This window comes from Erinaceus europaeus, chromosome 18, assembly GCF_950295315.1.
Source record: "Erinaceus europaeus chromosome 18, mEriEur2.1, whole genome shotgun sequence".
NCBI classification, from domain to species: Eukaryota; Metazoa; Chordata; class Mammalia; order Eulipotyphla; family Erinaceidae; genus Erinaceus; species Erinaceus europaeus.
The window spans coordinates 28,940,721-30,067,993 of NC_080179.1; the positions used below are offsets into that span (position 1 = coordinate 28,940,721).

General features: G+C 36.9%; 6 protein-coding genes, 3 long non-coding RNA genes and 1 pseudogene across 21 annotated transcripts; 6 read left to right on the forward strand and 4 right to left on the reverse strand.

Annotated features, from left to right (window-relative positions):
- Nucleotides 1–9,167: 9,167 nt before the first annotated feature.
- On the forward strand, nt 9,168–627,328 carry KCNH7 (potassium voltage-gated channel subfamily H member 7). 2 transcript variants are annotated; one of them, XM_060177804.1, is made up of 16 exons: nt 9,168–9,691; nt 11,395–11,625; nt 403,626–403,781; nt 428,071–428,499; nt 433,073–433,093; nt 440,608–440,822; nt 509,482–509,907; nt 526,942–527,341; nt 540,387–540,586; nt 566,457–566,709; nt 573,840–574,045; nt 576,961–577,060; nt 602,751–603,014; nt 612,075–612,243; nt 620,375–620,567; nt 626,591–627,328. In XM_060177804.1, exons 1-16 carry the CDS (start codon nt 9,616–9,618, stop codon nt 626,861–626,863), a joined length of 3,612 nt encoding a protein of 1,203 aa, XP_060033787.1. In that variant the 5' UTR covers nt 9,168–9,615; the 3' UTR covers nt 626,864–627,328. The 2 variants fall into 2 exon arrangements, with proteins under 2 accessions (XP_060033787.1, XP_007523831.1); XM_007523769.2 differs by lacking the exons at nt 433,073–433,093; nt 566,457–566,709; nt 573,840–574,045; ... (3 more) ...; nt 620,375–620,567; nt 626,591–627,328 and having other exon boundaries at nt 540,387–540,674.
- LOC132534470 (U2 spliceosomal RNA) lies at nt 274,059–274,196 on the forward strand (annotated as a pseudogene).
- Nucleotides 627,329–636,629: 9,301 nt separating the features above from the next.
- GCA (grancalcin) lies at nt 636,630–670,419 on the reverse strand. Of its 2 annotated transcripts, none has more exons than XM_007523770.3 (8): nt 670,228–670,416; nt 667,687–667,851; nt 654,927–654,996; nt 644,179–644,222; nt 643,785–643,932; nt 641,376–641,489; nt 641,017–641,075; nt 636,630–639,430 (listed from the first exon to the last, which is right to left on the reverse strand). In XM_007523770.3, exons 1-8 carry the CDS (start codon nt 670,252–670,254, stop codon nt 639,404–639,406), a joined length of 654 nt encoding a protein of 217 aa, XP_007523832.1. In that variant the 5' UTR covers nt 670,255–670,416; the 3' UTR covers nt 636,630–639,403. The 2 variants fall into 2 exon arrangements, with proteins under 2 accessions (XP_007523832.1, XP_060033788.1); XM_060177805.1 differs by lacking the exon at nt 636,630–639,430 and adding an exon at nt 639,545–640,527 and having other exon boundaries at nt 670,228–670,419.
- Nucleotides 670,420–682,959: 12,540 nt separating this feature from the next.
- Nucleotides 682,960–752,316, forward strand: IFIH1 (interferon induced with helicase C domain 1). The gene is made up of 16 exons (XM_016188443.2): nt 682,960–683,692; nt 691,729–691,897; nt 699,537–699,683; nt 715,382–715,486; nt 723,378–723,598; nt 729,051–729,261; nt 730,426–730,643; nt 732,481–732,597; nt 735,612–735,733; nt 736,294–736,568; nt 737,303–737,562; nt 741,178–741,327; nt 743,266–743,427; nt 750,398–750,588; nt 751,463–751,556; nt 751,660–752,316. Exons 1-16 carry the CDS (start codon nt 683,240–683,242, stop codon nt 751,840–751,842), a joined length of 3,078 nt encoding a protein of 1,025 aa, XP_016043929.1. The 5' UTR covers nt 682,960–683,239; the 3' UTR covers nt 751,843–752,316.
- On the reverse strand, nt 747,342–786,707 carry LOC132534256 (uncharacterized). The gene is made up of 3 exons (XR_009545948.1): nt 786,549–786,707; nt 785,260–785,425; nt 747,342–747,579 (listed from the first exon to the last, which is right to left on the reverse strand). It is a non-coding gene; the product is annotated as an uncharacterized LOC132534256 (long non-coding RNA).
- A 97-nt stretch (nt 786,708–786,804) lies between these two features.
- On the forward strand, nt 786,805–895,304 carry FAP (fibroblast activation protein alpha). 2 transcript variants are annotated; one of them, XM_007523771.3, is made up of 26 exons: nt 786,805–787,028; nt 787,353–787,437; nt 818,603–818,701; nt 820,901–820,995; nt 822,161–822,235; nt 823,492–823,544; nt 826,743–826,815; nt 827,505–827,625; nt 828,554–828,708; nt 833,373–833,476; nt 835,518–835,653; nt 839,554–839,598; nt 848,501–848,605; nt 848,700–848,770; nt 850,734–850,787; nt 857,846–857,970; nt 861,975–862,022; nt 872,780–872,878; nt 873,968–874,037; nt 874,783–874,977; nt 879,868–879,922; nt 890,599–890,698; nt 892,037–892,101; nt 892,600–892,672; nt 892,933–893,006; nt 894,415–895,304. In XM_007523771.3, the coding sequence occupies exons 1-26, from the start codon at nt 787,023–787,025 to the stop codon at nt 894,514–894,516; spliced, it is 2,283 nt and encodes a 760-aa protein (XP_007523833.2). In that variant the 5' UTR covers nt 786,805–787,022; the 3' UTR covers nt 894,517–895,304. The 2 variants fall into 2 exon arrangements, with proteins under 2 accessions (XP_007523833.2, XP_060033789.1); XM_060177806.1 differs by lacking the exon at nt 787,353–787,437 and having other exon boundaries at nt 786,893–787,028.
- A 28,599-nt stretch (nt 895,305–923,903) lies between these two features.
- GCG (glucagon) lies at nt 923,904–933,714 on the forward strand. 3 transcript variants are annotated; one of them, XM_060178268.1, is made up of 6 exons: nt 923,904–924,024; nt 927,490–927,590; nt 929,624–929,785; nt 931,232–931,369; nt 932,429–932,572; nt 933,234–933,714. In XM_060178268.1, the coding sequence occupies exons 2-6, from the start codon at nt 927,499–927,501 to the stop codon at nt 933,238–933,240; spliced, it is 543 nt and encodes a 180-aa protein (XP_060034251.1). In that variant the 5' UTR covers nt 923,904–924,024; nt 927,490–927,498; the 3' UTR covers nt 933,241–933,714. The 3 variants fall into 3 exon arrangements, with proteins under 3 accessions (XP_060034251.1, XP_007523834.1, XP_060034250.1); XM_060178267.1 differs by having other exon boundaries at nt 923,919–924,063; XM_007523772.2 differs by lacking the exon at nt 933,234–933,714 and having other exon boundaries at nt 923,918–924,063; nt 932,429–932,576.
- A 31,608-nt stretch (nt 933,715–965,322) lies between these two features.
- Nucleotides 965,323–1,020,077, reverse strand: LOC132534257 (uncharacterized). 5 transcript variants are annotated; one of them, XR_009545951.1, is made up of 6 exons: nt 1,019,959–1,020,077; nt 1,017,781–1,017,902; nt 1,011,132–1,011,269; nt 1,002,997–1,003,142; nt 1,002,117–1,002,296; nt 996,463–997,654 (listed from the first exon to the last, which is right to left on the reverse strand). It is a non-coding gene; the product is annotated as an uncharacterized LOC132534257 (long non-coding RNA). The 5 variants fall into 5 exon arrangements; XR_009545953.1 differs by lacking the exons at nt 996,463–997,654; nt 1,019,959–1,020,077 and adding an exon at nt 965,323–965,436 and having other exon boundaries at nt 1,017,781–1,018,244; XR_009545950.1 differs by lacking the exon at nt 1,019,959–1,020,077 and having other exon boundaries at nt 996,463–997,348; nt 1,017,781–1,018,244.
- On the forward strand, nt 1,019,063–1,124,750 carry DPP4 (dipeptidyl peptidase 4). Of its 3 annotated transcripts, none has more exons than XM_060177812.1 (26): nt 1,019,111–1,019,491; nt 1,019,979–1,020,066; nt 1,057,672–1,057,767; nt 1,057,926–1,058,017; nt 1,059,422–1,059,502; nt 1,065,779–1,065,831; nt 1,065,956–1,066,028; nt 1,067,970–1,068,090; nt 1,074,418–1,074,578; nt 1,076,373–1,076,485; nt 1,085,955–1,086,090; nt 1,089,050–1,089,094; nt 1,091,205–1,091,312; nt 1,091,549–1,091,616; nt 1,092,554–1,092,607; nt 1,093,419–1,093,540; nt 1,096,449–1,096,496; nt 1,096,773–1,096,871; nt 1,098,725–1,098,794; nt 1,101,687–1,101,881; nt 1,105,046–1,105,100; nt 1,105,973–1,106,072; nt 1,109,681–1,109,745; nt 1,121,193–1,121,265; nt 1,121,530–1,121,603; nt 1,123,607–1,124,750. In XM_060177812.1, the coding sequence occupies exons 1-26, from the start codon at nt 1,019,486–1,019,488 to the stop codon at nt 1,123,706–1,123,708; spliced, it is 2,298 nt and encodes a 765-aa protein (XP_060033795.1). In that variant the 5' UTR covers nt 1,019,111–1,019,485; the 3' UTR covers nt 1,123,709–1,124,750. The 3 variants fall into 3 exon arrangements, with proteins under 3 accessions (XP_060033797.1, XP_060033795.1, XP_060033796.1); XM_060177813.1 differs by having other exon boundaries at nt 1,019,113–1,019,491; nt 1,019,979–1,020,063; XM_060177814.1 differs by lacking the exon at nt 1,121,530–1,121,603 and having other exon boundaries at nt 1,019,063–1,019,491.
- On the reverse strand, nt 1,050,895–1,066,366 carry LOC132534258 (uncharacterized). 2 transcript variants are annotated; one of them, XR_009545955.1, is made up of 2 exons: nt 1,066,225–1,066,366; nt 1,050,895–1,051,081 (listed from the first exon to the last, which is right to left on the reverse strand). It is a non-coding gene; the product is annotated as an uncharacterized LOC132534258 (long non-coding RNA). The 2 variants fall into 2 exon arrangements; XR_009545954.1 differs by lacking the exon at nt 1,066,225–1,066,366 and adding an exon at nt 1,051,819–1,051,968.
- Nucleotides 1,124,751–1,127,273: the final 2,523 nt, after the last annotated feature.

Sequence of the window (1,127,273 nt, forward strand, 5' to 3'; positions counted from 1 at the left end):
TTTTGTAGGGAAGCCTTATCATTCTTATCCATAAATTTAGTTCACTATATTGACATTAAAAGAAAACATAATCTTTTTCATGGTAGAAGAAAGTTAATAACAAAATACCACATTTCACATTAAAAATATTTTAAGAATACCAAAAGTATTACTTAACATGACAAAATTCAGTTATAAAAAAGTCCCCTTCAAATATCATACTTAATGGTGACAAATTAACTTGTTTTTCCCCCTAATTTCACAATCAGTCAGATGTTCACTCACAACTTTTATTTGAAATTCCATTGATGATTTTTAACACTAGAATAATGTAAGAAAAATATAGTCTAATGGCAAGAAGTAGAAACACCTTTTATTACAGACTAAGTGGAATTTAAACAGTACATTCCAAGTAGTGCACACTAAATTTTAATAATTAATATCTGAGTTTCTCAAGTGTACAATATACAAACCAGTTTAAATAATCACATTCTACCTATTATGGAAATATCAGTTTTTCATAAATTGACCTGTTCCAATGGAATTATATATACACTAGTAAGTCTTGATTAGGCTTGTTATAGACTACAAAATATTAAACAAGAATACATTATCATTACTAAAGAAAAGAGCACACAGATCATATTATTTCCATTTAATGATTTAATAGTTAGAAGTATTGTAATAGGAGTGATGTATAGTTTATTTTCCTTGATTTTATTTATGCTATTGTGAAAAACTTAATTTTTTTAAGTTGAGGAAGATAATTTTATATAGCTCTTTTTAAATTTTTTTATTGGGGGATTAATGTTTTACAGTTGACGGTAAATACGATACTTTGTGCATGCATAAAATTTCTCATTTTTCCACACAACAATACAACCCCCACCAGGTCCTCTGCCATCCTGTTCCAGACCTGAACAAAATAGTTCTAGTTTATCTACCTCTCCATTTAGCTCCCTCATTTCTTTATTGATTTTTTGCCTGCATGGCCTGTCAAGTTCAGAGAGTGGGGTGCTGAAGTCTCCTACTACTACTGTGTTGCTGTTATGCTATAGTCTTATTGATCATTATTAAATTAATAAAAAAGAAAAATGAAAGAAAGACACAGAAAGACACAGAGAAAGAAAGAAGCATAACTCCTCTTCATTGCTGAAGTTTGTAATGTATATTTTCTTTATTTTTTATGATCTATCTCATTAAAAGTTTATCATATTTATTGCTCTTTTTAATGAATGAGTTTTTGCTTATATTATTCTTTATAGTTTTTTTATTACTTCTACTTGTCTTTTTTAATGTTTCTCCATACACTTACTTTGTAAGTGCTTTGTTTTGTGTTTACTTTTGTTTTGTTTGTTTCCTAAGTGGGAAATTAAGATAATTGACTCACAATTGAGAGGTGAGGTGAGGGAGAGAGGGAGAAAGCACACAGATCACTATGGTCCCACTCCTGAAGCAACCTCCTGTAGGTGGGGAGTGGGACCATAGTGATTTGTGCGCTTAACCTGGTGCACCACCGCCCAGTCCTCATATATTTAAATAAGATTGATTATCTTAACTTCCCACTTCGGAAACACATAAGCAAACATAAACAACAACAAAATAATGACTGAATGAGGCTCACTTTGTATTATAAAATAATCTCCTTCACATAAACTGATTATAGACTACAGTTACACCTATAAAGTACACCCACAACAACACTGCATTTTATTGAATAACTAGAAATTACACATAAGTCAGACTAATAGATAAAGTAGACATTACACTGGTTCATTAGTCAAATGGAAGTATATATTTTTAAATGTATCAGTATTTGGAGATGTTTATACATATCTCTTTTTGCATTCTAGTTTAATGTCATTTATAGTTAGAAAATACACCTTGTATTATTTACTCTTCCACTTGTAAAAGTCTGGGTTTACTTTCATGATTGCATTCATATGAATACTTGAAACATATGCAATTTATATGATTCTTTGGTATAGTGTTCAACAAATGCCAGGTTCATTCCTCACAGAAGTTATTTCTACCTCCCTTTTCTCTCTCTCTGTCTCTCTGTCTCCCTCTATCGCTCTTTCTTTTTCTTCTTTCTTTCCTGACTTTCAGGGTGTGGGGAGGCCTATGAACATGTGATTTCACTACTTCCATGTTAACTTTTTCATCCAGAGAGAGAGAGAAACAGAGGAAAAGAGGCCCTGTATCACTGAAGCTTCTCCAGTGTCAGGGTATATTCTTGTAGAAGCTGGCCTAGAACCTGGCTGTGTTGAATATTCAGCACATAAGTTATTCCTACCCCTTTACAAAAGTTTGTTTTCTACCTCTCCTATCTTTTATTAAGAATGTTAATATTAGGGAGCCGGAGGGTAGCACAGTGGGTTAAGCGCACATGGCTCAAAGTGAAAGGACAGGCACAAAGATCCTGGTTCGAGCCACTGGCTCCCCAACTGCAGTGGAGTCACTTCACAGGTGCTGAAGCAGGTCTGCAGGTGTCTTTTTCTCCCCCTCTGTCTTCCCCTCCTCTCTCCATTTCTCTCTGTCCTATCCAACAAAGACGACATCAACACCAACAACAATAATAACTACAACAATAAAACAACAAGGACAACAAAAGGGAATAAATAAACATTAAAAAAATTAAAAAGAGCTTTATTTTTTAAATAATATCTTAGTTTTCATACATGCTATAGCGTAACAATCATCTCATTTTTGATTCAAACTCTAGTGCTTTTTAAATTGACCAAAGATACAGTCCAAAAGCAGCTAACCAATATATCAATGTACTTTATCAAATGTTCATCTAGAATATCTATATAATTTTTAAAAATTAAAAAAATATATTTATTCCCTTTTGTTGCCCTTGTTTTATTGTTGTTATTATTGTTGTTGTTGTTAATGTTCTTGTTGTTGGATAGGACATAGAGAAATGGAGAGAGGAGGGGAAGACAAAAAGGGGGAGAGAAAGACACCTGCTTCACCACTTATGAAGTGACTCCCCTGCAGGTGAGGAGCCAGGGGCATGAACCCGGATCCTTATGCCGGTCCTTGTGCTTTGTGCCATGTGCACTTAGCCCACTGAGCTACTGCTGGACTTCCATAATTTTTATCTTAACAGTTTTAGGTTTTAGATGTATTTTTATTTATTTACTTAAAAAATTACTGCCAAGGTTATTGCTGGGATTTGGTGCCTGCAGGACAATTGCACCACTCCCAGTGGTCACTTTTTTCTTTTTATTTTCTTCCTTTATTTTTTGGACAAAGAGAAATTAAATGGGGAGGAGGAACAGAGATAGAGAGAGACAGAAAGTTACCTTTAGTATCTGCTTCACCACTTATGAAGCTTTCCTCATGCAGGTGGGGAACCTGGATACTTACACGTGGTACCTTGTGTGATTAACCATATGTATCACTACCTGGCTCCCTCCGGGGGGAAAAGAGGGAGGTGCTCTTTTTATAAAGCTTAAGAAATTAGGTCACTTTTCCATATATGAATTATTTATTTGCATATTAATAATACACAGATAGTTTTATGTAGAGATAGATGGTGTGTGTTTTTTAATATTTATTTTATTTATTCCCTTTTGTTGCCTTTGTTGTTTTATTGTTGTAGTTATTATTGTTGTCGTCGTTGTTGAATAGGAAAGAGAGAAATGGAGAGAGGAGGGGGAAGACAGAGAGGGGGAGAGAAAGATAGACACCTGCAGACCTGCTTCACTGCCTGTGAAGCGACTCCCCTGCAGGTAGGGAGTCAGGGCTCGAACTGGGATCCTTACGTTGGTCCTTGTGCTTTGTGCCACTTGTGCTTAAAGATGGTGTTTTTTAAGGGTTCAAGAATCTATTTCCCAAAGTAGACCTATATCTTACAATATAATTCATTTGATTGAAAGATTATTATCTAATCAAGATGAGATAAATGTTGAATATTTGATTAAAATTATAGAGTGAAGTATTTTATCATGAAAGTTTATGACATTAAATAGATAATATTCATTTGAGTAAAGAAAATTCTATAGAGTATGCTATTAGGGTACACAAGGATCCAGGTTCAAGCCCCTGGTCCCCATCTGCAGGGGAAAAGCTTCATGAGTGGTGAAGCAGGGGTGCAGGTCTCTCTCTCTCCCTCTTTATCTCTTCCTCCCTTCTCAAATTATCTCTGTCTTTATCCAATAAAAATAAAAACTTTTAAAAATAGATTGTACTGCTAGAAAATTAACTGAAATACTCAATTCTCTAAAGTCCTGCTTACATTAATATATCCTACTATTCACCTGTTTTCTTCTACACCTTAATTTGCATGCTCCCAATGTATGTTTGAACCATTATCCATTAGCATAACCTTACCCTAACTTACTTAGAGCCTACATATAATATTGATATTGTTAATTTACTTATTTTAATAGTATAAAGTGCTTAGAATTTAGGGCACTTTTAAAAATATATATTCACTATATGCTATAGGTTTTGCCAAGCAATTGATATCCCATCATTATACAAGTCACTGAAAGTGATAGATTATAACATTATTATTTTTTTAAAAATATTATCTTTATTTATTTATTGGATAGATACAGAAATTGAGAAGGAAGTGGGTGATAGTGAGGAAAAGAGACAGAGAGAAACCTGCAGCCCTGCTTCACCACTTGCAAAGTTTTCCCCCTGCAGATGGAGACCAGGGTGTCAAACCTGGGTCCTTTTGCAATGTAGCATGTGCACTCAACCCAGTGCACCATCACCCAGCCCTAGATTATAACATTATTTTTTATAAATGAAGTTATGGGTAAGAAAGATAAAAAGTTTTATACATTTTGGCTATAGACAGCACCTTCAGGTTAGAAGGTAACCCTCCCCCAGTCCTTTTCAGTATTAAAACTGTACAGAAGTGTGTGTGTGTGTATATATATATATGTATTATATTATAATGTGTATGTATATGTATACATACATATATATATATATAATTATAATTATAATTGATGACCTCAAAATTATATCTTATTATAAGGCTCATGTGATAATACAAGCTAAAGCATGCTAACTTGTAATTGAAAAGTTAAATGCTTCTTAGGCTAAGTGTGGTCCAGCTATTTAGGATAATGGCCAACATCTTCAGAGAAGGCCATATTAAAATAGCTCAAAATAATGCTTTAGATGATCATACTATTAATAAAATTGTGCCAAATTGAAGAAACTTCATACTGATTCATATTCTACATTAGCTCAAAAATACAGAACAAATGACATGAGTTATTTGATAGCAAACAATTTTTACTCTTTGTCAGTGAAACAATAGCACTTAAGTGGTCCTTAATAGTTGATACTAACTACTTCCTTACAGTCTCAAGCCTTAATATATGATACAAAAATTAATAGACAAATTAAGTAATTTTAACTATATTTTTGAGTCTAGTGTGTATTTTTTCACAAGTAGTTGTTCTGTGCATGAAAGAGTATATTTAATAGAACTTAGACAGTTAAATCCCTGCACTTTGTTCTGTATTTGGACTTTCAAAAAATTACCAATAAAACTATAAATATCTGAAACTTGATCTCAACACAAAATCGAAAGTTCACCTTTATAAAAAGTAGGAGGGGGCAATTTTTCAGCCAGAAAGAAGCTATGATTACCATCTTCTGACTTGATTCTATTATTGGCTGAATATAGATTGATGTACTTGTCTCCACTGTACCAATGTATAATGCATGAACACGATTACTGGGGTAATTTAGAAACAGGATGCCTTTAATCTTCTGCTCAGATCAATCAATTACAATACGCAGATTATACAATGTCCTATGAGCTTACGCTGAATCCTTAATAGAACTAATCTTAGAACTAAATGAGATTGGAAAAATGTGAAGCCCACAGAGATTGCTCATATGGACACAGGCAATAGAACTTTAACTATTGTGTGTGTTTATTTAACCAGGATAAACAAACAGAGACCAGTCTGAGTTTGTCCTTAAAAAAGAGAATACTTAAGGGAGCAAATGGCACTTTTTCTCCTAAATATAACAATTTCTCACACTCAAAGTGAAATTTAGGGATTCAAACCAATGGTCTGTTATGGGTGGCATCAAATTCATAACATGTACTGCAACCTGCATGTCAGTACATCTTTTTTTTTTTTTTGACACCTGCAGACCTGTTTCACTGCCTGTGACTCCCCTGCAGGTGGGGAAGCCGGGGGCTCGAACCAGGATCCTTATGCTGGTCCTTGCCCTTTGAGCCACATGAGCTTAACCACTGCACTACTGCCCAACTTCCAGTACATCTTTTCATATGGTTAATAATTGTGTTTCAAACAGCATTTGTTATTGTGTTAATTCATTTCTTTTTATAGTTCATAGTTAGAATTAACTGTATGACTTTGGCAGAACCTTCCATTGCATTAGTGTGCTTTTATGGTCTATATTAAATCGTAATTACACTCCATTCAATATGTAGTTCAGTTTCCTTTGTAACTGATATATTTGGGAAGGAAATAATTTAAGTTTGGATTTAGTTACGCTAAGATGGAAGGAGAGGTGTTTTATTAATGGAATACAAATAGTGATGTACCCAGTAAAGACAATTAGTTTATGTGACCATATCTGAGCCTCTTTCCTCAGTTTACTGTTCTGTTGTTTGAGGCAGAATATAGACACAAGGACAGTTTGCTAAAGGCAGAGTCAAAATCAGCACCATGGATAGCACCACTGTTTATTACCTGGGAGGAGAACTTGCATTTTACAACTCCAGATGCTTGTTGCTAGTGAAAAAAAAAAGTCACTTTTTATACTCTGATATATATATATATATCAGAGTATAAAATATATATATATATATCAGAGTATATATATATATATATATACATTCTAAGAACAATTTAGATTGTTCTCTTTTTTAAGTCAAGCTAATCAAACAAAAGAATGCAACATTCATAGGCAAAATATTTTTTTCTGATTTATTTTTATTTCTCTGATATGAAAAAGCAATAATCTCTTAGGTTCTTTGTTTCATTTTCATTTTATACATTTTTTAATTTCTTTTTTATTTTGAAAAGAGACAGAAGTTGAGAGGGATGGAGTATATAGGGTGAGAGAGACAGGTGGCACTACTTCACCTCTTATGAAACTTCTTCCTGAAGATGGTGACCAGTGGCTTAAACCTGAATTCTTATGGACTATAATGTGTGCACTTATGGCCCCCTTTGTTTTATTTTCCTTTTTTAATGTATTTTATAAAATGTCTATTTCCTCTATATTTATGGTAATCCATATGATTCACTTTCTCTCCTTGTCATTGTTGTCTCCTCCTCCTTTTCCTTTTCAATTTCCACCAGGGTTATCGCTGGGGCTTGGTGACAGCACCAGTAATCCACTGATCCTGTTACTTGTCATTTCTCCTATTTTTCCCTTTTCTATTTTATTTCACAGGAGAGAGAGAAATTGAGAGAGGAGGGGGGATATAAAGGGAGAAAGAAACTTGCAGACCTGGTTCACTACTTCCTCGAGGTGGGGAGCAGGGGCTAGAACCCAGGTCCTTGAACATGGTGATATCTGCACTTAACTGGAAGCATCACTCCCCCCCCCCAAGTTTCACTTTCCTAATCTAACCTGTCTCTAAATTTTATCCTTACCTTTTTCTTTACTTGAGTTGAGACTGGGACTGAGAAAATATGACCTCAACTGGTGCAGCCATTAAGAAGGCTGACTGTAACAAACCTCTAATCTCTTATCATGCAACTACAGGTTTATTAGGGGCTCTGAACTTTTATTACCATTTAGAAATTCAATGTTTATTCCTGCTCTAATTCTGTAGGTTGTAGTAGTGGCAAATTCCATAGAGAAAAGGGTGTGGGGAGGAGCAAATTTAAAGTAGGAGGTAACAGAAAACAAATGAAATAAACGAGAAAAATAACTTACAATAAACACTTCCCTCATGACAAGGCTTGTTACATTTGATTAATCCATCTCCATGTATTGCACCAATATAAAAGACTCTGGGTTGGGGACCTAGTTCATGTCCTGGAACATTATGGCAGAGGAGGACCTAGAGGGGTTTGAATTGTTATGTGAATATTATTACACATGTACAAACTACTATATTTTACTGTTGACTGTAAACCATTAATTCCCCCCAATAAAGAAAAAAGAAATCTCCAGGAAGAGTTTTTGGATAACTGTACCAAGAGTTTCTTACATTGGCAGATTTTGAGAAGCAAGAACCAAGAGAATTGTGTTCAGCCCTGGAATTCTTTTCCTATTCTAAAGGCGTTGACTCCTTTAGAAACAGTGAAAGATTGCAAAGTGTTGTGTCTGGTATGTGCAAAAGAGATGAACGACATGAGAGGTCACACCAAGGCTGGTTAACTTTTAGCCCCACCTATCTTTTGTTTCTTCTTGGCGAGTCCAAGCTTGCTCATTTCACTCTTTCGTTGTCTAATACCAGTTGCTTTTAGTATTGACTTTTTTTTTTTTTTTTTTTTTTTTTTTTTTAATCTTGGCGAGCTCCAGCGCCTGGAATCTTAGCACCCTCAACCAAGCTATCTATCACTAGAGGGGATCAAGCTGTGGAACTGGGCTGGCTCAATAGCGCCCCCGCTGCCTCCAGTCTTTGCTAGGAGCGACTTGGGGTGTGTGTGTGTGTGTGGGGGGGGTGGACTCCGGACTTCAGGGCTCATCCTCAATCTTTAACCTCCACAACACCACTAGAGTTTAGACATATTACACACACACACACACACACACACACGGTCTTTTCTTTGCCCCTGAGAGTATTTTAACTACTGCAGTGTGAGGAGCTTAGGGATGGAGCCTTGTGGCTCGTGCTTCCGAGATCACCTTCCCAGAGTAGCTGTTTGTCACAGAGTTTTGGAGATTTCTTGGCTGACTTCCTCTAGAACATGCTTGAGTAATCCGAGCTGAGGAGGTGCCAGAGCTCCCAGGGATCTGGAGAAAGAGAGAGAGAGAGAGAGAGAGAGAGAGAGAGAGAGAGAGAGAGAGAGAGGGAGTTGTGCGTGTAGGGGAGAGTTGTGAATGTTTAAGTGTAGGGGAGAATGTGTGAGTGAGTGTGTGTGTGCAGGGGGAGAGGGCGTGGATAGAAACGTCAACACTTCCCCCCACCCCCTCCAGCGCCACCCCTCTCCCAGGCTTCCTTTTCTTTTCACTGATTCCTGCAAAAGCCGCACAAGTCTTCCATCCCCCTCTCAGTCATTCTCACAGCTTTGGGTAGCCGCCAGGTTAAGCCCATTTGCACTAGGAAATTGTCGCTGTTCGGGAGAAGAGAAACAGATCGATTACCCTTGTGACTCCCCGCCCCCTCCCCACCCCACCCCACCCCCGCGGCTCTCTCCCTGTTTCCCTCCCCCGCCACCTCCCCTCACCCCGCCTCCTTCCCTCTGCCCACCCCCAAACCCTCTCACCGTAAGCAGTACGGTGTGAGGTCTCCTCCGGAAGGTGAAAGGGAGTGGATTGGACTCCGGTGGGGAAAGCGAGTGACTGGAAGTGGGGCTAATGGGAAGAGATTTCTGGTTTCAAAAGAAGATGCTCTGCCACAAAGAGCGACTCGCGCGCTGGCCTGGGCTCTAGCCGAGCAGAGATCCCGGGAGAACTCCAGAGCTCGGCGGTCGCGCTCCTCTGAAGACCTGGGTCAACATGCCTGTTCGCAGGGGGCATGTGGCACCACAAAACACATTTTTGGGGACTATCATACGGAAATTTGAAGGACAAAGTAAGTTCATTTGTTCTCTTCTCTCTCCCTCGCTTTCTGGCTTGATAGTGCAGTTGGCGTCCGCAGCTTGCGAGCCGGGGGGTGGGAAAAGACAACTCTGGCTCAGTCAAGTTGGCTGTGAAACAGAGCCAGGAGGGTTCAGTGGCAGAGGGAGTGTTCGCTTCCTCTGATATTAATTTTGATTTGCATTTTTGATTGTGGTCTTCATTGCAGGAGGTAATTTGATCCTCTGTCCCATTGCTCCATTATCTGCCTTCCTACTTAATGTCCTACTCTTCTACTATCTTAAAGGGAACATGCTATAGCTATAGTATAACAGGGCTTTTTTTCTCGAGGCTTTTTTTATTGAAGACTTTTTCAAAGTCAGGAGCAGGACTGACAATTACTGTTGGAGCTAGAGAACATAAATGGTAGCAACGATGTAAATGACTATGCAAACTATATTTTACCTTGCTCAAATTGCAAGGCTTTGGTATGACAGAGATGCTTGCCTGCTGCTAGTTCAGAAGATAAACTTTGCATTGCACCAATGCAAATATAGCTCAAGCTGGATCATTTGGGGAAAAAAAAACAAACAGTAACTGATCTGAGATAGTTCATTATTCAGAAACAATCTAGTCCCAAAGAAGATCTCTATCCCTTTATTATTCCCTTAAATTTTCATCTGGAAAATTAAAAAGAAGACATAAGTCAGTCCCACAGAGCTAATGCAGAGAGAATGAATGTTCTCGTGTGGATTAACTGTAGGGAATGACTTGTTATATCTTAATTTAAATCCTGTATTAATCTGAATCTAGTTTCTGTTAATTTGTAATTCAGATTTTCTTGAAATTACATTCACTCACCTTTATGTTGTATATTTTGCAGTTATTCTGAGAGTGAATTTAGTAATGTGAGGACATACTACCTTATATACAAAATAAACTTGCACATTTCCATTTCACATCTTATCTGGAAATGATAAATAAAATCTATGATCAAAACGAACAACTCCTCAGTCTTAAACTCCTTTTATTTACATAGAAATTCAGAGATGATGTGAAAAAGATGTTAACATGATTGTAGTTGAGTGTATGTGTAAATATCCTTACCTTTTGAAAAATAATTACTATGAAAAGGTAAACCTTCGTTTTATTGAACTGCTAATTCATATGAGATAGTTTGACAGTTTTTTTTTCCAATGTGATATGTGTAGTGTGTGTTAGAGGAATAGAGACAATCTAAATCTGAGAATAGCTACCATGGTAAAGTTATATCCTAAGGGCCACAGCTAAAATGAAAATTTTGACATTTTCAAGATAATTAAAATTTCTGTCTTTGAAAATATGTACCTCCAGCTGAATTATATTTTGGATACATCTGTGGACTAGCTGCTTGGCTAAGTGTGTCTTAGAATACCCCTCCCTATCCCACTAGGTGTATGGGAGTGGAACCTGACTATTTGGGAAATTAGGTTCTTGCAATTTTTCAAGTAGTTCCTTAATACTTCTGTGTGTGTGTGTGTGTGTGTGTGTGTGTGTGTGTGTGTATGTAAACTACTTAAGAATCATTCTATAGTTAGTCTTATTTTTCCATTGAAAAGCTGGACACAATAATTTTGGAAACACTTACCATTCAGATCTCCCATTATGCAACAATTTGTACAAGTGTATATGAGTCTTGTGAAAGCTTTTGAAAAGATGTCTTACTATCTTTTATTTCAGATAAAAAATTTATCATTGCAAATGCCAGAGTGCAGAACTGTGCCATCATCTATTGTAACGATGGGTTCTGTGAGATGACTGGTTTCTCCAGGCCAGATGTTATGCAAAAGCCGTGCACCTGCGACTTCCTCCATGGGCCTGAGACCAAGAGGCATGATATTGCCCAAATTGCCCAAGCATTGCTGGGGTCGGAGGAGAGGAAAGTAGAGGTCACCTACTATCACAAAAATGGTAAAAGTTTATCTATTTAATATTCCTTGTATTTTATATCCTTGAATGAATGAAATTTTGACAGCTGATTCTGGAAATATGTGTGCAAAGAAGCCCCATATATTCATTCAGTTATATATAGATACTTTTTAGTATGGCAGAATCTAAATATTAGAGAGGGATGCAGTTACTACTGGACTAGTAGAAACAATTTCTTTGCTAAGTAAAAGTATTCTATACTCTTCAAAAGTATAATAAATTCATGAAACTGAGAGGGAAAAATCCCACAAATCAGTCTTTACTCTCTTTTCTTTTTTCTTTAATATTTTCCATTATTTTTATTTATTGGATAGAGACAGCCAGAGATTGAGAGGAAAGGAATGATAGGAAGAGAGACAGAGAGACACCTGAAGCATTGCTTTACCACTCTCAAAGCTTTCTGCCTTCAGGTAGGGACCAGGGATTGAACTTGGGTCCTAGCAAATTGTAACATGTGTTCCCAACCAGGTGTGCCACCACCTGGCACCTACTCTCTTTTTCCAAGAAATAAAGACTCACAATTTACTGGTTGTACTAATAAGTAAATAGCTGGGGAATGATACAGAATTTGATCTGCTTGAATTTGAAAGTAATTTCTAAAGAAATGTCTTGTGAGAACTGTATACTGGACTGCTTCAGTTATGTTTCTTGATGCTTTAATTCTTCTTGTTGCTTTTGTTGTATTTTTATACCAGAATAATATATAGAAACTTTTTAAAACTAGTGTAGTGAACCTACATATTATCTGTAAAATTATGACACTCTATGTAGGAAAGACTTGTTTTGAAATAAGAAACTAGAACTATATTAAAGAGAGAAAGGAAGAAAGGAAAAAAGAAAGGAAAAAGAAATAAAGGAACAGAACTATGATACCCTGGAGTTATTAGTATTCATTTTTATAGCATAACAATTCTGACATCTTAAAAATAAGGTCATACTTCAATGACTTCAAGAACACACCTCCTTCTTTGTGGTATACTATGGGGATGTGAATGTGTTATAGCCATAATTGTTTTCAAAAATGCACATTTAATGCAGTTAACTACATAAGATATATATGCATATATATTTGTATGAGCTTACCTGTAATATTTGGATATACCCATTCTAAAGTCTATACATTCTAAATTGTATGCACTTAGTGATACTTGAAAATTTAGTGCTTAAAAAGTAAATATGAACATTGTAGTTAGTTTTGTTAATATTGCATTATCACTCATTTCTTTTTATTCCATTGAGAGGGATTTCTGTGTGTCAGGATATTCTGTAGATATTTTTAGCTAACTAAAGTTTTCTTTATTTATTTTATAAATGAGTAGTATGTTACATTTTTACTGTATAAGTACTTGTCATGTTGGAATGCTGGAGTTTTCCAGGAAGAAAAATATTTAAATCTTATTTTCTTATCATTAAATATCTCATCATGGGATATGTACAATCCTTAATTAGTGGATTTCCCTTAATACCAGTATGAGTGGGTGTGCATACTAGAGTGCAATTGGATAGAAAATGTTTGTAGAATTTTGGATAAGTTAGGAATGATTATCAAAGTATTATCAAATGATTACAAAGTTCTCATTTTCCCACCCTTTTCCATCGGTAGTATTGCCACATGCAATATAGAGTAATTGTTCTGTTGTCTTGAAAGCATTTCTTGGACTGAGGCTGTCACTATCCAAATGCAACTCATCTGCTTTTGTATGGGTATCTGATGCCAATAATTTGGGCTTTTGGAATGATTTGAATGGCTTACATTTTTGTTTTCCAATCTGAATATTTATCATGTTGTCAGCACAATCTGTACTATTGTTACTGCAAAGCGTATTGGTATACATTTGGTCTATATATTTTATAATTTTTAAAAAAGTATTCAACATGTACAATTTAAGACTAAAATTTATCTGGACTTTCTGAGTCAATTAGATAATAGAATCTTTAGATAATATTTTTATATAAAAGTTGTATATTATGCTCTATCTAGTTGTAGTGGTGGTCTTTGTAACCTAACTTGTACAACAATGTGCGTAAATTGATATAAAAACACCAAACATAGCAGTATCACAAACCTGAATGTAAAAATTTCTGCAGTGAAGTTGTTGGCATATTGAATAACATGTGTCTTCCTGAGTGATTTCCCAGGCTATACACAGTAAAACCTTCTTGTTTTAGGCAAGGAGTTTTTGTTTGGAAGCATGTGTAGGTATATAAATATCAAGATAAACCTACTGGAATCTTTGCTCAGATGTGACTCAAACTGCAAAGTGTTGGCTGTCTTTTAAGACACTACCTATTTAACTTCTATTGACATGTGAAACATGAAGTGACAGACCAAGTTTTTGTTGTTGTTGTTTTCTTCAAAGAATAATACTAGTTTGAATGCCCTTTCTGACTGTGAAGAAAACATTTAATTTTATTTACCCTGAATGTAATCAATTTATGTTTTTACTACTAGTTCAGATACTTTGAATCTATTTTTTGGTGTTGCTTTCTCATTCATTTAACAACTGCAAACTCAGAGTTTGAGAACCTCAAATACTTTGACTATTTTGTTTCTTAGAGACCTGCCAACCACTCAGCATTTATGAAAGTGGAAAGGAACAAAATCACCAGTATTTCCATTGATTTGTTTCTCAAAATTGCCTTGCTTCTTTATTATCTAGGGCATTTACTTTGAGAAATTTTGGGTTGTACAATAAACATGTTTAGTTATCCTTTAGCAGGAATTGATTTCATAGGAATATGCAACAAACATGTTTAGTTATCCTTTAGCAGGAATTGATTTCATAGGAATATGCATAGAGATGTAGTAAGCTAAATAAGCAAGTTAACAAAAAGTTGAAATATCCTGTGTCCACTTTTCCCATTCATTAATAATGGAGTAGCAAAAAAAAAAAAAAAAAAAAGAGAAGTTTGGCATTATTTCTAAAGACTTATTTTTCCAGTGACCCAGAGCTATGTAAATCTGTTTAAGCCCCTGATCTCTGCAACGAGTTCACATACATTCAATATATGGTAAAGCTCATAATCAATATGGTTGGGCAACTCTTATTGCCTTGTTCCTTTATGTGATCTTAGAAGATAGTTAGATTTACTGTTTATGAGATTATCAACTTTTAAAAACATAGTTATTTGCAGGAGGAATATTTGACAACCCTTCCTTTGAGGAATCTATTTTACAGTTGAAAGTCATTATTGTATAAATCATTCTTGGGAGCTGTGAAATATTGCTTGAGGTGATAAAGCTGTAAATATTTTGACATAAAAACTCCAATTATGCAAAACTATAATTATGCTGATGAGCATAAGAAGGGTATATATTTTAATAACATAATGCATTCACTTAAGAAAAACTTTTAGGCAGTAGTAATTGAGGTATAGCACATCACTTTACCCCATAGCATGGAGAAAGTGTTAATGGCAAGACAGGACAAGGGGGCGTTGGGAGTAGCACTGCTGGTTAAGTGCAGGTGGTGCAAAACGTAAGGACACGTATAAGGATCCCAGTTCGAGCCCCCCACTCCCCACCTGCAGGGGAGTCACTTCACAAGCGGTGAAGCAGGTCTGCAGATGTCTGTCTTTCCCCCTCTCTATCTTCCCCTCCTCTCTCCATCTCTCTCTGTCCTATCTAAGGACGACATCAACAACAACAACAATAACTACAACAATAAAAACAACAAAGACAACAAAAAGGGAATAAGTAAATAAATATTTTTTAAAAAGAAAGAAAACAGGAAAATAATGGTTTGGTTGGTAGCCCATGGGATGGTGCAGTACGTAAAGCATTGAGCTCTCAATTATGTGATCATGAGTTCAATCCCTGGTATATTGTGTGTAGGAGTGATGATCCGAGTCTCTTTCCAGTAAACAAATAAATAGAAAAATAGGCAAACGGTATCTTCTAAAAACAATAGTTTAGTTTCTTATCTCTTATTTCTCATCAGGTTGGTGGTTTCATCGAATACAGGTAGTAAGCTAAGGTACTATGCTACTTCAAACATACTTAGATATGTGGCCTTTACTTTAAGTTATTAAGAAATATTTTAAATATATAAATTTTTCTAAAATAAATAAAGGATCAAACTCAATAGAATAACAAAAATTATTTTTTATCATTTATTGGTAAACTTTGAACTGGAAGAACAATTAATTTTAGAAGGCAGTGTTAATACAGATCCAAGAAGGATGACAGGGGACCTAGTGGGGGTTGTATTGTTAAGTGGAAAACTAGGAAATGTTATGCATGTACAAACTATTGTATTTACTATTGAATGTAAAACATTAATTCCCAAATAAAGAAATTAAAAAATAAAAAGAAGGCAGAGTGTTGCTAAATTTTTGCCATTATAACATCAGGAATGATACAATGCAGTATTACTAACTAACCAGTAATATTCTAATTTTTGTGTTGCTTTTGAAGAACTAAAGGATAAAGAAAGGTTGAGAAAAACCTTTTCCTGACTCTGAGAGTGTAACAGCATGACTGGTACCTGTATAAGATTGCAGAGGCAGTATTTGATTCAACTAAACTCAAAAGAACTCACACACACGGCAAATCAACACCATAGCAAAACGAAATATTTCACCAACCATAAATATAGATAGTATAATAATTTTATATGTTATATGACATGGAAAACATTCATCCCTCTTAAGACCTGAATTGAGTAATACAGATACAAATGGTAGCTTTTACAGAAGAAATATTTTATGTATGTATGTATAATAAAGCAAAAAAAAAAGTGTCAGGGAATACCTAGAATTTATTTTGCTTTTTATTTTGACTTTCTGTGTGTATCCTTTCATGGTCAACAACACTCTTCAAATACATTGTTTACTGATATTGTAAACATCACATCACATAAACTCTGGGTGCTGTGTGGAATTTAAGTGTGACCAACTATTTTTTATTGAATAAATTAAAATTCTAAAAAAAGGTTTATAACAGTTTGAAAGCTTTATTTCAGCAGTATCCAAAATAGAAACGAAATCTTTATCAACCTATCTCAGGACTTGAATGTGGAGATGCCCAGTTAGATTCCTAGTACCACATATACCAGAGTAGTGCCCTGGCTTATTTCTCTCACATGTCAAACTATCTCATGAAATAAATATTCACCCCCCCCAAAATAGTAAAAATAGTTTATTGATAGTGAAAATAATTATTAGTATTGTAAAAATGACTTTTCACATCTTATTTTAAATTTATTTAAGTAGTCTGAGATTTTAATGTTTTATTTAGTGAATAGAGACAGAGAGAAATCAAGATGAAAGGAGAAGATGGAGAGAAGAGAGACAGCTACAACACTGCTTCACTGCTTATGAAACTGTCCACCTGTAACTGGGGCCTGGGGGCTTAAACCCTGGTTTTTGTGCATTGTAGCATTTGTGCTCAACTGGGTCCTAATGTTTTCTTTCTTTCCTATATGGTATACATTTACCATAAGTATTCCATTGAGAAGAAATATAATCAGACAGCAATAAGACACTAATCACATTTGTGCATGAACAATTAAAATCAAATTGCTTCATGTCACAGCTGTGTCATGAGAAAACCAGGTACTAGGCCTCTGTCAATAAATATTTAATATCTCTCTTCTTCATTTAGTTTATATGAAATATTTAATAGAAAATTTAAGGTGTTTTTTATCTGTGAACAATTCATATACTGTAAGGCAGCCTTTATATTCTGTCCTTAAAGTAGGTCTCTTTACATACAGTTAGTCCTTCCCATGGCTTCCAGTATTGTGAAATGCCTTATAACTAATTTTTGCTTGAAAAATAGGTAAAGTATCTTTCGCTAGTGCTTGGTAAGTTGAAATTTGCAAGGGAGCTTGAGAAAGGAATATGGGTGCATTTTTGCTCTTATTTCAGTTTGTTTGATAATCTCAAATTAGATTGCATCAGAGAGTGACATGGCAATTGTCCTTAGGCCTTAGTGCTTTTATATTTATTTATTTACTTACTTATTTGTTTTTAATCTGCTTTTTCTCCTATGATGTTCAGTCAGAAGACAGGAGGACTTTTAGTATTTCTGGGTATGTTGTTTTCTATTTACCCTGAGGATTATAAAGAGTGTTTTTATTTAGTTGTTTATTTGATAGGACATTAATTCTTGTATGATGCTAGGGCATTGATTTTGAGAAAAATGTGATCACTGCCTGGGTTTTTATAATCAACCCTCACTTCTCGTACAAACTACTGACCTCTGTTTTAAGAGCACTCTTTTTTATCTTAGTTTTTGAAATCTGAATTAAAATGCTATGACCACTAAAAATTTAAAACTTACTGCCTGAATCCAAGTATCTGGTATCATATAGGAAGTGGCTCTTCAGTTCAGGTGAACCTTAAGAGTTTAAATATCATGGGGCCAGGCAATGGTGCTCACAGTATAGTGCCCAAGGACATGGGTTCAAGCTCCTGGTCTCCACCTGCAGGGGAAAAGTTTCATGAGTGGTGAAACAGGGCACTGGTGTCTCTCTTTCTCTCTCCCTCTCTGTTTCCTCCTCTCTCAGTTCCTTTGCATCTCTATCCACCAGTAAACAAATAAAAATATTAAGAAAATAATTTGAATATCATGATGCAAAATCTCCAGCATAAAATGATTAACTCAGAATCTCTGTTAATAGAATGAGATATTCTGTAAGGCTTTTTAGGTAATTTGAATATGCATTTCAGATTTCTTAATGCTGAGATAGATTGTAAAAAAAGTCCTAATATCTTTCTTCTCTTAATTTTCTACACTCTTGGAGTGATTATATTGACAAAAATCATTAATTTATGGTTAAAATCAAAACAAATTGATATTACCAAAGTGTGAGAGTAGTTTGAATGTGTGGGAAGAGTTTATTTGGGTTGTGTGGGAGGGATATAGGGATTTTTTTGGCAGGTCTGATATGACAACATTGGTTTGAATAGGTTTGAAATTGTGTCACTAAAATGTATACAGTCTTATAAAAATAAATAAATAAATAATATACAAATAAAACTTTAGAAATCAAAACACACAAATAGGTAGTTGTACAGTGGCGAAATATAGGACTTGCAAGTACAAAGCCCGAGTTTGGACCTTGGTATCACATATGTTGTCAGCATCTATCTGTCTGACTATCTATCATCTATCTACCTATTTATCTTATTAACTAATAAACAAATATATGTTTTAAACATGAAAAAGAACTACGAATTAATGTCACAAAAGTAAAGGCATGATGGCATAAATTAAAAATGTTACATTAGTGGGGCTGAGTAGTGATACAACCAGTTGAGAGTATATGCTATTATGTGCAAGGGCCTGGGTTCAGTCCTCAGCTCTGCACATGCAGGGCAGAACATGTCACAAGTGATGAGGCAGGGAGGTGGGTATCTCTCATTCTATCTCCACCTTTCCCTATCAATTTGTCATAACAAAACAAAATAAATGAATAAAACTTTTAAAAGTATATTAGTGGTGATTTAAAAATCAATTTCTCGAAGATCATTTAAAAAACAGAATCTAGGAGAAAGTATATATATGACCTTAAAACCAAAATCTAAGATTTTTGAATGTGCTAATTTGTATCACATCAATTCAATAAAATTAATGTTAAAACTATACACTGTTAGGTGAATTATCTTTAATATTTAATTGAATTTCACTTATGTCTCCTAAAGTTTCTTCTAGTTTTGCTGCATGTACTATATATTCTACTCATTTTATTTTACCATATAGCTCAGTTGATCTTTAGCTGTATATTTATTTTATACATATGAATGTCCTTGCAGGCTTTAATTCTCATGCTTGTATTACATGGACCATAGCCTTTCACCCAATTAGGAATCTCCCAAAGGACTCATAATAATTGTAATGTAGCTCAGTGGCTTTATATGAACTTAATGATAACTTTAGGAGTAAAGAATATTTTAACCGTTGTGTGTGTTTATTTAACCAAGATCAGCAAACAGAGACCAGTCTGAGTTTGTTGTTAAAAAGAGGAGCAAACTGGCACGTTTTCTCCTGAATATAACAATTTCTCAAATTCACAGTGAAATTATAGGGTTTCAAACCAATGGTCTGTTATGGGTGGCATCAAATTCATAACATGTACTATAACCTGCATGTCAGTACATCTTTTCTAAGTTACTCTAAATTGCTCAGGCAATTTTGTCTATATTCTCTAACATTTTTCCATGTTTCTATTAGATCACTTATGAAGTTATCTTGTAATTATTTGTTTCTATGCTTATCCTTCCTACTTAATGTTTAAGTCAATGGAAATAGTTATTAAGGTATTATATTTACCAATGAGGAAAGAATGAAAAATGAAACATAGATGAATCCAGGAATACACCTTTATACTGATACAAGTGACACATTCTTGAGAAGTTATATCATTTCACATCCATAATTGTCAGTTTATTATATATGAAAGTCAGGAAGATTAATTTATTTTATTTATTGAGTAACTTACCTTCCATATGGTTTATAAATCATGATGCATTTTATTTTAATAGTTCATCTATAGTTCTTAAAGACATAACACCTAGTTATTCCTTTGATCTTCGTCTTGTTAGAACTCATGGTAAACTACTTGTAAAACCTTCCTAACTTCCACATACTGAGACCAGCACATTTGAGGTTTTTTTTTTCCAACTTCAGAGTCACAGATTGAGATAGTAAGGTCTGTATGGTGTCAGCAGACACTTCGTCAGTCATATCCTGACATAGGATTTTACCACGTTAGTAAGGACTTCACATTTCTACTCTCCCTCAGAGTGATTTAACTGCATTGTCAAGGAATTAGAAAATACAGAAAACAAATAGAAAATAACAACTATAATTTTGAACCTAAGAAGTAAAAATGATGTGTTTTTACAGTAATTTATCTAGACAAAAACACATCTACACACATATTCACATACAACCATATATGTGAAAATATTTTTACAAGACTGGTGGCATTTTATGTATTCTTCACTGAGCTTATCCTAAATACACACACATGCATACTATTTAGTAATTATGTAATATTCTCTAATGAACAATCTTAGTTTGATATTGTTAACAGAAATAATATGTTAACAAAATATCAAAAGCCATCAATTTTGAATATCTTCATTATTATTTTGCTTAATATCTAAAAGTATGATAGCTGAATTTAATAGTATATATAATATAAAAACCTGGGATACCATTTGTCAAAGTATACTCCAAAAGACTTCAGTTAGCTGCACATATAACGTGTAATAAAACAGATATATTAACATTTTTGTTGATCCAATAAAAATAGCATCTTCTTGTCTGAGCAGTGAATTTCTCAAAAATCTTTATTGAATATTTTTTTATAAAGAAGTCAGGAAGTAGTGATCAGGAGTAGCTTAGGAGTAGAGCTTAGGACTTGTATTTATGAGATACCCAGAGTTGCTCTTCAAGACGGCATATGCCACAATTACAATTAAGTTTTGGTTCTATTTCTTGCTCTTAAAATAAATACATCTTAAAAGAGAAAATATTGGAATCAATTAATTTCCTTTTTATTGAAAGCAATATTTAGTATTACCAAATGTAGGTAGTTACTGGTATCTTTTGAGTAACTGGTAGTTCTGTTAAGGTATCCACCCCCCACACACTAGTGTCTTTCAACAACTGTTCTTCATATTCACATTCACATTCATATTCACATTTTCATTTCAATAATCTAAATATTTCCCAATCTTTTGTTTCAGAAACTAGTAATTGATTACTGACTACTTAGCAGTGTTCCTTAAACTTTTTCTTCTTTGTATTTGGAATTCTTTGTATTATGTTAGAATTTAAAATAGTTTTAGTATTATTCTCTTTATAAACTATGAGGACAATCCTGATAAGTGAAAACATTTTATTTGATAGTTTGCACATGTAACATATATGTAACTTTATATAGCTTTTCTTAAATTGAAAATGTTAGGTATGAACGATAGTAATCATTTTACTCGGGCACTATGTAACACATGAAATGGATTCATAATGCATAAATGGCACCAAAGGCTCAAAATTACACAATAATACTGGAACAAATGTATAACTGACAGAAACAATATAGTATTAGATAAATTGCTAACTTTATCTCAATATAGTGCCTTGAAATGACTGCAGGGGAACATCATTCCCTTCCTAGGTTGCCTTACTTAACTAAGACATGGCAGAGCTCCAGTAATCTGATCTTTCTAGCTGTGACTAGATTCTTGGTCTTCCCTCTAGGTGTTCTTTATAATGAATCTCATTTAGACAAAGATGAGTAGGATTTATGCATTCCCATATCGCCATTCTCAGAATTTGCTTCCCAATGAAGGACTACACACAAAAACACCACTAATGATGCACAACTTGCCTGCTAGCTGGCTTCTATTCAGCTCTCTCTATAAAATTAGAGGACTTTTTTTATTTGCAGTTCACATTTCTAGAATGAGTAGGTGTTATATTAAAATCTCATCTTCTGGGAGTCGGGCTGTAGCACAGCAGGTTAAGCGCAGGTGGCGCAAAGCACAAGGACCGGCATGATGATGCCGGTTCAAGCCCTGACTCCCCACCTGCAGGGGAGTCGCTTCACAAGTGGTGAAGTAGGTCTGCAGGTGTCTTTCTCTCCCCCTCTCTGTCTTCCCCACTTCCTCCATTTCTCTCTGTCCTATCCAACAACTACAACAACAATAATAACTACAACAATAAAACAACAAGGGCAACAAAAGGGAATAAATAAATAAAATAAATATTAAAAAAAAATCTCATCTTCACCAACATGTATTACTTTATGTATTCACAGTGACATTTGTGTTTTGTACGGAGCTTTACTTATTGACTAATTTGAGAAAGCCAAATCTTCAATGATGTATTTCACTCTAAAAAATACTTGATTTCAAAGAGTTAATGCTATTAAATTCTGTTAATTTTTGATATGAGATATTCAAATCATATTCCCTAAGCTTTTTTATCAAGTTATGTTATTCATAATTTTTTCAGTAACAGAAAATAAAGCTAAAAGTCCGAGACAAAAGAAGTGAAAATTCATCTCAGATATAAGTGAGTAGGCTAGAGAATTTTTATGAATTTTACATTTTCATAAATATATGACATTTTAAAAATCACTGGTCACATTAAAATATTTCTCCCAAAAGAGAAGGCTTAGACATTTTAATTAATTAACTAATTAATTAATTTATAAGAAGGAAACACTGACAAAACCATAGGATAAGAGGAGGGGTACAACTCCACACAGTTCCCACCACCAAAACTTTGTATCCCATTGCCTCCCTTGATAGTTTTCCTATTCTTTAACCCTCTGGGAGTATGGACCCAAGGTCACTGTGGACTTAGACATTTTTACTAGAATATTAGAGTTTGAAAGTTAAATAAAATGAAAGTTATCTCTAGCTATTTGAAAGGAGAGCATGGCAGGGTGATTTAAGCCATAGACACTTGTATGTGAATCATAGGGTCAGAGTTGTATGTCTAAATCCCGAGATACACTTACTAAGTGTTCTGCTCAAAAGAAAATTTGAAGCTGCATATGTGATTAAATTAAAGGTGTGAATCAAATGTTGACCTCAGTATATAAAATAGAAATAGCAGTATTTCTTGAAAATTCTCAATATAAAATTCAAGGGTCTTTCCAGAAGTAATTATCTCAATTAATTCCTACATATTTATTTTTTAGACCTTTTTAAGATTCTGAAACTTATTTAAATTTGTATCACCCTGTAAGTGTCAGTAGTCTGGACAATTTAGGTTTACAGTTTGTTTTTGCACAGCTGACTTTCAGCTCTATTGCAGAAAATTCCACAGTGCATTTTTATTTATTTATGAATGAGAAAGGAGAGAGGGAAAGAACCAGACATCACTCTGGCACATGTGCTGCCACGGACTGAATTCGGGACCTCATGCTTGAGAGCCCAGTGCCTTAACCACTGTGCCACCTCGTGAACCACAATTCCACAGTGTATTGACAGCAAAACTTCCTAAAGTATGATTGAAGTGTAAACTCAGTTCTTTCTATCAAGATTTAGAAAGAATAAAGATAAATGTTACTTAAGGCAAAGATGTGGAATTAATTAAAATTTATCAATTTGAAGATAATGTGAAGACATATATACCCAAATATTAGTACTATAACTAAGATGACCATATAATTTATTACTTAAGGTGTTATTCTTTTCATAGTAAAATGGTGAACTAATAATTTTGCCACAAGAACAGGAAAATCCAGAATTATGCATATAAATTGGATGTTTATATGCACAATCTATACCAGTAAGTGTAAATAAACTTTAAAAAAGTGTGTACCATTTAATAGAAAAGAACTGTCATGAACATTTTTGGGCTCCTAAAACGTGATATTAAAAATGTACACACTCAGTCGTGTGGTGCCTAAAATGCTTACTGTGTAGACAAAGACAGTTATCTTGCAATCTGGATAAATGAGTCAGAATTCTTCTAAAGAATACATTGCACTTGCTGAACTCTTTGAAATAAGATTACAAATGAATCTCTATAAATACCATGTTGAAAGTTCTTAGTAAAGGAATTAACCTTAACTACTCTGTGAGCCATAGTGAGTCACTAGAGCAGAGTGGACTAAAGGTAAAGAGACTGAGTCCTTTGTTGAATGCCAACCATTCTTAACAGGAAACATCTTACTCTCAAAAGATACTCCATAAAGGATCTGTATCTTGGGCTATGTTAAAGAGTAAGCATGCCCAGGGTGTGTCATGGCCCTCTTTTTTTCCAGTTTCTCTATCAGGCTTTAGTCATGTATTAGTCTATTTGTAATCCTGTGATAAAATTAGACTTGTTTTGAGTGTAAAAGTTATTTTATAAATGCTATTTATTAAGCAGGAGGAAAAAAATCCCTAGAAAAGTTTGAGTAAAACACTCAATATTAAAGGCATCAAAATTCTCATAAATGTTTTTAAAAGTAATTAGTATTTATAACATAATGTATAAAAAATTCTCATAAGCTTAAATGTAAACGCAGATCTCCAAATTCAAAGTGGGGTGCAGTTTTTAAAAATAAGGAGTCAGTGAATTATTTTTCAGAGGAACGTTTAATGAAAGTGGTACAGCTAGTGTTCCCAAATTGTTTGCATTTTTCCAGATCTAGTACAAAAATAGCAGAAATAATCTTTGTGAAAGCTGTGGTTGTAAGTAAATTTAACTTTTTCAGTGCTACAACCCAAAAGGGGAAAAAAAAGAATAACAGTAATTATAAATCTCTAAAATTTCAGATTCAACTTAACTATTGCTTTTACATTACCCTTGCTATTGAGGTCACTGTACATATTAAGAGATTACAAGAAGTATGTGGGCAAAATAAATGGAGGTATAATAAATTCTATCTCCACATTTATTTGTTTTCCAGTTTGTTTATGGCATACCACTGCTTTTTGTTTGTTTTTAGAAATTATAGCTTATAAGTAATGAAATACCTGAATAAACACATTGAATAGTTTATATGATATTGTAGAAATAGATGAAAGTAGCATTATTGTAGATTGCCTTTTTTTTTTTTTACTAGAAATGTTTTCTCCTTTTAATGAGCTAGGATGGAAAAACACACAAGTGCTAGCTTTCAGTAGCATTATTTTTGTTATTCTGATTAATTTCATGTGATTTTTAGACTAGCTCCAACCCTGCATCTGTCCTCAACTGTTTATTGCAGAAGCACTGCTCTGTCTCCAAAATAATGCACAAAGCATATAGAGTAGAAATGCTTAGAAGCTGAAAAGAAAATGTACTCCTGCATTTCACGGGGCCACTGGATTAGCATTATTTCTGCAAAAGTATAAGAAAGAATGAGCTAGGTGGTTTGATTTTTATTGTTAATACTTTAATTAAAACTTTTGTCTTGGTTAAGCACATGTGGTGCAAAGTGCAAGGACTGGCATAAGGATCCGTGTGTTCCAGCCCTTGGCTTCCCACCTGCAGGGGAATCACTTCACAGGCGGTGAAGCAGGTCTACAGGTGTCTGTCTTTCTCTCCCCTTCTTCCCCTCCTCTCTCCATTTCTCTCTGTCCTATCTAACAACGACAACATGAACAACAATAAAAAATAACAAGGGCAACAAAAGGGAAAATAAATATTAAAAAAATACTTTTGTCTTGATATATACTGGACCTACAGAAGAACTGCAAAAAAAAATGTTACAGTGAACTCTATTATTATTTTTCATATAGATTCAGCAATCATTTATGTTGTTATATCAATCATATATATATATAGTATACATATCAATATACATATATTAATGCTTAGTATATTTTTACTTATTCATTTGAAAATTGTTTGCCAAGTGGAAATCAAGACACTGTTATTTAATGCAAAGGTGTGAAATTAATCTTAGTTGTTGAATATTTCAGTATTTCATCTTTTAGTTATAAGGAAATTTATTATGCACTACATCTTCATTAGCCAATATGGGAAATTTTATACTGATAAAATACTATTATATCTTATCATTACATTTTGTCTGTGGTCCCTATTTTGTTCTGTCATTTGTTTTTAATAATCAGCATTTAAACCAGTATGATAGATTGCAATTGCAATTTGTTGTCATATCTCATTAGTTTCCTTTAGGATGCATTGGATCGACCTTCCCGTGCTGCATCCCGTGAGTACCCATTCATTGGGGAAACTGACGATCCTTCCTAGCCGACTGAATCCACATGGATCCCAGTCACTTTCAAAGCCAGCAACAAGCAGCTCCTGACAGCTTTCAACCTGACGCTGTTGACTGTCTACGGAAGAAGGGCAAACGCAAGAAGAAGAAGGAGAAGGAGAAGGAGAAGGAGAAGGAGGAGGAGGAGGAGGAGGAGGAGGAGGAGGAGGAGGAGGAGGAGAAGAAGAAGAAGAAGAAGAAGAAGAAGAAGAAGAAGAAGAAGAAGAAAGAAGAGGAAGAAGAAGAAGAAGAAGAAGAAGAAGAAGAAGAAGAAGAAGAAGAAAGAGGAGGAAGAAGAAGAAGAAGAAGAAGAAGAAGTTGTTTCCTTTAGTCTGATGACTTGCTCTGCATTTGTTTTCTTTTATGATGGATATGCCATCCCCCCCCCAAAAAAAAAATAAATAAATAAAAACAACCACTGCTCAGTTCTGGCTTGTGTATGATGATTCCAGAGACAGAACCTAGGAACTCTGAACCTTAGGCATGAAAGAGTGTTGCTTAGCTGCTGTGCTATATTAGCCCTATTATTGATATTAAGTATACTGGTTCACTATCTTTGTTATTCTTGTTTAAACAGAGATGAGAGGAAAGGGTGAGATATATAGAGAGAAAGATAGACATCTGCAGCATTGCTTCTCTGCACATGAAACATTCCCTCTGCAGGTGAGGACCTGAGGATTGAACCTGGGTCGTTGTGCATTATAGAGTGTTTTCTCGGGAGTCAGGCGGTAGGGCAGCAGGTTAAGCGCACCTGGTGCAAAGCACAAGGGCCGGCTTAAGGATCCTGGTTCGAGCCCTGGCTCCCCACCTGCAGGGGCGTTGCTTCACAGATGGTGAAGCAGGTCTGCAGGTGTCTGTCTTTCTCTCCCCTTCTATGTCTTCCCCTCCGCTCTCCATTTCTCTCTGTCCTAACAACAACAACAACAACAATAACTACAACAATAATGAAAAACAACAAGGGCAACAAAGGGGAAAATAAATAAATAAATATTTTTAAAAGGTGGTGGTGCACCTGGTTGAGTGCTCACAATACAGTGCACAAGGACCCAGGTTCAAGCCCCTAGTCACACCTGCAGGGGAAAAGCTTCATGAGTGGTGAAGCAGGGCTGCAGGTGTATCTCTCTGTCTCTATCTCCTCCTCCCCTTTCAATTTTTCTGTGTCTGTATCCAGTAATAAATAAATAAAAATGTTAAAGTATTTTTTGTACCCAGTGTGCCACAACCCAGCCACAGACGCATTATATTGCAAATGTTTAACCTGGGTTTGTGTGAATTCACTCACTTTTAAGGTAATAATATTGTATCTTTTTCAGTGCATTATCAGGAACACTTAGGGTTCCCATCTCATGATTCAGCCATTATTCTTCTCTCTTTGTCCAACAGAAAAGGAAATACATATCATATATGTATATACACAGACAATTATTTGTATAAGATGGTTGCATTAATTGTATTTATTATAACAAAATTCTGTAAATAACTCAAATGTTCATCAAGTTACTTGATAAAGGTTGTGGTATAGCCACTCAGCAATTAATAATACCCAACTATTGATATAAAATGGCAGCATCATGAATACTTTTTAAAAGCATCGTATCTCCTTAAAATTTGTATCTAAACAAATTACATTTAATTACTCCCTACATTAGTAAGTGTATTTAGGTTTTATTTGGGGACATTTTTTTTTTAAAGTGCCAAGTAGCTCCACAATAATCTGCATATTCTTCAGCGTAGAGTACTCTCTATTGATTTCTAATTGTAATTTCATGACTCTGTTGCAGGAAAAGACAGGAATGACCAATTTAATGAGTATCAATATTTCCTTTGATACATCAAAGGAATTATACTAAAACAAAACATTGTTTTGTAAATAATGGAATTTAAATGATAGGTATGGTCTCTTCGGTGTAAGAAATGATACATAATTACTATTCATATGTCACCAGACATATCTTTTTTACTAGAATCCTAAAGTCTAAAATTACACAACTTTTTTTGACTATTTAGATAAGATATGTTTGATTGTACAGTTTTATTATGGTTAATGTAGTTATTACCAAGCAATAACATTGATAAATTCATAACAAATCTCAAAAGAGGAGTTTATGTTATGAGGACTGGGATAGACATGATTGATATACAGAATTCACATTGATTGACTGAGACTGTCATAAAGGACATCCTAACTCACTGTCCTCTGATGCTTCTTGGCTTTCTATATGTGTGATTCATAAGGGCAATTTTACCTCTTTTTTTAAAAAAAATGCACTTTTCTTTCTTTTGTTATTTATAGAGAGAAACAGAGAGGCAAAGGGAGAAAGAGGATGAGGATGATAAGAGATACACTGCTCTACCACTCCTGAAGTCTGCCCTCCTGTGTGTAGGGACCAGGGATCAGAGAGCTGAACCCTAAAACAAATGCATACTCTGTTGGCTATGCCACTTCCTAACCCCTGACTCCACCCCAGTTTTATATTTTTCACATTTTTTATTTTTCTATATGTTAATAATCCTACAGTGTAACCTAATACACATATAACTGCATATGTCAAAAGATTTTTCTACTGAAAGAATACTTGCTGACAATTATCATTATGAAAACTGAACTATATTATAATTATTTTGTCTTGTGACAAGCTATAAATTATCTGTGTTTTTTTTAGTATTATCATTCCTTTTTTAAATTTTTATTTTTAACAAGAGAAAGCTAGAGAGGGAGATACCAGAGCACTGCTCAGCTCTTATTTATAGTGGTGCTTGAAACTGAACCTGGGGCCTTAGGGTATCAGGCATGAAAGTCTTTTGCATAGCCATTATGCTGTCTCTACAGTCTTAGTATTATCATTCTGATTATTTTCATCAGTGAGTGTAGGATCTTTAAATTCTACTAGTTTAACTAGAGACTGCATTGTGATAATTCTTTTCCTCTATTTATGAAAAGAGTTAGTTTGTTTAGAATAAGTAGAGGGAAATATACAGTGACCCTTCATATGCATGGGCTCATCATCCACAGATTAAACTGACAGGTGGAAATAAGTACTATGTAGTTAGGCCTACCATAGGTTCCATCTGTACTGAGCAGGTACACACTCTATTTCTTATCATTCTTTCCTAAAGAATGCAATTGTATAAAGATACTTATATAGCATTTTTTTGTGTGTAAGATATTATTAGATGATTTAAAGTATAAGGGAGGAGGATATAACTGCTATCTCACTTTATATAATGGACTTGAGAACTGGTATCCAAGGGTCCCAAAGCAAATCTTCTAAGATGCTGAAGGATGGTTATATCTTCTTTAATTCCAGTCAATGTTAGATTACAATTTATGTTCTTAAAGTTTGAATGAGTTAGGTACAGTATGTATTTTTTAAATTTCTTATCTTTATTTATTGGATAGAGACAGTCAGAAATCAAGAAGGCTGGAGATGATAGACAGGGAGATAGGCAGAGAGACACCTGCAGTCCTGCTTCACCACTCACAAAGCTCCCTCCCTGCAGGTGGAAACCGGGGTCCAGAACCTGGGTCCTTGGGAACTATAACTATAACTCAACCAGGTGTGCCACCACCTGGTCCCCTTCTTTTATGAATAAACTTCTTTTATGAATAAAATGTGAAATTCAGAAAATAAAGACAAAATTTGTATTTGCTACTCAGCAATAGGGGGAGGAACAAAAAAGTCTGGGGTAAACAAATTAAAAAGGAAGGAAAACTCAGAAGTATGAAAAAAGATTTGTGAAATAAAAGAAAATAAGTATGTGAGCCTGTAGTGGACAGTAAATAAGGCAGGAACATTGCTTCAAAACAAGGAGATGATAGTAGAAAAATAAAATATATTTTAAAAGGAAGAGACTTTTGCTTCTTCCTTTCCAGAGAAAACATGCCAGTGAAATCTTTTGACAAGCACAAGTTCAAAAGGGTTATCTGTGACCAGACACCATGCTCCTAGAAGGATGAATTCTTCAGTGAATAGTTATTCCTTAGGTCTATTTACTGTTCTATTTGGAGCTAAGGCAAGAGTGATGAATAATGGATAACAGGACACTCTAATTGTCTCTGTAACAAAGGGAACAGCACTGGAATTCATTACGCCTTATTGTGTGAAAACCATATATTGACAGTTACACAGATGAAAGAAATTCCCCTCTATAGATAAGAAGTCTTTGTTCTAGACAGCAGATTTACTTTTCCAGAAGTAGAAGCTAAGACTCAAGGCCAATTTTGCCTTCCACACAGCATCTCTTTGATGAAATAACAAGATTAGGCATCATGGAACACAAGATAATGGTAATGGAATTTCCATTGTAGAGTCTACTTGAAACAATGCTATATGGAGGTGAAGTGTTAAAGAATCACAAAATTTTAAGATGAACTTGAATTACCACTTTTTTCTAGGATGCACACTAGTGGTTTCTGATCCACAGTAGCTTCTGTTAACTAAGCAGCTTCCTGCCTGCCTGCCTGCCTGCTCCTTATCTATTTTCCCTTTTAACTCCTATCATCACTCCTACCTTTCCTCCTTTCAAAAAAAATTTATTTTAAAAACATAGAAAGTAGGACCAAAAAGAAAAAAAAATGTCCAAGTTCTCTTGGCATCAGAGTTAGAACCTGTTTGTTAAAATTTCTCAAAACTGGAAATACAGAGAAATGTTGTCATTTTTACCATGGTGCCTAGCAACATACTACAAATATCAAAAACATTTTGGTTCCTTTTTCTTGAAAATGAATTTCAAATCAGCATTTCTCACTGTATTAGAATAACCATACATCCATACATTTTAAAAAATTTTATCTTTGAGTGTTTCATTTATTCTTTTAATATTTTTTAATTATCTTTCTTGATACTTTTTAAAGTCTTTATTATCTTTATTAATTATATATTTTTTAAATTTTTTATTTATAAGAAGGAAACATTGACTAAACCATAGGATAAGAGGGGTACAACTCCACACAATTTCTACCACCAGAACTTGGTATCCTATCCCCTCCCCTGATAGCTTTCCTATTCTTTAACTGTCTGGGAGTATGGCCCCAAGGTCATTGTGGGATGCTGAAGGTGGAAGGTCTCTGGCTTTTGTAATTACTTCCCTGTTGAACATGGGCATTGGCAGGTCTATCAATACTCCCAGCCTGTCTCTCTCTTTCCCTAGTGGGGAAGGGCTCTGGGGAATTGGAGCTCCAGGACACATTGGTGGGGTTGTCTGTCCAGGGAAGTCTGGTCGGCATCATGCGAGTATCTGGAACCTGGTGGTTGAAAAGAGAGTTAACATACAAAGCCAAACAAATTGTTGAGCAATCATGGACCTAAAGGCTGTTATAGTGCAGATGAAGAGTTGGGGGGGGGGGAAGTCTCCATTTTGTAGATAGCTAGTAGGCATATTTTAGTTATATTCCAAAGGGGCCTGTGGCTATACTAGTGTTTTTTTTTGTTTTGTTTTGTTTTTTGTGCCTGATCCTGAAATCTGATATGCAGGTAGATCCTAATTATTGTCTGGGGGGATGATGTCATGGCTGGAAGAAGGACCAGAAAACTGGATCAGGGCAGAGAGTAGCTCCCAAATATGGGAGAGGTATATAAATATTGTTGATTGTAAACCCCATCGATTTGATGTGATCTGGGGCCCATATTCAGCTTAGGGGCCTATGTGACCTCTGCGTTCCTGTAGATCTGAGCTCACATTCTCTGGTCTTGACACTTTTTTTTCTCAATATAATTAATATATGACTGTATGGATCTATAAATTGATTTATGCTCCTTTAGAAGACAAGGTACTATTTGTATTGCATGTTAAAAATAATACAGTTACAGTATTTGCCATAAAGTTTCACTGTAATTTTCTAAGAGGAGACCTCACATTCATATATCATATATAGGGACACTAGAAATGCAATGGAATGTGAGTATTAGAGTTGGTGAATATGATTTGTTCTGCTATATTATAAGCATTTGAGAATAGTTTTTGATTTTGTACCATTGCATAGTTTTGGTGAATGCTTACCTTGGTGTGCATAGGGATGTTAAGCCATATATATTTATCTATGCCATGTGAAGAATTCATGTTCACTGTGAAAAAAAATGAGGTCAGTACATTCTAGTTAAAACTAGACTTGGAGTTTATATGAATGACAGAGTATCGTCTCAAAAACTGGTTTTGAGTATATTCATGAGAGATAGCTAACTTATCCAAAGAACTATCATCATGAAAATTCTGATTGTCTATACCTGCTGATTCCCTGCTGTGCCTAAGAGAACACTCATGGCAGGACAATTATAGGAGTCCCAGTTAATGATTTCTCCCTCCTGCATGTACATGTTCTGCTGACTGCATTCTTAATTTGCTCGATAGTGGGAAATAATTAGGCATTAATTTTTTTAATTCCATATCTTGAGAGGTTAATTACAGAATTCTATTTGATCCCAACTTGATTTGGTAGATTTATTTGCTACTTTAACGTTTTAGTCACACACACACACACACACACACACACACACACACACGCACACAATGCTCAGGTATTTATGCTTTACTTTAAAAGATAAAGTAGATAAAAAAAAAACACCATTTAGTCATGTTATATATTTAACCAGAAATCTAAATGTCCACAATTTTCTTCCTCTAACACAATTAAAATCATATATAATAATTAGGTAAGGTGACCTTTATTTTATATTGTTCAACTGTCTGAACAAATCAAGATGCATTTTTGCATAGATAAACATAGAAAAATATGTCATTCCTTTTCCAACGGCCTGGCCTCATATTTCAATCACCTATTATTTTTCTCATTCACTATCATGTCATAGTACAAGATATTTAAGAAAAGAATAGGAAAGTTCTCAGGGCAGGGGATGGGATGCAGATTTCTGGTGGTGGGAATTGTGTGGAGTTGTACCTCTCTTATCTGTGGTCTTGTCAGTGTTTTGTTTTTATAAATAAAAATGAGAAAAAAAAAGAAAAATATGGCATGACTTTTCCGATGGCCTCATATTTCAATCACCTATTATTTTTCTCAATCACTATCATGTCATAGTACAAGATATTTAAAAAATCTAGTGGTCTAGTAGGTAACACAGTGGTTAAAACCTGGAATTTATAAACATGAAGTATTGAAATTGATCCTGACATTGCATATGCTGGAGTGATGTACTGATGCTCTCTCCCTTCTCCTCTTTCTTATAAATAAATAAAAAGATTAAAGATTAAAAAGAAATCCAAACATGATTTTTTTATTTTTAAAGTAGCTTTCAATTTATGGGTCCTTGAGCAGCCTAGGCTGCAGGGTGGGCAGAATTCAAAAGATCATAATATATGGCTAGTTACAAAGTTTATACAAGTATGGAAAATTTAGTACTTTTAAGAAATGTTTCTATAGTGATTTAGTGTTTATTTACAAAGTGGAAAATTCATTGTTTTTAAATTTTATTAGTGATTTAATAATTATTTACAAAATTATAAGATAATAGAGGCATAATTCCATCAGTTCCCATCACCAGAACTCTGTGTCCCCATTTCCTCTGTAGGAAACTGCTGTAGTTCTCCCAAGGTCACATATATGGGCAGATTTTCAAACTACCTATCTATATCCATCTCTCTTTATCTTGCCTATTTTTTCCTAAGGTTCTGCTTTCACTTCCTTTTTTTAAAATTAATGATTGGGTAATGATTAACAAGATTGCAGGAAAGACAGTTACAAGTCCATATAATTCCCACCATCAGAGTTCCATATCCCATCTTCTCCATTGGAAGCTTCCCTATTACTTTTTTCTTTAGACTTTGTTTTAGAGATAGAGAGGCTAGAAAAAAACTTGGATCCACCTGCATATCAGATTTCAGGTTCAGAAAAACAAACAAACTAGTATAGCCATAGGCCCTTTGTAATATAACTAAAATATGCCTACTAGCTATCTACAAAATGGAGTATTCCCCAACTCTTTATCTACACTATCCCAGCCTTTAGGTTCATGACTGTTCAACAATTTGTTTGGCTTTGTATGTTAACTCTCTTTTCAGCCACCAGGTTCCAGATGCTAGCAGGATGCCAACCAGACTTCCCTGGATAGACAGCCCCACCAATGTGTCCTGGAGCTCCACTTCCCCAGAGCCCCAACCTACTAGGAAAAGAGAGAGGCACCCTGGGAGTATGGAGTATGGACCAGTCAAGGCCCATGTTCAGCAGGAAGCAATTACAAAAGCCAGACCTTCCACCTTCTACATCCCAAATGATCTTGGTTGGGTCAATACTCTCAGAGGGTTAAAGAATAGGAAAGCTATCAGGGGAGGGGATGGGATACAAAGTTCTGGTGGTGGGAATTGTGTGGAATTGTACCCCTCTTATCCTGTGGTTTTGTCAATGTTTCCTTTTTATAAATAAAAAGAAGGAAAGAAAGAGTTAAAGAGAACACGGGACTGAGGCTTCCTTCTTTGTGGTGGGAGCCATACACATGGCAAATCAACACACTGTCCAAATGAACTATTTTGCCATCACATTTTGTTTTTCATTAAAAATCAATCATTATAGCCACCCCTACTATTCATATTTAGTATTTAAGGCAATAAGTGATTCTGAAGTTGAGACGTGTAATTATCTGGCCATGTTGTTTTTGTTTATCATTTGCATGGGGAAAGATATAAAATGTTAATCAACATTTAAAACATGGGCTACCAGAAAGATAAGGGTCAATTGGTAGGCTTCTAGAGGTCCTTAATGTGTGAGAAAGAATGCTGTAATAATGACTGGATCATGTGCTAATCTATGGGCTCTCGAATAGCCTAGGCATTCTTTTGTTCTTTGAACATCAAATGCAAAAAAAGTTACTAAACTATATTGTATTTTTAGGACTTTGTAAGAAAACAGAGCTGTAATTTAGTAACTTTTTTTTTGCATTTGATGTTTAAAGAACAAAAGAATACAAATAGTAAAATCACTTTTTCATATTAAGAAATTTAAGGGAAATAAATAACTTTTAAGTTTGTAAATTTATTTGAATCATTATTAAATCTCTTCATACCTTTATAGTTTTTCCCACCAAGAGAGAGAACGAGAAAAAGAAAGAATGCTTATTGGATGTAAAGGATTTAGAAGTTTCACAAAATTATATAGAGCCTCACAACCACCCTAGATGGCAAGCTGATATTTTATAGCTCCTCTAATAAAAATTTCATCCCTACTGGTCAATAACACTAATGTGTATTCACAAGTGGTAGAATGCTACTGATGTGGAAGACTGTTCTGAAAGGGCAGAAGGCAAACTTTGTTGTTTATTTTTTAATTTTTTATTTATAAAAAGGAAACTGACAAAACCATAGGATAAGAGGGGTACAACTCCACACAGTTCCCACCACCAGAACTCCGTATCCCATCCCCTGCCTTGATAGTTTTCCTATTCTTTAACCCTCTGGGAGTATGGACCCCTGGTCATTATTGGGTGCAGAAGATGGAAGGTCTAGCTTCTGTAATTGCTTCCCTGCTGAACATGGGTCTTGACTAGTCCATACTCTATACTCCCAGGCTGCCTCTCTCTTTCCCTAGTAGGGTGAAGCTCTGGGGAAGCAGAGCTCCAGGACACATTGGTGGGGTTGTCTGTCCAGGGAAGTCTGGTTAGCATCATGGTGCCATCTGGAACCTGGTGGCTGAAAAGACAGTTAACATATAAAGCCAAACAAGTTGTTGACTAAACAAAAACTAGTATAGCCACAGGCCCTTTGGAATATGATTAAAATATGCAAACTTTGTTTTAAATTTTATCTGTGATGATCACAACTTTCAATTGAAGTATAACATGTCAGTTGTCACTAGACCTGTTAGTCTCTAAAGGACAATCTAATAATGTCAACTATGCTGACTGTTGTACTTTTGGACTTATCTTCTCATCTTCAGTATTTTCATTTCCCTGTTTTTGTAGGCTTCACGTTTCCTGATTTTGGGAATTAAACAGTGTTGCCTGCATTTCAAAGGGCAGTTGAAGAAGGTGTTTATTATTTTCTGTTGGTTCTTTTCTTGTTTTCACCCTATTCTTTCTACATAGACTTCTTTTTCCTAGTTTGACAAGAGAGCCTACTGGGGAAGCACCTGCTTTGCCATGCAAGTGACCCAGGCTTGAGTCCAAGCCTTACTTCACTGAGAAATGTTTTGGTGCTATGAGAGCATTTGGTCAGTCAGTGTGTACACACACACACACACACACACACACACACACACACACACACACTGCTGTTATACTCACATAACTGAAACAAGTTTTATGAATGATTGTTCACATTGTACAAATAATTTCCCATATTTTCCCATTTTGTTCCCGTTAAAATAAGAAGTTTGTGGGAGTCGGGCGGTAGTGCAGCAGGTTAAGTGTAGGTTGCGCAAAGTGCAAGGACCAGTGTAAGGATCCCAGTTCTAGCCCAGGGCTCCCCACCTGCAGGGGAGTCCCTTCACAGGTGGTGAAGCAGGTCTGCAGGTGTCTATATTTCTCTTCCCCTCTCTGTCTTCCCCTCCTCTCTCCATTTCTCTCTGTCCTATCCAACAACGACGACAACAGTAACTACAACAATAAAAAACAAGGGCAGCAGAAGGGAATAAATAAATAAATATTTAAAAAGTCTTTTACAAAAGTTTGTAACTTTGAATGTGGCACAGAAGAATTATGGACTTACCAGCTTGAGGCTCTAAGTTCAATCCTCTGCATTACATATGCCAGAGTGATACTTTTGTCCTCTCTGTGTTTTGGGTTTTTTCTTGTGAAATACGTTCATGTACAAGCTTATGAGCCCCTAAATTGAGTTACTCTCATGATCTCATAATTTAAAATGGGTTAGAATTTCTGAATTTTTTTTTAATGTCTTCACACTGTTCCCTGTACAATTTCTCTACAAGAGTCCACTCCAGCTTTACAACACAAGCACTTTGATAGCTTAGTTTTCATTCATGTTTTTATGCTCCAGTATCCTTTAACCATTAGATATTCTTTTCTCTTTCCTCTAGATGTCTAATTTGTAAAAAATTTCAGAAATCACTCTTCTCACAATAGCACCTAAAGTAATCAGAACAAAACTACACAAATCTTCTTTAATTGGTAGACAATTTAATAGATCTTAATTCGGTTTTGAAACTATTAACTTTATAAGGTGGTATGAAAATAACTTAATTTTTGAGGTTTAGAAGTAAACCTCAAAAAACCTATGTTACTTATAAGTCACATTATATTGGGAAAAATCCTTAAGTCTTATTCTCAGCTGTAAAACAGAAAAACTAGAGACTACTTCTTAAAATGCCAGAAAGATGAAATGAGAATTCTTATGAAAATGCTTGGCATATTATAGATGTCTAATAAATGTTTGCTGTTAAATATCCTTTTATGGACATAATCACTATATGACAGCATTTATTTCTTGGTTTTATTTCTATTTGTGTATAATAATTTCAAATAGTATTGCTTTCTGTCTCTTTTGTTATGCATTTACATTCATTCCAACTACTTGAAAGTATTTTTCTAAATTTTACACTTGAAACAAATTAATAAAAAAGGAAGATTTTGAATGCAGTATTACTCAGTGCACATGTAGTGCTCAATGAGTAACTCTCTAATGCTCTACAAAGTAGAGACATAATTAGAATCTCTATGATATTTTCATTGTAGAAGAATTTTTACTTATTCTTTTATTCCAACTGGAACACTACTACATTCTGGTTTATGGTGATGCTGGGGATTAAACCTGGTACCTTGGAATTTTAGGCATTAAAGTCTTTTACATAACCACTATGTTGCCTCTGAACACTGTAATAGTGTTTTTTTAAATATTTATTTATTTATTCCCTTTTTTTGTTGCCCGTGTTGTTTTGTTGTTGCAGTTATTATTGTTATTGTTACTGATGTCGTCATTGTTTGATAGGACAGAGAGAAATGGAGAGAGGAAGGGAAGACAGAGAGGGGGAGAGAAAGACACCCGAGGAACTGCTTCACTGCCTGTGAAGCCACTTCCCCTGCAGGTGGGGAGCCCAGGATCGAACCGGGATCCTTATGCCCGTCCTTGCGCTTTGTGCCATGTGCGCTTCACCCGGCTACTGTGTAATAGTGTTTTGATCATGAGATTTGCTGCAACCAAATGTGAAGATTCATTATACCACATTCAACTGAATTTAAAAAATGCTTTCTCTTAAAAAAGTTTCTGAATTAAAAAAAGGAAATGTTTTGAACTAATTCCTCATTTGGGGAAGGGTGTTAGCCTTTAGCTAACTAGTGATTTGACCAATTATGTGATGCTATTTAAAAAAAATGTGAAAGGAAAGTTTGCATTTTAAGATAAACTAGGACACTAAGTTTTAGAAGCACATATTGCATCAGATTTTAGGACTAAATTTAAGTTCATTTTCAACTTTTTGCACTGTGATATATGCAGATTAAAAGGAAAGTGACACACATAAAATCATGTCTGTTAAGCATTTTAAATTTAAAAAATAGATTTTATTCACCAAGTCTAAGAGTGGAACTTGCTGACATAAATTATCTAGCATCAGTTAGAAGGCATATGTTAAAAGAAACTGATATTAAATAAAAAGTCTAAAGCAGGGTTAAATTAATGTAATGATACAGAGCTGGGAGAGATAGCTTCGTGAATTAGGGGAGAGCATTAGTTCCCTGAAGCCCTAGATTCAATCTCTAATACCACTGAAAGCTAGAACTGAGAAGTTCTCTGGTATCTCTCCATAAATAAATAAATAAATAAAAATTTCTATCAGACACTAGGAACCCAATATGCTCCTACCACATATTTCCCCAACATCCTTTGCTCTGGTGCAATAAACTAGACTCAGCTAAAGTTTTACTTTGTGATTTCCCTTTCATTGTTGATTCTTTTTTAAATTTAATTTAATTTAATAATTTAATTTAATTTATAAAAAAGAAACACTGACATAGGATAAGAATTCAATTCCACACAATTCCCACCACCAGAACTCCGCATCCCATCCCCTCCCTTGATAGCTTTCCTATTCTTTAACCTTCTGGGAGTCCAAAGTCATTGTGGGATGCAGAAGGTGGAAGGTCTGGCTTCTGTAACTGCTTCCCCGCTGAACATGGGCATTGGCAGGTTGATCTCCCAGTCTGCTTCCCTCTTTCCCTAGTGGGGTGGGGTTCTGGGGAAGCGGAGCTCCAGAACACACTTGTTGTCTGTTCAGGGAAGTCTGGTTGGCATCATGCTAGCATCCAGAACCTGGTGACTGAAAAGAGTTAACATATAAATCCCAACAAGTTGTTGACTAATCATGAACCTAAAGGAATAGTGCAGATTTTAAAAAATTTTCTTACTCATTCCCCATGCCACCATTTCAGAGGTGGCATCATAAAGTTACTGTAATCTAGTGAAAACACAACCTCCATTGCTTTAGATTTTTTACTATATCAAAACACTACAGTTACATTATAGCTATTTTATTATATTGTATATTATATTAAGATTAGTTGCATCCTAAGGTTTATATGACAGTATATTAAGATGTATAGTGTATTATGAATAGGTGAAAATACTGGGTTGCTGGAAAAATTCATGATATATTTTTCTTTTTAAAAATAGTTTACTGGACAGAGACATAGAAGAATTTAGATAGAAGGAGACAATAGAAAGGGATGGGGGAAAAAAAGAGAGACGTGCAAACACTGTTTACTACTCTTGAAGCTTGCCTGTGCAGGTGGGGACCAGAGGCTTGAACTTGGGTTCTTGGGGCATGGTAATGTGTGTGCTCAACCAAGTACTCTACCACCAGGCCTCTGTGATGCATTTTTCTTTTCTTTTTTTAAATTATCTTTATTTATTTATTGGATAGAGACAGCCAGAAATTGAAAAGGAAGGGATGGTAAAGAAGGAGAGAGAAAGAGACACCTGCAACACTGCTTCACCACTTGCAAAGCTTTCCCCTTGCAGGTGGGGAGCAGTCGCTTGAACCTGAGTCCTTGCGCATTGTAACATGCATTCAACTAGGTGTACCACCACCTGACCTCTGATGCATTTTTCTATGAAAAAAATACATCATGACTTCTCCCACAACTCAATAAATTATCTATAAAAATATGAGTGCTGTGATAAAAATATTTGTAAAATCAAATAAATAGGAAAATTCATTCGAATTATAATTTTCCTCCACTCTCAACAAATATAAATATTGAATATTAAGTTTTGCTTAGATACTTACTACATTAATAGTTGGTGTAAATTCTCTGTATGATGATTTAATGGTGGCTATATAGAACAATACATTTGTTCAAATGTATGGAATTACCAATACCAAGATTGAACCCTAATGAAAACAAAGTACTCTGGGTCATGATATATCATTTCTAAGTTCATAATTTACAACAAGTGTAGCACTCTGGAGGGTTATATGGATAATGGCCAAGTTATGGATGTGGGGTGGGAGCAAGGGAATCTCTACCGCACAGTTTTGTTGTGAACTTAAATTTGTTCCACATAATAGTCTATTTGGATAAGTATGTACTTAAAAACAAGTAAAATGGGAGAAGTATAGGTGAATTAATACAAATAATACAAATATTGAATTTAAAGATTCATGGTATATAAGTTTGAAAACGCACTTTTCCTCTGTATTTATTTTCTATTTATAAAGGTATGTTAGAACTTAAGTTTTTATAAATACAAGCCACCAGCTTGTTTCCAGAACTTCCACTTTCCATTAAAATTAACATTGTAATATATTTTAGAGGTTTTCTTTTTGTTTTGCTTGCTTTTCTTTTATTTGTATGAGATTAGTAGTCATCCATCATGTTTCTGTAGTTTATTTTTGTGCAATTATATATATATTATATATATATGTTATGTATATATATCACTATACTTTCTGTCTGCTAAAAGCATATTATATGCTTTTATTTTAATGGTTTTCTATAAAATAAAACACATAGGTTATGTAGTAATCTGTGTTATGGGCATTGACTGCTAGTTTGATTGTTTTAAGGCTAAATGAAGCTAATAGTTATCACCTTAAATTCTGTTTTGACCTCAATTAAAAGAAATGCTCCTAATTTCCACAGCTCTAGATTTAGTGAAGTCATACATTTTCTTAAAGGCACTAGCTCTTCAGGTGGTATGAATGCCTAAAGGAATATAAAATGCCATCACTTTATTAAGGCAAATTTTATTGTCTCAGTCTTCAAGTATTACTTTCATTGATGACTTTCAGAAAATGCCCTAAAACACAATGCAAATTCTAACACCGAATAGCAGATTTTCAGGGGTAGATGTCCAATTCATTTCTTTTTTACTCACAGTAATGACAGCTATTGGTAATTGCCTGCTCTTTTCCTATGAATTATCAAGATGAGAAAATCTATATACCATAGTAACACTTTCTGACAGTTACAATTCAAAGGCATTTTCCATTTTTCTGGTATCACAGAACAGAGCACAGCATAAGAATTCATTGAGTTGTGGATAATAAGTAGCATTTTACTATCTTGATCCTAAAGCCACTCTATTCAAGATGATGTGTGCAAGGCCAGCTTGCTACTCTTAATATTAAATGGCCTAACTGCAGACTTAGTTTAGAGTGATTTTTTAAATTTTATTTTTATATTTGTTTATTTTCCCTTTTGTAGTCCTTGTTGTTTTTCATTGTTGTTGTAGTTATTATTGCTGCTGTTATTGATGTTGTCGTTGTTAGATAGGACAGAGAGAAATGGAGAAAGGAGAGGAAGACAGAGGGGGAGAGAAAGATAGATACCTGCAAACCTGCTTCACCACATGTGAAGCAACCCCATGCATGTGGGGAGCCAGGGCCTCAAACCGGGTTAAGCCACATGTGCTTAACCCACTGTGCTTCTTACTGCCTGAATCCCTGAATTTTTATTTATTTATTTATTTTTTGTAAATCTTCATGATTCTTTGAGGCATTGCTACCAGAACATGTTTCATTTGTAAGTTCAGGCATTACCATTCTAATAATCATTGAAAAAGTAAAGTTGAAAGTGATGGCCATGATGCAAAAATCATGATGTCCTGGTTTGTATATAAGATTTTATATTTGAAAGATATATTTCTATTTCTAATTTTATTAGTTGTGGCAGATTTAGTTTGCAAATATGAGATGAGGATCCTATGGGTTTAAAATATTTTTGTGTTAGAGAGAGAATCAGACCATCACTCTGGGACATCAAACTTGGGACATCATGCTTACTAGTACTGTGCTCCATACTACATCAACTTCTTGACCTATTTTTACTTTTAAACATTTTTGAAAGAAATTTCCTTAAATGTTTGAGGTAACTGAAAACAACTAGACCTGTCTATACACTATGACATGGTTCGTGGGTTTTCTTACTAATTTGAAATGCAGCTGAGTATAGGTTCAAGTTTCAATAATGTCTTTGTTAGTTTATTGTACTAATATTGCCCTGTAAGTTATATAACAACATATATAGTATTGTCCATAAACAGAGTAGTGTTCTCTTTAGGAACTAAACTTGCAGAAGTGAACATCTGCTTACAGTGAAATATATACCAGATATATCAGTTCTCAGATTATTGGCCTATGAATAATAGTCATGACAAATATAATTCTTTTTTTTAATATTTATTTTATTATTTATTTATTCCCTTTTGTTGCCCTTGTTGTTTTATTGTTGTAGTTATTATTGTTGTTGTCATTGTTGGATAGGACAGAGAGAAATGGAGAGAGGAGGGGAAGACAGAGAGGAGGAGAGAAAGCTAGACACCTGCAGACCTGCTTCACCGCTTGTGAAGTGACTCCTCTGCAGGTGGGGAGCCGGGGTTGGAACGGGGATCCTTATGCAGGTCCTTGTGCTTTGTGCCACCTGCGCTTAACCCGCTGCGCTACTGCCCGACTCCCTGACAAATATAATTCTGTTATATATATATATATGATGAATTCTTACTGTATAAATTTCTAGGGGTCTGGGGAGACAGCATAATGGTTATGCAAAAGACTATCATGCCTGAGACTCAGGTCCTAAGTTCAAACCCCAGTACCAACTTAAACCAGAGCTGAGCAGTGCTGTTGGTCTCTCTCTCCCTCTCTTTCTCACTCGTTAAAATAAAGTCAATAAAATAATTAAAATGACAAAAGCAAAATAAAATGTTATGTATTGCCACATATAGAAAAAGGTAATGTACTAACCCTGTGTGATCTTGAGAAAATGAGACTGTCATACTTCTCTTTGAAGCAGAAATCACCCTCTATGAGTGAAAAGTTAAATCCCTTAGAATTTAGAGTAGAGTCCTTTTCTGACATGATATTGTATCACTGAGTTTTGTTTTCTTCAATCTATTCCTTCCTTTACTACTTTCAGTTGAACTAAATTTTTATTTCGGAGCCTCAGTAATGTCTCTAATCACCTGTCCTTAGGTTATCTTAGGTCTGTTATCCAAGGAAGGGGATCCATGCTGTTGTTAAAATATCAAGAATGCTATTATAATGTGTGCTTCATATCCATATATAGCTAGTAAGAACTTGAAACATATATAACAGTAGTTATTGCAAAGAAGCTGATTTTGTTACCTTTTCAAAAGTTGAGTAAAAACTGAGTAAATATTTTGAAATAAAATTTATTCATTTTGTTAGATAGTATTTTAATTTACTTATATATGCTAAAGATGTATTAATTTATCACGAGAGAGAACAAGATAGGAGGGAGAGGACTAGACACTGCTCAACTCTGGCATAAGGTGTTACTGAGAAACTAGTCCAAGCTCTATGAGGACCCAGATATGATCAAAGTGTCTGAACTATATCCCGGAGCTCTACATTTTAATTTAAATTTACACTGAATATTTAGCAACTGAACTGACATGTACTGTCAATATTAAATAGACTGAATTTCAAAGACAGTGCATTGTGTGAAAACCATGTTAGCATTTTTATATTTTGTTTTATGCTACAATTACATTTAGTATATTGGTTTCAAAGCAATGTATTGATAACATTTGTTTGTTTTTAACTATAATTACTAGAAAATTATTAATCTTTTAAGTTTAATTAATTTTTAATTTTTTTTAAAATTGCCACTCCTGGTGGCCATTTGTTTTTCTTTTTCTGTTACTCTGCTGAACAGCCTTCCTGGTCATTTTTTTTCTTAGTAGGGGTGGTACAGGGAAAGCAGTGACATCTCAGAATGATTCTACCATCCATGAAACTCCTCAGGTGGCATGCACTCTGCTCCCATATGGTTCTGGGACTAGAACTTAAAACTTTATACTTGCTAATGTGTGTACTTTACTGTGAGAACTATTACATCTCCAAAAAATTTTAAATTCTATTGTTGACATGTTGCTATTTATAGTAAACAACACTGAAATAGAAAGAGAGCTTAAATAAAAGTACAGTGCTCTGAGGTAAAGTACCCCACAGAGAATTATGTGCAGGTCTTTGATAAATTAGGTCAGACTTAAAGTGTGATCAAGGAAATATGAGTGCAATGTTAGAATGGGTAAAAAAAAAGCCAATATGTTATCTGATACTACAGAATTATCAGATACTACAGAAGTTGCTACAAAATTTAGAATTAGCAACTGTCCTTTAAATAAGAGTACTATTAAGTACTATAAGAGTACTGTGCTATGTTAACTTTCCTGGATTACAAGGATATTAAGTTTTTTTTTTTAATTCTTTATTGGGGAATTAATGTTTTACATTCAACTGTAAATACAATAGTTTGTACATGCATAACATTCCCAGTTTTCCATATAACAATACAACCCCCAATAGGTTTAAAGAGGTTTTGATAAGGCTGTATGTCCCACTATTTGAAAAAAAAAGTTGTTAAGCTCACAGAGTAATTCTCATATTAATTTCGGAACTAGTAACTTAAGCATCAGATGACAATCTCATTGCGGATACAAATTCTCCAGCTTCACTCCAGAGACACTAAGGTGACTGGCTTCAGAAAACAGTGAACTAGGCCTTCTGGATGATTTTGATGCACATTAAAATTTGCAAGGAAACACTGCAGTAATATACCATATTATTGTGTTCTAATATATAAAAATTACTAACAGGCTGATAATTAGTAAGTTAGCAGGTATTAAAAAAAATAACTGTTAGATCAAGAATGAAAAAAATGAATGAGTCTATGGGTATGGAGATAGCTCAGCTTTAAGGCATAGGGTATGAGGGGCCCAGCTGTAGTACATCTGGTTGAGCACAAATATTTCCATGTACAAAAATGTAAGTTCTGGGGGCCAGGTGGTAGAACGTCTGGCTGAGCAAACATGCTACAATCCTCAAAGACTCAAGTTCAAGCCTCTAGTCCAAACATTGGGGAAGCAGTGCTGCAAGTGTCTCTCTGTCTTCCTCCCTCTCTTTTTTTTAAATTTTTTTATCTAAGAAAGGAGACATTAAAAAAACCATAGACTAAGAGGGGTATAGTTCCACAATTCCCATAACCAGATCTCCATATCCTATCCCCTCCCCTGATAGCCTTCCCATTCTCTATCTCTCTGGGAGTATGGATCCAGGGTCCTTGTGGGTTGCAGAGGGTAGAAGGTCTGGCTTCTGTAATTGCTTCCTGGCTGAACATGGACGTTGACTGGTCGATCCATACTCCCAGTCTGTCTCTCTCTTTCCCTAGTATGGTGGGGCTCTGAGGAAGTGGAGTTCCAGTACACATTAATGGGCTCCTCTGTCCAGGGAAGTCTGGTCAGCATTCAGAACCTGGTGGCTGAAAAGAGAGTTAACATATAAAGCCAAACAAACTGTTGAACAGTCATGGACCCAGAGGTTGGGATAGTGCAGATGAGGTGTTGGGGGCTATTCCATGCATGCTCTTGTGTACTTTTGCTTTCAGGTATATATTTTCCCGCTAGTTTATGGGCATGGGTGAACCTATGCTGTATCTCAGGGGACTTGGACTATATCTAGGTTTGGGGACTTTATTGGGGAGTGGACCACCTGGAATGGAATTAGAGAATACTATGAAAGGAAAGGTCTCACCCGAGTGATGAAGGTGAAGGGTTGTCATTCCACACCTAAATCTCTGGACAAAGTCTGAAGTGAAGCATGTTGTGGTGGCACTCATTGTGTTGATTAGGTTGCAATCCGTGGATGCAATATTATTTGATTTGAATTGAGAGCAGCATGTAGGAAAGTGGGCCCCACCCTAAGGTTCCAGGACTGGGAGAAATATAGGCTCTATAGTGGAAATGTGAAATTCCTGTTGTCTTAGGGTTCAACAAGACAATGGATAGTTATTGTTATCATCACATTATCTGGTGATTGGGTTAACTTTGGAAAGTCCCTTTGATAGGGTTTGGGGTATAGTAACCAGCATCTTGTATATATCTGTGCTATTGGTTGCTTCTGTTCTCCCTGGTCTAGTCTTTTGAGAGAGTCCACATATCAAAGACTCAGCCTATGTATTAAAAAGACTCAGTCTGTGTTTTAAGAAGTTCTAGACATATGATCAATTTTTCCCCTCTCATAGTAATTAAATACTGTTTACACTTTAATAGGATTGTACATAAACACCATTCCCACCACCAAAAAACTGTGTCCCATCCCCACCCTTCAGCCCCACCTCCCCCGTCACACCAGGAAGCCCATTGGCCACCCTGCCCTTAACCACAGGGCTTTTACATTGGTGCCCTGCTCTCAATTTAATCAGATCCTGCTTTTAGTTTCCCTTTCTGTTATTCTTTCTCAACTTCTGTTGATGAGTGGGGACATCCCATATTCATCTTTATCTTTCTGACTTAGCTGACTTAACATAATTCCTTCTAGCTCTGTCCAAGATGGGTCAGATAAGGTGGGCTCATTGTTCTTAATAGCTGCATAGTATTCCATTGTGTATATGTACCACAGCTTTCTCAGCCACTCGTTTGCTGTTGGGCATCTGGGTTCCTTCCAGATTTTAGCTATTATGAATTGTGCTGCTATGAACATAGATGTACACACATCTTTTTGGTTGGGCGTTATGGAATCCTTGGGGTATATTCCCAGGAGAGGAATTAATGGGTCATATGGAAGGTCTATGTCTCGCCTTGTGAGTGTTTTCCAGACTGCTCTCCAGAGAGGCTGAACCAATTTACAACCCACCAGCAGTGCAAAAGGGTTCCTCTGTCCCCATAGCCTCTCCATCATTTGTTGCTGCTGTCCTTTTTGATGTATGCCATTCTCACAGGAGTGAGATGGTATCTCAGTGTTGTCTTTATTTGCATTTCTCTGACAATCAGCGACCTGGAGCAGTCTTTCATATGTTTGTTAGCTTTTTGGATCTCCTCTGAAGTGAAAGTCTTGTTCATATCCTCTGCCCATTTTTGGATGGGGTCATTTGATTTTTTGATGCTAAGTTTGCTGAGTTCTTTGTATATTTTGATTATAAGTCTCTTGTCTGATGTTTGGCATGTGAAGATTTCCCATTCTGGGAGGGGTTTCTTTGTTTGCGTGATAGTTTCTTTGGCTGTGCAGAAGCTTTTCAGTTTGATGTAGTCCCATTTGTTTGTTTCTGCTTTAGTCTTCCTTGCAATTGGGTTTGTTTCATCAAAGATGTCTTTGAGGTTTAGGTGGGATAGTGTTTTACCAATGTTTTCCTCTAAGTATTTGATAGTTTCCGGTCTGACATCCAGGTCTTTGATCCATTAGAGTGAGATTTTTGTTTCTGGTGAAATAAGGTGGTTCAGTTTCATTCTTCTGCATGTTACAACCCAGTTTTTCCAGTACCTTTTATTGAAGAGAGCCTCCTTCTTCCATTTAATACTTTGGGCCCCCTTATCAAAGATTAGATGTCTGTAGGTGTGAGGGTTTAGGTCTGGGCTTTCAATTTTGTTCCACTGGTCTGTGTGCCTATTTTTGTTCCAGTACCATGCTGTTTTGATGATGATGGCCTTATAATATAGTTTGAGATCTGGGAGTGTGATGCCTCCATTTCTGTTTCTTTTCCTCAAGATGGTTTTGGCAATTCTAGGTGATTTCTGGTTCCAGATAAATGATTGTAGTTTTTGTTCTGTTTTCTTAAAGAAGCTTGGTGGAACTTTGATGGGTACTGCATTAAATTTGTATATGGCTCTGGGGAGAATATTCTTTTTGATGATATTTATTCTTCCAATCCATGAGCATGGGATGTCTTTCCATTTCTTGGTATCAGTTTCTATTTCCTTGAAGAGTGACTCATAGTTTTCAGTATACAAGTCTTTCACTTCTTTGGTCAACTTTACTTCTAGGTACTTTATTGATTTTGTTGCAACAGTGAATGGGAGTGATTTCTGGATGTCTTCTTCTTCTTCAGATTTAATGTTTGCATAGAGAAATGCCACTGATTTTTGTACATTGATTTTATAGCCTGACACCTTGCTATACTGCTGAATAACTTACAGTAGTTTTTTACTGGATTCTTTAGGTTTTTCTATGTATACTGTCATATCAACTGAATATAGTGAGAGTTTGACTTCTTCCCTTCCAATCTGTATTCCTTTGATTTCTTTCTCTTGCCTGATTTCTATGACAAGAACTTCCAATACTATGTTGAAGAGTAATGGTGATAGTGAACAGCCCTGTCTAGTCCCTGATCTGAGGGGGAATGCTTTCAGCTTCTGTCCATTGAGTATGATGTTGGCTGTAGGTTTGCTATATATGGATTCTACTATCTTGAGGAATTTCCCATCTATTCCCATTTCTTGTAGAGTTTTGAACATGAATCGTTGGATTTTGTCAAAGGCTTTTTCTGCATCTATTGAAATAATCATGTGGGTTTTGGCTTTCCTTTTATTGATGTGGTGAATGACATTGATAGACTTAACGTATGTTGAACCAGCCTTGCATTCCTGGGATGAATCCCACTTGGTCATGATGAACAATCTTTTTGATATGCTGCTGTATGCGGTTGGCCAAGATTTTGTTTAATATTTTGGCATCTATGTTCATCAGAGATATTGGTCTGTAGTTTTCCTTTTTTGTTGTGTATCTATCAGCTTTTGGTATCAGGGTGATGTTGGCTTAATAGAAGGTGGAAGGGAGTGTTCCTGTTCCTTCGATCTTACAAAAAAGCTTTAGGAGTATGGGTATTAACTGTTTCCTGAAGATTTTGTAGAATTCGAATTCATCAAATCTTCTCAGACAAGCGACAGTTGAAGGAATCAACTATCACCAAACCTGCCCTGAAAGAAGTTCTGAAAGGTCTTCTATAAACAGTCAGACCATCATAATTAGGACATATATCAGAACACTCTAAAACTCTACAAGAATGGCGTTAGGATATCTTCAATCTTTGATATCAATAAATGTCAATGGTCTGAACTCACTTATTAAAAGACACAGAGTAGGAAGATGGATCAGAAAATACAGCCCAACAAAATGCTGTCTACATGAAACCCACCTAATTCAAAAAGACAAACACAGACTTAAAGTGAAAGGATGGAAAAGTCTCATACAAGGCAATGGCCCACAAAAAAGGGCAGGAACAGCTATTCTCATATCTGACACAATAGACTTTAAAATAGATAAGATTTAAAAAGATAGGAATGGACTCTACTTAATGCTCAGAGGATCAGTCAATCAAGAGGACTTAACAGTTATTAACCTCTATGCACCAAATGAGAAGCCATCAAAATACAACAAACGTCTACTGAAAGAGCTACATCAATATATTAACAGCAACACAGTCATAGTAGGGTCTTCAACACCCCACTCTCTTAACTTGACAGATCATCTAGGCAGAACATCAATAAAAACATAAGGGGGCTAAATTAGATAGATAAACTAGAACTATTGGACATTTTCAGAGTCATTCATCCCAAGAAACTGGAATACACATTTTACCCAAATCCACATGGGTCATTCTCAAGGATAGACCATATGTTAGGCCACAAAGACAGCATCAGCAAATTCAAGAGCATTGAAATCATCCCAAGCATCTTCTCAGACCACAGTGGAATTAAACTAAAACTTAACAATCAACAAAAGATTAGTAATAGTCCCAAAATGTGGAAGGTCAACAGTAAACTTCTTAACAACTTCTGGGTCAAAGAGGAAATCAAGGAAGAAATCAAAATGTTTCGAGACTTCAAAGAAAATGAAGACACAAGCTATCAAAATATTTGGGACACAGCTAAGGCAGTACTGAGAGGGAAGTTCATAGCCATACAAGCACACATTAGGAAACAAGAAAAAGCACAAATAAACACCCTGATTGCACATCTTAAAGACCTAGAAGAAGAACAACAAAGGAACCCTAAAGCAACCAGAAGGACAGAAATCACTAAAGTTAGGGCAGAAATAAATAACATTGAGAATAAGAAAACCATACAAAAGATCAACGAAAGTAAATGTTGGTTCTTTGAAAGAGTGAACAAAATCGACAAACCTTTAGCCATCCTCACAAAACAAAAAAGGGAGAAAACCCAAATAAAATTCCTGAAGATAGTGGACTCTTTATATAGCAAACCTACAGCCAACATCATACTCAATGGTGAAAAACTGCAAGCATTTCCACTCAGATCAGGTACTTGACAGGGCTGCCCACTATCACCATTACTATTCAACATAGTGTTGGAAGTTCTTGCCATAGCAATCAGGCAGGAACAAGGAATTAAAGGGATATAGATTGGAAGAGAAGAAGTCAAACTCTCCCTATTTTCAGATGACATGATAGTATACACAGAAAAACCTAAGGAATCCAGCAAGAAGCTTTTGGAAATCATCAGGAAATACAGTAAGGTGTGAGGCTACAAAATCAACATTCAAAAGTCAGTGGCATTCTTCTATGCAAACACTAAGCTAGAAGAAATTGAAATCCAGAAATCAATTCCTTTTACTATAGCAACAAAAACAATAAAATATCTAGGAGTAAACCTAACCAAAGAACTGAAAGACTTGTATACTGAAAATTATGAGTCACTACTTAAGGAAATTGAAAAAGACACAAAGAAGTGGATATTCCATGTTCATGGGTTGGAAGAATTAACATCATCAAAATGAATATACTACCCAGAGCCATCTACAAATTTAATGCTATCCCTCTCAAGATCCCAAGCCCATTTTTTAGCAGAATAGAACAAATGCTACAAATGTTTATCTGGAACCAGAAAAGACCTAGAATTGCCAAAACAATCTTGAGAAAAAAGAACAGAATTTGAGGCATCACACTCCCAGTTCTCAAATTGTATTATATGGCTGTTGTCATCAAAACTGCTTGGTACTGGAACATGAACAGACACACTGACCAGTGGAATAGAATTGAGAGCCCAGAAGTGAGCCCCCACTCCTACGGACATCTAATCTTTGGCAAAGGTTCCCAGACTATTAAATGGGGAAAGCAGAGTCTCTTCAACAAATGGTGTTGGAAACAATGGGTTGAAACATGCAGAAGAATGAAACTGAACCACTGTATTTCACCAAATACAAAAGTAAATTCCAAGTGGATCAAGGACTTGGATGTTAGATCACAAACTATCAGATACTTAGAGGAAAATATTGGCAGAACTCTTTTCTGCATAAGTTTTAAAGACATCTTCAATGAAATGAATCCAATTACAAAGAAGACTAAGGCAAGTATAAACCTATGCGACTACATCAAATTAAAAAGCTTCTTCACAGCAAAAGAAACTACTACCCAAACCAAGAGACCCCTCACAGAATGGGAGAAGATCTTTACATGCCATACATCAGACAAGAGCTTAATAACCAACATATATAAAGAGCTTGCCAAACTCAAGAACAAGACATCAAATAACCCCATCCAAAAATGGGGGCCGACATGGACAGAATATTCACCACACAAGAGATCCAAAAAAGGCCGAGAAACACATGAAAAAGTGCTCCAAGTCTCTGATTGTCAGAGAAATGCAAATAAAGACAACAACGAGATACTACTTCTCTCCTGTGAGAATGTCATATATCAGAAAAGGTAACAGCAGCAAATGCTGGAGAGGGTGTGGGGTCAAAGGAACCCTCCTACACTGCTGGTGGGAATGTAAATTGGTCCAACCTTTGTGGAGAACAGTCTGGAGAACTCTCAGAAATCTAGAAATGGACCTACCCTATGATCCTGCAATTCCTCTCTTGGGGATATATCCTAAAGAACCCAACATATCCATCCACAAAGATCTGTGTACACATATGTTCTTGGCAGCACAATTTGTAATAGCTAAAACCTGGAAGCAACCCAGGTGTCCAACAACAGATGAGTGGCTGAGCAAGTTGTGGTATATATACACAATGGAATGCTACTCAGCTGTAAAAAATGGTGACTTCACCGTTTTCAGCCGATCTTGGATGGACCTTGAAAAAATCATGTTGAGTGAAATAAGTCAGAAACAGAAGGATGAATATGGGATGATCTCACTCTCAGGCCGAAGTTGAAAAACAAGATCAGAAAAGAAAACACAAGTAGAACCTATAATTGAATTGGCGTATCTCACCAAAGTAAAAGACTCTGGGGTGGGTGGAAGGGAGAATATAGGTCCAAGAAGGATTCAGAGGACCTAGTGGGGGTTGTATTGTTATATGGGAAACCGGGGAATGTTATGCATGTACAAACTATTGTACTTACTGTTGAATGTAAAACATTAATTCCCCAATAAAAAAAAAATCAGAAAAGGAAAAAAAAAGAATTCGTTTGAAGCCATCTGGTCCAGGACTTTTGTTGTTGGGGAGATTCTTAATAACAGTTTTGATTTCTTTGTCTGTGATTGCTGCATTTAGGTTTTGTAGTTTTTCTTGGTTAAATTTGCAAGGGCATATACTTCTAGGAATTCTTCCATTTCTTCCAGATTCTCTAGCTTGGTGGTGTATAGTTCTTCATAGAAGTTTCACATGATTTTCTGGATTTATCTGTTGTCAGTTGTGATATCTCCTCTATCATTTACAATTATATGAATTTGAGTCTTCTCCCTTTTTTGTTTAGTGAGTCTGGCTAGGGGTTTTTCAATCTTGTTTAATTTTTCAAAGAACAAACATTTGGCTTCATTGATCTTTTGTATGGTTTTTTTTTTTTGGCTCTTAAAATACTTTATTTAGAGAGGTAAATTCAACTATTGATTACATTTATATATAACTAATATAAATATTGAAATATAAACATAGTGAAATGAAAAGATAGACATTGAGATACCCTGCTTTGTGATATTAGGAATCACATCTTAGTACATGCATTCAAAACTGATAAACCGATTTAGTGAGATTATTTGAGAGATGTGATTTTTTACTTTCAATGTTGTTTATTTCTGCTCTAATTTTAGTGATTTCTGTCCTTCTGGTTGCTTTAGGGTTCTTTTGTTCCTCTTCCTCTAAGTCCTTACGTTGTTTAGTAAGGTTGTTTGGTTTTTTTCTTGTTTATTATGTGATTGTATGGCTATAAGTTTCCCTCTCAGTACTGCTTTAGCTGTCCCAAATATTTTAATAGGTTGTGTCTTCATTTTCATTTGTTTCCAGAAACATTTGAATTTCCTGCTTGAGTGTCTCTCTGACCAAGTGGTTCTTAAGCAGTGATGTTTAGTTTCCAAATTCTGTGACTTTTAATAGTTTTTTCTTTGTTGTTAAATGTTAGCTTTACTCCATTGTGGTCTGAGAAGATACTTGGGATGATTTCAATGCTCTTGAATTTGTTGATGCTTTCTTTGTGGCCTAACATGTGGTCTATCCTTGAGTATGTGTTGTGTGGATTTGTAAAGAATGTGCATTCCAATTTTTTGGGGTGAAGAACTCTGAAAATGTCCAAGAGGTCTAGTCTGTCCATCTGTTCATTCAATTGTCTTGTATCTTTGTTGGTTCTCTGCTTTGTTGATCTGTCTAATTGTGAGTGTGGGGTGTTAAAGTCTCCCAATTTTATTGTATTACTATTGATGTATTTTTGAAGTTCTTTCAGTAGGTCCTTGATGTATTTAGATGGTCCCCCATTAGGTGCATAGATGTTAATAATTGTTAAATCTTCTTGGCTGATTTATCCTTTAATCTTTATGTAATGACCCTGCCTGTCTTTTATTACTTTATTTACTTTAAAATCTATTGTGTCTGAAATGAGAATGGCTGTTCCTGCCTTTTTTTGTGGTCCATTATCCTGTATGATAGTTTTCCATCCTTTCACTTTAAGTCTGTGTTTATCTTGTTATGTCAAGTGGGATTCTTGCAAGCAGCATATGGTTGGGTTATGTTTTCTGATCCATCCTCCCACTCTGTGCCTTCTGATGGGTGAGTTTAAGCCATTGACATTGATTGATAATATCAATTTAATGTGTTGTTGTACCATTGTTCAACAAGTTTTCATTTGTTCTGATATGTTGCTAGTATTATGGTGATGCTCTTGTTTATAAGAGGTTTTTAGAACCTCTTTCAGTTAGGGTTTGATGACAGTTGCTTCCTTTAACTATTGTTTGTCTGAGAAGGTTTTAATGACTCCATCTAGTTTGAATGAAAGTCTAGTAGGATATATTATCCTTGCTTGAAATCCTTTTTCATTCAGGGCTCAATAGATATCTTGCCACTCTCTTCTGGACTTTAGAGTTTGAGTGGAGAAGTCTGCTAATAGTCTTATGGGTTTTTCCCCATGTATGTGACTTTTTGTTTCTCTCTTGCAGCCTTTAGGATTCTTTCTTTATCCTTACTTCTTTTCATTGTAACTATGATGTGTCTTGGTGTCTTCAGGTATGGGTTGATTCTGTTTGGAACTCTCTGGGCCTCTTGACTCTTAATGTCCTTTCTGTTGTTCAGGTCTGGGAAGTTTTCTTCTATGGTTTCCTCTAAAATGTTTGCTTCCCCTTCCTCTCTTTCTTCCTCTGGCAGGGCAATTATATGAATGTTACTTCTTTGGAGATCATCCCTAATGTCTCTGCTGTTGTTTTCAGTGTCTCTCAATCTCTTTTTGAGCTCTTTCACCTCTTTCTTAGTTTTCTCTAACTCATCCTCTGACTAATTCTGTTTTCTGCTTCTGCTAGTCTGCTTTCCCTTCCCTCAGCTGTTTTCTTCATTTCAGCTATTTCAGCTTTCAATTCTCTAATTGCCTCAAGGTACTTAGTATTTTCCTTGAGGGTCACATCTGTTGTTTCCCTAATATTGCTATTCCTTTCCTCCAAAGTTGTTTTCATTTCTGTGATTAATAAATTTATTATTGCTTGCATGCTTTTCTTATCTATGGTTACTTCTGGCTCATTTGTAGTTTCTTCTGGGCTCTTGTCTTCATTCATTGTAGCAGCAGTTTTACTTGCTCTTAATCTACCCATTTTTTTTTACTGTTTTTTTTTTATGTTCTGTTGTTCCTCAGTTATTGTGTTTTGTGTACAAGCCACACTATACTAAATGCCTTTATGACAAATGCACTCTCAGAAATTACAATAGTAACTAAAGCAATGATTGAAGCAGTTTAACAAATACTAGTTAGTCCCACAATGTCTCCAGTTCATGAAAAAGTAGAAACCAAATCCAAATGAAAAAGAAAGAGAAAGGGAAAAAGGGGATAGCAGGAATAGACAAGTATGCAAAAATACTGTCCACTGTAAATTCTAGGGGTAGCATAGGAGAAGGTGAATAGAGAGGAGACAAACACAAATAAGAGTCTGCTCTGAGTCAGATTTCTTCCCTGAAATAGTTCACAAATGAGTATCTGTTAATTCAGAAGGCTAGGGAGGAGGAAGGGAGAAAGGAAGACAGAGGAAAAAAAGAGATAAAAGAAAAGAAGAAAACAGTAAAAAAAAGCAGTGAAAGGAGATTTGTAATTTTTTTATTATTATTATTTGGCTTGGAGGTGGGAGAAGGGCGAGAGTGGATAGAGGAGGTATGAAAAGTGAAACAAGTTTCTCTCACAGTGAGTGATAGTTCTTTTCGCCTAGCAATGGAAGGTATACTAAGAGTTAATTTTGATCAACCTGAGGGAGGGTGGGCAAAGGGATATGCATGTATTTATAATAGTATTAGTAAAATAGAACTGAGTAAAAAGCCCAAGCAGTGTGTCTGCAGCTTGGACAGCTCTCAGCATATGCACATTGAGTCTAGACAACTGATTGAGAAAGAAAACACAAAACCAAAGAAAAGAAAAAAAAACTTTCAAGCAGTCTTTCCCAGGCTGGGTGAGGCTTGCTTGATTAGCTAATTGTCACTCCAAATGAATTTGAGTCCCTTACTCAGAGGAAAAACAAAAATAGCCTAGAAATTTGGAAGAGTGGTTGGAGTGGCACCCTGGTGGGTCAGGAATCTTGGTAAAGAAAGGAGCTCAGCGGGGAGCCTGCTAGCAGCAGCTCCCAAACCCTGGGTCTGGTTATGGGGAGAGGTGGGCTGAGAGAAATAATCAAGAAATTTCCTTTCTTTTTGCTCTAATTTTTAACCCAAATTGAATTATAATCATCTCCTTGGACTCACATTTAGGATGCCTCATTTGTCCCACTGAAGACCAGGATTTCTAAGGCTTTCTAGCAGTTGTTGTCAGAGCTCATACTGGTGCAGCTACCTTCCAGTCATCATCTTGGCTCCTCCCCTCCTTCTCTATCTAATTGTCCCCTTTAGATTTCTCTCTATCCCTATCAAATAAATAAATAAATATTAAAAAGAGGTGGCATAAAAATAAATAAGGAATTAGGTTCAAGCCCTCGCCACCATTTTTGTGGTTGGGAAGCATCATGGATGGTGAAGTGGGGTTGCAGGTGTCTCTTTCTCTCCCTTACTATCTTCCCTTCACCTCTAGATTTCTGTCCTGTCCTGTCCTGTCCTGTCCTGTCCTGTCCTATCCTATCGTATCCTATCCTATCCTAGGTAAAATTAAATACTAATTAAAAAAAAAATAAAACAGGAGATGCTAGGGGCAGGGTGGGATCAAGTGTGGATTCTTTGTAACATGGCCCCCTAACATCTACAAGATATCACATCAAGCAGGCCACTGGCACCATGAAGATCTGGACATCAGATCACATTTTTGATTATTCACGGGGAACTGTTGCAATAGCTGCAAGGCATAAAAACCCAAACCCTATGAACTCAATTATGGATGGAGTTCATGTATTTGACAGACAAACAGATCCCTTTGGAAAGTTGCATAGCCATAGACTTCTCAGCACAGTGTAGCGACTGCCTTCCATTGGTGCAGCAAAAACTAAAACGTATATGTACAAGAATATTCTATAGTTGATCCAGTAGAGAAAACAATCAAACTTAAATCTGCTAATATTTCATTTTCTGCATCTCAGGATGGCAAGTATAATATCTTCAAATGCTAATATAAAGTCCAAGGAACACTGAATAGATAATGGGTAAATTAAATGCTGAGACTGAACAATTGACAGTCTCAACAAGAGGAAGCATCCAACTTGAGGGTATATACTTTAAAAGGAAAAAAAAAAAATATATATATATATATATGTTTAGTTTTAAAAGACATTATTTTGTAACTTACTTTTCTATAAGCAACAATTAAATGTTAGTGTTTTTATTTGATTACAGATGGGGAGCCAGGGAGTTAAACCTGGATCTATAACATGATTCAAACTTTCTTAGTTTTGATAATAAGGAGAATTTCAGGATAATTTATTTATTTTTCTCTCCTTATTTGGGAGTCAATGATATACAGTGCATCCAGGGTAATTTAAAGGACAGTTTGATACCTGTTACTTGAATGAGTAAAAATTACATATAAATAACTGGAGGATATGAAAGTTTACAAGGAGTGAATAGACATCTTTCCCATTTCCAGAGATGATATATGAAATTATAGCATATTCAGAAAAGTTTAGAATAAACTATTTTAAATGTATTAATTATAACTGTCTTCTTATTTTTTGCATGAAGGAAATAAAATCTCTTTATCTCTAATTTTCTTTCTAAACAAAATAGTATATCTCATATTTATTCAGATTCAATTCTATCTTAAACTTGGAAAGAGATGATTAAATGGATGATCTCAGGATTTGAACTTTATCTTTTGTTAAGTTTTCAAGTACCCACTAGAATTGGTTGTTAGCCTTCCCATTTTCTTTCTCATTTTTAATTTATTTATCATCTACCATGTACTAATCTTGGCAGGAAAATACTCTAACATACTAGAAGTATAATCTTCATAAGATTTTTTTTTCTTTTTTTTATTTCTTTATTGGGGAATTAATGTTTCACATTCAACAGTATAATCTTCATAAGATTTAAAATCCCATCCTCTTCAAAGAGCATTTACCAATTGTAATGCCATATCTCTAGAGAGAGAGAGAGAGAAAAGTCTCAATGGTTTTGAGACTAAGGTGCATTGTCTCAAAGACATCCAAGTTTTTATTACATCAGAGAAAACAATCCCAGTGGGAAAATTTCTTAGATTTTATTAAGTTTAAACGGAGTTTCTAAATTACTTTTTAAATTTATTAGTTATTTAATATTGACTTACAAAATTATGAGATAATAGGGGTATAATTCCTCACTGTTCCAACTACCAGAGTTTTGTGGCCCCATTCAATCTACTGGAAACTGAAGTAGTTTTTCCTAAGGTCATAAATACTGGTTGACACACACACACACACACACACACACACACACACACACACACACACACACACACACACACGCACACACACACTTGCCTAATTTTTCTGTGGTCCTCCCTTTTCTTCCTTTCTAAGTCATACCTACATCTGTTATTTCCAAATTCCCTTACTTTTTTCTTCTTCTCTCTCTGGGCCCTGATAGAATTGGAGTTCAGAGCCCTCTAACATTTTTTTCTTCTAACATTTTCTCCCCTCTGGGAATATAAACCAAAATTCTTTATAGAGTGCAGAAGGAGGCAGTTCTAGCTTCTGTAATTACTTCTTCACAGGACATGGGCATTGACAGGTCAATCCATACACACAGACTACTTCTATCTTTCCCTACTGGGGTAGGGTTCTGGAGAGGCAAAGTTCCATGACATATTGGTAAGGTCGTCTTCCCAGGGAATTCAAGATGGACTCAGTAGCATCTGCAACTTGATGGCCGAAAGGCAGTAAAATATAAAGCAGGACAAAGTATTTAATAAACAGGAACCATAAAGTAGGACTAGAACAGGTGAGAATAGGGATTTTAGAGTAGAAAAAATCTTGGAAGTCTATTTTAGGTATGTTTCTAGGGGCCTATGACTAGACATTTCTGCTTGAGCTTGATAGTTAACATGCAGGTGGATCAAAACTATTGTCTGGGAAGATGGTATCAAAATTGAGAGTAGGGAATATATATATTACATTTATCAGAGGAACCTGTGTAACCTCTGAGCCCCCGTCAGTCTGAATGTACAGTCCTTGGTCACAGCTGGGAACATTACAGGCTGTACTCATTTCAGGACTAGTCTTCCTCAAGTGGAAGAGTAGGATGATCCAGCCCCCCTTCATAGAGTGGGGCAATTCTTACCATTACTACTTTATAGTGAGAGCAAGGTCCCAGGGAGGTATGTAAGAGTGCTTGTGATAATGTTCCTGATGGAAGTGAACATTGCTGATGGAGAGGGGGATCAGAGGCATAGGCCCATTGTATCTGTGTGGGAATACAAAGATTCTTTAACTTGGGCCCCAGATGATGGGGTGGCCTGGTACTGACCAAAAAGGTCATCATTAAGTGAACCAGTCTCTTATCCTTACCCGGTTTTTGTAGTCTTTTCTTTATCTTAGGAGCTTATACTTTCTCTCTGTTGTAAAAACATTGAGTGTCATTTGTTGTATCCAATCTGGTATTAGGTTTGTTGAGTCTGGTCTCAATTTGGGGAGGAAATAGGCCTAGGGTTTTAGTAGGGTCTAAATTAACCTTGTATGATAATTCTAGTAAAAGGTGTCGTAGGGATAACAATTATCCTCTAGTTGATATATATTTTTACAGTATATCTCTTGGTCAATTGCATAGTATATCTTCTAAAGTTTATCAAGGGGTAGCAGTAGTGTAGATGTTATCAGAAGAGATAAGGAGATGCATCTTATTTTCTTTTGTGTAGTTAGTTGCGTAGGTAGAGTGATTGAGGGATGTGAAGTATAGGGTATGAATGAACAATGTCTAGGCCTAAGTAATAAATATTTGATTAAACAGTTGATGGTGTCTTCTTTAGGCCTTTCTACTTGACTACTCAGTTTATTAGGTCTAAGTCTAATCACTGCAGATTATTAAACAGTTTTACTTTGATGTATATAGTCGCCGCTAATTTATGGATATGTGTATACGTGTACCCAGTCCCCTAGGTCCTATCCTATATCTAGGGATTATAACTTTGTTCGGTAGTATACCATTTGAAATGGAACTAGATAGTCCCATGTGTTAGGAAAGGTTTCACCAGATTATTTAAATTTGAAGGTGGACATCTCAGGCTTGGCGTCTCTGGATACAGTCAGAAGCAAAGCGGCAGGGGAAGCATCACATAGCATAGTGCAACTGATTGCATTGATTTAGTTGAGATCAGCAGAGATAGTATAACATGGTGAGTGGCGAAGAGGAGAGGCATCAAGAAATACAATAAGTCACAGAGGTTCCAGAACTGGGAGATATATGGATTTTAAAGATGATGGAGGAAAGCCCCTTTAAGTCTTAGAGTTTAAGAAGGTAATAGATAATAATGATCACTATAATCAAGTTATTTGGGAGCTTGGTTCTCTTTGAAAATCCCAAGGTTAGGATTTACCTTACTATACTGACCTCAGCATGGTTTATGTAATTTACTGTTTACTAGTAACTATATCTTAGATACTGACAGGACCTGCTGATTCTGATTTATCTGGTCTAAGATTATAGGTAACTTAGTATTTGACAAAAAAAAAAACAAACAAAAAAAACCTTTTTTAGAAATGCTTTAAGAGTTTAAGCCTACTGTCAGAATTCAGTTTACAAATTCAAAACATTAAATTCTTAGACTAAAGGAATATATACTCAGAACTGAAATCTAGGCAGTTGAAGGACCTGAAACGTTCAATCTAATCCTCCCCAAGACATATTGAATAAATAGTGATTTATAAGATCTTAGGTTAATAGGAGTATAGTTTAACAGATGATATTTTAAGGTACCTCACTATGCTTTGTTCATTTGTGATTTAAAAAAAATGATTGTGTTGCCTTTTGAGAATGTCAGAATGATTGTGTAACACTTTGGGTGTTAAATTATTTTGAATATGACATTCTGGCAGAGAAAAAAGGGTACTTCAAGAAATTTCTTCAGAATCTTACTAATATATTTATTTTGTTCTTGATTCTTCTTCTGTAAATTAAAAAATACATAAAAAGTTTCTTTGCTGAGAATTACTATCTCTTCAGTTCATTTTAACACAAATATTTATATTCAGAAGGGAAAATTTATTATCTTTCATTTTAAAACCACAATAATATACTTTTTTCCTTTACTCATATACTTTAGGGTAGGTTTACTTTAGTCTCCAGGATACTGTTTTCTAAATATTTTATTTCCTTCATGTTACTTACAAATGTACCAAAATAAACTTTATTCTTTTAAAAATGGAAAATTTGTTTCTATCTTACAATTAATCCAAATATGAGTTTAAAAGAAATAAAATATATTAAAATTCAAGATAAAAAATTATTAAAGTTGTGCAAGTACTATTTAAGTACTTTTTCCCCTTCTCACAAGGAGAGGTAGGTTGGCAAGAAATTATCTTTAACTTTCATATCATTAAAGCATTTTCTAAGAGCTACCCTCCAAAACAAATGACAATATTTTAAGACAAGCAAGCAAGCAAGCATGCAAAAGCATAGTATTACATTTACTAATCTGAAGGTAAGTGTTGTTCAAAGAGTTTTAAATATCATGAAGAATCAAAAGCTTAGGATTTGGCATACAGTACTCATATCAACAACGAAATTGTTGTACTTTGTTATCTACAGTGAAAAGAATAATAAAATTCACAGTAGCATTTCTCTTTGCTGCTGTTAACAAGTGCTTTTCTTGTTGACAGCATAGTTCTTTTTTAAAGTATACTAATTTGGCCCAATAGTGTTATATTCCATTCTAAGAGGGTAATAGAGAAATAATATACTTTACTGTAATACTTGGATTGAATGCTTCAAAGGGTATTTAATGGAGTGTTTGTAATCAGGATTTGAGAAATCATGGAGTTAAACTGTTCTAGTTAAAAAGGTCAAGTTGGATATCATGAGCAACATAAACAAAAGAATAATATATGTAATAATAGAAAACAATAAAATATTATGATTTTCTGAATAAAGACTTAGCAGAAGCCCTAGACAAGGTATTTACTTTCATTTTGTACATTGAAGCACCTGGTCATTTTACTAAACCAATACTCCTTCCTCCATAATAGTCCTTTTTGTTTTTAGAAGGTTCCATGTATGTTTACAGGCAGTTTCCATTGTATTTTTATAATAAAAGATGGATAAGAAATATCTGGGTAACTATAGTGTATATGTACATACAGATATAAATGTGTTTGCATATAACTCAAGGCCAATTATTTTATATTTATTATGCAAAACTGTATTTTACTCTTAGATAAACATAGATAATTCAGAAATGCAAAATTAGTGGTCCGGGAGGTGGCGCAGTGATAAAGCTTTGGACTCTCAAGCATGAGGTCCCGAGTTCGATCCCCGGCAGCACATGTGCCAGAGTGATGTCTGGTTCTTTCTCTCTTCTCCTGTCTTCCTCATAAATAAATAAAATAAAATAAAAAAAGAAATGCAAAATTAAAGTGAGTGATTATTTAGGTGCTGGACCTTATAAGGTTTTCAAATGAGAATTAGGCATGTAAATTATGTTTTCATAAATGAAGATGTCCTCTTGTGTGACAGTCATTTTATATATATATATATATATATATATATATATATATATACATATTTATTTAATGTGATTTACAAGATTATAAAACAATAGGGGTATAGGCCTCTCTATCTTCCACTCCCTTCTCAATTTCTTTCTTTCTCTATCCAATAATAAATAAATAAATAAATAAATACAATAGAGGTATAATTCCACACTACTCCAACCAACAAAAATCTGTGTCCCTAGACTCATCCAACCAGGACTGTAGTTCTCCCAAGGCCATATATATGGATTCAATATACTAAATATATATACTTTTTTAAATTTTTTCAGCTTCATGTGATTCAGTTCTCTGAATTCTACTTTTGATGAAATCATCCCATAGTTGTTCTTACTTCACCAAGCATAATCATTGCCACTTTTATCATCTTAGTCACAAAGGACACATTAGTCTTCTTTATTTTTTTTTAATGCAGATTAGCATTCCATTCAGTATACATCCCATGACTTTTTTCTTTCTTTTTTTTTTATGTATAAGAGTCAAGTTAGTGAGTTTTATTTCATTGTTAGAGGCTCCACCAAACTATATTTCTCATAGCCCACCCCCAATATTTTAAACTTTCTTATTGATTCAATAATGATTGAGAAGACCATAGGATAAGAGAGGTACAGTTCCAGTCAATTCCCACCCCAAAAGTTCCACATTCCATCCCCTCTATTGAAAGCTTTCCTATTGTTTATCCTTCTGGGAACATGCATCCAGGATCATTATGGAGTGCAGAAGGTGGAAGGTCTGACGTCTGTAATTGCTTCCTTGCTGGACATGGGTGTTGGCAAGTTGATTCATACTCCCAGCCTGTTTCTGTCTTTCCCTAGTCAGGCAGGGCACTGGAGAGGTGGGGTTCCAGGGCTCATTGGTGAGGTCCTTTACCCAGGGAAGTCAGATTGGTGTCAGGGTAGCATCTGCAACTTGGTCACTGAAAGCATTAAGATACAAAGCTGAACAAATTGTTTAATAGTCAGGAACTTAAAAGTATGATTGAAGCAGATGAGATTTGGGGTCTCCATTTTGCAAAAAGCTAGTGAGTCTGTTTTAGATATATTGCAAGGGGCCCATGACTTTACTAATTTTTTACCTGAGTCTTATTGCTAACACTCAGGTGGCTAAAGGTATTGTCTGGGGAAATGGTTTTAGAGTTGGAAATAGTACTAGAAATCTGGATTAGGGTACTGTACACCCCATCGATCTGATCTGGAGCACATATTCAGCAGAGAAGCCTGTGTAACCTCTGCATCCCTGTAGGTCTGAGCTTGCATTCTGTAGTGATAGCTAGTAACATTCTTGGCTGCACTCATTTTAGGACGCATCTTCCTCAAGTGGCAGAGTATTTTGACCCAGCCTCCCTTTGGATAGTGGGCCAGTCCCCACTGTTGTTTCACATTGAAGGCAAGGTCCTGTAAGAGGCCCACAAGAGTGTCCACGATGTTGTTCCTGATGGAGATTACCAGCAATGTTGGAGAGAGGGATCTGTTGGAGGTCTAGGCCCATCATATCTACGTGGGAACCCCAGGATTGCCTGAGTAGATCCCTGGATGATGGGGTGGCCTGGTAGTGGCCAAAAGAGTCATCATTGAAGTATGCTGGACTCTTGCCCTTATCCAGATTTTGTAGTCCTTACTTTTTTGATTTATTTAATTTTTTAATCTTTATTTATTTCATAGAGATGGCCAGAAATTGAGAGGAAGGGGGAGATAGAGAAGGAGACAGAAAGACACCTGCAGCACTGGTCCTCTGCAGGTGGGGGCTGGGGGCCGGGGCTTGAACCCAGGTCCTTACACACTATAATGAGCACTTAACCAGGAGCCCCACCATCCAGCCCCTGTAGTTCTTACTTTATCTGACAAGATTAGCCTTGGAGTGATTGAAGTAAAATAGGGAGTAGGTGAGGAGGGTATCTACGTCTAAGTAGAGACTATTTGATTAAGTACTTTATGTTACCTAGTATAAAAGTTGTCTTTTTTAGGTCTTTCTACTTGCTTGCTGCACTTATTGTGTCATTGAACACTTTTACTTTAGGGTATATATTTTCTCCTAACGTACGGATGCATGTACATATGTTCCCTATCTCATGGGCCTTGCTTTATATCTAGGTTCTGTTGCTTTGTTAGGAAGTGCATCATCTAAAATGGAATTAAGGAGTCCCATAAGCTAAGTAAGATCTCAGTAGATTAATAAAACTGAAGGGTTGACATCCCATGCCTGGCATCTCTGGACACAGTCCAAAGTGAAATATGTCTTGATGCTACAGGTTGCTTTTATTTGGTTGAGATCAAGCACTTCCATCCAAAATCATATTTACACCTATATTCATAGCAGCACAATTCATAATAGCCAAAACCTGGAAAAAACCCAGGTGTCCAACAACAGATGTATGGCTAAAAGTTGTGATATATATATAATGGAATACAGCTCAGTTATTATCACAGAATGTGAGCTCAGACCTACAGGGATAGAGGTTACATTGGCTCCTAAGCTGAATATGGGACCCAGATCAAATTGATGGGGTCTACAGTCAACAATATATACCTTTCCCGTATTTGGGAACTACTCTCTTCCCTGATCCAGCTTTCTAGCCCTTTTTCTGCCACGACATCATCTCCTCAGACAATAACATGGGTCTACCTGCATATCAAATGTCGGGCTCAGGAAAAAAAAAAAAAAAAAAACTAGTATAGTCACGGGCCCTATGGAATATAACTAAAATAGGCCTCCTAGTTATCTTCAAAACAGAGACCCCAAAGCTTCATCTGCACTATTCCAGCATTTAAGTTCATGATGAGTCAACAATTTGTTTGGCTTTGTATGTTAGCTCTTTTTTTTTTTTTTTCAGCCACCAGGTTACAGATGCTAACATGATGCCAACGAGACTTCCCTGGGCAGACGACCCCACCAATGTGTCATGGAGCCCTGCTTCCCCAGAGTGCCACCCACTAGGGAGAGAGAGACAGGCTGAGAGTGTGGATTGATCTGTCAATGCCCATGTTCAGCGGGGAAGCAATTACAGAAGCCAGACTTTCCACCTTCTGCACCCCATAATGACCCTGGGTCCATACTCACCGAGGGTTAAAGGATAGGAAAGCTATCAAAGGAGGGGATGGGATACGGAGTTCTGGTGGTAGAAATTGTGTGCAGTTGTACTCCTCTTATCCTATGATTTTTGTCCGTGTTTCTTTTTTATAAATAAAAAATTAAAAAAAAATAATGAGACCACCTTCTCTGACCCATCCTGGGTGGAACTAGTAGGAATTATGTTAAGTGAGATAAGTCAGAGAAAGTCAAGTATGGGATAATCTCACTCATAAACAGAAGTTGAGAGAGAAGAACAGGAAGGGAAATGCAAAGCAGAAGTTTGGAATATTATATCATAGTAAAAACTTTGGGGGGAGAGTGAGGGTAGTTTTTCCGTTTCTCTATAGGGGTGTGAGGGGAGGGACACAGACCTTTGGTGATGAGAATGGTGTTACTGTTGACTCCTATTAACTTATAGTCTTACGAACCACTATTTAATGAATATGAGAGGGGGAGAGATAGATTGAATGTTTCAAAATTTTTAATGTATAGACCCCAGTTGTGAGTATACATTCCTTCAGCCTAAGCAATTAAGGTTTCAAATTGGTAACCTGATTGAATTTTAACAGTGTGTTCAAATTGTTAGTGCATTTCTAGTAATGACTTTTTAAAAATATTAAATAACCTATAACCTTAGACCAGGAAGATTACTGATAAAAAGGTAACTGGTCTTGTTACTATATAAGATACAGTTTGGGAGTCTGGCAGTGGTGCAGCGTGTTAAGTGCATGTGGCGCCAAGTTCAAGGATCCTGGTTCGAGCCCCTGGCTCCCCACCTGCAGGGGAGTCGCTTCATAGGTGGTGAAGCAGATCTGCAGGTGTCTATCTTTCTCTCCCCTCTCTGTCTTCCCCATCTCTCTTCATTTCTCTCTGTCCTATCCAACAACGAAGATGTCAGTAAAAACAATAATAATTACAACAACAATAAAAAAGGACAACAAAAGGGAAAATTAAATAAATATAAAAAATAAGATACAGTTATTTGTAAATAGCATTAAATGACATAAATCATGGTAAGGTCTTGTATGGCATAGTAAATCTTTTTTTCTCCTCCTCCTCCTGCTGTTCCTCTTCCTTCTCTTCTGAGATATGGTTGACATTTTATTATAAAATACACATTAATTTTATTACCAAGTTACTCCTAGAATATAAACTAAATTTTCCCCATTTCATATATGTCTTTTTAGACTTTTCATGAGCTACACACTTGTGGCGTACTGTCACTACCACTTATTCTGCTGTGAAAGAAACAGTGCATCTCAGAATTGAGATCTAACTCTGTCTTGTCTGTGTAACCATGTTAAAATGGTTATTGAATAGAAAGAATTCAGACACATTACTTTAGTTTCTTGAATATCCATAGTGAGTGCTGTTCCATCTTTGAGGCTTGCTGAGGAATTTTTCAGTTTCGTATTAGATAGAAACATTAGATACTTAGTATAAATATTAATAGACTCCATCTTTTGAGCACCTCAACTTCACTGTTTTTTGTTGTTGTTTGTTGCTGTAAAAGATATGCTGTCAATATGAATGCCACACATTTTGTCTATGATTAAGGTAGTTACTCAGGAAGTGATCCAGGTAATATACATGACACTCAGGGATGTTTCAAAGAATGAGGAGAGCTTTGTGAACTAAATTATATGTATCAGATTATGAACTGCACTAGGATCCTTAACCAGAGACTCTTAACTGGTAAATAAAAGTCACAGGAGTTGAGGAACTGTGATTCTCATAAGTAACTTTTTAAAAATAAATCTTAATCATAGGATTTTCAAAATAAAACGAACTCCCAAATAACACATAGGATTTTCAAAATAAAACGAACTCCCAAATAACTGGGTTATAATAATAAGTATCTATTGTCTTCTTAAACTCTATGACATTCTTCCCCATTCTCTATAAAACCTCTGAGGTGTGGCTTGGTTTCCTTCATGCTTCTCTTGATCAATATTTTAAACTTTTAATCAGGAAGATGAAGAGACACACACCAGAGAAACACATAGATATTTGGGCAAAGATAGCTAATTTCATGTGGAAGTTGATGTCCATTTTTAATCACTTTTAATACTCTATCTTAACTTCCTTTGTAAGTCACTCCTATATCTACTACAACTTCCAGGTATTCTTTTATTTTTCCCCCTTTTTCCTCTTTCCTCTTAGGTAAAGGAAACAGCATCTGACTTCTTCTGGTGTTTTCCAGATTCTCTCTTTCTGAGTGATAGTACTGGTGTCCAGAGCCCTTTGCTCTTCTTCCCCCAATTATTCCCCCTCTGGGACTATAGACCAAAACTCTTTTTTTGGGTGTGGAAGAAAGAGGTTTTGGCTTCTGTAATTGCTTCTCTGCTGGACATGGGGATTTCCTGGTCCCCCAACCTGTCTTTTCCTTTTTCTAATAGGGTAGGTTGAGAGCTGAGATTCCCAGACACACTGTCAAGGTCATTTGCCTAGAGAGATCTGGATGTGACTGTAGTAATATCTGCAAACTTGGTGGCTGAGAGTCAGTAAATTATCAAGAAGGATAAAATATTTAATGAACAGGAACCAAAGAGTAGGGTTAGAGCCTATGAGAACAGGGCCCCTCAGGTAGAAAGAAGCTAGAATGTCTGTTTTATGTATGTTCCTAGGATCCCACGACTTTAGTAATTTTGGCTTGAGCTTGATGTCTGTCCTGAAAGTAAACTAGGAATATTGGCTGAGAGGATGTTGTCAGAGTGGAGAACAGAACTTGAAAGCTGGGTTAGGACAAAGAGTGGTTCTCAAAAGTGAACAAAATATATAAATACAATTAACTGTTGACACCACTGATCTGATTCAGGACCCAGATTGTAATCTATTTTTTTAAATTTTGCTTATGTCTTGCTTTGATTTGAAAATTAATTGAAATTAGTCCCTTTATATCATTTTAGTTTCAAAATGTTTTAATTATTCTTTATAATTAAAAGAACCTGGGTTCTTTATAATTAATTATTATTTATAATTAAAATTATTCTTTATAATTAAATAAGGAGGATGCTCGCGATTTTTAAAATTTGTATTTATAAAATAAAAAATATCAACAAGACCATAGGATAAGAGGGTTACAAATCCACAAAGTTCCCACCATCAGAGTTCCATATCCCACCCCTTCTATCGAAAACTTTCCTATTCTTTATCCCTCTGAAAGCATGGGGTGCAAAAGGTGGAAGGTCTGCCTTCTGTAATTGCTTCCCCACTGGAAATGTACATTGGCAGGGTGATCCATACTTCCAGTCTGCTTCTGTCTTTCCTTAGTGGGGTAGGGCTCTGGAGAGGTGGGGTTCCAGGATGCATTGGTGATGTCCTCTGCCCAGGAAAGTCAGGTTGGTGTCATAGAAGCATCTTCAACTTGGTGGCTGAAAAAGAATTAAGATATAGAGCAGAAAAAATTGTTAAATAATCAGGAACCTAAAGGCAAGAATGTAGCAGATGATTTGGGATTTCCATTTTGGTAAAATCTAGTAGGTCTACTTTAGGTATATTCCAAGAAGCCTATGACTTTACTAATTTTTGCCTGAGCTTGACAGCTAACATGTAAGTGAGCTAAAGGTATTGTCTGGGGAAGATGACATCAGAGTTGGAAATAGGGTCAGGGAAGAGAGTAGCTCCCAAATATGGGAAAAGTATATAAATGCCATTTTTCTATTCTTACATATGACATCCATATAACAGTTTTTTCCACCTTTTTTGTTGGTGATGTAATAATGTTTTATGTTGGTATGCTTCTAAAACCCCTTCTGTTTCATTGGTTTAATCCCCCCTGTTTAACACTGTATTCTATTTACATAACCACTGTTAAGGAAGCACTGCCCTGCCTGCAGGGCATTGGTTTAATCCCCACTGGTTCATAATGTCTTTTTACTCCACCCCCTCTCGTAGTACACCCTGATTTGCACCAGTCACTTTTCGCTTCACCCTCTCTACATCACATCCTGTTTACAGCCTACTTGGCAAGTATATATATAAGGACAGGATTGTGATTATAGTTTTAGTTTAGTTTAGTTTAGCTTGGCTTAGATTGTGCAGCGTTCCACATGAATAAAGAGATACTGCGTACAGCTCAGCCATGAGTCCCTGGTCCTCTGTCTCCTGCCCACGAAGCTAGTCCAACAGTTTTACAAAATCATGAGATCTCGGGAGTATAGTCAGTATAAGTCACCGCATCTTCAACTAAATTTCTGTGTCCACCTTCCCTTTGATGCCCCCTCATAGTTCTTACAGTTTCCAAGAGATGGCCTGGTTATATGCTTTGTTATTTTTTAAAGTTCATTTATTTAAGTTATCTATGTTCTTTTATAAAATTTGTGTCATTGATGATGCCTATAAAATTTATATGAAAATTAGTGCTGCCAATATTTTCCTCTCACTGAGAGTTTTTTGTCTAACATCCAAAAAATTGATTTGGAGTTTACTTTTGTGTGTAGTGAAGAAGGAATACAGAGAAACTTATAACCCATGTATTCTCATTTACATTTCAATATTCACGGTAGCCAAGATATAGAAATAACCTGATTGATCATTAACTAACAAATGGGTAAAAAGTTGATATATATATATATGTATATATATATATAATAAATTATTTTTAGCTTTAAAAATAGGCCTTTTAGTATATAACAGTATAAACAACCCTACAAGAAAGTATGCATAAAGTATACATAAATCATAGAAATGTTAAGTATTACATTATTCCACTTAAGTTCTAAGTTAGAGAAGCCAGAGAAGGACAAAAGTGATTACTAAGAGTAGAGGGGAGAGAAAGGATATAAATATTGAATTATGCAAGTTCTAGAGATCTGCTATACCATATCATGCCTGTAGTTAACACTGTGTATACACTTAAAAATTAAGAGGATAGATCTCATATTAAATATTCATACTATGGTGGGGGTAGTGATTATGCAAAGAAACTCTAATGCTTGAGACTCTGAAGTCCCATGTTCAATTCCCTGCACCACCATAAGAAAGAACTGAGCAGTACTCTAGTAAAAAAAAAAAAAAATATATATATATATATATACATATATATATACATATGTATGTATATATATATATTCATACTACACTTTATGTGTATATATTTGAATAGTCTTATGATCTACTATGTATATTTATCATACAGAGTACTCAAAGTGTTTAAGTAATAGGTCTAGGATTTATAGCCTGTTAGATGAAAAAGTTTTGAAGTCTTTCATAGCAACTTTATAGTGACTATTGATTTATCTATCTCCATTATTAAGTTAGATGCTACTTGTGGGTGAGAGACACTTTTCATTCCTATATCATGCACTAAGCTCATTATTAGCATGTTCTTTGGAACATTTTATCATTGTTTTGAATCATAAAAAATATATAATACTTTAAAAAACATTTTGGGGGGCCAAGCGGTGGCACACCCAGTTAATTATACATAGTCTTGTGTACAAAAATCTGCACAGGGACCCAGGTTCGAATCACTGCTCACCACCTGCAGCAGAGACACTTTATGAGTGGTGGAAAGAATCTGAAGTTGCCTATCTTTCTTTTTGCCTCTCTATCTTCCCATTCCCTCTTAATTTCTCTCTTCCTATCAAATTAAAAGAAAGAAAGAATAAGAAGGAGAAGGAGAAGAAGGAAGAAGTAGAAGGAGAAGGAGAAGGCCTCTAGAAGTGGTGGGTTCATAGTGGTGGCACTAAGCCCCAGTGATAAACCCTGAGGTCAAAAAAAAAAAAAAAATTAAATAAGGATTTCTCTTTTGCCTTTCTTTTTATTTTTATTTATTTTATTTATTTATTTATTCCCTTTTGTTGCCCTTGTTATTTTATTGTTGTAGTTATTATTGTTGTTGTCATTGTTGGATAGGACAGAGAGAAATGGAGAGAGGAGGGGAAGACAGAGAGGAGGAGAGAAAGATAGACACCTGCAGACCTGCTTCACCGCCTGTGAAGCAACTCCCCTGCAGGTGGGGAGCCGGGGTTCGAACCGGGATCCTTATGCCAGTCCTTGTGCTTTGCGCCACCTGAGCTTAACCCGCTACACTACAGCCCGACTCCCTCTTTTGCCTTTCTTAAAGGAAGTAATTGAATCAAACATAAACCTAAGTGGTTCAGTATATATCTTTGATTATTTTGATTTGAGAGTGTATTAAATCTGATATCTTCACTTAGTTTAGGAAAGTAAAACATTCTTAGGAAGTGAATCTTAGAGGGTTGCTCAAGATTCTGTCATATGATGTGTAGAATATACACTGAAGATTTCAAAATATATGTACATATTTCTAAAATTCATGTATGTTTTCTTAAGAATTTTTTCATTTTATACCACTTATAATATTATCAAAGCTTTGGGAACATTTAGCTTACTTTAGGTTTGGTTTTGTTTTTCTTTTCTTCTTTTTTTTTATTCAAGAACGGATTATTTAACAAAACCATAGGGTAGGAAGGGTACAACTCCACACAATTCCCACCACCCAATCTCCATATCCCACCCCCTCCCCTGATAGCGTTCCCACTCTCTATCCCTCTGGGAGCATGGACCCAGGGTCATTGTGGGTTGCTGAAGGTGGAAGGTCTGGCTTCTGTAATTGCTTCCCCGCTGAACACAGGCATTGATTGGTTGGTCCATACTCCCAGTTTGCCTCTCTTTCCCTAGTAGGGTGGGTCTCTGGGGAAGTGGAGCTCCAGGACACATTGGTGGGGTCTTCAGTCCAGGGAAAGCCTGGCTGGCATCCTGATGACATCTGGAACCTGCTGACTGAAAAGAGAGTTAACATACAAAGTCAAACAAATTGTTGAGCAATCGTGGACCCAAAGCTTGGAATAGTGGAGAGGAAGTGTTAGGGGGATATTCACTGCAAACTCTAGAGTACTTCTGCTTTCAGGTATATATTTTGCAGTAGTTTATGGATAAGTGTGAACATATGCTCTCTCTCACAGAACCTGGTCAATATCTAGGTTTTGGGAAAGGTCTCACCCGAGTAATGAAGCTGAAGGGTTGTCATTCCACACGTGAAGTCTCTGGACACAGTCTGAAGTGAAGCATGTTGAGGTGGCAATCGTTGTGTTGGTTAGGTTGTGATCGGCAGATGCAATATTATTTGATATGGATTGGGAGAGGCATATGGGAAAGTGGGCCCTATCCAAGGGTTCCAGGACTGGGGGAAGTAGAGGCTCTATAGTGGAGATGTGAGGTTCCTGCTGACTTAGGGTTCAAAAAGATAATCGATAGTTAATGTTATCATCACATTATTTGGTAATTGGGTTAACTTTGAAAAGTCCTTTTGTTATGGTTTGCTGTACAGTATCCAGTATCTTGTATACAGCTGTGCTATTGGTTGCTTCTCATCTACTTGGTCTTGGCTTTTGAGAGAGTCCGCATATCAAATACATAGCCTATATATTAAAAAGATTCAGTCTGTGTTTTAAAAAACTTCAAGGCATACAATTAATTTTCCCCCTCTCATATTAATTAACTAGTGATTTATATGACTACAATTTACTAGGAGTGTACATAAACACCATTCCCACCACCAAAAGACTGTGACCCATCCCTCCCACTTTGGTGCCCTACTTACAATTTGGTAGGGCCTGCTTTTAGTTTCCCGTTCAGATCTTCTTCCTCAACTTCTGTTGATGGGTGGGATCATCCCATACTCATCTTTATCTTTCTGACTTAGCTCACTTAACATAATTCCTTCTAGCTCTGTCCAAGATGGGTCAGATAAGGTAGGCTCATTGTTCTTGATAGCTGCATAGTATTCCATTGTGTATATATACCACAGCTTTCTCAGCCACTCATCTGCTGTTGGGCACCTGGGTTGCTTCCAGGTTTTAGCTATTATGAATTGTGCTGCTATGAACATAGGAGTACACACCTCTGTTTGGTTGGGTGTTATGGAGTCCTTGGGGTATAACCCCAGGAGAGGAATTACTGGATCATATGGATGGTCCATGTCTAGCTTTCTGAGAGTTTTCCAGACTGCTCTCCACAGAAGCTGTACCAATTTACATTCCCACCAGCAATGTAAAAGGGTTCCTCTGTCCCCACAACCTCTCCAGCATTTGTTGCTGCTGTCCTTTTTGATGTATGCCATTCTTACAGGAGTGAGGTGGTATTTCAATGTTGTCTTAATTTGCATTTTTCTGACAATCAGTGACCTAGTGCAGTTTTTCATATGTTTGTTAGCCTTTTGGATCTCCTCTGTAGTGAATGTTTTGTTCATATCCTCTGCCCATTTTTGTATGGGGTCATTTGCTTTTTCAGTGCTAAGTTTGCTGAGCTCTTTATATATTTTGGTGATTAGTTTCTTGCCTGATGTATGGCATGTGAAAATCTCCCATTCTGTGAGGGTTTTCTTTGTTTAATAGTTTCTTTGGATGTGCAGAAGCTTTTCAATTTGATGTAGTCCCGTTGGTTTGTTTCTGCTTTAGTCTTCCTTGCAATTGGGTTTGATTCAGCAAAGATATCCTTGAGGTGTATGTGGGAAAGTGTTTTACCAATGTTTTCCTCTAAGTATTTGATTGTTTCTGGTCTGACATCCAGGTCTTTGATCCATTTGGAGTTGATTATTGTTTCTGGTGAGATAAAGTGATTCAATTTTATTCTTCTGCATGTTACAAGCCAGTTTTCCCAGCACCATATATTGAAGAGAGCCTCCTTATTCCATTTAAACCTTTGGGCCCCCTTATCAAAGATTAGATGTCTATAGGTGTGGGGATTTATTTCTGGTTTTTGAATTCTGTTCCACTGATCTGTGTGCCTATTTTTGTTCCAATACCATCCTGTTTTGACGATGATGGCTTTATAATATAGTTTAAGGTCTGGGAGAATGATGCCTCCATTTCTGTTTCTTTTCCTCAAGATGGTTTTGGCAATTCTAGGTGTTTTCATGTTCCAGATAAATGATTGTAGTGTTTGTTCTATTCTCTTAAAGAAGCTTGGTGGAACTTTGATGGATATTGCATTAAATTTGTATATGGCTCTGGGGAGAATATTCATTTTGATGATATTTATTCTTCCCATCCATGAGCATGGGATATCTTTCCATTTCTTGGTATCAGTTTCTATTTCCTTGAGTAGCGACTCATAGTTTTTAGTATACAAGTCTTTCACTTCTTTGGTCAACTTTATTCCTAGGTATTTGATTGATTTTGTTGAGACAGTAAATGGGAGTGATTTCTGGATGTCTTCTTCTTCAGATTTAATGTTTGCATAAAGAAATGCCAAGATTTTTGTACATTGATTTTGTAGCCTGATACCTTGCTATATTGCCGAATAACTTCCAGTAGTTTTCTGCTGGATTCTTTAGGTTTTTCTATGTATACTATCATATCATCTGCAAATAGTGAGAGCTTGACTTCTTCCCTTCCAATCTGTATTCCTTTGATTTCTTTCTCTTGCCTGATTGCTATGGCAAGAACTTCCAATAGTATGTTGAAGAGTAACGGTGACAGTGGACAGCTGTGTCTAGTCCCCGATCTGATTGGGAATGCTTTCAGCTTCTGTCCATTGATTATGATGTTGGATGTAGGTTCGCTATATATAGACTCCACTATCTTGAGGAATTTCCCATCTATTCCCATTTTTTGTAGAGTTTTGAGCATGAATGGATGTTGGGTTTTCTCAAAGGCCTTCTCTGCATCTATTGAGATAATCCTGTGGTTTTTGGCTTTGCTTTTATTGATGTGGTGAATGACATTGATTGACTTACGGATGTTGAACCAGCCTTGCCTTCCTGGGATGAATACCAATTGTTCGTGATGAACAATCTTTTTGATATGCTGCTGTATCCAGTTGGCCAAGATCTTGTTTAATATTTTGGCATCTATGTTCCTCAGAGATATCGGTCTGTAGTTTTCCTTTTTTGTTCTGTCCCTATCAGCTTTTGGTATCAGGGTGATGTTGACTTCATAGAACTTGGAAGGGAGTATTCCTGTTTCTTCAATCTTATGGAAGACCTTAAGAAGTATGGGTACTAACTGTTTCCTGAAAGTTTTGTAGAATTCGTTTGTGAAGCCATCTGGTCCAGGACTTTTGTTGTTGGGGAGATTCTTAATAACGGTTTCAATTTCTTTGTCTGTGATTTGTGCATTTAGATTTTGTAGTTCTTCTTGTTTCAGTTTTGGAAGGGCATATGCTTCTAGGCATTGTTCCATTTCTTCCAGATTCTCTAGCTTGGTGGCATATAGTTCTTCGTAGAAGTTTCACAGTATTCTCTGGATTTCTGTGGTGTCAGTTGTGATGTCTTCTCCATCATTTACAATTCTATTAATTTGAGTCTTCTCTCTTTTTTGTTTGGTGAGTCTGGCTAGGGGTTTGTCAATTTTGTTTAATCTTTCAAAGAGCCAACATTTGGCTTCATTGATTTTTTGTATGGTTCTTTTATTTTTGATGTTGTTTATTTCTGCTCTAATTTTAGTGATTTGTGTCTTCTGGTTGCTTTAGCGTTCCTTTGTTCCTCTTCCTCTAAGTCCTTGAGGTGTGCAGTAAGGTCGTTCATTTGAGCTTTTTCTTGTTGTTTAATATGTGATTGTATGGCTATAAGTTTCCCTCTCAGTACTGCTTTCGCTGTGTCCCAAATATTTTGATAGGTTGTGTCTTCATTTTCATTTGTTTCCAGGAACATTTGAATTTCCTGCTTGAGTGAATCTCTGACCCAGTGGTTCTTAAGGAGTATGTTGTTTCGTTTCCAAATTCTGTGACTTTTAATAATTTTCTGTTTGTTGTTAAATGTTAGTTTTACTCCACTGTGGTCTGAGAAGATACTTGGGATGATTTCAGTGTTCTTGAATTTATTAATGCTGTCTTTGTGGCCTAATATGTGGTCTTTCCTTGAGTATGTGTTATGTGGATTTGAAAAGAAGGTGTATTCCACTTTTTTGTGGTGAAGGACTCTGAAAATGTCCAAGAGGTCTAGTCTGTCAGTCTCTTCATTCAATTCTCTTGTATCTTTGTTGGTTCTCTGCTTTGTTGATCTGTCTAAGTGTGAGAGGGGGTATTGAAGTCTCCCACTATTATTGTTTTTTTCTTTGCTTTGATGCAATAAAATAACCTTTTTCTATATCATCTTGATCTTCAGACTGTCCTTTAAGCCCTCTCCTACTTTTTGCTGTACTTTGCTAGCACTTAACATGCTTATCTCATATAGTCCTTCTGTCCTCTATGTGCTCCCCCTCCACAGCATTCCTTCATCTCTCAAAAGACCCTGCCCAGATAATGTTATGCATGTACAAACTATTGTATTTACTATTGAATGTAAAGCATTAATTCCCCAATAAAGAAATAAGTTATTTAAAAAAAGGGGGGGCATAGGGAAGTAAAGTGACAGATTTAGCACTGGCATTGAACTATGCTGTACTGGAACAAACGCAAGATTGGGATCTCAACTCTTCCACACACTTAAGGCAAGTCCCTATACTTCTGTTTCCTTATCTAAAATACAAAGGTGATATAATAATTATCACCAAGAGGCATTTAAGTGTTTTCTGTTAAGATGTCCGCATTTAAGTATTTTCTGTTAAGATGTCCGGCTAGACTTTAGGTCTGGTTCCAATGATGACGTTGGAGATGTTTTAGGAAATAAACTTTGAATTTTTCTATACCACATATAGCACTCTGATTACAAGCTGAAGTTATTAAGTCATGGGAAGAGGAGGTCAGCAATATCCCACTATTATTGTATTGCTATTGATGTATTTTTGAAATTCTTTCAGTAAGTGCTTGACGTATTTAGATGGTCCCTCATTGGGTGTATAGATGTTAATAATTGTTAAGTCTCCTTGGCTGATTGATCCTCTAATTATTATGTAATGTCCTTGCCTATCTTTTATTACTTTATTTAATTTAAAATCTGTTGTGTCTGAGATGAGAATGGCTGTTCCTGCCCTTTTTTGTGGTCCATTAGCCTGTATGATAGTTTTCGATCCTTTCACTTTATGTCTGTGTTTATCTTGTTGTGCCAGATGGGATTCTTGCAAGCAGCATATGGTTGAGTTATGTTTTCTGATCCATTCCCCCACTATGTGCCTTTTGATGGGTGAGTTTAAGCCATTGACATTTATTGATATTATGGATTTAATGTATTGTAGTGCCATTGTTCAAAAAAAATGTTTTGTTTGCTCTGATATATTGCAAGTATTATAGTGATGTTTTTGTTTATAAGAGGTCTTTTAGAACCTCTTTCAGGCCAGTTTGGTGATGGTTGCCTCCTTTAAGTGTTGTTTGTCTAAGAAGGTTTTGATCCCTCCATCTAGTTTGAATGAAAGTCTAGCAGGATATATTATCCTTGGTTGAAACCCTTTTTCATTCAGGACTCGATAGATATCTTGTCATTCTCTTCTGGCTTTTAGAGTTTGAGTGGAGAAGTCTGTAGATAATCTTATGGGTTTTCCCCTGTATGTGATTTTTTGCTTCTCTCTTGCAACCTTTAGGATCCTTTCTTTATCCTTACTTCTTCTCATTGTGACTATGATGTGTCTTGGTGTCTTCAAGTCTGGATTTATTCTGTTTGGTACTCTCTGGGCCTCTTGAATCTTGATGTCCTTTCTGTTATTCAGGTATGGGAAGTTTTCTTCTGTTATTTCCTCTAGAATGTTTGCTTTCCCTTTCTCTCTTTCTTCCTCTGGCAGGCCAATTATACGAATGTTACTTCTTTTGAGATCATCCCATATGTCTCTGTTGTTGTTTTCAGTGTCTCTCAATCTCTTTTTGAGCTCTTTCACCTCTTTCTTAGTTTTCTCTAACTCATCCTCTGTCTGACTAATTCTGTTTTCTGCTTCTGTTAGTCTGCTTTCCCTTGCCTCAGCTTCTTTCTTCATTACAGCTATTTCAGCTTTCAGTTCTCTAATTGCCTCAAGATAATCAGTATTTTCCTTGGGGGTCTCAACTGTTGTTTCCCTAATACTGCCATTCCTTTCCTCCAATGTTGTTTTCATTTCTGTGATTAATAAGTTTATTATTGCTTGCACACTTTTCTTATCTATGGTTACTTCTGGCTGATTTGTAGTTTCTTCTGGGCTCTTGTCTTCATTTATTGGAGTAGCAGTTTTATTTGTTTTTGATCTACCCATTTTTTTGGTTTATGTGTTTCTTATTTTTATGCTTTGTTGTTCCTCTGTTGTTGTGTCTTGAGTACAAGCAACATTGTACTAAATACCTTTATGACAATTGCACTCACCAACCTCAGGAATTACAATAGCAACTGAAGCAAGGATTGAAGCAGTTTAATCACTACCAGTTAGCCAAACAATGTCTCCAGTCTGTGAAAAAATAGTAACCAAATCCCAGTGAAGAAGAAAGAGTAAAGAAAGAAGGGATAGCAAGAATAGACAGTTATGCAAATCTATTATCCTCTGTATATTCTAGGGGTAACAAGAGGGGAAAGGGAAGTAGAGCAGAGATACACACATAGAGAGTCCACTCTGAGTCAGATTTCTTCCCCAAAATAGTTCACAAATTCAGAAAGGCAAAGAAGAAGGAAGAAAGAAGTGTATGACAAGATAAAAAAAGAAAAAGAAATAAGAGAGAGAAAAGAGAAAGGATAAGAAAAAGAGCTGTAATTAAAGAGCAGTGAAAGGAAAGTTTTTTTTTGATTTCTTTATTTTTAATTTAATTTTTTTAATTAGCTAGAAGGTGAGAGTCTGTAGAGGAGGTAGGAGTAATGAGACAAGTTCCTCCCACAATAGATAAGTTGCCCACTACCCTAGCAATGAAAGATACCCTAAGAGTTAAATCTCATCAACCTAAAGGGGAGGAAGATACATGCCTTTAAATAATATTAATAATAAAATAGAGCAGGGTAAAAAAAAAAAAAAACCTGTCCCAGATTACCTCAGACCTCGTGAGCAGAGGCAGCTGATTGTTAAGAAAGAAAAAAAAAACAAATAAAAAAAAAACCCCTCAGGACTAGACAAGGATAGCTGAAATAGTTATGCAAATCTACTATCCACTGTATGTTCTAGGGGTAGCTAAAGGAAGAAGGGAAGTTGAGCAGAGATACTCGCAGTGAGAGTCCACTCTGAGTCAGTATTCTTCCCCCAAATAATCCCAAACTTGTATCAGTGAATTCAGTGAAAGCACACTGGTTGTGTGGGGGATAGGGCCTGTGGCTTTGGAAGCTGTAGGATTAAGTAAGAAGGGATGACAAGAATGAGAAAAAGAAAAAAAAAGGGATAAAAAAGAAAAAGATAAGAAAAAGTACAGTAATAAAAGAGTGGTGAAAGGAAAAAGTTATTTATTTATTTTTAATTATTTAATTAGCTATGCGGGGTGGGTTGGGGAGGGTTGTCTACTTAGAAAGAAAAAAGGCCAGAGGTTTCAGAAGGGAATAGACTTAGAATGAATGATACTCCCTGGTGGGACAGGAATCTTGGTAAAGAAAGAAGCTCAGCAGGGGAGCCTTCTAGGAGCTGGTCCCCAGGGACTGGTTATGGGGGTGGGGAAGGGGGAGGAGGTGAGCACTGGGATTAATAATTTAAAAGAAAAAAATTATTTTCCCTTTTTTTCTACTCTATTTTTTAACCCAAATTAAGTTATAGTCACCTCCTTGGTGTTACTGCTAGGACCCCTTATTGACTGGCCTACTAAAGGCAGAAAATACTACCGTTTCCAGAAGATGTGGTCAGAGCTTAAGCCACTAGCAGCTTCTCAGTCCGTCATATTCCGGGAACCTCGGTTTTGTTTTTCTAACAGTGCTGGTAACTGCACTGCTTTGACTCTTCTCTTAGAAAATTTACAAGGAAAATGTAAATTATAAACCATTTTATGGCCATTATTTTCATTTTCTTGTTAAAATACTTTTCAAGGAAGGACATATCTACTGTGGGAAATAGAAACGTGTTATAAACAGTTTCTGTGTTGGGAGACAAAACTTTTTATTTTTCATTTTCTAAGAGCAGATGAATATATATATATATATATATATATTAAAGTTTACGTCAAATCACATTATAAAATTATTATTGTCATTATTTACACTTATACAGTCAAGTAGAAGCAAAAATCATGATTAAACTTTAAATTTCAGAAATGAGTAACTATAACGTATGACAAAAAATAGATTTAAAACAGAAAAAGCACCAAGATATAAATGTCAATTAATACACTTTCAAATTTTCAGTTTCTTACTGTTAAACATTTAATTAGTAATAATGAATCTACACTATATCCTTCTAACCTTTGAATTTTCTGAAATATCAATTGGTCTGTAAATTTAGTTATCATCCTTGGAGTTGGAAAGACTTTCCTCAGGCAAAAATGGTGAGCTTGTTTCTGGAGCTTATGTCTTTGCTAAGGACTCCCTGCTGCCCACCATACTATTTAATTTAAAGTTCTGCATAGACAGCCTCCTTCCCATACCTTTAATCATGAAGACAAATCAGGAGGTGCAAACCATCAAAAATTCCTTCAGGTTACCTTAATTTGTTCAAAGTCTTTTTCAATTTTAATATTCTGTTTCTCTTCTGCTCTGTTATAGCCCCACTCCAAACAGCTCTTGTTTTCACATTCCAACCCTTTTCCCCTAATTTATAGTAACATTTTGTTCATGAAGATGTTAGGTCCTTAGCGCTATGACATTACTTGTTTTCTTCTAAGTAATATTAAGTTTCTATGTTCATCTAAGTAGTGCTGGTATTTTCAAAACTACTACTAATGACTGTAGAAGTAGTTGCGGTTGGGGAGTGTCATCAGCATCATGATCTTGGGATAATAGATATATAACTGACTCTGATAAGACTTTGCTGATTTGTCTAGGCATAAAGTTGAAATTTCTGAGATCAAATTCAAGGTTATGGTAGAAGACTACTACTATTAATGGTTACCATAGACTGTAATAATTAGAATTAAGCAGACTTCTTTGATTATAAGAGATGGATGAGTCAACCATGTTATGTTTGGAGGAAGTTGGGAGTTGGGCAGTAGCGCAGCGGGTTTAGTGCCACGTGACGCAAAGTGCAAGGACCAGTGTAAGAATCTTGGCTCAGGATACCGTTTCCAGCCCCCGGCTCCCCACTGATCAGTGGACCCAGACTTCTTTGATTCCATTGCCTATGCTCTTTCTTCGTTTTAATTAATGATTTATGTTTTTTGATTTTTAAAATATTTACTTATGTATACCCTTTTCTTGCCCTTGTTTTTTATTTTTATTTATTTTTTTTATTTAAGAAAGGAGACATAAACAAAACCATAGAATAAGAGGTTTACAATTCCGCACAATTCCCATAACACGATCTCCACATCCCACCCCCTCCCCTGATAGCCTTCCCATTCTCTATCTCTCTGGGAGTATGGATCCAGGGTCCTTGTGGGTTGCAGAGGGTGGAAGGTCTGGCTTCTGTTCAGCTTCCCCGCTGAACATGGGTATTGACTGGTCGATTCATACTCCCAGTCTGCCTCTCTCTTTCCCTAGTAGGGTGGGGCTCTGAGGAAGTGGAGCTCCAGTACACATTAATGGGGTCATCTGTCCAGGGAAGTCTGGTCAGCATCTTGCTGGCATCTGGAACCTGGTGGCTGAAAAGAGAGTTAACATGCAAAGCCAAACAAATTGTTGAACAATCATGGACCTAAAGACTGGAATAGTGCAGATGAAGTGTTGGGGGTATTCCCTGCATGCTCTTGTGTACTTCTGCTTTCAGGTATATATTTTTCTCCTAGTTTATGGGCATGTGTGAACCTATGCTCTATCTCAGGGGACCTGGACTATATCTAGGTTTGGGGGCTTTTTTGGGGAGTGGAACACCTGGAATGGAATTAGAGAATACTATAAAAGGAAAGGTCTCACCCGAGTGATGAAGCTGAAGGGTTATCATTCCACACCTAAGTCTCTGGACACAGTCTGAAGTGAAGCATGCTGGGGTGGCACTCATTGCGTTGATTAGGTTGTGATCCGCGGATGCAATGTTATTTGATTTGAATTGAGAGCAGCATGCAGAAAAGTGGGCCCCACCCTAAGGTTTCAGGACTAGGGGAAATATAGGCTCTATAGTGGAAATGTGAGGTTCCTGTTGTCTTAGGGTTCAAGAAGACAACGAATAGTTATTGTTATCATCACATTATTTGGTGATAGGGTTAACTTTGGAAAGTCCCTTTGATAGGGTTTGGGGTATAGTACCCAGCACCTTGTATATAGCTGTGCTATCGGTTGCTTCTGTTCTCTCTGGTCTAGGCTTTTGGGAGAGAACATATCAAAGACAGCCTATGTATTAAAAAGACTCAGTCTGTTTTAAGAAATTCTAGACATATCATCAGTTTTTCGCCTCTCATATTAATTAAATAGTGGCTTATATAATGTTTACACTTTAATAGGATTGTACATAAACACCACTCCCACCACCAAAAGACTGTGTCCCATCCCCACCACCCACCCCCGCCCCCCCCCCCTCCGCCGTGCCAGGAAGCCCAATGGCCACTCTCCCCTTCACCACAGTGTTTTTACATTGCTGCCCTGCTCTCGATTTAATCAGATCCTGCTTTTAGTTTCCCTTTCTGTTCTTCTTTCTCAACTTCTGTTGATGAGTGGGGACATCCAATACTTATCTTTATCTTTCTGACTTAGCTGACTTAACATAATTCCTTCTAGCTCTGTCCAAGATGGGTCAGATAAGGTGGGCTCATTGTTCTTAATAGCTGCATAGTATTCCATTGTGTATATGTACTACAGCTTTCTCAGCCACTCATTTGCTGTTGGGCACCTGGGTTCCTTCCAGGTTTTAGCTATTAGGAATTGTGCTGCTATGAACATAGATGTACACACATCTTTTTGGTTGGGCCTTATAGAATCAAATTGAAAAGCTTCTGCACAGCCAAAGAAACTACCACACAAACAAAGACCACTCACAGAATGGGAGAAGATCTTCACATGCCAAACATCAGACAAGAGACTAATCACCAAAATATACAGAGAACTTAGCAAACTTAGCAACAAAAAAGCAAATGACCCCATCCAAAAATGGGCAGAGGATATGAACAAGACATTCACTTCATAGGAGATCCAAAAGGCTAACAAACATATGAAAAACTGTTCCAGGTCGCTGATTGTCAGAGAGAAGCAAATAAAGACAAAGTTGTGATACTACCTTACTTCTGTGAGAATGGCATACATCAAAAAGTACAGCAGCAAGAAATGTTGGTGAGGCTGTGGGGACAGAGGAACCCTTCTACACTGCTGGTGGGAATGTTAGTTGGTCCAGCCTCTCTGGAAAGCAGTCTGGAGAACCCTCACAAGGCTAGACATAGACCTTCCATATGACCCAGTAATTCCTCTAATGGGATATACCCCAAGGATTCCATAATGCCCTTTTTTTTTTATTGTTCTAGTTATTGTTGTCGTTGTTGTTGCATAGAACAGGAGAAATGGAGAGAGAAGGGGATGACAGAGAGAGGGAGAGAAAGACACCTGCAGATCTGCTTCACTGCCTGTGAAGCAACCCTGCTGCAAGTGGGGAGCCGGGGCTCGAACTGGGATCCTTACACTGGTCCTTGCATTTTGCGCCGCCTGCAGCTTAACTGCTGCTCTACTACCTGACTCCCTGTCATTCATGATTTATGTAAACAAAATTTCACTTCAGCAAAATATAGGTGTTATTGTGATAGAATAGTAAGAAGTCTAGAATCTAACTTTCCTTTTTGTTTATTCCATGAGCTAAGTTGTGCTCATATTGAATTTATTTGTTTGAGGACACAGTCTGTGCTCTTTACATTCTGTGCTCTTTATTTCCTCTCCCACTCTTTTATTTATTTTATAGAAGTAAAATATCAAGGAAAAAAAAGTATCTACAATTTAATTCACAGAGAATATCCATCACCTTGTATCTAAGATTTGCTCATATAGGAATGACACAAGATGAACTCTTTTGTCACTGTGAAAATGAAACTGTTAGTAGTAGCACATCACTATAGAAATGAAACCAGTCATAGAACTGTATCCACAATAAATGTGTTCATTAATCTCACACGCATACTACTCTTCTGGGCACACAGTGAGACAAGATCAAGATAGTTGGGAGTCGGGCAGTAGCGCAGCAGGTTAAGCGCATGTGGTGCAAAGCGCAAGAACTGGCATAAAGATCCCATTTTGAGCCCCTCGGCTTCCCACCTGTAGGGGAGTCGCTTCACAGGTGGTGAAGTAGGTCTGTAGGTGTCTGTCTTTTTCTCCCCTTCTTTGTCTTCCCCTCCTCTCTCCATTTCTCTCTGTCTTATCCATCAACAACGACATCAGTGACAACAACAATAATAACTACAATAAAACAAGGGCAACAAAAGGGGATAAATAAATAAATACAAAAAATAATAAAAATTTTTTTAAAAGATCAATATAGTCTCTGTTCTATAGAGAAGGTTACATGTTGTATTTCACTATGACCAAATAAACCACATGATCAGAATACAAATGAAGACAAGGATATTTATCACCTCACCACACAAGTAGCAACATCTTCTCTCTTCTCCTTCTTTTTCTCCTCCTCTTCACCTCCTCCCCCTTTCCTTTTTTTTTTTTTGCCACTTATATTGTTTCTGGGGCTTGAGGCCTGAACAACTTGGATCCTAGTGTCATATATATTTTTTCTTTTTCTTTCTGTTTCTGACAGCTATTTGGGGAGAAAGTGGGCAGAGAAAGAAATATCTAAAATACTGCCCCACCTCTTTCAAAGCTTCCCCCCTAAAGATGGGGACCAGTGACTTGAACACTGGTTATCAGACATGATAATGTGTATACTCCACCAAGTGTGCCACCTCCACCTAATACAACTTCTTTGACATTCTTTTGCATTTGTAACCATGTATTTTCAGAGTTTATAGTGAATATCAAAGTGTGGATCTCAAAAAGAGACTCAAAAACTTCTAGGATTTTATGGAACACTGTATCCACAAGACAGATTCTACTATATTTTACCAGAAGGTCTCCATCTGATGGGAACTTTTTGAAAAAGAGTTATCTGAGATAGTGACAACACCAAAATGAACCTGAACCCTATCAATATAGTCTATCTAGATTATTTACTTAGTATGTTCATTCCTTATCTTCCTTACTGCCTCTCACTAGCAAACTCTCTTTAAAATATAAGTTGAAATAACTTAATTGCAGTGTATCCATTAAATGAGGTAATGATAAATTCTTATAAGTAATTCTATTGGCGGTCTGGTGGTGGTGAAGCTGGTTAAGCACACGTGGCACAAAGTGCAAGGACCTGCGTCAGGATCTCGGTTTAAGCCCCCCACCTTCCCACCTGCAGGGGAGTCGCTTCACAGGCAGTGAAGCAGGTCTGCAGGTGTCTCTCTTTCTCTCCCCCTTTCTGTCTTTCTCTCCTCTCTCGATTTCTCTCTGTCCTATCCAACAACATCAACAACAATAATAACCACAACAAGGTTACAACAAGGGCAACAAAAGGGAGAAAAATGGCTTCTAGGAGCAGTGGATTCATGGTGCAGGCACTGAACCCCAGCAATAACCCTGGGGGCAAAAAAAATTCTACCATCTAATTATCTGGATTATGTAATGCTAAAATAATTGATAATAAGAAGGCAAAAACTTAATTTACAATTAGTGAACCCTTTTGTATCAATGACATAGGTTAATCAAAATAAAAAAAATCAATTTGTGGCTATTAGTCTTATTTATGTTAAAACTGAAAGTATTTTCTTTGATTTTAAAATATTTGCTTATTTGATAGAGACAGGGAAAAACTGAGATGAAAGGAGAGAAAGAGTGAGTGAGTAAGAGATACATGCAGCATTGATTGATTGTTTGTGAAGCTTCACCCCTGCAAGTAGTGACTGGCAGTTTGAAACTCAGTCCTTGCACATGGTAATGTGTGCTCTCTGCAGGTGTCTCACCACCGACCTCCCAAAATATGTTCTCAGTTACTATCCAGACAAGACAAGTAAAAATACCCTGGCTAGTGTAGGAAGAAAATATTACACTGTGAATTCACTGATTCAAATTTTACTTAAGGCTGTGAACCTGAACTTTAGAGCATATTAAGTCAGGGGGCCAGACAGTGGCACACTTCATTGAGCACACATATTACAATACTCAAGATTCCATGTTCAAGCCCCCAGTACCCCCTCAGGGGAGAAGCTTTAAAAGTGGTAAAGCAGTGTTGCAGGTGTCCCTCTCTTCCTATCTCCTCTTCCATCATGAGTTATGTCTCTGTCAAATAATAAATAAACAAAATATTAAAAGATGTATCATGTCTTCATAATATAAAGAAATCAATATAATATTTTTCTATATGTATCAATAAGGCTGTTGAAGATTCAATATATGTCAGGTTCAGAGAACAACATCCTGCATAGAGTGAGTACACTGTTCATACTACTAATGTTAATGAGATTATAAGAATCATTAAAAAGGAAACTATCCACTCTCCTCCTTCCCTCCCTGAAAATAATAATAAAAACCTCCATGTGATCCCTGAGTACTGGAGTAGTTGTGAATAACAGAAGTAAATGTACATCCTAAACATACACACAAATCTGTTTATCTACCTCATTTGAATAGTTCAAGAAATGTACATCTAAGTGAAATGTTGAAACGTGTTTAATATAAAATGCTGTGCAGTAGTAACATACAAAATTACCATACTAAACCAAAAACTGTAGTAATAGAGTAAGAAGTTAATAGAAAGTTAAAGGTTTTGTTAAAAATTATATTAGAGATTGTCAGTCTTAAGATCACACATTGCTATTGGGTATATTATCTCTAGCTAGCACTGATTCATATAAAGACTGATGTTCTACACTGCTGGTGGAAATGTAAATCGGTCTAACACCTGTGCAAAATAGTCTGGAGCCTTCTCAAAACACAGCAATTTATCTCTTGGGGATATATCCAAAGGAAACAAACACTCCCACTCGAAGAAATATATATTTATCAGCACAATTTGTAATAATATAATCTTGGAAATAACCCAGATGCCCAACTACAGATGAATGCCTAGGAAAGTTGTGGTGTATATACACCATGGAATACTACTCAGCTAGAAAAAATCAAGTCATCTTCTTTGCTTCATCCTGAATGGAATTTAAAAGTATTATGTTCAAAGAGGTAAGTCAAAAAGAGAAGAACAAATACCTGATCTCACTTTAAGTGGTACTAAAACAAACCTGAAAAAAGAAAACACAAAGCAAACTGGGGAAGTTGAACTGCATCAAAGCAAAGGACTTTTGGGAGAGAGGTAGGGAGAGGGTGAAAAGTGTAATGGCGTATTGATAAACCCATATGCCAAAACCATATTATAAACCACTAACACCACAATAAAATTAAACTGAAAAAAAAGATGTTCTTTGGTTTATGCTGTTTTATGACAAGCTAGCATTTGCTTCCAAAAGTGAAATATACATATAGATAACAAACTTTTTGGATTTAAAAAAGTAAAATTAAGCAATAATTTGAGCTCTTTGAATAACAGGGCTCATCCTAATTAGACTCATGACAAACAGCATCAACTGAAAGAGGTCTAGGAGTTAATGAATCTTTTCAAAACCCCATCATAACTGCTCTCCCCCACCTTTCTGGGCTGGATGTGACACTGTAGAGACTAATCACCAATTCAAGAACCATGCAAGGATCCAGGTTTTAATCCCAGCTCCCCACCTGCAGAACATTTTTTGAGTGGTGAATCACGTTTTCATTTGTCTATCTTTCTCTCTCTCTTCCTCCTCTCTCATTTTACACCTGTGAGACTATCACTCATTAGAAAGGATAGTATTGATAAATGTTGGAGAGGATGTGGAGAAAAAGGAATACTTTTACACTGCTGGTGAGAGTGAAAAAAATGGTCCAACCATTATGGAAAGCAATTTAGATGCTTCCTGGGACACTATGATATAGGGAAATTTTGTTTCATATCTTGAAGACTCCATAGTTTTTAACCACCCAACAAGGTGATCAGGAAGAGTCTCCAATATTTTTAGCTCAATATGTTATTGTTAACATTGAGTAGCATGAGCATTTTTTAATCTTTCATTTGTTGAAGACTTCCAATAAATAGAAAATTCATTTCTCAAAAATCAAAATAATGTATTATAGAAGCAATGTACATTTAGACTGGATGGGAATTTCACATGAATAAAAATGGAGGGAATTCCTCACAGCATGGTTTTATCTGTCATATCTACATATTTTTTCTCATACATGGCTTTTTGAGCTGCAGCAAGAATGTGTTAAATATATTTAAAAAGAAGAAAAACTAATGTTTGGGATAACTGATGAATAAATTAGACAGTCATTTACATTTCAAACTGAAATATGCAAAAAGATTCTCTTTAATGTGTTAGAAGCTGTGGTATAAAAGTACAAAAAACTTCACTAAGTTTTAATGAGAACATGTTTGCATTCATCATCTTAGATGTGTTACTTCTCCAGGATATAGCTAAAAGTAATGGTAAAAATCAATTGAAAAGAGTATATTGATTCAGTTTTATCTCATGTTGCCTTTCTTTCAGAGTGTTTGCTAAGGCATCAGACTGGCAAATATATCTCTGTCAACATCTGCTCTCAATTTCTAAATTGACAGCATTAGGAAACAGAAGTTGGGATTACATGTTATTCTTAAATCTTGGATCAGGCTATAAAACCACAACTCATTCTGAGAAAAGTTTTCCTGAAAACATCTCAAAAAACATTGTTGACTTGAACCAAACACTGTAAAAGACCTACCTTATTTTACAATTTCCCAAAACATGACAATATTTACAAAGTTTGTTAATTGTTGGTGTTTTTTTTTCTTTTTCTTTTCTATAAGTGGATTAGATCATACAAGTCCTGTCATGGGAGCAGAGTCATTAACACCTGTTATGGCATAAAGAATTTACTATAAAAGTTGAAGTTGTAAAAGGTAAAAAAATAAGAGGTGGATCATTAGAGTAGCAACTAGTCTGGAGAAAAATCATGCACTTATGACTTATTCTCCTGACATTTTAAAAGTTATTATTGGTGATTTAATATTTATTTACAAAATTACGAGATAAGGAGGCCAGGCGGTGGTGCAACTAATTGAGTGCACATGTTACAATGTACAATGACCTGGTTTTGAGTCTAGGTCCTCACCTGAAGGTGGAAAGTTTCACAGGTGGTAAAAAACGGGCTGCAGGTGTTTCTCCTTCGCAGTGGATAAGGCTTTGGCTCTTAAGCATGAAGTCCAGAGTTCAATCGCTGGCAACACATGCACCAGAGTGATGTCTGGTTCTTTCTCTCTCTTCTATCATTCCCATGAATAAATAAAATCTTATAAAACAAATAATAGATTATATCAAGCAAATATTTTATGAGGATTTTATTATACATATGTAAAACATTCAGAAAATGTCAAAGGCAGAGAATATATTAATTTATGCTGTTTTCAATATCACTATAAATGTAAATATATACTTTGATTGTAGTAGATAATTTATTTTTTCTGTTACCTTAAGTATAAAATGAAAATTTATATTTAACTCCCTTTGTAGCTATGGAATCTGTATCAATCAGATATATGTTTGTGTACTAGTGTGTTAGATTTACAAATATATGAAAAATTATACTTAATAAAGTATTTTAATAAATTCTATTGGTTTTCCATTGGTTCACTATACTAAATAAATTTCACAAGACTACTTCGCATTTCATCACATTCATTCCCAAAGTTTTAGTGCCATTCACATTATGAAATTGACCTTCTCTATATATTCTTCCAAACTTTAACAATTTAACTCTGGTAAACACTATTTTATTTACAAAATCTTAAGGTATTTTTCTTGTGTTTAATTATATTCAGTGTGAGTAAAACCACCTTTCATTTCCTTACTTATTTCATTAAGCATTACAACAAATTACATTCATATTATTACAGAAGACATGGTTTACCATTTTTATTCCATTATGCATGTATATCACAACTTTTTTATATGGTCATCTGTCATTGAACATTTAACTTGTTTTATAAACTGGTCTTTATCAATAATGTTGCTATGGCTATAGTAGCATATGTCACTCTTCAAATTAATGTTTTAATATCATTTAAGAACACGGTGTTACTGGTTCATATGGTATTTTATGTTTATTTACAAGCAGATTTTTCTACATAATTTTCTGTAGAAGCTGCACAAATACACATTCCTACTAGTAGTGTATGATAGTTAATTTTCCTTCATATAAACACACATGTGTGTTATACTCAATTTTTTTCATTACCAGAGCACAACTAAACTCTGAATTCTAGCAGTGCTTAGATTTAATCTGAAACCTTTGATGCATCAAGCATCAAAGTCTTTCTTCATAACCACAGTGCTATGTCCTCATCCTTATTCAACTTTTTAAACATAAGTAATTTTCTCTGGTAAAAGATGATAGCTCATTGTGGTTATGATTAACATGTTTCTTTTTTATTTTCTTTCATTTCTTAAAATGTATTTTCTTTTTTTTTTTTTTTTTTTTCCTCCTCCAGGGTTACTGCTGGGCTCGGTGCCTGCACCATGAATCCACCGCTCCTGGAGGCCATTTTTTCCCCCTTTTGTTGCCCTTGTTGTAGCTTCGTTGTGGCTATTATTATTGCCCTTGTTGACGCAATTCGTTGTTGGATAGGACAGAGAGAAATGGAGAGAGGAGGGGAAGACAGAGAAGGGGAGAGAAAGATAGACACCTGCAGACCTGCTTCACCGCCTTTGAAGCGACTCCCCTGCAGGTGGGGAGCCGGGGGCTCGAACCGGGATCCTTACGCCGGTCCCTGCGCTTTGCGCCACATGCGCTTAACCCACTGCGCCACCGCCCGACCCCCTAAAATGTATTTTCAATGACAGAAAGATACACACAGAGAGCTTCTAGACCACTGTTCAGCTCGGACTTATGGTGGTGCTGGGACTTGAACCTGAGACTTTGGAGCCTCAGGTATGAAAGTCTTTTGCATAATCATTATTTTGTTTCCCAGCCTGACATTTTTGTATTAATAATAATATTGAACATTATTTTTTGTGTCTGTTGGGAATCTATTATATGTTTATCATAGAGTTGTGTTTATTAAATTATCTATTAATATTTTTAAGATACTAATTGAATGTCTTTAATAGTTTATTATAATCATTATATGTGACTAACAGCTATTCCAATCTCTTAAGGAGTCAAATCATATTATTTCAAATTTCGTGTTTGTAAGATTTATTAGCTTCATGACTCATTTAAACCAGGTCCTTGGCAGGAAATATTCTGTCCTAAAAGTTGTAAGTCATTTATTAGAATATCTAAAATGTTAACACAGTTGTAAGGTCAGAAATAAAGGACCCATTTCTCCATGCTTGAGAAAATATTCAATTAAGTTGAGAGTACAGAGAGAAAATGTTATTTTCAAAGCCTGAAAGTTGTATTTGGACATTTCTTACAAAGTTTAATGCAGTTATTGTCTTTATGATAATGTTAATATTATCTGCCTTTGCTATTAGGACTCAGTAACTGTTTCTAGGTTTCACTGGACACTTACACTGGTATTGGTATAATAGCTTTTTTATTACTAAAATATTAGGAAAGTACTTAAACATTATTCAACAGTGAATTTCTTATACAACTGAGGCATAACTCTACAGTGAAATACTATGTAGTTCTTAAAAAGAACTTATTCTGGAAATGATACTCAGCACAGAAATTTCTCAATAATAAGCAATCATTCTTTGGACAAAAATGTTATTTTACTTGTGTAATTCTAATAATTTCTATTATTTTCTAGGGGAGGGTGTTGCTTTTGTGGAAATAGTGAATGCAGGGAAACATATATATTTTATTGTTCATTATCAAATAAATTCATAAGAACCTAGGTTTTCTTTTGTAGATGGCTTCCCATTTTGTATTTTGCATCTAACCATACTCTAAAAGATTTTGCTTCAGTGCAATTGCAAAAGGGATAAAAATGAATATTCACAGTGAAGAAGTAGAAAAAATTGAGAGGGAGGACCTAATAATTTCAAATGATATATAAGTATATTAAAAACTTTGTTATTAAAAAACTGTTATTTACTGTTGTGTTACATGTAGAAAGAATGGAAAGAAGAAAATAGTGACACTGGATTTTGCATATTTCCTCAGAAAAGGAAAGAGATTGTGCTCAAGCAGGTATGCCACCAACCAGCCCCAAAATGTGAATTTCAAAAATAACACTTTTATAATAAAGAAAATAAATGTGAATTATTCAATTCTTCTAAACTCCATTTATATGATTTAATAATTAGAAACACATAATTGAAATCATGTTATAAGAATGCATTTTTTATTCTATGCAGGGGAATGGCATTGTGAGATTATTTATTCGAGAATATTTCTTGTCTCCCTGTGCCAAATTTTGTGCATGCAGTTTTGACAAGATAATAATAGTAATAGAGTCTCAATTCCCAATGTATATGATAATGAAAAAGAAAGGGCTTGAAGATATGTCTGAATGATATCTCAAATTTAGTTGATTATATAACACTATAAAATTTAGCTTCTCTAATTCTCCATTTATCCCAAAAGTGTTTTTCAAAGTCATTCATATACCTAGCACAGAGGTAGGGAGCAAACAGGATTTACACATCTATATTTTCCTCAGATTATTAACAATAATCTCACTGAAATAAAGTTTGAATGAAAATTTATACGTAGAAAGCACTATGTTTAGGTCTAACAAATTGTGCCTGATAAAAAGCAAGTCTCTTCTTCTTTAATTTATGAATTATTAACTTTTTGAAATAAAAGTTTTGTGAGAAGGGAGAGGCTCTGTCATTGAATTGTTGTAGTCATAAGAGGAACTCAAAGTTTATCTGTTAGAAATGGCAAGAAATAATACTGCCAGACAATTAAATAGACAAGATAGGTATTCTAAACGTTTGTTATTTAATCAGCAAGGAACTCCTGAATAGTTGAGTTTTTTTTTCATTTGTTTTTGTCATATTACTGGGGCTCAGTGGCAGCACTAGGAGTCCACTGTTTCCAGAAGCCATTTTTTTCCTTTTATTTTTTTAAATTTTACTCAATAGGACGGAGAGAAATTGGGAAGGGAATGGGAAATAGCTAGGAAGAGAAACAGATAGATACCTGCAGACCTGCTTCACCACTTGTGAAGGTTCCTTGCTGCAATTGGGGAGCAGGGGCTCAAACCCAGGCCCATGTAATATGTGTGCCTGAGTGCACCATCGCCAGTTCCACTCCTGAAGAGTTTTAATCCAGTATGTTAGAAGTTCAGATTTAGAATTTAGAAGACTAACTGGATAGATTTAAATTTCAGGGAGACGAGGAGGGAAGAAGTTGGGATCTGGGGTTGAAAAAATACAGTTTAACGCAAGGACCGGCATAAGGATTCCAGTTTGAGCCCCTGGCTCCCCACCTACAGGGGAGTCGCTTCACAGGCAGTGAAGCAGGTCTGAAGGTTTCTCTCTTTCCCTCTTTGTCTTCCCCTCCTCTCTCTATTTCTCTCTGTCCTATCTAACAATGACAACATCAATAACAACAACAATAATAACTACAACAACAGTAAGACACAATAAGGGCAACAAAAGGGAAATAAATAAATATAAAAAATTTTAAAAATACAGCTTAAGATTGGAATAGTTTTTGTACTATTTATAAAAATTACTATAGTAAGTTTTAGGTGTAGAACACTGCTCTATGATACCTTGTACAGTGAGAGGAGAGTAACAGAGCTTCAAAAAAAAATCAAGATTTTAATTAATTAATTTATTTATTTATTTTCCCTTTTGTTGCCATTGTTGTTTATTATCATTGTTATATTGTTGTTATTGCTGTCGCTGTTGTTGGATAGGACAGAGAAAAATGGAGAGAGGAGGGGTGGACAGAGAGGGGAGAGAAAGACGCCTGCAGACCTGCCTCACCACCTGTGAAGTGACTCCCCTGCAGGCAGGGAGCCAGGATCCTTATGCTAGTCCTTGCACTTCCAGGCCATGTGCGCTTAACCCACTGTGCCACCGCCCGGCTCCCCCAAAACAAGATTTATATACAGTTTAGTTTCATGTTTGTGAGCATCTGCTATGTTCCATATACTACTCTATTTATTGGAGAAATAATGGAAAACAGTATTTGGAGTTTATAATCTGGTAGAGGTTAAACAATAAAGGAAAAAAGCAACCAGGGGCTTGGACAGTGGCATACAGTCTTGAATGCACACATTGCCATATGCATGGACCTGCTGCCTACCTGTGTGTGGGAAGCTTCATCAGTGTTAAAACTGGTCTGTAGGTAGGTTTGTTTGTTTTTACCAGAGCACTGCTCAGTTCTGGCTCATGGTAGTGATGAGGATTGAACCTGGGACCTTTGGTACCATAGGCATAAAGATCATTTTTTCATAACTGGTACACTGTCTTGCCACCCCAAATGATTAGTGTTTGCTTCCATCTAAGCACTGCTCAGGTCTGACATTTGGTACTGTGAGGCTTGAACCTGGGACCAGAGAGCCTCAAGCATGAGTCTCTTTGCATAACCATTATGCTGTCTCCCTCACTCTTCTTCTCCTCTCCCCCCCACAATTTCTTTTTATCTTATCAAAGCAAAGAAAAAAGAAAAAAAAATGACCCCCAGGAATAGTAGATTCACTGAGCTTGATGGTAATTAAAAGAAAACAAACAGAACTAAAAGACTCTGGAGAAGAGGGAATGGAGGGGGTTAGGGGTAGCTTTGGAGCTCTGCTGCATGAGAGTAGAGAAGGACCTAGGCTGGGAGTGAGAATGTTTTGCAGACACCTCTTATGTTGAGATCAGAAATTTTACCTATGTGTCAACAGTTGTACTATAAACCACTAACCCCTCAATAAAAAATGTATAAGCCTGTTGAATTAAAAAATAATAAAATAATGTATTTTAAAAATAGTTGACAGTCCTTATGGTAACACTATCCCTGGCATCAATAAAACTTCCCTGAACTGATGACCCCACCAATGTGTCCTGGAGCTCTGATTCACCAGAACCCCACCCCACTAGGGAAAGAGAGAGACAGGCTGGGAGTATGGATTGCCCTATCAATGCCCATGTTCAGCGGGGACGCAGTTACAGAAGCCATACCTTCAACCTTCGGCATCCTATAATGACCTTGGGTCCATACTTCCAGAGGGTTAAAGAATAGGACAGCTATCAAGGGAGGCCATGGGATACAGTGTTCTGGTGGTAGGAATTGTGTTGAGCTGTACCCGTCTTATCCTATGGTTTTGTCAGTGTTTCCTTTTTATAAATAAATAATAAAAAAACTTTATTTGCAAAAACATACCAAAAGAATGCAAGGGCAAAGTCAACACTGCCTAGCAACATTTTTCAGAAGTCCAAAAATTATCAGTTGGATTTGTTTGTTGATGACTTTAGATGAGCAGAAAAAAGACACTAACTTTTATTATGATATACACTATATTTTAGTTATTTTACGTTGTATATTACTATCTTTTTCAGTCTTCACAATAGCAGCAATCTTACTCTACTCATAAATATGAATATATTTCAGGCTCAAGGAGATAATATGCTGCTACATGAACCCAGTTCTGTCTACAAAACTTCTAGCTGGGGTGGGGGGAAGCACCCAAGATGAAAGGAGATTAAAAAATATATTTGGGAGCCTGGCAGTGCCACAGCAGGTTAAGTGCACATGCCAAAGTGCACAACAGGCATCAGGATCCTGGTTGGAGCTCCTGGCTCCCCTCCTGCAGAGATTCGTTTCACAGGCAGTGAAGCAGTTCTGCATGTCTCTGTCATTCTCTCCCTCTTTCTGTCTTCCCCTCCTCTGCCGATTTCTCTCGTCCTATCCAACAATAACGACAGCAGTAACAACAATAATGACAATAAACAAAGACAACCAAAGGGTCAAATATGTTTTAGCACTGTCAAAATGTCAGTAGCTCACCTGGACGATAGCTTGCTTTACCATGCATTATATCTTGTTTTTAGAAAGAGCCCTCCCCCCACTGTGCTGAATAAAGTTTTATTGCTTGCTGTTTTTTTTCTGTATCTTTCTACCTGAAAACGTCAACTGAAAGTGGTAAAGCCCTAGTAGTAAATATATATAATATTTGTAGAGGATATAAAGAGTATATTTTTAGAGCAACGAGAATTATGAAAAAGAGAAATAGAGAAGATTTTGTTTGTACCATTATTTTATAGATTTTGATCCTGGATGGAAAGCTATAAAGTAAGAATAATGACCTACTTGTCTTCCTGGATTTAATTTTTATTAAAAATATTTAATAGCTAGAAATAATACTCTAAAGGACCTTGAAAAATAAGTAAAGGTTCTTGTTTTTACTTTTCTCCATAGCAAAGTTAATTAAAGTATAGTTTATAAGTACACCCTGCCCTTCATTTACCTTAACAAAGCTTGATTGAAACATTTTCATATACACACATAGGCATTCACATCCCTACACACATATTGCCTTTGACTACTTTTGCAGTACAATGACAAAGTTGAACATTTTTTACAGAGACTATATATTCACTAAATATAAAATATTTCCTCTCTGGCTTTTTTACACAAAAAGTTTACCTAGTCCTATTTTATTAGGGGGGTTAAAAAAGAGTTATTGAAAGTTGTAACCAAAATGAAATGAATTATGTGGAATATATGTTAAATAACATGTATAAACAAGATTAATGTGATTACTTATAAATGATAAGTTAAGGGGGGCACGTGGTAACACACCAGGTTAAATGCACATAGTACAAAGCATAAGGACACACAAGGATCCGGGTTCTAGCCCCCAGCTCTCCACCTGTAGGGGTTTACTTCATAAGTGACCAAGCAGGTCTGCAGGTGTCTGTCTTTTTCCCCTTTCTGTCTCCCCCTTCCCCCTCAATTTCTCTCTGTCCTATCCAAAAAAAAAAAAAAAAAAAGATTTGAAAAAAAAAATAGTCACGGGAGCAGTGGATTAATAGTGCAGGCACGGTGCGCACCATGGAGACAAAAAAAAAAAAAAAAAAAAGATGAGTTTATGGAGAGATATACTATTTTACTATTGCAAGACAGAATGGTGTAAAACTTCACCAAAATGGAATTTGAGAGGAAAGACTATATGATGGAACTGGTACCGATGGAATGTTGAAGTTATGAGAAACATCACAGGTAGGGTCAGAGGACCTGGAGAAATGAGCATAGAAATACAGAAATCAAGAAAGTAAAACAATGCATGGAAGGAAGAAAAAAAATTAGGTATGTGTCATGAGTTACCATTGCCATATCTAGAGAGAATATAGACTTCACATATGTTACATTTGTCATGTAATCTAGAGAGGATTTAAATACAGAGAGAATATAGACTTCGTGTTGGATAGAGTTGGGTTTGAGTCTCAGCTCTCTTGATTGTGTACATGTGTCACTGGGAAACTAATTCTTCTGGCCTGGTGATACACCGTAATGGTTATGCAAAGGACTCATACCTGAAGCTCTAAAGTCCCAAGTTTAATCCCCAGCACCACCATAAACCAAAGTTGAGCAGTGTCTTTCTCTCTCTTTCTTTTTGTATCTCTCATTAATATATAAAAATTATTCTTTAAAAAGGAAAATAATTCTTCTAAGTCTGTTTTCTTTCTTGTAAATTAAGAATAATGATAACTAGGGTTTAGGTCAAGTGAGATGGCATGTTCTTAACATTGCATTTGAACATATTAGGAAATATAAGTTATTATAAGATCATATTTTTATTGTTCATAAAGCTATTGTCTTTCATATTACCAAAGAAGGTAGGTCACCATTATAAGTGTTACATTATGTTGATTTCAGTTTTGTTTGTGTCAAATGTGACCCACAATCTTGACTTTGTTCTTGTTCTTTTTATTACTCAGTCATACTTTTATACTTCTTTAGTAGATAATTTATTATGTGCATGCTCAAGTAGGAAAGTTTTAGTATAACATCAGTTTCTTTGGCATTAAATAATACATTAAAATGATTTAATAGCACTGTAGAATTATTTGTTGTAATTTGTATAATTTTAATGGAATTGTGGACTGTAATCAAATTTTTCTCTTCTGAAAAATTAGTATTCCAACTTCACTTTTATTTATAATAAATGTTTCAACCTCACCATTAGTTTTTCTACAGCTATTCTAGAGCGTAATTAGCTTGGCATACCTACCACCTAGTTACCCAAAAAATTCTTATAGACAAATTTTCTTATCTTTGCTGTTCTAGTCATTACTCATCATTCTTCATGTTTTTTTCTGTATTATCCATGAATCAAATGCCAATATAAAAATAAAGGAATATGACTCCTGTTTAGTGTAAATGTCAATGAACAAGTATTATGAATATAAGAATGATCAAGAAATAAGATATTTTACACCCATCCCCATTAATAGTCATTGAAACCAGGAAATGGGAAATAATACTTTTTCTTCCCTACTTGATGTAAAAAAATTATTGAGAGCTGCAATCAAAGGTCAAATGGATGGGTCAATTTCATTAATACAGAGAACTTAGTTTGGCAAGTTTGGCTTAGGTGTATGTAAGTGGACCTGATAAAATAGGTATTACATTAAACTTCAGTCACTGTCAATTAAGACAGATGTGAAAAGCCTTATAAGAATGTTAATCTAACAAAAGTTTCTTGATTTGCAAATACTAAGAGTAAGGGGTACATGTCTGTAAGAACAATTTTATAGCCCTTACTGACAATTTGATATATATGGGTAGAAGAGTGAAATTGAATTTTCTCTTGTTGATTCCCCTTTTACATATAACTTCTTATACTCCAAATAATATTTTCAGTTATGCTAAACTCTGGTGTTTTACCACACTACTGATGTTATTTATTGATGTTTAGATTACTGCTGATCTATGTTTGCTCACACAAACATGGTTTAAATTTTAACCTGACTTCATCTTCATGGATACTCTGGTAGTTCATTCAGCATTCAGTCTTCTATGCATGTACACTGAAGTCTTTTTTTTTTTTAAGATTGTATTTATTTATTCATGAGAAAAAATAAGAGGAAGAGAAAGAACCAGATGCCATTCTGATTCATGTGCTGCTGGGGATTGAACTCTGGACCTCATGCTTGAGAGTCCAATGCTTTATTCACTGTACCACCTCCCAGATCACTACACTGAAGCCTTTAGTATATTTTGGTTTGTGACTATGGGAGGGTGCCTGCTTTACTATGCATCAGACCAGATGCCATTCTTTTTTCCTTTCCATCTATCGTTCCATCCATCCATCTATCCATCCATCCATCCAGAATAGAAAGCCCATAACAGTGAGGCCCCAGTGATTTAAGCAATAATCAGTCTTAGAAATGAGACTATTTAAAATTTTACTTTGATTTGGTATTATACAGTGTGTTAAAGCAATCCAGTTACTATTTATCTTTTGCTATTAGACTACTCAATTTCACAAAAGAAACCAAATCAAGGACTTAGTAATTTCACTCTGAGCCATGTGTTTTAACTCTCCTCAAAATCTTGGCTCAGTTTAAGATTTTTAAGAAGAGTTAAAATCCCTTATAATTGATAGGTTGCTAAGTCTGTCATTTTTCTTCTTTATAAAATGAGAGTGATACAACTTCACATGATTGATTGTTCAAAGACTAAAATGAGGTCATATAGTCAATCTATGTAAGTAATATAGCATAGTACCTTATACAGGACATGGTGAACACAAATTAATCTGCTAAACTTCCATAGTCTCTAATTTTAATATCACTAGATGATACTACTCTATTTATGCTGATGAGTTAATGAAAAAAGCAAACAAACAAAAACACAGAATAATCTTAAAGATTCTTTGACTCCCTAATAGCAACATTGAAACATTCACATTTTCAGAGACTTTTCTTTGATGATGAATCAGTAAGGTTTTATTTATTGAATTTGATATAGTGAGTATATACTAGGCTTCAAGTTCCAATTTCAACAACACAGAGAAAGTAATAGTTGTTGGAGGACTATATAGAAGACTTTTGGAATAGTTCAGCCATGTCAGGAAGTTAAATTCTATTAATCCACTAGGCATAATTTTTGTTTAAGTTCTTTGAGAAGTTTAATATAAAATATACCTTAATATCTCTGGTAAAAATGGTCATGGGGCAGTAAAAGCTATCAAAATATTAAAACACTGGGAAAGCCTATGTTCATAGCGGCACAGTTTTTAAGAGCTCAAACTTGGAAGCAACTCAAATGCTCAATGACAGATGAATGGCTAACAAAGCTATGATATATATTACAAACGGAATGAAATACTTCAAATCGATGGGGTTTACAGTCAGTAATATCTATACACCTTTCCCATAGTTGGGAGCCACCCTCTTCCCTGATCCAGCTTTGTGGTCTTTTTCCAGTCATGACATCATCTCCCCAGACAATAACTTGGATCCACCTGCATATCAGATTTCAGGCTCAGGAAAAAAAGAAAAAACAGTATAGCCACAGGCCCTTTGAAATATAATTAAAATATGCCTTCTAGCTATCTACAGAACAGAGAGGAGGACCCCCCCCCCCACCCAATTCTTCATCTGCACTATTCCAGCCTTTAGGCTCATGATTAGTCAACAGTTTGTTTGGCTTTATATGTTAACTCTCTTTTCAGCCACCAGGTTCCAGATGCTAGCATGATGCCAACCAGATTTCCCTGGACAGACAACCCCACCAGTGTGTCCTGGAGCTCTGATTCGCCAGAACCCCACCCCACTAGGGAAAGAGAGAGGCAGGCTGGAAGTATGGATTGATCTGTCAATGTCCATGTTCAGTGGGGAAGCAATTATAGAAACCAGACCTTCCACCTTCTGCATCCCAATGCAGAATGACCTTGGGTCCATACTCCCAGAGGGTTAAAGAATAGGAAAGCTATCAAGGGATGGGATGGGATGTGGAGTTCTGGTGGTAGGAATTGTGTGGAGTTGTACCTCTCTTATCCTATGGTATTGTCAGTGTTTCCTTTTTATAAATAAAATAATAATAAAAAGAAATACTTAGAAATGATGAGATCATCTCTTTTCTTAACTTGTTCAGAACTGAAAGTATCATGTTGAGGGAGATAAGCCAGTAAGAAGGATAAATACTGAATGACCTCACTTATAGGTGAAACTTAAGGAAAAAGGACAATTAAGATAAATATAAAGTGAAACTTGGAACAGATGTGGTCTATGGCATCAAAACAAAGGACTCTGGATAAGAAGGAAAAGGATGGGATGAAGGATTATTGCAGTCTTGGTGTATGATGGGGGGATGGGGCATAGATTGGAGCAGGAAGGGTCTCCCAGACACCTAGACACTTATAATGGGGATGAAAATGTGTACCTATGTGTCATCAACTGTACTGTAAACCATTAACACCCCCCAATAAAAAAAATATGAAAATACTTCCAGGGGACTGGATAATGGCTCACCTGGTTAAGTGCACACTTTACCATATGCAAGGACCTGGGTTCTAGCCCACTCTTGATATCAGCAGGGGGGAAGCTTCAAGAATTCTGAAGCAGGTACTGTAGATGTCTCTTTGTCTTTCTTCCTGTCTATCTTCTCCTCCACTCTCAAATTCTCTCTGTCCTACCAAATAAAGAATTAAATATAAAGGAAAAGGAAATGGCCACTTGGAGCAATGGATTCATTCTGCTGGCACTGAGCCCCAGCCCCCTGGGGGTCGAAAGAGAGAGGAAAAGAGAGAAGGTGGAGGAGGAGAAGCCAGAGGAGGAGGAGGAGAGAGAAATTGATTTATTCATTGCTATACAGATTTATGAATGGTCTATAGTTTAGCTGTTACAGCTGATGCTGCTTCTTTTTGTAAGTTCATGTGTTTCAATTCTTTAGTAATTTGAAGTAAATTATGAAGTAAAATGCAGTCAGATACCATAAAAAAGAGAAATTAAAATTAAGTTCTTTTTTTATTTATGTTTTATTGTTGTTGATGTCATCATTGTTAGATAGGACAGAGAGAAATGGAAAGAGGAGGGGAAGACAGAGAGGAGGAGAGAAAGAAAGACACCTGCAGACCTGCTTCATGGCCTGTGAAGCGACTCCCCTGCAGGTGGGGAGCCGGGGGCTTGATCTGGGATCCTCCTTGTACTTTGCGCCACATGCGCTTAACCCACTGCACTACTGCCCAACTCCCTAAAATTAAGTTCTAAACTGAGTTATACTTTCTTTCAAAAGCTAGTTTATCTCAAAGATCTATCTTTTCTATTTTGTATCTCTAATGCCAGACTTTTGTCTCATTTTCTTCTCTCCTTCCAGAATCTTCCACTTGTACTCAGTGAAAAAACACAATCTTCAAGACCATATATTCTTTCTGATTCTTACCCATGGGTAACTGGCTCAGTCCTTGATATTACTTCAATGGAAATGATATTTTTGTCACTCTATTTTTTTTCATTTTTATTAATGGATTATCTGTGCTTTATAAAATATAGGCTGTTAAGACTATATTTCACATTTACAAGTGGTGATTGGAAGGCACCAGCCCTTCCACCAAAATCTGTGCCTTCCTGCCATCCTTCAGGCATAAAAACCATCAGGGTTCTGACAAACTCAGATAGTTTGATTATCTTCTTTTCTTGTGAATTTATTTAACTTTTTTCATTTTTAACTTCTTACTAATGATTTAATGGTAGTTTACAAGAATGTAAGATTACAGGGCTGTATTTACACCCTGCGCCCTCTTCTGTAGTTCTGTGCCTCTTCCCCCACACCTCGATAGCCACCGTAGTGTTCACAGTTTTTGAGTTCAGCTGTTCCTGCCACTGCTTCTTTTTCTTTTTCTAAGTTCATGTGTTTCATTTCTCTAGATTCTACATTTGGATGAAATCCTTTGATAGAGATTTTTCACTTCTTATTTAACTTAGTATAATCACCTCTAGTTACATCTACTTTGTTCCAAATGACACAGCTACTCTTTTTAATTACAGAGTAATATCCCATTTTATATCCAGATAATTTTTGTTAGCCGACACATTGGCCTTCTTAAATGTGAAGTTGTCTCTACAGGTTTGCACTCATATGGTGTACTCATTATTCCTCCCCCCTCCCACCACTGCTTTAGCCATAACTCCATTATAAATAATATGAAGTGTATAGTATATTGCTGTTGGTAGTTAGCACTTTATTGTAGTAGTTAAAATTAGAAGTTAGAGGAATAACAGAATAAAAATCAATAATTGCCAAGTAAGAGTTTTTTTGGCACTCAGTGCAAATGGGTGATGAAAAAGTGTTAACATTTTGTTCCCCCAATTTTTTTTCTCCCTTTTCTCATCTTTATATTCATACACATTAAACTTGGTAGTAGTTTAATGTTCAACAGTGAAAAAGTGTATAATTAAAAATCATATACATAAAATACTGTACTCCTATTAAAATATTTATAAAATAAGTATTATTTTATTTTTTTTTTCCTCCAGGGTTATCACTGGGGCTCGGTGCCTGCACTAGGAATCCACTGTTCCTGGAGGTTATACTCCCACCCCCTCTTTGTTTTTTTATTGGATAGGACAGAAAGAAATTGAGAGGGGAGAGGGAGACACAGAGAGAGAAAGACACCTGCAAACATGCTTCACAGCTTATGAAACATCTCTGCTGTAGGTGGGAAGCAGAAATTAGAGCCCAGACTTTTGTGGGGGTCCTTGAGTTTAGAATTATGTGTGTATGACCAGGTGTGCCATAGTCTGCCCCCCATTTGAGTGCTCTTAAAGTGATGTTAATAAAAAAAACATTCTAGTAAATACAAAATACAAATACTTGCATATTCATGAACACAAAAAGAGTTGAAGGAAATATATCAAAATCTCAAGGTGGCGGAAGTGTACACATTTTTTTTCTTTACTATGTATTTTGGTACATTCCAAAATATTTATAGTAAGGAGGCTGATATGAGGATTTATTTTTCTAAATTTATGTTTCAAGAAGTTGTTAGAAATTAGGACCTGACTCCTAACCTCAATCAGACCTACACATTGGGATGCTAATTAATATTGGAAAGAGGTGTGTTCTTTAACCCCTAAAATCTCCTGACTTAAAGTGAAAACAAAAATGAGACCCCTCACTGTTCCTGTAGGATAAAAGCTATAAAATAGAAGAAAATACTATGATCCAGATAAACTTTCTCCCAAATTATAATTCTTTGAAAAGGCGATATAGAGACAATTACCCAACGACTTCCCTTGGCCTGTTCCCTCTATATGGTATAAGTACTCTCTCCACTTTTGATTCATGTTTTAATGATCACTACAAAAGCAAAATCAGAGAAGTGTAATATAATAAAAGAAAATATAATAAAATGATACAAATATTAGATAAATTTGTGCAAAAATTAATATAACTGCATGCATTATTATTATTGTTGTTGTTATTATTATTATTATTATTATTGGAGCAAAGCACCATTGAACTCTTTTGGGAGTGGCTGGGGTTGATCCTGCGACCTTTGACATGTAAATTCTATTCTGTAGCACTGTTCTATCTCCTCTACATAATTAAGTGCATATTGATTCCATTTTTGGAAAGTTAAGTTCAAACCTATAAGATATTTTACAAATCTAAGGTAAATTAATGCCATTTTTTACTCAGTTTATGAGATAAATATAAAATGTGTTGCTTGCTCTTAATATTGCTGTAACAGAATTATATATTTATGGGTCTCGCTTAAAATGATATGCATATGCTAAAGGCTCATTCTTAAACATATTCCAAATTATTATTTTTATATTAATATATTTTAAAAATATCTTTTTAAAGAGTTTTTTATATTTATTTATTTATTCCCTTTTGTTGCCCTTGTTGTTTTATTGTTGTAGTTATTATTGCTGTTTTTATTGATATAGTCATTGTTGGATAGGTTGTTGGACAGGACAGAGAGAAATGGAGAGAGGAGGGGAAGACAGAGAGGGGGGAGAGAAAGATAGACACCTGCAGACCTGCTTCACCGCTTGTGAAGCGACCTCTCTGCAGGTGGGGAGCCAGGGGCTTAACAGGGATGCATATGCCAATCCTTGTGCTTTGCGCTGCCTGCGCTTAACCCTCTGCGCTAACGCCCGACTCCCACTATATTAGTATTTTATAGGTTGTAAGACTGATGCTCAAAGAGATTAGAAAATTTGTTTCAAATCAGGCAATTGGAAAGAAGAGAAAGTGAAATATGTCTGCTTGGTTTTTGGACTCTAGATCTCATTAATTAATTAACCTTCATTAATGTATAATCAACTGAATTTAATGTAAAATATTTGTGTTCTAATATGCCATTAATAAAAAATGAAATAAATACAGTATATGACATCTACCAGTGTTTAGGAATTTCATACTCAATTACATAATTTAAATATCTTTATTGTCTGGATTATTTAAAATTTTAATCTACCACAACTACTTATTCAATTTTTATGTGACAAAGATATAAAATTAGTGTATTTTGTGAGAATCCTCAGGCAAATATGTAACCAAACTGCATTAAATTGAGTCTTAATGTATTTACATCTTTAATTGGACAATTAAATAAGCCAAATATTTTATGAATCTCTACAAGTATTTACATTTTAAAGTCCCTTATTTGGAAAATTATGAATAAATTTTAGTTGAAAAATAAGAGCATAACTTTGTTTTTGTGGTAAACTTTCCCAAATGCCCAAAGGGTTAGAGACATAAGAGTCCACCTATATTTAATATTAATTTGTTTGTGGGTGGGGGAGACAGCATAATGGTTATGCAAATAGACTCTCATGCCTGAGGCTCCTAAATCCCAGGTTCAGTCCCCCCACCACCATAAACCAGAGTTGATCAGTGCTCTGGTGTTTCTCTCTCTCTGTGTGTGTCTGTCTCTGCATCTCTCTCAAAAAATAAAATAAATAAAATTTAAATATATATATATATTAATTTGTATGTAATATCATCTGAGCCTTCTGTTTTTTTTAAATTTTTTAATATTTATTTAGTTATTCCCTTTTGTTGCCCTTTTTTTTATTGTTGTAGTTATTACTGATGTCGTCGTTGTTGGATAGGACAGAGAGAAATGGAGAGAGGAAGGGAAGACAGAGACAGGGAGAGAAGGATAGACACCTGCAGACCTGCTTCAACGCCTGTGAAGCGACTCCCCTACAGATGGGGAGCCAGGAGCTGGAACAGGGATCCTTAAGCCGGTCCTTGTGTTTTACGCTATATGTGCTTAACCCACTGCGCTACCGCCCAGCTCTTAGCCTTCTGTTTTATTTTCATCTTAGATGTGTGTATTTATAGACTTTGACTATTCAGCCTATGACATTTTTAATAATTTGACTCAGTATTTTGACCTCTTTAGTTTCTATTTTATACCTTACTGCATATATATATATATATATATGCATATATATATATATATTCAGGATGTTGTCCCTAAATATCAAACCATATTTCCTCATACTGTTTACATGTATATATTCTTACTTCAAATATCTCCAAATACTCATAGTATGTGTGTACATATGTGCACGTATACCATCTATCATATATGTAGCTGTCATGTATCTCCAAAAATCATAGCAGTAGCTGAATATGACACAAGGATTTTTATAACAACTGAAGCTAGCAACTGTCTTGCTATTATTGAGTATATAGAACAGACTTGAAATAGAGTAAAGAAAAAAAAAGAAAAGAAATAGAGTATAAAGAGATCTAGTTTTAAGCCCAGTAGAGTTAGGGCGACATAACAACATATCAATATATAGAATGTAGAATGTATCCAGGAAAAAGCATGCATATTTATAAAGGGGGAAGGTAGGTTGAGTAAAGATCACACCTGAAGGTACATGTTCATACATATTATGTATGGACAATGGCAGAGAAAAGTCACTGGAAGCATGAGTTTTCAGTATGGAAGAGATAGGTAACTTGTTAGTCAGTGATGGCTTCATCCATGCAGGTTATACAAACCAAAATGCTATTTTTTTGTTGTTGTTCAAGTAAAGTTAAAGAATTTTTCCTAAGGAGGAATTACCTCATTGTCCAATGTCAAGTACTGGCAGTGTTTTTTACCTGATTGTTCCAAAAGAGTCATTTTCACCTGTGACTGAAACAAAAGTTACACAAGCTTTTATTATTTGATTAGAAATATTACCTATGGGGTGCCAGGTAGTGGCGCAACTGGTTAAGCAGACACTTTACAGTGTGCAAGGTTCCAGGTTCAAGCCCCTTGTCCCCACCTGTTGAGGGAAAGCTTCACAAGTGATGAAGCATGGCTACAGTTCTCTCTCTCTTTCCCCTACCCCTCTGAACTTCTCTCTCTATCCAATAATAAATTATAAAAAAAATTAAAAAAGAAATATTACATATGTGCATTTTCTCTATCTATACATGTATACACACGTTGAAAGGTTCTATAATTTTTTTTAATTCTAATATTTTTTCAAATCATTTTATTGTTGGGGATTAATATTTATAGTACAGTTATGACACGAGTAAAATTTTTCATCTCTCTATGAAATATGTCCTGAAAACACCCTCACCCTCAATTTCAGTTCTTTTCCACCATTTTATGCTATGACCCAATGCCTCTTAAAGATTCATATTTAGGGAGTCAGGCTGTAGCGCAGCGAGTTAAGTGCACATGATGCAAAGCGCAAGGACCAGTAAGAATCCTGGTTCAAGCCCTTGGCTTCCCACCTGCAGGGGAGTCACTTCACAAGCGGTGAAGCAGGTCTGCAGGTGTCTGTCTTTCTTTCCCCCTCTCTGTCTTCCCCTCCTCTCTCCATTTCTCTCTGTCCTATCCAACAACGACAACAACAACAATAGGTACAACAACAGTGAAAACCAACAAGGGCAACAAAAGGGAAAATAAATAAATAAGTAAATAAATAAATAAAATAAAAAAGAATTCATATTTAATCATTTACTTGAAAAGGGTCTGTCTCTTTTAAGGTTTTTTTTTGTAGTTATTGTTGTTGTTATTGATGTCGTCCTTGTTGGATAGGACAGAGAGAAATGAAGAGAGGAGGGGAAGACAGAGAAGGGGAGAGAAAGAGAGACACCTGCAGACCTGCTTCACTGCCTGTGAAGCATCTCCCCTGCAGGTGGGGAGCCTGGGCTCAAACCAGGATCCTTAGGCGGGTCCTTAAGCTTTGCGCCACGTGCACTTAACCCGCTGTGCTACCGCTCAACTCCCGTCTATCAAGTTTTATAGAAGCAATTAACAGACTGGTTGTAATAGCAATGAGCTCGCAACAAGGCAGGGTTATTTTTTTCCAGTGAATATTATTAGTTTATAAATATTCATTAATTTTCATGTGACAATTCAAAATTTAAATGGTAACAAATTGAAAAAGCTATAATTAGAGAGATTAATTATGATTTGGAAAGGTGAACAAGAATTTGTGGACGTTTGGGAAAGTTTTTCTTCTTTCTTCTTCCTCCTCCTCCTCTACCTCCTCCTCCTCCACCTCCTCCTCCTCATCCTCCACCTCCTCCTCCTCCTCTTCCACCTCCTCCTCCTCCTTCTTCTTCTGAAAAAAATACATCCAAGGGAGTTTGCAGTATACTCTGTATATCAGATAGAAAGGAAGTGGAGGGTTTCAAATCTTAAGGGCACAAAGAGTGAAAATTTCTTCAATTTAGCAAAAGATATCTTGCAGGTCACAGCATACACTAGTCTTTCCTTGGTATCATATAGCTTTTGAAATATCTTCTTGCCAACATTCAACAATCATATTTAATCCTAGCACAAAATTAAACCTAGCTAAACAAGAATAAGCTGACCGTGGAAAGCTATTTTCCATGGTCAGAGTAATGCTTCTTTCTCTGCAGTTACCTCCATACTAGCGCTGCCACAAAAAAACCAAAAGGAGCTGCTGTTCTGAATATATACAAACAAAAAGAACTTATTACTCTAGCAACTATAAAACTATGTAAAAGCTCTCCCTGCTTAACACTAGCCAATGCCTCCTCTTCACTCCTTTCTGCTTTTTGTTGTTTGTTTGTTTTCTTTCTTTTTGTGACCCACCAGAGCGTATTCTAGAACAGAAATGGTGATTGGTACTTTGACACAGAATGCTGGTGGAACCAGTGGGAATTGGGAGAGTTGGAACAGAATAACCACTACTCTCATTCTTAGACTTCCCAAGAGCTAGGAGACTCATTTTTGGCTAAAGCTTATGAAAAAAGTGAAGAAATTGATACTTATGGGAGCATTTAAGTCACCTTATTTCTTAACTTTAATGCATTGTCCTTTAAAACTACTACAGGTCTCTCTCATTGTCTCTGTGCTGAAGTAATAATGTCTCTTTCATATCTGCCTTGCCTCTTACCTCTTTAACCTACGTCCATATCTGTGAGTCAAACAAGGTACCTGAATGAATGAAATCAGTTTTAACTTCAGAAGTAAATTGGTAGATGCAGATGCCCAGTGTTATTGTGTTCCTCCGTATGGTTGAACATACTAGTATGGCTTAACAAAATTAAACTCCAATACAGAGGACATGTCTTAAATAAAATATTAGTCCTTTCACCTCATATTTAACATTGTGCATGCTTTCGTTTTGATTCATCTGTAAATAACATATTTCATTAGCTTTTACACCTCTTTTGGTAGCCAGTTTTCAATTTTATATGATTTCTTGTGTTCCCTAGTTAGTTTTGAAAATAATAATTTAGGTACATAAAATTGTATTTTAACTCAGTAATATAAAACTTGCAACATTTTAATGTTTTAAATATCCTGTTGACACAAGTCATACCTGTCTTGCTAATACAAATCTGTTCACCTTTTATGCCACTTAGAAACATTTTTCTTTTTTCAGTATATCTCTTTTTTATTTTTAAAATCCATTTTATTGAGCCAATATTTATTTGCAAGTTGTTGTCATATCAGTACAGTATCATCTCTGCTTGTAATAGATGTCTGCATATCCCTCCCTCTGCCAATTTTTTAAATTGTTTTTATTTATAAAATGGAGATATTGACAAACCCATAGGATAAGAGGGGTATAATTCCACACGATTCCCACCACCAGAATTCCCTATTTCATCTCTCCCCCCTTGAAAGCTTTCCTATTCTTTATCACTCTGGGAGTAGGTCTGGCTTCTGTAATTGGTTCCAAGCTGAACATGGGTGTTGGTGGGTCGATCCATACTCCCAGCCTGTCTCTCTCTATATCTTATCAATTGAGAGGGGGCAGAGAGTGAGAGAAGGAGAGGGAGAGGGAGAGAGACTCCTGCAGCACTACTTCACCACTAGTGAAGATTTCCACCTGCAAGTAAGGACCAGGAGTTGAATCCTTGTTTATTGTACCATGTGTGCTCAACCAGGTGCACCACCTCCTGGCCACCAACCATTTATCTTTTCAATCAAGTATAAAAACATACCATTATTTTAAATGTATAACATGGCCCTTTAAAAAGTACCCCTTGCTATCCAAATAATTTCTTGAAGTAGGCTTTTTAACTGGGGTTGACTTCTAAAAATGTGTTCTCATTAAAATTAAAATCCTCAGTTTAAAAAGTAATGAATATGAAATAGCCCTATCAGTTATTATAACATGTTAAAAAGCTTTATAAGTAAATTATGAAGACAGTGGGAAAAGATAATTCTGAAAGCCTAATTTTGTATGGGGCTTAGTATATCAAGAAAGTAGCTTTCCAAATCAGTGGGGCAAGTAAAGATTTACTAACAAATTGTGTGTGTGAAATTTAGTAGCCCTATGAAGGAGAGCTTTGACATCATAATAAGATAAAATATATGGAAAAATGAAATTACAGTCATATAAAAGGTCATGGGAATAAAGATGTTCAGAACATGCAATGCTTTCTGCTTATTAGATTGAGAAAAAAAATCACATGATTGCATGTAATGAGAATGTGGGGACCAAACTGTCATGTCCATTACTTATGGAAGTAAAATTGGTAAAACCTTTATGAAGGAAAAATCAAGTATATGTTTTGAAATTTCCAATATGCATTCAATTTAGCTCAGTAATTTCACTCTAAGTATGTATATTGCAGCTATAATAGATACATTAGGAATGACACATGTATGTTGCTATTCATTACATCATAAGATCAAAAAGAATACTTAAAATTATAATGTTGATTGAATAAAAAATTTACAGTCAACTCTATGAGAAGATGAAGCCATTCATGAGAGGAAGTCTTTAAATACTCTTCATAAACTAATAAAAGTTTCTAAGATCAGTTTCTAAACTTAAAAAAAAGTAAAGTAAAATACACAGAATTTACAAAATTTAAGTAATATAAAAGTGTCTGAATTTGAGGGGGTTGGGCGGTAGCACAGCAGGTTAAGCGCACATGGTGCACAGCACAAGGACTGGTGTAAGGATCCTTGTTCCAGCCCCTGGATCCCTACCTGCTGGGGAGTCACTTCACAGGTATCTTTCTCTACCCATCTCTGTCTTCCCCTCCTCTCTACATTTCTCTCTGTCCTATCCAACAACTGACAACATCAATAACAACAATAATAACTACAACAACAATAAAACAACAAGAGCAACAAAAGAGAAAAACAAACAAAAAATTTTATAAAATGTTCGAATTTATATATATAATAGGTGTTTATGTATATAACTGGTGTTTATGGCATTTCTGAAAGGATACTATATATAAACATAGAGATGAAAGTTTCTAGAAAGATCAAACATCTGTAGACAATGACTAAATATCAGAGTAACATAAATAGGAGTGTTCATTTTATTCTTTCTTTCTTTCCTCCAACTCCAGTTGCTACGACTCAGTTGCAGCACTACAAATACACTGCGTCTGATGGCCTTTTTCTATCAGACAGAGAGAAATTGAGAGGGGAAGGGGAGATAGACAAGAGGGAGAGAAAGATAGACACCTTGTTTCACTGCTTTTAAAAGCATCTCCACTGCAGGTGGGGAGCTGGTTCTTTTTTCCTAAGTCTTCGTTCCCATCTGTTTTGAAGTCAACGAATGTGGCTATTTTGCCCCTATACCTGAAGTTTTCTCTTATATTTGAGTCTATTTCCTAAGCTTTCCATTTGAGCCTAAAATTCATTATGGTGCCTTTCATGCCCTATAGCACTGTTTTCATAATTTTCATGTCTCTAGTCAGTAAGTCTTCAATGCATTCATATTAAGTTTGGGCTTTTGTATTTCTACTGATAATGCAATGTATTTCTTTGTCAGACTCTTCAGTGGGGAGGCCTCTTCTGGGGCACAAACTTCAGCTTACCCGCTCTGTTGCGTACTGGATGCAGGGGCTCAGAAGGAATGTTCTGGGGCAGTAGGAGTGAGCAGATTGGATCTTTCCTTATGTAGCAAGAGACGCCACCAGAGATCACCAGGAGAATGTTTCATGCATAAAATCCGTTTACTGAACAGTGTTTACAAAGCAGTGTTTATAAGGGGCCATAGGAGGAAGTGACATGTGTATACCATATATGGTATGGAGGCAAAGGGTCTGTAGGAGGGTCAGGACTTTTCCAGTTATTGTTGAGCAAGAGGTTTAATTGGTTAAAGGAATGAGAAAGCAAGGTTATCAGTAACCAGCAGCCAGAGAGGGCTCCTGAGGGCAGAGACAAGATAGATCAGATATGGTCAAAGGAATGGAATGGGTGGGGAAGTAGGGAGGGGACTTTCAGGCCAAACAATGATTATGCAGATAATAAGGGAGTGGGCTATTGTGAGACAGGGAGACTGATAGAGGGAACTTTTCCCTGGTGGTCGTTTTCTTCCATGCTCAATCTCAAGTAGAGAGTGACTGACAGAAAGGTCCTGCCATCCAGGCTCCCACTTTTCAATAGCAGGTCCCACACCATGCTTAACCATAGCCTCACAATTTCCCTACACCTGGGTTGCATAGTTGGCAAGGCAGCACACTATCCAAATGATCTATATCTCTGACCCAGTCACTGGGTTCTTAGACTGGCTGACTCTGCCTCCCAGGCATGAGTTTTTGCTCTACCTGGCTGTCCCTGCTTTATACATTCTTCTGCTCTCAGTCCTGCTGTCCCCACTCAGAGCACATCTCTGTGTTCATGCAGGATCTTGGTGATTTCTGAGAGAAATAAAGGGGATCTTATTTTAATATAGCAATGTTCTTTGGCTGCCCTCATTGTGGTATCCTACTCAAGGATCTTCCCTTAACCTTTTATGATTGTGCCCACACAACCCAGAAAGCCTTGGCCTACTTAGTTCTCCCCACTGGTGATCAAGACACCAATCACTTTGTTTCCTCTGGCTATTCCCCTGGGGTAGCTCTTAAAAAACTACTAGCTTCCACAAATCTCCAACTTGCAAGTAAAACATGGTTACAGATACGGTGTCCGTGACTCCCTGACTCCGCTGCTGCATTTCAAACTCTTCCCACCTCTCTTCTTTGTGCTAGCTTGTGCTCACCCATCTCCAATAAGGATGCACTTTTGCTCTCCAGAAATTTCTGTTGGTCTCTCATGGAGTTTGTTAATATATATTGTTGTAAAAATAGTTGTATCAAGTAAGGACAGCTCTCCATGGCTACTTACTGTGACTCATCCCAAAGTCTAAAAATATGATAACTCTTAAAAATGTCTGCTTGTTAACCAAAGTGTGTTTGTGAAGCTTATTTAATGTGAATTTATTTGGGCTGGAGTGAATTTATGTATAATGCTTCATGACTTACTAAATTATTGTGAATTTCAGAAAATATTTTTGACATGTGACTGCATCTACTTAGTAATGCTTATATTGGGTAAAAACCTTTAGTGAAATATAATTCATGAAATTAGGCAAGGAGATAACATGAATATACAAGCAGCATGCAATCAATTGCCACTTGCTCCGAGGTTCCAAGTTTAATCTCCTGCACTGCTATAAGACAGAGCTATGCAGTGCTCTAGTAAAATAATAATAATAGTAATGTTTATTATTATTTATCTATATGCTTATTTTCAAGTATCTATATTTAAGTTATATTTTTCATATTTTTTCAAAGTATAGTTTTATCAAATTACTAGAGTGATTGTAAGTCTGTGTATAATTGAATCTGTACATTCAGATTGTTTTATCTATTATTTTTAAAAACATCTATATAGCTTTACATATTGATGATACTTTAAAGTAGTCTTACTTATTTTTGCTATGCCTTCTCAAATTCATCAACATTTATATAACTGGAGAAGAAAATACAATATACTACCTACATTTTTTTTTTAATTTTTATTTATAAAAAGGAAACACTGAAAAAAAACATAAGATAAGAGGGGGTACAACTTCACAAAATTCCCACAACCAGAAACCCATATCCCATCCCCTCCCCTGATAGCTTTCCTATTCTTTAACCCTCTGCAAGTATAGACCCAGGGTCATTATGAGGTGCAGAAGGTGGGGCTGGCTTCTGTAATTGCTTCCCTACTGAACATGAGCATTAGCAGGTTGATCTATACTCCTAGCCTCTCTCTTTCTTGCCCTAGTGGGGCAGGGCTCTGGGGAATTGGGGCTCTAGGTCACATTGTTAGGGTCATCTTCCTAGGGAAGTCCAGTTGGCATCATGTTAGCATATAGAACCTGGTGGATGAAAAAAGAGTTAACATATAAAGCCAAACAAATCATTGACTAATCATGAATGTAAAGACTGGAATATTGCAGATGAAGATTTGGGGTCTCCATTTTGAAGATAGCTAGTAAGCCTATTTTAGTTATATTCCAAAGGGCGTATGACTATACTAGTTTTTTTTTTTTTTTCCTGGTCCTGACATCTGATATGCAGGTGGACACAAGTTATTGTCTGGGGAGATGATGTTATCGGTGGAAAAAGGTCTAGAAAGAGAGCAGCTCCCAAATATGGGAAAGTTGTATAAATATTGTTGACTGTAGACCCCATCGATCTGATCTGAGGCCCATATTCAGCTTAGGAGCCTATGTAACCTCTATACCCTTGTAGATCTGAGCTCAAGTTCAGTGGTCATGAGTAGGAACATTCCAAATTGCACCAATTTCAGGACCCATCTTCCTGAGGTGGTAGATAGAGTATATTTTCCAACCCCCCTTAGGAAGATGGAACATTCTTTACCATTGTTAATCCACATTGAGGTCAAGGTCCTATGGGGGCCCCCAAAGGGGTCTATTGTGTTGTTTCTGATGGAGATGACCAGTGATAATGGAGAGAGGGATCTATTTGAGGTCCAGGCCTCTCTTGTCTGTGTGGGAATCCCAGAACTCCCTGACTAGGGCCCCAGATGATGTTGTGGCCTGATAGTGACTAAAGAGTCATCATTAAAAAGTGCCAGTCACTTGCCCTTATTCAGCTTTTGTAGTACTTACTTAGATAAGGCTAGCTTTGGAGTGACTAAGGGAAGTGACTAAGGAAGTAGGTGAGGGGAGTATCTAGGTCTAAGTAGAAACTATTTCATTAGGTACTTTGTGGTGTCTTTTTAGATCTCTACTTGCTAGTTTCACTTATCACTCACTGCAGACTATTGTGCACTTTTGCTTTCAGGTATATATTTTGCCCTAATTTGTGGATACATGTGTACATATACCCTATTTCATGGGACCTGGTCTATATCTAAGTTTTGGGACTCTGTTAGGAAGTGAACAAGCTGAAATGGAATTAAAGAATCCTACGAAAGGAAAGGTCTCACCCAAGTGATGAGGCTGAAGGGTTGACATTCCACGCCTGAGATCACTGACACAGTCCGAAGTGAAGCATGCCGAGGTGATACACGTTGCATTGATTAGGCTGGGATCAACAGATGCAGTATCATTTGGTATTGAGAGAAGCATGCAGGAAAGTGAACCCCACCCTAGAAGTTCCAGGACTGGGGGAAATATGGGCTTTATTGAGAAAGTGGGAGCTTCCTGCTGTCTTAAGGTTTAAGAAGGCAATAGACAGTTATTGCTATAATCAAATTATTTGACTGTTGGGTTAATTTTGAAGATCTCATTCTTAGGATTTGCTGTATCATACATGACATAGGGGAATAAGAAGAAAAATCTATCCCATGAAACTTTAAAAAAAATATTTACATAAGATATTTCTAAATAGTGTCTTGAGTTATATGGTCACATCTGTCATAAAATGAAAGCATCATTGGCTCTTAAAGATATTGACATTTTTCTTGTATAAAATAAAACTTTCCAATATATCAAACTGCATATATTTTTCATTTCTGATTTATATTTCTCTGATTATTATTTATATAAATCCTTATTTGGAAAAAAATTATAGTTATTGTAAAAATCTTCTTCCAAGTTAGAAAAATATAAACAAAAGAAAAAACAAGTATTTGGAAAGAAAAAAATAGAAAGAAGTTCATGAACATTATCTACTAGTTTAAAAAATAAATCACATGCCCAACATCAGATGAGTGATTTAAAAATTATGGCATATATATATGATGAAATACTACTCAGTTTTGTCTCCTTTGCATTCTCTTGGATGAAACTTTAAAACATCATGTTGAGTGAGATAAGTGAAAAATAGAATGGCAAATACCAAATGATCTCACTTATATGCAGGACTTAATAAAGTGGGGGTAGGGAGAGAGAACTCAATGTGAAACATGGACTGAACATGGTGTATTTTACCAAAGCAAAGGACTCTGGGGAGGGAGGGTGAGAGCAGATAGGAAGAAAACTTTGGGGAGCTATTATATAATGAAATTGTATGGATATATCAATGATTGCACTGGAAAGCATTAATTCCCACAATAAAAAATATATAATTCCTACAGTTAAATACATACACACAGTATGTACACATATATACCCTTCCCTAAATCCTCTTATCCTGTCAATTATGTAAATAGCATGATTATGCTTAGAAAAATGTAATTTATTTATTTTGAGATAGAGATAAAAGTAGATGACAGAACCAAAGCTTCCTTTAGTATAGTTGGGACCAGGCTCAAACTTTGATCACACAGCACACTATCCAAGAGAGCTATTTGACCAGCCGGTTTAGAAAACTGTGAAGATACAGCTAATCATTGGAGATATGATTCTTAAAATGTGTTATATACTGTGTTATCAGAATACCATGACATATTTTTGCACAGAAAAATATAGGGAATATGTTATGACTTTTCCAACAACCCAATATAAATTACACATATATACAATAATATATGCATTAAGATAATATTATTACAGAACCACTAGTTTTGATATAAATTATGCATCATGGTAAAGGAAGACATAGATGTAGACAGATTATATATATATATATATATATCCAAAAGATAATTGTTTTTGTCAGTTTTTGTAGAACAATAAAAACAAATTTATTTTTGCTGTAACATATCAATCTGATTATAATTCAGAAGTATTCTTAAATTAGAATTCACTGCCAAGCAACTGGAATGATTTATAAATTATAATTAACTGCTATTCTAAATGTACATAATGTGTTACTCATAATTGAACAAAACCCAGTCTTTGCTAATCCTTAAAGGAAGTTTTATTAGTATACATATCTAGAGATATTTCTAGTGTGATTTTCAAAATGATCATGGTAATGTTGTCTAGAAAGTATATATTTAAAATGAAAGCCCGTGTTGAGCAGATGTTGCAATGAGATAAATGTTGAAGCTGAACTTATTTTTATTCATACAAGACACTTTGACATTTCTTGTGTAATTTGGTTTTGAAGAAAATGGTCTGCTAGTTGTAATCACATTAAAATATTAGTATTTGACTCAGGAGATACAATTAAGGGACTACTAGAGGATTCTTGAATGAATTTCATTTATCTCAAAATGACATAATATTTTTTAACTTTTAAGATAGCTAAATAACTATACTTTTCCAATATATGGAACACAGACAGACCTTAAGGGTGAATGTGAACCTATTGCATGGACTCCAAAAATTCATAATTAAAATAAGCATTACCTGAGTATTAAATAAAAAATGCTTTGCACATATATGAATTGTGTTGAATATGAATAGTTGTTGAAATGTACATACATTAATGAGGTTTAGGGATGCTGAATAAATAATATATCAAAATAAAGTATTATTTGTTACCTTGAGGGATTTAAAAGTTATGCGATTGTTCATAAACAGAACAAGATTTGAAAACACTGCTTTAGATTCTCAATTAAATGTATGATACTTATAAACTATTCTGACATTTTATCTAAGATGGGTGTTTTGTCTAGCTATCATAAGCTATCTTAATTTGTATAATTAAAATATTATCCACTGCATGATTGTTTATTATTGTGAAATTACTTAGGAACTTCCCACGTAAATGGCTACATTATCTCCAATATTAAGTGATCACACTATATGCAGCATTGTGTGTGTGTGTGTGTATGCATATGTCAGTAATTTAGATATTCAGAGTGTTTTAATAGAAATATGAATCCAGAATCCAGTGGTAGCACAGTGGGTTAAGCGCACATGGCACAAAGCACAAGGACTGGCCGAAGAATCGTGGTTCAAGCCCCCAGCTCCCCACCTGCAGGGGAGTCGCTTCACAGGCAGGGAAGCAGATATGCAGGTGTATCTCTTTCTCTCCCCCTCTCTGTCTTCCCCTACTCTCTCCACTTCTGTCATATCCAACAACAATGGCATCAATAACAACAACAATAATAACTACAACAATAAAACAACAAGGGCAACAAAAAGGAATAAATAAATATTTTTTAAAAACAAATATATATTAGTTAACTAATGATTTATATGTCTACATGAGAGGGGGAAAATCAATTGTATGTCTCAAAGTTTTTCAAAACACAAACTGAATCTTTTTAATATATAGGCTGTGTATTTGATATGCGGACTCTCTCAAAAGCCTAGACCAAGTAGATTAGAAGCATCCAATAGCACAGCTATATACAAGATACTGGATACTGTACAGCAAACCCTAACAAAAGGACTTTTCAAAGTTAACCCAGTTACCAAATAATGTGATGATAACATTAACTATCGATTATCTTTTTGAACCCTAAGTCAGGAGGAACCTCACATCTCCACTATAGAGGCTCTACTTCCCCCAGTCCTGGAACCATTGGATAGGGCCCACTTTCCCGTATGTGTCTCCCAATCCATACCAAATAATATTGCATCCGCCGATCACAACCTAACCAACGCAATGATTGCCACCTAAACATGCTTCAGCTCAGATTGTGTCCAGAGACTTCACGTGTGGAATGACAGCCCTTCAGCTTCATTACTCGGGTGAGACCTTTCCTTTTATAGTACACTCTAATTTCATCTCAGGTAGTTTACTTTCTAACAATGTCCCATAATCTAGATATACACCAGTTTCTGTGAGAGAGAGCTTATGTGCACACGTATCCATAAACTACTGCAAAATATATACCTGAAAGCAGAAGTACACTAGAGTTTGCAGTGAGTACCTCCCTAACACTTCCTCTCCACTATTCCAAGCTTTGGGTCCATGATTGCTCAACAAATTGTTTGGCTTTGTATGTTAACTCTCTTTTCAATCACCAGGTTCCAGATGCCATCAGGATGCTGGCTAGGCTTCCCTGGATTGAAGACCCTACCAATGTGTCCTGGAGCTCAGCGTCCCCAGAGACCCACCCTACTAGAGAAAGAGACAGGCAGACTGGGAGTATGGACCGACCAGTCAACGCCCATGTTCAGCGGGGAAGCAATTACAGAAGCCAGACCTTCTACCTTCTGCAACCCACAATGACCCTGGGTCCATGCTCCCAGAGGGATAGAGAATGGGAAACCTATCAGGGGAGGGGGTGGGATATGGAGATTGGGTGGTGGGAATTGTGTGGAGTTGTACCCCTCCTACCCTATGGTTTTGTTAATTTATCCTTTCTTAAATTAAAAAAAATTAAAAAAAAACAAGGGCAACAAAAGGGAAAATAAATAAATATTAAAAAATAATAAATTTAAAAAAACCAAATATATAAAAATTAAAAAAAGAAATTATATTAATCCTCATTTTGCAAGCTTATTAAAAAGTTGAATATGATTAATGGAAGCAAATGATTATTAATCTAGGAAGTATTTACAGATACATTTATTTATTTATTTTTGTTTTGTTTTTTAATTTTTTATTTATAAAAAGGAAACATTGACAAAACCATAGAGAGGTACAACTTCGTACAATTCCCACCACCAGAACTCCGTATCTCATTCCCTCCCCTGATAGCTTTCCTATTCTTTTTTTTTAAAATTATTTTAATTTTTTATTTAAGAAAGGATTAGTGAACAAAAACATAAGGTAAGAGGGGTACAACTCCACACAATTCCCACGACCCAATCCCCATAACCCACCCCCTCCCATGGTAGCTTTCCCATTCTCTAGCCCTCTGGGAGCATGGACCCAGGGTCCTTGAGGGTTGCAGAAGGTAGAAGGTCTGGCTTCTGGAATTGCTTCCCCGCTGAACATGGGCATTGACTGGTCGGTCCATACTCCCAGTCTGCCTCTCTCTTTCCCTAGTAAGGTGTGTCTCTGGGGAAGCTGAGCTCCAGGACACGTTGGTGGGGTCTTCAATCCAGGGAAGCCTAGCCAGCATCCTGTTGGCATCTGGAACCTGGTGATTGAAAAGAGAGTTAACATATGAAGCCAAACAATTTGTTGAGCAATCATGGATCCCAAGCTTGGAATAGTGGAGAGGAAGTGTTAGGGAGGTACTCACTGCAAACTCTAGTGTACTTCTGCTTTCAGGTATATATTTTGCAGTAGTTTATGGATACGTGTGCACATAAGCTCTCTCTCACAGAAACTGGTGTATATCTAGATTATGGGACATTGTTAGAAAGTAAACTACCTGAGATGAAATTAGAGTGTACTATAAAAGGAAAGGTCTCACCCGAGTAATGAAGTTGAAGGGTTGTCATTCCACACGTGAAGTCTCTGGATACAGTCTGAGGTGAAGCATGTTTAGGTGGCAATCGTTGCTTTGGTTAGGTTGTGATCGGCGGATGCAATATTATTTGGTATGGATTGGGAGATGCATACGGGAAAGTGTGCCCTACCCAAGGGATCCAGGACTGGAGGAAGTAGGGGCTCTATAGTGAAGATGTGAGGTTCCTGCTGTCTTAGGGTTCAAAAAGACAATCGATAGTTAATATTATCATCACATTATTTGTTAATTGGGTTAACTTTGAAAAGTCCCTTTGTTATGGTTTGCTGTACAGTACCCAGTATCTTATATATAGCTGTGCTATTGGATGCTTCTAATCTACTTGGTCTAGGCTTTTGAGAGAGTTCGCATATCAAATACATAGCCTATATATTAAAAAGATTCAGTTTGTCTTTTGAGAAACTTTGAGACATACAATTGATTTCCCCCTCTCATATTAATTAACTACTGATTTATATGTCTACATTTTGCGTGGAGTGTACATAAACACCATTCCCACCACCAAAGGACTCTGACCCACCCCTCCCGCCCACTCCCACCCCCCACTAGCCCAGGAAGCTACATGTCTACCCCTCAGCACTGGGTTTTTACTTTGGTGCCCTACTTACAATTTGATCAGGTCCTGCTTTTAGTTTCCCTTTTAGATCTTCTTAGTCAGCTTCGTTGATGAGTGGGATCATCCCATACTCATCTTTATCTTTCTGACTTAGTTCACTTAACAGAATTCCTTCTAGCTCTGTCCAAGATGGGTCAGAGAAGGTGGGTTCATTGTTCTTGATAGCTGCATAGTATTCCATTGTGTATATATACCACAGCTTTCTCAGCCACTCATCTGTTGTTGGGCACCTGGGTTGCTTCCAGGTTTTAGCTATTATGAATTGTGCTGCTGTGAACATAGGAGTACACACCTCTTTTTATTGGGTGTTATGGAGTCCTTGGGGTATAACCCCAGGAGAGGAATTACTGGGTCATATGGAAGGTCCATGTCTAGCTTTCTGAGAGTTTTCCAGACTGCTCTCCAGAGAGGCTGGGCCAATTTACATTCCCACCAGCAATGTAAAAGGGTTCCTCTGTCCCCATATCCTCTCCAGCATTTGTTGCTGCTGTCCTTTTTGATGTATACCATTCTTACAGGAGTGAGGTGGTATCTTAGTGTTGTCTTAATTTGCATTTCTCTGACAATCAGTGACCTAGAGCAGTTTTTCATATGTTTGTTAGCCTTTTGGATCTCCTCTGTAGTGAATGTTTTGTTCATTTCCTCTGCCCATTTTTGGATGGGGTCATTTGTTTTTTTGGTGCTAAGTTTGCTGAGCTCTTTATATATTTTGGTGATTAGTTTCTTGTCTGATGTCTGGCATCTGAAGATCTTCTCCCATTCTCTGAGGGGTTTCTCTGTTTGTTTAATAGTTTCTTTGGATGTGCCGAAGCTTTTCAATTTGATGTAATCCCATTGATTTGTTTCTGCTTTAGTCTTCCTTGCAATTGGGTTTGATTCATCAAAGATGTCCTTGAGGTGTATGTGGGAAAGTGTTTTACCAATGTTTTCCTCTAAGTATTTGATTGTTTCTGGTCTGACATCCAGGTCTTTGATCCATTTGGAGTTGATTTTTGTTTCTGGTGAGATAAAGTGATTCAATTTTATTCTTCTGCATGTTACAAGCCAGTTTTCCCAGCACCATTTATTGAAGAGAGCCTCCTTTTTCCATTTAATCCTTTGGGCCCCCTTATCAAAGATAAGATGCCCATAGGTTTTGGGATTTACTTCTGGGCTTTCAATTCTGTTCCACTGGTCTGTGTGCCTATTTTTGTTCCAGTACCATGCTGTTTTGATGATGATGGCTTTATAATATTGTTTAAGGTCTGGGAGTGTGATACCTCCATTTCTGTTTCTTTTCCTTAAGATGGTTTTGGCAATTCTAGGTGTTTTCAGGTTCCAGATAAATGATTGTAGTGTTTGTTCTATTCTCTTAAAGAAGCTTGGTGGAACTTTGATGGGTATTGCATTAAATTTGTATATGGCTCTGGGGAGAATATTCATTTTGATGATATTTATTCTTCCAATCCATGAGCATGGGATATCTTTCCATTTCTTTGTATCAGTTTCTATCTCCTTGAGTAGCGACTCATAGTTTTCAGTATACAAGTCTTTCACTTCTTTGGTCAACTTTATTCCTAGGTATTTGATTGATTTTGCTGAAACAGTAAATGGGAGTGATTTCTGGATGTCTTCTTCTTCAGATTTAGTGTTTGCATAAAGAAATGCCACTGATTTTTGTACATTGATTTTGTAGCCTGATACCTTGCTATATTGCCTAATAACTTCCAGTAATTTTCTACTGGATTCTTTAGGTCTTTCTATGTATACTATCATATCATCTGCAAATAGTGAGAGCTTGACTTTTTCCCTTCCAATCTGTATCCCTTTGATTTCTTTCTCTTGCCTGATTGCTATGGCAAGAACTTCCAATACTATGTTGAAGAGTAACAGTGACAGTGGACAGCCCTGTCTAGTCCCCGATCTGAAGGGGAATGCTTTCAGCTTCTGTCCATTGAGTATGATGTTGGCTGTAGGTTTGCTATATATAGACTCCACTATCTTGAGGAATTTCCCATCTATTCCCATTTTTTGTAGAGTTTTGAGCATGAATGGGTGTTGGATTTTGTCAAAGGCTTTCTCTGCATCTATTGAGATAATCATGTGGTTTTTGGCTTTGCTTTTATTGATGTGGTGAATGACATTGATTGACTTACGGATGTTGAACCAGCCTTGCATTCCTGGCATGAATCCTACTTGGTCATGATGAACAATCTTTTTGATGTGTTGCTGTATCCGGTTGGCCAAGATCTTGTTTAATATTTTGGCATCTATGTTCATCAGAGATATTGATCTGTAGTTTTCCTTTTTTGTTCTGTCCCTATCAGCTTTTGGTATCAGGGTGATGTTGGCTTCATAAAAGGTGGAAGGGAGTATTCCTGTTTCTTCAATCTTATGGAATAGCTTAAGAAGTATGGGTGTTAACTGTTTCCTGAAAGTTTTGTAGAATTCGTTTCTGAAGCCATCTGGTCCAGGACTTTTGTTGTTGGCAAGATTCTTAATGACGGTTTCAATTTCTTTGTCTGTGATTTGTGCATTTAGATTTTGTAGTTCTTCTTGGTTCAGTTTTGGAAGTTCATAGATTTCTAGGAATTGTTCCATTTCTTCCAGATTCTCTAGCTTGGTGGCATATAGTTCTTTATAGAAGTTTCACAGGATTCTCTGGATTTCTGTGGTGTCAGTTGTGCTATCTCCTACATCGTTTACAATTCTATTAATTTGAGTCTTCTCTCTTTTTTGTTTGGTGAGTCTGGCTAGGGGTTTGTCAATTTTGTTTAATCTTTCGAAGAACCGACATTTGGCTTCATTGATCTTTTGTATGGTTCTTTTATTTTCGATGTTGTTTATTTCTTCTCTGACTAGTGATTTCTGTCCTTCTGGTTGCTTTAGGGTTCCTTTGTTCCTCTTCCTCTAAGTCCTTGAGGTGTGCCGTAAGGTCGTTCATTTGGGCTTCTTCTTGGTGTTTAATATGTGATTGTATGGCTATCAGTTTCCCTCTCAGTACTGCTTTAGCTGTGTCCCAAATATTTTGATAGGTTGTGTCTTCATTTTCATTAGTTTCCAGGAACATTTGAATTTCCTGTTTGAGTGAGTCTCTGACCCAGTGGTTCTTAAGGAGCATGTTGTTTAGTTTCCAAATTCTATGTCTTTTAATAATTTTCCGTTTGTTGTTAAATGTTAGTTTTACTCCACTGTGGTCTGAGAAGATACTTGGGATGATTTCAATGCTCTTGAATTTATTGATGCTGTCTTTTTGGCCTAACATGTGGTCTATCCTTGAGTATGTGTTATGTGGATTTGAAAAGAAGGTGTATTCCAGTTTTTTGGGGTGGAGGAGTCTGAAAATGTCCAAGAGGTCTAATCTGTCAATCTCTTCATTCAATTCTCTTGTATCTTTATTGGTTCTCTGCTTTGTTGATCTGTCTAAGTGTGAGAGTGGGGTATTGAAGTCTCCCACTATTATTGTATTACTATTGATGTATTTTTGAAATTCTTTCAGTAGATGCTTAATGAATTTAGATGGTCCCTCATTGGGTGCATAAATGTTAATAATTGTTAAGTCTTCTTGGCTGATTGATCCTCTAATCATTATGTAATGTCCTTGCCTATCTTTTATTATTTTATTTAATTTAAAATCTATCGTGTCTGAGATGAGAATGGCTGTTCCTGCCCTTTTTTGTGGACCGTTAGCCTGTATGATAGTTTTCCATCCTTTCACTTTAATTCTGTGTTTATCTTGTTGTGACAGATGGGATTCTTGCAAGCAGCATATGGTTGGGCTATGTTTTCTGATCCATCCCCCCACCCTGTGCCTTTTGATGGGTGAGTTTAAGCCATTGACATTTATTGATATTATGGATTTAATGTATTGTAGTGCCATTGTTCTAAAAAACAATTTGTTTACTCTGATATATTGCAAGTATTATAGTTATCTTCTTTTTTATAAGAGGTCTTTTAGTACCTCTTTCAGGGCTGGCTTGGTGATGGTTGCCTCCTTTAACTGTTGTTTGTCTAAGAAGGTTTTGATCCCTCCATCTAGCTTGAATGAAAGTCTAGCAGGATATATTATCCTTGGTTGAAACCCATTTTCATTCAGGGCTCGATAGATATCTTGCCACTCCCTTCTGGCTTTTAGAGTTTGAGTGGAGAAATCTGCAGATAATCTTATGGGTTTTCCCTTGTATGTGACTTTTTGTTTCACTCTTGCAGCCTTTAGGATCCTTTCTTTATCCTTACTTCTTCTCATTGTGATTATGATGTGTCTTGGTGTCTTCAGGTCTGGGTTGATTCTGTTTGGTACTCTCTGGGCCTCTTGAACCTTGATATCCTTTCTGTTATTCATGTCTGGGAAGTTTTCTTGTATTATTTCCTGTAGAATGTTTGCTTCCCCTTCCTCTCTTTCTTCCTCGGATAGGCCAATTATACGAATGTTACTTCTTTTGAGATCATCCCATATGTCTCTGTTGTTGTTTTCAGTGTCTCTCAATCTCTTTTAAGCACTTTCACCTCTGTCTTAGTTTTCTCTAACTCATCCTCTGTCTGACTAATTCTGTTTTCTGCTTCTGTTAGTCTGCTTTCCCTTGCCTCAGCTTCTTTCTTCATTACAGCTATTTCAGCTTTCAGTTCTCTAATTGTCTCAAGATAATCAGTATTTTCCTTGTGGGTCTCAACTGTTGTTTCCCTAATACTGCCATTCCTTTCCTCCAATGTTGTTTTCATTTCTGTGATTAATAAGTTTATTATTGCTTGCATACTTTTCTTATCTATGGTTACTTCTGACTGATTTGTGGTTTCTTCTGGGCTCTTGTCTTCATTCATTGGAGTAGCAGTTTTATTTGTTTTTAATCTACCCATTTTTTTATTTATGTGTTTCTCTTTTTTTTTAATGCTCTGTTGTTCCTCAGTTGTTGTGTCTTGAGTACAAGTAACACTGTACTAAATACCTTTATGACAATTGTACTCACCAACCTCCGGAATTACAGTAGCAACTGAAGTAAGTATTGAAGTAGTTTAATCATTACCAGTTAACCAAACAATTTCTCCAGTCCGTGAAAAAATAGTAACCAAATCCCAGTGAAGAAAGAGAAAAGAAAGAGAGGATAGCAAGAATGGACAGTTATGCAAATCTACTATCCACTGTATATTCTAGGGGTAACAAGAGGGGAAAGGGAACTAGAGCAGAGATACACACATAGAGAGTCCACTCTGAGTCAGATTTCTTCCCCAAAGTAATTCACAAATTCAGAAAGGCAGAGAAGAAAGAAGTGTATGACAAGATTAAAAAAAAAAAGAGAGAGAGAGAGATAAGAGAGAGAAAAGGGAGAAGATAAGAAGAAAAGTTGTAATTAAAGAGCAGTGAAAGGAACTTCCCAAATGCGTATCAGTGAATTAAAAAAAAAAAAAAAAAACACCCTGTTTGGTGGTATGGGGTATCCTGCTAGGAGCTGGTCCCAGGGACTGCTTATGGGGGGGTGGTGGCGGGAAGGATGTATGCTTGAAAATTAAAAGGAATAAAAAAGAATTTTTTTCCCTACTCTAATTCTTAACCCAAATTTAGTTATAGTCGCCTCCTTGGTGTCTAAGGACACCTTATTGGCTGGCCTGCTAAAGGCAGAAAATCCTATTGTCTCCAGGGGAGTGCATTCGGAGCTCAGAGGCTAGCAGCTTCCAGGAAACCCCCCCCTCCAGACTTTTTTAAAGGATTTCTCGAAAATGAAAACTAGCTCCAAGTCCTTTGATCCAATGAGAGCTATACTCAAGAAGTCTTTGGATCCGCCCTCAGGGTCGCGGTGGACCCTGGAGACTCCCTAGAGAAAGCCCCCGAGCTAAAGTGCTCTCTCCGGGTCCTCTGTCCGCCGAGCTCTGCAACCGGCGGAGGAGCCGCCTTCCTGGGCGGAGGACAATGCCCGGCGCATTCGCCTTGCCAGGCGCCGCCTGGGAAGTCTGGAGTCCCGCTTGTCTGTGTCACCTTTACTCTAATTCTTAACCCAAATTAAATTATAATCACCTCTTTGGTGTCACCCCTTATTGACTGGCCTGCTAAAGGCAGAAAATCCTACTGTTGCCAACGATGCGATCAGAGCACTCGCTGTTAGCAGCCTCTCAGTTTTTATAAACATTTATAAAAAGTTTAAATTGTTTGAGGAATCTCTGTCTTTAAGATCTCTAAAGTTCCTTTCTTGACTTTTTTTTTTTTTTTCTTGTTCCGTCCTTTATTTCCTATTCTTTCTGTTGCTAAAACTAACTTTCTTTCTTATTTTCTTCTTTTTCACCCTTACTACAATCAAAGCTAATTATAACTTCCTTCCAACTAACTTAATGAAAACTTCAAGAGTAGTCATTTTTTAATTTTTAAAGTATCTTTATTTATTTATTGGATAGAGACAGCTAGTAATTGAGAGGAAAGAGATTGATGGAAAGAGAGAGAGAAGGGAGTCCGGCAGTAGTGCAGTGGGTTAAGCACACGTGGCACAAAGTGCAAGGACCGGCATAAGGATCCCAGTTCGAGCCCCTGGCTTCTTACCTGCGGGTAAGTCGCTTCTCAAGCAGTGAAGCAGGTCTGCAGATGTCTATTTCTCTTCCCCTCTCTGCCTTCCCCTCCTCTCTCCATTTCTCTCTGTCCTATCCAACAATGATCACAACAATAATAACTACAACAAGGGCAACAAAAGGGAATAAATAAATATAAAAAAGAGGAGATAAAGAGAAATGTGGAGGAAAGGGAGGGGGAGAGGGAGAGTAGAGGGAGGAGAGGAGAGGAGGAGGAGGAGGATGAGGAGGTGGAGGAGGGAGAGGAGGGGAGAATGAGAAAGAGAGAAAGAGAGAAAGAGAGAGAGAGAGAGAGACCTTCAGCTCTGCTTCTTCACCACTCACAAAACTTTCCCCCAGCAGGTGGAGATTGTTGCTCACACCTGGGTCCTTGTGCGTTGTAAAGTGTGCTCAATCAGGTGCACCATCACCCGGCCCCTCAAATTTTTAACAGAATATAGAAGCTTTTGGATTAAAGGGAAGATAAACTTAATCTTCTTCGTTCCGTATTCTACGTTTCAAATTTATTATCTGATTCAAATAATTCCTATTATTTTAGTTTTATTTAATTTTTCTCTATTTTTAAAATTTATTTGTAAAATGGAAATATTGACAAGACCATAGGATAAGAGGGGTACAGTTCCACACAGTTGCCACCACCAGAGCTCAGTATGCCATCCTATCCCTTGGAAACTTTCCTGTTCTTTATCCCTCTGGGAGCATGAACTTAGGATCATTGTGGAATACAGAAGGTGGAAGGTCTGGCTTCTGTAATTGCTTCCCCACTGAACATGGGCATTGACAGGTAAATCCATACTCCCAGCCTGCCTCTCTCTTTCCCTAGTGGCATGAGGCTCTGGGGAAGTGGAGCTCCAGGACACACTGGTGGGGTTCTCTCTCCATGGAAGTCTGGTCTGCATCATGCTAGCATTTGGAACCTGGTGGCTGAAAAGAGAGTTAACATGTAAAGCCAATCAAATTAATCATGATTAATCATGAACCTAAAGGCTGGAATAGTGCAGATGAAGAGCTGGGGCGGGGTTCCCTTTTGTAGATAGCTAGTAGGCATATTTTAGTTATATTCCAAAGGGCCTATGGCTATACTAATTGGTTTTTTTTCCATGAGCCTGAAATCTGATATGGCGATGGATCCAACTTATTGTCTGGGGAGATGATGCCATGGCTGGAAAAAGGACCAGAAAGCTGGATCAGGGAAGAAAGTAAAATATGAAAACTATCAGGGGAGGACCCACAAAGGAGTCCATTATGTTGTTCCTGATGAACATGATGAGTGACAGTGGAGACAGGAATCTATTAGAGGTCTAGCCCCAACATCTCTGTATGGGAATCCTAGGACTCCCTGAGTAGGGCCTCAGATGAGGGGGTAATCAGAAGAGTAATCATTAAAGTGTGCTGGTCTCTTGCCCTTATCCAACTTTTGTAGTCCTTACTTTGACTGATGAGGTTTGCCTTGGAGTGATTTAAAGAAATTAAATAATAAGTAGGTGAGAAAAGCATCTAGGTCTAAGTAGAAACTAATTGATTAAGTGCTTTATGGCATCTTTGTTGTCTTTCTATTTGCTTGCTGCATTGAGTCACTAAAACTATTGTGCACCTTTGTTTTAAGGTATGTAATTCCCCCTAATTTATGGATACACGTACATATGCCCTATATCATGGGCCCCGGTTTATATTAGGTTCTGAGGCTTTGTTAGGAATTGTACCACCAGAAATGGAGTTAAGGAGTTCTAGATTGTCGTTAAGGTTGGGGGCTCCAGCTGGCCGGGCTAGCTTCGTGGCGGCAGACAGAGACGACCAGAGACACACGGCTGGGCAGAGAAGCTTTATTCACGAGCGGGCAAACATGTGCTCTCCTGTCTTTCTCCTCTGGTGGCAGAGAGAGACCCTTGAACTAACCACCACACAGATCTCTCCAGCATCCTTCTCTTTACCTGGCCGGCACCAAGAACTCTCCAACTACTTAGCATAGGGGGCGGGGAGAAAGAGGGCCTGCGAAACTAGCAAGGGCCAAACCAATATGAAACATACCAACACTAGATGAGCTAGGAAAGATGTTACCAGAGTAAATAATGAAGCTAAAGTGTTGACATTACACATCTGAAGTCTCTGGACACAGTCTGAAGTGAAACATGCTGAGGTGGTACTGGTTTCATTGATTGAGATCAGCATATGCTGTATCAATTGGTATGAATCAAGAGAATCATGCAGTAAAGTGAGCTCCACCCCCGATGTTTCAGGTCTGTGAGAAATATGTTTTATAGAGAATGGGGAAGGTTCCTGCTCTTCAGGTTTAATAATGCACTAGTTTGTTATTGTTATAACCAAAGTATTTGGAAATTTGGTTCATTTTGAAAATCCTATTGTTAGGATTTGCTGTATCATACAAGAACTCACCATAATTTATGTCCTTTGATACTATTTATATATAGCTGTATCTTATAAAGCGATGCAGTAATTTGCTTCTGTTCTCCCTGGTCTAAGATTATAGGTGATTTATTCAATTTATTATTATTATTATTTAAAGTCATTCTTTTTTATATTTATTTTTTTCTTTTGTTGCCCTTTTTTGTTGTAGTTACTATTGTTGTTGTTATTGGTGTCATCATTTGTTAGATAGGACAGAGAGAAATTGAGAGGGGAGGGGAAGACAGAGGGGGAGAGAAGGCCACCTGCGGACTTGCTTCACTGCCTGTGAAGCGACTCCCCTACAGGTGGGGAGCCAGAGGCTTGAACCAGGATCCTCACACTGGACCTTGTGCTTCGCACTACTTGCGCTTAACCTACTGTACTACCGCCTGACTCCCTAATCAATTTATTATTAAATTGATATTAGTAGTTTTGTAATGATAGCATTGCAGTATTGTAAGTTCTTTATGTTATAGCTTGGTGACCTAATGCTGATTTTTTTTTTAATTTAGGGGGAATAATGATTCACAGTTAAGTCAGTTGTTGACTCGTGTAACATTTCTAATTTTTTCTGCAAAACACCCTCCCCATAGATTCTCCTCCACGATAATGTCCCAGGACCTGAGAGCACCTTCCTCTCCCCAAGTCCTTTATTTTTGTACAAAACATCAAACCTAGTCCAAGGTATACTTTGTGTTCTTATTCCTCAACTTCTGTCCATGAGTGAAAACATCTCATATGCATCCTTCTCTTTCTGACTTATCTCACGTGGCATAATTTATTCAAGCTACACCCAATATGGGGTTAAGAAGGTGGATTCATTATTTTCAATAGCTGAGTAGTATTCCATTGTGATATATACCACAACTTTATTAGCTACTCACTTGTTGTTGGATACCTAGGTTTAGTCTTCTGCGAGTTCTCCAAAGTGCTGATCTCCATAGGGATTGGTTCTATATATATGTAAATCAATAATGTGATCTACTACAACAGATGAAAAGCCAAAAATCAGATGGTCATCTCAATAGATGCAAATAAAGCCTTTGACAAGGTCCAACATCCTTGATCAAAATATTTTCAAAAGTGGAGTTAGATGGGACATTACTCAAAATAATTAAATCTATATACAGTAAACCAACAGCACCGTACTCAATGGTGAAAAATTGAAAGCATTTCCTCTCCAGTCAAATACAAGATAGGGATGCTCATTATCTATGCTACTATTCAACATTGTCTGGGAAATCCTAGCCATAGCAATTAGGCAAGAGAAAGGAATCAATAGCGTAGAATGGAACAGAAGAAGTTAAAATATCCCTATCTGCAGGTCACATGGTTGTTAAGGACTCTGGGGAGGGTGGGGGTAGGAAAAGAGAAAGAAAACTTTGGGGACCTGGTACATACTGAAATTGTATGCATATGTCAATATGCAGTCACTGCAAAGTACTAGCTCCCTCCATATTAAAAAAAAACATTTGTTTACTCAATGAACGTATATTCAGTTATTAATGCATTTCAGGCACAGTGAATCTCATGGAAACAACAGAGAAAGTATGGGTTATTGTTTTGTTCTCCTATCAAACCTGCGTATGACTTTTCCAGTGTTAACTCTTTGAACTTTTGCCTTGATTCTTTCCAATAACAGTATGCTTACTGAGAATAAACACATGCCATTAAAAAGGAATATTAACTGACATAGATTGAATGGTCAAATCCTTAAAAGTAAGAGTAATCACCATTCTTTTAATGGCAAACATTATATAATTTGAAAAACAGAATAATTTGACAACTGTCACAAGATTAAATATCTTTACTATTTTCTTGTACTAGAATTTATGCCTAGCTAGCCCTTTATGAGAAATCAAATGTCTGCTATCACATGCTCTCAGAATAGGGAAGCAGGATGATGTGTCTTTCTGAAACAAGAATCTTTGTAATGTTGTGAACACTAAAGAAATGATCACAGCTGTACAGCTTTCATCGTTTTAGCAGCTTATTTATCTCCCAAGTCAGAAGATTCCCGGCATATCTTTCATATGTTTTCTCAGGGAGGTAGTAGTGTTGAGTAACTCTACAGACACATCAGTGGGGTTTTACATTTCTTGCTAGATAAAAATTCTAGAAATTCTAGAAATAAGGATAAGTAATATATTTCATCAGTAATCTGATCAAGACTGCACTTTAGGAAAAAGGAAAAATACATTAAATACACTAATTGGGAAACCTGAAGGGTAGTCATTAAAATCAGCAGCCTTTTCAATACATGCTGAAGGATTTGTGTAGACCTCTTTCTTTCAAATGATACGATTTCAATCAGGCCTAACATTTAAATCTCTAAACACTGATATTCTCAATTTAATATTAGCTGGCACCAGAAGGAAATGGTAAAATAGCAGATGATTACCTCAGTAATTTATTCCACATTTTGTAACAGCTTTTCAGATTCAAATAAAAATAAGAACCTAAAAATGAAAAATATGCAACTAAAATTAAACACTGAAAAATATTCTTAAACCAAGAGATTGTTTTCCCCTCATGCTCTCCCAAATGGCAGAAAGTAAATTTCATGGTGCAATGTAAACAGGACCTAATTTTATCACTGGTTGTGTTTTGGTGGCAGACTTAAAAAAAATAGATATAAACTCAGGGGCTCTCAAAATAACTCATCATATAGGCATCTGTTTTGCTGTGTGTTTGACCTGGGTTTTAACCCCTGTCATCGCATGTGGAACTATTATGACTTCAGGGAAAGCTTTGGTGCTTTAGTGTCTCCATCTCCTTCTGTCACCTTCTTTCTCCCTCACAGTTTCTTTCTAACTGAAAAAAATTCAGCCCATTGTGGTGAAATTATGAATACCAGCCATACTACTCCCAAACTGATATAAATTCAAATCATATTGATTTCATTTTGTCTTTAGCTGAATAAGTGATTTTCTTTACATTATAAAAAAGCAAATTCCTCTTTATAAACATTCTATTGGCAAACTAAGTTGCTACATTACATATAAAATGATATTTTATATCATTTCAAATATGTTTAAAGCATAGCATTTGATAATACAAAGTTATACAATCATTATATTCTTTTTTATTTTTTGCTAATCTTTTTGTTTGTATTTATAAAAAGGAAACATTGACAAAACCATAGGGTAAGAGGGGTGCAACTCCACACAATTCCCACCACCAGAACTCCTCCAAGTGTTTTCATTTAGTTTAGTAGCATTTTCAATGGAAAGTAGTAGAGATCAAATTTTCTCTTCAAATGTAAATTAGAAAGAAGACTGTATGAGAAATTTTTCTTAAAACATTTATCTAGAATCTATTATATTCCAGTGATTTATAATATATTCTAGGTACAGCAATAACAAAGAGGAAAGATAGTCGCTCTTAAATAGTCTGCATTAAAATCTATAACTTTTACTGAAATTAGAACCTTGTTAAATTACTCTACATTGTTTTGATAAATAAAATCAGTCTCTTGTTTCATACATGATTTTTAAATTTTGACCCATCCTGAAAGATATGTAAAACTTCATCAATATTTTGATGCCTACAAAATAATATTTATATTTACTATATAACTCATTTGAAGTTATTGATTTGTGCAATGTAAAATGTAATTATCTTGGCAAGTAAAATTAAAATAGAACCTATTCCTTAAAACATGAACCACTGATATAAATTTACTAGTTACTTTTTTAGTCTCTTATTGTCAATTGATATTTTATATCATTTCAAATATGTTTAAAGCATAGCATTTGATAATACAAAGTTATACAATCATTATATTCTTTTTTATTTTTTGTTAATCTTTTTGTTTGTATTTATAAAAAGGAAACACTGACAAAACCATAGGGTAAGAGGGGTGCAACTCCACACAATTCCCACCACCAGAACTCCGCATCCCATCCCTTCCCTTGATAGTTTTCCTATTCTTTATCCCTCTGGGTATATGGACCCAAGGTCATTGTGGAATGCAGGCGGTTGAAGGTCTTGCTTCTGTAATTGCTTCCTCTGTGAACATGGGTGTTGACAGGTCGATCCATACTCCCAGCCTGCCTCTCTCTTTCCCTAGTGGAGTGGGGCTCTGGGGAAGCAGAGCTACAGGACACATTGTTGGGGTTGTCTGTCCAGGGAAGTCTGGTTGGCATATTGCTAGCATCTGGAACATGATGGTTGAAAAGAGAGTTAACATACAGAACCAAAAAAATTGTTGATTAATCATGAACCTAAAGGCTGGAATAGTGTAAATAAGAGTTGGAGGGGGTTCCCTTTTGTAGATAGCTAGTAGGCATATTTTAGTTATATTCCAAAGGGCCTGTGGCTATACTAGTTGTTTTTTATTTTTTTCCCTGAGCCTGAAGTCTGATATGCAGGGAGATCCAAGTTAATGTCTGGGGAGATGATGTTATGACTGACTGGAAAAAGGACCAGAAAGCTGGGTCAGGGAGGAAAGTAGCTCCCAAATATGGGAAAGGTGTATAGATATTGTTATTGTAAATCCCATCAATTTGATGTGATCTGGGGCCCATATTCAGCTTAGGAGCGTATGTGACCTCTGCATCCCTGTAGATCTGAGCTCACATTCTGTGATCATGAGTAGGAACATTCCATACTGCCCCAGTATCGACCCATCTTCCTCAGATGTAGTGTAAAGTATGTTGTCCATCCTCCTTTGTTGATCCAAGTTGAGGGCAAGGTCCTATGGGGGACCCACAAAGGGTTTTATTTTGTTGTTTCTGACAGAGATGACCGGTAACAATGGAGAGAAGGATTTCTTGAGGTCTAGGTTCATCATGTCTGTTTAGGAATCTCAGGACTCCCTGAATAGGGACCAGCTGATGGGGTGGCCTGATAGTGACTAAAGGGTCATCATTAAGGTATGACAGTCTCTTGCCCTTACTCAACTTTTGCAGTCTTTGCTTTGATAAGGTTAGCTTTGGAGTGAGAGAACTATAAGAGGAAGTAGGCGAGGAGTATATCTAAATCTAAGTAGGCACTATTTCATTAGGAATTTTATATTGACTCACTGTAGACTGTTGTGCTTTTTTGCTTTTGGGTATATATTTTGCCCTAATTTATGGATACATGTGAACATATGCCCTATCTCATGGGACCTGTTCTATATCTAGGTATTGGAACTTTGTCAGGGAGTGAACCACCTGGAATGGAATTACAGAATCCTATCAAAGGAAAAGTCTCACTTGATTAATGAGACTGAAGGTTTGACATTCCATGCCTGATGTCTCTGGACACAGTCTAAAGTGAAGCATGCTGAGGTGGTACTTGTTGCATTGATTAGTTTGCGATTGGCGGATGCAATATCATTTGGTATCAATTGAGGGAGCATGCAGGAAAGTGAGCCCCACCCTAGAAGTTCCTGGGCTGGGGAAATATGGGCTTTACTGAGGAAGCATAAGGTTCCTGCTATCTCAAGGTTTAAGAAGGCAATAGATAGTTATAGCTATAATCACATTATTTGGCAATTGGATTAACTTTGAAATATCCCATTGTTACAATTTGCTGTATCATATACACCATCACCATAATCTATGTCCTTTGATATTATTTGTATATAGCTGTGCCACCAATTTCTGGTCTAAGCTTTTAAGAGAGTAGACATATCAACGACTCAGCATATGTATTAAGAAGACTCAGTTTGTGCTTTAAAAAGTTTGAGACATTCAATCAGTTTTCCCCTCTCATATTAATTAAATAGTGATTTATATGACTACAACTTAATAAGTGTACATAAACACCATTCCCACCACCAAAAGATTGTGTCCCATCCTACCCCCCAGCACACACACACACCCACATTGTGAAGCAGAACATCCACCCTCACTCTCAATCTAGGGTTTTTACTTTGATGCCCTACTACAAATTTAGTCAAATCCTGTTTTTAGTTTCCCTTTCTGTTCTTGTGTCTCAACTTCTGTTTATGAATGGGATCATCCCATACTCATCTTTATCTTTCTGACTTAGCTCACTTAACATAATTCCTTCTAGCTCCATCCAAAATGAGTCAACTATGATAGGTTCAATGTTCTTAATAGCTGTATAGTATTCCATTGTGTATATATACCGCAGCTTTCTCAGCCACTTATCTGTTGTTGGGCACCTGGGTTGCCTCCAGGTTTTAGCTATTACGAATTGTGCTTCTATGAACATAGGTGTACACACCTCTTTTTGGTTGGGTGTTATGGAGTCCTTAGGGTATATCCCTAGGAGAAGAATTACTGGATCATATGGTAGGTCCATGTCTAGCCTTGTGAGAGTTTGGCAGACTGCTATCCACAGAGGTTGTACCAATTTACATTCACACCAGCAGTACAGAAGGGTTCCTCTGCCCCTCAGCAACACCACAGCCTCTCCAGCATTTGCTGCTGCTGTCCTTTTTGATGTATGCCATTCTCACAAAAGTGAGGTGGTATCTCAATGTTGTCTTTACTTGCATTTCTCTGACAATCAGCAACTTGGAGCAGTTTTTCATGTGTTTGTTATCCTTTTGAATCTCTTCTGTAGTGAATGTTCTGTTCATATCCTTTGCCCATTTTTGGATGGAACATTTCCTTTTTTGTTGTTGCTAAGTTTTCTGAGCTCTTTGTATATTTTGGCTATTAGTCTCTTATCTGATATATGACATGTGAAGGTCTCCCATTCTGTGAGGGTTCTTTGTTTGTCTGCTAATTTCTTTAGATGTGTAGAAGCTTTTCAATTTGATGTAGTCCCATTGATTGGTTGCTGCTTTAGTATTCCTTGAAATTGGGTTTGTATCATCAAATATGTCCTTGAGGTTTAGGTGGGAAAGTGTTCCACCAATGTTTTCCTCTAAGTATTTGATAGTTTCTGGTCTAACATCCAGGTCCTTGGTTCATTTGGAGTTATTTTCTTTTTCTGGTGAGATAAAAATGGTTCAGTTTCATTCTTTGCATATTTCAACCTGGTTTTCTCATCACCATTTATTGAAGAGAGCTTTTTTTTCTCCATTTAATACTTTGGGTCCCCTTATCTAAGTTTAGATGTCCATAGAATATTCTATATATCTACTGAACAATATATATACATGTTTGCTTATTGGTTTCCTTTAATATGTGTGTAATTTAATATATATGTATATATACATATATATTATCAGGTTAACAGGGACATAATTTATACCACTCCCAGTATGAAAGACTTGTGCACCCAGCGCCATCTCCCAAGTTCACAGATACAAGCTGACAAGTTTTTTTTTTCAAGTTTATGTGTTTCCATTCTTAATAGTCCACATATAAATAAAAACACCCAGTAGTTGTCTATTACTTCTTCACTTATTTCATATTAAGCATAGTCACTGCAAATTTCATTTTCTCCCAAAGTTCATAATATATAGTATTTTTAACTGCTAAGCAGCACTTCATTATGTCCTATGACAATGATTTCTCCTTCCTCTTCTCTTTCTCCTCCTCTTTCTTCTTCTTCTCTGCCTCTTCCTCCTCCTCCCCCTCCTCCTTTCTTCTTTTTCTTCCTTGTCTCCTCTTCCTCCTTCTTTTCCTTCTCCTTGTCCCTTTCCTTCTTTTCCTATTCCTTTCCTTCTTCCTCCCCCTACCTTTTTGTATTTATAAAACTTAAGTGAGTGATTTTTATTTCACTGCTAAGGGATTTGCCTGCTTACTCTACATATTCTTCATAGTTTTTTTATTTAGATATTTTAAAATTTTAATCAGAAAAATGAAAAGGCATGCACTAGAGAAGCATGTGGGCCATTTGGACAAAAATAGAGGACCCTCTGTGGAAACTTATGTCCTTTTTTATTTACTTCTAAGACCCCACCTTCACTTCTTTTCTAAGCCCCACCTATAGCTATTATAACTTTCAGGTGTGTATCTTTTTCCTCTTCCTTTTCAGGTACAGAAAGAGGGCCTGGATTACTCATATGCATTTAAAATTATCTTCTCTCTCAATGATGGGGCAAAGACAAAAATTCCTATTCACTTATAGTGCAGAAGGACACAGGTTTGAGTACCCAACCCCACGTACAGTGGGAAAGCTTCATGAGTGATGGAGTAATATTTCAGGTATCTCTCTGTTTCTCTCCCTCTCTGTCACCCCATTCCCTCTCATTTCCTGGCTGTCTGTCCAATAAATAAATATAATAAAACATTTAAAAATATATTTACAAAAGGTCTAGGTTCCAGTAAAACTGGGGTTTAGGTCCCTCTGGCCATTTTCCCCTAGTATTTCCACCACTGAGAGTATCAACCAAAACACTTTTGGGGCATGCAAAAGGAAGGGGTTCTGCTATTGTAATTACTTCTCTGCTGGACATGCACACTGGCCAGTTGATCTATCCTCTCAGCCTGTCTCTATCTTTCTCTAGTAGGACAGGATTTTGGAAATATGAGCTTTCAGGAAATGTCAGTGAAGTCATTTGCCAGGGATGTTAAGATGGGGTTGTAATAGTATCTGGCAGTTGGTGGCTGAACAGTAGAAAGATATAAAGCAGGACAAAATATTTAATAAATAAGAACCAAAGAGTAGGATTAGAGCCAATGAGAATAAGGATAATAGGGTAGAAAGGAACTAGGATGTCTATTTTAGGCATGTTGCTAGGATTCCGGGATTTTAGTGTCTTTGGTTGAGCTTAGTAGCTAACATGAAAGTGAACTAGAAATATTATCTGGGAGGATGGTGTCAGAATGAACAATGGAACTAGAGAGTGTTAGAACAGAGAGTAGCTCACATATTTTAAAGCTATATATATATGTATTATTGTCTGCTGTATCAATCTGACTCAGGGCCCATATATATTAATATTTAGAACAGGAACCTATGTAACCTCCGAGTCCCTGTCAGTCTGAGCTCACAGTCCATAGTCACAGCTGGGGGCATTCGAGTATGCACACACATTACAGAACTAGTGCTTCTCCAGTGGCAGAGTAGGATAATCCAGCCTCCCTTTAGAAAGTGGGTAGTTCTTGCTTGTACTAGATGGCAATGTCCTAGAGAGGTCCACAAAAAGACTGATGAGGACATTCCCTATTGAAGTGACCAGTGATGACAACAGAAAGGTTCTTTTGCTCTTCTTTTTTAACTCTTGTCTTCTGAGTTTCACCTACATATGTAACTGTACAACATAGTAACTGTAGTTAATAATCTAGTATACCATACTTGAAAAATACTCAGAAAGTAAATCTTAAAAGTTAACTCTCTAGTGTGGTCAGATGTAACTAGACTTATTGTGGTTAGCATTGTGCAATGGATCTAAACGTCAAGTCCTTTGTGTGAAACTAAAACAGCATATATATTAATTGTATTTCAATAAAAAATTCTATAATGTAAACATAAATAAATAAAATTATAGTTCATTAAACAGGAGAACATACTAGGGAAAGTACAATTTATTTACCTTTTTCAAAAGATTAAGTTTTTCCATCTTTTCTAGAGAAAAAAATCATAGGGAATGGTAAACATAAGTAAACACAAAGAATACTAGAAAGAGAGCAATTTAATATTTCTGGTCAGGCATGTATTTGGTAGTTGTAATAACAGAGCAGAATAGTAGAACTCATACTTGATGTACACATTCATGGCCTATCAACTCATGTTTTGATTGGGATAAAAATTTCTTATGAAGTGACTTCTGAACACTCTCCTCAAAATGTTTTCTCAATTCTGTTTTTCTAAGTGTTGAATATAATAAATTTTTATAACTTCATTTACCTCTAAAAATCGCATTATCTGTATATCTTTTCTCTTTCCAACTATTTGTCCTCTAACCATCCCTTTGTTCTCTTCATCTCTTAATAGGAAATATAAATAATGTAACTCTACCTAAAGTCCTGTACATGGACTTACTCATTTAGACCTAATATTTTCTCATATATATTTGCTATATAATATCTCATTGGTCACTAGACAACCCCCCATAAAATAATTACTAACACTTAAGTATTTTCACGTAGAAATATGAACTAGTTATTAGTCTTAGTTGTTTTTTTAAATCATTTTACTGGGGGGGGGTTAATGGCTTACAGTATGGTTGTTGGAACATGGGTCCAATTTTTATCTTCCTGTGATAGGTGTCCACCAAACACTCTTATACTCAACCTAGGACTTTTTACACCATCATGCATGAGAACCCAATACCCTGTTGTTATTTTTACTGCTAGATTTTTTTTCAGATAGAGACAGAAAAACCATTACACAGAATCTTCTTCATTACATTGGTGCTGGAGTGGAGTGATATTTTTAAAGATGTATTTAATTTTTATTTGTGTGTGTGTGTGTGTGTGTGTGTGTGAGAGAGAGAGAGAGAGAGAAAGAGAGAGGGAGAGAGATCATAGAACTATTTAGTTTTGACATATGCATCCAAAGTTAGTGCTGACTCCGAATGATGTTCTTAGACCCTTCACTATTTTATACATTTTCTCCCAAAACTTTCCCCCCACTTATTAATTTCACTTTTGCTAAAAAAAATCTTACAGTCTCTAACTTCCCCAACTCTCTTATATAATAAGTTGCCAAATATATATACAGATAGTTGTAGAAATAATAGTTGACTCATATCTGCAAACTTGGGAGAACTGCTGTAGCTTACAATGGAAGGGTTGGGGTTCCAGAATTCTGTCAGTGGGGGCAGGGTGGAGTTGTAACCCTGTTATCTTGTGATTTTGTAAATCAATATTAAATTGCTAATTAAAAAATACTTCTAAAATCAAATAAATAAAATAAATTGTCAAAATTATTAATTTCCTCTTTGCTTCTCTATGTCTTTCTTCCTTTTCATTCCTCATTTGTTATTCTTATATATATTTTACGATGCCCTTCATTTGTTCTGTTGCAACAATTTTGCTTCTCCCCTTATTTACAATTTCTACCTTCTCACATTAATATTTTATGATTATTATAACCATTGTACTCCATAACTGTTTTATAATATCCACTCTGAGAAATTGTTATTTCTAAGAATATTATAGTGCAAATAAATATATAGTGATTATTTAATAAATACATTTGTGTTATTGTTATCTTGTATCAATAGTGATTTATCCTTGAGTGGAAATTAATTTATATATTATACTTCAAGAAATATTTTTAAAAAGAAAGAATAAGTGCATATATAATAAAATAAAATTGTAATTAATTTAATAAATTAACATATATATACATACAAATGATATTTATAATTATCCCAGACACTGAAAAACAATATTATTTCATAATATCAAATTTAAGTTTAAATTCAAAGGGATAATAAAATTGATTAACATATTTATTATACTGGATATATATATATTATACAAATAGATATATCCTAAGGAACCCAACACACCCATCCAAAAAGATCTGTATACACATATATTCTTAGCAGCACAATCTGTAATAGCCCAAACCTGGAAGCAACCCAGATGTCCAACAACAGATGAGTGGCTGAACAAGTCTTGGTATATATACACAATGGAATACTACTCAGCTATAAAAGATGGTGACTTCACCATTTTCAGCCCATCTTGGATGGAACTAGACAAAATCATGTTAAGTGAAATAAGTCAGAAACAGAAGGATGAATATGGGATGATCTCACTCTCAGGCAGAAATTAAAAAACAAGATCAGAAGAGAAAACACAAGTAGAACCTGAACTGGAATTGGCGTATTGCACCAAAATAAAAGACTCTGGGGTTGTTGGGGGGAGAGTACAGGTCAAAAAAGGATTACAGAGGACCTAGTGGGGGTTGTATTGTTATATGGAAAACTGAGAAACATTATGAATGTACAAACTATTTACTGTCGAATGTAAAACGTTAATTCCCCAATAAAGAAATTAAAAAAAAAGAAAAAAGAAATTGACAGGGGAGGTTGAAAAAAAATTCACTCACCCAATAGATTTTATTATGAAGGAAGAGTAAGCAAATTGCTCTAAACTAATTTATAAATTAAAATGTAAAAGTGCCATTGTAATGAAGTCTCTCATTATTAATCTCTTAGAGATTACTACTTGTGTTTGGTTCATCAAAATCAACTCCAATGCATATTACTAATAAAATTTTGAATTTTGGTGAATTCAGTTTAACACTATTGTTTGAGAGACTAGAATACCAGTGTTTTCAGTAGCTTTGTTCTCTGCTCATGATTCATAGTTTAGGAAGAGAGCTATGTAATGGTCTGGATTGAGTCATAACTCCCAATTTGTTTTTATGAGTTTCTGTGAATTTACAAGGTGAATTTCAAATACTGAAAATAACTATGGCAAAAAGTCTTGTTGAAGGAAACTGAAATTGTATGGTGTGCATTTTCCTCATCTAACCAAACCTAATTAAGCAAACAAGCAAGAATCCTACTGGAAATATTTGAAATGGCACAAGAGAAGCAGAGTTAGAGCATTACTCTCAGCAAATGTTATCTAGCTTCATAAAAAGCAAAGAAGAAAAGAGGGAAACAAAATTGAGGACAAAAGTATAGTAAGCATTGTATTTTGCTTATCATTTTTAAAATGATGTAATGTTGCATTATAACACTGTCTATGTTTTGTATGTGAATTGTTGAAAATCTATTGGATTGTCCTTTGATAGTTAAATGCATTCTTGTTAGAAAGAAGAAAAATTCTTAGAAGCCAAGCTAGGATTGACTGTTATTACTTAGATTTCTTTATCTTTCATGTGTCATGGAACCCTTTAACATTCAACTGTGAAGCTCAGCATTGAATAATGTTTAAATCTAAATTATAAAATTTAAAGCAAACTAGTGTTAGTTTAAATATGTGTTTTCTTGACAGCATATTAGGTAAGAAGATCAAAATTGATGAGTATAAATAACAGTTTGACATATTGCATTTTTGAAATAGTGATCTGTACCTCCTATTGGTTATATAGTTAAAGAAACTATTAATGCCATTGCACTGGTGGGCATACCTTGAACAGGAAGATAGCATTTTAAGGTCTGGGTCCACATGTACAAGGCCTGCTTCAATTCCTTTTAGCTTTCATACTGGTGAACCAGGTGGTATGAGGCAGCCCAGTTCCCCAGTCTCCTTAGTTATTGTAGTGGCCTAGTGAACCTCAGATAGCAAGACTCTATCTCAGGCTGGGTACTGGGCAGAGTCTCAGGGTACCTGGGAGGCTACAACTTTTCTGGATGGTGCCCTGAAAACAATGGATGTGAACGAGGGAGAAGTGGTTCTGCACCAGTTCATGGCATCTCAGTACCTAGCCCAGTTCTACTTGACACTTCAGGTACTGTGACTACCACCTTCATTGCCAAAGTTAGGAGATGGATGGGAAACTTCCTGTCAGAGAACAGAAAAAAATGTGGGATGTGGAAGCTTTTCCCCTTATTATGAGTCTAGTACTGAATTTGCAGTTTTATAGCCAAGGATTGTTTGTAATAAAGAGGTTTTGCAAAGTAATAAACCTCTGCTCTCTAAAAGTAAAATACAATGAAAATAAATAAATTTCATAATAAAAGGAGTTCTGGTAAAAGTATCATATATTAAAATAAATATATTTTTAAATTTTATTTGTATTTACTTATTTATTTATTTATTTTCCTTTGTGTTGCCCTTGGTTTTTTTATTGTTGTTGTAGTTAATATTTTTATTATTATTGATGTCGTTGTTGGTTAGATAGGACATTGTGTATATATATACCACAACTTGCACCTACTATAGAGATAACTTAAGAGGTAAAAGAAATTAATTTACTTGTCAAATTAAGAGTCAGTTGAATAAGTGTATTCAACACTGTAGAACAGAATGATTTAGGTAATTTCCATCAGTATTTACATTTTGTTGAACTATGATTTGAGAGCATGGAAGAATATGTCACCTTAGAATTATTTTAACACAATTTTTCATTTATGGGAACAAGAAAAAAAATGCCTTCAAAGTTTTAAGCAAAACATGGCAAACATGAAAGCAGCTCACTGAAAATCTGTACCCCCTTTTCTTGTGCTATAGTAAAAACAGTTTTAAATGTCATTTGAAAAAAAAATAACTAGTTTAGTTTTTCCTCTGAAGTTGTCTGGAATTAGATTCTTATATTCAACTTCTAAGCCAGTTTTAAAAAGTCAAAAGATAAGACAACACTATCAACAAGAAATTACTTATTTTAGGGAGTCTGGCGGTAGTCCAGCGGATTAAGTGCACATGGGGCAATGTACACATACATAATATAATATTATATTTATATTGATCTTTTTTGTGGTGGAGGAGATGGTGATTGATAACTCTAACAAATTCCCTGATCTCTATTGTTATATTTCCTTCTAGGCCACATCAAGGCTGTGGTTATCTTTCTTTGTATGGCTTTTCATTGTGTCCATATGCTTATGGCTTTGCCTCGAGATAATCCCAGTATGTTTTTTTGCTTCTCTGGCTTTTCAAAGACTGATTAGTTGCAGTTTGTTGAAATTTTAACCCTTATATCTTATTTTAATGGATTGTATCCAGATTTGTCATGCTTTAAATTATCCATTTAATTTAGGTTCAGATAAGTCCCTAGAGCTTCATGCTACTGGTATAGAACCCCATTTTAAGGTCTTTCCGGGTCATCAACAGGATAAATATAAATTTAATTAAAGAGATTTACTTATTCATATTTCTCTCTTTCTTCATTCAAACTTTTCCCAACTCCTAGAAGGAATGTTCCCTTAATTTTATTCAGTACCTATTATAATTTTTTTTTAATTCTAGATCTTTTTAAGCTATGTATTATTTTTTAAAATTTTTTATCTTTATTTATTGGATAGAGACAGCCAGAAGTAGAGAGGGAAGAGGGTAATAGAGAGGGAGAGAGACAGAGAGACACCTGCAGCACTGCTTTACCACTTGCAAAGCTTTCCCCCTAAGGGTGGGGACTAGGGGCTTGAACCTGGGTCCTTATGCATTGTAACATGTGTGTTCAACCAGGTGCACCACCACCCAGCCCCCTATGCATTCTTTTAGTACCTATGCTATTTTCTACCATTTTTCTCTTTAAGACATATTTTTATATCTTTTATTATTATTTTTCATTCCCTTTTGTTGCCCTTGTTGTAGTTATTGATGTCGTAGTTGTTGGATAGGACAGAGAGAAATGGAGAGAGGAGGGGGAGACAGAGAGGGGGAGAGAAAGATAGACACCTGAAGACCTACTTCACTGCCTGTGAAGTGACTCCCCTGCATGTGGGGAGCCTGGGGCTCGAACCAGTATCCTTATGCCAGTCCTTGTGCTTTGTGTCACCTGCGCTTAACCCACTGAGCTACAGCGGGTTAACTCCCAATTTTTTTTTATATCTTTACCATGTTTACTCTATATTTTTCCCTACCAGCTATATAATTGAACTCTTAAGAGAGTTTCTAACTCGAGAGTAAATAGTCTTTGCTCAAATATTAGCTTCTTTATCACTATTTAAATGTGCTATTTACAACTCAAATCTCTTCACATTTGTCATCCCCACACTGAAAAACTCCTTAGCCTGACAAATATTTCCACGTTACTTCTAATTTTTATAATACATTGGTAATATATATTCTATATAAGGAATAATATGCATATATTAAGTTTGCTTGCAGTCTTATTTACCAGAATACATATATATACATATATATATATATATATAGTTTCATAGATTATTATTATATATTTTATAGTAACACTGTTAAGAATGATATATGGCTGACATGTCAAGTATGTTTTGACATAAAATATGTATAAATATTTTGTCCAGCGTTTTATCCTCTGAGACTAAAGGAATACCTAATCTATAACATGTTTGAGAGAATGAGTAATTTCAAGTCATTTTTTATTTTGTACATTGTATAATGTGTTTTAATAAAAGATATATTATAGAAGCCAGATCTCCCACCTTCTGTAACCCATGAAGATCGTTGGTCCATACTTCCAGAGGGATAAAAAAAAATAGGGAAACCTCCAGTAGAATGGATGGGAGATAGAACTCTGGTGCTGGGAATTATAGGAATTGTACCCCTCTTATCCCAGAATCTTGATAATAATTATTAAATCGCTAATAAAATAAATTTTAAAAAGATATAAAAATCTTAAGTGGATAGCTCTGCAGTCAAAAGGAGAGTAAAGGAAAGAAAAGAGTAGGAAAGGAGAAAAATGATTAGATGCCTACTGACTTCATTTAGTCCTGCTTTCTAAGTTTCTTTGCTTGTGCTCAAATCTTCTGTATATCACTGTTTTTAATGATATCCAAAGATGATTGTTATCATTTCAGGTCTCACTATTTGCTTTGACTACTAGGCAGCCACTACAACCACACTACATTGTCAACTACACAAAAGCTGTCAAGAAAGATTAGGATGAAAATTCAGAATGAATAGTTTTCAAAGGGAGATTGACACGTGGAATAAATTAGTTCATTTTTTTTAAATAGGCAGCTGTAGGTAGACTATAAGAAGTTCTTAAGGATAAAAAATAATTACTGTGTCATGATTTAACACATCATCACTTTTGAAAAATGAATTACATGAACAGAGAATATATTTGAATAACAAAAAGTTGTACACTAGGATTTATAAATATCAAGTTACCTACTTAAGTATTGGTAGCTTTTATCATCCTAGAGTGGCCCATTTTCTGAGAAGTCTTTAGCTTCAGTTCAACTAGTGTGGGAGGCTTCAATTGGCAAGCTGTCCTGTTATTTTTAACTAGCCTATTGGGCAAGTGACTTCATTTAGATTTTTTTTTTTTCTGGAGGCCATTTTTTCCCATTTTGTTGCCCTTTGTTGACATTGTTGCCATTGATACTGTTATTGTTGTTGTTGGATAGGACAGAGAGAAATCGAGAGAGGACGGGAAGACAGAGAGGGGGAGCGAAAGATAAGATAGATGTCTGTAGACCAGCTTCACTGCTTGTGAAGCGACTTCCCTGTAGGTGGGAAGCCAGGGCCTGGAACCTGAATCCCTATGTTGGTCCTTGCACTTCGCGCCATGCGTGCTTAGCCCACTACATTACCGCCTGACACCCCCCCCCATTTATATCTTTCTATACATTTTCTGTAATTCCACAAAAATCCAGGTCTCAACAGACATGCCCTAATAAATGTACTAACAATACTTTTAAAAAGACATGAACAAAAAAGCCAGACAAATATGTAAGCATTTTGTTTTTAACTACAAAAAGTAAAAGACTATGAGTTTAGTTTTGAAAATTCTTGGGAGGGAGTTGGGCGGTAGCGCAGCCGGTAAAGCGCACGTGGCGTGATGCACAAGAACCGGCTGAAGAAACCTGGTTCTAGCTCCTGGCTCCCCACCTGCAAGGGGAGTCGCTTCACAGGCTGTGAAGCAGGTCTGTAGGTGTCTGTCTTTCTCTCCCCCTCTCTGTCTTCCCCTCCTCTCTCCATTTCTCTCTGTCCTATCCAACAACGACGACTACAAAAACAATAAAAAAAAACCAACAAGAGCAATAAAAGGGAAAATAAATAAATATTAAAAAATTCTTGGGGATAATTCTGAATATTTAATTTTTAAATTATTTTTAATTGACAATGATATTAATCCTTCAGAATCTACCCTAAATTTGATAAAACCTCTCTAGGATTCGCAATTTTCTTATTGATGCAAATACTATTTACACCAGATGGCTTTTGCTATTTTACTTTTAAGACTTTTTTTTCCTTATTGTGTTATCTAATTCTACCATACAATGGAATATCCAGTCAGTTACATTCCAGAGTTAGATTTTAAAACTCTGAAAATATATTAAGACTATGTCTAGACAGTTCTTATACCTTTATTTAATAAAAAATGATTGAAAATGATTGTGGGATAAAAGGTGTACAATTCCATACAGTTCCCACCAACAGAGTTCCATATCCCATCTTCTCCATTGGAAGGATCCATATTCTTTATCTCTCTGGGGGATCTTTATCTTTTTGGAGAGCAAAAGATGTGTGGGGGGGTCTGGCTTCTATAATTGCTTCTTCACTGGACTTGGGTGTTGGCAGGTAGATCCATACCCACAGCCTGTTTCTATCTTTCCCTAGTAGGGTTGGGCTCTGGGGCAGTGGGGTTCTAGAACTCATTGGTGAGGTCGTCTGCCCAGGGAAGTCAGGTTGGTGATATGGTAGCATCTGCAGTTTGGTGGCTGAAAAACATTAAAATATAAAGTAGAATACTTTTTTTTTTAAGCAGGAACATAAAGGTAAGAATATAGCAAATGAGATTTGGGGTCTTCATGTTGGAAGAAGCTAGGAAGTCTATTTTAAGTATATTTCAAGGGGCCCATGACTTTAGTAATTTTTGCCTGAGCCCAACAGCTAACAGGAAGGTGAGCTAAGAGTATTGTCCCGGAGGATGATGTCAGAGTTGGGAATAGTTCTTCTTCTAGCGTTTGCCCTTCTTCCGTAGCCAGTCAACATCGTCAGGTTGAGCCTGATGTAAAGTTTTGAGACCTCCTTTGAATCTGGAAAGGTGGCAGTCGTTGACTATGTGGGTCATAGTCTGTCTGTAGCCGCAGGGGCAGTTCGGGTCGTCTCTGGCTCCCCAGCGATGGAACATAGTGGCGGACTAGAAAGCTGGATCAAGGCAGAGAGAAGCTCCCAAATATGGCAAAAGTATGTAAACAATGTTAACTGTAAACATCATTGATATTACCTAGGGCCATGTCTATTCATACTCAGCACAGAAGCCTGTGCAATCTCTGAATCCTGGTAGGTCTGAGTTCACATTCCATAGCCAGCTGTAGCTAGGAATACACTAGGCTGCATTCATTTCAGGACCAGTCCTCCTTGCTTAGCAGAGTAGTTTGACCCAGCCTCCCTTCAGAGTATGGGGCAATTTCTACCACTGTTGTTCTACATTAAGGGCAATGTCTTGTTGAGGCCCACAGGAAGTTTGTGGTATTGCTGATGGAGATGACCAGTGATGATGGAGAGAGGGATTTTTTTAAAGGTCTAGGCCCATCATATCTATGTGGGAATCCAAAGATTCCCTGACTCAGGCCTCTGATGATTGAAGTATGCTGGTCTCTTGTCCTTCTCCAGCTTTTGTAGTCCTTACTTTACCTGACATGATTAGACTTAGAGTGATTGAGAGGAGTGAAATAGGAAGTAGGTGAGGAGGGTATCTAGGTCTAAGTAGAAAGTATTTGGTACTTAATAAAAAAAAATAGTGCCTTTTTTCTTTTAGGTCTTTCTAATTGCTTGCTTGCTTGGTGCACTTATTGAGTCACTATAAACTATTGTGCACTTTTACTTTAAGGTCTATATTTTCCCCTAACTTATGGATACATGTGCACATGTGGCCCACCTCATGGGCCTTGCTCTATATCTAGGTTCTGTAGCTTTGTTAGTTTCTCAAGTTAATTATTTATGTTCTGGCCATATGTATTCATGTGAAATCATAACCAGCAAAGGTAATTTGTTAACAAATATATGTTTTAGATTATGGATTTATTAGAATTTACCTGATCTGTCTTTTTTAAAATATAATTCTCATTAGGTATGTAGTAATTTTTATCAAATTTTAAAGCCATTGATTATTTAATGAATTTTTTCAAACAAATATGGGCTACATTTCAAGTTTTATTTATAATTTTAGTCTGAAGCCATGTAAAGTTTTGCAGTGTGAAATGAGCTTTTAGTTTAAGTTTTCTGGTTCATTTAAACCTGGGTCTCAAAGAAATCTTCAGGGGATAAGAATCCACAGGAACTGAAGCCAAACTTACTATAAATATTTTCAAGATAAAAATACTTTCTGACCTCTAAATCAAATTACTATTTATATATTAACATGATATTACAGTTTAAGTCATTTTACAGGTCATGACAAATTGCTATTTTAAGATTATATATTTTATAGTAACATTGTTAAGAATTATTTGTCTAAAATGTCAAGTCAGTGTGTTTTGAAATTATTAAACTCAATTTCCAGCAATAGTAATTCCTATATTTATACACTTTTCTAGCTTGAAAAAAATTATATAAATAGGACACTGAAAATAACTTGTTATTATATAGTCATATTAAAAGATGTTTAGAAAAAGAAATTAGTACAGCAATCTTTAAGTTAGATTAAGAATATTGACAATTTTAGGGTTCTATTGTTTTAAGTCTCACATATATAAAAATAATAGACTTAAAATTTACATCAGCTCCAATCATCAATTTGTTAATTATTCTGAGAGAAGCACTGAATTACAAGAAAACATAAAACTTAAGTGCTACTTAACACTTTTTTTTTCATACTTAAAGAATCTGGGATAAATATAAGAGTTAAGAGAGAAAAAAATTAAGAAAAATACTACTTTAAAGATTATAAGATTCATTTTTAGAATGAAAATACTTGTCTATTTTTAAATTTATGTTCTGGGATTATTATTAAAAGTTAATAACTTCTTAACTTAAAAAAATTATCTGGGAGTATGGATAGACCTGTCAACACCCATGTTCAGCAGGGAAGCAATACAGAAGCCAGACCTTCCACCTTCTGAACCCCATAGTGACCCTGGGTCCATACTCCCGGAGAGTTGGGGGGTGGGAGCGCTGTTGGGGAATGGGATGGGATTGACTCTCTGGTGGTGGGAATTATGTGGAGTTGTGCCCCTTTTAGCCTATGGTCTTGTCAGTGTTTCCATTTTATAAATAGAAATTATATAAGAAAATTTTGACCTAGTCATACTTTTATTTTCTCCAACATCAGTTATAAAAATTAGTTCAAATACAATTGTTGAGTACAGTGAACATTCCTAGGGTAAATGAAATATAAATTAGAACTGTGATTGATTAGTCATAAATTATGTCGACTTTATGATCTTTAATGATTTTTATCATTTGTCTATAAATGGTCAAGAATCTGTGCTAATCAAGTTCAGGTAAAAAGTCAATGAGTTGAGACTGGGTGGTGGCGTAACTGGTTGAGTGAACATACGCAAGGACCCAGGTTTGAGCCCCCAGTCCCCACCTGCAGAGGCAAAGCTTCTCAAGTGGTTAGACAGGGCTGCAGGTGTCTCTCTGTCTCTTTCCCTCTCTATAAGCCCCTTCCCTCTCAATTTCTGGCTGTTTCTATTCAAATAAATATAATTAAAAAATTTAAAGGCAATGAGTCAAGGGCGGAGGGTAGATAGCATAATGGTGATTCAAACAGACTCTCAGTTCTGAGGCTCCAAAGTTCAGTCAAAGTTTAGGTTCAGTCCCCGACTGAACAGTGTTCTGGTAAAAATAAATAAATAAATAAAAAGTCAATGAGTTCTACAAGGAATTTCTCAAATTTCACTATTTTAAAGTCTTCTAGGTGGAAAGCATTTTGCTTACATGAATGACAGTAAGTATATAGGTTAAAAAAACCCAATGAGAATAGCTTTACCTATTCTTCCAGAGTGTTTAGTTACTTGTAGGGAGCAGATAGGTAGGTTTAGTGAAATCTGAATATCAGAACACTAGTCATGCTCGTCTTATTTCTGCAATCAAGGTTATTGTGGTTGTTGAAATTCTGAAAATTAAAATTGTCAGAACAGAAGTGGTGAAAATGTGATTAAAGCTAGAAGGAACTGGCAATACCGGGCTGTTAGGTAAGCTTATTTGCTTGGGAAGAATTTTTGTTTTAAATATTTATTTATTTATTCCCTTTTGTTGCCCTGTTTTTTTATTGTTGTAGTTATTGTTGTCATTATTATTAGATAGGGCAGAGACAAATGGAGAGAGGAGGGGAAGACAGAGAGAAGGACTGAAAGATAGACACCTGCAAGACCTACTTCACCACTTGTGAAGTGACACCCTGCAGGTGGGTAGCTGAGCGCTTGAACTGGATCCTAACACAGGTCCTTGTGCTTTGCGCCACCTGTGCTTAACCTGCTGCACTACCGCCAAACTCCCGGGGAAAATTTAATCATAGTGAATACAGAGGGAAAATTCCATTCCCTAGGAAGAAAAAAAAATGTTGCTTAATTTTATTTATTTTTATTTTTTAATTTTTTTCTTTAATTTAAGAAAGGATTAATTAACAAAACCATAGGGTAGGAGGGGTACAATGCCACACAATTCCCACCACCCAATCTCCATATCCCACCCCCTCCTCTGATAGTTTTCCCACTCTCTATCCCTCTCGGAGCATGGACCCAGGGTCATTGTTGGTTGTAGAAGGTGGAAGGTCTGGCTTCTGTAATTGCTTCCCCACTGAACATGGGCGTTGACTGGTCGGTCCATACTCCCAGTCTGCCTCTCTCTTTCCCTAGTAGGGTGGATTCTGGGGAAGTGGAGCTCCAAGACACATTGGTGGGGTCTTCAGTCCAGGGAAGCCTGGCCGGCATCCTGATGACATCTCGAACCTGGTGACTGAAAAGAGAGTTAGCATACACAGCCAAACAAATTGTTGAGCAATCATGAACCCAAAACATGGAATAGTGGAGAGGAAGTGTTAGGGGGATACTCACTGCATACTCTAGTGTACTTCTACTTTCAGGTATATATTTTGCAGTAGTTGGATACGTGTGAACATATGCTCTCTCTCACAGAACTTGGTCTATATCTAGGTTTTGGGACTTGGTTAGAAAGTGAACCACATGGGACGGAATTAGAGTATACTATGAAAGGAAAAGTCTCACCCGAGTAATGAAGCTGAAGGGTTGTCATTCCACAAATGAAGTCTCTGGACACAGTCTGAAGTGAAGCATGTTGAGGTGGCACTCGTTGTGTTGATTAGGTTGTGATCGGCAGATGCAATATTATTTGATATGGATTGGGAGAGGCATACGGGAAAGTGGGCCCTATCCAAGGGTTCCAGGACTGGGGGAAGTAGAGGCTCTATAGTGGAGATGTGAGGTTCCTACTGTCTTAGGGTTCAAAAAGACAATGGATAGTTAATGTTATCATCACATTATTTGGTAATTGTATTAACTTTGAAAAGTCCTTTTGTTAGGGTTTGCTATACAGTACCCAGTATCTTGTATATAGCTGTGCCATTGGTTACTTCTGATCTACTTGGTCTAGGCTTTTGAGAGAGTCCGCATATCAATTACACAGCCTATATATTAAAAATATTCAGTCTGTGTTTTAAAAAACTTCAAGGCATACAATTAATTTTCCCCCTCTCGTATTAATTAACTAGTGATTTATATGACTACATTTTACTAGGAGTGTACATAAACACCATTCCCACTACCAAAAGACTGTGACCCATCCCTCCCACCCACTCCCACCCCCCACTGGCCCAGGAAGCTACATGTCTACCCCTCACCACAGGGTTTTTACTTTGGTGCCCTACTTACAATTTGGTCAGGTCCTGCTTTTAGTTCCCCTTTCAGATCTTCTTCCTCAACTTCTGTTGATGAGTGGGATCATCCCATATTCATCTTTATCTTTCTGACTTAGCTCACTTAACATAATTCCTTCTAGCTCTGTCCAAGATGGGTCAGAGAAGGTGGGTTCATTGTTCTTGATAGCTGCTTAGTATTCCATTGTGTATATATACCACAGCTTTCTCAGCCACTCATCTGTTGTTGAGCACCTCGGTTGCTTCCAGGTTTTAGCTATTATGAATTGTGCTGCTATGAACATAGGAGTACACACCTCTTTTTGGTTGAGTGTTATGGAGTCCTTGGGGTATAACCCCAGGAGAGGAATTACTCGATCATATGGAAGGTCCATGTCTAGCCTTGTGAGAGTTCTCCGGACTGCCCTCCACAGAGGCTGTACCAATTTACATTCCCACCAGCAATGTAAAAGGGTTCCTCTGTCCCCACATCCTCTCCAGTGTTTGTTGCTGCTGTCCTTTTTGATGTATGCCATTCTTACAGGAGTGAGGTGGTATCTTAGTATTGTCTTAATTTGCATTTTTCTGACAATCAGTGACCTAGAGCAGTTTTTCATATGTTTGTTAGCCTTTTGGATCTCCTCTGTAGTGAATGTTTTGTTCATTTCCTCTGCCCATTTTTGTATGGGGTCATTTGTTTTTTTGGTGCTAAGTTTGCTGAGCTCTTTATATATTTTGGTGATTAGTTTCTTGTTTGATGTATGGAATGTGAAGATCTTCTCCCATTCTGTGAGGGGTCTCTCTGTTTGTTTAATAGTTTCTTTGGATGTGCAGAAGCTTTTCAATTTGATGTAGTCCCATTGATTTGTTTCTGCTTTAGTCTTCCTTGCAATTGGGTTTGATTCATCAAAGATGTCCTTGAGGTGTATGTGGGAAAGTGTGTTACCAATGTTTTCCTCTAAGTATTTGATTGTTTCTGGTCTGACATCCAGGTCTTTGATCCATTTGGAGTTGATTTTTGTTTCTGGTGAGATAAAGTGGTTCAATTTCATTCTTCTGCATATTACAACCCAGTTTCCCTAGCACCATTTATTGAAGAGAGAATCCTTCTTCCATTTAATCCTTTGGGCCCCCTTATCAAAGATTAGATGTCCATAGGTGTGGGGATTTATTTCTGGGCTTTCAATTCTGTTCCACTGGTGCCTATTTTTGTTCTAGTACCATGCTGTTTTGATGATGATGGCTTTACAATATAGTTTAAGGTCTGGGAGTGTGATGCCTCCATTTCTGTTTCTTTTCCTCAAGATGGTTTGGCAATCTAGGTGTTTTCAGCTTCCAGATAAATGATTGTAGTGTTTGTTCTATTCTCTTAAAGAAGCTTGGTGGAACTTTGATGGGTATTGCATTAAATTTGTATATGGCTCTGGGGAGAATATTCATTTTGATGTTATTTATTCTTCCAATCCATGAGCATGGGATATCTTTCCATTTCTTGGTATCAGCTTCTATTTCCTTGAGTAGCCACTCATAGTTTTCAGTATACAAGTCTTTCACTTCTTTGGTCAGCTTTATTCCTAGGTATTTGATTGATTTTGCTGAAACAGTAAATGGGAGTGATTTCTGGATCTTTTCTTCTTCAGATTTAGTATTTGCATAAAGAAATGCCACTGATTTTTGTACATTGATTTTGTAGCCTGATACCTTGCTATATTGCCTAATAACTTCCAGTAGTTTTCTGCTGGCTTCTTTAGGTTTTTCTATGTATACTATCATATCATCTGCGAATAGTGAGAGTTTGACTTCTTCCCTTCCAATCTGTATTCCTTTGATTTCTTTTAAAAGTTGTAATAACAGTGATTATATTTGAGGGAAACTATCAAAATTAACATTTTACAGTAGCAAAATTGATATTACATTTTCTTTGACAGTTTGTATTTGGGGACTAATTTTAATTTGTTCATCAACATAGTTATATGACTTTTCCATTATTCTGTGTTTGAGGATAGAAATCTAGAGGTATCTTGCAGGCCTGAGATATAAGGACTTTCTTATTTCTCCCATCCAAGTACTAACAGAGCGATCATGCTTAGATTCTGAGATCAGATGAAATAGAGTATGTTCAGGGTGGTAATGTCCATAGACTTCAGCCTCTTATTTCTTTTGAAGCTGCTGTCAATGTGTTTTAATTTAATAAATTTATGGCTTCTAGAAATATCCAGTGGCTTACAGGGTCACTGCATTAAAACATTTTACTTCTAATTTTTATTACAAGAATTATAATGAGCCTGACATTCTGGTACTGAGCCCACACATAGATCCCAGTTCCAAACTAACTTTTAATTATGTTAGTAAGTTAGTGTTCTGCTGTTTTTCCAATATTCTAATTTTCTTACTTCAAGTTAATTTTTAAAATAACCTGTTTGTTCTCCTTACTCAATCTCTTGATTGAGTAAGGAGAACATATACTTTTATCTTTTTTATCTCTCCCTTTTCTCCTCATGATACTATGTAGGAATTGTTGCTGCATAGAACTACTCTCTCTACAGCTTCTTTTAAATTATTAATTTAAAAATAAGTATACAAATTGTAGAAAGAAAAACATTATTTCAAAAGATTCTCTCTAGGAAATTAGTTTGAAGAGAAAAATTAGGCTCACCCTTCAATTAAAAACGATTTATCATAGATTATATGAACAATAGGTAAAGGGATCAGGTAAAGTGTTTATTGGGAGAGATACCAATGGAACATTAATGATAGGTGCAATGAGTCTTTACGTGCAAAACTATTCTCTCCATGTTTTATAGTGTTGTAAATCAAGATCAAATCATTTTAAGTCAGCTGATTACATTCTTGAGCCATCCAGTTGTACTTTCCAGAGATACTACTTGTAACCAGTTACAGAGAGAGGTGTCAGTGATAAGACTTGAGTGATCTAGTACACAGAGACATAAATTCTGGAAGTTGAGTTAATAAGGCTATTGTTGAAATACAAAGAAGCAAGTCTTCACACCTATGGGCAGCTCATTTTTGACAATGGGACCCAAAACATTTAACTGGAAGAAGGAGAGACTCTTCAAAAAGTAGTGCTGGGAAAATTGGGTTGAAACATGCAAACAAATGAAATTAGACCACCTTGACAAAAGTCAGATCCAATGGATCAAAAACATGGACATTAGATAAGAAACTATTACATAGAAGAAAACATTGTCAGAACACCTCATGATATATACTTTAAAAAGATATTCATAAATAAAAGAATAAATAACCGTAAAGAAAACAAAAACAAAATTATATCACTGGGACTGCGGCAAACTGAAAAGCTCTTCTATGATAAGACGTATCACCACCTTAAAAGATCTGCCTACAGTGTGGGAGAAGAACTTTATACAACATACTTCAGATAAAGGATTAATAATTAAAGTTCATAAAGAGTGCAGTAATCTCAATATAAAAAAAATCAGAGGACGTGAACAAAAACTTTACAGAGTAAGAGATCCCAGGATATACTGAAATATGAGAAAGTGTTCAAAGTAATTGATTATTAAAGAAAAGCAAATAAAGACAACAATGAGACACCTGTGAAAAATCTCATATATCAGAAAAAAAAACAGTAACAACAAATGTTGGAGAGGATGTGGGGAAAGGGGGACACCCCTGCACTGCTAGTGGGAATGTAAACTAGCCCATTTCTTGTGAAAAGCAGTCAGGATATTTCTCAGAATGCTAAAATTAAACCTACCCTAAGACACAGAAATTCCTCTCCTGGGGATTTATCCAAAGGAAACAAAAACACCTATCATAAGTGACCCATGTTCACAGCAGCACAATTAGTAATTGCCAAAACTTGGAAGTAACCCATTATCCAGCAACAAAGGAGTGGCTTAAAACAAACAAATAAAAAACAGCATTATATACACACAATGGAATACTACTGTGCTATTAAAAACGATGAAGTCATCTCCCTTGTGTCATCTTGGATGAAACTAGAAGACATCATGTTAAATGAAATAATCCAAAACCAGAAAGACAAATGCCCAGTGATCTCACTTATAAGTGGGGCCTAATAAGGAATAGTGAGACAGACAACAATGTGAAATGTGAACTTGCATCAAAGCAAGGAAGTCTCGGGAGGGATTTGGATTGGGGAGAGGGATAGAAGAGAACTTTGGGGACCTAAGTTATACTCATCTATAATCAGTGCATTGTAAAAAACATTAACTGCCTCAATAAAAGAAAGCAAGCACTAGTTAGTAAATCATAGACAAAAGTTGGACCCTAAATATGCAAGAAATAATTTCTGTTATCAGAACCCGTGGCAGATTGCGAAGTGAAGAATAACTTTCCAACTCACCTAAAGTTTGAATGTATGAAGTCTGAGACATTTCATATTCTTGTGCTTTATTTCCTTTATAGTAAACTTCCACTATTTGAAGTTTTTAGAGAATACAGCTAATTATTTTTGCAGGGGTCAATTATTGATGTATATCACAGAAAAAGATCTCTATTAAGATTCAGGCAGCCTCTGACTTTAGGGAAATCTCTTAATTCCTCTGTTATCCTTTTACATAGTAGCAAGTTAATCCTGTAGTATAGTGTGATGAAAGGACTGAGGTCTGAAATAAAGGCGCCTGCATTATTTCTATGAATTGTGTTTCCTGAAATTGCATTCCTTTCTCTTTGAAGAAATATTATAAAATGTATAGATATCAAAAAGAAAAAATATATATATATATGTTATTATTGCAGAATGAAATACAAAATTAAATGTGGAAAGTTTAATAGGCAAAGTTATATAAAGATTAATCAACTGAATCATATTAATATTTAAAAAACAAGAAAATTGCTTTTCATTTTTTTTACATAACAGAGAAACAAGTATGAATGCTTGCCAATAAAAACAGAAAATCACTTTTTGCCAAGCCATTTTTTTAAAAATTTCTGATTAACAAATCACAGTGGAGACTATATCTAAACTAAGTAGTGGTAGACTATATCTAAACTAAAGTTTAGTACTCATAAAGTCTCAAAGACAATCTGTTTTGTTTCTTATTGCAAGTTCATGTGTTTCAGTTCTCTAAATTTCACATGTGAGTGAAACCATCTGGTAGTTGTCTTTCATCTCTTCACTAACTTTGTTAAATATAATCACCTCCATTTTTTTTTTGTCCCAAGAACACATTATCATCCTTTTTGACTGCAAAGTAGTACTCTAGGCAATATTTAAAAACTGTAACTTTCTTAAGGAGTTATCTGTCAGTAAACATTTAGGATGCTTCTACTCTTAGACTACTGTGAACAGTGCATCTAGGAACACAGGGGTGGATATGTTGCTTCAAATTAGCATTTTAGTGTTTTTGATTAGATACCTAACAGTGGTATTGCAGGATTAAAAGATAATTCCATTTTTTATGTGTTTAAAAATCCTCAATACATTTTTCCAAAGGGCTTGCATCGGTTTCCATTCCCCCCAGCAGTGTATCAGAATCCCTTTTTATCTACAACCTAGCTAACACCTGTCATTTTCTGTTTTGTTGATGTAAGCCATTCTCACAGGTATGAGGTGAAATCCCAGTGCTATTTTATTTTTAATTTCTCTAATGATAAATAGAGTGGAGTATTCCTTTATTTGCTGTAAGCATCTGTATTTCTTATTTTTTAAAGTATTTATTTATTTACTTTCCTTTTGTTGCCCTTGTTTGTTTATTTGTTGTTGTAGTTGTAGTAGTTATTATTTTTGTTGTTATTGAGGTTAGATAAGACAGAGAGAAATGGAGAGAGGAAGGGAAGACAGAGAGGGGGTGAGAAAGATAGACACCTGCAGACCTGCTTCACTGCTTGTGAAGCAACTCCCCTGCGGGTGGGGAGCCAGGGGCACAAACAGGGATCCTTATGCTGGTCCTTGCGCTTTGCGCCATGTGCGCTTAACAGTTTCTATCTCTTCTTTAGAAAACTATCTGTTCAGTTCTTTGGCCCACATTTTTATTGGATTTTTTTTTACTTAGTTTATCTGTATGAATTCTTTATAGATTTTTTATATCAATTTCTTGTCAGATATATAATGTACAAATATCTTTTCCCATGTAGATTGTCTGAGATACCTGTTTATTCTTTTTTTTTTTTATTGTGTTCTTAGTTATAGTCTGTTGCTGTTCATCTAGTTTGCAGCCTATATTCCTCTGCTTCCTCCTTTCTTGTGGGACTTTTTTCAGTGATTATTATAAAGTGGGGTTAATTATGGAAAATTCCTTTAGCTTTTGGATATTTGAGATCTTTATTTCTCCCTCATATTTGAAGGATAATTTTGCAGGATTCAAAATTCATGGCTGGGATTTCCTCTGTTTTACTACTGGAATATTTCATTTCACTCTCTCCTTGTCTCTAGGGTTTGTAAAGAGAGATCTGATAAAAGCCTGATAATTCTATCCTTAGAATTTAACTTTAACTCCTTTTCCTAGTAGCATGACTTTTTACCCTAGTCATTCAGTTTGAATAATTTTACAATATTGTGCCTTGGTTTTGGTCATTTTGCATTTGTACCTGGGTTTACAATCAACCTCTTGAATAAGTAGGTTCTGAGGAATGCCCAAATAAGAGAAATTCTCAGCTAAAACTGCTCTGATAATGGATTCTGGACATTTAGGTCTATTCTCCTCCTCAGATATTCCTATCACTCCTATATTCAACCTTTTAATGGAGTCTGCAATTTCACAGAGAGTCCCTTCATTCTTCCTAAACCTTACCTCTCCCTCATCTTTAAATTGAAAGAGTGAACTAACTGTTCTTCAGGATTGGAAATTCTTTCTTCCTCATATGTTAGTCTACTTCTGAAGCCTCTACCTGAACTTAAAATGCACTTATAGTGTCTTTCACTCCTTATAGTTCTGATTGAAGTTTTTCTTTCATGCTTCCTAACTGCTTAGTGAATTTTGATTGAAGTTACTGTTTCATGCTTTCTAGTTTCTTAGAAAATTCTGTTCTGAGATCCTTTTTTTGGTCTTTCTTAATTCCTTAGTGAAAAATTCCTTCAACACTTGAGTATGTTTCTTCATACTATGTTTAGATTCTTGAAGGGTCTCCATAATGAGGCTTCTGTAGTTTTTATCTGATAGTCTCTCTACATTTATAATTTCTCAGGGTCTCTCTTTTACATTTCTATGTAATTTATCTGTCATGGTTATCTGTTCTGTTTCTCTGCTTGCACATTTATTGTGCTGGTTATTGCTAGCTAGAAAGTGGTGCTATTTTTGTCATCTGTAGGCTTCACTTGTTTATATATTTCCTAACAGGTGGGGTGGACATTGGGTTGAGTTGTCTTATGATCACAAATGCTTTCTGGTTTTGTTGTTGTTGCTGTTGTTATTTTTGTTTTTGTATCATTACCTTAAATTCAGAAAGCTAAATCCCCTGTGTCAAAAGTTGAGGGGTCTTAAGCTCAGTAGAGATTAAGGATTTTGCTTAAAATTTGAATGCTGTAAACTGAGTTCAGTTGCAAGACTGATGAATAATGTGACATTCCAATTACCCATGGATATGTTGGTAAACCGGTGAAATGTTTAACATGAAGCATATGGTATATGACATTAGGTAATATAGTTTAAAATACAAGCAGAACATATTTAATATATAACAACATAAATTATATGCAACCACATATCACAAAATTACTTTCACTCTTTAGTTTGAAAATAACTTGTCAGTATGCAGAGTGCTAGTTTATTAGTATGGACTTTTATAAAACCAAATATACCTTCTCCATAATGTTGCTTGAACAGTATATTGTGAAATTCAAGATAACTTATATCTGGGTGCACATCATTAATTAATCAGTCATAACTGTTTATGAAGCATATGATGTGTTCAAGATTTTGAATTAAGATAGAGAACTCCTAATCAATATGAAAAAATGTCATGTCCTTGAGATGATAGTATCCCAAAATATATGATGACAGCGCACAAATTAATATTTCTAGAAGGCCTAGCAAAGTGCATTTTGGATACACAAATAGACTTGTAGCATTTCTGATCACCTTGTAGACTTTAGGAAAGTAATGGAAAGAGGAAAGAAAATTACAGATGAAGAACCAGGAAAAAGTCAAGGATGCTAAAACTTAATGTAGTCATGTTTTAAAGCATAATGTAGTCAAAATGTAACTCTAGAAGATCTTTACTGAAGATTTGCATGGGGATTGAGAAAACTGAGACCTGCTGGGAGTTCAGGACTATATGATCTGCAAACTACAGAGATAGGAATTTGAGGATTTAAATTTAATCTCTGTTGAGGCATCATCACATTCATTGAGCTGGAATGTAATTGTATTGATTACTGTGTCCCATTCTTTTTTTTGGGGGGGAGGCATATATGAATTTCATCTACAGTTTCATATTCATGTTCTCCTACTCTCTTTACCTGGTACTTTGTCAATGACTATACTACTGACTTTTTCAGTGCCTGTTTAAAGTGCCCTTCAGTTGCTTTAACCTGTCAATTGCAATAATTTCTTCCACCTCTTTCACTTTTATTACATGAAAAATGCCTCAGGTTTAACTAAGATCAGAATATTTCCCCAAATTCATTTTTTGTGGTTAGGTCTTTATCTTCTCTAAATATTTGGCTATTATTTTATTTTTATCCATCACAGATTTTCCACTATCCAACTCCTGACTAAAGTTCTGACACAAAAGTATAGCTCCTTCTGTAAAATGATGACTGATCTTTTTTTTTCTTTTTTTAAATCTTTATTTATTGCATTGAGATAGCCAGAAATTGAGGGAGAGGGCTATAATGAAGGCAAGAGACGGAAAGATACCTGCAGCCATGCTTCGCCACTCACAAAGCTTTACCCATGCAGGTGGGGACTGGGGGCTCAAACCCAGGTGTTTGCGCATTCCCAAATTCTTATCTTTTATTTTGAGTGATCACTTCTATTTAGACCAACCACTAAACAGAAACCAACTACACTTCAGCTCAGGTACTGACATGCCAAAATATGTTGAGTCATTACTAAGATAGTAAACTCTAAGAAACTATTCCATCAACTTCCTGACTTCCTTTGCTAAGATTATTTTGATTGTCTATTCATTCTCCCTTTAAACTATTGGTACTTCAGGATTCAACTGAATTCTCAGCCTACCTCACAACTATATTCCTACTTTAATGTGAATTACCTCATATGTACTTCTATTCTTGTTTGCTAGTGATCATATATTCACATGCATATACTGACCATTAATAACATATTAGAATGGTGAAGGAAAAAAAATTGGACTCAGGGATTCCTCAGTTACCCCTCAAGTCTGACCAATTTACTTGGAAAATGTGAATAAGGAATTCTTTGTCACACATAGCTTCAGTGTTGAGCCTATATCGAATTGGAAGGGAGACTTAGAAAAAAATTAGGGAGGTTTATCTGATGATTGGATCCCATAATGAACTTGGAATATTCAGTCTCAGTCACCTATGATGACCTGGGATGTTTATCACTCATGTAACTGTATAAGCATTTAGGAGACATTTCAACTAATAGGAAGAAAGAAAGAAAGAAAGAAAAAAAGAAAGAGAAAGAAAGAAAGAAAGAAAGAAAGAGGGAGGAAGGAAGAAAAGGAAGAAAGGAAAGAAGGAAGAAAGGGAGGGAGGGAGAGAGACGGGAAGGAGGGAAAGAAAGAAGATAACAAAATGAAAGAAAGAGAGAAAGAAAGAAAAAAGAAAGAGAAGGTGTCATGGCTGTGGTACACCAGGTTAAGCGCACATAGTAGAATGAGCAAGGACCCAGGCAAGGATCCCGGTTAGAACCCCCAGCTCCCCACCTCCAAGGGGGTTGCTTCACAAGGAATAAACAAGTCTGCAGGTGTCTATCTTTATCTCAATGTCTCTCTTATACAATAAAATGGAAAAAAAATGGTAGCCAGGAGCAGTGGATTCATAGTGTAGGCACTGAGTCCCAGTGATAACCCTAGTAGAAGAAAAGTAATAAATAAATAAATAAATAGATTGATCGATTGATTGATTGATTGATTGATTAAAAAAGCTGAGAGAGAGAGAGAAGGAGGCAGGAAGGAGTACCCTGCTTAACAGGTTAAAAGAAGAGAACATGTAGGTATGTCCAGCTGATAAAATGTTTAAGACAAAGTACAATTGTGTCAAAAGAGATGTCTAAGGATCTATGGTGAAAACATCCAGGAATGATGATGGTCAGTTGGTGCTAGTGGGGAACTACTTGAGTAATAAAAATCATTGCCATTTCTCAAAAATGTGTGAAATATGGTTCATTGCCTGTGAGGCAATGAGTGGGGTGAGCATATGAGAATGAAAGAACTGAGAACAGGGTGGACATACTAAGTACATTTTGAGAAGAAAGATTGAAAATAAACTTCAGAACCAAAGTGCAATTAAAAGAACTGGAGCACACAAGGGTCAAGTGTATTTGAAGTTGCTCCCAGAGTTTGACATCTCATCTGTATTATTTCAGACAAACCTGGATGCCAATAGGAATGGGGACCTGGGAGAACTAGGAGCTTGTGTGCAGGTGTGGGTTTGTATCCAGAAGTAGAGGCATACCTAATTATTTCAGAATTAGCATGGACTTTCCTTATATTCAATAGCAGTTGTGTTCTATTGTATCAAATGTGCTGTGATACCATTCTAAATAGATGAGTAAAGACAAGTGGATTTTTTTCCTCAACAAAATAGGTAAGATAATTAAGATGCATTAAAAGCTGCTTTAGATTGATTTATTTTATCCTGCCCTGAGTCCACATGAAGTAGGTGTTACCTTCAATTTATGGATTTCTCTCAATAAAAACAAGGAAGTACTAAGATTCCAGGAATATAACAGGAAACAGAGCAAAAAAAGCTCTAAGATTTGCAACCGAATAATGAATTGTGTATGTGCTTTGTTGGATTCAACTTAATTTTCATGTTTCCTATAGAATTCTTGCTTTTGGGGAAGAACTGGGTCAGATTAGGCAGCATTCAGAATGAAGCTAAGTGTTTAGAGACTTCCTGACTGAGTTAGAAAACCTTTGTCAGCAAAGTTCTACAGAACTCTGATTAAATGAGAACCACCAAGACAAACTTGCCCTTTGAAAAATGTCAAATTAGGCCACCACTCTTCTTAATGTATAAGGGCTGTGTTTCCACTGTGCTGAAGATGATTGCATAAGCAGACCATTAATCATAGCTGAGGGAGGGTCAGTAACTTCTCTAGCTTAGAAGTTTAGCTTAGTCTAGGAGTTTCAGATTGAGAAAGCAGGATCTTTGTTAATGAGGATTAATATCTTATTACATGGATGCATGTGTATATACATTGATGTATATATGTAAATACATATACATGCACACAAACACATATCACCACAGCTGATGACTTTTGAGGCCATAATTATGACCTTTAAGGCCATATTTTTTGAAAGGTGCTTATCATAGAATTATTCTACTTTATTGTAACAGAAATAAAGTTTTCTATAACTTTATTCTCTATAACTATTTTGTTATTTTTAAAATCAAACAATATCAGTCTGGTATTGACTTACAGCAAAAAAAAACTGTAATTGGTGAAGAAAGTATTCTAGACTCAGTGTATTTTTGTAATTTACTTTGAATATTATTTGCCTTGTCTTTGCCATAGTTCTTATTATTTGCTAATGTAATTTTATTTAAGACAAATATGTGATTTTAAGGCCTTACTTTCAACTACTACATTTTTAGCCTTAATATTTATTTTCTTCATGAGGAGAAATTTTAATTTAGTGAAGTGTGTGACAATTCAATATATGGAGTTTGACTGTCTCTGTTTTATCTGTCACTGGAATGACAGAAGAAAGTTGACAATACCCTTGTATATTTCTGATAATTCTTACGGTGACAAACTCTTACAGCAGTGTCTCATTTCTTCTATGGTGCTCCCATGATCTCAACTAATGCTAATCACCATGATATTCCATCATTGTCTTATAAATGTGAAAAAGAAGAATATTCTTCGAATTTCTTAGCCAGTATCCCACTTTTGATTCACAACCCCTGTTAGTGCTTTAGGCTTCACTTTTGTTCAGGTAGAAGAAACTACGTTATATAGATTAAGGGGCTGTGTCTGTCCCTGTTGTGCTTGATATTGAGACACAACAAAGAGAATCAGTCTTGTAAATTTAACAGAACTTTTAAAAGTAATTATTATTTAATTTATTTGATTTTTACATTTTATTTATTAAAAGAGAGAGGTACAGAGGGAGATACAGTGAGATACAGAGGTACAGTGTCTCATTTCCTCTGTGGTGCTCCCATGATCTCAACTAATGCTAATCACCATGATAGTCCATCATTGTCTTAATCTATAAATATGAAAAAGAAGAATATTCTTCGAATTTCTTAGCCAATATCCCACTTTTGATTCACAAGCCCTGTTAGTGCTTTAGGCTTCACTTTTGTTCAGGTAGAAGAAACTAAGTTATATAGACTAAGGAGCTGTCTCTGTCCCTGTTGTGCTTGATATTGAGACACAATAAAGAAAATCAGTCTTGTAAATTTAACAGAACTTTTAAAAATAATTATTATTTATTTGACTTTTACATTTTATTTATTAAAAGAGAGGTACAGAGGGAGATAGTAGTACTGCTTAGCTCTGGCTTATGGTGGTTCTGGGGATTGAGCCTGTGACCTTAGTGCTTCACACATGAAAGATCTTTTGTATAATCATTGTGCTATATTCCCAGATCTGTAACAGAACTTCACAGAGATTTTCTAGTAGTGTTTTTTTTTTAATCAGTTCTCCTTTTCCCTAAGGTGCCTGTGTTCTCTTATTACCCTTCTTTAAATTCTGAGGGCAAGTCTTAAGTTTCCCTATTTTCTTCTGTGTAATTATCACTGCCCCAAATACATATTTTCTTCTACTATGATTTTGTTTACTTCAGAAATTACAGCACATCGTCTATAATAATTGAGATGTTCACTTATCCTTTACCCACAAATGGACCATTGACCATCTGTATAACTACTAATTTACTAATTGATAATACCCTTCTGAATGCATAAATTCTTATCTTTTGGTTGTTGGCATATGTGTAAAATATTTGTTTTCTTCAAAACAGTCTCACCCTCAGCCTGCATCTTCCTTCACTATCAACAAATACCTCAAAGTCTCTCCCTCCCTTCCTACCCAGAATCCTTTGCTTTGGTGCTGCACACCAAACTCAGTCCATATTCTATTTTGTGTTTCCCCTTTCTGTTCTTATTTCTCAATTTCTGTCCATGAGTGAAATCATCCTATATGTACCCTTTTATTTCTGACTTATCTCACTAAACATGAGTTTTTCAAGCTCCATTCACTGTAAATCATTAATCCCCAAATAAAAATATTATAAAATAACTTAAATTACCTTGATTCACTTATTATAAAGCCTATATTTTGATACAACTTATATGTCACAAGGGACACAGAGTTATTAAAAGCTATAAGACCTTATATCTATGAATTTTATGTGTAGTGGTTAAAAAGTGGATTTCATAAAATATTTTTGTGTAAAGTAACTTCTTATTTTTCTATAACTAGAATTGCTTTTAATCATTCTGCTTAATAAGCAACTTGTTGCATTCAGAGTTTCTTTCGTACACTCAAGTCAGTGTAGAATCCCTTCCTTTATCTGAGACTGTGTCAGTGAATTTAGGGAGGGAAACAAGGTCCTGAATTATTATCTTTTGCTAAGGGCATGAATTAACAGGATTTGTTCTTCTTTCTCCTTCTCCTTCTCCTTCTCCTTCTCTTCCTTTTCTCCTTCTCCTCCTCATCCTCCTCCTCTTCCTCCTTCTTCTTCATCTTCTTTCTTATCCTTCTCCTCCTTCTTTTCTCTTGGTGTGTTTTTTGTTCTTGTTTTGTCTTCAGCATGCTTCCTGACAGGCATCTACCCATTATGTCTGTTCCTTCCATGATTGTTACATTGTTGGCTCATGCAAGTGGCTCAAATTACTCTGATTCATCAGCTCTACAACCCTTCTGTCACTATCCCCAAGCCTTTCTCAAGGAATGTTCTGTACACTATCATATAAACTCTTGGGTGTTCTATAAGCTTTACTTGTCTAGAGATTCCATAGCTGTTTCTTGCTACTATGTGATGTTAACAAAACTCACCATCTCCCAAGTATGAAAGTACAGGTTATTAGTTTTCCAGTATGAAGAATAACGTGTCAGTTTTTAGACTTCCAAATAAGGAACAGGGCTCAAAGTTGTTTTTCAAAGACATATTAACATCTAAATCTTTTGTTTCACTATGTGACTCCTTTCCTTTAATAATACTCTTATCTGCTCCTATTTTTATTTGTTAAATTTATAAATGGTTAGCTAGAAAAAATAATAATTCCAAAGAATCAGCCTTTTATTTTTCTTTATAACCATGGCATATAATGTAGATTTCTATGTTTTGAGCTTTACTAAACTTTGGTTAATTATATTTAAAATAATTATTTTGAAATTAAAAAGAGATTATTAAACTATCTGTGCTAGTTTGTCAGTGTTTCCTTTTTATAAATAAAAAGTCCAGTTTAAAAATTAGAAATTTCATTTCTGCTTAAGTGACTTAATGTTACAGGGAAAATCACTAACTAAAATTTAAATAGTGTTGATAATTTATGAATATGAAAAACACCCAGCACATGATAGGATTGAAGTTAGTAATACTTAAAATTATTTCTAGTCGAAATAGTAAAACTGAGGAAGAACCATTTATATAAAACTGTATAATTTTGCTGCATCCTATCTATTACTCTTGCTTACAAACATATCAGATCCAAATGTCTTCTTTTTATTTTAGATTAACAAGATATTATTGTTTATGAATGATGATGTAAAATAACTAGTGAAGCTAGAAGGGTGTTTGGGTTAATGTAGGGTGTGCTTTGCTGTATTAGAATGAGGCATTCAAAGCTCAGAAGACAGCCTCCAGTCGAGGAACCCCTCATCTTTAACTGAAGGAAAAATTCAGAAGGTAGAGCCACTGTTGTCTCTTCAATTTTCAGCTTGCAGATGGCATGGATTTTGATGCACCGATCAAAATAAGTTATGTCAGCAAATCTGATGTCACTGAGTGGAGGAGAAATAATTCTGCAATTGAATGAGATAACAAATACTTTAATAATATGATCTATCAAAATAGGTAAAAATAAATGAGTGTAAAGAAGACAGACATAAATAATAAGAGTGATGGGCACTGCTGACAGCTAGCTACAAAACTCCAGCATATATACTTCATGCTGAATTGTGAACTCAGTGTGGCCAGGCCAGTTGGGACGGATGACTATATCCATTTGTATCTTCTAGACATTTCCTGTCTTTCTAATTTCAAATACTGGATAATGTTAGATCATACCAAACACAAAAAGGATGAAGGTGCACTGTGGCTAGGAATGCCACATTTTCAAGACAAGCTGAGAATCGAGAATTTTACATAATATATTTATATTTCCTAAACTCATTAATTAATTCAAATATTTAAAAAGCAATGCAAACAAAATACATATTTGGGGGTAGAATTTGGTTTACCATAGTTGAAATGATCAGTTGTCTAAATCTTTCACCAAAATTACTGACAATATTTGATTCTGATATTGACCATTGTAATGTTGTGAATTGGAAGATTCTGAAACATAGTAACCAGAAAAAATGCATGGCTAAGATAACTATTTATTTTTTGTGATTAGCATACTTAGGATATTTAAGAAGAAAGCACAGGATCTATCCTATTACAAAAATGTTTACAGTAATATATTTTAAAATTCTGTAATGAAAATGCACAATTATAAAATGATACTTAAAGTAATTTTTAAATTTGTAAATACTCATACAATTATAATGCAGCGGACGGCTTTCAATTTTTAAGATGGGCGATATCATTAATAATGCTGTTTTATACTTAATGCACCATATTGCTATGGCAGAAAAGAATCTTAATTGGATGTAAAATTCATGTTATAGAAAAATTAAACTTAACATTTAAAAGCCATATTAGGACATTAGAGTAACATAAACTTTATTGTTCTTATTCTAACTAAAAATACATTGTATCTCTTGACATGAGAAGGTGAAGGCTTCTCCATTCCACACCCATCTGTGCATCATCCTGGTCCTGCTGTGAATTAGATCTAAATTTAGGAACACAAAGGCCACATTTGTGATTTATGAACATTTATGTAAAGGGAAGACACTGATCTATTTTTGTATCTTCATCATCTTCATTTTGTAGGGTACAAAAATAAGTAGTCGATGTCCTGTTAATGGATTAATATTTAGGGTATATTGATTTTATGTTAAAACAATTCCCTCTCAATATCCTAATTACTTAGCAACATAAATAATTGAAAGCAAGAATATGTTTGCTCTACTTTTTTTGATTATTTTTTTAATTTTTTTTTTCTTTCCTCCAGGGTTATTGCTGGGCTCAGTGCCTGCACCATGATTCCACCGCTCCTGGAGACCATTTTTTCCCCCTTTTGTTGCCCTTGTTGTTGTAGCCTCGCTGTGGCTATCATTATTGCCATTGTTGATGTCGTTTGTTGTTGGATAGGACAGAGAGAAATGGAGAGAGGAGGGGAAGACAGAGAGGGGGAGAGAAAGATAGACACCTGCAGACCTGCTTCACCGCTTGTGAAGCGACTCCCCTGCAGTTGGGGAGCCGCGGGCTCGAACCGGGATCCTTACTCTGGTCCTTGTGCTTTGCGCCACATGCGCTTAACCCACTGCGCCACCGCCCGACCCCCTGCTCTACTTATATTACAGTTGAATAACTTGACTTCATAAATCATTGGACTATATGGATAGGAGGGTTTTAACCACTCTTCAGTATGTCTAACTATCTTTCTACCTACTCTGATCTTCAGTTATTACTTATTATTCTATCTTGTCTAGTGTGTGTTTACTCATATACCTTCTTATAATAGGCATAATAAGATATTAGGTGCTTGTACAGATATATTTCCCATATTTCATCTATTTCAAATCACATAGTCATTCTGTGAGTTGAATATTAACAACTGTAGTTTTACTGTTAAAATGAGTACACTATGTTTCAAAAGAGCTAAGTCATTTAACAGGGCAAGCATGCCTTGTAATAGAAAATGCAGGCTATTCAATTCCAATTGTATTCTCCCATTATACCTTGCATTCCATTTAGTTCTGCTACTGGATCCCTGATAAATTATTTTTAAAGCATCATTCTTTAACCAGTAGATGACTAAATGCGAGATACTTATCCACATGAATAGTTAAACTGTATGGAAAATATTCTCTGAGGGAAGATGTGAAGGTGGAATATCTGTATATATTAGATCCTTGCTTAAATTATTCATAGTTTCCTATTTATTTTCTACATTGTCAAATGTCCTGGATCTTTGCTGACATTCCTTGATAGTGATTTGTTGTTATTAAAGGTTTTCACATTGGTAGTCAAAACATATTTTTAGTGTTAGTTTAAGATAAAGGCAATTGCCTCAGATACAGAAACAGGAATATTCTCATTCCCCTCACAGAGTCCCTTTCAGTGTCCAACAAATATACACATCCCCAAGGCATCTTACACCATCCAACACAACACAGTAGCAATGGTTTCCATGGTTGCAGAGGAGAGCAGAGTGCCTGGTCACCATCATACAAGCATCTGTCTAGGGTCTGTGGCTTCTTAGCTTTAGTTGATTCTGTCATTTAACTGCAGACCTATTAGCCTTAATTCTGTCAACTTTGCCAGGTGCTCAAGTTTCTCAACAGACTTGTTATTTATAAATCATAATGGTATTATGAAACATTTTTCTTTTACATTATTTGTCAGATTTTAGTATCAGGTTTATAATAGGCTGATTAAGTTAATTAATGACTTTATCTATTTCTACTTTTTTCCATACTCTAAATGCAATTAATATAGACGCAAATTAAACCTTGTAGGCATTGTAGGGAAATTCCAGAGATAGGCTACTTGTAGAGAAATGAACACTGTTCAACTTAGTGATTCAGTTATTATAACTATTATTAGTAATTCAGGTTTTTTATTTTAATCACATAGAAATGTAAGTGAAAATTTCACTATGAGTATTATCTTAGGATTTTAATAGTTTCCATGTTATTACTTTTTGAGCCCTTCTTTCTTGCTGTTGCTTATATGTACCTTCAGTTAAAAAAAAATACACACAGGCTTTTTTCCCCCCTTTGTTGCCCTTGTATTATTGTTATTGTAATTATTATTGTTGTTGTTATTGATGCCATTGTTGTTGGATAGGACAAAGAGTAATGGACAGAGTAGGGAAAGACAAAGAGGGGGAGAGAAAGATAGACATGCAGACCTGCTTCACCACCTATAAAGTGGCTCCTCTGCAGATGGGAAGCTGGGGGGCTCAAACAGGGATCCTTATGCTGGTCCTTGAGCTGGGTGCCATGTGCACTTAACCCACTGCTGTGCTACTGCCTGATCCCCCCCCACCACCACACACACACACACACACACATAGGCTTTATTAAAAGATTAGAGAATGGGATAGCATTCGGTATAACAATTAGGAAAAAAAAACAACTATAGGGAGTCGGGCTGTAGCGCAGTGGGTTAAGCGCAGGTGGCGCAAAGCACAAGGACCGGCATAAGGATCCTGATTCGAACCCCGGCTCCCCACCTGCAGGGGAGTCACTTCACAGGCGGTGAAGCAGGTCTGCTGGTGTCTGTCTTTCTCTCCTCTTCTCTGTCTTCCCCTCCTCTCTCCATTTCTCTCTGTCCTATCCAACAACGACGACAACAACAATAATAACTACAACAATAAGACAACAAGGGCAACAAAAGGGAATAAATAAATAAAATAAATATTAAAAAAACTTTAAAATAGTGAAATACACACACACACAACATACACAGAGAGAGGGGGGTAGAGGAGGGGAGGGGAGGGAGAGGGAGAGGGAGAGGAAGAGAGAGTGGAAGAGAGAAGGTATATAGAGCAGAAGAGTCCTTTTTTTGGTGCAGTATACCACACTCAGTTCATGTTTCACTTCATCTTTTCCATTACTATCATTTTTTCATTCCGTATTATGAGTGAGATCATTCTATATTTTGACTTATTTCATTCAACATGATACATTCAAGTTCCTTACATAATGTGGCAATGTATTAACTCTCTTTTTAACATTTTTTTATTATTGTTATTTAGTTAATAGAGATGGAGGGGAGAGAAACACAAAGACACCTGCAACACTGGTTCACCACTCCAGAAGCTTTCCCCCTGCAGGTGAGGGAAAAACCCCTGGAAACAAGGGGCTTGAACCAAGGTCCTTGCACATTGTAACATGTATGCTCAACCAGGTGTGCCACACACCCCCCGCCATATTAGCAATGTCTTTTGTCTGAAAACAATTTTATATTAATAGAACTAAAACCATTTTACTGAGTCATTCCTATGATCTCTTTTTTAGTAATCGTTCATATATTTTTATGTTTTACATATGCCTTAAATGTCATGTAGCTCAGTTATATAGCTGTGTTGATATAAGCTTTATTGTGTTCAAATAATTAAATTTTTTCATATTTGATTATTATGATTTCTCATTTTTAATTAATTTCAAATATACTTTAAAATTTTAACTTGGGTGTTTATGTTTACTTTGATGTATTTTACCACTTTCACCCTTGAATAATTTTCCTTATTCACCCTTGAATAATCTTCCTTATTCATTTGTTGAGAATAAAATTCAAGGGGCCAGGTGATGGTGCAGTTGGTTAAATGCTTACATTACAGTGTGCAAGGATCCAGGTTCAAGCTCCTGGTGCCCACCTGCAGGAAGAAAGCTCCATGAATGGTGAAGAAGGGCCGCAGGTGTCTCTCTCTTTCCTTCTCAATCCACCCTTTTCCTCTCAATTTCTTTCTGTCTATATCTAATAATTTTTTTTGAAAAAAGAAAATTCAATAAATTTTTAAATGTATATTTTACTTTAATTTTTGAAGATTTATTTACTTAAATTTTTGAAGATTTATTTACTTTATTAGAGAGGAATAAAGAATGAGACAGAAGAGAAGATATATATAGAACAACCAGAACATCACTCAGCTCTGATAAATGAGGTACTGAGGGGATAAAACCTGGTGCCTCAGGCATGAATGTTGTATGAAAATATTTTTAGTATATGTCCAGAGTGCTTTCAATTACCATATGATTAAGGATGTCTACAGATTTATAATGGTATAATGGTATGAATGATATAGGGAGAAATTGAAAAGAGAAGTGGAAATAGAAATGGAGAGAGAGAAAAAGATAGTTGCAGCACTGATTCACTGCTTGGGAAGCTTCCCCCTTGCCGGTGAGGACTGGGGGAATTCAGGTCCTTACACACTGTGATATGTGTACTCAACCAGGTGCACCACCACCCTTTTCCTCGGGATTTTTCTTTGTGTTTTAAAAGATAAAATTGTATCTTAAATGTATTCATATATAATCAAAGATGGTAAAACAATAAAGCATTTCTTCTCAATTAAAACATAGCTGAAAAAATTGTTATGGAAAAAGTCTTTTAATGTGATTTAACTTATACCATAAGCTAAATTGGTACATTAGGAAGTAGTGATCAATATCAAGTATAAGAGCAAATATAACCAAAGACAAATTTAGATTTTTTGGTTTTAAAATGTAACTAAATATTATCATGTTATCAAAAATTTTGAACTAATAAAAATTTAATTATGAGCCCCCATTTTCAGATTACACAAATTTCATCAGCAAGCTATTAGCTAATTTGACCTTAGCTTTTTAGAAAACATTTCAAAAATAAAACATACTTTCAGTGAGTCATGAAGTAGTATTTTCCAGAGATATTTTATAGACTTTAAGAGAAGTAACCCTTTCCTATGATGCAATCATTTGTTATGTAGAACTATATTCATTTTCACTATGGTTAGAAAAATATTAGGCAAAATTTACCCTATGGAACTATCATTACCTTTTATTCCAAAGTCATTGATTTTGCTTTATCTCTAACTTAATTTATAGTATAGTTGTATTAGGGAGATTTCTCAGCGGTAGGACATAGAACTTGCATTCATACAACAATAACTACAACAATAAAACAACAAGGGCAACAAAAGGGAATAAATAAAAAAAAAAAGAGAACTTGCATTCATGAGGTCCCAGGTTCAAAGCTTGGCCTTTTTTTTTTTTTTAACAATCCAGTTGACCACCAGTTTCCTTCATTGTGTCATTATTATTATTATTATTACTATTTTCCCTTTTGTTGCCCTTGTTGTTGTAGTTATTATTATCTTTGTTGTTGTTGATGTCATCCTTGTTGGATAGGACAGAGAGAAATGGAGAAAGGAGGGGAAGACAGAGAAGGGGAGAGAAAGTTAGACACTTGCAGTCCAGCTTCACCTCTTCTGAAGTGACTCCCCTGCAGGTGGGGAGCTAAGGTTCAAACTCGGATCCTTAAGCTGGTCCTTGCGCTTAGCACAATGCGTGCTTAATCGCTTCACTACCATGGGACCCCCACTTCATTGTGTCTTTACCAAAATTAACTGAAGTATTCTGGGAATTTGTTAAAATTTCAACCAAATTTCAGGACCCATCTTCTTAGGTGGTAGATATAGTATGTTTTCCAACACCTCTTCAGAGGATGGAACAATCTCTACCATTGTTGATCCACCTTGAAGGCAAGGTTCTATGGGAGCCCACAAAAGGATCCATTATGTTTTACCTGATGGAGATGACAGTGATAATGAAGAGAGGGATCTATTAGAGTTCTAGGATCATCATGTTTGTGTGGGAATCCCAAGACTCCCTGACTAGGGCTCCAGCTGATGGGGTGGCCTGATAGTGACTAAAGAGTCATTGTTAAAGTATGCCAGTCTCTTGCCCTTATTCAACTTTTATAGTCCTTACTTTGATAAGGTTAGCTTTGGAGTGACTGAAGGAAGTGTAATAGGAAGTAGGTGAGAAGGGTATCTAGGTCTAAGTAGAAACTATTTCATTAGGTACTTTAAGGTGTCTTTTTAGGTCTTTCTACTTGCTTGTTTCATTTAATGGCTTACTGCAAACTCTATGCCCTATCCATGAGTCCTGGTCTAGGTCTAGGATTTGAGGCTTTGTTAGGAAGTGGACTACCCAAAATTTAAGTATGTTTACCACTCTTTTAAAAAAGTCCTTGGGGGGAGTCGGGCTGTAGCGCAGCGGGTTAAGCGCAGGTGGCACAAAGCACAAGGACCGGCTTAAGGATCCCGGTTCGAACCCTGGCTCCCCACCTGCAGGGGAGTCGCTTCACAGGCGGTGAAGCAGGTCTGCAGGTGTCTTATGAGAGGGCAGAATTTAAGAAACAATAGCAGGAAAAGGAAAGGAAGTAAAATTTGAACCAGTAATGTGTTGCCCCAAAGCACAGAACTCTTGGGAAGGAGTGCAGAAGGGGTGTGGGGCTGGAGGGAGAGAATGCCTTCAGGTCCTGTTATACAATGATGGACCCAATTTGGGAGTGAGAGGATTTTGCAGACATTTATCTTGGTAACATGAAAAATTGTACCCATGTGCCAACAACTGTAGTTGTAATGTAAATGATTAACCTCCAAATAAAGAAAAATCAAAAGAAACATTCAATTTATTTTATAGCTAGAGATAGTGCTTGCATAGAAGCAGACAGTGAGTGAAGGAGACCTCTGCATCAAACATTCCTTCAGCATGGGAGAGCCTGGGTAACACTTGGGCTGTGCAAGTGGCAAAGCAATACACAGTCTCTGTGAGTTGTATCAGCTACTCTGTATACCATTTTTAGGAGTTGTTTTTGTTAGATCGCTTCCATATTTTGGCTATTCTGAAATGTTCTACTATGAACATAGGTGTACATAAAACCTTTAGACAGGGGCAGGGCAGTGAGTGGCGCACCTGGTTGTGCACAGGTTACAGTGTGCAAGGGCATGGGTTCAAGCCCCCAATCCCTGCAGGGGGAATGCTTCACAAGTGATGAAGCAATGCTACAGGTATCTCTCTATTTCTCTCTCTTTCTATCTACCAATTCCCTCTCAATTTCTGGCTGTCTCTATCAGATAAATAAAGATAATAATAAGAAAAATAATTTAAAAAAAAAGAAAGCATTTAAAAAATTAAAAGAAAAAAAAAACCCTTCTGATAGATGTTTTTGATTCCTTTGGGTAGACTCCCAGGAGAGAAATTGCTGAATCATAAGATCGATTCATTTTCAGTGTGCTGAGAAGACTTCCAGCTGTTTTCTTTTTTTTAATATTTATTTTAAATAATATTAAAATAATATTTAAATAAATTTAATAATATTAATTTCAATATTAATTAATATTAAATGATATTTAATATTTATATTATTTAATATTAAATTCAATGATATTATTTAATATTTAAATAAATTTAATAGTATTAATGTTAATATTAAATAATATTTAATATTAATATTAAATTTAATAGTATTTAATATTTAAATAAATTTTAATTTTAATAATATTAAACTTAAAATAATATTTTCTTTAAAAATATTTATTTAATGTTTATTTATAAATATTATTTATCATATTTAATATTTATTTAATTGCTATTTATTCCCTTTTGTTGCCCTTGTTGTTTTATTGTTGTAGTTATTCTTGTTGTCATCGACTTCCAGCTGTTTTCTACAAAGGTTGGACCAATTTACATTCCCACCACTAGTTTAGAAGTGTCCAGTTTCCTCACATCCTCACCAACTTAGATGCACGATGACAGATGAGATATTACGAAAGTTGTGATACATACATAGTGGAATAATACTCAGCTATTTAAAATGGTGGTCATCTTTTTAGCATCATCTTGGATGGAATTTGAAAACATCATTATAATTGAGATAACCCTAAAAGAGAAGGACAGATATCTAATGATCTCATTTATGGGTGGAATTTAAGAAACCAGGGACAGAGAAGGAACATGCAAATCAAATTCATAGTGTGATGAGAGATTGTACCCTTGTGTCAACAACTGCACTATAAACCATTAACCCTCCAATGAAAATGATGACTTCTTTCTTTTTTTTTTAAATTTTTTATTTAAGAAAGAATTAGTGAACAAAAACATAAGGTAGGAGGGGTACAACTCCACACAGTTCCCACCACCCAATCCCCATAACCCACCCCCTCCCATGGTAGCTTTCCCATTCTCTAGCCCTCTGGGAGCATGGACCCAGGGTCCTTGAGGGTTGCAGAAGGTAGAAGGTCTGGCTTCTGTAATTGCTTCCCCGCTGAACATGGGCGTTGATTGGTCAGTCCATACTCCCAGTCTGCCTCTCTTTCCCTAGTAAGGTGTGTCTCTGGGGAAGCTGAGCTCCAGGACATATTGGTGGGGTCTTCAATCCAGGGAAGCCTAGCCAGCATCCTGGGGGCATCTGGAACCTGGTGATTGAAAAGAGAGTTAACATATGAAGCCAAACAATTTGTTGAGCAATCATGGATCCCAAGCTTGGAATAGTGGAGAGGAAGTGTTAGGGAGGTACTCACTGCAAACTCTAGTGTACTTCTGCTTTCAGGTATATATTTTGCAGTAGTTTATGGATACGTGTGCACATAAGCTCTCTCTCACAGAAACTGGTGTATATCTAGGTTATGGGACTTTGTTAGAAAGTGAACTACCTGAGATGAAATTAGAGTGTACTATAAAAGGAAAGGTCTCACCCGAGTAATGAAGCTGAAGGGTTGTCATTCCACACGTGAAGTCTCTGGATACAGTCTGAGGTGAAGCATGTTGAGGTGGCAATCGTTGCTTTGGTTAGGTTGTGATCGGCAGATGCAATATTATTTGGTTTGGATTGGGAGATGCATACGGGAAAGTGGGCCCTATCCAAGGGTTCCAGGACTGGGGGAAGTAGGGGCTCTATAGTGAAGATGTGAGGTTCCTGCTGTCTTAGGGTTCAAAAAGACAATCGATAGTTAATATTATCATCACATTATTTGTTAATTGGGTTAACTTTGAAAAGTCCCTTTGTTATGGTTTGCTGTACAGTACCCAGTATCTTGTATATAGCTGTGCTATTGGATGCTTCTAATCTACTTGGTCTAGGCTTTTGAGAGAGTCCGCATATCAAATACATAGCCTATATATTAAAAAGATTCAGTTTGTCTTTTGAGAAACTTTGAGACATACAATTGATTTTCCCCTCTCATATTAATAATCTTTGATAAGGGGGCCCAAAGGATTAAATGGAAAAAGGAGGCTCTCTTCAATAAATAGGGAAAACTGGGTTGAAACATGCAGAAGAATGAAATTGAACCACTTTATCTCACCAGAAACAAAAATCAACTCCCAATGTATCAAAGACCTAGATGTCAGACCAGAAAAAATCAAATACTTAGAGGAAAACATTGGTAAAACACTTTCCCACATACACCTCAAGGACATCTTTGATGAATCAAACCCAATTGCAAGGAAGACTAAAGCAGAAACAAACCAATGGGACTACATCAAATTGAAAAGCTTCTGCACATCCAAAGAAACTATTAAACAAACAGAGAGACCCCTCACAGAATGGGAGAAGATCTTCACATGCCAGACATCAGACAAGAAACTAATCACCAAAATATATAAAGAGCTCAGCAAACTTAGCACCAAAAAAGCAAATGACCCCATCCAAAAATGAGCAGAGGAAATGAACAAAACATTCACCACAGAGGAGATCCAAAAGGCTAACAAACATATGAAAAACTGCTCTAGGTCACTGATTGTCAGAGAAATGCAAATTAAGACAACACTAAGATACCACCTCACTCCTGTAAGAATGGCATACATCAAAAAGGACAGCAGCAACAAATGCTGGAGAGGATGTGGGGACAGAGGAACCCTTTTACATTGCTGGTGGGAATGTAAATTGGTACAGCCTCTGTGAAGAGCAGTCTGGAAAACTCTCAGAAGGCTAGACATGGACCTTCCATATGACCCAGTAATTCCTCTCCTGGGATTATACCCCAAGGACTCCATAACACCCAACCAAAAAGAGGTGTGTACTCCTATGTTCATAGCAGCACAATTCATAATAGCTAAAACCTGGAAGCAACCCAGGTGCCCAACAACAGATGAGTGGCTGAGAAAACTGTGGTATATATACACAATGGAATACTATGCAGCTATCAAGAACAATGAACCCACCTTCTCTGACCCATCTTGGACAGAGCTAGAAGGAATTATGTTAAGTGAACTAAGTCAGAAAGATAAAGATGAGTATGGGATGATCCCACTCATCAACAGAAGCTGACTTAGAAGATCTGAAAGGGAAACTAAAAGCAGGACCTGATCAAATTGTAAGTAGGGCACCAAAGTAAAAACCCAGTGGTGAGGGGTAGACATGTAGCTTCCTGGGCCAGTGGGGGGTGGGAGTGGGCGGGAGGGATGGGTCACAGTCCTTTGGTGGTGGGAATGGTGTTTATGTACACTCCTAGCAAAATGTAGACATATAAATCAGTAGACTTATTTCTTAAATGCCTATAGTACTGCCCAGATAGTTTAAAATGTTTAAAAGTATGCAAATGACAAGCCTTGATTTAGTGACTTCTAGATAAAACATCATAAGATATCAGTGAAGTTGATATATTTGGGTTATTGTGTCATTGTTGTACTGCAATGGAAACTTGGATTGACAGGATTTGGAGCTGTATTTGTATTTTTCTTGTTGGCAGTAAATAATAGCTACTAATATTTTGAGTGTGTCCACAACAACTGTGTTTTCAATATTTATAGAGAATCATTCAAAAATGGTTAATACAAGGGAATGGCTGTCTTATATAAGGACACAAATTCAAGTACAGTCTTTTCCTCACTTGAGAAATGTTTGTTTGTTTTTTCTTGAACTTGAGGATGTTGATTGAATAGCAAATAGCAAATGATTCGCAATAGTGAGTAGGTTGAAATTGTGGTTTTGTTTTGTATTTAGTATCTAGCCCACATATTACTATTTAAAATCAAGGTTAGAAAATTAGGGTTTTCATTCCATCTGTTTAAAACTAGTATTTGCATGGCCAAGTTTTTTTTTTAACCTTATAAAATGATTCTTGCTAAAACATGATGAAATCTTTATTCCTAAAACATTTAGACATATTTTGCGAATATGAGAAAAAAATGAGTCAAGGTATAAAATCAAGGCACCTATAAATCTTGGGTTGTCATAAAAGTCATGGCATACTTTTTCATAGAAAAAGTACATGATGGCTTTTCTGACAACCCAATAATAATGATTTAAAAAAAACAGAAAGGGAGCAGCAAGCTAGCTCACCTGGGAGTGTGCTTGCCTTTCTATTAGCAATTCATATGACACTGAGGTGTATTGTTCTCTCCTCATCTCTCTTTGTTTCTTCCTATCTGAAAAAACTTTAAGCCCAGCAATGACGAAAATAAAAAAGCACAAGTCTGTTCATTTCAGAAAAAAGATCCTTTCATAAGCACCCTCTGTTAACAGTTGGACGGTTCAACCTTTTAGAAAGCAGATTTGAATTTCTGTCTCCAGTCATTAAGAACAAACAAAAAAACTCTTATTTACACATTTGATATGAATAGATTAAAAATAAAATGTCTTCTTTTACCATGTTTCATACACACTGGTTACATTTCTAAACGGATGAAGTAAGGAAAATATTAACTTTACTAGATGATCTACAATAAGATCCTTTGAAATAAAAATTTCTCATTAATACGCTAAATACAAGAATAACTAGGACTAGGATTGTAGTGATTCATCCTGCACTCATATTGACATGGTATAAATTGAGGCCCAGAACAGTTCAGGATCTTTTCTGACATCTACAGCTAGCATAGTCCCAATTTAGGACATAGGCTAGCATCTTCTAATGTCCTTTCTTTCAGATACAGTGATACCATTGAATCAGAAGACACTGGGAAATCATGGAACAAATAATCTTTTTTTTTGAACATTTAAACTAAATATTTGAGGATGAGGATGCTAATAAAAATTGACTTAAGGGGCCGGGTAGTGGCATACCTGGTTGAGTGCACATTACAATGCACAAGGACCCAGGTTCGAGTCCCTGGTCCCCACCTGCAGGGGGAAAGCTTCACGAGTGGTGAAGCAGTGCTGCAGGTGTCTCTCTGTCTCTCTCCCTCTCTATCACCCCCTCCCCTCTAAATTTCTGGCTGTGTATACTTGATATCTAATACATTTACCAGAAATTAGAACATAAACACTTGTTTAAGCTTTACTTAATCTTTAATGATTTAGAAACACCTAATGGATGTGTAATCCTTATAAGATATTTAAAGTTTTAATTCATCCTGTATAACATTTATACAAAATGACTGTATCTTACTAATTGGGTAGCACTCTCTAGTAGTCATATGCCAATGAAAAGCATAAATATAAAATTATAAAAGTATAGAAACAACTAAAAAATGTGGAATTCATCAAATGACCATTGTGCCCTTAAAAGTAGTTATTTGGGGAGTCAGTACTATAGTCCCCCGTATACTGTGACATTGAAAATCAGTCCCATAATCTAACCTCACAAGTTTTTACAGAGTCGCTATATCAGTGAAAGTGGGAGTTTCATCATTTCTACTAATATAAAAATATTTTATAATTTATTTTCTTTAATTATCTTTATTTATTGGATAGAGACAGCCAGAAAGTAGAGGATAGAGGTATAGAGACACCAGCAGCATTGCTTCACCATTCACAAAGCTTTCCCTCTGCAGGTAGGGACCAGGGGCTTAAACCTGTTCCTTTTACATTGTAACATGTGCACTCAACCAGATGCTCCACCACCTGGCCCCTAATACCAAATTCTTGATGAAAAATTTATAAGGTCTTTTTTTGAATGATTTCTGGCAATTTTGATGTCCTATAAGAATCTCTTAAATTATCCTTTATTGAGTATATTAAAGTTCTGAAAAAAATGGTGAAGTATTATAATAAGAAATATTCTGAGTTAATGATGGAGTCAGTGCACTGCCTGTCAAGGGGCTTATTTTGAGGTGTAAACAATTCTTGGAAGTGTACTTTTTCATGTTTCATTTGACAAATCACAGTGCTTCCTAGATACACAGTAGATTTCACCAATATGTCCCTGCCGGGAGATCCTGAGGGTGCTTCTTCCCGAGCAAGTGCTCTCTGGGTTGGAGAGAACTCAACTGGAGCCAACCTAGGCTGCTGTGTGGGACAGGGATCAGGAACTCGTGCTGAGCTAGTTTTGCAGGAGATAGACTCTGGGACTCTTGGAGCCGGAAGGCAATCCCAAATGTGTTAAAACAGAAGAGCAGCTGTATATATACTCGCCAAGTAGGGTGGAAACAGGATGTGATGTAGAAAGGGTGGAGCGAAAAGAGACTGGTGGAAACCAGGGTGACTAGGAGAGGGGGCAGAGCAAAAAGACATCGTGAACCAGTGGGGATTAAACCAATGCCCTGCAGGCAGAGAGGTTCCTAGGTAACTGGTTAGGTAAATAGACTGCAGGGATAAGCAGGGGGAAGCTGGCATACTGCCCAACATGTCCCTATGTTTTAAAATCAAGCATATTGTATATAGTTCTATCTAGAGCTTCTTCTAATATAAGGAATTTAATTCTTTAGAAATTTTTGAAAATTATTCCACAAGGTTAATGTTGGGACTCTGTGATGGCACTGAAAATCCACTGTTCCCACCCACCATTTTCCCTCCCTTCCTCTTTCTTTCTTTCTTTTTTTTTTTTAAAATTATTATTAAGGGGAACAGATATAAATTAAGAGGAAAATTGGGGAAATTGAGAGGAAGAGGTATGGAAAGGCATCTGCAGCTCTGCTTCATCACTGGTGAAGCTCCTCTCTACAGGTGAAAAGCAGGGGCTAGAAACTAGATCCTTGTTCATGTTAACATGTCCATTCACATTCAACTGAATACACACTGCCCAGCCCCTGGGGGAATTTAGTTATTTATTTATTCATTTAAGAGAGAGAGACAGAAGAAAGATGACAATGGCACCAAAGCTTCCCTTAATGTAGTGAAGGCCAGGCTCAACCCTAGTTAAGTGCTTGGTGAAACAGCACACTATCAATGTGAAGTATTTCACTGACCTTATGCATAATTTTTATAATATCCATACTTTTCAGTACTGCTGCCATATTTAGTTTCCATAAACAGTATTTTATTCATCTGGCTTTTTCTAGTTACAGGGAATATAGCTGAGATCATAATAGGTGACACCAAATGAATAACTCCAATGCTTTGGGCAGGGAAGATAACATAATGGTTATACAAAGAGATTCTTATGCTAAGGCTCCATAGTCCCAGGTTCAATCCCCAAACCACCAGAAGTCAGAGCTGAATAGTACTCTGATTTAAAAAAAAAGTTTCTATAATTTTCTTAATACAAGTATACTACACATTAAAATTTAAAACATACAAACATATATATATATACATATATATAATATTCATAATGACTGCAGAGGATATCTTTCAAAATAATTAGTATTAATAAATTGAACCATTTCTAGTGCTTAGTATTACAAAGCAGTTACAGCACAATATTAAACAGCAATAAATATTGTATCAAAGTTCATGAATTTATTTTTATATTGAATTTTACATTTTAACTCAATTTTATTTCACTGTATGGAACAGTGACAAGATAACCTTACTTTTTCTCTCAGTGGCCAAAGTTGATTAATTACTACATTGAAATATAGTCTTTCTTAGATACTCAATCTCTAAGAATTGCTTGGGTCTGCTTTTGAGCTGTCACTCTATTTTTTTAAATATCTTTTCCTGAAACAATATGGCATTATTTTGGTAATATTACATAAAAATTATATTCCATTCATAATAATATTATAAACATTAAATGTTTCCTAGGGAAATTTAATATGTATTGCTAGTTTCTTTACCAGAATAAACACTAACAAATCATATGACCAGGTAATTGCATACTTGGGCAATTATCCCAGGAAAATGAAGACTTATACACACACAAAGACCTGTACAGGAATTTTGAAACACCTCAGTTGTCTATCAGTGAATGAAGTGTTAAACAGATAGAGGCTTATCTGCAGTAGCATGGATTTATCATACTAAGATGAATATTGCTCATCAATAAAAAAAAGATTGAATTGCTAATTGATACGATATCTGACATAGAGTTTTAGACAATTATGTTGAGTGAAAAAGTCAATAACAAAAGGTTACACACCAAATTATTCCCTTTGTAGAACATTCTTGAGATGGAAAAATCATAAAAAATGGAGAACAGATTAGTATTTATCAGGGATTAAGGAGGTCCATCATGTGAGCTAAAGTACATAGATATAGTTGAAGGGAATACATGACAGATTCTATAGTGATGGAACTCTCTTGTGTCTTTATGGTACCACTTTTAGTATTTTGGTTATAATAATTTAATATAGGGAGCTGGGTGGTGGTGCAGTGGGTTTAGAGCACATGGAGCAAAGTGCAAGGAAGGGCCTAAGGATCTGGGTTCCACCCCCCCACACACACACCTGCAGGGGGGGAGGGGGATCACTTCACAGGCAGTGAAGCAGGTCTTCAGATGTCTTTCTCTTCTCCTCTCTGTCTTCCCCTCCTCTCTCAATTTCTCTCTGTCCTATCCAACAACAATAATAGCAATAACAACAACAATAACAACAGCAACAATGATGATAAATAACAAGGGCAACAAAAGGAAAATAATATATATATAATATTAAAAATAGTGATAACTTACTTTAAAAGTTTTAAAAGTTGTTGATTTGGGGTAAAATAGATAAATGTTCCATACTTTTATTATCCACACTCAAAATTATCTCATCTTTAAAAAAATTAAGTACATAAGCAGGAATTTCAGTCATATTCTGAGAATTATTTTTATTAAATGGTATTAAATAAATTTAAATTGATCTTATATTTTATAGTAAAATAATTTTGCTCACATGCCTCTATATTTTATACATACCCACAGTGTATATATATTTTTCTTAACATAACAATAATTTTAAAAATCTACCTAAAGTAATTTTTTATTCCATAAAATTTTCATCCCCATTTTTGTAGTTCTTAACCCAAAAGTTTCAAAATAGAATATTGACCTAGATAAAGTTGCTTTAAAAAAGCTAGATCTCAACATGTCTAGTTCTTTCTCTTTTTTCCTTTGATGTTATCTCATTTAGTGTTAAAGATTAATCTTCTCCTTAAAACTCTGATTGGGTATGGCCTAATTGAAACAAGATGTTGGTATTTTAGGATTTTAAACATATTTGAAATTTTATCAGGTTGGTTGATATTTATTTTTTAAAATGTATTATGTTTCTAAAATAGGGATCTTAATTAGACTTCAGATTGCTAATTTTTGGTGTATTTTGTGTCTTTTTAGTAGCTGACATCTCTTAAATCCAATTTTCTTATATTTAAACTGGAAATTGACTTCAAAAGTTTCTTTGTCCCTAGCTTTCCTACACTGCTGAATGTTTTATATTTCAGTAGTCTTGTAATAAAATGTTAAACAACTACATGTTATTATCACTTTATGTTGCAATAATGAATCTTAAATTATTATATTAGTCCAGTTGTAATAATAAATGAATAAATAAACAAACAAACCAATGGGACCACATCAAATTGAAAAGCTTCTGACAAAAAAGGAAACCACCACCCAAACAGACTCCATACTGAATGGGAGAAGATTTTTAAATGTTATACATCAGACCAAAGGCCAATAATGAAAATATTGAAAAGAGCTCATCAAACTCAGCAACAAATAAACAAAAAACACCAACCAAAGTGGGGAGTGGATATGAACAGAATGTTTACCAAAGAAAAGCTCCAAAATGCCAACAGACATATGAAAAAAATACTCCAAGCCATTGATTGTTAGAGAAGGCAAATAAAAACAACAATGAGATACTACTTCACCGCAGTGAAAATGTCATACTTCAGAAGGGACAGTAACAGCAGATGCTGTAGAGGTTTAGGGAGTAAGGGAACCCTCCTGCAGACTGAGAATGTAATTTGGTTCAGCCTCTGTGGGGGCAGTCTGGAGAATTCTCAAAGTGTAGAAATAGACTTACCCTATGATCTGGCAATTACTTTCCTAGGGATATATCCTAAGAAATCAAACACACTCATCCAAAAAGATCTGTGTATACAATTTAGTGGTTGTGCTGTACCCTTTAAAAGTCACAGAACTCTTCTAAGATTTAGTTCCTCGCTTTAAAACGAAGTTTTGATGATGAGAGATACATTTAAATAAATAAAAAGCCTTCATAAATTATTTGTTAGTGTCAGTGTTTTTTCTTCAGGGTAAATTGTTGTACTCTTCCTCCAAATTTTCTGATAATGAAATAAAGTGTAAATTGTCACTTTCTAAAACACTGCTGTTGTAATTTCCTTGTGATCATATAGCATTATATTGCTATTTCTAAATTTGTACTCAAAGCCACGTTAATATTTGACATACATTATTTTCACATAAAATAGTGTCAGTTTAGAAAGCATGATATACCTTAGATCACATAAAAAGATATGAATTATTTTGTGAGAAACAGTGTTCAGTCTAAAAGGTAGATCTGTAGACTTTATTCATTGATCATATCTATAAAGAAATTTTAATGAAGAATTAACTAAAACAGTATTTGAGAGAGCATTCATGTCACTTTTGCAGTTTATATAATGTATAGAAAATGTAGAAAATACAACAGATTGTGAAATTTAAACTTCTTTTTTAATTTTTATTTATTTTTTTATTTAAGAAAGGATTAATTAACAAAACCATAGGGTAGGAGGGGTACAATTCCACACAATTCCCACCACCCAATCTCCATTTCCCACCCCCTCCCCTGATAGCCTTCCCATTCTCTATCCCTCTGGGAGCATGGACCCAGGGTCATTGTGGGTTGCAGAAGGTAGAAGGTCTGGCTTCTGTAATTGCTTCCCCGCTGAACATGGGCGTTGATTGGTCGGTCCATACTCCCAGTCTGCCTCTCTCTTTCCCTAGTAGGGTGGGTCTCTGGGGAAGCGGAACTCCAAGACATATTGGTGGGGTCTTCAGTCTAGGGAAGCCTGGCCGGCGTCCTGATGACATCTGGAACCTGGTGACTGAAAAGAGAGTTAACATATGAAGCCAAACAAATTGTTGAGCAATCATGGACCCAAAGCTTGGAATAGTGGAGAGGAAGTGTTAGGGGGATACTCACTGCAAACTCTAGTGTACTTCTGCTTTCAGGTATATATTTTGCAGTTTTTTCTGGATACGTGTGAACATATGCTCTCTCTCACAGAAACTGGTGTATATCTAGGTTTTGGGACTTTGTTAGAAAGTGAACCACCTGAGATGAAAATTAGAGTATACTATGAAAGGAAAGGTCTCACCAGAGTAATGAAGTTGAAAGGTTGTCATTCCACACGTGAAGTCTCTGGACACAGTCTGAGGTGAAGCATGTTGAGGTGGCCATCGTTGCGTTGGTTAGGTTGTGATCGGCAGATGCAATATTATTGGTAGATATGGATTGGTAGAGGCATACGGGAAAGTGGGCCCTATCCAATGGTTCCAGGACTGGGGGAAGTAGAGGCTCTAAAGTGGAGATGTGAGGTTCCTGCTCTCTTAGGGTTCAAAAAGACAATGATTCAGTTTGTGTTTTGAAAACTTCGAGACATACAATTAATTTCCTCCTCTCGTATTAACTAGTGATTTATATTACTACATTTTACTAGGAGTGTACATAAACACCATTCCCACCACCAAAAGACTGTGACCCATCCCTCCCACCCAATCCCACCCCCCACTGGCCCAGGAAGCTGCATGTCTACCTCTCATTACAGGGTTTTTACTTTGGTGCCCTACTTACAATTTGGTCAGGTCCTGCTTTTAGTTTCCCTTTCGATCTTCTTCCTCAACTTCTGCTGATGAGTGGGATCATCCCATACTCATCTTTATCTTTCTGACTTAGCTCACTTAACATAATTCCTTCTAGCTCTGTCCAAGATGGGTCAGAGAAGGTGGGTTCATTGTTCTTGATAGCTGCATAGTATACTCCTGTAAGAATGGCATACATCAAAAAGGACAGCAGCAACAAATGCTGGAGAGGTTGTGGGGACAGAGGAACCCTTTTACATTGCTGGTGGGTATGTAAATTGGTACAGCCTCTGTGGAGAGCAGTCTGGAAAACTCTTAGAAGGCTAGACATGGACCTTCCATATGATCCAGTAATTCCTCTCCTGCGGTTATACCCCAAGGACTCCATAACACCCAACCAAAAAGAGGTGTGTACTCCTATGTTCATAGCAGCACAATTCATAATAGCTAAAACCTGGAAGCAACCCAGGTGCCCAATAACAGATGAGTGGCTGAGAAAGCTGTGGTATATATACACAATGGAAATTTAAACTTCTATCTAAAAAAATATGTTAGAAAGGCTAAAAGACTTTTATAATATCTGATTTCATAATATTTAAGGTTAAGAGTAATCTTTGATAGTGTAAACACATTCTTATTCACCCTCTAGTTAAGTAATTGAATTAAATTGTTACCTCACTCTCTTCCATTAATTGCCTTGTTTATTTTTATTTTATTTATTTATTATTTTGGTTGTTATTGGAACTTCAGTGCTTCAGAGCACTTTAGACAGAAAGATATAGACACATACAAATACATCACAGAACTGAAACTTTGCTCAGTGTGATGGGAACTGGGTTCGAATCTACCTATCTTGCCAACCTTAGATTCATATTTCTGTAGTAGGATGGCTTACATATTGGGTTATTTGATTAATTTTTTTCATGTTAAAAGCATGTACAGTTCTAACTTAGTGTCTACAAAGGAAGTTTTACTAGATCAAAATCTTTCAGGCTGGAAGCTCTGAGGTCCAAGTTTCAATCCCAGCATCATCATGAACTAGAGCCAAACAGTTCATGTCCACACACCACCCTCTTTGCCCTCTCCCTCTCCCTACCTCTGTTTCTCTCATTAAAATAAATAAATAAATATTTCAGAAGATTAATTTGTAGACCACAGCACCTATATATTTCCTGTCTTACCTATTAAAGACATAATTTATCAATCTCATTGTGTAGAATATTTATATGGACTTTACAATTTTAAATAGCTATTTCTAAAAAGAGGCAAGTCATGACCATGTGAGTCACTCTTCTAAGGACTCTCAGTGAATATTTAGAGAAGGTCAGAGGTGATATTAAATGAGTGTTGACTACCAGTACTGATAATCCACCTGCTTTGTCAGCGTAATCATTACTTTGTTTTCTCCCTCATCACTCTTTTGCATTTTTAGCCTTTTAACTTTACACAAGTCAGCATCCTGTAGCATTTAGACAGGTCAGGTTTAGACAATTAAGTGATGTGAATCTCAATCAGTTGTTCACCTCAAGGACAAGGCCAGTTCTAGAAGCACCCCATCAAAACTTCCATCTGTTAGATGCAGGAAAAAACTAACCCACAGTTGGAGTCTGCTCACTCTTGCCTAATATGTTAGCCTTCATTAAAACTGAGTTCTTCAGCAATAAGTGGATAATTGTTAAAGTGCTCCCTAGCTCAAATCTCAGATATATTGACTAAATATTCAAATAGTGTCATAACAGTCTATAAGTAATTTTCATTAGTTATTTTGATCCAGTTATAGTTTTCACTCCCCTGTTAATTAAAATTTGCATATGTATAGAATGCCTATTTATAAATATTATGTGAATTAGAAAATAATGCGTCCATGGATTACATTATGGATGCATATACTTTAAGTTTGCTTTGTTTTTAAGTTTCTTTTTAAAAATATTTTATTTTTTAATTTATTATTGGATAGAGACAGAGAGAAATTGATGAGGGGAGACAGAGAAGGAGAGAGAGAGAGAGACTTGAAGCTCTGTTTCAACACTCTTATAGACTTCTCCCTGCAGGTGGGGACCAGGAGCTTGAACCTGGGTCCTTATACATTTTAACGTGTGAGCTCAGCCAGTTGTGCTACTACCTGGTGCCATACCTTCTAGTTTTGATCTGCTTTCATTAATTTTAAGTTTATTTTGTTAATTATTTAATTAATAATGATTAATAATGTTACTATTGCATACTATTGCAGGGATATTGTTCCACATCATACTTCCCCACTCTCAATTCTACCTTAAAAGGATAACTATAATAGTTTTCACTAAGTCTTGGCAACAATTTGACTACATTTAAAAATTTTTTAGCAAAAAAAAAATGTTTTAACAAGTTCATGTGTTTTAGTTCTTTATATTGCACATAACAGTGGAACCATCTGGAAGTTGTCCTTCTGAAAAATGCAGGTCATTTGGTAACATATGAACTATATCATTAAGAATCCTTAAGCCAAAAACTAAATTAAAGTATCTCAAGATATTATATCTGAGGATGAGAAAAACAAAACAAAAGGAAGTGGCAAAGATTTAAAAGTACTAGAGAGACAATGGCATGATTTTAATACATAGTATTTGGGGGTGGGGAGTCTAAGGAGAAATTCCATACCTCCTTCTCTCCCAAACTGATTCCTCATAATAGAAGTACTGCTGTAAGGTCAAATTCGCTTTTTTGATGTAAAGGGCAATCTGATCGAGAGACACCTTAGAGTTTAGTTGGTTTCCCTGCTGTTGTAAAGGTATAATGTTCAGTTTCCTGGTTCCCCCTGATGGCTTCAATTGAGAGCCTGTAACTTCTGCACTCCAAATAGCAGTTTATTGCTCCTTTCTTAAGTCATTTGGTTCCTAAGCAGTTCCACTGGCCTTTTAAGTCTACTGCATGTTTAGAAACAATTGCAGACATGGTGCCTATTGGCAATGAAGTGTCATGTTTATGCTTGAGTTTTTCTCTTTTTCCTCCTGCTCCAGTTGTGTATGTACAGCCACCAACCTTCAGAAAATGATGATTCTTTCTTTCCTAGGTACCCAAGCTATTCTCTAATAAAATTAATTGAGACATTTTGCTGTAATGTTTATTTTCTGGGGCTGAGCCAACCACTTGAGACTGAGTCACCAAAGGTCCATTCATTTATTTTATATTGAATTTATAAATAGTCATAAACTAGCATAAGTAATTTATTTTCTTCACATTAAACTGTAAGATTCCTTTTTCACTTTCCTTCATTCCTTATTTTGAAATTATATCATCCTAAAAACAATCATAAAGTTCTAAATGTTCAGCAATTTGGGATCAAAATTCAAATAATTTTGCACACAGCTACTAGGCATAGGTGTCTTCAGACTATCAGATTGTCTAGCTCAAGGAGCAGTATATTTCACTTTTTCTCTCAGAATGTGGCTCTCAGTCAGTCAGTCTCAACCACTGAAACGTAAAATTTATATTTAATTTATTTTTTTGGCGGAAGTGAATTCTTTTTTTTTCTTTTTTAATTTTTATTTATTAAATGGAAACACTGACAAATAGGATAAGAGAGGTAAAACTCCACACAATTCCCACCACCAGAACTCCAAATCCCACACTTCCCCTGATAGCTTTCTATTCTTTATCCCTCTGAGAGTATGGACCCAGGGTCTTTATGGGGTGTCTCTCTTTCCCTAGTGGGGCAGGGCTCTGGGGAAGTGGGGCTCCAGAACACATTGGTGGGGTCATCTGCCCAGGGAAGTCAGGTTGGCATCATGGTAGCATCTGCAACCTGGTGGCTGAAAAAAGAGCATATAAAGCCAAACAAATGTTGACTAATCATGAACCTACAGCCAAGATGTTGCAGATTAAGATTTGGGGTCTCCATTTTAAAGATAGCTAATTGGTCTATTTTAGATATATTCCAAGGGGCTCATGACTTTACTAGTTTTTTTTTTTTCTCTGAGCCTGACATCTAATATGCAGGTGGACCCAAGTTAGTGTTTGTGAGTATGATATCATGGCTGGATAAAGGGCTAAAAAGCTGGAGCAGGGAAGAGAGTAGCTCCTGATTATGGGGAAAGTGTGTAATTATTGTTGACTGTAAACCCAATCCCTGTAGGTATGAACTTGCATTTTGTGGTCATGAGTAGGAACGTTCCAAGTTGCACCAATTTCAGGACCCTTCCTCCTCAGGTTGGTAGACAGAGTATGTTATCGAACCTTCCTTCAGAGGATGGAACATTCTCTACCATTGTCAATCCACATAGAGAACAAGGCCCAATGAGGGCCCCCAAAGGGGTCCATTATGTTTTTCCTGATGGAGATAACCAGTGACAGTGGAGAGAGGGATCTATTTAAGGTCTAGGCTCATCATGACTATGTGGGAATACCAGGACTCCCTGACTAGGGCCCCAGCTGATGGGGTGGCCTGATAGTGACTAGAGTCATTATTAAAGTACATCAGTCTCTTGCCCTTATTCAGTTTTGTAGTCCTTACTTTGATAAGGTTGGCTTTGGAGTGACTGATGGAAGTGTAACAGGAAGTAGGTGATGAGGGTATCTAAGTCTAAGTAGAAACTATTTCATTAGGAACTTTATGGTGTCTTTTTAGGTCTTTCTACCTGCTTGCTTCATGTATTGGTTCACTACAAACTATTGTGCACTTTTGCTTTCAGGTATATATTTTGCCCTAATTTATGGATACATGTGAACCTATGCCCTTTCTCATGGGACCTAGTCTTTATTTAGGTATTTGGACTTTGTTAGAAAGTGAACCAGCTGAAATGGAATTAGAGAATCCTATGTAAGGAAATGTCTCGCCCGAGTAATGAGCCTGAAGGGTTGGCATTCCCCGCCTGAAGTCTCTGGACATAGTCGTAAGTGAAGCATGCTGAGGGGGTACTCATTGCATTGATTAGGTTGGGATTCGTGGATGCCATATCATTTCGTATGGATTGAGAGAAGCATTGAAGAAAAGTGAGCCCCACCCTAGAGGTTCCAGTACTGGGGGAATTATGGGCTTTATAGAGGATGCCGGAGATTGCTGCTGTCTTAGGATTTAAGAAGGCAATAGATAGTTATTGCTGCAATCAAAGTTATTTGGCAATTGGGTTAACTTTGAAAGTCCCATGGTTAGGATTTGCTGTATCCTACATAACATCACCATAATTTATGTCCTTTGATGTTAGTTGTATATATAGCTGTGTCTTACAAAGTAGTGCCACTGGTTGCTTCTGTTCTCCCTGGTCTAAGCTTTTAGGCGGGTTAACATTTCAAAGAACAAGTCATCATTAGAAATGCATTAACAATTTGAGTCCACTATTAAAATTCATTTTGATTACCAATTTGAAATCTTAAATGCTTAGGTTGAAGGCACATATTCTCAGCCTATGATCTGTGCATTAATAAATTTGAGGCATTCAGTCAGTTCTCCCCTCTTCTTCTTCTTCTAGCGTTTGCCCTTCTTCCGTAGCCAGTCAACAGCGTCAGGTTGAAAGCTGTCAGGAGCTGCTTGTTGCTGGCTTTGAAAGTGACTGGGATCCATGTGGATTCAGTCGGCTAGGAAGGATCATCAGTTTCCCCAATGAATGGGTACTCACGGGATGCACCACGAGAAGGTCGATCCAATGCATCCCAGTTCTCCCCTCTCATATTAATTAAATAATGATTTATGAGACTACAAGTTAATAAGAGTGTACATCAGTGTCATTCCCACCACCAAGAAACTGTGTCCTGTTCCACTCCTCACCTCAGTGAAGCTGAACCTCTACTCTCACCCTCCACCCAGAGATTTTTCTTTATCCATGACAACTTTCTCAGATTATAAGGAATTATCCCAAAATCTTGAGTTCAGTTATTTGACTATTGTACACATCTTTGCTTCCTTGTGACTGACAGGGGATGGGTACAAATGAGCCATATCGCTAAATCTCACAACATTTAACTGGCATGACACTATCAAATGTAAACAACCTTACTGTTAAAGGGATAAGAGGGAGCAGTATCTGTCCCCCATTCTGAGAGTCCATCATGACAATCACAACAAAGAATTGATGGAAAGCATGATTATCCAGGTAAATTAAACTTTTATTAGGAAACATAACATGTTAGGGCATGAAGGGGGTGGTAGAGAGGGGGGAGAGAGAGAGAGAGAGAGGGGGAAAGAGGAAGAAAAGGAAGTGACACATATAGTTTTGATGGTCACATGGTAGTCTGGGGAAAGAGAGAGAGATCCACAAATTTTCACCCCTTGAAAGCCAAAGGCCCCACCTACACCTGCAACCACTCCCATTTCTGGGTGGTGCCTTCTCTCCATCAACATTACCACAGCTGTGCTTCATTTATCAATTTAAAGCAAGGTCTATTGCTCATAAAAATTCAGAGGAGCTATGAAATATTAAGGACAGCTAGAAAATCCCTCTTAGAAAGAGAAACTTTTGCTAGTGCCTGAACATTTCAACATTTCATTATTGAGTCGGGTGGAGGTGGAATCTAGAGACTGATCCAGAAGTAAAACAAGAGCCTTACACAGAAAACACCACCACAAGTGTTGTGAACAGTGGAGAAAAGTGTGTGCTTCACAGAAGCATTTTCCAGTAGGTCTCAAAATCTGCTTTTGTTCAGCTGACATTAAAATTGTTCACTGTGTTTTTTTATTCTAAAGATGCCAAGAATTCATTGACTAAAGTATGATAGGAAAGGCTTAATAATATAAAACATTTGGCCAATTATAATGCGTAAAATGTCACAAGGGCAAAGCATACTTTGATCAAAATACTCCGATCCTATTATGAAACTTTGAAATGAATGCAAGACCCAAAATGCACAACCATGAAAAAGGGACAAAGACAAACGGGAAAAGAGGGTGAGGAGACTGTTCTCTTTTTGTCTTCTCCTGCTCTTTACCCTTTCATATTTATTGCTTTGAGTATTTATTTTGCTTGTGTGTTTGTTTTGGCCCTTTCCCTTTCCTGTTCCATCTCCTTTTGAAGGTTATAGCTATTGTAATGCTGCTTCACTGCAGGAAGCATGGCTTCTGCTGTGTGTTTCTTCTTTTATGGGAACAAAAAAACATTTACCCTGTGAAGTATTCAGAACTTACTCTGGCTCTGTGACTTCTAAGTGGAGAGGATTTATTTTACCCTTTCCAGTTTTTGAGTTATGTTAACTGCTGGAGGGAAACATGTCTTTTGAACATTAGGAAAAGGTCCTGCAAAGTTGCATGGGTACACAATAACTCCAAAGTCTTTCTCTTAATAAAATAAATTCTGCTACTAAAAATGCAGGTGGAGGTGGGCACTATTTTGTGACTTTGCTTTTACGTACACCTTACAAAAAGCTTCTTATATGCATAACCAGTTTACTCAGATGTCAGTAATGTCTCCATTTTGTCTCTGCTCTCCAACTGTCTCTGTTACCCAGAGATTCTTTTCATATTGCTTACCTGGAAATAGCAGAGACTAATAGATTAATAATGGCAATAGCTGCCTCAGTAAAAGTGTTCTAAAAATATACTACTTTCAAAATCTCGGCTGACTTAGAAGGCCCATAGATGACATCTGGGTTATTGTGTTAGGGATATAGTCATTGCATAGGATATGCACTGAATGAAATAGAAGCAAGACAATCATGCAATCTGCATTTCTTCTTAAAAAAAAAAAACTGTTCGTTTCATCTTGGCTTTCACATAACATTTCACAGTTTCCTGCTGTTTTTTTTATAAGATTTTTTAACCTATGTGGAAATGTATAATCAAAGTAAAATCGCTATTTTTGGCATCACCGAGGTAACTTTTTTGTTTGTTCTTATTGAACTGAAGTGACACTGAAAGAACATCTAATGAATTCCAAGCACAAAAATCAAAGGAGTGACATATGGTTCACTTCAGGAGTATGGAGTTGATAATATAGAATAAATAGGGATAATAAAAAATACACTTCAATTAAAATTCAGGGTGGGTCCTCTCCTGGAAACTTTTTAGTATTTGGGTGCACTCAGCTTATATTCCTAATTGTAGAAGTTACAGGAGCTAAATAATAGCAGCTCCATCAGGAAATGTCTGATTCATTTTCACCAGAATGTCTGACACCAAGTCACATCCTTATACTCCGTGTGTGTGGCATGCCTTTGCTCTTTCCAACATGGCTTTGAAGTTATCTTGCTGCGAAGGCTTTTGAGTATATGATCATTGTTCCAAAAATATTAAAATCAGAATTTATCTTATCATCTTATAGTAGATAAGAGTGATACCATGCTTTCATTTTACAAGTACATTTTTAAACAATTTGACAGTGATATCTTGTAAAATATGTTTCTGCATTGCTCACTCTTCCATAGTTTGAGTACCAAAATAAATAAATAAATAAATAAATAAATAACAAGAGGCATCAATCACTGACAGATCAGAACAAACAAAAATACAAAGTTCTAAAACTTATCCAAATGTTTGGCCAAAAGAATCTATAAATGAACTAATATACCTTTGACATATATGATCTGTATTTTACAAGGTGAACTCATTTTTTGTTTCAAGTTACTATGGTGTTTCTCTTACTCATTTAAGTACTTTGGAGTCTATAAAGAATTTATTGGATCAGTTCTGTACAGCTGGGTTTTAAAGCTCCTTTTGATTCTTAGGGATAATTTTGGATATCAGATTGATTTCTTGAAACTGGAGAAAAGCTCTTTTAGCATTTGACCTTTTTCACTCACGTGGCCAGTACTTTTCACTGTCATTATTAAAAAGTAATTTATCCCTGATCATTCTTTTTTCTCTTTCTTATTTCCTCATTGCCTTTATTACTTGGTAGTCATGGATGTGTGGAGGGTGAGTTCCTTTCAAAACCTACGCTCATAATACCCAACTTCATTCCTTCACTACATACTATCAAATAATCTACACCCCTTCATAATTTTAATAGCAATGAACAATGTGTGCTGCCTGATTTCTATTGGGTAGCTTTGAGGATATAGATTTTATGTTCAGTAAGCATACAGAAAGGGAAGTTAAAACTAAGTGTTGCAATAGACAGACATTTTTTTTCTTTTTTTTAAAGTATTTTATTTATTTATTATTTTTGAGAGAGATGCAGAGAGAAAGACACAGAGAGAAACACCAGAGCCCTGCTCAGCTCTGGCTTTACGGAGGTGCGGGGGATTGAACCTGGAACTCTGGAGCCTCAGGTGTGAGAATCTCTTTGTGTAACCATTATGTTATCTACCCCTGCCCAAATTTCTTTAAAAATTGTATAGAAAAATAGCAGAGGAGGTAATGAGTAACAAGCCACATACAGGAGCTCTAAACACATATGAAGGTATAAAAAAGTTGTAAACATAGGGTGTGCCTTGAGATGGTCAATAAAAATGTGAAAATTCATGTAGGCTGGAGTAAAGGTTGAGGTCAGAATTTGGTGGTTCTTGAATTCAAAGCTTAGGTAATCACATTTACTCTACATAGAAGAGAAATCACTATAGGAGACTCAGAGGGTCATTGCATAGTTTTTACTCAGCTAATTAGGCAGCAGAGTTAACTTGTTCATCAATTATTTATTAATAATATATCACTTGTCTTAGAGTATGGAGAAAATACTAATAAAACTGGATTGTAGTTTTTGGTTTTTCTTTTTTTTTTTTTTTGCCATATAAAATGTTTAGATCAATAATGCTTGGTGATGATAAAGATAGAAAGAACTTACTTTTTCTACTTTATAGGTCAATCTGACATGCCTTTCTGATCTCCCTGGATGACAACTCACAGTATTATTTCCTTTTTTAATTTTTTTTATTTATAAAAAGGAAACATTGACAAAACCATAGGATAAGAGGGGTACAGCTTCACACAATTCCCACCGCCAGACCTCTTTATACCAACCCCTCCCCTGTTAGCTTTCCTACTCTTTAACCCTCTGAGAGTATGGACCCAAGATCATTGTGGGATGCAGAAGGTTGAAGTATGGACCCAAGATCATTGTGGGATGCAGAAGGCTTCTGTAATTGCTTCCCCGATGAACATGGGCATTGTCAGGTTGATCCATACTCCCTTCCTGTCTCTTTCTTTCCCTAGTGGGGAAGGGCTCTGGGGAAGCAGAGCTCTAAGGCACATTGGTGGGGTTGTGTGTCCAGGGAAGTCTGGTAGCATTATGCTAGCATCTGGACCTGGTGGCTGAAAAGAGAGTTAATACACAAAGTGAAACAAACTGTTGTTTGGAATAGTGCAGGTGAGGCATTGGCGGGTCCTCCATTTTATAGATAGCTAGAAGGCATACTTTAGTTATACTCTATGATACACCTGAGGAAGATGGGTGGATACTGGGGTAGCATGGAATGTTCCTACTCATGACAACAGAATGTGAGTTCACAACTAGAGGGATGTAGAGGTCACACAGGTTCCTAAGCTAATTGTGAGCTCCAGATCACATCAAATTGATGGGGTTTACAGTAAAGAAAAAAAAAAGCAGTATTATTTCTATGGTGGTTCTCCAGGGTGAATGTTTACAATTTCTTCTTCTCCTTCTTCTCCTCCTCCTTCTCTCTCCATTCTCTTCTCTACTCTTCTCTCCTCCTCCTCCTTCCTCCCCCTCCTCCTTCTCTTCTTTTTCTCCTCCTCCTCCTCCTCCTCCTCCTCCTCCTTCTTCTTCTTCTTCTTCTTCTTCTTCTCTCTCTCTCTCTCTCTCTCTCTCTCTCTCTCTCTCTCTCTCTCTCTCTCCTCTCCCTCTCTCTATCCCAGGATTATTTTCTGGTACTCAGTGCCAGCACTACAAACCCATCACCCTTGGCACTAGTCATTTTTTCTTTTTCTTTTTTTCTTATTATTTAACTGGTTACTACAGAAAGAAATTGAGAGAGGAGAAGGAAGTAGGGAAATGGGGAGGGAGAGAAAACAATAGACACCTGCAGACCTGCTTCAGAGCCTTTGAAGCATCCCCTTTGCAGCTAGGGATCAGGGCCTCAAACCTGAGTCCTTTGCTTGGAAATATGTGTGCTTAACCAGATGTACTACCACTTGGTCCCCTAGACATTTTTCTTTAAATAGCTTTCTCTATTTATTATTGGATAAAGACAGAGAAATTGAGAGGGGAGTGGGAGACAGACAGTGAGAGAGACAGAGACAGAGACACACCTGCAGCCCTGCTTAACCACTTATGAAGCTTTATTCCTGAAGGTGGGGCCCAGGGATTTGAACCTGGGTCTGTGCACACTGTAATGTGACCACTTAACCAGAACCACCTCCCCTACAATTTCTTTATAGCAGAATTTAGTTTTATTTATTTTTAATTCCTTGCACAGCTTACTTTCACTCAATTGTTTCAATAGACACACTTGATAAACATTTCTGTAATGGAATCCAATAAAATGATGAGTAAAGTAATTATTTATTTTAACATATTTAAAAATATTTCAATCATTTTATTCAAATGATGGTTATCAGCTGCATAGTTTATGGTTAAAAAAACTATCTAATTCATATTACCTAGTTCAAAGCAGGATGATACCTAAATTTGGCCCTTATCACTTGATGTCAAAACCCTCTCCTATAAAAGTTAATGATTTCAGTTTATTCTCCTTTTTTTGATTTATAAATTGTGTATTTGCTTTTTCATGTTTTGAGGATTATAAAATAAGTTCCCAAATGTAGCCTTATTTTAACAACCAAGATTTAAAAACCTAAGTAAAAATGGAGTCAATTATATATTTGATATGCATACAGCTTCTAATTTTTTCAAATGGACTACCAAATGCAGTGATAAAGTCCTCTTAGGGAGGGCATGTTAACTGTTACAGATGTGTTTAAGTTGTGTCCTTAGGCTTAAGTGAGTGCATATTTTAGTGTGGTGTAAGGGAACACCATGAAACTAGAGCTGTTCTGTGACTTCAGAAATAGAAACCTTTCCTACTCCAACTGTGCTCATTAAAAATCTCAGTAACACTATTATAAAAAAATAAAGTATTGGTTTAACTGACCAGGTCAAACTTTAACAGTGGTTATTACTTTTTTGAGTATGAGAGATAGTTTAAGCAGTTTTAATCTTCTCTAAGGATAAGCATTATTACAAATATCTTTCCCTCCTGTTGGCAGCTGCATTTCAGAGATGTGATTGGTGTGGCTACTCTGTGGGTGAAGGCAGTTTACCAAGAGCTCTGAAACATGTTGAAATAAAATCATGCAGGTAGTATTTTCTTGAAGGCATCCAAAAGCCCTTGATTATATAAAATTGTATAATAATTACAGGGGAAAAACCTGTGTAGTAAAGCACATCAGAGATATCTAGTGGGCTCTGCCATCTGTTTGATATGAATTTATCAGGTTACTTCAACTTCTAAACTTGGATTCCCCTTCTAAAAAATGGGGATAACAGGTGTACCTATCATACAGGGGTTTTTTTTTTTTTGATAATTGAACAGTGCACATGAAGTGCATAGTAGATATTCATTATGTAAAGACTTCTTTTTAAAATATTTATTTTCCCTTTTGTTGCCCTTCTTTTTCATTATTGTTGTAATTATTGTTGTTGTTATTGATGCTGTCGTTGTTAGATAGGACAGAGAGAAATGGAGAGAGGTGGGGAAGACAGAGAGGGAGAGAGAAAGATAGATACCTGCAGACCTGCTTCACTGCTTGTGAAGTGACTCCCCTTCAGATGGGAAGCCAGGGACTTGAACCAGAATACTTAAGCTGGTCTTTGCGCTTTACACCACATGCGCTTAACCGGCTGCACTACTGCCCGATTCCCATGTAAGACTTCTTATCATCAGCAGAATCATTCATATTATTATCTTGGTCAGCAGCAGTACAATGACTAAATTTCTTGTCTACAGAGATTATATAATTGTCCTCAGTTTTTCACTTTTGTGAAATTTTCGTTTGTCTCATGTTTCTGTAAGTGAACCATAAATGTTCTAAAGTTTACTAGATCCACTAACTTGTCCTAATTGCAACAAAACTTCATGGTCTCCAGTAAAATTCCTTGAGCCATACTGTTTTAGGGTAATGGAGCACAAAGGATCTTACATTTAGCAGGGAATTTTTCTGTGACTTCACAAAGTAGACTACAGTGAGCATGCACAGCAGAAGCTCAGATGAAATAGCAGGAACTTTGAAATGTAAAGTCTGACTTTTAAATCAAGTACATTTATGCAGAACGTGGTTTCTTTCCAAAAATTCTAATTTCATTGCATCATGAATGCTCCAGCTGGAACCACTAGCTGACAGTTGGTTTTGAGTGTTTTAACTTAAATTTTTAATGCATTTTTAGGACTTTTCCACTTTGGTCCCCAGAATGTACCTAGAAGAGAAGAGAAAGAAGCACATTATAAACTATCAACTCTGCTGGAAGCAGAATTCAGATAGGCATAGATTACTTTAAATATGAAATGACTTGAGTAGGATATTGCTAATAATTTACAATGTTGTGTAATCCATTTTATCAGCCTAAGGATAATCATAACAATCATTAATTTGGCAAATCCCTGAATACCAGTTTAACAGATTTTCACAATTGATACTAAAACAAATTTATGCTAGACAGGACAAAGAGATTTATGTCTAGACATAATTCCCAACTGAGGCATGAGGAAAACAACTTGAATCCACCTTACTGTTTAAGTGCTCTGAAAATGTGGATGTTATATAATGGTACAATCTTCCCATAAGTGAAGAGTATAGCTTTCGTTTTAGAATTACTGTCTTTTCGAGTAGAACCCCAGATAGAATAATATCTTTAGTTTCTCAAAGTTGCTATTTATTTGTTTATTCATTCATTCATTCATTCACTCATTCCTGAGTACTAGTCAGCTATGGCTTTTGTTGATGCTAGAGACTGAACCTGGGACCTCTGGTGCCTGAGACATGAGAAAGTCTTTTACATAATTATCATGCTGTCTTTGTGGCTCTCAAAGTTGCTATTTTAAAAATATGGCAAGCCAGTCTGCTTCTAATAAGATATTAGTTGTAGGTCTAGATTAAAAAACATACCTAAAATGTGTTCATTATTGCTATGTAACCTTTGTTACTTAATATGGATATAAATTTGATATGTGTGATAGGCTTACATTCTATAATATGTAATTCTATTTTTAGTTAGATTACTTTGAGACACATTTCCTAATTGCTGTATAACATTTCACACTATTTTCTGTTAATTATAGTATGATTTCCATATATCTTGAGCTTATAAATAAAGTGGGTGGTTTTAGAAATAAGTTGACATACAGATATGTTTTGAGGGGGAAAAAAGTCCACAATGACAAACTATTTAGAAGAGCTAAAGAATTTAATTTACTTAACTCATTTACTGTAAGCTTTCCCCATTTAATTGTTAATACAGGTTTTTAAGAATATGACATTTTTTCTTACTATAAGCTTCCTCTCTTGAAATTCTTTGTCTTGCACCTCTTTTTTAAGTCAGATAAGGGGGGGGGAAGAAAAATACTTCTTGTTTATTTCTGGTAAGTTTAAATTTTCTGTTAGACAATAAAACCATTTTGCCTTCAATTACCTAGACTAATATTAGACACAATATTTCATTTATTGCATTAAAGGTTTAATAAACTTGTTTTAAATTGTATATCTTTTGACTTACAGAAAGTTGTTCTAATTATAATGAGATTATAATTTTGAAGACAGCGATTTCCACATTCCAAATCCTATCTCTTGCAGACTGTAGCATATCCAAACCATTCTGTCAGTATAAATTTTTTCTAGGTACCTTGGTGCTGAAATATTAGACATAATTATTTTAAAGCTATTAAAGAAAGTTAATGGGTTTGAAGTAGGATATTTTTTTAAAGAAATACTCTGTAGCCATTTATTCAGTATTCTTAGATGTGAAATAGGCTATCATAAATATATATTTTGATATATTCATCAAATAATTAATTTCTTAAGTAACTCACCAATATTACAACATCCACATTTTTTAATAATGGAAATATCACTGAGAAAAATAATTCAAATTTATGTATACGTAAATTGTATATAAAATCTAAAATACAGGAATGATATATCTTAGTTGTGCCTAATAATATTTAAAATAACTTTATTTTGCTGAAGTGATTCTTTTGGAACATTGTTCCTGAAATTGTCCTTAGTAATAGTTCATTGACTGCACTATTGTGGTTCTGAAGGAGCCAGAATATAAAACACTTCTTATTTCTTATTAACTGAACATCTGATACATGAAAAATAATTATTTATGAAAACAGTTCCCTGGCAATAGTATTTCTATTTTTAAATAATAACTCCTAAAACTCTAAAGAGAGCAATCAATATTTAGCTATTTTAATAAGCCAGAACTCTCATTTTAAAGATACCAAAACAGATTTGTTGTATCATGTGCATCAGGAAAAAAAAAAAAAAAAAAAAAACTGAATGAGCAACAATCCTCCAATTTGTTAAAAGCCTTTGACAGACTCAAAAAGAAAACAGATTCTTAGATGTTAAGGAAAAAACTGAGAGCAACAGTTTTTAAACCTCTGACACAATCAGCAAGAAACAGATTCTGTTCCCATCAAAGAAATTGGAAAGAATTTTATTCCAAATATGCTGATAGTCTTAGATTTTTTAAAAAGGAATCTTTACACTTACATGTTTATAAGTGTATTCTCCATTGGTTATCTTGTAAACAGAAGATACTACTTGTCATTTAATTCAGTTCCTTTGTCCTTTATTATGAAATCCAAAGCCATGTAATTTACACATTTTAAATCATGATTCTTACTACAGAGTAGAAATTCTTCACCTCTCCTTAAGATGTTGGTTTGCTTGTATGCAGGATAAACAGATTGATTTATCTTCTTAATAGCTTATGATATTAAGGTTATTAATATCTCAAACCTTAATATCTTATGATATTAAGGACTTGAACCTTATAATACTAAGGTTCAAGTCCTGCACAAATGCCAGCACTTACGTGGGGTGACTCTCAGCCACGAAGGTAAGCTTACCGGTTTTCCCTTGCTAGTTCAAGGGCTCAGTGACATAGGCAAGAGACACCGGGGAGAATTAGAACACTCTCGTTTATTTGGGGGTGGGCTTGGGTTTATATAGGGATGCAGACAAAGAACATTTTTCAAATACATCAGAAATTACAGGTTTCCTAAAGGTCAGCTTGCCCCTATGGTAGGGAGCTGGTATGACAAGAATTGATGCAGATACATAAAGGTGAGATAGAATATAAGCAAGGTTTGATGTAAATTAAGGACATCAAAGGGCACTGCTAGGAATGTGTGATAAGGTATGTTCTCCTTTGTGATCAGAAGGTGAGGTCAACTTTGAGTAAATGAACCTTAAAGCAGGCAGCCATGTGGCCTGCAGTTAGCTGGGAGAAACTGAGATCTCTGTGGGCTTGAGAGTCTGAGAAGGGAAAACTGAGTCTGAGAGACTGTTTATTCCCCTTTGCTCATCTCTTGTGAGAGAGGCTAACAAGGGGGTGTCTTTCCAGACCTCCATCCAAGGATGGGGGGAGTTTTCCCTAAGCTCTACCAAGCTTACACACAGTCCCACACACAAACCATGTACAGGTGAGAAGCTTCATGTTCTGTGATATTCGCCACTTTTCATTTTCATGACTGCAACAAGTAATTCAGTCAAACAATAGTCGGTCTCAGTTTGGCATATTTCTACATTAAGAGCTATCAAAATAGTTTTTTTAGGGGGTGTCAGACAGTGGCACACCGTATTAAGCACACATAGTATGAAGAGTAAGGACCCACGTGAGGATCTTGATTCCAGCACCCCATGCTCCCAACCTGCAAACCTGCAGGGAGGAGGTTTCACAAGCTGTAAAGCAGGTCTGCAGGTGTCTGTCTCCCCCTCCGACTCTCAGTTTCTCTCTGTCCAATCTAATAAAATGGAAAAAAAAATGGCCATCAGAATAGGTGGAGTCTTACTTAGTACAGGCACCAAGCCCCAGAGATAACCGTCTAAGGAAAAAGAGAGAAAGAGAGAGGGCAAGAGAAAGAGATATTAGAAATGAAATATGTTATTATTTCTTATATTTGGCATTCTTTCATATCTGAAAGGCTATAGATTACTGAATACATGTCTGATATAGTTTCACCTTTATGACCAAAATACTTTTAATGGGAAATAAAAGTAAGAGAAAACCTTATACTGTTTAAAATCACAGATAAAACCAAAAATATTTTCCTTCTCAGTAACTTTCAAAATTATATTCTAACAAAAACATAAACCTAATAATATGATACTTACCATATAAAAGAGAGAAATTGTCATTTAGAACATATCTGAAATACACCTAATATTTCAGATTCCTTTTTTCCCATTTAGTCTTCAATCAAGCCTGTGATAGTGATCTTTCAATCTCCTTTTCATAGAAGAAATTAAACCCAGTGGAAATAAAATAGTTTCTCTTCTAAATAAATGTAGAAATGGGAAATAAAATTCAAATTTCTTCAACTTAGAGCTTTCCAATACTTAGATTTTAAATTTTATTCAAATACAGTTGATTGGAAGAGATCTCTAATTTTAAATACTGTATGATGAAATGGAAGTCATAAGTTTTTTAAAAATTAATATATTAACTAGCCTGTGAAAAATAAATCAATGCAATAAATATAAAAAGAGGTGTATTAATTATCCTACTAAACAAAAAACTTAATTCACTTACCCACATAAAAAGTCACACACAGACAATTAAAAGGGCTGTTTAATGCTGATGAGTTCTCAGTGTTTTCAACTCATAATCTTATAGTTACCAAATACAGCAGCAACAACAATGGGAAAAAGATGTCACCAGGAGCAGTGGATTTTTAGTGTAGGCACAAAGCACCAGCAATAACCCCAGAGGCATATATAAGATTTTTTTTCTTACATTGATACCTGTATTATCTCACTCATTTCCATAAAATGTTTTATGAGAATGAAGTGAAAGCAGAAGTCGTAGACCAATTTGTTGAGGAAAGAATCAGAAAAAGGAACAAGCTAAAGGCTATGATTTTTAAACTATTTTTCATTGGTGATTTAATAAGATCAACAAGAGTGTGCAATCCCCACCACCGAAGTTTCATATCCCATAGCCATTGGAAGGTTCTATATTCTTTATCCCTCTGTGAGTATAGACCGAGGATCTTTATGGGGTGCAGAAGGTGGAAGGTCTGGCTTCTGTAATTACTTCTCTGCTGGACATGGGTATTGAAAGGTTGATCCATAACCCCAGATTGTTTTTTAATCCACCTGCTGCAATAGTATCAATTTTTAATTTAATAAGTGAGAGTAATGGGATACTATTTATTTCAAGAAAGTTAAAATCTTAAACTAAAACTAGAAACTCTCTACCTTATGAAAATTAATATTCTTTCAGAATTTCAATCCAAATAATATGAACTACATTCAACTCAGTTCATACCTCTTCCCAAATAACCATTACTCTGATCTCAATAATCTACATTTTTTTTAGATTTACCATTCAATTACATATCTACATATCTACATATCTACATATCCACAGTTTATTTAGTGGAAAGTAGGTGTTGAATATATGTAAACCATTACCCCCTCTAAGAAAATGTTAGAAAAATAATAACTCAGAAATTTCTAGTGATACTTCTATATTATTTATATTTTATATACAATAAATTCCATTTTGAAGAACTCAGTTCTTTTCTATTTTTAATGAAATATCATGCTGTTTGACACAGAGGTTGCATCAATTTCATTCCTAGCAGCAAAGTATAAATGTTTCTTTAACTCCTTACCATATCAGTACTTGTCAGTACCATATTATTTAAGTATGTAGATGTTTGTTTATAATCAAACTTCATACTTGTACAATTTCTTTCTCTTAGGGACTTAAAAACACTATCTCATTAATTCTTATAGTTTTTTTAATTATGATTATGCGAGGAAGCAACAGCAGTTAACACAAGCTATTTAATGCCCTAAACACCAGAGGTCTAAAGTTCAATACCAGAATTACCATAAGCCAGATTTGAGCAGAAATGAATAAATACATAATAAAATAATGAAAAAAAAACTTTAGAAAGTTTCTGCACCAGTCACACTTAACTCTACTATAATGTAACTTTTACTTCCTATAATTTCTTAAGTATCTCATTATCTATAATCTCCCCTAAAATAGGAGTTAATCTTCTTGTTTTTCTCTCTCTCTCTGTCTCTGTCTCTTCTTATGTGTTAGGATAAAAAATGTCTAGTATTCAGTCTTTATTTTCATACTTTTTCTTCCAGAAATATGGAAATTACCTTTATTTTTTTCATTCTGTAGATCAGAAGTAGCAGGCAGGATAGACAGCTACCCAGACAAAGTCATCAGTTAGGTTGAAGCTCCAGTGTTGTTTTGTCTAACTTTCTTTATCTCACTATTCGAATGAAAAGTATGGGCACAGAACAGTGAAATCACACATGTGCAAGACCCCATTGTTAGTTAAAACAAACAAACAAATAACTAAAAAGCAACACCAGAAATATCATATACATATAGCATATCTTACTCATATGCTCAGAGGTCCTCAAAAGATGCATTAAGAACACCTCTCAAGCACTGTTCAGATATTTGCCTCTTATCAGTGTTTTTTGTCTTCCTGTCTAGTCTGACTTATAATTGAAGGTCTGTGTTAATGTCAGAAGTGGGGAACTTTCAGGTCCTGGTGCATGATGGTGAAAAGGGACCTAGGTGAGTGTGAGAATGTTCTGCAGAAAACTGAGAAATGTTACATGTGTACCAACTGTATTCACACTAAACCATTAATCTTATCAAAAATGTGTTGCATATTGAAAATTATCTTACTCTCACAATAAAATTTCAGTGTTACTTTATTCATTTCTTATTCATTTTAATGGTTCCTTAATACATGGAATTCTTCTTGTGCTTGATTACAACTAATCTAGGTATAACGTGCACCTAATACTAAATTGAAAGTAACTGATTAATCTAATTCACCTTAAATCCTTTTAAAATCCAGCCATGTCATTTTCCTTATAACTTTTAATGTTTAAGCTATTTCTAGATGTAACCATTGCATGTGTATTAAATATGATAATTTTCTTATGGTTGCTTTACTGAAAAGTTCCCTTAAAATACAGTCACGATTAAACCAAAGGCTTCTGAGAAATTTTTTTCAGTGAGGCATTTTACAAGTAAAAGTACTATTGGTATCTCTCTGATGTGTGTTGTGGGGGTAACACATAAGCTGAAGATAGATGAAGTTGTTTCCTAAAAACATATAAACCAATCTCACATTAGTAAACAAGAACAATTGCCATACAGTATATGTGGATAATTCATTTAAAATTTCTTCCTTCAGAAATGCCTTTCCCTTCTCATTTAACACACTTGAGTGCAGGATATTTGACATTCATATAGACACAATCTAAATGATAACATTTGCATTTTTAAATTAAACAAAGTAGATAAGTATGCCTTTTTTTTCTTATTTTTTCTCTTAAAAGTTTTCAATTGGGATTCAAGCACATCCTTATGAGTCTTGGTATTTTTTATACTTTCTTTTGCTGAGCTACTTGTACTGTGTTGTTTACTGCGTGTTTGCTTTTATTGGATTGCATTTATTTTTGAAGTGGTTTCTAAATTCTCCTATGTGGCCCCTAATTCTTGAACACCAATATTTGTTTTATTTTCCAATGACTGAACATAAAGCACAAATATGAACTTTTCTCGACATTTACAAGCTTACCTCAAACACTCCTTCTGTCCTTAACATTGCTATTCCAGAATATACTCTAAAATATTGAAAAAAAATCAAATTGTCCAGAGACTTATTCTGTATCCTGGGTATTTCAAAATAAAAAGTGAAGCAGTAAATAATCTGTTCTATTTTACCACATAAACTTTTCAAAACTTGATATATTGTATTTTGGTTAAAGTATTTGAGCACTTTAATTGATTTTTCAGATGCAAAAAAAAAAGGTGTGTGTTGGTTTATGTTGTGTGTGTGCAACATTGAGCTTTCTTTTTGTTATTTTCTATGTTTCTGCTTATAAGTAAATACATAAAAAGTAACACAGATTTTGTTTAGAGAAGTCTGACATGGAATATAAATTCCACAGTTGATAACAATGATATAATCTTAGGAAACCTAATATTTTTCATGAAAACATTTGCTTCTAGCCAGTGCCTAGATTGTGGTCTTAACAGTAAATAAGTGGAAATTATCATATTTGCAGAACTTGGCATACTTGGCCATGCCATGGTTTAAATAAATCAATAGCAGTAGAAATCATATCAAGGGAAAGTGAAATATTTCTGTGAAGCTATCAAGGTGCTATTATCAACTTTCAAGAGTTTACTGTCAGGAGTCTGGCGGTAGCGCAATGGGTTAAGCACACAATGGCAGCAAGCACAAGGACCAGCTTAAGGGTTCCGGTTCATCTACAGGTGTCTATCTTTCTTTCCTCCTCTCTGTCTTCCCCTCCTCTCTCCATTTCTCTCTGTCCTGTCCAACAACGACGAAACCTATAACAACAATAATAACTACAACAATAATAATAAAAAACAACAAGGGCAACAAAAGGGGAATAAAAATTATATATTTACATATATATATATATAAAATAATTTTCTGTCTTCCTCACAAATCCTGTTTACTAACTATACACACTTTCAGATGCTTCATTTGAACAATTACAATCAACCCACCAAAAGTGTAGATAGTTTAGCTCGTAAAAAGAGAAAAGATTAGCGGATTTTATACAGGGTTGATTATTGAAGAAATGATGTTCTACTAGTAGAGAATAACCTGAAACATAGTAATCTGTCTGCTTACCTGGTTCCAGAAGTCACTTAATTGTACAGACTCAAGACAAAACTCACTATGTGTTCTCTGAACTTAAGAATTACATGCATACCTAGAAAACAGATTTCATACTTTAAATATCTGATTATATTAAAATAGAGTACAGTACTTTCCTATGTCAGCCACATGAAAACAAATGTCAACCTTTCTTTTTCCCTGTTTGTTGTTATAGGCAGTCCTTTGTACTTAACTGCAAGTGACATGGAATCCTAGAGTAGGCACACAACCATGTGACACAGGAGTGGTGCTGTTAGGACTTTATTAGTGAAAGAGTAGAATCCATGAATCTATCTCTGGAACTGAAATATAACAAAGGCAGCTGAGCATATGTTTAAGAATAAGTATGAAAGAGAATGGTTTGTGGCTGGTCCTTAGGTGATGTCATTCATACGATAAAAATTGATAATATCGAAAATAAATTTGCACTGAATTTCCTGACTGGAAAAACTGTGATGTGACTTTAAGTGAAATGTCTTAAATACAGCTAGCCCTGTATTTTAACTTATTACAATGAAATAGGTTGGTGAGAATTGGAAGCCTAATTGCTCAGACATATTTTTATTTCCCTCTCAAATTCTAAACCACCTTTAAAAAAAAGAAATAATGGCTTTTGGGGGTGGGGAGTGAGAGGAAATTCTTATTGTAGTATTTTCCATTTATTAAAGTTTTGTTTTAATTAAATTTAAATTAATTTTAAGATTTATTTATGAGAAAGAAACTGAGCATCAATCTGGCACATATAATGCTGTGTATTGAAGTCAGGACTTTTTTCTTTTTTTTTTTTTTTTTTACTATAGCACAGCTTTGATTTGTGGTGGTCATGGGACTGAAGGTCTCAGGCATGAAAGTTGCTTTCACAGCCATTAATAATGCTATATCCCCAGCCTTTATTTGCTAATATCAAATTAAATACTTCCAGCTTCTACCAATGTACCTTCACAGAATGTGAAGTTGTGAAGAAATGTCATTCATAAAATGTTTAAACTATATAGATATAACCCAATGATAAAATGTTATATAATAATTAGAAAAAGGATGACTTGTGTACCTGGTACTTTTCTTTTTCACATAATGTTTTTTATAATTTCATTTTTAATACTAACTATGCCTACTGAAATCTCAAAAATGTCCTAAAATCATGCCAGTGACTTCCTGAGAATCATAAATTAGTATAAATTAACACTGTTAATACCAGATGTTACTGGTAACAACTAGTATCTTCTCCACAACTGCATAGTAATGTAAAAGCACCATGATTTTGAAAATGAAAGAGTAGAAAATAAAAAAAATAGTACTACTTGAAAAAATGGTCCAAAATTAATAAATCAGTTTCATTTTTTCCCCAAATATTTATTAATCAGTGAGAGAGAAGGAAAAAGAAACTGGAGCATCACTCTGGAACATGGTGGTGCTAGAGATTTAACTCTGGACCTCATTCTTGATAATTCAATATTTAATCTAATGCATTCATTTTAATTATTATTATTTATTTTATTATTATTTTATTTATTTAACTTATTATTTATTTTACTTATTATTTTTTATTTTATTTTTAATTATTATTATTTATTTTATTTATAAAGGAAACATTGATAAAAACTATGGGATAAGAGGGGTACGACTCCGCACAATTCCCACCATCAGAACTCTGTATCCCATCCCCTCCCTGATAGCTTTTTCTATTCTTTAATCCTCTGGGAGTATGGACTCAAGATCATTGTGGGATGCAGAAGGTGGATGGTCTGGTTTCTGTAATTGCTTCCCTGCTGAACATGGGCATTGACAGGTCAATTCATACTCCAAGCAAAAACTCTAGATCAAAACTTTGTTGTTACATTTACTCTTTGTATGGCAGAAAAGTTGACTACCATAGATAACTCCCAACCTGCCTTGGTCCTCCCTTAGTAGAGTATGGCTTTGGACAGGTGAGGTTTCAGGACATGTTAGTAAGGTCATTTACCCAGAGAAGTCAGGATGGGATAGTGGTTTCCATTGGAATAAATGAAAAAAAATTTAGTTGGTAGATTTAAAGACTATTTTAGCTCATTTAAATCTCCAACTTAAAAAAAAAAACTTGTGAACATACTTGTAACTTTAGGTTTTAAAATTGGTTTGTTACGTTTAATGTTTAGTGATTTACTTCTCTGTTAAAATAGAGATTGAATAAAAATTTGTATAAAAACTTTTTTATTTCTATCAGATGGTAAAATTGTTACCTTAGGATTAGACCAATGAGTATATTTTCCTATTTTATGTCCCAGACTTCTTGACCTGTTCTTTTTCTCCTTTAAAATTAGCTTCATGTTTAAAAGTAATATTATATAACTGCTAAACTGAGGAATGTTATTCCATTGTCAGATTTTCATTAACTTGATTAATGAAACAGAACTCTGGTAATGGGTATGCTATGGAACTACGTCCTGAAATTCTATAACCTTGTAAACCACAGTAAAATCACTAGTGAATGAAAGTTTTAAGGAAAAAAAATAATTCTCAGATTCATGATTGCTCATTTTGGTATGAACTCCTGTTTTATTTTTTGTGCTTGTTTTATCTTTTCTGACTAGACAAGTGGCAATGGATCATCACTAAAGTTTATATACAATATCTGTTTTCATGTCCTACCTAGTTTTCCTTTATTCTGGACTTTGCTATTGTACTTCTCCCTTTGGGGGATGAGGCATTGGCACAATCCTTCATTTAATATTCTCTCAGATACATTACTAACTTTCACTCTCCTTTTCCTATTTCTATCTGAAATATTCCCTTCCACCAGATACTTCCATCACCATCTTCTAATTGTTAATACCCTTTCACTTGTCTATCTGCTTCTATTTTTTGCTAATGTGCTTCTACATGTATCAGTGAAAACCGATTACTAATAACCCCAGTGTTTCCTTCTGACTTTCCATAACAAGTAATTCTAATGTAAAGATTCTGTCATTAGAACATATTCTGTTCCACTTTATTTGGTGTAATACCATGCACATGTTCCTATGCATTCTTTGTCTTCTAAAAGAGTTACTAGCTTCCTTAAAAGTATGGCTGATTATTACTGTGTCTTGTTTCCTGCCCTATGAATCCACTGCTACTGGAGGCTATTTTTACCTTTTTGTTGCCCTTGTTGTTTGACATTTTTCTTGTTATTATTATTGTTGTTACTGCTGTCATTGTTGTTGGATAAGACAGAGGGAAATCAAGAGATGAGGGGAAGACACAGGGGGAGAAAAAGATAGACAGCCACAGAAATGCTTCACCGCTTGTGAAGCGAGCCCCCACAAGTGGGGAATTGTAGGTTCTAACAGGAATCCTTATGCAGGTCCTTGTGCATCCTGCCATGTGGCTTCGCTCACTGTGCTACTGCCTGCCCCCCCCAATATTTTTATATTGCTCTTACTACCCAATAATTATCTAGACACCTGACGGATATTTAAAACATAACTGTATTTACTAATTACTGTGAACCATTAATCCAGAATTAAAAATTTAATTCCTTGTTGATACCAAGTGTTGTGACTTACATTAAATTTATCTTAGTGTAGGCATTAGAAAAGGTCCTTTTATACTTGGTAATTAGAGGGTTTTCTAACATGATAATATGTATTTTGTTTATTTGTTTATTTTTATTATTGGACAGGGAGAACTTGAGGGGGGAGGGGTGACAGAGAGGGAGAGAAAGAGAGAAACACCTGCAGCCCTGATTCAACATTTGTGAAGCTTTTGCCCTGCAGGTAGGGGCCAGGGACTTGAATTTAGGTCCTTCTGCAGTGTGGCATGTGCATTAAACCAGGTGTGCTGCCACCTGGCCTCGTGATCATATGTGTTTTATAAGAAATCTCTTCACTGTGTCACACATGTGTGAATTCTCATATACTTGAAAGCTTCTGTTGCTCTCAGTAAGTCATATAAATCAGACAGAGTGATCTTATATGGCAATGTGGTAGTGGGAATTGTATGAATTGTACCCCTCCTACCCCATAATCTTGTCAATCATTATAACCACTAATAAAAAAAGAAGCTGAAAAATAAGAAAACACAAAATAGAATTTGGACTGGGTTTGGTGTATTATACCAAAGTAAGACTCTGGGGTCAGGGGGAGGGTCCAGGTCCTAGAACATGATGGCAGAGGAGAACCTATATGGGGTTGAATTGTTATATGAAAAAATGAGAAATGTTACACATATGCAAATTAATACATTTCCCTGTTGAGTGTAAGCCATTAACCCCCCAATAAAAATAAATAAATAAAATTAGAAAAAGAGAATACACTTGAGATAAGTAGAAGCTGGGAAAAAGGTACCAAGAAAGCCATCTAAGTCACTTTGGATGAGCTATGTGAGTCTATTGTCAATGCCTTTTTTTTTTAGTAGTAAATTAAATGTTTTATAGATTATAAGACAATAGGGGTATAATTCTATACCATTCCCACCACCAAAGATCTGCACTTCCATTCCACAGCTCCAACAGTAACCACCACAGTTCTCCCAAGGCCATAAATATGGGTTGATGTATGTACACTGCCAGTTCCATTAATTTTGTCTCAAAGGACACAATATAGTCTTTGTACTTAGCATAGTAGTACTCGATTGAGTATATACCCCATGATTTTCTTTTCTTATTTATAACTCAAATGAGTGATTTGTATGCCATTGTTTATGCCCCCACAGTCTAAGTATTTTCCATAGGGTTTATTTTTTTCTCTGATATTTTACACTTTTAATCAGGTAAATTAAAAAGATGCACCAGAAAAGCACATGGGCCCTAGAGCAAAGATGGGTAACAACCATGTGAAAGCTGACACCTGTTTTTATTTACTTCAAAGGCTCTATCTTCATATCCTTTCTTTATGCTCTTCCCTCTCAGGGAAACAGGCCTGACTTCCTCAGGTGTTCTTCAAATTATCTTCCCTCTCAGTGATGATGGGCCAAAAATAAAGGTTCCTGGCCATAAAAGTTCTTGGCCCTAGTAGATGTGGGATTCAGAGTCATCTGATCACCCTCTTGGAGTATGGGACAAAATTCTTTTTGTGGTGCAGAAGCAAGGAGTTCTGGCTTCTGTAAATGCACCTCTGCTGAACCTGGATGTTTGTCAATTGATCCATACATCAAGCCTGTCTCACTATTTCCCTAGTGGAGTAGGACTTGACAGAGGTGAGATTCCAGGACATGTTGGTGAGGTCTTCTGCCCAGGTCAGAATGTATAGTAGTTTTCATAGGGATAAATGAGGAAACTGTAGTTGGTAGATTCAAAGACTAATTTTAGCTCAGATATACTACAGAATCTAAGCTATATTTTGCTATGTAAGGAATTTTTGACTTGGAGATCTGAAACATTAATTTAAAAAATATTTGCATTCTGAAGAGGGAATTTTATACTTTGGATATCAAATAATTAGTATACATGTTGAAAATGGTAATCTAATTTGCTTCACTGAGAGAAATTTAAATCTCTATACACTAAAAGTTAATGTGTAGGTCTATAAATAAATAGACACCATGCAAATTAGAGAAAGGGTAGAAGATCATGAGGGTTTGTTGTCCAAGTCAAGGGCAGATGAAGAAGTGTTCCAAGAAGCAAACAACTGGGGATATGTGTTAAACTGATTACAATCAGTAGATTGTTAAGTGCTGTCTGGAAACGAGGTTCAAGATTATACAGATCTGCATTAATTCAAAGATTCTTTAATGTCACTCTACTGGAGTTACGATTTTTAAAATGTACTACACTGGTTAAATGAAGTTTTTGTTTTATCTTTTAAACATTTTTTGCTTTATTTTTTTCTTTTTATTTGATAGGATAACGAGAAATTGAGAGGAGGGGGAGGTAGAGAGACACCTGCAGCGTTGCTTCACTGCTAGTGAAATTTACTGCCTGCATGTGGGGTCCCTGGGGTTGAATTTAGTTCCTCAAATATGATAATGTGTGCCCTCATTCAAATGCACCAACTTCCAGGCCCCAACTATGAATTTTTTATATATTTAATTTTATATGTTTAATTTCAGAAAATATAAAAAAGAATAACTTTTTGAGGGGAGTAAGTCTGGTTTTAAATCAATATTGAAAAGAAAAGCAAATGGAGGGTGGGGTAGATAGCATAGTGGTTATGCAAAGAGACTGTCATGCCTGAGGCTTCAGAGTCCCAGGTTCAATCCCCTGTACCACCATAAGCCAAAGCTGAGCAGTGCTCTGGTGTTTCTCTCTGTGTCTTTCTCTTTCTGCATCTCTCTCAAAAATAAAATAAATAAATACTTTCAAACAAATAAATATTAAAAAAACAAAGAGAAACTCATCTATCCTATGATGTGGTTCCAAAATCATATCACCTAATATTATGCACATCACATTAGGCACATCATGTCACGCCACACATGCCATACACATCACATCATGTCACACAAATCATATTAAATCACCAGGGTGGGGTGTTTTCCAGACTTTCATAAATCCATATTTTTCCCAAGGGATATATCAGAATTTTATTATATATTATATATAGTTTTTGTTTGTTTTCCCTGAGCCTGAAATCTGACATGCAGTTATTGTCTGGGCAGATGATGTCATGGCTAGAAAAAGGACCAGAAAGCTGGATCTGGGAAGAGAGTAGCTCCCAAATATGGGAAAGGTGTATAAATGTTGTTGACTGTAAACCCCATTGATTTGATATGATCTGGGGACCATATTCAGCTTAGGAGCCTATGTGACCTCTGCATCCCTGTAGATCCGAGCTTACATTCTGTGGTCATCAGTAGGAACATTCCAAGCTGTCCCATTAACAGGCTCCCCACCTGCAGGGGTGTTGCTTAACAAGCAGTGAAGCTGGTATGCAGGTGTCTTTCTCTTCCCCTCCCTGTCTTCCCCTTCTCTCTCTCAATTTCTCTCTGTCCTATACAACAACAACAACAGTGGCAACAATAACATTAGCAACAACAAGGTTAACAACAAGGTCAACAAAATGGGAAAAAATGGCTTCTAGGAGAAGTGGATTCCTAGTGTAGGCATTGAGCCCCAGCAATAACCCTGGAGGCCAACAGAGAGAGAGAGAGAGAGAGAGAGAGAGAGAGATACCTGCAGTACAGCCCCACTGATTGTGACGCTCCCCCTGCCCCCCTGCTGATAGGGACTGGGGCTTGAACCTTGGTTTTGCTCATGGTAACCTGTGTGTTAAACCAGGTGCTCCACCATCCATCCCCTTCTAGAATTTGTCTTGAGCTTATATATAAAAACTTAGATAAATGCACAAGAAGAGCATATATGGTATATACTATTATTGTAACCCTCAGTTCTGATCATTACCATACTAGAAAATGTAACATTACCAAAAACTATTTTATAGTTTTGCTCTTTAAAAGACAGCACAAAATGCTAAAACTTTAATGTTGATAATCACAAAATAATAGTTTCATATCATCATTCTGTATGTCAAAATATTAGCTGAATATTATTTTGCCTATAAATATGCTCTATCTGTATTGATTTTTGTGTCTGGATTAGGCATGTTTTGTACTTCTGTAAATAAAATTTTAATTTTATTTGTTGTTACATGAATTCCAAAGATAACATATATTTTAAGTGTTCTTAATTAATTTTTAAAAAAGAGTTTTAAAAATTAATCAAATTCAGAAATATATTTCAAAAAGTCATTAAAGTAGAGAAATATGAAATGTAGATGTAAGTAAAGCTGAATACATTAATTAATACAAAGCTGAACCTTGCCTTGGTTATCACCCTGAAAGAAATATAATTAAAATCAACACTGTGAAGTATTTTTTATATGACTCTTGGGTTACTGAATGGCTAAGAAGTAAAGATAACGATATAAAGAAAAAATTTAATGTGTGACTCCTAGCATAATGGCAAGCGAATTCATAGCTTAATGTTGTTATTCTGTGTTTAACTCTCTAAATTGCTCTTATATTTTAAAGAACTGCTCAGAGTGCTTCAGTAATTAGCACATCAGGGATGCATTAATACAGAATGATGGTTCTAATCCTGGGGGTTTTTTAGGCTTTAGTAATTCTCCTTTCCCAAAGAATATCATGCAAATAATTAAAGCAATATATCTCAATATATGTAGCAAATGTACTATAATGCATTAAATGCACAGATTATCTTACATGAAAATACTATATTATTACTTGTTGAATGATTTTCTGAAAGATAGAAAATATGGCCATATATTTCCCCATAAAAATTCTTTCTCCTCTGAGAAATGTATGAATAAAAATATTATTATGGGAAACTGCTGTTTGTCCATCTGATGTAAAAAAAAATCTCCTTTCTTCTGTATGTCAAAAATTTATTATCATGTTAGTTAGAAAGTATTACTGTCTTTCTAAACCTTGTCCTCCACTATGACCTATATGCTACTACTGTTTCTAATTTTACATCTGGACCAGATATTTCAAATTTTGCTTTAGCATATTTACATTTTGTAAAACCCATGTTGGAATATAAAACAACTCAAATTTCCTACAGTGTCACCCATTATCTGTTGTATTTATTGCAAACATTTTGTATGATTTTTAAGTACATGTTGAATCATCATCTTCATTTGATTTCAAGACTATAGACTTTGCTCACTCTTCCTTATATAATAATTATATAATACATAATTGTGCAAGCTTATACAATAAGGTTACATAATAATTGATGTCAGCTCTGTTTTACCTACTAACAAAATACTCAACATATGCACAATATGGTAAGAAAATATGAACTACCCCTCAAACTTTGAAAGTATTCTGTGACTATCAACAGGGAATGAAGCAACTTGAGCACTACATCAGTTCCAAAGGTTACTAATGTGAGCTTATTGGTATCATTTTTTGTGTGGGGATATGGTTTACAGTGTAGTCATTGACACTTGTGTACAGTTTTTCATATCTTTGTGAAAAGTCTCTGGAGAACACTGTCACCCATGACCTAGGCCCTTTCACATCATCATGAAGCAGGGTCTAAGGTTCTCCTCAGCACCATAGCCCCTACCTACACACACAAGCTTCTTCCCCAGAGTACTTTGCTTTGGTGCAATAAACCATGTCCAATCCAAACTTTCACTTTGTGTTCTCCATCCCTTTCCCATATGTATTAAGTCAGCAACGCCATTAAGTGAGGACATTTGGTATTTTGTCCTTTTTGACATCTCATTTAACAGGATGTCCTCAAGTTCCATCCAAGATGATGAAAAGAACATGACTTCATCATTTTTAACAGCTGCAAAGTATTTCATCATATATACACACAGAGTAGGTACATGTGTAACATTTCTCAGTTTTCCACATAAAACTCTAACTCACTACTTAGGTCCTCCCACCATCATATTGCAGGACCCGAACACACTACCTTCCTTTCCTCCTCCCTCATCCCAGAGTCCTTTACCTTGGTGCAATACACCAAATCCAATCCAAGTTCTGCTTTATGGTTGCATCCAAGTTTTGGGCATTACAAATAGTGTTGCTATTAACATAGGTATACATAGATCTCTTCTATCTAGTCTTTTTTATTTCCTTTGAGTGATTTTTTTAATTTCCCTTGAGTAACCAATTTTTACTCCTACTTGCAGTGCAAAAGTGTCCCTTTTCCTCCACATTCTCTCTAGCATTCGTTGTTTCTTTCCTTTCTAATGCATCACATTCTTATTGGTATAAAGTGGTATTTATTGCTGTTTTTATTTGCATCTCTCTCTTAATCAGTGACTTTGAAGACTTTTTCATGTGTCCGTTGGCCCTCTGAATTTCTTCCTCAGCAAAGTTTCTATCTATGTCCTCATCCTTTTCCTAATGGGAGTTTTGTTTCCTTTGGTGCATATTTACTGAGTTATTTAGTTTTTTTTTTTAGTTATTAGTCCCTTATATGAAGTATGTTGTATAAACACCTTGTCCCACTCTGCAGTATGCCTTTCTGTTTGGGTGATCGTTCCATTTGCTGTGCAGAAGTTCCTTGGTTTGATGCAGTCCTATTGATTAATTTTGAAGAACTTTCTGAAGCACAAGTCATGAAGTGTTCTGTCATTATTTTCTTCTATGTATTTGATAGTTCCTGGTCTAATGCCCATGTCTTTGTTCCACTTGGAGTTTACTTTTACATACAGTTATATGTAACAGTCTGATTTCATTCTTTTACCTTTAAGAAGGGATTTTTTACTGGTAATAATTATCCTTGATGACAACACTTGGTCAAATACATTTCCCCTTCTTTGTTTCAGTATTAATTTTACTTTTGTGAAGGGTATCATAATTCTTAGAAATATTTCTTTATTGATTGATTGGTTGACTTGTGTGTTTATGTTGCTAGAGTACTGGTCAGCTCTGGGTCATGGTTGTGCAGGAGTTTGGATATGGGACCTCAGAGCTTCATGTGAGAGTCTTTTTACATAGCCATTATGCTATCTCCCCTGCCCATTAAACAGTGTTCTTAATATTCCAAATTCAAATTAAGTCATGGACTTATTTAAGAAGCTGCCATTATTGTGCTATATAAGAGGACATATACTTTGGGAATTTGCATATGTCTTTTAATTTAAGAAGAAAGTATGTTTCTCTTTGAAAATTCATATCCCTGTAGGAAACTGTATTTGTTCAGTATTTATATCTGTATCTAATTATGTGAATATTAATATGTATATAAATATTATTAGCTATTTGAAATGATTAAATGATTTGAAATGTGCTTATCACCAACACATTTGTAAAAATTAATTAGTAGTGCCTCATTTTAATCTCAAAATTTCTAAATAATAATTAAAATTGTCAAGGACACTTGCAGGGACTCTAAAAATCTGATATTTCCCTTATCAGTAAGTTATGAAGTAACGATGCAGACATAAAGTTTAAAACCATAAAACTGATACTGTAATATACCTTCCAGAATAATTAAGGTGAAAACCAGAAAGTCTTGGTAACAATGTGGACCAACTAAAAAGGTCACAAACTATTTATGGGACTATATATTGGTAAAATCGAGCTGGAAATGCATTTGTCAGTGAATATAGATGTATCTTGTGACCCTGTAGTTCCATTGAAAAATTTGATGGTCAAAGAAATACATAAATGTATTGATGACAATGTTATTTATCTTAAGTTAGAAACTACATCTATGTTTTCCAAGGCTAGATCAGATAAACATATTATAGACAACTGTGGCATAGTACCTGGAAATAATAATAAATAAATTATTACTAGAAGCAACTTGAATGTCTCCTTCACGGAGAGTATTGAGGAAAAGGAGACAAACATAGAGTCTAAAGGAAATATTCTGAGTAGGTATGCTTCTGAATATTGCAAAATTCTGTTTCTTAATCTGGATATCTGTTTGTGAAAAACCGGTTTACTTATGGTTTCTTCATTTTTCTATATGATGATATTTTAATATACATACATTTTTTTCTCAAGAACATAGGTCTCATTTTATTCATCTTTGTATTACAAGAGGTCGAATAATTCAGCACTCATATACTAAGTACTCAGGAAATCTGACAGTGAATATTTTTTAAATTTAATTTGACATATTTATAAAATAAAAATAGAAATATCAATAAAATCATAGTCTAAAAGGGGTAAAATCCCACACATTTCCCACCACCAGAGTTCCATATCACATCCCCTCTACTGGAAGCTTTCCTATTTATCATCTCTCTGGGAGTATGGACCCAGGATAATTAATTATGGAGTGCAGAAGTTGGAAAGTCTGGCCTCTATAGTTGCTTCTCTGCTAAACATGGACATTGGCAGGTTGATCAGTAATACTCCCTGCCTGTTTCTGTCTTTTCCTAGTGGGGTAGTGCTCCAGAGAGATAGGATTCCAGGGTACATTGATGAGGCCCTCTGCCCTGGGGAGTCATGTTGGTGTCATGATAGCATCTGCAACTTGGTGTCTGAAAAAGCATTAAGATATAAAGAAGAGCAATTTGTTTATTAATCTGAAACCCAAAGGCAAGAATATAGAAGATGAGGTTTCGAGTGTCCATTTTGGAAAGTTAGCAGGCCTATTTTAGGTAAATTCCAAGGGGCCCATGACTACTAATTTTTGCCTGATCCTGGCAGCTGACATGCAGGTAGCCGAAAGGTATTATCTGTAGAAAAAGTATATAAATACCACTAACTGTAAACGCCATTGATTTGTTCTAGGGCCTATATTCAGTGCAGGAGTCTGTGTAACCTCTGCATTCCTGTAGGTCTGAGCTCGCATTCTGTGGTCATAAATATGATAGTATTGTAGAGATAGTAATTGACAGACAAATTATGTCTTCAGAGTACATACCTCTCAATCTCTTTATTGTCTGTCAAAATTCACTAGAATGATAAATTATTATTTAAATCAATTAATTGATCTTTTTGTATTTAGTAAAGCAAGTCGTTTTGCAGAATTAAACAAATTGAGGCTATCCAAATTATTTTAACAATAATTTTGCATAACAAACTGATATTTTGAAATGTTTATACCTTTAGAGAAGTTGTTCCAGCTTAAAAACCATTGGCAACAAAATATTTTTTTCCATATTTTTCTAAATTACATCTTTGTGAACACTCAAAGCATGAGTGATTTTTTCTAAGGGTAACATCAGAACATCAGAGACATGAAGCAGTGAATAGTCTATCAAAAATTGAAAGATTTTGTGTTAATAAAGAAGAGGATTTTTTTTTCAAGTCACTTTGGGGAAGTTTATTCTTATTTCAGATTTAAAGCATATTATAATAGAAACAACTGGAGTTCTCAACAATATAACTGAGTTCTTGGATTCTGAATCATGAAAAAGACTCAATATAGAATTGTAGCAACTGCTGAAGTCATGCCTTTGTTTCATACAAAGACTTACACAAAAAATAATTTACCATATTATCATAGAAATAATTCTAAGGAATTTCTACTGAAATTTAATGAAATTAACTATATGCCTTACAGTTTTAGAAAAATATGCTTAAACTTTAGCTATGTGAAATTATTATTATTATTATTTAAGAAAGTATTAATTAACAAAACCATAGGGTAGGAGGGGTACAATTCCACACAATTCCCACCACCCATTCTCCATATCCCACCCCCTCCCCTGATAGCTTTCCCATTCTCTATCCCTCTGGGAGCATGGACCCAGGGTCATTGTGGGTTGCAAAAGGTAGAAGGTCTGGCTTCTGTAATTGCTTCCCCGCTGAACATTGGCGTTGATTAGTCGGTCCATACTCCCAGTTTGCCTCTTTCTTTCCCTAGTAGGGTGGGTCTCTGGGGAAGCAGAGCTCCAGGGCACATTGGTGGGGTCTTTAGTCCAGGGAAGCCTGGCCAGCATCCTGATGACATCTGGAACCTGGTGACTGAAAAGAGAGTTAACATACAAAGCCAAACAAATTGTTGAGCAATCATGGACCCAAAGCTTGGAATAGTGGAGAGGAAGTGTTAGGGGGATACTCACTGCAAACTCTAGTGTACTTCTGCTTTCAGGTATATATTTTGCAGTAGTTTATGGATACATGTGAACATACTCTCTCTCTCACAGAAACTGGTGTATATCTAGGTTTTGGGACTTTGTTAGAGAGTGAACCACCTGAGATGGAATTAGAGTATATTATGAAAGGAAAGGTCTCACCCGAGTAATGAAGCTGAAGGGTTGTCATTCCACACGTGACATCTCTGGACACAGTCTGAGGTGAAGCATGTTGAGGTGGCAATTGTTGTGTTGGTTAGGTTGTGATCGGCAGATGAAATATTATTTGATATGGATTGGGAGAGGCATATGGGAAAGTGGGCCCTATCCAATGGTTCCATGACTGGGGGAAGTAGGGGCTCTATAGTGGAGATGTGAGGTTCCTGCAGTCTTAGGGTTCAAAAAGACAATCGATAGTTAATGTTATCATCACATTATTTGGTAATTGGGTTAACTTTGAAAAGTCCTTTTGTTAGGGTTTGCTATACAGTTCCCAGTATCTTGTATATAGCTGTGCTATTGGTTGCTTCTGATCTACTTGGTCTAGGCTTTTGAGCGAGTCTGCATATCAATTACACTGCATATATTGAGAAAAGATTCAGTTTGTGTTTTGAAAAACTTTGAGACGTACAATTAATTTTCCCCTTCTCATATTAATTAACTAGTGATGTATATGACTACATTTTACTAGGAGTGTATATAAACACCATCCCCACCACCAAAAGACTGTGACCCATCCCTCCCACCCACTCCCACCCTCCACTTTCCCAGGAAGCTGCATGTCTGCCCCTCACCTCAGGGTTATCACTTTGGTGCCCTATTTACAATTTGGTCAGGTCCTGCTTTTAGTTTCCCTTTCAGATCTTCTTCCTCAACTTCTGTTGATGAGTGGGATCATCCCATACTCATCTTTATCTTTCTGACTTAGCTCACTTAACATAATACCTTCTAGCTCCGTCTAAGATGGGTCAGAGAAGGTGGGTTCATTGTTCTTGATAGCTGCATAGTATTCCATTGTGTATATATACCACAGCTTTCTCAGCCACTCATCTGTGAATTTATTTTTAAAAACTTTGCAAATTACCACAATGTGCCGAGAGTTATTCTAGGCTTTAGAAATTTCAGACATATAATCCCTTTGTGTTTTCAGAGCCCATAATCAAACTAAGGATTTAGAATAACTATGAGAGTAAAAAAACAACAAAGCTTAAAACCTTTTCTTATTTAACTGGAGAACATAAAGGTGGGAGCAATTATTTTTCTCTTCACTGCATTCTTTAGCTTTATCTAAGGACTGAAAGTTTTAGGAATACATTACCTAACTTACATGAGTCAACATATTATTACTAATTAACTCTGTTGTTAGCATAATGTTAAAATATTTCAATATTATTGTATTGATAAATGTAAATGCAAAAAATATTTCATTAGGCTCTGCTTCTGACCCAACTAAGCAATAGCAGGAATCCTTTTATTGTTTAGCAAATGTAAACTTTCTGAAATTCCTTCTTCTCTATTATTTTCCAATTATATGTTCATTTTATTATTGTTATTTTGATAAAAGTATTCCATGGTCCTACATCGTCAAAGAAGCTTTTCAAATGCAGATCTGGGGACATTAGACCTAGAATTTGTTCTCAGTTTCTGTTATTGTCACCTAGAACAAAGAATATTATACTTTGAACTACTAGATAGCAACAGTTTGACTTTTCAGTAGGCAATCAATATTTAAATGATCTCAAAGTAAAAAAAAAAAATTTTAAAAAGCCTTCTGAATGCATAATACATGGTTGAATATGATTGTTTTAGAAGCCCGATAGTCAGTAAAAATCATTTTCAAGCTTTCCTGGCATACTTTTACTCTAACATATTAACATTTGTGTTGATTTGAACTTTCTCAACACAAAATGTCTTGTGACAAAAAAATATTAAAATTCAATCTCTGAGAAATCTTCAACATATCAGAAAAGTCTATGAATGAGTTTTGTTTTGAAATGCTCTCATGCATAGCAAAGCAAGTGCTCTTCCTCTGCAGAGGTGTTTTTGAATAGGTTAAGGGAAGAAAACACTCAGGTGGATTACTTTAATAATGTATAATGGAAATAGTGTCTTAATGAAGTTTCCATCTTTCTGAAACATGAACTCTGTATTTATAACCTTTTATTATAGTTAATTCTGATGTAGGGGCAGCCTAAGTGAAACTCATGTTAGCATTATAATGTATTTGTTAGAAAAAATTTTCAAGCATCAGTATCTCTCCATAACACAAAAAAGAAACACTCAAGAAGGGAAGAGCAAATTCTCATGATAGGAAAATGTGTTCTTAGAACGGGAGGATGGATTGACCTGTCAACACCCATGTTCCGCAGAGAAGCAATTACAGAAGCCAGAACTCCAACCTTCTGCACCCCCAAAACAATTTTGATCCATACTCCCAGTTGGGGAGAAGTGATAGGAGGAAGAGGATAAGAGGGCTCTGAACTACAGCTTGATCAGGACCCACACAGAAAGGAGAAAGGGAGGGTAATTTGGATGTAGTAATAGGATCATGCGTGGCTTGGAGGAGAGGAGAAGAATGGACCTGGAAGAAAAAGGAAGTAATTATGTACAAATGTAGACAGATAGTTGTAGAGATGATAGTTAAGCCATGTCTGCAACTTTAGGAGAACTACTGTGGCTTGAAATGGAAGGACTGGGGATTCAGAAATCTGGTGATGGGAAAAGTGTGGAATTATACCCCTGTTGGCATGCACTTTTGTAAATCACTAATAAATTTTAAAAGAAATGTTCTTGCTCAGCACATACTTAATTATTTAATTTATTTATTTATTTATTCATTCATTCATTAGAGACAGAGAAATTGAAAGGAGAAGGGGAAATAAGAGAGGGAGAGAGAAAGGGATACCTGTAGCGCTGCACAACTTATGAATTTCCCCCCTAGAGCTGGGGACCAGGGGCTTGAAGCTCAGTCTTTCTTCATGGTAACATGTGCACTTAAGCAAGTATGGCATCACCCTGCCCCCACTCAACCCATTTTAATTAAAAATGTGTATTTCTCTGTTTCAGAGATAGGACACTAGCAATGATAACTTTCTTGCAGGAAACATTGTTCTTTTGGATGTTCCGTGAAGTTATCTAAATGCAAAACCATCACCTGAGAGGTGATTAAATTTAGAGTTTCATTAAATACAATTCAAAAAAATAATCATTCATCTGATTGTAATATTTAGAAAGAATCTTCAAATATTAAGGTCATTCTTACTCTGTTATATAATTTCTTACTATAATCTGGAGTATATCTGAAGATACTCAAGTCTAGAAAGAAATAAACTTTAACTGCCTAGTGATCTAAAAGGACTAAGTTGATGACTATAAAAAAATGAGCATCAGTGTCCTTAGTGCATCATCATTCCAACAAATTTACCTCCTAACATTATAGACTAATGACCCTCTGGTATCTGTGAAAATTCTGGCAAAATCAGGGAACCCTAAATTGCTCCCAGGTTGAAATCTTATGTTTTTTTAATTTTTTTTTTTTTTTAGTTTTCTTTTTTTTTTTTTTTTTTTTAATTTTTTATTTAAGAAAGGATTAGTGAACAAAAGCATAAGGTAGGAGGGGTACAACTCCACACAATTCCCAACACCCAATCCCCATAACCCACCCCCTCCCCTGATAGCTTTCCCATTCTCTATCCCTCTGGGAGCATGGACTCAGGGTCGTTGAGGGATGCAGAAGGTAGAAGGTCTGGCTTCTGTAATTGCTTCCCCGCTGAACATGGGCGTTGACTGGTCGGTCCATACCCCCAGTCTGCCTCTCTCTTTCCCTAGTAGGGTGTGACTCTGGGGAAGCTGAGCTCCAGGACACATTGGTGGGGTCTTCAATCCAGGGAAGCCTAGCCAGCATCCTGGTGGCATCTGGAACCTGGTGATTGAAAAGAGAGTTAACATATGAAGCCAAACAATTTGTTGAGCAATCATGGATCCCAAGCTTGGAATAGTGGAGAGGAAGTGTTAGGGAGGTACTCACTGCAAACTCTAGTGTAGTCCTGCTTTCAGGTATATATTTTGCAGTAGTTTATGGATACGTGTGCACATAAGCTCTCTCTCACAGAAACTGGTGTATATCTAGGTTATGGGACTTTGTTGGAAAGTGAACTACCTGAGATGAAATTAGAGTGTACTATTAAAGGAAAGGTCTCACCCGAGTAATGAAGCTGAAGGGTTGTCATTCCACACGTGAAGTCTCTGGATACATTCTGGGGTGAAGCATGTTGAGGTAGCAATCGTTGCTTTGGTTAGTTTGTGATCGGCAGATGCAATGTTGTTTGGTTTGGATTGGGAGATGCATACGGGAAAGTGGGCCCTATCCAAGGGTTCCAGGACTGGGGGAAGTAGGGGCTCTATAGTGAAGATGTGAGGTTCCTGCTGTCTTAGGGTTCAAAAAGACAATCGATAGTTAATATTATCATCACATTATTTGTTAATTGGGTTAACTTTGAAAAGTCCCTTTGTTATGGTTTCCTGGACAGTACCCAGTATCTTGTATATAGCTGTGCTATTGGAAGCTTCTAATCTACTTGGTCTAGGCTTTTGAGAGAGTCCGCATATCAAATACATAGCCTATATATTAAAAAGATTCAGTTTGTCTTTTGAGAAACTTTGAGACATACAATTGATTTCCCCCTCTCATATTAATTAACTACTGATTTATATGTCTACATTTTGCTAGGAGTGTACATAGACACCATTCCCACCACCAAAGGACTGTGACCCATCCCTCCCGCCCACTTCCACCCCCCACTGGCCCAGGAAGCTACATGCCTACCCCTCACCACTGGGTTTTTACTTTGGTGCCCTACTTACAATTTGATCAGGTCCTGCTTTTAGTTTCCCTTTCAGATCTTCTTAGTCAGCTTCTGTTGATGAGTGGGATCATCCCATACTCATCTTTATCTTTCTGACTTAATTCACTTAACATAATTCCTTCTAGCTCTGTCCAAGATGGGTCAGAGAAGGTGGGTTCATTGTTCTTGATAGCTGCATAGTATTCCATTGTGTATATATACCACAGCTTTCTCAGCCACTCATCTGTTGTTGGGCACCTGGGTTGCTTCCAGGTTTTAGCTATTATGAATTGTGCTGCTATGAACATAGGAGTACACACCTCTTTTTGGTTGGGTGTTATGGAGTCCTTGGGGTATAACCCCAGGAGAGGAATTATTGGGTCATATGGAAGGTCCATGTCTAGCCTTCTGAGAGTTTTCCAGACTGCTCTCCACAGAGGCTGTACCAATTTACATTCCCACCAGCAATGTAAAAGGGTTCCTCTGTCCCCACATCCTCTCCAGCATTTGTTGCTGCTGTCCTTTTTGATGTATGCCATTCTTACAGGAGTGAGGTGGTATCTTAGTGTTGTCTTGATTTGCATTTCTCTGATAATCAGTGACCTAGAGCAGTTTTTCATATGTTTGTTAGCCTTTTGGATCTCCTCTGTGGTGAATGTTTTGTTCATTTCCTCTGCCCATTTTTGGATGGGGTCATTTGCTTTTTTGCGGCTAAGTTTGCTGAGCTCTTTATATATTTTGGTGATTAGTTTCTTGTCTGATGTCTGGCATGTGAAGATCTTCTCCCATTCTGTGAGGGGTCTCTCTGTTTGTTTAATAGTTTCTTTGGATGTGCAGAAGCTTTTCAATTTGATGTAGTCCCATTGGTTTGTTTCTGCTTTGGTCTTCCTTGCAATTGGGTTTGATTCATCAAAGATGTCCTTGAGGTGTATGTGGGAAAGTGTTTTACCAATGTTTTCCTCTAAGTATTTGATTGTTTCTGGTCTGACATCTAGGTCTTTGATCCATTTGGAGTTGATTTTTGTTTCTGGTGAGATAAAGTGGTTCAATTTCATTCTTCTGCATGTTTCAACCCAGTTTTCCCAGCACCATTTATTGAAGAGAGCCTCCTTTTTCCATTTAATCCTTTGGGCCCCCTTATCAAAGATTAGATGCCCATAGGTGTTGGGATTTACTTCTGGGCTTTCAATTCTGTTCCACTGGTCTGTATGCCTATTTTTGTTCCAGTACCATGCTGTTTTGATGATGATGGCTTTATAATATAGTTTAAGGTCTGGGAGTGTGATGCCTCCATTTCTGTTTCTTTTCCTTAAGATGGTTTTGGCAATTCTAGGTGTTTTCAGGTTCCAGATAAATGATTGTAGCGTTTGTTCTATTCTCTTAAAGAAGCCTGGTGGAACTTTGATGGGTATTGCATTAAATTTGTATATGGCTCTGGGGAGAATATTCATTTTGATGATATTTATTCTTCCAATCCATGAGCATGGGATATCTTTCCATTTCTTGGTATCAGTTTCTATCTCCTTGAGTAGCGACTCATAGTTTTCAGTATACAAGTCTTTCACTTCTTTGGTCAACTTTATTCCTAGGTATTTGATTGATTTTGCTGAAACAGTAAATGGGAGTGATTTCTGGATGTCTTCTTCTTCAGATTTAGTGTTTGCATAAAGAAATGCCACTGATTTTTGTACATTGATTTTGTAGCCTGATACCTTGCTATATTGCCTAACAACTTCCAGTAATTTTCTACTGGATTCTTTAGGTCTTTCTATGTATACTATCATATCATCTGCAAATAGTGAGAGCTTGACTTCTTCCCTTCCAATCTGTATCCCTTTGATTTCTTTCTCTTGCCTGATTGCTATGGCAAGAACTTCCAATACTATGTTGAAGAGTAACGGTGACAGTGGACAGCCCTGTCTAGTCCCCGATCTGAGGGGGAATGCTTTCAGCTTCTCTCCATTGAGTATGATGTTGGCTGTAGGTTTGCTATATATAGACTCCACTATCTTGACGAATTTCCCATCTATTCCCATTTTCTGTAGAGTTTTGAGCATGAATGGGTGTTGGATTTTGTCAAAGGCTTTCTCTGCATCTATTGAGATAATCATGTGGTTTTTGGCTTTGCTTTTATTGATGTGATGAATGACATTGATTGATTTACGGATGTTGAACCAGCCTTGCATTCCTGGGATGAATCCCACTTGGTCATGATGAACAATCTTTTTGATGTGTTGCTGTATCCGGTTGGCCAAGATCTTGTTTAATATTTTGGCATCTATGTTCATCAGAGATATTGGTCTGTAGTTTTCCTTTTTTGTTCTGTCCCTATCAGCTTTTGGTATCAGGGTGATGTTGGCTTCATAAAAGGTGGAAGGGAGTATTCCTGTTTCTTCAATCTTATGGAATAGCTTAAGAAGTATGGGTATTAACTGTTTCCTGAAAGTTTTGTAGAATTCATTTGTGAAGCCATCTGGTCCAGGACTTTTGTTGTTGGGGAGATTCTTAATAACGGTTTCAATTTCTTTGTCTGTGATTGGTGCATTTAGATTTTGTAGTTCTTCTTGGTTCAGTTTTGGAAGTGCATAGGTTTCTAGGAATTGTTCCATTTCTTCCAGATTCTCTAGCTTGGTGGCATATAGTTCTTTATAGAAGTTTCGCAGAATTCTCTGGATTTCTGTGGTGTCAGTTGTGATATCTCCTGCATCGTTTACAATTCTATTAATTTGAGTCTTCTCTCTTTTTTGTTTGGTGAGTCTGGCTAGGGGTTTGTCAATTTTGTTTAATCTTTCAAAGAACCAACATTTGGCTTCATTGATCTTTTGTATGGTTCTTTTATTTTCGATGTTGTTTATTTCTGCTCTAACTTTAGTGATTTCTGTCCTTCTGGTTGCTTTAGGGTTCCTTTGTTCCTCTTCCTCTAAGTCCTTGAGGTGTCTAGTAAGGTCGTTCATTTGGGCTTCTTCTTGGTGTTTAATATGTGATTGTATGGCTATAAGTTTCCCTCTCAGTACTGCTTTCGCTGTGTCCCAAATATTTTGATAGGTTGTGTCTTCATTTTCATTAGTTTCCAGGAACATTTGAATTTCCTGTTTGAGTGAGTCTCTGACCCAGTGGTTCTTAAGGAGCATGTTGTTTAGTTTCCAAATTCTATGTCTTTTAATAATTTTCCGTTTGTTGTTAAAAGTTAGTTTTACTCTACTGTGGTCTGAGAAGATACTTGGGATGATTTCAATGCTCTTGAATTTATTGATGCTGTCTTTGTGGCCTAACATGTGGTCTATCCTTGAGTATGTGTTATGTGGATTTGAAAAGAAGGTGTATTCCAGTTTTTTGGGGTGGAGGAGTCTGAAAATGTCCAAGAGGTCTAGTCTGTCAATCTCTTCATTCAATTCTCTTGTATCTTTATTGGTTCTCTGCTTTGTTGATCTGTCTAAGTGTGAGAGTGGGGTATTGAAGTCTCCCACTATTATTGTATTACTATTGATGTATTTTTGAAATTCTTTCAGTAGGTGTTTAATGTATTTAGATGGTCCCTCGTTGGGTGCATAGATGTTAATAATTGTTAAGTCTTCTTGGCTGATTGATCCTCTAATCATTATGTAATGTCCTTGCCTATCTTTTATTACTTTATTTAATTTAAAATCTATCGTGTCTGAGATGAGAATGGCTGTTCCTGCCCTTTTTTGTGGACCGTTAGCCTGTATGATAGTTTTCCATCCTTTCACTTTAAGTCTGTGTTTATCTTGTTGTGACAGATGGGATTCTTGCAAGCAGCATATGGTTGGGTTATGTTTTCTGATCCATCCCCCCACCCTGTGCCTTTTGATGGGTGAGTTTAAGCCATTGACATTTATTGATATTATGGATTTAATGTATTGTAGTGCCATTGTTCTAAAAAACGATTTGTTTACTCTGATATATTACAAGTATTATAGTGATGTTCTTGTTTATAAGAGGTCTTTTAGTACCTCTTTCAGGGCCGGCTTGGTGATAGTTGCCTCCTTTAACTGTTGTTTGTCTAAGAAGGTTTTGATCCCTCCGTCTAGCTTGAATGAAAGTCTAGCAGGATATATTATCCTTGGTTGAAACCCTTTTTCATTCAGGGCTCGATAGATATCTTGCCACTCCCTTCTGGCTTTTAGAGTTTGAGTGGAGAAATCTGCAGAAAGTCTTATGGGTTTTCCCCTGTATGTGACTTTTTGTTTCTCTCTTGCAGCCTTTAGGATCCTTTCTTTATCCTTACTTCTTCTCATTGTGACTATGATGTGTCTTGGTGTTTTCAGGTCTGGGTTGATTCTGTTTGGTACTCTCTGGGCCTCTTGCACCTTGATATCCTTTCTGTTATTCAGGTCTGGGAAATTTTCTTGTATTATTTCCTCTAGAATGTTTGCTTCCCCTTCCTCTCTTTCTTCCTCTGGCAGGCCAATTATACGAATGTTACTTCTTTTGAGATCATCCCATATGTCTCTGTTGTTGTTTTCAGTGTCTCTCAATCTCTTTTTAAGCTCTTTCACCTCTTTCTTAGTTTTCTCTAACTCATCCTCTGTCTGACTAATTCTGTTTTCTGCTTCTGTTAGTCTGCTTTCCCTTGCCTCAGCTTCTTTCTTCATTACAGCTATTTCAGCTTTCAGTTCTCTAATTGTCTCAAGATAATCAGTATTATCCTTGGGTGTCTCAACTGTTGTTTCCCTAATACTGCCATTCCTTTCCTCCAATGTTGTTTTCATTTCTGTGATTAATAAGTTTATTATTGCTTGCATACTTTTCTTATCTATGGTTACTTCTGACTGATTTATGGTTTCTTCTGGGCTCTTGTCTTCATTCATTGGGGTAGCAGTTTTATTTGTTTTTAATCTATCCATTTTTTTTATTTATGTGTTTCTCTCTTTTTTTTTTTTTTAATGCTCTGTTGTTCCTCAGTTGTTGTGTTTTGAGCACAAGTAACACTGTACTAAATACCTTTATGACAATTGCACTCACCAACCTCCGGAATTACAGTAGCAACTGAAGTAAGTATTGAAGGAGTTTAATCATTACCAGTTAGCTAAACAATTTCTCCAGTCCGTGAAAAAATAGTAACCAAATCCCAATGAAGAAAGAGAAAAGAAAGAGAGGATAGCAAGAATAGACAGTTATGAAAATCTACTATCCAGTGTATATTCTAGGGTAACAAGAGTGTAAAGGGAACTAGAGCAGAGATACACACATAGAGAGTCCACTCTGGGTCAGATTTCTTCCCCAAAGTAATTCACAAATTCAGAAAGGCAAAGAAGAAAGAAGTGTATGACAAGATAAAAAAAAATAATAATAATAAAAAATAAAAAAAAGAGATAGAGAGAGATAAGAGAGAGAAAAGGGAGAATATAAGAAGAAGGGTTGTAATTAAAGAGCAGTGCGAGGAACTTCCCAAATGTGTTATCAGTGAGTTTAAAAAAAAAAAAAAAAAACCCTGTTTGGTGGTATGGGGTATCCTGCTAGTAGCTGGTCCCAGGCACTGCTTATGGTGGTGGGGGGGGGAGCGGCGGGAAGGATGTATGCTTGAAAATTAAAAGGAAGAAAAAAGAATTTTTTTCCCCTACTCTAATTCTTAACCCAAATTAAGTTATAGACAGCTCTTTGGTATGACTGCTGTGGCCCCTTATTGGCTGGCCTGCTAAAGGCAGAAAATCCTATTGTTTACACGAGATGTGTCCGGAGCTCAAAGGCTAGCCACTTCTCCTTTGTCCGCCATCTTCCGGGAAACCCCCCCCTCCAGACTTTTTTAAAGGATTTCTCAAAAATGAAAACTAGCTCCAAATCCTTTGATCCAATGAGAGCTATACTCAAGAAGTCTTTGGATCTGCTCTCAGGGTCACGGTGGACCCTGGATTCTCCCAAGAGGAAGCCCCCGAGCTAAAGTGCTCTCTCCGGGTCCTCTGCCCGCCGCGCTCTGCAACCGGCGGAGGAGCCGCCTTCCTGGGCGGGCGGAGGACAATGCCCGGCGCACTCTCCTTGCCCGGCGCCCTGGGAATTCTGGAGCCCCGCTAGTCCGTGTCACCTTTACTCTAATTCTTAACCCAAATTAAATTGTACCCACTCTTTGGTGTCACCCCTTATTAACTGGCCTGCTAAAGGCAGAAAATCCTACCGTTGCCGACGATGCCGTCAGAGCGCTCGCTGCCAGCAACTTCTCAGGCCGCCATCTTCCTCTCCCCCGTTTTTTAAATTTTTTATCTTTGTTTATTTATTTACTGGATAGTGACAGCCAGAAATTGAGAGGGAAGGAGGTGATAGGAATAGAGACAGAGAGAGAGAGAGACACCTGCAGCCCTGCTTCACCACTTGCAAAGCTTTCCCTTTGCAGGTGGGGACCAGGGGCTCAAACTCAGATCCTTGAGCACTGTAACAACCGGTTACACTCAACCGGTGCGCCACCACATGCCCCCCGAAATCTTATGTTTTTAAAATCTTATGTATAGGTTTTTATCTATTATTGCTCCGTATTCTTACCCTTAGTCACACATTTTTTTTTTCTTTTACAACTTTATTGAAACTTTTATGGCACTTTGGGGGAATCTTCTCTACTGCACATTGTTAATATTTTCACCTATTCCTTGTAGATACTTTCCTTCACACTTTGTATTTTCTGCTGCCACTTTCTCTATGTATTTTATTTTATCAGTTTTTCTACCAAAATTTGTTATTAAGAATGGAGAAAAATATAATCTGAGTATATTTTCACTGGACAATGTACAGTACAGAGAGATTATAACAATTTTTAGTATGGCCACTAAAATATATCATCACAATCATATTATACAGCTAATATAGTTTATTATGTTATTAAAATATTTATTTTAATATATTTTGTATATCAACATATGCATATGAATGATAGTAAATATTACAGACGCATTTGATAAAATTCATTTATTATATATTTTTGGAGGATTTGAGACATTTTCAATGAACTAGATGGATAAATTTGAGGAATGTAACCAATTACAACATTGTAGATTGTAGTGCTTTTCATATAATTGAAATCATACTATAGCAACATATAAAGTAGCAATTATGCAATTTTCTCAGTCCAGGAAAACAGAGCCTTTCTAAGGGCCAAATTGTTGGAGCTTCCTTCCTAATAAGTAGGCCAGACATTATCTGGAGGCATTTTCAAGGCCATTAAACATTCATTAATGTTATCTGAAAACTCTGCTGCTTTAAGGATACCATACATGTCTTGGAAAGATACCAACATTAGCAATCATATTATTTAAGAATGACTAGTCTTTCCTTGTCAGGAAATGTTTTGAAATGGTAGTAAATGAATCAAGTTCGTATTTTATGTCAGGAACTCTACATTTATTATCTTTTCTGTTTAATACAGTTTTTTTTGAAATATATACTATTAAAGGCATTTTATACATAAGAAAAAGTTAACTGTATAGTAAAATAATTTGCTGATGATTAAAATTCTATTTAGTAACAAAGACAGTGCATGAGCAAGGTATGTCTACACCCAAGTTCATTATCTTGCAATCATCAAGAGCATGAAATTGCCCCTACTACTGACAAAAATTCAGAAACAATAATATAAGTAATAAGTTTTGGGTCTTAACTAACATTGAACTCTCTAAATTTCTATTTATTTATTTATGAAAGAGATAAGAGGAGAGAAAGAACCAGACACCACTCTGGCACATGTGCTGCCAGGAACTGAACTCAGGACCTCATAATTGATAGTCCAACAGTTTATCTACTACACCACCTCCTGGACCATGGAATCTTTAAATTTCTGGCCCCAAAATCATTCTACACTCTTATAGTGAAGTTGAGATACAAAATTCTAGATTATATGTCATTCGCAGTATTTCTGGAATTCATATTTTGGAATTCAGGAGTCAAAAAATAGCTTGGTATCTCTCTACATCTCTTCTCTACCATACTTTATGTTAAAGCACCCTAATAGAAGAGATAGTGAATGATTATCCTGAAATGTAAGTAAAAGGAAGAAATCCATTGCTCAAAGAATATGTTTCTTGGAAGTTTCTTTTTTTCCCCAAGTTAACAAGCAATGCCAATTTTAAAATTAATTGCATAATATACAACAGTTTCATTTCTATATTTCTTTATTTAAAGCAAAATTGAATATTTGGAAGGCTGCCTGTGTCACTATTTCATTTGAATTACCATCTCCCTGTGCCCATAGCATATATACCTCATTTTTTTTAAAGTTTATGATTATATCTTCTCAAAAGCAGATAAATCACAGGGATAAATTTTCTTTATATATTTTCCCTTTTGTTGCCCTTGTTGTTTTTAATTTTTATTGTCGTCATTATTGTTATTGTTATTGATGCCATCGTTGTTGGATAGGACAGAGAGAAATGGAGAGAGGAGGGGAAGATAGAGAGGGGGAGAGAAAGATAGTTACCTTCAGACCTGCTTCACTGCCAGTGTAGCGACTCCCGTGCAGGTGGAGAGTTGGGGACTCGAACCGGGATTCTTACGCTGGTCCTTGCGCTTTGTGCCATGTGCGCTTAACCTGCTGCGCTACCTCCCAACTCCCAGGGATAAATTTTCTTACAGTTTCAAATACTGTTCTTACATATTCAAAATATGTAAGATATATTGATATCATGTTCTGAAATATCAAGCCTAGTTTTAGCAATAATAAAAATAAAAGGCAGATGTGCACACTAACTCCTTACTTATCCACTATGAACACCATTAAAAAAATTCACAGTTATGCTTAAACGGTTCACTTTGAATTTCAATTTAACACTGAGTTGACAAAACCAACCCTTGTCCATTTGACAACAGTTACTTAATATATTTTTATTTTATTTTATTTTTCCCTTTTGTTGCCCTTGTTTTTATTTATTTATTTATTTATTTATTTTAAACCATAGCATAAGAGAGTTACAACTCCACACAATTTCCACCACCAGAACTCTGTATCCCATCCCCTCTCCTGATAGCTTTGCTATTCTTTAACCCTCTGGGAGTATGGACCCAAGGTCATTGTGTGATGTAGAAGGTGGAAGGTCTGGCTTATGTAATTGCTTCCCCACTTAACATGTGCATTAACAGGTTGATCCATACTCCCAGACTGCCACTCTCTTTCCCTAGCAGGGCGGGGTTCTTATGAATTGGAGATCCAGGACATATTGGTGGGGTTGTCTGTCCAGGGAAGTCTGGTCTGCATCATGCTAGCATCTGGAACCTGGTGGCTGAAAAGAGAGTTAACATAGAAAGCCAAACAAATTGTTGAACAGTCATGGACCTAAAGGCTGGAATAGTGCAGATAAAGAGTTTGGGGGTCCTCCATTTTATGGATAGCTAGTAGGCTAGTGAAGGCTTTGTGATGTTTAAAAATCACCCATTTATGTTTTCCTAAAATTTGTTGGTTAAATAACAATCATTGATCTACAAAACTTTCTCACAAGACATCAATAAAAAAAAAATTCCCAGGGAAATATGCATTCTCCAGATAGCACCAGAAATTTCAGTGTGACTTAATTTGAGGATGAGTTTGAAGAGGTAGAATACAATTAAATTTCACATAAAGATGACAGAGTATAACACATGTTCATTAAAATTATACTTGACTAGTCACGGAGATTTGTTCTTACTGTTCCATAGGAAAATATAAAAACTGCATACTCTAGAAGCATTTTAGTAAATTTAATCTCAGTCAGTGTGGTTGATTACCAATGATTACAGTGATATAAGGAGTGCTAGGTTATTTTTTGTAAATTTCAAAATTAGATTGGTTTTATTAAAGAAGAGCAAAAAAAAACTATACTAGTTGTAGATAAGCACAGTTAAAACTGACTAAATAAAATGGTAATAGTTTAGAAATTATTTTTATTATATTCTTTATTTGATAAAGACAGCCAGAAATTAAGAAGGAAGGTGGAGAGAGGAAGAGAGACAAAGAGATACCAGCAGCACAGCTTCATCACTCTAAAAGCTTTCCCTCTACAGGTGGGGGCCAGGGGTTCAAACCTGGGTCCTTGTACATTGTAATATGTGTGTTTGAACAGCTGTGTCACCACCCAGTCCCTATTCTTAGAAATCATGCACATATATGGATGTACATATATATATATATGTATATGAGTGTAGCAGAGAATGTGTTTTATTTATAAGATTATTATTTTTCAGTGTCAAAAAACCCTTAAGTGAATGCACATTTGCTATATTTAGAAGTATTTGAATAAAACAATGCACTAGTGTAGTCTGTTTAAAGATATTTAAAAGTATTTAGAGAAGAAAAATTTGAATAATTAAATAAAATGCAACCTCTAATAAAATAATTAGTGAAAGATTTTCAGAAAAACAATGTTTTTCTCCTGGCTACATATTATTAAAATCATCTCTTATTATCTTTAATTATAGAAATATCAGTAGCCTTATTCATAAGGTTTTTTTAAATAAACTCTAGTGTTGGTCATATTCTAAAACAGTTAAAGGACAGGATGACTTAGCTCACTATTTTAGTGAGAAAACATTCTAGTTATGTTACTATAGAAAACAAGGAAACTGCCCAATGAAAACAAGTAGATTAGATTGTGATACTATTAATATTGTCCTAGAATATTTGTCACTATTGATTGACTTTACACATACACACACACACACACACACACACACACACACACATAGGACTGAAAGACAGTTTATTCATTAAGGCATGTGCCTTGTCTATGTGCAACCAGATTTCAATCCCCAGCACCACATGGTAGTGCCATAGAACAGGAGAAGCTCTTGTGTTGTGGTATCATTCCGTCATCACTCTATCTGAAATGAATAAAAAGTAAAGATCATGTCAGGAGAAGTGAAGTTGCCCATGCTTAAGAAGATAGCACACAAACACATGCAAAGTTTGGAACACCCTGTATTCTATCTTGTACATGACTTCGTACTTAGCTAAAGTTTTCTCCCAAAGCAAAAGACTGTTGGTATTGAGTGTTATTATAAATAGTGCAGTTGTTGTGTGTGTTCTCAAGTCTGTATTGCCTCATATACCCCCCCCCCAAACTTATTTAGACCCTAGTAAGACAGTGAAGGAAAAATGAAGCAAGGAAAAGAGAAGCAAGAAATTTACAGTTTAAAAAAATCATTAAATAAACACATAGCAGTGTAGTGGTGATCGAAGCTCATAAACTGAGAAAACACACCATCTGCCCACACAAGAAACACAGTTTTAATTATTATGTCCCCCAGTGCTGCATAACAGTAAGCAGATACTGAAACTTTTGTTATGCTGCTTAGTGATTTTGTGGTCCAACACTTAGTGCTGCTACTCTGGTCTCCTGGAAGTTTGTTCCCCCTCTAGAACAACAACAACAACAAAAGAGCAGTGTACCTGTGCAGATTTTAAGTTAAGCAAGTGTTATTTTAGATATGAAACATCTATGGTTTACAGCTAACAAGTGTAGGTGTTTTTAATGTCAGGTACTTTCTTACTCTGAAAAATTACCAAGTTTGATTAAACTGAAAGGAAAAAAAATAACCTGGCAGCATAAATAATCTTGCCCAAATCATTAAAATATTGACCTTATACCCTGTCAAGAGAATTTAAAGTCTACTCTGCTTTTTCTTGAGATAGTTCAGTTAAGTAACTACGCTGAGTTTTTTTGAGTTACTTATGATTAAAATTTATATGTTATATACATATTGTTCTTTTTTAAATTTATTTTTATTATTATTATTTTTATTTAAGAAAGGATTAATTAACAAAACCATAGGGTAGGAGGGGTAGAACTCCACACAATTCCCACCACCCAATCTCCATAACCCACGCCCTCCCCTGATAAATTTCCCATTTTCTATCTCTCTGGGAGCATGGACCCAGGGTCATTGTGGGTTGCAGAAGGTGGAAGGTCTGGCTTCTGTAATTGCTTCCCCACTGAACATGGGCATTGACGGGTCGGTCCATACTCCCAGTCTGCCTCTCTCTTTCGCTAGTAGGGTGGGTCTCTGGGGAAGCTGAGCACCAGGATACATTGGTGGGGTCTTCAATCCAGGGAAGCCTGGCCAGCATCCTGGTGGCATCTGGAACCTGGTGATTGAAAAGAGAGTTAACATACGAAGCCAAACAATTTGTTGAGCAATCATGGACCCAAAGCTTGGAATAGTGGAGAGGAAGTGTTAGGGGGATACTCACTGCATACTCTAGTGTACTTCTGCTTTCAGGTATATATTTTGCAGTAGTTTATGGATACATGTGAACATAAGCTCTCTCTCACAGAAACTGGTGTATATCTAGGTTATGGGACTTTGTTAGAAAGTGAACCACCTGAGATGGAATTAGAGTATACTATAAAAAGGAAAGGTCTCACCCGAGTAATGAAGCTGAAAGGTTGTCATTCCACACGTGAAGTCTCTGGACACAATCTGAGGTGAAGCATGTTAAGGTGGTAATCGTTGCGTTGGTTAGGTTGTGATCGGTGGATGCAATATTATTTGGTATGGATTGGGAGAGGCATACGGGAAAGTGGGCCCTATCCAATGGTTCCAGGACTGGGGGAAGTAGGGGCTCTATAGTGGAGATGTGAGGTTCCTGCTGTCTTAGGGTTCAAAAAGACAATCGATAGTTAATGTTATCATCACATTATTTGGTAATTGGGTTAACGTTGAAAAGTCCTTTTGTTATGGTTTGCTGTATTGTATCCAGTATCTTGTATATAGCTGTGCTATTAGATGCTTCTAATCTACTTGGTCTAGGCTTTTGAGAGAGTCCACATATCAAATACACAGCCTATATATTAAAAAGATTCAGTTTGTGTTTTGAAAAACTTTGAGACATACAATTGATTTTCCCCCTCTCATATTAATTAACTAGTTATTTATATGTCTACATTTTGCTAGGAGTGTACATAAACACCATTCCCACCACCCAAAGACTGTGACCCATCCCTCCCACCCACTCCCACCCGCCACTGACCCAGGAAGCTGCATGTCTACCCCTCACCACAGGGTTTTTACTTTGGTGCCCTACTTACAATTTGGTCAGGTCCTGCTTTTAGTTTCCCTTTCAGATCTTCTTAGTTAACTTCTGTTGATGAGTGGGATAATCCCATACTCATCTTTATCTTTCTGACTTAGCTCACTTAACATAATTCCTTCTAGCTCTGTCCGAGATGGGTCAGAGAAGGTGGGTTCATTATTCTTGATAGCTGCATAGTATTCCATTGTGTATATATACCACAGATTTCTCAGACACTCATCTGTTGTTGGGCACCTGGGTTGCTTCTGGGTTTTAGCTATTATGAATTGTGCTGCTATGAACATAGGAGTACACACCTCTTTTTGGTTGAGTGTTATGGAGTCCTTGGGGTATAACCGCAGGAGAGGAATTACTGGATCATATGGAAGGTCCATGTCTAGCCTTCTGAGAGTTTTCCAGACTGTTCTCCACAGAAGCTGTACCAATTTACATTCCCATCAGCAATGTAAAAGGGTTTCTCTGTCCCCACATCCTTTCCAGCATTTGATGCTGCTGTCCTTTTTAATGTATGCCATTCTTACAGGAGTGAGGTGGTATCTTAGTGTTGTCTTAATTTGCATTTCTCTGACAATCAGTGACTTAGAGCAGTTTTTCATATGTTTGTTAGCCTTTTGGTCCTCCTCTGAGGTGAATGTTTTGTTCATATCCTCTACCCATTTTTGGATGGGGTCATTTGCTTTTTTGGTGCTAAGTTTGCTGAGCTCTTTATATATTTTGGTGATTAGTTTCTTGTCTGATGTATGGCATGTGAAGATCTTCTCCCATTCTGTGAGGGGTCTCTCTGTTTGTTTAATAGCTTCTTTGGATGTGCAGAAGCTTTTCAATTTGATGCAGTCCCATTGGTATGTTTCTGCTTTAGTCTTCCTTTCAATTGGTTTTGATTCATCAAAGATGTCCTTGAGGTGTATGTGGGAAAGTGTTTTACCAATGTTTTCCTCTAAGTATTTGATTGTTTCTGGTCTGACATCTAGGTCTTTGATACATTGGGAGTTGATTTTCTTTCTGGTTAGATAAAGTGGTTCAATTTCATTATTCTGCATGTTACAACCCAGTTTTCCCAGCACCATTTATTGAAGAGAGCCTCCTTTTACCATTTAATCCTTTGGGCCCCCTTATCAAAGATTAGATGTCCATAGGTGTGGGGATTTATTTCTGGGCTTTAAATTCTGTTCCACTGGTCTGTGTGCCTACTTTTGTTCCAGTACCATGCTGTTTTGATGATGATGGCTTTATAATATAGTTTAAGGTCTGGGAGTGTGATGCCTCCATTTCTGTTTCTTTTCCTCAAGATGGTTTTGGCAATTCTAAGGTGTTTTCAGGTTCGAGATAAATGAATGTAGTGTTTGTTCTATTCTCTTAATGAAGCTTGGTGGAACTTTGATGGGTATTGCAATAAATTTGTATATGGCTCTGGGGAGAATATTCATTTTGATGATATTTATTCTTCCAATCCATGAGCATGGGATATCTTTCCGTTTCTTGGTATCAGTTTCTATTTCCTTTAGTAGCGACTCATAGTTTTCAGCATACAAGTCTTTCACTTCTTTGGTCAACTTTATTCCTAGGTATTTGATTGATTTTGCTGAAACAGTAAATGGGAGTGATATCTGGATGTCTTCTTCTTCAGATTTAGTGTTTGCATAAAGAAATGCCATTGATTTTTGTACATTGATTTTGTAGCCTGATACCTTGCTATATTGCCTAATAACTTCCAGTAATTTTCTGCTGGATGACAAGAATGAGAAAAAGAAAAAAAGAGAGAGAGAGAAAAAAGAAAAAAATAAGTAAAAGAACAGTCATAAAAGGGCAGTGAAAGGAAAGGTTTTTTTTTAATGTATTTATTTTTAATTATTTAATTAGCTATGCAGGGTGAGGTGGGGGGGTTGGCTACTTAGAAAGAAAAAAGGCCAGAGGTTTCAGAAGGGTATAGACTTAGAATTAATGATACTCCCTGGTGGGACAGGAATTTGGTAAAGAAAAGAACTCGTTATGGGGTGGGGGGGAGGTATGCTTGAAAATTAAAAGGAAGAAAAAAAATTTTCTCCTTTTTTTTTTTTCCCGTTTTTCCCTACTCTAATTCTTAACCCACATTAAGTTATAGTCACCTCCTTGGTGTCGCCGCTAGAACCCCTTATTGGCTGGCCTGCTAAAGGCAGAAAATCCTACCGTTTCCAGGAGATGTGGTCAGAGCTCAGCCACTAGCAGCTTCTCAGTCCGCCATCTTCCCTACATATTGTTCTTAAGCCACTATAATAGGGCCATGATGAGTACTTGAACAAGATTCAGAAATATTAATTAATCTTAGTGACTATAATCTAATTGTTTATAAATGAGCATTGCAAATAAAAATTAAATACCATAAGCATTAAATGCCAAACTTATAATGCAAATGGTTCTATGCTCTAGATAATACCCTTACATGTAAGCCCTACTGGATAGATATTAGTTACTATAATTGATATACTGACTTGCTTGTGTATGCAAATCAGTACTTTAAGAATTTGGGTATTAATCATCTCTGTGGAGCAGTTTGGAATTCTATACATAATTATTGTGATAAGAGTGATTAAGATTTGACACAAATTTAATCAAGGATAAAAATGTTATACTTTTTATATAGATGTTCGAATGTATAATTTTCACTTGAAAGAGACACTTTGTGTGACAATTCTCCTTTAAAATAAATAGACGGAAATTTTAGTTGGGTTATATGGATAGTGAAATGGTTGGAAAATACGTTGAAGATTTTCTATTTTTTTATAGTTTTCTCTTTTGTTGTCCTTGTTATTATTATTGTTATTGCTGTCATTGTTGTTGGGTAGGACAGAGAAATTGAGAGAGGAGGGGAAGACAGAGAGGGGAAGAGAAAGGCAAACACCTGAAGACCTGCTTCACCATTTGTGAAGCAAACTATCCTGCAGGTGGGGACCTGGGGGCTCGAACCAGGATCCTTATGCCGGTCCTTGTACTTTGTGCCATGTGCACTTAATCCACTGTGCCACCGCCGGCTGCCGGTTTTCTAATTTTTACTGTATTTATATGGCCCAGACATTGATTTTGCATTTTTGCATTTTTTGCCTCGAGGGTTATTGCTGGGGCTTGGTGCCTACACTACAAGTCCACTGCTACTGGCAGCCATTTTTTTTCCATTGCTTGGGTACGACAGAGAAATTGAGAGAAGAGAGGGAGATAGAGAGGAAGACAAAAAGATAGACACCTGCAGACCTGCTTAACCACTTTGAAGCATCCCCCCTGCATGTGGGGAGCCAGAGGTTCTAACTTAGATTATGATGCAGGTCCTTGCACTTAGTACTATGTCAACTTAACTTGGTGTGCCACCACCCAGCCCTGTTTCATATTTGTATATTATATTTTGTTCTATAATTGTAAGAAATATTGGTAAAAAGAACCAAAGTTGGTGTGTATTTAGGGTGTTATGCAGAAACCTATCATTGGGAAATAGAAAATTGTACACATGTTCTAAAAACTATACTGTAAGTCAGTAACCACCTACTAATAAAATGATTTAACAAAATAATACAGGGATTCCATATGCTATTTGTGTAAGTTTCCACTAAAGTGATGTCTTATGAAATTATACCATAATTATGATAACATCCAGTATGTCATCATTAATAAAGTCAAGATAGAAAACATTTCCATTATGGTTAGGATATCTTAAGTTGCCCTTAGGATCACTTCCCTTCGATCCCACTTCTTCCTTAATCTCTGACAATGTCAGATTTGTTTCCATTTCTATATATTTTTAAATTTCAAGACTCTTATATAAATAGAAGATGATGATACATATCTTTTAGTATTGGGCCTTTCTATTCAGAATGAATCCTTGGATATTCATTAATGTATTTGCATATATCAGTAATTCATTTATTAATGAATGGCTTAGTTTATTTTTGTTTTTACTCTACCAGGATTTGTTTAACCAGTCATCTGTTGAAACATATCTGTTACTTTAGAGACTTGACTATTTTGGATAAGGCTACTATAGGAATTCATATCATACATATTTTATAGCACTATGTTTTCAATTCTCTGGGATAAGTTCCCTGGAATACTATTGCCATAGCCTGATAGCTACATATTTATTTTAAAGTTTAGAGTAGTTTCATTACCAACAGCAATATATGGATGATTCAGTTTATCTAAATTCTCATTGGAATTTGACTTTATGTAGTGATAGTTCATTGTAATTTTATTTATTTGTTTTCTTCATTAGTGCCCTCTCTGGGTTATCACCACTCTGGGCTCACTTTTTAAAATAGAGACAGAGAAATAAAGAGAGAAAAAGACCACAGCACTGAAGCTTCTTTCAATAAGCTTGGTTTTGAAATAAGGAATACAGAAGTGGATAAGGACAAGAGACCAGTACTCTAATGATGACCCTTTTGATCACACCAGGACACTCCATCATCTGGGGCCCTAGTTAGGGAATCTTGGGATTTCCACATAGATATGATGGGCCTACTCCTCTAACAGATACCTCTCTCTGTCATCACTTGTCATCTCCAATAGGAACAACATCATAAACCTTCTTGTGGACCTCTACAGGACCTTGCCCACAATGTAGAATCCTCTGAAGGGAGGCTGGGTCCACATACTCTGCCACTCAAGGAAGACTAGTCATGACAAGAGTGCAACTTAGAATATTCCTAACCATGACTATAGAATGCAAGCTCAGACTTACAGGGATACAGAGGTTACACAGGCATCTGTGCTTTTAAATATGTATAGACTTGGGCCAGAGGTCATATTGAGGGGGGTTGCAGTTAAACTATATTTGGGAACTACTTTTTTCCCTGATTCAGCTTTCTAGTCCTATTTCCAATTCTGACACAGTCCTCCCAGACAATACTTTTCACTCACCTGCACATTAGCTGACTGGCCCAGGCAAAAATTAGTAAAGTCATGGGCCCATTGGAATATACCTAAAATAAATAAGCTTCCTAGCTTCTTCCAACATGAAAACTCCAAATGTCATCTGCTATGATCCTGATTATTAAATAATTTGTCCTGCTTTATATATCTTAATGCTTTTTAGCCACTAAGTTGCAAATGCTACTGTGACACCAACCTGACTTTCCTGGGCAGATGACCTCACCAATGTGTCCCGGAACCGCATCTCTCCAGAACACTACTCCACTACAGAAAGATAGAAACAAGCTGGGGTATGGATTGACCTGCTAATGCTTATGTCCAGTGGAGAATCAATTACAGAAGCCAGAATTCCCAACTTCTGCACTCCATAAGATCTTTGGTCCATACTCCCAGAGGTATTTAGAAAAGGGAATCTTCCAATGGAAGGGACAGATACAGAACTCTAGTGCTGAAAATGGTATCCCATAATCTGTTAATTATTATTAAATCACTAATAAAATAAGTTAAAGAAAAAATTAAACTTGGAGCTAAATTCAAACCTGGGTCATACATAAGGCAAATTAGGACACTATCCAAGTGAGATATTTTGCTGCCCCAATACACTGTATTTTACTTGAATTTCCTTAATGCCTAATAAGACTGAATATCATTCCTGTGGGATTATTACCTTCTGCTTAACCTCTTAACTGGGGCTTCTCTTTGTGTATTTCATTTACTTTGTATTCAGAATGTTTGTTTCTTTAGCTATCCAGATGAAAATTCTTTATATGTGATATATATGTTTGTCAGACCTATTGTTTACAAACATTTTTTTTCTACCTAGATTTGTGTTATCAACAGTGTTTGGCTTTGATAGAGTTGAAATTATCATCTTGTTCTCTTATGGCGTGTTTGTGTGTGTGTGTGTTTGTGTGTGTTTTCTTTTTTTGGTATCAAGTCTAAAAACTCAATACTTGGTCTGAATCCCTAATTCTTTTTCATGTGTGATTCTCTAAGATTTTTATATCTTATATTGAAGTCTGTGATACATTAAAAGATAGTTTTGTGCAAAATATACGACATAGTTTGAGGTGGTACACCTAGAAGAGCACACACATTATCATGAACAAGAGTCCTGGCTCAAGTTTCCAGTCCCCACCTTCAGGAGGACAGCTTTATGAATAATTAAACAGGGAGCCCAGAGGTAGCACAGCAGGTTAAGCGCACAGGGCCTAAAGCAAAAGAACCTGGGTGAGTATCCCAGTCTGAGCCTCTGGCTCTCCATCTGTAGGAGAGTTGCTTCACAGTCTCACAGGCGGTGGAGCAGGTCTGCAGGTGTCTATCTTTCTTATTTCTTTCCTCCTCTCTCCATTTTTCTCTGTCCTAACAATGACAACATCAATAACAACAATAACAATAAAAAACAAGGGCAACAAAAGGGAAAATAAATGAATAAATAAATAAATACAAATTAATAATTAAACAGTACAGTTAAGTTTCTGATTCTCTCTACATTTCTGTCTCCACTCCCCTCTTGATTTGTCCCTGTCCCATCCAAAAAGGAAAAAAAAATGACCACTAGGAGTAGTAGATTCACTGGACCTTTGCAAGAATCCTGGAGAGTTGGAAAAAAAAAATAGATTGAGACTCTTTTTTTTTTTTTTTTTCCTGATATGGAAGGAGTATCCAAAACACAGCTCCATTTACTGAAAATGTTTTATTTTCTACACTGAATTATTTTTGCATTGTGTATAAAATAAACAGTAGGACATATTTCTATGGGTCTCTTTCTGGGTTTCTTGTACTGTTTAATTGATCTTTGTGTGTGTGCCTTCATTAATAGCAAATAGGGCTTATAACTATATGTATTAAGATTTGAAATCATGTATTTAATTTATTTCTATCTTTTATTTACTTTAATATAACAGAGATACCTAGAGAATGATGCACAGAGAGGAAAAAAAAACAGAACCCTATTCAGCTCTGGTTTATGGTGGTGCTAGGGACTGAACCTAGGACCTCAGAGACTCAGATAGGAACATCTTTGCATAACCATGATACTATCTCCTTAGCAGAATATTTGGAATAATTTATATCAGTTCTTCTTATTTAATTTTTCTACTTTGAAACCATTCTAATAATTATATATCCTTGTCTTTCCATTGACGTAAATTTAAATTTAGATTAAAGTCTGAGAATTAAAGAACATATGTATTGTTATAGATTAGCAAATATGGCATGTATTACTATGAATTTAGCACAGGGTAAAATTAATACCTAAAAATTTGGGCATTAATAGTAACTAGTATTAGATCACAACTGTCCAATGAAACATTTTCCTGTAGTAGCATATTTAGACCAGTGATTTTCAAATAGGGCAATGGGAGTATCTTATCCATCCACTGCCGAAGGGACTTTGCCATGTCTGGGCTTATTTTTAATTACTGTAGGATTAGCTGAAGGTTATCCAAAGGTGCTATTATTATCTAGTATCAAAGGCAAATGATACTGCACACCATACCAAAGATTTTTTTTAAAGCCAGATGCCTCATACACATGTCATTTCACTCCTCCCAGGCCATTTTTTCATTCAGATAGATATATAGAGGAGATAGATAGATAGATAGATAGATAGAGAGGGAGAGGGAGAGGGAGTGGGAGAGGGAGAGAGAGAGAGAGAGAAGCACCAGAACATGGAGGTAAGGATCAACATCCAAATCACATTGGTGCTATCTTTCTCAGTATCATTCCTATATATGAAATGTGCTTCTTCGTATTAGTATTAGTGTTCTGTCATCGCTGGGGCTCAGTGCCAGCACTATGAATCCATCACTCCCAGTGGGTTCAGTGCCAGCACTATGAATCCACCACTCTCAGCAGCTGTTCTTTCCTTTCTTCTTCCTCCTCCTCCTCCCCCTACTTTTTCCTCCTCCTCCACCTCCTCCTCCTTTTCTTTCTATTTTGTTTTGCTAGGACAGAGAGAAATTGAGAGAGGTTAAGGAGATAGAGAGAATAAAAGACACCTGCAGACATGCTTTACTGCTTGTAAAGCCTCCGCCCTCCCCTGCTGGTAGGGATCAGTGCTTGAACCTGGGTCCTTGTGCTTGATAATGTGTGCACTTAGTCAGTTGTGCCACTGCCTGCCCCCTGAATGTGCTCTTTTCAAAGGATAAGATTTAAGGGAGTTGGGGGGGATAGCGCAGCGGTTAAGTGCAGGTGGCGCAAAGCGCAAGGACCTGCAGAAGGATACCTGTTCAAGTCCCTGGCTCCCCACCTGCAGGGGGTCGCTTCACAGGTGGTGAACTGGATCTGCAGGTGTCTGTCTTTCTCTCCCCTTCTCTGTCTTCCCCTCTTCTCTCCAGTTCTCTCTGTCCTATCCAACAATGACAACAACAATAACAACAATAATAATAACCACAACAATGTTAAAACAACAAGTGCAACAAAAGGGAAAATTAATTAATTAATTAATTAAAAATATTTGAGAGGTGAATCCTATTACAAAAATGAAAAAAAAAATCCTGCTCATTTGCCTGCCATTAAATCTTGATATTTTTGATAATAGTCCCCTCTGTGTTAAGACACTATTTTATCACATGGGACAAGGAAAATATAAAGTAGATGTAAGTTCTACGGAAGTGATACACTAAAAGTTCTCATCAACTTAAATGTAAACTAGCATATTGATACCCAAGACCAACAGACTGGAATGATTTCACCCTCTAAGATTATATGGAATTAATGTACTATTTTTGTTAAGAATTAAAGGCTGTGCTTTAGAGGTTTGGCCACTTTAGGGTTTTTTTTTTTGTAGTAATACATGGTAATCCAAAAACTAGTCTATGAAGCAGAAACATGCCTGGAAAACTGCAAGAGAAATCACTGTATCAATCCATTAAGTTCTGCCTGAGGAATCAAGAGAACAGGTAGCATAAAGAAAGGATCATATATTATAAGGAGTGATCATAAATGTGAAACATTTCCAAATGATGATGTAAAGATAGGAGTGCTTTTAACCATTGATATGAAAATTTACTAAGGATAACCAGAAATAAGAATAGAAGGCACAGAGTATGTACATTTTATTATAGAAAAGTACTAAATAGGGAGTTGGGCAGCAGTGCAGCAGGTTAAGCACACGTGATGCAAAGTGCAAGGACCAGTGTATGGATCCCAGTTTGAGCCACGGGCTCCCCACCTGCAGGGGAGACACTTCACAGGCGGTGAAGCAGGTCTGCAGGTATCTGTCTTTCTCTCCCCGTCTCTATCTTCCTCTCCTCTTTCCATTTCTCTCTGTCTTATCCAACAATGACGACAGCAATTGTAACTACAGTAGTAAAACAACAAGGGCAACAAAAAAGAATAAATAAATAAAAGCATTAAATAATTTGAAGGAATAAAAATAAAAGGAAGTTCAGATGTTGAGTTTATTGATTACAGTCCTGATAAATTTACTAAAATAGGGCCCATCATGAAAGATTCTTTTTTTATTATTGATTTAATAATGATTGACAGACCATAGGGTAAGAGGGGTACAATTCCACACAGTTCCTACCATCAGAGTTCAGCATCCCAGCCTCGTCATTGAAAGATTCTTTATCCCTCTGGGAGTATGGACCCAGGATCATCATGGGGTGCAGGAGGTAGGAGGTCTGGCTTCTCCACTGAGCATGGGTGTTGGCAAGTTGATCTATACTCCCAGCCTGTTTCTGTCTTTACCTAGAGGGGTAGGGCTCTAGAAGGTGGAGTTCCAGGACACATTGGTGAGGTCTTCTGCCCAGGGAAGTCATATTGGCATCATGGTAGCATCTGCAAGTTGGTGGCTGAAAAGCATTAAGATATAAAGCAGAACCTAATCAGGAACCTAAAAGTAAGAATATAGCAGATAAGATTGGGCGTCTCCATTTAAAAAAAAATCTAGGATGTCTATTTGAGGTATATTCCAAGGGGCCCATGACTTTACTAATTTTTGCCTGAGCCTGACAGCTAACATTAAGGTGGCTAAAGGTATTGTCTGGGGAGATAGTGTCAGAGTTGGAATTAGGACTAGAAATCTGCATCAGGGCAAAGAGTAGCTCCCAAATATGGGAAAAGTTTTAGATGCTGTCAACTGTAAACCCCATCAGTTTGATCTGGGTCCCCTATTCAGCACAAGAGCCTGTGTAATATCCGCATCCCTATAGATCTGAGCTTGAATTCTATTGTTAATAGTTAGGAACATTCTAGGCTGCACTCATCTCAGGACCCAGCCTCCTTGAGTGGCAGAGTACCTTGGCCCAGCCTCCCTTTGGAGAGTAGGGCAGTCCCCACCATTGTTGTCCCACATTGAGGGTAAATCTTGTTGAGGCCCACAAGAGTATCCACAATGTTGTTCCTCATGGAGATTACCAGTAGTGGCAAAGAGAGGGGTCTGTTAGAGGTCTAGGCCCATCATAACTACTTGAGAATCCCAGGATTCCCTGACAAGGGCCCTGGATGAGGGGGTGGCCTGGTAATGACCAAAAGAGCCATTACTAAAGTATGCCAGCCTCTTGCCCTTATCCAGCTTTTGTAGTCCTTATTTTATCTGACAAGGTTAACCTTAGAGTGATTAAGGGAAGTGAAATAGGAAGTAGGTGAGGAGGAAATATAGGTCTAAATAGAAACAATTTGACTCAGTACTTTATGGTATCTTCTTTTAGGCTTTTCTACTTGCTTCCTGCATTTATTGAGTCATTGCAAACTATTATATGCTTTTACTTCAAGATATATAAATATATATATACATATATAGATATATGTATGTATGTATTTCCCCTAACTTTTGGGTACATGTGCACATGTGTTCCCATCTCATGGGCCCTGGTCTATATCTATGTTCTGCTGCTTTGTCAGGATGTGTGCCACCCAAAATGAAATTAAGGAGTCTTTCGAGCTGGAAGAGGTCTCACCAATGTAAGATTCTATAAGCAAGAAAATGGTGGGGGTTGATCAGGAGGGGGTCAGTTGTCCCTAGACTTGATAGAGGAAAGATTTAGATTAAGATTGAACATTGAGAGTTAAATAAATACTGACATAGTTTTGTTACTCTGAGGTCTGGGAAAGTACAGTGCAATCCTTGAACTATAGGAGATAATAACTTTATTTTTTGCTATTAGGGAATTTATAGGATGATCCAGTGGAATTATTAGTTTTTCTGTCAGTGGGATATATTGTTTCCATTTATGTGAAGAAATTATGCATAAAAGGTAATTCACTATTGTTAATTTAAAAATGCACTGTATAGGGACAGCTGGTGTCACATAGTAAAGCACACACATTACAGTGCACAAGAACCCACATTCAAGCTCCTGGATCCCACTTTCAGGAAGTTTCACGAGTGGTGAAGCAGGGCTGCAGGTGTCTCTGTCTCTTTCCTTCTCTATTTCCCCTCCCTTCTCAATTTCTGCCTCTATCCAATGATAAATAAATATGAAAATACATTGTATGATATGACAAATATGACATGTAACACTTAAGTAATGTCACCAAACATTATTTTTCAGTCATTTTGATATTAAAATTTTGGATCTCTGATACATCCAGAACTGGAAAAATAAAAGAAATTTTTAACAGATAGTGAGAAAAAGAAAATACAATGAGGACCCAACAGTAAGTAGGAACTAGCAATCAACAAGACATTAGCTCTTTGGTTGACAGTTCTTGGTAATAGCTATAATTAATGTCTTCACAAATAGAATGATTCAGGTAAAAGCTGGAAAGCATTCACTGGTAAATATTTCCTCAGAGAAAGACAAATGTTGTAGTTGCAGTTAATCCTTTCTTACCCTTTTCTCTTTGGACAAGATTCTGATTTACCTTTATTGGATAGCACTAATTTTAGACTCTCTTTGTGTAGTAATGTAATCTCAAAAAAATGATTCTTATTGCCAAATAGAAAAAAATACTAATTAAATTTTACTGAACATCCCTTTGGAAAGTTTATATTTTTTAGATGAATTCTAAACTATGAACAATTTAAAAATGAATTTCTGATGCAATGCAGATGACTTCTACAGCAAAAATGAAAGCAACTTTTATTAATTTTGGATAAAAATAGAGCCAGTTATGGTGATATATTTGATAGTTTTTTTCCTCAAAGAAAATGTTTCCAGAAGTCCTCTAGCTTGTATATGAAAGCACATAAGATGTCAAGTTTTCTTGCACATAGTGAGAGAACAACTGTGTTTTCCAGCAGCTTTTTACATGAAAAACATCAAGCCTTAATAGTAAAGAATTAGATTCTTGTGGTTCTTTTGTACACGATGAAATGAGGAGAATTCTAGGTCAGGGTTTCCTATTTTTCATTAGGTACCAAAGACAAAGAAGATGTGACTATATAACTCCTTATTATCTAAGAAGGATGAACAGAAGTTGTGATTCAGGTTCATAGTGCCAAAACAGCAGTTCTAGGCTTGTGTGGGTGGGTGTAAAACGAGCAGCAAGTTCTTCAAAACTTTAAGGCCCAAATTCAGGATTAAACTCATAGAGTCTTAGCATAATAGATAACACAAAACACTCAGGTCAATCAGAAATAGATGTTTATAAATCTATACAGGAAAAAGAACAGAAAAAAGTCTAATGTTTTATCTGGGCTTATTGTGATTTCTGCTAATATATAATATTATTCCTATGTGTGATCATTTTATACATTTGTTATCCATTGAATTTTAAGAAAGTATAGGAAAAAGAATATATCTTGCCATTTTTTGTATTCCAATGCTTAACTCAAGTTCTGGCACATGATAGTGTTACATATTCAAGGAGGAAGTGAATTATATTATTTTTAGATCAGATTGGCTAAGTCAATATTGTTCAATAGAGATTTCTGTGATGATGGAAATTTTCAGCACCATCCACTTTGAACATCTTAAAGATTTGAAATGTAACTATTGAAAAGAAGAAACTGCATTAATGATTATAAATAATTTGATTATAAATAATTGAAATGTAAATGAAAGTTGTCACATCTGGACAGTCCAATAACATATTTTGAAAAAAAAAAAATAGGTAAAGGGAGCAGTAAGTATTAGCTGTATAACATGCATTTTAATGACATATGATTACTCACTATCGATACAAATAGAAAAATTCAATGACCTTATCAATACTTCCTAGACCCTGACCTCTCCAGAGCCCTACTCCACTAGGGAATGATAGAAACAGGCTGGGGTATGGATTGATCTGCCACCGTGCATGTCCAGCAGAGAAGCAATTACGGAAGTCAGAATTCCCACCTTGTGCACCATGAAAAGATTTGTAGTCCATACTTCCATATGGGTAAATAACAGGGAAATTTCCAATGAAGGGGATGGGACACAGAATTGTGGTAGTGGGAACTGTATGAATTATACTCCTATTATCTTACAATCTTGTAAATCAATATCATATCACTAATAAAATTTTTAAAAAGAAGAAAAATGATCTCATTTTTAGGTTACTTAAAATGTGAAAAGTCAGAACTTGAAACTAATATGGTAAACTAGTCTAGCCTTCTCCCAGAATCAGTTAGCAAAGTCACAATAATATATTAAAAAACACTCGCAGGACTTTCCATATCAAAAGTCAAAAATGGACAATGTCCAAAAAGACATAGAAGATAATTTCTTTTCACACAACAGATTGCATTGCCCTAATTCTGTTATATTATCTTCATTTGTTTTTGTTCATGTTTTAGTAAGGTTTCTGTGGAAGGTTTTTTCTACCCTTTTCTCCAGTTCAAAATTTTAATTCTTGATTTTGGCTAACTAAAGTATTTCTTCAAATAGTTTTTTATGGGATGCAAGGCTTTCAGCCTGCAATTCTCTTTCTGGTGAAAGTGGGTTACAACATAGGAAATGGCTTCTATAAAATCTAATTGCCATAAATCTTATGGTTACTACTTACCAACCTCCAATTTGTCCCTATGGAAATTTCAAATTTAATGTATGGAAGTCAACTCAGCTTTACATATGTATGAGTTCATACCATCATCATTTTGAGTGATTTTACCAGGCAGCAAGACGGTTAGTTCCACCATTGCTTACATTCTTTTAAAAAATATTTTCAATTATAATTATTTATTGCATAAAGGCATCCAGAAATCTAGAGGGAAGGGGCGATAGAGAGCAAGGGAGACAGAGAGACACCTGCAATACTACTTCACCACTTGTGAAGCTTCCTGCCTACAAGTGGGGACCAGAGGCTTGAACCTGGGACCTTGCACATTGTAATGTATGTGCTTAAACAGGTACAACACCACCTGGCCCCCATTCTTTTTTTATTTCTTATTTAATAATAATTGACCAGATTGTGGGATAAGAGGGGTATAACTCCATACAATTTCTACTCCAGAGTTCTATTTCCGAACCTGTCCATTGGAAGATTCTCTATTCTTTATCCCTCTGGGAGTATGGACCCAGGAACATTGTGGGGTACAAAAGATAGAAAGTCTGGATTCTGTAATTGCTTCTCCACTGAACATGGGCATTAGCAGGTAGATCCATACTCCCAGCCTGTTTCTATCTTTGCCTAGAGGGCAAGGGGCAAGGGAGAGGTAGGATTTGAGAACACATTGGTGAGGTCTTCTGCCCAGGGAAGTCATGTTGGCATCATGGTAGCGTCTGTAACACGGTGGCTGAAACACATTAAGATATAAAGCAGAACAAACTGTTTAATATCCAGGAACCTAAAGGTAAGAATATAGCAGATGAGATTGGGGGTCTCAATTTTGGAAAAAGCTACAAGTCTATTTTAGTTATATTCCAAGAGACTCGTGCCTCTACTAATTTTTGCCTGAGCCAGACAGCTAACTTGCATATGGGCTAAAGGTATTGTCTGGGAGATGGTGTCAGAGTTGGAAATAAAACTGGATCAGAGAAGAGAGTAGCTTCAAAATGTTGGAAAACTATATAAACACTGTTTACTGTAAACCCCATTGATCTGATCGGGGGCCCATGTCTATTCATATTCAGTACAGGAGTCTGTGTAATATCTGCATCCCTGTAGGTCTAAGCTCACAGTCCATGGTCATAGCTAGTAACATTCTAGGCTACACTAACTGCAGGAACCATCTTCCTCACATGGAAGAGTATATTGATCCAGCCTCCCTTTGCAGAGTAGAGCAGTCTCCACCATTGTTGTCCCACATTGAGGGCAAGGTCCTGTATATGCCAAGAGGGTTTTTGATGGAGAAGACCAGCAGTGGTGGAGAGAGGGATATGTTAGAGGTCTAGGTCCAGCATATCTACATGGGAATACCAGGATTCCCTGACAAGGGCCCTGGATGAAGGAGTGGTCTTGTAGTGACCAGAAGAGCCATCATTAAACTGTGCTGGTATTTTTCCCTTATCCAGCTTTTGTAGTCCTTACATTACCTGATAAGGTTAGTCTTAGGGTGATTGAGGGAAGTGAGATAGGAAGTAGGTGAGAAGGGTAACTAGGTCTAAGTAGATACTATTTGATTCAGTACTTTATGGTGTTTTCTTTTAGGTTTTTCTACTTGCTTGCTGCACTTAACTGAATCACTGCAAACTATTATGGACTTTTACTTTAAGGTATATTTTTCCTCCTAAATTACGAGTACATGTGCACATGTGCTCTATCTCATGGGCCCTGGTCCATATCTAGATTCTGCTGCTTTGTCAGGAAATATGCCACCCAAAATAGAATTAAGGAATCCTTGAGCTAAGAAAGGTCTCAGCAGAGTAATGGAGCTGAAGAGTTAACATCTCCCACCTGTGTCTCAGCACACAGTTATTAGCAGAGGTAAGACTAGGCTGGGCCCATGATATAGGTTAATTACCAAGTTCAGATTCACATGTGTACAAGTTCCCAAAGGAGCAGCCATGGCGGGCGAGCATGTAGTCAGACAGGGAGCTGAGAGGTCCGAGTGCAAGAACCGAGGGCCTCTTCTGCCTGGTGCACGCTTAAGTTCTGTTCTGACATCAGTTCTGTGCTAATTACACCGGATTCATCAGGTGTATACTAATTACATCACAACAGTTACACATGTATAAACTACTGTATTTTACTGTTGATTGTAAACCATTAATCCCTCCAATAAAGAAAAAAAAAGAATCATATGTGATAATGAGGAAAGGTTCAAGGAGGGACTGACATATGGATTTCTACATTATTTCAACTCCCTGTACTGTTCTATATATCACCACTAACTTTATCACACACCCAAAAGTGATGATAACTTTCTGTATTCTGCTGCTCATAAAGTTCATGGCCCAAACTATATATGGTCAGAAATACCTACAGACTGCTGTGAGGAAATCCCTCTGGAATAAAACATCATTATAAGGAGTTAAGATAACTGCTCTCCTCACTGACAGGAAGGAAGATAGGTGGAAGATTGGAATAAGACACAAGAAACTAAAGAATCACTATTCTATCTGAAGATCCTTCCTCTTCTGGTTATCACATCTCTGCCCTTTATAGTGGAAAAATAAACCTGATTTTCTAAGGCATTGGGAATCTGGGTTCTTTGTGTTATTTGATCCTTACTTTTCAGAAAGTAAAGGAAGTCCTTTCTTGTAAATTATTTGGGTAGTAAGGTAAAACAAGTCAGTTAGCTATGTTTTCTCTTAAAAAAATGCTCTTAAAATTATCATCTAAAATGTAGAGCCATAAAAGAACATGGAAGTATGGTAAACTATGGCTAATTCAAACTTTCATTCGTTTTATAACAACTCAAATTCACCTTATTTTATTTTACACAATTTAATGCTTCTGATAGCAATGATATATATATATATATATATATGACTCAAACAGTATTGTAAATAAATAAATCATTTCTGATTAGTAATTCTGAATAACCACTATGTAGAAATGGCTACTTTTAAGAGTGAAGAAAGAAAACTATGTAGCATCTGCTTTCAAGGATCTATGCATTAGAACAATTAAAACTTCCCTTTCAGTTACTAAATTAGGTAAATGCACCCTGGCAATAAATGCAGTGACAGATATAATTACTAAATTACAACAAATTTCAGATAAGCACAATTTCCCTCATAGTTCCAAGTCATTAAAAATGTCATTATACAAACAGTGAACCATGGAAATTACTGGTTGTATCACATCATTCAGCTTTTAATCAACCCAAAATATGTAGCTATGAATTTTAAATAAATTCAGTAAACTACTGACTATATTATGTTAGTATTTATCATTCCTAAATATGTTGTTTTAGTGAATACTCAGGAATGACATATATATGTATAAATATACATATATATATTCATTTAGCTTCAGTGTAGTTCATATGAGTTTTATATTTTTCATATATTTAACTATGGCACTGATAAAGTTCATTTGAATCACACATACAGTTTTAATTACCGTCTAACCCAGTGTTGTAATAATTCCATAAATGTAGATGAGGAAATGTAGATTAGCTACCAATCACAGACTATAACAACTGAAGTTGTTTGAATCTGAAAGCCTCTATCAAATATAATATTTAATAGAAACCTACAAAGTATTCATAGGTACTAGGAAAATCAAGTTATCAAACTGAGTGTCACAGGAAAAAACACGAGACATTAATTTTTCCATACATGTAAGACAATTCATATGACTGAGAACTGTTTCTCAGGACAATGAAAAAATTCATTCTCTTATCCAAGTATTTTTTGAGGATAGATATCCTATAAGTATTATCTTTCAAGTTTCCTAGTACAACTGAATGACAGCTATTTTTTTTAAGTTCTTCTTTTTGAATGATGGAATATAGAGAAAGATAATTAGCTCATCCTTTATGGAGAAATAATCCAATATAACATTTGAATTTTGATCTGCTAGTTCCTGTATAAATAATTGTCTTTCAACTAATTAACTTTAATCTCTATTTTATTTTGCAGGTTAAATTATTACCATTTTAAATTCTGTAATTATATATATTTAATAATGACACAGTACATAATATAGTTCTAGGCTGAATTTTTCTATAGAGGGATAAATGTAGCTACACCTAATGACTGCGCTACTATCTATTAACTCTGGAAATCCAGTACATTAATCTCAGCTTAGACATTATGAATTAACATGTTACATGCATATGGTAGTCATCAAACTGTACTTACATATCATATATCATATCTGACAGTCATATTTCTGTAGGTAAAAGAAACTGAATCTTCAATTATAGCAAATGTTTAGTCTATTCTTAAAATGTTCAATTCTGTTTTTTATTTCATCATCTCAAATACTTCTCTTTCCTACAAAATTGGAGCCTCTTTAGCACTCAACAGTTAAGAGCAACTCTTCAAAATGTTTAGATAGAATATAATTATAATACCTCAAAGTTTCAGATCTATGGCAGACTTACATTCAGATGAATGCCACTTCATTTACAAAATCATTTTTTTCTTTTAATACAGGTATATGCCACAATTCTCTCTCTCTCTCTCTCTCTCTCTCTCACACACACACACACACACACACACATTATTAGTTATATATATTGATTTACAACATTAAAAATTAAATGATAACAGGAGTATAATTCTACAAACGACCAGTGATGGTGGAGAGAGGAGTCAACTAGAGGTCTAGGCCCACTGAATCTATGGAGGGAATCCAAGGATTCCCTGACTAGAGCCCAGATGATGGGGTGGACGGTCTGGCAGTGACCAAAAAGACAATCATTAAGTGAGCCAGTCTCTTACCCTTTTCCAGCTTTTGTAGTCCCTTCTGTAAGCTTAGATTTTTCTCCCAGTTGTTAAAGCATTGAGTGTCACTTCTTGTATCCACATGGGTGTTAAGTTTATAGAATTTGGACTCAAGTTAGGGAGGAAATACTCATAAGATTTTATTAGGATCCAAGTTAACCTTGAGGTTTACTGCATATACTTGTTTGATGATTCTAATAAAGGTTGTCATAAAGACAATAATTATACTTTAGTTGATAAATACTTATTGACAGAATATCTCTTGGCCCTTTGTATACAATGTTTCTTCTAAAAAATTATCAAGGGGTTACAGTAATGTTGATTGATGCTGTTAGAAGATATTAAGTGATAGGTCTTCCTTACTTTTTTGTAATTAGTTGAGTAGATAGTGTGTTTGAGGGAAGTCAAGTAGGAAGTAGGAGAGGAGGGCGTCTAAACCTAAATAATATTTGGTAAGAACATTTATGGTGTCTTCTTTAGGGCTTTCTACTAGAGCTAAATGTCTAGGTCTAAACACAAGAGAACTATTCAGTACTTTTAGTTTAATATGTATAGTTGCTCCTAACTTACGGATATGTGTATACATGTACTTAGCCCCCTATTCCCTAACCTGTATCTGGGATCTGTAACTTTGCTAGAGAAAACACTATATGAAGTAAAGCTAAATAATAGCTTGTGTTAAGAAAGGTCTTACCAGATTATTGGAGTTAAAAGGTTGAAATCTCTGGCTTGGCTTTTTCTGGGTACAATCTGAATCAAAAAGGCAGTTGTGAGATAACATACATAGATTTAGTTGAGGTCAGCAGAAACCATATAAATAGGTAAGGGATCAAGTGAAAAGACATCAAGAAATGTAAGCAAGAGTTCCAGAGGTTCCGGGACTGGGAGAAATGAAAATTATAAGGATAAGTGGAGAGATTCCTTACAGTCTTAAAGTTTTAAGAAGAGTAATAATTATTACAACCAAGTTACTTAAGAGCTTGGATTACTTTGAAAGTTCCATGGCAAGGATTTACTATACAATACTTGATTTCACTATTACTTATGTCATTTAATTCTACCTACTAACAACTGGAAAAAAAAATGCTCCGAGTCATTTATTGTCAGGGAAATGCAAATAAAAACAACAATGAGATAGCACTTCACTTGCCTGAGAATGTCATACTTCAGAAAGGATAGCCAAAACAAATGCTGAATAAATTATAGGGGCAAAAGAACCCTTCTGCACTGCTGGTGGGAATGCCAATTGGTCCTGTAGAGAGCAGTCTGGAGAACTCTATATCATAAGGAGTCAAACATACCCATTGAAAGAGATCTGTGTATACTTATGTTCATAGAAGCACAATTTGTGATCGCCAAAATCTGGAAGCAGCCCATGTGTCCAAAAACAGATGAGTGGCTCAGGAAGTGGTGGTAGATATACAGAATGAAATACTACTCAGCTATTAAGAATAATGAATTCACCTGTTTCACCTTATCTTGGATAGGGTTTAAGGAAACATCTTCAGTGAAGTAAGCCAGAAAGAGAAGTGTGAGTATAGGATGATCTCACTCATAGACAGAAGTTGAGAAATAAGAACAGAAAGGGAAGCATGAAGCAGAACTTGAACTGGGTTTGGAGTATGGCACCAATGTAAAAGAGTATGTGTGTGTGTGTGTGTGTGTTTAGATTCTCAGGGTCATCATAGGGAGTGGGGGTGGAGACACATGCCTTTGGTGGTAGAAACAGAGTTTAAATATACTTCTGTTAACTTGTAATCTTATAAATTCAATAGGTCAGGGGATAAAAATAGATCAGATATGTCTCAAGTATGTTAATTGCCTAGATTTCCCTTCTAAGTATATATTCCTTTAGTAAAAATTTAATGTTTTAAATTTGAAAGCAGTTTGAATTCTGACACTGAGCCTAAATCATTAGAGCATTTCTAAAATTAATTTTCCCCAAATATTGAGTTAGGTACAACCTTATACCAGATAGATCAGAATCATCTGGTCCTGTCAGTAAAGGAATATTTTAGAAGCCCCTTCTCCTAGGTGAGCATAGACTCACTCTCTCACCTTAACCCTAGCTCAGTTTATACTTTTTAAAATTTCTGTTCTTAATTTTCCACTTATTTATGAATTATTTCATCTGTTTTATTTTTTTTATTTAAGAAAGGATTAATTAACAAAACCATAGGGTAGGAGGGGTACAACTCCACACAATTCCCACCACCCAATCTCCATATCCCACCCCCTCCCCTGATAGCTTTCCCATTCTCTATCCCTCTGGGAGCATGGACCTAGGGTCATTGTGGGTTGCAGAAGGTAGGAGGTCTGGCTTCTGTAATTGCTTCCCCACTGAACATGGGCGTTGACTGGTCGGTCCATACTCCCAGTCTGCCTCTCTCTTTCCCTAGTAGGGTGGGTCTCTGGGGAAGCTGAGCTCCAGGACACATTGGTGGGGTCTTCAATCCAGGGAAGCCTGGCCAGCATCCTGATGGCATCTGGAACCTGGTGACTGAAAAGAGAGTTAACATACGAAGCCAAACAAATTGTTGGGCAATCATAGACCCAAAGCTTGGAATAGTGGAGAGGAAGTGTTAGGGAGGTACTCACTGCAAACTCTAGTGTACTTCTGCTTTCAGGTATATATTTTGCAGTAGTTTATGGATGCTTGTGAACATATGCTCTCTCTCACAGAACCTGGCCTATATCTAGGTTTTGGGACTTTGTTAGAAAGTGAACCACCTGAGATGGAATTAGAGTATACTATGAAAGGAAAGGTCTCACCTGAGTAATGAAGCTGAAGGGTTGTCATTCCACACGTGAAGTCTCTGGACACAGTCTGAGGTGAAGCATGTTGAGGTGGCAATCGTTGTGTTGGTTAGGTTGTGATCGGCGGATGCAATATTATTTGATATGGATTGAGAGAGGCATACGGGAAAGTGGACCCTATCCAAGGGTTCCAGGACTGGGGGAAGTAGGGGCTCTATAGTGGAGATGTGAGGTTCCTGCTGTCTTAGGGTTCAAAAAGACAATCGATAGTTAATGTTATCACCACATTATTTGGTAATTGGGTTAACTTTGAAAAGTCCTTTTGTTAGGGTTTGCTATACAGTACCCAGTATCTTGTATATAGCTGTGCAATTGGATGCTTCTGATCTACTTGGTCTAGGCTTTTGAGAGAGTCCGCATATCAAATACACAGCCTATACATTAAAAAGATTCAGTTTGTGTTTTGAAAAACTTTGAGACATACAATTGATTTTCCCCCTCTCATATTAATTAACTAGTTATTTATATGTCTACATTTTGCTAGGAGTGTACATAAACACCATTCCCACCACCCAAAGACTGTGACCCATCCCTCCCACCCACTCCCACCCCCCACTGGCCCAGGAAGCTGCATGTCTACCCCTCACCACAGGGTTTTTACTTTGGTGCCCTACTAACAATTTGGTCAGGTCCTGCTTTTAGTTTCCCTTTCAGATCTTCTTACTCAACTTCTGTTGAGGAGTGGGATCATCCCATACTCATCTTTATCTTTCTGACTTAGCTCACTTAACATTATTCCTTCTAGCTCTGTCCGAGATGGGTCAGAGAAGGTGGGTTCATTGTTCTTGATAGCTGCATAGTATTCCATTGTGTATATATACCACAGCTTTCTCAGACACTCATCTGTTGTTGGGCACCTGGGTTGCTTCTGGGTTTTAGCTATTATGAATTGTGCTGCTATGAACATAGGAGTACACACCTCTTTTTAGTTGGGTGTTATGGAGTCCTTGGGGTATAACCCCAGGAGAGGAATTACTGGATCATATGGGAGGTCCATGTCTAGCCTTCTGAGATTTTTCCAGACTGCTCTCCACAGAGGCTGTACCAATTTACATTCCCACCAGCAATGTAAAAGGGTTCCTCTGTCCCCACAACCTCTCCAGCATTTGTTGCTGTTGTCCTTTTTGATGTATGCCATTCTTACCCTGAACACGCCTGATCTCATCTGCTTTATCTTTCTAACCCACAATCCTACAGCTTTATATATATATCATACTGTTGAATGACAGAATAATAAATAAGTAAGCAATAAATTCCTGCAGGATGGGGTGAAGTTTGAATATTCTTACATTATCTTTCTTGTTATATAACTCAATGATTTTAAATTTTATAATAACTGTATTATATAGTTTTCGTTAAAGGAGAATCTTGCTGCTGGGACCTGATTCTATTTAAAGCAATCTCAAAAAACCCAACACTGCTCACTGATTTTTTCACCCATAATCTCTAGCTTGCTTAGTAAAAAATAATAGGCAAAATTTATTGAAGACATATCACATACCAGATAAAATTCTTAGTGTTTATTTATTTACAGACACACACACACTCATACACACATACACACTCAGGAAGTTCCCCTCCTTTATTTGCAAATAAAAATATAGAAGACTTAAAGATGATGAGGGGAAAGACATTAAAGATTGGTAAAGGAAATGGCAAGGTTATCATATGAGAAAGAAATGTTATATCAATTTTATAACAAACTGAGGTATAGAGAATTACACAGATTTTCTCTAGGTGATACAACTTATTAATAGAGCTGGACTTTGAACCCCATTAAATTTGTTCTAATTATGGAATCCACTTTTGCTTTGGTTACTTCTGGGGCCTCATTGCTCTGATCCAGATTTTCAGATAGAGACTGAGACTGAAAAATACAGGAAGTGACGACATTGATGTTTCTTCCAGAGTAGTGGGGGTCAGATTAGAATCTGAATTGTGCACATGTGAAAGCAGGCACACTGTCCATGTGAGCTATCTTTCCACTCCTGGGGATCCACATTAAATACAAGAAAGAGAGAGGGGAGAGAGAGAGAGACAGAGACAGAGACACTGACTATAGTGCCACCCTATCATTTGAAGAGCCAGTGATCAAACCCAGGGCTTATGCATGTAAGGGTAACACTCTCTTTGCTGAGTTACTTCACCAAACAAACAAACAAACAAAAAAAACACATTCTTAACCTCTCCATTAAGGTATAGTAAAGAAATTTAAATTATTGATAGATTTTTTTCTTCAATGTGTGCCTACAGTGATAATATAAAAGAGGTTCTAGGCCAGCAAAATAGTCTACTTGGGCAATATGGTTTTTTTTTTTTTTTGCTATGTGCATCGACTCAGATTCAAAATGGTCCCAACACACTGGAGTAATCTTTACTTTTGTAGCCCACTCTCCCACCCTCCACAGCCACAGCCACAGCCCATCCTCCCATCCAAGTCGTCTTTAAAAAAAAATCAGCCCTAGTCATAAAGTAGTTCTGTAGTCAAATGAAACTATCTTTGTCTATCAGAGTTTTAGTAAAAATGTGTAATATAAATATAACCTAAGTATTAATAATCATCATTATGTTACACTATACAAAACTGGTAATATACAACAATTGCAAACTTATAAAGATATGTTATGACTTAACAGAATGTGTAAGTAAATATGTAAGTAATAAATTTTATTACTTAGTGAAATAAAATTATTTTATAAGATGTTTATAATAAACTATATGACAAATTTATATTTTCTAAACATAAAGATATAGGAAGACATTACCATCTTTTCTAGGTTAATTATTATGGGAAATTGCCATTTCCTAATACAAATAAACCCTTACCAAACAAAGAATACGAAACTAGAGCATCAATGAAAATTTTACCAGCTCCCTTTCAATTTATAGTTTGAAGAGAGCTTTAGGGCACAAAATCTCTAGCTATATTATGTATTCCTCCCAATTCCATCATAAATGATGTAGGGATTTCTCTTAAGTAGATATTTGCATATATTTTCCATCTTTGGACTAATATTTTTCACTAACAATTAAGATCACAGGATAAAAATACTCCTCTAATGCTTCTTTAGTGTACAGAGCAGAAGTAGTGTACAAACAAAAATCTGTAAAAAACAAAATGTCTAGAGGCAAAGCCAAAACTAAGTACAAACATTATATGAATCCTCTAGTTTCTTCATACTCACCCCTGGTTTTCTTTTGACTTTCTCAGCCTCTATAATTAGGACATTTTATTCATAAAATATTTATTACCAGGTCTTATGATCAAGCACAAACTGAAATCTGACTGTGACATACATATCAACTGTATCAATTAATATTATATTCCAGATCTCTAAGCATGATAAGACAAAATTTTAAACCTTGTTGAAAACTCAGATATAAATCCCATTTTTCATCCTATTTTCAATAAAGAAAGAAATGTAAACCAATGAAGGCATTAATAATATTTTGGCAAATAAGTATTTAACTATCTTTCCTGTATTAAGAGTAAGCCAATATAATCTTATTTGACATCTTCCAGTCTTTACGAATTTTTTGGTAATATTTGCTATTGATTTATAATTAAGGAGTAACCGGTATGGTTATTCTTGATCCAAAGAACATATTTTTTTTCTGTATGTTCCACTGTGATCAGGTAGCCAATATGTTCTCTTTTTCTCTCATTGGTTTACACAGTGGAGAATATCATAGCATGAAGGGGTGGTACTGACCTACTTTTGATACTCCCTTCTGTGATGTTTTATATGAATGCAGAGCTGATCATTCTCATCTGCATGACACAACTCCTAAAAGCAGTTGACACAGTAGTGCCATGTATTTGATAACTATTCATAAGAATGGTAGTTAATTTCTTTAGGAGTTTAATTTAAGCCTTTCTACAGTTTCTAAAAGTAAGCAGGAGAATGAATAGAACAGAGTGTTCTCATTTTTGCAGAAATAGAATAGCAAACTATGTATCAAGAGAGAAATTAGACTGAACATTCTTTTAAAAGATTCACATGAGAAATAGCAAAAGGAAAATAACAATTTTATCATTTAGTGTATTGGTGGCTTTTCTCCTAATAGAGACATTTACACTTTACATGTAACTAATGATCACACACACAAAAATCTAAATAAACTCTTATTTTGGCAAAACATAAATAATGTATATCTTATATTCTCAGAATCTATATAACAATATTTTTTCATAAAATTTCAAACTGGAGAAATGTAACTAGCCATTTACTATTTATCTTTTAATATATTACTTTTTCTGTACCTATGTCCACCAGTATAAAATAGTTACTAAATACGCACTCTTTGAATTGTCTGTGACTTAAGTATATAATTTCTTCTTCTTCTAGCGTTTGCCCTTCTTCCGTAGCCAGTCAACAGCGTCAGGTTGAGCCTGATGTAAAGTTTCGAGACCTCCTTTGAATCTGGAGAGGTGTCAGTCGTTGACTATGTGGGTCATAGTCTGTCTGTAGCCGCAGGGGCAGTTCGGGTCGTCTCTGGCTCCCCAGCGATGGAGCATAGTGGCGCACCGGCCATGGCCTGTTCGATAGCGATTGAGGAGGGCCCAATCATAACATGCTAGGTCAAAGCCGGGTTGACGCTTGCAGGGGTCTGTGATGAGGTGTTTGTTCTTTACCTCAGCTGACTGCCAGCTCTCTATATAATAAGAAGCACCAACAAAATCTCATAGAAGTGGTAATTGGCAAAATTTTAATAAGATATTATCAATAAAGAATTTCAAATATTTTGTAAGCTTTGGTAGTTTAGAAAATGAAATTGCTAATAACAGGGATGAAATAGTGGATGAAAACATTTTTAAGAGAAAATGAGACATTCATTATCAAAAGTCTCATTTTTAGGTAAGTCAAAATTGTGTCATTCTATAGCGATCAGTAAATGTTTAAAATATGATAAATATTCACAGTCATGTTATAGGTGATTTTGTACAGATCTTAAAATTTCTGAACCAAGATGGCATTTTAATCTCTAGAAGGGACCTTAAATATCAGAAAGTCCAACTTTTTTCATTGGGTGTGTCTAACTTGGAGTCTAACATTCATATCTATAGAAATACCTCCATTCATCATTCTAGATAGCATAGGAATTTAATGAAATGTAAGCTAACTATAAGCAGTGGATCTAGTGACTGACTCACTGGATTTCCAACTCAATGTTCCATTATTTTCAGTGAGAGCCATAAAAATAATAAGCAATAATAAGCTTAAAAACTAAGTAGCATACTTAATTTAGATATTTATGTAAATTTATTGTGTTCTTTTAAAGGTAAACTATAAAAGATAAATATTATAAAAGTGAAATAGTTAATAATAACAAATCAAATTATCAAGTTCTTTTTTGAAATAAGACCTCTGTGATAGATGAGTTTAATTACTATGATTTGAAGATTAATTTACAGTCCAAGATTTGAAGATTAATTTACAGTCATTAACATAGTCTTTTGTTGTCAGCAAACACAAGAAATGAAGAGTTTAATCAATTATAAGGACATATATTAACTTAACTATTAAAATGATTCCATTATGGAAAGGTCTTAACCATCTTCTATTTTGTTTTCAGGTTGTACTGTTAAAGGGGGAAAACATGAATAGATCAGCTCTCATGCACTATTGATTTTGGGGAATTTTCTAGGGGAGATTAGAAATGAGAATTTGGTTTTGGGAAGGAATTGAAAATACTGGACCAAATGAATAGCTCTGCTCCATCTTAGGGAGAATTATAAAATACATTTATTTCTCAAAGAACTTTTCATTATTACTCTGGCTGGTTGTCCTATTTACCATAATTAAACCCAGTTAATGATAGATTATTTTATCATTATATGTGCATATATAATACTTTATACTTACATATTTTTCTTTTAAAAATAATTTATATTGTTGAGGAAACCTTGGTTTACAAGATTATGAATGTTTAGCAAGTACAAATTTTTGTCTCCTTAAAATGTATTATCATACCTCACCTTCCAATAATGCATAAATATCTCTCTACCAATGTCCAGTGGACCCCATCCATCCTTGCAATTCATTCCCCATCCCTTTTACTCCTTGGTAACAATCTGTCAGTTCTGCTATGAAAACTAAACACTTGTATTAATTTGTCTTGTCCTGTTCTCATTCTTTATTTCTTTATTTCCTCCATATGGAAGAGAGCGATCAATACCTTCCATTCATATAAGTCTCTTTAGTATTTCTTGTAGTGCTGGTGCAGTGGTAGTGATTTCCTTTAATTATTGTTACTGTTGTTTGTCAAAAATTCTTTGTAAATACCTAGCCAGATAGAGTATTCTTGAATGGAGATCATTGCCATTCAAAACTTTGAAGATGCCCTGCCAATGCCAATCCTAATCCTTTTTAGCTTTTATTGTTTCTATTGAGAGATCAATTGGTAGTCTTATGGGAGTTCTCTTCTAGGGAATTCTTTGCTTTTCTCTAGTTCATTTTAATATGACCTCTTTATTTACATGTTAATTATTTACATGTTAATTATTAAGTGCCTTTGTGAAACTGTGTTTGAGTCCTCCTCCCCCTCCCATCCCTTAGAGCTTCACTGAGCTAATAATCTATTTGCTTTTTCAGTTTGGGGAAGTTTCAGCTAATATTTCTTTAGATAAGAATTTTATCTTTTCCTTTCATTTCTGTCGATATGTGATGTGATTTTGTTCCTCTGGATATTATCATATAGCTGCCTTACATTGTTTTCCTTCCCTCTCAATCTCTCTCTCTCTCTCTCCTTAGTTATTTTTTTCTTGTTGCTGATTTTTCTTGGGTATTTTTCCCTTTCATATATTTTTTCTCACCACTCCATCTTTTGTCTTTCCATAGTTTTTTTAAAGCTCAGTGACTGTACTCTTTTTATCTTTAATTCGTTATGACTGATTTCTAATTTCACACTTTCTTTGACTTTATTGGTTTCCCTCTACTTAACAATTTATTTTGGTGAGTATCTTTATCCTTGCACCACAGCTTTATAACCTTCTTTAGGAAATCTGTGTAACTCTGCTGAATTTGAATTTCTTTTTTTTTTTTTCAGTGAACATACAAATACATGTGTTTTCTTTTTTTTTTTTTTAAATTTTTTATTTAAGAAAGGATTAGTGAACAAAAACATAAGGTAGGAGGGGTACAACTCCACACAATTCCCACCACCCAATCTCCATAACCCACCCCCTCCCATGATAGCTTTCCCATTCTCTAGCCCTCTGGGAGCATGGACCCAGGGTCATTGAGGGTTGCAGAAAGTAGAAGGTCTGGCTTCTGTAATTGCTTCCCTGCTGAACATGGGCGTTGACTGGTCGGTCCATACTCCCAGTCTGCCTCTCTCTTTCCCTAGTAAGGTGTGTCTCTGGGGAAGCTGAGCTCCAGGACACATTGGTGGGGTCTTCAATCCAGGAAAGCCTGGCCAGCATCCTGGTGGCATCTGGAACCTGGCGATTGAAAAGAGAGTTAACATACGAAGCCAAACAATTTGTTGAGCAATCATGGACCCAAAGCTTGGAATAGTGGAGAGGAAGTGTTAGGGAGGTACTCACTGCAAACTCTAGTGTACTTCTGCTTTCAGGTATATATTTTGCAGTAGTTTATGGATACGTGTGTACATAAGCTCTCTCTCACAGAAACTGGTGTATATCTAGGTTGTTAGAAAGTGAACTACCTGAGATGAAATTAGAGTGTACTATAAAAGGAAAGGTCTTACCCGAGTAATGAAGCTGAAGGGTTGTTATTCCACACGTGAAGTCTCTGGACACAGTCTGAGGTGAAGCATGTTGAGGTGGCAATCGTTGCGTTGGTTAGGTTGTGATCGGCGGATTGAATTTCTTTTTAAGGCTACTATCTTGGTCCAACTATTCTTATGTCTTTCCATTACAGTTGTCCTTTGTGATGGCCAGGTCTAGAGAGTTGTGTGTGAATGGACCTAGGTAGTGACCACCAATCTATAGTCACCACTACCTAACTATAGCTCTGTATTTGTGCCAGACCAAAGATTGTCTACACATAGATGGAAAAATAGACTTTGACATACTGTTTTTTATTAACTGAACCCTTCTTCCAGCTCCACTCCTAGGACCTGCTGGTATGGCAACTAAATTTCAATGTGTCTATTTCAAAACTTCCTAGGTCATTTCGAAGGCTGCTGCTGCTGCAACCTCATAAAATTCTTACTTTTTATTTTCTGTTTTCAACTGTTGTAAATAATAGGTACAAAATTATAATATCAGTAAGATTAAGGTGCAAGAATTTTGGCTCGGTCTATTCCCTGCTAAGCTAATTCTATTGTACTTCTGTATATTTTGGCCAAAATTTAAATCTGGGTCTCACACATGCAAGGTATACACCTTACCTGATAATCTATCTCTAAAATACTTCTCAAACATTCTGTAGTTCAAATATTCTGTAATTCAAAAGTTCTGTAGTTCTCTTCCTAGTTATAATTCACTGTTGCATGGAGTAGTGGCTATATTTGGTGAGTATGCCTATATCTTCACTGACTGAATTCTGAGGTTTTGTCCCTAACTGTGGTAGCTTGTCTAAGATCTAATCCTGTTTTTTAGCTGAGTTTTCATGTATTCTGTGACTATACTATTGTTACAAAAGTGAAGGAAAACAGACTCTTTATAATCTTTCATTTTGGCTGTAGCACCACTCTAAGCATTAGATTTTTAAGCATTATTATTTATTTGTTGTTACATATCATAACAATGTAGAGTATATCACATTGGCCAAGGTAGATTTTTTAAATTAACAACTTTTCACTTTCCATAGTTAGCCTGAAATTACTCTTGATAGGTAGTAATTCATGAAAAATATTTGAGTAGATGAATGTAGATAGTGACCATTCAGCAAAATTTCACCAAAATTATATTATCCATACAGACAGGAACTTTTTAATTTTCATATATGTTTCCCTAACAGTATCCAGAGGAGAGATTTATGCATGCCAGAATTTTAGCAAATGTTTGCTGAAAGAATAAATCAAAGCATACATGAATGAATATGTTAATTAACCATACTGTCACCGCCTAGTGGAAAGTCTCCTAATCTAAATTCTCTGCTCTTTTGCACATCTATTTAATTAATCCTTATATAATAATATGGCAAAATCAATTTATTGCATTGAACAGTTTTCCACACCAACTTTAGTGTATGTAGGATATAAATATCAGAGATATTTATTTGTTAGTTTGAGAGAAGAATCAATTGATTCATCAACCCACTAATATCTATAAATGCAAAATTATAGATTTTACAAGTCAGAGATTTGGGAGAACAAAAAGAATGTTTCAGATGAATATGGCAATTTACAAAAGGCTAAAGAATAGAAATTAAAATAAACTATTTTGTCAACCCAAAGTAAAATCATGTGTAATTTTATTTCCATATTAGTACTTGAGGATTTTTAACTAATACTTTGTGTGTATATTAAAATCAAATTATTAAAAAACTTTAAAAAATTAATTTTATTTATTTATTGGACAGAGACAACCAGAAATTGAGAGGGAAAGGAGTGATAAAAAGGGAGAGAGATAGAGATACACTTGCAACAATGCTTCACTATTCACAAAGCTTTCTCCCTGCAGGTGGGAACTGGGGGTTCAAACCCAGGTCCTTGCACATTGTATGCAACATGTGAGCTCAATCAGGTATGCCACCACCCAGCCCCACCTCAAAATCTTCATTAATTCTGTGTGCATATATGTTCATCATGTGATTTTTTTAAATGCATCTAAAATAACAATAGGGGAAGAAATGTTTTTCCTGGACTCTCTTTGTGTCCTGGCCTGGGTCTAAAAATTAGACTGAGACAGGTGAATTAATGTAAGAAAAGCACTCAAATATATGTCTTCTGTAACACATACAAACAACCTTTAGAAATAAGTGAAAATAGGAGAAATTGTCAAATCTAAGTGTTTTATGCTAATTTTTGATGAAAAGTTGTAAAAGCTTGGAGAAGATATGAGTTAAGTACAGTGAGGGAGTAAGGGAATGGCAAAGTTGATGAGTTCAAATTCCACTTTTTCTTTCTTTGTCAAAGTAGGTTTTTTTTTTTTTTCTTATGTAATGACTTTGTATTTTCCATGGTTAGTGATTGAATGACCTAAAATAACTCTTTGGCATACAATGATTCATGAAGAGTATTTGAATGGATGAATAGAATGATCAAGTGAATGTAAGGGTTTTCCTTTCATCCTAGAAAAGAAAGAGTTCCTCTCATATGAGCTTTATGTCTTGCTTCATTGGAAGTCCAGAAAGTCGTTCCTACTTGATTAATTTCTCAAATTTATTTAGCCTAAAATATTCTCTCGGTCAAAGTGCTCCTTTTGCACTATCATGTTCTGAACAGTATCAGGAATTAGGAGAATATTGCTTCTCGGCCTTTTGGCTAAGATCAAGTGTAGGAATTAGGAGAATATATGGGTTTTACCTTTCCCAATTTTTCTGGGAAAATTGCTTCCAAGAGTGGCTGATTATTTTTCATTGACAAAATAAATCAATTTGAGACTAAGTAACAGGAGAATAATAAATAATGGAGAAAAATTATAGACAAAGCATTTGTAGCTGAAATACTATGTACTATGATTATAGAATCTTATAATCAGTTTACTATTACCATGCTTTAAAAATGTCATTAATTCATGACGGGCCTAGACCTCGAATAAATCCCTCTCTCCATTGTTACCAGTCATCTCTCTCAGGAACAACAAAACAGACCTTTTTGTAGGCCCCCATAAGTCCTTGCCCTCAACTTGGATCAACAATAGAGAATGTTCCATCCTCCAAAGGGAGACTGGACAACATACTTTATGCTACACCTGAGGAAGATGGGTCTTGATATTGCGACAGCTTGGAATGTTCCTACTGATGACCACAGAATGTGAGATCAGATCTACAGGGATGCAAAGGTCACATAGGCTCCTAAGCTGAATATGGGCCCTGGATCACATCAAATCGATGGGGTTTACAGTCAATAATATCTATACACCTTTCCCATATTTGGGAGTTGCTCTCTTCCCTGATCTAGCTTTCTGGTTCTTTTTCCAGCCATGACATCATCTCTCCAGACAATAACATGGATCCACCTGCATATCAGATTTCAGGCTTAGGGGAAAAAAAAAAAACAAAAAAACTAGTATAGCTACAGGCCCTTTGGAATATAGGCCTACTAGCTATCTATAAAACAGAGGACTCCCCCCCCCCCCCCAACTCTTCATCTGCACTACTCCAGCATTTAGGTTCATGATTAGTCAACAACTTGTTTGGCTTTATGTGTTAACTCTTTTCAGCCACCAGGTTCCATGATGCCAACCAAACTTCCCTTGACAGACAACCCCACCAATGTGTCCTGGATTCATCAGAACCCTGCCCCGCTAGGGAAAGAGAGAGGCATGTCAATGCCATGTTCAGGGGGAAGTAGTTACAGAAGCCAGACCTTCTACCTTCTGCATCCCACAGTGACCTTGAGTCCATACTCCCAGATGGTTAAAGAATAGGAATGCTATTGGGGGATGGGATAGGATACAGAGTTCTGGTGGTTGGAACTGTATGGAGTTGTACCTTTCTTATCCTATGGTTTTGTCAGTGTTTCCTTTTTATAAATACATTAAAATAAAATTAAAAAATTAAAATTTCTAAAAAAGTCATTAATTTTCCCTCATTGTCCTACATAATTAGATAAATCAGTGTGCTGCTTATGCTATATTTTACTAGAAATTTATTATTTTTCTATCACATTTTTCTTTGTTTTTGTATATAATTTGTAAAAAAAAAAGGGGGGGTGTCAAGAGAGCTGGGAGGTAGTGCAGAGGGTTAAGTACACATGGCACAAAGTACAAGGGTCTGCTTAAGGATACACCTGAAGGGGGTCGCTTCACAAGAGGTGAAGCAGGTCTCCAAGTGTCTTTCTCTATTCCTCTCCATCCAACAACAACAACAGCTACGACAAGGAGAACAACTACAACAAGCCCAACAACAAGGGCATCAAAATGGGAAAAATGGCCTCAGGAGCAGTGGATTCGTAGTGCACACCAAACACCAGCAATAACCCTGGAGGCAAAAAAGGGGGGGGGCTTGTATGTTTTTTTTAAAGTTTCCTAGATTTCAGGTTTTGTGATTATCAGAATTAACAATGCTAAAACTGTGCCTGTTTCTTTGATTTAATCAAAATCTTTAAGGAGCAAAAAGAAACTTAAAAAATAGCTAATCGATATGGCATCTTAACTAATGCAGCTTATCCTTTCCTTACATTTAAGTTGAATTTCATAGTGATTTTACTAGTTTTAATAAGAACTATAGCAAATGAAGTTTCAATAAGTGTTAGTGATTTGTTCATGAATAACACATTTCTATTAGTTTCCCACTAGTATTGGTTGCCAGACAAACTTTGCACATTTGACTTGAGACCAATGTTAGTGCCCTGAATAAATCTAATTCTAGCTCAATTTTAAATATGTGATTTTTTGTTGTTGTTATGGTGGTGATGGTAGTGTGCTGTTGCTTATGTTTTTCTCATTTTTTTCCAGCTTTCTCTCATTTGATTCAGTGGAACATCTGTTAGAGATCATTTCTTTGATTTCTCTAATTTTCTTCTCTTTTTTCTTCACTGAAATCAGGAACTTGTGCCTGTATAATTTCACAGGTCCCAGACTACTTTATGTATTTATTTATTTATGTGCATGGAGTTGGGACATTACTTATTTGCTATTTCACTGAGATAAAAAGATACTGAGAGACAAAGACAGAGAGACACCCTAACACTAAATTCTCCTCCAGTGTCATAGTACCTTTCATATGATGCTAATGTTCAAAACTGGGTTATTTGCATGATAAGGCATACATACCAACCAAAGAACTACCTCTGACTCCTCAATTGTTATTTAATTCATATAGGAAAAAAATAGGGCGGAAGGTAATGTTGCATCTGGTAAAGTGTACATGTTAAAGTACACAGGGGCCCAAGTTTAAGCCCCCAGTGCCCACCTGCAAGAGAAAAGTTTCAGGAGTGCTGAACAGAGCTGCCAATGTTTTTTTCTTCTCCCTCTCTACTTCCCCCTTCCCTCTTAACTTTTATCTATCCAAAGCAAATAAATAAATGCAATTATAAAAAGGAACAAATAGGAAAAGGGAGAGACGTGACAGCATCACAGCACTGCCATTTTCCCATATGGTATAGAAATTTGAACCTGGGCTGACTATAAGGCAATATATGTACCTTGCCTAGAAAGATATCCCTTCTAAATTCTCAAAAGGAAACCAGCAGTCTCTGTTGTACTTCTTATTCACTCTGGCTTCTCCAGTGACAGCTAGCTGACTCATTGGCTCAAACTTCACCTTTCCTGGACTATACCTTTATATATAGAGACCATGAGAAACACATTTTACAAAATGTATGGGCTTGAGAATAGGAAAGCTATAATGGGAGGGGGTGGGTTATGGAGATTGGGTGGTGGGAATTGTGTGGAGTTTTACCCCTCCTACCTTATGTTTTTGTTCATTAATCCTTTCTTAAATAAAAATTTTAAAAAAATGTATGGGCTTAAAGTCATAGGGTCATGTTGTAGTATAGATGCTATTACTAGACTTCCGTGTTTGTTTTTTTTTTCTTTGTATCTCTGTAATTTCCTTTTCTTTCTCTCTCCTTCCTTTCTTTCTTTCTTCCTTTCTTTCTTTCTTCACTCATTCATTTATTTTGCCAGCAGTGTTATTACTGAGGCTCTATGCCTAAAGTTCACTACCATTCCCAGTGACACCCCCAACCCTTATCATTGGCTTGGTGTCTGCATTATTAGTCCACTACTTTTGGTAACTTTTTTTCCCGTTTTATCAGATAGGACAGAGAAATTGAGAGAGAATAGGAATACAAGCACCTGCAGACCTGTGAAGAGGATCCCTGTAGGTGAGGGAGCCAGAGGCCAGGGGCTGGGAACAGGATCCTTGAGAGGATCCTTGCACTTAGTGCTATGTGCATTTAACCCCATGTACCACCACCCGACTACCCCCACCCAATGATCCTTTTGTATTGAGGTGGGGGGGTGAGTCCTCATGCTTGGCACTGTGTATGCTCTACCAGTCAGTCACCAAACAGATTCTACCTGAGTTATTTTTAGTAAGTTGAATTTGAAGAGAAAAAAAAGTCATTTTTTAAGAAGAAATAATTTTTTTTTGTTTTGTAGATTGTACTAATGTCTATTATTATACACTTTATCTCCATGTTAAAAAGAAATTCTAGGAAAGAGGTCATATATAAAAACTTTTATAGAATTTGCATTTGGGTACTATTTTCTTTTCATCTTGCCATCCACCTTGTATATATAGAAGGCCAAACTGAAAGCGGTAACAAATCCACTGGAAGGAAAAAAAAAAGGTTAAGAAAACTGATGGTTCAGAAAAACTGGAAGGGAATTTAAATTATCTGATTTGTTCATTTGACAGACAAAGCAACCAAGACCCAGAAGGTTAAAAGTGATAATTGGTCAGTCATGCATTAATTGTTGAATTATAACAATGATAATCCAATTTTTAAAAATCTCACTTGTCCTTTCTCCTTTATCAGATATAATATATAATTCAAATTTTTTTCTCACTTCAAAGAGCATTCCATATGCAGGTAAGATAGATTACTTGGGAAGGAAGGCTCTTGTTTTGTTGTGTGTATGACCCTAGTTCATCCCACTTTGGTGCTGTGGTATCTCACTCTCCTCCCCCACCTTTATTTTCTCTCCTTCTGTCTGAAAAAGTCAACCCAGCGTGGTGAAATATCAGCTATGACAATAAAACATATTTAATATTGACAAGTTTTATCTATACCTCAGAGCCATCACGAGTCCAGATGAGGCGGAGTGTGTTATCCATTTGCAGCATCTACGGAGCATAGTTTGTATGGATCCCAGGGATGAGGCGGAGTGTGTTATCCATTTGCAGCATCTACAGAGGGTAGTTTGTATGGATCCCAGGGACTATTCTCTCTCTCTCTCTCTCTCTCTCTCTCTCTCCCTCTCCCTCCCCTCCCCCCCTCCCCTCTCTCTTCTTCTTCTTCTTCTTCTTCTTCTTCTTCTTCTTCTTCTTCTTCTTCTTCTTCTCTCTCTCTCTGTTTTAGGTGGAATTAAATTTTATTCTTTCATCCCATGAATCATTGGCTCAACTTACTTGAAAAATAATTATTCATTCATTTACTTAATGGGAGAGAGTCATGAAAAGAGGTCAAAGCACCTCTCTAGCATATGTAGTTCTGGGGGGATCAAACTCTAGACCACTTATAAGCAAGTCCAGTACTCTACTACTGAACTAGCCACTACCTCCCCAAATTTATGAACTTTGTAAATGGCAAATATGAATAATTTGTAGTGGTATGTCTGCCTGTAAAAGACACTACAATCAGAATCTTTAGCATTTTAATAATTTCCAATTTATGAATACATTGGATTTGAAGTCTGTTAAAAAATCAAGAGTATTAGAAACTTCTATCAGCAACTTCCTTATCACTAATTTAGCAGCTTCTAATTTAGTATGAAACTGGAGATCATGTAGTTATTTATTCAACAGCCAATTTATAAATAGTCTTGGAAAATTATAGTTTTATTCATGTATTTAAAGCTGGATCACCTGTACATTTTTGCGTGTGCATTAATAAATATACTTGCATCCATAAACATTATGTTAGATTTAGTTTTGTTGTTGTTGATCACAGTATTTTCTATAAGGACTTTTTTAGCTTTAATTTGCTCAACCAGGTGGTAGTGCACCTGATTGAGTGCACATGTTAAAGTGTGCAAGGATCCAGATTCAAGCCCCTTGTCCCCATGTGCATGGGGAAAGTTTCACAAGTGGTGAAGCAGTACTGCAGGTGTCTTTCTGTCTCTTTCCCTGTCTATATCTCCCTTCCTCTCCATTTCTGGCTGTCTCTTTCAAATAAACAAATATAATAAAAAGTAGAAAAAACTTAGTTTATTTATTTTTATTACTGGTTTAATAAATGATTTACAATGTTACAAATACCATACAGTTTGCACCACCAGAATTTTGTATCCCATCCCCTCTATAGAAAAGTTCCTGTCCTTTATCCCTCTCTGGAAATATGAATCGACATTCTTTATTGGGTGCACAGAGGTTGAAGGTCTGGCTTCTGTCATTGCTTCTCCACTGGATACGGACATTGGCAGGTTTGTTCATACCCCCAGCCTGTTTCTGTCTTTCCCTAGTGGGGCAGAGCTCTAAAAAGGTGAAACTCCAGGACACATTGGCGAGGTCGTCAGCCTAGTGAAGACAGGGTGGTATTATAATAGCATCTGCAACTTGATGGCTGAAAGGCACTAAGATATAAAGTGGGAAAATTGTTTAATAAATAGGAAACAAAATAGAGCAGATTAAGGGTCTTTGGGTGGGAAGAAGCTAGGAAGTCTATTTGCGGTATGTTCCAAGGGTCCTATGGATTTACTAATTTTTGCTTGAGCTTGATTGTTGCCATGTAGGTGGGCTAAGGGAGATGGTGTCAGAGTTGAGAAGAGGGCTAGAAAGCTAAATTAGGGCAAAGAGTAGCTCCCAAACTCAAATAAAATGTATAAGTAAAATGAACTGTTTACTCTCTTCAATTTGACCCAGAGGCCATATATATTCATATTTAGCACAGGAGCCTGTATACCCTCTGAGTTTCTGTCAGCCTGAGCTTGCAGTCCATGGTCAAAGCTGAGAACATTCTAGACTACTTTCATTTCAGGGCCAGTTTTCCTCTAGTGGTAGGGCAGGATGACCCAGCCTCCCTTCAGAATGTGGGGCAGTCCTTACCATTGCTACTTTATAGTGAGGGAATGGACCTGGAGAGGCCCACAAGAGGGTTTATGATGCTATTGCTGATAGATGTCAACAGTGGTGATATAGGGAGGTATGTATTAGAGACCTAGACCCATGATGTCTATGTGGGAATTCAGGAATTCCCTGACTAGAGCCTCAGATGATAAGATGGCCTGCTATTTACCAAAAAGGCTATCATTAAATGAGGCAGCTTTTTGCCTTATCCAATGTTTGTAGTTTTTTTTTTTTTTTAACCTGAAGAGCTTATGCTTTCTCCCAGTTGTTAAATTTTTAAGTGTCATATGTTGTACCCAAATTGGTACTGAGTTTATGGGCTCTGGCATCAAGTTAGAGAGGAGATAGATCTATGGTTTATGTGGGATCTTAGTTAACCTTAGGTTTTACCCCATTTTACTTGTTTGATGATTCTAATAGTTTTCATAAGGACAATCATTGTCTTTTAGTTGATATATACTTTTGCCAGTATATCTTTTGGTCAATCATATATAGTGTTTCTTCGAAAGATTATCAAGGGTTGATATTAATGCTAGATCTTTTTTCTTGCTTTCAGAGCTTATTAAGTCTAGATGTAATTACAAAAGATTATTAAGCACTTTTACTTTGAGGTATATAGCAGTCCCTAACTTACTGGTACATATGTACATGCCACCTGTCCCCTAGGCCCTGGCCTAAACCTAGGGTCTGTAATTTTGTTAGGGAGTGGGCCATTTTAAACGGAACTAGGTAGTTCCATGTGATCACAGTCTCTTAAGACGAAAAATAAAGTAAAGCTTTTGAAGAGTTTTATAACCTCATTCTTTTGTTACTTTAACAATAAATAAAATGACTCTAAATTACTCTGTATTAGAGATAGCTGCATAAATGATAATTATAATTAAAGCTAACAATTGATAAATAATACTTTGTATGCAAAGAAATATGGCTCTGAAGGTAGGATTATTGCTACCTTACATTTCTAAGTACTTAATGAATTGTTTAAGCCTCAGGAGAATTTAACAAAGAACACACAAGTCACCCTGACCACTGAGGCAAATCCTTCCTAGTTTTAAGTTTTAATTGAGTCCCTTATGTGCTATATTTTTAATGTGTTTCTCTTTGCATAAATAGTCAACACTCAGTCACTTGTCTGTTTAATTACAGTTAACATGTTTATAGACAAAATACAAAGCATATAGCAGTAGGTAGTTTGCCTAACTACTGGGAGGCAGGGTGCCTTTCTATGCTTATTAGAAAAACACCTCTGACTGGCTCCAGACTGCCTTCAGACTTGTAGCTAGAAGTTATTTGTTTTGTGTATGGGTAAGACTTAAGGCAAGATGTACGAGAGTCTAAATCCATGGGTGATATAAAGCCATGGGTGATATACTTATATTAGCTTGAGCTAATAACAGTGCACAACCTGAAGTTCTGCAAACTTTCAAGAGCCATATTCTTTAAATGCAATAGATAGCAGCATATGTGAATAATTACTGATGCTAAACCCTACTGCTACACTGAATTCCTAATTTGAGAAATATTTTATAATTGCATCTTTTTTTCAACTGTACAAAAGATCTGATGAATACAATGAGCCATCTGAAACTGCCACTTAGATGACATATAATAATCCAAATAGAGTTCAAGAATACTCTCTAACAACATTTTCTTTACTTCACACTACTCAGAAAATAGTAACTACCACCCATTCATGTTTTTCTACTTCTCTATAAATATTAGAAAAATTACTGCATATCAGGAAAACAGAGCATCATTTAATATTGATACTATAAAAATGTTCATGGAAGAGATATTCTATTGAAGGTTTTCTTTCACTTGTTTAGTTTTTAAATGTATTCACTTTGATGCAAATGGTTTTAGTTAATTCATTAACATTACTGAATAATGGACATGTAAATATTCCATAATAGCTATTTAGTTTGGAAACACTGCATGTTTGGTTTAGTTTTGTGATTGTTGCAGGCAGTAAAACTACAATTACTCTGGTAAGTTTCTCTCTATGAATGTGCTTAAGAGATTTTATAGACCAGAGCTATCTGAGGCATGGTGTGGGCTAGTGTCAGTTAATAAATGACTTTGTATGTATGTTGCAGTAAGTATGAAAACTGAGACTAACTGTTGAAATTTCCTTAACCTATTTGATACTGTAACATAGTTTATACATGTGGTTTTACTACGTGTGTGTGTGTGTGTGTGTGTGTGTGTGTGTGTGTGTGTGTGTGTGTGTGACAGCAGCAGAAAGAGAGAGGGGAAGTGAAAGAGACCACAGCACCAAACCTTCCTTGAATGAGGTGGGGGCCAGGCTCAAATCTGTATCACATATATGTGTAAGAATACTTGTTTCCTGGGGCCATGTGGTGGTGAACAGTTGAGCACACAGGATATTTATTATGTACAAGGACCCAAGTTTAAGTCCAGTCTGCTCCTACAAAAGGAGCATTTCATAAGCAGTAAAACAGTGCTACAGATGTTGCTTATCCTTCTCTCTCCCTGTTTCCTTCTTCTCAATTTTTTTTATTTAAAAAAGAATAAATTAACAAATCCATAGCGTAGGAGGGGTACAACTCCACACAATTCCCACCATCCAATCTCCATATACCACCCTCTCCCCTGATAGCTTTCCCATTCTCTATCCCTCTGGGAGCATGGACCCAGGGTCATTGTGGGTTACAGAAGGTGGAAGGTCTGGCTTCTGTGATTGCTTCCCCGCTGAACATGGGCGTTGACTGGTCGGTCCATACTCCCAGTCTGCCTCTCTCTTTCCCGAGTAGGGTGGGTCTCTGGGGAAGCAGAGCTCCAGGACATATTGGTGGGGTCTTCAGTCCAGGGAAGCCTGGCCGGCATCCTGATGGCATCTGAAACCTGATGACTAAAAAGAGAGTTAACATACAAAGCCAAACAAATTGTTGAGCAATCATGGACCCAAAGCTTGGAATAGTGGTGAGGAAGTGTTAGGGGGGTACTCACTGCAAACTCTAGTGTACTTCTGCTTTCAGGTATATATTTTGCAGTAGTTTATGGATACGTGTGAACATAAGCTTTCTCTCACAGAAACTGGTGTATATCTAGGTTTTGGGACTTTGTTAGAAAGTGAACCACCTGGGATGGAATTAGAGAATACTATGAAAGGAAAGGTCTCACCTGAGTAATGAAGCTGAAGGGTTGTCATTCCACATGTGAAGTCTCTGGACACAGTCTGAGGTGAAGCATGTTGAGGTGGCACTCGTGTTGATTAGGTTGTGATCGGCAGATGCAATATTATTTGGTATGGATTGGGAGAGGCATGCGGGAAAGTGGGCCCTATCCAATGGTTCCAGGAATGGGGGAAGTAGAGGCTCTATAGTGGAGATGTGAAGTTCCTGCTGTCTTAGGGTTCAAAAAGACAATGGATAGTTAATATTATCATCACATTATTTGGTAATTGGGTAACTTTGAAAAGTTCTTTTGTTAGGGTTTGCTGTACAGTTCCCAGTATCTTGTATATAGCTGTGCTATTGGTTGCTTCTCTTTCTTCTTAATTTCTTTATCCTATTAAGTAAACAGAAAGGAGAGAAAAGGAAAAGAGAAGAAAATGTAGGGAAAAAAAGGAATCTATGTTTTGTTTTTTATGCTGTATATTCACTGTTGTGTGATTACTTAAATTTATTTTAAAGGAGGAATTATTCATGATTCATTTTTTTTCTCCTTCCTATAGAAAATAGAGGCACTATTTTTGTTCAATTAGTGATGATACTATAAAAATAATTAAGCCTGTATACTTAGTTAAAAATCATGACTTTCCCTCTTCCATGTTATTTCTGTCCAGTATATTTTCCCACTTCACTGTTTGACATTGATATTAATAGTTATTGTTAATGAAGATAAGCACTAGTAACTGCCATGAATCACCTAAATCCTAACAAGACTTTGCCACAGTGTGAGTTTTGTCTTCTTCTGGTGACGATTTCATTCTAAGTGCTTAAGAAGTTTTAGTACTTTAGGAAAAAAATTATGAATGAGATCTGGTAATGATAAACTCTTATATCTGTTTTGACTAAAATACCATATTCATTTTTTGAACAAAGTTTATGTGGAAGTATTTTCTCCTAGTACATGAGAATATTGTTCTACTAATTTTCTGACTTCTATTGGTGCTATTAAGATGTTTATAGTCACTCTGATTATAGCCCTTTGTAGAAAATCTGCCTTTATCTTTAGCTGCTTTTAAATTTAGTGATGTAATGTTGCATATGGCGTATGTCTACTTCTGGACTCCTTTTTACTTAATTGAGATTTATTAGTTTCTCTCAATCTGAAGATCCATGCTTTTCAACTCTAGAAAGCATCTGTATTTTCCCTTTTGTATTTTTCCCTCATTATGTAGAAATCTTTCATTATAATCAAAATTAAGTACATATTAGATGTTCTCATTCATATGGAAGTTTATCTTGTGTCTCTAAGCTACATTATGAGATTTTTTTTCAGTGTTTATCTTATATTAGCTATCATTTCAGCTGGCATCTGGACTAATATGTTATTTAAACTTTCCATTTCCATTTCAACTGTGTTTATGTGTATTCACTCGAGCCTTTCATTGCTCCTGAGGCATTCTTTGACTGAGAATGGGATGGAGGGAGGAAGAGAGAGAGGAAGAGAGAGAGAGAGCAGAGGTAGAGAGAAAATGGAAGAAGACACTGGAGCATCACCTAGTGTCATTGAATTGCCATGTGGTGCTGGGGCTCAAATCCATAGTGCTCATGGCAAGGCACATAACCTACCCAGTGGCCTACCTATCCAGCCCTTGAGTCAAAATTGTATTTATTATTTTATTGCTATAATTTATCTTTAAAATTATAACTGTCTTTCAGAAAGAAATTGTGCTTTTTCACGTGTCAAACTGTTTCTTCTGTAAGGATGTGAAATATATGTTTGATAGTATATATTAAGTTATAAAATAAATTGACATTATTTAGATCTAATTTTGCTGATTGTACTTCTGTAGTTTTAAAAAGTGGACTTTGGTTTTGTTGGGGAAAACTTTACCTCTGGCAATTCTGAGAAATTTTATTTCTAGCTGCCAGATATACTATTATGATAGCTACCAATTCCAATTATTTATATTATTTTGTTATCAATGTCTAATTCTATCTATAGTTGCCAATTTGAACCTGAAATCGATGTGTACCACTGAAGCTCATAATAACTTTGATAAATTATTTATTTATTTATTTATTTATTTATCTATCGAGTCTACCTTTCATCAAAGGACTAATCTGTCTGGAATTCTGAATTTGTGTATCTCCCCTTCTCTAAATTTACATAACCACTAATACTCAGTCCAAATAATCACCAAAATAGGAAATCCTCCCAAGGAAGCCACAATGCCCATATTACTTCTACTGTGGATTTAGCTTTCATCTTACATTTATACTGCTAGTTATTCTTCTTCTTTCTTAGAAGCTCACTTCTTATTTTAAAGATTTTATTTATTTATTAATGAGAAAGATAGGAGGAGAGAAAGAACTAGACATCACTCTGGCACATGTGCTGCTGGGGATCAAACTCAGGACCTCATACTTGAGAGTCCAAAGCCTTATCACTGTGCCACCTCCCAAACCACAGAAGCTCACTTCTAAGACTAAATTAATTTTTGTTTATATATTTTCAGCATTCCTATTATTTTAATGAGGATTTTCAAATTAATATGCCGTGACACTTAAGATGGAAATAAAATTCTGTCCTTGTTATCAGTCCTACAACTTGTGTTCTTCACTCCATATTTCTGTTCCTAAAATCTATTCGCCCTGCAGACAATTTCTTTCTTTATTTTCTGTCTTATCCATTAATTAAGGCAACAGCATCTCTTTATCCTTTATGAAACATTTCCGTATGATCTCACTTCCAAGTGGACTAACTACACAGTGTAGAGTATAGGCTCAGTCATCACCAGAGCAATATTATCAAAAAGAATACATTCTAATAATGACTGTTTAATTGAAATATTAAATCACCTATAGTCTTAGACCAGAGAGAACAGAAGCAACTGTTTGTGTCACTATATAAGTTACAGCTGTAGATAAGTAGCATTAAATGGCATAAATCATGGTAAGATCTTATATGATACAGAAATTCCTACCCATGGGATTTTCAAAATAAACCAAATCCCCTAATAACTTGGTTACAATAATAACTATCTATTGCATTCTTAAACTCCAACACAGCAGGAACCCTCCCCATTCTCTATAAAACCCATATTTCTCCCAGTCCTGGAAACTCTGGGGCATGGCTTATCTTCCTGCACACTTCACTCAATCCATACTATTTGATACTGCATGGGTTGAGCTCTACCAAATCAGTGTAACCAGTACCACCTCGACATGTTCCACTTTGTGTCCAGAGACACCAGGCATGGAATGTCAACCTTTCAGTTCCAGCACTCTGGTGAGACCATTCCTAGCTCACAGGACTCATCAATCTCCTACTGAGGGATGCACTTCTTAAGAAAGCCACAGAACCTAGATATAGACCAGGGCCGATGAGACAGAACACATGTGCACATGTATCCATAAGTTAGGAGAAAATATATACCTTAAAGCAAAAGTGCACAATAGTTTGCAGTGACCCAAAACAGAAAGCAAGTAGAAAGATGTAAAAAACAAACAGAACAAAAACAACATAAAATGATACTTATATACCTTTCCCATATTTGGGAGCTACTCTCTACCCTGATCCATCTTTCTAGTTCTGTTTCCAGCTCTGACACACTCTCCCCAGATAGTACCGCAAGTCCACCTGTATGTTCAGGAAAAAATAATAAAGTCATGCACCCCCTGGAATATAGACTTACTAGCTTTTTCGAAAGTGGAGATCCCAAAACTCATCTGCTATATTCTTGCCTTTAAGAACAGTTTGTTCTGCTTTATCTTAAGTATATAAATATCATTAACTGTGAACCCCATCAATTTTATCTGAGACCTATATTCAGCGCAGGAGCCTGTGTAACCCCTGTATCCCTGTGGTTTGAGCTAGCATTCTGTAGTCATAGGTAGGACCATTCTAGGCTGTACCCATTGCTAGACCCATCTTCCTTGAGTGGTAGAGGACTTTGGTTCAGCTTCCCTTTTGAGAATGGGTCAGTTGCTACCATTGTTGATCCACACTGAGGACAAGGTCCTATAGGGGCTCACATAGGGGACCCCCACCTCTCCTGAGCCCTGACCCACTAGGGAAAATAGGGACAGACTGTGATTATGGATCGACTTGCCAACACTCAGGTTCAGCAGAAAAGCAATTACAGAAGCCAAACATTTCAACTTCTGCTCTCCATAGTGACTCTGGGCCCACGCTTTCAGAAGGATGAAAAATAGGAAAGATTTCAGGGGAGGGGTTGGGATGCAGAACTCTGGTGGTAGAAATTGTGTGGAATTATACCCCTCTTATCCTGTGGTATTGTTGGTATTTTTTATTTTATAAATAAATTAATAAAAATATCAAAAATTTCTACTTAATTTTTAAGTGTCTCAGTAATTGAGATGGGTGTTACTCTTTTTTTAAAATGTACCCAGTATTGTCATGATGAAAAATGTTCAGACTATACTGAAATCTCAGAATATACTCAAATTGTAAAAAAAGTAACTTTTTAACTCCCATTGCTAATGTTGTCTTTCTCTCTAACCTCAAAGATATTTAGTCTGAAAATATTAACTTCAGGCTTTCTTCAATTATTTTTTCAGAGTTGCTGCTGTAATTAATCCCTTTTTAATTTTTTTACTTTTTAAATTAATGAATTAATTAATTTAAAAAAGGAGACATTAACAAAACCATAGGACAAGAGGGGTATAGCTCCACACAATTCCCACCACCAGATCTCCGTATCCCATCCCCTCTCCTGATAGCTTTCTTATTCTTTATCCCTTTAAGTAATGTTCACTCTCTCTAGGGAAACACCCAGTTTGTCATGTGAGCAATGAAGAGCAGGGTGTGTCTTATACAAACTTGTCTGGTAGAGTAGAGATAGATAAAGTCAAGTATAAAAGTGTGACTATTCATGTCACAGGAAAAGATTTCCTGATTGCAGTTTGCCCTAGTAGATTGTGTGGTTAGTGAAGAAGGCCTGTGCAGTTCAAGATATTTTTTTTCCCTTTTGTACTTTTTTATATTTATTTATTTTCCCTTTTGTTGCCCTTGTTTTTTATTGTTGTTATAGTTGTTACTGATGTTGTCCTTGTTGGATAGGACAAGAGAAATGGAGAGAAGAGGGGAAGACAGAAAGGGGGAGAGAAAGTCATCTGCAGACCTGTTTCATCACCTGTGAAGCGACGCCCCTGCAGGTGGGGAGCCGGGGGCTTGAACTGGGATCCAGCAGCTACTCATATACCCTCGACTGAAGACTGGTCCGTCTCTATTCGGAGAAGGCTGTCCTCTTCGACAGAGAGCACAACTATAGGAGTGGTGAGGGAGTAAGGGGACACCCGCCTAGCCAGCCAGATCAGCCAATCAACCCCAGAGATCAATGGGGTGACTGATATCGCAGCCAGATCGCCCTCACATCCAGTCCCCTGGATCTCAAATTTGCATCCATGCTAATTGTGACTAAATATCCTTGAAAATTTTAGATTTCATGGACTTTTTCACTCTCACATTTTCAGTGTTTAAGAGTTTTTCTTCACATCTCATACTGTTCATTATACAAAATAGATGGTTTCTTTTAGGGTGCCTACAAGAAGTGGGACCTTAGAGTTGTTTAATGTTTCATTCATTTAATATAGACATTGCTATTTTGGCCTATATTGTCCTTTCTCTGAGTTTGGCTTTCAAATATGTTATCTTAAGTCCCATTATTATATGTTGCTTAATGCTTTTTTTGATAAATCCTAACAGTTTCTACAAAAATACTAGGTGAGAGTCTAGTGCTAAAAAAAAAAAGAAACAAAAGCAAAATACAAGGTGAGAGTCTACTGCTCTAAAAAAAAAAAAAAGCAAAAATACATGATTTTAACAAAAATTAAAATACAAAATTTCCAGAATATTATTTTGGCAATAATTATGTCAAAACCTTATCCAAGTCATAAAAATATAAAAATAGCTAACTTCCCATTTTGTTATTCCATAGATTAAAGCTTTGTTTTCATGATGTATGCAGAAATCCCTGACTGGGGATGTAAAATATATTTAATAAATTGAGGGACATTTGTAAGTTGATAATGTTAGGGAATCTCTGTTGTTTCCAGGAATAAACAAAAATAAGTCTTACATTACTTTTATTTTTGGGCTTAATAGTGTAGTAGTAGTCTTAGCAGTAAATGAACTACAATGATCTTACATCCTAGGCGTTGTGAGCATTGCACTTCATAGAGGCAATTTTTCTTAAAAATAATGTGGTGAGCCAGAGCATGGTGGGAAAGGAACTAATTTAGCTGCTCCCTAAAGGAGCTGTAGTACATAAAACAAAAACATCAGTACCTTCTCAAGCAATCACTTGAGGCTTGCTTGCCTAGACTCTCCAACCTCTCAAATTATATTGTTATAATGTACTTATCAAAAAGTTAAGAAAAATGTTCCAGTATGACACTGAAAGGATATGCTACTCTCCCTTGACCTAATTTCCAACTTTTAGGTGATATGTTTCTGTTTCCTTTCCAGGTTCATTTTAATGTTCATTTTAACCCTATCTTTATTACTAGAACAGTTTTGCTGAGAGAAAGGAACACACATTGAGTGTAACCATCAGGAGCTTTCTATTCTCCTAAGAATAGCTTAGAATCTGTACACTCCTAGGGATGGCAGACTCTAAGCCTAAATTAGACTGAAAGATTTTGTTCAGAGTCTTCCAGATTATGACCTCTTTGCAAATTTGTCCCAGGAGCACACCTGTCCTCATAGCCTTCCAGTGTTGTAACACTATCCTTTTGGCCCTCTAATCATTAGAGTCCTTGACCCTTCCAATGTCACAATTAGTGTCTAGATCTCTTTGGGTACCTGCTACTCCACTACCCAGTTTTTCCTTCCCTTTCTTATGCTTTATGCCAAATCTACCATCAAAAGAAAGAAAAGACAATAAATTCGCCTAACTTTATTTATGCATCCTTAGCACTTTTTCCCTTAACTCATTTATCTTGCCTCTGGGCCGAAATACCTAAAATACTCTCACAGTGAGAGCCAGAAGATATATCAGTTAAAAAAAAAAAAGTTGGGTTAAGTGATCACTAAGGGCCCTCTAAAGATTTCTATGTTTCCATGTTATCACAACAGGGGAAAGAAAGAAAGAAAAAAAAAAAGAATCCATTTCTTGTTCTATGTATATAAAGTAGATATTGAAAACTCATTATGTGCTATGTTTTTAATGATAACAGACTCAAAACCACAAAAGGTACATTCCTTGGCCTTTATAATTTTATACCTTATTATTATTTTTTTTAAAAATATTTTATTTTATTTATTTATTCCCTTTTGTTGCCCTTGTTGTTTTATTGTTGTAGTTGGATAGGACAGAGAGAAATGGAGAGAGGAGGGGAAGACAGAGAGGAGGAGAGAAAGATAGACACCTGCAGACCTGCTTCACTGACTGTGAAGCGACTCCCCTGCAGGTGGGGAGCCGGGGTTCGAACCGGGATCCTTATGCCGGTCCTTGTGCTTTGCGCCACCTGCGCTTAACCCGCTGTGCTACAGCCTGACTCCCAATACCTTATTATTAAGTATAAAAGAACTACTTACCAAAAATTAAATAATGTTTTAGAAGTTCATTCTTTTTTATGATTTTATAATGATTGACAAGATTGTAGTAGGTAAAAGGGGTACAAATCCATACAATTCCCACAACCAGATTTCCATATCCCATCCCTTCCATTGGAAGCTTCATTATTCTTTATTCCTCAGGGAGTATGGACCAAGGAGCATTCTGGGTGCAGAAGGTGAAAGTGCTGACTTCCGTAATTGCTTCTCTGCTGAACATGGGCATTGACAGGTCAATCCATACACTTAGCCTGTTTCTACATTTCCCTATTGGGACAGGGCTCTGGAGAGCCGGGGTTCTAGGGTACATTGTTTCCTGGGTCATCTGCCCAGGGAAGTCAGGTTGGCATTGTGGTTGCATCTCCCAGAACAAGTAGCAGATAAGATTTGGGGTCTCCATTTTGGAAAAAAGGAGGAATTCTATTTTAAGTATATTCAATGGCATTCATGACTTTACTAATTTTTTCCTTAGCCTAAAACTAACATGCAGGTGGGCTAAAGGTATTGTTTGGGGAGATGATGTCAGAATTGGAAATAAGATTAGAGAGCTAGATCATGACAGAGAGTAGCTCCTAAATATGGAGAAAGTATATAAATATTTTAAACTGTAAACTACATTGATTTGATATGGGGCCTATATAGAGCACAAGAGCCTGTATAACTTCTCCATCCCTGTAGGTATGAGCTTGACTGCTGTGATCACAGCTAGGAACATTCTAGGTTTCACTCATTGCTGGACCCACCCTTCTTGAGTAGCAGAGTAGGTTTATCCAACTTTCCTTCAGAGAATGGGGCAGTCCTTATCAATGTTGACCCACATTGAGGGCACAGTCCTTTAGAGGCCTATAATGTTTTTTTGATGGAGATGACCAGTGATGGTATAAAGAGGGATTTGTAAGTGGTCTGGGTCCATCATACCTATGTGGGAATCCCAGGATTCCCTGATGAGGGTCCTGGATGATGGGGCAGCCTTTTAGTGACCAAAAGAGCTATCATTAAAGTATCCTGTTCTCTTGCCATTATCCAGCTTTTGTAGTCCTCTCTTTATGTGACATGGATGGACTTTAGAGCGATTAAGGAAAGTCAAATAGGGGGTAGGAGAGGAGGGTATCTAGATCTAAGTAGAAACTATTTGATTAAATATTCAATGGTATCTTTTTTTGTTAAGCAACAGGTTATAATGAGCAAGGACCCCCAGATTCAGCCACTGGTGCCCTCTTGCTTAAGGAAGCTTCAAAAACTGTGAAGGTGTGCTGCAGGTCTCTCTTTCCTTCCCTCCCTCATTTCTTTCTCTCCCCCTTCCATCTTGGTTTCTTTCTGTCTCTATCTAATAAATAAAACAAAACAAAATAAAAATAAATATTAATATTAAGTTTCTTAACAGCTGAAGGGGAAGTCAGACTTTTTAAATTAAGAAAGTTTATGGGGGGGTGGGTGCTAACCATGGTGCACACAGTTGAATGCATTCACATGACAAGGTCGCTGCATTCACATTCACAAGGTCGCTGGTTCAAGTTCCTGATCCACAGATCCCCATCCGCAAGGGATAAGCCTATGAGCTGTGAAACACTGCATGTGTCTTTCTCTCTTCTACCCCCTCTCCACTTCTCTTTGTCCTATCAAGTATAAAGAAAAGGATAAGAAAAAAATGATAATAAATAAAGTCACCAGAAGCAGTGGCTTAAAGCCAGGTCTTTGCACATGTGCAGTCTACTAGGCTTGGCATTGCCCTGCTCTGCGTCTTTGTTTCTCTTAAAAGTACTTTTGTTTGCTTTTTTTTTGTTTGAAGTTCTGATTATTTTTTTAATATTTATTTTATTTATTTATTCCCTTTTGTTGCCCTTGTTGTTTTATTGTTGTAGTTATTATTGTTGTTGTCATTGTTGGATAGGACAGAGAGAAATGGAGAGAGGAGGGGAAGACAGAGAGGAGGAGAGAAAGATAGACACCTGCAGACCTGCTTCACCGCCTGTGAAGTGACTCCCCTGCAGGTGGGGAGCCGGGGATCGAACCGGGATCCTTCTGCCGGTCCTTGTGCTTTGCGCCACCTGCGCTTAACCCGCTGCGCTACAGCCCGACTCCCAGAAGTTCTGATTATTTTAAAGTAATAAAATTCAAAGAGTAATACTGAATCAAAATATATGGACTTTGAAAGTCTCTAGATTTCCTTCAGGAATTTGTTTCAGTCAGATATGTTCATGTATACAAGCTTGAAATCCTCCAGAGCACTGTGTATCTGATTTATGATAAGTATAAACTGGTCTTCTCTTCAATTCTAAAGTGATATCAAAAATACTTAACTATATGTTGACTGGATGAACATTTTTTTGTCTTTTAAAATGTTTTATTTATGTAATTTATTGGATAGAGAAAGACAGAAATTGAGAGGGAAAGGAAAGTTAGATAGAGAGGGAGAGAGAATGACACCTGCAGCCCTGTCCCACTGCTTGTGTAGCTTACCCCCTATGGACAGGGACTGGGCCTTAAACCCAGGTCCTTGTGTATGATAAAAAGGGCATTCAAACATGTGTGCCACTGCCCAGCCTCTGAAGTTATCTTTTTTTAAAAAAACAAAATATTTTATTGCACTTGGTAACTCTTCCTCTTCTATGTTACATTATCTGTAAGACTAATTTAGTGCAAATTAGGATTCAAGATATTTGATTTAAGCTAATTTAAAAATGATAACAGCAAAAGTAATCTTGTAATTAAAGTAATACTAAGAAAACAAACACATCCATTCAAATTCATGTATGTACACCTATGTTCATAGCAGCACAGTTTCTAATGGCTCAAACTTGGAAGGAACCCAGGTGTCAACAACATGTAAATGGGTAAGAAAGTTGTCATATATATTTTATGTCATATATATAATATTCATATATATTAATATTACTCATTTGTTAAGAACAGCAATGTCACTTTTCTTCACCTCATATTGCATGGAGCTTAAAGAAACCAGGTTAAATGAGATAAGCCAAAAAGAGGAGGATGCATATGGAATTTCACTTTTTAGTAGAACTTAATAAACAGGACAGAAGGGGACCAGGCAGTGGCACACCAAGTTAAGCATGCATAGTATGAAGTTCAAGGATCTCAGTTCAAGCCCTTGATCCCCACCTGCAAGAGGGATGCTTCACAAATGGTGAAGCAGGTCTGTAGGTGTCTACCTTTCTCTCTCCCTCTCTATTTCCCTCTCTTCTCTCAATTTCTCTCTGTCCTATCCAATAAGATGGAAAAACAGCCACCAAGAGCAATGGGTTCCTAGTGCCAAACTGAACCCAGTAATATAACCCTAGAGGTTAAAAAAAAAAAAAGGAAAGTAAAATTTGGACCAGGTTTAGTCTATCACACCAAAACAAAGGACTCTGGCAAAGGAGGGTAGGCTATGGGGTTAGGGGAAAGGAAAGATTTGAGGTCCTGCTTCATGATGGTGGAAAATGACCTAAATTGGGAGTGAGAGTGTTTTGCAGACACTTATCGTGGGGACATGAGAAATTTTACCCATGTGTCAACAACTGTATTACAAACCATTAACTCTCCCATAAAAAGAGAAAAGTAATGGAATGGTATAAATTAATTTATTATCATTAAAATACACTAGAATTTTAATTTACTTATTTTTTAATATTTCATTCTTTGTGTTATTTTTTTAAATTGAATTTTCCTTTTGAATTCTTATGGAAGGTTCGTAGATTGTCATAGTTTCCTATCACTACATACATTTATTCTAGGACATATATTCCATGCTACATGCTCAAGCCTGACTAGAGAGCCTCAGCCAAGAATATCTTTTGCCTAACTATTGTGTTGTCTCACACAGATAGAGATATAAATCTTTAACAGTAGAATTTAAAGATAGCAAGGGATATTTTGGTTATATACAAGTGTTTTTTTTTTTTTGCTTTGTGGTCAGAATTTTTCTTCTGAAATTACCCTAGGCTAAGGATTAATCTTTGTAGTACAGCTGCAACAAAAATAAAATTGGAACTTACTATATGTACATATGGTAATAGAATAGTAAAAAAAAAGAACCTAAATGTTAAATACTTACCTGAATCCTAATTGGATATAAGCCATAAGTGAAATTCCAGGTGTTTTGATTTGTGGATATTACGGATAGTTTTTTCTTACTAACTTGTCGGAGGTTTATTTTAATACCAAGAAATTATAACCGTAACAAGGTAATAGAAGCTTACATGGGGTATGAGTGAAAGCTGAAAATTGAAATTTTAAATAACTTGTTTAACATTGTGATGTGATGTACGAGATGGATAAAAAAGAAATTCATTTGAGAGAAACAGTACATGGTGTATGAATGAGCATGTCCTATGAGGGGAAAAGCCAGAGTGAAAGAGGAAGAAGACACAGAACCACTCCAGTACTTGCAGTGCCAGGAATTGAATTGGTAGCTTCAGGAATACAAATGGGTAGCTGAGCTCTTGGCTTGGCCACCAGAAAGTCTTCTTAAATGAAAAATACTTCCCATAAGAGAAATGATAGTTATGGACTTCACAGTAGAGCAGTAGACATTTTACTTTTTACTGGAGATAAGAAAAAAAAATCAAAATATATCTGAGGGTGGGTATAACATAGCATTGTGAATATACAACAACAACAAAACAAACTTTAATACCTCAAGTTCTAGAGTGCCAGGTCCTGTTCCCCAACTCCAACATAACCCAAAGATGAGTAGTGCTTTTTACTCTCTCTTTCTAAATAAAAAAATAAAATATATTAAATATATATTCTGAACTCCTTTCCCAAAGATTTCTATTTGTAACTCTCTAGATATCTGTTTGTTGTTTGGGCCATTATAAGTCTGATAGATTCTAAAATAAGAATCCTAATCATAGTTAACATATCTTCTCTGAAATAATTTATCTTGTCATTGCTACAGATCAGACGAAATTGAATAGAAAAATTAATCAGCCTTTATAAAGGTGAACTCTAGCCTACTGTGTAGTCTGTGACAGTAATTAAAACTGGTTCAGCTTCCGCTCTATGTGCAGCCCAAGGAACCTAGTGGCAATTTACATATGCAAGAAGCCTGTAGGAAAGCCTGATATGTTTATACATTTGAAATCTCTCCCCTAAAAGAAGATATTTCCTCTTTATATTTCAATTTCATGTAATATTAGACTTTTCTGTTTTCTAGTGTGGAAAAAGCGAATTGATCAAGTGCGACTATGGCAACCTGAAAAAGGCATTGATATTAAATTAATGACATTATAGGACTAGTCTATGAAATAGTTAATGAGTATTTTGGGGTTATTTTCTTCTCCTTGCTAATATAGATAGGGAAAAAACACAACAGTTTTAGCTATTCTTTGACACTAAATTCTACTCCTAAAACCTAGGTTTTACTGTCAAAAATTGACATTAATCTGTAAGAGAATATATATTAAAAATGTTATACACTGTCCCTTATAAAAGGTAAAAGGCGAATATCATGGAATAATTATTAATAAAAATAATGTATAGTCGATGTTTAAAACACAAAGTGGAGTGCTTTAATATTTCTTGAGAAGATCCCTGCTGTTGATCAAATATTCCTGAGCGCATACTTTATTGAACAGGAAATGTTACAGATTACTAATCTTCAAAGGAGAAAGGTTAGAATAAACTTTACTACTGTCTCTCTTTTTCTTTCTGTGTAAGTGAAGTCACTACTCCACAAAATGTTCTTTCCTATGAAACATAAAATTTCCATTTTTCCAGTAGAGCAGTTAAGGCAGCTAATTCCAACCAACTGGTACTCAGTATAGAAACTGGGATACCTTGTCTAGTCAAGACTTCAGTTTTCTATGTAAAGAATCATAAAACCATAACTCACTTTCTCTGTGGGCAGAAAATAAGCCTCTGACCCTGAATTGAAGCTTTTCCTTATTGAAAGTAAGTTGGGGGTCTGACGGTGGCGCAGTGGATTAAGCGCATGTGGCGCAAAGCGCAAGGGGAGTTGCTTCACAGGCAGTGAAGCTTGTCTGTAGGTGTCTTTCTCTCCCCCTCTCTGTCTTCTCCTCCTCTCTCCATTTCTCTCTGTCCTATCCAACAACGAACAACATCAACAATGGTAATAATAATAACCACAACGAGGCTACAACAACAAAAGGTATCTTGATAGTAGGAAACATGTTGACTGTCACGAAAAATATAAAATACCAGTAAATATGATAGAGACAACATCTTCTACACACAAATTAGCTAGTCTGTCTGTGAATGGATGTCAAAGTGGGTTACCATAATTTGTAAAATGCATTTTGGGAAGATACTGCCTAAGGGTGACCACCTTTTTACATCTGCTTGAACTCATTTAACAGTAAGATATCTGTTTGTTTTTCTCCAGATCCCGGTATGGAAAGTAAGGCAATTACTAAAACTTAAAAATAGCACAGTGTAAAACTATTGCTGCTATGCAGTAACAGGTGATGTTCTGCAGAGAGCAGTCCTGGGCACATTTAACATCTCTGTATGTGATTGATTACAAGCTAGAGAGAGTAGTCATTAAATTTGCTAAGTACATTACATCATCAAGATGGGTGAGCACCTTGCAAGACAAGATTAGAATTAAAAATGACCTTGACAGTTTGAAAAATGATTACAAGCAAATGAAATTGAGTCCCCTAGAATCAACTGTACAGAAATGTACTTACAAAGGAGACTTCAATATGCACAAATTGGAGTTTGAAATGGATGAGTAAGTAGATAATAGTTGTTGCCTAGTAACCTTAAAATTATGCTACAGTTAACATTGTTTTCCTGTTCAACAAATTAGCATATTTCTGGATTGAACAATTTAGGAAGAACATAATAATATATATTTTTTTATAAAATGTATAATCTAATTTTGTTTATCTATGGTATATAATTAACAAAATGTAATGGAGAATAAAATTTATATAAATCATTAAGTAACATTTTCAAATTAATTTATGTGCTACATAAATCAGGAAAAGTTTTGGGAGCCCTGGAAAAGGATCAAAGATCTTGGATGGAAAGGAAGTAGAAAATCCTAGGAGAAATTATCAACAGTTTGTGAAAATACTGCATGCAGAGGAGTCAGTCGATAGCATAGCAGGTTAAGTGCACATGGTGCAAAGCACAAGGGCCTGGCTTAAGGATCCCAGTTCCATCCCCTGGCTCCCCACCTGCAGTGGAGTTGCTTCGTAAGCAGTGAAGCAGGTCTGCAGGTGTCTATCTTTCTCTCCCTCTCTCTGTCTTCCCCTCCTCTCTCCATTTCTCTCTGTCCTATCCAACAATGACTACATCAACAATATTAACTACAACCTTAAAACAACAAGGGCAACAAAAGGGAATAAATTAATTAATTTTGAAAAGAAAATACTGCGTGGAAAGCAGATCACTTTCCAAATAGAAATGAAGAGAATGAATGTTCAATACCATTACAAATGATTTAAGTCACTAAGTTGAAAGGTCTTGGCTATTATAAACTCTGATTTGATTTTAGGACATTATATATGTGAACTTACAACTTTGCCTGGATCTAACAATGCCAAAGATGTAGGGTTCTATGAGTTTGGAAGGATATAGCGTTTATGTAACATTTTAATTTCACTCTGAAGAAATACTGACCTGTGAAAATTGTTTGAATAACATATCCTTCCATAGAAAATGACTGTGAAAATTCTTTTTTTTAATAGTTTTTATTTAAAAAAGGAAACACTGACAAAAACCATAGGATAAGAGGGGTACAACTCCACACAGTTCCTTCCACCAGAACTTTGTATCCCTTCCTATGGGGAGCAGAAGGTAAAAGGAAGGTCTGGCTTCCCCACTGAACATGAGCATTGACAGGTCGATCCATACTCCCAGCCTGTCTCTCTCTTTCCCTAGTTGGGCTGGGCTCTGGGGAAGTGGGGATCCAGGACACATGGTGGGGTCCTCTACCCAGGAAAGTCCAGTTGGCATCATGGTAGCATCTGGAACCTGGTGGCTGAAAGAAGAGTTAACATATAAAGCCAAACAAATTGTTGACTAAGCATAAACCTAAAGGCTGAAATAGTGCAGATGAAGATTTATGGGTCTCTGTTTTGTAGATAGTTAGTAGGCCTATTTTAGTTATATTCCTAAGGGCCCATGACTATACTTGTGTGTGTGTTTTTAAGATTCTTTCAGCTACTGACAAATATTAAAATTGTGTTACAAAATAATTCTGACATGACATTGGATCTAATCCTTGCTAAATCAGTTCATTTGGCAAACTTAATGTAACAATGCTTTAAGAAGTATAAGTAACTGAAGTGATGGCCACTCAATAATCTTCAGTGCTCATAACTTTTTATATTGACTCTATCACATAATAAGAGAACTTTGAATTTGTTTTACTATTATAAACAGTCCATGTGCTAATTTATTGCTGCCACTGTGATTTTTAGATACTGTATTTCTTAAATATCTAGAGGAAATTATGTTATTATCAATGCTTATAATAATAATATATTTATAATAATTAAATTATTATATCTTCACCTCACCCAAATTCTCAGTCTTCACCAAATTATAAGTCTAACTGGAATATGATGTACTAATGTTTCTTCTACGTTGCCAGAAAAAAACTGCACCATAGGAGTCTGGTACCAAAAGAAAGTGAAAGATGGGATTCTGCTCCAAATGAAGCTACTAAATCCATTGTTCTTCTTTCATAATTTATACATAAAATTTTCCACCCATGTGTAAGTGAAAAAAATATACTAGGATGGAAGTGGGCAGTATCTGAATGTTTTTCTGTGGACATGAGTCAATGAATACATAAACTGTGCCATTTTGTGGATAATGTAATTCAACTGTTTCTCCTTCTTATGAGATTGAATCCTTGACAAGTATTATTAGAAAACAAAACATGTAGAAAAATCGCCTTCCTTTCATTTCTAAATGATAACTCTGAATACTAAAAAATGTCACCTATGTCCAAAACTGTATTGTTGTTACTATATAAAAATTGATTTGACTTGAAAGCAGAGGGGGAAAAAAAGAGAAATCAAATCACCGCTGATGAGAAATGGCAATTCTTATGCTACTAGACCTTCTTCTACTTAAATAGTAAAAGAATATTGGAGATGACATTTCAGAATTAAACATGATGCCTTTTCTAGAAACAAGCATAAACAAACAAACAAACAAACAAAAAAACCCTAAGATTAAATTGGGTCACATTTTTCCTAAGATTAGACTACCCTAAAGTAATATTGACTACATGTACTGTGGGCACTTGGAACTGTTTAACATTACTATATTCAAAGTAAGTCATCTCTTCTGTAATAGATAATACCTGTCAATTCTGTCTGCCTCCATGATTATCTCCATTATACTGAGGAAGAAAAGTGAAGCTTTTTCGTTGAAGTAAAGAAAATTCCTAAATACAATTTAATTTCTGCCACAGGTCAGCCAATTAAGGTCACAGGAATAATTCAACTTATAGGTTATTATTTAAAGTCTGGACACTTAACGAGTTATTAAAGCTAAATGATTAGTAATTGGTAGAAACCTTTTGGACCCACAAAATCTAAAATTTTGATAGATATTTAATCTTTTACAGGATAGTTAATAGTGTGACCCCTTTAAAGGGAAAGAGCTGGCTAATTACTAGAAAACCAAATGGTTTCAATAAAAGTAATACGTATCTTTTTTTTAATTTTTAATTTTATTTTATTTTATTTATTTATTCCCTTTTGTTGCCCTTGTTTTTTTATTGTTGTAGTTATTATTGATGTTGTTGTTGTGGGATAGGACAGAGAGAAATGGAGAGAGGAGGGGAAGACAGAGAGGGGGAGAGAAAGACAGACACCTGCAGACCTGCTTCACCGCCTGTGAAGGGACCTGCCTGCAGGTGGGGAGCCGGGGGCTCGAACCGGGATCCTGACACCGGTCCTTGAGCTTAGTGCCACCTGCGCTTAACCTGCTGTGCTACAGCCCGACTCCCAGTAATACATATCTTAAACTAAAAAATAAAAATAGAAGACAGGCATTCTTACTTCATTAGAAATACTATGACACTCTTTAAAGTATAAATAGCTGATAAAATGTCAAAAATACATCAATATTTTGATTTTGGAAAAAAGAAATATTTATTTATTTTTCTTTTTTATTTAAGAAAGGATTAATTAACAAAACCATAGGGTAGGAGGGGTACAACTCCACACAATTCCCACCACCCAATCTCCATATCCCTCCCCCTCCCCTGATAGCTTTCCCATTCTCTATCCCTCTGGGAGCATGGACCCAGGGTCATTGTGAGTTGCAGAAGGTAGAAGGTCTGGCTTCTGTAATTGCTTCCCCACTGAACATGGGCATTGACTGGTCGGTCCATACTCCCAGTCTGCCTCTCTCTTTCCCTAGTAGGATGGGTCTCTGGGGAAGCTGAGCTCCAGGACACATTGGTGGGGTCTTCAGTCTAGGGAAGCCTGGCAGGCATCCTGATGACATCTGGAACCTGGTGACTGAAAAGAGAGTTAACATATTGTTGAGCCAAACAAATTGTTGAGCAATCATGGACCCAAAGCTTGGAATAGTGGAGAGGAAGTGTTAAGGGGGTACTCACTGCAAACTCTAGTGTATTTCTGCTTTCAGGTATATATTTTGCAGTAGTTTACGGATACGTGTGAACATATGCTCTCTCTCACAGAAACTGGTGTATATCTAGGTTTTGGGACTTTGTTAGAAAGTGAACCATCTGAGATGGAATTAGAGTATACTATGAAAGGAAAGGTCTCAGCCGAGTAATGAAGCTGAAGGGTTGTCATTCCACACGTGAAGTCTCTGGACACAGTCTGAAGTGAAGCATGTTGAGGTGGCACTCGTTGTGTTGGTTAGGTTGTGATCGGCAGATACAATATTATTTGATATGGATTGAGAGAGGCATACGGGGAAAGTGGGCCCTATCCAAGGGTTCCAGGACTGGGGGAAGTAGAGGCTCTATAGTGGAGATGTGAGGTTCCTGCTGTCTTAGGGTCCAAAAAGACAATCGATAGTTAATGTTATCATCACATTATTTGGTAATTGGGTTAACTTTGAAAAGTCAGAAAGAAATATTTCTATCTGTAAACCTGGCAACTCAACAGAAGATAAACAATTGGTGATTCAATTCTTGTTATCACAGACAGTAATAACTTAGCTATGTAAATAAAATAATGTTACCTTTTATAGTAAGTAAAGACTTAAAGGATCACATTGTATAGCATTAACTGTAACCAATTTTTTGAAGCTTTTATCTATCTCTGCTGAATCAAATCACTTATATCTTAACACCTGTTCCTGCTATTAAATTTCAAAGCCAGCTATTGTCCTTAGCCAAGAGTCATTTTCCTAACACATTCTAGATTCTATGACAAGGAAAGTTAGGGAGAACTCCTGATAAAATGTGATCATACATCACTGTTTCATTCTTCCCTTATGGCTAAGGCCCATTTTTTGCAAGGTTGAACCTTCTGCTACTTAATGATGTCTTCCCTAGGTTTGATGGTTTCTATGTCTTTCTTGCTGATGTGCTCACAAACACAGCAGTTTCCTTGCCTTAATATAACTCCACTGCTGATTGCTGATTGTGGGTGAAACCTTTGTCTATCAGGAGACTAGGAATAGATCAGGAAACTCAGCACAACACTGAATTAAGTAACCTTTCAGCTGTGGGGAACTTGAATCACTCCACCAACCTGGAACACTATTCTCAACTGTTTCTTTGTCATTGTTTTTCTTTAAATGATAAAGTTTTCTTTCTTTCTCCTCGGGAGAAAAAAATAAAAGTGGCCTGAAATCTACTCATTCTTTGCCATACAACATTCACAAGTTGTGAAGTTCCTCAATGTTATTAACAAGTTGTTTGTGACTGGTTAGAATGTTTGGAAGTAGAGCTGTAATCTGTAAAAGGAAGTGAACAGAGTGTTAATAAGAATTACCAGTGTGTTGATTCTTATCTGTAAATAGAAAGCAATTGTAAACAATGAACATCCAAATTATAAAAGTGAAAATAAATTATTCACCACTTTAATCAGACTAAAAATTCTTCCAACCATGACTTATTTTTATTTTATTTTTAATGAGAGCTATACAGAGAAAGAGAGACCAAAACCAAAGATTAGCTCAACTCTGGTTTATAATGTTATAGGGACTGAATTTTAGACTTCAAAGCCTCAGGCCTAAATGTCTTTTGTATAGAAATTATACCATCTTCCCTGGCACTAAAACTTATTTAATTTAAATAATAAAGATATATTAATTTTCCCTTTTAATTGTTAATCAATGTGTGTGTGTGTGTGTGTGTGTGTGTGTGTGTGTGAGAGAGAGAGAGAGAGAGAGAGAGAGAGAGAGAGAAAGAAGAGGAGATACCTTCAGCACCGCCCCACCACTTGTGAAGCTTCCTCATGCACATGGGGACTGAGGGCTTGAACTCAGGCCCTTGCATATAGTAGTAGGTATTGTATGCTCACCTTAGTCCACCATTGCCTATTCACCCTCTTATTTATTTTAGATAGAGACATAGAAACAGAAAGAGACCACAACACCAACAACACTCCCTTTAGCATGGTAGGAACTGGTCTTGAACCTAGTCATGTGCAAAGCAGCACACTATGCAAGTGAACCATTTCTCTGACACACACAATACTTAATATTAATGATAAAAAATATAGATATTTTGCCTGACAAATAACCTGCAGTTACTCTGTGATTTGGTGATATGACACAAGTGTTAGACTTAAGTCATTTGATGACTTATTGCGTGTTATTTTTTCAGCTCCTTACCCATAGCTCATATGAATATGCGCTAAATTGTACAACTATGAAGACTTAACTATTTCTTCACATGCTACTCATGAGCTCTAATATATATATATTACATATTATATATAATACATATATCCTAATATATATATCCTATGTATAGTATATATATATATATATATATATATATATATATATATATATCTTAACATATAATATATATATCCTATAATATATGTCATTGTTTACTTCTATGGAAAATTGTTTTTGTAAAGGAAGAATTCTGAAATATGAACAGAAATTACCTAGGCTATTGATTTTTAACAATTTATCATGTTCCTGCTATAACATGCTTTTAACATAAGGAAACTGTTATAAAGTCTGTGAAAACACAAGTAAAAGGTTTTCTTTTCCCTGTTGAAATCACATTCTAATGATAATAGATTAACTTGAAATAAAAATTAAAAATGCATAATGTTAGGTACTGTGACTTAGACAAATAACTGAAGAATGTATTAAAAAAGTAACTTTAGGGTTAGTGAAATAGGTCACTTAGTGCACTGCTTTTAGCATGTTCACAATCCAGGTTAGAACCCAGCACCCACTGCACTGAAGGAAGCTCCAGACCTGCGGGCTTTCTATTAGCCTTTCTGACTGTATTTAAGAAGAGTGAAAGAGGACTGGGTAGACAGCATAATTGTCTGCAACAGACTTTCTTGCCTGAGGCTCTGAGGTCCCAGGCTGAACCCCCAGAAACACCATAAGCCAGAGTTAGTGATAATATATTCAAAAGAAAAAGATCATCAAATATTCATGGGTTCAGGTTGGGCATGTTTCACAAACTGAAGATTTATTATGACCAACACAGTGAGGAAGAATGGAGTGGTTGAAATAAAGTCAAGTGGAAAGCAAGGGTCAGATTGTAGTTCTTTTAAGCTGTCAAGGGTTTAAATTTTATTGTTGACATTTGAAAATAACCCATTGGAGGAATTTAATGGCTTGCTCTGATCTACTTTTTAAAAAATTACTCTAGTGAATATGCAAGGAAATTAAGTTGACAGATGCTGGCGCTCACGTTGAATGCCTCCAACTAGGAGGTAAGCCTACTACTTCCCACTACTGGTTCTAGTAGCGAACCTCTGTTTATTTAGAGTAAAACACAAGGCTTTATAGCAAACAGAACAAAGGACATTTTTCACATATGTCAGAAATTACAGGTTTCTTAAAGGTCAGCTTGCCTTATAGTGGGGAAGGGTAGGAAAGATAAGAATTGATGTGATATCAAAAGGTCAGAACAATTAGTCTCCATGATGCGGGCATGTTAATTATCCAAAGGTATTAAGAAAAACATAGTGGCTAAACCAGTAGGGTGAGATGAAACAGAGAGAGACAAAGCTTGATGTAAATCATAGATATCAAAGGCAAGAAAGGAAATAAATGTGGGGGTCTCACTCCCAAGGTACTGGCAAGGGTGTATGATAGAGTGTGTTTTCCTATATGATCAAAAGGTGAACTTATAGTGAATGTGTGAACTTTGAATGACTATAGTGAAATTTGAGTGAACCCTCAAGCAGGCAGCCATTTGGCCTGCTAGCAGGGGGAACTAAGTGTGAGAGGCTTGTAGGCTTTCTGTGGGCTTCAGAGACTAACAAGGGTAAACTATGTCATGGAAGACTTTTCCCTCTTAGCTCATCCCTATATGGGAGAGGCCAACAAGTGGGGTGTCTTTCCAGACCTCCACCCAAGGATGGGAGAGCTTCCCTAAGCTCTACCAAGCTTTCGCATAGTCCCACAGACAGAAGTTAAGATTAGAGTAGGATTATTAAATTTATCTTGCTACAGATGATGGTCACAGAGTAATGGTGGGGATACAGGTTAATAAATGAATTTAACATATATTTTAGAAGGGTTGAGAAGATAGTAAAGCAAGTTAGAACCAGCTTATATGTGTCAGGCACAGAATTACTCTTAGACATCATTTTATGCAATACTTAATCAGTGCTCTGGACCTGTCTCTCTCTCTCTCTCTGTCTCTCTCTGTCTCTCTCTCTAACTATCCCTTCCCCCCACCTGCCCTCCCTCCCCCCTTTATCTCTCTCTCTCTCATAGTAAATAAACAATTCTTTGATAAGAAATATGTATTTATAGTGGTCATGCAGTAGCGCAGTGGGTTAAGTTCATGTGGCATGAAGCACAAGGACTGTGGAAGGCCTGCCCACCACTCTGTGTCATAGAGGAGGAGGAGAACAAGCTGAGGTGGAGGTGAGTGCACAGAGTGACTGCCGGGATAGCCTGAGGGTACTTCTTCCCGAGCCGGTGCTCTCTGGGTTGGAGAGAACTCAACTGGAGTTGATCTAGGCTGCTGTGTGGGAGAGGGATCAGGAACGCGTGCTGCACCAACTTCCGCAGGAGATACACTCTGGAACTCTCGGAGCCGGAAAGCAATTTCCAAGTGTCTTTAATCAGAAGAGCAGCTGTTTTTATACTCTCCAAGTAGGGTGGAAACAGGATATGATATAGAGAGGGTGGAGAGAAAAGTGACTGGTGAAAATCAGAGTGTGACAAGGAGGGGGCGGAACAGGCGAGAATCCTATAACTGAACCACCAATGCCCTGGAGTGCTTTATGTAAAAGTGATTTATGTAAATAGACCAAACCTTTGGATCAGTAAATCCCTATATAGGCATATGGATAAGAAGAAGCCAGGGGGAGATGGCAACTACCCAACATCTCCCCCTTTCTTTTTAACTTTTTGCCATAGTATCAGGAGTGTGGGGCACTTTGTGAGGCAGGGAGACTGATAAGAGGCACACCTTTTTTGGGGTTCTACTGTCCCTCCTTGCTCAACCTCTCCGTGGAGAGAGAGACTAACAGGATTGACACACCCCTCAGGCTCAAGCCCTTCCAAGCTCAACCATATCCTCACAATTCCCCAACATCTTCCTCTTACTTAATGGCCATATATAACTGGGTCAATGTCTGTAAAAGGCTTCATCTCTGTCAGGGGAATAGCAGTGTAGGGGTGAACGGAAACCTGTTGGGAAGAAAGCAGAATGATAGTGTGTAAGTGTCTTTAAAAAGAACTAGCACAAGACGGAGGGATAAGTAAGAGTAGCAAGAGACAGAGTGAGCCTGATGGGTGGAGGAGTGGGGGCCTGATAAGCCGAGGGGCTAGAGGGGTGATCTGGCATTGCAAAATCCCGAGTCAGCCTGCTACAGTCATTCTTCAAGAAGTCCAGGAGTATAAAAGGAGTGTCCAGCAAGTTCTATAGAAGCATCAGTCCAATGTCAACGGCCAGGAAATAAATGCCACACGTCTATCTTGATGGAGGAGGACGGCCACCGGAACTTTTCTTCTCTGTAGAGAGTGACCTGGAACCGCCAAAACATGATGGGCGAAACAGAAGCAGGAAGAGCAGACACCGATGGTTGAGAGAAAGGCAGTAGGAAAGTCTTGTCCTTCGGAGTCTGTGAATCAGGTTCTCCAGATCGTGTCAGGTCACATCATGGGTTTCTGGGGATGGCTGTAATTGTGGGTGATGTCAGAGGTCAGGGGTCCAAGATGGATTTCTGTGGATTCTATATGAGCAGATGCTTCTTTATGCGAAGGCTTGTCATAGCTGTAGTCAATTACTTATGAAAAAACTTTGTAACAAATTAGAAGTTTACTACAATTGATAACTCAATGATTATAACTGGTTTAGGTATCTTTATAATTTTGTGTAAAGGTCATCTTACATGACCTCATGTAGCAGTCTTTATATAGCAAAGTTTTCATACCGAGTTTAAGTTACATATATTGATTCTTGACTATTTTTACATTGGGTTTTTAAGCAAACTCAGGTTACTAGAGTTAACACATTTTAGTGACAATTTTTTTTTTTTTTGTACATTTACAATATCAGATTGATGCCAAATTTGTTGTGGATTAATTTCCACAAGATAGCTTACAGGACATTTTTGGGGGCCCTCCAAAAATGTCCTGTATAGAGAATTTGTATTTTAACTTAGGAGATGATGAATTGTCACATTGAATATTTAGAGTTTTACCTTAAACACTCAGTTACTTAAATGAATTGATTTTACCTCTTCTCGTAAAAATGTAACTTCGAAGTTACGATTTAACTGTCAAGTTAATGTTTACCAAACTTGAAACACGCATATTAAATATATAGTTTATAACACACAGGAGGAGAAAAACTTGTAAATAAGATATATCATTTCAAATGTGAATTTAGAACTACTGTCATAGTTGAACCATCTTTACTCACACAGTTTAAGACTAAACATTTCATATTGATATCAAGACTTAAAAAAGAAATCAAAAGGGGGAATGAACAATTTTTGGACTGTTTCTGGACGTCTCCAGAAACCATGGCTGCGTCCAGCCGTTTGATATAAAGTCAGTTAACTTTCAGAGTACTCTGAGCACAATGGGTCATACAAAAATTTTGGTCACTCAACTCACTCAATTTTTTTTTTTTTTTCACTCACTCACTCACAAAACACAACTGGCCAGTCATAGCATAAGACATTCATTCGGGGGGGGGGGGGGAGAGTTCTGTGAATCAGATTTTTTTTTTTTTTTGATTCTGCCATGCTGTATTATGGATCCTGGGGTGCATCCTGTAGCCAGTCCTCTTGCAGCCAGTCTTCTTGCAGTGTTTCTTGTTCTTCAGGGATATCAGCACCATCATGTGGGTATTGCCGGACATGGCGGGCAGGAACCCAAACAGGCTTGGAGTAATTTTGTGGAAAAATACATGCGAAACCCCTCCCCATAGTCAACAGGGGGTCAGGTCCTTTCCAAATTTTATCAAGTGGGTCTTTCCATTTGACTTTAATAGCTGGGAGGGTGGGTGGTGTTTGCCAATGAAGAATTATAGGAGGTTGGTCGGAGTTTTTGTAAATATTAAAGAGATTTAATGTAGTTAAGGCTTTTGCCAGCTGGATATTAGGGGGGTACATTTCCCCTTTTTCTTTATTTAATTGAGCCTTAAGAGTTTGATGGGCCCTCTCAACAATGCCTTGTCCCTGTGGATTATACGGAATGCCTGTAGTATGAGTAATGTTCCAGAGGGAACAAAAATCTTTAAATTGTTTGCTGGTAAAAGCAGGTCCATTATCCGTTTTAAGTTGAAGAGGTAAGCCCATTACAGCAAAACAGGAGAGCATATGGCTTATAAGCTTTTTTGAGTTTTCTCCAGTCTGAGCTGTAGCCCACATAAACTTAGAGAAGGTGTCAATTGAGACGAACACATATTTTTGTTTGCCAAAGTTAGGTATGTGGGTAACATCAATTTGCCAAAGAGCGTTGGCTTTTAAACCTCGAGGATTAACCCCCAGAGTCTGAATAGCAGGTGTTTTGATTAGACCTGCACAGGAGGAACATGTAGCAAGAATACGTTTTAACTGTGGCAGAGGAATATCAGGAAATCGAGCTCGAAGACCTTTAAGATTAACATGGGTTAGGGAATGAAAGTCAGCAGGATTAGAGACAGAGGCTAGGAGAATTCCTGTGGAGGCAAGGCGGTCAGCTGCAGCATTCCCTTCGGACAGGGGACCAGGAAGAGGGCTGTGGGAACGTAGGTGCTGAACATACAGTGGATGGGTTCGAGAACAGAGCATAGAGGCAATTTGAATTAAAAGAGGAGAAAGTGGGTTGTCATCAATTCTTACATAAGATCGAGCAAGCCATGGAAGTAAGTTAACAGTATACACACTGTCAGAAAAAAGGTTGAAGGCTTCTGGTACAGCTTTTAATGCAAGGAAAACAGCATAAAGTTCTTTGTACTGAGGGGAATTATCAGGAAGTTCAGTAAAGAGAGGTTTGGGGTATTGCTGGTCTGGATAATATATAAGGGCAGCAGCTCCCTTTTTTCCACCATCAGTGAACACTGTAGGAGCAGAGGGGATGGGATCTCGAGAGAAAAGTTTAGGTACTAGTAGAGGCAACAGAGGTAAAGAAGCTATCAAATTATTAGAGGGAAAATGATTATCTAATTGTCCTGGAAAACCCATTAAACTTATGGCAAAACGAGAATGGTGGCGTATGAGCCATTCTGTATCAGTGAGAGAAAAGGGAAGAATGATTGAATCTGGTTCCCTTCCTAAGACCTGAACCGATCTGTTTCTTCCTTGGCGAACCATAAATGCTAAGGCATCAATCTCGGTAAGGAGTCTTGGAGCTCCGCCTACTGGCGTATGAAGCCATTCGAGAATGCCATGTTTCTGCCACAATGCCCCCACTACCGTGGGGGTGGAGTTAAAGATTAGAAGATTTACTGGAGAGGAGGGGGAGAATCGAACGAGGTGCATGTCCTGGAGAGCCTGGTTAACTTTTTCCAGAGCCAAGGATGCTTCGGGGGTTAACATACGCTTTGAGGAGGGCTGTTTGTTTCCTTTTAACAGATCGAACAGTGGTTGCAGGCAGCTCGTAGGCAGATAAAGATACTGCCTAAGCCAATTCAAATTTCCAAGAAAACTTTGTAAAGAAGCAAGAGTGAGATTAGAAGGAAAAGTAACACAAGGTTTTAAAGGACGAATCTGCGTTAGGGAAATCTCTGAGCCTAAGAAAGATATTGGAGGGATTAGCTGTATCTTCTCAGGAGCTACATTAAGTCCACTTCTCTTTAAGGCAGGGATTAGAAAATCACGTAGGGCGGAGAGATCTGTATCTAATTCTCCCCATATTAACACGTCATCCATATAATGAAAAACCTTAAGGCCCTTATGAATATATGGAAAAAGGGCAGATTTAACAACCTCTTGACAAATAGTAGGACTATTAGCCATGCCCTGGGGCAGTACCACCCATTCAAATCTATCGGCAGGGCTGGCATTATTAATAGAAGGAACAGAGAAAGCAAAACGTTTACAATCTTGTGGGTGTAAGGGAATAGAGAAAAAACAATCCTGTATATCAATAGCTATGATTGGAATTCCTGTGGGAATTGCGGAAGCAAGAGGCAAACCCCTTTGGGGGGAGCCCCAAACCTGCATGGTTTTATTAACTGCACGAAGATCTTGGAGGAGGCGCCATTTTCCTGAGCACTTTTTAATTACAAAGACTGGAGTATTCCATGGGCTCCGAGAATGACGAATGTGTCCCAAAGATAACTGCTCTTGGACGAGTTTTTTTAAAATTTCTAGCTTCTCCCTAGGCAAAGGCCACTGTTCCACCCAGACAGGCTCACTAGAAAGCCAATCTAAGCGGCGAGTTCTGTTACGAACAGTGGCAGTTAGTATTGGGGGTGCTGGTTGGGTCTAGCAGTCTCACAGGAGTGAGTGTGGTGTCCTGCAGAGGTGTCTGAGGATATCACTACATCTAAAGATTCCAGCAAGTCTCTTCCCAATAAATTGGTGCTTATATCAGCTATTAAAGGCTGAAAGCGTCCGGTAGTCCCTTCTGGATCTTCCCACACAAGGGAATCTCGTGTGCGGAATGCCTGAGTCAATCCTCCAACACCATGTAAGCGTGGTCCTGGGAGGAGTTCCCAACTCTGGGGAACCTCTGCTTGTCTTAATATTGTCTTATCTGCTCCCGTGTCAATCAAACACTTAAAAGGAATATTACCAATCTTTACTGTCATAGTTGGGTGACCCCTTTCTAAAACAGGGGTGGTCCATAAAATCTCAGGCTCTGAATTCGAGCTGTTCTCTTGCTCCAGCCGGTTATTTCTATGCTGGAAGTTCCCACATACCACGGGTTCCTCCTTCTGCTCACCCTCTGTTATTGTTACTTGGCGTGGTGGGTATAGCGACGGATTGGGTCCCAAGCTGGGCTTCTGTTTGTGGAAGAAGGGCACAGCACCAAGCGGGCGACCTGCTTCCTTCCCTCTTGGGGGCGGGGCTAAGGGAAGCCCCATACCTAGTTTAAATCCCTGTTTACATTTGGCAGAGGCGTGCCGTTCCTATGGAACCTTGACCAACAATCTCTCCTCCAGTGAAATCCTTTCTGGCATCTGGGACAAGGTATTCGTGGTCTCTGATTCCCTGTCTGGAGGCGGGGTTGCCCTGATTGGAGGTGGGGTCGCCCTGACTGGAGGTGGGGTCGCCCTGACTGGAGGCGGGGTCGCGGTCTATTTTCTGGACATTGGTTACGCCAATGCCCTTGGCGACCGCACTGAAAGCAAGCTCCTTTTTGCTTATGTAAGGTAGCTGCATAGGCCTGTAACATAGGTCCTTGAAAAGAGCTTGATCTGAGATCCTGTGTAGCTAGAATCCAAGTATCTGGGTGTTCATTTTTAAGAGTGATACAGGCCTGTCGAAAATGCGGAAGCATTCCATCCCAGACTATGGATCGCAGTAGGAGAAAACGAGCGTCAGGATTATAAATCTTCCTTTCCAAACTCGACTGGACCCTGGCAATGAATTTAGCGAGGGATTCATCAGGTTCTTGTTGCAGGGAGAGAATGGGGGCTGAGGCTGCTCCCATGGGTGGTGTTAATCGCTCCCATGCTTTTAATGCACACAGGCGTACTTGATCAAAATACCCCGCTGGAAACTTGGCTTCCGCCTGTTGAATCCCTGTTTCTAATTGGCCTGTTCCAAACAATGCATCAAAATTACCCTCTGGCTGATTTTGAATATTTTTCCGCGATTGTTGTAAACATTCGTCACGAAAGAATGCCTCCCATTGCAGGAAGAGGGGGCCTGGGAGCGTAGCACGAGTCACATCTCTCCAATCTTGAGGGGTATTAAGGTTCTGAAGCAGGCCTTGTAAAATGGACCTGGTCCATGGGGCATGAACACCGTCATCTTTGATAGCCTGGCGTAGTTCCTTCAGGTCTGTGGCGGAATATGGATACCAGGCCTGAGGTTTTTGTCTATTGGGGGCAACATTGACCGGAAATGTGTGGACTTCCTCTGATAAGTGTGTAGCGGTAGGAGGAGTCACTGAAGTGGAAGCTTCTGGACAAGTGGCCGAAGAAGTGGTTTTGGAGGCTACAGGAGAATTCGGACATGTGTCTATCAAAACAGGGTGGGGTGAAGAAGCAGCCGTGGAGGCAGCAGGAGGTTCCGGACACGTTTCTGCCAAAATGGGGGTGGCCGAAGAAGTGGCTGTGGAGTCCAAAGGAGAATTCGGACACGTGTCTGCCAAAATAGGGGCCTCAGGGCAAGATGCCAAAATAGGGGCCTCAGGGCAAGATGCAGAGGAATTAGGGTGGGTCAAGATCACGACAGGCCTTTGCTTCTTCTTGTTTTTAAGGTGCTGGTTAAGTTCTATGATTACTTCCTTTATCTCTTGGACCTCAGCCTCTAGTTTCTTAAGCCTTTTGAGAGGTTGCCCTATATATCCCTTAAAAGCTGCTATGATGATCAACAGGATATAAGGTGAAGCCCCGAGAAAAATGTCCCAGATATATAAAAATTGTATACTGGAAAAAGAATGCAGGATTTGGAAAAGATTTTCCATGGTGGAAAGATCTCCGGAAAACAATAAAAAAGAAAAAAAAATCACAGTGCCTTAACACAATATTGCAGATACCCAAAAGGTGTGTACTTATCTAAGATGTCTTCTTGTAAATCTGCTGCTTACGGGTCCCTGTTCAGGCGCCAGATGCCGGGATAGCCTGAGGGTACTTCTTCCCGAGCCGGTGCTCTCTGGGTTGGAGAGAACTCAACTGGAGCTGATCTAGGCTGCTGTGTGGGAGAGGGATCAGGAACGCGTGCTGCACCAACTTCCGCAGGAGATACACTCTGGAACTCTCGGAGCCGGAAAGCAATTTCCAAGTGTCTTTAATCAGAAGAGCAGCTGTTTTTATACTCTCCAAGTAGGGTGGAAACAGGATATGATATAGAGAGGGTGGAGAGAAAAGTGACTGGTGAAAATCAGAGTGTGACAAGGAGGGGGCGGAACAGGCGAGAATCCTATAACTGAACCACCAATGCCCTGGAGTGCTTTATGTAAAAGTGATTTATGTAAATAGACCAAACCTTTGGATCAGTAAATCCCTATATAGGCATATGGATAAGAAGAAGCCAGGGGGAGATGGCAACTACCCAACAAGTGACCACTCTGGACACTATGGCAGGGGATAGTGTGTTGATGGAAGAAAAAAGCAGGGTTTATATGGGGTAAAAAGAAGCCAGGTGCTGGGGCAGGGTGGCAGGGCAATAAGTGGAATAGGGGCAAAAGTTTAACAGTAAAAACCAATCAGATATTTTTAGACTCTTGCTTCCTTCTAAGGACTCCAGCTCTTAACTTCCCCTTACCCAGGGCATGGGACTTAAGAATGAGGAAGGGGCTCTTTGGGTTTATTCACATTCCATTGAAGAAATCAGATTTATCCAGACCAGGTGGAGGGAGAACAGTTACAGCCTCTGGGTCTAACAAGATGGAGGTCAGGGAGGGGTGGACAGGCTAATAGGTGAACAGCTTCCATCCTCACAAAGAGGTATCCAGGTTCCCTTCAGGCTCAACCCACCATGTCCCCCACAAAGGACCAGCGTAAGGGACTAGCTTCCAGATCCCCAACTGCAAGGGGGTCACAAGTTGTGAAACAGGTCTGCAGGTGTCTCTCTTTCAATCCCCCTCTTTGTCTTTCTCTCCTCTCTCAATTTCTCTCTGTCCTATTCAACAACAGCAATATTAACAACAAGGGCATCAACAGTCTCCAGGGACAGTGGATTAATAGTGCAGACACTGAGCCCCAGTGATAACCCTGGAGGCAAATACTTGTGTGTGTGTGTGTGTGTGTGTGTGTGTGTGTGTGTGTGTGTTCATTACAGAAATATAATCAAGAGCACTTGTTGCTTGTAGATTAGATACAGGAATTTAAGTCAATAATTTGGGTGCTAGGAAAATAATTAAATGACCTCTAACATGTTCTTTTTGAATATAAGGAAAACTATATATTACACATTTTTACATTTGACTTTCTTTACTATTTTTCTGGAGCTAGATATGATTCTCTGTCATCTTGAAGTTCCAGTTTAGTGAGACATTGATCCATAAAGATCTCTCAGGCAAGAGTAGATAGCATAATGATTATGCAAAGAGACTCTCATGTCTGAGGCTCCGAAATCCAGGGTTCATTCCCCACACCACCACAAACCAGAGCTGAGCAGTACTCTGGTTAAAAAAAAAAATCTCCATAACTTTAACCTTTCATTTTTAGGTTAGAGATAAAATATGAACTTCAAAAGGTTTTCTCTGTTTTTCTCTCCAACTGAAGTTTTTAAAATATTTGTGCTAACTTTCCTATTCACAGCTATTGCACTTGCCAAAACTTTAGGAAATGTGGCTCTCCTCCCCCTCAAATGATGCAGCAGGATAAATACCTAGTACAAGTTGTCTTCTTTCCAGCCATGCTGTGGTCAAAACATTTGAAATCTCTTTGATTGGGGTAGAAAAAAACTATTTCTTCAAGAGTATTTCTACATAAAAGTCTCCAAAATTTTATTGTTCTCCAATTATTTCCATATTCTATAATTGAATATCTCCATTCTCTTCCCTACTTCCAACTTCCATTGTCTCTCTCTTTCCCTATTGGGGCAGAGCTCTGAGGAAGCAGGGCTTCAGGACACACTGGTAGGGTCATCTGTCCAGGGAAGTCCATGTTGACATGAAGTCCAGTTTACATCTGGAACCTGGTGGCTGAAAAAAGAGTTAACATATAAAGCCAAACAAATTGTTGACTAATCATGAACCTAAAGGCTGGAATACTGAAGATGAATATTTGGGGTCTCTGTTTTGGGAATAGCTAGTAGGTCTATTTTAGGTATATTCCAAAAAGCCCATGACTTTAATAGTTTTTTTTCCTAAGCCTTACCTCTGATAGGCAGATGGACCCAAGTTATTGGGTGTTTAGGGAGATGTTGTCATGGCTGTATAAAGGACTAGTAAGCTGGATCAGGGAAGAGAATAATTCCCAAATATGGGAAAAGTGTATAATTATTGTTGATTGTAGACCCCATCAATTTGATCTGGGGCCCATATTCAGCATAGGAGCCTATATAACTTCTGCATCCCTGTAGGTCTGAGCTCACATTCTGTGGTCATGAGTAGGAATGTTTCAAATTGCACCAATTTCAGGATCCATCTTCCTGAGGTGTTAGATAAGAGTATGTTATCCAACCTCCCTTTGGAGGATGGAACATTCTCTACCATTTTTGATCCACATTGAGGGCAAGGTCCTATGGGGGCCCACAAATGGGGTTTATTATGTTGTTCCTGATGGACATGGCCACTGACAATGGAAAGAGGGATCTATTCAAGGTCTAGATCTATCAAATCTGTGTGGAAATCCCAGGACTCCCCGACTAGGGCCCCAGATTATAAGGTGGCCTGATAGTGACTCTTAAGAAGTCATCATTAAAACATGCCAGTCTTTTGCCCTTATTCAGCTTTTATTTTTTATTTTTTATTTATAAAAAGAAAACATTGACAAAATCATAGGATAAGAGGGGTACAGCTTCGCACAATTCCCAACACCAGACTTCCGTATACCAACCTCTCCCCTGATAGCTTTCCTACTCTTTAACCCTCTGGGAGTATGGACCCAAGATCATTGTGGGATGCAGAAGGTTGAAGGTCTGGTTTCTGTAATTGCTTCCCCGCTGAACATGAGTGTTGACAGGTTGCTCCATACTCCCATCCAGTCTCTCTCTTTCCTTAGTGGGGAAGGGCTCTGGGGAAACGGAGCTCCCCACATTGGTGGGGTTGTCTGTCCAGGGAAGTCTGTTCACATCCTGTTAGCATCTGGAATCTGTATTCAGCTTTTTTAGTCCTTGCTTTGATAAGTTTAGCTTTGGAGTGACTGAGGGAAGTGAAATAGGAAGTAGGTAAGGAAGGTATCTAGGTATAAGTAGAAACTATTTCATTAGGTACTTTATGGTGTCTTTTTAGGTCTTTCTACTTGCTTGCTTCATTTATTGACTCACTGTAAACTATTGTCTATTGTGCACTTTTACTTTCAGGTATACATTTTTCCCTAATTTATGGATACATGTGTGCGTATGCCCTATCTCATGGGACCTGCTCTATATCTAGGTTTTGGGGATTTATTAGGAGGTGAGTTACCCAAAATGGAATTAAGGAGTCCTATGAGAAAAGAAAGGTCTCACCCAAGAAATGAGGCTGAAGGGTTGACATTTCACACCTGATGTCACTGGACACAGTCTGAAGTGAAGCATGTTGAGGTGGTATTCGTTGCATTGATTAGGTATCATTTTATTTTTTCAGATTGTGTGAGAGAGACAGAGACAGAAAGACAGAGACTAGGATGCCATACAGGAATAATTCTACCACCCTTTTGCCAATTTTTTCATTAGTTTTTATTTAAAATAAAGAGGAAGTAACAGACAAGGAGGGAAGGAGAGAGATACCACTGCGCCAGAGTTTTCCCTTGTGCTTGGTGCTTCTTCATGGTGCTAGGGATCAGACCTGGCTCCTACAAGTGGGGAAGCATACAACCTACCACATGAATTATCACCTAACCTAGTCAGTTGATTAATAGTGTGCACAATTCAAGCCCTGTTCCCCACATGCATAGAGGAAGTTTCATGAGTGGTGGATAAATTCAGTTGTCTCTCTTCTCTGCATCATTCTCTCCTCTCCCCTTTCTTTTATCTAGATAAAAGAAAAAATGGCCACTGGGAATGGTGGAGTGGAGCAGGCACCAGCACCTGCACCTGCACCAGCATCAAGCCCCAGTAATAGCTCTAGTGACAAAAATGAATAAATGAATGAATGAATAAATAATAAAAATTGGTGCTGTTTCTACTATCTTATATTAAAAATTCTAAATACTAAGGACAAGGTCTAACGATAAAATTGATATGATACGAAGTTTTGGCATTTTGTTACAAGTAGTCTATGAGTCCTTTCACAGCAAGCTGGCAATGGCTCTGGGAAGTTACTGTGCATATATATGATGTATACTAGAAGAGGCAAATATATTTTAAAGGAAACTATCATGTTGCCTTCTACACTTGATCTTAGCCAAAAGACCAAGAAGCAATGTCATCCTATTGTCTTCTAAAATTTTTGCTTAAATAAAGCATCCCCATGTCACATTCCAAGGAAAATAATATTTGGACCTTAAGATATCTCACATATAGAAAGGATATTTACTTGATGAAGCTTAAACAAGTTTCTCTAATGGGAATGGCAGGTCACTCATAAATATAAAGTAAGTAGCTTAAGAAACAAAGAGAGAATTAAATATGCAAATTAAAGAAAAAAATACTACACCATGCAGTATCCATGTACAGAAAATTAATTTATTGCCAACTGAGAGCTTTGCTTACAATAACATTTAAGCAGCTTAAGTTGAAAAAGAACATGAAGCTGTTGCTTCTGTGCAAAAATGATGTGGTGTGTATGATTTGAGCTTTAAATTAGATGTGCCATCTTGGGTAGAGTATCCCAAGATGACAGCAAGCTTGAAGTATATCAGATCTGATGCATTGACTAGGGTGTTTAAAATGGTTGGGAGGTTTAGTCCTTATCTCAATGTGCTCCTTCAACCCCGGTTTCTCCAGAGCTTGGTACTCTCAGTGTACAAAAGGACAAATTAAAAATTTGAGATATCATGAAGTGTCATATCAAAAGTTGCATTATGGCACTTCTGCATAGTCTATTAATCAAAGTATTTTACATGGCCATATTTATAGTCTATGTTTAAAGGAAATGCATTTAGAAAAGAGCTGACTCAGCAGTGAGCAGAGCAGGGATGTAACATCACAAATGGTCTTAAATGCTTGACAAGATTGTAAGTTAAGAGGTGTACAATTCCATACAATTCCTACCACCAGAGTTCCATATCCCACCTCCTCCACTGGAAGCTTTCCTATTCTTTACCCCTCTGGGAATATGGACCAAAGATCTTTATGGGGTGCAGAAGATGGGAGGTCTGTCTTCTATAATTGCTTCTCTGCTGTACATGGGTATTGGAAGGTCGATCCATATTCCCAGCCTGTCTCTATCTCTCCCTAGTGGGGTAGGGCTCTGGAGAGGTGGGGGTTCCAGGATGCATTGGTGAGGTCATCTGCCCAGGTAAGTCAGGTTGGCATCATGGTAGAATCTGTATCATGGTGGCAGACTAATGGAGCTGAAGGGTTGATATCCCATTCCTGGCATCTCTGGACAAAGTTCAAAGTGAAACATGTAGAAGTGGCACTGGTTGCATTGATTTGGTTGATATCAGCAGATGCACTATCAAATGGTATGAATCAAGTGACGCATGAAGGAAAATGAGCCAAGCCCAAGAGGTTCCATGAATGGGAGAAATACGGGTTTTATATAGAATGAGGATGGTTCCTTGCTATCTTGGAGTTGAAGAAGGCAATAAATACTATTACAACCAAGTTATTTGGAAATCCCATTTTTAGGATTTACTGTACCATACAAGATCTTACCATGATTTCTGTTAGGAAATGTTTTTATTGCGTAGTAATGTATTATATGGGGTTGGAATAGTAGATAATAGTAGGCTTGTTTTGCCATTCAAGTAAACTAGGTTTTAGCCTGGTTGGGCAGGGGTAGATAACATAATGGTTATGCAAAGAGACTCTCATTCCTGAGGCTTCAAAGTACCAGGTTTAATTTCCTGCAGCACCAAAAAACCAGAAGTGGTCAGTGCTCTGCTAAGAAAAAAGAAAAATGTTTTAACCTAGTACCTACTGTAGTGTAGGAAGCTTCAGTGCTATACTGTCTTTTCCTCTCTCTGTATGTCTGTATCTCTCTGTCTGAACAAGCTGACTCACAGTGGTGAAACCCTGGTGACAATAACAACAGAATTTCAATCTATTTTATTTTCTAATATATTTTTTTAAATTTCTTGAGCTTCTGAACCAAAATCACTCTATAACTTTATAAATTCACATTGCTTACATATTTAATATAAACTAAATTAAATAAAATGTGCAAATATTATAAATTCCATCACAGATCTAACATATTCAATATTATTTTTATAGTGTTCCTTAAAATTCTAACTTTGAACCAATGAGCTATAGCACAGAAAATTCTGTATTATTTAATATATTTTCTAATCCTTTCTTTTTATTTAATAATGCACCCATTAACATTAGGAACCATTATTCAGTCACATATTATAGGGTATTTTAGAATTACTTTATTAATAATTATCAGAAGATTAAATATCTTTCAAAGTCTCATTTTTTTAGATTAAAAGTACATCTGTGATGAGATGTATCCCAGTTTGGAAAAACATGTGTCTTTAGATATATAGTGTTAATTTTTATTGTTACTTTTGTCACTACCAGGGTTTTACCCATTCAGGCTGGCTTTATCAAATGTGTGTGTATGTAAGGGGTAGATAACACAATGGTTATGCAAAGACATAACATAATGTTTATGTGGGGGGGGGCTGGGTGGTGATGCACCTGGTTGAGTGCACATATTGCAGTGTACAATGGTTTGAGCCCCCAGTCCCCACTTGCAGAGGGAAAGTTAGTGGTAAAGCAGTGCTGCAGGTATTTCTCTGTCTCTCTCAATCTCTATCTCCCCCCTCTCTATTTCTGAGTGTCACTAGCCAATACATAAAAATAATAAAAAATAAATAAATAAATAAAACAAAAGAGAGAGAGAGAGAGAGAGAGAGAGAGAATACTCAAGTGTCCCACAGTGCAATAGGAGCCTATGTGGTGTACCAGGTACTGAAACCTCAGTCACATTCATGAGTAAACATTCACCCTTCCCAATTGAGCTATACCATTGATAAAGATATCATACATTAAACAAACTATAAAAAAACAAAGACAACTATTTGACTATTGCTTTATAAAAAATAAAATTAAAATAATATTAAACTACAGAGAAAAATATGTTAACAGATATAACCAACAAGTTTACACTCTACCAAATGGTAAATACCAAAGATTCAAGGGAATCTATGAAACAGAAATAAAGAACCGTACAAACTTCGACATAGTCATACTCCTGTTTCCAAATTGATCACATAAATCCCATGGTTAAAGGGAGCAATTTGAGAAGGCAAAGATCAAGGGGAAAAGTCTACTCCTTGAAACTAAATTGTCATAGGAATCCCTTTGATGGCCAGCACAAACCAGCTGAACACACCTCACCACTGTTCATATCAGAGGTGTGGTGAATCACAAATGCTCAGATTCTCACAGAATAATTCTTTCTTCACAAAATATTTTCACAGATACATATATTCAATAAACCCTACATGGGGGCCAGGTTGTGGTACACTTGGTTTAGCACACATGTTACAATGGTCAAGGCCCAGGTTGAAGCCCCCAGACCCCACCTGTAGGGGAAAGCTTCACAGGTCATAAAGCAGGAGTCTCTCTGTCTCTCACCCTCTTTATCTCCCCCTTCCTCTCAATTTCTGGCTATCTCTGTCAAATAGATAAAGATAATAAAATTCAAAAGTACATATTAAAATAAGTAAATAAATCCTACAGTGTTGTTGTGGCAGTCTGGTGTTGGGCTGCACCATGGAGAAGAGAGCGGACGTCCAGAGCAAAGGGGTACACAAATCTTTATTATAGGATGGGGGGGGGGGTTGGTTCAGACCACGTGGAGCCAGCCGGCAATGGCCATAGGGCCAGGATTGGTTGAAGGGGGCAATGCTAGGGTTTTCCAGGGCATAGAAAAACCTGGGGGCGGAGACTGCTTCAGAATAACTCCTCAGCAACATCTCCTCCTATCCCTTTATATCTAAAAGGACACAGTAAAGAAAAATGGAATGGAGCAGGCTTAAATGTTTTAGAGGAATGCCATGCTCAGGTGGGAAGATGTAGGACTTTCTGTGGAGGAGGGAAGGCTTAAATGGCTGAGAACCTTGTGAGATTTATGTATCCCCCTGTGCTCAACCCCTCTTTAGAGAGAGAGAGACTTACCTTCAGAGACTCATCTCATAGGTTTCAAAAATCTCAGGCCCCGAATTTGTACCATTCAGGGGTGAACCATCTTTATGAAATTGGGACCAACAATCTCTCTTCCAATGAAACCCCTTACGACATTTTGGACAAACAGTACGTGGTCTCTGGCTCCCTGACTGAAAGCGGGGTTGCTCTGGCTGGAGGCGTGGTTTCCCTGACTGGAGGCGTGGTCACAACTTATCAGGACATTGGTTATGCCAATGTCCTTGGTAACCGCACTGAAAGCAGGCCCCGTTTTGCTTACGTGGGGCAACTGCATAGACCTGCGTCGTAGCGGGTGCCCCATAATTGCCTGATGTAAGTTCCTGTGTCGCTAGAATCCAATTATCTGGGTGTAGGTGTTTAAGATTAAGGCATACCTGACGGAATTGTGGTGTCATGCATTCCCAGACAATAGAGCGCAGGGGTAGTGTGCGGACGTCAGGATTAAAAACCTTTCTCTCTAAGCTTCTCTTCACCCTTGAGATGAAGCTCGCCAATGATTCATCAAAGCCTTGGTGAAAAGAGTTAATGGGAGCTGACGGATCTACATCAGGTGTGGTCACCCTTTCCCATGCTTGTGTTGCACAGATGCGTACCTGTTCAAAATAACCAGTTGGAAACCTGGCTTCTGCCTGCTGAGCTCCAGATTCATAAGCTCCTGCTCCAAACAAAGCATCAGAATTCCATTCTACCTGTTTGTTACTATTTTCCTGCGATTGTCTAGAGCACTCATCACGGAAGCATGCCTGCCACTGAAGATAGAGTGGGTCTGGGAATGCAGCACAAGCCAGATCTTTCCAGTCTTGTGGTGTATTTAAATGCTGGTAAAAACTCCTCAAGATGGACTTGGTCCATGGAGAATGCATTCCGTCCTCCCTGACAGCTTGTCTGAGTGTTCCAAGTTCATCAGAGGAATATGGCTGCCACGGCTGAGGGTTTTGTTTAGAAGGGGCCAAGTTTACCGGGAATGTGTGGATTTGGTCTGATGGCGCGGGAGAGGGAGCTACAGAAGTGGAAAGTGCCGTAGAAACTGCTGTAGTGGCTGCAGGGGAGACTAAACGCATATTTACGGGGATGGAGCTCCCGGGGTGGACTGCACATGGTTTAAAATCCTTAAATGCTGAAAAAATATCCTTTAGCTCTCGTATCTCAGCCACTAGGTCCCTTAATGGTGACGTATCAGCAGGGGGCGGGGTCAGGGATGAGGAAGCCTCAGGCGGAGCTGAAACCACGGCGGCAGGGGCCGGGGGCGGGGTCAGGAACACAGAAGCTGCAGGCCGAGCTGAAACCAGGGTGGCAGGGGCCGGGGGCGGGTTCAGGGACGCAGAATCCTCAGGCAGAGCTGAAACCGGGGCGGAAGGGGGCGGGGTCAGAGGAGGAGCGTCCGAACACGTGTGCGTGTCTGTGGGAACGGAATTCTTGGGTTTAGCCGCTGATCGCTTAGGATGTCTAAGTCTTGAGCACATGTGATTTAACTCTCGTACCTCAGCCTCAAGGTCACTTATGCTTATGGCATACCACGTTTTACATATCTTGAAAGTGGCAACCACAGTTAAAAAAATCCAAGGGGTAGCGAAAATTAAACCGTTTATGACAGCGCGAATCTGTCCCAGGTCAAGAAATAATGACTGGGACACCTCCTCATAAAACGAGAAATTTCCCATGGTGGAGGGAAACGCAGGGCCACAGAAGTGGGCAGATGCCACTTACCTGTGTTTCGGAGACCTCAGGCTGGGCGTGGTGTGGGTACGGAACACGATGGGTGCCAGATGTTGTTGTGGCGGTCTGATGTCGGGCTGCACTGCGGAGAAGAGAGCGGACGTCCAGAGCAAAGGGGTACACAAATCTTTATTATAGGATGGGGGGGTTTGGTTCAGACCATGTGGAGCCAGCCGGCAATGGCCGTCCCCACTATCTGACCACGGGGGGAGAGCAGGGAGCGAGACCTCAGAGAGGGAGAGCTGAGAGCCCAGAGAGGGGGGGGGTGAGGGGCCTTTTTATTGGGCGACAACCAGGGGTGACGTGTAGGGCCAGGATTGGTTGAAGGGGGCAATGCTAGGGTTTTGCGGGGCGTAGAAAAACCTGGGGGCGGAGACTGCATCAGAATAACTCCTCAGCAACACTACAGCACTGATAAGACATGTAGAATCCAAGTTTTTCAGATAGCACAACTGATGATGAATTAGGAAAAGTGGCTTGCTCAGAGATAAGCTAAAAGTTAAAATGAAACAGAATTAAGGCAAAACTTAAGCCTCATGCTAATCCCATTACTTTTTATTTTTCCTATATGTAACAAATCTAAAGAATAATTGATTGAGAAAAGCTTACTGTTTCAAAAGTGTAGATAAGTCAGCTAGCAAACTTTGCAAAATTCAGTAACTTTGAAGAGTAAATCACATGAAAGTTTCTCAGTTGTAACAGGTTTCCTACAAAATAAGACTTGTAAAGACCAAACGATGGTTTTTAGTATGTGATAACTTCTTAAATACCTCCACTCCCAACTTAGTAACTATAGCATTTAGGTGGCGAAACCAAGTCTTAATCGTGTAACAAGTTTTATCTGATATTTCAAGAATTAGAATAATTTATGTGGTATTAAATGTGTACCTTTGTGACTCTTTAAGTGATTTAGTTCTTGGTTTAGTTCTCAAGCTATTATCTAAGACTTTTTTCTTTTTCTTTATTTTATTGTTATTGATTTATTTATAAAACAAAAATATCAACAAGAAAGCTCTTGCATGAAACTCACCTTCCTTGAGTTTTGCTTGTTTACTTTCTGGATACAGGTGTCACAAGGCAAGGAACACAGAACTTTATCCATCAATTTCCTTGATCTAAGCAAGAAAAATGAGTTTTTGAGAAGCTGCCTCATTTGTGCATGATCACCCAGCTACTTAGAGTCAGTCAAATTCTTCCTCTTTGAATCCAATTGTTTGAAGAGTTGTGCTGTCACTTGAAGTGATGCATTATAAATCCAAGGAGTAGGTGACCTTATCTGTTCCCACATTTGCAAATCAGTTGTCTGAGTATGGAGACAGTAGTGGAACCTGGGGAATAAAGAGCATGACTCAGCCAGACCTTCAGCAGGACTGACTTCAAAGCTGAGTCACTGAAAAATAGATTGCAGAGTAAAGACTGTGCATCTCTGGCCCTGCACCATAAGTAAGAAGGTAGAATGACTCAAACAAATTGTGAAATAGGGTAGTTCCTCTGAGGAGTTTCCCTGCTAGTATTGGGGTGATTATTTTATGTGACATCACTTCTCACCCTTACTAAAGTGTTAATTGTTAAATGATCTATGTAACAGAGTTTGGGATAATGATTCCCAGCTTCATTATTTTAACGAAGGGCTTCATAAAGTGAAGGAACCATGATAGATTGATTGGGGTAGTCAGTCTAAGCCTAGCATTCACAGATTAAAGCAGGGTGGGAAACAACCAACTCTTTGCAAGGTCAAAAGGAACACTATATCATATTCAAGCAGTGATTATCTTGACCTTTTGGAATCACCTTTCTCATAACACAAATGATAAAGGGCAGTGTTGAGCAGTCATGCTTATCCATCCCTGTCTCAATGGCCCTTCAGTATATCCATCCCATTTTACTTTGCGAGCAGACTTGTACAAGGAGATCTCCCCAGGCCGTCTATCAGACACTGTGTTTATCGTCTTCAAATGAGAAGCTTGAGGGGAAGCAAGAAAGATTCCAACTCAGCAGTTTATTCTTTAACAAAGGCTATCTTGTCATTGCTTTTCATTTGTCAGGTCAGGTGGGTTCCTTTCCAGTTTAAAAAAAAATGAGGCATCTCTCTGGATTATTGCAGTTGTATTAATTATAAAACAAAACTAATTCCATTCAATTAAAGTTTATAACACCACACTATATTTTTATTTCTGGTATTTGATATTTTATTTTCCCTCTGATAATTGTCAGTATTTCCTGATGTCATAAGTGTTAATTTTCAGAGAGTTTAGTGACTTAGAAATATTTTATTGTATAAATTAATTTTTGCACCTTGAGGGAAAATCTGCATTCAATATCATTTAAAATAAAATTAAAAGTCTTTCAATAAAGCAAAAGGCTTTCAATAAGGCAAAAGGTATTTTTCCATAGTTAGAAAGGACAAGTAGAGTGTGTAACCTGTGATGATTCTTTTTCGTAAGACAGAGAGTAAACTTTCACCTCAGAAGATTGTGCCCAAAATATCTTGTTAATGGATGCAATAAAACAGTGATTCTATATATTTTTTGCTAAGCTATTATAGTATTGGTATTTTTCAGTCATTTATATACTTCGTACAGTTCTGAAAATAGCTATTGTTGTTTGAGTAATGTTTCCTTCATCACTTAAAATAACAAAAGTGCAATTAACAAAATAAAGTGTACAATATACCATCATTTGATTGGAATCTAACAAATAAGGAAAGTCTGAAAAATAGATCACTTAGATAGTGCTCCTACTTTGTCATGTGCTTAATCCAGGTTCAAACCCAGTGTCAAATACAAGGGAGGAAACTTCAGTGTTCTTTCCTCTGTCTGTCTGTCTTATCTATCTATCTGTCTATCTGAAAAAAAAAATCAACTAGAAGACACAAAGCCTGGGGTAGCAAGACAAACAAACATACGTAACCATAAAACAGATTTTAAATTTTAGATTATTTTTGCCTATTAGCCTGAACCAATCACAAACAAGGGTTATAATCCTATTATTTAAAATAAAAATGGAAGATCTTCTGCTTGTAAATCAGTATTAAAAGTAGGAAAATAAGAACTTTCATATTGACAAAGTAGAGGAACAAGGAGGACATTACCTCCTTGGAAATATGACAATACTTTTTCTTTCCATAAGTTTTAGTCAGCCAAAAAAAATGTTCCATCTCCCTCTAAAGGAAGTAAAGTTGAATATACCTGCACTTAGATACAGTCTTTTCAATCCAGTAATGGATAAAATTGACTCAAGTACCCAAAGAAGTTAAGTGACCACTAAATGTGATTCTGGCTCCTGGGAAGCAAGAAATGTTATAATTGAAACCATGAGTCCCTATTCTGTCCTCATCCCCTCTCAGTCAGACCAAATACAATTTGCTTTGGCTTTCTGCTCAAATAACTTATCTCTTAAGGAATCTATATGAGTAAACTTCACATATGACCCTAGGAAAACTATATCTACTATGTGTTGTATAAATTTTATTAATAGAAATATTGCCTAACAAATCCAACTTTTAAGTGTGTTGGTGAACCAGCTGACAAAACCTTTAAAATCTTAATTCTGGGGACCAGAACTTTTGGTTGTGTCCCTTGTTGATTTGAGATAAACAATGCATGTAATTGACTTTATGAATTGGGAATTATAATACCTATATCACAAATATCTGATAAAGACTGACTGTTCATGTAGAAATACTCTGAAAAAATTAAACTCAGGTCAGTTGGTTGAGAACACATGCTCAAGGAACTGAGTTCAAGCTCTTATTCCCCATCTGTGGAAGAAGCTTCATGAACAGTAAAGCAGTACTTCTATCCTCTCTCTCTCTCTCTCTCTCTCTCTCTCTCCACCTCCCCTTACTTCTAAATTTCTCTCTGTACTATCAAATTAAAAATATAATAAAATAAAAACATATTTATCTTTAAATTTGTATTATCTTTATTTATTGGATAGAGAAATCCAGAAATAAAGAGAGAAGGGGGCTACAGAGAGGGAGAAAGACATATAGACACCTGCATCCCTGCTTCACCCCTTGCAAAGTTTTCCTCCTGCAGGTGGAGACCAGGGGCTGTTTCCCTCTGCAGGTGGAGACCAGTGTCCTTGCACACTGTAATTTGTGTACTTAACCAGGTGTGCCACCACATGGCCCCAATAAAATAAATATTTAAAAAAATATTCAATTGATATTCAATTGATATATTATCAACTGAATATTCAAGTTATTCAATTGATAATATAGATATATTTCAATAAATGTTACATTATCTCTTCTATGTGCTATTGTTTCAGCTACTATTGAAAGAGACATTGTTTCCAAACTCTGTCACCTCTCTGTCTGTCTTTATCTCTCTCTCTCTCTCTCTCTCTTTTACAAAGACATACACACACACACATACTTCTTAGACTTGGAAAATTAGTATATTTTCTTGTAACTTTCCGTCATTGTAACATCACACTTTTTTTCATTTTATTTATTATCATGTGTTGTCTTCCTTTCTTGAATTTATGTTTTCCAGGGTCAGAACTGTGCTTACTTTGTTCTCCTTTGTACTCCCAGGACCTGGCATTTTAAAGACACTCATTAAATATGTAAATTAAATGATATACACATACCACTCAAGGTTTCTTTCTGGTTTCTTTAATCCATCATATTATCTTATCCAGCAGAAAAATTATCTCACTGTTAACTTTGATTCTAACTCTGTGATATTAGAGGATCTGAAATAGCACCAAGAAAGTCGGTAAAAAGAACTGGAAAGTTTAATACAAAGGACTATCATGCTTTAGAGATGTGATAGAAATATTTTCTGTGGAAAATGTTTCATATCACTGCAAGCACATTTAAATTGTGTATGGACTGTCACAAAGGAACTGTTTTCAATATTATGTGCCTTCAAAGGGCATATAATCTTAACACAAAGGTCTCAGATTTTAGAATTAGGCAGACAAGAGTCATAACTAAGCAAAATAGGAGTTCAATGACCTTGGGCAGATGAATTCATCTTGTTGGACTCTTTCTTCAACTATAAAATGTAAATGCTTGTACCTATATAGAAACAACTTGTTACTGGTGATATAAGCATGATATTTTAAGTTAATTGAAGAATTTAGGGAAAACTAGAAAATCATAAGGAAGACTGGGCAAGTCTACCTGTTATGAAATAACATAAGGGCTGTCAATGCTCCTGTTCAGCAGGGAAGTAATTACAGAAGCCAGACCTTCCACCTTCTGCATACTATAATGTCCCTTGGTCCATACTCCCAGAGGGATAAAGAATAGGAAAGCTATCAGGGGATGGGATGGGATATGGAGTTCTGGTGGATGATAATTGTGTGGAGTTGTACCCCTCTTATCCTGTGGTTTTTGTCAGTGTTTATTTTTTATAAATAAAAATAATAATAACATAAGGGGGCAAGGCAATAGCGCAGAGGGTTAAGCATACACCACACTAAGCACAAGGACAGCCATAAGGATCCTGATTCTAGCCCCTAGTTCACCACCTGCAGGGGGATTGCTTCGCAAGCATTGAAGCAGGTCTGCAGGTGTCTTTTTCTCCCCCTCTCTATTCCCCTCCCCCCTCAATTTTTCTCTGTCCTATCCAACAACTACAACAATGGCAACAATAACAACAAGGGCAACAGAATGGGAAAAATGGCCTCCAGGAGCAGTGGATTCATAGTGCATCATCTGTTTTCCATCTACACCATGCCTCGGCCTCGCGTGAGCTTAATGTGCAGCTTGGCAATACGAGAATCCGGCATGAAGCCCAACCAGTCTATCTTGGCTACTCTCGATTGCACTCTGTCATTTCATGAACATCTCATAAAAACTGCAGCAAAGGTGGGCGTGAGGAATAACATCATTGCAAGACTCGCCAGCTCCTCATGGGGCGCGAGCGCTTCCACACTACGATCATCATCTCTGGCATTATGCTATTCCACTGCAGAATACTGTGCCCCAGTATGGTTCCGTAGCCCCCATGTCCACTTGGTCGATTCCAAATTATATTCCTCCATGAGGATAATTTCTGGAACCAACCGTTCCACCCCGGTTCCATGGCTGCCAGTTCTTAGCAACATCGCCCCGCCAGATATTCATCGGGATGCAGCATCATCTAAGTTCATTTCCCACGTCTACGCTCGACCGGACCTGCCAATATACGCGGATATCTTCACCCACCCTGTCCAACACTTGACATCTCGTCACCCAATCTGGTCCCCTATGCCTACATTGAACTTCTCTGTTCCAGTCTCTTGGAAACAGAGTTGGCAGTCAGCTGAGGTAAAGAACAAACACCTCATCACAGACCCCTGCAAGCGTCAACCCGGCTTTGACCTAGCACGTTATGATTGGGCCCTCCTCAATCGCTATCGAACAGGCCATGGCCGGTGGGATGCTATGTTCCATCGCTGGGGAGCCAGAGACGACCCGAACTGCCCCTGCGGCTCCATACAGACTATGACCCACATAGTCAATGACTGCCACCTCTCCAGATTCAAAGGAGGTCTCGAAACTTTACATCAGGCTCAACCTGACGCTGTTGACTGGCTACGGAAGAAGGGCAAACGCTAGAAGAAGAAGCAGGCACCCAGGCCCACCGAAAATTCTGGGGGTAAAAACAACAACAACAATAACAATAATAATAGTGAAACATTATATGTTAACAAATTATTTTATACTTTATAAGATGTTCTTAGTTAATTATTTTTTTATTATTTTATTGATGTGATTAATGAATTGTAGTACATTTGTCTATACATGTGTATGGTTTCCAAGTTCTGTTGTTAAAATTCGGACGGCTCCAGCTGGGTGGGCTAGCTTCACGGGCGGGTAACAGAGACGCGGAGACAATGGCTGGGCAGGGAAGCTGTATTTCTTTATTCAGGAACAACGATTCATAAACTAAGACAAACTAATCACCAAACAGAACTCTGCTGTCTCTTTGCGGCGGCACAAACACTCTTTCTTACTCTGGAACTCAGGAACCCAGGAACTCAGGAACCTTCTCTTGGGGTTCCTTGGGGCGGGGCCAAGCGGGCCCACGAAATTAACTGGACTGATCCAATTCTCTTGGTGGGGGAGGTCTAGAACAAACCAATGTAAAGCATACGACAGTTCCCCCTTTTCTTTTTAACTAAATGACTATAGTATCAAGGGTGTGGGGTGAACAGAAACATATATCATACAGGCATTTTTAAAAAAGAAACTGGCACAAACATGGAGAAACATGCAAGCAAATAACAAGAACCAGAGTGTTGCCAAGGGAAGGCCTGATGGGGCCATATCTGCCTCTGTGGGCTAAACTTTATCAGCTTAAAAAAACATTTCTTGCCTCTGGGGGGCGTACCTGTCTCAACGGACATTTGTATGGGGGTGGGGAACGGCCTAGAGTCCCAAAGGCAGCTGGCTGCAACTTACTTGAAACAAAACTTGTTATTAGCATATCTACTGCACGATCCAACGTTTCTAATAGAGAAGGAATTTGAGACTTTTACAAATCAACAACGTCTTTTAACCTTTTGTTACACCCATTCAAGATGGAGACACACCCTAGGTGTGGGCCGGAGAGGAAACCTCAGGCATGAGAATAATTAGCATAGCCATTGTGCGATCTACCATTTCTAATAGAGAAGGTAATGGAGAGTTTTACACATCAACAAGTCTATTTAACCTTTTGTTTAGACCAACTTAGTTAAAATATATTGCTTGTTAACTAATTTTTACCTTAGACTTTAAATGTAAGTTAATTTTATCTTTATGAGAATTACGTTGAAAACCTTTTTCATTTAACTTTGTCTAGTAAGAATTTAGCCTTAAAGTTACTGTTTACCAAACTTTAAACATACACATAAACATGGTCATTAATACACAAGGAGAGAAACCTTTGTTATGAAGACATGTCATTTTAAACACGAATTTAAATCTGTACTGTCTTAGTTGTTGGGGGGGGGGGGGTTCACCATCCGGAGGTGGCTTCCTGCGCAGCTTCACTTTTAGGAATTGCAGGTTGTGATCTCTGCACAAATCTCTGCATACTCCAGCTTGTCTGCCTTCAGACCGGACCGGCGGCTGGAGATCTCGTGTGCCCAGTTTCGGCAGGGAGCCCGGGGGTCCGGGAGGTTCGGGATCATTCCAGAATTTATAGAAAGAGGGCAGGCAGGCCAGCTTTGCAGAAGGCATGGGCCTAGGTGCCCAGGGGTGGCGGCCATGATAGGCTGCCGTGGCCCTGCCCCATGGCCCTGTCATGTCTGCTGCCCTGCTCCCAGCGGCCGAGCAGCGTGGAGGGATCATGCATCCAGTGCCCTGCGCCACACGGTGGAGAGCCAGCTCCTGGTGGCTGGCCTCGGGCTCTTGCGTGTTGGCCTCGGGCTCCAGGGGCTCTTGTGTGCTGGCGTCAGCCTCCTGCGGGCTGCAGGGCTACGGGGCTGCGGGGCTGCGGGGCTGCGGGCGCGGTGCGCGGGGTTGTCTGGGCGCAGCCGGCTGGCTGGCTGTTTAACCAGGTGGAAACAGCAGCTCCGCGCCTCGCCTCCCGCCCGCTGGCTCTTCCCGCTGGCTGTTCTGAGTTCGCCCGAGCGAGTGGAAACCACAGAGTGGTCCAGAGATAAATGTTCCAGAAACAGCAAAACAGTCTCGTGAAGAAAGAGCAGAGGCCTTTGGAGATCTCTTCACCAGCAGAAGAGAAGGCCATAGTGCATAGATAGCCAAATTGTCTTTACTTATCTGAGAGATGTGCAGGTCAGGTCCACCTAGGCGCCATTTGTTGTTAAAATTCGGACAGCTCCAGCTGGGTGGGCTAGCATCACGGGCGGGTAACAGAGACGCAGAGACAATGGCTGGGCAGGGAAGCTGTATTTCTTTATTCAGGAACAACGATTCATAAACTAAGACAGACTAATCACCAAACAGAACTCTGCTGTCTCTTTGCGGCGGCACAAACACTCTCTCTTACTCTGGAACTCAGGAACCCGGGAACTCAGGAACCCTCTCTCGGGGTTCCTTGGGGCGGGGCCAAGCGGGCCCACGAAATTAACTGGACTGATCCAATTCTCTTGGCGGGGGAGGGCTAGAACAAACCAATGTAAAGGATACGACAAAGTTCTGTGTAATAGGTGTTTGGTACATACTCTTTTCTTCTTCATCACGGACTCCAGACCCTATCTCCTCTGAGTCTCTAGCTCTGGTGAAATATACTGCCCCTAGTTCAAGTTTCATCCGAAATTGTCCCTTTTTGTCTCCCAAGTTCCACCTACATGTGAAGTTTTCATCCCTCTCTTCCTGACTAATCCCACTCAATGATTTTCCTTCTGTGTCCAGTGAAGGTGAGGCAAAGATTGAGATTTTAGACTTCTTGTTCTCATGACTATGTCTTTGATAGTTGGCCTGGATTCACCAACATTAGTCACATCATTCTATGTTTTCTGTCCTCTTTTTCCCTAATGTTTTCTTCTTTTGTTGCTGTTGTGAGTTCCCATTAATGTTCTACCACAGGTTATCTCACTTGGAGTCAAAGTTCTTTTAATTCATTTCCTGTAGCACTACTTTCAATAATTCTTGCCAGATAGGGTTGGTTGGTGGTGAATTCTTTAAGTTTCTGTATGTTTGGGAAGCTTTTGATTGTCCTACCATACTTGGAAGAATAGAGTATTTGTGGCTGATAACCCTTATCTCTTAATACTGTAAAAATGTCATCCCATTCCCTTCTTGCTCCTCAGATTAATGCTGAGAAATCTGATAAAAGCTTGATGGTTCTGCCTTTGTATGTCAGCTTCATCGTTTGGGATTCAATAGTTTTGGTTTCTATTCAGCTTCTTCTGTATTTCTATTTTGACCATTCCCCAGGTTGAGAAAGTTTTTCCGCAATAACATGTTTGAATATGCTATCTGCTCCTCTCTCCTCGTTGTTTTCAGGCACCACGATCACTTTCACATTTTTTCCTTCTGATGGAGTCTCCTGTTTCCCAGATAATTGCTTAATTTTTAGTCAACCTTCTTTCTTCCATAGCTTTAAACTCCAAGGGTGTTGTGGTTTAATTTTCTAGCCCTGTTAGTCTTTCCTCAAGCTGACTTACTCTGCATATAAAGCCTCTTAGATACATGTGTTATCTGGAGTTTCCTTTAATTCAAGTCTTTATTTTTATGTATTTTCAATTTTATTTATTTATTTTACTTACATTGAATAAATATTGAGAAATTTAGGGTGTAAGGGGAGTTAGAGAAGGAGAGAGAGATAAATAGATAGAGAGACTACAAATTAATAGGAGTGTACATAAACACCATTCCCACCACCTAAAGACTGTGTCCCATCCCACCCCTCCTATTAATCTGTAGTCATTTAAATCACTATTTAATTAATATGAGAGGTGAAAATTGATTTAATGTCTCAAACTTTTTAATGCACAGATGATAGGCTGAGTCTTTGATATGTTGGCTATCTTAAAATCTTAGACCAGGGAGAACAGAAGCAACCAGTGGCACAGCCATATACAAATAATATCAAAGGACATAAATTATGGTGATGTTGTGTATGAATGATACAGCAAATCCTAACAAAGGGATTTTTCAAAGTTAACCCAATTGCCAAATAATTTGATTATAGCAATAACTATCTATTGCCTTCTTAAACCCTAAGACAACAGGAACCTACCACTTCCTCTATAGCGCCTATATTTCTCCCAGTCCTAGAACCTCTGGAGTGGGGCTCACTTTCCTGCATGCTTTTCTCAGTTCATACCAAATGATATCGCATCTGCTGATCCCAACCTAATCATCACAATGAGTAGTACCACCTCGGTATGCTTCACTTCAGACTGTGTCCAGAGATGTCAGGCATGGAATGTCAGCTCTTCAGCCTCATTACTCAGGTGAGACCTTTCCTTTCATAGGATTCTCGAATTCCATTCCAGGTGGTTCACTTCCTAACAAAGTCCCAAAACGTCCGTACAGACCAGGTCCCCTGAGATAGGGCATATGTTCACATGTATCCATAAATTAGGGGAAAATATATACCTGAAAGCAAAAAAGACACAATAGTCTACAGTGAGACAGTATGAAGTTCATAATGAAATAGTGTCTACTTAGACTTAGCTACTCTCCTCACCTATTTCCTATCATACTTCCCTCACTCACTCCCAAGCTATCCTTATCAAAGCAAGGACTGCAAAAGCTGAATAAGGGCAAGAGACTGGCATACTTTAACAATGACTCTTTAGTCACTAACAGGCCATCCCATCAGCTGTGGCCCTATTCAAGGAGTCCTGAGATTCACAAACAGACATGATGGGCCTAGACCTCAAATAAATTCCTCTCTCCATTGTTACGAGTCATCTATATGAGGAACAACAAAACAGACCCCTTTGTGGGCCTCCATAGGACCTTGCCCTCAACTTGGATCAACAATGGTAGAGAATGTTCCATACTCTGAAAGGGAGGCTAGACAACATACTCTGTGCTATACCTGAGGATGATAGGTCCTGATACTGGGGCAGCTTGGAATGTTCCTAGTGATGACCACAGAATGTGAGCTCAGATCTACAGGGATGCAGAGGTCACATAGGCTCCTAAGCTGAATATGGGCCACAGATCACATCAAATTGATGGGGTTTACAGTCAACAATATTTATACACCTTTTCCATATTTGGGAGTTACTCTCTTCCCTGATCCAGCTTTCTGGTCCTTTTTCCAGCCATGACATCATCTCCCAAGATAATAATTAGGATCCATCTTCATGTCAGATTTCAGGCTCAGGAAAAAAAAAAAAAAAAACTAGTACTGCCACAGGCCCTTTGGAATATAACTAAAATATGCCTACTACCTACCTACAGAACAAAGACCCACCCACCCCCAACTCTTCATCTGCACTACTGCAGCATTTAGGTTCATGATTAGTCAACAATTTGTTTGGCTGTATATGTTATCTCTCTTTTCAGCCATCAGGTTCCAGGTGGTAGCATGATGCCAACCAGACTTCCCTGGACAGACAACCCCACCAATGTGTTCTGGAGCTTCAATTCCCCAGAGCCCTGCCCCACAAGGGAAAGAGAGAGGCAGGCTAGGAGTATGGATCAACCTGTAAATGCCCATATTAAGAGGGGAAGCAATTACAGAAGCCAGACCTTCAACCTTCTGCATCCCACAATGACCTTGGGTCCATACTCCCAGAGCATTAAAGTATAGGAAAGCTTTCAAGGGAGGGCATAGGATACAGAGTTCTGGTGGTGGGAATTGTGTGGAGCTGTAACCCTCTTATCCTATGGCTTTGTCAGTTTTCCTTTTCTTAAATAAATAAATAAATAAATAAATAAAAAAGAAATACCAACCCCAAAGTAGAGAAAATAAAGTCTATCATTTGTAAATACAAGTAAAAAAAAAATAGGTAGAGAGAGAGACCTGTAACACTCTTTTACTACCTACAAAGTTTTCCCTTGTTGGGACCGGGGGCTTGAACCCAGGTATTAAACACTGTAGTATGTGTGCTCATCTGGGTGTGTCATGACCCAACCATAATTCAAATAGTTCTTTTCAGAGTTCTCTTTGTGAATTTCTAAGTTCTTTGGTAAAGAGATCTCTTAATTCTTTAATTTGAGTTTGTATGTTGTTTGGAGTATTGAATTTCCTTCATAATGAGCTTTCTGAATTCAAACTCAAGACATATTTTCCAAGTTCTTCTGATGCTGGACATTTTGAACTCTTGTCCTTATTTCCATTGAGTATGGTTTCTGTTGTTCAAACAGCAGGTAGCTCTTGTTGTGTTGTTTATATGGGTGGTATATCGGGGGTAGATAGAGTCCTCCCTATTACTCAGGTCTTGTTCCAGTAAGCTCACAGTGAGTGATAAAAGTGCTGCTACCCGTGACTCTGTGTTTGCCTATTTCAGACTGCACTCTGGTTTCTTGCCACTCTGTGCTGTGGTCTCTGCCAGTCACATGCTGTTGGCTACCACTCAGGGTTGAATTCATTCTTTAATATGGTTCTGTCTGCTTCTTATTGCTACAGCTACAGATTTCTGTCCAAGGCCAGTGGTGATGGTACTGTTGCCTATGGCTCAGGGCCCAACTGCATTTGCCTATTTTAGGCAGAACTATGGCTTCTGATTGCCTTTTGTTGCATTCTCAGTTATTCCCTTGCTGTTTCTAGAGTAACAAATATTGAATCCTTATCAGGTTCCTCAATGTTTGTCATCCCCTGCTTTCTTCCCTACTTGTGGAAAAGAAATGTTAACATAATTTATATCATTTAAGTATTGAAAAAGGAGGCTAGACATGGCACAAAGAAATTATAACACATTATCCTGATTGTAAAAACTGCTGTTCTTCCTGTTGTCTTACTTCTTACCATCAAGACACACCCCAACTTCACAAAATAAAAAAATAAAGCAATGAAAGTTATTTAATTTAGAGAAGAAGCAAACAAGTAAAAATACTTAGCAATTGTCTTTTGTTTCAAGAATTCTTTGTCCTTAGTCTCAAATTGTGTCAGAGGGGGGAAAAAAATCATTGTTAGCAAAGTCACAGGGAAAATTCCATGAGAAAAATTTGAACTCTCAGGACAATTAAGCAAAAACAATTGTTTGGTGGGCAAACATGATATATCTTTATGTAAATAATGGGTGTTGCTATTAAAAAGAAAAGTGCTTTTGCCAAATCCAAATCTCTTTTCAAACTGATGGGCTTAATTTTAAATTAAACCTAAATTAGGTGGTTCTCAAAAGTGTTTATGCATGACAAAATACCATTTCCTGTGAGTCAGCCATCTGAGAAGCCATTCATAATACTTCAAGCACTGTAAAAATGCATATTTGGTTTAAATTAATTTAACAGTTCTATAGTGAACTGAGAAAGTAAAGTCTGTGAGCTAGCTTTGGATTTTTTAAGTAGTGATTTTATTTGTTTAAGGATTTTGATGTTTTGAGTACAGCTATGTGTCATGCTTTAGCATGTCTGCATATTCTCCTTATCTCCAAATCATAATATTGTACTCTTAATTAATTCACAAAAAATTTTAAAGATAAAATTTATTTTTAAGTTTTTATTGTATAGAGGCAGAGAGAAATCAAGAGGGAGAGAGAAGATAGCAAGGGGAAGAGACAAAGAATGAATGAATGGGAGAAAAAAAAGAAGAAAGACACCTGCCGCTCTACTTCACTTCTCCTGAAGCTTTCCCCTTCAGGTGGAGGCCAGGGACTTTAACTGGGGTTCTTGTGTATCATAACTTATATGCTTAACCAGGTGCAAAGCCAACCAGCCCTTAAAAGTGCTATTATTTTTTAAGTATTAAAAAGTATTTGTAAGTGTGGGGTTAGATAGAATAATGGTTATGCAAAGAGATTCTCATGCCTGAGGCTGCAAAGTCCCAGATTAAGTCCCCTGAACCACCACCATAAGCCAGAGCTGAACAATGCTCAGGTAAAAAAAAAAAAAGTATTTGTAAATGTCATTGTGGTTAGGCAATGATAAATGCAGAAGAAAGTCAGCTAATAATGTCTATAACCTGAAACTTTATCTGTTCTTTGGGAAAATCACCTTGTGAGTATTAGAATTAGCTTCTGACACTGGAAGAAATCTATTTACAGTAAAATATAACATGCAAAAATCATTTCACTATAGATAAGAGCTGGCCATCCTGGATGTTACTTGTCATAGTTCTACAGTGGTTCAGTGACTCTGCTGGCAGCTAAGAAGTGTCAGGGATTCCATACAAGCAGATAGACAGTCTTGGGAAATTTTGATGTAACAGAACCCCAAAGAATAGACAAAGGCTAAGTGGAATGCTCCTGTTAACCTCGCCCCCCCCCCGCCCCCTGCCAAGAGACTATGCTAGAGAGCCAGATACCAAATCAAATAATAAAAACCAGAATTGAGACAAGAAACCAGGAGTAAAGAAGATGTGTGAAGGGAATCAGGATTGAGAAATAAAGCAGAAATCCAATTATTCAACTTGATCTGCAAGTCAGGAGAAAACTGGCAGCAGGTGTGATTTGATCCTGTGTCCCCAAATAGAAGTCTTTACACACTCTAACCCTCCCACACATGATCAGATCCCCAGCTCTGTCTAATCTGCATGCCAGGTGCTGTACAGAGAGGCAAAGCCTGGTAGGAGCACTGCAATTTTGTCAAGATAACTGAATAATTGAGGGAGTGAAAAATCTCAAATATTCAACAATTGTATTAAAGTTGATACATTATACCAAAGAGAGCTTATATAATATTTGCATTTTCATCTATTTGAGCACTTTAGCATCTACCTAAAGATTGTTTGATCATGAAAAGAACAGTGGAACATTTGCTTTTGTAATATCAGGCTGAGGAAAAGATGTGGAACAGAGTCTCTGAACAACAGATTTCACGTCATGGGCCTCCTGGCTCTGGCTGTGGTATCATCACAGTTACTATGGGCCCAATCTATTCTTGTTATGTGCACATTGATAGTACGAACACACAGGTTCTGCTCAGCTCCGTAGTTTTATATTTTCATTCCAAAACTCAAAGGTATAAACACTACTAAAGTATCCAAGGATTTTTTTTTTTTTTTTGCCTTCAGGGTTATCGCTGGGGCTCAGTGCCTGCACCATGAATCCACTGCTCCTAGAGGCCATTTTTCCTTCTTTTGTTGCCCTTGTTGCTGTAGCCTTGTTGTGGTTATTATTGTTATTGCTGATGTTGTTCTTTGTTGGATAGGACAGAGAGAAATGGAGAGAGGTGGGGAAGACAGAGAGGGTGAGAGAAAGACATCTGCAGACCTGCTTCACCACCTGTGAAGCAACTCCCCTGCAGGTGCGGATCCGGGGGCTCCAACCCAGATCCTTACCGGTCCTTGAGCTTTGCACCACGAGCTGTGCACTTAACCTACTGCGCTACCACCCGACCCCCAGATTTTTTTTTCTGTATAAATTCACATGACATTCATAACACTGAACCCTGAAATGGAAATTTTAAAAAAGAAAAGTGTGTTACCCCCTAAATAGCTTCAGAAAATCATTATCATCTAATCTTCTAGCGTTTGCCCTTCTTCCGTAGCCAGTCAACAGTGTCAGGTTGAAAGCTGTCAGGAGCTGCTTGTTGCTGGCTTTGAAAGTGACTGGGATCCATGTGGATTCAGTCGGCTAGGAAGGATCGTCAGTTTCCCCAATGAATGGGTACTCACGGGATGCACCACGAGAAGGTCGATCCAATGCATCCCATTATCATCTAATAAGTAAATAGATTTCACTTCAAGTATATTTATACAGCTCTACTTAGAGACCAGAATAAGAGAATCACACAGTTCTGTTGAGCCAAGACTCTACACCTATATGATTGAGGTTTTATTCATCTATATTTTTAGCAGGAAAATAAATTAAGATGAAAAGCAACTATTATAAAGTTAAGAAGAGACTGTTAAAGTCCTGAAATAATGAGCTGAGACAGACTCTTCTGTCAATCTGAAGAATGAGTAATAAAAGTCAGCATATAGGGCTCAAACTCTCAAGCAGTTACATTTGCAGTGTTTTATATATTTACTTCTACTACTATAAGTAGTTTTTCTCATGAAAAATAAAATATCCCAGCCATGGTAATAAATAACATCTGTGTTTTACAGAATTATTTACTGATTATTCAGTGAATTTTTTTACTGAAGACAATTAAATAGAAGCACTTAAGAAAAATCTTGAACCCTAAAACATTTACACACTGAAGATTAAGAAGTTTGGTGATAATTTTGGTAAATGAAAAGGGATAAATCATAAATATGCTTATTTTGATCACATTATAATATATTTATTAATTATATAGCAACCCTTACTCACAGCTTTCTAAGTAAATATATGCATCATGTAATTTAACATGCATATTTAACACTGATACAAGTAGCTATTTATAATTTCCTTAAAAATTAAAGAGAGATGCCAGGTAACTAGTACATCTGCTAGTACATCAGACTTGTATACACTAAGATTTCTGGTTCAGTTTCCTATACCACATGTACAAGATTGGTGCTCTGATGCCTCTCCTAATCTTAAATGAAATAAAAACACTAGATATTAAGTTGACCAAATACTAGTAATCTCTTATCATTAATCCCCTGAAAGTTTATTTTAATAAAAACACATGTGACACACAACTGCTGTAATTGCTTTACTTTTCTAGTTGGTACCTTTGTGTTCAATATATAATTCTCTCATAGTTGCTGTAACAGGACTATTGTTAAATGTTTAGAGTTTTTTATCTCTCCTTGGCCCTTGTTCGTCAGAATGAAAGCCCTTCAATGGCAATTATATTGTCTGATGTGTCCTTGCAGAATAAAGCAAACAAATCTTGAAGGGCTTGGTCTTTATTAAGTACTTAATGAATATTTACTGATTAAATAAGCAATAGATGATATTTTTATAGAGTGGTGAATTGATAGTCTCTTACTTTCTTTTCCTTGTACATAGTGATCATGTTTTAAAGATAACTAGTTTAACTTGGATATGTAGTTTGTAGCCACAGTATTAGGTCATATGGAATTGAATCTGTCAGGAAGACTTAGACACAACTTACTATAAATAAACTACTTAAAATGACAACAAAGCCGTCAGTGAATACATGTAATATCCAAAATGATAATCTATTCTTAAATAAAAATGGATGAGGGCAAAGTGACTGTGCTTCATACAAAAGTAGATTTCTTTTTATTTTTAAAGATTTATTTATATCAGGGAAGTATAATAGGAAGAAGAAAGGATAATAAAAATAGCTGATTTTTTTCTGAGATAGAGACAGGGAAAGAGAGATACCATAGCATCAAATCTTTCTTTCATGTGGCGGTCTAGAAACAGGGTTGTGCTAGTGGCAAACCAGCACACTATCAAGTGACCTATTTTGTTGACCCTGAGTGCCTGTTTTGAGAAGAAAATTTAGTATTAGGAGACTTTAGAAAGCATAGCCTCTTAGATTGATTTCTTTAAAAGATTCTTAGTCTTCCACAATGAGTAACATTGTGGTATGGGTTCTAGACTGAAGAAAGTGACTTGCAAACATGTTATCTCTCATGGTCCAGGAGGTGGTGCAGTGAATAAAGCATTGGACTCTCAAGCATGAGGTCCTGAGTTCTATCTGTGGCAGCACATGTACCCGAGTAGATGTCTGGTTATTCCTATCTTTCTCTCCCCTCCTATCTTTCTCATAAATAATTAAAAAATATATATTTAAAAAGCTCCTCTCTTTTCCTTCCTTCCCTTTTATCTTTTCACTTCAGTGTCAATGAACACAGCTGTGGTGTCCGGGATGTGAGGCATCTATCTACTTGCCCTAATCCCCACTCCCAACCAGCCCTCACTATCTAAGAGGATACAGATTTCCCTCTTAGTTTCAGAAAGAGAAGGCGAGATAGAGTCAGTGTTCCATTTAGTTCATAGAGCTTCGCTTTGTGTCATTTTTGGTATTCCCATGTGGTTCCTGAGATCTGTCCTAAGACTTGAGCATGAAAGGCATGCTGTCCTCAATGAGCTACTTCCTATACCTCTTAAACTTCTAAATATTTTAAAGTAATAAATGACAAGCCAGCATATTTTCATTGTTTACTATATTAAACATGTTCTAACCATCATTTTATTTATCCATTGCAATTTTTTCTTACCTATATTTTATAGTGACAGAAAGGCAAAGAGGAGAGAAGGAGTGAACGAAAGAGACCACAGCACCAAAGCTTCCTTCAGTGCTGTGGGGGATGGATTCAAATCTGGTTTGTACATATGGTATAACAGTTCCCTATCCAAGTGAGCTACTTAATTGGCCCTTTTCCTTTTGTTTTATCTATGAGAAATGAGAAATTTCAGTCATCTCAGAATAAATAAGTATAATATACTCCTAATCCATAGCCTGCTTTCAAATTTAAAATTTATCAGTGAAAATCTTCACATAAGGAAATTTTATGTCATTTCTTATTTCTTGAATGATCTAGGGACATTTAAAGTGCTGCACTTTTTTTTTCTTGTTTTCTCATTCAGTAAAATTGTCATTATTGGGTATTTCTTATCAAGATATTTTATGGTACTCATTTTCCTAGAATTTGTACACAAAACATATTAAATCCCAGTGGGTGGTATACTAAATAATAAAGGAACTTAAATAATCTATGTTGTTTAACTTATGCAAATTAAGACAATTCCTCTTTTTGTTTAAACAAAGTGGTTTATTTGCACATGCTATTATAACAAGTGATGACCAGGAAAGAATTATACCTTATTTCTTCGGATACTCTACTTTAAGCATAATGAATAAAATAAATGTAAAATAAATTTTATGGCAACTGAAGGAAGTTGAAAATCATTTCATATTCATAGTAGTGATATTTAGGTATTTGTGGCAGGCATTCTGCCAGTCTAGCAGATGAACATATTGAGGCCCCTACTTGTTGGTATGAAATATTAATAATGAGGACATAATTCCAAGCTGAGCACATAAAAACAAATTACTTTAGAGGTTAAGGGGATATGCCATCACTAATCCATCACTGAGCGGAATTAGCCTTCAGGAATAAAAATGATGCCCAATAACATGTTTAACCTATTGCTACCTTTTTTCTAACCAGGTAAAGTTTTGATGGATAAGTAGAAAGTTACTGTGAATTATCCAAATTTATGGACTATGGATTAGAAGTTCTGATGCAGAAGATCTAATAATCTGAGGACATGGAGATCTAGCTTTTGATGAACCTCAAAAGTAGAATCATACCATTATTTTACAGAATCAAAAATATGTTGCTTTCCCTTAATCCTAAACCAATAATCCTTTTCATCCTTCATGTTACAGAGAATTAGTGGCCAAGGTCAGTCAAAACATTCTACAATATAGAGTAAGGGAAAATTTCTTTATTGGGGAATCACTGTTTTACATTCGACAGTAAATACAGTAGTTTGTACAAGCATAACATTTCCCAGTTTTCCATCTAACAATACAATCCACACTAGGTCCTCTGTCATCCTTCTTGGATCTGTATTCTCCCCAACCACCCACCCCAGAGTCTTTTACTTTGGTGCAATATGCCAATTCCAGTTCAGGTTCTACTTGTGTTTTCTCTTCTGATCTTGGTTTTCAACTTCTGCCTGAGAGTGAAATAATCCCATATTCATCCTTCTGTTTCTGACTTATTTCACTTAACATGAATTTTTCAAAGTTCATCCAAGACCGTCAGAAAATGGTGAAGGCACCATTTTTTATAGCTGAGTAGTATCCCATTGTATATATACCACAACTTGCTCAGCCGCTTATCTGTTGGACACCTGGGTTGCTTCCAGGTTTTGGCTATTACAGATTGTGCCAGCAAAAACATGTGTACACAGATATTGTTGGATGGGTGTGTTGGGTTCCTTAGGGTATATCCCCAGGAGAGGAATTGCAGGGTCGTAGGGTAGGTCCATTTCTAGCCTTCTGAGAGTTCTACAGACTGTTCTCCACAGAGGTTGGGCCAACTGACATTCCCACCAGCAGTGCAGGAGGGTTCCTTTGTGCCCACAACCACTCCAGCATTTGCTGCTGTTACCTTTTCTGATATATGACATTCTCACAGGAGTGAAGTGGTATCTCATTGTTGTCTTTATTTGTATTTCTCTGACAGTCAGAGACTTGGAGCATTTTTTCATGTGTTTCTCGGCTTTTTGGATCTCTTCTGTGGTAAATATTCTGTCCATGTCCCCCCCTCCATTTTAGGATGGGGTTATTTGTTTTCTTGTTGAGATTTGCAAGTTCTTTATTTATTCTAGTTATTAACCTCTTGTCTAATGTATGGCATGTAAAGATCTTCTCCCATTCTGTGAGGGGTCTCTTGGTTTGGGTAGTGGCTTCTTTTGCTGTGCAGAAGCTTTTTAAATTAATGTAGTCCAATAGGTTTATGCTTGCCTTATCTTTGTTGTAATTGGATTAGTTTCTTGACGATGTCTTTAAAATTTTTGCGGAAAAGAATCCTGCCAATATTTTCTTCTAAGTATCTTATAGTTTCTGGTCTAACATCCAAGTCCTTGATCCACCTGGAATTTACTTTTGTATTTGGTGAAATACAGTGGTTCAGTTTCATTCTTCTGCTTTTTTCAACCCATTTTTTCCAACACCATTTTTTGAAGAGAGATTCTGCTTTCCCCATGGAATAGTCTGGACACCTTTGTCAAAGATTAGATGTCCATAGGTGTGGGGGCTTACTTCTGGGCTCTCAAATTTATTCCATTGGGCAGTGTGTCTATTCATGTTCTAGTACCAAGTATTCCAGTGTTTTTTATATTTTGGAAGACTTTTAAAAGTAGAGGTATTAGTTCTTCTTTGAAGGTTTCTAGAATTCATTTGTAAAACCATCTGGTCCAGGACTTTTATTTTTGGGAAGTTTTTTGATAACTGTTTCAATTTCATTAGCTGTGATGGGCCTGTTCATGTTATCTACTTCCTCTTTACTTAGTTTTGGAAGTTGGTAGGTATCTAGGAAATCGTCCATTTCTTCCAGGTTCTCTAGCTAGATGGCATTTAGTTGTTTATAGAAGCATCACAAGATATGTTGAATTTCTGTGGTGTCTGTTGTGATACCTCCTCTTTCATTTACTATCTGATTTATTTGGGTCTCCTCCCGTTTTTGTTTTGTGAGTCTGGCTAAAGGTTTGTTGATTTTGTTTACTCTTTCAAAGAACCAACATTTACTTTTGTTGATCTTTTGTATGGTTTTCTTATTTTCAGTGTTATTGATCTGCCCTAACTTCAGTGATTTCTGTCCTTTTACTTACTTTAGGGTTATTTTCTTCTTCTCCTTCTTCTTCTTCTTCTTCTTCTTCTTCTTCTTCTTCTTCTTCTCCTTCTCCTTCTCCTTCTCCTCCTTCTCCTTCTCCTCCTCCTCCTCCTCCTCCTCCTCCTCCTCCTCCTCCTCCTCCTCCTCCTTCTCCTTCTCCTTCTTCTTCTTCGTCATTAAGATGTGCAATCAGGCTGTTTATTTGTGCTTTTTCTTGTTTCCTAATGTGGGTTTGTATGGCTATGAACTTCCCTCTCAGTACTGCCTTAGCAGTATCCCAAATAGTTTGATAGCTTGTGTCTTCATTTTCATTGAACTCTGGAAACATTTTGATTTCTTCCTTTATTTCTTCTTTGACCCAGTAGTTATTAAGGACTGTACTGTTTAGCTTCCACATTTTGGGACTATTACTCATCTTTTGTTGATTGTTTAGTGTTAGTTTAATTCCACTGTGGTCTGAGAAGATGCCTGGGATGGTTTCAATGCTGTTGAATTTTCTGATGCTGTCTTTTTGGCCTAACATATGGTCTATCTTTGAGAATGACCCATGTGGACTTGAGTGAAATGTGTATTCCGGTTTCTTGGGATGAATGACTCTGAAAATGTCCAATAGTTCTACTTTATCTATCTCCTTATTTAGCTCCCTTATGTCTTTATTGACTTTCTGCCTGGATGATCTGTCAAGTTGAGAGAGTAGGGTGTTGAAGTCCCCTACTATGACTGTGTTGCTCTTAATATATTGCTGTAGCTCTTTCAGTAGACATTTGATGTATTTAGATGGCTTCTCATTGGGTGCATAGATGTTAATAATTGTTAAGTCCTCTTGATTGACTGATCCTCTGACCATTAATTAGTGTCCATTCATATATATATATATATATATATATATATATATATATATATATATATATATATATACATATTATCTATTTTAAGGTTTATCATGTCAGATATGAGAATAGCTATTCCTGTGCTTTTTTTGTGGGCCATCGGCCTATATGATAGTTTTCCATCCTTTCACTCTGAGTCTGTGTTTGTCCTGTTGAGTTAGGTGGGTTTCCTGTAGACAGCATATTCTTGGGTTGTGTTTTCTGATCCATCTTCCTACTCTGTGTCTTTTAATAGGTGAATTAAGGCCACTGGCATTTATTAATATAAAAGATTGAAGATATTTTCAGGCCATTTTTATAGAGTTTTAGAGTGTTCTGATATATGGCCTATTTATGGTGGTCTAACTGTTTATAGGAGACCTTTCAGAACTTTTTTAAGGGCAGGCTTGTTGATATTTGATTCCTTCAACTGTTGCTGTCTGAGAAGGTTTTAATGCCTCCATCTAGTCTGAATGACAGTCTAGCATTATACAGTATTCTTGGTTGAAAGCCTTTCTCATTGAATACTCGATAGATATCTTGCCATTCTCTTCTGGCCTGTAGTGTTTGTGTGGAGAAGTCTGATGTTAATCTTATGGGTTTTCCTCTTTAGGTTACTCTTTGTTTTTCTCTTGCAGACTTCAGGATCCTTTCTTTATCCTTATTTATTTCCATTCTAAATAGGATGTGTCTTGGTGTCTTTAAGTCTGGGTTAATTCTATTTGGGACTCTCTGGGCTTCTTGAACCTTTATGTCTTTGGTCTTGTCTAGACTATAGAAGTTTTCAGCTATTATGGCCTGAAGAATGCTTTCTTACTCTCCCTCTCTTTCTTCCTCTGGTAAGCCAATAATGCATATATTGTTTCTTTTGAAGTCATCCCATAGGTCTCTGTTGTTGTTTTCAGTATCTCTTAATCTCTTTTTGCGATCTCTTACATGATTTTTAGTTGTCTCAAATTCGTCCTCAATCTTGCTAATTCTGTCTTCAGCCTCACCGATTCCATTCTCTCTCCCCCCTACTGTTTTCTGGAGTTCATCTATTTTGTTACGCTGTTCTGATACTGTTTTAGTTTGTTCAACTAGTTGTGTTCTTAGCTCAGCTATTTCAGCTTTCAGTTCTCTAATAACCTTGAGATAATTAGTGTTTTCTTCCAAAGTCTCATTTGTTGTTTCTGCATTTCTGGTGAAAACTCTTTCAAACCCTTTACTCACTCCTGTGATTATTTACTTAACTAGTGTTTGGATGTTGACCTCATTATTTTGTGCTTCACCCTTTGGGGGGCTTTTAGCTGGACTCTTTTGCTGGTTCATTTCTCCAATATTTCTTCTTGTTGGTTTAAGCATTTTATATATTATGCTATGAGGTCCCTCTCTCAGTATTTTTCAAATTACTGATTACTATTGCCTGGATTGACTTGTATCTAAGTAAGTTAATTAAAGGGTTCACAGTTGTGGAAGTTAACAGTTGTTTCAATAGTATTTTAATCCCTGATTTGAAGCTCAGTGGCTTAAAAGCCTCTTTTGTCTTTTTTCTTCCCTGTAGGCTATGGGAGCCTGAGGGCTTTTAAACTATAAGCAGGCTTCTTAGCTTAATTATTGACTCCTGACCAAGAGAAAAAGCAGGGTGTGGCAGAGATGATCCAGTGTTCATGCAAAGAGACTGTCACAGCCCCAGGACTATGCCACCGAGATATACGTCTTCTCCTGAGTTACCTGGTTAGTTCTCTGTCCCCTGGTGTCAGCACAGGGCCTCCCTGCCACTGCTCCAGATTCTGAGTGCAGTAGCAGTGGAGACTCAGAGTTGCACTTGGTGAGTCTCAGGGGAGTCCTCTCCTCCTTTCAGCTGTCCCCTTGTTGGTGAAAGAGACTGGAGGTGGTGTCTCAACTGATAAACTGCTGGACTGTTACCAGCCACTTAATTTCTCCCTAGGTTCCTCTCTGTCCACTAGCCACACGTGTTTGCACTCACTGGTGATTTGGCTGGCTCCTGAATTAGTTCTAGTACTGTCTTGTTTCAGTCCCAGGTGGTCTCTTTTGTTATTCCTAGTTGATCCGGGAGAGGAGAGGACAGGAGAGAAACACATCTGCTGCTGCTTGTTGCCCCGTATCCCATGTATCTCTATATCTTTCAATTTACTACCAAAGATAGGCCCAAAGTTTATGCAAAAAAAAAGTGGGAAATGTCAATTGTATTGGAAATTCTAGGGATTATGGACTTGAAGTTCTTTGGGAAGAATTCTGCATATATAACTTTCTCTTTCAGGGTCTGCACTAGTTCTTTGAACTGAGACTTAATACTTGTGAAATGTTTGTCTGCTTCATTTACCTTGATCATGTCATTTAGACTCTCAGGATCATTTCTCTAAATCAAGTAGGAAAAATGCAGATCCTAAGCATTCTACAAAGGTATTCTGGAAAGAGTTATATCTTTTATTTCTTTTAAGGAAGGGTGGACACAAAAGTGGATAAACTGAATCATTACATATGGCTTCACACTTATTTTAATATTAACTATTAATAGGGTGGAAGATATAAAAGAAAAATAATACATATAAGTTTAGATATAAAGTAATTTTGAAATTTATTAGTTTGTTCCTAGTAGATAATGAAAACTTTATTCTAGGTACCAATTGTTCAATCTGATAAAACAGGTATAAGTCTTATTGTGAAAATACCTTTTTTATATAATCCCACAAGAAGTGTTGTAAACACCAGGTGTGAGAGGGAGGATCCTAAGGGCAAAAATTAAAACCTAGAATTAATATTTTTGGTAAGTTGACAGACTGTTAAAGGCTGTCACTGCCTGCCAATGTTACCATAAGGAGGCTATGTCACATAGTCATCTCTTAATATCTAATAGACACCTACTCACATGAGTATTTGTGTTTTTTATTCAATAGTCTACATGATGAGGGTTTATTTTCCAACTTTCAATTTATAAACTTTAAATTCAGCTTTCACTTCTTTTTTTTAAAAAAGATAGTCATAACTTGAAAGAAAAACAACATAATAAATTGTGTAATCTTCCAAATTCATTTCCTATTTCTTTTCTAATAGACTCATGTAATGTTGTAGTTAAAAAATAAAGGGCTTTTGTGGTAGTGCAGATGTATGCAGGTTTAAACAAATCCACAATTTATTGAGGCAGCAAGATAAGCAATTACCAGTTACTGGCAGGGGTAAGAATATGCTAGGCCCATAAGTCTGTGACTTAGTTACAAAAAATTCATCCCCACGAGATAAACAGTTATCAACGGGGGTAAGAATAAACTAGGTTCGTAAGTCCATGAGTTAGTTACCAGAAATTTAGCCCCACATGTTCTTTTTTTCTGTTCAGAAACAGCATCCTGGGTCATGGGCAACCCAGCTGTACTCGCATGAGCAACTGGGGAAAGAAAGGGCTGTACTTCTGACTGTCTGTGCTTAAGTCAGTTAGATGCATCTACAATCCCATGTAGTCTGACTTTAGCCCCAGCCAATTACATTCTACAGTCTGTGCTATGCCACAACAATGTCAGTCTATCTTTTAATATACTATTAGCTAGGAAACACTGTCATCGTGAGATCTAAAGTCTGAAACTAAGATCACTAACAAAGTTATATGTTTGTGGCCTGGAAGTTAGTACAGTGGATAAACTACTGGATTCTCAAGACCTGAATTGTATCCCTAGAATTCTGCATGATTAAGAGTAATGCTCTGATCTTCTCTCCCCATTTCAGTCATAAATAAATCAATGTTTTTAAATTTTTTTAAAAAAGAAAACTGAATGTTTAAAATTTTTCATATTGTTAACAAGATAGAATAATTACAACAAAAATGCCTGCAAACCTTAGACAATTGCTGCTCACTGAATGGTTCTAGTTAAGTACCTAGTAGTTTCACCTAAGACATTGCAATTATTAAAAAACTACCCCCACAAAGTAGATAATACTAAAGTTTATTCAGGCTGGAGTTAAAGAATTAGCTCATATTGGTGACCTTGAGAAAACTACTGTGGTTTCCAGTGGAGGGATGGGGGCAGGGAACTCTGGTGGTGGGAACTGTATGGAAGTATACCCCTGTTATTTTACAATTTTATAAATTAATATTAAATCACTAATAATTATTTTTTTAAAGAAAGAAAACTAAGGTTCTGTAGGTAGTATGTGACAGATCAATCCCAAATATTTGGCAACTGCCTCAGCCTAGTAGATACTTATCTACTAAAACTCCAAGGATATGCCATCTTCCAATGACACTTGCTTAAATTACAAAGTGTCTTCTATGAAAGATGAACTTGTCTTTCTTTCCTACTTTTATTTAGCATTCTCTCTTTTAAAAATTTTATTGGGGTTAATAAGATACAATAGTGGTTTACAGTACAATTGACACATGGGCCAAATTTCTCATCTCCCCCTGATAGGTGTCTGCAAAACACTCTCCAGCCCAATATAGTTCCATCTCCACCATCATGCACCAAAATCATAATTCCTTCTCCACCTCATCCCCTTATTCTCCATAATCCTTTTCTTTGGTGCAATACAACATACCTAGTCCAACTTTCACTTGTGTTTTTCCTTTTTGTTCTTGTTTCTTGAGTTCTACCTATGAACGAGATAATCTGATATTCATCTTTCTCATTTGGCTTCATCAAAGATGAAGTGAAGAAGATGACTTCATCATTTTTAACAGCTGAGTAACATAACATTGCATATATATATATCATAAATTTCTCTTTTTTTATTGATTTACAAAACTATAAGATGATAGGGGTACATCTCTGCACTATTCCAACCCCTAGAGTTCTAGACTCCCAATCCCTCCATTGTTAGCTACAGAATTTCCTTCCAAAGTTGCAGATATGGGCCAATTATTGTTTCTACAACCATTTGTTATATTTGTATATATTTGGCCTCTTTTTTTTTTTGCTCCCATCTTCTCTTCCTTTCCAAGTCACACATATACCTATTATTACATCCAAATGTCCTCCCTCTTTTCCCCCTCTCTCTAGTTCCTGATGGCATTGGAGTTCCAAACCCACTGTTCATCTTCCCCCTACCATTTCTCCCCAACTTGGAGTACGGACCAAAATTGGTTTTGGGGTGCAGAATGTGGGGAGGTCTAGCTTCTGTAATTGCTTCTCGGCTGAATATGGATGTTGGCAGGTCAATCTAAGCCCCCAGGCTATTTCTATATTTCCCTTGTGGGGTAGGGCTCTAAGCTGAGAGTTTTCAATACACACTGGCGAGGTGTTCTGCCTAGGGAAGTCAGGATGGAATCATGATAGCATCTGCAACTTGGTCTGAAGGGCAAAGATACAAAGTGGGACGGAATTATTAATGAACAGGAAACAAAAAGTAGAAGTAAAACAGATGAAAATAGAGATCTTATGGTGGAAAGAAGGTAGGAAACCCATTTTAGGCATGTTCCTAAGGGCCCATGATTTTATAGTTTTTTGCTTGAGTTTCTTTAAGCATTGACTATCATTTGTTGTTCCCAACCAGAATTAAATTTGTGGGATCTTTCTTCTTTGGGCCATTCTGCTAAACTCACAAATTAATTTGGTCTAAGTCTGGCCCATTAGACAATAATGATGCCTTCTCTAGGCACTTCGAGGATCCCAGGCTTAGTAGGTCTAAGTCTTATTTACAGAGGGCTATTGATCACTTTTACTTTGAGTTATATAATTGCCCCTTGCTTATGGATACATGTTCACCTGTATACAGTACCCTAATCCCTAGCCTGTATCTAGTCTCTATAACTGTGTTAAATGATGTGCCACCTAAAGTGAGTTTATGTCATCCTGTGTATTAGGAAAGATCTCACCAGATTTGACGAGTTGACAAGTTGGGAGGTTGATATCTCAGGCTCAGTATCTCTGGCAACATTGGGAAGTAAGAATTCAGTAGCAGCATAATGTGTGGTGACAGCACTGAGGCTGTGGATGTTTCAGCTGTACTTGGTGGATTCTGTTTAGGTCTATAGTTGTGGTTATTTGTTGTCTTGAAGAGAAGCCTGATCCGATCCCCATTACTCCATGACTACACACCAAGCTTCCCGGAAGTCCACCTATACAAACCACAACTTTCTTAGTTACTCATTTATTGTAACCTGAGATGCTTCTGATTTTGAACTACTACAAATTGTGCTGTTGTGATATATATATATATGATCTTTGAACAGCTGTCTTTGTTTCCTTTGGACATATCCCCAGTAGAGAAACTGCTGGGTATTAGGATAGGCCCATTTCCAGCATTATGAGAAATTTTCAGATGGCTTTCCACAGGGGTTGGACCAAATTACATTCCCATCATCAACATAGAAAGGCTCCCCTATGTTTTTAATCACTAGCAGTCTGAAAAAAGATCAACACCCTACCTACCCTCATCCTCAACTGTCCATGATAGCCATAAGAGAACTAGCATTTTCCTCCCACTGCCTATTATCCTATTGACCCATCTAATACAAGAATAGATTCTCAATTTAAAGATGGAATCTAGAAGGACTAAGCATATGCCAGAATATTTATATCAGACTTTGCCAAGGGCTCAGGAATAGCAACATGAGTAAAACAAAGGAAATAGCATAGATTGTGAATAGCTAGCTTGTAAGGTTTTACAGAATTTTGAGACCTTTCCTTTCATAGTATACTCTAATTCCATCTCAGGTGGTTCACTTTCTAACAAAGTCCCAAAACCTAGATATACACCAGTTTCTGTGAGAGAGAGCATATGTTCACACATATCCATAAACTACTGCAAAATATATACCTGAAAGCAGAAGTACACTAGAGTTTTCAGTGAGTACCCCCTAACACTTCCTCTCCACTATTCCAAGCTTCGGGCCCATGATTGCTCAACTATTTTTTGGCTTTGTATGTTAACTCTCTTTTCAGTCAGCAGGCTCCAGATGTCATCAGGATGCCGGCCAGGCTTCCCTGGATTGAATCCCCACCAATGTGTCTTGGAGCTCTACTTCCCCAGAGACCCACCCTACTAGGGAAAGAGATAGGCAGACTGGGAGTATGGACCGACCAGTCAATGCCCATGTTCAGCGGGGAAGCAATTACAGAAGCCAGACCTTCTACCTTCTGCAACCCACAATGACCCTGGGTCCATGCTCCCAGAGGGATAGAGAATGGGAAAGCTACCATGGGAGGGGGTGGGTTATGGGGATTGGGTGGTGGGAATTGTGTGGAGTTGTACCCCTCTTACCCTATGGTTTTGTTAATTAATCCTTTCTTAAATAAAAAAGAAAAGAAAAAAAAAGAATTTGGAGTTCCCCAGAAAGTGATTCTCTTTGGAGGATGCCACCATCTTGTGATAATCAAGAAACTTCTTCAACTTCAACAACACAGACTTAGTTGAGCAAGGTCAAATAGAGAATAAAGTTGTTCTATCTTGAGCAAACATCTGAGCTAAGAATCAGCCTATTTTTCCCAGAAAGTCCACACTAGAAATATTTAGTAAGTTACTCTTTGCCTTCATTGTGGCAACCAGGACTTACCCCCAAAGTCTCTGCTCAGTCAGTTGAGAGCACTATTCAAGAACCCCATTGTCACATAATATAGATGCAATGTGCTCACACAATAGCATATATCCTTAGCAAAGGAACTGGTAGGTAAATTTTTAAATATGTGTCTTTACAACTAATTTCTACCTTATATATCTGCTTTAATTATAGGTGAGCAATGTTTAACATAATTATCTATATTATAACTCAATAGTAAGTTATAGATAAAGATTTTATTTATTTTTATATTGTATGCAATGATTTTTTTTTACATTTTCACTTAGAAATCAACTGCAATGAAGTAAATTAAATGCTACTTTTTGCCATTTCTTCCTAGCTAAATCAACAATATGGGGCTGGGTGCTGGTGCACCTGGTTAAGCCCCTGGTCCCCACCTGCAAGGAGAAAGCTTCACAAGTGGTGAAACAGGTCTACAAGTGTCTCTCTGTCTCTTTCCCTCTCTATCTACTCCTCCTCACTCAAGTTCTCACTCTATCCAATAATAAATCAATTTTAAAAAAAGATTTAAAAAATCAACAATCCCAGAAAAATATGTATAAATAAAAATAGTCCTGAATTAAAAAGTAAAGGAATACATACATATTATATGTACATTATGTATCTTTTATATAAACTTAGCTGGGTAGGTACGGTGATGCTAGAAGACTTTAATAAAATTAAAGATCAAAGATAAACCTCTCACTGAGCAAAAATTTTGGTGCTGTAAAACCCGTCAGTCAGTGGAGTCAATGCTTTCACATTATTAAAAAAATAAGATTATTCCAATTCTATACCTTAAAAATGGAGCTACCTTAATACCCTGGTTCTGTAAAGATCATTTCTTTTCAACAACCAGACGTACTTTCAGGGATTAGCGTACTGGAAAGAATGTTCTTATAGTTATTTCAAGAAGGGTGAATCACAGAATGAGCCATTGCCTAAAAAGTCACCTTTTAAAGAGTCTGATTATAACCTTTTTAGTCTTCTGTAACTACAATATTTCTAAATCACACATTTTGTAGAAATAGAATTATATCCTGAGCAAACAGCTCTTGAAAGCTATATGTGGTTTCCTTCAGCTTCAGTGCTGGAAGGATGATAGTCACTGAAACATGTTGGAAAAGGTCTAATTCATTTTCATATTTGAAAACTTCATGTGTTCCGATGTGTAGCATTTAACCTTATATAGAGTAAATATCCTTTTAGGCACAGAAGATAGGCAGTAAGAGCAGATACATGATACATTCTGCTCTGTTCTTCTTTTTTTTTTAAATATGGAACGCTTCACGAATTTGCATGTCAGCTCTGTTCTTGTTTAATGATGTGTGAAGACTACCCAGATATATATATATATATATATATATATATATATATATATATACTGATTACTAGTTGTCTTGATCCAAGTCTCTATCCATTTAAATTATGATTTCTCCTCTCCCTTTGAAGTCTTTCTACTCAGAATTATGTGCTGCTTCTGCTTCTCTTTGTATGTTGTGGGTTTTAGCTAGGTCCTTATACTTTTTAAAATATTTATTTATTTATTTTGGATGGAGACAGAGAGAAATTGAGAGCCAAAGGGATTAGTTTGTTAATTGTAAAGACATGAAAAGATCTTTCCAGGATCCATGGAGATAGATAGTTTAGCTGGTAGAATATATGCCTTGTGTATGTGAAGATCTGTGTTCAATACTTGTTACTGCATATGCCAGTGTGTGTGTGTCTGTGTGTTATGAAAAAAATAAGAAAAATTTATGGCACGGGTAGATAGCATAATGGTTCTGCAGAGAGACTCTCATTCTTGAGGCTCTAAAGCCCCAGGTTCAATCCCCCAGCATAGATCAGAGCTGAGCACTGCTCTGGTAAAATAATAATAATAATAATAATAATAAATATAATAATAATAACAAACATTTCACCTCTAAAGTCTGAGACTTCTGTTACAAGAAACTTTTAAACTGCTTCAGACATGTTAAAAAGAAATACTTGGTCCCCCTACTCATAAATTTTATAACGATGCAATTTAGAATTTACTGTATTGAACTTAGGATTTTAATGTCCAGACTGGTCATCACACATTTTCTTACACACAGAACTATCACATTTTGAATTTATTCCCAAAGAGAAGTTCACCACTGACAAACATATAAGTCAAGTGTCTATGTTAGAAAATAAATATCTCAAAACCTTGTGACTAATATTCACAATAAATGTCAGTTTCTAAAGATGATAACAAATTCTGACCCTTTTGATAACTAATGTGTTTCTGATCTAATGTTGTGTTGTAAATTGTGTTCGCATAATTCAGAGCTATATTAAATATCATTTTTGATAAACTTACTTCAAGCACACATTTGCACAGTGTTATATAGATACAATCATAACTCAAGTCAGGCAATCCATACATATGTTTTTAAGGTTATCTTTCATCTCATCAATATATATGTCATCATCATTGCACTGGCTATACCCTCCATTTACTTGTATTCTCTTTCATATGTGACTATTAAAATGGCCATATATAACATGTCAGTTACTCAGAGGAGGCATTTGGTCAACTTGAAAATAATTCTGTGGGATGAGGCATTGGTGCACCTGGGCACACACGTGTCAAGATCCAGGTTTGAACCCCCAGCTCACCAGCAAGTCTTCTGGTGCCTCTCTCTCTCTTTCTCTCTCTCTCTCTCTTTGCCACTCTTAACTTCTCCTTCCTTCTCAATTTGTATCTGGTTAATCAAATAATAATTAAAAAACAGCAATAGCTATAAAAGATAAAAATGGCCAGCAGGAGTGGGGGACTCATCTATTCAGACACCAAAGCCCCAGTGATAACCTTGGTGAGAAGAAGAAAGAAAGAAAGAGAAAGGAAGGAAGGAAGAAAAGGTTTTTTGGGGGCAGGGGTGTGGAAGGGAGAAAATAATATGATAAATGGTTAGGTAGAATGTTTTGGTTGCTTAGTGTAAAGTCATAGTAAGAGATATAACTTCTTTTTTATTTTCTTGCTTTTATATGTTCTAAAATAAAATAGCTCTTCAAGCAAGCATACTGGTGCTAAAATAATAAATATTGAAAGCTTTATATATGCAAGAATAAGTATATTATCTCTAATTCTGCTGTTTCTGATTATAGATGACTCTCTCATTGGTTTCTCTGAAAATAGTTTACTAGGTTTCTTTGACTCAGAATTCTTTAAACATTGTGCTGTAATGAACTTCTTTGAAATTGTGTATACAATTCTGCCTTATATTTTCTGGCTTTAACTGGGTTAACTTTTTTATTTCTTTAATGGGGGATTAGTGATTTACAGTCCACAGTACAATGTAATAGTTTGTACATGTGTAACATTTCTCAGTTTTACACGTAACAATTCACCCCCCCAGGTCCTCCTCTGCCATCATGTTGCAGGATATGACACCTCCCCATACACACACACACACACACACACACACACACACACACACACACATACACACACACACACACACACACACACACACACACACACACACACACACACACACACACACACACACACACCAGAGTCTTTTGGTGCAATACAACTGTAGTCTTGGTTGACTTTTTAAAAAATATTTATTTATTCCCTTTTGTTGTCCTTGTTTTGTTGTTGTAGTTATTGTTGTTGTTGTTATTGATGTCCTCATTGTTGGATAGGACAGAGAGAAATGGAGAGAGGAGGGGAAGACAGAGAGGGGAGAAAAAGATAGACACCTGCAGACCTGCTTCACCGTCTGTGAAGCGACTCCCCTGCAGGTGGGGAGCTGGGGGTTTGAACCAGGATCCTTATGCCGGTCCTTGCACTTTGTGCCACCTGCGCTTAACCCTCTGCACTCTGGGTTGACTTTTAAGAGCTTTAAAATACTATAGCTCTATGTCTTCTAAACGATTTTTATGCCTTTCCTGCCTATATAACATCTAGTTACTCAACAGATTGGTACAGCTCTTTGAAGAAAAAACTTTATTTCATATTTTAGTTTATTATCAGAACTTTATGATACTGAATTATTGTTCTGACTTATATTTTGATAAAGTGATCATTATATGAGGGAGTGGCAGAAACAAAAAAAAATCAAGGTTGGATATAAATTGAAAAAAAAACAAGTGTTTATATAGTCTGAGACTTCTAGAGGTGTGGCTATGGAGTAGCAGCCTCATTTCTTTTCTCCCCAGTCAGCTAGTAAAAGCAATAAAAATCACCTGCAAACTCAACAAACTACAATCAGGATTTCTTGAAAACCTCACTAAGCCACAGGTGAGTAGTACAAGCATGTGTGGCTTGTGGACATAAAGGGGCTGAGGAAGAAATTCCTGGGACAAAAGGCCATATAGTCTGGGATAGCTGGCACCAGACTGGGAGTTTGTCAGTGAAGCTCACCACTTTGAGGCCTAAGTTAAAGAAATGGCAACTTAAAAAAGAATGAAAGAAAAAAAAAAAAAAAAAGGAAAATCACATAAGCCACAAATGAGTACAGACATATGTGGCTTGAGGACAGAAAGGGGTTTCATGAATGATTCCCATGACTAAAAACCAGTCTCAGAGGCAACAGGCTCCAAATTAGATTGGTGGATGAGAAAGCACTTTAGGGTTCAGGTTTTAGCAACAATAACAACAAAAAGACTGTTAAAAAAAACAGACAGGCACAGATCTAGAATAAATCTGACAGATGTAGAATTCAGAAAGCTCATTATTAAATAAAATAAAATCAATTCAAGAACTAAGTGATAAATTACACAGCATAACAACAACAACAAAAAAAAAAAAAAAAACAAAACACTTCAAGCAGAACTTCAGGGCTTAAAGGACACTTTGAATGCAGTTCAAGTTGAGGTAAGAAGCCTCAGAAGTAAACTTAACCAGGTGGAAGAGAGAACATCAACACTAGAAGAAACATCCACTGTATTCTATGAATTTAAAACTCATGGAGAGGAAAGGTTTATGAAATGAAGCTGTTTTAATCACAACTTTTAATGGAATGATCAGTGCTAGAATAGAACGAGGAAGATAGCAACAACTAGGAAAACCCGACACAGGAAAGTGGGGAGAAAAATATAGCAACTCAGTCCAACGTTGATGAACCAAGACCAACTTGAAATAGAGTCTTGTAGATAGATCTACAAAAGAAGAAAAAATAACCCAATAAAAAACAGAACCAAAGAACTAAACAGTTTCCTAAAGAAGTTATACACGTGGCTCCCAGACACATGAAGAAATGCTCCACTTAACTTGTCATTAGAGAAATGTTGTTTTACGCCAGGGCTGGCTTCATGGACGGGTCACAGAGACGACCAGAGACACGCGGCTGAGCTGAGAACACAATCTTTATTCACGAGCGGGCAATGTGCTCCTCCATCTTTCTCCTCTGGCAGCAGAGAGGGACTCTCCCAGTACTTGGGGAGGGGGGAGAAAGAGAAGCACAAAACTAGCAGGGGCTAAACCACAATCTCCCAGAGGCGAGGGGGTAAGACCTAACCAATGTGAAGCATACAACAGAGAAATGCAAATTAAAACTACACTGAGATACCATCTCACACCTGAGAGAAGGGCTTATAATAACAAACCAGAAAATGACAGATGTTAGAAAGGCTGTGGAGAAAGGTCAACTCTATCTCACTGCTGGTTAGAATGCAAACTGGTACACTGCTTTTGAAAAGTTGTATGGAGAATCCTTAAACAAACAGAAATGGAATTGCATTATGACCCAGTAATGCCACTCTTAGGCCTTTATCCAGTGGACAGTCAAGCACTAATTTGAAGGGACATCTGCACCCCTCTGTTCATGGTTGTATTACTCACAATAGCCAAGGAGTGGAAGCAGCCTAAATACCCATCAACAGATGACTGGCTAAAGAAATTATGGAATATATATTCCATGGACTACTACATTGCAATAAAAAAAAAAGATGATATGCCTTTGAGACAAAATGGATATATATTTGATTATGGTTAGCAAAATAAGTAAAGATATAAAAGACAACTACCAGATGGCTTCACTCATATGTGGAATCTACAGACCTGATTTATATAAGCTTGCCAAACAAACAAACAAAAAATCCAAACAAAATTAAAGCAAGCAAACTGTAATACTTATGAGAACTATGGTGGTTATCTTTGTGAGCTGGGCAGGTTGGGATATAGAACTTTGGTGATGGGTGTGGTATAGAAGTATATATTGCAATCTTATAGTCTTGTAACAAACTATTAATAACAAATATTTTTTTAAAAATTAATAAGTACATATCTGTGTGACTATTATTCTTATTTAAAAATATTCAACTACAAATATATTCACTTTTTTCTTATTTTTTTTCTAGATTTTGTACAGTCTAAACTCATAGGACTTAAAAATCTATAATAGTTCCTTTAACAGACTTATAAAGTTATACAATTTTTAAAGTTTTTTTTTTTCACCAGGGTTATTGCTAGGGCTTGGTGCCTACATTACAAATCCACTCTTCCTGGCGGGCATTTTTACTTTCTTTTTTCTTTGTATTTTTTTATGTGACAAGACAAAGATAAATTGAGAACGGAGGGGAGATAGAGTGAGGAGAGATAAATAGAAACCTGCAGATCTACTTCATCACTCATGAAGCATTCCCCCCCTGAGGTGGGGAGCAGGAGCTTGAATATGGGTCCTTAGAAGTATGGACACTCAAATGGGTGCACCAACACTCAGCCCCTAAAGTTTTATTTTTAAAAATCACCACATTTGAGCAGAACACATATAGCGCTACTCAAATTTCACAAAGGTTATTGTTTGTTTGCTTTATTTTGTTTTGTCACTGGCAGAACATCACTAAAGCTAGGTCTGTGCAATTCCACCACTCCTGCTAATTTTTTTTGTTTTCATTGTTCTAGATAAAGGTGGAAAGACAGAGAAGGAGAAAGATAAGGAAAGCCACCATAGCATTGCTTCACTTCTGGTTTCTGTCGTTCCCCTTTTGTGTGGGACTTCTACTGGCAGTGCCCGGTGAGGGGCTAGAACCCTGGTCCTTACACATAGTGAAGTGCAGGCTCTAGTCAGTGAGATATCTCTCAGCTCCCTTAAGAAAGATTTTGTTTCTTCCACTTTACAGGACATATGGTTTACAATACAGGTATTAACACATAGGTACAACTTCTTATCTCTCCATAATGATTGTAAGGCACTCTCGCCCTCAACCTCCCTTTTCCATCCTTATGTATGTGACTCCAATACCCCTCCATCTCATCCTCTTCCCTTTGTCCCCAGAGTCCTTTGGTGGAATACATGACACCCAGTCCAAAATTTACCCAAAATGTTCCGTTATTGTTTTTGTTTTTTAGACTTTACCTATAAGACCTAACCTATGACCCACAATTCCTCTCCTGGAAACACCTATCCAAAAAGACTTGTGTGCATCTATGATCTCAGCAGCACAATTTCTAATAGCCAAAACATGGATGCAGGGGGTCAGGTGGTAGCACAGCGGGTTAAGTGCACATAGCGTGAAGCATAAAGACCTGTATAAGGATCCTGGTCCAAGCCCTGGCTTCCCACTTGCAAGGGAGTTGCTTCACAGGCAGTGATGCAGGTCTCCAGGTGTCTATCTTTCTCTCCCCCTCTCTGTCTTCCCCTCTTATCTCCATTTCTCTCTGTCCTATCCAACAACGATGACATCAATAACAGCAACGATAACAACTACTACAACAATTTAAAAAACCAACAACAGGGGCAACAAAAGGGAAAATAAATAATAGTAATAAACATGGGTGCCAACTAGATTCCCAAAGATAGATTAGTGGATAAGAAATGTGTGGTATAAATAAACAGTGGAATACTATATAGCTGTTAAAGATGATTAATTTTCCTCAGATAAATAATGCTTTCCTTTCTTTGTCACTATCATAAATGATTATTGAGAATTATAGCATAGACTATGAACACAGTACAATTAAGTGTTCTCTGGATATTCATATACCAAAGCTAGTGTTAAATAAACATTTACTTTTCTGTAAATTATTTCATTTTTCTATGGTTTTAACTTATAAATTAAATAACGATAACCATAATACTTCATGAGATTCATATGAGAGTATTTAAAATGAATCAAAAAATATGTAGTCTAGAATATTATTAGTATTCTATACTTATAGTTTAATTGGTTTCAGCTTGACATGTGTGTTTTCTTCTAAATATATTCTTATATATTCTAGGATATGATGAATTTATACTTTTTCTACAAAAATATATGACATTATAAATGCCTTTTTAAAACTTATTTTAAAATTCAAAGCTGTATAGTGAGGACAAAGCTTTGTTACAAGATACAGAAATTTGCCTTATTCATTTTATAGCCATACTATATTTTAATTTATTAATAATGTAAGTGAAAATGTGTATTTCATTTAATTTTTTTTCCAATTTGAGCTAGTATATATAGTCAATGTACATCCTCAAATTATAAAATGATCTGACACAAAAGTCTTATAAAATATCTAAACAGTTTAACAGATACACAGAGCCCATAGACATGAAGAAATGCTCCCCTTATCATTAGAGAAATCAAAATTAAAACTACATTGAGATGCCATCTCACACCTGTGAGAATAGTCTACATCAACAAAATAGGAAATGGAGTGGTGTGGAGGAAAAGGGACTTTTCTGCACTGCTGTGTAAATGCAAACTGGTGTAAGCCCTTTGGAAGACTGTATGGAGAATTCTTAAATAAGCAAAAATTGAAATCCCTTATGACCTGACAATACCACTTTTAAGCATTTACCCAAAGGACATGCATATACTTACCAAAAGGGGCATAGACACGCCTATTTTCATAGCTGCATTGTTTGCAGTGGGAAAAGACTGGAAGCATTCTAACTGCCAGTCAACAGGTGACTGGCTAAAAAAGTTATATAGGGGCCAGGTGGTGGTGCACCTGGTTGAATTCACGTTACAATGCAAAAGCACCCTGGTTTGAGCCTTCAGTTACCACCTCAGGGGGATAGCTTCACAAGTGGTAGAGAAGGGCTATAAGTACCTGTCTCTCTCCTTCTGTATCTCCCCCTTCCCTCTCAATTTATGGCTGTCTCTACTCCAATATACAATAAAGTTAATAAAATAGTAATGATAATAATAAATAAATTATGGAATACATATTCACATATTCCATAGAACAGTACTCTATGGTAAGAGAGAGAGAGAGGGAGAGGGAGAGGGAGTAGGAAAGAGAGGAAGAGAGAGAGGGAGAGGGAAAAGGAGAGGGAGAGAGACAGAGACAGAGACAGTTATTATATTTTCTGGGACAAAGTGAATGAAACTGGAAGTGTTTATGCTTAGTGAGATAAGTAAAGATATGAAAAAGAACTACTGGATGGTTTCATTCATTTGTGGAATCTAGAGAAGTGGAATATATAAACCTGAAATAAAACCCCAGACAAACCAAACACCAGAAGCAAACAAACTGCCTCTATGACTTTGTTAAGAACTATGTTGGTTGCCATTGGAAAGGTGTGGACACAGAATTTTGGTGGTGAGTGTGGCATAGCACTATACACTGTAACCGATAGTCTTGTAACCTATTATTAATCACAAAAACAGGAAAAAAAAAACCTGAAAAGAGATACCACATGTAAGGGCAGTGGTAGATAGCATAATGGTTATGTAAACAGACTCTCATGCCTAAAGCTCCAAAGTCCAAGGTTCAATCCCCTGCACCACCATAAGCCAGAGCTGAGCAGTGTTCTGGTAAAAAAAAAAAAAAAAAAGAAAAAGAAATAAATAAGAAGTATCACATGTATAAAAATGTTATTCACACAGATTAATTGTTTTACCTCAAGGTTATCACTGAGGCCCAGTAATTGAATAACTGCTTCTCTTGTTCCTAGCAGCCATTTTTCTTTTTTTTTCTTTTCTGACAGAGAGAAATAGAGAGGGAAGTGGCAAGAGAGGGAGAAAGAAACACTTGCAGCATTGCTTCACCACTTAAAAATCTCTGGTTGGGACCGGGGTGGGGGGTGTTATAGCAATGAAGTTAGAAGAAAGAAAATTCACCAGGCAAAGAAGGATGTTCTGCTGTGAGACTAAACATGAGATTCTCATACAGAGAGAACTTGTTTATAGATAAATTTATTGGAGTTATATAGTATCCAAACTATATTTGTCTGGGTCATAAATGGGTAGAGGTCAGCTTCTTTGATGTGGGGTAATATCATAAGACCAAGATGATGAAAAAAAAAAATTCTCTTCAACCAACAAGGAATTTCAGGGCTGTTAGTTCAAACCAGTCTACATGTTCAAGGAGAGCATCAGAAGAGACCAGTTCTAAGTCAGGTTCAGGCACTTTCAGCGTTGTTGCCATAACATTCACAGCAACAACTGTACAGAAAAGAAAGGAGTTTATTTGACTACATTTTAATAGGAGTGTACCTCCGACCCTATGGTTTTGTTAAGGTCTCCTTTCTTAAAAAAAAAAAAAAGAAAAGAAAAGAAGAAGAAGAAAAGGAAAAAAGAAGAGAAGAAAGGAGTTACTAGTTTGAAAAACAACTCAAGTTGAGAAATCTTATGTTAAGTTTCAAAGAAGAAATTTAATCTTTTGGGTTTACATAAAGTACAGTTATATGATAAAATTGTATAGAGATCTAACAAAAAACATGCATATATATGAATAAGAGGGCCTGTCATGCACAGTTGGAGCACATAGTGCAGTCATCCTCAGAGGCATGATTTTTTACTGTGGTCATGAGGAAAAAAGAAGACAAAGATCATAGTGGGCCTAGTGCACAAATTCCACTGCTTAGTTCTGTTCAGTTAATAGTCTGGGGTCCTTATCACTATAAAATGGTGTTTGTAGGGTTCTGTCTTGTATAATCAAAGCTTCTAAGAAGTGGTTGTTATATACCCTCTAAATAAGTTTCTGGTCAATTGCATTTGCTTTTCTAAGAGTCAGAGTCCACTTCCATTTTGTTGGAGAAAAGTTAACAGGGTCATATCACAGATATTGAGAAATTGAAGTACCCTGATACACTGACACTGAACTGACCCAATATATTAGACAAAATATTAAAGAAAAAGGACTTAATTTTATCACTGCTAACAAATTTCACACAGTGGGATCAACCTGCCTATCTTGGGTCTTTGCCATTCCCTTAGGCAAAGACCCAATCCACTAGGATTTTCTAATGGCAATGGTAGAGTTAAGGGGTTTAGCTTATGAGAGGAAGGGAAGAATTTGACTCCAATAGTATCTTAAACTCCTGATTTTAATCTGTCCTCAAATAAATGTTATGGTGCTTGCTAAGAAAACACAACTCCAAAGTAAATTCCCTAGCCTCCATTCCCGACCAAGTTTGTCACCCTTAAGGTTCTCTGTTTTGGCAGTCCCACTGACAGCTAATTGCTTTGACAACTTTTGCAAGTCTTTTTATGTGAACTCATAAGGATGCACATATAAAATGTTTTATTAGAAGCTCTTGAATTCTTAATGTGAAGTCTTCTCTTTCTTGAAGTATTAAAGATATACAAATAAATGCATTTCCTATGTTAGGCTGCATAATGTCTGTGGTAAAGACCCATGCCCTCAAACCCAGAGCCTATGAATGTATTACTTTATATGACAAAAATGACTCTAGCTGTGTTAATAAGAATCTGGAGATGGGGAGTTTTCCCTAAATTGTTACATCTCTCCATTGTAACCATAAGAGTCAGTATAAAATTTAGACAAATGTCTTCACAGTCCATAAAGGTAAGGAAGGGAAAGTCATGTTTGACAGAGGTAAGGATGATATTCAGAGATTTGAAGGTACTGTATTATCTGCTTAAAAATAGAAGATGATGCCATGAACCAAAGAATGCAGGTAGACTCTAGACGGTAGAAACGACTCAATCCCAGTTCTCCTAAAATGGGTCCTCAACCTGTCAAACCATTTAGGATTTCTTACCTCCACAACAATATGCTAAAATGTTTATGATACTGGGTTATTGGAAAATTCATGACGCATTCTTCTGTTTTTCTATTAAAAATGTACCATGAATTGTCTAACAGCAAAATATTTAAATCTATTGAGTCGTGGCCAACTGTTTCAGCATCAGTGGGAAACTAGTACATTCCCAGATTTCGATGTGGTGATGAAGAATTTCATAGATACTTGAAAATTTGATACGAAAACTATCTCAAATTATTTGCAATACAGGTATTCACAAATTTTAAATTGTGATAGAAACAGGTATGATTTTGTACTGTTCATTTAATTTTCACCCTTACTTCTTTCCCTAAGGCTTTAATTCTAATTGTGATCCTCCAAAATGCTATGAAGGGTACAAAGTTAACTATATCTTACTTTCATTGTTTTTTGTTAAACATAGATACATTTTTATTTGTTTCAATTGATTGGCTAGAGATAAACTGAGAGGGAAGAAGGAGGTTAAAAAGGAGAGAGAAAGATAGACACCTACAGCACTGCTTCACTGGTCATGAAACTAAAGGGAAGGACCAGGTGTTTGAACCTATGTACTTGCACATACTAATGTGTATACCCAACCAGCTGTGCCAGAATCTGGTGCCTCATTACTTTTTTTAACAGTAAGGATTTTGAAATATCCCTACAGCTATGTCAAGGATAAAGTGACTTGTTTCTTAAGACAAGAGTCCACAAGACATCTTTACCCTCATATTCCCTAAACTTCAGAAAATATATGTAAGATGTTTGGGCAGACACAATGAATGCAGTTCCTGAGGGAACACTATGAACTATGAACTGTAGCCATGTAGTTTCTGAGAATCTATATTGAAATTTATTTACTCATTAAAATTAAATTAAAGCATTTATGTACCAATGGGTCACATAGAAGTAAGAACATATACCTAAATGGAGGCATATCATAACTTCATTTTATGTTCAAATTAGAATGTTCATTTACATACAAATAATTCATTGGATGTTATGGATTGGATTCCATGTACAATGGTATATTAAAGTGAGGAATACTTTTAAAACTGCTGAGAAGTTTCATATAAAAAAGTAATTTATGTCCTTTAAAAGTATCTACTACATTGCCTTATGAGCAGTTATCCTCGATTTATTAAATTCCTGCTAAAAAAATTCAAGCTATAGACTTCAAATTAGATCTTTTAGATGAAGGCAAATTTTTCTCATTTCTGCATCCAGGGAATTATGAAAATGAGATGTTTAATATGACCAATTAGTCAGGGTCTTCATTTTAGAGCTTCTTTTGTTACTGTCTTGTTAGGGAAATTTTTGTTTAAAAGGTTAATTACTCCTTGTCATACTTTTCCATTGATTAACATGCTCATACTAACTCCTAGAAGAGTCATAAAACATAAAACTCACATCTGTAACATGAACTTGATAGTTAAAAACCAAAGTTATAAAGTTAGTGAATAAAGGAAAAAACATAAAATACTTAGGACTACAGTTATACACATATAAATTATAATAAAGCTTTAAATTAATTTTGTGCTTGGTATACTGATGTGAGAAGCCTTCCCAATGTTGAAATTTATTTTAATATTAAAATGTTAAATGGGGGAGTCCAGCGGTAGCGCAGCGGGTTAAGTGCAGGTGGCGCAAAGTGCAAGTACCAGAGTGAGGATCCTGGTTCGAGCCCCCGGCTCCCCACCTGCAAGGGAGTTGCTTCACAGATGGTGAAGCAGGTCTGCAGGTGTCTATCTTTCTCTCCCCCTCTCTGTCTTCCCCTCCTCTCTCCATTTCTCTCTGTCTTATCCAACAACAACTGTAGTCTACAACAATAAAACAACAAGGGCAACAAAAATAAATAAATAAATATAAAAAGTCAAATGGGTTTATACTATTAAATCAATCAATGAATAATACTGAGTATACTACACAAAATGATTTAACAACCCACAATAACCCAAAACATAAACATTTGTATGTTTATATAGTATGCCCAAAACTATAAACATTTCAAAATACAGTAGGAAGCCAGTGAAATAGCTCACTGGAGTATGTGTTGCTTTGTGATGTGTATGATCCAGATTCTAGTCTGGTTGTCACTGTATAGAAGAAAATTTTTGTGCTGTGGCCCTTTTAATCTCTCTCTCCCTCTCCCTCTCCCTCTCCCTCTCCCTCTCCCTCTCCCTCTCCCTCTCCCTCTCCCTCTCCCTCTCCCTCTCCCTCTCCCTCTCCCTCTCCCTCTCCCTGTCTATTGGTCTATCTATCTATATTTCTATCTATCTATCTTTTAAAAAAAACAGGGATAGGGAAATATCTCACCCTATCAAGCATGCTGTCAAGGTTTGAGCCCTGGTAACTTAAGGGAGTGCTACATTGGGACCAGGTGAAGCTCTGGTGAGGTGGTATCTCTCCCTCTCCCTTTAACTTACTTTATTTCTACATCTTTCTAAATTAAGAAAAAAAGTTATCTTGGAATCTAGAAAAACACGTTTCTAGGGGTCCACAACTATTGAAGTTTTTACTTGAATTTGATAGCTAACATGAAGTTGAATAAAAATATTGACTGGTGACCTCACCAATGTATCCTGGAACTCCACTAGGGAAAGAGAGAGGCAGACTGGGAGTATGGATCGACCAGTCAATGCCCATGTTCAGCAGAGAAGCAGTTATATAAGCCAGACCTTCCACCTTCTGCATCCCACAATGACCTTGGATCCATACTCCTAGAGGGATAAAGAATAGGAAATCTATCAGGGGAGGGGATGTGATATGGAGATCTGGTGGTGGGAATTGTGTAGAGTTGTACCCCTCTTGTCCTATGGTTTTGTTAATGTCTCCTTTTTAAAATAAATTTGAAAAATGGTCAGAAAATGGTTTCAAAGTTAAGGGCTATAATGTTGGATTAGGGAAGAGAATCAGTACCATTCATGAAAAAAAAAAGTCTATGAATAAAATTAACTACTTGTCCCCATCCATCCAACCCAGGGTCATATATAGTCCTTATTGGTCTGAGCTCGCAGTCCATGGTCACAGCTGGAAACACTGCAACTGCACTCATTTCAGGACCAATCTTCCTCAGGTGGCAGGGCAAGATACCCCAACCTACCTTTCAAGGCTGGGGAAGTCCCTACCATTGCTGCTTTATGGTGAGGGCATGTTCCAGGTAGGTAATTTAAAATCAACTCTTCCCACACACTAACTGGAATTTCATAGTGTTGCTAAAATACCATTTATGTAGTTACTTTATTTTTAATACATGTTGGGAATATTTCCTAAGTTTATAATTCTATAAATAAAGGGTTTATTAGTGAAATGTCTTTCTTGTCTTTCTGGACTGCTGTTCATGTTAACTACTCACAGGGGAATTTTGTCTCTCATCTGTGCATTTCCTGATTTCTAGTTAGGAAAAGTAATGATTTATCCTGGGAGAGGATTAACCATTTTTTATTTTTCTTACTTTTTTTTTTTTAGTCAAGATTAAGAAAAACTTTTGAATGGATCTATTACCAACATGCTTCATAAGTGTGCTCAGGAGTGATGTTAATCTCAAAAGCAGTATTTGAACCTTTGTCTACAGGGAACAATGAAAATTCTCATTGCCACTCTTTAATGAGTCATAAGTGCAGTTTGAGATCCATCATCTTGCAAATATCATTCAGATTAATTGTTCCCAAAATGTGTTATGTCTACATTGAAATTCTTGCCATTTTACATAGTAAACCCAACTCAGTTTCAATGCAGTATGTTGCCCATGGATCACACTTTTTACTATATGCACAACCTTCCTTTAATTTACTGTACAATCACCTGAACATTTGATTAAAAAAATAAATGTCAAATAAGGCAAGTTTCATAAATAGGCTAAATTTGTATTAGCTATATGATAAATACTAGTTATTTTATTTTTAATATAAGTGTTGGGAGTAGTTCCTAAGTTTATAATTCTGTAAATTAAGGGTTTAATAGTGAAATGTCTTTCTGGACTGTTGTTCAGGTTAACTACTCACTGGGGAATTTTGTCTCTCAATTAGCAATGCCAACAGAGCTATCATCTGGGAAGGCACCTGCTTTGCCATGTACTCAATCTAGGTTAGAACTCTGACACTTTGATGCTGGAGGATGATTTGCTTCAGTCTCTCTCTCTCCTCTGCTCCCTATCTGTTTCTATCTGAAAATGTTATGTTTTCACAGAGGAGTGAAACTCCTGGCAATGAAACAAACAACTATAGTATTACTAAATACTTCATTCAAAGTCTCTCTCTTTAGGTTGGAACCAAGCGATTATCCTAAAACAATCATTCTCCTTTAGACATAGATTCTATCTTAATTTTTGTTATTAATTACTTACCCATATTTGACAAATTTATGAAATGTCAGCAATATAGTTCCATATCTGTGTGAGTGTGTGTGTGTGTGTGTGTGTGTGTGTGTGTGTGTGTGTGTATCCTCCTGAGTACAATACTGGGTGTTAGAATTTCTGTCTTTCTATATATTTATTAAATAAATTATTTGCAGTAAATGCAGTTGCTGATACATGTGCAAAAGTTTCTACAAAATACAAAGACAAAATATATACAAAATACTCTCACCCCCAGCCTAGGTTTTCCTCCACTACCATGCACCAGGACCTGAAAGAACCATCAGAGTCATTTTCTTTGGTGCAATACACTCACCCAGTCCAAGTTCTGCTTTTTGTTTCCCCTTTCTCAACTTCTGTCCATGAGTGAGATCATCTTATATCGATGATTTGCTTTCTGTCTTATCTCACATAACATGATTCCTTCAAGATCCAAGATAAAGTGAAGAAGGTAAATTCATCACTCATAATATCTGAGTAGTATTTCATTCTGTATATATGCCACAGTGTTCTTACCTACTCATCTGTTGTTGGAACCAAGGCTGCTCCCAGGTTTTGGCTATTATATATTGTGCTGATACAAAGATGGATATACATACACCCTTTTGAGTGGGTGTTTGATTCCTGAGGATATATCCACAGGAGAGGAATTGCTGGGTCATAGGGTAGGTAGGTCCACTTCTAGCCTTGTGAGGGTTTTCAAAACTATTCTTCATAGGGGTTGGGCCTATTTATATTCCCACCAGCAGAGCAAGAGGGTTCCTTTAACCCCATGACCTTTCTAGCATTTGTTGTTACTACCTTTTCTGATGCATGACATTCTCACAGGAGTGAAGTGATATTTTACTATTGTTTTATTTGCATTTCTCTGACAATCCATGACTTGGAGTATTTTTTTTTTTTCATATATTTGTTGGCCCTTTGGATCTCTTCTATGGTGACTATTATGTTCATATTCTCTCCCAACTTTTGTATAGGGTCATTTTTTTTCATTTTTTTTTCTGAGTTTTATTTCAGTGCCAGGCATTTTTTAATTACCATTGCACTATGGTATAGTTTGAGATCTGGGAGAATGATGCTTCCAGTTCTTTTTTTTTTTCTTTACCAGAACACTGTTCAGTTCTGGCTTATGGTGCTGCAGGGCATTGAACCCAGGACTCTGGAGCTTTAAGCATGAGAGTCTGCTTATATAAATATTATCCTATCTACCCTCCACCCAGATGCTTCCAGTTCTATTCCTTTTTCTCAGGGTCACTTTGGAGATTTTAGATATTTTCTCATTCCAGGTAAACTCTGTAGTTTTTGTTTTGTTCTCTTAAAAAAAAAAAAATTCTGGGGGGAGTCAGGCTGTAGCACAGCGGGTTAAGCGCAGGTGGCGCAAAGCACAAGGACCGGCATAAGGATCCCGGTTTGAACCCCGGATCCCCACCTGCAGGGGAGTCGCTTCACAGTCGGTGAAGCAGGTCTGCAGGTGTCTATCTTTCTCTCCTCCTCTCTGTTTTCGCCTCCTCTCTCCATTTCTCTCTGTCCTATCCAACAATGACAACAACAATAATAATAACTACAACAATAAAACAACAAGGGCAACAAAAGAGAATAAATAAAAAAAATAAATATTTTTTAAAAATTATAAAAAAAATAAATTCTGGGACCTAGATAGGGTTTGCATTAAATTTGTAAATGGTTATTGGTAGAATATTCATTTTGATGATGTTAATTCTTCAAATCCATGAACTTGAGCTATTTTGCCACCTCTTTGTATCTTACTACTCCTTGAATAGTAACTTATAATTTTCAGTATACACGTTTTTAACTTCTTACTTTTATTCTTAGATATATATTATTATTTTTGCTGCTATAGTGAATGGGACTCATTTCTGGATTTCTTGTTTTCTTAGTGTTTACACTAACTTATGTAAACTTAGTGTTTACATAAAGGAATATCACCAACTCTTAAAATATAAATTATGTAATCTTACATCTTACTATATTGCTTGATAATTTACAGGAGTTTCCTGATGGATCTTTAGGATTTTCATTGTATGCTATCATATCACCTACAATAAGCATGTTTGTCCTCTATTCCAATCTGTATCCCTTTAATTCCTTTATCTTGCTTAATTGCTTTGGCAAGACCTTCCAACACTATGTTGAATAGTAATAGTGATGTTGTGTAACCAAGTCAAGTGCCTTATTTAAATGGAAATGCTTTTAGTTTCTTACCACTGAGTATGATGTTGGCTGTAGGTATGTTGTATATGGAATTCACTAGATAAAGGAATTTCCCATCTATTTCTATTATTGTAGTGTCTTGATGATGAAAGGATGTTGCATTTTGCCAAAGGCTTTTTCTGCATCTATTGAGATAATCATGTGGTTTTTGTTTCTCTTTCTTTTTCATTTTTTAAAAAATTTTTAACTTATAAAAAGGAAACATTGACAAAACCATAGGATAAGAGGAGTACAGCTTCGCACAATTCCCACCACCAGGCCACCGTATACCAATCCCTCCCCTGATAGCTTTACTACTCTTTAATTCTCTGGGAGTATGGACCCAAGATCATTGTGGGATGCAGAAGGTTGAAGGTCTGGCTTCTGTAATTGCTTCCCCGCTGAACATGAGCATTGACAGGTCAATCCATACTCCCATCCTGCCTCTCTTTCCCTAGTGAGAAAGGGCTCTGGGAAAGAGGAGCTCTAAGGCACATTGGTGGGGTTGTCTGTCCAGGGAAGTCTGGTCACACCCTGCTAGCTTCTGGAACCTGATGGCTGAAAAGAGAGTTAATATACAAAGCCAAACACTGACAAAAAGTTTTTTCTTTTATTGACTTATGTGTATTGAACCATCCTTGTATCACTGGGATAAATCCTACTTTGTTGTGATGTGTGATCTTTTAAATATATCTTTTTTAATATTTGTTTCCTGCTGCCTAGAATTTTGTTCAGTATTTTAGCATCTATGATCATCAGATATTGGTTTGTAGTTTTCTTTTTTGTTATATCTTTTTCTGCTTTTGGTATCAGGATAATGTTGAATTCATAGAAGGTGTGAGAGTTTTGTGGAACTATTTTGTAAATCCATCTGATCCCAGAGTTTTATTGTTGGGGAGGTTCTTTATACCTGTTTCAATTTCCTTGGCCATGATTGGCCTATTTATGTTATTTTTATTCTTGGTTCAATTTTGGAAGTTTATATAAGTCTAGGAAATTTTCTGTTTTTTCCAGGTTCTTTAGCTTGATAGCATATAGTTGTTCATAGAAACCTGGCATGATACTTTTTTTAATCTTTTTTTTATATTTATTTTATTTATTTATTCCCTTTTGTTGCCCTTATTGTTTTATTGTTGTAGTTATTATTGTTGTTGTCGTTGTTGGATAGGACAGAGAGAAATGGAGAGAGGAGGGGAAGACAGAGAGAAGGAGAGAAAGATAGACACCTGCAGACCTGCTTCACCGCCTGTGAAGCGACTCCCCTGCAGGTGGGGATCCTGGGTTCGAACCGGGATCCTTATGCCGGTCCTTGTGCTTTGCGTCACCTGCGCTTAACCCGCTGCACTACAGCCCGACTCCCCTGGCATGATATTTTGAATCTTTGGTGTCTATTGTGATATCTCCCCTATTATTTACAGTTCTGTTTGTTTGAGTCTTCTCTCTGCCCCCATTTTTTTTTTCTTAGTGAGTCTGGCTAAGAGTCTACTAATGTTGTTTATCTTTCAAAATAACCAACATTTAGTTTCATTGATGTTTTTTATGGTCATTTTATATTTGATGTTGTTTATTTCTACCCTAATTTTAATGATTTGACTCCTTCTGCTTGCTTTAGGATTCCTCTATTCTTCTTCTTCTAAGCCCTTAAGATATATAGTCAGGTTCCTTATTTGACTTTTTTTTTTCTTGTTTCCAAATTGTATCTTTATGGCTATGGATTACCCTCTTTGTAATTCATTGTTTGTGCCCCAAATACTTTGATAGCTTATTTCTTCATTTTCATTGAATTCTATGAACATTTTAACTCCATGCCTAATTCCCCTTTAGATCCCCTTTAGTAATTAGTAAGCTATGTACTGTTGAGTTTCTATAGTTTGTGTCTTTTGTTAATTTTCTGTTTGTTATTGTTCGCTTAATTCTACTATGATCTGAGAAGATACTTGGGATGATTTAAATGCTTTTGAATTTGTTGACACTGTCTTATTGGCCTAACATATCGTCTATCTTTAAGAATGTCCCAGGTGGACTTGAATAGAATGTGTATTCCAGTTTCAAGAGGTAAAGAGCTTTGAAAATGTCCAATAGGACTAGTCACTCTCTTTGCACTTAATTATCTTTTGTCTTTATTAACTCTCTGTCTAGATGATCTGTCTTTTTTTTTTTTTTTTTTTTTTTTTTACCAGAACACTGCTCAGCTCTGGCTTATGATGGTGCAGGGGATTGAACCTGGGACTTTGGAGCCTCAGGCATGAGAGTCTGCTTGCATAACCATTATGCTATCTACCCCCTTATCTGTCTATTTGAGAGAGTGTGTTATATAACTTTTCTACTAATACTGTTGTTATTGATGTATTTTTATAGCTATTTCAGTAGATGTTTGATATATTTAGATGGCCCTTTATTTGGTGCATAGATATTAATAATTCTTAATTCTTCATGATCACCTTATCACTTGAGCATTATGTAATATCCATTCCTATCTTTTGTTACTTTATTTATTTCAGTGTCTATTGTGTCAAGTATGAGAACAGCTGTTCCTATCCTTTGTGTGTTTGTGTGGTCTATTAGTTGTATTGATTTCCCATTCACTTGACTCTGTGCTTGTCCTGTTGAGTTAAGTGAGATCTCGACAGATAACATATGATTGGGTTGTGTTTTCTGATTCATCTTCCTACACTGCCTTTTAATGGGTGAAATTTGTTGATATTATTGATTTAAGTTATTTCATTGCCATTGTACCAAACTTGTCTTGAATGTTCTCTGAAATGTTTTTGGTGACACTGTTACTGTATATAGGAGCCCCTTTTAACTTCTTGTAGAGCAGGTTTGGCGATAGTTGATTCCTTGTTTATCTGAGAAGTTTTTTTTATTCCCCCTCTAGTCTGAAGAGAAGAGTATTCCTGGATGAAAGCCTTTCTCATTAAGTGCTCAATATATATCTTGTCATTCTCTTCTGAATTTTAGAGCTTGCATGGAGAAATCTGTTGATAATCTTAAGGTTTTTTCTTTGCATGTGACTTTGTTTTTCTCTTGCAGTCTTAAGAATCTTTTCTTTATCCTTTTCCTTGTCATTTCAATTATCATGAGTCTTGGTGTATATAGATCTGGATTGATTCTATTTGGGATTCTCTGGGGTTCATATGCCCTTCCTATTATTTTTTGCAGAGAAAAACTTTGCTATCATTTCTTCTAGCATGCTTTCTCCCCCTTTCCTCTTTTCTTCCTCTCCTAAAACAACAGTACATATCTTACTTCTTCTGAGATCATCCCATATGTCTCAGTTGTTGTTTTCAGTGTCATCTAATATCTTTAGTTGTCTTCTTTCTTAGTTTTCTCTAGTTTATCCTTCATTATGTTAATTCTGTTTACTGAATCCATTGTTCTGTTCTCATTTTGCTCAGGTCCATTCCTTTGCTACCATGCTTACTTACTCTGTTAGCCTGTTAAGCAAGTTGGGTTCTTAATTCAGCTACTTTAGATGTTCGCTCTCACATTACCTTTAGATAATTTGTGTATTCTTTCATAGACCCATATGCTGTTTTCCCATTTCTTTTATTTTTTATTATTTTATTTTATTTTATTTATTTAAGAAAGGAGATATTAACAAAACCATAGAATAACAGGGGTACAAATCCTCACAATTTCCATAACCCGATCTCCATATCCCATCCCCTCCCTTGATAGCCTTCCCATTCTCTATCTCTCTGGGAGTATGGATCTAGGGTCCTTGTGGGTTGCAGAGGGTGGCAGGTCTGGCTTCTTTAATTTCTTGCCTGCTGAACATGGGCGTTGACTGGTTGATCCATACTCCCAGTCTGCCTCTCTCTTTCCCTAGTAGGGTGGGGCTCTGAGGAAGTGGAGCTCCAGTACACATTGATGGGGCCGTCTGTCCAGGGAAGTCTGGTCAGCATCTTGCTGGCATCTGGAACCTGGTGGCTGAAAAGAGAGTTAACATACAAAGCCAAACAAAGTGTTGAACAATCATGGACCTAAAGACTGGAATAGTGCAGATGAAGTGCTGGGGGGTATTCCCTGCATGCTCTTGTGTACTTCTGCTTTTGGGTATATATTTTTCCCCTAGTTTATGGGCACGGGTGAACCTATGCTCTATCTCAGGGGACCTGGACTATATCTAGGTTTGGGGACTTTATTGGGGAGTGGAACGCCTGGAATGGGATTAGAGAATACTATAAAAGGAAAGGTCTCACCCGAGTGATGAAGCTGAAGGGTTATCATTCCACACCTGAAGTCACTGGTCACAGTATGAAGTGAAGCATGCTGGGGTGCCACTCATTGTGTTGATTAGGTTGCAATCCATGGATGCAATATTATTTGATTTGAATTGAGAGCAGCATGCAGAAAAGTGGGCCCCACCCTAAGGTTCCAGAACTGGGGGAAATATAGGCTCTATAGTGGAAATGTGAGGTTCCTGTTGTTTTAGGATTCAAGAAGACAATAGATAGTTATTGTTATCATCACATTATTTGGTGATAGGGTTAACTTTGGAAAGTCCCTTTGATAGGGTTTGGGGTATAATACCCAGCATCTTGTATATAGCAGTGCTACCAGTTGCTTCTGTTCTCCCTGGTCTATGCTTTTGGGAGAGACAACATATCAAAGACAGCCTATGTATTAAAAAGACTCAGTCTGTGTTTTAAGAAGTTCTAGACATATGATCAATTTTTCACCTCTCATATTAATTAAATAGTGGTTTATATGTTTACACTTTAATAGGATTGTACATAAACACCACTCCCACCACCAAAAGACTGTGTCCCATCCTGACCACCCACCCCCAACCCCCCACCCACCGCCGTGCCAGGAATCCCAATGGCCACCCTCTCCTTCACCACAGCATTTTTACATTGGTGCCCTGCTCTCGATTTAATCAGATCCTGCTTTTAGTTTCCCTTTCTGTTCTTCTTTCTCAACTTCTGTTGATGGGTGGGGACATCCCATTCTCATCTTTATCTTTCTGAATTAGCTGACTTAACATAATTCCTTCTAGCTCTGTCCAAGATGGGTCAGATAAGGTGGGCTCATTGTTCTTAATAGCTGCATAGTATTCCATTGTGTATATATACCACAGCTTTCTCAACCACTCATCTGCTGTTGGGTACCTGGGTTCCTTCAAGGTTTTAGCTATTATGAATTGTGCTGCTATGAACATAGATGTACACACATCTTTTTGGTTGGGCATTATGGAATCCTGGGGGTATATAGCCCCAGGAGAGGAATTAATGGGTCATATGGAAGGTCTATGTCTAGCTTTGTGAGAGTTTCCCATATTGCTCTCCACAGTGGCTGGACCAGTTTACATTCCCACCAGCAATGTAGAAGGGTTTTTCTGTTCCCACAGCCTTCCAACATTTGTTGCTGCTGTCCTTTTTGATGTATGCCATTCTAACAGGAGTGAGGTGGTATCTCAATGTTGTCTTTATATACATCTCTCTTTATATGCATCTGTCTTTATATGCATCATCAATCAGCGATCTGGAAGAGTTTTTCATATCTTTGTTAGCCTTTTGGATCTCCTCTGAAGTGAATGTCTTGTTCATATCCTCTGCCCATATTTGGATGGGGTCATTTACTTTTTTGGTGCTAAATTTGGTGAGTTCTCTGTGTATTTTGGTTATTAGTCTCTTGTCTCATGTTTGGCATGTGAAGATCTTCTCCCATTCTGTGAATGGTCTCTTTGTTTGTGTGATAGTTTCTTTGGTTGTGCAGAAGCTTTTCAATTTGATGTAGTCCCATTGGTTTGTTTCTGCTTTAGTCTTCCTTGCAATTGGGTTTGTTTCATCAAAGATGTCCTTGAGGTTTATGTGGGAAAATGTTTCACCAATGTTTTCTTCTAAGTATTTGATAGTTTCCAGTCTGACATCCAGCTCTTTGATCCATTGGGACTTGATTTTTGTGTCTGGTGAGATAAAGTGGTTCAATTTCATTCTTCTGCATGTTTCAACCCAGTTTTCCCAGCACCATTTATTAAAGAGAGCCTCCTTCTTCCATTTAATACTCTGGGCCCCCTTATCAAAGATTAGATGTCCATAGGTGTGGGGGTTTAGATCTGGGCTTTCAATTCTGTTCCACTGGTCTGTGCGACTATTTTTATTCCAGTAACATACTGTTTTGATGATGATGGCATTTAATATAGTTTGAGATCTGGGAGTGTGATGCCTCCATTTCTGTTTCTTTTCCTTAAGATGGTTTTGGCAATTCTAGGTGTTTTCTGGTTCCAGATAAGTGAATGCAGTTTTTGTTCTATTTTCTTAAAGAAGCTTGGTGAAACTTTGATGGGTATCACATTAAATTTGTATATGGCTCTGGGGAGAATATTCATTTTGATGATATTTATTCTTCCGATCCATGAACAAGGGATGTCTTTCCATTTCTTGGTATCAGTTTCTATTTCCTTGAAGAGTGACTCATAGTTTTCAGTATACAAATCTTTGACTTCTTTGTTCAGCTTTACTCCCAAGTATTATATTGATTTTGTTGCAACAGTAAATGGGAGTGATTTCTGGATGTCTTCTTCTTCAGTTTTAGTGTTTGCATAGAGAAATGCCACTGATTTTTGTACATTGATTTTTGTAGCCTGACACCTTGCTATATTGCCGAATAACTTCCAGTAGTTTTCTACTGGATTCTTTAGGTTTTTCTATGTATACTATCATGTCATCTGCAGATAGTGAGAGTTTGACTTCTTCCCTTCCAATCTGTATTCCTTTGATTTCTTTCTCTTGCCTGATTGCTATGGCAAGAACTTCCAATACTATGTTGAAGAGTAATGGTGATAGTGGTCAGCCCTGTCTAGTCCCTGATCTGAGAGGGAATGCTTTCAACTTCTGTCCATTGAGTATGATGTTGGCTGTTGGTTTGCTATATATGGAATCCACTATCTTGAGGAATTTCCCATCTATTCCTATTTTTTTTAGAGTTTTGAGCATGAATGGGTGTTGGATTTTATCAAAGGCTTTCTCTGCATCTATTGAGATAATCGTGGTTTTTGGCTTTGCTTTTATTGATGTGGTGAATGACACTGATAGACTTATGTATGTTGAACTAGCCTTGCATTCCTGATATGAATCCCACTTGGTCATGATGAACAATCTTTTTGATATGCTGCTGCATCTGGTTGCCCAAGATCTTGTTTAATATTTTGGCATCTATGTTCTTCAGAGATATTGGTCTGTAGTTTTCCCTTTTTGTTGTGTCTCTATCTGCTTTTGGTATCAGAGTGATGTTGGCTTCATAGAAGGTGGAAGGGAGTGTTCCTGTTTCTTAGATCTTATGGAAAAGCTTTAGGAGTATGGATATTAACTATTCCCTGAAGGTTTTGTAGAATTTGTTTGTGAAGCCACCTGGTCCAGGACTTTTGTTGTTTGGGAGATTCTTAATAACAATTTCGATTTCTTTGTCTGTGATTGGTGCATTTAGGTTTTGTAGTTCTTCTTGGTTCAGTTTTGGAAGGGCATATGCTTCTAGGAATTCTTCCATTTCTTCCAGATTTTCTTGCTTGGTTGTGTATAGTTCTTCATAGAAGTCTCGCATGATTTTCTGGATTTCTGTGGTGTCAGTTGTGATATCTCCTCCATCATTTACAATTCTATGAATTTGAGTCTTCTCCCTTTTTTGTTTAGTGAGTCTGGCTAGGGGTTTTTCAATTTTGTTTAATCTTTCAAAGAACCAACATTTGGCTTCATTGATCTTCTGTATGGTTCTTTTATTTTCAATGTTGTTTATTTCTGCTCTAACTTTAGTGATTTCTGTCCTTCTGGTTCCTTTATGGTTCCTTTGTTCCTCTTCCTCTAAGTCCTTAAGGTGTGCACTAAGGTTGTTTATTTGGGTTTTTTCTTGTTGTTTAATATGTGATTGTATGGCTATGAGTTTCCCTCTCAGTACTGCTTTAGCTGTGTCCCAAATATTTTGATAGGTTGTGTCTTCATTTTCATTTGTTCCCAGGAACATTTTAATTTCCTGCTTGAGTGTCTCTCTGACCCAGTGGTTCTTAAGCAGTATGTTGTTTAGTTTCCAAATTCTGTGACTTTTAATAATTTTCTGTTTGTTGTTAAATGTTAGTTTGTTTTCCCATTTCTGATAATATTTCCATTAAAGGCCTTCTTCAGTTCTATTAGTATATCATCAATTAGTGTTTTAATGTTTTCATCATTAAAAATAACTATTTTGGGATTTGGGCGGTAGCACAGTGGTTAAGCACAGGTGGTGTGAAGCTCAAGGACAGGCATAAGGATACCGGTTCAAGCCTCCAGCTCCCCACCTACAGGGGAATTGTTTCACAGGTGGTGAAGCAGGTCTGCAAGTGTCTATCTTTCTCTCCACCTCTCTGCCTTCTTCTCCTCTCTCCATTTCACTCTGTCCTATCTAACAATGACAACATCATTAACAACAAAATTAATAAAACAACAAGGGCAACAAAAGGGAATAAATAAATATAAAAAATAACCATTTTATTTATTTTGGATTTAGAATGACATGTCCAGTGAAAAGGAGGTTAGAGAGAAGAAGAAACATTTGCAACACTGTTTCACCACTTGTGAAACCTACACTCCTACAGATAGAAACTAGGGATTTGAACCCAGGTCTGCCTATGGTAATATAAGGGATCTATCAGGTGTGCTACTATCTGAACCTACATTCCTTTTTTTTTATCATAATGTAGGCAAGACAGGTAAAAGAAATTTTATTCTGTCTGTTTTGTATTAAATAACTGTTGTTGAAAGGGAGGTGAGGGGGCCAGGCAGTAGTATACCTGGTTGAGCATATACATCACAATCATTTTCATCATTCTTACTTGCTTCTGACTTGTTGGAATTTTTTTCTGAGCATCTGTCCTGGCTCAGTGCTGCAGAAGTTCTTCTTTGTTTATTATTTTTTGAAGTTGTGTCCTGGTTGTTTACTTATGTAGGTTTGCACAGATGTTCTCTTCAATGTGTTTATCTCTGTGCAGAGTGTGTGGGGATTCTCTGCAGATACAATTGAGTCCCAGAAAATAGTCCTATTGTTACTTCACAGAGATTTGGCTTTGTCCTACTTGAGATGAAGGTGGGGTATAACAAAGTACCTCTACAGACGTAAATAAGTCTAAGCAAACAACTCCCAAGTATCAGAACAATATACCTCAGTCAACAAGTTTCTCTTACAGCAGTTTACTAATCAGGTGGGATTTGCCACCGAAGCTTAGGTCATGTTTTAGATTCTATGTTTAGGAGCAGAATTTGTGGTATAACTTCAATAGTTCCATTGTAACTCTTGCTAACTTTAACATACAGATACTGGTAATGGCTGAAATCTCTGTTAACAGTCCCTAGAAGATTGGAAGCTGGCTGCTTGAAACTCTAGAAGAGTCAGGAAAGGACTGTGCTTCTGTGTAGGGCAGTGGCTATTTAAAACTAACTTTTACTTTTCAGATGTGGAGCAAGGGGACCTTGGGCTGCTGGTTTCAGGACCAGTGAAGCCAAAAGCATGGTGATAATTTTCAGGAGTGAATGATGCTATTATTCTGGAAGGTGGCTCCCCTGCCTCTGTTAGTGTAAAAGTAGTGTGTGGGTAACTGCCTCCTGTGCTCAAGTAGTAGAGAGTCACAGACAAACTGCATAAGTACAAAAACAAATGAACTTACACACATACACACACACACACACACACACACACACACACACACACACACCTAAAAGAAAAGAAAACAACAACAATATTAAAACTCAACTACCACAGTAAAAAGAACACAAACAGAGTGGGAATAAACAGACTAACAGAATAGGTACACAATCTTTAAAGTGAGATAAAAAGAAAAAAAACAAACACAGCAAACAAAACAATCAAGGAAAAAGAAAAAAGTGAATGAGAGAGAGAGAGAGAGAAAGAAAGGGAGAGAAGATAGAGAAGGAGAAAGAGTAGGATAAGGAGAAGAAAGGAAATTTAAGTGTACAACCATACACACACTAGATGGTAGAGGCAAGCAAACTATTAGCTATCTTATTACCAGTTGGGGACACAGTTGGTTAGATGAGTCTTCTCCAGTTTTCCAAAATACTTTTCCTTGCAAGTTCATGCTTCAGTGGTAAGTGGGTGGGGCTATGGGCATAGGTTGATGGTGTTGCTGCCTGATTGTTTCTGGAAGCAGATCAACAGCCTGTCTGGTTGTCTCTGATCTATCTATCAATCATAGGAGACCATCCACACTTGCACTGTTTTCAAAATCCAGTAAGACTGGCCGGCAAACAGACTGTGCATTCAGAAAATTCCTGAATAGGTTTCCAGACCTTCCTTTCTCACTGCTACTGGAGCTCTTCTCTGTTATCAGTATATCTGGATTTTTTTTTTCTGAAGACTTGATGTAGATGCATTACTAGGACAAGGATAGACTAAGTAGGAGATTGCATTCTCTGGGGGGTTTAAGCTTCTGGCTACTCATGCCCACAAACAGCTCACTAGAATTCACTCCTCAGCTTTGCCAACAGTTCACTGGAGACCAAAAGCTGCTGAATATCCAGACCTCACTCTCTAGGAAGGCAACTTGAGCAGTCACACAAGGGTGCTACTTACCCTTAAGCATGAGTCAGGCACTGCTGAGTCTAATATATCTGTGACTTCCTTTTCTGGAATGTGATTATACAAGTTATTTCAGTTGGGGGTTTAACTCTAGAATGCATCCTCCAATGACTTGAATCCCTGGCTTCCAAGGCTTGGGGATGAGGAAGAGGCAAAACATATATTTAATTAATTAATTGGTTAATGATTAATTAATTAAAATAAAAATCTCACATATCTCCAGTGTTTTTCCTTCAATATTGTAAGTCCTACTGTTCACATATGTCATAGGTTTCTTTTGTGGCTTTTATGCATTCCATTCTCTGAAGCTTTTGTGTTCTTTGTGACCTCTTTACTGGACAGATAGATCAGGACCTAAAAAAATTTCTTGACAAGTCCTCAAGGCTTGACTCTGCCCTAGAATTAATTTCTTTCAGTTGTAGGACTCCATCCACATTTTCCTGCTAGGTTATTACAGACTGTCCCTTCTCGATATTCAAATGAATGTTGGATTCCAGGCAAGCATTTCTTTTTGTGACTAACCAAAGAAGAAACCATGACCTTAACTGGTTATAGAGTCAAAAATATTTTATTCACTTATGCTAGAATTGTAAAGGATGTGTTCAACAAATACAAAAAGTCTTGGAGACCAACATAACATTCTGTCTAGAAAACACAGCTGGGGCTGGATGGCTGGGTGGTGATGCAACTGGTTGAGTGCACATATTGCTCAAGGAACTGGATTCAAACCCCTACTCCCCACCTTCGGGGGAAAGCTTTGCAAGTGGTAAAGCAGGGCTGCAAGTGTCTCTCTGACTCTCTTTCTCTCTATCACCCCCTTCCCTCTCAATTTCTGGCTGTCTCTATCCAATAAATAAATTAATATAATAAAAAAGTTTTAAAGAATACACTGCTAACAAGATAAAAAAGAATAGAACATTGGGACCGGGTGGTAGCTTTCCCAGTGGAATGCATGTTACAGTGCTCTATCCCTTCTTCTCTATACCGCCTCTTCCCTCTCAACTTCTCTCTTTTTACAAAATAAAAACTGTACTTTTAAAATACCATATCATTCCTAGTCTCTTGTTTTTCTCTTGATTTTGAATAAAATCTTTATCTACAATATACTGTCCAAGTCAGATTGCCATTCAAGTTTTCAAAAACTTTAAAAACTATCTGATATACTTCTATTGAAAATTTTTCAAAATTCGAAATAAGTTAGATAATTCTAAATAGTTAATAATTCTAAATCAGAATACATAAGGCCAAACAGACTTAAACAAGCATCCGAGCCTATTTTTTCATGGCTATGTGACTTTAGAGTCAGCTAAGAAGTAATCTCCTATTACACTGTTTTATTTCGCTTTTCCTTTCGTTTTGGTTCTACTTGTTTTTTATTTAAGCTCAAAAAATATTCAATAGATGAAAAAGACTATATATTATAATATATATATATTACCTTCTACCAACATGTTCTCAATGGTTTTAGAGTAACATGATTTATTACTTTTGTCAACAATTAGCATAGACTAAAAATAAAAATAACCTAAAAATAAGCTAATTTGTTGATCTCTTTTGAATGCTTATTATGAGACTCATATTGACCACCACACTGACCATTAAAATAATGAGTTACATACTCCATGCACCAGCTGAAAAGTTTAAGTAAATTGAAACATGGTCATCATGGTAAGTGATTAACATGGAGTTTTTGGGTGTTATTCTATACATTTGTACCTTTTACTTATGTAACATGGCTCTAAGGATGATTTCATTACTAGTCAAATAATTTTCATTTGGTTTTCTGCACTGAATAACTTTAGTGATCAAATTTGTTACCTCTGTTTCATTGCTATCTTCAAATAACTTACTTAACTTTATTAGTAACTTAAAAGTTTTTTTTTGAATGTCACTTGTGTTATCTGGTCTATCTTATTATACTTTACTTTGAACTGTTCCCTGATTTTGTAGTGTCTTCATTTTGAAGCAAAATCCTATTTTTCATTTATTTATTAGCTTCCCTCATTCAAATCATGCAGGAGTTGTAGTTAAATTATATTATAGAAAATGCATTGCATTGCCTTAAAATTGCTTAAAGATATTCCCTGAAACATTTTGATCCCTTTAAAAAAAGTTTTTAGGGAGTCGGGCGGTAGCACAGCAGGTTAAGCATAAGGATCCCAGTTGGAGCCCCTGGCTCCGGCTCACCACCTGCAGGAGGGTCGCTTCACAAGCGGTGAGACAGGTCTGTAGGCGTCTGTCTTTCTCTCTCCATCTCTGTCTTCCCCTTCTTTCTCCATTTCTCTCTGTCCTATCTAACAACAATGACATTAGTAACAATAACTACAACAATAATGAAAAACAACAAGGGCAACAAAAGGGAAAATTTGAAAAAGTTTTTAAATATTCTGTCAGTTTTTCATGTTTCTTTGTGTTCTTTTGTCTGAATAATCATTCCCCTTCTGATGGATTTTACTAGTTACTCTCATTTTCACTGAAAGGTTTAATTTGTCCATAGTTTTACCACTTAAAAATGTGCTATTCTTCTGACCACCACTCAGACCTAAGTCTGTTAATTTTATCTCATAAAATTCTAAAACTATTTAATCTTGAAAGTCATTTGTCTTTTCCAAATGTCTGACACCCGCATTTTGTTCTGATTAAGATACATGTGATTTATCTGGGGACAAATGAAGTTATCTGGCCAAATTTATTAGGTTCTTTTTTGGCTTATCTAACAAATTCAACTGATCCCATTACCTCGATCAAGTTCCTTATGATATAATTATGAAATGTCAGCTTACCAAATTCCCTTGTACTTTCCTTGTTTATAATATTTTTATCCATAGTCCAAAAATTGTTGAAACATTTAAATCACTTAATTTGAGTTATAAGATTAATGAAAAAAATTTTGGAAGAGCATTTTGCTAAAGCATAAATAGAGAAAACAACAACAACAAAACAGTAAAGTTCTCTGGACTAAGTAATAGCATAGACCTTTTAAGAAACAAGAGTAGAACAGGACAATAATTACTGAAACCCTTACAGTATATGCTTAGAGCTACAGGAATTATAAATTAAGTAAGGCATGCAGCTAGCCTACTATGATTGATGCAGTAACTAAGGAATTTTCCATCACTCCTTCTTCTGATGTCTTGCTGAAGATTGCCATTGATAAAATCCAACTGGTAATCAAGAGAATAATCATTTCAGTGTCTTCTCTCAATCTTTTTTTAAAATTTATTTTTTATTTAAGAAAGGATAAATTAACAAAACCATAGGGTAGGAGGGGTACAACTCCACACAGTTCCCACCACCCAGTCTCCATATCCCATCCTCTCCCCTGATAGCTTTCCCATTCTCTATTCCTCTGGGAGCATGGACCCAGGATCGTTGTGGGTTGTAGAAGGTGGAAGGTCTGGCTTCTGTAATTGCTTCCCCGCTGAACATGGACGTTGACTGGTCGGTCCATACTCCCAGTCTGCCTCTCTCTATCCCTAGTAGGGTGGGCCTCTGGGGAAGCTGAGCTCCAGGGCACATTGGTGGGATCTTCAGTCCAGGGAAGCCTGGCCGGCATCCTGATGACATCTGGAACCTGGTGGCTGAAAAGAGAATTAACATACAAAACCAAACAAATTCTTGAGCAATCATGGACTCAAAGGTTGGAATAGTGGAGAGGAAGTGTTAGGGGGGGTACTCATTGCAAATTCTAGTGTACTTCTGCTTTCAGGTATATATTTTGCACTAGTTTATGGATACGTGTGAACATATGCTCTCTCTCACAGAACCTGTTCTATATCTAGGTTTTGGGACTTTGTTAGAAAGTGAACCACCTGGGATGGAATTAAAGAATACTATTCTTCTTCTTCTTCTTCTTCTTCTTCTTCTTCTTCTTCTTCTTCTTCTTCTTCTTCTTCTTCTTCTTCTTCTTCTTCTTCTTCTTCTTCTTCTTCTTCTTCTTCTTCTTCTTCCGTAGCCAGTCAACAGCATCAGGTTGAGCCTGATGTAAAGTTTCGAGACCTCCTTTGAATCTGGAGAGGTGGCAGTCATTGACTATGAAAGGAAAGGTCTCACCCAAGTAAAAAACCCTGTGGTGAGGGGTAGACATGCAGCTTCCTGGGCCAGTGGGGGGTGGGGGTCGGGGGGTGGGATGGGACACAGTCTTTTGGTGGTGGGAGTGGTGTTTATGTACACTCCTAGTAAAGTGTAGTCATATAAATCACTAGTTAATTAATATGAGAGGGGGAAAATTAATTGTATGTCTTGAAGTTTTTAAAACACAGACTGAGTCTTTTTAATATATAGGCTGTGTATTTGATATGCGGATTCTCTCAAAAGCCTAGACCAGGTAGATCAGAAGCAACTAATGGCACAGCTATATACAAGATACTGGGTACTATACAGCAAACCCTAACAAAAGGACTTTTCAAAGTTAACCCAATTACCAAATAATTGATGATAGCATTAACTATCCATTGTCTTTTTTGAACCCTAAGACAGCAGGAACCTCACATCTCCACTATAGGGCCTATATTTCCCCCAGTCCTAGAACCTTAGGATAGGGCCCACTTTCCCGTATCCCTCTTCCAATCCATATCAAATAATATTGCATCTGCCGATCACAACCTAATCAATGCAACAATTGCCACCTAAACATGCTTCAGCTGAGACTGTGTCCAGAGACTTCATGTGTGGAATGACAACCCTTCAGCTTCATTTCTCTCGATCTTAATCAAAGGATATAGGGTAAGACTGGAATGCAGAAATTAAGAAACCTACCAGAGAGACAGAAATTGCTCACTTGGGTGAGTACATGCTTCACCCTGAGTAGGGCCTGGGATTGAGTCCAGTGCCTGTAGCCTTGAAGGAAGATTCTCTCTGTCATTCTGTCTCTTTATCTTAAAAAGCCCATTTGGAGTGAAGTCCTGCCAATGAAAACATAAAGAAATAAAAATAAGCAATGTTTAGGGAATTGGGTAGTAGCGCAGTGGATTAAGAGCACGTGGCACAAAGAGCAACGACCAGCGTAAGGATTCCGTTTCGAACCCCTGGCTCCCTTCCTGCAGAGGAGTCATTTCACAAGCAGTGAAGCAGGTCTGCAGATGTCTATCTTTCTCTCCCACTCTCAATCTTCCCCTCCTCTCTCCATTTCTTTCTGTCCTATCCAACAAAGATGATATCAAGAACAACAACAATAAAAAAACAAGGGCAACAAAAGGCAATAAATAAATATTAAAAAATGAGCAATGTTTATTTAAATTCTTTTTGCCAATTCAATTTTTAATAAATATATTTTTTCTCTACGAATCCACTGCTCCTGTTGGTGATTTATCCCCATTTTTTGGATAGGACAGAGAGAAATTGAGAAGGGAGGGGAAGGTAAAGAAGGAGAGAGAAAGACACTTGATGACCTGCTTCACAGCTTCTCAAGCAATCCCCCTGCAGGTGAGAACCAAGACCAGGGGTCTTGAACCAAGATCTTTCTGCCAGTCCTTATGGCTTCATACTATCTATGTGCACTTAACCCGGTGTGCCCATGCCCGTCCCACTACAGGACCTTACTACTATGTTTTTCCAGTGATTTCACTAAATAAGGAAACAGTGACTCTTGTCTTGTTCTTGTCAGTATCCATGCTACATCGTATTGCATCTTTCTTTGTTCTCAACAACTTTGTGACAGAAAGAGAAAGAAACCTAAGAACATTTATAATGTTTTTCTTTTCAAAGACACGATATGCCACTCTTGCTACTGAGTTTGTAATATCTGTTAAAATCTTGCCAGTATATCAATTCTAGTATTTTTATGTCTTCTTTACTATTGGAATTATTATTGTGTCTTCCCAATTGACTCAACATAGTATGTGAAATTTCCACCTTAGAGAAAATTCTGTGATAGGTCTTTATCTTTAGGTTTCCACATCTTTTATATTATCTAAGAAAAATAACAGGCAGTCCCAGAGTCACTGGTCAATTTTTAAAATATTGGACAAAAAGAAGGGTTTTATATACATTTCATGGAAATTCTCATCTAGAAAAACTAAAAATTTAACTCTCCGCAGATGGAAACCATCCCTTTTTAAATTCAACGTACTTCTATCCATGGGTAAAACCAAAAGAGCATAGGACTTACCTGCCAAAAAATTTTCAAACACAGGAGCTGAGATGAATCTCTTAACTCAAAATAAACTCTTATATACCTGTCAACAGATGCTTAAGACCTCTGGGTTATTATATGGATTAGTAACATTTCATAAGAGATTGGAGCTACACTTCCCCAGAGCCCCACCTCACTAGGGAAAAAGAGAAACAGGCTAGCAGTATGGATCAACCTGTCAACACTCAGGTTCAGTGAGGAAGCAATTACAGAAGCCAGACCTTCCACCTTCTGTACCCCATAATGTCCCTTGGTCCATGCTCCCAGAGGGATAGAGAATAGGGATGGGAGGGGATATGGATTTCTGGTGGTGGAATTGTGTGGAATTGTACACCTCTTATCCTATGTTTTTTGTCAGTGTTTTCTTTTTATAAATAAAAGAGAGAGAGAAAGAGATAGTTATTATTATTGGATAGAGACAGAGAGTTATTGAGGGGAAGGGGAGAGGGAGAGAGAGAGAGAAGGAGAGTGAAAGGGAGACAGAGCATAAACATTACAGTGTACAGAGATGCAGGTTCAAGCCTCTAATCCCTGCCTGCAACCCTGCTACACCACTCATGAGCTTACCCCTACAGGTGGGGGACAAGGGGTTGGAACTTAGGTCCTTGTGCACTATAATGTATGTGCTTAACCAGGTGCACCACTGCCTGGCCCCACGGGCTAATAAGTTATCATAAAGAATAATATATAACAGAATTCTAGAGCCTGAGGGAGGGTTTTGGGAGGCAACTGGATGAGGGATGTGGTGTGTATATGAGCAACTGGACACACTCCAATTTGAAAGCAATACTTGTCCCATTTAATCAATGTCCATTTGACTATAAAACTCAAAATTACTCTTTGCTAACTTCTTTATCATAGTAATAGGTAAGACTTTTAAAATATACAAGACAGCATTCTCACAATAACTACACAAAGTATTAATATAATCTTTCTTATTTTAAAAATGAAGATATTGAATCTCAGAACAGCTAGGTAACTTAGTCCAGACTCAAACACTTGAAGTGAAAATATCCCAGACATGAACCCTAACAATCAGATTCAGAGACTTTAGACATCACCATAACACTATATAGCCTCAAATGGGCACAAAGAGTACATCCCACTCTTCACTTCAGTAAATACTTCAGTTTATACAATCTGGTCATCCCCATTCTGCAACAGTAGCTGTGGTAAAGGTGTACTCTTGGGTCATAGTATTATCTGCTCTATTAATATGAAAAAGAACTAGAGTAGGTCATAACACTGATACTGGTAAACTACAGAGGCAACAATAAATTTGGTCTGAGTGAATTTGAAATTAATCACCTCTCCCTCATGCTGTGAAACTCTTATTTAGAAAAATATAACTGGGGCAGGATGAAGCATGACAAACGGATCCCTGTCATCAGGCATCTGCTGCAGGCCTAAGCCTTAGCAGCCTTTCAGAAGCACAGAACATATGTAGTAGCCACGTGTGCCAAAGCCTGGTGTCAAAGCTGAGGAGAGAGTCTTCTCAACTAACACTGCAACTAGGAAGGAATTTTTAGGACATCCTGTCTATTCCCTCTGTTATTTAGTTAAAAAATCATTAAAAACAAAAATGAAAATCTCTCATTCTAGTTGTCACAGAGACTAAGAATTTTTGTAAGGCTAGGGGCAAGCTATGTCACCTTCCTAAACTTCTATTACTTTTGTTCTAGACATACCTACATAGAAGAAGTCTGAGCAACTTGTGTTGGTTTTTGTTTTTAATGAACAACAATTTTTATTTCTAAAAAATTTTGAAGATGAACCCTGAAACTGAATTCTGGAAAACTGTAGAGTTTTAAGTGACTTAAGGTAATTTGTATCACTTATACATAAGAACAGAAATATGCTCTCATTATGTTGTGTGAAGACTGACACATGTGCGACTTCCTATATTGAAGCCTTTACTTGATTTGGGGGAAGTTGCTTATTCTATTTTAAAATATTTACTTATTTATTTAGTTATTTGACGGGACACTGATGAATTGAGTGAGGAGGAGAAATATATAGGTAGCTAACACAGCTTAGCCATTTGTGAAGCTTTTTCCTATCATTGGGAGCTAGAGGCTTAAACATGGGTCCTTATGCATGGAATATGTGTGCTCAACCAGGTGCACAACCGCCTAGCCCCAAGCTGCTTATTCTATCCATAACTGAAAGTCTTCTTCTATAAAGTGAACTTATTTATGATCCCATTAAAACCTTTATCATAGCAAATGAGATAAAGCATGTAAAGGCCTCAGCATAGTAATTGGCACATAACGACTATTTAATAAAATAGCTATTTGTTATTTTTGCCAAAAGAATGGCTTGTTTTAGCAAAATTAGAAATACTAAGTAAGAGAGTAATTACATTGGTTTCCTTAGAAGAGGCTTCGCTGTGCTCAGTTCACATGGGTTACTACATTTCTTAATTTTCATACTTTTCTGTAAACATGATGCCCCTCCATCCCCAATTTCTGCATATTAAAGTTACTTACAACAAAATACAAACACTCCAACACATTTTCCTCATTTTTGTAAAAGGTTCTCTCTTTATCTTATTCATGTTTTTAATTATCACAATTTCTACCTCTATAACATGGACACTGTATACAGTAGGTACTCAACACATTCTTATTAATAAGGTTATTAATTTAAAATACTTTTTCTCATTCTAAGACATAAAATACATTATCTTTATGTTCCTGCTGCAAACATAGTGAGAACAAAAACAGTGTATAATTTATTTCAACAATCAGACATACACACGCATACACACAGAGATCATAAACTGGACATACAGTATATATTACCATGACCTTGTACAGCCTTACTGGGCAACAGCATCCAGGTGGTGGTGTCTGCCCTCAGAAACCTAACTGTACTTGGCCTTGACAAAAATAAGCACATACCATGGTGGTGTGCATGTTTGCTTGTATTTTGAGTCAAGTACAATCTATTCAGTGTTAATGAAATTTTACTGAACAAGTAAAAGTTTTATGGCATGGGTTTGCTTTTAGGTAGAGTATAGGCTTTTAACACAGATCTGCTTTATGGAAAAAAATCAAATCTAGTAACAGTATATTTATTTGGGTGAAAAAAAATCCCACATAGATATTATTTAAAATGTCATGTCAGAAACACAGCTATAGTCATTCTCTGTTTCCTTTGGGAAGTGGGTGAACCTTGGTGGTGGATATAGAGTGGTATATTACCCTATAATCTTACAATCTTGTAATCCCCTATTAATCATAAATAAGAAATGAAGGAAACAAAATAAAATGTCACAAACATGTTGCAGTGTTCCTGATTACAGATGTAAACTTATTTTGACTAGCTACTGAATGCAGCAATAGAAATCCATCTCAGCTTGTGCTAACACACACACACACACACACACACACACACACACACACACACACACACACACACACACACACACATATATATATATATATATATATATATATATATATATATATATATATATACCAACACATAATTTAATCCAGAAAGTTCTCAAACTAAATGCAATTCAGGACCAAGAAAGTTGGTAATAAAAACAATATGTCCTAAGCAACAAGCTGAGTTACAAGTCAGACAAGTTACAAGTGATTTTCTTTCTAGTTTTCATCCCCAAGTAATTTATCAGTGGGTTATCAAGTATAGGGAAACAGCTGAGATTGCCTTTCTTTAACAGTCAAATGTATAAGTATGAAGATAACCTAACATGTGAGCATAAATTTTAACTGAGAATCATCAATGGGAAGGAGTGAGAGTCAACAAGTAATTATATGTTCGCATATGACCACAGTTTAAAATTGAAAGGTGAAAGACTCCTAGAGAAACACAATTGAAAATATTTCCATGCAAGTGTCAAAGTTATCATACACAATTTCTAGTGCAGAAGTGTGCTGAGTTATTGAAGCAGTGGTTTTATCTTCTAAAACCTTATCTATCAAAGAATGTGAAGTGGATCTAGGATTTGAAAGACATTGCTGTATTGCTTTTAGTAGTAACTCGATTTTAGAGATAGTTTATGGAAAATCATTGCTTTAAGTTATATAATCAAATATAATTATTATTTTACTTGAACTCATGAGAGTTAATACTATAGCCAATGCCAAGGAAAGTCCATTGATTATGTTACTAGTGCCAGGATTCTGTGCTTTCTTAAATTGGAATTTCATATTCAAGAAATGAATAGTGGTGTGAAAAAAAGTTTTAATTAAAAGACTAGCTATCCTAAGATTTCAGACTTTCATCATCAAAAGGCATTTCCATATCTAATGCATCAATAAGGGTTTTTAAGGTTAAGAAGGTGGCATTTGGGGTTTAGTGGTGGGGGGTTGCATGTGGGTAGAAGCTAACTGTGGACTCCATGTTAATCTAATCAGTTCAGGTGGGTATGTTATAGAGGACCTTTTCATTCAGAAAACCTCTATAAATTCTGAAGATAAAGTTCTGTCAGACCATGGAGACTGAGAGGACTATAGTTAACAAGTAGAGAATATAACTGTTCTCTGGTCTGAATAACCTCAGGACTGATCATTCCACAATGTACTTACTAGCTTCCTCAAAATCAGATTCCGGATTGCTTAAAACAATAAGGTTATTCTTTTGCAAGTTAAGCTGTAGTAAAGTGCTCATTAATTATAAGGCCAGAGCACAAGGACTGTGTGCTCCTTCTCCATGTATGCAAGTCAGATTAAAGCCTGGCCCCCACCACACTGAAGGAAGTTTTGATGTTATGATTTCTTTCACTCTTCTTTATGCCTTGTTGTCTCTATCTAAAAAAAGTTAAAATATATTGCTTCAATACCTTATGAATAAAGTTAAGTTTCTGTTAAATAAAAATAACAATAATAACTTATCCTGCTCAATTACAGTTTAATGGTACTGGACTGGTTATTCTCATTCTTCCTTTTCATCCATGAGTTTCCAGTGGTTCTTCCCTCTCCAATAACCCTCTTGGTGACCTGTGATATTTACTTTTATCTCCCTCAGAAGGGTGTCTTTAAGAAAGGAAGGAAGGATAACATCATCTAGTATTTTCCAATGCTATTCAGAGGAACTGGATATTAATACTTTTTTTCTAAAATAAGATTTCTTAGAAAATAAATTTAGAAATGCTCTATTAAACTAAATAATTATACTTGGTTTTGCAAAAATTCTCAAGAATTATAATATAATAGTGTATACTTAACAGCTTCTGTAGCAGGGTATTTCCCAGAATGAATGAATTATAAAATAATTTCCAATAACATTTATTAATATCACTCTCTGGGAAACATTGGTGTAGGAGAAAGAGTGAAAGTTGGAGAAAGATTGTGTAAAACTTTATTAGTACTACTTTCTTGAGAAGCCTCTGAAATTGTTTTCAGAGAAACATATGTCACATAGAAAACACTTTAATGTTGATGAGTGGGATCATCCCATACTCATCTTTAACTTTCTGACTTAGTTCACTTAACATAATTCCTTCTAGCTCTGTCCAAGATGGGTCAGAGAAGGTGGGTTCATTGTTCTTGATAGCTGCATAGTATTCCATTGTGTATATATACCACAGCTTTCTCAGCCATTCATCTGTTGTTGGGCACCTGGGTTGCTTCCAGGTTTTAGCTATTATGAATTGTGCTGCTATGAACATAGGAGTACACACCTCTTTTTGGTTGGGTGTTATGGAGTCCTTGGGGTATAACCCCAGGAGAGGAATTATTGGGTCATATGGAAGGTCCATGTCTAGCCTTCTGAGAGTTTTCCAGACTGCTCTCCACAGAGGCTGTACCAATTTACATTCCCACCAGCAATGTAAAAGGGTTCCTCTGTCCCCACATCCTCTCCAGCATTTGTTGCTGCTGTCCTTTTTGATGTATGCCATTCTTGCAGGAGTGAGGTGGTATCTTAGTGTTGTCTTAATTTGCATTTCTCTGACAATCAGTGACCTAGAGCAGTTTTTCATATGTTTGTTAGCCTTTTGGATCTCCTCTGTGGTGAATGTTTTGTTCATTTCCTCTGCCCATTTTTGGATGGGGTCATTTGCTTTTTTGCGGCTAAGTTTGCTGAGCTCTTTATATATTTTGGTGATCAGGTAGTTCACTTTCTAACAAAATCCCATAACCTAGACATACAACAGTTTCTGTGAGAGAGAGCTTATGTTCACACGTATCCATAAACTACTGCAAAATATATACCTGAAAGCAGGATTACACTAGAGTTTGCAGTGAGTACCTCCCTAACACTTCCTCTCCACTATTCCAAACTTGGGATCCATGATTGCTCAACAAATTGTTTGGCTTTGTATGTTAACTCTCTTTTCAATCACCAGGTTCCAGATGCCACCAGGATGCTGGCTAGGCTTCCCTGGATTGAAGACCCCACCAATGTGTCCTGGAGCTCAGATTCCCCAGAGACACACCTTACTAGGGAAAGAGAGAGGCAGACTGGGAGTATGGACCGACCAGTCAACGCCCATGTTCAGTGGGGAAGCAATTACAGAAGCCAGACCCTCTACCTTCTGCAACCCTCAACGACCCTGGGTCCATGCTCCCAGAGGGCTAGAGAATGGGAAGGCTATCATGGGAGAGGGTGGGTTATGGGGATTGGGTGGTGGGAATTGTGTGGAGTTGTACCCCTCCTACCTTATGCCTTTGTTCACTAATCCTTTCTTAAATAAAAAATTAAAAAAAAAAAAAAAGAAAACACTTTAATATGAAATTTATGTAATAGTCATATATAGACATAACAGATGTAACTATACAATTAGAAGGGGTGGTACTAATAACATAGATATAAGGGAGCATACTAGTGCATTCTTATCCTTAAAACGTCCAGAACTAGGGGTCAGATGGTGGGGCACCCAGTTGAGCACAGACTCTACCATGTGCAAGTACCCAGGTTCAAGCCCCTGATCTCTACCTGTAGGGAGGAGACCTCACAAGCAGTGAAGCAGTGCTGTATCTTTCTCTCTTCTTATCTCCCTCCTTTTATTTTTTTCTGTCCTTTCAAATACAAGGGAAAAAAAGGAAAATGAATTTATTTTAAAAAAATCCTATTTTAAAAAGGTCCAGAACTTGCCAGTTTTCCAGAAGGAAAGTTAAAAATAATTACAAAAAAGTATAAGACTAAATGAATTAAAATAAATTATGGGAAGAAAATAAAAATTAACTGTGGGATGGGGCAAGCTGAATAAGTATATAATTACTGAAATTTAGCTGTGTTGGCCACAGTTGCATTAAGTTAATAAGTATTGACAATTATAGTGTTAAGTTTATTCTTAAGTATTTATATATTTTAATTGCTGAATGTTTTTCTCTTTTTAATTTATTTATTAGATAGAGACAGAGAGATTTAGAAGAAAGGGGGACAGAGGGGGTGGGAGGGAGTCCTGCAGCACTGCTTCACCACTCCTGAAACTCTCCCCCTGCTAGTGGGGAACTGAGGGTTTTAACCCAGGTCCTTTTGAACTGTAATACGTGTGCTCAACCAAGTGTACCACCACCCAGCCCCAGGATTTATATAATTTATTGGAGAAAGAAATACCAGAGTTCTTCTAGCTCATAAGTGGTGCCAATAATATTTATTTATAATGAATTTCTATTATATTCTAATATATTCATCATTATATTAATATAATATAGAATAATAACATCTTTATTTTGAGGAAACTTTAGCTACAAATGTACTGTCAAGTGGAATCTTTTCACTTCTCTATTACTCTTCAAACTTTAAAATTATTTCTTCAAATGAATTATGAGTTAAGATGATAGTTCTGTCTTGTTTTATTTTCTTATGATAAATCTATTGAAAATAATGAAATGGGGGCTAAGTGGTAGCACACCTGGTTGAGTGCATGTACTGCATTGTGCAAGGACCAGGGTTCGAGCCCCTGGTCCCCACCTGAAGGGGGAAAGCTTTACAAGTGGTGAAGCAGGGCTGCAGGTGTCTCTCTGTCTCTCTCCCTCTCTATCACTCCCTCTCTCTTGATTTCTGGCTGTCTCTGTCACCAAATAAAGATAATAAATTTTAAAAAAATGGCGGCCAGGTGGTGGTGCATGATAAATGTGATCCTCATGCATGTTGGAATATAAATGCTGCTACCCTGTTTCAAGTGCTTGTCCCCTTCTATAGGGGCAAAGCCTCACAAGTGGTAAAGCAGTGCTACTAGTATCTCCTTTTTTCTCTGTTTCTCTTTCTCCTGCCCTTTCCCTCTCTGCCTTTACCTGTCTCTCAGTGTGTGTGTGTGTGTGTGTGTGTGTGTGTGTGTGTGTGTGTGTTGACTTTCAGGATTGCATGTAATGCATGCACAAAGTCCCAGCATTAACCCTGGTGGCAAAATGAGTAAAGACAGAAAAGGTGGAAGAAAGAAAGAAAAGGAAGAATGGGGGGAACATTAAAAAATTACAAGAAACAAATGAGTAAACAATCAGAATAAATTTCAACAGCAGAGATTTCTTTCAGTCCATTTGTGGAACTCTACTATGATCCTTTCCTATTCTTTTCGTCTCAACTTGTCCAGTAGTAAAATTGTTATCATGAGATACTGACTTATATGGTGTGAGTTGAGACATCTAGAAAGTATTATCCATACAACTAAAATATTTATTCTACTTATAGACAACATTGTCACTCATTTGGGGCTGTGTTTTATATATGCTCTTAAAGATTCTTTCCACATTGGTAATCCATTATTTCACTAATAGTTCTGTGAGAAAATTGTTATTTATTATGATTTTTTTCCTTGATGGGAAGAAATTTATAATGTATCACTTTAGACACTAGACCATACTATAGGAAGTTTAAAGAAGAGCTGAAAGGAAGAAGTTAAAGAAAACACTACATAAAGAATACACATTGTGTTTGTTCCTCAATTATGCCTCTATTTTGTTCCATTGTAAATCATCTGTGACAAAGTGACTTTCTTTTTTAGGGAGTATAATACCCCCTCTGTTTTTCTGATAAACATTTCAATTAAAAAATGAATGATTCTAAAAGGACTTGGTATCCTGTAGTTGTTAATAATTTTTTTCTAGAAGAGATCACTGATTTATTTATTTATTTATTTATTTGGCAGTCCTGTGTACACACACACACACACACACACACACACACGCACACACATAGACATGACTTCATCCCTACTAGGCCAACATTTTACTCATTTCTTAAATTTTAGATAAAAGTGAGGATAAGGGGCCAGGCAGTGGCCCACCTCCTTGAGAGCACATGTAATAATTCACAAGAACCTATGTTTAATACCTCAGACCCCACCTGCAGGGATGAAACTACATGAGCAGTAAAGCAGTGCTGCAGGTGTCTCACTCCCAATCTTCTCTCTTGATTTATCTTTATCTCTAAAGTGAGATAGAAGAGAAGATAAGGCAGAGATTGAGGAGAGACATCACAGCTCTGCGCTACCTTCTGTGGAGTTTCCTTTTCATATGAACTTTTCCAGCCTTTCGGTTCATGATTAGTCAAGAGTTTGTTTGGCTGTATATGTTAACTCTTTGTTCAGCCATCAGGTTCCAGATGCTAAGATGAAGCCAACTGGACAGACAGCGTAACAATGTGTCCTGGAGCCCTGCTTTTCCAGAGCCCCACCCCACGAGGGAATAAGAGAGACAGGCTGGGAGTATGGATCGACCTGTCAACGCCCATGTTCAGTGGGGAAGCAATTACAGAAGCCAGACCTTCCACCTTCTATACCCCATAATGACCCTGTGTCCATCCTCCCAGAGGGATAAAGAATAGGAAAGCGATCATGGGGGCGGTTGGGATACAGAATCCTAGTAGTGAGAATTGTGTGGAGTTGTACTCTTCTTATGCTGTGGTTTTTGTCAGTGTTTCCTTTTTTAGAAATAAAAATTAAAAAAAATATATAGCAGATGAGATTTGGGGTCCTCATGTTGGAAGAACCTAGGAAGTCTATTTTAGGTATATTCAGGTATACTCTTTATCTAAAGAGCCAAATAACTCATTCTATTACTCCCTTTTTGTCCTTGCTGCATGTCATTTTATGAAAGTATTCCCATACCAATGTTTTATCTATAACTTTATTCTGCTTCTTCTCTTCTCACTCTTCTTAGTTTCACTTACTACATTATAAATTTAAATGAGTGTTTAGTATAATTTTTCATAATACTATATAAGTTTCAAGTGGAGGAGCAAGATTTGTGTTTTATTGCTTCCTTTTCATACTGAAAAGCCAAAAGAGTGATTGACCAAATAGTTTTCACTCAATAAATTCACCTCAGGGAAGCATAGAAACAGTTTGTGAGGCTGAAAAAGGAGTTCACTTGAACAGTGTGCTGCCTTTGCCAAGTGTGTGATCCAGTTTGGAGCCTGACCTCACCACACTGTAGGAAACTTTATTGTTGTGTTTCTTTCCCTTTTTCTCTCTTTCTGCCTCTCTGTACTGGTTTCTTTTCCTACCTGAGGTGACAAAAAATGACCTGTGGATGTAAGTAGTAGACTAAACACATCAACAGAACACCCCAAACAGAGGAATCCAAGCTTTTACTATGAAATGTAACTAATTTTTGAATAAGGAGTAATTGTGCAGATTACCAGTGATTGCTTTCTGTGCAGTTACAGTTAAAAATGAATATTCTCAGCAGAAGGATCCCAGTTCGAGCCCCTGGCTCCCCACCTGCAGGGGAGTTGCTTCACAAGCGGTGAAGCAGGTCTGCAGGTGTCTATCTTTCTCTCCCCTTCTCCTCCTCTCTCCATTTCTCTCTGTCCTATCTAACAATGACATAAATAACAACAATAATAACTGCAACAATAAAACAACAAGAGCAACAAAAGGTAATAAATAAATATATAAAAAATTTTAAATGAACATTCTATACACTGTATTAACATCAACACTGTTCCTCATAAGCACTCTTCCTTTTTCACTTTGAGAATGTTTTCACTTAAGAGAGAAAACATGAAAATTGACCTGAGCCTAACCAATATTAGTCTAATTGCACTATAATTTTGTCATTATCAGATATCATTATAAATATGCTTTTTCTTAACAAATGACATTAATTTCATTTAAATACAAGAATCATTTTCATAAGGCATGGATTTTTTTATTTCTCGTTTTGTTTAGTTCCTTTTTTTTTACATATTATTGAATATATATTCTTCACTGGGTTTCAATTTCTTTTGATCTCAATGGTACATTCAGAAAAACTTCTCAAGAGCACATAGTGTAACTTCTTGGGGTAATGTTATTTTACTAAAGTAGTGTGCTGGCAGACCTTGGCATTTGTAGAACCATTCAAATTAAAAAGATTTTGCTTTCCTCCAGGTACTTGATTCCTCTTCTAAATCCTACATAATGCAGATATAGAAATGTGTTAGGTAGGACTTAGAAGAAGAATCAAGTATATGGGGCAAAGAAAAATCCTTTTATGCAGTATTGATGGAGATATTAAATCCAAGATATAAATGAGATAAATCTAAATGTGAGTGGTCATCTCGCTTTAGAAGAGATATATTGTTTAATAGAAATATGAAGGAGGGGGTCAGGTGGTAGTGATTCAACCAGGTTAAGCACACACAGTACTAAGCGCAAGGACACTTGCAAGGATACCAGTTGGAGCCCAGGGTCACCACCTGCAGGAGGGTCGCTTAACAAGCGGTAAAGCAGGTCTGCAGGTGTCTACCCTTCTCTCTCCTTCTCTATTTCTCTCTGTCAAAGGAAAGAAAAGAATAAAGAAATATGGAGGAAACAGTGAAGAGTGTGTAGTAAATCCTGGATTAATTACATTTGATCAATATGCTATAGAATCTGTGCATATAGCTGAACTTTTTTTTACAAGGCATTGTAATTTTATGATTTTTAGCACTAGTAAGTTTGAAATCACTCATTGAAATCCATGATTTGCTCCTTTTAATGAAAGCCAAATAACGCTTCTATATTATGAAACTTCTCTGTCCTTCCATCTTCTTTTTGATTTATCTAAAATCTAATTTTGCATTGGTTGTACAGTCAGCAGTATGCCTCAAATGTGAAACAATATAAAACTACCAAATAAAAACATCTGTTCATTTAAAGTATTCAGAATGATCCAAGGAATGTCACTTTATATGGTAAAATCAATATGTAATTTGGTTCATTAACAAAGCATATAATGAATATTTCTAGCATCTTCTCAGACTTGCTGTTTAACCAGTTTGTATTGTAGTGCCTGGCCTGAAGCACTTCTATTTTTAGTTCTAATAGAACTGTCTTAAATTGCTTATTTTCTGTTTACTAAAGTTATCCTGTTTGTTACCATGGAAACTGTGTCAAGTGTGCTAGCTAACTATTTTATTAAATGAATTTAAGATATAGCTAAAGACTGTAAAGTTTCGGTGTGTCATTCTTAAAATCTACATTTTGTCATCTCTTACTCCATGTCCATTTTTTCAGACAATATGGAAACAGTCATAAATAAAGTTTTCTACATTTCAAATTTGGGAATCTAGCCACATATGATAATCTTATCCATAACTAGCATATAGGCACCTATCTCTTGCAAAGTCTGTGTTCTAACAGTATATTTGTATTGAATAAATCAGTTTCTTGGAAAATAGAACATGTTCATCCATATTAATTAAAAGTTCATAGATGATAACTAGTGCATAAAAACCTACACTTAAGTTATTCAACTTGTGAACAAACAAAGTAGCTCACTTGGATAGTATAATGGTTTGCTTTGTGCATTACACAGATTCCAGCCTGTCCCTCACTGCATTGATGGGAGCTTTAATGCTTTGTTATCTTTTCCCCTCTCTGACTGCTTCTCTTATGTTTCATTCTTTCCACCAAGAAAAAGTCACCAGGGAGTGGTGAAGCCCTTGAAATTAGTAAAATAATAAACAGTATTCAATATTATGTGTCAGTACTAGCAATATTCTCAGTTCACAGGATCTATCTTGATAGGAAGAAAGGAGAGAAGCTTTTGTATATTTTTTATTCTTTTCAACAATTGAATCATAAACAGGACATTTTGAAATATGTGTATTAGCTTTCTTTACAAAAATCAGGTGTCTAGCTACCTGCTCTTGTGATTTGCATCACTGATCCTGATCCTTTGCTGTCTTCTCTTTTGCTCTTATCTCCAGAAATGTCATGCCAGATCAATCATCCTCCCAACCTGCCCCTATCTCTACAATGAACCATCACACTTCTCAAAATTCTGATAGACTCTACCACATAATATACACTGTTGCCCAAATAATTGAAAACACTTTCTGAGGTTTTTGCTTTCTGAATATACATTTTTGAACAAAAGCAAAGCCATAACCTATGCAATTTTTATAAAATTCACTATAAAAAAGAAAACAGTTGCAGAGTAAAGGGGTAAGGAAACTACTTTGTTGGAATATTCATATCTAGACATCAGCTCTAAGAAGTCATTCAGTCATCTGTGATTTAAAAGGAGTTGGCTTTTTCATGACTGAAGAACTGAAAGTTGTAAGTTCAGCTTTCAGTACCACCATAAACCAGACCTGAACAGTGCTCTGGTAAAAATAAATAAATAAATAAGAATAGAAGTCAGATTATTTATATTCAACTCTCAGATTTTGGATTTTCTGTTTTAAGATAAGTTATAATAGTTAACTGTAAGTGGGATTATCTCTGTCTATTTCCATATGATTCAGATAAAATACTTTCATAGTTCTATAATTGTGATTTTACAAGAATATTATCTTCTTACTTGAAAGGATCAATTTATTATTATAATATAGAGAATAATTCCTTCATTTTTACAGTATTATATTTTTATTAGCAGTTCAATAGTGTTTTACAAATTTGTAAGATTTCAGGAGTATAATTTTATACATATATGTGTTACCTGTAACCATAACCTCCACCAAAGTTGAGTGTCCCCCAGCCTCATCTCATTTCTCTCCTGCCTATAACCATCTCATTTTTAGAAGGTTCAAGTTACAGTTTGGTTAACTTTTTTTTTCAAGTGAATTTATTTATCTACAAGCAAGACCAACCAGTATTTGTCATTCACCTCTTAACACAAACTAAGGAAAATCATTATCTGGGCATTGTGAATTTAAAAGAAAAAAGAAAAAAAAAAGAAAGGAAAAAAGAAAGGAAAAAGATTTACTAGAACTTCTGTATGACAAAGTCTGTAGTATTAATTTATGTCTAGGAAATTAATAAAAATAATCTGTTAAAGCTAAAATCATTGTGGCAAAATGTTATCCTCACTGTTTATCCAGCTATAAATTATTTAGATGTAAAAAAATACATTTTTCTTTTTTAAAATACTTATTTATTCCCTTATTTGCCCTTGTTTTATTGTTGTAGTTATTATTGTTATTGATGTTGTTGTTAATAGGACAGAGAAAAATGGATAGAAGAGGGGAAGACAGAGAGGAGGAGAGACAGATAAACACCTGCAGACCTGCTTCACCTCTTGTGAAGCAATTCCCCTGCAGGTGGGGAGCCAGGGGCTCCAACCAGGATCCTTCCACCTGTCCTTGCGCTTTGCGCCATGTGCACTTAACCCGCTGCACTAACCGTGTGATCCCTAAAAATTACATTTTTTCTAAACATTTTTTAAAATGTATTTTTTCTATATTAGTGATAAGAATATTTCATGTAAAAACAAATGTGATTTGATACTACTTTCCTTCTGTAGTACCTGAAGTTTTCTGTGAGTGAGTGCTTTTTGTAAAATTTGTGCATTTCAGCTAAAGATATATGCAATACACTATGAAATAGAATACAGAGTATATAATATTGGATTTTAGTAATCATTTTAAATGGAAAATTCCATAGTATTTGTTAGATTTTAATGTCACCAACACTTCAAAATGAAGCCAGAGTTTTGACCTAAAACTCATTTATTATTTCCTTAGGGTCCACTTTCATTTGTAATACTCACATAATACCGGTGAAAAACCAGGAAGGTGTGGCTATGATGTTCATCATTAACTTTGAATATGTGACAGATGAAGAAAATGCTGCCTCCCCAGAGACGGTAAACCCAATATTACCAGTCAAAACTGTAAACCGTAAGTAAAAGACTACATGTATCTAAAACTCTTGATATTGATATTTTGACTATGATAATTCTAATGTAGTATTCAATTCTGTTCTCATAATATGTATACATTTTAAGTAAAATAATTTTACATAAAAGATTTAATGTATGGCTGGGTGGTAGCACACCTCGTTGAGGGCACATATTATAGTTCTCAAGGGCCCAGGTTCAAGCCCTTGATCCCCACGTGCAGGGGAAATGCTTCACAAGTGATGAAGCAGTCTCTCTCCTATATCTCCCTCTTAATGTCTGCTTCAATCCCAAGTAAATAAATAAATATAAAATAATTTAAATTTTTTTGTTACGTGTTGGCACCTTAGAGTTGGCCAACTGTTTTTACCTTCTTTTGATTTCGATATACTTAATTCAGTTGGGTCCCTATCAAGAGACACCCAGGTTTGTTTTTTTTCTAATGAACTATGCATATGTATATATATGACAAAATAACTTTTTGGAACAAAAATTTCCTAGATCAAATGGTAAATAAACATGCCATTACTGCCAAATCCCTCTGCATATAATTTGAACTATTTTATGCAACTACAGGCATAATTTATTAGAGCTTCCCTTTAAGTTATGCTAACAACAAATATGTCATCTTGATTTCTGCCATTATTATAGGTGAGAAGTATACTCTAAATTGGTTTTAGCTTATATTTATCTTAGTTTAAATGAGGTTAAAGCGAACATTTTCAACTGTCTATTCCCCCTGCACATTTATTACTTTCATGTATGCCTTTCAATTTGTAGAATAAATTGCAAATTATTCCTCCAGAAATATTTCCTTCACTTTTTTCATTGTTATCATGCAGACCTTTATTTAACAATCTGTTTTAATGTATCAACTTCTGTGGATTCTGATTTACTGAATTATAGAAAAGCTTTTATCTATTCATCACTGGCTTTCCAGTTGTTCTGATGTTATCTGTAAAAAGTCTCCCTTGGAGACCAGTGAGATAGTTCACCTGGGATAGTGTCTGTTTTGCTATGATTATGACCCATGGGATCGATACAACAGTGTAGTAAGCAGTGGTGTTGTGGTATCTTTCTCTCTCTGCATCATATTTTTTATCTCCTCATTTCTCTCTGGCTCTGTTTTTCTTGTTCTTTTTATCTGAAAACACACAGGGCAGTGAAACCCCAGCAGTCCAAAGAAAATATCTTTATACCAGTAATTTAAGATACCACTGTAATTAAACACAAAACTTTGTGTGTTTGAATTTATTTCTCAATTTTCATTTTGTTTTTATCTTGCCTTGTTTACCAGATTGGTTGGCCTCATGTAGTTTATGATGGTCCCAGTGATTGAAACTTTTTGCATACCCATTGTCTCTCTGACCCTCAACTGTTTTATTTTGTCCTGCCTTCTGACTTTCCTTATTCATACTTTAAAAGACAACCTCTGATATGATAGACTCCCAGTAATGTTAATTTTCATGAGTTTGGGGTCAATTCTTGCTTTAAAATCACATTATTGTTAAAAACAATTTACCTAAATACAGACAAAGCTGCTTTGGTATTTTCATTGTGTTCTCATTAATTTTATACATAAAAGAAAATTAGCGTCTTTACATACTGACTTGTTATTTACAAGAAAATCACATATATTTTGTTTTAAGGCTAATTTCTATATCTTTCAGGGAAGATTTAAATTTTTTCTTATTGTTTAGTATGCTGTTTGACATTTAATTTGCTGCTACTGCTTTTGTTACTATTATAAATAATAGTTTTTCCTCTGGTATATCTTTTAATGTTTGGGGCCCTGTGCCAAAAATGAATTGTCCACAGGTGTGAGAATTTTCAGTTCTCTCCCAGTGTTCTATGTGTATTTTGACTCTTGTACCAGGAAATTTTCACTACAGTAGCTCTGTAATATAATTTGAAGTTAGGAAATAATAAAAAAGACCTCCTGTCATTTTTTTTCTGAAGATTGTTTTGGAAATCCTAGTATTTTTTGGTTCTAGATAAATTTATATAGCTTTTGTTGTATTCTTTAAAAAAAAACTTGGTGGTACCTTGGTGAAGATGGCATTAAATCTATATACGGCTCAGGGTAGGAGGGTCATTTTGACAATTCCAATCTATGAGTATAAGATATATTTTCATTTCTTTGTATCTTTTTCTATTTTCTTGAAGAGTGATTCAGAGTTTTCCGTTTACAAGTCTCAGTTTATAAAGTCACTTCCTTTGCTAATATTATTCCCAAATATTTGTTTTTGATGCTTTAGTAAAAGGGATTAATTTCTGGTTATCTTATTCTTCTAATTTAGTGAATATTAATTCAACTCCACTGTGGTCTGATGGTTGGAATGATTTTAATGCTTCTGAATGTATTTAAATTGTCTTTACATGTGGTCTATTCATGAGAATGCATACGGGGGTTTGAGAACAATGTATATTCTAATGTGGGTGATTGAAGACTTCATCTAGAGGACATCTATTAGGTATAACCTGTCCATCTCTTCATTTAATATTTTTATTTCCTTATTGACTTTCTACCTAGTTAGTTGATCTATCTACCTAAGAGAGTGGGGGGTTACAGTCCCCGACTATTATTGTTTTGGCGTATCTCCAAGAATGGAAAGAACTTGGTCTGACAAAGGAGAGCAAGGAGGACCACACCTCAAGAGGAGTCCTACAATGGACTTACAGTGACTCAGTTTCTGAGTGAAGCACAAGGTGGACCATGCCTCCGGGGGAATCCTGGAGCGAATTTACACATCCTAACTTCTCTGCTGGAAAGGCAGAGAACTGGCCATAGAGCATCAGTAAGGACATCCCTCAGTGGGAGTCCTGGAGTGTACTTATAGTGACCCAACTTCTTCTCTCCGGGAATCATGCAAGCACTACCAGTGGGATTGAAGTTGGATAGCTCCTCAGGAGGAACGTTGGTTTGAGCTTAAAAACAACCTGGCTGCCTCCAAGTATGCTGCAAGGATTAGTGGGCATGCTATTGCAGATGCTGTGGAGCTTCGATGTTCTGGCATAATCAATTATTTACCCATTTTGATTCCTTTTACTCTTTCTGAAAGAAGTTGAACTGTAAACACAAGCTTTGAGATGGTATCTAGGGTTTTGTGTGTGTGTGTGTGACCAGTATCCATCAGTACATCAAGTAAAGTAACATCTGATCAGTTTTTTTGTCTGTTTGTTTTGCCGCAAGGGTTATCGCTGGGACTGCTCCTGGAGGCTATTTCTTTTTTTTCCATTTTGTTGGCATTTTTATTGTTGTTATTGCTGCTGTTGTTGTTGTTGGATAAAACAGAGAAATCAAGAGAGGAGGGGAAGACAGAGAGGGGGAAAGAAAAATGGACTCTCGCAAAACTTCACCAGTTTTGAAGCAACCCCTCTGCAGTTGGGGAGCCAGGAGCTCTAATCTGGATCCTTACTCAGTCAGGTCTTTGTGCTAAGTGCCACTTAACCCGCTGCACTACCGCTGGGCCCCCATCACATTAGTTTTTAATTAGTGCTAGCATATTCTGTTAATTTCCTCTTAAATTATTTTGCTACATTATATAATTTTGCTCATTTTGGCATGCATTTAAAATTGTTTCACTCAATATTATTACTTGTTTTTTATATTTAAGCATATTTGCATTTTCCTAGTCATTATCTTTTTAAGAAAACATTTTAATATAATCTCTCCCGCTTTTCTTTTTTTCTTTTTTTGATTTTTATTTATAAAGTGAAAACACTAACAAGATCATAGGTACAATTCCACACAATTCCCACCACAGGAACTCCGTATCCCGTTTCCTCCTCTAATAGCTGTCGTATTCTTTAACCATCTGGGAGTATGGACCCAGGGTCCTTATGGGGTGCAGAAGGTAGAAGGTCTGGCTTCTGTAACCACTTTTCCTGAATGTTATTTGATTCTTTACTATGTGCAAGAATAAAAATAATACTTCTCTCAATCATTTAATATTTTCAATGATTTTATTTCTCTTAGTGTTCCTCTTCGCTCTCTTAAATATTCTTGGTATTATAAATTGGTAGTTTAAATTATACCATCTGACTTCTCTGTTACCAAAGAAGTACTTAATGTGCTTATTTTACATTTCTTCTTTTATTATGCATGACATTGCTTGATTATGGTATTTCTAGTTTGTCAAATATGTAACATTTTTCAATTCTCACTTTTATTTTAGTCTTCAGTTTCTAGTAAAATATATTCAATGTTTCTCACATGAAGTTTAGCCAAACAGTTTTTTCGACTGTTCTTCATGGAATAGTCATGAACTGAGTGATTTCAGAGGATTTTTTGTTTGTTTGTTTTTTATGTTTGACACTATATATAAAATTTAGTACTAACATATTGATGGTCTTTTGTGAATTAGTTAGATGCCTTTCTCAATATCCAAGAGAAATTTAGAAATAGTAATAGAAGGCAGAAATTCTTTTTTCAAACCAAGATAGATTTTTTTTAATGTCTGAAATTGTTACTAAGTATTACCCAGGTATATGCTAGGCGCAAATAGCATATAATTTCAATTCACCATTTATTTTAGAATATTTAATATATCCCTTTATATTTTTTAAGAACTCAGATATATAAATATATATATATATTTATTTATTTATTTTTTTTACCAGAGCACTGCCCAGCTCTGTCTGATGGTGGTACAGGGGACTGAACCTGAGACTTTGAAGCTTCAGGTGTGAGAGTCTCTTTGCATAACCATTATGCTATCTACCCCCACCTGAGAACTCAGATATTTTTATAGTGGGCCTTCTTTGCCTCTCTTTTATATTTATCATATTCTATTTGTCCCTCTTTTCTTTATTTCTGGTTTATCTTCTTGTGATATTTCAGTTCTAAATTATTATAGGTACCTTGTGTGGCCCTGATTTTTTTAGATGATATATGTCTTTTTCTTTCCTGATTTCCTTGCTTTGTATTTTCTTCTTGTTGTTCAATTTGTATTTTGAAGTCATAGTTTATATACTCAGCTACTTAATTAAAATTTGTAAATATTTATTTGTATGTTAAAGAGAGAGAGAGAGCCAGAACATCATTCTGCCAGTACTCAGGCTCAGATGTGGAGTCCTCACACCTACAATTGCTGTGCTCTTATCTTGTATCACTACTCAGGTCATGATACTTCTTTTTTTTTTTTTTTTAATTTAAGGGAAGAAAATATCTCACGTGGATAGTATGCTGCTTTGGCATGAATTTGAGTCTGTTACCCACCACATTAAAGAAAACTTTAGCTTTTCTCTCTGCCATTCTGTCTTTATCTGAAAAAAAAAAAAAGCTATTGGGGACTCAATGAACAATGGAAGAGAAGAGCTTGCAATTGGGGTTAGAGGTGTAGACATCTATTATTGTGAGATGAGACATTGTACTCATGTGTCAACAACTACTGTATGCCATTATCCCTCCAATAAAAAATGTTTTGGAAGAAAGTTGAATTAATTTTATAGCATTATATTTCTATTCTATTTCATATTCAGATTTTTGTATGCTTTTCTCTGCTGAGTACATTTTTATTTCTACTTTTCTTATGATATTTTTGTAGCATATTAGATTTTTCTTTTTATAGCTATTCATTGAAGTTATTCCCAGAACAGCATTAGTAGAAGATAATGGATTTTGTTTGAGTAACTTTCAGATAAAACTTCTCTTCAGATCAAACACTCATTCATACAAAAAGTTTGTAGATTTGGAGGATGATTTTTCCATTTGTTGTTGTTATTGTTGTTTTCTATTTTCTTCTTGTCAATATAGTTTACTCAGGAGTGGCATCTTCTTTTTCTTTTTTTTAAGTTTTTTTTTTTAATATTTATTATTTTCCCCTTTGTTGCCCTTGTTGTTTAACATTGTTGTGATTACTGATGTCGTCGTTGTTGGATAGGACAGAGAGAAATGGAGAGAGGAGGGAAAGAAAGAGAGGGGGAGAGAAAGACAGACACCTGCAGACCTGCTTCACCACTTGTGAAGCAACTCCTCTGCAGGTGGGGAGCCGGGGGCTCAAACTGGCATCCTTATGCCTGTCCTTGCGATTTGCGCCACGTGCGCTTAACCCGCTGCATCACCGCTGGACTCCAGGCATCTTCCTTTTCTAAGGATGAGCTCTAACTAAATGTATTCCATCAGTAAAAGGAGATTTTTATACTTCTTTTTATTCATTTATTTTCTGATAAGTATTGTTCCATGCTCTCCTGCGTTAGCTCCACTGATCTGGTGCACTTATCTCCCCATCTAGATATAAGGTGATGCTGGTGTCTGATTACTCTTAGTCATGGTTTATGGACCTTTTCACTTGTATCTTTTATTGTTCTTTGTGATTATTTTTTTATTGAAAGCCTGGAAAAAATGGAATTCGTTGTCTGCCATTCTCTGTGGAAAATTGAAAGTCACATCACAAAAGTTTAATTTTTGAAAATAGATATATTATTTATGAATTTAGGTAGAAATATGTATATATAACTGAAATAGTCCACAGAAAGTGTACTGCAGAACTAAGACTAACACACATCAAATATATGCCAATTGAAGAAAAATTAATTGAGGATATTAATGGTTTATAGTAACTACAGTTATGCAATTGATGATACATGTGTAAAATTTCTTAGTTTTTTGCAGAATACTCTCACCCCAGAATAGGTCCTTCCCCAAGAAGACAGAGTAAGAATTGTTCAAAGTTATCAGTTACTTTCTCATGTATGGCTTAGTGGCAACACACTTTTTTGATGAAGCAATATTGAGACAAATATGTTAATATCACTGTAATACTTTGGTTGTTTTACTGTGAATAATATCACTTTTGGGATAAGTTGTCAAGATCATCACTCTGTCAGTCTCCCAGGTACATGTTCAGAAGCAACATTAAACTACTAGAAAAATACCATCCTGCCCAAGTTAATGACCATTTTAATTTCTTTGTATTTTCTGCTAACAAACTCAATCATTACTGCATGACTCCTTGGTGTATCCTTTTCATTATATCAGATTATATTTTGGCCATGAATATAAGTAAGATAATATATTTTGGATGATGCCTATTTTTTTAATTTAATAATTTTATTCACAAACTTTTCACCCCCCCCCATCGATTAGTTGTCTTTCATAGTTTATCAAACTGGATTAGAATGAAGAAAAGGATATGTGTGTAAGCAAATGACAAAGAAGGAATCTTTGTAAAAAATTAAATATTTATTTTAAACTGAATGCAAATTAAACGTTAAAACTTTGATTCTACCATATTATCGTTGTTGTTATTGTTGGAGAAGACAGAGAGAAATCTAGAGTGGAGGAGAAGACAGAAAGAGGGAGAGAAAGACACCTGCAGATCTGCTTCACCACTTGTGAAACTACGCCCCTGCAGGTGGGCAACCAGGGGCTCACACTGGGGGTCAAACCCTATTTCTTTCTTTCTTTCTTCTTCTTCCTTTTTTTTTTTTTTGCTCATCACTGGGATTTCACTACTCCAGGCTCAATCTTTCAGAAGGGAGGGCAGAGGCAGATAAAGAGGCACCACAGTACCAAGAAAATCTACATAGCACCCTCCCTGATATATTTTTATACTACTTTACATTCTGATTAAAAGAGCATCTCCTGGTGCTAGTCTTAACAAATTCAGTAGACATCATGTCCTTACATGGAGGATGCCATGCATAAAGCAAAATATGGAGATATAATTGTTTCTTTTTGTTTAATTGTTTCTTAAGAGCATTACAAAGGACTGTTTTTTTAATTAGTATATTGCTTTTGATTATACCCTCCAGTACTATATACTCTAAATATCTCTAAATATATTTTCATTTGGTATAAGTTTTAAGAGTTAACTTTTTTGTTTTTCTGATTTTTTTTAAGGTAAAGATGAAAGACAGGGAGGAAGAGAGAATCAGACAGAGAAGGAGAAATACCATGGTGTTGCTGTACCACTAATGAAGGTTCCCCTTTGTATGGTGATCCCAGGTGTTGACCAGGCACTCAAAATAGGTTCCACATGCATAATAAAGTGTGCACTCTAACAACTGGTATATCTCCCAGCCCTAAGAACAATTTTCAGCAGAAGCATCTTAAACTTCAAAATGCTTTATTCTTGCCTAAATAAAGGGTGTGCATCCCTATGTCATGTGATGTAATTAAACTTAATAGGGGAAAGAATATTTATTTTAGACGTATAACTCTAAATTGAACTGCCTCTCCTTAGATATAAGCAAAAAATAAAGGAAAATGTGAAGTAATAACATGGAATGAAATAAAGATGTGCAAATTGAGAATACTGTGGAATATAATAATAGTTAAATCACAATAGAATTAACATTAAAAAGGAACTGTGTTGAATAGATTAAGGAAATTTTGGAAACCTAGAAACTTTGTGTCAAAAGAGATGGTGGGTCATTATTCAATGTTATCTTGTTTTGAGATCAGGAGAACTAAAGTGATCATTTGTCTCTAAGCAGAGCAAAGTTTTTCAGAAGCTTACAATTTGTCAAAAAAAGTAAGAGTAGCTACAGTTTTTAAACAAGTATAAAGAAAATACTATTTTAATACATCTTACAATCAGATTGATAAGTACTATAAATTGAGTCAACATGTTGCTATATAATATCTTGGAAAACCAATGGATATTCATATTGATATCTTGTAAAAATCAATCCTGCCAACTAAAACATGAAAATGATCTCAACTAGAAGAGAAAATTGTGTTTTTCAAGCAACAAAAATGGGTCCACATCTTTAAAAAAAAGGATAGTATATTTTGTTTGTCCTTCTCTATCAAAGACCCCAAACCCCTCCCCTGCATACCCCCTACCCTGTTCTCTCCTAGAGTCCCTTGATTTGCTAGAGTATACCTTTTCTAGTCTGTTTCACCCTGTGTTCTTCCCTTTCTATCAAAGACCTAGGAAATGTTTTCTCTTTAAAGACTAAACTTGACACAGAAAAATATTCATGACATGATTACTAAAGGAAAATTTGGGAAAAAATTAGTTATAGACTACAGTAAAAGTTAATATTATGTGTAATATTATGTGTAATATTATGCTCTAGGGTTTTGACAAAATGCATATATATATATAATTTTTATTTTATTTGAGAGAGAGAGAGGAAGAGAGAGAGAGAGAGGGACATCAAATCACTGTTCAGAGTTCTGGTTTATGATGATACTGGGGGATTGAACCTGGGACCTCAGAGCCTCAGGCATGAAAGTCTTCTGCATAACTACTGTGCTGTATCCTCAGCCTCAATGCTTATTTCTAAGTTCAAGAATATTTCTGGTAGTGGGAAAAATTATGCAGTATCCCTTCATTAACAATGAATGTTAATGACTGTCTAAATTGGCAAATCCATAATAAAAAGTCCCCATGTGTATATCATTTGGAAGATCTTGTTGCTTAGCAACACCCAAATCAGGCACAGTCCCTGTTTATACAGCATTTGGGTTACTGGTATCTGTGCCATTTGTGTTTGGGGCATTGTATCAGGAGAGTCCCTGTCATGGTTACATCACAGATATTACACAGTCATCCAGGTTATTTTGTTAACTTGACTAGAGTGGATTCTTTAATTTGGCATTTGGCAAATAACTAAATTCATCAAAGAGAACCAATTTTTAAAATATTGGAAAATCATATATTGGTTTACTAAGCAGCTGTCAAATAGAACTTAATTAGGTGCCTTAGGTAAACATAGGTTTTCAATTTCTGCTCATTGCCTGTAACCTGACTAAAAGCAGTCTGCCAACATGTTTGTTTTCTGACTTCCCTATCTCAAACCAATGTGTTCTGCACATTTGTCCTCATGGTGATCCAGCCAGCTGGATCCTGTATCTCTCCCAGCATTATCATTATTTGTGAGCCTGTTCCAGATGTTTCTGCTGCAGCTGCTCTTGTGCTTGCTTTCACAAATCCTGTAACACTATCTTCCCTAAACTCTGCAATGTGTGCCCTGCACTACTGGCTCAGAATTCACATTGCTTCAGGACTCAACTTGACCATACACTTACAGCTTTTTTGTAAAAGGTCATATTTTCTCTGGTATCCTGTACCCTAGGGAATGTCCCAGGAGTCCCAATTTTTGAAGCATCATTAACCACATCTGTTGCTTTAAAGGGCCCCACATTTAGGCTTACTAGGCCACTTGATTCCCTAGTGATCTGTAGTCACTATCATCAGGCAGCACTGGTCAGACTACTGTATTTACCACCCACAAATTAGGTTTGCCAGGTCAATCCTAAATTCCCATTGCGTGGTAATTTTTCCCAGTTCTAATCTCACCTTTGAATACATTTTGGATTGCTTCAGCAGGCAGATGAGAGGCATTATACACTTCCTGGTGTACTTGAGAATGCAAGACTCATCTCCCTGAAGTGTCTCTAAAGAAATATCCTCCTTATAAACAAAAATGAGATGTGTCAGTTATTTCACTGTTTCTTTCTCTGAATCAGCTACTAAAGTCATATTTCTCTCCATCTTAAAACCTACTTTTCTGGGAAAAGAATCTCATAGCGATTGTGAGGCTTCCAGTTTAACTATCAAACTTGTAAACACCCCACCTTTTAAAAAGTTGATTTTGACATTCATTCACAGATCTTTATTTTGTTTCATAATAGTCAATGGTTCACTTAATTCAGATTTATTTATTTTTCAGACCAAAATAAGCTATCCTTTTCTCTCTGCACTGTGGACACCATGTCATTCAGCTGAAGCCTTCCTGGTGCTGGTACAGCCCTTGTACAGTAATATGACTAAAGATACATACTACTGTCCCTCACTGGGCACTGTAGTCTAATGGAGGAAAGTACTCTAACCAAGATTATAGCCCTCTTCTGGAATAACTATACCCAGTGACTGACTGATTTAAGGGGATGAAAAACTGCTAACAGTTTTTTGTTTATTTTTGCATAACAATGAAGAGCTACCCTGGCTCCTGAACTCCTAGAGTGGCAGGTGGAAATGTCCCTCCTAGTTGTGTAAAAGTTTAACTTCCTCTGCCCAACCAAGCCTTCTTTTCATTATAGGCATATCTCCAAAGAACAATCCCCATGAAAATAGATTATGTTGTTATCAGGAACCCAATTTATGGCAATCTACTATCATCTCCAATTCCTTGTGAGGGAAGATTGTGGTCTGCACAGAATCATCTATCCCATTTCCCACCACACTAGGCATGTCCTCTCTTTGACCCACTCACTATATTCTCTGGTTTGTATGACTGCTCAAATTTAAGCTTTTGTCTACTTTCCAGTTCAGAGTCAAGTAGACCTACTAAAGTGCAACATATTTCTAATTTATATTCAACTGGGCTTTAATAGTGAGGCATTTAGATAATCAATGTTTCAAGAGCTTGTGGAAATGAGGAGAAATTATACCAGGGAATGATTGGAGATTGGCAATATATTGTAGGGAATATTGGTGATTGAAATACATGGAGCAATTTTCAGAAATATGTATTTTCTGTAAAAAGTATTAGTGTTTCTTTCATTCCCAGGTGTGTTCTTATGTTAGAAAATTTGAGGTCAACACTCATAACCCTTTTCTCTCATATTTTAAAGCCAAATCAGAAAGAGGAAGAGAGTAATAAACATTGAGATTAATAAAGTCTTCTCAACTTCAGTTTAGTTTGAAAAAAACATTTTCTAAAATCTTATTAACATAGAAGCTCGGGAGAAATATAATAGTGATTACTATGATTTTATAAAATATAAATTGATATAAGTTAAAAAAAAACAGTACAAAGTGGAATTAATACTTGAAGTCAGCTAATCTTCATGGATCCTAAGAAATCAGCGGAAAGGTGGAGGGCAGTTTTGTCATAACTATTCTGAGACCTTCAGCAAAATTGTGTGTGTGCATTTATTTACATTTATTTGAGGAGAAAGTTGTAATTCTCATGAGGATATTTATGGCCTAAGAGACACCAATTCTTGGGTAAAGCGAATTAAATTTAAACAACTGCTATTCTCTTCTGACTTTAATTCTTATTTTTCATTTGACCTTGGCCCAGGTTTCTAACATCTTTTGCATATCCATATTGGAGTTATAATTTCAGATGTCTTTAAAGAAAAAGACAGTGAAATGTTGGTGTTCCTTCTTTGGTTTGGTAGTGTAAAAGTTTTTGGTTAAATTTCAGATAATATGCATGAAGAAGTAGCTTCCTAAGACCTTCAGCAGCTTCACAAAAGTCACTTGCCTTGAGAAAGACAATTTAGTAAAGTTAATCTTAAATTAGCGCTAATTATAATCCCATGAATATGAAAGTCATGTTTATTGAAGTTCCTAGGATTCTTCTTTAAAATATGTACAATGATTACAAATGCATATGTTTTAATTTAAATTTGCTTTTGAACATATTAGTAGCAACTAGGAAAAGGACTATCTACTATGATTAATTCAGAAAGTAAATACTGTAAAATGTGATTTAACTTATGAAGCTGTTGTTAGCATTAAGAACCATAACAGGATTACATGCATCTATGCTTTATATTCAAGCCTAAAAGTGTTAGCATTGAGCAAAATTCTCAATGTGTATTCTTTCTGGGTGAATTGCAGCTAGACAACTAAATCTGTAATGCAATATAACGTGATCATATTAACCTAGTGATGCAGAAAAAACCATCTGTACCACCTTAGATACAATTAAACTATAGGAACAACTAATTGCCTTGTGCAATCATTAGTTTAAGAAAGCAGTGAATTGTCTTTAAAAGAGGGTAATGCAACTGATAAAAAATGAATGGAAGTAAACAGTGACCTTCAGTGTATCATAATAGGCTTGCAGAATTGATTTGTAAACTGCTTTATAACTCAATTCCATAAGCATTAAAAGCTAATCAAATGACTGATACAGTTCACCAGTTTTTAACTTGGCAATTATCTTTGCCTATAAAAGTTATTAGTAGAATTATGTAAGAATGCTTACAAAATAGTTACAGTGATGCAGTTATTTGATCTTATTTACACAGACTGGTCACTTTCATCTACATTTTATTACTGCAAAGTTTAATGTCAAATGGACTTGTAGTTTGCCCATGCACTATATCATCCATCATCATTTTTTTAAATTTATTTTTTATTTAAGAAAGGATAAATTAACAAATCCATAGGGTAGGAGGAGTACAACTCCACGCAATTCCCACCACCCAATCTCCATATCCCATCCCCTCCCCAATAGCTTTCCATTCTCTATCCCTCTGGGAGCATGGGCCCAGGGTCATTGTGGGTTGCACAAGGTGGAAGGTCTGGTTTCTGTAATTGCTTCCCCGCCGAACATGGATGTTGATTGGTTGGTCCATATTCCCAGTCTGCCTCTCTCTTTCCCTAGTAGGGTGGGTCTCTGGGGAACTAGAAACAAAAATCAACTCCAAATGGATCAAAGACCTGGATGTTAGACCAGAAACAATCAAATACTTAGAGGAAAGCATTGGTAAAACACTTTCCCACCTACACCTCAAGGACATCTTTGATGAATCAAACTCAGTTGCAAGGAAGACTAAAGCAGAAACAAACCAATGGGACTACATCAAATTGAAAAGCTTCTGCACATCCAAAGAAACTATTAAACAAACTGACCCCTCAAGAATGGGAGAAGTGTTGGTATGAAGAGTTTTAGGGTACCTTGAGTTTAGCTTAGCTCGGTTTAGATTGTGCTGCATCCTGCATGAATAAAGAGATACTGCCTACAGCTCAACCATGAGTCCCTGGTCGTCTGTTACCCGCCCGTGAAGCCAGCCCAGTGAAAACAACATAGCCCGTCGAAAACAACATATGACGACCCAGATGGGACTGGACCTGCGCAACTCCCAGATAAGTGAAGACTTTGCCTACCTATGCACTATGGTCTTCTCTTCTACTTATGAAGAGGTTTGCCAAAGCCTCTACTGTTTCATTATGAGACAGTTTCTCTGTCTCTGGAACATTTTACTCTGGGCCACATTTCGGTTCCCTGACCGGGAACTTTAGTTTCTTATGACCGGGATCATAGAGCTTGGGAGATGCACGGAGATTTCTCCTTGGACTTTCTGGATTCCCTTGCCCATGTTTCCCAAGGAGAAGGACTACATTTTGCTCCGGGCCACAATTTGGTTCTTTATGACCGTGATGGTAGACCTTGGGATATGCATGGAGATTTCCACTGGGACTTTCTGGACTTCTTCTCACATGTTTCCCATGGAGAAGGACTACTCTAATTTGAGGAGTGTTCTCCAGTACCCTGGCAGTCCCCAAGAATGGAGACACGTGGTGGTTAGTTCTACTCTCCTGATTGGATTCTTTCTTCGAAAAGTAGATGCCTGAAGCAATCCAGCAGGAACAGTCAGAAGCACCCTAAATGGAATTTCGAGGAGCTTTTTGGACTAGGACGCCCTCCGGGGACTCTTAATGCTACATGGTGAGATCTGTTTCATAAGAGAGTGATTTGAATGACTGAATTTTTGTTTACATTGACTTAAAAAAAAAATGCTAGATGCAGCCATGATTTCTAGAGACATCCAGAAACAATCCAAAAAATTGTTTTTTCCCTCCTTTGATTTCTCTTTTACATCTTGACATGAATCTGAAACGTTTAATCCTGAAAACTGTATGAGTTATGGGCGGGGCAGATAGTGCAATGATTATGTTAATTATTCTCATGCCTGAGGCTTCTACCGTGGTTCTTTTGTTTACCTTTCCACATTTTATTGAGTTTAAACTATTTAAACAAACTTTAAAATCATACTAGAAAGGACTTCCAATTGTAATGGAGTTATCAATTGTAGTAAACTTTTAATCTACTACAAGTTTTGTTTGACAAGTAAGTGAATTTCAGCTGTCAAGTCTTCACATGAAAAAGCATCTACTCAAATGAAAATTTCTGGAAATGCATTTGGACCCCTGTTCTCTGACATCACCCACAAGATGGAATGACTACAACGCACCCCCGGAAACCAGTGATGTGACCTGGCACGACCTGAAGAAACAGATTCACAGACTCCAAAGATCACTCTCTACAGAAAAGCAGAATTCTGGTGGCCAACATTTCCCATCGAGACAGACATGCAGCGTTTCATCCCTTGGCATTTTCTTCTGTGGTCAGCTACTTTGGACTGACACCTCCATTGGACTTACTGGTACAAGCTGCTGTGTTTCTCAAAGACTAACTTCAGCCAATTGCCTTGAGACTTTATAGACCATGTCCCCTCGCCTGCAGGTTCTGACCCCAGAGTCGGAAAACTCCCCCTCCGTATTAGGTTATGCCCACAGAGGCATGAAGTGCCCCAAGAGGCAAGAGATGCCCACAAAGGCAGGAAACACCGTTTGAGGCAAGAGATGCCCCCAGAGGCATGAAGCGCTCCCAGAGGCAAGAAATGTCATTTCGCCTGCTAGGCCTTGCCCTTTGAAGCAAGAAACGTTCCCCTTGGCATCACACTGGTTATTGCTGCTCGCCTAGTTTGTTTTCCATGTCTTATGCCAGTTCTTTTGAAAACGCCTGTACGATATAGGTTTCTGTTCACCCCACAATCCTGATACTATGGCCATTAGTTAAAAAGAAAGGGGGAGTTGTTGGTATACATGAGACCCCTTCTGTTTCATTTGGTTTAAATCCCCCCTGCTTAACACTATTCTATTTACATAACCACTGCATTCTATTTACATAACCACTGTTAACAAGCACCACCCTCCCTCCAGGGCATTGGTGGTTCAGTGATAGGATTCTCGCCTCCTCCACCCCCTCCTTGTCACACTCTGATTTTCACCAGTCACTTTTCTCTCCACCCTCTCTATGTCACATCCTGTTTCCACCCTACTTAGCAAGTATATATAAAGACAGCATTGTGAGTTTTAGGGTACCTTGAGTTTAGCTTAGCTCGGTTTAGATTGTGCTGCGTCCTGAATAAATAAAGAGATACTGCCTACAGTTCAACCATGAGTCCCTGGTCGTCTGTTACCCGCCCATGAAGCCAGCCCGGCGAAAACAACAGAGAAAATCTTCACATGCTATACATCAGACAAGAAACTAATCACCAAAATATATAAAGAGCTCAGCAAACTTAGCACCAAAAAAGCAAATGACCCCATCCCAAAATGTGCAGAGGATATGAACATTCACCTCAGAGAGTTCCAAAAGGCTAACAAACATATGAAAAACTGCTCTAGGTCACTGATTGTCAGGGAAATGCAAATTAAGACATCCATCATCTTTTAACAGAAAGATAAATTCTATTTTAAGTATATTTAGCTGCTAGTACAGCAAATTAAAGTTTAATGATGCAATTTTCTATAATGTATAAGGGGTCTGAAAGCACTTCTGTATATTCTTTGGAATCTGAACAATAGAAATTAATAATGCTAATTAAAAGGGGAAGTTAACAAGAAAGGTATTTCAGGTATGTATGGCATGATAAGAGTTAATTATTTCTATGGGCTACTGAGTCCTAGCCCATTAACCATTTTCAGAAAATATAAATTAATACATCTCCAAGAGATGAAGGTTTTATAGTTAATATAAACTAATTAAGGGTCCCAAGATTGACTCAGAAATAGAACACGGGATTTAGATGCATAAAATCCCAAATTCATTCTCCAACACTGCATATACTAGAATGATGTCCTGGTTATCTATCATCCATCCATCTATCTGCCTGCCTATGTATCTATCTATCTATCATCTATCTATCTATCTCTGTCTGCCTTTGTCTCTTTATGTCTGTCTTATTAAATAAATAAATGTTAGGTACAAAGCAATGAAATATTCTACTATTTTTCAGCATGAGAAATGAAGCATATCATCGGTCTTTAATGTGCTAGTTGAATTTCATTTACCATTCTCTAGTTTGTCAAGCCCGAGATATGATAAGCAACGTAGAAACAGGGATTGTTCTCTTAGGAGTTATACAATTCACTAGGCAAAGTTAATTATAAAATCAAAAATGGGGGTCAGGCAGTGGCTCACAGAAGGACCCAGATTCAAGCCCTGGTCCCCACCTGCAGGGGGAAAGTTTCATGAGTAGTGATGCAGGGCTGCAGATGTTTCTTTGTGTCTCTCCTGCTCTATCTTCCATTTTCTTTCAATTCTTCTGTCTCTATCCAATAAGAAATAAATATATTTTTAAGATGAAAGCCAAAAACTGTAACTAGATGCTAGCCTGGTTCAGAAACAAGGAAAATAAACCTTCCTTAAGGCATTGGAGCTAAAATCCAAAGGACTTTCAATGTAGGGGGAGTGAAATATATCAAATTTAAAGGAAACACTGAATCTAATAGTTTTATAGTATATAACAATTTGCAATTTACATGCTCACCAGCATTCTTTGTCAACACTATTTTTTTCATTTACTACTAAATTAAAACATAAAAAAATCATCAAGTTTTTTAAAATTTCTTTATTGGGGAATTAATGGTTTACAGTCAACAGTAAAATATAATAGTTTCTACATGCATAACATTTCCCAGTTTTCCACATAACTATACAACTCCCACTAGGTTCTTTCCTGCCATCGTGTACCATGTCCTCCTGTTTTCATTGCCAATGTGTTTTTGTGTTTATAGTTACTATTTATATTTTTAGTATTTACCATTTAATGCTTAGTCACCCATCCAAGCATTGTGCACTATTATATATGTATAAAAAATTCATCCACTATTTCCAGAAATTTGAAAAGCAATGCAAAAAAAAATACTTAGCTTTTATTACAAAGCATCACTCTAAAACCAAAGTATTTTTGAATTAAAAAAAATAAGAGAGTCAGGCTGTCATGTGAAGCACAAAGACCGGTGTAAGGATCCAGGTTAGAGCCCCAGGCTCCCCACCTGCAGAGTCGCTTCACAAGTGGTGAAACAGGTGTCTATCTTTCTCTCCCCCTCTCTGCATTCTCTTCCTCTCTCCATTTCTCTGTCCTATCCAAAAATGATATCAATAACAACAACAATAACTACAACAATAAAAAAGAAAATATTTTTAAAAATTCGAAAAAGAGTAAGAAATATAGAATATGCAATTGACCCCATCTTTACCCATCTACACTAAACTCACAATGCACCACACTGAGCATCAAGAGACCACACCTTTGCCCAGACCTCCAGCTCTGCCCAGCTGAGAAACTTCTCTAAAGAACAAGGAATATCAAAGATCATCTGAGACTACAAAAGGATGAGACTGGACTAGTTTGAGAACCCACTAAATCACCAGTGAATGAAGGGAGCCTAAAGAGAGATTCCTGGGCCCTGTGCTGGCATCTGGGGCAGAAAACTGACTGGGAAACTCAGGATATCTAAAACCTGGTGGTCTAGTGGTGGGGCTGTACAGTGAGAGCCTTTTCACTTTGTTCTTCTGATGAGAACATGGTGAGTAATTGTCTCAGATCCTATAGACTATAAACAAGACTTCATTAGAAACTCACAGGGCCTAGCAGTGCTGCCTGGTTTGGCTCTGGCTGCTTGCACAGAAGCTGAATGGAGCTTGGAGCTTTGGATCCTTTGGGTGTGGGAGTGTCTGTGCGTAACCACTGTCCTATCTCTCCCCCACCCTGCTTTATCTCTTGGTTAGGAGTGAGTGATAAAGCTAAAAAAACATACTTATAGGGAGTCGGGCAGTAGCACAGTGGGTTAAGTGCACATGGCACAAAGCACAAGGACCAGCGTAAGGATCCCGGTTTGAGCTCCCAGCTCCCCACCTGCAGGGGAATCAATTCACAGGCAATGAAGCAGGTCTGCAGGTGTCTATCTTTCTCTCCCTCTCTCTGTCTCCCCCTCCTCTCTCATTTCTCTCTGTCCTATCCAACAATGATGACATCAATAACAGCAACAGTATAACTACAACAATAAAACAACAAGGGAAACAAAAAGGGAATAAATAAATTTAAAAAACAACATACTTATAGGTAAAAAGCCCTCAAGCTACCATAGCCTATAGTGAAGAAAAAGAACAAAAGAGACATTAACAGTCACTGTGCTTCCACTCAGGGATTGAGATAGCATTGAAACAACTGTTAATTTCCACAGCTGTGAACTCTGTAAGTCCCTTACATAGACAAAAGTCACTCTAGGCAAGAGTGATCAGTGGACTGAAAAGTACTGAGAGAAAGACCTCATAATACACTATAATAATGGCTAAACCAAGGAGAAACATTGAAGAAATGAATTAGGACAAAAGTTCAGCTAAAAGTCCCCCAAAGGTAGAAACTCAGAAGAATGAGATCAATATTAGAATGCTAGCTAAGGAATTAGTCAAAGAAATGAGGAGTTTGAATGAATTCTCATCATAAATGCAGAAACAACAAATGAGACTCTCAAAGAAAGCACTAACTCTCTCAATGTAATTAGAGAGTTGGAAGCTGAAATAGCTGAGCTAAGAGTACAACTAGCTGAACAAGCTAATACAGTATCAGAACAGGATAACAAAATAGCTGATCTACAAAAACAACAGAGGGCAGAGAGAATAAAATGAGGCAGAAAACAGAATTAGCAAGATTGAGGACAGATTAGAGATAACTAAGGAAGAAGTAAGAGACCTGAAAAAGAGATTAAAAGATATTGAAATCAACAACAGAGACATATAGGATGACTCCAAAAGACATAATATATACATTATAGGCCTACCAGAGGAAAAAAAGAGAGGGAAGAGAAGAAAGCATTCTACAGGACACAATAGATGAGAACTTCCCTCGTCTAGACAACATAAAAGATATAAAGGTGCTGGCTGGGCAGTAGTGCAGCAGGTTAAGCACACATGGCTCAAAGTGCAAGGACTGGCACAAGGATCCCTATTCAAACATCTGGCTGCCCACCTGCAGGGGGTTCACTACACAAGCAGAAGCAGGTCTACAGGTATCTTTCTTTCTCTCCCCTTCTTTATCTTCCCCTCCTCTCTTGATTTCTCTCTGTTGTATCCAACAACAACAACAGCAATAACAACAATGAAAATGATAACAACAACAAAGGCAACAAAATGGAAAGATGACCTCCAGAAGCAGTAGATTCATAGTGGAGGCACCGAGCCTCAGCAATAACCCTGGAGGAAAAAAAAAAAGAAAAGAAAAGAAGAAAAGAAAGGAGGGGGAAAAAAAGACATAAAGGTTCAAGAATCCCAGAGGGTCCCAAACAGAATTAATCCAGACTTAAAGACACAACATATTTATAATGAAAAGGAATAAGGATAAGGAAAAGATCGGGAAGGCTGCAAGAGAAAAATAAAGAGTCACTTACAGAGGAAAACCCATAGGATTAGTGGCAGATCTCTCCACACAGACACTAAAGGTCAGAAGAGAATGACAGGATATCTATCCAGTCAGAGCTCAATGAGAAAGGTTTTCCACCACGAAGACTACTATATCCTGCTAGACTGTCATTCAGACTAGATGGAGACATAAAAACTTTCTCAAAGCAAGGACTTCAAAAGCTAAATAAGGACAAGAGACTATTTTATTTTATTTTATTTTATTTTAACAATGACTCTTTAGTCACTATCAGACCACCCCATCAGCTGGGGCCCTAGTTGGGGAGTTCTGAGATTCCCAGACAGACATGATGGGCCTAGACCTAGAATTAATCACTCTTCCCAATATTACCAGTCATCTCTATCAGGAACAACACAATAGACCCCTTTACAGGCCCTCATAAGACCTTGCCCTCAACTTGGATCAACAACAGTAGAGAATGTTCCATCCTCTGGAAGGAGGATGGACAATATACTCTATGCTACACTGAGAAAGATGGGTCCTGAAATTGGAGCAGCTTGGAACATTCCTACTCATGACCACAGAATGTGAGCTCAGATCTACAGGGATGCAGAGGTCACATAGGCTCCTAGGCTGAATATGGTCCCCAGATCACACCAAATTGATGGGGTTTACAGTCAACCATATCTATGCACCTTCCCCATATTTGGGAGCTACTCCTCCCTGATCCAGTTTACTGATCCTTTTTCCAGCCATGACAACATCTCCCCAGACAACAACTTGGATCCACCTGCATATCAGATTTCAGGCTCAGGGGAAAAAACAAACAAACTAGTATAGTCAAGGGCCCTTTGGAATATAACTAAAATAGGCCTACTAGCTATCTACAAAACATGGACCCCCCCAGCTCTTCACTTGCACTATTCCAGCCTTTAGGTTCGTGATTAGTCAACAACTTGTTTGGCTTTATATGTTAACTCTCTTTTCAGCCACCAGGTTCCAGATGCTAGCATGATGCCGACCAGACTTCCCTGGACAGACAACTCCACCAATGTATCTTAGAGGCCCGCTTCCTCAGAGCTCCACCCCACTAAGGAAAGAGAGAGACAGCTTGGGAGTATGGATCAACTTGTCAATGCCCATGCTTAGTGGGAAAGCAATTACAGAATCCAGACCTTCCACTTTCTGCACCCCATAATGACCCCTGGTCCATACTCCTAGAGGGATAAAGAACAGGATAGCAATCAGGGGAGGGGATGGGATTCGGAGTTCTAATGCTGTTCTAATGTTGTACCCCTCTTATCCTATGGTTTTGTCGATGTTTCCTTATTACTAAAAAACAAAAACAAAACAAACAAAAAACCTCCTCAAACAAGCAATAGTTGAAGGAATCAACTGTCAACATGCCTGCCCTGAAAGAAGTTCCAAAAGGTCACCTTATAAACAATCAGATCACCATAAGCATGCCATATATCAGAACACTCTTAACAATCTACAATAATGGCATCAAAAATCTTCAGTCTGTACTATCAATAAATGGCAATAGCCTGAATTCACATATTAAAGGCACAGAGTAGGAAGGTGGATCAGAAAACACAACACAACCATATGTTGTCCGCAGGAATCCCACCTAACTCAACAAGACACACACAGACTCAAAGTGAAAGAATGGAAAACTACCATACAAGCCAATGGACCACAAAAGGGGTTGGGGGTGGAGGCAGGAACAGCTATGCTCATATCTGACACAATATATCTTAAAATAAATAAAATTTTAAATGGTAGGGATAGGCAACACTCAGTGTTCAGAGGATCAATCAATTAAGAGGACTCAAAGGTTATCAATATCTATGCACCCAAGGAGAGGCCATCTAAATATATCAACAATTTACTGAAAGAGCTACAGCAATATATTAACAGATCATCTCAACTTGACAGATCATCCAGGCAGAAAGTCAGTAAAGAAAGGAAAGAGCTAATGAAGAGATAGTTAAACTAGAACTATTGAACATTGTCTGAGTAAAAATGATAATTTCACCATTTTCAGCCCATCTTGGATGGAGCTTGAAGAAATCATGTCAAATGAAATAAGTCAGAAACAGAAGGATGAATATGGGATTATCTCATTCACATGCAAAAGTTGAAAAACAAGATCAGAACAGAAAACACTAAGCAGAACTTGGACTGAAGTTGATGTATTGCACCAAAGTAAAAGACTGGGGTGGGTTGGGGGGCGGGGAGTCAGGTCCTGAAATGAGATGAGAGAGGACCTAGTAGGGGTTGTATTGTGTGGAATAATGAGAAATGTTATGCATGTAAAAACTATTTTATTTACTGTTGTCTGTAAAGCATTAATCCCCCACTAAAGAAATAAAAAGAAAAAAAAAATATATATATCACCCTATATAAACCTTCCAGATATGTTAAAACAACTCCATACTTCATGACTTTTTTTTTCCTTTTCTTTTCTTTTCTCTTTTATTAGTTTTGATTAGTGGTTTCATAATAATTAAAAAGACTGTGGTATAAGAGAGTTATAATTCCATACAATTCCTAATACCAGAGTTCCATATCCCCTCCCCTCCATTGGAAGCCTCCCTATATGTTATCCCTCTGGGAGTATGTAGCAAAAATCTTTATGAGGAGAAGGGAGGCTCACTTCTGTAATTGCTTCTCTGCTGGACATGGACATTGATAGATCAATCTGTACCCACAGCATGTTTCTACTTTTCCCTAGGCTGGTAGGTCTCTAGTGAGGTGGGGCTCTAGGACACATTGATAAGTTTCTCTGCCCAGGGAAGTCAGGTAACATCTGCAACTTGGTGGCTGCAAAGCATTGAGATATAAAGCAGAACAATTTGTTTAATAATCAGGAACCTAAATGTAAAAGTATAGCAGATAAAATTTGGGTCCTGCATGTTGGAAAGAGCTAAGAATTCTATTTTAGTTATATTCCAAGGGGCCCATGACTACTCATTTTTGACTGAGTACAACAGCTAACACGCAGGTGGGTTAAGAGTATTGTCTGGGCAGATGGTGTCAGAGTTGAGGATAGAACTAGAAAGATGAATCAGGGTAGAGAGTAGCTCCCAAATATGGGAAAAGTACATAAAAATACCATTAACTGTAAACTCCATTGATATGACCTAGGGCACATGCATATTCATTTTTAGCACAGGAGCCTGTGTAACCTCTTCATCCCTGTCATCCTCAGCTCACATTCCCTGTTCACAGCTAGGAACATTCTAGGCTGCACTCATTTCAGCACCAGTATTCCTCAAGTGGCAGAGTATGTTGACTTTCGAAAATGGGGCAATTTCGTGTTTTAATACTGATTTAAAAAATTATAAGACAACAAGGGTATTATTTGATGCCTTTCCCACCACTAGAGTTCTGCAACACCACTCCCTCCATTGGAAACTTCAGTAGTTCTCCTGAGATCACAGATGCGGGTTGATTATTATCTGTATTATCTCTATCTATTTTGTTTGTATGGTTCAGCCTTCTCTTCCTTTCTCTGGCATACCTATAACTATTACTATTCCTGAGTGTCCTTCCTTTTTTCCTCTTATCTCTCAGGGTCCTGATGGAATTGAGCCCTCTAGTTTCTTACCCCATTTCATTACATATCCTCCTACTCCTAACATAGTAACTTCACACACACACACACACACACACACACACACACGTAATATACTACATTTATTTCTGCTTCTGTCCCATTTCTTCTTTTCCTTTCTAAACTATCCTCTGCCATTCAAATCCTTTTTAAAAATGGGTATATAATGTATGTGATTTTAAGTTATTAATTTGTTTTTCCTGAGGAACTGTTATTTTATAAGACTGTTGTCACAGTAGAATTTCACATTTCCCCAAACTATATGCCAATATACTTCACCCACCACCAGAGATTTTAGTTTAATATAGCAATAGCCTTCATATAATGAAACCATGTCACTAAAGCCCATCTAACCATCAGAATTGTGACAAAATTATTTTACTCTTTCATACTATTTATGTGAGATTTCATATAATGCTAATGCTAACAAGTTTTAGTTAATAACATGGTATTTAAGTCAGTGAACTGCATTTATTTGTGTTTATTTAAAGGATGCATTCTTTGCCTTATAATGATGCTCTTTCCTGTCTCCATTTGTAGGGAAACTTTTTGGGTTCAAGTTCCCTGGTCTGCGAGTTCTCACATACAGAAAGCAATCTTTACCACAAGAAGACCCTGACATGGTAGTAATTGATTCCTCTAAACACAGTGATGATTCAGTAGCTATGAAGCATTTTAAGTCTCCTACAAAAGAAAGCTGCAGCCCCTCTGAAGCAGATGATACAAAAGCTTTGATACAGTCCAGCAAATGTTCTCCCTTGGTGAATATATCCGGACCTCTTGACCATTCCTCTCCCAAACGACAATGGGAACGACTTTACCCTGACATGTTGCAATCAAGTTCCCAGCTGACTCATTCCAGATCTAAAGAAAGTATTTGTAGTATACGAAGGGCTTCTTCAGTTCATGACATAGAAGGATTCAGTATTCACCCCAAGAATATATTTAGAGATCGACATGCCAGTGAAGGTATGTGTATTTGCTTTTAAAATATGGAAGTATATATTATAGGCAGTAGAAGGTATTTAGTATTTATTTTAGCATTAATTCTGTTTCTTGAAGAAATAAATTTGAATAAATGCAATTAGAATTGAGAATCCTGCATTCAGAGTTATCATAGACATTCTCTTTTAAACTAGTGAGTAATTTGGTTTCTCCTACCTTCTTTTTCTGTGTTGCTGAAATAAGATGGAAACTATTACCTGTCTAGTTTGTGGAGTTTTAATTAATTAATGTTTAGTGTAAGATATTTACAGATTATAATGCCATCAGATCAAATATAATTAATTTTGCTACATTTATCAGACAATTTATATATTAAGCCCTAGGCAGAAAGAGTGTTATACCATCAGAGGACTATTTTTATTGATCAGCTCTTTCCAAAGAAAGAAGTGTAGAAATGTGCTGTGCTAAGTGATCAGAAAGCTATAAATTGAAAAAGGTATAAAATGATCAGAAAGCTTTTAAATTGGGGGTGAGGAGGGGAGAAATAAGGAGAAGGGGAAAGTTTTAGGAGAATAGAAATCTTTCTCTCAACCAAAAAACCAAGTCAGAATTCATTTATTCTCTCTGTCCTTTTTTAAGTTCACATTCTTATATCCATGTCATTAGAAAAAGCAGAGAAAGCAGTAACAGAATAAATCACACAATGATTAGCAACAATAACTGCTGAGTATTAACTATGTGTGAGGCAATGGTTGACACACAATATTATGTTTTATTAATAATTTACAATACAGTTGTCACATAGAGTTAATTTCTTTTCTTTCCAAAGTAAATGTCTACACTCCAGTCCTACTGCCAAGTTAGTGCCTCCAGTGACATTGTACATTAGGTTCCCAGTACTCTCTAAGCCCCTGTTCCCACATCCTTGGTCTTGCTACAACACACCACATCTAGTCTTTTATATCAATATCACTAGTGGGAAATGATTACTAAACCCCATTTTATAGAGAGCAAAACTGACGCCTAGACAAATTAAATATATGATCTATTTATGATCACAGAACCCATTATTGACAGATCCTTCCTTCCATCCTGGGGCTTTCCATCTCTGAAGGCCAGAGATTGCTCATGCTGTGTTTTCCTTCCTTCACCTTGCTTTAAGACACCTTACACTAAAAGGAATCTGTTGAGTCATTGCGTTATTCCCCAGTGGTTCTAGAGTCAGAGAACCTGTTACATAGATACATCAACAATTTTCTGAATACTTTAGATGTTGATTCTTGAGAAGCCCACTGTCCTTTATGTGATGTTCATTCCTACCAATATCTATTATTACTTTGCTGCTGTTAGTTTTCTTTTTATAAAATAAATCTGATTGCAGGGCTCCTTAATTTAGAAAACACTTTGCCAACTGGCCAGTTAGCTATATCTCATTTCAAGATGTTCTGAATTTCCCTCTCTACAATACACTTTATTAAATAATTACCTTGAAATGTGCCCTGAATTTTCTTGCTTAATTATTTTGTTCTATACTTTGTCTTTCTTCACCCCATTCTCCATAACCATTAGGATGCATTGTTCCTTTCCCAAACTAAAGGAATGAAATGATTTCTCATGTCAGTGAGCTAAGCAGGGTTTATATATATTATAATGCCTACTACATTCTACCAGTATTACATGCCTGTCTTTCCTGTCAGATATGCAAGATTATAATAATATTGCTGTGGGAGTCGGGCGGTAGCACAGCGGGAGTCGGCGGTAGCACCGCGGGTTAAGCACATGTTGCGCAAAGTGCAAAGATCATGTAAGGATCCCGGTTCGATTCCCTGGCTCCCCACCTGCAGGGAAGTCCCTTCACAGGCGGTGAAGCAGGTCTTCAGGTGTCTATCTTTCTCTCCCCCCTCTGTCTTCCCCTCCTCTCTCCATTTCTCTCTGTCCTATCTAACAATGACAACATCAATAACAACAACTATAATAACTACAACAACAACAACAAAGACAACAAGGGTAACAAAAGGGACAATAAATAAAATTTAAAAAAAGAAATAATAATAATAATATCACTGTGAGCTCCTCCAGCATTAGGGCTCTGATATAGTTAACTCTGCAGCCTTCACACCTCAATTACAATTTTATACCAGGTGCTCAATAAATGTTAGTGTGACGTTAAGAAGGTCAGGATAGTAAATTATGTTCACAGACCAGCACATCAGGAAGTAATAAACTATCTGATTCATAATACTCTGAAATATAAAATTATATTGGATTGAATTATGTGTAGAGTATTCACTAAAGGGCACAGCAGAGGTTAAAAAAAAAGGAGAAAGAAACTGAGTTGGCAGGAAAAAATAAAGGAAATACAGGGGCCAGGTGGTGGCACATCTAGTTGAATGCACATGTTATAATGCACAAAAACCCAGGTTCAAGCCCCTGGTCCCCACCTGTAGGAGGAAAGCTTCTTGAGTGGTTAAGCAGGGCTGCAGGTCTCAGTCTCTCTTTCTTGTCTATCTTTTATTTAAATAAAATAAAATATTAAAAATTACATAAAAATAAAGGAAATAAATAATACTACTATAGAAACAGAAGGAATTTGAGAAGGTATATATGACAAAAGAGCAATTAGCATAACCATTTTGATTTATCAAATATTGGTCAAAGAAGGTCAAAAGGAAAATATAATTAAGGACAAGCCATAAACTAGATAATCGTTTTATGTTTCATATGTTATAAGAAGGGATGCTTAGTATCTCAACACTGAACAAAAGCTCTGAAATATGCTCACTAAACAATAGGTTTTACGGCTGAACAACAAAATATCCACTGTGTTTATTCAATTGACAAATATTTTAATACGATTAATATTATCTTTAGAACTTTCTAGATCTTGACATTATTGTGATTATTGTCTGAGACTTTAGCTATAGAATAATAGCATTCACACACAAAAAAATTGAGTGTGAAATTATATGCAATTATTTCATTATACAGATTTCACCTATGTTTTTGTGGTGGTGCTAAGTAGGTTAATTAAATTCTATGACTGATCTTTGTTGTTTTCTATACTATGTGTATACAGTTCAGTATACAGTTCCAGTTATGGAAATGGATGGTTTAAAAGTTTTGGATTTCTCAGTACAGATATTATACAGGGACATTTTAAGTCTACCCTCAATTTTCTCCCACCTCCATGTTATTTTCATACAAGGTACCACTTTCTTGCAGGTGCTACAAGCTGCTTATAGATTAATTCATCCAGTAAACGTTGTACTTTAACTTTAGAGCAATTTTAGCAACAAAAATTTTAGCATAAAAGAAATGCTATGGTCAATGGCTATATATAAGCAGACTTTCTCTAGCAACAGAGTACAAATCACCTGCTCTTGGCCTATCACAGAAATATGAGCCATATAGATTTTATGAAATGTATAAATCTTCATATATAATTTTGGGGCATGGTGACTTCAGTTTTAGTTTTTCATTACTTGGACTCAGCTTCTGATGAAGATAGTCAATTGTTTGTAATCCATACTTCTACTACTCTATTTGTCATTAAGACTCTGCCTAAAAGGTCCTTCAGGTGTTGTCATCTAAGGCCAAAATTTTCTTTATGTTGTGAGGTAGTGAAATTGCTTCAATTTTAAGTTTTGAAATAATTATGATATGTCCCAATATTTTAAATAAGCACACCATTAATTAACATTGATGTCAGCAAATGCTGAACTAATTTTTTTAATCTTGGATATATTTGATAAGTTTTTGGCATGACTTCATTTAATTTAAGTTTTTTTTAACCATATAGTAATGCATATTTTGTTAGAAGCAAATATGCAAAAAGAGTCGAGTGTTAATCTCAAAGCTAAAAACAGTTCTCAAATTTGAAAACTACTCATTTTGATACATATGAATTTCCTAAATATCCTAGATATTACACTAAATCCATTGTGATAACAGAAACTTAAAAAACAGTGAATGGATTTTAATCAGTCAGAATCTCTCAGTGATTTCTCAAAATTATTTTGCTTAACTATGACTCTTTGAGTAAGATTTGGTATTTTCAATATATACATTTAAAAACATTCATGATAGCTCTAGTTAGTAATTTTATGATTAATGGCACAAGATTTCTTTTTGAGGTAAACCATTGTCTTAAAACATCTTTTGTTATTAGCATACTAAATAAATTATAAAATTGTTATTTACACTACAAAACTTTTGTTTTGTCTTTGAGTGCATTTTAACTGGTGGTTTAAAGGAATCAAATAAGCTTGAAAATTTTTATCTCAGCTGAACACAGGTGGAGATATTTTCTCCAACTATCAGAATTGTGAAATGTGTGCCTTAGAGTCTATTTGAATTAAATACAGTACCTATTTCACATATTTGAACATAAAAAGGTTATTAGAGTAAACATTAGTTTAGTATATACACTTAGATGGTTCAAGGAAACAAAATATTAACTTCAATCAAATATATAAAATTTCACTCATATGTCTGTCCTGTTTTTCCTGATTGTTTTATTGAGGTTGAGTGTATATAATATAATTTTAGACTTCATTTTTACTTCTCTCCCTTTTTTATCCTTATATGCTCAAAACAGACAATGGTCGCAGTGTCAAAGGTAACGTATGAAATAAAATTTCATGATCTGATGCTAAAAATGCCCCTTTACTTGGCATGTTAACTTGCCTGCTGTATGCCCTGCTTAATGCAACATCATGCTGCCCTTAGCTGGTCCAGGTGTCTGGTGGAGGCATCATGGCTTTATTTTGTTGGAGACATTGTTACTTTTTTAGCTGTGTTACCAAAATGACTATGAGCTCCTTCAGTAAGAAGTATAACCCTAGGCTGACAACAAATACCTCCAGGTATTTAGAGACAATATCAAACTAAAAATATTTCACTGTGAAGGAGGCACATAAGCCTATTTCAACAACAACAACAAAATAAGTACAAGCTAAAATGAAATGAACAAAGGACTAAATGACAGAATCACTTCACTTGTTCCTCTTTTGTTTCCTTGAAACTAGTTTCACGTTCCTGGATGGCAGGGGGTATGGTTTTAAGTTTACTGTAGTAGTAAATCGTATATGCATGATAGTTGTTTTCTATTTTTCTATATAACATTTTGATCACTTTTACTTGTGTCCCATACTAGCTAAAATAAAGACATTGCTTTATCCTACAGACATTGCTTTTATCCTACAGCTACTGTAGGATAATGTTTATCTGGTCAATATGACTGAAATTTTGAAATTTAATTTAATTTTTCCACCATGGTATAGAAGATACAGTGAATTACAAACTATAACAATCATGTTATTCTCATCAAATTTATAACTCCAGAGGCTTCGTCTGTTAATCTAGGCCATTGCATGCTGCTCTGGTATGCATATGGTGACAATGACTCATTTTGTGCATGAGTGTTGCATGGACATGTCTCCACTAGTGACCATCATTACTTAGTCTTCACTGTTTTGCCCTTTTCCATACATCTCTGCTATTTTGATCATTGTCAAGTTTTGTATTTTTATTTCTTAATTGCTTATCTAGTTAATCCAAAGCTGGTGATAGTTATGATTAAATAGAACTATAGAGTGAAAATACTTCCTGGTCAATAGACCAGTATATTTAGAAAATAGAGGAAATTGTGGCAGGTTTTCACCATCATATTGTTAATTTTAAAAGATTTATTTATTTATTTATGAGAAAGATAGGAGGAGAGAAAGAACCAGATATCAATGTGGCACATGTACTGTGGGGACTGACTCAGGACCTCATGCTTGAGAATCCAGTGCTCCATCCACTGTGCCACCTCCCGGACCATTCATATTTTTATTTTTAAAGCACTCCAAAAAGATTCTGTGCAGGTGACTTCTAATAGTCGGTGACTATTCTTTCCTTGACCTGTCCACTGTGATTTGTAAAAGGAAGCAAATTAGTGTCGATTAAAGTTGATGTGATTCAAAATATAACATCAAAAAGCAAGAATACAGACTGTTCTTGTCAATTTGCCTGCATGAAATATTATAGATTTAACATTTTATATTAGCATCAAAATATTATGTATTAGTTTTATTAATCTTTTAAATACATTGAGAAATAAATCTATTTTTCTTAATAAATAGAAAATTGACCTTGCTTTCATTTTGAACTGGTAGTTCTCTTAGTTATCATTCAAACTACGATAGTTTTACTTTTATCTCATAAAGTCATCCATTTATCTTCAACCATTTTTACTCAACCCACCCCAATTTATTATAGTAACTGTCTTTAAATATCAATAAATAGTAGAAGTCAGAAATATTGTATAAAGACCAGGTGATTTGTAAACTAGCTAACTATTTTGGTTTCCTTCTTTATTACTCTTTTTGGCCCTCAGGAAGAACTTTTTCTTTTTAAAATAGCATTTATAACAAAATTCAGATTCTAGCACCATTTAAAAGAGAATAAATTATCTGTTAGCATCTTGTATTTCATAATAAATTTAAATAGACTCATCATAAAAATTTCAAGACTTAACTTTAAAATTCTTTCCAGTTCTTGCATTAGTGTGATCTCTTAATGCAGGACATTTCTTTGTAGTTGAAAATATATTCATATTTAAACAGATACTTGCAGTGTATTCTAGTTTTATCCAGTTGTTGACTTAGCTTAATTTGCCACCAGTTGTCCACCTCCAACTAGGATATTGGGTAATTCAATCTGCTTTTCCATTTTGCAAATGTTTCTCTATAGAACATCCAATTCTCTTGCACACTTATGAGTTTTATATTCCCCTCCATTAAGTTTATCATATCCCTTTATTTCTGCCCATTTATTTTCTTTTAAATCAATTATTTTGTTTTCCAGGTTTCCTTTCTTTCATTAGAATATTAAATCCCATCTGTCCATGATCACTCTCAGGGAGGCTGCCTTTCACCTATAAATCCTCAACCAAGGCCTCTCTTGAATATAGATCTAGGAGGTAGGAAACCATGTGTTCTAATTTCCAGTCCTTGATTCTTAATTTTTTTTAGCCTCATATATGTCTGCTTAAGTTAAAATAAAGATGCTGCTAATACATGTCGTAATTAAAAATGCTAGAATTTTTTCATTAAATGGATAGGTATTAAAGGAATGTAAGTCAATATTGATAATATTGCAGATTCTAACATCTGCATTTAAACATCTGCCTCAAAATCAGTGAAAAAGGCACAATGATTTTTGTTATACACTATTAAATCAATTGTAAATGTCTTATCTAACCAAGCATGCATGATTGCCTTAAGTAATATTTTAAGTTCTGCTAACTTTGCTAAATGTCCAGACATAAAAAAAGAGTCTAGATTAAATTTCTAACTGTACCAGAAAGTAAGCAACATGAACAAAAACAAAAAATAGAATAATGGTGTAAAAGGGTTTTCTTTTTCTTTTTCTTTTTTTTTTTTTGAAAGGTTTTCTAAGAGGATGTAAGGAAAGCTAAAATATCACTACAATGAAATTATTATATGCTGAGGTTAAATCTTATTATAACATATTAATCAGTGATTTCTCAATTCTATCAGATAAAATGCATTCTGTTTCAACAGTTATCTTGTTATATTCATCTTATTATCCTGAAATGACATTCAGAGTTCATTTAAAGCATATCTAAAGGATCCACATAGTTCTTTAGTAGTAAATTATATCTAAAGGATCCACATAGTTCTTTAGTAGTAAATTATAATTTTACTAAATTATTTAGTAAAACAAAAGGAAATCATTTTACAACTAACTGACATTTCTCTCAATAAATTAATGTTAAAAGATAAATACATTATATGAGGAAAAAATGTCTTTCAATACCTTAAGCACATGATAAAATGGTCCATAGCAGCATTGAATAAAATAATAAATCAACAACAGGCTTGTAATAAAATAAAAACTGCCGTCAGATAAGTAATAATAGACCTGATTTATTTATAAATGAATTTTAAGTATGAAATTACTGAAGTTTAATTATGAATAACATACTAATATAAACTGGGAAGAATATGAGAAAGTATAATATCCTCACAAATGAAGTGGTCCTTGCTTTTTAGTATGGTATCACAAGGTTTTCCTGTATAATAACATATAATAGTAGTGAATTGTACAAAAGGGAGAAATCCCAGTAACTGTCAGGCCATATATTCACTCTCCCATACCCAAAAAAAGCCTGGCAGGCTATAGGCAGTAACTAAGAAAAGATGGATTGGAAAAATAATATTTAAAAATGATAACCAAGCTATTAGGGAGATGTTGTACCAAATATCTACAAAGTTACTAGACAACAAAAAAACAATAGACAATCACAGGACCAATAAATACTTTATTAAAGTGTCTAATGTTTACCATATAAATCTCATTGCATATCTGCATACATGTATGTGACATATAAGTAGTAAAATTAATATAATAACATTAATAAAATAATCTAATGATTTTTTATAAAACCTCTGCAATTTAATATTTGTTTACAGCTACGCAATAAAATAGAATTTAACCTCTTCACTTTCATGATTATACGCCAACTACAAACATACACTGCAACCTCAAGCCTCAAATTTTATATTGGCAACTCAGTGCCACAGTGATATAGTTATAGATAATGTGATTTTCCAAAACAGTGAAAAATTTTTGTTTAAATTCTGCACTAACCAAGGTAAAATCTTCCCTTTCATTATGGAAACAGCTCTGAGAATTCACTGTATACTGAAATCAGTTAAAAGTACTTTGTATTTCAGAGTTGTAGAGATTATAAAAATAGACACTATACTTTTTTATGTGAAACAGGTTCAAAACTCATATTATACAGATTTTTTTTTACCTGTATGAAAGCCCATTGGAACACACCAAACCATCTTGAAAGATGGGAGAATAGCTGCCTTTTGCTGTAAAGAACAAAAAAACAAAGGCTCTTAGAGTGAAGTACTAGTACCTTAGTTAAAACCTAGTGCTTATGAGTATAGCCAATTCTGTGGTTATAGGAACTGATCATATAGACAAAATATATTAAGAATGAGTAGTTCTATGTTAATATCACAGATGATCCATTTTCTAACCTGATTTGATAAACAATTCTGTGAACAATTTCTTGCAAAGATTTGATATATAGTATCATAATGAAAAGGAAAGTTAAAAGATGGGTATGCAGCCTTTCCATACAATTTAACTATTTACCTGAGATAATCATTCTATAATCTTTTGTCAGTATTTTGTATATAGTAAAATTAAAAGGTAGAAATAGGGATTTAGAATTAGGAAATAGGGAGTCGGGCTGTAGCGCAGCGGGTTAAGCGCAGGTGGCGCAAAGCACAAGGACCGGCATAAGATCCCGGTTCGAACCCCGGCTCCCCACCTGCAGGGGAGTCGCTTCACAGGCGGTGAAGCAGGTCTGCAGGTGTCTATCTTTCTCTCCTCCTCTCTGTCTTCCCCTCCTCTCTCCATTTCTCTCTGTCCTATCCAACAACGACAACAACAATAATAACTACAACAATAAAACAACAAGGGCAACAAAAGGGAATAAATAAATAAAATAAATATTTAAAAAAAATAGAATTAGGAAATAGACTATCCAAAGTCTGAATGTATGAATATCTTGAAAAATGAAAATAATAAGGTGTAAGCCTGAAATATAGCCAAAGATTGCTACAAAAAAGGGAAACACTATTTAGGATATATTATAATAATAATTTACTGGTGTCAGATAAAAACTTCTACAATGACCTGGGAAATGAGGTTTTGTCAGATAACTTTTTTTATAGTTATTTATTTCTTTTCCATTTTTGCCCCGGCCTGTGGGGTTATCGATGGAAACCTAGGGTAGGGGGCGAGAGAATGGAGGGGACAAGAGACACGAAGAACGAGAGCAAGTCATGAGGTCTGATCAAGCTCTGAAAATTTTATTTTGCAGCTGCATTTTAAGCACACACCATGAGGAAGTTCTGCTAAGGTAGTAGGGGGAGGGAGGTGGGTGAGCAACTTTCCAAACAGCTAGATGGTAATCTCAGTTCCAATGATCGGAATGTCCACTCACCGGGTATGTGAGAGACTTAGCTAAGGTTTTGGCTCCCGGCACATTTTGTTGCCCTATTTTATTATTGTTGTAGTTATTGTTGTTATTATTGATGATGTCATTGTTGGATAGGACAGAGAGAAATGGAGAGAAGAGGGGAAGACAGAGGGGGAGAGAAAGACACCTGCAGACCTGCTTCACCGCCTGTGAAGCGACTCCCCTGCAGGTGGGGAGCAGGGGGCTCGAACCAGGATCCTTAGTCGGTCCATGTGTTTAGCGCCACCTGTGCTTAACCCACTATGCTACCACCCAACTCCCTGTCAGATAACTTTTTGAAGGCTAGATTATTTGGGTACTATTTTTGGTTCTTATTTCTATCTCAGCCAAATAAATCAAAGAGAGTAAGAATTTACATACAGATGAAAATTTTATTGTGATCATTAATAAAACTCAGTGAACTTAAAGAGATGCACCTTAAGAAGCTTAATAGTTGCTAATTAATTGAAAATTCTCTTAAAGTCGCTTAAGACTTTCAGAATTACCAAACAAAATTCTAAATGCAAATACAGTGTGATTATTCCTAAGCTAACTATGAACTGATAGAGGCTTTTTTTTTTTTCCTAGCTTTATATTTGACCTAAAGAAATTGTTTACTGTGGTCCACAATATACAATCTGTAAATCTAATTTTCAAGTGCTTATGCCTTGTTTATTGCATAAAGTATGTTTTGTTCCCTAAAATTCATTTGCTTCATTCTGAACCAAGATAATAATAGCTTAATGTCCATACCAGCAAGTTTATTTATGCAGTTGTGTTTTAAGCATTTCCTGAAGCAGGAAATATATAATATATAATACTCCTGAATTCAGAATCTTTATGAAACACTTGATATAAAATTTTACAATCTACATAATTACTAGTAAAATTACCCATTGTACAAGAAAACTTCTGAAGTATTCCCTGATTCTCTGTAAGTAGTAGAAATATGTCCATTTAAAGAGAAGATATAGTTTTCCACTGTATTTATGCTCAATAAGAGACTCAAAGTATAGGCATGTTGCCAAATTTTCTCTCTAGGACAGAAATGTGAGAGGTTACCACAACTGGCTAAATTCACAAACTCTCAAAAGTTTCAACTATAAGGTGAGTAAGTTCTGAGAGAATTAAATGTTAAGGAATTCCTTTCTAGATTAGATTTTTTTTTTCTGAGAGAAAGACTGGAATACAACTGTATCATTTACAGTATCAAGGATCGAATCCAGGGTCTCACACATGCAAGACTTGGGACTTACCACTCTGCCACCTCCTTGGACCTCACTGCAGAGAATATTTTTTAATAATAATAACAACGGTAATAAAAATGTATTACTAATTTTAGACATGCCCTATTAACTAGCTGTAGTCAGATCAGTTATAAAATAACTGCCAAAACATTCCTCTAGTATCTTTTCCCTTAAAGAAATAGTTGGTTTAAAAACTAAATTAAATTAGAAATGGAAAGAAACAGTTCAAAATGTTGCATAGTTACCTAAAGTTTTCAGTCAAGTCCACTTAACAAATGATACTTGTCCATCTCAGTCTTGTCTAAAACTGCTCCATTTGGAATTACCTCTTCTATAAGGTCTGCAGATATTCATAACAGATGAACAGGAAGAAATCATCTAACATTACTTTTCAGTGGTTCCGATAGGAATGAAAACAAAATAAATGAAACAAGTAGACAGACTATTCTTCATAGTGAACATTATTTTAACTAAAGGTAAATCTTCCCTTGAGTAATACTCAGGTTATAAAAAGAAGTTTTTGAGAATTTAGAAGGTAGAGTTTAACTTATAGCGGGGAGTGAGCTTTTTTTAAAATCATAGTCCAGCTTTTAACAAAAGAGGCTGAGTAATAGTTAAGCTGCCCTTTGCTTTGAAGGTTCACCCCTAGGACCTGACCCTGCCTTTGGACACTGGACATTCTACTCCATGCTGTAGACCCAGTATTATGTCAGTTGGCTATATTTAATCATACCTGAGTCATGTCACTTTGGTCCTGAATTACTAGAGGGTAACTGAAAATCATCTCTTCTATTTCTCTTGATATTAATTTCACAAACACTTTCCAATTTTTAGGACCTTTTAATCATATCAAGTCAAGTCTCCTGGGATCCACATCAGATTCAAACCTCAACAAATACAGCACCATCAACAAGATTCCACAGCTGACTCTGAATTTTTCAGATGTCAAAACAGAAAAAAAGAGTATATCCCCCCCTTCTTCAGATAAAACCATTATTGCACCCAAGGTTAAAGATCGAACGCACAATGTGACAGAGAAAGTTACCCAGGTAGGATGTCATTTTACTTTCAATTCAAACTATTTTAACTTTCTTTTCTGTACCATAATACATATTTTCCTGTGGAAGACTATAAAGAGGTAAGCCTTTTATTTACACTCTAATTTATCCTGAACATTTAAGTTACCTTATAACATAATAACTAACAAAACTAAAGACTGATTTTTATCTATTACTGAACTAAGCAAGATTAATCAATTTGGTATTATTCCCTTTGTTTTAGAGGTGATTCACTTGCTATTCAACTTGTTTGGAAATTTATTGCTTTGCAGCCAACTTTGCATTATTAAAGCATTTTTCAAAATATAATGGATGGATCTACTGGAGTTTAGGTGACTAATTGGGGCTTAAGTGTGACCTCCTTTTTTGCATTGACTCTACTAAGTAGAGTCAGATATCAGTTAACTTTGGGAAAAGAGCTGTCCGAAATGATAAAATGTAAGAATGAAACAATACATTTCACAGAAACAGTATTTTAAAATGAATGTTTTAAATAAGTATTGAATTTGAACTAAGGTTATAAGGCACTGTCTAGTAGGAATTCTGCTTTAAATAGCAGATAAAATAATTTATTCCTATTATATTGAATACTAACCCAAGCAGTACCTAGCTTTTGCTTAAGGTGCATGTACTTTGCTGGTAACTCATAACTCTAAGATCTGTGTCAAGTAACCAGTTATTTCACAAATATTTTTTAGTTTGTTTGCTCAGCAATTTTTCTCATAAACTATCATAACATAAAGGTAACCTTCACCCTAATATGCATCCTATGTGTGCATTTTAGATTTTAAATTAAGTATTTCTGCAGTTGTAATCACCAGGCAGGAATTTATATTACAATTCAAAAACAGCCTCTAATAATGTGACCTGAAATAGTTATGTAAAGCACCTGAAGCAGGTGTAAATAAACCTGAGAACTCTATATTTACCTAACAAGAGAAAATACACATACCATGCATTCCTATCACTTGTAGATAAATACTTGGGTACTTATGTATAGTAAGACACTTTACCAGCATATACTTGAGATTACTTCTAGTCTTATTTTGATATTTGTATAATAATAAAGTATTTTACCCTTAGCATTTTGCTTTTCATATACATAATAACCAGGTTTCAGCAAGGAAAAATATTGTCTACTATTATTCATGTTGTAGTGATACCATATTGATAACATTGAATTGTATTTGCAGTTGTTTCTACCTTAAAAACTCTGGGTTTTAGAAATTACTACCATCGTGTGGATATAGAGAAGTTGAGCTATTTTAGAAGCTATAATCAAGATTGGCTGCAATATTACAGTCAAGACCATGACTAACATATGTGAACATAGTGTTTGGTTAGTACACAGCACTAGCAAGGAGGAAAACAAATTGCTTAGTGCAGAGCACCTCTGAAAGTAAGTGACTACATTCAGCATCTGCCAATTACAGTAATTCAGAAGCGTTTGATCAACATTTCTACATCTTTTGATTTTTAAAAGGGGCTGGAAATATAGAATAAGCTCAATTTTCAAAAACTGACACATCCAAAATGATTTGTTGAGACAAAGCAAAACCTACCTTAAACGGCTCACGTGGTGCTCTGCTTTGCCAAAATCTGCCTTAAAGTCTGTGAGTATCCAAATGTGATCTGCCCAAATATTACTATTTCAGTAGGTCCACTGGGTCAGCTGAGGATCATATACATAAGAATAACAGATGACACTTCCTTGCAGGCTTTCTGAACCTTCTGGGAGAAATATATAAACAAATAGCCAGATGGAACCATATTAATAAATAATATATATAAAGGAAAAGTAGGGGCTGATAGAGGCTCACCCAGTTGTGTGCACATGTGCAAGGATCCAGTCCCCACCTGCAGGGGAAAAAATCTTTGTGAGTGATTTATCTATCATCTATCTGTCTGTCTGTCTATCTATCTATTTCTCCCATCCACTCTGGATGTATCTCTTTCTTGATGTAATAATAAATACATTATAAAAATAAATATTAAAAGAAAAGAAAAATGAAAAAATACTGTAAAGGGAGAGATCTTCATGAAAAATAAGATCTTGAATGGGCTATTTAAATTGGACCTAGAAAGCTTGTGATCAAGCCAGGTAGTAATTAATGTTAAAGAGCATAATTTATTGGTGCGTGTTTAAATCCAGGTTAAGTACTTTGCTTTATTTTGCTCTTGCATTCCTAGAGTGTATGAGAACATCTGGCAGAGTGGAGGTAATCAAATGCTTCCTAGATAAACTGTTTTTTTGTGTGTTTTTTTTTTAATTTAAGAAAGGATAAATTAACAAAACCATAGGGTAGGAGGGGTACAACTCCACACAATTCCCACCACCCAATCTCCATATCCCATCCCCTCCCCTGATAGCTTTCCCACTCTACCCCTCTAGGAGCATGGACTCAGGGTCTTTGTGGGTTGCAGAAGGTGGAAGGTCTGGCTTCTGTAATTGCTTCCCCACTGAACATGGGTGTTGACTGGTCGGTCCATACTCCCAGTCTGCCCCTCTCTTTCCCTAGTAGGGTGCGTCTCTGGGGAAGCAGAGCTCCAGGACACATTGGTGGGGTCTTCAGTCCAAGGAAGCCTGGCCGGCATCCTGATGACATCTGGAACATGGTGACTGAAAAGAGAGTTAACATACAAAGCCAAACAAATTGTTGAGCAATCATGGACCCAAAGCTTGGAATAGTGGAGAGGAAGTGTTAGGGGGGTACTCACTACAAACTCTAGTGTACTTCTGCTTTCAGGTATATATTTTGCAGTTGTTTTTGGATACATGTGAACATAAGCTCTCTCTCACAGAAACTGGTATATATCTAGGTTTTGGGACCTTGTTAGAAAGTGAAACACCTGACATGGAATTAGAGTATACTATGAAAGGAAAGGTCTCACCCGAGTAATGAAGCTGAAGGGTTGCCATTCCACACGTGAAGTCTCTGGACACAGTCTGAAGTGAAGCATGTTGAGGTGGCAATCGTTGTGTTGATTAGGTTGCGATCGGCAGATGCAATATTATTTGATATGGATTGGGAGAGGCATACGGGAAAGTGGGCCATATCCAAGGATCCCAGGACTGGGGGAAGTAGAGGCTCTATAGTGGAGATGTGAGGTTCCTGCTGTCTTAGGGTTCAAAAAGACAATCGATAGTTAATGTTATCATTACATTATTTGGTAATTGGGTTAACTTTGAAAAGTCCTTTTGTTAGGGTTTGCTGTACAGTACCCAGTATCTTGTATATAGCTGTGCTATTGGTTGCTTCTGATCTACTTGGTCTAGGCTTTTGAGAGAGTCCGCATATCAAATACACAGCCTATATATTAAAAAGATTCACTCTGTGTTTTAAAAAACTTTGAGACATACAATTAATTTTCCCCCTCTCATATTAATTAACTAGTGATTTATATGACTACATTTTATTAGGAGTGTACATAAACACCATTCCCATGACAAAAAGACTGTGACCCATCCCTCCCACCCACTCCCACCCCCCACTGGCCCAGGAAGCTGCATGTCTACCCCTCACCACAGGGTTTTTACTTTGGTGCCCTACTTACAATTTGGTTAGGTCCTGCTTTTAGTTTCCCTTTCAGATCTTCTTCCTCAACTTCTGTTGATGAGTGGGATCATCCCATACTCATCTTTATCTTTCTGACTTAGGTCACTTAACATAATTCCTTCTAGCTCTGTCCAAGTTGGGTCAGAGAAGGTGGGTTCATTGTTCTTGATAGCTGCATAGTATTCCATTGTGTATATATACCACAGCTTTCTCAGCCACTCATCTGTTGTTGGGCACCTGGGTTGCGTCTGGGTTTTAGCTATTATTAATTGTGCTGCTATGAACATAGGAGTACACACCTCTTTTTGGTTGGGTGTTATGGAGTCCTTGGGTTATAACCCCAGGAGAGGAATTACTGGATAACCCGAGGAGAGGAATTACTAGATAAACTAGATAACCCCAGGAGAGGAATTACTAGATAAACTTTTTTTTTAAAAGAAAAAAAAATAAAGGAAGGAAGGAAGGAAGAAGGAAAAGGGAAAAGGAAGGAGGGAAGACAAAAGTGAGGGAGGGGGAAATGGCCAATAGGATAAGAAAATTCCAGGTAAAATTTTAAGTATATAAAATGTTAGACTATGAAAAGAAAGAATAAAACAAAGTATAAAATTCAGAGGTTAAAAAAAAGTTTTTTTCCCCCAAGTTTTGTGTTTTCCGAGAAGTGAGTTTCAGACCAATAGACTGGCTAACAGGTTTGTTACAGATCAGGGAACTTGTGGGACATTTCCCTTTAAAAAAGTATCTCCAGTGTCATTTGTACAGAAGTACTTTGGAGGTCTGAGTAAATTGAACTGCTGCCAGCAAAAGTTTGGCATACGTTTTAGGTCTTATGCTTTACGTACATTCATTTTTAGGTTATTTTATTTTTATAAGAGAAAAAAAAAAAAGACAGAAGACAGAGATTAGAATGTACCTGGCAGAGCATGTGATGGAATCTATGGGGTCTCAGGCCTGCATGAGGTGTGCTACCTCCCAAGTTGTTAATGATTTCTCTTTAAAACTCTATAATATTACCATACTTTTGTTTACTATTTTAAAATGGATTTTACTAGTTACCACTGAGTGAATTTTACATTCACAAAAACGATCCTTCTCCCCACCTCAGAATTTGTCATATATCACCCAGTTTTATTTTATAAAGTACTCCAATTTGTTTTCTTTTTTGTTCTTTTCACAATGTGAAAGAGACAATGATGAGAAGGAAATTCTGGAAACAATAGAATAAGTGGTTATCTTTTTTATCAGAAATGGCAAGGGATTAGGAAACAAACAAAACAAAACAAAACAAACAAAAAATCAGATACTGAAAACCAGAAAAAGAAACACTTTTATCTTCTTAGTGCTTGCTTTAGCTCTTAGTAACAAACATTCCAATTGTCCACACACTGAACTGAAAACATTACAGAGCAAATATTGAGAAATTTCCTCCTGCAGACATAGCCCTTGGAAACCATGCCTAAACATTTAAAATAAGAGTGATTATAAAACATTTTGAGGGGCTGGGTGATGGGCTACATAACTAAAACTCCAGCTTTTGTACATGGTTATATTCAGTGTTTTAAAACTGATGACCTCACTCCTCTCAGCCATGCTTTCTTCTGAAATGGCTAACACTCCACATCTAGTGGAAATAAGGCTCTCAGACTATCAAGTCTCACAAAAAAATTCCTAGCTTGTAATGTCATCAGAAGATCCTTATTTTTTTTTTTTGTCCATATGAGTCCAAAGAAAGCAGAATATGAGTTGGTCAGTTTGCATCTTGTGCTCATCTTCATGGTAGAAATCACACCTGAAAAATACAGTAGATGAGAAGAAACCTTAAAGTGTGAAAACAACAGCTTTGACTCATTGCAAAGATGAAGATAGGAATTTAGAGCAACTCAGTAAACACTTAAGACTGTAATGAACATGCATCATTTGCTGGTAGATACAAATCCAAGGCCTAGTATAAATACTTAAGAAATTACAAAATACTGGTAGAAGTACTATACAACAACACGTAACATTAGCATCCACAAGTATTAATATAATAAACACTATGAGATAATACTATGAAAGTAAAGGTAATCTGGGTTTCTTTTAGATTCAGTACTGGTCAAATAATAGCCAAATAGTTCAATAAATTGGCCTTTATTACATATGAATAGGATCTGGTGAATTTAGTAATTCTTACTGTGATTCTTTGAATTAATACAGTAAAAGACACCTTTATTTCACTCATCACTTAAACATTCCAAGGGCTTGAGAGGCAAGAAAGAGAGAGAGAAGAGAGAGAGAAGAGAGAGAGAGAGAGAAAGAGAAGATCTTCAAAGCAATACTTAAGCTTTCTTAGTACACTATTTTTGCCATTGTTGTAGTAGTAATATGAAAAGAAAATCAGATATCAGAACTACTAGGACCAACAATAATTTATCCATACAGTGTGCAAATAGTTGCTTTTTTGCAAGTTTGACACATCAGAGATAACCATTTAGAAATGAAATAGAAATTAAGGCATATGCTTCTGTTATTTTCTCTGAACTTTTTATTTTTAGAAAAGGGTATTAAAGATCCAAGGTGGAACACAGTTGCCCTGAAGGTGAGATTATTTCTTCCCTTTGCACTGATTTTTCTCCCTTTAGTGATCCAAAAGCAGGCTGGTTTCAAAATACAGATAGATTTGGGGGAATCTGTTGGTAACATATTCAAAATCTTGTTAACTACTGAGAAACTTAAGATGATGGCTTATTTGTTGTTGTTGTTTGTTTATTTTTTCTTCCAGAGTTGTTGATGAATCTACCATGCCCAGTGGCCATTATCCCACCTTTTTTTTTCCTCCCTATTTTTTACTTCACAGGACAGAGAAAAATTGAGATGGGAGAGGGAGATAGAGAGGAAGAGAGATAGACACATACAAACCTGCTTCACCACTCTGAACTGTCCCCTCTGCAGGATAGGGGACTCACACCAGGTTTTTGTGTGGATCCTTGCACTATGTACCCTTAATTGTATGTGTCACTGCCCTGCCCCCAGCTAATTTTAATTTATTACAAGATTATATAATTCAAAATGCAAAGATATAAGAACAATCCTTTTAATATGCAGTAGGCTTACATATAAATTTAGCTCATTTTTTAATAGGCTGTGTACAGTGGACAACAATACTTGTTCTTTGGGAAATATTTTTGTTCCAGTTAGCTGCAAATGTAATTCACAGTTACATATCAGTTATATATTAACTAGAAGTAGAGCCTCTGCTTGTTGAAATATATTGACTCATTTCTATGGGAAAACATCTCTTAAATGGGAAGAAACATCTTCACTGAATGCACAAAGTATCTAGCAGGATATGATGACAGAGATAGGGGTGGACAATGCTTTCTGGAACCTCACCTCTCCAGAACCCTACCTGATTAAGGAAAGATAGAAACAGTCTGAGAGTATGGATCAAACTGCCAATTCCCATATCCAGCAGAGAAGTAATTACAGAACAGAACTGTCACATTCTGAACCCCAGAAATAATTTTGGTCCATACTCCAAGAGGGATAAAAATAGGGAAGTTTCCAATGGAGGGGATGGGACACGGAACTCTGGTGGTGGTGGGAACTGTACAATTATACTCTTTATAGTCTTGTAAATCAGTATTAAATCACTAATAAAAAAGTAAAACATTAAAAAAAAGAGATTGGGTGCATGGGGTTAGGGTGAGGATTATAATAATTAAAATAACTCAAGTGTCTGCAGATGGAAAAAATTGGGGGGTGCTGAATTTGATTGGAAAAAAATACTCTTTTCTAATTCTAGCCTATGAATGGTAGATATTGCTAAGAATATAATTTACAGATGGCATTTTATTGTCTGGAAGAAGATTGTACAGCTCAAGTGACAGTTGACAGTCACTTAATATTTCTATTACACTGTCTTTATCTTTTTTCTCCCTTCTTTGCCAGAGCACTGCTCAACTCTGGCTTATAGTGGTATAGGAGATTGAACCTAGGACTTTCGGCTTCAGGCATGAAATTCATTTTGTAGAACTATTATGTGATCTCTGTAGACCTATATGTTCTCTTTATCTTTTGACTATATTTTCAGGATTTCACCTAGTGTTATTGTTAGCAATTGAAAACTAAGGCTGTGATCTTAATAGTGGAATGGGAATTTGTCAGCTAGACTCTTTACCTCAAATCTAAGAATGATTAGTATACCCTAGGAACTAGACTTGTTACGGAAAAATTTCATGTTTCAGCGCTCCAGTGTTATAGCTCAAATGTAACCAAGAAGAAGACCAAGGCTATGTGGAGGGCATGGAGTTACCTTTATTTCTCACAAGTTTCAGGTCAATTCCTACCAGGCCTGAAAAACTTTCTACCTTAGGACACAGGCTTTTATCTTTCTCAAGCTGGGTGTTACACAAGTTGTTTGGTGCAAAGGGAGTCCACCAAGATGCTGACAATATCAAAGGGTGAGAGCAGGTTGGCTACAATCAGAGTTCCCCAAGGTTTCCACTCAGGATAACTGGAATGTTGACTTGAGAGCCCAGAACTCACAGCGATTTTCTCTCCATTCTTTTGCCTGTGTATCTTTCCTTTCAGACTGACTACAGACCATTTTTTAAAGTTACTTTCTGTCAAGTTTGAAATAGAGAATTGAGTGTCAAGCAAGAAATAGGAAAGGTATGGAATTATGGAATAATTATGGAATCAACATAGTGGTTTGGTTCTCATATAATAGTCTACTGTATCTCTGTCCTTACCATTAAAATGATATCATTAGTATGACCAACCTCAGGACACTGACAGAAGAGAAGTGATATTTAGACACTTTGTCTTTTCCATTATATTTCCCACCATACTTTTCATTTTCTACTTAGGTCATTTACAAAGAAACGGACTTCAAAGTATAGGTGTACTTGTAACATATATTAAAAACAGAAAAGTGAGTGTAGTTGGTATTTCAAACAGAAAAGGAAATATAGATGACATTTAAAACATAAAAGGAAATATAGATGGTATTTGCCCCGGCCTGCGGGGTCTATCAACGGAGACCTAGGGTAGGGGGCGAGAGAATGAAGGAGACAAGAGACACAAAGAACGAGAGCAAGACAGAAGGTCTGATCAAGCTCTAAACATTTTATTTTGCAGCCGCAATATAAGCACAAACAATGAGGAAGTTCTGCTAAGGTAGTGGGGGAGGGAGGTGGGTGAGCAACCTTCCAAACAGCTAGATGGTCATCTCAGTTCCAATGGTCGGAATGTCCGCTCTACCTATAAATGTTTTTACCGGCTACTTTCAGGATGTTTTGTAACTTCCTATATGAGAGACTTAGCTAAGGCCTTGGCCTTAGCAGGTATTTTCCCCAACTCCTCTAAATTGAGTTCTGTATTTAGCACATAGTAAGAAAAGAAATTTAAGCTAACTTCATTAATGGAAGGAGGAAAAGAGTACTTTTTATTATGCACTGCACTTTAACATCAATCTTTTTTACTTGCTCAGATTTTTATTGGCTTTTTCCAGGATTATAAGACTTTAGGAATACAATTTCACATCTGTGTGTATATTGTAAGATTTTTAGGATGATATTCTTTGTGTGTGTGTGTGTGTGCGTGTGCGTGTGCGTATGCGTGTGTAAGGACTTGAGGAGATCATGTGCTCCAAATTAGCTGTAATCTTGTTCAGTTATTTATTTTGTGCTTTCCTTTATCTAAACTGTTTAATGTTTTTACCTTATTCTGACCAGTAACTAAGATCCTGCTCTTATGAAAATTTTGAATTAAAGGCTTTGCTTAACGTCCCACAGCTTGGAAAATATATTCCCAGGATAGCACTTTAATTTTTAAACAAAGAGTAAATCCTTTGGTCTTTACTTTTTGGCCTTCACCCTCAGCAATAGAGCTACTTCAATATCTAAGCATTTTCTTTTCCATCTAAACTGATAGTTATAAAATTCTTCCAAAGTCCTAATTCCTATCCAGTCTACTTAACACAATAAATAGTTCAAGAGATACAAATATCAACTGGTCAAAGTTAATTTTCATAACTACTTAAAATCAAATAATCAAATTACTTTTTAGATTATGAATACTATACTGTTTGTTACTATAACCAGACAAAAATGATCTTTGTGGAAAGTAAACAACTTTAACAGTCAGTAAAATTTAGACCGTTATGATTCATTTGTTCTAAGAAAACTCTTGGGAAAAGATTCTGATCTTTATTTGTGCCAACAAGTTCAAATGTCGAATTAATATTAATTGTTAAAGAGAGAAACAATATGAAAGAACATAAAAAATAACACAGAAAACATTGATTGAATGCCTGAATGCCTCCTTGGGATTTTTTTGGGGGGGGCACTAAAAGATAGATTATTAAATTTAAAAGAGATTAATTCCACATTACATAATCTCATTTTCATTTTTTATAGAATAAAATCTAAATTTAAAGACCATTTAGCCAAATACAGATTCCTGTATATAGTATATATTTTGGTGATAGAAATACCTAAAACCTGACTTAGTCATCATGGCCCTTGTCAATATTACCTTGAAAACTCTATAGTACAAACCCTTGAAGTTATTGCTTTAAGGTAAAAGGAAAAAGTCTTTAATATTTTATTAATATTAAAGATAAAATTGTTTAATAATTTAATACTGAAATATTAAATTATCTATTTTATATTGTATAAAAGTAAAGAATGAAATCTGAACATTTGTTAAAACCAGATGCATAGTTTACTTTTTGTCCTGCATTCTACTTTTATTTCCATGCTTTATAAACTGATAGTTATGATATTCCTCCATGTGCTCAACCCTTTCTTCTTCTAGCGTTTGCCCTTCTTCCGTAGCCAGTCAACAGCGTCAGGTTGAGCCTGATGTAAAGTTTCGAGACCTCCTTTGAATCTGGAGAGGTGGCAGTGGTTGACTATGTGGGTTATAGTCTGTCTGTAGCCGCAGGGGCAGTTTGGGTCGTCTCTGGCTCCCCAGCGATGGAACATAGTGGCGCACCGGCCATGGCCTGTTCGATATCAATTGAGGAGGGCCCAGTCATAACGTGCTAGGTCAAAGCCAGGTTGACGCTTGCAGGGGTCTGTGATGAGGTGTTTGTTCTTTACCTCAGCTGACTGCCAGCTCTGTTTCCAATAGTCTGGAACAGAGAAGTTCAGTGTAGGCGTAGGGGACCAGATTGGATGACGAGACGTCAAGCGTTGGACAGGGTGGGTGAAGATATCTGCGTATATTGGCAGGTCCGGTCGAGCGTGCCATGGAACCGGGGTGGAACGGATGGTTCCAGAAATGATCCTCATGGAGGAATATAATTTGGAATCGACCAAGTGGACATGGGGGCTACGGAACCCTTGAGAACAATCTAATAACACAATTATTGGCATGTAGTGATTTCAGGAATTTTCAACTGCAGCAGGTGAAAATTGACCTGCCCTGATGAGACTGGGGATACATCAATGGTGTGATGTCTCCCTCACCACACTCTCTCTCTCTCTGCCTTTCTTTTTTAAAGTTTTTTTATATTTATTTATTTTCCTTTTTGTTTTTATTGTTGCTGTAGTTATTATTGTTGTTGTTGTTGGTTAGGACAGAGAGAAATGGAGAGAGGAGGGGAAGACAGAGAGGGGGAGAGAAAGACACCTGAAGACCCGCTTCACCGCCTGTGACGACGCCCCTGTAGGTGGGGAGCTGGGGGCTTGAACCCGGATCCTTAAGCCGCTGGTCCTTGTGCTTTGCGCCACGTGTGCTAACCAGTTGTGCTACCGCCCGACTCCCTCTCTGCCTCTTTCTATATAAAAATGTCAGCACTGAGCAGTGAACACCAGCAGTGGAAAAAGGTGGGCTATAATTGTATTTACTTGACATTTGACATTCACTGTGCTCCAGGAAAAAAGAAAAGAAACATCAAAAATAGACTCTGAAGTTTTCAGAAAAACTTTTATTTTGTTGTAGACGTTAGAGGGAATGATTTTTTATTACTCCATAAAAGCTATGATAACCTTTCTCCAGTATTTTCAATTTTCCAAGTTTCTGTAGTTATAGAATACAACATACATCTTTTTTCAAAATAATCTTTCTCTTCTCTTGCTTTATCTTAATGCTTAACTTGAGTTGCCTGCTATATACCTTAGTTTTGGTTTAAGCAGTGAGCTTAATGCACTTATCTAAAAATACTGGCATTGTTTGAAACATTTTTTCAACAGTTAGAGAAAAAATTAAAACATTTTAGTTTATTTTTCTCGCTATCCTCATATGAACTCATCTTAGGACTATGTATTGCAATCAACTCTTCATCAGTCTTAAATACAAACACACTGCAAAAGACACTTGATATTACTTCTCCTTAAAGTACTTTCAAATTATCCATACTTCCCTCTTTTTCCTAACAAGTTCCTTACTGCTCAACAACCAACACTGCCTTCTCTGAGCAAATAGTCTCTTCAAAATTCTACTTAGGGACCTAACTTGAGGGTGAAATTGTTTTGTAAGCACGTATCACAGACAGAACACATCCATGTGTCAAAAATTGTACTGTTAACATATTAAACTTCAATAAAGTAGAAAAAGGAACAAAACCCACTACTTTTTATTTATTTATTTTTTATTTAAGAAAGGATCAATTAACAAAACCATAGGTAGGAGGGGTACAACTCCACACAATTCCCACCACCCAATCTCCATATCCCACCCCCTCCCCTGATAGCTTTCCCACTCTCTATCCCTCTGGGAGCATGGACCCAGGGTCATTGTGGGTTGCAGAAGGTCTGGCTTCTATAATTGCTTCCCCGCTGAACATGGACATTGGCTGTTCAGTCCATACTCCCAGTCTGCCTTTCTCTTTACCTAGTAGGGTGGATCTCTGGGGAGGTGGAGCTCCAGGGCACATTGGTGGGGTCTTCAGTCCAAGGAAGCCTGGCCAGCATCCTGCTGGCCTCTGGAACCTGGTGGCTGAAAAGAGAGTTAACATACAAAGCCAAACAAATTGTTGAGCAATCATGGACCCAAAGCTTGGAATAGTGGAGAGAAGTGTTAGGGGGGTACTCACTGCAAACTCTAGTGTACTTCTGCTTTCAGGTACATATTTTGCACTAGTTTATGGATAAGTGTGAACATATGCTCTCTCTCACAGAACCTGGTCTATATTTAGGTTTTGGGACTTTGTTAGAAAGTGAACAACCTTGGATGGAATTAGAGAATACTATGAAAGGAAAGGTCTCACCCAAGTAATGAAGCTGAAAGGTTGTCATTCCACACTTGAAGTCTCTGGACACAGTCTGAGCTGAAGCATGTTGAGGTGGCAATCATTGTGTTGATTAGGTTGCGATTGGCAGATGCAATATTATTTGATATGGATTGGGAGAGGCATGCGGGAAAGTGGGCCCTATCCTAAGGTTCCAGGACCGGGGGAAATATAGGCTCTCTAGTGGAGATGTGAGGTTCCTGCTGTCTTAGGGTTCAAAAAGACAATGGATAGTTAATGTTATCATTACATTATTTGGTAATTGGGTTAACTTTGAAAAGTCCTTTTGTTAGGTAGGGTTTGCTATATAGTACCCAGTATCTTGTATACAGCTGTGCTATTGGTTGCTTCTGATCTACTTGGTCTAGGCTTTTGAGAGAGTCTGCATATGAAATACACAGCCTATATATTAAAAAGACTCAGTCTGTGTTTTAAAACTTTGAGACATACAATTAATTTTCCCCCTCTCATATTAATTAGCTAGTGATTTATATGACTACACTTTACTAGGAGTGTACATAAACACCATTCTCACCACCAAAAGACTATGTCCCATCCCACCCACCCACTCCCACCCCCCACCGGCCCAGGAAGCTGCATAAAAAACCACTACTTTTTTATTGCTGTGATGGCAAGAGTTTTAAGTGTACTGGTTTTAACCTCTAGACTTGTGATATTGCCATCCTCTTGCATATATATATATATATATATATATATATATATATATATATATCAAAGGCTACCCATTTCTGAGATCCCTCATCATTTCTAGGTAAAATTCTCAGGCCTCCCAATTTGTACTGGCCTCTTCTTTAAACCTTTACAGATATTTGACCTGCTTTTCACTCAACTGTGTGTGTGTGTTGATTTGTATCTCTTGGCTACTTTTTTTATCACAGCTGCTCGATAAACAGACATTTACATGTATAAATAAATAAATTTCTATATCTTTCTAACCCTGCCTTGAGAAATAGAAGTATAACATTCTTTTTAAACTACCCCTCAGGATGTGGGGGTGTATGCACCCAGTTGAATGTGCATAATATTAAATATGAGAACCTGGATTTTAGTCCCAGCTCCCCACTTGCAGAAAGGAGGCTTCAAGAGAGATGCCACAAGTCTGTATTTATCTATCTTTCTCTGTCTCCCACTCCTCTCTCATTTTTTTCTATCCTATAAAAAATGGAACGAAAAAAATAATAAAGGTCACTGGGAGCAGTTCATAGTGACAATACTGAACCTAGCAATAATATAGGTACCAATAATAAAAAAAAGAACTTTAACTGCTAATCTCCTTATAAAATATATATATATATATATATATATATATATATATATATATATATATATTCCTCAAAGGACCTAGTACAGTGCTTACTTGTCAGTTTGTAGCTTGGTTAAATAATATGTCATTTATTTTTTATTTTTTTTCACCAGGGTTATTGCTGGGGCTTGGTGCCTGTACAGTGATTCCACCACTCCCATTGGCCATTTTTTTTCTTTTTTAGTTTCATATGAAAGGACAGAGAGAAATTGATAGGGAAGAGGAAGATGGGGATAGAAAAAGAGTAACGTGCAGCGCTGCTTCACTGCTTATGAAGTGTCTCCCCTGCAGGTGGGGACCAGGGTCTGGAATGTGGGTCCTTGCACAAGAGACCATGTGTGCTCAACCAGGTGTGTCATTACCCAGCCTCCCAAAATGCCACATCATATAGAATACTCTTGGGATTCATGAGAGGAGATTTCAACTTCTTATGTTTTTTAAGGAAAATTATGGAAACAAGGACTTCATATTTCTATTCATTTAGTCTTCTAAAATTCCTCCAAAGTTCTGAGAAAGGGCCTGGGTGCTAATGATCTGGTTAAATGCGTATGTTATCATGTACAAGGATCTGGGTTCAAGTCCCCTACCCCCACCTGAAAGGGGGGAAGATTCATAAGTGGTGAAGTGGTGTTGCAGGTGTCTACCTCCCCTTTGTCTCAATATATGTATCCAAGATAAATGACTAAATAATACTTTTTAAAGTTCTAGGAAGGTTAATTATTACTAAATTCTATGTACTCTTTTTTTCTTCTTCATAGTCAGGTCTTCACCAGTCTGAGTCAGCTTAGGTCAGATAGTTAGAAAAAGACAGAGATAGAGAGATAAAGGAAGAAATTGGAAAGATATCAGAGCACCAGAACTTTCTCCAGTGCTTGGTGATCAATCTAAAACCTGGATTGCACACATGGCAAAGCAGGTATACTATCCATGTGAAATAGCCTGTTGTCCCTCTTTCATATATTTGGTTCTTGTTCTTTCCATTTACTAATGAGGAAAGAGGCAAGACATTATAAAAATATATTTTGGTAGATAAAGCGCCTTGGAGAGGTCCGGTGTATACTGAATTACAAGAAATTGAGACTTTCATATTGTTGTGGGGGGGGAGGGGTGTGTGCAACATTTGTCCCTCCATTCTAAAGGTCCATCACACACGATCTCAACAAAGAATTGAAGGAAAAGCATGATTTCCAGGTATATTAAACTTTATTAGAAAGCATTTACACATTTGGGCTTGAGAAAAAGAGAGAGAGAGAGAGTAAAAAGACTCCTACATTGTGCTCATATGGTGATCCAAGAAGAGAGAGAAAGTGAGGGAGAGGGAGAGTGTGTGGGAGATGGAGAGGGAGATCAAGAGGGAGAGGGAGAGCGAGAGAGCGAGAGAGCGAGAGAGCGAGAAAGAGAGAGAGAGAGAGAGAGAGAACCTGGCTTACATTCTGGTTGTGGTCCAGGCAAAGAGAGAGCCTGAAAGCTCAAAGGTTAAGCCTATTAAAAATAAAGCCCTGCCTACACCTTTCTAAGCCACACCTGTAACCACTCATTTCTGGGTGGTACCCTCTCCCTCAACAATATACTTTGAAAATTAACTAACTATCAACAACAACAACAACAACATGTTCCCTTGATACAAATACGAGCCCCCATCACTTAATAGTGCCAAAGTCCTTGGAAACATTATTCAATCCGTGATTAGCATCTAAGTAGAGATTATACATATTCACTGAATATGTAGTGACATGGGAAGGCAAACAGTAGGGAATCTTCTCTTTCTCCAGATGTTTCTCCAGAGAGCTAACTCACCGAAGAGATTGTTAGGAAGTCTGGTCATAATGTGGACACATCTCTGCCATCTCATCAAGTGGGCAAAGATAGAGTGATAGAATGATTAATAAGATTTGGGGGAGGTGACAACAGTTTGAACACAAATCTTGCATACATGAAGCCCCAGCTTGATTCCTTTTCTCCGTGCATATGCCAAAGTGCCATTCTGGTCTGTACTCCTCTCTCACTGGATCTCTTTCATTTTGTTACATAAATAAATCTTTGAAAATTCAGCATAAATTGTATTCAAGCTTATACTGCAGGTTAAGAAGCTATCTGTGAGCAGAAAATGGCTACCTGATAATGCGAGGTTGAGTCATAGAAAATAGTGTTTACAGTAGAACATAAAGGAAACAAGAAGTAAAGGATGTTTGATGGTTAGACATGAGCAGTGAGGGCTTATCAAAAATAAGCACACACTCTTTTTTTTGCCTCCAGGGTTATTGCAGAGGCTCACTGCCTGCACTACAAATCCACTGCTCCTGGTGGCTATTTTTTCCTTTTTGCTGCCCTTGTTGTTTATTGTTGTTGCTGTTATTGCTGTCCTTGTTGGATAGGACAGAGATATATCGAGAGAGGAGGGGAAGACAAAGAGAGGGAGAGAAAGATAGACACCTGCAGACCTGCTATGCCACTTGTGACGCGAACCCCCAGCAGGTAGGGAGGTGGGGAGCTGGGGAGCCAGGGGCTCGAACAGGGATCCTTATGCCGGTCCTTGCGCTTCGTGCCATGTGCGCTTAACCTGCTACACTACTGCCTGGCCCCCAGCACACACATTTTAAATGTAATAGTACATCTGCATTTCATTCCTTAATACTACTCACTCCTCATATCATGAATGACTACATAAAGATTCTAAAGTAATGTGCAAAATTAAAAGTAGAGCCTGTCTAAAAATAAATTCCCTCAGTTCTTTCCATCATAATATAAATCCTTGTTTTATGAATGTTGCTAATGTTATCAACACATTTTATATAAAAAGCTACATAAAAAACTAGAAGTAGCGTTCTCACTGGGCTATATTTGCATCTTGAAGGAGCAACTCATTAACTCAAATGAATCATTTATTGATGGAAACATGCAGGAGGGCTAGAGAAAGAAAATAAAATATGTTTTCCAAAAGCAGTCATTGAGTTTTTTATGTTTCTCCCCAAATTTCCTGTCCCCAGATACTTCGTCCCCAGATACCTCCCAACCATTTTACCATAGTCATTTCCCCATTCACCATCAGGCCAAGTTAGGGGCTTGATAAAACAGACTCCTGCTGAAAAAGAATGAGTCATGAATGTGATAGATTTTCTCTATTAAGTGTAGACTGAGTCATTTGTAAAGTGGAAATTGGTCAGGGAAACTAAGGAAAATACATTCACAAACAAACTGAAGCAATAGATCACCAGCTAGAGAACCTGCCTTACAGGTTCTAAACTCAGCACCACAAGGGATGTACAATGATAGCAGAGGACATTCTGCTACAATAGCGTCTATCTCTCTGAAAAACAGTTCAGAACAGTGAAGTCATACATGGACAAAGCACCACTTACACAGGCATGAAAGAGAGAGAAGGGGGGAAGTGAGAGAGAGAAGGGTATGATTATGATGATGATGATAATGATGATCATGGTGAATACACTCACCATAAACCTAGATTTTTAAAACAGAATCCTTATATTGATGATTTATGACTATTTATAACTTTTTGTAACTACCTGTGTCCTAATAAAGATTACTCTCCCTCTCTATGGTAAAGAAATAGTTTTATTAAACTCTTGATATATTGTGGTAACTTGGAAAAAATCATTCTTCATAGACTATAAAATTCCATTTGTAATATTTTAAAATAAAACTCAAGATAACATCCTCATGAAATATATCCCAACCCTCTATCTGAAGATCTGTATTTACTTATTTCTATTCTAAGAAAAAATGAAGTATCAGGGAATAATATAACCTTAAGAAAAGATATTAGCAGAGATTACTCTTTGCAATGATAATGATAGGATTATGTTAAAACTATAGGATACTGTTAAAAGAAATGATGACACAAAAAAAATGGGCTGGAAGAATAAATTATTCTTTTTGCCATCCTCTATTTCTTGTAACAATCTCCTACATTTATCATTCCAAAGGTTTTCATTGTATAAGTCCTTTACCTCCTTTATTAGATTCACTATAAGATAGTTTGCCTTTTGGGGCTCATTTGTAAATGTGATTTTTCCTCCTTCATTTCCCTTTCTTCTGGCTCATCATTCCTGTCTAGAAATGTCACAGATTTATGTGATTTGTATCCTGCTACTTTACTGAACTTATTAATGGTTTCCAGTAATATTTGGTGGAGTCCGTGATTCTTTAGGTATGTTATCATATCACCTGCAAATATTGATAGCTGAACTTTGTCCTTTCCAGCATGGTTCCCATTAATATCTTCTTACTTCTTGATTTCACTGAAAAGAATTTCAAGGACAATGTAATAATAGGAGTGGTGAGAGTAGTCATCTTAGTCTAATTCCTGATTTTGAGGGAGAAGCTTTCCGTTTTCCTCTGTTTTGGATATAATGTTATCCAAGGGTTTTCCATATGTGGTATTTCATGTGTTGGGCAATTTCCTTTATATTCTCAATTTCTTAAGTTTTTTTTTGGGGGGGGGAATTAGTAGCTTGTAGTAAATATAGTTGCTAATTCATGTGTAAAATCTCAGTATTTTGAAAAAAACCAAAAAACCTCTTATGGGGGTAGGGCAGTAGCGCAGCAGGTTAAGTGCACGTGGCACAAAGTACACGGACCCCTGTAAGGATCCCAGTTTGAGTCCCCGGCTCCCCTCCTGTGGGGGGGGGACTTCACAGGCGGTGAAGCAGGTCTTCAGGTATCTCTCTTTTCTCCCCTGTTCTGGCTCCCCTCCTCTCTCAATTTCTCTCTGTCCTATCCAGCAACAATAATAGTAATGACAACAATAATAATGAGGACAAAAAGGGTAACTACAAGGGCAACAAAAATGGGAAAAAATAGCCTCCAGGAGCAGTGGATTTGTAGTGCAGGCACCGAGCCCCAGCAATAACCTTGGAGGCAAAACAAAAAACAAAAAAACTCTCACCTCAAGCATAGGTCCTTTTCTAACCATCATTCACCAGGAACCAAAACCTGCCCTGTCCTCCACCCCCAAGTCTTTTGATTTGATGCAATACACCAGATCTAGTCAAAATTCTGCTTTGTGTTTTTTCTTCTGTTCTCATTTCTCAACTTCTGTCTATGAGTGAGGTCATCCCATATCTGTTGTTGCAGTGGTCTGGTGTCGGGCTGCACCGTGGAGAAGAGAGCGGACGTCCAGAGCAAAGGGGTACACAAATCTTTATTATAGGATGGCAGGGGGAGGTTTGGTTCAGACCACGTGGAGCCAGCCAGCAATGGCCGACCACGGGGGGAGAGCAGGGAGCGAGACCTCAGAGAGGGAGAGCCGAGAGTCCAGAGAGAGAGAGGGGAGGGGTGAGGGGGCTTTTTATTGGGCGACAACCAGGGGTGACGTGTAGGGCCAGGATTGGTTGAAAGGGGGCACTCTAGGATTTAGTGGGGCATAGAAAAACCTGGGGGCGGAGACTGCATCAGAATAACTCCTCTGCAACATCTCCTCCTATCCCTTTATATCTAAATGGACACAGTAAAGAAAAATGGAATGGAGCAGGCTTAAATGTTTTAGAGAAATGCCATGCTCAGGTGGGAAGATGTAGGACTTTCTGTGGAGGAGGGAAGGCTTAAATGGCTGCCAACCTTGTGAGATTTATGCGTCCTCCTGTGCTCAACCCCTCTTTAGAGAGAGAGACTTACCTGGAGAGACTCATCTCATAGGTTTAAGCGCAGCCTGCTCAACCATCTCTTCACAATATCTCTACATCTTTTCTATCTTTCTATCTAGTAATTGCATAAGATGTACAAAGTCTATAAAAGACTATCATGGGGCAGAAACCTTTTGGGCATAACAAAATAGGAAGGGACAAGTAGGGGAGAAGTAAAAGCCAGTGTGGTGTGAAGGGAAGGATTGGTGTGTAAAGGAACATTCCCTGTTTGGGTGGGGAAAGGGGCAAGGGTACATAATGAGGGGGAGGCGGGAGGCACGACCCACCAAACAGAGGGGCTATTTGGCATTGTATAGTACTCAAGGCAACAGTCTGTAAAGTCTATGAATTACTCAGGATCAGTCTATGAAAAACCAGCAGCGTGAAGGGAAATAAGCTGCTTCAAAATTGTGTAAAATGTATATAGGGTATGTCAGAAAGTCCGATACAAGTCTCAGTCCAAAGTAGATGGCTAGGGGAAGAATTGGCAGGGGATGCAACGCTGCATGAGGGAGGTCAGCCACTGGAATGTTGCTCTTTTGTAGATAGCTAGCTGGAACTGCCAACACGTAATAAGCAGGTCAGAAGCAGGAACGGTAACCAGGCATGAAGAAAGTTCTGTCCTTGGAGTTCGTGTATCAGGTTCTTCAGATCGCGTTGAGTGACATCTAGGGTTTTGGGGGGTGTGCCACGGTAGTCGTGCCATCTAGTGAGTGACGTCAGGGTGTGCAGGGGTTCAGATGGTTTTTCTGGGATTCCTGTGAAAGAAACACAAACAATCTGCTTCTCGTGGTTAATTTGAACTTGTAACAAGTTATAGGTTTGTTATAGTTGATACCTCGATGATTATAATTGGTTTAGAATCTCTTTATGATTTTATTTAAAGGTCATCTAATGTGACCTCCTGTAGCAGCCTCTACTGCAGGATCTTAAGACCAATTTTAGCTAAAATATGTATTTTAAACAGACTCAAATTGCTTAGAGAGTTAATGCATATTCGTGACAATGATTTCAACGTTTACAGTGCCAGATTGATGCCAGATCTGTTGTGGATTAATTTCCACAAGATAGTTTACAGGGCACCTTTGGGGGCCCTTCAAAGGTGTCCTGTATATAAAATTTATATAGTTTAGTTTTGGGAATGAATAGTCACGTTGAACATTTAGACTTTTACCTAAATAGTAAGTTACCTTAACAAATTAATTTTTACCTTGTCTGGTAAAAGTGTAGCTGTAGGGTTACACTTTTGACCGTTAAGTTAGTGTTACCAAACTTGTGATGTACCCATAAACATTTAGTTATAACAAACTGGAGGAAAAAGAACTTTTGTTATAAAAACACATTATTTAAAAACAATTTTAAATCTGTCATTTGTCACACAGTTTAAGACTAAACACTTACATATATACCAAAACTATATATAAAATTCAAAAGAGGGAGAAAGAAAAAAAACATTTGGAATGTTTCTGGACATCTCCAGAAACTTTGGCTGCATCCAGCATTTTTATATAAGGTCAATTACCTTTTAGAGTACTCCAAGCAGATGGGTCATGCAAAAAAAAAAAAAAAAGTTTTTTTGTTATTCAACACACTCACTCACAAAAACAACTGGCCAGTTATAACATAAGACATACAGGGAAAGGGTAGGAGAGAGGTCTCTGTGAGCCAGATTTTGCAGGTTCTGCCATGTCGTATTACGGGTCCTGGGATATATCCTGCATCTGGTCCTCTTGTAGTATTTCTTGTTCTTCAGGAATAACAGCGCCATCCTACGGGTATTGTCGGACATGGCAGGCAGGAACCCAGACAGGTTTAGAGAAATTTTGAGGAAAAATGCATGCAAAACCCCTCCCCATGGTCAATAATGGGTCAGGCCCTTTCCAAACTTTATCGAGTGGGTCTCTCCATTTGACCTTAATATATGGGAGGGTAGATGGTATTTGCCAGTGAAGAATAATAGGGGGTAAGGCCGAGTTATTGTAAATATTAAAGAGATTTAACGTAGTTAAGGCTTTTGCTAGCTGGATATTGGGGGATATGTTCCTCCTTTATCTTTATTTAGTTGAGCCTTCAGAGTTTGATGGGCCCTCTCGACAATGCCTTGTCCCTGTGGATTGTAGGGAATGCCCATGGTATGAGTAATATTCCAGAGGGAACAAAAATCTTTAAATTGTTTGCTTGTAAACATAGGTGTATTGTCTGTTTTCAAAAATAATGGGACCCCCATAACGGCAAAACAAGAGAGCATATGGCTTACAAGCTTTTTAGCACTTTCTCCTGTCTGAGCTGTAGCCCACATAAATTTAGAAAAGGTATCAATTGAGACAAACACATATTTTTGTTTGCCAAAGTTTGGTATGTGGGTGACATCAATTTGCCAAATAGCATTAGCTTTTAAACCTTGGGGGTTAACCCCAAGGGTCTGGATAGCAGGTGTCTTTATGAGACTTGCACAAGAAGAGCATGTAGCAAGGATATGTTTTAACTGTGGTACAGGAACATCAGGGAATCGAGCTTGAAGGCCTTTAAGATTAACATGGGTTAGAGAGTGAAAATTAGCAGGATCAGAGACAGAGACTGGGAAAGTTCCTGTGGAGGCAAGGCGGTCAACTGCGGCATTCCCTTTGGACAGGGAACCAGGAAGAGGGCTGTGGGAACGAAGGTGTTGAATATACAGTGGTTGGGTTCGAGAACAGAGCATAGAGGCGATTTGAATCAAGAGAGGGGAAAGTGGTTTGTCATCAATTTTCACATACGAACGAGCAAGCCATGGAAGTAAGTTAACAGTATACACACTGTCAGAAAAAAGGTTGAAGGATTCTGGTACAGCTTTTAGTGCAAGAAAAACAGCATAAAGTTCTTTGTACTGAGGGGAATTATCAGGAAGCTCAGTAAAGAGAGGTTTAGGAAATTGTTTGTCTGGGTAATATATAAGGGCAGCAGCTCCCCTTTTTCCGCCATCAGTAAAGATTGTAGGAGCAGAGGGAATGGGATCCCGAGAGAAAAGTTTAGGTACTAGTAGAGGCAGAAGAGGTAAAGAAGCTATCAATTTATTAGAAGGAAAATGGTTATCTATTTGTCCTGGAAACCCCACGAAGTTTATGGCAAAGCAGGAATGATGGCGTATAAGCCACTCTGTATCTGTGAGAGAAAAGGGCAGAATGATTAAATCCAGTTCTTTCCCTAAGACCTGCACAGACCTATTTCTCCCTTGGCGAACCATGAATGCTAACGCGTCTATCTCAGTGAGGAGTCTTGGAGCTCCTCCTACTGGCGTGTGAAGCCATTCGAGAACCCCATGGTCTTGCCACAGTGCCCCTACTACTGTGGGGGTGGAGTTGAAGATTAGAAGGTTTACTGGAGAGGAGGGAGAGAATCGAACAAGGTGCATGTCCTGGAGGGCCTGGTTAACCCTTTCCAGTGCCAAGGAGGCCTCAGGAGTTAACTTACATTTTGAAGAGGGCTGTTTGTTTCCTTTCAACAGGTCAAACAGTGGTTGGAGGCAGCTTGTGGGCAGATAGAGATACTGCCTAAGCCAATTTAAATTTCCTAGAAAACTTTGTAAAGAAGCAAGAGTAAGGTTAGAAGGGAAGGTAACATTAGGTTTTAAGGGACAAATTTGCGTTAGAGAAATCTCTGAACCTAGGAAGGATATTGGAGGGATTAGCTGTATCTTCTCAGGGGCTACATTAAGGCCGCTTTTCTTTAATGCAGGAATGAGAAAAATCACGTAAGGCATAGAGATCTGTATCTGATTTTCCCCATATTAAAATATCATCTGTATAATGAAAAATATTAAGGCCCTTATGAATATATGGGACAAGGGCAGATTTAACAGCCTCCTGACAAATTGTAGGACTATTGGCCATACCCTGGGGCAGCACCACCCATTCAAATCTATCAGCAGGGCTGGCATTATTAATAGACGGAACAGAGAAGGCAAAACGTTTACAATCTCGCAGATGCAAGGGGATAGAGAAAAAACAATCTTGTATATCAATAGCTATGATTGGAATTCCCATGGGAATTGCAGAAGCAAGAGGCAAACCCCTTTGGGGGGAGCCCCAGACCTGCATGGTTTTATTTACTGCACGGAGATCTTGAAGGAGGCGCCATTTTCCTGAACGCTTTTTAATCACAAAGACAGGAGTATTCCATGGGCTTCGAGAATGACGAATGTGTCCCAAGGACAACTGCTCTCGGACGAGCTCTTTTAAAATTTTTAGCTTATCCCTAGGTAAAGGCCACTGTTCCACCCAGACAGGCTCATTAGAAAGCCAGCTTAAGTGGGGTGTTTGGCTAAGAACAGTGGCATTTAGTATTGGGGGTGCTGAGTAGACCTGGTATCGTGGGAATGAGTTTTATGCTCTGCAGAGGCGTCTGTGGATATCCTAACATTAAGACATTCCAGAAGATCCCTGCCCAGTAAGTTGGTGCTAATATTAGCTACCAAAGGGCGGAAGTGTCCAGTAGAACCTTCTGGGTCTTCTTACATAAGCGAGTCTCATGTGCAAAATGCTCTCATCATCCCTCCTATTCCATGTAAACTGGGTCCAGGGATGAGTTCCCAATCTTGGGGAACCTCTTCATGCCTTAAAATCGTCTTTGCTGCTTCCGTGTCAATCAAAAATTTAAAAGGAATATTGCCAATCTTTACTGTCATAGAAGGGTGACCTTGTTCTAAAACAGGAGTGGTCCACAAAATCTCAGGCCCCAAATTTGTACCATTCAGCGGCGAACCATCTTTATGAAATTGGGACCAACAATCTCTCTTCCAATGAAACCCCTTACGACATTTTGGACAAACAGTACGTGGTCTCTGGCTCCCTGACTGAAAGCGGGGTTGCTCTGGCTGGAGGCGTGGTTTCCCTGACTGGAGGCGTGGTCGCAACTTATCAGGACATTGGTTACGCCAATGTCCTTGGCGACCGCACTGAAAGCAGGCCCCGTTTTGCTTACGTGGGGCAACTGCATAGACCTGCGTCATAGCGGGTGCCCCCTAATTGCCTGATGTAAGTTCCTGTGTCGCTAGAATCCAATTATCTGGGTGTAGGTGTTTAAGATTAAGGCATACCTGACGGAATTGTGGTGTCATGCCTTCCCAGACAATAGAGCGCAGGAGTAGTGTGCGGATGTCAGGATTATAAACCTTTCTCTCTAAGCTTCTCTTCACCCTTGAGATGAAGCTCGCCAATGACTCATCAGAGCCTTGGTGAAAAGAGTTAATGGGAGCTGATGGATCTACATCAGGTGTGGTCACCCTTTCCCATGCTTGTGTTGCACAGATGCGTACCTGTTCAAAATAACCGGTTGGAAACCTGGCTTCTGCCTGCTGAGCTCCAGATTCATAAGCTCCTGCTCCAAACAAAGCATCAGAATTCCATTCTACCTGTTTGTTACTATTTTCCTGCGATTGCCTAGAGCACTCATCGCGGAAACATGCCTGCCACTGAAGATAGAGTGGGTCTGGGAGTGCAGCACGAGCCAGTTCTTTCCAGTCTTGTGGTGTATTTAAATGCTGGTAAAAGCTTCTCAAGATGGACTTGGTCCATGGAGAGTGCATACCGTCCTCCCTGACTGCTTGTCTGAGCGTTCCAAGTTCTGTCGAGGAATATGGCTGCCACAGCTGAGGGTTTTGTTTAGAAGGGGCCAAGTTTACCGGGAATGTGTGGATTTGGTCCGATGGCACAGGAGAGGGAGCTACAGAAGTGGAAAGTTCAGTAGAAACTGCTGTAGTGGCTGCAGGGGAGACTAAACGCATATCTACGGGGACGGAGCTCCCGGGGTGGACTGCACATGGTTTAAAATCCTTAAATGCTGAAAAAATATCCTTCAGCTCTCGTATCTCAGCCACTAGGTCCCTTAATGGTGACGTATCAGCAGGGGGCGGGGTCAGGGACGAGGAAGCCTCAGGCGGAGCTGAAATCGTGGCAGCAGGGGCCGGGGGTGGGGTCAGGAAAACGGAAGCTGCAGGCGGAGCTGAAACCGGGACGGCAGGGTCCAGGGGCGGAGCTGAAACCGGAATGGCAGGGGCAGGGGCGGGGTTCAGGAACGCAGAAGCTGCAGGCGGAGCTGAAACCGGGATGGCAGGGGCGGGGTTCAGGAACGCAGGCGGAGCTGAAACCGGAATGGCAGGGGCAGGGGCGGGGTTCAGGAACGCAGAAACCTCAGGCGGAGCTGAAACCGGGGTGGAAGGGGGCGGGGTCAGAGGAGGAGCGTCCGAACACGTGTGCGTGTCTGTGGTAACGGAATTCTTGGGTTTAGCCACTGATTGCTTAGGATGTCTAAGTCTTAAGCACATGTGATTTAACTCTCGTACCTCAGCCTCAAGGTCACTTATCCTTATGGCATATTACGTTTTACATATCTTGAAAGTGGCGACCACAGTTAAAAAAATCCAAGGGGTAGCGACAATTAAACCTTTTATGACAGCGGGAATCTGTCCCAGGTCAAGAGATAATGACTGGGACACCTCCTCATAAAACGAGAAATTTCCCATGGTGGAGGGAAACACGGGGACACAGAAGTGGGTGGATGCCACTTACCTGTGTCTGGGCGGTTTCGGAGACCTCAGGCCAGGCGTGGTGTGGGTACAGGACACGATGGGCGCCAGATGTTGTTGCGGCGGTCTGGTGTCGGGCTGCACCATGGAGAAGAGAGCGGACGTCCAGAGCAAAGGGGTACACAAATCTTTATTATAGGATGGGGGGGGGATGTTTGGTTCAGACCACGTGGAGCCAGCCAGCAATGGCCGACCATGGGGGGAGAGCAGGGAGCGAGACCTCAGAAAGGGAGAGCCGAGAGCCCAGAGAGAGAGAGGGGAGGGGTGAGGGGCTTTTTATTGGGCGACAACCAGGGGTGACGTGTAGGGCCAGGATTGGTTGAAAGGGGGCACTCTAGGATTTAGCGGGGCATAGAAAAACCTGGGGGCGGAGACTGCATCAGAATAACTCCTCTGCAACACATATCCACCTTTCTCTCTCTGGCTTATCTCAATCAACATGATCCCATCAAGGTCCATTCAAGATGAGGTGAAGAAGGTGAATTCATAATTCTTAATATCAGAGTAATATTCCATTGTGTGTATATACCACCACTTTCTCAGCCACTCATCCATTGCTGGACACCTGGGTTGTTTCCAGGTTTTAACTATTACAAATTATGCTTCTATGAACACAGGTCCTTATAGATGGGTGTGTTTGGTTCATTAGAACATATCATCAGGAGAGGAATTTCCAGGTCATAGGGTAGGTCCACTTCTACCCTTTTGAGAGTGCTCCAGATTGCTCTCTACAGGGGTTGGACTGATTTACGTACTCACCAGCAGTGCAGAAGGGTTCTGTAACCCCCCAAACTTTTACAGCATTTGCTATTACTATCCCTTCTGAAGTATAACTTTCTCACAGGGGCCCCATCCTCTATCTCTGTCACCTTTATTTGCTGTTCTCTGACAATCAGTGACTTGGAGCATTTTTTCATATGTCCCTTGGCCTTTTGGACCTCTTCTTTGGTGAATATTTTGTTCATATTCTCTCCCCATTTATGGATGGGGTCATTTGCTTCTTTGTTGCTGAGTTTGGTAAGATATATATAGGCTTTAGCCTTTTGTCTGATGTTTGGAATATAAAGTTCTCCTATTTTGTAAGGAATCTCTTTGTTTGGGTGGTGGTATCTTTTACTGCACAGAAGCTTTTCAATTTGATGCAGTCCCATGAGTTTATTTTTGTTTTTGTCTTCCTTGTAATTGGACTTTTGTTTATATTTCCAAAGAACCAACACTTAGCTTAATTGATCTTTTGTATGGTTCTTTTATTTATTTATGTTGTTTATTTCTCCCCTAATTTTAATTATTTCACTCTGCTTATTTTAGGAATCCTTTGTTATTTTTCTCAGTCCTTAAGGTATGTAGTCAGGTTTTTTTTTTTTTTTTGAGTTTTTTTTCTTGTTTCATAATATGTGTCTGTATTGCTATAAATTTCACTGTTTGTACTGCCTTCGTTGTGTCTCAAAGATTTTGATAGCTCATGAATTCAATTTCATTAGCTTTTAGGACCATTTAAATTTCTTCCTTGATTTCCTCTTTGAACCAATAGATGTTAAGCAGTGTAATGTTGAGTTTCTGTGTTTTGGAAATTCTACTAATTTTCTGTTTTTTATTAAATGGTAACTTAATTCCACTGTGTCTGAGAAAATAATTAGGATTATTTCAATGCTCTGAATTTGCTGACGGCGTCTTTATGGCCTATCATATGGTCTGCACTTGAGGATGTAGCATGTGGACTTAAGAAGAATGTGTATTGGTTTCTTGGGTTGAAGGGCTGTGTAAATGTCTTTGTAAATAGCTCTCCCTTTAACTCCCTTGTCTTTTTATTAACTCTTGGCCTAAGTAAGTGATTTGTCCATTTGAATGAGTAGGGTATTAAAATCTCCTACTGTTACCTGTTGCTATTGATGTATTTTCACAGCTCTCTCAGTAAATGTTTGATGTTGATGGTAATTCATTGAGTGCATAAGTGCATAAGTGTTAACTCCTCTTAGTTGACTGAGAATTGTGGAATGTTTATTATTATCTTTAATTGGTTTGTTTATTTGAAATCTATTGTGTCACACATGAGTATAGCTATCCCTGCCTTTCTTTTGTGGCCCATTAGTTTGCATGATAGTTTTCCATCTTTTCACTTTGAGTCTGTGTTTATCCTGTCTAGTTAGGTGGTATTTATATACACATATACAAATAGCATATTGTTGTGTTATGTCTTCTGATCCATCTTCCTACTCTGTGCCTTTTAAGGGGTGAATTCAGACTATTGAGATTTATTTATATTGTATATTTAAGATATTTCAGTGCCATCATTCTAAACTTACCTGTGTGTTCTAATGTAGGGCAGGTTTTGGTTATATTGTTACTATTTATAGGAGCCATTGGTGGTAGTTAATTCCTTAAGCTTTTGCTTGTCTGAAAATTTTTTATCCTTCCATCTAGTTGATAGACAGTCTGGCAAGATAAAAGTATTCTTGGCTGAAACTTTTCTCATTGTGTGTTCAATATATATCTTCCCATTCTCTTCTGGCTTTTCAACTTTCCATGTAGATAATCTGCTGATAATCTTATGGGTTTTCCACTGTATATGACTCTTTGTTTTCTCTTGTATCCTCACTCTTTACCATTTTTAATATGATGTGTCTTGGTATATGCAAATCTGGGTTGACTCAGTTAGAATCTCTCTGGGATTCTTGAATCTTGATGTCCTTCCTCTTGTTTAGTTCAGAAAAGTTTCCTGCTATTATATAGTATGCTTTCTTCCATTCCTATGGAAGACCGATAAAATGTATATTACTTCTTTTGATGATGCCATATGTCTCTGATTTCAGTGTGTCTTAATCTTTTTATTTTAAGTTATCTTACTTCTTTCTTAGTTTTCTCTGATCCATCCTCAATCTTGCTAATTCTTTTCTGTCTCAGTTGTTCTTTTCTCACTTCTCTCAGCTCTATTCCTTCAGCTGTTTTGTTACCATGCTCAGTTATTGTTTTAGTTTGTTCAGATTGTTAGGTTTTTAATGCTATTTCATCTTTTAGATCTTGGAATAACTTGAGACAGTTTACAGGTCAGGTGATAGCTACTATGCATAAGGGCCTAGGGTTATTGTGCATTCACAACTCCCAGGGGCTATTTCCTTTCTTTCTTTCTTTCTTTTTTTTTTTGATAGAGGGTAATAAAAAAAAATTAAGGAGAAAGACCAACATCACTATCCCACTGCTTATAAAGTTTAGCCTCTGCAGATGGGGACAGGATTGAACCTAGGTTCTCACATTCTCACACATGGTAATAGGGTGTGTCAGCATTATATATTTCGTAGGCCTTCCACTTTACTAGCTCTGACAGCAAAATACGAGTGACTTCCTCTAGTAAGTTTATGTTACTATTTGTATAGTAACAATTAGAAAATACACCACAAAGTTTTATATAGTGAAAATTATATATTTTTATAGAGATAGTATTTGCATGATCAGGAGAAACTTCATGGAATAGACAGGGTTTTTTTTTTTAAGTCTTGAATGATAATTTGGAATAGCAGAGAGGATGTTGTACTTGTGCAGAAGAAAGTGATTCAAGATCCAACAATGGAAATGAAGACATACTTTTCTTACAATGTTGCTGATAAAAGTTGTCATTGTGAGGAGTCAGGCAGTAGCACAAGGGTTAAGCGCAGGTGGCACAAAGCTCAAGGACCCCAGTTTGAGCCCTCACCTCCCCACCTGCAGGGGTGTCGCTTCAAAGCAGTGAAGCAGGTCTACAGGTGTCTTTCTTTCTCTTCCCCTCTCTGTCTTCCCCTGGTCTCTCAATTTCTCTCTATCCTATCCAACAATGATATCAATAACAACAATAATAACTACAACAATAAAAAACAACAAGGGCAACAAAAAGGAATAAATAAAATTTTTAAAAAGTCATTGTGACTTTTTTTATTCTCTGTGTCAAACTCTATTATGTGTTTCTGAGTTTCCTCAGGTAAATGATCTTTGACTTCTTATTACTCTTATGAGGATATAATACATACATACACACACACACATGTGTGTGTATGTATGTATTATTTCTAATCTATAAAAATCAAATAAGGAGAAAAATATATGTTGTTATTTGATTTACAACTGTACTGTCAAAGCTGATTCTTCATTCAGTTAAGTTTTGAGTTGTTACCTGAGTACCTGAACCTTTGCTCTTATAAAATAAATAAATAAATATGACTGCATGGACTTTTTAAGAGGAGACAAAATGTATAATCTTTGCATTTATCCAGAAAACTAAGATATGAAAGCCCTATAACAACAAAACAACAGCAACAAATCTTTGATTAACGTATAGAAATGTCTTTTAGCTATTAAGTAATTAGCATTACTTTTAATGATATTTAGTACATAGTCAATATAAGTTTAATATTGAATTTTCATATAATTTAAAAGAGAAATTTTAGATTCTGACATCCTTCTTGCCTGTTACACATTAATGTTTTCCAGTTATTGAATCATCCCACTTACCTAAATTTAGAGTGCAGTTCCTCTTTCCCCTCCCTCATGATTTCTGTGAACAGATCTGAAGTTTTGGAAATAAAAATTCTCCACATGTTTTATTTGTATCAGTCCTGTTTCTTTTTCAAAAGCACCAGGAATGCCCAGGGAGCTACAATGATTAATGACCTGTTCTAGAGCTAAACCTGCTCTATAAAAATGTACTGTATTCCAAGGTATAAAAGAAATTCTGAAGTAGGTCAGGATATTAAACTGCCCAAGGGCTTACCTTATACTAAAGACAAGTAGGTTTGAAATTAAATTAGTAGTAAGATTGCAGTGAATCATGATTCTGTGGCTTCATGTTGGACTGGATAGTGAGGAACTGCAATATGTAATAAAATGTTAAATACAAAATCCGTACAACTTAAGCAATTGTGAATTCAATTCATATGTTGACTTGGTTCAAAAATTGGTTTTGCATTCTCCAATGTGGGCTCAGGTGGGAAGAGAAGGGAAGATTTTCAAAAATGTACAAAGTAAATATTTAGCTTATGGTAATAGAGATCTATGACTTAGAAATCCCTCTCCTGGAGATATATCCTAAGGGACCAAACACCCATCCAAAAGGACCTATGTATACCTATGTTCATAGCAGCATGATTTATAATAGTCAAAACCTGGAAACAACCCAGGTGCCCAACAACAGATGAATGGCTGAGAAAGTCAATATATATCAGATATTAACAATAATGAATTCACCTTCTTCACCCCATCTTGGATGGAGTTTGAAGGAATCATGTTAAATGAGATAATCCAGAGAGAGAAATATGAATATGGAAGGATCTCACTCACCAACAGAAGTTGAGAAATAAGAACTGAAGAGGAAACACAAAGAACTTTGACTGGGTTTGCTATATTGCACCAAAGTAAAGGACTCTGGAGAGAGAGGGCTTTTAGGTCCTGGTGCATGATGATGGAGGAGGATCTAGGTGGGGGGTTAGAGTGAGAAATTTTATATTTACCAACAACTGTATTTATTGATTACTGTAAACCATTAACCCCTCCAATTAAAAAAATAAAAACATCTTCAGCTACTCCCTATTACACTGGACTAAAATAATTCATCTAGATTTACATTCTTGTAGTACTGTCCTTTTGTTATGTATTGCATATATCACAGTTACAATCATATATATATATATATATAGTTATTTGAATCATTCCAGGCTTCCCTTTTTAGTAATAAACACAGCGAAGACAGGAGGACTGTATGTATATGAATGAATAGATAGATATATAAAAATTTGGAGCATGTGTTTAAGGGAAAAGAGTAGATCTAGATCTTAAAATTATTATGGTATTTTCCTTTTAAAAGCTGAATAATATTTCACCCAGTAACATAAAGAGACTGAAAATAAGAAAGCCTTACAACAAAATATTCTGTTGTCTTATATATGTATCAGTACTATTTATTGTGAAAACAGAAATGACAGGATACTTTTTTAAAGAGCCAACTACTGCAATAAGATAAAATAAGATGATAAGATAAGGGAAAATTTTTCTTTATCTCAAATAAAAAGGTGGGGGGTGAGGAAAAGGGTCAAAGCCATAGGAATTGATGCTGCTAAAATCTTTGTACTCCACAAACCTTAGCTTTGTTTTTCCCCAAAGGCAGGTTAAACTATGGACACTTAAAAATGCCTGCAGGGCCTTAGTCTCCTGCTGAGTAAATCTAGAGGAAGAGAAGAGATTAAGATTTTCAAATTCTTGAGAAATAACATTGCAGGAAAATCTGTCAATGTCAAGAATGGTCATAAACACCTAAACTTTGAAGATAACTTCCTTTAGTACTTACCAAGTCTCAACTAAGATTTCACACTTCTTTTCACTATCCCTCCTCCTTCTCCCTCTTCTCTTCCTCCTCTTCCTTCTTCTCCTCCTTTTCCTTTTTCTTTCTTTTCTTTTCCTTTCTTTTCTTTTCTTTTCTTTTCTTTCTTCCTTCCTTTCTTTCTTTCATTGAAGTTAGGAATTTAACTTTTAAAAATAGGTTTTAATTTGGAGAATTAGAATACATGAATTTGTATAAAACAAATGAATAAAGAACAGCAACAATGAAACACCACCACCAAAAACAAAAACAAAAAAGTTACCCACCATGTCTCTAAGACCTTGGAAGAACTAGGGTGATGAATTTGTGGGAACATAAAACTTGGTGGTTTGTGTGGTGTGGAACTAAACTCCTGTTCCCGTTATCTTGTTATCTTGTATATCATTAATAAAAATCAATAAAATAAAAAATCAATTTTAATTGGTACTGGTAAATGGCAAGTTTTATGTAGTTAGTCTAATCCTTAGAGCTTCTGCTCCCTAACTCTTGAGGTTAGTAAGATAAATGAATTCACATTTTATTGCTATAATCCCTGTATCAAATATATAGAATTTAATCATACACATAGCTACTTAAGTATCAGAGAAGCCATATTTCTATTATGGTCAGCAATAAGATATTATTTGAGGTTTCAATTTTTCTTTTTTTAAATATTTATTTATTTTCCCTTTTGTTGCCCTTGTTGTTTTCACTGTTGTTGTAGTTATTATTGTTGTTTTTATTGATGTTGTCATTGTTGGATAGGACAGAGAGAAATGGAGAGAGGAGGGAAGACAGAGAGGAGGAGAGAAAGATAGACACCTGTAGACCTGCTTCACCGCCTGTGAAGCAACCCCCTCCCCCACAGGTGGGGAGCCGGGGCCTGAAACCTGAATCCTTAACACCTGTCCTTGTGCTTCTTGCCACGTGTGCTTAACCCGCTGCGCCACCGCCTGGCACCCTCTTTTTTTTTTAATGCATGCTATTTTCTTTTCTTTTTATTATTTATTTACTCACTTTTGCTGCCCTTGTTTTCTTGTTGTAATTATTACTGTTGTTGTTATTGATGCTGTTGTTGTTGGATAGGACAGAGGGAAATGGAGAGAGGAAGGGAAGACAGAAAGGGGGAGAGAAAGATAGAAACCTGCTTCACCGACTGTGAAGCTACTCCCCTGCAGATGGGAGCTCGAACCTGGATCTTTACACCAATCCTTGCGCTTTGCGCCACCTAAGCTTAACCTGCTGCACTACTGCCCGGCTCCCTAAGTTTCAAATTTTCAGTATCCTCTGAACAGGTATTCTATCTTCAATTCTTAAAGAAATGACTCAAGACATTTTCTGTGATTTTCATTTTCAACAAATAGTGCAAGAGTTAATCTCTTTTTCATTGATTATCTCAAGACTAAATGTACTTAAGTATGTTTCAAAATGTATTAATAAAATGTCCTAATGAGTAGAGCAAGTGATATATAGCTTAGCAAAAGGCTAGTCATTTAAAATGAACTGGTAAGAAAACCCTTCATTAGTCTTGAGATTCATAATCTTAATTTTAAAATATGTATTACATTAAAGATAGAAAACTGATGTAAAAATCATTTTAGTATCTATCTTTTTAACAAGGTAAATGATAGTTTCAAGAGAATGAGTTTTTCAGGATTACTGAGTATATTAAGGAACGCTGAGGTATTCTTAACTGACAGTAATCCTGGCTAATATTAATATTTTGATACTGTCTATGTTATAATGAATACGTCTTGGAAGATTAACAGTAAAAATGTTCTCTCTTTACAAGATTCTAGTGTAATTTATACCAGAAGCTTAAAGATAGCTTTTCAGCAGGTCACACTGAGAAAGCTGAGGACTGATAGATTGAATTTCATTAATGGGCACCAGACTCCTTTAATGAGATGCCAAGTTTCATGGGCTTCATCCAGCTTCTAAATGTTCAGGACAACTCATGCCAGTTTGCATTGCTGAAGGCAGAATGCCCCCACAAAAGGGTCTTTCCAGTTGCAGCTTTCTGGGTTAATGTATTCTGGGCTGAATTATCTCACCCATTGATTGCTGCCCTGAGAATTTCAATGTTCATACAAACTAACAAATGTCCACCAGACAGGCACCAGCAATGCCCAGCTGGCTCTTTGTCTCCCATGGGAAATTTTCTCAGTCAGTGTCTGATAATTGTTTAGTGCAGCTGCTGCAGTTTCAAGGGTGCCAGCTCATCAGTGCCAACTGCATGCACACGGCCCATGACTCATGAAGCTCAGAAAGTACACATCACTGGTGGGTGGGAGCCTTTAAGGACTCCTTTATAAATCTCCCTTCTTTTTTGTCAACTATTTGGGGGAGAGTAAGTAATAAAGGGCAGTTACTTATAGGCTATAAATACCCTATATCATTGTGAAATTCAATTAGCACAGTACATGATAGTCTTCTTTGCCCAAAATCATTTGCCATATATCTCAGTAGTCATTCACTTGATTGTATTAAACACATTACAGCTATGGTTTCTTCCATGTACTAAGATATGGTGTGAGAAGCTGGTTTTAAATTCAGAGTGAAAGGAAATATGGGTGGAGGCAGGGAATGCAAGTGCTATCATCTGACTCTATGTCGTGCTACTAGCGTGAAAATTCACTATTAGATTTTGTAAGAGAAGTAGACAAAACCAGACTACTTTAAGACAATTTGATTCATCGGGGCTTTTGTCAATTAAAAGTAGCAATATCTTCCTAGAATAGTCCTCCTACATAATAATTCTGTACCTAAATGGCATCATTAGCTAGTGTCAACCTGCCATGTGTATACCAAATGCCTCTAGGAGCTTGTGTTTTCTGTGATGATTTGAGCAAAAAATTTGACATATTAATTGTCTGTTCAGTCCAGAGTCAAATTATTCCAAGTGTTACTAACTGGAAGAAAATAGTTGTTCTTGTCTCAGATTCTGTGGTCCAGGAGGGGCTTACTGAGGTAGCCTTGGTCTGCAGTCTTTCACAAGCTATAGTGTGGGGTTGGCTGTTGCTGCCTCATCTCAAGCCTACATGAGCCAAAAATCTCCAAAACTTCCAAGCTCACCTGTGAGACCGGTAAGTGTCCTCAGAAGATCTTACTCGTGGGACTGCCCCACCCCTTAATAACTGTCTTCTTTCAGAATCACAATGCAAAAAAGAACGAAAACTAACAACAACAACAAAAAAATGCAAGCAATATTGAAGCCACAGTCACTTTTTAACCCAACACTGGAGGAGATATCCCATCACATCTGTGATACTCTGCCCATTAAAAGCAAATCATTAAATCCAGTTTACACTCAAGAGGAAGAAATTACACAAGGACATAGAAATCACTGAGAGACGTCATGAAGACACCTACAACACTAAAGGATTGCCTTATTCAAGTTTCACGTGTCCTCTTATTTAAAAAAGTCATTGATTAGTCTCAGAATCTGGTTTTTATTCCTTCCAATCAAACTGCCTTAATATGGGAAAGTGATCTTTTAAAATGCACATCTGATTATATCACTTAACAACTACTAATTGCCCTCAGAAAACATTTCCAAACTTATTAGTATGATATACAACATCCTTTACACACTGTACATAGAGGCAATATCAAATAGTTGGTTAGGTCATGGGCTCTAAAGCCAAACTGTCTTGTTTTAATCATGGCTCCATATGTCAGCTTATCTCATTAAAGGATATTAGCTTAATTAGCTAATTATCAAGTTTATTAGAATTATTGGGCTTTAATTTCTTCTTGGAAATATGAACCAACATGTTATAAGGTTATCAGATAATGAGAGGTAGTTCTTGCACATTTCTTGTCATAATATCTAGTACACAGTAAGACCTCAATAAGGGTAGATTCTTATTATTCCCCAATTTGTCTGGTTATATACTATATAGTGCAGATCCACCAACATGTAGTACAAGGGGATTTCTGATCTGTTACAATGTTGCTTTCTTTTCTGGACAGTCTTCTCCCATCCTTACCTGAAAAATGTCCATTTATATTTAAGTAATTCAAGGAGTTAAATTCTTTTAGAAAACCATTATACACACACACACACACACACAAACACACTTCAAAGTTACTGACTATGCTTATACTCTCTCATCTCTATTACATGTATAACTCAATTACAGTACTTATCATAATGTATTGTCATTGCTTATTATTCTGAGTCTATTAAAATGTGAGTTCCTTAAGAGAATGAATAAACCTTGTATTTCTTTTTTTTAATATTTTATTTATTTACTCATGAGAAAAGAGGAGAGAGAAAGAACCAGACATCACTCTGGTACATGTGTTACCGGGGATTGAACTCAAGACCTCATGCTTGAGAGTCCAGTGCTTTATCCACTGCACCACATCCTGAATCACTCTAACTATTTCTATCTGTAAATTAAAATAGAAATATTTAGCTCACAAACAGGCAAACAGATTTATTTGCATAGTGCTTTGCTTTGGCCAGGCATACTAGCCAGGTCTGAGTCTAGCTCTCACTGTGTTAAAGGAAATTTTGGTGCTGTGTTTCTTCACTATCCCTTTCACTTTCTATTTTTAATTAATTAATTTATTTAAAAAAAGAGACATTAAAAAATGTAGGATAGGAGGGGTACAACTCCACACAATTCCCACCACCAGATCTCTATATCCCATCCGCTCACCTGATAGCTCTCCCACTCTTTGTCCCTCTGGTAGTATGGACCCAAGGTCATTGTGGGTTGCAGAAGGTGGAAGGTCTGGCTTCTATAATTGCTTCCCCGCTGAACATGGGCATTGACTGGTCAATCCATGCTCCCAGTCTGCCTCTCACTTTCCCTAGTAGGGTGGGACTCTGGGGAAGCAAAGCTCCAGGACACATTGGTAGGGTTGTCTGTCCAGGGAAGTCTGGTTGGCACCATGCTGGCATCTGGAACCTGGTGGCTGAAAAGAGAGTTAACATACAAAGCCAAATAAATTGTTGAACAGTTATGGACCTAAAGGCTGGAATAGTGGAGATGAAGTGTTGTGGGATACTCACTGCAGACTATTGTGCACTTTTTCTTTCAGGTATATATTTTGCTCTAGTTTATGGATACATGTGAACATATGCTCTATCTCAGGGGACCTGGTCTATATCTAGGTTTTGGGACTTTGTGAGGAAGTGAACCACCTGGGATGGAATTAGAGAATACTATGAAAGGAAAGGTCTCAACCCGAGTAATGAAGCTGAAGGGTTGTCATTCCACACCTGAAGTCTCTGGACACAGTCTGAAGTGAAGCATGCTGAGGTGGCACTCACTGCATTGATTAGGTTGTGATCAGCGGATGCAATATTGTTTAATATTAATTGAGAGAAGCATTCAAGAAAGTGGGGCCCACCCTAAGGTTCCAGGCCTGGGGGAAATATAGGCTCTATAGTGGAAATGTGAGGTTTCTGCTATCTTACGGTTCAAGAAGACAGTGGATAGTTATTGTTATCATCACATTATTTGGTAATTGGGTTAGCTTTGAAAACTCCTTTGTTAGGGTTTGCTGTATAATACCCAGCATCTTGTATATAGTGGTGCCACCGGTTGCTTCTGTTCTACCTCATCTAGGCTTTTGAGAGAGTCAACATATCAAAGACTCAGCCTATGTATTAAAAAGATTCATTCTGTGTTTTAAAAAGTTCGAGACATACAATCAATTTTTCCCCTCTCATATTAATTAAATAGTGATTTATATGACTACAATTTAATAGGAGTGTACATGAACACCTTTCCCACCACCAAAAGACTGTGTTCCATCCTACCCACCCACCCCTGCCCCGGGAAGCTGAATGTCCAAGCTCCCCCATACCACAGGGTTTTTACTTTGGTGCCCTACTCTAGATTTAGTCAGATCCTGCTTTTAGTTTCCATTTCTGTTCTTCTTTCTCAACTTCTATTGATGAGTGGCATCACCCCATACTCATCTTTATCTTTCTGACTTAGCTCATTTCACATAGTTCCTTCTAGTTCTATCCAAGATGGGTCAGAGAAGGTGGGCTTATTGTTCTTAATAGCTGCATAGTATTACATTGTGTATATATACCACAACTTTCTGCGCTACTCATCTGTGGTTGGGCACCTGGGTTGCTTCCATAAACCTTGTATTTCTATAGTTAGACTATTTCTGTGTCTGACACAAAATAGGTTCTGAAGATACGCAGGTTTAATGTTCTAATGAGTAAAGGATATCCACTTTATAATGCCTCTCATACCTACTTAGCCATTCTATCATTGCCAAGTAATGTTTCCTTAACACTGTTTAAAATTTTGCTGTAAAGGGGCCATTCCATATAGAAGAGTAATTCAGATCAGACAACACATTTTTTGTCCATATGCTGGTATATATATATATATATATATATATATATATATATATATTCCTGTTCATAAGTTATTAAAATATAATTTATATACAGGCAAGTATATCTGTAACTGCCTTCCTATTTATGGACATTTCATTATCTATAGTATCATAATAATTACATTGTTTCATATTCTTCAGTTGAGTATTTAAAACTCCACAGACCTTTCATCCATACCTTACCTCCACTTCTTTTATTGCCCACACTCAAACTCAAACACTTCAGTACATACACACACACACACACACACACACACCACACACACACACACACACACACACACACACACACACACACACACACACGAATATCTTCATAAAACAATCCACATAAGATATTAACTACTTTGGAATGACTCTATTTACTTGCTAAAACCCAGATTGCCGAATCACACTAGACTTGTACAGAGGAATAAACCAATTTGTTGACAATCTCATGTGGTCTTTCTCTATATAAGAAGTACTAAGGGCCACAACTTTTGTCCAACTAAATAATGCTGATGAGAAAGTCTTCAAGCTTAGCTAATGTTACAGCCTCTTCTTGAAAAGTATCATTTCCAATTTGAAAACAAACAAATGAACCCATGGGAATCCTTTTAAAATGTAGTCAATTAGAGCCTTCATCAAAAATCCTTAAGTGACCTCATAGCAATTGATGGGCCCTGCTTTCTGGTCCTTGCCACACATTGTGGAAGATTATTCATTTGCAAATTCATTCTCCTGGTCAGGATAAAAGCAACTGGAGTTGCTTTGAGTGAGTTGTTTTGACCTCTAGTACAGGTCAAAATCAGCCATTGTGCAGTCACTATTTTCTGAAGTTTTTAATTATAACAGTATATGTACATTGCCTTGTATGAGTCTATAAGACTGCCTTTTTTTTCTTTTTATTTTTTTTTCCTCCAGGGTTATTGCTGGGCTCGGTGCCTGCACCATGAATCCACCGCTCCTAAAGGCCATTTTTCCCCCTTTTTGTTGCCCTAGTTGTTGCAGCCTCGTTGCGGTTATTATTGCCATTGTTGACATTGCTTTGTTGTTGGATAGGACAGAGAGAAATGGAGAGAGGAGGGGAAGACAGAGAGAGAGGGGGAGAGAAAGATAGACACCTGCAGACCTGCTTCACCGCCTGTGAAGCGACTCCCCTGCAGGTGGGGAGCCGGGGGCTTGAACTGGGATCCTTCCGCAGGTCCCTGCGCATTGCGCCACGTGCGCTTAACCCACTGCGCCACCGCCCGACCCCCAAGACTGCCTTTTCTATATAGTACAAAATAGAACAGTATTTAGTTGTTTTACACTACCTTACATTTCAAAAACTTACAATGAAGGATAAATACATTTACAATGAAGGATAAATACATTTCCCAAGACAAGTAAAACAATCAACTTAGTTTTTCAGCTGAAGCATTTTGTTGGATAGACATGCATAATTTGGGATAGCTTACTGGATTCTAGACAATATACAAATTCCAGTTCTATTGGCTTGATATGTCTATAATCCTATGCACAAAGGTATAAAGTCAGGTTATGTTGGGGTCCTAATTATTTTAATGTTTCAATATTGTTGTTGATTTTTTTTTTCTCTAATTGGAACTTGGAGTGGACTAGGTAGTCAGTAAGCATATTGCTCCAACTTGAGTAGATAGTTGTAAAGATCCATAAGCAATTATTTAATGGAACTACTGCAAAGCCTACCACTCTTTGGTCCCACTCCTGAATGGAGCAAACCAAGAGGTATGAGCAGCAAAGCCTCAGAGCAGCTGACTGAGTCCACTCCTGGCACATAAGGGTGCAAGTTCAACAGCTGATAGAGCCAGATAGATTACATCTACAATTAAATGGACATTGATGTTACTAACTTTGGTGAAAAAATCATTTTCATCTTCTCTGTGACAAAATTTCTTCTGCTGACTAGGTTTTTCCCTAAAGATGGGCAATTTGCATAGTTTTCCAGTCCCCAGTGCAGGATCCTTTAGGCTATATGTTTTTTTCTTTTAATATCTCTGAATTTCCAAAACAAAGTCTACCAATGTCATAGGAAGGAGCTAAATCCATCTTGAAGATGGAAAGAATTATTTGGAGATGAGATGCTGTTTAGGGTAATCTAACTATTTTCCGTCCAAAGTAGGCATATGCAAAGCAATACATATTTTTCTTTGCTAGTGCCTCTTTGTTTCTTTACAATATTTCACTATTATGCTACTTGACATTTGGTATATTTGAATTATCTCTTTTGATTCTAACAACAGCATAAAATAATGTAAGGGCCTAGTTAAATAGGGTCAAGACTTACAAGCAATTAGATAATGTCCTATACTTTAGCTGAGCAACAATTGCCAGTCCTCACAGTGAATGAGTATTCAAAACTAGTTACCCAGTGAAGTAGTACTATTTAACATAGTAGCCTGAGCTGCCACTTGCTTTACTAGAAGATTGATCCTTTCTCATCTAAAAATTAAGTGTTTTTTTTGTTGTTGTTTGTTTTGTTAACCAGAGCACTGTTCAGCTCTGGCTTATGTTGGTGCGGGCGATTGAACCTGGGACTTCGGAGCCTCAGGCTTGAAAATCATGTTTTTGATACCATCTAAGTTTTCTCATATTATTCAGTATTTCTAGACAATAATTATCTGATTTATTTAATGGAGTCTCTCTCACTGTTTTCAAATTAGCCAGCATATTATCAGTGATGTATATATACATATGTTGTCCTTATCTATGCATTATATATATGTATATATATACATATATATATATAATATTTACACACTCATCTTCACCACAGTTATATGCTGAGCCATTAACCACTGAGCTTCATTGGCCAACAAAATGAAACAGTTAAACAGAGAGGTAAGAGAGTTTACTAATGCCAAATTTGATTTTGAGCAGTACTAAGGAAACTATGACTTCCATCAGAAATTGAGTATAATTTAAGGGAACATATTATAAAAGATAATAACAAAGATGCATTTGAAAGATGATTGAATAATGACCAGTTTTATTATCCAGGTAAATAGATGCTTCTTTATTCATAGTTACTTAAAAATACAGGAAAAAATGGATGAATACATGTATGACTAGATGTCAGGATTCAAAGTTACATGATACCTAGTAGCTTTTTATAAAATTATATAATATTAATATGTGTGATTAATTATAGTCAAATTCTTTTTTTATTTTTTATTTTCCCTTTTGTTACCCTGTTGTTTGTTATTATTGTAGTTATTATTGTTGTTGTTACTGATATCATTGTTGTTAGGACAGAGAGAAATGGAGAGAGGAGGGGAAGACAGAGAGGAGGGGAAAAGATAGACACCTGCAGACCTGCTTCACCACCTGTGAAACAATTCCCCTGCAGGTGGGGAGCCGGAGGCTCGAACCAGGATTTTTATGCTGGCTCTTGCGCTTCACACCGTGTGTGCTTAATCCGCTGTGCTATCGCCCGACTCCCTACAGTCAAATTCTACCTATACCCTCACAAGAACATAGTGCACATTGTTCATCAGCATGAGTCACTCTAATGTCCCTGTACAGAATAATATCCTTCATTTGATTTCCTGAAGCAGTTTTTATTCTAAGACAGTTGAATAGAATACAAAATATACTTGGGGAGAAATCTTAGTACAATGGTCTGTACTCCTACAACAAATGCCAATCTAGTAAGTATATAGGATATATTCTATGCTTCAGAAAGCTGTATTTATATACTAGAAAATGTCCTTTCATGATAGTACTTTGATTCAGTATCATTAACACAGAAGTTACTAGAAGGCTAACTTACAGTACAAAGATTACAGCAAGACGGGACAGGTGGTGGTGCATTTGGTTAAACTCTCACATTACAATACACAAGGTCGTGGTTCAAGCCCCTGGTCCCCACTAACAGGAAGAAAGCCTCACAAAGTGGTCACGCAGGGCTGCATCTGTCTCTCTGTGTCTCTTTCTCTCTCTCTCACTATCTCCCACCTCCCTTCTCAATTTCTCTCTCTGTCTCTATCTAATAAGAGTTCAATAAATTTTAAAAAATTAAAAAGAGTACAGTAACAAATAGAAACTTAGAATATATTAGTAATAGAAGAGATCCTTAGTGATCAGTAAATTCAACACACATATTTATAAAATATGGGTTAAAATGTATAATTGTTCAAACCCTGATCTGTAGTGCTTGATAGTGACAGTTTATACTGTCCACATTAAAATACAAAAGATGAAAATGTTTAAGATTTATGTAAAACTTAATTTAAACTTTTAACGTCATTGCCTCTTATTCTAAGGAAATTATATTTCTGATTTTTATATTAGCAAATTTTATGAAGTGATGTTGATAAAGAAATATACTTTTCCTAATAATAATAGCAAATTAAACAAAAAATTGGCAACCCTGTCACAATCCCCATTTCTTTTAAGTTTACCAGAATCAGGGACCCTTTGATTTAGATGCTAATAAAGAATAAAATCCAGACTTTTCCACATGTAAGAGACTTAAACTTTAAAAACGAAGTTAGGTTAGGCGTTGATAGCATAATAAGTTATACAAAGAGACTCTCATGCCTGAAGTCAAAAGTCCCAGAAAAGTCCCAGGATTAATCTCCACATGACAATAAATTAGAGTTGAGCAGGTGCTGTGGTAAAAAAAATCAGTTAAAAGGAGAAAAAAAATACAGTATTATTTATGAATTATATTATAATGAATATATTTATTGCCTTCTGTATTATCACTGGGATTCTACTGCCCATAGCAGATCCCCCCCATTTTTTCCATAAAGGGGGAAAGAAAGCTTTTACACAAAGGGAAGGAGAAAGAGAGAAGGAGGAGGAAGAGGATGAAGAGGAGGAAGAGAAGAAGGAGGAGGAGAGGAGAGATATTATAGCACTGTTCTTCCACTTCTAAAGCTTCCCTGTGCAGTTGCTACCATAGAGGGAACAGAAGTACAGATATAAGTTTTTTTTTCTCCAATTGAAAAAAGTAGTATATTTCATTTGTCAAGATGTAAAGGCAAAAATAATAAAGAAATCAAGAAAATTGAGACTACAGACAAAATCATATCATCATACACTTAATAGGCCAAAGATTACAGAGAAAGTGAAACTTGTCATCAAGGGCATATACTGGCTTGATTTTTCATTTGTTCTGTGTCACTTGCATAATACTGTTTCAGATAGTTGTTATTAAGTTCATGTCTTTCCCTCCCCAGGAGAAATTAATATAATAAAAATGTTTTGAATGTCAAAGTGAAAAAAATAATGATAAAGTATAATATCAGCCAAATTGAAAATTTTGATTATTGAGAAGCAAAAGAAATGACCTCCCATGTAGCTATCCCTGCGAGATAACACCTAAAAATAGGAAATTAATAAATCTCTGGTACAAAATGACTCCTCTATATCAAGTCTTCTAGAAAAGCAAGAATATCATGTGCATTTCTTTTATTCAGATGATTCATATACACATTTCCTAAAGTTACTTAAAACTAAAATGTTCTTAAATGGACTAATCAGGCTTTCTCTGCATAGGACTGAAAGAGAAATTTAGATTTTTTTTTTATCAAAGAAAGGTCTTGCATTAATATTCCCAGTTCTCAAGTAATATGTAACTTTTATTTGATTATTATGGAACCAATGTGAGATTTAATTCCAAGGTTCATAATGAAAATACCTAGTTTATCATTCTTAGAAGAACAGAAAATGGCACAATTATAAAAGCTAATCTTTTTAAATTTAATTTTATTGTAAATATTTAATCAGTCCATTTTAGAATAGAATGAGCCATTTTTTTGGTCTCTGTTGCTGCTGCTATTTCTTTGTCTTTGTTGTTGTTATTTACACATGGAAAAGTCATTTAAATTTTTAACAACCATCTTGCCCATATCATATTTAGGGACAATTACTCCTAGGAAGCTACTTTATGGGTTTTTTTTTGTATTTAAAGCAATAACAAAAAATGTTGTGTTGCATAACTAACTTCCTTCTTGAGAGCTTGTTTGGAGGTTCTAACTAACTTCCTTCTTATGTATTTTGACCTCTTGGATCAGTTTAGTTATCCATGGAAATTATATATTGAATACTTTCTACTTGAACAACCATGAAGGTGTGTTTTGAAGTTCAAAAAGAGCAGCAAGCATGAGTAAGACCATCAGGCAGTTTATAATCTTATATTTTTTATTTTAATTAATGTATTTCTTTGTTTCCAGGGTTATTGCTGGGGCTTGGTGCCTGCACTGCTCCTATAACCACTTTTTTATTTTGTGGATAGGGCAAAAAGAAATTGACAGTGGAGGAGAAAATAGAGAGGGGAGAGAAAGACACTTGCAGACCCACTTCACTTGTGAAGTGTCCCCCCTGAAGGTGGGGAGCCCTAGCCAGAACCTGGATCCTTGTGCATGTCCTTGCACTTTGCACTATGTGTGCCATATCTGAACTTCCCCTTGGCAGTTTATAATCCTATAAACAATTCCATAGCCTAATTTACAATTTCAGCTTACTAAAGTTTCACACCTGTTAAATCTTTTCATTTTGAAAGGAAGAAAGAAAGGGAAAAAAAGAAGTGGGAACCAGGAAGATAACTCAGTCCATAAAACATAAAACTTTTATGTCTGAGGATCCAGAGACCACAAATTCAGTCCTAGCACCATCTTATACCAGAGTGGAGCAACACTCTGGAGTCTCTCTCCTCTTCTCCTCTTCTCCTCTTCTCCTCTTCTCCTCTTCTCCTCTTCTCCTCTTCTCCTCCTCTCCTCCTCTCCTCCTCTCCTCCTCTCCTCCTCTCCTCTCCTCTCCTCTCCTCTCCTCTCCTCTCCTCTCCTCTCCTCTCCTCTCCTCTCCTCTCCTCTCCTCTCCTCTCCCCTCCCCTCCCCTCCCCTCCCCTCCCCTCCCCTCCCCTCCCCTCCCTCTCTTCTCTCTCTCTTCTCTCTCTCTCTCTCTCTTTCTCTCCTCTCCTCTCCTCTCCCTCCTCCCCTCCATATAAATAAATATTTTATTAAAAAGAAAAGAAGAAATGAAGGTGGGAGGGAAGGAAAGAAGCAAGGGAGGGAGAGAAAAATTAGATGACAACATCTGAAACTCTAGACAATTCCTTGTTTTTCTTCATATGGTTGTATTGAGTTGGCATTCTGGTATTTTCTCTTCATTGCTGCTCTGAATCCTTAATAAAATTTAACGTCCTATTGGACGTTAAATAAATGATGTAAGTGGATTCCTGTAAGTAGTGTCAAGTTTAACATACTCTTAGCTGACTCCTTTTAATCACCAGACATGGCAGGATGAAGTAAAGCTTAGCCCCTACAAATGTGACGGGAATTTCAGATTGGAAGGTTCCTTAGTAACTGAAAATAATTTGTCCTTGACAAGAAAGAATTTCTCAATAGGAAATTTAGTAAGAAAGAGAAACTGCCCTTGAGGATAAGTTACTTAAAAAGCAAAGCACAGGCCTGGGAAATAGCAGACCACTCACTTTGTGATACTCAGAAAACTTCTGTTAATAATGGAGAAGCAACTTACCTGTGTGTTTCATCAATCATGCCATATTTATTTTCACTGGGATTTTAAGCACATTTCCTGTTAGTGCCACCTCTATTACTGTATGTCCCATGTTCTTTCTAAATATTTCCTATTTTTATTCATTTCTTTCTGTGCTTCTGTCTCTCCCACTTGATGATTATAAATGTTTGCGATCCTGGGGTATTTAGAGACCCATAGTAGTCTTGCCTTAAGTCAAGATATTTAGTTATTTGTATGTCAGCTGTGACTGAGTATCTCATCAAGGAAATGAACACACATTGCCTGAAAAACAAGTTGTTCTATGTCTTAAATTTATTGAGACAATTTCAGAGTTCACAAATGTTTACCCATACATCTCAGCATTCTATCTTCTGATAGATAATCATGGTTTGCTTGAAGGTACACACAAAGATTTGTATTTCCCCATTATCTTAGTTTCCATGAAAAGCATTGCTAATTTCTACCCTTAAAATACATTAATCACTGGTGATGACTTATAGATGTTTGAAATGCATTAAAATCACACAGTGTTAATGTAATTGAGCCAATCATCTGTGAAAAATGAAAAATAAAATAATTTGAAAACTAGCTATCTGTCTTCTGTCATTTATAACTTGGCATAATTGGCTTGCCCCAAAGGTTACACTAAAGAAATGGGTTCAATCTAAATTCATCATTGAAGCCCAGTGATATTTATATTTCCATTTTGAGCTCCATAAGTTCAATGTGTCCACAGTTATAATATGAATACTTAGTTTGTTGTGATCAGAGGCACTAGAGCCATATTCTCTGTCTGAAGTAAGGGGTGTGTATGTGGGGGGATGTGTTCCAGGTCTTTCTTTTAAATGCTGATCATTGCTGACAGTATTATTTGTCCCTAAGATTATAATTATATCACTACCCTGTCTGTCTCTGTTGTCATATGGTATTTTTTTCTGTATGCCTGTCTTCCTGCCTCTTCTCTTCTTATAAAGAGTATTAGTCCTGTAGAATGAAGACATCACAATCCAGTGTGACTTTATGTTACACTTGATTATATCTGCAAAGGTTTAAGTTCCAAAATAGTCGTGGTATATATAGTAGCATTCCACTACCAAATATAGTCACAGTCACAAGGGGTTAAGACCTAAACAGATCTTTTGAGGAGGCATAGTTCAACCCACAGCATTTACATGGTATAATTCCCATCAAGTCTTCAGTGAATAAGAAGTATTTCATATCATAATGGTTGATAATGTGTAATATACTATGAGCCCTTTAATTTTTTTCAGTTCTCTGAATCAGTTTCTTCATCTATGAAAGTGAAGATAAAATGCCTTTCTCATAGTCACTGAGAGCATTGAATGTCATAATTCACTATTGGTTCTAGTTACTCATTAATACCTTATTGATTTGTCACTGGTTTTTAGTACCATGTGAATTTGGGAAAGAGAGCTTTTCATCTCTAATGCACCCACAATCAAGATTGTTGTGTCATTCCTGTCATCACAATGATCCTCTCTATCTTGACTCCCACTAACTTTACCCTCCCCTTTTGGTAACCCTAGTATAATTTGTAGAATTTAGGGGTTGTATTTACTGTGATCTGTTAGTCCATTTGCTTTTTTAATTTATATCCCACATATGAAAGAAGCAATCTGATTTCTAGTCTTTTGTTTTCTGAATTACTTTTGCATAGCAGAACCATCTCAAGTTACTATCTATGTTGTCACAACAAATAAGTCTCTCTCTCTCTCTTTCTCTCTCTGGTAACTTTTATTATTATTTAACAGTGGTTTTAAAAAGTATAAGATTTTTAAGTATAAAGCTTCATACCACCTATGTGTAAGTCATTGCACCAACCATACAAGAGCTGTGTCTCCCCCCACCCACCTCACACAGATCACCATAGTTCTCACAAAGTCTATGAGATAATTCGGTTACCTTTTTGTTGTTGTTGTTGCAAGTTCATCTACTTTAGTTATTTATATTTGACAAATGAGCAAAACATTCTGGTAGTTGTCTTGTGCATCTTGTTTCACATAGCACAATCACCTCCAGTTCCATCTATTTTGTTTCAGATGATATAATACCATCATTTATAATAGCTGAATATTATTCCATATTCAACAATTTCTTTACTCAGTCTTCTGTGGCTAGTCACTTCTGTGGTTATTTCCAGGTCTTAACTATTATTAACAATGATGTCATCAGCAAAAGAGGCCATGCATCTTTTTGAGTTAGTGCTGTTATATTTATATAAATACCTAGAAGTGGTATTGCTGGGTCTTACGGCACTTCTATTTTTCTTTTTCTTTTTCCCTATCCTTTTTCACAGAGGTTACACCAATTTATATTCTCACTAAAAGGTACAAGTATACAAGTATCCTTTTTTTTTTTTTCCTCAAGGGTTATTGCTGGACTCTATGCTGGCATTATGAATCCACTACTCCTGGTGGCCATTTTTTTTTTTTTTTTACTGGATAGAACAGAGAGAAATTGAGAGAGGAAGTGAAGATAGAGAAGAAGTGAGACCTGTTTCACCTCTTGTGAAGCATCCCTCCTGCAGGTGGGGAGCCGGGCCTCGAACGAGAATCTTTGCAGATTCTTGCACTTAGTACTATGTGTACTTAACCAGGTACACTACCTCCTGGCCCCAAGTATCCCTTTCTTTCTACAAGCTCACCAACTAATGCCATTTCCAGTCTCAGGTATAAACCATCCTCATGGATATGAGGTGATATATTATTATGGATTTGCTTTGCATTTCATTAATAATAAAAGATAAAATTTATTTACTTATATGCCAGTTAACCATTCCCATTTCATCTCTGGAGACATATATTCACATCTCCTGTGCATTTTTATTGACTTTTTTTTGTTACTGAGTCATATAAGATCCTTATAAATTTTACAAAGTAGCCCTTGTGTAATATGTGATGTACAAATATATTTCCCCAATTGGTAGATTGTATTTTTAAGGTTTAACCTGTCATAGATACAAATATATATGTATATATACACATATATATTTATATAATAGCACTCTGAATCAGTTAGTTAATGGATATCAAATCTTGATAGTGTAATTTTTTAATTAGAATTAAAAATACTCTCTTTTGTATTTTCCTGTATTCTTTCTCTTTTTTCAGGATATCTAATCAAGCAATTTAACAAACTATAAATAACAGAATTGCAAAACACTATTCACTATATTCTAAATATACTAATTCCAGGGAGTCGGCGGTAGCACAGCAGGTTAAGTGCACATGGTGCAAAGTGCAAGCACCCGCATAAGGATCCAGGTTCAAGCCCCCTGCTCCCATACTGAAGGGGAGTCGCTTCACAGGTAGTGAAGTAGGTCTGCAGGTGTCTATCTTTCTCTCCCCCTCTCTGTCTTCCTCATCTGTCTTCATTTTCTCTCTCTGTTCTATCCAACAACAGTGACATCAATAACAACAACAATGGCAACAAAAGGGAATAAATAAATATTTTTTAAAAGAAAAATAATAAATATACTAATTCCATGACCATCATTGCTAGAATCTCTTAAACTAAATCTAAAAAAATCGTGAATGGTCCATGCCATATTTTTGAAAATGTGCAAACTAGAAGAGATAACAGCAAAATTTGTAATAACCAGAAGTTGGAAGCAAACCATATTTCCAACAATAGATGAATGAATAAAAATAGTTTGGTATATGTGCACAATGGATTATTACTCATCTGTTAAAAATAATGAAGACTTCTCCTTTGTGTCACATTAGATGTAACTAAAGACATTATATTAAATGAGATAAGCCAAAAAGAGAATGGAAAAATACCAAATGATCTCACTTATAGATAGGGGCGATAATACAAACTGAAGCTTAGTACCAAGCATGGTGCATTGGATCAATGTGAAGGATTATGGAGGTTATCGAGGTGGGGCTGAAGAGAATCTTGGGGTCCTGGTGCATGATGGTGCAAAAGAACCAAGGTTCTAAGTGTGAGTACTATGCAGGGAACTTTCATAGGGAGATGAGAAATTGTTCCCAATGGTGCTCAAGTTTCCAGTACCCACATGCATGGAGAAAGCTTTGTGAGCAATGAAGCAGTGCTATAGATGTCTCACTGTCTTTCTACTCTATCTTGCCCTTCCTTCTTACTTTCTCTCTGTATCTAGCCAATAAATGAGCTCATGAATGAATGAATATATAAATAAGTAATATAGCAAAAAATAAACTGTACCCATGTATCAGTGACTGAACTGTAAACCATTAACCCCTCCAATGAAAGTGAGAAGAAAAGAAAAAATATCTTTATTATTGCTTTAACTTTTATTATTGCTATAATTGCTTTTATTATTTTTTATTTTGTTTACAAGATTAAAAGATTACAGGGGTATGGTTTTGCATGGCATCCGTGACCACAGTTTTGGGTACTCCCCCACCTCTACCTCCCCTTTTTTATTGTGAAGAAAATAAACTAATAAAAATTTGCTGTGAGATCCAGGTGGTCACACACCTAGTTTAGCACACAGTTACAATGTGCAAGAACCCAATTCAAGCCCTCAGCCCCCACCTTCAGGGGGAAAGCTTCCCAAGTGGTGAAGCAGTGCTGCAAGTGTTTCTTTCTCTGTCTCACTATTTCCGTTTTCCTTTCAATTGTTGGATGTCTCTATCCAATAAATAAATAAAGGTATTGAAAAAATTGTTTTAAAATGCTATGAAGTATATTAAATATAATACTCAATATTGCAAAATGAATTTTTAAATCTTGTAGGAAAAATATTGTAAGTGAATATCCATATGCTAAAGGAAGAGATAGGCAGGAATCTAGAGACAGTTATGAGTCAAAAGGAAAGGGCCAGAGACCCACCCTACTAGGGAAAGAGAGAGGCAGACTGGGAGTATGGACCGAACAGCCAATGTCCATGTTCAGCCGGGACGCAATTACAGAAGCCAGACCTTCCACCTTCTGCAACCTACAATGACCCTGGGTCCATGCTCCCAGAGGGCTAGAGAATGGGAAAGCTATCAGGGGAGGGGATATGGAGATTGGGTGGTGGGAATTGTGTGGAATTGTACCCCTCCTCCCCTATGATTTTGTTAATTTATCCTTTCTTACATAAAAAAATAAATTTAAAAAAAAGAAGTAATGCTGATAGAACTCTGTAAGGGAAAACCAAAAAAAAAAAAAAAAGCACACAATAATTTCAGAAATAAACCCAACTTATTACATTTGATAAGAATGATGAGAAGAACAAGGGGGAAAATATGTAGGAAACATTAAAAAGTACTTGAGAGAAGAAGTCATTATTTAAAAAGGCATAGAGGACTTTATGCCTGTAAATGTATTATGGTTAATTTATATAAAAATAAATCGCAGACTCTTAAAACCTGGTTTTATCTCACCATTCTTTGCTTGTACAGTGTCTATCCATTTCTTCCATCCCTTTGATACTTTTTATTACTCCTTCATGTTTGAATGATACTCTTGCAAGGTAAAGTATGCATGACTGGAAGTCATTTTTTAAGCACCTGGATTATGGTATCCCAGTCTCTTGGCCTCAACAGTGTCTGCTGAAAAGTCTGATGTGAGTCTGACAATGTTGCATTTATAAGTCACTTTCTTCTTTTCACTAGCAGCTTGCATATTTTTTTCTTTGTCCTTGACTTTTAAAAAAATTTCATTGAGAGTTTATGGTTTCTAGTACAATTGTTGACACATGGGTACAATTTCCCATCTTCTTGTAATAGGTATGTGTAAAACATGTTTCCTTAACATGATTCCTTCAAGCACCATCTAAGATGGGGTGAAGAAGGTAAATTCACCATTTTTTAAAAATTTTTTATTTAAGAAAGGATTAGTGAACAAAAGCATAAGGTAGGAGAGGTACATCTCCACACAATTCCCAACACCCAATCCCCATAACCCACCCCCTCCCATGGTAGCTTTCCCATTCTCTATCCCTCTGGGAGCATGGACCCAGGGTCGTTGAGGGTTGCAGAAGGTAGAAGGTCTGGCTTCTGTAATTGCTTCCCCGCTGAACATGGGCGTTGACTGGTCGGTCCATACCCCGTCTGCCTCTCTCTTTCCCTAGTAGGGTGTGACTCTGGGGAAGCTGAGCTCCAGGACACATTGGTGGGGTCTTCAATCCAGGGAAGCCTAGCCAGCATCCTGGTGGCATCTGGAACCTGGTGATTGAAAAGAGAGTTAACATATGAAGCCAAACAATTTGTTGAGCAATCATGGATCCCAAGCTTGGAATAGTGGAGAGGAAGTGTTAGGGAGGTACTCACTGCAAACTCTAGTGTAGTCCTGCTTTCAGGTATATATTTTGCAGTAGTTTATGGATACGTGTGCACATAGATGGTGCTTGAAGGAATCATGTTAAGTAACATCAGTCAGAAAGAGAAGAATGAAAATGGGATGATCCCACTCATAGAAGTTGAAAAACAAGATCAGAAGGGAAAACACAAAGCAGAATTTGGGCTGGAGTTGGTGTATTGCATCAAAGCAAAAGACTCAGGGGTAGGTGGGGGGGGTTCAGGTCCTGGATCATGGTGGCAGAGAGGACCTTGAGGGGGTGGAATTGTTATGTGGAAAACTGGGAAATGTTACACATGTGCAAACTAATGTGTTTTACTGTCAACTGTAAACTATTAATCCCTCAATAAAGAAATAATAATAATGGAAAAAAAAACATGTTTCCTTGACCTTTGATACTTTATTTATTTATTCTCTTTTGTTGCCCTTGTTGTTTTATGGTTGTAGTTGTTATTGTTGTCATCATTGTTGGACTGGACAGAGAGAAATGGAGAGAGGAGGGGAAGACGGGGGTGGGGGGAGAAAGATAGACACCTGCAGACCTGCTTCACCCACCGCTTGTGAAGTGACTCTACGGTAAGTGGGAAGCTGTGGATTGGGATTCGAACTGGGATCCTTATGCTGGTGCCTGTGCTTTGAGCCACCTGTGCTTAACCCGCTGCACTACTGCCAGCCTCCCTACTTTTACAATGATGTGCCTTGGTGTAGGTCTATTTGTGTTTAGGAATTTGGGGTTCTTTTTCTCTGCTTCCTGAACATGTGCATATTGACCCTATCCCAGACTTGGAAGATTTTCTACTGTTATTACTTTAGATACAGTTTCTGATTCTTTCTCTGATAGAGTCATCCCTTGCCACTTCACGTTTTGACTTTTGTGGTTTAAATTTATTGTAGTTTTTTCAAATGCATTTTCTTCCTTTTATTTATTTGGTGAACTAAATTTTTGCATTTAGAGGCTCTACCATACCTTAGTAATTAAGAAGCTGTAATGTTGGAAAATATCTGATTTTTTTTTTTTTACATTCCCCAGTTTCCCATTTAACAATACAACCCCCACTATGTCATTCATCATCTTTTTTTTTTATTTAAGAAAGGATTAATTAACAAAACCATAGGATAGGAGGGGTACAATTCCACACAATTCCCACCACCCAATCGCCATATCCCACCCCCTCCCCAGTAGCTTTCCATTCTCTATCCCTCTGGGAGCATGGACCCAGGGTCATTGAGGGTTGCAGAAGGTAGAAGGTCTGGCTTCTGTAATTGATTCCTCGCTGAACATGGGCGTTGACTGGTCGGTCCATACTCCCAGTCTGCCTCTCGCTTTCCCTAGTAGGGTGGGTCTCTGGGGAAGCTGAGCTCCAGGACACATTGGCGGGGTCTTCAATCCAGAGAAGCCTGGCCGGCATCCTGATGACATCTGGAACCTGGTGATTGAAAAGAGAGTTAACATACAAAGCCAAACAAATTGTTGAGCAATCATGGACCCAAAGCTTGGAATAGTGGAGAGGAAGTGTTAGGGAGGGTACTCACTGCAAACTCTAGTGTACTTCTGCTTTCTTACTTTGGTGCCATACTCCAAACTCAGTCAATTTCTGCTTTGCGTTTCTACTTCTTTTTTTTTTTTTCAAAGCATAACATTCCCCAGATTCCCATTTAACAATACAACCCCCACTATTTCATTCATCATCTTTCATGGACCTGTATTCTCCCCCCCTACCCACCCACCCACCCCAGAGTCTTTTACTTTGGTGTAATACTCCAATTCCATTTCAGGTTCGACTTGTGTTTTCTTTTCTAATCTTGTTTTTCAACTTCGGCCTGAGAGTGAGATCATCCCATATTCATCCTTCTGTTTCTGACTTATTTCACTCAACATGATTTTTTCAAGGTCCATCCAAGATCGGCTGAAAACGGTGAAGTCACCATTTTTCACAGCTGAGTAGTATTCCATTGTGTATATATACCACAACTTGCTCAGTCACTCATCTGTTGTTGGACACCTGGGTTGCTTCCAGGTTTTGGCTATTACAAATTGTGCTGCCAAGAACATATGTGTACACAGATCTTTTTGGATGGATGTGTTGGGTTCCTTAGGATATATCCCCAGGAGGGGAATTGCAGGGTCATAGGGTAGGTCCATTTCTAGCCTTCTGAGAGTTCTCCAGACTGTTCTCCACAGAGGTTGGACCAATTTACCTTTTCTGATGTATGACATTCTCACAGGAGTGAAGTGATATCTCATTGTTGTCTTGATTTGCATTTCTCTGACAATCAGAGACTTGGAACATTTTTTCATGTGTTTCTCGGCCTTTTGGATCTCTTCTGTGGTGAATATTCTGTTCATGTCTTCCCCTAATTTTTGGATGGGGTTATTTGTTTTCTTGTTGTTGAGTCTGGCAAGCTCTTTATATATGTTGGGTATTAAACTCTTATCTGATGTATGGCATGTAAAGATCTTCTCCCATTCTGTGAGGGGTCTCTTGGTTTGGATAGTGGTTTCTTTTGCTGTGAAGAAGCTTTTTAATTTGATGTAGTCCCATAGGTTTATACTTGCCTTAGTCTTCTTTGTAATTGGATTTGTTTCATTGAAAATGTCTTTAAAATTTATGCGGAAAAGAGTTCTGCCAATATTTTCCTCTAAGTATTTGATAGTTTGTAGTCTAACATCCAAGTCCTTGATCCACTTGGAATTTACTTTTGTATTTGGTGAAATACAGTGATTCAGTTTCATTCTTCTGCATGTTTCAACCCATTGTTTCCAACGCCATTTGTTGAAGAGACTCTGCTTTCCCCATGTAATAGTCTGGGCCCCTTTGTCAAAGATTAGATGTCCATAGGTGTGGGGCCTCATTTCTGGGCTCTCAATTCTATTCCACTGGTCAGTGTGTCTATTCATGTTCCAGTACCAAGCAGTTTTGATGACAATGGCCCTATAATAGAGTTTGAGATCTGGGAGTGTGATGCCTCCGGTTCTGTTCTTTTTTCTCAAGATTGTTTTGGCAATTCTAGGTATTTTCTGGTTCCAGATAAACATTTGTAGCATTTTTTCTATTCTCCTAAAAATGTGCTTGGGATCTTGATGGGGATAGCATTAAATTTGTAGATGGCTCTGGGTAATATATTCATTTTGATGATGTTAATTCTTCCAACCCATGAACATGGAATTTCCACTTCTTTGTGTCTTTTTCAATTTCTTTGAGTAGTGACTCATAATTTTCAGTATACAAGTCTTTCACTTCTTTGGTTAGGTTTACTCCTAGATATTTTATTGTTTTTGTTGCTATAGAAAAAGGAACTGATTTCTGGATTTCAATTTCTTCTAACTTAGTGTTTGCATAGAGGAATGCCACTGACTTTTGAATGTTAATTTTATAGCCTGACACCTTACTGTATTGCCTGATGATTTCCAAAAGCTTCTTGCTGGATTCCTTAGGTTTTTCCATGTATACTATCATGTCATCTGCAAATAAGGAGAGTTTGACTTCTTCTCTTCCAATCTGTATGCCTTTAATTTCTTGCTCCTGCCTGATTGCTATGGCAAGAACTTCCAACACTATGTTGAATAGTAATGGTGATAGTGGGCAGCCCTGTCTAGTACCTGATCTGAGGGGAAATGCTTCCAGTTTTTCACCATTGAGTATGATGTTGGCTGTAGGTTTGCTATATAGAGACTCCACTATCTTCAGGAATTTTCCATATAGTCCCCTTTTTTGTAGTGTTTTGATCATAAAGGGATGTTGTATTTTGTCAAAGGCTTTCTCTGCATCTATTGATATGACCATGTGGTTTTTGGTCTTGCTTTTGTTGATGTGGTGGATCACATTGATTGATTTACGTATATTAAACCAACCTTGCATGCCTGGGATAAACCCCACTTGGTCATGATGAACAATCTTTTTGATAATATCTGATTTTTTACACTGTAATAAAAAAAAGAATGAAAAGATAACCTACTTCTTGAAGGTTTCAGCCAAAAATTCTGCCCATCATATGTAGTACATCTAACTGCAAATGAAATGTATTCATGCAGTTCTTGACTAGAAAGGTTCTAGCAACTACTTTACTCCATGGAAGGCAGAAACAACATAGAGCAGTGAGATACAGCTGTAACCAACATAACCTTTTCTCATGAATTGTTTGTCTTTTTACCCTCATTGCTTCTTCTAAACTGCAAGTATACCTACTCACTTTTGGAGCTGTGTGTATTTCAGGTAATATACTAATATACTAATGCCTCTTTTTCTTCATTCCACATCTTAGTTATTGCTGGGGTATATTCCTTCTCTGTATACAATACCTTGGAAATTAATGGACTTTCCTTAACTTCAGTCTCTGCTTCCATGTTAATGAAATCGTGAGCTGCATTAGCACTTCTATACCAGATTTTATGTCTACTAAGCAGCTCCTTCTACTGACACCTGCTTTGTCTAGTTCAAGTTGTCATAGTAATCACCCTCTGTCTTCCATGGTGCCACTGGAAAAATGATGAAAGGCTTATTTATAATCTAGTGTGCTCCTTATACTAAATGCCATTTCCTCTTAAGTTAGATCAATTTAAAAGTAAACAGTGTGGACCAGGAGATGGCACAATAGATAAAGTATAGAACTCTCAAGCATGAGATCTTGAGTTTGGTCCCCCACTGAACATGTACTAGAGTGATGTCTGGTTCTTACCCTCTCCCTCATATCCCTCTCATAAATAAATAAATAAATAAATAAATAAATAAATAAATAAAATTTTAAAAGGAAAGTAAACATAAAGACAATGGAGAGAAGTGTGTAAGTGTTGTTTCCATGAGAAAGGAAAGACATTGAAAATAATTAAACATTACACCAGGAATTACCTAGTAGATTGATTGATACCATAACTCCTCAGATCATAAGAAACCTGGCAAGTGGGGTAGAATGAAAAATCCATGCCATTTGCTTGGAATTTAAGAATTTATGGTTTGGAATAACATATAACTTTAGCATGCAAGTAATTGAAGTGATTTATAAATATTATAAAGATCTATACTTAAAATATCAACTAGCTCATTTCTCTCATGCTCTGAGACTCACCTATTTGAGAAGCAGTTATTCTTTATGTTGACATGTATAGTACATATAAAAATAGTAAATTTGACATTTAGTTGAACCTAAATAACCCTATTTTTTATGAAATAATACGATTATACCAAATCTCTCTCCCTCTCTCTCTCTCTTTCTCATACACAGTTAAATGCCTACTTTAGTTTATACCATAGAAAATTATTTGAATATAGAATGTTACAGTGATTGCACTTCCTGATTGAAATGTATTGTTTCTTTAAAATCTTTCTTTACAACGAAGTTGTTTTATCCTGTCAATCCTTTTCCTCTTTTAACTTAAATATCTGGGTAATCATCAGCTTGTTTCAAGAAAAATTGCAGGGATCTGGTGTATTTCTCAAATGATGTGTGAAAATCCAGGAATTTTTAAATCTAATTCATTTTGTTCCTGATTGCTTTTCTTGATAGATAAAAATACAGCTATCCTATTAGTTAACTGCAAGTCCTGAGTAAAGGATAAACAACAGATGAGCAGTCTCTACAAACACCTCAGCATGGCGTTCAACAGCTGCCAAAAGTACTGTATAATCTCTTGGAAAGCTTAATCGTTCCTCATTGCATTTTACAAAAGAGAAGAGTAATTATTAACCCTGGTGTTCTCACAAATTTTTCACAGTAGATCTTCATTGAATAAATAGTGCTGCTTTGTATAAAGATTTTGGTTTTATATAACATTTAACTGTTAGAGATTAAACAAATAGCAATGTGCTAGCAAGAAGAACAACTGTACTTGGTAAAGACTACTATATTTTAGATTGTATTAAACTGTACATTTAATTGGTGGTTTGAGGAAAGAGAAAATAGAAGTGTCTTTCTCTAGCCCATGGAGTTCCCCTTTTTACACAGGAGAGTAAGGGTTTTCTTTCTTTCTCTCTTTAAAGTGAATATTTATAATAGTTTAATTAATTATATTTCATCTTTCCAAAGTATGCTATTTCCCAGTGTGTGGGAGAAGTTGGCTCTCTTAAAGAAATGAAATCTGTTGTGTAGAAGCCTTTTTTTATATATTTTCAGTCCTTAAGAAAAGTATTCACATTTTTGAAACAAATGTTTACCTAATATTTCACTCCCAACAGAATTGATTCAAAGCACTTTCCTCAGAAATTTGAACTTGTGATTTGTCATTGATATATGTGTCTTATTTCCAAAGAAACATGAAGTAGCACTATAAATTACTGATGTATTTATACTATGAAAATGAAATTGAAACAAAAATAATAATCATATTGAAATTTAAAATTCTTCTTTTTTCTGAAGGAGACTACAGTTAATGAAATGACTTTTATTAGCATGTTTAAACAAAAACACTAAACAGATCCTGATTCCTTAAGAAAGATAAATTGTTTTCTAAAATTGCTAGTGGTATATCAGATAAGTGATTAAGGAAGTTATATTTAAGGAAGGAAGGAAGGAAGGAAGGAAGGAAGGAAGGAAGGAAGGAAGGGAGGGAGGGAGGGAGGAAGGAAGGAAGGAAGGAAGGAAGGAAGGAAGGAAGGAGGGAAGGAGGGAAGGAAGGAAGGAAGGAGGGAGGGAGGAAGGGAGGGAAGGAAGGAGGAAGGGAGGGAGGGAGGGAAGAAAGGAAGGAAGGAAGGAAGGAAGGAAGGAAGGAAGGAAGGAAGGAAGGAAGAAAAGAAAAGGGAGGGAAGAAATAGAAATGCAGGGTGAGTTAATTTTTATCATTTTATTGGGGAGTCAGTGTTCTACAGTACAGTTAATGAGATATTTGTATGATTCCTTATCTCCCTGTGATAGGTATCTTCAGAACACTCTCACCCTCAATTTAGGACAATTTCTACCATCATGCACCAGAACCTCAAACCCCCTCCCTAGTCTTCTCTTTCCCCCCTCCTTCCCCAGAGTTCTTTGTTTTGATGCAATTCACCCCACCCAGTACAATGTTTACTTTGTATTTTCCCTTTCTTTGTTTGGACACAGCTGTTGATACATAGGTACAACCTGTTGTCTCCCTATGATAGGTGGTCTGTCCTTGTTTCTATCCACCTATGTGTGATATAATTCAGTATTTGAAATTCTCCTTTTGACATATCTCATTTGACATGATCCCTTCAAATCTCACCCAAGATGAGATAAAACAGATGACATCATAATTTTAGCAGCCAATATATATTTACTTTGTTAGTCAGTCATCTGTTGTTTGAACATCTGGGTCTCTTCCAGGTTAGGGCTATTATGAATTATACTTCTATAACCATAGAAGTACATACATCTCTTTGGATATATATTTTGCTTTTCTTTGGATAAATACCCAGAAGAAAAAAATTTGAGTCATAAGGTTCATTACTACTGTTCTGAGAAATCTCCAAACAATGATGAAGTCATGTATTTCCTATTTGATTAACTTTTTTTTTGCCATTATTGGGGGATTGTTTTATATTTGACAGTAACTACTAAAAATAGTTTGTACATGCATAACATCTCTCATTTTTCCACATAACAATACAACCCCCACTAGATCCTCTATCATCCTTTCCAGGACCTGTACTCTCCCCTCTGCCAACCCCAGAGTCTTTTACTTTAGTGCAATACACCAACTCCAGTCCAGGTTCTGCTTAGTGTTTTCTCTTCTGATCTTATTTTTCAACTGCTGCCTGTGAGTGAGATCATCCCATATTCATTCTTCTGTTTCTGACTTATTTCACTTAACATGATTTCTTCAAGCTCCTTCCAAGATTAGCTTTTTATAGAAATTATCTGATATGCTGTGGTAGCTCTGTATTAATGAGTGATTTAAACAAGTATCTCCACTCTCATATGAAAAGAAACTGAATTTCAATGAAAGCTAAATGGCCAATCATACCTAGAATTTAAATCTAGGTCTTGTCTTGTCTCTGACAAGACTCAGTAATGAGCCATAAAGAAGTAAATGTTTCTCTAAAACTGGGCTGGAGAGATAGCTCATCTGGAAGAGATTTGTTCACCCTGCATGTGATCCAGATGTGTACACTGCTTAGGGAATCATTAGTGCTGTAGTGTCTTTCCTTCTTCTATCTCTGTTACTCTGTTTCTATCAGAAAATGTTTGGCCTAAAGAACTGAAAAAAGTCGTTATTCATTTCTATATCCTGACATAAATTCATTTCCCAAGTGATCTTGTTTTTCAACTTCTGCCTGTGAGTGAGATCATCCCGTATTCATCCTTCTGTTTCTGATTTATTTCACTTAACATGATTTTTCAAGCTCCATCCAAGATTAACTTTTTTAAAATTTTTATTTATTTATTTTCCCTTTTGCTGCCCTTGTTGTCTTTTTATTGTTGTTGTATTTATTATTGTTGTTTTTGATGCCATCATCATTGTTAGAAACAGAGAGAAATGGAGAGAGGAGGGGAAGACAGAGGGGGAGAGAAAGATAGACACTTGCAGACCTGCTTAACTGCCTGTGAAGGGACTCCCCTGCAGGTGGGGATCCCAGGGCTCCAACTGGGATCCTTACAGGGTCCTTGAGCTTTGTGCCACATGCGCTTAACCAGTTGCTCTGCTCCCCGACTCCCAATTACCTTTTTATAGAAACAGCAACATTTTGTATTTTATTACATTTAACAAGGCTTATTTCCAGTTGTGGTCATATTCATAAACATGAGTGATTAGAAATTCAGCATATTTGAGAGAGTTAGCCAATGTGCTGAGATGCATACGTATTTTTATTTAAACTTAACGCTTTGCATATTTATATACATTGTAAGTAAGAATAATAGTAGGACCAGAAGATAGCTCACCTAATGGGGTGCGTGCTTTGTCATGGGTGCTATCAGTTTCAAGTCCTGATACCCTATGGCAGTGGTATAACACAGAGGAAAGCTCTAGTACTGTGATGATTCTCCTTCTCTGATGCTTGCTGGAATAAAAAGTCACCCTAGAAGTAGAAAATTGCACATATTTGGGATCCTGACTCTGTAAGCATAAAAATAAATAAATAGGTTATTAATCATTATTGAGGTCCTGAAATTGGTGTCTTTATTTCTAAAATGAACTCTATTTTATTCCAGTGAAAGTCTCATACTTGTGTGTTTTCTACTGCCTCAATACACAATGCATGATCTCATGTCTCTCTACATTACTCATTCTGTTCCATTAGCAGGTAGGAGTATCTTTTTTACCTTCTTCATCATTTAAAAGTATTTTCTACCTATTACTCAAAGCATCAGGTCAGGGGAATATTTTTCTAGAAGTTCTTTATGAAGACCACCCTCATCCTCAGTGCCACTGCCAGCACCAGGAACTGAATGATGTGGTTTTCAAGAGGGCTTGCTTTCCTATATGTCTGTCCCTCCTAATAGACTAGAAACTCTGTGATGTCAGGCTCGGTATCTTTCCAAGTTATCAATTTTCTGCTCTTCACACAGTAGAATTCTAAATGTTCAGTGAATATCTCCATGTGTGGAAAGAATTCATTCATGGTTTCTATTCTTCAGGAGCAGCTCCAACATTCTAGAATCATTCTGATTTATGTTTGTGCTAAAAATAAGTACTCGAATTGTCCCAGTGGGAAGTTGCTATCAGAACTATGTCACTTAAGGAGGAATAAGTTCAGATAAATATACTTGTCTTTTAAAAAGTGGGAGACAGGGAGATACTCAATCTTAGAGCACAGGAGTTACATATACAATGCCACAGTTTCAATTCCCAATACCATTATATGCCAGATCTGAGTAATAATTTTCATTCTCACTCTCAACTGTCAAAAAATTAATACATGTATATTTTAAATGACTTTGGGGGATGTCTTTGGATGGCAGTATATCTCAAGAGACTTTATATCTTTCTCCTTTTACTGAGAAGAATTTATTAGGGATTTGGGAATACTTCAAATCTCAAAAATCCTGTCACATTTTGTCAAATACTGTTTTTGTATTTTACTTTCTACATACTGAGTAGTTTCTTATATAGGTATATGTAAAATAAGGATTTTAGATTTTTATATAAATTTAAACATAGATTTGGATTCTGAGTTGTTTTTTTCCAAAGGATTTTCTAGACTTTTTTTTTCTGGTAATTCATATGTTAAATTAAAGCTATGTTTCACCCACAGACTTTTGGTTCAAACTTACTTTGGGATAAAAAAAAAAAAGTTTTGCTGCTTTAAGTTTTTCAGAACTAATTAAATCATATTAGCCATTATCTAGAACCAGTTCTTCTTATTTTAACTGAATTCTTTTGTTATAATTAAAAGTCATGTTGTATCTCATTTAGGGTTCTGATTTAACTTCTCAAGTTCTTATTAAAATAAAAGTGGTAAATCATTGTGTGTGGGTAAAAGGGTATGAAATATGACAACAAGAATTAAATTTAAAAATTGAAATATGGCCCAAATTATTTGTTGTTACAATCACATCAAAATCTCTGTGGATAGATTTGCCAAGAATGCAGAATAATCCTCTCTATTGCCTGAGGTCCAGACTGCAAGGCTGATAACATATTAGCTGTGCTTAAAATATTCTGATTTGAGGGAGGTGTGACCATGGAATAACTGGGATCGAATAGCATTTCCTCTTAAAACAACAAATAAATAAAACAAGAGACCCAACTGAAGTCTACAGCTGAAAGTTTTGCAGCCTTAGGTGGCTGCTCGCCTGTGGTTGGAGTGAAAAGGTGTGTGTGTTGAAGAACAGCAAAGTCAAATCAGAGCTCTGGGTGGTGCAGGTACTGTGCAGTGCCATTTTGGCAATTTTACTATTCTACTTTAAGGGCAGGAAGCTAATAACATTGTTCCTAGTGCCATAAAAAAAAAGAGAGACAGGGGCTTAAAGCATCTCAATCTTTGACTGAGGGAGGTTTTAGCCTTCTGAATTTAAGGCAAGGACACAGCATAAAACAGAGTATTTGTGACCACGAGACAGTCCAGAGCAACCACCACCCCTACACCATTCCACCCACCACAGATCATACAAACAAGAGAAACCTAGAGATTACAATCACAACACCTGCTGGCCATCAATAAAAATGCAAAAAAAAAAAAGCACAAAAAATGTGCAAGTAGAGAAACAAAACTAAACAGCCAACTATGCTGTATCAGCCTGACAGAAATGAAACAGAGAAAATCTAAGGAATTGCAGATTTAGAGAGACTCTCAGAGACAGACTACATAAAAATAACTATGAGGATTCTCCAATAACTTAAACAAGAATTAAAAGATCATATTACTTCTTCTTCTAGCGTTTGTTACTATGGAATTAAAACACCTAAGACAGGAACATATAACAGAGTTCACAAAGAATCTTCAAATCTTGAAAGAAGAACTTCAGTCAGAACTTACTAAGCAGTTAGGAAGCATGAAAGAAATTTTCCAGACAGAAATACAGGGAGTAAAAGACACTCTAATTGCAATCCATGCCCAGGTATAAGGCTTAGGAAGTATATCCACACATTCAGAAGAGACAATCTCCAACCTAGAAGATACAGGCAGCCCACTCGTTCAATTCAAAGATGAGGGAGAGGAATAGTTCAGAAAGACTGAGGCAACCTTTGAAATTGCAGATTCCATCAAAATATTGAAGATAAGAGTGATAGGTGTATCTGAGGAGGAGGACAAGGCCAAAAGTCCAGAGTTCACTTTCAGAGAAATTTTAGCTGAGAACTTCTCTCACTTAGGAAACCATCAGAACATTCTCATTCAAGAGGCAGAATGATCACCCAGATTTATAAATACAAAAAGACCAATGCCAAGGCACATCATTGTAAAACTATAAAAATCAAGGACAAGGAAAAAGATGCTGGATACTAGGGAAAGGAAAAAAGTTACATACAAAGGCAGAACTATAAGACTTTCATCATATTTCTCTTCGCAAACTCTAGAGGTAAGTAGAGAGTGGAATGACATATTCAGAGTTCTAAAGGAAAAGGAATTCCAGCCACGAATATTGTATCCTGCAAAATTATCCTTCAAATATGAGGGAGAAATAATGGTTTTCTCAAATATTCAAGAATATTTGTAAGGGAATTTGCCACAATCAACTCCACCTTATAAGAACTACTGAACCGACTCTCATAAGACTGGAGGAAGCAAAGTTATATTCGTTCCAAATACCAAGTTGCAGGTGCTAACATTATGCCAACCTGACTCCCCCGGGCACAAGACCTCACGTATGTACTTTGGAACCCCACCTCTCCAGATCCCTGTCCCACTAAGGAAAGATAGGGATAGGCTGGAAGTATGGATCAACCTGCTAACACCCATGTTCAGTGAAGAAGCAGTTACAGAAGCCAGACTCACCTTCTGCACCCCATAATGACCCTGGGTCCATGCTCCCAGAGAGATAAAGAATAGGAGAGTTTCCAATGGAGGGGATGGGACATGGAACTCTGGTGGTGGGAAATGTGTGGAATTTCACCCCTCTTATTCTATGATTTTGTCTATATTTTCTATTTTTATTTCATAAATAAATTTAAAATAAGAGAGAAAAAATTCTGATTTCAGAAAACATACCTAGTAAAATTAAATTTTACAGATAAATTGATTACATTTTTGTTGAACTTTGGTCTTGAACTTTGAATATTTGAGAAAAACATTAATTCTCCCTCATATTTGAAGGATAATTTTATAGGATACAATCTGAAAATCACAAACTCATAAACTTTTCCACTTGTAATAGCCATAATTCAAGCTTATCTCAGTTTTTCAGATGAGTCAAGATTATGAGAGGTGGACTATTTTAGACTAGCCACTCTGATTATGTAGACTATGCCTTAGAGGATGAGTACACATATGAATTATACAATTTTCCAGATCTCCCTTTACTATCCTCCTTTCATGGTGTTGTAAATGTGATGGAGTTTCGGTGAAAGTATATTTGTTCCTGAATATAAAATATTCTTGATATTTTGTGGAGAAAAAAAAAACTTCTTTGTGTTTATTTTTACTTCATGTTCTGCTCTTCTAATGCTTTAAACAGATTGCAGGTGGGAAAGTTTTAATTAAAGATTTTAATGAGTGGGCTTAATTTACTAAGGTTTAATTAGATTAAATATTACCATGGAATCAAGAAAAAATTTTAGTGATTTAATATTGGTTTACAAAATTACAAGATTATAAGGGTACAATTCCAGCCCATTCTCTCCACTGGAAACTGCAGTGGTTTTCCAAAGGTCACAAATATGGGTTAACTATTAATTTTTCTTCTTCCTCTTCTTCTTTCTTCTCCTTCTCCTCCTCCTCCTCCTCCTCCTCTCTTCTTCTTCTTCTTCTTCTTCTTCTTCTTCTTCTTCTTCTTCTTCTTCTTCTTCTCCTTCTCCTTCTTCTCCTTCTTCCTCTTCCCCCTCCTCCTTCTTTCCCCCCTCCTCCTCATACTCCTTCCCTCCTTCTCCTCCTCCTTTTTACCAGAGCACTACTCAGCTCTGGCTGATTGTGGTGCAAGGAGGTTGAAATTAAACCTGGGACCTTGGAGCCTCATAAGAGTCTCTTTGCACAACCACTATGATTATACCATCTACCTTCACCCAACTATTAGTTCTAGAACTGTCTATCCATCTATCTACCATCTATTTATATTTTTGCCCATTTTTTTCTGTGGTCCTGCTCTCTCTTCTTTTCTACATCACATCAACACCTATTACTACTTCCAAATGTCTTTCCTCTTCTTTCTCTGGGTTCTGATGGAATTGGGTTTCAGAGCATTCTTAGTCATCTTCCCCTAACATTTCTCCCCCTCTGCAAGTATAGACTAAAATTATTTATGAGGCATAGAATGTAGAATTTCTGGCTTCTGTAACTGCTTCTCCACTGGATATGGGTGTTGACAGGTCAATCCAAACCCCCATCCTCTTTCTTTAGTAGGGTAGGGCTCTGAAGAGGTAAGATTCTGGAACACATTGATAAGACCATCCATCCAGACAGTTCAGGATGTAATCATAGTAACATTGGCAACTTGGTGGTCTGAAAGGCAGTTAAGGTATGAAGTGTTACAAAATGCTTTGTAAACAAGAACCAGAAAGTAGGGGTTGAGGAGGTGAAAATATGGATTTTAGAGTGTTAAGAAGCTAGGAAGTCTATTTTCGATATGTTTCTAGGGGGCTATCACTTTAATAATTTTTGCTTGAGCTTGATAGTAAACATGGAGATAAACTAAGAATATTGTCTTGGAAGATGTAGTCAGAGTTGAGAACAGAACTAGAAAGCTAGATTACAGCAGAGAATAGCTCCCAAACTTGAAGAGAATATATAAATACAAATAAATGTTTACCACATCAATCTGACCTAGGGACCATGTCTATTCATATTTAGCACTGGAGCCTGTGTAACCTCTGAGTTTCTATCAGTCTGAGCTGGGAACATTCTTGGCTATACTCTTATGAGTATAGCCTCCCTCTAAAATTGGGGTAGTTCCTACCATTACTACTTTATAGTGTGGACATGGTCCTGAAGAGTCTCTCCAAAGATATTATGATGGAGGTTGGAGAGAGGGATATTATTAGAGTTCTAGGCCCATTATATGTATGGAGGAATCCCAGGATGCCCTGACTAGGGTCCCAGGTGATGAGGTAGCCTAGTAGTAACCATATATCAACTAAAGGTTAATTATTGTCCCTATGACAATCTTTATTAGAATCATCAAACAAGTAAATGTAGTAAAACTAGAGGTTAACTTAGACACCACTAAAATCCTAGGTTTATTTCCTCCCCAACTTGAGGTCAGACCCCATAGATCCAATGCCAGTATAGATATAACAAAGGGTGCTCAACACTTTAACAGCTGGGAGAAAGTTCAAGCTAGTCAGATTAAGAAGGGACTATAAAAGCTAAAAAAAGAAAAGAAAGAGAGAGAGAGTGGGGGTAGGGGAACAGGCAGTGGCATGCCTAGTTAAGTGCTAAGTGCAGAGACCCACACAAGGACCCATACAATGACTGGCACTTAAACCCCTGGCTCCTCACTTGCAGCAAGGGTACTTTGCAAGCAAGCAGTGAAGTAGGTCTTCAGGTGTCTTTCTTTCTCTCTATCCCCCCCCCCCAATTTCTTTCTGTCCTATCCAATAACAAAAATCAAACAACAGCAACAACAACAACAAGGGGGGGGGTGGCTGCCAGTAGCTGTGAATTTGATTCATGGTACAGGCACTAAGCCCCAGTGATAACCCTGGAAGCAATACTAAATAAATAAATAAATAAATACATACATACATACATACATAAAGCTAAAAGAAGACAAGAATGCTCTTGATCATTACAGTTATTTTTTTGCTGAGGTTTTAAAATAAAATTCCTCATGCATTAAAGCTGATTCTATAATTTTCTAAAATGAGTCTTTATTTTTACTTATTACTACTAATGACATGTACCAAAAGAATCAGTATTCCTTGGCTTCTTGGTGACATTTCATTACTATTCAGTGAAGTTTTAAATTGTCTTAATTTTTATTTATTTATTTGCTAGAGACAGAGAGAAACTGAAAGGGAAGAGGGTGACAGGGAGAGCACTGCTTCACCACTGTGAAACTTCCCACTGCAGGTGGGGTCAGGAAGGTTGAACAAGTGTCCTTGCACATTTTAACACATATGCTTGACCTACTGCACCACCACCCAGCGCCACTATTCAGTGAAATTTTATGTGTCAAGAAATACCAGCAAAGTTACCTGGGGTCAAATATACTGCATAATGGGTCCTTTTAATAGTTTCTTTTAAATGTAAAAGAAACTTTCCTGTTCATGAATATTTCACAATTACTAATTCTAATAAATTTGGGTCAATAATTCTCTTAAATGTTTTGTAGGTTGGAGATTATTTAATGACATTATTATGTATCTGTGGTCTTCTTTTTCTGATATTCAGGTTCTGTCCTTAGGAGCAGATGTCCTACCAGAATATAAACTGCAGACACCACGCATCAACAAGTTTACAATATTGCACTACAGTCCTTTCAAGGCAGTGTGGGATTGGCTTATTCTGCTGCTGGTTATATACACTGCTATATTCACCCCCTACTCTGCAGCCTTTCTCCTCAATGACAGAGAAGAACAGAAGAGACGAGAATGTGGCTATTCTTGTAGCCCTTTGAATGTGGTAGACTTGATTGTGGATATTATGTTTATCATTGATATACTAATAAACTTCAGAACAACCTATGTAAATCAGAATGAAGAAGTGGTAAGTGATCCTGCCAAAATAGCAATACACTACTTCAAAGGCTGGTTCCTGATTGACATGGTTGCAGCAATTCCTTTTGACTTGCTGATTTTTGGATCAGGTTCTGATGAGGTAAGAGCTGCTTAAGCATTTTATTTTCTGAAAGATTGCAATTATAAAAGTGATTAGATTTTAACTGCAAAAATGTGGTTGCTTTGCAGACTTTATATCTCACAAAAATCATTTTAATTCTAAATGCTATAAAATGAAATGGAAACATTTATCATTACAAATAATTCACAATTCTATTTTTTCCTAAGAGATACTAAAGACTATTCATCCTTTGAGAATTTAAACTTTGAGACAATTGTTTCTTTTTTTTAAAAAAATGTATTTATTTATTTATTTAAGAAAGAACAAAATCATAGGGTGGGGGGGTACAACTCCACACAATTCCCGCCACCCATTCTCCATATCCCATCCCCTCCCCAATAGTTTTCTCAGTCTCTATCCCTCTGGGCTCTGCCCCTGAGACAAGTGTTTCATGGCACATTCCCAGGATGAAAAATTTCTACATATTAAATTCATAGGTGTGAAACTCTAGAGAATGGGAATATCTCCTTATCTCATAATTGTGGTTTGAGTCACCAAAGAAATGCTTTTTGTTCAAATTATGTAGAAAAGGCATCTTAGGAAATGTCTTTCTGTAAACTCTTTCTCTTAAATAATAATTTAATTGGGAAAAAACTTCTTGTGTGTTCCTAGTACCTCATACAATGTTGAAATCACACACACACTCCACATTATCTGAACACAGAGCTCATACTTCAGATTTTCAATAATAATTTAAAAAGCAAGCTGTAATAAAACCCCACTATTTTATGATCACCTCTTTTTAATACCAATAAGTTTATGCATTCTAGAATGGAAAGATTTTCAGAGAATCTGGAAATTTGAAGGAAGTGATTTGACAAAAATAACCTCAATGTGTTGAATTTGAAACTCTTTGTCCTAGACTATCTATTAACTCCTCAGTCTCTTAGTGTCTACCTTTTTAAAAAGTGGAAGTCAAATGGTAAAAATTGTGCTCTGAAGATATTTTCTTACAAATAAGCTTCAATGATAAAAGATTTCTCAGCCAAGAGGAACCAATAAAGTATCAGTAACTTCTTTCCTATATGAAATATCTATCAAACATTATTTTTTAGAAATGAAAATACATGTGCGATATTTATTTTTATCTTTGGTATAATATACCTTTCAGAATTTATTTTATTTGAAATCTCATTAAGTCCTGAAAAGCCTGAATCAATTTAGAGTATGGTATTAAAATATTCTTCCTGGGTTGTGCAAGTCTTAAACAGATTCAAGACTGAATTTTCCTTTCCATCTTGAGGTTTTTTTTCTTTTAAGTTTTAGACACTACTGAGAAAAAAATATGTCAAATGTAGAAAAATACTAAAAATATTTCTCTATTTTTAAATGTTAAGTAACATGCTAGGTATTATGAATATAAAGCAACTGTTTAGTAATCTATCCCTCAAATAATATTCAGATTATTTTATAATTAGTTGTAGCTTTTCAGTGAATAATGTTATGACTTGGAACTTCATCATGTACTATTTCCTTAAGCTTTTTTTTTCTACAAGATATATTTTGTGTGTTAATATTATTTATTTGCTTAAATAACTTATTATATCAAGTTTTTTTATTTTGTTATAATACTGGAAGAAATAACAGAAGTTTTATTGAGGAAAGAACAAAAAGGAAAGGGGTGTGGGCTGAATAGTAGTGCACCCAGTAGAACACACATTATCATGAGCAAGGATCTGGGTTCAGACTTCTGGCTCCCATCTGCAGGGGGTGGCTTCACTGGTACTGACTAAATGCTGCAGATTATTTTCTTTTTTTTTAAATTTTTTATTTAAGAAAGGATTAGTGAAAAAAAACATAAGGTAGGAGGGGTACAACTCCACACAATTCCCACCACCCAATCCCCATAACCCACCCCCTCCCATGGTAGCTTTCCCATTCTCTAGCCTTCTGGGAGCATGGACCCAGGGTCGTTAAGGGTTGCAGAAGGTAGAAGGTCTGGCTTCTGTTATTGCTTCCCCGCTGAACATGGGCATTGACTGGTCGGTCCATACTCCCAGTCTGCCTCTCTCTTTCCCTAGTATGGTGTGTCTCTGGGGAAGCTGAGCTCCAGGACACATTGGTGGGGTCTTCAATCCAGGGAAGCCTAGCCAGCATCCTGGTGGCATCTGGAACCTGGTGATTGAAAAGAGAGTTAACATATGAAGCCAAACAATTTGTTGAGCAATCATGGATCCCAAGCTTGGAATAGTGGAGAGGAAGTGTTAGGGAGGTACTCACTGCAAACTAGTGTACTTCTGCTTTCAGGTATATATTTTGCAGTAGTTTATGCATACGTGTGCACATAAACTCTCTCTCACAGAAACTGGTGTATATCTAGATTATGGGACTTTGTTAGAAAGTGAACTACCTGAGATGAAATTAGAGTGTACTATAAAAGGAAAGGTCTCACCCGAGTAATGAAATTGAAGGGTTGTCATTCCACACGTGAAGTCTCTGGATACAGTCTGAGGTGAAGCATGTTGAGGTGGCAATCGTTGCTTTGGTTAGGTTGTGATCGGCGGATGCAATATTATTTGGTTTGGATTGGGAGATGCATACGGGAAAGTGGGCCCTATCCAAGGGTTCCAGGACTGGGGGAAGAAGGGGCTCTATAGTGAAGATGTGAGGTTCCTGCTGTCTTAGGGTGCAAAAAGACAATCGATAGTTAATATTATCATCACATTATTTGTTAATTGGGTTAACTTTGAAAAGTCCCTTTGTTATGGTTTGCTGGACAGTACCCAGTATCTTGTATATAGCTGTGCTATTGGATGCTTCTAATCTACTTGGTCTAGGCTTTTGAGAGAGTCCGCATATCCTACTACATAGCCTATATATTAAAAAGATTCAGTTTGTCTTTTGAGAAACTTTGAGACATACAATTGATTTCCCCCTCTCATATTAATTAACTACTGATTTATATGTCTACATTTTGCTAGGAGTGTACATAAACACCATTCCCACCACCAAAGGACTGTGACCCATCCCTCCCGCCCACTCCCACCCCCCACTGGCCCAGGAAGCTACATGTCTACCCCTCACCACTGGGTTTTTACTTTGGTGCCCTACTTACAATTTGATCAGGTCCTGCTTTTAGTTTCCCTTTCAGATCTTAGTCAGGTTGTGTTGATGAGTGGGATCATCCCATACTCATCTTTATCTTTCTGACTTAGTTCACTTAACATAATTCCTTCTAGCTCTGTCCAAGATGGGTCAGAGAAGGTGGGTTCATTGTTCTTGATAGCTGCTTAGTATTCCATTGTGTATATATACCACAGCTTTCTCAGCCACTCATCTGTTGTTGGGCACCTGGGTTGCTTCCAGGTTTTAGCTATTATGAATTTTGCTGCTATGAACATAGGAGTACACACCTCTTTTTGGTTGGGTGTTATGGAGTCCTTGGGGTATAACCCCAGGAGAGGAATTACTGGGTCATATGGAAGGTCCATGTCTAGCCTTCTGAGAGTTTTCCAGACTGCTCTCCACAGAGGCTGTACCAATTTACATTCCCACTAGCAATGTAAAAGGGTTCCTCTGTCCCCACATCCTCTCCAGCATTTGTTGCTGCTGTCCTTTTTGATGTATGCCATTCTTACCGAGTGAAGTGGTATCTTAGTGTTGGCTAAATTTGCATTTCTCTGACAATCAGTGATCTAGAGCAGTTTTTCATATGTTTGTTAGCCTTTTGGATCTCCTCTGTGGTGAATGTTTTGTTCATTTCCTCTGCACATTTTTGGAGGGGGTCATTTGCTTTTTTGCGACTAAGTTTGCTGAGCTCTTTATATATTTTGGTGATTAGTTTCTTGTCTGATGTCTGGCATGGGAAGATCTTCTCCCATTCTGTGAGGGGTCTCTCTGTTTGTTTAATAATTTCTTTGGATGTGCAGAAGCTTTTCAATTTGATGTAGTCCCATTGGTTTGTTTCTGCTTTAGTCTTCCTTGCAATTGGGTTTGATTCATCAAAGATGTCCTTGAGGTGTATGTGGGAAAGTTTTACCAATGTTTTCCTCTAAGTATTTGATTGTTTCTGGTCTGACATCTAGGTCTTTGATCCATTTGGAGTTGATTTTTGTTTCTGGTGAGATAAAGTGGTTCAATTTCATTCTTCTGCATGTTTCAACCCAGTTTTCCCAGCACCATTTATTGAAGAGAGCCTCCTTCTTCCATTTAATACTTTGGGCCCCCATATAAAAGATTAGATGCCCATAGGTGTTGGAACTTACTTCTGGGCTTTCAATTCTGTTCCACCGGTCTGTGTGCCTATTTTTGTTCCAGTACCATGCTGTTTTGATGATGATGGCTTTATAATATTGTTTAACGTCTGGGAGTGTGATGCCTCCATTTCTGTTTCTTTTCCTTAAGATGGTTTTGGCAATTCTAGGTGTTTTCAGGTTCCAGATAAATGATTGTAGTGTTTGTTCTATTCTCTTAAAGAAGCTTGGTGGAACTTTGATGGGTATTGCATTAAATTTGTATATGGCTCTGGGGAGAATATTCATTTTGATGATATTTATTCTTCCAATCCATGAGCATGGGATATCTTTCCATTTCTTGGTATCAGTTTCTATCTCCTTGAGTAGCGACTCATAGTTTTCAGTATACAAGTCTTTCACTTCTTTGGTCAACTTTATTCCTAGGTATTTGATTGATTTTGCTGAAACAGTAAATGGGAGTGATTTCTGGATGTCTTCTATTCAGATTTAGTGTTTGCATAAAGAAATGCCACTAATTTTTGTACATTGATTTTGTAGCCTGATACCTTGCTATATTGCCTAATAACTTCCAGTAATTTTCTACTGGATTCTTTAGGTCTTTCTATGTATACTATCATATCATCTGCAAATAGTGAGAGCTTGACTTCTTCCCTTCCAATCTGTATTCCTTTGATTTCTTTCTCTTGCCTGATTGCTATGGCAAGAACTTCCAATACTATGTTGAAGAGTAACAGTGACAGTGGACAGCCCTGTCTAGTCCCCGATCTGAGGGGGAATGCTTTCAGCTTCTGTCCATTGAGTATGATGTTGGCTGTAGGTTTGCTATATATAGACTCCACTATCTTGAGAAATTTCCCATCTATTCCCATTTTTTGTAGAGTTTTGAGCTTGAATGCGTGTTGGATTTTGTCAAAGGCTTTCTCTGCATCTATTGAGATAATCATGTGGTTTTTGTCTTTGCTTTTATTGATGTGGTGAATGACATTGATTGACTTATGGATGTTGAACCAGCCTTGCATTCCTGGGATGAATCCCACTTGGTCATGATGAACAATCTTTTTGATGTGTTGCTGTATCCAGTTGGCCAAGATCTTGTTTAATATTTTGGCATCTATGTTCATCAGAGATATTGGTCTGTAGTTTTCCTTTTTTGTTCTGTCCCTATCAGCTTTTGGTATCAGGGTGATGTTGGCTTCATAACAGGTGGAAGGGAGTTTTCCTGTTTCTTCAATCTTATGGAATAGCTTAAGAAGTATGGGTATTAACTGTTTCCTGAAAGTTTTGTAGAATTCGTTTGTGAAGCCATCTGTTCCAGGACTTTTGTTGTTGGGGAGATTCTTAATAACGGTTTCAATTTCTTTGTCTGTGATTGGTGCATTTAGATTTTGTAGTTCTTCTTGGTTCAGTTTTGGAAGGGCATAGGTTTCTAGGAATTGTTCCATTTCTTCCAGATTCTCTAGCTTGGTGGCATATAGTTCTTTATAGAAGTTTCGCAGGATTCTCTGGATTTCTGTGGTGTCAGTTGTGATATCTCCTGCATCGTTTACAATTCTATTAATTTGAGTCTTCTCTCTTTTTTGTTTGGTGAGTCTGGCTAGGGGTTTGTCAATTTTGTTTAATCTTTCAAAGAACCAACATTTGGCTTCATTGATCTTTTGTATGGTTCTTTTATTTTCTATGTTGTTTATTTCTGCTCGAACTTTAGTGATTTCTGTCCTTCTGGTTGCTTTAGGGTTCCTTTGTTCCTCTTCCTCTAAGTCCTTGAGGTGTGCAGTAAGGTCATTCATTTGGGCTTCTTCTTGGCGTTTAATATGTGATTGTATGGCTATAAGTTTCCCTCTCAGTACTGCTTTCGTTGTGTCCCAAATATTTTGATAGGTTGTGTCTTCATTTTCATTAGTTTCCAGGAACATTTGAATTTCCTGTTTGAGTGAGTCTCTGACCCAGTGGTTCTTAAGGAGCATGTTGTTTAGTTTCCAAATTCTATGTCTTTTAATAATTTTCCGTTTGTTGTTAAATGTTAGTTTTACTCCACTGTGGTCTGAGAAGATACTTGGGGTGATTTCAATGCTCTTGAATTTATTGATGCTGTCTTTGTGGCCTAACATGTGGTCTATCCTTGAGTATGTGTTATGTGGATTTGAAAAGAAGGTGTATTCCAGTTTTTTGGGGTGGAGGAGTCTGAAAATGTCCAAGAGCTCTAGTCTGTCAATCTCTTCATTCAATTCTCTTGTATCTTTATTGGTTCTCTGCTTTGTTGATCTGTGTAAGTGAGAGAGTGGGGTATTGAAGTCTCCCACTATTATTGTATTACTATTGATGTATTTTTGAAATTCTTTCAGTAGATGCTTAATGTATTTAGATGGTCCCTTGTTGGGTGCATTGACGTTAATAATTGTTAAGTCTTCTTGGCTGATTGATCCTCTAATCATTATGTAATGTCCTTGCGTATCTTTTATTACTTTATTTAATTTAAAATCTATCGTGTCTGAGATAAGAATGGCTGTTCCTGCCCTTTTTTGTGAACTGTTAGCCTGTATAATAGTTTTCCATCCTTTCACTTTAAGTCTGTGTTTATCTTGTTGTGACAGATGGGATTCTTGCAAGCAGCATATGGTTGGGTTATGTTTTCTGATCCATCCCCCCACCCTGTGCCTTTTGATGGGTGAGTTTAAGCCATTGACATTTATTGATATTATGGATTTAATGTATTGTAGTGCCATTGTTCTAAAAAACAATTTGTTTACTCTGATATATTGCAAGTATTATAGTGATGTTCCAGTTTATAAGAGGTCTTTTAGTACCTCTTTCAGGGCTGGCTTGGTGATGGTTGCCTCCTTTAACTGTTGTTTGTCTAAGAAGGTTTTGATCCCTCCATCTAGCTTGAATGAAAGTCTAGCAGGATATATTATCCTTGGTTGAAACCCTTTTTCATTCATGGCTCAATAGATATCTTGCCACTCCCTTCTGGCTTTTAGAGTTTGAGTTGAGAAATCTGCAGATAGTCTTATGGGTTTTCCCCTGTATGTGACTTTTTGTTTCTCTCTTGCAGCCTTTAGGATCCTTTCTTTATCCTTACTTCTTCTCATTGTGACTATGATGTGTCTTGGTGTCTTCAGGTCTGGGTTGATTCTGTTTGGTACTCTCTGGGCCTCTTGAACCTTGATATCTTTTCTGTTATTCAGGTCTGGGAAGTTTTCTTGTATTATTTCCTCTAGAATGTTTGCTTCCCCTTCCTCTCTTTCTTCCTCTGGCAGGCCAATTATACGAATGTTACTTCTTTTGAGATCATCCCATATGTCTCTGTTGTTGTTTTCAGTGTCTCTCAATCTCTTTTTGAGCTCTTTCACCTCTTTCTTATTTTTCTCTAACTCATCCTCTGTCTGACTAATTCTGTTTTCTGCTTCTGTTAGTCTGCTTTCCCTTGCCTCTGCTTCTTTCTTCATTACAGCTATTTCAGCTTTCAGTTCTCTAATTGCCTCAAGATAATCAGTATTTTCCTTGGGGGTCTCAACTGTTGTTTCCCTAATACTGCCATTCCTTTCCTCCAATGTTGTTTTCATTTCTGTGATTAATAAGTTTATTGTTGCTTGCATACTTTTCTTATCTATGGTTACTTCTGACTGATTTGTGGTTTCTTCTGGGCTCTTGTCTTCATTCATTGGGGTAGCAGTTTTATTTGTTTTTAATCTACCCATTTTCTTTTTTTATGTGTTTCTCTCTTTTTTTTATGCTCTGTTGTTCCTCAGTTGTTGTGTCTTGAGTACAAGTAGTAACACTGTCCTAAATACCTTTATGGCAATTGTACTCACCAACCTCAGGAATTACAGTAGCAACTGAAGTAAGTATTGAAGTAGTTTAATCGTTACCAGTTAGCCAAACAATTTCTCCAGTCCATGAAAAAATAGTAACCAAATCCCAGTGAAGAAAGAGAAAAGAAAGAAAGGATAGCAAGAATAGACAGTTATGCAAATCTACTATCCAGTGTATATTCTAGGGATAACAAGAGTGGAAAGGGAACTAGAGCAGAGATACACACATAGAGAGTCCACTCTGAGTCAGATTTCTTCCCCAAAGTAATTCACAAATTCAGAAAGGCAAAGAAGAAAGAAGTGTATGACAAGATTAAAAAAAAAAGAGAGAGAGAGAGAAAAGGAAGAAGATAAGAAGAAGAGTTGTAATTAAAAAGCAGTACAAGGAACTTCCCAAATTTGTATCAGTGAATTCAAAAAACAAAAACAAACAAAAAAAAACACCCTGTTTGGTGGTATGGGGTATCCTGCTAGGAGCTGGTCCCAGGGACTGCTTATGGGGAGGGGCGGCGGGAAGGATGTATGCTTGAAAATTAAAAGGAAGAAAAAAGAATTTTTTTGACTACTCTAATTCTTAACCCAAATTAAGTTATAGTCACCTCCTTGGTGTCTAAGGACACCTTATTGGCTGGCCTGCTAAAGGCAGAAAATCCTATTGTCACCAGGGGAGTGTGTTCGGAGCTCAGAGTCTAGCAGCTTCTCAGTCCGCCATCTTCCGGGAAACCCCCCCCTCCAGACTTTTTTAAAGGATTTCTCGAAAATGAAAACTAGCTCCAAGTCCTTTGATCCAATGAGAGCTATACTCAAGAAGTCTTTGGATCCGCCCTCAGTTCACGGTGGACCCTGGAGACTCCCAAGAGAAAGCCCCCGAGCTAAAGTGCTCTCTCCAGGTCCTTTGCCCGCTGTGCTCTGCAACCGGCTGAGGAGCTGCCTTCCAGGGCGGAGGACAATGCCCGGCGCACTCGCCTTGCCCGGCGCCGCCTGGGAAGTCTGGAGCCCCGTGTCACCTTTACTCTAATTCTTAACCCAAATTAAATTATAATCACCTCTTTGGTGTCACCCCTTGTTGACTGGCCTGCTAAAGGCAGAAAATCCTACCGTTGCCAATGATGTGATCAGAGCACTCGCTGTTAGCAGCTTCTCAGTCCACCATCTTCCTCCCAGTCTGCAGATGATTTTCTTTCTCTCTTCTTCTTTGCCTCTCTCTTCTATTTCAATTTCTATAAAAAAGATAATCGAAAAAGGAGGAGAGGGATGAAGATAGGTGGGAAGGGTGAAATACATAGCAGATATGATTCCTTTTCTCTTTCCCATTTTATTTGAAGGTTAATGGTTTAACCTCAGTTGCCTACACATGGGCTTCATAGTTCCACATCATGAATATCTGCAACACACTCTCACCACTAACCTAAAGCCCCACCCCAAACCCTCACCCTCTTTAATTCCTTCCCCAGAGTTCCTTGCTGTGGTGCATTATCCCACCTCCAGTCCAACTTTTACCCTATATTCTCCCTCTCTAACTCTGTCTCCTGAGTTTCACCTATGTGTGTATAGTCAACTGGCATTCCTCCTTCTCTTCCTGACTCATCCCACCCAACATTTACCCTTAGGCTTCCAAGCATAGTGATGCTAAGATTGGAATTTTAGTTTCTGGTCTAAAGGCCTTTTGATATTTGGCCTTGGTTCACTCACTTTGTACATATCACTCTGCCCATTTTGTTTTCATTTGTCCAGTGTCTTTTTTTTCTGTTGTTGTTGCTTGTGTTTCCACTTCAAATATAACACTGATGAACTTATTTAAAATAGGAGATTATTTGTTTCTTTGTGTGTGTGTGTTACTTTTTTTTTCAATAATTCTTGCAAGGTAGGATTTGTGGTCATGAATTCTTTCAGTTTCTGTGTGTTTTGGAAGGTTTTAATTTATCTTCCATATAAGAAAGGTAGTTTATGGCCAGATAAAAAACTAACTCCTGTGGAAATCTTTGTCCTCTAGCTCAGTGAATATTCATCCCATTATTTTCCTGCTTCTAGTGTTTATGGTGAGAAATCTGGAGGTAGTCTGACAGTTCTGCCTTTTTATGTCAAATTCTTATTTTCCCCTAGTGGCCTGCATTAATTTTTATTTGTCTTTGTTTTTGGAAAGTTCTACAGTGATGTGTTGTGGTGTGGACCATTTAGAGTTATACGTCTTGGGTGTTTATTTGTCTTCCTCTATTCCTCTATTACATTTTTCAGCATTTCCCAGGTGTGGGAAATTTTCCTTTATGACTTCTTTGAATATAATCTCTTCTTCTTCTCTTCATCTTCAGGAACTTCAATAATCCTTATGTTATTTTTTTTCTGGTAGAGTCTGCTATTTCCCCCAGAATTGTTTCATGTTTCATGAGTCTTTCCTCTCCACCAGCCTCACTCTTAGAGAGTGTGGTGGTTTTATCTTGTAACCCTGCTACTCTGTCCTCTAACTGAATTATTCTATCTACGACTTCTAATATTAATCATCATTTCTTTGAGAGCCTCCTTAACTTCACTAACTTCTGTTTGACGTTTTCCTTGTGAATTCTGTAGTTCTTTGGTGAAATGTGAAGATCATGAATTTGTATTTGCTTATTAGAGCTGAAGTTGTGAATTGTTTTCATAAGAAGTATTCTGAAGTCAAATTCTAACAAATTGACCAATTCTTTTTGAGCTTCCATAATATGGTATCTGTTGTTCAGCCAGTAGGTGGCACTGTGTCTATGTGTTTTAATATTTTATTTATTTATTTATTTATTTATTTATTTATTTATTATACTTTTTGGACAGGACAGAGAGAAATTGAGAGGGGGAAGAAAAAGACAGACACTTGCAAACCTGATTCACTTCTTGTTAAGCTCCTGCAAGTGAGGAGCTGGGAGCTCCAACCGGGATTCTTGTGTGGGCCCTTGTGCTTTGTACTATGTGCACTTAACCCATTGTGCCATGGCCCAGCCCCCTATTTTTATTTAGTATTGGATAGATATGGAGATAAATTGGGAGGGGAGGGGGAGGTAGAGAGGGAGAGAGAGACACACACATACCTGCAGCCCTGCTTCACCACTTGAGAAGATTTATCCTCCTGCAGTTGGGGACCAGGGTCTTGAACCTAGATTCTTGCACACTAATGTGTGAGCTTAACCAGGTATGCCACCACCTGGCCCTGTTGTTGTTTTTAATGTCCTTGTAGTAGGGGAGAAGGAAGGAGGGAGTGCATTTTGCTTTAGTCTTTGTCAGTGTGGGTTTTTATTGCCCTATTAGACTTCATTCTGGACTCTGGCAGTCCACTTCCACCCTTAAAGTGAGGAGCACAGCTTTTGATTCAGAAGAGTGTACTACTTTCTTAGTTTTCTCAATATTGACTTGTGATGAAAAATGACATCAGCCATCCCATGTCCACTCTCAATGGCCTATCCTTTCTTTGTAGTTTCCCCACTCCCCCTCCACAAAGAACACCCACCTGTGGTTCCAGAATCTTCTTCAAAGCTTGTAGTTGTAATGTTGTAATATTCCAGTTTATTTTTCCTTGTTCTGCCTCATTATTTCTGAGGGTTATTTTTCTGTTGCTGTTACTCCATGACCAATAATGTTCCAGAAGTCCTTACCCCCTCATTGCAAAATCATTTATACTCTACTATCTCTGCAACTAAGTCATTAGTACTCATTCTCACAACATGAGATTTAAAAATACAGTTAATTTGCTTGATATATCTCACTTTATCAACCAAATACCCAGAGTTTTAGTTTACTTGAGGTTCAGAAAGAAATATTAAAGGTCAATATGCTTTTAATAATAATCCTCAATTATATCTGATTATTCAATAAAAGGTAACAGGTAATAAAGTAGGATAAAAATAGACATATGAACTTAGTCTGTGAAACACAGAAATGGTAATATATTGAACCAGGGTAATTCTTTTTGACAGAAATAAGAACAGTCAATGCATTTAGATAATGTTCTTCACTATAAAGTACCCGATAGTTCCTGAGGAGGCAAGAAGGCCAACACTGAAAAAAATCTCCATTTGGGATGCCAGATATCTAATATGCCTTTGAAAAATGTGTTAGCCATGTCAAACCATTTAATCTATAAAGGTCTTGTTTGCAGGCCAGAGGAGAAGCTTAGTGCTAAATTGTACAGATGGGAGGGGATGATGCCAGAGATGAGCAGAGCTCTGTTCTAACTCTCTATATTTCTCACTTTCTTCTTTTGCATGAAAGTAAAAATAAATCAATCAATGTAAAAAGAATCATATGAACTGCAGAAAAAAAACACTTTCCATTGTTTATAGTATCTTAACTATACTATCCAACAAAATAATGTAATTTAAACTAAAATTTTTAAAAATAAAGTTCTTACCTATATTATTTTAAAAAATTTATTAGTGACTTAATATTGATTTAAAATTATATCAGGGGGATAATTATGGACTGTTCCTCCTGACAGAATTCTGTATTCCCATTCCCTTCACTGGAAGCTACAAAAGTTCTCCCAAGGTTGCAGATATGAATTGACTATTATTCTATATCTGTCTATACTTATCTATATTTACCCATTGTTTTCCCTATGGTCCTGCCTTCTCTTCCTTTCTTAGTCACACCCACACCTACTACTACTTTTGTATGCCCCTTTTCTCCTCTGTTTTCTCTGAGTCCCAGTTTAACTGGGGTTCAGGACCATCTGATCATCTTCCCCTATCATTTCTTCCACTCTGGGAATATGGACCAAAATTCTTTTGGGGGTGCTAAAGATGGGCTTTCTGGGTTATGTAATTGTTTCTCCACTGGACAGGGGAATTGGCAGGTCAATCCATACCCCCAGCCTGTTTCTATCTGTCCCTAGTGACTACACTAGGTTTTGGAGAGGAGAAGTTCTAGGATACATTGGTGAGATCATCTGCCCAGGGAAGTCAGAATGGAATCATGATAGCATCTGCAACTTGATGGCTAAAAGGCAACCCATCAGTGTTCTATCAAACCGTTTCAGTACACAAAATTCCACAAACAGGGGAAATCCAAAAAAGTATGAAGGACTACAATTTATTTATTTATGTTGATTTAATGATGATCAACAAAACCATAGGATAAGAGGAGTACAATTCCACACAATCCCCACCACCAGACTTGCACATCCTATCCCCTCAGTTTGAAGCTTTCCTATTCTTTATCCTTCTGGGATCATGGGCCCAGGATCATTATGGGGTACAGAAAATTCATGGTCTAGTTTCTGTAATTGCTTCTCTGCTGGACATGGGCATTGGCAGGTTGTTCTGTACTACTAGCCTGTTTCTATTTTTCCCTAATGGAGCAGGGCTCTGGAGAGGTGGGGTTCCAGGGTACATTGGTGAGGCTGTCTACCTAGGGAAGTCAGGTTGGTGTCATGGTAGCATCTGAAACGTGGTGATTGAAAAGCATTAAGAACATTGAAAAGCAGAACAAATTGTTGAATAATCATGAACCTAAAAGCATGAACATTGCTGATGAAGATTTGGGGTCTCCATTTTGGAAAAAGATAGGTCAATTTTAGGTATATTTCAGGGGGCTCATGACTTTATTGATTTTTGCCTGAGCCTGACAGCTAACATGCAGGTGGGCTAAAGGTATTTTCTGGGTAGGTGGTATCAGAGTTGGAAATAAAATTAGAAAGATGAATTAGGGCAGAGATTAGCTTCCAAACATGGGAAACATATATAAATATTGTTAACTGTAGGACTACTATTTATTTAGTATTTACTTCAAGTCTGTAGCCAGTAATGTTAAGATCATGTGTAGTGAAGCCATTGATGCTTAAAAATTAAGATTTCTTGACAAAGGTCACATTAGAGTTTAAGTGAAAAACAAATATAAATTTGACTTTTTCAAGATCCTAACATATAGATGCTAAGCTAAATATAATAATATAGAGAGTTAAAAAATTGCCCCCTGGGAACAACCTAATACTATTTTAAACCCTCCATTTATTCATTGTCATTGACATGAAATTCATATTTTAATGTGTAAAGGAAATGCTATATCCTTTATTTCAACCAGAAAAATAATAACATTGGAGACAGAAAAGACTCACCCTTCTCATATTCCCAAATGAGCAGAGACCACATTCGGACCGTAATAAACACATCTCCACTACACAAACTCTCATCTAGGGGACTTCAATAGTCATTAAAAATTATTCAAAGGAGATGAAAAGATCTCCCATTTTTCATGACTGTCATGGCATAAGAGAGAGGTGAAAAAGCCTTTAAGAGGTGAAAAAGCCTTTAAGTAGAATATTAAAGAAAAGATCTTTTTGTATTTAATATTCTATTTCTATCCATCAAGTCAATATGAATAGATATAGGGTACTACTTATTCTATGTATTAATTACATATATTCTTAATGAATTTAGAGTAATTTGTGAAATAAACACCAACCATGAACAGATAAAATGACTCTATAATTGATTGGTAAACACCATGTAGCTATGGAATAATTATATGCCTTGAGAATTATATAGTACTTATAGTTGGCATTATTTAGGGAACCTAAGAAATGAACTTGTAATTTGTGCTTATCAGATTTCAAGTCCAAACAACCGGTTAAGTATCCTGTTATTATATAGAAGGGTCCTATCATTAGATACCTGGTCAGTAATAATCATATAATAATTATAAATATCAGACCCCCAGAAAAATTGTTTAACACTATTAGGAGATCAAGAGACAATTTAAGACATTTAGGAAGACCAGTGCATTTGAGTAGGATGTCTAGTACATAGATTCAGTCCATGAAGTTACCTACTTGATGGTTTCTCATCACACAGATATTGATCAACTTTAGTGCCAGCTGCTCAGTAATATCTTCTATTTTAAAGTCATCCCTATCTCAACTCAAGGCCTCAAATACCCTCTATCTTATTGGTTTTATTATCATTACCACACAAATAACTCTGAAATGATGTTCTTTTTTATTTATAAAAAGGAAATACTGACAAAACCATAGGATAAGAGGAATACAACTCCACACGATTCCCACCACCAGAACTCCTTATCCCATCCCCTCCTATCATAGCTTTCCTCTTCTTTATCTCTCTGGGAGTGTGGACCCACGGTCATTATGGGGTGCAGAAGGTGGACAGTCTGGCTTCTATAATTGCTTCCCCACTGAACATGGGCATTGACAGGTCGATCCATACTCCCAGCCTATCTCTCTCTTTCCCCAGTGGGGTAGGGGTATAGGGAATCAGGGCTCCAGGACACATTGGTGGAGTTGTATGTCCAGGGAAGTCTGCTTGGCATCATAGTAGCATCTGGAACCTGGTGGCTGAAAAGATAGTTAACATATAAAGCCAAACAAGTTGTTGACTAATCATGAACCTAAAGGCTGGAATAGTGCAGATGAAAAGTTGGGGAGTCTCCATTTTGTAGATAGCTAGTAGGCCTATTTTAGTTATATTCCAAAGGGCCTGTGGCTATACTAGTTGTTTTTTTATTTTTTCCCTGAGCCTGAAACTTGATATGTAAGTGGATCCAAATTATTGTCTGGGGAAATGATGTCATGGCTGGAAAAAGGACCAGAAAGCTTGATCAGAGAAGAGAGCAGCTCCCAAATATGGGAAAGGAGTATAAATATTGTTGACTGTAAACCCTATCGATTTGATCTGATCTGAGGACCATATTCATCTTAGGAACCTATGTGACTTCTGCATCCCTGTAGATCTGAGCTCAGATTCTTTGTGTTCATATGTATCCATAAATTAAGGCAAAATATATATCTGAAAATAAAATTACACAATAGTCTGCAGTAAGACAGTATAAAGTTCATAATGAAATAGTGTCTACTTTGACTTAAATACCCTCCTCACCTATTTCCTATTACATTTCCCTCACTCACTCCAAAGCTAACCTTATCAAAGTAAGGACTGAAAAAGCTGAATAAGGGCAAGAGACTGGCATTCTTTAATGATGACTCTTTAGTCACTATCAGGCCACCCCATCAGCTGGAGCCCTAGTCGGGAGTCCTGCGATTCCCAAATAGACATGATGGGCCTAGACCTCAAATAAATCCCTTTCCCCAATGTTACCAGTCATCTCTATCAGGGACAACAACACAATTGACCCCTTTGTGGGCCCCCATAGGACCTTGCCCTCAATATGGATCAACAATGGTAGAGAATGTTCCATCCTCCAAAGGGAGACTGGACAACATACTCTATGTTCCACCTAAGGAAGATGGGTCCTGAACTTGGGGCAGCTTGTAATGTTCCTACTCATGGCCACAGAAATGGTATTTTTATTGTGCTTTTTTACACTGCAGGGCCTCACATATGTATGATTTCAGTACTCCAGGAGGTTTTTTTTTCTTTTTTTTTTCATTTTAGTGGGGTTAGAGAGGGAAAGAGATAGATAGGGAGAGAAACTACAGCACTGGAATCCTCTTACCCACACCTCCACCATGTCACCATCATTTCCCTATATGGTGCTAGAATTCAAACTTGAGACTTTATGTGGAAGAGCAGATACCCCACCCAGTGACCTATTTCCCCAACCTCACATATTATTCATTTTTAGTATATATTTTCCTAATGAACAGGGGACCTTTTTTCTAGAGGAAATGCATTGTCTATTAACAAGCATTTCTATAAGAGAAGGAACTGTATCTATTTATTCAATTTTATAAGCTGAGTATATGACACTTGCTAGACATGCCAGAAATACACCACAATATTTTCTGGAGAATGAATGATTTACTGAGTACATGTTATGTGCAGTTTAATTGGAGCAGAAAAATAATACTGAATAATTTACTATACACTTCCAAAAATTCTTTCAAGGTAAGGTTGAACTAAAGGAGAAGGAAAAAAAAAAGGGGGGGGGGGAAACTAGCTTAGTACAAATTTATAGTCAGCCTCAATTCTACCAGATAGTTTTAGTCTATTTCTGCTCACTGTACATTACAGGAATATACACTACATTGTTTATGAACTATTTCTGACCATGTATACTTTCTTCCACAGACGACAACATTAATTGGTCTTTTGAAGACTGCTCGGCTCCTTCGGCTTGTGAGAGTGGCTAGAAAACTTGATCGATATTCAGAATATGGCGCTGCTGTTCTAATGCTTTTAATGTGCATATTTGCTCTCATTGCTCACTGGCTGGCTTGCATTTGGTATGCAATCGGGAATGTAGAAAGGCCCTACCTGACTGACAAAATTGGATGGTTGGATTCCTTAGGACAACAAATTGGGAAACGTTACAATGAAAGTGACTCAAGTTCTGGACCATCCATTAAAGACAAATACGTCACAGCACTTTATTTTACCTTCAGCAGTTTAACCAGTGTAGGATTTGGGAATGTGTCTCCTAACACCAATTCGGAGAAAATTTTTTCAATTTGTGTCATGTTGATTGGCTGTAAGTAGATTTCTTTTTTGTTATTTACTAGGATAAAATAATATCACAAAATTATTGACTCACAAGTATAGGAAAAATGTGATTAATTATAAAGACAAGAGTTATATACTTATGTGTGTTAAATTCTATCAGATATTATTCTCTCACTGAAGAAGAGATAACCTAATTTTGTTTGGGACTTAAGTAAGTGATGAGCATAAAATTGAAATGGCATGAATCTTAAGATAAAGATGTCTCTGTCTTTTTTCCTCACTATCTTCCCCATTGCCCTCAACTTCTCTGTCTCTTTCCAATAAATAAAAATATAAGATATTTAAAATAAATTTAAAAAATAAATTTTTTAAATGGTGGAAGAGTTAGCATAATGGTTAGGCAAAGAGCCTCAAATGCTTGAGACTCCAAAGTCCCAGGTTCAATTCCCTGCACCCTTGTAAGTCAGTGCTGAGCAGTGCTCTGGTAAAATAATAATAATAATTTTACTATGGAGCCAACCATGATAATCTTTCTGGTACCAGGCAGCAACTGGCAAGTATATGATAGATTTGTAAGATTTATAAAATAGAATTATCCTCAGATTGAATACAAATTTGATAATATATACAACAAAGATTTAAATATTAACATATTAACTAATGAAATGTACCTTAATAAGGTCTATGTATGAAACTTAAACAGATATGGAAAATTATTTTATATAAATATGTGTGTAGGAATATGTATGCATACATATATAGTATATACTATTGGTTCTTTTGTATTTATAAGATTTCAGCAGGCAAATACTATATTTATATCTCACAAATTCAAGCAGGATGTTGCTTATAAAAATAGAAATACAGGAGTCAGGCGGTAGCGCAGCAGGTTAAGCACAGGTGGAGCAAAGTTCAAGGACTGGCATAAGGATCCCAATTCGAGCCCCTGGCTACGCACCTGCAAGAGAGTCGCTTCACAGGCGGTGAAGCAGGTCTGCAGGTGTCTATCTTTCTCTGTTTCAGAGCCCACAGGCAGAGCCACTACACTATCCTGACCGTGTGCTGTGTCTATTTTTCTCTCCCCCTCTCTGTCTTCCCCTCCTCTCTCCATTTCTCTCTGTCCTATCGAACAACAGCGACATCAATAACAACAATAATAACTACAACAATAAAACAAGGGCAACAAAAAGGGAATAAATAAATAAATAAATAAAAGTAGAAATACACTGAGTCTCTTAAAGCAAATACAGTTCCAGCTATCCTATGATTTTGACATATGGAAAATATTTTATAATGGCTACAAAATATTACATATTAAAAAATAGAACTGGTATCTTAAAACTTGGAATTTTCAGGAAAGGAGTTTTAAAATGTATTAGTCTAATCTGTTCACCAATTAGGAATCATTATGACTTATGAGAGTTAAGTGAAATGCATATGGTTTATTCTATCATTTTCAATTTGAAAAAAAAATCTTTCATGTTCTACACTCAGTCACTTATGGGAAGTGTTTTATTTTCTTTTTCTCCTTTGATTCCTCCTTTTCTCCTAATTTCTTTCTTGTCTATAAGGTGTTGTAATAAGCTATTTCCATTGAATTTTTAAGGATAAAATTTATTTCTTACAGACTAATTTCATCTTTTTTTTTCATTTATTTACTTATTTATTTATTTAAGAAAGGATTAATTAACAAAACCATAGGGTAGGAGGGGTATAATTCCACACAATTCCCACCACCCAATCTCCATATCCCATCCCCTCCCCTGATAGCTTTCCCATTCTCTATCCCTCTGGGAGCATGGACCCAGGGTCATTGTGGGTTGCAGAAGGTAGAAGGTCTGGCTTCTGTAATTGCTTCCCCGCTGAACATGGACATTGACTGGTCGGTCCATACTCCCAGTCTGCCTCTCTCTTTCCCTAGTAGGGTGGGTCTCTGGGGAAGCAGAGCTCCAGGACACATTGGTGGGGTCTTCAGTCTAGGGAAGCCTGGCCGGCATCCTGATGACATCTGGAACCTGGTGATTGAAAAGAGAGTTAACATACAAAGCCAAACAAATTGTTGAGCAATCATGGACCCAAAGCTTGGAATAGTGGAGAGGAAGTGTTACAGGAGTACTCACTGCAAACTCTAGTGTACTTCTGCTTCCAGGTATATATTTTGCAGTAGTTTACAGATACGTGTGAACATATGCTCTCTCTCACAGAACCTGGTATATATCTAGGTTTTAGGACTTTGTTAGAAAGTGAACCACCTGAGATGGAATTAGAGTATACTATGAAAGGAAAGGTCTCACCCGAGTAATGAAGCTGAAGGGTTGTCATTCCACACGTGAAGTCTCTGGACACAGTCTGAAGTGAAGCATGTTGAGGTGGCAATCGTTGTGTTGGTTAGGTTGTGATCTGCAGATGCAATATTATTTGATATGGATTGGGAGAGGCATACGGGAAAGTCTTTTTAAGAAAAAAACACTTCTGTCAGTTAAGCAATATGAAATAGATCCATTCTCCATGTAACACCATTTATTCTGATAACAGATATTTCCAGACTCTAATAAAATTGGGAGTGCTTACAATTTAATGTCACACAAAAAATTATAGGTATTCATGGAAAATACCATTATGCCCTAATGTCATAAATAAAGAAAAAGTAAGATTAGCAGTTAAGACTTAATAACAATGCCCTAAATTTTGCTTAGCTATTTGATGAGTATTTCCATTGAGATTGAACTGTATTAGAAAATGATTTAGTTTCTATGTTTATGTAACAGTCTTCTGTTCTCTGTGTGAATTTATTTCAGCCTAAAAAAATAAAATATAATGTTCATAATGTAAAGAGGCTGGGCTGTGGCACACAAGATTAAGTGTGCTTATTATAATGCAGAAGTAACCAAGTATGATCCCCTAATCCCCAACTGTAGTAGAAACACTTCATAAGCAAGGAAGTAGTGCTTGCATGTGTCTCTTTGTCTCTCTCTAATAAATATATAATAAATAAAATTATTTAAAAACTAAAAGTCACAAACATGTAAGAGTTACAAACATATAAGACATATATATATACATATATATGTATATATATATACATATATATACATATATATACACAAATTTTATCATCTTTATTGTATAATCTTTATTGTATAATCTTTATTGTATAATTTATTTTATAATCTTATTGTAGTTTATTAGACTAGCTATTAGGATAAAATTATCATACTTAAGATTCTTTGAGTCTAATCTTCATTATAAAAGAAAATTTTAAAGCCAAATTATAACAATCTATCATCCTTCTTATAATATAAAGGAAATAAACAGTAAAATTTTCATCCAAATAAATTCAAACAGTTCAGATAACTATAGCTAAATTTCTTAAAGGTTACTACTTACAAAGATAATCATCAACTCATCATAAATGTTTGTATAATTTGGAGGTCAGGTGGTGGCACACCCAGTTAGGCATATACATTACCATATACAAGAGCCCAGGTTCAAGCCTTGGGTCCACACCTGCAGGTGGAAGGTTTCATGAGCAGTGAAGCAGTACTGCAGATGTCTCTTTTTCTCTCTTTATATCTTACCCTTCCCTCCCAAATTATCTCTTTTCTATTAAATAAGCAGAAAGGAAAAAGGGAAAAAGCTGCCAAGAATGGTTGATTTATCCTGTAGGCACTGAGCCCCAATGATAATCCTGGTGACAATTTTAAAAAAGTGTATATAATTCAAGATGAATAATAAAATAATATTTAAACAATTCTTAATAAGTGTAAATATATGACAACCATATACTTACTATATATTCTAATATATAGCATGTTTATATTGTCATATATTATAATACATATTTAATGTTAAAAGCATATAAACTACTAAGTTAAAACAAATATATTCTACTTCTGAAATTTTATATGTGGCTAAAACTAATTTACAAAATTATGAGTAACTGGGTTATAATTCAGCACCATTCCCATTAGCAAAGTTCTGTGCTCTCATCCCTCCATTGAAAAATTGTGGTAGCTCTCTCAAGGTCACAAATATGTGTTTATTATTATTTCTGTAACTATATTTACATACATTTGCCCATTTTTTCCTGCCTTCCTTTCTTAAGTCACACCTACACCTATTGCTACTTTTGAATGTCCTTCCTTTTTTCCTTGTCTATCTTCGAGTTCTGATGAAATCAGAGCCTTCTGGTCTTCTTTCCCTAACATTTCTCCCCCGCTAGGAGTAGGAACCAAAATCCTTTTTTTTTTTAAATTTCTTTATTGGGGAATTAATGGTTTACAGTCAACAGTAAAATACAATAGTTTGTACACACATAATATTTTCCACATAGCAATTCAATTCCCACTAGGTCCTCCTCTGCCATCATGTTTCAGGATCTGAACCCTCCACCCAGCCCCAGAGTCTTTGACTTTGGTGCAATCCACCAACTACAATCCAAGTTTTGCTTGTGTGTTTTCCTTGGAGCCAAAATTCATTTGCGGTGCAGAAGGTGGGAGTTCTGGCTTCTATAATTGTTTCTCCACTGGATGTAGGCATTGATGGGTTGATCCACATCACCACCCCTAGTTTGGTAGGACTCTAGAGAAGTGAGGTCCTCTGCCCAGAGAAATGAGAGTGGAAACATGATAGTATCTGCAACTTGATGTCTGAAAGGCAGTAAGATGTAAGACAGAACAAAATGATTAATAAACAGAAACCAAAAAGTAAGAATATACTAGATGAGAATAGTGAGCTTGGAGTGTAAAGAAGTGTGGAAGGCTATTTTAGATATGTTCCTAGGGGCCTATGACTTTAATAGTTTTTGCATGAGTTTGATAGATAACATGGAGATGGACTGTAAATATTGCCTGGGAATATGGTGTCAGAGCTGAGAATAAAACTAAAAAGCTAGATTAGGGCAGAGAGTAGATCCCAAACTTGAAGCAAATCTATAAGTACAATTAACTGTTTACTCATTCAGTTTGACCCAGGGGCCATATATATTCATATTTAGCACAGAACCCTGTGTAATCTCTGGGTCTCCATCAGTCTGAGCTCACAGTTCATGGTCACAAATGAGAACACTCTGGGTTCTCTCATTTTAGGATAAGTGTTCCTTAAGTAGTAGGAGAGAATGGCCCACCTTCCCTTCAGAAAGTGGGGCCATCCCTGCCATTGATACTTTATAATAAGGACAAGTTTCTGGAGTGGTCCACAAAAGGGCTGACTTTACTGATGGAAGTGACCAATAATGATTGAGAGAGGAACTATTAGAGGTCTAGGCCATCATGTCTATGTGGGAATATAGGGATTCCCTAACTAGGGCCTGTGATGATAGGGTGGTCTGGTATTGACCAAAAAGACCATCAATGAGTGAGCCAGTCTCTTGCCCTTATCCAGCTTTTGTAGTTCTTTCATTATCTGATGAACTTGAACTTTTGCCTAGTTGTTAAAGCTCTGAGTGCCATTTGTTGTACCCAAATGGGTATTAGGTTTATGGGGTCTGTCTTCTTTGGGCCTTTCTCCTAGATTGTTTTTAAACTGCTAGAGAATTAATGACGCCTTCTTTAAGCCATTCTATTAGGATCCCAGGCTTATTATGTCTAAGTTTAATCATGCAGGATACTGACAAAAATATATTCTATTCCTAAGCATCTTAAAAAATATCGTGGGAGAATCATGTTTTCATAGCATGTATAAAATGATGCTAGTATCCTGCCTTGATCCATAATAGAATACAGAATAACTCTACAATAAAAAATATAAATACTGGAGGAGAGTAGATATCATAATGGTTATGCAAGCAGACTCTCATGCCTGAGGCTCCAGAGTCCCAGGTTCAATCCTCTACACCACCATAAGCTAGAGCTGAACAGTGCTCTGGTTAGAAAAATAAATAAACAAATAAATAAAATAAAATATTAAATATATATATACAAATACAGAAAAAAGAAAACATATACTGTTCTTAGACATCAGGAAGCACTAGTAAGGATATTATGTCTGGTCTCACTATATCCTGAACATTCTGCCTCAAGGCACCTTCTGGACCATAGTAAGAGAATAAACAACCTAAGCAATATTTGATGATATTTTACATCATAAAAGAAATTCTGATTAAATGTAAGCATCACTACTATACATAGTATATCCCTGGGTAAGTAAAATATGAAAAGAAATATATGTCTAAAATTATCCAAGTATCATGAAATCAAGTAACACTCTTCGAAGACCCTATTTAAAACACATAGACACAGTGAGAAAGTAATAAAAAATATGTGGACAGTTAGAAAGTAAGATGACAGTAAAACATATAAAAATTTGTTGGAGATTGTTGCAGTTATTATTAGAATAAAATGTATAGCTTAAGAATTTTCTTTTTTTTTTTCTTGCAATGGTTATTGCACGTGCTGGTATGACTCTGGTTCATAGCAGGCTCTTTTTTTTTTCTTTTTTCTATACAGGTGATGGGAGGGAGGGAGGGAAGGAGGGAGAGAGAGAGAGAGAGAGAGGGAGAAAGAGGGAAAAGAAGAAGGAGGAAGAGAAGGAAGAGAAGGAAAAAAGAAGAGGAAGAAGAAAGAGAAGGAGAAGATGATGATGATGAAAAATAAGATGAAGAAGAAGAAGAAGAAGAAGAAGAAGGAGAAGGAGAAGGAGAAGGAGAAGGAGAAGGAGAAGAATAGAAAAAAGGAGGAAGAGGAAGAGTTCAGATAAAAAAGTTAAGGGTAATATAATTAGAAAGGAAAAAACAATAGAGATAAGAATAAAAATAGAGTAAACTAGGTCACATAACATACAAACTATAGAGAAATATTGTGAAAATAAATTCTGGTTCTTTAAACAATAAAGTTAATTCAATTCACCTCTAATTATAATAAAAATAAGATATATGTCACCAATGTCTTACAAGAAAGAAAAGTCATTACTATAAATTCTCCTAGTTAAGATCTCAAGATGCCTGCCTCCATGGGTGGCCAACACTATATTGTTTCTTCTCCAAAACAGAAGATTCCGGGTGCATCTGGGTGACAAGTCTAGCAGATGGAGACTTGTCTCAAGTGGCCTCCCCCAGGGCTCTGTTCTGGCTCCTACGCTATTTAATATTTACATCAATGACCTCCCAGAAACTTCTTCAAGGAAGTTCATTTACGCCGATGACATCTGCTGTGCAACCCAGGCATCCAAGTTCGACATCCTCGAGGAAACACTCACGAAAGACATGTCTCTGATATCTGATTACTGTAAAAAATGGCGACTAATCCCTAGCACTGCAAAAACGGTATCATGTTTTCCATCTACACCATGCCTCGGCCTCACGTGAGCTTAATGTGCAGCTTGGCGATACGAGAATCCGGCATGAAGCCCAGCCAGTCTATCTTGGCGTTACTCTCGATCACACTCTGTCATTTCATGAACATCTCATAAAAACTGCAGCAAAGGTGGGCGCGAGGAATAACATCATTGCAAGACTGGCCAGCTCCTCATGGGGTGCGAGCGCTTCCACACTGCGATCATCATCTCTGGCATTATGCTATTCCACTGCAGAATACTGTGCCCAGTATGGTTCCGTAGCCCCCATGTCCACTTGGTCGATTCCAAATTATATTCCTCCATGAGGATAATTTCTGGAACCATCCGTTCCCCCCCGGTTCCATGGCTGCCAGTTCTTAGCAACATCGCCCCGCCAGATATTTGTCAGGATGCGGCATCATCTAAGTTCATTTCCCACGTCTACGCTCAACCGGACCTGCCAATATATGCGGATATCTTCGCCCACCCTGTCCAACGCTTGACGTCTCGTCACCCAATCTGGTCCCCTACGCCTACACTGAACTTCTCTGTTCCAGACTCTTGGAAACAGAGTAGGCAGTCAGCTGAGGTAAAGAACAAACACCTCATCACAAACCCCTGCAAGTGTCAACCGGCTTTGACCTAGCACGTTATGATTGGGCCCTCCTCAATCGCTATTGAACAGGCCATGGCCGGTGCGCCGCTATGTTCCATCGCTGGGGAGCCAGAGATGACCCGAACTGCCCCTGTGGCTACAGACAGACTATGACCCACATAGTCAATGACTGCCACCTCTCCAGATTCAAAGGAGGTCTCGAAATTTTACATCAGGCTCAACCTGACGCTGTTGACTGGCTACGGAAGATGGGCAAACGCTAGAAGAAGACCTATAAATTCCAAAACCACTGAGAGGATAAATAATATAAGTGAGTTCATGATAATTTAAGTGGACATAATTACTTGAATAATACTAGTTACTAAAACTGACGCTAAAATCAGCAATTCTGAGCCACAAAAATAAAAATTGACACATCACCTTTCTTCAAAATGAGTAACTTCCAATTTTGAAAAGGTATCATTCTGAAAACTAGCAAATGAGAGCTGAAGAAAATACTCTCAACATCTAGATTCTAAAAAGCAGTTTTTAGATGTGATTTTTTTTTTTTGAAGTGACACAATGAATTTCCAGGCATGAAGTCCTGATTTTGCTCTCCAGTATTCATGTGACAGAGTGATGCTCTGCTTTTATCAATAAATAAATCTCTTTTTAAAAAAATCTGTTTACAGACTATATCAAGAATGCCAACTCAAAAATTGTATGGAATATTTAAAGACATTTCACAAAAGATTATATATGAATAACCAATACATGAAAATGGTATCCATCATCAGTAAAATGTGAGTTAAATGGTAATGAGATATTGTTGGACCATTACTGTCATGGAAAAGGTTGATGGTGCCTATGCTGGAAAAGTTTTTAACTGGTATTCTCATTATATGCTAGTAGGAACACAAAAGCACATCAACTTTGGTAGCTTGAGACTTGTTACAAAGTTAAATATACAGGGTAGGGGAGTGGCACACCTGGTTAAGCACACATAGTACTATGCAAGGACTGGTTCTATCTCCCACTTCTCACTTACAGCAGGGATACTTCACAGGCAGTGAAGCAGGTCTGCAGTTATCTGCCTCTCCCTTCTGGGGTAATCTCCCTGTCCTCCTGTCCTCTCTCAATTCTCTTTGTCCTAAGAAAGAGGAATGAAAGAAAGAAAGAAAGAAAGAAAGAAAGAAAGAAAGAAAGAAAGAAAGAAAGAAAGAGAGAAAGAAAGAAAGAAAAGAAGAAAGAAAGGAAGGAAGAAAGAAAAGAAAGAAAGAAAGAAAGAAAGAAAGAAAGGAAGAAAGAAAAAGAGAGGAAGGAAGGAAGGAAGGAAGGAAAGAAGGAAGGAAGGAAGGAAGGATGGATGGGGGATAGAAAGGATGGAAGAAAGAAAGGAAGAAAGAAAGAAAGGGAGAGAAAGAAGGAAAGAGAGAAGGAAGAAGAGGGAGGGGAAGGGTGGGAGGAAGAAGGAAGGAAGGGAGAAGAAAGAAAGAAAGAAATGATGGGAGAAAGGAAGGAAGAAAGAAAGGGAGAGAGAAAGAAGGAGAGAGAGAGGAAGGGAGGGAGGAAGGAAGGAAGGAAGGAAGGAAGGAAGGAAGGAAGGAAGGAAGGAGAAAGAAAGAGAAGGAAGAAAGAAAGAGAAAAAGAAAAAAAGAAAAAGAAAGAAAGAGAGAAAGAGAGAGAGAGAGAGAGAGAAAAAAAAAATACCACCAGGAGGAGTGGTGAGATAGTAGTGCCAGCACTGAACTCCAATGGAGGGGAAAAAAACAAAGTTAAACATACCACACAACTAAATAAAAAGAAAAAGGCAGTCAGGTGTTGGCACACCCTGTTGAGCACACACATTCCTATGTACAAAGACCAAACAGAGAAACACATACACAAAAACTTGTACACAAATTGTTATGGCTGTTTTTCTACCAATAGGAGAGAGTATATGTGGTAGAGACATATAATTCAAATCAATTCAACATTCAGAACACACACACACACAAATTACAGATGCACAAAATGAATCTTCAAAGCATATTAAGCAAAAGTCAATAGTATATAATTGTGTATATTATAACTTCATTTACATGAATTTCTAAAAAGTGCAAATTAATCCAAGTGACATGAAGAAACTCAGTGATGGCAAAGGTCTGAAAAGTGTGCATAGACAGCCAGAGAATCTTCTGGGTTGATTGTAAAGTTCTACATTTTTATTATGTTTAAAGGGATGTATAAATTTGCCAATGATAACTGAACTTTACACTTAAAATAGATTCATTTTACTACATGCAAATTAAACATCAATAAATTAATTTTAAGTTACATTTTTTTAAAATTTTGTGTTATCAGTAAAAAAGTAAATGTATCAACATGTTTCAATTAAAACCTGATCATGTAAATTCATCAATTTCGTTAATATATAAGAATTAGGCTGTGGTATGCTGAAGGACCATATTAGGTATTTTGGAGACAGCAGAATTCACAAATACTTCCAACACTATGATTAGGAAAACTAAAAGAAAAAAAAAGTATGAATCTCCATAGAACACAAGAATTAATTTCAGACAATTATTGCTAACTTCCTTCTTAATTAATGATTCACTGATTCAAATTAGGATCACATATTTATCAGTAAATGATACACCCTACATTGCTTTTATCTGTCTGACTTAAAAGTACTGTCTCTTAAATCATTCAATTCAATGTTACTAATTCCCCTAACCTTTGGGGGCCCAGTGCATGGTGGCAGAGAAAGACTTAAGTTGGAGGTGGGTAGGTGTGGTGCACAGATACCTGACATTGGAAGATAAAAAATTGTACATGTGACAACTTGCTTGTAAACCTTTAATAAGCTGTTTTATTTTAAAGATAAAAACAAAGGTCCATCCCCTATTTTAACAGGAGTCATATTAACCAAGAAACATAGATAAAATAAAAATAGCCAAGAGAGAAATCATTTTAAAACACTTAATTTGAACCTCACCAAATTTCATTTTTAAATAATTACAAAGTTTACATAATTAATGATTTGTAAAATGTGTGTAGGGGGATGATTCAGTTATATATAGTTTAATAAAATATTACAAGCTGATTATTCTTTTCCACACTTGCTGTCATTTTGCTGTCCCAGTTCCTTAAATATATGTCAGCACCTCTGAGAGGTTCCAACTTTTCCTCAGAGATTAAGATATAGATAATATATCATGATGTGAATTTGCATACACACTAACTATAGTTATATATACTTCCTCTAATATTATTAGAAACTGAATAAATATTAAAAGGGAAAGTACTTAAAAAGCTTGTGTCAAATCGAAAAGATTAATCCTGGCAATCACAGAAAGCACTAAAAGTCCTACCTACGGTAGATACATTTCTAATGTTACCAGGTATCTCTAGACTCTCTTCCATAGGGTTTGAAACAAATGACAATCCCTCTCCTAGGGATCTATCCAAAGAAAAAAAAGATACTTATCAAGGAGATCTACATATGCATATTACAGCTATGTTCATAGCGGCACTATTTGTGATAGCCCAACACATGGAAGCAACCCAGTCCAACAACAAGCATATGTTAGTAAAATGATAAAATTATATCCTTTGCATCATCTTGGATGGAACTTGAAAGAATCATATTGAGAGGAGCCAGAGTGAGAAAGATGAATACTAAACAGTCTCACTGATATGTGGAACTTAAGACAAGCAAAGAAAAGTAAAACACAAAGATGAAACTTGAACTAGACATGTTTATTGCAATAAAGTCAAGGACATGGGTGGGGCTTGTGGGGGTGCTTGAGAGGGCATTGGAGACCCAGTGGAAATTGGTAGGTTTTAAGAGTGGTGTGCAGACACCTATCACTGAAAGAAGAGAAGTTGCACACATGTGACAATTGACTTATAAATCATTTCCCAAGTAAAACAATAAGAATTAATTAGCAAATAGTAAAAAAAAGTAAGATTGATTTAAAAATAAAACCTACCAAAACATATATAGCAAGGCCTATCTAGATGTTACTCTTTCCAAAGATGAAAAAAAGTATTTTTCTCCATAAAGATAAGATTATATTCATATATCCTAAGCCAGAAATATGTTTCTCTTGCATATTATAAAACAGAATTTTAATAGATTAAAACACAAAATGCATTCCAGGCAGACTATGAGTTCTTTAAAAACAATTTGTCATTCTTTAGTAAATGCAAGATGGTCAAAATAATCTTTATTTAAATCTGTAATTTTAATATAAGGTTATGTTTGAGGCAGAATCATTATTTTTTAAATTTTTTATTTTAAAAATCATTTTTTACCAGAGCACTGCTCATTTCTGGTTTGTGCCAGGGATTGAATCTGTAACTCTGAGACCACATGCATGCTTGCAAATCTCTTGCACCACTGACAGTGCAACAGCTCCGGTCCAGAGATGTCACAATTCAAAACTTAACTTTTGTATTCTGGTTTTGAAATTCCAAAAATGTGTTTTACTGGACTAAAGAAATAGCTCAGATGATAGAGCATATGTCTTTCCATATTCTAACTATGTAGAGTTGCCTCATACCCATTTACCACAGGAGATGGACCATGTCCTTAAAGCTTCCTCCTGCTCTCTCTTTCTATACATACATCTCAAAGTAAAAGTTTCCCTGAAGCAGTGAATTTATGTATATACAAGCCCCTGATTCCATTAAAAAAGACATTTTGCCTAATGAGATTTTTTTCCAAAAAACATAGTAATCTCATGCCATATTTGAGTATCACATTTCAAATAAATTATTCTAAATGTATATAAAATATTGTAAATGATCTAAGTTTTATTTTTTTAAATATATATTTAATGAAAGAGAGATATAGAAAAAAAAGAAACAAAGAGAGAGGGACCAGAGCACTGCTCAGCTCTGATTTATGGTGGTTCTGGGGATTGAACCTGAGACCTAAGAGCCTCAGGCATGAAAGTCTTTTGCATAACTATTATGCTGCCACTGCAGCCCCAATCTGAGTTTTTACACTAATTTAGAACACATGGTGAATGTGTATAGTATCTTCCCCCAAATGTATCATAAAATTTGTAAAATTCTGTGATAGTATTTCCTAATATTGCCCCCACAAATGGCTAGAGAATATTAAAAAAAAAAAAACCTACATCCTTGAGATTCTGACAAAATGTAAAATGCCCAAGTACATATGGCCTTCCCCCATAACTTTTTTTTTTCAATCCAGCACTTATGTATGCAAGCATTTTTGGGAATGTGTCTGCAATCATCCAAAGACTGTATTCGGGAACTGCCAGGTACCACATGCAGATGCTGAGAGTAAAAGAGTTCATACGTTTTCACCAAATTCCAAACCCTCTGAGGCAACGATTAGAAGAATATTTCCAGCATGCATGGACTTACACCAATGGCATTGACATGAACATGGTATGTATTTCTTTATTCCAAGAATGATGCACCACAGACATACTACTGTCAAAACAGAAAAAAAAAAAAAAATCTCACCAGCTTTGAACCCTTGGCTTTTGTTTCCTTCTCTTGAATGTTTATTTTCTCTCCCCAGAGATAGTCTCTCATTCTCAATTCATGGCATTGCATGGTGCTATATCTAGTTATACTGTGTGGCAAAGGCATTATAACATGATGCAAACTGATATAACTATGTGTAATACATTCCTCACTTCTGGTTAGAGACAACTATTTGGGCTTTTACCACATTATGGCCAGCATTAAATTGTACCTATAGACATAAATAACAACTGTAATGCCCCCAAACAATTATTCAGGGAGATCATTCTTTTAAAAAATTGTTTTTGAAGGCTTATGGGAGAGGCTATGGTGCTTAAGTATGTCATAGTAGTTATGATAGGACATTTCATGTTTCCATTATGAACAATTTTTTAAAACTTTTTTTGAATTATTAGCTAAACAACCCCTTAATGTACCTGAGTTAACGCATCTTTCCTTTCAAGGGTGAAGTATGGATGCCTTCATAACTTTCAAATATATTCAGTATCAGTGATCACTCTTCATAACCCTTCATTTACTTATGCTCAAAATTCAACACAACTAGCAATATTTCAGTGACTCAAAGAACTCTTTTTTTACTATTAGGATTGTACACATTCCTTTGACCCAGATTTTTCACTATAAAGATTTTTGACTGAAAGGAAATTCTGTAAAGAATGCATATCGTATGGCACATCATAGAGCTTTTAAAAACATTTTAAAATATACTGTCCTTCCTACCCTATACCTCCACTGGGCAAGCATCCTGTTATAAACAATACTTTAGAAAATAAAACCACTCACATTGGATAGCATCAATAGCAAAGTAGTATTGCATACATTTATGCAAATTTATGTCAATTTACATTGACATTTTTATTTGATCAATACTACTCTAAAATAATGTATATGTTCAAAATTTGAAGTCAAAATACAAAAATCATTAAAATAATTGCCTAATTTGAAACATAGATTTATGTGTGAATAACCTTATCAGAGCCATGTGTAATTGATTTGACTGAGAAGTAAGGGCATGCCATTATAATAAATTGAATTTGAAGAGCTAATCAATTAGAATATTTCATAGTAATTATAATTAAACATCGTGTTACTTCTAATTATCTCAAAGTTCTTTGTGACAGTTCTGTTAAATTTATCTTACCGCTGTAACCCTTTATATCATAGGAAAGCACTTATACTTTTATGACTTTTATATATTTCCATTGGTGTTATCTGATTATTGATATCAGCATTCAGTAACTATTGAGAATTTATTCTCTAATTTTGGATTGAAGCAGTGTTATGAACTGTCATTCAAATCACATTTCACTAAAATAAACCAAACCAAAACAAACAAAAAATATTTCACTCAGTTTTTCCATTCAGTACTGTCACATTATTTCAGTAATAATCATAAAACAATTATTTATTGTACTCCTTTTCACCATATAACTTTAGTGTTGTGACCATCTTTGTGATAATCTATTTTGTGACAACTATTTACCTTTCATTGTTTAATTCAATTACCTATAAATGTGGCTTATATTACCACTTGCCTATTTGCAATGTACTTATGAAAGATTTATCTCTTTCCTGTCTGCTTCACACCTTAATACATGGAATCACAACACCCACCGGTAAGAACAGGAGGTATTTATATCCAATTTAATTATCGTGTAAACTGTGGAGAACACCCTTGTTATCTGTCAGGTTTAGAGCTTGTTAAATGGTTTCCAATGTTAGTTCTGATCTTTTGTGCATGACATAGCAGAAGACATACAAAGCAAGAAACTGGGGAAGAGTAACCAAGAGGCCAAGTACAGAGTAGAAATCCTAAACTTACAATGACTTGACCTCCAATAAAATTATTATATAGTTTCCCGTTACCCACAAAAAGTCACTTTTCTGCCTCTACACTCACTTTGATACAGATTATGGGTATACGGTTTGCATTAGATATTATTCATTAAAAAAATGACATTCTTTTTCATCACCCTCTACTTTCATGATATAGATGCTTTTCTTTCTTCTCATCTGCATGCTAAATACTACATGACCCTGGAGTGTGTGAGCTCTAAACCATGTGCTACTGAGTCTTGCATGTGGTTTTGAGAACTTGACTTTGCACGGATTTCTTGTTTGTATACTATTTCTACATTTGTCGTCTTGTGACCACAAAGTGAGTAAAAACAAACAAACAAAAAAGCAACATAATGCTGGTAACTCAAAAATGTTTGAAGATGGATGATGTGTACATATAAGTACAATATAAAAAGTGAAGACCAGAGGAAAAGTAACTGTAATCTTAGACTATTGAAAGGTTAAAATGTTCTAACTGCAAGTTTTAGCCTCCAAAATACATTTTGAAAATCTCTGTGTCTTATTAGTTTATGCTAACTAAATTATACTTTACTAACAATTTAGATGTATGTAGTGATGCATAAAAATACATCGAGCTATTGTATCTTACGTCAACATTACACATTATTTCATTTAAGTATAACCTTAAATGTAGTTTCTCGTGAAACATTTTAGAAAATCATTTTTACTGTTCAACCATGTTAAAATTAAATACAAGATTTTCAGTTACATTTTATTAATTGGCTTAATATTACATTTCATAATTCAACGTTATTGATTCTGTGTTAGATCAAAGAACATAGAAGAATAGACCTAAAATCTGCCTTCATATTCCTTATCCTCTGAATTTTTGTGCTTTTCGTTAAAGTTATTGCCAGAATGTTATGAAACCAAAAGTTTTTATTTATTTTTTTAAAAAATACGTAAATACCCTTTTTGTTTGTGCCCATGTTCAAGAATGCAAAAGAGAAGGTTCAGGACAATGAAACTTGTAAAAAGACAATCTTTTTCATCCAAAGACAAATTTAAGAATAGATTTTTCAGAAAAACCTCTTTAACTCCAATTGTGGAAACCTTGTTCCAGAAGTTTCACTATTTAGGAAAGAAAAGATACTGTCTCTGATTAGGACTAGGGGAGTTTTGCCAACTAAAAGCTGACTTTTTGACAGTATGGCATTTGATTGGGGAAGGGCCTGGGTGGTGGCACACATGGCTGAGTGCTCATACCACAATGTGCAAAGATCCAACTTCATGCCTTGATTCCTCACCTGTAAAGAGGTTACACCAGCACTGACACAGTGTTACCAGTGGCTTTCTTCCTCTCTCCCTCTCTCTCCCTTCTCTCCCTCTCAGTTTCTCTCTATCATATCAAATAAATACATATTAAAATATATAATTTCTGACATTATCTAAGGTTGTTTTCATGATAACAGCACTACCAAGAACTGAAAATCATCCTCTACGTCAGTTTAGAATCATTTTCCCACATCACCCATGAGCCTGTTTTGAATGAAGAAGAATTACAATAACCATGACCTTTACTTCATTCTGGATGGAGAGAAATAAGCCAGTTGTCACACAAATATCTCTATATTTTTCATTTTTTCATTATATTAGAATGAAAGAAAATCCTTAGTGAAGTTTTAACGAAGAATGTATTTCTTACCTAACAAAGCCTTCCCTCAGTAATGCCTGAATAACAGAAATAAATGTGGAATAATTCAGAAGGCAAGCACTTGCTCTCTGCCACTAGTCTTGAACAAGTCACTTGATCTCTCTGCAATTTCATTTTACTAATTTTTGTGTATTTTTAAAGCACCAGAAATCAGTGTTCTAAGTGTATAAATTTTATGATAAGGACTTCTCTGCATGAGGAGAGATTCTAACCAATCTGCTGCCTATTCTCTTGCTCCTTGTGGTGGACCTCTACTTCTCTTATGGAACACCTGCTTCTGCATAGTATGTTATTCAAAAAAAAAAAAACACTGAGCTAGGTGAGTGGCTGTACTACTGCTAATGGAATTAGTTGAAAGGAGCCATTTCAGGTCAAGACAACGGCAACACAAGTATGGGAGAACACAAGGCAAAATTCAAGCAAATAATCCCAAAACAACTTTTTTTTTTTTTGCATTTTAAAAAAGGGGATAATCAACTATATTCTTAGTCTAAGATATTAATGGAGAAAATTTTGAAAGACTGACACAGAAAATAGTTTAAATAAATATAATATGGGGGATGAATTCCTCAACAGAATTGTCAAGTTTTCCTTAAATACATGAAGAAAAAAATAAGGAGTACAGGCATTGATTTTAATAGTACAGGAAAAGACTCAACAGCACTATATTACATTGTCCAGTCTCTTCAGTAAATCAGAGACCAAGTGAAATCTTCACAGAAGAGGAGGTACAGGATAAAAGCTGTGTTTAAAAAGGGAAAGAATTGAGCCGGTAAAAATAACTCTCTTGGATAGGGCACTGCTTTGCCATATGTGCCTTCCAAGTGTAGGCCCAGCCCCCTCCTTACTGAAAGAAGCTTCAGTAATTTTTTTTCTTTCTCTTTCTACCTCTCTGTTTCTATCTGAAAAAAATATAGGGTGTGGGGGTAAGAAGACAGTGGAAGAATTTCTAGGGATTTCAACCATCAATTATTTTATTTTTGTTTTGTTTATTCTGAGTAACTTATTTTTATTAGTGATTTAATATTGATTTACAAAATTATAAGATAATAGGGTTATAAATCCACACCATTCCCATCACCAGAGTTCTGTGTCCCCATGCACCCTAGTGAAAATTGAAGTATTTCTCTCAAGGTCACAGATAGTGGTTGACTTTATATCTATCACTATCTTTATCTATATATATTTTCTGTTCATTTTCTCTATGGTTGTTCCTTCACTTCTTTTCTTTTTTATTGATTATTTAATATTGGTTTACAAAATTATAAGATATTAGGGGTATAATTCCTTACAGCTCCCACCACGAGAGTTCTGTGTCACAACCCCTACAGTGGAACTTCCTTAGTTCTCCCAAGATCGCTGATATGGGATATATATATATATATATATATACATACATATAGATCTAGATATACATTATTTCCCTTTTTTTAATGGTCCTGTCTTCACTTACTTTATAAGTCACCTTACACCTATTACTACTTCTGGTTGACTTTCCTTTTTTCCTCTTCTCTCTCAGTTAAGAGAAACAGTGCCTGTCTTCCTTTGGTGTTTTTCAAATTTGCTTCTCTTTCATTAATAGTATGAAAAATAAGATTTCTGGTAACAAATGCTTTAGTTCTTGGTGGAACAGGGGTCCAGAGCCTCTGTCAAGCATCAGTTTTGTAGATTGATTAAAATAATTTAGACTGAAAAGTCTGAAAGATGGCAACTGGAAGCTCCAGGATTGTTCTCTGTGAAATGGAGATGACAGAAGCAACAACCAAGGGAAGTAAAAGAACCAACAAATATGGAAATGATCCTTGAGGTACAGAAAACCCAAAGACAGAAGAAAAGAAACACAGGGAGCATTGGGGAGGAGAAAAAAAAAAAAAAGCCAAGGAGTTCCCAGTCCAAATTCCCCAGACCCCAGACCCCCAATACTGTCATCTGTACCCACAAGCCTGCTAGACCCTACGCATGGAGTCCCAAGTGAGTCTTTCACCCCAAGATAGCTGACTCAGCCTACCTGTACTACCACTGGAAAGAGCTTTACCCTCACCCTACACTAGGCCAGAAGTCCATGGAGCCAGACCTGGGCCCAATATAGGTTATACTGTGTTCTAGAGAGTGTGGATTCCAATTCCCACATGTGCATGCAGGGAAGCCAAACCAGCCTCTTCCCCCATGCTTCACTGTATTAGGGCGGATGTGTGCAGTCCCCAGCTCTCTGCTCATTTAGTGGAGTCAGAACTGGATCTCCCTCCCCAGATTTCACCGTGTTATGCCACTGAGTATATGTTCCAGTTCCTGCATGTCCAGGGGAACCACAACAGTCTTTCCCATACAGACTTCACTGTGTTAGGGCTGGTGAGTGCTGACAATAAGTACAGTGGCTGCATCCTAGGAGCCAGAGTAGCCTCTTCCCCCAGGCTCCATTGTGTTCTGGGGTGGAGATCCCAACATCTATGTGTGCATATGTTGGACCCAGAGCAACCCCCACGCCCCTCCCCCCAAATTATCCTGGGTTTGAGTCAGATCCCAACTTCCAGGTGTGTGTCTCACAGAGCCAGAACAGCATTCTGGACCACACAAGAGTCACTGAATCCCCTCTTGAACCACCGACTCTGCTGCATACCAAGCCCAGAGAAAAGAAGGTTGCATCCCTTTTGCATAAAGGAGCCTGGAAACTGCTGAGCCTCTCTGTGCACATGCCGGGCCTCAAGTGCCTCACTAAGAGACAGCTGGGTGGCCTTCGATCTGGGACAGGACTTTGTGCACAACCAAACATCCCAAGGACACTCCCTTAATCTCACATGGCCAGTGACCGTGACCATGTCTTTCAGTGTCTTACTGAATGACTTTGTGACTTTGAGCGAACTACCCCAACCAATTTCCTCTGAGTTGGAATACCACTGACACTGCTAGTCAAGCATCCATCTCTGAGACAACAGGATAACCTGAAGTGTGATAGTAATAGACAGAATGGAGAGATGTATAAAATCCATCCCACAAGAAAATCAATAAAAAGAAAAGAACTATAATAAAACAGAGATAAGCAAAATCTTTAAAGTAGAATCTAAAAAATGAGTCAACCTATTTGCCATTGGAATGATATAAGACAGGGAAGAAAACCCCAATGAAAAGTGAAGATCAGCAGAAGAGATCCCAAAGGAGAATAAAAATAAAAACTTAGAGGAAATAAGAGAACCAAGTGACAAAATAGATGAAGTAATTTCAGAATTAGCCAAAGTTAATGCCACAATAGCTTAGAAAAATAGCACAATGGTAGAGCTAAATATCACAACAGTAGAGCAAAGTCACACAATAAGTAATCTAAAAGCTATAACAGCTGAGCAAAAGGATAGAGTTGAGGGTCTTTCAAACAGAAAAATAGAATCAGCAAGAGTGAAGATGAAGCAGGAAAGACTTACAAAAAAGAGGCAAACCTAGAGCATGAGATGAGGCAACAAAAACAACACCAGAGATGTGTGATGATTTAAAGCAAAACATTAGAAATATCAGCTTACCAGAAGGAGAGGAAGAAGCATAGAAACTCATACTTGACAAAATAATAGAAGAGGACTTCCCCCAAATTAAAAATGGGAAACATATAAAGATAAAAGAAGCTCAGAGAATGTGGAACAAAATCAATACAAAGATGCATATACTCAGCCATGTTATAATTAAGCTTTTAAAGACTAAAGATAAAGAAAAGTTATTGAAAGCAGCATGAGAAAAACAAAGTGACATTCAGAGGTAAATAAAACTATCAACAGATTTCTCAGCCAAAACCCTAAAATCTAGAAGGAAATGGAAAGATATCTATAGAGTGTTAAATTAGAAAGGCTTCCAACCAAGAACACTCTGTCCTCTTAGACTCTCCTTCAGATTGGAGGGAGGAACAATAATGTTCTCAGAAAAAGAGCAACTGAATCAATTACAATAAAACCAGCCTTAAAGGAAGTCATAAATCGACTTTTATAAAATCAAACACACATAAAAGATTCAACAACCATATAAAATAATGATACTGAAACACCTCAAATCTGTAATTACATTAAATGTCAGTACTCTGAATTCACCCATCAAAAGACACAGAGTTGGGAATGTGGATCTAAAAAACGTGATTCAACCATATGCTGCCTGCAAGAGAGATACTCGACTCAACAAGACAACAATAGGCTTAAACTAAAAAGATGGAAAATTATTATACAAGCCAATAGTCCTAAAAAAAAAGAGAGAAAGAGACAGTCATACTCATATTTGATACAATGGACTTCAAAATAATTTAAACAATAATAAAGATGGTGAGTATATCACTCTTAGGGTACCAGTCAACCAAGAAGAGCTCACAATGATCAATATCTATACTCAAATGAAGGGGCAGCAAAATATGTAAACAGCTACTTAGACCCTTGAGGAAATACATTGATAGCAATACAATAATAGCAGTGGGCTTTAATTCCCCACTCTCTCAAACTGATAGATAAACTATGCAGAAAATAAATAAACAAGAGAATTAAATAAACTATTTGATAGGTTAGACCTTTTATATATCTTTAGATTTCTTCATTCTAATATCTTTGATGAACATTGATGCTAAGATATTCAGGAAGATTCTGGACAATAGAATAAAGCAGTACATTAAGAATATTATGTGCATCATGACCAAGTAGGCTTTATCCCAGGGACACAATGCTGATTCAACACATGCAAATAAATAAATATGATTCATCATATCAACAAAAGGAAAACCAAAAATCATATGATTATTTCTGCATTTGCAGAAAAAGATTTTGACAAGATCCAACAGCCATTCATGATCAAAACACTAAGAAAAATAAGAAATTCCTCAAACTCTTTAAATGTATATATAGCAGTAGCCAGCGTCATATTCACTGGTGAGAAGCTAAAAGCTTCTCCTCTCTAATTAGGTACAAGGCAGAGCTGTCCATTGACACCATTACTATTCAACATAGTGTTGGAAGTCTTAGTCATAGTAATTAGGCAAGATAAAAGAGGTAAAAGCATTCAGATTGAAAAAGAAACTCCTGAAAATTACTGAAATACAGTAAAGTGGTAGGCTACAAAATCAATATACAAAACTCAGTGGTGTTCCTTTGTGGGAACACCAAAATAAAAAAATAAGACATCCAGAAGTCAATCTCTTTTTACTACAGCAGCAAAAACCATCAAATATTTAGGAATAAAGTTAATACAGGATGTGGAGGACTTGTATAGTGAAAACTATGAGTCATTCTCCAAGGAAATATAAAGAGATACAAAGAAATGGAGAAATAGTACATGCTCATGAATAGAATTAATATCGGGAGCCAGGTGGTAGTGCAGCGGGGTAAGCTCACTTGGCATGAATCACAAGGACTGGTGTAAGGATCCTTGTTCGAGCCCTGGCTCCCCACCTGCAGGGAGTCACTTCAAAAGCAGTGAAGCAGGTCTGCAGGTGTTTTTCCTCTCCCCCTCTCTGTCTTCCTCTTCCCCTCCTCTCTCCATTTCTCTCTTTTTTTTAATTTATTTTTTATTTAAGAAAGGATTAATTAACAAAACCATAGGGTAGGAGGGGTACAACTCCACACAATTCCCAGCACCCAATCTCCATATCCCACCCATTCCCTCCCCTGATAGCTTTCCCATTCTCTATCCCTCTGGGAGCATGGACCCAGGGTCATTGTGAGTTGCAGAAGGTGGAAGGTCTGCCTTCTGTAATTGCTTCCCTGCTGAACATGGACATTGACTGGTCTGTCCATACTCCAAGTCTGCCTCTCTCTTTCCCTAGTAGGGTGGGTATCTGGGGAAGCAGAGCTCCAAGACACATTGGTGGGGTCTTCAGTCCAGGGAAGCCTGGCCGGCATCCTGATGGCCTCTGGAACCTGGTGGCTGAAAAGAGAGTTAAAATACAAAGCCAAACAAATTGTTGAGCAATCATGGACCCAAAGCTTGGAATAGTGGAGAGGAAATGTTACAGGGGTACTCACTGCAAACTCTAGTGTACTTCTGCTTTCAGGTATATATTTTTCACTAGTTTATGGATACGTGTGAACATATGCTCTCTCTCACAGAACATGGTCTATATCTAGATTTTGGGTCTTTGTTAGAAAGTGAACAACCTTGGATGGAATTAGAGAATACTATGAAAGGAAAGGTCTCACCCAAGTAATGAAGCTGAAAGGTTGTCATTCCACACGTGAAGTCTCTGGAGACAGTCTGAGCTGAAGCATGTTGAGGTGGCAATCGTTGTGTTGATTAGGTTGCCATCAGCAGATGCAATATTATTTGATATGGATTGGGAGAGGCATGAGGGAAAGTGGGCCCTATCCTAAGGTTCCAGGACTGGGGGAAATATAGGCTCTCTAGTGGAGATGTGAGGTTCCTGTTGTTTTAGGGTTCAAAAAGACAATGGATAGTTAATGTTATCATTACATTATATGGTAATTGGTTAACTTTGAAAAGTCCTTTTGTTAGGGTTTGCTGTATAGTACCCAGTATCTTGTATGTAGCTGTGGCATTGGTTGCTTCTGATCTACTTGGTCTAGGCTTTTGAGAGGTCCACATAACAAATACACAGCCTATATATTAAAAAGACTCACTCTGTGTTTTAAAATCTTTGAGACATACAATTAATTTTTCCCCTCTCATATTAATTAACTAGTGATTTATATGACTACATTTTACTAGGAGTGTACATAAACACCATTCCCACCACCAAAAGACTATGTCCCATCCTACCCACCCACCCCCACCCCCCATTGGCCCAGGAAGCTGCATGTCTACCCCTCACCACAGGGTTTTTACTTTGGTGACCTACTTTCAATTTAGTCAGATCCTGCTTTTAGTTTCCTTTTCAGATCTTCTTTCTTAACTTCTGTTGATGAGTGGGATCATCCCATACTCATCTTTATCTTTCTGACTTAGCTCACTTAACATAACTCCTTCTAGCTCTGTCCAAGATGGGTCTGAGAAGGTGGGTTCATTGTTCTTGATAGCTGTATAGTATTCGATTGTGTATATATACCACAGCTTTCCCAACCACTCATCTGTTGTTGGGCACCTGGGTTGCTTCCAAGTTTTAGCTATTATGAATTGTGCTGCTATGAACATAGGAGAACACCTCTTTTTGGTTGGGTGTTATGGAGTCCTTGGGGTATAACCCCAGGAGAGGAATTACTGGATCATATGGAAGGTCCATGTCTAGCCTTGTGAGAGTTTTCCAGACTGCTCACCACAGAGGCTGGACCATCAGCAGTGCAGAGGGGTTCCTCTGTCCCCACATCCTCTCCAGCATTTGTTGCTGCTGTCCTTTTTGATGTATGCCATTCTCACAGGAGTGAGGTGGTATCTCAATGTTGTCTTAATTTGCATTTCTCTGACAGTCAGTGACCTAGAGCAGTTTTTCATATGTTTGTTAGCCTTTTGGATCTCCTCTGTAGTGAATGTTTTGTTTATATCCTCTGCCCATTTTTGGATGGGCTCATTTGCTTTTTTGGTGCTAAGTTTGCTGAGCTCTTTATATATTTTGATGATTAGTTTCTTGTCTGATGTATGGCATGTGAAGATCTTCTCCCATTATGTGAGGGGTCTCTCTGTTTGTTTAATAGTTCCTTTGGACGTGCAGAAGCTTTTCAATTTGATGTAGTCCCATTGGTTTGTTTCTACTTTAGTCTTTCTTGCAATTGGGTTTGATTCATCAAAGATGTCCTTGAGGTGTAGGTAGGAAAGTGTTTTATCAATGTTTTCCTCTAAGTATTTGATTGTTTCTGGTCTAACATCCAGGTCTTTGATCCACTTGGAGTTTGATTTTTGTTTCTGGTGAGATAAGGTGGTTCAATTTCCTTCTCTGCATGTTACAAACCCAGTTTCCCAGCATCATTTATTGAAGAGAGCCTCCTTCTTCCATTTAATACTTTGAGTCCCCTTATCAAAGATTAGATGTCCATAGTTGTGGGGATTTATTTCTGGGCTTTCAATTCTGTCCCACTGGTCTGTGTGCTTATTTTTGTTCCAGTACCATGCTGTCTTGATAGTGATGGCTTTATAATGTAGTTTGAGATCTGGGAGTGTGATGCGTCCATTTCTGTTTCTTTTCCTCAAGATGGTTTTGGCAATTCTAGGTGTTTTCAGGTTCCAGATAAATGGTTGTAGTGTTTGTTCTATTCTCTTAAAGAAGCTTGGTGGAACTTTGATGGGTATTGCATTAAATTTGTGTATGGCTCTGGGGAGAATATTCATTTGATGATATTTATTCTTCCAATCCATGAGCATGGGATATCTTTCCATTTCTTGGTATAAGTTTCTATTTCCTTGAGTAGCGACTCATAGTTTTCAGCATACAAGTCTTTCACTTCTTTGGTCAACTTTATTCCTAGGTATTTGATTGATTTTGCAGAAACAGTAAATGGGAGTGATTTCTGGATGTCTTCTTCTTCAGATTTAGTGTTTGCATAGAGAAATGCCACTGATTTTTGTACATTGATTTTGTAGCCTGATACCTTGCTATATTGCCTAATAACTTCCAGTAATTTTCTACTGGATTCTTTAGGTCTTTCTATGTATACTATCATATCATCTGCAAATAGTGAGAGCTTGACTTCTTCCCTTCCAATCTGTATTCCTTTGATTTCTTTCTCTTGCCTGATTGCTATGGCAAGAACTTCCAATACTATGTTGAAGAGTAACGGTGACAGTTGACAGCCCTGTCTAGTCCCTGATCTGAGGGGGAATGCTTTCAGCTTCTGTCCATTGAGTATGATGTTGGCTGTAGGTTTGCTATATATAAATTCTACTATCTTGAGGAATTTCCCATCTATTCCCATTTTTTGTAGATTTTTGAGCATGAATGTGTGTTGGATTTTGTCAAAGGCTTTCTCTGCATCTATTGAGATAATCATGTGGTTTTTGTCTTTGCTTTTATTGATGTGGTGAATGACATTGATTGACTTATGGATGTTGAACCAGCCTTGCTTTCCTGGGATGAATCCCACTTGGTCATGATGAACAATCTTTTTGATGTGCTGTTGTATCCGGTTGGCCAAGATCTTGTTTAATATTTTGGCATCTATGTTCATTAGAGATATTGGTCTGTAGTTTTCCTTTTTTGTTGTGTCCCTATCAATTTTTGGTATCAGGGTGATTTTGGTATTTGGCTTCATAGAAGGTGGAAGGGAGTATTCCTGTTTCTTCAGTCTTATGGAAAAGCTTAAGAAGTATAGGTACTGTTTCCTAAAAGTTTTGTAGAATTTGTTTGTGAAGCCATCTGGTCCAGGACTTTTGTTTTTGGTGAGATTCTTTTTTTTTTTAATTATTTTTTATTATTTATTTATTTATTCTCTTTTGTTGCCCTTGTTGTTTTATTGTTGTAGTTATTATTATTGTTGTTGTCGCTGTTGGATAGGACAGAGAGAAATGGGAGAGGAGGCGAAGACAGAGAGGAGAAGAGAAAGATAGACACCTGCAGACCTGCTTCACAGCCTGTGAAGCGACTCCCCTGCAGGTGGGGAGCCAGGGTTCGAGCCGGGATCCTTATGCTGGTCCTTGTGCTTTGCGCCACCTGCACTTAACCCGCTGCGCTACAGCCCGACTCCCATTGGTGAGATTCTTAATAACGGTTTCAATTTCTTTGTCTGTAATTGGTGCATTTAGGTTTTATAGTTCTTCTTGGTTCAGTTTTGGAAGGACATATGTTTCTAGCAGTTTTATTTGTTTTTGATCTACCCATTTTTTTTATTCATGTGTTTCTTATTTTTATGTTCTGTTGTTCCTCAGCTGTTGTGTTTTGAGTACAAGCAACACTGCATTAAATACCTTTATGACAAATGCAATCACCAACCTCAGGAATTACAATAGCAACTGAAGCAAGGATTGAAGCAGTTTAATCACTACCAGTTAGCCGAACAATGTCTCCAGTCCATGAAAAAATAGCAACCAAGTCCAAGTAAAGAAGAAAAAGAAAGGAAGGGATAGCAAGAATAGACAATTATGCAAATCTACTATCCACTGTATATTCTAGGGGTTGCAAGAGGAGAGAGGGAAGTAGAGCAGAGATACACACATAGAGAGTCCACTCTGAATCAGATTTCTCCCCCAAAATAATTCACTAATGAATATCAGTGAATTCAGAAAGACAAAGTAGAAGGAAGAAATGGAAGACAAGATAAAAAAAAAAGAGAAACAAGAGAGAGAAAAGAAAAAAGATAAGAAAAAAGCTGCAATAAAAGATCAGTGAAAGGAGAGCTTTTTAATTGATTAATTTATTTTTTATTTTATTTTATTTTATTTTTTTTTGTTTTTCTTGGTTTAGACATATTGCTAGAGATAAGTAGAGATGAGAAAAGCATATATAGTCTTTTTCATTCCACATATTCTTAATGAACCTTCTTTAGTTTGTATTTTGGGGTCTTAACTGGCTTAGGTTTGGTACATGCAGCACAGCTCTAAAATCAATCCATCATCCAATTAAAAAAACAAAAACATCAACTAATTAAAAAAAACCTTCTTCATTGGAATATTTCTTATTTCGTGATGCATTTTTAACACTACTGATTAATGCCAAATAATTTATATATATTCTGTAATTAATTACCCCACTTTTGATAATTTTCATAAATCGAGGTTTTCTATAAAGGTGCTGAACATATTAGTAACATAATGACTCACGCTCTACATTCTATCATTATAAATGAATCTTAGAGAACCAGCGAGACACCATCTGGTTTTGCCTATGAATTCCAATATGTGGATGTTAGAAAGATCAAGATTAAAGGAAGGATCATATTGTTTTTTTCTAAGGTAAGGGCTTTAGTCCAGAGTCAAATTTTATCTAATGTATCTATGATTTATACTTACTAACTAGGTAATACTAATTCTGAGGTCACAGAATTACTACTAGTGTGGTTAATATAGGCCTGCCTTTTATGACCTATTCATAATATTCTTGAATATTGTGATCACTTTTTTCTTATCATTAATAAAAATTTTGTAAGTCATAGATATTTTTCACCTATTTCTAGTTTCTTTGTAATCCATGTTAAACTTACTAGATTTCTTTAAGCTATTTTTGAACAGTTTTTTTCTTGTTTATTAAACTTTTCCCCATTTTTCAGTTTCCACTAAGCTTACAAATTATACAAGTAATTTTCTAAATTTCCTTATACATTTTGCTATATGGTTAGAAAAATCTGATTTGTTTGAAATAGGGGTTTATTAATTTATTTTCTTTACAGAAAGAAATTTTCAGTACTGGCAGAATTTAAACATCATTGGTTTTTTTAAATTTTTATTTATAAAAAGAAAACACTGGAAAAAACCATAGGATAAGAGGGGTACAACTCCTTACCCAATTCCCACCACCAGAACTCCGTATCCCATCCCCTTTCCTGATAGCTTTCCTATTCTTTATTCCTCTAGGAGTATTGTTTTCTATTGATTAATATATCGCCTTCTTAGGACTGGACAGTGGCACACCCAGTTGAGTGCACATATTGCAGTACACAAGGATCTGGGTTTGAGCCCCTAGAGCCCACCTGCCAGGAGGAAGCTTCACACATGGTGAAGTAAGACTGCAAGTGTCTCTCTTCCTCTTTCCCTCTGCCTCCCCATCACTCTCAATTTCTCTCTGTCCTACCAAACTAAAAATTTAAAAAATAATAAAATTTTAAAAAAATGGCCACAAGGAATAGAAGATTTGTCAGGCAGGCACAGAGACCAGGCAGGCACAGAGCCCCAGCCATATCCCTCGTGGAAAACAGATAATAAAATAAAATAAAATAATAAAATAAAGACAAATAAATATTGCCTTCTTTATACATTATGCTTTCAGATATAATTATCATTACATCTTTATTCTCAAACTGGCTATATACTACTATTGCTAAAGCAACATAGTACTAGTTTGTGCAAGTGATTTTCTACCAAGCTTTAAAGATAGGCCAAACCTTAAAAATATTGTTTCTTTTCTTATTTTTTTAGATGATAGCATTTATTCCTCCAAATAAAGTGTATGATAATTTTTGTTGATAATTTGTGTTCCAGCACCTGAATCCTCCCCCCACCCCAGAGTCTTTTACTTTGGTGCAATACACCAGCTCCAGTCCAATTTCTGCTTAGTCCTTTAGAGTTCTTATTTATTACATACCATAACTATAATAATGTGGTCTCACAAAACTTTCAATATAGGTAAAATCACTATCCCTGTTTAACAGTTGAATAATAAAAGATCATCAAATTATATATCTAATCCAAGGTAATGGAGTAATGGAAAAGTATGATTTTCAACTCAAACATTTCTTTTTTATTATTTTTTATTTATAAAAAGGAAATATTGACAAAACCATAGGATAAGAGGGGTACAGTTTTGCACAGTTCCCACCACCAGACCTCCATATACCATCCCCTCCACTGATAGCTTTCCTATTCTTTAACCCTCTGGGAGTATGGACCCAAGGTCATTGTGGAATACAGAAGGTTGAAGATCTGGCTTCTGTAATTGCTTCCTTACTGAACATGACCTTTGACAGGTAGATCCATACTCCCAGACTGTCTCTCTCTCTTTCCCTAGTGGGGAAGGGCTCTGAGGAAGCTCCAATGAGCTTCAAGGCACATTGGTGGGGTTGTCCGTCCAGGGAAGTCTGGTCGCATCCTGCTAGCATCTGGAACCTGGTGACTGAAAAGAGAATTAACATACAAAGCCAAACAAATTGAACAATCATGGACATAAAGGCTAGAATACTGCAGATGAAGTGTTAGGAGGTCCTCCATTTTGTAGATAGCTAGTAGGCATATTTTAGTTATATTTCAAAGGGCCTGTAGCTATACTAGTGTTTTTTTTTGTTTGTTTGTTTGTTTGTTTGTTTTGCCTAAGCCTGAAATCTGATATGCAGGTGGATCCTAATTATTGTCTGGGGAGATGATGTCATGGCTGGGAAAAGGAACAGAAAGCTGGATCAGGGAAGAGAGTAGCTCCCTAAAAAGGAAAAGGGAAAGGGGTATAAATATTACTATAAACCCCATCAATTTGATGTGATCTGGGGCCCATAATTAGCTTAGGAGCCTGTGTGACTTCTACATCCCTCTAGATCTGAGCTCCCATTCTGTGGATATGAATAGGAACATTCCAGACTGCCCCAGAATCGACCCATTTTCCTCAGGTGTAGCATAGAGTGTGTTATCCATCCTTCCTTTGGGGGATGGAACATTCTCTGCCATTGTTGATACAGGTTGAGGGCAAGGTCCTATTGGGGCCTAACAAAGGGGTCTATTTTGTTGTTCCTGATAGAAATGACCAGTAACAATGGAGAGAGGGATTTATTAATTCAGACATTTCTAACATCTATTTATCTATAGTTATACATGCTTCTTAAATGCTAGACATCATCTGTAAAACAATATGGTTATCCCTGTTGACATATAATTTTGTAAGTCAATATGAAATCACTAATAAAATTTAAAAAACAATATAGTTCTCATGGTTCCAATAGAACATCTTCAATCATCATCCCAACTCTATTACAGTATTTATTTATTTATGTCAGTACTAACAGTTAATATTCTGTTGAATATTCTTTCACTTCATATATGCTTGCAAAATTAAATAGCATGTAGAGTTATTTTTATTTTATTTATTATTTTTTCTATTAGCAGATGCATCTGCTTTCTTAGTCCTAACTATGTTCTTATAAGATTTGTTTTTCACCAGAACACCAATTAGTTCTGACTACTGGTGGTACCAGACACCGAACCCAGGACCTGTTGCATTCAAGCCCTCTGCACAACATCTGTGCAGTCTCCCCAGCCCATTCCTATGTATTAATTTCTAAACCATGTCTATTTTTTGTTATTTTTCTTTCAGCAGGTCATAAAAGGACTTAAAAATCCATTGTATTTTAAAGCTTACACTAATTAAAGTACTACTATCTTTTCAATTTAGATGATTGCCTTTATTAATCCCCTGTTTTCTATTTCTTTGAAGTATTCTTATATCCAGGCATTTATAGTAAGCTACTCAATTGTTTGAATTCCTCTTCTGTAATAATAAAGTCATTGGAACTATGTGCTTTCCTTTGAATGCTAGCTTTTCCACCATTTCATAGATTTCTTTGTGACATTCAAGTTTATACTGCTTTTAAATTATTTTCCTTTGATTCAGTCTATTTAATGTATTCTATGAATTTCAATAGACTTTTAATTGTATTGTTATACTACGTTATTTTTATAATTAGTGGGCTATATACTTCCTCTGCATTATAAATTGTTAAGCATCCACAACTAATGCAATGTTGTCTATGGCTGGATTTTTTTTTTTAATTGCTCATCTTTATAAAGATTTTACAAAGCATAGCTTTGTTTTCATGGGAAATGCTTTTTTTCCCATATACATATTCCATCCCACTAACAAATATAGCTGGAACAAGCAGGTTTCAAAAGCTATATATCTGGTTTTCTAATCAGTACATGGAAGTAGAAATACATACAAGGGCAACCATATTTGAACAATGTGCTGAGGAATAAGTCAATATATTTCATAGAAAGGTAGTCTGATAGGTACAAGAAGATGAATTTCACCATTTTAAGAGCTTCTACTACTTAGCAGAAAGGTATGCAGTGTTGACCAGTCATAACTTTCTCTAGAAAACAACTGAATTGTAGTTGGATTGTTTTCTAGCACTAGTCATCCTAAGGTACAAATACCCTAACTTGTACAAAATTAAAACATCATTTATATTACATTTCTGTACTCTGCTAGTTATGATAAAACCTACAAAGAAAACCTACTGAATACAGTTAGGAAACCTGATTTTGCATCTATGGCAAGTGCCTCGAGTCTTAGCAGCTTCACAAATAAAGGTTCTGAAATTGTTTATAGAAAGCAGATCCTTCTTGTTATGCTTAGAAAATCTAATGGGGTCTACTGTTTCCCCTTAACCTAATTGCAGAAATCATATTTTATCTCACACTTTTGCTGCATTAGCAGAAAAACTCCAGAATCTGAGTAAAAGAAATGTGTGTGAAAGTGACAAGCCCATATGCTTTCGCATCATCACTCACATTCAACTTCTCTTTGACCCCAATTCAATTATGTCAAGGTAAAATTGTGTATGTCCTTTCTGAAAGCAAAGAAATATCTTGCAATTATGTTGTTACTACAGAAGAGGACTGTAGGGGAGAGATGACAGTTGTAGGAGAGACAATTATTTCATTATTTTAAGAACTTAATACCAAAACTGTCTCTGAATTGATAATTTTTCCAGGTCTATTTGGCAAGGGTCCTGTTTATATAGCTGTTTACTAAATGATATAACTATAGCATAAATCTTGAAGTTAGTTACAAAAGACTGGTTAATTTTCCTAAGGTATATACATGCTCTAGTTATAGATTCCAAATTATTCTGCTTTGCCAAAACTTTGGACAGACAAGATGACTTGATATAATAAAGCCATTCCTTATTTTCATCTGTTACCTAAAGCCAATATATAGTAAATACAATTTTTGCCTTATACTAGTAGATTGGTATGTTTATTTTATTTTTATATTATTTATTTATTTATTTATTATGGGATACAGACAGAGAGAAATTGAGAGGGAAGGGAGAGATAGAGATGGAGAGAAATGGAGAGACACCTGCAGCCCTGCTTCACCACTAGTGAAGTTTTCTCCCTGCACGTGGGGACCAGGGTGCTTGCTCACCATTATGTGAGCACTTAACCATGTGCACCACCACCTGGCCCCAATTTGTATGTTTAAAACAACTAAAATAATTAAACTATTTAGATCAGTTGATTAAAATGGAAAAGTATTAAACAATGTAATAAGTCATAATCATAGATAATATGGCATTAAATTATGGGGACCATTAAAATGATGAAAAGCAAGATTCAGTATTATAAATGTTAGATATTTATTAAACACTGAGTGTCCATATAAGAAACACTAATTCAGAATTAGAAAATGCAATAAAAACTATGGCTATACTCTAGAAAAGAGAATTAAGATTTAATCCATTACTTGCATAATCTATTGTAGTCATAATCACTCTTGAGATTTAAGAAACAGAGAATACAGGGTGATGCACCTAGTTGAGCACACATGTTACAATGCACAAGAACCTGGGTTCAAGCCCCTGCTCCCCAGATACAGGAGGAAAGCTTTGTGGGTGAGTCATGCTGCAAGTCTCTCTCTCTCCCTCTCTCTCTCTCTCTCTCTCTCTTCTTTTTAATATTTATTCCCTTTTGTTACCCTTATTGTTGTTATTGATATCATTGTTGTTGGATAGGATAGAGAGAAAAGGAGAGAGAAAGGGAAGACAGAGATGGGGAGAGAAAGATAAACACCTGCAGACACCAATTCACCGCTTGTGAAGTGACACCCCTGTAGCTGGGGAGCCGGGGGCTTGAACTCTCTTTTGTTTTCTACCTCCCTCTACCCTCTTGATTTCTATCTCTCTCCAATAAATAAAAATAATTAAAAAATTAAAAAACAGAATAGTAATTATGTATCTTAAACTGACAGAAGAAATTAAATGTGTTCTCAACATGTTCTGAGTATTTAACTTCATTTAGAAATCTGTAATTATTGGGAGTCACATGAGAGTTAAACAAGGGGATACAAATTACTTCCTCTATCTTTTGACATACTTTGATCACAGGATATGGGGCCCAGAGCTAGAAAACTATCTCATAGAAATAAGAAACAGAATTAAACCACTAACTGTAAAAGACTATGGTGAACTACTTCCCCACCACACAGAAGACATTTAGTTATTGTGAAAGATAAAATTATATTCATTGATTCAGATATTCTTCTACTTAGACTCCTCTGTCTGAAGCCTAGTATGCATTTTCATAGTTGCAATTTATCACAGATCTGGGTCACACTTTTTTTTATTTAAACCCCAATATGTGAAATAGATAGTGTACTTGTTTTATTATCATTAATAAATGAAATAATAAATTTAATGTTTCACAGATTTAAATGAGAGTGAAAATAAGCCATTTTAGTAAATACACCCATCCAATTAAAATTTGCAGGCCCATATTAACTTTTGAGTATGGAGGAAATTTTAAGTTCACACATCCCATCATTACATATTTTGTGTGGTAATATTTATGCTACTAGGCATGTACCACTATATACACATTTGACAGAAACAACATAGTGTTGAATATTTTTGAAATTAATGTCTGCTCATATTTTATAGAAAAATAAAATTTATTTTTTCTATCCTTGGCTCTCTATATGATTTCTTCAGAATCTTACTTTGTTTTAATAATGTTACCTTGCTTTGTGTTTACTAGAAACTTGCTTGAATTTCCTTTTTGTTCTTTCTTTTTTTTTTCTTCTATTTTTGTCTCCAGGGTTATTGATGGGGCTTGGTGCCTGCACTACAAATCCACTACTCCTGGAGGCCATTTTTTCCCATTATTGTTGTCCTTTTTGTTGTTATTATGGTTATTGTCATTGCGGCCATTATTGTTGGATGGGACAGAAAGAAATTGAGAGAGGAGGGGAAGACAGAGAAGGAGAGAGAAAGATAAACACTTGCAGACCTGCTTCAAAGCTTCTGAAGTGACCCCCTGAAGGTGGGGCCCAAGGACTCCAACCGAGATACTTTAAGCCAGTCCTTGCACTTTGTGCCATATGCTCTTAACCCACTGCGCTACCATATGCCCTGAGAATTTTCTTTTTTTTAATTTTATTTTGCATTTATTTATAATTGGATAGAGGCAGAGAGAAATTGGGATGGGGAAGTAGAGAGGAAGGGAGAGGGACAGAGTGACACCTGCAATTCTGTTTTACCACTCGTGAAGCTTTCCCCCTACAGGTGGGGACCAGAGTCCTTGCACACTGTAGTGTGTGCGCTTAACCAGGGGCCTCACTGCCTGGCCCTTGCTTGTATTTTTTCAATGTAGGTTCTCTAGAACTAAACTGTGGAGTAGATTTCTCTTAAAAATAATCACAGAAAACGGTCAGTATTCACTTAAAAGAACAAATGTTTTATTTGCCTTACATAATTGGAGATAAAAACCTAAAGTGTATGGGAGTCGGGCGTAGCACAACGGTTTAACTGCACGGTGTAAGAGTCCTGGTTCGAGCCCCGGGCTCCCCACCTGCCAGGAATCGCTTCACAGGCGGTGAAGCAGGTCTGCCGGTGTCTGTCTTTTCTCTCTTCCTCTCTGTCTTATCCTCCTCTCTCCATTTCTCTCTATCCTATCTAACAATGATGATATCAATATCAACAACAATAATAAAAAACAAGGGTAACAAAAGGGAAAATTAAAAAAAATAAAATATGTTAAAAAAACAAAACCTGAAGTGTTTTAGCTACATAGATTCAAATCAAGAGGAGCTAAGTATACACTTACAAATATTCAAAATAAAAATATGACATTTCTTAACCAGTCTTAACAGATTTTGGGGTTTTATAATCCCCCACTCCCATTTCAGTCAATATTAGAGGTTTTCACTCATTTTATTTATTTATTTATTTATTTATTTATTTATTTATTTATTTATTTATTTTACCAGAGCACTGCTCACCTCTGGCTTATGGTGGTGCAGGGGACTGAACCTGGGAGTTTGGAGCCTCAGGCATGTGAGTCTATTTGCATAACCATTATGCTATCTACCCCTGCCCCTCACTCTAAATTAGCTTAATTTGAAAGCTCATTTGGAAAATCTTTTATGTTATAAATAGTCAAATTTGACACAAAAAGCAAAGTGTGGGAAATTCTGGTTAAATATACATTTTATTTTATTTTATTTTATTTTTATTGGGGAGATGAATGATTTACAATAAATATAGTTGGGGACTCAGATGGTAGCACAGTGGGTTAAACACATGTGGTGGAAAGCACAAGTACCGCTAAGGATACTGGTTCCATCCCTGGCTCCCCACCTGCAGGGGGATTGCTTCACAAGTGTTGATGCAGGTCTGCAGGTGGCTGTCTTCTCTCCCCCTCTCTGTCTTCTCCACCTCTCTCCATTTCTATCTGTCCTATCCAACAACGACGATGACGGCATCAACAATAATAATAATTACAACAATAATAAAACAACAAGGGCAACAAAAGGGAAACTAAATAAAAATAAGTAAATAAAATAAATCTGAAAAATAAATAAATGAATATAGTTGATACATGGGCAAAATTTCTCATTTTCTGCAAAATAGGCTCACCTGTACCATAAGTCCAACTCCACCATCGTGTATAGAAATATTTTTAATTCAGACATTTATGAATAGTTGAGCAAGTTGTTGGTTTATTTGTTTTTACTGGAGCACTGATCAACTCTATCTTCTGATGATGCTGAGATCAGTCATGAAAGTCTTTTACAAAACTATTGTGCTGTATCTCTAGTCCTACCAAATGTTTTATGTGTTGTTATATCCCCAAGTCTAGCATGATATCTGGTATTTAGCAGATTCTTATGAAATATTTGCTAAAATGAATGAGGATTGTTTTTCTCAGCAGCAGGCCATAAAACTAACTCTAGGCAATGCCCATTGAATGAACTTCCTCAATTAAAGAAAAATGACTCTAATGTGGTAGTTTAGACATGTAGAAGGAATCAGTGACCTAGAGCACCCTTTCCATAAGAAGACCCAGGTTGAACCAACAAATAATGGGAAAAGAGACTCCAGCCCCAGAGGAAGAAAGCAAGATTAAGTGGGAAGGAAGATAGCTAATAGCAATGCAAAAAGACTTTCATATCTGAGGCTTTGAGGTCCCCAGTACCACCATATGCCAGAAATGAGACCTGCTATGATAGAAAGAATGAAAGAGAGAGAGAATGGAAGGGAGAAAGGAAGGATAGGAGGATAGATGGATGAAAAGAATGGAAGGAAAGAGAAAGCAAGGGAGAAAGAGAGAGAGGGGAAAAGAAAAGAAATTGAAAGAGAAAAAATATAGGCACCCACCGGCTTACCAGGTTAAACACACATAGTATTATGCTCAAAGAACGCGCTCAAGTATTTGGGTTCGAGCCCCAGGCTTCCCACATGCAAGAAGGACACATTGTCAAAGCAGGTCTGCAGGCTTTTATTTCCCTCTCCCTCTCCACTTCCTCTCCTTTCTCAATTTCTCTCTGTCACATATAATAAAATGGAAAAGAAAAGGCCACGAGGAGCAGTGGGTGGATTCCAAATGCCAGCTTTGAGCACCAGTGATAAACCTGGAAGGGGAGGGGGAGGAAAGAAGAGAAAAAGAAAGCCCAGACAAATACTATGCAAGTTAGTATTGCAAAGAAATGTTCAATTTTGGCAAGAAATCGTGCAAAGGTTAGTCAGGTAGATAAATCTAAAATTTGCAGAGATGGAGAGAGTTTTGGATGAGGGACCATAAACTCAAAAAAAAAAAAAATCAAGAAGAAGGAAAAAAAAGAGAAATAGGTTAATAGGTCATCTCTGAATTTTAAGTGAAGAAATATGGAAAATTCTATATGAAAATCATATATAGCTGTGTGGAACTAACAAGTAGCACAACATTTATTGGTGACTTATTACAAATTTCAATGGATGAAGTGACTTGCACAAGTGTCAATCTGTGGCAAATTCATGAACAGGAACCCTATTCTCTTAAATGTTCATCAAAAACACCCTTTAGGGGGCCCAGTGGTAGTGCAGAGTTAAGCACCCAAGACACAAAGCACAAGGACCAGAGTAAGCACCCGGATTCGAGCCCCTGGCTCCCCACCTGCGGGGGGAGTGGGGTCGCTTCACAAGCGGTGAAGCAGGTCTGCTGGTGTCTTTCTTTCCCTCTCTCTCTCTTCCCCTCCTCTCTTGATTTCTCTGTCCTATTCAACAACATCAATGGCAAAATAATAATAACAACAGTAACAATAAAAACAATAAAATGGAGAAAGTGGCCTCCAGGAAAGTGGATTTGTACTGCAGGTACCAAGCCCCAGCGATAATCCCGGAGGCAAAAAAAAAAAAAAAAAAGAAAAAAGAAAAAGAAGAAAGAAAGAAAGAAAGAAAGAAAGGAAGAGAGCCACCTCCATGGAAGGAAGATAAGATAGAGACTATTGTGTTTTAGGTCTCTCGATCCATTTCTAGTATATTAAGTGCAGGTTGATCAATAGCATCACACTGTGCTCCCACAAAAACAGAATTTGTTATGCTTAACATTTAAAATAGTATAAAATACAAGTTGGATCAAAGGTATTCTCATTTGATGTATCTCATGGGCCACATGCATTCAGTTTCTCCATATAAATAGTTTTACCATTTAACTATAAAAGATAGCAATAGCAAAGTGACCCCTGAAGTCAGGAAATCCTAAAATTGAATTATGAGGCACAATATAATACCTCCTCCTTATACCTCAAACCAGGTTTAAACAGTTCTATTTTACTGACAGAGGAAAGTCCACATTAGATTTAAATACTGCATAACACACACACACACACACACACACACACACACACACACCACAATAACTAAGACACCTACAGTGAAGCTAGTCAAGTGTGTTTGATTTGACCCATCATAGACTGAGAATTTTATAAAACTGTCTTCAAGCTTAAGTCTAAACTGATTATCAGTTGTCACAAGGTGCCGCTTAATCTTTTCTACACATTTTAAATTAGTCAATAAATAGTTTGCCCAAATAATAAAACAGCTTTATGTATGCATTATAAATTCTAGCACAATTTCTGTTTCTGAAAGTGGAGCTATATACATAAAGCATATTTGCTAATCTACTTCACCTTCTCTATTTTCTGTTCTTATCAAAATATTTAGGATGAATAATGTGCATATGAAACATATTCCAAGTACTGTTAACTAAGAACACTCTCTGATATATGACATTTACAAATACCATGGATATTTCAGGATCATAATTTTCACTAATTATTATAAGATGTATACCAGGAGTAGTAATCCAAATAGACTTACGATTCCTTCAAAAAGCTTTATTGTTTTTTTTATTAATGTCTTATTGTCCCATTGCATTATATCTATGCACAGTATGATGCTGCATAACATAAAGCAGGGAGTGAAAAGCCATGTGAAGTGTAGGCATTGCAATTTAATGAGAACATTTTGTTGAGTCTGTATGCCTGCAGTTAATTCAGAGAACAAGTACTTAAGTTAAAATTCTGACATGTTTAGCAAACCACGTATTCATTAAAGTAGGCAAGGTAGACACATTGTAAGAACTCCTGTGTGACACTACACCTGTGGTTCTGTGAGCAAGAAATATATTTGATTTCAGGTCAAAATATCCTGTGCACTGGTAGTATGAAGCTGTTTATTTTTTTCTCAGGTTCTAAAGGGTTTTCCAGAATGTTTACAAGCTGACATATGTCTACATCTCAACCAGACTTTGCTGCAAAATTGCAAAGCTTTTCGGGGGGCAAGTAAAGGTTGCCTCAGAGCTTTGGCAATGAAATTCAAGACCACTCATGCACCTCCAGGAGATACCCTGGTTCACTGTGGGGATGTTCTCACTGCACTTTATTTCTTGTCCAGAGGATCCATTGAAATTCTCAAAGATGACATTGTGGTAGCTATTCTGGGTGAGTATTTCAGTACTACTTATAGATGGTGACTAGCTGCTATAATCTAGTATAAAACTATAAAAGGGTTTGAGCCCCTGCTCCTTACCTGTAGAGGGACATTTAATGAATCTGCAGATGTGTCTTTCTTTTTCTCTCCCTATCTTCCCTGCCCCTCTCAATTTTTCTCTATCCTACTGAATAAAAATAGAAAGAAAAAAAATCTATAGGAAAAGGAGTATTTGTAGGAGTATTATTTGTGAAAAGGAGTATTATTTGTGAGTACTGCTTGACTGATGGTGCTATGAAAGCTTTCTTTAAACCTAAAATCAAATTAACCCTACAGACTTTTAATTTAATTTAATTTTTAATTTTTTTTAGTGTCTCACTTTTTTTCTATGTGTAAACATTCTGAATCTCTTCAGTTCTTGGCAGCTACTTATACATCTGAGCCCAAATACATGAAAAAAATCAGGATTTTCCATCTCATCAAAGAAGACTTTAGATTCATACTTAACCCTTTAATATATTTAAATAAAATGTATACAATGGATCCTTGGGAGGTGGCCAGTGATAAGAGTACACATGCTTTCCATCCAACCATGAATTCAATCCTCCATGAATAAAAAGAAATAGAACTCTTTTCATGGGTGGTGAAGCAATTCTTTGATGTCTCCTGCCCAACCCTATCTCAAAAAATATATAGAAAATAATGATACTGGGAAGGTAGCAGCTCTATCACACATGCACAAATATCTGGGTTCATCCCTGGAATTGCACTAATGAAAAAAACATACATTACAAGCATGCTTGCTGATATGTGTTATATAGCTGATTTATACTTTGATGAGTTTCATCTATTTATCTGATATTTCTACCTATTATGTTCTCTTAAGAAGGATTAAAATTAGTAATATATTAAACTGGATTAAGTGCAAAAGGAAATGTTTGTGTCTACAATCTGTCTTTTCTAAAAAAAAAAAAAAAAGTGTAGTTATTTTGAATTGATAACCTTTCTTGGTAATACAGCTTTTCCTTGACTTCAAACAGGGTTACATATTGATAAATGTGGGAGTCGGGCTGTAGCGCAGCGGGTTAAGTGCAGGTGGCACAAAGCACAAGGACCTGCAGAAGGATCCCGGTTAGAACCCCGACTCCCCACCTGCAGGGGAGTCGCTTCACAGGCGGTGAAGCAGGTCTGCAGGTGTCTACCTTTCTCTCCTCCTCTCTGTCTTCCCCTCCTCTCTCCATTTCTCTCTGTCCTATCCAACAACGACAACAACAATAATAACTACAACAATAAAACAACAAGGGCAACAAAAGGGAATAAATAAATAAAATAAAATAAATAAAATTAAAAAAAAATTTAAAAAGTAACATATTAATAAATGCATCCTTCATTGAAAATATCTTGTCATAAATGTGCTTCATGGACTTAACCTGCTGAACATCTTAATTCATTCTCCCCTCATTTATAAGTACTAAGAACATAGATTTGTCTATTGCTGTACAAAATTATGTAATACAAAATTAATTGTATAACAAATTCATGAATACTATAGTGAAAGTAAAAAAAAAACATTTGTATAGGTTCTCAGCTTAAGCATGTACATGAAAATAGTATTGCAAAGTTACAACATTCTGAGTCTGTATTAACTATATTATGATAGCAGAAAACAATGTGGGGGCTGAGAGTACCTTCTAATAGGTTTAAGCCTTCATCACTCCATGAGAAAATCAACTCTCAAAGCTTACTTTCCACTTGTCTTTCTTTTATTTTTCCCATGAATTAAATTCAGGCTCATTTAAACACACAGACACAAAGTAAAATTATTTTCTTTCACTTGATTCTTAATATTAGCTTCTAAAATGACATGATTGTTACTATTTTCTTTACTGTTGTATAGAACCAGAGTATGACATACTACAAAATTTAAACACATAAATGATGCTTGAGTGACTCCTCTGGCATGTTCACTACTTTATTATAATATCTGCAAAACTAATGTTATGCACAAGTTAGTTTACAATAGAACAAGCAGTTAAAGATTAAAATATTTTAATCACACCTCAAAATATATTTATTAACAGCTACACAATAAAGTTGAATTTTCACCAGATTTGGCTCTAGTATATTGCCAAGAAAAGAGTTGTACTATTGAATTCTTTATCTTTATATCACCCTATCATTACAAAATAGTAATTTTGGGGTGCAGTTAAGCTGCATACACTGACTGGCTTACTCTGCTCATTTACAGGCTTGTAAATTCCAGTACCAAAGTCATGCTAAATTTATATTAGTTATTACCAAATAAAATGAAATTATTATTTGATAATACCTATACCACTATATCAAAATGATAATGTACAAAGATGTCTTTCTTATTCTTATTTACATGTAAACCAGAACCTAAAATCCTCACAAATTATGCTTACTTATTCTAGTTTTTAAAACTAAGTACTTATTAATGTATTCTTTCTAATATAATTGTATATTATATTAGTGGTTATTAAAAAGATAACTGCTCTAAATTTAACAAAGAGACAGTTTACTTATTTTTTACATTTTACAGGCTTTTTTAAACATGTTTTTACATGGTTTTTAAATGCTTTTTACAGTTTGTTTACTTTTTTGCATGTTCATATGCTTTAATTATCTATGTTTCATATATGAGCAAAACGATCAGGTAGCTATTCTTTACTTCTTTTTTTAATTATCTATTATTGGATAGAGACAGAGAGAAACTGCGAGGGGATTGAGAGATAGAAAGGAAGAGAGAAAGACACGTGCAGCCTTGTGAAGCTTTCTCCTTGCAGATGGGGACAAGAAGATTGGACCCAGGTCCTTGCACACTGTAGTGTGTGTACTTAACCAAGTGCACCACGACCTGACCCCTCTTGACTTCCTTACTGTAGTCAACATAATCACCTCCAGTTGCATATATCTTTTCCCAAAAGATACAAATTATTTTTAATTGCAGAGTAGTATTCTTTTTTAAAATTTTTATTTATAAAAAGGAAACACTGACAAAACCATAGGATAAGAGGAGTACAACTCCACACAATTCCCACCACCAGAACTCCTTATCCTATCCTCTCCCCTGATTGCTTTCCTATTCTTTATCCCTCTGGGAGTATGGACACAGGGTTGTCAGAAATGTCATGATTCATTTTTACATAGAAAATACATCATGACTTTTCCAACAGCACAATATATCCCAAAAATTTTTTATCTGGTAATATATCAGTGGGTGTTTAGATTGCAGTCATTCTTTGCTATTCTGAATAATAAACTATGAACATAGAAATGTATGTAACCTTTCAAATTAATGTTTCCATGTCCTTTGGATATGTACTTTGTGGAATGGTATTGTTCTTGAGGCAAGGAGAAAGTGAGAGGACATATTTAAAGTACTAAATGATAAAAATTCCCAGCAGCAAACTCTATTATACAAAATTACATTCCAGAGCCCCACCCTACTAGCGAAAGAGAAGCAGGCTGGAAGCATGGATCGACCTGTCATGCCTATGTTCATAGGGGAAGCAATTACAGAAGCCAGACCTTCCACCATCTGCATCCCACAATGACTTTGGGTCCATACTCCCAGAGGGTTAAAGAATAGGAAAGCTATCAAAGGAGAGGATGGGATATGGAGTTCTAGTGTTGGGAATTGTGTGGAGTTGTACCCCTCTTATCCTATGGTTTTGTCAGTGTTTCCTTTTTATAAATTAAAAAATTATGTTTCAACTAAGAAGGAAAAATAAAAGTGGTGATTTATTTGTTTGATCAGAGAACAGCTCAACTCTGATTTAAGGAGATGAGGCCTATTAAACCTGGAACTTTAGAGCCTCTGACAAGAAAGTCTTTTTGCATAACCATTATACTATATCACCCATCCTAAAATACTTTTTTTCATTTTTTTATTATTTTTATTTTAATTTTATTTATAAAATGGAAACACTGAGGAGTATGGACCCAAGGTCATTATGGTGTACAGAAGGTGGAAAGTCTGGTTTCTGAAATTGCTTCCTTGATGAAAGTGGACACTGACAGGTCAACCCATACTACCAGCCTGTCTTTCTCTTTCCCTAGTGGAGCAGAGCTCTGGGGAAGCAGAGTTCCAGGACATATTGGTGGGGTCGTCTGCCTAGGGAAGTCCGGTTGGCATCATGGTTACATCTGGAACTTGGCAGCTGAAAAAAGAGTTTAACATTTAAAGCAGAACAAATTGTTGACTAATCATGAACCTAAATTCTGGAATAGTGCAAATGAAGATTTGGGGTCTCTTTTGGAAATAGCTAGTAGATCTATTAGTTTTTTCCTGAGCCTGACCTCTAATATGCAGGTAGATCCAAGATGATGTCATGGCTGGAAAAGGGGCTAGAAATATGGATCAGGGAACAGAATAGCTCCCAAATCTGGGAAATAAATGTCTTTTTAAAACACATGTACAAACACACGCAGGCCCACTTGTGTACACACACACACACACACACACACACACACACACACTCTTTTCCAACTCCAATCCTGTTTTAAAATAATTAATGAAAAGAGTCCCACAAGAATAGAAGAAACAAAAGGAGCACATACTCAGATCATGATGATCAACAGTAAAACAAACCCAGAGACACAAATAGCAGTAACAGAAAAGAATGAGCTGTGAAAGAGGGAGAAAGAAATGAATAAAGTGCTATAGAATGATGAGACAGTACCAACTTAAATGAATTTAGATAAAGTAAGTTAGACACAGCATCCATGGTATACACTATATATTTTTTTCTTTTTTTAATTTTTTATTTAAGAAAGGATTAGTGAACAAAAGCATAAGGTAGGAGGGGTACAACTCCACACAATTCCCAACACCCAATCCCCATAACCCACCCCCTCCCCTGATAGCTTTCCCATTCTCTATCCCTCTGGGAGCATGGACCCAGGGTCGTTGAGGGTTGCAGAAGGTAGAAGGTCTGGCTTCTGTAATTGCTTCCCCGCTGAACATGGGCGTTGACTGGTCGGTCCATACCCCCAGTCTGCCTCTCTCTTTCCCTAGTAGGGTGTGACTCTGGGGAATCTGAGCTCCAGGACACATTGGTGGGGTCTTCAATCCAGGGAAGCCTAGCCAGCATCCTGGTAGCATCTGGAACCTAGTGATTGAAAAGAGATTTAACATATGAAGCCAAACAATTTGTTGAGCAATCATGGATCCCAAGCTTGGAATAGTGGAGAGGAAGTGTTAGGGAGGTACTCACTGCAAACTCTAGTGTAGTCCTGCTTTCAGGTATATATTTTGCAGTAGTTTATGGATACGTGTGCACATAAGCTCTCTCTCACAGAAACTGGTGTATATCTAGGTTATGGGACCTTGTTAGAAAGTGAACTACCTGAGATGAAATTAGAGTGTACTATTAAAGGAAAGGTCTCACCCGGGTAATGAAGCTGAAGGGTTGTCATTCCACACGTGAAGTCTCTGGATACATTCTGAGGTGAAGCATGTTGAGGTAGCAATCGTTGCTTTGGTTAGGTTGTGATCGGCAGATGCAATGTTATTTGGTTTGGATTGGGAGATGCATACGGGAAAGTGGGCCCTATCCAAGGGTTCCAGGACTGGGGGAAGTAGGGGCTCTATAGTGAAGATGTGAGGTTCCTGCTGTCTTAGGGTTCAAAAAGACACTCAATAGTTAATATTATCATCACATTATTTGTTAATTGGGTTAACTTTGAAAAGTCCCTTTGTTATGGTTTGCTGGACAGTACCCAGTATCTTGTATATAGCTGTGCTATTGGAAGCTTTTCTTATACAGTATCTGATTATTCTCCACTAGTTTTGTTTAAGCTAAATTTCTCTCTACCATTTGACATTAGAACACTAACACATTTTTCTTGTTTAAAAGTGTGAGAGTTCCCATAGTTTGGTATACATGAACTTAAATACTGAATGCTAATAAATCAGGGAGTTCTTCTAAATTTGAAAATAGATTTCAACATACATATATACAAAATGACTGGTTATACTGCTATTAATGACTTTAAAATGTATGTGATGCCTAATTTACCAATAGTTAGTAAGCTTGTACTATGAGGTATAGTTTTTTTTTTTTTAAATCTTTATGTTCAGTGACAGAAAACACTTAGAGATCATTGATTCAGGGACAATATTAGGAAGATATTATATACAGTATGCATGTAAAGATTTCTACTGGAGTCAGAATACATGGGATTTAACCGTGACTACTCTCTCCTGCTCTTCACTTCAGCCAACTAAGAAGGTGGCCTTGACTTAATCAGTTTACCTCTTTAATTCTCTTTCCATATTTATAAAATTTGGCTATTAGTAATTTCTTCATGAGGTTATTTTGGAAATTAAAAGATGTAATGCATCTAAGCTTTTTACACTGTAAAAAGCTGGTCCTCAGAGAGCATTTGTTGTTGCTGTTGTTGTCCTCATCAAGAAACAAAGCCTGGAAAAGCAGATGACCAACCACTAGGTTAGGCAGAAGGGGTAGGAAGGGCTCATGAAAAGCAAAACACTTAAATGACTACATGTTTGACAGGAAAGCAAGTAGGACATGATTTAAAAATAAAAGCAGGTGAGAAAATAGAAGTTTACTCATATATGTTGAGAAAATATAACTATGCTCAATATCTGGATAAATTAAAGGGGAAATCCAAAAGTAGTTATAATGGGAGCAAGACATACATACTAGTCCTCTAAATCCTGAGAGTGCTTAACTATGATCAATGTTCTGCATTGCCTTTGTAGATTATACCAAAAAAGAAAGACATGGCTTTAATTCTAGGGAACTTTTTCTCATGTACTTTGACAAAATTAGACCTCTTCTACTAATTAATAAAACTTTTCTATGAGGTGGACTGCAGATACATTTGTTGCATTGCAGATGATTATCCAAAGAGTCCATGAAAACAAATAACAAGGATTATACCAAAAACAGTGAGATGAAAGACAAAATTCTTTCACCAAACAAATATGAGCTGGCAGGCAGCTGCAGGTGGTAGAATTTTGTTGCTCAAATGTATGCTGGCCTTGAGTTTTGGCATATTCAATCTTCGATTTTTCTATTTTCTTATAAAAGTAGAAACTTTAAGTTCAGTTTCTTTTCACTACATTGTCTTTTTTTATTCTTCCTTTTAGGAAAAAATGATATATTTGGAGAAATGGTTCATCTCTATGCCAAACCTGGAAAGTCTAATGCAGATGTAAGAGCTCTCACATACTGTGATTTACATAAGATCCAGAGAGAAGATTTATTAGAGGTTTTGGATATGTATCCTGAGTTCTCTGACCACTTTCTAACAAACCTAGAGTTGACGTTCAACCTAAGACATGAGAGTGCAAAGGTATATGCTGTTTGTTTGTTATTGTACTTCTGACACTTTATTTTATTCTTGGTTGCCCAAATATTGCTGAAATATTACAACAAAAATTTACAAACTCTGAATGTTTGGAAGAAAGACCAACTTTTTATTGGAATTACTAAAGTATAAGCAAGGAATTTAGTCTAATTATTTTCAAATATTGAATAACTTTAAATAGATCAATTAAATTTGACCTTGTAGCAACTCTTAGGTGAAATATTTTACTTGAAACAACCTTATTCATATTTAGTGTGTTGTTTATTTGTAAGAAATACTGCTGAAATGGTAGAATATTAAAGTACCTTAAAGTTTATCTTACACATGCATTGCATTAGCCCAGATATTGTTTATACAAAGCCAATACTGCATATGCTAGTGAGTGCTGCTTTTTAATAAAAAAAAAAAAAACTCAAACTTAGGCCTATATTCAAGATAATTCCCAAATCACAGAAGTGTCTATTAATCAAGCATATATCTGAATCAAACTAGTGCTGCTAAACTAACTAGAGTTAATAGTTAACCTTTTTTTAAAAATAAAAGTTCATTTTTATAACAGGGTTATTGCTGGGGCTTGCTCCCTACACAATTCCACCATTCCCAGTGAAGATTTCCTTCCTTTTATTTTACTTTTTCCTTTTCTTTTCTTTTTTTAGAGGGTATAAGGCAGAGAGAGAGAGAAAGAAAGGGGGAGAGAGAGAGAGAGAGAGGGATATATATATATATATATATATATATATATATATAGAGAGAGAGAGAGAGAGAGAGAGAGGGGGAGTTGCAGAACTACTCTACCACTGGTGAAGCTTCCTTCTTGCAGGTGGTGACCAGAAGTTTGAACCTGGGTCTTCCCTCATGGGAAATGTTTGCACTACTGGCATGCCACCATCAGGCATTGAGATGACATTTTAAATGAAGCTACACGTACATTAACCTGTATGAATTCTGAGAGTGTAACCCTTCATTGTCTTTAACTCTGAAAATGTGTCTTCAAAATTTCCCTTTATTCATGCTTTTGTTATACTCCACAACTTAACACTCTGCTGTTCCTCTGTTCTCTTCTCTTCAAAACCCCATAATTCCAACTCAAATTATTCTTCTCAGAAATTAAGTGCTGGGTTTAATATCTTACATTTAGCATTAAAATTTTAACAAATATATCCTCAGGGGGTGGGGGATGATCATTATATAAATAGGTGAGTAAAAGGGAAAATGGATTTCACCGTGGAGTAGAGTCTTTGTCAGGTACTGATACTGAAAAGCACTTGTAGACAAAGGATTTTTCTTTATTGTTTTGTTTGTTTAGTGTTCGTTTTTTATGCCACCAGGATTATTGCTAGGGTTTCATGCCAGCACCAGTCCTGGAAACAATTATTTTCTTTTGTTTTACTTGATAAGACAGGGTGAAATTGAGAGGGGAAGGAGAAATAGATAATAGATAGATAGGTAGATGATGATGATAGATAAATAAAGATAATGATAGGTAAGTAGATAGTTTACTTCTGCAACCTTGTTTCATTGCTGCTGAAGCTCTCCCCCGCATACCCTCATCCCCACCTCACCTTGCAGGTGGGACTAGTGGCTTGAACTATGGTGCTTGTTCATGGTAACATGTATTAAACCAGGTGTAACTGCACTGGACCCCCAAAGAGAAACTCTTATGGTATGGATGCTTCATTTAATAATTTGAATTAACAGTCAACTTACTTATTCTTTTAAAAAACCTCAAATACACTGTGACTAGGGAATTGGCTCATCAGTAAAACACAAGCCTTGTATCCATGAAATCTTAGATGTAGTCACCAGCACTGCATAAAAAAAGACAAAATAGCACATCAAAATGGCAGAGCCAAGATCTAGTCTTTGTCTTTCAATGAAAAAAATCTAAACACTAAAATTTTGAAAAATAAGTAAATGGTAGAAGGTAAAAGTTAAAATAACATATATATAATGGATTTAATACAATATTTTATCAAAGTCCAGTCTCAACAAAATGTCACCAACCTTATTCTTATTTTGCCTTGAAAAGCAATAAGAATCTGTCTCAGATAAATTACATAATAAATTAAGGCAGGATCCAACTATAAAAAACAGTACATTCCACTTGTTTCATTTATTTATTTGAGAACTTCCATTTTTTATTGTATTTTACAGAAATAATAAGGGAAATGGGTGGTGGAACAGACTGTTGAACATACATGTTACAATGTGCAAGGACCCAGGTTCAAGCTTCCAGTGCCAACTTGCAAACGGAAAGCTTCATAAGCAATGAAGCTGCACTTGGAGGTGTCTCCCTGTCTCTTTCCCTCTCCCTCTTCGCTCTCAATTTCTCTCTGTTCTTTTCCAATAAATAAATAAAATATTTTAAATAACCAGATATGGAAGACTAATGAACTCAGAACAGATATAATAAATATTTCAAAGCACTGTTTACTAAATTCAACCTTACATTTGTTAGTGTGAAATGTAACCTTGTGATCTTTGTTGTGTAATTAACTGTCACTGCTAATTATAACTAGTTTAGAGACTTTCCACTGCATTTTACAGTTTCTGAAGCATTTTTTAATATTATTTTAACCTCACCAAATTACATAAAGCACATTCCACATAAAAGAATATGTTGTCTCTAAATGTTGACAATACCATCCCCAAACATTCTAAATAAATGACTTCCACAACTATGATTTCCCCATCAGATGATGAAACTCTAGAATTATTCTATCAGTCTATTTTATAATTTAGAGGCAACTATTATGCAAAATATATTGCAGCTATTTGCCTGTAATATAATAATTAAGTCGCAAAGTGGTTAAATTATATGAAAAAGTAGAGTTAACTGATAGCACATTATGTTCAAATTGAATAATCTTCCATTTTATTTTCATATTCTATTAATGAAGTCTGATCTCTTACTACGATCACAATCTATGAATGATTCAGAAGGAGACAACTGTAAACCGCAAAGAAGAAAATTGTCATTTGATAGTGAAGGAGAAAAAGGTAATTTGTTATATTTCTAAAATTTAAAAAATAGAACTTGTGGTTATTATTTTTTATTTAAATGTCTGTTATGCTTTTTATTTTAAGATAAACATAATTAGGGTTTTAGGAGTACGAAAGGTTTGCCCTTTACTTTTCTCTTCTTTGTTAATGACAAATATCACTCAACTATATGATATCTACAAGGACATCACAGAAAACAGAATATGTTGATTTTAAAAAGTAAAAGAAGACAACTACTAAGTGTTGAACAGTTATACTTCAGATTTCTTTTCTTTTTCTTTAGTGATTTAATAATGGTTTACAAGATTGTAGGATAAAAGGGGTACAATTCCATACAATTCCCAGCACGATAGTTTTATATTCCACCCCCTCCATTGGAAGATTACATATTGTGGGGCTCAGTTCTCCTCTGTGCGTAGGCCAGGGACCATGGTGGGGGGCAGGTCACCGAGAGGTTCAGGGGACCCTGCTGACAAGGATGAGTGTGCAGAGGGAAATCACGACCTCTGGGAGAAGTTTCAGAGAGACAACTCATTTATTCGGGAGTACAAGCAGGTGGATATACCCAAGGGTTAGGAAAAAGGTTAAGGTAATCATTAATCCAAACACAAAACAGGGTTAAATCTTGACCTATCAAGTATGTGATCATAGATGGAAAGTTATTGTATAAGGTCTGGACACGAGCTCATAATGCATAGGCAGGCTTTTCTCTAAGGGTGAATTACGAGTACCTTGGGGCAAGGGGAAGGGAGCAGTTGAGCAAAGCCAGGATATTTGTGGTGGGTTTCAGTTGGCCATACACAGTAATTTACAGCATTTGTTCAAAGGAATGAAGAAGTATGTGCAGGAAGGTTTCCAGCCTGGAACACTCTATCCATCATAAGGTCATGAGGTCAGGTGGGGACCTGCTTACCACCCCTACTGTGAGGCGGGGGCTCAGGGTCGACCCTCTCAGAGCCTTATGGAGATGATGGCCTGGATTTCCCAGACAGAGGGCTTTTCCCCACAACCTATTCTTTATCCCTTTGAGTGTATGGACCAAAATTCTTTATGGGGTGCAGAAGGTGGAAGGTTTGGCTTCTATAATGGCTTCTCCACTGAACATGGACAATGGCAGGTCAATTCATACCACCGGCTTGTTTGTGTTTTTCCTTGATGGGATAGGACTCTGGGGAGGTGAGGTTCTAGGAAACATCAGTGAGGTCTTTTGTCCAGGGAAGTCAGGATAGCATCATGCTATCATCTGCAACTTGTTAGCTGAAAAGTAGTAAGATATAAAATAGGACAAATTGTTTAATAATCAGGAATCTTAAGGTAAGAGTAGAGGAGATGCAACTAAGGGTCTTCGTGTGGGAAGAAGCAAAGAAGTCCATTTTAGGTAAAGTCAGGGGTGGCATGACTTTAGTAATTTTTTCCTGAGCCCAACAGCTAACATGCAGAGGCTAAAACTATTGTCTGGAAAGAGAATAGAACTAGAAAGCTGAACTAGGGCACAGAGTAGCTCCCTAAAATGAGGAGCTACCATTAACTGTAAACCCCCACTGATCTGACCCAGGGCTCATATCTATTCATATTTAGCATAGAAGCCTGTGTAACTTCTGCATCCTGTCAGTCTGACCTCTCATTTCATGGTCACAGCTAGAAATATTCTAGGCTTCACTCATTTCAGGACCAGTCTTCCTCAATTGGTGTAATAGTTGATTGACCCAGCCTCCCTTCGGAGAGTGCGGAAGTCTCTACCATTGCTTTTCTACATTGAAGGCAAGGTCCTGTAGAGACCCACAAAAGGACTTATGATGTTGTTCCTAATGGAGATGACCAGTGATGATGGAGAGAATTTAATCAAGTATTTATTGAGATTATTTTTTGGGGGGTGTTCTCATTTATAGTACCATTATTGACACAGGTGTAATTTCACATTTCCCCATGAAAGGTTTTTGTTGAACACTCTCTCCTCCATAGTCTTTTTTTTTTTTTCTTACCAGAGCACTATTCAGCTATGGTTTATTGGTAGTGTGGGGGATTGAACCTGGGGCTTTGGAGCCTCAGGCATGAGAGTCTGTTTGCATAATCATTATGCTATCTATCCCTGCTCCCAATTTAGGCTCTAGGACCAGGACTCCAGGGTTTTCTCCACATCCTCCCATCTTCTCCTTCCTCAGAATCTTTTGGTATAACACATCCCCATCTAGGCCAAGTTTCATTTTGTGTTTTCCTTCTCTGTACTTGTTTCTTATATTCTACCTATCAAATCATTTAGTATTAGAAGAATGTTCTTGAGATAACTCCTTTTACATATCAAGTGTTCAGTCCTCTCACATGCTTATATGACACAAATGAAGGTGGTATATATTCACCTTTTTAATCTTCACTCTGTGAACATATCACTCCTTATTCTCACTAGAATTTTCTGCCATCTAGCTATTCTTTATATTTTACTCATATATTTAACAAATACTTATTTACTATTTAAAAAGCTAATAGTTTCCTTTGTTTTTATACCCAATGGACCTTGTCTCATTCCTCCTGTGCTCTCTTCTCAAGTAATCTTAGTTCTGTCATCAGTTTCCATGGGGTTATTATTTTTTAATTTGTTAATCATTTTTACATCCTTATAATGCACATTTGAGTGAAATTATTCAATACTTTTTCACTTGTACTTTACATAATTCCTTCAAGCGCCTCCTATTTTTCTGTAAATGGTAAAAAATGTTATATTTCTATGATTATTAGTACCTGATGTACTAATAATGTACCATATTCTTATTTAGTTGTCTGTCATTGGACATTTTAATTATTCTTTGATTAAGATAATGTAAATAGCACTGTAATGAACATTGGTGTAGATATAACTTTTTGTAGTAGTGTTTTTGTGTTCTGCAAACAGATACCCAAATGTGTGAGTGTTGGTTAATATGGTAGCTCTAGCTTTAGTTTCTTGAGGTTGCGTATCATTTTCCAAAATAATTCACCTATTTACATTCTCACTAATTATGAATGAGGCTTCCAATTTATCCACAATTTGTCAACACTGGTTGCTATTTCTGCTGTATATTATCTTCTTGAGTATGAATTGGTATCTCGTAGTGGTCCTAATTTACATTTCACTTATAATCAGTGGTAAAGAACAATTTTTCATATAACTGTCAGACATCTAAATGTACTCATTGGAGAAGTTGTTATTCAAATACTCTACCCAAAACTGGCCAGATAGCTCACTTGGATAATGTGCCAGTTTTGTCATATTTACCACCTAGGTTCCAACTTGGCTCCCACCACACTGGAAGAAACTTTGATACTGTAGCATATATTTTTCCTCTCTCTTTGTATCTCTGTCTCTTTATAGCTGAAAAAATCTTTTTAGATCAGAAAAGCCTATCTAATGACAAAAACAAAAGCCCCCTTTTTATTGAGTTGCTCTTTTTGTTGTTAATTTGTGTTAGTACATTATTTACCTTGGATACTATTACTTTATGGACATATGTGAAAAAAAATTTTTTTTCCATTTTATTGGGAGGTTAATGTCACAGTTGTGTACACATGGACACAATTTCCCAGCTCCTCTTGATGGTTATCTGCAAAATATTCTCATCTCCAATGTAGGACCCCAAACTTTGGTGCAATACGGCACCCCTAGTTCAGGATTCACTTATGTTCTTCTCTTACCCTGTCTGCTGAGTTTCACCTACCCATGAAGTGATCTAGTATGCATCCTCTCTTTCTGTCTCATGCCACCCAACACTTTTTCAAATTCTATCCAAGGTGAGGCAGAGATTGGGATTTTAGAGTTTTTGGCCTAATATCTAAGCTTTTGCTAGTTGGACTTGTCTTAGAAACATTGATCACATCCTTGTCCATTTTCCCCTTCTTTTCCTTATGCATTAGCTTTCTTCTTTTGCTGTAGTTATATTTTATTGGTTCTATTCTATTGACACCATTGAACACCTCATTTTGAGTTTGAGTTCTTTTGCTTTTTTTCACATGTGACTCCATTAAGTAATTCTTGCAAGGCATAATTGTTGATAGTGAATTTCTTTAGTTTCTGTATGTTTGAGAAGATTTTAATTTCTCATTCATATTTGAAGAATAATTTGGCAGGACAGAGTATTCATGGCTGGATATATATATATGTATATATATATGTAGACATATATATATATATATATATATATATATATAACTATAACTATGATTATGTCATTCTACTCCCTTCTTGCTTCTAGAATGTATGATGAACATTTTGATGAAAGTCTGATGGTTCTACATCTGTGTGTCATATTTTTTCCTTCCCCTAGCAGAAAGCAATATTTTTTTTGTCCTTGCTCTTGGGTAGTTTTACTATGATGTGTCATGGTATGGGCCTCTTTGGATCACAGAACTTGAGTTTTCTTTCAGCTTCCTGAATGTTTTAAACACTACCCATGTGTGGAAAATTATCTGCTATTATTTTTATGGATATGTCTCTCTCTCTTTCTTTTTGAGGATCCCAACAGTCTCACATTCATTTATCTGTTGATGTCTGCTTTTTCACAGAGAATTGCTTCATTTTTCATGAACCTTTCCTTTCCAACAGCTTTGCACTCAGAGGTGTGTGTTGATTTTATCTTCTGTTCCTAATGGTATCTCCTAAAGCTGATTTATTCTACTTAGTAGGCCTCTTATGTAAGCCTCATCCATCCAAAGTGTACTTCATTTCCTGTAGCTCTGTTGGAAGTTTTCATTTTGAGTCTTGTAGCTCCTTGGTTAAATGATCTCTGGGATCCTGAATTTGTGTCTATATGTTATGGTTAAAGTCTGAATTTTCTTCATAATATGCTTTCTAAATTCAAATGTTTTTTTCCAAATTTTTGTGAACTTGAATAATTGAATTTCCCCACATGCTTTGACTAAGCATAGTTTCTGCTGTTTAGATGGCAGATGGCATTGCTACTGTTTATATGCTGGGGACAGGGAAGGTTGAGTCTTCTATATACTCTTGGGTAGGTATAAATGGAATAGGTTCTCAATGCGTTGTTTCAGACTGTACTGTGAACTTTGGCAGTTCTCTGCTACAGTCTGGCCAGGCCACACTGTACTTTTGACCAAGTTTTTCCCACCTTTTCAGGCTGAGCCTGTGTTCTGCTGTTCCAAAATGGAGCCAGCTTCTGACTACTGAATCTCAGTGTAAGCTGTTTTTGTGTTGAGAGTTTGTCTCACTTCCCTACCATGCACACTTGCAGCCACCTGTAGCTCAGTAAATTCCTTTAAACTTCTTATGTAGGGTTTTGTTGTTGTTGTTGTTTGTTTTGCCCATTGTTTTATCTAGTTGTTTGTGCATGATCTTTCAATTGCAGCTACTTCATGGCCACGACTTTCTCTGAAATTTGGAAAATAACTTCTAAACAGTAAGCTGTCTTTTCATTTTGTTCTTTTGTTATGTAAATGGAGCCACACAATTTCTTAGAAACAGCTTGGTTAACATAGCTCTTGCCCTGCCTGGAACAGATGCATTCAATCATTTCAAATACAAATTTGAAATAAAATCAAACCTTATGACAAGATTAAGTACAACTCAGTGAGAAGCTAGGTGAGGAAGGTCTTCGTTGTGTCTGCTAGAAATATCAACTGTTGTCCCATACCCATGCAACAGACATTCTTTTCTATACTTTGCTTGATTTCTCAATAGAATCTGACATTGTGAATCAGATCTTTGTCCTTTTCTTGAACATATTTTTTACTTTTAGATGTTTTTTTTTAATTTTTTATTTAAGAAAGGAGACATTAAAAAAACCATAGAATAAGAGGGGTACAATTCCACACAATTCCCATAACCTGATCTCCACATCCCACCCCCTCCCCTGATAGCCTTCCCATTCTCTATCTCTCTGGGAGTATGGATCCAGGATCCTTGTGGGTTGCAGAGGGTGGAAGGTCTGGCTTCTGTAATTGCTTCCCCGCTGAACGTGGGCATTGACTGGTTGATCCATACTCCCAGTCTGCCTCTCTCTTTCCCTAGTAGGGTGGGGCTCTGAGGAAGTGGCGCTCCAGTACACATTGATGGGGTCGTCTGTCCAGGGAAGTCTGGTCAGCATCCGGAACCTGGTGGCTGAAAAGAGAGTTAACATACAAAGCCAAACAAATTGTTGAACATACTTTTAGATGTTTTATTTACTTTATTTTATTGGATAGAGACAAAGAAAAATCAAGAGGGGGGGTGGAAGAGAGAGAGAGAAGAGAGAGAGAGAGACCTGTTGCACCATTTTACCTCCTATGAAGCTTTCTCTTTGCAGGTGGGGACCAGGGGCTTAATCCCAGGCCTTTGCACATTGTAACGTGTGTGCCCTACCATTACACTACTGCTCAAGGCCCCTTGAATAGTCTTCTTTTAGTATATGTTTTACTTCACTTTCTTCTTTATTTCTCTTCCTATTTTTACTTCCTCTTCTCTCCTACTCTCAAAATCCCCTAAATTGTAGGATTACTAGCTTCTAAGCTAGTACATTACTATAGTTTCTAGATCTTTTCTAGAAACATCTAGCTACTAGAAATTCTTAACATAGCAATCTAGATCTTCTCTCCTCAATCTATATCATACTTATATCCTAAAAGTTATATTTATATTTATTTTATAGTTTGATTATATTTTCACAAAAGAGATGCAATTATATCTTAATCCAAGACTATCTGGGTTTGAATGCCATATACCACACTGCCTATTTAATAATATATTTGAAATTTCAAAGGCATTTCAAGAACAGTATTCTGTAATTTGAGTTATGTTGTCCCCCTTGCAGTCACTCTCCATCATCAATTCTCTTGTACATCATTTCTACCCAAACTTCTATTTTTTAATTTTTTATAAAAAGGAAACACTGACAAAACCATAGGATAAGAGGGGCTCAACTCCACACAATTCCCACCACCAGGACTCTGTATCCTATACCCCACATCCCTGATAGCTTTCCTATTTTTTAACTCTCTGTAAGTATGGACCGAGGATCATAATGGGATGTAGAAGGTGGAAGGTCTGGCTTCTGTAATTGCTTCCCTGCTGAACATGGGCATTGACATGTTAATCCATACTACCAGCCTGTCTTTCTCTTTCCCTAGTGGGGCAGGGCTCTGGGGAAGCAGGGCTCTAAGACACAATGGCGGGATGGTCTGCCCAAGGAAGTCTGGATGGCATCATGTTGGCATCTGGAACCTGGTGGCTGAAAAAAGAGTTAACATATAAAGCCAAACAAATTGCTGACTAATCATGAACATAAAGGCTGGAATAGTTCAGATAATGAGTTGGGGGGGGTCTCCATTTTATAGATAGTTAGTAAGCCTATTTTAGTTATATTCCAAAAGAGCCCACGACTATATGAGTTGTTTTTTTTTTTTTTTTTTGGTTTGTTTGTTAAGTTTTTATTTTTTCTGAAATGCAGGTGGATCCAAGTTATTGTCTGTGGAGATGATGTCATGGCTGGAAAAAGGACCAGGAAGTTGGATTAGGAAATAGAGTAGCTCCCAAATATGGGAAAGGTGTACAAATGTTGACTGTAGACCCCATTGATTTGATCTGATCTGGGGCCCATATTCAGCTTAGGAGACTATGTAACTTCTGTATTCCTGTAGATCTGAGCTCACATTCTGTGATCATGAGTAGGAAGGTTCCAAACTGCCTTAATTTCAGAACCCATCTTCCTCAGGTGGAGCATAGAGTATGTTTTTCCAGCCTCCCTTCGGAGGATGAAACATTATCTACCATTGTTGATCCTGTGGAGGGCAAGGTCCTATGGGGGCCCACAAAGCGATCTATTGTGTTGTTCCTGATAGAGATGACCGGTAACAATGGAAAGAGGGATTTATTCGAGGTCTATTTGGGAATCTCAGGACTCCCCGACTAGGGCTCCAGCTGATGGGGTGGCCTTATAGTGACTAAATAGTCATTGTTAAAGCATGCCAGTCTCTTGCTTTTGCAGTCCTTATTTTGATAAGTTTAGCTTTGGAGTGACTGAGGGAAGTATAATAGGAAGTAATTGAGGTGAGTATCTAAGTCTAAGTAGAAACTATTTCATTATGAACTTTATGGTGTCTTTTTAGGTTATTCTACTTGTTTGCTGCATATATTGACTCACTGCAGACTATTGGTGCACTTTTGCTTTTGCCCTAATTTATGGATACGTAAGAACATATGCCCTATCTCATGGGATGTGGTCTATATCTAGGTTTTGGGACTTTGTTAGGAAGTGAACCACCTGAAATGGAATTAGAGTATCCTATGAGAAAGGAAAGGTCTCATGTGAGTAATGAGGCTGAAGGGTTGATATTCCACACAGGCATCACTTCTTTGGACACAGTCTGAAGTGAAGCATGCCAAAGTGGTACTCATTGAGTTGATTAGGTTGGGATCAGCAGATGCAATAGCATTTTGTATGAATTGACAAAGGCATGCAGGTAATTGATCCCTACTCTAGAGGTTCCAAAACTGGGGGAAATATAGGTTCTATATAGGAAGTGGGAAACTTTGTTGTTTTAGAGTTTAAGAAGGCAATAGAGAGTTATTGCTATAATCAAATTATTTGGCAATTGGAAAATTGTCAATTAACTTTGAAAATTCCATTGATAGGATTTGCTGTGTCATACATGACCTCACCATAATTTATGTCCTTTGACATTGCTGATATATAGATGTGTCATACAGAGTAGTGCCACTGGTTGCTTCTGTTCTCCCTGGTCTAAGCTTTTAGGAGAGTCAACATTTCAAAGACTCAGCCTATTGTCTGTGCATTAAAAAGTTTGAGACTTTCAATCAATTTTTCCCCTCTCTGAACTTCTATTTTTTTAAATATTTATTTATTTATTCCCTTTTGTTGCCCTTATTCTTTTTATTGTTGTAGTTACTATTGTTGTCATTGTTAAATAAGACACAGAGAAATGGAGAGAGGAGGGGAAGACAGAGAGGGAGAGAGAAAGACACCTGCAGACCTGCTTCACCACCTGTGAAGTGACTCCCCTGCAGGGGGGGAGCCCGGGGCTCGAACCGGGATCCATCCACTGGTCCTTGTGCTTTGTGCCACCTGCGCTTAACCTGCTGCACTACTGCCCAACTCCCTGAACTTCTATTTTTAATTGCATTATCATCAACTTACTGTTTTCTGCCTCTCATTCATAAACTTATTTTATTAATTTTTATTTATAAAATGGAAATATTGACAAGACCATAGGATAATAGGGGTACAATTCTCCACAATTTCTATAATTGCTTCTCCACTGAACATGGGCATGGCAAGTCGATCCAGCCTGTCTTTCTCTTTACCTAGTGGGGCAGATCTCTGGGGAGGTGAGGTTCCAGGACTCATTGGTGGGGTTGTCTGCCCAGGGAAGTCTGATTGGCATCATGGTAGCATATGGAACCTGGTGGCTGAAAAAGAGTTAACATATAAAGCAGAACAAATCATTGATTAATCATGAATCTAAACGCACGAACATTGCAGATGAAGATTTGGGGTTTCCATTTGGAAAAAAATAGTAGGACATAAACTTCTTTGAGATACACAGTGTTTAGTCAACTGTAGAGTTAGTGCTTGCCATTATTCATTAGATTAATGAATTAATGCAATGAAATTTTAGCCTCTTCTTTTAGATTCTTCCTTCTTTTGCTTTCATAACCCAAGCTTTTTCACAGGCCTGTTCATTTTACATTTACTCCCTAGGTTTACTCCCTATTTATATCAGTTTCAACTTGCTCTATATCTTAAGTGAACTAAACTTAAGTGAACTAAACTCATATTCTTCCTTTAATAGAATTACTTACCTATAATAAAAAGTATACATGTCCTGTGTTATATAGCACATTTTCACCCATTAAAATGACATTTTATCATAACTAAGTACCAAAGATATATTTTCACATGAATTATTTAATCATTTAAAAAATATATGGTGTTCCTTTGTGAAATCCTTAGTCACTTCCCTCTTGTAATATTGTCAAACTTTGCCTTTTACAGTGGTTATATATATTTGTGGTTTTTTATCTAACATGCTATACATTCTTTTAGCAAAAGTTGGTTGGTAATTATTTGCTGAATTGTGCTAATTGTTGAGTCTTTTGGGTAATTTCATAATAAACCACACACAAATGGGCAATGGTTTTTTTTCTTTTGCGATTTTCACAATTTTAGTTACTTTTTACTAAAGCAAGTTTTCATTATAACATTTTATTAAGTATCATCTGTGTATTATTAAGTTTAAACTATTGTATATACCGTACAAAGTTCTAAAAGTTGAATTCTAACCTTACAGTTGATCACTATTGCCTGATTCATGCACTCCCTTTTCTGACAACCACTAACTATTGTGTAGTCAAAAAAGTTTGCTCTTTTTTTTTCTTTTTTAGTCCAGTAATTTGTATGGGGGTTTTGTTTATTTGTTTATTTGTTTTGTTTTGGTGAGATTTTCCTGATTTCAAGACCATTACAGTAATGCTGCTCTTCCATAGACTTAATCTAAATTCTTTATCCTGAAGTTAATCTCTTGTTTTGATCTCACTGGAAATAAAGAACAGCTTGAGAATATCACCAATATAGTAATGTCCCAGTACAGGTGAAGATTTATTAAATCTCCTTTCAATCATTTTTAGTTTCCTCATTTTCAAGATAAACAATCTAATATTTTCATCTCCTGCTAAGATCCTAAGAGCATGTCACGATTTTCTGTTGTTCCCATGACACTTGGCATTTCCATTGACTGTGAAAAAATTTCTTTTCATCACTTATTTAGTCTATAAGACCCATTTTATATAATGTATACATAGTAAGGGATTTTCCTAACAGCTTGCAACTCTAATTTTTCTAGTGTTACAGTGAGTAAGCATTATTAGGTTAATGTGAAAACATAACTAACAGAACTTATTTCAGATTTTAGATTGCATTCCAGAAGAGAGTGTGAAATTTATTGAAAACAATTTAGTACCCATTATGCAAATCTAATATTCTGAAGGTGACCACTCAATCTATACATACAATAACTAAGAGAGAGAGATCAATAGGGAAGAAAAGAGGTAGTTTCTCATTTTCTTATCCATGTAAGGTTTTAAAATGAGTTTCTATAAAATCTAACTAAAAAATTTAAAATATCAGAAAATAATAGTATACTTATTTTGAATTCACTTCATTAGGATAATAGTAAATTTTGTTTCCTTGTAATGTTGTTTTAGTGTTTTCACATTGTCATCCAGAAGTCAAAAAGTTTGAAGCCAGACTAATAATTCATGTCTTTCATACAAAAGGTGGTGGGTTCAGCTGTTAGCACATATGATGGAAGGGTTCTCTAAACTTTCTGTCTACTGTAATTAAAAAACAAAAGACTTCAGTGGCCGCTTGCCATGGGTTTAGAACAATCAAAGTTTATTACACGACAGTAATTATGAACGTTAAGGAGGCAAATATTGGCTAGTCCTTGTGAACGAGAGACATGAGCCTTTCATGCTAGTTTTACCAGAGCTACACGTGTACAAGTCCTGGGAGGAGCAGCCATGGTGGTAGGGCAACTCTTTACGTTGTGTGAGGACACAGATATGAACCCCACTAGCTGCAACCTGGGAGCACTATTGAAAAGGTGAACTTGACAAGTGGTGAAGTACTGTATCTCCTCCACTGTCACTCACCTTCTCTCTGTCTTTTCTTTCTCAACATGAATGGAAAACTACTGTTTCAGTGCACCTTTATTCTGTGGTCTTTATTCTGAACACAGAAATGTTCACAGAGCAAATGGCTAATGCTTTAAAACTGTGTCTTCTAATGACTCAAATCCAGTCTTTTTTTTTTTTTTTTCAATTTTTTAATTTTATTTTTGTTTACTTACTTGCTTATTTTTACAAGAGCAGCAACTTCTAGCTCATGGCTGTGCACTGGGGATGGCAATGCTGAACCTTGGACTTTCGTGCACCAGTGTCTCTGTGCATAACCATTATGCTATCTACAAACCCCCATCTTGTGATGAAAGGGGAGGAGATGAATTCTAATCTGCAGGAAAAAAAAAAGGAATAAAGGATTTCCAGTCATTTAAGTCTGAAAAAAATAAAAAGATAATAAAGCCTTGATTAAGCAGGCAAAACTATTCTTTGTAAAATGATGGTAACTTGTAAATATAAAATTTCACTTCTAGCAAAAAGAACTCCCCTTGATTACTACTCTCAGATTATTTCCACACAGAACTTGAATAGCATTAAAATTAGGACCTTACACTGTTTTATTTCTGTCATATAATTAAGTTGTTTTTTTTAACATTGTATGAATCCCTGTGAAAACAGAGAAAATCAAACCATAAGTAAATAAACTAAGAGCAAGACCCATGCAGTAGTTGGACAGGAAGGTTTAGGGTACATACTCCCAGAGGGATAGAGAATGGGAAAGCTATCTGGGGCAGGGATATGGAGACTGGGTGGTGGGAACTGTGTGGAGTTGTACCCCTCCTATTCTACGGTTTTGTTAATGTCTCCTTTCTTCAATAAAATAAATAAACAATTTAAAAAGACAATATGAAATAGAGAATAAAATAAAAGAGGGGTCGGGCGGTGGCACAGTGGGTTAAGTGCATGTGTCACAAAGCCCAAGGACCAGCGTAAGGGTCCCGGTTCGAGCCCCCCCCCCCCCACCTGCAAGGGAGTCGCTTCACAGGCGGTGAAGCAGGTCTGCAGGTGTCTATCTTTCTCTCCGCCTCTCTGTCTTCCCCTCCTCTCTCCATTTCTCTCTGTCCTATCCAACAACGAACAACATCAACAATGGCAATAATAATAACCACAACAAGGCTACAACAAGGGCAACAAAAGGGGGAAAAAATGGCCTCCAGGAGCGGTGGATTCATGGTGCAGGCACCGAGCCCAGCAATAACCCTGGAGGGAAAATAAAAAAGAAAAGAAAAGTCCAAAAAAAAAAAAAAAAAATCAGGAGAGAACTCCAAAGAGACTAAATGGTTTAAATTTTATTATAAACGTCCACATTAGCATTATCCATACTCAGAGCCAAGGTACTACAGCTGTGGACTTTAGAGTAAATTCAGTTTACATTGATTCTGCTGGAAAAGAGTCCATGAAAGAGTCTAAAAGAATAGCAATTTCAGGAAGATAAGAAGTTTGAAATCTGATTCAAACTCTACTGAGCACAAATTGTTCTTACTTAGGAGCAGCTAACCTGATGTAATTTACTCAGCAGGTATAAAAATAATCTAGAAAAGTGAAACTTTTGGGGACCAGGCTGTGATATACCTGGCTGAGTGCATGTATTACAATATGCAAGGATCTAAAATCAGGCCTCCACTCCCATGAAGCATTGCTGTAGGTTTCTCTGTTTCTGTCTCTTCATTTCTCAATTTATATCTCTATCAAATTAATTAAGGCCGAAAAGTGGCACATCTGGTTAAGCACACATACTACAATTTAATTAATTCATTCATTAATTAAGACTTTGAAAAGTTAAACTTTTCTGTTTTTTTTTTTAACTTTTACTAGCAAATGATCATTTTTATGGAGCAAAATGATATGCTTATAAAGTGGAAAATATTGGGAGTCGGGTGGTAACACAGCGGGTTAAGCACACATGGTGCAAAGCGCAAGGACTGGCTGAAGGATCCCGGTTTGAACCCCGGCTCCCCACCTGCAGGGGAGTTGTTTCACAAGCGGTGAAGCAGGTCTACAGGTATCTTTCTCTCCCCCTCTCTGTCTTCTCCTCCTCTATCCATTTCTCTCTGTCCTGTCTAACAACGATGACATCAAGAACAACAACAATAAGACAACAAGGGCAACAAAAGGGAATAAATAAATCTAAAAAATTTTTTTAAATAAAAAGTGGAGAATATTGATCAATTTTGGGGGAAAGGGTAAGTTAAAATTATAAAACCTGAGGATGAAATAACAAGAATGGAGTTTAAAGGCTTAAGGAAAGCAGAAGAAATGGATTTATATGCAACTAATCAGACTATTTCCAACCAATTAAATCAGTGGTTGAGTGAAGAAAATATATGACACTTAATATACAATGCTTTGATTGCAAAATCTGTTTTTCTCTCAGATATGGTAAAACTTCTAAGCATCATCAATCACTAATGCTCCAAGTCTTGTAATGAGTAAGAGTGGAGTAGAGGCAGATTTTATTTAGGATCTCAATTCTACTCAGCTTCCACAAAATAGCTGTAATCACACATGTACAAACTATTGTATTTTATCTTACTATTGAATGTAAACCATTAATTAATATAAACCAATAAAGACATTAAAATAAAAAGGGAACTAACTAAATAAATAAATAAATTTCTAAGCAGATGTGAAATCATAAAGAAAATTAATAACACAGTAGACTACTTACTATTCAGCTATTAAAAATTGGTGATTTCACTTTTTTAACCCCATCTTGGATAGAGCTTGAAAAAGAGTCATGTTAAGTTAAATAAGTTAGAAAGAGAAGGATGATCTCACTCATAGACAGAAGTTAAAAAGTACTACCATGGCTCTGGGCTGCCTTCCCTGGGCAGATGACCTCAGGAATGTATCCTGAAACCCCACCTCCCTAGATCCCTACCCAACTAGGGAAAGATAGAAACACGCTGGGGGTATAGATCAACCTGTTAACACCCATGTCCAACAATTACAGAAGCTAGACCTCCAACCTTCTGTGCCCCTTAGAGATCTTTGGTCCATACTCCCAGAGGGATAAGTAGGGTATCTTCCAGTGGTGGGAATGGGATATGGCACACTGGTAGTGGAAATTATGTGAGTTGTACCATTCTTATCCCATAATCTTGTCGATCATTATTAAATCACCAATAATACCAATAATAAATATTTAAAAAAATAAGCTGAAAATAAAAAAATACAAAGCAGAACTTGGGCTGTGTTTGATGTACTGAGCCAAAATAATAGACTCTGGGGTGGTGAGGAGGGTTCAGGTCTTGGAACATGATGTCAAAAGACCTAGAGGGGATTGAATTGTTATGTGGAAAACTGAGAAATGTTATACATGTATAAACGACTGTATTTTATTTTTTGTTACTGTATTTTATTATTGACTGTAAACCATTAACCCCTCAATATATATAATAGTCAACCATATCTGTGACTCTGGGAGAACTACTGCAGTTTCCAAAGGGGGGAATAAGGACACAGAACTCTGGTGGTGGGAACAGTGTGGAATTATATCTACTATCTCATAATTTTGTAAATTATTATTAAGCTAGTAATAAATATTTTAAAAAGAAAACTAATTAAGCAATCTGTTTTGCTACATTTAATTTTAATTGTCAGAACATAAACTAAGTCATTAATAACAATTCTACTTGAAATTGATTTTTAAACCATCCTTTTTTCACCTTGGGCTTCTTTGTGAGTATATATATTACACTGTTTTTAAGAATGGAAAAATATTTAATTTATAGTATAAACTGATTTTTTTAAGTCTTGGGAGTGACCTTAGTGCTAAGGCAGCTTCTTTGGCCTTCTACAAATAACAAAGTAAGTCCATCCAGGCCCAGAATAGAATCAGCCTAGAATCGTGCTGATTAGTTGTTAGCAATAACCAGATGGGGAACTATTCTCTCTCCCCAGGATACTAATGTAAACAATTTCTGGGATTTGTCTCTAAGTTTTCTCTTTCTGAATTATGTTCTTTTTTTTTTTTTATTTAAGAAAGGATTAATTAACAAAACCATAGGGTAGGAGGGATACAACTCCACACAATTCCCACCACCCAATCTCCATATCCCACCCCCTCCCCTGATAGCTTTCCCATTCTCCATCCCTCTGGGAGCATGGACCCAGGGTCATTGTGGGTTGCAGAAGGTAGAAGGTCTGAAGGTAGAAGGTCTGGCTTCTGTAATTGCTTCCCCGCTGAACATGGACATTGACTGGTCGGTCCATACTCCCAGTCTGCCTCTCTCTTTCCCTAGTAGGGTGTGTCTCTGGGGAAGCTGAGCTCCAGGACACATTGGTGGGGTCTTCAATCCAGGGAAGCCTGGCCAGCATCCTGATGGCATCTGGAACCTGGTGACTGAAAAGAGAGTTAACATGCAAAGCCAAATAAATTGTTGAGCAATCATGGACCCAAAGCTTGGAATAGTGGAGAGGAAGTGTTAGGGAGGTACTCACTGCAAACTCTAGTGTACTTCTGCTTTCAGGTATATATTTTGCAGTCGTTTATAGATACGTGTGAACATATGCTCTCTCTCACAGAAACTGGTGTATATCTAGGTTTTGGGACTTTGTTAGAAAGTGAACCACCTGAGATGAAATTAGAGTATACTGTGAAAGGAAAGGTCTCACCCGAGTAATGAAGCTGAAGGGTTGTCATTCCACACGTGAAGAGACAAGTTCCTCCCACAATAGATAAGATGCTCACTACCCTAGCACTGAAACATATGCTAAGAGTTCATTCTGATCAAACTAAAGGGGGGGAAGATATATGCCTTTATATAATATTAATAGTAAAATAGAGCAGGGTAAAAATAAAATAAAATAAAATAATAACCCTGTCCCAGATTACCTCAAACCTTGATCAAAGGCGGCTGATTGTTCAGAATGAGAAAAAAAAAAAAAAAAACCCTCAGGACTAGACAAGGATAGCTGAAATAGATAGTTATGCAAATCAACTATCCACTGTATATTCTAGGGGTGGCTAAAGGAGGAACGGAAGTTGAGTAGAGACACTGCAGTGAGAGTCCACACTGAGTCAGAATTCTTCCCCAAAATAATTCCCAAATGTGTATCAGTGAATTCAAAAAAGCACACTGTTTGGTGGTGTGGGGGGTGGGGACTGTGGCTTTGGAAGCTGTAGGATTAAGGAAGAAAGGATGACAAGAATGAGAAGAAGAAAAAAAAAAGAAAGAGAGTGAGAGAAAAAAGAAAAAGATAAGAAAAAGAACAGTTATAAAAGAGCAGTGAAAGGAAAGGTTTTTTTAATTTATTTATTTTTAATTATTTAATTAGCTATGCGGGGTGAGGTGGGGGGGGGTTGGCTACTTAGAAAGAAAAAAGGCCAGAGGTTTCAGAAGGGTATAGACTTAGAATGAATGATGGAAGGGAGGTAAGATGGCGGCGGCCTGAGAAATCGCTGACAGCGAGTGCTCTGATAGCATCGTCGGCAACGGTAGGATTTTCTGCCTTTAGCAGGCCAGTCAATAAGGGGGGGGGGGCACCAAAGAAGTGATTACAGTTTAATTTGGGTTAACAATTAAAGCAAAGGTGACACGGACTAGCGGGGCTCCAGAATTCCCAGGCGGCGCCAGGCAAGGCGAGTGCGCCGGGCATTGTCCTCCGCCCACCCGGGAAGGCGGCTCCTCCGCCAGTTGCAGAGCCCGGCGGGCAGAGGACCCGGAGAGAGCACTTTAGCTCGGGGGCTGCCTCTTGGGAGTCGCGAGGGTCCACCGCGACCCTGAGGGTGGATCCAAAGACTTCTTGAGTATAGCTCTCATTGGATCAAAGGACTTGGAGCTAGTTTTCATTTTTGAGAAATCCTTTAAAAAAGTCTGGAGGGCGGGGTTTCCCGGAAGATGGCGCCCGGAGAAGCTGCCAGCCTTTGAGCTCCGGACACATCTCGTGTAAACAATAGGATTTTCTGCCTTTAGCAGGCCAGCCAATAAGGGGCCATAACGGTCATACCAAGGAGGTGTCTATAACTTAATTTGGGTTAAGAATTAGAGTAGGGGGAAAAAATTCTTTTTTCTTCCTTTTAATTTTCAAGCATACATCCTTCCCGCCGCCCCCCCCCCCACCCCCATAAGCAGTGCCTGAGACCAGCTACTAGCAGGATAGCCCATACCACCAAACAGGGTTTTTTTTTTTTTTTTTTTTTATTCACTGATACACATTTGGGAAGTTCCTCGCACTGCTCTTTAATTACAACTCTTCTTCTTATCTTGTCCCTTTTCTCTCTCTTATCTCTCTCTATCTCTCTCTCTTTTTTTTTTTTTTTTGTTAATCTTGTCATACACTTCTTTCTTCTTTGCCTTTCTGAATTTGTGAATTACTTTGGGGAAGAAATCTGACCCAGAGTGGACTCTCTACGTGTGTATCTCTGCTCTAGTTCCCTTTACACTCTTGTTACCCTTAGAATATACACTGGATAGTAGATTTGCATAACTGTCTATTCTTGCTATCCTCTCTTCCTTTTCTCTTTCTTCACTGGGATTTGGTTACTATTTTTTCACGGACTGGAGAAATTGTTTGGCTAACTGGTAACGATTAAACTCCTTCAATACTTACTTCAGTTGCTACTGTTATTCCGGAGGTTGGTGAGTGCAATTGTCATAAAGGTATTTAGTACAGTGTTACTTGTGCTCAAAACACAACAACTGAGGAACAACAGAGCATTAAAAAAAAAAAAAGAAACACATAAATTAAAAAAAAAATGGGTAGATTAAAAACAAATAAAACTGCTACCCCAATGAATGAAGACAAGAGCCCAGAAGAAACCACAAATCAGTCAGAAGTAACCATAGATAAGAAAAGTATGCAGGCAATAATAAACTTATTAATCACAGAAATGAAAACAACATTGGAGGAAAGAAATGGCAGTATTAGGGAAACAACAGTTGAGACCCCCAAGGAAAATACTGATTATCTTGAGACAATTAGAGAACTGAAAGCTGAAATAGCTGTAATGAAGAAAGAAGCTGAGGTAAGGGAAAGCAGACTAACAGAAGCAGAAAACAGAATTAGTCAGACAGAGGATGAGTTAGAGAAAACTAAGAAAGAGGTGAAAGAGCTTAAAAAGAGATTGAGAGACACTGAAAACAACAACAGAGACATATGGGATGATCTCAAAAGAAGTAACATTCGTATAATTGGCCTGCCAGAGGAAGAAAGAGAGGAAGGGGAAGCAAACATCCTAGAGGAAATAATACAAGAAAATTTCCCAGACCTGAATAACAGAAAGGATATCAAGGTGCAAGAGGCCCAGAGAGTACCAAACAGAATCAACCCAGACCTGAAAACACCAAGACACATCATAGTCACAATGAGAAGAAGTAAGGATAAAGAAAGGATCCTAAAGGCTGCAAGAGAGAAACAAAAAGTCACATACAGGGGAAAACCCATAAGACTTTCTGCAGATTTTTCAACTCAAACTCTAAAAGCCAGAAGGGAGTGGCAAGATATCTATCGAGCCCTGAATGAAAAAGGGTTTCAACCAAGGATTATGTATCCTGCTAGACTTTCATTCAAGCTAGATGGAGGGATCAAAACCTTCTTAGACAAACAACAGTTAAAGGAGGCAACTATCACCAAGCCGGCCCTGAAAGAGGTACTAAAAGACCTCTTATAAACAAGAACATCACTATAATACTTGCAATATATCAGAGCAAACAATTTTTTTGGGGGGATGGATCAGAAAACATAACCCAACCATATGCTGCTTGCAAGAATACCATCTGTCACAACAAGATAAACACAGACTTAAAGTGAAAGGATGGAAAACTATCATACAGGCTAACGGTCCACAAAAAAGGGCAGGAACAGCCATTCTCATCTCAGACACGATAGATTTTAAATTGAATAAAGTAATAAAAGATAGGCAAGGACATTACATAATGATTAGAGGATCAATCAGCCAAGAAGACTTAACAATTATTAACATCTATGCACCCAACGAGGGACCATCTAAATACATTAAACACCTATTGAAAGAATTTCAAAAATACATCAATAGTAATACAATAATAGTGGGAGACTTCAATACCCCACTCTCACACTTAGATCAACAAAGCAGAGAACCAATAAAGATACAAGAGAATTGAATGAAGAGATTGACAGACTAGACCTCTTGGACATTTTCAGACTCCTCCACCCCAAAAAACTGGAATACACCTTCTTTTCAAATCCACACAACACATACTCAAGGATAGACCACATGTTAGGCCACAAAGACAGCATCAATAAATTCAAGAGCATTGAAATCATCCCAAGTATCTTCTCAGACCACAGTGGAGTAAAACTAACTTTTAACAACAAACGGAAAATTATTAAAAGACATAGAATTTGGAAACTAAACAACATGCTCCTTAAGAACCACTGGGTCAGACACTCACTCAAACAGGAAATTCAAATGTTCCTGGAAACTAATGAAAATGAAGACACAACCTATCAAAATATTTGGGACACAGCTAAAGCAGTACTGAGAGGGAAACTTATAGCTATACAATCACATATTAAACACCAAGAAGAAGCCCAAATGAACGAACTTACTACACACCTCAAGGACTTAGAGGAAGAGGAACAAAGGAACCCTAAGGCAACCAGAAGGACAGAAATCACTAAAGTTAGAGCAGAAATAAACAACATCAAAAATAAAAGAACCATACAAAAGATCAATGAAGCCAAATCTTGGTTCTTTGAAAGATTAAACAAAATTGACAAACCCCTAGCCAGACTCACCAAACAAAAAAGAGAGAAGACTCAAATTAATAGAATTGTAAACGATACAGGAGATATCACAACTGACACCACAGAAATCCAGAGAATTCTGCAAAACTTCTATAAAGAACTATATGCCACCAAGCTAGAGAATCTGGAAGAAATGGAACAATTCCTAGAAACCTATGCACTTCCAAAACTGAACCAAGAAGAACTACAAAATCTAAATGCACCAATCACAGACAAAGAAATTGAAACCGTTATTAAGAATCTCCCCAACAACAAAAGTCCTGGACCAGATGGCTTCACAAACGAATTCTACAAAACTTTCAGGAAACAGTTAATACCCATACTTCTTAAGCTATTCCATAAGATTGAAGAAACAGGAATACTCCCTTCCACCTTTTATGAAGCCAACATCACCCTGATACCAAAAGCTGATAGGGACAGAACAAAAAAGGAAAACTACAGACCAATATCTCTGATGAACATAGATGCCAAAATATTAAACAAGATCTTGGCCAACCGGATACAGCAACACATCAAAAAGATTGTTCATCATGACCAAGTGGGATTCATCCCAGGAATGCAAGGCTGGTTCAACATCCGTAAATCAATCAATGTCATTCATCACATCAATAAAAGCAAAGCCAAAAACCACATGATTATCTCAATAGATGCAGAGAAAGCCTTTGACAAAATCCAACACCCATTCATGCTCAAAACTCTACAAAAAATGGGAATAGATGGGAAATTCCTCAAGATAGTGGAGTCTATATATAGGAAACCTACAGCCAACATCATACTCAATGGACAGAAGCTGAAAGCATTCCCCCTCAGATCAGGGACTAGACAGGGCTGCCCACTGTCACCGTTACTCTTCAACATAGTATTGGAAGTTCTTGCCATAGCAATCAGGCAAGAGAAAGAAATCAAAGGAATACAGATTGGAAGGGAAGAAGTCAAGCTCTCACTATTTGCAGATGATATGATAGTATACATAGAAAGACCTAAAGAATCCAGTAGAAAATTACTGGAAGTTGTTAGGCAATATAGCAAGGTATCAGGCTACAAAATCAATGTACAAAAATCAGTGGCATTTCTTTATGCAAACACTAAATCTGAAGAAGAAGACATCCAGAAATCACTCCCATTTACTGTTTCAGCAAAATCAATCAAATACCTAGGAATAAAGTTGACCAAAGAAGTGAAAGACTTGTATGCTGAAAACTATGAGTCGCTACTCAAGGAGATAGAAACAGATACCAAGAAATGGAAAGATATCCCATGCTCATGGATTGGAAGAATAAATATCATCAAAATGAACATTCTCCCCAGAGCCATATACAAATTTAATGCAATACCCATCAAAGTTCCACCAAGCTTCTTTAAGAGAATAGAACAAACACTACAATCATTTATCTGGAACCTGAAAACACCTAGAATTGCCAAAAACATCTTGAGGAAAAGAAACAGAAATGGAGGCATCACACTCCCAGACCTTAAACTATATTATAAAGCCATCATCATCAAAACAGCATGGTACTGGAACAAAAATAGGCACACAGACCAGTGGAACAGAATTGAAAGCCCAGAAGTAAATCCCAACACCTATGGACATCTAATCTTTGATAAGGGGGCCCAAAGGATTAAATGGAAGAAGGAGGCTCTCTTCAATAAATGGTGCTGGGAAAACTGGGTTGAAACATGCAGAAGAATGAAATTGAACCACTTTATCTCACCAGAAACAAAAATCAACTCCAAATGGATCAAAGACCTAGATGTCAGACCAGAAACAATCAAATACTCAGAGGAAAACATTGGTAAAACACTTTCCCATCTACACCTCAAGGACATCTTTGATGAATCAAACCCAATTGCAAGGAAGACCAAAGCAGAAACAAACCAATGGGACTACATCAAATTGAAAAGCTTCTGCACATCCAAAGAAACTATTAAACAAACAGAGAGACCCCTCACAGAATGGGAGAAGATCTTCACATGCCAGACATCAGACAAGAAACTAATCACCAAAATATATAAAGAGCTCAGCAAACTTAGCCGCAAAAAAGCAAATGACCCCATCCAAAAATGGGCAGAGGAAATGAACAAAACATTCACCACAGAGGAGATCCAAAAGGCTAACAAACATATGAAAAACTGCTCTAGGTCACTGATTGTCAGAGAAATGCAAATTAAGACAACACTAAGATACCACCTCACTCCTGCAAGAATGGCATACATCAAAAAGGACAGCAGCAACAAATGCTGGAGAGGATGTGGGGACAGAGGAACCCTTTTACATTGCTGGTGGGAATGTAAATTGGTACAGCCTCTGTGGAGAGCAGTCTGGAAAACTCTCAGAAGGCTAGACATGGACCTTCCATATGACCCAATAATTCCTCTCCTGGGGTTATTCCCCAAGGACTCCATAACACCTAACCAAAAAGAGGTGTGTACTCCTATGTTCATAGCAGCACAATTCATAATAGCTAAAACCTGGAAGCAACCCAGGTGCCCAACAACAGATGAGTGGCTGAGAAAGCTGTGGTATATATACACAATGGAATACTATGCAGCTATCAAGAACAATGAACCCACCTTCTCTGACCCATCTTGGACAGAGCTAGAAGGAATTATGTTAAGTGAACTAAGTCAGAAAGTTAAAGATGACTATGGGATGATCCCACTCATCAACAGAAGCTGACTTAGAAGATCTGAAAGGGAAACTAAAAGCAGGACCTGATCAAATTGTAAGTAGGGCACCAAAGTAAAAACCCAGTGGTGAGCGATAGACATGTAGCTTCCTGGGCCAGTGGGGGGTGGGAGTGGGCGGGAGGGATGGGTCACGGTCCTTTGGTGATGGGAATGGTGTTTATGTACACTCCTAGCAAAATGTAGACATGTAAATCAGTAGTTAATTAATATGAGAGGGGGAAGTCAATTGTATGTCTCAAAGGTTCTCAAAAGACAAACTTGAATCTTTTAAATAGATAGGCTACATATTTGATATGCGGACTCTCTCAAAAGCCTAGACCAAGTAGATTAGAAGCTTCCAATAGCACAGCTATATACAAGATACTGGGTACTGTACAGCAAACCATAACAAAGGGACTTTTCAAAGTTAACCCTATTAACAAATAATGTGATGATAATATTAACTATTGATTGTCTTTTTGAACCCTAAGACAGCAGGAACCTCACATCTTCACTATAGAGCCCCTACTTCCCTCAGTCCTGGCACCCTTGGATAGGGCCCACTTTCCCGTATGCATCTCCCAATCCAAACCAAATAATATTGCATCTGCCGATCACAACCTAACCAAAGCAACGATTGCCATCTCAACATGCTTCACCTCAGACTGTATCCAGAGACTTCACGTGTGGAATGACAACCCTTCAGCTTCATTACTCGGGTGAGACCTTTCCTTTAATAGTACACTCTAATTTCATCTCAGGTAGTTCACTTTCTAACAAAGTCCCATAACCTAGACATACAACACTTTCTGTGAGAGAGAGCTTATGTTCACACGTATCCATAAACTACTGCAAAATATATACCTGAAAGCAGGATTACACTAGAGTTTGCAGTGAGTACCTCCCTAACACTTCCTCTCCACTATTCCAAACTTGGGATCCATGATTGCTCAACAAATTGTTTGGCTTTGTATGTTAACTCTCTTTTCAATCACCAGGTTCCAGATGCCACCAGGATGCTGACTAGGCTTCCCTGGATTGAAGACCCCACCAATGTGTCCTGGAGCTCAGATTCCCCAGAGACACACCTTACTAGGGAAAGAGAGAGGCAGACTGGGAGTATGGACCGACCAGTCAACGCCCATGTTCAGCGGGGAAGCAATTACAGAAGCCAGACCCTCTACCTTCTGCAACCCTCAACGACCCTGGGTCCATGCTCCCAGAGGGCTAGAGAATGGGAAGGCTATCATGGGAGAGGGTGGGTTATGGGGATTGGGTGGTGGGAATTGTGTGGAGTTGTACCCCTCCTACCTTATGCCTTTGTTCACTAATCCTTTCTTAAATAAAAAATTAAAAAAAAAAAAAAAAAGAATGAATGATAATCCCTGGTGGGACAGGAATTTGGTAAAGACAGAGGCTCTTAGCAGGGGAGCCTGCTAGGAGCTGGTCCCCAGGGACTGGTTATAGGGAGAGGTATGCTTAAAAATTAAAAGGAAAAAAAAATTTCCCCTTTTTTCCTACTCTAATTCTTAACCCAAATTAAGTTATAGTCACCTCCTTGGTGTCACCGCTAGGACCCCTTATTGACTGGCCTACTAAAGGCAGAAAATCCTACCGTTTCCAGGAGATGTGGTCAGAGCTCAAGCCACTAGCAGCTTCTCAGTCCGCCATCTTCCGGGAACCCTGAATTATGTTCTAATACAATCTCCAGGGCTGAAATTATTTTGACATTTCAGTATAAAATACCAATATACAGTACTGGCTTTAATATAGTTAGGTAAACCTACTTTAATTACTGTACCTAAGTTTTTTTTTCTTCATAATATGCTGCATAGTCAGACTTCCTGGGTGTCAAAGTCATTACATCTATTGTATCCAGGTTGAAATCTGGCCATTCATCCTTCACCACAAGTATATTTCCAAGTTTTGCCCTTGCGATATGTGTGCAAAGATGAGAGGGCATGAAGGTTAAAAACAGACTACAAGCTGCCATAGTAGTGATTTTTTAATTTAAGAAAAAAATTCCCTTTTATTATGTAATACACGGATATGACTTTCAGACTATGGGGCATATATGGTTCACAAAATCTTAGGGTCTGGCCTTGTAAAGGCAATATTAGGCAGGACTTGAAATTCAATAAATCTAGGAGCTTTCTTTCAAACCAACATTAAGTGCTAATTTTTAAGTTATAATTTTGTATAGCCTGCTAATGGTATTATAAATATCAAAATGACTATTGGCAAAAAAAGGCTCCCTACACCTTACTTAGGGAGATAATAATATGCAAGTGATTAATACATACAAATAGAGTTATAAACTATCCTACAGCATTTTTTCTGAGACATAAACATTTTAGCATCACTGAGTCTTTTGATTTTTAATTTATTTCAGTGAAACAGTCTAATGTCTCTAAAAATAAGAAGTTATAAAGTAGGTGCATTTTCAATAGAAAAAAGAAAAAATATACCATGGGTTTACTGTATATGTGTATATACATATATATAATATAACATTTTATATTTAAGTTATTCAAAGAACATCACTAACAGGTAGTTTCATATAAATAAATTGTATAATATATACAGTGTCACTTTTGGTTGTCTTTTACAAATTTTTTGCTTTGATAGATTTTGGCAAAGGAAACAGTACAAATGACCCTGAAGATTCTGTGGATACCATAACACATTATCAGAGTTCCAAGAAACATTTTGAAGAGAAGAAAAGCAGATCTTCATCTTTCATCTCCTCCATCGATGATGAACAAAAACCTCTCTTCTCAGGAATTGTAGATTCTCCACCAGGAATAGGAAAAGCAGGTGGACTGAATTTTGAAAAGACAATGCCAACCTCAGAAAGAATTCACATAGATAAAAGACGTCACTCTTGCAAAGGTAATCAAGTTTCTCAAGAACCAGTTTCTCTCCGTAGTGTTAATCATCAAATGTTTATTTTATAAAGCCCTTCTGATACATGTGAATATAATCTTTTGTAAGATTGCCACGAAATACTTTCAGAGTTAAGGACTCAGGTCATATACAAAATATTTGCATAATTCTTAGGACATTGGTAATTAGCCCCAAAGAATGATGCCCTTAAGAGGTTTCTGTGAGGTCGTCGGATGGTAGCACAGCAGGTTAAGCGCATGTGGCGCAAAGTGCAAGGACCAGCATTAAGGATCCTGGTTCCAGCTCCCATATCCCCACCTGCAGGGGAGTCGCTTCACAGGCGGTGGAGCAGGTCTGCAGGTGTCTATCTTTCTCTCCCCCTCTTTGTCTTCCCCTCCTCTCTCCATTTCTCTCTGCCCTATCCAACTACAATGGTATTAATAACAACAATATCTACAACAATAAAACAAGGGCAACAAAAGGGAATAAATAAATAAATCTTTGAAAAAAAATTTTTAAAAGAAGTTTCTGTGAGGGAGTTGGGCTGGGTAGCACAGCGGGTTCAGCACATGTGGTGCTTAAGGCAAATACCAACATAAGTAAAAATCCTGGTTCGAGCCCCAGGCTCCCCACCCGCAGTGGGGGTTGCTTCACAAGTGGTGAAGCAGGTCTACAGGTGTCTTTCTCTCCCCCTCTCTGTCTTCCCCTCCACTCTCCATTTCTTTCTGTCCTATCCAACAACAACGACATCAATAACTACAACAACAATAAAAAACAAGGGCAACAAAAGGGAAAATAAAGTAAGAGTAGTTGTAAGAGAACTAGAAAATTAGTAATATATAGTATCTGATCTAAATATACTAGTTAGATTGTGCTGTTAAGTGGCTGTCAGATCAGGCATGAGTCACATTGCTCAAGTCCAGCCTTACCTCTATCACTTACTTCCTTTAAAACTTTGATAAGTTGTTTGACAAACCTCACTACAAAGCTGTTTGCATATACTTAAATTAGTGATGATATCTGAAATAATTTCTTGGTTATGATTATAAAGCAAGATAACAAGTTTAAATTACTTCCCCTAGAATAAAAGTTCCAACTTAGTTTAGTACTTAAGCAGTTTCATAATCCTTATTTCAAATAGAAAGGGAGAGAGGGAGGAATAGACACCACAGCACTGCTTCACTACTTGTTGAATCTCTTCTAGTGTTGTGGTGCTCTCATGTGGAATCTGGACTCAAATCTAGAGCATGACACATGGTGGGGCAGAAATCTGCCCTCTACTAAGTTGGTCATCTCCTGGTCCCAAGAAGGTTTTTGACTGAATTCATATCATTCAATCTGTGAATTTATTGAAAGTTGTGGGTCTCTGTTTATGTTTTGCATTTCTCAAAGTTGCTTACCTTATCAAATCAGCTTTTGCCACAACCCCAGGTTGAATTAACCTATGGATATATGCAGCTGTTCTCTGGGCAACGTAAAATCTTCATGAAGTGCATGAAAATAGTGCCTCATTTATCACAATGTAAGAATAGAATATTAAATGTGATTACCAAATGTCCCATTTTAGTTATTTATGAAAATGGTTCTCGTAAGAGTTAAAAATAGAAGCAGATTTTTTCTTTTCTTTTTTTTTTTTTTTTGTTAAAGTCAGAATTTCTATGGTTTGTTAAGCCATGTCTCCATCTACAAAAGTCTGCTTAATGTGGGCCTATTTTTGTTTTTACATCACCAAGTCTTCTGTAGTCCAGGCTGACTTTTTTCAAACAGGCAGGTAGGCAGATAGACAGACAAATGACCACAGCATGAAGATTCCTTCAGTGTAGTAAAGTAGAGGGACCTGACTCAAACCTCAGGTCTTATAGATTACAAAGCAGGTACACTCCTGCTTAAGATATCTTGCCATGTTTGGGACTGAATTTTAAGTGTTTTGTCATCATTTCCTCTTGAGTTTTAGAGCTACAAGTGACAAGTCAGAACTTGTATGTTGTAAGCCCCAAAGATTTAAGGTTTAACCCACAGTACCACCATATGACAGAATTGAGCAGTGTCTCCTAGTCTCTCATTAAAATTAAATAAATAAAGCAACCAGTCATTATTTAATATAGATCTAAGGGGATTTTATGTGACTTTATTTGACTCTCATTGACAGTGTATTTTCAGTCCCTTCTTATACTTTTATTTTTCCATTTCTTCCAATCCATTTTAACTACTATTCTATGTACACATACTATTTGAAAAAATATATACATTGTCTACAAATTTTTAATTTTCAACAGTGTATAATGCTGTTATTTTTATTCAAATAATAAATATTGCCTTAAAATTGCAAAGCTAAACATGCCTACCAACTGAATAGACATAGTAGATATTAGACATAATAGATAATAAAATACTAATAACACAGTTAATCTGGTTAATTAATACAATGAATTCTAAAACTTCATTTGCTAGAAATGTCATCCTCTAAGATTTTTAAGGTGAAATACTGCAGAAGATATAAAAGTTTGAATTTTGGTGTAGTTGTTAACTATTATTGTCTTTAATTAAAACTACTAAATACCCACCCATAAATTTTGTTTTCACCATCAATAGGAAATTTTACTTACATTCCTAGCATCTGTCATGTATAACAGAAAAGCACATATAGACATAACTAAAAAGAAATACAATTTAACTGGTCTTAGGTTCTACTTAGACTGAGGTCAGAAGTTGACTGTAGAAAAACTGTATACCCAGAGCAAAGTGAAAGTTTACTTTCTGTACATCCATTTCCAGAAATGTGTCCTGCAACTATAGCAACATTTCCAAGGCAACCACCTACAAACTCTTTCAGAGCTATATTTAGAAGAGTCTGCAAAGGATGTTCATTTTGATTATGACCACTAACCAGAATTTCCCCTATTTTTCTCATATATCTGTCAAAACAAACTAATTGCACATCTCTAAATTTTAATAGAGTAACTTACACTCAAAGAAGCTTTGGATAATTTACATTTTATTCTATTCTTAAAAGATTTTTTCTTGAACATTAACAAAAGAAAAAGTATATCCCTACACAATTTATTGCAAGTGACTCACCACTGTCATTTTTTAAATTATTATATTGTATATACCTTGAGAATGAGAGCTGTTAGACATAGGAGATGAGGTTTTGTAAGCATTTTTGTATAGAACTTCTCAGTTCTTATTTTCTTCTCTAAGATTTCCCATATTATTACAACTAGCTAACACAAGGAAAGCAAAGGCCCCACCAAATCATTTAAACTGTATTCTGAATATTTTTGGAAATGTTTTTCCAAGTTGAAAATATAGCATGTTGACATAATGTTATTGTTTTGCATTATTTATAGAATCATATATCTGTGAATCATACTTCTCAGTGAAAATATGCTAGTGACATTAAAACTCAAGCTATATCATTTTACTGCAGTCATTTTAATTTCATTATGCTTTCTAACACATCAAAAGATAATATTAAACTTTATTATTGAACTATTACATAAAGAAAAATCTCAGGATCCCATAGGTTAAGGAAACCTTAATCACAACTCTTTTGAAATTCATTGGCAATCTCTCTGAAGTCTGTTAGTCATTTCCTAAAAATAAAAGTTGCTGGATTTTTATCTGTTTAAAATTATCTTTGGATATACTAATTTTTTTTTATATTATTTCACTCAACTGAGGCAAACATTGAAGATTCCTCATTAGAGAAATGTCTGCATATTCAGTGATAAAATAATGACAAAAACATAGAGAGGATACAGAATTAAAAAATATATTGGGGGCTTAATGGTTTACAGTACAGTCTTAAATACACATGCATGTTGGGGTTGGGTGGTTTTGCACCTGGCTGAGCACCCATTTTACAATGCACAAAGAACCAGGCTTGAGCCCCCAATCCCTACCTGCAGGGGGAAAGCTTTGCAAGTGGTGAAGCAGGGCTGCAGATGACTATCTCCCTCATCTCCTTCTTCCCTCTCAATGTATGTCTGTATCCAATAATAAATAAAAAATATTATAAAAAATACATATTCACCACCTTTCCTGTCCTCTTGATTGATGTTTAGGAGACACAACAGGACCCCTATGTTCCTTCATCTTGTCCCTTACCCTTCTTCCCCAGAACCTTTTGCTTTGGTGCAAGATGCCACACCCAGTCTAACTTTCACCTTATGTTCTTTGTTCTCACATTCTGCCTATAAGTGAGATCATTTGGTATTAGATCATGAAACATAAACTTTTATTGAACTAACTGTACTTTCAGAGAAACTACGAGAAAGTATTGATATAGAGCACTAATCACACAATTAACCTGATTACTTAATAGAATCAAGCAACGATCTCTAAACCCTCACTTTCCTGAAATGTCAACCTCTAAGATTTTTTAAGGTGTATTATTGCAGAAGATAAAAAATTTTGATGTAGTTGTTAACTATTATAGTCTGTAATTGGAACTACTAAATACCCATAAATTTTAGCTTCATCATCAATAGGAAATCATGCAAATTCTGTTCGTTTCTAGACTTATAGCTGATTTCCCGTAGATTCACTGCTTTCCAATTTCTTTAATTGTCAAGGATAAATTCTTTAATTTTACATAACCCTTGTCAGTGTCTAATCTTAGTCATTTGTAAAAGAAAAAACATCTACCAGACCAAAATCATTTTCAGTGATTCAAATTTGTTTCAAGTCAAATGAGAATGAAGACACGCTTTAGTCTTTTCCTCCTACCAGCCTTCACACTGGAAAATTATCTCTCATGTCCTTTCATCGTCTCTGAAATAAATTCCTGTTGCCACAAGTATTTTTTTCACAAACTTTATTTTCCCTTTAACCACTGCAAGCCATGCTCTGGATAGATAAAATGTAGAGAGTGGGAAACCAAAACAAATGTCAAAGTATCAAGGTAGGTTCAGAAATGTCTGTTTATCCTTCTGGTTTTTCAGAAAGTAAAAACATATTTTTTTTTTAATGAGGCAGATTGGTAAGAAAAAAGTGAAGAGGAATTGTTTGGTTGATTGATTGATTACCACCTGTACACATACAAGAAATCCAGATCTGAGTAGCTCGCCATTCAGTCTTTTCTAAAAATATTGAATAACTGTTTGATTTATTGATTTATTTGAATAGAGCTAAAAAGAAATCAAGAAGATAGGTAGTGGGAGATAGAGACAGAGAGAGAAAGAGGGAGAGAGAGAGAGAGAGAGAGAGAGAGAGAGAGAGAGAGAGAGAGACCTGTAGCACAACTTCACATCTTATGAAGCTTTCCCCCTGCAGGTAGGGATTGTGTATTTTAACTTATATGTTCTGCTGGGTATGCCACCACCTATTCCCTGATCTTGTTTGTTTGTTTGTTTGTTTATTTATTTACCAGAGCACCATTCATCTCTGACTATTAGTAGTAGCAGGAATTGAATCTGGGATCTCTCCCATGCAGGTCTTGTGCAGCAGTACTGTGTTAAACAGCTTAAATAGTGCAGAGGACTTTAGAAAGGAAAAAGGGGAAGGGAGTTAAGAATGTTAACCAAATTCTGAGATCCCAATGCACAATGGTGGCAAAGAAATCAAGCTGGGAGTGAGTGTTTTACAGAAAACTTTCAAGAGGAAATAATGATTCCTATGTTCAACAATTGTACTGTAAACTATTATACTGCTAATAAAATGGTTTGAAAAAATTATGCAATAAAGAACATAGTAAAGCAAAGGCGTGCAGATTTTAGTTCTGCCTTCTCTATTGATTAGATCTGACCTAGGAGACATGTTTATTTCAAAGGTAATATTCCTTCATGACTACTCCTGTGAAATTAACCATTTGCCAATAACAAAAGGGAGGGATGGTTGGCAGATTTTTTTTATTGTTGTTCCCATACAATGTCAAATATTATATGGCAAAAGTGAAAAAGTTGGAAATCACACTTGCCTTTAAATATTGGCAACTTAAACATACAGACTGTTGAAGAAACAAGTTTAAAGAAATTCAAAGGGAGTCGGGCAGTAGCGCAGCAGGTTAAGCGTAGGTGGCACAAAACGCAAGGACCGATGTAAAGATGTCGGTTCAAGCCCGCAGCTCCCCACCTGCAGGGGAGTTGCTTCACAGGCGGTGAAGCAGGTCTGCAGGTGTCTATCTTTCTCTTCCCCTCTCTGTCTTCCCTTCCTCTCTCTGTTCTATCCAACAACCGCTACAACAATAAAACAAAGTAAATAAATAAATGAAATTCAGAAATGGGAGGGAGTAGATAGCATAATTTTTATGTAAAGAGACTATCATGCCTGAGGCTCTGAAGTCTCAGATTTAGTAATCCCCCATATCACCATAAACCAGCACTGACTCGTGCTCTGAAAAAAAAGAAATTCAGAAAATGAATTTGTATTAAAAATTTTAAGACCTTTTCTAGACTGAATTTTTCAGTGCATGAACTAATGTTGTTTTGGCTTTTAATTCCTCCACACGTTAGCAAAGTGACAGGCATATGAAAGACACTCAAAACATTTGAAAAGTAAGCTTGGAGAGCCGGGCAGTAACACTGCGGGTTAAGCGCAGGTAGTGCAAAGCGAAAGAACTGGCATAAAGATTCAGGTTCAAGCCCCCGACTCCCCACCTGCAGGGGAGTTGCTTCACAGGTGGTGAAGCAGGTCTGCAGGTGTCTATCTTTCTCTCCCCCTCTTTGTCTTCCCCTCCCCTCTCCATTTCTCTCTGTCCTATCCAACAACGACAACATCAGTAACAATAACTACAAATATAGAACAACAAGGGCAACAAAAGGGAATAAATAAATAAATATATAAAAAGTAAGCTTGAACAGATAAGCAATTTTTTCAACAATCATATTTTTTATTTTTAAAAGCATATTAAAACAGTTATAGTACAGACACAGGTTATCACAATTTACAAGAAACAGAAACCCACAATTCAATGGAGGCAGCACTTAAATTGCATTTATCATATTGATAAGCAACATTTTTAAATATAGTAACACAAAATATTTTAATGAAAGAACTGTAAATAATAGAAATTAATGTGAATGAATAAAAACAATGTAAAAAAAACTATGAGAGGCAAAACCATGAAAACAGTACCATTGAACTAGGTGACTTGTAAAGTCTATCATATCTCTTTTTAACATATGCATATATATATTAGTGATTTAACATTGATTTACAAAATTATGGGATGAAAGGGGTCTAATTCCACACTGTTCCCACCATCAGAGTTCTGAGTTCCCATTCCTTTCACTAGAAATTATAGTGGTTTTTTTCAGAGTCACAGATATGTGTTGACTAACATGTATATATCCATTTCTACCACAGTCCTGCCCTCTTCTCCCCTCTAAATCAAACTTACACCCACTGTCACCTTCGAATGCTCTTCTTTTTTCCTCTTTTCTCCTGGTCCAGATGGAATTGAGGTTCAGACCCTCTGGTGATTTCCCCTAACATTTTTCTTCTGCTAGGAGTATGAATCAAAAAATTTTAATTGGTGCAGATGGTGGGAGTTCTGGCTTCTGTAATTGCTTCTCCAGTGGACATGGGCATTGACAGGTTGACCCATACCCCCAGCCTATTTCTATCTTTTCCTAGTAAGGTAGGGCTCTGGAGAGGTAAGTTTCTGGGACACAGTGGTGAGGCCTTCTTCTCAGGAAAGTTAAAATGAAATAATAGTGTATCTGCAAATTGGTGGCTGAAAATCAGTTAAGATATAAAACAGGACAAAGTGTTCAATAAGCAGGAACCAAAAGTAGGAATTGAGCAGTTGTAAGTAGGAGTCTTGGGGTTTTAAGAAGCTAGGAAGTTCATTTTAGTTATGTTCCAAGTGGTCCGACTTTAGTGTTTTTTTTTTTTTTTTGCCTAAGCTTGACAGCTATGCAGGTGGACTAAAAATACTGTCTGGGAAGATGGTGTCAGAATTGAGAATAGAAGTAGAAAGCTGAATTAGGGATTAGTGTAGCTTCCAAACTTGAAAGAAAATCTATAAATACAATTAATTTACCCCATTAACCTAACCCAGGGCATATATATATATTCACATTTAGCACCGGGACCTGTATAACCTCTGAGTCCTTTTCAGTTTGAGCTCGCAGTCCATAGTCACAGCTGGGGAACAATCTAGGCTGCAATCATTTCAGGACCAGTCTTCCTAGAGCAGTAGAGCAGGATGACCCAGCTTCCCTATGGAAAGTGGGGCAGTCCTTACCATTGCTACTTTATGGTAAGGGTAAGTTTCTTGAGAGCCCCACAAGATGATGACATTCCTGATGGAAGTGACCAGTAGTGATGGAAATTATATATATTTGTCTTCCTTCTCAGATAAGGAATACAGCACCTGACTTCCTCAGGTGTTCTCCAGATTCTTTTTGTTCTCTGAGTGGTGGGGCAAAAATTAAGGTTCCTTGTCACAAAATTTTCAAGTTTCAACCTGGTGGAACTAGGGTTTATAAAAGATGTTCCCCTCACATTTTTCCCTCTGGGAGTATGAACCAAATTATTGTTAAGGTGTGGAAGAAAGTAGTTCTGGCTTCTGTAATTGCTTCTCCATTAGATATGGATGTTGGCCAGTCAACACATACCCCCAGAAAACCATTAAAGCTCTAATAACTTATTATTCCTTGGTTCTACTAGGAATTAAATTGGCCTACAGGAGTTCCCTTGAGGACCAACACTGCTCCCACGGCTCCCAATTTGGGTCCCCTCTGAAGTATGAAGTATGAAAATTTTCCCAGGAAATAGAACCCATATACCTTAAATTTTAGATGAAGCAATCAAAGCATCATGTGCTAATTATTCTAAAACATAAAATCACAATCCATTTCTCTCTGGTCAGTTTTAGGTTAACTAATCATGTCTTGTAAGAAAAACAGAAAGAAGAGAACATTTCAACTATAAAGACAACAAAATCATATCCAAGACTGCTAGCTCTATGTTTTTATTCATATGAAAACACAGGGAAAGTGTCTCAAAGTTTAAGGTGGAAATCAACTCTCAATTGCTCTCTCATTTTGATCTGATATTCCTTCCTGATTGTTTTATAATGTGTCTGGAAGTTGACTCCCTTCTTGTTATTGTCTACAGATATCTCTGACACAGGAAAATGGCAACAAGAAAACACCCAGACTCAGGCTGAGGAGTCTAGTCCATCAGCACTTCAACAAGCTGCCTGGGGGATTTCTGAAACAGAAAGTGATCTCACCTATGGGGAAGTGGAGCAAAGACTAGATTTGCTCCAAGAACAACTTAACAGGTATACATACTGGTGGAACAAAGAGAGGACATATCCCAAGTTCTTAGTCGGGGGTAGCTTTATTCCTTGTAAATAACCAAAAAAAAAAAAAAAAAAAAACTATCATGGTTTTATATTTCATATGTTTATTTAAAATAAGACTAGAAATTGGCAGAATTATTAAGATGTGTTTCAAGGAGTATTTATGTAGAGCACCTCATTCTTCTGGAAGCACAAATCTTATTTTTCTTTTGCCTGCAGTAAACTCCATATGCCACTCATACTACTAAGGAAGCTCCTTTTACTTCCCATAAAATAATTAATATTTAGCAGTTAACTAGGATTTTTCTTCTTTTACTCCTCTTTTTATGCTTTTTTGGTTGGTCCTAGTAACTTAGTTATATTTGTGGCTTTTTATTTTATTAGAGAGAAAATGATTCAAATATTGTGTAGTCACTGTTTTAAAAAATATGATAGAGATGAAAATTCCCCAAAATTAAACAAAGATCATCTTCATTTTACCTCCATCTTTGATCTTCCTGTTTCTAATAAAGAATACATTTTGGTTGTAGAAAGAATGTAACCCCTTAGCTCAAATCTTCATGACTTTCCCTAATTTAAACTGGTCGATAAGATTCAGAAAAATGGAGGAATGAGTGTGAATGGAACTTAATTCAAAGCAGCCTTCAGGTACACCACAAGTGAGACATTCCAGTGGTTACAGATGAATTATAATATGGAGAAAACCAAAAAGTTCAAATCACTGGATTTACTAAATCAGTTCAAATCATGCAATGAAAAATGGCAACAGCCAGAGAAAGTAATTAACACATCTCTAAACAGTGTGAGCATAATCAAAGAACTATACTTACTGGAATCCTGGTTTATGCAATATTCATGCATGTTGTATCAGATTTTCTACTGGCATCAGAAATTATAGGAATAGCCAAATAGAAAAGGGATTTATTAGCAAAAGAAATCAATTTATAAGTTGAGGGGCTTGCCTAGATTACTTAGTTTAAAAAGCAAATTTCAAAAAGTGGGAGTGGGAATTGTTATACATAAATAATGTAATATTCTACATATACTTAGGAGGATTCCAGAAAAAATGCATATTACAAAGATAAAGGGTAGACATAAACAATCAAGCATCATATGCTCAGGAAATAGTGAGAAAACATCATTGGGGGTATGATTTTTAGTTTGAGACGAGAACAAAGTTGATCTTAGGCCAAGGTAAGTTCCACTGTTCAGAATTCAAGGACCAATACTGTACAGACAGAGGTCTGGGGTCAAAAGCCACATAAAAGTTATTTGTAAGACTTTGTCTCAGTTCAGTCAAAACCAAAAGAATGAAGCAGTGTAGCTACCCTGATGGAAGGACTGTCACACCATCAAAACTGCTAGCCTCAAGCCAGTTTGAATTTGCTTTTCTTACTCCTAAAGATTCCATTTCAATTTCTTTGAAGAAAAGAAAGGGTGTAAAGTTTCCAAAGGTTTTGATTATTTGATTATACTGTTAATGGTTTGCTACAAGGATCAGAATTGAGGTTGACACAAAGGAAACCACAGATAAAATATCCCCTGTGCCAATGACACACAATCACAGAGACAGAAGACCAAGTGCATCTCACTGTGACTCTCCAATTAGCCTGATGTGTTCTATTGACTTTTCATAGGAGAAACACATGTTAAAACAAAGAGAGAGTGAGATTTTACTATACGTCAACAATAGCGACCAAGTATGGGGTCATAGTTGTTTGTTCAGACATGTCATGAGAATAATGTGTTCCGTCTCTGTGTTTAAGCTATTTTTTTATTTGTTATATCATAAACCTAGTTCATGTTTGGTGTGGCATACATGTAATCATTGGACAGTCAGAAAAATATGTCATGACTTTTCCAACAATCCAATAACATGTTCTCTGTAGTCATTCCGTCTTAAGAATTATGTTTGTAACTAAGAAGCTACTTGCTTGACCATTATCTTTAGTGACATATCCGATGCCTTTTTCCTATACAACATAAACTACCAGTTTACTTAGTATCTACCTATTAAGTGTTTTAAATATGACATTTGTTATATTTGTATGCTTAACTTAGAAGAGAACTGTGTCAAACAAGTCAGTAAACACATAAAATCATGTGTGAACAAACATATTGATACATTATCAAGAAGTTTAAATGAAGACAGGATAGTCACTCATCCTGTAAAGTACCCCAGAACCACATGGAAGCACCATGGGCTTGGGTATCAAGGAACTTCAAGCATGATGGAGCAATGCTGAGGTGTCTGCTTCTTGCTTAATGTCTCTCTCTCTCTCTTTCTCTAAAATAAGGTCTGAGCTTGGGTTCCACTGCACTATAGCAATTCTCGGTGTCATGGTACCTTTCCCTTTCATTGTATCTCTGTGTCTATTTATCTATTTGTCTGGGTGGGAATTCATTCCAGAACAGCCTGAACTATGATGACTGCCCCCATAAGAAAGAACAAGAAGAATTTTAAATAAATACATATTAATTTAATATTTATGTTTATATATATTTATAAATAAAATATATTTATTATATATATAATTGGATTTAACATTATCTGTGTTTAGGTCCATATTCCAATCCCAAGTGCCAAATTCAACTCTTACAAAATTAAAAAAAGATATATTTTTTCATATGTCAGTAGTACCTGATTAAAATATAGAGGCCTGTTATAATATTAACTATTATTAAGAAAAGCCTACTTAATACTTAATTTATTTGCTTATTCTCCCTCCCTGTTTATGCCAAGTTTCATGGATCTTTTAGTCATTATTTAATTACATAATATAGATACATGATATAACACCAAAAAGTTCACATGAGTAGGGCCTCTGAATTTGAACCTTTCAATTACTGTTACTGAGAGAGAATAACTGCCAATTTTCTTCCTGCCAGACATTTAGTGTGTATCTGATACCTCTAATAATAAAAACCAAGCAGATGAATGACATGGATAAGTTATATCTTTAATATAATAATCACACAGTACTTGCAATTAAGTAATTTAAATTGAAGTCATAATTCTGTTACTTACTACTTACAGGGTGATTAATCAAGTCATTCACATTTGTGCAGTCTCAGGGTTTTTTTTTTCTTTGACTCATGCTGTTCTGTAATGTGGTTATAGGGACTAAGATAACTCTTAATACATAAAAATAGGAGGTGGGTACTGGCAGCTTGGCTAAATTTAATTAACAATAAACTTCACTTCTATTGTTAGTGATTCTCTGGGTGAATTCTACTTTTCTTTTTTTAATTTTATTTATTTATTATTGAATAGAGACAAAGAGAAATTGAGAAGGGAGGGGGAGATAGAGAGGGAGAGAAACAGAGATGCCTCTTCAGCTCTACTCATGAAGCTCTGCTCTGCACTCTTGAAGCTTTCCGCCTGCAGAGGCTTGAACCTGAGTCCTTGAGCACTGTAGTGTGGGTGCTTAACCAGGTGAACCACCACCTGGTCCCTGTATTCAGCTTTCATATACTTTCTGATTTGAACATTTCTTTAAGACTAAACTGAGATCTGCTTATTGTCTTTTCCTGGGTGCCGATCATTGATGCTAGACATAAATTACTGAAACCTTTTTTTTCAATATGTCCTAAAGCTGCAAGTACAAAACTTCTATAGGAACATCTAGAATCTATTTGCAACAGTCCATTATAAATTTGTTATTTGAATCTATTAAGTTAATTATTAATATTATATTATGCTTTACCACAGCTAAAATGCAATTATATCTCTTTTGAAATATTCCTTGCATCTATATGTTCTTTGGTAACCTTATCCTTGAACTAACTTGTAGTTATTTATCATATTTTCACCATTATTGCATTGCCTAACTCAGCTTAAGCTCTTACAGACTTAAAATCATAAATTTTACATTTTTACTGTGTATCTTCAGCAATTTCTTTCCTTCATTTTACTCTAAAAGGAAAATTTAGAGAAAAGTTTCCTGAGGGCAGTTTAATTCAGAATTCAACTCTACAGGGTGAGAACCATGAGACATTTTTTAGAACTAGGTTGCCAACTTTAGTATTATGATCACTTATGCCACTGAGTTTCCACATCACATATTAAGTATACATACACATCAATAAAAGCAGATACATAAGTCCATTTGAATCAACCTCGCTGATTTTCCATTTTAATGGCCAATTAAATTATGCATAGAGTTAAAGCTTTATATTAAAAAATGTTTAAAGTTATTATTTATTTTCCCTTTTATTGTCCTTGTTGGTTTTTTTATTGTTGTTGTAGTTATTGTTGTTGTTATTTATGTCATTGTTAGATAGGACTGAGAGAAATGGAGAGAGGAGGGGAAGACAGAGAGGGGGAGAGAAAGATCTGCAAACATCTGCAGACCAGCTTCACTGCCTGTGAAGCGACTCACCTACAGGTGGGGAGCCTGGGGCTCAAACCTGGATCCTTACGCCAGTCCTTGCGCTTTGCACCACCTGAGCTTAACCCACTGCGCTACCGCCCAACTCCCACATAAAAAAATTCTAATGTACTTATAGTTAGGCTCTCATATGTATACATTTGGGGGTTTCATTCGCACTGATCTTAAAGTAAAGCATCTCAAACTCTTATGTGCATCTGGATCACCTAGAGGTCTTGTTAAAATGCAGGTTCTAAATAGGTCTAAAGTGATATGGATTCCACATTCTAACAAGCTCCCAGGTTCAATCACACTTTGAGCAGGGAGGCCTTGGAGAATGTGAAATCTTCTACTCATGATTCTACCTGTGCAGAACATCCAGGGCAATTTCTCTGTGTGCCTCTATCATTATCCAGATCTTGTTGTGTTACAGATATTTATGCACTGTTTCATTGTTATTTTAGAGGTGGTTAATTCCTGTCAGCACCTGAGAACAGAGTCCATGTTTAAATTCATCAAAATGCTCTCCTGTCATCTTCTTATGCGGCACCTGATATAGTATAGGTCTTTGAATAAATTAGTGACTCCATTTGCTTTACACAGCTATGCAGCTAAGCTGATAGAGAAGAAGAAAAGTAATTTTGCCTGAACCTTTACAAGTTCTTGGCTAAGAGTTTTGTAATAAAAGATAGATTAACAAGAGAAAAACAAATGTAATCTTTTTGACATATAAAGCTTGTGTATATATTGGAGCATCCCAGGGAAAACTAATAACTAGAAATTAAATAATATCTTAATAGAGGAAGAGAGTGTGTAATATAGGCCTCTTATTGGTTAGCAAATGATTTTTTAAAAAAAGATCAGTTAGACCCCAGAAGAATAAATAGGACATATGAAAGCAATAGATCCTATTCATTAGACATGAAAATATAAGTATAGCAAAGAAATTCTTCACCAATTTTTCCCTTTGTTAAATGTATAGATTTATGTGGGCAGTTGTAACAAAAATGCCCTTAGATTGGATGATTTATGAGTAACAAAGATTTATTTCTTGTAGTTCTGGAGGTTGGGAATTCCGTGGTATTTGGTGAAAATCATCTTCCTGATTCATAAATATCTGACTTTTAAAAATATTTTTATTTCTTTTTTAATATTTAATTTATTTATTATTTATTATTGGATAGAGACAGAGAGAAACTGAGAAGGGAGAGGAGGATAGAGAAAAAAAGAGACAGAGAGAGACACTTGCAGTCCTGCTTCACCACTTGTGAAGCTTTACCCCTGCAGGTGGGTACCAGGGGCTTAAACCTGCATCCCTGTGCACTGTAATGTGTGTACTTAACCACTATTGGGTTTTGACTTGCAATAAAAAAAAAAGATTTATTTATCGTGTGTGTGTGTGTGTGTGTGTGTGTGTGTGTGTGTGTGTGTGTGTGTGTGTGTGTAAGAGAGAGGGAGACAGAGAACAAGAGAAGAGAGACAAGCCAGGGAATCACTTGGGTATGTGTGATGCTTAGAATTAAACTGGGAACCTCAGACATGAAAATCCAAAGCTCTGCCATGAGATAGTTCCTCAGGTGCTTGAACTTCATTTGTTAGTGAAATTTTCATTCCCACTTCAACCCCCAAAGTTTAACTGTCACTGTAACAGGCACTGCATAAACCACCCATTATAATAAATGGTGTTAAATCATAGGATAATGCTGTCTAGAAGTGTATATAATGATACCTGAATGTACTCTTCAGTGACCCACGGGGGATGACTCATAATGGACTGAATAAAGAGTTCTAGATGAAGAGAAAATCTGAGCAGGACCTAGACAAGTGAAAAAAAATGACTTGGAACAATCAAATAATCAGTCTTATCAGTTTAGTTAGCACTATAAAAATTAATTTTATTTACTTTTTTTCACCAGAGTTATCACTGGGACTCAGTGCTAGCACTATGAATCCACTGCATATATATATATATGTATGTATATATATATATATATATATATATATATATATATGACTTTTCTTTATTTTGATACAACAGAGAGAGATTGAGAGGAGGAAGTGAGAGAGAAAAAGAGACAGTTACAGACCTACTTCAGTGTTCCCCCTTGTAGGTGGGGAGCAGGGGCTTGAACACAGTTTCTTGTGCATGATAATGTTTGCACTTAACTGGGTGAGCCACCGCCCAGCCCCCAGCACTATAAAAATTAGATCAGGCTGGAAGTTGGGCTGTAGCGCAGCGGGTTAAGTGCAGGTGGCACAAAGCAGAAGGACCAGTGTAAGTATCCCGGTTCAAGCCCCTGGCTCCCCACCTGCAGGGGAGTTGCTTCACAAGCGGTGAAGCATGTCTGCAAGTGTCTATCTTTCTCTCCCCCTCTCTGTCTTCCCCTCCTCTCTCCATTTCTCTCTGTCCTATCCAACAATGACAACAATAATAATAATAACTACAACAATAAAACAACAAGGGCAACAAAAGGGAATAAATAAAATAAATATTTTTAAAAAATTAGATCAGGCCAACAGTAGATGAATAAGCTAATTGATTATTCACCTTTTGCAATCTTAGTCTGTGATTTTGACATTTTCAAGGAAAATTTATGTATAATTTATAGATGATGGTTTAGAATATACTAAACTATATCTATCTCTAACAAATGCAGCAAACCTGTGAGAATGTTGTGCTGTTATATTTCTCAGGAGAAAAAAAATGCATCGTATTGATTAATCTTAAGAACTAAGAAAAAAAATTCATGTTTTCCAGCTACTTCTATTATCTTTCAATTCAAAGAACACATTATCTCCACTGTGAACTCCACAAACACAGCATGTATATAGTTGTATAAAGTTAGTTATATGATTTAATATTTTTGGTTAAAAGTAACTTTTCTTTGTAATTCTCATTAATAGACAAACCAGTGCATACAAATAAGAGTTAAAAGAAGTGTTTTCCAAAGAAGCAGATGGTCTAGATTTTCTATTCTTATTCTCACAAAACTCCCTCTGTTTTTAACTTTGTTAACACATGCAAAGGAAGAACATCAGTCTTATTGTATTTTGCTATTCCCCTTGAATTTTAATTTAAAATGAGGATGAAATTAACAGACCAGTTGGCTACGTATGAATTTAGGAGAGAAAAAAAAAAAGATGACATACTTTGCAAATTAGACAGTTCATAAAAGCAAGTGAACTTTTGCAGTTTGGCCTGTTTCTTAAATGCCAAAGGGCTTGAACAATAGATGTTAGATGTTAGCATTTAACAATACTTTACAGAAAGAAAACAATGAATAATGTACAATAGTTGATATGACTAGATGAGAGACAAGGCAAAGTAAACACAAATTTGAGACATTTATGAAATTATCCACAATTGCAGAATATACTACCAAATCTATTTTTAAACAGTAAATATAATGAACAAATCCCTAGTAAAGCTATTCAAACAGCATCTCATTGTGTTTTACATTTTAAAATGATAAACTTTAGGAAGGTATATTCCATTCAGCTGCTTATCTGTTAAGATCTTGTTAAGCAAACGGAGAGGCAATTCTCTTTATCAGAACCATCACTGAAACAGAATGCAGTGAACATCAGTCAGAAGAAAATCTCTGTGCTCCCTCTCCTGTCCTTTTTGTTTAAAGCAGGAACCATTTTATTTGCTGATATTACTAAAGTTTCCTCAAATGCTCTTGCAATCCTGGACTATTTTAGGATTGTCTTTCCCCCCCTTCCTGTCTGTCCTGTAGACTCGAATCCCAAATGACTGCTGACATCCAGACCATCTTACAATTACTGCAGAAACAAACCACTATAGTCCCGCCAGCCTACAGTATGGTGACTGCAGGAGTAGAGTACCAGAGGCCCATCATCCACTTGACAAGAACACATCATCCAGTAGCTTCCATCAAGACTGATCGAAGTTTTAGTCCTTCTTCACAAGTAAGTACACATAAATACCACCAAGATCATCTTTCAAAGTGTGTTTGTAGGGGCCAGTTAAATAAAAATGAGTGTGATGAAAAATACAAATCCTCTTTCTCATCTGTCTCTTATTAGAATTTTAGTTGCTTCCTACCGATTCTTATAATTCTTTTCCTTATTCTTTCTTTCTCTTCTCCTTCATTCTCCTCCTTCTCTTCTTCTTTTTCTTTTGATAGAACAAAAAACAGAGGGAGGGAGCGAGGAAAAGAAAAACAAAGAGAAGAGGAGACACTTGCAGCACTGCTCCACCACTTAAAGATGGGGACAGGGTGTGTGAAGCTGGATCAGTGAAGTTGATGAGTGCGCTCTACCAAGTGAACCAATATCAACCCGCATTCTCAGACTTATTCAAATTTGAGGACAATGGACTTAATATGATCTTAGAACACTACTATTTCTATTTTATAAGGGTCTTTTATTTTTTGTGATTAAAATATTTATTTGTATTTTAATCATTTATTGGATAGAGACAGAAAGAGAGTGAGAGAGAGACTTAGCACTGGCTCATTGTTTCTGAAACTTTTTTTTCTCTGCAGGTGGGGAGCAGGGGATTAAACCCAGGTTCTTGTGCTCTTTATCTGAACTATTCCAGCCTTTAGGTTCATGATTAGTCAACAATTTGTTCTGCTTTATATGTTAACTCTTTTTTCAGCCACCAGGTTCCAGATGTTAACATGATGCCAACCTGATTTCCCTGGGCAGATGACCCCACCAATGTGTCCTGTAGCCCCACTTCCCCAGAGCCCTGCCCCACTAGGGAAAGAGAGAGACAGTTTGGGAGTATGGATTGACCTGCCAATGTCCATGTTCAGCGGGGAAGCAATTACAGAAGCCAGACCTTCCACCTTCTGAACCACATAATGACCCTGAGTCCATACTCTGGAGGGATAAAGAATAGAAAAGCTATCAGGGGAGGGGATGGAATAACAAGTTCTGGTAGTGGGAATTGTGTGGAGTTATATCCCTCTTATCCTATGATTTTTTTTGTCAGTGCTTCCTTTTTATAAATAAAATTTTTTAAAAAAGACGTACTCAGTCAGGTTAGCCAACACCTAGCCCCTAAAATAGTTCTTTGCCAACATATAATAGGACTGTGAAAGCTTAAAAATAACTCTGACTTCCCCAAAAAATGTTCTAGGGTAACTTTCTTTAGAGAAGGGAAAATAGGAGTGAACCAAAAGACCTGTTAGAGGCCTAATTAATCTAGAATGTGTTCCACCAATATCAAAGAGCTTTAATGTTTTCTAATTTTTATTTATAAAATGGAAATATTGAGAAGACTATAGAATAGGAGGGGTACAATTCCACACAGTTCCCACCACCAGAACACCATATCTAATCCCCACCCTTGATAGTGTACCTATTCTTTATTTCTCTGGGAGTATGGGCCCAGGATCATTAAGGGGTACAGAAGGTGGAAGGTCTGACTTCTGTAGCTGCTTCCCTACTGAACATGGGTACTGACAGGTCAATCCATACTCCCAGCCTGTCCATCTCTTTCCCTAGTGAGGTAGGGATCTGGGGAGGTGGGGCTCTAGGACACATGGTAGAAACTTCCATCCAAAAAAGTCAGGTTGGCATCATGGTATCATTTGAAACCTGGTGGCTGAAAAAGAGTTAACACAGAAAGCAGAATAAATTGTTTAATAATCAGAAACCTAAAGGCAAGAACGTTGCAGATGAATATTTGAGGTCTCCATTATGGAAAAAGCTAGTAGGTCTATTTTAGGTATCCCAAGGGGCCCATGGCTTTACTAGTTTTTGCCTGAGCCTGACAGATAATATGCAGGTGGACCCAGATTATTATCTGGGCTAATCGTGTCATAGTTGGGAAAAGGACTAGAAAGCTGAATCAGGGAAGAGAGTAACTCCCAAATATGGGTAAAGTATATAAATATTGTTAACTGTAAACCCCATTGATTTGATCCGGGGCCCATATTCAGCACAGGAGCCTATATAACCTCTGTATCCTTGTAAGTCTGAGGTCACATTCTGTGGTCATGGCTAGGAACATTCTAGGCTGCACTAATTTCAGGACTCATCTTCCTTAGGTAGAGTATGTTGTCCAACCTCCCTTCAGAGAATGGAACAATGCCTACCATTGTTGATCCACACTGAAGTCAAGGTCCTATGGGGACCCACAAAGGGGTCCATTATTTTGTTCCTGATGGATAGTACCAGTGACAGTAGTGAGAGTGATCTATTAGAGGTCTAGGTCCATCATGTCTGTGGGGGAATCTCAGGACTCCCTGACTAGGTGATGGGGTGGCCTGGTAGTGACTAAAGAGTCATCATTAAAGTATGCCAGTCTCTTACCTTTATTCAGCTTTTGTAGTCCTTACTTTATCTGACAAGGTTAGCTTTGGAGTGATTGAGGGAAATGTAACAGGAAATAGGTGAGGAGGGTATTTAGGTCTAAGTAGAAACTGTTTCATTAGGTACTTTAAAGTGTCTTTTTAGGCCTTTCTACTTGCTTGCTTCATTTACTGACTCACTGCAAACTATTGCACACTTTTGCTTTAAGGTATATATTTTCCCCTAACTTGAACATATGCCATATCTCATGGGCCCTGGTCTATATCTAGGTTTTGAGGTTAAGAAGTGCACCACCTGAAATGGATTTAAGGATTCCTATCAGCTAGGAAAGGTCTCACCAGAGTAATGAAGCTGAAGGGTTGACATTCCACACCTGACATCTCTGGACACAGTCCAAAGTGTAGCATGCCAAAGTAGTACTGGTTGCATTGCTTAGGTTGGGATCAGCAGATGTAGGATCAGTTAGCAAGAATTGGGAGAAGCATGCAGGAAAGTGAGCCCCACCCTAGAGGTTCCAGGCCTGGGAGAAATATGGGTTTTATAGAGAAAGGGGAAGGTCCCTGCTATCAAAGAGTTTAAGAAGGCAATATTTGGGAATGGGATGGGATATGGAGTTCTGGTTGTGGGAATTGTGTGGAGCTGTATCCCTCTTACCCTATGGTTTTGTCAGTGCTTCCTTTTTATAAATAAAAATTTAAAAAAGAAGGAGGCAATAGTTATTATTGTAACCAAATTATTTGGCAATAGGGTTAACTTAGAAAATCCCTTTATCCCCTCCTACCCTATGGTTTTGTCAATTAATCCTTTCTTAAATAAAAAATAATACATATATATATATATATATATATATAAATCCCTTTATTAGCATTTACTATATTTTACAAGACCTCACCACAACATATGTCTTTGTATGCTATTTATATATAGCTGTACCTTATAAAGTAGGGCCACTGGTTGTTTCTGTTCTCCCTGGTCTAAGTTTTTAGATTTAATATTTCAAAGAACAAGTCATTATTTGAGCTCACTGTTAAAATTCAATCTGATTACCAATTTGAATTCCTAAGTGCTTAGACTGAAGGAATATAACTCAGATCTATGGTCTTTGCAAAAAAGTCTGAAGCAGTCCATTTTTCCCCTTTCTTCCCCCCCCCCTTTTAAAAAATTATTTATTTATTTAAGAAAGGAGACATTAACAAAATCATAGTATGGGGGGTACAACTCCCACCACCCAATCTCCATATCCCATCCCCAATAGTTTTCCCACTCTCTATCCCTCTGGGAGCATGGACCCAGGGTCGTTGTGGGTTGCAGAAGGTGAGAGGTCTGGCTTCTGTAATTGCTTCCCGCTGAACATGGGCATTGACTGGTTGATCCATACTCCCAGTCTGCGTCTCTCTTTCCCTAGAAGGGTGAATCTCTGGGGAAGCTAAGCTCCAAGACGCATTGGTGGGGTCTTCAGTCCAGGGAAGCCTGGCCGACATCCTGATGGCATCTGGAACCTGGCGGCTGAAAAGAGAGTTAACATACAAAGCCAAACAAATTGTTGAACAATCATGGACCCAAAGGTTGGAATAGTGGAGATGAAGTGTTGGGGGGTACTCACTGCAAACTCTAGTGTACTACTGATTTCAGGTATATATTTGCCCTAGTTTATGGATACGTGTGAACATATGCTCTATCTCCTGGAACCTGGTGTATATCTAGGTTTTGGGACTTCGTTAGGAAGTGAACCACCTGGGATGGAATTAGAGAATACTATGAAAAGAAAGGTCTCACCCAAGTGATGAAGCTGAAGGGTTGTTGTTCCACACCTGAAGTCTCTGGACACAGTCTGAAGTGAAGCATGATGGGGTGGCACTTGCTGCGTTCATTAGGTTGCAATCAGTGGATGCAATATTATTTGATAAGAATTGGGAGAAGTATATGGGAAAGTGGGCCCTACCCTAGGGTCCCAGGACTGGGGGAAGTTTAAGCTCTATAGTTGAAGTGTGAGGTTCCTGCTGTCTTAGGGTTCAAGAAGACAATGGATAGTTACTGTTATCATCACATTATTTGGTAATTAGGTTAGCTTTGAAAAGTCCCTTTGTTAGACATACAATCAAATTTCCCCCATCATATTAATTAGTGATTTATATTACTACAATTCAATAGGTATGTACATAAACACCATTCCCATCACCAAAAGATTGTGTCCCATCCCACCCAGCCGCCCCCACCCCCACCCCCGCTGGCCCAGGAAGCCCCATGTCTACCCTCCCACTCACCACAGGGTTTTTACTTTGATGCCCTACTTCATTTTCCCCTTTTCATATTAATTAAATAGTGATTTATGAGACTATAAATTAATAGGAATGTATATAAACACTATTCCCACCACCAAAGATCTGTGTCCTCCTACCACCCAATGCAACCCCGCTGCCCAGTGAAGCTTAACATCTACCCTTACCCTTCACCCAGATATTTTTACTTTGGTGCCCTACTCCAAACTAAGTCAGACCATGCTTTGAGTTTACCTTTCTGTTCTTCTTTCTCAACTTCTGTTTATGAGGGGTATCATCACATACTCATCTTTGTCTTTCTGACTTATCTCACTAAACATAATTCCTTCTTGCTCCAACCAAGATGGGTCAGAGAAGGTGTATTCATCATTCTTAACAGCTGAATAGTATTCCATTGTGTAAATACACCACATCTTTCTCAGCCATTCATCTGTTGTTGTGCACCTGGTTTGCTTCCAGGTTTTAACTATTAACAAACTGTGCTGCTATGAACACATATCCTTTTGATTGAGTGTTATGGAGTCCTTAGGATATATCCCTAGGAGGGGAATTACTGGGTCATATGGGAGGTCTATTTCTAGCTTTGTGAAGATTCTCCAGACTGCTCTCATAAATTTTTCTCACCTCTGAGATAGCATGAGATCCTAAGGAATGCTATAGTGGAATGTCGTTTATCCTGCCCTCCATGCCCCCTATGAAACTCTTAGGAAACTCTTTTGAATTAATATGTTATCATGAAAGGTTTCACTCTTGGAATTCTATATTGGGAATTTTTTTAATTACTTAAAATCTAAGGCTAAATGGAATTTAGGAGTAGTGAGTTAAATAAGAGTGTACAAAACAAGGTTGTAAAATCATTCTTTAAATTTTAGGTATTTAATAAATAGATATTCTGGGAAGTAAGATCATACTAATAGCAGGGTGTTAGTACCAGAATGAAAATACTGTAACCCTTCTAGATATGAAAGGAGAATTTAAACAGATTTTTAATTGATGTGAAACAAATAAATGTTCTTGTTTTGTTTTAGTGGACTTGGGAATTATTATCATAATAAGGGTGAGGTTGTTTCTTTTTCTCTCCTTTTTGTACATCCTAGTCACTAAAGGATTCACATTTCCCATCCCAGTTTTTCTTTGATTTTCAAATTAAAAATTATCAAGGAAATTCAGTATGATGTAATTTTAAAATTTTTCATCAAAGTAAAATGGTTGCTTAGCAGTGTCTAAATGGCCTTCAATGTCTTCACCATTTTGGGGAGGGCATATATGATAAATAGCATTAACCAAATACAGGTTGATGGGTAAAGAAAATATTTAGATGTCATGGGCACAACTCTAGAAATCTGTCCCAGTGAATTGTAAAATCATGTTCTTTTTTCTTTCTAGCAGTGTCCTGAATTTCTGGACCTTGAAAAATCTAAACTTAAGTCCAAAGAATCCCTTTCAAGTGGGGTACATCTGAACACAGCTTCAGAAGACAACTTGACTTCGCTTTTAAAACAGGACAGTGATCTCTCTTTAGAACATCACACTCAGCAAAGAAAAACTCAGCTTCATCCAATTAGGCATCCTTCTTTGACAGAGTCATCATCGTTAAACACTGTAGGAATCTTGGGTCTGCATAGGCATGTTTCTGATCCTGGTCTTCCTAGGAAATAATCATTTTGTACTATTTATTCCACATACAATGTAAGTGCTTTCAATGGCTGTTTTCCTTTTTTGTATTTAAATCCTCTCTACTTGACTCAGGGGCTCACAAGGTACCATTATATGCAAAAGTACTGTATATTTTCCTAAATTGAAGCTTGTAAGGTAAAATACTGCAGTTAGGATGTAAATATAAATACGGACTCTTGTTCAAAATGTTAAAACTGCCAGCATCTAAAGGCACCTTATTTTTTATTTTTATTTTTTAAACCATGTGCATGCTAGGGAACTCCAATTTCTCTTGCATGGAGACTCCTACTTAGTTTTACTAAGACAGTCCTTTGTTATAAAAATACCTTCCTAGCAAATAAGAAACCATGGGATGAAATTGTTCATGAATGCAGCTCAGATGATCCCCAATCTGTAGAAATTCAAAGGGGGGAAAGGGAACTTAGTCACATTTGAAAATGGAAGCACTTCTGTACCAAGACACTTGCAACACACTGAAAAAATATATGTACAACTTTAATATAAGTCTGACAGTATAGAAAGGCATCTCCAAATATATGAATCTAGGCCAGCATGAATGAGGGCAAGAGAGCTTCTCTAATTAAATTCTGTCACTACTGCATTCACAAATACTTAAACCATTTTTCTATTGACATATTTACTAAAATGATTAAAACGTTGTTTAAATTTTCTTCATTTTTGAGTCTCCTTAAGAACAGCTAAAGTGTAATTGTCACAAACTAATATTTACAACTTTCTTCTAACTTGTACTTTAAGACAGTCTAAATTTTATCAAAAAAAATCATTATGTGCAATTTTAATGGATTTGAATAGCAAAACTAGTTCTCAATAGCCATATGTTGATGTATGGCTTTCTGATCCCAGCTGTGGAAAAAAACAATGTGCATTTACCTGCCTCTAGAGAAATCTGTACAATCTGTACACCAGCAGTAAAATTACAGTGTTTTTTGACTATTCAAACACTGTAATGAAATGAACAGAAATGAAATTCTATTACAGGTTAGTTAGACTGAATGTATATGGACCCCAGAATACTAGAACATACAATGGAATATTTTTTAATATTTTATTAAATTGGAAGTGGAGAAGTAATATGCCTCATAAAGCCCAGGGTACTGAAAAAAAAATGTGTGGATTAATTTAAGAGTCAAATTAAGTTCTCCTTAAAGAGGTCTATTTGTCAATTTATTTAAGTACAATTTTACAGGTATTATAGACAGATACATTATGTCCTTTTTTTCTAAAGAAAGCATTTGAATTTTGTAGAAAAGTTCTTAGTCTTTTATTAATTCTTATAATCATATACATTTTGAATAAAATTTTTGTTTACACTATTAAATGGTTTTTTATCCTATTTAGGATAGAAATATGTTGATTTAGTTTTCACTATTAATATTAATTACCTACAAATGCAAGCTAACTTCATGAAGCACAATTGTACTATTAAAAAAAAAAAGTGACCATAAACTGCTTCCTATACATGGTCACTTAAAATGAGACTTTTTGTTGGAAGCAATTTGTAAAAATAAGCATGTTTTTATCCCCATCTAATTGTAAAAGGAGTTTCAGGCCAGCAAAATAGCTCACATGGACAGTACCCTGTTTTGCCATGTTAGCCACCAGGTTCAATCCCTGCCCTCCCCACCTGACCTTCTCCACACACACCGTTACCACCACTAAACTGAAGGAGGCTTCAGTGCTGTGACATCTTCTACTCTTTCTGCCTCTGTCTCCAATCTTAAAGAGAAGGGAAGGGAGCATATATATATATAGTGAAATCATCAGCCATCTCAGTAAAAGTATAATTATTTTAACCAGTTTCTCAAACCATTTGATGTTATGCAGATACAAATTTAGATACCACTGGTAATTTCCTTGCCTTATTCAGCAAACATTTATGGGTACCCTGCAGAGAAGAGAAAAGTGACCAACTTTGGTTCAGAAGATGATTTAGGGATGTCCACATTTAGGAGTATTTTTGCAGCTATAACAAATTTCATAAGGGTTACTGGCCTCAAGGAAATGTTTGAATGAATACTCCAGGTACTGTTAACGTGTAGAAAGAGGATTTGGCAAGTGAGAATTTTAGATGTGATTGCTTAATTAGTGAATACTTCAGCTGCAATATTTGATATGACATCCATAAAATTCAGCCTTCCTCACAAAACCTCTGAACTTCTTTGTGAAAACTAGGCAAGAATAAAGGGGAAGATGTGGGGTGAGGCGGTAGCGCAGCAGGTTAAGCAGCCATGGGGCTAAGTGAAAGGACTGGCGTAAGGATCCCGGTTCAAGCTCCTGGCTCCCCACCTGTAGGGGAGTCACTTCACAGGCAGTGAAGCAGGTCTGCTGATATCTTTCTCTTCTCCTCTCAGTCTTCCCTTCCTCTCTCCATTTCTCTTTGTCCTATCCAACAACAACACATCAATAATAACTACAACAATAAAACAAGGATAACAAAAGGGAATAAATAAATATAAAAATTTAAAAAGGCAACAAGGGAGTCGGGCTGTAGCACAGCGGGTTAAGCGCAGGTGGCACAAAGCACAAGGACCGGCATAAGGATCCCGGTTCGAACCCCGGCTCCCCACCTGCAGGGGAGTCCCTTCACAGGCGGTGAAGCAGGTCTGCAGGTGTCTATCTTTCTCTCCTCCTCTCTGTCTTCCCCTCCTCTCTCCATTTCTCTCTGTCCTATCCAGCAACGACAACAACAATAATAACTACAACAATAAAACAACAAGGACAACAAAAGGGAATAAATAAATAAAATAAATATTTAAAAAAAAGAAAGAAAAAAGGCAACAAAAGGGAAAATAAATGATAAAAGGGGGGAAGACATGGTATGCAACTATACTTGTTTAAATTCTAACAAAATAGACCTTTCGTCTGTAAAAAATAATTTTTTGATCAAAATCTAAGTCTCAGGCAGTTGGAAAGGACTAGTCAAGTTTCAAGGTATTAGCTTGTAAAGAGCCTGCGCAATCAATATAAAGATGTCAGACATAAAGGTCAAAAGGCCCAATGGTGAAATTGACTTAACAGAGAACAAAGCAATTATTTTAATTTACAAGATTCATCCCGTGTCCCTAGTCAATGAACTAATGTCTAAAATAACTGTCATTTTCCCTGTGGACAGTGTTGAAAACAGTCTGACCCTCCATCTTGAGACACTGCTGAGAACCAGGTTTAATTGCTGCAGCCAATAACAGCAGTGTAGCAACTGCTCTCCTAGGTAATTAGAAGTATTAAACTAACACCTTTTGATTACTGCCTAATAATATTGCTACCTGGTTCCCATTCTTAAGTGAAATGTCACCTAAAATTTAATGTTTATTTGGGTTAGATGTTTTTCTGCTGTTATTAAATCCTACAGGGGAGTCTCATGCTCTCATTAATTGAAGGAAAAAACCGCTGATGAAAAATTGTTGCTTCTTGCAGGGTTTCTCATTTAATAATCACACATTCAACTATACAGGAATGCAGAGCACATTTGAGACAGCAGTTTGTTAGGTCTGTTTTAATGGGTTGGTCATCAGAGCTAAGCTTTCTAATTCTAATAAGAAGCTAGAGAAACCAAGTCGAGGTGCAATGGCATTTGGTATCAGGTTTAGCATGTGGTTAAGAGGGTTGCTTACAAGGTCCCTCTAGAGGCTGATCTTTGAATTGTGGTTGCAAAATGGCTAAAAGAGCAATGCACTTATCCAAAAGTTATTTAAAAATCTCATAATGTTATCTGACAATAAAACTCATCTCCTCAACATAAATCTAAAATAACATTCACTGAAAACATTGTCTTCCCTATGCCTGTCATGCTAAAAAAGAAATTTGATATAGCTAGTTTTTAAAATGGATTATAATCACATTGACTAATTACAATATAATGAAGTCTTCAATAACAGCCCAAACTGGTCAATTTACTTAGGGAGATTTTGTACTACAAATGAACAGACTAGTATATATATATATATATATATATATATATATATGCTTTCTAATCAATTTTTTACAGTAAAACAATTGAATCTATCATGTAATTTTAAAGAAGCAATGAAGACAAGATGATTATCAATGTGATACTAGAATTAACAGCACTCAAACCATCTGGAAAATTCTTAGTAATGCATATATATATTGCCTCCAGGGTTATCAGGCTGTATACCTACACTATGAATTCACTGCTCCTGGAGGCCATTTTACCCATTTTTATTGCTTTTGTTATTATTATTCTTATTACTGTTGTTGTCATTGGATAGGACACAGAGAAATCAGAGAAATCGAGAGGGGAGGGGAAGACAGAGAGGGGGAGAGAAAGAAAGACAGTTGTGGACTTGTTTCACCTACTGTAAAGTGGACCCCCTGCAGGTGGGGAGCCAGGGGCTCAAACTGAGATCATTACTCTGGTCCTTTCAAATCCGCTGCGCTCCACCTGGACTCCAGTAATGCATATTCTTGGCTTTTTCCCAGACCTACTCATTTAGATAAGATCCAGAGATTTTTGATTTGGAAAAACATAAGTATAGCTATGGTTTTATCTCATTTAAGTGTATTTTGCACTAATAGGTTGGTAGCTTTAAAGCAATGCTTAATATTTACAGTTAACAACTGAGAGATTATGATTCTCATTGTTAAAAGCATATCGGCTCTGAAACAATGTTAAATTCTAAGCATGCAAAGATGGTCTGTCAAATTCACTATATGTATTCTGTAAAAGCTGACCCTTAGATCTATAATGTGTTCCCAAACAGACATTTGAAAATAATGAACTAATTTTTTTTCAAATAATGGAACTATTTCTAATGTAGTTGCATACATTTAAACACTACATTTGTCTTTTAGAGTATCTAGCCCCACTTCCTAGTACACATACATTATGTAGATTAGAACTGCCTAAACTCTAGTGTTAAAAGATGGAAATGGCAAAACAGGGCATCATTTAAATGTCTTGGAGAGGTGTGCTGAGGAACCTCTGAACTATATGTTAGAGTGCTTTGTAAACCACAAAGCACAATAAAACTGTAAGATCATCATCAAAACTTTGGTGGTATGATGGTGGAAGCATAACACTAGTAAGTTCTCTAAACTTATTGTTCTTTTTCTCGCCTAACACTAGCTGCATTTATACTTTGTGACAAAGTTCTATAAAGTGATTCTTATACATTCTCCAAGATTCATATGTTCAGAGCAGAACACCAATGCTAAGGGAACTTTTTCTGCTATATAGCACCCCAGTATTTGTCAACTATTACTTTGTCCAACATCCATAGAAGTATATTCAAGCAATGCTATTGTTTTCTAAATATGAAATGAGTTCTCTACCCTTTCAATTTATGTGTTTTCATTCAAAGTTGTTTTCTTGTGATTTCACTTAATAGTGATCCTGATGTTTTAAAAATTAAATGAATCATGTTTTAAATATGACATAGAGTTGTAGGTGTTGTAACAGTTTGGTGCCCAAGTTTAGAATAATCCATTACAAACCCATGCGTTACAAATACATTCTGTTTTAAGAATAAGTAGTCAAAGGGGAAAATCACAGAAGAAATGAATTGTTAATAATTGAGATCATGAAAAGAAATCACATTAACGTTTATTCATATATTATATATTCTTAAGTGGAGGATGAAAAAATAGCTTTAAAAGTTACTTGAAAATAATATATTGCTATGAATAGAACAAAAAAATCTGTATGAATGCAATATTCTGAACATAGACCAATATAATCCCATGCCAATTTTATTGTTCTATCATGGAAATTAATCTTTGAAATTATTTCAGAAATGTTCCCCCCAACAAAATTCTAAATGACAATACTAAGATGGCTATTATACTCATGACATCTATGATTCTTATTAATTTTTGATAAACAAACTAATTTGGTTCACCTGTGGTTTTAAAGCAATACGTTTAATTTCTTGTACTTCCTTTGTTTTATTGTTGCTTTTAATTGAAAAATATTCATAACTTAATATATTTTTGTATTGAAATATGAGTATATAAGAAAATTCTACTTCATTCCATTGCCCTTATCTTCTGTAGGAGTAAAATTCAAGGATTAATAATTTCATAATTAGTCCCTCCACCACTCATAACTGACCCTTATAATAGTATTAAAATGACATGGCACCATTTTTCCAAATATTAAATAATATTAAAACACTGAAAAATCCCTAGTTTTATCGTTTAGACACTTATTTTGTTTAATGACAAAATGTTAGCTGAGATTTGCATTATATAATTTTGATAGGTACATGTATATAGGAATGTTTGCCAGTGAATAATACATTTCTAAAACTAATGTGTGCAATCGCTTCAAAGTGTTAGTCATCTGATACAAAGAAGTTCACTCACATTGGTTAAGTAGTAAGTACCTTGGAATGCTTTAAACATAGGGAAACATCTACCAAAAATAATACTATATCCTAGTTTTTATGCACATAATGTAGCATGAAATCATGATGCTTTTGAAATATTCTGTGCAGAAATATTTATTTTTTAGCAAATATTTTCTTCAAAGATCAGTATGTGGCATTGACAGTGTAATCTACTTGCACAACTAGTTTTGCAATAACTTACAAATCACTGTAAATAAGAAAAATGTAAATATCATGTAAAAATGGTTGCAAACTTTTGGTAGCTAAAAGTGTAAAAGTTGTATTGAAAACATAGTATATATACATAATTTAAGAATGAAGCACATAATTTATGATCTATTTATACAAAAAAACTTCAAGAATTTGTAAAAGAAATTATTTTGGGAAAAAGGAAGTCTCATTAGCTAGTTAGAGATACTTTTATTAGAGGAGTCAGTTATTTCCAGTATTTTAAGGTACAATACTAGATTTAGGCAAGGAGGTACTCATGTATCTCATGAAATCACATAATTGTTATTAACAGTGCTATAGTTTTATGAGTTCTTTGGGACACCAGTAATCAAGACGAAATGGTAAGAGATGTTAAATCTAAAATTAAAGAATTACAGAAACATTTCACTTTTTTATTATTGCCTATCAAGAACTCAAAGCAATTCACTAAAACATGTTTGATTTAAAATTTTGATAGCTTAAACAGCTTTCAGTGTAAAACAATTGTTATAATTTATGTTTGATACATTATTTCATTAAGAATGAAAATGTTCAGACATTTTCATTTGTAAAATTTTCAGACATTCTTAGTACTTCCCATAGAAACACCTATCTTTTATCAAAGAAGAAAATTGAACTATCAAAAAAAAAACAAACCCTTTTTAATAAAACTCACTGGTCATAATGTAGCACGTTGTGAGGACATTTTAGCGGCTTAGATTCCAACCACTCATTTGTCCGGTGTAAAAAACCAAGAGAACATGTCCCTGTTTGATAAAAGAAGATTAGCATAAAGCAATGAATGCAGGCTTTCAGTATGAATGAATATGACTGATTGGAAAATGAGTCTGTAAGTAGGAAAATCTAAACATTTAAAAACTTAAAAGTCTTTGCCAAAAGGTCAATTTGGAGCAATGCATTTAGAAAGCTATGGAAAATTAAATATGCATCAAATTATATATTAATCCCAGTCATTTTTAAATGTCTTATAATTTTCAAAAAAATAGTATGCTTCTGATTCATAGTATAATTCATAATCATAGCAAGATATGATCAAATACAGTCAACTAATGTAAATGGATATATGCATGTATCAATAAAGTACATATTTATAGTTGTGTGCTTAGTGGAAAAGGTTGGGATCCCCCCCAGACACACACACACGTACACATATAAACATAATGAATCAGAAGGTACTAATTACTGCTGGCATACAACTGTCTCTAAATATAATCAGTAAATTATGACAGTCCAATCATCCTTTCCAAATTGCCAACTTCTCTTATCAAACAGATGTTTGATAAGATATGTGAAAATCTAATAGCACATAGGTAAGGATACTATTCATTTCCTAACTCTATGGCACATCGTAGTAGTTTAGAATGTAGAAATGCTGCCAGTGTGTACTTACTATAAATTCAGATATAAAAAAGCACATCTGAGTTTTGAGTGCTTGCAAAATACATAAAGCTACATATTACCATGCTACTTGGGGTTAAAGAATGTTAAGTAATATAATGGTCCTAATATAAGTCTGGGAAATATAACATATTTTTAAAACAAACAGAAAAGGACATGTCAAGAAATGAAAGCACAGATTTCCCGGCATTCATATAATGTGCTAATAGTGAGTCGGGTAAGCTTTTCGAAATTTTTCCAGTGTTTGTCTGGAAATGTTAGTGCTCAAAATTAAAATTTCAAGGGGAAATTTTAATTCGATATTTGGACATATGCGATGTTATAAGCTTATTTTAGATGACAAATTATTTGAACAGTATTCATTCAAAATTCTCGCTGCATTCATCACTATAAGTTCTAAGTATTTTTCCTTTGTATCATCCAATATTAGTATGAAGACTAGACATACACTTAGATGACATCTTAACATTGTAGATTTGTTTGAAAATACTTAATTCTCTATGTAAATGGTTGAATAAAGACTGAGAAAGTGATTTTTTAATTCAAGTTTCATTGTAATAAAAATACAAGGTTCAATATTGGTTGTGTTTAAAGTTGAAAAGGAAAATATATTAAGCTGAAAAAAGTCTTGAATTTTACTCACTAGATTGAACAGATTTTTAGTAAATTTATTACTATTAATTTCCCAGAAAATTGCTATGAATAGAAAACATATCATTTATGAGTTTATCTAAAATGAAAAGGACAAGATAAGCACATTATGACAAATATATATTTCTTGCCCATTTTGGTTCTTCTTCTTCTAGCGTTTGCCCCCATTTTGGTAATATCGGAAGACTACACGGGAATTTGATTTGTATATTATAGAGAAAAAATAATCACAAACTGATTTTTCATTTTTTAATTTCAAACACTTTAACCAGTTCTACTTTCTTCCAGGGTGAACATCTTTTCTGGAAATAAACATATCACTTGACTTTTTATTACTTTTGTTTTTGAAAGCATGCTTAAATCAAAAGAGCACAGTTCTTGAAATTACATTTATAGTGGACCAAATTAATATTCAGTAGTGTTGATTTCCCCTTGATGTAATTTTAAATGTGTAAACTGCCATTGGAAATACAAGTACAAAACCTAGAATTTAATGATTTGACAATTTTTTTAGGCACAGACAAATTACTGCACTGTTATTTGAACTAGGTCATCTCATATGTATGTAACAGATTTTGTATGAAACAAAAATTTACAGCAAGGTATTTGAATATTTATTTAAAATTTCTCAAAATGACATGGAAACATGTTTACTATATAAATAAAAGCAGTTAGACATTAAAGGTGTATATTCGTCAATACTTTATGACATCTTAAGAAAAACAGCACGAGTTAACCAATACAATCCATCACACTATATTCAGTCATGTTCATGAAAAAACTACTTAGTTATTTTTTATACTATAAGCTATTTTATCTTATTTTTACTAGTGATTTAAATTGATTTATAAAACTATAAGATAACAGAGGTATAATTCCACACCTTACACACCACCAGAGTTCTCTGTCCTCATTCCCTCCATTGGAAACTGCAGTAGTTCTCCTAAGATCACAGATAAGGGTTGACTCTTATTTTTGTATCTATAAATATATATATATATATACACATATATATATACATACATACATATATATATGTATGTATATATATATATATTTATACACACACATATATATATATATATATATATATATATATATATATATATATATATACCCATTTTTCTATGGTTCTGACTTCTCTTCCTTTTGAGTCAACCCCCTCCCCTTTTTTTCTTTCTCGTCTTTTCTCTCCGGGCCTTGATGGAGTTGGAGTTCAGAGCACACTGATTATCTTCCCCTAACATATACCCCTCTCGGACTATGAACCAAAATTCTTTATGGGGTGAAGAAGATGGGAGTTCTACTTCTGTAATTGCTTCTCTGCTGGACATGAGCATTGGCAGGTTGATCCATACCCCCAGCCTTTTTCTGCCTTTCCCTAGTGGGGCAGGGCTCTGGAGAGGCTGGGTTACAGGACACTTTGGTGAGTCCAAGGAAGTTCAGTATGGAATTATAGCATCATCTACAACTTGGTGTTTTTTTTCCATTTTGTTTTCTAGTTTATCAGGAGTGCGATCTGAAAGAGCTCCTATTCCATAGCTAAACCTCCTATTTAATTTTAAATTTAGTAATGGAGATATATTTATGTCAGCTATGATAATAAAACATCCATAAAGTGAATTGCATCTCAGTACAAAAATTTCAGTGAAATATTATGTTGAATATGTTTATAAGACCATTTAAGTAGGGTAGCATCTGACAATTAAGTTAGCCTGGCATTAAACACTAGTTTTGCTAGGAAAAAATATAATTACACAAAATTTTATGTAACCTAGGCTTTATGAAGCCCCCTGAAGAACATAAAACTTCCCAAATATTTTTGGTTGTGGAAATTGCCTTCTTTGCATTAAAGATAAATATATATATATATATACAATAAGTTCTAATATAAAGTATGATTTGGCAAAAAAAACTCTACAATAACATAGTTTGTCACATTTTTAAATTTTTATTTCAAATCTGAGTTCTGATTAAGGAATATTATGATTGACCTCAGAACAGTATAGTAACTGGATTACCTACACACTGGATGTTAGAATTCTAGGCAGTTCATTTTATCATCAACTTTATCCAACATTAACAGTATACAATACACAATGTATTACATTAGCTTTTTCCTATAACACTTCTAAGAAGAATTCTGCTGATTTTTATGGCTCAGAATCATGTCACATTAAATACATGTTCATGAAAAAATAAATTAGCAGCCAGCATGCACAACTATGTAGATTACTTATTCACAGTTTTATAAAATTTAGCAAATAAATTTGGCAGATTATATAAAATTACCAGTGTTAAAAATAGTTGAATATTTTTTCCTGCTTAGATATTTTCAAAGCAAAAGCTGTAAAATTCTGATTAAAGTTTTTTTTTAAGATAATGCCATTCTTCATTCATTCTTTAAAAATAGTGGAATTTTTATTTTAAATAACAATATATCAATTTAATTATATACCATATTAAAGTTTATCAATTTATAACAACTTCTGAGCTAGACTATATATTGCTTAGGTACAAAAAGTGGGTAGTTTATGAAATGTTCACTAATAAAGACAAGATGTTTGCCAAGAAAGGGCTGGATCTTAAGATCAAGAGGAACACAAAGGATTTGTTTAAGAACCCATATCTTTGAAATTTTCATAGTAACATCATTCAGTTGTTGCTGGTGTGCTTATCTGCTAATGGCTACCAGTGCACAGATCCGATTAAAAGGCTAATTGGCTTATTTCTGAAATATATATATATATCAGCTAGAGTTGTCAAAAAAGGTAAAATTACCATTTCAGAGCATATAAACAAAATGGTAGATTACCTGATTTTTTAACTTTGTAAGCAGCTGACTTTATGTATAAGCAACTATTTAACAGAAACAACTTAAATGTTAATATATCTATCAGTAAAGTGTAACATTCCCAGGAAACCTAGATTTAGAGAAAGATGCCTTTAGCTTATGTCTTCACTAATAAAATTCAGATCAAGGAGTTGTATTTATTAAGAACGTCTTAAACCACAGAAGGCAAAAGGTATTTTATAAAAATTACATACTAGAAAAAAAAAATTAAAGCAAAAACAATGTCTCTTATAGATTTCTTTCACTACAGATTATTTTATGGCTCGTCAAAAGTGATTTCAGATAAAGTTTTAAGGAATTATAATTTTCTTCTTAACAAAGACCTCCGAGTTCCTAGTCTCAAAGTATGCAATCAAAGAATAACCTCGAATACAAATACGGCACACAATCTAGGCTGCTCCTAGCTCATTTTCAAACATCAGCTACAAACAAATCACAAAGTGTAACTTGTAACCTTCAAGTAAGTATAAATTTTTTTTAAAATTAATATCTTTATTTATTGGATAGAGACAGCCAGAAATTGAGAGGAGGGGAAGACAGACACCAGCAACCCTGCTTCACCACTCACAAAGCTGTCCCCTTGCAGGTGGGGACTGTAGTCTTGAACCCCAGTCCTTGTACACTTAACCAGGTGCGCCACCACCTGGTCCCAAGTATAAATTAGCTTTATCTTGGCTTTCATCATTGGTTGTTTATATAGTCTATTTTATAAATATATTCCTCTAGTTTACATTGTTGAAAGTTACAGTTTAGAAGCATAACATCAATTAATCATACTTCATGTATTTTATGACATTATGCAGAAACTTGTCTAGTAATAACTTTGCTCAAAGCAATTTCTCAAATACAGAAACTCTTATTTTGAATTTTGGAGTAAATTTTTTAAAAGAACATAGAAAAGCAAGATATTTGCAGGTATAAAAAGGAACAAGTCCCCAAAACTTAAATTCACAGCTGTCCATTTCTTTTCTTCAAAGCAAGGGAATTCACAGGATTGCTTCACCTTTCAGGTGTAGATATTCAAAGTGTCACAGTTCCCTGCAAAAACTAACACATAAGCAAAATTATCTGTTGGTAACTATAATATGGTGTTTTCTTTTTATTATTTATGTCATATATATACATATACATATATATATATAGTTTCAAAAGAGGAATAGCTCAGTTTCTATGATGTATGTATAATTCAAACCAACATTTTATTAGTAGTATAATATTCACAGTATAACTTTTGTATCACAAAAATAAAAGCCCAGAAACACTGAAGCAATGTAAAATACAGCTTTCCTATAGTTCACTTAAAAACAACTGAAATCAAATTAGTAAAAAACACTGAAATCATAAATATGCAGCTTTCCGTATATTCGAAGAAAATTCACAAGAAATAACATTTTGTAAAAATTATAATAGTTTTAGACATAAAATGACTTAGAAGATACTATATCAATAGCTTGCCAAAACTTTAAAAATATTTTTATATTTTACATAAAGTCAAGTTGGTGCTTTACCATGTGTGCTACCTAGATTTCAACCTGGTCACCACTGCCCTGGAGCAAACTTCAGTGCTGGGATGTCATCCCCTCTGTCAGTTGTCTCTGTCTCTCCTTTACCTGAAAAAGTTGGCCTGGAGAGGAATCCCAATTATGACCAAAATTGTTAATTAATTTTTTAAAATAAAGTCAAGTTGGCATTTGTACTAAGAAAAAAAAATTATGTGTACCCAACTAAAAAAATGTAGAAAAATACCAGGCAGGGCCAGGTGGTGACACATCTGGTTATACCTCCACCTTCTGCACCCCATAATAACCCTGGGTCCATGCTCCCAGATGGCTAAAGAGTAGGAAAGCTATCCCAGGAGGGGATAGGATACAGTTGTGGTGGTGGGAATTGTGTGGAATTGTACCCCTCTTATCCTATGGCCTTGTCAGTGTTTCCATTTTATAAGTAAAAATTAAACGGAAAAAAAAGAAGAAGAAGAAGAAGAAGAAGAAAAGCAGCACACACTACTGTGCACACAGGTTCAAAGTCCCTGGTCCCCACCTGTAGAGGGAAAGCTTCGGGAGTGGTGACATAGGGCTTTAAGTTCCTTTCCCTCTCCCTCTCCTTCTCCCTCTCCCTTTCTCTCTCCTCTGAATTCTCTGTTTCTATACAGTAATAAATAAAATAAATTTAAAAAGGAAGAAAGAGAAAGAAAGAAAGAAAGAAAGAAAGAAAGAAAGAAAGAAAGAAAAAAAAAATCAACGCAATGTTCAGCAGGGAAGCAATTACAGAAGCCAGACCTTCTACCTTCTGCAACCCTCCATGACCCTGGGTCCATACTCCCAGAGGGATAGAGAATGGGAAAGCTATCAGGGGAGGGGGTGGGTTATGGAGATTGGGTGGTGGGAATTGTGTGGAGTTGTACCCCTCCTACCCTATGGTTTTGTTAATTAATCCTTTCTTAAATTAAAAAAATAAAATAAAATAAAAAGAAAGAATGAAAGAAGGAAGGAAAGAAGGAAGAGAGAAAGAAAACAGGCTTATAGAAGATGTCATTCCCAACACTGGTACCAAGAATCATTTATATTTTCTGTTTCTAGATCACATCTAGAGCACAGTATAAATGTCAAATTTGTGATACTTAAAATACTCACATCATCATACACAAAATTTGCAACACCTTGTTTCAAGTGGTCTCTTCTCTTAAAAAAATCTGCAAATAAAATACATTTTTGTTATAATTTAAAGTAAGTAAAAAAAAGTGACTAATTTAAACTTAATAAAATTTTATAATTTTGTCTGCTAGGTATTTAAAACATGAAAAAATGTCTATAACTGAGTTACAACAAATTTTCACTATATTCCTATATTAGTAAATCCTTCAAACTGACAGATTTGTCAGTGAATAAAATAAAAAACACATAATTTTATAGACATACTAAAGAAAGTAACAATTGTTACTTTTCAAGAAAATACTATATAGGTACTGTAGCCATTTTTAAACAATCAATACCTGTCAGTGCTCGAAGCTTCACACAGCAAGCAACATAATCATCAAAGAATACTCTGCCATTCTTGCTATAGCGTTTAACAATAGCATTTAATGTATGCGGGCTCAACCTGTAACCTAAAAAAGTGGATTAATAAATTAAACTTACCAAAACTAAACACTATAATAATACCACAAAGATTAGTGCAATCTTGTTAGTAAAATTTTAAATTAAATTTCAAAATAAATTCCCTGAAATATATAGGAACAGAACAGTCATGTTGAAATTGATAAACAGTTTTATAAACATTAAATTATATATATATATATATCATAGTTGTGTAACAAAGTCAGTGCTAATTGAAAATTATATATACCACTTCTTGAAAGAAAACAGAATGAGAACCTTATCTTATCAGATATATGCTTTTAAAATACTGTTCTTTTAAAATAATCTAAGTTGGGAGTCCGGCAGTTGCGCTGTGGGTTAAGTGCATGTGGCGCAAAGTGCAAGGACCAGTGTAAGGATCCTGGTTTGAGCCCCCGGCTCATCACCTCTCTCTCTTCCCCTTCTCTACATTTTTCTCTGTCCTGTACAATAACAACAACAATAATAACTATAACAACAATGAAAAACAAGGACAACAAAAGGGAAAATAAATAAATAAATAAATAGATAAATAAATAAATAAATACATCTAAGTTGCTTATTTCTCAGTTTGAGGCATTTTGGTACCTGGTCTGTATTTTATTCTACAGAAACTAAAGAAAAAAACAACTAAACTATGTTGAAAATTCAGACTACTATATATGGAAATGTAACTCATTCAGCTATATCTTTGCTGTCCAATTAGAAATATTCCCAAATGGGCCCTTGTTGGGGAGTCCTGAGATCCCCAAACAGACAAGATGGACCTAGACCTCTAATAAATCCCTCTCTCCACTGTTACTGGTCATCTCTACCAGGAACAACACAATAGACACCTCTGTGGGCTCCCATAGGACATTGCCCTCAGCAAGGATCAACAAAGGTAGAGAATGTTTCATTCTCTGAAGGGAGGCTGGACAACATACTCCATCTTCCACGTAGGAAGATGGGTTCTGAAATTGGGGCAGCTTGGAACGTTCCTACTCATGACTACAGAATGTGAGCTTAGATCTACAGGGATGCAGAGGTCACATAGGCTCCTAAGCTGAATATGAGCCCTAGATCAGATCAAATCAATGGGGTTTATGGTCAACAACATTTACACATCTTTCCCATACTTGGGAGCTAATCTCTTCCCTTATCCAGAGTTCTGGTCTTTTTCCAGCCATGACATCATCTCCCCAGAAAATTGGGTCCACCTGCATATCAGATGCCAGGCTCAAAAAAAAAAAAAAAAAAAACTAATACATAGGCAGTCATGGGCCCTCTGGAATATAACTAAAATAAGCCTACTAACTAGCTACAAAACAGAGACCCCTCCCCGCCCCAACTCTTCATCTGCACTATTCCAGCCTTTATGTTCATGATTAGTCAACAATTTGTTCTGCTTTATATGTTAACTCTGTTTTCAGCCACCAGGTTCCAGATGCTACTGTGATGCCAACAAGACTTCCCTGGGTAGATGACCCCACCAATATGTCCTGGAGCCTGCTTCCCCAGAGCCCAGTTCCACTAGGGAAAGAGAGAGGCAGGATGGGAGTATGGATGGACCTGTCAACACCAATGTTTAACAGGGAAGCAATTACATAAGCCAGACCTTCCACCTTCTGCACCCTTGGTCCATGCTCCCAGAGGGATAAAGAATAGGAAAGCTATCAGGAGGGGAATGGGATGCAAAGTTCTGGTGGCAGGAATTATGTGGAGTTGTACCCCTCTTATCCTATGGTTTTTGTCAATGTTTCCTTTTTATAAATAAAAAAAATAAACATTCCCAATTTACTACAAATAAAATATAAATAAATGATAAGTGATAATTAACATTAAATTCAATTTATATAGAAATATACTCAATGTAAGAAGTTTAGAAATAATTTTATCAATCACAATGTACAAAAGGTCATCTTTAAAAAAATTAATGGATAAGGTAGCCTTCCAATGGAAAGAATAAGATATAGAACTCTGGTGGTAGGAATTGTATGGAATTGTACCCCTCTTATCCTACAATCTTGTCAATCACTATTAAATCAACAAAAAAGAAGAATATTAAAGTAAAGGGCACATTAAAAAAATAATAATGGATAAGTAAGGGGTTTCCACTAGTCAAATTTTATCTACAGTCTGGGATTTAAACTAGGTAATAGCTGGTAAAAATGAAAAAAAGGAAAAAAAATCAAGCATTTCTCTACTAGTGGACAAACAGAAACAATTAACATTCACATGGTAAAAGAACAAACCTGACCTGAATAGAATATAAACACACATAAATATAATTTTAGTATTCTTACCCATAGCAGTAATAGCTTGATTCAATTCATGACGTTCTACTGTGCCACTTCTGTCCTGATCAAAAGTTATGAAGTTCTGCTTCCAGGCATTAAGAGCTGCCCAAAGTTCTTTGAATTCGCTGAATCCCATTTTTCCTGTGTAATCTCTCTGACAGCTTTATTAACAAAAATAATTTCATGCCAAAGAGAATTCACCTGATCCAAAACTAGCTATCACTAATAATTTTTTCCCTATACTTCTGTAAGAGGTAGCCAAGGTCAGCATAATGGCAAATTTGTGTGTAAAAAGCATTTTTCTTCCCTGAGGTTTTTCATATGGTCACATAACTAACAACTGTCTAATATCAGAAAACAATAATTCTGTATGTAACATTTTCTGTTTTTTCAAGGATACATCCAACATGGCAATCATAATTCTGCAGGTTTCCAAACTGAAAGCTATAAAACATTGATTACTTGAATTAGAATCTGCTTGACTTCATATACAATTATGACAATTTTTTAAAAAATTTTTAAAAATTGCCAAAAATACACAATCAGTTCAGTTAACAAACTCTGAATGTAAGGCACCCACATTAAGAAAAAAAAAAGATGATTAAAATAAAGTTACTACTTTCAGACTACTCATATGTAGTAAGGGATATGGGTAATTCAATTAGAAAGTATAGGGAGTCGGGCTGTAGCGTGCAGCGGGTTAAGCATAGGTGGCACAAAGCATAAGGACTGGTGTAAGGATATCGGTTTGATCCCTGGCTCCCCACCTACACGGGAGTCGCTTCACAGGCAGTGAAGCAGGTCTGCAGGTGTCTTTCTTTCCCCCCGTCTTCCCCTCCTTTCTCCCATTTCTCTCTGTCCTATCCAACAATGATGACAACAATAATAATAACTACAACAATAAAATGACAAGGGCAACAAAATAAAATAAATATTAAAAAAATTGTAAAAAGAAAGTATAGGTTCCCGGAAGATGACGGACTGAGAAGCTGCTAGTGGCTTGAGCTCTGACCACATCTCCTGGAAACGGTAGGATTTTCTGCCTTTAGTAGGCCAGTCAATAAGGGGTCCTAGCGGTGACACCAAGGAGGTGACTATAACTTAATTTGGGTTAAGAATTAGAGTAGGAAAAAGGGAAATTTTTTTTTTCCTTTTAATTTTAAGCACACGTCCTCCCACTTGCCCTGCCCCCCCATAACCATTCCCTGGGGACCAGCTCCTAGCAGGCTTCCCTCCTAGGAGCCTCTTTCTTTACCAAATTCCTGTCCCACCAGGGAGTATCATTCATTCTAAGTCTATACCCTTCTGAAACCTCTGCCTTTTTTTCTTTCCTAGTAGCCAACCCCCCCACCTCACCCCGCATAGCTAATTAAATAATTAAAATAAATAAATTTAAAAAAACCCTTTCCTTTCACTGCTCTTTTATAACTGTTCTTTTTCTTATCTTTCTCTTTTCTCTCTCTCTCTCTCTTTTTCTTTTTCTCATTCTTGTCATCCTTTCTTCCTTAATCCTACAGTTTCCAAAGCCACAGCCCCCAGCCGCCACACCACCAAACAGTGTGCTTTTTTGAATTCACTGATACACATTTGGGAATTATTTTGGGGAAGAATTCTGACTCAGTGTGGACTCTCACTGCCAGTGTCTCTGCTCAACTTCCCTTCCTCCTTTAGCCACCCCTGGAATATACAGTGGATAGTAGATTTGCATAACTGTCTATTTCAGCTATCCTTGTCTAGTCCTGAGGTATTTTTTTTTCTTCTCATTCTTAACAATCAGCTGCCTATGAACACAAGGTTTCAGGTAATCTGGGACAGGGTTTTTATTTATTTTTTTTACCCTGCCCTATTTTACTATTAATATATGAAAGCATATATCTTCCCCCCCTTTAGGTTGATCAGAATTAACACTTAGCATATATTTCAGTGCTAGGATAGTGGGCATCTTATCTATTGTGGGAGGAACTTGTCTCCTTAATCCTACCTCCTCTACAAACTATCCCTTCCTTAACCCTCCTAGCTAATAAAAAAAAATTAAATAAATTAAATTAAAAATAAATAAATAAAACCTTACTTTTACTGCTCTTTTTCTTATCTTTTCCCTCTTCTCTCTCTTGTCGCTTTCTTTTTCTTTTTCTTTTTTATCTTGTCATACACTTCTTCCTTTTCTTTGCCTTTCTGAATTTGTGAATTATTTTGGAGAAGAAATCTGACTCAGAGTGGACTCTCTATGTGTGTATCTCTGCTCTAGTTCCCTTTCCCCTCTTGTTACCCCTAGAATATACAGTGGATAGTAGATTTGCATAACTGTCTATTCTTGCTATCCCTTCTTTCTTTTCTTTTTCTTATTCACTGGGATTTGGTTACTATTTTTTCACGGACTGGAGACATTGGCTAACTGGTAACGATTAAACTACTTCAATACTTACTTCAGTCGCTACTGTAATTCCTGAGGTTGGTGAGTACAATTGTCATAAAGGTATTTAGTACAGTGTTACTTGTACTCAAGACACAACAACTGAGGAACAACAGAGCATAAAAAAAAAAGAAACACATAAATTAAAAAAAAATGGGTAGATCAAAAACAAATAAAACTGCTACTCCAATGAATGAAGACAAGAGCCCAGAAGAAACTACAAATCAGCCAGAAGTAACCACAGATAAGAAAAGTATGCAAGCAATAATAAACTTATTAATCACAGAAATGAAAACAACATTGGAGGAAAGGAATGGCAGTATTAGGGAAACAATAGTTGAGACCCCCAAGGAAAATACTGATTATCTTGAGGCAATTAGAGAACTGAAGGCTGAAATAGCTGTAATGAAGAAAGAAGCGGAGGCAAGGGAAAGCAGACTAACAGAAGCAGAAAACAGAATTACTCAGACAGAGAATGAGTTAGAGAAAACAAAGAAAGAGGTGAAAGAGCTTAAAAAGAGATTGAGAGACATTGAAAACAACAACAGAGACATATGGGATGATCTCAAAAGAAATAACATTTGTATAATTGGCCTGCCAGATGAAGAAAGAGAGGAAGGGGAAGCAAACATTCTAGAGGAAATAATAGAAGAAAACTACCCAGACCTGAATAACAGAAAGGATATCAAGATTCAAGAGGCCCAGAGAGTACCAAACAGAATCAACCCAGACCTGAAGACACCAAGACACATCACAGTCACAATGAGAAGAAGTAAGGATAAAGAAAGGATCCTAAAGGCTGCAAGAGAGAAACAAAAAGTCACATACAAGGGAAAACCCATAAGATTATCTGCAGACTTCTCCACTCAAACTCTAAAAGCCAGAAGGGAGTGGCAAGATATCTATTGAGCCCTGAATGAAAAAGGGTTTCAACCAAGGATAATATATCCTGCTAGACTTTCATTCAAACTAGATGGAGGGATCAAAACCTTCTTAGATAAACAACAGTTAAAGGAGGCAACCATCACCAAGCCAGCCCTGAAAGAGGTACTAAAAGACCTCTTATAAACAAGAACATCACTATAATACTTGCAATATATCAGAGCAAACAATTTTTTTAGGACAATGGCACTACAATACATTAAATCCATAATATCAATAAATGTCAATGGCTTAAACTCACCCATCAAAAGGCAAAGGGTGGGGGGATGGATCAGAAAACATAACCCAACCATAGGCTGCTTGCAAGAAACCCATCTGTCACAACAAGATAAACACAGACTTAAAGTGAAAGGATGGAAAACTATCATACAGGCTAACGGACCACAAAAAAGGGCAGGAACAGCCATTCTCATCTCAGACACGATAGATTTTAAATGAAATAAAGTAACAAAAGATAGGCAAGGACATTACATAATGATTAGAAGATCAATCAGCCAAGAAGACTTAACAATTATTAACATCTATGATGTACCCAACGAGGGACCATCTAAATACATTAAGCACCTACTGAAAGAATTTCAAAAATACATCAATAGTAATACAATAATAGTGGGAGACTTCAATACCCCACTCTCACACTTAGACAGATCAACAAAGCAGAGAACCAATAAAGATACAAGAGAATTGAATGAAGAGATCAACAGACTAGACCTCTTGGACATTTTCAGACTCCTCCACCCTAAAAAACTGGAATACACCTTCTTTTCAAATCCACATAACACATACTCAAGGATAGACCACATGTTAGGCCACAAAGACAGCATCAATAAATTCAAGAGCACTGAAATCATCCCAAGTATCTTCTCAGACCACAGTGGAGTAAAACTAACATTTTACAAAAAACGGAAAATTATTAAAAGACACAGAATTTGGAAACTAAACAACATGCTCCTTAAGAACCACTAGGTCAGAGATTCACTCAAGCAGGAAATTCAAATGTTCCTGGAAACTAATGAAAATGAAGACACAACCTATCGAAATATTTGGGACACAGCTAAAGCAGTACTGAGAGGGAAACTTATAGCCATACAATCACATATTAAACACCAAGAAGAAGCTCAAATGAACGACTTTACTGCACACCTCAAGGACTTAGAGGAAGAGGAACAAAGGAACCCTAAAGCAACCAGAAGGACAAATCACTAAAGTTCGAGCAGAAATAAACAACATCGAAAATAAAAGAACCATACAAAAGATCAATGAAGCCAAATGTTGGTTCTTTGAAAGATTAAACAAAATTGACAAACCCCTAGCCAGACTCACCAAACAAAAAAGAGAGAAGACTCAAATTAATAGAATTGTAAACGATGCAGGAGATATCACAACTGACACCAGAGAAATCCAGAGAATCCTGCGAAACTTCTATAAAGAACTATATGCCACCAAGCTAGAGAATCTGGAAGAAATGGAACAATTCCTAGAAACCTATGCCCTTCCTAAACTGAACCAAGAAGAACTACAAAATCTAAATGCACCAATCACAGACAAAGAAATTGAAACCGTTATTAAGAATCTCCCCAACAACAAAAGTCCTGGAACAGATGGCTTCACAAACGAATTCAACAAAACTTTCAGGAAACAGTTAGTACCCATACTTCTTAAGCTTTTCCATAAGATTGAAGAAACAGGAATACTCTTTCCACCTTCTATGAAGCCAACATCAACCTGATACCAAAAACTGATTGGGACAGAACAAAAAAGGAAAACTACAGACCAATATCGCTGATGAACATAGATGCCAAAATATTAAACAAGATCCTGGCCAACCGGATACAGAAACATATCAAAAAGATTGTTCATCATGACCAAGTGGGATTCATCCCAGGAATGCAAGGCTGGTTCTACATCCGTAAGTCAAACAATGTCATTCACCACTTCAATAAAAGCAAAGCCAAAAACCACATGAATATCTCAATAGATGCAGAGAAAGCCTTTGACAAAATCCAACACACATTCATGCTCAAAACTCTACAAAAATTGGGAACAGATGGGAAATTCCTCAAGATAATGGAGTCTATATATAGCAAACCTACAGCCAACACCATACTCAATGGACAGAGGCTGAAAGCATTCCCCCTCAGAATGGGGACTAGACAGGGCTGTCCACTGTCACCGTTACTCTTCAACATAGCATTGGAAGTTCTTGCCATAGCAATCAGGCAAGAGAAAGAAATGAAAGGAATACAGATTGGAAGGGAAGAAGTCAAGCTCTCACTATTTGCAGATGATATGATAGTATACATAGAAAGACCTAAAGAATCCAGCAGAAAACTACTGGAAGTTATTAGGCAATATAGCAAGGTATCAGGCTACAAAATCAATGTACAAAAATCAGTGGCATTTCTTTATGCAAAAACTAAATCTGAAGAAGAAGACACCCAGAAATCACTCCCATTTACTGTCTCAGCAAAATCAATCAAATACCTAGGAATAAAGTTGACCAAAGAAGTGAAAGACTTGTATGCTGAAAACTATGAGTCGCTACTCAAGGAAATAGAAACTGATACCAAGAAATGGAAAGATATCCCATGCTCATGGATTGGAAGAATATCATCAAAATGAATATTCTCCCCAGAGCCATATACAAGTTTAATGCAATACCCATCAAAGTTCCACCAAGCTTCTTTAAGAGAATAGAACAAACACTACAATCATTTATCTGGAACCTGAAAACACCTAGAATTGCCAAAACCATCTTGAGGAAAAGAAACAGAAATGGAGGCATCACACTCCCAGACCTTAAACTATATTATAAAGCCATCATCATCAAAACAGCAAGGTACTGGAACAAAAACAGGCACACAGACCAGTGGAACAGAATTGAAAGCCCAGAAGTAAATCCCAACACCTATGGGCATCTAATCTTTGATAAGGGGGCCCAAAGGATTAAATGGAAAAAGGAGGCTCTCTTCAATAAGTGGTGCTGGGAAAACTGGGTTGAAACATGCAGAAGAATGAAATTGAACCACTTTATCTCACCAGAAACAAAAATCAACTCCAAATGGATCAAAGACCTAGATGTCAGACCAGAAACAATCAAATACTTAGAAGAAAACATTGGTAAAACACTTTCCCACATACACCTCAAGGACATCTTCGATGAATCAAACCCAATTGCAAAGAAGACTAAAGCAGAAACAAACCAATGGAACTACATCAAATTGAAAAGCTTCTGCACATCCAAGGAAACTATTAAACAAACAGAGAGACCCCTCACTGAATGGGAGAAGATCTTCACATACCAGACATCAGACAAGAAACTAATCACCAAAATATATAAAGAGCTCAGCAAACTTAGCACCAAAAAAGCAAATGACCCCATCAAAAAATGGGCAGAGGATATGAACAAAACATTCACCTCAGAGGAGATTCAAAAGGCTAAAAAACATATGAAAAACTGCTCTAGGTCACTGAATGTCAGAAAAATGCAAATTAAGACAACACTAAGATACCACCTCACTCCTGTAAGAATGGCATACATCAAAAAGGACAGCAGCAACAAATGCTGGAGAGGATGAGGGGACAGAGGAACCCTTTTACATTGCTGGTTGGAATGTAAATTGGTACAGCCTCTGTGGAGAGCAGTCTGGAAAACTCTCAGAAGGCTAGACATGGACCTTCCATATGATCGAGTAATTCCTCTCCTGGGGTTATACCCCAAGGACTTCATAACACCCAACCAAAAAGAGGTGTGCACTCCTATGTTCATAGCAGCACAATTCATAATAGCTAAAACCTGGAAGAAACCCAGGTGCCCAACAACAGATGAGTGGCTGAGAAAGCTGTGATATATATACACAATGGAATACTATGCAGCTATCAAAAACAATGAACCCACCTTCTCTGACCCTTCTTGGACACAGCTTAAGGAATTATGTTAAGTGAACTAAGAAAGATAAAGATGAGTATGGGATGATCCCACTCATCAACAGAAGTTGAATAAGAAGATCTGAATGGGAAACTAAAAGCAGGACCTGATCAAATTGTAAGTAGGGCACCAAAGTAAAAACCCAGTGGTGAGGGGTAGACATGCAGCTTCCTGGGCCAGTGGGTGGTGGGAGTGGGTGGGAGGGATGGGTCACAGTCTTTTGGTGGTGGGAATGGTGTTTATGTACACTCCTAGCAAAATGTAGACATACAAATCAGTAGTTAATTAATATGAGAGGGGGAAAATCAGTTGTACGTCTCAAAGTTTCTCAAAACACAAACTGAATCTTTTTAATATATAGGCTGTATATTTGATATGCGGACTCTCTCAAAAGCCTAGACCAAGTAGATTAGTAGCATCCAACAGCACAGCTATATACAAGATACTGGATACTGTACCGCAAACCATAACAAAAGGACTTTTCAAAGTTAACCCAATTACCAAATAATGTGATGATAACATTAACTATCAATTGTCTTTTTGAACCCTAAGACAGCAGGAACCTCACATCTCCACTATAGAGACCCTACTTCCCCCAGTCCTGGAACCCTTGGATAGGGCCCACTTTCCCGTATGCGTCTCCCAATCCAAACCAAATAATATTGCATCCGCTGATCACAACCTAACCAATGCAACAATTGCCACCTCAACATGCTTCACCTCAGATTGTGTCCAGAGACTTCACGTGTGGAATGACAACCCTTCAGCTTCATTACTCGGGTGAGACCTTTCCTTTTATAGTACACTCTAATTTCATCTCAGGTAGTTCAATTTCTAACAAAGTCCCATAACCTAGATATACACCAGTTTCTGTGAGAGAGAGCTTATGTTCACACGTATCTATAAACGACTGCAAAATATATACCTGAAAGCAGAAGTTCACTAGAGTTTGCAGTGAGTACCTCCCTAACACTTCCGCTCCACTATTCCAAGCTTGGGATCCATGATTGCTCAACAAATTGTTTGGCTTCGTATGTTAACTTATGTTTGGCTTCGTATGTTAACATATGTTTCGTATGTTTTCAATCACCAGGTTCCAGATACCACCAGGATGCTGGCCAGGCTTCCCTGGATTGAAGACCCCACCAATGTGTCCTGGAGCTCAGCTTCCCCAGAGACACACCTTACTAGGGAAAGAGAGAGGCAGACTGGGAGTATGGACCGACCAGTCAACGCCCATGTTCAGTGGGGAAGCAATTACAGAAGCCAGACCTTCTACCTTCTGCAACCCTCAATGACCCTGGGTCCATGCTCCCAGAGGGCTAGAGAATGGGAAAGCTATCATGGGAGGAGGTGGGTTATGGAGATTGGGTGGTGGGAATTGTGTGGGTTTGTACCCCTCCTACCTTATGTTTTTGTTCATTAATCCTTTCTTAAATAAAAAATTTTTAAAAAAGAAATAATATATTTCTGTAAATAGAACTGAGAACTCACTAAGTATTACTTAATTTCCCTAATCCACGTAAACAGTAATTACAACATTCAACTAGTGTGCTGAATTACTTAAGACTATACATATGCAATCTTGTTCTATAAAAAATATTTGTGCCAATATAGTTCAGATAACTTACAACGTTATTTTTAGTCACTCCTTAAAACTATTAAATATAATTATGTAAAATAGTTCATGAGGATAGCACACTGCCTTACCATGTGAGAGAAGCTGGATAGACCCTGCCCCCTGACCCCACCCCTACCCCCACCCTCACCCCCACCGCCACCCCAGTATTGAAGGAAACTTCAGTGCTGTGGCCTTCACCTCTCCCCCAACCTGTTTGTGTTTTTGTATGCCTGCCTGTTTATATCACTCTTTCTATCTGAAAAAGGTTAGCCTAGCAATGACCAGAAAAATAAATTAATTAATTAATTAAATGAAAATAAAATGTTTAAATTCTATTTTACTTAATTTGAGATTTTATTTTCATCTTATTTAAAAATTTATGAAAGGTAAAAGTTATTACGCTCAAGCAAAGGTTACCAAGACATAAGCTCCTAGGAACATACCTAAAATAGACTTCCTAGCTCCCTTTTACCCTAAAGTCCCTATTTATCTCTGCTCTGTTTCTTCTTTATGGTTCTTGTTTATTAAACTTTTGCGCTGCTTTCCACCTTACTGCCTTTCAGCCATATCCAGCCGCTACTATAATTCCATCCTGACTTCCCTGGACAGATGACCTCATCAGTGCTCCCTGGAACCTCACCTCTTCAGAGCTCTACTCCACTAGGAAAAGACATAAACAGGCTGATGACCTGTCAATGCCCATGTCCAGCAGAGAAAAAAATTACAGAAGCCAGAACTCTCACCTTATGTAGCACCAATAGAATCTTGGTCCAGATTCCCAAAGGGGTAAACAATAGGGAAATAAACCAGAGGGTTCTATACCAACATTCCACCAAGCCCTGAAACATTTAATACCAGGAATCTTGTGCTTATACCATCAATGAAAGGAAAGCAAATCAAGAAACACCAGAGGAAGCCAGGTACTGTTGTGCTTATCTGAGAGAGAAGAGGAAAAAAGGAAAGATACTTGGAAGTAGTAACAGGCATAGGGGTGAACTATAAAGAAAGTGAAAGCAAGACCATTAAAAAATATATAGAAAAATAGATAGATAGATAGATAAATAGATAGATAGATAGATAGATAGATAGATAGATAGATAGATAGATAGATAGATACTTATAGAATCAGCCCATGTTGGTGACCGTGGGAGACCTACTGCAGTTTCCAATGGAGGAGATAAGACACAGAACTTTGGCGGTGGCAAGTGTATGAAATTATACCCCTTATTATCTTACAATCTTGTAAATCAATTTTAAATCACTAATAAAAATAAAGAAAAGAAAAAAAAACAATAAAATGGGAAAATTAATCCTAAATTTAAATAAAGCCCAGTTAGGCAGTGTTTAGATGGATATGATAAAGCAATTACTGACTAGTCACAAAAGGAAATCATTATATACTTGATTATGAAGATGGAAAATATCCCTGTGTGAACATAGGGAGAGAGGTTGATGTGAGAATAAAATAATTAAATCTTCATTTTCCATATATGGATATGAACTGCTAATTATCTAAATTGAAAATTAGTAATAATGAAATGAAAGCAAGTAATTTTGAAATTTAGAGGCAAAATTGTAAAGAATCAGTTTAGAAATCTGAGATTTCCTCTACAAGTGATTAATGTTAGCAAAACAGAAATTCAGGGTAAACAGCTATTTTCATAACAAATTTCTAGGAATTACTTCATTCTCTAAACTAAATGTATATATAATATGCATATCTATAATAAAAGATACCTGTATTATTTATACATGCATAGTATTTCCCAGTTTTCCACATAACAGTACAACCCCTACAAGGTTCTGCCAACATGTTCCAGGACCTGAACCCTCCCCCCTCCAACCCCACATTTATATCTTTTTAACAAACTAAAATTTCATTTAGGTCTATAGCCGTACCACCTTGAACACACCTGATATCATTTAAAATTTCATTTGTTATCTTCTCCAATTTTTTAATAGTATAGAAAATAAGTGGCACACTTGGTTGAGCACATATGTTACAGTGCGCAAGGACCTGGGTTAAGCCCCCAGTCCCCACCTGCAGGAGGAAAGCTTCAAGAGTGGTGAAGCAGGGCTGCAGGTGTCTCTCTTTCCCTCACTATCTCCCCCTTTCCTCTTGATTTCTGGCTATCTCTATCCAATAAATAAAGATTAAAAATTTAAAAAAAAACTGGTCTTTCCAAGTACAATATTTTCATTTAAAAAAAAATAACAAAACAGAGTAAAAAAATAAGATCTCACGAGAATAAGTTCCACTAATTCCAGATTCAGTCAGACATCTCTGAAGTTCTTCAGCATCCACTTCAAGATCCTATTAAAAATAATAACTAGATTTAATATGTTGCTTTATAAATACATGTTAAAATGTTACTGGGTCTTCTGAGCCAATCAATAAATGCACATATTTCAAAACCCTCTTATCTACTACATGGTTATATATTGACAACGAGGGCTTAGTACACGGCATCATATAACAAGAATATTTTTTCATAATTGAATCATAAACTATTAGTTTTAGGTACAAAAATGTAACTTATTTTCTATACTATTAAAAAATTGGAGAATCTGTTTTATAATCACTCAAAATAAAATCTTTTGAGAATCACTGTCTTTCTACTAAAATGATTAAAAATAGGTCTGAAATGTATTCAGAATAGTCTTGACAAGTTCCAGTTATACACATTTTCTATGGGAAAGCATTTCCAAAGAATAATAAAGCTGCAACTGGAAGGAGAGAAGGTCTTTCCTGCTTCCTCTCTCTGCCCTTTTACCTGGAGAAATTTTATTAGAGTCCAGCATGTGGCTGTTATTCTTTTGAATACTGCTTATTCTTGTTTAAAACTAGTATGTGAAGTAAGCTATATTTTAAACAAACATGAAGTCACAACATAAATTAAACATTAAGCATTCTGATTAAGCATTTCATATTATTTGCTTTTAAAAAACACAGACTTTATTTATTTCATTTTATGAGGGAGGAAGAGAGACCAGAGACTACTTTGCCATATGTGGTACTAAGCCATCAAAGCTAGAGCCCAACTATGTTAGTCCAGTACTCTACCCACAGCATAACACTCCCAGCCACCTTCTCCTATTTTTCTACATACACAGTAGTTTATTGGAGTCATTATATACATTGTCACAAGTGAGAAACAATAACTCAGAGATCAAATGTAAAACATGTACTTCATAACAAAAGAAACAAAACATTTTACCAACTATAGTCAAAATGCACATAATATAAACATTCCTGAAATTTTAAGAGAAACTTTCAGAAGATGGTTGCATGAAGACAGCACCTAGGCTGGCTCTCTTCAAGAAATCCCTTCAGATCCTGGCATCTCTGAATGGAAGCAGGTAGTTCTAGTCTAGTAGGAGAGAAACTACAAATGAGAGGACAAAAAGAAACCATGGTGGAAAATTATAAACCATTTATTCACTGACAAAAAAAAGTGCAGAAAAGGACAAAAGCTAGCCTAGCAAAGAGTCTCCTACTGAACCCCCTACCACACCCCACAGCTCAGAGGCTGCTTATTTGAGAAGCAGGAGCAAGCAGTCAGAACACCTGTGGAGAGAAAACCCTCTGGATAGTTTCCACAACTGATCTTCCCAGAGAGTGCATCTTTTGTCAGAACACAGGATGTTAAAGAGGTAGATAGACTAGATCTATTGAACATTTTCAGAGTCCTTCACCACAAAAAAAGTGGAATACACATTCTTTTTGAGTCTACATGGGACATTCTCAAGGACAGACCATATGTTAGGGCACAAGACAGTGTCAAACAATTCAACAGCATTGAAATTATCCCAAGCACCTATCTTCTTTTTTTATTTATTTATTTAAGAAAGGATAAATTAATAAAACCATAGGGTAGGAGGGGTACAACTCCACACAATTCCCACCACCAAGTCTCCATATCCCATCCTCTCCCCAATAGCTTTCCCATTCTCTATCCCTCTGGGAGCATGGACGCAGGGCCATTGTGGGTTGCAGAAGGTGGGAGGTCTGGCTTCTGTAATTGCTTCCCCGCTGAACATGGGCATTGACTGGTCGGTCCATACTCCCAGTCTGCCTCTCTCTTTCCCTAGTAGGGTGGGTCTCTGGGGAAGCTCCAGGACACATTGGTGGGATCTTCAGTCCAGGGAAGCCTGACCGGCAACCTGATGGCATCTAGAACCTGGTGGCTAAAAAGAGAGTTAACATACAAAGCCAAACAAATTGTTGAGCAATCATGGACCGAAAGGTTGGAATAGTGGAGAGGAAGAAGCACCTATCTTCTTAAACCACAGTAAAATTAAGCTAACACTTAATAACAAAGAAATTTAGTAAAAGTCCCAAAATATGGAAATGCAACAGTACACTACTGAACAACAACTGGGTCAAAGAAATTAATGAAAAAATCAAAATGCTCATAGAATCAAATGAAAAGGGCCACATGAGTCTACGGCCATACCACCCTGAACACGCCCGATCTCGTCTGATCTCGGAAAAGGGCCACATGAGATAGCAAAATACTTGAGACAAGGCAGTATTAAGAGGAAAATTTATAGCCATACAAGCACATATTAGAAAGTAAGAAAAAGGTTAAATAAACAACCTGACTATATACCTCAAGGACTTAGAAGAAGAAAAACAAAGGAACCCTACAGCAAACAGAAATAAAATAGTTAAAACCAGAGCAGAAATAACATAAAAAATAAAAAGAATCATACAAAGATCAATGAAGCGAAATGTTGGATCTTCAAAATAGTAAACAAAATTGACAAGCCTTAAGCAAAGTAATAAAAAGGGGGGGGTGGAGATGGGGGAGACTCATATTAACAGGACTGTAAAAAAAAGAGAGAGTATATCACAGTAGACACCACAGAAATCCAAAGTATGATGTGAAGTTTCTTTCATTTTTAAATTTTTGTATATATATTTATTTTCCCTTTTGTTTCCCTTGTTTTTCATTGTTGTGGTAGTTATTATTGTTGTTATTGATGTCGTCATGTCATTAGGACAGAGAGAAATGGAGAGAGGAGGAGGAGGAGAAGGGAAGACAGACAGGAGAGAAAGACACCTGCAGACCTGCTTCACTGCCTGTGAAGCGAACCGGAGGCTCAAACCAAAATCCTTATGCTGGTCCTTGCGCAGGTCCTTATGCTTTGCACCACTGCGTTTAACCCACTATGCTACCGCCCGACTCACTTTCATGTGAAGTTTCTATATGCTGCCAAGTTAGAGAACCTGGCAGAAATGGAAGATGTTGGGAACATGTGTAAGCCTGATAGAGCTTAGGGAGAACCACCCCCATCTTTGGATGGAGGTCTGAGAAGATAATCTCTTGGTAAGTCTCTCTCAACCGAGGTGAGCATAAGGGGGGAAACTCAGACTTGGTTCTTTCCTTCTTGACTCTCAGGCCCATAGATACCACAGTACTTCCCTCCATTAACTGCAGGCCACATGGCCGCAGATTCACTCATTCAAAGTCACCTTCTGATCACAGAAGAACACACCTTATCACACACTTCATCACACACCTCAGACCCCAGACAATAGAAATTCCAAACTATATGGCCTTTTGATATTCATCTTCTTTCTGTCTCACCGTACGGGTTTAACCCCTATGCTTCTCTCAAATACCTTTGGATAATTAAGTTGCTTGTGTCATGGAAAATAACTGTTTTGTATCTCATCAATTCCTGTCTTACCAGCCCCCTACCTTGGGGGCATGCTGACTGTTAAGAAACCTGTAATTTCTGTCATATTTCAACAATAATTACCTCCACTGCTTTTCTATTTAACTCATGTCAATTTTGCTAATAAACGGACTCTAGGATTCTGGGACTCAAGGACTCAGATTCTAGATTCACGCTAAGAGTCCCCTGGTGTCTTTTACTTCATGTCACCCCTGTCGTGAGCGAGAAAGAACCAGTCCGTTACCTTTCCCCTGGAGGACACCCTGCCGGAGAAGGAGAGAGACACCCCGAAAGGAAGAGTTCTAAGAAACATATAACCTTCCAAAACTGAACCAAGAGGAACTAGAAAACATGAACAGGCCAATCTCAGCCAGACAAATTTAAACAGTTATCAAGAACCTTCCAAATAATAAAATTCCAGGACCTGATGGTTTTATGTTGGTATGTTTCATATTGATTTGGTCTCCTTCCCCCCACCTCTGGGAGAAATTGGTTTGGCCCTTGCTAGTTTCGAGGTGCCCTTCTCCCCACCCCCTGGACCCCTACAGAGTTAGAGAGTTCTTGGCACGGCGGCGTGAAGAGATGGAGGACAGAACTGTGTGGTGATTAGTTTAAGGGTCTCTCTCTGCCGCCAGAGCAGAAAGACAGAAGAGCACATGTTTGCCCGCTCGTGAATAAAGCTTCTCTGCCCAGCCATGTGTCTCTGGTTGTCTCTGTCTGCCACTGCGAAGCTAGCCCGGCCTGCTGGAGCCCCCGAACATTAACAACAGTTTTATAAATGAATTCTAAAAAACTTTCAAAGAAGAGTTAATACCTATATTATGAAGCTCTTCCAAAAGATTGAATACTGGCACTGAAATTAAATTGTTAAAGCATTTCTAAAATAACTTTTTTTTCAAATATGTTACTTACATTAAACCAAATAGTAGAGAATCTATTGGTTCTGTCATTATCTAAGATGTAGGGTTTTGTTGTTGTTGTTTTGTTTTGCTTTTGCCTCCAGGGTTATCGCTGGGGCTTTCTGCTTACACTACAAATACACTGCTCCTGGTGGGTTTTTTTTTTTTTCCATTTTTATTGGATAGGACAGAGAGAAATTGAGAGGGGAGGGGGAGGATGAGAGGGGAAGAGAAAGATAAGGCACCTGAACACTTGTAAAGCGACCACCCTGAAGACAGGGAGCTGGGACCTGGGAGCTGGAACCAGGATCCTTGTGTGGGTCCTTGCATTTAACCCAGTGTGTCACGGCCTGACTCCCAGATGTAGTTATGCGTAGATAGTATTAAATGGCATAAGTCATAGTGAGGTCAAATATGGTCAAATATCACCTCACGGGAGTGCCAGCAGTATGGTAAATTCTAACTGTAGGATTTTGAAAGTAAACCAACTTCCCAAGTACCTTAGTTATAATAATAATTATCTCTTGCTGTCTTAAACTCTAACACTGCAAGGAACCTTCCATATTCTCTTCAAAATCTATATTTCTTAATGTCTCTCCTCTTGATCTCTTACCTGCCTCTGATGACCTCAACTAAATGAGTGCAACCAGTGCCACCATGCCATGTTACACTGCCACTGCCTCCTTGATTCAGATTGTATCCAGAGATGGCAAGCCTGAGATGTTAGCCTTCCAAATCCAATAATCTAGTGAGACCTTTCCTAACACATGGCAATACCTAGTTCCGTTCAAATGGTGTATTCTCTACCAAAGTTACAGACCCTAGATATAGGCTAGGGTCTTGAGTACTGGGTATATGTATACATGTATCCATAAATTAGGGGCAACTATATATCTCAAAGTAAAAGTGCTTAATAGTCCTATGTGATTAGACTTAGACCTAGTAAGATCAGCAGACAAGTAGAAAGGTCTACAGAAGGCACTATTTATTGCTAATCAAATATTTACTTCTTAGGCCTAAACACCCCCCTTTCCTACCCCCTACTTCACTTCCCTCAAACACTCTATCTACTAAACTAACTGCACAAAAGAAAGTTAGATGTATCTCTATTGTAATAATAATAATTACAAAAAAACACTAGAGGGGCATGGATTGGTGTGGGCTTAACAAAGATCAAAGATTTATTACATGGAAATGCAGCACTAGAGAATGATATATTTTAGGTACAGCAAAATAAGCAGTGGTAAGAATAGGCCCAGCCCCTGAGATAAGTTCATTATCAAAGTTCAGCTTCACTTGTACAAGTTCAGGGAGAAGAAGCCACAGTGGGCCAGAGTATGTAGGAAAGCAAGGATCCTGGAGAGTGGAGTGCTGGAATAGACAGTGACTTCCACCTGGCACATGCTTAAATTCAATTCTGACATCAGCCTAATATCATCCATATGCTAATTATGTTCCTTAGCCATATGCTAATCAAGTCCCAAAGTCGTAATCACAGGCTGTATCACAACATATCTCCTAGTTTCTTCTGATAGCATCAGCATTATTGTCACTCCTCAATAATCTTTAAAAAAAAATGTATACAACTGACCAAAAGATATACAGACAAAAATATATTAATCAACTAAAGGACAATTATTGTCTCTATGACAACTTTTATTAGAATCATCAAACAAGTAAATGCAGTCAAACTTAAGGTTAACTTAGACTACACTAAAACCCTAGGTATATTTTCTCCCTAGCTTGAGGCCAGACCCTATAAACCTATAATACCAGTTTGAACACAAAAAACAATGATACTGAATGCTTTAACAAGTGGCAGAAAGTCTGAGGTTGTCAAATAAAGAAGAGACTACAAAAACTGGATAAGGGCAAGAAACTGGCTCAGTCAATGATGGCCTTTTTGGTCCATTCCAGGCCAACACATCATCTAGGGTCCTAGTCAGGGAATCCTTGGATTTCCCTATAGACAATATGGACCAAGACCTCTCACATATCCCTCTCTCCACCATCACTGATCACTTCCATCAGGAATGTCATCATAACCTCTTGTGGGTCTCTCAAAGACCTCACCTTCTTTATAAGGTAGCAAGGTAGGGACTGCCCCACTTTCCTTAAGGAATTTGTGTCATCCTACACCATAAAGACTGGCTGAAATGACCGCAGCCTAGAATATTCCCCAGTTGTGAACATAGACTGTGAACTCAAACTGACAGGGTTACACAGGCTCCTGTGCTAACTGTGAATATATATGGACCCTGGATGAGATAGATGGGGCAAACAGTTATTGTATTTATATACTTCAAGTTTAGGATACTCTCTGCCCTAACCAAGCTTTCTAGCTCTATTCTCAATTCTAACACATCTTCCTAGACAATATTTTTAGTCCACCTACATATTATCTAGCAATTTTATGCAAATATATATATTTATAATAATAATAATATATACATTAAAGTCATGGGCTATTTAAAACATACCTAAATTGGACTTCATAGTTTCTTTCCACCCCAGGGTCTCTATTCTTATCTATTTTATTCCTACCTTATGGTGCCTGTTTACTGAACACTTTGTTCTGCTTTATATCTTACTACCTTTTAGCCAGCAAGTTGCAGATGCTACTATTATTCCATGCTGACTTCCCAGGGAAGAAGACGTCACCAAAATGTGTCCTAAAATCTCACCTCTCCAGAGCCCTACCCCAATAGAGAAAAACAGAAACAGGCTGGGTGTATTAATTGACCTACCAATGTCCCATGTCCAGTGGAGAATCAATCACAGAAGCCAGAACTCCTGCCTTCTGTACTCCAAAAATATTTTTGGTCCATACTCCCAGAGAAGGATAAATGTTAGAGGAAGATAAGCAGAGGACTTTAAACTCCAACTCCATCAGGATTCAGAGAGAGAAGAGGAAAAAATGGACATTTGGAAGGAACAATAGGTGTAGGTATGACTTAGGAAGAGAAGGTAGGGCAAAAAAAAAAAAAAAGGCAAAATATATGTGAATACAGACAGGTAATTATAGAAATAATAATCAACCCATATCTTTGACCTTGGGAGAACTACTGTAGTTTTTAATGGCGGGAATAGGGACACAGAACTCTGGTGATGGTAATGGTGTGGTATTATACTCTTGCTACCTCATGATTTTGTAAATCAATATTAAGTCACTAATAAAATTTAAAAAGAAGAAACTAAATATAAAAATATAGATAGTTATAGAAATAATGGTCAACCCATATCTCTGATCTTGGAAGAACTAAGTTTCCATGGAGGGAAAGGGGACACAGAGCTCTGTTTGAGAAATAAATGTCTTCAATGGTCAAGGAGACAGGACTTCCACGGCTTAGGTCCAGAGGACACAGGCTTTATACAATAACACTAAATGACAGAGCTGGGCAGTCCTATGTTTGCTCATACTCTCTCTCTCATAAAAAATAAATAAATCTTTTGAAAAAATTAAAATTTTAACTGATGGTCGTGATCAACTAGATAATCCCTGAACTAAATTATATGGCATTTGTGGTAGGAATGCAAACTTTATAATTAGTAATAACTTTACTGATTAACTGAAGTAGACGATCAACAACAACAACAAAAGAAGTAGCCTTTGGTGAATGATAAATGATGAGCAGAGCAACAAAATATTGAGTTCTGTGTAGAAAAGTGAAAGCAATATGCACACTACAATTAAACTGTATTATCAAAGCGCATGTATATATACATGTGAGTGTATGTGTACTTATATGTTAGTAAAGGTACAAATCAGCATTTCCAAGTCAACTGAATATTCAATCACTGCTATTCAGAAAGCATCACACTCTAAACACTGAAGATACAGTGCCCATGGAGGTGCCACAGGGGTAGAGTGTTGAACATGGATGTATATGGCCCTCAGTCTGACTCCTGCCACAGCATATTTACTGTGACACTCTAGTTTTTATCAAATGAGTATGTAAACCTTACGAAAGGAAGGAAGGAAGGAAGGAAGGAAGGAAGGAAGGAAGGAAGGAAGGAAGGAAAGAAGGAAGAAAGGAAGGAAGGAAGGAAGAGAAAAGAACACAGTAGAGATAGCTGACCTTATAAAACACTCGCCTTACCAATGTCCAAGGCCCAGGATTGAGCCCTGGCACAAAGCATGGGTGTATTACAGCACTGGATAGAGCGTAAGTGCTGTGGGATCGCTGTCTCTGACTCAGCAACAAAAGAAAAATTTTAAAAGGGGCTGGGTGGTGATGCACCTGGTGGCACGCACATGTTATCTCATAATTATAAAGACTTGGGTTCAAGCCCTCGGTCCCCACATGCAAGAGAAAAGTTTCACAAATAGTGAAGCAGTAGTGTTGCAGGTATCTATCTCTCTCCCTTTCTGTCACTCCCTTCCTCTAGATTTCTGGATGTCTCCACCCAATAAATAAATAAATAAAGATAATTAAAAACAGAAATTTAAAAAAAATATATAGTTGCATGACCAAGAGGTGGCACACGTGGTTAAGCTCATATGTTACAGTGCTCAAGGAGCCAGGTTCATAGCCCTGGTCCCCAGCTGCAGGGAGGAAGCTACACGAGTGGTGAAGGAGGGATACAGGTGTCTCTCTGTCTCTCTCACTAGCTCCCCTTTCCTCTCAATTTCTGACTACTACTATCCAATAAATAAATAAAGACAATTTAAAATTTTTTTAAAAAGAATATAGTCACAGTGGTAATTTCAGGAAATCATTCTAGGACTAATATGTATAAATCGGATACTATTATGTGATCCTTTAAAAGTAGGCAAATATTAATACTAAAAATGAGATAGTTTATACATCCATTCAAAATATTAATTGAGGGGGACCGGGTGGTGGCACACTGGGTTAAGTGCACATAATCAGAAGCATAAGGACCCGAAAGAATACAGGCTCCCCAACTGCAGGGGGGTAGCCTCAGAAGCATTGAAGCATGTTTGCAGGTGTCTATCTTCTTCCCCCTCAATTTCTCTGTCCTATCCAAAAGAACGAAAAAATGACCACCGGATCAGTGGATTCGTAATGTAGACACCAAGCCCCAGTGATAACTCTGGAGGTAATAAATAAATATTTAAATATTTTTAAAAGTTGTTGAGTAGTGAGTATTTCCCTGTGCCTTTTTTTTTTTTTTTTTTTTTTTTGCCTTCAGTGTTAACTGCCTGCATTGCAAACCCATTGCTCCTGTGGCCAATTTTTCCTTTATTTATTTTTCTTTTTATTTTCTTCTAATTTTTTTATTATTATTCATTAGGACAGAGAGAAATGGAGAGGGGAGGGAAAGATAGAGGGGGAGTGAGAAAGACACCTGCAGACCTGTTTCATCACTAGTGAAGTATCCCTGATGCAGGTAGAGAGAGAGGGCGACAACCAGGATGCTGGCGCTGGTCTTTGCACATAGTCTGTGTGTGTTTAACTCCACATGCCAACGCCCCGCCCCTCCCAGTACTTTTTGGTAAAAGAAAATATACAAAGGCTGTGCCTTAAGGATTTTAATTATCAAGAAAGCACAAGACTATGGAGTTTTGACAGTATTCAATAATACAAATATAGCATTATGATGTGCATAATTGTAATGGTGAAATGTTTCAGACATCAAATTAAAAACATCTCTAAATATGTATGTTAAGTTCATATGTTTTACATTGTAAATTTATAAAATGAATGTATTGCATAGTAAGTTACTTACAGTAAACTTACAGTATACTGCTTGAGAGCTCTTTGCAGATAATTCCCCATTTGCAGGGGGAAAGCTTTGAAGCAGGGCTGCAGGCACCTTTTTGTCTCTCTCCCACCCTATCTTCCTCTCCCCTCTTGATTTCTGGCTGTGTCTATCTAATAAATAAATTTTTAAAATTAAAAAAAAACAGAATTCTGTAATATAACAATTAGAATTGCATTTAGCTACAGACACTAGAAATTGCTACTAAAGAAAATTAAAATACTGTTTTATTATTTTACACAAGTCTGCTGGCAGACAGAACAGTATAGAAATTACATCAATCTCTTCACACTTTCCCACATTCCTCACCCATATACCTTAAGCTTGTTGCCTGAATATTGCGAGATGGCTCCTATACCTCCATACCTCAAATTACCCTTCCAGAAAGGAAGAATAAAGGCTTATTTTTCAAGGCTTTTTCTCCTCTAAAAAACTAAAGCACTGGGGGCTGGGCAGTAGTGCAATGGGTTATGTGCACCTGGAGCAAAGCGCAAGGATCCTGGTTCGAGCCCCCCAGCTCCCCAACTGCAGGGGGGTCGATTAACAGGCAGTGAAGCAGGTCTGCAAGTATCTATCTATCTCTCCCCCTCTTTGTCTTTCCTTCCTCTCTCGATTTCTCTCTGTCCTATCCAAAACAAACATCAAAACATCAAAAACAGCAATGGCAACAATGACATTAACAAAAACAAGGGTAACAACAAGGGCAACAAAATGGGAAAAAAAATGGCATCCAGGAGCAGTGGGTTCATAGTGCAGGCACCAAGCCCCAGTGATAACCCTGGAAGCAAAAAAAAAAAAAAAGTATTTCCAAAATATTATACCACCACCTCAATAGTCAGTCCTATAGCACATAGTTACCGTGAGTATTTATAAAGATTCTGACATGTTGAGTGCTCAAGCATTTTAACCTCTACCATACACAGAGAAAAAGACAAATGAGGGTTGTGAATAGAACTGGAATAGCTGAAACAAAGTGACAGACACAAGTAGTAATTGTGTATATATCCTCTATTTAAGTGAACATTTAAGCAAAAGAATAATATCAGTGGGGCAGTGTTACAGGTCTCTTTCACTCTCACTCTCTCTCTCTCTCTACTCACCTCCCCTTCTCTCTCTGTCTCTTACTCTTTCCTACAGAAAGGAAAAATATAATGGCCACTAGGAGCAACGGAGTAATTCTGCAGTCAGTAAACCTTAATGATAATCCTGATATCAATCAAAAACTAAATAACCAAAATTGTATGAAATCCTAATTATTTAGTAAGTATGGGGAACTGTGAGGCTGAGGTTGAGCATGGTGTGGACTTCCTATGAAATAGGTGCCTGGTGGTACACCCACCCAGTCAAGACTCCCCCACCTGGAGTCGAGCATCGGGGGCTCGGCCTCCAGGATTCTGTCCCCCTATCAGACTACCTTGCCCCACAAGGGCTCCACATTCTCTAAGCACAAAGGTTCACTTCCTTGTTCTCAAACCGGTTAGTCCACTTACTTAGCTACTAGATGTCCCCTCACCTGTCTCCAGTTCTTCTGACCATATATGGTTCAATTACCCCTGCCCACCCAAAGACCCTCCTCTCTCTCCCTCTCCCTCTCTCTTTCTCTCTGTGAGCCTGCTGATAATCTCACTTCCTCATCCCCTAAACCGTCTAGACCACCCTCCCAGCAGTTACTGGAAAAACCCTCACCCTTGTCATATTAGGTATAAACAAACTGCTTCCTCCTACCACCCTTTGCAAACTCTGTTCTGTAGCTCAATAAACTGGTTATCTGCTGTCATAGTCCCCTGAGGTGATCTTTGGTCTCCTATCTTGCCAAGGCTTGCAAAGAGGTACACCAGCATGCCCACCCCTGCTGCCTCGGGACAAGTTCTTTTTTTTTTTTTCAATTTTTTTTTATATTTATTTATTTATTCCCTTTTGTTGCCCTTGTTGTTTTATTGTTGTAGTTATTATTGATGTCATCATTGTTGGATAGGACAGAGAGAAATGGAGAGAGGAGTGGAAGACAGGGAGAGAAAGACAGAAACCTACAGACCTGCTTCACCACTTGTGAAGTGACTCCCCTGCAGGTGGGGAGCCAGGGGCTCAAACCAGAATCCTTACGCTGGTCCTTGCACTTTGCGCCGCGGGCGCTTAACCCACTGTGCTACCGCCCGACTCCCTCGGGACAAGTTCTTATCTGCACAAATCTCTGGTGGCCAATGGGATAGTGGTCACACAGAGAGAGCTGGACCCAAGATAGGCCCCCCATGAGAGCCCAGCAAGTAAGTAAAGAAAAAAAAAAGGTAGGGACTATGAATAAGGATCAAACATCAATCTCTCTATTAGTCTGATATTTGAACTTCCATCTCAACCTGTTTTACTTTTTCCTGATTTTCTTTACCAATAAGCCTCTCTCAGAACCACCCACATTTCATACAGTCTCCTTTAGAATACTCAGATATTGCCCAACTCCAGGGGCATTTAAATAAATATCTCTTTCTCCAAATTTTCTCTGGTTTAGTCTTCTCATACCACTTTGTTTCCTCTTCCAGTCAAGTAAACAGTTATGATTATGACTACCTTCATCTTTGACCTCAGAAAAAAAAAATCAATTTATTTAAGCTTAAAATACAAACTTCAAACTTAAAATGCCACACCAAGGAACAATAGTTTTAAGAACTCATAATTATGAGACATATTTAGCATCATACCTGTCCAGCAACAGCTGTGAAGTATCTCCATATGGGATCTTCTGCTGAGGAATAACTGTTTGGATATCCAGGGTATCCACCAGGGGTCAGGTTTGGCCCTATTCCTGGCACTGGCTGTCCCAATGGCATCTGCATTCCTGGCATCTGGCCACTAAATGGCCCAAACTGTCAGAGTAAAAAGTAAATTAATACAAATCTTTTCTATTAATTTTTGTTTTGTTTTTATTGTGGACATTAATGATTTATAGTTGAGTATAAAATAAAGTAGTTTGTACATGGGTAACATTTCTGTTTTCCACATAACAGTCTAACTCCTAGGGCCTCCTCTGCCATCATGTTCCAGCACCTGAACACTCCTCCCACCCTACCCCAGTGTCTTTTACTTTGGTGCAATACACCCTGTTTATTAATTTTACGTTATATTGCTTAAATGAAAATAATTATGAGAAATCCACTAGAAAATAATAGAGTTACCAAAAGATGCCAAATTCACTGCAATGAGCTATTATCTATAAAAGGGGCTGGGTGGTGACACACCTGGTTGAGTGCAGATGGACCCAGGTTTGAGGTGTCTCTCCTCTTTTCCTCTCTATCTGCTCCTTCCTTCTTGATCTATGTGATTCTATCCAATAAATACATTTTTTAAAAATTAACCCCTTCTTGATGAAGAGGGTATTTCAAGTTTATGCTGCTTCTCAGATTAGGTTACAGTTTCCTTGTTTAATCATACATTACAAGTATGTGCCTCCTCCAGGCGTACTGCTTCTTTGTACTATAGCAGACGATTTCTTATCCTTTGATTATTCAGGGTTAGTAAACACTTTTGCAACTGTGCACCACAGTCTGTTAAATTTACTTCTGAGAGGCTAGAGATATTTTTTATGGTGCCCTTTTTAAAATACTGGGAAACATGTTAATGAACTTATGACATATGTAAGACAGATAGCATGTTATTTATTTTTATTACATCTTCTTTAATTAATTAATTTTATTATCTCTACTTATTGGGTAGAGAGAGTCAGAAATTGAGAGGGAAGGGAGAGAGGAAGAGAGACATCTGCAGCACTACTTCACCATTCACAAAACTCTCCCCTTGCAGGTGGGAACCTGGGGCTTCAACCTGGGTCCCTGCATATTATAACATGTGCACTCTACCAAGGCCACCACTACCCAGGACCCCAAATGTAAAGTTTTTATTTTATGGGAGTTTTTATTTTATAATGCACAGTGAGTAACTCAATAAGGTGATAATAGCAGCAGGACACCTTAGAACTAATGGCAACAGTTGAGATAACAATAGATAGATAACAATAATAGATAATAATGATGTGATAGCTCATGTTTACTGGGAACTTTATCCTAAATACTTTCCCCTCTTTACAGTATATTATTTTTCAACAATTTTATGAAGTAAGAAATTGTGCCCCTTTTCCAATTAATGACATGAAACGTCAAGGTTTCCTGAAGTGGTTAACATCAATAGGTAACAAGAAACAGACTATGAGTCAAACAATAGTCTGACTGTTTGACCCCAAGTTATATACTATTTGTTTCCTATTAAGGATATAGTTTCTCATCTTTTTTTTTCTCCCATGTCTCTATTTATTTTTCCTTCCTGATTTGGAGCATTAATGTTCTAATTCAAAAATCTGATCCTGGTGCTGGTCAGATTTAAAAACACTTACGGATTTTTTTTTTTGCCTTATCTCTCACACAAAAGTAAATACTTTTATTTCTCCACCCAAAATAAGCAAGACTTGTTTAATTTAAATTTTATCACGGGGAGTCGGGCGGCAGCGCAGCGGGTTAAGCGCATGTGGCACGAAGCGCAAGGACTGGCATGAGAATCCTGGTTCGAGCCCAAGGCTCCCCACATGCAGGGGAGTCGCTTCACAAGTGGTGAAGCAGGTCTGCAGGTGTCTATCTTCCTCTCCCCCTTTCTGTCTCCCCCTCCTCTCTCCATTTCTCTCTTTCCTATCCAACAACAATAATAACTACAACAATAAAACAAGGGCAACAAAAGGGAATAAATAAATAAATATTTTAAAAAAAAGAAATTTTATCAGGTCCATTCTAGGCTTAAGATTTAACAGGACTGAGAGCCAGGCTGTGATGCACCCAGTTAAGTGCACATATTAGCAAGCGAAAGGACCATCTCTCATCCCCCTACAAGTCTGAAATACATTGTCCTTGGCAAGATAGTGAAAATTAAGAGGCATTTGACATATATTCATAAACAAAGCAAGATGTCCTCAAAAAATACCATGAAAAACCATCTAGCAAAAACGAGTGGTTTGGGAGTGTTTTGTCCCTCCACCCCAAGAACAACGTTTCTAAGAGCACACCATGTCCTCAGCGCCAAAAGCACACACCTAGGGCATTCTCAAGCATCAGAGCACCTGCGCCTCACCGCTGTGCCCAGCCCCTGCGCAGCTAGGAAAGTGAGAGGGACGGGCGAGGGCGGACCTGGCACTTTAGCACCGCCCTCAAAGGAGCCACACTTTCGTGGGCGGAGGTCAAGGCGAAGCGATCTGAACTCACCTCTCCTCCATATCCTGGATAGGCCATGATAAGCCCAGCAAGTAGGAGTCAGCGTTACTCAACCTAGTGAACCGTGCCACCTCTGGCACAAGTGAGGATGGAAGAAACACTCACTCGGCCTTTCACTTCCCTGAGATTGAGGCCTTCAGCTCCGCCCCCTCGATTGCCATTGGCTGGGTCTCTCTCTCTCTTTTCCTGGAACCTCACCGTCCAAACCCTCCGCTAGTCTAGTCCCACCCATCTCAACTCTGGTTGGCTGCACGTACCTTGCCCCCTTCCTGCTCTGCTCCTATTGGTTTACTCTGGTCTCTCTGTCTCATGTTTAAACAAGTTTAAAGTCTTTGGTAATTTCCACTTTATCTTTAGAAACCCAAACCCCCCAGGCCATTGCTTCTTTAACTCACGTCTTTGTTTATTTGTTGAATTTCCAAGCCTCCACTTGTAAAGACAAAACCACCAAAAGATTATTTGTAATTTAGTAGATAAATGGTGATTAGGGTTGCTAAGATTAGCAAATAAATAAGGTATCTATCTAGTTAAATTTCATTTCCAAGTAAACAATGAATATTTTAAATGCAAATTTGGTCTCAAGCATTGCTTGACGTCCCCTTAAATTACACACACACACACACACACACACACACACACACACACACACACGCACACACGCTGATGAAGTTAGTGCATCCCATGTGTTATTCCTCCCACCTCTTAGGTCCACTCTTAAAATGTGCCTCCTAATTACATATACCAAGATACAGCTGGTTTTAATCATTCAGTGAAAAGTCAAATATTAAATTATTTTACTTTTATTAAGCAATATTAGTTAGCAATTTTTTTCTTCTGAAACTCCTGTATTAAAAGGACAGGATAATTTTAGCTTAAGCACACAAAGATCAGGATAATATTTTAAATGATAGTGAAAAATAAAACAATCCCTAAAACATTTCTTCTTTGTTTTGATAATTTTTATTAGTGATTTGATAATGATTGACAAGATTATAGGATAAGAGGGATGCAATTGCACACAATTCCCACCTCCAGAGTACCATATCCCATCCTCCTCCATTAGTTATCTATTTTTTATCCCTCTGAGATTATGGACCAGCATTCTTTAAGGGCTGCAGAAGGTGGAAGGTCTGGCCTCTGTAATTGCTTCTCTGTTGGACAGGGGCATTGACAGTTCGATCCATACTCCCAGCCTGTCTCTATCTTTCCCTTACAAGGGAATAGAGCCTTGGGGAGGTGCAGTCCCAGGACACATTGGTGAGGTCTGCCCAGGGAAGTCAGGATGGTGTTGTGGTAGCATCTGCAACTTGGTAGCTGAAAAGCAAGATCTGAAGCATTGCCTAAAACATTTCTGAAGATTCTGAGGAAAAGAAGTGTTACTGTAAGAGGAAATAAACTTGGGTAACTATTACGCAGCTATATTGCAGAGGAAGATCTGTGCTGTGTCTTGTTGAAACCTAGTTTTACCAAGTAGATGCAGAATGAGAGGAAGATTTCTAAAGAACAAACCACTCGTGAGAGTGTAGGTTCCTCTAATACAATAAGGAACTTTAGCCAAAAGGGTGAAATTCTTGGTATATATAAATAGGAGGGCCTTGTAAGAGGTATATATGAGTATCAAAACTGAAAATGATGAAATATTGCTTGTAAATGACAAAATGTTGTTGCAAATATTTACTCTAACTGATAAACTGCAATTCAAATGGTCAGAAAAGATAGTGCCTTACACTTAACAATGTTTGTCTGAATCTCTGGTGTAAATTTTTGTATCTTTTTTTCATTATAATAATTTTTCAAGTGATGTTATGTATGTTAGCAGTTAAGTTTCCACTGAGTCTCTTTTCTTCTATACATAAAGTCTTAAATATAGGGATAGTGTTTCTTTTAAAGGTGCAGGCACTCTACCCATTGAGCTGTCTCCTCAATCCTTGACTAACCCTTAATTCTGATCTATAAAGACTTAAATGGATAATAAGAGATTCTTACAACTCAATATTATCAACCTCCCTTAAAGTACCTCCCTATAACCAAAAAAGAATTTACTGTTTCTTTTAGTCAACACCTGAGTGTAGAGGGCCCTTTCTTTAGTCTCTGTGAGAGAATGGGAACCTCACCCTGATGTTTGAACTAGCAAAAACCAATGGGTTTCAACTGGACCAACCCCCCTCCCTTACAGGATATTTCACTTCCCTGACCTTAAAAACCCTCAGTTACCTCTTTCCTATTTCCTCATTTATTTTTCTTTAAGACATCCACTCAAGGGACCTCGTGTGCACATGTTACAGTGCACAAAGACCCGGGTTCGAGCCCCTGGTCCCCACTTGCAAGGGAAAACTTTGTGAGTGGTGAAGCAGGGCTGCAGGTGTCTCTCTGTCTCTCTCCCTTCCTATCACCCCTTTCTTCCTCAATTTCCGGCTGTCCCTATCCAATAAATGAAAAAAAAAAAAAAAAAAAGACATCCACTCAGCACCGTACATTTTAAAGTTGAGTTCAGCTCACTATGACTTATTTTCCCTATGTTATTAGTTTATTAATTATTAAACTCACTCTCACCATTGTAACAGGTGTCTAGTTCCGTTCATCTCTAACAATAGTCAATACTGGTGGGAAAGCCCTCTGAGATGGTCAATCAAGAATCAGTATTGAATTTAGATTTGACGTGTCTGTGAGACCTTGTATATCAGGTAGGCTGCCGATGTAAGTGTCAGATAAAAATAGTAAGCTTTAGCTAGTGAGCATACTTATTACCTATCCAGCACCTGCGTCTTAAGAACTTTGCCATTCTCCATTTGATTATCTATGCAGAAAAATACTTAAAGCTGGTAAAAATTGATTGGTAGTCAGGAGTTATACCTCCAATATAGCCCAAAAGTGAAAATGAATTGTTAAAGATGCCAATGAAAATAAGAGAAGTCCAAGAACTTAACGCTGTTTTACATTAATGTTCATACATATTAATGGATAATTGACCTAGAGCATTAAAATGTAGCTTATTATTTATGAAAAATAATTTCTGCAACCTTTACATTCATGTAGCTGGAGAATCTACACACATAAGGTCTTCAATGAAATAACACAGGCTGGATTGCTTAAATAACAGTAATTTATTTCTCATAGTTCTGGGGCCTCAAGGCCCAAGATGATGGTGCCTTCAGGGTTGGTGTCTACTGAAAACTCTCTCCTTGAGTTGTGGATGCCCACATATGACTTTTGTTTGACATGAGTAGACACAGAGAAACAGGGAGCAAGTTCTTTGTAGTCTTCTTAGAAAAGCACTCATTCCATCATAAAGGTCCCACTTTAACAGTTGACCACATGTTACCATGAGGAAGGGCCTTGTCTCTCTCCCTCTCTCCCTCTGTATGTCCCTCTTTCATCTCAGTTTCTCTGTCTCTATTCAATAAATGAATATAAATAAATAAAATTACCTTATTTCCAGACTAATCCTCAGGCATTTTGTGTTTGTGTAAAAATAAGATTCTCTCCCACCCACCCCCATATGTCAAACTATAGCTGGGTATATTACCTGGTAAAAATAGTTTTAAATTACAATCAATTTACGTACATAGTTCATGATAGTTTTCAGAACAGCTTACCATATTGGATCTTCAAAATAATGTAAAATGTGTAGAGCCAATTTCACTTTAGGAAGAAACTAATAAGAGTTATAAATTGCATTACAAATGTAGACAAATCAAAGAAATTATAAAATATGTTGTAAAGAAACATGAGCTGATTTATTTTAATATTTGAATAGTGAAAATACACATTGCCTTTGTGGTTATGAATGAACCAAGAAAGCCCTGATTATAATATTTAGAAGTTACAAAATATACAAGAATTAAGCTACAGAGCACGTTAATGTTTGAGTTATCACAAATTAGAAACTGAAAAAAATAACAATCCATGCATGCTTTTAAAAATAATTGAAAACAGACTCTTGTGTCCGGGGCTCTCTAGTCCCAGGTTCTTTCCCCCACACCACCATAAGCCAGAGCTGAGCAGTACTCTGGTAAAAATAAATAAATAAATAAATAAATAAATAAATAAATAAATAAATAAAAGTTATAGTAATTGATTGTAGTAATTATTTCCTTTGATAACTCTTGAAGGAACTGTATAGGAAAATACTGCAAAGATCCACAATTGATGCCAAGATCCATAGTTGACTCCATGTATACCTAGTTACTGTGTGACTTTGAGAAATATAATAGAAATTATATTAATCTAAGTTTCTCCTTTATAAAAAAAGGGATATTTCCTATTAGAAAATTTATTATTCCTTCTTGTTGTTCTGTTTTTATTTAAAAAAAAATCATAATCTAAAATCATGCCAAATTATAGTCATGGTTTATTATATACATTTCTTATTAAATATATATATATCTTATATTTCCTACTTTTTGTCCAAGAAGAGCGATAATTGCATCTAGTTATAAATTAATCAGAGATAAATCAATTTCAAACACGCAGTGAAAATTAGTAAGAACTCCACAAGATGGCAGCAGAGGCAACACCATCGGCAAGTAGCCTGCTAGAACTGGCTATGAAAGAAAGGAAAAAGGCCTTCTTCCCTACATAGTGCCTTTCTGAGAATGGAATGGGTGTAGCTGAATGTCTGGGGCTTACCCTGGGCGGCTTTTTGTATCCCAGTTCCAGAGGAGACACAGAGTTATAGAAGTTCCAGGGAACAAAATAAGTCACAGAATAAGTACTACTTGTCCCCACGTTCCCAATGAGTATGACAAGTAATGGTACAAAGAGGGATTGATTATAGAGATTTAGGACTACATAATCTATGTGGGAATTTAAGGATTCTCTGCCTAGGACCTCGAATAATTATATATAAAATATAGTATTTCTTCTAAAGCTTATCAAGTAACAATAATGTTGATGTTCTGTCAGCAGAGATTAAAAGAGATGGAAGAATATATCTTACTGACTTCCTTTTGTATAGTTAATAGAGTAGATAGAGCGATTGAGGGAAATGAAATAAGGGGTAGGAGAGGAGGGTGTCTAGGCCTAAGTAATAAATATATGATTAGAGAAACCATGATGCCTTCTTTAGGCCATCTACTAGAAAGTCAAACTTATTACGTCTAAGTCTAATGATGGAGGGTTATTAAACACTCTTACTTTGAGATATATCATTGTCTCTTAGTAATGGATACATGTACATTTGTACCCAGTAACCTAAGCCCTAGCCTTTATCTAATATCTGTAACTTTGGAATGAGGTAGTCCCATGTGTTAGGAAAGGAGATATATTCCTTAGATATATTCCTTAGACTTCCTCATAGTTGAAACTTTCTCAATTAGCTCTTTGTTGAACAAAGGATGAATGTACATATCATGTAATTTACATAGTGAAATATTGGTAGAAAATACTCATAAATATCAAAAATAGCTGTGATAAGATATAACTGATTCATATAATCTTCAATATTATGCTATTCTACAATGAACATAATTTTTTTAATGAGTAAGATTTATTCTACAGTATTGTTTTGTTCACAGGAGTACAATATTACATCTTCCCCAAATCAGTGTCAGCACACTTCAATCATTACTAGATTACCATCCCCTTTAGCAGAGGACACTAGACACCTAACCCTCTCTCATCCTTTCCTGTCTTCCCCTTTGGATACCTCAGATTTACTGAAATAGACCACATTTATATACATTTTTAAAGTAACAGTTAATTTCATTTAATCAAGAAAAAAATCTAATAGGCAACATATCTGGCAATAACATATGAAATATATTCTGATTCTGTGTGCTAAAGAGGTATACTGGCATGTGTCATAAAGCTATCACACTAAAAATGTGAGATTTAGTGTGTTCAAGATCTCAATGTTTGCCTTTTCTTCTAGAATTCTCTCTCCTTACACCTACATATGTTTTTTCTCCATTCTTATTAGTCTTGCTTTTTAAAGTAATCACAGACTATATAGTTCATAGGAGTCTCTCTCTAGAAATATGGTATCCAAGTGTTTTTTATTATTTTTATTAATTTATTGGATAGAGACAGCCAGAAATCAAGAGGGAAGGAGGTGGTTTTAGTTCAGTAATCCACTGCAACATGGCTTCACCACTGACAGTTTTTCCCCTGCAGGTAGGGGCTGGGGACTCAAACCTGGATCCATGCATGTTGTAACTTGTGCACCACCACCTAGCCCCTCTAAGGGATTTTTTTTTCTTGATCTTATTAGCAAAAAAAAAAAAATACAGACACACAAAATCAAAAATTGAACATGGACAAATGCACATGTATTCAAATGCACATGTATTAAGAAAATACATACATGCCTCAATAAAGAAAAAATATGTACATGTAACACTATCACAATATATCATAAAACACAAATTACATATTAATTAATTAAAGATTAATCATATTAGGATATTGATATTTAAATTAAGATCAAAATATTTTATAGTTTTCTTAAAAGCATATTTAGTCATTCTTGAGTCAGTCAGAATATTGGTTCATTTAATCTCAGTATTTTATTTCAGTAATCCATCCAACAGCCCACCTCCTATTCTACTACAGGATTTTCTCAGCTATTATGAGAGGAGGTGAAATAAAAATATTTAATTGATTATGTGGGAAGAATATTAAGCAATTGGAACATCTGTCACAATTATAGAGACAGTTGATATCTACCAGCTAAATATAAACCATGATTTCAAGAAAAGACAATGAGACTCTAAATATATTTGACTACAATTTACTCTCAAGCATTTATCTTTGAATTAAGTAAAAGAAGCATAGCAGGGGGTCGTGCGGTGGTGCAGTGGGTTAAGCACATGTGGCGCACAGCGCAAGGACCGGTGTAAGGAAACCGGTTCGAGCCCCCGGCTCCCCACCTGCAGGGGAGTCGCTTCACAGGCGGTGAAGCAGGTCTGCAGGTGTCTGTCTTTCTCTCCCCCTCTCTGTCTTCCCCTCCTCTCTTCATTTCTCTCTGTCCTATCCAACAACAAACAACATCAACAATGACAATAATAATAACCACAACGAGGCTACAACAACAAGGGCAACAAAAGGGGAAAAAATGGCCTCCAGGAGCGGTGCAGGCACTGAGCCCAGCAATAACCCTAGAGGAAAAAAAAAAAAAAAAGAGGAAAAAAAAAAAAAAAAAAAGAAGAAGCATAGCTAATCTAAGCCACTGAGGCAAAGTTGCTATTATAACATAAATGTGTACAGATGTGTAAGTAAATACACACATACACACACACACACACATATAAAAATAATAAATAAAATTAAAAATTAAGAATTTGGGGGAAAATATTTCACTGACAATTCTTTTTCCAAATTTGCTTTATCAAAAAAAATTTTGTCATGTGTACACTTAAAAACAGAAACTCATAATTTGAATTCTTGTAGGCAATAGAAAAATATGTATCATGAATAAATAAACTTAGGCAGAAATTCTTTGTATATTTTGAATTTAATTATGTCTTTAAAATGTAGAGCTATTAACATCATTCTCAATGGAGAAAAGCTGAAAACTTTTGCCCTAAATTCAGAAACCAAACAAGGATATCCACTATCACCACTATTATTTAATGAATTAGCAACAGTTCTTATCTCTAAGAAAAGAAGAAATAGAAACTTACATACAGCAAAAATTGAGGATGAAAATGAAACTCATTAGAAGAAATTTGACAGAATAAAACATCTATTCAAATAAAAATATCAGAAAAAACTAATAACAGTCCAAAAACAAAAGTAAAAGAAAAAAAATATTTTGAGAGAGTGTGGTTTGACTTTTGTTTCCTTAACCTCCTTTCCCCTGAAAAAGTTAAGACAGGCTGGGAGTATGGATCAACCTGTCAACTTCCATGTTCAGCGGAGAAGCAATTACAGAAGCCAGACCTTCCACCTTCTGCATCCCACAATGACCTTGGGTCCATACTCCCAGAGGGTTAAAGAATAGGAAAGCTATCAGGGGAGGGGATGGGATACAGAGTTCTGGTGGTGGGAATTGTGTGAAGTTGTACCGTTCTTATCCTATGATTTTGTCAATTTTTCCTTTTTATAAATAAAAAATTAAATTTTAAAAATTTTAAAAATTTTTAGTTCTTATCACTAACGTGTCATCCAGCAAAGTGATTCTTAATTCAAAGTGACTATGAATTATTATTTAAGGGTTATATGTGACACTAATAGCAAAGGTTAACTCAGGGCATTTATTCAATATATGAAAAAAATATACATTATTATATAGTTCTTTCCACTAACCTTGAGATAATTAGTGTTTTCTTCCAGAGTCTCATTTGTTGTTTCTGCATTTCTAATGGCAATCCTTTCTAACTCTTTACTCACTTCTGTGATTATTTCCTTAACTAGTGTTTGGATGTTGACATCATTAGTTTGTGCTTCAACCTTTGGGGGGCTTTTAGCTGGACTCTTGTCCTGGTTCATTTCTCCAGTATTTCTTCTTGTTGGTTTAACCATTCTATATAGTATGTTATGAGGTCTCTCTCTCTCTCTCTCTCTGTACTTTTCAAATTACTTATCACTCTTGCCTGGATTGACTTGTGTCTAAGTAAGGTAATTAAAGGGTTCACAGTTGTGGAAATTGACAGTTGTTGCAATATTATTTTAACCCCTGAGTTGGAGCTCAGGGGCTTAAAAGTCTCTTTTGTTCTTTTTCTTGCCTGTAGGCTATGGGTGCCTGAGGGCTTTTAAACTTTGTGTAGGCTTCGCTGTTAACTGGCTACAGAAGAAGGGCAAACACTAGAAGAAGAAGAAGAAGAAGAAGAAGAAGAAGAAGAAGAAGAAGAAGAAGAAGAAGAAGAAGAAGAAGAAGAAGAAGAAGAAGAAGAAGAAGAAGAAGAAGAAGAAGAAGAAGAAGAAGAACTGACTCCTGACCAAGAGATAAAGCAGGGTGGGGCAGAGATAATCCAGTGGTTATGCAAAGAGACCCTCACAGCCCCACTGCTATGCCACTGAGGTATAGATCTTCTCCTGAGTTCCTGGTTAGTTCTCTGTTCCCTGGTGTCAGCAGAGGACCTCCCACCCACCCACCCCCATCCCCCCTCCTCCAGATTCTGAGGGCAGTAGCAATGGTTTTTGTCCACAAGCCACAAGTATTTGCCCTCACCGGTGATTTGGTGGGTTCCTGAAGTCGTTCTAGTCTTGTCTTGTTGAGGTCCCAGGTGGTCTCCTCTGGTATTCCTAGTTGACCCCAGATCTTTCCATTAGTACTTACCTTACCATAGTATTTATCTGCACTTCATACATTATATTTTCTAGTTTATTATCTGTCTTCTTACTCCTGGTAGTTGTGAACTCTATAAAAGTTGTAACTTCGTTAAATTTTATTCACTATGAGTAATAGTGTCAATAAACATAGTACTGTACTTAAAATATTTAATGAGTTTATAATAAAAATAAACATTTAAATATTTATGTATTTTCAAAACAGGAGCATTGCTCATGTCTAGTTTCTGTTTGTTCTGGGGGTTGAACCTGGGATCTCTGATGACTTAGAGATGAAAGTCTGTTGTGCTACAGCTGGTGCTATCTCTGTGTGCCTAAATTTTGATTTTTGGTTCTCTTCCAAACAGCACTTTTGCAGTGTTGAGAAGATGACATTATTTCCTCATATTTAATCAGCAATCCCTTTTGGTCCCCAATGTTTTAAAGAATAGAAAGATTAAGTACCAGTGGGTGGTTGTTTCTTTATTTGTTGTTGTTGCTACTTTAATATGCTGAATTCCACTTGCTGGCACCAGGAAGGGTGAAAGGGAGAAATTATCTTAATCTATAAAATACCCTTGGTATATTCAATAACTAAAATTAATAATTCAGATTCATCTAAAGAAGCATCTGATCATCTACGTAGGTATAAAATCAATTCCACAAAGTAAATAAAAAACATGGCAATGTTTTATGAAGATGCATAAAGTGATAGCATGAATCAGGCTCACTTGCAAGGCTGAGGTTCCATTACACTTAAACAATTTTCATTTAATGGTTGGCATTAGACTAGCTGTTAGAATCAAAGTAAGTAAAATTCCCACTCGGATAAATCAGCAAGGTTCTATTTTTTGTAGTATAATGGTGTAATTATGTCCTCTCTTCAAGTAGTTTATAATCCCATTAGCAAGAAAAATACTTAGTTACTAGTGTAATAATAAAATTAGGGCCACGTGGTGGCACACCTGGTGAAGTGCACACATTGCAGAGCTCAAGGACCCAGGTCCTGCAGGGGAAAGTTCAGGAGTGGCGTAATAGAGCTGCAGGTGTCTCTCTGTCTCTTTCCCTCTCTATCTCCCCCACCCCTTTCAATTTCTTTCTGATTCTATCCAGTATTTAAAAAATAAATAAAAATAATTTTTAAAAGAAAATAAAATGATACAACACACTATAGAATGCTTAACTGGATATTTTGCACACCTTCAGTAAGTACTCATAACTGTATTTCTGTTATCTATCCAAAACACTGCCAGGTTTCCTTGGACTTACCCAAACTTCACTAAATATGACTTTCTTTTTATTTTTTTTTATTTATTTTTTTAGGGTGAGGATAGATAGCATAATGGTTATTTATTTATTCTCTTTTGTTGCCCTGTTTTTTATTATTGTAGTTATTATCGTTATTGTTATTGATGCCATTTATTGTTGGATAGGACAGAAAGAAATGGAGAGAGGAGGGGAAGACAGAGAAGGGGAGAGAAAGATAGATACCTGCAGACCTGCTTCATCGCTTGTGAAGCTACGCCCCTGCAGGTGGGGAACTGGGGGCTCAAACTGGGATCCTTAACACCAGTTGTTGCACTTTGCTCCATGTGTGCTTAACCCACTGCACCACCGTTCGCACTCCCCACTAAATATGATTTTCTTTTTTTTCTCTTTTTTTTTATTTAAGAAAGGATTAATTAACAAAACCATAGGGTAGGAGGGGTACAACTCCACACAATTCCCACTACCCAATCTCCATATCCCACCCCCTCCCCTGATAGCTTTCCCATTCTCTATCCCTCTGGGAGCATGGACCCAGGGTCATTGTGGGTTGCAGAAGGTAGAAGGTCTGGCTTCTGTAATTGCTTCCCGGCTGAACATGGGAGTTGACTGGTTTCTAACCAATGACTTTTCTTAGGGGCCAGCTGGTGGCACACCTAGTTAAACACATACATTACAAATTACTTGTTTTAAGTACATCTTTTTAATAACCTTAATGACCCCTCTATCTTCCATATAACTTTAAACCATGGAATTCTCTTTTTAGTTCATATATACTACTACTCAGTCATCCAAGGCTCTAGATTATGGTAGGGAGTATCAACTTGAAGTACCCACATTTATGTGAATTCTCCACTGAAATGAAGCTACCATTTTCAGTATGGGTATCTTTTTTCCCCCCTTACAACATAGACAAATGTTGATGTTTACTACAAGTTGGTACATTAGTTGCTAATTAAGTTCCTAGCTGCTTCAGCCAAAACGTGTTGTATTGAATCCAAGAAAAGAATGGCAGCTAAATCAAAAATAAGTTGCTGAGGATTTTGTCTTGTTTTGTTTTCTTAATGGAAAGTTAAAGGCTATGGGGGACTTACATGCTGAAAGATGGGAAATATTTAGTCTGGTCTTCCTCCTAAACTGTTGTTTATTAAAGTCTTTCTGTGTCCATCACCAGGTTGTGTCAAAACCAGATAAATACTATAGTCTACGCATGAGACAGTACATTTTTAATTATTTGGCATTACCCATATATTTTTTTTCATATACACCAATAAATTTCCAGAACAACTTGTGGACTCAGCAGAGAAGGCTTAATTTAGAAAGGACTGCTCAGCTCTGACTTATGGCAATGTGGGGAATCGAACCTGGGGATTTAGAGCCTCAGGTGTGAGAGTCTCTTTGCATAACTACTATGTTACACTCCCACCCTGGAGCCGCATATCTCTGGAAAGAATAATTTAAGGGGTCAGGCCTTGGCGCTCCTGGTTAAAGTTCACACCTTACAGTATACAAGGGCCCAGATTCAAGTCCCTGGTCCCCACCTGCAGGGAGAAAGCTTGACAAGTGGTGAAGCTGGGATGTAGGTCTCTCTCTCTCTCTTTCTCTCTCTCTCTCTCCCTCCCTTTCTCTCTCTCTATTTCTCTCTCTCTCTCTCTTTTTCTACCTCTCCCCTCTGAATTTCTGTCTGTTTCTATCCAATAATACATACATAAGTACATCAAATCAGGTTTGCTCTCTGTTTAAAAATAGTAAAAATTTACTAGTTTCATTTCTCCTTCCTTTGACTGAAGTCCCCCTCTGGCAAACAACTCTGCCAAAAGGCTAACTCCTGCCTGTTGGCCTCAAGCTCCATGGCAATTTCACATCATCTCTGGGATGGAAAGTCCCCAGTCATGTGCTTGCATGCCATTGTCCACATTTTAGCTGACAAAGGCATAATGCAAGAAGGCTGTGGAAAAGAATTCTGTTCTTTTAAATTTGTTGTTGTTGTTGTTTTCCTATTTTTTAAAAAGCCTGATTTTTGAGGCAGAGAAAATCTTGTAAAGAGGGCAAAAAACCCACAGGAGAAAAACTGCTGGAGTATTGTGGTCTTAATAGGTGGAACAGATAAATGACTTTCCTTTTCTATTCCCTTCTGTATCCTGGGTCATAGGGCTTTCCTTTTGAAACCTGATCAAAAAGGTGGCTCCTCCCCACTGAAACAGAAACTCAGGCTGATTATGTTGATATTCCTGAGAAGGGAATCGAAACAGAAACCAAAGTCAGACAAGATATAAGAAGTGCTTGGTTGCAAGCTGGACTCAAAAGCTCTGCTCAGCTGTCGCTCCGGTCTGCCAGCACTGCATCTGATCCTGCCGGACCCAGCCACTTGCTTAACTGCCCACCGGACCCTCTCAGATCTGAGGATTTGAAGGTCACTGGATCTTTGGTGTCTTGCTGCTGTCCCCAGGCGCTGCAAAGCAGCCGACAGAGTGGCACAGCCTACACCAATTGAACTGGAAGAATTGTCCCACTTCTCTGAAGGAAAATGTCCACAGCTAGTTCCCCAGACCAGAGTTTCCGCTATCTCATTTCTTGCTTCAAGGCCAGATTGAAGATGTACATCCATGTGGAGCCTGTACTGGACTACCTGACCTTTTTACCTGCAGGCACCAAGGAGCATATTCAAAGGACTGTGGCCAGAATTGGGAACATGCAAGGAGTGGACTTACTTCTGAGAATATTGGAGGTAGGGGATTGGCCTCCTGGCTGGACTAGAGAATTTGTGGAGGCCCTCCAGAGATCAGGCAACCCTTTAGCAGCCCGCTATGTGAATCCTGACCTCACAGACTTGCCCTCGCCATCCTTTGAAAATGCTCATGATGAGTGCCTCCAATTGCTGAATCTCCTCCAGCCTACTCTGGTAGACAAACTTCTTCTAAGAGATGTCTTGGATAAATGTATGGAGAATGGAATGCTGACAAATGAAGACAGAAATCGGGTAGGTGTCTGTTTAGATGGAGCTAGGATTTTTGTTGTTTGCTTTTTGGAGGATTTTCCAGCTCAAGGTCACTAGCTTACTTGGGCAATAGCAAATGTTTGTAGGCATGTTTAGGTAAATATGCTATCATCTCACCTTGAGAGGAGACTGTTGAGGCACCTAAAGACATAATTTTGGGGACTAGGTGGTAGTACACTTAGTTGAGCGCACATGTTACAATGAGCAAGGAGCTGGGTTCAAGCCCCCACTCCCCACCTGCAGGGGGAAATATTCATGAGTGATGAAGTGCTACAGGTGTCTCTTTGTCTCTCTTCCCCTACTTCTACCTCCCCCATTCCTTTCGATTTCTGGCTGTCTGTATCCAATAAATAAATAAAGGTCATAAGAAAATGTTTTTAAAATGTTATAATTTTGAAAACTTAAGCACAGATCCAGAATGATGATTTGGACAATCCTTTCTCTGAAATAATCCAGAAGAATTAACTGTAGAATAATAATATATTCTAGTAGATAATGATTACTTAGCATTTAATATAATTTTCTTTAATTTTATCTTAAGTCTATTTTTTGTTTATTTTATTTTTTTTAATTTCTTTATTGGGGGATTAATGTTTTAGATGTTACTAACATTGTTTTACAGGTGGAAAACCTGAGGCCCCAGTTCTATTAGGTATTATGATGGTGCTAGGTGTTTAGTTTCTGACAGTTTGCAATTTTAAGTTGTATTGAATATAGTTCTAGACCAGAGATTAGCCATCATAACTTGTGGACTAAATTCTTCTTGCTACTGGTTTTTGCAGGTTTAGAAGTTAAGGAGGGGGTTTATATTTTTACAACTTCAGTGTCAGAGTAAACTTTCATAAAGAAGGTAGAACACAGCCATCATGCTTACTCATTTATACACTATCTTTGCTCTTATGCTTCAAGGACAGTCAAACACTTTCTAGTACACAAAGCCTAAAATATTTACTACCTGACCATTAATGGAAAAAATATATTTGCCAACCTTTGGCCTCTAGTATACATTATGCTGTTTAATAATTATCAAAAATAGGGAGTTGGGTAGTAGCGCAGCGAGTTAAGCACACATGGCACAAAGCGCAAGGACCAACAGAAGGACGCTGGTTCAAGCCTCCGGCTCCCCACCTGCAGGGGAGTCACTTCACAGGTAGTGAAGCAGGTCTGCAGGTGTCTATCTTTCTTTCCCTCTCTCTGTCTTCCCCTCCTCTCTCCATTTCTCTCTGCCCTATCCAACAAGGAAGACATCAATAACAACAACAATAATAACTGTAACAACAATAAAAAACAAGGGCAACAAAAGGGAAGAATAAATAAAAATTTAAAAAACATATATGTATATATTAATTATCAAAACAGAATTGCATACACACAGGTGATTATTCACTGGCACAAACATACTGTCATTCTTTAATAAAGTTTTAATTTTCCTTGGGAATTAAAAATTAGAATTAGTCACTAAAAAAAGTTGTTTCTGCTGAAGTTTTTCTTACTGTTAAAAGCACAGTGAATGTTTTTAAGGTGGCATTCTTACAGTGTATTTATAGATGACCTAACACTTTAATGTACTGTTTCATTGTTCATTGCTTTTCATTGATTGAGGATATACTGTGAGTCATGGAAATTCTACCCTATTTATACCTGATTTATCCAGGCATACTAAATAAAACATATTATTTTGAAAAGCATGTAGATAAACACATGAGTAAAAGTCTGCCACACTGATATTTTACTTTTGTTTCCTTTTACTTTTACTTTTACTTTTGTTTCCTTTCCTCTTTATTTTTTGATTCACTAATTGTCTGTATCCTCATCAGAGTTCTGGGCATTGGTCTCACATCAGCCTATAATGTGGTTTGGTCTTCAATGACTGGAGTTAATGTTCCTTTGTAGAACTTGGCAGTCATGGGGCCTGTCCAAAGATCCAAGCATGTGTCTCATTTTGATGAGTGGTTTTCCCCAACAAGTAAATTACTTTATACTGTTGTCTGTAACGTTTATGTAGTTTTGTGTATTGAGAACCAGCTAGAACGCATTATAGTAGTCCAGCTGGATATGACAAATGTGTACATCACTGTGGCAGAATCTTAATTTGGAAGACAGTATGCAGCCTTCAAGCCAGCTGGAGATGGAAGATGGCATTTCCAGCCACAGTAGCTGTTAAGAAGTCCAGAAGCAACAGAGTCCAGTAACACCACAAAGCTGTTTATGTTTGGTGGGTATGATGTCCCGATTGCCAACGAAACAGCACTTCTCCTTATTTACTCTAAATACTTCTGCCTATCAGCATCACTTTTGTCTTGCCTGGATTGAATTTCTGCCAGCTAGATTTTTTCCAAGTTCCTGATTCTGGCAAGCCTGGAGGCAGCTAGCAGTATTGGATGCAAGGAATTTGACACAAGGAAGATACAGAGTAAAAGGACATTTGTGTATTGGCAGCAATTATGGACAAAGCAACCCAAACTCTTCCTTAGATTAATTTTGTTCAAAGAAGATCCAAAATATAGAGAAGCTATGTATAAGAGGTTCTACAAGAAGGATTCTGATTCTGGGATAATTTTTGTACATATTTTACATGTATCATCAGTCTCAAAAATAAGTTATAGCAGATCATGGGGAAGAAGTACTACATTTGGAAGAATCTATATTGATAGGGGGCTCATGGGTGAATATTATATCAGTTCAGTGTAGCAGGTATTTGAAATGGGAAGACATGGTTTTAAAGTCTTTGCTTCCTACTATCTGTTACTTGAGTCAACTTATGATTTTAACTTTACCTAGACAAAATGGATGTGAAAAAAAATTGTTCTCTAACTTATAGTATTTTTGTAAACATGAATAAACCCAATGTTTATGAAAAGGCTTTATAAGTAACAAATAAGTATTTTGATGTAATTCTGACTTTTATTAGCACTCATTTGATTAGATTTCCTTCTGTGGTCTGGAAGATGGCGTAGTGAATAAAATATTGGACTCTCAAATATGAGCTCATGAGTTAAATCTCCAGCAGCATATGTACCAGCGTCATGTCTGGTTCCTTCTCACTCTCCTATCTTTTTCATAAGTAAATAAAATCTTTTTTTAAAGAAAATATTGATTTCCTTCTGAATGTAAAATTTCAGGGATATCCCATGTTGAAACTGAGATCTAATACTGAAACATCTCTGGATTTAACTGTGATTCTAAAGAGAATTTGTCTTTCATCTTTAAGCTCCTAGAAAATAGCCAAAAGTGAGCTATTTTCCTGGCCCTGGTAGACATTTTCTACGTGGCCTGTTATTTTGTTTTAGAATTCCTATCTCCACCTCTTCATCACTGCATCTATAGATCCCCTATAGGTCATTATAACAATGATTCTTCTGAAAGTGATCATGTAAATATTTCCATAGTATCTTACTGTCAACCTATATTTGATAATAGTAATTATATTTAAATAGATAGCTGATATTTGCATGGGGAAGGAAAGAACATTTTTATCCAAAGGTTCAATTGCATTAGCCAGTCACTGTTAATGAAAATATTGGGGCACCGGGACACAGCTGATAGAGCATGCTCCTTACTGTGCCAGGGGCCCTGGGTTAAATCCCTAGCACCACAGGGGAAGCATCATGGATAGCAGCAAAAAGAAGTAGGAGATTGGTACTTTGATGACTTCTCCACTCTCTCTTCTCTCTGTATCTCTTCATCTCTCCTCTCTAACTATATGCAGAATTAAAAATGTGGACCAGGGAAGGCCCTTAGTGGCATTTTTATATACATGAGGCCTTCATTTCACTCACCAGTACTACATTTAAAGAAAGTATCACTGATTTCTCTATTGGTTTCTGTTAGAAAGAAAAACATAATTCAAAAAAAATAGAATATGAAACTACTGAGTTGTATTGTCCATAAATTCACATATGTGAATATATGAGTTTGCCACTGTGGGCTACCATTTTTAGATAGATAGATGATCGGTAGATAGATTGGTAGACAGACAGACAGACAGACAGACAGACTGACTACAGGATCAAAGCTTCTCCTGGTGGCATAGTATTCCCATCTGGTGAAAGGGGGTTTAAACTTGGGTGACAGGCTTGGCAAAGCAGTAGCCCTCCTAAGTCACCTATCTCAATGGGCCTTTTTCTTATCCAGGAATTCTGTAACAGTGCATATATATAAGCATTTGTTTTCAGATTCAGAGAAAATATTTAGTGGTGAAAGAACATGAGTAGGAATCATGGTACGTCTTGTTAAAATCTAAAGTCTAGCCCCCTCTTCAAAAGTCATAACTGAGTTCATATATTGAGATCTAATGTTTTTGCTTCAGCAGTCAGATTAAGCAAAAGTTTGTTTGTAAGTGAAAACTAATACACTTACTAGTACTCAGATTAGGAAGATTACTTACATTTTCAAAATGTTGACCAGTCTGTTTAAATTACATAGGTACTATATGGAATTCCACATTCAAATAATCAAAATACTTGTAAGAAATAGTGGCACAGTGACCTTCATGTCTGAATTCACTAAGGAAAAGCAGACTTGACAAGTGTAGTTCTACAGAAAAGTGAACAGAATTGATTAATAGCTAAAGAATAAATGATGGATATAATATGATTTTATATAATATGATTGTTTTATTATTAAATTATTCATGCAATGTTCTTATTTTGGAAAATGAGTTCTGATTACTTCTGGTAAGTGGATATAGAGTTTATTAAAGGATGGAGTATATACAATGGAAATAGTTAACTTAAAGCAAGTTACCAAATCATACTTAACATAGTCAACAATTAGTGCTTAAATTATCACGAAATAATGAAAGTGTTACAGACATCTTCACAGACATAGAAATTCCACAAAAGACAAATGAACCTAAAGAATAAAGAAGAAATAAAGATAATTTTTCTTAGAAAATTATGTGGGGGAGGTAGACTAAAATCAACTAACATTTGTTAGCTTCAAGTAGTTGTCTAACTACTTTCTGGAAAATGAACTTAAAATTAAATAGTATTGGAGTCGAGTGATAGCACAGTGGGTTAAGTGCGTGGCGCGAAGTGCAACGACCAGCACAAGAATCCCAGTTCAAGCCCCCAGCTCCCCACCTGCAGGGGAGTCGCTTCACAGGTCTGCAGGTGTCTGTCTTTCTCTCCCCCAGTCTGTCTTCCCCTCCTTTCTCCATTTCTCTCTGTCCTATCCAACAACGATGTCATTAATAACAACAATAACTACAACAACAATGAAAAACAAGAAAGGTAACAAAAGGGAAAATAAATATAATTTTTTAAAAACCTTAAAAAATTAAATAGTACTAATAACTATAATTGGGACGGGGTGGCGGTGCACCTGGTTAAGTGCACATGTTACAATGCACAAGGACCTGGGTTCAAGTCCCTGGTTCCCACCTGCAGGGAGAAAGTTTTGCCAGTGGTGAAGCTGTGCTGTAGGTGTCTTTCTGTCTCTCTCCCCCCTTCTCCCCCTCCTCTATCGATTTCTGGCTGTCTCTAGCCAAAAAATAAATAAAGCTAAAAGTTTAAAAAGTAATTATAGTCTAGTTGGAAATGACCGTTATTTAGCCAATTGCCTGAAACAGAATTATGCCTCTGACATTATATTTAAGCTTTGTGATTGTATGAAGGTAATTGAATTTCTCTGTGCTTTGGGTTTCATATCTGTAAAATGAGTTACCATCAGTACCTGCTTCATGGTTACAGGGTTAGTATATATAAAACCTTTATAATAAAACAATTGGCTAATAAAATTAAAATGGCATTTGGTTAGAAATACTGTTGCAGGGGCCAGGCTCTGGTGCACCTAGTAAAGCAGACGCTGCAGGACAAAAGGACCCAGAATCAAACTCCTAATCAACCCCTGCTGCAGGGAAGGTTTACATTTGGTGAAACAGTACTGCAGGTCTCTCTCTATCTCTACCTCTCTCTCTATCTCTTTCTCTCTCCCCCCATCTCCTACTTCCCCCTAAGTTTCTTTATCTAGATAAAATAAATAAATTAAATAAATAAATAAATAAATGAATAAATAATTTTGTTGCACATATCTGTAGCAAGCAGTATCTGTTGGTGAACATTTTATAAAGGTATCTTCTTTTCCAGTGACTGGTAGTAGTAGAATAAGTGACTTCATTTATAGTTGTAAATTTTTGCCATGTGTTCTAATTTGAAAGAGAAAGAGAGAGAAGAAGGGGAGGAGGAGAAAAAGAAAAAAAAACCTGTTATTAGATGTTTTGGGCACATATTTATAAGACTAGAAAATGCATAAACTTGTAGGAAACAACTAATCTAGCTAAAAACAATTCATTGCCTATAGAAGAGGTGTGAATGTTGAACATATATTTATTAGTATTAGCAACTAAACTGTTGATTGTAATTTTTGATGCTTTTTAAAGCATTATTTTTCCAATTTCCCATCACAGACAAAATGAATCAGAATCCTCAAGGGCAGATCCCAGACATCAGAACATTTTAAAGCTCCCCAGGTGATTCTTTTTTTTTTTTTTTTTTAAATTCTTTTTTCTTTTTTATTTATTTATTTATTTATTTTTATTATTATTATTTTTTTTTTCTTCTTTTCCTCCTCCAGGGTTATTGCTGGGCTCGGTGCCTGCACCATGAATCCACCGCTCCTGGAGGCCTTTTTTTCCCCCCCTTTTGTTGCCCTTGTTGTAGCTTCGTTGTGGTTATTATTATTGCCCTTGTTGATGCAATTCGTTGTTGGATAGGACAGAGAGAAATGGAGAGAGGAGGGGAAGACAGAGAAGGGGAGAGAAAGACAGACACCTGCAGACCTGCTTCACCGCCTGTGAAGCGACTCCCCTGCAGGTGGGGAGCCGGGGGCTCGAACCGGGATCCTTACGCCGGTCCCTGCGCTTTGCGCCGCATGCGCTTAACCCACTGCGCCACCGCCCGACCCCCTCCCCAGGTGATTCTAACATGTAGCCAGGATGGAGAAACTGAGTTTTTTCATTTGATCTGTTTCACACATGTAGAAATGGAGTCCCAGGGAGATAAAATGTTTTATTTAATGGTACAGCAAGTTGATGACAGTGGTCTCAATGTGGCACTTATTGTGTTTTTATTCAAAAAGTTGGTGTTGTATTAAGAATAAGGGAGATTTAATGTGCTAATGATTGACAAATGAGACAGTTAAAATATTTGTTATATTAGTCTAAAAGGAAAATTAAATGAAGGCTAAAGATTCCAATTATGCTGGTACAAAAACAATTTACAGGGTTGTGTGGTAGCGCACCTGGTTGAACGCACATGGTACAGTGTACAAGGACCTAGATTTGAGGCCCTAGTTTCCACCTGCAGAGGGAAAACTTTACCAGTGGTGAAGCAGGGCTGCAGGCATCTCTCTGTCTCTCTCCCTATCTTCCCATTCCTCTCAAGTTCTGGCTGTCTCTATCCAATAGAAATAAAGATAATAAAAATTTTACTTCTATACTTCGAAAGAGGCAACATTTGTCCAAATAATGAAATTTTATTTAATCAGTTAAACGTTACATAAATAAGTAAATACTGTAATAGAAATGTTAAACACAAAGCTAAGGGAAATAATATAGTAATCTCACAAATATTAAATAGGCACAGAAACAGTAATTGTAATAGTGGGGGTCAGATACATATGCTTGATGGCATATTTATAGATTGCTTGGGTTAAAAAGAAACACAAGGATATGATATATGGAAACATATGCAAATAGGCATAATAGCACATAATATCATATTGAGAATGGCTAAGATAAGACATTTATTTCCAAAGTGTCCACAAGTTTAGGTATCTCAATTACTTAAAAATAGGACACCTATTTTAAAGGATGCATGACCCAGAGATGTTTCTCCTTAGAATCCAGAATTGCAACATGTAGTATTGCTCTTTTTTAAGTATTTAAATATAAGCTTTAATTTATACTTAAGTCTAATTGCTCTGTATTTTTTTTGGGGGGGGATTGTAATGACTAGGTCATTTAAAGATTATCTAGAAGATGTTTGATCTCTAATTCTACTTTTTTCTTAAAACAGATTGCTGCTGCAGAAAATAATGGAAATGAATCAGGTGTGAGAGAGCTACTGAAGAGGATTGTGCAGAAGGAAAATTGGTTTTCTTCGTTTCTTACTGTTCTGAATCAAACAGGAAACGTAGTACTTGCCCAGGAGTTAACAGGCACCAATTGCTCTGAAAACAATGCAGGTATTCCTAGTTAAACTAAGGAAGTATTTACATATTTAACTTATTGATAATCACTGTAGAATTTAATGACTCCTGCCGACAAATTGCCAAATACTAAAATATTTAAAAATCAACCTTTCAAAAGTGAAAGAAATTTCAGATATTATCTACATTACTTCTTGTACAAATTAAAAAAGCTTCACAAGGGAGAGGGGTGATTATTTACAAAACTCAGAAAGCTGCAATAATGACTACTAGTTCATTCTTCTTTCCTTATGAAATGTTATTTTGGAAACATATTGGAAACAAGATATTGTCTGAAATATTTTTAATATTTTCTTTTCTTTTTTATATAGCTTTTTTATTAATTTATTATTGGTTAGAAACAGGCAGAAATTGAAAGGAGTGGGAGAGATAGAGAGAGACAGAAAAACATCTACAGCCCTGCTTCATTACTTAGGAACCTTCCCCTTACAGATGGGGACCAAGGACTTGAACCTGGGTCCTTGTGCACTGCGGTGTGTGTGCTTAACCAGATGCACCACCACCTGGCCCCTTTATTTCCTTTTTAATGAAAGAGATACAGAAAGATATACATAGAGAGAGAAAGACCAGAGCACTGATTAACTTTGGCTTATGGTGTGATGGGCCCTTGGGACCTTGAACCCTCAGACATAAAAAATCTTTTTACATAACCATTATGCTGAAATTTTTATGAAGATATTTTTTACATTGAATATACAAATACATTAGAAGGGAGCATTTCAGTCTATGGCCATACTAGCCTGAACACACCAGATCTTGTCTGATCTTGGAAGTGAAGTAGGATCAGGCCTGGTTAGTACTTGGATGGGAGAAGGGAACACTTTAGCAGTAGCTAAACTCTTCCGTACATTTCTCTGGATATTTAAATGATTTCTAAAGGATTTTGTTAAACATTCAATAAAATATAAGTGCCAAACACATTGTAGTATTACTTCCATGGAATTATAAAGTTTAATTATTCAATTTAAAGTTTAAATTATTTTAATGTTAAAGGTCACATTTTATTGCTCATGTAACTATTGTCTTTCTAAATCTAAACAGTAATCTATATTTTGTATAGTGTGTGCCCTGTTTTTTCAAAAAAAAAACCAGCATGTATATGACAAATTGAAAGTCTGCTGGTAATTATTTAAATGAGTTGTAATCATCTTACCTTACTATACTATAGTTTCATTCATTCATTCGTTCATTCATTCATTCATTCATCCATTCATCTAGTCAGTCAAACTTAAATTCAAACAATGTTCTAGATACTATTGTAGGTGCTGAGGAAACAAACTTAATATGATATAAAGTCTTCACTCAAAAATACTGCACCAAAGTAATGTAACACAGTTAAAATTTTTAATTGCTAATATTAAAAAGCATAGTTACTAAATTAGTAGAATAAATAGTATGTTAGATTTTGTTGTATTTATTAAACAATTTAATATTATCCATCAACTTGAAACAGACACAGAGATATATACGTAAATAGATGAGAGAAGGAAGTAAAATATTTTTGTTATGACTTAAACATTTCTAAATAATTTTAAAAAACTATTAATGGACCTGTGTGTACAAAAAATATAATAGAGAATGAAGCACAGTGTAGATTTTGAATCACATTATTCTTCTTCATCAAAACAAATTCTAAGTGGTGTCATATATCTGTGACTACAAAGTGAAGTCAGAGACTCTTTGCAGCTCTTCCTTCTCTGAGGCGTTGTCAAAGATATTTTGTTGTTGGGGATAAGAGTGGGGTGGAGGAAAAATAAGAACTTTCTTATTCAAAGATGATCAATATAGCTTTACAATAACAACCAGTAATACTATGATCTGTATCACAGGTTTCAGAGATTCTACTATCATTGCTTCTGATTCTGCAGTGAGTGAACTGTATAAAAAACATCCGTTCCCAATGGGAACATCTTTAGTCTGCTTTAGCTCTCTAGAGGGGACTCAGTGAGACCAATTATTTACAACCTCAAGATAATGGCCCAGGCAGTATTTCCACAGCACAACCTCAATGCCAATTTTCTAAGTCTGAAGTGATGTCTAGTCAAAGCTACATGGTGCCCTCTTTCTCATATATTATCTCAGGATGAGGTGGATCTCAATCCAGGCGACTCCATTTTAGGATCAGTTCTCTTTCCTCAATAATTTACAGAACCATTTCCATCTATGACAAATATTCTAGTATTTGAACTTCAAGTGGAAATAACTGCAGTCTAGGTTTTTGTTGTTATTGTTTGTTTGTTTTTGTTTTTCCCCTGGGAGATGTTGACTTCAGTGTATCTAAGGATTTTGGAAAGGACAGACTTTTAAATTGTATGACTACCATCTATATCTACCCCTCAAATTAAAAAGCTCCTACTCATTTTTACAATCATGTGTAAAAACTTACTTGTTTAGGGAAGTCTCTAGAAGATCAGACTTGAAGTGCTTTCTAGAATCTACTGGCTAGACAACTGGTCTATCTTCTTGATAAAATATTTTAAAATTTGACTTTCTACAGTGCCTTTCCATACATTTCATGTGATTTTTAAAATTATAACACATTGAGCAATAACAATCCAGTCAGAATTTATACAGTAAACTTTATGCATATTATCTACTACCACATACATCTAATAGTCTCATAATTTTCTCTAATTTTCCTTATTATATACCATTGCTTTATATTATTTTTATTTTTTATTTAAAAAAGGAGACATTAACAAAACTATAGGATAAGAGGGGTACAACTCTACACAATTCCCACCACCAGATCTCCATATCCCGTCCACCCCCCTGGTACTTTTCTATTCTTTATCCCTCTGGGAGCATGGACCCAAGGTCATTGTGGGATGCAGAAGTCTGGCTTCTGTAATTGCTTTCCCACTGAACATTGGTGTTGATTGGTCTATCCATATTCCCACCCTGCCTCTCTCTTTCCTTAGTTGGGTGGGACTCTGGGGAAGCAGAGCTCCAGGACATATTGGTGGGATTGTCTGTACAGGGAAGTCTGGTCGGCATCATGCTAACATCTGGAATCTGGTGGCTGAAAAGAGAGTTAACATACAAAGCCAAATAAATTGTTGAACAATCATGGACCTAAAGGCTAGAACAGTGCAGATGAAGTTTTGGGGGGGGGGCCCTCCATTTTGTACGTAGCTAGTAGGCATATTTCAGTTATATTTCAAAGGGTCTGTAGCTATACTATTTTTTTTTTAATTCTCTGAGCCTGAAATCTGATATGCAGGTAGATTCAAGTTATTGTCTGGAGAGGTGATGTCATGGCTGGTAAAGGGACAGAAAGCTGGATCAGGGAATAGAGTAGCTCCCTAATATGGGGAAAGTGGTATGAATATGTTTTACTGTAAACCCCATCGATTTGATTTGGTCTGGGGCCCATATTCAGCTTAGGAGACTATGTGACCTCTGCATCCATGTAGATCTGAGCTCACGTTCTGTGGTCAAGAGTAGGAACATTCCAAGCTGCCCCAATATCGACCCATCTTCCTCAGGTGTAGCATAGAGTATGTTGTCCATCCTCCCTTCAGATTCTCTACCGTTGTTGATACAAGTTGAGGGCAAGATCCTATGTGGGGCCCACAAGGGAGTCCATTTTGTTTTTCCTGATAGAGATGACCAATAACAATGAAGACAGGGATTTATTCGAGGTCTAGGCCCAACATGTCTGTTTGGGAATCTCAGGACTCCCCGAATAGGGACCCAGCTGATGGGGTGTCCTGATAGTGACTAAAGAGTCATTATTAAAGTATGCCAGTCTCTTGCCCTTATTCAGCTTTTGCAGTACTTGCTTTGCTAAGGTTAGCTTGGGAGTGAGTGAGAGAACTGTAATAGGAAGTAGGTGAGGAGGATATCTAAGTCTAATCTGATACTATTTTATTAGGAATTTTATACTGACTCACTGCAGACTATTGTGTACTTTTGCTTTCAGGTATATATTTTGCCCTAGTTTATGGATACATGTGAACATATGTTCTATCTCACGGGACCTGGTCTATTTCTAGGTTTTGGGACTTTGTTAGGAAGTGAACCACCTGGAATGGAATTAGAGAGTACTAGAAAGGAAAGGTATCATCTGAGTAGTGAAGCTGAAGAGTTGTCATTTCATACCTGAAGTCTCTGGACACAGTCTGAAATGAAGCATGCTGAGGTGGCACTCATTGTATTGATTAGGTTGTGATTGGCGGATGCAATATTATTTGGTATGAATTGAGAGAAGCATGCAGGAAAGTGCACCCCACCCTAAGGTTCCAGGCCTGGGGGTAATATAGGCCCCATAGTGGAAATGTGAGGTTCCTGCTGTCTTAGGGTTTAAGAAGACAATTGATAGTTATTGTTATCATCACACTAGTTGGTAATTGGGTTAACTTTGAAAAATCCCTTTGTTACGATTTGCTGTATAATGCCCAAATCACCATAATTTATGTCCTTTGACATTATTTGTATATAGCTGTGCCACCGGTTGCTTCTGTTCTCCCTGGTCTAGGCTTTTGAGAAAGTCAACATAACAAAGACTCAAAAGACTCAGCCTATGTATTAAAAAAGACTCAGTCTGTGCTTTTAAAAGTTTGAGACATACAATCAATTTCCCCCCTCATATTAATTAAATAGTGATTTATATGACTACAAATTAATAGGAGTGTACATAAACACCATTCCCATCACCAAATGACTGTGTCCCATCCTACCCCCCTCCCCACCCCCGCCACCTCAGGAAGCCGAATATCCACCCTCACCCTCACCCCAGGGTTTTTACTTTGGTGCCCTACTCCATATTTAGTTAAATCCTGATTTTAGTTTCCCTGTCTGTTCTTCTTTCTCAACTTCAGTTTATGAGTGAAATCATCCCATATTCATCTTTATCTTTCTGACTTAGCTCACTTAACATAATTCCTTCTAGCTCCATCCAAGATGGGTCAGAGAAGGTGGGTTCATTGTTCTTAATAGCTGCAGAGTATTCCATTGTGAATATATACTACAATTTTCTTAGCTACCCACCCCTTTGTTTTTGTTAGGATTTCCTGTATCATACACAACATCACCATAGTTTATGTCCTTTGACATTATTTGTATATAGCTGTGCCACCAGTTGCTTCTGTTTTCCCTGGTCTGCTGGGCTAGCGTGGGGGTGCCTCTTCCCCGGGCATGTGCTCTCTGGGTTGGAAAGAACTTAACCGGTCTCAGCCTGGGCTGCTACTCACTCAGCGACGTGTGAGATAGATGACTCAGGAACTCCTGGCAGCATGATAATGCAAAAGGATCTATTGATCAGAAAGCCAATGTTTTTATAGGATAAAACTGGAAGTGGCAAGCCGGAAATGGAAATGGCTAGGAAAGGGGTTGGAGAAAGGCAAAAGCATGCTGGGAAGGTAAAAGCTTCCTTAGCAACTGCTGTGAAGGTTTTAACCACTGAGATTAATGTTACCCTGCAGGCAAGGCAGGTCTCAAGGTAGAAAGAAGATAGATCAACGGGATGGGTGGGGATCTTTCAAGCAAAACAATGATTATGTAAATAGGCCATAGTATCTGCAATGCCCGATGGGGGTGGGGGGCTGGCTTAATGTTGGACACTGGTCTAAGCTTTTAAGAGAGTCAGTATAGCAAAGACTCAGCCTATGGTCTGTGCATTAAAAAGTTTGACACATTCAATCAATTTTCCCCTCTAATATTAATTAAATAGTGATTTATATGACTACAAATTAATAGGAATGTATATAAACACCATTCCCACTACCAAAAGACTGTGTCCCATCCCATTCTCTCCCCTCTATACCCCCTGCCCCATGAAGCTGAACATCCACCCTCACCCTCAACCCAGGGTTTTTACTTTGGTGCCCTACTCCAAATTCAGAGAATAGGAAAGCTATCAAGGGAGGGGATGGGATACGGAGTTCTGGCAGTGGAAATTGTGTATAGTTGTATCCCTCTTATCTTATGGTTTTGTCAGTGTTTCCTTCTTATAAATAAAATAAAACAATTTTTAAAAAGCAACAGAAATAAACAAACAAAAAAAAGTATACAGTGAGAATGTTGCCTTCTACAATCTAAGGAAAGAGCTCTAATCAACACTAACTACTGGAATGTTGATATTGAAGTTCTAGTCTCCAGAACTGTGAGAAATGAAATTTGGTACTGCTTGAGTCACTTTTTCTTCCTCCCTTCCTTCCTTCTTTCCTTCCTTCCTTCCTTCCTTCCTTCCTTCCTTCCTTCCTTCCTTCCTTTCTTTTCGTTCTTTTTTGCCTCCAGGTTTATTGATGGGCTTGGTGCCTGCACTACAAATCCACTGCTCCTGGAGGCCACTTTTTTCACCTTTGTTGCCCTTGTTGCTTTATCATTGTTGTGGTTGTTATTGTTGTTGTTATTGATGTCATTGTTGGATAGGACAGAGAGAAATGAAGAGATGAGAGGAAGACGGAGAGGGAGAGAAAGATAGACACTTGCAGACCTTCCTCACTGCCTGTGAATCGACCCCCTCTGCATGTGGGGAACCAGGGGCTCAAACTGGGATCCCTAAGCAGGTCCTTGCACTTTGCCATGTGCACTTAACCCTCTGTGCTACAGCCCAACCCCCTTTGTTTTTTTTTTTTTTGTTGTTAGGGTGGGCAAAGCTGATTGATAGAAGAGCAAAGGGGATTGAGTTTTGATGTTTATTGCTTCTTCCCTGGATGTGCACTTTTATCTAGATGTTTGTCCTTTTTGTACCACAATTTATTTCCCAGTGGAATGGGATAATAGTATTATTTACTTTATTTTGAAGTTAGATACTTTAACATGTGTAGGTGCTTACAATAAAGCTCAAAATAAGTAGTAGCTTAAGATGGACATAAATTATTGTCTTTGTAATTCACATACCCCATTACTAAAACACTCATTGTGTGTCACTTGATGGAAGAAAGAAACAGTGGGATGGAAAATAGAAAGATACAGAATATTTTGTTGAGTAAAAAACTCCAGAAAATCAGAATATATGGGTTTAGGCTGACATTAAAGCATATGTACATCTCATGTAGAACGCACAGTGAGGGAACAAAATGGCAAGAGCACAAGCTAAAGAAAAACTACCACCAAATTAGCATTTCCATTAATGCAGACTTAAATGTAGCTTCATATCGCAGAATAAGTGACTTACTTCCTAAAGGTGACCATCAGATAGGAAATCATCTGGTTTCCTTGTTATTAGGTAATAATTACTACGTTGCCACTTTATAAAAAATAATAATAACAACAAAAATAACCACTACAAAAGAAATACTCACTCTGTTCATTATATATATATATATGTATATATATATATATACATATATATATATATATATGTATATATATGACCTGAGTTATAACAAATAACATGTTCCAAGTCTTTCAAAATGTCAAAGTACTGAAGTATGTTCAAGAAAATCTCTTTTAGGGACCACTGCTTAGTTTTCAAGATAACAAAAGTGGTTTATATGGTATAAATACTTGCAATGTGATTTGAATTGTTTGGAATTATGATGTATTCTAGGTTAAGTCTATATTAGGGATGCCCATTTCATTTTCTAACTAATAATTATCAATTATTTGTGCTATGTAAAAAATGTACATTTTATTATTGTTTACATGCTTTTGCTTTTATTCACAGAGACTGAGAATTTATTACAAGAAAATGAACCTGAAGTGAAAGAACCATCCCTGATAGCCACAAATGACGAAAGTCCAGTGAAAGAGATCTGGAATGTGGAAAATAGTTCACTGGAATCATCTTTCGCAGACTCTTCTGTGGTGTCAGGTACTTAGAATATGCACTTTTTGTGCACTAATTCCTTTGCCCCCACCCAAAAAAATTGGTGCCTTTTGTGTTTTTTTTGTTTTTTTTTTTACTTTTTTTGTTCTTTTGTTAATGACATCAAAATCTTAAGCAAAGGGAGAAAGTATAGGCTTTGGAATTTTGTGAATATTGTTAAAGCAATATGTCCAGAGGAGATTAAAATCTGAAGTCATTGAACATAGAACTGGGCAAGAGAGGACCAAAAGAACACCATCCTGACACAGCATTCCTATAGATACAAAATACGTGTAGTGGGGGCCGGACGGCAGCACAGCAGGTTAAGTGCACATGGCACAAAGCACAAGGACCGGTGTAAGGACCCTAGTTAGAGCCCCCCATGGCTGCCCACCTGCAGGGGGATCACTTCAGAAGTGGTGTAGAAAGTCTGCAGGTGTCAATCTTTCTCTCCCCCTCTGTCTTCCCCTCCTCTCTCGATTTCTTTTTGTCCTGTCCAACAACAACACCACCAATAACAGCAATGGCAACAATAACTACAACAATAACTACAACTACAACAACAACACCACCAATAACAGCAATGGCAACAATAACTACAACAAGGGCAACAAAATGAGAAAAATGGCCTCCAGAAGGAGTGGATTCATCGTGCAGGCATGGAGCCACAGCAATAACCCTGTAGGCAAAAAAAAGACATGTAGTCACCACAGATAGCAGTGACATGTGGTAAAACTATTAGGACAAAATAAGTTTTAAATAGTCTTTACCTTTGTTTAAATGTAATTTATTTAGTTTCTACCCTCTATAATTTATTATCTAAGGGTCTGTACTTAAGAACTAACCTATAAAATTCCTGAAAATTTAACAATTGGTTCTGTTTTTTTCTATATTGATATTATTTATTTATTTTTTCATTTTATTGGGAAATCAAGTTTGTAAGTCACTATGAACTGATTCCAACACACAATACAGAATGTATCTCCTCCTCATCTTCCTCCTCCTTTTCTTGTGTGTGTTTTTTGTTTTCGTGCTTGCTGTTTCTAGGACTTTGCTATTCTGGACTAACTTCGTTTTTCCTTTGGTATATCAGGACCTCACATATGCATGATTTCATTGCTCCAGAATGATTTTCCTTCAGATCAAGAGAGACAGACAGAGAGGGGTACCACAGTACCAGAGCTCCTAAGTACCATCATGCATCAAAGCTGAGACTTGAGCCTGTATTGGACCATACAGCAAGGCAGGTTCCCTATACAGTAAGGGCAAAGCTTTTTACCATTTATTTGTTCTCATTGCTTAGCACAAAATTTATAGTTGCATATTGTGAAAACATCTGGAGCTTGATAATGACTTTAAAAGGCAGAGAGGGATGGACCTGGCAAGGTAGCTCAGTGGTAGAGTGTCTGCCTGAAGCCATTGCTTCCACCTGGTCACCTCCTGTGAATACTGAAGACTTAGTCAAAACTCCATGAATAGTGCAGCAGTGCTTCACTCTTGTTCTCATGCTTTCCTAAATGAGACAGAGGGGTTGGGCAGTAGTGCAGCTGATAGAGTTCCCACATCACAGAGGAACTGGGCTCAAGCTCCCTCTCCTCACCTGCAGGGGGAAAACTTCATAGTGGTGAAACAGTGCTGCAGGTGCCCACCCCCCAGTGCTCCCTTCCCTCTCAGCTTCTGTCTGTATCTATCCAAAATAAATAAATATTTTTTAAAAGAAAGAAGATAGAATGTTATTTCCCCTCCTAGTTTTCCACTACTTCATTCCTTTCACTAAACAAATGTATGTCGGACTCCTATCATGCTACCATGTGTATGTTCAGTGTTTATTACTGTAAATACAGTGGAATAGAAATGGCTTTTGCCTCCACACAGCATTTAGCTGATGTGTGTGTCAGCCAAATCGTTGTCACTGTACAGCTCCACTGTAAGTGCTATGTAACAGTAATGTAGTAAGTGATATGAAAGAAAAGTACAGACTGAAAATTTCTGAGAGTCAGAGAAATATGAGAGTATCATAAACTATACAGTAATCTGAAGACCCCACACAGTGCAAGTTAATATTATTCTATCCTTGATCTCTTTAGAGTAGTAATAAAGGGTAAAATACTTATGCAAGCATAGTACTTTAGCTTTAGGTCTTGGGCACTTAAATACATGATATATGCAATGGATTATGACAACTATCCTTTTATGTGTTGGTCTTCATTCAGAACAAAGAATTACTTATATAAATAACTTGGAGAAAACCATTACATAAATAAGTTACTGGAGTTTTTGTTATAAATTTACTGTCGAAATATTTTGCTTAAACTCATACTCTTCGATAGAATTAACAGTCAAAATAAGCACACATGACGCAAAGCGCAAGGACCAGCGTAAGGATCCCGTTTCGAGCCCCCGTCTCCCCACCTGCAGGGGAGTTGCTTCACAGAGGTGAAGCAGGTCTGCAGGTGTCTGTCTTTCTCTCCCCCTCTCTGTCTTCCCCACCTCTCTCCATTTCTCTCTGTCCTATCCAACAACAACAACAATAACAATAACAACAATAACTACAACAATAAAACAAGGACAACAAAAGGGAATAAATAAATATTTATTTATTTAAGTACTTAAATAAATAAATATTTAAAAAATAAGAATAAATAAACTTGAAAGTATTCTATATTCTCTAATAGACTTTTACATAATCTTGTGTTTTTTCTTTCCTTTTGTGAAACAAGGTCTTATGTATATTTTTATCCTCACCAGGCCACTTGTTTTTCAGATAGAAACAGAGAGAGGAAGAAATACCCCAACACTATAACTTTCTCTGGTGCCATAAAACCTCACTGGTAGTACTTGGGTTCAAGCATGTGTCACAAAAATGGCAAGGCAAGAGCCTAATCCACTGAGACATCGCTTCTTCGTGGTATTTCTTACTGATATTGATAAGATGAAGAATTTATTTAGTTCTCGTACATCAGGTTAAGAGAAAACAAATACAGAAGAAAACTTGTTACACTCTCTTAAACTGAATTTTTATATGCTGAAAGAAAAACTGTGGCTCAGATTTTAAATTGATGCTTCTCTTTATTTTGGAAGTAGTTTCTAAAAACTTTTTTTTTAGTGTATCTTAGTTTTGGCATCCACAAATTTTAATTAATTATTATTTTGATGCCAATATCCTTATAAATACATAGACATTTGTTAATCTTTTTTGCTTCTTCTTGTATTTAATAGATAAAACACATTGCCATTAATATGAGCTTCCCACCTTGATGGCTGTTTTAATCACATTTTTCCTTCAGCCTAGGTGATTTATCAGAATTCCCCAATGGATATTCCAGAGAATTATTTTTGCTATGCCTTGATGTAAGGGGCTGGAATTTCTTCTTCTTGTATTCTCCCAATTGCTTTCCACCAAACGTGGTTAGTAAATTAAGGTATATCAAGATTTTTAAATTTTTTTTTAAATTAACACAATACTTCTTTAAGTATATTTTATATTTGAATAACAGTTCTTAGACTGTTGGAAGTATTTTAAATCTGGATGTTACAATTTTTTTTTCTGAAGCAGATCTTACAAGAAGAAAGTATTGGAAAAAATTATTACTCTATATCACACTTCCCTAGAAAGCATGCGTGAGGATATAAATGCTCTTATACGAAAATATTTTGATGATATCAGATACACAATTATCTGGGATTTTAATTCTATAAATGGGTTTCATAATCATTTTACTTGTTTGTCTTTGTTGTTAGATTGAAGCAGAGAGGCACAGAGAAAGAAAGAGTGAAAGAAACCACAGTACTGAAGCTTCCTTCAATATTGTGGGAACTGGACTCTAACCTGGGTTGTACATATGGTAAAGCAGCACACTATCCAAGTGAGCTAATTTTCCAGTCCTATTTTATCTTATTTCATCTTCTCTGGGACTTCACTGTTCTGGACTGCCTTTTCAAACAGAAAGAGCAAGAAAGAGAGGCACCAAGAGAGCACAGCACAGACCTAATGCTTCCTCCAGTGCAGTGGGAACTAGATTTTAGTCTGAGTTTCTCCCATGACAAAGCAGTGTATTTTCCAAGTGTCACTGTTTTACCATCAGTACACAAAGATTTTAAATTACTGGCCTCAGTTGTTTTATCATATTTTTCATTAAACATTTTACTGTATTGTTTTAGAAAATAATAAGTACTAATTATCTATGATAATAACAGTAAAATTACTTAAAATAAAGACAAACAAAATGTAATGCATTTAGAGTATATTTTCTTGAATTCAAATTTAATGATTATCTATGCTGTTTAGCTAGAAAATGCAAATGCCCCTATTTGGCCAGAAGAGGGCGCTTTGACATTTAGAAAGAAATTGAAATTTTGCTGCTGGAGTGTGGAAGATTCACAGTATAAGAGTATGCCATGTGTGAATCTACAGTGCGCATGACTGTGAATGTGTGTGTATATTTTGATTTATATATTCGCTCACGTGAAGATTTTAAAATTCCACCCCAGCTAATGAGCTTACCAACCTGCTTGTTTTCAGACTTTAATACCTTCTTTTTCATATTCCCCCATATGTTCCACTTCTTAGGTTTATCCGGTGACATTATGCTTTGGAATATATTGTGGATATATTTTGCATAGATCATGTTCTGTAGGAGGGGTTTAAAAATTGACCTTTATAAAACAGCCTCCTTCTCCCTGGCCCAATCTGTCACAGCACTTTTTTGTTGTTGTTTTGTTTTTGCCTTTTTATAGACCAAAGTCCAATCTTAGATTTGGTCTATATTAATTTTTATAAAAATGTCACAAAATTTATCCTTGCACTTGAAGACAAGAGTACTGTTCTGTAGCTCTAGCTTCTAGAAATCTCGTGAGTTTTACAAAATCTAGAAACATATTGTATAACACCCAAAGCAGTAATGGGAAAGATAATTGATACAGTAGTGTCAGATAATATTAGTCAGAATCATCCAAATTATTGGCTTGAATTATAATGTTTACTGCGCTGGTGAAATACCTCACTTGGACAGAATGCTACTTTGCCATGTGCACAACCCAGAATTAAGCCTGGTGTCCCCCTCATTGAACAAAGCTTTGGTGCTGTGGTCTCTTTCACTCTCTATCTCCCTCTTTCAGTCAAAATTTTCTACATCTATGTATATTTAACTTAGTTATATTCATAATTGGTGATAACTTGATGTACTACTGAGACAATTCAAAAACAATTATTCATTTGAGCTGCTGAAAAAGAGACATTGCTACTGCTACTAGTTATCTTTGTCAAAGGAGAATATATGCTTATATTTCATTTGTTGCCTGATTGAAGACATCAGGATCAGTTATATGACTGACAGTTGCATAGAAGTTCTAGGGGAGTAGTTGCTGTCCTTTTCTCTGGAATGAGGACGTGGGTATTTTCATAAGGGGGAAAAAATTCTAGTGTACAGATAGTACAAACTAGATGTATTATGCTGAAATCCCCATATGACTGCAAACCTAGTGTTTTTTTTTTAAAAAGAACAGAATATTAACAAAGGTGATTATCTTAATTTAATGTCACCATTGGACCTTCTTGTATGTTTTTGATGTGTGAAGGAGAACTAAAAGTGAGTTGGTGAGGAACCTAGCACTAAAGTATTATCTTCACCTCACAAAGATTAAACTTTATTACAGGGAGTTGGGAGGTAGTGCAGCGGGTTAAGTGCAGGTGGTGCAAAGTGCAAGGGCAGGCTTAAGGATCCCGGTTCAAGCCCCTGGTTTCCCACCTGCAGGGGAGTCACTTCACAGGCGGTGAAGCAGGTCTGCAAGTGTCTATCTTTCTCTCCCCTTCATCTTCCCCTCCTTTCTCCATTTCTCTCTGTCCTATCCAACAACGATGACATCAATTCTTCTTCTAGCGTTTGCCCTTCTTCCGTAGCCAGTCAACAGCATCAGGTTGAGCCTGATGTAAAGTTTCGAGACCTCCTTTGAATCTGGAGAGGTGGCAGTCGTTGACTATGTGGGTCATAGTCTGTCTGTAGCCGCAGGGGCAGTTCGGGTCGTCTCTGGCTCCCCAGCGATGGAACATAGCGGCGCACTGGCCATGGCCTGTTCGATAGCGATGGAGGAGGGCCCAATCATAACGTGCTAGGTCAAAGCCGGGTTGACGCTTGCAGGGGTCTGTGATGAGGTGTTTGTTCTTTACCTCAGCTGACTGCCAGCTCTGTTTCCAAGAGACTGGAACAGAGAAGTTCAGTGTAGGCATAGGGGACCAGATTGGGTGACGAGACGTCAAGCGTTGGACAGGGTGGGCGAAGATATCCGTGTATATTGGCAGGTCCGGTCAAGCGTAGACGTGGGAAATGAACTTAGATGATGCCGCATCCCGACGAATATCTGGCGGGGCGATGTTGCTAAGAACTGGCAGCCATGGAACCGGGGGGGAACGGATGGTTCCAGAAATTATCCTCATGGAGGAATATACTTTGGAATCAACCAAGTGGGCATGGGGGCTACGGAACCATACTGGGGCACAGTATTCTGCAGTGGAATAGCATAATGCCAGAGATGATGATCGTAGTGTGGAAGCGCTCGCACCCCATGAGGAGCTGGCCAGTCTTGCAATGATGTTATTCCTCGCGCCCACCTTTGCTGCAGTTTTTATGAGATGTTTGTGACATCAATAACAACAACTATAATAACTACAATAAAAAATGACAATGGCAACAAAAGAGAATAAATAAATATTTTTTAAAAGATTAAACTTTATTTCAAGAAAACCAGTTACACATCCCCAGAAGGAAGGTTTAATTTTAACTTTACCAAACAGAAAGTATTAAAGAATGAGGAGAAGAACCCTGTGAAAGAAGACTTAGAACAAAATGTAGCAGGGAGCGAACATAAGACACTTCCTCAGAGATTTGAATGTCCTGTGTTAAATAGTTAAACAGAAGTGACAGGCAGTAGTTCAGGATGTATAAGAAACATACAAAGAAAATCGCATTGAAATGTTTACAATGTGTTTAGGAGATAGTGATAGTAGGGGCCACTGTGCACATGGATTATAAAAAGTATAAGGGAAATCCCTGTACATTCCATTTTAGTTTGCTGTGAGCCTGAAATTCTCTCAAAATAATGCCCATAGGAAAATTAATCCACTTATATTAAACACATCAAAATCCATCTGTCATTGAAAGCAAGATTCTATCAAAAACTGTGGATGTAGGAGTGCCTCTCCCTTTAGAGGAGTGTAGCAGAGAAGACTTCAAAGATGACATTTCTAGCTATGCTTTTTTTCAGCTCATACAATCTTTATTGTTTATTAGTGACTTAATATGATTTACAAAATTATAAGATAACAAAGGTATAATTCCACAACATTCCCACCACTAGATTTCTGTATCCTCAATCCCTCCATTGGAAGGTATAACACTTCTCCCAAGGTTGCAGATAAACGTTAACTATTATTTCTGACTGTATTTGTATATATTTCCCCCTTTTTTTTTCTCATGGTCCAATATTCTTTTACTTCCCAATTCACACCTACATGTATTGCTACTTCCAAATGTTCTTCCTTTTTTCCCTCTTCTTTTTCTGGGTCCATCTAGAATTGGAGTTCAGAGCATTCTGGTTATCTTCACCATGTCATTTCAACCACTCTGAGAGTATGGACCAAAATTATTTGGGGGTTGCAGAAGGTGGGAGTTCTGACTTCTATAATTGCTTCTCTACTGGACATGACCATTGGCAGGTCGATTCATACCCCCAGCCTATTTCTTTCCCAAGTGGAGCAGAGTTCTAGAGAGGTGAGGTTCCAGGACACATCCAGGTCACTTGCCCAGGGAAATCAGGATAGAATCATAATAGCGTCTGTAATTTGCTTGGTGGCTGAAAGGTGGTAAGATATAATGCAGGACAAAATGATTAATGAACAGGAACCATATGTTCCTAGGGGCCTACGACTACGGTAGTTCTTTGCCGAGTTTGATAGATAACATGGGATTGGACAAAAATATTGTCTGGAAAGGTGGTGTCAGAGTTGAGAAAGGCCTAGAAAGTTGGATTAGGGCAGAGAGTAGCACCCAATCTTGAAGAAAATCTATAAATGAAATTAACTGCATACCCTGTCAACCTGCCCCAAGGCCCATATATGTTTACACTTAGCACAGAATGCTGTGTACCAGAGTCCCTGTCAGTCTGAGCTCACAGTTGGGAACATTCCAGGCTGCACTTATTTCAGGACTGGTCTTCCTGGAGTGGCAGAGTAGGATGACCCAGCCTCCCTTCAGAGAGTGGTCCCTACCATGGCTACTTTATAGAGAGAACAAGTTCCTGAAGTGAGCCATGAGAGGGCTTATTCTGACATTAATAATGAAGTGATTGGTGATGGTGAAGAGAGGACTCTATAGAGGTCTAGACCCAACATACCTGTTAGGGAATCCAAGGATTTCCTAACTAGGGCCCCAGATGATAGTATAGTCTGGCATTGACCAAAAAAGCCACCCTTAAGCAAGCCAGACTCTTGTCCTTATCCAGATTTTGTAGTCAGTTCCATATCCGGTGAGCTTGGACTTTCTCTCAGTTGTTGAAGTGTTGAATGTCATTTGCTGTATCCAACCAATATTTATGGGATGTGCCTTCTTTGGGCCTCCCTACTAGATTGTGGGTTGGGCAATGGCACACCAGCTTAGGTGCACATAGTACAAAGCATAAGGATCCTGCCCTGTTGGCTCCCCCACCTGTATGGAGGATACTTTATAAGTGGTGAAGCATGTCCTCAAGTGTCTTTCTGTCTCTCTCCTTCTCTTATCTTCCCCATACCTCTCAATTTCTCTCTGTCCTATCCAAAAAAAAAAAAAAAAAAAAAAAAAGGCCACAGAAGCAGTGGATTTGTAGTGCAGGAACTAAGTCCTGGCAATAACCCTGGAGGCAGAGGGAAAGAGAGAGAGAGAGAGAGAGAGAGAGAGAGAGAGAGGATTCATGGTGTCTTCTTTAGGTTCTCCTCCTAGGGTCCCAGGCTTATTAGGTCTAAGTCTAACCATGGAGGGCCATTAATCTAGCTATGCTTTTTAAGGGTCATTTAAAAAATGTCTTCTATTATCTTTATTTATTTATTTATTTACTTATTTATTGGATAGAGATAGCCAGAAATTGACAAGGGAATAGGGGGAGATAGGGAGAGAGACTCCTGCAGCGGTTTTACCCCTCAGATGGGGGCTGGGGGCTTGAAGCTGGATCCTTGTACACTCAAACATGTGTGCTCAACTAAGTATGCCACCACCAAGCCCCTAAGGATCACTTTATATGGTTTATTTTTCTAGAATAATGTAAGATAGAAATGAGAGCACCACTACAGCATATGCAGTGCTGGGGATCAAATTCAGGCCCTCACACATGCAAGGAATGCACTCTTCCTACTAAGCTAACTCCACTGGCTCTCTCTAACCTTTTAGTAATTTTTCCCCTAAGGAAAACATTTGCCATTCACCATTCGCCATTTGAAACATGAAATAATAACACAATACAAGTTTAATCATCCCAAAGGTTTGGAAAGTGTCTTGTTGGACAGTATTACTGGAGTGCTGGCACTAGGTTATACTGACCGAATGTGTACACCTCTCCCCACTCAGTGATATCATGCCAGTAGCTTAAAGTCTGTCATGGTGGAAATATTTACATCACTGAAATTGCAAAATTGTAACAGATTCTTCTCTTGGTCTTTTTACCTCTGTTTCTGGTTAGTATTGAATAAAAAGTTCATTCTCATGGGAATGTTTATCCCACAGCCCTGCACTATAGCAGCTACCTTTCTATATTAAAGCCCAAAGCCAAAAGCTAAAAGGGCACATATCATACAATTTAAGTCAACATTATTACACACAGTTTAAATTTCATTCAATTAAAACATTTTGGCAGTATAGATTCTGTATAAACAATATCAAAAACATCTCATGGATAGCCATGTGGGCCTGTGGCTCTAGAAGAGTCCTTTCTCTCCCTCTCTCTCTCGGGAACTCATTTCCTAGAAGCTTGGATCTAGGAGAGAATATGCACGGTGGGTGGAGGTGGCTTTTCTCCATTCTGTGGGAACACATGTTCCCTGGCACAGAGAGCAAAATCTGACAGACCAAAATGTGAGCGTGCATGTGTGGTATGTGGTGTGTTTGTGTGTGTGTGTGTGTGTGTGTGTGTGTGTGTGTGTGTGTGTGTGTGTGTGCATTCAAGCACATGAATCCGTATACATAGAGCTGAGAGTGAAAAAAAATCATCTATTCCCTCTCAGAAAAGATTAAGTTATTTCAAAAGAAAAGGAAATGTATAGGATTAGTAGCTCTAGTAAGTGTATTTAAGAATGTCATGCAGTCTTTGTGTGTGACCCATACGTACACATGTGCTTGAAGCTCTGAGGTTAGTCTTTGACATTACAGGTTTTGGAAATTATGCAACTGGAAGGAAGGTGAGAATAGCTAAAGAGGTGAATCTAAAACATACCACAAAGTTAAAAGTAGAATACACACAATATTACCATTCCATGTGAAGTTAGGATATTTGAAGACCTTTCAGACATTACATCTCAGGAGAACATGATCTCCCTTTCTTTCTGTCTTTCCCCCTTCCTTCCTTCCTTCCTTCCTTCCTTCCTTCCTTCCTTCCTTCCTTCCTTCCTTCCTTCCTTCCTTCCTTCCTTCCTTCCTTCTTCCTCAATACTTACAGAGACTCTGGCCTCTTCCTAACATAATGAAAAACCACTTTCTAGCAAAGTGTTTCCTTACCTGTTCATGGCAAAGAAAAAGAAAGAATAAATATCCTGTAAATCCAGAGAAATATCTAGGCAGAAAACAGGAAGGATTACATGGCAGGGAAAGAAATAATTGCCTTGGATTTAATCTAACAAAGGTTGACTAAAAGTGTTTCTATCAATTAGCTGTGCTAATACCATTCTTCCAGCAGAGGGCAGACTTTACATTGAAATGAATCAAAAAGACGTTCAAGAGGTTTCAATCTTGAATTTTGTTTTAACTTCAGGTTTCTAAATGGTTTTAAACTATTTAAAATCTAGAGAATGATGAATATGACATACTAATACTAGAATATTAGTGAATACAGGATTGTAAAATGAAGCAAAATTTACATGGTTTATGGTCTAACCTTAGACAATATCAAAATAGCAAAGCTATTTTGTTATTATAGGATATTATTACAGAATATCCTATATTTTAATTGGGTTTAATTAAATGGTATGTTTTGCCTTCATTCCAATGAAGTTCTGTATGAATAACTGATTTTATTTATAATTTCAGAATTAGGAACATTTTCTAGTCAAGTTCATAGCTAGCTTTGGTATTTTCCTGAGAGGAAATGACACCTGTACAAAAGTTAGATGAACTTATTGTATGATGCCAATATTCAAAATCACTTTAAAGATAAATTCATAAGGTTTTAAACTTTCTTCTTTTTAATACTAAATGTCTTGATTTAACAGATTCTTACAATAAATTTTTAAAAATAGAGACTACAATATGTTAAAATGTTTGTAAGGTCAAAGCGCTTGTTAATAGTGGCTGAACACAGATCTGGAAGCCAATCTGTTCAATTCCATAGAATACATTGTGTTCACTGCAATATCAAACCTTCAACTGACTATTTTATCTGACACATATATACATGTACATGTGTATTTTTATTAAGACATGAAGCCAGACTACTGACATACTGTGAAGAGTTCAAAGCATGAGATGAGATACCCTACATCAATCAATTGCAAGAATTGTTAGCTTCAAAACTTAATGGGTTTATTTCACTTTGGCACCACTTAAAAACTTTATCGATCTAGATTTCGGGGGCACATGTAATATAATTTTTAAAACTAAGTGCAGAAGGAGGACTACTAGAGAAGACCTTCTCGATGCTATGGGAGGCACATATATTTTCTTTTATTATTAAAGTTAACTTACTTTTAAAAGGTCGTAGAAATGAAAATATAAAAGGATATCAAGTATATAAAAATTTACTTTCGGGATTCGGGCGGTAGCGCAGCGAACTAAGCACAGGTGGTGCAAAGCGCAAGGACCAGTGTAAGGATCCCGATGTGAGTCCCACCCCCCCAAGGGGGGGTCACTTCACAAGCGGTGAAGCAGGTCTGCAGGTGTCTATCTTTCTCTCTTCCTCTCTGTCTTTCCCTCTGCTCTCCATTTCTTTCTGTCCTATCCAACAATGACGACATCAATAACAATAATAACTACAACGACAATAAAACAAGGGCAACAAAAGGAAATAAATAAATAATAATAAAAAAGAAATTACTTTCTAGAAAGCCAAATATTTTTGTGTCTAGAAACAAAAGACTTGTATGTCTTAAAAACAGTAAATAAATAGCCTTGCTATACATTCATTTTTACAATCATCTCTAGCAGAGTTATTCCAATTAATTTTGTTTGACAAGAAAAAATATATTTTATTTGTATGAAGAACAAAGCTTAAAATAACTGTGGGTATTTAAGTTTAAAATAAATGGAAGCAAAGATGTGAGCAGACTAAACTAACTTTTTTTTCACCCCACTGTGAAGATAAAATCTGCTTCAAAACATAATTTGGAATTGCAATGAAACACATACAATTTTTTAATCCAATTTTCACTTCACTTAACAATATGAAATCAATTGTTTGCTTATTCACAAAACCCCCTCTACTGCTAATGTCAAGTAAAACGTACAATAATGCTAGAGTTTGATTTAGTAGTGGGGACTCCCAGCTCTGTCCCCTTCTAGTTGTACCTATTGCATAAATCATTTAACTTTTCTGAACTTTGCTTTCTCTCTTATAAAATTTAATTGATAATAGATACCTACTCGAATGTTGAACTTCAAAGTACCTTACCTTAACCCTTTGAAAATATTAAGCTCATTGTTTTTCTGACATATTAAAGATATGTTAGATTAAAATAATTCAAACAAAAACTTTAACAATACTCTATTTTTGGTGGCAATTTTTGTTTAAATTCATAAATTACTCTTACACATGGTATTAAATAGTTTCCTTAAATCATATGTATATTAAGAAAAAATACTTGAGGAATTTTTTTGATTTTACCTATATATAAACTAGGTTTAAGATTATATTTTAACTCTTAGCAATTAGAAAATGAAATGAAAATCAAATATAATTTCCATTTGTGGTGCACTTGGGGGGAATTTAAAAATCTTAGATTTAAAATAACATTTGCTAATAGTTTCCAGTGTTTTTGGTGTTGTCTTCACTCTTGAGCATCACATTTGCAACAATAGAAAAGCAAGTCAAAAAATGCTTATTTTCCTCAGAAATCTAGATCTCAAATTATCCTTGCAATGACATTCTCTCCATCTCATTTTGCACCTTGCTTTTCCTTATAAATTATATTCTCTTTTCATCAGTACATCTGCCCAAAACATTCTTTATCTTGACAGTTCTATCCCACACTCTCCTGTGAGCTTCTAACAAGCCATACCTCTGGGAATTGCAAAGTGCCATATTTAAAATCTCTCAGTGAGATATCCAGGTTTTCCCGTGTGATCATAAGGGATTCCTCAATTCTAAGTTTTAGAGCTAATCTATGACAACTGATAAGTACAGTATTTTCACATTAGTATATTTATGTTGTGCTAATATACTTAAACAGTATGTATGTCCATTGAGACTTTTTCTACAAATTTCTTATCAGCTTTCAAACTTTAAAAAAAAAAAAAAAGGAGTCAGGCAGTAGAGCAGCTGGTTAAGCGCATTTGGTGCAAAGCGCAAGGACCAGCGGAAGGATCCCCGTTCAAACCCCCATCTCCCCACCTGCAGGGGAGTCGCTTCACAAGAGGTGAAGCAAATCTGTAGATGTCTTTCTCTCCCCTTTCTATCTTCCCCTCCTCTCTCCATTTCTCTCTGTCCAATCCAACAATGATGACATCAATAACAATAATAACTACAACAACAATGAAAAACAAGGGCAACAAATAAATAACTATAAAATGAAAAATTAAAACAAAAGGTATCTTAAATATTTTATTTACAATAAAATTCTATTGGTAATTGCAATTCTAGTATATTTCCTAAGCCAAATAGACATATTCAAGTTAGGAGATGTCAGAAATATCACAGATGCTCAATGGAATACTAGTTAGCAATAAAAAAAAAAGTATATTGCAATAAAAGCAGAATGAATGAATCCAGGACATCCTATGCTAACTTAAAGATGTCAAACATATAGACCGTAGATCACATAAAGGTAACATGAAGACGTTCAGGAAAAGGTAAAACTATAGAAACAGCAAGTTAACCTGTGGCATTCAGTGGAAATTATCTTTAAAGGGGCTGGAGGGGACTTTTGAGGTGACAGGAAAATCTTGAATATAGTGGTTACAAACCAGTATACATTTGTCAAACTCAAACTATCCACCTAAAAAGAGTTTTTTTTTACAATATGTAAATTAGACCTTGATATACCTAATTTAAAAAGAAGTAACTGGTTCAAGAAAAGGAAAATATACTTGTATTATAGTTGTGGGAAGTTGTATACTGTCTCTTGCAGAGAAATTTTTGCCTTATTATTATTGGGAGGTTAATGGTTTATAGTACAATTGTTGGCATCTGGGTTTAATCACACCTTGTGAATTTTAAACTATTTCTATCTCCAAATGTATAACACTTAGGTGATTTTTAGTTATACTCTGCTTTGATGTAATTTGTTTAGAGTTTTGGAGACCTTAAGCAGGAGTAATACTTCCTAACATGCATATGAAACTTTTTAACTGTAAGATTGTTGAATGAAACTGCTTTTTATTTCTTTGTATTATTACCAGTTACTAAACTACAATGCTAAGTGCTTATTTCAGTTATTACATAATAATATCAAATTCTCTGAGGTAAATTGTACCAGTTCATGTAAACTAAAATAAAAGTTAGGCTTAGAGCAATGTAAAGAGCAAATTTCAAGTCCTTCAGATTCCAAAGATTTTAAATCTTCCTTTATTTTTACAAGTTTAACAATGATTCTGATTTTATTGATAATGTATAAGTTCTTAGAAATAAGCTAGAAGTAAAGATATTTTTATTCAAAAGAAAGGATGTTTTTAGAAGGAACTGATACTGAAAACCAAAACCAGGAAGTTGTGATTGATAATTAAGGGATATACTTTTGCCATTTTCATTACTGTAAACTGAGGAAAATCTAGTTTAACTACAGCAAAGAAAAAATTACCCAATCTTATATAAACTTCTATTACAACTGGAATGCTAGGTTTTAATGATATTCTTGTTGAAGCATGTTTTTGAGACCTTGAATTGCTATTTTAATAGTAAACAAATTCATAAATTTGTTAATTTTGTAATCCACTAAGTTTTTTCCCATTTATGAGAAATTAACTCAATGATTTTTAATAATATTTTTTAAATGGCATTACCAACTTAGAGCATTTGGGGGCAAACTTTATATTTAAGAGGTTGATGAAAATCATTAAGTCCTGACAAATTATATTGGTTCTCACATTGGGTATATGGTACTTTAAGTAGGTATATTTTTACTCCTCAGTAACTGCTTGTCCATTGTGGAGATTTTTAAGCATAGCTTGCCAGAAAAATATTACCTTTTATTCACAATTGTCTGGGTGTACCTTTCTCAATTGCATTGAACTGTATGTGCTGTGTGCTGTAGAGGTGTGCAGTTTAAATACGTTTATTCTCAGAAATATTTTTAAAATATTTAAAAATGTTTTCCTTTGCAGAATCAGACACAAGTTTGGCAGAAGGAAGTGTCAGCTGCTTAGATGAAAGTCTTGGACATAACAGCAACATGGGCAGTGATTCAGGCACCATGGGAAGTGAATCAGGTACTGCCTAACTGTTGTGTAAACCTTAAAAAGTGTGAAATAAGACGCCATATAGAGGAAAAGCATGGGGGCTGTTCATACCCTCCCTAATGTATTTATGCAATTAAAGCAATTCTTTTCTACAGTTGAAGTAGTTTTGGAATTTTGCCATTCACTTTACTTAAAAGTACAACTTACTGGGGAATCTGGCGGTAGCACAGGGTTAAGTACACGTGGTGCAAAGCTCAAGGATACGTTAGGATCCCTGTTGGAGGCCTGGACTCTGCACCTGCAGGGGAGTTGCTTCACAGGCGGTGAAGCAGGTCTGCAGGTGTCTCTCTGTCTCTCTTCCTCTCTATCTCCTTCTTCTCTCTCAATTTCTGGCTCTACCAATAACAAACAAATAAATTTTAAAAAATTAAAAAGAACTTTGTGAGTTTGAAAACAAAAAAAAGTACAATTTACGAGTCTTAGAATCAAACTCTCTAATTTTGATCCAGTGTGTATCTTTTTTTGGTCTGACATGCCATATTCCGTAGGATCATGTCACCCATTTTATTTATCTGATTGGTTTCAGTTAATTTTGCTGCACTTAAATTCTGTATTTAGTTTGGTACATTTATTTTCAAATCCAACTGTTTTTTTTTTCTTAGTTAAAATGCATTTCGAGTAAAAAAAAATGATACCATCAATGGTTGTAACTCTAGATCATTGTAAATAGCATGCGTTCCTCTCCCTTCTTTAAATGAAGAAGTGGAAATTATATATATCACTAACATTTCAATTTGTATAAATATTTCTGTTATAGGAGTAGAGTGTGTGAAATATTTTCATCACCAAATGAGAACGTCACTAGGTATTTCCAGAGTTTTTCTCATGTAGGTTATATATCCCACTTGCCAAAAAGGAGATTGCCTCATGCCAGTCCCACACTTCTGCAGTGCTTCCTACTAATAAACTTTCTGACTTTTGCCAACCTGACCAATTTTATATTACTTCAGTGTGTTCTTTGTACATGCTCTTTCTCCCACAACTACTATAAAGTTGAAATGTTCACATCTTTTAAAAATGGATCATGGGGCTAGGTAGTGGAGCGCCTGGTTAAGAGTACACACTACAGTGCACGAGGACCCAGGTTCAAGCCTCTGGTCCCCACTTGCAGGAGGAAAGCTTCACAAGCGGTGAAGCAGAGCTGCAGGTGTGTCTCTGTTTCTATCCATCTCTACCTCCCCCTCCTCCCTCCTCTTGATTTCTGTCTGTCCCTATCTGATAATAAATAAAATAAAATGAAAAAAGAACATGAAAATAAATATATATATTTAAAAAATGGATCATGAGTTCATGATGCTTGTTATTCATTGTTTTATATTTATCTGTATGTTTAGAATCTTTCATAATTAAAAGTAACAAATTACAGAGAGAGAGAGAAAGAGAGAGAGCTTTGCAATGTAGCCAGCTAAGTAGGGCAGCAGGTTAAGTGCACCTGGCACGAAGTGCACGGGCTGGCCTTAGGATCCAGGTTCAAGACCAGGCTCCCCACCTGTGGGGGCGGGAGTGAGGGTCACTTCACAAGTGGTGAAGCAGGCCTGCAAGTATCTATCTTTCTCTCTCCCTCTCTGTCTGCTCTTCCTCTCTCAATTTCTCTCTGCCCTACCTAACAACAACAGCAGTAACAATAACAATAACAAGGGCAACAAAAATGGGAGAAAATGTCCTCCAGGAGCAGTGGATTTGTAGTGCAGGCACTGAGCCCCAGCAATAACCCTGGAGGTGAAAAAAAAAAAAGAAATAGTACATAACTGGAAAATTAAAAACAAAATTCTTTTTTACTTGTGGTGTGATTGGGTTCTAGAAAGCATCATATATTTTTAAATTATTTTGCATTGTTGGGAGAGTAATTGAAATTCAGATACATAATAGGTCTACAGAGGCAAAATAATTCATAGGAAGATGGTAATCACTCCTAATATCTTTTGAAATTCTAAAACTTTCTCTCAACAACACTCCCAACTTTCTCAAAATAAGTTGGTTTGAGAAAATTTTATTCACCAAATATCAGTAAATTTTTAACTTTAATTTAAAACAGGTTAATTAATTTTCTGCTCAATTCAGTCAGTGTTTATGAAGTTCTTGCCATAAGCTTATTTCTGAGAAGTGTATTTGTTTTTGCTATGCTTGTTACATAAATGTTACATTTAAAAATTAACATTTCTATTAAATGCTATTAATGCTAGAACTCAAGCCATACACTATCTAATATTTAACATGTTTATGGTTGTTTTCAGCTTCTGGAAGTCATACTAATTTGTATTTACCTAAGTAAGGGTTTTCAACGATTTTCATTCATTTAATAAATATTTAATCGTTGTCCTTTATGTGCAGGGCATTTCACCTATTTGGAGCAGTTAGAAAATTTAATCATTTACTGATTTTTCAGTTTTAATTTTGGCATGAAAGAAAGGGTTAATTTAGATGGACCCTATTTCTATAAGCACATATATTTTCAGGGATCAGTGGTTGCTCACCTGGAGGGTATTCTCTGCCACGTCCTTGATCCAGGTCTGAGTTCCCAGGACCCACATGGGAGGATTAAGGTCCTTTAGGGACACTTAGATGCCATGACATCTCTCTTTAAAATAAATAAGTAAACAAATAAAGAAAGCACAGTTTCAAAAGCAAATGTATTTGAAGACAAACACATTTTTCAAATGGTAGCCACTGAAGTTCAAGAGCACTTTGGAACAAAACATTTCTTTGTGTGTAGTTAATAGTACAAGTTCTGAATTTTGAAAATTTGAAATTGTTTTCTCTCAGATATCTGATATAAGCTAAATACAAGTCAGTTTTTAACAGGGTTTAGATAAATTGTGAATTTTAAATACATAATGAAACACTGAAAAACACAGTGTCTGAGATTATATTTTAACCATTAAGGTTAACATACAAACGGCTTTACTCTGTATGTCCTTTGCCTTCAAAAGGTACATAGTGAGTGAATCATTAGAATCCTGAACTTGGCTCAATACATAACAATCTGACCCCTTCTTTATAATAGAACATAATTATTGGCACATTCAAAGTTTAAAGATTCTAATTATACTATGGAAGGCTTCTTATTTTTCTGTGTTTCATTCCCAGTGAAATATACTGTTTCTCACCAAGTGGGGATATTTTGGGCTGTACACATTGGCCTGATATGTAGAAAGTGTTTCCTTACTATTTCAAGATAATGCCTATTAATATTTGTCCAGCTGGGATGGCGTATTTTTCCATGGTTATATACTATAGGTAAAGGAATACTTTGTCGATTTCAAACACATGCCGTGACAGACCTTTTCTCTCCAAGAATAACTCAGCTGTCAAAATCAATGTGAGAATGAAATTTGCCACATGGTGTAGTTCCAATAAAATGTTATTATTTAAGCCCCACTTCATTTAATTTTTTGACCATTTATATGCTATAGTATAATTTTAAAGTCTTCAATCAATACTTGTTGTAGAGAAAGGGCACAGTGTTATTAGAAGTTGCATTTTAAATGTCATTTTCATGTATGACATTTAATTGATTTTTCTATTTAAAGAGAGCCAAAAAATGAAAAACAAACAAACAAAAACCCAAACATTTCTTCTATAAAGGAAATTGGCTCCTGGCTCATTGACACTAGCCCAGTTCTCTCCTTCTGGTGACAGAGATTTACTTTTCATTGCTTGTGTGGATAAATTCTTCCATCCCTATGTCAGAGGATGTGATAAAGCAAGAATCAGGCTGAATATTTAGCACTCACCCAGTTCTTTCTTTGGATGCTATTCTCATAATGAATCCAACTCTAATTTTTCCATATTCACTCAATGCATTTCTTTGAAACTGGGGGTTACTCATCAAGCTTTCAAGACTTGACTAGAAAATATGGGAAATTATTGAAATGTCTATCTAGCTCAATATTTATTTTGGCAGCAATATGGTGCCCTAGACTCTGAAATCCTTGAGAATAAGGTCTGTATTCTTGGAAGTGTATGACATATTATAGACACTCAATAAATATTTACTATAAAATGAGTTAGGAATCACTGACTAGTTAACTAACAGTAAAATATCATGACTACTGTGATGGAATTAAATTTTAAACATTTTTGCACATTCTAATTGGTCTTAAATTTATTAAGATATACCTTATATGCATTAATGATGTTGATGTTTTATTTATTTGACTTGTTTCTAGAGTTCTGGGAAAGAGACTTGGAAAATTGATCCCATTTTCTCTTTTTAAATGTTGTTTCCTAAGCACATATAGAACTATGAAGGTGATATTTTTTCTAATTAAAATCTTGGGACTAAAATATTAATCTATTTGGGCCTGACATTGCATGACCTAGATCTGAGTCCCGTTCACCACATGAAAGTGTCATGGGACCAGAGTAAGTTCTAATGCTAATCTTTCTTTACTCTCTTCCCTCCCCCCTTCTCCTGTGCATGTTTGAATACCTTGGCACCATCTGAAGAATAAAAAACCATATTCTTTTTTTTTTGTATTGAAGGAAGCATATTCCTTCTTAAAAGAAAAAAAAATGCCGTTTTTAGATCTATGCAAAAATGTAGCTAGAATTAAATAAAGCAAAGAGAATTTGCTGATGCATTTTTAAAAATTTCTTTATAGGGAATTAATGTTTAACATTCGACAGTAAATACAATAGTTTGTACATGCATAACATTTCCCAGTTTTCCATATAACAGTACAACCCTCACTAAGTCCTCTGTCATCCATTTTGGACCTGTATTCTCCCCGCTCCTCCCCTCCTCACCCCAGAGTCTTTTACTTTGGTGCAGTATGCCAATTCCAGTTCAGATTCTACTTGTGTTTTCTTTTCTGATCTTATTTTTCAACTTCTGCGTGACAGTGAGATCATCCCATATTCATCTTTCTGTTTCTGACTTATTTCACTTAACATGAATTTTTCAAGGTCCATCCAAGATCTGCTGAAAACGATGAAATCACTTTTTTAAATTTGCTGATGCATTTTAAAATTTCACTAATACAGCAATTTAGGAAAAGGAACTTCTGGACCTTGGCTATAAACACACACACACACACACACACACACACACACACCTCTTGCTTAACAACTATTAGATTTTTTTTAAGTTAGGTGATAAATGCAAGTAATGTAGGTATAATATTAGGATTTTAATCATCTATAAAGGTTTGCAGAGAAACAGTGATATTCTTAACTAAATTTGAACTTTCTATAAAATAACAGAAAAATGGATTATAATTGCCATAGCGTTCTAAACAAATATGAAAAAGTCCTCAATATATTAAATGTTCATGACCTTGAATGAATGCTTCCTAAAAATCGTATTAAATGAAGCAACAGATTATACGCTGATACCTTAATGTGCTTCATCTGTGTTGTTTATCCATCCATACGTAAGGCAAATTTCCTGCCCGGTTAGTAGATGGCTCTTACTAAATGGTATTTGGTGTGAATTTTCCTACCTGTTTCAACAGTATACTATCACATACAGTTAAAGCCCAGTGAAATAAAAATCATCCAGTTGCTGAAATGGAGCATTCAGCAACTTTCTTCTAAGTTAATGGAATTGTGTTGATTTAGTTTTATTACAATCATTGATAAGAATGAGAACACTTACTTCATGTGTAATGTAATACTGATAGGTGCTGTCATTTCATTTTCTGTTTGATTACATAGAACACAAGATAGGTCTTTAGATTGATAAAATATTTATTTTCCTGCATTCCACATGATAAGTTCTAAATGGTTAGAACCACCCCCCCCAGTTATTTCAATAAATAGAGTCACTTCTAAAAAACATACTTTAAACCAAGATATAATAATTTTATTCTAATGTTCTGAAATGAATGCATATAAGAATTACTGGTACTTAAATTTAGAAATATATATTAATTGGAAATTTGTATTTGTTACTGTGCCATAAGTTTCAATAGATATGACTATTGGAAACATATAAAAAGTGATAAAGATAATTCAAAATTAAGTGACAAAATGTATAGAAGATTTTTGCTCCCTAAATTCTACATGTATTTGTTCTTATTATTTCAGTAATGTGTGTGTGTGTTGGTGTTTGTTTTCTTTTTTTCTCTTTTTTATTAGTGATTTATTATTGATTTATAAAATTATGAGATAACAGGAGTATAATTCCACACCATTCCCACCACTAGAATTCTGCATCCCCATTTCCTACACTGGGAGCTGCAGTAGTTCTCCCAAGGTCACAGATGTGGATTGGCTGTTTCTATAACTATATTTATATGTTTCCCCATTTTTTCATATGGTTCTGTATTCTCTTCCTTTCTGTCACATCTACACCTATTTCTGCTTCCAAATGTCCCTACTTTTTAACTCTTCTCTTTTTTGGTCTTGATGGAATTGGAGTTCAGAGCCCTCTGGTCATCTTCCCCTAAACATTCCTTCCCCCTCTAGGTGTATGGACCGTAATTCTTTTGAGGGTGCAGAAGGTGGGAATTCTGGATTCTGTAATTGCTTCTCCACTGAACATAGGAATTATCAGGTCAATCTATACCCCGAGCCTGTTTATATCTTTCCCTAAGTGAGGTAGTACTCTGGAGGTGAGGTTCTGGGATACATTGATGAGGTTATTTGCCCAGGGAGGTCAGGGTGGAATCATAGTAGTATCTGCAACTTGGTGGCTGAAAGAAGTAAGATAGAAAGCAACACAAAACAATAAAATTAAACAGTAAGCAGGAACCAAAAAGTAGGGATAGAACAGATGAAATTAGGCATCTCTGATTGGGAAGAAGCTAGAAGTCTAATTTAGGAATGTTCCTAGGGGCCAGTGACTTTTGTTTGAGCTTGATGGCTAAAATGGACTGGTCCTGAAATTACTGCAGCCTAGAATGTTCCCAGCTATGATCATAGACCTAGAGCTCATATTGACAGGGACTTTTGGGGGTCACACAAGCTTCTGTGCTAAATGTGAAATAGGCTCTGCATCAGATTGATGATAGTTAATTGTATTTATACATTTCAAGTTTGGGAGCTACGCACTACCCTAATCCAGCTTTCTAGTCCAATTCTCAACTCTAACTACATCTTCCCAGACAATATTTTAGTTCACCTGCATGTTAGCTGTCAGGTTCAAACAATTATTAAAGGTATTTGGTTTTCTAATTGCATTTTATCAAACATATGAACAGAGTGAAGGCTATAACGAAGGTTACTTTGCTATAAAACTAGAGGGATATATACAAGTACTTAATGATTTCTACTTTTCAGTTCCTCTCATAAGCAGAAGAAAGAGAAATAAGTAGGCAAAATGGCCCAGCAAAAAATGGAAAATATGTTGCATTAATAACTATAACTGAGTAACCCTGGAGGTAGCACAACAGAACTCAGGACTTGCATATTAACCATGTATTATATATATACATATATATATATATATATATGTATGTATGTATATATATATAATGTTAAACATATATAACCCTATGGGCCTAGCCTGCAACTACATATGCCGTATCATGCTTTGGTTTTTGTCGCTCAGAAAATAATAGACAAGAAAATCTTTAAACAAAAGTATCTGGCACTCCTACATTATAACTTTTTTCCCTGTAATTTCCCCTAGATTTAAAGACATGTTGATAACTCTTTGTTTTCTATTCTGTTAATTCACTACAGATGCATCTTCATCTCCCAACTTCCATTATGCAGAGTACCAGGGTTGTATTCCACAAATGTTTAAAATAAAAAAAGCAAATTAATTTGGCACAGAAGATAGAAGATAAATTTATTTGGACCATGCATTAAAATGCATTTAAGACACAAGAGGCCTGTGTTCAATTTTAGGCTTTCTAGTCTTAGTTATTTTCTTACCCATTTCCTTATTTTTCTTTCTCTTAAATGCCTTCAGATGAAGAGGATGTGGCAAAAAGAGCATCCCCTGAGCCAGAAATGCAACTTAGGCCTTACCAAATGGAAGCTGCCCAACCAGCCTTGGAGGGGAAGAATATCATTATATGCCTCCCAACAGGAAGTGGGAAAACCAGAGTAGCTGTTTACATTGCTAAAGATCACCTGGACAAAAAGAAAAAAATGTCTGATCCTGGGAAAGTTATTGTCCTTGTCAATAAGGTATTCAACTGGCACATTATATAATATTTATTTTCATTTTAATGTTCTTAATCATGATATGATGTTTGGAACACTGTAAGTTTTATATTAAATTTTTGCTGTTTTATATTAAATTTCACTGCATATATATATCTGGATAAGTGTTTTGGGATTCTTTAAATAGACATATCTAGGAGTAAAGTTGCTGGATTATATGGTAATTTTCATTTTCTGAGGAACCGCCATACTGTTTTCCAGAGGGCCTGAACAATTTACATTACTGCTAAGAGTATATAAGAGTTCTTTTTCTCCACACCTACACCAGTATTTTTTTATCTGTCTTAATGTAGGTCATTTTCCAGGTATTAAGTAATACTTCGTTGTCCTTATGATTTCCAATACTCTTATAATAAGTGATAGTGAGGCTGTTTTCAGGTATCCATATTGACTATTTATGTATCTTCTTTGGTGAAGTACCTATTTACTGCTTCTTACTTTTTGATGGATTTGTCTTTCTTGTTATTGAGTTTGAGATTTCTTTTTTTTTATAATTCATACTTTAAAGCATTTGAAGGTCACCTTGGTAAGTATGCCTCCTTATTGTAAATTAAAATATACTTATTAAAGTTCTATTCTGATAAATAAAAGCATATTAACTTATAAATTTGTAAATTGGTAATATTAATTTTACATGATCAGATATTAGTATTTTTACTTAATCAAAATTGGTGTTTCCCCCTTTACCTTAGAGTGTAGACTATATAACTTTTCAGTTGATTTAAAAAATTTTATTATGCTAAAAGTTTTAGTAACAGCCTATTTCTGAGTAGTAAAGAAGCACAACCAGAAGATAGCTCTCCTGGAAGTGTCTATACCTTGTGTATCAGGCTATAGGTTTGAACACTAGCACCATATAGAAACATGATGGGCAGTATCCAGGGAGTTTCACGGATGGTGAAGTGTTGCCCTGGTGTCTCTTTTCTTTCTGTGTTTCTCGCTTTCTCCTTACTCTCACTCTAAAATAAAAGAAAGAAAAGTCACTCAGTATTTTTCATGGGAAAAGCTCAAGTTCTCATGGAACCATATTAAAATGAACAAGCATACTCAGAATCCTTGATCTAAATTTCCATCATGTAGATAAAAATGCATTTTGTATGTATTCATTAATTCTAAACACTTTTCTTTAATAACTGCACACCCACTCTTAATGGTCTGGTTTGGGTATGTGTGATAATGATGATAAGTTAGAATTTCTTTTTTTTTTCTAATTGTTATTAGATAGAACAGACAGAAGCTGAGAAAGGACAGGAAGGTAGAGTTGGAAAGATAGACATCTGCCAACTTGCTTCATTGCTTGTGAAGTGGACCTCCTTCAGGTGGGGAGCAGGGGCTCAATTCTGGGTTCTTGTGCTTGGTAATATGCATGCTTAACCAGGTGTGCCATAACCTTGTCCCATAGACTTTCTGTCCATAGCTTTTCATACCATCTTTCAGTTAAGGATATTATCTTTTGTACTAAAAAATAATCAGGGTAGAATACCACATACACAAAAGTAGTTTGACCTTGGACAAATGAAATAATACCACTCTGCATAGATGTTCTAAAGTTTAAATTAGATATGTATCTGAAATCTAGTGATGGCTCAGTAAATATTGGTGTGTGTTTTTTCTGCCTCTTCCTTAGTGCCTTCTCAAAGGACTCTCTCATTCCCTACTTGTCTTCTCAGTAATTATACTACTTCTGCAAAAGCATGTCAGTTCATAATCACAGTGATATTTTTTATTCATTTGTTTCATTTTCTTATGAATTCACAATATCATGGCCTATAATAATTGAAAGAACTCTTCCAGAGTCATTCTTCATCCATTGGAGAATAGTTCTATTTCCTCTGTTAAATAACTGCTTTTAAATACTATTTGTTAGAGAGAGAGAAAGAGAGAACATCCAAGCAGAACACTACTCAGCTATGTTATATACTGTTTCTGGGGACATAATCTTTTACCTCTGGGCCCTCAAGTCCATGTGTTACTGCTGTGTGATCTCAGGACCTGCTAATTAACTTTCATCAAAGTATTAAACAGACTCAACATTGCTTAGTTTCTGAGATCAGACAAGAATGGGTACATTCAGGGTGGTATGGCTATAGACCCACTAACTTCTCATACCAGAGCATCACTCCTAATAAGATTGTTCAATCCATTCTTTAAGCAACTGCTTGAAGGCCTTACGTATATTCATCAAAATCTATTTATTTGGAATTGACACTCATTGGCTACAGTTTTGTCTTAATGATATCCTTTCACATAAAGAAGGTAGCATTCTGAAACTCTACCTTATTTTTCTGTTTGTCCAGTGGGAGAAATATTCCCAGCTGCTTTAAGTGTTCTTCTTCTAACACGATTTCCAGACTTTCCATCACCCCAAGTGGTCATACTTTTCCAGATCCTATGCAAGGATCCTACAGCAGCCAAAAGTAGAAAAACTACTACAGAGTTGGTCTTTTCAGCAGTGGTGAGATCTGATAACTACCCATGAATAAGTTTGCCTTTGTCATCAGTGCTTGAACACTCCTTTAGAACCTCATTTCCTCTTCACTTGAAAATTTGTTACGGGGGTGCACCAGTGAATCACCCAGTAGAACGCACATATCACCATGTGCAAGGACCCAAGTTTGAGCTCTGGGTCACTACATGGGAAAAACTGCAATAGGGAGCTTCATAAGTAGTTGGGTGGTGCTGTTGTCTCTCTCTTCTCTGTGTCTCTCTCTTTATCTCCCTGTCTCTCACCCTTTTTCCAGAAGAAAAAAAAAAGTCCACTGGGTGTGGTAGAGCTGTGCAGGAACTGAGTGCCAGCAATAAAACCCTAATGGCAAGAAAGAAGGGGAAAAAGGGAGGGAGGGAGAATGGAGGGAAAAAGGAAGGAAAGAAATTGGTTAAATTATAACTCTTATTATTTGTGAAGCTAACTTTTTGAGCCTAAGTACAAAACCATATTCATATGCTTTCCTATCATTCTTTTTAAATTGTGCATTTAAGGTCTATAATAACTACTTTTCTCAGTGCTGTATTTTAGCCACAAATCTCTCTTTTCATTGCATCTAGATGATTTTTATGAGTCTACATTTACAGCTGTATTTCCTTTCCTTTTATTTTCTTTCCTTTTTCATTTTCTACTCTAACCCTAGGCCTTACAGTTGTGTTTAAATACTAAATTGCTCTCATTAATTATTTATAGTCACTGCATTGTTCTGTAGAAAAATAAGAGTAGTCTAATTCCTGATCCCTGTTGTATTTCTCCTGAGAATTACTGGACTCTTTTCATTACTCCATCCACCTACATCATAATTATTTACTATATTACCCTTTTACAGGCCTTTTAGGTAATTTCACCTTCATATCTTTTACTCTCTGAACCAGTTAGTCAGTACAATCTGTGTTTTGTATTTTGTCCAAAAGCAAGATATATAACCCTTGACCTAGAAAAGAGAAATCATGTTCCCTGACATCATTTATTTTTCTCTCCCTTCCTCCTTGCTTTCCAAAGTTATAGCCTTCAAATGCAGGGAGAAATGAAAACACCACCTGTGTTCCCAGACTTTCTATTTCCTATCTAGGATTTCAACATCATAAGAGATAACTTCCAGGTTCCTTCAGATACTATAATATAGCATCTGATTCAGCAGAAGTGGGTAGCAGTTGGGTTTGATTGGTCTTGGCAAGCTCTCTGTCACATCTCAGGAATAAGCTCCAAGAGGACCATACACCTCCCAATTAGCCATGTCAGACTTGCATCTGGCTTTCTCTGTATCCTTCAGTAGGAAGTCAGCGCCACCCAGAGTGAGTATCAGGATTTCCAATGCCTGATACCTTCAGTGACAACTTCTTTCTATTCTGTATACCAAAAGGTGCTGCCTCCCTTGGCAGATCTTGCACTCTTTAAGGACAGGACCTCAGGTGATTGTGTCACTGCATTTTTAAGGAGAACATTGCTCAGATCTTGCTTATAGTGTTACCAGCCATTGAAACTGGGACTCTGGTACCTTAACCAGGAAAGCCTGTTGTATAAGCCACTGTATTATTTCCCTCAGTCCTTTGTCAATCCCTAAATCATTCAGCATCATGAAGATATTTAATGATAAATTCAGTGCAGATCTCATCTGTAAGGAATCTATAATCCAGGAAATGAGTGGTGTGCATTCATAACTTTATAATTAATACTATATTTTAGATGTATTATCTTATTAATACCACCCAACTACTCTTTGAGGTAACTCCATTTTGCCCTGTAGAAAGCTGAGACTCTGCGGACTGAATTGGCCCATTAGGGATCATCCAGTCAATAACCAATAGTGCTGAGACTTAAAGTCTTTCCTTCTGAGGTTAACTGATCTTTTCCCCACTTTCCTTTACTAAAATAAGAGGATAGGTGAGATTCCATAGATGTTTACTGAGTATTGGCAATGGGACATTCTGTATCATTTAATTTTCACAACAAATCTAACTTAGGTTGACAGCACTTTATTTAATTTGGAAATTGAGATCATTAACATAATTGAGTAACTTATTCAAGGTCATATGGTAAATAAATGTTTTCAGAGCTGTCTTTGTCTCCCCTGGATCATGTTCCATTTCCTGTAGAGTTAATTTTCATTGTCTTCCTCAGTCTTTCTGACTCTCTTCAAGTTACTTCCTCTTTGTTATGTAAGTTGAGTGTAAATAAAAGCTACAGAAAAAAAAAGTCAGAAATGAGTTTTTAGAAGAGAAAGAAGAGCTATAGTTTCCAAATTTTAAATATTTAATGTTTCATGGGAAACTTCATTAAAAACGTTTTTAAGACTGTTCTTTGCAATGATTCTTAGACTTGGGAAATCCCGGGCGGTTCTAGGAGTCTGTGACTTTCGAATCTATCAAGTGACACTGTGCCACATAGACCAAAGACCAGTTTGAAGGGATAAAAAAAAAAAACACTAACCTAAAACTTCTCTTCCTAGCTTTCCCACTCTGAGCTATGTTCTTTCATTTACCAAACTGTGTAATTGATTTTAAGTCTACTTTGCTTCCTTGGAATTTATGCTCTCCTAGAAGCCGTTTTCATTTCTACTAAATACTGTAAAATAATATTCTTTATACATTGTTATCCCAGTCAAAATGATAAAAATGATGAAAGAGTGAAGGATAGAGCAGGGGTAGATAGCATAATGATTATGCAAAGAGACTCACATGCCTGAAGCTCCATAGTCCCAGCTTCAATCCCCTGCACCAACATAAGCCAAAGCTGATCAGGTAAAAAAAAGAAAAGAAAAGAAAAGAAAGAAAAGAAGAGAAGAGAAGAGAAAAGAAAAGAAAAGAAAGTCAAATAATAAATTGTTATGTCTAAGTAAGCAAGCTCTGTTAAGACTTAACATACTTCAGTTTTTGGCCAAATTTCTCTAATAATGTTCCCTTTCTCTTTTTAACTGTGGTGTTTTTAAAGGTACCATTAGTTGAACAGCTGTACCGCAAAGAATTCAACCCATTTTTGAAGAAATCATATGCTATTGAGAGATTAAGCGGTGATACTCAATTGAAAATATCGTTTCTAAATGTTGTAAAGTCCTGTGACATTATCATTAGTACAGCTCAAATCCTTGAAAATTCCCTTTTAAATTCAGAAAAAGGAGAGGATGAAGGTGTACAGTTGTCAGGTTTGTTAAGGTGTTTTGTTTTGTTTTGTTTTATCTTGTAATAAGAGTTAATTGTATAAGAGGTCAAATTAGTAAACAAACAAACAAACAAAAACACCAGGATCTTGTTCATGCATGATTGCATGATTTCACCACTCAGGAACATTTTCTCATTCAGAAAGCCAAAGGGAGATTGTATCACTGGAGTTTCCTCTTTTGCCATGATCTCTTCTACATACCTACTGAGTTATCTCTCAGCCCACATTGACTACCTGCCCTGTAAGATAACTCACCTGGAAACATACCTGCTTTGTTATGCACCAGTGCCAAGTTCAAGACTGGCCATCACTTCACTTGAGAAGACTTTAGTGATGTGGCATCTTCCTCCCTTGTCTCTTTCTATCTGAAAAAGTCAGTCCAGAGTGGTGAAGCTCCAGTAAGTACAAAAGTACATATGTAATTTTGAAGAAACGAAAATAAGATTAACCATAGTTAGATTGTCTTTTATTGTTTATGTTTCCACTAAAGCCCTTTTACTTCCTTGGAAAAACAGGCAAAAAGTTAAGTGTGGAATTAAGTCACTTTACTCTGTATAAGAATGCCTTATAAAATCAAGTACTTACTAGAAATTTCATTTAGTTTTTATTTCTAGCATTAAAAAGTTATTTTATATGCTAGTAGATCCTATTTGATCTGCTTTCTTTCTAATAGAACAACAAAAAAATCAGTATTATATTATGGGAGATGAGAAGAAACAAAGGAAAAGAAGTATGAATAATTATCATCCTCATAATAAGAAAATACAATGTTGACATAAAGCAAAATGATTTTCATTTAAATAGTGTAATTTTCACTAGACATATTAAAAATAAAATTCAACTTGGAATTAAATATTTTATTAAAAAAACAAATGGTAACTGTGGCAATTTTGGGTAATAAACTGGGCTTGAATTCTCTTTCATAACATTTTAGCAATATAATATATCCAAAATTTATCTTTTAAGTGGAGCTAATATTTCACTGGGATAATTGCATGATAATATGCATAAACTTCTAAATAATTACTAATTAGCTGTATTTCCCTCTTAAAAACTGAAAGATGGATTTGACAGTTCTGTTAAAACAAAAGACACCCATGGTTATTCTTGATATGGAGAAATAAGCCATATGGATTTTTCTTTTAAGACTTTTCTCTCATAATCATTGATGAATGCCATCATACCAACAAAGAAGCCGTCTATAACAACATCATGAGGCGTTACTTGACACAGAAATTGAAAAACCATAGACTCAAGAAGGAAAACAAACCTGTGATTCCTTTGCCTCAAATTGTGGGACTAACAGCCTCCCCTGGTGTTGGAGGAGCTAAAAAGGAAGCCAAAGCTGAAGAACATATTTTAAAAGTGAGTTATAGATCTCGTGTATAACAGCAACAACAAAAACTAAAATTAATACAAGGGGGGGTCAGGTGGTGATATATGGATTGAATACATATGTTACCATGTGTAAGGATATGAGGAAAAGCCCTTGGTCTTACCTGCAGAGGGAAGCTTCACAAGCGGTCAAGCAGTGCGGAAGGAGACTCTGTTACTCTATCCCTCTTTTGCTCTCTATCTCTACCCAAAAATATAAATTAATAAAATTATCCTTTTAACCTAATGCAAGTGTTTTTGAACTTTTAAGATTAGGTTCAATGGTCACAGAGAATATGAAAGAAATTATTCTATGATTATCAATTAAATGAAATTTACTTGCTTTAGTAAGTTACTCAAACATCTACTAAGTCATAACCCGACTTATTAAATGCACTCTTACTTATCTTACTAATGTTGATAATGATACTGAACAGTATCACAGAAATTAGCAAGAGAAGTACTGACGAATTAAATACATGAACATATGAAATAGTGACTCCGTTAAATTTAATGATCTACTTGATATGAAATATGCAATTAAATTTTCTAATTTTATGAGTTTTAAAGTTGCAAATTTTCTAGTGTGCATGTGTGTGAGATTCTCAGATTTTGAGTAATTCTAATTAAATCGTAATACCACATAGGCACTGCTGTTCATCTCAAGTGTAAAGCAACTGATGTATCTCAGGTGTTAACTGGTTTTGAAGAATGTTGGTACCTGCAGTTTTTAAAGCCTTTACATTAAATTTAGTACAAAACTTAGAGACATTGCTGTTTGTTCCAAAATGTAATGTATTACTGAGATTAAAAGTTAGCTCTAGTCTAGATTCAGGGGCATGGTCTTCAGCTATGTCCTTTTGATGTTTAGAAGAGATGGTATGACTCTGGACTGTCATTCTGTTTTGTTTTGTCATGTTTTGTCTGCGGGCTCATTTCTCAGAATATATTCTATAACCTGTTTCTCAGAACTCAGACTGTAAAGTGGGTCTTATTATTCATAACCGGGGACACAGACACAGTGACCAAGATGATTATTCATCTCTAACTCCTTGATCACTAGGCTCCATTTAACCTCACACATATTTGTAATCCTTTCATTCCAGTCCATCATTGCTAGCAATAGAACCTGATCGTATAATTAAAATACTGTAGGTTCATCCAGGACTGCATTGGAAACCAGGGCCTCCACATACTGCTGTCCCTCTCACATCGACCTCTCTGGTCCACCATAATGACCTTTATTTATTTATTTTCATTTTTTGTACTATGTTTATTTATTTATTGGATAGAGACAGTGAGAAATCAAGAGAGAAGGGGGTGATAGAGAGGGAGACATAGAGACATCTGCAACACTGCTTTACCACTTGCAAAACTTTCCTTCTGCATGTGGGGACTGGGGGCTCGAACCAGGGTCCTTGCACATTATAAAATTGCACATTATAAAAGGTATACCCAACCAGGTATGCTACCACTCAGCCCCCAAAATGACTTTTAAAATGTATTATTCAATATAGTTACCTTCTGTGCTGATCTCTGCAAGTTGCTATACTCTCTTCATTCAGGTTTTACAAATGAAAAATGAAATTTAAGGAATGATAAAAAGTATACTTTTTTCCTGAAATTTAACTACTAGCTTGATTTAGAGTCTCTTTAACACAGTACCAGGACAAATATCAATGGTTATTAGTTCATCGGATTCACTATAATGATGCACTAAAATGCTATACTTGGAAAGTAAGGCTACTTCCTAAATGAAAAAGAATTCTATACTCAGTCAGTTACATGAAAATTGAATACCGAATATTGAAAAAAATCTCTTTTCCAGATATGTGCCAATCTTGATGCATCTACCATTAAAACAGTGAAAGAAAATATTGTTCAACTCAAAGACCAAATAAAGGAACCATGCAAGAAGCTTGTAATTGCAGATGACACCAAACAAGTATGTACTAAGTGTTATATTTATTTGATTGATGATACCATAGTCAGTTGAGAGGCACAAAGACTATTTTATGCCACCCATCAGAATAAAAATATGTTGCTTTCATTGTCTTTTTGGTACTTACCAGTACAGCACTGGTGTGAATCCTCTTTTCCCCTCTCTTTTCTGGTTCATATGAAGAGTAGCTCCATAACTGATTGACCACACATGAACAATGAAGAGTAAAGGCTAAGATGGGGAAGGAACTGCACAGCTAAAAATGACGAGAATCACAGTAGTTTGTTTTATCTTTTTAATACCCTAAATGTAATTCCCATGACTGTTTTTCTGATATTCCATAGAACTATTTTGTAACTTCTAGATTAACAGTGATAGTAAGATCCACCTAACTTTTTAATATTTTCTTTCTTAGGTAAACACTAGTGTAATACAGAAGTAAAAAAAAAACTTTTTAATGGTACTTTTGCAATGAATATTTTATCTGATTATAAAAAACAACTGAGAGTTAGTTTGGACATTATGATCTATGCTTATTCATCAATCTATGCCCATGAGTAAGGTCATCCCATATTCACCCTCCTCTTTCTGGCTCATGTCACTTAACATGATTCCTTCAAACTCCATATAAGCTGAAGTGAAGAAGGTGAATTCATCATTCTTAATAGCTAACTAATTCCACTGTGTATAAATACCACAACTTTCTTAGCTACTCATGTGTTCTTGGACACCTAGGTTGTTCCCAGCTATTACAAATTGTGCGGCTATGAATATAGGCATACATAGATCTTTTTTGTATGTGTGTGCTTGGTTCCTTAGGTTGTATTTTCAGATCATAGGGTAGGCCCATTTTCTAGCCTTCTGAGAGTTCTCCAGACTATTCTTCACAGGAGCTAAACCAATTTGTATTCCCATCAGCAGTGCAGCAGGGTTCATTTGCCCCCTCAACTTCTCCAGAATTTGTTGTTACTATCCTTTCTGATGCATGACATTCTCACAGGAGTGAAGAGGTGCCTCATTATTGTCTTTATTTGCATTTCTCTAAAAATCAATGACTCGGAGCATTTTTTACATATGTCTATTGGCCTTTTGGATCTCATCTTTGGTGAATATTCTGTTCATATCCTCTCCCCACTTTGGGATGGGATCATTTGGGGGTTTTGTTGTTGTTTGTTTGTTTGCTTTATTTGTTTTGCTGAGTTTGGTGAGCTCATTATATATTTTGATTATTAACCTCTCATCTGATGTATGACATGTAAAGATCAGCCATTCTATGAGGAGTTTCTTTGGGTGGTGGTTTCTTTTGCTGTGTAGAAGCTTTAAAATTTAATATAGTCTCATTGGTTTGTTTTTTGTTTTGTCTTTCTTGCAATGGGTTTGTGTCATTGTAAAACTTAGATGGAACCTTGATCCTTTTGGAACTAACTTTTGTGTATAGTGAAATGTAGTGGTTCAGTTTCATTCTTCTGTATCTTTCAATCCAATTTTCCCAACACTATTTGTCGAAGATACTCTCCTTACTCCATTTAATAGTTTTGACCCCTTGCCAAAAATTAGATATCCATAGATGGAGGTGGGGGGTTACTTCTGGGCTCTCAGTTCTATCCCACAGGTCAAGGTGTCTACTTTTGCTCCAGTGTCAGGCAGTTTTTATTACACTTGCCGTATAACGTAGTTTGAGATCTGGTAGTGTGATGCCTCCAGTTTTCTTCTTGTATATTGAAAATTATTAGTCACTATTTGAGGAAATAGAAAAAGGTATAAAGAAGTGGAAAGTTATACCATATTTATGGGCTGGAAGAATTAACATAATCAAAATGACTATTATTTTTTATTGATTTAATTATGAACAACAAGTCTGTTGGATAAGAGGGGAATAATTCCACACAATTACCACTTCCATAGTTCTACATCCCATCCCCTCCTTTGGAGGCTCTCCTATTCTTTATCCCTCTGGGAGCATGGACCCAGGATCATTATAGGATGCAGAAGGTCTGGCTTCTGTAATTGTTTATCCATTGGATATGGGCATTGGCAGGTTGATCCATATTCCTAGCCTGTTTCTGTCTTTCCCTAGTTGGGCAGGGCTCTGGAGAGGTGTGATTCCAAGACATTGATGAGGTTGTCTGCCCATGGAAGTCAGGTTGGCATCATGGTAGCATCTGCAACTTGGTGACTATTCTATCCAGCACCATATACAAGTTTAATGCAATACTCATTAAGGCCCCACCAATTTTTTAAAGAGAATAGAACAAAAGCTACAAATGTTTATCTGGAACCATAAAATACATAAAATGGCTAAAAGATTCTTCCTTTGCTTTTTATTACTTATTAGATTTACCTAATAAGTGTAAATTTATGTTTCTAACTCATAATCATTATTTAAATCTATACCTCTCTCAATTATTTTAAAACAATTTGCCATCTTGCTTTTTAGCTTAGCTTGTAGTCTAGAATTTACTAAAGTATAATACACATAGAGAAGAATACAACTATATAGGTATATATTACTGAGCTTCATAAGCTTAACACACCTGTGAAATTCACAAGTCAGAGCAAGAGACAGAAAACTGTCAGCACCCCTAATGCTCCTCTAAACTTTATAATCATCAGTCAGAAGTATAGCTACCACCCTTACTTGTAACACAAAGATGGGTGATGACTGATTCTGGTCTTTATATGAATGAAGTAATCTAATATGTATTCTTCTGTGTTTATTTTCAAAACTCAAAATTTTAACTTTTAATAGAAATAATGTTGAAGAAATGCTGAAACCAGTTCTTCAATTTTATTTTTGTTTTTGAAATTTTAGTTGTGGTATATAGTATTGGTATTAGTTGGGCTGGGTGGCAGTAAAAGAGAAACTAGTAAAATATGAATCTATAAAAAAGTGATCAGAGATTAACTTAATTTTTCTAGACTTGAATAAAACTTAGAACATCGAAATTATTTTAACTAAGATAATGTTTTTACTTTAGCAATATGACTATGTAAGAATGAGTGTGATTTTCTTTTAGGATCCATTCAAAGACACACTTATAGAAATAATGACAAGGATTCAGTCTTTTTGCCAGAGGATTTCAATGTCAGATTTTGGAACTCAACCCTATGAACAATGGACCATCCAAATGGAAAAAAAGGTAATTGGATTCTTTCAGTTTATCTTATATTTAATGTTAATATTTCTGATGATTATATCACATATTTTTAAGAAAAGTAAAAGTGCATGTACTATCAAATGCAATTTCTCTGTCCTAACTGGGACAAGGATTAGCAAATGTTAATTCTTCATCTAAGGAAGGTCATATCAAGTCATTCATGTTCTTTATCTTCAGAATTTGTTACTTATTATATAGGTAAGGTGTTAAAATAAGCATTAACTGTTCTATTTCCAAAGGTAGAGTCAGCTAACATGTTTTTCATATCATTCCTCTGAGTCAGCATGAAGCCAGCATCTGCTCTTGCTTATGCAGAATTCAAGCAGCAAACATAGGAGATAAAAATTTGCCCCTTTTAGAACTCATGCCTTGTATATATCAAAAATAATCTACAATAGTCTATTAAAAATAACCTCTAATAGTCTATTTAAAAATAATCTATAATAGTCTATTTTGGAGAAATTACCCTAAATATATTCAAGTCTACAACACAATTTTAGGAGAGTTTGGCAGCTATATCACAATTCACATATTATTTCACAGCTGCAAGAGAAGGAGATCGCAAAGAACGTGTTTGTGCAGAACATTTGAGGAAATACAATGAGGCTTTACAAATTAATGACACAATCCGAATGATTGATGCATATAATCATCTTGAAGCTTTCTATAATGATGAAAAGAAAAAAAAGTTTGCAGTCCTAGAAGAAGATAGCAGTGAGAGTGATGGTGATGATGGTGGTGACGAAGATGAGAACTGTCAAAAGAAACCTTTGAAACTGGATAAGACAGACAGTTTCCTCATTGATTTATTTTTTGGTAAGAATCAGTATAACATGTTGTGTATGATCTCATGCATTTAATTTTCCTCTTAAAGGCTCTCTAAGGTATCCTTTTAAAATAAACTTTCAGTGAAGAAATTCTGCTCATATTGAGGTTATTTCTAATAAATATCACCAGATAAATCACTATTATAAGATCACTATCAGCCATTTGACCTTCTGATTTTACTGTCAAAATAATTGGAGTCCATTTGTTTATTAAACTAGCTTCATTGTTGTATAACACAAAGTTAACTATAGACTTACATGTTAATGCTTTGTAACATAAAAAGAATTCCAGTGTGTGACTCAGGAAGTCTTATAATTGTAGAGTGTGGGACTTGCAAGCATGAAGTCTTGAGTTTTACACCTTGTATCTCACATGCCATAGTTAGTGATACTCTTGTCATCTCTCTAATAAAAAAACTATTTAAAAAATTAAATCTGAATGTAGGGGCCAGGTGACAGCATATTTAGGACACACATGTTATAACGAACAAGAACACCCCCTACCTACACACTGGTTCAATCTCCTACCTCCCCACCTGCAGGAGGAAAGCTCCACAAGCTGTGGAACAGTGCTGTAGGTGTCTCTCTCTGTCTCTCTCTTTCTCCCTCTTTATCTTTCTTTGCCTCTCAATTTCTATCTCTATCCAATAAATAAATAATAAAATTAAATTTCAATGGAATTATATAGATACTTTGTTCATTTACACTAATTATTTCTTAAAGATAATCAAGAAATGTTGAAAAAAATAGCTGTGAATCCAGAACATGAAAATGAAAAGCTGATAAAGTTAAGAAACACTATACTGGAACAATATACTAGGACTGAAGAATCAGCAAGAGGCATAATTTTCACAAAAACACGACAGAGTGCTTATGCACTTTCCCAGTGGATTACTGAAAATGAAAAGTTTGCAGAAGTAGGAGTCAAAGCTCACCATCTTATTGGAGCTGGACACAGCAGTGAGTTTAAGCCTATGACACAGGTATTATCTATTTGGATGCTTATGCTTTTTTCACTCTCCCCAAATTGACTGTACTCTTTTTTTAATCAGTTATATTGCCACCCCACAAATAATTTTACAGGATGAAACACTTGTACTTGTACTTACTTAAAATAATAAGTAAGTATGAAAGCAATTAAATCTGCCTATCAGGCTAAGCCTTGTCTTAGGAGTCTTGTTTTTGTTTGTTTTATATGCATAGATAAACTTTCTGAATTAAGTTTCCTTTGCAAAACTTCCCCACTTGACAGAACTCTCATAAATTTATCCCCCCTTGTAACATTAACCTTTTCTGTTGGCTTATTCTCGTCCCAGTCTTCACCATCCCACCATTATATATGGCCAAATTACTATGGTATTTATCTAGCTCTTGGTAGAAAAGGGACACTTCAGTTCTATTGTGATCACTATCATCCAGACCAATGGAACAAATTAAAGTGATATGTTTGCTAGAAAAGAAGTTCTTAAAATTGTTCACTATAACTTTTCCTGTACTCTCTATATATACTTATTTTAGTTACTACTAAAATGAGTTATTACAGAAATTCTTTTTCTTAAAGTTTGTTTCCTCCTTGTTGATGCAAAATAGTTTATTGTGGGCAGATAGTGGTACATGTGGTTGAATGCACAAATTACAGTTTTAGGGCCTGAATTAAAGCCTTTGGTCCCCACATGAAGCTTCATGGGCTGTGAAATAGTACTGCAAATGTCTTTTACTCTTCCTCTCTATCTTTTATTTCCCTCTCAAATTCTGTACCCATCCTAAATAAATAAATAAATAAATAAATAAATATTTTTAAAAGACAAAGAGTTTATATATTTACCTTATTGCCCTGGATTCCTGGAAGTTCACAAGCAAAACCAAAATTCAATCTCACAATCTCTGTTATTCCGCACAAATAATGCCTCTGTGCTTTTGCATCCATTTTTAAGTTTCTACCATTAGTCTTTGTGCTATGACCTTGACTGTATATCACCTTAGTGACTCTTAGAAAAAAGAAGTATAAATGACAAACATGTTTCAAACAACTTCTTGGTCCATATCCATTTAAAACTTTAAAGACACATATCAGAATACAGAACATGACACTTTTCTTATTTCCCACACATCACTTTGTAAGTTAGGGTAGACTTAAAAAAATTAAGCATCTATTGAATGTGATGTGTCTGGAATTTTTATTATGAAAATCATTTCATTGAGGGCTGGAGAAATAGCTCACTATGTCCTTGAACATCCTGGAACAGTGAACTCACACCTGTGCAAGGCAATGGCCTTGAGAGAGAGAGAGAGAGAGAGAGAGAGAGAGAAGACGGAGGTAGGAGAAAGAAAGAAAGGAATATGGAAGGAAGGAAAGGAGAAAAGTAACTCCTTTGAAACATGGCAAAGACACCTTCTACTAAAATTCAAGGACATGTAATTTGTTGTTAAGGAGTATGAGTCAAGAGAGAAGAATCATTAGAATAGGGTCTTCTATAGGTTTCATTAGCAGAATGGAACTAGAATAAACACCTATCCTGTGTCTGAGAGAAAGGGGAGTGGGTGGGAAAACATACTGACTTTCTGATGTCTATCTTATTTATACTAACATATTGTTTTATGAGAGAGAGAGAGAGAGACCCAAGTACCACTCTGGGATTTCTAGCACTGAGGACTGAGGAGGTAACCTCAGGTATGCAAGGTAGTGATCCATCAATTGATCTGTTTCCTCAGCCACTATATTTATTTATTTTTCTTTTTAATGAGAAAGAAAGAGAGATATAGATAGAGAGGGGCCAGGTAATGGCACACCTGGTTGAGCACACATGTTACAATGTGCAAGGACCTGAGTTTAAGCCCCCAGACCCCAGCTGCAGGAGGAAAGCTTCACATATGGTGAAGCACTTCTACAAATGACTTTCTGTCTCTCTCCCTCTCTATACTCCCATTTCTCTCAATTTTCTGGTTGTCTCTATAAAGTAAATAAAGATAATAAAAATTGAAAGAAGAATTTATAAAGAAAGAGAGATGAGAGATAGACAGAAAGGTAGATAGATAGATAGATAGATAGATAGATAGATAGATAGATAGATAGACCAACCAGAGCACCTCTCCTCCATTTTATGCTATTCCAGGCCCCAAATTCCCATGCATATAAAGCCAGTGCTATACCAATGTGGCATCCCAAAACCCCTTCCAACATGTTCATTTTGTTTCATGTATGGGACAAAAGTAGTATGACTGTTCACTAGACAGTGACTAGAGAGTTTTAATGAGAGTGGTTAAGAACATAAAACCAGATTGACTATATCAGGCTATGTGTATGTTCACCATTCCTTTTATGCAAGGGTCGGAGTGCATACCTAATTTCTTTAAATTATATTTTGAAACCTAGATACTTACACAATTGTATTTTTAAGCAACTATCTTTGCTTGTTACCTTCTGTCCAAAGATTTTATGCCAACAGACTCAGACCCCACCTGTGAGCAGGGTTAAAATACCAAAAGAGGCATCATTATTGCAAAAATGTTAGTCTCCAGAAATCTAAAGCACAATATTTCACTGAGGAAGTAGCAACCCTAAACCTTAGGGAGTCCTGCTGTTCGGTACTTTTCTGCCTTAGAGTATTAACTTTTCTATATGTTTGATAGTTTTTCATAGTACAATGTAGGAAATGAAGAATAAAAGAAAAGAATAAGTTATTAAAAGAATAATTAAGCCATACAAATGTGTAAGTATCTAGCTTTCAAAATATAGTTTAAAGAAATTAGCTATGTACTCCGACCCTTCCATAAAAGGAATGGTGAATATACACATAGCCTGATACAGTCAGTCTGGTTTTATGTTCTTACCCACTCTCATTAAAACTCTCTAGTCACTGTCAAGTGAATAGTCACACTATTTTTGTCCCATACATGAAACATTTATATGATTCAATTATTCTTTTAATAACTTATTCTTTTCTTTTCACTTTTATTTGAGCAGCTAATATATTTATTTTGTTCAGTACTGATAAGGTGCAGGATATACCCTACCACCTAGACCACTAACCTCCCTCCCTCCAGGCCACCAGTGTTCTCAGTTTCTCACGTTTTCTCAGGAATAATCCACAGAGTTCTTGTTTGAGTGACTCTTCAAGTAATCAAATGTGTATATATGTAGTGTTTTTTTCCTCTGAAACTCAAAACTCAACAATCTTTACTAATGTAACTGCATTTTATTCTCTAAATGCATTGAAACTTCTGAATTTAAAGTAGTGAGAAAGAAAGCCCATGTTAGCTTCTCATTGTCTTAGTACTTCATTAACCCAACACATCTTCTTTCTTCCTCCCAAGTCTTCCCATCAGTTTATTTCCTTGGCATAAGTGATGGTCTTCCCACCTCCAGACTGGAAGATGGAAATATTTTTGTTATTGTGTGGTAATCCCAGATTGGAAATCAAATGTTGTCTCCCCATCATGTCTTTGTTCCATGCCAAAACACAGATGGCAGTGAATCCGTTCATGATCTAATCCTTTAATTTACACTGACCAGTTGCAATGTATTATTTCTCCTTCTAATTAGAAGATTTTAATGTGTTTAGCATCACAAATTTCGATTTATTAAAATGTTTCTACAGAATGAACAAAAAGAAATCATTAGCAAATTTCGCACAGGAAAAATAAATCTGCTGATCGCTACCACAGTAGCAGAAGAAGGACTGGATATCAAAGAATGTAATGTCGTTATCCGTTATGGTCTTGTTACTAATGAAATAGCCATGGTTCAGGTACATTCAAATACTTTTAATTTCTTCATGATTGCTCTGAAGTTACTATTTTATATTGTTTTCCTTAAGTAAAATATTAAGAAGCAATTCTTTTATTTTTAAAAATCTGTCTTCTAAGAGAGCAATCTTGATGAATTTTACACTATTGTCTGTTAATTCCTGTAGAAACCAGGTCCCTGTTGTATTTTTAAGCAACTATCTTTGCTTGTTACCTTCCATCCAAATATTTTATGCCAACAGACTCAGACCCCACCTGTGAGCAGGGTTAAAGTGCCAAAAGAGGCATCATTATTGCAAAAATGTTAGTCTCCAGAAATCTAAAGCACAATATTTCACTAAGGAAGTAGCAACCCTAAACCTTAGGGAGTCCTGCTGTTTGGTACTTTCCTGCCTTAGAGTATTAACTTTTCTGTATGTTTGATGGTTTTTCATAGTACAATATAGGGAGTAAAGAATTAGACTGATTAATTAATAACAATTGGGTAAGAAATAGTTTTCCTTCAATTTTACTTTGTCTCTCTTTTGAATGATTTATTTATTATTTGTTGGTTTGTTGATTTTAAAAATATTTATTTTCCCTTTTGTTGTCCTTGTTTTTCTTTATTGTTGTAGTTATTAGTGTTGTTGTTATTGATGTTGTCATTGTTGGATAGAACAGAGAGAAATGAAGAGAGGAGGGGAAGACAGAGAGAGGGAGAGAAAGATAGACACCTGCAGACCTGCTTCACCACCTCCCCTGCAGGTGTGGAGCTGGGGGCTCGAATTGGGATCATTATGCCAGTCCTTGCACTTTGTGCCAGGTGCGCTTAACCTGCTGTGCTACTGCGCAACTCCCTATTGTTTGTTGATTTATTGAGAGAAGCCAGGGCACCATTCTGGAAGTTGTTGTGCTCTGAATGTAAACTGGAGCCCCACCTTTTCAAGACCTGTACCTTTGCCACCACTGAGCAACCATCTCCATTTAGTTGTTGTTTCTTATTGTGTCTCATAGCTAGAGATAATATTCTTCCTTCAAGATTAGCAACAATTGATAATTATATCTCTTGACTGGACCACACAGTTTTCTAGTACTCACAATGTACTTAGATATCAATTTATCCTTATTTTTTTATTTGAAAAATGGAAATATTGACAAGACTACAGGATAAAAGGGGCACAGCTCCACATAATTTCCACCATCAGAACTCCACATCCCATCTCTTTCCCTGAAAGCTCTCCTACTCTTTTTTAAAAGAGGACTATAAAAATTTACTATTATGTTGAGCATGTTTTCATGGGAAAATATGCTTAAAAATCAGTGTGAAATGCCAGAAACAGAACTGCCTTCTCAGTCCTGATGTCAAGGGCAGTGAGTCCTCCTTTCAATTTATGCCTCCGACAGGGCTTGACTAGGTCATCTCAGCCCAAGTCACTGATGGTGACTCTTGGGCTTTGAGGGGGATGGGCCTAGTATCAAAAAGGTTGGACAGGATGGTTTTCACTACTGGGAATTTTCTTTTTCTGTTGTCAGCAAGGCTTCGCCATTCTTGAGTCAACCTTTTCATATAAAAAATTTAGAAAGAAAGAGAAACCACAGCATCAAAGATCACCCCCACCCCCATGTTATAATACTGCCACATTGTGTGCAGGTGGCTCCAACTTGGGTTGTCTGCATGACAAAGTAGGCTCCCTCTAGCTGTTATAATGCATTTCTAAGATTTTCAAGGCCTTGACCATTGTCCAGCTGGAACAGTGTTGCTACATTAAAATGCAGTTTGAGTTTCAAATAACTGACTTACCAGGAATGGATAGTAATAAATTTTACCGAGAATAGGAAGATCATCTAAAGGCAGAGACACTGAGGCAAGAAATATGATTCCAAGTGCCAAATGGAAGAGTTCAGAACAAGGCAGGCATTTCACTTCTTTCTTTCTTTTTTTTTTTTTTTTATGCTTTCAGGCCCGTGGTCGAGCCAGAGCTGATGAGAGTACCTACGTCGTGGTTGGTGATAGTGGTTCAGGAGTCTTTGAACGGGAAGCAGTTAATGATTACCGAGAGAAAATGATGTATAAAGCAATAGACAGTGTTCAAAATATGAAACCAGAGGAGTATACTCACAAGGTATTATTTTTGGCTGCCTCTGAATTTGGTTTTTATTTTTAAATGGTTTCATGTGGATGTCATTGATATCTTTGTGGCTAAACCTCCACAGAATCTTGCTGAGCTATAAATTTTAGTTCACTAAGCTATGTTTAGTCCAGATTCACATACTCAGAATCAAACTTATGGTGGACAGAAATTGTCAACTATTTCAGTGGAACCAATAATAAACTTTGATAAAACATAAGCCTTAATAAGATAAATTTAGACCATGTTTCAAGCAGAAAGAATAGTGCAACTTACCCCTTTAACCCACCCTGGTAATTTTGACTTGGTGCAATCTGTCATTATATATTTTTTATTCCAAAAATATTTATGAAATTTCTACTATATCAGGCAATGCTTTGGAAACAGAGACTGTTGTAGCAAATAACGTAGCTAGAATCTCAACTGCATGAGGTTTGTGTTCCGGTAGGTGCCTACTGAGATTTAAGGAGGACAAACAATGCAGAGAAATAAGCCAAGAAATGCATAATATAAGTATAGGAGTACAAAGTAGGGTGATATAAAAGAAGTCATTAGATAAGTTCTCTAGACTGAATGGTTAGGGAAAATTTCTTAAAAAGAGTGACATTGAAGCTACATCTGAATGACAAGAAAGTATGTAAGATTTAATATAGCTGTATATCAGTTCATTAACTTGGACACATTTGTATTGAGAAGAATCCAGTGAAAGAAGAATGTATCTCTGTATTATTTCAGGAAATCCCCCATACCACTGAATTAAAGACTGTAACTACTATAATAGCAAACAATCCATTTAGAACAAAATTCACACTCTTGCATATGGGTGTGAATGTTAGTTTCTTAACATTGGAATTGGTTCTACCCTAAATAGAGTTTCACTAAAGGGATGCTTCAAACTGGTGTACATTGCTATAACCAACTCTTAGGTTTCCTGGCCAGGTTTCTTTTCTTTTTTCTTTTTTTACACATACTTTTATCTTAAAAACCCCATTAAATATAAAGCAAACCAAATATTGGGTAGGATGTAGGGTCGCCAAATATCTATGGTGAAGTAATGTCACTGTACAATATTTGGTTATAGTTAACCTTCTAAATAAGGAGAGAGCATTGGGGTTCTGGTGTATGCTTGTGGAAAAGGACTTAAGTTGGGGGTGAGTTTCTTTTGTAGACACCTGTCATGAGGAGATGAGAAATTATACCTATGTGTCAACAACTGTACTGAAAACCATTAATCTCCTAATAAAACTATTTATAAAAATAAATAAAATATTTGCAAAGATTGATGCTTCAAAACTAATTATTTCAGGAAAATTTATAGGACGATGATGAATGGAGTCAATTTTTTCCAGGTAATATTTAGAACAAGACACAATCCCTTGAGAGGTCATAGACTGAACCTCCATTTTATATCCACTTTGACTAGAGACCCACCCTCATACTCCTCCAGTAGATAAACTCAAAGCAAGGATGACAGATCTTGTTTCTAGGCCACCCCTCTCCTTTCTGCTTTGAGAATCATTCCTCACCACAGTGGCCAGGTAGTCACTAGTAAATTGTGAGTTGACACATAAGTTGAGATCATTTTCCTTGTCCTATACAGAATTTTTGTACAAAATGGAAAGCTTCTTAAATCAAATCAGATTTCTAGGAGAGAGTTGAATATCTTAAACATCTTCCCTGGTATTGATACATTTGCTACATTATTACATTTCATTTGAACTTAAGTTATGACTGAGTAAAACTGAGCCTCCCATATATCTATTATGATTTCTAATTCTGTATTTTATTTTTGCTCCTCTAATCGTATTTTATATTTTTTTACTATTTAGACTTAATCTTTTAGTTTCTTTTGCCCTATTTACATATTTATACAATGAACTAAGTTTTAATTTTATTTTTTCTATTACATTTACAGATGTTTTTAATTGCCCATGTGTATATGGTTCTAAGCCAAAGTGTCTATTAACCATTTCAGTGAACCATAAATAGCTTGCAATAACAACCTAATTAAGAAACAGAATAAATTATTATACTGTAATAGCTTACATAGGAAATTAGTCTTTGTATTGTTTGCCTGAAAACTATTACTTAGTCTGTGAGTTTGTTTGCAAGGTTTTGTCTCCTCTTTATTTAATATGGCTACTTCAAATCAAGCATTTGGGTTTGGTGCTAGGGCAGGGAGATAGCATAATGGTTATGCAAAGAGACTCTCATGCCTGAGGCTCCAAAATCCCAAAGTTCAATCCACAATACCCCACATCACCATCAACCAGAGCTAAGCAGTGCTCTGGTAAAAAAAAAAAAAATAAATAAATAAATAAATATATATATATATATATATATATATATATATATATAATTCATCTTTGTTTCTTTGTTCATTAGCACTGATGATTTATTTTTATAGAAATCTTCCCAAGTCATAAAGAAAACAACGGCTTCTGCCATGATTTAATAGTTGTGATATTAGCACCAACAAGTCTCTAGCCCAAGCTTTACATCTTTCATAACAAACTTTGTTTCTATTTTGAAATAAATTTAGCTACTTGTCACTGAGTTATAATGCAGGAGATTGAAAGGATTTTCTCTCATTTTAAGAACATGAAAAATCTAGACCCAAATGATAATTCTATGATGCTATAAAGAATTAATACCCCTTCTCTGTCTTCTCTGTCCTATTCTCAAGGTCAAAGAGACCTTTCAACTCATACATACTCATTTTAAACAAGAAAGTGGAAAAAGTGAAGACCATATATGCTACTTGATAGCTAAGGAGCCTTTTTGGAAATTCCACTCAATATCTTATATTTTGCCTGCAACTATATTTACATCCAGGGTAAAATTATAGTTTCGTTCTTAGGAGGAATAACTATTAGGTGGGGGGCTAGCAGTTTCTGCCACAAATATATAAAATGAAGATTGACTAAGATAGTTAATAATCTGAAAGTTGTAGTATGGGTAAAGATGAAAGAGACAGGGTGCTTATCATGGATCAGACAAGACTATGGTCTAATGTGATGACATTATATTATTTATAATGGCATAATGTTTTGTTCTTTAAAGAGATTTCATGTGAAAGAAAGCATAGTCTTACTTTGTGAGACAAAACTAAAACATTTGTGAAGAAGGTTAGAGGAAGAGAGTTTTTATTGGCTATTGTTAAGACATTCTCACAATTTATTTATTTATTTATTTATAATTTTTAATTTATTTTCTCTTTTGTTGCTCTTGTTGTTTTTCATTGTTGTTTTAGTTATTGTTGTCACCGTTGTTAGATAGAACAGAGAGAAATGGAGAGAGGAGGGGAAGACAGAGAGGGGGAGAGAAAGATAGACACTTGCAGACCTGCCTCACCACCTGTGAAGCGACTCCCCTGCAGGTGGGGAGTCCGGGGCTCCAACCAGGATCCTTAAGCTGGTCCTTGCACTTTGCGCCACCTGTGCTTAACCCGCTGCGCCATCGCGCAACTCCCCTATTTATTTATTTTTTACCACATCATTGCTCAGCTCTGGCTCTTGATAGTGCTGGGAATTGTACTTTGGTACCTCAGCTTTGGTACCTCAGGTGTGAAAGTCTTTTAGCATAACCATTATGCTATCTCACCAGCCAACAAACTTTTCTAAAATAGAATCAACTTTCTTTTATTTATTTATTTGTATTAGTGATTTAATAATGATCAACAGGATTGTGAGATAAGAGGGGTACAATTTCATATAATTCCCACCACCAGAATTCCATATCCCATCACCATCCATTGGAAGCTTCCCCTATTCTTTTTTTAATCTATTTTTTATTTATAAAATGGAAATATTGATAAGACCATAGGATAAGAGGGATACAATTCCACACAATTCCCACCACCAGAACTACCTATTTCATTCCCTTCCTTGAAATCTTTCCTATTCTTTATCATTCTGGGAGTATAGACCCAGGATCATTATGGAATAATGAAGGTGGAAGGTCTGGCTTCTGTAATTGCTTCTCTGCTGAACATGGGTGTTGGCAAGTCAATCCATGTTCCCAGCTTGTCACTCTCTTTCCATAGTGGAGCAAGACTCTGGGGAGGCAGGGTTACAGGATACACTGGTGGGGTCATCTGTCCAGGGAAATCAGATTGGCATCATGGTAGCATCTAGAACCTGGTGGCTGAAAAATAATTAAGATATAAAGTAGAAAAAATTGTTTAATAATCAGCAACCTAAAGGCAAGACTTTTGCAGATGAGATTTGGGGTTTCCATTTTGGAAAAAACTAGTAGGTATATTTTAGGTATATTCTAAGGGGCCCCTGACTACTCATTATTGCATGAGCCTGACAGTTTACATACAGATGGACCCAAGGTATTGTCTGGGAAGATGGTGTCAGAGTTGTAAACAGGACTAGAGAGCTGGATCAGGGAAGGGATTATCTCCCAAATGTGGGAAAAGTATATAAATATTGTTAACTGTAGACTCCATTGATTTGATCTGGGGCCTATATTCAGCACAGGAGCCTGTGTAACCTCTGCATCCCGGTAGTCATGGCAAGGACCATTCTAGGCTGCTCTCATTTTCCGACTGATCTTCATGGAGTGGTAGAAAAGCCCCTTCAGAGAATGGAACATTCCCTGCCATTGTTAATCCATATTTAGAGCAAGGTCCTATAGGGGCTCACAAAGGGGTCCATTATGTTGTTTCTGATGGAGATGACCAATGAAAGTGGAGAGAGGGCTCTGTTAGAGTTCTAGGCCCATCATGTCTGTGTGGGAATCCTTGACTAGAATGCCAAATGATGGGCTGGCCTGGCAGCGACCAAAGAGCCACCATTAAAATATGCTGCTCTCTTGTCCTTATCCAGTTTTTGTAGTCCTTACTTAGTCTGATAAGGTTAGCTTTGGAGTGACTGAGGGAGGTGAAATGGTAAATAGGTGAAGGTATCTAGGTCTAAGTAAAAACTATTTGATTAGGTACTTTTGGGTATCTTTTTTAGGTCTTTCTACTTGCTTGCTATATTACTGAGTCACTGCAAGCTATTGCGCACTTTTGCTTTAAGGTATATATATATTTTGTCCTAACTTATGGATACATGTGTACATATGCCCTATGTCATGGGCTCTGGTCTATATCTAGGTTTTGAGGCTTTGTTAGGAGGTGTACCACCCAAAATGGAATTAAAGAGTCCTATGAGCTAGAATAGATCGTACCAGAGTAATGAAGCTGGAGGATTGACATTCCCTGCCTGACGTCTCTGGACACAGTCCGAAGTGAAACATGCCAAGGTGGTTATGTTGATTAGGTTGTGATCAGCAGATGCAGTATCAATTGGTATGAATTGAGAGAAGCATGCAGGAAAGCCAGCCCCACCCCAGAGGTTCCAGGACTGGGAGAAATATGGGTTTTAGAGAGAATGGGGAAGTTTCCTGCTGTCTTAGGGTTTAAGAAGGCCGTAGACAGTTATTGCTATAATCAAATTATTTGGCAATTAGGTTAACTTTGAAAATATCATTGTCAAGATTTGCTGTATCATACAAAACTCATGATAATTTATGTCCTTTAATGCTATTTACATATATCTGTATCTTATAAAGTGACGCCACCAGTTGGGAAGCTTCCCTATTCTTTATCCGTCTGGGAGTATGGACCAAAAATCTTTATGAGGTGCAGAACGTGGGAGGTCTTTTATAACTGCTTCTCCACTGGACATGGGCATTGATAGCTCAATCCATACTCCCAGCCTGTTTCTATCTTTCCCTGGTGGCATTAGGCTCTGGAGAGGTGAGTTTCCAGGACACATTGGTGAGGGCATCTGCCCAGGGAAGTCAGGTTGACACCATGGTAGCAGATGCAACTTGATGGATAAAAAATATTCAGATATAAAGGAGAACAATTTTTTTTTGGCAATCAGGAACCTAAAAGTAAGAATAGCGCAGATGGGATTTGAGGTTTTCATGTTTATTCCAAGGGGCCTATGACTTTAATAATGTTTGACTGGACCTAACAGTTAACATGCAGGTGGGCTAAAAATGTTGTCTGGGAAGATGCTGTCAGAGTTGGGAATAGAACTAGAAAGTTAAATCATGGCAGAGTAACTATCAAATATAAGAAAAGTATATAAATACCATTAACTGTGTAGCCCATTAATCTGACCCAGGGCCTAGGTCTATTCATATTTAGCACAGGAACTTATGTAACTTCTTTATCCCTGTCAGTCTGAGCTCACATTCCATAGTCATAGCTAGGAACATTCTAAGCTGCACTCATTTCAGGACCAGTCTTCCTGAAGTAGTACGTTGATTCAGCCTCTCTTTGGAGAGTGGTGCAATTTCTACCACTATTGTTCTAAATTCAGGGCAAGGTCCTGTAGAGGCCCACCAGAGGGTTTATGGTGTTGTTCCTAATGGAAATCATCAGTGATGGTGGAGAGAGGATCTGTTAGAGGTCTAGGCTCATCATATCTATGTTGGAATCCCAGGATTCCCTGACTAGGGCCCCAGATGTGGTGGCCTGGTAGTGACCAAAAGGTCCATCATTAGAGTGTACCTTTCTCTTGTCCTTACCCAACTTTTGTAGTCCTTAGATATAGACCAGGGCCCATGAATTAGGGCAAATGAGCACAAACATCCATAAGTTAGGGGGAAATATATATACCTTAAAGTAAAAGTGTGCAGTAATCTGTAGCAACTCATTAAGTAGAGCAAGCAAGTAGAAATAACTTAAAAGACACCATAAAGTAATCAAATCTTTTCTATTTAGACTTAGATATCCTCACCTACTTCCTATTTCACTTCCCTCAAGCACTCATCTTTCTTTTTAACACCTGATGACTCCACATTTCTATAACAGGAATTTATCTTATAAATTCATTGGATTCCCTTACCTTATCATTTTTTATTGCTGGGTCATGGACCCAGTGTATATTTTCACAACTATGTAACAACTCTGAATTTTAGGAGACTTACTGAGGGAAAAAATATTTTCTCGATGTAGATTTTGGAATTACAGATGCAAAGTGTAATGGAGAAAAAAATGAAAACCAAGAAAAATATTGCAAAACAATGCAAAGATAACCCATCATCAATAAGTTTTCTATGCAAAAACTGCAATGTTTTCGCCTGCTCTGGAGAATATATCCATGTAATTGAGAAGATGCACCATGTCAATATGACAACAGAATTCAAGTAAGTTGAGGAAGACTCTTTTATATATATATGAAGCATTGACAAAGCCATAGGATAAGAGGTGTATAACTCCACACAACTCCCACCACCAGAACTCCATATCCCATCCCTTCCCCCTGATAGCTTTCCTATTCATTATCCCTTTGGGAATATGGACCCAAGGTCATTGTGGGATGCAGAAGGTGAAAGGTCTGGCTTCTGTAATTGCTTCCCCACTGAATATGGGCATTGAAAGGCTGATCAATACTTCCAGCCTGCCTCTCTCTTTCCCTAGTGGGGTGGGGCTCTGGGGAAGCAGGGCTCCAGGACACATTGGTGGGGCTGTCTGTCCAGGGAAGTCTAGTCAGCATCATGCTAGCATCTGGAACATGGGTGTTGACAGGTCGATCCATACTCCCAGCCTGCCTCTCTCTTTCTTTTCTCTAGTGGGGTAAGGAAGACTCAATTTTAAGTGTCTTCATAATAGATGGAGAAGGCAATTAGCACATATGAAATTCATAATGTTACAGAATTTTCTTTTGTTCACCATCAAGTGATATTCCTATTATCATGTCAGTTTTCCAAACTTATAGACTGTGGGTTGAGAATACAAAGTATAAGGTCCAAAACTATTTTGATCCTAAGTATATCTAATCAACAGATTTGGGGGATGAGGAAAAACCCTCAAAACACAAGTGTCTCATTAGTGGGGTATCTGAAAAGGGGATGTCTACCTGATAATGGAGAAGCAGAAGAGTGAAAATGAAGTATGGAACACATAATGTATGCATTTAGATGACTGTCAGGTGTAACAACATTGGGTCAATATACATTGGTTGTATATTGACCCTTCAATGAATTCTCAGGGATGATTCTTACTCCTTGATAATTTCAGGGACCTTTACACTGTGATAGAAAACAAAGCACTGAAAAAGAAATTTGCTGACTATCAAACAAATGGCGAGGTTATCTGCAAAAAATGTGGTCAAGTGAGTAAATTGTGTTAGCTTAATTTTACTTTGGCCAAAAGAAATTCTTAACTCATGTGTACTTAATTTCCACTCTGTCTTTTTTTGTTTGTATGTTTTTCAGGCTTGGGGAACGATGATGGTACACAAAGGATTAGATTTACCTTGTCTCAAAGTAAAGAACTTTGTAGTGGTTTTCAAAAGCAATTCACCAAAGAAACAATATAAAAAGTGGGTAGATTTGCCTATCACATTTCCTGATATTGATTATTCAGAATATTGTTTATATGATGATGAAGATTGGTAATCGATGTAAGGCTCCTTTGAAATATTAGCAATTTGACATTTTGTATGATTCTGGTTAATGTTTAATTATGCCATAGAATTGATGTGGATGTGAGAATTAATAAAATCATTGCTTTACTCTTGAGTGGAGCTTTAGAGGACTACAAAGTATTATGTTTTCCATTGTTTATCTTGGTGGTGGGCAGGGGGAAATCTACTAATAATATTCGTTGTTATGGAGAATTATAGTTTTGTGATTAGAATGCTAAAGTATAAATTGAGATGCTAGGTCCTAAAGTGAGTTTCTTTCTGAAAGTCTCTTTACAGGCAAAATATTATATATCTCTACTGTTTTTCTGGATAACTATTTACCACAAACTTAGTAGCTTAAAACAATGTATAGTTATTATTTTGCATGTGTTGCAGTTTAAAGATCTGGAAAGAATCTTCTATCCAAGAGTCTCAAAAGGTTGAAATAAAGGTGTGAGCCAAATGATCTCATCTTAACATCCTGGGAGTTCTTTCAGAAATGGTTTCCTTATAGCTGAATGTGAGATACCCATGTTCTAGCTAACTGTCCATGGGGAATACTAACTCCTAAAGCTGCCCTCACTACTGAGCATGTTGGTAGGCCATTTCATTGCACAGCCATTTTCTCTTTCTAGTTCAGTAGGTAAATCTATCTCTCTGGAATATGCTAAGACTAAATCTTAACTGTAATCACATAAGTGACTGTTTTTTTTTTGTTTGGTTTTTTAAACTTATCTTTTTTAAAATTTTTGACTTTATTTTCTTTGATAGAACAGAGAGAAATTGAGAGGGGAGTGGGATATAGAGAAGGAGATAGAGAGCCACCTGCAGACCTGCTTCACCATTCGCAAAGCTTTCCCCCCACAGTTCCCCACCTGTTACATGCTGTAACATGTGCGCTCAACCAGGTATGCCACCACCCAGCCCCAACTGTTTCATCATATTCATAAGATTTTCCTAAACTCACAGGGACCATGTGAGAATTTGACCTCCTACACTGGTTGCTTGACTCTGTTGAATGCTATACATATACATTTGAAAATACATTGGAAAATATACTGGGGAATGTTATGCATGTACAAACTATTATATTTACTGTTGAATGTAAAACATTAATTCCCCAATAAATAAATTTAAAAAAAGAAGAAAGTAGCAAAGATTAAAAAAAAAGAAAATACACTGGAAAATATAAAGCTACATTAATAGAGAATATTAAGAAATAGCGTTAAGGAACTCAACAACCTCATCTGTCTTCTCTCCAAAAACATTAACGCTAGCCTCAAAAAGTTTCTTACAGGAATGGTGCTTCAATCCAGACTAGTGTTAATGCCTATAAAATTTCTTGTTAGTGGAGATCTCAGGACTTGAAAAAGATTTAACAGAACATAGATACTGGATGCTGTCTGATGATAAAGATAAAATATATAGATCCATGTCCCCCCCCCCCAGAATAAAAGTGAACTTTCTGTAATATTTTAGTTATTTCTGAACTAAGTATATTCATTTGGAGATGGGCACAGGACCCATACCTAGAGAGTGTCCTCCTAGTATTCAAACAGTGTCTCTTGGTAGGGAGAGTGACATGATTAAGACAGAGTCCATCTGACTTATGTAACGTGCATTTATTCAGTCTCACAGATTACCTGCTCCATAGAAAAATAAAAACTTCAATGACTAAGAGTAAAAAAAATGCTAGAATGAATGGGAAAAATATTTTCAGATGTCCTTTCTAAAAGATTCATTTACTTACTTACTTACTGACTTATTTTTATGAGACCAGAGCACTGCTTGGCTATAACATATGGTGATCCCAGGGATTGCTCTTGGGAACTCAGAAATGTAAATCCTGTGATCTAATCTAGATCTCTTCTGTCCTTTTTATGTGGTTTTGATGGATTAGTTCAATTCAATCTAGTAGTAACTTTAAATATATTTTTCACAAGTCTTAAATAAAAATGAGTATCATTCAGTCATAGACCTTAGACATACAAGTGAACAGAATGGCATTTTCTTAAAACATTTTGTCAAACTTTAACTGACTCTAACCAGTGTATTGTCTTCTAGAACACTTTGAAAAGTATGCAAGATACCAAATGCTTAAAATTATACAACTACAATATATGTAGACTCTTTCAAGGTGTCAACAGATTTTTTAAATCTATGCTTTTCTGTAATTTTTTTAGTAGAGAAATGTTATTTCTACTACAAATTTTTAAGATACATGTTTCAAATAGTGTGTCATTTGACACACAATGGTACCTGAAAACTCGAAACTAGTTGTAACTATCTCATTCATGTAAATTGGAATAATTATAGCATTTCAATTAATTGTTACTGAACAACTTATTATTTATAACATTTAGGGTCATTTACAGATTCTGCTCACAGTATGTAGATATCAGCCTGCACTAAGAATGCCTAAGTTTTAGTTCCCATGGAGCCTTCTATTATTTGGGTAACTTTAAGCTATTTCATGTTAGAAAGTATCTGTTTCCTTTCCTGGAAAATGAGGGAGCACATTAAAGCATATCAAAGTCTTTTATACTCTCAAAATTCTCATCATCCATGCATTTGGCTCTCTGGTTTCTTTCAATTTAAGAGCTTACTTTATGGTCTATAGTAATAACATCTGAGTCCTAAGCATCTGTTGAATACACTGTGCATTTGAATATAGCCCCCATGTACACTGACTAGAGTCATGTGTCTTGAGGGTGGTTCAGAAGTCCTAAAATTGTCAGGAAACTTTAGAACAAAAAGCATCCAAGTTACCAGGCTAGTGACCAAGAAGTTATGGATAAGAAATGCATAAATCTGGGCTAGGGAAAAGACTCGTGGTAGAGCATCAAATTTTCATGCCTGGAATTTCCAGTTTGAACCCCAGCACTGCGTATACCAGAGTGGTGCCGTCTTATCTTTCTCCTCCTCTCTGCCTCATATGAAACCCTTCCCCTCTTTTATGTAATAAAGAATTAAAAAGTATAAATTTTATACAAAACACTAAAGATCATTTCAGATTATAAAGTTTGAGGCAACATAAAAGTAAATAAAAAATGGTTTTCCAAATAACAATTAGTTGAAGTCACAAGTAATTATACATGGAGTACACTCTGAGGAGTGAATAGTTTGGTCTACATTATTAGTCTCTACCTCAGAGTTTTTCTGTAAAGAAAAACAGTCTTCTGAAATGTTCAATTCAGTTGAATATAAAGCCAAGGAGAATTTAGAATTTATTATCATTGCTTTCAAGATAGACTCAAATGCACTATAGTTAATGGGAAAGGATGATGAAAAGTGAGAAATTATTAACAGTGTCTAATGCAAAGTAAATGTCTTATTAAAAGTATTAGGTGTTTTCTATAAATTGTTCTCAGGATAGTACTTTCTGGTCACCCTGGTCCTTTCCTCAGTGTATGATTTTGTACATAGTTAAAACTCTTCTCTGGATCCTCTTCGGAAGTCCTTTTCTATGGTCTTCAGAAAGAGAGCCCAGATGTCAATTCCCAAAATCTAACAGAATTCATGTTTTCAGCACTATGGCTAAGAGAACTCACATGGAAAGTAACATTTACTCTCTCAACACAATGAAGTGTTCATTTCCAAGTCTGGTAAACAATTATGTGAGTCATTGTAATTAAGAACATTATTTTATGTCTTTATAAGAGTTATGAGTTTAATTTTAAATTTCTATAACCTTCTGTCTTCTTCAGTTTGTGAGTTACTTCTTATTTACTCATCATGGACACACCATTTATATATTTGTTTTTATCAGGAGAGCATGAAATGAGACAAACTTAAGTTTAAATCACCACTGGATTTTTGATTTGTGAATCTCAAGCTCTCTGAGGCCATGAAGAGTAAATATGGAGCCTGATAGACTATCAAGACAAATTTGGATGTTACATAATTGTTATTGCGTATTACACAGAATTTTATCACTTAGTAGAATATAGTGGTAGAAGTTGCCAGAAAAGCAGCAAGAACTGTAGTACCACAGTTATTGGCATGATATGATGACAGTAGATTTCAAATCTATGTTTGCTGATAAGTAGGATATAAATAGAATAGGACATACATCCCAAGTAAATGACTCATGATTTCTTTTAATATACTATTCAGTATAACTAAAGGGAGCATTTAAGGTACAGGTCTTCCATGGGCACACTTTTTAAAAAAACTATAAGCATGAATATAAATATAAAGAATAAAACTTATTTATCAAGTGGCTAAAGGAATAAACCAGTCATTAACTAAATACAATTTTAGTTGGAGCCTGTCTTCATTTTTAAAAATAGCATAATGTCTCTATATTAACTTAGTAGCCATTACCTGAAAAATAAAACTTAAAATATTGGGTTGCAGAATGCCAATGATGATTTTTGTTCAGTATAACTGTTTTTATTTGTTGCTAAGTCCTAAACTTTTACTCAGATTATAGGTTATAAAATACAAAATATGGGTCTGGGAAGATAGCATAATGGTTATGCAAAAATTTTCATGCCTGAGGCTCTGAGGTCTAGAACCACCATAAGCCAGAGTGGATCAGTCCAGTATTTTTCTCTGTATCTCTTTCAATAAATAAATGGAATAAAAAATAAAATATAAAATATTAAGTTGAAGTAGAAAGCATTATAGATATCCTTAAAAATTTTCAGTATTTTTCTAGAGTATTTCAATTTAAATGAAGTTAAATATTCCATAAATATCTCATCTGAAGATGAATTTAGACAAAGATGAGCCCAATTAGTTTATAATTTTAAAATCCAATTTAGAGGTCAGGTCCTTGATTTGACCATGAGGAGAGGAAAAGACTATTTATACAAAGGAGTAGTTGGGGGACAGACAATGGCACAACCAGAAGAGTACACATATCACCATCTGCCAGTAACTGAGTTCAAATTACTGGTTTCCACCTGAGGGAGGAGGTTCTTAAGTGGTGGTATAGAGCTGCATTCCTTTCTCTCTCCCTTTCTCTCCCTGTGTCTCTCTGTCTTTAGAACCAGGTTTCCAGGAATGGAAAAAAAAAAAATTGAAGTCTCAAGTAGGAGAGAGGAAGGCATAATTGTTGAAGCAAAATGTTTAGGAAGAAGGAAAGCATTGAAACTGAGAGCACAGAAAATGATTGAGATTGTATAGTAGGATACTCACTGCTATGTCTAAAGCAGCAAAGATGTGAATGAAAGGTAGAGTTTAGTGTACAGGTAACAAAGTAGGAAGCTGATGGAATTTTTTTTTCCTCCTGGCTTCAATCATGAGGTAAACTATTGAGTTGGACTTTGAATATGAGGATAAACATAGGAATATAAAGTAAGTAAAGGGGACTGGACGATGGCACACTGGATTAAGAGCACATAGTATGAAGTGCAAGGAACCGCACAAAGATCTAGGTTCAAGCCCCTGGATTCCTACCTGTGTGTGAAGGGAGTGTCTTTCTCTATCTTCACCTCCCCTCTCAATTTCTCTCTGTCATATCCAAAAATTCAAAAAGGCCACAGGAGCAGTGAGTTCATAGTGCAGGAACTGAGCCCCAGTGATAACCCTGGAAAAATAAATAAATAAATAAAGCAAAAATCTTTTGATAAATGAAAAATAATTAACTAGAAACTGATACCAGGTTTGAAGTACTAGGACCATCCTACCTGGAAACAATGAATCAAGAAGCAGTGCTTTAATAATTTTTATGTCTAGTACACTAGACTAAGTTCTATTATATTTTTTCATTGACGTGTAAAAGAAAAACCTTGAATGTTTAACAAGTTGATGGACCCCAAAAGGTTGACAATGTGGTCTGTGTAATCCAGATAAAGCTTGAGTTTTCTGTGGCCTCTCTCAGCACAGGGTTGTTCTTAAACAACCAATATCAGAATCCAAATTAGTTAAAATATTTACTTCTGGCATACAAAAATATCCAGAGGGGAATTACCTTTTGTAGAAATTGAATAGATATTTCTGTACAAATGTGTTCAGTTATTTTTAACTCCAAATTTCCCAAATACCATTATTATACATGAAAACTACTTCCCCAACCTTTTTCTTTTCAATATCCCTCAAAATGACCCTCCTAAAATTATGTAGCATTATTTTTTTTTTCTCCCTGGTTCCTTCTCCCACTTTCTTCCTTCTGTAAAATATCAACATAATGTTACTGTTTTATTTGCTTCTTTCTGCTAATTATCCTAGGGTTGAAATCTTTGAATCATAAGTGTTCATTTATTATCCTAGAAGTAAGCATTGGGGAATAGGAATGTTTTTTTTTTTCATGATTTGTGTTTATATTTTTTTCCCTGAGATATCAGAAAGCAATAGCATCAGTTACCAATGACTCTAACTCACTCGTCTTATTTATCTGCTTCCTAAAAGGTTTCTAGGTCCTTAAAGTACTTTTCTTTGCTGGCTGACATGACCTTAAGCTTAAGTTTATAGAGAGTTGTTGTTAAGTGAGCTAAGTCAGAAAGGTAAAGATGAGTATGGGATGATCACACTCATAAATGGAAGTTGAGAAAGAATAACAGAAAGGAAAACTAAAAGCAGGATTTGACTAAATTTGGAGTAGGGTACCAAAGAAAAAAATGTAGGTTGAGGGTGAGGGTGGATGTTCAGCTTCACAAGCGGGGGTGGGGTGGGGTGGGGTGGGGTGGTGGTGGTGGTAGAATGGGACAGTCTTTTGGTGGTGGGAATAGTGTTTATGTACATTCCTATTAATCTGTAGTCATATAAATCACTATTTAATTAATAATTTTAAAACAAAAAAAAGTTTGTAGAGAGTGTGGAAAAACATTGCAAAAAGAGAAAGATTTGCTTCCTAGTTTTTGTGGACTTGATTGACAAGCTTCTGCAGTATTGGTACCTTCACCAGCATTCAGTTTCTGTGGTACATGTGGCTTTGTTCGCCACCAGACTTTTGTAGGGCACTGCAGTCAGCAATATTGGCTGTGGCTGGTGTTGGGACAAAATAAACTATCCTGTATTCAACTGAGTTCTTCATAATGAACAAATAATTAAGCAAGTTTGAGGCAGATTGACATGAGAAAAAGAGAAATGTATCAATAACATGTATAGCTCCTATATATGTATGGGAACAGGCCAGAAATTCTGAGTAGCTCACTACATGGTCTTATCATCTTTAAATAATTTAGTTTGTTGGGACAAAATGTAGAGAGAAAAAATGGGAAAGTCAGCATTGATGGTCATAGAAATGCAAATAAAGGCAACAGTGAGATACCACTTCACTCATATGGGAATGTCATACATCAGAAAAAGTAGCAGCAACAAATGCTGGAGAGGTTGTGGGGACAAAGGATCCCTCCTGCACTGTTGCTGGGAATGTAAATTGGTCCAAACCTGTTGAGAGCAGTCTGGAGAACTCCCAGAAGGCTAGAAGTGGACCTATCCTATGATACTGTAATTCCCCTCCTGGGGATATATCCTAAGGGACCAAACACACCATTCCAAAAAAGATCTATGCATACCTATGTTTATAGCAGCACAATTTATTATAGCCAAAACCTGGAAGCAACCCAGGTGTCCAACAACATGAGTGACTGAGAAAGTTGTGGTATATATACACAACGGAATACTATTCAACTATTACAAAATTGTGAATTCATCTTCTTCACCCCATCTTGGATGGAGCTTGAAGGAATCATGTTAAGTAAGATAAGTCAGAAACAAAAGGATGAATATGGGATGATCTCACTCACAGGCAAAAGTCGAAAAACAAGATTAAAAGGGAAAACACTAAGCAGAACTTGGACTGGAATTGGAGTATTGCACCAAAATAAAATACTCTAAGGTGAGTAGGAGGGTTCAGGTCCTGGAACATGATGGCAGGGGAGGACCTAGTGGGACTAAATTGTTATGTAGAAAACTGGGAAATGTTACGCATGTACAAACTACTGTATTTTATTATAGACTGTAAACTATTAAGCCTCCAATAAAGAAAAAAAGGGGGGATGGGGAGAGTCAGTTAGAAAGGTTAAGGGTTAAAAGGACACAGTAGAACAAAGGCATGTAAATTTAAGGTTTGTATTCTTATTGATTAGATCTCCCCTAGGATATATTGTTTTCTTTCAGAGTTGATCTATGTTCTTCCTTCAGAGCTCCTCTTAAGAAATTAACCTTATGTCTAAAACATATTTTGAGGGGTAGCAGACTTTTTTCTTGCTATAGGCCAGCAATTAGATCTCATCAAACAGTTTTGTGTACTGTCTTCTGTAAACTATATTCCCATAATCAGCTTTCCAAATGAATCTCAACAAAGACCTACTGCTCAGTGCCACATAATCACTGTTATAGCAACTTTTTTTTTAATTTAATATTTTATTTACAAAAAGGAAACATTGGCAAAACCACAGGATAAGAGGGGGACAACTCCACACAATTCCCACCACCAGAACTCCGTATCTCATCCCCTCCCCTGATAGCTTTACTATTCGTTAACCCTCTGGGAGTATGGACCCAAGGTCATTGTGGGATGAGGAAGGTAGAAAGTCTGGCTTCTGTAATTGCTTCCCTACTGAACATGGGCATTGACTGGTTGATCCATATTCCCAGCCTGCTTCTCTCTTTCCCTAGTAGGGTGGGGCTCTGAGGAAGTGGAGCTCCAGGACATATTGTTGGGGTTGTCTGTTCAGGGAAATCTGGTCGGCATCATGCTAGCATCTGGAACCTGGTGGCTGAAAAGAGAGTTAACATACAAAACCAAACAAACTGTTGAACAGCCATGGGCCTAAAGGCTGGAATGGTGCAGGTGAAATGTTGGGGGTCCTCCATTTTGTAAATAGCTAGTAGGCATATTTTAGTTATATTCCAAAGGGCCTGTGGCTATGCTAGTTTTTTGTTTTGTTTGTTTTCCCTGAGCCTGAAATCTGATATGCAGGTAGATCCAAGGTAGTCTTTGTGGAGATGATGTCATGGCTGGAAAAGACAGCTGGGACAGGGAAGAGAGTATCTCCCTAATATGGGAAAGGAGTATAAATATTGTTGACTGTAAACCCCATCGATTTGATGTGATCTGGGGTCCATATTCAGCTTAAGAGCCTACGTGACCTCTGTATCCCTGTAGATCTGAGTTCACATTCTGTGGTCATGAGTAGGAACATTCCAAGCTGCCCCAATATCAACCCATCTTCCTCAGGTGGAAGATAGAGTATGTTGTCTAGCCTCCCTTCAGAGGATGGAACATTATCTACCGTTGTTGATCCAAGTTGAGGGCAAGGTCCTATGGGGGGTCCACAAAGGGGTCTATTTTATCATTCCTGATAGAGGTGAACGGTGACGATGGAGAGAGGGATTTATTTGAGGTCTAGACCCATCATGTCTGTTTGGGATTCTCAGGACTTCCCAAATAGGGCCCCAGTACATCAACTTTTATCCCCACTTTATTGGGGGTTTAGTGGTTTACAGTACAACTTTTGCCACATAGGTACAACTTTTCATCTCTTCATGATATGTATCTGTAAAACACTCTACCTTAACAAACATCCTTTCCACCATTGTACACTAGAACCTCAGTGTTCCTCCATCCAATCTCTTTTCTTTTCTTTCCAAAGGGTCCTTTGCTTTGATGGAATATGTAACATCCAATCACATCAACTTTTACATAAAAAGAAATCTGCTCATCTAGTTGTTCTTTGAAACCACTATGGCAATAAGAGTTATTACTTAAATCAATCTCTCTCTCTAAAAGGAGAGTATTTATAGGTAACCATGGTTTGTGTGTATGTGTGTGTGGGGGCTTGATTTAAGAGCAACCAGGAGTGAGCTGAAGTCTTTAGTTCTGATCTCACAGAATTTTGTATATGTCATTGTTGTCTTGTACATATACAACTATACCTCTGTGGACCAGTCTTTTAATATATAGAAAGACAAACAAACAAAGATTGGGGGAGAGATATCATAGTGCCAGCTTCTTCTAGGACCATGGTAAACTCTGGGGTTCATATCTGGGCCCTAAGCCTACCATAGCAGTCTCCCTACCAGGTGGGCAACCTCTCCACATGCCCATGAAACCACCCTCTTTCATACTGGTAGACACTTAAGACTGCCCACCTAAAATAAAACCTTCATTAAGTCTTGCTGTACTTCTTGTGGGGAGGCCTCTTCTCAGGCACAGACTCTTGGCGTGCCCGCTCTGTTGTGCACCAAATTCGGGGGTCTAGGAGAATGCAATCTGAGGCAGCAGGGGTAGAGCCTCAAGGGACTCACTCAGTGTCCGGTGCTAGTGCTGCAACAAGAGATGATCTGGGGAATGTTTGATGAACAAATCTGTTTATTGAACAATAAAGGAAGGTTTTTAAAGGGTCGCAAGAGGAAGTGACATGTGTATACCATATATGGTAGGGAGGCAAAGGGTCTAGGATGGTCAGGACTTCTCCAGTAATTATTGAGCAAGAGGTTTAATCTGTTAAAAGAATGGGGAAGCAAGGTTATCAGTAACCAGCAGACAGAGGGAGGGTCCTGAGGGCAGAGAGAAGGTAGATCAGATACGATCAAAGGAATGGAATGGGTGGGGAAGTAGGGAGGGGACCTTTGGGAGTGGGCTATTATGTCAGGGAATGCAGGGTTCTTGTGAGGCAGGGAGGCTGATAGGCGGGGCAGATCCTAGAGGTCATGTCCTTCCTTGCTCAACCTCTTAGTAGAGAGAGACTGATAGGATGGTCATGCCCTTCAGGCACCCATCTTTCAATGGGGGTCCCGCCAAGCTCTACCATATCCTCACAATTCCCTACAAAGTCTTGGATTATTATTTACTATTTTAAAAGGGCAAGGTCAGCAAAATTGAGATAGAGATGTGAATTTGGTATCTCTGTATTTATTATCCAAATTTGGTCTTACCATATTAATTGCTGGCAGTATACTATTCATAGTTAGGTTTCAACCCAATTTCTCAATCTCGGGTCATTTTCTTTCTCGGGGATTCTATCAGGCAATCCTGCCCTTTTGGGATGTAAAATTCATAAAGCAAGCAGAATGCACACTTCCAGCAAGCTCCAAAACAGCACATTCTAGCAAGTTTTAACAACTATTTGATTTCAGTAATCTATCATTGCCTTCTACATTAAGGTCTGTACTCAGCCTTGGGTGTTGTATCTGAGCCACAAGAAAGAAGGCCAATTATGATTTCTATTGCTATATGCACCAGAATTCTTCTTACTTCTTACTAGCTAACCCTGTTACTTCAATTCCATGATAGTTAATAATTATTTCCATTAAAATTTTATTTATTCAAAATACTGTGTTTTGTATCCCACCAGTTCAAACCAAGGTTCATACAATAATATCTAAATAAATAAAAATTAATTCATAACTAATTACTTTTTTCAAATATCTCACTAGTTATTATGCAGATGATTATATCTTATAAGGCTTGAGTCCACTGCTCCTGGCGGTCATTTTGTTTCCATTTTTATTGGATAGGACAGAGAGAAATTGAGAGGGTTGGGGAAGATAAAGAGGAAGAAAGAAAGATAGATACCTGTAGACCTGCTTCACCACTTGTGATGTGACCGACCCCTGAAGCTGAGGGCTCAAACTAGGTGGGATTCTTGAACTAGTCTTTATGCTTCGAACTATGTGTGGTCAGTCTGGTGCGCCACTGGTCGGCCCCCACATAGGAAATTAATTTAAATGCATTTGATCTAGTCTTTAACTGAAAAATGTAGGCCTAAGATGTTTTGTTGCTAAATAATTTCCTATTCTGAATTCAAACAGCTAATTATATAGTACATATAACTGAACCAACATTTGTTTTAAATAAAAGACTATGTAACAAAACCTCTACACTTAAGTCCATCACTTTTACTCCATTTTCAAAACACTTGTAATGCTTTGAGGGGAAAAAAAAAGTTAAATAAAGCCGAGAAATGTTATGCATGTACAAACTATTGTATTCACTGTCAAATGTAAAACATTAAATATCCCAATAATGGAAAAAATTATATATATATATGGCCTCCAGGTCCATGGTGCAGGCACCGAGCCCCAGCAATGACCCTGGAGGCAAAAAAAAAGTACCTTCCTGAAAAAGAAACTGTAAAGGATATCAGACATTCAAAATAAGAATCATTTAGAAAGAGGTAGAAAGAAAGAGAAAATGTTGAAGATAGATGTGATTCCTGAGAACAGGGCAGGTGATTGTACCCACATAGTAATTACCAGTGGAAATTCCACCATCATTATTCCCAGAGCATCAGTAAATATGTCACTTGAGTTTGTTGTGTTATTTGACATTCAGCATCAGGGTGGTCTGGCAAGGAAATATGGAAATAATAAAGGGAGAGTATACATGCAAGAGAAAAGGGAATACAAAGAATTCCAGAGAGCAAATGTTAAAACACATTTTTAAAAAAAATTTATTTATAAAAAGGAAACACTGACAAAATATACAAAGCCAAACAAATTGTTGGACATGTTAAACACATTTTACAGTGACAGAAGTACCAAAAACATTTAAGAAATCTTAATTTCATTTTATGGGTTAAATTAAAAGATATCATCTCTAAACTTGGGAGTTAACAAATTAGTTAGCAAGTCAATAGTTATAAGCATAATATTCTCAGAAAAATGAATATGTTACAGTTGTGTGGTATACAGTAATCTCAGGGACTATAATCCCATTAGCCCTCTTGATATAATAAAAAAGCATTAAGACTAATTAAGGGCTTTATTCTAGGAGGAAGTTAGAGGAACCATAGTCATATAGAAAGATTTAAGAGGTTTACTTGTTCCACATTTTCCCAAAATCCAGCTCGTGGCTTTTTCCTTCTTTACTTTAATCTCTACAAAAAAATGATATTCTCTGGATTGTGGGAGGTTGCTTTGAGTTGGTTTATTTTAGCATTTGATTACAGTTCCATTCGATTTGCTTCAAGGCTCCGGTCACTTTTCCTTTAAGCAAAAGGTAGTGTGACTGAGCTTCACTCTTCTGTGGCTCCAGGCAGCAGACCTCAGTTGACTTCAGCTTTTTCTGAAAGTATCATGGAAAATATGTTTGATTCCTTAGGATATTTTTTTCTAAAATACTTTTATCATTATCTATAAGATTTGATTGTGTTAGAAACATCATGAACACATAATTGTCTGTGCTTTTATGAAATGCTAGGTTTAACATGATGGTGATACTTTAATGACACTCACTAAGCAGGAACAGAGAGGATTTAAAAAAAAAAAGGTATGCTACAATTACTAAAAGATAAACGTGAGAGTTGTGAAAATAAGACTGCAACACAAACAATGCTTCAGGCACAATGGATATTTCTGGTAGTTGAATAAAAGCAAAATTAGAACATGCCACCCTCATATGGTCAATAAGGGACTTTTCTTCTTTTGCCTTCTGTCAGAAAATGGGTGTTTGCTTCTCCCATGATGGGAATATTGTTTCTTTTTCTTGTGACACTGGAGCAAGACTATAGAAAAATTGAATGCCAGTGCCTAGTACTTCAGTGTCACTAAAAAATTAAGTTTCTCTAAAAAACAAACAAACAAACAAACAAACAAAAAAACTAGTATAGCCACAGGCCCTTTGGAATATAACTAAAATATGCCTACTAGTTATCTACAAAATGGAGGGCCCCCCAACTCTTGATCTGCACTATTCCAGCCTTTAGGTTCATGATTGTTCAACAATTTGTTTGGTTTTGTATGTTAACTCACTTTTCAGCCACCGGGTTCCAGATGCTAGCATGATGCAACCAGACTCCCCTGGACAGACAACCCCAACAATGTGTCGTGGAGCTCTGCTTCCCCAGAGCTCCACCCTACTAGGGAAAGAAGGAGGCAGGCTAGGAATATGGATCAACCTGTCGATACCCATGTTCAGTGGGGAAGCAATTACAGAAGCCAGGCCTTCTACCTTCTGCATTTCACAATGACCTTGGGTCCACACTCCCAGAAGATTAAAGAATAGGAAAGCTATCAGGGGAGGGGAGGGGATACGGAGTTCTGATGGTGGGAATTGTGTGGAGTAGTACCCCTCTTATCCTATGGTTTTGTCAATGTTTACATTTTGTAGATAAAAAAGGGAAAATAAATAAAAACAATAAAATAATAATGACACTAACAACAACAACAACTAAAACAGAAAATTGTCCTACAATTCATGAACATGAACTTTGCATATATTTTTCTATATCACTAGAATTTAATGAAATGATTTTTCTTATAATCAGTTCTAGCATTCTGATATCACACACACTACAAGTTGCTAGAACAATTATCAAAACATAACACACAAAGATTAGATTATTTGTTCATTGAAATTTCACCAATTAGAATGTCAAAAGGAAGTATACATGGATTTCAACTAATTCTCATTTTACTAATTCATAAAACAGATACTTCTTATAAATAGCTGGTAATCTGTTCTCAGTTCTCATAAAAAAGTGACTGAATAGCTGCAGTAAAATATCATGTTACTAATTCCCCACGTTATAATGAAGGAAACTGCAATTCACATTGAAAGGCCGTAGCACCAGGATTAAATGACCATTGTTATCTAACAATGGTTAATATCTTCTTGCTTAACAATAAAGAACTTGCACCTTTAGAACTCACACCTGGAGGTGTTCTCCATGTGTGTGTTATCTAGCTTGGACCTACAGAGAGAAGCATTTGTTCCATAACTTCTCTACCATTCATTCATTTATTCATACACCAATATTAAGCAATGTCTTATGCCTAGTCTTTTGCCATTGAATATATGTGTGAAACATATAAAGTAATGGAGTTATATACAGTAGAAATAAACAGTAAATAATAAAATTAGTAAACTTTACAGAATATAGGGTACTGGGCTGCTCTGTAAGACAAAGACAAAAAAAAGCTAATAAAAACTAGAGCAGGGCCAGATTGAGGCATATATGGTTAAGTCCACACATTATAGTGCACAAGGACCAGGGTTCAAACCCACCTGCAGGGGGAATGCTTCGTAAGTGGTGAAGTATGGCTGCAGGTGTCTCTCTGTTTTTTTTTACCTATCTCTATGCTACCTTCCCTCTCAATTCCCCTCTGTCTCTATCAAATAATTAATAAATAATTTTTAAAAACTGGAGGTTGGGGGTATAAATGTTAATTGAGTGATTAAAACTCATTATACTGTAAGCTTCATTTCTCTTTTTAAAATAGAGATAGAGAAGGCAAATGGAGGGAGAGAGAGAAAGAGAGAAGAGACAAGAGAGGAGAGAGAGAGAGATACCACTACAAAAAGTATCCTTCAATATAATGAGAGCTGGGCTTGAACTTAAGTGCATACATGGCAAGTAACATTATTCCACTATTATTCCAGATGAGTTATTTCACTGGCTGAAGGTTCTTTTTTTATTTTTCTTCTTTTCCTCCAGGGTTTTTGCTGGGCCCAGAATCCACTGCTCCTGGAGGATTTTTTTTTTTTTTGGATAGGAGACAGAAATTGAGAGAGGAGGGGAAGAAGATGGAGAGTGGGAAAGTGGGAGAGAAAGATAAACACCTACAGACCAGATTCTCTGCTTTTTAAGCAACACCCCCCTCAGGTGGAGAGCTTGGGGCTCAAATTGGGATTCTTATTTTTAATGTCTTTATGGAGAAATTAATGTTTTACATTCGATGGTAAATGCAATAGTTTATACATGCATAACACTTTCCAGTTTTCCATACAACAATACAACTCCCACTAGGTCCTCTGTCATCCTTTTTGGACCTGTAGTCTCCACCCCCACTCCCACCCCAGAGTCTTTTACTTTCTTGCAATACACCAATTCCAATTCAGGTTCTACCTGTGTTTTCTCTTCTCATCTTGTTTTTCAGCTTCTGCCTGACAGTGAGGTCATCCCAAATTCATCCTTCTGTTTCTGACTTATTTCACTTAACATGATTTTTTCAAGCTTGAACCAAGACTGGCCGAAAATGGTGAAGCCACCGTTTTTAATGGCTGAGTAGTATTTCCAACTGGGATTCTTGTGTGGGTCCTTGAGCTTGGCATGATCTGACTACTACCTGGCCCCAGGCTTATTTTTTAAACCTAGGTGACATGCCTTTACTCAAGCTAGAAGGAGGTAGATACCTAAAAACAAACAAACAAAAAAAAACTAATTATAACATAAATTTGCTACCTAAATTTTGGTATCTTCATTCTTTTCCTGTTTGGAAATTGACTTTCAAAAAAGTTACATACAAAACCTAAATGCACCAATCACAGATAAAGAAATAGAAACTGTTATTAAGAATCTCCCCAACATTAAAAGTCCTGGACCAGATGGCTTCAAAACGAATTCTACAAAACCTTCAGGAAACAGTTAGTACCCATACTTCTTAAGTTTTTCCATAAGACTGAAGAAAGAGGAATACTTCCTTCCACCTTCTATGAAGCCAACATCACCCTGATACCAAAAGCAGATAGGGACACAACAAAAAAGGAAAACTACAGACCAATATCTCTGATGAACATAGATACCAAAATATTAAACAAGATCTTGGCCAACAGGGTACAACAGCACATCAAAAAAATTGTTCATCACGACCAAGTGGGATCCATCCCAGGAATGCAAGGCTGGTTCAACATCCATAAGTCAATCAATGTCATTCACCACATCAATAAAAGCAAAGCCAAAAACCACATGATTATCTCAATAGATGCAGAGAAAGCCTTTGATAAAATCCAACACCCATTCATGCTCAAAACCCTACAAAAGATGGAAATAGATGGGAAATTCCTCAAGATAGTGGAATCTATATATAGCAAACCTACAGCCAACATCATACTCAGTGGACAGAAGCTGAAAGCATTCCCCCTCAGATCGGGGACTAGACAGGGCTGTCCACCGTCAACGTTACTCTTCAACATAGTATTGGAAGTTCTTGCCATAGCAATCAGGCAAAGAAAGGAATCAAAGGAATACATATTGGAAGGGAAGAAGTCAAGCTCTCAGTATTTGCAGATGATATGATAGTATACATAGAAAAACCTAAAGAAGCCAGCAGAAAACTACTGGAAGTTATTAGGCAATATAGCAAGGTGTCAGGCTACAAAATCAATGTACAAAAATCAGTGGCATTTCTTTATGCAAACACTAAATCTGAAGAAGACATACAGAAATCACTCCCATTCACTGTTGCAGCAAAATCAATAAAATATCTAGGAATAAAGCTGACCAAAGAAGTGAAATACTTCTATACTGAAAACTATGAGCCACTATTCAAGGAAATAGTGATACCAAGAAATGGAAAGACATCCCATGCTCATGGATTGGAAGAATAAATATCATCAAGATGAATATTCTCCCCAGATCCATGTACAAATTTAATGCAATACCCATCAAAGTTCCACCAAACTTCTTTAAGAGAATATAACAAAAACTACAATCATTTATCTGGAAACAGGAAACTCCTAGAATTGCCAAAACCATCTTGAGGAAAAGAAACAGAAATGGAGGCATCACACTCCCAGATCTCAAACTTCATTATAAAGCCATCATAATCAAAACAGCATAGTATTAGAACAAAAATAGGCACACAGACCAGTGGAACAGAATTGAAAGGCCAGAAATAAGTCCCCACACCTATGGACATCTAATATTTGATAAGGGGCCCAATTTATTAAATGGAAGAAGGAGGCTCTCTTCAATAAATGGTGCTGGGAAAACTGGGTTGAAACATGCAGAAGAATGAAATTGAACCACCTTATCTCACCAGAAACAAAAATCAGCCAGGGGCCAGCCACAGCAGGTTATTAGGGTCAGCCTGAAGGAGGAGGGGCGTCGGTGAAGAATGAAGGATGAGAGACGAGTGAGTTGATGCTGAATCAAGCTCAAGCAGACATCTCTGTCTTACTTAAGCAGAACTTTATTTTTATAGTCTCATGAGGCTTAGATCATTCAAACAAAAATCACCAAGGTATTTGTCGTATGCTTTACATTGGTTTGTCCTAGCCCTCCCCCCGCCAAGAGAATTGGATCAGTCCTGTTAATTTCGCGGGCCTGCTTGGCCCCGCCCGAAGGAACCCCGAGAGAGGGTTCCTGAGTCCTAGAGTGCCAGAGTTCCTGGGTTCCTGAGTTCGAGAGTGCCAGAGTTGCAGAGGGTTCCCCAGTACGAGAGTTCCAGAGTTCCAGAGTAAGAGAGAGTTCCTGAGTCCGAGAGTTCCTGAGTTCGAGAGTTTCAGGGTTACAGAGTAAGAGAGAGTTCCACAGTGGAAGTTTCAGGGGGTTCCCCAGTACGAGAGTTCCAGAGTTCCAGAGTTGAAAAGTTCCTGAGTTCCAGAGTAAGAGAGAGTGCTTGCGCCGCCGCAAAGAGACAGCAGAGTTCTGTTTGGTGATTAGTTTGTCTTAGTTTGTGAATCGTTGTTCCTGAATAAAGAAATACAGCTTCCCTGCCCAGCCGTTGTCTCCGCATCTCTGTTACCCGCCCGCGAAGCCAACCCGGCCGGCAAGAGCCTCCGAAATTTTAACAACAGTATTGATTATTAAAACAAAAATCACCAAGGCTTTGATTATTGAAACAAAAATCACCAAGTAAGAACAGCACAGGTAGGGAACACCACCTGCTTTGTGGAACATTTACATTCCAGGGGCACTTTCTGCCCTAGAGATCAAATCACCGTTTCTATGTCTTTTGTTTTTCCTGTACCTGTGTGCTAGGCAAATGTCCTATTGATTAAGATTAATATACTACCTTTTATGCCATTCTTTTGGCCCTGTGCATCAGAAGACAATGGTTTATAGAAAGTTCAAGCTTGTTATGTTTCTAGGGGCCTTAAACAAATTGAGCAGCCCATTTTTCATAAAATCTGTTCCATTGTTTGATCAAGGAGCCTTGTTTTATTTTGTTCAAGTTAAACTCTCCAGCTAGAATCCATCGTCTGTGTATGCTCACTATATGACCTAGGTTCTTGTGTACTATTCCTGCATAAGGAGGTGGGAGCATAGTGGTGGATAGTAGATTAAAAGGCCCATTGTATCTAGGCAGGTACCATAACATTCCATTAATTATTTTTGTAATGTGGCCCCTCCACTGTTGGAACCATCAATCTTTTTCTATATTTTAGGGGGAATACTAAAGGAAGTGGTGTAGATAAAGGGGAAAACATTTTTTTCCTATTGGAACCTCCTGAAAAATTCTGCATTACTGAAAATTGCTTATTCCATTCTGTTCAATCTTACAGAGTGCAGTGCAGGCTTTGTCATTATTTTTGTCATTTGGTCAGGCTCTGAGCCTGGCCATAGGTAAATATTATTAAGACCACATAGAGCTTAATCATGACAAAAGGCGAGATGGTTTCAGTTTGGCCTGGAGAGTCCAGCCATGCTGAACTTCCTGCGAAGCTGGTACCCTGTCAAGCAGCTCGCATGGCAGCGCCTGTGCCAAGAATGAACTCCAAATGGACCAAAGACCTGGATGTTAGACCAGAAACAATCAAATACTTAGAGGAAAACATTGGTAAAACACTTTCCCACCTACACTTCAAGGACATCTTTGATGAAACAAACCCAATTGCCAGGAAGACTAAAGCAAAAACAACCCAGTGGGACTACATCAAATTGAAAAGCTTCTGCACAGCCAAAGAAACTATTAAACAAAGAGATCCCTCACAGAATGGGAGATGATATTCACATGCCATACATCAGACAAGAAACTAATCACCAAAATATACAAAGAGCTCAGCAAACTTAGCATCAAAAAAGCAAACAACCCCATCCAAAAATGGGCAGAGGATATGGACAGAACATTCACACCAGAGGAGATCCAAAAAGCTAACAAACTTATGAAAAACTGCTCCAGGTCACTGATTGTCAGAGAGATGCAAATAAAGACAACATTGAGATACCACCTCACTCCTGTGAGAATGGCATACATAAAAAAGGACAGCAGCAGCAAATGCTGGGGAGGCTGTAGGGACAGAGGAATCCTTTTGCACTGCTGGTGGGAACGTAAATTGATCCAGTCTCTGTGGTGAGCTGTCTGGAGAATTCTCACAAGGCTAGACACATGACCCAGTAATTCCTCTCCTGGGGATATACCCCAAGGACTCCATAACACCCAACCAAAAAGAGGTGTGTACTCCTATGTTCGTAGCAGCACAATTCATAATAGCTAAAACCTGGAAGCAACCCAGGTGCCCAACAACAGATGAGTGGCTGAGAAAGCTGTGGTATATATACACAATTGAATACTATGCAGCTACTAAGAACAATGAACTCAACTTCTCTGACCCATCTTGGTCAGAGCTAGAAGGAATTGTGTTAAGTGAGCTAAGTCAGAAAGATAAAGATGAGTATGGGATGATCCCACTCAACAGCAGAAGTTGAGAAAGAAGATCAGAAAGGGAAACTAAAGGCAGGATCTGACTACATTGAAAGTAGGGCAACAAAGTAAAAACCCTGTGGTAAGCAGGAGGGTGGACATGTGGCTTCCTGGGCCGGGGGTGAGTGGGGGGGTGGGGGTTGGTTGGAGTGATGGGACACAATATTTTGGTGATGGGAATGGTGTTTATGTACATACCTATTAAACTGTAGTCATATAAATCACTACTTAATTAATATGAGAGGGTAAAAATTGATTGTATGTCTAACAAAGGGACTTTTCAAAATTAACCCAATTACCAAATAATGTAATGATAACAGTAACTATCCATTGTCTTTTTGAACCCTAAGACAGGAGGAACCTCACATTTCCACTATAGAGTCTAAACTTACCCCAGTCCTGTGACCCTAGGGTAGGGCCCACTTTCCCGTATGCTTCTCCTAATTCTTATCAAATAATATTGCATCCACTGATTGCAACCTAATGAACGCAGCAAGTGCCACCCCAGCATGCTTCACTTCAGACTGTGTCCAGAGACTTCAGGTGTGGAACAACAACCCTTCAGCTTCATCACTCATGTGAGACCTTTCCTTTCATAGTATTCTTTACTTCCATCCCAGGTGGTTCACTTCCTAACAAAGTCCCAAAACCTAGATATAGACCAGGTTCCAGGGGATAGAGCATATGTTCACACGTATCCATAAACTAGGGCAAATATATACCTGAAAGCAGTAGTACACTACAGTCTGCAGTGAGTACCCACCCCCAACACTTCATCTCCACTATTCCAACCTTTGGGTCCATGATTGCTCAACAATATGTTTGGCTTTGTATGTTAACTCTCTTTTCAGCCACAAGGTTCCAGATGCTATCAGGATGCTGGCCAGGCTTCCCTGGACAGAAGACCCTACCAATGTGTCCTAGAGCTCCGCTTCCCCAGAGACTCACCCTACTAGGGAAAGAGAGAGGCAGACTGGGAGTATGGATTGACCAGTCAACGCCCATGTTCAGCGGGGAAACAATTACAGAAGCCAGACCTCCCACCTTCTGCAACCCACAACGACCCTGGGTCCATGCTCCCAGAGGGATAGAGAATAGAAAATCTATTAGGGAGGGGGTGGGATATGGAGATTGGGAAGCAGGAATTGTGTGGAGTTGTACCCCCCATCCTATGATTTTGTTAATGTCTCCTTTCTTAAATAAATAAATTAATTAAATAAAAAGAAAAAAAAGAAAATCTGCTCCAGGTCGCTGATTGTCAGAGAAATGTAAATTAAGACAACATTGAGATACCACTTCATTCCTGTGAGAATGGCATACATCAAAAAGAACAGTAGCAACAAATGGCTGGAGAGGCTGTGGGGACAGAGGAACCCTTTTACATTGCTGGTGGGAATGTGGGTACAGCCTCTGTGGAGAACAGTCTGGAAAACTCTCAGAAGGCTAGACATGGACCTTCCATATGATCCAGTAATTCCTCTCCTGGGGATATACCCCAAGGTCTCCATAACACCCAACCAAAAAGAGGTGTGTATTCCTATGTTCATAGCAGCACAATTCATAATAGCTAAGACCTGGAAGCAACCCAGGTGCCCAACAACAGATGAGTGGCTGAGAAAGCTGTGGTATATATACACAATGGAATACTATACAGCTATCAAGAACAGTGAACCCACCTTCTCTGACCCATCTTGAATAGAGCTAGAAGGAATTATGTTATGTGCTAAGTCAGAAAGATAAAGAAGAGTATGGGATGATCCCACTCATCATCAGAAGTTGAGAAAGAAGATCAGAAAGGGAAACTAAAAGCAGGATTTGACTAAATTGAAAGTAGGGCACCAAAGTAAAAACCCTGTGGTGAGGGGGAGGGTGGACATGCTGCTTCCTGGGCCGGTGGGGGGTGGGGGGTGTGGGTGAGATGGGACACAGTCTTTCGTTGGTAGGAGTGGTGTTTATGTACACTCCTATTAAAGTGTAGTCATATAAATCACTAGTTAATTAATATGAGATGGGGAAAATTGATTGTATGTCTTGAAGTTTTTAAAACACAGACTGAGTCTTTTTAATATATAGGCTGTGTATTTGATATGTGGACTCTCTCAAAAGCCTAGACCAAGTAGATCAGAAGCAACAGGTCACGCAGCTATATACAAGATACTGGGTACTATACAGCAAACCCTAACAAAAGGACTTTTCAAAGTTAACCCAATTACCAATAATGTGATGATAACATTAACTATTCATTGTCTTTTTCAACCCTAAGACAGCAGGAACCTCACATTTCCACTATAGAGCCTATATTTCCCCCAGTCCTGGAAACTTAGGATAGGGCCCACTTTCCCGCATGCCTTTCCCAGTTCATATCAAATAATATTGCATCTGCTGATCGCAACCTAATCAACGCAACAATTGCCACCTCAACATGCTTCACTTCAGACTGTGTCCAGAGACTTTAGCTGTGAAATGACTACCCTTCAGCTTCATTACTCGGGTGAGACCTTTCCTTTCATAGTATTCTCTAATTCCATCCCAGGTGGTTCACTTTCTAACAAAGTCCCAAAACCTAGATATACACCAGTTTCTGTGAGAGAGAGCATATGTTCACACATATCCATAAACTAGTGCAAAATATATACCTGAAAGCAGAAGTACACTAGAGTTTACAGTGAGTAGCACCCCCCCCCCAACACTTCATCTCCACTATTCCAACCTTTGGGTCCATGATTGCTCAACAACTTGTTTGGCTTTGTATGTTAACTCTCTTTTCAGCCACGAGGTTCCAGATGCCATCAGGATGCTGGCCAGGCTTCCCTGGACTGAAGAACCCACCAATGCGTCCTGGAGCTCCGCTTCCCCAGAGACCCACCCTACTAGGGAAAGAGAGAGGCAGACTGGGAGTATGGACCGACCAGTCAATGTCCATGTTCAGTAGGGAAGCAATTATAGACCTTCTACCTTCCGCAACCCACAACGACCCTGGGTCCATGTTCCCAGAGGGCTAGAGAATGGGAAAGCTATCAGGGGAGCAGATGGGATATGGAGACTGGGTGGTGGGAATTGTGTGGAGTTGTACCCCTCACACCCTATGGTGTTGTTAATGTATCCTTTCTTAAATAAAAAATAAATTAAAATAAATAAATAAATAAAATGTATTTGGGATCTTTATAGGGATAGCATTACATTTGTATGTGGCTCTGGGTAGTATATTCAATTTGATGATGTTAATTCTTCCAATCCATGAACATGGAATATCTTTCCACTTGTGTCTTTTTCAGTTTCCTTGAAAAGTGACTCATAATTTTCAGTATACAAGTTGTTCACTTCTTCAGTTAGGTTTATTCCTAGATATTTTATTGTTTTTGTTGCTATAGTAAAAGGAATTGCTTTCTAAATTTCAACTTCTTCTAACTTAGTGTTTGCATAGAGGAATGCCACTGACTTTTGAATGTTAATTTTGTAATCTGACACCTTTCTGTATTGCCTGATGATATCCAAAAGATAATTGCTGGATTCCTTAGGTTTTTCTATGTATATTATTATGTCATCTGCAAATAGGGAGAGTTTAACTTCTTCTCTTACGATCTGTATTTCTTTAATTCCTTGCTCCTGCCTGATTGCTATGGCAAGAACTTCTAACACTATGTTGAATAGTAATGGTGATAGTGGGCAGCCCTGTCTAGTACCTAATCTGAGGGGAAATGCTTCTTGTTTTTCAATATTGAGTATGATGTTTTCTGTAGGTTTGCTATATATATATATATATATATATATATATATATATATATATATATATATATATATATCCACTATCTTCAGGAATTTTCCATCTATTCCCATTTTTTGTAGTGTTTTGATCATAAAGGGGTGTTGCATTTTGTCAAAAGCTTTCTCTGCATCTAGTGATATGACCATGTGGTTTTTGCTCTTGCTTTTATTGATGTGGTGGGTCACGTTGATTTATTTACGTATATTAAACCAACCTTGCATCCCTGGGATAAAACCCACTTGGTCATGATGAACAATCTTTTTAATATACTGCTGTGTCCTGTTGGCTAGAATTTTGTTCAGTATTTTAGCATCTATGTTCATCAGAGATATTGGTCTGTAGTTTTCTTTTTTGGTTGTGTCCTTGTCTGCTTTTAGTAACAAAGTGATGTTGGCTTCATAGATGCTGGAAGGGAGTATTCCAGTGTCTTCAATCTTCTGGAAGACTTTTACAAGTAGAGGTATTAGTTCTTCTTTGAAAGTTTTTTAGAATTCATTTGTAAAGCCATCTGGTCCAGGATTTTAATTTTTGGGAAGATTTTTGATAACTGTTTCAATTTCATTAGTTGTGATAGGCCTGTTCATGTTATCTACTTCCTCTTTACGTAGTTTTGTAAGTTGGTAGGTATCTAGGCAATCGTCCATTTCTTTCAGGTTCTCTAGCATGATGGCATATACTTGTTCATAGACCTCCCATGTTATGTTGAATTTCTGCACTGTCTGTTGCAATATCTCCTCTTTCATTTACTATCAGATTTATTTGGGTCTTCTTCTTCTTTTTTTTTTTTTTTTGTGAGTCTGGCTAAAGGTTTGTTGATTTTGTTCAGTCTTTGGAGAACCAACATTTACTTTCGTTGATCTTTTGTATGGTTTCTTATTTTCAATGTTATTGATTTCTGCCCTAACTTTAGTGATTTCTGTCCTTCTGTTTGCTTTAGGGTTCCTTTGTTCTTCTTCTTCTAGGTCTTTAAGATGTGAAATTAGGCTATTTATTTTTGCTTCTTTCTTGTTTCCTAATGTGTGCTTGTATGGCTATGAACTTCCCTCTCAATACTGCCTTAGCTGTGTCCCAAATATTTTGATAGCTTGTGTCTTCATTTTTATTGAACTCTCGAAACATTTTGATTTCTTCCTTTATTTCCTCTTTGAACCAGTAGTTGTTAAGTAGTATACTGTTGAGCTTCTACATTTTGGGACTATTACTCATCTTTTGTTGGTTGTTAAGTGTTAGTTTCATTCCACTGTGGTCTGAGAAGATGCTTGGGATGATTTCAATACTCTTGAATTGGCTGATGCTGTCTTTGTGGCCTAACATATGGTCTATCCTTCAGAATGACCCATGTGGACTTGAGTAAAATATATATTCCAGTTTCTTGGGATGAATAACTCTGAAAATGTCCTATAGTTCTAGTTTATCTATCTCCTCATTTAGCTTCCTTATGTCTTTATTGATTTTCTGCCTGGATGATATGTCAAGTTTAGAGAGTGGGGTGTTGTAGTCCCCTACTATGACTGTATTGCTGTTAATATATTGCTGTAGTTCTTTCTGTAGATGTTTGATATATTTAGATGGCTTCTCATTGGGTACACAGATGTTAATAATTGTTAAGTCCTCTTGACTGACTGAACCTCTGAGCATTAAGTGGTATCAATTCTTATCTTTTTTAATTTTATCTATTTTAAAGTATATCGTGTCAGATATGAGAATAGCTGTTCCTGCCCTTTTTTGTGGGCCACTGGCCTGTATGATAGTTTCCCATCCTTTCACTTTGAGTCTGTGTTTGTCTTGTTGAGTTAGGTGGGTTTCCTGTATACAGCATATCATTGGGTTGTGTTTTCTGATTCATCTTTCTACTCTGTGTCTTTTAATAGGTAAATTCAGGCCACTGACATTTATTGATATCAAAGATTGAAGATATTTTAACGCCATCTTGTAGGGTTTTAGAATGTTCTGATATATGGCCTATTTATGGTGGTGTGACTGTTTATACAAGGCCTTTCAGAACTTCTTTCAGGGCAGGCTTGGTGATATTTGATTCCTTCAACTGTTGCTTGTCTGAGACTGTTTTATACCTCCATCTAGTCTGAACGACAGTCTAGCAGGATACAGTAGTCTTGGTTGAGAGCCTTTCTCATAGAGTACTGGACAGATATCGTGCCATTCTCTTCTGGCCTGTAGTGTTTTTGTGGAGAAGTCTGCTGCTAATCTTATGGGTTTTCCTCTGTAGGTGACTGTTTTTTCTCTTGCAGCCTTCAGGATCCTTTCTTTATCCTTATTCCTTTCAATTTTAAATATGATATGTCTTGGTGTCTTTAAGTCTGGGTTAATTCTGTTTGACACCCTCTGGGCTTCTTGAACCTTTATGTCTTTGATGTTGTCTAGACTAGAGAAGTTTTCAGCTCTTATGGCCTGAAGAATGCTTTCTTCCTCTCCCTTTCTTTCTTCCTCTGCTAAGCCAGTGATGTTTATATTGTTTCATTTGAAGTCATCCCATAGGTGTCTGTTGTTGTTTTCAGTAAATCTTAATCTCTTTTTGAGATCTCTTACTTCTTTGTTAGTTGTCTCTAATTCGTCCTCCATCTTGCTAATTCTGTCTTCAGCCTCATGGATTCTATTCTTGCTCCCCTCTACTGTTTTCTGGAGTTCATCTATTTTGTTACCCTGTTGTGATACTGTTTTGGCTTGTTCAGCTAGTTGTGTTCCTAGATCAGCTATTTCAGCTTTCAGTTCTCTAATAACATTGAGATAATTAGTGTTTTCTTCCAGAGTCTCATTTGTTGTTTCTGCATTTCTGATGACAATTCTTTCAAACCCTTTACTCACTCCTGTGATTATTTCCTTAGCTAGTGTTTGAATGTTGACCTCATTATTTTGTGCTTCACCCTTTCGGGGCTTTTATCTGGACTCTTGTCCTGGTTCATTTCTCCAATATTTCTTCTTGTTGGTTTAAGCATTTTATATATTATGCTATGAGGTCCCTCTCTCAGTACTTTTCAAATTACTGATCACTATTGCCTGGATTGACTTGTGTCTAAGTAAGGTAATTAAAGGATTCACAGTTGTGGAAGTTAAAAGTTGTTTCAATAGTATTTTAATCCCTGATTTGGAGCTCAGTGGCTTAAAAGCCTGTTTTGTGCTTTTCCTACCCTGTAGGCTATGGGAGCCTGAGGGCTTTTAGACTATAAGTAGGCTTCTTAGCTTAATCACTGACTCCTGACCAAGAGGTAAAGCAGGGTGTGGCAGAGATAATCCAGTGTTTATGCAAAGAGGCTTTCACAGCCCCACTGCTATGCCACAGATGTGTAGATCTCCTGAGTTTCCTGGTTAGTTCTCTGTCCCTTGGTGTCAGCACAGGGCCTCTCTGCAGCCACTGCAGATTCTGAGGGCAGTAGCAGTAGAAACTCACCATTGCATTTGGTGAGTCTTATGGGAGTCATCTTTTCCCTCAGTCGTCTTTTTGTTGTTCATGTATCATACTGGAGGTGATGTCTCAACTGGTAAACCACCGGACTGTTACTAGCCACTTAATCTCTCCCTAGGCTTCTCTCTGTCCATCAACCACATGTGTTTGTACTCACTGGTGATTTGGTGGGTTCCTGAAGTCTTTCTAGTCTTGTCTTGTTGCGGTCCCAGGTGGTCTCCTTTGGTATTCCTAGTTGATCCAGGAGAGGAGAGGAGAGAAACCTGCTGATGTTATATACTGCTGATGATCAATAGCCCTGCCTACTGTGACTTGACTTTTCTAAACCTCATTTCCTACTCAGTAAAGTGGGTTTTAGTGTAAGTTAAATAAAAGAGTGTACTAAAGCAGTTTGTATATAACTGTGGACAGACATGTTTATTGAAATTGAGGGATCAAGTGGACATTTGTAGCATTTTCTGGAGCAAATCTATATCTTAAAATATACACACACACAAAAAAGTAGAAAGTCCTATGTTGGCTCCACCCCAATCCTTAGACCCCTTACTTACCGCTTGTCCTTAAATAATTTGTTTTAACTTTTGCTTAAGAAATGTGTCCCTCTTTATCTTCCTATCTCCTACTAAAAAGATTATATCCTTGTATATCCTTTCAGAAGTTTTATATCACACTCTAGTATGATAGCTTATAGCTTCTCAGCCTTTTGGCTAAGAATGAATGTATAATATATAGCTGAATATGTTTTCTAGGAAAAAAGTCTAAATCAAAATCATTTCTTGGCAGACGTACAACTGCTATTACTAAATAGTTCTAGAGAGATGTCAGTAAATTAAGAATTTTGGTTATATCATTTCACCTAATAGGTTTACCAGAACATAGAGAGATTCCAAATTAAACTTTATATTTTACTTCTTGGGAAAATGTTTTGTGCTTTTACTATCTTAATTATTACCCTTATTTTTATAGTACTGTGTTATCTTGTCTTCTCTCCAGCTATTTCTCCTCTGCTTTCTGATGTTTTGTCCAAAAAAAAAAAAAAAACAACCAATAACTGTGTGTATTAAAAATGGAATCATGCAGGCACAAAGCCCTAGGGAAAACCATGGAGAAAACAAATGCTCTTTAATATTTATTTATTTGCATATTTATTTATTTATTTATTTTTAATCAGAACACTGCTCAATTTGGGCTTTTGGTGGTGCTGAGGATTGAATCTGGGACTTCAGAGCCTCAGGCATAAAAATATTTTTATAAATATTTATCTTTATTAATTTGCCTTCAGGTCTATTGCTAGGGCTCGGTGCCTGCACTATGAATCTACTGCTTCTGGAGACTATTTTATATCTTTTGTTGCCCTTGTTCTTTACCTTTGTTGTTATTATTATTGTTGCTATTGTTGTCATTGTTGCTGGATAGGACAGAGAGAAATCGAGAGAGGAAGGGAAGACAGGGTGGGTGGTGGAGGGGGAAGATAGACACCTGAAGACTTGCTTCACTGCTTGCTAGCGACCACCTCCCATCCCCACCCTCACCCTCATCCCCACCCCTGCAGGTGGGGAACTGGGGACTTGAACCGAGATCCTTTCCCCATTCCTTGTGCTTCGCACCATGTTCGCTTAACTGGCTGCACTACCGCCTGGCCCTGCATGAAAATATTTTACATAACCATGATGGTATCTCACCAGTCTTGCTTTTAAATCCTTACAGACCAAATGTATACTCTTCCAGCACTCTTATTTCATAGTATTTGAATAGACACATAGTTAATTTCTGAAAAGAAGTACCATTCTTGACAAAAATTACACTGGGATTAAAAATTACAAACTTGTACTATGTGTACTTTCTGATCCTGGGTTCATGCAGAAATCAACATATAGCAGAAGCATTTGGTTACTAAGGACAAACTCATCTTTAGGCTCATTCTCATGATTGGAAAAGAAACAAATATGTGGGGAGTCACGTGGTAGCACAGTGGGTTAAGCGCACATGGCGCAAAGCACAAGGACTGACAAAAGGATCCCGGTTCGAGCCCCCGGCTCCCCGCCTGCAGGGGCAGCTTCACAGGCAGTGAGGCAGGTCTGTAGGTGTCTATCTTTCTCTCCCCCTCTCTGTCTTCCCCTCCTCTCTCCATTTCTCTCTGTCCTGTCCAACAACAACGATAATAACTACAACAATAAAACAACAAGGCAAAAAAACGGAATAAGTAAATTAAAAAAAAATAAATGGAGCACACTTAAGTTCTACCTCAAATAGGATGGACAATAGTTCCTGACCCATAAAATCAATGAAAAATTTTGATGTCTTTATTTCTAGTCAGTCTCATTTTTCTCTTCCTATTTATTGCCACCAGGATTTTGCCATGGCTTTATACCAGCATGATCCCACTATTCCCAGTGGAGTTTTCTCTTTTCTTCTTTTTTCCAGATAGATAGTAAAAGACAGTGAGGGAGATAGAAGCAGTGAGTGATGAGGCAGCACTGCTATACCACTTGTGAAACTTCCCTTTGCATGAAGTTTCTATGTGTTGAGTGGGGCCTTGAGCCTGAATATCTGTGAATGGTAAAGTTTGTGTTCTACCAGATAAGCTGTCTCCCAGCCTCCCTAGTCCCATTTTTACTTAAAAGAGTTTAAACCAGCCCTAGTCATGGAATCCTGGGATTCCCACACAGACATGATCCCTCTAACAGATCCCTGTCTCCACTATTATTGGTCAACTCCATCAGGAACAACATTGTGGGCCCCTACAGTGTTGTGACCCCAACAGGAGTTTGGAAATATTAGCATACGAATGACGCCAGCCTTTGGGGGAAACATGTGGAGAAGGGAATGTATAAAAGGCATAGGCTCCTAAGCTGAATATGGGCCCCAGATCAGATCAGATCAGATACATGGGGTTTGCAGTCAACAATATTTATACAACTTCCCCATATTTGGGAGCTACTCTCTTCCCTGATCCAGCTTTCTGGTCCTTTTTCCATGACATCATCTCCACAGACAATAACTTGGATCCACCTGCATATCAGATTTCAGGCTCAGGGAAAAAGAAAGAAAGAAAGAAAACTAGTATGGCCACAGGCCCTTTGGAATATAACTGAAATACGCCTACTATCTATCTACAAAACATAGGACCCCCCCCCAACTCTTCATCTGCACTCTTCTATCCTTTAGGTTCATGATTGATCAGCAATTTGTTTGGCTTTGTATGTTAACTCTCTTTTCAGCCACCAGATGCTAGCATGATGCCGACCAGACTTCCCAGGACAGACAACCCCACCAATGTGTCCTGGAGCTCTGACTCCCCAGAACCCTGCCCACTAGGGAAAGAGAGAGGCAGGCTGGGAATATGGATTGACCTGTCAATGCCCTTGTTCAGCGGGAAGCAATTGCAGAAACCAAACCTTCCACTTTCTGCACCCCATAATGACCTTGGGTCCATAATCCTACAGGGTTAAAGAATAGGAAAGCTATAAAGGGAGGCGATGGGATATGGAGTTTTGGTGATGGGAATTGTGTGGAGTTGTACCCCTCTTATCCTATGGTTTTGTCAGTGTTTCCTTTTTATAAATAAATAAATAAATAAAAAGGTACGGACTTGGAGCAGGCCTCTCTCTTTGGCTACTGCTTCTTCTCCTGGTCAGAAGCATCTTGGAGGAGGTGCTCCAGGTATCCTCCATGGCCGCTTCTTCTGAGAACTGAACATGTGTGACTGGTAGCTGGTAAACTCTATAAGACTCCTTCAGTAATCAACAACCTTTACCTCAGCTGATAATTGTTTATCTTGTGGGACTAAACTTTTGATAACTATACTTAGACTTTATGGACCTACCGTACTCTTAACTCCTGATGATAATTGCTTATTTTGCCTTTTATCTGTTTCACCCTAATAAAACCTTCTATTGTTTAAACCTGTTCTCAGCTCCCCGCTGTGAATTCTTAATTGCCAAATCTCTAATTAACCCCTTTAAGTTAAAGTTTCAACATATAGGACCTTGCACTCTATGAGGGTCAACAATGGTAAGGACAGTCCCATTCTCTGAAGGTATGTTGGGCCAACATACTTTACCACTCAAGGATGATGAATCCTGAAATTAGTGCAGCCTAGAATGTTCCTAGCTATGACCACAGAATGAAAGCTCAGACCTACAAGAATGCAGAGGTAACACAGGCTACTGAGACAAATATGGGCCCCAGATCAAATTGATGCAGTTTACAGTTAATAATATTTATATACTTTTCCCATATTTGGAAACTACTTACTCTCTTCCCTGATCCAGCTTTCTAGTCCTATATCCAATTCTGACACCATCTCCCCAGAAAATACCTTGGGTCCACCTGCATGTTACCTGTTAGGCTCAGGCAAAAATTAGTAAAGTCATGGTCTCCTTAGAATATACCTAAAATACACCTATTAGTTTTTTCTAAAATGGAGGTTCCAAATAGCAGCTGCTATATCCTTACCTTTAGGTTCCTGATTGTTCACTAATTTGTTTTGCTTTATATCTTAATGATTTTTCAGTCACCAGGTTCCAGATGCTACGATGACACCAACCTGACTACCCTGGGCAGATGACCTCACCAAAGTGTCCTGGAACCCTACCTCCCCCACCTAGTGCCCTGCCCCACTAGGGAAAGAGAGAGACAGGCTGGGAGTGTGGATTGACCTGCCAACACCCATATTCAGTGGAGAAACAATTACAGAAGCCAGACCTTCCACTTTCTGCACCCTATAATGATCCTGAGTCCATGTTGCCAGAGGGATAAAGAATAGAAAGTCTTTGGGATCTTGAGGTGGCACACATGGTTGAACTCATGTTACAGTGCACAAGGACATGGGTTTGAGCCCCTGGTCCCCACCTGCAGAGAGAAAACTGCAAGTGGTGAAGTAGTGCTGCAGGTGTCTCTCTGTCTGTTTCCTCCTCTGTCTCCCCCTTCCTCTCAACTTCTGGCTGTCTGTATCCAATAACTAACTAACTAAATAAATAAATATAATAAAAAAATAAAATAAGGATAGGAAAGCTTTCAAGAGACAGGATGGTGCCGGACTGGCTTTGCGGGCCGGAGACAGAGACCACCAGGGACTCATGGCTGAGCTGAGAAGCAGTATCTCTTTATTGACGAGCAAGGATGCGGTTCAAAAAACTAATCTCTTCTAATCACAACATAATTCTGTCCTGCATCTCTCTCCTCCTGCGGAAGAGTCAGGAAGAAAGGAAATACGTATGACAGGGGGTGGGGAGAAGGAAAAAGCACGAACCAGCGAGGACTAAACCAAATGTCCTGGAGGCGGGGGGGGGGGGTGTGGAGACCAAACCAATGTCCTGAAGGCAGGGGGGTGCCCAGCCAACAGTGGACATGCAAACAGAACACATCACAAGCAACACAAGCGAACCCAATGTGATGATAAAAACAGAAGGTCTCACAAGCAGAATCCAGAAGCATACCAACAGGATGGGATACAAAGCTCTAGTGGTGGGAAATGTATAGAATCATACCCCTCTTATCCTCTGGTTTTGTCAATATTTTCATTTTATAAATACATTTTTTTTTAAAAAGAATTTGAACCACTGAGAGTTTTCCAGAAGTTTCAGGTTGAAAAACCTAATCTTCCAAATGGGAGAAAAAGCTAAACTAAATAAACAAGTTTTGGTCTTGTACTTTTTCCCTTCTCACTAATAGTTACACTTAAATTTTTCCTTCACAGAACCTGTCAAATGAGTCTCTCATGAACGTTTAATCTAAGCTGCAATCCTATATGGTACTCAAACATGTCACATGTCAACCCCTTTTTAATTGCTAAAGCAAATTGTGTTTATGTTAATTATACCCTAATCATTTACTTTGGGATCAGATGAGATTGGGCTTGTTCAGAGTGGTATGGCCATAGACACCCTGATCATTTACTAAGGTCACTTTCTCTTTAAACATAAAATTTTGGAAACAACCCACTGAAAACTTACTTGTGAACTTGGGACTTTGGCATGCTGAGGAAGAATTTTTGAGAACACGCTGTATAATTCCAAAGAAGGCCATCAGTCTCAGAGGACTATGCAGGAACAGTTCATTTGGAGTCTGAGTGAAAACTTTCTTCTTGGACATTTAGATTTCATAATCACATAGAGATGCCTACAAGAACATAACATAACTTTGATATTGTGCTTAGTGATTGATTCTGTTTATATATAATGTTTAATAACTGATTCAATTTATAAAGAATTAGCCTCACAATCTCAGAGGAGCAGAACTCTTTTGAAACCCTGTAGCTGTATTTCCCTGCAGCTGTATTTCCCTGCCAGTAAGTACTTAGTGACTCATTTATCCTTAACAAAGTTTTCCTAAGACTGAGATTCAGAGAGAAGTGTCTGGAGAACGTCTGAGGGTAAGTTGACAAGTCACTGTCCTCCTCTTTACTGGAGAAAGCCTCCAATAGTAGTTGGACCAGTTGACTAAAGCAAACAATAGATTCCTGTGATGTTTACTTATTACTTTTCATGAGCAATCCATGAGAAGTCATCACGAAATTGTCTTAATCTGGTTTTGAACATTAAAAATCTTCCAAAGCAGAAAACCATTAGTGGAAGGGTTAAAATATAATACATTAGTGGTTGTGTTTATGTGAAACCCAGAATTCCATTGATCCAGCCAGAACTGAGGGAAAGAAAAAAAGCTACCTTTCATATGTGTGTGTATTTTTAAGAATTCTTCAGTCAACCATTTTACTGATCTATTACATTGTCTACTTGCTTTGGAGCTATGTAGATTTAGCCAAGATGAAATTTTACATAGACTTACTTGTTTTTTCAATATATATATATATATATATATATATTTATAAATTACAAGGTGTTCTATTCCCTTCAAAGATAATGAGAGGGAAGCAAAAATATCACTTTTATACAGCTACTTCCATTCTTCCTAAGGTCTGCTAGTAAATTATTCTTACTAATCCTTCCATATTTCTGGCCTGTGCATACACACCTAACCCATAATAAATTTCACCAGATGGCATTTTATTTCTTTTAGTAAAGCAGGCATGGGCTTAGACAGTTGAATTTTTAAACTTCTGTATTTACTGAATGTGCATATGGTGCTATATGGACAAAGAAACCGTGCAGAAAGAAAAACATTTCTGTCTACAGTACCTCATAATCTCCCAGAGGAAGAAAAAGTAGTTATGTGGTACAAAATTGTATGTGAATTTAATTTTCTCCTTTCCACTAAAAATTAGAGAGATGTATATTATACATACCTGGAAATCTGCATTATAATAAATTCTTCTTCTGGTTGCAAGTACAGCAAGGCTGTACAAAAGCTAGTAGCTTACAAAACAGATACATGAGTGATTTCTAGAACAAAATGAAGTATAAACCTGAATTTGTAAAAACAAAAATAATAGTGAATAAGCAAAAATCTCTGCATTAGCAGATGTTGGTGTAGAATTTATAAGGATGAGAAGGCTATAAAACCTCCCCTGAGCTTCTCACAGTTCAGTTCAAGGCCAAGAACGCCCCTAAAATCTGTTTTCAATTTTACAGAAATCTTTTGAAATTTGGCACAGTATTCAAAAGTCCGTGGAAAGAAAAAAAAAATTAAAAAAAAAAACTTGTCCTAGCTTCAGCTTCCAACTGAGAAAACAGACTTGCTTCTTTTCAACAGTTTTCACAGATCCAGTGACCCAAGTTCTGAAGTCAGAATTAGCTAACTTTTAAAGACATCTGGAAAAATGAAGGTTAGTATATGAAGTCCCAGGTATTACTAAAGAATGAACTTACTGAATTGAGTGCGATCAGAATTTTCTCTTTAGAAGGTAAGGGTTTTAAATAAGTATTTACTTCCCAGAATGGGCTGGGATGAGAAAATTGTTCTAAATATACTATAGAAAGATTTGTTCTTGCAAAATTGGAAAAAGTCCAGCAATTTTAACCAGATGAGTGGAATACAATCAAAACCTTTGTGAGTAAGGAGAAATAAGACTAAGGTGTAAACAAAAGCTTGCCATTTCTATTCTTTAGCAGATACTGTGTTTATATCAAATTTTCTTTCCTTTATGTAGACATGGCAAAAAATTGTTTTTGGAATTTCTATCTCTGCTGTGCTTGCTTTATTGGTGATGTGTCTTGTCTTGCGTCCTTCAAAAGGTAAGAATTTTCTCTGTCTAGAAAAACTTGAAAAATGCACTGTAAATGGCCACAAGTGATTGAATGTTTAAGTAATTGTTTTCAAAAGTAAGTCTTATTTCTAAGAAGATGTCCCAATGTATCCCAAGATACATAGTTTTGCAATCAGAAATACTAAGGAATTTAAAACAAGGGAAAGAAGAGACTTATGATGCTACTTCAGCAATAGAAAAATCCTAAGCACTATTCTTTATCACCCCACATCCCACTAAAATGTGTTAAATTACAAAATTTGAAAGGCCTTTAAAGAATATATATATACATGTGTGTGTGTGTGTGTGTGTGTGTGTGTGTGTGTGTGTGTGTATTAACTATCACTGCTTTTCATTACTGGTTTGCCACATGAAAAAATAAAGATGAGTAAGAAAAGAAAAGTTAGAACTCAAGAAGTTTTTATTGAGTCCAAAAAGTTAGGGAGGCAGTGAAAAATAGAAGATGGGAATAAATGTACAGGAAAAAGTGAAATTGTATTTCTCAATGCAGTAACAATGGACAATAAAACTAGAATACTAAATATTATTAAACAAGTGTTATGATGATTGACAAATGGGTTGTTTTTTTAAAAGCTTAGGAAATTAAAACTGATTTCATATTGCTTGAAGTTTGACGATACTGTGCATTATTTGGATTGGCTTGAATTTCAATTAAGATAATAAATAATTCATTGAAATGATGGGACTAGTTTTCTAAGAAGCTATATAGAGATAGTCAAGTCTAAAACGGCAAACAAAAGTGCAATACTAGTAGATTTTCTTGCTTGCATCTAGGGTAAGGGATAAAGTTTGTAACCACAGTTACTAAAAATTTATGCTAGCAAAGATGGAAATGTCCATGCTTAAAAATTGACTGATAACAAAAGAGATCAATGACAAGCCTTTAACTAAAGAGTGTATGAGTCTGAATGACTTGTTGCTTTAAAAATATTAATATAAATGAATGAAACTGGAGAGGATTATGTGAAGTGAAATCACTTAAAAGGACAATATTTGTGAGACATAAAGAAAAAATTCAAAAAGAAACAAGCTCTTAGATGATGACTGCACATTTGGGGTGGCCAAAAGTGGAAGGGGAGTATGGGTTATCAGTGTGGAAGGGCTCAGACAGACTTGAATGGAGAGTCATTGGTACTTTGGTTGTGGTAGACATGCTGTAGGTCAAGAAGATGTATGAAATTGTATTCCAAAGCATGAAGATTTGTAAGCCAACATTACCTCAATCAAAATTCAAAAGTTGAGGAAATATAAAATATGAAAACATATTTTGAAAAATTAAAACTTACTGGGATTTTAACAAAATTACAATGAAGTGGTTAACCAATAAGTTGAAGGCAATGTAATTGTTCCCTTCAGAATCTTTGGAATCTTCAATCCTGTCTCTCATTTCCTTCTAATACATGATTTTTCCTGGGCTATTGAAATGTGTTGTGTGCATTCTTATTTTTTTTAGTATTTGTTAATTATCCTCCTACCTTTACAGTTTTGGGAAATATTTTCCTCAGAATAACTGTCAGGTAGTAGATTAGGCACTATTGACACATTGACTACTAATCCATTCAACATTCATTTCTAATTTTGAAAGAATTTACCAGCACTTAAAAAATTTGCATGTTGCTTCCTCATAAATACAAATTATGAAAGCAGGGTTGAGCAGCGGTGCACTGAATTAGGTGCCCCATGTTCAAGGACCTAGGTTAAAGTCCTGCCTCCACCTGCAGGGAAGAAGCTTCAAGTGTGGTAAAGCAGTGCTGCAGGCATCTCTCTCTCTCGCTTTCTCTCTCTCTCTCTTTCTCTGTCTTTCTTCTCTCAATTTCTCTCTATCCTACAAATAAAATAATAAACAAATCATTTTATGTTGTACAAAAGCTTATGGATTTTATTGTAAAGCCATCTCAGTGACCAGAGACAAGAATGAAATTTGACTCATAATTGTAAGAAATGCATAGTTGTTTACTAAGACACATATAAGGAAATATATAAACACACACTGATATTTTTGCAATTATATATAACCCCAAATCTTATTCTCTTCCCAAGTGTAGACAAACATAGTGTACACATCCATTTATGTTATAAAAGTCCTTGCCATTTGTAGTATAATTTTCCATCTCAAACAGGATAATTCTCAGAGCAAAGTGATTTTTCTGATAAAGTAAAATAGTCAATCTATCTTTAAGTTAAATTTAAACAAATTACTCAGAAACAGAAAAACCACAGCAAAGATGAGAACTACATATGTATTTTTCTGTAATCCTGTTATTTCTGTCTTAAATTTGCCGAAGGATTTCTCAAATGTCATTTGAAAATTATACACAGCTCTAACATTCCCCTTACTTTCCTAAGCAGAACCTGGATAAAGTCCCTCTCCTCTCAAATCAATGATAGAGGTAAGCCTGACTTGAGATGTGTCCTTGGACTTGCACTCTCACATCATTACCAGGTTGGAACTTCATGTACCTTTCCACTCTCGCATCACCCTAGTATCTGATATGACTAAGACCTGAGGTTGCAAGGACAAAGATGGCAAAAAATATGGGAATAAACAGAAACATCAAAGCTAAGTAAGCTTCTTCTACTTAGCCTTCTTCTCATACTTCCTCAGAAATTCTGTTGCTTCATATTGTCCTGTGGTGTTCTCATATCCTTAGCTGTAGATTTGTGTGCCAGTATAACAACAGTATTCCTTTCAGAAACTTAAAGATTCACTTAAGAAATATTAATTAAAGGGAGTCTGGCGGTAGCACAGCGGGTTAAGCATAGGTGGCGCAAAGTGCAAGGACCAGCTTAAAAATCCCAGTTCGAGCCCCTGGCTCCCCACCTGCAGGGGCGTCTCTTCACAAGCAGTGAAGCAGGTCTGCAGTGTCTTTCTCTCCCCCTCTGCCTTGCCCTCCTCTCTCCGTTTCTCTCTGTCCTATCCGACAGTGATGACATTAACAACAATAACTACAACAATAAAAAAACAAGGGCAACAAAAGGGAATAAATAAATATTTTTAAAAATAAATATTAATTCACTTATTTACAGATAAGTGAATTAATATTAATTGCTTAATTAATCAATATTAATTGATTAATTGCTGTCATTTAGTTAAGCAGCAAATATGCAGCAGTCTAGATGTCCCTCTTTAAGACAGGGTAATAATCCAATATAGGCTACATGTTCATCATAACCAATGTACTATAAAGGCTTCTGTCATTTCCTTCCAGGTCTAAATAAAATAAGAAAAAGAATACTTTTCCAAGAAGAGAGAGAGTTCCAGAAACACTCACCTAAAGATTAAAAGAACTTGGAAGAAATAATCAGGATTTCAAAAGGAAACAGAAAAATGTAGTGGTGAAATGAAAAGGTTAATTTAGCGCAGTCACATAATAATGAAAACAACAAGTTGAAGCTTTAAAATTTTTTATTTTAATTTTCCCTACATAAGAAAAAGAAATGATTTCTGCCCTTGAGTTTTAATAGGTGCTTTTCTAGCCTCAGTATATCCTCTTTCAACTAATTCATTTTCTCCTGACTTTATTTTTTCCCCCAAACATCACCCCTTCCTATGTAAAGATAAAACAAGGCCAAGATGGAAACTTAGCTCCCTACCTTTTTCTTCTTTGTCCAAGTCCAAAGAAGTACAAAGATACTCTTTATTCAGATTTATAGAAGGAAAAAGTAAAAATAGTAAATAGCAGAGAGGAAAAAGTAGAATTAGAAAGTGACAAATGATCCAGAATTTCACAAGTAAATTTTATTTATTTAGTTTCATGATTTATAGTTTTGAAATATGACTTCTATGAAAAGAAATGCGTGAGCTATCTCTATAAATTCTGTTCGGCATAGAATTCTATATGAAACTGAGATAGCATTCAATAAATATTAGTCATTATGTTTCCAAAATTTTTGCACTCATTCTTTTTTTTTTCTTTTTCTTTTGCCACCGTGATTATTGCTGGGGCCTGGTGCCAGCACTATAAACCCCCTGCTCCTGGAGATCATTTTTTTCTTTTTAACTTTTCTCTCTCTCTCTCTCTCTCTTCCTCCCTTCATTTTACTTTTTTTTTTTTTCTATTTTATTGACTATGACAGAGAGAAACTAAGAGGGGAGGGTAGTCTAGAGAGGGATAGAGAAAACTAGACAGACACTTGCATCCCTTCTTCACTTCACTTCTCCTAAGTGCTCATCCTGCAGGTGGGGAACAGGGGCTTAAACCCAGTCCTTGTGCAAGGCAATATGTGACTTTAACTGAGTGCAGCACTGCCCGCCCCCTCTTTATTTTGCTTAATACAAATTTATTTTTGGTATGCTGAGTTTGAACCCTGGGCTTCATAACAAACGAAGTACTCTATCCCAGAGTCACATCCCCAAATATTTTTTCTAAAATTTCTAGCTACTTAATAAGTGATAGGTAGCACTGTGCATGTGTGTATACGTGTATTTCTCTACTCTAATACACACACACACACACATACACACACACACACACACACACAAAGATGACAACTAAGCCTGTATAAATGGTATATTTTAATTTCATTAATAATATTTTTACTTCTGAAAGTAGAATGTTAATACTTTTCCAGAACTTTTGGTATGTAAAACACTCATCCAAATACATTGGCAACTCTGGGCCAAGAAACAGGAGAGAAGAAAGGAAAAGGAAAAATACAGTTGAAGAGACTGGAGACAGAATAAAGCTGAGTGAAAGATGAGAAAGAGTGGCATGGTGTAGAGAAATAATAAATTGCTCTAGCAGTGGTTTTCTTGCCTTTCTGTGAAAAGAATCGCTTGTTCTAATTTCCTTTTCCTCCAAGTTCTCTTAATGATTTTTAAGCATTTTTCCCATTATTGTTGTTGTTTGGGGCATGAAATTTCTATACATATTTACAATAGTTGCCAAATTTTGAAAATCAGAATATTCCATATAAAGATTTAGATTTTTGGCTTCTCTATAAATGTTAAATCTAGTAACACTGGGCCCATGGTGACAGATGGTTGAGAAGTAGTTGTCTTCAGATGGGCAGTGCTCCTCTAGCTTTCCAGAGGCCTCAATGCTCTCTATTCCATTATTTTGTAAGATACTATATTTGTTTGTAATACCTGCCTGATTCCTATAAACATATGGATTTTTAAACCTTGAACTGAAGGAAGCATAGAATTCTTTCTGGGATTAAAATAGAAATCTATTGAATAAACAATTGAGATCAGCATCTTATGGCCTTTGGAGATCTCTTCACAAGCAGAAGAGAAGGCCATAGTGCATAGGTAGCCAAATTGTCTTTACTTATCTGAGAGATGCGCAGGTTAGGTCCACGTGGGCGCCATTTGTTGTTAAAATTCGGCGGCTCTAGCCGGCGGGGCTAGCTTCACGGGCGGGTAACAGAGACGCGGAGACAACGGCTGGGCAGGGAAGCTGTATTTCTTTATTCAGGAACAACGATTCATAAACTAAGACAAACTAATCACCAAACAGAACTCTGCTGTCTCTTTGCGGTGGCACAAGCACTCTCTCTTCCTCTGCAACTCAGGAACCCTGGAACTCAGGAACCCTCTGAACTCTGTCACTCTGGAACTCTGGCGGGTTTCCTAGGGGCGGGGCCAAGCGGCCTGCGAAATTAACAGGACTGATCTAATTCTCTTGGCGGGGGAGAACTAGAACCCAATGTAAAGCATACAACAATTCCCCCTTTTCTTTTAACTAAATGGCTACAGTATCCAGGGTGTGGGGTGAACAGAAACATATATCATACAGGCATTTTTAAAAAAGAAACTGGCACAAACATGGAGAAATATGTAAGCAAGTAACAAGAACCAGCGTGCTGTTAAGGGAAGGCCTGAGGGGGCCATATCTGCCTCTGTGGGCTAAACTTTATCAGCTTAAAAAAAAACATTTCTTGCCTCTGGGGGGCGTACCTGTCTCGACAGACATTTGTATGGGGGTGGGGAACGGCCTAGAGTCCCAAAGGCAGCTGGCTGCAATTTACTTACTATGAAACAAAACTTGTTATTAGCATATTTCTAAAAGAGAAGGAACTTGAGACTTTTACATATCAACAACGTCTTTTAACCTTTTGTTACACCCATTCAAGATGGAGTCACGTTGTACTCAGGAAAGGAAACCTCAGGCATGAGAATAATTAGCATAGCCATTGTGCGATCTACCATTTCTAATAGAGAAGGTAATGGAGAGTTTTACACATCAACAAGTCTATTTAACCTTTTGTTTAGACCAACTTAGTTAAAATATATTGATTGTTAACTAATTTTTACCTCAGACTTTAAATGTAAGTTAATTTTATCTTTATGAGAATTACGTTGAAAACCTTTTTCATTTAACTTTGACTAGTAAGAATTTAGCCTTAAAGTTACTGTTTACCAAACTTTAAACATACACATAAACATGGTCATTAATATACAAGGAGAGAAACCTTTGTTATGAAGACATGTCATTTTAAACACGAATTTAAATCCGTACTGTCTTAGTTGTTGGGGGGGGGGGTTCACCATCTGGAGGTGGCTTCCCGTGCAGCTTTACTTCTTGGAATTGCAGGTTGCGATCTCTGCACAAATCTCTGCGTACTCCAGCTTGTCTGCCTTCAGACCGGACCAGCAGCTGGAGATCTCGTGTGCCCAGTTTCGGCAGGGAGTCCGGGGGTCCAGGAGGTCCGGGATTGTTCCAGAATTTATAGAAAGAGGGCAGGCGGGCCAGCATTGTAAAAGGCGTGGGCTTAGGTGCCCAGGAGTGGCGGCCATGATAGGCCACCGTGGCCCTGCCCCATGGCCCTGCCATGTCTGCTGCCCTGCTCGCAGTGGCTGAGCAGCGTGGAGGGATCACGCGTCCAGTGCCCTGCGCCACGCGGTGGAGAGCCAGCTCCTGTGGGCTGGCCTCGGGCTCTTGCGTGTTGGCATCGGGCTCTTGCGGGTCTTGTGTGCTGGCGTCGGCATCCTGCGGGCTGCGGGGCTGCGGGGCTGCGGGGCTGCAGGCGCGGGGTTGTCTGGGCGCAGCTGGCTGGCTGGCTGTTTAACCAGGTGGAAACCAGCTCCGCGCCTCGCCTCTTGCCCGCTGGCTATTCCCGTTGGCTGTTCTGAGTTCACCCGAGCGAGTGGAAACCACAGAGTGGTCCAGAGATAAATGTTCCAGAAACAGCAAAACAGTCTCGTGAAGAAAGAGCAGAGGCCTTTGGATATCTCTTCACAAGCAGAAGAGAGGCCATAGTGCATAGGTAGCCAAATTGTCTTTACTTATCTGAGAGATGCGCAGGTTAGGTCCACGTGGGCACCATTTGTTGTTAAAATTCGGGGGCTCTAGCCGGTGGGGCTAGCTTCACGGGTGGGTAACAGAGACATGGAGACAACGGCTGGGCAGGGAAGCTGTATTTCTTTATTCAGGAACAACGATTCATAAACTAAGACAAACTAATCACCAAACAGAACTCTGCAGTCTCTTTGCTGCGGCGCAAGCACTCTCTCTCACTCTGGAACTCAGGAACCCTCTGAACTCTGTCACTCTGGAACTCTGGCGGGGTTCCTAGGGCCGGGGCCAAGAGGCCCGCGAAATAACAGGACTGATCTAATTCTCTTGGCAGGGGAGAACTAGAACCCAATGTAAAGCATACAACACATATGGATTTTTAAACTTTGAACTGAAGGAAGCATAGAATTCTTTCTGGGATTAAAATAGAAATCTATTGAATAAACAATTGAGATCAACATCTTATGGCTAATGCCCAGGCCACTGTGTGTCCTAGACCTTAGTGATTTGCCCTATAAGTGTTTGTTGAGCACCTTTCAAATACCGGGAACTGTTCTAAGGTGTAAATGGCAAGATGCTTACCCTTAACTAAAGATAGTCTGATTAAAAAAACAAAGTTAATACAGTATTTCAAATTCTTAAGGAGAATAGTCAAATAAGTACAGTGGTAGATATCAGGGACTGCCATCATAAAATAACACTGATTGAGTGACATAGAAAAAAAATTATTTTTTTCTCATAGTAGTGAAGTGTGGAAATACAAGATCCAAGATCAAAGTGTAGACGTATGTGGTCTCTGGAGCAAAGCCATCTCCTTCTCAATGTCTTTACAACTTAAAAGAATAAACGTGACCACAGGCCCAAGGAAAGCTGTAATGGCTTGAACATTCAGCTGAAATCCATAATGTGCCAAGTGTGATGCACCCTATCTATGTGCTTCTAGAGTGATTCTCTGTTTCTCTCTTCCTCTCTTTCTCTCTCTCTCGTAGACTTGTAGAAGACTGCCTCTTTATTGTGTCCTCACGTTTTCTTTTTCTTTTTTCTTTTTTCTTGCCTCCGAAGTTATTGCTGGATCTTGGTACCGGAATTACAAATCCACCACTCCTGGTGGCCATTGCTTTACTTTTATTGGACAGGACTGAGAGAAATTGAGAGGAGAGGGGTAGATAGAGAGGGAGAGAGAAAGATGGACATCTGTAGACCTGCTTCATCCCTTGTGAAACAACCTCTCTGCAGGTGGTGAGCCAGGGACTCGAACCCGGATCCTTGTACAGGTCCTTACACTAATAACTATGTGCTCTTAACCCAGTGCACCATCACCCAGCCACCCAGCCTCCAGTTCCCTACTTTTTTTTTTATTCTGTGTACATGTTCACTCTCAGTGTCTCACCCCTCATTTTAGGGCACCAGGTATATTGGACTAGGACTTTGTCATTATGATTTTATATAACCTTAAATACCTCTCTATTTCTAAACAAAGTCACACTGAGTGTTAGCACATTAGTTTGTAAATTTGAGACATAAGTTAGAAGGAGGAGATTCAGTCCATAATAAAGGTAGTCAATGAAGTTTTCTCTGAGACTGTAGTTAAACTGTGATCATAGGATGTCTTAACAAGGAGGACAAATCTGCTATGCAGAAAAGGGTACAAAGACCCTGAAATCGGAAAGGTTGGGGTAAAGGTCAAGGATGCAAAAGAAATTTGATATATGTAATGTCAAAATTATGTAGATAATTAACATAGAAAAAATATATATACATACATACTGACCACTTTCTTAGCTTAAATGGTGACATATAACTTAATTAAGATAATATTTGAAAATATAAATAATTTAGATAGATAGAGGGAGTCTTGCAGTAGTGTAGCAGGTAAAGCACACATGAAGCAAAGCACAAGGACTAGCGTAAGGATACCGGTTCGAGCTCCCGGCTCCCCACCTGCAGGGGAGTCGCTTCACAAGCAGTGAAGCAGGTCTTCAGGTGTCTGTCTTTCTCTTGCCCTGTCTTCCCCTTCTCTCTCCATTTCTCTTTGTCCTATCTTACTATGACAACATCAATAACAACAACAATAATAATTACAACAACAATAAAAAACAAGGGCAACAAAAGAGAAAAATCAATAAATATAAAAATTTCAAAAAATAATTTAGATAGAACAAACAAATCAACATTTTTTACAAAAAAATAATTTAGATTTCATTTTAGGCAGGCCCTTATTGTTCTTATTATCATTATCATATTGCTTTTATTACTATTATAACTTCAGCAATCACTAAACTGTCCAATAATGTATGTGAGAGATGAAACACCCTCAATGGAAATGTGAATATATATATATATATATATATTTTTTTTTATATTTATTTATGTTCCATTTAGTTGCCCTTGTTCTTTTTCATTGTTGTTGTAGTTATTATTGTTGTTATTGATGTTATCGTTGTTGGATACAACAGAGAGAAATGGAGAGAGGAGGGAAAGATAGAGAGGGGGAGAGAAAGGCACCTGTAGACCTCCTTCCCCTCTTATGAAGCGACTTCCCTGTAGGTGGGGAACTGGGGGCTCAAACAAGGATCTTTATACGGGTCCTTGTGCTTTGCATCACGTGTGCTTCATCCACTGCCCTGCCTCCCAACTCCCGTGACATAATTTCAATACTTGAAATTTTCCCAGTATCAACATTCAGAACTGTGAAACAGACTCCCTGAAAAATCTTAAGAGTTTTGAGCTTATTTATTCAGTTCTTTTGGAGGAAATATGGAGAAGTCTAGAGGGTTGGGGAAAAAGGTTTAGAAAGTTCATGAACATAAAAGAGCTTTTGAGTTGATTGTAAATAAATTAAGCTTGCAGATTATATTTCTCTAATGTGCACTTGGATTTTAAAATCACAGAAGTTGAATCTTGGCAAACCCTCTTTTGGTTTTGCCAACGTCTGAATAATTTAGAAAATAATACAAATCTTTAGATGACTCTCATAATGCAGAGGAATTTACCTGTCTCTAATTTCCAAAGTGAACAACTTATACAAGAATATCTAGTCATAGATACGCCTTGAGAAAAGTGTGTCTTAATGCTAAAAGTAGGGATGTAGAATCAAGGTTTTAAGGATCAGAGACAATAAAATGTAGCGATGATTAACATAAGTCACAAATTGATTTCTGTTCCACAGAGAAAAGTCTAATGCTAATGTGTTTTAATTTATTGTTGTTTTGTAGCATAAATAATTATCTTTAAGTATCACTTAAATCAACTAAAACGTGCACTGAAAACAGAGTATCTATGTTCCCTATTAATCTATATGCCTATTAATAATAAAATAAATGGAATTGTTTATCACCTAAATATTGTCATGCAAATAATTATTTTACTTTACTAAATTTATTTGCTAATGATGGAAAAGGGGGAAACAGAGGTAATCAGAGCATTGCTCTGGCACATGCAATACTGAGGCTGGAACTCGGGCCTCATGCCTCAGAGGCCAACGGTTAATCCACTGAGACACCTCCCAGGCTGCATACAGATCATGAATTTATACTTGCTAGGAAAATTGATGTATTATGATTCTCTAAACAAATAGTTTATTAACAGTGAGTAGTTGGCTGTCCTTCTGCTTCACTCTTAGTATTTGGTCCTTTACTATTCACCTTTCTCTTCCCTTGGTAAGTATTTCATGACTTGCCTATTCTAATAAAGTTTAAACTTTCTGCTTAAAAAAAAAAAAGGAAAAAGCTAGAGAGGTAGGGGAGATGTGGCAGAGAACAGGACATTAGTGCATGAGGTTCTGAGTTGGCTACCCAGGACTTCATATACCAAGAAATATTTTTAAATAAACTAACATTTATTTATGTAAGAATTAAAGAGCAAGACAGATTATATGTTTAAGAAAAAAACTGTAACTGGGGTGGTGGAGCACCCCACAGAGTACACACACATTACCATGCACACATAACCAGATTCCAGTCCTTGCCACTTATGAGAGGAAATTTCAAAAGTGGTGGAGCAATGCTACAAATGTCTCTCCTCTCTTTTTCTCTCTCCCTCTATAAAAAAAAAATAATAAATACTTCCAGGAGCTATGAAGTCATCATGCAGACACCAAGCCCCAGCTATAACCATGGTTTCAAATGAATAAGTCCAGAGAGAGAGAGAGAGAGAGAAGAGGAAGAAGAGGAGGAGGAGGAGGAGGAGGAGGAGGAGGAGGAGGAGGAGGAGGAGGCAGGGGGAGGAGAGAAGAAGAGAGAAGGAAGAGAGAGAAGTGAAGGAAAAAAAGAAAGGCAAGTAACTTAGATGAAGTGGACACATTTCTACAAAGATACTCCATACTGCTTTCCATTCTGTAAATTGGATGCACTAATTTACATTCCCAGCAAAAGTGTACAAAGGCTTCTTTCTCTCCATTTTCTGTCGTGTATTTTTTTGTCTGTAGGCTTTTGTATTATATTCTTACTCATAGGTGTGGGATATCTCATTTAATTTTGATTTTCATTTACCTATCAAGAGATTAAGACCCTTTCCATCTACATATTAGATATCTATGATTCTTTGGGCAATTGTTGATTTAGATTTTCTGCCAATTTTTTATTTGAATTGCTGTTTTGTTGTTGTTGCTGTTGTTCAGTTTTATGAGATTTTTATATATTTTGGATGCTAATTTCTTGTGATGCCCAAGAAATTAAATTAGGAAACTATATGAAGTGTCACATGATGGCACCCTGGTAAAGCACAATTATTACAGTCCCTAAGGATTTAGATTCAAATCCCTGGTTCCTACTTGCAGGGAAGAAGTTTCACAAGTGGTGGAGCTACACTGAAGTCAGATTCTGCTTTAAGTTTCTCTTTCTGTTCTTCTTTCTCAACTTCTGTTAATGAGTGGGATCATCCCATACTCATCTTTATCTTTCTGACTTAGCTCACTGAACATAATTCCTTCTAGCTCCATCCAAGATGGGTCAGAGAAGGTGGGTTCATTGTTCTTAATAGCTGCATAGTATTCCATCGTGTATATATACCACAGCTTTCTCAGACACTCATTTGTTGTTGGGCACCTGGGTTGCTTCCAGGTTTTAGCTATTATGAATTATGCTACTATGAACATAGAAGTACACATATCTTTTTGATTGGGCATTATGGAATCCTTGGGGTATATCCCCAGAAGAGGAATTACTGGGTCTTATGGAAAGTCCATGTCTAGCCTTGTGAGAGTTCTCCAGACTGCTCTCCAGAAAGGCTGGACCAATTTACATTCCCACCAGCAGTGCAGAAGGGTTCCTCTGCCCCCAAACCTCTCCAACATTTGTTGCTGCTGTCCTTTTTGATGTATGCCATTCTCACAGGAATGAGTTAGTATCTCAATGTTATCTTTATTTGCATTTCTCTTACAATCTGTGACATGGAGCAGTTTTTCATATGTCTGTTAGCTTCTTTTGGATCTCCTCTGAAGTGAATGTTTTGTTCATATCCTCTGCCCATTTTTGGATGGGGTCATTTGCTTTTTTGGTGCTAGGTTTGCTGAGCTCTTTGTATATTATGGTGATTAGTCTCTTGTCTGATGTATGACATGTGAATATCTTCTCCCATTCTGTGAGAGGTCTCTTGGTTTGTGTGAAAGTTTCTTTGGCTGTACAGAAGCTTTTCAATTTGATGTAGTCCCATTGGTTTGTTTCTGCTTTAGTCTTCCTTGAAATTGGGTTTATTTTATCAAAGATGTCCTTGAGGTTTAGGTGGGAAAGTGTTCCACCAATGTTTTCCTCTAAGTATTTGATAGTTTCTGGTTTAACATACAGGTCCTTGATCCATTTGGAGTTGATTTTTGTTTCTGGTGAGATAAGGTGCTTCAATTTCATTCTTCGGCATGTTTCAACCCAGTTTTCCCGGGACCATTTATTGAAGAGAGCCTCCTTCTTCCATTTAATCCTTTGGGCCCCCTTATCAAAGATTAGATGTCCATAGGTGTGGAAGTTTATTTATGGGCTTTCAATTCTGTTCCACTGGTCTGTGTGCCTATTTTTGTTCCAGTACCTAGCTGTTTTGATGAGATCTGGGAGTGTGGTGCCTCCATTTCTGTTTCTTTTCCTCAAGATGGTTTTGGCAATTCTACATGTTTTCTGGTTCCAGATAAATGATTATAGTTTTGTTCTATTCCATTAGAGAAGCTTGGTGTGACTCTGATGGGTATCACATTAAATTTGTATATGGCTCTGGGAAGAATATTCATCTTGATGATATTTATTCTTCCAATCCATGAGCATGGGATGTCTTTCCATTTCTTGGTATCACTTTCTACTTCCTTGAGTAGTGACTCATAGTGTTCAGTATGAAAGTCTTTCACTTCTTTGGTCGGCTTTATCCCTAGGTATATTACTGATTTTGCTGCAACAGTGAATGGGAGTGATTTCTGGATGTCTTCTTCTTCTTCAGATTTAGTGTTTGCATAAAGAAATGCCACTGATTTTTGTACATTGGTTTTGTAGCCTGACACCTTGCTATATTGCCTAATAACTTCCAGTAGTTTTCCACTGGATTCTTTAGGTTTTTCTTTGTATACTATCATATCATCTGCAAATAGCGAGAGCTTGAATTCTTCCCTTCCAATCTGTATTCCTTTGATTCCTTTCTCTTGCTTAATTGCTATGGCATGAAATTCCAATACTATGTTGAAGAGTAATGGTGATAGTGGACATCTCTGTCTAGTTCCTAATCTGAGGGGGGAATGCTTTCAGCTTCTGTCCATTGAGTATGATGTTGGCTGTAGGTTTGCTATATATGGATTCCACTATCTTGAGGAATTTCCCATCTATTCCCATTTTGAGCATGAATGTGTGTTGGATTTTGACAAAGGTTTACTCTGCATCTATTGAGATAATCATGTGGTTTTTGGTTTTGCTTTTATTGATGTGGTGAATGACATTGATTGACTTACATATGTTGAACCACCCTTGCATTCCTGGTATAAATCCCACTTGGTCGTGATGAACAGTCTTTTTGCTATACTGCTGTATCCGGTTGGCCAAGATCTTGTTTAATATTTTGGCATCTGGGAGTTGGGCAGTAGCACAGCGGGTTAAGCGCACATGGAACAAAGCACAAGTACCAGTGGAACGATCCCGGTTAGAGCCCCTGGCTCCCCACCTGCAGGGGAGTCGCTTCACATGCAGTGAAGCAGGTCTGCAGGTGCCTATCTTTCTCTCCCCAGCTCTGTCTTCCCCGCATCTCTCCATTTCTCTCTGTCCTATCCAACAATGAAGACATCAATAATAATAACAACAGGGGCAACAAAAGGAATAAATGAATAAATAAAATATTTAAAAAATATTTTGGCATCTATGTTCATCAGAGATATTGGTCTGTAGTTTTCTTTTTTTGTTGTGTCCCCATCTGCTTTTGGTATCAGGGTGATGTTGGCTTCATAGAAGGTAGAAGGGAGTGTTCTTGTTTCTTTGATTTTATGGAAAAGCTTTAGAAGTGTGGGTATTAACTATTTCCTGAAGGTTTTGTAGAATTCATTTGTGAAGCCATCTGGTCCAGGACTTTTGTTGTTGGGGAGATTCTTAATAACTGTTTTGATTTCTTTGTCTGTGATTTGGTGTATTTAGGTTCTGTAGTTCTTTTTGGTTCAGTTTTGGAAGGGCACATGTTTCTAGGAATTCTTCCATTTCTTCCAGATTTTCTAGCTTGGTGGTGTATAGTTCTTCATAAAAGTTTCACATGATTTTTCTGAATTTCTGTGGTGTCTGTGGTTGTGATATCTCCTCTATCATTTACAATTCTATTAATTTGACTTTTCTCCCTTTTTTGTTTAGTGAGTCTGGCTAGGGGTTTGTCAATCTTGTTTAATTTTTCAAATAACCAACATTTGGCTTCATTGATCTTTTGTATGGTTCTCTTATTTTCGATGTTGTTTTTTTTCTCCTCTAATTTTAGTGATTTCTGTCCTTCTGGTTGCTTTAGGGTTCCTTTGTTCCTCTTCCTCTAATTCTTAAAGGTGTGAAGTATGGTAATTTATTTGAGCTTTTTCTTGTTGTTTAATATGTGATTGTATGGCTATGAGTTTCCCTCTTAATATTGCTTTAGCTGTGTCCCAAATATTTTGATAGCTTGTGTCTTCATTTTCATTTGTTTCCAGGAACATTTGAATTTCTTGCTTGAGTGTCTCTCTGACCCAGTGGTTCTTAAGCAGTATGTTGTTTAGTTTCCAAATTCTGTGTCTTTCAGTAATTTTCTGTTTGTTGTTAAATGTTAGCTTTACTCCACTGTGGTCTGAGAAGATATTTGGGATGATTTCAATGCTTCTGAATTTGTTTATGCTGTCTTTGTGGCCTAACATGTGGTCTATCCTTGAGTATATGTTGTGTGATTTGAAAATAATGTGTATTCCAGTTTTTTGGGGTGGAGAACTCTGAAAATGTCCAGGAGGTCTAGTCTGTCCATCTCTTCAGTTAATTCTCTCGTTTATTTGTTGATTCTCTGCTTTTTTGATCTAAGTGTGAGAGTGGGGTATTAAAGTCTCCCACTATTATTGTATTACTAATGATGTATTTTTTGGAGTTCTTTCAGTAGGTGCTTGATGTATTTAGATGGTCTCTCATTGGGTGCATAGATGTTAATAATTGTTAAGTCTCCTTGGCTGATTGATCCTCTAATAATTATGTAATGTCCTTGTCTATCTTTTATTACTTTATTTAATTTAAAATCTATTGTGTCTGAGATGAGAATGGCTGTCCCTCCCTTTTTTTGTGGTCCATTATCCTGTAGCATAGTTTTCATCCTTTCACAGTCTTTCCCAGGCTGGGTGAGGCTCTGCTTGGTCAGATATTTGTAGCTCCAATTGGGCGTAAGCCACTTATACAAAAAAAAAAAAAAAAGAGCAAAGGGATTCAGAAAGGAATAGGATTGGAATGACACCCCTGGTGAGCCAGGAATCTTGGTAAAGAAAAAAGCTCAGTGGGGGGCCTGCTAGTAGCAGCTCTCTAGCCCCCAGGTCTGTTATGAGGGGTTGGAGGGTGAGGAGTGCGCTTCAGAAATAATAAAAAAATTTCCTTTCTTTTTTCTCTATTTTCTAACCCAAATTGAGCTATAGTCACCTCTTTGGTGTCATGCATACAACCCCTTACTCACGTCCTGCTGAAGGCCTGCTATCCTACCATTTCCAGCAGTTGTTGTCAGAACTCACACCAGCAGCTGCTTCCAAGTCGTCATCTTGGATCAACCTCTCTCTCTCTTTTTCTATCTCCCCCTTCCTTCTCAATTTTTATAAGTAATTAAAATATTTATTTAAAACTACATGGATGATAGTAATATTTATAGAAATATGGAAGGATAGCATAAAACTTTTGTTACTTAGCTTTGGACATAATAATTTTGAAGTGTGATATATGCAAGTATAAGTCTTAAGAGTGAAATTTTATATACAGAGTTGAAATTTAGAGGAAAATAGCCATGTGGATCAAGGGTGGTGGTGATATAAAGTCAATCTAGGCATATGATGTAGTAGAAACACTGGAAGAACAAAAAGGCTGTAGAAAGTTGTCTATCCTCAGGCCCCAAATAACACTAATCCAACACACACCAAAATTTAAAGTAGTGATTAGGGGAAAGATAATTAACTGAGTTAACAAAGATCTTTAAGAATAGATATAGTTGTTCTTGTTTTCAAGATCACCAAGATGGATTTTTTTTTTCTACCAGCATTATCACTAGGGTTCATATCTGCATAATAAATCCACCACTCCTGGCAACTCTTTCTTTTTCTTTCTTTCTTTTTTTTAACTTTGTTCTCTCCTTCCTCCTCCTCCTCCTCCTCTTCTTCTCTCTCTCTCTCTTTCTTTCCTTCTTTCTTTCTTTTTCTTTCTCTCCCCTTCCCTTTCTCCTTCTTTCTCCCCTTCTTCCTTCCTACCTACCTTTTTCCTTCTTTCTTTCTTTCTTTCTTTCTTTCTTTCTTTCTTTCTTTCTTTCTTCTCCTCCCCATTCATTCTTCATTTTCTTTTTCTTTCTTTTCTTCCTTCCTTTCTTCCTCCCTTTCCTTCTTTCTTCCTTTATTTCTTTTGATAAACACAGGAGGAAAATAAGAGGGAAGAGGAAGATGGAAATGTAGAGAAAAAGAGAGACACTTGTAGCAACAGTTTGCTACTTATGAACACTCGCCCCGCACAGGTGGGGGCCAAGAACTTGAACCTGGGTCTCTGTGCACTGTAATATGTTCATTATACTGAATGTATCACGGCCTGACCCCTATCAATTATGTTCTGATGTATCAATTTTATTATCCCCTATGGTCTTAAAAATTTTAGAGAATATAAAAAATAACCTTAATTAAACAATAATATGACTCAAAATGAATTCTGTTTTTGAAAGTTGATATTTGTTTAATCTTCAGTATTGTTTGTAGAGATAATCATAAGCATTCGCTGTTGAGATAAACTTGATTCCTCAAGCAGATATTATAACTTTTTTTTTTAATTTTATTTGTAAAAAGGAAACACTGACAAAACCATAGGATAAGAGGGGTACAATTCTACAGTTTCCACCACCAGAACTCCATATCTCACCCCCTCCCTTGATAGCTTTCCTATTCTTTAACCCTCTGAAAGTATGGACCCAGGGTTATTGTGGGGTACCGAAGGTGGAAGGTCTGGCTTCTGTAATTGCTTCCCCGCTGAACATAGTTGTGGGCCCCCATAGGACCTTGCCCTCATCTTGGATCAACAATGGTAGAGAATGTTCCATCCTCCAAAGGAAGGCTGGACAACATACTCTATGCTACACCTGAGGAAGATGGGTCCTGATATTGGGGCAACTTGGAACGTTCCTACTCATGACCACAAAATGTGAGCTCAGATCTACAGGGATACAGAGGTCACATAGGCTCTTAAGCTGAATATGGACCCCAGATCACATCAAATATATGGAGTTTATAGTCAACAATATTTATATTAAAGCTTTTTAATGATCTGTTTAATCACTGTGCTGGGGTTTGAATTCAAAGTCAATTGCTTGTAAGACTGTACTGCAACCCAGTACCTCTAACCTCTACTTCATGTTCTCTCTCTCTTTCTTTTTTTTTTTTAATTTTTTATTTAAAAGGATTAATGAACAAAAACATAAGGTAGGAGGGGTACAACTCCACACAATTCCTACCACCCAATCTCCATAACCCACCCCCTCCCATGATAGCTTTCTCATTCTCTAGCCCTCTGGGAGCATGGACCCAGGGTCATTGAGGGTTGCAGAAGGTAGAAGGTCTGGCTTCTGTGATTGCTTCCCCGCTGAACATCTTTCTTTTACTTTATAGAGTTAATGGATTATAGTATAGTTGTTGACATGTGTACATGTGTATAACTTATCTCCCCATGACAGGTGTTTGCAAGACACTATCTTCCCCAGTCTATGTCCTTTCCCACAACCAAGCATCAAATCTCAGTATCATATCTGCCTCCTCCAGTTCCTTCCCCTTCCCCTCCTTTCCTATAGTCCTTCATTTAGTGCAATACCCCACACCTAGTCAAAGTTTTACTTTGTGTTTTCCCTTTCTATCCCTGTTTCTTAAGTTCCACAAAGGAATGAGTTCATCAGGTATTTACTTACCCTTCTCATTTTAACTTATCTCACTATGCATTGTTCCTTCATATTCTATCCAAGATGAGGCAATGGAAATGATCATCATTTTTAACAGCTGAATAGTATCCTATTGTGTATATATACCACACAGTTCTTAGTCACTTATCTGTCTTTGGGCATTTGGGTTGCTTCCAAGTTTGGGCTATTACAAATTGCACTGATATGAGCATAAGTGTATATAGATCTCTTTGCATATGTGTATTTACTTCCTTTGGATATATTGCCAGGAAAATAATTTCGAGGTCATAGGTAGGTCCATATCTAGCATTCTGAAATGTCATCAAACAATATTTCCACAGGGTTGAACCAACTTTCATTCCCACCAGCAGCGTAGAAGAGTCCCTTTCATTTTACCAACACCTGTCACTTCTGTCTTTCCTAATGCATGACATTCTCACAGCTGTAAAGTAATATTTCATGTATGTCTTTATTTGAATTTCTCTGGTAATTGGTGACTTTGAGGATTTTTTATATGTCTATAGATCCTGTAGATCAATTCTCTAGTAAAGATTCTGTCCATCTCCTCTCCCATTTTTGGATAGGGTCATTTATTTTTTTGTCACTGAGTTTGGCGGGATCTTTATGTATTTTGGTTGTCTCCTGTTGGGTGTATGACACGGAAATATATTCTCTCATTCAGTAAGGAGTCTCTCTGTTTTTGTGGTCATTCCTTTGGCCATGCAGAAGATTTTCAATTTGATATAGACCAATTGGTTTAATTTTGTTTTTATTTCCCTTACAATTGAACTTGAGTCATCAAATATGTCTTTACAACTTCGATCAAAAGCTGTTTTACCAATGTTTTCCTCTAAATATTTAATGGTTTCTGGCTTGACCTACAAATCTTTGATCCACTTGGAGCTTACATTTGTGCATAGTGAAATATGGTGGTCCAATCTATTGTTCTACTTGTTTCAAGCCAGTTCTCCCAACACCATTTTTTAAAGAGGGTCTCCTTTCTCCATTTAACATTTTGGATCATCTTGTTAAAAATTAGAAATCTGTAAGTGTTGTGAGTGTGTGTGTGGGGGGAAACTTTGGCAGATTTATTCTTTTTTTTTAATATTTATTTTATTTATTTATTTATTCCCTTTTGTTGCCCTTGTTTTTTTTTTATTGTTGTAGTTATTATTGTTGTTGTCATTGTTGGATAGGAAAGAGAGATATGGAGAGAGGAGGGGAAGACAGAGAGGAGGAGAGAAAGATAGACACCTGCAGACCTGCTTCACTGCCTGTGAAGCGACTCCCCTGCAGGTGGGGAGCCGAGGTTCGAACTGGGATCCTTATGCCGGTCCTTGTGCTTTGTGCCACCTGCGCTTAACCCACTGCGCTACAGCCCGACTCCCGGCAGACTTATTCTAAGCTTTCAATTCTATCCTATTGATCTTTGTTTATTTTTATTTCAGTACTAGGCAGTTTTGATTATAGTTCCCCTATAGTATAGTTCATACCTCAACTTTTCTTAACATAGTTGTTTGATTCTTGTACTGTGTGTATGTGATAAAAGTGCCCAAGTTCTAAAATGAGATTGAGTTGGATTAACTCTCCATCCATCTCCATCTCTCTTACATATTAAAGAAGTTATTTTATTGCTCTAATCTTTCTTTGATCTGAAAAATTGTGTTGATAACAGTATGTAAAAGTTTCCATAATGATTATAATCATGCTGATCTAAAATACTCCAAGAATTTTTTAAATCAAAATTGTGAAATAAACCTTTGTCCAAATACAATTTAGGTTTGTAAATAATATGTATCTTTCTGTTTCCTATGATGCTCATTTCTGAAATAAACACGACAATCTGATGATGGGAGATAATGACCCTCCTTAAACAGCACCTCTCATAGCTAGAAAAAAAAAAAAAAGACAGGTGCTTTAAAGTGCTAGTGACTTTTCACCAGTTGATTTCAGAAATCCAGTTCCAAACTGACAAAGGTAGGAACAAAGAAACTTCCAGCCACTTTTGTGTACACTTAGTAAACCACATTATCTCATTTAGTTTGTGATTAATTTTAGACTTAAAGTGAGATGTATCTGCTCTGACATTTATTTCTGATTTTTCAGGACTAAAAAATAAATGCCAGAAACAGAATTCTAATAGAGAGTAAACTCAAAGTCTTTTAAAAAGAATTAGCGGAATTGTGAATCATAACTTGCATCTTAATCATTTCTGTAAGTTTTAATTTCTTGGATTCATAACTGAAATACTTTTAAGCTTTGCTTTAATAAGTAAAAAAATTCAAACAATTAAAATATAGTTAGAGTGTTTAATCAGCATTTGAGTAACTATGCTAAAGATGGAATATAAGGGCACTGTCAGTAATTAAGTGTTAAGTGTGAGTTGCATATAGATGAGAGATATGCTTTCAGAATTCATTTCTATGTCTGCTCAACTATTACAGTTTAAAAATTATAGATTCCAAAATTAAATCTCTAAAAGAGTCAAAAACTATATTACAGTTTTTTAAATGCTGTTTGGGGAAGAGCCATGAAAATGAATTTATTCATTAATAGTGGAGTACTTTTTAGACAACTAGAACTTTTGTGTTTGTAACTGATGCCATAGAGATTCACTATTCTGACTTACATATATAAACACAAATAGAACGCTAGAAAACTTCTCTTTCTTTTTTCTTTTAGTCTTATTTTTATTTTCATTATGATTTCTTAGTAACTCACTAGTGATTTAAAAGATAAAATAGTGCAGGTGTAATTCTACACCACTCCCACCACTGAAGATCTCTGCTCCCATCACCAGTAGCCACTGTAGTTCTCCTAATATCACAAATATGGAACCCATTTCTTTTCCTACAGTCTCAGTTAAATACAATATATGAAAGAATTAGTCTCCTTGAACTCTTCTTTTCTTATAGTTCTTTTTGTTTTTTATTTATTTGCATTTTATTTATTTATTTACTGGACAGTCAAAAATCTACAGGGAAGGGAGTAATAGAGAGGAAGAGAGACAGAGAAACACCTGTAGCACTGCTTCACCACTTGCAAAGCACCCCTACAGGTGGGGACAAGGGGCTTAAACCTGGGTCCTTAAGCACTATAACTTGTGTGCTCAACCAGGTGTGCTACCACCCAGCCCCCTCCTTGAACACTTTCTACTTCTCCATTCCTTCTGGTTTAGCAGGGTTATTCTAAACAAAAGTCCAGTGGAACATAGCCTCAAAAGGTATAATAATAAGGACATAAACATTAAAGAGGACTATTAATATTCTTTGAAAGTCATGAACAACATATAATTTGGAAGTCTATACCCCTGATATGTGAACAGCCAAGCAGGTGAACTCTACTTACCTACCAACAGTTGAACAATTCCACTAGTAAGCACAGGAATACACTGGACAGGGTAGATTAAGTTTATATCCTGAACTTTTACAGAAGACCCTAGGGAATTTTGTAAAACCACAAACCACCAGGATCTCATCCCTGAGAGTCAAATAAGTTGATTTGATATAAAGTATTTTTTACAGCAAGTACTATAAGTGAGTTAAGAAATAAAAACTGGAAAAATAGATATTTAAAAGAAGGTATGTATAGGTAGAAGATTGTATAAATCTTTAATTATATTTACAACATTGATAGGAGAATAGAGAATAAAAGTAACCTTAGCTTTAGGAGATAATTAGCTGGCATAAAACCCGTCAAGTTGATTCATTTTTTTTTTTCATTCATTAAGTACTTACTGTGAGCTCATGGTATGGTATGTATTTTGCTTGCAGCTGGACATATGTAACAGTGGAAACATCAAGCACATGGTCAGCTGTCATAGAAGGAAATCTATGACTTATACAATTCACATAAATATAGAAAAAAATATTTGACTCTATACCTTTAGCACATTAACACAGCAATGTCATTTAGGTCAAATAGAAGATAATTTCTGCTGGTGGCTGATAAGCAGTCACATTGGTAGTGCAGTAAGTCATTATGTTTATGACCTTTTTTTTCCCTCTTTTTTTTAATTTATAAAAAGGATACATTGACAAAACCACAGGATAATAAGGGTACAACTCCACACAATTTCCACCACCAGAACTCCATATCTCCCCCCACCCTTGATAGCTGTCCTATTCTTTAACCCTCTGGGAGTATTGGACCCAAGATCATTGTGGGATGCAGAAGGTAGAAGGTCTGGCTTCTGTAATTACTTCCCCACTGAACGTGGACATTGACAGATCGATCCATATTCCCAGCCTGTCTCTCTCTTTCCCTAGTGTGGTGGGTTTCTGAGGAATCGGAGCTTCAGGACACATTGGTGGGGTTGTCTGTTCACGGAAGTTTGGTTGGCATCATGCTAGCATCTGGAACCTGGTGGCTGAAAAGAAAGTTAACATACAAAGCCAAACAAATTGTCGATTAAACATGAACCTAAAGGCTGGAGTAGTGCAGATGAAGGGGGGGGGTCTCCATTTTTTAGATAGTAGTAGGCATCTTTTAGTTATATTCCAAAGGGTCTGTGGCAATACTAGCTTTTTTTTTTTTCCTTTTTTTTTTCCCTCTGAACCTGAAATCTGATATGTAGGTGAATCCAAGTTATTGTCTGTGGAGATGATGTCATGGCTGGAAAAAAAGAACAGAAAGCTGTTTCAGGGAAGAGAATAGCTCTCAAATGAGAAAGGGGTATAAATATTGTTGACTGTAATCCCCATCAATTTGATCTGATCTGGGGCCCATATTCAGTTTAGGAGCCTATGTGACCTCTCCATCCCTGTTGATCTGAGCTCACATTCTGGGGTCGTAAGTAAGAGTGTTCCAAGCTGCCTCACTCATCATGTCTTGGTTTATGGTGGGGCTTTATATAATCGTCATGACAATTTGTGGTGCAATTAGTACATAATTTAAATTGTTTTATAGATTTTGGGGTCATGGTTATGATATGTACTAAATTCTATATGTTAATTATTGGCATTTTTTTAGGTACTTTGTATCTATTTTAAATATCATTGACTAGGAAGTAGTATGGACTGTATATTCCTGTATATGTTTTTCTATTTTTATGATAGAGGCAAAGAGGGAGAGAGAAAGAAAAAGAAACCACAGCATCTAAGCTTCCTTTAGTGCAGTGGAGGCTGGACTCAAACCTGAGTTGTATATATTACAAAGGAGCATACTATCCAAGTGAGCTATTTCACTGGTCCCACTCCTATAACATTGATGGGTAAACTTGATTAAAGTTTCTAAAAAGTAGTTAATTAATCCTTTACTTAATTTTGAGAAAACTGATAAAGATCAGCATGATCATTAACTATATGAAAAGAAAAATTAGTCCATAATTTTAAATAATCTTAAACATGAGTAATTTATATACATGAGTAATGTCCTGTATTTGTGATCAGAATTTTGAAATTTCTGGGAGTCGGGTGGTAGTGCAGCAGGTTAAGCGCACATGGCGCAAAGCGCAATGACTGGCATTAAGGATCCCGGTTCAAGCTCCTTGTTCCCCACCTTAAGGGGAGTCACTTCACAAGCGGTGAAGCAGGTCTGCAGGTGTCTATCTTTGTCTCCTTCTCTCTGTCTTCCCCTCCTTTCTCCATTTCTCTCTGTCCTATCTAACAACAATGACATCATCAACAACAACAATAACTACAACAACAATAAAAATCAGGGCAACAAAAAGGGAAAATAAATAAATAAATAAATATAATTTTAAAAATTTAAAATAATTTTGAAATTTCTGTTTCAAAAATTAATAAAAATCGGAATATATACACCCTAATGTGAAATTAAACCTTTCCCATAGGCTTTTTATAGTTTATTTTCATAGATATTCAAAAATAAATGTTATAGCTTTCAAACTAGTTTGGGAATGGATGAACAAAAATATATACTTGAAGACTATTAGGCTATAGTTATAGCTAAAAACTAATATTTACTGACTATTTACCATAAGCATAGCTCTATATTTTTCACTTGTACTTTCTCTCTTAATTTTTTAAATTTATTTTTTATTTAAGAAAGGATACATTAACAAAACCATAGGGTAGGAGGGGTACAACTCCACACAATTCCCACCACCCAATCTCCATATCCCATCCCCTCCCCTGATAGCTTTCCCATTCTCTATCCCTCTGGGAGCATGGACCCAGGGTCATTGTGGGTTGCAGAAGGTGGAAGGTCTGGCTTCTGTAATTGCTTCCCCGCTGAAGATGGATGTTGACTGGTCAGTCCATACTCCCAGTCTGCCTCTCTCTTTCCCTAGTAGGGTGGGTCTCTGGGGAAGCAGAGCTCCAGGGCACATTGGTGGGGTCTTTAGTCCAGGGAAGCCTGGCCGGCATCCTGATGGCATCTGGAACCTGGTGACTGAAAAGAGAGTTAACATACAAAGCCAAACAAATTGTTGAGCAATCATGGACCCAAAGGTTAGAATAGTGGAGAGGAAGTGTTAGAGGGGTACTCACTGCAAACTAGTGTACTTCTGCTTTCACTAATTTATGTATACGTGTGAACATATGCTCTCTCTCACAGAACCTGGTCTATGTCTAGGTTTTGGGACTTTGTTAGAAAGTAAACCACCTGGGATGGAATTAGACAATACTATGAAAGGAAAGGTCTCACCCGAGTAATGAAGCTGAAAGGTTGTCATTCCACACATGAAGCTGAAGGGTTGTCATTCCACACATGAAGCCTCTGGACACAGTCTGAGCTGAAGCATGTTGAGGTGGCAATCATTGTGTTGACTAGGTTGCAATTGGCAGATGCAGTATTATTTGATATGGATTGGGAGAGGCATGCGGGAAAGTGGGCCCTATCCTAAGTTTCCAGGACTGGGGGAAATATAGGCTCTATAGTGGAAATGTGAGGTTCCTGTTGTCTTAGGGTTCAAAAAGACAATTGATAGTTAATGTTATCATCACATTATTTGGTAATTGGATTAACTTTGAAAAGTCCTTTTGTTAGAGTTTGCTGTATAGTACCCAGTATCTTGTATGTAGCTGTGCTATTGGTTGATTCTGATCTACTTGGTCTAGGCTTTTGAGAGAGTCCGCATATCAAATACACAGCCTATATATTAGAAAGAGTCTGTGTTTTAAAAACTTCGAGACATACAATTAATTTTACCCCTCTCATATTAATTAACTAGTGATTTATATGACTACACTTTAATAGCAGTGTACATAAACACCATTCCCACCACCAAAAGACTATGTCCCATCCCACCCACCCACCAGCCCAGGTAGCTGCATGTCTACCCCTCACCACAGGGTTTTTACTTTGGTGCCCCTTTCTCTCTTAATTTAACCTTTTGTAAAAATTACTTTAATCTACATATTCCTCAATAAATAAGAAATAAGAATTGCAAATAAGAATTATATACAATTATATCTACTTAAGTAGGTAGATATGTCATTCAAGTCCTCAAAGTATTGTTTAAACTAGACAAAGAAAAAGCATTATCGAGGTTATATTCATTTGTTGAGTTATTATAGAATAATTAAAAATAAAATATCCATATTTTATGTATTAAAATAAAGACATTTACTAGATTTAAACTGTTACAATGTAGCTCTTCAGAATAGTGTCCACACAAGATAATTGTATCTCAACTGGAAAATAATTTCCACAGCAGATAAGGTTAGAATTTCTTCCTGAGTACATTAGAAACAGATGGCAATATGCTCTTAAGAGAGTTTAAGATACTGAATTAATGTACTTATCAATTATTCTAATATTATGATAGTAAACAATTACTAAATAGAAATTGAAAACTCAGTGCTGTGTATTTTATATAGTATCATTTAATTACATAGGCTAACTTTAATCATAATTAATTGTTTAACATGTACAATAATACTTAGAATTCAGAAAGAATATAAATGATTATTTTTAACAAATATAATAACAATGTTTTAAAGATTTATTTATCTATGGGGGGAAATCACAACATCACTTGACAAATGTGATTCTGGGGACTGAATTCAGGACTTTAACCCACTAGTCTGATGCTTTAATTCCTGTGCCACCTCCAGGGACACATAAGTAGAATAATATAGTGTCATTAACTATCTTTGCAACTCCAGTTGCAGTGGAGTTTACCAGTCATTTCTTACCATCACAAGTACAACTTTTTTTTTACTTATTCATTTATTTATTTTAAATTAATGTATAAAATGGAAATATTAACAAGACCATAGGATAAAAGGAGCACAATTCCTACCACCAGAGCTCTGTATCCCATCTCCTCCCTTGAAAGCTTTCCTATTCTTTATCCCTCTAAGAGCATGGACCCAGGATCACTATAGGGTGCAGAAAGTGGAAGGTCTGGCTTCTGTAATTGTTTCTCCACTGAATATAGGTGTTGGCAGGTCAATCCACACTCCCAGCCTGTCTCTCTCTTTCCCTAGTGGGGCAGGGCACTAGGTGGGGAGGTGGAGTTCCAGGACACATTGGTGAGGTCATCTGTCCAGGGTAGTCAGGTTGGTGTCATGGTAGTATCTGGAACCTGGTGGCTGAGAAAGAGTTAAGATACAAATTGTTAGATAAATCAAGAACCTAAAGGCAAGAATATTGCAGATGAGATTTGGAGTATCCATTTTGGAAAAAGCTAGTAGGTGTATTTTAGGTATATTCCAAGGGGACCATGACTTTACTAATTTTTGCCTGAGCCTAACAGTTAACGTACAGGTGGACCCAAGATATTGTCTGAGGTGATGGTGTCAGAGTTGGGGATAGGACTAGAAAGTTGGGTCAGGGAAGATAGTAGCTCCCAAATATGGGAATAGTATATAAATATTATTAACTATAAACCATACCTATTTGATCTAGGGCCCATATTCAACACAGTGCCTGTGTTACCTCTGCCTCCCTGTAGGTCCAAGCTCGCATTCTGTGGTCATGGCTAGGAACATTGCTGACTGCACTAATTACAGGACTTATCATCCTTGAGTGGTAGAGAATAGGTATTGCCTATAATTATTGATCCTCATAGGGGTGCAAGATTCTATAGGGACCCACAAGAGGGTTCATTATGTTGCTCCTGATGAAGATGACCAATGACAGTGGAGACAGGGATCTGTTAGAAGTCTAGGCCCATCATGTCTCTATGAGAATTCCAGGATTCCCTGACTAGGGACCTGGATGATGGGGTGGCCTGGTAGTAATCAAAAGAACCATATTAAAGTATGCCATTCTCTTGCCCTTATCCAGCTTTTGTTTTCCTGTCTTTGTCTTACAAGGTTAGCCTTGGAGTAATTAAGGGAAGTGAAATAGGACATAGGTGAGGAGGGTATCTAAGTATAAACTATTTGATTAGGTACTTTATGGTGTGTTTTTTAGGTCTTTCTACATAAGAACAACTTTTAATGACTTAGGAAAAAAAAATCATGATCTAACCAAGCATGTGGAACAAATATATTACTTTTACTCCATTGAAAGAGTAAATATCCATAGATGAGATTTTGTTCCCACAGAATGTCATTAATATATGAAAAATTTAATCTGAAATACCTTATAATATATTTTAATTGGAGATAGGGCTTTATCAATTAATTTATTTCTTTATTTTTATTATACTGGAAGGGGTAATGAAGTCAAATATATTTTTTTAAATATTTATTTATTTATTCCCTTTTTAGTGCCCTTGTTGTTTTACTGTTGTAGTTATTGTTGTTATTGATGTTGTCACTGCTGGATAGGACAGAGAGAAATGGAGAGAGGAGGGGAAGACAGAGAGGGAGAAAAAGACAGACACCTGCAGACCTGCTTCACCGCCTGTGAAGTGACCCCCCTGCAGGTGGGGAGCCGGGGGCTCGAACTGGGATTCCTACGCTGGTCCTTGCGCTTGGCGCCACCTGCACTTAACCCGCTGCGCTACTGCCTGACTCCCAAATATAAACCTTTTAAGATTTAAATGGAAAGAGTAGATGTCATCAAGTTGGTCATTTCTTATTATATTTGAATACATTTACACAATGATATTAGTTAATAGAGCATGTTGAATCTCAAGTTTAATATTTAGCATAATTAAGTTGAAAGGTATTTGCAGCATTTTCTCACCCAGCAACTTATCAGACTATATGCCAGAGGCTGACTTAGTACAACATTTGAGAAATTTGTATCATAACCATGCAATAAAGAAGACAAAAAGTTCATGCATAACTATTAATCCATCCTTCATTTAACGTGTTCATTCAACAAATATCAATTAAATGCCTGCTATGTGACAGACAGTGGGGATGAGATGGTGAGCAAAATTAGGAATAGGCCCTGACTTCATGATGCCTGTTTTGAGAATATAGTAATGAATGAAAAACATTTGAATAAATCATTACAAATCAAGACAAACCTCCCCCAAAATAAAAAAGGAACATGGAATATGGTGATATATAACAAGGGAACCACACTTGCGGCTGAAGGTCAGGAAAAAAAAATTTTTTTAGAAAGATTAGCCTTTGTATTGAGCACTGGAAGTATTAAATATGAGTTAAGAGGAATAAGGGGATGGAAAGAGCTATAATATCCTAGAAAATTGCTCAACAACTTGTTTGGCTTCGTATGTTAACTCTCTTTTCAGTCACCAGGTTCCAGATGTCATCAGGATGCCGGCCAGGCTTCCCTGGACTGAAGACCCCACCAATGTGTCCTGGAGCTCCGCTTCCCCAGAGACCCACCCTACTAGGGAAAGAGAGAGGCAGACTGGGAGTATGGACCGACCAGTCAACGCCCATGTTCAGCGGGGAAGCAATTACAGAAGCCAGACCTTCTACCTTCTGCAACCCACAATGACCCTGGGTCCATGCTTCCAGAGGGATAGAGAATGAGAAAGCTATCAGGGGAGGGGGTGGGATATGGAGAATGGGTGGTGGGAATTGTGTGGAATTGTACCCCTCCTACCCTATGGTTTTGTTAATTAATACTTTCTTAAATAAAAAAAAAATATCCTAGAAAAAGAAATGGATATTTGAGAATCAGAAACCCCAACATGACTGCGCTCTAAAAAATAATGATGGAGGGGGGAGGAGGCCGGAGGCCTAGTCTGTTCTTAATTAACTAGAACCTATAGTCCAGGTTGTCAATTTAACTTTTATTCTCAAAGTCATACCGACCAGTCAACGCCCATGTTCAGCGGGGAAGCAATTACAGAAGCCAGACCTTCTACCTTCTGCAACCCTCAACGACCCTGGGTCCATGCTCCCAGAGGGATAGAGAATGGGAAAGCTACCATGGGAGGGGGTGGGTTATGGGGATTGGGTGTTGAGAATTGTGTGGAGTTGTACCCCTTCTACCTTATGCTTTTGTTCACTAATCCTTTCTTAAATAAAAAATTAAAAAAAAAAAAAAAAGAAAACAGTGAAAGAGTTTAGTCTCTTGGGTAAAGTTATAGTTCTCATCACTAGCAGTTCGTTTTCACATGAACAATGGAAAAAAAAAAAAGATAGATTCATAAATGCTGTGCAAAGTAAGAACATTTGTCTGTTTTGGTTCTGTTAATGGTAGCTTAGAGAAGAGATAAGGTAGAAGGATGGAGAAAGGCAATATGGCTGTGAAGGAGGATTGGAAGTTGGTTTCCATACTATCTGTCTGGTGTATATGACTGTTTGGGGGGCTCTTAAAGAGTTTATTCTGAGAATAGTCATGTTTAAGAAACAAGTGTTTTGGAGCTTTCAAATATAGGTGAAACTTGCTTGTGTTTGTGAGCTACATTCAGTTAGCTTTTATATGAAAAACTCTACTTGGAATTTTCGAGACTATTTGTCTAGATGTTATTTTCTTTGATCTACTTTCTCTTTATAAAGATCTCTTATAAGAAAAATAAATCATTTATGTTTGTTAAAGCCTTCTACGAAGTGTCTGAAGGTAAGAATCTGTCTAAACCCAGTTGATCAGCTGAAATGTTGATAAATTCATTGAGTCCCAAGTTAAGCATATGTGAGGATATACAAAGAGCTGGTTAAAATCCTGGGTTTTCAGTCAAACCCACAAGGTCTACAACTCTGACTTTGCAATACCTTGTGTACTTTTATCTTTCTTCTCAAAAACTGGTAACTTCAATAACTGAAAAATGATGATTTGCTATTCAGCATGGCCCTTTTTCATTTTTCCCCTTCTTATTCCTTCATGTTTTCTTACCAGTTCTCCTGTCCAGGCAAGCAGACTACATTTCTGATTTTTGGTTAACCTTACTAAAAGGAATGTAATTTATATAATTTAAGCAGAATTTAAACAAGCTTTTAGAAAATTGTAATGCTTTCATTATTAAAGACATAATAGATCTGGGAATTTTATATTAATTTTCTTTTTAGAAATAATTATGTTTCTTCCTCCCTAAAGTTCATAACACTGAAGAAAGCACAGCAAAAACACTCACATTGAAGGATATTCTAAATGGAACATTTTCTTATAAAACATTCTTTCCAAACTGGATTTCAGGTAATTAAAAAAAATGCATGTTTTTTTTTTTATTTTTACTTCTAGTATGTCTCTAGTGACAGAAGTTGTATCAGTTGAGTTTGAGAAAAGTATAATTTAATTGGGGGGGAGAATAATTATTTAGCAAAGATAACTAAATACTAGAACTATTTAGATTAAAAGTGCCCAAATGTTGATGTCAATAAAAATTTTAGCAGAAAAGAAAAGGCTTAATGTGAATTGTTGTAATAATCTGTGCATATGGGATAGTTTTTCAAAATACAGTAAGTGCAACCTGTTTCAGAGGTTATGAGAATTTTATTGAAAGAACAAATACCATTGTTAATTTGGGTAATCTGGCAAAAATAAATATCCCCCTACAAAAAACCTTTTAAAGACCATATAATTGGTATTTGCACATAGATTTTCAAAAAATATTTTAACATTTTTAAGTTGTAAGATCAACTAAATTGTTCATGACATCATAGTTTATATGTAAAATGTCATTAAATAAAATGAAATATTTTGCCTCTAGAAAATAAAATGCACATAAATAGATTTTAAACTAAATATAGCCCAACTCAAATGTCATGTATTTTTACTGAAAAAGAACTATATCATGCTAAGCTAGCTATATTTTCTTTAAAACACAGAGACCAAATTTTCTTTTTAAGCACTGTCATATCACTATAGTAGGGTTGCTACTGGTAAAATATGTCATCTCTGGGGACCCTGGAGGTGGTACACCTGGCTGAGCTCACATACCAACACTAGGACCCAGGTTCAAGCTTCTGTTCCCCACATGCAGAGGGACAATTCATGAGTAGTGTAGCAAGTCAACATGTGTCTATCTTTCTTGTTCAATCTCTATTTCCCTTTCCTATCATTATTTCTCTCTGACCTATCAAATAAAATAGGAAAAAAAAAAACGGAGTGGGGATATGGCCTCCAGGAATGGTAGATTCCCTGGGCAGGCACCTGGCCCCAGCAATGACCATGGCTGCAAACAAACAAACAAGGTGTCTTTGTATAAACTAGGAAAAAGTCCTTCCTTTTCTCTCACCATCGACTGTATTTAAAATAAAAAGGGACCTGGAGATATCAGCCCACCAACAGAACACACACACACACACGTGATTATGTGCAAGGACCCAGCACCATATGGCAGCACCATACACAACACTAGGAAAAGCTCCATGGATATGGAGTGGTGCTGTAGTATCTCTCCTCTCTACACATGAAATTAAAAGGGAAAAAAAAAATCTGTAGGAACGGTGAAATTAAGAATGTATGAGGTGGGGCCAGGTGGTGGTACACCTGGTTAAGCATACACGTCACAATGCACAAGGACTGGGGTTCAAGCCCCGGGTCCCCACCTGCCAGGGAAAAGCTTTGCAAGTGATATAGCTGTGTTGTGGGTGTCTGTGTCTCTTCCTCTCTATCACCCTTATCCTCTCAACTTCTGATTGTCTCTATCCAATAAATAAATAAAGACAATAAACATTTTATATATAAAATATTTATTTCTATAAACAAACATAAGCAATTAAAGTGAAATAGAATAAAAATAAATTAAAATTGAAATAGCAATAGAAGTCTTCTGCCAAAGAAATAACTAAGCCTACTAAGAGTACCAACTTACACGCCTAAAGTCTCAGAGTCTCTCTCCCAAGCTGCCTTTTGATGTCCTTGTGGAGTGCACTATAGCTTGCTTGTTTTTTTTTCAATAATAAAAAAGTAATGTATAAGGCCTTGGCACAAAAAATGATATGCTTTTTAAAAAGCAAGCACTATATATTGAGCAGAGGGAAAACAAATTAAGACTATGTAATTTAAATGGTTTCACCTTGTTTTGAAGGAATTATATTAAGTGAGAAGAATGAATACTGGATGATCTCACTCAGTAGAATTTAAGAAACAATAACAGAAAGAAAAAATAGAAAGTAAAAGTTGGATTGGATTTGGTTTATTTCACTAAAGCAAAGGATGCTGGAAGGGAAGGAGAGGATAGGGAGGGGATTGGGCATCCTGGTGCATGATAGTGGAAAAGGACTTAATTTGGGGATGATAGCAAATACCTATCTATCATGGGGACATAAGAAATTGTACCATGTGTCAATAACTGTGCTATAGTACATTAACCTCTCCCCCAGGGAGTAAAAGAAAAAAAAATGCAATCCCTGGTAAGATAAATCATTTCAACCTCTGTTTTGTTTTAAGGGCAAGAATATCTTCATCATTCTTCAGATGATAATATAGTACTTTATAATATTGAAACAGAAGAATCATATACCATTTTGAGCAATGTCACTATGGTGTGTATCCAACATTCACTTTCTATTCAAAATCTTTGCCAATTTTCACTGATCATGGAATATAGTCTAAACTCTGAACAACTAATCTTATCCCACTCAATCTGATTTCTCAGTTCACCCCCCAACCCCATTTCTCCATTTCTCTCTTTCAGTTGCAGCATACTACTGTCCATGCTTTTTCTATATCATCTAGTACCCTTAATTCTCTGTGCAAGTTCTAAGGTTGATGATAGGAGTTAAGAGCTCAGCCCTCACAGTCAACTAAATCCTGCCTTTGTCACTTGCTAGTTATGAAAACATCAGTAGAGTTCCACTATGCCTTCCGTTCACCCTCTGTGATGTAAGAAAAGTATTACTTCTTTAGAGTAAATATAAGAAGTAAAATAAAGTACACTTGAAAATGCGTGGGGTTGTGCCTGACACTGGAAAAAAAAAGTAATTAATAGTGCTATTTATGGTATATGGGTAGGTGTTTTTCTTTTCTTCTGGGATCTCTTCCTTTCTCCATCCTTAAAAACATACTAATATTTTAAAGCCAAATATAAATGATGCTTTCCTCCTCTGTACATACATAGATCCTCTCATTTGGATTCAATCACTTTTTTTAATTGATTTAATTATGATCGACAAGTCTGTTGGATAAGAGAGGGACAATTCCACACAATTCCCACCACCAGAAGTCGGTATCCCATTCCCCTCCACTGGAAGCTTTCCTATTCATCTCTCTGGGAGCATGGACCCAGTATCATTATGGGGTGCAGAAGGTAGAAGGTTTGGCTAATGCATTTGCTTCTCCACTGGACATGGGCATTGGCAGGTTGATCAATACTCCCACCCTGATTCTGTCTTTCCCTAGTGGGGCAGAGCTCTGGAGATGCTTTCGTAACGTATATTTATACCGCTTTTAATTGGGGATGTTATTTACTGTTTAGCATTAAGGTTTTTGAAGTCACTAAGTGTATCTTATTTATTATAGCCTCCTTTCATAACATAAAGTAAAATTCCTTATATATTGTAGGTTCTACATAAATGTTTAAACATTTACATTAAAAGTGCATGCACACATATTAATATATCAAAGAGTATATCAGTATGCCCTTATTTTTAAAATCAAATGATTACAAATATTTCTTTCTATTTTATAACTAACTTTTTAAAATTTCAGAAAAGTGTGAATGCTTCCAGTTATGGCTTATCACATGATCGACAATTTGCATATCTAGAAAGTGACTATACAAAGGTATTGACTATTTAATTTATATAAATCTAATTAGATTAAACTTAATTGAGTTGTATCCTACTTACTGGCTCATTGTTTGTAATATGTATATATGAAGGGTTGGGGAAATAGCATAATAGTTATGCAGAAAAAATTATGCCTGGGAATCTGTAGTCCTAAATTCAATCCCTAGTACTACCATAAGGCAGAGCTGAGCAGTGGTGGTCCCTCTCTCTCTCTCTCATTAAGATAAAATAAAATAAATATGTTCAAAAGGCAAGTAATACATGGTAAGCAAAATAGCACATCTACATAATGTGCCTAGTTTGTAATGTGCATGACCCACGTTAAGCTCAGTTCCCACTGTACTGGAGGAAGCTTTGGTGCTATGGTGTCTTCTCTGCCTCTGTCTCCTATCTCTTTCTCAATCTGAAAAAGTTGGCCCAGAGCAGTGATGCCCCCAAAATAACAAATAAACAAACAAACAAAAATATCAGCTAGAATCTATCTTTATGTCCAATTATTCAAAAAGTTTCTGTAGACTTTCCCTTTGTATATGTTCAATATAATTTTGTATTTGAATCAAAAAATTCCTATAAATATAATTGATTATATATAGAGAAGGATATTTTGTAGTTTTCTGTATATTTTAATGGAGCCCAAAAAGCATAAGTGAAACATAAAATTCATAATTTGGTATTCTTGTTTCATTATCATCAAGTTGAAGAAACTTCTTACTTTCCTGTGAGGGAAAACAAAATTAATTCAGGGACATTGATCTTCACTTTGTCAGAAATAAAAGAACTACACGTGTGTAAGCTGGTTATTATACTTGTACAATTCCACCACTCTGAGCTACTTTTCATTAAAATAAACAAAGTGAGATACAGCATGAGTTTATAGCACTATGATGTGGTGCCAGGGTTCAGGTAAAGACAGGTGTATAGCAAGGTAAGAGTCTTGCCCAGTGAGCTATACCTCAAGGCCATAATAGATTTATTTCAGCAAAAGTGAACATAAAAGGAAAGTCCCTAGGATAGAATGTATTGATGTATTGAGAAGCTTTTTCTATTTCATATATATATGAAATGCTTTCCTATGAAGTGAGAGTTACATCACCGCTAAAATTAGTTCCAATTGCTTCTGAAAGTAATCCTGTTATAATCCAGAATTCTATGAATCTAATTACTATGTGAATTATATTGAATTGAATGATTGATGCTTAGATGTTATCAATACAAACATTTTAAGAACTGTAACTTTACTTCTTCCTGAAGCTTTGGAGATACTCTTATACAGCAACATATCACATCTATGACCTCACCAATGGGTAAGATTTCATTTATTTGTTAATATTACTTAAATCTAATATACAGTCAGCACTTTGTTTTGGTGGATTCAACCTCCACAAATTGAACTAGTTGCATAATGGAAATACATTATTAGTAGTTACCTCTACTATGGTTGACACTATACTGAACACACTGATCATGTAAAGATTTTTTTCTCTTCTTGTTAGCTCCTAAAGAATACAATGTAGCAACCCTTACATATCATTCATGTTGCATATAGTATTATATGTAATCAGGAGCTAATTTGATGTACACAGGAGAACATTAATAGGTATTTTCATAGGAATTTGCGCATTCAAGGATTTTGTTTTCTTTAAAGATATTGAGACTAGCTTAAAATTAAGCAAATGTGTAGGTAACAGAAGAACAGAAGGAATTAATTCTCAGAAAAATAAATAAAAGGTAGGAGTTCAAAGGGAAGAGAAAACTTATAGTTGTCTGGGGAAATTCAAAGTAGGTCAGTTGAACTGAAATTGGAGGAGGGCAGGCTGACTAGTGGGAGGTGGTGTAAGGTTGGGAATGAGTTAAGGCCAAGAAGCATGGTATAGTAATGAGGAAACCATTAAAAAGAATTTAGGTTCTATTCTGATGACAATAGGGAATCACTGAAGGGTTTTAAATGGGAAATGACATGATCAGCTTTGTACTTAAAAAAAATCACTCTGGCTAAGTATAGACAATGAATTGGTTTAGTAACTCATCTTAATGTGATAGCTTCTTTGCTGTTATATAAAAGAGAAAAATAATTATATGGCTTGAAGAGGTATTGAAAAATCTTATGGTCTATTTCCTCTTTTGTCTAGTAAGAACACAAAAATTCAAGAAAAAAATGTATATATCTGCTTCTTGTAAATGTTCAGAAAAGAATAACTGATCTTTTATAAATGTCTTAAACTATCAAATAGAAACTTTATAGGAAGTACTTCATAGAGAATGACCTAAATCCATCTAAAATACACCAAGTCTCTATCTTTGTATCACCATTATAATGAAGATAAAAATATTTCTTGAGCAACTACATTATTAAAAGCATATATGGGGTGTTAGTGTACCAGTCACGTTTTCAAAAAGCTTTTATACTAAAGAGATAGAAATCTTATTCTTACAATACAAAAAAACTTTAGATTTTATTTATTTATTTATTTTCATCATTTAAAAAAGCTTCCAAAGTAAACATCATGCCAAAAAAGAAGATAATAGCCCCAGTATTTTAACCATGCATAAACTTTATGGCCTAGAACAATTTAAAATACTGATCTCTCATGAAATGAATTTAATCAAACAATTCTTTTGCTGTGTAGCTATAGAATATGCCATCGAAAATTTTTTTGCCAGATAAATATAGCATAATTTAGTGAGGGTTGACAAGTTTGTTGAAATCCAAGGCAAGATGAATACCACTAATTCCAAGTCTTCGATATGCTTCTGAAAGGTCTATAAAAATCTACAATAGTGAAAATGAAGATGACTTTGTTTTCAGGCTAGAGAAGGAATCCTGAGATGACAGCCCTCATAAGGAAATCTTCTCTGCTTTTTTCCTCATACTAGTCACCATTTAGAAAGCTCAGAAAATGACTGCTGTAGTGAGTTGCCAATCATGAAGATAATATGCACTGAACTTTTCAACATAGCACTATCTAATGATTAAACAGATCATTCCACAACATGCAAACCTAAATCAAAGTTACACTGTTAAAAGTTGCATGAATGTTGCCTTTCCAGGGTCATTCCTTTATGCTTTCAAATATTTTTGCATTATGTTCCTGACCTTCCAGGGGTTGGTACTCATTAACTAACCATTGTAGCACCAGTGAACTTCCTCCAGGAGCATCTATTTTCTGACCAAAACTAATTATATAATCTATACAATGTCATCTTCCCTAAGCACTCACTAAACATCAAACTGCATGGCCTAACAAGTTAAATTAAGGTGATATGTGTTATAATTCCTCACTGGTACACTAACTTAAAAAAAAATAGAAAAGCAGAGGGCCGAGAGACAACATAATGGTTATGCAGAAGACTTTCACATTTGAGGCTCAGAGATCCCAAGTTCAATCTCTAACACCATATAAACCAGAGCTGTGCAGTGCTCTGGTTAAAAAAAAAAAATGGGTAAAGCAGAAATTCAGATAAGTGTTAAGTCCATATTGGAAAGATTTTGGAGGTGGAGGAAGGGAAGACTGGGGAATCTTTCTTGAGGCTTCTCTTCTCAAATTATACCTTGGAAACAGGTCTTGTTTTGCTTCCCCATGAAAGCAGTTTAGATAAAATATCAAATATAACCTTCAAGAAGAATATAGTCAAAACTTAAGCATGGCATCCCGTGGCTCTTTAACACTTACAAAAATACCAACACATTATTGCTACAGAACTACAAAAACTCTACAATGCAAGTCAGTCAACTGAGTATTTGCAGGGTGATTCTCAGCATCAAAGTGAGATTTTTGGCCAATAGGATATTTGTAATTTTCTCATGGGTGGAGGACTTTGCAAGCACAAGGCAAACTGCCCAGTATACGGTCTGTTTTTCAGTTTAGTTTGAGATCAGATGTTCCTTTCCTTTTCTGATTTCAAGTCAGATCCCTGGGGAGATTGTCAAATGGCATCTTATTTTCAAAGATTTGAAATGCATATGCATTCGCAGTGATGGGGGTTGTGAATGAGAATGTAGAAGAGTACATACTAAACTTCAGTACAATTATAGAATTTTAGAGCTGGAAAGCATTTTAGCGACCATCTCAGTGTGGCATGTACAAATTTTAAAGTACTGAGAGTTCAAAGATTTGAATTTAATTAGGACCTAAAAAAGATATATCGTCACTCTAACTTTGTGGGGTTTTTTAATTAAAAAAAAAAGTTGTTTTACTATTTACTTTCTAGAGATCTTTCCACTTTCACAGACTATATCTCTTCAGTCATTACAAAGGTCAGAAATTGAGACCCAGAGAAGTTAAGTGACTTCTAGGTAACTCATGAATAATTAAAACTGAATGTAGACTCTAATACCACATTCCCACATTTTCTCCTTTGGATCTGAAGAAACAGAGAGGATAGTTCTTCCTTTTTATTGTTGTTCAGTTTGTTGTTGTTGATAAAGGTGTCTTTCTTTTTTCTTTTTTCCTTTTTTTTAAATTAATTATCTAGGACTTTCTTTTTTCTTCCTTTCTTTATAGAGAATTTGTAAGAAAAAATGAGCTTCCTCGTCCAATTCAGTATTTATGCTGGTCACCTGCTGGGAGTAAATTAGTAAGTATTATAAGTATTATACAAGTATTTAACCGTTTAAATAAAAGAGGAGCCGTTTGATTTTGGCCTTTGTTAAATTTCCCTGTTCAAAGGTTAGGTTGGGGGGGTGGGAACAGGAGCAAATGCATTCACGACTATTCTAGTGGTTAAAAATGGGAAGAGTTTTGATAAATTGAAACTCATCTGAGAATTCCAAAAAATCTCAAGTTCATGGATATACTTCTTTAAATATCACAGTCAAAAACTTTATCCTTATACTCAGCCAGAATATGTTGTGCCAGAAAGCTTAGGAAAAAATATGGTTTTCACAAGTTTCCCAGACTATCTTCAGACAACATGAAATTTTGTCCAAACTCTTATTTAAGGACTCTAAATAAAGATTAGATCTGGCTAACTATTAATATTCAGAGATTTATTTATCTTTCTGTCAGTATACACAACTATTTATTTGGATAGTATGTAATTAATAAGATAGTAGGCTTTAATCTTCATTTGACAGATTTTAAAATAAAAATTGATGCTAGTGTGAATTAGCTGACATTTCTTTAATCTACTAAAACAATATTTTTGGTGTAACTTTTTACTTCTGGATGTCACTATTTTCAAAGGTATTGGATTAATATTAATACATGTACCTGCATTTTTCTTATAAACTTTCTCCTTATTAGTTAACCTATAACAATTTCTAGGCTTATGTCTATCAAAATAATGTGTATTTGAAACAAAGGCCAGAAGACCCACCTTTTCAAATAACATATAATGGAAAAGAAAATAAAATATTTAATGGAATCCCAGACTGGGTTTATGAAGGTAAGTTGTATTCATTTTTTCATTAATTCTGTTTTAACACTTTATTTGAAAATAATTACATACATTTAGGAGAATTTCAATAAATAGTATGTTATTCAGGTAAATAGTGATGTTTTGGAAACTATCATTAGATAAGGAACAATAACTTAATTATGATCAAGATATACATAATGAAAAACAGAATTTTATTATCAGAAGAATAGTAGAAACAGTCATTATGATTATAAACTTATGGTAATAATTTAAATTATTATATCCTTATATGCTATTGTAGTACATTCCATTCATTTTTTTCTTGACCAGTCTTATTTATCAAAATTAAACAACTGAATTTGCTTTATAGAAAAATATTCTTTCTTTATTTAAAATATTCTTGTTTTATATAAAAATATTCTTATTTTTGACATACCAGGGATTTTTGTACTTTTGTTCTTAGTCAGGTAAGATCTAGTACTTAACTGGATTATTTTTTTTCCAACCATGGTTATCGCTGGGGTTCAACACCTTCACACAAATCCACTACTCCCAGTGGAAATATTTTTCCTTTTTTTTTACTTTAATTTTCTATTTGGTAGAACAGAGAGAGGGAAATTGACAGTGGATGGATAGATAGTGGGAGAGAGAGGAAGAAAGACACCTGCAGTACTTGCTTTACCCCTCCTGAAGTTTCATCCTGCTTCTGGGAATTAAGGCTTGAACCCTGGACTCTGAGCACTGTAATGTATACACTTAACCATGTGCATTATTGCCTAGCCTCCTTAACTAAATTTTAAAAGGTTTCCAAGTCCATATATACTTCCTAGTCCACATTGCCAATAACTGGATTATTTCAATCAATAAATGATTATTGACAATGTATTTTAATGTCCTTACAATTATTTTAAGATAAGGTATAATTGTAATTAATATATTAGTATCTATTTTTCAGAGGAAATGCTTGCTACAAAATATGCTCTCTGGTGGTCTCCTAATGGAAAATTTTTGGCATATGTAGAATTTAATGATACAGAGATACCAGTTATTGCATATTCCTATTATGGTGATGAACAATATCCTAGAACAATTAATATTCCGTACCCAAAGGTATGTTGAGTACCATTAGTAAATGCTTTCACTTTTCTGATGTAAAAAATGAGCAACCAATACCATGACTAGAGGTGGGATCAACAAGTTTGGAGAGCCTCTTGCTCTTGTGCATTATAAGGCAAACATTATACTGTGCTCTATTATTTATGTGGACATCTGCTGCTTTGGACATCTGGTTATGCTGGATGAAGTAGTATTTGAAAAATCTATTGCAGAATCTTTTAAAAACATATGGTCTAGATCATGGAAGAAAAACAAGTTTAACTTAATTTTCTTTCTTTCTTTTTTTTTTTTTTTCACATTTCATGCTCCAAATTCAGGGTAAAGTTCTGTTTGCAATTCTCTCTTAAGTTCTCATATAAATTCAAACTGATTGGGAAATATAAATGTTGAACTTGGTATTTCTGTCAGGTAGAAGCAGGCATAAAATATGATCTTTTCTGGATGTATAAGGTATATCTGGTTTTAGGAACCTAGTCTCTTACTTGAGCAAGTTAGGTATAATATATGTTCAATACTTCTTGCATAAACATTCTCGAGTTCTTAGCATATGTACATCTTATTCAGTCTTATCTACGAAGAAACAGATTTATGTGTGTGGTAGTAAAATGGCCAAGTCATAGAGCACAAGGATCATTTACCCTAATTTAACTCATAAAAAATCAGAAAGAGGGAGAATAAAGCATAAAATTTCTTCTTATGCATGGAGTAGACGTTAATTTAGAGTACACTTCTTGTTCTTTTGTCTTCGTTATTTTGAATTGCAAGAACACTAGAGATATTTGGAAGTGAGATATTTGGTACTTGGAATATAAGGTGTAATTGAAATTGGATTTGGGGGAGGGTATAAGAGAGGAGCAAGAGACGAATAAACTCAGAACTAAGGGTTGAGTGACAATGACAAGTAAATTGACTCCCAATTTTTCATATTTCTTTTGTTATTGAAGTTGGTGAAATATCTTGACAGAGAGGTGAGACAACTTCAGAGAAACAAACAGTCACAAGTAATCTTAAGAGTGAAACAGGGGAGTTGGAGGAGGCATTCTTTAGATAAATTCAGTTAGGAGTCACTTAACAGTATGTACCAAAACTTTTTACAAGATTATAGAGGGTATAATTGTAATAGGGATGTAATTCCATATAGTTCTCATCACCAGAGTTCTGTGTCCCATCCTCTCCATTGGAAAATTTCCTATTGTTGTCCTTCTGGGAGTATGAATCAAAATTCTTTTGGGAGTGCAGAAGATGGGAGTTCTGACATCTCTAATTGTTTCTTCCCTGGACATGGGCATTGGCAGGCTGATTCATACCCTCAGCCTGTTTCTGGGCTAGGGCTCCAGAGAGATGAGATTCTATGAAGCATTGGTCAGATTATCTATCCAGGGAATTCAGGATAAAATTACAGAAGTATCTGGAACTTGGTGACTGAAATGCAGTAAGATGGAAAACAGGACAAAATGTTTAATAAATAAGAACCAGAAAGTAGTAATAATAAAGCAGATGAAAGTAGGGACCTTAGTGTAGAAGGAAATTAGGAAGCCTATTTTAGAAATGTTCTTAGGAGCCTATCTCTTAATAATCTTTGCTTGAGCTTGATAGCTAACATGAAGGTGGACCAGGGGTATCATCTGGGAAAATAGTGTCAGAGTTGAGAGTAGAACTTGGAAGCAGGACTAGGGCAGAGATTTATTCACAAACTGTTAACTGTTTACCACAGTCATCTAACCCTTATCCATTTATATTTACCACAGGAGCCTCTACAACCTCAGAGATCCTGTCAGTCAGCTTACAGGTCCATAATCACATCTGGAAACTTTTTCAGTTGTGCTCATTTCAGAGCTAGTCTTCCTTCAGTGATAGATTAGGAAGAGCCAGCCGCCTTTCAGAGAATGGGGCAGTTTATTGGCCTCCATAGGACCTTGCCCCAACGTGGATCAACAATGGTAGAGAATGTTCCATCCTCCGAAGGGAGGCTGGACAATATACTCTATGTTCCACCTGAGGAAGACGGGTCCTGAAATTGGGGCAGCTTGGAGCGTTCCTACTCATGACCACAGAATGTGAGCTCAGATCTATACGGATGGAGAGGTCATATAGGCTCCTAAACTGAATATGGGCCCTAGATCAGATCAGATCAGATTAATGGAGTTTACAGTCAACAATATTTATACACCTTTCCCATATTTGGGAGCTACTCTCTTCCCTGATCCAGCTTTCTGTTCTTTTTTCCAGCCATGATATCATCTCCCCAGACAATAACTTAGATCCACCTGAATATCAGATGTCAGGCTCAGAAAAAAAGAAAGACAGAAAGAAAGAAAGAAAGAAAGAAAGAAAGAAAGAAAGAAGAGAGAGAGAGAAAGAAAGAGAGAAGAGAGAGAGAGAAAAAGAAAGAAATGAAGGAAGGAAGGAAGGAAGGAAGAAAGAAAGAAAGAAAGAAAGAAAGAAAGAAAGAAAGAAAGAAAGAAAGAAAGAAAGGGAAAACTAGTATAGTCACGGGCTCTTTGGAATATACCTAAAATAGGCCTACTAACTATCTACAAAACAGAGGACCCCCCAAAAAACTCTTCATCTGAACTATTTCAGCATTTAGTTAACAATTTGTTTGGCTTTATATGTTAACTCTTTTTTCAGCCACCAGGCTCCAGATGCTAACATGATGCCAACTGGACTTCCTGGGCAGACAACCCCACCAATGTGTCCTGAAGCTCCCATTCCTCAGAGCTCCGTTCCGCTAGGGAGAGAGAGAGGGGGGTGGGGGGTCGGGCAGGCTGGGAGTATGGATCCACCTGTCAAAGCTCATGTTCAACGGGGAAGCAATTACAGAAGCCAGATCTTCCACCTTCTGCACCCCATAATGACCCTGGGTCTATACTCCCAGAGGGATAAAGAATAGGAAAGCTATCAGGGGAGGGGATGGAATATGGAGTTCTGGTGGTGGAAATTGTGTGGAGTTGTACTCCTCTTATCCTATGTTTTTTTTTCAGTGTTTTCTTTTTATAAATAATAAAAAAAAAAGTAAGTTATATTTAAAAAGGCTTATAATGGCATTCCCAATTGGTATGACTTGTGATGGTAGAAGCCAGGGATCTACACCAATGTGTCCTGGAGCTCAGCTTCCCCAGAGACACACCCTACTAGGGAAAGAGAGAGGCAGACTGGGAGTATGGACCGACCAGTCAACGCCCATGTTCAGCGGGGAAGCAGTTACAGAAGCCAGACCTTCTACCTTCTGCAACCCTCAATGACCCTGGGTCCATGCTCCCAGAGGGATAGAGAATGGGAAAGCTATCAGGGGAGGGGGTGGGATATGGAGATTTGGTGGTGGGAATTGTGTGGAGTTGTACCCCTCCTATCCTATGGTTTTGTTAATTAATCCTTTCTTAAATAAAAAAAAAAAATAAAAAAAAAAGAAAAGAAGACAAGGATCCAATAGGATTCTCTTTCTCTCTTCTAAATAAGACAGAGACCCTAAAAAGTTGTCTGAAGATGATGTATATTGTCATAATTTAAGGACTTATAATAACAAAAAGAATAAAGAAAAGCTAGTACAGATTTCTTGGACACTTTATGTAAAAGTAAAATTTCCCTAGTTCTTTAGGGATGACAATAATAATACTGTGACCAGACTGAGTGCTTATTACCTAGGACCAAACTAAAGAATAAATGCAGAAAGTATCATTCACTATTTATTCGTTACAATCAATCGGGTAAAAAAAAAAAAAAAAAAGAAAAAACTATAGACTACCAAACTTCACTTTCACATCCAAAATATTTTTCCCTGTGAATCAAAGTTCCTTCAGTAATGTTTTTATCCTATATTTAATTACTTATATATTTTGTTCCTTTTTTATTGAGGGGTTAATGGCATACAGTATAGTCAGTGGAGGTACAATCTCATCTCCCTTGACTGGCATCTAAGAAACACACTAGGATCCCAATGTACCTTCATCCTGTCCCTTTCCCCCTTCTATAGTCCTTTGCTTCGGTGCAATGCACTGCACTCAGTCCAAATTTCACCTTGTGTTTTCCATTACTGTTCTTTTCATAAATTCCACCTGTAAGTGAGATAATTTAGTATTGGCCTTTGTCTTTCTGGATTTTCTTACTCAGTATGATGCCTTTGAGTCTGACAATGCTACTACAAAGGAGATGACCTCATTATTTTTTTAAGCTTCATAGCATTTCATTATGTAAATGTACCATAACTTCTTCAGCCATTCATTCATCTGTCATTGGACACCTGGGTTACTTCTAAGTTTGGGCTACTACAAACTGTGCTACTATGAACACTGGTGTGCATAGATAGGTCTTTTCTGATAGGTGTTTTTAGTTTGTAAATTCTTTAGAAGAAGGATTGTGTAAATCCCTCTGTATAAACTCCTAGGAGAAAGTTTGCTGGGTCATAAGGTTGGTCTATTTCTAGAGTTTCTCCTCAATAATCTTTTAAATTGCATATTTTTTATTTTGGCTGACACAATATAAATAATTTCCCTGCAAGTAAAAATGAAATAAAATTCTTGAGCATGTTAGAATATTTTCAAAATTAGTATACTTAGCATTGTTAGCTTATGAATATATGTCTAAATTCTGAAAATATCTTTAACATATTGGTGATAATTAGAATTTAATGGCCTTATATATCTCTATTTTCTTACCAGGCTGGGGCTAAAAATCCTGTTGTTCGGGTATTTATTATTGATACCACTTACCCTGAATATGTAGGTCCCAGAGAAGTACCAGTTCCAGCAATGATAGCCTCAAGGTATATTAATCTCAGATGTTTCTCATGTTTTCAGCTGACTATTATATTGCCACTAAATTTTTTATTTAGGTTTTTTTTATTTCTTTGCTAGTGAGATTATGATGTATATACAAACTAAAATAATATTGGCATGAAAAGCTAGAAAAATACAAAATTTTAAATTACAAATGCATTTTTTATATTGCTTTAAAAATATTAACCACTTTCACACATATAATTACAGTGCTCAATATAAGGGATACTTTCCTTAGACACATGAACATATGCTCAGAATCAATAGACAGAGATAGCTTAAATGCATATATCTCCTTAGCCTGGCTTCTTTCAAGTCTAGCCTACTTTCTAGTCTAGGACTTATGAATAGATGCTTGTTGAATGTCCATGACTGATAAGCAAAGATAACAGCCTTCTGTAAATATTCATGACTTTCACTAGGGTGAAGTTTGTTTTCAAATTTCAAAAAAGTTTAATTTCATATTGGTTATTGAGTTTTTTGGATGCTAACTGTGAAGAGAATAGGACACGGAACATTCTAATTTCTCAATCATGTCTGACTAGCCCTGTTTACAACAACCTCCCAGGTCGCCCAACCATAGTATTTTATGATTATTCAGGTTGAAGAGGATAAAGAAAAGGAGTCCCCGAGTCATGCTTAGTAGGCTTTCTACAACTACACAAACCCTAATAGGCCAAGGCTTGACTCCTCTCTTCACCAGACTCAATAAAGAGTCAACTAGGACTAAATGACCACTAGTAGGGAAATGAAACTCAAGTGAGACCAATGCTGACTTTGCCAAAGCAAATCCACTTTTAGATAATGAAATAATGACTTCAAATTTTATAAATATTTGTTATTCCACACCTCAGGTTAAAACCATATGAGGTGTCAAGATGCCTGAATGGGCATTTGTAAAATACTAAAGTTATAATGGTAATTGTTATCATTTCTTGAACAAGTGTGGTTTGTAAGCACTTTATATACTCTTAGTATATATATATATATATATATATATATATATACTTCTGAAGCTCATAATGTTAGCATTCCCTCTTTTATTTTATTTTCTTATTGAAACAGAGAAACACATAGGTTAAATAATTATTTGTTTAGCTTAAGGAGTATAGTAAGTAGGAGATAGAGCTACAAATTGATCTTGAAATACCCTTACAGTTCTGTACTTTACTGTATGGATCTCTGAAATCTGTTTTATTATATTTGTTCTAATTGGCAAGTTCATCTTCAGAACCATGTGCTCCTGTTGCAGTTCATGGACACCTTGTCTGTACAAACACTGTTTGACTGTATACGTCATGTCTGATTATTACACTAATCTAAATTTCAACTCAATTTTCATTTTTTAATTGAAGTAACATTGCATTATGACACTGTACAAGTCCAGGTGTGCATTCTACTAAATAAACATCTATACAGTATTGTTGACACTAAAAGTCTAGTCCCTTCCTTCTGAAGTTTAACTTCTGATGATGGTCATTGTTAAAAGTCAAGTTCTAAAAAAAAAAAAGCCTAGAGAGATAGATGAGCTTTCAACACACTTGGTTAATAGCTAATTGAGTGTGCAAAAACAGAGATTACTTATGTAATATAGTATGTGCCTTTTCTCCTTTAGGTCAGCCCTCAGCTTTGACCTTATGTTTTTTGTCTTAAATTCTTCCCTAAGGTGTAAAAATCCCAAATAAGGAGAAAACTCAAGTGTAAAATAATTATGTTGAATGAACTCCCTTAGAAATTATTTAAAATTCAGCATATATAAATTAGCTTTCAGAGAAAGGAAAAACAGCTAGTTATTTCAACAGAGAACTTCTGAGCTCTGACATACCATGATGCTGCAGATTGAACCTGGAACCTCAGAGCCTCAGACATTAAAGTCTTTTGTTACAACTATTATGCTGTCTCTCCATCCTGAAAAAGGAAAAATTTAACTTCTTTATTTGTAATGCAAATATATCCTTTTGAAAAAAGAAATCATTAGAATTCTATTTACTTGTGAGTTAACTGTCTGGTTTGTTTACCTATTTACAGTGATTACTATTTTAGTTGGCTTACATGGATTACTGATGAACGAATATGTTTACAATGGCTAAAAAGAATCCAAAATGTTTCCGTCTTGTCTATATGTGATTTCAGGGAAGACTGGCAGATGTGGAATTGTCCAAAGGTAGGTTATATTAAAATCATAGATGAAAGGTAAGAGTAAAGTACAAAAGTGAGAACTTATTTATAGATAACATTTTATATTATAAATTCTGAGCAATCCTAAATGTTTTGCAGAGAAAATTCTCTACTCACAGCTTAATTAATTTAATAGGATACTTCTTTCTAGAATGTTTGGTGTTGAAATTAAATGGCAAAAAGAGTAACTGAAACAATATAACACTAGAAAAATGGTGTATCTGGTTCTCACTTAGGATGAAAAGTTATTCTTTGTCATTGTAGGATTTGGCAGTCAAGAACAAAACAGTAGTGATGAAAAGACAAGATGGATTCTATTAAAAATAATCTCTATAAAAAGGAATCATAGGAGAGATTTATTTAAATTTCTTATTTAAGAGAATAGTCTAGTCAGTATTAAACTAAAAACTTAAAATTTCAAAGGAAATGGATAATATTGTCAAAAGAAAAGCAAGTATTCCCATTTTTAGAACCAAAAGTGAATGACTGAGAATATCAGACTAAATTATCCTGTTATCCTATTGTCTTAAGAATGTGCTTTCTTTTATGCTAATTGTAGGGAGAAAATGTAAACTAGGCTTTGATTTATTGTTGAGTTTTAATTGTTTCTATTGCTAAAGTTCAAACTAATCTGTTGAATTAATGAGTCAGAAAACTATTTCACCAAACTAAAAGCTTTAAAATAAGCTTGTTCATAAATACTCATATTAGAGAATAAGAAATACAAAATGTTTACTTTAAATAGGAAATTTGATGGGTAATTTTCATGAGACTTCCAATTATGAAGAAACGTATCATTAAACCAAATATAGAATAAACTCACTTTACGAAGTAAGAAAAAAGCATAAAGCCATCAAACTAAATAATTGAATTCCATGTAGAAATTAGAACATTATGCTTTGTAAGGAAAGTCATATGAGTCTGTTTGGAAATATATCAGAACTATAATAGTCAACATAACTCAGACTAAAATTATTTTTAAATCACTACTGTGTCTTGACTAGTTTTGATGAAATATGCTAGAAGAATATTTTCATGATCTTATTTATATTTTGATATAGAAAGCAGGATGATTTTGGCTTTTATACAGTATAATAGGCAGAAATGGATAGAATAAATTTAATTGTACTAGTTAATTAGAAATCACTAGTTTGGTTATTTAGATTTGTATGAATGTATCTTTAATGTTTGTTGAATCTAGGTCTTAGTAATTATTTTATTATTTTATTAGTTTAAAACTGTAGTTTACTAGATATATTTTTAATTCTTAAAATAATGGAAGTAAAATTTTTTGAAATCCTATTTTATTAAAATCTGAGGCAATTTTAATTAAAAATGGAAGTTTCTTTCCCTGTAATATGAACTTCTGTCTTATGGTCAAAAACAGTGCTTAAATTTAGACTATCAGATTAAGATAACTTTAAGATTGAAAGGCAACCTGTTTCACAATTATCTGATAAATGCCTGGAACACATTTTCAAATTTAAGAACAACAGTGTTCAAATTCCCAGCAACTATAGGACTCTCATGACTGTGTGTGTGTGTGTGTGTGTGTGTGTGTGTGAAAACAAGTAACTTTTAAGGGTAAATAAAGTAGCAACATTTAATTCAGAACAGAAACGAGAGGAACTGGCAATAGTTGCTTATATTAACATGAAATTTGTTATAAAATATATAGTTTGAAGAAAAATCTTTCATTTTTCTTTCTCTGAAAAGAGGGTTAAAATTTATTTAACTTTATGGCTGAAAATAATGAACAAAAATAAATTTTAATGTTTCAAATTTGTCTTATTCTTTCTGAGAAACTGGCCTAGCCCTGTAAGAGAAAATAAAAATGTGTTGTTAAAAATGCATTATTCCCTTTATGAAAGTACACTCTTTCATTTTTCTCTTTCACTGACTATTCTTTTCCTTTCTAGCTCTTCTCCTCTTCTGACTTCTCTAGAAATCATACTATTCTCCAACTTAATATATTTGTAAGATAGGCATACTGCTATGACAATAAATACCCAATAAATCAGTGGGTAATTACAGTAGAAAATCTGCACTTCATGTAATCATCTACTAGAGAGTGAATCCAGGTAAGTGGGGAATGGTAAGAGACAGAGTCATTCAGAAACCTAGCTTGAAGTTATCTCAGATTTGACTATCAATATCCAGTGGGTTGATGAATAGAAAAATAGAGCACTATATATGAGAAATTTTTATAGACTATTTCTGAGCCACAAGAACTCCTTCTACTCACTATTGATTAGAACTCATCACATAGTCACATCCAACTGGAAGAATGACTGGGAAATGTAGTTTTAACTATAGTTCAAGAAAAAGAAGAAATGATTTGCTGATTATCTTCCAGCCTCTGTTACAACTCTCTACTTGATTGTCTATATCGTTATTTGATACTCAAATTCTTGTAGAAGATCTGAAATTTTAAGTATCTCTACTCTATCTTCATCACTGCTACCTAGACTTGGGTCTTTATCATTCTTTTAAAAATCTATAATAAACTTCAAATTAATCTCTTGGCCTCTATCTTACCAACTTCCAGTCATTTTCTGTGTCATGTTCACAATTATATTTTTTATATCATTGCCACCAAAGTTATCGCTGGAACTTGTTGCTAGCAGCAAAATCCATTGCTCCTGCAACCATACCCCCCCCCCCACCTTTTTTTCTTTGTTTGATAAGACAAAGAGAAATTGAGAGGGGAGGGAAAGTAGATAACTAGAAAGTTAGAGAGACACCTTACATTAGTTGCTTCACCACTTCTGAAGCTTCCCCCCTGCAGGTGGTGAACAGGTTTGACCTTGAATATGGTAACATGGGTGCTTAACGAAGTGCATCACCGCCCAGCCCCTTATGTTTTCTAAGTAGCATTTTTGCAATACTTCAGAGGATTTTATCTCTAGGAGAAGTTAAAATTTCATAGTCTTGTATGAAACTTTCTCTAAGACCTTGCCTTTGCATCTTCCCTTATCTTTCCACTCTTTCCCATCATCTTCTACACAATCACTGAAACCAATTCTGGTTTATTAGAGACTTGTTCTCCACATCACTCATTATGCCTAGAATGTTCTTTCATTAACGATTTGCTAGACAAACCCTATACATTTAGTTAACAATTTTAAATATTTGTTTAATAAATTATATCATTAAATCAAAAATGCAGGGCAGAAAAAAAATTAGTGCAAACTTTAAAAGTTCAACCTAATTAGTAAGACAAAAAAAAATAGTCCTTGGGAAAATTGCTTAACTGGTATAGCATTAAACTTTCATAGCTGAAGATTCTGGTTTGATCCCCAGTACCAAATGTATTAGAGTCACACACGTGGCTTGTCTCTCTCCTTCTTTCTGTCTTATATGAAACTCTTTTTTACATGTAATAAAGGCAGAATTCAGTAAAAAGATAGAAAAATATTAGTTTAATTAAAATTATTAGTTTAAACTCCATTATGAAGTAACTTTACCTGTCTGACATCAACTTCCTAGATATTGTGAGAATTCTAAAATATTGATAATCTTAGTAATTAATCTAATTATCCATATATATGTATCAGTGTTGTTCTATGGCATTTTGAATATTGCAGTATATTTAATTAATTGGCTTATTTGCCTACTTGTCTGCTTATGTTTGATGAGAGTACTGCTCAGCCTTGGGTGTTGGTGGTAGCAGGGGTTGAACCTTGGGACTTCTGTAAGCAAGTCCTATGCATTAGTGCTATGATATCTCCCCATCCCATAATATGATCATCTAAAACTCAAGTTTAAAATGAACCAATCAGGATAATTCATAGACATCTCAACTAATTAGAATGTTTTTTTCTATTATATTTAGGAAAAAATGTTCTCTTAATATCATGCTTAATAGGATCCTTTTGTCTTTCAGACCCAGGAACATATAGAAGAAAGCAGAACTGGATGGGCTGGTGGAGTATGATTTTGCTATATTTTTATTACATTTTAATGAAGCATGATATATTCACAGATATCTTAGAACTATTAGAAATATATCTGAACTGGGAGAGGGGAGCAGAAAGCATAATGGTTATGCAAAGAGACTCTCATGCTTGAGGCTTCAAACTCACAGGTTCAATCTCATGTACTACCATAAGCCAGAGCTGAGGTGCTGTGGTTTTTAAAAAAAAAAAAAGAAGAAGAACAAATATATCTGAACTTTCATTACTAGTGTTCACAGAAAAATTTCAAGGTAAAAGACGCAAAAGTAGAAATCCCTTCATTTATCTGTGATCTGCAATTTCAATGTCTATATTTTTATAATTCTTTTGAGAATAAATCATATTCTCCATATACTAACATTATATTTTTTATTGATTTATTTTCCCTTTCATTGCCCTTGTTGTTTTTTATTGTTGTTGTAGTTATTATTGTTGTTCTTTTGATGTTGTTGGTGTTGTTGGATAGGACAGAGAGAAATGGAGAAAGGAGGGGAAGACAGAGAAGGGGAGAGAATGACACCTACAGACCTGCTTCACTGCTTGTGAAGCGACTCCCCTGCAGGTGGGGAGCAGGGAGCTCAAACCGGGATCCTTCTGCCCGTCCTTGTGCTTTGCACCACCTGCCTTAACCCCCTGTGCTACCGCCCAACTCCCTACATTATCTTTTTAAACTGACTCTTCTATCCATAACTAATATTATTTGTTAAACATAGCAATAGACACTATTTCAAAAGGAATATAATCCCCTTTTAAAATTGTCTTATTTATTTAGCATTTGAATTCAGGAAAATACATTGAATATCTTTGATAATTTAAGCAAATTCTACATATTTTATTTTATTTTATTTTATTTTATTTTAATTTTATTTCCTCCAGGGTTATCACTGGGGCTCAGTATCAGCACTATGAATCCACTGCTCCAGAAGGCCATTTTTTCCATTTATTGGATAGGACAGAGAAAAATTGAGATGAGGGAGAGATAGAGAGGGGCCAAGAAGGATAGACACTTGCAAAGCTGCTTCACCGCTTGTGAAGCGACGCCCCCTGCAGGTAGGGAGCTGGATGCTTGTTCTTCTCACTATGTGTGCTTGACCCGTTGCACAGGCCCCCCATCCTACCATATATTAAATGTGGTTGTGTTACATTCTGTGATTACAGATCATATCTGTTTTAATAGGTTCATTAAAGAGTCATAAGACTTTTCAGTGTAAAAACATGTATTATGAAAACATTAGTTATGTCTTTGATATGAAGCAAATTAGGGCAGAAAATAAGTGAATTTGTGTCAATACTGTCACTTAGCACAAACATAATGACTGATTTGGAGGGAGAGGTCTACTTTATTGAGCTTTGGTCACATGCCTAGAAAAGGAAACTCTTAAGACTTGTCTTAGCACAGTATCCTACGACACAAAGACAATAAAGAATTCAGAAGTAAATTTTAGTATAACAAACTTATAAAAATCCAGTTTAAAATGAACAAGAAGAGAGTTGTAAAAGAGAAAGACAATAAATAATCCAGAAGTCAATTTAAAATGACAAACTTTATAAAGGTCAGATTTATGGTGGGTTGGGAAAAGGAAAATTGTAAACATTTTCAGATATTACAAATTCTGAAGTACACCTTTCTGTATCTTGTGATTTTACTTTACATATATTTGTTCTGTCTTTAGTTAAATGTACTTGAATTTTAATTACTAACTGTAAATAATCACTACAGTTAACTACATACCATAAATATAAATCACATTATAAAATAGTAAGTTAAGAAGGATATATCTGTAATTCAGAAAAAAATTAAAAGAATGTCTTATTTGATTGTTTAACAGAGTTGGGCCTTGTGCACATGCACTTCTACAGACCCAGAGCCAATTTTATTTATTTGAAAGCTACTTCAGTGCTGTGGTTATGTCTTTCAGTCATGTCTTTCAAGGGGACCTGGCTCAAATTTTAGTTGTGCACATAACAAAGCAGTGCCCTATCCAAATGAGCTATTTTTGCCAGTCCCAAGGCAATATTTTTTTGCAGGAAAATATTATGTATCATAACAAAAGCAGCAACATTATCCAATGTGTGAAGAAAATAAATTAGAGGGACCAGGCGGTGGTAAGCCTAGTAAAGCAAACACATTACAGTGCGCAAGGACCCCAGTTCAAAACCCAGGTACCCCACCTGCAAAGGAAAACTTCACAAGTGGTGAAGCAGGGCTGCAAGTGTGTCTCACTCTCTCTCCTCTCTCTGTCTCTATCCAATAAAAAGTAAATAAATAAATATAGATAATAATATTAAAGCTAAAGAAAAGAAACTAGAAAAATTGCTGCAAAGTAGATGAAATGTAGTACACAATATTGCAAAATTAATCTTAGCTCACATAAGAAGAAACATGACATAAAAACATACATGCTAAATAAAGAGATAAGCAGCTCTCTGGAGATGATCGTTACTCAAAGGAATAGGTAAATAATATTTGGCAATAGTAGAACGATGTAAAGGAATATGGAAAATGACAGAAGAAATTCAGAAATAAACAAAAAATTCAAGAAACTCAATATATCCTAAATATGATGAGAAGGAGGGAAAATATGATGAGAAGGAAGGGAAAAAAGATATAGGAAGGATTTAAATGTACTAGAGAGAAAATTACATCATTCAAAAAGACATAGAAGCCTGTATGCATGTAAATGTGTTATATATAAAAGTATTATATATATGTAATTTATATATAAATGTATTATATATGAATACATCTAAGAAAGTCTTTTTAAAACTGTTCTTGTCTCACCATTCTTTGCTTGAATAGCATCTATCCATTTCTTCCTTTTCAAGAACAAGTTTTTTCTATTCAAATAGGAAGACAGAAGCAGAGAAAAAGAGAGGCATCAGTTGGATGATAGCAGCAATGAAAGAAAACATTTTTAGAGAAAGAGAAAGGAAAAACAAGACAGTACTACAATAGGAGCTGGGCCTTTTACACATGCAGTTTCACAGACACAAAGCCAATTTTATCTATCTATCTATCTATCTATCTATCTATCTATCTATCTATCATCTATCATCTATCTCTGGAGCATTACCACTCCCACCTGACTTTTTCAGATAGAAATAGATTGAAAGAAAGAACCACAGCACCAAAGTACTTTTCAATATTGTGGGGGCCTGGCTATCATAGTAGTGTCTGCAACTTGGTTGTTGAAAGTTGATAAGATATAAAGAAGAAAAAAATGTTTGATAAGCAGGGACCAAAAAGTAGGAATAGAGCAGATGAAAATAGGGGTATTCAGGTGGGATGAAGCTAGGAAGTCTATTTTAGCTTTCTTCTTTCTTTTTATTTATTTTTTATTTATTTATTTAATTTATTTATTCCCTTTTGTTGCCCTTGTTGTTTTATTGTTGTAGTTACTATTGTTGTTGTTGTTGGATAGGACAGAGAGAAATGGAGAGAGGAGGGGAAGACAGAGAGGAGGAGAGAAAGATAGACACCTGCAGACCTGCTTCACCGCCTGTGAAGCGACTCCCCTGCAGGTGGGGAGCCGGGGTTTGAACTGGGATCCTTATGCTGGTCCTTGTGCTTTGCGCCACCTGCACTTAACCCGCTGTGCTACAGCCCGACTCCCCTTTTAGCTTTCTTCTAAGGAGGCCATAACTTTAGTAATTTATGCCTGAGTCTGGTAGTTAACATGCCGGTGGACTAAAAATATTGTCTGGGTAGACAGTGTCAGAATTGAGAACAGGATTTAAAAGATGTGTTAGGGCAGAGAGTAGCTTCTAAACATGAGGAAAGGATATAAATATCATTAACTGCTTACCCCATCAGCCTGACCTAGTACCCATATATATTCATATTAAACACAGGAACCTGTGTTGCCTCTGAGTCCCTGTCAGTCTGAGCTCACAGTCCATGGTCACAGCTGGTAACATTCTAGGCTCCACTCATTTGAGGAGCAGTCTTCCTCAAGTGGCAGAGTAGGCTTGCCCAGCCTCCCTTCCATGAGTGTGTCTCTACAGTGAAAGCAAGACCCTGGAGAGGCCTATAGGAAGGCTTTTGATGATGTTCCTGATGGACGTGACCAGTGATGGAGAGAAGGATCTATTAGAGGTCTAGGCCCATCATATCTATGTGGGAATCAAAGGATTCCCTGACCAGAGCCCTTGATGATGGGGTGACCTGGTATTGACCGAAAAGGTCAACATTATAGTGACCAGTCTCTTGCTCTTATCCAGCTTTTGTAGTCCTTTCTTTATCTGATGAGGTTAGATGTTCTCCAAGTTGTTAAATCAGTGAGTGTCATTTCTTGTACCCAAATCCGTACTGGGTTTATGGGTCTGGACTCAAATTAGGGTTTTATTAATTAAAGGACAATGATTGTCCCCTTAAACAACCTCTATTATAGTCATCAATCAAGTAAAATCCAGTAAAACTTATGGTTAACTTAGATCTCACTTAAACCCATTGTTGTCTTCTGAAATCAGACAAGATTGGGTATGATTAGTGTGGTATGGCCATACAAATGCCAGTGTTATCTATGGTTCTCCCATGTGGTGTCGAGGTTTGAAACCAGAATCTTACACAGCAGAATATGTGCTAACTAGATGAACTGTCTTTTTATTATTATTATTAACTTTGTTTATTTTTTCTCTTTTGTTGCCCTTGTTTATCGTAATTGTTGTTATTATTGTTGTTGTTATTGTTGTCATTGTTGTTGAATAGGACAGAGAAAAATCAGGAGAGAAGGGAAAGACAGAGAGGGGGAGAGAAAGACAAACACTTGCAGACCTGCTTCACCGCCTGTGAAGCAAACCCACTGCAGGTGAAAAGCGAAGGGCTCCAATCGGGATCCTGATGCAGGTCCGTGCGCTTTCTGCCATGTTCTCTTAACCCTCTGCGGCACCACCTGGCTCCCTAGATAAACTGTCTTTCAGGCCAAAAATAGGCTCTATAATGGCTTTACTTATAATTGCTTTCTCTAGCATGCAATTTTTATGTCTTTATTTGAAAGGAATACAGAAACTTCTTTGTTTTATTTTTGCCACATACTTACCATACTGGGGCTCATTTGACTATATAAATCTGCTGCTTCTGAAGCCATTTTTTTCCTTTTGATAAAGGGTGAGAGCGAAAGACAGAGATAACACAGCACTGCTCTGCTGTTTGTAAAGCTTCCCTGATTTAGATGCTCCTATGTGACAACCCAGCATTCAAATTCAAATTCTTGTGCTTGACAATATGTGTGTTCTACTAAGTCACCTGCCAATCCTCATCTTTAGTATTTAATCAGAAAGAAATAACAACCAAAAATTATCTTTAAATTCCTTTATAGCCTGTAGAAAACAGTGGAAAAAGGGAGGGTTTAAGTTTGGGCAACAACCACTGAAAACATAACATCTTTAAAAGTCACATTTACATTATTTTAAAATGGACAAAACACAACACCTCTGCACTCTTGATAAAATCCCTTGTTTCACAGAAATCAATTTTCTATATGATTTTTCAATGCTTTCACTTTTGACTGAATGGGGACTCCTTTTGGGCATTAGTCTTAGATAAATAGGATCTCAGGTCATTTACCTCTGTAACAAAAAAAAAGTATCTCATGGAAAAAAATCCCTTCCATTGAAGATATTTTCATGGAATTGCGCTTCCTACAAAGCAAAGGAATCTATACAAATACTTTGCAAGTCTAATAAAAGGATCTGAGAGAAGCCTTAATAACAGACGACCACCCAGTTACATAGGCTTATTTACAACCCAGGTGTGATTTGCTGCATGAAGCACTTAACTCATAATACATTATGAACCTAGCTCTGGTGAAAGTGAATGCGGAAATATTTCACACTCTCTTTACCTCACCTAAGTTACCTGTTCAGCTAAAGCAACAATCTTGACATGTGCAATAAAAGAGAAGATAACAGTCTTTGCTTAGTAGAAACATTTCTTCTCGTTTTCTGCTTACAGTATCTTAAAACATAACATTCTGCCCTGTTTTCAGTTTTCAATAAAAATAATAATGTAAATTTCAACCTAACATAGAAGCATTTTTTATTTCCTTATATGATTACAGATGTGAGAAAAATATTTTTTACTCTGCTATTGTATTTTGTGGTCCTGGTTACTTTTAGTTGATTATGATTGCACAAAGCCAGTCTTTGTCTTTTTTTTTTTTAATTTTTTATTTTATTTATTCCCTTTTGTTGCCCTTGTTGTTTTATTGTTGTAGTTATTATTGTTGTTGTCATTGTTGGATAGGACAGAGAGAAATGGAGAGAGGAAGGGAAGACAGAGAGGAGGAGAGAAAGATAGACACCTGCAGACCTGCTTCACCGCCTGTGAAGCGACTCCCCTGCAGGTGGGGAGCCGGGGTTCGAACCGGGATCCTTATGCCGGTCCTTGTGCTTTGCGCCACCTGCGCTTAACCCACTGCACTACAGCCTGACTCCCCCAGTCTTTGTCTTTTACCCTGAGAAGTAAGTCAGAGGGTCTTAAAAAAAAACTTTATTATCTTTATTAATTTGATAGAGACAACCAGAAATGAAGAGAAAGAGGGAGATAGAAAGGGATAAAGACACATGAAACCCTGCTTCCTCACTGGCACAGCTTTCCTCCTGCAGGTGGGGACCAGGGGCTTGAACCCTGGTGCTTGAAAATTGTAATGTGTGCTCAATCAGGTACACCACCACTGGGCCCCTGAGTGGAAGGCTTTCTAAAGTGATTACTAGTTAAGTATATCATTTTTTGTCTATGAGGGTAAGATTCATTCTAAAGTGAATGATTTTTCCCAAACTACTAAAATTTCATTAAAGAAATTGGAAATCAGTACTTTTTATTCCCAATCCTTGTAACTCTAAGTTTCACTTAGAGGTATTATTAATAATACACAAAATCCTACCTTAATAATAATAATAATAATAATAATAATAATAATAATAATAATAATAAAGCTGACCTTATTATTAATGAAACTGGTAAGGATTCATGTATGAAAATAGCAATTTCTCATAATGCAACTTTTCTTTTTCTTAAAACATGTCAATTCTATGCCAAATCTGCGTGGTTTAGTAAATTATTAATTTCCAAAGGCTGTTGTAGCAAACTTTCATAAACTTGGTGGTTTAAAACAACAAAAATGTTTTTCTTTCACTGCTCTGGAGGTTCAAAGTCAAAAGACAAGGTGTCAGTAAGGTTGCAAACCTTATAGAACTCTGAGGAAAATTAATTCTGTCTCTTCCAGCTTTTGACAGTAGCAACTTGGGATCAGCCCAACCTCTGCCTCCATTTCATCTGACTTTCTATGCCCTGGTTCTCTTTGTATCTCTTTATATCTTCTTCTCACGAGCACTTCAGTAATTGGATTTAAGATCCATTCATTCCAATATAGTTTAATTCAGCCAAGAGCAGAGCAGAGCAGAAGAAGCTAGTGTCAGTCTTATAACAACATTTTGCATATTTATGGGGACTCCACTTTAAATTCACTAAACTAGGAAGAGCCCATCTCTTAATACCATCCTTTTGGTGGGATGATAATTCAACATATGAGTCAGGGGGAAGCATGTCATAGACATTCACTTCAAAACAGTCCCCTCCTGAAATTATAAGTGGACATAAATTTGTGGAAACAATATCCAAACCACTGCAGACACCATATCAACTAAATCACATTTTGAAAACACACAATAATAATCATCAGTTTTATCATAAAATACTAAGTATCAGATTATTCAATGGGCCATCATTAAAGAGAACTATAATAATGTTTCCAGTTCTCTTCTTGCTCAGAAATGGGTCTCCAACTGGGTGAAAACAAATGTATTTTGATGAAAGATATTGGTAGTGTTTTGATTATTATTTTGTCCCCTTCTAAAGGAGCTCAAATTCTTGATTCAATTTTTATTGCAAGGAATCTGGGTCAAGAGAACTATAAGCTGGTTTTGTGTCATTTGTGGGAAATATTCTCCATAATCTAAAGTACCTCATTTCTCATGTGTGTTTTTCACCATTTTTCCACAATCTCATCACAGGAAAAAAGAATTCAGCAAATATAAGATGATTAGTCTTTTGTATAAGAAGGGGGACATAAGATAAGAAACAAATAGTTGAAATTTGACATTTGTAGAATTTTAGTTGTTTAAAGCCATCTACCTTACTAAAAATTACATATATAGCTATCAGTGGCACACTTGGTAGAGAACATATATTACAATGTCCAAGAACTGAGGTTCAAGTCCTTGGCCCCCAGCTACCAGGGGAGTAAAGTAATACTGCAGGTGTCTCCTTTTCCTCAATCTTTATCAATCTTTTCCTTCTCAGTTGTTCTCTGTCTCTATCTATAAATAAATATTTTTAAAATATTAAGAAACAAATTTATTTAAAAATGTTTATTTTAAGAGCAAGAGAGAATTAGAGCATTGCTCCAGAAAATTCAGTACAGGAGATCAAACCTAGAGCATATAACTTCTTTGCTTTACCCATGAAGCCAAAGCCACTTCTTCAGATGTTGGGTAATAATCAGCCTTAAAAAGAGTCAAACTTTAATCAAATGCCACTTCTTAAAACTTTGACTTGGTCAAATATCAACATTCATTACTGACCTTTTAAGCCTTATTTTAAGCCATATACTGAGAATATAGAACTTCAATCAAATTAGGCATTATCAACCCAGGGGCAGAGAATAGCTATCAGGCAGTAGTTGCAGTGTGGAAATGCCTGCCAAAATCAGTGGAAAAGCTGTCTATCTAGGAGAATAAAATTTCAGATGTGAGCAAAGATAGGAGATCCAGGGCATTCTGGTCCTGTAATCATAATGATGCACTGCTTTTAAAAAAAAATCTGTGATTTTTGTTAAGCTTTATCTTTTGAACATAACCCTTGTCCATTTCTTTCAGTTCTTTGTTTCAACACCAGTTTTCAGCTATGATGCCACTTCATACTACAAAATATTTAGTGACAAGGAAGGATACAAACATATTCACTATATCAAAGACACTGTGGTATGTTCCTTCCAGATCTTCCTCAAAGATCATTCACTTGAGGTTGCTCAAATAACGCTCAGCTTCACACAACATAATGTTTGTCTTTTTATAGGAAAATGCTATTCAAATTACAAGTGGCAAGTGGGAGGCCATAAATATAGTAAGAGTAACACAGGACTCGCTGTAAGTATTGCATGAAGCATGATGCACCATTCAGCTCTTAATTGGCACTGATGGCTCTATAGATGATACTACAACACTTCTTTAAGTAAGAACACTTTTGTGTTTCTTTAGTTGAGGAAGATGTTTTTAAGATTGTACACTATGTAAAAACTAGTCATCCTGGTGCATGATGGTAGAACAGGACCTATGCTAGAGGTAAGAATGTTTTGCAGATACCTATCATGGTGAGATGTGAAATTTTACCTATGTTTCAACAAGTTTGCTATAATCCACTAATCACTACTCCCCTCCCCCACCCCCAATTAAAATAAAAACTAGTCAGAAATTATTTCTCTTTGGAAAGAATACTTATACTAATTTCTCCCTTGATAGTCGGTATATATTAAAAGTATCATTTATCTAAAAAGATTATTTTTTTCTGTATCACCTAAAGCAGTGAGAAAGGTTCAAAACTTCCTGGGAATGTAAACTATAATTGTACAATTTTTTTTTTAGTGATTTGCTGTTATTTAAAGTTATCTGTATCTGCTATCATTTGTTGTAAGTAGAAGTGATCAGCTCAGCTTACAATTGAGAAAAAATGATACCTTGAAATGCAACTAAGTTCATCAGGGCCCCATAGTAAGAACTAGAATAAAATCTGGGACATATTAAATCTAAGATTCTTATCATTACACAACAGAGAACTTGTTTCTTCCTGTTCTTTCCTTTTTGGTTCATCCTGCATCCTAATAAGCCATCTTATGATAATGTATGATCTGGAGAGATAACATAGTGATTTTGCAAAAAAAAAAAAAAAACTTTCATGCTTGAGATATCAAAGGCCCCAAGTTCAGTCCCCAACACTACCATAAACCAGAGCTAAGCTAATTCTCTGGTTTAAAAAAAAATTAAATAAAATTTATGACCAGTTCTCTAATCAAGAATGTCTGATGCCCTTCCCTTGTCTCATGATAGTTCAAAACTCAGAGATTTTTATTTTGTTGCTCATCATCTGCCTGCCACTGACTGAAATTCTAAGAGAAAAAAAAATGGGAGGATCGTTTTTCAAGAGCTATAGACTTATTAGAACCCTGTTCCCAATCGATGTAATTCCTTGAATGGTCAGTAAACATGTTTGGATATTATTACATGAACTAGCTATTTTAAAATAACCAATATTAGAGGGATGGAAAGACAATAGAGAGAATATTGATCTTTAGGTATAATGTGTTTCGGAGGTAAGATAAAACTAGAGATAAGGATATACAGCAATGGGGAGCCTGGCGGCGGTGCAAGGGGTTAAGTACACATGGCACAAAGAACAACGGCCGGCGTAAAGATCCTGGTTCAAGTCCCCGGCCCTCCACCTGCAGGTGGTTCGCTTCACAGGTGGTGAAGCAGGTCTGCAGGTGTCTATCTTTCTCTTCCCCTCTCTGTCTTCCTCTCCTTTCCCCATTTCTCTCTGTCTTATCCAACAACAATGACAGCAATAACAACAACAATAATAATTACAACAACGACAATAAACAAGGGCAACAAAAGGGAAAAATATTCAAAAAATTAAAAAAAAATAATATCCAGCAATGATCATATCTAGGTTGAATATGGCAGAGGCCTGAATGGGAAAACAGGCAACAAAATATAGGTCCTCTGGGGGCAAAACTATACCTTCTCTCTTGTGTCCCTAGCATTGGGCATGGTGCCTGACACAATATTAGCTAAAAGAATGAGAGGAAGAGTAGATAGACACTAATAATAAATAACTTCTCTCACCTGGGAAAATGCGGAATGTACCCTGTGACAACGGAAACTAAGTAAATCAATATTTTCTCAATAAAGTGACATTGGAATTGGAAAAAATAAATAATTTCACCGGATGCATGTTGGGTTATCTTATTTATATTATTGGGGTTACTACTAACAAACTCTATTGTCATTTAGACATCAATATCTATTTAATAATTTCTGGGTACATTTTCAGGTTTTATTCTAGCAATGAATTTGAAGGATATCCTGGAAGAAGAAATATCTATAGGTAATTGATGTCACTTTTCTCTAGTACTCATTTATTGGTATTTAAAGAGATATAGAATATTTTAAAACCCTGGATCATAATAAATATCACTTATGAATTAGGATAAAATATTTAGAGATTGTTATACACCACATCAGTATAAAAATATATACCCCTGGGGGTCAGACAGTAACACAGCAGGTTAAGCTCACATGGCACTAAGCACAAGGACCGGCACAAGAGTCTCAGTTCGAGCCCCTAGCTTCCCATCTGCCACTTCATGGGTGATGAAGCAAATCTGCAGGCGTCTATCTCCCTCTCCCCCTCTCTGTCTTCCCTTCCTCTCTCAATTTCTTTCTGTCCTATCCAACAACAATAAACACCACAATAATTACAAAAAAAAAAAAAGGTCAACAAAAGGGAAAAAGATAGCCTATAGGAACAGTGGATCCATGGTGCAGGAACCAAGTCCAGCAATAACACTGGAGGCAAATATATATATCCCCAAAAATATTGATTAACTCAAAAATTTTGTCTTAAAAAACATCTGAATGATGATATAGACTTGGAAATATATACTTCAACTAAATTTAATGGTGGCCAAGGACATTTTTTTTCACTTAATACACAATTAATTATCAGACATGTTATTAATTCCCATATATATTATTACTTTTAATGTGGCTCACATTGTCATAAGCCTATTATGGTTGAAAATATTTCACCTCTGTACCTAAATTAATATTTAAGGTCACCCCAGTAGTCCTATTTACTAGAGTGAGAACATCCAACAGCCCCCTCCAAGAATAAAAAATAAAACAATTAGTAAAAAGAAAAAGGAAAGGAATAGTAACTAAGGGCCAGTAGTCTGTCATATGGCAAGCACCTTTTTTCTTTTTTTTAATTGAGCGGGTTGATATTTTGCAGTGCAGTCATTGGCATATGCATACAATTTCATTATGTACCAGGCCCCAAAGTTTTCTCCCTCCCCAGGGTCCTTTGCTTTGGTGCAATTCAACATGGCCAGTCCATGTTTCACTTGGTGCTCTCACTCTCCTTTCTCTATAAGTCTCACTAATAAGTGAGACCATTTGATATTCATTCCTCTCTTTTTGGTGTATCCCACTCAACTTGATGTCCTCAAGTTTTATCCAGGAGAATGTAAAGGAGACAACATCATTTTTTTAAAGTTTATTGAGAGATTAATAATTTACAATAAACAGTAAAATACAATAAGTTGTACATGCATAAAATTTCCATATAACAATACAAACCTCACTAGATCCTCCTCTGCCATTACGTTTCAGGATCTGAAGCCCCCCCACACACACACACACACATCATGTTTCAGGATCCGAGCCCTTGCCCCCCCACCACCCTAGAGTCTTTTACTTGGTGCAATACACCAACTCCAGGTCAAGTTCTGCTTAGAGTTCTCAACTTGATCTTGTTTTCCTTTTGATTCTCACTTAACATATCTTTGAGCGCCATCCAAGATGGGGTAAAGAATTCACCATGAACCTGAGACTTTGCAGCCTCAGGAATAAGTCTCTTTGTATAACTATTTTACCATCTAACCCTATTCACATTTCTCAGTTTTCCACATAACAATTCAACCCCCTTCTATGTCCTTTTCTGCTATCATGTTCCAGGACCTGAACCGCCCTTCCCCCACCACAAAGTCCTTTACTTTGGTGCAATTACACCAGACCCAGTCTAATATTTGCTGTGTGTTTATTGTTCAACTTTTTTTTTTTTTTGTAATTGGATTCCTTTTACTGAAGATGCCTTTAAACTTTAGATGGAGAAGAGTTATGCCAAAATTTTCCTCTAAGTATTTGATAGTCTTTGGTCTAATATCCAAGGTGTGTTGAAATCCACTACTATTACTGTGTAGCTGTTAATATATTGCTGTAGTCCTTTTGGTAGATGTTTGATGTGTTTAAATGGCCTCTTATTGGGTGCAGAGATGTTAACAATCATTAAGACCACTTGACTGACTGATCCTGAGCATTACATAATGTCCATCCCTATCTTTTTAAAATTTTGTTTGTTTTAAGGTCTATCATGTCAGATTGAGAATAGCTGTTCCTGCCCTTTTTTGTATTCCATTGGCTTGCATGATAGTTTTCCATCCTTTCACTTTGAGTCTGTGTTTGTCTAGTTGAGATAGGTGAAATTCCTGCAGACAAAATATGGTTGTGTTGTGTTTTCTGATCCATCTTCCCACTCTGTGCCTTTTAATAGGTAAATTCAGGCCATTGACATCTGTTGATATTACAGAATGGAGATATTTTAATGCCATTATTTTAAAATGTTAAAATGTTCTGATATATGGCATGTTTATGATAATGTGATTGTTTATAAGAGAAATTTCAGAACTTTTTGCAAGGCAGGCTTGGTGATATTTGATTCCTTCAACTGTTGCTTGTCAGAGACAGTTTTATGCCTTCATCTAGTTTGAATGACAGTCTAGCAGGATACCGTAGTCTTGCTTAAAAGACTTTCTCATTGAGAACTCAATAGATATCTTGCCATTCTCTTCTGGCCTTTATTGTTTGTATGGAGAAAGCTACAGCTAATCTTATGGGTTTTCCTCTGTAGGTGACTCTGTTTTTCTCTTGCAGCATCTAAGGTCCTTTCCCTATTCTTATTCCTTTTCATTCTAAATATGATGTGTCTTGATGTCTTTAAGTCTGGGTTAATTCTGTTTGGGACCATCTGAGTTTCTTGAATCTTTATGTCTTTTATGTTGTCTAGAGTAGGGAAGTTCTCAGTTATTATGTCCAGTAAAATGCTTTCTTTTTTTTTTTCCTCTCTTTCTTCCTCTGGAAAGCCAATAATGCATTTATTACTTCTTCTGAAGTCATCCCATATGTCTCTGTTGTTGTTTTCAGTATCTCTTAATCTCTTTTTTGAGATCTCTTACTTCTTTCTTAGTTTCTCTAATTCATCCTCAACCTTGCTAATTCTGTTTTCTGCCTCACTTATTCTATTCTCTCTTCCCTCTGTTGTTTTCTGTTATGATACTGTTTTAGCTTGTTCAACTAGTTGTGCTCTTAGCTCAGCTATTTCAACTTTCAGTTCTCTAATTACCTTGAAATAGTGTTTTCTTTCAGAGACTCATTAGTGGTTTTCCTATTTCTGATGATATTACTTTCAAACTCTTTCTTTATTCCTGTGACTAATACCTCATTTAATGTTTTGACGTTGTCCTCATTCTTACGTGTTTCTACCTTTGGGGGGCTTTTAGCTGTGCTTTTTGTCCTGGTTCATTTATCCAATGTTTCTTCTTGGCTTAACCATTATATACAGTGTGTTATGAGGTCCCTCTCTCGGTACTCTCAATCCACTGATCACACTTGCCTGGAGTGATTTGTGTCTAAGTAAGGTACTTAAAGAGTTCACAGTTATGGAAATTAATGGTTGTTTTAATGTTGTCTCTATCCTTGAGGTGAAGCATAGTGGCCGATAAACCCTCTTTTGTTATTTACCTTCCCTGTGAGCTATGGGGAGCCTTTGAGCTTTTTAACTACAGGTAAAATTTTTAGCTTAATTACTCACTCCTAACATAGAGATAAAACAGGGTGGGGGAGAGATAGTACTGTGATTATGAAACAGACTCCCATTCCCCAAGCGTCCAAAGCCCCAGGCCCAATTCGGCTTCTCTGACAACAGCCAGAACCAAGCTGGGCAGCAGTCTTTGGCCCTGTGAGTTTCTAAACAAATACTGTTTGTACCCTGTGGGTTCTGAGACAATTGTTCAATGTGTCTCTGAATTCACTGGGAAAACAATGTGCAAAGGCTGCCACTATACAACCCCACTTCCAGACCACTGGCAGTGTATGTCTTCTTCTGAACTGCCCGATCAGATCTCTGCCCCTGTGTCAGCACAGAGCCTCCCTACTGCTGCTCCAGCCCCCAAGATACAGTAGCAATGGAGACTCACAGTTGCATTTGATGAGCCTTAGGGGATCCTCTTTTCTCATCAGCAGTTTATTTGTTGATAAAACTCAGACCAGAGGTGGTGCCTCAACTGGCAAACTGAGGGATTGTTATCAGTCACTCCCAAGTAGATAAAGGCTTACAGCCCCAGGAATCACTCCTTAGGTCCCTCTCTGTCCACAATTTACACGTGTTTGCACTCATCCATGACTTGGTGGGTTCCCAAAGTATTCCGAGTCTTGTCTTGTGTTTTCAGGTGATCTTCTTTGTTATTCTTAGTTGACTGAGAAGAGGAGAGAGATGTGGCTGCTTCTACTCTGTAGCCCCACCTTTATTTTGATTTGAGAAGGAAGTAGGGAATCAGTGTGATAGTCCAATCAATCACTGTAAAAGTTTCTTTCCTTGTGCTTTTCTTTCACATGTGCCCTGCCATTCCGGCTGCCTCCCTCCCCCACCCTGGAGTCTTGTAGCCAACTTCATCATTTTTAACAGCTGAGTAGTATTCCATCATGTATATATAGCACAATTTTTTTTACGTTACTTATCTGATATTGGACATCTGGGTTGCTTCTAGATTCTGGTGATTATAAACTGTACTTATCTGATATTGGACATCTGGGTTGCTTCTAGAGCCTGATGATTACAGTAAACTGTGCTTCTATGAGTATAGGGATATATAGATAGATATCTTCTGATAGGTATTTCTGTTTCCTTTGGGTAAATCCCCAGAAGAGAAATTGTTGGGTCATAGGATAGGTCCATTCCTAGTGTCCCCATAAGTCTCCAAATTGCTTTCCACAATGGTTGGACCACGTTGCACTCTCGCCAGCATTGCAGAAGTGTCCCTTTTCCTCCACATCTTCTCCAATATTTGTCATTTCTGCCTTTCTGATGTATGTCATTCTTACAGGTGTAAAGTGGTGTCTCATTGTCTTTATTTGCATTTTTCTGATGATCAATGACTTTGAGTACCTTCTCATATATTTCTTGGCCCTCTATATCTCTTCCTCTGTGAAATTTCTGTCCATGTCCTGGCCCCATTTTCTAATGGGGTTGCTTGTTGTTGTTTTTGTTGTTGTTTGTTTTGGTGTTTAATTTACTGGGCTCTTCATGTATTTTTGGTTTTTAGCCTTTTGTCTGATGTGTGTTGTGTAAAGAACTTCTCCCATGGGGGACCGGCTGGTGGTACACCTGGTTAAATGTTCACATTGCAGTGCACAAGAACCCCGGTTCAAGCCCCCTGGTCTCCACCTACAGGGGGGAAGCTTTACAAGTGGTAAAGCAGTGCCACAGGTGTCTCTCTGTCTCTCTCTTTCTCTCTTCCTCCTCTCTCAATTTCTCTCTTTCTCTACCCAGTAATAAATAAATAAATAAATAAATAAATAAATAAAAATATTTTTTAAAAGCTGAATATATACTTAAAATGCTTTTTTCTAAGAGTTACATAGTAAATTATGTTATTTCTCAGCACACATCAGAATGTCACTACAAGGTGACAGAAACTATTTTAATTAATACAACCTAAATCTATATTTGGATTTCTAAAAATTATTGTGATCTGTTTTAAGAGAATCATATAGTTTGAACCTTATAATATTTTTCCTGATTTGATAATTATTCTTTGAAACTGATTTTGATTGCTAAATTCCAAAAGTAGAAGGATTTAAAAAATCTCTTTGATAAGTCTGCTGACATTTGCTATGTAAATAATGCATGTGCCTAGCATATATTTACCTTTGCTGTTTATTACATTTATATTCTGTTGCTCTGTAAATAAATGTGCCTTTTGAATTTGGAAAAAAAAAACAACAGAACAACAATAACAAAAAAAAAAAAGATTTTCTCTGATGTCATTGGGTGTCTTTCTATTGGGGTGGTGGTACCCTTTGCTGTGCAGAAGCTTTTCAGTTTGACCTAGTCCTATTGGTTTGTTTTTGTTTTCTTTGCTTTTGGATTTGAATACTTGAAGGCTTTTTTGTAGCATAGGTCGTGAAGTGTCCTGCTAATGTTTCTGCTGTGTATTTAATAGTTTATGGCCTGGCACTTTTTCATATGCTCTCCATATATTTTATCCCTGCTATCACTATCTAAAGCAGGTGATGTCAGAGTCAGAGTTTATACAGTCATTCTGACATTGATCCTTTACTATCAACCTTTTCAAATTATCACCAAAATGTAAACATGATTTCCTGCTAGAAGAAGAAAATATTTTTCCTTCTGCTGCATTACTCTGTGCTAGGTGGATCTTGTTTCCTCATCTATTGGGGAGGATCTGTGTCTTGTCACACTGTACTATACCCAAGGTAAGGTCAGGGAAAAAAATAAAAATCTGCAGTGATCCTAGGTGACCAACCTTACTAACCACAATAGGACTCCAATCTTGACCCCATAATAGTATAATACCACCTCTTTGTCCTTACACAAGATTCCAATTCTGTCACTTTAGAATATGGTCCAGGAGTCTGCACATTAAACTAATCACTAGTCAGGCACCATTCTGTAAGGAAAAAATACCATCCCAGCATGGTAGGTACAGGTTGGCTTGTATGGAAATATGTGGAGGAAGCATCCCAGAATGAGCTTCCAGGAACACAAATTTCCTGGCAAACAGAATGAAAGCACACAGGAGGCACTTACAACTGTGGTTTCTTTCTTTTCTTTTTTAATTTTCTTAATATTAATGTTCTCCTCCAGAAATATGATAAAAAAAAAAAAAGGGCCCTGTCTTGGTAATACTGCCAGATTAGCTTACACGTTTTGTAATGAAAGTAGTAAGGAGAGAGGGGAAGATACACAATGTTTTCCCAAACACCGTAGAAAGTGGAGGGGATTAGTGGTTACAGGGAATAATTTCTTCACTCCTATTGGAGGTGGTAGATATTTCCTGTACCCCAGGGAAACCATACACAGGGCTTCTCCCTCAAGGTCTGTGACTATTCAGGCAAAGATGTATCGAAAATCCGGCTACATCAAAATACTGTGATTCCCCTTTACTTTAAATGATATTGGCAACAGAAAAATAGAGTGGGTTTGATGTCAATATGTAAATTAGTCATTTTACAAGAAGTACTACATCTTGATAAATACAATCTCAAAATCTCAGCATAGTTTTATTTTATTTCATTTTCCTCTAGAATTAGCATTGGAAGCTATCCTCCAAGCAAGAAGTGCATTACTTGCTATCTGAGGAAAGAAAGGTGCCAATATTACGCAGCAAGTTTCAGTGACTATGCCAAGTACTATGCACTCATCTGCTATGGTAGGTAATGGACCTAGCACACACAGTACCACTCCACTGCCACTGTCACAGTACTTACCGCTGTCTATTAATCCTTAACTACAGGTTAGTGAGTACTGGTTATATGTGAGGATTTTATCTGTGCTGTTATCTCATGTTTATGGAAAGAATAAAAGGAAGATAGGAAGGCATTATTGTTCCTGGTTTTTTTCAGTTGAGAAAACTAAAAGTCACCTACAGCAGTGACACTACTAGCAGGCATCAGAGCCAGGACAGGAACAAGTCACTGTTGATTCTAAATCACAAGCACTTATCTACCAGGTGCCAAGGCACCATAACATTGTACACAGATGAAATCAACCAGCTCTCTACAGCAGGATTGAACAATATAATAAAAAGGAAACATTCTCTGATTAAATGACTTTTGCACATTGGCCCCATTTGCCTGGGGAAATGTCATTCTCCTAGTCAGGGGTAAAATCAGTGGCTAGAAATCTGAGTTCCTTCTTTTAGAGGCCAGTAATTTATAAAATATTTTTAAAATATAGATAATAAAAAACACTAAGCACATATACATTTAGTAAATGACTTTTATGCAAGTAATTTTATTCACGTATAACATATTTATATCTTCAAGAAGTGGCAAACAATGCATGTCAAATTAGGTGACTGGTAGATGAACTGTTGGAGCTTTGGTAGAAAATGCCTGGGAACCTGGACCAGGGAATTTGGACAATTCTTCTCCATTCTCTATCCTGCACTGCAGTTAATCCCTGAGTTTCAGTGGAGGGGACAGAAAACCAAGAGATTTATCACAAAATTTATATCACTTTCCTGCTTTTAGTTACCTACTTGCTATGAGGCAACTCATAAAACAGACAACAACTTTGACTGAGCACCCACTCTGTTGTAAAAGACTCCAAGTTCTCCCATATTGTGCCCAATAAAGACCACCATCACTGCCCTCAGTTCTATTACCTGGCTTCAGACTCCAATCTCCAGCTCATTTGATTATGTGTGTGTGTTGAGGGGGGTGGCAGTTTGAGCGTGAAGAAGGTGGGAAGAGAAAGATTTTTCAACCCGAATGTTCCCATCAAGATGTCAATCTAGTACAACACTTTCACAAGATGTTTGATCTGTGGCATCTCTGAAAAGTCAAGATATTGTTGTTTGTGACCATATGTGCTGATTGTGGCTATGGCATTTAAAGGTATTCTTTAAATGTCCCTTTCAGCTCTTCAACCCCAGATACGTATTTATGCAACATATATTGAAAGCTTACATGCCAGGCACATAGTTTCATTTAACTAACTAAACTGAATCATCTTTTTTGCTAAAGGCAGATACTTTATTCTTTAATCTTTATAGTTATCATAAATCCAAGGATAAGTAATGCATAATAGACACTTAATGCTTGCTAAATAACTGTTAAGTGTTAGAGAAGATCAAAATATTCCTGTCTTTTGCAAAGTCTCCTCCAAAATTTTTCATGCAGATGGATTTACTAATCATGACACTGGTGATGTTGACCTCATATTTATTTTGTATTTATGTGCATTCTGATTTGTACAATGTGATTTTTGCAGAAGCTTTTGAAAATTATTTATGAAAGCACTATATTACTTGTTAAAACTTTTATCTTCTTAATCCCCTTGAGCTTAAACATTCATTGAAGCAATAAGAAATCAAAGGCTAAGCTCTCATCAAAAGTTGGTGGAAGAGTCCTTTCTAGAACTTGAATCGCCTGACTTTTCCACACTCACTCTTCCTAGGCATTATGGTAATTTCCCATTTAGCAAAAAATATACTGTGTGGGAAGCATCACATCGTCTGGTGTTTTTGAAGCTCCAGTAAAATGAGTCACTGCGCCATCATAGGAAAAACCTTGAAATCTTTCCTTTAGGACTAAGAGTAAAACCTCATTATATAACTTCAAACTCTCCCAGAGAGTTGGAGAGTAAATTCCAGATAATATCACTAAAATAGATAAGATTGCACCCCTGAAGCATCTGGAACAAAAACAGTGCAAAGAAAGAATTTTAGATAATTGGCTTTTAAACCAGGAGGACCACATCCTTAGGCCACTGTGCCAAGGGTATCTTTACTTTGTCTCAAAGTTTAGACAGAAAGCATATTCCAGTTGTGACTACAGAGACCACACACCCATAAAGCTTTCATGGAAAGAGTGCCCACTCTAAACTAAAAACATTAAACATTAAGATTTACATCTTCTTTCCTTACTTTTTGGCCTAAAATGCATTATGTGTGCTTGTCTTATTGAATAACATTAATGAAAATTTAAAGCTTTGAAATGAAACTACAAAATTCTGAGACTCCACAAAGTAAAGAATTGTTTTTTGAGGGAGCCTTACAAAAATAATGTTTCTTCTCTCTACACCTAAATATTTATACTAGCTTGAAGAGTCAGGCTGGAAACTATGGCTCAGGTGTTCAGCTTCCTAATGTTGGATCCCAGAACCACAGTTACATAAATATGGCTCTCACTGGACTCCATCAGAGAGCTGACAACGAGCAAATTTAATCTTTAGAGGAAGCGGAGTTCTGGTGGTGGGAATTGTGTGGAATTGTACCCCCTTATCTTGTGTTTTTTTGTCAGTGTTTCCTTTTTATAAAAAAATTTAAAAGATAAATAAAAATATTTATTTACCCCACCAATGTGTCCTAAGCTCCGATTCCCCAGAACTCTGCCCCACTAGGGAAAGAGAGAGGCAGGCTGGGAATATGGATTGACCTGTCAACACCCATGTTCAGCAGGGAAGCAGTTACAGAAGCCAGACCTTGCACCTTCTGTACCCCATAATGACCCTGGGTCCATACTCCTGGAGGGTTAAAGAATAGAAAGCTATCAAGGGAGAGGATGAGATACAGAGTTCTGGTGGTGAAAATTATGTGGAGTTGCACCCCTTTTATCCTATGGTTTTGTCAGTGTTCCCTTTTTATAAATAAAATAAAAGAAAAGAAAAGAAAGAAAGAATACCCCCCAAAAAGTATTTTCAGATTTTATTTTAGTATATTATTTCTAATATGTTGTAGATGAACTGTATTTAATTATTTCTGGATTTTATTATAATATATTATTTCTGTAAAGAGAAGCTGGGCTCCATGTTGGAATATGCTGTGAAACCTGGTTTGCCACCAAATTCCCCACCTTAAAGATAGAGTCACTTATTGTTCCTTATGCCAAGGGTATTGGTTCACAAGTCACAGCTACTTCTCTCAGATCTCAGTTAATGCCACCTCTATTGTGAGATATAAAAGTCAGTCCAACCAGAGCCACTCAAGACAGTTCTGAATAATACCTAGCTCAAAAACTCCCCAAGATGAAACTGACTGGGGTCTCTGATGTGACTACGTTAAATTCCACCACCCCTGCCTACTGCTCCCCTGCTCCTCTTCTCCTCCAGGTGTATATCATAAATTATTTCCAGATAAATTTCTCCCCACCTCCCAAAAAGAAAAAGAAAAGCCTCCTTTTGATGTTTTCCCCGGAAATGTGACCTACCACAAGTCTGAACTGGTAGCAAATTCAATCTGTATACATTTATGTACATATTCATTACTTGGGAGGAGGGTGAGACTTTACCCACCAAAATAAGCCAAATATTGAATCAAGAAACCTGACTTAAAATACAGTCTAGGTACTGGTGAAGGGTTTTTGACAATAAATACATAGCTAACAGTGGCCCAGAGAGCATGACATCTTCCTAGATGTCAGTTCTCACTGAAGCTTCTGAGGTCAACGAATGTAATTAGAACTTTGTTCAGGACTATTCTGCAAAGGTCACAGGCAACTCTTCTCTCACATTTATTCTTTCATTGGACTCTGATTCCATATACTATTCAAATGCAGATTATAAGGTGATGTTTACTTCTATATGGGAAAAATAGCTGCAGAATTAGATATACTTAAGTTTAATGATAATCATAAGTATTACTCAAACTTTGGTGTTGTTGTAACTGTTATTTTAAAATTAAGCCATTTTTCTTTTTTCATCTTGTCTTAGGGCCAGGCCTCCCCATTTCCACCCTTCATGATGGCCGTACTGATCAAGGTATTCTCTCTTGAATATAGTTATCTTGTTGAAAGAAATTATGTAAGACATAAGCTCCTAATATTACTGCACCAGAGGAAATAAAACAAGTTTCCTATACATCCAAGAAAGACTGACAAAATCCTATTATTATATAACTATTTCTATTATTTTATTTTAATTTGATCTTATGAAGTTAATAATTATTTGCAGTTGTCTGGTATAATAAATTAAATCAGATAAAACTAAATCATGATGAATTAAATCAGAGGAATTAATCCTTCCCAAGCCCCTTAGAATTGGAAGGAAGCAAGACAGTTAGTACAACCTCCCTCCCAAATAAGAATTCTTATTTTTTGTAACATCTCAAACTAAAAACAAATCCCAGATATACCTCCAGTTTAAGCAGAAGGTGACTATCATACTAGCTTTTTTTGTTTGTTTGTTTGTTTTAGCAGATTCATCACATTGTTTCCATGAAAGAAAGCCATGGAATTTAGACACTCCATTTTCAACCTTTTCCAGGATAGTCTTCCATTTCATATTTGTAATATTATTTCAAAATAGATAACAGCTCAAAGATGTCCACTTTTGCTCTTAACAGAGTTGCCCAAGTGCATAGTTCCCCCATGACCTTTCAATTTGCTACTAAACAGCATTATAGAAGTGAAGCTGATTGAGACTATAGAGAGTAAGAGAATTCAGCACTCAATACCTCTGATGGTCCTTGGACAGTTTTGGTGACAAGTCATATGACTGATCTGAGATCAGTTTGAATGCCAGCTCAGTGGCCCTAGTAAAGGGGAAAATAAATTAATGCAGAAAAAAACAGAATCAGGTCAGGTGCTCTAGACAGGAGCACCTTTATAATAATGGGACTGTAAATTTAGTTCCTTTATTTTCTTTATCAGGGAATTAATGTTTTACATTTGGCAGTAAATACAATAGTTTCTACATGCATAACATTTCCCAGTTTTCCATATAACAATACAACCCCCACTAGGTCCTCTGTCATCCTTTTTGGACCTGTATTCTCCTCCCACCCACTTTTACTTTGGTGCAATGTGCCAATTCCAGTTCAGGTTCTACTTGTGCTTTCTCTTCTGATCTTGTTTTTCAACGTCTGCCTGAGAATAAGATCAACCCATATTCATCCTTCTGTTTCTGATTTATTTCATGTAACATGAATTTTTCAAAGCCCATCCAAGATCGGCTGAAAACGGTGAAGTCACCAGTTTTTATACCTGAGTATATATACCACAACTTGCTCAGCCACTCATCTATTGCTGGACACCTGGGTTACTTCCAGGTTTTGAATATTACAAATTGTGCTGCTAGGAACATATGTGTACATATATCTTTTTGGATGGGTGTGCTGGGTTCTTTAGGATATATCCCAGGAGTGGAATTGCAGCATCATAGAGTAGGTCCATTTCTCCAGACTATTCTCCACAGAGGCTGGACCAACTGACATTCCCACCAGCAGTGCAGGAGGGTTGCTTTGATCCCACAACCTCTCCAGCATTTGTTGCTGTTACCTTTTCTGATGTATGACATTCTCACAGGAGTGAAGTGGTATCTCATTGTTGTCTTTATTTGCATTTCTCTGACAATCAGAGACTTGGAGCATTTTTTCATGTGTTTCTCACCCTTGTGGATCTCATCTGTGGTGAATATTCTGTCCATGTCCTCTCCCCATTTTTGGATGGGGTTTTTTGTTTTCTTGTTGTTGAGTTTGGCAAGTTCGTTATATATCCTGGTTATTAGCCTCTTGTCTGATGTATGGCATGTAAAGATCTTCTCCCATTCCATTCTGTGAGGGGTCTCTTGGTTTGGGTAGTAGTTTTTTCAGCTGTGCGGAAGCTTTTTAATTTGATGTAGTCCCATAGGTTTATGCTTGCCTTAGTCTTCTTTGTAATTGGATTCGTTTCATTGAAGATGTCTTTAAAATGTATGTGGAAAAGAGTTCTGCCAATTATTTTCCTCTAAGTATCTGATAGTTTCTGGTCTAACAACGGAGTCCTTGATCCACTTAGAATTTACTTTTGTATTTGGTGAAATACAGTGGTTCAGTTTCATTCTTCTGCATGTTTCAACCCATTGTTTCCAACACCACTTGTTGAAGAGACTCATCTTTCTCCATTTAATAGTCTAGGCACCTTTGTCAAAGATTAGATGTCTACAGGTGTGGGGGCTTACTTCTGGGCTCTCAATTCTATTCCACTGGTCAGTGTGTCTGTTCATGTTCCAGTACCAAAGAGTTTTGATGACAATGGCCCTATAATACAGTTTGAGATCTGGGAGTGTGATGCTTTCAGTTCTGTTCTTTCTTCTCAAGATTGTTTTGGCAATTCTAGGTCTTTTCTGGTTCCAGATAAACATTTGTAGCATTTGTTCTATTCTCCTAAAAAAAATGTGCTTGGCATCTTGATGGGGTTAGCATTAAATTTGTATATGGCTCTAGGTAGTATATTTATTTTGATGATGTTAATTCTTCCAACCCATGAACATGGAATATCTTTCCACTTTGTGTCTTTTTCAATTTCCTTGAGTAATTACTCATAATTTTCAGTATACAAATCTTTCATTCCTTTGGTGAGGTTTACTTGTAGGTATTTTATTGTTTTTGTTGCTATAGTAAAAGGAATTGATTTCTGGATTTTAACTCCTTCTAACTTAGCGTTTGTGTAGAGGAATGTCACTGACTTTTGAATGTTAATTTTGTAGCCTGACACCTTATTGTATTTCCTGATGATTTCCAAAAGCTTCTTGCTGTAATCCTTGGGTTTTACTATGTATACTATCATGCCATCTGCAAATAGGGAGAGTTTGGCATCTTCTTTTCCAATTTCTATAGTTCCTTTATACATTTTTTCAACTTTCTCTAATAATGAAATACTTTGAAAAAGAGCATTACATTTCTCAACTTCACTTATCTCAAACTTGAGAGAAATTTTAAAGTATCAGTACATTCAAATCACTAATCTCTTGTTCCAGTGGAGATAATGATAAATGTATAATTCCCATTTTGTATCATGACGGCAAAATGAAGGTCAGATTCCATTTTCCCATAGTTTAAATCTCTACATTCTTACTATTCTTATATACTCTTATCAAACACAAGTTTCTTCACTGCTTACAAGGTTTTATTACTTACCCAAAGTTTACAAAAAAAGTATACCAATGTTTTGTCAATCTCATATACATCAAGTATATTTCTATTTGATAACCCAAGCAATATATATATGTATGTGTGCTATGAATTATTTGTTTTTTAAATTTTTTATTTATTTAAAAAAGGAGACGTTAACAAAACCATAGGATAAAAGGGGAACAACTCCATACAATCCCCACAACCAGATCTCAGTATCACATCCCCTTCCATGATCGCTTTCCTATTCTTTTTTTTTATTATTTTTTTATTTTTTTTATTTTATTTATTTATTCCCTTTTGTTGCCCTTGTTGTTTTATTGTTGTAGTTATTATTGTTGTTGTTGTTGTTGGATAGGACAGAGAGAAATGGAGAGAGGAGGGGAAGACAGAGAGGAGGAGAGAGAGATAGACACCTGCAGACCTGCTTCACCGCCTGTGAAGCGACTCCCCTGCAGGTGGGGAGCCGGGGGCTCGAACCGGGATCCTTATGTCGGTCCCTGTGCTTTGCGCCACCTGCGCTTAACCTGCTGCGCTACAGCCCGACTCCCCGCTTTCCTATTCTTAACCCCTCTGGGAGTATGGACCCAAGGTCATTGTGGGATTTAGAAGGTGGGAGACCTGGCTTCTGTAATTGCTTCTTTTAATAGAGACAGGAAAGGTAGAGAGAGGGAAAGAGATCATAGCATCAGTCTCTTTCAATGCTGTGGAGGTTGGCCTCAAATCTGGGTCACATATGTTGCAAATCAGCACACTATCTGAGTGAGCTATTCCACCAGCCCTACATATAAATTCTTTTAGAACATAGTTCTGCAAACTTGCCTAATGATGAAATTCTCCAGACATGTTTGTTATAAATACAGACTCTCATACCTTCACAGGAGAATTCAGTTCAGTAGATGTTAGATTGGGCTTGGGTATCTGCCGTTATAAAATTCCCAGACAAGTTTTTAAGTTTCTTTTGCAGAATAGAAGCTGACTTTTATTTATTTGTAGGTTTTTGTTTTTTTTTTTACTCATTTTCTACTGCATTTAGCACTGGCAGTCTTCATTCAACAAATATTCAATAAGTGCCTATACCTTTAATCAAACATTGTGCTGGAGCCAGATTTTGAAAGTGAACAGATACTGTGTTAAACATGGTCCATGTCCTTAAATTATAGTTCAGGGGAAGTTAGTATAATGGTTATGCAAAAAGATTTTCATGCCTGAGGCTATGACATCCCAGGAGTGAACCCCCCCACCAGCTTCACCATAAACCAGAGCTGAGCAATCCTCTGGTTGCTGTCATCTTTCTTGATGTATCTCCTCATTAAATAATAAATATTCTTAAAAATAATAACAGTGATTTCCCTTACAAAATTCTAGATGATAGGGTCAGGGGAGATAGCATAATGGTTATGTAAATAAACTTCCTGCCAAGTTCCAAGGCTCAGTCCCCACCACCACCATAAACCAGAGATAAGAAATCTTCAGTAATGGATTCAAATATGGGAATGGGCAATTACAATATACTGGGAAAATGGGGCCAGGTAGTGGCATACCTGGTTGAGTGCACCTGGGTTCAAGCCCCTGGTTCCCACCTGCAGAAGGAAAGCTTCACAAGTGGTGAAGCAGTGTTGCAGGCATCTCCTTTCTCTCTCCCTTTCTATCACCCCCTTCCCTCTTGATTTCTGGCTGTCTCTATCCAATAAATAAATAAATATAAAATTAAAAATCCTGGGCCAGGTGGTAGCACACCAGGCTGAGAGCACATACCACAATGCACAAGGACCAGTGTAGGAGTCCCCAATACCCATCTGCAGAGGGAAAGCTTTGAAAATGGTTAAGCAATGTTGCAGGTGTCTCTCCATCTCCCTCCCTCTCTACCTCTACCTTCCCTCTCAATTTCCAGCTGTCTCTATCTAATAAATAAATAAAAATAATAAAAAAATTGAAAAACCTATATACTGAGAAAAGTATTAAGATAGGAAAAATACAAAGAGAATGAAAGCATGTAGACCAGGAACCCTCATTCTGGGCCTTTCTGTTCAGGAAATATTTCCTGTCAGCAGCTCCATCAAACTAGAGGTTCATAAATATAAAGGAGAGGTTGATGTTACTTGAAAGTCTTATTGATTTAGTGAATTAGTACTGATGCCTTTTATTGAAAGTGAGACTCACTTTGGAGATAATAATTTTGGAGAAGATGGATTTTGTTTTGAATGTTGAGTTTGAGGTACTCATGGATGTCTGAGTATAGCTACCCTGGAGAGAGAACGGTTTTGCATCTGAATGTTGAAGGACCAATTTGGACTGAACATGACCATCAAAATACATTTGCTCATCTAAACATATAGCTAAAGTCATAAAATAATATTTTATAGTTATTATAAATTACAGAGTGGTGGGGCCAGGTGGTGGCACACCTAGTTGAGTGCATTTTACCATGTACAAACCAACTGTCATGGAGAGATGAAGAGCCTGGGAGTGAAGCCTCTATTTGCCCACTGCCCCTTCATAAGTGGTGAAGCAGCTCTGTAGGTGTCTCTCTTCCTCTCCTCTATCGTCCCCTTCCCTCTCAATTTCTTTCCTATCAAAAAAAAATAATAATGTGCAAAAAGAGGCCACTGAGAACAGTGTATTTCATAGTGCTGGCACTGAACTCCTGCAATAACCTTGGAAACAATTTAAAAAAACAAAAATAAAAGTCTGGTAAGAATGAGAATGAGAGAAGGTAGTGAAGAGAAAACAGACAATAAAATTAGGGAGAACATCAAAATAAAATAAAAGAGAAAAGTAAATATGCAAAGGAGATCAAGAAGGAATAACAGAATGGCTATATTGAGTACATTGTGCTAGGGATACAGGAAGGAATCTCAAGACAGAGGGAGTACTCATCTGAGTCAAGTAACTCAGAGAAAGAAGTGATAGCTCTAAAACAATACACATAAGCAAGAACAGACTTGGCATGACCCTGATCATGTCAGTGAAGCAGAGGAGACAGAAGCAAACTTTGGGGAAGAGGGAAGCAAACTTTGATATGCACATGACATATAAAAAGAAACCACATAGTCAATATATCTCCCTGCCCAGAGGAAGAAAGAAGTGGGACAGTGACTGCATGATATTGAGTGAGGTTTCATTTTGTCACTGAAAACTGATAAAACATAGCTAACTGTTGATGTTAGATAGTATTAGAAGAATAAAACCCAGTAATAGAACTAAAGGAGGGACATCCCTGAAAAACCGAGAAAAAGGAGAAGTCCAGATAAAGGTGAGCTTAATCTCTTACACTGAGGTGATGAAGGAGAGAACGAAGAAACAACTGATGTGGTTGTATAAAGGTTTACAGTCATTGCAGAAAACAGTGCAGTGTCTTCATTTCCTGCAAAGTGGGGATAATGTCCTTTGAAAACACTGGATAGCAGTGGAACCAGCTGCTAAGGAAACCCAGAAAAGTTGGCACTTAAGATTGAGGATTAGTTGTTTTAGGCACAGCAGGTGTTCATTAAACTCACCTAACTAATTCAATTGCCTCATTTATCAGCGTTTCCACAGATTCTTCACAAAATTTAATTTAATTAATGAGCAGTATGTCATATTTAATGACTTAAACAAAAATTCCATGTATGACACATTATTCTTACCATCTGATCTCCTCATAATAGTCTACAGTATATGGAGAACACTTGCTGCATGGAATGTGCTAGGTATTGGAGGTAAGCCAGGTACTGTGTATACCAGTGAATTCAATAAGATAAAAGGTGTAGTGCAGGTGTAGATATATTTTAGGAGGTTTCTTATTTGTTTATTTCATTTTTTACTTATGGGGGGAGTTAATGATTTACAGAATAGTTGTTGACATGTAGCTACAACCTCTCATCTTCCCATGATAGGTGTCTGCAAGACATGTTCTCTCCAACCCAGGTCCTTGTCCATCACCATGCACTAGGACCTCAGTACCCCTCTAATCACAAGCAAAGCCTAGTTGCCAATTTGTGGGATTTCTCCACACAGGCTACCCTTTGTACATGTCAATTCCACATATAGATTGGGCCCCAGGAGAATGAAGAACTAACCACATTGTACTTAGGAATATATCCATTTTTTCAGATTTAATATTTAAGATATTACAAGTATCTTTCTTGATGGATTATATGAAGTTAAAATGAAATTTATTATGTATCTTATACAACTCATACCAAAACAGCTAAATTTGTTCTAACATTAAATATAACATGTTGGAGCAAAATGCCACGAGTAAATGAAAACTGAGAATTACCAGGGAAGTGGTTTGGCAAATATAGTGCAGTAACAACTACTCCTCCAGTTTCTTATCTCTCCAAGGACCACTTTTGAAAAAGGCACAAAAACAAGACATCCACAGCATATCTTTTGTAGAATGCACCATATCTCAGAAGTCACCTAGATAGAGCCTTTTTAAAAACCAAGTTACAAAGGCCACATGTTACATAAAGTCTTGTTATTTTGTTAGAAAACATCTGATGTCAGTCCCAGATAACAATAAAGTACAAAAGGTCCTAGATTACTGGAAAGTAATTTAGTTATACCATCAATCTACAGAATCAAGAAATTGATACTCTTGCTCAAAAAGTGTTAAGCATAACAACTCAAATATAAAGTATTTCTGTTTTGTTTTAACTTTTTTAATTAATTGAGATAAAGTTAGTTTACAATACTATGGTCAAGAGGTACAGTCTTATACCTCTTCATGACATGAGTCCACATCATAGCCACCACCAAAAATACCAATATCCCTTTACCAATGTTCACCGGACACCACCTCTTTTTCCAACCCCTTAAATAGAGACTCCCTGCTCTTCTTACGTAACCTTAGTTCTGAGTTCAGAGCCTATTTTTATTTTACTTTGTTCCCTTGGTTTGTTACTTTATGTCACACATATAAATGGGACCATCCATCCTATATTCTTTCTTCTCCTTCTAAGTCTATTAACATAATCATCATCAGTTCCAACTGTGTTATAGCAAAAGGCATAATTACATCTTTTATTATAGGTGAGTAAGTATCTCCATGCGTTTATATACCCTCAACTTCTTTAGAATCTCCATCTGTTTATTAGATAGGGACTGTTTTCTTGTTTTGGCAAGTATAAATAGCACTGAAATAATTGTAGGTGTGTAATATTTTTCAGATTAGCATTTTTATGTTCTTCCAGTAGATACCAAAAAAGTAGAAATCCCAGATCATACTATAGCTTTTGGTTATTTATGTCTGAGGAACTTCCATATTGTTTTTCATGGGGGCTGGATATTCTTGCCAATAGTACAAAAAGGTCTTGTTCTCCACATTCTCACCAGTATTTATTGCTTCTGGCCTTTTTGGATATAGGTTAGTCTCACCAGTATGAGGTAATACCTAATTGTTTTGATTTGCATTTCCCTAATAATAGGTGATAATAAGCAATTTTATGTGCCTATTGCAGAAGACTTGTATGACTTCTTGGTGAAATATACATTTACCTCTTCTCTCATCTTTTGATGGGACTATTTGGCTTTTTGTTGTTAGACTTTGGATTTTTTTTGTGCTTCTTGAATATTAGCCATTTGTTAGGTTATTATTTGTGAATATGTTCTATCGTTCATTAGGATATCTTTAGTTTTACTTGCCATTTTCATGTGCTGTGCAACTTTTCAGTTTTATATTCTCCATTTGTATTGCATATCTTTCCCCTTGCTACTAGAATTAAATTTAAGCCAACATCACACAGTGTTTTACTAGGTTTTTTTTTTTTTCAATTTACTGTATGATGTCAAGTCTAACATTTCCATCTTTCATCCATTTTAGGTTAATTTTATTCATGGTGAGACAAAGATTCAATTTCAGAATGGTGGTGACCCAGTTGTATATGACTATCTAGTTTTTCCAACACCACTTGTTGAAGAGATTTTTTTTCCCTTATCCACTTTATATCTTGACTCCTTTACCATAATTTTGCTGTTCATGTTTGTAACTATTTATTTCTGTAGTCTTAATTTTATTCCAATGATTTATGTGTCTCCTCTCACTCCAATACTATATTTAAACAGCTATTTTTATATATTTAATGTGAAAGATAGAAGTGATCGGTGTGTGTATGTGTGTGTGTGTGTGCACATGTACACACACATACATTGTTGCCATCATGTACAATTACCTTGAGAAAAGGGATCTGAAGAAATTGGATGCACATTAATCCAATTACCAGGAAAGACTGCCCTATTTTAGTCAGTACAACAGGAAAATATTAAGAAAGAAATTGATCCTAAACAGTATTCAGAAACTAGCTTATCATGTAGAGCACATGCTTCATAACATATGAGGAATTTAGCTCAAGCCCTGGTACCATAGAAGAGCATCATAGATGATACTGAGAGAGCTCCACAGATGATAGAGCATTGTTGGGATGTCTTTTCTTTCTCCCTATACATTTCTCCCTTTTCCTTCTCTATACATTGAATAAAATAATGGGACCAGGGAGATGGCATAATGGTTATTCAAAAGGCCTTCATGCCAGGTTCCCAAGTTCAATCTCCTCCTCTACATCCCCACTTTAAAGGAAGAGGAGAAAATGGGAGGAGGGGACAACAAGAAAAGGAAAGGAAAGAGGAAGAAGAGCAAGGGGGAAGAGAAAGAGGAAAAGTAAAGAAAAAATGATCAGGGCAGGATGCTTACAGTGTTACTGTCACACATTTTCCAGGCCCTGAGTCATTCTCCATTGTTGTATATATTAAAAGAAATCACAGAAACAACATTTGATTTCATGTACAAGAATTTAAAAGTAGACTTTGTGATTATTTTAATTGAGGTTTCATCAAAATATTTTACTTCCACTTTTTAAATTTTTCCTCTCTCTCTCCCTATCTTCCTTTCTCCCTCTCTCTCTCTCTCTCTCTCTCTCTCCCTCTCTCTCTTTCTACTTGGTAAACGGTAAAATGATAGAAGACCTACTTTGTAGGGCCATGACTTCATGCTGATAAAGAAAAAGCAGTAGATACAGTAGATGAGAACGTATCATTATAGAAACAGTGTTGCTTTGGGGAGTCTGTTGAAATACATTTCAATGTCACAGGTTTAGTTGAAGAAGCAATGATAGATGTCCTTTGTAATCTCATACCTGCTTTAAAGGTTGGATTTAAAAATATATAAGAATGAAAATAAATCTTGTCTATGGCAGGAGAGATAGCATATGGTTATGCAAAGACTTTCATTTTTTTAATTTTAAAGCACCAAACGTCTCAGGTTCAATCCCCATTTACCACCAAAATCCAGAACTGAAAAGTGCACTGGAAAATAAATAAATAAAGCCCAAAAGCTGGTGGAGGGGACAAAAAGTTGAATACTCACAAATGTGGTCTAAAGTTCTCTCACTAACACCACCCAAGCTAGCATGATGCTTTGATTCTCACCACCCTCTCACATCCTTATTAATAAATTAATTTAAAAAACTTATTTAAATGAATTGCCTAAACCTTGTAAAGCTCTAGGTTCATCCATATTTTTTTCATTTAATAGTAGTTTAAAAGATTTTAAGATCACAAGAGTATTATAGCTCTATCTTAAATTTTAAGAAAGGAGTATTATATGAAAATTCCATTTACTGAAATATAAACTCTTTCTCCAAAGAAATTAAAATCCTGGAAGAAAATAAGGAATTGGAAAATGCCTTGAAAAATATTCAACTTCCTAAGGAAGAAATTAAGAAACTTCAAGTGGATGAAATTAGTAAGTTTTTTTTATTATTATTTAATAATGATCGACAAGACCATAGAATAAGAGGGATACAATTCCACAAAATCCCCATCACCAGAGGTCCACATCCCATACCTTCAACTGGAAGCTTTCCTATTCTTTATCCCTCTAGAAGCATGGACCCAGCATCATCGTGGGGTGCAGAAGGTAGGAAGTCTGACTTCTGTGATTGCTTGTCCACTGGACTTGGATTGATCCATACTCCCAGCCTGTTTCAGTTATTCCGTAGTGGGGCAGGGCTCTGGAGAGGTGGGGTCCCAGGACACATTGATGAGGTCTGCCCTGAAATTAGTAAGATTTATTTTTTTTTTACATTTAAAATTTTTTTTTTATTTTTTAAATATTTATTTAATTTATTTATTCCCTTTTGTTGCCCTTGTTGTTTTATTGTTGTAGCTATTATTGTTGTTGTCATTGTTGGATAGGACAGAGATAAATGGAGAGAGGAGGGGAAGACAGAGAGGAAGAGAGAAAGATAGACACCTGCAGACCTGCTTCACCGCCTGTGAAGCGACTCCCCTGCAGGTGGGGAGCCGGGGTTCGAACCGGGATCCTTATGCCGGTCCTTGTGCTTTGCGCCACCTGCGCTTAACCCGCTGCGCTACAGCTCGACTCCCATTAGTAAGATTTCTTTAAAAAAACTATCATTAATAGATATTAAGCTGTATTTTGCATTTAAAAGTTCAGAGGTAAATATTATAGCCTAAAACCTATATTAGAAATATTAATTAAAATAGTTTTATGAAATGTCTTTAATTTGTTTGTAAGACTAATTTGAAACCTCCCATAGCAGGTTTAATAATGGCATTTTTAAGCCAAACAATATAATTTTAATTTCAGGCTATCTGCTTGTATAACAAACAGTAATTTAGTTTTTTAAACCATTTACAATTAAACCAATACAATTTAGGCAAAATAGGCTCGAAAACTAATTCAAACACATTTTTTTTAATATTTAGCAGCATAACATTTATGAAGTGATTTCATGTTTTTTGTCAAAGAAAATCAATAATTCTATGTGGATTGTGGAGTGACTTTTTTCTTCTGTTTTTGTTTTCAAAGCATTATGGTACAAGATGATTCTTCCTCCTCAATTTGACAGATCAAAGAAGTATCCCTTGCTAATTCAAGTGTATGTAATATTTTCTTTGGTGTAAAAACTATTTACTGAAAATATACTGGATTAAACACACACTTATGAAATAGAATGAACCATTCTCCTTGGTAACAGTTCCTATTGATGCTGTTTTTATATATTCCTCATCTAATCAGAGTAAATAAAATATGGTTATTTAAAATAGATTGAGGAAGTTTTGAAGGTTTTAGATGGACTTGTTTGCTGTGTTGAATTTCCTTTGTATGGCAAATTGCCGAATGTGTCAAATACCTTTGAGACAGAGAAATTACAGCCAAAAAAATATTATAACTCATCTTAACATCTTATGTAATTGAGCTAGAAATGAAATAAGGGAAAGGAATACATTTAATGGAATCACACCCAAAATCAGTGCTGACCTACACACAATTTGCTTAAAACACCATGCATTTTTTTTAGTATATCTTATGTCTGCTTTTAGCAAGTGGCAGGTGGCAGAAATGACGAAAAACCCACACATATTCCTTGAAATGCCAACCCTAGATGTATCCGTTTTGGGGAATAGAAGAGGCTGTGTCCCAAAACAACTTCCTTGTAGCAAACCTCTGGGAAAAGCCTGGTCCTTTCTTGATTTTGTGCCAGTTTTCATTCCATTGTTATTGAAATTTAATCTCCCAGATGTACTGGGAAATGAAAAAGTCAACTTTTGGCTCTGATGGCATGTTGAGTTTCATATATAAAAAATCAGAAATTCTGTCTTTTAAAAAATCTTTTTCTTTAGGTATGGTGGTCCCTGCAGTCAGACTGTCAGGTCTGTTTTTGCTATTAGTTGGATATCTTATCTTGCAAGTAAGGAAGGAATAGTCATTGCCTTGGTGGATGGTCGAGGGACAGCTTTCCAAGGAGACAAAGTCCTGTATGCAGTTTATCGAAAGTTGGGTGTGTATGAAGTTGAGGACCAGATCACAGCTGCCAGGTGAGCACTGTCTTATTCAAACATTATTTGATTTGACAAACAATGAAACTCTTCAGCCACTATTATGTTTCTCCATTCTTAATGACTTAATTATTTTGTCTGTTTTTCTAATTTAGTCTGAAGCTCTCATTAATCTTAGAAGGATATTTTTGCCCCTTCCCCCAAAAGAAAGAAATACACATGAGAGAAAGAGACAGAAAGAGAGTCAATAAATGTGTGGGTAAAACAGCTTATAGTGAAAAATGCAAATAGCCACTCTTCATGTGTCATTATAACATGCTTCTATTTATTAATACAACTAAAATTAGTAGAAATTTTATATAATCCTTGTGATTATACATCTGAATTTATTCAAGCACTTTATATTATACCTTACAAATTTAGAAACAGCTCAAAATTTCATCAGCACTATCTATCTACTTTTAGGAATTAGTCATCCATTTGTCATTAAACTAGCTGTCAGTTTGCTAGGTTATCTTGAAAATGTTTATTTTCATTTGATGAGAAATTTTGGTTTACACCATTATATCACATAACACTTAGAGATAGATAAAATCATAATTTGCATTCTTCTTCCCAACTATTTTTTGTTATCACTAGTGCTTTACTGTTCAAGCCAACTTTTCAGAGAGGGAGAAAGAAATAGTCAGAAAAGGAAAGGGAAAGATACCACAGCACTGAAGCTTCTCCCAGTCCAGTAGCTTCTGTTGAGGTATCTTGTTGGCCCTCCAACTACATTCTTAACCACAAGTTTTGAATGTGTGGTTCAGTCACTTATGCTAAAGCAAAAAGAATACAGTCACTTAAACTGTCTTTAAAAAAAAATATGCAGAGTTTTTCTGGATATTTTTATATACTTGTTGGATTTCTGTTATTATGATATGAGTAGGTGAATCATGAATAAAAAATTTAAAAACTAAGCAAGACTAATTGCACACTTAGAACTGGATATATATGTATACAAAACAGCTAAAAATTAAATACTTCTATAGTAAAGAGCAAATGAGAAAATCTATTAGTATATTATTTTATCATCCAAATATTACTAATAGGTACTAATTTCAATGCAGCATACATAACACAGATTGTATTTTACAGCTGGAGTCAGGCCCAGAGAATACTTTTCTCTATGTCTTTAATCAAAGCAGTATTTTGACTTACAAACAGTTATTTGTAAAATTAAATAAGAATGATCCATATGCTTTCAAAACTTTTTTTAATTTTGTGAACAGTTACTCTATTCTCTCTCTCTCTCTCTCTCTCTCTCTGTCTCTCTTGAAAACAAAGTTTACTCAAGTAAAGGCTTATTTATTTATAGCTAGATTGTTAAACTGCTCTCATATGTATAGGCAAAGTTTACACTAACTTTTCAATATCTTCCTCATTTCTTACTGATTCAAATTTTTAATCTTCCCACTATGCACATTGGAGAGAATCTTCTTTTTTTTATATTTATTTTATTTATTTATTCCCTTTTGTTGCCCTTGTTGTTTTATTGTTGTAGTTATTATTATTGTTGTTGTTGTTGGATAGGACAGAGAGAAATGGAGAGAGGAGGGGAAGACAGAGAGAAGGAGAGAAAGATAGACACCTGCAGACCTGCTTCACCGCCTGTGAAGCGACTCCCCTGCAGGTGGGGAGCCGGGGTTCGAACTGGGATCCTTATGCCGGTCCTTGTGCTTTGCGCCACCTGCGCTTAACGCGCTGCGCTACAGCCCGACTCCCTGAGAGAATCTTCTGCCTAATGGAGGTACATAGAAGAAATTTTCATCTCACCATGACAACCAATATCAATAACATATATCATTTATTTATTTGCGTGTGTGTTTTTACCACTAAAATTTCAGTACTCAATTTTAAGAAAATATATCCTGAAAATTAGAGCACCTGTCTTCTTAACACTTATTCTGTAAATGGAAAGCACAGGAACAATCTGCATAGCACCAGAGAAGCTTCATAAATGATGGAGCAATGCTGTTGTGTCTCCCCTCTCTAAAAAAAGAAAAGAAAAAAAAAAGTAGTAGTCCCAGAGAGGCAGCTCAGAAGTATTGCATATGTTTGAAGCCCTGAGTTCATCCTCCAGAGTTAACAAACATTAAAAAAGAAAAAAAGTATTTAAGAATTAGGTACTGAGGTCTGAGGAGACTGCATGTTTATGCAAAAAGACTTAACATCTGAGGTTGTGAAGTCCCAAGTTCAATTCCCAGCACCACCATAAGTCACAGCTGTTCAGTAGCCTGAAAAGTTTAACATATCTATCTATCTATCTATCTATCTATCTATCTATCTATCTATCTATCTATCTGTCATCTATCTTTCCCATATATATTGTATAAAAAAAGAATTGGGCACTGAAAGCCTAACCTGAAGAACTATGATTATGATTCCTCTTTGGTGACTCTCAAATCTCACCCCCCCTTCCCAAACAATGAGACTTGGCTTAATATTCTACTTACCAAAAGAAAAATCAAATGTGTATATTTGAAAATAGTAACTAGTAGACAGAGTCCACAGATCAAACAAAATAGCAGGAAACAAATATTCACACAATTTCACAACTTTTGTCTACACAAAAGAAAATGCTTTAAAGGAGATGCTTGTGAAATATGTCAAGAGAGAAACTAGGGCCTGCTTTTTGCAAACTTTTTTGTAAAATATATATTGTATATGAGACCCATAAAATTTTGGTAATTGTAGGATTAACTCTAATTATTTGACATATATTTGGGAATTTGATACTCCAATAATTTTGAAATGGAATGTAGCTTTATTAGAGGTGGGGATTATATGAGAGCATATCATCTAACTATCAATATGAACATTTTCAAAATAGAGTCACAGTTGATGACTAGATTTTAAACCAACTTTTGGTCTAAGGTCATATTTTAAAAGAAAAGCTTTGAAGTTGAAACCAACCTCTAAAACTAGAAACATTGGGCTGGGGAAATGGCTTAAATCTGTTAAAGCATCAAATTTGCATGCTAAGCCCCACTGTATTAAGTAAGCTAAGTGGTACTCCCTTCCCTCCACTTCCATAATAAGCAAATAAAAATACACCAGTCTTTAAAAAAAATAACAGGTTTTAAATTTGTTACCAATACTTTTTTGAGTTGACCACATTGTTAGCAGTATTTCTGATAACACCTCCTAGAAGTACATCAGATTTTGGAAGTACATCTTGTACAGCCTTGTTGGTCTCAAATAGCTCAAATTATCTAGCTAACCTTTAACCTACTCCTGCCACAGTAAGTGTTAATGTTTCATTTCCACATCAACAAGTAGACTATCATTTCCTGTAAATATCATCCTTTTAGAATATAGCAAGGGAGGGAACTGTCAAGAATTTCCTGTTTCCACGTATCACCTGTTATTTATTTTTTGTCCAGATGCAAGGAAGTATGATTGCTAGCTTCAGGAAGATCATAAAATCACTGATTTAGTGACTTAGAACTGTCTTCCAGCACTAGTGACAGATTTTTTTCTTTAGCAAAAGAAGTGAGCCTTCATTTACATCATTTACTTTTTGAAAATAGATGGGAGTAAGGCCAAAGGGCCACAATTTGCCGCATGCTTTCTTTTGAACAGCATCCACACAGGTAGCAATTTTAGATTTGCTATGGCATCTCTTTTCTGTAGGCTCCTCAGTGTCCCTCAAAATCAGTGTCGGGTAAGCTGTGACTGACAGGGCTTCTTCCCATATGCTTGTCCTGGGCACTTGCCCAACTCCTCTGTGCATGTTGAATCAATGCAATCAGAAAAATGGTCACTGTGAAATCCATTTAAGAAACTCCACTACTTAACTAGGAAAAAAAGACACTCCACTCTATTTCAAGAGAAAAAATAATAAAGAGAATAGTAAATAATATAACTGAAACAAACAAACAACAACAACAAAACCCTCTGCTTTTTTCAGGGCCATTGGTCTCCTTCTTCCCACTCTGTGTCACTGTTACATCAAGACCTCTACCTACAGTGGTTCTTCCAGTTTTTTTGTTTGTTTTGGTTGTGTGTGTGTGTGTGTGTGTGTGTGTGTGTGTGTGTGTGTGTGTGTGTACATTTGTCTGTTTCCCTGGGATTTCCTCAAGTTTTTATCAAACCATTCCCAAAATAAATCATAGTTTCTCTATAACACTAACCCTCTAAGGGTTATGGTATACATTAGCCTGAAACACATGTTTTGTGCCAATTTTGCAAAGATGCCTTTCAGATACCTTCCTATAGATTTTTAAATGTTGTACATTAGTGTGACACTGCCCTCCTACGAAGAGATTCATTTGTGAGATAGTTTTCAAATGGAAAAATCTCCTGTGAAAAATTTCAAATGAACTATTTCCAAAGGTTAAAGTAAATACATAAATTGTCCATAATATAATAAATTGAAGTACCTAAGTATGAAATGGGAAGAGGATGCCATTTTTCCCATGAGACTAAAAATGAGATGATGATTATCATTAACATCTAAGCAAGCAAGATCAAGAAATTAATACAGTTTGAAATGACAATGTCAAAAGCTATATTTCCCAAAACTATTGATTTGGAAACTTAGTCCTAGTCATAGTATATTGCTTTTATTACTTACGGACTTGATGTCTCTTGACCTCTCTGAGTAACAAGTCACTCATACAACAGAACTGGGATGTATAGGAGACCTTACAACCCTAAAAGTTTAGCTTAGTAGATGTACAGTAGAATCTAAAGGGTCTTTTTATCTTTGTAGGAAACATGATACTCTGTTTTTAATTATTTGTAAATGCAGTCTTATTATGCATGTGTTTAAACAAAGAAAATGTAGCATTTCTATTAAATCTTTGAATTAAATATGCTTGTGTAATGAAGTAAATGTCATGTGTATACACTTAAGATTCTAAAAATTTGTTTCTTTTACTTTAGAAAATTCATAGAATTGGGTTTCATTGATGAAAAGAGAATAGCCATATGGGGCTGGGTGAGTTGTTTTATATGTTTTGTGCCTGTTATTCAATTCAGCAATCATCATTTTTTTAAAGTATTCGCTTATAAAGTTTCTCATGAAATGTTAATGTTGTAACGTAATTTAATTTGTCAGTGGAAACAGTCAGTTTGGATAATCTGCACTATGAAGTGGTGGCTCTAAGTATTTGTTCCTCCTCCCCTCCCCCTAATCATTTAGTTTCCTCTTTGTATAGTAAATCAACTCATAATTGGCATTTGTATTCAATGTTTTTGGTACAAGACTGTGGACATTTTTGGTACTGGACTGAACCACATTCATTGGAGTTAATTTCCTCTATTGTTTTAAAGATAGGATGTATATTTTACTTTGTATTAATTTATATAAAATCTAATCTAGGTTTTGAAATTCTGGAAACTTTCATAATATAAATTCCCTACAATCTAGCCTACTATCATCATATCATGGCTGTTTTGAATATTTTTAAGTTAATTTCTTCTATCAGATTTAATGTTAATTTGTGCTAGCTAGAGTGAAGTGTTATTTTGTTTCCTAGTTATAGATCATGGAGATATTTTTCCAAATTTAAGGAGCTGTGCAGTTTTATTTTTAAAAAATGTACATTAAAAAGAAGTGGCAAAACTTATTAGTTATGGGCAATGAAGTCACTGGAAAGTTTGGAGAAATATTGGATAGAATTTAAATTTGCCCATTATAAATTACGATAATTACTCTTCAAAGAAGATTTTCTGTTCCACTTTTTGGTCTGAATTTGTACATTTGCAAGTCAATTTGCAGTCGGTTGTGCTTGGGTTGTTTTTCTTGGCTGTTTTCTCTGAAAGCGGCCTGCACATGATGAGGGAATAAAACCCAGTATTGAAGAGAATCCGCAAGATTCAACTCAACTTGCAGCATAGTGACCAGATGAAGAGCTGTTATGAATTTGTGGAAAGTTGTTACTCCAAGCCATTTGGTCCCTCTTTAAACTATCAAATGTTAAATATCTAAACAGAATGAAATTCAAATGGGTGAAAATAAATAAGATATTTTATAGTAAAAACTTCAGATAAGATTTTTCCTATCATCCATTTTTATGAAATTTCCTAAAGTAAATACTAAAAAGATTCAAGTTTCATACTCAAAACTTACCACTTACCAAACTCAAAATCATTACCATTTCTCTTAAAATTATACTGTGCTTTTACTTCAGGTTTTAAAAAATACCACAGAAGTGAAACTTTTTATTTCCTTTGTAGAACATTCTAAGTATTAGTGTATAGTGAGCCATCTATGTGGGATGATTTAAGGAACCCACTCATCACCCTAAAATACATACATATCAGCCAGAAATTCTTCAATAAGAGATTCTCACCATGTCTGGAATGCTTCTGGGGAAAATAGTATTTAGCCCCACTTTTTTGCATATTTTCCAACATGTAGTGATTGTTACACTTTCAAAGCATTTTCAAAAGAATATTGCTAATATATACAATACTTGAATAGCCCCTAAGTCAGCAGGAAGGTTCAAAAGGAAGAAAATACATTAATGCTGTGTTATTTTGTCAATATTTAAAGCCCATTCATGTATCATAGTCTTATCCATGAAGTAAATTTTTATTGAGTCTCAAATGGGTCTTATACTGGGTTCTATTAAGAATGAATAGATTGCTAACTTATAGCTCTCAACTTCTCATACAGAAAAAAAAAAAAGCAAAAAGTCAGTAATGTACCAAATGTTGAGAGATGATACTTGCAGATAACTCCAGGGATATGAATCAGGAGGTGGTATAGTAAAGCCATGAACTCTTAAGCATATAATACCAAGTTGATTTTCCCCCAGCATCGCTTCTCATCGCTTCTCAAAGCTACACTCTGGTTCTCTCTAAAAATCTATCATTAGTTAATAAATAAATATTAAAAATAATAAAAAAAGAAAACATCAAGGAAAAGAGTAGTTAATCTTGGCTGTGAGAAGAAGGTGGTCATAGAAAGAAGGCAACATTTGATCTTGGCCAAGTAATTTAGTAAAGTCATTTCAGACTGAACAAACACATTATACATATACTGGAATAATATAACTTAGCATGGGACCTTTATGCTAATTAGGAATACCCAGGCTTCTTAAGTTGAAGGCATGTGGTAATAGAGTAGAAGATGAGCCTGGATAAGATAAACAGATAACAGGAGGTTTTCTAGACCACAGGAAGCAGAATAAACTTTACCCATGTCTATGACATCTTTCTTTTCGCCTATTACTCAGTTCTTATGACTGTTATAATCAACTCATTCTTTAAGTGACAGTACGTTTCTGTATCTGTTTATAACTCTCATCCTCTACTTCTTTGAGAAAGACCATGTGGTTTCAAAGATGATGGAGACTGTCAGATCCCTAGCACAAGTTTATAACTCTCTTCTAAGGCCCATATGTCAAGTACTTACTGATTCTTTTTTTGTTTAATGTCTTCTGAATTATTTTTTAATTATTGTTAATGAAGGTGGTGCATTTTTATTATGATAGAAGTAGAGATAAAAAGGGAAAGAGAGAGAGGGAAAGGGAGAGGTACAGAAAGACATTTTGTAGCACGGCTCCACCACTCATATAACTTCCCCCTCCCTGCAGGTGGGGACTGAAGGCTCGAACCTGGGTCTTTTATAGTCTTTTTAATTAGTTATTTTATACTTAAATACAAAATTATAAGATAATAGAGATATAATTCCATGCCATTCCATCACCAGAGTACTCTGTCCCCACCCCCTCCAGTGTCATGGTTGGACATGTTTATGTGTGTTAGTAGTTCTGTGGGGATTTATATCTAGCAGTCCGCGTGAGAGGCAGGACAGAAAAATGATAGAATCCACCACAGATGCAAGCCAGAATGGCATGTGACCAATGGGGTACAGCATAAAACTATAGGAGGCTACATGAATGCCTTTTTTCCCTTTGTTGGGAGATTAATGTTTTACATTTGACAGTGAATACAATAGTTTGTACATGCATAACATTTCTCAGTTTTCCATTTACCAATACAACCCCCATTAAGTTCTCTGTCCTAGTAATTCTCCCAAGGTCACAGATATGAATTGAATTTATATCTCTATCTCTACCTATATTTTTGCCCATTTTTTTCTACAATCCTGCCTTCACTTCCTAAGTCATACTTACACCTAGTACTACTTCCAACTGCCCTTGGTTTTCCCTCTTCTCTCTGATAAGAAAAGCAGTGCCTGCTTTATCTGGTGTTTTCTAGATTCACTTTTTTTCAGTGGTGGTATAAAACAAAGATTCTTGGTGAAAAATGTTTCATTTCCCTGTAAAATTGGGGTCCAGATCCCTCTGGTCATCTTCCCGTAACTTTTCCCCACTGGGGGTATGAATCAAAATTATTTTGGGGACCCCCACACCTATGGACATCTAATCTTTGACAAAGGGGCCTAGACTATTAAATGGGGAAAGCAGAGTCTCTTCAACAAATGGTGTTGGAAACAATGGGTTGAAACATGCAGAAGAATGAAACTGAACCACTATATTTCACCAAATACAAAAGTAAATTCCAAGTGGATCAAGGACTTGGACATTAGACCACAAACTGTCAGATACTTAGAAGAAAATATTGGCAGAACTCTTTTCTGCATACATTTTAAAGACACCTTTAATGAAACGAATCCAATTACAAAGAAGACTAAGGCAAGTATAAACCTATGGGACTACATCAAGTTAAAAAGCTTCTTCACAGCAAAAGAAACCACTACCCAAGCCAAGAGACCCCTCACAGAATGGGAGAAAATCTTTACATGCCATATATCAGACAATAGTTTAATAACCAACATATATAAAGAGCTTGCCAAACTCAACAAGAAGACAACAAATAACCCCATCCAAAAATGGGGGGAGGACATAGACAGAATATTCACCACAGAAGAGATCCAAAATGCCTAGAAATACATGAAAAAATGCTCCAAGTCTCTGATTGTCAGAGAAATGCAAATAAAGACAACAATGAGATACCACTTCACTCCTGTGAGAATGTCATACATCAGAAAAGGTAACAGCAGCAAATGCTGGAAAAGGTGTGGGGTCAAAGGAACCCTCCTACACTGCTGGTGGGAATGTCAATTGGTCCAGCCTCTGTGGAGAACAGTCTGGAGAACTCTCAGAAGGCTAGAAATGGACCTACCCTATGATCCTGCAATTCCTCTCCTGGGGATATATCCTAAGGAAACCAACACATCCATCCAAAAAGATCTGTGTACACATATGTTCTTAGCAGCACAATTTGTAATAGCCAAAACCTGGAAGAAACCCAGGTGTCCAACAGCATAGGAGTGGCTGAGCAAGTTGTGGTATATATACATAATGAAATACTACTCAGCTGTAAAAAATGGTGACTTCACCGTTTTCAGCCGATCTTCGATGGACCTTGAAAAATTCATGTTAAGTGAAATAAGTCAGAAGCAGAAGGATGAATATGGGATGATCTCACTCTCAGGCAGAAGTTGAAAAACAAGATCAGAAACACACACACACACACAAGTAGAACCTGAAATGGAATTGGCGTATCACACCAAAGTAAAAGACTCTGGGGTGGGGGTGGGTGGGGGGGAGAATACAGGTCCAAGAAGGATGACAGAGGACCTAGTGGGGGTTGTGTTGTTATATGGGAAACTGGGAAATTTTATGCATTTACAAACTATTGTATTTACGGCTGAATGTAAAACATTAATTACCCAATAAAGAAATAAAAAAAATATTTTGGGGGTGCAGAAGGAAATAGTTCTGGCTTCTGTAATTACATTTGGACATGGATATTGGTAGGTCGATCCATAACTCCAGCCTGTTTGAACCTAGGTCTTTCACATATGGTAACTTATATGCTTTACTGGTTGTACCACCACCCAGACTCTTTATGTTTGATTCATCAACTTGCTATCACTGGGATTTCACCTGTTTGTGCTGATTTTTTCAGATATAGAGAGACACATGACAAAGCAGATATCCCTCCAGGTGAGCTATCTTGACACCCCCCTAATTTGCTCCTCTAAGAAAATTTCAGCAAATGCTGATTCCTTTGGCATATTGACTGCAGGTTAAGTGGCGTCTGTTTATCCCATTTGCCACTTACCTGTCCTCTCTGCTTTGACATCATAAACTGCAATTGTTCTAGTGAATACAGTTTTCATAATGCAATTTTCTACTTTATATATTCCCTCATTGACTTAAATATACTCATTGACAACTTAATGTCCAAACATATTTTCATGTGTGCAAGGCCCTTAGCAACCTAATGCAGTAATTTTTTTCCAGTTTCATGTCTGCCCATTTCTTTCCACACTCTAAGTAATTTTACTTGCTTCCTTGTTTCCTGATTTTGCAAAACTTTCTCCCAGCCTCTGTAGTGTTTATCTTCTTCAATTCCCTGGCTTTATCTTCTCAAGATGGAATACTGGTAGATATACTTTAAGAAATAATTCAGACACATCTTTGTGCTTTGATAGTGCTTTATACAGTTCTTATAGGAATCATCTTGTCTCTCCAAGGGAGTGAATTTTATTCTTTCTTAACTCTATTTCTCAAATGGCTATTTAAAAAAGTCATATTACACATCTGTGATGGATACTTAAAACAAAGTTAGTCCTATGATCAGTGTTCCTCCAAATATATCCCATTAGTATCCAAAAAATATTTGATTCCATGAAATTCTTTAAGAATTTCTCTTGAAGTCAATGGTCTATGTCATTGGTATCTGAGAAAGATAATCATAGGTGCACAGTGAAGAATGACATGATGTGAAGGAGAAAGTTTTGGTCAAAGTGCTGGTTAAGCAATAATATTGACAGATATCAAGGTCTCAAAATGAAGCAGTGATGAAGGAAGTGAGAAGAGGTCATGGCTCTGAGCATTCTTTCAATTTATCCTTAAGTTTGCTGGCTCACACAGACCAAAAGTCTAGCAGCCCTGTTTTTAACTGTTCCTCATATATCCACTGTGTGCCCAGTACTATGTCTTAGAAATATCTGTATAAGAGAACCATATAATTTTGACAGTGTCTGTAGATGAGTCTGACTGTCAGGTGAGGGAGAGGCTCTGGAACCTTGTGAATAGAATCCAAAGGTGCTGGATGTATTACATGGAAGTAGGGGACTCTAGGGTGGGAGTGGGGTATAGGCCCTGGAACATGATAGCAGAGGCGGATCTAGTGAGAGTTGTATTGATATATGGAAAGATTGTGCATATACAAACTGTTGCATTTCAGTGTCGACTGTAAACCATTAATACCCCAATAAAGAAATATATATAAAAAAGAAAGAAATGGAGTGAAAAAAATAAAAAATAAAAAAATCCAGGATGCTGTTAAACAACACACAAGAAAGGGAAAGGAAAGTTATTGTCCAGCTCTAGATGCCAGTCATACTGAGGTCATAAGGCCCTGGTTTGTACAAAACAAATTAAAATAATTATTCTGACAATTAAAGAGTAGTGGGGGTTTTGCCTAAATTATTAGAACAAAAACCTCATTTATGAGTTTTGCTTTGTTAATATAGGCCTAGCCAGGTGGTGTTGAATAAGCATTAGTTCATGATTTAATCTTAGTTTCCTTCTTTTCCAGTAACTAATTATAAGCAATTTGAATAGCTATGTGTGATCAACGGTGTAAAAGTAGGACAAATGCACCTCTAATGAGATTATATTAGACTCTGAACTTAAAGTTCCCCAAAGAGGTTGTTCTAGTGTAGAGATAAAGGAAAAAAATGTCCTTGTAGAGTCAGTTGTCTGGGATTTGAGTTTTAGACCTGCTGCTATTGACTCCATTGACTCCAACTACTCCAACTACTCTACATTTATTCTGAGCTTCAGCAGACATAGCAATAATATTCTTATTAAGTCACTATGAGGGTTAGGTCAGTTCATAGGAAAGTCATATAAACAAATACTTATTCTATTCCTACTGTATGACAAGTCATAGTCTCAATGCTATATTCATTAACAAGACACAAAAGTTCTGTTTGGAAGTGGATGGAAAAACAATGAGTAAGATAAGTAAGTGGAAAGTGTAGAATGTTAAGTGATAATAAGTGCTGTGGAGAAAAATAAAACTAAAAAACAGAGTGCTTCAGGGATGGTGCAGTGTTAGATTAGAAAAGTAAGGAAGGTTCCATTGAGGTGAGCCATTTTTGTTGGTTTTAAATTGTTTTGTTTTTAAGTAAGCATTCTCCCTCTCTCTCCCTCTCCCTCCCCCCTCTCTCTTTGTGTGTGTGTGTGTTTCTGTTTCTCTGTCTCTCTCTGTCTCTGTCTCTCTGTCTCTCTCTGAAAGAACATTTCCAGTGTGGGTAGTAGAATTTGTAAAAGTCTCATAGATGAATCATGTTTAGAACATCAAGAAAGTCCCTGACTGAGCAAAGAGGGATATGGTCAGAAAAGGAGGGCAGATTATGTAGCACTACAATGACTTTTGTGATAACCTTAGTCATACAAACCTTAGCTAGTGATTATTAGTACTTGTAATAATTACTTTGAGCACATCATGGCTCGAATACAAATGTTCCATAAACCCCTCAAAAATGTGCCCTTCTAAGTATATTTTTAAAGATATCCTTCACTTAAGCAAAATGGCAAGGCATCTAAGTGCAAAGGACAGAATTCTAGAATTCACATGGCCAATCTGCTCCGTGGTTTCTTTTCTTGTGGCAGCCACCCACTCTGCCTCAAGTCCCACCCAAAGAGAGTAGAAAAAAGTCATCTCAAGGTTTTTTGTTTGTTTGTGTGTTTTGTATTTTTCTTTTCTTTCCCTTTATTTCTACAATAAAAAAATCTTTTCTAAGCTACCTGAGAATTTAAAGTACACTTTCGTTTGTTGTACTGCTGATACAATAGTTTTGCTCTGATAAATTCTTAGAGGTAATTTGCATTCATCCTGAAAACATGTAAGGTTTTGTGGTTTTGTTGTTGTTGTTGTTTGTTTGTTTTGATATAGGACTAATAGATACAGATGAAGAATTACTAACATTTTGAACAGAAGTGTTCAAAAACTTTTTTTCATACCAAATACTTTCAATTTCAAATTTCACTTCAAGTTGTTTCCTGTTTAAGAGGAGAAATAGGATCTGGCTTTACTATTTGCTGTGAACACACTTTCCTAATAAGACTGTGAACAATGATATTTTCCTAAGGAACTCAGTTTGTTTTATTCTCATTCAAATCTAAAAAAAAAAAAAAAAAAAAAAAAGAAAGATCATCTGTTTCAGTAAGAGTTGTTGCTAAACTGGTGATCAGAACAGACTTTTTTGTATTATTCAAAAGTTTAAGCCTAATAGAAACTTTCCCCTTACTAAGTATTTGCAATCCAGATGTTCTTTTGATTTTTAAACCTTAGTTCTTGGGGTCCAGGCAGTGAAGTGCCTGGTTAAGCTCACATAGTACTATGTGCAAGGTCCCAGGCTCAAGCTCCTACTCCCACCTGCAGGGGGTCACTTCAGGAACAGTGAAGCAGGCCTGTAGGTGACTATCTTACTTATTTTTTAAATATTTATTTATTTTCCCTTTTGTTGCCCTTGTTTAACCTTGTTGTGGTTATTGATGTTGTTGTTATTGGATAGGACAGAGAGAAATGGGAGAGAGGAGGGGAAGACAGAGAGGGGAAGAGAAAGACAGGCACCTACAGACCTGTTTCACCGCCTGTGAAGCGACTCCCCTACAGGGGGGGAGCCAGGGGTCGAACTGGGATCCTCACACTGGTCCTTGTGCTTTGCGCCATGTGCGCTTAACCTGCTGCGCCACCGCTCGACACCCAGATGTCTGTTTTTCTCTCTCCCTCTCGATATTCTCTCCTCTCAATTTTTCTCTGTTCTATAAAGTGAAATAGAAAAAAAAAAGTGGTGGATTTGTAGTGCTGGCACCAAGTCCCTGTGATAACCCTGGAAGCAAATAAAATAAAATAAAATAAAGTCTTAGTTCTCTTCTAAATGTGTGTGTGTGTGTGTGTGTGTGTGTGTGTGTGTGTGTGTGTGTGTGTGTATGCAAAACCCAAAGCTGGACTATAGCTGTTTATTTTTTTTTATTTGTGTTTTCAAGCCCCAGTGTCTCAATGAAATTCCCCAGAGTTGGATATAAAACTGTAAACTGCTTAGAGAATTTTCCCTTTAACTATTGAATTTGGTCATTGTTTTGCTTGTTCCTTCTTCCATGTATGTCATGGATTTAAAAGACAGACCTTAGAAACAGAGCAGTGACAATAGATAGAGCACATGCCTGTCATATATCAGGCTCTGAGATAGATCCTTAGCACCATATGAAAGCACTAAGGACAAAGACAGGAAGAACTCCAAGGATGGCAGAATATGGTACTTTGGTGTGGTATCTCTCCCTCTCCTCTCCCTTTCTTCTTATCTTGTAGAAATACAAAAATTGAAAAGTGGACCAGGTAGCGGCTCAGTGGTCTAATGCATGCACAGGGCAGAGCATAAAAAAAAAAAAAATACTCTGTAACTGACGTGCTGCAGTCAATATGTTTCTTGCTAGATAGAGTTCCCAATTAGTCTCACTCTCACTCTTTCCTTTTTAAAACTGACTTTTCTGTCCCAAGGGTGATATGATCTTTTTGGGCTGAGAAGATGATTTTTCAATATTTTTTATAATAATATCCTAAAAATAAAGTATATCTTTAATTGTAGAATCATACTGTCCCATTGTGATTTATAGAGATACCCCCATGTTGGGGCAAGAAGAAGCACAGAAAATCACATCCTAATTTTGCAGGGATGAGGTGTCTACTTTCACAAACTTTGCTTACTCCATTTAATAGGAGAAACATTTATCCCAACATATTTAGACAATATGTTTGTCTTCCAGGGGGAGAAGCCACCATACTTACTCTGTTCATTTTTAAGAAATGGTTCATATTCCTAAATGACATGAGCAAACACCTCCTTCTGCTATTAGGAATGTATTTCTAAATCACCCAACAATCCTTAAGGAAGAAAATTAACAAAAACTAAGCATACTCTTGATTCTGTAATTATATATATATATGTATACATATATATATATATATTTGCTTCTCTATAAAATTTGCGAGAGAAAAAGTAAGATTTTTAAAGAAACCAATGGCTTTTCCTTCTTTAAGCTGCTATGTTAGAAATCCTCAAAACAAAATATGCAATACTACATTACACACATATTAAACTATCTGGAGGATTCCTCTGTTTCTTATATCTTCCCTTTACTATTCATATATGAAAATAAATAAATACTTAATAAATACCTAGATACAAGTTCTGCCTCACAAGATTTCTGCAAATTGTAGGAAGTATTCAGCATTTAGCTTTTAAGAAAAAAAATCCTTTTTGGGTTTTGCTTTCAAGTAAAATCATGGTTTTGTTCTAGCAAGGTCCTAGCTAGTGAGGGGGAAAAAGGATAGCAAAAAATTGGGGGGGGGGGGAAGCAGCATCTCTTTTTAGCTGGTTTTGATATGTTTCTGATCAGCACAACAAATATTTATAATTTATGAGGAATAAAGTTATTGTTATGTGTGGTGGAATTGCTGCCAAGAATGAAAGATAAATACTTGTTTAATCTATCCTAACTGGATACCCTAGATCCCACTAGTACTTACTGTGAGTGAGTAGAGTTGTTATAAAATACAAACTACAGTTTATGACAGTTGTTGTGGAACTAACTAATGACACTGTTTCTACAGTCCTATGGAGGCTATGTTTCTTCACTGGCTCTTGCATCAGGAACTGGTCTTTTCAAATGTGGCATTGCAGTGGCTCCAGTCTCCAGCTGGGAATACTATGGTATGGAAACATTTCACAAATGTTGCTGCAAAAGTATTTAAGACATAATTATATTTGAAGTTGCTGTGAAAACAAATTATGCAATAAAATCTACCCCAGCATCACTAAGGGAAAGACAATCTATAAATGAGATTGTTCAGATGGTTCATATTACAACAAAGAAGTTTGAAAACTGAGAAACTACCTTTATCCCCTGTGATAACCCTAGAAGCAAATAAAATAAAATAAAGTCTTAGTTCTCTTCTAAATGTGTGTGTGTGTATGTGTGTGTGTGTGTGTGTGTGTGTGTGTGTACATGTAGCTGTTTATTTTTTTATTTGTGTTTTGAAGCCCCAGTGTCTCAATGAAATTCCCCAGAGTTGGATATAAAACTGTAAACTACTTAGAGAATTTTCCTTTTAACTTTTGAATTTGGTCATTGTTTTGCTTGTTCCTTCTTCCATGTATGTCATGGATTTAAAAAACAGATCTTAGAAACAGAGTAGTGACAGTATAGATAGAGCACATGCCTATCATGTCATGCTCACTTCCCACTCTACTGCACCCCTAGCCCCACAGTGAACCAAAGCTTTAAAATAAGAATTAACTCCATTTTTGCAGGCCATAGTTACAGCTTACCAACTTTTAAGCATGTATGCCAAGACAGACTGGAGCCAAGTAATTCTTCTCCACACCACAGTCTGCAGCTGCCAGCTCCATAGCTCCAGATACCAGATAAAAAAATTTTTTTTCAAGAAGTCCACCTCCAGTGTATGCCCGTTATTATGATTAACATCATTGCCAGATGATTATCTGGAATTAAAACTAATAAAATATATAAAAATTAATTTTCATCAAAACATTTCCCTGTGTTGGAACAGAAAGGAAATAATTGGGACTTGCACCAAATCCTTACTCAGAAAAAAATAATGTGCATATACTGGGATGTGGAGAGGGTTTGAGGTACCTTTTTCCAGTAGTAATAGTACAACAGGCAGCTATATTTCAATTTATTTGGGGGGAAACCATAGAGGACATTCCATGGGATAATGCCTTTCTCAACATTCTCACATCCCACTGAAAGACTTCGAGTACAAGTGAAAATGTTTAAGTACTACCCTTTATAAAAGCAACTGTCTTACTTGTACAATCTCCTTCATTACTTCTCTGATCCAGTTCAAGGCAAATGGTAGAACAAATAACTTTAATAGAGGATCAATACAGTAAAGGAGAGAGCAAGAATCTTCCTCTGTAACATCACTTCATCAATGACTAGAGGAGTGATCAAATTAGGGAGTCTTGTTGTTAATAACATGACACTTATCACATACAGACAACCCATACTTCTGTATTTCACAGCATCTATCTACACAGAGCGATTCATGGGTCTCCCAACAAAAGAGGATAATCTGGAACACTATAAAGTAAGCATTTTCTGTTTTTGTTTAGATCTTTCATTTATTTCAAAGGTGCTAAATAATTTTAGAGGCATCATTAAGAGTTTACATTTATCTGGGTCCCCAAGGAAAAAAAGTGTTGATCTTTTGTTAGCTGCAAAACACCTCACTGGAAAGAAATTTATTCCTTTTGAATTTTACTCCTTTCCTCATCCTCTTTTCCCTAAAATCCCCCTCTCCACCTTCTCCCCACCCCCAGTCCCACACAGCTTGAACGGGCATCATTTATGCCTAAGGTCTCACTCATGTGTAACATATGACACATAAACTTTCAGTTTTTCAAACTAAGAATCAGATGGAAGTAATGCAAATGATGATGAAAATGTGTTGCTCTGACTCTTAAATATTTATCAACCAAAGCAATACATAATTTCAGTATTGGTGCTAAGTCCATTGCACAATGATTTAGCTAGTTTTCTATTAGAACTTGCAGCAACTAAAATGTTAATTTTTCATCTTTTCCAGAATTCAACTGTGATGGCAAGAGCAGAATATTTCAGAAATGTAGACTATCTTCTCATCCACGGAACAGCAGATGGTGAGGTTTAAGCAAGACTCTTACACATAAAAATACTGAGCCAGCATCACTTTGTTTAAGAAACATTAAGCATCCTCCTATTCCTATGTTCAGGGTCAGTACCTAAGAGTCAGGGACATTTCCATAAATGAATGTGATTACTCACTGCTGACAATGTCAACTGCATGACTAGATAGTTGTTGGTGTTCATTTCCAGGCAGTACATTGTCACTCTGTGCTTTCTGGTATTTAGCAGCACTTTAACTCTCTCTTTGTTGCAGATAATGTGCACTTTCAAAACTCAGCACAGATTGCTAAAGCTCTGGTTAATGCACAAGTGGATTTCCAGGCAATGGTATGTAGTTTTGTTTTACTCATGTTCACAACCTTAGACCCCCTAAGCTAAAAGGAAGAATCTTACTATTATTTTTAAATTCCTTTTACAAAAACCTGACCAAAGGGCTACAGAATTTAACATAAGCAAATGAATCTTGGGATTTCCATTAACTCTTTGAAAGTCATTGGACTAGCCATGTTACCTCTTGAGCCCCAGTTAAGTCATTTTTTAAGTAATGATATCCACAAGATTAAGTGATTTGCTAACTCAAGCATCCAATAATTCTGTGATCCAATGTACATTAAATGTAGATATGCACTTAATGTTCCTGGAAATCCTGGGATCTTTGACGCACTTAAAAGATCCTGTTTTGGGAGTGGGGAGAGACGCAGAATGTTATCAGAAGGTCCCATAAGTCAGACAGCTCCATTAACACATCACAGAAGATTTTGTTTTTACAAAGTGAATAGATGAATGGATGGATGGATGGATGGATGGATGGATGGATGGATGGATGGATGGATGGACTAAATGTAAGATCCAGGCTGCATAAGGAATAAGCAACAGTTACAAAAGATAAGAGACAAAAACCAAAGCAAGGAAAATAACTACTGGTAGCTACTTCTTCCCCTTCAGGAAACAAACTTTCTCTACATTTGATTAGATTGAACAAGAACTCAAAAAAGGAAACCCCTATCCTTTGAAAATAAGGTTTTTAAAAATAAATCATTGTGGGTGAGGTAAGAGTTTCCTAGTGTTTTTATCGTAACTTCTCAAAGTAAATTCAACTGACCGAACATATCTTTGGATCATGACCACTGATCATCTTTATTTGGTGAAAATACTAATCTTATCGTCTCCCTAGCAATAAAGTTTACATTCATGATGCCATCTTGCTGGGGATTTTTTCTTACAGTACTATTTTTATCTCCTATAAAAGGTGCTTATGATTATATGTGTTGTGTTGTTGTTGTTGTTTTTCTACAACAGAATTGAATTGGATTCAAAGACTAAAACCCTCATGGAGTATTTGAGCCAGACAGAACCTTAAGGGAAATGCAATTCCAAGCCTGTCATTTTTTTTTTTTTTCAAATGAAGAAACCACAAGCTAGAGAAAGCAAGTAGCAAACCCCTGGCACCAGCTCTGGAAAGAATGGCTGCCTCAGGAAATTCAAAAATATTGGTCACTGTGATCTCAGCCACAGAAGTTTAAAGTACCAGTTTTAAAATAGTAACGCACTAGAGATGATTGACCAAAGGTCCTTAAATGACCCTGCTCAAAATGCTTCCATATAAGTTGTTTAAATGTTCTCAGGTATCCCCCTAATATTGGAATGATTGTCACATCCTGAGAGCGTGGGCAAGTCAAAGCTAAATGCAGTGTGAATGCAGGAATAAAACAGTTTTCTCTCTTTTGTCTTTCAGTGGTACTCTGACCAGAACCACGGCTTATCCGGCCTGTCCACAAAGCACTTATATACTCATATGACCCACTTCCTAAAGCAATGTTTTTCTTTGTCAGACTGAAAAACAGACACAAACCTGTGTCACAATCATATAAAATTGTTTGCTTGTTTTACTTTTTATGCTGTTAAATGTTGGTATAAACAATTAAATGAATATCATGCTAAGGGGTGTGGGGTAGGGATATAAGGACTAAGTTAAACCTAAATACTGTTTACATTTTTTGCTACTCTGTGAAGGAAATAGGAAAAAGCCATTTGCTTTAGGCATAAATCGTGTTTTATTTCCTGTTCATTAGAAGACAAAAATAAAGTTAGAAGTTTAAGAGCTGTTATTTTGTGTCTGTGTGTGTGTGTGTTGATTCTGAATTTTAGCCTCTAGTAGAAAGAAATGCATGCAAGAGGTGGGCCCTAGAAGGTAGAAGAAGTTTTGGACTCGTAGTTAGAACTCCGAATGATGGAACAAATGAGTGGCTCAGGATGTCCAAAAACAGTGTTCAGAAGTTAAATTTAGGCCAGAGAGACAGCATAATGGTTATGCAAAATGACTTTTCATGTCTCAGACTCCGAGGACCCAGGTTCAATTCCCAGCACCACCAAAAGCCAGAGCTGAGGAAAAAAAAAAATGGTGTATTGCACCAAAGTAAAAGACTATGGGTTGGGGGAAAGGGTTCAGGTCCTGGAACATGATGGCAGAGGAGGACCTAGTGGGGGTTGAATTGTTATGTGGAAAACTGGGAAATGTTACACATGTACAAACGTTGTATTTTACTGAAACTGTAAACCATTAATCCCCCAAAAAGAAATTTAAAAATAATAATAATAAAATAAATAAAATAAGAAGTTTCACAAAATCTGAGACAATCTAATTGCTTTCTCTCTTTTTTTTTCTTTTGTTGTAAGTTCATTTATTTATTATCCTTTAGTCATCTTAGATGTTGTGACAATTGCTGGGAGAGAGCAGATGAAAGGACTTTGGTAAAGATTATGGTACTTATAAGAATCATGTGTGTATGAAAGTACTTTTTAAATCTGGTATTTTGTTTAAAAACAATGTTAAATTAATAATAAAAAAGAAAGAAATTAATATCAAAATGTATTTTTAGAGACATCCTGATGTTTGTACTCTAAGCCATTCCTCGATGAAATGTTTACTAAATTTCTCCCAGCAGATTTCTTCAGCATTGCCAAAAAGCACTTGATAAGAATAAAGTCAGAAATTTGAATTCAGACTTCATTTAAGAAATGTTTCAATTCTGAAAATGTTCTTATTTTGTATCCCTTTTCAGAATTAGTAATCTTCTTCATCTAGCATTTGCTCTTCTTCCGTAGCCAGTCAACAGCGTCAGGTTGAGCCTGAAGTAAAGTTTCGAGACCTCCTTTGAATCTGGAGAGGTGGCAGTCATTGACTATGTGGGTCACAGTCTGTCTGTAATTAGTAATAGTAAATATCTTCAGACTGGTAAGCGCCACACCAAACTAAATAAATAAAAAGGACGATTTGGCAGCTGGAGAGGAAAAACTTCTTATCTATGTAATTTTTCTTATAATTTGGTTCTACATTATAGATCTCATTACATATATATATAACCTTAAAGGCTATACCAGCGGTGGAAGAGACAGCATAATGACTATGCAAAAAGACTTGCATTCCTGTGGTTCCAAATCCCAGATTAAATCCCTAACACTACCATAAGGAAAGAAAGAAAAAAAATATATGACAGTTATTGCCTCTATCAATTCCAAACTTAGAGGCAGGACTGTGGAGATAAAGACGTTCATGCCTGAGGTACCAAAGGTCTAGATTCAATCCTCAGCACCACCAAAAAGTTATTTAAAAAAGAAAGTAGTTTAGCAGAGCTTTAGAGAAAAAAAAAATTAGTCATCTTGACATTTCTGTGATTATCACCAAATTCAAATGATTTTCATTATGTTTAATTCTTGAATGAATGATGGAAGTGCATGAAGTCACTAAGAAATATTTTTATTGATGACATATTCTCCAGAAGGGAAAGACTTCTTCCCATCTTTAATTCTTACCTTGAGTAAGTAGAAGACTTTCTTGCTTTCCCTTGTGTTCTATAGCCCAATACCCAATGCAGACATGAAATATTAGAGTAGAAGGGGTTTTCAAATTTTATAGACCTCTCTAAAGTGCTCAACTTTTGCTTTCTGAACTTGTGTCATATACTCAGATCCCATATCCCACCTCACTCATCAGGAAGGGGTGCTTTGTAGCAATTAGAGAGCCCAGACAAAACCTTTACAAATGTAAAACTGCTTACAGTTTCATTCTCTACCCTCTATGAGGCTAATAGCATGAGATTCAGAGAGAAACTACTTCCTTCCCTGTCTGTTCTGCTTAAAGCAGATTTTAAAGCAAGTCTAAGAAATGTTCTCCTACCTTTCTCATTATTTATACTCTCCAATAAGAGAAGGGTATAACCAAAAGTAACTTCGTAATACTCTATCAAGGGATAGAATGGGGTAAATACAAATACTAACTTATAGGGAGTCAGGTAGCACAGCTGGTTAAGTTCACATGACGCATAGCGCAAGGGCTGAAGGATCTCCATTCGAGCCCCTGGCTCCTCACATGCAGGGAGGTTGCTTCACAGGCAGTGAAGCAGGTCTGCAAGCATCTTTCTCTCCCTCTCTCTGTCTTCCCCTTCTCTCTCTGTACTATCCAACAACATTGTCATCAATAAAACAACAACAATAATAACCACAACAATGATAAAACAACAATGGCAACAAAAGGGGAAAAAATAGCACCAAGCCCCAGCAATAACCCTGGAGGCAATATATATATAAACTTAAAAAATTTTATTCCAACTTATAAATGTTTTATATCTTTGTAAAATTTGCAGAATTTATATAACTACGGAGAAAAACCTTTTCAGTCTTGAGACTTCCTCAACCAGATAATGAGACTAACTACACAACTATAATAGTTAAGAGTGTGTGGTGTGGTTCAGTAGGTAGCATAGTGGACAGAGTGTTGGGTTTAAAAGCAAGAGGTTCTAAGTTTGACCCCAGGCATTCATTGCATGTGTCAGGTTGCTGCTCTAGTTTTCTTGTAAACAAAGAAATCTTTCTTTAAAAAAAAAAAAAGCTTTCTAGCTTAAATCTTTGTTTCCATTGCCATGCAAACATCTCTGAAAAAGCAAATATCATTGAGTCATTTTCCAGTATGAAAACCTCCAATGAGGGGCCGGGTTGAGTGCACATGTGTCAATGTTCAATGATCAGGTTGGAGCCCCCAATCCCCACCCCCGGGGGGAAAGCTTTGCATGTGGTGAAGCAGTGCTGCAGGTGTCTTTCTCACTCCTTCTCTATCTCCCCTTTCCCTCTTGATTTCTAGCTGTTTCTATCAAGTAAATAAAGATAATAAAAAAATTAAAAAGAAAAATTTTAAAACCTCCAGTGATTCTCCACTGTCTATGAAATAAATTATAGATATATGATGCATATGCGGACACTTTCATCATCACAGAAAGTACTATTGGGAAGTGAGCCATATCAGTGTGATCATGGAAGATCCGGTTTGCTACTTAGTGGTGAAGAGTCACATGACTCCCTCAAGTAACATCATTAGGACTTAGTGTGCGTTTGTGTCTTCCCACCTTCCCCCCCCCTTTTTTAAACTGATTTAATAATGATCGACAAGACTACAAGATAAAAGAGGTACAATTCCACACAATTCCCACTACCAGAGTTCCTTTTACCATCCCCTGTACTAGTAGCTTTCCTATTCTTTATCTCTCTGGGAGCATGGACCCAGAATCATTATGGGGTGCAGAAGGTGGAAGTTCTGGCTTCTGTAATTGCTTCCCGGCTGGACATGGGCATTGGCAGGTCAATCCATAGTCCCAGCAAACACACTGTCACATTCACAGGACCCAGGTTCAAACCCCCAGCCTCCCCCCACCTGCAAAGGTAAAACAGTGCTGCAGATCCCTCTTTCTCTCTCTCTCTCTCTCTTTCTCCTCCTTCCCCTCTCATTTTTCTGCTCTATTAAATGAAATAAATATATAAATAACATTTTTTTAAAAAATAATGAAATCACAATGCAAATTTAATTAATATCAGTGTTATAAGGGTGGAATTCTAGTATATGTCCGAGGGAAATCATGAAGTAGTTAAACCATCCAAAAATAATATCAAATCATCTTTAGAGGATATTTCCAATTCTGGCATTTAAGAAGACCAGAGTTATTTCAAAGAGTTTTAGAACTTTAAGTAGGTATCTAATATTTAAAGTGAGAAAGGGTCAACAAGAAAATGGACATTCTACTAAATTTAACACACAAAAAAAGGAAATTTTATTGGAATTAAAATTTTAAATCTAACCCAATTTATAAAATGCACAACTGATTTATTTCAAGAGACATTTTCATACCTATGTTGTACATGTTGTACTCTGGGTGCTTCAAGGGTTACAAAGATGAATGTATGTGACAATTTCTCCCTTTCTAGATTGTTTTAGTAAAGGCGACTTAACGAATCTGATTTTCCCAACATTTGAGCATTTTTCAGAAACTGACAGATCTTTATGCAAATGTTGTTGCCAAGCTGTTTGTAATGGTGAAATTATACTTTGACAGTAACTCTTTAAAATATATTAAACCCAGCTAAGGTTTTTTTGGAAATGTTGCCAATTAAGTGACTTTAATGAGCTTCTTGATGGTAATGTAATTAAATTCAGATGTTCTAATTGTAAAAAAAAATAAAAAATACAGTTCTGGGAAAGTTAACAGTAGAATAAGCAAATGTAAAATGAATTAGGGCTAATTTAAATGGTGATTATGTGGTCTTCTGAGAAGATTCTACCAAAACAATGCTTTCAATTATGCTGTTTGTAAAGAAGAAAGAAGTCATCTAACAGATATATTTAAATTATTCAATAAAGCTGATATTTCAGCTCATTCAATAAAACAGATCAAAATATTCTAAACATAAATATTCTCGAGGGTTTCCCGGAAGACCTGAGGGGTAGACATGTAGCTTCCTGGGCGAGTCGGGGGTGGGAGTGGGTGGGAGGGATAGGTCACAGTCTTTTGGTGGTGGGAATGGTGTTTATGTACACTCCTAGCAAAATGTAGACATATAAATCAGTAGTTAGTTAATATGAGAGGGGGAAAATCAATTGTATGTCTCAAAGTTTTTCAAAACACAAACTGAATCTTTTTAATATAAAGGCTGTGTATTTGATATGCGGACTCTCTCAAAAGCCTAGACTAAGTAGATTAGAAGCATCCAATAGCACAGCTATATACAAGATACTGGATACTGTACAGCAAACCATAACAAAAGGACTTTTCAAAGTTAACCCAATTACCAAATAATGTGATGATAACATTAACTGTTGATTGTCTTTTTGAACCCTAAGACAGCAGGAACCTCACATCTCCACTATAGAGCCCCTACTTCCCCCAGTCCTGGAACCCTTGGATAGGGCCCACTTTCCCGTATGCCTCTCCCAATCCATATCAAATAATATTGCATCCGCCGATCACAACCTAACCAACGCAACGATTGCCGCCTCAACATGCTTCACCTCAGACTGTGTCCAGAGACTTCATGTGTGGAATGACAACCCTTCAGCTTCATTACTCAGGTGAGACCTTTCCTTTTATAGTACACTCTAATTTCATCTCAGGTGGTTCACTTTCTAACAAAGTCCCAAAACCTAGATATACACCAGTTTCTGTGAGAGAGAGAACTTATGTTCACATGTATCCATAAACTACTGCAAAATATATGCCTGAAAGCAGAAGTACACTAGAGTTTGCAGTGAGTACCTCCTTAACACTTCCTCTCCACTATTCCAAGCTTTGGGTCCATGATTGCTCAACAATTTGTTTGGCTTCGTATGTTAACTCTCTTTTCAATCACCAGGTTCCAGATGCCACCAGGATGCTGGCCAGGCTTCCCTGGATTGAAGACCCCACCAATGTGTCCTGGAGCTCAGCTTCCCCAGAGACACACCCTACTAGGGAAAGAGAGAGGCAGACTGGGAGTATGGACTGACCAGTCAACGCCCATATTCAGCGGGGAAGCAATTACAGAAGCCAGACCTTCTACCTTCTGCAACCCTCAATGACCCTGGGTCCATGCTCCCAAAGGGATAGAGAATGGGAAAGCTATCAGGGGAGGGGGTGGGATATGGAGATTGGGTGGTGGGAATTGTGTGGAGTTGTACCCCTCCTACCCTGTGGTTTTGTTAATTAATCCTTTCTTAAATAAAAAAAGAAAAGAAAAAAAAAAGAAATATTCTCAGTCTGTGACAGGACTATTGCAATACTTCCTTGGCACTGTGGACAGGTACCTTGGTGATTTGTGGTGGATTCATTTTTAATTCAAGCAAAAATAAGTGTCTGGGCCTCACCAAGCATTCATATGGGAAAAACTATCTGGCTTCTAGCAAAAGTCACTAATGACCACCTACTCTGATTATTGGCATGCAATAGTAACAGGCTGGTGATAAACATTTCTTTTTGACCCACAGGTAATGCTATTGGCAAGCTATAGGAAAATGATTTATTCTACTGATGTCTAATTAATACATCATTCTTACTTTACTTAAAAATTGCTTTTGCAATTTCACCAGATCAAATCTATGGGATTTACAGTAAACAATATTAATATACCTTTCCCATATTTGGGAGCTACTCTCTGCCCTGATCCAACTTTCTACCCCTTTTTCCAGCCATGAAATCATCTCCCCAGACAATAACTTGGGTCCACCTGCATATCAGATGTCAGGCTCAGGCAAAAACTAGCAAAGTCATGGGCCCTTTGGAATATACCTAAAATAAACATACTAGCTATTTCCAAAATGATGACCCTAAATCTTCATCTGCAATATTCCAGCCTTTAGGTTCATGATTAAGTAATTAACTATTTGTATGGCTTTATATGTTAACTCTTCTTCAGCCACCAGGTTCCAGATGCTAACATGATGCCAGCCAAACTTCCCAGGACAGATGACAATGTGTCCTAGAGCTTCACTTTCTCAGAGCTTGGCCCCACTAGGGAAAGAGAGAGACAGGCTGGGAGTATGGATCAACCTGTCAATGCCCATGTTCAGCCGGGAACAATTACAGAAGCCAGATCTACTACTTAATGACCTACATAATGACCCTGGTCCATACTCTCAGAGGGTTAAAGAATAGGAAAGCTAGGGGGTCTGGTAGTAGCCAGCGGGTTAAACACACGTGGCTCAAAGCGCAAAGACCAGCATAAGCAGTGAAGCAGGTCTGCAGATGTTTATCTTTCTCTCCCTCTCTGTCTGCCCCTCCTCTCTCCTTTTCTCTCTGTCCTATCCAACTATGAAACTTGCAGGGGAGTCACTTCACAATAGGTGAAGCAGGCCTGCAGGTGTCTATCTTTCTCTCCCCCTCTCTGTCTTCCCCTCCTCTCTCTGTTTCTCTCTCTGTCCTATCCAACAACAATGACATTAATGACAAGAATAATAATAACCACAACAATGTTAAAAAATAGGAAAGCTGTCAGGAGAGGAGATGGGCTACAGAGCTCTGGTGGTGGGAATTGTACTCCTCTTATCCTACGGTGTTGTCAGTGTTTCCATTTCATAAATTAATTTTAAAAATAAACAAAAAAATAAAAATAAATTGTTTTTGCTGTAGTTGTTTTAACAAAATATTTGTAGGTACAACATTACATCCTTCAGTGGGTAGTTACACAGAGTCTATATTTTAGGAACAAAAGAAAGGTAAGCAAGTCAAGGTCATGCGACAATACTATGATAAGTCATCTTTCTATTTTCATATTTACTTTTCACTGAGAAGCAAAAACAGGAGCATCTTTGCTATCTCTTAATTACTGCATATAAGAATTCTTTTCTCACTGCTTAGAGAAACTGAAATTTTCAAATACATGTCTCAATGAAGAATAAATTTCTTTAAAAAATTGTGTTACAAAACTTTCCATGCACACAATTCATTTTGTCATTGAAGTATTCTTTTAGATATTCATGAGCATAATTAAATTTTTGATGTGTCATGAAATGTGTTCATACCACACTAACACTGAGCTAACTTTCCAACTTCAAGAAATTATGAAAAACGATTATGATGCCTTTCTTGTTTTTCTTAGTGATTTAGTGGTGGTTTACATATTAAACCACAGAGCTATAGTGCTTCACTCCCCCACCCCCACCCCACATGACCAACAACCACTGTACTTCTCACAGTCTTAGAGACAGTTTGCAGTTTGCTTACATTTTTTTTGCAAGTTCATATGTCTCAGTTCTCTATATTCCACATATGAATGAAACCAGAGAAGATAATGTTTTAATATATGCCTATACTTTATATAACAAAAGGAAATAATGTCACTCTCTTCTTAAAAAATCAAAAGTAATACTTTGTGATATTGCGAATTCCTTTTTCAAACAAAATCCAACATAACTAATATATTGATTGCTTTTCTATTTATTTTATTAATTTTAGCAGTATCATTTTGGTCACCTGCAGGATTTTTTTTTAAATTTTTTATTTAAGAAAGGATTAATGAACAAACACATAAGGTAGGAGCAGGATTTTACCACTCTAGGCTGGCACTTTTCAGGTAGAGATAGAGAAACAAGGCAGTAGGGGCTAGAGGGCAGCCTCAAACCTAGGTCTCACAGATGACAAAGCAGAGTACTATCCAAGTGAGCTAAATCATGGATGGTTGTTGCTGTTGTTATTATTATTATATTATTATGAGGTAAGGGTTGTGAAGCTTACCTAAGGTTCCATAGGTTCAAGTCTCCCTACCACCACTACAAGCCTTTATGGAGTACAGGCAGCAACATGTGTTAGTTATCCCCCAGAATGTATGTGGAATGCCTTTTCTGATGACTTTGTTATATATTTCCATCCTTAATCAGAGGTCCAGTGTAGAGAAAAAATAAATACAGCTCCAATAGCTGGTCCTTATCAGTCATTACTAGAATTTAGGTATTGCTAACAAAGTGACCCTAAGGTGGTTTAGGAGATGGCACAGTAGATAAAGAGCTGGACTCTGAATCATGAGGATCTGAGTTCCATCCCTTGCAGCACATGTAAGACAAGACAGAGTGATGTCTTGTCCTTTCTCTTTCCTTCTATCCCTCTCATTAATAAATAAAAATATTTTTAAAAATAAAGTGACCGTAAGTGACTGCTTTTTTTATAGCATTCTTTTTTAATTTATTTTTTATTTAAGAAAGGATAAATTAACAAAACCATAGGGTAGAAGTGGTACAACTCCACACAATGCTTTTAAGATGACTTTTTGTTTCTCAATATTATATTAAGTGACTTCTACAGAGTGTGCATCTTGTTATAACCGCAGCAAGTGTTTGTGTACATACAGGAAGTCAAATATATCATATGCAAACACTGTGTTTTTGCCATATTTCCACCACTTACAGGTATTTCTTTTTCATATTTTCTCTATGTTAGCCTTGTTTTGTGTCTTCCCACACTTGCTCTCTGTCCAGCTCCGTAACCAGAGGGATCTAAGAAGGGGCAGGACAGGGGGTAGATTCTATGAGATCAGTTTTGCATCTTGTGCATCTTTTCTACAGATGTCAGGCTGTCCAAGCAGATGTTCTAGAAACAAATAATAAAGAAAAATAAACCTTAGTTTTATTCCTCCAGGTTGTGGAGAAGAACAAAGGATGACTGGGTGTTGGCACACCTTGTTGAGCACATCTGTTAGCATGTACAAGGATCCAGGTTCAAGTCCCTGGTCCCTACCTTCAGGGGAATGGAAAAGCCTCATGATAGCTGAAGCAGTCCTTCAGATGTTTCTCTCTCTCACTCTCACCCTCTCTATCTCCCCTTTACATCCCAGTTTCTCTCTGCTTCTGGCCAATAAATAAAAATTTAAGATAAGAAGCATAAAGTAAAATATAAAAGACTCCATGTGAGATAAATATTTGTATCTCTTCCCTGTTTTAGTTAATGGCTGTATGTCAGCGTATGATTTAAAAGAAGGTGTCTTTGCAGGTCACCAAAGCACTTTCAATATAGTCGGAGTACTTTTATTATTTACTTTTTTAAGTTACAGTATCAGGGGCCATAAAATAATGTTTACATAGTCTTCTTTGTGAAAAGGCCATGCTCCGTGAAACCTGCAATAAGAGATCTATCAAGGAAATATCACTTCCTTGACGTAGATTTAGTCTTTTGCATGGTATTTACTCTTAACAAATATCATGAATGCATCATTAGCAAAGGGTTAAAATGTTTTCATAAAACTTTTGACTAGAAATTCAATATTCATTTCATCCTTTGTCACCCAGAAAATACATAAAGTCATAGAAGTAGTGAAAGCAATTATTGAGACAGAATTTATTAAAATATAATTTTTTCTTCAAAATGTATTACTGTGGGTTGGGAGGTAGCATAGTGATAAAAGTGTTGGACCTTAAAGCATGAGGCCCTAAGGTAGATCCCTAATGTCATGTGCATCGTAGTGATACTTCAGATCTTCCTCCCTATTAATCAATATTTTTGAAAAGGAACTTCTTATGTATCACATACATATTTTGCATACTCTTTGATACATAATACACATATCTTCATTTGCATATGTATATAATTTTATTTGGAGGGTGTATTATCTAGAATATATTAAGAACCCTTGCTAGTCAACAAAACAATTAAAAAATGGACAAAGGATTTAAATACATATTTTCCACAGACATTATACAAATTGTCAGCAAACACTTGCAAAAGTGCTCAATATTTTTGGTCATTATTAAAATATGAACCAGAATATTGAAATATCACTTTACAGCTGTAGAGGCAGCTGGAAAAAAAAAAAGAAAAAGGGAGGAAAGGATATGGATACATTAAAATTCTTATACAGAGCTGATGAAAATGTAGATGATTCAACTCTTCCAGAATTTAAACATGTAAGGATTATACAGTTCTACAATCCATATGTGTGTGTGTGTATGTGCATATCTAGATTAACTTAAGACAGAATCTCAAACAAATACATATACATATATGTCCACAGAAGCGTTATTCATAATAGTCAGTGAAATGAAAAATTCATCACTGAATGAATAGATGAACAAAGTGTTGTATGTTAGTACACTAGACTATTATTCAGCCATAAAAAGTAATGTATATGAACCATGCTGAATGAATGAAGCTACAGGCTATATGTTATTATGTGACTCCTTTTAAATGAAATGTCTAAAATAGATAAATGCATAGAGAATGAAAATCGGCTATTGCCATAGGATAGGGGAGAAAGAAATAAGAAACTGCTTAAAGGATCTGGAGGATTTGTTTGCTTGTTTGTTTTGCTGAACCAGGGTCTCCCATATGGGCAATTTCAACACTCCAGGTCACTTTTTTCATTCAAATAGAGAAACAGATAGAGACAGAAAAGAGATTCCACAACACCAGATGTTCCTCTGGTCCCACATCCATATGGAGCTTAGGCTATACATATGGCAATGCAAGAACCCCATTATGGAGAATACGCAAGTGGAGAACCTTAGCCAGTTGCCAGGGCCCTGAGATTAGATGCATCCCAGGGTGGATAAAAAGTAACCACAGCTAATGATAAAGACACACATATGATATCCCTAGCTATGACAGTATCAAGTGTGTGCCCCCTATCCCAAGCTTCAAGGAGCATCTATTTTTATGCATACATAAAAATGTATGCATTTCATAACTGTTCAGAGAAAACAACAGGTGCTTGATTATACATTATACATTATATAGAACACTTTCCTTTTTTTTTTTTTTTTTTTTTTGCCTCCATCGTTATTGCTAGTGCTCAGTGCCTGCACCATGAATCACTGTTTCTGGAGGCCATCTTTTTCCCATTGTTGTTGTTGTTGGATAGGACAAAGAGAGAAACTGGGAGAGGAGGAGAGAAAGATAGACACCTGCAGACCTGCTTCACCACCTGTGAAGGAATCCCCTGCAGGTGGGGAGCTGGGGGCTCAAACCAGGATCATTGCATTGGTCCTTGAAAACGTTTCTAAGGAAGAAAACATCAGGGTTCAGGTGCTTAAAACTGTCACTATCCAAATGTCATGTCAGGTACATTTTTTTGATGCCATAAGATATTGAATTTATTCCACTTATCCCATGCACAGTCCCTAGACCCTTAGGGCAGCAAACAGACATTCAGATTTATGGGTGATTGTTGTGGTAATCTAATCCCTCTACTGCCTGTGGGCAGGAGTCTCTGAAATATTTAGACCTCATCTTAGAGCAGGATTTTGTGATAACTGGAAAGAGCCTGAAAACAGGACTCATGATTAATTAGCCAAAGGAATGTACTTTGTAGACAAATAGCAAGCAAAACATATATTTTGCCAGCTAAAGCAAAGTTACATTTCAATAAGAATTCTAATAACAAGTATTAGAAAGTCTGAGATCAGAAAACTTCTACAACACCCCCCTGCCCCCGTGATTTACCTCACTGACCCAAATGTGTGTGTGTGTTTTTTATTTTTTTATTTTGCCTCTAGGGTTATCTCTGGGGCTTGGTGCCGTCACTACAAGTCCACTGCTCCCAGTGGCTTTTTTTTTTCCCTACGTATTTATTTTTTATCTGACAGGACAGAGATAAATTGAGAGGGGAGGCGGGGACAGAGAGGAAGAGAGAAAGATAGATACCTGCAGACCTGCTTCAATGCTTGTGAAGCATCCTCCCTGAAAGTGGGGTCCTGGGGCTCAAACCCAGATCCTTGCACATGGTAATATGTGCACTTAACTGAGTGTGCCACAGCTGGACCCTATTTTTATTTATTTATTTATTTATTTATTTTTAATTTTATTTATTTTCCCTTTTGTTGCTCTTGTTTTTATTGTTGTTTAGTTATTGTTGTCATCATCGTTGTTAGGACAGAGAGAAATGGAGATAGGAGTGGGAAGACCGGGGGGCGGGGGGGAGGAGAAACATAGACACCTGCAGACTTGCTTCATTGCCTGTGAAGAGACTCCCCTGCAAGTGGGGAGACGGGGTCTCAAACCGGGATCCTTACACAGGTCCTTGCGCTTTTCACCACGTGTGCTTAATGTTATTTATAATTACAGAGATGATTAGAGGGGAGAGAGAGAAAGAAAGAGAGGCTGTGCTGTTCAGTTCTAGCGTAAGGTGATGCCAGGATCTAGACCTGTGGCCTCTGGGATCTTACGCACACAAGTTAGTGCTTTGATAGACTGTTATCTCCCTAAACATGGAGTTTTATTTGAAAGGATGGAAAAGTGTTGGTACTAGATAAAGGTATTGGCTTATAATCCTGCAATACCATTCCAAATGGCATTTAAACACTCATGCAAATGGACATATACACCCCTATGTTCATAATTATTTTATTCAAAATTGCCAAGGAGTGGAAACAGCCTAAATGCCTATTTTCAGACTAATGGATGAAGAAGTTGTGGGATGTATACTTAGTGCAATACTAGTTTTCAACTTAAAAGAGATGATATTGCATCATTTGGGACAAAAAATGATGGAACATGCAATGAATATGCTTAGTGAAACAAAATAAGAAGGTGAAAGATAATTACTTTTTTCAAATTAATGTGTTTCAATTCTCTTTACTAGTGATTAAAGATAGCTTCTAGTTAGTTTTGTGTACATGTGGAATTTAGGAGATATAAATACAGAAACTAAGAAAAAAAGTGATCAAATTGTTTCTAAGACTTTGTGAGAACTATGGTCCTTTGTTGGGGAGTAGGAAGATCATTAGAGCTTTGGTGGTGGTGTGGTGTCGGACTATAACCCTATAATCCGACAGTGCTATAAACCATTACTAAGTAACTAGTGAGAAACAAAAAAGGAAGTCATGTGATGTTGTACCCCGTAGAGTGCACATGTTACCATGTACAAGGACCCTGGTCTCTATCTATAGAAGGGAAGCTTCAGGAGTGGTGAAGCAGTGCTGCAGGTGTCTCTTTTTCTTTCTTCCTGTTTATCTTCTCTTCCCATTTCAATCTCTCTCTGTCCTAACAAATAAAACAAGTGTTTAAAAAGCAGTTACTAATATCTTTGAAATATTAAATCACTTATAGTCTTAAACCAGGGAGACCAAAGACAACTGGTTGTCACTATATAAGATAACAGCTATAAATAGCATTAAAGGGCATATACCATTGTGAAGTCTTGTATGATACAGAAAATCCTAATCATGAGATTTTCAAAGTAATCTAAATTCCCAAATAACTATCTATTGTCTTCTCAAACTCCAAGACAATAGAAACCCTCCCCATTCTCTATAAAATTAATATATCTCCCAGTCCTGGAACTTCTGGGGCATGGCTCCTTTTCCTGCACACTTCTCTCAATTCATACCATTTGATACTACATCTGCTGTACCCCAAATCAATGCAACCAGTACCACCTCTACACCTTTCTCTTTGGATTGTGTCCATAGACACCGGGCATCAAGGGTCAACCCATCAGCTCCAGTACTCTGGTGAGACTGTTCCTAGCTCATAGGACTCCTCCATTGCACACCAGGTGTTGAACTTCCTAACAAAGCTACAGTACCTAGATATAGACCAGGGCAGAGCCAGAACACATATGCACATGTATCCATAAGTTAAGGAAAAATATATACCGTAATGTAAAAGTGCACAATAGTTTGCAGAGACTCAATAAGTGCAGCAAGCAAGTAGATAGACCTAAAAAGACACTTAAAAAAAAATAAGTACCATAGTATTTAATCAAATAGTTTCTATTTTGACCTACTTCCTATTCCTCACCTACTTCCTATTTCAATTCCCTCAATTACTCCAAAGCTAACCTTGTCAGACAAGGTAATGCCTACAAAAGTTGAATAAAGGCAAGAGACTGGAATACTCTAATGATAGTTCCTTTGGTCACCAGCCACCCTACTATCCAGGGCCCTAGTCATAGGGATTCCCACATAGACATGATGGACCTAGACCTCTAACAGATCCCTTTCTCCTCTGTCACTGGTTAGTTCCATAAGGAATAATTATAGAGGACGCTCCTATGGACCTCTACATGATCTTGTCCTCAGTGTGGATCAATACTGGTAGGGACTTTCATTCTCAGAAGGGAGGTTGTGTCAACATACTCTGCCACTTGAGGAAGATGGATCCTGCAGTGCATGCAGCCTAGAATGTTCCTAGCCATGACCATAGAATGTGAGCTCAGGCCTACAGGAATACAGAGGTTACACAGGCTCCTGTGCTGAGTATAGGCTCCTGCACTGAATATGGGCCCCAGATAAAATCTATGGGGCCTACAGTTAACAATATTTATATGCTTTTCCCATATTTGGGAGCTATTCTCTTCCCTGATACAGCTCTCTAGTCCTGTTTCCAACTATGATATCATCTCCCCAGACAATACTTTTAGCTCAATTTCATGTTAGCTGTCCTGCTCAAACAAAAATTAGTAAAGTCAAGGGCCACTTGGAATATACCTAAAATAGACCTACTAGCCTTTTCCAAAATGGAGACCCCGAATGTCATCTGCTATAGTCTTATCTTTAGATTCCTGATTATTAAACAATTTGTTCTGCTTTATATCTTAATTCTTTCATCCATCAAGTTGCAGATACCAGCCTGACTTCACTGGATAGATGACCTCACCAGTGTATCCTAGATCCCTACCTCTCCAGAGCCCCACGCTATTAGCAAAAGATAGAAACAGGGTGGGAGTATGGACTGACTTGCCAATACCCATGTCCAGCGGAGACGCAATTACAGAAGCCAGATCTTCCACCTTCTTCATGCCATAATGATGCTGGGTCCATGCTCCCAGAGGGATAAAGATAGGAAAGCTTCCAATGGAGGGGTTGGGATGCAAAACTCTGATAGTGAAAATTGTAATTGTATCCCTTTTCTCCTACGATCTTATCAATAATTATTAAATCAATAAAAATAAATAAATAAATATGTTTTAAATAAATTAAAAATGTATCTAGTAAGTACTCAACTTTCTTGAGGCCACAAAGTAGGGGTATTTAATTTCAATCTTATCATAAATGGTTTTTATTCTTTTTAAAGGAAAATTTTCTAATAAAAAGAAGCTAAAATACATCTGAATATATTTATCCTTGGATTCTTATTTAGTAAAAATGAAAAAAAAACTTGTAAAAATAAGGTATTGATTACACAACATTGTGAATAATATAAATGACACTTTTTATTGAAGGGATTAATGGAAAGAGTAAATACAACTGTTGATACATGTATAAATTTTATCAGTTTCCTGAAAAACACTATTACCCCTAGCCTCATTCTTCCTCCACCATCATGCCCCAGAACCTGAAAAACCCCTGCCTTGCTGTTGGTATGAATGAGACCCCTTCTGTTTCATTTGGTTTAAATCCCCCCTGCTTAACACTATTCTATTTACATAACCACTTCATTCTATTTACATAACCACTGTTAACAAGTTCCACCCTCCCTCCAGGGCATTTGTGGTTCAGTGATAGGATTCTCGCCTAATCTGCCCCCTCTTTGTCACACTCTGATTTTCACCAGTCACTTTTCTCTCCACCCTCTCTATGTCACATCCTGTTTCCACCTTACTTGGCAAGTATATATAAAGACAGCATTGTGAGTTTTACAGTACTGTACTTTGAGTTTAACTTAGCTTGTCTTAGATTGTGCTGCGTCCTACATGAATAAAGAGACACTGCCTACAGCTCAACCATGAGTCCCTGGTCGTCTGTTACCCGCCCGTGAAACCAGCCCATTAGACATTTACCCAATAGACATTTACCCAATCCAAAGACAGTAACAACAAATGCTGGAGAGGTTGTAGGGACAAGGGAACCCTCCTGCACTGCAGGTGGGAATATAAATTCTTCCATCCCTTGTGGAGAGCATTCTGGCAAACTCTCAGAAGTCTAGAAATGGTACTGTCCTATGACCTAGCAATTTCTATCCTGAGGATATATCCTAAGTAATCAAACACAGCCATCCAAAAAGCTCTGTGTATACCTGTGTTTATAGCAGCACAATTTGTAGGTGTTTAACAATAGATGCGTGGCTGAGTAAGTTGTGGTATATATACACAGTTGAATACTACCCAGCTACTAAAAATGATGAATTCACCTTTTCCACCTCATCTTGGATGGAGTTCAAAGGAATCATGTTAAGTGACATAGAAATCATGTTAAGTGACATAGAATCATGTTAAGTGACAAAGGAATCATGTTAAGTGACATAGAATGATGACTCATGGAAAGAAGTTGAGAAATAAGAACAGAGAAACACAAAGTCAAACCTGGGCACTAATTTTTTTTTAATTTTTTATTTATAAAAAGGAAACATTGACAAAACCATAGGATAAGAGGGGTACAGCTTCGCACAATTCCTACCACTAGACCTCTGTATACCAACCCCATCCACTGATAGCTTTCCTACTCTTTAACCCTCTGGGAGTATGGACCCAAGATCCTTGTGGGATGCAGAAGGTGGAAGGTCTGGCTTCTGTAATTACTTCCCCGCTGAACATGGGCATTGACAGGTCTATCCACACTCCCAGCCTGTCTCTCTTTTTCCCTAGTGGGGAAGGGCTCTGGGGAAGCGGAGCTCTAAGACACATTTGTTGTTGCGGCGGTCTGGTGTCGGGCTGCACCATGGAGAAGAGAGCGGACGTCCAGAGCAAAGGGGTACACAAATCTTTATAATAGGATGGGGGGGAGGTTTGGTTCAGACCACGTGGAGCCAGCCGGCAATGGCCGACCACGGGGGGAGAGCAGGGAGTGAGACCTCAGAGAGGGAGAGCCGAGAGCCCAGAGACAGAGAGGGGAAGGGTGAGGGGGGTTTTTACTGGGCGACAACCAGGGGTGACGTGTAGGGCCAGGATTGGTTGAAAGGGGGCACTCTAGGATTTAGCGGGGCATAGAAAAACCTGGGGGCGGAGACTGCATCAGAATAAGTCCTCAGCAACATCTAGACCTCTGTATACCAACCCCATCCACTGATAGCTTTCCTACTCTTTAACCCTCTGGGAGTATGGACCCAAGATCCTTGTGGGATGCAGAAGGTGGAAGGTCTGGCTTCTGTAATTACTTCCCCGCTGAACATGGGCATTGACAGGTCTATCCACACTCCCAGCCTGTCTCTCTTTTTCCCTAGTGGGGAAGGGCTCTGGGGAAGCGGAGCTCCAAGACACATTGACCCATCAATTGACAATTGACAATTGACACATTGTCTGTCTAGGGAAGTCTGGTCGCATCCTGCTAGCATCTGGAACCTGATGACTGAAATTAGAGTTAATATACAAAGCCAAACAAATTGTTGAACAATCATGGACCTAAAGGCTGAGATAGTGCAGATGAAGCGTTGGGGGCGGGGGGGTCTTCCATTTTGTAGATAGCTAGTAGGCATATTTCAAAGGGCCTGTAGCTATACTAGTGTTTTTTGTTTGTTTGTTTGGCCTGAGCCTGAAATCTGATATGCAGGTGAATCATTATTGTCTGTCATGATGTCATGGCTGGGAAAAGGACAAGAAAGTTGGAGCAGGGAAGAGAGTAGCTCCCTAATATGGGAAAAGGGTATAAGTATTGTTGACTGTAATCCCCATAGATTTGATGTAATCTGGGGCCCATAATTAGTTTAGGAGCCTGTGTGACCTCTACATCCCTCTAAATCTGAGCTCACATCGTGTGGTCAGGAGTAGGAACATTCCATGCTGCCCCAGTATTGACCCATCTTCCTCAGTTGTAGCATAGAGTATGTTGTCCATCCTCCCTTCAGAGGATGGAACATTCTCTACCATTGTTGATCCAGGTTGAGGGCGAGGTCCTATGGGGGCCCACAAAGGGGTCTATTTTGTTGTTCCTGATAGAGATGACCAGTAACAATGGAGGGAGGGATTTATTTGAGGTCTAGGCCCATCAAATCTGTTTGGGAGTCTCAGGACACCCCGATTAGGGGCCCAGCCGGTGGAATGGCCTGATAGTGACTAAAGAGTCATCATTAAAGTATGACAGTTTCTTGGTCACTCATTTTTTTACACTAGGACTTCACTGGGTCTTCATTCCTGTGTTCCCAGTAGACTTTTTTTTCTTGACAGAGGGCAAAAAACGAGAGAGAGAGAGAGAGGAGAAACATCACAACACTGTTCCTTCGCTCATCAGACTTCCCTTTTGTATGTTGCTCCCCTATGGTAGTCAGGGGCTCAAACACAGGTTTTCATGAATGACAATGTTCACTCTACCAGGTGAGCTATCTCTAAGTGGCTAATTATTTTAAGGTGGTTGATTTTATTATATGAATTTCATCTCAACAAATAAGAGCATCTTTTTAAAAAATTTGATTTGCCATTTGTATCATATAAAAATGTATAGTAGTTGTGGCATCACTTCTGAAATTAGTAAACTCGAGCTTTTAATTTAAGAGTGCACTACAAGAGATTAGACTTTCAGGTCCTTCATAAACATTTATTTTAACCCATCTTCACAGGGAAACAAAAGAATGGCTTTCATTCAAAAGAAAGAAATTAAAATGTGTATTTCCATTAGCTGCTATTCACACCACTATACCCCTGGACAAAGAAAAGAGAGGACTCATAGAACTTAGCGTCCTCAGTTATTATAGACCCTTATTCTATACTTGGTAGACATTCAAAATGCTTAGCCCTTTTAGACACATCAAAAATTTCCTTGTCTGACTCTTAAATTAATTCTACTCTTTCATCCATCTGCTCAATTGCCTTTAGTTGAGCTCTTTTAAAAAAATTTCTTTCAAACTTTAAGCTGCCTCCTTTGTGGATGTTCCCATTGAGTTTCATAGCAATCTAGAGAAAAAATAAGGATGTGCTCACTCCAGTCCTAATCTTATGCTCTTTTAATGTTCCCAACTTCTTTATCATTAAAAGGTGCAACTGCCTATAAGACTTAAAAGTTAATTGTGTGATATATTCAAAACTCATGGATCTGGTTCTTAATAAACTGCATCTCCACAGTCACATTGAAGAGCAGTTTTTCAGTACCTCAAAAAAGTAAACATACACCTATCATATAATTCAGCAATTCCAGTTCTAGATATTTACCTAAGAAAATAGAACGCATGGTCCAGACAAAAACTTATATCTGACTGCTTTCAGCAGCATTATTCATAATAGCCCCAAGGTGAAATAAACCAAATGCTCATCAACAGATGAGCAGGTAACCAAAAATTCATTATAAACATAAAACATCATGTTCATGAGAAAAATAAATGACTGGTCCATGCTACATCACAGATAAACTTTGGAAATATTTTGCTAAGTCAAAGAAATCAGACAATAAAAGTCATGTGCTCAGTTATTCCATTTATATAAAATGTGGAGAAAAAAGCAAATACATAAAGAGAAAGGAGATCAGAGACTCTTCAGAATTGGGGAAGGGGTGACAGGTACAGGACTGTTTTAGAGCTGATGTAAAATTCTGGGACTAGGTGATATTACATGTTAAACATACTAAATGCTAGCGACTCAAATACACAAAAATAAATGGTAAGCTAGTAATTATCCAGAGTAGTTAATTATTTAATCTTTATATGTCCTTGCTATTTTAGCCACTCGAGGGTGAGAATGGACTCTGACAATAGCCTAAGAAAATCCTAAGGACGTTAGGAAGCTTTGTCTGACCTCTTGAAACTACTTTGCTAAGTTTTTCTCTAGAAAACAATGTGGTCTGAATTCAGAGACACCTGTGACTTTTTAAATATGTATTTATTAATTTGATAAGGCAGAGAGAAGATGAGAAGGGAAAGAGTGAGAGAGAGAGAGAGAGACAGAGAGAAAGAGAGAGAGAGAGAGAGTCCAGAATCATTGCTTCACCATTTGTGAAGGTGGGGTCTGGAGGCTTGAACCTGGGTCCTTATGCACAGTAACGTGTGTGCTTAACCAGATGCATAACATCTATGACTTTAAGCAGCTCAGCTTCCTATTCTAAGACTCCATCTTCTTCTTTGCAAACTAGAGACAAGATATTCAATTTAATATATACTATAAGCATTAAACTACAATATATTCAGGGTTTTGCCACTCACAGGCCTTCAACAAATCATGACTTTTTAAATAATTTTTAATTACCTTTATTTATTGGATAGAAACAGCCAGAAATTGAGAGGGAAGTGTTGGTCTGATTCTAAATTCTGCTTCTAAGACCCCTTCTGTTTCATTTTGGTTTAATCCCCCCTGCTTAACACTGTATACTATTTACATAACCACAGTCAACTAAGCACCGCCCTGCCTCCAGGGCATTGGTTTAATCCTCACTGTTTTGCACGCTTTTTCCTTCTCCCCACCCCCTATAGTACATACACCCTCTTCGGACCTGACACTTCCGCCTCAGGATATATAAGGACAGGATTATGATTAGAGATAGCTTAGATTGCACTGCGTTCCACATGAATAAAGACTGGACTGCGTACCACTCAGCCTGAGTCCCTGGTCATCTCTCTCTCCTGCCTGTGAAGCTAGGCTGGCAAAATGGCGCCAGAACAGGGACTGGCAGGGAAGAGAGAGAGAGAGAGAGAGAGAGAGAGAGAGAGAGACCTATAGCTCTGCTTTACCACTCGCAAAGCTTTCCCCCTGCAAGTGGGGACCAGGGGCTCGAATCTGGGTCCTTGTGCACTGTAATGTGTGGGTTCAACCAGGTGCTCCACCACCCAGCCCCCAAATCATGACTTTTCTATCATCATTTTAAACAGTAAAATGTTCTTTTCTACTCCTTTCTTAATACTATTTTCCATGCCTGTTGCCTATAGGACAAGCATCCAGAACATTAGATAACAACCAGTGCTTAATACATCAAATTCAATTTTAAGAGATTCATTGAATGAGTCTTTTGCTATGCATTATGTCTCTCAAGGAAGAGGCTGCAAGTAAAGAGGGAAGAGGTTTTTTTGACTTCTAGAGTTATCTGATGTTTTTTGTGTGTTGTTTTGTTGTTTGTATGTTCGTTTTTTTAAACTAAAACACTGTTCAGCTCTGTCTTATGGTGATGGTGCTGGAGACTGAAGCTGGGGCCTTGGAACCCTCAGGCATGAACAGTTTGTGTAACCAGTATGCTACTCTACGCCAAGCTGATCCGTGTTTATAAAGAATGTTAGTGGTCATGAATCCAATTTATGTATTCCATTATATGATTATCTGTCATGGTATCAGTGTACTGTATGGATAGGAAAAGATGTTTTTTATTTAAATGATAGTAAAAAATCAGTGTTTACTTCCTCTAACAAAGGAATGACAACAAAGAAATTTGCTTTGCACTAATAGAATTGAAAATAGCATTGATGGATTTCCTACGCATAGAACTGTTTCTGAGGGCATAAATAATTTATTGTTGACTACTTATTACAAATGAAAATACAGACATGCATTCTGAATATTTGAAGAATAAAATAGCTAAACAATTCATTATAATAGGTAAAAATATTTTTAAAGGATAGTAAAATAGAGGACTTTCAAATTATCTTTTTCTCTATGCTTATTGAATTTTAATATCACCAAAATATTGGGCATATCTTTACAATGCATCTGATAAAATATGAGTTGGCAACACTATGCAAATCTTTGGGGTGGAGAAGGGAGAAGGGAGCACATCTGATTACAAGGCATAATACCAGCCTGAAAGAGATCGATCTCTTCTGATCTCAGAAACTAAGCAGGGTCAACTGTAGTTAGTACTTGGATGACAGACAAGGCATAATGAATAGGGAAAAGGTGTTTATAACTGTTTTTTTAGTTACACATATTTCACATTTTAAATTTTCTAATGGCTCAACTTACTTCCTTTTACAGAAGCCTTTGAAAATTGCAGTGTTTTAATTGGTTCACATTAAAAACTCTTAGAAGCTTAAAGGAATAAAGTCTTTCCAGATGAGCAAGAGGTTGGATAAATGTAATGACATATGGTTTGTTTTTTTTAGCTTCAATATGCAAAAAATAGAAGGATAACACATGTATTCAGTGATATATATGTATTATACATATAAATATATATTCTGCTTATAAATTATGAGATAAGATTTTTATACAAATGTGACTTTGTTTTCTTTCTCTTTCTTGTTTCCTATATGAATAAAAATAACAACTGCAATTTAGAACAATTTGAAACATCTCATTATACTAGATATCAAGAATGAGAAAAAGCCCACACCTGAAAAGCCAAAATGCCACTGGATGCCCTGATCAAGTTTATGAACAGGGCTGTCTACAGAGTCTCGGAGCCTCAGAGTGGGAAGACTGTCCACTGATTTTTATTATCCCCCACCTAGCAGACTTCCCCAGAATCATTCCAGATGGATGGGCCATGAAATATTTCTTAGATTTCCCTTATAAGAATATTTCTTACACCCTCTGGCAAACTCAAAATTTGTTCTTTCATTTCCTTGAATTCTCAAACCCACAGCATCACTCATAGTAATAAAAGGCATCCAATTATTATAGCCCATGCACTCATTGTGCAAGGAGTTTTTCTTGAAAACGGAAATAAACTAAATGTACTTTTCCCTTGAGTACTTTGCATAATTTATTTTTTTTAAAGGTTCATGTCTTTTTTCATAAGAGCCTTGTTATGAAGAATGGTGTTATAATATACAGAGAACATAGAAAACCGAATGTTTAGCTTTGGAAAACAAAAATAAATCTCAGATTCAAAAGGAAACTTTTACTTATCTGAAAAGACCTGTATCATACCCATGTTCATGGCATTGCTGTTAGTAATAGCCAACATGTGGGAACAACCCAAGTGACCCACAACAGATGAAATGTTAAAGAAGTAGCATATATTCACAATAGAATACTACACAGCTGTAAGAAAAGATGACACATTCTACTTTTCTACAACATGTTGTAACTTGCTACAACAAAAATCCTATAATTCAGCATTCCTTCAATAAAGTGATATTGAAGGAAAGAAAGAAAGATACTTTTCACATTCTGTCATACTTGTATTATTTATGCCTCTACCTCCACCCATATCTCTTATCACATTTTTCATTTTGATTAAGACTTGTTAGTCAATGTTATGTACCAGAGCAGATTTTGAAGAAGATTGAGAAGGGAACTGGAATTATTATTACATTACCTCTGAATGAGTAGCAAAGGCAGTGAGTAGCCTTGCCTGGTCTTCATTGTAGTTGTTTTTCCTCTAAGGTATTATTTTACCTACATGATTTATTATGACCCCCGTGTCTCCAAACTTCCTTGAGCAACTTGTTATTGACCTTAGTGCCTCCACGTTCACACTTCTTTTATTATGGTTTTAATTTTCAAGTTTGGAATTTTTCCAGATATATGTTAAGATGAGTCATACTAGTCCTATTTACACATTAGCCAACTTCAACAATTATCAATATTCTGTCATACTTGTATTAGTTATGCCTCTACCTCTACCCACATCTCTTTCCTTATCACATTTTTCACTTTGATTAAAATTTACATGATTGAAATCACAAATATTCACTGTACTGCTTTAACAATTAGATATACATCAGTAACAACACAACTTTCACAGTATAGAGTATTTTTGTTTCTCCAGAAAGTTACTCCCTATTAATCCTCTTGCTTCATATTCCCACTGACAACCATAGCTCTCAGTCTTCTAAATTTAATTTTATTTAATTTGATCTTCCATAAACAGAGTCATACAGTTTCTAGGTTTTTTGTGTGTCATGCTTCCTTTGACCAACCTATGGATGAAATTCATTGATGTTGCTGCCAATATCACTTATTAGCCTTGTGTTATTGTTGGTTAAATAGTATTTCATTGCATGAATTACATATCTCTTTATCTTTTCTCTTTTTTATAGACTGTTTGGTCGTTTCCAGTTTTTAGCAATTGTAAACAAAACTGTTGTGGTCATTTCTGTACAACTCTTTTGTGGACACATGCTTTTATTTCTTTTGGATAAAATACCTAAAAATAGAATTGCTCGGTCAAAGAGTAGCTATAATTTTAGCTGTAAAATTTAACCTTTTCCCATAGTGGCTATACTACTACTCCTTTTAAAATTACTTTTTTTGTTTTGTTTTGAAGAGGTAAATCAAATGACTTTTAAAACCCAAACAACATTTTAAATATATAAGTTGAGGTGCATTCTGTTCTTTTCTAGCTCTAATGCATTCATCTAAGTTATTTTTATGTTGTTTTAAGTAAACAAACATTTACTTGTTCCCCCTCCTCCTAACACAAAAGTTGAGCTACTATATACTCATAATGTACCTTCCTATCTTCATCTAAAAACACATGTTTGAATCTTTCAATATAAGTGAAATATTACCTTCCTTATTTTTTTTTCTAAGCACTAGTTTACTGATAGCCCCTTAGGTATTGAACCTTGTTGATTTCACAAACAATGCTTCAATAAAGAACCTTATACATACATTAAGTATTAATATATATATATATATGTCCAGATATATGTATCTGAAAATTTCTACATATTGATAGACACATATATATGATACGTTTTCAGAGTTTTGCTCAAGCCTTATAAAAATATATGTATAAGAAATATAGTTATTTTTAAATTTCATAAAACTATCAAATCCTCCCCCCCCAAAAGATAGCCAGATATTGTACTCCCATCACCAATCCATGAGCTGCACTCTTGCCCATAGCCTTGCCACCAGAGTGCACTGTGAACATGGATCTCTGCCATTTTCAAACATTTCAAACTAAGTCTCCTCAACAAAAGATAACAAATGTACAATGTCCCTATTCTCCATGATTTGGAGTTATGAAGTCTTAGCTAGGACGAACTACATAGCCAAGTAGGAACCAAGTGCAAAATATAAGTATAGAGCCCATGCTAAAAAAAAAACAAGTATACAGAATTTCAAGATGGCAAGAATAGAGCATTAACTAAACATGAGCTCCATCTAAGCAGGTGACCCTTTGGAATAGCATAGATCATAAGCCCCTGTGGAAGGTGTCTCTTGTTCCAAATATCATTAAAAAGTGATAAAATATTAAATAAGTATATTATTTTATATGAAGTAATGTATTTGCTCTCTATTCCTTACAATAATAGTTTTATTTTTACTTACACCAAATCAGTTAGACTTCTCAGGAAGGCAGACCACAGAGATTGTATGGAAACACCTGGGAGCAATCAACAGGTACTCCATCCTGCCAGGTGGGGAATGAAAGATTCCACCAGGGTTTCCCTACATTCAGACAAGTTTTTCAAGAATAGTGAAAACAAATACAGGGCTATAATTTCCCGGGCTGAAATCTATTGATAAGTAACTAAGTAACTACAATGATGAAAATGAAAGGCCAAGTGGGATTTGGAATAGTTAACTGTCTAAATTTCTGACAAAGCAATGCCTATGTAGAGGACTGATTTACACTTCCCTATGGAAGAGAACAGTGCCACAGATAGCAGGACTCTTCCTGCATCTTCATTCTCAGAATGCTATCACTGTGGTACTGGGGACTCCCAAGAATCAAGAGTTGATGGGCTAAAGATAAAGCTAGAAATAATTGCCTGAACGATTTTATGACAGTATTTTCTGACAAAATAGATAACAAGTGGGGTTGGGAGAGAAGCAATTTTGTAGTGAAATATTGGGAGAAGATATTTACTGAGTTTCCAGATGCTAAAGACTGTACCTACATTTCTTCATAGGATATTATACAAACTAATTTCCTCTGGAAAAGGAATACAACAGAGGCATGCATCTATCTACTCAAGTAAACAAAGGAAAAACAGAGAAAGGAGATGTCAATAATAAAAATAAAATAAATAAAATAAATAATAATATATTCAATATACTCATAAGTATATTAATAAAATATATTCAATATACTCATAAGTATTGAAACAATTAGAGAACATATATTAAACTATGCTGAGATTTTAACCTATAACTTTGTGTTAATTCAAAAGGCCCCAAGGTATGCCATGGTTCTCTACTCTCTCCCGCCCTCTGCTGGTAAAGCCAAAAAACTGTCTCCAGGTCAAACAACACCAGAGGTGAAGAAATAAAGAAGAGTGTTTTGTACAGCCTTAATTCTTAAAATTCAATATGCATATAAATTGCCTGGAAATCTTGATTAAACTGTATATTCTTATTCAGAAAGTCTGGGCTTTGTCCCAAGAGTTTTCATTTCTAGCAAGTTCCTCGGTGGTGCTGGTACATGGACTACATACATACAAAGCAAGCCTTTCCAGCATTAGTAATGGCCAGAACAGACACTCCACCAGAGTTACTCCAAGTCCACAGATAACTGAACTCACCAACCTTAAAATATATATAAATATAATAGGGCCCCAATCCACAGAGTGAACACTGTTCATTAGCAATTATTCTCCAGCTGCTTCAATAATTTAATTCTCTACATGTCATCAGCTTTGTCATAAAATTGATTATATAGAATACAAAAAATCTAGCTGGAAAATGTTGCAGTGATTTAATCAGAGTTACTCACATATATATATATATTTTTTTTTAAATTTTATTTTAAGAGACATTCAACTAACCTCTTAGTTTACAAATCAGGAAACTGAAGCATAGGCTATGTGACTTATCTAATTTTATACAGCTTGTTAGTAGCAATGAGAAGAAAATCTAATTATACAACACCATTTTTCTCTCTTTATCTATGGTGACTAGACACATACATGCTAAATCTTATAGATCAATGAGGTCCAGAGAGGCAGATCACAGGCTCAAGAAACATTATAGTATGCAACTCATTCTAACAGTTTAGCCCTTTTTTTCTTTTGTAACTTAGTGCCCAGAGTTATTTATTTTGTGTATTTACTTAGTAATGAAAAATGAATCCTAAGGAAAGATCCCAAAGCACCACTCTACCACCCATGGAGTCCTCATCAACCTTGGTGGTTCATGGAGTCAACCGCAGGGCTTTATGGACAGAATACATGTAGTCTACTGTAGTTAAGTTACCACTCAGAACCCAGTGGAGTGAGCATTTAAATGCCCATTACAAGGGGTCAGGTAGTGGTGCATTCAGTAAAGTACATATGCTAGCACGTGAGAGGAGCTGAGTCCAAGCTCCTAGTCCCCACTTGCAAGAGCAAAGCTTCACAAGCAGTGGAGCAGTGTTGCTATTGTTTCTTTTTCTTTCCCCCACCTCTCAGTCTCTATCATGAATAATTTTTAATATTAAAATAACAGTTATTTGTAGAGAGAAGGTTTATTTGTAAAGGAGATTTAGTTACATTAACAAAATGTATGTGGCAAAGTATTCTTTATATCTTTCTGAATGTCTTAAATATTAAAAAAATAAATAAGTAAATTAGTAATACATTTTTTTAATTTTAGTTATTCTGGTGGTTATACATTTTTAATTAGTAATACAGTAACTAGCAATTTCAGAGCTAGTAGAGTAAGTTTCCTTTGCCTTTTTCTTATTTTCTCACCCCTTCATCCTTTTCTTCTTATTCCTTCCCTCAAACATATATTGATTAATTCCTAAATGGACTCCAGCTGACTGTACTTTAGAAATGTATACATTTCTTTGAATTTTAAGTCATTTACTAGTATACTAATTTTTTTAAAGGACCACACTAAGAAACATGTATAAATGAAAGGGTAAATTATAAATTATTATAAGTCCATCAGAGGGAAAATAAAACATTTAGACACTGTCTAACTGGCATCACCTTAGTTGGATATTTAACTATCATTTTGATTTTTTTTTTAACCTGGATGCAATTTGTTACAAAATATAGTATATCTTGCTGTCCAGGAGGAAGTACAAGGGATAAGATGGGGGAACTTTCAAGCATGTGGTATGAGGTCCTGAATTCGATCCCTAACACTGTACGTGCCAGAGTGATCCCCTGGTTCCATATCTATCTATCATCTATCTATCTATCTATCTATCTATCTATCTAGTAATAAAATAAACCTAAAAATAATGAATATAATGTGCCAATAGTGCTTGAAATAAAAATATTATTAAAACACAGTAGATCTTAATTAATATCTCAAACATTTCTCCACCAATATAATAAAAATCCCACACAGTGGGGGTGAAATGATTCTTAATAAGCATGCTTTCAATGAATGACTTATGAACTGGGTAGATGAAAGGTTGAACTAAGGTTAATACTTATGTAAATCCATCATAGCTCAATAACAAAGAAATGGACTTGTAAGTGTCTCAGATGAGGCTGTGCTCAAAATGGGTTAGCCATGAACTAAGTAATTTATTTTGTGTTCAGCATAAAAATTCACATTACAGTACTTAAGTGATTTTCATGCCTGACTGAGGGTGAAAGGTAAATTTCCAAACTACCCTTTCCATTCCCAACAACAACAAGAAAAAGAAAAGCAAGAAAGCAAATACAAACTTTCCTGATCCCTGAAATTTTTACCCAATGTACTCGGAGAATGAATGCAGATGAGCAAAGTGAGTGGGCGAGTGAAATCGTTTGTAACAAAAACCCATTATTTACAGATGAGAAATTTATATTGTCAGCATAATGTCTATGAAGCTAAACACTGAAGAGTATATAAAGCTGTGAGCTCTGGTGCAGAAGTACAGAGCTCAGGACACAGCACATCCATAGTTGTAAAAAGAGGGGGTACTCTCTCTCCACTTACTCTCTTTCAAGACTTCTTTCAGAAGGTAAGATATTGATAACTCCAAAGGCTGTCTTCGGTGGAAGTAAGTATTTTTAAAGGACAAAATATAATGTTTTATACCTTATGTATTTTTTTACTAATTATACATGGGTTAGTATTGAAATGAAAATGCTACAATATGTGTTTGCGTTTACTTTAACATCATGAAATCACAAAGTGAGTTGGAGAATTTCAAAGCAAAAATACCAAAAAAAAAAAAAAAAAAAAACTAAGATTGAAATTGGGGCACTTATTACAAGACTTAACTGTTTGCAGAAATGAATTTTAAAAATACGCACTGTTTTTAAATATAATTATTTTCCCTTTAAATTTGATCAATATGTATATGACTTTGAACAGAAGGCGCCTTTTAAATTCCACATAAATGTGTCCATTAAAGAGGCTATAACAGCAATTGTTCTGTACTAAAGAAAGCTTATGGTTTTTCAAAAGAGTAAAATCAATGTCATCTTTCAAATATTCAAATTTCTGGTAAGGCTATCAAAATATTAATTCCATTAAATCAGCTCTGTAAATAAGACACAACATACTTAATGCAAACAATTAGCATAGATATTGGGAATTCTTTGGATGGAGTTAAATAAAATTACAGATCAATAATTATTTACTCTTCGTTGAGGATAAATAATAATAAACTAAATATGAATGCAATTTTGAATCTGTTTAGAAAAAAATCAGATATTTTAAAATGTCTCTGTTTATACAGACAAAATAAAACTTTACAAGATACTCAATGGAGTAAATAGTCATGTATTTTTACACACACACACACACACCAAGAGCCTATAAAAAGAAATGAATTAACAACTTTAAAGGTATTTAGTCTAAAATATCAACATATTTAAGCACATGGCATATGCCACCTTGCCTACTCTAAGATTAATCTATCATTTCAAAAGGAAAGCTTTCTGTATAGAAATTAATATTGTTACAATAGTTTCCCTTAAAATTTGAGTAGAAATATGTAGATCTTACAAAACTTTAGAATTCTTTTTTTAGGCTATCCAAATTAAAGGGGCTATTATAATTCAAAATTCTAACATTGGCAATATTTTGATAAAATAATAGCAAGTTTTTGTTTTTCTTAGCAACAGTATTTAAATAATTAGCTTCATCTGTAAATTCTCCATGATTCTGTAAACCTTTTTTATTCTGCACACTTCCTTAAAATAGAAATAAAATTTTAAAAATAAATTCCTTCTTTCACTAGAACTCATTTTACTGCCATATAGAACTTGGAACTTTAACTTCTGAGTGGGGGTTTTCTCCCATCACTTCCCACAGTGCAGATCTCTATTTGTTCTAACCCTGCCTCTATGGGCCCTCACAGTAGACATTACACTCTTTAAGAACTTTGGATGGGAGGAGTTAATGTTAATTGGGATTAAATAGATTTCTCAACAGTAGCCTGATCCTAAAGAAAAAGGAAAGAAGAGAAAAGAAAAAACTTGCTTTAATTATTTTAATTCCTAAAAGTTTAGATTTATAATTAAGTTATACTCAGAAAAGTCTACCTACATATACAGCAAGGCTTCCAAAGTTGCCAACTAAATAAACTGAAGTGGGGCCAGGCGAGGCGGTGGCACATCTGGTTAAGAGCACACATTGCAGTGTACAAGGACCTAGGTTCAAGCTTCTATTCCCCATCTGTAGGGAAAAGATTCACAAGTGGTGAAGCAGAGCTGCTGGTGTCTCTCTGTCTCTGTCTCTCTCTCTCCACCCCCTCTCAGTTTCTCTCTGTCTCTATCCAATAACAAATAAATAATATTTTTAAAACTAAATTAAAGTATGGCAAACTACTAAATCAGCAGTTTAATGTCAATGACTGCAAAACAGTAAATAGGGAAGCCGGAAGGTAGGCAGTGGATTAAGTGCACGTGGTGCGAAGCACAAGGACCCTTCTAATGATCCGGGTTCCAGCCTCCGGCTCCCCACCTGCAAGGGAGTAGCTTCACAGGCAGTGAAGCAGGTCTCAGGTGTCTTTCTTTCCCCCTCTCTGTCTTCCCCTCCTCTCTCCATTTCTCTCTGTCCTATCCAACAATGACGACATCAATAACAACAACAATAATAACTACAACAATAAAACAAGGGCAACAAAAGGGAATAAATAAATATTAAGAAAAAAAAGAAAACAATAAATATATCATTTCTAGTGTGTGGATATTTATCCAGTTGGTCAATTGATCTAAAGAGATTTAATATTTCAAAATACAAAGTACTATACCAGGTAATACAATATCTGTATTTCAGAGCCAAAGATAGTAAATATGACTACAGTGTTAATGACAAGACTGATAGTTAAAAACGATAATATTTATAAAGTTCTTATTTCAAAACAAATGTCTTTCTGCTAAAAATACTCATTCAAATTATTTATATATAAGCGTACTCAGTCTTGAATTGAAATTTCTGCTTTTCACTATAAAACAGTCAGACCTGAAAGTAGAAGTCAAAGACAAATGCTGAATTTAAAGTTTCCATTCAGCAAATAGAGGAGCTTGCCCTGTAGAAGCATTTTGCCTTACTTGGGTGTTGGTCCCCACCCCATCTGCATTACATCATCATGTTTCCCTGGGGCATCTGCTTGTAATACAAGAACATGCAACCAGGTGTCTGTCCTACAACCAGGTCTAGGGTGTCACTAGCAGTAAATGACATGATCTGGATGAAATCCAATTATTAAACATCCGGAGGACTTCCAAGACTTCAAAAGCAAGCATTAATTTTCTTTATGACAGTGATCTCTTAGTTTCTTAGCTGTGATTGTTCAAGTTGCCAGAAGCATTAGTTCTTGTTGCAAATTGCTTGTCTTTAAAATGATTTTTTTTCTTTAATTTAGAACAGGTCAAAGCACCCTAAAATACCTCAAATCTGTTGGCCGCTTTATAATTACAAAGTCTAGACCAAGTTACACTATTTAAAATATAAATGAATAATACATCTGAACCGACAGCTGGTATGCCAAGTTGTAGCCTGAGGCTGCTTTAAGATGGTTGAAATGCAGTATAATGTAAATGCTTGGAAGTGAAGGACTATTAATTGAAAGCCAGACTGATAGTGAAGGGGGAGGAATTATGGATAAGGTGCCATTCAGGCTAACCATATGTAGCATATCATCTACAGTGGGTATTTTGAGTGTTTATCATGGACATTTTTTATTTCAAATCTGGAAATGAGCCTTCTAATTATTAACATAATTGTACTACACTAATGAAAATCTTAGTGGTGGAACACATCTTTTGTAATTTTTTTGACACATACACAGAGGGAAAAAATTAGAATATGCAATATATTATTGGAAATTAAACTGGAAATATAATCAATAAAATTGATTATTAGTTCTTTGTTTCTGGTAATAATATTTACTTAGTAAAAATCAAACTAATTTAGACTGACATGCTTACATTGTTGCCTAGTTTCACACTCCCTGCACTCTATATTCCAACAGGCAGCAAAAATGAAAACCATTTACTTTGTGGCTGGATTGTTTGTAATGCTGGTACAAGGCAGTTGGCAACGCTCTCTTCAAGATGTAGAAGAAAAATTGAGGTATTAAATCTTTTGACTGTCCTTGTAACAACCTGAGAAAACAACAATAAGTGAATGGGTCTCAGAAATTTAAATATTTTGTCTAATTTTCTAATGTCTAAAGTAGCAATGTAGTATAGATCAGAGCATATGTGTTCTTTCATAGTCAAAAGGATGGTCATGCTGAACTATGTTAAAAAGGGAATGATAATGCTGTGAGATCTAGCTGATTCTGCCTATTCATTCATTATTCTCATAATGCATACCAGCTTGTTTATTTTTTAAGTTAAATGATGTTGTTTCCTGTTAACTATAAAAAACATATGTGTTTATGGTAAAAAAAAAAAAAGAAAAACATGCAAAATATCTAAGTACTCAAAACCTACTACCCACAGAAAGCTTTTCATTATTTTAGGATTTGATGTTACTCACTTGATGCATTTTATAGAAATACATATAGAAATATTTCTTGGATAAATACAGAGTTTTGTATTATGCTAAGGCATTGTCTTACTAGATTTTCTTGTGATCCAAAATCTACTAGATAGTGGCCAAAAATGTGTCCCTTAGATAGAGCACAGAATGTGCATGATTAAGGCTCCAGGTGTAATGCCTGTACCATCTTAGCTACAGATGTTCACAGTCTCTCTCTTTGTTTCCCTCTCTTCCTCTCTAAATTTGTTTTTAATGAGAGAGATACAGAGAAATGACACAGAGAGAAAGACCACAGCACTGCTCAGCTCTGGCTAATGGTGCTGCTGGGACTGTACCTGGGACCTCAGAGTCTCAAGCATGATGTCTTTTGCATAAACCATATGCTGTCTCCCCAGCCCCTCCCCCCTCATTAAGTAAATATTTTTTTAAATCTAGTAAATGTTTGATATTTAATGGTTGCATACTATTTCATCTCATGTATTTATGTGGCTATTCCTCCTCTACGGAATACTGCAAATAGCATTTTCCCTACATTTTTCACTGTTTTCTGAGATTTCTTGTGGTAAAATTATGTGTCAAAGGCTTTTTTTTTTTTTAATTTTCCCTTTTGTTGCCCTTGTTGCTTAACATTGTTGTGGTTATTGATGTCGTTGTTGTTGGATAGGAGAGAGAGAGATGGAGAGAGGAGGGGAAGACAAGAGGGTGGAGAGAAAGACAAATAACTGCAGACCTGCTTCACCTCCTGTGAAGTGACTCCCCTGCAGTTGGGGAGCCGGGGCTCAAACCCGGATCCTTAGATGCTGGTCCTTGCTCTTTGCTCCACGTGCACTTAACCTGCTGCGCCACTGCCCGACTCTCCTGTGAAAGGCTTCTAATGGGTATAAATCTCTTCTAATATCTTGCCAACTTACTTTTTAGGAAAGTGATATGCACATTCAGATCAGTAGTATAAAAAGAGTTCTTTCATATGTCCTCTCCCAAAATGTAATCTTTTCTGATCTAATGGAAAATATAGCATCCCATTTCTACTTCTGAATATTAACCAGATTGCATATTTCCCCTTATTGGTTATGCCAACCAACTGTTGATTACTGGTATATGGATAATCCGCTATACAGTTTCAAGTTTGCAAGTATGCTTTTTCTTGTCTTTCTTGACTCTTAATTATCTTTGTTTCACCATTAGGCACAATATAACCAGATAACTGTGTTACTTTTTAATATTAATTTATGCAAAATAGAATTGGGAACATACATCTCTACCCAAGAAAATTATTTGAGATTCTTTTCTCTTTTAAAATATTCAAGTCCATGTTCTCTTCCTCCATTTTTAGCATTATCGTGAGTAAATGAATCAATTGAAATCAGATTTATGTAGCTATATTTCAGGGGGGGGAAAGTGAAGTCAGTTGATAAACTCTTTACAAGAATTTGAATCAGAATTATTTAACTTTAATAAAACCATAAACTTCCCACAACTAGTTAAGGGCTTGGTCAAGTATCTATGAAATAATTAAGCCTTTCAGTTTTATGTGGTGCTATGTTTTTTAGAGAAGATAATTCTCAAGTGAGCCTGTTCTTGAGGAAAGATTTAGTTGTACCAATCATTGTCCTTCACAGGCCATTCCCAGCTCCCCAGACAGATCCTCTCGGTGATCCAGACCTGATGAATGAAGACAAGCGCCATTCACAGGGTACATTCACCAGTGACTACAGCAAGTATCTGGATTCCAGGCGTGCCCAGGATTTTGTGCAGTGGTTGATGAACACGAAGAGGAACAAGTAAGAGAGTCTGAATCTAGCCTGAAGCAGTCATTAAAATGTTTAAAATGTCTCCTGACTTTCTTAAGTTATTATGCTCAAAAAAAGATGCCCATAAACTTTTTCATTTTTAATGATTTTCATCTTCCCTGGTAGTCTAGTGGTTAGGATTAGGCACTCTCACTGTTAATGATTTTCAAGGTTAGCAATATTATCCTCTGATTAGCACACCCCTGCTCCCTGCAAAACTCTTGCCCATCCTCAAATGGTCCATAGGCTTTAAATTATTTTCTCAACCATAGTCTGCAATATTAACTCTTTTGTTCATTTTATTCTTAAACCAGAAGTTAACATTTGCAAGGTGAAGAATCTGATTTCTGACCAACAGATTGAATAAATGTAACATTCCCTCGAAGGATTCAAACTTGTGACTTTGATCACATTTGAAGTGTCCCCTAGCCAAGTTAATCATGGTAAAGAATGGAAACAGATGCAGTCTTTTTATTGTAGAATACAATCCAAAATACACATTAAAATTACAGCATAACGCACAGAAAGAAGGCAAATAAGAACACAAGCCTATCGCAAAGCATACATTTTAATGTTGGATTTTCTTTGACAGTGTGGGGCTTTTTTGCCGCAGCTAGGCTACTGGAGGAAATCATGTGCAAGGGTTTCACAGAGATGGTGGAATTTCACAATTTCTTTGGAGGGTGGCCCACGAGGGAAAAAGAGTTATGCATACAAAGTAGCTGAAGGAATCTAAAACTCAGAAAAAGGGCATAGATTTGTCTGGATAGACTACAGCAGGGGGATAGAGAAAGAGTGAGAACATGAGCCAAGAACAGGAGAGGCAGAGTGGTTAGCCAAAAGGTTAAAAGTAGAGAGTACTCCTGGTGGCAAAAATGGCAGATTCTGGAGGAGAACAACAGGTGGAGGCCACTGGTAAAATGTAATTAAAGACCTGAAAATATGTCACAAATTGGTAAGTGAATATAAAACAGTTCATGCTCTCAAGCCATGATCCTGTCATCCAGCTGATGACAATTTGAGGTGACCCACTGCTTCCCCTTGAATCAATGAACTCTTATCACAGGCATCTGAATAGCAAGCAGCTGTTTTGTCTGTGAGTAGCACAGCGCAGTAGATAATCTACATATGTTGAAACCAGCATAAGTGCAGCTTTAATAATCAGAGGCACAGAGAAGCAGAACAGGTAGAAATAGATGCAGTGGGTAGAGTGGGGGCGTTTTAGCCTATCCTTAATTGTTATTAGCCTTCTCCCATAAATTTTTAATACATATGATTAATGTAGCTTCAAAACAAGTCCCCTAGCAGCCTTCATCTTCCAAATCTTCTTAAACCTCTCCTACAGAGAATCCTGAACCCAAAGCTGCCAGTGCTTATAGGTGAGAACCATATTGCTAAAGAGACAGATCTTCAATTTAACTTTCACATTTCTTTCAGGAATAACATTGCCAAACGTCATGATGAATTTGAGAGACATGCTGAAGGGACCTTTACCAGTGATGTAAGTTCTTATTTGGAAGGCCAGGCTGCCAAGGAATTCATTGCTTGGCTGGTGAAAGGCCGAGGAAGGAGAGAGTAAGTCTGTACATTCTTATTTAATTTTTTCCTGAGTTTAATGCTGAAAACCAAGGCTACAATTATCTATACATGGTTTTGAATTACAGATGCAATTAGTGTTGTGTCACAAAGCAAAGGAACAACTCATATTGGTGAATGAAAGTATATGAAAGTTTTATATTTTATATTTTGTTTTATATTTTATAGCAAGTATTAGTAATAGAGTGAAACAGGTTGTGTTTATTTATCTGTAAATATTTGTTGATTAGGGATAGAAGAAAATGGAGAAAGGGAACCAGAACATTACTCTGGCACATGTGATGCTGGGAACTAGTATCTCAAGCTTAAGATTCCTATGCTTTAGCCACTATGTCATCACCCAGATCACAAACAGGTTGCATCTATATTCCCTCATTATAGTTGTACTATGATGCAGGCATTAATTTGTCCATTCAGAATGATTCTGAAAATAAATGAGGGTGGGGGGAGATAGCATAATGGTTATGCAAAGAGACTCTTATGTCTGTGGCTCCAAAGTCCTAGATTCAATCCCTGTATCACCATAAGCTTGAGCTGAACAGTTTCATATAGGTTTAGCATATATTCCTATATAATTACTCAGATAAAAACTAATGAAAATTGAACATAGTAAAGCAAAAGGGTCAATGAAATATTACCAAAGTACAAATTAAATTTTGGTCTGTTAATATTACATCTTGCAAGGCTATTCTGATAATCATTAGGCTAACAAGATAGATTTTTTGAATTAGACAAATTAATTGTCTCAATGATAACTTCTGTGTTGTCAATATACTAAGAATTTTGAAGCAGCCAGGAATATTGAAAAGGGCAAGATGTTATATAGACTTGGTTTCAGATCTCAGCTCTGCTCTCTAACACCTAAATAATTTCCTTTCCAATGTGCAGGTTTGTTTGAATGATTTAATAAGAGATCATTTATAAATAGACACAGTTTTTTGAATCTCCCTCATACATGTTACAAGCTATTCACAAGCATGCATTTAAATTTTTAGCTAACAGCAATCAATTATTATTATTATTATTTTTATTTCTCAGTTTCCCAGAAGAAGTCACCATTGTTGAAGAACTCCGCCGCAGACATGCTGACGGTTCCTTCTCTGATGAAATGAATACAGTTCTTGATAATCTTGCCACCAGGGATTTTATAAAATGGTTGCTTCAGAACAAAATTAATGACAGGTGATGGCATATTAGTTTATTTTAAAAAAACAGCCAAAATTTTAAAAATATAATCACAGTATTATAAGTTGTTCCTCAGTTTGGAAGAGAGGACCTTTACTATTTTGTTGTAAAATCAGAATTATGAATCATTTAAGAACCCATTATTATATTCATTTTTAATTATTGCCATTTTATCCATTCCCTCATTTATTACAAAAAAAAACATTTCTTGAATGTCAAGGGATGAAACATTAGGAACACAGATATGAATAAAACATGGAGACGTTAAGTCATTCATATATTAATATCACATTGTAAATTACTATATATATGTTGATATATCAGTACAAAGTAAAGAACCAGTATATGTGGTATTGTATACTTAATATAAGTATTATAATAGTAAAACTATAAGACAAAATTAACCATATATCATAATAGGCTATAATTGCTTGTGTAATTATTAATAAACTTAATATTTCTGGTGAGATAACTTCAGCAAACATACCTTATAAAATATTTTGAGTTCAATTCACTAAGGATAAAAAGACTAAGGGATTTATGAGATGAAATTATTGATTAACAACATAAAAATAATGAGATAAATATTTTCTGGATAAGTAATTTGTATAATCTGTATATTATAGTCATGCTAAATCATTTTTATTTTTATCCTTAGGAAGTAAACTTGACACTATTCGAGATCACCTTTGCAACATCACCTGCTAACCACATGGGATGTGTGAAATTTTGAGTTCTGTAAATTTAAGCAGTGTATTCTGAAGCTGTCTTGCTGTGCAAACCAATAATCTTTATGTTAATAATGTGTAGCTGTAAGGTTATAAACTGCATACACCATTGTCAAAATACTGTTAAAATATCAGTTTTAAAATATGAAAATGCAAGACTCTCTTGCTTTCTTCATATTTTGGATGAAGTGGCCTCGCTTGCATATACTTAGCCGGGAAATTGTTATACTAGGACACATAATGTGTATATAAATCATCCCAATCAGAGAAGATATGCATTATAATAATAGGACAAGGGAACAACAGGTTGTCACTGTGGTGGAAAGAGAACTTACAACTTAAAGTATTTGTCATAGAAGTGTTCTGCTTTCAACTTAAATAAAAAATTAAATAAAATTTTCAAGTGTCTTACCATTGTCTGTTTTCCCTCTTTTTATCCTGAGTCTTTTCAAACACCCCTTCTTCCTAAACCAGTAGTCCAAGAGAAAAACCTGGAGTTCAAATATGGTTTCATGTTTTGAAGTAATAGATGATATACTCTTATATTTTGAGCCAACATTTAAATACCAAAAATATCACAATATATAGGAAGAAAAAAAATAGCTTTGACTCCACATATGATTTACAGGCCTTGGGGTTGGGAAAGAAGTACCCATTTCTCATGGAGAAAAAAAATGTATTTGATTCTTTATAAAATTAAAATAATTTTTTCAAAAGTCAACAGATTAAAAGGTTACAGAGTTGTTAAAGAGGTGGAAGTCTCATATATTACTGTTTATAGTTTAAAATGAAGCAACCACTTAACTGCTTGTAAATGTCATAAAGTTCAACATATATCAATGCTATAAATATTAACAAAATTAGACTGTTATAAATAACATAAATAACCATATGATTTTCCAAGGGATACTAATAGAATAAATCAAGTTACATTAATAAAACTGAAAGTTACATAACCATTTTTACAAGTATCATATAATTTAAATAAGGATGCCCCTTGTGATTTTCATACTAGACACACAAAAATTAGAAATAACCCAAAAGTCTGTAAACAGAAGTATGGACAGAAAAATAATGGTAGATTCATATAGTATTACACAACAACAGAAGGACAAATTATAACTATATGTAACAAGAAAAAAATCACAAATAACATTGTATAAAAGAATTCGGGGAGGCTAGGTAGTTGTGCATCTAGTTAAGCACACACATTACTCTTAGGACTCAGGTTCAAGTCCCTGGTTCTTGCCTGCAGAAGAGAAACTTCTCTAGCAGTGAAGCAGTACAACAGGTGTCTCTCTTTCTCCCTCTCTGTCTCCTCCTTCTCTCTCAACTTCTCTCAACTTTCCTCTAAACTTTTTTGTCTCTATCCAAAATAAATAAAACAGATTAAGAAGGAGGAGGAGGAAGAGGAGAAAGAGGAGGAGGTGGAGGAGAGGAACTCAGGGGCCAGGGGCGAGGGTACTCCATAATTGTTATGCAAAGAGACTCTTCTTGTGTCTGAAGTTCCAAAGTCCCAGCTTCAGTCTCCAGCATCACCAGAAGCCGGAGCTAAGCAGTGCTCTGGAGAACCTAACCAACATGATTGCCACCTCAACATGCTTCTTTCAGACTGTGTCCAGAGACTTCACGTGTGGAATGACAACCCTTCAACTTCATTACTCGGGTGAGACCTTTCCTTTCATAGTATACTCTAATTTCATCTCAGGTGGTTCACTTTCTAACAAAGTCCCAAAACCTAGATATACACCAGTTTCTGTGAGAGAGAGCTTATGTTCACACGTATCCATAAACTACTGCAAAATATATGCCTGAAAGCAGAAGTGCACTAGAGTTTGCAGTGAGTACCCCCCTAACACTTCCTCTCCTCTATTCCAAGCTTTGGGTCCATGATTGCTCAACAATTTGTTTGGCTTCATATGTTAACTCTCTTTTCAGTCACCAGGTTCCAGATGTCATCAGGATGCCGGCCAGGCTTCCCTAGACTGAAGACCCCACCAATGTGCCCTGGAGCTCCACTTCCCCAGAGACCCACCCTACTAGGGAAAGAGAGAGGCAGACTGGGAGTATGGACCGACCAGTCAACGCCCATGTTCAGCGGGGAAGCAATTACAGAAGCCAGACCTTCTACCTTCTGCATGACCCTGGGTCCATGCTCCCAGAAGGATAGAGAATGGGAAAGCTATCAAGGGAGGGGGTGGGAAATGGAGATTGGGTGGTGGTAATTGTGTGGAATTGTACCCCTCCTACCCTATGGTTTTGTTAATTAATCCTTTCTTAAATTAAAAAAAAAATAAAATAAATAATAATAATAATAATAATAATAATAAAAGGAGAAGAATTCAGATATAAAATATAACATATTACATGGTCCGTTTTGTTTGAGTTTTAAGAATTATATAAACTAGATAGTGGTGGTACAATAAATAGGTTAGTGGTTGCCTCAGGGAGAGGAAATTTTGAAATGTGAGTAGAAATGGAGTAGTGTGAATTATCTACTTTATTTTATTTTATTTTATTTTATTTTATTTTACTGGGAAGTTAATGGTGTTCAGTTGTTAGCACATGGGTACAATTTCCCATGATAGGTGTCTGCAAAATACCCTCATCTCCACCTTAGATCCTTTCCATCATCATGTACCAGGACTTCAGTGGCTCTCTTCCCACTCCTCTTCCAGCCTTCCTTCCCCAGAGTCCTTTGCCTTGATGCAATACACCCAACCGGCCCAAGTTTTACTTTGTGTTTCCCCTTTTTATTTTTGTTTGTTAAGTTGTGCCTGTGAATGAGATCATTCCATATTCATCCTTCTCTTTATAGCTTATCTCACTTAACATGATTCCTTCATGCTCCATTCAAGATAAGGTGAAGAAGGTGACTATCATTTTTAATAGCTGATATATATATATATATATATATATATATATATATATATATATATATATAACCATTTTTTGCCTCCAGGGATATTGCTGGGGCTCTGTGCCTACCACGAATCCACTGCTCCCAGAGGCTTTTTCCCCCCTTTGTTGCCCTTGTTGTTTAAGGTTGTTGTGATTATTATTGTTGTTATTATTGGTTTAGTTGTTATTGGATAGGACAGAGAGAAACAGAGAGAGGAGGGGAAGACAGAGAGGGGGAGAGAAAGTCACCTGCAGACCTTCTTCACTGCCTGTGAAGCGACCCCTCTGCATGTGGGGAGCCAGGGGCTCGAACTGGGATTCTTAGTTAGGTCTTTGTGCTTTGTGCCATGTGCGCTTAACCCATTGTGCTACCGCCCAACCCCCCATATTACAATTATCTTATCCATTTATCTGTTGTTAGACATCTAGGTTGCTTACAAGTTTTTGGCTATTACAGTTTTGCTGCTATGAACATAAGTATACACAGATCTCTTCGCTTAGGTGTGCTTTCTTCCTTAGAATAAAACCCCAGGATAGGAATTACCAGGTCATAGGGTAGGTCCAATTCTAACTTTCTGAAAGTTCTCCAGACTTCTCTCCACAGAAGTTGGACCTATTTAGGAAGTATTACATTCCCGCCAGAGTATAACAGGGTCCCTTTATCCCCATAACCTCTTCAACATTTGTTGATACTGTCCTTTCTGAAATTTGACATTCTCACAGGAGTGATGTCTCACTGTTGTCTTTAATTATTTATTTTTGATTAATATTTGGTGTAGCATGGGCACTTATATTTATTAGCTTCCGAGATCAGACAAGATCGGGCATGTTCAGGGTGGTATGGCCATAGACTGGCACTTATATTTATTAAAAGTCATCAAAATGTACACTTAAGAGTTATGCACTTCACTGTATATACATTATACCTTAATTAATACATTTAAATATGCAAAGTGTATGTTAATAAAATCATAACTAATGGGGTTAGGCTGTGGTGCAACCAGTTGAGTGCACATGCACAAGGGCCCAGGTTCTAGCCTTTGACCCCCCACCTGCAGAGGGAAGCTTTATGACTGATGAAACAGTGATGAAGTTTTCTCTTTTTTTCTATCCAATAAATAAATAAATTTTAAACATTCATTTTAATTTTTTAACTTTATTTGATAGAACAGAAGTTGAGAGGAGGAAATAGAAGTAGAGAGAAATAGAGACACTTGCAGCACTACTTCACAGTTCATGAAACTCCCCCTGCAGGTAGGGACTGAGGGCTTGAACCCAGGTCCTTGTGCATGATAATGCATGAACTTAACCAGCTTCACCACTACCTGACCACAATAAATAAATATTTTTTAAAAACAGAACTATACTGAGATATTATTAATTTTATTATTTTCAGATATAAAGAGTGAGAAAGGAAGGCATGGAGAGAAAGAGACAGAGACAGAGACCACAGAATCAAAGCTTCCTTATGCATGGCAGGAGCCAGACTTGAACTTGGGTCTCACACATGCGAAACCAATGCAATACCAAGTGAGCTATTTTGCCAGACCATCATGAGATATTACTTCTAATTCAAAATTTTGACTATCCATGCTGTTGACAAGGATAGCAGTATATAGAATTTTTTAAGCACTGCATATGAGAACTCAAAAAAAAAAATGTTACTTTTTTTTTTAATAAATATTAAAAAAAAAAAAAAAGAAAGTTTCATGTATACAACTCAGGTTACAGCCTGGTCCCCACAGCAATGGGATGCTTTGGTGCTGTAGTGTCTTTTCTCTCTGATGCTGTCTCAGATAAATAGATGATAAATGATAGATAGACAGATAGATAGATAGGCAGAGATATAGTATCCAAAAAGGCTCAGAGCAGTGAAGTCCCAGCAATGGCAGAAAAAAATAGTGTGATATTTCTGAAACTTCTTTATACAGTAATATGTTGAAGGACAAAACAAATGAGTAAACATATTGAGTGTTAAGAACCAGGGTTCTCACTGCAGAAGAAGGAAGAAACAAACAAATATGGAATAGGAAAGGTGAGGATATACTATGTGGATGTGAATCGAAAGTTTTTGTATGTGCTCATGAATAATATGGGTTTGTGTATCTACATATGTGAACTATATATAACTAAGTGTAGACATTTATATAAATTTTAGCTAAACTACACACTTAATATCATTGCCTCGGGATCCATTTTGTGTGGTTAAGAGACCTATAGAACACTTGAACTGACTCTAAATAATAGCCACAGGTAAATAGGCATCCCTGAGTAGACTCCCCACTACCATGCTTGTTTAAAGATTTTATTTATCAATGAGAGATACAGGAAAAGAGAAGAGAAAGAGAACCATGTTCCAGGGATTAAACTCAGGACCTCATGCTTGAGAGTCCAATGCTTCATCAGCTCTCTGGTCACTCCAAGCACCTTAGCAATAAACATTCTCCCCTACTGTGTTCTCTCTGTTTTAAACTGACCAACCCAGCCTTAACCTGGGATCCCCAAAGCACTCCACATATAGAACCTTATAAAGGGTATAACAAAGATCCTCCTGAGTACCTTGACCTTGTACCAATTGCCTTGACCTCCCCCAAGTGACTCTTCAAAGGCAATTATGCACCTCTTCCAGGAACTCTAAGTACTAAACGTCTTTGTAGTCTTCTGTTATACACTTCCACAGCATCCACGCCTATAGGGCTTTACCAAAGGTTAATTGAAGTCACAACAACTATGGGGGATATAACACAATGGTTATGCAGAAAAATTTCATGTCTGAGGCTCTGAAATCCCAGGTTTAATCCCCTACACCATCATAAATCATAGCTGTGCAGTGCTTTGGTAAAAAAAAAAAAAAAAAAAAAAAGTCACTGCATTTAGTAATAGGAGCAGGGTGAATGAGACAATTCTGCTATGAAGCATAGAAAATATCTTTGAACTGCAAGGTCAATGTTCCAGTAACAGTTTACTGCATCTCCAAAGTAGGTAATTCCATTGGATATGGTCCACCACTTTGCAGAATTTTGTTCTCATTGATTCTGGTAATGACTAGATGCTGCAACTTTCCACCTCGGAGTGTAAACCCTGAAAAATAAATCAGTCATCGCAAACCTGAAGCATTGTTCCAGGGAGCTAGTCAGAGGAGTCATGGACATGTTTTCCATTGGTTGGTGCCATGTGGTGGCATCAAGGCATTCACAGCAGAGCTAGACTTCAGCGTTTCCCAACATAAAACAGGTGAGCTTCCAATTATAAGAAAGGGCTGAGGAGACAGTATAATGATTATACAAAATGAAGACTTCGGTGCCTGAGGCTCTGATGTCCCAGGTTCAGTGCCCAGCACCACCATAAGCCAGAACTGAACAGGTTCTAGTCAAAACAAACAAAAAATAATGGTCTACTTTTTACAGGGTCTTCTTGTGTGAGTTAATGACCAGGGTAAGTGTCAATCTCCACCCAGCTATGAACCACTAAATAAAGTGCTGGGCAGTGTCTGCTATGCTTGCAGCTGGTACCAGTACTCCTAGTTCTAACCAGTAAGATAAAGGCACAGTTAGAAGGGGTGTCATAACTCCTCACAAAATCAGGGTCAGCTGAGATTGCAATCAATCCCATGATCAGTGCTTACCTTGATTCTGCTGGTTCCCTATCTCTAACCCTGGGGAATATTGTTGCTCTTACTGCAGGCACATAGTGGCAAAACATATAATGATACAAATAGCCAAAGACCCCAATATCTCCACTAACTTAAGCTTTAAACCATCAAAGGAAGTTAGCAAACAACTTTCCGTGAGTTGTTGCCAGCGGGCTTGGCGTGCTGCATCCAGGGAGGCAATGAGATGGTCAGCCACATCTGGGTTGCCCGACATCATACTACTTTAGTAGTTGCTCACATTCAGCATCAAGACAAGGCATATAGTTAGCACGTCTCCCACGAGGAATGGCTTGGGAAGCTGCTTTGAAGATGGCTTGGCAGAAGCGCCTGTAGGAATCTTCAGAGGGGATAGAGTTAATTGGAATTGCAGGAATAGATTTGTTGGTAAGATCACTGAACAGACGCCAGTTTGCTTTCCGAAAGTTCCATCTTAGTTTCTCAGAGCACAGAATCAGTGGGAGCTGGAGACCAATGTGGATGATAGCTGGGCGGTGATGACTGTGCGGGAAGATCTTGAGAACTTGTCTCGTAGTGGGAAAGGCTTGGCCGTTGACTGTGATAATCCAGCACAGGTCGGGTGACGAGTCTTTATTCCATCTAGCACTGTGAAAAGAGCCTGGCTGTTTGGGATCGTATAATAGGGAGAGGTCATTCGCTGAAGCCCAGTCAGCTAAGATAGAGCCGTCAGCACGAGTGGAGGAATATCCCCAGTCTTGGTGATGACTATTAAAGTCTCCAATGTAAATGGCTGGGTGATTCGGGCTAGGCAGGACCTCATTATCCCATGAGGCACTAGGAGGCTTATATACGTTGACGAGCTGAATAGTTCCAATAGTAATGGAGTCATAGAAGGTCGAAGAGGCCGTATGGTAAACGTCCGCAAGACACGATTTGGCGTAGATGGCTCGGCCATGTTTAGGATGGAGATTATAGCATATTAAATCGAATCCACTGATGGTGAATCGAGCAGCTTCATCGACTGCTATATGTGTTTCTTGTAGGCAGATAACATCTGCCTGATGCTGAATCGCCAATTGACCAATAAGAACGCGTTTGGCAAAGGACAGCCCCTCAACATTAAGTTGGAGGACTCGAAGAGCAGGACCAACAGCTTGAAAGCTGGCAGGAGCTGCTTGTTGCTGGCTTTGAAAGTGACTGGGATCCATGTGGATTCAGTCGGCTAGGAAGAATCGTCAGTTTCCCCAATGAATGGGTACTCACGAGATGCACCACGGGAAGGTCGATCCAGTGCATCCCAAGTTCATTTCCCACGTCTACGCTCGACCGGACCTGCCAATATACGCGGATATCTTCGCCCACCCTGTTCAACGCTTGACGTCTCGTTACCCAATCTGGTCCCCTACGCCCACACTGAACTTCTCTGTTCCAGTCTCTTGGAAACAGAGCTGGCAGTCAGCTGAGGTAAAGAACAAACACCTCATCACAGACCCCTGCAAGCGTCAACCCGGCTTTGCCCTAGCACGTTAGGATTGGGCCCTCCTCAATCGCTATCGAACAGGCCATGGCCAGTGCGCCGCTATGTTCCATCGCTGGGGAGCCAGAGATGACCTGAACTGCCCCTGCGGCTGCAGACAGACTATGACCCACATAGTCAACGACTGCCACCTCTCCAGATTCAAAGGAGGTCTCGAAACTTTACATCAGGCTCAACCTGATGCTGTTGACTGGCTACGGAAGAAGGGCAAATGCTAGAAGAAGAAGCAAACAACTCATTAAATGTGACATGCCCATCGAATGAGTTGAGCACTGTGTAGCAATGTACAGTTTGGATACATAGAGGTCAGGCCTGATAATTCTGATACCATTGTGCTTTGGAGGATCTTCCTAACCCAGAGAGGTAGATGAGGATACACTGGAGACAGAAACAGCTGTCCAGGGCTGGGTGGTGGCACACCTGGTAGAGTGTACATGTGCAAGGGCCCAAGTTCAGGCCCCCAGCCCCTACCTACAGGGGGGAAGTCTCACAAATGAGGAAACAGTGCAGTAGATGTCTCTTTTTCTTTCTCTCTTTCTATCTCCCCCTTCCTCTCAATTTCTCCCTGTCTTTATCCAAAGATAAATAAATGAAATAAATATTTTAAAAAGAAAAAGAAACAGCTATCCATGATGGATATCTTCAGTGACAATCTGAAAGGTCAAGTCAGTGGGAGATAGCAGAAAATTAGAAACTGAAACATGAAAATTTATACTGTATGTAAAAATTCTATAAAAAATGATAAAAGGAGGTAAAAAAGGGACTGGCAGTTTATAAAGCAAGTTTGATAGTGACTCAGAGTTGTAACTGCCAAAAAAATGAGTAACGAGTATTTCCAAGTACATTAAACCACATGACTTTTTTAAAGAGACCCCCTCAGACATGCCCCAAGTACCCAGAATTTGTCTGAAAAATATATTCTCTTATTGGGGATGGTCACCTGTCTGCAACTCTGGTGTGGGAATTGCCATATGTGGAAACTAATCAAATGCCTTCTCTAGAGAAGACTGTAAATGTACCACAATATCTGTTTAACGAAGTACAGAGGGTCTTTGACCTGTCAGTAGAGAAATACTACATACTGTGGTAATATTAGGTACACTATTTTGGTCCTTAGTGGTCATATCTGTTTGTGTTGTTTGTTTGTTTGTTTTTGGTTTTTTTCTAATTTTTATTTATAAAATGGAAACACTGACAAGACCATAGGATAAGACGGGTATAATTCCACACAATTTCCACCATGAGAACTCCATATCCCACCTCCTCCCCTCATAGTTTTCCTATTCTTTAACCCTCAGGGAGTATGGACCCACGGTCATTATGGGATGCAGAAGATGGAACGTCTGGCTTCTGTAGTTGCTTCCCCACTGAACATGGGCATTGGCAGGTAGATCCTTACTCCCAGCCTGTCTTTCTCTTTCCCTAGTGGGGCAGGGTCTGGGGAAGCGGGGCTTCAGGACACATTGGTGGGGTTGTCTCCACAGGGAAGTCCAGTTGCCATCATGTTAGCATCTGGAACCTGGTGGCCAAGTAATGAGATTGAAGACTGTGTCCATGCTTGACATCTCTGGACACAGTCTGAAATGAAGCATGCCAAGTTGGTACTCATTGCATTGATTAGGTTGGGATCAGCAGATGCAATATCATTTGGTATGAATTGAGAGAAGCACACAGGAAAGTGAGAACCACTCTAGAGGTTACAGGACTGAGGGAAATATAGAGGAAGCAGGAGCTTCCTGCAGTCTTAGGGTTTAAGAAGACAATTGATAGTTATTGTTGTAATCAAATTATTTGGCAATTAGGTTAACTTTGAAAATCCCCTTGTTAGGATTTGCTGTATCATACACAACATCACCATAATTGATGACCTTTGACATTATTTGTATATAGTTGTGTCTTACAGAATAATGCCACCAGTTGCTTCTGTTCTCCCTGGTCTAAGTTTTAAGAGAGTCAACATTTCAAAGATTTAGTCCGTGGTCATGCATTAAAAAGTTTGAGACATTCAATCAATTTTTCCCCTCATATTAATTAAATAGTCATTTATATGAATACAAGTTAATAGGAGTGTACATAAACACCATTCCCATCCCCCTGCCCCCTGCCCCAGTGAAGCTGAATATCTACCCTCACCCTCCACCCAGAGATTTTTACTTTGGTGCCCTACTCCAAACTAAGTGAAATCCTGCTTTGAGTTTCCCTTTATGTTCTTCTTTCTTAACTTCTGTTTATGAATGGGATCATCCCATACTCATCTTTGTCTTTCTGATTTAGTTCACTTAACATAATTCCTTCTAGCTCCATTCAAGATGGGTTAGAGAAGGTGGGTTCATTGTTCTTAATAGCTGAATAGTGTTCTATTATGTATATATACCACAGCTTTCTCAGTCATTCATCTGTTGTTGGTTACCTGGGTTGCTTCCAGGTTTTAGCTATTATGAATTGTGCTGCTATAAAGATATGTGTATGCATATCCTTTTGGTTAGGTGTTATGGAGTCCTTGGGGTATATCCCTAGGAGAGGAATTACTGGGTTATATGGAAGATCCATGTCTAGCCTTATGAGAGTTCTCCAGACTGCTCCCCACAGAGGTTCAACCAATTTACATTCCCACTTCTCCCCAGAGCCATATACAAATTTAATGTGATACCCATCAAAGTCCCACCAACCTTCTTTAAAAGAATAGAACAAAAATTACAATAATTTATCTGGAACCAGAAGACACCTAGAATCACCAAAACAATCTTGAGGAAAAGAAATAAAAATGGTGGGAGTCAGGCTGTAGCGCAGTGGGCTAAGCGCAGGTGGTGCAAAGCACAAGGATCGGCATAAGGATCCCGGTTCGAACCCCGGCTCCCCACTTGCAGGGGAGTCGCTTCACAGGCGGTGAAGCAGGTCTGCAGGTGTCTATCTTTCTCTCCTCCTCTCTGTCTTCCCCTCCTCTCTCCGTTTCTCTCTGTCCTATCCAACAATGACAACAACAATAATAACTACAACGATAAAAACAACAAGGGCAACAAAAGGGAATAAATAAATAAAATAAATATTTAAAAAAAAAGAAATAGAAATGGAGGCATCACATTTCCAGATCTCAAACTATATTATAAGGACATCATAATCAAAACAGCCTGGTACTGGAACAAAAATAGGCACACAGACCAGTGGAACAGAACTGAAATCCCAGAACTAAACACCCACACCTATGGACATCTAATCTTTGACAGAAGCCCCAAAGTATTAAATGGAGGAAGGAGGCTCTCTTCAGTAAATGGTGCTGGAGAAACTGGGTTAAAACATGCAGAAGAATGAAACAGAACCATTTTATCTCACCAGAAACAAAAGTCAACTCCAAATGGATCAAGGACCTGGATGATAGACTAGAAACTATCAAAAAAGTAGAGGAAATCATTGGTGGAGCACTTTCCCACCTAAAGCTCAAGCACATCTTTGATGATACAAACCCAATTGCAAGGAAGACTAAAACAAAAACAAATCCAATAGGACTACATCAAATTTAAAAGCTTCTGCACAGCCAAAGAAACCATCACACAAACAAAGAGACCCCTCAAAGAATGAGAGAAAATCTTCACATGTCATACATTAGACAAGAGACTAATCACCATAATATACAAAGAGCTCAGCAAACTTAGCAACAGAAAAGCAAATGACCCTATGCAAAAAATGGGTAGATAATATGAACAGAATATTGACTACAGAATAGATCCAAAAGGCTAACAAACACATGAAAAATTGCTCCAGGTCACTGACTATTAGAGAAATGCAAATAAAGACAACATTGAGATACCACCTCAACCCTGTGAAAATGGCATATGTCAAAAAGAACAGCAGCAACAAATGCTGGAGAGGCTGTGGACCAAAAGAACACTTCTGCACTGCTTTTTGCTTTTTAACCAGAACACTTCTCAGTTTTGGCTTACAGTGGTACCAGGAACAAAACACAAAAGTCTTGCAACTTTCTCTCTCTCTCTCTCTCTCTCTCTCTCTCAGTCTGTCTGCCCAGGTCATCATGTGAGTACTAACTTTGCTATGCTTCCTCTCTCTCTCTCTCTCATCCCAACATGTGAATGTTCTCAATTTCCCTGAATAAAATTAAAATTCCTGGAAAAAAGTATTTTGCATAATTATAATGCTATCTCCCCAACTTAACTTTCCCTATTTTTGCTTATTTATTGAAGTAATATTAGTTATAAGGTCAAATATGTGTCCCTTTAGTCCTGATTTACAACTCCCCCCCACACACACACACACACACATCCCCTAGGCTTCTCGCTTCTCTTATAGTAGCTAGTCACTTATTCACCTTATATGTCATAAGTTTATTATAGTTTTTTTTTTAGTTCATCTGTCAGTTTACAATTCTTTCCTATATATGCCGCATATGAGTGTGTTTGTCTCTCTCCACCTGGCTTGTTTTGCTTTAGTCTAATAACTTCTAGGTCCTTCATGCTGTTGCAAATGGAAGCCTTCATCTTTCTTTATGGCTAAGTAGTATTCTATTATTTACATTGTTTACTACATCTTCTTTATCAATTCATCAGTCAATAGGCACTTTGTTTCCAGTTGTAAATGATACTGAAATAAGCATGTATCTCTTCAAATTCCTGTCTTTGAATTGTTGAGGTAAAACTGTAAGTGAATCATACAAAATCTTTGTTTTTAGTTCTTTAAGGGATATCAAGTTTTTGTTTTTGTTTTTGTTTATTTGCCTCCAGGGTTATCACTGGGGCTCGGTGCTGACACTACCATTCCACTGCTCCTAGAGAACATTTTTTCCATTGTTTTTTTTCCATTTTATTCAATAGGACAGAGAGAAATTGGGAGAGGAAAGGGAGATACAGAGGAAGAAATATAAACACCTGCAGATCTGCTTCGTTGCTCCTTAAGTACCACCCCAGCTGCAGGTGGGGTTCAAATGTTTCCATTGTTTGTTTTCATAATGACTGCATCAGTTTTATTCCCACCAAAAGTGCATAAGCACTCTCATCTTTTCTGTATGTGTTCACCAACACTTGTCGCTGCTTGTCCGTTGGATAATAGTCATTCTGAAAGATGTGGGGTGACATCTCAGTGTAGTTGCACTACCCTGGTAATAACTGATGATGAGAATTTTTTCATGTTCCTTCTGGCCATCTTTTGGGAAATTTCTATTCAGAATTTCTGCCTATTTTTATGGGATTGATTTGTGTTGTTGCTGGATATATATATATATATTGGACTTTGGGATATTAGCCCCTTGTCAAATGTATGATATACACATATTTGTCCCATTCTGTGGAATGTATTCTTTGATTTTCTGACAGTTTTATTGCTGTGTAGAAGTTATTTGATATAATACTATTTAGTTTTGCTTTTTTTAAAACTTCACTAGTTCATTTTCCTTTGTGATCTTTTGTTGAACTTTGACTTACCATCTACACTCCAGGATTCTGCTTAATAAATGTTAATTTAGCAATGTTGGAAGTGTTGCATAGAAGAACATTGGTCCAGATCAACCCCAAGAATTGTAAGATTGTAAGCACCAGAAAAATACTCTGATCTGTGTTTCTCTCTCTCTCTCTCTCTCTCCCTCACCCTTGCCATTCTCTCCTCAGTAAATAGATAAATCTTTTGGCCAGGGGGAAATAACATAATGGTTATGCAAAAAGACTCTCATGCCTGAGGCTCCAAGGTCCCAGGTTAAATTCCATGCACTACCATAAACCAGAGCTGAGCAGTGTTCTGGGACAATAAACAAACAAACAAATAAATAAATATTCATCCCCCTTTGTTGCCCTTGTTTTATTGTTGTAGTTATTATTGTTGTTGTTACTGATGTCTTGGATAGGACAGAGAAAAATGGAGAGAGGAGGGGAAGACAGAGAGGGAGAGAGAAAGACAGACTCCTGCAGACCTGCTTCATGGCTTGTGAAGTGACCCCCTGCAGATGGGGGGGGCTTGAACTGGGATACTTAACCCAGTCCCTGCATTTAGAGCCACATCGCTTAGATGCGCTACTGCCAGACTCCCAAATAAATCTTTCAAAAAATGTTGATCTAGGGAGTCGGGCGATAGCGCATCGGGTTAATCGCAAATAGTACAAAGCTCAAGGACTGGCTTTGGGATCCTGGTTCAAGCCCCCGGCTCCCCACCTCCAGGGGAGTCACTTCACAAGTGGAGCAGGTCTGCAGGTGTCTATCTTTCTCTCTCCCTCTGTCTTCCCCTCCACTCTCCATTTCTCTCTGTCTTATCCAACATCCAACATCGACGACATCAACAACAATAATAACACAACAATAAAACAACAAGGGCAACAAAAGGGAATAAATAAATAATTTTTTAAAAAATAAAATTAAAAAAAAATTAAATGTTGATCTAAGAAAGTTACAATGACACGCGTAACACACACATGATTTTCAGTACCATTTTCCATTAGAAATAAAAGGCTCCTTGGTGAAATGTATGTGTTCCTCTGGAGTATGTAAAATACAATGTGACATCTATGCTAAAAAAAAGAAATAAATGAAATGATCAATACTGATGAAGAACAAGATAGAAATATGACAAAATACTACCAATTTGTGTCCTTAGAACATAAAAACTCATGAGCATTTACTAGGCTATTCTTTCAGCTTTTGTATAGGTTTGAACTTTCTCTATGCAAAATGAAAATATTAATTATCATTGATGACTGAGATATCCCCCTATAAGAAGGGAGGGGATTGGTAGCACAATGGTTATTTAAAGAGACTCTCATGCCTGAGGCTCCAAAGTCCCAGGTTCAGTTCCCCCACACCACCATAAACTAGTGCTGAACAGTGCTCTGATACTTAGTGAAAGAAGCAGGCAATTATTAAACTTTTCCTGCACATGTTCTTCAGAGTAACTAATAGATTTATTAGAGGAAGATTTTTTCATTTAATTCCAACAAAATAATAAAAATTAGAATTTATACAAGTGGGCTAACATCTTGAAGTCTTTAATAAACTAGTAAATTCAGGTAACAATCATCATCAAAAGATACTTGGTAAAGAAAAATACCATGGAGTTAAAGTAGCATCAGCTTTACCTAGCATATTAAATTACATAAGTTACAAAACTTGACAGAAGACAAGCACAAATTTAGACATTTTCAAAGGATAGAATATAAGAGTTTAAACCATAATTTTGCTGAAACCTAATTTTGAAATTTTGCTCTTTAGGAATGATATTTCCTCAGGGAAATTACCAGTTTCTGCCAAGACAGCATTCTTGTTTTTTCCCAAAATGTTTTTGAGTGATCCCTCTCACTTTTCCAATAATTATAATTTTGTTTTTGATGTTTGAAATAATTTCCATCTGACATCTGGAAAAAAATACATGTCATTTCTAGAAAACTAGTTTCCCCCCAAGTAACACATCTTCCTTGAAAATTCATGAGTCTTTAGAGTTAGAACAATTTTACACCCCAGCTAGAGACATTGAATTAGAACAGTGGCAGATCAATGTGACAGAGTAGGGAGATGAGGGGTTCCAAAACTTAAGCCCCCAGAGCTCCTGGAGAGTTTGCTTAATGGGTAGAGTATAAGACTTGGATCCTAAGTAACACATATGCCAGATAAGAGTGGTACTTTTATCTTTCTTTTCTGAGTGACAAAATAAAAGAAGAAAAGTAATCAGGACATTGAGTATGGGTGTTATCACTATTGTGACATAGCCATGTGGCTTCAAAGCCTCATTAAGATGATATTTAATAATTCCTGCTTTATGGATTTACATGGCATTTAAATAAGACAGAGCATTCCATATTCATTGAATCGAAACTGGCATGTAGAAGAACCCTTTTAATAAATGGAATCCTCTATTAGTAAAATTATTTTTTAAATATTCCATGAGAAGTTAAGATAATAAATACTCATCAGTTTTTATTGTGTCTCGGGAAAATGGGAACATAATACTAAGTCACCTTTATAAATCCAAAACAGAGATTGTTAAGTAAGTTCATGGAGCTCAAGATAGCACATTTGTTCTATAATATAGTTTTTATTAGTGATTTAATAATAGTTTACAAGGTTTTAAGATTACAGAGGGATAGTTCCACACTGAACCCTGTACCAAAGTTCTGTGTGTTACAAAGATAACTACCACACTTCTTGCAAAGTAAGTTTAGAAGAGCCAGGCAGTGGTGCACCTAGATAAGCGTGCATAGTACTACGCCTAAAGACTCACACCCAGGTTCAAGCCCACTCTTCATGAATGGTGAAGAGGGTCTACAAGTGTCTTTCTCTCCTTCTCTCTGTCTCCTCCTTATCCTCTCTGAATTTCTCTATGATCTAAAAAAAAAAAAAAAAAAAAATTGGTTGCCAGAAGCGGTGGATTCTTTTTTTTTTTTTTTAATTTAAGAAAGGAGACATTAACAAAACATAGAATAAGAGGGTACAATTCCGCAAAATTCCCATAACCCAATCTCCATATCCCATCCCCTCCCCTGATAGCCTTCCCATTCTCTATCTCTCTGGGAGTATGGATCCAGGGTCGTTGTGGGTTGCAGAGGGTGGAAGGTCTGGCTTCTGTAATTGCTTCCCCAATGAACATGGGCGTTGACTGGTCGATCCATACTCCCAGTCTGCCTCTCTCTTTCCCTAGTAGGGTGGGGCTCTGAGGAAGTGGAGCTTCAGTACACATTGATGGGGTCGTCTGTCCAGGGAAGTCTGGTCAGCATCTTGCTGGCATCCGGAACCTGGTGGCTGAAAAGACAGTTAACATACAAAGCCAAACAAATTGTTGAACAATCATGGACCTAAAAACTGGAATAGTGCAGATGAAGTGTTGGGGGGTATTCCCTGCATGCTCTTGTGTACTTCTGCTTTCAGGTATATATTTTTCCCCTAGTTTATGGGCACGGGTGAACTGATGCTCTATCTCAGGAGACCTGGACTATATCTAGGTTTGGGGACTTTATTGGGGAGTGGAACACCTGGAATGGAATTAGAGAATACTATGAAAGGAAAGGTCTCTCCTGAGTAATGAAGCTGAAGGGTTGTCATTCCACACCTGAAGTCTCTGGTCACAGTCTGAAGTGAAGCATGCTGGGTGGCACTCGTTGTGTTGATTAGGTTGCGATCCGCGGATGCAATATTATTTGATTTGAATTGAGAGCAGCATGCAGAAAAGTGGGCCCCACCCTAAGGTTCCAGAACTGGGGGAAATATAGGCTCTATAGTGGAAATGTGAGGTTCCTGTTGTCTTAGTGTTCAAGAAGACAATGGATAGTTATTGTTATCATCACATTATTTGGTGATAGGGTTAACTTTGGAAAGTCCCTTTGATAGGGTTTGGGGTATAATACCAATGCATCTTGTATATAGCTGTGCTACCGGTTGCTTCTGTTCTCCTTAGTCTAGGCTTTTGGGAGAGACAACATATCAAAGACAGCCTATGTATTAAAAAGACAGTCTGTGTTTTAAGAAGTTCGAGACTTAGCATCAGTTTTTCGCCTCTCATATTAATTAAATAGTGGTTTATATGTTTACACTTTAATAGGATTGTACATAAAGACCACTCACACCACCAAAAAACTTTGTCCCATCTCCACCACCCACCCAAGCCCCCGCACCCCCGGCCATGCTGGGAAGCCCAATGGCCACCCTCCCCTTCACCACAGGGTTTTTATATTGGTGCCCTGCTCTCGATTTAATCAGATCCTGCTTTTAGTTTCCCTTTCTGTTCTTCTTTCTCAACTTCTGTTGATGAGTGGGGACATCCCATACTCATCTTTATCTTTCTGACTTAGCTCACTTAACATAATTCCTTCTAGCTCTGTCCAAGATGGGTCAGAGAAGGTGGGCTCATTGTTCTTAATAGCTGCATAGTATTCCATTGTGTATATATACCACAGCTTTCTCAGCCATTCATCTGCTGTTGGGCACCTGGGTTCTTTCCAGATTTTAGCTATTATGAATTGTGCTGCTATGAACATAGATGTACACGCATCTTTTTGGTTGGGCATTATGGAATCCTTGGGGTATATCCCCAGCAGAGGAATTACTGGGTCATATGGAAGGTCTATGTCTAGCCTTGTGAGAGTTCTCCAGACTGCTCTCCAGAGAGGATGGACCAGTTTACATTCCCACCAGCAGTGTGGAAGGGTTCCTCTGTCCCCACAGCCTCTCCAGCATTTGTTGCTGCTGTCCTTTTTGATGTATGCCATTCTCACAGGAGTGAGGTGGTATCTCAATGTTGTCTTTATTTGCATCTCTCTGACAATCAGTGACCTGGAACAATTTTTCATATGCTAACGCCTTTTGGATCTCCTCTGAAGTGAATGTTTTGTTCAGATCCTCTTCCCATTTTTGGATGGGGTCATTTGCTTTTTTGGTGCTAAGTTTGGTGAGTTCTCTGTATATTTTGGTGATTAGTCTCTTGTCTGATGTTTGGCAGGTGAAGATCTCCCATTCTGTGAGGGGACTCTTTGTTTCTGTGATAGTTTCTTTGGCTGTGCAGAAGCTTTTCAATTTGATGTAGTCCCATTGGTTTGTTTCTGCTTTAGTCTTCCTTGCAGTTGGGTTTGATTCATCAAAGATGTCCTTGAGGTTTAGGTGGGAAAGTGTTTCACCAATGTTTTCCTCTAAGTATTTGATAGTTTCTGGTCTGACATCCAGGTCTTTGATCCATTTGGAGTTGATTTTTGTTTCTGGTGAGATAAGGTGGTTCAATTTCATTCTTCTGCATGTTACAACCCAGTTTTCCCAGCACCATTTATTGAAGAGAGCCTTCTTCTTCCATTTAATCCTTTGGTCCCCCTTATGAAAGATTAGATGTCCATAGGTGTGGGCGTTTAGATCTGGGCTTTTAATTCTGTTCCACTGGTCTGTGTGCCTATTTTTGTTCAAGTACCAGGCTGTTTTGATGATGATGGCATTATAATATAGTTTGACATATGGGAGTGTGATGCCTCCATTTCTGTTTCTTTTCCTCAAGATGTTTTTGGCAATTCTAGGTGTTTTCTGGTTCCAGATAAATGAATGTAGTTTTTGTTCTATTTTCTTAAAGAAGCTTGGTGGAAATTTGATGGGTATCGCACTAAATTTGTATATGGCTCTGGGGAGAATATTCATTTTGATGATATTTATTCTTCTGATCCATGAGCATGGGATTTCTTTCCATTTCTTTATATCAGTTTCTATCTCCTTGAAGAGTTTTCAGTATACAAGTCTTTCACTTCTTTGGTCAGCTTTATTCCTAGGTATTTTATTAATTTTGCTGCAACTGAATGGGAGTGATTTCTGGATGTCTTCTTCTTCAGCTTTAGTATTTGCATAGAGAAATGCCACTGATTTTTGTACATTGATTTTGTAGCCTGACATCTTGCTATAATGCCTAATAACTTCCAGTAGTTTTCTACTGGATTCTTTAGGTTTTTCTATGTATACTATCATATCATCTGCAAATAGTGAGAGTTTGACTTCTTCCCTTCCAATCTGTATTCCTTTGATTTCTTTCTCTTGCCTGATTGCTATGGCAAGAACTTCCAATATTATGTTGAAGAGTAATGGTGATAGTGGGTAGCCCTATCTAGTCCCTGATCTGAGGGGAAATGCTTTCAACTTCTCTCCATTGAGTATGATGTTGGCTGTTGGTTTGGTATATATGGATTCCACTATCTTTAGGAATTTTCCATCTATTCCCATTATTTGTAGAGTTTTAAGAATGAATGGGTGTTGGATTTTGTCAAAGTCTTTCTCTGCATCTATTGAGATAATCATGTGGTTTTTGGCTTTGCTTTTATTGATGTGGTGAATGACACTGATAGACTTACGTATGTTGAACCAGCCTTGCATTCCTGGGATGAATCCCACTTGGTCGTGATGAACAATCTTTTTGATATGCTGCTGTATCTGGTTGGCCAAGATCTTGTTTAATATTTTGGTATCTATGTTCATCAGAGATATTCATCTATAGTTTTCTTTTTTTGTTGTGTCTCTATCTGCTTTTGGTATCAGGGTGATGTTCGCTTCTTAGAAGGTGGAAGGGAGGACTTTTGTTGTTGGGGAGATTCTTAATAACAGTTTTGATTTCTTTGTCTGTGATTGGTGCATTTAGGTTTTGTAGTTCTTCTTGGTTCAGTTTTGGAAGGGCATATGCTTCTAGGAATTCTTCCATTTCTTCCAGATTTTCTAGCTTGGTGGCGTATAGTTCTCCATAGAAGTCTTGCATAATTTTCTGGATTTCTGTGGTGTCAGTTGTGATATCTCCTCTATCATTTACAATTTTATGAATTTGAGTCTTCTCCCTTTTTTGTTTAGTGAGTCTGGCTAGGGGTTTGTCAATCTTGTTTAATTTTTCAAAGAACCAACATTTGGCTTCATTGATCTTCTGTATGGTTCTCTTATTTTCAATGTTGTTTATTTCTGCTCTAATTTTAGTGATTTCTGTCCTTCTGGTTGCTTTAGGGTTCCTTTGTTCCTCTTCCTCTAAGTCCTGAAGGTGTGCAGTAAGGTTGTTTATTTGGGTTTTTTCTTGTTGTTTAATATGTGATTGTATGGCTGTGAGTTTCTTTCTCAGTGCTGCTTTAGCTGGGTCCCAAATATTTTGATAGCTTGTGTCTTCATTTTCAGTTGTTTCCAGGAACATTTGAGTTTCCTGCTTGACTGTCTCTCTGATGCAGTGGTTCTTAAGCAGTATGTTGTTTAGTTTTCAAATTCTGTGACTTTTAATAATTTTCTGTTTGTTGTTAAATGTTAGTTTTACTCCACTGTGGTCTGAAAAGATACTTGGGATGATTTCAATGCTCTTGAATTTATTAATGCTGTCTTTGTGTTCTATCCTTGAGTATGTGTTTTATGGATTTGAAAAGAATGTGTATTCCATTTTTTTTGGTTGAAGAGCTCTGAAAATGTCCAAGAGGTCTAGTTTGTCCAGCTCTTCAATTAATTCTCTTGTTTCTTTGTTGATTCTGTGTTTTGTTGATCTGTATAAGTGTGAGAATGGGGTGTTAAAGTCTCCCACTATTATTGTATTACTATTGATATATTTTTGAAGTTCTTTGAGGTGTTTGATGTATTTAGATGGTTCCTCATTGGGTGCACTGATGTTAATAATCGTTATATCTTCTTGGCTGATTGACCTTTTAATCATTATGTAACTACCTTGCCTATCTTTTATTACTTTATTTAATTTAAAATCTATTGTGTCAGAGATTATAATGGCTGTTCCTGCCTTTTTTTGTGGTCCATTAGCTTGCAGGATAGTTTTCCATCCTTTCCCTTTAAGTCTGTGTTTATCTTGTTGGGTCAAGTGAGATTCTTGCAAGCAGCATATGGTTGGGTTATGTTTTCTGATCCATCCTCCCACTCTGTGTTTTTTGATGGGTGAGTTTAAGCCATTGACATTTACTGATATTATGGACTTAATGTGTTGTAGTGCCATTGTTCAACAAGTTTTTATTTGACATGTTGCAAGTATTATAGTGATGTTCTTGTTTATAAGAGGTCTTTTAGAACCTCTTTCAGGGCCAGTTTGGTGAATATTTGCTTCCTTTAACTGTTGTTTGTCTGAGAAGGTTTTGATGACTCCATCTAGTTTGAATGAAAGTCTAGCGGGATATATTATCCTTGGTTGAAACCCTTTTTCATTCAGGGCTCGATAGATATCTTGCCATTGTATTCTCGCCTTTAGAGTTTGGGTAGAGAAGTCTGCTGATAGTCTTATAGGTTTTCCCTTGTATGTGATTTTTTGTTTTTCTCTTGCAGCCTTTAGGATCCTTTCTTTATCCTTACTTCTTCTCATTGTGACTATGATGTGTCTTGGTGTCTCCAGGTCTGGGTTGATTCTGTTTGGGACTCTCTGAGCCTCTTGGATCTTAATGTACTTTCCGTTGTTCCAGTCTGGGAAGTTTTCTTCTATAATTTCCTCTAGAATGCTTGCTTCCACTTCCTCTCTTTCTTCCTCTGTCAGGCCAATTATACGAATGTTACTTCTTTTGAGATCATCCTATATGTCTCTGCTGTTGTTTTCAGTGTCTCTCAGTCTCTTTTTGAGCTCTTTCACCTCTTTCTTAGTTTTCTCTAGCTCATCCTCTGTCTGGATAATTCTGTTTTCTGCTTCTGCTAGTCTGCTTTCCCTTCCCTAGGCTGCTTTCTTCATTACAGCTATTTCAGCTTTCAGTTGTCTAATTGCCTCATGGTAGTTGGTATTTTCCTTGAGGGTCTCATCTGTCATTTCCCTAATACTGCTATTCCTTTCCTCCAAAGTTGTTTTCATTTCTGTGATTAATAAATTTATTACTGCTTGCATGCTTTTCTTATCTATGGTTACTTCTGGCTGATTTATAGTTTCTTCTAGGCTCTTGTCTTCATTAATTGTATTAGCAGTTTTATTTGTTCTTTATCTATCCATTTTTAATGTGTTTTTTTATTTTTATGTTCTGTTGTTCCTCAGTTGCTTTGTTTTATGTACAAGCCACACTTTACTAAATACCTTTATGACAAATGCAATCACCCCCCTCAGAAATAGGGTGCAATAGTACAATAGTAACTAAAGCAATGACTGAGCAGTTTAACCAATACTAGTTAGTCCCATAATGTCTCCAGTTCAAGAAAAAATAGCAACCAAATCTAAATGAAAAAGAAAGAGAAAGAAAAAAAAGGGATAGCAGGAATAGACAGTTATGCAAATCTACTGTCCACTGTAGATTCTAGGGGTAGCAAGAGGGGAAGGGGAAGTAGAGCAGAGACACACACAAAGAGAGTCAGTTCTGAATCAGACTTCTTCCCTGAAATAGTTCACAAATACTTATCAGTGAATTCAGAAGGCAGAGGGAGGAGGAAGGGAGAAAGGAAGATGGGAAAAAAAGAGAGAAAAGAAAATAGAAAAGAAGGAAACAGAAAAAAAAAAGCAGTGAAATTAGAGTTGTATATATATATATATATATATATATATATATTTTAACTGGCTTGGAGGTGGGCGAAGGGCGATACTGTATAGAGGAGGTATGAAAAGTGAGACAAGTTTCTCTCACAGTGGGTGATAATTCTTGTCGCCTAGCAATGGAAAGTATACTAAGAGTTAATTTTGGTCACCTGAGGGGGGAGAAGGGATATGCGTGTATATATAATAGCATTTGTAAAGTAGAACAGAGTAAAAAGCCCAAGCAGTGGGTCTACAGCTTGGACAGCTCCCTGTTAGCCTATGTACATTGAGTATAGACAACTGATTGAGAAAGAAAACACAATACAAAACAAACAGGAAAAAAGAAAAAAAAAAACTTTCAAGCAATCTTCCCCAGGCTGGGTGAGGCTTGCTTGATTAGCTAATTGTCACTTGTATGGGTCTAAGTCCCTTACTCAGAGGAACAACAGAAATAGCCTAGAAATTTGGAAGCAGGGTTTAATGGCACCCTGGTGGGCCAGGAATCTTGGTAAAGAAAGGAGCTCCACGGGGAGCCTGCTAGCAGCAGCTCCCTACCCCTGAGGTCTGGTTATGGGGAGAGGGGGGCTGAGAGAAATAATCAAGAAATTTCCTTTCTTTTTGGTCTAATTTTTAACCCAAATTGAATTATAATCACCTCCCTGGTCTACCTTTAGGATGCCTCCTTGCTTGTCCCGCTGAAGGCCAGGATTTCAAGGCTTTCTAGCAGTTGATGTCAGAGCCCACGGGTGCTGCTACTTTCCAGTCACCATCTTGGCTCCATCTCTCACCATGGATTCTTAATGCCTTGTACCTAGCCCCAGTGACTGGAGGAAAAAATAAAGTGTGTTCAGTACATTTTTTAAATAATAAAGCAGTATTAGGGGCCAGGTGATGGCTCCCCTGGTTAAGCATGCATGTTATAATGCTCAAGGACCCTGGCTGGCTCAGGTTCAAGGCCCCAGTCCCCACCTGCTCAAGCCCCTAGTCCCCAACTGCAAGGAGAAAGCTTCATAAGTGATGAAGTAGTATTCCCTTCCTCTCTTCTTTCCTCCCTCTGTTTCTATATAATTAATTAAGTAAGTAAGTAATTTAAAAAGAATAAAACAGAATAATAAAGGCTTCTTACTGCTTCTATAACAAATCATCAGAAACATATTGTCTAAAACAACACAAATTCATTACTATACAGTTCAAAAAATGAGTTTCAACTGGTTAAAATCAAGGTATTAGCAGGGTCATACTCCCCTCAGGAACTCAGTTCTCTTTTACTGCTTTTCTTAAAAACAAAGCACAAAAGACTGGATTTCTTAGAAAGGTGATAGGCCAGGGAGGTACAACATTGAAGAATAATAGATATCATCACAAGAGGTACTCAAAATTCCAGTCTACCTCCTATATTATAATTTTTTTTAATCACAAGGTAGAAAGAAAAAGTTCTGTGGGATGACTTTCAGTCTCAATATTATTACAAAATAAATCTTTTTCCTTCTCACAAAGTGCTGAGGTATAGAACTGTGATTTCTTCATAGCATCTCTCCAATCTTGTATTTATTTTCTCTCTGACCCTGATCCTCCTGTCTCCCTGCTAGAAGAACACCTGTTTCTACTTTGGGTTCACCTAGATAACCCACAATAATTGCCCCATCTCAAGAGCTTTACTGTAATCACAGTTGCAAAGGACTTTTTCCTATGTAAAGGAGCATGTTAAAAATGGAAAGCAAAGAGTCGGGCGGTAGTGCAGCGGGTTAAGCGCAAGTTGCACACAAAGCCCAAGGACCAGCGTAAGGATCCCATTTGGAGCCCCAGCTCCCTACCTGCAGGGGAGTTGCTTCACAGGCAGTGGAGCAGGTCTGCAGGTGTCTATCTGACTCTGTCTTCTCTGTCTTCCCCTCCTCTCTCCATTTCTCTCTGTCCTATCCAACAATGACAACATCAGCAATAACTACAACAATAAAACAACAAGGGCAACAAAAGGGAATCAATAAATATTTTAAAAAATGGAAAGCAGAATGTGGGCATTTTTCAGGGGTTATTTGCCTACCACAAAACCCACAGCAAATTACAAAAGGGTAATATATAGAAAATAGCAGTGTGATAGTAAAAAAAAAAATGAAACTTACTGGATATCATGTACAATACTATTTAGGTTGTTATTGATACAGCAAATATAACACTGGATAAATTTAAAAGAAGGCTTTGCTATTCATTTACAGCTAGTCAGAACTTGAGTAGAAATGCCAATGCCTGTTTTATGGAGTCAACTATGGAATCCATTCTGTGGAGAAAAAAAAAATAATAATTTTTATAGAGAGCTAATAGTCTTCATTAAAAATAAGAGAATTATAATTATGTAGGTTAGAAGGGGGAAATCCTACAAATCTATACATTAATTGCAAGTGTATAAAGTGTAGGTCAGTGATAATTAACAGAGAAAGCTGATGAGGCACTCTCCAGATTATATAGTCACAGCAAGGGAAAAAAAAATAATAAATAAGAGGAAGTGGGCCAAACTGCCATGAGAAGCTGAGCTTTTTAAAAACGGAAGTTCTTGACCATGGAGATCTGACTACCAAGGGTAGCTGTGTAATCTCCATCCTTAAAGAGCTTTAAAAATAGTATAAACAGCCATCTGTACAAGATGATTTATGCATTGACCTTCAGGAGGCGGGCCCAGATCATCTCATGAAGTCCCTTCCAAGTGTGGGATTCTATGATTTAATCAGTATGTGATTTTTCTCAGCTCTACATTTTGTGAGATAACCAGCAGATGGAAGCCACAAATCCCCCAACATCATACCAAAATCATGGTTCCTCACACTGGTTGGGCCTGGCCAAGCATGCCAAATTGGCATCAGTTGTAAAAAAAATCACTGAAGGACCCATCTCAAACATTTATTTATCTCCTCGTGGGTGTCTGGACCACCCATGTCTACAAAATACAGATAATCCTTATAGTGATTCATCCGTTTTCAGATTCAATTTAGCATAAAAGTTGCATATGTTAGAAGGATTTATCTGGTTTTGAAATCTGAGATAGCAGCTCTCAAGAATGTTAATAGATATTTGTGGACCAGAAATGAGGCTGATTGAACATGAGAGGACCCAGATTCGAGGCCCAGGACACCACCTGGGGGCACATGCAGGGGAGAGCTTCACAAGTGATAAAGTAGTGCTGCAATGTCTCCTTCTCTTGCTCCTCCTTCTCCTCTTCTTCCTTCTCTCTCTATCTTATCTCCCTCTCTCTCATTTTCTCTGTGAGTTGTTTGTGGGTGATTCTCACCTTTTATCTAGCAGGGCTGGGGGGGGGGGATGACTGCTGGGAGTGAAGTTGTGCATACATCAAGTCCCAGCAAAAAACCCTGGTGGAAAAAGAAAATATCTTGTAATCAGGCAATACCACTCCTAAGCCTGACAATAATGCTTTAAAGGGATATGTGTGTCCCTATGTCCATAGCTGCACTATTCACAATAGCCCAAAAACAAAAGCAACCTCGATATCCGTCAACAAATAACTTCAGAAAGAAGTTAGGTAGAAGTGATGCGGAGGTAGTGCAGTGGATAAAGCACAGGACTCTCAAGCATGAGGCCTTGAGTTCCATCCCTGGTAGCACATGTGCCAGAGTGATGCCTGGCATCTCCTTCATGAATAAATAACTAACATCCTGAAAAAAGAAAAAGATGTGGGGTATATATTTAAGAAATCAACAGTCTGAAATTTAAAAGGCTGAGAGTGTATAATTTGGGTCAAAATTAATGGACCTGGAGGTGATTATGCTAAGTGAAGTAAAAAAAAAAAAAGGTGAAAGACAACTACCAGATTTTTTTTACCTCCCACCTTGAGTCTTTATCTAACATCATGGATCAGTAATCTCTTATGAACTTAATTACCTTATTTTATTTCTTTTCTTGATTTAGGAGGTTAATGCCTTACAGTATAATTATTAATATATGAGTACAATTTCATCATGCACCAAAAGGAGCAGGAAATTGAGGAATTATTTGTATTTTTCCTTTTTTTCTAATTTTATTTATTAATTTAACTGATAAGACAGAGAAATTGAGACGGTAAGGGAAGATACAGAGAGAGGTACCTTCAACCCTGCCCCACTGCTTGTGAAGCTTGGTCCCTGCAAGTGGGACCAGGAGCTTGAACTCAGGTCCTCACACACTGTAATGTGTGTCATCCAGGTGTGAAACCACCCAGCCCTGTAAGTGAGTTTATTTGGTATTTGTCTTTCTCTTTTGGCTTATTTCACTTCACTTGATGTCCTCTAGTTCCATTCAAGACCGTTCCATTTAAGACAACTGCCTCATTTTTTTTAGTTTTTTTCCTTTTTTTCCCTTGTTTTTTTTATTGTTGTTGTAGTTATTATTGTTGTTGTTATTGATGTTGTCATTGTTAGGTAGGACAGAGAAAAATGGAGAGAGGAGGGGAAGACAGAGGGGGGAGAGAAAGACAGACACCTGCAGACCGGGATCCTTACGCCAGTTCTTGTGCTTCGTGCCATGTGTGTTTAACCCACTGGGCTACCGCCCGACCCCCAACTTCCTCATTTTTAATAGCTGAGTAATATTCAGCTATGTGTGTGTCAGTTTCTTAGCCGTTTATCTGTTGTTGAACATACCAGATTGTTTTTGCTTATATGTTTTTGCATATAGACAACTAAAATAAACAAACTTGCAGTAAATAAATAAGCATTAAACAAGGTGAACTTGAAAACATGAGGTCCTGAGTTCAATCCCTGGCATCCCATACAGTGTGTGTTCTGGCTTGTGTGTTCTCTCTCTCTCTCTCTTCCTCTCTCTCTCTCTCTCATTAATATTAACGAGAGACCTACCCTACTAGGCAAAGAGAGAGGCAGACTGGGAGTATGAACCAACCAGTCAAGGTCCATGTTCAGCGGGGAAGCAATTACAGAAGCCAGACCTTCCACCTTCTGCAACCCTGGGTCAATGACCCTGGGTCCATGCTCCCAGAGGGCTAGAGAATGGGAAAGCTATCAGGGGAGGGGGTGGGTTATGGAGATTGGGTGGTGGGAATTGTGTGGAGTTGTACCCCTCCTACCCTATGGTTTTGTTAATTTTTCCTTTCTTAAATAAAAAATAAATTTAAAAAAAGGAAGAAAGAAAGAAAGAAAGAAAATTCACTTTCAAAACAATCAAACAAACAAAAAAAGATAGAGAGCTGGCCAGTGGCACACCTGGTTAAGCACACATATTAGAATTGTATAATTTGGTGAATCACTAATAATAAGAAAACATTTCAAAAATAATTTGGACTTGATATGTGAAGGTAATGAAATATGCAAATTGGGTTTGCCATTACAAATGATATACTGGAACATTTTTGAATTCAAGAAACATAAAAATAATTATATTTACTTCAGCAAAAAAAAAAAAAGTTTACTAGAAGAATGATGGGAATTTTTTAAAAATCCAAGGAAGAAGTGAACATCCAAGTTAAATGAAGAACAGATATTTTCTGGGAGCAACAGAATCAGGGGTGAGAGTGTAAAGAGGTACCACCTTTCAATTCCCACTACTGCTCGTTTGCTTCTGAGATCAGATGAAATAGGATGTGTTCAGGATAGCATGGTCATAGACACATTACTGCTCTTCTGGGCCTCATCCTTTCTGCATGCTCTATTTCTCAGTTGCTCTGAATAGTCACGTTAAGCTCCTCCTGAATTCTAAAGCTCTCAGTTGTGATGTCCTAGAGTTCTAATATCTAAATCCAAAAATGCTAATGATAGGAGCTTTAGTCTATAGAGGTATCTCTATGCAGATGAGCCCCTCCAGGAAGCAGAGAGTAGTTGCTATGTGACTGCTTGTTTGGGAAGGAAGAGCTGTTCCTAAAACTGTAATCATTGCTTTGCAGACAGGTTTGTGTGGCTTTATAACAATGTAACCGACCTACAGGAAGCCTGCAGACAGCATACGGGGAGAGGAATTCTCTAAGACAGTGGTAGTCTCCACTACGTCAAGGAATACACCACCGCACTATCTACATGTCCAAGGCAAGAGCTGAGCCTCCATCAGGCCAGTAAACAAGTTCCTCTTAGTCCACAGAACAGGTTTTTGGAAATACGTTCTTATTTAAAACTATAACTACTGGCAGGTTCTAGTCTCATATATGAATTTTCAATCAGCATACTTTTACTCAAATTGTTCTTTTGTTTCATGTGTTACTAAAAAAAAGTGTATGACAGGTTGGCATGCCTGTTTATGCGAATGTCTGCAACTATAATTTCTTACGTGTTAACTTAGAATCATTATCTAGACTACCGCTTGTAATGTTCTCTGAGATCGTAAAATATAAATCCTTTCTCTAAATTAGTGGTGAAATGTGAAGCATAAACCTTTCTATTAATGAATAGTTGACCAACCTTGAGTTCCCATGCCTTTTAATAAGTGCCAGTAGACGTGCCTTAAGCACGTGTGCAGTTACACATTTTACCACTAGATGGCACCATACATCTTTCCTTCTTATTTTATCTCAATTTTTTTTTTTTAGAATAGGATTAACTTCCTTTGTTTTGTTTTTGTCTATTATTTCCAAAGAGGTAATGATATTCTCGTGTCATTTTTGAATAGTGAATATCAGTGTAATTACATATTTGCATTAAAGTCTGTAAACATATACTAAATTTCTACGTATGCTCTCTATAATGTTGTTACACAATTTTATTCTTTACCCGGCAATCCTTATTACAAGCCATGCTGTTTTAATTATTTTTGTTTTACAACACATTTTCATATCTTCTATGACCACCATTGTTTCCCAGTGTCTTCCATTTCAAAATTGCTCATCTCCATTGATTTCTCCACATGAAATGTAGGCTTTTCACTATGTTAACAGAAGAAGAAAATCCACAGGCAAGTTCACTGGAATTACCAATAAATTTGTAAGTTAATTTGGGTGGATGTTATACCTTTGCATTGTTAATCTTCTTTATCTGAATGGATGTTTTTGAATTGGTGATATCAGAAGGACATAGGCAGAGATCTTGTGCTGGACCTCCGTGTGTGTGCTCTTGGACAGAGTAAACGAACGCAGATGGTCCTTGGATAACATGGTTCTGAACTGCATTGGTTCACATGGATGCAGATTTTCCTAGAACGAGATACTGTAAATTTAAGGTCATTAATTAGCATAATGCATTACCTTAAATGTATTTTCTGTGCCTTCCCGTTCTCTAGTTTATGTTATCAAGAGAGTTTATTACAAAGCATCCAGGAGATAATCGTTGTTTTGTAAAATAATATCTTCTCAATAAAAATTAAAGCAGTAAAAAGAATACATAACATAAGAGGAAGCATACAAAGAGAAGTATTCTGTTGTAATAGACCTGTCAAAGTAATGACTGTATAAGCTCCGTGAGATATTGTGCTCCACTACTTACAATGATGTCAAATGATATTTTAAAAAATACATAAAGGGGGTCGGGCGGTGGCGCAGTGGGTTAAGCGCATGTGGTGCAAAGCGCAGGGACCGGCGTAAGGATCCCGGTTCGAGCCCGGCTCCCCACCTGCAGGGGAGTCCCTTCACAGGCGGTGAAGGAGGTCTGCAGGTGTCTATCTTTCTCTCCCCTTCTCTGTCTTCCCCTCCTCTCTCCATTTCTCTCTGTCCTATCCAACAACGAATTGCATCAACAAGGGCAATAATAATAACCACAACGAAGCTACAACAAGGGCAACAAAAAGGGGGAAAAATATGGCCTCCAGGAGCGGTGGATTCATGGTGCAGGCACCGAGCCCAGCAATAACCCTGGAGGAGGAAAAAAAAAAAAACATAAATACAGTAGGTATAAAATGTATATGTAACACTAGAATTTTTGTTTAAGGAAAATAAAGACTTAAAGAAATAGATTATGTGCTAACTCATTCTCTCTGGGAGACAGAATTATAACTAATTCATATTTTCTTAACACTTTTCAATATTTTCTATATTTCTACAGTGAGCATGTATTGCCTTCATAATCAGGAAAAAAAACACCTTCTAAACCTTTATAAAAATGGGCTTCACGGAGATTGCAAATAATACTATTTTCTTATATTAATGAATTTATTGTTCAGATTCTCATAGCATTTAATTATTAAATAAAATTCAGTGATGCCAGGAACCCTTTTATAGCTCAGAGAGTATCTTTGTGATTTTTTCTTCTTCTTTTAAGTGTGATAGTTTTCTTTCTTTCTTTTAAAGATTTTATTTATTTATGGGAAAGATAGAAGGAAAGAGAGAACCAGACATCAATCTAGTGCATGTACTCCCAGGGACTGAACTCAGGACCTCGTGCTTAAAAGTCCAGTGCTTTATCCACTACACCACCTCTAGGACCACTGTGATTTTTTTTTTCTATATGTATTCCCTGCGTGATATGACATGTCCAGTTAATAAACTAGAAAGTTTATTTTAGGAAACTTCAACCAATTATTTTGCATGTGCCCAACCTCTCAGTCTTCTTGTAAGCAATAAAAATCAGTAGGTCTCACATTTTATGGCATTGGGAACTCATTGCCTTCTTAAATATTATAATTAAAATTTTATATTAATATTTTGTTTATTTAGATCCTTGCTAAAAAATTGAACATACTCAAAACAAACAAAACAATGTTTATTTATTTCACTAATAGCAGGAGGAGGGTGACAAAGATTGTGGCTTCTGAGACTCCAAAATTCCTTCTTCCTATGGCCACACAGAATGTACAGCAACACATTTGGAACACTACTCCTGAAAGAACTGGAAACTAGTAGATCAATCCAGGTCTTTGCTCATTGTAACATGTCTACTCAACCAGGTGTGCTACTGCCTGGTCCCCTGATTTGGGATTTTCAAGAAGAGTGGGGTGACAAGCCATCCCAGTATGTCAGAGAATGGTCTTCTATTAACGCTGGAATTGGATCGACCTTCTCGTGGTGCATCCCGTGAGTACCCATTCATTGGGGAAACTGACGATCCTTCCTAGCCGACTAAATCCACATGGATCCCAGTCACTTTCAAAGCCAGCAACAAGCAGCTCCTGACAGCTTTCAACCTGACGCTGTTGACTGGCTACGGAAGAAGGGCAAACGCTAGAAGAAGAAGGAAGCCAGTCATGCACAAACCAAAGTGGTAAATCAACCCAGTTGAGATGAAGTCCTTAATACTCTGATTTTTACTCAAATTTCCAGTTTCTGGTCCTTGAGCCCTCTGGGATCCTGTTGATAAAACCAATAATAGACTTGCATTGACCCACACAGGAGATCCCCATATCTAATGCACAGAAATTATTTCGTTGTAGGTGTCAGCTCTCCACTACATCTGAATCCACATATTTTCAGTTGCTTTCTCCAAATACATGGAAAAAGCAGCTCCCCCAAATCTCCCTTCCCCTTTTGATTAAGAGAACCAACTTTTCCCTGAACCTACTAGAATAGATTTCTTTCCATAGCTTCTGAAAAGATTTGGTTATGGCTACATTTCTTCACAACTGTGATCAAGTCTGCATGTGACTCCTATGATTAACCACACTATTTCCTAGGATGAAGCCCTTCTTTCCAAGGGAAATTATTTCAAAAATTCTTGTCTACATCAGATCTTTCCATATAAATGTGATTGAAAGGGCTCAACTCATGGAATGGAAATTTTGCATATTGCGATTTTGCTATGGAATATCAAATCAAGTCTATCTTGGTATCTCCATGTCTAACTTTAATTTTAACTCAGTATTACACAAGATAATCCAAAATAAAAACTCTACACAGTAATTAGCCCCTGCAAAAATATATGCAGAGCATTTGTAGCAGATTGTATTTTCCAAAAATGGCCATAGCAATATTTATGTTCTCACATACTCTCCCAGAACCTTGACATCTTTCCATCAAGAAGTGGAATCTATTCTTCTCCCTTCAAATATGGAACATTTCAATCACTATTTTTCAACTTACAGTGTAGTAAGAAGTGGTACAGTAACTCTCCTAGACAAGGTAAAAAAAAAAAAAAAAAAAGGATATCTATCTTATGAATAGTTTCTTCCCCTTCCTATTTCCCCTCCCTTCCTCTCCTTCTTTGTCTCTTAGCCTGAACCTGCTACATAATCTATAGAATCCAGAGAAAAATAAAATCAAGCAGCCCCTTGGGGACCAAGAGGTAGCTTAACTAATAGGGCGTGTAACCCACCAAACAGAAGCCTTGGATTCAAATCCCCGAACCACATGGCAGCATGCCAACATGGAAGCAGAAGAGTCCATGGACCATGGAGTGATGCTGTGGTGTCTCTCACTGTCTTAATCTTTCTCCCATCTCTCTCAGAGAAAGAATGAAAAATTAACCCAAGAGTGGGAAAATCTAAACTGACCCAAGAGTATATGTGAAGGTTTCAGTGCTACAAAACAAACAGCCCCTTATTAAAAACCAAGAATTTGAAGGCAATGACAAGGAAGTACTAAATCTAGCAAAGGGTTCTTTTAAATGTGGAGTTTTGTGTGCCTGCACAAGTCACAAGCTAGAGAACCAACTCTGTTGAACACATGTGCTTCTGAAAACCAGCTACCATGTTGAAAGGAAGTCCAAGCTACTTGGAGAATTCACATGTAGCTATTTCAGCACTAGAAAATCTCTTAGTCCACAGTCACATCAACCACCAGATGTGTGAGTAAGCAAGTATTCAAATCATTCAAGCCTGCCACTCCCAGATGCTTGTCTTCTGGAAGGGACCTCAGACTGCAAAGAAGCCAGCTGTGCTCACTGTGTCCTGCCCAAACAATCCATGTACGTAATTCAAGATTTTGTATACTGCTTTTTTGGGGTTGTTTGCTACACAGACGAAGTAACTACATTATTTATAGACACAAGTTACATAACACACAACCTGCTCTTGTTCTCTTTCTGTTCTGCAATCATTGACTGACCCATCATCTAGACTCTCAGACACCAGAGTCCTCTCTAGTGTTACTCTGGACTGCAACCACTACAACAGTTTAGTGGCTAAATCCCAAGCCTCTCCTTTTGCACCTCCCTTCCATCTGACTTAAACAACTGTTGGAGGTTGATGACTATCTTCTACCTGTTCATTTAAGTGTTATTGGGGGGAGGGGAGGTCATATCTCTTTTGGAATTTAAAATATTCAATTTAAAGCAATTTAATATGCCATTCCATTCTAGAAAACAAAGGTAAAAATAAAATACAGAGAGCTAAGAAAGTAGCTCCATTGGATATTATCCTACTTTGCCATGTACTCAACCTAGATCTGAGAGAACCAGGCCCCCACTGCCCACTGAATTGAAGGAAGCTTTAGTGTTGTGGTCTCTTTCTCCCTCTTCTCTCTCTCTCTCTCTCTCACTATTTCTCTCCCTCCCTCTCTCTCTTCCTTACGTGTGTGTGTATGTATGTGTGTTTATACATATGATTTTTATTTGCAAAATAGGGAACCAAAACACTGGAAAAAATATATCATTTGGGGCTGGGTGGTGGTGAACCTGGTTGAGCACACATATTACAGTGCTCAAGAACCTAGGTTCCATCCCCCAGTCCCCGCCTGCAGGAGGAAAGCTTTGCAAGTGGTGAAGCAGTGTTGCAGGTGTCTCTCAGTCTCTCAACCTCTTTATTCCTCCCTTCCCTCTTTATTTCTGTCTCTAGCCAATAAATAAATTAAAAATTAAAAAATTTTAAAAAGCAAATACATCATTTATACAATTTAATGTTATGAATTATGTTGAAATAGATTAGAATCTTCTTGAAGTAAATGGGATTTTTACCATATCAAATTTATTCCATGCAATCATATATATATATATATATATATGATTATCTATATATATATATCTGATTATCTATCTATATATATAGATAACATATATACCTGATTATATCAAATTTATTCCTTGAAATCATATATATATTCTTGTTAGTCATCAGGGAATTGATCCTAACTGAAGATACCTTCCCTCCAAAATGTTCCTGTTGGTTATATGTTAGTGTGTTTATCATTCCAAAGCCATTTAAACATTAACTTAAATAATACCTGTATTGAAAGATCTAAAATTGGGCAGAGGATATGAACAAAACATTCATTTCAGAGGAGATCCAAAAGGCTAACAAACATATGAAAAATTGTTCCAGGTCACTGTCAGAGAAATGCAAATAAAGACAACATTGAGATACCATCTCACTCCTGTGAGAATGACATACATTAAAAAGGACAGCAGCAACAAACGCTGAAGAAGCTGTGGGAACAGAGGAACCCTTCGGCTCTGCTGGTGGGAATGTAAATTGGTCCAGCCTCTGTGGAGAGCTGTCTGGAGAACTCTCACAAAGCTAGACATGGACCTTCCATATGACCCAGTAATTCTTCTCTTGGGGATATACCACAAGAACTCCATAACACCCAACCAAAAAGAGGTGTGTACTCCTATGTTCATAGCAGCACAATTCATAATAGCTAAAACCTGGAAGCAACCCAGGTGCCCAACTGCAGATGAGTGGCTGAGAAAGCTGTGGTATATATACACAATGGAATACTATGCAGCTATTAAGAACAATGAACCCACCTTCTCTGACCCATCTTGGACAGAGCTAGAAGGAATTATGTTAAGTGAGCTAAGTCAGAAAGATAAAGATGAGTATGGGATGATCCCACTCATCAACAGAAGTTGAGAAAGAAGAACAGAAAGGGAAATTAAAAAGCAGGATTTGACTTAATCTGGAGTAGGGCACCAAAGTAAAAACCCTAGGGTGAGGGTGAGGGTAGACATTCAGCTTCCCAGGGTGGCAGCGGGGGTTGGGGGTATGTGTGTGAATGGGTGGAATGGGCCACAGTCTTTTGGTGGTGGGAATGATGTTTATGTACACTCCTATTAATTTGTAGTCATATAGATCACTATTTAATTAATATGAAGGGGTGAAATGGATTGTATGTCACAAACTTTTTAAAGCACAGACTGAGTCTTTTTAATACATAGGCTGAGTCTTTGATATATTGACTCTCTCAAAAGCCTAGACCAGGTGGAACAGAAGCAACCAGTGGCACAGCTATATACAAGATGTTGGGTATTATACAGCAAATCCTAACAAAAGGATTTTTCAAAGTTAACCCAATTACCAAATAATATGATGATAACAATAACTATCCATTGTCTTCTTGAACCCTAAGACAGCAGGAAGCTCACAGTTCCACTATAGAGTCTATATTTCCCCCAGTACTGTAAACTTAAGGTGGGATGTACTTTCCTGCATGTTTCTCTCAATTCATACCAAATAATATTGCATCCACCAATCCCAACCTAATCAACTCAACAAGTGCCACCTCAGCATGCTTCACTTCAGACTGTATCCAGAGACTTCAGGTGTGGAATGACAACCCTTCAGCTTCATTACTTGGGTGAGAACTTTCCTTTCATAGTATTCTCTAATTCCATTCCAGGTGGTTCACTTCCTAACAAAATCCCAAAACCTAGATATAGACCAGGTCCCGTGAGATAGAGTATATGTTCACACATATCCATAAACTAGGGCAAAATATATACCTGAAAGCAAAAGTACACAATAATCTGCAGTGAGTACCCCCCCCAACACTTCATCTGCACTATTCTAGCCTTCAGGTCCATAATTATTCAACAATTTGTTTGGCTTTGTATGTTAACTGTCTTTTCAGCTACCAGGTTCCAGATGTCAGCATGACCAGACTTCCTTGGACAGATGACCCCACCAATATGTCCTGGAGCTCTGCTTCCCCAGAGACCCACCCTACTAGGGAAAGAGAGAGGCAGGCTAAGAGTATAGACCAGCCAATCAATGCCCATGTTCAGCGGGGAAGCAATTTCAGAAGCCAGACCTTCCACCTTCTGCAACCCACAGTGACCTAGGGTTCATACTCCCAAAGGGATAAAGAATGGGAAAGCTCTTGTGGGGGTGGGGGGTGGGGGGGGTGGGAGGGGATACAGAGATTTGGTAGTGGGAATTGTGTGGAGTTGTACCCCTCCTATCCTACGGTTTTGTTAATGTCTCCTTTTATAAATAAATAAATAAATCTAAAATAACCAATTTTTAAAGCATTCCTTAAATGTTCTATATTATTCACCTATGTTATTCACTTGTCAACCAAATATGTAGATTCTTCCCTCTCATTTTTAAAAATAGTATATTGGGGGGATTAACGGTTTAAAGTTGTTAGTACATGTGTAAAATTTCTCAGTTTTCTGGAAAATATTCTCACCCCCAGTCTAAGTCTTCCTCCACCATCACACCCCAGGAGCAGAAACCCACCCCACCCACCACCCACCTCAGCTTCCAAAGCCTTTACTTTGGTGCAATACACAAAACGTAGTCCAAGTTCTTCTTTGTGTTTCCCCTTTCTGTTCTTCTTTCTCAACTTCTGTTCATGAATGAGATCATCCTGTACTGGGGGAAGTAAAGGGCTGAAACTGTTCCCTGCATGGTTAAAGATATGTCACACATAAGCCCAACAAAGAACTGAGAAGAGAGCATGATTTTCAGAAATTTCAAACTTTATTCAGGAAAATTAAGAACACCCACATGTTGGAGGACACATGGGCCATGAGACAGAGAAAGAGAAAAAGCCTGAGAGCCACGTACTCACAGACTCAGCAGAGGGCACAACCATGTCCATAACCCAAGCTTATATAAACATCCATGCCCTGCCTTCACTTCCTTTCTAAGCCACACCTACACCTATTATGACTTCCTATATCCTTTTGTTCTTCTTTTTCTCTCTGATAAGGGAAATAGGTCCTGGCATCCTCTGTTGTTTTCCTGATTCACTTTCCTTTTTGTGATAGTACAAAAACAAGATTCCTGATGACAAACACTTCTGTTCTGGTGAATTGGCCTTCAAAGCCCTTTAGTTTTCTTCCCCTATTCTCTACCCCTCTGGGAATAGGCACCAACGTTCTTTTTGGAGTGTAGAATGTGGGAGTTCTGTCTTCTATAATTGTTCTCCACTGAGCATGGACATTTTCAGGTCAATCAAAAACCCCAGCCTATACCACAACTTCCTTAGCCACTCTTCTGTTGTTGAGAACCTAAAGTGCTGTCAGGTTTTAGCTATTACTAATCATGTTGCTATGAACACAGGTATACCCCTCTTTTTGGATGGGTATATTTAGGTACTTACTGTTTTCCCAGAAGCTGGATGGTAGTACATCTGGTAGAGTGCACATTATAATGTACAAGGACCCAGCCTCGAGCGTCCATCACCCCATGCAGAGGAAAAGCTTTGTGAGTGGTGAAGCAGTGTTTCTTTCTCCTTCTCCTTCTCTTTGTCCCCCTTCTCTCTTAACTTTTTTCTCTCTATCCAGTAATTAAATAAGATAAATTTATAAATAAAATAAAGCTTGTATTCCATACTTAAACTGCACTCTACCTGGAATGCATCAAACATAATAAAAATTAACATTAAAGAGCAGTGTAGTTTTAACAGACTATGTTTTCATTATTTAAAAAAAATACAGCTGTGAATTTTTGTTTTGTTTTGCTTTTTTTCCTGGACTGTGTCCAAATTAAACCAAGTATAATCATAAAGAAAGGTTATCAAAATACTCATAGTTCAGGTTCCCTTAGTGAGCATCTATAGTGCTATAGTACTATGAAGCAATAGCAGCAATAAACTATGAGGAACTGTGAATTCCTAGTTAGAAAAATCCAAAAAAACAGGATGTTAGAGAACAAAGGAAAGCTGCCCTGCCTGGCAGTGTATGTACAGACAGAGAAATTGGCCAACCAAATGCTATTATGAAAATAACGGAAACAATACCATTCCAAAGCACTTTGTAACATTTTCACAGTCTTCAGTTTCAAAGAGTCATACAATTATAAGCCTGGTAAATAAAATAATATTTCTAATATCAACTTTGTCTGCTCAACAACATTGCAAGATAGCCCAAACTAATACCATTGTCCAGGGACTTGGTATGATCTAATCGCCCTGCTTTCTGTATTACACACAACTGATGCTACAGTCATCCTTCATTCAGTCAAGAAGTCATTCATTTACTTTTCTTTTTTAATTTTTTTATTTTCCCTTTTGTTGCCCTTGTTGTCTTTTTATTGTTGCAGTTTTTGATCTCGTCATCGTTAGATAGGACAGAGAGAAATGGAGAGAGGAGGAGAAGTCAGAGAGAGGCAGAGAAAGAGAGATACCTGCAGACCTGCTTCACCACTTGTGAAGGGACTCCTCTGCAGGTGGGGAGCTGGGGCTCTTAACCTTGTGCTTTGTGCCATGTGCGTGTGCTTAACCATCAGCTGTGCCACCATCCAACTCCCATTCATTTACTTTTCAAATTCAAATTTGTGGCTAGTGTCACAGTCCATTGAAGAACAGAGACAGGTATTTTTAAAAAATCACATTTCAGAGTAAGTGTTACAATAGAGGTAAACTGTTATGGAGGTCAGGTAGAGCATCCTGAAGAAGGCGGCACTTAGCCGAATCCTCAAGTAGGAATAACTGAGATATCCACATTGTGTAACTCAACACTTCTCAAACTATACTTGAAGAAACACTAGTGTTTGGTTTAATATCAGTAAATATGCTGTGCATGACAGGCTACCCCAATTAACTTCAGTCACTCTGTGGTTGAATCTTACACTCCATTCATTATAAATAATTTAAACCTAATTTAAATTGGCTTACTGTTTCACCTGTGAGTCTAAACCTGATTGCTCAGAGTTAGTCTGACACATGTATGCAATAATACTACAAAGATAACCTGACAGTTGAGTAGTTCTAACCTGAAAGGACGAAGGCAAAGAACCCTGAAACAGAGTAGCCAACTGTCAATCATCACCTCATATTACAAATTTCAGTCTTCCTGTAGCTAATACTCAGGGTGATTTTGTTTAATAGCTTCAAGAACAGGACATTCTCTGAATTAATTCAGTGGGTGTGATAAAAGAGAGAGATAATTCATTTTAAAAAACAACTCGAAGTGATAATAAGATGGATTCTTCAATGTTTAAGTAAGAAACCAAAATCAGTTTATCAAAGGAACCTTTTGAAGTAGTACAAGGCTCCAGGGTGAGACCAAATATCACGTACTACGAAAAACACTCAGCACCCACATCTTCTGGAAGAACAGAGAAGAGAGCCAGTGGGTTGTCTGTTTAAAGTGGTTAATCTGAGCAGAGTAATGTTGAAAGCTAATATCGGTATTAGCTTAGGAAAAAAAAAAAAAAAACTAAAGTGAGAAGGAGCCTCGCCAGGTGTTTCCAGTTGTACACAGCAACCTTGAGAAAAGCAGCCCCCTCTGTGAATTAGAAATCTTGCATCCACCTAAGCAGGTCCACCTTTTTTGGTGTGTTTCATGTCATTTTATAAGCCTCGAATGGGTGTCGATAATTCCCACTAAAATTTCCCCTCGGGATAAAATTTACTGCCCTGGGAATACTCCGTGGGAGTTCAAAGGTTTGTTTATGCTTGCCATGTTTTAAATGTCTGGAGCAAGATGGCACAGGTTCAGGGTGGAAGGGATGCTTTCTGTAGCATGACAGGACCCATCTCCAGGGCCACTGTTGTAACATCTAAAGGGGATTTCATGTTCAATAACTCAGGGTGCTCCCGACTTCAGGTGCTGTTTCCTATTCACAAATCACCTCTTTGTAGCTTGACTGTATTAGCACAGCCCCTTCTAAACAAATGTTGACAAAGTCTAGTTTAGCGTTCAGGCTGTGTTGGCCCTTCTCCTTTATTTCCTATCTTGCTAGAGAAATAGAATTCTGATTCTTAAGTGCCAAATCCTGATTGCTATGCCTGCACTGAAAACTTGTCCCACAGCACCTAGTTTAGGAAGCATCAGGAAAAACACTGCCCTTCAAAGTCCTAGATCTTTTGTATAACATTTGAGAAAAACCAATATCCTTCCTTATTTTCCCAAACTTCATATATTTTACTTTGGTTACAACAGAAAGGAGTGGGAGGGAAAAAAAAGTCCAGAGGAAGCATTATTCTCCTTTAATGTGATGGCTATATCTGTTTTGGCCACAGGATTATTGCTAGCGTTTGGTGCTGGTACTATGAATCCACTGCTTTCAGTGACCCCTTCCGCCTCCTTTCTATATTTTTATTATTATTATCTTATAGGACAGAAAGAAATTGTGAGTGGAAGGAGAGGTAGAGAGGGAGAAAGTAAGATAGATACCTGCAAACCTGCTTCACTACTCATGAAGCATCCTCCCTGCAAGTGGGGAACAGGGGCTCAAACCCAGATGTGGTGATACGTGTGCTTAACTGGGTGTGCCACCACTCAGCCCTCTCTCATCTCTTCTTCCTCAGAGAAAATACAGACTCTGTGAGAGTGTCCTGTTCTCTTCTTTATCTCTTCTTTTATTTTAATATTTTTATTATTTGTTTTGAATAGAGGCAGAAAGAAGTTGAGAAGGAAGGGGGAATTAAAGAGGGAGAGAAAAAGACACTTGTAGCACTGCTTCACTGCCTTTAAAGCTTTCCCCCTACAGATGGGGACCAGGGGCTTGAACCTTGGTCCTTGCATACTGTAATGTATATGTTCAACCAGGTGCACCACCACCTTGTCCCTTTTTATATCTTTAATATGTATAAGTTTTCTACAGTATCAAGGATAAGATTCACCTTAGGTGCAAGAACACAAGAGCCTGGTAACCTCCAAAATCCTATTTGGTTACCCTCGTTCAAGTCTGATGTGGCCTGAAAAAGTGCCTGTTCCCCACCTGCAGTGGGGGAAGCTTCACAGTCAGCGAAGCTGTGGTGTAAGTGTCTCTCTTTTCCTCTCCCTCTCTATCTCCCCTTCTCTCTCAATTTTTCTCTGCCTTTATTAAAAGAAAAGAAAAGAAGAAGGGAAATTTAGGGTAAAGGTAGATAGCATAATGGTTATGCAAAGAGACTTTCATGCCTGAGGCTCCAAAGTCCCAGGTTCAATCCCAGCACCAGCCTAAACTAGAAGTGAGAAGTGTTCTCTCTGGGAAAAAAGAAAGAAGGAAAGAAAGAAAGAAAGAAAGAAAGAAAGAAAGAAAGAAAGAAAGAAAGAAAGAAAGAGAGGGAGAGAGGGAGGGAGGGAGGAAGGGAGAAGGAAGGAAGGAATTAAGAGGGAAACATTGGCCTCTTGGAGAAATGGTTTTCTTTTGTAGACATTGAGCTCCACTCTGGTGGTAAATATATATATCATGTTACCTATAAGGCTCATTATTAAACTTTTACTAATAAAATGTATTTACCACATGATAGATTATGAGAGGAGATGTGGGGGAAAACCAGGGCTTCTTCTTTCTGATGATCCTTCAGATGACGATAAACTCTCCAAAAGGAAACCCCCTAAGCATCTATTCCCCTAAATATATAGTCCCACAATTACCTTAGTCCTAAACCTGAAAAGGGAAAAGCTGGGGTGGGGGAATAAAAGAGGAACAGGAACTAGAATGAGGAGACCCAAAGTTTCAAAGGAGAGACTTTTGGAGAGTTTGCCAGACATGTTGACTTACCATACAGAAACGGTTCCAGGATTGGCTAGGGTTATATTTTACTTTCACTATAGTGAACAAAAGGTAGCCAGCAACTTAATCCATTTCTTTTTTTTTAATTTTTAATATTTATTTATTCCCTTTTGTTGCCCTTGTTGTTTTTTTATTGTTGTTGTTATTGATGTCATCGTTGTTGGCTAGGACAGGGAGAAATGGAGAGAGGAGGAGAAGACAGAGAGGGGGAGAGAAAGATAGACACCTGCAGACCTGCTTCACCACCTGTGAAGCCACTTCCCTGTAGATGGGGAGCCTGGGGCTCGAACCGGGATCCTTATGCCAGTCCTTGTGCTTTGTGCCACCTGTGCTTAACCCACTGCCCTACTGCCCGACTTCCAACTTAATCCATTTCTATTTTTAAGTATTGTGGGAAAATTATCTATGCGTCTGTGCACCAGTGAACATGTATGTATATATGTGGATGTGCGGGTGTATATGTGTGTGTATGAGTGTACCCAAAAATAAAAGGAATGGGGACTTTCCTCAGTTTGATGCAGCTCACTAAGAGATATACATGCTTCTAGAAACCATAATTCCTGGTAGCAACTATACCAACTGCACTTCCAGGGTAAAAATTTCAAGAGAAAAGATAGGAACAACTTCCAGAACACATAACATTTCTATGTCTCCACCTTTACCCCACCCCCACTATACTCAATTTATTTTTCTGGATAATATAGCTTTCTTTTATAGAAGATAGATAGATAGATAGATAGATAGATAGATAGATAGATAGATAGATAGATAGATGGCAGAGAACTTTTTTTAAATTTATTAATGTGAAACATAGGAGGAGAGAGAAAGAACCAAGCATCACCCTGGTACATGTGCTGCCGGGGATTGAACTCAGGACCTCATGCTTGAGAGTCTGATGCGCCACCTCCCAGACCATGACAGATAACTTCTTGCCATCAGGGTTACAGTTGGGCTTTGCACCTGCATGACTCCACCATTTCCAGTGGAAAGGTGGAAGGAGAGGGAAAGAGAGGGAGAGAGGAAACACCACAACACTCCTCCCCTACAGGTGTTCCCATATGGTGACTGGGAACTTGAATCCAGGTCTTAGAGCACAGTAAAATGTGTGCCTAAGAGAATGAGCTATCTCCAGGATAAATTCTTATTTGGGCCAGTCAAGTGACTCACCATTTACTTTGTCACATTACTGATGGTGTTAAGTAGATTAAGATGACCTCTGCCAAGTTTCATTGTTGTAAAGTGACAACTTTCAATTTTTCATTAATTTTTTTTGTGGGTTCTACCTTGAAACTCTGCAAACATGTCATTCCTTACTAAATATCCAGTTTTTTTTCACTTATTAAATTATATACTTAGTTTTTCTATTTTATTTCATGTAATGTGCTCTGTTACTATTATCTTTTTTGATGTACAAAATTGCTCTTATTAGATAGGACTAATAAGAACCCTTTCTACTTAGTTCTTTAGCCTTTTATTTTCTTTCCAGTAGAAAGAGGATAAAAAACAGAGAGAGAGAGAGAGAGAGAGAGGAAAGACATTTTGTGAAGGAACTAAATATACACACAAATGAACATGAATAGACTTAGAAACATAAGTGAACAGATTAGGTCCCAGAAAATCAAGCAGAATATGATACCATTTATATAAAGCTCCAAGCAGGCAAAATGATATTAACATGGATTGTTGTTGTGTGGAGATTACTTACCAGAGCACTGTTCAGCTCTGGCTTATTGTGGTGCTAGGACTTAAACTTGGAATTTTGGAACATCAGGCATGAAAGTATTCTCTGTGTAACCACTATGATATCTCTCCTCCATTAACATGGATCTTAGTAATTGTTACCACTGTGAGGCATATTCATCTTTGTTTATTACTTCTATATATATATATGAAATAATGCCTCCCAAATTTATCATAGTTTTTAGTGACTTGTAGTTCCAAAATTACAAGACTAGATTTAGCCTTCCAAGGTAGAAAATGGAATTCAATCTTGACACATTGTTTATTTTGTTTGTCTGTTTTTGGCTTTACTTATCTTTACTAGAGTACTGCTCAGCTCTAGCTTATGGTGGTGTAAGGGACTGAACCTGAGATTTTGAACCTCAGGCATGAGAGTCTTTTTGCATAATCATTATGCTATCTACCCCTACTAGACACAATGTTTCTTGTCCACCATATAAAAGGAGCTGCCACATCAGGTAATTTTGCCTCTTGAGTCTCACCTCAATTTTCAGGCAGTTTCTGTCTACCACTTCTTTAGCTCAGGTATTCAACTTTGGATTCTGGACATTTAGTAGTTTTCAAACTGACCTCTCCACTTATGTCAAATCACAAAACTGTGTAGAAGATAAAGTTATGGTGTTTGTTTCAATGAAAAATTTTTCATGGTGGTCCGGGAGCACTAGACTTTCAAGCATGAGATTCCAAATTCAGTCCCCAGCACCACATATACCAGTGATGTCTGGTTCTCTCTCTCTCTCTCTCTCTCTCTCTCTCTCTCTCTCTCTCTATTTTTCTCATTAATAAAGTCTTTTAGTGGTCCAGGAGATGGCACAGTGGATAAGCTTTGGACTCTCAAGCATGAGGTCCCAAGTTCAATCCCCGGCAATACATGTACCAGCGTGGTGTCTGGTGCATTCTTTCTCTCTCCACCTATATTTCTCATTAATAATTTTTTTAAAATATTAAAAAAAAAACTTCACATTTTTTTCAAATCAATTTAATATGAATACAAGTAATTTATCAAACTATGTGAACTTAGCAGGCATTCCAGCATTAAACTTTTTCCTAGTTGCCCAGTTGGTTTTTGCTAGGACAACTCTCATTATCAGTTAATTTGGAATCCCTTCTAGTCCATTCCATTTGAACCCAGTTAAAATTTCATTTCCTCAGGGAGTCCGGCGGTAGCGCAGCAGCCTAAGTGCACATGGCACAAAGCGCAAGGACTGGCTTAAGAATCCTGGTTTGAGCCCCGGCTCCCCACCTGCAGGGGGTTCACTTCACAGGCGGTGAAGCAGGTCTGCAGATATCTATCTTTCTCTCCCCCTCTCTATCTTCCCCTCCTTTCTCCATTTTTCTCTGTCTTATCTAACAATGATGGCATCAATAACAATAATAACTACAACAATGAAAAATAATGGCAACAAAAGGGAAAATAAATAAATATAAAAAATTTAAAAATTTCATTTTCTCACAACTATCCTGTCTCCTTTTGCTGCTGCTTGAGTCATGACCTCAAACATATAAAGGACCAAAGATGTGGTTCTTGCCATTCTTTGAGTATCTCCACTTAAAAGTTATTTGAAGGAGGGCAGGAGGTAACACACTTGGTTAAGCACACACAAAGACCCAGGTTCAAGCCCCTGGTTCCTTCAAGATCTGGGTTCCCACTTGCAGGGGGAAAGCTTGACAAGTAGTGAAGTAGAGCTGCAGGTGTCTCTCTTTTTTCCTCTCTATCTCCCTCTCCCCTCTGTTTCTCTGTCTCTGTCTAATAAATAAATAAAAAGTTACTTGGAGATTGTCTCTTTATTAGGAGTCTATTATGCAAAGAGTCCCTAAGAAAGGACACTAGAAAGCCTTTCCTTTGGTTGTGCTCTTTTATTTTTATTATTGGATAGAGACATAATGATATTGATGGAGGAGGAGATAGAAAGTGAAAGAGACAAAGATACCTGTAGCCCTATTTCACCATTATTTCCATTTATTTACTTATTTATTTTATTTGGTAGGACAGAGTGAAATTGAAAGAGGAGTATGAGATAGAGAGGAGAGAGGAAAATAGACACCTGCAGACCTGCTTCACAGTTCTAAAGTGTCCTCACTGCAGGTGAGGACCGGGGCTCCAACCACCTTGCATACTGCAGTGTGCACTTAACCAGATATGCCACCTCTTCCTACCCACCCCACCCCAAACCTCTGTCTCTCTGGTTTGCACACCTCTCTAAAGTGTGTATTTTCTTCTCTCTTTTTTTTTAAATAAATATTTGTATTATCTTTTTTACTGTACAGAGACAGCCAGAAATTAGGACAGGAGGGAGAGATAGAGTGGGCGAAAGAGATACCTGTAGCCCTGCTTCACCATTCGTGAAGTTTTCCCCTGCAGGTGGGGACTGGGGGCTTGAACCTGTCCTTGTGCATCGTAATATATGTACTCAACTAGGTGCATCACCCAGACTCTCCTCCTCCTCCTTCTTTTTGCCTCCAGGGTTATCACTGGGGCTTGGTGCCTGTACTATGAATCCAGTGCTCCTAGCAGCCATTTTTTTTCCATTTTTATTGCCCTTGTTGTTGCTGCTGCTGTTGTTGTTGGATTGGACAGAGAGAAATTGAGAGAGGAGGAGAGGACAGAGAGGGGGAGAGAAAGATAGACACCTGCAGACCTGTTTTACTGCTTGTGAAGTGACCACCCTGCAGGTGGGAAGCTAGGGGCTTGAACCAGGAGGATCCTGGTGCCAGTCCTTGCACTTCACATTATGTGCTCTTAACCTGGTGCACTACCTCTAGGCCACTAATTCTCTTTTCTGTACCTGTTTTGCCTCAATAAATGCTCACCTCCTGGAAAAATGGCTATTTCTTTTGTGATTTTTCCATGTAGATGCCAGTCAAGAACCCTACCAAAGGAGCTTAGAGAAGATCTCTGTTCTTTCTTACTGCCCAGTTATATCCTCATTCCACTGGTTCTACTCCCCTGCTGTATTGGGGTTCAGGTGCTGAAGCACTGGGCACAGAGTACAGAAAAACTTTATTTCAAGGCATCGTGTTTTCTTGGGAAGGGTGGAAGCACTTGCCATATGGTTCTCGGAATAGCAGTTCTGATCTAGCTCAACTTATTTCAATCCCTTTATCCATATGTATGCTGAAGCCAACTCTTACTGGCCAATTGTTAAATTTTCAGAAACTTTGTGAGTTGGTTGTTAATCTATTGGTAGTTTAAAATCAGCCATGGTGGGAGAATTCACACTATAGAAATTGGCAAAAACTACAAATCAGTTCTATTTTTTTCCTTTGGAAAGCCAGTTGTTAAACATTTACTAGTATTTACTAGAATGTCCACAGTTTTCATCTCTTCTCAGAGATCTACCCCACAGCCTCTTGCTGTTGGAGCTTTTTCATCCAGAGACCAGTTCTTTTGGGTGTAGCACTGCCCACTTGGATGAAGCCTGACTAATACACAGTGTGCAAGCGACTTAGAGGAAGATCCTGCTCTCTTGTCACACCCTTGTATGAATGTCAACAACTGTACTGCTAACATTTCACTTTACTGTCATCTCTGCAAATCTCTGTTCCTTCTGCTTAAATTAGGACAGAGGCAGCTCAGTAATCCATTGCCTAAGCAGACAAGAGATTCAGGAAAGAACTAATGATTATCTCTTCTTAGGGGACCCTCAGTGTCTAGAAGCAATTTTCCCAGAGTTCAGAGGTGGTGGTGGGGGGCAGGGAGACCAAAGATGTGGTTCTTGCCATTTTCTGTGAATCTTCACAGCTCAGGTGAGCTATGAAGAGAGATTAGGTTCCACTTAAAACTTACTTGGAGGGGGGGCTAGGTGGTGGCACACTTGGGTAAGTGCACACCTTACAATGCACAAGGACAGTGTTCAAGTTCCTTTGTTTCCCTGATGACATCTGGCAGTAGTTTTGACACTTCTGTTTTTTTTTTTTTTCTTAACTAACTTTTTCAAAACTTTTAGGTCTCCTTTTCCTTTCCTTTTTAATTTTTTTTTAATTTACTTTGGATAGAGACAGATAAATCGAAATGAGAGGAGAGATAGAGAGAGAGAGAGAGAGAGAGAGAGATCTACAGTACTGTTTTACCACTTTAGCTTTTCCTCTGCAGGTGGTGATTGGGAATTTGAATTCATAACTTCACACATTATAATGAGTGCACTCAATCAAGTGCACCACTGCCCAGCCTTTCAACAATGTGACACTTAGGAACTCTGAGCTGCAATGTATGAATGCCATACTGGCTATCACTTTTGAATTAAGCCCTAAAACCTCGGCATGCTAGGGGTGAAGGATTCTTCACCGTGTACCCCCAAATTGTTTTGGTTTCTTAATCCACTTGTCTCTGTTCTATCTACCCTGTTTGTTTGTTTGTTTGTTTGTTTAGCTATATCTCCTCCTTTTGGTAAAGACCTAGCTCAAGTGCCACTTCTTCCATGGAGTATTTCTGGATCCCTTGTAGCATTTGTTCCTCTGTATTCCCCAAACTACATCATCCAGGACCTGACAGGAAATAGATGGCACTTTCAAACTGGTCCTTTGAGAACACTACCTATATAATAGAAGCAAGATGTCAGATGATTTCTCCTCACCCACTTAGATTCTGATGATGATAATGGTTTGACACCAGAGAGATAAACAAAAGAAATGGCAAATTGAATTTCATGTGTGCAGAGGTTCATAAGATACGAGTCTCAAGGAAAGAGTAAAAATAGTTTACATAGCTCCTTAACAAAGAGGTAATAAATCTGAAAAGTAGACAGGACAAAGAAATTCTTGAAAGTTTTGGTTTAGACAACTAATTTAATGAGATAACAGAATTGTTTACACAACTTCCCGTCACTGTCTCTGAAGATAAGAATGTCTCTCCATTTCTGTGTAGGAAAAGTACCTTTAATATAGAGATCCATTTCCTGCTTAGGGAGACCAAAGAGGAGGAGGGTCAGAGAAAACTTCTGCTTTCAAGAGAAAGAGATGTTTATAATAACATTCATTTACCAACTGTGTGTTTGATTAAAAAACAAGCAATACATCAATTTGAAACATCTTGAAACTGTCTGATCTGGAACCAAAAACCTAAAAGGAACTGTGACCGATCAACAAATGCAGACTGGTGGTCCAGGAGGTGGCACAGTGGAGAGTGGATAAAGCACCGGCCTCTCAAGTATGAGGTCCCAAGTTCAATCCCCAGCAACACATGTATCAGAGTGATATCTGGCTCTCTCTCTCTCTCTCTCTCTCTCTCTCTCTCTCTCCCTATTATTCTTTATGGATTAATAAATAAAAATCTTAAAACACAACAACAAAGAAAAAATGCAGACTGCCCACTATAAAAGGAATTGGGGCAATGTCCCACCATGTGCTTATCTTTCTCTTCTATTCTGAAGCTAGGGTTCACAATGACAAAATCCCACCAGATGTCAAAGGGCAAAGAACTATTCACACAGTTCATACAGATCAGCTTTCCCAGGGAGAAAGACACTGTAGGGAAAGATGGAAGGAAGATGGTCACAGGACCAGGAGTTGGGGGCAAGGGGATAGAAGGTGCACAGGACTTTGCTTTGTACTTGAATGTCATTCTATTGCTATGATCTTTTTTCTTGAGATGGTTTTCCCACCAAACTCTGACACTGTCATCATTAGATCCATATTCACTATATTTGGCAAGAGATTTGGACCACAGTCATTTTTTAATATCTATTGAATTAACAAATTAATAAGGAAATGGCATAGATGTGAAATCAAGAGTATAGCTGATGTTCTTGAATGTTTTGTAAGTTTTATATTTACAAATATTGTTTACTTGTATCTTTTGGAATCCAGTCCCTTCCCCTTCCATAAATTCTGACACTTTTCCCTATTCAAAGATCTATATTTGTATTATATTTGTGTTTGTTTCAATCTAGTTATTGAGATTTTAGCAATTTAGACCAGTTATGATTATTTCTTATAGTAAAGTTCATTTTTATCAGCTTTATTTCTGTGTATATGATTGGGGGCTTATTAGTTTATAAAATAGGACACATTTATGACTTACAATGGTCCCTTCAATTTTGTACTGATTTCCTAAATTCCTTTACACTATTTGTATGGATCTTGTCAATCAAATTTTATTTTGTGTAACGGATTAATAGAGGAATGCTACATTCTAAGCCTTCCAGTTTCCTTGAATGATTTTTAGTATTCTGTAACACTTTTTTGTAATTAAGATTTAAATACCCAATCCCTCAAGACTTGCCATACAGAGAGCTGTCATTCAAAGAATTGGCAGCCTCTATGAACCACATGATAAAGTCTTTATCCCTACTCTCTGATGCCTTCAAGACCAGCTTTTGTGAGCTGATCCTTCATTTCACATGTCTTAGAACTCACTCACACTTCCCATGCTTGGAAATGTAACACACAAAGTGACAACGTAATCCACAGCTAATAAGTTAGCGGCTATAAAAATGAACATCCACATTAACTTGCCAAGCATGGAGGATGGAGGTGTTACACTGTACTTGTGCAAATATGTCTGCCAGGGCAATGGTACATATGCCTTTGGAGATGCTTCTAAGTTATTCAGGGAAACTGACAATAATTCTTGAACTTTGTTGTCTGGATCCAGTTTCATCTAAAAGCCAAACCAACAGCATCAAAACACTTGGCCATCATCAGCCACAATCTAGCCGGTAAAGGAAGCATGCAAAACTAGCCCTTGGATTAGATTTTTTTTTTTTTAACTAGGCTATTTTAGCATATTCTTGTGTCCAAAATTAGGATATATTTTTTCACTGAAAAAAATGCCCACTTGCATGGGGGTAACTTCACATGCAAGGGAGCAGTGATGTAGGTATCCTCCCTCCCATTCAGCCAAGTGTCTCTCTCTCCTATGTCACCCCTTTTTCTCAATTTTGCTCTATCTCTACAACAACAACAACAACAACAACAACAACAAAAGAAAGGGGGGAGTCACTAGGAGTGGTAGATCTATCATGTAGGGACCAAGTTCCAGTGGTAATTCTGATAATGTGTGTGTGTGTGTGTGTGTGTGTGTGTGTGTGTGTGTGTGTGTGTGTGTGTGTGTGCCTGTGCATGGGGAGAGAGACATGAGACCAGGTGGAGACACACCTGATAAGGAGGCCATGTTGCAATGCATAAGGACCTGGGTTCAAGTCCCCAGTCTTGCCCTGCAAGGGGAAATTTCTCTAGCAGTTGAGCAATGCTGCAGATGTCTCTTTCCCTTTATCTCTCTCTCTTTCCTTACTATTTTATTTTATTATCTTTATTTACTTGACAGAGATAACCATAAATCATGGTCAGGAAGGAGTTGGCACAGTGGGTAAAATGCTGGACTCTCAAGCATGAGGTCCCAAGTTCAATCCCCCGGCAGTGTATGTACCAGAGTGATGTCTGGTTCTTTCCTCCTGCCCCTCTCATAAATAAATAAATAAAATATAAAAGAAAAGATAGCCATAAATCAAAAGGAAATGGGGTGATAGAGAGGGAGAGAGACAGAGAGAGACACCTGTAACACTGCTTCACAACCTGTAAAGCTTTCCCCTTGCAGGTGGGGGCTGGGGGCTCAAACTCAGGTCCTTGCTCATTGAAATATGTAATGGTTACAATATTAAGATATACTGTATAGGATAAATAAATTTAAAATAGATTTTAATGGGTAGACCTTAGTTTTATGGTATGTGCTTCAGGTCCTAGGGCCCTATTAAACTTTGTTGTATATTATTTTGGTTGCTAATATATCTGATTTTTTTTTTAAGAGGGAGGAAGGGAAAGAGCTTACAGCACTGATGCTTTCTTCAATGTGGTAGAGGCTGGCTTGAACCTGGATTGTTCACAGAGTAAAAGAACACACTATCCAAGTGAGCTTATTTGGTTGTCTGAATAATTATTTTTTTACCTTTTTGCCTCCAGGATTATCTCTGGGGCTTGGTGCCTGCACAACGAATCCACTGCTCCTGGCCACCATTTTTTCCCTTAAATATATATATAGGATAGATAAAAATTGAGACAGATAGAAATTAAGAGAGGAGGGAAAGATAGAGAGGGGAAAGAGGAAGAGAGACACCTGCACCCTGCAGGCTTGCTTCACCGCCTGTGAAGCAGTTCCCTCCACATACCCCACACACCCCTCCCACCCCCTTAAACTGGTATCCTTCTGCTGGTCCTTGCACTTTGTACTATGCGTGTTTAACCTGGTGTGTCACTGCCTGACCCTCCCTCCCCTGAATATATTCTTAAAATTTTCTATTTCGAATGTAAATTTTAAATGGAATTGAATTGTTTTTTTTTTATTTTTAAAAGAATTTGTTTGTTTTTTTGTTTGTTTCTTAGAAAGGTAGGAGGAGAGAGAATGAACCAGACATCACTCTGGTACATGTGCTACCGGGGATTGAACTTGGGACCTCATGCTTGAGAGTCCATGCTTTATCCACTGTGCCACCTACCAGACCACTTGAACTGTATTTTTTAATATGTTGTAGTACTGACATAAATTTTATTTTGCTGATTTGTTTAAAATATTTATTTAAACATTTTAATTTTATTAATTTATTTTGGATAGAGAGAGGGAGAAATTGAGAGGGAAAGAGGAGACAGAGAGGAGGGAGAGGGGCCAGGTGGTGGTGTACCTGGTTGAAAGCACATGTTCCAATGAGCAAAGACCTGAGTTTGAGCTCCCAGTGCCCATTAACAAGAGGAAAGCTTTGCAGGTGATGAAGCAGTATTACAGGTGTCTCTCTCTCTCTCTCTGTGTCTCTCTCCCTCTCTGTCATCCCCTTCCTTTTTGATTTATGGCTATCTTTTAAAATTTATTTATTTATTTATTTATTTATTTATTCATTTATTTATTTATTTATGAGAGGGATAGGAGGAAAGAACCAGACATCACTCTGGCACATATTGAACTTGGATTGAACTTGGGACCTCATGCTTGAGAGTCCAACACTATCCATTGTGCCACCCCCTTCCCGACCATGCTGAGAAGAAAGGTCTCAGAAGAACATACTGGGATATACTTTTAAAAAGACCTGGACTAAAGAACAAGGTTTATGTTAAAATAAAATAATAAAAATAGTAGAAATTGGGGGGAGGAGAGTGCATTGTCACAAAAGAATTAATAAACATGCTAAAATATAGGGTGCACTTGAGTGTGAGCAGAAGAAACTAATAAAAGCTCTGAGGGGTATGGTCAGGAGGTGGCGCAGTGGACAAAACATTGGACTCTCAAGCGTCAAGTCCCAAATTCAATCCCTGGCAGCACTTGACGAGAGTAATGTCTGGTTCTTCCCCTCTCTCTGCCTATTTACTTCATGAATAAATAAAATATATATTTCTAAAAAAAGTGAAGGAATGAAGAGCATGGAATCAGGGGACATTTTAGAGTGGTATTCAGATCAATACTCAAAAGTGGTTCTAGAAACAGGAAAGTGGGAATGTTAAATGTAAGAACTGGCCTTAAGGGAGGGAGAATACTCTGTGGGCTGTCCATTAAGATTTGATAAAATTAAAATTCTCTGAAATATTGAAAGGAAAAGTCTAAGATAACAATGTTAAATTCTGTGCCCAAAATTCCACTGGTAACAATTATAAATTAATACATCCCATTGATGAAAATGGAGACCAAGCCTAAGCAATAATATGTAACTCTCTTTCAGCATTTTAAATTTCAACATGAGAGTGAGGGTAAATAGCATAATGGTTATGCAAAGAGACTTTCATGCCTGAGGACCCCAGGTCCAGGTTCAGTCCCCTGTACCACCATAAATCAGAGCTGGGCAGTACTCTTATAATATAATAATAAAATTTTTAAAAAGTGTAGCATGGGGCAGGGGTGAATCACTTCTAAATAACTACTCAAGCTTTTAAGGCTTTAATCTTTGAAGGAGTTGAAGGTCTTAATCCAACTTCATAGAATTGACAAAAGGCTTTTTTGTTTGTTTGTTTGTTTGTTTGTTTGTTTTCCTTTTTCTCTAGTCAAGATGCAGTCAGTCTGTGACTTTGGATGTCTGCTCACAGGAAAGACTTATGAGTCTACTATGTTTCTCGTCTTATTTTTGCTGCACTTTGCCATAAAATACTCAATAACTACTTTATTTAGAGAGTATGCTAAAAATTAATTAACTAATTAATTAATTAATAATACAATAATAATAATTTTAAATACTTTCATGCCTGAGGCACAGAGGCCAAGAAAAAAGAAAAAAGAAAAGATATATATATATCCTTACTTTGTATATTAGTTAAAACTCTTGAAGCCCAAAGATGTTTATTCAGTATGATAATTGCTTAAAACTATTAGTATTTGATGAATTTTATGTGTTAGCACTCTATCCATGTAGAGAGTAGTTAAAAACTTTAAAAAAAAAAAAAGAGCATAACACTACTTACTTGGTTTATGGTGATACAGGAAATTAAATCTGAGATCTAGGACCCTGAAGCATGGAAATCTTTTTGTTTAATCATAAGCTACTTCCCCCAATAGTTAAGAAAGTTAAAATACTTAGATCTGGGAAGAGAGCACAGCTGTTGTGCTCTAGGCATTATTGCCTCAGGCTTGAAGATTTTAGGTTCAATCCCCCAACCACCTGGGGGGGGAGGGGCTGTGTGAAAGGGAAGTAGGTAAAATTCCTCAAATCATTCACACTTCATTATTATTCTTTCCCTCCTAAGCAGTCTCCAGCTCTTTTTTATGCCTTGTAGGACTCCATACTTTTTTCATTTGTTAAAAGCCCATCCAGAGAAGCCAATTGTTTCTTTTCAGTGCAGGATATTCAGAAAGGATCCAACTAGAGTTGGATGTAAAATAAAGTTCCTTTCTTAAAGACTAGTGCTGCAATGTCAGTCTAGAATGTCTTTCTTAATAATATTGAAAGGTCAAAGTAGAATATCTTACTAATAATAAGCAGTAACAGATGCAACCTAGAGTTCTTTTTTTTAACAATAATAGATGCAAACTGGATTTCTTAACAATAATTTTTTTATCTTTTTTTGCTGTTACAACACTCAACACAATTCACCTCTGACTCAAAGAACAGATACTTTTATGAAGTAATATTGACTTTAAAGTGTATAGTAAACATTTATAATTATAAGGTTCCTATTTAATTACTAGGTACAAAATAATATAATTGTGTCTTTCATCAGTCACTGGCTTATTATAGTATGGAATGCAATATCGTGTTCCTATTTCGAAGCTGTATTTAAAGGAATTTTTGAAAGATGTTACTATTCTTCCAACAGCAATTTTATATTTGACATATTCAGTCTCAAGATTAGAGATTCAAGCCTGTAATCTCCACCTGCAGGGGAAAGCTTCAGGAATAGTGAAACAGCAGGTGTCTCCCTCTCCCCCTTCCCTATTGATTTCTCTATCTCTGTCCTGAAAAATAAACCAAACTATTTAAAAACTAAGTTTGGGGATGGGAGGACTTGTTATTGTCAGTGCTTCATTATTCCCGGACACAGAGAAATAGAAAGATAGAAACACCATTGCAGCCCTCTTGGTTGAACTATCTTATTGGCCCAGGTTATCATTCTGTAAATCAAAAATGACCAAGATTAACAATTTCATATGGTTCTAATTTAATCTTTTCATACAACTACACTTATCCCCTTTGGACTTGGCAGGGGAATTGTTAACTAACCATTAAGTCAATGCCAAAAAGAAGTAATATTCATAAGCTTTATCTTGTTAACCACTTGCCTAAGGTAGTTCATCCATTTGTAAGAATTAAATTCCAGGGGCCTTGTAATGGCTCACCTGGTTGAGTGCACACATTAAGTTCTCAAGAACCTGGGTTCAAGTCTCTTGTGCCCATCTATAGGGGGACAGCTTCATAAGTGATGAAGCAGTGTTGTAGGTGTCTCTCTCTACCTCTATCCCTCTCTCTCCTTCCTTGTCAATTTCTGTCTCTATTCAAAATAAAACAAATAAATGCATAAAACATTTTAAAATAATTAAATTCCATAGAGATGACTGTATAGGGTGTGTGTGTGTGTGTGTGTGTGTGTGTGTGTGTGTGTGTACTGAAGGGATAGCACAGTGGTTATGTAAATGAAACAAAAAAACCTCTGTTAGTGGTAGACTCCCACTTCTGCATTCCAGTATCTTAGTGGACGCTGTAGCCAACCTGCTCTCATTTTTGATACTGTCAGCACCTTGGTGGACTCCATTTGTACCAAACGATTTGTGCCACACCCAGTTTGAAAAAAGATAAAAGGTTGGATTCTGAGGTAAAAACTTTTTTTGGGGGGGGGTAGTGCACCAGGTTAAGCACACATAGCACTAAGCACAAGGGCTGCACATGGATCTGGTTCAAGCCCCAGGTTAACCCAACCTGCGGGGTGGGGGGGTCCACTTCATAAGCAGTGAATCGGGTCTTCAGGTATCTATCTTCCTCTCTTCTTCTCTATTGTACCCCCCCCCCTCAATTTCTCTCTCCTATCCAAAAAATGGGGGAAAAAATGGCCACAGAAGCAGTGGATTAGTAGTGCAGACACCAAGTCCCAGCAATAACCCTGGGATTAAAAAAAAAAAAAAGTTGTTCAAGCCTGGTAAGAAGCTCTCTGAAACCTGTTAACAAGAAATAAGCATAACTCTCTGCCCTCCATGTGGCCTCAGTCTTGTTCTTTGGTTACATTTGAGCTGTAAGACTGAGAGCTGTATTATAGATTTCTTTGGTAACAAAAAGAGACTTTCATAACTGAGGTACCAAAGGTCCCAGGTTCAGAACCCAGCACCACCATAACCAGATTTGAGCAGTGCTATGGTAAAAAAAGAAAAGAAAAAAAAAAGAAGGGGTGTGGGAGAGGCTGAAAGCAGCTGTAAGTAAAACCAAGAGAGGACAGTAGACACTCACGGGAGAAATGCAGGCACATGGTTCCCTTGAGCCTCTGGGATCTGGGAAGAAAGTTAGATCTTCAAGGCCAGGGGCTGCTGTATTTGGCCATTGTAAGGAGCATACCAGGTATTGGGTAAAATGAGTGTGTGGAAAGAAATTTGTCATTTATACCTTTTAATAATACAAGTAGGGGCCGGGTGGTGGCGCACCTGGTTGAGCACACATGTTACAGTGCGTAAGGACCCAGGTTCGAGTCCCCGGTCCCCACCTGCAGGGGGGGAAGCTTCATGAGTGGTAAAGCAGTGCTGCAGGTGTCTCTCTGTCTGTCTTCCTTTCTACCCTCCCCCCACTTCCCTCTTGATTTCTAGCTCTCTCTATCCAATAAATAAATAAATATAATTTTTAAAAAAATTTTAAAGAATACAAGTAGTTTGGTTTTCTGGGTTTGTATTATTTATATGTGCATTTTTAGTTCCTGAAAACTCATAAAGTTTGTAAATACAAATTAAAAGGCATGATCCCTGCCATAAAGTGTATATATTCTTGGGCAGAAAAGATAGAACACATAAGGGAACATTGGAAACCACATCTGACACAGTTCTCTTCCCTTGGGGCACTAATTATTACAATCCACTTATACAACACTTGCTTTACCAACAGCCCAGACGCTGGCTGTGGAACAAACTTAAATAAAATACATCTCACAATCCTCTTTTCAATGAGTCCATCTGGGAAAGCAATACAATCCCTTCATTCTGGTCCTAAATTCTTCTGACTTCGGGATCAACCTTAATCAACCCTTACTTAGGGTGGAGCAACAACTCAGAAATCCTAGCTAGAAAATTTAGAAGAAAGTGCTGGTGAAAAATAATTCTAACAATTTCATCCCAACTGTCTGCAGCCAAGATGTGACCTTTAGTAAGTATTTTGCTTACTATCTAATTTTTATAGCGCTAGTTTCAAAGTGTTGCTCAAAAAAAACAATGATGCAGAGTTTGAGTAATCACTTGGCCTCACACCCATCCTACTAGACCAATTTATTTCTCAAACGTTAGCTACTGAGTAAGCCAGGGATTGGAATGTGAGAATTGTTTGTTTGCAAGAACATAAAAATGTGACCTGTTCTCCAGCCCCATATTTCCCAGTTTTAACAGTTTCTAGGAAGGAGTTAGAGAGATAAAAGGACTATGCAAAAGCCTTTCATTCCATAGGTCCCAAGGTCACAGACTCAGATCCCAGCATTATCTTAAGCCAGAGCTGAGCTCTTTCTCTTTCTTTTTCTTGTCTCTTTCTCTCTTAGTATCTTGAGCCAGTGAAATCACAAGTGCAAAAAGTCCTGGTACCTCAAATTTTTGCATAATGGTTTTGTATAAAGGTTTTCATGCCTGAGATTCTGAGGTTCCAGGTTCAATGCCCAACACCACCAAAAGCCAGAGCTCAGCAGTGTTTTGGTAATTATAATAATAATGACAACAATAAGAATAGTTTTTAAATAAATGATTTTAAAAATACTGAAAACTAAAATATATCTATTTTTTTGGAATATTAAATCTTCTGTGGAATGGGAGGTAGTTAACCCAATAGAATATCTACTTTTCCATGAATATGAACCTGTTCAAACTTCCCTTCACATAGGAACACCATGCAAAAGGGGAGACATCATGAGAGGTGGAGTAATGCTGTGGTGTGTCTTCTGAGAGGGGCAGACTGGCAGGTGAAATCCCAGTGAAGTTCTGGTGAGGAAAGGAAAGAAAGAAAGAAAGAGAGAGAGAGAGAGAGAGAGAAAGGGGGGAGGGAGGAAGGAAGGAAGGAAGGAAGGAAAAAAAAGAAAAGAAGGAAGGAAAGACAGACGTGAAAAGAGAAAAAGAAGGAAATTCTAGAAAAGAAAAGTGCAAAACAACTCTGCCATCAGGGAAATAACATCATTACTTTCATTACTTGTGCTTTCCCTTCCTCTCTACCTAAGCCAAATGGAAACTGAGGAATATTTTTTCATAAATTTTGTTGATGCTCTGTTTGTCCTTTCCCTAGTAAAGTTGTGTTCTTTTTCACTGTCTCGGCTTCTCAAAGAGTATCTAAGCTTATTGCACATTTCTTTTCTCCATAAGGCTGGGAAACATCTGTTCAACACCCTTCAGATTGGAGCCTGTTTGTGCATAGTCCTTCAAGGCACTGGAACAGTGACCCATAGCTTTCTTCTCTCTAAAGAGCTGATCACAAGTATCTGTACCATGGTGATCATATTGTTCAGCCGTCTAGCCGTGTTTATGTCTCTACGTATTCTCGATTTATTTCTCTATGTTATGTAATATTCCTTTGAGTTATCTTTTTCCAAGTAACTCAAATACTTAATGATTCAGCCCTCCACCCACATACTCATGTGAGAGAAGAGACTTTCCTCCCTACTTTTCCAAGCTACAAAATTGTTAGGCTTTGCTGCAGCTTTATTTTTCCAGCTGTCAAGCAGCAGTTGGCCAGATAGCTGACCACACTTTTTTTTTTCTACATTCTGAAAACTGACATGCAGCTAAGGGTGTTGTTATGAAATGGTGGGATAGGTGCAAGTTTTCAAGAAAGCACAGAGGCTACCTTAGAACTCAGAGTGGCAAAGGACCTTTTATCACAGTGATAAAGCATAACAATTTTGTTATGTACCAACTCAGTACCAAGCTGACTATTAGAGTTAAGCAGAACCAAACCTATTCTCTGACCCTTTAGAAAGGAGCGATACCATCAAATTAGAATATATTCACAAGAGTCAGTCAGTAGCAGCAGATTAAGCTTATGTGGCTTGAAGCACAAGTTCCAGTTTAAGGATCCTGGTTTGAGCCCTGGCTCCCCATCTGCAGAGGAATCGCTTCACAGGTGGTGAAGCAGGTCTGCAGGTGTTTCTCTTTCTCTCCCCCTCTCTGTCTTTCCCTCCTCTCTCCATGTCTCTCTGTCCTATCTAACAAGATGACATCAACAACAATAATAAAACAACAAGGGCAACAAAGGGAAAATAAACAATAAAAAAAATGGGAGTCAGGCGGTAGCACAGTGGATTAAGCACATGTGGCGCAAAGCACAAGGACTGGCGTAAAGATCCCGGTTCGAGCCCCTGGCTCCCCACCTGCAGGGGAGTCGCTTCACAGGCGGTGAAGCATGTCTGCAGGTGTCTATCTTTCTCTTCCCTTCTCTTTCTTCCCTTCCTCTCTCCATTTCTCTCTGTCCTATCCAACAACGATGACATCAATAATAACTACAACAATAAAACAACAAGGACAACAAAAGGGAATAAATAAATATTAAAAATAAAAAAATAAAAAATAAATAAATAAATAATAAAAAAAATTTAAAAGAGTATATTCACTTAGTGAGCAAACACTTGACTTGGGAACAATTGTTACAGTCCAGATTTTGTTCCAGGCTCTGGGAGTGTATCAGTGAATAACATACACAAAATCCTGGAACATCATTAAAGTCAGAAAAGCATAGTAGATAATTATGTGGACTCAGGAGTCAGAAATTTTGGATTCAAAGTCTGGCTCTGTAATACTGGGAAAGATGGGGCTAGATGGTGGCACTCCTAGTAGAACACACATGTTACAATGCACAAGGGCTCAAGACATTGCCCAGCAGAAGGGAAACTACAAGAGCAGTGCTGAAGGTGGTTTCTTTTCCTCTCTCCCTATATCTCCCACTCCCCTCTCAATTTCTCTGTCTCAATCCAAAACAAATAAAATATTAAAAACAAAAGAAGCGAAAAACACTGGGAAAGATATCTTCCTTGCCTCAGTTTATCTGCAAAGCGGGAATGTTAACAGGGTCTTCCGTATAGGATTGTTAGGTTTAGTGAGTTCATACTCCTTTCACATAGCATGTCTAATTATTAGACTCCATGGCCCTATTACAAAGTATGAGTCGTTCATCATAAAGAAGGAATAAAAAGCAGTTGCTGGGACATGAAAACAAGCAATTCATAGGGACAGGTAGTGGACAAGGCTGTAAGAGGCAATGACACGAGAGTCCAGAGGCTGGTTAGAATTCTACCAGATGTGGGAATGTAAACTGGTCTAGCCTCTGTGGGGAGAAGTCTAGAGAACTCTCATAAGGCTAGACATAGACTTTCCATATGACCCAGTAATTCCTTTCTTGGGGATATACCACAAGGACTCCATAACACCCAACCAAAAAGAGGTGTGTACACCTATGTTCATAGCAGCACAATTCATAATAGCTAAAACCTGGAAGCAACCCAGGTGCCCAACTGCAGATGAGTGGCTGAGAAAGCTGTGGTATATATACACAATGGAATACTATGCAGCTATTAAGAACAATGAACCCACCTTCTCTGACCCATCTTGGACAGAGCTAGAAGGAATTATGTTAAGTGAGCTAAGTCAGAAAGATAAAGATGAGTATGGGATGATCCCACTCATGAACAGAAGTTGAGAAAGAAGAACAGAAAGGGAAACTAAAAGCAGGATTTGACTTAATCTGGAGTAGGGCACCAAAGTAAAAACCCTAGGGTGAGGGTGATGGTAGACATTCAGCTTCCCAGGGTGGCAGCGGGGGCTGGGTGTGTGTGTGTGAATGGGTGGAATGGGCCACAGTCTTTTGGTGGTGGGAATGATGTTTATGTACACTCCTATTAATTTGTAGTCATATAGATCACTATTTAATTAATATGAGGGGGTGAAATGGATTGTATGTCACAAACTTTTTAAAGCACAGACTGAGTCTTTTTAATACATAGGCTGAGTCTTTGATATATTGACTCTCTCAAAAGCCTAGACCAGGTGGAACAAAAGCAACCAGTGGCACAGCTATATACAAGATGTTGGGTATTATACAGCAAATCCTAACAAAAGGATTTTTCAAAGTTAACCCAATTACCAAATAATATGATGATAACAATAACTATCCATTGTCTTCTTGAACCCTAAGACAGCAGGAAGCTCACAGTTCCACTATAGAGTCTATATTTCCCCCAGTACTATAAACTTAAGGTGGGGTGTACTTTCCTGCATGTTTCTCTCAATTCATACCAAATAATATTGCATCCACCAATCCCAACCTAATCAATGCAACGAGTGCCACCTCAGCATGCTTCACTTCAGACTGTGTCCAGAGACTTCAGGTGTGGAATGACTACCCTTCAGCTTCATTACTCTGGTGAGACCTTTCCTTTCATAGTATTCTCTAATTCCATTCCAGGTGGTTCACTTCCTAACAAAGTCCCAAAACCTAGATATAGACCAGGTCCCATGATACAGAGCATATGTTCACACATATCCATAAACTAGGGCAAAATATATACCTGAAAGCAAAAGTACACAATAATCTGCAGTGAGTACCCCCCAACACTTCATCTGCACTATTCTGCCTTTAGGTCCATAATTGTTCAACAACTTGTTTGGCTTTGTATGTTAACTCTCTTTTCAGCTACCAGGTTCTAGATTCCAGCATGATGCTGACCAGACTTCCCTGGACAGATGACCCCACCAATGTGTCTTGGAGCTCTGCTTCCCCAGAGGCCCACCCTGAAAAAAAGAGAGAGACAGGCTGGGAGTATGGATCAACCAGTCAACACCTATGCTCAGCGGGGAAGCAATTACAGAAACCAGACCTTCCACCTTCTGCATCCCACAATGACCTTGGGTCCATACTTCTGGAGGGATGAAGAATGGGAAAGCTATCAGGGAGGGAATGGGATATGGAGATCTGGTGGTGGGAATTTTGTGGATTTGTACTCCTTTTATCCTATGGTTTTGTTAATGTCTCTGTTTTTAAATTTAAAAAAAAAAAAAGAATTCTACCAGATGACAAAGGAGGAAATGGAAAGCCAGGCAGAAGGAACCCTCTGCTTGAAGATTTGAAAGTTAAGGAGAGAACAGCCAGTATAGGAAATATTTAGTGTAGGTTTGAGAGATTGAAGAGTAGTGGTGGGAAGTAAGTTTAAGAAGAGGCCACACTGTCTTAAAGAGTTTATCATGCAATAGGGAAGCATATAGTTTAAATATATTATTATTTGTTTGGGGATAGAAACTGGGAGGGGAGAGTGAATTATAGGGGAGAGGAGAAAGTGAGAGAGATTTGCAGCACGGCTTTACCATTCTTGAAGCTTTCTCCATTACAGGCGGGTACCAAGACATTGAACCCGGGTCCTTGAGCATTGTAATATGTGCTCTCTACTCGGTATACCACTGCCTAGCCCCAGAAGCAACTAATTTTAAGCATATTTAAGTTATAGAGACTGTACTTCACTCACATTACAAGAAGGGGAGCTAGTCAGGGAAAGACGTCTGTACCAGAAAAGAGGAAATTCTGAGCAAAAAGGTGAAGGACTGAGTCCAGAGGGATGGTTACAGTTATCAATGTATGAGGAAAGGAGTAAGGAGACAGCAGGGAGGACTTTAGTGTTTCTGTCTTGTCAATGGGGCAGGTGGCATATCTCACTAGGTGGGCATGACAGAAAAGACACAAACTTGGCACATAAGGAGGGGTAGCAGACAGTGCAGATATTGACTCAGCATCAACTCACTCAGGTCAGAGAGAAAACTTATATAGTGTGCTGTTTTTCTTTGCTTTGTGAGCAATGCAGGCTCTCACCCAAACCCCACCTCCACTTCACTGTCACTCCAATTGAGGGAAGCTTTAGTGAGGTGGTCTCTGCCTCTCTCTCTCTCTCATATATATATGATTCACTCTTAACTAAATTATATTAAATTAGCCTCTTAGTCATCCATTCCAGGACATCCGGATTGCTTAGAATCCAACAGAGATGTCAAATAAATAGATACATGAAGAAATTGTCTGTGTACAAATGAATTTAAAAGCTTCAGGGAGTAGTTGAGATAACTCTGTTATTGTCTCATTAAATCTCCACTGCTCTAATGAAGCACAGTAAAAAATAAAAACCCACAAGCATTTAATAATTGGTTGATAGACCTAGACTTGTCCAACCGAAATCTTTCTCTTTCCATTTCTCCCTTTTTCATACTGTCTTCCAGTTGGTATGGAGAGTGACTAGAAAAAGCAGTTGTTTCTGTGCTTATGGCTTTGGTGCAATCCTGAGTTCATTCAAGTCCAACACTGCTGCAATTTCTAGAAACACAAATAATGACAAAACATGCCAGCTACAATCAAAACAGGGTATGAGAAGCAGGTCAACAATAAGATTCTTTCAATATAATGTGTACAGCCACTAATGGAGGTTTCTGCTGGATGTGTCTGGCACAATGTTTAGTAATCAGAAAAAGTCTGTCTCATCAACAACCCTAATAAGATGTCAGTTCTGTCAGCATCCATCCAAGTCTATTATTAATTATGGTAGATGTCGATAGAAGATAAAGGTATGAACAGGTGGTGGAGGGTTTTGCCTGATGAAGACTATATTAGGGAAAATGGTACCTGGAATAGAACAAACAGTGAAAAAGATGCATCAATATGTTTCTAGTTTACTCGCTGGCAAAGCTGCATCTCAACAAATATGGACCTTGGCTGAATTAGAGCCAAATATTAGTAATCAGTTGCATTCAAATTTTTTTAAATGTCTAAAGCATATATCACATTTTTACATTATAGGTTTTGTGTGCAAAAAAGTTATTGAAAAAATACTGATTTGCAATACTATATAATTTTCAAGAATACAACTTCATACCTTGACCATATGAATTTATGATGCCATACTAACCACCAAATTCTAATTACTGTTTCTTGATATTACTAGCCAAACTAGCCCATTCACCCAGTCCTCCCCCTCCCCAGCCTTGCTGTTATTAAAGTCTGAGTATATTTTTGATTTTTTAAATTTATATTACATATATTATTAAAATCATGTGGTATTTGTCTTTCTCTTTCTGACTTATTTATATCACTTCAAAAGTCACCCATATTGGACAGGGGAGATAGTGCAGTGGTTATACATAAAGACATGCAAGCTTGAGGCATCAAAGTTCTCAAAATCAAAATCAAATCCCAAAATCACCATATGCCAGAACTGAGCAGTGTTTTGGTTAAAAAACAAATACATCCAAGTTATTGTATGGGAAGATGATGTCATGGCTGGAAAAGGAACAGAAAGCTGGATCAGGGCAGAAAGTAGCTCCCTAAAATGAGAAAGGGGTTTAAATATTGTTGACTGTAAACCCCACTGATTTGATTTGGTCTGGGGCCCATATTCAGCTTAGAAGCCTATGTGACCTCTGCATTCCTGTAGATCTGTGCTCACATTCTGTGGTCATGAGTAGGAATGTTCCAAGGTGCCCCAATTTCAGGACCCATCTTCCTCAGGTGGTAGATAAGAGTATGTTGTCCATACTCTTTTCAGCCACCAGGTTCTAGATTCCAGCATGATGCTGACCAGACTTCCCTGGACAGATGACCCCACCAATGTGTCCTGGAGCTCTGCTTCCCCAGAGACCCACCCTACTAGGGAAAGAGAGAAACAGGCTGGGAGTATGGATCAACCAGTCACCGCCCATGTTCAGCGGGCAAGCAACTACAGAAGCCAGACCTTCCACCTTCTGCATCCCACAATGACCTTGGGTCCATACTCCCAGAGGGTTAAAGAATAGGAAAGCTATCAGGGGAAGGGATGGAATACGGAGATGGTGGAAATTGTGTGGAATTGTACCCCTCTTATCCTATGGTTTTGTCAATGTTTCCTTTTTATAAGTAGATAAATAAACAAAAACAAATGCATCCATATGTCAAATTTTAGTTTTTTTTTTTTTTACCTAAGTAGTATTCCATTCTGTATATATACCATATTTTTTTTATATATCCATCAGTCCATGATACTAAGGCTGTTGATTGATTGACTGATGGACTGATTGAGGCAAAGAAGAAAGAGAGACCACAGCACTGAAGTTTCCTTCAATGTGGTAAAGGTAAGGCTTAAGCCTGGGGTTGCATACATGGCAAGCAGCACATGATCCAACTAAATTATTTTACTGGCCCCATTAATGTTGTATTAATGTCTTGGTAGTTGGACTATATGTAAATAGTGCTATAATGAACAAAAAAGTAGATAAATCTTTTAAAATAGACTTTGTTTATTGTGTGTATATAAATATATATATATATATATATATATATATAGAGAGAGAGAGAGAGAGAGAGCATCTGCAGCGCTTTTTAACCTATCATAAAGCTTTTACCCTGCAGGTGGTGACCAGAGACTTGAACCTGTATCCTTAAGCATTGTAATATGTCTGCTAAACAGTGTGCACCACCACCCAACCCCAGTATATTTTTTTGAATTAATGTTTCTTAGATTCTTCAGAAAGATACTTGGAAGTTGAATTATTGAATCATATGGTAGTTCTATTGTTACATTTTTGAAGAACCTCCAAACTGTTTTCCATAGTGACTACACGAATTTATAATACATTCCCACCCACCGTGTGTGAGGTTTCCTTTATCTTCTTGCCCTTGCCAGCACTTGTTTTTCTTGTCTTTTTGTTATAGTCCATTCTCACATGTATGAGATAATGTCACATTGTGGCTCTATTTTCATTTTCTTAATAAAAAGTCATGATGAACATTTTTTTCATGTACTCATTGGTCATCATCTAAATCTGTACATCTTTTTAAGAAAACTATCTATTCAGATTCTTCATGCATTTTTTGACTAGGATATTTGTTTTATTGTTGTTGAGTTATATCAGTTATCTGTGTATTAGATATTAACCCTTTATAAGATGCGTGTCATAAATGTGTGTCACAATCATTTCTTCTTCTTCTAGCGTTTGCCCTTCTTCCGTAGCCAGTCAACAGCGTCAGGTTGAGCCTGATGTAAAGTTTCGAGACCTCCTTTGAATCTGGAGAGGTGGCAGTCGTTGACTATGTGGGTCATAGTCTGTCTGGAGCCGCAGGGGCAGTTCAGGTCGTCTCTGGCTCCCCAGTGATGGAACATAGCTGCGCACCAGCCATGGCCTGTTCGATAGCGATTGAGGAGGGCCCAATCATAACGTGCTAGGTCAAAGCCGGGTTGACGCTTGCAGGGGTCTGTGATGAGGTGTTTGTTCTTTACCTCAGCTGACTGCCAACTCTGTTTCCAAGAGTGGAACAGAGAAGTTCAGTGTAGGCGTAGGGGACCAGATTGGGTGACGAGACGTCAAGCGTTGGACAGGGTGGGCGAAGATATCCGCGTATATTGGCAGGTCCGGTAGAGCGTACATGTGGGAAATGAACTTAGATGATGCCGCATCCCGACGAATATCTGGCGGGGCGATGTTGCTAAGAACTGGCAGCCATGGAACCGGGGTGGAACGGATGGTTCCAGAAATCCTCATGGAGGAATATAATTTGGAATCGACCAAGTGGACATGGGGGCTATGGAGCCATCCTGGGGCACAGTATTCTGCAGTGGAATAGCATAATGCCAGAGATGATGATCGTAGTGTGGAAGCGCTCGTGCCCCATGAGGAGCTGGCCAGTCTTGCAATGATGTTATTCCTCGCACCCACCTTTGCTGCAGTTTTTATGAGATGTTCGTGAAATGACAGAGTGCGATTGAGAGTAACGCCAAGATAGACTGGCTGGGCTTCATGCCGGATTCTCGTATAGCCAAGCTGCACATTAAGCTCACGAGAGGCTGAGGCATGGTGTAGATGGAAAACAGATGATACCGTTTTTGCAGTGCTAGGGATTAGTCACCATTTTTTACAGTAATCAGATATGAGAGACATGTCTTTCGTGAGTGTTTCCTCGAGGATGTCGAACTTTGATGCCTGAGTTGCACAGCAGATGTCATCGGCATAGATGAACTTCCTTGAAGAAGTTTCTGGGAGGTCATTGATGTAAATATTAAATAGTGTAGGAGCCAGAACAGAGCCCTTCTTCTGTAGCCAGTCAACAGCGTCAGGTTGAGCCTGATGCAAAGTTTCGAGACCTCCTTTGAATCTGGAGAGGTGGCAGTCGTTGACTATGTGGGTCATAGTCTGTCTGTAGCCGCAGGGGCAGTTCATTAAGACGGTCTTTCTCGGGAGTAGGGTTAAGCGCAGGTGGTGCAAAGCACAAGGACCGGTATAAGGATCCCGGTTCGAACCCCGGCTCCCCACCTGCAGGAGAGTTGCTTCACAGACAGTGAAGCAGGTCTGCAGGTGTCTATCTTTCTCTCCTCCTCTCTGTCTTCGCCTCCTCTCTCCATTTCTCTCTGTCCTATCCAACAACGACAACAACAATAATAACTACAACAATAAAACAACAAGGGCAACAAAAGGGAATAAATAAATAAAATAAATACTAAAAAAAAAAAAAAGACTGTCTTTCTCTATTTAATCACTTATTTAGTTGTTGCTTTCACTGAGAAGATTTTTAGTTTGATGTCATTTGAAAGTTTTGGCCTTTCATTAATACAAGTCAGAGTCCTAAGTTGGCTATTTAGCACCTTTTTACTAGGTCCTTTTTTTAAAAAAGTAGTCATAGTCATCTGGCCCAGAGAATTTGGGATAGGAGTCTAGGTACTATTACTTATAAATGCAAGACTCAATTTAGAATTAATCATCAGATCAAGGGGCTGGGTAGTCTTTTTTCATAGTTTTTAACTTTTCAGTAAATGCTGTCTGGAGTTTTTCTTTCTTTTATGTTTATAACTCTTTAGTGGAGTAGTCTCTGAATTCTTGAATTTCTGTTTGGCTACTTGATTGAGATTCTTGAATTGTTTTCAGAATAAGTTTTCTGAATTTTGCCTCTGGCATATTTTCTAGGTCTATGTACATCTGTTGTATTTTTATTTTATTTTAGAGAGAGAGAGAGAGACCAGAGCACCGTTCAGTTCTGGTTTATGATGGTGCTGGGGACTTAACCTTATATCTCAGAGCTTTAGGCAGGAGAGTCTTTCATAATCATTATGCTATCTCCTTACCTCTGTACATCTGATCTTTTTCTGTCATAGCCGCCATCTGAATATGTCTAGATTACATGGCCTCTGCAGTTGAGTGGGCAGGTGGTGCTGTAGCTGCATTTCTGGGTTATCTTGATTGTAGACATCTTTGTAGGGAGGGAAAGGGGGGCACCATGATGTGTTACCAGACCAATTATGTGCCTGTGAAGGAAGAACAGGGTTTTGGTGCAGAATTTCAGTCAATTTTCTGGCTACTAAAAATTGATAGTATGTGTATGGGTGGGAGGACAATTTTCTTCTACTTGCTTAAATGAGTAATATCTGCCAGGGCCTAGGTTGACCATACAGCTTTAGTTCTCAGCATCTTCCCCCACCTAATGTACTATTGGACACTTATTAGGAGTTCAATCTATTGATGCCCTTGAAGTCACAGATTAGGCACCCAGAAATTCTCTGCCTTCTTATAACAAAGATGTGTTCTGCTAAGTAGCTTCCAAGATGGTACCAGATAATCATATGAACTACTTCTGTCCTAAGAATCGCCCCCTCCACCCTCTTTCCATATGTGTCTGCACCCACCTGTGGATCAATGAATTTCTTTTTTTTTAAATATTTTATTTATCTATCTATTCCCTTTTGTTGCCCTTGTTGCTTTATTGTTGTAGTTATTATTGTTGTTGTTGTTGATGATGTTGTCGTTTTTGGATAGGACAGAAAGAAATGAAGAGAGGAGGGGAAGACAGAGAGGGGGAGAGAAAGACAGACACCTGCAGACCTGCTTCACCGCCTGTGAAGTGACTCCCCTGCAGGTGGGGAGCCGGGGGCTCCAACCAAGAACCTTATGCCAGTTTTTGTGCTTTGCGCCACCTGCGCTTAACCTGCTTTGCTACTACCGCCTGACTCCCGGATCAATGAATTTCTTTAGAATTCCTGGTATAGTTTAGAGATATTCCAAGTAGTTGCTAGGGGAACAACTTTGAAGCTGCTGCTACTCTATGGTCATGACTCCAAAAGTCCCAAGTCTGTGTCTCCTTCATTCTCCAATGCCTAGGAAACAATCAGGAACACATCAGTAGTTGATAAGTATTGTCTGGAGAAATGAAAAGATGAATAAAGGAAAATAACATCAGATCATTCTCTGTTCTTGAAGGTGGCATGAAGGTAATTAGGTCTTAAAGAAATGAGGTTTTAAATTCAGAAAGAAGGAATAGATGGAATCTAGCATGAAGAGGAGAGACAGGAAGAGTGGGATGGAACAGATTCTATTCCTTACTCTCAGTTCTGAAGCAAGTGTGTGTGTGTGTGTGTGTGTGTGTGTGTGTGTGTGTGTGTGTGTGTGTGTGTGTGTGTGTGTGCTTTCAGGAAGCTCCATCCCATCCAGGTGAGAACGACTACCTACTGTTCAAAGACTAATTGCCCTAGCTTCTCTCCTTTAAAGTCTAGAGGAAAAAACATATCTTCCAGAGTATCTTCAATACTAACTGAATTTGTTTTTGTTTAATTTTATGCATTCCCTACCATCCATAATATGGAAGAATATTCTTCTTGTACTTTAAGTAGAACCTACAGCAACTATATATATATCCTTCCACACACGAAGTTATTGCTAGAGTTTTGCACATGCATGATTTCCTGGCTCCTGGAACACTTTCTTTTTTCTTTTTTTTTTCTTTACCTTTACTTCTTTCAAGATAGAAAATATAGGGACTGAGTGATAGCACAGCCAGTTGAGCGTACCTGTTACCATATCCAAACACCCAAGTTCAAGTCCCTAGTCCCAACCTATAGGGGGAAAGTTTCACAAGTGGTAAAGCTGTCTCTCTTTCTCCCTCTCAATCTTCCTTTTCCCTCTAATTTCTCTTTATCAAATATATATATATAATGAAATAACAAGAGGAAGAAGAAAGGAGAGCAAGGGAGAGAGATAAGACAACATCATTCTATTTCTCATAAAGCTTCTGTAATGCAGTTGTTCCCATGTGGTTGTTGAGGGCTCAAGCTCAAGCACTCAAAGAATATTCATTTCTAACAAACAATATATGGATAGAGTCTATGGCCATATCACCTTGAACACATCCTATCTTGTGTGATCTCAGAAGCTAAGCAGGGTCAGGCCTGGTTAGTTCTGGCATGTTAGACATATGGATATGTAGCTGGGCAAACCAGGTTTAGATATACACAAAGATTTAAGTAAAAAAACAGGAGGGCCTTTAGGTAATATCTATTGGTTTTGTTTCACTGGGATATAAGATATTCTAGAGACTATCAGGAAATATAGTCATTTGTAAATGTTATTTTTTTCAGTCTTGAATTCAATATTATGTTTGTGGTAGGGAAACCCTAAAAATTTTTATAGAGAAAAGAACCTAATCACACTTGAATTTTTGATGTAAAAAAAGGGGGGTGGGGGAAGCTTTGTAAGTGGTGAAGCAGAGCTGCAGATGTCTTTCTCTCTCCCTCTCCCTCTCTATCTTCCCTTTCCCCTCTCAATTTCTCTGTCTCTATCCAATAATAAATAAATAAGTGAATAAATAGATAAATAATTAGGTAACAGCATATGCTGAAGAGATGATCAAGAAAAATAGCACAGTGATAGTACACAGGACTTGTAGAAAAGAGAGCCTGGGTTCCCATCCTGGCAACACCAATGGCCAAAACTAAAATCTGCTTTGATTAAAAAAAAAAAAAAAAAGAAAAAACTGGGGGCTGGATTGGGGGGGTAGAACTAGAGATGGAATAGAAGTTAATAAATTCATTGTTGTACAATTTATTGAGTAGATGCTCCTCTTTCTCTGTAAAGCTTGTTATAAAAGAGTTTAAACCAGGGCCAGTTGGTGGTGTATCAGGTTGATTGCACATGTTACAATGCACAAGGACCTGGTTCGAGCCACTGGTCCCCAACTGCAAGGGGAATGTCTTGCAAGTGGTAAAGCAGTGTTGCAGGTGTCTCTCTTGTCTCTCTGTTTCTCTCCCTCTTGATCACCCTCTTCTCTTTTGATTTCTGACTGTCTCTATCTAATAAATAAATAAAAATAATTAAAAATATTTTTTAAATGAGAATTTAAACCATGTTGATCCATGATTGTTTGCATATAATAACTTAAAAGCTGTTTTCCAGCTGTGATTTTGGTTTCCTTGCCTCAGTTATCAATAATACCAGTTAAAAGATTCTTTTTTTACACTCTAAGCTCTGTAAACATTTGATGTTGTCTGCTAGACCAAATAACACTTAGGTGGGAGGAGACTCTTGTATTCTTGAAGAATTTGCTTATGTTAGCTCCTGACTTAAGAAATAATTTAGGGGGAGTTGTGCTTTAGTGCAGCGGGTTAAGCGCAGGTGGCGCAAAGCGCAAGGACCGGCGTAAGGTTCCCGGTTCGAGCCCCCAGCAACCCACATGCAGGGGAGTCGTTTCACAGGCGGTGAAGCAGATCTGCAGGTGTCTGTTTTTCTCTCCCCTTCTCTGTCTTCCCCTTCTCTCTCCATTTCTCTCTGTCCTATCCAACAACAATGACATCAATAACTACAACAATGAAACAACAAGGGCAACAAAAGGGAATCAATAAAATAAATAAATAAATAAATAAATAAATAAATAAAATAATTTAGGGGCTGGATAGTGGCACACCTCTTTAAGCGCACATATTACCAAGTACAAGGACCCAGGTTTGAGCCTCTGCTCCCCATCTGCAGGGGGGACACTTCACAAGTGGTGAAAAAGGTCTGTAGGTGCCAGGAGCCATTCTCTGCTTGATAGAAGATAAGCTTTGAAACAATGAAAGCCCTCGAGATAAGTTTCTATTTCCCCGCAGGTAGGCCATTTACCAGAAATCAAGTGGCACACCACATAGTTACAGTTAATAGACACAGTTTTGGCTATGTATGTTGCAAGGGACATTCCACCCTGATAATTGCTCCCCCTCCTCCTTCTCCTCTTGCACTCCCCCTTCCCCAAAGCCTTATAATGCCTGTAAAAACAATAAAATTTTGCAACTTGATCAGAATCCTGTCTTGCTGTCGTTCTTTGTGTCTCCTGTCCCTTTCATTCCAGGACCCAGGGTTCCTAGCCCCTGTTCTCGCCCCGCTGGCCGGGGCATCTTGTAGGAGTCCTTACTTCTCTCTTTCTTTTTTTCTTGTTTTTTTTTTCTCTCTTTCTTCCTTCCTTCCTTTTTTTTTTTTTAATTAAAAATTTTTTTTTAACAGAGCGCTGCTCAGCTGTGGTTTATGGTGGTGACAGAACTTGAGACTTTGGTGCCTCAGGCATAAGAATCTCTTTGCATAACCAATATGCTATCAACCCCTGCTCAGTCTTTCTTTCTCCCTCTCAATCTCCCCAACCCTCTCAATTTCTCTCTGTACTTTCAAATAAAAAATAGAAAAATAAAAGAGCGGCCATGTGGTGGTGCACCTGGTTAAGCACACATGTTACAATGAGCAAGGACCCAGGTTTGAGCCAATAATCCTCACCTGAAGGGATAAAGTTTTGCAAGTGGTAAAGCAGTGTTGCAGGTCTCTGTTTCTCTCCCTCTTGATCACCCCTTTTCCTCTATGTTTCTGGCGGTTTCTATATAGTAAATTAATAAAGATTAAAAAATTAAAAATAAATAAATAAAATAAAATAATGACCACCAGGAGCAGTAGATTCATCATGCAGGCACTGAGCACCAACAATAACCCTGGTGGCAACATAAATAAGTAAATAAATGATAAAAAATAAATGAAATAAAAATGGAATAATGTAATGAAACCCATATGATAACTCACTTGGGAGGGTGCCTGCCTCACTATATGTAAGATCCAAGATTAAGCCTGGCCCTCACTTTATTGGGGGAAGCTTCCGTATTGTGATATTTCTCCCTCTCTTACTCTGTCTCACTGTCTAAAAAAGTTGACCAAACTGGTAAACCTGGTGATGGAAGGATAGAAGGAAGGAAAGAAAGGAGGAAAGAAGGAAAGAAGGAAGGAAGGAAGAAAGGAAGGAAGGAAGGAAGGAAGGAAGGGAGGAAATAAACAACATTCTCATGTGCCTTTGTAAAAAAGTGTATTTAAAATCCTTAGAGTCAGAATCTCACCAAACAGCTGTGGCTATGATGACCTCTTCTTAGAAGTTTCCAAACTGTAAGAATTTGATATATGTAGTGGTGGTGTATGTTTATGATACAGTAGTGGGACTTATCAGGGCTTACTCTAGTTTAAAGAAAGAGGGCCAGAAAAAAACAGCTCACTTGGATTGTGTGCTTTTTTTTTGGTAGGTACTCAAACCAAATTAAAGTTGGAGCCTCATCCCACTGGAGTAAGCTTCAGTGCAGTGGTATCTTTCTTTGTTTTGTCCCTTTCTTTATCTCTTTCAATCAGAAAAAGTTGGTCTGATGTGGTAAAGCCCTGATAACAAAGAAAGAAAGAAGAGACCCCAAATTTCATCTAAGATCCTCTTACCTATGGATTCTTGATTATTAAACAATTGTTCAGCTTTTATCTTAATGCTTTTTAGCTGCCGAGTTGGATATGCTACCATGACACCACCTAACCTCCCTGGGCAGCTGACCTCACTAATGTGTCCTAGAACCCCTCCTCCCCAGAGCCCTACCCCACTAGGGAAAGACAGGAATAGGCTGGGGGTATGAATCGACCTGTCAATGCCCATGTCCTACAGAGAAGTAATTATAGAAGCCAGATCTTCTGCTCCCCATAAAGATCTTTGGTCCATTCTTCCAGAGGGATAAAAAAATAGGGGGGGGAAGAGGGTAGATGGAACTAGGGTGGTGGGAATTGTACAGAATTGTACCCCTCTTATCCTACAATATTGTCAACCATTATTAAATCACAAATAAAAAATTAAGAAAAAAAGAAAAAGAAAGAAGAAAGGAGAAGAGAAAGGATGAAAGAAAGGAAGGAAAAAAGGAAGGGAGACAAGGCTAGGGGAATAGAATAACACTTATGCAAAAGTAATTCATGCCTGAGTTCTGAGGTCCCAAGTTCAAACCTCAGCACCACTATATACCAGAGCTAAGCAGTGTTCAGTAAAAATAAACAAGCAAACAACAAGAACTAGTAGAATACCACTTGTTACTCCAAATTTAGCTAAAAGAGAGAGGTCTAATTTTTAATACAACAGAGATACTTTTTTTATTTATATATATGTACTATATAAATAAATGATTTATATATAAGAAGAGTAATTTTGTGCCCACCAAGAATCACACCTCTGTCAGAAAGCTAGTTCACTGAGAAGGAAGCCTGCATTGCTGTGTGCAGAGCCCAAGTGTAAGCCCAAGTGCCACATGGGAGGCACTGTAGCAATAGGAAGTTTTGGTGTTATGCTGTTTCTTTCTTCTCTCTCAACCTTAATATAAGAATGAAAAAGCCTTTCAGATTGGTGAAATGCCACATTCAGGAGACCCTGGTTCCACTACAAATTAAAAAGTTACTCTTGGGACCTAATGGTGGCACAAATGGTTAGGCACAAGGATCCAGTTACAATGCACAAGGATCCAGGTTAATGTCCCTATGCAGGGAAGAAGCTTTCTGATCAGTGAAACAGTGCTATAGGTGTCTCTCTGTCTCTGTCCTTCTCTACTTTCCTCTCCTCTCTCAATTTCTCTCTGTCTCTATCAAATAAATAAATTAAATTAAAAGAAAAAAACGGAGCTACTCCTTTGGGGTCTATATGGTGCCCTCAGTGATAACGCATATACAGTATGCATACTCAAGAGTGATAATTTCTCAGGGTCATCAGAGTACCATTTCTCTTTCAGAATTCTTATTCTAGCATTTGATTGAAATATGGAGTTCTTCTTATGAAAGTTATCCTTTAAAATTGTAACAGTTGGTGGGAGTAGATAGCATAATGCAAATATGTCAGGCTAGCAATGCACAAGAGGGAGATGGCCCAGGAACCAAACTCATGGTGGCAAGGCAATTCAAATCTTTATTCATTTGAACACCTCAGAGTTGGGTGGTAGCACACCTGGTTAAGCCACGTGGAGCAATCTTCAATGGCCAGTGTCAGCCTACTGGTCTGCCTGCTGCTTCTCCAGCTGGACAAGGGCAGAGACAAGTCAGAAACGGAAGTGGCTTGACAATACCATACATGGTTAGGAAAGGGGCGGAGAAAGGTGGAAGGGGCTGGGAATGGCAGGGAGTTTCCTTAGCAACTGTTGCTAAGGGTTTAACTGGTAGGACTAATAATGCCCTTCCGGGAACTGGAAGGAGACTTTTAGTCATTTGTAAGACAAAGCAGAAGATTGATATGTAGATAATAAAAGAACAGGCCATATTGTCAGGGTGGAGCAGGCTTAATGTTTTAAGGGATGCCTGGCTCCTGTAGGCAGAAAAATGCAGGGTGTTTTGTGAGGCAGGGAAGTCTGATATGGCGGGCAACCTTTTGAGGTTCCTGTGTCCTCCTTTGCTCAACCTCTCTGTAGAGAGAGAGACTAACAGGATGGGCACACCTCTCATGTCAAACCCTGCCAGGCTCACATCACCACAACCTCCCTACACAAAGAGACTCTCATGCCTAAGATTCCAGAGTCCCAGGTTCAATCCCCCTCATGCCATCATAAGCCAGAGCTGAGTAGAGTTCTATATGTTAACTCTTTTTTTCAGCCACCAGTTTCAAGATGCTAACATGATGCCAACCAGACTTCCTAGGGCAGACACCCCACCAATGTGTCCTGGAGCCCCACCTCCACAGAGCCCTTCCCCACTAGGGAAAGAGAGAGACAGGCTGGGAGTATGGATCAACCTGTTGATGCCCACGTTCAGCAGGGAAGCAATTACAGAAGCCAGACCTTCCACCTCCTGCATCCCATAATGTCCCTTCGACCATTCTCCCAGAGGGATAAAGAATAGGAAAGCTGGGAGTCAGGCCATAGCATAGCTGGTTAAGCACACATGGTGCAAAGCGCAAGGATCCGTGTAAGGATCCCGGTTCTAGCCCCAGGCTCCCCACGTGCAGGGGAGTTGCTTCACAAGTGGTGAAACAGGTCTGCAGGTGTCTATCTTTCTCTCCTCCTCTCTGTCTTCCCCTCCTCTCTCCTTTCTCTCTTTCCTATCCAACAATGATGACGACATCAATAATAACAATGACTGCAACAATAAAAAACAAGGGCAACAAAAGGGAATAAATAAATAAATATTTTTAAAAACTTTAAAAAAAGAATAGGAAAACTATCAGGGGAGGGGATGAGATACAGAGTTATGGTGGTGGAAATTGTATGGAGTTGTACACCTCTTACTCTATGTTTTTTGTCAGTATTGCCTTTTTATAAATAAAAATAATTTTAAAAAGATGCCAAGATAATAAATCTTTCTTATTCTTGTGTTTTACCAGGAATCATGTCTCATTTGCTGCACTCTATTTTATTCAGCCACCCAAAGGCTATTAATAGCCTTATTTATCTTGTTGTATCAGTCACTTTATGCTAATTAAGATGATGTGGCACTCAACACCCCCACTCCCCCTAGTTTAGCTATAGAGATCAGTATTTAGAGATGCTAGAAAAAGTAGGCGGATGATTAGATAAGTCATTCAGCTGGTAGCTCATACAGATACAAACACTATTACTGAGTTTGTTGAAAAGTTTTAAGGTAACTATGATTTTGATTTTTTAAAAATACTTTATTTTAGTGATAGGTTTATGGCGAAAGATACACAAAGAGAGATCAAAGCACTACTCAGCTCTGGTGGTGCTGAGGGTTGAGCCTGGGACTCTGGAGCTTCAAGCATGAAAGTCTTTTACATCACCATTATGCTATCTTCCTTGCCCCTGTTAACTCTAACTTTGATGGAGCCAAGATAAAGGTTCAATGCAACCTGAGAATTTTGTAAGAAATGTTTGTCTTTGTAGTTTTCTTTGTTATATTCACCAGTGCATTCATATTAAAACACTGGCAGACTAAAAAATAAATAAACAAAGGATTTCATAATAAACTGAAAAATGGATTGTACATTTTGATCTGATGATTTAATCTTTTAAAAATATTTTATTTATTATTTATTGGATAGAGACAGAGAAATCAAGAAGAGAGAGATGCACCTGTAGTGCTGCTTCACTGTTTGTGAAACTTCCCCCTTGCAGGTAGGGACCAGGGACTTGAACCCGAACCCTTGAGCATTGCAACATATACACTGAACCAGGGCTTGAAGGAAACTCAGGTAGTCTCAGGTAGTAGACCTAGAAAATAGATTAAATCAAACTAAGGATTATAAGTGCTATAATAAACAGCCACTACAATTTGTGAATTCAAAAAAGTTGGAAAAGCTTTAAAAAAATGAAGCAGTCTTCCCCGAACCTGCAGATTCCATAAGAAAAATAAACATAAGAATTCCAGGGATACTTGAGGAAGAAGAGAATGCATGTATTTTTATTTATTTATTTATTTATTATTTCCAGAGCACTGCTCAGCTCTGGTTTATGATGGAGTGGGGTATTCAACCTGGGACTTAGGAGCCTCAAGCATGAAAGCCTCTTCATAATCATTATACTCTCTACACCCCCACCCTTAGAAGTGTTTTATTTTTATTTTTTTATATTTTATTTATTTATTATCAAATAAAGAAAGAGGGGCCAGGTGGTAGCACAGAGGGTTAAGTGCACATGGTGAAGCACAAGGACCAGAGTAAGGATCCCGATTTGAGCCCCTGGCTCCCCACCTGCAAGGGTCGGGGAGCATCACAGGTGGTGAAGCAGGTCTGAAGGTATCTTTCTCTCCCTCTTTCTGTTTTCCCCTCCTCTCTTGATTTATTTCTTTCCTATCCAACAATAACAACAATGATAAAAACCAAGGGCAAAAAAAGGGAAAAAATAAAGTAAAATAAAACAAATTATAGTATATATACACAGCTATTAAAAATGATGAAGTCATCTCCTTTGCTACATACTGGATGGACTTCAAAGGCAATATGTTGAATGAGATAAGCCAAAAATAAATAAATAAATACAGAGAGAAATTGAGAGGGAAGAGGGAGGGAGGGAGAGAGAGAGAGAGAGAGAGAGAGAACTACAGCTCTGCTTTACCACTCCTGAAGCTTTGTCTTCACAGGTGAGGACCAGGGGCAAAAAACAGCAACAGGATAAAACAGTGGGATAGTAAAAGGAGGGCAAAATGCAGCAACATGATCAACCATTAGTAAATCAAAGTCAACCTAAAATAAACTGCCATAGATGTTGTAAGTTTGACATAATACCCGTGGTAACCACAAAACAAAATATAGCACAGAGACAAACAGGAAGCAGATACATAGTATATGAGACCAACATAGAAAAGCATCAACACGGGAGTCGGGCTGTAGCGCAGCAGGTTAAGCGCAGGTGGCGCAAAGCACAAAGACCGGCATAAGGATCCCGGTTCGAACCCCGGCTCCCACCTGCAGGGGCGTCGCTTCACAGGCTGTGAAGCAGGTCTGCAGGTGTCTATCTTTCTCTCCTCCTCTCTGTCTTCCCCTCCCTCTCTCCATTTCTCTCTGTCCTATCCAACAACAACAACAACAACAATAATAAATACAACAATAAAACAACAAGGGCAACAAAAGGGAAAAAATAAATAAAATAAATATAAAAAAAAGAAAAGCATCAACACAAAACAAGAAACAAACAGGAAAAAAATCAACAAGAACTTAAGACAATTTAAAACAGAAATCAAAATAGCTATAAGAAAGTTTCATGTTTAAATAATCTCTATAGATGTAAATGGTCTAAGCTCACAAATTTAAAAGAGTCAGAGTGACTAAATGATTAAAAAGCAAGCTCCATCTTTTCTATGTCTCCAGGAAACATACATCAGAAAGACAAAACAGAAACTCCATGTAACAGGGTGAAACAAAGTCCAACTGGTTTTACTAATAAATTCTATTAGATTTTTCAAATAACTCACATTAATTCTTCTCTAACAGTTTCAGAAAATTGAAGAGGAGGAGCCACTTCCAAACATATTCTATGAAGCTCACATCACACTTATCCCTAAAGCAGACAAGGATCAATCAAAAAGGAAAGCTACAGACCTATGTCCTTGATGAACATTGATGCAAGGAGTCCCAGCAAAATGTTGGAAAATTAAATTCAATAACATATCAAGAAAATAATTCACCCAAACCAAGTAGGATTAATCCCTGGGAAGTAAGGATGGTCCAACATTCAAAAATCAAGCAATAAAAAGAAAAATAAAACCACTTGGTCAAATCAATTGATGTAGAAAAAGCTTTTGAAAAGATCAAACACCAATGTATGGTAATAGAACTATAGAATCCCAGATTCCAGTAAAAAAATTACTGAAAATAATAAATTCAGTAAAGTAGCAGAAGACAAAATTAACAGCCACAAATCTGTGGTATTTCTTTTTTATTATTTTATTTATTTATTTTTAATTGTTATCAATTTATTTATAAAATTTTTAAAAATCAGCAAAACCATAGGATAAGAGGGGTACAATTCCATACAATTTCCACCACCTGAGTTCCGTATCCCATCACCTCCCTTGAAAACTTTCCTCTTCTTTATTCTTCTGGGAGCATGGACTCAGGGTCATTATGGGGTGCAGAAGGTAGAAGATCTGGCTTCTGTAATTGCTTCTCTACTGAACATGGGTGTTGGCAGGTCTATCCATACTACCAGCTTATTTCCGTCTTTCCCTAATAGGGGAGGCTGAGAAAGTTGTGGTATATATACTCAATGGAATACTACTCAGCTATTAAGAATAATGAACTCACCTTCTCTGACCCATTTTGTATGGAGCTAGAAGGAATCATATTAAGTGAGGTAAGTCAGAAAGAGAAAAATGAGTATGGAATGATCCCTCTCATAAAGATAAATTGAGAAAGAAGAACAGATAGGGAAAAACAAAGTAGAATTTGATTGAGTTTGGAGTATCTCAACAAAGTAAAAAACTCTGGGTGGAGGAAGAGGTTAGATTTTTAGCTTCAGTATAGGGGCGTGGGTGTGGGGACACAGACCTTTGGTGGCAGGAACAGTGTTAATATGGTCTCCTATTAATTTATAGTCTTACAAATCACTATTTAATCAATATGTGAGGGGAAAATTAGATTGAAACTGTCAAACCTCTTTATGCATAGACCCCAATTGTGAGTATATGGCCCTTCAATCTATGTATTTAAGGTTTCAAATTGGTAACCTGATTGAATTTTAGCAGTGGGCTCAAATTTTTAATCTGTGGTATTTCTATAGTCAAATCACAAGTTAGAAGAAAGGGAAATCAACAAGGGCGACAAAAGGGAATAAATAAATAAATATTTTAAAAAATAATAAGAAGAAAGGGAACTGAAGAAACTAGTCCCATTTACAATTGAACTCAAAAAAACAAAATACCTCAGAGTGAATCTCATGCACCTAAATCAGAACCAAATGGATAAAAGACCTGCACATTGCATCTGAAAATCTAAAGTATATAGAAGGAACATCAAAAATATATATGGAAACTTGAGCCCATCAGCATGGGAAATGAAAACAAGAGTAAATAAGTAGGACTCCATCAAACTAAAAAGCTTATATACATCAAAAGTAATCTAAACAATGACAGTCAGACAACACAGTAAATGGGAGAAGATACTTATATATCACACTTTAGACAAGCAATTGATATCAAACATCTACAAAGAGCTGGTACAGCTAAATGATAGGAAAAATATAAGAATAACCCAGAAAAAAAGTGGGCCAAAGAACTAAATAGGCAGTTTTCTAAAGACGAGATACACATAGCCCGCAGACACATGAAATGCTCCATTTCACTTATCATTAAGGAAATACAAATCAAAACCGCACTGAGATTCCACCTTACACCTGTGAGAATGCCCTATATCAACAAAATAGGAGGAAGCCCGGCAGTGGCGCAGTGAGTCAAGTGCATGCGGTGTGAAGTGCAAGGATCTGCCTAAGGATCCTGGTTCAAACCCCTGGCTCCCCACCTGCAGGAGGGTCACTTCACAGGCAGTGAAGCAGGTCTGCAGGTATTTTTCTCTCCCCTCTCTGTCTTCCCCATCTCTCTCAATTTCTCTTTGTTCTTCTAACAACAGAAATAACAATAACAACAAGGGCAAGGGCAACAAAATGGGGGAAAATATGGCTTCCAGGAGCAGTGGATTGAGCCCCAGCAATAACACTGGAGACAAAAAAAAAAAAAAAAGGAAATGACGGGCAATGGTGAGGTTACAGAAAAAGGGTAAAAATGCAAACTGGTGTCTTTGGAAGATTGTATGAAAAGTTCTTAAACAAATAATAATAAAAAAAAAGAAACTACTTTATGATCCAGCAATACCACTATTAGGTATTTACCCGAAGGATATACAAACTCTTATCCAAAGGGACATATGCACCCCTATATTCATAGCTGCGTTTATCACAATACCCACCAGAAGCAGCAGCAGCAGCATCTGAGGACTGGGGCTTGAACCTGGACCTTGCACATGGTAAAGTGTATGCTTAAGCAGGTGTGCCACCAAATTTATTATCCTAAAATTGACTAACTTGTTCAGCCTGTACAAAAATAATATAAATAACAGAAAATAATTATGGGTTAATCTCAAGTGTCTCTTCATGTATGATAACTTGATGGTATAAAAAAAGGCTTAGTATCTGAGGCTGATAACCTTCTATATACATTTTTACTTTTCTTGAGTCTCATTAATAGGAAATACTTAAAAGGGGGTTTCTTCACCTGGAAGGGACTGCAGTATATTTTTACCATCTCACTTCAGGAATATGCAAGTTCTATTGCTCTGTTATAGTCTATAGTCTCCAGGGACCTTGACTAAACTGATATCCTATAGAACAAAGAACCCATTGGTTAGAGCTAGTAGTATGCTGCTTTGCCATATGCATGATCCAGGTTTGAGCCTGGCACCCACCACATTGAAAGAAGTTGCAGTGCTGTGGTGTCTCTCTGTTTTTTTTTCTTTAATATTATTTATTTATTATTGGATAGAGACAGAGAAAGAAATCGAGAGGGGAGGGTAGACAGAGAAAAAGAGAGAAAGATAGGCACCTGCAGACCTGCTTCACCACTTATGAAGTTTTCTTTCTGCAGGTGGGGACCAGGGGCTTGAACCTGGGTCCTTGCACACTATAATGTGCTTGACTATGTACACCAACACCTGGCCCATCTGTGGTATCTCTCTTCCTCTCTTTGTCCATTTGTTTTATTTTAATGAGAGATACAGAGAGACCTGGTACCTCTTTATAAACTAGTACTTCTGAAAAGGTCTAGCACTAATTGAAATCTCTTCCTTTTCTTCCTTCCTTTCTTTCTTTCTTTCTTTCTTTCTCTTTAATGTTTATTTATTTATTCCCTTTTGTTGTCCTTGTTGTTTTATTGTTGTAGTCATTGTTGGATAGGACAGAGAACTGGAGAGAGGAGAGGAAGACAGGGAGAGGGGGAGAAAGATAGACACCTGCAGACCTGCTTCACCTCTTGTGAAGTGACTCCCTTACAGATGGGAGCCTGGGGCTAGAACCGGGATCCTTATGCCGGTCCTTGCACTTAGTGCCATGTGCACTAAACCCGCTGCACTACTGCCCAACTCCCCTTGTTCGTTCTTTCTTTTCTTTTCTTTTCTTTTCTTACCAGAGCACTGCTCAACTTTGGTTTATGGTGGGGTGGGAGATTGAACCTGGGACTTTGAAGCTTCAGGCATGACAGTCTCTTATAACCATTATGCTACTGGGGACTAGGAATACATATATATATTTTTTTTCTTTGAGTAAATACAGTTTGAGTAAACCTATAATATCAGATAATTATAAAACCTGAGTTACTCAACAAGGTGGCTGCTACCTGTTCCATTAAATAATAAAGTTCATGGTGTATTGCACCAAAGCAAAGGACTCTTAGGAGGGGCAGGCAGGGGTGAGGGGAGGAGCTTTCAGGTTCTGGTGCATGATGATGGAGGAGAACCTGGGCTGGGGGTGAGAGTGTCTTGCAGAAAATTGAGAAATTTTACACATATATCAACAACTGTGTTTACTGTAAACCATTAATTCCCTCAGTAAAAAGAAAATAACAATCAAGCTGGGCATGTTAAGCACTGCCATAGTAAGTAAAATGGTATCTAAGAGATAAACAAAGAGCCCAAGTAGCCTAGGAAGCACAAGAAAGCATAAGCAGAGAAATCAGTTTCTATGTAGTGTTCTTCTACTGTCTCAGTGTCTTTCCATCAACACACACCTGCAGTTTCACAGGGAGTTTCCTGTAACCGGGCAACGGTGAAGAGGAAAAAGTTAGCTTTATGTAAGTTAGGCTGACATTGGATAGATGTATCACAACTCTTCTCAGGGGTGTTCTGAAATATAGTAGAAAGAAAACTCATCAAAACAGACAACAAATTAGAGTAATACATCTGGTTTTTTTTTTTTCAATTTTGCAAGGTAATAGATAAGGTATAATATTAAATTTGCAATTACTTTCAAGTAATGGTTAAGGTACTGGCCACTGGTTTTTCAGGGTGTTAGAGAAAGGCTGGTGACAAAGAGGTCAGTGTGAGAGAGATAAGTGAAGAAAAAAAAAACAAGAAACCTCAAAGTGGCTACAGAGTGTAAAGATATTTGTGTCTCAAAGAATGCTCTCCAGACAAAAATATAATCAATTCCTAATATTTTAGCCAACCATTCTTCAGTTAGCCCAAAAACTTACTGAAAGTAGGTAGGTATGGGAGGTTAAGTCTGTGGATTTTCTTCTCACCTCCACTGCTGAGTGGTGAGAGCAGAGTCAAACCAAACTCTTCGTTACTGCATCCTGCTTTTTGTCCTTGTTAGTTGGCTTCTCTTTATAGGTCCAGTTCACAGGTTCAGTAGCCCTACTAGCTGGTTTTCTCCAGCCGTTGGAAGAGGAGGAAGAAGATTCAAGATATAAAGGTAAAACTGAGAGGATTTATTAGTGATCACATGTATACAGCAAAAGACTAAAGAAGAAAGAAAAACACAGGATGATAGAAAACAGTTTTTGTGAATGGTGAATGGGGCCAGTTTTAACACAGTGATGACCAGAGAAAGGTGAGAGAAACTTGATGCAGTAGAGGAAGAGTTCAGTTTGAGTTTCTGGAGTTGGGCGTGAGCCATATATGTATATGAGCAACTTGTGGGTAAGGAAGAAAAGTCCCAGAGTTCAGAAACAAAGTCTGAGTTGGAGATGAGGATAGAAGTTCAAATTCATATTCATAACTATATGTATTAGCAAGCCCAACAGGACTTCACACTTTAAATCTTTCACCTTTGTTGACAAAGGGGTCATACTTCTCAGCTACAGTGAACAATCTGGAGAGGCCTTCCCTATAAGGGGTAGGAGTATTTTCAAGAAGAAGCAATTATAGACAAGCCCAAAGGCAAAAGTTTGTGTGTTTCATTTTGAACGTGCCAAGCACACAGATCTCATCTGTCCTGTTCCACTTTTATCAGCATCTAGAAGAGAATCTGGAACTTTGCTGTCACTCAAAAATGTATGCAATGAGTGAAAAATAGGGGCATAAAGGGGAACTGGAGGCAAGAGAAGCCCCACCAGACCTTTTCTCTTCTCCGAATCCTTTTTGTAAGAATGAAAGATAAGAAAACATGTGGAGTAGTTTAAGAGCAAAGACTGAATTCAGACTCCAGAACTTCCCAGCAGTGTTGCTGGGCCAAGTTACTTTAACCTTTTTGTGTCTGGGTTACCCTTCAACCCTCCTGTAAAATAAACAGAGCACTGATGAGAACAACCCATGCGGGGGTGGGGGTAATAAAAATGTTTTATATAAGTGCTAGCTTTATTCTTTTTTGACATTTTGAGGAGAAAATCAAGGTTGTAAAACAAATTAGGAATAATCTGTTAATCTGTATACTTAATTCTAAAGTGTTATTCATAAGTGTGTGTGTGGGGGGGGGCACCCACTGCATCTCACTTGCAAACAATTTGAGTACCCCAGCTGCCTAAAGTGAGCTATATATAGGTCGACCCCTCAGCCATCTCTGAGCCTCATCAGAGGGAGGTTTCAAGACCCAAGTCCTAGAGGTCTCGGCTTTGAGACCTTCGGTTCTTTGCAACGGAAGCAGGTTCTTTCTAGCTCCGGGGCCGCTGGCTCTCTGGCGCGTCCCTTGGGAACCCGCACTCAGCTCCCGGGCTGCGCCCCCCCCCCACCCCGCCCCTCTCAGTCACGAGAAGCCGCCTCCTTTCCCCGCGGGCTTCTGGCAGACAGAGCCCCTGCCCCGCGCCCCGGGCCCCTCGCCGGTCCGCCGCCCTTTATGCGGAGCGGGCTGGGCGCTCACTTAATCTTTAACTCGAGGCGGAACTTGGAGGCGCCCAGTGACTCCGCGGCCCCGAGCAGCTGCAGCCAAGCTGGACACGAGTCTCCGCGGTTTGCCAGACTTCTGCCTGCGCTCCTGCTCCGCTAGCTCAGTTCCCAGGAGACTCCAGGATGAAGGTGAGGATCGCGCACTTGCCACTTCTCCTGCCTCGGGGGTCGAGTTGTGAGTTTGGAGCGTCGCTAAACCTCCACTCTGTCCAAATTGGCTCAAAGGCTCTGGAAAGAGCCAGGGAGCTCCCAGTAGGTGGACGCGGTGGGACCACTCTCTGTCAGGTTTGAAGGCACTTCCCTGAACCCTCGGCTCCTCGCACTCTTGGCTCGTGGGTTTTCTGCTGGAACCCGGCTCCGAGCCTTGGAGGACCCGGCGAGCTGCCCACGACACGCATGCCCTAACTCTCACTTAGTTTGTGACATACAGGCTTAGAGGCCGCAAGTTCAAGGGAACCGCTCTTGCAACCTCTGACTTGGCAGACTCCAAAGCTTCCCAGCCCTCTGGGCAACTCTTCCAACTAACTCCCATTAGCAAATTCAGATGTCCACAGTGCCCTTCTAGAAGGGGACCAAATGATCAGTACTAACTGTACCTCATTTGATCTGCTTGCAGACGCGGTGGAAGGTGCTCTTGGGACTGCTGGGGACAGCTGCTCTTGTCACCATCATCACAGTGCCTGTGGTTCTTCTGAACAAAGGTGGTGAGTTTGAAATACTTGAAAAAGACATGTTGATGGGAGGTTGGAGTTAAATTCTAACCACACGGAGGAGGAGACCCAGAAATTTGGCTGGGAGCTTGCACCGGTTTTCCATGTTGTAATTTAGGCTTCCTGGCATTGTTGCTCCCTGTACTTTGCAGAGGCTAGATTGACTTCTGGGTCTCCAGTGATTTGGCTGTGATTCTTGCAGCTGCCACTTTTTTCTTCTTTTTATCTTTTTCTCTTCTTCTCCTTCTCCTTCTCCTCCTTCTCCTTCTCCTTCTCCTTCTCCTTCTCCTTCTCCTTCTCCTTCTTCTCCTTCTTCCCCTTCCCCTTCCCCTTCCCCTTCCCCTTCCCCTTCCCCTTCTCCTTCTCCTTCTCCTTCTCCTTCTTCTTCCTCTTTTTCTCCTCTTCCTTCTCCTCCTTCTTTTTAGTGAAATACAAACAAACACTTCCTGGACAGAAGTCTTAGGATACCTCTCCCCCACCCCTCTCTCATTTGAATAGGGGCTTGTTTGCTTGATTTCATTTTTAAAAGAAAGATCAGACACTGTTGAGCTCTGGTATGTAGCAGTGCTGGGGATTAATTTAGACCCTTAGACATGCAAGTCCTGCTCCTATATACTTTTTTTTAATAAAGAATTCTTTTGTTTGTTTTATTTTTTAATCTTTATTTATTTGATAAAGACAGTCAGAAATTGAGAGGAATGGGGAGATAGAGAGAGGAGACAGAGAGACCACTTGTGAAACTTTCCCCTGCAGGTGGGGACCGGGGGCTCAAACCCAGGTCTTTGGGCACTATAACACATGTGCTCAACCAGGTGCGCCACCACCCAGCCCCTCCTATACACTTTTATATAGGACTTGGTTATCTCATAGACTTTAAGACACTTTTATTTATTTATTTATTTATATTATTTATTTTTTATTTATAAAAAGGAAGCATTGACAAAACCATAGGATAAGAGGGGTACAACTCCACACAATTCCCACCACCAGATGTCCATATCCCATCCCCTCCCCTGATAGCTTTCCTATTCTTTAGCCCTCTGGGACTTTTAACTTAGCTTATTTATTTATTTTATTTTTGCAAAGAACATTCACTATTATGATAAAGTTACAGTCTTCAAAAGAAAAAAAGCAAAATTTAGGCAATAGCTTAAAAAATTTAAAGATACTATAAGGATCTTTTATCATGTCATAAGGAGAGAGAGACATAGGAACAAATGAAACAGTAAATAGTTTTAAGAAAAGACTATACACAGGGGGGCTAGATATCATAAAGGTTATGCAAACAGACTCTCATGCGTGAGGCTCCAAAGTCCCAGGTTCAATCCCCCCACACCACCATAAACCAGGGCTGAACAGTGCTCTGGTAAAAAAAAAAAAAAACATCAAGCAGGGGTAGATAGCATAGTGGTTTTGCAAAGAAACTCTCATGTTTGAGGCTTCAAAGTCTCAGGTTCTATCTCCTGCAAGACCTTAAGCCACAACTGAGTAGAGCTCTGGTAAAAAAAAAAAAAATACAGGCAACTCAGAATGCTTACATTTATATTGACAGGAATTTAACTGAGAGAATATGAATGCAAAGAGCTAGATCATAAAGTTGGTGTTTTTGATAGTATTCAGCAGCAGTGGGGGTGGTGGGAAGAGTGAAAGCAAATTGTTTTAGGTGCATTCTTTTATTCAAAGTCACATTCATTTATTTCCACTTGTCTTACTGCACTGGTTTAACCCTAGTGTTTATTACAAAGTGTTCCAGTAATGGAATATACATTTTTGGGTACAAGAAACTGAGAATAACTAGTTTGGATCTACTTTGGCCTTACTGTACTTTTAAATATTTACTTTCATTTCAGTATTACACATGCCAGTCAGTTAACTAAACATTCTGGACAATCAGAGAATTTGTCTAGACAATCAGGGAATTTGTAGATCATTTTTTAGACTACTTACCCAGAGTCAGAGTTACAGTTCAGAATTAGTTTGTAGCTTTGCCAAAATCTGTATTTGCCCTGCAGTTTCTGGGTCAGGGCAAAGGTTAAGTGTGTTAAAGCACTGATGATGAATCTTAGTGATTTAAGAAAAATATGTACTGAGAAGAGTGCATTCCCTCAGTGGGTGGAGTGTATTTCTTGTGTGTTTGAGGTCCCTGGTTTGATCCCTAGCATTGCATATTTATATACCAGAATCTGGCATTAAAATCCCCCCCTCATAAAATAAATCTTTTAAAAAAGAAAATAGTGGCAGTTACCAAAATCTTAATAGGAATTATCAACTCACTTACTTGACTTTTGTGAACTGCTAAAATGTAACTACTTGCATAAAGTGATACTCTTACTGTGTGAAAAGAATGGGACATCAGAGGGAGCTGAGCAGTGGCACAGCAGGTTAAGCATTCATGGCGCAAAGCATAAGAACCCTATAGGATCCTGGTTCGAGCCTCTGGCTCCTCCACCTACAGAGGGGTCGCTTCACAGGCGGTTAAGCAGGTCTACAGGTGTCTATCTTTCTCTCCCCTCTCTGTCTTCCCCTCCTCTCTCCATTTCTCTCTATCCTATCCAACAACAACAACAATGATAAACAACAAGGGCAACAAAAGGGGAAAAAAAAGAATGGGGCATCAGAACTTTCATGGCTTATATTCCAGGGACTGTGCTAATTGCTGCAAAAAGCAAGACTGAAACTTATAAATATAAAGGCTTCTGACATTAAGAATCTTGTAATCCATTGGAAGATAGATAAGCAAATCAAGCAAATTGAAGTTACATTGTTTGACGGTCTCTGAAGTTTTATCAGAACTTGAGGGGCAGGGCAGAGGGAGGAGGAGTCTGTCCTGGTAGCAGAATTTGCTTCTCCATGCACTAGGAGCCAGACTCAAACTCTAACATCACATTGGGAGCACTGTAGGCAGGGACGTGGTATTATAGCATTTTTCCTCTCTGTCTCTATTCCTTCCTGTACAAATGAAAAGGTTTGGAAGCAGTGTAAGCAAGGCATACATGAGGTCTTAGACAGTAATGAATAAATACATGGATAAGGAAATAAATTTTAATGACAGAGCTATAGAGAGAGACCAGAATTCTGCTTAGTCTTGGTTTATGGTGGTGCTGAGGACCAAAATACATTTAAAAAAAATTAAAAGGGAAAATTTCCCACTTAAGGGAGATAAGGACATGTCTGAAAGTCATGGGTCAGATGAATACCTTCCGTGGGTTTAGTCCAGTTAACTATAGGAATTTTGTTTTGCTGTGTGTGGTACAAAGATTGCAGAACTATCTTTCCATTCCCCTGAAGCATCACCTTATCTCTTCTCCAAATGCTGTTTAGACAAGTATTTCAAGAATGTCTTCTGGGTGGGATTTTTCCAAGCAAGTCACATGTCTCCACCATTTATTATGTTTCCATAAGGTAATTTAAAGATATTTGAGCAAACTTTTTTTTTTTAGCAAACTTTTTTGTGGGTTCAAAGGATCACTTCTGGGACAGTTAAGGAAGAATTGTTTTGTTCAGAGACCTGAAGAATTAGCATAAATTTCTGGAGATAAGATTTTTCAGAAAATCTGAATGCTTTGCGTATTAATAAACAAACACAGGATCACATCCTCTGATCTGGGATTATAAAAAGTTTCCTTTTCCACCTGGGAGGTAGAATCGTGGCTAGTTCAGTCCCTGGCACTGCAGATGCCAGAATGATGCTCTAGAGCTATATCTGTCTCCTCTTCCTTTCATGTCAATAAATGAATAAATTTTGGGGGCAAGGGGGTAGAGCAGCAGATTAAGCACACATTATGCAAAGCACAAGGACCAGCAGAAGGATCCCGGTTTGAGCCCTGGCTCCCCACCTGCAGCGGGGTGACTTCACAGGTGGTGAAACAGGTTGCAGGTGTTTATCTGTCTTCCCTATCTCTCTCAATTTCTCTCTGTCCTATCCAAAATCATCAACAACAACAGCAATGTCAACAATAACATTATAACAACAAGGGTAACAACAAGGGCAACAAAATGGGGGAAATGGCCTCCAGGAGCAATGGATTTGTAGTGGAGGGCCAAGCCCCAGTAATAACCCTGGAAGCAAATTATATATATTATTTTAAAGACTCCTAGTAATATAGAAAGGTAGGAAGCAGGAAAAGGAGTTTGACTTTAACCTGTAGATGATGGAGAATAGCTAGAGAAATTTGAGCTTGCCTGAATTATTGAGCGAAACAGTGGGAAACCTTGTTAAAATCGAGCAAAAAAGGTGGGACAAGCAAGAAAGGTGTCCAGGAGAGTGATGCTGCAGATCAAAATTTGGAGGTGGGGTCAGGTGATGGCATACCTTGTTGAGTGTGCACATTACAGTGTGCAAGGGCCTAGATTCAAGTCCCTGGTCCTCACATCCAGAACCGAGCTTTATAAGCCATGAAGTAGTGCTACAGGTCTCTCTCTCTCTCCTTCCCTCTCCCTCTCCCTCTCCCTCTCTCTCTCCCTCTCCCTCTCCCTCTCTCTCTTCATCCCTCCTTCCACCCCTCCCCCTCCCTTCTAGATTTCTCCATCTCTATGCAAAATAAATAAATAAATAAATAAATAAATAAATAAATAAATAAACATAAGGGAGGGTTCAGGTCCTGGAACATGATGGCAGAAGAGGACCTAGAGGGGATGAATGTGAGAAATGTTACACATGTCCAAACTACTCTATTTTACTGTTGACTGTAAACCATTAATCCCTAATAAAGAAAAAGAAATAAATATAGATAAATAATTGGAGGTTATAGATCAACAGATGTGAGGGATTATGTAATGGATGTATGTATCACAGTAACATAAGAAATTAGGGGAGATAACTAAGGACAGATATTGAGTAAAGGTGTGTGTGTGCGTGTGCGTGTGTGTGTGTATATGTTTTACTAGTGCACTGCTCAGCTCTGGTTTGTGGTTGTGCTAGGAACTGAACCTGGAACCCCAGAGCCTCTGGCATGAAAGCCATTTGTATAACTATTATGCTATCTCCCCAGCCCAAAGATGTGGTTTCATTTTATGCTTTATTCACATTCACTCTCAAGTTATTTCTCTTATTCATATTTCCAAATTGACAGGAAAGTTTATTTGAAGAATACAGGGAAATCATCTTGTTTCACATCATTCTTCTTGTAAGGGATAGATAGAGATGAAAGCTAGGAAATGAAATCTTTTCCCTAAATCAGTAATACTATTCCTGGGCTGTGCCACAGTAAGGGACAGCAATCTTACAAAGCATCTGAAGTCGTCACCCAAGAACTGTCAATTTAGATTCATAGTCAAATGAAGACAGAGAAAATTGCAAGTTGGGGATAAGGAAAAATTCTTTTTTTTTTTTTTTAACCAGAGCACTGCTCAGGTCTGGCTTATGGTGGTGCTGGGGATTAAACCTGGGACATGATGGAGCCTCAGGCTTGCAAGTCTGTTTGCATAACCATTATGATATCCACCCCCACCCAGGAAAAATTATAAAGGAAGAAGGGAAAGAAGAAATAATACAATGTCTTAAATTATGTAGAAAGCAGAAAGATAAATGGTCAAAAGAAAGAACTCAAATTCATCCCCTGAGAGATTGGTTTACAGGGAGGTCAAGTGTTACCATATGATATGCTGACTTTAGCAGAACTAGAGAAGTATACACACCCAGAGCTGTATGGGAGAGAGGCTTAATATTGTTGTTATTATTATAATATGTATTTTTAAAATAAAAACTCCTTGAGGTCCATAACTGTATACATAACTGTGTTTTTCACCAAAAATTTTTTAAAGACCACCTCTCTCTATCTACCTACATCTATCTATCTATCTATCTATCTATCTATCTATCTATCTATGTATCTATCTATCTATCTATATAGTTATATTTTGTTTCAAATCCCTCAAATATTCTTTCTTAGCAGGATAATAAATGTCTAATATTCATTTTCCCCGGGGGAATCATTAGTGAAATACAAGTAAATATTGTCTTACAGTGAGAATATAAATCTCCATGGATTAATAATAAAATCTTCTGATACAATATTTATGATACCTTTATTTCTCCCTTTACTATACAGGCTGAATTTAAAACAAATATTTGTCAAATGGTTTTATTATTGAGCTTTCATACATATTATTTAGTTTTATTATTAAGTACTTTTGTGTGATGGAAGCTTATATGCTCTTTTGTTCTTTTCATAGTTTAGAAGTAAATTTTCTCAATACCTTCTTTCAGTACATAGGAAATTTGACTGCTTACACATCTACTAGTAACAAAAGAAAACCAAATGTGAAGGAGACAGGAATAATCAGTGAAGAAAAAAAAAAGATAGCATCTATGAAGTTTGCCTGAGGAAGTCTAGGATCTATTCCAGGTTTAAAAGCCCAGAAAGGAGTCTGAATGAAAGCTTTGTATATTTCAGAGGTCAGTTTCTAAACAGTGTGCTCTGTAAAAGCTCTAGTTGACTCCAGCTTGTTCAGTTAACTATTGTCAACCTTTATTAGGTACTCATGAGATCAGTGGATTGGTCTTTTTTAGGCCACCTATTTTGGCTTGTTTGGTAGCCATAACCTATGCCTTGAATTTCTCTCTTAGATATCTTGCTTCTCATCTTGAAAGGGACACACACACAGAGAAAAGGAAGGCTGTTTACTTAACAGAGAAAGATAATATAAAGGGACTGATAAAAGCTGAACAGTTGAAATTTTATCAGTCACAAATATGCTATTTATGGGGAGTCATGTAGATACATTACATATCTGTTATATATCTGCAATATAGATGTATTCAGAATCATTCTGCCTGTGAATAAAGTAGATTACATTTATGTGCTAGATATTGGGCTGGAGATTTTCAGTATATTTCTTGTTTGATCCTTACAACAGCTTTTTTGAGATAAATATAACTACTATCTCTATCTTTTATAGAAGATGTACAGAAATTTTGAGAAAGTGCTTCAATTATTTCCTACTGCATAATGAATTACCCCAAACTTAAGACAGCAGACTTATGTCATCCCAGAGTTTCTGTGAGTTAGGATTTCTGGCACTGGCTTGGCTATGTGGTACATGCTCAAGATCTTTTGTGAAATTGAAATCAAGATGTCTTCTGAGAGCTCACCAACTAGAGAACACACCTGATCATGTGTCAAGTCCTGAGTTTGAGCACCAGCTCAAACATCATAATTGAACATTCAAACAGCATCTGGAGAGCTTGGTGGACAGTAGAGCAGCATGACATTTCTCTTCTCTTTTCTCTGTGTTGCCCACTTCTCCTGCCCCTTTTCAAAAAAAAAAACTTATCTTAAAGCTTAACTGAGTCTGGAGGATCCACTTGGGAGCTGCACTGCTTTTGATCAACTAGCTTTAGAATTATTGCACTGGGAGTCGGGTGGTAGCACACAGATTAAACGCACGTGGCTCGAAGTGCAAGGACCAGAGTAAGGATCTGGTTTGAGCCCCTGAACCCCCAACCTGCAGGGGAGTCACTTCACAAGAAGCAGGTCTGCAGGTGTCTATCTTTCTCTCCCCCTCTCTGTCTTCCCCTCTTCTCTCCATTTCTCTGTGTCCTATCTAACAACAATGACATCAACAACAACAACAATAATAACTACAACAATAAAACAATAAGGGCAACAAAGGGGAAATAAATAAATATAAAAAATAACCATTGTACCATCACTATTTTCTATTATTCCATACTGACTGACCCTAGTCCTTTGTGAGAGAGCATTATGACAGGTAAAGGTACTGTGGTACTGGGTGTCATCTTAGAGGCCGGCTACCAAAGAAGTTTTAAGAACTGGCTTGAAGTCTTATAGAGCTGGGAATCACACACTGGCAGTGTGACTCTAGAGCTAATGCTCTTATTCCATCCAAATCATCCTGTTAGCTTTTGATCAAATATAAAATTGTGTCCTTATTAGAATAAATGTTACAGCTTCTCATTGATGTACTTTTATTGTAATTTCATAACTTTTACCCCTGCATTATATTTGTTCTGAGGAAAACCTCTGCTTCTGATGCCTCTTTTCCTATATATACTAAGCTTCAGCTATATATGCAACAATTTCTAGACCTCGATTGACACCCCACACTTTAGTCTGACTCAATAAGACTGTAAAGGTTAAGTGCATAATCGACTGAGATATATCCCATTTCCTCAGTCCACTCTGGGCTAGTTTTATTTGTGTTTTCAGTAGTAATAGATTCTTATGAACATTTGCACTGAATTATATTTATTTTTTTCCAATGTACACTATTTTATTTTATTGAGTCTCACCAGAGTTATTGCTGAGACTCAATACCAGCATGATGACTACATTACACCCACTGACCATATTCCTTTTCCTTTTTTTAATGATAGAGAGTGAGAAGGGAGGGAAGAGAGAGAGAGACACCTGCATTCTGTTCCACCACTCATCTAGCTTTCCCCTGTGCAGGTGGGGATCGGGGACTTGAATCTTGGTCTTTAAGCATGTAACGTGTGCAGTTCACTAGGTCTGACACTACCTGTTCTCTACATTATAGTATGTCATTTAATCTTCACAGAACAACCTATATCAGAAAGCTGATAATATGCTGACTTTTTTTTTACACTGAAGAATCTGAGCAATGGAAGTATAAGACTGTAATTAAGTATTAGAACTTGAGAAGGCATATTTTTTTACTTTTAGTTTTCCCAGTGTGTGTTATTTCTTCAAAATAACTATTTTCAAGAAGTGCTTTGGTAGGAGATTCTTGTAAGTTAATGATTACTCATTGCTTTATGGTTTCATTGTTGTAAATCACTATCTTCTTCTTTTTTTTTTACCTTTAGTCTTCACAGTTCAATTATGACCTTCTAAAGAGGGTGTGTCTCTCTCACTGAGAATCAGCTGAAACCACAAAATTGAAACAACTGAGTTAGTGTTTTCAGTTTTTCCAAGTACTATATTTGCAGTTTTGTATTGTATTTTAGAACTGTAACTTGTTTGACAGCTTTTCTTTCTAACTCAATGACAAATCATTTGCTTTAGTTAACTGTGCACATTAAAGTGCACATTTGTTCATTTTTTTGGTTCACTGGGAAAGCAAAGAAACCCACGAGTTTCAGTCACATCTCAATAACTAGAGCCCAAGAATCAGAGGTAATTTAAGGCAGAGTCAAATATTAGCAGGAACTTTGTCCTGGCACTTGGAGGATTCCAGTTGCTCAAGATGTATAATAGAGGAAGACAGGGTTAGACAAGTACAATGTGGGTCTTACCACTACTCCTTCCTTGACCTAACACAAGAGACTCACATAGACTTAGCATTACCTTTATGGGGTACTGACCTCTCTCTTTTTGACTCTCCTCTTTACTCTAAGCATGAATGTGACATGTTCTTATTTCATTTTAAAAAAAATATTTATTAATGAGAAAGACAGGAAGAGAGAAGGAACCAGACATCACTCTGGTACATTTGCTGCCAGGGATTGAACTCAGAACTCAATGCTTGAGAGTTCAGAGCTTTAGCCACTGTGACACCTCCTGGACTACCTTATTTCCATTTTTTAAAATATCAATTGTACTCCTATATAGATGATGGAGAGTAGGAGCTAGATATTTGTCTAGACAAGAAATTATGGCAGTTTAATCAAATATATACATATATATATATATATATATATATATATATATATATATATATGAAACAGGACACTTTTTGAGCTAATACTTAATGTATAAGGGGGACAGGAAGAGTGAGGGAGTGGACACATGGACACCTTAAACATCAAGCTGGACAGCCAACGGAGAGGATTTTTTTCTTTCCCTCCTGACTATATTATTCACACAAGAGCTAATCTTTAGCTTTATTCTGACTCTCCTCTCACTGGATGTCTGCTTGCCCTTCCCAAGGCAGTACTCAGGAGGCCTTTCATTCTGAATCTGGCATGCACTTTTCAACAAATGTTAGTTTCCATTCAGCAAATATTTATTGAGCATTTTCCATATATCACATACTTATTGGTCACTGGAGATATAAAAATGAAATGATAGATATGACCTTTGTCTTCAAATAATTCAAAATATTAAAGTACTACAAACATTAACTATAATAGAAAGGGCTAAGTGCCATTCTAGTAGATGATCAAAGTGCTTTGGAAGTGCTACAGAACACAGGATAAATGCTGTCGGGGATATCTGTATATAGAAACCAAGCAAGCATAAAGGGTTAATCATTAAGAGACCTGAAAAAGAATCCTGGTGTCATCAGAAAGACTTCTAGTCTAGCACTTTTAGTTCCCAACAATTTAAAGTCTCCTGATTTTGCTGGAGATTATATTACATAGAATGTTTTTGACTGGACTGAGTAAACAGCGTAATGGTTAAAAGACTTTCAAGCCTGGGGCTCCAAGGTGCCAGGTTCAATCCCTAGCACCACCCTAAGCCAGGATTGAACAGTACTCTGCTCTTTCTCTGTGTCTTTCTCTCATTGAAATAAAATAAAATATATTTTTAGAATTTTTATTTAATTATTGGCTATATATAGATAGAGAAATTGAGAGGGGAGGGGAAATGGGAAGGGAAAGAGACAGAGAGACACCCACAGGTCTGCTTCACCACTTGTGAAGCTTTCCTCCTGCAGGTGGGGGCAAGGGGCTTGAACCTGGATCCTTGTGCACTATAATGTGTGCACTTAACCAGGGGTGTCACTGCCTAGCCCCCAATAAAATATTTTTTAAAAGGATGTTTTTGGCTATAAGTAGTAGAAAGCCAGGCCAAGTGGTAATAAAAGGAAGGTAGGGAGGAAGGAAGGAAGGCAGGGAGGAAGGAAGGGAAGAAGGAAGGCAGGAAGGAAAGAAGGGAAGAAAGGAGGAAGGAAGGAAGGAAAGAAAGAAGGGAAGGAGGGAGGGAGGAAGGGAGGAAGGTGGGTGGAAAGGTGGTGGAGATTGCATAATGTGTATGCAAAGAGACTTTCAAGCCAGAGGCTCCAAAGTTCCAGGTTCAATTCTCTGCACCACCTAAGCCAGAGCTGAGGCACATTTTGATCAAAAAAAAGAAAAAAGTGACACATCTTTCTGAGATAAAAAAGTAGCTCCTTCCATCACACATAGAAGGAGAAGGGGAATTAAATTGGGAATTCTAAAAGAAGGAGATGGGGAGTCTATAGAAACATCATATATAGGTGCCCCTGTTTTTCAAGTGTGAGTTTAGTCACTTCACTTTCATGAAGGGCCTATCTAAGCATTTCCCCTTTCTCTTCCCCTTCCCCCTCTTCCTTTCTCTCTTTTTAATTTTATTTATTGAATATAGACAAATCAAGAGGAAAGGGGCAGGTGGGATTGAGAAAGAGAAATACCTCTAGCACCACTTCACTGCTCATCATGCAGATGACTGGGGGTTTGAACAAGAGCCCTAGCACATTATAAAATGTACACTCTATAGGAGTGCTACTGTCCAGCCCCATCACATGTTTTTTTATAACCAAAAGAAATCTGAAGAGGCCTTTCACTCTTTTTAAAAAATATTTAATTATTTATTCCCTTTTGTTGCTCTTGTTGTCTTATTGTTGTAGTTATTATTGTTGTTATTGTTGTTGGATAGGACAGAGAGAAATGGAGAGAGGCGGGGAAGACGGGGAGAGAAAGACAGACACCTGAAGACCTGCTTCACCACCTGTGAAGCGACTCCCCTGGGAGCTTGAACCGGGATCCTTATGCTGGTCCTTATGCTTTGTGCCACCTGCACTTAACCCGCTGCACTACTGCCTGACTCCCCTTTCACTCTTTAAAAAAAATTTTTTATATTTATTTATTTTCCCTTTTGTTGCCCTTGTTGTTTTTTATTGTTGTTGTTGTTATTGATGTCGTTGTTGGATAGGACATGGAGAAATGGAAAGAGGAGGGAAAGACAGAGAGGGGGAGAAAAAGATACCTGCAGACCTGCTTTACCGCCTGTGAAGCGACTCCCCTGCAGGTGGGGAGCTGTGAGCTCCAACCAGTATTCTCACGCCCGCCCTTGTGGTTGGCGTGGCCACCTGCGCTTAACCTGCTACACTACCACCAGACTCCTGAGGCCTTTCACTTTTAAGACGAAAGGCACAAAGTGAAAACAGGGTTCACTGTTCCAAAGGAAAGGCACACCCAAGCAGCAGAATTATACCACTAAGCTTCTCCAGGAACTAGTTTACACAGGTCTGTATTCATCATATTACTGCGTTTACTATATGTTGGTATTGTCTTAGTTTTTCTGTATTACTTGGTATGGTTTAGTAAGTTATTTTGAGATCTAGAACTGCTCAAGATCCCCCCCCCATATAAATTAATGGTAATTGCTTCTTCACAGAAGTGAGGAACTTCCAGTCTGTAGGTCAGATATAATCTACCAAATCATTTCGTCTGGCTATATAAATCTTGAAATAAATTTAGGAGCTTTTTATCTTTTTTTTTAAATTTATTTAGTCCCTTGCTGTTTTATTGTTGTAGTTAGTATTGTTAGTTATTGATGTTGTCATTGTTGGATAGGACAGAGGAAATGGAGAGAGGAGGGGACTACAGAAGAGAGGAGAGAAATATAGACACCTGAAGACCTGCTTCACCTCCTGTGAAGCGACTCTCCTGCAGGTGGGGAGCCGGGGCTCCAACCTGGATCCTTACTCTGGTCCTTGTGCTTTGCGCCACGTGCGCTTAACCCGCTGCGCTACTGCCCAACTCCCAATTTCTCTCTCTCTCTCTTTTTTTTTTTTTGCTTCTTCTCTTAAAAAATATTTTAAGGGGCCAGGTGGTGGCACACCTGGTTGATGTACATGGTACAGTGCTCAAGGACCTAGGTTGGAGTCCTCAAGCCCCAACCTGCAAGGGGAAAGCTTCACAAGAAGTGAAGCAGGGCTGCAAGTGTCTCTCTGTCTCTCTCCCTCTCTATAACCCCCTTCCCTCTCAATTTCTGACTGTGTCTAACCAATAAATAAATAAAGATTAAAAAATATTTTCATGAGAGAGAAAGATCAGAGAGAAAGACAGAAAAGGAAAGGGAAGAGAAATGGAGGGAAGGGATGGGAGGGGGAGGAAGACAGGGGAGAGAAGGACAGGCCATAGTACTGCTCAGCTCTGGCTTGTGGTGTGGGGGTTTGGGCCTGGAATTTTAGTCTCAGGCATAAAGTAGGAACTTTTCTCATAACAACTCTAAAAGCTAACTTTTAAGTTGATTTTTTTTAAGGCTTGTGAATAATGTTATAAATACCCAAATGGCCCTTGGCAGAAAAAAAGATTTCTCACTACAACTTTACAACATAACCACTTAAAAATTTCATAGGAATTCTCTTCATGTTTTATAGTAGGGAAAATCTGTATTTTGTTATTGGTATTTTCACTACTTTTGCAAGATTTTATTTGCTAGCAAGAGAAAATAGTTATCAAATCAGCTCCAGTCTCCAAAGACTCCATTCATTCTCATTCCTTCTCTTGCCACTTTCTTTTCTTTTCTTTTTTTAATATTTATTTATTTATTTATTTATTTATTTATTTATTTACTTATTCCCTTTTGTTGTCCTTTTTATTGTTGGATAGGACAGAGAGAAATGGAGAGAGGAAGGGAAGACAGAGAGGGGGGATGATAGACACCTGCAGACCTGCTTCACCACTTGTGAAGCTACTCCCCTGCAGGTGAGGGGCCGGGGGCTTGAACCAGGATCCTTACTCCTGTCCTTGAGCTTTGAGCCACATGCTCTTAACCTGCGGTGCTACCGCCAGACTCCCACCACTTTCTTTTTTAACTCCCTATGTCTACTGCAAAGCAGGGCATATTGATGCTGTGTCTTGAGTTGAGTGGTTTCATTCTCTTGGCATACAAGATATTTCAAAAGGAAGAAAATTACTTTGCAATACTTCAGATATATCTCTGACACAATAGAGAAGTTGAGAAACATATCAGGGGTAACGTGCCCATTTTTTCATAAAAAGCACTTACAGTGTATCACATTTTATCCCTGGGGCTCAAACTGGGATCCTTACTCCTGTCCTTGAGCTTTGAGCCACATGCTCTTAACCTGCGGTGCTACCGCCGGATTCCCACCACTTTCTTTTTTAACTACCTATGTCTACTGCAAAGCAGAGCATATTGATGCTGTGCCTTGAATTCAGTAGTTTCTTTCTCTTGGCATACCAGATATTTCAAAAGGAAGAAAATTACTTTGCAATACTTCAGATATATCTCTGACACAATAGAGAAGTTGAGAAACATATGAGGGGTAACTGTTGCCTATTGTTTCATAAAAAGCACTTACAGTGTATCACATTTTACCCCACTCAGAGTAGAAAAACATGATGGAAACAGTCACTATAAAATGGACAGTCTAAAACAACATTAAAAAAAATAGGCCTGCAAAAGTTGAACCAGGATAGTAGAATTTGAAATAATGGCCATGAAAACAACACAAGTAAAGAAGAGCAAAATAACCTCAAAATATGTAGAAGCTGCCATATGTTTAGTTTGACATGGACAAAAAAAATCTAATTGGGGGCCTTCTGGTGGTAGCACACTAGGTTGAGCACAGGGAATCAGGTTCTGGTGGTAGCACACTAGGTTGAGCACAGGGAATCAGGTTCAAGCCCCTTGTTTCTACCTGTGGGCAGAAAATTTCATAAGTGATGAAGTTGTGCTGTATCTATCTATCTATCTATCTATCTATCTATCTATCTATCTAATCTCCCATTTCTCTCAGTTTCTGTCTCCATACAATAAGTAAAATACTACTAAATAAATAAATGACATACTAAAAAAAAGAGAAAGAGAAGTAAAAGAAAGAAGGGAAAGAAGAAAGGAAAGGAAGAAAGAAAGAAAGAGGAAGAGAATCTAACTGATGACTTAAATTTCCAGGGAAGAAAATTTAAGCTTTGTGGTACTGATGATGATGATGATAATTGGGCTATCAGAAAAGTTATGGTGTGTTTTTCTATTTTTTTATGCAAAAGTATGTATAGTTTGGTAGCACTCCACTGTAAAGCATGTCCAGAACCAAACATCAAATATGCCTTTCATGTATTTGACAATTCTCTCATGTTCTTTACCTGCTCACTACTACTTCTCTGGGGAATTGTTTTCTTTTAACTCAATTAATTAATTAAATAAGACAGAGGGAAATTGAGAGGGGGAAGAGGAGATAAAGAGGGAAAGAGAAAAAGAGACAACTGCAGCACTGCTTCACCACTTCTGCACTGCAGATGGGGACTGAGGACTTGAACCTTAGTCCTTGTACATGGTAATGTGTTTTCAGCGGGATGTTCCACTGTGAATTGTATTACACACCTTCTCTCCCTGAGCTGCTAGGATCCTTTCCCTGTGCTCATTCTTCTCAAACTGAGGGACTTTGAATTTCATTTTAATAAGAAAATGGAACCTTTTAGAAGAGAAGTTCCTCAATTTTCTCCAGTCCTTTTAGCACTCACCTGCCTCTGCCACTTCCTGGGCAATAAATGAACAAACTCTCCCTGCACAGGGTTAGGGCCAGACCCTCTGTGAATTATGCCCATCCGCTGTTACTCAGGCACATGGCTCCAGTTACTTCCCTGCCTATTTCATTGTTAACTTTGCCTCTTTCTTTATAAACATGTTATACTCTCTCATATTTTTCACCGCATTACTTAGTTAAAAAAAATACCAAGTAACACTGTATCATAGCATTTATTCAAGTTTCAGGTGTACATTATTAAAATCTCACTGTATATATGTTTATCACTAAAAGCCCAGTTCTATCCTTGGCCATACAATTAAAACCTTAGCCTGGAGTGAACCAATCCACGTTTTTAAAACTAAAGAGAGAAAATTGTCCTTGGACATCACATTCTTGCCAAACTTTCACTCCCTCTCTCTTCTTTCCTTACTGCAAAATTCTTTTTTTTATTAAAAAAAACATTTTTATTATCTTTATTTATTGGATAGTGACAGACAAATTGAGAGAGTAGAGGGAGGTAAAGAGGGGGAGAGACAGAGACACCTGCAGCACTGCCTCACCACTTACCAAGCTTTCCCCCTGCAGGTGGGAACCAGGGTCTAGAACCTTAGTCCTTGTTCATTATAATATGTATGCTTAACCAGGTGCGCCACCACCTGGCCCCTACTACGAATTTTTTTCTTTGTTTTTTTCCCCTCTTGCTTCCAGGGTTACTGATGGGGCTCACTACGAATCCACTGCTCCTGGAAGCCATTTTTTCCCATTTTGTTGCCCTTGTTGTTGTCATTATTGTTATTGTTGTCATTGATATTGTTGTTGGGTAGGAACAGAAATCGAGAGAGAAATCGAGAGAAGTGGGGAAGACAGAGAGGGGGAGAGAAAGATTGACACCTGCAGACCTGCTTCACTGCTTAAGTGACCCCCTGCAGGTGGGGAGGCGGGGCTGGAACTGGGATCCTGATACTGGTCCTTGAGCTTTGCACCACGTGCATTTAGCCCGCTAAAGTACCGCCTGACCCCACAAATTTCTTTAGTGCATTTTCTGTTATCTGTGTGCAACTTTTCATTTTCTGTTAAACCCACTGAAATTAGGCTTATACTGCTTTTAAGTGGTTTTGTCTTGTTGAAGTCCCTGATCTCTGTGCTGTTGAAGTCAGAATTCACTTCTCTGAGTTTCATGTGCCCTGTCAGTTGATTTTTTTTCTTCTCTACCTCTCTCTGGGTTTCCCTTTTCTTCTTAGTCTTCTTTCTACTTTCTACTCCTTCCATTATACTTAGGAAATTCAGTTTATGTCTGATTTCTAACTAATGCATCTATTATCAGAGATGTTCCTTGGTAGAACATCTCTCTTGCCGCTAGATGAACTCACATGCCCACAAATATTGTGTGTGTGTGTGTATGTGTGTGTGTGTGACCATGAGGAACTGCATTCTGCAAATAACCTGCATGAATTGAAAGCATGTTTTTTTCCCCCAACGTTTCCAGTTAAGTTTTTAACCTGATTTCAGTCTTGTGGTGCCACAAGCAGGGAACTAACCTCTGAGCTAATATATAGATATTATATTAAATAACTGTAGTTGTGGCCATTTGTAATGCAACAAAATTAAACTGAATATATATATATATTATAGGCTATATATATTATATATATATATTATAGGCTATATATATATATATATATATATATATATATATATATAGCCTCCAGGGTTATTGCTGAGGCTTGGCGCCTGCACCACAAATCCACTGCTCTTGGAGGCTAGTTTTTCCCCTTTTGTTGCCCTTGTTCTCTTATCGTTGTTGTGATTATTATTATTCTTGTCATTGATGTCATTGTTGTTGGATAGGACAGAAAGAAATCGAGAACCTGCAGACTTGCTTCACCGCCTATGAAGCGAATCCCCTGCATGTGGGGTTCTGGGGGCTCGAACTGGGATCCTTATGCCTGTCCTTGCACTTCGTGTGCTGTGCGCTTAAACCACTGTGCTACCACGTGACCCTAAGACAATTTTAATTACAAGTCACAGGCCTGCAAAATAGTTCACCTGAATAGTGCATTGCTTTGCTCTTTGTACTTATGACCCAGGTTTGAGCCTGACCCCCTACTGCATTGAAGGATGTTTCAGTGCTGTGGTCTCTTTCATTCTCTCTGCTTCTCTATAAAAATTAAAATATAATAATAAATAATAAATCCATAAATAAAGATGAAGTTAGAAGGATTAAAAAGAAACAAGTCACATCAACAGCTTAGAAGATCTATGTAATCTGAGCTCTGCTACTTCTCTGATTTCTTCTTCTCTTAACTCCCTATCACTTGTTCATCCTCCCTATCACTTGTTCCCTATCACTTGTTCATCATCACTTGTTCATCCTCCCTATCACTTGTTCATCACTCCCTATCACTTGTTCATCCTGCCTTAGAGACTTTTCACTTGCTCATTTCCCTTCACGAAATCTCTTCCCCGTGGTTGTACATTTCTCACCTCCTCATCTCCTTGAGATCTCTGTTAAAATATCTTCTAACCCTTAGGACTTTCCTTCGCCAAACTATTGTGGACAGTAGCATCCTCCAAGTTTGTAGTTCTTTCTCTCCATCCTGCTTTATTTGCTCTGTGGCACTTATCACCACCTAACACTGGCATTATTTACTGTTTGAACCTATGTCTTATTTGAGTAGATTGTCAGCTACATAAAGGTACTTTTTTTTTCTTCAAGTTTTGTTCACTCATATCTCTATTGGTGTCCAGAACATCAAGAAACACAGTGAAGGCTTGTAGCACACTAAGTATTTATAAACAATTATCACAAATTTGGTGGTTTTAAATGACATGGATTTATCCTTATAAAGTTATAAAAGCTAGAAATCCAACCCCCCCCCCCAAAAAAAGAACTCTTCCTAGCATTTGATGGTTACTAGTAATGTTTATTGTTCCTTGGAATGCAGTTACATCCCTTCAATTTATTTATTTTTTAAATTTTTTATTAGTGATTAAATATTGATTTACAAAATTACATGTCAACAGGGGTATAATTCCACATCATTCTCACTACCAGAGTCCTGAATCCCAAGTCCCTTCATTGCAAACCACTATGGTTTGCCCAAGGTAGCAGGCATGGCTTAACTGTCATCTCTATAACTATCTGTCTACATCTGTACGTATTTGCCCCTATTTTCTTCCAGGTCCAATCCTCTCTCCCCCTTCTAGGCACATATCACTCTATTACTACATCCAAGTATCTCTCCCCTTTTCATCCTCTCTCTGGGACCTAGTGGAGCTGGAGTTCAGAGCCTTCTTATCCTCTTCCTCCTATCACTTTTCCCTCACTGGGAGTATGGATCAAAGTTGTTTTTGGGGTGCAGAAGGTAGGAGTTCTAGCTTCTGTAATTGCTTCTCTGCTGTATTTGGGTGCTGGCCATACCTCCAGCCTATCTCTGTCTTTCCCTAGTGGGGTAGGGCTCTGGAGAGTATCACCAAAAAATATTTTAAAATGTTGCTTACATTCTGATTAAAATGGTTATATTCATAAGTATGACATCCAGTGGTCCAGTTCTATACAATGTATACCTCCTATTAATAGACCACACTGCTACCAACTGTTGATAAAGACAAATTTCAGAATACTTGGAGTCTAGTGAAGATTGTTTAGGTTAAATGCTTACATACTTAGGAAGATGTGTGGTATAGAAAATAAACCTTAAAGAAGATGAGAAAGTTAAAAGTGAATGTGGTGTAGTTAGTAAGGAATAGAAAAATAAGTGTGAGAAAGGTTGATGAGAAAACTGAGGACCATTTGGATTAGTTATTTGAGGACTTGGTTAATAAATGTAAGAAGAGAAATAAACAGATAACTTGAAGAGGCAATAAGGTTCTGGTGAGTTATTTTTAAGGTAGATTTACCCAATGCATGTTTAATGACAGGTCAAAAGTAAGCAGTGGGAGTTGGGCTGTAGCGCAGCAGGTTAAGCGCAGGTGGCGCAAAGCACAAGGACCGGCATAAGGATCCCGGTTCGAACCCCGGCTCCCCACCTGCAGGGGAGTCGCTTCACAGGCGGTGAAGCAGGTCTGCAGGTGTCTATCTTTCTCTTCTCCTCTCTGTCTTCCCCTCCTCTCTCCATTTCTCTCTGTCCTATCTAACAACGACAACAACAATAATAACTACAACAATAAAACAACAAGGGCAACAAAAGGGAATAAATAAAATAAATATAAAAAAAGATTTTAAAAAAAGTAAGCAGTGAAAATAAATAGGGGGATGTTGGGGAGAAGAGACTAAAAACAAAATCCCTTAGAAATCAAGAAGTGAAGGACCTGGGGTACTGGTTAGGTTCACCACATCTGAGTGTTATGGGAAGGGTTAGATGGTGGCTGGAGGAACAGAGACTACAGAAATAGAAAACATACAACATCCCCTTTATGGTGGCTTTTGCTAAAGAAAAGGAATCTGAAACTTTTCAGTAGGTAACTTCATGTTCTTTTTTAAAAAGAATAATATTTCTTAATATTTATTTACTTATTATTTGAGAGAGAGAAAGAGAGAGAGAGACCTGTAGCCCTTGATTCACCACTCATGAAGCTTTCCCCCTGCAGGTGGGGACCAAAGGCTTGAACCTGGGTCCTTGTGCAATACAAGGTGTGCACTTAACCAGGTATGCCACCACCTGGTCGCCAACTTCATACTCTTTTAAAAATGTGTGCTTCAGAACCTGAGTTATTCAGGATTGTGTTATGTTTAAAATACTGAACACATAAAAATAATAAAGGGAAAAGAAAAGCCCATGATAAAGCCAATATGACTATGTTTTATGAGTTTAGAGAAATAATAATGAAAGTCACTAGATATACCATGACAGAATGAGGGTGGTATGATTTCCTTCCCAAGAAAATTAGAGTTGACATTTTTATTTATTATTATTTTATTTGTTTATTTATTTACTTATTTTATCAGAGCATTGCTCAGCTCTGGTTTATAATAGTACTGGGGATTGAAACTGATACCTTAGAATTTCAGGCTTGAAATTGTTTTTCCATAACCATTATGCTATCTCCTGATTCCTACACTTGACATATTTATTTATTTATTTTAAATTTATTTTTCTTACTAGAGCACTTAATGCTCAGCTGTGTTTTATGGTTGTGCCAAGGATTAAATTTGGGAGCTCCAAGCATGAGAGTCTGTTCATATTACCATTATGTTATCTCTCCAGCCCCAGCTGACATTTTTAATAACAGTTCACAGAGAAAATTCTTTTGTTTTCAGAAAGAACTGATACCCTTTTAAACTTTGTAGCTCTAGAACAAATTCTTTTCTTTTTTTAAATTTTTTAAAATCTTTATTTATTTATTGGATAGAGACAGCCAGAAATCAAGAGGGAAGGGAGTAAAAGGGAGAGAGACAGAGAGACACCTGCAGCACTGCTTCACCACTTGCGAAGCTTTTCCTCTGCAGGTGGGAACTGGGGGCTCGAACCTGGGTTCTTGCACATTGTAACAATGTGCGCTCAACCAGGTGCGCCACCACCTGGGCCCAAACAAATTATTTTATTTTATTTATTTTATTTTTTTTTTGTTTTTTATTTTTTTAATTTTTTATTTAAGAAAGGATTAACGAACAAAAACGTAAGGTAGGAGGGGTACAACTCCACACAATTCCCACCACCCAATCTCCATAACCCACCCCCTCCCATGATAGCTTTCCCATTCTCTAGCCCTCTGGGAGCATGGACCCAGGGTTGTTGAAGGTTGCAGAAGGTAGAAGGTCTGGCCTCTGCAACTGCCTCCCCGCTGAACATGAGCGTTGACTGGTCTGTCCATACTCCCAGTCTGCCTCTCTCTTTCCCTAGTTAAGTTGTGTCTCTGGGGAAGCTGAGCTCCAGGACACATTGGTGAGGTCTTCAATCCAGGGAAGCCTGGCATCCTGGTGGCATCTGGAACCTGGTGATTGAAAAGAGAGTTAACATACGAAGCCAAACAATTTGTTGAGCAATCATGGATCCCAAGCTTGGAATAGTGGAGAGGAAGTGTCAGGGAGGTACTCACTGCAAACTCTAGTGTACTTCTGCTTTCAGGTATATATTTTGCAGTAGTTTATGGATACGTGTGAACATAAGCTCTCTCTCACAGAAACTGGTGTATATCTAGGTTATGGGACTTTGTTAGAAAGTGAACTACCTGGGAGCCGGGCAGTAGCGCAGCGGATTAAGCGCAGGTGGCGCTAAGCGCAAGGACCGGCATGAGGATCCCGGTTCAAGTCCCCAGCTCCCCACCTGCAGGGGAGTCGCTTCACAGGCGGTGAAGCAGATCTGCAGGTGTCTGTCTTTCTCTCCTCTTCTCTGTCTTCCCCTCCTCTCTCCATTTCTCTCTGTCCTATCCAACGACGACGACATCAACTACAACAACAATAAAAAGACAACAAGGGCAACAACAACAAAAAAAAGGAAGATAAATAAATAAAATTACAAAAAAAAAATCTTTAAAAAAAAAAAAGAAAAAGAAAGTGAACTACCTGAGATGAAATTAGAGTGTACTATAAAAGGAAAGGTCTCACCTGAGTAATGAAGCTGAAGGGTTGTCATTCCACACGTGAAGTCTCTGGACACAGTCTGAGGTGAAGCATGTTGAGGTGGCAATCACATGCATTGGTTAGGTTGTGATCGGTGGATGCAATATTATTTGGTTTGGATTGGGAGATGCATACGGGAAAGTGGGCCCTATCCAAGGGTTCCAGGACTGGGGGAAGTAGGGGCTCTATAGTGGAGATGTGAGGTTTCTGCTGTCTTAGGGTTCAAAAAGACAATCGATAGTTAGTTATCATCACATTATTTGTTAATTGGGTCAACTTTGAAAACAAATTATTTTCTAACGAAGCCTACCCTACTACCTCAATCTAAATGGTATTTTAAATCTAGATATTAAGTTAGTTGCAAACATTGAATTCAAACTCTTGTATGCAATCTAATTTATCTATACACAAACCTAGTTCAGTTGACTTAAACTGCCATTATTCATTTAAAATCCGCCATCATAATCCCAAATACAAAGATTGCTTATGAGTGTTTATAACAGTCTTTAGTACCATATTTCCTGGTTCATATGTGTGTCTGGGGTTTACTAGTCATAGGACTAGTACAGTTACAGTCTGCACCTCAGTTTCCTTAACTGCAAAATGGGAGTGAAAATAAGTTAATAAACTGGCAATGTGAAGAATAGCCCAATACACTGGAAGGCCTCTATTAGTATATGTGTAATTATTATATTCGACATAGTATTTTATATACGATATATAATTCAATTATATGTGTTAATGTTTTTGTGGATTAGTCATGTTGGGGTACACAGACATATTTAATTAGTACGTGAATATAAATTCATAAAGTATCTTTTATGATCATGAGGGTATGAAGTTGGATATCAATCACAGGAAGAAAAAAACATACTCTCCAAATATGGAACAAAACAACATTCTTCTGGATAACTCCAGGGTCACCAATAAAATAAAGAATAGTGAAAATAAAGAGTCAGCTACCAGGACATGTGGGATTTTGTGGATGTAGTCCTAAGAGGAAGGGTTTTATTTATTTATTTATTTATTTATTTATTTATTTAATAAGACCATAGGATAAGAGGGGTATAATTCTACTCTGTTCCTACCACTAGATTTCCAGAACCCATCCTCTCCATTGAAAACTCTCCTATTCTTTATCCCTCTGGAAGCATAGATCCAGGATCACTATGGGGTACAGAGGTGAAAGGCCTGCCTTTAATGTTTTTATCTTGTAATATTGGTCCCAAAATCAGAAACTTTAATAACACCCACCTGACACTCTTGAGTTTTGCCTTCTGAATGCTAGAAAGAGAAATTTCTATGATAATCTTTTCTCCGTCTCTCTCTCTCTCTCTCTCTCTGTCTCTCCCTCTCTATCTGTTGCCTCCAGGGTTATTGCTGGGGCTTGGTGCCTGCACTGCGAATCCACTGCTCCCGGAGGTTATTTTCCCCTTTTGTTGCCCTTGTTGTTTATTGTTATTATTATTCTTGTTGTTGCTGTTTGTTGGATAAGACAGAGAAATTGAGAGAGGAGGGGAAGACAGAGAGAGGGAGAGAAAGACACCTGAGGACCTGCTTCGAGCCAGCGGCTTGAACCGGAATCCTTACTGCGGGTTCTTGAGCTTCTCGCCCTGTGCGCTTAACCCACTGTACTACCACCCAGTTCCCATTTCTCTCTCTCTCACTCTCTCACACTCTCTCTCTCTCTCTCCCTCTCTCTCTCTCTATATATATATGTTTTCCCTTTTGTTGCCCTTGTTGGTTTTTTATTGTTCTTATAGTTATTGTTGTTATTGATGTTTTCGTTGTTGGACATGACAGAGAGAAATGGAGAGAGGAGGGGCATACAGAGAGGGAGAGAGAAAGAGAGACACCTGCAGACCTGCTTCACTGCTTGTGAAGCGACTCCCCTGCAGGTGGGGAGCCTGGGCCCAAACCAAGATCCTTAAGCTGGTCGTTGTGCGTTTCGTGGCCACGTGCTCTTAACCCGCTGCACTACCGCCTGACTCCCACTTTTTTAAAAAAATTATTATTTTATAGGACAGAGAGAAGTTGGGGTTGAGGGGAGACAGAAAAAGAGAGAGAAAGATTCCTGATGCATTGCTTCACCATTAGTAAAGTTACCCCCTGCAGGTGGGAAGTAGGAACTTGATCCTGGGTCCTTGTGCATGCTAATCTATGAGTTCAGCTGGTACAGCACCACCCAGCCCCTCAGTTATCTTTTTTTTTTTATGGTATCCTGGAAGAAATGAAACACCAGAACACTTGTTATAGAGAGTAACTGTACTAATCATGCCTTTTCCTTTTTTTTTTTTGTGCCTCCAGGGTTATTGCTGGGTCTCGCTGCCTGCACTATGAATCCACTGCTGCAGGAGGTTATTTTCCCCCTTTTGTTGCCCTGTTGTTTATCGTTGTTGTTTTTACTATTATCGCTGTTGTTGTCATTGGATAGGACAGAGAGAAATTGAGAAAGGAGGGGAGGGGAAGACAGAGGGGGAAAGAAAGATAGACATCTGCAGACCTGCTTCACCACTTGTGAAGCAACCTGCCCCCTGCAGGTGGAATCTTTCAAGGATATCCTTCAATAATTCAGTATTACGACTGTCAGTTTCCCAAATGCTGATTGTCTCAAATTAGTTTTCTTTCTAAACTAAATCAGTCTTTCATAGAATACATTGTAATACCTTCCACTTATATTTCACTATGTCAGGCTTCAGGTCCCAACACTGACCTGAAGTGAAAGAAAAACGCAAGGCACTGTGAATACTGTGAGTGAACATGCATAGGAATGATATCAGGAAAGTTCCCCACAGGCAAGGAAGTCCCAAATGCAGCAAAACCAAGTCTCTTTTTATTGGTGCTTAATATAGATACTTCAGAGAAAGCAGAGTTCAAGGCAAGTTAGCTAAGCATAAACAATTCAAGGGAAGTGTATGATCTACGTGACTTGCACCCCATACCAGGATTCAACTGTGCAGACATTATGTCATTAATCCTACATATCCTAGCACTTTTACCATCCACTCAGTTATGCAGTTATGACCAGTTGCTTTTGCTTCAGACTCTCCTTTCCATGACAAAAAAATATACACCTGTTTATATTTTTAGTTTGCCTGGGACACAGCAAACTAGAGTGGAGTTAACATTCCACATCTTTCCTTTCCAGAGCACTGATCAGTTCTGGCATATCATGGTGCTAGATAGAACCTAGGGCCTTTGTTGCCTCAGGCATGAAAGACTCTTTAACCATTGTTTTGTCTTCTCAGTCCCGTATTCAATATCTTTTCATAACTGCATATACGCAATTCAGTATTCTTCTAGCTTTTATCTATGTAGGTTAATTATCAATCTTCTGTACTATTATATTCATACATGTGTTCCCAACAGCTCACTATATATATATATCCTTTTGTTGCCCTTGGTTTTTTATTGTTCTTGTAGTTATTACTGTTATTGATGTCATCATTGTTAGATAGGACAGAGAGAAATGGAGAGAGGAGAGGAAGACAGAGAGGGGGATAGAAAGATAGACACCTGCAGACCTGTTTCCCCTCCTGTGAAGTGACCCCCTGCAGGTGGGGAGCCAGTGGCTCGAACCGGGATCCTTGAGCTGGTCCTTGCACTTTGTGCCACGTGCGCTTAACCCGCTGTGCTACCGCCCGACTCTCAAACAGTTGTGTGTTTCACAGGCCTGTATATCATTTATACACATAAATGTAGAAATTTTTCCACCTTTCCGCTTTTTCTAATAACCTTGGATTGCACTAGCTTAATGTCAATCAATGCAATGAGACATAAAAGCTCAGTAAACATTAATTCTGGTCATTACTGTGTAGTATTACTGATTCCCAGCAAAGCCCTAACCAGGGGACAGATAATGACTACTCAGGAAAATAAATAAATAAGTAAATAAGACTATTTCTGTTTCACAAAGGGATAAAGCAGTTCCACTGCCCTGCTGACTGCAGGCTTCATGTATATGGCCTTTCTTAGCTCCTAACTGAGGTGAAGGCAGAGGAGTCAGGAATTACACATTCAGGTAGTACTATCTGATTTGCATTTCTTCCTCTATACATATTTTCATCTGATTTAAATTTTGAGACATGAATATTCTGTCCACTTTCACTTTTCTGCTGTATGTTGTTATTGTTTCAAGACCAGAGTTTCAATTTCAACATCTGTCTCTTAAAAACAAACCTTGGTTGCAATTTATTTTTTATGTTACTCACAATTCTATAGAATGTGTTGATAGGGTCTTCAATCTATAGCTAGGGCTGGCCACCTGTTTCTGTAAATAAAGTTTTATTGGAATACAGCCAAGTCCATTCATTTACATATTGTCTGTGGCTGCTTTCAGACTACAATAGCTGACTTACTTAGATGCAATAGAGACATATGGCCTGCAAAATCCAAAATATTTGCCATCTGGCCCTTTAAGTAAAAGTTGCCAAACCCAGGTCTAGACACTGTATTTTTAAAGCTGAAAGAGACTTTATTTTATAGGTATGATGTATAAGTCCTTGTACAGTGATATGACAGTATAGAAATGCATTTTAGCAGAAGGATTTAATGTAGACATTGGTTAACATAGATTAAAAAGCAAAAGAGAAATTCTGAAACAACCCAGAGACAATGGAGTAACTGTAGCAACATGCTACCTTTAACAGATGAGAAGAAAGGAAGAAAGAAGACACAGCAGAGTTGTACTCAAAACACCCCTGGGGGTGTGAGATACCCAGATGCTTCCCAGGCATGATGAAGCAGGACTGTGGGTTCTAAAAGAAGCCAAAGATGGGGACAGGTGCTACTTCTGGTCTTATGCTGATAGAATCATTAAGAAGAAGGAAGTTTTTCTCTCTTCTTCTATTGACTCTAATACTCCTCTGTTTTCTCTAGTGGTAGGGTGAAAAGAAAACCAAAGGGATCTAAGAAATAGAATTATACGTTCTCCAGCATTACTGAAGAAAGAAGAGAAGCATGCATTTTGCATGGAACAATCCTAAGTGAATGACTACTGCAGCTTAGTGATGGAAGAGGGTCTAGTAGTTGGCTTGATCCTGAGCGGATGCAGAACCTCCTGTTTGAGTGCACCGCTTTTCTTACTAGTGGAATCGATCACTTGAAGTTCATAATTATGGTATTTGGAACTCTGTTCTTATATTTGTGTTCTTGTGCTTGTGTTCCTGTGTGCTCACATTACATTGACAACAAATATTTGAAACCTAATGTGTGCCAGACATTGTTCTGGGTTGTAGTGATATAACAAAGCAGAATGAACCACAACGAAAATAGTGTCCTCTTTACACTGAGACCTTATTCAGTCAAGGAAGGCAGACAGTAAGATAAGTAAAATATTTGGTAAGTTTAGTAGTATCACTGCTGAGGAAATAATAATAAAGCTATTAAGGGCAATATGAAAAGACTGTCAAGAGTAGAAGATGATATTTAATTAAAGACCTGGAAGAGCCAATGAAGTAAACCTTGGGCATTATAAGAGGAAGAACGTTCTAGGTGTGGTGTACAGAAAATGCGAAGTTCCTCAAGCAAGGGTGGGTTCTGGGGTACAGTTGGTGGTAGTTGGTGTCAGTGCAGATGGAATGGAGTGTTGAGAAGAGAAAGAAGGAATGAGACTAGAGTCATGAAAGATGGCCTCCCCAACCAGTTTTCTCCTTTTTGTTTCAAAACAGCTGCTATTCTGGAAATACACCTTGTGCCTTTCAAAAAGGTTAGCCTTCAGAGTAGGTCTTTGAAAATTTTGTGATTGCACATCTAATAAAATCCTGGCCACTCAACACTTTGGTCTTAGGTAAATAATATTTCCCAGCCCTACTCCTAGTCCTACAGACTCCAAATCACTGCAATGAAATTATCAGGTGGCATGTGATATACCCAGATATTCTCCTTTAAAAAAAGATAAATCTGGTTACTAAGATTATTATTATTACTATTATTATTACCAGAGAACTTCTCAGCTCTGGTTTATGGTGGTGCTGGGGATTGAACCTGGGACTTTAGAGCCTCAGGCATGAGTCTTTTTTGCATAAACATGCTATCTACTCCACCTCTAATTTTTTATTTGATAGGATAGAAAGAAACTGAGAGGGGGAAGGGAGATAGAATAGAAGAGAAAGAGAGACCTGAAGCTGTATTACACTGCTCATGAAGTTCTCCCTTCAGGTGGGCACTGGGAGCTTGAACCGGTTCTTGCATTTTGTAATATATGAGCTCAACTGGGTGCACCACCTCCTGCCCCTGTGTCATTTATATTCTAATATATAATATTCTTGTAGCAAGTAGTAAGGAAGCTATCACTCTTCACAAATCCTCCAGTTTCACTAAGTTCAATGTTTTTCTCTTATACTGCTGACTTTCACTATGGATGCTGGTAAAGGGAAGAGTGACGTTCATTAGCACTGAGCCAAGGAGTAAATTGTGCATGTCCTAGATGTTTACTCAGTGTGATACTTTTATGTGCATTGTTAGGAATAATTGGCATATGAACTTAGAGAAGCTAACAAGCTTGCAGTGACCTTCCTAATCTTAGTACCATTGCTAGGTATCCAAGGGGAGAGTCTCTTCAATTCATTTCTGTACCTGATTTCCTAGCGCATCTCTGAAACAAAAAAAAAATAGTGTAACTGTCTGGAGGACTTCCTAAATTCCAAGTTGTAAGCTGGACATTTTGTATACATTATCTCATTTATTTACTAATATTTTATGTATTTTTATTAATTTATTTATTGCATAGAGACAGAAATTCAGATGTAAGGAGGAGATAGAATGAGAAAAAATAAACACCTGTAGCACTGTTTCACCGTTCATGAAGCTTCCCCCCTATAGATGGGGGACTGGGGTCTTGAACATGGGACCTTGTGCTGTGGATTTTGGGAGGTGATTAGCATATGGCTGACACCAGCCTACTACCATAGTATGAACTGATGCAAGCCTACAAGGGATTGTGGGTGTGTTGTACCTGGTTTATAGGCTGGAAGTTGTGCTCTCTCTTTCTTTTCCTGCGCTCTGCACTTCTGGCTCCCAGCTTTCCTGCATACTCACAGTACCCTCCATGGTCCAGGACTTGTACATGTATAACTGAAATCTGGTAACTAATTTATGGATTCAGGGTCTTGCTTAGTCTTACCCCTTACCTATCTTGCTATCCCTAAAATACACCATTCTGTACTGCTGTACCCCCATATAATAAACCTTGATTGTTTTAAGCCTGCACCAAGCAACCATGCCCCTGTGAAATCTTTATGTTATTATTACAATAACTTTGCAATAACTTGATAACATGTTCATCCAACCAAGTACACCACCACCCAGCTCTGTAAATTATCTAATTTAATCATAGAGTTCTTATGGATAATATAATATTGTTTCTATTTATGAACTATAAATGTTTTGCAAGATTCAGGGATAGGAGAGATAGCATAAAGAATATGTAAAATACTTTCATGCCTGAGACTCTGAAGTCCCAGGTTTAATTCCTCATACTACCATATGCCAGAGATCTAAGAAATGCTCTGGTAAAGTAAATATTAATTCAACAAATTTACCATTGTCCTAGTATAAGCCCCTAAACCTGGGATCAAATCCAGGCTCTCTGATTTCAAAGGCACTAGTGACTCAATCCCTGGTTGGTATTTATTAAATCAAATACCAATGAAGGGCGGTAACTTGTATTAGCTGCTGGGTTAGGCAGGGTGTGAAGTGTTTTGTGGTCAAGTTCATCTTTTGCTTTCTTAAATTTGCTTCTTCTGTCCCTCTGTCAAAGACGTTATTTTGCTACAGCAAATTCAAAATTAACACTTACTTTTTCTTTAGCATCGATACAAAATGTTACCTGGTTACCATATGGAACACAAGAACTCTATAACCAGCTATCTTTTTCTACTGTTTAACAACTTTGAGTTTATGAACTGTAAAGAGCACATTTCTTTTTAGTTACATTTCATTAGCCTTTTATTTACCAAAACAGTTTATCTGTGTGACATGGAAATACTATGTATCATGTCTTATTACTGAAAGATCTTTATTGTTAATGGTCATTAAAATACTCAAAATCCACCCCCTCCCTTAGATAGAGACAGAGGCAGAGAGAGTGAAAGAGACCAAAGCTTCTTTCAATGTAGTGGTGGCCAGTCTCAAATCTGGGTTTTGTACAGGGCAAAGCAGTACACTATCCCAAGAGGGCTATTCCACCTACCTTCAAAATATCTTGTAACTACAAAATAACAATTGGGCTACACAAAACTCTTTAATGGAGCTGCACTATCCCTTAAATTTATCTTACCATTCTGAAATTATTTTTATTCCGAAATTGTTTTTATCTTATTGCAAGGATTAAAGTTATTTTGGAAAAATATACCATGAGATTGAACCATTTTCCAAGCTATTACTCCTCATTTTTAACTGGTAAAAATTTTATCTTCATATGTCTTGCTCTAATAGTTGCTTTAACCAAAGAAATAAGAATGTTAACTTATTTTTTTTTTAATTTTTAAATTAAAGAAGACATGAATCTAAGAGTTTCTGTATAAGCTGATGGGTAACATATGACTAACTGCCTCCTTGGCTAGCACAATGCTTTGAACTGATAAGTCAAATGAACGACATGTCCCAGGCCCACCAAGATACCCACACAAGCAGCCAAAGACCTTCATCTGTTGCTACAGCAGTGCCCTGACAGTGAACAAGTAGAGAAGAAAGAAGAAATATGAGTGTGTCCTCTAAGTGTTTGACAGAATAGGTTGTAACTTGGCAGCAAACTATGAACCTGCTAAAGGTCAAAACCTGGATTTGGCACTCACATCCCACAAAACTCACTTATCTAGATGTTTCAAAAGTATCTCCCAATGTGCACTGCTTATCAAATGGCAAGGCATAAAAACAAGGAACATTTGTTGCTTTATTTGCTCCAATTTAGCAGAGCTGTTCTGTGACTAGGTAGCCAGGACATGGAAACAGGTTTGTCGGATCATTTTCAAGGAGCTGACTGAGCCCAGTACAAGTCAAGGATCATCTTGGCCTTCGCTGATGTCCTGGGCCATAGCAAGAATGTGGCATCATTGGTATCTGAAACATTAGCAGATGAATTGAAGTCATACAAGGAAACCTGGGTGTGTTAAAGATTATGAGTTTAGAAAAGCTGTGGTCTGATAAGACAACAAATTTGGCAATCTCTAAGGCAGACTCAGAGAAGTGCTAAGTACAGAATACATCATGAATATAAAAAACACTGTCCTGGACAGCACATAGTGGCACAGGAAATTTTGCCACAATTATTTTAACATTCCAGATTTAAGTGTGTCATCCCGAAAAACCTGGAGAACAACCCTTATGTGATATAGTATCTGGATGAGCTCACATTGTATGTGATCTACTATAGGTATTCAGTTCCTTTTCTTCTACATAATTTATTAAGCCAATGATAGAAATTTTACCTACTGAGGCTGCTACAACAGAAATATAATAAGCTGGGTGACTTAAACAAGAAACATTTCTCAGTTTTGGAGACTGAAAGTCTAAATTCAAGTGACAGCACATTCAGTTTCTGGCACCCAGTGAGTTTCTGTTTTCTGTGTCTCACATGTTAGGAGTGAGAGAGTTCTATGGCGTAATTTTTATAAGGCAACTAATCCCTTTCAGAAAGGATTTAGCCTTATGATTTCCTTACCACCCAAAGATTCCAGGAATTCAGCATATGAAATTAGTGGAGAACATAAACATTCAGTGCAGGGCTAACTGGTAGCAAACCCTGCGGAGTCTACACATAACTGGACAGGATCTGAGTTCAAACCCCTGGTCCCTACCTGCAGGGGTGTGGACTTTCATGAGTAGTGGAGCTGTGTTGTAGGTGTCTCTTTTTATTCCCCTCCCTTTATATTTCTCAGTCACTATTGAAAAATAAAATGGCCTCTTGGAGCTGTAGATTCCTCTTGTAGGCATTGAGTTGCAGCAAAATCTATGGTGGCAAAATGGGGGGGGGGTCCATTGCAATCTACATGCATGTATGTGTGTACATGTGTAAATTGTTCTACCATTATCTATAGGTCTACTAGACATGAATATCAGCAAATAATATTAGGAATGTGAATACCTATAACCATTTATTCCTTGAATCATACTCATTTGGGAGTACATTTTATGTACACTTTAGTAGGATCTTAATAACGGCATATATCTTCAACAATATTTTGTAAATGGTACTTACTTTATAGCAATTTAACATATGAAAAAACGTATGAATACAAATAATTGAGCAATTAGTGAACACATCTATGCTTGTAATCCTATTATTTATTTACTGGACAGAGACAGAAACTAAGAGGGAAGGTGGAGATAGAGAAGGAGAGGTAGAGAGACACCTGGAACACTGCTTCACCACTCCTTGCAAGTAGGAACCAGGGGCTTGAGCTTGGGTTCTTGTGTCTTATAACAAGTGTGCTCAACTAGTGCACCACTGCCTGACCTTATACTTGTAGGCCCTATACTTGTATGAGCTTCAAATATTTTGAGTAGCATAAGACTTTATTCGATGTTATAAGCCTGAGATTGAATTTACCCTCATCCTATATTTATGCTAATAAGCACAAACATTTAAAAATATTTATTTATCCAGATAGGGCAGAGAGAAATTGAGAGAGGATGAGGAGATAGGAAGAAAGCAAAAGAGACACCTATAGCTTTGCTTCACTACTCATGAGACTTTCTGCTTACAGGTGGGGATCAAGGCCTTGAACCTGGGCTCTTATGCATGGTAATGTGTGCACTCATTGGGGTGTGCCACTACCCAGCCTCCAAACATAAATATTCAAATATTTGAATATAAAGGTGAAATACCAAGGCATTTTTGGGAAAAATGTTATTTTTATACAATCTCTTTGCCTTAGCAAACTAGGCTTAAACAAAATCAACAAGACAATCAAGCTATAGCAATTGTCTATTGTAGTTGAAACTTTTATAGGTAGAAATAAAAATATTGTATTATCAGATAAGATTAAAAGAAATAACTTCTCCTGAAAGAACATTTTGTGCAAAGAATTTCCTCCCCACATGCTGTAAAAAAAATTTTTTAACAAGATAAAATGCTGCTAACTATGATACCCAAAGGAACTGCAGTTATAGGAATGTTATGATGATTGCTAATTTTGTGAGTGCATAAAAACATCTTTTAGGTTGTTTGTCATCAACAGTATTTCTGAGATTGTGCTAAGAGGCTGACTTGATTAGCTTTCTAGGATGATATTCTAAGTCAATAGACAGCACTTTTCTGTATGCCTCCTATGGCTCCAGTTAACAATAACAACAACAAAAACTCCTTTTGTTAAGTCGAGCACAAAGACAGGCATGAACAATTAGTTATCAGTAAAGTTGTTAAATCACAAGAGTCTAATAAGTAATGTGGTGTCAGAGGATGCAGAATGGTCTTCATGAAAGAGGTGGCAGTTGGAGGGTGATAGCCAGGGAAGCATTTGAAGACACTGAAAATATCTTACCTACAATAAGGAACAGAGGACGTAAATCCGAAGTCACTGGAATCCGTAGGCAAATCAATATAATTAGTTGAGAAATTTCATTCAGAGAGAACGTTGGAATGAACTTGGAATTTCATATCTGATTATGGGGCCTCTGAGTGCCAGACTAAGGAGTTTGGCTTATATAGGATATGGAAACCACTGGAAGCTTTTTTTTGTTTGTTTTCCCCTTCCAGGATTATCGCTGGAACTTGGTGCCTGCACTATGAATCCACTTCTGGTGGTCATGTTTGTTGTTGGATAGGACAGAGAGAAATTGAGAGAGGAAGGGGAGATAGAGAGGGCGAGAGAAAGACACCTGCAGGGCTGCAGACCTGCTTCACTGCTTATGAAGCAACCCACTCCTGCAGGTGGGGAGCCAGGGGTTCAAACGTGGATCCTTGCATGAGTCCAAACACTTGACGCTATGTCCGCTTAATTTGGTGCACTACCGCCCATCCCCCACCCCCACTGGACGTTTTTAAGGGCGAGATTATCCAACATAAAAGTGGTCCTTTAGAAAAATCATTGTCTGGGGTTGGGTAGTAGCTCAGCGAGTTTAGCGCAAGTGGCGCAAAGTGCAAGGACCGCAAGGGCGGGCTTAAGGAACGCGGTTAGAGCCCTCAGCTCCCCACCTGCTGGGAAGTCGCTTCACAAGTGGTGAAGCAGGTCTGCAGGTGTCTATCTTTCTCTTCCCCTCTCTGTCTTCTCCTCCTCTCTCCATTTCTCTCTGTCCTATCCAACAACGACTACATCAATAGCAATAACAACAACAATGACAATAATAGCTACAACAACAATGACAATAATAGCTACAACAATAATAAAAAAACAGGAAGAGTAACAACAGGGGAAAAAGCAAATTAAAAAAATTATTGTGTAAGTACAGTGGGGATATTGAAATAGGAAAACCTAGTGATAAGAATTGCAGAAAACAAGATTTCATAGAAAGATTTCAGGGGGATGGGTAGTGAGTGCATATGTTACAGTGCACAAGGACTCAGGTTCAAGGCCCCAGTCCCCACCTGCAGAAGGAAAGTTTTACAAGTGCTGAAGCAGTGCTGCAGGTGTCTCTCTTCCACTCTATCTCATCCTTACCTCTCAATTTCTGCCTGTCTCTATCCAATAAATAAATAAAGATATATATATATATATTAAATATTCATTTATTTCCTTTTTGTTGCCCTTGTATTTATTGTTGTTGTAGTTATTATTGTTGTTGGAGTCGTTGTTGTTAGATAGGACAGAGAGAAATGGAGAGAGGAGGGGAAGACAGAGAGAGGGAGAGAAAGATAGACACCTGCAGACCTGCTTTACCGCTTGCGAAGCGACTCCCCTGCAGTTGGGGAGCCAGGGACTCTAACCCGGATCCTTACACTGGTCCTTGCGCTTTGCGCCACGTGCGCTTAACCCGATGCACTCCTGCCCGACTCCCATAAAGATATATATTAAAAGATTAAAGAAAGAGAAAGATTTCAAACAGAGTTGATTGGATAGGAATGATGGTTAAAGAGAATGAGACATCAAAAATAGCAAGATAGTTCATTTGGTTAGTATACTTGATTTGTCATGGACATGACCCAGGTTGCAACCCTGGCCCCACTGCATTGAAGGACATTTCTGTGCTCTGGTTTCTTTCTATCTGCCTCTCTATCTCTGTTTCTATCCTACCTAAAAAAGCTGCCCTGTGAGGTCTTGTGTCTTGAGCTCCATCCCTGGAATCACATATGGCAGAGTGATGCTTTGGTGTGTTCTCTCTCTCTCTCTCTTTCTCTCTCTCTCTCCCTCTCCCCCTCCCTCTCCCCCTCCCTCTCCCCCTCCCTCTCCCCCTCCCTCTCCCCCTCCCTCTCCCCCTCCCTCTCCCCCTCCCTCTCCCCCTCCCCCTCCCTCTCCCTCTCCCTCTCCTTTTCCCTCCCCCACTCTCACTGGTAATCATCTTTATTTATTGGGTAGAGACAGCCAAAACTAGAGAGGGAAGGGGGAGATAGAGAGGAAAAGAGACAGAGAAACACCTGCAGCCCTGCTTCACCACTTGTGAAATTTTTCCCCTGAAGGTGGGGACCAGGAGCTTGACTCTGCATCCTTGTACTCTGTAATGTGAATGCTTAACCAGGTGTGCCACTGCCTGGACCCTACATTTTTTTAAAGGGCCAGACTATGAAGCCTTAGTGACAAAAAAAAAAAAAATTGTATCACTAGTAGCATACTGTAAACACATACAAATTCCTGAGGGAAAACTAATTTTGAAAGCAAGACAATTGTTTAAATTAAGTATAGTGTTATTTAACTAGTAATGTCCAGCACATCCCTGGAAATGTGAATTTAGAGTGAGGAAGGTTAAGATAATGGGTACACTCACATGGTGCTAAGCACAAGGACAGGTGCAAGGATCTGGGTCAGAACCCCTGGTTCCCACCTGCAGGGGGGTGGCTTCACAAGTGGTGAAGCAGGACTGCAGGTGTCAATCCTCCTTCTCTGTTTTCCTGTCCTCTCTCGATTTCTCCCTGTCCTATCCAACAATAATGACAACAATAATAAGAACAACAACAATAAACAACAAGGGTAACAAAAAAGGGGGGGGAAATAGCTTCTAGGAGTAGTGGATTTATAGTGCAGGCACTGAGTCCCAGCAATAACCCTGGAGGCAAAAGAAAAAAAAAGAAAATGATAATGAGTACAAATTTTATTCAAATGGAAAATATGCCTCATGTATAAGAAGTCACATTTTCTGGAGTTCTCTAGGAGTACATAGAGAAGAGCAAAAATGCTGAGGGCTGAACATCAGGCATTCTGCCTTAGATGCCAATGAAGAAAAACACAACTGAGGTAGGGAATGGAAAAATAAAAGAATCTTGATGACAACTGTGGTGTTCCATAATCCAAAGTTTCACAACAGTTCATCACAAGTTCAAGTAATGGTAAAAACACAAGTTACTAAATGGCGTGACTAGTACGCCTGGAGGGTCCGTGCTAAAGAGCACTTCACAGTGAATCTCATGACATCAAAAATAGGATGTTTTAGTGAGCTGGGGGATGGTTTAATGGATAAAGTGTTAGACTTTCAAATATGAGGCTATGAGTTTGATCCCAGACAGCACATGTGCCAGAGTGGTGCTCTGATTCTTTCTCCTTCAAAAAAAAAAAAGTTAGTCTTAAAAAATAATATGTTTTATTATTTGCCTTGCACTTCACTATAGGATTATATAAAACAACTGATTAGGAATGTGCTAATCCAATTGGGATATGGTGTAATTATAAACTACTTAACAAATTATAAAGTCATTGTATGAAAAAAAAGTGAAGGGACAGTGAAAGAATTTACTTGGATAGCATGCTACTCTGACATGTGTGTAACTCATAGGTTTGAACCCCACCCCCACCAATGGAAGCTTCAGTACTAATGTCTCTTTCACTTTCTCCTTCTCTCTGCTTCTGTCTTTAAAAAAAAAAAAAAGAAAAGAAAAGAAAAAAGAAACTGAAAGATATTTGATAATTAGATATTGGTTTTATGCTGAAATGACAATATCTTAAATAAATTTGATGAAATAAAACATACCATTGGAATTAATTTCTGGAAGAAAAAAATGAAAAGTACTAAGTGATTTCACCCATGTGAACAATATAAAGGTACAAACTAGATGAATGAAAATGAAATTAAAATAAACTAGTGAGGATTAACAGAACTAAGGTTTTCTGGAAAGGCAAGAGAGAAATGATCAAGGGTGTGTAAAGATTTTTTAAAAAATGAATACCTTTAAGAATGTTCTAAATATACTGGAAAATGTATTCCCATTTCTCCCATCCAAGTACTAACCAGGCCCGACCCTGCTTAGCTTCCGAGATCAGACTAGATCGGGTGTATTCAGGTGGTATGGCCTTAGACTGTGTTCCCATTTCTATTGAGCACTACTGATCTAGCCCTGTTCTCACCAGGTGAACATGTATTCATACACTCAAACAACTAAATGCATTTATACTCTTTCTCTTGATTGGAAATCTTTCAAAATGTGTTTCTGTGCTTTGCATTTTGTGAGTGTGTTTCATTTTGTGGCCGGTATATACAGTGTAGAGATTCATTTGATTATTTCATCTAAAGTCCAGGATATTCCATCTGAATTGAAAGTTGGCTTTTTTTTTTTCAACCAACAGATGATGCTGCTAATGACAGTCGAAGAACTTATACTCTAAGTGACTATTTAAAAAACACTTTTAGACTGAAGGGCTACTCCTTGCAATGGGTTTCAGGTAAGGATTTTGGAAGGGGACAGATTTTTATGCTTATGTTCAACTTAGAAATGTTTATTTAGTGCTTGTGTGAACTTAAAGTTTTGTTGCCTAATATTATTTTATGGAGATATTTAATAGCCACTTGAAGTACTTATTAAGATGTTTTCTCTCTTTAGATCACGAATACCTCTACAATCAAGAAAACAATATCTTGTTATTCAATGCTGAAAATGGAAACAGCTCCATGTTCTTGGAGAACAGTACATTTGTATGCTTAATCATATAATTAATTCATGCTTTAAGGAAATTCTGGGGATTTTTTCCATAACCTTTCAAATCATGAATACTATCGTTTCTCATCCTGTTGGACTCTCTCTGCAGCATATGGCACAATGGATTTTTCTCTCCTTGAATGCTCCCTGCCTTGCCTACTCTTTAATCTCCTTTGATGAGTCTTCCTCTTCTGCTCACACTCCTAAGTGTAAGTGCTCCTTGGGAGCTCTGTCTTCACTTGCTGTCTTCCCTCCCCACTTTGCATGCACTGTAGTAAATTTCATGTCCTTTCACAACACCAGTGCTTTTCATCTTGGCCTTGATTCTCAAATACACACCTTTAACACTAACCTCCTCGTCTCAAGATCTAAACTTAATCTTTATGATAGCATGCTGGCTCCTGTAGGCATTTTAAATGCAGTATCCCAAGATGTCCACATTATTTCCCTTTCAGTCTTTAGCAAACTGTAAACATCCTGTTCCTCTTCCTGTCTCCTATCTCCTCAGCCTTAGTAAATAGTGCTTTTCTCTAAATCACTGAAGCTAGAAACTTCAGAATCCTCCTTGATTCCTGTCATTCACTATATTTAGCTACCCCAGAAGCCCTATCAGAATTTCCTGTGCAATTTTAAGTGTTTCTCAGATATCCATTTCCGTATAGAATTCTACATAAAACCTTATTTAATTTTGTGTTAGTGGTTCCTCCAGCTGTGTTTCTGTCTCACCACATTGTGCAAATTCAGATCTAATACATCCACATTCATGTTACCTCAACAAGTTTTCCACCAGAATTTCTGTAGGGGACAGAAGACTCCATCACATTTTTGTGCAAAATGTAGTTCATAGTTTCTCTTTGCATATCTGAGTCCCCACAGCTTTTTAAAATTTTTATGGTCCTTCACTTTCTTTCTTTTTTTTTTAAGATTTTATTTATGTATTCATGAGAAATCATAGGAGAGAGAGAGAGAGATAAAGAACCAGTCATCCCTCTGGTATATGTGCTGCTGGGGTTTGAACTAAGGACCTCATGCTTGAGAGTCCAGTGCACCATCCACTGTGCCACCACCTGGACTACTAGTCTTTCACTGTCTTCTTTGACACATCCTACACTGTACTCAGAGTATGCATAACCTTAAAATATTATTTAAACACATCCACCCTTCCCCATACCTACATTATTACTCCTGCTTTCCTGCTCTCTATTTTTGATCTCCACTCTTAAAAATCATCTTTCCTTGCTTAGATTAACAATCGGCTATTTAGTTATCTAACCCTGATAACTACCTACTATGCTTCGTGTTTGCCAACCACATGTCTAAAATCATATTCTAGAAAATGCAAATGCTCAGTATTCAGTTATTTCTTTTTTTAATTTTATTTTTTTCTACTTGATTGGCAGGATGAACTTGACTATTCTGTAAATGATTATTTCGTGTCTCCCGATCGACAGTTTATCCTCTTTGAGTACAACTATGTGAAGGTAAACAAACAAGCAAACAAACAGAAGAATCCAGAAAGGGGGCCAGGCAGTGGAGCACTTGGTTGATACATCAGAACGCTCAAGGACCAGGATCCAAGGCCCCCCCTCCACCTGCAGGGGGAAAGCTTTGCAAGCGGTGAAGCAGGGCTACGGGTATCTCTCTGTCTTTCTCCCTCTCTAGGCCCCCTTCCCTCTGGATTTCTGGCTGTCTCTACCAAATTAATAAACTAATAATCATAATAATGCTAACCCAGAAAGCATGTTGTTTTATAACTCATTTCACCTCTATGGTTATTTAAGACTAACATCAAAGTAATATAATGAACACTAAAACATTAATTCAACAGGTCATTCTCATTCATAAAATCCAGATCATTTAAAGCAAACTTACTTTCATGTTTTCAAATATTAAGAAGTGTGAGAAGAATTGTAAATACTAATGACATAAGGCTTGCATGTGTGAGGTCTCAGATTATATCCCTAGCACCTCACTGCTCTGGTGTCTCTGTTGCTCTCTCAGAAATGAATCTTTTAAAAAGACATTAATAAAATATAATTTTAACAGACATTTTAAATTTAAAAATACTTTTGCTATATATGAATTATATATCATCAGTATGACTCCTTATTTCCTTTATCTCAGCTGTACAAATATAGTATGACTCTAAGTATTTTCTTTAAAAAATGCTAATCTGCTCATTCTTCAGTAGAGAATACACAGTGACCCAGAGAGTCTCCTAGCTTTCAGATGCTGTCATACACAATCTAAAAGGAAGACCTCAACTCTGATCCTCAACATGGTGCAGCAAACACTCAGCTTCTTCCAATCACCCAGCCCAAATAATATTGTCACACATTCAGGAAAGATTACAGCCTGAAAACATACCCTTCTCAAATGGTATATAGATGGTTATTTGTTGATATGACAACAATTGTTGTGTAGAATAGGTGAAAAATCTACAGATTAAGATTGAAGAGTTAAAAAAAATTCCTGTGTCCTAGGATTCAATCCTTGATCAATAAATTGAAATCTCTAGGATGAAACTGGCATCAGTATTTTTAGTACATATATTACATCGCAAGCAGCTGAACTGAGAACCACTGAATGATAATTGCCCATGCTAAAGACAAACATAAAGACAATGAGATAGAAACAGAAAGACAAATACCTGCTCTGTCTTATATTTTGCCAAGTTCAACAAGTGTCATTTGATATATAGCTCAAGGGTGTATTTTACTAGTACACCTAGCTGGATAGGCATCACTGGTCACTTTTTACTTGCTGTGTCCTATAGAGATAATTTGTGCATGTGCTTTTGTTTTACTTTTTCTCTTCTCACTCTCCCTCCTTCTTCCTATTATCCATGTTTGTCAAACAGTGTTCAAAGTGCTTCTTTAAACCAAAGTTAGATTATATCATACTATATCAAAATCCTTGTGGTCAGCAGTTTCCCATCAAACTCTTTCCCATGGCATTCTCAGAAGGTTGTGTGACTGACCCCTCGTCTGTCTCTCTAAATACATCATCTATTACCTACATTAATCATCAGTTGTAAAAGGAAACCCACTATTTCTTATAGTCACTGTGTTTGGTCAGAGTTTCTCCCCACTGCCTACACCTTAAAATCATCTGGCAGAATTTTAAAAATTCAGATCCAGCAAAGCACAGGTGGAACCTATGTCTGGGTAGGTTTCTAAATGATTCAGTGGTTTCAAGTTTAAACCTTTGCATACCTAGTTCTTTATTTTTTTTTTTTTTCTATTTGAATTCCCATCTTATGGACAAAACATTTGCTACTGCTTGGACCAAACTTCCTCGCCATTGCATGGTTCCCCTCTTTTAGTAATTCAGTTTCAGAATTCTTTGGATTACTTTATCTAACCTTGTCTCCTACAATTCTCATTTCTCACACTCTGCCATTTATTCTACTGCCCTGGTCATACCCTTGAGGTATGGTTGGTTGTCCTCTGATGCCGAAACTCATTCCAAAAGCTTCTCCCTAAGGCTTGATTTATCATTCCCACTTCTACTGACCCACTTCTATTTTTTCACATGCATTTTCTTTTTCTTGTAGTTTATTTCTCCAAGTCCGCCATTCCTCAAGGAAAGGGGCCAAGCATTATACACTAATTCTATATAAAAAATAACTACCAGTGTTACAGCCTTAGTAGATTGACAAGTCTGTTTCAAAAGATAAAATAAATATACCAAGCATATTGGGTTTCCTTTTACAATTGATGATTAATCTGTCATCATGAAATGATTTTCAACTTCAGACTAATTTTAGTTTAGAACATATCTTTTGGCTCTAGAAAGTTATAATTAGAGGTTACCCAGAAACAAGCATGGGGTCTGTCAAAAATAATCCAGGAATCAAAAAAAGAATGTATGACATGCAAAAGAAAGTGGGGCTTTAAAATCTATTTGTTGTAACGAGTGGGTAAAGAGCAATAAATGATAAAGGGGGATATTCTTCCAGACTTGGGAGCACTCACTTGTGCCTCAGCTCTCTCATTAAACTTTATGTGGTAGCTTCAGGCTTCTCAGTTTATCTACTTAATCCTCAGGCGAATTTTGCTTTGCATTAGATGTGAGACCTCAAATATGTGTGATTTCACAGATCCAGACCACTTTGTTTCAGAGAGAGAGAGAGAGAGAGAAATATAGGGAGGGGACAGTGAGAGATACCTTAGAACAGAATCGCCCTATTGTTTTATCTCCTGCCATTGGTGCTGGGGCTTGAATTCGCATCATATACACGGGCAATGCTGGTTCCTTACCAAGTGAATTATGTCCCCAGCCTCAGACTTACAGGTAAAACTTTATTTTTAGTTTTAGTTTACTTTAATTCTTAAACATATACTATGTGGGTTGCACTAGACCAAATGCCAGGTATTTAAAGAGAGTAAGACACAGTTCTTAAATTTAGAAATATGGTAGGGGAGACAGACATATAGAAAAATATTTTGGGTTATGGGGAGACAGTATAGTGGTTATGCAAAAGACTTTCATACCTGAAGCTCCAAAGTCCCAGGTTCAATTCCCAACACCGCCATAAGCTTGAGCTAAGGAGTTCTATGGTCTTTCTCACTGTGTGTCTCATTCTCATGAAAAGATTGGGTGCAAATATATTTCTTTAAAAAAGAGGAAAAAAAGAAAATAAAAGAGGAGAAAATGAAAGAAAAGAAAAAAGTAATTTTGGGGCTGGGTGGTGATGCATCTTACATTGCACGTTACGATGTGCAAGGACCTGGGTTTGAGTCCCTGAGTCCCACCTGCAGGGGGAAAGCTTTGCAAGTGGTGAAGCAGTGCTCTAGGTGTCTCTCTTTCTCCCTCTCTATCTCTCACTGCCCTCTCAATTTCTGGCTGTCTCTATCCAATAAATAAAGATAATATTTAAAAAAAAAAGAAAAAAGTAATTTCTTTTTAAATAATTTTAATTTAGGGAGTCAGGCGGTAGCACACTGGGTTAAGTGCATATGGTGCAAAGCTCAGGGACCAGCGTAAGGATCCTGGTTCAAGCCCCCAGCTCCCCACCTGCAGGGGAGTTGCTTCACAATTGGTGAAGCAGGTCTACAGGTGTCTATCTTTCTCTCCCCCTCTGTGTCTTCCCCTCCTCTCTCCATTTCTCTCTGTCCTATCCAACAACAATGTATCCAACAAAAAGGACACCAATAATAACTACAACAATAAAACAACAAGGGCTATAAAAGGAAATAAATAAATATTAAAAATTAATTTTAAGTTATATAAGGGTTCACAAATAAACATATTTTTATAATTAAAAATCTGTTATCTGTTATCATGTATTATTTATCTTACATGTTCCTATTCTTATTTGACTCCCATTTTTACTTGATTCCCTGTCTTTTCCCCAAGTATTTTACATTAAGAATTGAATGTATTTTTCTTCTTCCTACTTCTTATCTGATAGAGACAGAAAAACTGAGAGGGCTGGGATAGGTAGAGAGGGAGGAAGAAAGAGAGACAACTTCAGATCTGCTTCACTGCTCATGAAGTGTCTCCCACACCCCACACCCCTGCGGGTGGAGACCAGAGGTTCAAACCTGGGGCTTCGAGCACAGTAACGTGTGTTTTTAACTGGGTGTGCCACCATCCAGCCCTTATTCCTCCATATTTTATATTCTTGTTTATGTAATTCTATGAAGACAGATATACTCTTTTTAGTTATTGCTTATTCTGTAAAAATTTAATCCCATTTGCCATACTTTTCTGTAAATTGCATTTCTCACTCAATGATACCATGTGGAACTTCTTTGAAGTCATCTGGTATAGCTCTAACTCATTTATTTTTAAGTTAAATAAGTTTTATTTTCTAGAGCAGATTTAGGTTTTCAGAAAGTGAGTGGAAAGTACAGGGTGTTCTCATAGTCATCCTGCACTGCTACTACTTCCCTGCTTCCCCTCAGCTTCCCCTATTATTACATTTTTGTATTAATGTACTACATTTGTTATAATTAATGAGTCAATATTAATAACTACTATTCAATAATACCCATAGTTTAAAATAGTGTTTATTTTGTAGTCTACATACCATGAGGCTTGGCAATTCCATAATATAAAGTCACATTTATGTATCATTACAGAGGCACATAAAATATTTCCCACTCTAAAACTCCCTTACTATAAATTCCTAGCAATCACTGATCTTTTTAACCACTTTTACATGATTACTGCCTTAATTTTGACTTCCCCAGAATCTTATATGATTGGAACCATGCAATATATAATCTCTTTGGATTAGTTTCTCTCACTTGGCAATATGTATTTAACGTTCTTTCAAGTCTTTCTGTAACTTGAATGTTCACTTCCTTTAAATGTTGAATAATATCCCACTGTCTGGATAGACCCACTGTCTAGATAGAGTTTGATTACCCATTTACGCATTGAAGGATGTCTTGTTTACTTCCAGGTTTGGTCAGTGACCACAGGTGCTGTAAAAATATGTACATAGAGTTATTTATTTATTTGTGGCAAGGGGTCTACTTTTTTCCCCCCACTTGGATAAATAACAAAGCACTTAATGGTAAATAAAATAGCAAAGCATTTAATAGTAAAGTATTTGGGTATGGAGTTTTCTTTTTGTAAAAGTTTTATTTATAGACCAATACATTTTAGATGTGAGACTATACAGATTTTCTGTTTTCCTTGTTTACTTTTGATAACTCATTTTTCAATGAATTCATTTTTCTGACTTTCAAATTTTACTGGCATGAAATAATTATAAGGGGTCTTATTATCTGTTAATGTCTATAGAGATTGTTGTGGTATTACATTCAAAGAACCAGTTGTTGGCTTGCTAACTTTTCTATATTTTAAATTTTCTTTTTAAAAAATTATCTTTATTTATTTATTGGATAGAAACAGCCAGACATTAAGAGGGAATGGGGTGACAGAGAGGTAGAGAGACAAAGAGACACCTGTAGTACTACTTCATCACTTTTGAAGTTTTCTCTCCCTACAGGTGGGGGCCGGGGACTCAAACCTGGGTCCCTGTGCATTGTAGCATGTGCACTCAACCAGGTGTGCCACCACCCTGAAGAAAAATAAATTTTATTTTCTTATTTGCATAAAAAGTCCAGTCTCATCATCTCAAACCAGTGCAAATTCACCATTCTAGGATGGTGGGGTTTTTTTTTGTTTTTGTTTGTTTGTTTTGTTTTTTGTTTTCTTTACTGGAGCACTGCTAAGCTCTGGCTTATGATGGGGAGATTGAACATGGGACTTCAAAGCTTTAGGTATTAGAGTCTCTTTGCAGAACCATTATGCTATCTCCCCAGGGTGGTTTTTCATTGAAGGAAAGGAGAAACACATCAGTGAAATAAATATTTCTCCTTATATAAATATTTCTCTGTGTAATTCTACCAACAGTAGAATTACAAACCTTTTATACATCATGCCACTAAGATGGTTGAAGACTAAAAATTTACATTTACCTTAGTATGTAAATGTAACTAACTATGGTAAAATCTAGGAATAATGTGTGCACAGAAAGTAATACTTCAGCCTACTATTGTCCTGGGGAGACTTTTTGGCAGAGTAGCCAGAGCTAAGTTATAGGTGAAGTTCAGAGAAGTTTATGTTATCTGGTCTCTAAGATGCTTTAGGAATCTAGACAGAGAATTATAAAATGACAAAATTAGAATTAGAAAGTCACAGTGTTAAACTGCTTCATCTCTCAACTTGAGCTCATAGTGGCCAAACACCAAGAATCATAGATATCTGAAATATTTATTTATTTATTTATTTTACAGCAATGGAGACATTCTTACACAGCTTCTTATGACATTTATGATGTAAATAAGAGGTTAGTGACTTCATAATATCTGTTATATTTTTCATCCTAGTAAAAATTAAAAAGAAAGAAATTGCACTGTAATTTACTCCCTAGTCATTTCTTTTCACTTTTTTTGTTTGTTTGTTTGTTTTAGGCAGCTGATTACAGAAGAGAAAATTCCAAGCAAAATACAGTGGGTCACATGGTCACCAGCGGGTCATAAATTGGTTAGTGAGTTTCTCTTACTTTCAAAAAAATAATAGCTTAAAATTTTCATATATATCAGCGAAGGGTGGGTAACATTTTTATTGTCAAAGGCCATTTGGATATCTGTAACATCATTCATGGACCATACATATTTATAGTAAATAAATAAACTTAAAGGCTAGCTAGCACTCACTGTTGCTCAAAAACTGTTGTTACCTTGGCAGGGCCCATCAGATGACTTTGGATAGTCCCCACTCCTGGTGTAAACTGAAACCCTGTCAAAGAGAAGACAATTAAGGAGTGACTATTCCATTATTAAATATAATGTTGTTGCTTAAAAAAATATTTCATAAGCCTAGCAGGGTAAATACAATTCCTGACAGTTTCTGCCTTAATACTAGGGATTGTTTATTTCCAAGGAAAATGCCATTAAACTCTGAAATTCTAATTTCTGTTGTGCTTACATGTTTGTTAGAGACGTACCTACATTCTGCTGATTCCTGACTTCTCTACATGTCACTTTGAATATGCCATGTTCTATAGTGTCAGAAAAGTTTCAGTGGGCTGGGTGGTGGCACTTAGTGTTACTAAGTGCGAGGACCTAAGCAAGGGTCCTGGTTTGACCCCCCCCACCCCCAAACTACAGGGGATTCACTTCACTAACAGTGAAGCAAGTCTGCAGGTGTCTATCTTCCTTCTCCCCATTTCCCCTCCCTTCTCAATTTCTCTCTGTTCTGTCCAATCAAATGGGGGTGGGGTGGGGGAGATGGCTGCCAGGAAAGAGGAGAGCAAAGAAAAATTTCAGAAGTCCAAATAAGGAAGGCAGCTATAGCTGAACATCTCTCTCCAGGAATGCAACTATACTCCCTACATTCCTTAGTTATAACAAGAAATGCTAAGCACTACTCTATAGAACTAATTCTGCCTCCTAATTCTTCATGTGTACCTTAGGACTTACATAGTGATGTTTGTTAACTCCTCTTTTTTTTTAACATATTAAGAATGCCTGGAGGATTTTTTTTATTTATTTTTTATTATCTTTATTTATTTATTGTATAGAGACAGTCAGAAATCTAGAGGAAGGGGCAGACAGAGAGGAAAAGAGATAGAAAGATACCTGCAACACTGCTTCACCACTTGCAAAGATTCCTCCTGCAAGTGGAAACCAGAGCCTCCAGCCAGGGTTCTTGGGCATTGCAACATGTGAGCTCAACCAGGTGTGCCACACCCCCACCCCAGAGGATTATTTAGGATTTTTTTTTACTTTGTAAACCTATAATTTAAAAGTATGGAGGAGGCAGCCAGAGAGGTGGCTCAGCTGGCAGAACACATTCTTTGCACATAGGAGTCTCAGGATCTGATTTTTCTCTCTCTCCATCTCTGTGTGTGTGTGTGTGTGTGTGTGTGTGTGTGTGTGTGTGTGTGTGTGCCTCAATAAGTAAATAAATCTACTTTTAAATTAAAAAGTATGGGGGGGGGGAGTCTGGCGGTATCTCAGTGGGTTAAGCACATGTGGCGCAAAGCGCAAGGACCAGCATAAGGATCCCAGTTCCAGCCCCTGGCTCCCCATCTGCAGGGGAGTCGATTCACAGGCGGTGAAGCAGGTCTTCAGGTGTCTTTCTCTTCCCCATTCTGTCTTCCCCTCCTCTCTCCATTTCTCTCTGTCCTATCCAACAACAACGACATCAACAACAACAACAATATTAACTACAACAATAAAAAAAAAACAAGGGCAACAAAAAAAAAAAAGGAAAATCAAAAACAAAAGAAAAAATGTATGAGAGGGAGTAAGTGATTTTTCATCTTAATTTGAATAACCTAAGCTAATCACTACACTTGTATGAAAATTTTTAGAAATAAAATTTGATAAAATTATTGATAGATTCCCCCCTCAAACTCCAGGATAAAATATAGTACAAAGAATTATTATTCATCAGTGTATTTTTCTCTATCTGTTTTAGGCATATGTGTGGAACAATGATGTATATGTTAAAAATGAACCGAATTTGCCCAGTCAGAGGATCACATGGATTGGTAAAGAAAATGAAATATATAATGGAATAACTGACTGGGTCTATGAAGGTAAAGATTTTGAACATATTTCTTTTTTCAAGTCAGATTTTTTTTTTACCTTTTAAACAAGGGGTAATCCAGTGCTATTTAGCATAAGTCACTTTTTATTTATTTATTTTTTTAATGTCAAATCTCTTCAAAGCTCTCACACCAGCAGGTAGCTAGCAAACCAAGCATTTCCTTAGCAGTAGCTGGGACTGCTTGTGTTCTCATTGTATTTCAATGCTTCTATTGTCTTCCCTCTTCCCCTACAAAGAGCTTTTCTGTGTAGGCAGATTTTTTCTGCTTTACTGGAGCATAAATACCTCCAGATTAACATCAGATCTTTTTCTAACCAGGTCTACCTATACCAGAAAGGACTAAGGAGAGCTGTATACTCCCACAACATTCCAAAGTTGATATAATTATCTGGAGGTTGGAAAGTAGCATCAAGGAAAATGTCTATTTTATAAAGGACTGTGTTCATTTGATCTTAGATCATAAATTCATATTTTTTAAAAAAGAGAAAATTAACTAGAAAGGCTTAGGAAAAAGAGACGAAGAAACAATGAAAATATTACAAAATGTTACCTCTCTCATCTAGGATAAAGGGTTTTAGAAAGATTTGAAAAACAATTTAGAAACTTAAAAAACAAATGTAGAACTGGGGAAATAGCATAGGGGTTATGCAAAAGATCCTCATGCCTGAGTCTCTGAGGTCCCAGGTTCAATTCTCAGCCCCACCATAAGCCAGAGCTGAGCAGTGTTCTGGTCTGTCTCTCTCTGTATCTTTCCCTCTATATCTCTTTCTCATTAAAATAAAATAAAAATATATTTTTAAAAATATAGACAGATAGTTGTAGAGATGATAGCCCATGTCTGCAATCTTAGGAGAACTATGGTGGCTTGCAATAGAGGAATTGGTGATTCAGAACCCTAGTGGTAGGAATGGTGTGGAATTATACCCTTGTTGACATGTAATTTTGTAAAATTTTTGTAAATAAATATTATCACTAATAAAATTTTAAAAAAGAAACTTTAAAAACATCAGAAAAACAATTCATGTATATAGTTGCCAAAGTAAAAGGAATTTCAGGGGGCAGGGTAGCGCAGTGGTTTAAGCGCACATGGTGCAAAGTGCAAGGACCAGCTTAAGGATCCTAGTTTGAGCCCCAGTTCCCCAGCTGCAGGGGGTTCACCTCACAAGTGGTGAAGCAGGTCTGCAGGTGTCTATCTTTCTCTCCCCCTCTGTCTTCCCCTCCTCTCTCGATCTCTCTCTGTCCTATCCAATAACGACGACATCAACAACAATGACAGAAGTAACAAAAATGATATACAACAAGGGAAAAAAACGGCCTCCAGGAGCAGTGGATTAGTAGTGCAGGCACCAAGCCCCAGTAATAGCTCTAGTGGTGGTGGTGGTGGGGAGGAATTTTGAGAGTCGTAAGGTAGTGCAGCTGACTAAGCACAGGTGGCACGAATCATAAGGACCAGCTTAAGGATCTGGGTTGAGCCCCAGGCTCCCCACCTGCAGGGGAGTCGCTTCACAAGCGGTGAAGCAGGTCTGGAGGTATCTTTCTCTCCCCCTCTCTGTCTTCCCCTTCTTTCTCCATTTCTCTCTCCATTTCGACAATGACGACATCAATAACAACAATAATAACTACAACAACAATAAAACAATAAGGGCAACAAAAGGGAATACATACATAAATAAAAATTTTAAAAAAGGAATTTTAAGAGAGCTCTAACCATTTACAAGATTTTTTCATGTTTATTAAAGAAGCATCTTTACTTGAATCCTATTCCTTCATCAATCTTTTAAATGTTTTCCTTCATGATTTAATTTGGTTCTTGCTCAGTTCAATTAAAGGCATAACATTAGAACAACAACCAAAAGTCACATTGAAAGTCCAGGAGATAGCTCACCTGGGGAAGCATTTGGTTTACTGTAGCTTTAGCATGACATAAGAGTAGTGTGGAAAGCACTTCAGGAGTTTTATGGATGGTGTAGTGATGCTGAAATGTCACTATCCGCTAAATAAAAAAAAAAAAAAAAAATTGGTTCCAGGAGGCCATTCCATGATATTGTATGTGTGAAGCCCTGAGTTCATTGCCCAGCAAAATCACAGTAAAAGAAAGATAAATTTCCATGGGCCAGAAATAAGTATTTGATTAAAACTCATAATGAAATTCATTATCAGTAGCCACTTAGAGATTGAAAAACCTTTTAATAAAAAATATTTGTTATGAATAAATAAGCACTGGATGATCATAGTTCTAGCAAAGCAAGGCATAAAAGAACCCAGGCAAATTCACATATTTAAATATATTTAATTCATTTATGACATTCTTTAATATTGGGTTGTCAGAAAAGTCATGACACATTTTTGAAGTATATGTCATGATTTTCTGACAATTCAATAATACAACATTGCCCCTAGGATCCCTTTAGTGAGTCAGGTTAAGCTTTATGCCAAAGCCATGACACTCTTCTTTTCTCTCCCTGGCAAGAACACAGCTAACATTGAAAGTAAATAATAGCAGAAGGCTCTTCCAAAAGCAGGTTTTATTTCTTACAGGAAATTCTCTACAAATGTATTTGTACGTTTAAGGAATGGTCCCTACTGAGGAAAACAAAAAAACACTGCTGTTTCTCTCTGTATGAAATCCTTGCTCTCAATAGATGATCCTGATTCAGCAATAGAGACTTACTGGGATCAGACAAGCATGCTTGACAGTCTGTAAATGCATAAGTAAAAAAAAAAAAAAAAAGCTACAAAGTTCTGATGTGGCCATGAGCTATCTTGTGAAGTTCACAGAGGAACCCATACTCTGGGATGTATGCCCTGATCCTATCTCATGTTCTCAAGTAGCTTTCTCTCTTACTTGATCTGTTTTCACTATGTATTGTGTCATTATATTCTAATTGAGGGTAATTTTATTTTATAAAGCCATTTACATGGCATTTACTTAGCATGAATGCAGTTTATATACTCCAGAGCAGATACTGAGAATTTTGGTTTGAGTAAGGATGAGAAGGAATAGAGGAATAATTTTGGAAGACAGAGCACTTCCAAGTACATTTGACACCTTATACATTCATAAGTAAAAGAACAAAGATGCAAGGTTTGTTCTTTTACCATCACCACCACCCCTGAAATAGCAGTGTTGACTTTGGTGATGTAGGAAAATTTCATGCCAACCACCTGTGAGCTGCAGTGGCAGGGACACAGAGATAAATGCCACCCACCTACTGCTCTTGAGGAATTCAGCCCAGAGATGAAGACAAAGATGACAAAAAATGGCAGCTATTGAGCTCAAATTTTGTGCTCTACCTGAAGGACACTAGGGCTAAAGGATGTTTCAGGAAGGTATGGGGAAAGGGCACCATAAGATTGTGGGTAGTTAAGATTTAGGGATACAGAGGGATAGAGAATGGGAAAGCTATCAGGGGAGGGGGTGGGATATGGAGATTGGGTGGTGGGAATTGTGTGGAGTTGTACCCCTCCTACCCTATGGTTTTTTTAATTAATCCTTTCTTGAATAAAAAAAAAAAGAATTAGGGATACGAGAGCCGTAGACACCTGGGCTCATAACCAGTATTCTACCAGGAAGACCTGAAAGTCTTGTTCAGTTCTTTTTAGTTCTCTGCTCTCCCTACCCATAGTTTCTTCATTATCAGGACATTTGATCTTAATCAGATACAGTTTTATAATGACGTTAATACTTTCGTTTCCTTTCTTTTCTTTCCTCCACCAGACCACTGTTCAGCTCTAGCTTATGATCCTATGGGGGACTGAATTTGGGACTTTGGAACCTCAGGCATGAGAGTCTCTTTGAATAAACATTATGCTATCACTCCCACCCACTTTAGCGCTTTTTTTTTTTTTGTTATTGATGTCATTGTTGTTGATGTCATTGTTGTTGGATAGGACAGAGAGAAATGAAGAGAGGAGGGTAAGACAGAGAGGGGGGAGAGAAAGATAGACACTTGCAAACCTGCTTCACTGCTTGTGAATCGACTCCCCTGCAGGTGGGGAGCCGGGGGGGGGGGGGCTCCAACCAAGATCCTTATGCCAGTTCTTAAGCTTTGCACATGTGTGCTTAACCCGCTGTGCTCCTGCCCAACTCCCACCCCCTTTAGCACTTCTATATTTCAAAACATGGAATAATTTTTACTACCCATACTTTAAATAAAATAAAAATTTGCTTGCTAAAGTATAGATGTGATGATATTTTGGTCTTACGCTAGAGTCAGTGAGTAGAAGTAATAAGGAGTGAGACACATGTGGTCTTGGAGGTGGCAGAGTGGATAAAGTACTGGATTCTCAACCATGCAGTCCTGTGTTCAATCCCCAGCAGCACATGTATCAGAGTAATGTCTAGTTCTTTCTCTCTCTCCTCCTTTCTCATGAATAAATTATGAAAAAAAAAGGAATAAGACATTATCACTCATTCTGTAGAGAACTTCTTAGTGAGAAATTAATGTTATGTGGAATCAAAAGACCCATGTCATACTATTTATCTCATGCAATTCATTCTGTCATTTGAGTCCACAGTATCTTTTCAAAAATGAACTCAGAATAGACTGACCCAGAAATTTTTGTGGAAATTTAGATTGTTTTTTTTTTTTCCAAATTCTAGAGTGATACATAAATGTAACTAAATACAGGTATAAAACAGTAGTTGGCTTTAGAAATAGAGTGCCTTCTATTACTAGTAGTTCTGAAACAGAAAAGGAATAGGTCAAGGGAAAGAAAAACATGGCTTCAAGGTAGACAAATGTGATTATTCTCGAGTCTATCAATTATTGGCACTGTATCCCTGTGCAAATTAATTATTTTCTTTAGGTCAACCTGCCTCACTTTTCTCATCTGTGCAATGAGTTATTGTGAAGATTATCCTTGATAGTAGATGCCAATTGCTTATCAATCTCTGGCACATAGTTAGCATTCAGTAACTATCAGCTGTTCATCATGATGATAGCAATGCATTTATTCAATATTTTTGTTACTACTGATTCTATTACTATTACTGTAGCTATTGAAAAACATTTGGAAGAAACTTGTAAAGAGCTCTTAAGCATCAGAAAAGTGATTGAGATAGAAGGCTTTCTAAAACTGAAAATTCGAGCTGCTATGCTCTTGCTTTTATCTTTACACTCATAGTAAAAAATGAGATTTGTAGGCTAGATTTGCATTAAAAAAAAAAAACACCAAATGGGAATATAAGGGACCAAGTGGTTGCACACTGGTTAGCACATGGTTGGGCACACATTACAGTGCGGAAAAGCCCAGGTTCAAGGTCCCAGTCCCCACATGTTGGGGGAAGACACTTCACAAATGGTGAAGCAATGTTACAGGTTTCTGTCTTTCTCTTTTGCTCTCTATCTCCCCTTCTCTTCTTAATTTCTCTCTGTCTTATGAAAAAAAAATCTAAATAAATAAGTATTCATTTAAAATAGTCACCTGGGAAGGTGCCTGAATGTGACCCAGGCTCAAGTCCAATCCCAGCCATACTGGAGGGAGCTTACCATCTCATCTATTTGAACACTGCTTCCACAACTGATAAAGGATTTTGCTACTTTAAAAGCAAGAGACTTGATATCCTTGCAAAGACTCCATAATAAATATAGGATGGAGAATGCATCTGACAGTGTTTGAGAAAGCAAGATCTTTTCTTTCATTTGCTTCCCTCCCTGACCTTCTTCCCAAACACATCAGTTTATATACCAGTGGAGGGTGTTAATCCAAAGTAGTCTTCAGTTTCTGAGCTAGGCAAAAGAAATGTTTCTCAGTAGGGGTCTCATGGAACTTCTTGCCATCCTAAATCCATCCTTCCCACACCTTGTTTGTGCCAAGAGTAGTAAACTCTGGGCACCATATTGATTTGATAGCCTGGAGCTACACACCACCCACCAGGACCCTGTGGGCTCAGTACAAAATGAGCCCAGTTGGAGAGAGTATTCTGGCATGTTGACTGTTTGAAAATTAGAAAGGAGAATCAGTCCCTTGTGTGAAATTTACTTTTAGTATGTTTTGCAGCATAAATTTAGAGGATTATAAGATAAAGGAAAAAATGTAGAGTTTATATTAAAAATTGTGTGTTAAAATATTCTAAAATGTCCAACAGGTTACTTATTTTTACAATCCAGATCTATCCTTGAAGATTTTATTTTTATTCATTTGTATTACTCTGATTTTGGAATCCCAGCAAATGCAAAGTGGTTCATTAGTTGAACTCTACTATAATTACTAAAGCTAATGAGAACAATATTTTGAATGTTAAAGCCAATGTATCTGCTATTTCTTCTAACAACAATTTATGTCTTTCTTTTTTCTTTTTCTTTTTTTTCAGAGGAAATCTTTGGTTCTTACTCTGCTCTGTGGTGGTCTCCAAATGGCAGTTTTTTAGCATATGCCCAATTTAACGACACCGGTGTCCCACTTATTGAATACTCCTTTTACTATAATGAGTCACTACAGTACCCAAAGACTATTCGGGTTCCATATCCAAAGGTCTGTGCTCTAATTCACATAGTGATTCCGTGATTTGATGGGAAGAGAATGGTTTCATTTAATCCTTTCCTGCTAATGAAAATATTGTCAGTCTCTCTTCAACAGCTTGCTGTGATTACTCTTGCTGAAGTCAACAGCATCTGGCAATTTTAAAGTATTTTTATTATCCCAGGAAAGAGTGTGATTTAAGGTTTTGTAATTTCTCCAAAAACTTTGAGGAATGACAAGCTGAAAAAGATGGGGAAAATGCTTTTGAAAGAGGTAGGGGGAATGAAAATGTTTGAATGGCAGAAAAGAGAGACTGTAATTGAATCAGAAACTCTTCTCATTTATGGAAGTTGGAATGTGCCCTAGATGAAGTTGAAAAGCATAGTTATATATCAGATTGTATTACTAATTAACAGGATACGTGACTTGTGTTCGTGGTGCTATTGTAGACTTGGCACTAATATAAATTTTTTTAAATATTTATTTTATTTATTTCCTTTTGTTGCCCTTGTTGTTTTATTGTTGTAATTATTATTGTTGTTGTCGTTGTTGGATAGGACAGAGAGAAATGGAGAGAGGAGGGGAAGACAGGGAGGAGGAGAGAAAGATAGACACCTGCAGACCTGCTTCATCGCCTGTGAAGGGACTCCCCTGCAGGTGGGGAGCCAGAGTTCGAACCGGGATCCTTATGCCGGTCCTTGTGCTTTGCGCCACCTGCGCTTAACCCGCTGCGCTACAGCCCGACTCCCGGCACTAATATAAATTTTACAAGTCTTACATGTGGAATAATAATGTCATAGGTTTTCAAGACTATTCTTGAAATAGTCTTGTATGTTTATGAAAGTTGAAACAAAGGGATTTATAAAGAATGAATTTAGAAAGAAATATTTTAGAAAATTATTACAATAATTACAGCTATAGTATTTCATGAAGGAAAATATAATAGCAAAACATTTTTGCTGTAAGTAATTTGAGAAGGGTATGCTTATCTTTATCAATTCATTCAGTTTGCTTTGTTGAAGGGCTGCATTTAAGAAGACTGGGAAAGTTATTATTATTTTTTCTCTATGGGGGGGTTAATGAATTATAGTGCAGTTATTGACACATGGGTACAATATTTCATCTCCCTGTGATAGATGTCTGAGATTTTTTTTCCTTTTTAATGATCAGATACTAAATATGGAAATGTATTCTCAGTGAAAGAGTTATTGGAGTGAATCTAGGAAAACCATAAAATATTCTCACTAAAGTATTTCTAATTTATTTGTCAGTCAAAGATCTGTGTATATACTTAAAAAGTTTTCATAGATTTCTGTCATAATATTGATTGTAGAACACAAAAATGGCCAACCTGGACTTGGAGGGAAAATTCTGGCTTCCTAACTACTAGGTTCATTGGGTCCAGGGTTAAGTAAACTAATTTTCCTAGTGAATTGTGTCTGACTGAACCTAAGGTACTCTTCCTAGTGGCTAGTTAATAAAAACTCCTTATCGTACAGAGCCAGAGAACACCTCTACAATAATAGTTGATTTTTCAGAAGTTTATCTTTGTATGTAGTAGGTATATCACTATTTAAATAGGAGTTCTTTGCTTTTTCAAATCATATACTATACACATAAAATGCTTCTGGCTGAATATGAAAAGTTTGCATTTCATGATATTCCCTTAGGCTCATATTATCTGTATAAAGTTGTCAAATGTGTTAGTCATAGTTTTATGATCACCAAGCAAATATTTTATACTGTTTTAAGCATACATAACAATGTAATTTTTTTCAATACCAATTTTTTGATTTTCTTCCATAGGCTGGAGCTACGAATCCAACTGTAAAGTTGTTTGTTGTAAATACTGATACCGCTAGCCCAGACAACAATTTGACTTCTGTACAAATCACTGCTCCTGCTTCGGTTTCGAATGGGTAAATTTCCTCTCTCTTTCTTTCTTTCTTTCTTTCTTTCTTTCTTTCTTTCTTTCTTTCTTTCTTCCATTCTTTCTTTTCTTTATTGGGAGATTAATGGATTACAGGAGACAGTAAATTATAGTAGTTTGTATATGTGTTACATTTTCCAGTTTTCCACATAATAGTTCAGCTCCCACTAGGTCCTCTCTGGGGTAAATTTCTTAACTCAGTTACTTGGTTTGTAAACTATTCCACACCCTCTAGGGACAACATTAAAAAATGAATGTTCCTTGGGCTGGGGAGATAGTATAATAGTTAACATAAGACTCTTCAGCCCTCTGAGCTTCAGTGGTCTCAAGTTTAGTCCCTAGCACCACCATCAAGTACAAAACATCAAGTGCAAAAACCCTTTAGAGTTAAATGTCTATTAGACACATAAGACAAAGCCTTAGAGGTTAAGAAAAAGACCAAGCAGGAGTCAGTATTTAATCCTGTGTAGCAGAATAGGAAAAAAGAGCTGATGAACATCCTTCTAGGTGCCTCCCTCATTATGGATTCTGCTAATGCCTTCAGATTCACAATATTGTTACAGAGCAGTGGATTAGCATCCTCTTTATCTGACTTGTATTCTTTGCCTCTCTCTCTCTTTATTTACTTATTCGTGAGAAAGATAGGAGGAGAGAAGGAAGGAACCAGACACCACTTGGTACATGTGCTGTTGGGGATTGAACTTGGGACCTCATGCTTGAGAGTTGAATGTTTTATCCACTGCACTTCTTCCAGACCACTGACTTGCATTTTCACCATCAATCATGCTGGACACTTTGCTCTGTGGTTGCTCACTCATTGTCTTGTTTAGAACTATCTGTAGTAGCCTCTCCTTCCTAGGGAAATCTTTATTTCCCCCCTGAGTTTATTCAAGGACACAGAAATTTAAGTCTAAAATCTGTTATTTAGTGCTTTCCAACTATCTCCTCAATTAACATTAATGGAATATTTCACAAACAACTTAGTGCTAAGCTTCTGCTACTCTAGCACTTAAAATATAAATATAATATAAAATATTCCAATAAATGACATCAAAACCAAACAGGACAGAGGCATAAACATAGCGGCAGTCATTTATAGGATGTCAGAATGTGTTTTTTTTTTTCATGACGGGGGGCTCAAAGAAAACATCCTTAAGGATGGAGATATGATTCCAATAGGCATATTGAGGAAGAAAAGCACTGAGGTTTAAGGAATACAGAGAGTGGAAAGCTTAAGGTGTTCAGGACAAGAGCCTTGGTGTTGGGGATGACCTTTTGATCACAGGAAATGAGCCATGCGTTTCTGCTCTGAAAAATACTAAATCTAGATATGAATGGATTCAGCTCTTTCTTCCTTCTCTCCCTTTTTCCCTTCCTCCCTCTTTTCCTTCCTTCTCCTTCTCCTGCCCCTCCTAGTACTCTCTCCTCCTCTTTCTCCTCCCATTATTCTTCTCCCTCTTTCTTATTTCCTTTTTCTGCTTCTTTCCCTGCTACTGCTTCTGCTGCTTCTGCTGCTTCTGCTGCCTCTCCTTCTCCCTCCTCTCCTCTTTCTTTACCGTAAGAGTTTTTGCTGGCACTTGCACTATAAATCCACTGCTCCTGGCAGCCACTTTTTCCTTTTTCTCAAGTTGATAGAACAGAAAAATTGAAGGGGAAAAGGTGATAAAGAAGGGGAGAGACAGAGAGAGAGAGAGAGAGAGAGATCTGAACACTGTTTCACTGCTCATGAACTCATGAAGCCCCTTGCCCACCCTAATATTTACCCACTGGGTCTTGTGTACTCAACCAAGTGTCCCACTGCCTCACCCTTTTTCCCTCCCACTTTCCATAGCACTGCACAGCTCTGGCTTATTGGTGCTGGGGATTGGACCTGGAATTTGGGAGCTTCAGGCATGAAAATCTTTCTGTATAACCCTTCTGCTATTTCCTACTAATCTTTTTTTCTTTTTAAATTTTTTTTTAATTATTTATTTTTGCTCCAGTGTTAATGCTGGGGCTCCGTGCCTACACCACAAATCCACAGCTCCTGGAGGCCATCTTTTTTCCACTGTTGTTGTTGCTGCTGGATAGGAAAGAATGAATTTAAGAGAAGATGGGAAGATAGAGAGGGGGAAGAAAGACAATTGCAGTTCCATCATCTGTGGAACTCTCCTGGTTCCAGAATGTCCCAGGCTTGAACCGCTTGTGAAAAAAAAACCTGCAGGTGGGGAGCCAGGGGCTTGAACCAGGATCCTTGTGTGGGTCCTTGTGCATCACACTATGTGCTCGCACCCACTGTGCTACCACCTGACCCCCTTTCCTATTAATTTTTAAGTGCATTGGGGTTCCACATATATTGTATACTACTAGTCTTGGACAAGTCTATTCATTCTTTTTGTTTTAGAATTAGTAAAAGCAGAGAAAGGTGACATCACAGCACAGTTCCATCATCTGTGGAACTCTACTGGTTCCATAATGTCCCCACATGGTCCCAGGCTTGAACCCAGGGCCTCATCCATGGGAAGTTGTGTGCTCTTCTGAGTTATCACCAGCCCCCTGGAAATGGCTGTCAGCTTACAAACCAGTGGCTTACAAACCATTTTAAGAACCTGAAAACTCTATTTGAGTGAGATGAAACACAAAATCCAGTGCAGAAAACAAATAGATAACTACTCAGGTAGTAGGCCCAGTTCTTTTCTCTTTTATCCCCTCAGCATTCTCAGGAGTTTAGACAGAGCCTATACAGGTTCTTCACACAGCTTGGCACATGTACACTTTGAGGCACAGGTGAGAGAACTGAAGTGTAGAGAAGTGAATTCATCTGCTTAATACCACACAGCACATGTGTGGGATTCGGGACGTTGTTGGAAACCTCCACTTGACAGACAGGAGGTTTTTGTTATCAAATTTAAGTGCACTTAGTACGTCCTGTGGCTAGGGGCCTCTGTACCACACTACTCACTCTTCTCAGGTTGTCTTATTGTTCCCCCATATGTCCTCCAAATTGCCACTTCCATCGACATTTACAGAAAAGAGGAGTCTTCCCCACTTAGAAATCCCTTTATAAGTTATAGTTCTGAATTGACTCAGAAAACAGTTGATTTGTTATTTTTCTTCCTATGGATATTAAGCACTAAGTCCTTATTTTTTATCTGCTGGGGATTGAGCCCAGAGCCTTATAAATGCAAAGCATGCACCCTATCACTGAGCAACTATCCTTGTTATCACAAAACTTAAAACTACACTCTAGTTCAGACTTCTCTCACCACTCACCAGCTCAGCTCTCTGTGGATATTTTATATGGAGCTTAATTTATGAACAAATGCTTTTTAGATGTGCCAAGGGAATGTGTGGTGTAGGAAATTTCTAATCCGGCTCTGGTATCTGTTATTGCCAGTAAGACCCCAGGTTTTCTACAACCAGGCTTGAGATCTTCCTTAGGGAAAAAATATTCTAACTTATGTGCTGCTGTTTCATGGTTCATTCAAAGTTCCAGAAGGGTGAAGCTAATCTAGGCAAGTTAAACTGCTTAGCACTCTCTGCTGTGCTCCCTTATAATTCCCTAGTTCCAGAGACCCTGCTGCTTCAGCTCTGCAAAGCCATCACAGGGCCTGTGCTAATATCCATGGTAGTCTTGAGGGCTGCACTTTCTATTGTGTACATTGCTTTTTTATTTTTGGCCTTTCCTGTATAGCCAGTAATGTAAAAGTGCTGTTGAGAGCATTTTAGAGTAAATGCTCTGTTATGTAGTGTGAAAGGGTTGTGCTGATTAAATAAACAATTTATCCTCCACTATCTTTGTCATTCTCTATAGCCCAAGATGTACTCTGAACCCAGTGAGTGCTCAATAAAGCTGTTCACCAGCACCAAGCAACTAGCTATAAGTTCTCTAATAAACATATTTTGGGGGAGTCAAGCAGTGGTGTACCTGGTTAAGTGCACACATTACAGTGAACAAGAATGCAGATTCAAGCCCCTGGCCCCCACCTGCAGAGGGAAAGCTTTACAAGTGGTGAAGCAAGGCTGCAGGTGTCTCCCTGTCTCTCTCCCTCTCTATCTCCCTCTTCCCCCTCAATTTCTTTCTATCTATATCCAATAATAAACTAAACTGTTTGAAAAATATATTTTCCATTTTATAATATTTTTATAATAGGCTTCCCTCATTATGAATGAAAAGAGTATCCAGGTTAGTCTTCCAACAGCCTGCCCCTCAAACTGCATCAGAAACAGCCTCCATCAGTGCCCAAATTAGAGACCAAATTGATCAGATTTGTTAGCTCAAAAATGTGAGAGAAAACAACATACAATGTGAGAGAAAACAACATATAAAATCAAGTCTCTTAATAGCTTTACTTAGAGCAGTGTACCCTCTTGATGGGCTGAAGCAAATTAGTTTTATAGATTGGGGTCAGACTTACAATAATATCTCCAGTGAGTGGCAGAGTACCTGGAATACATACATACAGAACATGTAGAAAAATAAATGGGTGATGCATTGATGGATGAGTGAATGGATGAATGAGATGTTATATCTGTGACTTTGTGTGAAATCCTTTACATAGTCATTTACATAGTCATCTCAAAGATGACTTTATTAAAATTATCATGTATAGTAATTGCTCCTTATTGTCTTGCAGTCATTTGCAAATTCTGTGGCCTAAAATTAGATAATTGGGTAGGACACATTCTAAGGAGTAACTCCACCCAACATCTGCTGAATATCCTGAGAGGCCATCACACACAATTTTGACCTACCCCGCCCTCCAGTTCTTACACACCCACTCCTATTCTTAGTCTAAATCCTGAAATTAAGAATTTTCATAATCTCCTCTGAAATATTAGTAATTTTTGTTTATAAAGTAGGGACATCAGAGTCTGGTATTTTCTTGTAGGAGATAAATTAACTGACCAAAATACCCTGGATACTAGTAACACCTGCAAGAAGGAAAGTAGATTAAGAGTTCCCATGGTATGGGAACCCACCCCTCAGATCTGCTCCATTTCACTGTGCCCATCCCTCTCCTCAACGATCTGTCAGCGGCCCCAGGAGGGTTGGCATGCCTATCAGAGCAGAGGGTGGCATGGAGCCCAAGGCCAGCACTGGCAGAACGCCTGCTTCCTTGGGTGATTCACTGAATTAATCACTCACCGTCTGCAGTTGCTCTTGGTAGCATTTTTCTCTCCAATATTCTTTCTAGTTAGTAGTATGTACCTTATTTTAAATATCCTTAAGGTATCAAAGAGGCATATTTACACAAGTTTGGAGAATTAAAGTCACTCAACAGATATTAAATGTCTACTTCATGGTATTGTGATAATAAGACAGGCAGGTACTTTACAGGGATTCCCTATGGCTTGTTTTTTCAAAATTTTGTCTTTCTCAGTGCATTTGAATATGGTTTGCTTTATAAAATTCAGTTATTCTGTTTATACAGTTCTCTAGGAATACATAGATTTCATCTAGTGAAAGTGTTATTCTGAAAAGAAACTAGAGGGTAAAGTTCACTAAATGTTTCCCAAAGGGATGGGTGGAGGATCTACTCAGGGACAGCTGAGAGCAGGAAATCTGAAGCCAGCAACTTGGTCCTGCCTTCAGCAGTTCCCAGTTGTGGGACACTGAGCAAATTACTTAAGTACTCAGCACGTCATTATTTCCTTATCTTCAAAACATGCTTTTATTTGGCTTACATTTCATGGAGAGGTGGGAGCTTGTGTTAAACAGTTAGAACAGTTCCTGGCACATGTGGATTCCCCCATGGGTGTAGACTCCCATTATTATATCCAGAAACTATTCTATCACTTTATATTAAAATCACCCATATTCCCCATGGAAGAATTCTATTCCAGATGGGTGTACTGAATTCCTGTATCTAACCTAGGGACACAAGGCAGGCTCCCTGACCCATGCCATTACATAAGCATATCCTACCCAATATCTGAAGAATAAAACCAGCATGCCATGCATGCATCAGGCCATGCACTGATAGCCTTGCTTGTTGTATTCCACCCCCTCCCAGTCTTTTATGTACATAAACTCTTTAGGATGAAAAATTTAAGAGTTTATCTTATACAAAGAACTCAGTGATTTTGGTTTATACACCCTCTTCTTCTTATTCCTTAATTCTAAGTCCTAAAGAAAAACTGATCAAAATATGTTCTTTATCTTTACATTTTTTTGTTTACACCTGGCTGAGCTCATATGTTACAGTGCACAAGGACTCAGGTTCAAGCCCCTGGTCCCCACCTGCAGAGGGAAAGCTTCACAAGTGGTGAAGCAGGGCTGCAGATGTTTCTCTGTCTCTCTTCCTCTCTTCCTAACCCATTCCTCTCAATTTCTGGTTGTCTCTATGCAATAAACAAATAAAGATTATACAAAGAAAAATATATTTTTGTTTATTATTGGATAAAGATAAAAAAGAAGTTCAGAGGGAAGAGGGAGATAGAGAGGGAGAGAGACAGGGAGACACCTGCAGCCTTGCTTCACCACTTGTAAAGCTTTCCCTCTGCAGGTGGGGACCAGGGGTTTAAATCTGCATCCTTGTTCACTGTAATGTGTGCACTTAACCAGGTACACCACTGCCTGACTCCCCCAAAATATGTTTATTAGAGAACTTATAGCTAGCTGCCCGGTGCTAGTAAACAGCTTTATTGAGCACTCACTGGGTTCAGAGTACATCTTGGGCTATAGAGAATGACAAAGATAGTGGACAATAAACATTTATGAACTTTGATTTAGAAAAGACCAGAAAAGATGTGAGATGCATGTCAGAGTGCCCTGGTATATGTGCTAATGTCATTACTCAATGTTTTCAAATGTTGGAAGGTTACTTTTTTATTGCTGATCTCTGAACCACAAATATAATTTATGACTTGAACTAGATAAATCTACTTAGTAGCAGGTAAGTCAGGCATGTTAATAATTATATTAAAGAGCTCTCTTCCTCTCCTAGTAGGTCACAGTAGAAAAGGATAAATGCACACAGATTCTAGGAAGTGTTTGGAGAAGCTATGTTTTCTTCTCAAAAGTCATAGAATTTTCATTAGATTTATAAAGGGTTTTGATGTAAAAGCCTAAGTCCTGATGTAGATTTAGGGACCAGCACAGGAGGGTCTATCAAGCAGATCATCCCCATTTTTATATGTCCACAATTAGAATAGTTTTTACATTTTGAATGGTTGGGAAGGAAAAAGAAACAATGAATCACACTTCATGACATGTGGAAAGTAAATGAATTTCGTGTCTCAGAGTTTCAAAGGCAATGATGCCCTTTCTTCCCCTTCAGATATAGAGACAGAACAAAACACAGAGAGGGAGACACCACAACATCACTCTTATATGACCCTAAGCCAAGTACATGGCAAACACGTACTGTATCCAGTGACACACTGATTCATTTTTTATCCATTGTCTTTTGCTGCCTTTTTTTTAACTTGCCCTTAACAAGATTTTTTTAAACTGCGTTCTGCAAAGATTAGTTTCAAAAGGTTTCAGTTTCATCTTGTGTTTCATTATTCCTTGTCCTTTGCCTAGAAATATTTATTTACCTATTCCTTTTTATACTCAGCTCCTCTGCATTAAGTACAATGCAGAAGGATTAGGCTATTTGCTGTTTGTGTCCCTGTATACCAGAGATACATTCACTCTCCAAGTCCCTGCAGCCTGGCAGTTCATGGAAGTGCCAAAAGATTCTACACCAAAAGAGGTGTAGAAGGAGGGGTTCCCAAGAAAGTCTCATTAAACAGGAGACATATAGTAAAACTGAAGGAAGTTAAAAGGTGGCATTTATTTTTTAACAAAAGGAGGCAATTGGGGAAACCCTAAGTACTCTTAACCAAATGTTGGATATACCAGAGATAATATAGGTTCTTAAAAAGCAGAATAAAGAACTGAAGTGGAGAATTTATCCATGTGACACTTTGAAGTGGCTGAGAGGATTGGGTTTTCTTTTATTTTTATATTTATTGGATTGAGACAGAGAAATCAAGAGGGAAGAGGAGACAGAGAGGGAGAGACACCATCACTGCCACACCTCTTAAGAAGCTTAGCACGGGGCCAGGCAGTGGCGCACCTGGTTAAGCGCTTACATTACAGTGCCCAAGGCCCCAGGTTCAAGCCCCTGGTCCCCACCTGCAGGGGGAAAGCTTCAAAAGTGGTGAAGTAGGGCTGTAGGTGTCTCTCTTTGTCTTTATCCCTCTCTATCTCCCTATCCCCTCTCAATTTCTCCCTGTCTCTATCCAATAATAAACAAATAAAATATTTAAAAGAGGGGCCAGATGGTGGTGCACCTGGTTGAGTGCACACATTACAGTGAGCAAGGACCCGTGTTTGAGCCCCTAGTCCCCACCTGCAGGGGGAAATCTTTGCAAGTGGTGAAGCAAGGCTGCAGGTGTCTCTCTGCCTCTATCCCTTTCTATCACCTCTTTCCTTCTTGATTTCTGGCTGTCTCTATCAAATAAAGATAATAAAAAAATTTTAAAAAATATTAAAAAGAAAGAAAGAAAAGGGCCTGAGCTGGAAGTGAGAGTGAGAAGAAGAAGAAGGAGAAGGAGGAGAAGAAGAAGAAGAAGAAGAAGAAGAAGAAGAAGAAGAAGGAGGAGGAGGAGGAGGAGGAGGAGGAGGAGGAGGAGGAGGAGGGGAAGGGGTGGGGAAGGGGAAGGGGAAGGGGAAGGGGAAGGGGAAGGAGAAGGAGGAGAGGAAGAGGAAGAAGAAGAAGAGGAAGAGGAAGAAGAAGAAAAAGCAGCTTACCCTATGTAGGTGGGAACCTTGGGCTTGAACCCATGTGCACTCTAATGTGCACTCAACTGGATACACCACTGCCTGGGCTGATAGGCATTTCTTTAAAGAAAAAAAAAATTGTTAATGAGAGAGAGAACTCTGCCAGATGTGATTCCTATGGTCAAATTCAGGACTTCATGCTTTTTTAAGTCAAGCCACATCCTTGGCCTCAGGTTTTCTGTGGAGACCAGATATTATTAAGAATAGGTCTTCTCAACCTTAAAAGGAGGATTCCGAAGTGCCTGCAGAGGGGCTACCAAATGCTCAATAAATGTTTATTGTATGATTTCTTGTTTTTTAAGAGAGTGTAGACTGAAAGTGACCTGTGAATTCTAAGGACAGAGCTATTGAGATCACAAAAAGAGGCCAAAAATCTGTGCTGCATATCACAAACTTTTCATGAGTTTCTGATTTATATCAAGTGCTCTACTAGAGATTCATGTGTGCTAAGCCAGTGCTTGATATTCACAGTTTTTGCTGTTGGTTGATTTCCATTTACAATAAAATTATAAATTGTAAGCATTAACAAAAGGTAAATTACTATTATTTATATATTTATGTCCATTTAACTTCTTATAGCTCATTAAAGATTGATATTACTGAGTAAACTGTTTTCTGCCATGATCTGGAGATATTGTCTCTCTCACTCTCCTTCCTTTTTTACTTCTTTCTAACTCAACTTCATTCCATCTTCCTTCTCTAGGGATCACTACTTGTGTGGTGTGACGTGGGTGACAAAAGAAAGGATTTCATTGCAGTGGCTTCGGAGGATTCAGAACTATTCGATCATGGATATTTGTGACTATGATCAACCCAATGGACTGTGGAATTGCTTAGTGGTAAAGCTGAACGGGAACACTTCTTTAAAGATATATATGACTGTAAAGTTCTATGAAAAAAGACATAGTGAATATTTGGGAATCAGGAAATGAAATTTGTATTTGTATTATTTCTAACTCTGTGTCTGACACCCCCAGTCTGTCACCCCAAAGTGGATGAGTCTTGATTAACTTTTAGACTACCTGATGTTTCTATTTCATTTTCCCTCTTTCGTCATAGTATTTTAGTCATTTACACTGTTATTTGAGAAGGAAGTGGGAGTGACTGGACAACCAGAATATGGACTTACTTTCCATAATTTAGAAAAGGGGGAAGGGAGATGCCTCACCTGGTAGGACATTTCCAATTAGAGCCCTGGCAACAACTGGGAATTAAAGCTTTAAAGCTCTCCCCCCACCCCCTTTCCCTTTCTCTCTCTCTCTCCAAATGGAAAAAGAACGTCAGGGAGTAGTGAAGTCACACATACACAAGGTCTTGTCTTTGAAAATAAAGGGGAAAAAAAAAAAAAAGAAAAGAAAGGGGGTAGGCTGCTGGGTCAGAAACTATGAGTTCAGTGAAGTATATTTCAACAGAGAAAATACAGGTAATAATGGCAAATGACTGGCTAAGTAAGTAAGAAACAAAGCAGGTATAAGAAGCTAAAAATCTATTTCTATACTGTGACTATCTTTAGACAGAAAAATACTTTTGACCTTAAGTGATAGTTAGCAGACCGAGAGGGTGGCAACATTGAAATCAACACTAGTGCAAATCCTTGAACTGCTGGGGATTTCCAATAAGGAGACCATATCTTCATACAAATTGATAGATAAGAACTAATAACTGCCTCAAGAGAGTAAAATCTGGGGAAGGTTTGTTGGCATATATTTGTAAGCTGCTTTTTCTTTTAAAGAATCATACATGCATACATATGTACATACATTCCCTAGGGACAGGTTATGCCTCCCTCTCCACTCCCATCCTGGCTGAACAGGGACAGATTCTTTCACAATCTTGAGCACAGAGTATGTCGATTCTCTATTTATTTATGGAGCAGATTTTAAATAGCTACTACATTCCAATCTCTGTATTAAACCCTGGACCATGAGAAAAACAAACAAACAAACAAAACGGATAGCATGTCTGTCCTCAAAATGTCTATGTTATAATGGGAAATACACTTTAAAAAGGCAATATTAAGGAGCCAAGCATTGGCATACCTGGTTGAGAGCACATGTTACAATGCTGAGTGACCCAGGTTTGAGCTCCGAGTCCCAACTTGCAGGAAGAAAGCTTCACAAGTGGTGAAGCAGGACTGCAAGTCTTTCTCTCTCTCTCTCTCTCTCTCTCCATATATATATATATATATATATATATATATATATCCCTCTCAACTTTTGGCTGTCTCTAGCAAATAAATAAAGATAATTTTTTTTTCTGAAGTCTTTTTTTTTTTTCTAAACCAGAGCACTGCTCAGCTCTGATTTATGGTGGTATGGGGGATTTAACCTGGGACATCTGGAGCCTCAGGCATGAGAGTCTCTTTGCATAACCATTATGCTATCTACCCCCACCCATAGCTACCATTTCTTAAACAGACTAGAAGCAGGCTCAGTAGGAAAGACCTGAAACAATCTTGTATAAAATGCCATATATGGGGCCAGGTGGTGGCACACCTGGTTGAGCACACCTGTTACAATGCTCAAGGACCCAGGTTCGAGTCCCCGGTCCCCAACAGGAGGAAAGCTTCACAAGTGGTGAAGCAGGGCTTCAGATGTCTCTCTCCCTCTCTATCTCCCACTTCCCTCTCAATTCCTGGCTCTCTATCCAATAAACAAAGATTAAAAAATTAGAAAAAAGAAAAAACAAACAAATAAAATAAAATGTCATATATGGGATAGGTAAGAGCATGAAGAACCTAAAAGCAGAGGCTGTGCCATGGTATCCACTATGAATTGCTTAGGAAATATAGGAACTAGGTTGAGAGGACATAGAAATAAGGCTTGGTGGAAAGAATCAATGGTGAAAACTGAGTTAGAGGTTAAGGCTCAGCCTATGACATGTTGAGATTTACCAGGTAAAACAGGAAAGTTCTTTCAAAGTTTTAAGTAGAAGAGGATCATCAGGAGATAGATCTATTGGTTTCAAATCAAGCCAGCTGGGGGTTAAGTATGTTGAAGACTGAAAGGAAAAGCATCACATGATCTCCAAACAGGAGATCCAGGCAATAGATCAAGTGAAACCTAACCAGGCATGAGCAAAGCCACTAATAATGGAGATGGGAGAAGTCAAAAAGGTAGATGACAGGTTGAGACAGATGGCTGAGAAGTGTAGGAGTCTAGAAAGTTTCTCAGGCTTCCAGTTTGGGTGTATGGAAGCTACTAAGTAGGAGAAGAATGAAAGAGGAAGAACAAGTTGGTGGAAATAGAGGGAAAGTAAAATTGCGTTATCTTCAGTTGTGTACATGATGAATTGAAAATACCAGTGATGCTTCCAGGGCATATACTCTGGAGAGAGCTCTAGGCAAGAGAGGTAATAATAGAAAATTATCTAAGGTAGTAATAGATCTAAGGTAATCACAGAAAGCATATGAGGGCCAGAGTGTGGCACACCTAGTAGAGAGCACATGTTACAATGAGCAAGGATCAAGGTCCAAGATCCCAGTCCCCACCTGCAGGCGGAAATCTTCAAGAGTGGTGAAGCAGGGCTGCAGGTGTTTCTTTGTTTCTTTCTCTCTCTCTCTCTCTCCCTCCTCTCCCTCCCTCTCCGCACCCCTCCCCTCTCTCTTTCCCCCCAGCTCAATTTCTGGCTATTTCTATCCAATGAACAGATATTTTTTAAAAGAGAACATATGAATTAAAAATACATGAATGGAGATAGTTTTTAATTATTTTATAACAAGTGAAGTTTGCTTCTACTGCCCCAAATTGCACTTAAGCAATGCAATTAGTCATTTCACCTGTCTTTTAAATTTCTTAGGGACGGCAGCGCACTGAAGAGAGCACCACTGGCTGGGTTGGAAGAGTAAGTGCTTAAGATTTAGTTTTTTCTGTCATATACAACAGATGCTCTGAGCTACTTAACATGTAGATATACCAAAGGAAGGTCTTATGCTATTTCTAATTAATAGAGATATTAGCTGCCCTATTTCTCAATATTTTGAGTGCTTCCTTTGGAGAGTTTTTTTCTTACTGGAGATTTTATAATATACTCAACTAGAGAAAAAAAAAGACAAGTGAAATCAAGATAACAAAACAAAATACAAATTCAAGGCACATTTAACTCCTGGTAATTATAAACGCAACCATTGTTGACAGGAGGGAACATGTCAAATGCACTGGTTGACTTTACATTCAGAGTTATGTGCATCAGAGACCAAAAAGCACAGCTTATGCCCAGAGGCTGTAGGAAATATGACTACACCCTGCAGAAACTCAGTGGCACACATACCACGCTCCTTTAGAGGAATGCAGAGCCCTGGGGTTTCACACATTATGAGGGCCCCAAAATGCAGAGTACAGTGACTCTCAGAAACTAGTGCTTCTCACTACCTGCGACCAGCCACTTTTTGTCACAAGATCATGAAAGAAAGCAAGTTGATAAAAGGACTTGTGCCATCTTGGCATTTATTACAAGAGATGAATATATTTCACCTTTTTTTAAAAATAACCAGTTCTATTAAGCCCCCTTTCATAGAGAGAGTGACACCAAAAATATGTAAAGATTTCACATAACTTAGGACATAGAGGTGGGAACCCCCATGTCCAGGATCACAGCCCCCTCCAGCTGGGCTTGGAGCTTCGATAGCATTCACACGTCCTTTTTCTTTAGGCATTGATTGGGCAGAGGGGAGAGGTTTGCCAACATGAAAAGTGGTTTCCTCCATGGCAAGAGACACGCTACACTTCCTCACGACTCTTCGGAAAAAATATGTTTTTTCCTCTCTGTATTTAACCAGACAGATGCCACTTTTCACACATTTCTACTAGGCATAACTCCATCCAGGGGAAACAGGGAAATGTATTAAAAAGATAAGGCTGTGAACACAGGTCTAGAGAGGGGAATGTGTTTCAGAGCTCTGTAATGAGAACACCAAGTGTACTGCACGCCCCAGCTTGCTCCGTAAATGAATTCACTTTGAATCACTAAATAAAAAAGGGAAGAATTTTTTTTCCTTCCCCAAATTGGAGCTGATGAGAGAGGAAACATTGAGGTTGAAGTGAACCAGCAATTTTAAAAGACCATCTCCTTCCTACCTGCTCTCAATGTAGTAAGGAAATCAGAGTCATAAAGCAACATATTCTTTCAGACTGAGATAGATCCGCTTCTGCTTAAACCACATTATGCTCTGAACTATCTTTTATCTAACCGTAAAAATAGAAATTGTGTTCTGTATTTCCACAATTTCTCCTAAATTGTTGATCCTATTGAACAAAACATAAAGCCTTGGAACAAAAATAATTATGTGAATATTTCCATAGGAAATATACAACAGACATTCCTTCTGGTGTCTAGTCCAGAAATGGTTAAAGATATCCTATCTCTGACTTTGAAAGGAAAATGTGTAGGAAATACAAGTGAAAAATCCTTCAAATCAAAGCACCTCTAACCTGAAATAGTAAAAAAAAAAAAAAAATGTTTCAAAAAAGGACATTGGTGACATTGAAACTTTTTCTTGAAACTGGGAGGTTAATGGTAAATTTTGCATACTTATAGCCAGAAGTCATAGTTACCCAATATAGAAAGATGATCCCCAAGAATAACAGTAATCATTTCTGTGTGTTGTATATTCACTCCTGTGTGAGCCTCTTCATGTGCATTTTCTTACATACCACACACACACACACACACACACACACACAGACACACACAATTACCAATGAGCTAGATCTTTTTGTCTGCATTTTTCTAGAAGGAAAATGTCCTTTTGAGACATTATATTTTTATTTGGTAAATAAGTGAAGTGAAGTTTGGATTTTGAGCGTAATTGTTGGGAGCGTTTTCTGAAACTAAAGTTGGTATTGAAATGACACTAATGTGCTCTGGTGTGTGTGTGTGTGTGTGTGTGTGTGTGTGTGTGTGTGTGTGTGTGTGTGTGTGTGTGTTTCTCTCACATCTTTCTTTTTCCCTCTAGTTTAGGCCTGAAGAACCTCATTTTACTTCTGATGGTAACAGTTTCTATAAGGTTATCAGCAATGAAGATGGTTACAAGCACATTTGTTATTTTCAAATAGATACGAAAGTGAGTATTTTTAAATAATTAATTTCAGATTGGTCTCTCTTCTAAACTAACTCAAAGTGGAAATTATGTGATAAAATTGGTAAATGTATACTATAATCACATTAGGTCGACTGGGGTGAAGAGAGCCAAAATAATATTAGAGACTATCTGAATTCTTGATATAAGTGACTTATTACTTTACTTCATTTTGATTAGAAAGAGAGTCTAATAAATCTTCTTTTTTAAAATTCCATCAGAATTGCACATTTATAACCAAAGGGCCCTGGGAAGTTATTGCAATAGAAGCTCTTACCAATGATTACCTGTGAGTATTCTAATAATCAGTAGCATATAGATATATTCATATCCGTCTTAATCGTACCCTTTTTGCTCAGAAATAGAGGAGAATCTACAAATAAGGAGTAGTCTATTTGGAATGTGTTCAGAACATTTTTTTTCTCTTTAACATACGGAAGCCTTAATGATTTTCACATATGCTCAGCAGATTTGATATCATGCCACCAAACAGCTCTACCTCTTGCTCTTACCTGCTTTACATAAGAAGAGCTATAGCCTCTTTTTCTTGCAAAGCTTCTAACATTGAACTAACATGCATTAGTGTTTTGTTAAATTTCAGGTGGCAATAAAGTTTTGGAACATTTGGGCAGGCTATTATACCTGTCCACATTTTGGTCTTACTCTTTAGAAAATAGAAAGCTTCACATAAGCTGTCAGCTACCACACATGAATTGATGGAAAAGGAAGGGATTGTTTTTAATTAGAACCTTAGACACTTTTATGAATCTTAACACTTTCACAGGGAGGTAGTTTGTTACTGTTCAAAGTGGTTTTTGAAGGTCCTCTGTAGAAGTGAGCTTTAACATTTTCAGGAAGATGAGCCTCCTGCCATCTGGTAATTTTTGATACAAAACAAAATTTGAATATCTATATAGATGAATACAGTCTCAATTTCAGATGAGTTGTCTAGCTGCATTTTTAAATGACTTCTTTTTTCTGACATTTTAATCAAGGCAGAAATGCCTATATTCAGGTATTTTGGTCTATTAGAAAAATGTCCTATTTAGAGAAATTAGAGAAAAATTACTTTGGGAATGAGTGGGCCTAGAGATGATGACAAAAGAACCCAAATACTAGCATACCTGCATTTTAGATGTACTACTGCTGGAATTTGCATAAAATAGACTGTGCTTCACATTTCTTAAAATGATAATTATCATATACTTCATTTGTTTTCTTCTCAGATTCTACATTAGTAATGAATATAAAGGAATGCCAGGAGGAAGAAATCTTTATAAGTAAGAGTTCTATCAAGTTATCAAAACTTTTTAACTGATGAGCAGTTGCTGGGTTTTTAATTTTCCTTATCTCTCTCTCTATATTTTTTCCTTTTTGTTGCCCTTGTTTTATTGTTGTTGTGGTTATTATTATTATTATTGTCACTGATGTCATTGTTGTTGGATAGAACAGAGAGAAATGGAGAGAGGAGGGGAAGACAGAGAAAGATAAGAGATAAGAGAAAGGGAGAAAAAGATAAGACACCTGCAGACCTGCTTCACCACCTATGAAGCAACCCCCCTGCAGGTGGGGAGTCGGGGGCTCAAACTGGAATTCTTACGCTGGTTCTTGAGTTTCAGGCCTTGTGCGATTGACCCACTGAGCTACTGCCCTTATCTCTAATATTAAACTGGAATTACTTTTATCCCTTTATGAATCAACCTACATGTCAACATAAAATGACTTTACACTTAATGTTTTATGATATTTATTTCTTTCTTTTAATTTTTAAATCTTTGTTTATTTATTGGATAGAGGCAGCCAGAAATTGAGAACAGGGGGGAAACAGAGAGAGAGACAGAGATACCTGTAGCACTGCTTCACCACTTGTGAAGCTTTCCCTCTGTAGGTGGATACTATAATATTTCTAAACAATGGAAGACTTAAGGTTATTTTACATTATTTGTGTATTTATTTCCTATTTTAAAAATGTTTTTTAAAATTGATTTGGCATGTTTATTTTTTAAGAGTAAATACTAGAATATGGTGTTCCTGCTTTCTTCCCATCATTTGTCCTTTCACTAAGCACTCAATTTCCATTGTTTTTTTTAGAATACAACTTACTGACTATACAAAAGTGACATGCCTTAGTTGTGACTTGAATCCAGAAAGGTGTCAATACTATTCTGTATCATTCAGTGATGAAGCAAAATACTATCAACTGAGATGTTCTGGTAAGTTTGAACTGGTAAGTGGGAGGAACAGCAGTAGTTGCTACTGCAGCTTTCTCTGTTCCCAGTGTTTGTTACTTTCTTCCTTCCCATGCCCCAGGCAATACCCTCTCCTCTCTCAGTACAGTCTTCTTACCCCCTCCTGCCTCTTTCATCCCATCCTTAAAGTTTCTATTTCTGTGTCCAGTTTCTGGGTTTTTAAAAAATTTTTCTTATGCTTTTTTAAAAATTATTATTGGATAGAAACAGCTAGATGTCAAGAGAGAAGGGGGTGATAGAGAGGGAGAGAGGCAGAGAGACACTTGTAGCCCTGCTTTATCACTCGCAGAGCTTTCCCCCTGCAGACAGGGACCAAGGGCTGGAACCCAGGTCCTTGTGCACTGTAACATGTGCACTCAACCAGGTATACCACCATCTGTGTCCTGTTTCTGTACTGCTCAGTTTTTCCTTGGAACCTGAACTCTTGAAATCATGTAAATCCCCTTCTTTTGACTCTCTTTTAAATGGAGAATAAATCGCCTTTATTTATCTCCAGTCAAGAGGCTTGGCTTGTGTCAGACTTAACATTACACACACATACACACATACACACACCACCTAGAATTTATAATTTATCCTTTTTTTTTTTTGCCTCCAGGTTTATCGCTGGGGCTTGGTGCCAGCACTATGAATCCACTGCTCCTGGAGGCTATTTTTTTCCAATTTTGTTGCCCTTGTTGTTGCCCTTGTGGTTGTTATAGCTGTTGTTGTTGTTGGATAGGACAGAGAGAAATGGAGAGAGGAAGGGAAGACAGAGATGGGGAAAGATAGACACAAGCAGACCTTGTGAAGGGACCCCTCTGCATGTGGGGAGCCGGGGACTGGAACCAGGCTCCTTATTCTGGTGCTTGCACTTTGTGCCATGTATGCTTAACCTGCTGTGCTACCGCCCAACCCCTTATCCTTTTTTTTTTTTTTTTTTGCCTCCAGGGTTATTGCTGGGACTTGGTGCCTGCACTACAATCCACTGCTCCTGGAGGCTATTTTTTTCCCTTTTGTTGCCCTTTCTGTTTATCGTTGTTGTTGTTATTGTCATTGTTATTGCTATAGTTGGACAGGACAGAGAGAAATTGAGAAAGGAGGATAGTACAGAGAGGGGGGAAGAGAAAGATAGACACTTAAAGACCTGCTTCAACACCTGTGAAGCGATCCCCCTGCAGGTGGGGAGCCAGAAGCTTGAACTCGGATCCTTATGCCTGTCCTTGCGCTTTGCGCCATGTGCACTTAACCTCTGCGTCACTGCCCAGCCCCCATTTATCCTTTTGTATGCATGTATTGTGGTTTCTTAAATTGCTTTACGCACTTAGTCCCTCTAAGTGAGTAAATTTTATGGGTAGAGGCTGTCACCCAAAGGCTCACTGTACCATCTTTTGCTGCTATTGTGTTTTTTTTCCTTTGTTATAACTTATGAAATCTTGGCAAGGAGGGGCAACATGTTGTCCATAGATCACTCAGCTAGTAAGATCCTAGTGGCATGACATGTGTCTCTGCCTCCCCACCACTCCTTGAAGCACTATGCTAGGTTACTTCTCAAGATGAGAGAAAGACTCTATCTAGAAAGTGTGAGAAGAACTGTAGCCAAAAGAAGCTCTCCAAACCTGGATATTTTTTCTCTTTCTAGCTATTTTATTTTTCTTAACATTCTATACTGTGGCTGTCCTTAGCCCTCACTTCATGGCTGTGTGTGCCAAGTACTAGGCACAGTGCTAAAGTTTCAGTCATGATCCTGTTATATCCTTGAGAAAACCCTCTAATTTTATATATATTTACATATTAAATATATCATGATAAACAAATAATAAATAAAATGACATAAGTAAAAAAACAAATATAATATAAGTTAATAAATAAATTAAATATAATTTATATTTCATTTTACATTTCAAAGGAGTGAAGCATGGATATATTGTCCTAAATCACCCAACAGATAAGCCAGGATTCAAAACCAAGTTATATCCTTCACTGTGGTTTTGATTCAGTCTAAAATTATTATTATTATCTAAATGCATTAAAATGAGCTTATAAAATAAGTTTTTCTATAAATGTCCTTCCTTTCAGCAGCTACTCCAGCTAGAATAAATAGTAACACTTTTGCATGACAGAAAGGAATCACATATCCACCTCAGGCACCGTGCAGAGGTGGCCCTGCACTCCTCAGGACCCTGAGGTGGAGGTTCTGTGGAAGGGAGCAAGCAGTCTGACTGCAGGAGGGTTATCTGCTTTCCCCAAAGGTTGGCAGCAGAGCTGGCCCACCTTGGGCCAGCTTATGTGTAGTTATCTCTAGTGCAGAGGTCAAAGTTATATCCAGGAAAGATAGATCATCCCTGTAGCTTCGGTGAATTTTTGATAAATTTATATAGAACCATCCACCCACCTAAGTTCAAGCTACCAGTCCCCACCTGCAAAGGGGAAGATCATGATTGGTGAAACAGTCGCAGGTGTCTCTTTTTCTCTCTCCATCTCTATTTCTCCTTAATTTCTCTCTGTCCTATCAACTAAAAATAAATGAATTAATTTAGTGGCTGGATGGTGATACGCCTGGTTAATCACACTTGTCACCATACACAAGGACCTATGTTTGAGTCCCCACTCCCCACCAGCAGGGGGGAAACTTCATGAGCAGTGAAGCAAGTACCACAGGTGTGTTTCTCCCTCTCTATCACCCCCTCCTCTCTTAACTTCTCTCTGCTTTATCAAATTAAAAAAAAAATGGCTGCCAGACCGTGTGGATTTGTCATGCAAGCACTGAGCCTCAGCAATTACCCTAGTGGCTAAATAAATGCATAAATTAATTTTTTAAGAAGAAAAAAAATATTCTATTTTTGTTTGTATTTTACTTATCTAAAACATATTTCCTTGATTGTGCTAATAGGTCCTGAACTGCCCCTTTATACGCTGCATAGCAGTAAGAATGTTGAAGGTATGTGAAAATATTCTTCTTATTTCACCCTTCCTTAATGTTTTAGGAAAGTATACATGAATACAATAAACATATTTTTAGGCGAGATTGAGCATTGGTATAGCCATAGACCCAACATGTTTTTAATATAGTGTGACTTTCTTTGGCTTTAATGTGTCTTAACTTACTACCTGAAGGAAGTATTGTCCTGTTAGCATTGCCTCTGTGGTCACTATTGTCTTGCACAACAAAAATTTTCATATTCTAACACCTTTCTGATCTCTTTTATCTACTTAGTGCTGAGAGTCTTAGAAGATAATTCTGCTTTGAAGAAAATGCTTCAGGACATTCAGATGCCCTCAAAAAAACTGGACTTCATTACTTTGAATGGGACAAGTAAGTTGTGTATCTCTTGGAATAGAGCTTTTCAGAGAAACATCAATAAATGTAACTAAGTGTGATCATGTGATCTGAACATACACATTTTCTATTAAAACATAAATCTAGTTTAAGGCTATTTAAAAATATCTATTCCTGCTTATTACAGATGAGTGAGAGAGAAACCAGAGTATCACTGCAGTATATGCAACATAGTAGATCAAATTTCCAGAGGCTTGGCATGTAAGTTCTACTATTTCAGCTATGTCCTAGGTCACTAACATTAATTTTGCACAAAGTGTTCCATCACAGGAACTACCATTTTAATACTTTTTGCCTTAAAATATAATACCATTTTTTTAACAGTCATGGCTGAGAGGAAAGGTTTTTTTTTTTTTTTTTTTTTTTTTTTTGAGAAATTGCCCTATTGTTAAGATAGTTTCATCTCACTAGTAACTCTAACCTATTAAGAACTGTGTATGGTCTTGCGTCAGGCTTGAATGTTAAACACTTGGAGTTTTAGAGTGCTATCTGAATAGTCTGTGTATTAGGATCAGGGAAGTCTCCTGACTGAATGGATAATCCCCAGGATGGGATGGAACCGTTAGAATGGTAGGAATAGTTAGAAGGCAGTCATGCTATAACCTCAGGAAAGGCATGTCTAAGGAGGCTGGAGGAAAGAAAGGAGCAAGAAAGTATTAGAGGAACTCATATGAGAAAGAAGCTACTAAAGATGACACTACATCTTCATAATGCTATAATTAAAACACTTATAATGAACTAGCAATGAACCAAACAAAGGAAAGCTCAAATGCTAATTTTGACTTTTTCATTGAAAACATCCCAATTGAGTGATACTCTGACCTTCTGTTGAGATAAATATTTGCTCTCCTAGGCTTATTTAATTAGAATGCATAATATAATCAACAAATGTAAACTGCAAATTTATCTCTATAAAGATTTAATTCTTCAACCTTTTCTTCTCAATTGAAATAATTTTGACAAACAAAAAATATAAAAAGAAAGAAAAATAAATAGAAACCAGTAGCTTTAGAGATAGGGATATCCCCTACAGACTGAGTCTACTAAAGTTGGAAAGAATATTTTAATATCAATAATATTATTAAATATGCAAAATATTGTTAAATTACATATTGTTAAATATGCAACCCCCCTTTTTTAGATTTGTTAGTCTGACTCATCATCCTGAATTTGGGGGCAAACGGAACTGATTCATTATTTAGTAACAATTTTTGTTAAACTGTTGTTAAATTAATTAATCTAAAAAAATTAAATATATCTATAGAAGATTATACCGAGTGTCCATAATAGTTTGCTAGATATGAACCTGATTTCATTCTGTGCAACACAGAGATAAAAATAGGAACTCCACTTTTGAGTAGTAGGATGGCAATAAAAGTTACAAAACTGTTTAAAGAGAACAGAGAACTTTAAGAGAGATGAAACCAACTAAAAATTCTAAACATTTTTAAAGAAACTCAAAAAGGGAATAACATTTTGGTGGACAATTTAGATCATAAGTCATAAGCTCTGTAAGTAGATCAGATGACAAAGAGCAGAGTAATAAGAATAAAACATTAGCAATTCTAAGATGAACTTTTACTTTACAAGGCACTAGAGTATTGATTACAGGAAGAATAACTTAATCAGATTAAACTTAATATTTTAACCCACAAGATAATTTCTATATTTAATAAGCTTGCTAATTCCTAGCTATGTCTTATTTTTGTCCATCTTAATTTAACAAATTGTTGAATTCTATATATGACTTATAGCTGATGGAGATAGGAACTAAAATCATGTGCTAATAATTGTTCCTAACATAATAATTAATCTTTCTATTTGTTTAGAATTTTGGTATCAGATGATCTTGCCTCCTCATTTTGATAAAACCAAGAAATATCCTCTACTAATAGATGTGTAAGTATTCAGGAGGAGGGAATAATTTAGAAGTTAACCTTCATAAAAATGTTCCCAGTACTAAAGAAATAGATTCAAGTACATATTTTGTCCATGAATCATTATGAATTAATTTTACCATTTTTGCCTTCCATTTTGCAATCACGCCCTAAAACTATGCTTTCTGTCACCTCTATAATAGAATATCTTTCATCATAACAGCATATGAATTTTGTTTTCCTGAACTTCAAGGAAATAGGAAAAGAATTTTCATCCCTATTTTCATCATTACTTCACCAATGTTTTAGGAAACAAGCGATTGCTATTAATAACCTTCAGTTTCCTTCCAAACTTGCCTAAATTTCTCCCATTATTTGCTTTACATTCATTAAAATAGTAAGTAGGTTTCTTCTCTTTTAATTCCTGAAATTTACTTATATACTATTTATTTATTTTTATTAATTTATTTAAAATATTTATTTATTCATTTATTTATTATTGGATAGAGAAAAATTGAGAGAATAGGGGAGTTAGAGAAGGAGACAGAGAGACACCTTCAGCCATATTTTACCACTTGTGAAGCTGTTACCCTCGGAGCAGGAGGGGACGAGGAGCTTGAACCTGGTTCCTTATGTACTTTAATGTGTGTGCTTAACCAGGTGTGCCATTGTCTGGCCACTTGTCTACTGTTTTACACTTCAGGTTTTTTTTAGTAAAATTAAGATGTAATATAGAGTATTCATCATAGTCAAACTCCTTTTTTAAGTCTTAGAGAAAGTTCTAGAGTCACAAGTTTTTGAACAAGTGAAATCTGTCAGTTTCATAAAAAATGCTTTTGATAGTTATTAGTAATACATTTTCTTTGGGAAGGAGAGAAAGCTCACCTGCCTTGTAGGGCACGTGCCTTGCCATGCGTGTGGCCCATGTTTGAGCCTGGAGCCACATGTGGGAGCCATGAAATCATGGGAAATCTGATGTAGTGTTTCCCCTACTTCTCCATCATCTCTCTGTCTCACTATCTAAATGAGAAAATTGAGCCCATGACCAATGAGACTGCAAGGCCCTGGTTTTGAATAAACAACAACAAAAATTTCTTTATTTCTCCTAAAATTGCTAAAACATGTGCATAAAGCCACAGTGTTACTCATTGCTACTCTTTTGCCCCTGCTTGCCTCATTTCTTTTCTTATGTACAAACCAGATGTCCTGGAAGACCACTGCATCATAAATAATTTGCCTTATTTGTCTATAAATCAAATGACTATGGAGAGAACTGTTGAGTCCATTATATAAAATAGAAAACTTGTTCATTCCATCACTTTTTTTCCAAGCTAGAAGCAAAAAAAGGGGGGGTATTTATAAACAGTAGCATCAGTCTTGCTCCATTTTATAGTTCCCAATACACAGAAAAAAAAGGGTTATGACTTTCTAAATTTAGTATGTACTTTTTCACTAGACTTAATTTGACTATAGTAACACTAATTTGCTTAAAGCTTTAGCCCCATACTAAAGAAGCATCCTTTAGAAAAGAAAGCGATTTTTATTTCTAAGCTGCTAGGGTCTCACACATTCATAATGACATGACTCCTAGCAGGCTTATTTTCTCTCTCTTTTTTTTTTTTCCTTTCTGGGGAGAGGGAAAGACAGACCAAGACCACACCACTGCTCCATCATTCACAAAGTTTCCCCTGGTACCTTGTATTGTTTGTCTGTATGGTGCTAGGGGCTTATGCTTTGGTCTTCAGGCATAGCAAAATGTACATACTACTGGGTGAGCTACCTCCCAGCCTTTATATTTGTCTTCATTACCAATAGGTAGTGATTAGACTACTCCTTAATTATGAAAGTTTAAAAATAAGGTATCTTTTTGTCCTTAATGTCTTTTTCTATTTAAAAAGTCATTTATTGTAAACTTCTAAGAAATTGGCACATAATCAATATTAAGGGAAGCTATTATTCTATCAAACTGAATATCACTGAAAAGACCAACTTATTTCATATGTTGTTAGAAAGTGTTTGTTTGCCCAAGAAATACATGAATCCTGTCTTCTTTGTAAAAGTAGAATGTTGGAACATTGAGTTTAAAAGTAAGTGATACAATATTTTATTTATGTCTAAGTTTTCTTTGACTGTGATTCCTAAGGCGGCAGAGGAAGATGTCAACAAAAACATGTGGTCTTATCCAGTCCTGTGAGGGGTAGGGGGAGAAACAGTGGGCAGATGAGTAGAAGGAATGGGTTTGAAACTGAAGAAACTATGGAATATTTGAGGGTAGATGGTACAAAAGAATATATTTATATGATTTACAAAAGACTATAGGAAGTATTTATATTAACGCATGGAAATGAAGGATTCTCTGTAAAGGTTATGTGCATAGCTGTGTAGAGAGTAGGTTGCAACCTATGGGAAATGCAGACTAAAGGAAGCTAAGCATACTAGTAAACAGAATACCTTAGAGCAGACCCATTTTTCAATACATTATATGTCATTCTCCTTTGAAGTTTTAAAGAATAGTGTGCATTTGTACTTTGGCCCATTCCACAATGATCTGTGAAACCTTGGGGTACAGAACTTTGTTGGGTAGAAGGAAAAATGTAATGCATACTTTAAGACCATTCTCAATCCCAAAGATTTCAAAGATATATGCAGTTTATAAAACATTGGCCTATGAAGTCTGTGTTTGATAACAACCTTCAAAGATAAAGCTGATGGAAAATTATAGGGAACACACAGCTATTATAGTGATGTTGCCAAGTTTTATAAGACCCATTGTGGACACCCTAGTGACTGGCACAATTTCAGGCTCATTGATCAAGAAAGAAGTATAATTCTTGTCCACAGGAGACAGAAATACAAGTAATCAGCATTTGATTCAGAAAGACCACAAAGACTAATAATTTGGGATTTTTCACAGATATGCAGGCCCCTGTAGTCAAAAAGCAGACGCTGTCTTCAGACTCAACTGGGCTACTTACCTTGCAAGCACGGAAAACATTATAGTAGCTAGCTTTGATGGCAGAGGAAGTGGTTACCAAGGAGATAAGATCATGCACCAGATTTACAAAAGACTGGGAACATTTGAAGTTGAAGATCAAATTGAAGCAGCCAGGTGAGTGACTGGAAGATGAATTTAAAGATCATTTGATCTTTCTCCATCAGTTAAAATTTTAAAGTTGTAAAAAATAAAAGATTTAGGGTGTTCTGAATTTATAATTTTTCATTTTTGAGCTGGATTTTAATGAAGATTATATAGATTAAAATATTGATCCTTATAGGTTTATATAAAGTTAAATAAAAAGATATTTCCCAGATCCCTGTCAGCATGTTACTCTAGAATGGAGTTGACATATTTTAACAGAGCTTCATCTCTCCAGGGTAACTTTTTTTGATAGAAAGAATCAGAGACAAAGGGAGGGAAAGAAACCACAGTACCAAAACTTTCCATACTGCTGAAGGTTATGCACAAACCTGGGTCGCATATAGTGAAGTGAGCATCTTGTCAGGTCAACTAGCTTGCCAGCCTTGAAACATTAGTTTGGGAACTAAAAAGAGTGATAGAAAGATCAGACTTTTCCAGACTTGACTTTTTAAAAGAGAAACTGAGTGAAGAGAGTCAGGTACATAAAATATTTTTTTTAATTTATTTACTGGGGGATTAATGTTTTACAGTTGATAGTAAATACAATAGTTTGTATATGAATAACATTTCTTAGTTTTCCACATAACAATACAACCCCCACTAGGTCCTCTATCATCCTTTTCCAGGACCAGTCCTCCCCCCGCCCCCATCCACCTCAGAGTCTTTTACTTTGGTGCAATACACCAACTCCAGTTCAGGTTCTACTTGTGTTTTCTCTTCTGATCTTGTTTTTAAACTTCTACCCGAGAGTGAGATCATCCCATATTCATCCTTATGTTTCTGACTTGTTTCACTTAACATGGTTTCTTCAAGCTCTATCCAAGATGGGCTGAAAATGATGAAATCACTATTTTTAATAGCTGAGTAGTATTCCATTGTGTATATATACCACAACTTGCTAAGCCACTCATCTGTTGTTGGACATCAGGGTTGCTTCCAGGTTTTGGCTATTACAAATTGTGCTACTATGAACATAGGTATACACAAATATTTTTGGATGGGTGTGTTGGATTCCTTAGGATATATCCCCAGGAGAGGAATTGCAGGATCATAGGATAGGTCCATTTCTAGCCTTTTGAGGGTTCTCCAGACTTTTCTCCTCAGAGGCTGGACCAATTTACATTCCCACCAGCAGTGCAGGAGGGTTCCTCTGTCCCCACAACCTCTACAGCATTTGTTGCTGCTATCTTTTCTGATGTAGGACATTCTCATAAAATAATTCCTAGTAGGAATAAATTTAGTTGAGTTTTTTTAAAATAGAATTCAATAAAATGACATCATTCCAATTTTCTCCTTTCAGAGATGAAGAATATGACCCAGACACTTTTGAGTGATAGTAATACCTGGGCTCAAGATTATACTTGTTTAATAAAGATTTATCAACTTGTATACTGATTCACTCTTCTGTATAAATGTATTCTAAGTTTTAAAAGTGTTTTATGGAGAAACAAATACATTGAAAACTACTTACTTTAAGTGTTTTCTAATACTGCTTAACTCAGGGAAGTCATATCATCACATAGTTTCAGTTGCAACCACGAACATTCTCAAAGACATGTACGTCAATGCAAGAGCACCTCACTCTACTCAGTGCTAAAAACTGATGCTCCAATTTGCTTGCTTTTTTTTTTTTAAGTAAGTAAAGTGTCTGGTGTAAGATTAAGAAGTAGGTGAGTAAATGACTTTTTTCTCTTTTTTAAATTCCAATACTCAACACAACTGAGCATCAAAAAGATTTCTTAATTCATCAAGGAAACATTGCTTCCTATTTAAATGGATCTGAACTAAGTAATCAACACCCAGCATAAGAAGGGATTTATTTAGAGAATGGTGTTTAAGTTCTCAGGTAGGGAGCCCAGAGACTTTTCTAAGCCATACCCAGATGTTCTTTATACCCCTATAGTTCTCCATTGCAGGGGCACCCTCTCTAAAACTGAAAAACATCTGGAAAGATTTAAATTCAATTATGTAAAGAAAAGTGCATCTGGGCTGTAAATTTTTATATAAAACTGTGAAAAAAACTGCCAGGATTTGTTTTTTCTGTGAAATACACACACACACACTCACACACTCACACACTCACACACACACACACACACACACACACACTTTTTAAAAAATTTTTTTATTTAAGAAAGGATTAACGAACAAAACCATAAGGTAGGAGGGGTACAACTCCACACAATTCCCACCACCCAATCTCCTTAACCCACCCCCTCCCATGATAGCTTTCCCATTCTCTAGCCCTCTGGGAGCATGGACCCAGGGTCATTGAGGGTTGCAGAAGGTAGAAGGTCTGGCTTCTGTAATTGCTTCCCTGCTGTTAAGTGAACTAAGTCAGAAAGATAAAGATGAGTATGAGATGATCCCACTCATCAACAGAAGTTGAGTAAGAAGATCTGAAAGGGAAACTAAAAGCAGGACCTGATCAAATTGTAAGTAGGGCACCCTGTGGTGAGGGGCAGCTTCCTGGGACAGTGGGGGGTGGGAGTGGGTGGGAGGGATGGGTCACAGTCTTTTGGTGGTGGGAATGGTGTTTATGTACACTCCTAGCAAAACGTAGACATATAAATCAGTAGTTAATTAATATGAGAGGGGGAAAATCAGTTGTACGCCTCAAAGTTTCTCAAAACACTAACTGAATCTTTTTAATATATAGGCTGTGTATTTGATATGCAGACTCTCTCAAAAGCCTAGACCAAGTAGATTAGAAGCATCCAATAGCACAGCTATATACAAGATACTGGATACTGTACAGGAAACCATAACAAAAGGACTTTTCAAAGTTAACCCAATCACCAAATAATGTGATGATACCATTAACTATCGATTGTCTTTTTGAACCCTAAGACAGCAGGAACCTTACATCTCCACTATAGAGCCCCTACTTCCCCCAGTCCTGGAACACACACACTTTTTTACAGACTCCCATAAAAGTAAACTTTGTCAATCAAGCTAAGTCTTAAGCTTAAAAACTATATATTGTTATCTCAGGTGTTTTACTACTTACAATAATTAGCTCAGTTTCTAATACTAAATAGAATGAAATACAGGACAAATGGTAAGACTTCTCATTTAGAAAAGTCAAAGTTTTCTAGATGTAGTGCAATAATAATGGATTTCTTTTATTTTAGACAATTTACAAAGATGGGATTTGTGGATAGCAAACGGATTGCAATTTGGGGCTGGGTGAGTAGTTGTTTGACTGGTGAATTTCACTTATTTTTTTTCATTCAGATAGAGAAACAGAGAGGGAGAGACAGCACAGCACTGGAGCTTCTTCTGGTGCCATTATACCTCTCATATTGTGCTGAGGCTCTATATATGGCAAGGCATGCACCCTTCTTGGTGAGCTACCATTCTTGACCACCTTCATATGAATATTTTAGTGAATATAATATAGGGTGAGATAATTTCTCTTCTGTGTGTAAATATTTGAAAATGAAAATCATGCCTGTCATGTTAAACTAAGAAAACCTAAATAAAATATCTCAGGTCTCAGAGCATATGCCCTTCCTTACTTTATTAGTATGAGGAAACTTGATGAGGAAGATTAAAGAAGAGGAAAGTTTGGGCAGGGGTAGTTGGCATCATGATTATACAAAGAGACACTAATGCCTTAGGCTCCAAAGTCCCAGGTTCAGTCCCTCTCACCAGAGCTAAGCAGTGCTCTGGTTAAAAAAAAAAAAAAAAAAGGAAAGTTTAGAAACAATGAGAAGGAGAGAAAGTTTAGAAACAAGGAGAGAAGAAAATAAAGGGGGGAGGAGGAGCGCTTTCTATCATACACCAAAGTTAGCAAAGAATTAGCATTTATTTATTCTTTTTCTCTTACTAGTAATGCCCAATACATTTTCAATGCTGTCCTTCCTACACCTCCCATGGAAAAAGGCTAGAAATCTCAGTGTACCCTTTATATATTGTCCAATTAAGGCCAATTTAAGCCTCCTCTATCATGCTTTCTCTAAAGAGGCTCAGTATATAAAGATGTGAGAAATTTGATTCGCTTACCATATGTTCTTAATTCCTCTCTCTCCATAAAAATAACTGTTTCCATTTCTTAGTCATATGGAGGATATGTAACCTCAATGGTCCTGGGAGCAGGAAGTGGCGTGTTCAAGTGTGGAATAGCTGTGGCACCTGTATCACGGTGGGAATACTATGGTATGTACTTCCTAGCAGGTACAAAAGGATACTAAGTATTGACCCTAAAGTTTCAATGACAAAAGAAAAAAAAAAAGGAAAGAAAGAAAGAAAAGAAAAAAATTCCTTTTTGAGTTTCAGTGTTTCTATAGTAAGTAAATGGATTCATCTTAGAGTTACTTTATGGAGCACTATTATAAAACGATCTTGTTATTGTGAATGTCTGGGTGGCTTCATGTGTTTGTTATATATTTAGTTATCAACAAATTTGAAAACATCTCAATGCTGTATTTCTACATATAATACCTTCTTTATCTCTACTTCCAAATTGCCTTTGGGGCTTCATACTTAGCAGACTAAAAGAAGCATGTATCTTTCTTTTACTTCAGGTAAAAGACTTTAGGTATAAAGAGGAGAATAATAATACAATAATAAGAAAAATAATAAAGAGGTATAAAGTTGTTTGCTTCACTGTCTCTAAGTGAGAACCACTGTAAAATATCTTATTCATCAGTGAGAAAACATTGCTGCATTATATAGACTTAAGAGTTGGAATTTCCATGGGAGTGGTGGGGAATGAGTAATGGAACATTATACAGGAGAAAAGGGGACAAAGTGGTGATATCAGTTAGCTTTCTTTGCCACTTCTAACCACACTTTAAGTCCTTTAAGAATAGAATTGCTGATAATGAATATGACAATCAAATATTTAATGTCCTAATAACTAGTGGTACCAATTCCGTGGAAAGCCTTTTGTTTTTCTTTTTTCCTTTTCCTTTTAATTTTGCCTTTTCATTTTTCCACCTCTCTCCATCAGAGTATTACTCAGCTCTGACTTGGGGTTGTTATAGGGACTCAACCTGGGACCTTAAAGCCTATGGCATGAAAATCTTTTGGGTAACCACTATGCTATCTGTCTAATCCAGAAAAAACACAGTTAAAGTCTCTACAAGTCAAGGGAAGTCAATGAAAATACATTGCTTTCTTTCCACTACCAAAAAAAAAAAAAAATCCATCAAGCAGTTCAGATTTGATTCTCACACAATGGATTATTTTCATATAGTATTTTTCTGTTTATTGATAATCGTTCTGTTGGATGACTTCTTGGAGATCTGGCAGTCACTAAAATAGAACAAAGTGTGTGTGAGTTTATAAACAATAAAAAGAGAACTTTACTAAATGTTTATGAATTAGGCTAATACATACTAACTCTCTAGAATTCCTTTTTTTTTAATCTTTATTTCATATTGGGTAGAGACAGTCAGAAATTGAGAGGGAAGGGGAATATAGGGAGAGAAACAGAGAGACACCTGCAGTCCTGCTTTACCACTCACGAAGCTTCCCCTTGCAAGTGGGGGCTTGGGGCTCCAACCTGGGTCCTTGCACACTGTAACACATGTGCTCAACTAGGTATGCCACTACCTGGTCCCTGGAATTCTTATGTATAAATTTTAACAGTATTACTCAAAGATCAGATAATAGGAATGCATAAGTAGTATTTCCAGGCATAGTTCTAAAAGTGTAGAACAGTTTTGTTATGCATTTTAAATGCTATTTAAAAAATTTAGATCTTCTTATATAAACTCTGTTAGCATAATATGAAATGAGTATTCTGTTCAAGGATAAAAAGAATTAAAATCTGCAGTAGGTTGAGATTTTTTATTTTGCTTTAAAAACACTTCATAAGATCAAATGTACAGTCCAAGTTATTATTTATTTAAAAGAAATTTTATTTTATTTATTTTTTAATTTAATAGAGACAGTCAGAAATTAAGAGAGAAGGGGGAGATAGACAGGGAGAGAGACAGAAAAACACAGCACTGCTTCACCACTGACAAAGCTTTCTCCCTACAGGTAGGGACTGGGTGCTTGAACCCAGGTCCTTCTACATTGTAACATGTGTGCTCAACCTGGTGTGCAACCATCCAGCTTTCAGCCCAAGTTATTCATGTTAAATGATATTAAGATTTTATGAAGATCTTATTTTTACATATATATATGTATATATATATATATATATATATATATATATATATATATATATATATATGAAAGAGCAGAGTAGAAGTCTACCATTAGACTCCTGTTGCTCTGTTTTTGTCTTTTATGTGGTGCCAGGGTCAAGCCCAGGGCCTTATTCATACAAGACATGTGCTCTACCACTGGGCCACCTCTTCAACTTAAAAAATATATCTTAATTTTTTTATTGCGTTAAAGTACCTTTTTAATAAAATAGTGAATTTTATGCATAAGTATCCTCTTAATGTATTAAGTTACATATAGTCTGTATTCACTATAAACAAATGATAAAATATTGCTCTTATACATTTTAAAGTAAAATATTTTGATTTCTGTAGAAATTGTATGAAAAATACACATGGGAATGTGGGGACTCTCAGGTCTTGGTGCATGATGTTGGAGGAGGACCTAGGCTGTGGGTGAGAGTTTTTTAGAAAACTGATAAATTTTACACATGTATCAACAGCTGTATTTTCATACTTACTTTAAGCCATTAATCCCCCATTTAAAAAAACAAAAAAGAGGAAAACTCATATGGAGCAACTAATATTATCAATGTAGTTTTTAAACTATGTTAGTCATTGGTGATTCAAAGGGCTAGAATTTGCACTAAGTAGTTACTTGGTGTGTAGTTGCATTTAAAGAAATTAAATGTGAACTGGGAGATGGCACAGTGGATAAAGCACTGGAGTCAACTCGCAAGCATGAGGTCTCAAGTTCAATCCTTAGCAGCACATGTACCAGAGTGATATTTGTTTTTGTCTCTCTCTTCCAATCTTTCTCATAAATAAAGTCAACAAGTAAAATCTTTATTATAATCAGTATTGTAATGCTTGTACAATTACAGTGAGATTCAAATCACTAGTTTATATAGCACAATGTTAAGTAATTATAATTTACTATAATCTGGTCACTTAAAGACTTTCATGCATGAGGCTATGATATCCCTGGTTCAATCCCCCTATACCACCATAAGCCAGAGCTGAGAAATGCTCTGGTTTAAAAAAAAAAAAAACATACGGAAAAAATAAGCCTAATTATACAAAATAAAGCAGTTACGCAACCTTTCTTTCTAACATTTATAGATAAAAGAGCTTATGCGATTCCAATAGATAGGTATTAATATTTCAAAGTACTCAACTATTACAAGACCAAATCGAGATCTCCTTACAAAAAGGGTGAAAATAAATGTTAAGTCTTCATAACAATGGGGTAGCTGAGGCGGAAATAAAAAACAACTATATTATTTCATTGTAGCAACTGAAATTCCTTGATAAGTTTACATGATAATGCAAAGAGCCTTCAGCTCTTAGTACTTCACATTTGATTTTGCTGCAGATACTCGATTATTGATTGAGATTTTCCTCTGTTCTCCTTGTAAAGGCTAAGTAGGAATAGAATAGGGCCAAAGATGAAAGGCATGTCTGAGAAGTGTCTAGTTGCATTAGCTAATAATAATTATCATCATCATCATCATCTAGATATTTCTGAAAGTAACAACATAAATCTATGTTATGTATAAGACATATCTTAGAAGATAAAGTACTCCAATAAAAGGAAGATAATTTTTTTATTATTGAACTGTTTCGCTTTTTTTTTCTCCATCACAGACTCAGTATACACAGAACGTTATATGAACCTTCCAACTCCAGAAGACAACCTTGACCATTACAGGGTAAGATGAAGAAACCATTTATAAGTGAAACCTATTTATAAGTGCTTTGAGAAGATTTTCAGTTTATCTATTCTGGAATATATATATTTCCAACAAATTCTTGTTAAAAAGAAATAACACAGGTGGTTTAGAGATACTCCACTAGCTTCCCCTAGTATATTCTGTATAATTACAGCCTTGTCATATGCTATATAGGTCACAATATGTATTCATTCGGAAATACAAAGAAACACCAGATAATTACTTTAATTATAAAATTTCAGTTTAGAAAACACGTCAAATTTAACATATTTCCCTAGAGCCCAAAAAACTTAACTTTTACTAAATTTTTGTGGTATTCTCATAGCTTAAGATATATGTACAGGTACATGCTTTTCTTATTCATAGCCAAATACGTATGGGCTTTCCCACAAGATATGAGTAAAGAAAGTGAGGAGTAGCTACATGTATGCAGTACCATGAAGAGTCCTTGAAGCTGAATTACTGAATAGCATCCAACAGTTTGTTGTCTAGTGGAAGAAGCAGTGGGCTGGTTGCTTTCAAAATAGGTTATTACAGTTGAAGTGTGGTCTAAGTGCAGCCATTGTTCACAGCCCCAGTGCTAGCAAATGCAGTCACAAGGCCAAACGCTCTTAGGTGCCACACTTAAGCAACTAGAAAATACTAACTAATGCTAGGGACTCTCCCACTACTTTGGACTGTCCCAAACTTTCCTGATTTTGTCATTGTTAGTTGAAAATCCTAATACTTATGAATGATAAATTAAATCACCTACTGTTCACTTTTTTCCAAAGATAGTTCAAAAGCTCTCCTAGGACAGTGAATTAAAAAGAAAGAAAATCAAAACTAATAATAATTTAAGAATATCATTTATCTCAATTTGAGCTATAACTCTTCAGTATGTGGACTTTATGCTGATACTTTATTGAGGTTTTTTGTTTGCTTGTTTACATTTTCATAAGATTACACTGCATTCTATAACCATTTGATCAAAAACAATTAAATTCAAAGAACATTTCAGGTTTTGCAACATAAGTATAGACAATTTAGTTTTACCCCCTCTCTTTTAGGCAGGTCTTGTTGGGGAAGACTTCAGATAATTGTCTATGTTTGTGTCTGTTTGCCCTTTTATCTCTTTTTTTTATCAAGATAGAAAAGTTCAAGGACTGGTTCAAGGATCCTGGTTCAAGCCCCTGGCTCCCCACCTGCAGGGGAGTCGTTTCACAAGAGGTGAAGCAGGTCTGCAGGTGTCTCTCTTCCCCTCCCCCCTTCCTCCCTCTGAATTTCTCTCTGTCCTATTCAGTAACAACAGCAATAACAACAACATCCATAATAACAACAAGGGCAACAAAAATGGGTAAAATGGCTTCCAGGAGCAATGGATTCATAGTGCAGGCACTGAGACTCAGCAATAACCCTGGAGGCAAAAAAAAAGAAAAAAATATATAAAAGATCATTTACTCTTTCTTGATTTATTAAACTGAAACTGCTTGCCCAGTAGAGTAATATTCCTTTCAACTCCCATGACATATTCTTTGTATGTCTCTTAATCCTCATTTATCCATAAGATAAGTTTTTCATGCCAGAGGCACTCAGGTTCATCCCCAGCACCACCATAAACCAGAGCTGAGCAGTCCTCTGGTAAAATAAATAAAAGAAAAGAAAAGAAAAGAAAAGAAAAGAAAAGAAATAATAGTAAGACGAAGAAGTACTAAAATTTTCTGAAACATCAGAACCCAGAGCCCTAATCCTGACTCTAGATAATGGTGGATGAGAGTGAAAGTTTATTTTTAAAATCTTATTCTGAAGTCTTTGGACATAGAAACAGAATTAAGTTCAAACTCTGACACTTTTTGTTTATGTATTACACAGTTTCCCAAGATGAACAATAGCCCCAAGATCTCAAGGTGCTTTTCTCTTCAGCGAACTCTCAGGACAGTTGTTATTTATTTATTTATTTATTTATTTATTTATTTATTTATTTATTTTAACAGAAATAATCAAAATTTATTAGAAATTAATTCTACTGTGCAAATGATACATAAAATGGATACTTGGATTTTTATTTTTATTTATTTTGTGGAGGTTAATCATTGATTGCTTGATTGATTGATTGATTGATTTAAGAAAGGAGACATTAACAAAACCTTAGGATAAGAGGGGTTCAACTCCACACAATTCCCACCACCCAGTCTCCATATCCCATCCCCTCCTCTGATAGCTTTCCCATTCTCTGTCCCTCTGGCAGTATGGACCCAGGGTCGTTGTGAGTTGCAGAAGGTGGAAGGTCTGGCTTCTATAACTGCTCATCTCTGGCTTATGGAGGTGGTAGGGATTGAACCTGGGACCTTTGCTAACTCAGGCATGAAAGTCTTTTTGCATAATCATTATACTATCTCCCTAGATATTTAATCTGCCTTTATCTCTTCCTTGTTGTCTTTTTTTGTTGTTGTTGTAGTTATTATTGTTGTAGTTATTATTGCTGTCAGTGTTGTTGGATAGGACAGAGAGAAATGGAGAGAGGAGGGAAGACAGAGATGGGGAGAGAGAAAGATAGACACCTGCAGACCTGCTTCACTGCTTGTGGAGAGACGCCCCTCAGGTGGGAAAGCAGGGAAAGAACCAGGATCCTTAGGCTTTGCGCCACGTGCGCTTAACCTGCTGCGGTTACTGTCCGACTCCCTATCTCTTCCCATAGGCTTCTTCTTCTCACACCAATTCCCCTTCCTCCTAAGCTACCTGCCACTGCAGTGGCCATTTTAATCTCTCCCCTTAGGTGTTCACTGCGTGAGGTAGTCATGTAAATATAAGTCATTTCCTACTGCCAATGGCAACACACACACATTGAGTGCACAAAGTCACTCTTTCTCTTCACTGCACAGATGGCTTAGGAGGACTGTTTAATCCTTCCACGCCAGGAGTCGGGTTTTCTTGGCACAAAATTCATTGCTGGCAATGGACACATTAAAACTGCCAGTACCAGGGAGCTAAAGGTTCCCAGTGTGTTACTCAGAGGAATTATTTGGGCGGGTGATAGTTAAGGTGGCTAGGAGAAAGTAAAGCAAAAGCATTAACTGAATTGTTTTCACTGTGGTAAGTTGCTTCCTCCAAATGTGGAGGAATTGAATCTAAGTACCTATATTTGGTGCACAGCAGGTTTTAGAATAAAGCTGCCCTCCTTTGTTTTTTAAATGAGCCTGTGCTTTTGTCTCTGGCAAGAATACATTCAAAGATTCTATTTTCCTCAAAGGCCCCAGCTGCCCCTCTGGACCCCATCTTCATTCACTTTTCTTCCCCAGGTGGAATTCATTCTCTCTTTTTTTCTCCTTCTCTCCCTCCCTCTTCTACTCTCTGTGAGAAGACAAAGATAATACCTTAGAGGTTTTCATCTCCCTGTTCATATCCAGGGGTCCACAGGGAATATTTTGAAAATAATTAACATGTTATCTGACTGACTGACACTCCTTAGCACAATCAGAATAGAAATGCCCTGTGTATAGTACCCTAGGCCTGATCTTTGTCCATGTTTGCAGCTTAAGAAACATAGGAGTCAGCATTGTAGCCTTTAGAACAGAACAAGATTTTTAATAAAACTCAAATGAGAAAAGAATTCAGAATTAGTCACTGATAACTTACATTTGAAAAAAGACAAACCTATATCACCAATGGAAGAACGTCTTTATTATTATTATTATTAAAAATGTTTCATTTCAAAAAAAGAAAGAAATTAAGAGGGAGGTCTGAGAGTGAAGGAGAGGAACACAGAGAAATGGAGGGAGAGGGAGAGAGAGGTATGGAGCCAGAAGGAGAGAGACAGAGAGAGAGGGAGAGGTAGAGAGTGTGAGAGAAGGAGAGGGAGAGAGACAGGGAGAGAGGGAGGAATGACTGAGAGAGAGCTGTAGCACTGCTTCACCATTTTTTAAAAAATGGAAGCAATTCCTGAAGCCAGACCTTCCACCTTCTGCAACCCACAATGACCCTGGGTCCATGCTCCCAGAGGGATAGAGAATGGGAAAGCTAGTGGGGAGGGGACGGGATATAGAGATTGGGTGGTGGGAATTGTGTGGAGTTGTACCCCCCCATCCTATGATTTTGTTAATGTCTCCTTTCTTAAATAAAAAAAGGGAAAAAATAAAAATAATGTAAATAAATAAATATTATAAAAAATTTGATGCTTCAGGCATGAAAACCATTTGCATAATCATTATACTATCTCCTTTGCCCAACAAGTATACTTTCAAATGATCAGTCACAGGTCTATATTAACATAAAAACTTTCACTGGCCTGGTGCCTATTTTGTTTGTTTCTTTTTTATTAGAAGTTTATTACTGTGTTAGTGAGACAAAACATGTATACAAAATTTGGGGGAAGAAATAAGGGAATGAGGAATAAAGTGTGAACTAAAGTATGATGAGGTATCCAATACATATGGTAAAGACTAGTGGTTTCCAGATTGTGACTTTAGAGTCTCAGAAACTCCTTATCTTCTGAACATTTAAAGAGGGAAAATCAAGTGTCTGCAAGTTAAGATTCACCTTTAGCCCAAGGATGGATCCAGTTTCATCTACTTCATTCACTGATTGTTTGTGCCTATGCTCAAATACCTACTAGTTCTTTACATGGATTATTAGGCTCAATTAAATTCTCTGAGAAATGCTCTAATTATTAGTATTTTACTGACACATAAATTAAAAAGAATTATTAGAGAGAGAGAGAAACAAAGCTTCACTCTAGCATATGTGGTATTGGGGAGCAAACACAGAACTCATGCTTTAGAGTCCAGTACTTTATCCATTGTACCGCCTCCCAGGCCAGGGTAATAGCTCAGCATTAGAGCACAGGACATGCATGCCTGACATCCCAAAGGCTCAAGGTTCAATTTTAGACCATATGACATAGCTGACCAGTCTCTAATCCTCCCACCCCACCCCTCTCATAAAAAGTATAAAATACATCTTTAAAATATTATTAACAAACCACAGGGGTTAGGGACTTTGTAAGAGACAGGGTACTAATCTGAAGCCAGTGAAGAAAGATTGATTGGTCCAGGAAGTAGTGCACCTGATTAAGAGCATACATCACAGTGTGCAAAGATGCAGGTTCAAGCCCCTGGTCCTGACCTTCACAAGTGGTGAAGCAGGGCTGCAGGTGTTTCTCTCCCTTTCTGTATCTCCTCCTCTTTCAATTTCTCTGTCTCTATCCAATAATAAATAAAAATATTAAATAAAAAAACAGAGATTTTAAAAAAAGAAAGAAAGATTAAGGACAATGGAAAAGAGGAGCATAAAGATTCTCTGTAGGTTACATGAAGGGACAAGACAGTAGATACATGAATAACAGGAAGAACTGGTTTTCTGGGATTTTCTAAAGCAGTTCAGATGAACCCAGAGATAACATGGAAGAAGGACTGTAAGAAGAGCAGACCAAAATGTGACCAATAAGGTAGGGCATAAGACTGGGGAGAGAATGACTTATGAATATACACACAGAGAAGTATAAGATCAAGGGCAAGAAAAATGGAACCCAAGTCCTAAGCCTTGTTGCCAAGAGAAGAGGGCAGCCTGGAACACACAGAAGGGACTGATTTAACTTGTAGAGGAGATTTATTTTGCATTTTGCTCAAAATTTGATAGGCTTTTGGCAAGTGTATGAAACAGTCATAGATTTGGCAGTCTTCTACTAGCAGATTTGAAATGTTCAATCCTTAAGAACTGCTGCATCGTTAGGTTATGCAAAACAGGGTGCAATTTTGTAAATATGCCATCTTGTACTGATTTGACATTTGTTCTATTATCCCAGAATATGCCAAAGGGAGAGAGACCTTCAGATTTAAGCCAAACCTTAACTTGTTTGTTGAGTGCTGATAAAATGTTGACTGCTGTGTGATCTTTAAAGAAGCCAGTGTTGCTTGCTGAGGCCTGAGGTAGAGCCCCCTGTCGGGTTGATGGGAGATTTTCCTTGGCACCTTATGGGTACAGTTGTTTGATAGATATAAACAAGAAAAACATCTGATATAGCTGCTTAATTTTATTTTTTCTTAAATATTTTCTGTGGCCTCTGTTGTGGAATTAATGGTGCTTCACCATATAACATAATTCAGTATTATTTATGAGACTTTGGTCCTATGAATGAAAATGCACAGAGTAGGTTGGTACATCCAAGGCAGTATTACATTGAAACACTTGGATTGACCATTGGACCAGTGACTATTTACTCTTTCTGTTTGAGTTTGGAGAAGGCCATGCATTGTCTGGCTGAGATATAAATATAGTGACTATAAAGAGGTTACACTTTAGAGTTAGACAGATAAGCACACCAGTTATTTCTGCATGAGACTGGGAAGTTTGGTTAGTCTCTGTGAACCTCAGTTTCTTCAATTAGTTGGGAGTAATTAGAATCACCTCACAGGGTTTTTGAATGCATTAAATGAAACACCTATGCTTGCCATGAAGTAAGCTTTCAAAACACGGCAGCTACTGTCACCATCCTCAGGAAACAAAGAGTCTTTATGGTCTGTAGATGGCATTAGGTGTAGCTTAAAATTTGTTAAGCCTTCTGTTTCTTACTCTTATCAGCTCTCTTTTATTTCAAAAATACAAAGATTTGTTTGTTGGAAGGTAACTGAGGAACCAGCATGATTCAACAAGCAGCTACAGATGGTTCTTCTTGGGGCTTGAAGGAAAAGCTCCTTGCAGAGATGCTGTAGAATCGGCACTGCCACTGGACCAATCCTTCCCACTTGTCTTTGCCAGACTGTTGCTGGCAGCGGGGCTCTCCGGAAGTTTCTAGCCCCAGGAGAGTGCCAACGGCACCGCCATTGCATCCTTGCCCACTTATCACTGTGAGCTTCCTTTTTAGTAGTTGGTGATAGACTATTCAGCTTCTAACTTAGTCATCCATTTCCTTTTTTTATTTCTGTTTCCATCGATAGGCAAATGGGGACTATCTATATTTTGGTGGTTTCAAATACCCCAATAAAATTAGTTCGTGTTATTAAGCATTCCTCACATTAGTGCACACAGCTCTTTCACTGGCTGTAGATGCTGATTTTCATTCGTTAAAGTGGGCCACACGATGGCTGGTCAAGAGTTTTGACTGAGAAATCCTAATTCTCACTCTGAAAGGGAATGAAGGAATGATCAGAGGTTCTAGAGGGAAGATGCCCCAGCTGCCATGCTTGCGGGGTGTGGGGTGTGGGATATGGCCTGCAAGCCTGCAAGTGGCTGTGTGCCTCCATGCTACCCTTCTTCATGGAGTAGTCCCTACTGAAGCTTCTCCCAGTAAGCTGGGGGGAATGTATATTAGAAATGGCACATAGATTTTACAGTTGCAAGGGAAGCTTTTGTTTTATTTTTCCCTTGCTGCATTAAAGTATTTGTCTTTCTTTCTTTGTAGTGTAATATTGTTAATGTAAAACAATTTGCATCATGACACTTTTATCACAGTTTTCGTCTTTTTCTCAGTATGTTGCATTTCTCACCATGTCTAGTTCATCACAGCTACAGTGTGTACATCACAACATTTATCTTAGGCTCAGGGTTTTACTTGTTTATAAAAATTGTCTTCTTTCAGCCTGTATTCACTCCATTTAAGGAGGGAAAAAAAAAAAAAAAAAAAGGCAGCCAGAAACTGTTTTGGTCCAAACTCCAGTAGTTATCACATTCCTTGCTAACTGTCCTGCGTATTTATATGTCTCCTAACTATTACTCTACGTTTCAATGACATTTCTCAGTTGTATGATTTAGGGAGGTTGTAGGAGCAGACTTTGCTGTTCAAGTTGCCAAGCATGGAAGGCCTATGAGGCTTTTGGAGGGAAGGGGAGGGGAGGTGACACAGCTGTATATTTGGGTCATGCTAAAGTGTCAAATTAACTATTTTCTGCACACAAAGAGCTAGATTTTGTGTAGGGAGAAACAAGGTGGGAGAGCACAGCGTGTGATCAATGACACTGTGAGCAGAGCAAGGCCAAGTAAAAGAATTGTTATGGAACACTGACGCTGCACCTGGACCTGGGGTTTGAGCTATCAATGCTTACACTCAGTGTTTCAGTCCCAGTCTCTCCAGTTTCCTGTTCTGAATCCAACACTCGTTTTAGAGATGACTTGCTGCTGCCTTTTCTTGTCTGGGGGGCTAAAAATTGCTCAGTACACTAATGCTGCAACAAGGTTTTGCATCATCTGCACAGTCAGAACACATGTCTCCCAGTCCTCATGGGGCTGTGCAGATTACTTCCATGTGAGAAAGCCTGGAAAGGCAGAAGCCAAAGGGTGCACATCAGAGCTGTGTTCTAAGTTCCAGGGCAGTTGATTTCTACTGTACCATTGATGTACCATGTGTGTAGCACAGGAGGTGAAGAGGGGTTCTGCCATCAGACTTTGTGATTGGGTCTGATGCTTTCTATGATAAAGTGGACTGCAAGTTACCAAATCCCAGTTTCAGTGTGTCATGTGGAAAGCAAGATTGGTGATTAATCAATCTCACAAGAATGCTATGAGGATTAAATGGAACAGTGATTTTTTTTAAATTAACTCTTTGATGATTAGTATGGTGACTGGCATGGAATAAACATTCAATAAACGTTAGTCATTATTGTCAATGCTATCATTCAGTGGTTGAAAGTAGGCAAAACCATATCTCAGTAGAAAGATATGAAAGAGAATATTTTATTCCATTAGTTTCCACTTGTCCCTATGAAGCTAAGACTATAGTAAATATCACAATTTGAGAACGTTTGTTTTCTTAATTGGCATTTAAATGTATTAGGTGCTAAAGATAATGAATGATATGTGTATGCTTCATCATAGATATACAGGTATTTAGCATGGGTCTGATTGTTTTGTATACTATATATCAATATATTGGGAGGCCAGGCAGTGGCACACCTGACTGAGCATTTGTCACCATGTGTAATCTGGATTTGAATCCCCACTCCCCACCTGCAATGGGGGGGGGCAGTGAACAGGTCTGTAGGTGTCTCTCTTTGCTTTACTTCTCTGTTCTCTATCTTCTCCTCCCCTCTGAATTTCTCTCTATTCTTTCCCCTTACATCCCCCAAGAGATAAAAGGTCATTGGTATCAGTGAATTTGTTGTGTCCCAGCAATAACCCTTGTGACAATTGAAACAAAGAAAATGTATTTATATTAAATAGATGTAAAAAAAATTGGATGGAAGAATAAATTCTGGGATTGGTGGGTTCATAATAACCAGATTAGAATATCACTAGATCAAAGATTAGAATATCTCTAGAGAAAACATTCCTTAAAATAATGTAAAAGTATGGCTTGTATTAAGTTTGGAATGATTATTCTGAGAGTTCACAGGTAAATTGTCAGTTTGGGTCATAAATACAAAACGGTCAAAACATGTAGAAACTAGCTTGCATATGAGTAGGAATGCATTTACACTAAGTTTTCAAGGACAAGATGTCCTTGAGGTCATCCCTTAACTAAAACTTGTTGGGTGACTCTGTCCTAAAAGCTGTGGGTGGTCAGATGGTGGTGTACCTGGTTAAGCGCACTTACAGTGTATAAGGACCTGGGTTCAAGTCCCTGGTCCCCACCTGTAGGAGGAAAGCTTCACAAATAATAAAGTAGGGTTATAGTTGTCTCTCTGTCTCTTTCCTTCTCTATCTCCCTTTTCCTTCTCAGTTTCTCTCTGTATCAAATAAATAAATAAATAAAATTTAAAAAAATTGTAGACAGAGAACTTTTTTCAGAAATGCTAATTTATATCATTCTCACATCAACAGCAGTAATTTAAATTTAAATGAAAAAAGCACAAAGAAGAAAAAATCATGGCTCTTGATTCCTATTTCTGTGAGAAAGTGTAGTTATTCTTATTCCCACTTTACAGAAAAATAGGCTCAGAGAAAAGCTTGTCTCCAGCCTCCGAGCTCACTGATATTGAAGCTTGGGACTAGAACGTAAGCACTCTGGCATTAACTCAGTTCTGTTCCTTGTAGACCGTAAGAGTTCACATAAAAAATGTTAAACTGTAAATCATCTTTCCATCACTAACATGTTACTGAAAATGAAAAATAAGTCAAATAATGGGAAAAATCAAGCTACTGTGATCCACATTACAGATAGCCATAAAATACAAACCTTAGCTCTCATAAAGTAGGGTTTGAGATATTAAGATGCTTCATGACTGGCTTCTTTAAAGCCCATAGAGAAGACCAGGGAGGTAGCTCAAGATGCCAGAGCAAAGGATTTGCATGTCTGAGGGCCCAGAGGCCCCAGGCTTAATACTTGGCACCACCATACACCAGAGCTGAACAAGCATGTGCATATCTCACAGAAATAAATATTAAAATAAGCTTCCCTGTAGGTTTTACCAATTAACTTAATTTCTGTTATCTTTCTTCTATTATCTTGCCAATTCCATAGCAAGATAATAGACGTTGACTTGGTCCAGAGGCATTACAATGTTATATGTTGTTATTTTATTTATTATTTTTATTAATCAGTGCATAGAGACTGTCAGAAATTAAGAGAGGAGAGATAGAGAGGGAGAGAGACAGAGAGATACCTGCAGAACTGCTTCACCATTTGCAAAGCTTTCCCCCTGCAGGTGGGGTTATGACGTTATTTTATTTCAGCTTGGTGAATATCTCAAAATTCAGACGTTCTGTTCCAGTATTTTGAAGGTTTTGCTATCTGTATTCTAGAAGTCCTGTCAGACAGAGACCACTATTCAGCCTTCAAAAAGCCTAGCTCTCTGTTTTTCAACCCACTTCTGCGATTTGGGAATGATTTAATTAATAGACACATTTTCTCCAATAAAAATCAAGATTGATTTAGAAGTATTTTCTAACAATCTACGTATTTTTCTAAGGCCACTCTTGATCTTTTCCATCCCTTCCCCCTCAGGTATGTTATGTTTGCTTAGGTTTTAAACATCTGTTCCAAAAAGAGGTAATACTGGTTTATCATTCAGATCCTAGCAATGTGAACCAAAGTTTACATGACATATTGCAGAGTATGTTTAGTTGCAAATGCTATGTACAGACTCTTTGAAATGTAGCATGTATGGCACCATGTGACACATGGTTGCCATGGCAATACACTTTTTGGCTGAACTACAACATAAGCTCATGGAACATACATTGCTAATATGAGACTCTGCCCTGTGCTAATGCATAGGACACAGCCAATCTGGGATCTGGGAATCAAGGGGTTTTGCACGCAGTCTGGGAGGCAGGTGCCCTCTTCCTGCATATGCAGGGAAGATGTGGCATTCTCCCTTTCCAGCTCTGCTTCCCAGGCATAGGGCATGCTGTGCATTCTGCCATGCATGGAGACAGCATTTGCTTGAATATCGGTTTGCTATATTTTGTATCAAAGGGGGCCCCAGCTGAAAACATTTTATTTTGTAAACTGAAGTGAAAAATCAGTTTATGGCAGATCTTTTTTTGAATAATGACATTCTTTTTCCCAATTCCAGAATTCAACAGTCATGAACAGAGCTGAAAATTTTAAACAAGTTGAGTACCTCCTTATTCATGGAACAGCAGATGGTGAGTTTCAGTTAATTAGACTTTTTAGTATCACAGACAGGTTTGCAATTTCACTACTGACAAAACAAAAGCATGAGGGGCAAGACTGTTACATTTACTTCAATAAAACAGTGTTGCTTTCCACAACTCACTTGTCTTAGGCTAAGTGGGATGCTGAGTCCTAGAACTTCAAACAAGTCCCTTTCTTCTTGTACCTTTTTCATCCTTTAGTATCAGACCACTTGTGTTGCTGTTAGTTACTTTATGTTTCATATCTCTCCACAGATAACGTGCACTTTCAACAGTCAGCTCAGATCTCCAAAGCCCTGGTAGATGCTGGCGTGGATTTCCAGGCAATGGTATCACACATAAAACTTTTTGTAAGGGGGGGAAACTTGGGGGACAGGGTGGGGAGGATGAGGAGCAGGATAATGATTTCCACTCTCCTAGGTACTTCTCACAGAGCCCCAAGAGACAGAGAAGGAATCAAAAGGGTTTTTATTTTTCAATGCAAAATTGGAGAAGTGCTATCCTTGAGCCTCACACAAAGTGAAGTTCAATAATGTTAGAGACTTAAGGGCTGCAAAATACATTATTGTACTTCCTACAAATGAAAATGCACTCTCTCCTGTTCATATGATTGTTTGATCTTCCCTATTTTCATTCAAAAGTAATCACTTACCCAGTAATTGTGTAGCAGAGTAATTCTAAAGTGAAACCAGCTTGATAATAACTCAGTTCAGATATGAAAATTCATTTCTGTTTAGTGTGTAGTATTATAACCATTTTAACAGTGGCATATTAACAATCAGTATGCCTCAATTTTTTTATTTGATTTTTTACTTATAAAAAGGAAAAATTGACTAAGCCATGGGCTAAGAGGGGTAAAATTACACACAATTCCCACCACCAGAACTCTATACCCCATCCCCTGCCTCAGTTTTTGCTAACTGCCATGCTTTTCTTAAACAACCACAGACAATAAACAATTAAGCTTATTTTATAAAGTCAGAAATGGCTATAGCTATTGCTACCTATACAGAAAAATGTTTCTAGTTATTAAATCAAATTCATGTTCTGAGCACAAAAATCTGCCTTTTCGGATCAAGAAGAAAAATGAATGTTTATAGGTCTATATATATTTGAATGTTTATTTATGTGTACATTGTGAGTGTTGCACTAAAAAGCTTGCCTTTCTTTACCCTCACCACTCATGCTTTGCTCTGTGCTCAGTTCAAATGGTGTGCACTAAATGTCAGCTGGTGAACCATTTGTTGCCATAAAGAAATAAGTAAATAATCAACAAATCAGTCCTTTAGATCATATTCTTACAAAGAGTTGAGATTCATTTTTTCACTACTCAAAGGAAAATACAGAATGGTACCTCAGTTATGCAATTTTTAAGTTAATTTCTGTCTTCATAATATATGTTTCCACTTGTTTAGTGTGGTAAGAGTTAATAAAGTTTTGCCTAACATCATCATCTCTGACTATATAAGTGTCAGACATACAGATAAAAAAGTATCAGCAGAAAATTATGTTTACTAATAATACATTTGACTTTTGACTTCACTTATGTTAAACACATATATGTGTATATAGATAAATATAGGTTTATATTTTGAGGTACTTTAGTAACATATTTAGAAAAACTGCTTTCAAAATACTTTTATTTTTATACCATTTATTTTACAGCAATATATGAGAAATTTAACACTTAAAGAGTTAACATTAGGGGGCCAGGTGGTGATGCACCTGGTTGAATGCACATGTTATCATACTCAAAAACCCAGCTTGAAGCCCTCAGTTCACACCTGCAGGGGGAAGCTTTGCAAGTAGTGAAACAGTGTTGCAGGTGTCTCTCTTTCTCTCTCCCTCTCTCTGCATGTCCTCTTACCCTCTCAATTTCTGGCTGTCTCTAGCTAATAAATAAAGATAATAAAAATAATTTTAAAAGGAGTTGAAATTAGTAGGGCTTAATGGAATTAATATTTCTTCCTGTGTATGACATATTTATCCTTTGAGACAAATCTGAAAATTGATTTGAATGCTTTAATTGGAATACACATGTCCTCAAAGCAAATGTATATCTATTTTAATGCAGGAAAGCCTAATTCACTGTGTTATACAAATACTTGCAAAGGATGGTCCACGACTTCTGTAGGACAGAGTAAGCCCAGGATTAGCTCTGTGGGCAAAATAGGTATGCTTTGTCACCACATTTCAATTTTTAAATAGACTCAGGAATTAAAACTTCCTGTTTATACCAAGGATGTGTCTGAGAGTTCATCTGAATTGATTAAGTTAAAATAAGAATATAAATAACTTCCTAATTTTGAGCCTTCTCTCTTTCTCTCTCCAGTGGTACACGGACGAAGACCATGGGATTGCCAGCAGCACAGCACATCAGCACATATACACTCACATGAGCCACTTCATCAAGCAGTGCTTCTCTTTACCTTAGCGCCTCAAAACAGCATCTCATGTACAACATTAAAAACCACTTTTGTTCTCTTACTCAGAACTTAACTGCTAAGATGATGTATTAAAAAAAATACCACTCAATCAAGACATTTAAAATTACCTTTATTCTCAAATTTCATCCCAATAGCCACAAGTCAGGTTTTTTATCTTCAGAATGGATTATTACCTCACATAAACTTGAATTATTCCTTCCGTTAGTATTTAAGATAATTTCCACTTCAGTTGCTGAAACAACGTATGCGAACTGTTTTTTTTTTTTTTTTTTTTTTTCTTTTTTTTTTTGTGGGAACTTTACATAGGTTCCCAAGTAGCATTTATTATTTTTTTTTCTAACTGGGCTAGTCCAAATCTTGTTCTTTTAAAAGAAAGGCAAAATACGGGCAGTGACGTCACTGATACAGTGGTAAGCAGAGAGGAGATAGGGTGAGACGCAGCAGGGCATAGCTCCTAACCCATGTCCAAGAATGCCAACCTGATCAGCCTGCTGTCAGCATCTTCAAAGAAGAGCTGTTCACAGCCATACTGGCAGTTTTCTAAGAAAGACGATTCAGTCTCAGGAAATCATATATGCAAAGCACTGACTTCTGAGTAAAACCACAGCAGTTGAATAGGCTCCAAGGTAATGAGGGAAGCTGTCAACAATGCAAGGCCCCCAGGTGTCAGTTCTGGCTATAGGTGCTACAAAAACATAGCAAGGGTGAGGGGAAAGAACTGTAAATTTGCTTTTAAAAAGCACTGATGTTTCCCAGTGAAAGAGGCAGCTTGGAACTGAGATGTGAACACATCAGCTTGCCCTGTTAAATGATGAAAATATTTGCATTACAAATCCTAACTTGAAGGCATCCTTGCATCAATTTTTCTTATTTCATTTTTGAGAGTTTTAATTGTAATAATGTTTTAACTTCATTGGACTTGTTTTTTAAAGTTGAAAGTAAACTAGAATTGTATGCATTACTTTTTCTATTCTATTTACTGGAGAATTTCTTCTGGTCATTTAATAAATGCACCTTCATTTTTTTTCAGAGATAAGTTTTATATCTTGAATCAAACCTAAACTACATTGGCATATGGACACATTTATCCAGAAAATTTCTTGTTTATTTTCTTCGTTATCCCAAATTGTCTTGTAAACATGGAAAGAGTCCAGCTTTTGTAAGATATTAAACGCACATGGGGATAGGGCAGTAGAGCAGCGGGTTAAGCGCATGTGACGCAAAGCGTAAGGATCCTGGTTGGAGCCCCCGGCTCCCCACCTGCAGGGGAGTCGCTTCACAGGCAGTGAAGGTGTTTGTCTTTCTCTCACCCTCTCTGTCTTCCCCTTCTCTCTCCATTTCTCTCTGTCCTATCCAACAATGAATGACATCAACAATAACAGTAATAACCACAACAAGGCTACAACAACAAGGGCAAGAAAAGGGGGAAAAAATGGTCTCCAGGAACAGTGGATTCATGGTGCAGGGCTCAATAACCCTAGAGGCAAAAAAAAAAAAAAAAGAAAGAAAGAAAGAAAGAAAAGAAAAGTAATTAATCCTTTCTTAAATAAAAAAAATTTAAAAAAAAGAAAAGAAATAAGACACACAGGAACGTTTAAATCAAGCAATTCATAGTTTTTTTGTTTTGTTTTTTTTTGGTTGTTGTTGTTTGTCTGTTTAATACATCTACAATTTCTACCATGGATATAGCTTTTGAGAAATTAGTTTATGCTATATGGCTAATACATAATTTATATTTTATTCTGGGGAACTTTGATAAGTCTCATTTAAAAAAAATATCAACAGTATCCTTTTGGAAACTGATGGCTCAGAGGAAGTAAACAAGTCAATCACAACTGTTTGACATTTTTGGTTGACTTAACTATAATAATGAATAATACTCATTCATTTTGATGCTGAATATAGATTAGCAAAGTAATGTCTAGATAGCTGGAGAAACACGATTTTTGTTTAGTTATTTGTAAATTGTCTTATTCTAAAAAATAATTGATTTTTATTAAATTTTTAGTTAAAACCAAATATTGTACACTATTTGGTACTTTATAGATACTAAGACCTTTGTATAATACTTGATGCTGTACAATGTCTGAATTATTAAGAATTCTAGCATTTTTTTGTATAATGAGAGTTACAAATAGTAATGATATGACTATCATCAAAGTAGATATTATTTGACTATCACAGGATGAGTATTACACTTCTATAAGTTATTAGAATTAATTTACTGGAAAAGGAAGGTAAAGAAGTTGGTGAATTTGAAATAAATTATCCAAGGGTGAGTTTGAAATGAAATCATACTACTGAGATGGGGGAGCTGATTACCATGAAAAACTATGGCCTCAGCAGAAAGAGGAAGGATAAAATGCCTTCTCTCAGTAGCCTTTTAGGAGTACACTAATGCCCAAGAGCATATATAGAGGAAGATGTTCATATCACTGCGACCGATAAAGAATTCATCTCTTAAGTCTTTATTAAGATTTTTAGAAATTCACTTTAGTTTTTGTTGTATTGGTAGAACTGGTTACTCATGCAATATGATTTCACTGCACTGGCCCACAGACACCACAGACCCAGAGCTACTTGTAGTGCCATAGAACTTCCCCTGTGGTGTCAAGACTTGCAACAGCATGTATGGCAGTGCAGGTATCCTACATAGTGAGCCATCGCTCCAATCCTTTTGTTGGGGAACTTTGATTAAAATGATTGCATAATTTCATGCTCTCTTAAAAATCAGACACACAACATAATTAAAAACATTCTGGGGGAGTTGGGTGGTAGCGCAGCGGGTTAAGCGCAAGTAGCACAAAGCACAAGGGCCGGCATAAGGATCCCTGTTTGAGCCCCCAGCTCCCCACCTGCAGGGGAGTCGCTTCACAGGTGGTGAAGCAGCTCTGCAAGTGTCTATCTTTCTCTCCCCCTCTCTGTCTTCCCCTCCTCTCTCCATTTCTCTCTGTCCTATCCAACAATGACGACATAAACAATAATAATAACTACAACAACAATGGAAACAACAAGGGCAACAAAAAGGAAATAAAAAACAAAACATTCTGGATGATTCATGGCTACCATCATAAAGATCAATTACCATATCAGGCTTTTTGTCATTTTGGGTATTTCCTTCTTCACAGTTGCTCACTGAGCTTACCAATTCTACCTCTTGCCATTTGCTGCTTTTGCTCTAAATTGGTGTGAATATGTCAACTTATAAAACCACTAGACCTGTTCAATACTTAAGATTCAGTCAGCTTTATATGGAAGTTCTGCTAAAACAAAGACTAGCTTCATATATATATATATACACTAAAGTAAAAGAGTGTGCTGTTCTGCTAGCTTTGTTACAGTTCTTTAAGCAATGTCTATGAACCAGAAGCTTTTTGCAAACCCTCAAATGGCCTGGATATGCATTCAAGATTTTTGAGGGAGATAGAGTGGTGAGAATGAGAGTCAAATATGGTTAACAAAGCATAAGATCATTACTCAATATGAATATCTCAAAGTATGGCATCAAAATAAGACCAGTGCTGGACCAGACAGATATGTCACAAGGATACC

What these genes read in the sequence shown, in the direction of transcription:
- KCNH7 (XM_060177804.1), top strand. Translation starts at nt 9,616, where the DNA reads ATGCCTGTTCGCAGGGGGCATGTGGCACCACAAAACACATTTTTGGGG. An exon ending in AGATCGACATGCCAGTGAAG is followed by an intron (nt 428,500 to 433,072) that starts GTATGTGTATTT and finishes TGCTCAAAACAG; the next exon opens with ACAATGGTCGCAGTGTCAAA. An exon ending in TAAGACATGAGAGTGCAAAG is followed by an intron (nt 574,046 to 576,960) that starts GTATATGCTGTT and finishes CTATTAATGAAG; the next exon opens with TCTGATCTCTTACTACGATC.
- GCA (XM_060177805.1), bottom strand. Translation starts at nt 670,254, where the DNA reads ATGGCCTATCCAGGATATGGAGGAGAG. An exon ending in TCACAGCTGTTGCTGGACAG is followed by an intron (nt 654,997 to 667,686) that starts GTATGATGCTAA and finishes TATTTTTAATAG; the next exon opens with GATCTTGAAGTGGATGCTGA. An exon ending in TTATGATTGCCATGTTGGAT is followed by an intron (nt 643,933 to 644,178) that starts GTATCCTTGAAA and finishes TAAAGCTGTCAG; the next exon opens with AGAGATTACACAGGAAAAAT.
- IFIH1 (XM_016188443.2), top strand. Translation starts at nt 683,240, where the DNA reads ATGTCCACAGCTAGTTCCCCAGACCAGAGTTTCCGCTATCTCATTTCT. An exon ending in CCTCATTGATTTATTTTTTG is followed by an intron (nt 736,569 to 737,302) that starts GTAAGAATCAGT and finishes TATTTCTTAAAG; the next exon opens with ATAATCAAGAAATGTTGAAA. An exon ending in AGTTTAAGCCTATGACACAG is followed by an intron (nt 737,563 to 741,177) that starts GTATTATCTATT and finishes ATGTTTCTACAG; the next exon opens with AATGAACAAAAAGAAATCAT.
- FAP (XM_007523771.3), top strand. An exon ending in ATCTATGACCTCACCAATGG is followed by an intron (nt 823,545 to 826,742) that starts GTAAGATTTCAT and finishes CTTTCTTTATAG; the next exon opens with AGAATTTGTAAGAAAAAATG. An exon ending in AGATGTGGAATTGTCCAAAG is followed by an intron (nt 835,654 to 839,553) that starts GTAGGTTATATT and finishes TTTGTCTTTCAG; the next exon opens with ACCCAGGAACATATAGAAGA.
- GCG (XM_060178268.1), top strand. Translation starts at nt 927,499, where the DNA reads ATGAAAACCATTTACTTTGTGGCTGGATTGTTTGTAATGCTGGTACAA. An exon ending in GATGTAGAAGAAAAATTGAG is followed by an intron (nt 927,591 to 929,623) that starts GTATTAAATCTT and finishes TGTCCTTCACAG; the next exon opens with GCCATTCCCAGCTCCCCAGA. An exon ending in ATGAACACGAAGAGGAACAA is followed by an intron (nt 929,786 to 931,231) that starts GTAAGAGAGTCT and finishes CATTTCTTTCAG; the next exon opens with GAATAACATTGCCAAACGTC.
- DPP4 (XM_060177812.1), top strand. An exon ending in GCTCTTACCAATGATTACCT is followed by an intron (nt 1,091,617 to 1,092,553) that starts GTGAGTATTCTA and finishes TTTTCTTCTCAG; the next exon opens with ATTCTACATTAGTAATGAAT. An exon ending in GATCAAATTGAAGCAGCCAG is followed by an intron (nt 1,101,882 to 1,105,045) that starts GTGAGTGACTGG and finishes CTTTTATTTTAG; the next exon opens with ACAATTTACAAAGATGGGAT.